General features: G+C 43.7%; 5 protein-coding genes and 1 non-coding gene across 14 annotated transcripts in view; 4 read left to right on the plus strand and 2 right to left on the minus strand.

Moving 5' to 3' along the window:
* Positions 1–22,610: 22,610 nt before the first annotated feature.
* On the plus strand, positions 22,611–711,630 carry agap1 (ArfGAP with GTPase domain, ankyrin repeat and PH domain 1). 7 transcript variants are annotated; one of them, XM_041200794.1, is made up of 19 exons: positions 22,611–23,310; positions 315,508–315,566; positions 352,501–352,588; positions 384,586–384,671; positions 390,660–390,801; positions 396,597–396,731; positions 436,217–436,344; positions 437,474–437,629; positions 440,328–440,420; positions 490,731–490,835; positions 506,534–506,702; positions 525,677–525,838; positions 537,916–537,930; positions 564,590–564,751; positions 619,810–619,964; positions 622,014–622,104; positions 623,600–623,822; positions 702,193–702,448; positions 707,401–711,630. In XM_041200794.1, exons 1-19 carry the CDS (start codon positions 23,145–23,147, stop codon positions 707,623–707,625), a joined length of 2,616 nt encoding a protein of 871 aa, XP_041056728.1. In that variant the 5' UTR covers positions 22,611–23,144; the 3' UTR covers positions 707,626–711,630. The 7 variants fall into 7 exon arrangements, with proteins under 7 accessions (XP_041056728.1, XP_041056729.1, XP_041056724.1 ...); XM_041200790.1 differs by lacking the exon at positions 22,611–23,310 and adding an exon at positions 259,285–261,233; XM_041200795.1 differs by lacking the exon at positions 537,916–537,930.
* Positions 94,137–94,295, plus strand: LOC121285376. The gene has a single exon (XR_005944660.1). It is a non-coding gene; the product is annotated as a U1 spliceosomal RNA (small nuclear RNA).
* Positions 711,631–746,481: 34,851 nt separating the features above from the next.
* Positions 746,482–748,720, minus strand: gbx2 (gastrulation brain homeobox 2). The gene is made up of 2 exons (XM_041201516.1): positions 748,198–748,720; positions 746,482–747,014 (listed from the first exon to the last, which is right to left on the minus strand). The coding sequence occupies exons 1-2, from the start codon at positions 748,718–748,720 to the stop codon at positions 746,482–746,484; spliced, it is 1,056 nt and encodes a 351-aa protein (XP_041057450.1).
* Positions 748,721–759,533: 10,813 nt separating this feature from the next.
* asb18 (ankyrin repeat and SOCS box containing 18) lies at positions 759,534–798,344 on the minus strand. The gene is made up of 5 exons (XM_041200283.1): positions 798,101–798,344; positions 770,190–770,457; positions 765,940–766,444; positions 762,399–762,512; positions 759,534–760,624 (listed from the first exon to the last, which is right to left on the minus strand). Exons 1-5 carry the CDS (start codon positions 798,342–798,344, stop codon positions 760,439–760,441), a joined length of 1,317 nt encoding a protein of 438 aa, XP_041056217.1. The 3' UTR covers positions 759,534–760,438.
* Positions 798,345–842,787: 44,443 nt separating this feature from the next.
* Positions 842,788–873,859, plus strand: LOC121285184 (carboxypeptidase O-like). Of its 3 annotated transcripts, XM_041201445.1 has the most exons (12): positions 842,788–842,942; positions 847,313–847,388; positions 848,779–848,903; positions 851,420–851,531; positions 851,616–851,717; positions 855,922–856,026; positions 856,664–856,774; positions 861,439–861,535; positions 862,743–862,945; positions 868,677–868,761; positions 869,175–869,454; positions 873,442–873,859. In XM_041201445.1, the coding sequence occupies exons 1-11, from the start codon at positions 842,863–842,865 to the stop codon at positions 869,438–869,440; spliced, it is 1,362 nt and encodes a 453-aa protein (XP_041057379.1). In that variant the 5' UTR covers positions 842,788–842,862; the 3' UTR covers positions 869,441–869,454; positions 873,442–873,859. The 3 variants fall into 3 exon arrangements, with proteins under 3 accessions (XP_041057379.1, XP_041057378.1, XP_041057380.1); XM_041201444.1 differs by lacking the exon at positions 873,442–873,859 and having other exon boundaries at positions 869,175–873,389; XM_041201446.1 differs by lacking the exon at positions 873,442–873,859 and having other exon boundaries at positions 842,847–842,870; positions 869,175–873,389.
* Positions 873,860–897,606: 23,747 nt separating this feature from the next.
* The window catches only part of LOC121284732 (carboxypeptidase O-like), a 187,955-nt gene continuing 170,561 nt past the window's right edge, over positions 897,607–915,000 (plus strand). Inside the window, exons 1-8 of the mRNA XM_041200284.1 lie at positions 897,607–897,736; positions 898,824–898,898; positions 900,155–900,279; positions 901,145–901,256; positions 901,341–901,442; positions 902,410–902,514; positions 905,119–905,229; positions 905,359–905,455. Coding sequence (XP_041056218.1) covers positions 898,881–898,898; positions 900,155–900,279; positions 901,145–901,256; positions 901,341–901,442; positions 902,410–902,514; positions 905,119–905,229; positions 905,359–905,455 — 670 coding nt within the window. The 5' untranslated portion in view covers positions 897,607–897,736; positions 898,824–898,880. The remainder of the gene's footprint in view (positions 897,737–898,823; positions 898,899–900,154; positions 900,280–901,144; positions 901,257–901,340; positions 901,443–902,409; positions 902,515–905,118; positions 905,230–905,358; positions 905,456–915,000) is intronic.

Below are 915,000 nucleotides of genomic sequence, written 5' to 3' on the forward strand. Positions count from 1 at the left end.
GAGCTGGGACCAGGAGAGGGAGAGAGAGAGAGAGCTGGACCAGGAGAGTGAGAGAGAGAGAGAGCTGGGACCAGGAGAGGGAGGGAGAGAGAGAGAGAGCTGGGACCAGGAGAGAGAGAGAGCTGGGACCAGGAAAGGGAGAGAGAGAGAGCTGGGACTAGGAGAGAGAGAGAGAGAGCTGGGACCAGGAGAGAGAGAGAGCTGGGACCAGGAGAGAGAGAGAGCTGGGACCAGGAGAGAGAGAGAGCTGGGACCAGGAGAGAGAGAGAGAGAGAGCTGGGACCAGGAGAGAGAGAGAGAGAGAGCTGGGACCAGGAGAGAGAGAGAGAGAGAGCTGGGACCAGGAGAGAGAGAGAGAGAGAGCTGGGACCAGGAGAGAGAGAGAGAGAGAGCTGGGACCAGGAGAGAGAGAGAGAGAGAGCTGGGACCAGGAGAGAGAGAGAGAGAGAGCTGGGACCAGGAGAGAGAGATAGAGAGAGAGAGAGAGCTGGGACCAGGAGAGAGAGAGAGAGAGAGAGAGAGCTGGGACCAGGAGAGAGAGAGAGAGAGAGAGAGCTGGGACCAGGAGAGAGAGAGAGAGAGAGAGAGAGAGCTGGGACCAGGAGAGAGAGAGAGAGAGAGCTGGGACAGGAGAGAGAGAGAGAGAGAGCTGGGACCAGGAGAGAGAGAGAGAGAGAGCTGGGACCAGGAGAGAGAGAGAGAGAGAGCTGGGACCAGGAGAGAGAGAGAGAGAGAGAGCTGGGACCAGGAGAGGGAGGGAGAGAGAGAGAGCTGGGACCAGGAGAGAGAGATAGAGAGAGCTGGGACCAGGAGAGGGAGGGAGAGAGAGAGAGCTGGGACCAGGAGGAGAGATAGAGAGAGAGAGAGCTGGGACGAGGAGAGGGAGAGAGAGAGCTGGGACTAGGAGAGAGAGAGAGAGCTGGGACCAGGAGAGAGAGAGAGAGCTGGGACTAGGAGAGAGAGAGAGACAGCTGTGACTAGGAGAGAGAGAGAGAGCTGGGACCAGGAGAGAGGGAGAGAGCTGGGACCAGGAGAGAGGGAGAGAGCTGGGACCAGGAGAGAGAGAGAGAGCTGGGACCAGGAGAGAGAGAGAGAGCTGGGACCAGGAGAGAGACAGAGAGAGCTGGGACCAGGAGAGAGACAGAGAGAGCTGGGACCAGGAGAGAGAGAGAGAGAGCTGGGACCAGGAGAGAGAGAGAGAGCTGGGACCAGGAGAGAGAGAGAGAGCTGGGACCAGGAGAGGGAGAGAGAGAGAGAGAGAGAGAGAGAGAGAGAGCTGGGACCAGGAGAGGGAGAGAGAGAGAGAGAGAGAGAGAGAGCTGGGACCTGGAGAGAGAGAGAGAGAGAGACAGAGAGCTGGGATGAGGAGAGAGAGAGAGAGAGAGCTGGGACCAGGAGAGAGAGAGAGAGAGAGCTGGGACCAGGAGAGAGAGAGAGAGAGAGAGAGCTGGGACCAGGAGAGAGAGAGAGAGAGAGCTGGGACCAGGAGAGAGAGAGAGCAGGGACCAGGAGAGAGAGAGAGCTGGGACCAGGAGAGAGAGAGAGCTGGGACCAGGAGAGAGAGAGAGCTGGGACCAGGAGAGAGAGAGAGAGAGGGTGAGAGCTGGGACCAGGAGAGAGAGAGAGAGAGGGAGGGAGCTGGGACCAGGAGAGAGAGAGGGTGAGAGCTGGGACCAGGAGAGAGAGAGAGAGAGGGAGGGAGCTGGGACCAGGAGAGAGAGAGAGAGAGAGCTGGGACCAGGAGAGGGAGAGAGAGAGAGAGCTGGGACCAGGAGAGAGAGAGAGAGAGAGAGAGAGCTGGGACCAGGAGAGAGAGAGAGAGAGAGTGCTGGGACCAGGAGAGAGAGAGAGAGAGCTGGGACCAGGAGAGAGAGAGAGCTGGGACCAGGAGAGGGAGAGAGAGAGAGAGCTGGGACCAGGAGAGGGAGAGAGAGAGAGAGCTGGGAGCAGGAGAGAGAGAGAGCTGGGAGCAGGAGAGAGAGAGAGCTGGGACCAGGAGAGGGAGAGAGAGAGAGCTGGGACTAGGAGAGAGAGAAACAGCTGGGACCAGGAAAGAGAGAGAGAGCTGGGACCAGAAGAGGGAGAGAGAGCTGGGACCAGGAGAGGGAGAGAGAGAGAAAGCTGGGACCAGGAGAGGGAGAGAGAGAGAGCTGGGACTAGGAGAGAGAGAAAGAGCTGGGACCAGGAGAGAGAGAGAGAGCTGGGACCAGGAGAGGGAGAGAGAGCTGGGACCAGGAGAGGGAGAGAGAGAGAAAGCTGGGACCAGGAGAGGGAGAGAGAGAGAGAGAGAGAGAAAGCTGGGACCAGGAGAGGAAGAGAGAGAGAGAGAGCTGGGACCAGGAGAGAGAGAGAGAGAGAGAGAGATCTGGGACGAGGAGAGAGAGAGAGAGAGAGTGCTGGGACCAGGAGAGAGAGAGAGAGAGCTGGGACCAGGAGAGAGAGAGAGCTGGGACCAGGAGAGGGAGAGAGAGAGAGAGCTGGGACCAGGAGAGGGAGAGAGAGAGAGAGCTGGGAGCAGGAGAGAGAGAGAGCTGGGAGCAGGAGAGAGAGAGAGCTGGGACCAGGAGAGGGAGAGAGAGAGAGCTGGGACTAGGAGAGAGAGAAACAGCTGGGACCAGGAAAGAGAGAGAGAGCTGGGACCAGAAGAGGGAGAGAGAGCTGGGACCAGGAGAGGGAGAGAGAGAGAAAGCTGGGACCAGGAGAGGGAGAGAGAGAGAGCTGGGACTAGGAGAGAGAGAAAGAGCTGGGACCAGGAGAGAGAGAGAGAGCTGGGACCAGGAGAGGGAGAGAGAGCTGGGACCAGGAGAGGGAGAGAGAGAGAAAGCTGGGACCAGGAGAGGGAGAGAGAGAGAGAGAGAGAGAGAAAGCTGGGACCAGGAGAGGAAGAGAGAGAGAGAGAGCTGGGACCTGGAGAGAGAGAGAGAGAGAGACAGAGATCTGGGACGAGGAGAGAGAGAGAGAGCTGGGACCAGGAGAGAGAGAGAGAGAGAGCTGGGACCAGGAGAGAGATAGAGAGAGAGCTGGGACCAGGAGAGAGAGATAGAGAGAGAGAGAACTGGGACCAGGAGAGAGAGATAGAGAGAGAGAGAACTGGGACCAGGAGAGAGAGAGAGAGAGAGAGCTGGGACCAGGAGAGAGAGAGAGAAAGAGAGCTGGGACCAGGAGAGAGAGAGAGAGAGAGAGCTGGGACCAGGAGAGAGAGAGAGAGAGAGCTGGGACCAGGAGAGAGAGAGAGAGAGAGAGAGCTGGGACCAGGAGAGAGAGAGAGAGAGAGCTGGGACCAGGAGAGAGAGAGAGAACTGGGACCAGGAGAGGGAGAGAGAGAGAGAGCTGGGACCAGGAGAGAGAGAGAGAGAGAGCTGGGACCAGGAGAGAGAGAGAGAGAGAGCTGGGACCAGGAGAGAGAGAGAGCTGGGACCAGGAGAGGGAGAGAGAGAGAGAGAGAGAGAGCTGGGACCTGGAGAGAGAGAGAGAGAGAGACAGAGAGCTGGGATGAGGAGAGAGAGAAAGAGAGCTGGGACCAGGAGAGAGAGAGAGAGAGCTGGGACCAGTAGAGAGAGAGAGAGAGCTGGGACCAGGAGAGAGAGAGAGAGTGAGCTGAGACCAGGAGAGAGAGAGAGAGAGAGCTGGGACCAGGAGAGAGAGAGAGAGAGAGCTGGGACCAGGAGAGAGAGAGAGAGAGAGCTGGGACCAGGAGAGAGAGAGAGAGAGAGAGCTGGGACCAGGAGAGAGAGAGAGAGAGAGCTGGGACCAGGAGAGAGAGAGAGAGAGAGAGCTGGGACCAGGAGAGAGAGAGAGAGAGAGAGCTGGGACCAGGAGAGAGAGAGAGAGAGAGCTGGGACCAGGAAAGAGAGAGAGAGAGAGCTGGGACCAGGAGAGAGAGAGAGAGAGCTGGGACCAGGAGAGAGAGAGAGAGAGAGCTGGGACCAGGAGAGAGAGAGAGAGAGAGAGCTGGGACCAGGAGAGAGAGAGAGAGAGAGCTGGGACCAGGAGAGAGAGAGAGAGAGAGCTGGGACCAGGAGAGAGAGAGCTGGGACCAGGAGAGAGAGAGAGAGAGAGAGAGCTGGGACCAGGAGAGAGAGAGAGAGAGAGCTGGGACCAGGAGAGGGAGAGAGAGAGAGAGCTGGGACCAGGAGAGAGAGAGAGAGAGAGAGCTGGGACCAGGAGACAGAGAGAGAGAGAGAGAGAGAGCTGGGACCAGGAGAGAGAGAGAGGGAGCTGGGACCAGGAGAGAGAGAGAGGGAGCTGGGACCAGGAGAGAGAGAGAGAGAGCTGGGACCAGGAGAGAGAGAGAGAGAGCTGGGACCAGGAGAGAGAGAGAGAGAGAGCTGGGACCAGGAGAGAGGGAGAGGGAGCTGGGACCAGGAGAGAGAGAGAGAGAGAGAGAGAGAGCTGGGACCAAGAGAGAGAGAGAGAGAGAGCTGGGACCAGGAGAGAGAGAGAGAGCTGGGACTAGGAGAGAGAGAGAGAGGGCTGGGACTAGGAGAGAGAGAGAGAGAGCTGTGACTAAGAGAGAGAGAGAGAGAGCTGTGACTAGGAGAGAGAGAGAGAGCTGGGACCAGGAGAGAGAGAGAGAGAGCTGTGACTAGGAGAGAGAGAGAGAGCTGGGACCAGGAGAGAGAGAGAGAGAGCTGGGACCAGGAGAGAGAGAGAGAGAGCTGGGACCAGGAGAGAGAGAGAGAGCTGGGACCAGGAGAGAGAGAGAGAGCTGGGACCAGGAGAGAGAGAGAGAGCTGGGACCAGGAGAGAGAGAGAGAGAGAGCTGGGACCAGGAGAGAGAGAGAGAGAGAGAGCTGGGACCAGGAGAGAGAGAGAGAGAGAGCTGGGACCAGGAGAGAGAGAGAGAGAGCTGGGACCAGGAGAGAGAGAGAGAGAGCTGGGACCAGGAGAGAGAGAGAGAGAGCTGGGACCAGGAGAGAGAGAGAGCTGGGACCAGGAGAGAGAGAGAGAGAGAGAGAGAGAGAGCTGGGACCAGGAGAGAGAGAGAGAGAGAGAGAGAGCTGGGACCAGGAGAGAGAGAGAGAGCTGGGACCAGGAGAGAGAGAGAGAGAGAGAGAGAGAGAGAGCTGGGACCAGGAGAGAGAGAGAGAGAGAGCTGGGACCAGGAGAGAGAGAGAGAGAGAGCTGGGACCAGGAGAGAGAGAGAGAGCTGGGACCAGGAGAGAGAGAGAGAGAGAGCTGGGACCAGGAGAGAGAGAGAGAGAGAGCTGGGACCAGGAGAGAGAGAGAGAGAGAGAGAGCTGGGACCAGGAGAGAGAGAGAGAGAGAGAGCTGGGACCAGGAGAGAGAGAGAGCTGGGACCAGGAGAGAGAGAGAGAGAGGGAGAGAGCTGGGACCAGGAGAGAGAGAGAGAGAGAGCTGGGACCAGGAGAGAGAGAGAGAGAGAGCTGGGACCAGGAGAGGGAGAGAGAGAGAGAGCTGGGACCAGGAGAGTGAGAGAGAGAGAGAGAGCTGGGACCAGGAGAGAGAGAGAGAGAGAGCTGGGACCAGGAGAGAGAGAGAGAGAGAGAGAGAGAGAGAGAGAGAGAGAGAGAGCTGGGACCAGGAGAGAGAGAGAGAGAGCTGGGACCAGGAGAGAGAGAGAGAGAGAGCTGGGACCAGGAGAGAGAGAGAGAGAGAGCTGGGACCAGGAGAGGGAGAGAGAGAGAGAGCTGGGACCAGGAGAGGGAGAGAGAGAGAGAGCTGGGACCAGGAGAGGGAGAGAGAGAGAGAGCTGGGACCAGGAGAGGGAGGGAGAGAGAGAGAGAGCTGGGACCAGGAGAGAGAGAGAGCTGGGACCAGGAAAGGGAGAGAGAGAGAGCTGGGACTAGGAGAGAGAGAGAGAGAGCTGGGACCAGGAGAGAGAGAGAGCTGGGACCAGGAGAGAGAGAGAGCTGGGACCAGGAGAGAGAGAGAGCTGGGACCAGGAGAGAGAGAGAGAGAGAGCTGGGACCAGGAGAGAGAGAGAGAGAGAGCTGGGACCAGGAGAGAGAGAGAGAGAGAGCTGGGACCAGGAGAGAGAGAGAGAGAGAGCTGGGACCAGGAGAGAGAGAGGAGAGAGAGCTGGGACCAGGAGAGAGAGAGAGAGAGAGCTGGGACCAGGAGAGAGAGAGAGAGAGAGCTGGGACCAGGAGAGAGAGAGAGAGAGAGCTGGGACCAGGAGAGAGAGAGAGAGAGAGCTGGGACCAGGAGAGAGAGAGAGAGAGAGCTGGGACCAGGAGAGAGAGAGAGAGAGAGCTGGGACCAGGAGAGAGAGATAGAGAGAGAGAGAGAGCTGGGACCAGGAGAGAGAGAGAGAGAGAGAGAGAGCTGGGACCAGGAGAGAGAGAGAGAGAGAGAGAGCTGGGACCAGGAGAGAGAGAGAGAGAGAGAGAGAGAGCTGGGACCAGGAGAGAGAGAGAGAGAGAGCTGGGACCAGGAGAGAGAGAGAGAGAGAGCTGGGACCAGGAGAGAGAGAGAGAGAGAGCTGGGACCAGGAGAGAGAGAGAGAGAGAGCTGGGACCAGGAGAGAGAGAGAGAGAGAGCTGGGACCAGGAGAGGGAGGGAGAGAGAGAGAGCTGGGACCAGGAGAGAGAGATAGAGAGAGCTGGGACCAGGAGAGGGAGGGAGAGAGAGAGAGCTGGGACCAGGAGAGAGATAGAGAGAGAGAGAGCTGGGACGAGGAGAGGGAGAGAGAGAGCTGGGACTAGGAGAGAGAGAGAGAGCTGGGACCAGGAGAGAGAGAGAGAGCTGGGACTAGGAGAGAGAGAGAGACAGCTGTGACTAGGAGAGAGAGAGAGAGCTGGGACCAGGAGAGAGGGAGAGAGCTGGGACCAGGAGAGAGGGAGAGAGCTGGGACCAGGAGAGAGAGAGAGAGCTGGGACCAGGAGAGAGAGAGAGAGCTGGGACAGGAGAGAGACAGAGAGAGCTGGGACCAGGAGAGAGACAGAGAGAGCTGGGACCAGGAGAGAGAGAGAGAGAGCTGGGACCAGGAGAGAGAGAGAGAGCTGGGACCAGGAGAGAGAGAGAGAGCTGGGACCAGGAGAGGGAGAGAGAGAGAGAGAGAGAGAGAGAGAGAGAGCTGGGACCAGGAGAGGGAGAGAGAGAGAGAGAGAGAGAGAGAGCTGGGACCTGGAGAGAGAGAGAGAGAGAGACAGAGAGCTGGGATGAGGAGAGAGAGAGAGAGAGAGCTGGGACCAGGAGAGAGAGAGAGAGAGAGCTGGGACCAGGAGAGAGAGAGAGAGAGAGAGAGCTGGGACCAGGAGAGAGAGAGAGAGAGAGCTGGGACCAGGAGAGAGAGAGAGCAGGGACCAGGAGAGAGAGAGAGCTGGGACCAGGAGAGAGAGAGAGCTGGGACCAGGAGAGAGAGAGAGAGAGGGTGAGAGCTGGGACCAGGAGAGAGAGAGAGAGAGGGAGGGAGCTGGGACCAGGAGAGAGAGAGGGTGAGAGCTGGGACCAGGAGAGAGAGAGAGAGAGGGAGGGAGCTGGGACCAGGAGAGAGAGAGAGAGAGAGCTGGGACCAGGAGAGGGAGAGAGAGAGAGAGCTGGGACCAGGAGAGAGAGAGAGAGAGAGAGAGAGCTGGGACCAGGAGAGAGAGAGAGAGAGAGAGCTGGGACCAGGAGAGAGAGAGAGAGAGTGTGCTGGGACCAGGAGAGAGAGAGAGAGAGCTGGGACCAGGAGAGAGAGAGAGAGAGAGAGCTGGGACCAGGAGAGGGAGAGAGAGAGAGAGCTGGGACCAGGAGAGGGAGAGAGAGAGAGAGCTGGGACCAGGAGAGGGAGAGAGAGAGAGAGCTGGGACCAGGAGAGAGAGAGAGCTGGGAGCAGGAGAGAGAGAGAGAGCTGGGACCAGGAGAGGGAGAGAGAGAGAGCTGGGACTAGGAGAGAGAGAGAGAGCTGGGACCAGGAGAGAGAGAGAGAGAGCTGGGACCAGGAGAGGGAGAGAGAGAGCTGGGACCAGGAGAGGGAGAGAGAGAGAGAGCTGGGACCAGGAGAGGGAGAGAGAGAGAGAGAGAGAAAGCTGGGACCAGGAGAGGGAGTGAGAGAGAGAGAGAGAAAGCTGGGACCAGGAGAGGGAGAGAGAGAGAGAGCTGGGACCAGGAGAGGGAGAGAGAGAGAGAGAGAGAAAGCTGGGACCAGGAGAGGGAGAGAGAGAGAGAGAGAGAAAGCTGGGACCAGGAGAGGGAGAGAGAGAGAGAGCTGGGACCAGGAGAGGGAGAGAGAGAGAGCTGGGACCAGGAGAGGGAGAGAGAGAGAGAGAGAGAAAGCTGGGACCAGGAGAGGGAGAGAGAGAGAGAGAGAGAAAGCTGGGACCTGGAGAGAGAGAGAGAGAGACAGAGAGCTGGGACGAGGAGAGAGAGAGAGAGCTGGGACCAGGAGAGAGAGAGAGAGAGAGCTGGGACCAGGAGAGAGAGATAGAGAGAGAGAGAACTGGGACCAGGAGAGAGAGAGAGAGAGAGAGCTGGGACCAGGAGAGAGAGAGAGAGAGAGAGCTGGGACCAGGAGAGAGAGAGAGAGAGAGCTGGGACCAGGAGAGAGAGAGAGAGAGAGCTGGGACCAGGAGAGAGAGAGAGAGAGAGAGCTGGGACCAGCAGAGGGAGGGAGAGAGAGAGAGCTGGGACCAGGAGAGAGAGATAGAGAGAGCTGGGACCAGGAGGGGGAGGGAGAGAGAGAGAGCTGGGACCAGGAGAGAGAGATAGAGAGAGAGAGAGCTGGGACGAGGAGAGGGAGAGAGAGAGCTGGGACTAGGAGAGAGAGAGAGAGCTGGGACCAGGAGAGAGAGAGAGAGCTGGGACTAGGAGAGAGAGAGAGAGAGCTGTGACTAGGAGAGAGAGAGAGAGCTGGGACCAGGAGAGAGAGAGAGAGCTGGGACCAGGAGAGAGAGAGAGAGCTGGGACCAGGAGAGAGAGAGAGAGCTGGGACCAGGAGAGAGAGAGAGAGCTGGGACCAGGAGAGAGAGAGAGAGAGCTGGGACCAGGAGAGAGAGAGAGAGAGCTGGGACCAGGAGAGAGAGAGAGAGCTGGGACCAGGAGAGAGACAGAGAGAGCTGGGACCAGGAGAGAGAGAGAGAGAGCTGGGACCAGGAGAGAGAGAGAGAGAGCTGGGACCAGGAGAGAGAGAGAGAGCTGGGACCAGGAGAGAGAGAGAGAGCTGGGACCAGGAGAGGGAGAGAGAGAGAGAGAGAGAGAGAGAGAGAGAGCTGGGACCAGGAGAGAGAGAGAGAGAGAGAGAGAGAGAGCTGGGACCTGGAGAGAGAGAGAGAGAGAGACAGAGAGCTGGGATGAGGAGAGAGAGAGAGAGAGAGCTGGGACCAGGAGAGAGAGAGAGAGAGAGCTGGGACCAGGAGAGAGAGAGAGAGAGAGAGAGCTGGGACCAGGAGAGAGAGAGAGAGAGAGAGCTGGGACCAGGAGAGAGAGAGAGCTGGGACCAGGAGAGAGAGAGAGAGAGGGAGAGAACTGGGACCAGGAGAGAGAGAGAGAGAGAGGGAGGGAGCTGGGACCAGGAGAGAGATAGAGAGAGAGCTGGGACCAGGAGAGGGAGAGAGAGAGAGAGCTGGGACCAGGAGAGAGAGAGAGAGAGAGAGAGCTGGGACCAGGAGAGAGAGAGAGAGAGAGAGCTGGGACCAGGAGAGAGAGAGAGAGAGAGTGCTGGGACCAGGAGAGAGAGAGAGAGTGCTGGGACCAGGAGAGAGAGAGAGAGAGCTGGGACCAGGAGAGAGAGAGAGAGAGAGAGAGCTGGGACCAGGAGAGGGAGAGAGAGAGAGAGCTGGGACCAGGAGAGGGAGAGAGAGAGAGAGCTGGGACCAGGAGAGAGAGAGAGCTGGGAGCAGGAGAGAGAGAGAGAGCTGGGACCAGGAGAGGGAGAGAGAGAGAGAGCTGGGACTAGGAGAGAGAGAGAGAGCTGGGACCAGGAGAGAGAGAGAGAGCTGGGACCAGGAGAGGGAGAGAGAGAGCTGGGACCAGGAGAGGGAGAGAGAGAGAGAGCTGGGACCAGGAGAGGGAGAGAGAGAGAGAGAGAGAAAGCTGGGACCAGGAGAGGGAGAGAGAGAGAGAGAGAGAAAGCTGGGACCAGGAGAGGGAGAGAGAGAGAGAGAGCTGGGACCAGGAGAGGGAGAGAGAGAGAGAGAGAGAAAGCTGGGACCAGGAGAGGGAGAGAGAGAGAGAGAGAGAAAGCTGGGACCAGGAGAGGGAGAGAGAGAGAGAGAGCTGGGACCAGGAGAGGGAGAGAGAGAGAGAGCTGGGACCAGGAGAGGGAGAGAGAGAGAGAGAGAGAAAGCTGGGACCAGGAGAGGGAGAGAGAGAGAGAGAGAGAAAGCTGGGACCTGGAGAGAGAGAGAGAGAGACAGAGAGCTGGGACGAGGAGAGAGAGAGAGAGCTGGGACCAGGAGAGAGAGAGAGAAAGAGAGCTGGGACCAGGAGAGAGAGAGAGAGAGAGCTGGGACCAGGAGAGAGAGAGAGAGAGAGCTGGGACCAGGAGAGAGAGAGAGAGAGAGCTGGGACCAGGAGAGAGAGAGAGAGAGAGAGAGCTGGGACCAGGAGAGAGAGAGAGAGAGAGTGCTGGGACCAGGAGAGAGACAGAGAGAGCTGGGACCAGGAGAGAGAGAGAGAGAGAACTGGGACCAGGAGAGGGAGAGAGAGAGAGCTGGGACCAGGAGAGAGAGAGAGAACTGGGACCAGGAGAGGGAGAGAGAGAGAGCTGGGAGTAGGAGAGAGAGAGAGAGCTGGGACCAGGAGAGAGAGAGAGAGAGAACTGGGACCAGGAGAGGGAGAGAGAGAGAACTGGGACCAGGAGAGAGAGAGAGAGAGCTGGGACCAGGAGAGAGAGAGAGAGAGCTGGGACCAGGAGAGAGAGAGAGAACTGGGACCAGGAGAGGGAGGGAGAGAGAGAGAGCTGGGACCAGGAGAGAGAGGGAGAGAGAGAGAGCTGGGACCAGGAGAGAGAGAGAGCTGGGACCAGGAGAGAGAGAGAGCTGGGACCAGGAGAGAGAGAGAGCTGGGACCAGGAGAGAGAGAGAGCTGGGACCAGGAGAGAGAGAGAGCTGGGACCAGGAGAGAGAGAGAGCTGGGACCAGGAGAGAGAGAGAGCTGGGACCAGGAGAGAGAGAGAGCTGGGACCAGGAGAGAGAGAGAGCTGGGACCAGGAGAGAGAGAGAGAGAGAGCTGGGACCAGGAGAGAGAGAGAGAGAGAGCTGGGACCAGGAGAGAGAGAGAGAGAGAGCTGGGACCAGGAGAGAGAGAGAGAGAGAGAGCTGGGACCAGGAGAGAGAGAGAGAGAGAGCTGGGACCAGGAGAGAGAGATAGAGAGAGAGAGAGAGCTGGGACCAGGAGAGAGAGATAGAGAGAGAGAGAGCTGGGACCACGAGAGAGAGAGAGAGAGAGAGAGCTGGGACCAGGAGAGAGAGAGAGAGAGAGAGAGACAGAGCTGGGACCAGGAGAGAGAGAGAGAGAGAGCTGGGACCAGGAGAGAGAGAGAGAGAGAGCTGGGACCAGGAGAGAGAGAGAGAGAGAGCTGGGACCAGGAGAGGGAGGGAGAGAGAGAGAGCTGGGACCAGGAGAGGGAGGGAGAGAGAGAGAGCTGGGACCAGGAGAGAGAGATAGAGAGAGCTGGGACCAGGAGAGAGAGATAGAGAGAGCTGGGACCAGGAGAGGGAGGGAGAGAGAGAGAGCTGGGACCAGGAGAGAGAGATAGAGAGAGAGAGAGCTGGGATGAGGAGAGGGAGAGAGAGAGCTGGGACTAGGAGAGAGAGAGAGAGCTGGGACCAGGAGAGAGAGAGAGAGCTGGGACCAGGAGAGAGAGAGAGAGAGCTGTGACTAGGAGAGAGAGAGAGTGCTGGGACCAGGAGAGAGAGAGAGAGCTGGGACCAGGAGAGAGAGAGAGAGAGCTGGGACCAGGAGAGAGAGAGAGAGCTGGGACCAGGAGAGAGACAGAGAGAGCTGGGACCAGGAGAGAGAGAGAGAGAGCTGGGACCAGGAGAGAGAGAGAGAGAGCTGGGACCAGGAGAGAGAGAGAGAGCTGGGACCAGGAGAGAGAGAGAGAGCTGGGACCAGGAGAGGGAGAGAGAGAGAGAGAGAGAGAGCTGGGACCAGGAGAGGGAGGGAGAGAGAGAGAGAGAGAGAGAGAGCTGGGACCTGGAGAGAGAGAGAGAGAGAGACAGAGAGCTGGGATGAGGAGAGAGAGAGAGAGAGAGCTGGGACCAGGAGAGAGAGAGAGAGAGAGCTGGGACCAGGAGAGAGAAAGAGAGAGAGAGAGCTGGGACCAGGAGAGAGAGGGAGAGAGAGAGAGCTGGGACCAGGAGAGAGAGAGAGCTGGGACCAGGAGAGAGAGAGAGCTGGGACCAGGAGAGAGAGAGAGCTGGGACCAGGAGAGAGAGAGGGCTGGGACCAGGAGAGAGAGAGAGCTGGGACCAGGAGAGAGAGAGAGCTGGGACCAGGAGAGAGAGAGAGAGAGAGAGAGCTGGGACCAGGAGAGAGAGAGAGAGAGAGCTGGGACCAGGAGAGAGAGAGAGAGAGAGCTGGGACCAGGAGAGAGAGAGAGAGAGAGCTGGGACCAGGAGAGAGAGAGAGAGAGAGAGCTGGGACCAGGAGAGGGAGGGAGAGAGAGAGAGCTGGGACCAGGAGAGAGAGATAGAGAGAGCTGGGACCAGGAGAGGGAGGGAGAGAGAGAGAGCTGGGACCAGGAGAGAGAGATAGAGAGAGAGAGAGCTGGGACGAGGAGAGGGAGAGAGAGAGCTGGGACTAGGAGAGAGAGAGAGAGCTGGGACCAGGAGAGAGAGAGAGAGCTGGGACTAGGAGAGAGAGAGAGGGAGCTGTGACTAGGAGAGAGAGAGAGAGCTGGGACCAGGAGAGAGAGAGAGAGCTGGGACCAGGAGAGAGAGAGAGAGCTGGGACCAGGAGAGAGAGAGAGAGAGCTGGGACCAGGAGAGAGAGAGAGAGAGCTGGGACCAGGAGAGAGACAGAGAGAGCTGGGACCAGGAGAGAGAGAGAGAGAGAGCTGGGACCAGGAGAGAGAGAGAGAGTGAGCTGGGACCAGGAGAGAGAGAGAGAGAGAGCTGGGACCAGGAGAGAGAGAGAGAGAGAGCTGGGACCAGGAGAGAGAGAGAGAGAGAGAGCTGGGACCAGGAGAGAGAGAGAGAGAGAGCTGTGACCAGGAGAGAGAGATAGAGAGAGAGAGAGAGCTGGGACCAGGAGAGAGAGATAGAGAGAGAGAGAGCTGGGACCAGGAGAGAGAGAGAGAGAGAGAGAGCTGGGACCAGGAGAGAGAGAGAGAGAGAGAGAGAGAGCTGGGACCAGGAGAGAGAGAGAGAGAGAGAGAGCTGGGACCAGGAGAGAGAGAGAGAGAGAGCTGGGACCAGGAGAGAGAGAGAGAGAGAGCTGGGACCAGGAGAGGGAGGGAGAGAGAGAGAGCTGGGACCAGGAGAGAGAGATAGAGAGAGCTGGGACCAGGAGAGGGAGGGAGAGAGAGAGAGCTGGGACCAGGAGAGAGAGATAGAGAGAGAGAGAGCTGGGACGAGGAGAGGGATAGAGAGAGCTGGGACTAGGAGAGAGAGAGAGAGCTGGGACCAGGAGAGAGAGAGAGAGCTGGGACTAGGAGAGAGAGAGAGAGAGCTGTGACTAGGAGAGAGAGAGAGAGAGCTGGGACCAGGAGAGACAGAGAGAGCTGGGACCAGGAGAGAGAGAGAGAGCTGGGACCAGGAGAGAGAGAGAGAGAGCTGGGACCAGGAGAGAGAGAGAGAGCTGGGACCAGGAGAGAGACAGAGAGAGCTGGGACCAGGAGAGAGACAGAGAGAGCTGGGACCAGGAGAGAGAGAGAGAGAGCTGGGACCAGGAGAGAGAGAGAGAGCTGGGACCAGGAGAGAGAGAGAGAGCTGGGACCAGGAGAGGGAGAGAGAGAGAGAGAGAGAGAGAGCTGGGACCAGGAGAGGGAGAGAGAGAGAGAGAGAGAGAGAGCTGGGACCAGGAGAGGGAGAGAGAGAGAGAGAGAGAGAGAGAGAGAGCTGGGACCTGGAGAGAGAGAGAGAGAGAGAGACAGAGAGCTGGGATGAGGAGAGAGAGAGAGAGAGAGCTGGGACCAGGAGAGAGAGAAAGAGAGAGCTGGGACCAGGAGAGAGAGAGAGAGAGAGAGAGCTGGGACCAGGAGAGAGAGAGAGAGAGAGCTGGGACCAGGAGAGAGAGAGAGCTGGGACCAGGAGAGAGAGAGAGCTGGGACCAGGAGAGAGAGAGAGAGAGAGGGAGAGAGCTGGGACCAGGAGAGAGAGAGAGAGAGGGAGGGAGCTGGGACCAGGAGAGGGAGAGAGAGAGAGAGAGCTGGGACCAGGAGAGGGAGAGAGAGAGAGAGCTGGGACCAGGAGAGAGAGAGAGAGAGAGAGAGAGCTGGGACCAGGAGAGAGAGAGAGAGAGCTGGGACCAGGAGAGAGAGAGAGAGAGAGTGCTGGGACCAGGAGAGAGAGAGAGAGAGCTGGGACCAGGAGAGAGAGAGAGAGAGAGAGCTGGGACCAGGAGAGGGAGAGAGAGAGAGAGAGCTGGGACCAGGAGAGAGAGAGAGCTGGGAGCAGGAGAGAGAGAGAGAGCTGGGACTAGGAGAGAGAGAGAGAGCTGGGACCAGGAGAGAGAGAGAGAGCTGGGACCAGGAGAGAGAGAGAGAGAGCTGGGACCAGGAGAGGGAGAGAGAGAGAGAGCTGGGACCAGGAGAGGGAGAGAGAGAGAGAGAGAGAAAGCTGGGACCAGGAGAGGGAGAGAGAGAGAGAGAGAGAAAGCTGGGACCAGGAGAGGGAGAGAGAGAGAGAGCTGGGACCAGGAGAGGGAGAGAGAGAGAGAGAGAGAGAAAGCTGGGACCAGGAGAGGGAGAGAGAGAGAGAGAGAGAAAGCTGGGACCAGGAGAGGGAGAGAGAGAGAGAGCTGGGACCAGGAGAGGGAGAGAGAGAGAGAGCTGGGACCAGGAGAGGGAGAGAGAGAGAGAGAGAGAAAGCTGGGACCAGGAGAGGGAGAGAGAGAGAGAGAGAGAAAGCTGGGACCTGGAGAGAGAGAGAGAGAGAGACAGAGAGCTGGGACGAGGAGAGAGAGAGAGAGCTGGGACCAGGAGAGAGAGAGAGAGAGAGAGAGAGCTGGGACCAGGAGAGAGATAGAGAGAGAGCTGGGACCAGGAGAGAGAGATAGAGAGAGAGAGAACTGGGACCAGGAGAGAGAGAGAGAGAGAGAGAGCTGGGACCAGGAGAGAGAGAGAGAAAGAGAGCTGGGACCAGGAGAGAGAGAGAGAGAGAGCTGGGACCAGGAGAGAGAGAGAGACAGAGCTGGGACCAGGAGAGAGAGAGAGAGAGAGCTGGGACCAGGAGAGGGAGGGAGAGAGAGAGAGCTGGGACCAGGAGAGAGAGATAGAGAGAGCTGGGACCAGGAGAGGGAGGGAGAGAGAGAGAGCTGGGACCAGGAGAGAGAGATAGAGAGAGAGAGAGCTGGGACGAGGAGAGGATTAGAGAGAGCTGGGACTAGGAGAGAGAGAGAGAGCTGGGACCAGGAGAGAGAGAGAGAGCTGGGACTAGGAGAGAGAGAGAGAGAGCTGTGACTAGGAGAGAGAGAGAGAGCTGGGACCAGGAGAGAGAGAGAGAGCTGGGACCAGGAGAGAGAGGGAGAGCTGGGACCAGGAGAGAGAGAGAGAGAGCTGGGACCAGGAGAGAGAGAGAGAGAGCTGGGACCAGGAGAGAGAGAGAGAGCTGGGACCAGGAGAGAGACAGAGAGAGCTGGGACCAGGAGAGAGAGAGAGAGAGCTGGGACCAGGAGAGAGAGAGAGAGAGCTGGGACCAGGAGAGAGAGAGAGAGCTGGGACCAGGAGAGAGAGAGAGAGCTGGGACCAGGAGAGGGAGAGAGAGAGAGAGAGAGAGAGAGAGAGAGCTGGGACCAGGAGAGAGAGAGAGAGAGAGAGAGAGAGAGAGCTGGGACCTGGAGAGAGAGAGAGAGAGAGAGAGAGAGCTGGGACCTGGAGAGAGAGAGAGAGAGAGACAGAGAGCTGGGATGAGGAGAGAGAGAGAGAGAGAGAGCTGGGACCAGGAGAGAGAGAGAGAGAGAGCTGGGACCAGGAGAGAGAGAGAGAGAGAGCTGGGACCAGGAGAGAGAGAGAGCTGGGACCAGGAGAGAGAGAGAGAGAGGGAGAGAGCTGGGACCAGGAGAGAGAGAGAGAGAGGGAGGGAGCTGGGACCAGGAGAGAGAGAGAGAGAGAGCTGGGACCAGGAGAGGGAGAGAGAGAGAGAGCTGGGACCAGGAGAGAGAGAGAGAGAGAGAGAGAGAGCTGGGACCAGGAGAGAGAGAGAGAGAGAGAGCTGGGACCAGGAGAGAGAGAGAGAGAGAGTGCTGGGACCAGGAGAGAGAGAGAGAGAGCTGGGACCAGGAGAGAGAGAGAGAGAGAGAGAGCTGGGACCAGGAGAGGGAGAGAGAGAGAGAGCTGGGACCTGGAGAGGGAGAGAGAGAGAGAGCTGGGACCAGGAGAGAGAGAGAGCTGGGAGCAGGAGAGAGAGAGAGAGCTGGGACCAGGAGAGGGAGAGAGAGAGAGAGCTGGGACTAGGAGAGAGAGAGAGAGCTGGGACCAGGAGAGAGAGAGAGAGCTGGGACCAGGAGAGAGAGAGAGAGCTGGGACCAGGAGAGGGAGAGAGAGAGCTGGGACCAGGAGAGGGAGAGAGAGAGAGAGCTGGGACCAGGAGAGGGAGAGAGAGAGAGAGAGAGAAAGCTGGGACCAGGAGAGGGAGAGAGAGAGAGAGAGAGAAAGCTGGGACCAGGAGAGGGAGAGAGAGAGAGAGCTGGGACCAGGAGAGGGAGAGAGAGAGAGAGAGAGAAAGCTGGGACCAGGAGAGGGAGAGAGAGAGAGAGAGAGAGAAAGCTGGGACCAGGAGAGGGAGAGAGAGAGAGAGCTGGGACCAGGAGAGGGAGAGAGAGAGAGAGCTGGGACCAGGAGAGGGAGAGAGAGAGAGAGAGAGAAAGCTGGGACCAGGAGAGGGAGAGAGAGAGAGAGAGAGAAAGCTGGGACCTGGAGAGAGAGAGAGAGAGACAGAGAGCTGGGACGAGGAGAGAGAGAGAGAGCTGGGACCAGGAGAGAGAGAGAGAGAGAGAGCTGGGACCAGGAGAGAGATAGAGAGAGAGCTGGGACCAGGAGAGAGAGATAGAGAGAGAGAGAGAACTGGGACCAGGAGAGAGAGAGAGAGAGAGAGCTGGGACCAGGAGAGAGAGAGAGAAAGAGAGCTGGGACCAGGAGAGAGAGAGAGAGAGAGCTGGGACCAGGAGAGAGAGAGAGAGAGAGCTGGGACCAGGAGAGAGAGAGAGAGAGAGCTGGGACCAGGAGAGAGAGAGAGAGAGAGAGAGCTGGGACCAGGAGAGAGAGAGAGAGAGAGTGCTGGGACCAGGAGAGAGAGAGAGAGAGCTGGGACCAGGAGAGAGAGAGAGAGAGAACTGGGACCAGGAGAGGGAGAGAGAGAGAGAGAGAGCTGGGACCAGGAGAGAGAGAGAGAACTGGGACCAGGAGAGGGAGAGAGAGAGAGCTGGGACTAGGAGAGAGAGAGAGAGCTGGGACCAGGAGAGAGAGAGAGAGAGAACTGGGACCAGGAGAGGGAGAGAGAGAGAACTGGGACCAGGAGAGAGAGAGAGAGAGCTGGGACCAGGAGAGAGAGAGAGAGAGCTGGGACCAGGAGAGAGAGGGAGAGAGAGAGAGCTGGGACCAGGAGAGAGAGAGAGCTGGGACCAGGAGAGAGAGAGAGCTGGGACCAGGAGAGAGAGAGAGCTGGGACCAGGAGAGAGAGAGAGCTGGGACCAGGAGAGAGAGAGAGCTGGGACCAGGAGAGAGAGAGAGCTGGGACCAGGAGAGAGAGAGAGCTGGGACCAGTAGAGAGAGAGAGCTGGGACCAGGAGAGAGAGAGAGCTGGGACCAGGAGAGAGAGAGAGCTGGGACCAGGAGAGAGAGAGAGCTGGGACCAGGAGAGAGAGAGAGAGAGAGAGCTGGGACCAGGAGAGAGAGAGAGAGAGAGAGCTGGGACCAGGAGAGAGAGAGAGAGAGAGCTGGGACCAGGAGAGAGAGAGAGAGAGAGCTGGGACCAGGAGAGAGAGAGAGAGAGAGCTGGGACCAGGAGAGAGAGATAGAGAGAGAGAGAGAGCTGGGACCAGGAGAGAGAGATAGAGAGAGAGAGAGCTGGGACCACGAGAGAGAGAGAGAGAGAGAGAGAGCTGGGACCAGGAGAGAGAGAGAGAGAGAGAGAGAGAGAGAGAGCTGGGACCAGGAGAGAGAGAGAGAGAGAGCTGGGACCAGGAGAGAGAGAGAGAGAGAGCTGGGACCAGGAGAGGGAGGGAGAGAGAGAGAGCTGGGACCAGGAGAGAGAGATAGAGAGAGCTGGGACCAGGAGAGGGAGGGAGAGAGAGAGAGCTGGGACCAGGAGAGAGAGATAGAGAGAGAGAGAGCTGGGATGAGGAGAGGGAGAGAGAGAGCTGGGACTAGGAGAGAGAGAGAGAGCTGGGACCAGGAGAGAGAGAGAGAGCTGGGACTAGGAGAGAGAGAGAGAGAGCTGTGACTAGGAGAGAGAGAGAGAGCTGGGACCAGGAGAGAGAGAGAGAGCTGGGACCAGGAGAGAGAGAGAGAGCTGGGACCAGGAGAGAGAGAGAGAGAGCTGGGACCAGGAGAGAGAGAGAGAGCTGGGACCAGGAGAGAGACAGAGAGAGCTGGGACCAGGGAGAAAGGAGAGAAAGAGCTGGACAGGAGAGAGGGAGAGAGCTGGACCAGGAGAGGGAGAGAGAGAGAGAGAGAGAGAGAGAGCTGGGACCAGGAGAGGGAGAGAGAGAGAGAGAGAGAGCTGGGACCTGGAGAGAGAGAGAGAGAGAGACAGAGAGCTGGGATGAGGAGAGAGAGAGAGAGAGAGACAGAGAGCTGGGACCAGGAGAGAGAGAGAGAGAGAGCTGGGACCAGGAGAGAGAGAGAGAGAGAGAGAGCTGGGACCAGGAGAGAGAGGGAGAGAGAGAGAGCTGGGACCAGGAGAGAGAGAGAGCTGGGACCAGGAGAGAGAGAGAGCTGGGACCAGGAGAGAGAGAGAGCTGGGACCAGGAAAGAGAGAGAGCTGGGACCAGGAGAGAGAGAGAGCTGGGACCAGGAGAGAGAGAGAGCTGGGACCAGGAGAGAGAGAGAGAGAGAGCTGGGACCAGGAGAGAGAGAGAGAGAGAGCTGGGACCAGGAGAGAGAGAGAGAGAGAGCTGGGACCAGGAGAGAGAGAGAGAGAGAGCTGGGACCAGGAGAGAGAGAGAGAGAGAGCTGGGACCAGGAGAGAGAGAGAGAGAGAGAGCTGGGACCAGGAGAGAGAGAGAGAGAGAGCTGGGACCAGGAGAGAGAGATAGAGAGAGAGAGAGAGCTGGGACCAGGAGAGAGAGATAGAGAGAGAGAGAGCTGGGACCAGGAGAGAGAGAGAGAGAGAGAGAGCTGGGACCAGGAGAGAGAGAGAGAGAGAGAGAGAGAGAGAGAGCTGGGACCAGGAGAGAGAGAGAGAGAGAGCTGGGACCAGGAGAGAGAGAGAGAGAGAGCTGGGACCAGGAGAGAGAGAGAGAGAGAGCTGGGACCAGGAGAGGGAGGGAGAGAGAGAGAGCTGGGACCAGGAGAGAGAGATAGAGAGAGCTGGGACCAGGAGAGGGAGGGAGAGAGAGAGAGCTGGGACCAGGAGAGAGAGATAGAGAGAGAGAGAGCTGGGACGAGGAGAGGGAGAGAGAGAGCTGGGACTAGGAGAGAGAGAGAGAGCTGGGACCAGGAGAGAGAGAGAGAGCTGGGACTAGGAGAGAGAGAGAGAGCAGCTGTGACTAGGAGAGAGAGAGAGAGCTGGGACCAGGAGAGAGAGAGAGAGCTGGGACCAGGAGAGAGAGAGAGAGAGCTGGGACCAGGAGAGAGAGAGAGAGCTGGGACCAGGAGAGAGACGAGAGAGCTGGGACCAGGAGAGAGACAGAGAGAGCTGGGACCAGGAGAGAGAGAGAGAGAGCTGGGACCAGGAGAGAGAGAGAGAGAGCTGGGACCAGGAGAGAGAGAGAGAGCTGGGACCAGGAGAGAGAGAGAGAGCTGGGACCAGGAGAGAGAGAGAGAGAGAGAGAGAGCTGGGACCAGGAGAGGGAGAGAGAGAGAGAGAGAGAGAGAGAGCTGGGACCTGGAGAGAGAGAGAGAGAGAGACAGAGAGCTGGGATGAGGAGAGAGAGAGAGAGAGAGCTGGGACCAGGAGAGAGAGAGAGAGAGAGCTGGGACCAGGAGAGAGAGAGAGAGAGAGAGAGCTGGGACCAGGAGAGAGAGAGAGAGAGAGAGAGAGCTGGGACCAGGAGAGAGAGAGAGAGAGAGAGAGCTGGGACCAGGAGAGAGAGAGAGAGAGAGAGCTGGGACCAGGGACCAGGAGAGGGAGAGAGAGAGAGAGCTGGGACCAGGAGAGGGAGAGAGAGAGAGAGAGAGAGAGAGAGAGAGCTGGGACCTGGAGAGAGAGAGAGAGAGAGAGAGACAGAGAGCTGGGAAGAGGAGAGAGAGAGAGAGAGAGCTGGGACCAGGAGAGAGAGAGAGAGAGAGCTGGGACCAGGAGAGAGAGAGAGAGAGAGAGAGCTGGGACCAGGAGAGAGAGAGAGAGAGAGCTGGGACCAGGAGAGAGAGAGAGCTGGGACCAGGAGAGAGAGAGAGCTGGGACCAGGGAGAGAGAGAGAGAGGGAGAGAGCTGGGACCAGGAGAGAGAGAGAGAGAGGGAGAGAGCTGGGACCAGGAGAGAGAGAGAGAGAGGGAGGGAGCTGGGACCAGGAGAGGGAGAGAGAGAGAGAGAGCTGGGACCAGGAGAGGGAGAGAGAGAGAGAGCTGGGACCAGGAGAGAGAGAGAGAGAGAGAGAGAGCTGGGACCAGGAGAGAGAGAGAGAGAGAGAGCTGGGACCAGGAGAGAGAGAGAGAGAGAGTGCTGGGACCAGGAGAGAGAGAGAGAGAGCTGGGACCAGGAGAGAGAGAGAGAGAGAGAGAGCTGGGACCAGGAGAGGGAGAGAGAGAGAGAGCTGGGACCAGGAGAGGGAGAGAGAGAGAGAGCTGGGAGCAGGAGAGAGAGAGAGCTGGGAGCAGGAGAGAGAGAGAGAGCTGGTACCAGGAGAGGGAGAGAGAGAGAGCTGGGACTAGGAGAGAGAGAGAGAGCTGGGACCAGGAGAGAGAGAGAGAGCTGGGACCAGGAGAGGGAGAGAGAGAGCTGGGACCAGGAGAGGGAGAGAGAGAGCTGGGACCAGGAGAGGGAGAGAGAGAGAGAGCTGGGACCAGGAGAGGGAGAGAGAGAGAGAGAGAGAAAGCTGGGACCAGGAGAGGGAGAGAGAGAGAGAGAGAGAAAGCTGGGACCAGGAGAGGGAGAGAGAGAGAGAGCTGGGACCAGGAGAGGGAGAGAGAGAGAGAGAGAGAAAGCTGGGACCAGGAGAGGGAGAGAGAGAGAGAGAGAGAAAGCTGGGACCAGGAGAGGGAGAGAGAGAGAGAGCTGGGACCAGGGACCAGGAGAGGGAGAGAGAGAGAGAGCTGGGACCAGGGACCAGGAGAGGGAGAGAGAGAGAGAGCTGGGACCAGGAGAGGGAGAGAGAGAGAGAGAGAGAAAGCTGGGACCTGGAGAGAGAGAGAGAGAGACAGAGAGCTGGGACGAGGAGAGAGAGAGAGAGCTGGGACCAGGAGAGAGAGAGAGCTGGGACCAGGAGAGAGATAGAGAGAGAGCTGGGACCAGGAGAGAGAGATAGAGAGAGAGAGAACTGGGACCAGGAGAGAGAGAGAGAGAGAGAGCTGGGACCAGGAGAGAGAGAGAGAAAGAGAGCTGGGACCAGGAGAGAGAGAGAGAGAGAGCTGGGACCAGGAGAGAGAGAGAGAGAGAGAGAGAGCTGGGACCAGGAGAGAGAGAGAGAGAGAGAGAGCTGGGACCAGGAGAGAGAGAGAGAGAGAGTGCTGGGACCAGGAGAGAGAGAGTGAGAGCTGGGACCAGGAGAGAGAGAGAGAGAGAACTGGGACCAGGAGAGAGAGAGAGAGAGAGCTGGGACCAGGAGAGAGAGAGAGAGAGAGCTGGGACCAGGAGAGAGAGATAGATAGAGAGAGAGAGAGAGCTGGGACCAGGAGAGAGAGAGAGAGAGTGTGCTGGGACCAGGAGAGAGAGAGAGAGAGCTGGGACCAGGAGAGAGAGAGAGAGAGAACTGGGACCAGGAGAGAGAGAGAGAGAGAACTGGGACCAGGAGAGAGAGAGAGAGAGAGCTGGGACCAGGAGAGAGAGAGAGAGAGAACTGGGACCAGGAGAGAGAGAGAGAGAGAGCTGGGACCAGGAGAGAGAGAGAGAACTGGGACCAGGAGAGGGAGAGAGAGAGAGCTGGGACTAGGAGAGAGAGAGAGCGAGAGCTGGGACCAGGAGAGAGAGAGAGAGAGAGAGCTGGGACCAGGAGAGAGAGAGAGAGAGCTGGGACCAGGAGAGAGAGAGAGAACTGGGACCAGGAGAGGGAGAGAGAGAGCTGGGACCAGGAGAGAGAGAGAGAGAGAGCTGGGACCAGGAGAGGGAGAGAGAGAGCTGGGACCAGGAGAGAGAGAGAGAGAGCTGGGACTAGGAGAGAGAGAGAGAGCTGGGACCAGGAGAGAGAGAGAGAGAGCTGGGACCAGGAGAGAGAGAGAGAACTGGGACCAGGAGAGGGAGAGAGAGAGAACTGGGACCAGGAGAGAGAGAGAGAGAGCTGGGACCAGGAGAGAGAGAGAGAGAGAGAACTGGGACCAGGAGAGGGAGAGAGAGAGCCGCTTTCTCAGTGCCGGCTTCCGCGGCAGTTGAACCGACATTCGCGCGGCGGCTGCGGCCGCTCTTCCCGCCCTCGCCCCTCCCCCTCAGCGCGATGTGAGTGAGAGCGAGAGAGAGACAGAGTCCGTCCGCCTCCCCTCACAGACACCGGCCCGGCCTGCCCCGGCCCGGCACCGAGAACAACCACCACCACCACCCTCCCTCTCATACACCCAGCGGCTTATGGAGCGGCTCCTCGCCGAGCCTGTGGCACTTTGGTCGGGGGAGAGAGTGTTGTCGAGGCGGAGGATGCTGCAGGGCTACCGGGGGGAGGTTGTCCTGCTCTAGTCCGGCCTTCCCCTCCCCCCTTGTCAGTCCAAACCCCCCCTCAAAAAAACCTCCTCCACTGGAGGGGAGGAGGGAGGAGAGAGGGGGGGGTTGGTTTTTCTTTAGGGCTTGGAAATGATGAATTACCAGCAGCAGTTGGCCAACTCGGCGGCCATCCGAGCCGAGATCCAGCGCTTCGAGAGCGTCCACCCCAACATCTACTCCATCTACGACCTGCTGGAGAGGATTGAAGAGCCCATCCTGCAGAACCAGATCAGGGAACATGTCATCAGCATTGAGGGTAAGCAGCCAAACATTGAGGGGGAAGGAGCAAAAGCATTTGAGGGTAAGCAGCCAAATATTGAGGGGGAAGGAGCAAAAACATTTGAGGGTAAGCAGCCAAACATTGAGGGGGAAGGAGCAAAAACATTTGAGGGTAAGCAGCCAAACATTGAGGGGGAAGGAGCAAAAACATTTGAGGGTAAGCAGCCAAACATTGAGGGGGAAGGAGCAAAAACATTTGAGGGTAAGCAGCCAAACATTGAGGGGGAAGGAGCAAAAACATTTGAGGGTAAGCAGCCAAACATTGAGGGGAAAGACCAAAAACATTGAGGGTAAGTAGCCAAACATTGAGGGGAAAGACCAAAAACATTTGAGGGTAAGCAGCCAAACATTGAGGGGGAAGGAGCAAAAACATTTGAGGGTAAGCAGCCAAACATTGAGGGGGAAGGAGCAAAAACATTGAGGGTAAGTAGCCAAACATTGAGGGGGAAGAGGAAAAACATTGAGGGGAAAGAGCAAAAACATTGAGGGTAAGCATAAAAAAAAAAACAAGATTATGGGCACATAACACAACAGACATGGTGGGTTTTGTATATACACATGCGCACAAAATAAAAATACAAATGTTTTTAAATTTTAATGTGCCCAAACAAGTTTTTGAGTACATTTATAACAATACAGAGAAGAAATGACACCAATGAGTTGTTGGTAAAGCAGGTCAGGGGAGAGAAAAAAAAACTACTGCCAAGGTGAGAATTGAAGAGAAGATGGGTGGTTGTCAAGTTTTTAAGTGTGTGTATTTTTTTTATATAAACTTGTCTGATGGATGACTGAGGACTGTGACAAATCGGTTCTGAGACTGAATGTAAATTTCCACCCGCCTGTGAAGCAAATGAGTTTTAGTCAAGGTGGCATTATGGGTCGGATTTGAATCAGTCGTTCAGGTGGCCTTGCATTAATGAAGCAAGATTGTTGGCCCTCGTACCTTGGGGCCTGTTACAGCAGGGATTCCCAAGTCGTTGCATGTTGTGGTTATGCTTTTGCAAATTTAAGAATTTTCTTCCAAGGATATTTTAAAATCCTGCCAGTGTACCAGGATCTTTGTTAATGATAGCACATGTCGAATCTATTTGATAGTGAGTGGCTTGTTGCTGAATGAGCCATGTTTTTTTTAAAAGGCATGGTCAGAATTGTACCAATTTAAGGTCAAACATACTATGCTGTTTACAGAAGGAAGCTGTGTCACTTAAGCCCATGTGTTGCTGATTTATTATGTGTCAAATCTTTTATTTTTCCGACAGCCTTTTATTGCATAATGTCATTCTTTTAGTTTAAATGCCAGTAGCGTAAGAATAAACATTTGTTGATTACAAATAAACACGTGGGAATTAAACCAATAAAAGAAATAGCACAGTATCTTCTGTTATAGCGAGGACCTGAATTTGAAGCAGTTTTGTTTAATCATTTTCTTTATTGCACATAAAATATTAATTACAAAAAGGATTGATTTGAGGAACTGAAATTTAATGGTTAAAAATGTAACATTGTGTACGGTCAAGAGCGGGTGAATGTTACATATTGAAAATTTATTTCCATAATTCTTAAACTAAAGCCATTGCAGGATGGCTCATATCACTGATTTCGTAAAGAATGATAATGTGTTAATAATTCATCAGAATTTTAAATGGCAACAGGGCCAAATTCAGTAGGAGGGAAAACAAACTGACAGAGACCCTGTCTGAGATGTTTTAATTCATTCTGAGGACCTGTAACTTTTAGACAGTGACATTCATTTTCAGAGCCTTTTTTTAATGGCGTTCTCTTATGGCGCATTTATGTTCCAACTTTAATGTTGTGCTGAAGCAGTTTCATTGCAGTGGTAAAGATTGAAGTCTATACAGGGAGCCAGAGCTGTAGTTGGCTCATTGGGGCGTGAAAGTGTAACCCCAGCAGCTTGGGGTCTTTCACAGCAGAAGCGCCATTTCCTTTGCCCAGTCAAAATGTGGTCTGTGGGAATTCAACTCCCTCCCCAGCTGAAAGTTTCTTGAAGTCGCAGTTATTATGTCAGCCAATATCAGGAAATGAGTGGAGCTGGAAAGCAGCTTCAGAATTATGGACTGAGAGCAACCTTGGTGTACTGGCATAAATTATCTCTCTATGGCTGCATATAATTTTAGAGTGTTATATCCCTTTGTGCTTTTTAACTGTATCCCAAGTCAGTTATTTGAATTGTGGCTTCCATTTCATTCTTGCATCAGTCAGTATATGATTCAGACATAATTTAAATGTGTAAGCTGCTTTGATATATTATGATTAGTTTATATTATTGTTTTATTATTACTGTGGCTTTAGTTTTAATGTCTGCTTTGAGTTGTATGTATGGAATGAATGCTTTTGTTAGTCTTTTTAATCTTAATGTCTCTTGGATCGCAAATGTGAATACTATCCATGCATAAAGCACCTGGGACAGGCTGGTACAGACTTTTCAAGCAATATTCTACACAACTAGAAAGTGACCGTTGTGCCCATGCCGAGTGCTTGTGGCATTCCAAAGCTTGCAGTTTTGATAAATCAGTCATTTTCTGTTTAAATTTGGATTGCTTAATAATTTAACCTAGTTAAATAACACAGTAAAGTAAGAATCTAATGCTTAAAAATCAGATTGAGATAATTTGAAATAAGTAGTCTGAGTTAAGAGTAGAGTGTACAGCAGTGTGTGTGGGCGTGCTTGGTGTATTGGGGATGGGTGGTGCTGGGGTGGCAGTGGTAGTTACAATCCACAGGCGTGTCTATACTGATTATGAAAAAATTGCCAAGCTCATCAATAGCTTTTGTACAGTTTCAGCCGAATTGCTCTTTGTGACTTACTGACGTATTTTCATCGATATATGAAGCATTGAAATGAATGAATTGTAAGTTCCATTCTGGAAGGTGATTCACCACCTGATGGTTTCTGATCTCAATAGACTTAAGGGCTGTATATCATCTATAGATCTGGAGTATTGCTTAGGAACTGTTTATTTTCAACCATGGTCACTATGATTTGTGTGTTTGTAAATAATAGGTACAAGGCTGACAAACTTCAAAATAGTTGACTGGATAGAGAATTCTTGAACTTGAGACAGACTATCTCGGTAAACATGAAGCTGTCTCGATGGAGGGAAAACTGTATTCCCCCTTTTCCCCCATCTTCCCTTCAGGCCCCTTGGTGTTTTACGTCATTCTTTGACTCTGTAATTGGCCTCTTGTAAAACCTTGAAACTTGCCACTTAGTGCTATGCCCTTGACAGCCCAGGGGATTCATAATCCAGTTTGTGGGGAAACACAGACACATACACTTTTCCCTATTAAATAGATTCAAAAATATTTCATGTCTACAGTTTCCCCTCTGACAGTACCTTTGAATACTGTGGTCACATTTGATGATACTGTAATCAGGATAAACTGTACCTACATTATCAAGGATACAAACTAAATAAAGCAGCAGCACTGATTCTAATGTAAAGAGGGTGAAGCAAGATTAAGCCAGTTCAAGATTCTGTCTGGAAAGAAGGTGGCTAGGGGTGACCTTGAAGTTGTAAATAAGGTAAACTCAGATTCAAAATGCACCAAAAAACTTGGGCCAGTGGATATAAATAGAAATGATTGTAAAATATCTTTTGGACATAGAATATTTTACTTAAGGACTTGAGATATGTGAAACAAGGCAAAAAAAAAACATTGAGGTGATTAGAAATATAATTGGACAACAAGTTGGGAGAGTTGGTGTGCAGAAGGGATGAGCTTTGATGGGGCAAATAGCTGGTTTTCATTTTCCACTGCTCTCATTTTTAGTAGTAATGAACACTGATGAAAGACAAATCTGAATATTTTCTTAATGGTGAGTGATTAGGAGCTGTGAGGGAGCAAAAAAGTTTGGATATCCACGCGTATCTTTCTGAAAGCTAGTACGTAGGTGTGAAAAGTAATCAAAAAAGCTAATGGAATATTGGATTTTATCTCAAGGATGTTGGAATGCAGAAGTGAGGGAGGCATGCTTCAGTTTTGCAGAGCTTTGGCTAACCCCATCGGAAGCATTGTGCTCAATTTTGGATACTAAACCTCAGGAAAAATACATTGGTTGTGGAAGGGGGTGCAGCGCAGATTCATCAGAATGACATCAGGGCTTAAAGGTTAAATTATAAGGACAGGTTGCATAAACTTGGCTTGCACTCTCCTGAACTTTGAAGGGTGATCAAATTGAGGCGTTTGAAATGATGAAGAGATTCATTAGGGTGGTTACAGAGAAGCAACTTCCTCTGGTGGGGGAATCCAGAACAAGTAGGCATAAGCCTCAGAATTGGAGCTAGGCCAGTTAATAGGGAACTCAGGAAGCACTTAGTGGAATAGTGAAAACCTGGAACTTGGATCCCCAAAAGGTTGTAGTTTCTGGGTTAATTAAAAATTTCAGTACTAAGATTGATAGATTGATGAGTGATGTTGTCTCGGGATATGGGCAATGGTGTTAAGATGCAGATCAATCATGATATAATAGACTATGGGGACAGGCTAATCCTACTCCTTGCATTCCAAAACCAAATTACTTGCTCATGAGAACTGAATCTGTTCTTTCAGGATTCTGAAAACACAGGTAGTCATAATTTATCTGTTCCTTGGAGACTCTTGGCGAAAGAGTCAGTAACCACAGGGCATAGATTTAAAGTGACTCATAGAAGGATTAAGGGGGAGTTGAGTAATTATTTCACCCAGAGGGTGGTGAGGGTCTGGAACTCACTGCCTGAAAGGGTGGTAGAGGCAGAAACCCTCTTCACATGTGAAAAACCACTTGGATATGATTGAGTTGCCATAACCTCCAGGGCTATGCATCAAGAGTTGGAAGTTTGGTTTAGGTTGGATTGCTCTTTTTTGGCCAGCACAGATATGCTGGGCTGAATGGCCTCTTCTTTTATGGTAAAGCTTTCTATGCTTCCGTGGCACAAGACCATTGTAAGTAAGTGAAAAATAAAAAAGCTCTATATACACAGGAGGACAAATGATAAAAGACTAGGTGTCAAAATTTTGGATCTTTGCTATATTTATTCTAGACTTTGAAAGTTTCAGTAATATGAACAATTCTAGCCTTTTGATTAGTGTATTTATATAATTACCATTCATTCATACAGTTTTACTTTGCAAAACTGTAAATGTTAGGAAACATTGGAAACTGCACCTGAAATGCTCTTGATTGAAGGGTGAAGAAACACATTGTATTGACATCTTGTTGTGAGGATTTTCAAAGTTTTTGTGTGTGTGACTGGACAGAATATATTGACAAGCTGCACGAGTTCGTAGTTTTAACTTTTGAAAGACAGTGCCAGCTACCTAAAGCAGTGCTTTCAGTGTCGAAAGCTGTTTAAAATTAGTAAATTAGTAATAAGTCAACAAATATAGAAAATCGTTGACCTCACCGATGCTGGTGAGCTCCAGTGGAAAATGTATGCTGTAATGTAGCCTAAAGGTAGCCCAGTGGATCAAACTAAGATGTAATTATGCACCCTTGCTGTTACAGTAAGAACCTAAACTTTGTTTTGTCTGAGCCTCAAAGACCTTGATTTACCAAAGTAAACTTTGTAACTGCTGTCAATGTTTTGCTTTGGCTAATAAAAATTACTGACTAACTGGTACATTTTAGGGTCATCTCTGACCATGGGTTAATTCCCATCCAAGTCGATAGTCAGTGTTTGTCATGATTTAAGTACAAAGACTTATAAATCCGAAACATACACAAACATCATCTGGACAAAATGGAACCTGATAAAATAAATATTCTTCCATGTCTGCAGCTTTGACCCTGAATGAATTTCATTTGTTATGCTTTTCATACTTTTGCCTTGATTCTAAATTTAACCATGAATCTTGTCGGCCTAATGTATATCAAATTAAGCAAATCACGTGCTGAAACTGAATCAGTAGTGCTTTAAGAATAAATATGGTTATCTGTTAGTATTGTGAAGACTGCTTTCACATAATGTGGATGAAAATGCAGCATGTTATGTTTACTCAAAGTGATATATAAGTAGTTTTAAGATCTATTTTTGATCTTCTGCACTCTGTTCATTTAAAAATACATAGTGCTTTTACCTGTGTATAATTATCTCCGAATGAAATTATAATGTGCATAATGATTTCTTATTTCTTCCCATTCTGTATAATTTCCGATTTGCACACATTGAATCATTCTTCTTAGTCACGTGTAACATTGTCTCCCATTCTTCATGCCTCTTTTGTGCAATGTTTTTGTTGGTTTGCTCCCTAATCATATTATCTGACACCAGCAGCTTGTGCTCCATCTAATCCTCCATGTAAGAAACTCTTTGGCCTTTTTTTAAATTACCATCTTTAGAAATTTTGATCCAACCATAACATTTTTGAGCAAAAACAAGCTGTCAGAATCCACCTGCATAGACAAGAATGTGAGTGATCAATTTTACAGCTGCAGCAGTGAGAATGCCTCTAATGTTTGACAGACTTGTAACCCTGCCTTGTACTGTAGCTACCACGATTATGTTTGGACATGCCCTGAACACCCAAGTGGGAGTAGCTGACTGCAATTTATGTCAGAATGCATCTAGTCGTAGTAGAAGAGTATGGTTCAGACCCAATTGATTGCATGAATTAAATTCTTAGAAACCAGCTTTTGCTATGTCTGTGGTGTCTAGCCTTTATAAATTAAGGCAGAGGATGCAGTGGCAGAGAAGATGGAGTGTCACCTCCATTACTAATCGGTGGAATATTTATGTACTTTGACATGCTGTGTATCATACCCTCATGTTATTAGCGAACTTTTGAAATTCATTTTTTTTCTCTGCAGTTCAAGTGTGTAAATGCTGATTCCTGACCTAAAGAGCTATCCAAATTTTCCAGTGCTTCATATGAGACTTTTTAAATATTCATTCAGAGGATGTGAATGTTGCTTGCAAGGCCAGCATTTTTTTAACAAACATATTTTTAATTCATTAAATTTGTAAAGATTTGTAACATTCCAAAACATTTCAAATTGGGCATTACAGAATGTGCAATTAGATTTAACTTTTCTCCATCCAGTAAGTTGCACTCTTGAGATGCCTCAAAACAGTTGCCCTGCATGTGATATTTTAGTACAAACGTACAGCCTGAGGGCTTCTATACAGTTTCAACCCCTAGGTGTATTATGGCTGAAAGGCCTTAGATGCTAACCTTTTCTGATTGTGCCTTTGTGGTGGCTGCCCCAAACTTTACTGTGTCCCTCAGCATGTAGTCCTGAACCTTGGAATGTGCCAGTCTGCAATATTCGGTGGAGGACAGCTCTTTGCACTGGGAGACCAACAAGTTTCGGGCAGACCAAAGAGCATCTTTCGCCGTGTTGATGGTCCTCCAGCAACATTTGATGTTTGTCTCGGTGTGTGTCCCTGGAAACAGCCCATAGAGCAGAGCCCTGTGTCACAGATATGCTCAGAAAGAACCTTGACGAAAACTACTGCATCTCTCTCTATTCGAGTGGAGGTGGACGATGGTCTCTTCCTCACCTCTTTGAGGCAGCATTTATTGCCGATCCCTAATTGCTCTTTAGGTAACTGGATGGATTACTCCTCTACCTGCCCCTCCCCCTTTTTCAACAACATGAAACCCATCACATTTCTACTTTTCTTCAGTCCCAAATAAGTCATATTGGACTCCAAAATGTTAACCTTGTTTCTCTCTCCAGAGATGCTGCCAGGCCTGCTGAGTTTTTCCAGCACTTTGTTTTTATTTTGGATGGATTTCTAGGCCAGTATGAAGAGCAGCTAAGGGTCGACCACATTACTGAAGGTATGGAGTCATATATATATAGGTCAGACTGGATAAAGACGTCCAGTATCCTTCCCCAAAGGACATTAGTGAACCAGATGGGTTTTTATAACAATCCGGTAGTTTCATGTTCACCCTTACTCCAGGACACCACTGCAGGATTCCCTCAGGGTAGTGCCCTAGGCCCAACCATCTTCAGCTGCTTCATCAATGATCTTCCTTCCATCATAAGGTCAGAAGTGGGGATGTGCGCTGATGATTGCAGAATGTTCAGTACCATTCGCAACTCCTCAGACACTGAAGCAGCCCATTTCCAAATGCAGCAAGACCTGGACAATATCCAGGTCTGACAAGTGGCAAGTAACATTCGCGCCACACAAGTGTCAGGCAATGACCATCTCCAACAAGAGAGAATCCAACCATCGCCCCTTGATGTTCAATGGCAGTACCATCACTGAATTCCCCCACTATCAACACCCTGGAGATTACCATTGACCAGAAACTGAACTGGACTGGCCATATAAATACTGAGAGTTCAAGAGCATGTCAGAGGCTAGGAACTGTGCGACAAGCAACCCACCTCCTGACTCCCCCAAGCCTGTCCACCATCTACAAGGCACAAATCTGGAATGTGATGAAATACTCCCCACATACCTGGATGAGTGCAGCTCCTACAACACTGGAGAAGCTGGACACCATCCAGGACAAAGCAGTCTGCTTGACTGGCACCACATCCACAAACATTCACTCCCTCCACCACCGACGCACAGTAGCAGCAGTGTGTACCATCTACAAGATGCACTGCAGGAATTCACCAAGGCTCCTTAAACAGCACCTTCTAAAACCACGACCACTGCCACTTAGAAGGACAAAGGCAGCAGATAGATGGGAACACCACCACCTAGAAGTTCCCCTCCAAATCAATCACCATCCTGACTTGGAAATATATCGCCGTTCCTTCACTGTCACTGGTTCAAAATCCTAGAACTCCCCAGCAGCACTGTGGGTTACCTACATCACATGGACTGCAGCAGTTCAAGAAGGGAACTCGTCACCACCTTCTCAAGGCTAACAAGGGATGGGCAATAAATGCTAGCCCAGCCAGTGAAGCCCACATCCCATGAATGAATAAATTATGGCTGCTAGCTTTGTATTCTAGATTAAGTTAATTAGCTGAATTTAAATTTCCCAGCTGCTGTGGTGGGATATGAACTCGTGTCTGGATTATTAGTCAAGGCCTCTGGATCAATAGTTCAGTAACGTAACTACTGTGCATCTGTAGTGAAGACTGGATTGCATTGCTGCAGAAGCTTCAGGGCACCAGCACGGTGGTAGAGGTATTGGTCTCTGAAGCTGATCCAAATTGGTACACTTGGCATTTATTGTCCTTATGAGAATGTTGACTGCTTTTCTCGTCGGTACAACAGCTGAATTCTGGTTGGCTTAAAGGTCAGAGGGTTGAACGACTTGCAAAAAAATCTCGCTGTTTGTTTTATTGTTGTATTATTCCAATATTGCTTGGGAATTTAATGTTCATGTGTATATATGCATAAGTCCAGAGTGACAGATTACTCACTACTGCACTACAGACTATGCATCGACTGAACAGTGTATCAGTCTGTGGTATATGGTGTGGCCTGAGGAATTAATTTGATGAAGCTTCAGCATTTGAGTCTAAAAGTGTGATTATTTTGAACTCCTGGGAGCCAAAAGACATAATACTGTTTATTACTTGATCATCTGAATCACTTATGATGTATTCAACTAGCTCCTGAATTATAATGAAACTTGCCACATTGTGTTAAAGCCTCCATCCCCATTGGGAGTGTGGAAATCCGATTGAAATCTGTATATTTGCCATATTGTTCTATGTTGTGTCCATGAAATTAGAGTGTGGGTGGGGACAATTTAAAAAGAAATATTTATCTGTACATGCCATTGAGACCTGAATGTGGTAATTAATATGAGGCTAAATATATCCTTAATAATGCGGTTGAATAAATAAATAAAATGTAAAGAAATAACAAACAGATTGGCATTTGTATAAAAACAAAAAAACTGCGGATGCTGGAAATCCAAAACAAAAACAGAATTACCTGGAAAAACTCAGCAGGTCTGGCAGCATCGGCGGAGAAGAAAAGAGTTGATGTTTCGAGTCTTCATGACCCTTCGACAGAACTTGAGTTCGAGTCCAAGAGAGAGTTGAAATATAAGCTGGTTTAAGGTGTGTGGGGGGGGCGGAGAGAGAGAGAGAGAAGAGTGGAGGGGGGGTGTGGTTGTAGGGACAAGCAAGCAGTGATAGAAGCAGATCATCAAAATATGTCAACAACAATAGAACAAAAGAACACATAGGTGTTAAAGTTGGTGATATTATCTAAACGAATGTGCTAATTAAGAATGGATGGTAGGGCACTCAAGGTATAGCTCTAGTGGGGGTGGGGAGAGCATAAAAGATTTTAAAATATTTAAAAATAATGGAAATAGGTGGGAAAAGAAAAATCTATATAATTTATTGGAAAAAAAAGGAAGGGGGAAACAGAAAGGGGGTGGGGATGGGGGAGGGAGCTCAAGACCTAAAGTTGTTGAATTCAATATTCAGTCCAGATGGCTGTAAAGTGCCTAGTCGGAAGATGAGGTGTTGTAAAGGGATCGCTCCCTCGGGGACACCCTGGTCTACTCCTCCATCACCCCCTACTCCTCAACCCCCTCCTATGGCACCACCCCATGCCCACGCAAAAGATGCAACACCTGCCCCTTCACTTCCTCTCTCCTCACCGTCCAAGGGCCCAAACACTCCTTTCAAGTGAAGCAGCATTTCACTTGCATTTTCCCCAACTTAGTCTACTGCATTCGTTGCTCCCAATGTGGTCTCCTCTACATTGGAGAGACCAAACGTAAACTGGGCGACCGCTTTGCAGAACACCTGCGGTCTGTCCGCAAGAATGACCCAAACCTCCCTGTCGCTTGCCATTTTAACACTCCACCCTGCTCTCTTGCCCACATGTCTGTCCTTGGCTTGCTGCATTGTTCCAGTGAAGCCCAACGCAAACTGGAGGAACAACACCTCATCTTCCAACTAGGCACTTTACAGCCTTCCGGACTGAATATTGAATTCAACAACTTTAGGTCTTGAGCTCCCTCCCCCATCCCCACCCCCTTTCTGTTTCCCCCTTCCTTTTTTTTCCAATAAATTATATAGATTTTTCTTTTCCCACCTATTTCCATTATTTTCAAATATTTTAAAATCTTTTATGCTCTCCCCACCCCCACTAGAGCTATACCTTGAGTGCCCTACCATCCATTCTTAATTAGCACATTCGTTTAGATAATATCACCAACTTTAACACCTATGTGTTCTTTTGTTCTATTGTTGTTGACATATTTTGATGATCTGCTTCTATCACTGCTTGTTTGTCCCTACAACCACCCCCCCCACTCTTCTCTCTCTCTCTCTCTCTCTCTCTCTCTGTCTCCGTTTCTCCCCCCCCCCCCCCCCCCCCCCCCCCCCCCCCCCCCCCCCCACCCCACCCCACACACACACACACACACCTTAAGCCAGCTTATATTTCAACTCTTTCTTGGACTCGAACTCAAGTTCTGTCGAAGGGTCATGAGGACTCGAAACGTCAACTCTTTTCTTCTCCGCCGATGCTGCCAGACCTGCTGAGTTTTTCCAGGTAATTCTGTTTTTGTTTTGGCATTTGTATAGCAGTTTTCACTTGGAGTCAAAGCACTTCCTTAAAAAACATTAGGTAAGCTGTGTGGCATAACTGAAAAGGATAATCTTATGAATCTTGCATTGTGTTATTTTTTTCATAAATTTTCTGCACACTTAGCATGTGTAATTTAGCATTTCCCCACTGTTGTTTATGTGGGCATTGACTGTTCCCAGGTCAGACAGGAGTGTCAGATGTAGCAGGGGCAGCAAACACACATTAATAGAGCAGGGAGGCTGGACTCGGAACTGAGTGCTGAATTTCTATTGCGATCTAGTGACTTATAAAAAAAAATTCTACAACTTCCTCAAAGTAGATTTTTAAACAATTTGATGATATTGGTCTGCAGCAATTACACTATTAAGCTCACTTTTTACTAGTTATTGGTATTTTAACTAGTTGCGTTTTGGGGAGTATGTATTGAACCTTTTCACTGGGCCTGGAAAATAGTTGATGATCCTGACAGCCTGTGCACAGAAATTCTGTGTTGATCTATTAAGTGGATACCACAACTTTGAGTGTGATGTAACATTTTATAACTTATGAATATTGCAGTTATATCAATTAGTATCTCATTTTAGTTACTGTTACTAACTTTTAAGTGATTTTTTTAAAGTTTAGCTATGATTGAGACAGTGGCCCCTGAGATTTCACCCTGGTGCTGAGAGCATGGGAGAGGCTTGGAGAAATTGTAACAGAGGGAGCTCATCAGAGATTTCCAAAAACTTCAGCAACCCTGGATCAGCAAATTATAGATAGTTCAACTTGTAGAAATCAGTGTTTTGGGAGAGATTTCCCTAGAAGGGATTCTGCAGCTGGGAGATGTGGCTTGTGAACTGCTGCTGCTGATATTCGATGTGGACTGTTTGGATTGATGCAGAATATGGAATGTTAAAATCTCTCTCATCTCAGTCTTTGGTGATGTAGGCCTGGTTTAAAAGCTAGCGCCTATTAAGTTCCTTGAGTCGCAATCTAGTAGATTTAGGGTTGTTGAAGCTTTCTCAAAATGATTGCATAGCTGCGTACTGAGAGTCACATAAAATTTAACTCAATGTTTCCATTAATCTTAGTTCATCTGGGTAGTTGCAGGTAATGGATCTTTGTGCCCTGGTTTCAGTTTTGTCTACTAATGAAGGAGCAGCCCTTTCCAAGGCTCACAAATAGGAGTGATTTGCCTGGACTAACAGAGCTGGATTGCCAGGCCTGGGATTGCAGCTTGAGCAGTCTATTGTAGAACACTGATAGCTTGCTGCTGCTTTGGACCTAAAAGTCCACTTTTAGCATGGATTAAGCCATCCTTATCATGATCATTAGTGTGTACAGTTTCTACTCTACTTCAGTAAGGATCAAGATGGCGATTTCTCTGCAACTTGCTAAATTGGGCTACCAACATTTTGTTGTATAGTCCTTTGTAGAACATCAACGCTCTCTGTCCCAGATCAGATTGGATCTGGCAAAACTAAGAGGCTGAATATTTGCAGGTAGAGAAAGTTCACCGGCCTTAAAGAACAGGCAGTATGAAAAATCTTGGGCTTATTTTGACGTTTGCTGTTCCCTGTTACCTCCCAGTATAATGACATTAAAAAGCAGCTGGTTAAGAATCTGAATGTCCATTGCAATAAATTTTACACCCAGCTGCTGGGATACATTTCAAGTAGCGCTGTTGAATGGAAGGCCAAGAGTTATATTTATAAATATTTCTGTTATCGTGTGTGTGTGTGTGTGTGTGTGTGTGTGTGTGTGTGTGTGTGTGTGTGTGTGTGTCGGTGACAAATTTTAGGCTGAGCAGAATTACAGTGGAGGATAGTGGAACCAATGTGAGGAGCTGAGAGAGCAAAATAAGAGGTGGGGGAAGTGGAAAGAATGGGAAATTTAGGTTAGTGGGAATAGAGGGGGTTGGAGACCTTAAACAGATGGCCATCAACGAGGTGAAATGCAGCCCTGATGGGGTATAGGAAATACAGTTTGGGGGGAGGGGGGAAGTGGAATATTGATGTAAAAGACAAATTAAGCAAGATAGTAGTCCATGACAGGGTAACTACAGTCAGTTTAGATTTCAGGAGGGGTATATAATTGGCTGCAATTTGTACCTTCTGAGCCTGGCTGTGAAAAGTTCTCTCTTTGCTTGAGGTGACACAGCTAACTGGGGCAACAGTTTTGTGCATATTCTTTGTACAATGCAATATTCATGCACATTTTGTGTTCTGCTATTTTCTGAATTTAGTGCTAAATTACTTCCAGTAGTCATGGAATCTTGTGGGGAGGAGGGGTGTGATCCTCTTCTGTTTTGAACCTTCATATTCTTAATGTATAATATGTGACTTTTTTTGTGCGTTTTAAAAAAAAAATTACCTGTGTAAGTGCTGTTAGGACCGCAGGCTCCAGTCTGACAGGAGGATAATAACGTTTGTAATGCCATTTCTCAGACATTTCAGTATCTGCCCCCAACTCCATACCATAGGAAGCAAAGTGTGGTCATAACTGAGCAAGCTGCAAGAGTGATGACCAAAACGTTTTGAAGACCAAATTTCAGAGGATATTTGACTCCTGTTGCTGGACTATGATCTTATTCGATTGTGCAATTTCTCATATAACCAGGAAGTGATGCATGCTATGAACTATAGGGTTAAACAGGTGAATGGTGTAAAAATTATAAAAGCCTGGAGGAAGTCTATGTCCTATGCATAGCAATATTAAACATCATTGGAACATGTATGTTAAGCAGATGAGTTATTTTGAATTTGACTGCTAGCAATGTTGTTGCACTATAATGATTTTATACACCTATTACATTTGAATGTAAGTAACATTCACGCAAGACTCTTCAGAGTCTGAAAAAGAGGCATATGGACTCAAAACATAAAACTCTTGTTTCTCTCTCCACAGATGCTGCCACACCTGCTGAGTTTTTCCAGTATTTTCTGTTTTTGTTTCAGATTTCCAGCAGTATTTTTTTTTATTATGCTGGCCTTACCAGTGACACTTGCATGCCATGAATGAATTTTAAAAATTGGTCTTTTATAAAGACTTACAATTCAGCTCAATTAAAGAGAGTATGATTCTCAGTTTTATAAAATTTGAAAGACTGGAGACTTTTATCATACAGATTGAAGCTATTTCAATTACCCAAGGTGTAGCTGAAGATATTCTTTGTTTCTGTCACCGTGGGCTACAGTGGCTGTATAGTTTTAGAGCCTTAGCTATTGTGGTATTAAGGGTCTTGGAGAAAAGGCTTAAGATGTGCATTGTCTGAGGTTGACTGATGATTTATGAATTGTTTTGATGCAAAATAAGCTTGACATTCAGAAGTTTTCTTTTGGGGATGACATTTTATTTCAAAAGAAGAAAGAATTTATAATAGCATGGCATGTTAACAGGATATCCCAAAACATTTCATAGCCAATGAGTTACTCTTTGAAGTGTAGTCACTGTTGCTATGTAAGCACTGCTTAAAACCAGCCTCTCTAACCAAGCTTTTACCCATATGTCCTAATCGCCCCTGTGAAGCGCTTTGGGACATGTTGTTACATCAAAGGTGCTATATAAATGTACGTTGTTCTAGACAAATGAGGTGTTCAGTTTTGCTCACAGCAGCCTCCCAAAAACAGCAATGAGATTGGTGAATAGTTAATCTGTTTTAGTGATATCACTTGAATGAAAGACTTGAGTTTTTGTAGCCACTTTCGCAAACTCATGATGTCCCACAGCATTTTATAGCCATTAAAGTATTATTATGGTGTAGCCACTGTTTTAATGTAGGAGCTGTGGCAGCCAACCTATGCACAGCAAGCTCCTGCAAACAGCAATATGATAATGACCAGATAATTTGTTTGTTAGTGGCATTGATTGAGGGATAAATATTAGCCAGAATATCCGGGAGAGCTCTTCCGTTCTTCATAGAAATTGTGCCATGGGATTTTTACATTGACTTGAGTGGGAAGGCAGATGGGACCGAAGTGTGAGATCTTATCCAATAGACAGCATCTCCTATAATGCAACACTTGGAACTGCACTGGAGTGTTGGCCTAGATAACGTGTTCAAGCCGGGGAGTGGAACTTGAACACGAGTGTTAGAATGCTGCTGAGGCTGGCATTTATGATGTGATAAACTATTATCTCTGGAATTACCTACTACTGATTTAACCTGCTGCTTTTGGTGACTGTTGTACTTAATTCATTCTTCCCCCAGCGTGTGAGATTCATTTGACATGCTAATTCAGCTGATATGGCAAGCTTTATGGTGCTTGCGTCATTCTTTAAAAGCTTACTTTCTGACTCCTGTATCTAAGGGGATCACAAATAAAGGTGCAGTTTATAAACAAAATGCAACAGACCTTGTAATTAGGAAGATATTGTCAGACCTAGTGTCTCAGGAATTGCAGGAATCTTTAAGCAACTTACCTACGGTGTGGAGTCCTACTCATCGAACCGGTATTCATTTCTGTGAGGTGGTTTGTAGAACAGATAAGTAAATTGGCTAAAAGGAACAAAATTTGCATGCCTGCATGACCATACTGTGAAATACCTGTGTGAAAAATTAGCATCTATATGTTCACCTTTTTTTTAAAAAAACAAAACACTTCGTTCTGATCAGGTCCAGTACCTTTACACTGAAAAATATGGCATTTCTTGGCTTTTAGCGACATCTATTCAGCATGAAGAGGAACTGGGCGGCAAGGTTGAGCAATGAAATATCTATATTTTATGCTCTTGTCTCTGTAACAATGGTGGCTACATTTCTTGCCTAGGAAGTGGCGTGAAGACAGACAAACCTTCAATCATGACAAATGCCTTGACATTTTCACACTTGTGTAGGAGGTGCCTCATGCATAGCTCATAGATGTTTCCCACTGACTGGCTCAAAGAGCACTTGTAGTGGCATCTTGTCTACCATGGTTTTGGAGAATGGTGCGAGGAACATCCCAGCAGGAGAAAAATTGAGGGAAAAAATATCACTTAGTGTTTATTGCAAATAAGAAACAACATATACAAGTGGGTTACAGATAAGTAAGCCACAATTTGATGTAAGTACATAATTCGTAAGTCTAAAAAATGGGTTTCAACATTTTACACCAGTGTATTCCTTGACAAACTGTACTTTGTAGCGACTATTTTATCTCCCTCTGCTTATTGATTTCTCAACTGGAGTGTTGAATTAACAGAAGCTGCTTCAGAAACACTCCAAGCTTTTACTTTGAATCTTTTTGTTGCAAACGTGCCTTAAGTGCTGCTTATGATCTGTATGAAGTGATCTTGCATCAATGAATTAACTTCAAGTGTTTAAGATGTTGTATCTTTGCACTAACTCCTGTGTGGCAGGGATTTGTAGTCTTCCCTCTGCTTAGAGGTTCCTTGACAAGCTTACAATTTTGTCTACCCTTAAAATTAACACTCAAGTACCTTAATCAGCTACTAGTATTAGAGAAAGCCAGGGCTGGAATTTCTGTAGTTTGTCTTTTTAGAACTTCTGTTATTTTTACATTGATTCTAGCTGCTTAAAGAGAAAGGACTGAGTCACAGAACAAATTGAACTACTGGGAGAGTCTTGTCCCTTTTTTGTTCTAAAAGTTATTTTTAAAAGATCTTTCCTTTACTTCCCCCTCTTCTGAAAGACACTGATTCATGCTGGAAAATGTAGCAGCCTCGGTGCTATGTCCATTCTTCACCTCCAAAATTCTATTCCAGCTTGAATCAGTGCAGCTTGATCAAGTGCCGATCTCGCCTGATGTCTTCGAGTGTACTTTCTAATAAGGGCTGTTGCATGGTAATCAGAAGTAGGAATCTTGGCTTATTGGTTTCCTCAGTTGCCCAGGTGCACTGAATTCAGTTGTGTTGGCTGAGGGCAAAATCACACTTGTTCTGTGATCCTTTCCACAGTTGAATAGCTTTCTGCTGCTAACAGTTTTAGTCTAAATAACGGTCACTTTAACAAGATAATTGAGGGCTGCTGGCAGCCAGGATGGCATACTCCACTAAGAATTAGCACCCTCAAGAGAAGGGGGGTGGGGGGAGAGTGAAGGCATGGTAGGAAGTTTCAAGTTAAAAGATTAAATTAAAGAATGAATTAATAACGGTAGGAATATGGTAGGGCAGATGACCTAATGAGTGTACTACATGGCAGTGCAAACCCCTACATTTGGCAACATACGTAGAATGTGCTGATCTTTCACAAACTATCAGCTGCACAATCCGTTTCAGGAAAAGCACATTTTAATGTCCCAGTTATAATGAGTGAGTTGTTCCCCAGTATAATGCAGTTGCCTGTGTTTAGAACCTGCCGGTTTGATATTAAATGGTTTTGATGACAACAGAACAGCAGTATGTAACATTGCTGTAAACTTGCTTTATGCGTCAGACCAGTGGCTTTCCTAATCTTGTGGGAAGTCCTGTACATGCCAGAAATGTAAGCAATATAATGCTGGCCTGTATAGGCTCTTTGGCCAGGCCGGTGGGAGGGGGTGGCGGCGGCAGCTATGGATAAGGGTGGGGGTGGGGTGGGGGTGGGTGTGGTGGTGTGGATAAAGGAAGGGGTTGGGATGTGGATGGAGGAAGCGGAGGGGTGGTGTGCTTGGAGGAAATAGGGTGTGCATGGAAGAAAGGTGGCGGCAGGATTAGCAGCTGCAGCAGAGTGTGGGAGAGAATGGGGTTTTGAGAGTTCAGTTTGCCTGCAGCCAGAGCAAAATGGTGGCGTCAACAGCACCTGCTTGTACTCTATTCTTTGCCAGTGACACTTGGCTTCTGGAAACAGAGGGTATGATCCTCTCTTGGGATGGCTGCAATGAAAATGGAACTTTAGTTTTCTATTGGGCCAGATTTTGCATTTGCAGGCCACCTAATGGTATCTACCATCCGTTAGCTTTGCCCTTGGACGTTTAGATTTTTACATTTTCTATACAGCAAGCCGCTGAAAGTGCAATCTGTTGGTACAGCAAGGGAAACAGGGCATCTGACACCTATGTCAGCAGGGCGAGAAACTGTATATATCCTTAATCAGATTGAAGAATTGAGAAATTAATAGCGTAAGAGCTAAGAAGGAAGTGTAAATTAAAGTGGGTGAATTCAATGTCAGATCAGGTCAGAAAGAGAGGAAAATAAAGATTGGATTGAGGAAGAAAGAGACAGAATGGAAAGGTTTTTATTAAAGTTAACATTTTTAAAATCTCCAACAGCAATTAACACCTGAAGGACTGAGACTCCACGCTTGTAATAATTTTCAGGCCAGAGGGATTCAGTCGTAGTAACCAATACTCACTGCACAATTGAAAGTGTCTTTAATCTGAAATGGACAAACCTTGACAATTCTGTGCTGAATTTAGTTTGTATTCCCACGCAAGTAACTTCACCACATTCAGTGCATGTCAATGGTGTAGCAGACAGCAAAGCAACTGGACAACAATTTTTTGATAAAAGCAAAATACTGCGGATGCTGGAAATCTGAAATAAACAATGCCTAACTAGCATTTTATACAGCTTCAACATAACCTCCCTGCTCTTATATTCCAGGCCTCGGCTAATAAAGACAAGTATCCCATATTCCTTCTTAACCACCTTATCTACCTGTGCTGCTGCCGTTCAGGGATCTATGGACATGTACACTAAGGTCCCTCTGATCCTCTGTACTTCCTAGGGTCCTACCATTCATACTCCCTTGCTGTGTTAGTCCTCCCAAAATGCATCACCTCACACTTCTCAGGATTAAATTCCATTTGCCACTGCTCTGCCCATCTTACCAGCCCATCTATATCGTCCTGTAATCTAAGGCTTTCCTCCTCATGGCACCACCAATTTTCATGTTATCTGTGAACTTACTGATCATACTCCTATACTTAGGTCTAAATCATTAACGTACACTGCAAACAGCAAGGGACCCAGCACCGATCCCTGTGGTACACCACAGGGCAGGCTTCCAATTGCAGAAACAATCTTCGACCATCACTCTCTGCCTCCTGCCACTAAGCCAATTTTGGATCCAATTTGTCAAATTGCACTGGATCCCAGGGGCTCTTACCTTCTTGACCATTCTCTTGTGTGGGATCTTGTGAAAAGCCTTACTGAAGTCCACGTAGACTACATCAACTGCACTGTCCTCATCTAGACAACTAGTCACCTCCTCGGAAAAATTCAATCAAATTTGTTAGACATGATCTCCCCTTGACAAAGCCATGCTGACTATCCCTGACTAATCCCTGCCTCTCCAAGTGGAGATTAACCCTGTCCCTCAGAATTTTTTCCAGTAGTTTCCCTACCACTGATGTTAGACTCGCTGGCCTGTAACTACCTGGTTTATCCCTACTACTCTTCTTGAATAATGGTACCACATTCGTTCTCCTCCAGTCCTCTGGCACCTCTCCTGTGGCCAGAGAGGATTTGAAAATTAGTGTCAGAGCCCCTGCAATCTCCTCCCTTGTCTCACACAGCAGCCTGGGATACATCTCATCTGTGCCTGGCTTCACACTCCCTGGACACATCACTGATGCCTGCACCTCGATGATGCTTGTCATTGCTGCCAGAATGTCGTGGGCAGACATCACAGAGTTCTGTCATTCTCTCTGTGTGCTGTGTGCAGTTCTAATAGCCACACTATAGGAAGGGTGTGATTGCACTGGAGAGGGTGCAGGGGAGATTCACCAGGTTGTTGCCTGGGCTGGAGCTTTTCAGCTATGAAGAGAGACTGGATAGGCTAGGGTTGTTTTCCATGGCTGAGGGGGGACCTGATAGAGGTATATGAAATTATGAGGGGCATAGATAGGGTAGATAGGAAGAAACTTCTCCCCTTAGCAGAGGTATCAATAAGATTTAAGGTAATGGGCAGGAGGTTTAGAGGGGATTTGAGGAAAAAGTTTTTTTACCCAGAGGGTGGTTGGAACCTGGAACCCATTGCCTGAGGGGGTGGTAGAGGCAGGAACCCTCAAAACATTTAAGAAATGTCTAGAAGAGCACTTGAAACGCCATAGCATACAGAGCTACGGGCTAAGTGCTGGAAAATGGGATTAGAATAGACAGGTGCTTGATGGCTGGCGCAGACCCGATGGGCCAAAGGGCCTGTTTCTGTGCTGTATAACTGTATGATTCTATAATGTTTGGATATTGCCACTTAGACACGCAACTGCTGCTTGCCTGAAGTTGTGTGCCATTTTAGCATGGCTTGTTTCTCTGCTGTACATTTTATACGACTCTAACTAATGGCAAGCACCATTTACTTTGACAGCAAAATTTGGTGCAATATTATGTTGAGGGACCAATGAATTTGATTGTCAAGCAATGAATTCTGACAACATCTGTTCCTGCTGCCTTCGTTTTGCATCTTGCTGAATAGCAGTAATTATACTAATTGGGAGTAGGCAGATAAAGTTGCTGCAGGTTTGTGAAATAGATATCCAGTCTGATTTTTAAAAAAAGTTCTAGCATCAATATTTAACTAGCTGCACATTTTTTTCATTATCTTTGTTAATCTCGTGTGGCTCTGCTCATTGACAAGAGTTTGAACGATACGCTTTTGCAGCATTTTCAAAGGTGAAGGTCTTTGAGAATTATGATTTCCTCCATTAGGTGATAGTTAACACAGAGATAGTTAACACAGTGAAATAGATTGTCTATTTTTTTTCTTTATTCTTTCATGGGATCTGGGTGTTGCTGGCAAAGCCAGCATTTGTTGCCCATCCCTAATTGTCTTTGAACAAAACATTTCATAGGACAGTTAAGAGTCAACCACATTGCTGTGGCTATGGAGTCATATGTAGGTCAGACCAGGTAAAGATGGCTGATTTCCTTCCCTGTTGGATGCTCGTGAACCAGATGGGCCTTTACGACAATCGATGATAGTTTCGTGGTCGTCATTACTGAGATTAGCTTTTTTTATATTCCAGATTTATTAATTGAATTTAAATTCCACCAGCTGCCATGGTGGAATTTGAACTCGTGTACCCACAGCATTAACCTGGGCCTCTGGATTACTAGCCCAGTAACATTATCACTGTGCCACCATCTCCCCCAGAACAAATGTAATTAATGGCCTCTTATCTAATCTTGGTTGCAAAAGTTGTAAAATTAGTTTGTAGTTGCTGCTACATTTTTAGTTCTAATGAGATAAATTAGATAACAGCAAAATATTGCAAATGCTGGAAATCTGAAATAAAAACAGAAAATGCTTTAAAGACTCAGCAGGTTGGGCAGCATCTGTGGAGAGAGAAACAGAGTTAACGTTTCGAGTCTGTATGATTCGAATTCAAGACATTCTGCTCCCTTTAGGGTTTGTAGTACTTTTCTTGCCTCAACTGAAGAGGAGTCATACGGACTCGAAGCGTTAACTCTGTTCTGGATGATCTTGTAGTTGCAGAATGATGAAGGCACAAGTGATTTGTGTGGAATCATCCTTAAAAGTTAAATATGATTCTGTGGATTGGCATGGGTGAAGATTTATAATCACAAGCCTTAATTTAAATGTTGTGGGGAAGGGAAGTTCTTACAAACAAGTCCCCATTGGTTTAGAAAGGTGAAAATTCAAGACATTCTGCTCCCTTTAAGGTTTGTGATACTTTGCTTGTCACAACTGAAACAGTGAAATTCTGTTTCCATTTCATGTTTTTTCAAAGTTGCTTTGTTCGCCTTTCTCAAATATTTAATCTGAGTAGATTCGGCAAATCCAGTGAGAAGTTTTGCTTGAATGGAGCATTGATGGAGAATCTCAGCAACCATATTGTAGCTTTTTCTTTGGCCCTACAAGCACAGGCTTCCTATGGGAAGCATAAACGTTATTGAGTTTACTTTCTGAATTTTACTCTAATTATTCTTGTTCTCCAGACAACAATACTTTTTTTACATTAAAGTTTTGCCCAGGTAACCTTCAGTTCAGTGGTATGCTATGTATTGGATATGGGAAGAATTGATGCTCTGAATATTCATGGATCAGGAATGGCTCACATCATGGGTGTCATGTCAACAGACTGTTGCTGATACCAGATCTGGAATATAAATTATCTTCTCTGGGGTAATGACATGAGCTTGGTTCACTTAGTGAAATAAATCCACTTCCTGTTTTTGTATAACCAACACAGCTCTGTCAATGTTACATTGTTTCATTTAGGTAAGATCAAGAGAGTACCTGCCATAACTGTATTTGTCATGGAAAGTAAATTTTGTTTTGAAGTTTTGCTGTGGGGCACAGTAGAGGACGGAAATTGTTGTGGTGCTGGGTATGACTATGCTTCAGTTTGAGGTGAAAATTCTGTACTTCCAGTGAAAACATGGTGAAAAATAGTTGTGCATGTGGTTATCAGCTGTGTATTCTTGAGTTATAAAAGCCATACTTTGGTTTTAATTACTATATACTTCATTTTTTATAGATTATAATGAAATAACTCAGGGTAAGTGATCATTGTGAAGTATTGATTCAGAACGATAAAGGCACATGTGGTTGTGTAAGTCCTACCAAATAATGAAATATAACTCTAGGAATTATCATGGCTGATTGTCTTAGTTTATTGAAATAATTCAGCCCCGTTACCATGTCTTTTTGTTTCTGTCTCTGCTTTACCCTTCCTTTCCTAATAATTAATCACAATTGACCTTCTTTATGAATACCTTATTGTCGTTTTCAAATCCTTTCATAGCATCACCCCTCTATATTCCTATGTTCCCTATCTCTATAATATCCTCCAGCCCAATAGCCTCCTGAGATATCTGTACTCTAATTCTGGCATCTTGAGCTTTCCCAATTTTAGTCGCTCCACCTTGGGGAGATAGTGGTGTTATGGTAATGTCACTGAACTAGTAATCCAGAAATCCAGGCTAATGCTCTGGGGACACAGGCTCAAATCCATCACAGCAGCTGGTGGAATTTATACTCAAGTTAAGTAATAAATCTAATCTCAGTAATTGTGACCATTAAACCATCATCAATTGTTGTAAAAGCCCATCTGGTTCACTAATGTCCTTTAGGGAAGGAAATCTGCCATCCTTACCCTGTCTGGCCTACATGCAACTCCAGACCCACACTCTTAACTGCCCTTTGAAATGGCCAAGCAAGCCACTCAGTTCAAGGGCAGTTAGGAATGGATAGCAAATGCTAGCCTTGCTCACACCCCATGGAAAAAAGCATTAAAAATATGTTGTCTGTGCCTTCATCTGCCTGGGCCTCGAGCTCTGGAGTTCCCTTCCTAAACTTATTTGCCTCTTTACCTCACTTTCTTTCTTTAAGACGTTCCTAAAAACCTGTCTCTTTGACCGAGCTTTTGTTCACCTGCCCTCATATCCACTTTTATGGGCTTGGTTTCAAATTTTGTTTTATAGTGCTTCTGTAAAGCCTCTAGGGACATTTTATTATGTTAATGGAGCTATATAAATAAAAGCTGTTGCTTGTCCCCACCCCTAAACGGTGTGCGTAGGATTCATACTTGAGGTGCTCATAGTCTAGATATGATTCCACAAGTTGAATGCAGCCCCAACACTGAGTTTAAAAACTTAACTCTTGAAGATCAGCGAATAAAGCCCAATGAGTGTGTACAATGGCAATTATTTTTATTTGAATAGACAATCGGCCAATTTCCTTTAGCAACTCTCTGTAGGTGGTTTAATTCGCCTGCATTATAGGCATTAATGGATACGGTAAACAAGGAGTAAAAAGTTGAAATCATTGCATTCTCTACAGCAGGACACCTGCTGTGGTAGCCTGTCAGAATCATTTATAGCTGGAAAGCCAGGAGAACTACTGGTGAAATGGTTTGTTTGATTCAGAACAGATTGAAGTAGCTTCTGACATATTCTCTTCCATCCACTTTTGTTCTCTTCCCCTAGCTGGGGGCTGTGTACTTCTTTCAGGAAAGTAGGGAAAAATCACTGTGTGAGCTGGCTGGTAGATACTTGGCTACAGAGCAATCTTGGCAGATGTCCAAAAGTAATTGCCTGACCATCCTGCTTGAAAATGCTATATGGGCAGCAAATCATTGAAGGAGGGATTAGCGTTTCTTTCTTTGAAGAATCACTGAAACCTCTACTTGAATCCATTGGAGCCTTTGAAAGTTTTGGGAATACAATGGGTGAATTATATTCGGAGAAAAACATTAGATACGCTTAAGTAGAAAGCAGTTTGGCATTTTTTAACTTAATGTTCCTTTGCTAACATTTTTTAAGTGTGAAATGATCTGCTGTTATCGATTTAATTTGAAAATGTACCGTAATGAGAGCCTCTACCTCTTCATGGCCTGTGATGTTGGCTCTTCAGTGCATGCGGTAGCAGGCAGTGTGAGTTGCCAGACCATGCAAAGTCTCAAGTGTTTGTGGGTGGAACAAACCCAAGCTTAGTTTCTTCAGCTGCTTTTAGCAACAGTCATCGCCTGAAAGTAACAGAGACCTGCCAGGACCATTGTTCTTAATGTAAGTCAGCTTTGAGGATTTGGGAGAGAAAGAGAAATGGGCCAAATATATTATGCTGAAGGTGGTTTCTTTTCTAATTATTTAATGTTTCATCATGAGCCATGACGAGGTCATGGCTCTTACTGTTGTAGCTTTTCAAATCAATATTCTTTCACCATTAAAAGTGTTTGTGAAGAAAATGCCAAACTGCTTTCTATTAACCATGTCACATTTTTTTTTATGTATAACTTATTCACTGTGTTCCCAAATTTTCAAAGACTCTAATGGACTAAACATTTGGAAGTAACTCTGTAGAAGTCTGAGTGATCCTTCAAAGAAAAGCTCATTTGTATATCGATGATTTTCTGCCCACACAGCAAAAGTTTCAACATTTACATACTGTGGCTTAGTAAGTCTGGAGTATTGGCTTTGAATGACAAGTGGAGCTGCTTACTGTATCACTATTGTATTGAGATAATGAAGCAATCTGTGCTTCCATATAGCCCATTCAGGCTTAAGCTGATAAGTGGCAAGTAACATTCGTGCCAGGCAATGACCATCTCCAATAAGAGAAAATCTAACCATCTCTCCTTAACATTCAATGGCAATACTATATCAACATTCTGGGGGTTACCATTGACCAGAACCTGAACTGGAACACTGTGAATACTGTGGCTAGAAGAGAAGGTCAGAGGCTGGGAATTCTGCGGTGCATAACTTACCTCCTAATTCCCCAAAGCCTTTCCACCATCTGCACAAGGCACAAGTCAGGAGTGTGTTGGATTACTCTCCACTTGCCTGGATGAATGCAACTCCAATAACACTTCAGAAGTTTGGCACCATCCAGGACAAAGCAGCCTGCTTGACTGGTCCCTCATCCACTACCACAAGCATTCACTCCCTCCATCACAGATGCATATTGGCAGTGGTGTGTACCGTCTGCATAATGCGCTGCAGTAACTTGCCAAGGCTGCTTTGACAGCCATGAGCTCTACCACCTGGAAGAACGAGGGCAGCAGGCACATGATAACACCACCAACTGCATGTTCCCCTCGAAGTCACTCAGCATCATAACTTGGAGCCATATCGCTGTTCCTTTAAAGTCGCTGGGTCAAAACCATAGAACTCCCTTCCTAACAGCACTGTGGGTCTACCTAACCACCTGGACTGCAGCAGTTCAAGAAGGCTGCTCACCTTCTCAGGGAAATTAGGAATGTGCAATAAATGCCGGCCTAGCCAGTGATGTCCACATCCCATGAATGAATAAAACTGTATTGATGTCACCTGCATTATATCAAAGACTATTCTCAGAATAAAATCCAACTTTTTAACCAAGCTTCTCATGTATCTATCTGAATTTAGTTGACAGTTGGGCAGGTGACACATTTTTGATTTGGCTGCCCTCGTGAAGCAGCTTGCCTCTGCTTGGTGTCTGTTGAGTTGGCTGGCACTGTGTTCAGGAACTTTCTGTGTAGTTGAGCTGCATTCTGTTGCTCAGTGTCCAATCATGTCCTGCCACTGTACAATCAGATTGTGTTGTGACACTGGAGCTGTAACCTTCCTGATGCTATAACCCAATTTTTCTCCAGTATTGTCAATCAGGTACAGAAATCAGATTCCTGAAAGTATTTAATTGGCAATGATTATTGCCTGAATGCACCTTTCAGAATAGAAAAACACTTTGGTTTGAACTGAGTACATTTCATAGTTTATAATTGCTTGTGTAGTTCTTTAGCTTTACCTTGTAAAGTCAGGCTTTGTTTATAAATAGCAAGTTTTGAGCAAAAATGATTCAAACCAGGCGTTGGATAAGTGTTGGCTTAGGTGGGAAAGCCCCTTTGACCTGAGCTGACATTTGTTGTACATCCGATTTGCTGAAAGGCTCCAAGTTCTTGGCAGGAGTGCAAGTATTTGTTGTCGTGTAGGTTTCAGATGTCTTCAGACTCAGCAGCAAGATTTGGAATGTGTGGCCACTGCAGCTGGTTGCAAACTTTTCTCCTTTCTTGATGGCACATGTCCTCACCAGAATATGAATTGATGGCCAGCCTTTGCTTCCTCTCAAAGATACAGGTGAAGGGTGCTGTTCAATCATCCAGCATTCGAGCGTTGCCAGGTTAATTGGCTGTACCGCAACTGAACCTTAATCTTATCTGGCATCTCCATGCATGGTGCACTTACAGCAGTGTTGCTGCATCAGGAGTGACATCGCTGACTGAGTGTTGCCTTATTGGGTAGGCTGACCAGGATATTACATTTATGTAATTCATTGAAGCATTCACAAGCTATCCTGTCCTGTGAAGAATGATAGTAGTATTGTTTAACAGGTTTAAAAAAAAAATTTGCATTTCTGTTGCCATTCACAGTATAATTGTAGTGTTGTCACTGTTATAATGTAGGAAATGCAGCAGCCAATTTGCTCACTGCAAGGTCTCTCAAACAGCAACCGATGATCACAAGTAATGATAATTGAGGAATAGTTATTGACCAGGAAACCAAGGAGAACTCCCCTGCTCGTCTTTGAAATAGTGCTATGGGATCTTTTATGTCCACCTGAGAGGGCCTCAGTTTAACGTCTCATCTGAAAGACACTCTGACTACCCCACTTGAGTGTTGGCCTTGATTTTTATGCTCAATTCCTGGAGTGGGACTTGAACCTACAGCCTTCTGACATGGAGGTGAGACTGCTGTCAACTGAACCATGGCATTTGGGTTAGGGTAATACAAAGATACAGTACGGAATAGAAAGTTCCGGAAATGGTGCAGTTAATACAGAAAAATATTTACTATTTTATATTTTCAAATGATAAACAGAATTATATTACAAGTGGCACAAAACAAACGCTCCCGAGAAACTTACAGGACAGAATGGTCAAGCAGATGATGTAATGAACCAAAGTAGAAAGTATATTTCACATTGCTGACTGCAGGTTACCGATGCCAGGTAACCCAAGTTTGTTTCCAGATTAACATTATTTTTCATTCCTTCCAATTATGAAGGTGACCAGAAGATTTTTGGGCTCCTGTAGTATTGACAGTAAGAACGTTTTCCGCTGCTTGCCAAGATGGTCAAAGTATGTACTTCCACTTTGCCAGAGCTGCTACCAAATGTTATGGTTGTTTTTAATAAAGTGGACCAAATGTGTTATATATGTGGATGGCTGATCTACTTATTGGTTGGCAGTGTGATGCGATGCAGAAATTGTAACCGTGCTGCGTGGTTGCACAGTATACTGAGAAATAACAGTTTATAAAATGTGGAAGAATGTAGTGGGAGCAGCATTGCCACCGGCTGATGGTGAATTTGATTGTAAGATGTATGTTCTGTTGCATCATTTTCTGGTATCAGCTATAAAAGCTATTTTTTAAACGTTGAATCCAGGAAAGGATAAATGGGAAGAGGGAACAGACAGTAATTTCATCTCCTGACCTATTACCACCCTGAGGTTGTGACTCTTCTAATTATTCAACAGCTGGATGTAAAAGCTTGTGTAAATTTTATGCATTTTTTTCACTTTTTCACCTTGTTTTGCGATGCTGTCTCTGCAGTTTCCATTCCAGCTGTGGTTCTCACTCAAATTTTTGTAGTTGTAAACATGGGTTTCCTTCCCGATCAAATACAGTGTTGGCATTGGCAGCTGTGGGAAAATGTGACTTATTCAATTGAATTCTATGGCTGATCTCCATCCAGATGAGTTCAAGTTAAAAGGACAAATGTTTGCCATTTAGGACTAGCTGTTACAACTTGTGTTCCTGATGGTAGAAATGGAACAGCAACTCTTAGTTTTCCAGTAATACTTTTTAGCATTTGGGCAAATCTACATTGCAGTGGAGTGGAATGGATAGATAAGACTCAGATTTGTTTTCCAGTTATTATTGAGATGGATCTTGTGCTGTTAAAATATTTGTGGGTTTGTGAAAATACAAGCCTTTTCAGGAAGGGAGGTGAGAGTCATTGCCCCAGCTGTGGCATTAAGGAGCCTGGCAAAATTGAAGTCTGTGGGAATCAGGGGGGAAAGCTCTCTATTGGTTGGAGTCATACCTAGCACAATGGAAGATGATTGGCACAGATGTCAGTCTGGAGGCCAGACACCTCAGTCCCAAGACGTTGCAGCAGGAGTTCCTCGTGTTCTAGGCCCAACCACTTAAGCTACTGCATGAATGACTTTCCCCCCATCATAAGGTCAGAAGTGGGTAGGTTTGCTGAGTGCTCAGCATCATTCGCAACACCTCAGTACTGAAGTAGTCTGTGTCCATATGCATTAAGACCTGGACAGCATTTAGGCTTGGGCTGGTAAGTAGCAAGTAATGTTTGTGGTGCACAAATGTTAGGCAATGACCATCTCCAACAAGAGAGAATCTAAGCATCTCCCCTGACATTCAATGGCATTACCATGTCTGAACCCCCATGATCAACAATGGGGGTTACCATTGACCAGAAACTGAACTGGACTAGGCATATAAATATTATTGTGACGAGCAGGTTAGAGATTGGGAATTCTGTGGCGAGTAACTCCCCAGGCTTGTTTGCCATCTACAATGCACAAGTCAGGGATGTGATGGAATACAGTCCACCTGCCTGAATTGGGAAACATACCTTCAAGAACTGTATTTTTCTTTTAAAATTTGGAAGGACATTGCATTATTTGGACACTTGGGTTTTTTTTTAAAAAAAGTTTGTAAGTTCACTTTGGACTGTGAGCAGGCATGCCTATTCTAAGAAATCACCTGACCTGCATGGCACTTGAGGAGAGCAATTTTATTTGAACTGCAATCACTTTAATTGATGGGGGGAAAAAAACTGTTTTAAAGACAAAGCCCTGGTGATGTACTGGAAGTCACCTGATAGAGGAGCTTTATGCTTTGAACATGTTGTTTTGAACTCAGTTGGGAGTGAACAAAGAAGGGCAAAAGCTGCCTAGCTTGCGCACTCTTCATCTTGCTTGAAATGGAGTGGTTATCAGTGTCCAGCTAGGAATCCTCATCTCAGTGTAACTTGCCTGTGTTGGAAACCTGAGAGGCTCAGACAAGAAGGATTGAACCGGCTATATTCTCCAGATCGACAGCATCTTTATAAAAAAAAAGTCTTTTTTTTAACAGCCCATATTTGTAGAGACTATTTGTTTGTCTTTTGTGTGTATCTATCTGTTTGTGTGTTTGTCTGTGTGCTGGGGTATTTTAAAAGGGATAGATAGTTACACTTCCAGATTACAAATTGTGTGTTAACCAGTTCGTGCAACTTGTTTTAAAAATAAAATTTTGTTTTGTAATAAATAAATCATTGAGCTTATTTGAAAGAAGCCTTGTTAAAGTCTACTTTATTCTGGGTCTAACAGTTGTGAAGGTAAATAACAGGTAATTTTGGTGAGTGAATTAAACATTTACACTAATGTTGCGACCTGTGGAGTAGTGGGACTAGACCAACTAGTGCATTCCTCCGATCCCAGTCGTAACACCTGGATGAAGGTGGCTCCAACAACACTCAATAAGCTTGACCCCATCCTGGACAAAGCAGTCCGCTTGATCAGCACTCCTTTTTCCAACTTAAACATTCGTTCCCTCTACCACCGGTGCACAGTGATAGCAGTGTGTACTATCTACAAGATGCGCTGCGGCAACTTGCCAAGGCTCCTTCGACAGCACCTTCCAAACCTGTGACCACTTCCACCTAGAAGAATATGGATAGCAGACACATGGGAACACCACCACCTGTTAGATCCTCTCCAAGCCAGACACCATCCTAACTTGGAACTGTATTGCCATTCCTTGACTGTCATTCCCTTTCTAACAGCACTGTGGGTGTACCTGCACCAGATGGATTTCAGTGGTTCAAGAAGATTGCTCGCCACCACCTTCTCAAGGGCGATGAGGAATGGGCAACAAATGCTGGTCTAGCCAGCGGCGTGCACACCTGAGAGAATTTTAAAAATCTGATTGTTACTTCAGGAATGCTGTAGGAGTATTCAGATTAGAAAATTTAAAGTGCGCAGCATGTTACTTTCTCTACTTGCTTTTGAGAGTGTGTATTTTAATTAAATTGATTCCTCAAATGGTTAAAGTCATGTACCTTAAAATCAGCAGCAAGAGATGTACATTTTTGTTCCCGTACCATATTCCAAAAGTGAATGTGGTATTGTTCCTGTGTCCTATTCATTTTGTCAATGGCAATCTTGGTGGAATAGCAGGAGCACTGTTTGTGCCTTTCATCTTTCTCCCACGCTGCTAGCTTTGGCCGCCGAGCTTGCAGCTGTTTTACTTCCGCCCCTCCATCCCAACCCTCACTGCTGTCTCTAATCAATTAAAATTTTTGTTGGATGTACATTGATTTAATTTTCGCTCTTTCCTCCCTTGTAGTTTTTGAATATTGGGTATCGTTTAATGTTTTTATTCTGTTGCATGTATTTTTTTTTGTATGTGAGGCTGCTAGGTTTGCAGGCTTTTAAGAAACACAACCTGCTTTCACTTCATGTTACGATATTCAGGTAGCATTCACTGCACTGGAGGTTTCTTGTTATACCAATAAACTGGATGCATTTTACATGATAGTGACTACTCTCTCTCTCTCTCTCTCTCTCTCTCTCTCTCTCTGCAGGTTCTTTCCTCTTGTCGAGAGTTGCATGCAATGTTGCACCAGTGGCTTCTAATGTAACCTATGCTAACCGCTTCCTGATAGCTTGTGTTTGTCCATTCCTTGATGTTGCTTGTCCAAGAAACTTGTCTTCCTCAGCTCCTTTTACCACTGATGTAGCCATCAAGAATGTTCTGTGGACATTGTTGCACCTTAGCAGATGGCCAGAAAAACTCCATTTTTGGCTCTTGATGTCTACCATTCTTTTTCTGGACTTCATTCTCCTTTGGATAGTTTCATTGTTTGCTCTCTCTTTCCAAGATATTCTAAGCATTCTTCTGTCTGCCTGTATTTCAGAGCCTTTGGGCCTTTTGATCATTTGGTTGCCTAAAGTCCAGGTTTCAAGCCATAGAGAAATGTTGACCAGACATAACATTTGAGCAAACAGGCTCATTCCCTTTCAAATTCATTTTGTGTTGTTGTTCATCTTGCTTTTTCAATTCTTATAATTTCAGTGTCACATTTAGCAACTTCTGTAATGACCTGATTTGAGGTACACAAATTTGTCTCCTTGTTTTACATTGGTTATGTCAGTTGAGATTTTCACCTTTGGTTTTGTGGGCTTCTTACTAAGAACTATTATTTTGGTTTTCTTAATATTCATTTTCATACTACAGAGCAGTTTTCTCACGCCTACTTGGTCAATTGTTTTCACAAGCATGAAAAAGACACATTAACTTGATATCCCACAAACAGGCAGAAGCTACAGTCGCGTTTTCTATTGTTGAATAATTTGCTGACAAAAGGAGAAAAAGTTATTAATAGTTTGTATTTTGTGTTAAGAACAACAGTTATGGCGTTAGCATGTGCACAATTAAATGCGGATATCAAGAAATTATTGTCCGACTTGGTCTGCCCCACCACAATCTTGGCTCTGAACAATATTTCGGTGAGAGATTCAATATTAAAACCCATGAAGGGTGTGCATTTAGTGTACTTACCTCCTAGTTACCCACTGAACACCAAAAAAGTTAGGGTTTGTTCATTCAAATGTAAATGATTTTTTTAACAACATGGTAAGCCTTAATTACTCTCAAAAAGCCTCCCTGCCCTTGAAAATTTAACTTTACAAGTTTCAGGTTTTAATTATTGTTGGAAATTTTTTAAAAAATGTTTTTTTTACTTTGTTGTAATCTGATGTGTAATATACCTTTCAGACAAATGTTGTAATGTAAGATCACATGATCTTGGTACCCAATAGCAGGGTAGCGTGGGCTACCCCTAGTCAGTTGAGTTAGAGTCTGAGTTTTGAGTTGTAAGCACGCAAGTGTAGCTGCTAAGTTCCTTTTGTAAATAAACAATGTGTTTTTTCTAAGAACAGTCTACAGATCTTCTTTGCCTTGGTACCAGCTCGGTCACCTCGAAACGAGCAACCCGGATCCTTTAGCCCCAACAAAGCAGGGCATTGGATCCAACACTGCCCCTTTTATCTCTCCCTTCATCCCATCTTTCTTTATCTCTCTTTATTTTGCTTTCTGTACAAGATTTTACATTGAATTTCATTTTCTAACTTCCGGCTTCACACTCTGAAAAATCCTTACACAGGTTCACAACCTGGTTGGTTAGGAGACAAGCCATTGCTTGCCCTGTTCAGACAGGTCCCGGACCCCCTGTAAAAGCTGCTGCATTCTATCGGACACCTGAAGACTCTTTGACACACAAAAGCTCACTTAAAAGCTTTAAGTGTAAGAAATCTCCATTCGTCCACCATTGACCACAAAATCGAGGACATAAATTTGTACATTAAAAACCAAACATCTAAGCAAAGTCTAAGTGAACTGCATTCTTGATGCAGACATGTAGAAGACTAGTAATAAACTGTGACATAACAAACACAACTTGTTCTACACAGTTTCCAACCCCTCAGTGTACAATGGCAGAAAGGTCTTAGACACCAACCTTTGCCAATTGCACCTCTGTGGCTGCTGCCCCAAGCTTTGGTGTGTCCCTCAGCACATACCCTTGGACCTTGGAATATGCCAGTCTGCAACACTCGGTTGAGGACAACTTTTTGTACTAGAAGACCAGCAATTTTTGGGCCGCCCAAAAAGCATCTTTCACTAAGTTGACAGTCGTCCAGCCGCAGTTGATATTTGTTCTAGATTTGAACATGAGAATGCAAGTTTTAAGATCCTGTTGCCAACCTTTATTTTGATGCACTTTTGTTTGTGTCTGATTTAAGAGGACTTGTCCATTGACATTGTGAGGGATTTCCTGAAATGTGTGCTTAAAATAGCTTGTACTTCAGCAATAGTGCTATGTTAATTTCAGAGGCACTCTTATTATAACTGAACAAGATTGAAGCTCCCCTAAATTCCATGTGTGACAATGATCAATTCTATCTACTCGCTATAATCAGTGGAGACCAGTATGGTTGATGAATGTTTTAGGTCTTAACTAGCATTTTAATTGGCTGCTCCCTCTTCTGTCATAGGATTGATGGTTTGTTGTTGAATCCGTGCGTGCTTGCAGTTAGTTCAGACAAACTATATTTAGGAGTGAAAGCAGGAAGCACTTTTGCACACAAAGGCTAGTGGAATTCTCTAACTCTGTCCAAAAGTCTGTGGATGCTGGGACAATTAAAATTTTCAAGATTTGGTTTGACAGATATTTTTGAGGTTATCAAGATGTGGATCAAAGGTGGGGTTGGTTATTTTTCAACACACTGAAATAATGACAACTTGTGATACCTTAAATATTATGTCTAAGCTTATAAACTTCCTCTTAATCATATGTAATTAAAGCTCCTCCCATGGCTGTGCTAGCATGGGCTGTGAGCACCTGAGCCATAGGGATCAGGAAAGTCCAACCTGTGCTGAATGAAGTTATCTTAGCAGGTGACACACTAGGGCATTACAATTTACCTCAGTGTCCCAGAGTTAGGAATGTCACTTATTATCTACCCTCAACCTGCACCTCAAGTGCCTTAATGCGGATGTTAGCTGAGGAAACTTGGCAGTGATGACCCCTGTAGTCAAACTGTTTGCTGACATTCTTTATATGTAGGGCTGGAGAGGTGAATGACTGACTGAGTGAGTCATTGGAGTTACTGTGCCAGACTAATCTGTGCCAGATTCACTAAGGAATCAAAACCTTCAAGAGAGGGGAAGGAAATAAAATTGACAGAAAATGGGAGAAATTTGTGGAGTTGCTGGTATCTCTGTTGCCCCTCTTTCATAATGTTCTATCCCCAGGCCATTACTAGCCAGCAATTCTAAAGCATCCACCTTGTGTCAGACTCTACATTCTAGTCTAGTTGTCCAGACATATGCACACAGATAAAGTCTCTGTCACTGGATTGGAATCAGGAGCAAAGCCTGTAGTCTGATTTATTTCTCTCTCTAGCCCTACCTCTGGCCTAGCTGAGGTTGAACTTGACTCAGTGCTGTACTATGGCATGTACTGCCCTTCAAGACAGATAACAGAATATGGTGTTCAGTGGGGCATGACGTCTTGGATTTTCAAAGCTGTACTTTACTACTGTAGTCAAGAAATATTTTTGGTTAAATAGTGCAGACTCTCTGGGATAGGGTGGAAGGAACAAACTCTGAGGGAAAGAGAGGAGAGGTTGATGGAACTAACCTTTGAGGATGGATAAAACAGAGCCTGAGGGAGGGGGTAGAAGCAGATAATATTGATTTATTCAAATGGGGAATTATGTAGATTCCTTTCAGCAAAAGATTCCCAATCACAAAATACTCCCTTCCCCTTGACTGATTAACAACTTCTCTCTAGGCTCCACTCACTTCCTCCAAATGAAAGGTGCTGATATGGGAACTTGCATAGGTCCTAGATATGCCTGCCTTTTCATGGAATGTGGTGAACATTCTTCGTTCCAGTCCTACTCGGTTCTCTCCCTCACCTCCTCCTCTTCTGGTACAGTGATGACTGTAGCATTGCCGCTTTCTGCTCTTGCTCTGAACCGGAAAATTTCATCCAATTACCACCCTTCTCTCGCCTTCACATGGTCCATTTCTGAGTCTTCCCTTCTCTTCCACAATTACTCTACATGCATTTCTGGGGATAGGCTGGCAACCGATCTTTACAATAAGCTCACTGACTCTCACAGCTACCTTGACTACACTTCCTCCCACCCTGTTTTCTGTAAGGACTAGATTGAAGATCCCTGTTTCTCCATCACTGTCACATCTCTTCTATTGATGTTACCTTTCATATCAGTGCTTCCGGTATGCCTTCCTCAATAGAGGATTCCCCTCCATCTTGGTTGACAGAGCCCTCGGCTGTTTTGTCCTATTTCCTGCACTGCTGCTCTCGGCCCATCCCTCCCTCCCTGCCAGAACCATGATAGGTTCAGCTGGTCTTCCTCTTCCAACTCAGCAGCCTCCATATTCAACAGGTCATTCTGCTTCATTTCTCCCACCTCCAACATGATGCCACCACCAAGCACATCTTTCCCCTCCACTCCCCTTCAGCATTCTGAAGGGACTGCACCCTCTCTGATTTGCTGGTCCATTCCTTAATACCCCCCTAAACACTGCCACCCTATCCCATTGGACCTTCCCACGCAGGAATTGTGACATCTGGCCTTCTCCGTCTGCCCTTCCTACTGTCCAGGGCCCCAGTCACTTCTTGTTGGTGAAATAGCGATTTACTTAGTGTAGTAAATTAAAAGAAGTGTATTTGCAGCTCATGATGTGGCTCCCCAATATTTGGGAGAGCAAAGACATATTGAATGAACGCTTCGCATAACACCCCTGCTCAGTCCGCAAGTGTGCCCCAAGCTTGCAGTCACCTGTGAATTTAATTCTTCATCTCATTCCCACTCTGATCTAGTGAAGCTCAATGTCAGCTCCTGAAACAGGAGCTCCCTTTTCAATTGCATAGTTTATAGCTTCCAGACTCAACACTAACTTGAGCAATTTCAAGTCACAACCGTTTCTCGTACAGCTACTGTTGGTAATGATTTTACTATTTCCCGATAACGCCCGCTCTGGACCTATTTTTCTTTATTTACTTATCCCATTACCACCACCTCACCCACCTAATGCTTTGAACCATCAGCCCTCTTGTCATCTAATCTCTCTTATGTTCTACCCTATCAGAGACCTTCTCTTTTGTTCTTTCACCACCCCCCTTTTCCTTGCTTCTAGAACATCAAGGTTTTGTCTCTGTTCACAGATGCTGCCAGACCTGCTGAGTATTTATAGCATTTTCAGGTTTTATGTCAGATTTTCAGCATCCGTAGTATTTTGATTTTGTATTGAGCAGTTTGTAACTGTCAATGCAAACTCATTTCATTTACAGACTTCCATAGCTCCTTGGGGTGTGTGTATAAAATTTATTTTATAATCTGCAGTTTTATGTGTTTTTTAACCTGTGCCAGCAGTGGCTCTCTGTGCCGACTGTGACAATATGCTGCTTGCCCATGGTGTTTTCTGCCACTCACACAGTGAATCCAACAATGCCTTTCATTAGTGCAAGTTTATTGAGCAATACTTTGTATTTGATTTCTGGGAACTGGTTAACATGCATGGCTAGAAACTAATTTATTTTGAAATTGCAAGTACGTTACTTTTTAGTAGAGATTGTTAAAAACAACTGTAAATCTCACTATTGGGTTTAATAAAAATAGTAGATTTTATTCAATTGGTTATAGAACCATGGAATGATACAGCATAGAAGGAGACCATTCAGATCATTGTGCTTATGCTGGCTCTTTGGTAGAGCTATTCAATTAATCCCGTACATCTGCTTTTTTTCCACAGCCTGTAATTTTTTTTTCCCTTTGCATATTTATCCAATTCCCTATTGAATCTATTCCCATCACCCTTTCAGGCATTGAATTCCAGATGACAACAATTTGCTTTGTTAAAAAAAAATGTTTCTCCATGTCGCCTGTGGTTCCTTTGCCAGTCACCTTAAACAATCCCAACATAAATTGTACGTTTTGTATTTCTGTGTGAGAGGTCCGTTTTTCTCTGAATTATGGAATTACTTAGGTGAGAGAGTGGCGTTTTGGTATTGTCACTGGACTAGTAATCCAGAGGATCAGGCGAATGCTCTGGGGACACGCTTTCAAATCACGCAGTTATGAATGGACAACAAATGCTGGCCTTGCTAGCGACACCTGGATCCATTAAAGAAGGGTATGAAAATAGTAAATGTTAAGAATAGTAAAAGCCAATCTGAACCCCTACTACCAGAATGATGCTAGCTGAACACAGCTTTTTATTGGTATCAATAAATTCCCAGTTATCATTGCTAGAGGCTGGCAACAAGAGGAGAGGGAGAGAGTACGTTGTAGTGAGTGGCAGGAAAAGTTACATCCCTGGTGCATGTCAGTGATGACCAAGGCACGATGAGATTTGGCTTGTGCCTCTTAGTTCAAGCATAAAACAATGGTTTGAGGGTAATAAAGAGCAAAAAATGTTATGACCAACCAATGATGCTGTTTTACGTGAACATACTACTGCTGGAAGAGTAAAATCGTATTCCTAGGCCCTGCTCTATTGAGCTAGACACATCAGGTTGGTGCTGGGTTTGATCCTTGTTCTCCGCCAGACTTAACTAGTAGGGGTGGGTTACATTTGATCTTTGCATCTCTGGTTGAAGCAGAAAATTGGCCAGTATTCCTGCCACTGATTGTTCCCTGTGATGAAAGCAAGTTGGAGTGAGGACAACATTGAGCTTGGTTTTGATGACCGCCACAGTTAAGTTGCAACCAGCACATGCTGTCAAGAATGTTGTCTCTTGAAAGGGATCAGAGGAGCACTGGAACTTATAGCTTACTTGCTTCAGGTGCAAATGGTAAATTGGAGATTGTGGATTGTTGCACAGTAGCATTGCAGAGAAATTATGGTGCACACTTGCCAACAATTCTCCATGGTGGCCAGTTTATGAGGATGGGGAAAATCTGCTCATTAGCAATGGTATCCTACCCTGCAGGATGAATTAAGTCACACTGCTCTTACATGCCTCTGAATTGATTGCCTGCTTGTTTGGGTTTGGGTGATGATTGAGGATAAGGTGGAAAATGAGGAGAAAATGTTTACAAATTTTTTTAAGGATAACACATCAGTATAACATTATCGTTGTTACCATTCAAAACCTTTGTTCACACAAGGGATTTATCATATAGCCTCAAACAACACAGTACTCCACTCCATTCCATGTGTGCTGTGCCCAAAGGCAGGTCCTTTGGTTCATTGTCTGCTGCTGGTTCATCCTGAGCCATTTTTCTTGGCAGTTTTTGTCAGTGGTGGTTTGCCATTGCCTTCCACTCTCAGGGACAGGGTGACGAGGCAGGTCCCACGACTACCTCTGCTGGAATGGGAACCTGTGCTGTTAGTATTATTCTGAGTCACGCTTTAGCTATCTAACCAACTGAGCTAACCAGACCCTCACCACAGCTTAAAGTATGCTGCTTTTTTCCAATTTTTAACTTCAATAATTTCAAAAATACATGTGAAAAATTGAATATCTAGTTGACAACAGACTCTTATCTATACTGGATATTGTATTCTGTCTGCCTCTTCACAGGAATAGAGAAGTTGTTATTTTCAGTTTCCTGATTTTTGCAAAACTTGCTCTTTGAATAGAAATAATCATTAATGTTTCATATGGATTTAATTGAATGGAAAACAATTTCATTTGGACTTGCAATAGCTAAGAGGGTTCACTTCACATTAATCTCTAAACATGAACATATTTGTTCGCCATGGACTATTGTAGCATGGAAATCTGCTGTGCATTGGATAGTTCTCAATGCCCTTTCTAAAAGGCTAGCACACTTTCTCTGGTTACAGCTGGCAGGGCATAAGAAATGCATGATGTTGTAGGATCATGGAATTGTACACAACAAGTTAATGGCAACTAAACACACACTTCCTAATTTAGCCATGTCTCAATTTTGACAAAGACCCCCACAAGGAAGGCAGGAAAGGCACTGACGGGCCATCCTGGCTGTTTTTGCGAATTCCCCACAGGTCAGTATGAGTGCCTTGACAGAAGTGTAGGTGCAGGTTGCCTGTCTCCCTACCTAAAGAGAAGAGCAAACGGTTTTGAAGTGGAGGAAGTACTGAACCATAAACGTGACTCCTAAAGATTATGGTAGTGGGTGCCTTCTTGCCAAATGTGTATTTGTCACAGTTACAACGTTTGGATGGTATAAGTATGATTATGGCATTCTGAAACTGCATTACAGTAATCCTGGAATTTGGCCAAGTAACTTAACCCTTCAGCTAAATTAAAGTTCATCCCTAAACTCTGTTCAGTTGGTCTGCATTCATTATAATTAGGGTTGCCTAATGATTTAAAAAAAAAATTGCAATGAATCTCTCAATTTTTAAATTTTTAATCACTTAATCTTGGTTTTAATTACATATTTAATTGATTCAATTACTGCATTTATCTCACTCAAATTTATTTCATTACTGATGCGTTTATTACTGTCAACAGAAAAGCAACCCAATGTCTGAAATATGATTAGTTTTCTTGGATTCATATTGCTGATTTCTTACCTGAATTTTTTTTTTGCATTTTTATGTATTCTGTGCTGTGTTCAGTTTCAAGAGGAAGAAAGATTAGCTGTCCATAAATTTGTAAATAAGATGTTTAGCATGTGTTATTGAAACTTCGAATGCCTTTAACTTTGTTAAAAGGTGCAATTCACCTTTTCTTTTTAACTAGCTTTACTGAAATGCCTGCCCTTTCATTCTTGGTAGATAATAGGTGAATATCTTTTTGTTTGAAAGTCTGAACTGATTAACCCTCAAATTCTGAGCCATTACAGCACTGAAGGGGTGTAGGCTGGCTGGCTGTAGAGCGTTCCAGTCAGTCCCATTCCCCTGCTCTATCCCTATAGCCCTGCAATTTTCTCACAGATATCCATCCAATTTCCTTTGAATAATCATTGGCTCCCTCTGCTTCCACCACCATGATTATTCTCTGCATAAAGCTTGGACACAGTCGGCTATTTCAGGTGACGATGCCCCTACTCTCTGTGGAGATCGCCCCCACCCCTCCCCCCTACATTGTCTCGGAAGACCATCACTCCTCTACCCACACACCCTTTGCAGGCTTCAGCATCTCTTGGACCCAGTGAAGAAGTTTTTTTTTTCAAGCTGAACAATACCATTGTGTTTCCCCCAAAAGCAGCCGCTGGAGTTCCCAGGGATGGTAGGGGATTTGGTGGAGTGGCTTGCACCTGGTTTGAGTGATGATCTCCCCTTGAGACCTTGACTTCAGCTGTTAAATGGCTGCCTGTTATAGTATAAATGATTCATTCAATTGGTGGAATGTGACATTTGATGGCAGTTTAAATGCTCTTTTTTTAAAATTGGAACTTGATCTCCAAAAATAATTAAGGCATTAATTGCAAAAGTTAACTGCAATTAGTTGACAGGCCTAGTCATAATGCATGAATAAATCGAAAGTATGTTTGTCAATGCATTGATAGATGACTAAATGTAATTGGAGATATTGAAAGGCCTGATTAAATGTCCTTAATTTGCCCCTGCAAAAAAAAAATGTAATATCACCTTTTACATTGCATTTTGCATCAGGCATTTTCTTTTGTTATAAATCTTAACCATTTTTATTCATGCTAGCAGAACAAGTACCAGCCATGCCCTGATTTGTGAACTTAAGGATATTATTTTTGGTTTAAGTAGTAATAGTGAAGCTACCCCATCCCCAGTAGATTTGAGTTGCTGCATGTCCATTGTCTTACGCAGGTGGAAGGATGCCCAAGTTAGAGAAGGCTAGAAGAGAATAACAGTTTGAAATGTAGAGGATCTTTCCTTCAGCACTTTGAGATGAAACTTGCTCCAGTCTTTTTATTTTTGTTGGTGTTTTGTAACTCTTGTCGGTTTTACTACCTTTATTGATCTGGAGGGTGGATTTGTTTTTAAAAATTGCACACTTTGACATTTTCATCAGCTTTATGTGTTGCAAATTGTTATTTTTATAGTCAATGAATAATCTTTGCCAATTTTTCCTGACAAACTGAAAACAAATTTCATGTGGCCTCTTTGAATCAAGCCCTTTTTAGCAAGGAGGGCGATTTCCTTTACCGTCCTGGATGTGAAGTAGTGTTTTAATGCTTTGGCCTGCATTGTTTCCCTCAGGAATAGACCAGGCTAAATCTGGAGAATAGCTGCACAACCACCTGTACTCAGTAATGGTATAAACTTATTCTTCTTGTACAGTATTGTATTAAAGGATACAGCTGTACTGTAAGGTCAGTGAGAAGTGACAGCTTGCAGGCACTTCTCCAGAATTACAAGAAGGTAGAAGATTATTGCACTGTGAACTATACAAATAAAAGTGACCCTAGGCAGTAAAGAATGTTTTTGGCAAAAAAATTTATATTGAAACGTTTTGTGTCCCTGACTGCTTAGCGTACAGCTCAGCATAGTTCATTTTCATGTTAGCTCTGCTTAAAGGAGTAATGCTGCTTGTTTAAAAAATACCAAATTTCTGAAATACAAACCAGTAATGTAAGTTTCAATGTTTTATTTTTGTCAGGTTCTAATCTTTGACAGCTTGTGTTAATGTTGCTGCTTTATTATAGAAAACATTCCCAGAGTGCTTTGTGGTATAATCATAAATGACCACTGAGATAAGGAAGGAGATATAAGGAGGGCTGATCAAATGCCTGTTAAAGGAGCTAATGGAAAGGGGCTATTAAAGGAAGAGAGGGAGATAATGGGTAGAAGAGTGAATTCCAGTGTGGCATCTAAGCAGCTGAAGACACACCTGCCAGTGTGGACGGACAAAGAGCATACAATACATTGAATGGGGGGAGCAAAGATAAACCCTTGCGGGGCTTTCCAAGTTAATGGTGCAGGGATGGAAAGAAAAACTATTGTTGGAAATAGCACTCTATTATTGGGTAGGCAATAGGAACCAAGCGAGGGCAGTTCCAGTGAGCTGAGCAGTAGTGGAGAGGCATTGGTTGGAGGATGGATGAGTGACTGTGCCAAAGGCCGCAGAGAAGCTCAAGAGAGATCATGTACCATGGTTATCACAGTCTCAGAGAATATCCTTTGTGACTTGGGTTTTACTTGAACTGTGCTCGCCATTTGGTGTGACTGAATAATTGTGAGGGATTGTGCTGGTGGCAATTTTTGCTTTGCGTTGCATTTGTATAACAGCGTATATAAACCCAACTCCACTTGTAGTTGTCCTGTGCCTGCAGTTATCATGGAGACCTACCTCCTGAGGTATTTTGTTCTTGAGCAATTAGTGGCAAACTGAAATGGCCACTGTGATTCATTGTTTGTTGTGGAAGTGAGTGATGTCCGATAAGGTCCAGGATTAGGAAGCAACTGTGCTATTGCAAGGTTGAGTATGCACTTTGTAGCTGGTTTTCTTACATCAACCTTGCCAAATAAACTCCAAGACACTGCCATCTTTAGCACGCCCCACATTCCAGTGGAAGCTTTTTTCCAATATAAACAAGATGCTTCAGTGCTACAGTCAACAAACAGATGAGCATTTAGTCAGCATCTCCACTACTTAAAGCTTTATAGGGGGATGGTAAAGCATATGGTTGGATTTTGGCCATGCAGTACTCCTAATGAGGAAGTTAACATCTCTAAATATATGTAATTAATAGAATGACCCATGAAGGCAAAGGATTACAAGGATGAGAAAATATTCAATTTAAATACCAAAGTTTAACTGGAGTGGATCAAATGCTGATTTTTCAATTGATTTGAACATCTAGGTCTAATACCCATCGCTGGTCTGTTGCAACCATAAATCTCGGTCTTCAACTGGATGTGAGTGAAGTGTCATTCACGGTTGGAGTACTTGTGCATGCCTAGAACAGTCTGCTATGGGGCTACTGGAAGACCAGTTGCACCATTTACTGCTAAATGTAGAAGAGAGATACAGTTATGTAGTTCTCCCAAGATTCAGGCTGCAGTATGATTCTATAGCTCTTCCCAGCACTAATCCTGAATATTGGTATCAGTGTCCAATTTAAAAAAAAAGAAATCTAACACTAAAATAGCATTTGAGTGGCAATATTTTCTCATATGGTGCATGCTAACTCTCTGCATTCTGTTCATTGTTAAGAAGGGGCTTTTGGAGATGTTTAACACTGTTTGCATAGCTAATGGTGCGAGATTCAGTCTCCTTTTAATCGGTATGCTCCTTTACTTTGTGTCAGCTTTGGCTCAGTGATAGCACTCTTGCCTCTGAGTCAGAAGATTGCGGGTTAACTTCCACTCCAAAGAATTGAGAACAAAATATACACTGACACTCCCAGCGCAACACTGAGGGATTGCTGCACTGTTGGAGCTGCCATCTTTTGAATGTGATGTTAAACTGAACAATTGCCCATTGGATGGATTTAAAAGATCCCATGGCGCTAATTCCAGGACAAACAGGGGACCTCACTTGTGTCATGACCAATATTTATTCCTTAACCAACATTGCAACACCAGATTATCTGATTATTATCACATTGATGCTCGTGAGAGGTTGTTGTGCACAAATTGGTTGCCACATTCGTTACGTCACAACGGTGACTAGACTTTGGGAGTACTAAAGTGCTTTGAGAGTTTGTAAGTGGTGCTGTCTAACTGCAAGCCTTTGTAACTTTTACTATAAATAGCCTAGTTCCTTTATTCCAAAGTTATCTGAAAGCTATTTTTTTATCAGTTTAAAGTGTTGTCTTTGCTGCAGCGCTTAGCAATTTGGCAGGTTTACTTTGGGGTGACTGCTGGTCGTGTGCGACTTGCTTGTTAGAGCTCACAACAGTGACACAGAACCTATCTCCATATAAAAGCAACTGTTGACCTTTGAATGGGCAAGCCTGCAATTGGGAGGAGGCAGTGGAGTATAGTAACATCAGCAATGGAAGCTGCTCCCACACATTGATTCCCCGGGGCAGATGCGGGTTTCTGTATAAAGGTAGAAACTGGCTTTCTCGTCTATATGTAAAAGTAAGATTGCAGCACATGTTCTCTGAAAACTTGATGAGGTGCCATGTGCAGATATAAAATTGAATCTTGTGTAAGCATTTTTTGAAGGGGTCAGTGAGTTAAAGATTGCTTCAATGCAATTTAATAAAATTGCAAAGATAAATGGAACGAAATAATCAAACTGAGTGTTTGCTCTAAGCGTTTTGGTTGTGGGTGATTTTTAAAAATTGACTGAAAAGGCTTGAGTACGCACTGGGGAAACAATCATATTTCTGTGGTTAATGCATTATGTTTGCTCAAAAAATGCAACATTGTTGTCTTTGCAAGTAATTTTCTCTTCGGGGGTAAACATATCCAGCCTCTTGTAGAGCATCTGTCACAAAGATTAGGGCATCTGACTAACGTAGGTTAAGACTCCAAGACGACCTGTACAAGTGATTAAATAATTGGAGTAATAAGAAAAATACATCTTTCTTGGTCCAAACAGTGAATAATGGGGATTTAGATGTGGCGACATACGTGACATTATTGACCCATGTTCTTGCAATAGGTGGAGTTTTATCCATTATTACAACTGAATAATTGTTGTAGAAAATTGAGGCGGATTGGAGATTTTGGTCCAAGCCCCACTGCAGACACATTCAAGATTCAGACAGGAATTAAATCATATTCTATCCATCATGGTTGACACCAGTAAACCAGTTTTTGGAAGCCACAGGTTGAATATCAAAGATTTAAGCCCCGTGTCTCAAATTATGTACTCTTGCCATTGACTCCATTTCCCTCAGACCGTTCTCTTAGACTCAACCAAACTGTTCACAATCTCCTAATGCACTTGTTCTCAAACTGAGGCCCATAGAGCTCTTCCCAGGTGGTCTGTAAAATAATCTGAAAGTGCTTTATGCAGATGAACTTGGTGTGAAATGTGAGAGGTCTGTGGCTGCCAGATGTGCAGCACAGAGCAGGCTGACTGTCTCTGTCTGTGGAGGAGAGTGTGCATGGAAGAGCCCTGAGAGTGTCAGGAAGATTGCCAGGTTGTCCTGCAGTTACTGAGACACCAAGGTGGGAGCCAGTTGAGTTCAGCCTTGTTCAGACATTTTAGTCTGACACACTTAAACTGAAAGAAATATCTGTTTTTTTAAAAGCATTACTAGAATGCACTTTACATGCAACACTTTCATATTATGAGTGTGATATTGTAATTAAGATGGCAGGTCCATCATTTATCTGAAAAGGGATCCTTCGACCAATTAAGTTTGAGAATCACTGTCCTACTCAACCCCATTTACTCTCCATCATTAGGTATTTTCAGGATTGTTCTTGGGACAGTTTCTTAGAGCAGCATTCGCAAGAACCAACCAGAGGGCAAACTATTCTAGATCTGGTAATGTGCAACAAGCAGGGTTAATTAGTAATCTAATAGTAAAGGCACCTGTAGGCAGCAGTGATTATAGCATGATTGAATTTTGTATTCAGTTTGAGGGAGAGAAGAGTGGGTCTAAGACTAGTGGTTTAAACTTAAATAAAGACAATTATGCGGGTAAGAAAACAGCTGGCTAAAGTGAACTGGGAAATTAGGTTGAGAGGTCCATAGAGATACATGAACAGACATTCAAGGTAATGTTTCATAAAACTCAGCGAAGATATATTTCATTGCGAAAGAAAGACTGTAGGGGAAGGATGTACCATCCGTGGCTAACTAAGAAAGTTAAAAGATATTATCAAGATGAAAGAAAATGCGTACAATTCCACAAAGATGAGTGGCAGGTCAGAAGATTGAACAAAATATAAAAAACTGCAAAGTGTGACTAAAAGAATAATGAGGGAGAAGTTAGAGTATGAAAGTTAGCTAGAAATATGAAACATAGTAAGAGCTCCTACAGGTATTTAAAAAGGAAAAGAATAACTAAAGTTGGTCCTCTAGAGAATGAGTCTGGCCTGTTAATCATGGGAAAATGAGGGAATAGTGGAAGCCTTGAGCAGATATTTTGCATCTGTGTTCACTGTAGAGAATACAAATAACGTTCCAGAAATAATGATGCATCATGAGGTAACAGGGAGAGAGCAACTTAAAACAATCACAATCACCAGGGAAAAGGTACTAAGAAAACTATTAGAACTAAAAGCTCCCAAGTCTTGATGGACTTCATCCCAGAGTCTTAAAAGAAGTGGCTACTGTGATAGTAGATGCATTGATTTTAATTTTCCAAAATTCTCTAGATTGTGGAAAGGTCTGATCATACTGGAAAATAGTGAATGTAACTTCTCTGTTTGAAAAAGGGGGGAGATCAAAAGCAGGAAACTACAGCCCAGTTAACCTAATATCTGTCATAGGGAGTTTGCTAGAATCTGTTATTAAGGAAGTTATAGCAGGGCACTTAGAAAATCTCAATGCAATTAGGCAGAGTCAGCATGGTTTTGTGAAAGGTAAATCGTGTTTGACTAATTCATTAGAGTTCTTTGAGGAACTTGCAAGCAACATGGATAAAGGGGAGCTTGTGGATGTGGTGTAAGTGTGGTGTAAATGCCCAGAAGGCATTTGACAAGGTGCCACATCAAAGGTTACTACACAAAATAAGAGCTTGTAGTGTAGGGGCAACATATTAGCATAGAGGATTGGTTGGCTAACAGGAGACAGAGTAGGCATAAATGGATTATTTTTGGGTTGGCAAGATGTAACCAGCGGAATGCCACAGGGATCAGTGCTGGGGCCTCAACCATTTATAGTCTATATTAATGACTTGGGTGACTGGACAGATTGTATGATTGTTACATTTGCTGCTGACACAAAGATAGGTAGGAAAGTAAGTTGTGAAGAGGAAATAAACAATCTGCAAAGGGATATAGATAGGTTGTGTGTGGGCCAAAATTTTGCAGAGGGAATATAATGTGGGAAAATTTGAACTTGCCCACTTTGTCAGGAAGGAAAGAAAAGCAGCATATTATTTAAATGGAGAGAGATTGCAGAACTCTGAAGTACAGAGGGATTTGGGTGTCCTGGCACATGAATCACTAAAAGTTAGTATGCTGTTACAGCAAGTGATTAAGAAGGCAAATGGAAAGCTGTTGTTTATTGCAAGGGGAATTAAAAGTAGAGATGTTTGCTACAGTAGTGCAGGGCATTGGTGAGACCACATCTACTGTTTACCCTTTTGGCCTCTTTATTTAAGCAAGGACATAATTGCATTTGAAGCAATTGTGGCTCAGAGTCAGAAAATGTTCACTTGACTGATCCCTGGGACAAGGGGGGTTACCTCAAGAGGAAACATTGGCCCTGTATCCATTGAAGTTTAAAAGAATGAGAGGCGGTCTTATTGAAACATGAAAGATCCTGAGGGGACTTGACAGGGTAGATGCTGAAAAGATGTTTCCCCTTGTGGGAGAGACTAGAACGAGGGGGACACAGTTTAAAAATAAGGGATCTCCCATTTAAAATGAAGATGAGAAATTTTTCACTCAGAGGGTCATGAGTCAGCGGAACTCTCTTCCCTAGAGAGCTGGAGGCAGGGTCAATGAATATATTTAAAGGCAGAGGTAGGTAGATTTTTGACTAACGAGGGAGTCAAAAGCTATCGGGGTAGGCAGGAAAGTGTAGTTGAGGCAACAATCAGATCAGCCATGGTTTTGGAGCAGGCTTGAGGGCAAGGTGGCCTACTCCTCCTAATTCATATGGGTTAGTGTGTAGGCCTGCTCCTTCTACATCCACAACATAGCTTGTCCCCATCCATGTCTCAACTTGTCACCTCTCTCACTGCTGTTCTTGCTAACTTAGTTTGGCTCCTGGTCCACCAATGCTTCCCGTTTGAAGTTCTCATTCTCATGTTTAAATCCCTTAGTGCCCTTGCCCAAACTATCTCTAACATTTTTTAACCTTCCAATGTATCCACCCTCAAATCTCTCTGAATCTAGCCACTTGTATATCTCACTTTTTTTTGTCTCACCATTGGAGGTCATGCCATGACCACCTAGGCTGCACACCCTGGAGTTCCCTTTCTAAAACTCTCCACCTCCCTCTCCTTTTAAACCCCTCCTTAAAATCTATCTTTCTCACCTAGCATTTGCTACTACTATGTCCTCCATTTGCTCAGCATCCTTTTATTTTTGCCTGAATATGCCTTTGTGAAGATTCTAGGGAGCTTTTGTTGTTGAGAAAATGTTTTCACTTGAGAAATCCAAAATTAGGGGTCATAAAATAATCACTAATAAATCCAACAGGGAATTCAGGAGAAACTTATTTTCCAAGAGAGTGGCTAGAATGTAAAATTCGCTATCACAGGGCGTAGTTGAGGTGAATTTAACAATGTGCAGGGGTACGAGGAAAAGGCAGGATGATGGCGCCTGGGTCATAATGCTCATTTGGAGAGCCGATGCAGACACGCTGCCCTCCTTCTGTGTCATTAAAATTCTGTGATTCTATGAACGGCATAGGTGCATTTAAGGGGAATCTACCTGAGAGAGAAAGGAATAGTAGACTAATTGATGATGTTAGAGGAATAAAAGGAGGCTTGTGTGGAGCTGAAACACACTGGCATAGACCTGTTGGATTGAATGGCTTGTTTCTGTGCTGCAAATTCTGTGTAAGCCATCTTTTTGTGTTAATTTTTAGGATTTGAATTTGCCGTGGAGGTGTAAAACACCATGAGTTATTTTGACTATTTTGGAACATGAGTTCACTATAAGTGCAATACCAGTCTCAGAAATTTCAGCAGTATTTGGAGTTGAACGCAAGTTAACTTTGACAGAAACATACAGTTAGATGTTGTCAACAGTTCCCCTCTGTTCTATTAAGCAGCTGTTATACAGTGCAAATTTTAAAATCTCTCATTGTTCTTCACGGTTATTAATAGAGGGATACTATTAAATAATAGAGATGTGAATGAAGTAAAGTTAATTATTCATGCGTGGCAGTGTGCTTGAATTTCACCCACCATGTTTAATTCATTTTTCAGGCTGTATCATTTTTATAAATGAATCCATAATAAAATTAATGATTGTAATAGCATGAAATATTACATTCCTTTGGAATGAAAGCAGGTAGCATTTTGGTGATACACTATGAAAATGATTTTACGTTGGCACTTGACTTTGACTGTGGCTAATTGTAGTGGAATGGAATATTGAGGTCTGAGAAAATAAAGTTATTTTATTTATTTAACACCCTATTTCATCAGAACAGAGTACATCATACAATGAGTTACTTTTGAAATGCAGTGAATCCTGCGATATGAACAAATAAGAAAACCACTTTGTGCCAGCAACATGCTACTGAGAGCGCTGAGATGAATGACTCATTAATCTCATTTTGGTTGTTATTGGTTGAGAGGAATTTTGGCCAGGATTCCCGGTTTTCCTTTGAATTGTACCAAAGTATCTTTTTAATGTTTACTGAAATGGCAGGAGGCAGGCAGGCAAGGTCTTGGTTTAAAGCCTTGTCTAAAGAGCTGGTGGTGTATGCTTTCCTGTGATGCACATATTTTCTTTTTATCCTGTCAAATAAGCTTGATATTCTAAACAAAAACAGAATTACCTGGAAAAACTCAGCAGGTCTGGCAGCATCGGCGGAGAAGAAAAGAGTTGACGTTTCGAGTCCTCATGACCCTTCGACAGAACTGTCGAAGGGTCATGAGGACTCGAAACGTCAACTCTTTTCTTCTCCGCCGATGCTGCCAGACCTGCTGAGTTTTTCCAGGTAATTCTGTTTTTGTTTTGGATTTCCAGCATCCGCAGTTTTTTTGTTTTTAAGCTTGATATTCTGTTGTTTCACTTGCTGTATGTAATACAAATGGGGAAAATTGTACAGTACCCATGACCCAAGTTGGTCTAGTGGAAAATAAAGCAGTTCTGCAGTACAACTGCACCATTAAATTGCAGTGTACAGGAAGTTGCAATAGTAGTGAGCCTGAGAATAGAAGAGAATAAGTTGCAAACTGCCTGAGGCCCAAACTGCAACCCTTGGCTGCACCAATGGCTGCCAGGACCTTTTCAAGCCCTAACTGCCTGGAGTCTGCTAACCGCAGCACCCTTTCAGTATTGCCTTTTCTGCTGCTGCAGAGCATTCAGATCAATTGATTCCAGAGAACCACCTTAATCTCTACCTAACTCCATGATGACATAGCCTCCAGGGTTCACGGAGTGCTTTTAAACTAATTTAGCTCTAGCTCCCAAAACAAAACATACTCTGGATTGGACTTCTTTGCAAGCAGGCTAGACATCATGTCTCCAGCTAAGTAAGCCTACCTGTTGATTTATGGCTTCATCTCTTCTATTCTGATCCTATAAAACAAATGTGGGTAACCTTCTGAACTGTTATTTTCTTTTAGGTATTTTGGCAATCTCTAAAGCCCAGCATTTCAGTTACTTTATCTTCACAACAACAATCTTCCCTGAACTAAACATTACCTCTAAAATATTAACATGAACCATGAACTAGATACTTGTCACAGTGTTTTTATTCATTCAGGGATTGTGGGCGTTACTGGCTAAATCAGCATTTATTGCCTGCCCCTATAAATTAAATAACTTGCTTGGCCATTTCAGAGAGCGTTTAAGGGTCAGCCACATTGCTGTGGGTCTGGAGTCTATAAGCCAGACCGGTAAGGGCAGCAGATTTCCTTTCCCACATCAGTGCCAGATGGGTTTTAACAACAATCCAGAAGTTTCATGATTGCCATTACTGATATGAGCTTTTTATTCCAGGGTTATTTAATTAACTGAATTTAAATTTCCCAGCTGCCATAGTGGGATTTGAATTCGTGTCTCTGGATCATTAGTCCAGGCCTCTGGATTAATATTCCAGGAACATAACCACTATACTACAGTATCCCAAAAGTGTGTTATATTAATGCTAGTGTCTTTTTTTCAAGATAAAGGAATTGTTTTGACCTGCATGAAGAAATTTGAATTTTCTTTTGCATTTTGATAAACCTTAGCGAAAATTAGAACAATTTGATTTCAAAGTTCTTTTTAAAACAAAACAAAAATGATTTGGTGGCTTATGAAACAGGGACAGCTTTATGAGCATTATTGTTTTCTTGCCGAACTCCAGAAGCAATTTATTGAATTTCTTTACTGTGGTGGTTATATGATATCACTAGATTGGGCTGTTTCTCACCGAATTAATAGATTATTGAATAGTAGAAGGTAATTTTACAGTTTTATGGAGAAGTTCATTGTCTGAGAAGGCAACATGAGAATTTCTATTATTCACAAATGGCAAAAATGATCAATGTTAGAGTTGATACAGCCTTGGTTACCTAAAGTGATGAAGTGTTGTACCTCTGGTAACAATAATATGCTTGATATAAAGCACTATACACCTTTGTTGTTACCCTTTGGAGGCCAATGGACTCATTTGGTGAAATTGTTAGTTCTCTCATAAATTAGAGAAGGCTATCAGAATTTTGGCCTGTATAGAGGTATCATACTGATAAACATACTCTGTGTTCTGTAGTGTTTTAGAGATTTCTTGTTCTCTGAGACTGAACCTTAATCCCAGATTTGAGCATTCCTAGCAAATGTAATTAACTGCACAGCCATTTTAGCACAACTGCTAATTGAGAGCTGGGTTTCAAAACGCAGAAGAGTACGTTGTCATTCAGATCACATATTCGGCTTGTGGTAGAAGTGACACTGTCAGCTATCGTTCATGTGTCATCAGGGGTTTCATTTGCGATGTGCCATGTAATCAAATACTCTGCAGCCCAGAATTCTGTGACTAGAATATCCAAGTTACTGACTCATTGACTCATGAATCAGCTTAGATGGCACTTCTATTCCCCTGCAACTCTGGGGCGCAGTCTTTTTTAAAAGCTGGCTGACCAGTAAAGGGTGACCTTGTGACATCTGGTTTGCTGTTTGCAGAAATGTTGTTTAGCAAGATTTGTTTGTTTGTGTGTCTTGTATTTTCTCTCACATTTTTTCCCCTTTGGAGAATAGTGGTGAAGTATTGGAAGGATTAGCAGGCTGATTATCAACATGTTGAACCATGTCATTAATTCTCCTACCATGGCCAATAAGTCCTGGAGCTTAGGACTCAGAGGCAGGGGCACTACCTACTGAACTACAAGATCTCCAGCAAGGTCAGAAAACTTCAGTGAAATAGTTTCTTCGTGCATGCACGCTTGCGAGGAGTTTATACAAAAGCAAAATCCTGCAGATGCTGGAAATCTGAGATAGAAACAGAAAATGCTGGAAACTCTGAGGTCAAGCAGCATCTACAGCGAGAGAGGAAAGCAAAGTTAACATTTTAGGTTGACGACCTTCCATCAGAATTGCCAGAAGTTGGAGATGAAACAGGTTTTAAGCAAGTACAGAGACAGGGAAAGCGAGGAGTGGGGGTGGGGAGGAAGAACAAAATACAGGGTCTATGATGGGATGGAAAGCTTGAGAGATTAAATGCCAAAAGGGGTGGGTGATGGGACAAGTCAGAAAGAGATGGTTTTGGACCAAGTAAAGAAACAAAAGATGGGTCTGGAGAAAGTGTAAGTGGAAATAGCGGAATCATCAATAATGGCTGCTGTCCAAAAGAAAAATAGAAGCAGAGGTTATGTTCTGAAATTCTTGAACTTTGAGAGTCCGGAAAGTTATAATGTACCTAACTGAAAGATGAATGCCATTCCTTGAGGATACTTTGAACTTCAATGGAACAGTTTAGGAGGCCAAGGATAGTGGTGGAGTGGGGTGTGGGATTAAAATGGCTCATCACCTGAAATTCGGGGTCGCTCTTGCAGATTGGATGGAGGTGTTTGCAAAGCAGCTACCCAACCTGCATTTGGTCTCCTGAATATAGAGGAGACTACATAGCAAGCAGCAAATGTAGAATGTGAATTTGAATGAAGTGTCAATAAATTGCTGTTTTACCTGGAAGGATTGTTTGCGGTCCTGGATAGTGAGAAGGAAAGGGGTAAAAGGGCTGGTGGTGTATCTCCTGTGCTTGTACAGGAAGATGCTGTGGGGAGGGGAAGGTGCTGTGGAGTGTTGAGGAGTGAACCAGAGAGTCATTAGAGGGAACAGTCCCTTTGGAATGCTAAAAGGGGACTGGAGGGGAAGATATGTTTGGTGGTGCCCTCACACTGGAGATGGCAGAAATGACTGAGGATGATCCATTCATTGTGCAAACTGAGAAAAAGGAAGACCAGAGATCTTCCCCTTGCACAGCAGTGCCTTTCTCTTTTCTTAAGAATTCTTGTTCCAGGGCAGTCCTGTTTGTGAATCTTGGGAACGCGGTAGAAGTGGGCTGTGTAGGGTAGCAGGTATTATGAACCACTCCCTCTCTCCACGGGTGCTGCCAGATCTGCTAACTTTATGCACAGCACTGACTGTTCTTATTTTGGGCTAGGAGCTTGTTCATTGGTTCTTCATGTGCACAATCGCAGAGGATCTGCTAGTGTTGTATAAACATGCAACAGTCATTAAAGATTCCACAGTACTATAACATTATACTTATATAGTGAAACGATCTTACTGTTATTTATTTGGACTGAAACTGAGGGAAGGGCTTAGTTTTAAAAATACAATGTAGATAATGGATAGTAAATCAAACTACTATGCTCCTTTGACAGATGTAGACGATATTGCATCACATCTTTGAGTTTCTGATAGTGTGCCGTATAGGGAACAGATTCTAGTTAAAATGAATAATAAGCTGCAAGATAAAAATGGGACCAAGTGTCCCAATTCTACACTTCCAAAAAAGAAAGTTACAGTAAAAAGCCCTTTAACATATCCCAAACAAGTATCCCAAACAGTTCCAATGAATTCCTTTGAACTATAGTCACTGTTGGCATGTAGGAAAATGTGGAAGCCATTTAATGCATAAAGGTATTGCACAAACAGCACTAAGGTGAATAACCAGTTAATTCATTCTTTTGTTGGTGTTGGTGGACAGTGTTGTGTTGACCACATGTAAGAATTCCCTGTACTTCAAAAGGTGCAGAGGGATCTTCTGACATCCACTAGAACAACTGGACTTTGACAGCTACCAAAGATTTTGGTAACTTTGTATGCAGGTTTTGGGAAAGAATAAGGTTTTGTCCCTCCCACAACAACATTGGCTCTAACCTACTCTTGATGGTGGCTTCTTGCAACCCACCAAACCCAAATGTGCCCAATGTTACGATTGGGGCTCTAAACTCAGGGTTTAATGGAGCTGCTATTGTTCGTTTTCCAGCGGCTCTGCTACACCAGAAGTAAATCTTTAAGCCATAGTGCCATTATCATCTGGAACACTTCCAAAATCACTTTGCCTACCCTACCTCCCTCTTTAACTTCAAAACCCTTCTGAAAAATTGTCTTTTTGACTCTGCCTTTGGCCTACTCCTTCCCAGTTACTTTGCTTTCCATTTGATCTCCCTCTTTCCTCCTTTATAAAGTGCTTGACAAGGTTATTTTACACGTCCTATATCAACATGAGCATTGCCTATAATATATGATCGTCTGTTTGGAATTGCCGATAGAACAATGTAATGTTAACAAATTGGCAGGGATAGTCTTGAGATCATATTAGATGAGTTGGAACTAATGTTACTGGGGATGAGGCAGATCACACATTTATTTCTAAACCTTGCCTGACATCTAATAAAAATACAGTATACCAGACGATAACTGCAGAGATTGAAGTTCAGCGCATAAAATACTTTATTACTCAAGCTCTTTGATGAATTCTAGTCCCCTCAATTTTAACTTTTTGTTAAACCCAATGAAATTAAATGACAAAATAGAAGGCAAACTCGTAATGACAGTTCCGAAGAAAAGTTTTTAAAAAATGCTGGAATTACACAGCGGATGCTTAGTTTCCATATTTTTTTTCCTTTTTTTGGGTTTGAATTACTTTTAATAACAATTCCCTGTTCAGTTGTTGTATCAAACAAAGAGCTGAGAATATGGTTCCTTTCTGTGATAGCTAGAAATTAATTGCCCCTTGAATCAGGCTTCAGATTGATGTTAGCTGAATGGACACTTGATTATGATTGGAAGGGGAGGAGAGCGTGGAATTATAAATACTTCTTCGTGTGGTGGTTTGCCCTCAAGGATATGATAGTTGGCATGAGTTGGTTATTGCGTAAGGATTTTTGACTTTGGCGATGGGAGGGGTATTAGTGGGTAAATGATACTGTCAGCGCATGTGTTAAAGTTGGCTGTGTTTTCTCCAAAAATAAATCAGCTAGTTGCAAATTAGAATTTGTGGTGTTGCAATGCGACACCATAATGCTTTAAGAAACGGAGATTGTAGTTGGGCTCATAACAATTTGGTGCTGGGATTTCAAGGTGTTAATTTGATGCACTGAATGCAGCCATTAACAAGGCCAGCTGTCGGGCTGAGCAGGCTGTAAATTGCTGTCTGGCTCATGCAGCAACTTCAGGAGATGGGCATGACTTCAAGTCAGTGATTTTATGCCCTGCAGCAAATAGCCGCTGAAGATGTACTGATCCGTTCCCTGGTGAACCTTTGTGTGGTGTTCTGTGGCAGGTGGGACATGGTGCCCTTGGGATTTGTAGCATGTGACCTGTGAATTTTCACCAGAGAGTGCTGTATTCCATGGGGAATTGATTTTGCATAATTGGGTCACAGGGCAGCAGTGTTAAAGATTTGTGTTCTTTTGATGCCTTGACTAAAATAATTATCTGTTGTGTTTATGCAAAATATGCGCTGCTAACTTGAGTGTCAGTTCTCTGCAAATTAGTGACTGGCTGCAAGACATCATAGACTCAAATAGAAACCAAAAATGCTCAGCAAATCAGGCAGCCTCTGTAGGGCTAGAAACAGAGTTAACCATTTTGGGTTGATGATCTTTTCTCAGAACTGGAGAACGCTGTATACTAAAGGAACACTATTTTTGCAATGATAGCACTGTTTCCCTTTGGTCTGCTGACATGGTCCTTTAGATGCTTAGTGCATCAATATTTGGAAGGCATGTTCTACACAGACCAATTTGAAAACTACTTGTTTGGAGAAATTCTAATCTAAGCAAATAGCAAATATGGAGCTGGGAAAGAGAAAGGGTCTGTGAACAGATTGATGGCAGGAGTGATTAAATGACAGAAAGGATGATGGTGCAAAGTGGGTGGCAATGAGATAATTATAGAAACAGAACATGGGTCCATTGACGGTGTAAATGGCTACAGAAAATCCAAGAGAAAATTTGAATGATTGTTCAAAATTCAAGTTTTTAAAAAAATTTTAATCTTATCGTTGGATGTGGACGTTGTTGGCAAGGCCCACATTTGTTGCCCATCCCAAATGACTCTTGAACTAAGTGGCTTGCAAGGCCATTTCAGAGGACTATTAGGAGTCAACCACAATACTGTGGATCTGGAATCACAAGTAAATCAGACCAGGCAAGGATGGTAGATTTCCTCCTCTAAAGAACATTAGTGGACCAGATTTTTTTTTTACAACAATTGATGATAGCTTCATGGTCATTATTACTGAATCTAGCTTTATCTTTCAGATTTATTAATTGAATTTGAAATTCCGCCAGCTGCCATGGTGGGATTTGAACCTATGTTCCCAGAACATTAGCCTGGTTCTCTGGATTTATAGTCCAATGACATTATCACTAAGCCATCCCATAAACTCAATGTTAAGGCTAGAAGGATGAAAAGTGCCTAGTAGAAATATCAAATTAAATATGGTCCCTTTTTTACCTGTGTAAAATCATGTACATTTTTTGTTCAAAACTTTTTTTTAACCATACACTTCGTACTACTTGCTGCTATTGACTAATACTGGGTTACGGTTCCAAAGGAGCCAGTACCTTGTCCAAGAGTCATTTTTTTAAGTGAAGCCATGATAGAGGTTTACCACCCATTTTGACCGTGGGATCATTGCCTGTAAATTTCTCCATGCTGTTGCTTGACTATAAATGGAGAAATTAAAAAAAAATCTGAGTGTGCCTTTGCTGCTATCTTCAAGCCCCTTTCTCTTTTGTCCCCACCTCCCCAATTTCTCTTCCTGCCCACTGTTTGACCTCTTCTCTCTTCTAAAGCTCTCCTACATGAGGGGTGTTGTATAACTGCAAGTTGTTCTGATTTTAGAGCGTAAGTTTATTGGCATTCATAGAATATTTTGTATATTTCAGCAGAGCAGAGCCCTGTTAACAATTTCTCCAAACAAGTATTTTTCAAATTGGTCCGTGTAGAACATGCCTTCCAAATATTGATGCACTAAGCATCTAAAGGACCATGCCAGCAGACCAAAGGGAAACAGTGCTATCATTGCAAAAATAGTGTTCCTTTAGTATACAGCAACAGAACTAAGGCCCTAAGATGATGACAAAGAAAACAATAATTCAGAGACTGGTAGACAGAAATCTAATAAACCCCTAAGATCCAATATGCTCTAAACTCGAGGATGGGCTGCATCATTGATTTCAAGATATTTAATTTTGAAACATGTTTGTTTTTAATGCAGTATTCGAAAATTGGATTCTGGAAGGATTACTTGGAACTGGGATTCTATTTTGAGAATCGGGCCTCACATGCAAACAGGTTTCACTCAGTGACATTCAGCAAATTCTGTAACAAAGCTATTATTCCTTCAACGTTTGGCCACTTGCCAAAAATGTTACTTCCCTTGCTGTTACAAAGTTGTCAATCTGGTGTTTAGGAATTACATATGTCTACCCATCTGCATGCTGCCTCTTGGCAACATCCACAGACTTGAAATGAGCCTCCGCATACTTGCCGATGCCACTCGGTTCTACATCTCTGTCGTCTTTCCTGATCCCTCACTGCCTCTGCGCTGTGAAGGCTTTTGGTCCAACATCCAGATGTTGGATAAATTTTGCCATGTGAGTTAAATATGGGAGAGTCTATAAATATCATATTCAGCCTCTACTATAAACTTCACTGCATTCCAAGCAATTTTGTCCCCTTTCTTGGTTATTGCCCCCAGTTGAGCAAGATGGATTTGCAAGGAGGTCAATGGAAAATAGGTCTCAAAGTTGGTATTAGCCACAAGAGGCTATTCTGTTCTTGACCGATATCGCAATCGTGACTTTAGAATTTGAAAGTCTCTCTTTGCTATTGAAAATTTTTGCACACACAATAATTAGTGCCTTTTTTTGCTAAAAAATTACCTCCTCTTCCCTTCCCATTTCTCTCAAAGGTACTTATTCCTTTTTGGGATATGGGTCATGAATGGTGGATGCCCCAATATCCTTCTAATTGGCCACTGCTGAGTCTGATTCTGTCATCAGCATGCATGCACTTCTGTTAAAGATTGCTGGATAGCCAGGAGAACTGACTGATCATCTAATCCCCAAACCTAAAGTATCTGAGGCCAATTTGAAGCACCTTCATCATTGCCTAAGGTGATGTCAAGTAGCTCAACACAGAAGAACAATAAAAACCTGTGACTTTCTGAATCTGCTACTCACTGCGCCACCAGAAAGCTCAGAAATGTAATATTTGATATTTTTGACATGGCACCACCTTCATTAACTTGTATGATTATAATTATCCTTCTTTCTTCAGTTGCATATCGGGACATTTAAATCGCTTTTCCTGTTTAACACCTGAGAATCCTATTTGCATGGCAAGTAACATGAAAGAATATGGTAAATTTGGATTAATTTAGCTATTTTGTCCTCATTGTTGTTTCTTCCTTCTGTTGTGTCCTATCTGCTTTAATTATGTCATCCCTCCTTTTAATCCTCTAAGCTTCACTTGTTCAAATGGCCAATGTTCCAGCCCTCCAAAATGTGCAATGGAAACTGTACAGCCCACAGCGATTCATTCATCAATGTGTAACTCCAGTTGTGAACCATAGCTTAAATTAGGGATGAAAGAGGATGAGATGCTTGGGTGTTGTAGCTCTTGCCTGGAGATCCTTGCCATTAAACAACTTGATTTTTAGTTGTAAATATGTAGGATTTCAATCCCAAAGGATACCTATAGATAACAAGTTGGGCATGGTAGTCAAATATATGTATTTGCTATGAAATTGCTACTGCTTTGATTATGTAAGCTTTGTCCCATTTCTGACCTAGAAACATCGTGAAGCTAGTCAACAAGAGGCCCATTTAATACTTGCAGATCCCAAGATTCTTCCAACCCAGTACCTTGAGATTACATTTCACGATTGTTAACTGTCATTTGCTCAGTGGGAAGAGTTAAATAACAGTAGTTGAGAATTTGAAACCCAGTTAGTCCCATGGAAGCTCTCTTAATCGACTAATGGGTGGTTTGAATAAACTCTGTGGATGGAGAGCTGCAACCACAAGATTGTTAGAGTTTTGACATTTAGTTGTTTTCTTTTGAAGAAAATACAGCAGCAGTAGTCTGTTAATTATAATGGCAAAGATAACTTATTTCCTTAACACTCCCAACCCTACATCTATTTGTGTCTGCTCTTCCTTTTGAGATACATCTAGCTGGTGAGCTATGCGCTGGCCTCTGATACTTCCACAAAAGACACCCATTGCCCTTGAAATTCTAGACACTTCATTAAAAGAAAAGCCGAAACCCTCCACACATCTACCACCAATTCAATATTTACGTGGGAGGCTGAGACTGTGTTATTTCAACATTTGTGGGATTGGACCTTCCCACTTTACATTCTTGGCCTATTTTAACTACAGAAAGAGGAAGTAGTTCTTTCCCACCAACCATACACTGTACGTACTCAGTTTAGTTTAGGGTTCCCTTGCCAGTGAATCTAGCTATGGAGTTGAAGTATTTAGCCTTGCATTCAAAATTTGGCATTCTTGGTGATTGTACTTTGAGACATAAATGCGACCATGCCCATAACAACTTGATTTTAAAATATAGCACAAATTCACTCACGCATAATTCACCTGCCAAAACCAATTGCAACCACAAACACACTTACCTAAAAAAAAAACTAACATCAACTACCCCCTAATATAAAGGCAAAATACTGCGGATGCTGGAAATCTGAAACAAAAACAAAAGATGCTGGAAAAACGCAGCAGGTCTGACAGCATCTGTGGAGAGAAAGACAGAGTTAACGTTTCGAGTCCTTATGCTCTGAAGATGAGTCATATGGACTTGAAACACTAACGCTGTCTTTCTCTCCACAGATGCTGTCAGACCTGCTGAATTTTTCCAACAGTTTTTGTTTTTGTAACAGTAACCTCCTGGTGTTTTAAAAGTAATGAGTTTGTGATATCACTGGTGCCATTTGGTTTATTCACGAAAGGAAAATCTGTCTCTTGAGCTCATGTCAATATTAATGTCAGTGTTTCTAACCATTGTGCAACTGTTTTCATAACCAGCTTCTTATATCTTGCTCCAGGGAGGATGGTTTTAAAACTTCTGTAGTATTAAGGATAGATTTTGAGTGCACACTGGATGTATTCACACTTCAAAAATAGAGTCCACATTGTACCAAAGGTAAATCCTGGAGTGAGGTTGTGACCTGATTCCAGAGAGAAGTGATGAGAACCCTGGAGGAGACTGACTTGCATTACTTGAATTTGACAGTGCATGGAATGCAGTTCATGTGTAGTGTCAAACCCCGTTTAAAATGCTTCCAAAGGCATCTGCAACCTCCTGGACACTTGACAAGCTTACTCAGCTTAATTTAAATGTTTACATAAGCTGCTACCTACACTGTTTTTTAAACACTTCCATGTTTGCTGCTGGAATCAGCAGATGTGTGCAACAATCAGAACTGCAGCCTAGCGCACTGTAACCCTCCGAAGCAACAATTTCTCCTATCCTGATCGCACTTTTAAATTTTTCGTTAATATACAAGTTTATCTTGCTTTTGTATCAACTCTTTGCAGATGGCTAATTTATCCTTTAAGAAAATTGTTTATGTATTAAACCTACACAAACAGATTTAGGAACTAAACTATTTTGGGTCCTGATTTGAAAATGAGCGGATTCGCCTTTCATGTAACACAAGAGTACAATGTTGGGCAGGAATTTGCTGATGAATAACTGTACAATGCATGCTGTTATTAACGTGCAAATCAGCTATTGGCTTGTAGCATGAAAAAGATTCCAGCCATTAGCTTTGTGAAAATGACATTTCGCCCTTAACCTCCCAGTGATTTTCATGAAGTTTCTGTATTTTCATATTAATTGCCCATTAATCTAGGCACAAAGTTAAACCCAGCAATTAATAGTGTAATTATCCTTTTAATGACACCATATGGTTAATGACTGTCGTTCAAGCTCACTGGCCCAGAAAGTGAACAGTTAAAAGGTTGGAGCCTCTTTCCTTCAGGTTGTGAATTGTTGTTGGAGCTTTTAAAAATGTAAAGTTTTAAAAAGAAATCTTGCTTTTCCTTTGTTTCTTTTCTCTCACTCTCAATCCAGTTTTCCTTCCCTTTATTCCTCTTTCTGTATCTAATTTGACTCTAGTTCATACTCTTTCTGTGTCCTTCCTTTGTTTATTTCTCAATCCATGGACCTCGTATATTAAGAGACTATATTTTAGGTTCTGTTGTTCACCAAGGTCTCAGATGCCTGTTGCCCTCACAATGTTTGGTTCCAATGTCAGATTGGGCCCTGAGTCTGAATTCAGGCTGCATTTATAGCGAGACTTGAATTTAATAAGACAACCATACCATTCATTAGACAGGACTGTTAATGTGAACGTTATCCAGCCTTTCTGTTACATTTGGTGCTCAAATTTTGCTATACCTTTTGATGGTATGTTTGGTTGTCAGAGCTAAATAGGATATAATTGATAGTGGTTAATCTCTGAGAACGTTGGACATACACTGAAGATCTGTTAACGTCTGAAAAGAATAAAAGGCTGATTTAAAAAAAAAATTGACTTGCAGCATGATTCCATGTTTAAAAAGAGGAAAATATCTGAAACATTGCCTCTTTCTCTCTCCACAAATGTTGCCTGACTGGCTGAAGTATTCCTAACAAATCTGCTGGTGACTTTATGTATCCCCAAATTAATAATTTTGCACCTTCATATTTCATTATTGTAGCCTTGAAAGCTTCATGAATCTCATGTCTAACGTGAATAAATATGAATTTGTCCATTTTGGAAGGACCAATAGGAAAGCAATATACTATTTAAATGGAGAGAGATTGCAGAATTGGGTGGTACAAGAGGTATCTAGGTATTCTGGCACATGAATCTCACAAAGTTAGCATGCAGATACAGCAAGTGATTAGGAAGGCAAATGGAATACTGGCATTTATGCAAGAGGAATGGAATATAAAAGTGGGGAAGTTTTGCTGCAGATGTACAGGGCTTTGATGAGACCATATCTGGAGTACAGTTTTGGTCTCCTTATTTGAAAAATATACAACTGCTTTTGAAGCAGTTCAGAGAAAGGTTCATTCGACTCACTCGAAAGGGGTGAAAGGCTTATCTTATGAAGAAAGGTTGAACAAGTTAGGCCTATGCTCATTGGAGTTTAGAAGAATGAGAAGTGATTTTGTTGAAGCGTGCAAGATCTTGAGGGGAATGAATAGAGTGGATACCAGGCGGATGTTTAATTTTGGCAGGTGGGGAGGACCTACAGCTCTGGGACATTGTCTTAAAAGGGATACCTCTTATTCTTAAACTGAGATGAGAATATTTTTCTCTGAGAGAGATATTAGAGTGTGGCATTCTCTTCCCCAGAAGTTAGTGGAGGCTGGGTCCTTTCAAGGCTGAGCTAGATAAGTTTTTGTTAGACAAGGTAATTGAGGGTTATGGGGAGCTGAGACCACAACCAGATCAGCCATGATCTTATTAAATGGTGGCTCAGGCTCAAAGGGCTGAATGGCCTACTCCTGTTCATAAGTCCTATGTTCCTATAATTAAATCCTACTTGACAGCCAGTGGAAGATTGCATCATTAAGATTCAAACTATTTTTGCAGTAGTGTGGCAGTATTTGTGGAGCTGCATTATACCTTTTCAGTCCCTAGTGCGAGGACCCTGCCATGGTTTTCCAGTGCCTCTGTGACATGCAGGCACGTTTCAATAGCCCAAATAGTTGATGTCCTGTAAGTTATAAGAAATGGCTGGAGTATTTTCTGTCATTCCTTTCATGATTCGAGAGACCTTTCGAATCCTTAGGTCAAAGTCTTGGCTGCATTGGAGGAGGCTGAATAATGTGGGGCTTCAGCAATTTTGGCTGCTGCTGATCAAGCAGAAAGAACATGTTTCTGGGCAGCTATCCAAGTCCTGTGGGTGAGTTGGCTGGTACAAGAAAAGTCAAAATATTTCTTCCAAGATTTTGTATGTGGCTAATGTCGCCATTTAGTAGTTAAAAGGATTATTTAAATTATGATTAATTAGTATTTTCTCCAAATGGGGATTGATGAGTGGGAAGGAATCTGCTTTTAGAAAAACTGCATGTTGGCTCAATATCTCTAGTGGTTAGCTTCTTCTTTGTGTTTATTTGGCTTCATTCTGTGCCAATACTGAGGGACTGCTGCACTTTCGGAGGTGCCATCTTTCAGTTGAGAGTTAAACTGATACCCCATCTGCCCCCTCAGGTGGATGTAAAAGATCCCATGCCACCATTTGAAGAAGAGCATGGAAGTTCTCCCCAGTGCCCCTGAAACAGCATTACTAAAACAAATTATCTGGCCGTTTATCATATTGCTGTTTGTGAGAGCTTGCTATGTCCAAATTGGCTGCCACATTTCCTACATTATAACATTGACTACACTTCTAAAGTGTTTAATTAACTGAAAAGTGCCTTGGGATACCTTGAGGATGTGAAAAGTACTATATAATGCCAAGTCTTTCTTCCTTCTTAGTTACTGGTTTGTCTGTTTTGACTGCTATGGGTTCAGAGATTTGGAGAAGGCTTGTTTTAACATTGGGGTGATCCGCAAGGGAATAAATCTTGATCTCGAAGACCAAGATCTGCTTGTATAAAGGAATGTGGATTGCGACTTTATATGTGACTCATGAGCTGGGTTTGACAGCTCCTGGCCAGCACCTTTGAAAGTGGGGGGCTGGGGGATGCAGGTGGGGGAAGGGTTCAAGTGCACTGCCTGTCCTTCCCACTGCTTTCCCGCCCACCCTTGACATTTCTCCCATTTGAGAGTGGGCAAGGGAGACGTCAGGCAGCCCAGCAGCCCTCTGGCCAATTGAGGCCCTTGAGTAGCCAATTAGTGGCCACTGAAGTACCTCATTCTGCCCTTGCTGCAATTTTACCCATGCAGGGGGAGGCACATGCCAGGTGGGTAGATCAGCAACTTTTACTGAGTGTGTTGGTGTTGGACAAGAGTCGGGAGTCTCCTTTTTGGGTGCCCCCTGTACCCATCAGAAGGCCACCCCCACCCTCCCCAACCCCACCCCACAAGGTTATATCCCCCTTTAACCCTCACCCCTGTCCCCTCCTCTTCCCCCTCCCCCTTCCCCAGGCACCTCAAACCTGTCCTCCCACCCCCTGTTACTGGGGTCTGCCAATAAGCCCCTGCTAATACCCTGGACTTACATTGAAGCTCTGGCTCCATAACCACCTAGTATTCTGAGACTGCCTGTAGTCCCAGCAGTGGATTTTCTGAAGGCATTTGATAAGGTACCACATCAAAGGTTACCACACAAGATATAAGCACATGGTGTAGGTGGTAACATATTAGCATGAATAAAGGATTGGTTAGCTAACAGGAAGCAAAGGGTAGGTATAACTGGGTCTTTTTCAGGTTGACAAACTGTAACCAGTGGTGTGCCATGGACCAGTGCTGGAGAGACTGCTTTTTACAATCTGTATCAATTACTTGGATGAAGGAACCAAATGTATGGTAGTTAAATTTGCCAATGACACCAAGATAGATGGGAAAGTAATTGGTCAAGAGGAGGTAAAGAGTCTACGAAGGGATATAAATGGGTTAAGTGAGTGGGAAAAATTTTGGCAAATGGAGCATAATGTAGGACAATGTGAACTTGTCCACTTTGACAGGAAGAATAGGAAATCAGTGTACTATTTAAATGGAGAGAGATTACAGAACTCAGTACAGAGGGATCTTGGTGTCCTAGTAGATAGATCACAAGAAGTTAGTATGCAGGTACAGCAAGTGATTAGGAAGGCAAATTGAATGTTGGTGTTTATTGCAAGGTGAGTGGAATGTAACAGTATGGAAGTTTTACTGCAGCTGTACTGCACCTTGGTGAGACCACATCTGGATTAATGTTATATAATTTTGGTCTCCTTATTTGAAAAGGATGTAATGACCTTAGAAGCAGTTCAGAGAAGGTTCACTTGACTCAATACTGGAATGAGGGGCTTATCTTATGAAGAAAGGTTGAACAGCCTCAGCCTATTCTGATTAGAGTTTAGAAGGATGAGAGATGATCTTATTGAAACATAGAAGATCCTGAGAGGACTTGATTGAGCAGATACTGGGAGGATGTTTCCCCTTATTGGGGGGAAATTAGAACAGTTTAAGAATAAGAAGGACTCCTTTTAGAATTGAGATGAGAACTTTTTTCTCTGATTGTTAGCCTGTGGAATTCTCTTTCCAAGAGAGCAGTGGAGGCTAGATCATTGAATTTATGCAAGGCTGAGTTAGATAATTTTTTAATAGTCAAGGGTTATGGGGGACAGACAGAAAAGTGGAATTGAGGCTACAGCCATCAACTTATTGAATGGCAATCAGGCTTGAAGGGCCGAATAGCTTATTCCTTCTCTCAGTCCAATGTTCCAGTGGCCACTGCTCAAACCTGGTGCTGCTGGGATAATAGAACTGCTGGCCAATCAGAGGCCAGCAGCTCTCTAAGGCGGGACTTCCTCCCCAGATGGGGATGAAATCCTTCCAACATAAAATGGCTACAGGACAGTGGTAAGGGGGCAGAGAATACAGTGTCCCTTAAAATCCAGCCCCACGTCACACACTTATGTAACCCATAAAGACAAAAGCTTGAAAATCCTTAGTCTCCTGATATTTTGTCTCCTGATATTTTGTCTCCTGATATTTTGTCTTCTGCAATGTTCCTTATGATTCACCTTAATCCAGTTCTATGCTAGCATATGTTGCCATGGTATGCTGCTTGAAAGTTTTTAATCTTCGTTTAGCAGAGTATATTAAAAAAAATTGAAATAGACTGCAATCTTTGGGTCTGTGCCATAATAACATACTTATTCTCTTAAACCCATAAAAATGTGGCTTTTTTACTGTTGTATAATATCTATAAAATTAATTTCTGTTTAATACATCTAAGAACTGCATCACGTGATGTAAAACTGGTGTTGTCCTCAAAAGGGCAGGTTCAACAGCCCAAGGAAGTTGTAAATGGAGAAATTATGCTCTGTATATGTGTTCAAGGAAATAAGTTGACCTGAGTTATGGGTGTCCTTTATTTCAGATTTTGATTAACTGTATTAACCAGCTGAGCTGTGTTCTGGTGCTGTATGACCTCACCAGAACCTTTCAATTGTGTTACTGCCTTATAACTTATTTCCAATCCCATCTATGAATGGTAAACAGTAAAGCAGTGAAAGGTAACTGGCATCTGTTTGTTGATGAGGTCACTGATCTTTTATTAGCTGATGTGAGTTTGTACATTAAACCCAGGATGTGGTTGTGCTTTGTTCTGAAAGATTGAAAGTTGTTGCTGCCAAGACAAGGCTCTATGTGTTTAGTCACCTGGCTTTTGAGTTGAGCACATTGTTTTAAGGCCATCAGCTGAAAGGTGCAAACCAAAAAGGGCTGGAAGAACATTCAACCCATTCTAAATTTGCTCAGTTAAATAAAATGTATGACTCGTCCCATTTTCTTGGCTTTCTAACAGGTGATTTATCTTCAAACAGTGCTAAGGAAGGGTTTTTGTATGGCATTAACAAAGGATACAAAATATTGGCTTATCTGTTAAGTTTTTTTTGAGTATTACTCAGCCACATGGACCAGATATGATGCTGCATCTGTGCTGGTGGTTAATCTTTGGTGGCAGCAATTAGTTTCCGAGTCTCAGAGTTTGGGCAAAGTCTGATAGGCTTCTCGTTCTTGCCCGTTATCCAGTTACTGCTACAGAAATCTTTGTGGGTGTTTTTGTAGGGTGAAAATAAGATTGGAGCTTGGCTAGGGCACTTTCAAAGAAGGCACATGGCAGCAACTGGGATAACTGATCTGCCTCCTTGTTATTTTAACTTTTTCTCTTGCTGTGGGGAAGTCTCTGTTCATGAGATCACCTCTGTGAAGTGGCTCAAATTGATAGCTGAGTGTTGGTCACACAAGGAGTTGACGTTTACAGCAAAGAAGGTGGTTCATTCAACGTACCATGCTGATGTACCACCTCAAAATTGAGATATAAATAAATGTAAGATAGTTACTAATAAATCCAAAAGGGAATCTAGGTGAAACTTTGTTACCCAGAAAATGGTAAGAATGTGGGACACAGTAACAGACAGAATAGTTGGGGCCAGTAGCATAGATAGATTTGAGAGAAATCTGGATGAACGCATGAGGGAGAAAGGAATAGAAGGATATTTTGATGGGATTAGATGATGAGGGGTAGGAGGAGGCTCATGTGGAGCACAAACACCGGCATGGACTATTTGGACCAAATGACTTGTTTCTGTGCTGTAAATCCTATGTAAACAAAAGCTAGACTTGCTGCCTGGCTCTCCTCCCGTAAGCCCTGTTTACTCCATGCTTTAAATGTTTACTTACTCTGAAGAGACAATGATCTCTGCCTGAATAACTTTCTGTGGCAAAGTATTCTGTGCTCTAACAACTCGTGTGAAGCAATTTAAACATCTGGAAAACTAAGAACCCCTAACAATCAGCTCCCACTTCACAACACATCACCCTATCAATTAAGATCAGGGATGACATCCTGGAAGATGTGGACCATTTTCCGTATCTTGAGAGTCGCCTCTCAATGAAGGCAGACATAGATGACTACAATTCATCATTGTCTCCATTGTCTCCAGTGTGCCAGCTCAGCCTTCGGCCAACTGAGGAAAAGAACATTTAGGGACCAAGATCTCAAACTTGAACCTAAAGTCATAATTTACTGAGCTATAATGACCCCTGTGCTCCAATATGCTTCAACAGCAGGCACAAACACTAGAAAAGTACTACCTGTGGTGCCTTTGCAAGAACCTCCAAATCCAGTGGCAAAAAAGGCACCTGAACAGCAGTGTCCAACAGCATCATCCTTTCCCAAGCCAACATGCCCAGCATCAAGATGCTAATCACTCAAACAGCCTTGCTGGGCAGGACATGTAATTCGTATGTTTGACACCAGACTCCCAAGCAACTGTTGTACTCTGAACTCAGTTGCGACGACAGGAGAATCCTAGGAACATAGGAGCAGCAGTAGGCCATTTGGCCCTGCTCCACCATTCAATAAGATAATGGCTGATCTGACAGTGGTCTTAGCTCCACTTTTCTGTGTGCCCCCCATTGCCCTTGACTCCTTTGTCTAACAAAAATCTGTCTAACAAAAATCTGTCTAACTCCACCTTGAATAAATTCAAAGACCCAGCCTCCACTAGTTTCTGGGGAGGGGAATCTTTCAGATCATCTGGATAAATATGATTGTTTTTATATAGTTTTTAACTGCACTACAGATAAATAGGGCAAAGATTTGAGATTTTGAGACCCATCATCATTAACCCAACTTTGAGTCAGGAGTTGTAGGACAGAAGGCAGGAAAATAGAGGTCACTAATAACTAATTTCCTTTCTCTGCATCTCCCCGCTCCCCTCCCCTCCCCCATCCGCCAACACTGCTGTGGTTATAGCTTCAAAATCTTGACTATAAATTTAGCGTGCAACCCCTTAAATCTTCAAACTATTTTCCACTGTAGTTAAAAGTCTGTTAAAGGACCACTTACTAGTTGACCAGTATTCTCTTATCCTTAACTTTGACGAGCATGCAGATGTTGAAATGGATTTAGCTTCTGAATTTTTGTCCTTTTTAATTTCAGCAAATGATTGCTTCCCCGATTGTTGCTGTGCTGTAATAAGAAGGGAACATAAGGTAATTCATGAGCGGCACCAGGGAGGCAACATGCCATTCAGGAACCCTCAAACTTAATGCACACTGCAAAAAAAAAAGGGCTAGTTATAAATATAATCCTGCTTATAGAATTCCTTACATCTGCCATTCCCCTATCCTTGTAGTCAATTATCGTCATCCTCTTCACCTCCTTTCTAACCCAGATAGTATTGTTTTCTCTTTGCCTATCTGTGCAGTGTCCTGGGATATTCTTTCACATGACAGATACTATATAGATGCAACTTGTCATTGTTTAACCCTTAGACTGTGTTGTAAATTTTTATATCTTTACTCTGAGATATTATCATTTGTGCTGAAGTCATTTAGTCAACTTTTGTTGCTTTAATAGTGCATTGTCTTTGTCCAGTGAAAGCCAACTATTATTTAACAAGCTTGGGTTTACTGTCCTGTTTAAAATGTTCTAACCGTTGCAGCTCATTAGTGGTTTGCTGTCTGTGCCCTTGTCTTGGGAGACGAGTTTCTTCTTTATTCAGCATCCTCTATGTACTTTTGTAAGAAGCCAGCTTGCTAAAGTAGAAAATCACATTGGCATGAAATGCCATCTTTGCATTGTACAAAGTACCTTCACTGGACTGGTGAATATATTCATTTTCAAATTGGAAATTCTTCATGGAACTGAGATTGGGATTGTTTAATTCTTATGAAATATTTTGTTTTTTTTTTACCAGTTTCTGCATTGAGAGAATACCTGTCAAACTGTTTTGCTTTTAGTGGGGAAGAGTGCATTTAAATTAAGGTCTGGGGATAGTCAGCAGTTGCTCTGAATGTGAGGATCCTCACTGCCCATTTCATGGTTCACTCTGTATCTCAATTTCCTGTTACCAGCTAGTCAAGCCAACTGAGGCCACCTATTATCAGAGCCAGCCCTGAATTGGCATATAGCAGACGGCATATGAATGAAAGAAAGACTTGGATTTATGTAGCACTTTTCACGACCTCAGAATGTCTCAAAGCGCCTTACAGCTGGCAAAGTAATTTTGTCATGGATTGAGAATTGGATAGCAGACAGGAAACAGAGTAGGGATAAGCGGGTATTTTTTGGAGTGGCAGGCAACGACTAATGAGGTACAGCAGGGATCAGTGCCTGGGCCCCAGCTATTTACAATATATATCAATAATTTGGATGAGGGGACCAAATTTGATATTTCCAAGTTTGCTGACGACATAAAACTTGGTGGGAATGTGACTGGTGAGGAGGGTGTTAAGAAGCTTCAAGTAACTCTTTCGAGTACAAACCCATTTCCATCTGTTTCAGATGAAGTTACCTTGTTTCATAGTTTGCCATTGTGAGATTTGAACTCTTGAGCTTGGGCTTACAAACCCAGTACCATAACCACTTGGCTATTTAGGCCAAGCGAGGCTTCAAGTAAATTTAGCCAAGTTGAGAGAGTGGCTAATTAATGGCAGATGCAGTGTATGTGTGAAGTTATCCACTTTGATAGGAAAAACAGAATGGCAGAGTATTATTTAATTGGTGATAGATTGGGAAATGTTGATGTACAAAGGGGCCTGGGTGTCCTTGTATACCTGGCAGGGGAGAAAGAATGATCAAGAAGGTGGCAGGGGAGAAAGAATGATCAAGAAGGTTGTGCTCCCAGGATAAGGCTATCCCTTTGCACTCCGTGTGTGCTGACACCTGCGACGTCCCCAAATACAGGAAACTGCAAAACCTATGGCGGTGGGGGACTACATTCATGCTCTCCCCTGGAAAAAAAATAACTGAAAGCAAGCATGTAGGTGCAGCAAACATCTAAGAAGGCAAATGATCTGTTGACCTTCATTGTGAGAGGATTTGAGTACAGGAGCAAGGATGTCTTGCTGCAGCTGTACAGGGCCTTGGTGAAACCACACCTGGAGTATTGTATGCAGTTTTGGTATACTTGCCATTGAGGGGTGCAGTGAAGATTCACCAGACTGATTCCTGAGATGGCAGGATTGTCGTATGAGAGAGATTGGGCCAACTAGGTCTGTATTCACTGGAGTTTAGAAGAATGAGAGGGGATCTCATTGAAACATATAAAATTATGGCAGGAATGGATAGACCGGATGCAGGGATGATGTTCCCTCTGGTTGGGGTGGGGGTTGGGGGTGGGGTGGGGTGTTCTAGAACAAGGGGGTCACAGTTTCAGTGTACGGGCTAGGCCATTTAGGACTGAGATGAGGAGAAACCTCTTCCCTCAGAGGGTTGTGAACCTGTGGAAGGCTGTGGAGGCCAAGTCACTGAATATATTTAAGAACGAAACAGAATTCTGGACTCTAAAGGCCTCAAAGGGTATGGAGAGAGCGTGGGAGTATGGCGTACAGATAAAGGATCAGCCATGATCATATTGAATGGGGGAGCAAGCTGGAAGGGCCAAATGACCTACTCCTGCTCCTATTTTCTATGATTCTATGTTTCACCGTTGAAGTTTAGGAAACGTGGGATCCAATTTGTGCACAACAAGGTCCCACAAGCAGCAATGAGCTGAATAATTTATTTCAGTAATATAGGTTAAGGGATAAATATTGGCCAGCACAGTAGGCAGAACTCCCCTGCTGTTTTTCAAAGTAGTGTTAGAAAATCTTTTATATCAACCCAAGAGTGTCTTGGTTTAACCTCAACTTGTAGCACTCCCTCAGTAATGTGCTGGGATGTCAGATTAAGTCACTGGAGTGGGACTTGAACCCTCAACTTTCTGACTTGGAGGCGAGAGTGTTGCCACCAAGCCTAAGCTGGCATAGTGTGCTGCCATGTTTTGGCTGTCATAAGTTGAAACACATTGATTTGTTCAGTGACATCTTAAATTTCATGCTAGCATTTGTCACCTAGTGCAAAGAAATAGCTGACAAAGACTCTCAGTACAGTACTAAGTCAAGAAAAGCTCTCTGTGTCACCTTTTTAAGTATACTGAATCAAGTTCTGGTAACGTGACTTCAGAATCAATTGCTATTTGAGACCATCAAAGAATTCCATGACTGGCTGGCCAGGAAAAACCCTGCCATACCTTTTCGGGCAAGCCAAGTCAGTTTTGCTTTACAACCAGCTGTTATGAGGTTTATGAGAGTGGCCCAAGGCGATTTGTTCTCAGATGGTTTATTCTGATTCCCCTTCTTGGCAAGTTTCATTTCGTTTGTTTCACCACTGGAACCTCAAGGTGAAGTGCTGTCTCACGCACACAGCCAAATTTATAACTTGGCAGTGATGATTTCTTGTTCTGGTTCTTGTGTAACCCGTTGTGCTGCTGCACCTGTGTGTATAACCTGCCTGTGCAATGGAATTACAAGTTCCGGGTGAGGCAAAAAGGGCCTAGTATTTGGAGCCCAATTCAAATGGCGAGGTATGCAATGCCACTTACACATTTCTGAGACTCATTCATCTGGTTTGAGGTGAGGAAATTGAAGTCAGGCAGAAACTCCACTCTTTAATCAATAAATGCGTTCTTAGTGACTCATCCCCTCTCGTACTTTTCTTTATATTCAAGACACTCTTTGTCTTGTTCTTCTGGAGGTGATGACTCATCTTCAGATACAGTTTGAAAGGGACATTGCTGGCCTAGCAGTACCTCACCCTATGATGAAGTCTTAACCGTAGCTGTTGACAGACTGTATTTAACCTAATAGATTTGTTTTACACTATGTGAACCACCACACTTGAATTGCACTGCAATAGAATGTTACAATTTTTATGAGCAAAGTATATTTTTGGGAAAAAAAAAGGTTGTTGACAGGCTGGTGGACAGACTGCAGAGACATCACAGTTGAGACCAATCTGACATGTTGCCTCTAGTGGGTGTTTTTGGGCATTAGAATCAGAACGCAATCAAGTTAGTCAAGCACAATTTGCCTTTAACAAATGCATACTGGTTGTCATTTACTAAATCATATTTTTTCAAGTGGCAATTCATTTTGTCTCAGATCATTGCCTCTAAAAATCTCTCGCCTCATCACCGACATTAGGCCTTGTCTCTTTTTTTGAACAAGGTTGTAAAATCTGTGATCCCCCAGCCCTTTGGTAATGCTCCCATACCTAAAGAAGATTGGAAGTTTGTGGCCAGACCCTGCTATCTCTATCCTTACTTTCCTCAGATGCCTAGGATGCATCCCATGCAACTTTTAAGTATCTCCTTTTTTATCCTTTTCAAAATCTCTACCACCTTTACTGTGACATAGGCAGCATCCTCTTCAGTGAAGAATGATGCAAATTGAGCCATTTAGTACCAATCTGAGATCATAGTGCATTGGACCTCTACTGAAGTACACCTTCTAACTGACAAAGTTAGTGTACCTAATTCTGTCCTGTGAATTAATCTTGATTCAGAGGCTGTATAAACACTCAGAAAAATTGTTTCATATAATCTCAGCTGTTTGTTGCATAACCTAGGTATACACTTAGATCAGTAGTTGTATGGCGTGTCTGCGCCAAATTTATTGGCGGTCCTTTGCTGAGTTAGCACATAAACTGAGAGTTTCCAATCAGCCCAACATTGCTGATCTAGCTCTTTCAGATGGATTTCAACCCACAGTGAGGTCAACAACAGGAGTGCAAGATGAAAAACTTCAACCAAAAATGTCTCTTTTCAGCAATTATCAAGTTCTGTACTACCAAACGACTATTAACATTATATTGCTAAAGGAAAAGCAATATCTTTTATCTCTCAACCAGAGGGCCTTCGACCTTGGCCATTGTCTTTCCTGCATTTATTCTTTCATCCCTTCCCCTTCCTCCCGGAACCATGATAGGGTCCCCCTTGTCCTCAGCTTCCATTCCTCCAGCTGCCACATTTAATAGATCATTCCCTGCCATTTCTGCCACATCCAATGCAGTGGCACTGCCAAAACTACCTTTCCCTCCCCTCCTTTCAGTATTTTGAAGCGGTCTTTCTTGCTGTGACACTCTAGTCCACTCTTCAGTGCTCTTGTTATGATATGGCAGGTGGTAATTGCCAGGCTGACCAAATTCCAAAGGGAAATTTGGCCAAGTCATCACAACGATTTGCAATTTGTATTTTTATTACGAGAAGGTGTGTGCACTGAAGCCAGAAGTAAGGAGTCCACTACCACTTTTGGAGATTTTAAGGATTAAGTTAAAAAGAAAACTTAAACACCCAAGATTACAGTTACACAGTTAAATTTAATCTTACAACATTTCCCAAAAGATTTCTACTTAACTAGACTCCCAAATAAACACCCTTTTCTGAGCAACACTTCAAATAGATTCTTAATCTGTAAAACATCCAGTAATGTTACTGCAAGGCACCCACTGTTGTTTTACGGGAAGTTTAACAATTTCGCAGTTTCTCTTCCCCTCTCACTCAGCACTGGAAATCTAAGGCTTTTAACAAAACCTTGCTTTCTGGGACAAGCAAACACTTGTCTGTGGTGTCTAGAGGCTGCTCCTTCACCAGTCAGTCTCCACACAGTCCACTTTTCAAGATCTCACATGGCCACCTCTCATAGAGCTTTCAATCTTTTAAAAATATATTTTCTCCTTCTTGATTCTTTAAATTCACTGTTTCAAACTTTCTTTGAAACTCAAACTCTTCCAAAAAATAAGATCTTTTATGTTTCCATCTTGTCTTTGCTTTGGGTCAATAAAACATGATATTCCCGCTGCTTGTTACCTATGAACTCCTGCAAGATGCAACTGTTTTCCTTGTCACTCGTCCATTTCCATTTCAAAATGCTTGCTTTTGCAGCTAACCCCTTTGATGATTTAAACCTTGCAGTTTAATTAAATTAGTTTCACACACAACCCCCACAAGCCTGCTTCAGTACCCCACAGTATTATTAGGAAAAAAATATTTCCTTTACACTCATAACAGCCGTTCCCCTTCCCACAGCATCTTCATATGCAAGCACAGGAGGTGAAAACTCACCCTTCACTCTTTCCTTCTGATCGCTCAGAGCTGCAAGCATTCCTTCCAGGTGAAACAGCAAGTTAGTTGTATTTCTTTCAATGTAGAATACTGTATTCGCTGCTCATGATGCAACCCCGCCTACATTGGGGAGACCAATTGCAGATCAGGTCACCAGTTTGTCGAACACCTTCGTTCAGTCTGTAAACCTGACCCTGAGCTTCTGGTCACTTGCCATTTTAATTCACTGTCCCACTATTTTGACTTCTGTGTCCTTGGCCTACTATGCTGTTCCAATGAAGCTCAACGTAAGCTCCAGGAACAGCATTTCACCTTTCAGTTAGGAACTATACAAACTTCCGGAGTCAGCATTGATTGAAATGATTTCAATTCATAACCATTGCACCTGTTTTTTGGACAGTGGGTGCTGTTGCCATTCATACCTCCCCTAGAACCATCTGTTACATTGCCAACATTTTCCCCAGCCTGATGAAAGTTCATTGAAATAAAATGTTAACTATTTCTCCACAGATGCTGCTTGATCTGCTGAGCATTTTCTTCATTTTCAATTGTTATTTTGGATCCTATTAAGACAATTTCACTAAATGGCTGTAAGTTAACAATAGCATTCAAAAATATATCAAGGTGGGTTGATATAAGATCCTGCATATTGCCTGATGACTCATTTGCACCCATGTTGTAATTAGTGTTGGGCTGGCCGATATTATGTAAGACAGCAATAAGACAATATTGGAGGCAGCTCAGCCCAGGAATGACTTCTTCCGAGAACTGTGTTTCCTGAATCACCAGATTTGTGATGTAAGCCTTAGGACATACGATCATAGAAGTGAATTTTTCTACAGCTGACATTGCAATAACCCTAAAATTGTGGTTCCCTGTACTTATGCTGAGTGTGTACTTCCATGTAGATTTCCGTGATTCGCCACAGACGTTGGTGCTCTTTTGCGCCTGATGTACTGGAAAATCTGAACCATGATAGCAGTTGTACATTACACATATTTCTATTGCTGAAAATGATAAAGCAAAATGCTGTAAATAAATGTGCACATGTTGGCTTTGATAATTCTTTTTGTGAGACCGTACAAAACTTATCTGTGTCGAATATGAATAATGTGTTGCTTGCAGGATAAGTGGGTGGGACGCTGCTGGAGCAGGGAAAATATGTGGAAAGCTTCTATTGCTGCACCGTATGTTTTTGTTATTTCTAAATTTGTACTCTGCACTTGCATTTTGTTATGTCACTTAACCATTCTTAGAGCATGTATGGGAGATTTTTTATTTGATAAAGCTCAAAAACCACCACATGCCGCAGGGGAAATTTTGTTGCCAGGTGTTCTTGTGAGCTCTCCAACAAAGTTGCCAAGGCAAATCTTGGTCAGTGAGCTCAAATGGGAAAGCTTTGTAGTTGCCCTGTGAAAGCAGGGGGAGAAAATCTGTGATAGTTGCTATTTGTTTCTTTGGCTGGACAGTGAAACCTGCTGAATGGATCCATACGTGAATGATAGGTTGAGCTTGGATGCAATACTTCCTATTGTTAAATAACCTATGATAGGGGTTTTGGTGTTTTTCTTTGTGGACTTTGTAGGTGAGGACTTTGCAAGAAGTTTAAATCCATGTCTCTGTTAATCCACATTCCTATTACTGTTGATTTAGGGTTAATCCACCAATAGGACACAGTGCTAAGAGTAGCTCTTTCTAAATCGTCATGACAGCAAACTTCAAACAGGACAAATTAGCAGGTAAATGTTAGAACAGAAAGGATTGAGTTGCCTGGACTTCTATGGTTGGACTGCCAGAGGACAGGCTGCAGGGACACAATTTGGATATTCCAGTCTGTAACACTTGTTATTTAGGCTTACGTGTGAAAAGTGAGCATGAGAATAGCCTGAGCCTGTACATCCGTCAAAAGCACACAAGTAATTGGGGAAGCTACTTTGAATGTCATCTAGCCAAAGCTCTTGTCAGTTGTCGACCCTATGCTCTGCTGTGGTCTAGTGCAACAGCCCCTTCCATCCCCACTGCTGAGATCTCTCTGCTCTATCAATTCTGGCCTCTTGTACATAACCAATTTCCTTTACCTCACCAGTTGCCTCTGGAAATGCCTTCTGAAACATCTCCACATCTCTCTCTCTCTCTCTCTCCCCTCCTTTTAAGATACACCATTAAAACCTACTTCTTTGACCAACCTTTGGTCATCTGTCTTGATTTCTCCTCATGTCAACTTTTTTTCTGATAATGCTCCTGTTAAGCAGTTTGGGACATTTCATTTTATTAAAGGTGCCATGTAAAAGCAAGTTGTTGCTGAGTAATATTTACATAGTTGTGATGTATGTAGCAAGCCTGATTTATTTGGGAAGAATGGATCATTTATTGAGAGGCAGAGGAAATGTTTTATCTGTCCTCCTATGTTCATGTACACAAAACCTTAGTTTTTAAGTAACTCCTGTAATTTGTATTGGGGAAGAGGATGCTATATCAGTGGCCTGCCAGCTGAGACAATCAGGAATCCTCTGTCAATGGCTACAGTGCTTTAAAGATTTCATGAATCTGCTGCAGTTTGTTTATTTAGACAGAATGTTTAAACAATAATTAAATAATTAAAATAAAAATTATTTCTCATTGTGCAGATTTTATGCAAGTTTGGCATTGTAACCATAAATTTAAATTACCTTTTTGTCTGGTAAACAAATGGTAAAGCATTGCTGCAATATCTCCTTGCTGAAGGTTTTTAAAGCTTTACAAGATTAGAATTCATTATTTCCTTTCTGTCTTTAGAAATATTCTATTAAAGAAATGTGTTGGGTATTAATTGCTCATTACTGTTGCAAGATCCAGTGACTTTAGGTTTTATGGTTGTATTGATTATCCAGATACAGAGGTAAATTTCTCACAACAACAGCTTGTATTTCTGAAGCGTTTTTAACATAAAGTGTCCTAAGGTGCTTCACAGGAGCATTCTAATGCAAAATATGGCACCTACCCACACAAGATATTAGGTCAGATGACCAAAAGAGGTAGGTTTTAAGGAACATCCTAGAGGAGGAAAGCGAGGGTTAGAAAAGGAAATTCCAAAGGTTAGGGTCTCAGCAGCTGAAGGCATGGCCACAAATGGTGGAGTGATAAAATTGGGATGTTCAAGAGGCCAGAATTGGATGACTGCAGACAACTCAAAAGGCTGTTTGAACCAGAAGAGGTTACACAGATAGAGAGGGGCAAAGTCATGAAAGAATTGGAAAACAAGGATGAGAATTTTAAAATTGAGGTGTTGTTTAACAGGTAGCTAGTGTGCACAGGGTCAATGGGTGATTGGCATCACCAGGACTGCTTGCTTCTACCCGCCTTTGCCCCTGCCTGCTGCTGATACCCTCATCCATGCTTTTGTCACCTCCAGACTCCAGAAGTCCTGTTCACTCAACACTCATGTTCGCTGGCACCATTGGCTCCCTGTCCTCTAACCTCTCAATTTAGAACCCTTTTGTTCAAATCCCTGCATGGCCACATCCTTCCCTATCTATGTAGCCTTACAAAGCCTCAATATCGCTGCATTGCTCTGACACTGGTCTGTTGCACGTTCCCCTACTTCCTTCAGGGCACCATTGGTGGCCATACCTTCAGCTGCCTAGCCTCTAAGCTCTGGAATTGCCTCCCTAAAACTTTCTACCTAGCTCTCTTTTTAAAACCCACTTCTTTGACCAAGTATTTGGCTACCTGTCTTAGTGCCTCCTTTGGCTTGTTGTCAATTTTTGCATGCTTATGTTCCTGCAAGATGCCTTGGGACATGTTACATTATTTAAAGATGCTTTATGCAAGTTGTTATTGGCTGAGATCAGAAATTTTGTACAAATAATCAGATTCGAGGATGACACTGGAGCACTGGTTGTTATGAAATCCACTAATTCTGTGCATCTGAGTGCTAAATTAGCAGACTATGGAGATTGTAACATTTAAGACACGGGATGTTCCGCTGCTTGTTACACTTGTTCCTGCCTAGCAAAAAGGGCGGGGCCCTCTTGGAGTGTTTTGATAGGTCACCAACCAGATCAAGGGTTGGTGAACAGTCAATATGAGCCAGTCATTCAGTTTTAATCAGAAAAGCAGTGTCCCAGGGAGACAAACAGGGAGAGGTCCCAAAAGGAAGTCCTAGGTAAGGGATTAAGACAGGGAACAGAAACAGATCCCAGTTAAATTAAGAAAGAAGAAAGGAGCAGAGAAACAGGCTCCAAAGTTAGAGAAAGGGCTGCAGTGAGCAGAATTTAAGTAAAAAGGGTCCGTTGGAGCAAAGGGTACCCCTTTGGAACAATGGTGTTCTGCTTGGCACAGCTAAAATTGTGCTTGTAAGTTGATGCCCAAGAGTACTTGGGAACCCAGGGGAATGGAATCTTGGAAAGTGAGATTGAAACCCTGCGAGGTGGGCCATTGTTGAAGTGACTTTTGAGAGAATTCCAATGCAAGATCTTCAAAGGTAAAGCTTGGAAACCCTTGTGAGAAAGATGAAGTTTCAGTGTGATTGGTTGACTCACAGTGTGACTAATGTGTGGGTGCCTTATTGAGAAATCCATGGAATTGAGTTTGGTTGCATTCATTTATTCTGTGGTGTGGTGTGTTTGACCACAGTTTGCCTGTTAATTCACATTTATCTCATACTTGCCCTGAATTTTAGAGTATAAGATAGATATTGTAAATTGTTTTATCTTTCTAAACTTGTATAGTAAAGTTTATTTTTAGTTGTTCCAAACCCGTGGAATCTTGTGGCTTTACTCACTTAGTAAGTGTCTTGAAATTCAAACTTTGTCTACTTTAAACAAAACGTTATTGGTCCCTAACCGGATGCTACCAACAACTTTAGGGGTTTGGCCAAGGATCAGAACATAAATACATAACAACATCTTATTGCTACTCTATAATTTGTTCATGGAGTGGAACATTTAGTTAAAAAATTTATTAATTCAGTTTTGTATAATCCAGGTGATATTATTTATTTCACAGGGTGGTAAAATTAGGCAGTGATTAATACATGATTCATTTTTCTTAATGGAGCAGATTTGTGGAGTTACCTTTTGAACTCTCTTTTTCTGCAAAAGTTCTCTTTTTGGGGCTTTCTGTTTTGTCTTTCTTTTCACTTGTATCAATTGTAGGCAGTGATTGCCTCTTTCTTCCATCTCTTCTCATTTTGCATCTGCTGAGCTATTGAGAATTTTCAGAGCTGAGGTCCATCTAACCTGATCCGTATGCTTTGAATCTGTTTACCAAAGCAACCATTAAACTGGGATGTTTTGGAGTTTCAAACTGAACACTCAGATGAGGGTACTTTTGCTGTAGGCATTTTAAAGTTGTTCTACATCATGACTAGTTCATACTTCTGACGAGGCGAGAAAGAGATCTCAATATTGATTGATAACTGGGTTGCAGTTGCAAACTTGGTGTTCTACTTATAAAGGCATTATAAATTGCCTAGATGTCACTGCGACTGTTCGCAACTAATTTTCTATCCAATCCGAATTTCCTTAATTATCGCCACCTTCATAGCACAATTTTGTCCCTGATTGAAGTTGATCATGATTGAAAGTCTAGAACAGATTCATTGAAAAATATATTCATCGTTAATAAAGGTGAGTTTAAATCGATAAATAATCTGTGTGCAAGACCTAGTTTGAATCCGTGCATTTGAATACTATGTGGGTAGTGTCAAAAAGAACAATGGCTGAGATACTCTGTTCTTGAATGGAAGTTTTCTAATTTCAATGCAACATTCCGGAAATGCAGAGGTGAAGAGAGAATAAATCCTTTTGCAGTGAAAATGTCCTGCCTCAAGTGCAGCTGAAGCAGTGAGTGATATTGGCATTCAGTTCCCTTTTAGAAAAAAGTGCATTTTTTTTCTCCTCCTCCTGGATATGGCTATGGGGGTGACTGTCTTCTGGTAGTAAGTGGCAATTCTTCAGTTGAGAATGAGAATAAATCATTAGTTTTTACTGGTGCATCTTAAGTCTAGCCTGTGGGGTCATTTGAGCTGTTGATGTCTTGCACTTGTGTGTATGTTTCCACTATGAGTCACTGACTATTTAACTTGTCATACTTGTTTCCACCATTTTGATGCTGTCCCTGTGGCATTGGGGAAGAGTAGAAGTTGAATTGAGCCCAAGAAAGCAAATGTCACTCCCCCAACCACACTGTTTATACCTAATTTAATTGGAAACAGCAATAAATACAACAATACAACAATATACAAAAATTAAATATTCAGGACTCGCAGATGGTGGTTCTACCTGCTCAATTTAGTAAAAGCCCCATGAAATAAGTAGTTCATGTGCAGCTTGGTGAGTGATGCTATCATCTGAACTCAGTTTAACGGTTCCAGCCTTAATTACAGTGTTTCACCCCAAAGAGAAAATCTGCATTAAAAGTTAATTACTTAAAAATAATTTTCTTAGTTGAAACTGCCTGGGAGCATCTCATTTTGCCAATTCATGTGGTAAAGCAGCTCTTAATCTCACAGCAGGAGTTGGAATTAGCAATTTTAACAAGCTATTCACTACCGGTTTTAAGGACAATATAGAATTATTTCAGTAGAAGTAGCAACTAATTGTGATGACATGAAGAACAATCCCACATAGAAGAGGTTTACCAAAGTCTTATTAGTGGAGGCAGCAACTCCTCCTCTAAACATGTTGCTGTTTAGTGGGCTGCAATCATGTACAGCACCTGATAATTATGGTAACTTTTGTCGTCAGTGTGTGTTTGCTTTCATTGTTACTGTGCTGGAGAACAAAATTACTTTGAAATATGCTGAAAAGTCATTCAGTATGATATTATGACAGATCACAGAATCATTACAGCACAGAAAGAGGCCATTTGGCCCATCATGTCTGCACCAGCTGTCTGATTGAGCAGCTCACTCTTAGTGCCATTCCCCCACCTTCTCCCTGTAACCCTGCAATTCTTTCTCTTCAAACAATAGTCTAATTCCCTTTTGAATGCTTCAATTGAACCTGCCTCCACCTCAGTCTCAGGCAGTGCAATCCAGACCCTAAACACCTGCTGCGTGAAAAAGTTTTGTCCTCCCATCACTTTTGCTTCTTTTACTAATTACTTTAAATCTGTGCCCTCTTGTTCTCTATCCTTTCACAAGTGGGAACAGTTTCTCCTGATTTACTCTGTCCAGCTGGTGAACTTTTATTGGAGAGCAGCTTGAAGAAGTGGTTATGAAAGATTGTATGGTCCCAATGCTCTGTATTGTGCAGCATATTCCCCAGCACTAGAGTAATAGATAGATAATTCAAATGTCAGGGTGGCTTAGTGGTTGTACTCTTAACTTTTGAGTCAGAAGGTCACTGGCTCAATCCCCATTCCAAGACTTGGAATAAAACTTGCATTTATGTAATGCTTTTCACATCCTTGAGATTGCTTCATAGGCAGAACAATATTGTTATTTATCGTGCAAATTGGCAAAGTGAAATGCTCCAATGTGGTTTCAACTAAGAGAAATAAAAACAGAAAGTGGTGGAAATACTCAGCATATGCAGAAAGAGAGAAATGTTTTAGATCTATGACCTCTTGGAACATCTCAACTAAGAGAATTATTCTTATTTAGGGAAATGTGGCAGTCGCAAACTGCAATGAGACAGATTTGTTGATTTGAGGGATAAATGTTAGCTACCTGAATAGGTGAACTGGGCATTGTTTTAACATCTCAACTGAAAGATAACACAGTACTTCCTCAGTGCTGCACTGAAGGGTCAGAGTCCTCTATGTCCTTGGAATATATCTTGAACTCATGAATTGCTGGCTCAGCAGGGAGAGTGCTGCCACGAGCACACAATCTGGGCTGTCACTTCAGTGCAGCACTGAAGGAGAGCTGCATTATTGAAAATGCCATCTCCGAAAACAAATTCTGACCTTCCTAATCAAGAGGATGTAAAAGAGCAGTTATTTCACAAACTACATCACCAAAAATGGATTAACTGGTCATTTATTGTTGTTTGTAGAATTTGGCAGATTGAAAATTGACGCACAGAATACTGACTACGGTTGAAATGTTATCCATTAGCTGTGATATCATGAGGATATGAAAAGCAATGCAAGCTTTTTGTTTCCTTTTTCCCCTGTTTCATTAAAATATGAACAGCATCTATACAGATTGAAGCTCCTTACTTCAGCTCTTTCACAGCCACATCTGTGGGAAAGAGCATGTTTGAGCTTTTCATCCTTCCCTTTGTCAGCCTGTGATGGCTAGTGTGCACAGGTATCTTGAATTTTACACCTTCTTTGTTATTAGCAGCTATGTGAAACATATTTTAAAAACATTATTTCCTGAATCCTCACCAATAGCTGGGGATGGCCTGTAAAAACAGACTATTGTCAGCAAGAACAACTTAAATTTATATAGTGCCCTTGATGTAACAAAACTTTCTAAGGTGCCTCATAGGAGTGTTTTTTAAATGTGAAATTTGGCATTGAACTTCATAAGGAGATATTGTGGAGCCAGCGTATCTCAGCAAACAGGGTTGGTGGGCGAACAGGACTTGGTGCGAGGAAGGATGGGGACAGCAGAGCTTTAGGTGAGCTCAAGTTTATTGAGGGTAGAATGAGGGTGTAAAGGTGGTGGGAAGGTCATCTCAGGGTGAGATGTGATGCTAAGGTTGCTACTGGCCTGGTTCAACCTCAGACAGTTGACGGGGTTGAAAGAAGTAGGGGTGTGGTATAGCTGGGTGTCTTGAGCATGCATGTGAAAACTGACTCTGCTTTTGGTTGATGTCGCTGAGGGCAGCATATAGATGAGAAAATCGTGTTGATGGCCTGAATAGTCAGGTGGAGTACTTAGGCTTCCTTCGCCATGGAAAGTTTGTACCCATTGCCTGCGGCAGCAGTGATTTTATTGCTGCAGTGATGCTGATGCTCCACAAAAGTACTGCGCGAGTAGTCATTGTCTCTGGTGCCAGGGGCATTTTTGTTGTTGTTAATGGTTGATTTCTATAATGTATTTCCTTAAACGCACATTCAGAACAAAAGACTTGAAAAGAAACTGGCTGCTTACTTAAATCAGTTTAGCCTTTTGTTATATTGTTCTGATCCACGATTCCAAAATCACACCGTCAGCTCCTTTGAGTATTGTGTAGTTGATTGTTCTGGCGTATAATGTGAATGTGATGTATTTTTTAGCTGATATGACAACAGATAAAATCTCTCCGGGTCTAAAAGTAGTTGGGTGGCTGCCGCTGGGTTGCTGCAGTGTTTCATGTGTGGATTCCAAATGAGAAAAACAACATGGATTCTGAACAATTCATCCTGTATTAAACTTCACATGTGCACAGAATTATGTACCGTTTCCCATGCTTCAAGCTGGAAATTGCTGGCACTGTTCTTTGATATTCACAAGCTGCTTTTCATCTCTTCCTTGCTAAGTCCTTGGGGATTGTACATCATGTGTGCCAAGCCTTTCATTGAGCAAAATAGAGTACTGTAAGAACATTTGTGCTTTTTCAGACCTTTTTTGATACAGTAATTTGGTGTGCTGACATCTGTGTACACACTGAAACCATCATTGCAGATTGATTCAGTGCGCATAGTTTATCCTCCCTCAGCGTGAATGTTGCATCTAGTTTTGCACTTGGTGTCAGAAGCTAACCATATGGGGAATTGCATGGGAAGAACCCATAGCTGCCAGTGGCAGCTGAGCTTGGCTATCTGCTATTATTTCTGAAAGTTGTGCAGAGACACATTTTCACTCCATGCTTATGTTTAAACTTGTGTTAACATTTTCTACTGGAAACATTTATTCTTGGACATCGACTGACTGGAGTTGAGATGTCCTGCATGCTATTTAAGAATTGCATTTCTCCCTAGTCAGCCAGTATGACTGTAGTTTGCTTTCTGAATTAGCAGGGTGGGATTTGGTCACGGACATGCTGCTCTGACAGGTCAATCTTTGGTGCCAAGTGGCATGTCATGCTCAGTTTAATAGTTGGCAGCTCAGAATATGATCACTGAAAATCTCAATAGAGTCTTTGATCTGAGGAATGCATTTTCCATTTGAATTGTATTTGGCTTTCTCTTCCAGTAGCCAGTGTAAAATTTCTGGGAAGCTATGATCTCTCAGTTTGGGGCTATATGTGAAATCCAATGCCAAGAAGTCGAGGGTGAGACTTGATTAGCTGCTTAATAAAGTTATTTTTAAAAAATGGTGGCGGGGAAACCTCATGATTTGACTGTATATTTTTAGAAGTGTTTAGGGATTTAGCAATGTTGAATGAGAAGAATGGGGATTTTTCACTGGTTTTGGCATTCGTGAATGCAAGATTTTCTTCCATTCCTTGGTTTTACAAAATTCCTAGGTGCGCTAAGAGAAGCGTGGAGCTGATGCCGTTCTATTCCATCATTCTAATTGCTTCACATTGCTTGACAGATCTCCTCCATTCAGAGAACCAGAAAAGGCATCCAACACTAGGTAAATTACTTTAGACCCGTGACAAGATAATCTGATGGTGGCTTAATGACTGCAATAAAACCTGATAGTATCATGGTTTATATTGGGAAACATTTCAAGGATCATCATCCTCGCTGAGTGCCAGCAGTAACTTTTTTAACCTCAGGTTTAAAGTGGATTCCATATAGCTAGTTCAGTGTTTTTCACCTTTCATACCCAGCAGATCTATTGGAAAATATTTCCAGATTCTTGGGAGAAATCCATTGACGATTTGGCTGACCACATTATAAGACAAGAAAAACAATGGAAACTTGAAGCCTCTGAGTGTAGCTAATGCAGACTTTTGCACATTTATGCTCAGAGCTATATTTGAAATTTCTTCTGCTGTATTGGAGAATAGTAGGAGGGAGATGGCCAGATCTTCACTCATCAGTCAACTGTTAATGGGTTTCTTTTTGCATGGCTTGGAATAAGAGTTCCTATTAGGTAAAGGACAATGTTGCTGTCTAGACAGAATCACAGAAGACAAATGGTGGGCATTCGGCCCATCCTAGGTGCACTGGCTCTTTGAAAGAGTCATCCAGCCATCTCACTTCCTTGCCGTTTTCCCATAGCCTTGAAGATTTTCTCTTCTTTTAATGCTTCTTCTCCCTCTTTGTTCTAAGTTTTCTTTTCAGAATAAGGTCAGATTGAAGGTAGTTCCTGTGAAAATCTCATAGGTATGCTGGAGGTAGACAGTAACCGCTGCTGTGGCCTCGCAGAGGTTCCGTTGCATCTATTAGTATATGCTTATCTATACGGTGGTCGCTTTGTGGTTTTGATGTGATGGTTTGTATTTGATATCGCTGTAACTATGTCACATAGATGTAGCTAGTGTAATGGCCCAGTTAAATGAAGCATCAATATAGGTAGGAAACCACTGAAATTAACAGAGTGGAGTTTCTCCAACACAGTGATAAGGCCTGGCTTGATTTAAAGAAAATCTCACTGAAGCTTTAAGGAGATTTTGACAGGCCAGGACTGGTGCTCGTGCAGTTTGTTCAATGAGAACAGGGAAGTCTTTACACAGGCATGCTTATTTTTTAATGGGAAAATAGTCAATGCCAGAAATCACGGCTCATGATCAACAAAGCTAGAATCAGGAAAATATACTATTCTGACCATAGGCTGATACCATGCGCTTTATTTCAACTAGTCTGAAATGTCGCCAGTCCAGTTATTTTTATACTTGCATTTTTTCCACCTAAACACGTTTGAAACAATGGTCATTACTTCAATTCAGACACAAAAAGTTTGTGTTGTGGGAAATGCTGGTTAGTCCTTCCTGTTACTGAGTTATTTCATTGTGTGTGCGCTCTTGAATGTCTTTCTGCCCCAGTGTGTCGAGTTACTCTGCATTTAATTGTACTAATGTACCTTGTGGTATGGTGCTGCCAAGTTTATTCAAAGCTGGAACTGTCCTTATATTGCAGATGTACAATTATATTGCATGTGCACACATGTGGAAATAATGGTAGCTGAATGTAAGTTTACACGCTTAATGATTGAACAGTAAGGCACCCATGCACCCTATTGAAAATCAAATGGCTGGTTTAATGTTGCTGTATTTTTAGAAAAGGCTACTGAAATGCTTTTTCAGAGCCAGCAAAAATGGGACTTCTCAGCAAGTGAACTGATCAGTCTTGTGATTTTTTTTTCATCTTGATTCCTGAACCAGTAGATTTTGTTGATGTGGAGAGAAGGGAGAAAAATCTATTTTGGTTTGTTCCATAATTAAATTATGTGATTAGTTTACACGAAGATGGAGAGAATCCTGTTTATTTCTTACATTGGCCTTGAATTAATGTACATGTTCAAGGTTCACTGTTAGGTGCTGTACAGTAACTGATGTGACTGTATTGCTTTGCATGAAAATAATTGACTCTGTGGGTAAATTTACAATATGATATGCTATTGAGCTACCCATGGGAGGAGGCCCCTGACATATTCTGAATCTCTTCACGTTCTGTGATTACACAATTGCGAAAGTGGCTGTGGAATTTGCCCCCTACGGAAGACTTTGTACTTCTCATTTCCGATACCCCTGTCCTTTCTGCTCTTGTCAGTTTTGCTGCTGCTTCTCCCATTCCTACTGCCTCTCTCACTCTGCTGTTGTTCCTGATGATGATCCCACTGTTTCTGATCCTGAAACCTGAGGAACCTGAGCCCCCCCACTTTCTGGTGTTCGTGCTGGGAGTTGTGGTTGACTGCCTTCTCTAGGCTCCTGTTTCCCACTCTGCTGTCAACCTCTATCCCCTCTTCCCCCTTCCCAATAAATTTGAAGTTCAAGTACCATTCTTTGAAATTGTACTGCTTTTTGTAATTCAAAAGAATGCTCCCATTTGGCTTTTCTTTCAATATAAATATGTTGAGACCAGGGAATAAAATACCACAGATAGTGCTTGGCAATTAACTTCATCCCTGAGTTAGAGAGAGGAAATTTCAGCAAATTTCCACCTTGTAATTACTGCGACTCCACTGAAAGTAAGAGAGTTGACTGACCCATGTAAACTCATCAGCTGAAGACTGATAGCTTAGCCAAGCTATTGGAGAGTTGCTGGCACCCATGGACCCATGCCCTAAATGGGGGAGGATGTGGAAGAGTGATAATGTCACTGGACTAGTAATCCAGAGGCTCAGGCTAATACTCTGGGGATACAGGTTCAAATCCCGCCGAGGCAGTTGGGGGAACTTAAATTCAATTCATTAATAGGTATGTAATTTGAAAAGCTAGTCCCAGTAATAGTAACCATCAAACTTGCGACAATTGTCGTAAAAACCCATTTGGTTCACTAATGTCCTTTAGGGAAGGAAATCTACAGTCCTGGAGTTCAGAAGAATGAGGGGGGATCTCATAGAAACCTATAAAATTCTAACAGGACTAGACAGGGTAGATGCAGGAAGGATGTTCCCAATGGTGGGGGAGTCCAAAACCAGGGGTCACAGTCTGAGGATATGGGGTAGACCATTTAAGACTGAGATGAGGAGAAATTTCTTCACCCGGAGAGTGGTGAGCCTGTGGAATTCGTTACCACAGAAAGTAGTTGAGACCAAAACATTGTATGTTTTCAAGAAGGAATTAGATATAGATCTTGGAGCGAAAGGGATCAAAGGGTATGGGGAGAAAGCGGGAGCAGGCTATTGAGTTGGATGATCAGCCATGATCATGACGAATGGCGGAGCAGGCTCGAAGGGCCAAATGGCCTACTCCTGCTCCTAGTTTCTATGCTTCTTATCTGGTCTGGCCTTGATGTGACTCTGAACTGACAGTAATGTGACAGTAATTGCCTTCTGAAATGGCTGAGCAAGCTACTCAGTTGTACCAAACTGCCACAGAAAAGTCACAAAGGAATGAAACCGGACCGGACCACTCAGCATTGATCTAGACACCAGAAACAACCACCAGCACTATCGACCCTCCAAAGTCCTTCTTACAAATATCTGGGGGCTTATGTCAAAATTGGGAGAGCTGTCACACAGACTAGTTGAGTAACAGTCTGACATAGTCATACTCACTGAGACCCAGGTAATGTTCCCAGGCGCCACCATCACTATCCATGGGACACATGCATCAGAAGCACTGAGGGTGGCAAGGGCACCAAATGTACTCTGGGTGGGGGACTTCAATGTCCATTACCAAGAGTGGCCTGGTAGTGCCACCACTGACTGAACTGACCGAATCCTGAAGGACATAGCCACTAGGTTGGGCCTGCGGAAGGTGGTGAAGGAATCATCAAGATGGGAAAAAACCTACTTGATCTCATTCTCACCAATCTACCTATCGCAGATGCATCTGTCCATGACAGTACTTGTGGAGATGAAGTCCTCTCTTCACATTGAGGATGCTCTCCATTGTGTGGGTGGCACTACTACTGTGCTAATTGGGACAGATTTAGAATAGATCTGGCAACTTAAAACTGGTGACCCATGAGGCGCTGTAGGCTGTCAGCAGCAGGATTTATTCAACCACTATCTGCACCTCATGGTCTGGTATACCCTTCCCTCTACCATTACTATCAAGCAGGGGAATCAACCCTGGCTCAGTGAAGAGTGCAGAAGGCATGCCAGGAGCAGCACCAGGCATGCCTAAAAATGAACTGTCAACCTAGTGAAGCGACAACACTGGACTTCTTGTATGCCAAACAGCAAAAACAGCATGCTACGGACAGAGCTAAGCAATCCCACAGCCAAAAGATCACATCAAAGCTTTGCAGACCTGCCACATCCAGTCATGAATGGTGGTGGACAATTGAACAGCTAGCTGGAGGAGGAGGAAGCTCCATATATACCCCCACCCTCAATGATGGGGGAGCCCTGCACATCAGTGCAAAAATCAAGGCTGAAGCATTTACAATCATCAGTCAGAAATCCCGAGTTGATGATTCGTTTCGACCTCCTGGACTCCTCAGCATTACAGATGCCAGTTTTAAGCCAATTCGATTCATTCCACGTGATTTCAAGAAATGGCTGAAGTCATTGGATACTGTAAAGGCAATGGGCCCTGACAACATTCGGCAGTAATACTGCAGACTTGTGCTCCTGAACGAGCTGTGCCCCTAGCCAAGCTGTTTCAGTACAGCTACAACTTTGGCATCTATCTGACAATGTGGAAAATTGTCCAGGTATGTCCTGTCCACAAAAAGCAGGACAAATCCAACCCGGCCAATTACTGCCCCATCAGTCTACTCGCGATCATCAGCAAAGTGATGGAAGGTGTTGATAACAGTGCTATCAATCGGCAGTTACACAGATTAACCTGTTCACTGACACTCGGTTTGGGTTCTGCCAGGGTCACAGGGCTTCAGATCTCATTATAGCCTTGATCCAAATTTGGACAAAAGAGCTGAACTCAGTTGGTGAGGTGAGAATGACTTTCCTTGACATCAAGGCAGCGTTTAACTTGAATGTGGCATCAAAGACCCCTACTAAAACTGAAGTCATTTGGAATTGGGGGAAATCTCTCCACTGGTTGGAGTCACACCTAGCACAAAGAAAGATGGTTGTGGTTGTTGGAGGTCAATAATCTCAGTCCTTGGACGTCACTGCAGGAGGTCCTCAGGGTAATGTCCTTGGCCCAACCATCTTCAGCTGCTTCATCAATGACCTTTCCTCCACCGTAAGACCAGTAGGGTTTTAAAATGTTCGCTGATGACTGCACAATGCTCTGTAGTGGGTGAAGAGGGTGTGTGTCTCAATACCTGCAGGATGTGTCTGAAGTGTGTGGTATTGTTTGCAGGGGTCTCCCACAGAGTGGAGTTTGTTTTGGCTCAATTGCTTAATTTACATAGTTGAAGACTTATAGTGTTCAGTATAATATGTTTAAGTTTGTTTCCTGTAATTTTTTAACTCACCTGTACTGTTTTCAACCCTTGGTTGTTGTGACACTGACAAGTTCTTAATTTTCATTGTGGAAAGGTAATTGTCCATATGAAGTGAGTTACTGTAATAATTATTTTGCAGAAACCTTACTGTGTAGGCATTAGACACTGTTCACGTACACCACTTTTTTTTTAGTTACCAAAATAATAAGTTTGGCATTTACGTATTTCCCCTTTCCATATCCAGTTGTGTTTAAGCAATTTTATGAGGCTGCACAAACATCACCATTGTAAATATTATTGGTTTCGATGGCTTTGCAGAGTGGTTCGACAGTCGCTTTTTGGTTTGAATGGCCCCTTTCCCATATTTTGTGCAATACAGCACAATATCCAGTTAGTTCTCTTGAATTGAACCATGCTGCTGTTGATGTGAGTTGCTGCAGGAATTGCTGTTAGTGTTGGCCATTGTGCCTGGGTGGTGTAACATTTCCAGCATTTAGCTGATAGCTCAGTCTATAAATGATGTAGCTTGTACTGAACTGCGTTAATGAGCAAGGATCATTAAAGTTAGTTTTTATGTCCCATTTTAAAACCTGTCTTTTTTCCAGATTTTTTGTTTTTTGTTTTTGTATATTCTTGTTAAAAAGGGAGAAGATCAGTTGGAAAATATGGGACTTGGAAAATAAGTTTCATAGCTTGCAATATAGTGGGTTTCATGTTGCATTGCTAAGGTTCAGCAAAGCAAGCAAAGTTGGTTTTAAAAAGAAAAGAGGGACAGTCAAGCTACATGACAATCTAGAATTATTTGCACAATTCTTGGCCGCAGTGATGGTGATCACTGTCAGATTCTCACTTTGCCCCAAGGTAGCTTGAAAAGATAATCAGAAGTAAAATTCAAGAACCTGTGTTTTTTGATGGTTGCTGATCAGCCGTTATGCTAGTGGGATAATAAACACTAATTCTTGCCACCGCAGCCAAGTGTGTTCTGCGCATGAGAAGTTCGTTGTTGGTGGTCACACACAGGAGAACAGTTGGAGTATCCTGGGTTGTCCTCAGGGAGCTATGGTAACTGTAGCTGACCTTGCTCCATACCTAACTGGGGATGAGAGACTGACATCTGCTGCAGTTGCAATGTGACAGTGTCATAGATTTAAATCTCTCTTTGGAGCTTTGAGCCCATAATTCAGGTTGACGCTCTCAGTGCTATACCGAGGGAATGCTGTGCCACCTGAAGCGGGCCATCTTTCAGATGCAACCGGAAATCCAAGTTTTTTTGTTTTTAATAATTCTCCTCTGGAGAAAATTCCATGAATTTCTCAAGTTTAAAAAAAATTGAGTAAACTGGTTCCTACAGATGTGTAAGATCTCATGGTTTGCTGAGTGAGCTGACCCCCAGCTAGGGAGACAATGTGAGCATGACAGTTGGCAAGTGGGAGGAGCATTGCTCAAGTTTCATGCTCCATCTTTAAAACTGTTTTTTAAAACGATCCTTACTGAGGTATGGATCTGCTACTGTTAGCAGCCCTCCTGTACCAAGCTTAAATGGCGCTTCATCAAAAACATCACAAAGCTCCACATGCATTCTTTCTAGAAAGAGATCACCAGACAGTGAGCAGGGTTTGGAATTGTGCAGGAGGTTTTATAACCCCCAATAGCCCAGGTCACTAAGGTCAGTTGTGCTGTGCTATGCTACTTTGTTCAGCTCGTCTAAATTAGCATGGACTAGGAATTGAACTTGAGGGCGATATGGCCTGGATTGCTTGTATTTCAACTTACAGACAGATCTGGGAGGAGTCCAGTTCCTGCTCCCCATTGCAATCAAGTGAATGAACCCTGTTGGGAAAAATGTGTCTGCAAAAAATTGGACTTGGTATATTGCCTCAACTCTCTTTTCCCCTCATTCCTGGTTGAATAGCCTGCCATCACTCATTGTTGTTCATGCAAATAGCATGCCTGTCTAGGTTTAGATGCAGCCCTTGCCTGCTGGTTTACTGCAACTTTTCTTTGCTCCAGTTGCTAGCTCTGTTAGCTTTTTAGTATATTTTTGTTTCTTCAGGGTGAAAAAAATGCATATTTCCACTATAGACAATTTAAGAATTTGTAAAATACTGTATTTAGGTTTTGTTACTGATGTGTTGATGCTGATACTGGAGCCAAGTTGGAATCCTGTTTGTCACACCCTTAATCAGGAAAATACAACTGCTTCTCAACCTTGCAAAGGACAGAGAGTGCTGGGAGGGCAGAGGGAGGCACAGGTTATGTATTGCGACAGTGATGATTCACATTCTGTTCCTAAAACTGAACCAAGCGTTTGCTGGCAGCTGGTTGAGTGGGGACAAAACGTGCATTCAGCCTCCGCTGGAGATCTTCGATGCAGTGTGGAGGTTTACTATTCCCAAAGTCTAATCAGCTATTCAGAGTCATACAAAAGGCACATGACTGCAGGAATCCAGCTTGATAGATGCTTTTGTACTCCATTAAAGCGGCCATGTGAATAGCGTTGTTTGGGAAGGCTCATATTGCAAGAAATGGCTGAGAAGCACAGAAGCTCTGACCTTTCTTTTAATTAGCTCAGACACTGAGGAGAAGTCTGAAGAAATGCCTTGTTGAGGATGCCAGGAATCGCCTCCAGTGTGATAAATTTCGCCATGTATAAAGGATTAATTCAACTGATTTTTTTTTTGTACAGTAAATGAACTTGTGGATAGATAACTTGCAGAGATTTTTAATTTTCCCGTTATTAAAAACAAGCTTCAGCCCTGTTTGTTTTCCGCCATTGACTGTGGCTTATTTATGGGCGGTTGAGAGGTTACTTGAAATGTGACGAGGCTATTGCTGAGGACACTGCCACTAAATATTGACTTGGATCTATGGTGTTGCTTGATTTGTTAACCTAATCACAGCAATAAATGGTCAGTATTGCGCTTGGTCAAAATACAACAAAGCTGGCACTGTACTTCTTCGTTTGTTTGAATAGGTGGTGAAGAGAGCAATTTCATAGACTATTAAAGGCCAATAGAGTCTTAAAAGTATAATCCGTTCATCTTTGTGGATACAAATTTTGGGGTGAAAGGGCAAGGCCACAGGAGTCTTTTGAACTCCCAGGCATTTGGATGAATGATAGCATAAGAACCTGATTGTTGCTATCTGTCTTTTTTAAATGCTCTGCTGCCCATTCTTAATCCAGGCCTCTAATAACTATTCTGCATCAGTGTCCACAGAACTTACATAGATATCAACAGCACTGCACCTTAAATTTGAGCAAAGAACACTCTTTTATTTCAGCTGATAAGCTGGAGTTTATGGTGGTGATGACAGCGAAACTGTTAGCATTCGCCTCGTTACTCCACTGAAACCAACAACAACTTCTGCATCCTGCATGTGAGCAGAATGACGCTGAAATTCTGAAGCTGCTGTCAATGATTGTGTGTTTTTCCAGAGTGCGCTGTTGAGACGCCTCCTGCAGAATGCAATGGAAAAGCTTATGAATTGATGGGACCTTCAACTCTTGCACTGTTAGACTGGCTTTAAAAACCCCTGAAAAAGTTACGCCTTGTGGAATGAGGAGTAACTGAATTTTTAATGGTGTAGTAGCTTCATAATTACTGCTGAACCCCCTCGCTGGCCCTGGAAAGCTAATTTTATATTTGCAGGGTATCAAATTTCTCCACAATGAAAAAAATCCACATTTTAATTTTAAATTTTTTCGAAAGAGGTTGTTTATTTTAGCTTCTATCTTAATCCAGTCATAATCATTTATTTTGTTATCTGAATATTTAAATTAGAAGTGAAGAATTTTAAGTGCTCTTCCTGGTTTGTTGTGTGTGAATACTGTAATGTAATTGGCTGCTTACCCTGCTGGATGACATCACTGTTGCTGTATGCCTGGAGATCCCCTTGACTTGGTGTTAGGTTTAATTTGCCTTTAGGTGAAGGGAAATCCATGCTATAGAGATCGGTAGCATATTTTGCCCAACACTCTTCGAGGTCAGTGGTGAGTGCTGTTGCTTTGCCATGTAGGCCATTAAGTGCTTCTGCTTTCTTCCTTTCCTGCCCATTGAATCACTATCTTAGTTGTGACATTTGGCTATGATCTCAATCAGTAACTTATTTAGTGTTATAAGGAGAGTTCAAATGTTTTAGGAACGTAAGTAGACTATTTAGTCCTTGAGCTTGTTTCATCATTCTTTTAGATGTGATCTATATCTCAACTCCATTTACCGACCTTGCTTCTGTATCTCTTGATAGCCTTATCTAAGAAATATTTATCTGTGTCGGTCTTGAAAATTGCAATTGCCCAGGGTCCACAGATTTGTTGGAGAGAGTTTCAGCTCTTCACTATCATTTGGATGAAAAAGTTTCTTGATTTAACTCTGAGCTAGCCTGATTCTCATTCTAAGACTGTGGTTCCTTGTTCCCCCACCAGAGAATCATAGAATGGTGACAACTCAGAAGGAGGCTATTTGGCCCATTGTGTTCATGCCAGCTGTCTGCAAGCACACCTCAGCATGTCCCATTCTGCCTGCCCTGCAATATCTTTTACTTCAGGTACTTATCCAGTTCCCTTTGAAAGCTATGACTGAATCCAGCACACTTTCAGTTAGTGCTTTCTAGACCCTAATCACTCACTGCATTAAAAAAAAATCTACCTTGTGTCACCATTAGTTATTTTGCCATTGTCCTCTGACTCGCGACCCTCCCAACAATGGGAATAGTGTCTCCCTATCTGCTCTGCTGAGACACTTCATGATTTTGAACACGGAACCTATATCAAATCTCCTCTCAACCTTCCCTAAGGAGGAAAACTTCAACTTCTATCTGCCCATGTCACTGAATCCCTCATCTCTGGAGCCATTTTTGTAAATCATTTTTTTGCACCCTCTTTAAAGCCTTCACATCCTTCCTAAAGTGCGTTGCCCACTATTTGACTCAATACTCTGGGCAGAACTGATGTTTTATGAAGGCTCATCATAAGTTCAACAAAAGCAAAATACTACAGATGCTGAAATAAAAACAGATAACGCTGGAAATATTCAGGGCAGGCAGCATCTGTGGAGAGAGTGGTTATTGATCTGAAAAGTTTTACTCTAATGCATCTGCAATTTCAAATCTCCATATCCTTATTGTCCATACAGTCTGGCCTACATCTGTCTCTAATGGACTCACTTCTCTTTTCCTGCTCTCTTTCCCTAAATATATTTACGAAAACCTTGGATGCCTTTGATATAGCTTGTGTTTTTTTTGTGCCTCTTATAAATGCAGTCTTTCATTTGAGAACTGAGGATGTTGAAGTCAGTGCACTGGGGGATGGGAAACTGGTTGAAGTTTGCAAGCACAAAGATAATTTAAAAGCTTATGCTGCAACAGTTACTTTCTGTATTTAAAATGTTGAGCAAAATACAATCAGTCATTCACATCACTCTCCTCTTTGTGTTCCAGTGATATCAGTGTCAGCTGTGCTAGCGTTGTATAAGTAAAAATTATACCTGCTATCAAAGAAAGAACTTGCATTTATATAGTGCCTTTGGTGACCTCAGGACATCTGAAGCGTTTCAAAGCCAGTGAAGTGTAATTTAGGCAAACACAGCCTAGACTATGTGTTCAAGTCTCTGGAGTGGAGCTTGAACACATGACCTGAAGATTGAGATAAGTCACATAAAATCATACAGTCATTACGATACAATAGGAGGCTGTCCAATCGCTCAAGTCCATGCCCCACTGAACCAAAGCTGGCCCCTGTCATTAAGTAGCTCTTAACTTCCTGTTTTTGGAAATTGTCTACTAGTTTGCTCAAATGTCTCATTCGTTGCCTTCCCCAGATCCATTTTGTTATTTTAGTTTTCGCCTCAGGTCTTGATGTCTGCCTCTGACTGAGAGAGCAGCAGGATAATAGTTGTCATCATTCTGGAACTGGTTGCTAGGAGATGGGCAAGAGGTTGTGTTGTCTCTTTGCTTCTGTCTCCCTGAGGGATTAACTAAAATAGTGAACTCATCATCTTAATTGGAGTGAAACTGTTGTTGTGTAGTTATTCAAGGCCAGGTTACAGGTGAAGTTCCCTTGACTTGGCTGGTCTGAAATCACTTGGCACATTATTTTCATGCTTCCTGTAAAGCTTCCTGAGTGTGCATTAAGGATTAGCCAGAGTTTTCACTATAGCATTGAGGAGAAAGATAACTTGCTGAGTGGTCATTTTATTGCAATTAAATTCATATTCTTGCATCAGCGTAAATCATTAGTCTTAATTTTTCTTTTCCATCTCTCTCCCAACCACCCACCCCAATATCATAGAACAGGATCATTGAATATATGGGCGTGGCAGAATAGTGGTTATGTTACTAGACTAATAATTGAGATGCTTGGACTAATAATCCAGACACAAGGGTTCAAATCCCATTATGGCAGCTGGGAAATTTAATTCAGTTAATTAAATAAATCTGGAATAATAAGCTACCACCAGTATTGATGAACACAAAATGACTGGATTGTTGTACAAACCCATCTAGTTCACGTATGTCCTTTAGGGAAGGAAATCTGTCATCCTTACCTAGTGTGGCCTACATGTGACCCCAGACCCACAGCAATGTAGTTTATTCTTAACTGCCCTCTGACGTGGTCTAACAGGCCATCCAGTTGTCTCGAGGTCATTTAGAGGTGGGCAATAAATATTGGCTATGCAAGTGATGCCAAAATCCTATGAATGAACAAAAAAGAAAGATTATAGCACAGAAGGAGGTCATTTGGCCCATTGGGACTCTAGCGACTCTCTGCAAGGGCAATCCAACTTGTCCTGTGCACAACTACACAACAACCCCTGCCCCCACAAACCTTTTCCCCATGGTCTTGCAATTTATTCCCTTCAAATACTTACCTAAATCTTTTTGAAAACTATGATAAATTTTGCCTCCATCATCCTTTTGGGTAGGGCATTCCAGACCCTAACCACTTACTGTGCATATATATAAAACAAAGTTTCCCTCTTGTCACTGTTGGTTCTTTTTTGACATTCACTTTAAATCGGTGTCCGCTGGTTCTAGACCTTTCGGCTAATGGGAACAGTTTCTCTCTATCTAATCTGTATAGACCCCTCACAATTCTGAATACCCCTATCAAATCTCCTCTCAACCTTTCCAAGGAGAACAGCCCAGCTTCTCCAATACATATTCTCCTAACCCTATTTGAAGAAAAGGTTAATTGTCGTGTAAACAACAGACGAGATTACTCTCTTGGCTTTTCACCACCTGGTCATGTTACAGTCACATCCAAGAAGAAATACTTTGTCAAAATGGAAGCTGACTGATGCAGTTCTAAGTAATTTAGGAAGTTGGAGAAAAAAAGGGTCCTGTTTTGAGATTTTGTACTCTAATAGTTTGCTTCGTTATGCCTCCCTTCTCATGTCATGTTTCCTTTCAAAAACCATGAACATCATGCCATCTATTACACCATTCTACTCTTGAGTGCCTTGCCAAGGCATCACCTTTATCTATTTTCCCTACAGTATGCTCAGTAATTTTAATATCCAGAATTGAAATAGAAGAACTTTGTATTCTGAGGTCAAGGGTTTGAAAGAATTTCATGTTAAAACTGTGATGGACAAAATCCAGATGAGGACTCCAAGCAGACTAGTGCAGGGGAAAGCACAAGATGAGCAAAGCATATTCTTGCACTAAAAGTGTAAGTAACTGTTGAGATGCGCTCTTTGTAAAATTCGATCTGTTTACTTCTAGCTAAGTTATTTCCTTTTTCAAAAATAAATTTAGACTGGCTGGATTGCATTTGAAAAATTCCATATAAACGACTTCTTCAGCTTGAAGGAGGGTTATGGTTAAGTAGACTTCAAAGTCCTGCCCACCACAGGCTTTCCTGAGATATTTATCAGTATATCACATTGTGGTTATTGTGGGGACAGGCCCTGTAACATATTAGCTTTTATAACAGAGCAGTTTTCTTTCAGATTCCAGGAGACTGGCAGTTGCGAGCTGGCTAAATTTGATGGGTTCCTTCTGGCAGGAGGCTCATCAGCGCAGTATTTTGTGTGTTGATGAGTTTGCTGCTGGGTAACGTGGACCATATTTAGCAGTGTGCTTTCTGTGATTCTGATGTTAGTAAAAATACCAATCTCTCAGAATCTGAAAGATACACTACCACTTTCAAAGCAGCCAATGGCCTGGATTTTGTGGTAGTAATGACAGTGAAACTGTCTGCATTCGCTGTCATTACTACTTTGAAACTAACAGCAACTTTTGGAGTCTGCATGTGTGCTGTTAAGTATGGAAATTCAGAAGTTGCTATTGTGATTCTGGGCTCCTCCATAGGGTGCGCTGTTGAGCTCCCAGCTGACTGTATCAATTAAAAATCACTGAACTGTTGAGAATTACCCCTTTTATGCTGTAATATTACTGTTTAAAAAGATTGAAAAAGTTATGCCTTGTCAACAAGATGTAACTGGATTTTAACTTTGCACTAAGTCATAACTACTGCTGAAGAATGTCTTTGACCATGGAAAACTAATTTTGTATTTGTGTAAATTCACATTTTTTTTCCATAAATCCAACTTTTAAAAATCTTTTTAAAGTTTATGATACTTCAGCTTCTAATAACTATGTCTGAATCTCTTTTTTGCTCTGTAAAACTGGTTAAAAAAAGTGAATATTAATTAGTGCATTTACTTCCAGGTTTGTTATCTGTGATAAATCTTCAATGTGATTGACTGCTTATCCTGTTCGACAACATCATTGTTGCTGGATGCCTGGATATCCCCTTGACTTCTCACCATATTCACATTAATATTGGGAAATGTGAAGCCCATATCACAGAGGTGGCTAGATCTTTGTGGGCTGCTTTTTTTGAGGTCAGTGGTGAGTGCTGCAGTTTTGCAGCTGACTGCAAAACCCTCGCATTTTTGTGTGTCTTTCATGACCACAGGATGTCTCTGAGCACTCTGCAGCAGGCCTCTCAGCGTGACTTAGCACTGGAGTGCAACCTTAAATAGAGTACTTGGGGTTGGGTGAGCGAGGGAATCTTAATCTCTTTCCAAAAATCTATTTGTATTTAACATCTAATTGAAATTTACTGTTGAAATTCTCAAATTTCATCCAAGCTTAAGCAGGGATATTCAAACTCTTATTATGACACAGCCAATGGTTAAGGCAGAATTACTAAAATCCAAGAGGGAAAATTGAAACAACTGTCATAACCCATTTTTACAATTTGTATGTTTTGAGATGCAGGCTTTGAATTCGGTAGTAATAAGACCACTGAGTCTCGAGAGGTTTTTTATAAAACTAAATTAAACATTTATTATTACAAGAAAGATTGTAAACACATACATATGTCAACCAAATTACTACTATAATAACAACAAAAATCCACTAATTAATCTGACACTCAATTACACCCCTGGTAAGGCAACAGTAAAACCCATTGATTTAACAGACCTCTGGCAAAGCACACCCTGGGCAGTCGCATTCAAAATGAATTTCTTTTAGCTCTGGGTACTTGCAGACAGTTTTGGGGCTTACAAGCTGGAGGCTTCTCACACTTGTTGGATCTTAAAATGGCACTACCTTGCACACAATCTCCTTTCTCCTTTTATACATATCTTTCTCTTTGAATGTAAATTTTCCATTGTATCTCTAGGCTTTTAACTTTACCTCTTTCATCCTACCAATTTTAGTAGTAAACTGAGAAAAATAAACACATTGCTTGCCATTTTCTAGCTAGGTGCACGATTTCACCAACAGTCTTGAATGGTTTCTTTTTAAAAATGCAAATTGCCCCCTTTACACCTCACATTCTATTTCCCTATGTTTATCTAATTACCATTTCAAATCTACTTCTCTTCTATACATCAATGCCTCTAAACCAGCTGACTTTAATCCAATTAAGACTTAAGACACACACACACACGCACACACCACTAAATGCTATTTTAACATAATTTCCAATAACATTATTATATCATCTTGACACTCTCCACTGGAGAGCAACTGAAGTTATTTGATTAAGGAAACTAGTGTAAACTGTTTTTTCTGAACCTGGAGCTGAGCTAAGTCCTTAGTTTCACAACATTTCAATACAGGCCTCTCAATGCGACTTAGCACTGGAGTGCTATTTTGAATGGAGTGCTATTTTGAATAGAGTGCTAGGAGTTGGGTGAGTGAGAGAGTTAGGGTATGGCGGTGCTTTGCTTTTTCTAACTTTTTCACCATCTAGGAATTGGTTCTTACTCTACTACGGGGAAGAAGCTAATTGTTTGCCGAGTATTTGGTACGGTGTTAAGATCTATTCCTAAGGTTTGAAATAGAATGTAATCTGGTGGTAAGGTTAATAAAATATATAAAAGGAAAATAATTAATTGAATAAAATAATTAAGTAGTTAATTAAAACATTCAAAATGGCCGTTTGGTTGTCACAGCTGCAGCATATGGGAGCTCCTGGATGCCAGCGCGAACCAGCGCAAATACATCTGCAAGTGTTTGTGGCCTCAGGAGCTTCAGCTCAGAATCATTGAGCTAGAGGCCGAGCTGCAACAGGGAGTGGGAAAGCTACCTGGACACGTTATACCAGGAGGCGGTCACACCCCTTAGGGAAGGGTCTTCTGACTTGGTCAGGAGAGTGGACTGTGAATAAAGCAGGTAAGGGGACCCAGAGGGCAGGAGTGCAGGAGCATCTGCCTTTACAATTGTCAGATAGATTTGAGGTTCTTTCAGCTTATTTGGATGTGAGTGGAGGCTGCAGGGTGGATGAGCTGACTGGCCATGGCACTGTGATACAGGAAACCATTCAAGTGGGGGGAGCAAAAAGGTATGTAGTGGTAGTAGGGCCAGTATAGTGAGGGGGATTGACACCGTTGTCTGCATCAAAGAGCCAAAATCCAGAAGACTGTGCTGCCTGCATGGTGCCAGGGTTCGGGACACCTGCTCAGGGCTGGAGAGGAACGTGCAGTGGAGGGGGGAGGATCCAGTTGTCAAGGTCCATGTAGGTACCAACGACATAGGTAGGACAAAGAAAGAGGTTCTGCATAGTCAATATGAGGAGCTCGGCACCAAATTAAGAAGCAGAACCTCAAAGTTAATTTTTTATTATTCATTCATGGGATGTTGGTGTCACTGACTAGGCCAACATTTATTGGCTATCCCTAATTGCCCTTGAGAATGTGTTTGATGAGCTGCCTTCTTGAACCGCTGCAGTCCATGTGGACTCTGAATCTCTGGGTTATCATCTGAGCCACGTGCAAATTAGCATAGGGCAAATAAGCTTAGAGGAATGAATGCATGGCTCAGAGACTGGTGTGGTAGAAATGGGTTCCAGTTTGTGGGGCACTGGCACCAGTACTGAGGAAAGTGGGGGCTGTACCATTGGGATGGTCTGCACCTGAGCCGTGCTGGGACCAGTGTTCTAGTGAGCTGCGTAACTAGAGAAATAGAGAGGATTTTAAACTAAATAATGGGGGCAAGAGATCAAATTTGGGAAGATGTGGTAAGTCAAAGAGCAGAGCGAAAGGTATTAATATGGGAAATGATAAACAGACCATGACAGGAGGGGATAGATACTATAAATCTAAGAGTAAATCAGCAAATAAGGCTAGAGGTTACAAAAATAATATAAGGACAAAACTAAAGGCTCTGTATCTGAATGCACCTAGCATTCAAAACACAACAAATGAACTGAAAGCCCAAATAGGGATAAGTATGATCTGATAGTCATTACAGAGACATGGCTGTAGGGTGACATAGATTAGGATCTGAATATTGAAGGGTACATGACATTTAAGAAGGGCAAGCAATTGGAAAATGTGGAGGAGTGTCTCATTCAATTTGAGGGAGAGAAGAGTGGGTCCAAGATTATTATTTTAAACTTAAATTCGTTAAACTCGTTAGACCTCAGCTGGAGTATTGTGTACAGTTCTGTGCACCACATTATAGGAAGGATATGAACACATTGGAGAGAGTGCGGCAGAGGTTTACAAGAAGGATTCCAGGGATGAGAAACTTCAGCTATGAGGATAGGTTGGAGAGGTTGGGACTATTCTCCTTGTAGAGAAGAAGGCTAAGAGGAGATTTGACAGAGATGTTCAAAATTATGAGGGGGCTGGACAGAGTAGATAGGGAGAAGCTGTTCCCACTCATAAAAGGATCAAGAATGAGAAAGCATAGATTTAAAGTGATTTACAAACGAAGCAAATGTGATGTGAGAAAAAAACTTTTCCACACAACAAGTGGCTTGGGTCTGGAATGCACTGCCTGGATGTGTGGTGGAGGCAGGTTCAATCGAGGTATTCAAGAGGGGTTTTAGATGATTATTTGAATAAAAATAACGAGCAATGGTACGGGGAAAAGGCAGGGCAATGGCATTAGTTCATAATACTCATTTGGAGAGCTGGTGCAGGCACGATGGGCTGTTAACATTGTGATTCTGAATTCTGTGAAATGAGGGCATGAAAGCAGAGCTAGCTAAAGTGAACTGGCAAATTAGATCAAGGGATACATCAACAGAGGTGCAGTGGCAGACATTTAAAGATATATTTCAGAATACACAGAATAGATACATTCCAACAAGAAAGAAAAATTCCAAGGGGTGGACCCACCATCCGTGGTTAGCTAAAAAAAAGATAAAGACAGTATCAAATTTAAAGAAAAAGCATATAATTACGAAAGGATGGGTGGCAGGTCAGGATATAAAAACCACCAAAGGATGACTAAAAGATTAATAATGAAGGAAAAATTAGAGTATGAGAGAAAGCAAACTAGAAGTATAAAGACAGATGATAAAAGTTTCTGTGGATATTTAAAAAGGAAAAGAGTTAACAAAGTGAGCTTTGGTCTGATAGAAAGTGAGACTGGGAGTTGATAAGGGAAAATAAGAAGATGGCAGATGAATTAAACGGGTATTTTGTATCGGTCTTCATTACAGAGGATACGAGTAACATTCCAGAAATAGCTGTAAATCAGGAAATGGAAGGGAGGGAGGAACTCATGAAAATTACAATCACCAGGGAATTGGTACTGAGAAAATTGCTGGAACTGTAGGCTGACAAGTCCCCGGACTTTGGTGGACTTCATCCTAGGGTTTTAAAAGAAGTGACTGGTGCGATAGTTTATGTGTTGGCTTTAATTTTCCAACATTTCCTGGATTCGGGAAAGGTTCCATTAGATTGGAAAATAGCAAATGTAGCTCCTTTATTCAAAAAGGGAGGGAGACAGAAAGCAAGAAACTACAGACCAGCTAGCTTAACATCTGCCATAGGGAAAATGTTAGAAGCCATTATTGAAGACATTAAAGCAGGGCACTTAGATAAATTAAAGGTAATCAGGAGAGTCAGCATGGTTTTGTGCGAGGGAAATCATGTTTAACCAATTTATTGGAGTTCTTTGAAGAATTAAATGTGCGGTAAAGAGGAATGGGTATACTTGGAGTTCCAGAAGACGTTTGATAAGGGGCAGAAGAGAATTTGATTATTATCTGAAAAGGAAAAATTTGCAGGGCTATGGGGGAAAGGCAGAGGAGTGACATGCGGTGAATTGCTTGTTCAGGGAGCCAGTAGATAAATGATGGGCCGAATGGCCGCCTTCTATGCTGTAACCATTCTATGGTTGTAATGACATACTTTTGAAGTGTAACCACTGTTGTAATGCAGGAAACGTGGCAATCATTTTGCACACAGCAAACTCCCACAAACAGCAATGGGCAGATAATCTATTTTTGTGGTATTGATTGAGGGATAAATTTTGGGCCAGGGCACATGGCATAACTCCCCTACTTTTCTTAGAAATAGTACCATAGAATCTCTTGTATAAATACTACCCTTGAGTGTCAGCTTTGATTTTTTTTTCTGTATTCTAGTCTCTGGAGTAGGTCCTGAACCCACAACCCTTTGATTCACAAGTGACAGTATGACCAGCTGAGCCACTGCTGAAACTGAATCCAAGCCATTGTCTTTTGCTACTTAACTCCAAGCAAAAGACAACTGAAATTCTGTTTCCATTCCACTAAATAATGTAGCTAAAAAGCTTCAATGAATCTTCATATGTTATGTACTTGGAATGTTTAATAACCAGTTTCCCTGCAGGCTGGGCAGATCAGTCTTCTTGTGGTGAATTACCTAGGTTAAGTTTTGAAAAATTATTGTTTCGTGAGCAGTTCATTCTTTTATCTTTCCTTGATGTTCATTCCTGTGTTCAATCTAGTTGTACAAAGCAAGTAATGCATTTTCTCTGATGAAATTGAGATCTTCACCGAGCATTTGCTTCCAGTTTAGGGTGACCACCCATCCGGTTGGAAACCAGAGATTCTTGTTGGCAACCTGATATGGTTGTTGATCGATAATTTGACATGAAAAGTTAGTTCTTAAATACTCTGTGCCCATATATGAGCAGGGCTTTGTGTATTGCTTGCACATATGACTGAGCCAATTTGTATTGTACGCAGGCAGATTTGTGTCTCGTTTTACAGCATTGGTTTGTTTTAAATGTCTCCTCCCCTAAACAGTCAGATCATGTGGGGAAAAGAAGTCATCATCCTGATTCTCATTGGTAGAACCTTTGTTCATCAATCTGTTTTCCTTCCGGAGCTAATAATCTATCAAAACAATGAATTATATAAAAACTAGCTTCTTATTTTGAATTTTTTTTTCAGAAGTGAGAGGCCTTTTGCTTCTCATTTTCTGATCCTTATTTCCTCTGCTGTAAGTTTTGAATCCTGCTGAGGTTCGATTCGGTTGGTCACTCTCCGGTACTTAGCTCTGGCAGGCTACACGAGAGGTGCGGTGAGGAGCTATCACAGCTGAGCCTGCTCCTGCCTGCATCCCAAATTCATGAGTGCAAACCTTTGAGGCTTAGGGTGGAAGGGTTGGGGGGGCATTGCAGCTGGGTAGTACGAATTGCAACATGCATGCTTCTTATACTGTAAACCATTGGGAAAGTTGAGTGACTTTAACCAACATCTGGACCGTAGAAGATAAATTATCTTTAACGCAAAACTAGTTTCACATTTTCCGTTTAACAAGTGAAGAAAAGTCTTGCGCTGCAATCGGATAATAAACACCGTGCAAGGATTAACATTTCCAAGCAGAGAAGTAAAGGGAAGAAAAAATAAGTGAATTAAAAGAACCACCGACATGTGCAGGACAAATTCTGAATAACAAATTATCTTCCTTTTATTGGCAGACTGCCTGCACGTCTTATGACAGAAATCTGAATGAAACCTCTATTTATAAATCAACGATAAATAGAAGGACTGAAATAAGCTAGGTGTAATATGTGCAGGTTTTTTATTAAGAACAGCAGGTAACATGGGTAATCATTATGCAGTACATGTCCAAACACAACTAAAGCACTTTCTCAATTAACCAGCAGGGTTGTCGTTAAGATGTCAGAAAAGCAGCTGCAAAGGAGGAAAAATTCCAAAATTAGTAACTGCTTTTCTCATCAGTACAAGAAAAGCAGCAGCCCATAAAATGCTTCCTGATGAGCTTGGTATGTATTTAGCAGATTTTGTAGTAATCTGTGAGAAAAAGTAGCCGAGCTATTTAAGTGAGGAATGATGGGCAGCATTGAAATATTGCACTGTTCTAACTACAGATGTTCAGTTTTCATTCATCCCCTTCATTGGAAGTTCCATTAATAGCATTCTTTTTTGATAAAGAAATTCTGAAAACCTCAAATGAAGAAAAGACAAAGGCAATGGGTCCTAAAGAGCAGGACCTATAACTAATGAGGAGATTAGCTAGCTTCATGTATGGTAAGATTGTTTGAACCTAGTACTTAGGATGTTCTTTAACCTCCTGTGCATTAAAGAGCAGTGAGACCTGGTGTATAATTGTCCACAGTCTCTTCTGGGACAGATTATCTAGCCCCTTGACAAAGGTAGATGAAAATCTACAAAGGCAACCACATTAGAGATTTGACTAATAAGGCCCTGTATGTATGCTAATTCATGCAAATTTTACTTAGTTCCAATTGCAGCACAAAATGACATACCAAAATATCGGCATTAAATGACCAGCTGGGCTGCTCAATTCAGTAGCTCGACTCCACAGTGCCACAGAACTGTGTTTACTGAAAAACAACAACCCATACTACACAGTGAAAATAGGCTATGGACCAATACTGTTTAATGCTGCAAGCTGGTCATTTTATTTAAAAATATTAGCAACCATAAAGGGGGGAAAATATTGCCAAATTGAATTTAAATATCTCTCACACATGGTATAAAAACTAGCAAGTTTGCTCTTTCAGGTTATCAGCTTGCTCTATATATTATAAATAAATTTATCCCCACAAACAGTTTGCTGCTTTACCTGTAGGGAATAATGGGAGCTTTAACGCTGCGGACTGATTGGTAGTGAATCAGATGAGTTGGTTTGATGAATTGGATGAGTTTCAGTTTAAGCTAGAGCCAGAGTATTTAATTGCTAAAGTCTGTTGGAGATTGGAGGGAAAGAGAAAGAGAAATTCTTCACTTCAAGTTTGTTCCAGCATAAATCCTACAGATACCACATGTCCTACAGATGCCCCATGTCCAACAGTCCTGTTCAGCTTTGGACTTAAGGTGGTTACTAGCAATAACCTCAATACCCACATAAACGCTCTTCCTCCAGAGCAAAGGAGTGCAATTACATACTTACATTTTGTGCTCAGACTGATTAATAACTCAGTCACAATTTAAAAATTTTGAAACCGGATGTTTATTACTTAATGCTGAAAAGCTTTACTAAAATGTGATTTTTCATTGTTATTCATATGGAATGGCACTTAATGACAAAAGCAAAATATGCAGAGACTGGAAATCTGAATTTAATAACAGAAAATGCCAGGAACACTCAGTAGACCAGGCCTGGTCTGCATTTGTTGCCTGCATTAGTTTTTAAAAATTCATTTATGGGATGTGGGTGTCACTGGCTAGGCCAGCATTTATTACCCAGTATTACAGCTTTGGACAAAAGTGAGGACGTTCTCTGCCCATTATCTTACATTTTGGTGATTTACAAATTTGTCATGACTACACAGAGAATCTCTCAATTGCTACGGTGCAGGAGGAGGCCATTCAGCCCATTGTGTCTGCACCGGCTCTCCAAAAGAACATTATGACTCATTACCATTCTCCTGCCTTTTTCTTGTAACCCTGCACATTGTCTCTGTTTAAATAATCATCCAATGCCCTCTTAAATGCCTCGATTGAACCTGCCTCCAACCACACTTCTAGGCAGTGCATTCCAGATCTGAACTATTCAAAAGAACATAAGAACAGGAGTAGGCAATTCAGTTCCTTGAGCCTGCCCCACCATTCAATGCGATCATAGCTGATCTTATTTCGGCCTCAACTCCAATTTCCCGGTCAATTTCCATAACTTTTCAACCTGTTACTAATTAAAAATCTGTCTATCTCCTCCTTAAATTTATTCAGCATCCTGGCGTCCACTGCACTCTGAAGTAGTGAATTCCACAGATTCACCACCTTTTGAGAAAAGTAATTCCTCCTCATCTCTGATTTAAATCCGCCACCCCTTAGCCTAAAACTATGGCCCACTTTGTCTATCCCCTTTAGCATCTTATATACCTCAAGTAGATCGCCTCTCATCCTTCTAAACTCTAGCAAGTATAGGCCAAAACTGTTCAATCTTTCCTCATAAGACAAGCCCCGCATCTCTGGAATCAATCTAGTGAACCTCCTCTGAACCGCCTCCAATGCAACTACATCCATCATCAAGTAAGGGGACCAAAACAGTGCACCGTACTCCAGGTGCGGTCTCACCAATGCCTTGTACAGTTGCAACAACACTTACCTATTTTTATACTCTATTCATTTAAGCAATAAATGCCAAAATTCCATTTGCCTTCCTTATTACCTGCCGAACCTGCATACCAGCTTTCAGCGATTCGTGCATGAGGACACCCAGATCCCTCTGCACTGAAGTTTCTCTCCATTTAAGTAATACGTCGCCTTTTTATTCTTCCAACTAAAATGGATAACCTCACACTTATCCATGTTAAACTCCATCTGCCAAATTTTGGCCCATTCACCTAACCTGTCCATATCCATATGTAAATTCTTATTTCTTCATTGCAACTTACTTTCCCATCTATTTTGGTGTCATCTGCAAATTTAGCTATAGTACCTTCTATCCCTGAATCCAAGTCATTAATATAGATTGTAAGTAGTTGGGGCCCAAGGACCAAACCCTGTGACAGACACCCCATGAGTTTCAGCCTGCCATCCAGAAAAAGACCCGTTTATCCCGACTCTCTGCTTTCTGTTGGTTAGCCTCTATCCAAGCTAACATATTACCCCTAACTCCGTGTGATCTTATCTTGTGTATTAATCTTTTGTGCATCACCTTATCAAAGGCCTTCTGGAAGTCCAGACATACGACATCTACAGGATCCCCATTATCCACTTTCCTTGTCACACTTTCAAAGAACTCTATTAAATTAGTCAAACACGATTTACTCTTCATAAAACCATGAAGACTCTGATGGATTGCATTTTGACTTTCCAAATGCCCCACTATTACTTCCTTAATAATGGATTCCAACAATTTCCCAATGACAGATGTTACACTAACTGGTCTATAGTTTCCTACTTTCTGCCTCCCCCTTTTTTTGAATAAGGGTGTTATCTTAGCACTTTTCCAATACACTGGAATCTTTCCAAAATCCAGGGAATTTTGGAATATTATAGCCAGTGCATCCACTATCTCCGCTGCCCTGGGATGTAGGCCATCAGGTCCTGGGGACTTGTCACCCTTTAATCCCAGTAGCTTGCTCAGTACTTTTTCTCTCGTGATGGTGATTTTTCTAAGTTTCTCCTTCTCTGTGCCCTCTGCACTACCTGATACTATTGGCGTGGTACTAGTGTCCTCCACCGTGAAAACTGAGGCAAGATATTGATTAAGCGTCTCTGCCATTTCTGCGTTCCCCACTATTAACTCCCCAGTCTCATCCTCCAAGGGACCAACATTCACTTCAGCTACCCTCTTTCCTTTTATATACTTGTAGAAACTTTTGCTATCAGTTTTTACATTTGCGCTAGTTTTCTTTCATAATTTACCTTTGCTCTTTTTATTTTTTTTTAGTAACCCTTTGTTGATCTTTAAAAGTTTCCCAATCTTCCAGCCTGCCACTGATCTTTGCAATTTGGTATGCCGTAGCTTTTGCCTTTATGTTATCTTTAACTTTCTTGCTTAGCCATGGATGCTTTTTCTCCCTCTTACCATCTTTCTTCCTCTTTGGAATATATTTTACTTGGGAAGAATTGAATATCTCCTTAAATATTTGCCGCTGTTCATCAACTGTCCTACCTTGTAGTCTTCCTGCCTAGTCCACTAGGGCCAAATCTGCCCTCATGCCTATGTAGTTACCTTTGTTTAACTCCAGAACACTAGTGTGGGACTCAAGTTTCTCGCTCTCAAACTGAACTTGAAATTCTATCATGCTATGATCACTCTTCCCTTGAGGATCCTTTACTATGAGATCATTAATTAATCCCATCTCATTACACAAAACCAAATCCAGAATAGCCTGCTCCCTGGTTGGTTCCACAACATATTGCTCCAAGAAACAATCTCTAATACACTCTATGAACTCTCCCTTGAGGCTACCCTTGCCAATTTGATTAGTCCAGTCTATATGCATATTAAAATCACCCATGATTATTGCCATGCCTTTCTTACATGCTCCCAGTATTTCCTGGTTTATACTGTGCCATGTTGCTGAACTACTGTTTGGGGACCTATAGATTACTCCCATTAGGGACTACTTTCCCTTGCTATTTCTTATTTCTACCCAGACTGACTCTATATCTTGCTCCCCAGTGCCTATATCATTCCTCACTATAGCACTGATCTTTTCTTTTGCTAACAAAGCTACACCACCTCCTTTTCCTTCCTGCCTCTCCTTCTGAAACACTGAGTACCCTTGGATATTCAACTCCCGAACCTGTTCTTTCTGTCTCAGTAATCGCCACCAGATCATACTTATTTATCTCTATTTGCGCTGTTAACTCAGTTTTATTCTGACTGCTACGTGCATTCAGATACAAAGCCTTTAAGTTTGCCCTATTGTCAATTTTCCCTACTCTTATATGATTCTTTGGTGCAATATGGCGTTCACACACTCTGTCCCCTCCTTTCATGTTTTGGTAACAATCAGCCTTGTCACTAACCTGCACTCTTACCCTCTCCTTAAACTTTGACTTTTTTAATATTTCCATGCAACTGAACCTTCCCCCCACCCCCACTATTTTGTTTAAAGCCCTATCTACAACCCTAGTTACGTGATTCGCTAGGACGCTGGTCCCAGCATGATTCAAGTGCAGCCCGTCCAAACGGAATAGCTCCCTCTTTCCCCAGTACTGGTGCCAATGTCCCATGAATTTGAACCCATTTCTCCGACACCAATCTTTGAGCCATGTATTTACCTCTTTAATCTTGTTGATAGTAATCCAGAGATTATTACCTTTTTGTTTCTGCTTTTTAATTCAGCCCCTAGCTGCTCGTATTCCCTCAGCAGAGCCTCTTTCCTCATTCTACCTATATCGTTGGTACCTACGTGGACCATGACAACTGGATCTTTCCCCTCCCACTCCAAGTTCCTCTGCAGCCCAGATGAGATATCCTTAACCCTGGCGCCAGGTAGGCAACACAGCCTTCGGGACTCTCGATCCTGGCTACAGTATCTATTCCCCTAACTGTACTAACCCCAATTTCAACTACATTTCTCTCTTCTCCCCCCACTTGAATGGCTTCTGTACCACGATGCTATGGTCAGTTTGCTCATCTTCCCTACAGTCCCGCTCTCGTCCAGACAGGGAGCAAGAATCTCAAACCTGTGGGATAAGGGCAAGGGCCAAGGCTCCTGCAGTGCTATTTCCTGGATCCCTCTTCCTGCTTCACTCATAGTCATACCCTCCTGTCCCTGACCACTGGCCAAATTTAAGGTAGTTAATCTAAGGGGTGTGATTGTCTCCTGAAACACAGCGTCCAGGTAACTCTTCCACTCCCTGATGTGTCGCAGTGTCCGAAGCTCAGACTCCAGCTCATTAACTCTGAGCTGGAGTTCCTTGAGCAACCAACATTTGCTACAGATGTGGTCACTAGGAACCACAATGGGGTTCACCAGCGCGCACATCATGCAGCTACAACATATGGCCTGGCCCTGCATCTCTATTTTATTTAATTAGTTTTTCAATTTGTTTTTAAATTTCCTACTGCTCTTTAGTTTATCAATCTGTAAAATATTTCTCCTATTTACCTTTAATCTGAAAGCAAGTTAAAATAGAGATTCAAAATACACTTTTTAAAATCAACTGGAACTTCCTCTCTCTGGTGAGTTGAAGCTGAAGCATTAGGCTACCGATCCTGGGCCCCAGTAGTCACCTTTAATTTGAAATCAACTTAGAATAGATTGTTCAAACTAGCAGTTACTTACCAACCAATGAACTTATGGTTTTCCTGTGATGTCAGTCTTTGTTTTTTTTTCACTCTGCGATGGTGGCTGCAGGGGACACTCCTTCCCAGACTGTTTCACAGCGACGGTGACTACAGAGGACACTCTTCCAAACTGCTTCACGGTGACGGTGACTGCAGACGACACTCTTCCCAGACTCGCTGTGTGAAAAAGTTTTTTCTCACATCGCATTTGCTTCTTTTGCAAATCAGTTTAAATATGTGCTCTCTCATTCGTGATCTTTTCACAAGAGGGAGCAATTTTTCCCTATCCAGCCCCCTCATGATTTTGAACACCTCTATCAAATCTCTTCTTAGCCTTCTCCTCTCCAAAGAGAAAAGTCCCAACTTCTCCAGTCTATCTTCATAAATTACTTTATACAACGGGGGTTAAATTGGCTAACTTGAAAACATGATACGCACTCCAGTTCTGCTGCAGAAAAGCCAGATGAGGATTTTGATGGGCCAGGCTACAGAGGAAGGCTGATGAGTGTGCATACCCAAATATTTGATACACTGGAAAGCCTGTCAGAAAGCCTGTGCTCAATGTCAGTGGATTCTAGCAGCACATTGCTTTGCGCAGAACTTGGAGTCCATCCTTTTCAACATGGAACAATTGGTCACCACCATCAGCACAGCTGTGGAACCCACCACCATGGAGTCCCCAAAGGTGATGCCACAGCTTCCATTGTAGCACAAACAGCTTCAGTACAGGTCTGAGTCCTGCAGTGGAAGCTCCAGACTTATGCCACCATGGCTCAGGGTGCCACTATTTAAAGATACTTCTAGGATGTTACAACAGTCCACCAATCTGTTTTCCAACAGATCTCAAGGATTTTGGGGCGGTGCCCAGGAGCAGTGGTCCCATGGAGCATGAACATGTCCTCTCTCCAGATGACTTGTCACGACTTACTGGTGATAGTGCGCTGTATTATCAAGCCCCACTGTTCCCCAAGCTGCAACAAATGTGAAAAGTTTGACCAAACCGCAAGATTTCCCCAATTCTACCTCACCCTTTAATTTACGTTAGCAGAATACGAGCTCCAGGTTTGTAAACATAATAAGTAAATAACTGTTTATTGAACAAACTGTCATTAACCAATGGCAAAAGAAAGAAATATGAACTGCTAATTTCAAACTTTGTAACTTAAACTCTACCCTTTCTTAAATCCCTAGACACACAAAGACTTGATTTTAAGGGTGGGATAACACAGTTCCATAGCACCAATTCTGGAGTACAAGATTCGATGGGTTGATTTTGACCGACGTCTTCCAAATTCCTTTCAGTTCCTTGTTGATGACACGAGGTGGTCTTCTAGAACTTTCAGTATTTAGTTCACTGATTGAGCATTTGCCTTTCAATGTCTCTAACAGTGATTTTCCCCTTTGCCTCTTGACAGGGGTTTTCAGAGAGAGAACATGTTATAGAGATATGAGGATAAAAGCCAGCTAGCTATTACTTTGGAATTATTGGAATCTTCCACACACAAGAGAAAGAAGTTTTAGGTCTTGTTCCTTTCAGGCTATGAGCTATTCTGCTGCACTGCCCTCGCATAAAACCCTGGTCACCTGGTCAAGAGCCAATTAAAACTTTGTTGCCAGGCAGCTTCCTTTGCCCAGGACTCCTTTCTGGCACTATGCAGTCTTTCTTGGCACACTCTGTTCCAGGACTACAACATTGTATATATCTCTCATCCTGTTCCAGTGGACATGTCTTTCAAACTGCAGCCATATTAATTTTAATCCACAATCCAACAGAAAATAAAAAGATAAAAACAAAAAACTGCGGATGCTGGAAATAAAAAGATATGTTCATTACAACAGTCCAACAGGAATAAAAAAAATGTTCTTTACTGACTGCATTCCTGCCCCACGCCTGGTGCCATCCCACAGTGCCTTTGCTGTTGTCCGTCAGTCAGGCATTTCAGACTGCAGCTGCTCAGGCCAAGATGGTACACCCTGAAGCTGGGCCTACTAAGCCCAGAGCTACTTGATGTTGCCTTCCAAGGCCATCTGCAGGTTCTTCAATTGGACAACAGCAGCTTTCCACCAGCTTTGCTGCAGCTACTGGGGGAACACTTTGTGGGAGCACTAGGAGAGATAAAGGCATATGGAAGAAGGCACTAAGGGTGTTTAGGTTATTTTTGTATCTACTATGTATTGTTACCTATTTATACATAAAAGCCATATGTCTATCTGTCTCTTGGCAAGCTCCTCCGAGGTCCTTGGGCCAACCTCAGACAAGTTTGATAGGATGATACCTTGTACTAAGGGGCACGTAATGGGGGAGTTTACATCTAACCACCCCCATTGATGGTCTGGGAGTGGGTGGGGGGGTGGGGGGGTGTTCTCCTAGCAGAGGATCCGGTGGCCCTGCCTACAGTGTATCCCCACTGATACTGTAACTCAACATGCTTTAACCAACTTTAACCATATATTCTAAGAAAGAATGGGACAAATTTCCATCATGACTTTCTTTCATATTTCATTTGTTTTTTTTCTCATTTTATTTGTTTCACGTAAGTTACGTTCTGATTATTACTTTGTAAGGGAAAGTGGCGGTGGCATGCACAGCCAGGTAAGATGAAGAAGCTGAACAAAATGGCAAAAGTTGACGGAAAGCAACAGGCAGCATTTAGAGGAGGGAAAGATGTAGAGTCTGGAGCAAGAATAAATGAAGTTGACAAAAAGTGACAGAATGCAAGAGGAACCTGTGCTGCAAGCAAAAGACCAAGACTGTAAGGAAGCTTTTATCCATGATCCTCATTGTGAACATGAGTCAGACCCAGAATATGATACTGGCAGTAGATCAGAGGGATGTGAATATTGTGGTGGAAAAAGAGCCACTTTCAATATGTTGTGCAAATGGTAAACTATGGTTGCTGCCCTAAAATGAACCGCCTGACCCACTGAATGTTGTTTTTCAGAGAACAACAACAAAATCAAAACAGTCCTTGAGTAATATTCGAAACTATAACATCTGTGTAGGATCAGGAAGAAATCTCTATATTTTTGCTCAGGAAGGAAGAGCTTTCAATGCAGTCTATCATGAAATATTTATACAGTGCTTTCCGAACTTTTTCTCACTGTAACCCCATTTTAAAGCTTGAAAATTGTTGCGACTCCAAAGTGAAAGCAGGGATGGTGTGTGGCGCAGGTGTAGAGTTGTGAGTGGGGCTTAATGGTTTTGCCCACAACAGCTTTGAAGACTCTGGGATCTCAGAGCTAAGAATTGTGCATGCGTATATAATGGAGCCTTGGTGCTGATCCCAAAAATGTCCCACCAGAGCCTTCACTTGACTCCCAGATCATGGTTATGTGACCCCAGCAGGGGTTGTGACCCACAGTTTGGGGGCCCCTGATTTAATGTTTTGATAAGCATTGAAAATGTACAGTGACACTGAAAATGTAGAGTAATACTACAGATGTTGCCTTTGAAGCTGAAGATGAGCAGAGTATTAGCAAACATTGAGGAAATAGGTGTAGATGTAGGTTCTGATCCTGAGGATTTTGAGTGACACTGAGGATGTAGAGAATCATTATTAGAAATCATATAGTAAAAATTGTAACTCTAATTAAACTAGAGTCAGCCAATTGCAATTTTTTTGTGAAAAATGTTTTTGATATGATAATTTTATGTGAATTTAGATATTTGTGTTCATATTTGTGGGACTAAAATAATTTGGCGAAAGAAAGTAATTAAGTGAATTCATGAATGAAATCTGTCAGATATTCAGCCCTTTTGCCCCTAGGGAGAATATCTCAACTTATTATTTCATAAAAACATTTTCATTATCTTATTTTTTAAATTCTATTTTTAACTTTCAGCCCTTTGTTTCCCAGATGTAGGATGGGTAGCTCAGCTTGTAGATTTATAAAATTGGATTGGGATCTGCATTTTCTAGTGATTTTTATTTTTGTGTCGTTGGAAACATACTAATGTGATGGTCAGTGATACAGGAAAGATAATGGGTATGAGACTATTGATAAATGAAGAGGTGTGGGTGCGATTGCTGGTATCGCACTTGAATTATTTGATCATGTGGAACCTGGGCAGAAAAAAGCTATCTACTCTATAGACTCCTTTCCTCTTTGTGTTCTCCACTTCCTGTTGCATTCACTCCATTTACTCCTCCTCCCCTTCCTCATCCTCCTGCTTCTCAGCTTCTTGCCTGATGGGTGGTGGCGGGGGCTGTTCCCTCATAGCATGTAGCATACTAGCACAAATCTCAATACTTTGCTGAGTACTGCAAGGCTCCTTCAGAGCAGTCCAGTGGAAGCACTGTTTGAGGACACTCGTAGTATGCTCTGTAATGTTTGTTGTGGTCGCATGGCTCTCAATGTAGGCCAACTGTGCATGTGTGAATGGGTTTCAGATCGGAGTCATGAACCCTATGAGTGGATATCCTTTGTCGTCCATTAACCAACCTTTAGCTTGCAGTAGTGGTTCAAATACAAGAGGCATAGAGAAATGTGATTGCAACACCTGTTGCACATCAGGGGGAGTGGAATCCCTTGCAGCTCATAAAAATGGCTAAGTTCATACAATGTACATGCAAAGCATGTCATTGGCATGCAGTCAATGGCACCCTACACCATGAGGAAGCCTGCAATCTATGCAAACCATTGTGCCTGTGGGAGTAAACTGTTGCTTTGTATAAAGAACCTCAGTGATGTCCCATGTGCAGCAAACTGTGAGATGTTGTCAGCAACCTGAAATTAGCCAGATGCATAAGAGCTAAGAGCCATGATCACCTTGACAGTCACATGGGCAATGCTGACAATGCCCTGCTTTATGGTAGCAGTTTTGCCTGCAACAGTTGCCAGATTTCGGTCATGATTTATTTTGTGAAGTGAAGGCTTCTCAAATGTTGATTGTTGTTGAAGTTTTGGTAAGGGAATTGCTTTAGTGCACATGGCCTCCCAGTGAGAGTCCTTCGCCCATCTCCTCTCTCTACACCCTCTTGTAGCTGCTTGTCCTGTTCTTTGTGACCTCCCTTCATTCTCCCAGTCATGCTGAGTTCCCAGAGGAAGCCCCTACCAAGCCATGAGTGGATATTCTTTGTCGTTGGGAAGCCAGCCATTGACTTGGTGTAATGGCTCAAATACAGGAGGTGTAGAGGGATGAAGGAACCGCAACTACTCCCAGAATAATGGACATTCGCCATTGCTCTGCCTATGATCGCACTACCAGCCGTTTAGGACTGAGATGAAAAATTTCTTCACTTAGATGATTCTGAATCTTTGGAGTTTTCTATCTCAGAGAGCTGTGGATACTCAGTTGATGGGCATATTAAAGTCAGAGACTCTTAAGGGATATGGGGATCTGATAGGAAAATGGAGTTGAGGTTGAAGATTATTGAACGGTGGAGCAGGCTCCAGCTATTTCTTATGTCCTTATATACTTTGTTTCACCCACGAGTCGGGACTTGGATTTATTTTTTAAAAGTAGTAAACTTAGTTGATGCAAAGTGGCAGAAGATGAATTATTCTTGATATGTCTCTACTTAATGATTTCAGATCTTGACTGGCTCTCTTCATTTGAGAGTGATGTTGACGTGGCGGGAGGGTCGGGGGGATAGCTGCAGGAAAATACAGAACTGTTAGACATTTCACCTGGGCTGATACTATGTCCAGACAATAAAAATTCAGAGATAAAAACAAAAAAACTGCGGATGCTGGAAATCCAAAACAAAAACAGAATTACCTGGAAAAACTCAGCAGGTCTGGCAGCATCGGTGGAGAAGAAAAGAGTTGACGTTTCGAGTCCTCATGACCCTTCGACAGAACTGGTATCTGGTAATAAAAATTCAACTTAGAGAAGTGGCCACTTTCTGATCAAGCTATCTGGAATAGTGTCATAAAAGCAAAATACTGCGGATGCTGGAAATCTGAAACAAAGCAAAGATACCTGGAAAAACTCAGCAGGTCTGACAGCATCTGCGGAAAGGAATACAGTTAATGTTTCTAGTCCGTATGACTCTTCATCAGAACTAAGAAATATAGAAATGAGGTGGAATATAAGCTGGTCAAAGGGGGGTGGGACAGGTAGAGCTGGATAGAGGGCCAGTGATAGGTGGAGGCAAAGAAGAAATTGCCAAAGATGTCATAGACAAAAGGACAAAGGGGTGTTGATGGTGGTGATATTAGCTGAGGAACGTGCTAATGATGACACTAAGGGTAGAAAGCAGGACAAGCAAGTGACAGATACCCCTCGTGGGGGTGGGATGGGGGGGAAGTGATCAAAATAGGCGAAAAGGTAGAGATAAAAACAATGGATGGAAAAACATTTAAAAATAATGGAAATAGGTGGGAAAAGAAAAAAATATATATATTAAAAATATATATTTATATTTATTGGAATAGTGTCATTATTTGTGTGCTACTCTAGACTGTTTAAACACCTTTTAGAACTGCATATGAACTTGGTGCCAAAAGTGCATTGCTGTTGTATCATTAAATCCAAAATATTTAATAATTTAAGAGTATTGTGTCCAATTCTGGACATCACACTTCAGGAAGAGTGAGAAAGCGTTAAAGAGAGTACTGAAGAGAATTACTCAAATGGTTGCAGAGATGAAGAATTAGTTACATGGATAGATTGGAGAAATGGGAGTTGTTTTCCCATGAGTAATAAAGGCTTAAAAGAGTGCAGGTGCTTAACATCGTAACAGGTTCACGGAGAGCAAATCTAGAGAAACTGTTTCGAATGTTTGAAGGGGCAATAACCGGGGGGCACAGATTTAAATTGCTTGGTAAAAGAAGCTGAGGTGGCATGAGAAAAAGCATCTTAACGCAATGAGTTGTTAAAATTTGGAATGCAATTGTCAAAGATTCAATGGTAGCCTTCAAAAGCAAATTGGATAACTACTTGAAGAGCATGTTTGCAGGGAAGGACTGCTACTAACTGGATTGCTCTTTGAAAGAGCTTGTGCAGACTTGATGGGCCAAATGGCCTGTGTTGTACTTTTCTGTGATTTCCTGTCAGTCCACCTGCTTTGTGGATCGTCTTTGCCTGTAAATTCAAGGATAGCTTGTACAACTTCCTTTTTCCTGCTAATCCTCCCTAAACGAAGAAATACTGAATTTTCTTTGTCTTTCATGTTATTGACCATCTTCTCTCATTGTCCATTTATCAGGATTGTATTACTCCATGTACAAAGGGACTTTTAGGCATTCCCAGGACAAACAGTTCTCTTAGGCTTGGTGCCAAGGCAGGAGATCATAATAAGTAGCTGAAGAACTGACTGAAAGAAATGGATATTTCTCAGGCTTATCTTCTTATAGAGTATGCATATATTTAGCAGTAAAAACTGCATGAGAAAGTTAAAATTAGAACCTATTGTGTGTTGTCTTTGCAAAAATGAATTTCTAGTTTAGTTAGTTCCCATTCAGTTTTTACCATGGCTCTTGCACAAGAGAGGTGATGTGCTCTTTCGCAAAACCTGTGGGGGTAATATGTACGTAAAAAAATTAACTGTAGAATACCAAACCCCTATACGTTTAACGATTCTTCCACAAAGTTAGGAACAACTCATGCAAAACTGTGAGACTTAATGAAGATAAACTTTTCCTTGGAATAAACATGTAAACAGGAAAACTGTCTGGCCTGATCTTGCTGGTGGAAGAATAAATTTAAAGAGCAGCTGGTACACCTTAATTAGCAGGAAGAAAATAAATACAGAAATGAGCATTTGTACATACAATTTTGGAGCAGTAGGCCATTCGTCCCCTCAAGCCTCCACTCCCATTTAACAGGATCGTGGTTGATCTGATTGTGGCCTCAATTTCAACCTCCTGTCTGCGCCCATACCCTTTGATACCCTTGTTAGTCAAGAATCTATCTAACTCAGCCTTAAAAATATTCAATGACCCTGCATCCATCTAATCTCCATCTTAAATGGGAGACCCCTTATTTTTAAACTGTGTCCCATAGTTCCAGTCTCTCTCACAGTGGGATACACCCTTTCAGCATCCACCTTGTCAAGTCCCATCAGGAAGATCACCTCTCATCCTTCTAAACACCAATAGATACAGGCCTCAATCCATCCAACCATTCATTGTAAGATACCCCCATCATCCCAGGAATCTTTCGAGTGCACCTTCTCTGATTCTGGCCATAATTGCTTCTAATGCAATTATGTCCTTACTTAAGGAGATCAAAACTATACACAGTACTCTAGATGTGGTCTCACCAAAGCCCTGTACAACTGTAACAAAACTTCACTACTTTTATATTCCATTCCGCTTGCAATAAATGATTATATCCCATTTGCCTTCCTAATCACTTGCAAACTCAGCTTCTGTGATTCATCTACCAGGACACCCAGGTCCCTCTGTACTGCAGAGTTCTGCAATCTCTCTCCATTTAAATAATATGCTGCTTTTCTTTTCCTGCCAAAGTGGACAAATTCACATTTTCCCATATTATACTCCAACTGCCAAATTTTTGCCCACTCATCTAATCTATCTATATCCCTTTCCAAGCTACCTACGTTGTCTTCATAACTTATTGTCCTACTTATCTTTCTGTCATCAGCAGTCTGCATCTGTCACAGATGCATTTGTACATGACAATATTGGTAGGAGTTACCACTGCATAGTCCTTGTGGAGTCAAAGTCCTGCCTTCACATTGAGGATATCTTCCATTGTGTTTTGTGGCACTATCACTGCGCAAAATGGGATAGATTTTGAACAGATCTAGCAACTCAAAACTGGACATCCATGAGGCACTATGGGTCATCAGCAACAGCAGAATTATGTTCAACCACAATCTGTAACCTCATGGTTCAGTGCATCCCTCACTTGACCATTATCATCAAGCTGGGGGATCAACCTTGGTTTAATGAAGAATGTAGCAGAGCATGCCAGAAGCAGTACCAGGCACACCTAAAAGTGGTGTCAACCTGTTGAAGCTACAACAGAGGGCTACTTGCATGCCAAACAGCAGAAGTAGCATGTGATAGACAGAGCTAAGTGGTCCCACAACCAACAGATCAGACCAAAGCTCTGCAGTCCTGCCAATTCCAATTGGTGGTGGACAATTAAACAATTAACAGGAGGAGGAGGCTTGACAAATATCCCATCCTCAATGATGGGCGAGCCCAGCATGAGTGTAAAAGACAAGGCTGAAGCATTTGCAACCTTCAGCCAGAACTGCCAGATGGGTGATCCATTTTAGCCTCCTCCCGTATCACGGATGCTAACCTTCAACCAATTCAATTCACTCCACATGATATCAAGAATCGGCTGAAGGCACTGGATACTGCAGAGGCTAAGGGCCCTGACAACATTCTGGCAATAATACTGAAAACTTGTGCTCGAGGACTTGCCATTCCCCTAGCCAAGCTGTTCCAGTAGAGCTACAACACTGGCATCTATCTGGCAATGTGGAAAATTGCCCAGGTATGTCCTATCCACAAAAAACAGGAAAACCCCAACCTAGCCAATTACTGCCCCATTAGTCTACCCTCAATCATCAGTAAAATGATGGAAGGTGTTGGTAATAGTGCTATCAAGTGACACTTACTAAACAATAACCTGCTTGCACGCTCAGCTTGGGTTCCACCAAGGCCACTCAGCTCCTGACTTCATTCCAGCCTTGATCCAAACATGGACAAAAGAGCTGAACTCCAGAGGCGAGGTGAGAGTGACTGCCCTTGACATCAAGGCAGCATTTGGCTGAGTGTGGTATCAAGGTGGTAGCAAAACTGGAGTCAGTGGGAATCAGGGAGAAAACTCTCCAATGGTTTGAGTCATATCCAGCACAAAGAAAGATGGTTGTAGTTGTTGGAGGTCAGTCATCTCAATCCCGGGATAGCGCTGCAGGAGTTTCTCAGGATAGTGTTCTAGACCCAACCATCTTCAGCTGCCTTATCAGTGACCTTCCTTTCATCATAAGGTCAGAAGTGTGGATGTTTGCTGATGATTGCACAATATTCAATGCCATTGGTGACACCTCAGTTAATGAAGCAGTCCAAGTCCATACACAGTAAGACCTGGACAATAGTCAAGCTTGGGCTGATAAGTAGCAAGTGGCATTTGTACCACACCAGTGCCAGGCAATGACCATCTCCAACAAGAGAGAATCTAACCATCTCCTCTTGGCATTTAGTGGCATTACCATCACTGAAACCCCCCACTGTCAACACCCTAGGGCTTACCATTGACTAAAACTGAATAGGACCTGCCGTATATGTACAAGAGCAGTTAACAGACTGGGAATTCTGTGGCAAGTAACTCATCTCCTGACTTCCCAAAGCCTGTCCATCATCTACAAGCTACAAGTCAGGGGTGTGATGGAATATTCTGCACTTGCCTGGATTAGTGCAGCTTGAATAACACTTAAGAAGCTCAATGCCATCCAGGATAAAGCAGCCTGCTTGATTGCACCCCATCTACCACCATTAAACTTTTACCTCCTCCACCACCAACGCACAGTGGCGGCAGTGTGTAACATTTACAAGATGACTGCAGCAACTCTCAAACCCAAGCTTCCAAGCCCACAATCTCTACCACCTAGAAGGACAAGGAAGCAGATATATTGGAACACCGCCACCTGCAAGTTCCCCTCCAAACCACAAACCATCCTGACTTGGAAATTTGTTTTCATTCGTTCATGGGACATGGGTGTCACTGACTAGGCCAGCATTTATTGGCCATCCATAATTGCCCTTGTTCAGAGGGCATTTTAGAGTAAACCACATTACTGTGGGTCTGGAGTCACATATAGGCCAGACCGGGTAAGGACAGCAGATTTTCTTCCCCTAAGGGCATTAGTGAACCGGATGGGTTTTATGCCAATCGATAATGATTTCATGGTCGTCATCAGTCTTTAATTCCAGATTTTTATTGAATTTAAAATCCACTCTCTGCTGTGGTGGGATTTGAACCCGCGTCCCCAGAGCATTATCCTGGGTCTCTTGATAATTAGTCCACAATGCCATCACCTCCCCCATTGTTGCCATTCCTTCACTGTTACTGGGTCAAAATCCTGCAAGTCCCTCCCTAACAGCACTATGGGTGTATCTTCACCACCACCACCACCTTGTGGGCAGTTAGGGATGGGCAGTATTGTTGACTTAGCCAGCGATGCCCATATCCCGTGAATGAATTTTTTTTAAATCAGCAAATTTAGCAACCATATATTGGGTCCCTTCATCCCAGTCATTGATGTAGATTGTAAATAATTGTGACCTCAGCATGGATCCTTTTGGCACTCCCCTCATTATATCTTGCCAACTTGAAAATGACCCATTCATGCCTACTCTTTCTCCTGTTAGCTAATCACTCCTCTATCCATGCTCATCGGTTACCCCCTACACCATGAGCTCTTATTTCATGCAGTAACCTTGGATGAGGCTTTCTGGAAGTACAGCACATCTACTGGTTCCCCTTTATCCATGTTGCTTGTTAAGTTTCTCGGAAAACTAACAAATTAGTCAAACACTATTTCCCTTTCACACAACCTTATTGTCTCTGCCTGATTGCATTGAGATTTTCCAAGTGCCTTGCTGTAACCTACTCAATAATAGATTCCAGCATTTTCCCTGTGACAGATATTAGGCTATGGCCTGTAGATTCCTGCTCTCGGTCTCCCTCCTTTCTTGAATAGGATAGTTACATTCGTTATTTTCCAACCTGATTGGACCATTTCAGAAGCTAGGGAATTTTGGAAAATTAAAATCAATGCATCTACTATCTCCACAGCCACTTCTTTTAAGACCCTAGAATGAAGCCTAACAGGACCAGGGGACATGTTGGCTTTTAGTACTAATAGTTTCCTTAGTGCTCTTTCTATAGCGATTGTAATTGTCTTAAGTTCCTCCCTCCCTTTCACCTCCTGATTTACAATTATTTCTTCCTGTGTACCCTGTCCTACAGTGTAGCTACTGTTAGGTGGCCTATAAACTACTCCCACAAGTGGCTTCTTATCTTTGCTATTTCTTATCTCTACCCAAACTGATTCTATATCTTTAGAACTAAGGTCATCCCTCTTTATAGTACTAATGTTATCCTTAATTAATAGAGCTACTCCTCCACCTTTTCTTCACTTCCTGTCCTTCTGAAATGTCATGTAACCTTGAAAATTCAGGGCCTGGCCATTGTCATTTTGCAGCCATGGCTCTAATGACTATCAGATCATGCTTATTTATTTCTATTTGAGCTGACAATTCATCTATTTTGTTATGAATGCTATGTGCATTCAGATTTGGAGCCTATGGTTCTGTCTTTCAACTATATTTGCAACCTCTATCCCTATCTGCTGGCACACTCTTAAGTTCATACGCCGTCCCTTCCCAAGCTGGAATTATCATTACCCTTATTTTAAACTCGTTCTCTTGCCCGGGGTCCTCCCTTTAACTTATCATAGCTTCCCTCACTTGATCCCTCACGCCTACTATTTAATTTAAAGCCCTCTCTACCACCTTAGTTATATGATTCGCCAGAATACTGGTCCCAGCACAGTTTAGGTGAAGACCATCCCAATCGAATAGCTCCCACTTGCCCCAGTACTGGTGCCAGTGCCCCATGAATCAAAACCCATTTCTCCCATACCAGCCTTTTAGAGACATTTAGAGTCTTTTAGAGGCACTTAGCTCTCTAATCTGATTTACTCTACCAATTTGCTCATGGCTCAGGTGGTAATTCAGAGATTATTACCTTTAAGATTCTGCTTTTCAATTTAGCCCCTAGATGCTCATACTCCCTAAGCAGAGCCTCTTTCCTAGTCCTACCTATGTGGACCACGACGTAGGTAAAAAATGCAGAATCATAAAATGGTTACAGCATAGCAGGAGGCCATTCGGCCCATTGTCTCTGTGCTGGTTCCCCAAAGGAGCAGTTTATCTAGTGCCACTCCCCTGCTTTCTCCCTATAGCCCTGCATGTTTTTCCTTTCTAATTCCCATTTGAAAACCTCAATTGAACCTGTCTACACCATATTATCAGGCAGTCCATTTCAGATCCTAACTGCTTTCTGTGTGAAAATATATACAGGAGCAAGTGAAGATGGCATTTAGTAGAGCGCATACCTCCACCACACTGTGTTAGTTCCATGTTATTACAATGACTCAGCTCTTCCTTGAGGTGTTTTCCTGCCTGTTTGATACTCTGTAACTACAAAGCTGAAAAAAGGAATATTTTTATTAAGAGCTTCCATCTCACTTGAGGAGGGTTCAGGTCAATCCATATCCAACAGCCTGTTGTGAAATCTCTGCTCACATTTTGACAGCTGTGACAAATTCCACCACAACAGCTGAGACAATCCATAGCATTTTAAAACAAGCAACATTCTAAATAAAACAGCCTACAACATTGTTTAAAGTCTATTTTCCCTATTTCCCAGTGTTAACGGATCCCTTAAAAAAAAATTCCAGGATCCTGACCCAGAACTGCATCTTCACCAAAAACTAATCAGATCTTCTTGGGCGATACCCAATCCATGCACCAAATTTTGTTGAAATCTATCCATTAGTTTTTGAGACATATTGTTTACACACAGAATAACATGGGTGAAAGCAATACCTCCACCCACCTTCAGCAGCAGAGTTAATTAATGAATGGAAGCTTAATGGCACTGTCTTTGTGCCAGTAAGAGACTTGATGCCTGACAAATCAAAAGGAGTAATTGTTAAAATGATGACTGTTATAGAATGACACAGTACTTCATCCAGGGACTCTCCCCAGAAAACGGGGAGTAGTTATCATCGTATTTTAGTCCAACCTGTAACATCACTATTGATTCTTTCTTTCTGTCTTTATTTCGTTTTGTAGAAGTTTCGGAGGTACAACTTCATCAAATGTCTTCTAGAAATTGGAGTTAATTTATATTGAATGGATGGGCCTTGCCTGCTAATTGATTCACCTCTTCAATGAATTCTAGTTAATAAATGAGGCACGACCTTCTGCTTTCTAAAACCATGCTGAGCATCCCTTAGGCTTTCTGTGCAACTCAGATGGATACCGATGGCCTCCAATAAAACTTCAGTTTCCCTGCTATTAATGTCAACATAGCGCATCAACCTCCCTTGTTAGCCTTTCTCTGAATATATAGGTTACATTTGCAGTTTTGTAGGTTTCAGTTTTGGCCCCTGTATTAACCGCATTGCTAAAATATTAACTTTGCTTAATGCTATTTCCTCTAGGATTCTATGCAGTAGCCCATCTGCTCCATGTGCTCTGTAGACATTTGATGCATTATGCTTTTACGCACCTCATGGATTACTGATTTCTCCTTATGTTAAATTACTGCGCCAGGTTGAGTAGATTTGGAATTTGTCCATTTCCACTCAGGAAGACTGACATAACTGAATGTATTAAAGTTATTCTGCGTTTCCTGACCCTACATAATAAATATTTCTTCCAATATTTAGGATCTAAGCGATAAGTGATAATACCCCATCTGCTTAATATATGTAACATAGGCGAGCAAACATCTTTAGATCCTTCTTGCTGATTCTCACATTCTGCCCTGTCTCAAATTTTTCTTACCTTTTCCAAAATTCATTATGACTTGGAATTTCCTGGGCATTTGCACCCAGAGACAAATAGATGGCATAAAAGATCAGGAAATTTTGAAGGTTTCATAAAATTTCTATCTTTTTCAGTGAATTTTCATAGCATCAGCATAGGTCACATTAATAATTGAATAGCTCCCCCAATTGCAGGTTCTTAAACATGACTGGATTTTCCCAGTCCCATGGAGGCGAGAAGTCTAGGAAAATAGTGTGTGGAGTTGTGTCAGGGGGGCTTCCTGACACATTTCTACTTCTGGAGGATTTCTCCCAGCTGGGAATGGGGTTGCCTGCCCTCCCCATGGAGGTGAGCTGCCAATTAGCCCAATTAAGACACAACACAAGAAATAGGAGCAAGAGTCAACCTACATGGCCTGTTGAGCCTGCGCCATCATTCAATAAAGATCATGGTTGACGATGGGTTTCAACTCCACTTTTCCTGCTGATTCCCCATATCCCTTGATTCCCTGAGAAGCCAAAAATCTTTCTATTCCCAGCCCTAAATGTGTTCAATGATGGAACACCCAAAAGCATCTGGGGTAGAGAATTCCAAAGATTCAGAACCCTTTGAGTGAAGTAATTTCTCTCCATCTCAACCCTAAATGATTGGCCCCTTATCCCATGAATGTGCCCCCAACCAGCACAAACAATCTATCGGCATCCACTCTATCAGGTTCCTTCAGAATCTTGTATATTTCAATGAGATTACCTTTTATTCTTCTAAACTCCAGAGAGTATAGGCCCAATTTACTCAGCCTCTCATCATTGGACAACCCTCTCATCCCAGGGACCAATTTAGTGAACCTTGCTGTACCGCCTCCAATGCAAGTATACCGTTTCTTAAAGGTGGAGACCAAAATTGTACAGTGCTCCAGATGTGGTCTCACCAAAACCCTATACAATTGTAGCAGAATTTCTCTCCAAACCCCTCGCCATAAAGGCCAACATGCCATTTGTCTTCCCAATTGCTTGCTGTACTTGCATGCTAACTTTCTGCATTCCTTTTATGAGCACACCCAAGTCTCTTTGAACATATGTTCAAACTTATAAGTTTCTCACCTTTTAAAAATATTCTGCTTTTCTATTGTTACAACCAAAGTGAATAACTTCACACTTTGCTAGGTTATCCATCTTCCGTCTTGTTGCCCACTCATTTAACCTGTCTATATCTCTTTGCAACCTCTCTGTTCTCCCCACAGCATACCTTCCCATCTATCTTTGTATCATCAGCAAACTTAGATACATTACATCTCTTCATCCAAGTCATTAATATAGATTGTATAGATGAATATGGATTAATATAAGATAGCTGAGGCCCCAGCACTGATCCTTGCAGCAGTACAGTATTCACTTCCTGCCAACTTGAAAAAGCCCTGTTTATACTCACTTTCTGCATCCTGTCCATTAACCAATTGTCTATTGGTGCTAACAAATTACCCCCAACCCCATGAGCCCTTATCTTGCCTATTAATCTTTTGTGCGGCACCTTGTTGAATATCTTGTGGAAATCCAAATTTGGAAAGACCCATTTATGACCCATTTTGTGCATGTGCCAGTATTTTAGCAACGTTGCAGTAGGACCCCACTCCATGCCATATCCTGAGCCACCAGCTCAATTGAGGCAGCTTCCAGGTGGCAGGCTGGAGGCTCCATGCCCAAATGGTGAAGCTTTCAACCTTATCAGTGAATAGACCTGTGGAGTGGTTTTCCCTCCATTTCAATGTCCCTTTTAGCTTTGGGAGTTTTCAATACAGCCCTCCTGTGTTGACCTCCATGTTGAGGAGCCCTCGCAGTCTCTGACCTGCTTCAGCAGGGCCCCACCTCTTCTGGTGGGGCTGCCCAGGCTGCAGAGCTGCTGGCCCCCTGATTAGAGCTACAGCATCGTCAGCCCGCCTCTCAGACCATTGCACTGCCTATGTTGCAAACTCGGGAGCCCCATTTGGTCCTGATGTTGGTGTCCCTGAAGCACACGGAAAATCCAGCCCACACAGTTGAATGTGTATGAATGACGGTTAAATGAGTTCACATTTAATTTTCACACATATGGAATGTACGGTGTGAGTTTGGTGTTTTTGGCTTTATGTTGATTTATGTCCATTTTTATGATTGAGCGTATCCTAATGAGATTGTGAGGAAATTTGAGCATAGCTTGATATCAGCAGAATGAGAGAGGTTGCATTTCTGGGTGTAACTTCCAGGTTGTGGCAGCAAAGGAAATTACAAATCTAAATATCTTGTATGATTTGGGTTTCTTTCGTATAGCAATCTGCTTTCTTCCAGGCCCCTTAATGTCATAAGATATTTCCATTTTTCTTGTGTCATTTTCTAGTTCTACTTTCCATTTACTACTTCCACTGACCAAACTACAGGCTGTTGAACTTTGGAAGGCATCGCTTCCTGTGTTCCTACCTCTACTGTGAACCAATGGATAACAACCTGGAGCAGAATGTTGGCGGTGTGAGAAAAAAAAATTCGCACCCTCTCTCTGTCCCAGGAGTGTTGAGGCCAGTTCAAAGTCATTGCACCTTATTTCTGTTACTGTCGCTTGACCCAAAACACACAAGGGATTGAACCTGGGAGTTTCCTGGTCTGAGTGGCTCACTATCATACCACAGTGAACTATTGGCTCCACCTGTACTAAACCATTGGTACATATATTATGTACCTGGGGTGTCTGTTTTACACTAAGATTCTGAAAGTCTGCTATAGGAAGAATAATTGACACAAGTCACTGGTTGACAGAAATTTTTGAGTCTGCTGTATGATGGAGATGAGTTATCATCATTAGACTTACAGGCATTAACTCAGAGACATCTCACTGAATTACTGTCATCTCAACTGTGCCCATTCAACTTTTTCATTCTGTCAGGTTTAGTTATTCCACTCCGAACTCACCAAGGCTCCTTCGACAACACCTTCCGAACCGTGACCTCTACCAGCCTAGAAAGACAAGCGCAGCGGATGCATGGGAATACCGCCACCTTCAAGTTCCCCTCCAAGCCACACATCATTCTGACTTGAAATTATATTGTTGCTGGGTCAAAATCCTGGAACGCCCTCCCAAGCAGCTCTGCGAGTGTACCTACACCACATGGGACTGCAGTGATTCAAGAAGGGAAATTAGGGATGGGAAATAAATGCTGGCCTTGCCAGGGACGCCCACACCCATGAAAGAATTAAAAAAAACACTTGCTGCTGGTAGAGGTATTGAAGGGAAGAATCTACAGACATTGACTGAAGAAAAGGATCTAACAGTGGTCACTGTACCTATTTTTTTTTTTAATGGTACTGATGACGAGACTCAAATAGCAATGCCCTAAGAAATGGGATTTTACTGCACTGGGATGTCACTGAATAGAACTGGAGGATGTTAAATGAGAACTGCTTGGAAATGGTGTAGAGCATTCCCAGAATGTCTGCCTTCATTAACTCAGTGGGTAAAAGCACTGCATCGTGTAACACGAAGTAATATAGACCGATTTGTGCTGGGTTGGTTAGCCTAAACCAGATTCTCAGTGGGTTAGTTGGCTTCAGTAACGTGGACTCGAAAAAACTTCCATTTATGTTGTGCCTTTCATAATTCAATGGTTTTTTTTACAAACCTGTCCTTCTGAAGGATTGAAGATGAGCAACTGAGCAGCATTGCAATGCGAGGAGCTTAGCAGAACTTCTCTCGCTCTGAGTACAAATGCATTATTTTTGTTGTGTGTAGATTGCCTTCACTGCTTCCAGTCGGACATGTAATGACCCAGAGCAGGCTAATGATATAACAATTACTAGTGAATAAAATAAATGTTATTTCTGCTGCTGGCGACTGCTGCACTGATTTTTTTTTACAAATTTCTCAAACCATACAAGTGTTTTAATCTGTTTTGCCATTAAAGAGGTGGATGTTGGTTGCAGAAGAGATGGGCCAAGCTGGTGATAGCTCAATACAGATTCTTTTTAAATAAAGGAGCTTAAAGTAGGTCAGCTTTCTGTCTGTTTTTAACTGCAAACCATTTTCAAATACAGGTTGTTTACATAGTCCTTGTGCAATGTTAAACTATAACTTTGTGTCTTCATGATTGGCTTATGAAACATAATTCACAAAGGTTTTTAATGTTAATAATGTTAATTCTGCATCAATGTTTATCAAATCACTCTCACCAAAAGTGGAGAAGGTTTTTAATGAATTGAAAATGGATTGAATGATGTATCACAAAAGATGTTGAAGCCTGGAAATTTGAGCTGTACTGTTCTAAAACATTATATGAATTATGCTTTCATATTTAACTTAGCTTGTTTCTATCATGTATGAATCCAGAGGTTATTAATATTTAGCGTTGCACCAGGACTTTATGAACACCCTGTTTTTGTTTAGCTAATTCTGCTCCTTTATGACGATTGAGATATGTAATTTTCTTTTTGCCTCAATAGATCTTGTTTTATTTTGGGCAAAGCTAAATAAGAGTGCTCAGAGTAAATAATACCAGTAATTGTCAGAGATATTAATATTTTGTGAATGAAGCGTTGAGTGTTCCTCCCTGCTGACTTTCGCTATCACCTGAGTTCTATTTTGATTCTTTGTTTCACCATCTCACCAATTTTTTTCTTTTTTTTTTGATATTTTAAGAAGTCAACATTGGCATGAAATGGAATTGGAAAAAGGATTATTCGTCGACCTGTCATGAAGATGAAATAGCAAACAGCTGCATTGAAGGAGGTCTGTGCAAGCTCATTGTAATATTGTGGGGCTCTTCACAATGCTGTGAAGAGCCACAAATAGATGCTACACCTGCTGTGGTTGCATTGAGAGATGCATCAGGTCACAGAAGTGACTGAGGTGAACAGGAGCTTTCTGAAGAGGAATGAGCAAGCAATAGAAGATGTTCTCAGTGCGACATCATTTTGATGGCAGGTGATTTGGGAGAAGATACTAATGAAAACAGGCGATAAGAAGAACCCTTGTATTTTGTTTTTGTTTCAGCTTTTCCAGCTTTGCTGATATTCAACCAGTTCATTTCTGCTAAATAACAGACTGACCTTTGTCCAGTTCAAAAAGCATCTGAATGGTAAACTTCTGGCATTCATGGTTGCTGCTTGGCCTGCAACATGCCCAAAAGAACCAAGGTGGTTATTTTGTGTTGTGCCATTTGTCCACTAATAAACTAGCAAGTAGCTGTCTCAAACTTGAGGAACACTGCTCCAGCTCACTGTTAAATACAATTCTGAGATCAGCTCCAGCTGTGTACATATCCTCACATTATAGCCTTTGCATGATTTTCACCACAGCAGTTCAATTAGTTAGCTTCCTATTGTTCTAAAATGTACCCATTGGTTTCTACAGTAAACAGAATGTTACAGGAGTTGGCATATTTTTGGTCAGACATAATGGTACATGTGGCCCATTACATTTGCCTGTGAATGTAATGAACGCAGGAATTATTGGATTAATGGGTCTCCACATGTGCCAGCGTTTCATCAAGCATTGCAGAAAGCTGGGCAACTCCTGTTCAATCTCTGAAATGCTGGGCATCAGCATGAAATATTTTGGCTACATATTTTTCATACATTTGGATGAATTTATGGCAGTATCCTAGCAGCAGGAGCCCTTCCCTAGAAAACTGCAGCAGTGGAAGAATCTGTCTTGCCTGACTACCCAAAGCATGTAAGCAACATCTTTGGGAATTTAGTCAACAGCAGCAACTTGCATTTATATAGCACCTTTAATGTAGTAAAATGTCCCAAGATGCATCACAAACACACCTGCCAGCTATCTGCAGTTGCAAGTATTCAGCTGCATAGTTGCACTCCATTGACAAGTGTCATTGTTACACAGCAATGCTTGCAGATCAAAAACCGTCTCACTCCGGTATCTCCAATGAGAAAATAAGGATTATCCTGCAAACAATCTTCAGGAGCTCAGAGGTACAAGATTTTGAGAATTCAATGGATTGAGTGAGGCGTTGTAGTGTCAGTGACCAGATGTAATGAATGTGGAATTTATTTGATCCTAAAATAATGATTTTCAATTGTATGGCACCCTTCAGGACCTCAGGACATCCCATAGCACTTCATAGCCAACAAAGCACTTTAAATTTGCAGTCACTGTTGTGATGTAGGAAACATTGCAATTAGTTTTTGCACAGCAAACTCCCACAAAAAAACAATGTGATAATGATCAGATTGTCTGGGTTTTTTTGTAGCGTTGGTTGAAGGATGACTATTGGCCAAGGCACAAAGAAATATGGCCACCTTTGCCAAGAGTACAGTTATGCAGGTGGAATTTAAAATCAGATGAATCTGAGTGCTTTCCTTAATTTTTCTTTAGTCTTTTTCCCCCTTTAAATTTTAATGTTTTATTGGTGTCTGTTTTGAAAACACTAGGTAACATAAGTGATCTGTTCTACTTGTGAACCAGATGCACCATGTTACAGATCTGAATGCAAAGTCTTGTTGGTCGCTGCTGAGAATAGTCAACACCCTATTTGCCATTAGGAGCTATTGACATTGATCTCAACATGTCATGTATAAAAGAATCATTAACATCACATTTGTGGCAGTGAATTGACAATTAAATATGAAGGTTGTTCATTGGAAATTAACACCCCATCACACAAGAATGCTAATGCACAGTGGGAGGCTGATTGATCTCCATTAAGAAGCTGAGAACTAGTCCTGGATGAATTTATTTAGTGCAGCTCACTTTAGATAAGAAGGAAGTGAAAACTCAGTTTACCCTGTCTAATAATGCTGGCTCATCAAAACACAAATCTTATGTATAAATATTTTGGTAAATATGTGTAAGTGTATAAGTGCAATAACTGAGCAGCATTTTCACAGATGTACTAATGGATTAATTCTAGTGTTTTGATTATTTTGTTTTTGTTAATCCTATGTTTCCATTGAATTGTAATGATTTGAAGGTGGAAGTAGCAGGATATGTTTTGTCTTCAGACTCTGGGCCTGTCTGAAGCAGACAAAACAAGTCAAAAGTTTTGCATTTTTCATTGTCTCCAGCGTGAACTCAGGGAAGGACATTAATGTGCCATGCATTTTGTGGCTTGCACCAGGCTGTGTCCCTGCACACCGCATATCTCAAAGGGTAAGTAAGGCCAAAGGATGAGATAGGGGCTATCGTCCAATCAAAGCTAATTTCCAGCTAATAAGGTAACTTTCCCATTATAAAAACAGAATTACCTGGAAAAACTCAGCAGGTCTGGCAGCATCGGCGGAGAAGAAAAGAGTTGACGTTTCGAGTCCTCATGACCCTTCGACAGAACTTGAGTTCAAGTCCAAGAAAGAGTTGAAATATGAGCTGGTTTAAGGTGTGTGTGGGGGGGGGCGGAGAGATAGAGAGAGAGGGAGGTGGAGGGGGGGTGGTGTGGTTGTAGGGACAAACAAGCAGTGATAGAAGCAGATCATCAAAAGATGTCAACGACAATAGTACAATAGAACACATAGGTGTTAAAGTTGATGATATTATCTAAACGAATGTGCTAATTAAGAATGGATGGTAGGGCACTCAAGGTATAGCTCTAGTGGGGTTTTTTTTTTATATAATGGAAATAGGTGGGAAAAGGAAAATCTTTATAATTTATTGGAAAAAAAAGGAAGGGGGAAACAGAAAGGGGGTGGGGATGGGGGAGGGAGCTCACGACCTAAAGTTGTTGAATTCAATATTCAGTCCGGAAGGCTGTAAAGTCCCTAGTCGGAAGATGAGGTGTTGTTCCTCCAGTTTGCGTTGGGCTTCACTGGAACAATGCAGCAAGCCAAGGACAGACATGTGGGCAAGAGAGCAGGGTGGAGTGTTAAAATGGCAAGCGACAGGGAGGTTTGGGTCATTCTTGCGGACAGACCGCAGGTGTTCTGCAAAGCGGTCGCCCAGTTTACGTTTGGTCTCTCCAATGTAGAGGAGACCACATTGGGAGCAACGAATGCAGTAGACTAAGTTGGGGGAAATGCAAGTGAAATGCTGCTTCACTTGAAAGGAGTGTTTGGGTCCTTGGACGGTGAGGAGAGAGGAAGTGAAGGGGCAGGTGTTGCATCTTTTGCGTGGGCATGGGGTGGTGCCATAGGAGGGGGTTGAGGAGTAGGGGGTGATGGAGGAGTGGACCAGGGTGTCCCGGAGGGAGCGATCCCTCCGGAATGCCGATTGGGGGGTGAAGGGAAGATGTGTTTGGTGGTGGCATCATGCTGGAGTTGGCGGAAATGGCGGAGGATGATCCTTTGAATGCGGAGGCTGGTGGGGTGATAAGTGAGGACAAGGGGGACCCTATCATGTTTCTGGGAGGGAGGAGAAGGCGTGAGGGCGGATGCGCGGGAGATGGGCCGGACACGGTTGAGGGCCCTGTCAACGACCGTGGGTGGAAAACCTCGGTTAAGGAAGAAGGAGGACATGTCAGAGGAACTGTTTTTGAATGTAGCATCATCGGAACAGATGCGACGGAGGCGAAGGAACTGAGAGAATGGGATGGAGTCCTTACAGGAAGCGGGGTGTGAGGAGCTGTAGTCGAGATAGCTGTGGGAGTCGGTGGGTTTGTAATGGATATTGGTGGACAGTCTATCACCAGAGATTGAGACAGAGAGGTCAAGGAAGGGAAGGGAAGTGTCAGAGATGGACCACGTGAAAATGATGGAGGGGTGGAGATTGGAAGCAAAATTAATAAATTTTTTCAAGTCCCGACGAGAGCATGAAGCGGCACCGAGGAATCATCGATGTACCGGAGAAAGAGTTGTGGAAGGGGGCCGGAGTAGGACTGCAACAAGGAATGTTCCACATACCCCATAAAGAGACAGGCATAGCTGGGGCCCATGCGGGTACCCATAGCCACACCTTTTATTTGGAGGAAGTGAGAGGAGTTGAAGGAGAAATTGTTCAGCGTGAGAACAAGTTCAGCCAGACGGAGGAGAGTAGTGGTGGATGGGGATTGTTCGGGCCTCTGTTCGAGGAAGAAGCTAAGGGCCCTCAGACCATCCTGGTGGGGGATGGAGGTGTAGAGGGATTGGACGTCCGTGGTGAAGAGGAAGCGGTTGGGGCCAGGGAACTGGAAATTGTTGATGTGACGTAAGGTGTCAGAGGAATCACGGATGTAGGTGGGAAGGGACTGGACAAGGGGAGAGAGAAGGGAGTCAAGATAACGAGAAATGAGTTCTGTGGGGCAGGAGCAAGCTGAGACGATCAGTCTACCGGGGCAGTTTTGTTTGTGGATTTTGGGTAGGAGATAGAAGCGGGCCGTCCGAGGTTGGGCGACTATCAGGTTGGAAGCTGTGGGAGGGAGATCCCCAGAGGAGATGAGGTCAGTGACAGTCCTGGAAACAATGGCTTGATGTTCAGTGGTGGGGTCATGGTCCAGGGAGAGGTAGGAGGAAGTGTCTGCGAGTTGACGCTCAGCCTCCGCGAGGTAGAGGTCAGTGCGCCAGACAACAACAGCACCACCCTTGTCAGCAGGTACTGAATATTGAATTCAACAACTTTAGGTCGTGAGCTCCCTCCCCCATCCCCACCCCCTTTCTGTTTCCCCCTTCCTTTTTTTTTCAATAAATTATAAAGATTTTCCTTTTTCCACCTATTTCCATTATAAAAAAAAAACCCTACTAGAGCTATACCTTGAGTGCCCTACCATCCATTCTTAATTAGCACATTCGTTTAGATAATATCACCAACTTTAACTTTAACACCTATGTGTTCTATTGTACTATTGTCGTTGACATCTTTTGATGATCTGCTTCTATCACTGCTTGTTTGTCCCTACAACCACACCCCCCCTCCACCTCTCTCTCTCTATCTCTCCGCCCCCCACACACACACCTTAAACCAGCTTATATTTCAATTCTTTCTTGTACTCGAACTCAAGTTCTGTCGAAGGGTCATGAGGACTCGAAACGTCAACTCTTTTCTTCTCCGCCGATGCTGCCAGACCTGCTGAGTTTTTCCAGGTAATTCTGTTTTTGTTTTGGATTTCCAGCATCCGCAGTTTTTTTGTTTTTATCTCTGTGTTTAATTGACTGCCACTGCTCTTCAAGAAATGCCTACCTCCTTGAAGAAGTTCTGTTCCTCTCTGCGACAAGATATCCTTATCTCTCTGTTGTCTTGCTCACCTTCCTTGCTTTCCATTTCCCTCCTAGTGTTTGACAAGGTGTTTACTAAAACCCGCTTTCACAGCCATATCTCCTTTCTCAGTGACTGTCTCCGTCTCCGACTTACCCCACGTGGATTTCAACTGAAATTCCACCCCTCATGTTTCGAACCCACCCAGGATTACAGTTATCTCCGGGACATAAAACGTTTCTCGGACTGCTGTTCCCGTCACATTCTGAAATCCACACTCAGTGCCATGCGCCGCCATATGAACACACTCGACCTCTCCCTCCAGCAGCACCGCCGTACCCTTTTTCAAAGCTGCGCGTGCCCCCAGTTTCATTTTATCCTTCGGCTCATCCGACGCCTCGACAAGAAACTTTTTCTCTTTCTCTCAAGTGCTAAGGAACGCAAGCTCCAACAACTCATCGACACCAACACCCATCTAGGACCCTCCACCCCTGCCTGTCCCTCCGTCCCCACCCTTTCTTCCAATCCCAACCCCAGCCATGTATTCACTATACCCCCTGACCTTCCCCTCTCCGATGCTGAACGTTCAGTGCTCAGCAAAGGACTTAGTTTCATACCCTTACGCCCTCACCTCAATGAATTTCGGGCTCGGCATGATACTGAACTCTTCTTCCGCCGTCTTCGTCTCCGGGCTCACTTCTTTGGGCAGGAGTCCTCTCCCAGTTGAACGGATCCTTTTACCCATCTCCAATATTCTCCCTCCACCTGGACCCCTCCCTCTGGATTCTTACCTTCTCTCGATCTTTTCGTTGAGAACTGTCGGCGCGACATTAGTCGTCTCAATTTCTCTGCTCCTCTCACCCATTCTAACCTGTCTCTCTCTGAACTTACTGCACTCCATTCTCTCAGGTCCAACCCTGACATTGTCATCAAACCCGCTGACAAGGGTGTTGCTGTTGTTGTCTGGCGCACTGACCTCTACCTCGCGGAGGCTGAGCGTCAACTCGCAGACACCTCCTCCTACCTCTCCCTGGACCATGACCCCACCACTGAACATCAAGCCATTGTTTCCAGGACTGTCACTGACCTCATCTCCTCTGGGGATCTCCCTCCCACAGCTTCCAACCTGATAGTCGCCCAACCTCGGACGGCCCGCTTCTATCTCCTACCCAAAATCCACAAACAGAACTGCCCCGGTAGACCGATCGTCTCAGCTTGCTCCTGCCCCACAGAACTCATTTCTCGTTATCTTGACTCCCTTCTCTCTCCCCTTGTCCAGTCCCTTCCCACCTACATCCGTGATTCCTCTGACACCTTACGTCACATCAACAATTTCCAGTTCCCTGGCCCCAACCGTTTCCTCTTCACCATGGACGTCCAATCCCTCTACACCTCCATCCCCCACCAGGATGGTCTGAGGGCCCTTAGCTTCTTCCTCGAACAGAGGCCCGAACAATCCCCATCCACCACTACTCTCCTCCGTCTGGCTGAACTTGTTCTCACGCTGAACAATTTCTCCTTCAACTCCTCTCACTTCCTCCAAATAAAAGGTGTGGCTATGGGTACCCGCATGGGCCCCAGCTATGCCTGTCTCTTTATGGGGTATGTGGAACATTCCTTGTTGCAGTCCTACTCCGGCCCCCTTCCACAACTCTTTCTCCGGTACATCGATGATTCTTCGGTGCCGCTTCATGCTCTCGTCGGGACTTGGAAAAATTTATTAATTTTGCTTCCAATCTCCACCCCTCCATCATTTTCATGTGGTCCATCTCTAACACTTCCTTTCCCTTCCTTGACCTCTCTGTCTCAATCTCTGGTGATAGACTGTCCACCAATATCCATTACAAACCCACCGACTCCCACAGCTATCTCGACTACAGCTCCTCACACCCCGCTTCCTGTAAGGACTCCATCCCATTCTCTCAGTTCCTTCGCCTCCGTTGCATCTGTTCCGATGATGCTACATTCAAAAACAGTTCCTCTGACATGTCCTCCTTCTTCCTTAACCGAGGTTTTCCACCCACGGTCGTTAACAGGGCCCTCAACCGTGTCCGGCCCATCTCCCGCGCATCCGCCCTCACGCCTTCTCCTCCCTCCCAGAAACATGATAGGGTCCCCCTTGTCCTCACTTATCACCCCACCAGCCTCCGCATTCAAAGGATCATCCTCCTCCATTTCCGCCAACTCCAGCATGATGCCACCACCAAACACATCTTCCCTTCAGCCCCCTTATCGGCATTCCGTAGGGATCGCTCCCTCCGGGACACCCTGGTCCACTTCTCCATCACCCCCTACTCCTCAACCCCCTCCTATGGCACCACCCCATGCCCACGCAAAAGATGCAACACCTGCCCCTTCACTTCCTCTCTCCTCACCGTCCAAGGACCCAAACACTCCTTTCAAGTGAAGCAGCATTTCACTTGCATTTCCCCCAACTTAGTCTACTGCATTCGTTGCTCCCAATGTGGTCTCCTCTACATTGGAGAGACCAAATGTAAACTGGGCGACTGCTTTGCAGAACACCTGCGGTCTGTCCGCAAGAATGACCCAAACCTCCCTGTCGCTTGCCATTTTAACACTCCACCCTGCTCTCTTGCCCACATGTCTGTCCTTGGCTTGCTGCATTGTTCCAGTGAAGCCCAACGCAAACTGGAGGAACAACACCTCATCTTCCGACTAGGGACTTTACAGCCTTCCGGACTGTTTATTGAATTCAACAACTTTAGGTCGTGAGCTCCCTCCCCCATCCCCACCCCCTTTCTGTTTCCCCCTTCCTTTTTTTTCCAATAAATTATAAAGATTTTCCTTTTCCCACCTATTTCCATTATATAAAAAAAACCCCCACTAGAGCTATACCTTGAGTGCCCTACCATCCATTCTTAATTAGCACATTTGTTTAGATAATATCATCAACATTAACACCTATGTGTTCTATTGTACTATTGTCGTTGACATCTTTTGATGATCTGCTTCTATCACTGCTTGTTTGTCCCTACAACCACACCCCCCCCCCTCCACCTCTCTCTCTCTCTCTATCTCTCCGCCCCCCCACACACACACCTTAAACCAGCTCATATTTCAACTCTTTCTTGGACTCGAACTCAAGTTCTGTCGAAGGGTCGTGAGGACTCGAAACGTCAACTCTTTTCTTCTCTGCCGATGCTGCCAGACCTGCTGAGTTTTTCCAGGTAATTCTGTTTTTGTTTTGGATTTCCAGCATCCGCAGTTTTTTTGTTTTTAACTTTCCCATTATGCTATCTAATTGTGAGTATCGTCTTCAAAGGGATTGTGCCAGTATTTTTATGGCTTCCTTAGCCTGAGAGTTGGAATGTGCTGCAACCTTAAACCTATAATTTATTCACAACACAATATATTAATACAAATGAAATCTGACAATGAAAGTTGAGGTAAAATTCCACTACTTTATAGATTTTGACTTGAGAAGACTTTGGTCTCTTGTTAAAATGAGGCTGTTTAAGAATGTAAAAAATTGGAGCAGAAGTGGGCCATACAGCCCATCCAGCCTGTTCTGCCATTCATTAAGATCATGGCTGATCTTTGGTATCACCTCCACTTTTCTGCTCGATCGCTTGATTCCCTTAGTGTCCAAAAATCTAGCAATCACAGTTTTGAAGATGCTTATTGGCTGAAAGCCATAGCTCTTGAGGGACAACCCTCTGAGTAAAGAAATTTCTCCTCATCTCATTCTTAAAGGTACAACTCCTTATTCTGAGACTAGAACCCTGGATTCTGGACTGTTCAGGTAGAGGAAATAGCCTCTTAGCATCTACCCTGTCAAACCCTCCCATAACCTAATGTTTCAATAAACCTCTCATTGTTTCAGACTCCAAAGAATATTGACCTATTTTACCCCCTCTCCTGCTTATGTAGTTTGTTTCTGCTGGTCACATGTTTTCCAGGTATAACTTATATGAGTGTTTGCTGTATTGAAAGCAGTTATGTGCTGGAAAGTCTCTTAATTTTTTTAATGTGCACTCGTGTTTTTAGGAATCATGACATTATTTGGTTTTAAATTCTGTTCTCTGAAATGAAACAAAATTTGAAAATAATCAATAGTACTTTTATGTTAATGAGAGGATAATTTGTAGAAATGGCATGGTAAAATTAAAATTAATGCACTGGTCACAGTTAGCTCTCTATATTAGAGATTGGCTACTTTGATGCACTGCATAAACTTTAATTCACAAGACACTTGATGGATGCATAAATGTACTTTGATTATTTTCAAACTTTGTTTGTAAAAATTGTCTTTTGTTTAGATCATGTGTGTCTGTGTGTTTCCACTTCTGTCACTCAGCACTAACAACAGGCATTCTATCAGAGGTAGCCACTCAGATAAAGAGTAATGCGTATTTAGCTCTTTGCTTAAGAAAATGCCCCAGCTCCAGTGCCAGAAGCCTCATCCATCAATTTGAATTATTTTCTTCTTGTACCACAGGCTCCTGTGAGCTCTTCTGAATCTGTTATACTCTAGGTGCTAGTTTTGAGACCAGTTATGTCCACATTGCAATGGCGAGTTACTCTGTAGAGTTGGTTCATTAGGGTCCAGATAGCAGTTATATTTATAAAGTTGGTTTTTTTGTTAACATACAAAGGTTTAAAAAGCTTGGGAGTGTCATGCAGTGGGCCCACTAGTAATTGAATTAAAACTAACCGGAAGTTCATTTTAGACTCCTACAGCTAACAGGACTCGCCCATCATAATATAAAAGCAAAAAACTGCGGATGCTGGAAATCCAAAGCAAAAACAAAGATAAAAATACTTGGAAAAACTCAGCAAGTCTGACAGCATCTGTGGCGATGTACACAGTTAACGTTTTGAGTCCGTATGACTCTTCAACAGAACTAGTTGAAGTTGAACTAGTTCTGTTGAAGAGTCATACGGACTCAAAACGTTAACTGTATTCCTCTCCGCAGATGCTGTCAGACCTGCTGAGTTTTTCCAGGTATTTTTATTTAAGACTCGCCCTCGTCTGGCAATATTCTAATTTCAATTATAAATGCACTAACAGAAAGGACTTTTAATGTTCTATTCATTGCAAGAAAACTGCTGAAGATCGTACAGGTTGGATTAAATGGATGGCTTTTTGATCATCACACTTGTTCTTCATTTAGTGTCCCTAGGAGGATTTGGATAGAATGTAAACAACATTAACAAAATTATATGCTACTGTTTGCTCAACGACTTTGCTAAATTATGCCCGGGGATATCAAATGCTCTTTAGTTTGAAGATGAGTAGAGTTTGTGTTTTATGTTGTCTGCAAAAACCAAATCGATGTTATGCACTGGGTGGAACTATTTTTATGGAATGAATGCATTTCAGTTAGCCAGGTTCTATGACACTGCCTTGCAGCATTTATTGGTTGTTGTACCTATTGTGTAGTAACAGGAGTTATATTACATTCTCAGGAAATGAAAGATACTTGTCTTATGTTGCAGATGGTCAGGATCAGGCTATCGATCACCTGAAAAATAAAACTGAGTGAGGATAAGTTTGCAGTATGTTTCCCAATGAATGCTGTCAAACAGCAGCTCCTTCTCCTTGCAGTTCACTTATACAACAGTGTTTAAATGCTGCCCTCACATGGAATGTTTGAAGTAATACAGACTTACGATGTGAATTAATAAGCAAGGCGTTGGACAGCTATTGTGAATAACCTGTGTCTTTTTGCTCCAGAAGGATTATTTTAAATTATTTCTGATTAACTTTCTCCTTTCTCCCATCCTCTCCCAAGGATGGTGACAACTGCTAGGCCTTGCTTCCAGCATCACCAGCTCTTTTGTACCTCTCCAGTGTGATGATTGTTAATGACCAGGCTTATGCATTGAGTGTTGGCAGGTTTTTTTTGTGCAACAAGAGATTAGGATCTTGAACACTGCCTGAGAATGTGGTAGAGACAGATTCAATCGTGGAATTAAAAAAATAATTGAATAAGCACCAGAAGGGAAAAAAATTGCAGGGCTGTGAGGAAAGGGCGAGGAATGGGACAGGCAGTGTTGCTGTTGCAGAGAACAGGCACAAACACAATGGGCTGAATGGCCTCCTTCTGCACCGCAGCCATCTTTAAATTCTGTGGGCAAAGTTTTCCCCCAGTCGGGAGTGAAGTTGATGGGCAGGCGTGTACAGGCGCTCTTCCGATCAGCGCCCCCAATCGGAGGCGAGGCACCATTTTATGTGGGCGGGCCAATTAACCTTAAGGTTGGACAGGCAGGTCCACTAATACTTTAATTGATCCGTCAATGGTCTCAATTGGCTGATTTTGCTGCACCTCCGCCTTCCTGAAAATTTAAATGGGGTGGGGTGATGTCGGGAGTTCTGTCCAACATCATCCCGCATCATTTTATGCGTTGGCGAGCGGGCCCCACCCCCGCTCGCTGATGGTAAAATCCTGCTCTATGACTCTATTTGTATTTGCCTCACTGCTGCTTAGCTGAAATCGGTTAACTTGCAGCTGCCCAGCTCTTGTTTTTGGAGGCAGATATTTGTACAGCTCAGGACTACATCATCCAGAACACGTACTCTCAGGATGATTGTGGGGAGCTGGTCTTGGAGTTTTGAACAATGTTATCTTGACTTTTTGGGCAGTGTTCACCTGGAAAGGGTATTATCCGAGGGGTTGAGCGCCACCATACCCATATTTAATATTCATTTCAAGGTGGAATTGCTTACCTGGGTCTAGAACTGGCGCTGTTAGGTTGTTATTTCAGTTATAAAGATACTGTGGTGGATTGAGAGAGAAGACTACCCAGATCACTCTTTCCAACAATGTGGTTTTACAATCCCCTGAAGTTCTATAGTTTCTGAGGGAAGTAAACAACCACAAGTAAACTTGCAAGAGGAGAAAATATTCCAGATATTGTACATACTCTGAATTGGAAGCCGCTCCACTCCACCCCAGCAGGACTTGACCCAGGATTACGCAGAGGACCTGCACATATTTCTGACTTTCCATGTCCCTGTGATTGTCTTAATCAGATATTTGTCCAGATTTTTCTTAAAAAAGCTGATATATGCAGCATTAGTTTTTTACCGCCAGCTTATTCCACATCTACAAGTCTGGGGAAAATATTTCTAATCTCTGTAGCCTAAACTGAGGTTTTCAATCTTTCTTGTGTTTGATAGTTCTGCAAAACAGTTTAAATTGAATTGCTGCTGTATGTTGACCACCTTTTGCCCAATCCAATTTGGGCATTGCAGAAAAAGACTGCGTGAGCAAAAGGACTGACTTCACATGTTGCATTCTTTTATTTTGTTAAAATGCAACAGCAGAAACACACATCTGCTTGGTTTTCAATCCTCTCTTATGGCTGAACCTAGGCTATCTGATTCAGAATTTGACAGGTTATCTAGCATTCATCTTTAAGCATTTTAAAGACCTGGATTGTGAACGTCCCTTTGGTTTGAAAACAAAGCCCCTTCTCTGCTGGAAAGCAGTTTAACTGTGTTTATGATTTGAGTTTTAAACCCTGGAATCTTGATCATTCATCATTTCTGAGGGGAATTGAAGGTTTAAGGTGCTTAAAATTGCACAAGCAATTAACAGCTGGCCTTTCAGCAAACTATATCTCAACTTTATTTATCATGTTAGAAGTTTAAATTGTGATCACTCTCTTTGGAGATTAATCTGATTCATAATAGTACAAATTGTTCAGAGTTTATGGCGGGGTAAGGGGGTGAGAAAACTGGCTTGGTGGTTTTAAACAGTGGTCTAATTTGGCAACTCTGGTCAAGCCATTAAACTTGACCTCCAGTACTGCAAACATGTCCTGGGAGCAGTGCACCTGACATTGACCTTATTGGGAAATCGCCTTTCACTGTCTCTTCATCAGCTGCCCGGTGGGCTTTCTGCCCCCTGGAAGATAGAGGATGTCCCTGTTCCACCTGCACAGAGGCATCCGGTGTGACATCAGAGAACCCAAGTGTCCACGCTTTCCTGGCTTCAGCCATTTCACAGACAGGTTTCACAACAGTTCTTTCAGCCAGGATCTGCATCCCAAAGGTGCTGTGAAAAATTAATACCCATGTTACTCCCTGAGCCCTCAATGTAACCAAAGTAGATGTAAGGGTAATTGACAAAAGAACCAGAGGTGACATGAGAAAAAAATGTTTTTACGTGAGTAGTTAGGATTTGGGAAACACTGCCTGATGGGCAGGTAGATACAGATTCAGTAGTAGACTTCAAAGGGAATTGGATAAATAAAGTAAAATTGTAGGGAAAAGGGTAAAGCATGGGGGAGTGGGACTAACTAGATCGCTCTTTGAAAGAATCCGCGCAGTCTCAGTGGGCAGAATGGCCTCCTCTGTGCTGCACAGTTCTATGATGCAAACGTTTGAAGGCCCATTCTATTTTTTTTTAACCCACCTGAATGGCCGACTCCTGTCCCTATGTAGATCTCTCTTGCTACTGTTCACAGTCTGCCACTTATTGATTTCTGTTTGATTCTCAATTCTTATTACTTTTTAAAATGTCACAGACCCAAAGGTAATTTTAATTAGTTTGTCTGACATTTTATTTCATTTTTCTCCTGTCTCCCTTCTGTCTTCATCAATTTTTTATTAGGTACTTGGTGAAATTCCAAATATTATTGATACCTGATGTTGAGTTGGGTGTAATTCCATTACGTTGTGCTACATTTTGTGGGATTGAATGTGTTGCAGTGTAGCCGAGAAATATGAATTTATTAATATTTTTAGGCTGCATGTGGGGATTGATCTTGTTGGGTTTGGTGTTGCTTTTTTATTGTATTTTATCTGGTCTGTATACAGCTTTTTCCTAGATTTATATTTGTTCCTTCAAAACTATAGGGTGGTATTTCATGTTCTCTCCCGTGGAGAGTTTGGAGGTTGCAGGGTGTAGTCGGGTGTAAACATGTAGTCGGGCAGGTTGGTAGCAGGTGGGTATCCTGCCACCTTCCTGCCTCCACCTTGATTAATTCTGTGGTGGGAAGACGTTGAAGAGGCAATTATGTCCAATTCGGGGCCTCTTTCTGTTGCCGCTGGTATTAACCCAGCGGTGGATGGGCCTGTCACCATGCAGGAAGCAACATGCAAACCTGTGCTGGATGCTTGTGGTCTCCCTTGTTGGGTGGGTGGGTGGGTGGGGGTGGGGGGATGGGGGGTCCCTTGTTCAAAGGCACTCTGTGTCTGAATGGGGAGATGGGGATGGCCTGCTGAAAGCTATGCTCCCTGCCTTTGCTGCCAATCCCTTCCCATGACCCCGACCCCGCGAAACCCTTCCCGCCATCACCTATGTCAGGCCGCGATTGTAAGCGCCGGTGGCACTGCTGAGCAAAAGAGCTGCTGGCCTATGATCGACAGCTATCAGTGAGCGAGACGACTTGTTCCCAAGGTCTTTTATCCTGTAGAAAGCCTGCTGATGGCCTGTTAATTGCATGATTGGGTCGTAACTTGGCAGGTCTTCCTCAAAGGAGACAACGTGGGGTTCTCGCCGGCTTTCCAGCCAGTGCCTGACAGTGTGTTTCAAATTTCTAGGTTGATAAGATCTTGAATGTGTGTCATTTTTATTTTTAATTATCTCTCACTTTTATCATTCCTGTTATCGTTGGAAGATTCATGTTCAAAAGCCTCTTTTGTAAGGTAAACTACAAAGTGTAATGGCATGCTCTGCTGTTGTGGGAGTGAGTATTGTGGTTTGTGGGTACAGAAATGCTTAATTCACTTAAATATTACAAAAATATTTGTCTTTGTTTCCTTGTGAAATCGATTTCTTCTTTATCCTTGTTTGGATGTTGCATTGGGAATATAGAGCTAAGGGGATTGACATTTGTTATGCTCCAATTGGAGTCCAGGACTATTGATTTCTGAGAACTGCAGGAAAGGAGGCCATTTAGCCTATTGTGACCAGGCTAGCTCTTTGAAAGAGCTTCCCCTGCTCTCTCCCCGAGCATTTGTCCAATTCACTTTTGAAAGTTACTATTGAATCTACTTCCAGCACCTTTTCAGGTCGCACATTCCAAATCATCATAACTCACTGTTCTGTGTTTAAACAAAAATTCTCCTCCTGTCTCCTTTGGTCCTTGAAACTATTTCTTCTTAGTTGAAACCCCTCATAAATGTTTGACATCTTTCTGAAGGTGTGGTCGCCAGAAGTGGATACAATACTCAGCTGAGGCCTTATCAGTGGTTTATCAGGATTTCCTTACTTTTATACTCTATATAAAAAAATGCAAGAACCCTGGATGCTGTTTTCAGCGTTAGATTTTGTTAAGTTTTGAATCTTTTTTTAAAAGAATGCTGGGGGGGCTGTTTTCAACTCCTAAGTTAAGTTGGGTTGAATGAATTAACATGGGCCCCTGGTCTCTGCTTGATTCTTGCAAACCAATCTCGTGCCTAAGGTTCTCTTTTTGCAACAAGCAGTTTCCTTGGTCTCATGGTGTTTTTTTTTTCACCTCTGTCCTTGGTTTTGCCCCAGAAACCTGAATGGATATCTAATTGAGGTTATATCCTGTGTGCAATGATTTGTGCTGCTCCTTTTCCTTTTGAACGTTATTAGTTCTGCGCCTGGACGATTGAAAGAAAGAACTAGCATTTATATAGCAATACACTTTATAGCCAATAAAGTACTTTTGAAGTGCTACTCCTGTTCCTATGTAAATGACTGATTTTAAAAAAAACTCACTGTACGCATAAGATTCTCTAACAGAAAAATCGAGAGCAAGTTAGGATATATTGGTAATTCTTTGATTTGAAGTACTCCAGCCAGTGGTTTGACTGTTGCATTTTGAGAATCTCGTGCGTTTATGACTTCAATTCCAGAAGGTGGCAGCAATGAGTTGTAAATTGGTGCCATTGCTCTGAAATTAAACATTATTGAGGTGTACAGATAGTACACGCCTGTGATCTGTTAATCAGTGAATGTTTTGTTATGCAAGGTCTGGCGAATCAGCATCACTGGTTCTATAAAAGTGCCTGTGATCTGTTAATCAGTGAATGTTTCGCTATGCAAGGTCTGGCGAATCAGCATCTCTGGTTCTATAAAAGTGTTGGAATATTTTCTGCATTTTAAACCTATACCTATCAACCTCAGAAACAAGAAGGTAGAACCATCTTAAGTTCCTTACAATGCATTAGTATGGTATTATTCTAGATTTAACATGAAATTGGTTGATGATCAGTGCTGTTGGGGGGGTTCTTCCTGCTGCTGAATACACATCCAGTTGTGTGAAAAGAGAGCGCTAGCTAGAGTGTTGAGATCAAATGGCATCCCTGAAGTCAAATCACATACTGACTTGGGTCACAATCTGCCTACTCCTGGCGCACATTCTCAGCGTCCACGCCGCCAACCTAACCAAAATGGCATCCTGTGCTGCCCGCACCAAAAGTGTGCCATTTTGTACCTGATAGGAGCATTTCTACGCAGTGGGCAGTTAGGAACTGGAAAATTTGGTGAAGGCAGGTTTTATCTTGGCTTTCATTGGGGAATTAGACAAGCACCTAACGAGAAACAATTTGCAGGGCTACGGAAAAAGGGCAGGGGAGTGGGACTAGCTGAATTGCTCTTGCAGAGAGCAAGCATGGACACGATAGACCGAATGTTCTTCCTCTCTGCTGTAATCATTTTATAATCCAAGCATTTAGATGTATTACTGAATTTATTCATTAAAGCCTGCTCGTTGATATGGAACCTTGTTTCCCTTTGTGCCAATTCCTTTGGAGTAACCTAAGTTCATGCTGTTTTATATGCAGGTTCAGTTCTGCTTCTGGCAGTGTTGGGTTTCAGTTCAATCCAACTTTTTTTTTTAGCTGCAAGGAATCAAACCTGTGGTTCACTGAATGCTGGCAGAAGAATACGACTTTGTGGCAAAGTTTGGCATTTTGAAGATTCTTACCATATGCTCTGAAAAAGGTTCACAAAGTAAACCATTCACGGTAAATTAATGCTGGTTGGATACTTGGGAATAAACAGTTTGCTTTAAAACCAGTGTTGCTTATTTAGCCTTATATAAACTGTTCGGTTTAAACTGTTCCTGAGAAACGATCTAAAATGTGCCATTTAATGGCATGGTAATTGTTAAAGCTAGTGTCTTGCCCAGTTACTTTCAGCAAGTGCATTGCTGCGATTTTGCTGTTCCTACCAAACTTGTGCCAAGGCGGAGGACAAATATTTGGACCAATCTAGTTGTGGCAAATCAGCTCTGTTTCCTTATATTTTATGCAGCTACTGATGAGATTGAATATGATCAAAGCACTGTTTCATGTACTGTTATTTTTGTGGAAAGTTGTCTGCAGCAACACCCATTGGAAAGTTGGCAGAACTCTGTTTTTTGATGAATATGGGTTTTTAAAACAATACTGTAATCTAAAAGCATTGGTCATTTTTGAAATAGAAAGGGCCTCATGGTCCAAATAAGCCAGTCTCTCTTTGGTGGTTCATCTATCTGTCCCTTTCTCAGCACATCCCTCAGTCCCTTCTCTCTGTAAAATCTAATTGTGTTTTTGAACCCATTTATGCTCCTTCTTGGTAACTTGTATTATAAGAAGTGTCGGAGGTCAGAAGAAATCAAAATAATAAAGGCAACCTTTGAGACTTAATTCTTATATTCCTATCGCTACTAGCAGAGACCTGCAACACATTTCCTGTGCAATTAAATTATTTATTGCAACAGTACCTCTTTTAAACCCTTATCCCGTGTTATTCCATCACTCTCATGCCAGACCCATCCCAGCCCGCTCATCCCTCTCATGTCAACCCCATCTCATCCCATCCCTTCTCATGCTATCCCGCCCCCCATTTCACACCTCCCATGCATTCCCCCGCCTCCAATGTCATTCCTCTTCCCTGACCATCCCCCTCCCCCACCTCTTGCAAGACTGCTTTCTGTTTGGTGAGGTTGTTCTGCAAAACTCTGGGCTGATGGTTGCTTAATTAGATGTTTTAAAACGTCGTCGTAGCATTCAGATATTAAATGTATCCAGGCACTGGCCACAAAATAAACTCACCAACAGACACCCCTTAAACTGACCAACCAGAACAGTCCGGACAGATAAAAACACCATAGTATAATTTTAGAATTACCTGGAAAAACTCAGCAGGTCTGGCAGCATCGGCGGAGAAGAAAAGAGTTGACGTTTCGAGTCAGGACTCGAAACGTCAACTCTTTTCTTCTCCGCCGATGCTGCCAGACCTGCTGAGTTTTTCCAGGTAATTCTGTTTTTGTTTTGGATTTCCAGCATCCGCAGTTTTTTTGTTTTTATAGTATAATTTTAGTTTCTCTTGGTTCTCCTCTTGTGTCATTAATAGACCATCATTTTAAATGTGTTATGTTTTCATTCAGCGTCATATAATGGGGATTCCTCTTCGATGGCTTTTAATGGACATCCAGCAGCATATTTTGAGGCAGTGCCACTATTTTTGAATCTATTTTTCAGAATCTGAAGAACTATCAAGTTGCTGTTGGTATTAAAATCGGGCAGAATTTCTTGTTATTCCATTCTGCTTTTAAAGGCAAATTCCAAATGAAGCTGATCTTGAATAGGGTGTGTGAAAGTGATGTGCCCTGCCATATGTACTTGCTTGCATTGTGTTAACAGGACTACAATGGATCAACCTTCCCACATTTTTTTCTTTCTAGAATTTAACTAGATCAGCATAGAAGAGCAGAGCTTGAGGCAGCAAACCTGACCCCTGGAATGAAAAAGAATGAAAGCTCTCAGGTCTTCCTGGATGGATAGACTAAACTGAGCCAAATGGCCTTCCCTTGTCCATATTTATCTTGTGATCCATGCATGTGCTCTGTATCCATAGACCATACATAGTACATTGAATCATCCCTTTGTGACAGACATCATAAACTTTTAGCTCTATGTTGATGTAAATCTTATTAATATACAACTATTTAGAATTGTAATGCTCCTTACTGCATAAGCAGATTATGAATTCATAGTTATTTGCTCTGACCATAGGAACAGTTCTGGTAGTAGTTCAGTCGCTGTTGCAGTACACTGATCCATGTCTCTACATTTGTGATCCTTCAGTACTTTGCCAAAAAAGAACCAATTTATGTTCCTATTTCTCATTTCTGCGTTATTTCAAGGATGTTTAAATCCAGAATTAGAGTCTTTGGACTTATCACTTAATATTTGTGGCAAAATTTTTGATCAGAATGATGTTTCGATTTAAGTAGCTAATTGTTTTGGCGTGTAGTTGCATAAAGTTGAGGATCAAAACTTTAGCAAGTGATGAATTATAAAGTGCTTCATAAAACACCGCATCATGTAGTTTTGTTTAAAGCTTAAGAAATTAGTTTTAACACCTCCTCTGATGTATCTGTTTTTATCCTCCCAGCATCTAGTTTGCATAAAAACAATTAATTTCAGTTGAAAGACTGTGTGAACTCTTTTATCTCATTTTCCTGGATGGGGGAAACCTCAGGCTAGCAAATTAATGCTGGAAGATTAACTGAATTGGGACAGCTGCAGTGTGGGGACCCTGGAAGATCGATCAGTTCAGATTATCCTGATCCGGACTCGACACTAGGGAACTGGCGGGTCTAGTAGGTGCTGCATTTAGTATTTCCAAAAGATATTGGATTTGCATACTAATTTGCTGAGTCTATCCCCTGTGTTTGGTGATTGACCCAACATCACTCAGTGCACCTGGACTCCAAGTTGAAATATTGATACTGTGCGTGCACACACACATCACCACTGAAGCAGGAGGGAGGGGATGAAGAGCAAATCTTTTGTTTGGGTACGAATAGCGGGGGAGAGAAGGGCTGCTGGTGGGCAGTGGCCATAAATCATAGAACTCACAAACCACATATTAAATGGGTGAGATTCTTGGAAGGTGCAGACATATTGGGGGTGAAATTACTCTTGGGAGGTGGGGCAAAATGGGCGATATTGCATTGGCAGCTGATTTCTCATCATGTCCCATTTACTGTCCTGTTGAAGTCAACGGGAAGTAAAAATAAAAGGGGCTGACGGCTCATTAATGTCCAACACCAGTTTCATCCCTGTTGGGTTCAAAAGCAAATTCTGCCAAAAAAGATGCCCGAATTAAGTACAGCATTAATGAACAGTTCATATCCAAATTAACCAGTAATTCTGCAGTCATTAGCTTCATCTTTTTTGTTAGCCTTTCCAAAGAATATTCTGCTGAACTGCTGCCTCTCTAAACTGTTGTAAACCCAAGAGATGCATAAAAGGCTCCAATTGCTGTGTTGGTGTAAAACTTTACAAGTTGAAATTTACTGAATTGGTCAGCTCTGCATCTTCAACTACCAGCTGGCATTTTGACAGGGAGAACTGGAAAACAAGGATGCATATTTATGCAGTGCATAATAATTGAGGTTCTGGTGTGTTTTAGGCAATTATGTGTGGACCCAGATTCCTTCCGAGATGACAATATAATAGTGGTTTCTTGCATAGTGAAATATATAGTACCATACATGGACATTTTGATGGGGTTGAACCGGAGTAATTTACTATGAAAATTGTTGGAATTTTTGGAAATTAGCCCATTTTTCAGTAGACTCAAATATTTTGCACCTTTCAGGCTGTCCTTCTTATCGAGGTATATCGGTGATACAAGGGTTAACAGCACTGATTTGATTTTTTATAAATGTCAAAGGTTTAGTCAGCTCATAGGGAATTCTGTTGTGATTCTCCAGCATTACATTAAAATAACTGCTTGTCTTTGGTTTATGATCTGTGTCGCCATTTAAACTGATCTCCGATGTTTACAAACCCTGCGGCTCTGCGTTGCTGTAGGCTGAAGGGATTCAAAATCAGCTCACAATGCTCATTATGAAAAATCCTGAGATGCAGGAGGAGCTCTTAGACATAAGCTAAAGGCTGCCCTGGGCAGTCATGGGGCAGATGTACACGCATGTGGCTGATGTGTTAAATATTTTACCTTGTACTGTTTTTATGCTGAGATCGTTTGCAGTTGGTTTGCTTATTTTGCTGCAAACCTTAGGATGGATGCTGTTGGTAAAATCATTTTGTGGGGGCTGGGGAAGGACCTGAAAAGTGTCCTTAATGCAGTGTTTATCTTCATTTGACGAGATTTCTTTGTTGTGTGTTAAGAGCAGCATCAGAGTGGAACCCAGATGCACTTTGCGTATGTAATAAATGCGCATAATCAAATCCAGTAGATTGGGTTAAATAATTCATGTCAGCTGTGAGTCCTAGCTCTTGTAATTAGATCTCAGGGGCAATGGCCTTGAATTATCTGGAAAAATGCTGTTGTGAAATGGGGTTTGCTTTTCCATAATTCGAGAGGGTTAGTCAATGGCCAAAGTGGTTGCCCATCAGATGCATTATAAAAGCATGGTATCGCCCATAAGCAAAAATGATGGTTTGACTTGCCAGTGGTCAGTTTTTCTGTAATGTGTAGCTCAGTGGGATTGCTGTAACTTGGTTCCACTCATATCTATATGGTTGTAGCCTGACCATCTTCATCAATGGCTTCTCTTGCAGCTCTCCCCACCCCCAACTGTTATCCCTGGACCCCCAAAGATCTATCCTTGGCCTCCTCTTTCTTTTACATCTATGCCACCCCTCAGCAGGCGAGGGAGTCAGTTTCCACATGTCAGGCCCTACCTCTCCAGCAGCTGTGCTCTGAGACTGCTTGTCCGATAATGTGGACCAGGCACAATTTTCTCTCGTTAAACATGGGGAAAACTGAAGTCAACACCTTTGGATCCCACCACAAACTCTGTACCCTCGTTACTGATTCCAGTACCATCCCCTCCCGTTGTCTTGGGCTGAACCATACCACTCCCTCACAAAAATCGCTTACTTACATTTCACTTCAATTCTAATCCTATTGCCCTTTTGGAAACTTACTGTGGGCACATTGCTTGTTCATTAAAAATCAAATATAAATGAATAATTTACAATGAAAAAAAGTACATCATCGCAAAATTCTGACTCTGACTAAACATATTGTTAAAAACTATTCCATACATTTAAAATAGTCAATGAAGCAATAAAGCCATAAAAATCACGTAAATCGAACCGAGGTCCATAAAATTTATGAAAATCCCTAAAATTGAAGACCCTTTTCCATAAATCATTACGCCACCTACCCCATGCCCCCTACCAGAATTCATAAAAAACGTCACTCCCAAGAAAACCCATGTTCATGTTCCATAAGAATGACTGCTATGGGAGAAATAAGATAGAGGAAAAAAAAGAGTGCAAGGGAGAGAGAGAGGGGGAGAAACATGGATAGGAAAGGAAAACCATGGCAAGAAGCCGACATATTTCCAATACCATCTTATATAATCTTTATTTAACTACCTTGTTATTCCATGAAAGGATTTCCCAATTCAATTATTGAATGAATGCAGTCCATTCAAAACCAACAACTCTGACAATGTAATGTGATAAACCTGTCCTTCTACTTCTATTCCCATCCCATGAGTGGCAAAGAATAAGGGAGGGTAAGATCAGCATGGGGATGAGGGGAAAGGAGAATAGTTGGGAGGGAAAAGTGAAGAGATGAACAGGGAGAAAGGTGATGTGAGAGACGGAGAGAGAATGAGTGAGATAAAAAGAAAATGGAAGATGCAGAAAGGGGGAAATTAATCCCATCATGAATGCATATAAAAAAAATGAAATATCAGAACACTAGTGTGCTACTACCTTTCTAAAACAAGTAGCATGTACCTTATTCCAGTATTGCATTTGTCATTTCCATCCCTGCTTCAGCCCATGTGTTGTTGCAATCCCCTTTCATGATTCTGTCACCGATGGACTTGATTATTCCAATGCTGTACGTATGCTGGCCTCTTATCCCTCATGCTCTATAACTTCAGTACTTTAAAACTCTGCTGCATGTGTCCTACTGTTTGCTGCTAAATGCTGCTTTATGCTAAAATCCAATTCTTCACAGTGACTTCAAACGATTTAACATTGTTTTTAGAAAACCTTTCCCTACTTGATTATGAATCATCAATGTAGGAAGCCCTTTGAGGTATAATGCATGTTAATTTGCAAATTTTGTAGTGGATGAGTGGTGACTGCTCTTTTTTTTTTGACAAGCTCAAAGGATTTAATTTTATACGTTTACCTTACTTTTCCATAAGGGAATATATCTGAACTCTTACTGCAACTATTCTTCATTTAACACCCGTAATGTTTTCCCAAAAAACAGCTTGTTAAATGAAAATCATTTTCCCATAGGAAAGCATGTAATAAGGGTGGGTTATGTTCCTGACCTGTCATTTTTAGATTAAATATCTATTTTTATGTATTAATTTAATGTATTTTGTACAGAGCACTTAGGTGCTAGGTGCACTAAGCAACTCAGTGCAAAATTTTCAATGAATGTTAAATAAAATGTTAAATATGTGAAAATAACACCAGTAATGCACAATCTTCCACAGTCATTATTTCTAATTAGTAGTGACTTTGCTGAATACAGCATTGTTGTGCTTTGGCACAATCTTTAACAGAATAATTTTTTGGTAGCTTGTCGTTGAATACAATTCAGTGGTATTAGCGCGCTTCTTGACACATGTACTTGCTAATGCGGTTCCCAGCGCATGTGCAGTGCTTCCTTGCCAATGTGGTTCCCGGCGCATGCACAGTGCTTCCTTGCCAACGTGGTTCCCAGCGCATGTGCAGTGCTTCCTTGCCATGGTTCCCAGCGCATGTGCAGTGCTTCCTTGCCAACAAGGTTCCCGGTGCATGTGCAATGTATCCTTGCCAATGTGGTTCCTGGCGCATGTGCAGTGCTTCCTTGCCAACATGGTTCCCGGCGCATGCGCAATGCTTCCTTGCCAACGTGGTTCCCAGCACATGTGCAGTGCTTCCTTGCCAACAAGGTTCCCGATGCATGTGCAATGTATCCTTGTCAATGCGGTTCCTGGCGCATGTGCAGTGCTTCCTTGCCAACACGGTTCCTGACGCATGTACAGTGCTTCCGTGCCAACTTCGTTCCCAGCGCATGTGCAATGTTTCCTTGCCAACACGGTTCCTGGTGCATGTGCAGTGTTTCCTTTCCAACGTGGCTCTTGGCGCTTGCACAGTGAAGCTTCAGCAACGATGTTCGCATGAGCAGTAACTGTCCTAAAGCGAAATGGCCGGCAGCACTATATGGGTAAGTTTGTTCCAATTTCGCTAAAATGAAAACACATTACCAGAAAGCGCTTTAAGCGGGGATATCTGGATATTCTGTGTCTACTGTGTAGTATATAAAACAGTGAAAGGTACCATGGTTTGCACTTTACTGCATAGTGGGAATGATTGGTCAACAGCTGTTAAGCTAAACAGAAAAATACACAAATAACACAATGCTAACAGCGCAATACAGCTTTTTAAGCATCTATCAGCAGTAATAAAGTATTTTGGATACTAAAATGAATTATGCCCTTTTTGGCAAGAACAAAACTCTTCTCAGCATCTGAGAAATTATAATTTTCGGAGTAGTTTCTATTGATTGACAGGTTTGATTTTGCAATAATATTCAGAGCAGGGCAGAGACCTGGAACACTGTCTGAAAGGATGGTTGAGGCAGAAACCCTCATTCTATTTTAAAAAATCCTTGGATATACACTTAAAGTACTGTAATCTATAGGACTATGTAACTGGAGCTAGAAAGTGTAATTGAGCAGGAAAAAACTGTTTTCCAGCCAGCCCACGCAGTTGGCCGAATGGCGGCCTCCTGTGCTGTAGATTTTCTATGTTTCTATATTTGTTGACATTCTTGTGTTCACTTTCCTGACTGAGTGTCAGCTGTGGCTTAGTTGACAGCAGTTTGCCTGAGTCAGGAGATTGTGGTTTCAAGCCCCATACCAGACCAAAGACCTAGGATGATAGTCCAGTGCAGTACTGAGGGTGTGCTGCACTGTCGGAGGTGCTGTCTTTCAGATGTATTAAACCAAAGCCCTGTCTGCTTTCTCTGGTAGATGTAAAACAGCCAATGACATGACTTCGAAGAACAGTGCAGGAAGTCACCAAGGTTCCTTCGCCAGCACCTTCCAAACCTATGACCATTACCATCTAGAAGGATAAGGGCAGCAGATAGATGGGAACACCACCGCCTGCAAGTTCCCCTCCAAGTCTCTCACCATCCTGACTTGGAAATATATCACTGTTCCTTCACTGTCACTGGGTCAAAATCCTGGAACTCCCTCCCTAACAGCACTTGTGGGTGTACCTACACCACATGGACTGCAGTGGTTGAAGAAGGCAGCTCACCACCACCTTCTCAAAGGCAACTGGGATGGGCAACAAATGCTGGCCCAGCCAGCGAAGCCCACACCCCGTGAATGAATAATTTAAAAAAAAGCTGTTTGTGGGATTTTGCTGTGCACAGATTGGCGGCCTTCTGGTGGAGAATAAGCAGGTTCCCTAAACAGTGCAGTGGTAGCTACCTGTCTGGTGTGGTCCTGAGCCGTGCAGTTAAGAATGGATTTCTGTTCACTTCCAAGTTTGTGCTGTTTGCTCTCAGCTCATGCAGTGGCTGAGGCACTTCCGTTAACCTCATTGCGCCTTGGTTTTGTTCAGGGTGGAATTGTTAGGTTTCCATTGTTGATCTATTGTCAGTATTCTCTAGTAGAAAGTGTTTGTCAGCTGAGGATGAAATTGGTTTCGGCTGCAATGCCCTGCAAAGAACCTGGTGCCATTTTGAATGAGGCTCAGAGAGCTGTTTGCACCCTTGAAGTCTGAACATGAGTCAGCACCTTCAGGAGAGGAAGATGAAGAAAGATGAGGAAATTGGCACAAATGTAAGAGAAGAAAATAAGTTAGGTAACTGTTAGGCCTGAAGGGAAGAATACATTGGATTTATATAGCACCTTCCAAACCCCCAGGACTTCCCAAAGTACTCTACAGCTAATGAAGTACCTTTTGAAATGCTTTCACTGTTCTCATGTGGGAAGCCCAGCAGCCAATTTACACACAACAGACTCCCACAAATAGCAATGTGTTAATGGCCAGATAGCCTGTTTTAGTCATTTGGATTAAAGGATATAAATGAACTGGACACTGGAGAGAACTCCCTTGCTCTTCTTTGAAATAGTGCCATGGGACCTTTTACAGTCTATTTCAAGAAGGCATTTGATAAAGTGCCACATCATAGATTATTGCAGAAAATCAAAGTTCATGTTATAGGGGGTAACGTATTGGCATGGATAGAAGATTGACTAGCTAGCAGGAAGCAGACATTTGGCATAAATGGGTCTTTTTCTGGTTGGCAGGATGTGACTAGTGGTGTGCCATAGGGATTAATGCTGGGGCCTCAGCTTTTTGCAATTTATATAAAAGACTTGGATGAAGGGACCGAAGGAATGGGTCCTAAATTTGCTGATGAGACAAAGATAAGTAGGAAAGTAAATTATGAAGGGGACATAAGGAGGCTACAAAGTGACATAGATAGGTTAAGTGAGCAGCAAAGATCTGGCAAATGGAATATAATGTGGGCAAATGTGAAATTATCTATTTTGGCAGGAAGAATGAAAAAGAAATTATTATCTAAATGGTGAGAGATTGCAGAGCTCTGAGCTTCAGAGGGATCTGGGTGTCCTAGTGCATGAATCACAAAAGGCTAGGATGCAGTTACAGCAAGTAATTAGAAAAGCTAGTAGAATGTTATCATTTATTGTGAGAGGAATTGATTACAAGAGTGGGGAGGTTATGCTTCAGTTGTACAGGACACTGGTGAGACCACATCTGGAGTATTGTGTACATTACTGGTCTCCTTATTTAAGGAAAGATGTAAATGCATTAGAAGCAGTACAGAGAAGGTTTACTAGACGAATACCAGGAATGGGAAGGATATCTTATGAGGAAAGGTTGGACAGTTTAGGCTTGTATCCCGTGGAATTTAGAAGAGTAAAGGGTGACTTGATTGAAACCTTTAGGACCCTGGGGTGTCTTGACAGGGTGGATGTGGAGAGGCTGTTTCCTCTTGTGGAAAAATAAAAATAAGGAGTCACTTGTTTAAGATAGAGATGAGAAAGTTTTTTCTCTGAGGGTTGTGAGCCTTTGAAATTCTCTTCCTCAAAGGCAGTGGAAGCAGAGTCTTTGAATATTTTTAAGGCAGAGCTAGATATGCTCTTGATTAACAAGAGGGTGAAAGATTATCAGGGATAGGCAGGAATGTGGGGTTGGGGTTACAATAAGACATTATTGAATGGCGGAGCAGGCTCGAGGGGCCGAGTAGCCTTTTCCTCCTAATTCATATGTTTGTATGGTCGTATTCTCTCCAGAGGGCAGAAGGAGGCCTTGGTTTAACGTTTCATGAGAAAGACCCCCATCTCCGAAAGTAGTGCATTAAAATATCACCTTAGATTTTGTGCTCAAGTCTTTGGAACCCACAGCCTTCTGCCTCAGAGGCGAGAATGCAGCCTAATGCGGAAAACTGTCAGCCAACACAGAGGGAGACTGTTTAGAATTCTTCCTATCCCACTGAAGAAGGAAGCCTGAAGAAGCATGTTTAGTGGTCCACTAAAGATCTTAATTGACACGGTAGCATTTTTTCTGTATGAGCTTCTTGTGCAATTAATATCTCTTCATTTGTCAGCTTTTTGTAGATTGTTGGGACTTGTCTTTTTTTCAAGAGAAAAGAGAAGCATTTGAGTGAGAAAGGAATAGATGGTTATGATGGTAGATATAGCTGAGGAAAGATGGGAGGAAGCATGAAGAGGTTGGGCTGAATTGGTTCCTGTGCTGTATATCCTATGAAAAGATTCTATTACATAATCTTGCACTTGTCCTTTGCCCAAAGTGATTTATCTTAAGCTGAACAAAACTACATGTGATGGATTTTCTTTGTCTGGGGGAAAAAAAATAAGGTATTTGACCAGCCTGAACTGTTCTGTACATTCTTCCCCTCTTGACATTCCATTGAACATTAATTTAAATTGTTCTAATTTATTGCAAATTGACATACGGCTGGTGTAAGCTCATTGGATTATTTTGGTACATCTGCTGTTTGCAAAGCCTTTTGACACCTGGTGTGCTCTCAACCATGCAGATCGTCTGTCAGCTTCATTGGTCCAATGAACTCATTATATGTTCCTGCATTCTGTGTTTTTAAAAACCCACTGTGCAGGTCAGCAATGTTCTGCTGAAGGTGTGTTGGAAAATACAACTGAGTGGGCAAGAATCTGAATGAACCTTGAAGCCTCTTTGCAATAAGAGTTTCAGTTTTGGTGGTCCTTGACTTAGCCACAAGATAAAAAAGGCTTTGGGTGAGAAAAAGATTGCCAGCCCATCAACCTACTCCTTCTGTAGACCATATATAACCTACAGTATCAGGATTTCCTCCCTACTTATTTATTGAGCTTAGGTTGCAAAGCTCACTCCTGACCTAAAAACTGAACAAAACTGCATTATATTTATTCATTTCCTCCAGCACAGCAACATGGAAACCATTTGTTTGTGCTGATTGCTGTTACTTCAATGCCATTCCTAACTAAATACAAAAAGCACAAATGCTTCTGCTTTCTTACATCTTAATTCTTGGTTGCTGCTGCTTTATTCTGTATTTATGTTCTCTACATTTCTGCGCACAGTGCAATTAACACTCAGCGTACGTCTATATAAATATTTGTTGATGTTCTATATTTAATACATGCCAATCAAGGAAACAAGCAAATGCTGACCAATAACTTCAGAACAAGCTGGCACAGCCTTAAAATGCTGGAAGCACCTGAATGCCTATGCCATGCACAGAGTGAGCTCAGCATAATTTAGGATACAGGCATGCCTAGCACTTCGCCACTTTGCATATTAGATACTTGTGGGAAAAATGTTCCAAATTTCCTCTTTTTTTAATAGGGAAAGAGCAGGCTATTGCGGCAATGTTTTGGTGCCATATAAACACCATATAAGCAATTTAACAAAGACAGCGCTCTCCTTCCCCTGCCCTCAGTTAAACAATATGTTCTTAACTTCCCCCAATCTAGAGACAATTTTCTCTTCCAGTTTATTCTGGCATTCTTTTTCTCTCCATAGTTTACACTGACACTCACTTGCCCTCCCCTCCACCACCGCCTTTCCTGTCCCCGACCTCATCCCTTCCTAAAACCTTGGCATTGTTCTCCAATTCTCTGTCTCCAGTTGACACCGGCTGTTCTCTTTTCCATTTCTTCCCCTTGCCTCTAAATTAACTCTGTTGCTTTAGGGTCCAGAGGTCAGCAGTGGGCAGTGATTTTGTGAGATTAAGAATTCCATCAGCTTTGATTCACTCCACGCCATAGCGCCAGGTACAGGGTGAGACACGAATCTGGGTGAGACGAATCTGGGCAAGATGCTGATTTCTATGTACAAACATCAATATGGGGACACAACATCTGGAATTCTGGCTTATGGCCAAGGGACATTTGGCCTCTATAATAGCGCATGGAAAAATAGGAAAAAAAACTCTTTAGTTGATAATTTAGTTTAATGACTCAATTAGTTTAATTGCTGAACAAGGGAGGCAGAAAGGAAGCGATATAAGTACAATCGATGTTGAAATACTGATTTGAAAAATTAATTCAGCTTTGTATGGCATTTTGGAGTAGCTTCATTAAACTTGTTCAAATAAAAATTTAGAAGAACGTGGGATTATGGAACCTTGCAGCACAGAAGATGTCCATTTGGCCCATCATATTTGTGCTCATTGAAAGAGCTATCAAATTAGCCCCACTTCCCTGCTCTTTCCCCATTGTCCTGCACAAGTTTTCCTTTTCAAGTGTATACATAAAGTTTGAAATCAGAAAAGACTATTTGGCTTGTCCTGACCAGACATTCAAATAGCACAGTACTATTGACGCTTGCAATTGGTGTCAAAAGAGATGAATAATCTCGGGTATGATTTCCAAGAGAACAAGCACCTTGTGAAACCTTATGACAATGAAGTAGAATTTGCAGTAGCTTTGCTTACAAGCACAGATTTATTTTTGCATTTTGAATTTTAATATAGTTTTATCTTCCTACGCAGCGAAACAGGGAGAGTGAAGGCAGGATACCTAGAAACCATGCAGTGACAGGTTTTGTAGTTAATGAAATGCTGTCAATTCAATTTCAATGCTGCCTGTCATAGGCAAAAGAATACCTTATAGTCAATATGATATCACACGTAGTGTGTGGTTTTCATATTGCCCGAGTCTGTTGATGGCCATTAATGGTGCTAAAGTATGAATAATATTTAGATGAATTTACTGTCCAGGATAGTTGTTAATTGTGAGCTTTGTCACGCGTACAACAATGTGACTTTACTTATCTGGCTTTCTCTTTGTATTCAGTAGATCTCTGCCGTGTTTCATTACATCAGTGTTCATGCATTATGCAGACAAATGCTAAAAAAAATGCATATCCATGCCTCATTTGAAATAATTAGAAAAATAATGGATGATGGAGGTGTCTGGAGCCTGCTGCCATGGCAACAGCAGCAGAAGAGATGCAGCTTTATGTGCTAATGAAGGAGTGCAAATCGGCTTGAATTATATTGTCATCAGCTAAAAAAAAGGCTGATAATGTGAATTATAATGTACTGATGGTTAAAAAATGAATATACATAAACCATACGTTGGTGTTCTCACAAAGCTGTTAGAAAATAAGCCACTCAAGACATATGGAGACACTTGGAGAGAAAGCTGATCGCATCGGTGGTATGAAATACTAGTAGCGTGATTTCTTTGTCACGTTTCCAGTTGTTTTATGGTTGTAGAGTTGAATAATGCTAGAGCAGAGAAGGAAGAAAATAAGATCATCCTACCTGTGCTAACTGTTTTGACAGAGCTATCCCTTTAATCCCACTTCCTCATACCTTTGCTGCATTTTGTGCAGCTAGATATTGATATTTTCCCGATGTGTAAATTGTGAATAGCCATGAAGAACTATAAAGGTCTCTGCTTCCAATTATTTTCCTGATTTGCACTCAGTAATTCTGCGATTCATTCATTCATGGGATCTGGGTGTCACTGGAGAAGCCATTGCCTATCCCTAACGACTCTTGAGAAGATGGTCTAGCAAACCATGACGTTCAGAGGGCAGTTGAGAGTCAGCCACATTGCCGTGGTTCTGGGAGTCATAGGCCAGACCAGGTAAGGACAGCAGGCTTCATTCTCTAAAGGGCATTAGTGAACCAGATTGGTTTTTATATCAATCTGGTAGCTCACCATTATCATGGCAAGGCTAGTTTTTTATTTCAGGCTAACAGAATACAGTTCACAATCTGCCATAATGGAATTTGAACCACTGTTAGCCCAAACCTTTGGATTACTAGTCTATTAGCATAACCACTACGCCATCATACCTATTATTGAACCCTTCAATGTGCTTTAATGAGCAAAGAAGAAAATATCTGGCAATTGGAGTAGGTTTTAAAATATAACAAGCCAGTACATTGGAGTAGTGTTTGTATGGAGTCCTCTGTTTAGGAATTTGTAAATATTTATGTTGGCTGATATGGATAATCTGGGAGATCTAAATAACTAAAAGGATACGAAAGCTCTTTTAAATGGTCTCTTCAGGTAGTAAAACAAAGTTATTTTGAGATGACAAATAAATAGAGGGGGCAGGTATGGAAAGGTTCTTTACCACTGTGAATGTAATGTGTTCTCAGTTCCAGAGCATTACTTTGTACATTGCCATTTCAGATAGCTGCCTACTGACCTATCTAGCATTCTGACTCTCTCAAGATGTATGTACTGTACCTAAATTCCAACATCCCTTTCCCCAATTTAAATATGTAATCAACTCGAGATGTTGCAAAATTTCTTGTGTGTAGTGGATCAGCATGAGCAGAAACAATCTTCAGCCTTCCATGAAAGAACAGACAAAAATACTGTTATATAAGGAGCAGATGGGGTCTTAGCAACAGTTTCATTAATTTGCTTTTTCTCAGGATTGCACATGTGAGGTTTTGACTGTGATGTCTTAACACTGAGGTATCCAATTTCTATGACTAGTATTTTTTCTAGCTTGCTAATAGTACCCAAGATACAAATCTAGTAAAGTACAGACCAGATTTTCATGTTTCATTTTTCCTTCCCTTAACGCTAGTGCACTGCACGTCTCCCTCCATTCCCAGTTATTAATAGTGACAGATGCATCCTGCCTCTATACTCTGCGATCACCCCTCTCCAAATCCCTTTGCCTTGTTACAATTCTCCCCAAATTCAAAAGTCACCTTAAAATCTATTCCTCCAACCGTACGTTCACGCACGGCCCATAATCTCCCTCCTGCTTGAGTCTGACCCACCACTCCCCTGCCCAAAACTGCCAGAGATTTTGCTTCGTTACACCGTATTATAAATGGAAGTTGTTGCTGTTGAGATTAAGGAGTGTCATTGAACAAGGGTGGCAGGCATGCAAGTTGAGTCTGGCTTGGAAAAATTGATGCTAATGGGATGTGCTGAAACAGAAGTCCGTTCCCCACTACAAGCAATCCTAACCTTTATCTGTGAACAAACGCAGCCCCCATAAATGCTTTCTGATATAACTTGTGGCTTCCAATTGCTGATTCCTCAAGTGTGTGGCAGGAAATGGCTTTGTGAGAAATTGAGTGAGCAATGTGTTAGAAGACCAGGATTGTTGCTATAGCAAGTCACCTTTCTGTGCATGTGCTTAAACACAAGAAAATATGAATGTTTTCAGTCAGTTTGCAAGGAGCTTCATTCACGTACAAAAACCAGCTTCTAACAGTTAGATCCAATCATTGCTGGTTTCCTTCAGCCTTATTGAGTAAACATATACTAGACATGTGTTTCAGAGTCCTGATGAACAACAAAACAGTGAAAGGAATTTTTTTTTCAATAGTAAATCTCACCACTGCAGAAATCTGTTTTGATTCAGTTGTGTTTTCAAAACTGTGGGTGATTAGGTTGCTCAAAAACTATGGAATGATGATTTATGTTTATTTAGGTGTAAAGGAGCAGGATAGGCCCTGTCGCCCCTTGAACCTTTTCACTATTCAGTGAGATCATGGCAGATCTTCGACCTAACTCCACATACCTGCCTTTGACCCATACCCCTTTACTAATTCTAGTTAACAAAAATATTATTCATCTCAATTTTAAAATTGACAATTGATCTAGCATCCATTGCCATTTGCGGAAGAGACTTCCAAACTTCTACAACCCTTTTGTGAGTAGAAGTGTTTCCTAATTTCACTGAAAGATCTGACCCTAATCTCCTAGTCTTAGATTCCTCATTCAATGGAAATGGTTTCTCTCTGTGTACCCTTTAATATCTTGAAAGCTTTGATCAAATCACCTCTTAATCATTTTCAAATGCCTTCTGGAAGTCTCCGTAAATAACATCCTACATATTTCCTTGTTCACTGATTTTTTTGAAGAGGTGACTAAAGTAACCAGGTTTATCACGTATGACCTACCATTTATAAATCCATTCTGGCTCTCTCTGATCAGCTGAAAGTTTTCAAGGTGTTCAGTTTCTACCCATTAGTAATTTTTTAATATTTGTTTATGCCGATCACCTGAACTACAGCTCAATTCCTGGATGCCTGTGAAAATGTCCCTTTTGCGGCTCAAATATTGAAAAGCCTGCCTATTTGTCCACATGCTCAGCCACATTACCATTGCATTCTTATTTTCTTCACACCAACTTTTCTACCCTACCCTCCTTTCTGAAGGTGTTGAATCTTTTCTTAGGGTATGGCTTTGCAGGCTCTGTTGGGTGCTCTGGGTGACCTTGCCCAAGTGAATATCAGCAGAGAATGCTATTGAGCTACTAGAGGGCATGATAGCCCAGTCCAATGCTGGCCTTGCCCACATCAACACATACTCACTTGCAGTTGATGGTGACTAGGAAGCAGGTTGATCCTCCACGTTCCCCTACACCCTGTGCACCAGCCCCCCTCTAACCCCTCCCCCAAGCTAGGTATTGTAGGACCTACACTGTAGCTCTGGTTACTGTCAGCTAAGCCACCACAGACTGACAATTAAATTTGGTAGTCACTTGCTCTCTGTAGCTCACATTCTCCGTGGATTATTTTGCGGAACCATTGTGTTTTTAATGATATTGAATGATTTGAGGACTGAGTGCTGCAGTAACTGTCTGTTAGGTACTGCTGTTGAATTTCTGTCCCTACCTCTCAATGCTTCTTTTTGATCTGTATTGTTAAAGCTGTTGATTTGTACTGGGAATTGGTCTCAAGGTGGATGTTCTTCATTTGTGAGCCATGACGTGAAAAGGAAAATCATCCAAAGCTAAACTCCTGGATGATTAAAGCTGTAAAGATTAAATCAGAGACAGATAAATGTCAGTTTATAAAGTAAAGAACCAAGCTGAATACAAAAACTGTAGAGGAAAACTGAAAAAGAAAAGGAGGGACAAACAGAGTTGATAAGAACAAATTCAGAGGTAACATAAAAAGGGAACCCAAGAGTATTTTATAAACATATGAATAGTATAAGGGAAGCCAAAGAAAGGGTACGGCCAATTAATCATAAAATAGTAGAGCACAGAAGAATGCCACTTGGCCCATTGAGTCTGTTCAGAAAGGGGCCAGAAGGGAAAGGCATTGGGCATGCCTGAGGTACGACTTGAGTATTTTGCATCTGTATCCATTTAGGAACCAGATGAAGTTAGTGTCAAGTAAATGAGGAAGTAGTAGAGCAGTTGGATGAGATTAAAGTAGGCCAAGAGGAGGTACATAAGAGGTTGGCAGCACTTGGGGTAGAATAGTCACACGGACTGGATTGGATGCATCCTAGGTAGCTGAGTGAAGTAAGGGGTGGAGATAGCAGAGGCTCTGACCATAATCTTCCAGTCCCCCTTAGATACCCGGGAGCAAGGTGCGAGAGCGCTACTGGATTGAAAATGTTACACTGGTATTTTTTTAAAAAAAAAAGGAAGAGGGATAAATTCGGGAAGCACAGGCTAATCAGCCTAATGTTGGTGGGGAACCTTTCAAAACCAAGAATTGGAGATAAAATTAATTGTCACTGGAAAAATATGGAAAGCCAGCCTGGATTTATTAAAGTGAAATCATGTTTGACGAACTTGATCAAGTTTTTTACAGTAACAGAGGGTAGTGCAATTGCTGTTGTGTATCTGGACTCTTAAAAGGCGTTTGGTAAAATGCCACATGATTGCTTTTTTAGCAAAATTGAAGCCAATGAATTTAAGGGGCAGTGGCACAATGGGGATGAAATTAGCTAAAAGATAGAAAGCAGGGGGTGGTGGTGAATGGTTGTTTTTCATCTGCAGGAAGGTTTACAGTGGAGTCTTCCACGGGGTTGATAATAGGATCACAGCTCTTTTTGATATATATTAATGACCTGGACTCAGGTATACAGGGCAAAATTTCAAAGTTTACAGATGGCATGAAATTCTAACACGTAGTAAACAGTGCGAAAGATGATAACGAGTTCATGAGGCCATTTGGCCAATCATGCTGTGTCAGTTCTTTGTAGGAGCTATTCAATTAGCCCTTTTCCCATTTCCCTGCAAACACTTCCCACATCAAGAATTTATCCAATTTGCTTTGGAAAGTTTCTATTGAATCTGTCTGCACCATCCTTTCCAGCAGTGCATTCCAGATCAGCATAACTCAGTGCATAAAAAAATACTCTCATCTCTGGTTCCTTTGACAAATACCTTCAACTCTGTCTTCTGGTTACTGACTCTTTTGTCACTGGAAATAGTGTCATCGTATTTACTCTCATCAGATTGGTGAAATGGGCAGATTCGTGGCTGATGCAGCTTAATGCAGAGAAATGTGAAGTGATGCATTTTGGTAAGGAGAATGAAGAGAGGCAATAGAATTAATAGATGCATTTTTAAAGAGGGTGCGGGAACAGAGAGACCTGGAGGTTTACATGTATACACCTTTGAAGGTGACAGGACCCGTTGAGAAGGCCCCAGCTCGAGTATTGTGTCCAATTCTGATACAGCACTTTAGGAAGGATATCAAGAACTTGGAGGGGGTGCAGAGGAAATTTATTTATTTTTAATTTCATTTATGGGATGCAGGCACCGCTGGCTGGGCTAGCATTTATTGCCCATCCCTAATTGCCTTTGAGAAGGTGGTGGTGAGCTGCCTTCTTGAACCACTACAGTCCATGTGGTGTAGGTACACCGACAGTGCTGTTAGGGAGAGAGTTCCAGGATTTTGACCCAGCGATGGTGAGGGAACAGCGATATATTTCCAAGTCAGGATGGTGACTGGCTTGGAGGGGAACTAGAATGGTATCAGGGATGCAGAACTTTAGTTAGGTGGAGAGACTAGAGAATCTGGGCTTGTTCTCCTTGGAGCAAAGAAAGTTTAGGGGAGACTTTGCTCTTCTTGGAGCAGAGAAGGTTCAGGGGAGATTTGATAAGTTGTTCAAAATCATGAATGGTTTTGATGAGAGTAAATACGATGACACTATTTCCAGTGACAAAAGAGTCAGTAATCAGAAGACAGAGTTGAAAGTATTTGTCAAAAGAACCAGAGATGAGAGTATTTTTTTATGCACTGAGTTATGCTGATCTGGAATGCACTGCTAGAAAGGATGGTGCAGACAGATTCAAAAGAAACTTTCCAAAGCAAATTGGATAAATTCTTGATGTGGGAAGTGTTTGCAGGGAATTGGGAAAAGGACTAATTGAATAGCTCCTACAAAGAGCTGACGCAGCATGATTGGCCATTTGGCCTCATGTGATGTATCACTCTGATTTTATTTGTGGCCCATTTGATTAAAGGAGTACAAGATATCACTGATGAGACTCTTTTTACTCTTTATTCAAATGTGTTCTTTACAGCAGGGACACCCAAACAATGATTGATAACAAAGGACTTACTGGTTCACCCTTTTGATTCCTGCAATGCCTTGTCCATGGTAAGAAATATACTGTTCTGTTGAAGAGTCATACGGACTCAAAACGTTAACTGTGTTCCTCTCCGCAGATGCTGTCAGACCTGCTGAGTTTTTGCAGGTATTTTTATTTTTGTTTTTGTAAGATATATACTTCCCAACTCACCCAAAAGTATGTTATCTCCTGAGAGAAGCCAATTTGAAAAAGAAAGGGACATTCCTCTCCAATCCCCTTAAGTGATGAACTTTTGGATACCAGGGAAGAGTGGATTCTGTGATTTTTAAAAAAATTTTTCTTTGGTCTGGAAGGACCGAGGCTTGTGAGGATATCATGCATTACTGCCTTACCTGAGAAAAGACACATCTTATTACAAAACTGTCTGGGGGCCCAATTACTTAATTTAATATAAACAGAAAGTGCTGGAAAAACTCAGCTAGTCTAGCAGCATCCGTGGAGAGAGAAACAGAGTTAACATTTCTTTGGAACTGAAGAAAGATAGAAATGTGATGGGTTTTATGTTGTTGCAAAGGAGAGGGAGGGCCAGATGGAGCAAAAGGGAAGGGCTGGGATGGGTTAGAGGGTGGGTGAGATTAAATACCAAAGATGTCATGGAACGAAAGGCAAAGGGAGTGGAAATGGTAGTAATAAAAAAAACAAAGCATTGGTCCAGAGTCAGAAGGTTGTAAAGTGCCTAATCGGAATGTGAGGTGCTGTTCTTCCAGCTTGGGACATTGGAGCAGGCCAAACACAGAAATGTGAGCATGAGGGCAAGATGGTGAATTGAAACGGCAAGTGACTGGAAAATTGGGGTCGTGCGGACTGAGTGGCGGTGTCCCACAAAGAGGTCACCCAGTCTGCGTTTGGTCTCTCCAATGAAGAGGAAAATGCATTATGGGCAGCGAATACAGTAGACTAAGTTGAAAGAAGCATGAGTAAATTGCTTTACCTGGAAGAAGTATTTGAGGCCTTGGATGGTGAGGAGAGAGGAGGTGAGGGGACAGGTATTACACCTCCTGTGATTGCATGGGATGGGGAAATGGCGTTGGGGTGATAGAGGAGTGGACAAGGGCGTCACGGAGGGAAAGGTCATCCTGACAGGAGAGGGGAAGATGTGTTCGTGATGGCATCATACTGGAATTGGTGGAAACGTTGAAAGATGATCCTTTAAATACAGAAGCTGGTGGGGTGGAAAGTGAGGACAAGCAGAGCCCCATTACGATTCTGGGAGGGAGGGTGGGGAAGAGGTGAGGGCAGAATTGCGGGAAATGGGTCAGACACAGCTGAGGACCCTGTCAACCACAGTGATTGGGGGGGTGCTGTGGGTGGGGATTGGGTGTGGGAGGGGAATCCTCGGTTCAGGAAAAAGGAAGACATGCCAGAAGTGTTGTGTAAGGTAACATTAATGAATGCATTAATGATTCATGTAAGGCAATATGACTTTTACAGCTGCCTTTCCACTTCAAGGCTGCTCTGAAGTCTGAAGTAGCTTACTGTCTGCCTGATTGGTACCTCATCTAACACAAAATTCAAATCCTCCACCACCTACACACAGTGCATCAATGCATATCATCTACAAGATGCACTGTAGCAACTCACCAAGGCTTCTCCAACAACACCTTCCAAACCTGCAACCTTTACTGCCTAGTAGGAGAAGGACAGAAAAGTGTGAGAACACCATCCCCTCCATGTCTCACACCATCATGGTTTGGAAATATATCACCATTCCTTCACTGTTGCTGGGTCAAAATCCTGAGCTCCCTCCTTAACAGCACTGTCGGTGTACCTTCACCACATGTGTTACAGCGATTCACCACCATGTTAAGGACAATTAGGGATGGGCAATAAATACTTGCCTTGCCTGTGACATCCACATTCTGAATGAAAAAAAAACTGTACAGTATGGATGTTACATTGAGTAGGATATATTCTTATAGCATTAATGGTGCTTTTGTGGCTGTATAGTCAGTGTGAACAAGGATTTGACAGAAGATATTGTGAAATGGGGAAAGGTTATTTATTCTGTTGATTTTCATTTTTTCAACAGAACTATTCTAAATAACAACCAAAATTAACTGTTCCAAGGAAACTAAAAGCTTTTGGGGGTTTATCTAACTTGAAGATCTCTTTATTAACTATTTAACCCAAACTGAGTAGTTGCATTCTGTTGACAGTGTCCTTATGGCTCAGCAGGACTGAAATTGTAGGGCTTTTGAGATCAAAAACTCTTTGAAAGAAAAATAATATAGAAAAACTGTAATTTTCAGTTGTAACTAGGCGTTCTTTCTGAAGGAATTGATTAGCATAGGTTACGTGCTTTTGACAGGAGTTCCAGCACTTTTTGTCCTCTGTTGGGAGATAATGTTCTTAATTTGTTTTCGCATGAAACGTATTGAAACCGTGACTAAAGATGCTGGAGTATAAAACTGCATTAAGTAACCCCTTAGCCATATATTATGCATGATGCCCAGTTCCTTATGTTACTTATCATGTTTCTCATGGAAATGAGTTTGATTCTGTGATTCTCTCTTTTTAACTTGGAATAAGAGCTCCCAAGATTGTACATAGTCCATAGGCCATACCGATCGGTTTAACAGGGTTTAAATAACTTGCTTTGAACAATGATCAAATGCCTTTTTTAAGATACACCCAAGCCCTCTTCATAAGAGCTTCAAATTGACTGGATTATTTAAAAGAAAGTTGCTAAATGCGCTAGCATTATTTTTGCACTTTCAGTGTGGTGGTCCAGATCCCTGGGATCCCGTCAATCTATCATCTTTTAGGAGGACAATGTGTAGTTATCTCTATATTTGTAGGATTACTCTGTAAACAGGGGGTGGAGAATGGGCGGCTGTTGACCTCCACTTAAGGAAGACTTATTGTCATGCAAGAAACTTGGGAAGTTGGGTGTAGTGTTGGGGAAGGGAATGATGACCACATTCTGTGTATGCATCCGTGTGGTTTGAAGATGAAGGGTATTGATTCTTGGATTGTTCTCCACAGGAGACTTCCTGCAATTATTGACATATTTACTGTATACTAATAAAAAACAGCAGAAGTAGAGGAGCATATAGCAATCTGATGGGCATGCAGATGACAAGGATCATCTGGTGAATTCCCTAGAGTTGAGGGCCTACAGTTTGAAACCTGGGCCAACATTCCTCCCTCATCCAATACCCACAGGAAACAGATTAACAAGTCATTAATTTCATTGCTGTTCATGAAATATCCATGTGCATCCATACAATCACTGTACTCCAAGGGATATCACTGTGTGAACTTTTTGGTATGTTAGGGGAATTTGATGAGCTGCTGTATGAATTCAAGTTTGATCCACACATATGTGTTAATATAATTATTTTGTTATTGTCTTTCTGCCTTGATGGAAACTGCAGATGAAAGTATAATGCCTGGGCACATGTCCAAACCCTTCTTGTCCAACTGCTGGTAATCTGCTTTCCATAATACTGAATGGTGTACTCTCTGCCTCTGAGAAAATGAGTAAAACAGCTTTCAGAACTGTTCTTCCAACTGGAAACGAGTGTTAACCATTGAAGGATATTAAAAGACCACTGGCATTGGATGAGGGAAGGCAGGAGTAAAATAAAGCACAATAAAGAAGTATTATGAACAGACTGGTCAGAAAATTAAAAGCTGATGGTATCCGTGGGAAAGTGGTGAGTTGGATCCAAAATTGGTTCAGTGGCAGGAAGCAAAGGATAGTGGTGGATTGGTATTTTCGACATTGGAAGGCTGTTTCCAGTTGGGGTTCCGCAGGGCTCAGCGTTGGGTCTCTTGCTATTTATGACATTTATCAATATTATAAACTTAAATGTGGGAGTATAATTAAGAAGCTTGCAGATGAAATTAAATTTGGCCACGTGGTTGATAGTGAGGAAGAAAGCAGGTCGAAATGAATGGACTGGTCAGGTGGGCAGAAAATGGCAAATGGAATTCAATCTAGAGAAGTGTGGGGCATTTCGGGAGTTAAAAAAGGCAAGGGAATTCACAATAAGGGAGGATTCTAATAAGTGTAAAGGAACAGAGGGACTTTGAAGTGCACATGTCCTCAGATCCCTAGCAGGACAGCTAGATCAAGTCAAGAAGGCACAGAGGATAATTTCTTTTATTAGCCAACGTTTAGAGTATAAGAGCAGGGAGGTTATCCTAACTGTATAAAAGAGAACTGTATAAAACACTAGTTAGACCACAGCTAGACTACTGCATGCAGTTCTGGTCATCACATTACAGGAAAGATGTGATCTCACTAGAGAGGGTACAGAGGAGATTTATGAGGATATTGCCAGGAATGGAGTATTTTTGTTAGTTTGGAATAGAGAAGCCTGCGGGGAGATTTTATTGGTGTTTAAAATTGAAGGACTGGGATGGAGAATTGGAAGGATCTGTTTCCATTAACAGATAGATCTAAAGTGTAGTAGAAGGATTAGAGAGGAGCTGAGGAGTAATATTATGACTCTGGATGATGGCAGTTTGGAACTCTGCCTGAAAGGATGCAGAAACCCTCATCACATTAAAAAAAAACTTGGATATGCACATAAGGTGCTATAATCTACAGGGCAATGGAGGAAGAACTAGAAGGTAGGATTGGGTTGGATATAACCTATTAACCAGTAAGATGGGCTGAATGGTCTCCTTTCATGCCATAGATTTTTTATGTTTTTGTATCTAAGACCTTGTCCATCGAGAGCTTTATCTTTAAATCTTTCCATTATTGCTATCCTGCTAAAGACCCATTGCATTGGGTTGAAAAAGCAAGCAAACTGACCCAGGCAATGTAACTTGTTGGCTCTCATTGTGTTCACATGGGCTAACACTCTTCTACTCCTAGATGTTAACCCACAGATGTAACCAATAGAAAGATCTATTTTCTGGTTGCAAAACGACTTTTGAGAAACTTTTATGCATGTATCTTCTGTTTTTCTTCAACCCCATCCCTCATGCCTGCCCCCAAAAATAAAATCAGAATGCACTACCTTGGCAAAGTGTTCAGTGTAATGTTCCTTCCTGTGGAAGCTTTAATTGGGCCACATGATACAGCAGATTCCACTCGGTGAGTGGAAGGAAAAAGCTTGACTGGCTCATCCCCATTCTGTGACTCCCTACATTCTCCTTTATCCATGTTATGCTAAGGTTCATAAGGAATGCAAGGGCTGTGGATTTAATCTCTGGAAACCCATTAAAAGATGCAATATATTTACTCCAAAATTGAATTCTATTTTTAAGTTTCTGCCAATATATAGGACAGCATAGGTTTTACAGAAAAATCTGAGGTTTTGAGAATGTGTTGAGCAAATGTGTTGTGAAGTGAAGGAGGATCCACACCTGGGATAACACACAACCCCCCCTAATAAAAAAAAGCTTCGATAGAACTAGTCTGCATGTGACATGAAATTTCTGCATTTGCAAAAAACTTGCGTTTTGTTATATGTTGGCCTAAGTTTATTAGATTTTCCTGTTACATTGTGACTGGAGTTCCATCATTGCCTTCACTGATTGTGCTTTCTGGGGAGTGGGGGCAGAGAGCAGGCAGGGGTGGGTGGTGGAGGAGATGGAGAGAGCTGGAGGAAGGAGCGAGTGAGATGATCTCTTTGGAGGAAGAGCGAGTGAGTGAGTGGAGATAGGTAGAGAGGGAGGGGAGAGCAGGATTCCCCGGTAAGCAAGAGAAGGAAGATGGGAAGAAGGGATGCTCTGGGGAAGGAGAGAAAGTGGGAGGGCTCCAGGCAGAGGGAGAAAGCAGGAGTTTGGGCTAACTCCACGAAGAAAGGCACTCCCTTTTTCACTTTGTCCTTTCCTACCCAGAAAACGTGGCTCCAGACATGGAATTCAAACTGATATTGGAAGAGAACATTTGAGTTGTGGCTTTTTGCAGAGATCAGATTTCTTAGAAATTCTTTGCAGCGTTATTCTGAAAATAGCAAAATAAACCCCCCATCAGCTGGGTGAAATTCACCTTGATTTGGATGCTGTAATATTGCAGTTATTTTAATAATATACCTACCACTAAAATGCATTACTGATTGTCCTGTTTCCATATGTTACACTGTTGTACTGTGTGCTATCTGTCTAATGAAATGTTCAGATGGGTATTTCTGGTATCAAGTGATATAAGTTCAAGTTGTGTTTCTGGTATTACCTGACGTTGATTGTATGAACAATATCCATCAACCATGAGGGGTATGACAGTGTGAGTAAGTAGAGCAGGCTTTGAGAATTCAAGGAAATGCAAAAGATGTTTCGATAGACTTGCATTTATACAGCACCTTTCAGGACCCCATCTCAAAGCATTTCACAGCCAATGAGGCACTTTGTGAAGGGTCCTCACTGTTAAAATACTGGAAACAGGGTAGCTAGTCTGCACACAGCAAGCCACCACAAACAGCACTGTGATAATGAACAGGTAATTTATTTTTTGTGGTGATGATTGAAGGATAAATATTGGCCAGGACATCGGGGAGAACCCCCGCCCCCCTACAGCTGTTCTCCAAAACAGTGCCATGGGATTTTTTTTACATTCACCTGAGCAGCCTGACGGCCTCAGTTGAACGTCTCATCTGAAAGACAGTGACTGTGACAATGTAGCGCTCCCTCAGTGCTGCACTGGAGAGTCAGCCTTGATTATTGTATTTTGTGTCTTGGAATAGAACTTGAATCACAACCTTCTAACTCAGAGCCGAGAGTGCTCCCTCACTGAGCCACAGCTGACACAAAAAAGTACATCATGCTCGAAATGAGGAGATGGATGTCCACCTAAACCTCCTAACATTGCAAGTTCCTTAAAAAGACCACGCCATTAAGCTAGCTTCCCTTTCACAGGTATGGAGGAATGCTGGAGGTGGAGTTCTTGGTAATTAATGATAGAGATTTCGTTGTGGCCTGGGAGTCCAGTATGCGCTTGTATCCTTGTCTACTTGTCATCTGTGGCTTAGTTTGTAACACTTCCGCCTCTGAGTCATAAGGTTCACTCTGGGACTTCAAAATGTTCTTCAATAGCTCTGAAGCACTTTGTGACATTTGGTAGTAGTGAAAGGCACCATATAATTGCAAGTCTTTTGTTTTATTCCTTTTCTCTTTCTGGTGATTGCAATGTGGAGCCTTCAGCAGGAAGCATAGAATATCATAGAATTGAATGAAACAAGCTATTTTCTACAAGCATGCTTCATGGTATTGGGTTTTCAGGGTTGTGTGTGTTCTATAAAGGATGGGGGCCTTATAGAATGAAGAATGGCAAAAGTTGTTTACTGAGATAGCTCATTAATGGTAAACTTTTCTTTCTTAAACATGATTCTCTCTGCTCAAAGTGGTTCATTGTAGCCAGCTTTCAAAGTGAAAAGGGTTAATTTATGAGGACAAGTTACATAGGCTAGGCTTATTTTCCCTTGAATATAGAAGGTTAGGAGTGTATTTAAAGGAAGTGCTTAAGGTAGAGGTGATCTAATAGAAGTCTATAAGATAATGAAAGGATTAGGTGGGACTTATGTAGAGAAAATGGGCTCAATTTTAGCAGATGGGTTACGATCTCGATGGCTGTCTCAATTGCAGCTCGGGAACCCGGAGGTGACCTTGTCAGGAGATTAGATGCGATCTTCCCAGAGGCAGCCATCCCTGGGACCCCTGCCCACCTAGGGATGGCAGATGGGTTCCAGGGTGGGGAGATCCGTTCAGCATGGCCTGTGGGTAGGAATGCTGGCTGCCCTGGTGGTGTGGATGCTTCTGAGGGGCCAGCAGCAGGAGCATTAGTGGCACTATTGAGGCACCTTCAGTAGGAGGACAGCAGCTGCTATTGCGGCAAGGGTTAGATTATCAGAGACTTCAGTCTCCATGAAGCGGCTGCAATGGCATGCCTTCAATTTGGAAGACCTGAGCACACTAATTTAATAAAAGGCCTGACATGGTTCGCGTCTGGGATCTCCCATTGTGAAGCTGCCTCTGTTCCATTTCCTACTACCGCATGGGGCCCAGGCACCAGCAGAAATATTGCAGTCCATTTCCCTGTTAAGTGTCTGAACGACCTTAAAGTTAAAGCTAGGTCATTCAGAGGTGATGTCAGGAAGCACTTCCTCACACAAAGGGTGATGGGAATCTGGAACTTTCTCCCCTCACAAAGTTTTTGAGGCTAGGTGTCAATTGAAAACTTCCAAACAGAGATTGGGAGATTTTTGTTAGGTTTGGTGCCCAGGTAAGGTAAAAGGAATTAATGACGGAATAGTTTCGAGGGTCTAGTCCTGTTCCTAGTTCACAGACCCCATGTTTTTAGTGAGGTTCGTTTCAGCTTGCTCCAACATCTGTTCTGAAGACATTGACTTTATACAGTTCCGTATTATAGCAACTATTTTGTATAGCGGGTACTGGACCCCAAATCTGGGAAGCTTCGGACCAAATGTGTTCCGGATTTCGGGATTATACAGATTTGGGTCCTAGGCCAAGCATGTACTTATAATTCATAAAATAAAGCTTAAAAAATAAATAATAAAAGGGTTTTATTCAAATTGTTACCCAACTTCAAATGTAAGTTGGTTTTTTGGATCCTTCCGGAATTTGGGATGCTGGATAAAGGGTCTGGTATCTTGTTCAGGTGATTGCCCTCTCTGTGTGAATCTAGGCAGCTGATGTTGGCCAATTATTTGACAGTGATTAATAGCATCGCATTAATCAATAGCACAGTCTGAATCTATTATCGCCTGAGGTGCACTTTCCAAAAAGAGTGGCAGGATAGTATTCAGAATTGGGAGTCTTGCCTGGCTACGCTTTTTCTTCCACCCTCCCAAACCTAGTGGCTCTGGGAATGGTTTGCCACCTAGCGCTTGCCTGGCTCTGATCACAATGTGGATATGAATGAACAAAATTGTTTCCCCTTACCTTAGGTCCTCTGCCCAGAAGGACTTTAGTATCCTTATCATGACTTCTAAATAAGGAAAGATACTCTCAGGGCTACCAGGGTATACAGCATAACACAGGCTATTTGGTCCAACCAGTCCATGCTGGAGTGTTTAGTCCATGTTTATGCTCCACATGAACACCCTGTATCTTTCCTCATCAAAATCTATCATCATAGTCATCTATTCCCTTGTCCCTCATTTTCTCATCAGTTTCCCCTTAAATGAATCTATACTATTTACTTCAACCACTCCCTGTGACGAATTCCACATTCTCACATTCTTTGTTGGAGAAGTTTCTTCTAAATTCCCTATTGGATTTCTTGGTGACTATCTTATATTGATGGCCTCACCTTCCCTACATAAGGAAACGCTCTCTCTATCTAAAACAAAAACAGAATTACCTGGAAAAACTCAGCAGGTCCGGCAGCATCGGCGGAGAAGAAAAGAGTCGACGCCTCGAGTCCTCACGACCCTTCGACTCGAGGCGTTGACTCTTTTCTTCTCCGCCGATGCTGCCAGACCTGCTGAGTTTTTCCAAGTAATTCTGTTTTTGTTTTGGATTTCCAGCATCCGCAGTTTTTTTGTTTTTAGCTCTCTCTATCTACTCTGTCGAAACCTTTCATAATGTTAAAGACTTCTATTAGGTTGCACCTTAGCCTTTTTTCAAGTAAAAGAGACCCAGCTGGTCAATCTTTTCCTGATATGTATACCTACTCATATCTGGTATAACGTTTGTAAATCTTCTGTGTACCCTCACCAGTGCCTCTATATCCATTTAATAAAATTGCCACCAGAACGGCGCACACATATGGTCTAAAAAAGGTTCGATGTAGGTTTAGCATAACTTCCCTGCTTTTTAATTCTATCCCTCTAGAAATAAAGCCGAGTGCTTGGTTTGCCTTTTTATGCTCTTGCCAACCTGTGGCACAACTTTTAGCAATTGATGTATTTGTACTCTGATACCTCTTTGTTACTACTCCACCTAGACTTTCAAATAATAAGTGACCTCCCTGTTATTCCTACCAAAATGTACAATCTCACATTTATCTGTGTCAAACCTTATTTGCCATTTATTTGTCCATTCTGCAAGTTTATGCATATCTGTCTGTAATTTATTGCAGTCCTCCTCATCTCTCCAACTGGGTCTCATCCACAAATTTAGAAATTGTTTTTGATTCCGGGTCATTAATCTAACTTGTGAACAGCAGTGGTCCCAGCACTGATCCGTGTGGACACCACACCACTTCCCACTCTCCACCACTCTGAACATCTACCCTTTAGTCCCACGCTCTATTTTCTGCCTTGAAGCAGCTAGTAATCCCTTCTGCCACTTGTCCCTGACTCCACAATCTCTAACCTTATTCATTGGTCTGTTATGAGGCACCTTATTGAATGTCTTTTGAAAATCCAGATAAATTACAAATACTGCATTACTGTTGTCTACCCTCTCTGTCAGCACCTCAAAAAATTCAATAAGGTTGGTCAAGGAAGATTTTCCCTTTTGAAATCCATTCTGACTATTCATTATGTTTCTCATTTCTAGATGTTCTTCTAATCTTCCCATTAGTAAGGATTTTGTTATTTTTCCTATCACAGATGTTAAGCTGATTGGTCTAAAGTTCCACAGACATGTTCTATCCCCCTTAGTTAATACATTAGTTATTCGCCAGTCCTCTGGCACTGCGCCGTTTTCTAATGAACTGTTAAACATGAGTAATAATGCCTCTGCTGTCTCAATGCTGGATTCATGTGCATTTATATAACACCTTTCACAACCTTGGAGCATCCCAAAGAGCTTCACAGGCAATTAAGCACTTTTTGAAGTGTAATTACGGCTGTAATGTAGGAAGCACGGCAACCGAATTGCGCACAGCAAACTCCCACAAATGGCAATGTGATGAGGGCAGATAATATTGTTATTGTGATATTGGTTGAGGGATAAATATTGGCCAGGACATGGGGAGAACTCACTTGCTGTTCTTCAGAACAGTGCTGTGGGATCTTTGATGTCCATATTGGGCCTCAGTTTATCTCCTCATTCGATAAGCTGTTTCTTAGAAACCACCAAAACTTTTGCCGCCTCTATTGTACCTAGGTCTATTCCATGTGTTAATCCGCCATCTTGGAATGAATGTGGCATATGGTGTTGGGCTGTGCGGCTCGGTTAAACCTTAACCACTGAGGAGTCATAGGAGGTCAACTGTAGTCCTTTGAAGTGTTTGTTACAGCTTATTATAGCATGTGGTTATAGAAAGAAGCTTCTGTATCATCAATAGTTTTCATATAAACAAAACCACCCTGTGTCAGTTTTCCCCTGTTACTGCTGAGTCTGGTGGCTGCAGCCTGATTGGCTGCAACTTCCCCAATGTCTGGCAGACGCTTTCACTGACCTGAAGGGTAGTTTGAGATGCTGACAGGCAGAAAACTTGCTCATGTCCAGCAAACCAATTTCTGTATCACTGTGGAGGATCAGTGCTTCTGGAAGGCTATGGTGTATGAGCTCCTTTGGTTAGGACATCATTTTGCTAATTGCACTGGGCTTGTATTGGCTGCATCACATAGTAAACACACCAAAAAACAGCATTGTGTTAGCTGATTGCTGTGGGTTTCCATCTTATCTTTGGCTCCCAACCACACAGTATCTGATATTGATGGCACTTTGTGATTAAAGACTGCATAGTGTGGAATTACTTTGGATAACAGACAATAATACGAAGAGCCATCTGTTAGTGATGGCTGTGAAACAGAAAGGGCTTTGGCCCATGTCTCTCTGAGGAATAAATACAAATGCTGCATCCCTGTGACTCACTCTGGAAGAGAACAGTGAAGTGAGAGCAGAAGGAAAATAAAATCACAAGTAGGACAGCAATTAAAAAATCATATAAGGAGAAATGGGGATGGAAACCCAGTATAATCACTCGTTATTGATGAATTTCTGTCTCAGTTTATGTGGAAACCTCTCCATTAATGATTGGAAGGTAAATATCTTTATAGTATGAGGAATCAAATGTAATATCTGTCTATGTAGTCTCCCCTTGGGAGTCACTCAAACCTGTATTGTAGGAAAGGAGTTTTATGAACCAACATCGCTCCTCAGGGAGCTATAGACAATGAGTGTTTATTTGAACTTTGCAATATATGTTCTGATGATGGTTTGATAATTCAAACATTTCATCCTTTTCACCAATGTGTGGTTGCACCTTCATGTGTTTGGCAAATAACATTGGCCCTGTGATCAAAATACAGGACAGACATGAGTAAAAGCTGCTGGAAATAATTAAACAAGATAAAGGCAGCAAGCTGATAGTGTATGTGCAAGTGCTTCAATCTGATTAATCAATGGTAATGGCTACAATTACATAGAGGATAGCAAACACCTCTCAGTGAATTAAAAGACAGTAATTCAATCAAACAGTCCAGATGCCAGTGTAAGATCAAAGGTTGAGTGGTTTATGTCCATAGAACCCTGCCATTTGGCCCGTCATGTCCATTCTGGCTTGCTGAAGGAGCATTTCTTCTCGTGTCACGCTTCTGCTTTCCCCCCTTCGCCTTGCAAATTTTTCCTTTTCAGATAATAATCCAATTCTCTTTTAAAGGCCTCTGTTGAACCTGCCTCCACCACACACTCTGGCCATGCAATATGCAGGGGAAACGTTCTCCGGGTTGGAGTCATGCCTAGCACGAAGGAAGATTGCTGTGGTTGTTGCAGGCCAACCATCTCAGTCCCAGGACATTGCTGCAGGGCCCATACATACGTATGTACATATGTATGAATTAGGAGTAGGCTGCTCAGCCCCTCGAGACTGCTCCATCATTCAACAAGATCATGGCCGATCTGATTGCAACCTCAACTCCACAGTCCCACCTGATAACCTTTCATCCCTTTGCTTATCAAGAATCTATGTACCTCTGCCTTAAAAATATTCAAAGACTCTGCCCCCACTGCCTTTTGAGGAAGAGTGTTCCAAAGGCTCCTGAACCTCAGAGAAAAAATTTCTCCTCATCTCCGTCTTAAATGGGCGACCCCTTATTTTTAAACAGTGACCCCTAGTTCTAGATTTTCCCACAAGAGGAAATATCCTCTCCACATCCACCCTGTCAAGACCTCTCAGGATCTTATATGTTTCAGTCAAGTCCCCTCTTACTTTTCTAAACTCCAGTGGATATAACCCTAGCCTGTCCAACCTATCATCATAAGGTAACCCATCCATTCCAGGTATTAGTGTAATAAACCTTCTCTGAACTACTTCCAATGCATTTACAACCTTCCTTAAATAAGGTGACCAATTCTGTACACACTGCTCCAGATATGGTCCCACCAATACTTTGTATAATTAAAGCATAACCTTTACTTTTGTATTCACTTCCACTCACAATAAACAATAATTACTTGTTGTACCTGCAAACTAACCTTTTGTGATTCATGCACTAGGACAGCCAGATCCCCTTGCATTGAGTTCTGCAATCTCTTACCATTTAGACTATATGCTTCTTTTCTAATCATACTCCACATGATTTGAAGTTGGATCATTGTCTTGAATTCAGTGAGGGTTGTCATCCATTGTGGATGTGTGTGCACACATCCACAATCACCCATCATATTTAACCAAGGAAATCTACCTTTAACATTCTTTTCAGACCATAGGATTGTGGCTCTGTTTTGAAGATGGAATTGACTTGGATCAAAACACTATACCATATTGTTGAGATTATGATTTGGGACCTAAAGGTTATTGAATTTATGCTGTAAAGAACACAAGTGGAGAGCATGGAATAGTACATTTCAGAAGGAGCCATTTGGCCCATCGAGTCTGTACCGGCTCTTCCAAAGAGCAATCCAGTTAGTCCTACTCTCCTGCTCTTTCCCCATATCTCTGCAATATTTTCTTCTTTAAACATTTAACCAATTGCTTGCTTAAGGTTACTGTTGAATCTGTATCCACCAGTTTATCAGACAGTGCATTTGAAAGATCTCCTTCATGTATATCAGGTTTAATGATACAGGACTTGCAGTGTTATCCACAACATTGCAAAACTAAGGACATGATGAACTATATAGTGCTTTTACGTCCAAGCTTCTGCTACAAGATTTACCCGTGCACAATTTTTACATTCTCAGAGGGCAAAGGCTTTCCATTCTGTAGCCTTGGGTGACTACCGTTCATGTTTCATTGCAGCCTTTGCTTGGACCTCATGTTGGTGGATTTAATGGCTAGAGCCAGGCGGCAGATGGACTGTGTGGTGTTGGTTATTTGCACACTCATCTTCTAACCTGGATCCCCTTTTAGAGCCAAGGAAAGCTTTCAGTTCAACACTGTTAAGAAGCTCACTTCAGAGTACTGTTTTGCTGTAAAATAAGCTTTAAAGAAAGATTTGCATTTACATAGCACCTTTCACAACCTCAGAACATCCAAAAGAGCTTTATAACCAATGACATTTTTTTGAAGAATGGCCACTGTTGTAATGTAATTAAATATACCTTTGATGTTTCAACGTGCCTGGTTACAAGACACAATGTTTAGAGAGTAAAGGGTACTTTTTTGAGGTAGGAGGCATTATCTAATTGAATGGCTTGATGATGTCTGAAAAGATGAAAGCAGAAAACTTACATGCATCATCTGAGTTGCAGATTAAATTCACTCAGAGGTCTTGATTATGCGGAGCACTTCCATGGCAGTGAACTTCCTTTCCACTTTGTCTAATGGTTGCACTTGCATTATGTTTGTACTGGATACGTGCAAATGTGGTGAAATTAGTATCTTTATTGCAACAGTTATTCATTAAACCCCATCCTATCCCAAGCCATACCATCCTTTCCATGCCATTCTTCTCACGCCATGCCCATCTCATTCCCCTAATATTGTTCCCATTCTGCCCCTTCCTATGTCACCCTCATTCCATGTCTCCCATTCAATCCATCCATTCCTCCCATCCCATCCCTATTCCCCATTTCATACCTCTCACGCTTCCTTCCAACACCCCCCCCCCCCATCTCCCCACGCTATCCTAGTGCCATCCAATTCCTATCCACCAAGCTGTATCTCTCCTCCCAATCCCTCCAGCCAGGGCAACTATGTTCTTTTCCTCCACCAAACTCCCCACCTACCAATCATTGACAGCCACATGTGCCTCACGCACTCCAGTTGACATCGCCTGAAATCAGCAACCACAAACTAAGCCTTACAGAAAAGTAAGGCTGTTTTATTGTGGGGGGGGGGGGGGGGGATGTGTTAAAGAGCATGTGAACAGACACAGCCTTAAGGCCAGCTCCCCTCACTTTCTACTCTCTTGGTCTACATTTATCAGAAGAAGTTGGAATGTCTCCCGTCTGTGGGGAGGAAAGGTGACAGGGAGAGGGGAATCAGATGGGTGAGTTTGTTACGCTCAGTACACAGGATCCCTTAGTGTTGCAGTAAAATGTTACAATATCCATTTAGCCAACAGTCATCCCACAGTTACAAAATTTCATTGGGTCAACATCCGACCAATCAAAATAGTCCGGGCAGACAAAAACCTTATTATTACTGTAGATTGCTGTTTGAGATGCCACATGGTGAGCTTTTGAAAGAATGTCAGAATTATGACTTCGATTTAGAATGTTAAATTTATCGAGGATCAAATTAAAGTTTTGTGGTGAATTACAGGATATTTCACTTTTTTTTTCCCACCACCCTGGCCTAGGCCAGTTAACTCCACACCTGCTGGGATTTTCTGTTCTGTGTGGCCGTTACCTCTTGCCTTTTATCATTTGAGCTACCGGAAGACATAAAAGAATATTAGGACAACACCCAGCCAGGAAATGGTTTACCAGGCAGTGCAGGAAAAATATTATTTGAAATTTTGTGCACCGCTGCATGCCCCTCTCCAGAGGTTGTTGTACACATCATTAACTTTACATATAAACAAAAGCATGAATGTCTACCATTTTATACAGTCACTTATATAATTTTGTAAATGTTATGGCTGGACTGAGTCAATGTGCAGAATATTTTTCTGTTTGTATCCAAGGCAACTAGATAGAATAAATAATTTGTAGCCTTTTGTAAGCATTTGTGTCTCTTTACACTTGCATTGCTCGAGAGTGTCTGTTCCTTTCAAATGGCGTCACTAGGACTTTGTACATTAGGTTGTTTTTGTGATGTGTGAGTACAGGTCAGATGAACAAGAAAGAATGTTATATTTGCCACCTTCATTATAATTTTTGCTAGTATTTGAATGCTACCCTCCATTTCTCTTGGTTGATTTTACTGAAGGAAACCATGTGCTCTTTTGTTTTGTGTATAGTCCATGTTTGTAGATACCTGCATGTTGCTGCCTCCTTCAAAGGGTCTGAGGCATGATATCAGAACAAGACCTTGGGTTCAGCAGGGTTTTTGGAATAGGCCACCACCAAGAATCTCCTAGGGCTCTCCTGTTCAGTTAGAACCATAAAGTCATTGCGGCATGAAAGCACGTCATTAAGCCCATCGAATCCGTCCTCTGTAAAGCAACCCCGTAAGTCCTATACCCCTGCTCTTTCCCCATAGCCCTGAAAATTTATTTCCCACAAGTTGCTGTAACTTCAGTGGAAGAATGCTCCAGTTAAATCTGTAAATGGTGTTTCCACTGATGTTTTGCTGAGGGAATCTATATCTACTGAAAAAGACAATGTCTTGTGGTTATCCCTTTTATTCCTTATCACTGCATTTTGGATGATAGTCTGTTCGATTAAAGATGGTTAGATTAGAATCATTGGTTTCCTACTTGTGCTGTATGATTCAATCAGCCTATCTTGTTTGTGCCGGCTCTTGAAAAGAGCTATCCAATTAGTCTCACTCCCTTGCTCTTTCCCCACAGTCCGATGCATTTCTCCTTTGCAAGTATATAGCCTCTTCCCTTTTGAAAGTTACAATTGAATCTACTACGACCATCCTTTCAGGCAGTGCATTCCAGATCATAACAAAAGAGTATTTATGTATAACAACAGCTTTTATTTGTATAGTGACTTTAATGTAGTAAAAAGTCTCAGGGGTTTCGCAAGAGCGTTAGTGAACAAAATTTGTTATATGAAAGCAGCTGAGGGTCAAAAAGGTAGGGAGGCAATTCTAGAGCTAGGGCTCTAGAAGTACATTGGCTCTGACAGGTGAAGGCACGGCTGTCAATGGCAGAATAATTGACATCAGGGATCCCAAAAGGCCAGAACTGGAGGAGTGCAAACATCTCTGAGTATTGTAGGGCTGGAGAAGATTATAGAGAGATGGAGGTGCAAGACCATGGAGGAATTTGAAAATAAGGATTGGAATTTTAAAATTGGCTTCTGGTTAAATCAGCGAACACAGTGGTGATGGGTGAATGGGACTTGGGTCACAGAGACCAGAGTTTTGGAGGGCCTCAAGCTTACACAGGGTGGAAATAGAAATATGGCCGGGAGCGCATTGGAATAGCCAAATCCAGAGGTAACAAAGGCATGGATGAGTGTTTCAGGAGCAGGTAGACATCATGTAAACCATATGGATCCTGAATAGTTATTGACTGCCATTCACAAATATATAGAGGTCAGCGGATTTTTGATTTTCTTTTGCTGCAAGAAGTACATTGCATTCACTAGAAATAACCTTGATGCTGCCGTTTGAATTGAACTGTGGACAGTAAATTGTACATAAATTCTCTGTCCTCTGAATAATGTGCACAGATGTGAAGGGATACTTAGCTTACTGTCTCCTATCTAATGGAATCACAGTTCCACTTTGGAGGATGGGTAAAAGGTTAATGGAGTACGATAGTTCTTAATCACTACATTTTACCTTGCTTTAGTCAGTGTATCCAAGAAGTGCAGTAGTTTGGCACAATCTACCTGACTTTCTTCTTGGAAACCTGCTGATGCATTCATTTTAAATTCCATCAGTTAGGTAGATTTGATTGAATCTACACTCTCGCTATGATTACAGACTTGAAATTCCAATATTGGTTTAGATTAGAAACTGGTTACTCAAACTTGAGGGTAAAGCGAAGAAAAATACTTCTCTCTCAATTTTCTTCCACTTCCTTTCATATAATCTTGTCGTTCTTTCTGCAAGGAATTTTGATTAATTCCGTATGGAATAGAGCAAATTTAATATCAAGGACCGTTATCAGATTTTAATATCAGTCGTTGCCTTCAATAACTAAAATAATTGAAATTATCTGTAAATTTGACAGATTTAGTGTTCAACATTTTTTTATATTCGCTCACGGGATATGGGCGTTGCTGACTAGGCCAGCATTTATTGCCTATCCCTAATTGCCTTCGAGAAGATGGTAGTGAGCTGCCACCTTGAACCACTGCAGTCCATGTGGTGTAGGTACACCCACAGTGCTGTTAGGAAGGGGAGGTCAAAAAATATGACAGGTCGAGACAGAGTAGATGGAAAGAAACTGTTCCTGTTGGCAGAAGGTCGAGAACCAGAGGATACCAGTTTAAGGCGATTAGCAAAAGAAGCAAAGGCGACATGAGGAAGGCTTTTGTAATGCAGTAAGTGATTAGGATCTGGAATGCATTGCCTGAGATTGTGGTGGCGGCAGATTCAATCATGGCTTTCAAGAGGAAATTGGTTAGGAACTTGAAGGGAAAATATTTGCAGGTCTACAGGGAAAGGGTGGAGGAGTGAGACCAGCTAAATTGCTGTTGCAGAGAGTTGACAAGGGCTCAACAGGCTGAATGGCCTCTTTCTGTGCTGTAACTTTCTTAAAATTGTCTTGAATCCATCTTTTTGAAGGAATGAATTAGTTACAGTAACTGATGTAAGAATGCTGAAATTTTTAAGTTTCAATTCAGACATAAATAGATTGTTACCATCCTTCAAAATTAATATCACTGGGATCACAGCAGCCGTCATAGTAGGTTGGCTCCTGTGCTCACCTGCTTAAAAGTTACGTTATGAAATTCCCCATCAATTTTGGTTGCAATAACTCCCTTTATATTCTGGCCTTTGCGATGCTGTTTAGTAATTGCTGAAACTGATTATGCCACAGGCAAGACGATACCTTCCTGATTCCACTGCAGAATGGTAGATTTTGTGATGCAACATGTTAGGGGCTCCCTGACTATCCATAGAAAAGTTACAGCACAGAAGGAGGCCATTCGGCCCATCTTGTCCATGCCAGCCCGAGGACACCCAGGTGCCCTTTCTAATCCCATTTTTAAACCTCGTTTTGAAATTCTTGGCTACAGGGAAAACATCTAGCTGCACTAGAGTCACAGAGGTCTATAGCACAGAAAAAGGCCCTTCAGCCCATCAAGTCTGTGCCAGCCAAACAAGTACCCAACTATTCGAATCCCATTTTCCAGCACTAGACCCATAGCCTTGTATGCCATGGTATCGCAAATACAAATCCAAATACTTCTTAAATGTTATGAAGGTTTCTGCCTCTACCACCCTTTCAAGCAGTGATTCCCACCACCCTCTGTGTGAAAAAATTCTTCCTCACGTCCCCTCTTAAACTCCTGCCCCTTACCTTAAATCTATGCCCCCTGGTTATTGATCCCTTCACCAAGGGAAAAAGTTCCTTCTTGTCTACCCTATCTATGCCCCTCATAATTTTAGGGGGAAATGGGCTCTGTAGTTTTTCTTCTTCTACAACAATAACTTGTATTTGTACAGTGACATGTGTTTACTTTTATAGTTAATTAGCGGAGCATTCAATTACCATGAGGACACAGATTTAAGGTGATTGCTAGAAGGCTTAGAGGGGACATTAAGAAAAACTTTTTCACTTAGAGGGTGGCAGGTGTCTGGAATTCACTGCCTGATGTGGTGGTGGAGGCAGAAACCCTCAACTCATTTTAAAAGGTAGCTGGATCTGTGTCTGAAGTGCTGTAACCTGCAAGGCTATGGACCGGGTGCTGGAAGGTGCGATTAGAATGGGCAGCTAGTTTTTTTTTCCAGTCAGCACAGACATGCTGGGCTGAATGGCCTTTTTCTGTGCTGTAACTTTTCTGTTGTTCCATATTTTGATATGGTGATAAACCTTACTATAATTAAATGCTCCATTAACTATATCATCATCATCATTTTATGGCATCCCTATCTTTGAAATACAAGTTTTCAGATGAAATTATATTGATTAGCTTGACAGAAAAACAGCTGAAAATATTCACTGGAAAGTCATTTTACCGACTTTTTAATGAAGATGCCGGAGACCTGTACACATTCAGGCTCTCTCAAAGTTAACCTAAAACAGAGGGATGACTTTTGAACCAATGTATTAATTTTACTAGCTGTTTTCATTCTCTCCCTTGATCCTACAGAGAATCAGAAGTAAAAGTGTGTAAATGAACCCGGTGAGTTCATTGCTTTTAATAGACTGTGCACACTGTGCCGTCTTTGAATAACCACAGCTAACACTTTTTTAAGATGACAAATTTGTGAAGCTATTTGTTCCTGAAGACTGTTAAGCCAAAGGCTCCAGGATATCAGGTTCCCATCTTTGTTATTCACTCTGGGCTGGTTTCATACCGCGGACAACATTTAGACCCAGCAGATTTGTAAGTGGCATGCCCCTTTGATATGCTGTATTTGATAATCACTGTATTTATGTGCCCCTGTTACTTTTAAATCCTTTTGTTATAAAACAGGTCAGATGTGATACCTGTTAAGAAGGGTTTGAAAATGGATCAATTATTGTTGGCACTACCATTCAATGCTGTAAATGGTATTGCTAATAGAGCGCCAGTTTGTAAATACACATTGCTAAATACCATTTCTGGAATTTTTCCAGTGAGCTGTTCAATAAAGAGGTAAAGTGCCTGTTCTTTTGCCAAAAAGCCACCTTCCCCAATCTCTTAAAGCCAGCCAATTGCTACCTCCTCCTGTTTTGTGTGTAGTGCTATCAGAAGAGAATCCCCTGTACACATGTCACAGAACGTTAATATGCAGGCACAGTAAGCAATTAAGAAAGCAAATGGCATGCGAGCCTTTATTCCTAAGGGATTAGAGTGGAAGAGTAAAAGAAGTCTTGCTACATTTATATAGGACCTTGGTGAGACCACACCTGGAGTACTGTGTACAGTATTGGTCTCCTTACCTAAGGAAGGATATCCTTGCCTTAGTGGGAATGCCAAGAAGGTTCCTGGGATTAGAGGTTGTCCTATGTTAAGTTTATATTAATTGTATGCAGGTGGTGGGCATTAACTGGGGATTCAGCTGTGCACCTTTAAGTGAGAACTGGGGCTTGGCCTAAATAGCCAAGTGGTTATAGTACTGGGTTTGTAACCCCAAAATCAAGAGTTCAAATCTCTCAATGGCAAACAATGTAACTTCATCTGAATAGGAACAGATGGAAACATATTTTAAGCTTGGCCTAAATAGCCAAGTGGTTATGGTACTGGGTTTGTAACCCCACGATCAAGAGTTCAAATCTCACAATGGCAAACTATGAAACAATGTAACTTCATCTGAAACAGATGGAAACGGGTTTGTACTCAAAAGCGTTACAGCTTCTGGAACTTGAAAGAGTTACATCACTTGCTCACAGTCCCCCCACCTGGGAGATATAATATTAGGGGCTTGGCCTAAATAGCCAAGTGGTTATGGTACTGGGTTTGTAACCCCAAGACCAAGAGTTCAAATCTCACAATGGCAAACCATGAAACAATGTAACTTCATCTGAAATGACAGATGGAAGTGGGTTTGTACTCAAAAGAGTTACCTCTGGGGCTTGGCCTAAATAGCCAAGTGGTTATGGTACTGGATTTGTAACCCCAAGATCAAGAGTTCAAATCTCACAATGGCAAACTATGAAACAGTGTAACTTCATCTGAAACAGATGGAAATGGGTTTGTACTCGAAAGAGTTAAGCTTGGCCTAAATAGCCAAGTGGTTATGGTACTGGGCTTGTAACCCCAAGATCAAGAGTTCAAATCTCACAATGGCAAACTATGAAACAATGTAACTTCATCTGAATAGGAACAGATGGAAACGTGTTTGTACTCGAAAGAGTTACACTCAATTGCCTTTCAGCATCTCCTCAGCTTTAGGCTTGGCCTAAATGGCCAAGTGGTTATGGTACTGGGTTTGTAACCCCAAGATCAAGAGTTCAAATCTCACAATGGAAAACTATGAAACAATGTAACTTCATCTGAAACAGATGGAAACAGGTTTGTACTCGAAAGAGTTACAATAGTTCACAACAGATGCACTCTCGACCCCACCTGAAACCATGAGAGAGGAGGAGTTCCAGATCAAGAGTTCAAATCTCACAATGGCAAACTATGAAACAATGTAACTTCATCTGAAACAGATGGAAACAGGTTTACTCAAAAGAGTATCAAGAGTTCAAATCTCACAATGGCAAACTATGAAACATTGTCCCTAACATCAGAGAGTATTACGCTCATCAGATGTTTCATCTTGATGATAAAACTGGTATTGGGGAATGAAACATATTCCATTTAAGTGAGAACTGATTGAAACTATGGTTGTTGGCTTAGGAGGTGCATGTTTATAATGCAGAACTTTGTAAAAAAAAAAAGTGTGAAAATTGGTGACAGTTCTACCAGTCACCCTCCCAGCTTTCTGGAATGAAGCTGCCTATGAGGAGGCATTGAGTAAATCAGGCCTAGATTCCCTATAGGGATGAGGGGTGATCCCTTTGAAATATATAACATTTTTAAAGAGTAGATGCTGAGATGTTTTCTCTGACTGCAGAAACTAAAACTCGGGGTCACAGTCTCAGAATAAGAGGAGGCTGTTTAGGACTGAGTTAAAGTGAAATTTCTTCATTCAAAAAGTAATGGATCTTAGGAATATTGTATGACAGAGAGCTGTGGATGCTCAGTTGTTGAGTAAATTCAAGGCTGAGATTGATAGATTTTTGGAAACTAAGGGAATTAGAAATATGGCAATAGTGCAGGAAGGTGGAGTTGAGGTAAAAGATCAGTCATGATTTAATTGAATGATGGAATAGGCTTGAAAGGCCGAATGACCATTTTCAAATCCTGTTTCTTCTGTTCTTATTCCTCAGTCTTTGGGGAGTTTGCACCCTGGTTACCCCGGGTGTTGCAACTCTGAATCGGGCTGCAATTCTGTTCCAGGTGAATAGCATCACTATTCAGTTTCAAAACTGAGCAAATTAGAAAGCGGAACAGTAATGCATTTTTCCAGTTTGTTGTCCTTTAAGTTTGAGGTTGCCGACTTCAGTGAGTTCATTGTGTTCACATAATCCTTTCTGAGGTGATCGTTTTCAGCAGACCAAATTGAACTATAAGCACTTTAAGTTTCTGCACACGATAATTGATCTCCAACAGTCAGTTCCAACTGAGTAGTACATTGCTAAAGTCTAACGATGAGTACTGAATATATCCTTCACTGGTGGCCTCCTAACACACTCACTCTCCAGCACCCATAGAAAAATAAATTAAAATCTCACGTTTCTAGTTTCCCACAGCGACTTAATACCCTCTGTGGCATTATTGCAAAGATGAAATCATCTTTACAGGAGTTAATATTAATATGTTTCTGGTTTAAGTCCACTGAGTGTATGCTTTAAATCTTGATTCAAATAGCGCCTGAATTGTTTTGAACATAGAATGTAGATTTGAAGGAGCATTCTGAAAAAGCTATTAGTAAATTGGTTACTGATTTAATCTGCACTGTGTTGCAAAATGTTGAGGAATCATTTTTGCTCAAGTTAACCATAGAAAGTTGATTAAGTTTAATCAAGTGACAATTGTACATTTGCATTGTACAGACTTTGGATGAAGAGTAATGGGCATTTATGAACTTTTATTAAGTTAAGGCAGCTGGCCAACTTTGTTTACTCGTCTTAAATAAGATATTTCTGAAGCTGTTATGCAATAAATAACTCTACTGATAACATACATTCATTCAAGATATCTTCAGTGAGCTAATTTTGCACCCAACAAAATTTGTTGAGAACTTAGTCACTTTTGGGGAGGTGACCATTCCTGATATTGGGAAGATGTTCACTTCTTTTGTAGAGTTAACAGGATGATGTCTGGCTAAAACTGCCAATCAGCTGACTGTCTGCTGCCCAATACCTTTTTGAAAACCATTTTCCACTGAGTTTCTGAGGTCGAAAAATAAAACAAAATTGCTGCTTGATCAGTTTGTATTGATTTAGCTGACTTTCTGTCAGAGTGCCAGTACAAACATGTGAAAATGGCAGTCAGGAAAGGACCAGCCCTGACATACACCATGATGGCTGAACTGTTACAGTTGACCCTGATGCCTTGGACTAGAAAGGTGAAAAACCAACCAGTTCTATGAGTGGTTGCTGTCCAGTGATTTCTGCTGAAGAGTCAGTGGGTATGGAAAGAATTGGGTTGAGCTACATTGTTCCCACTGCAGCATTACCTGTCAGCATTCCTGTCCTAGCTCTCACCTGAATGGCCATTTGGGTATATAGTGAACTATATAAGATAAAGAATAATACAAATCTAAAGCGAGGCAGTGCAAATGTTGGAAATCTGAAACAAAAGCAGATACAAATGGAAATAGGCAGCAGGTCCCACCAACATCAGCTGAAAAAAGACAGGTTATTGTCTTTGAGCAAGACCAAAGAAGAGTTTTACTCATGACACCATAACTCTTTCTACAGATATTTCAGTGCATCCAGTTTCTGGCATTGAGTTTAAAAGAGAAGGAAAAGCTAGGACAAGAATAGTTTTTCCAACTCCAACAAACCCCATCTGATTTTAAAACAATGAGTGATATTTCCTATCAAGTGATGGTGGTCCTCAGTTTGTACTGCTCTCTGTCTTGCAGCCATGTGCTACTTTTATTCTTTGTTGTCCTCCCAAGCTGTTCTAGGTGGCCCACCTGTTCCAGAGTAGCTTTGTTGATTTGAGTGAAGTCAGCAATTCCGCTTGTGCTGGCGGCTGATTTGGAGTAAGCTAGCAAATCACTGCTGGCAGGCCTTTCTCTATAGCCATTGATGACTTCGGGGCATCCCAAAGTGCTTTACAGTGAAGCACTTTAGAAGTGTATTCGCTGTTGTAATGTAGGAAACACAGCAGCCAATTTACACACAGCAAGACCTTCCAAAGAACCATGTGAAAATGACCAGGTAAACTATCTTTGTGCTATTGATCGAAGGATAAATATTGGTCAGAGCACCAAAATATATTGTAGTAATGTCTTTCCATTAGCAATATTTGATTTGTTTTCATAAGTGAGACAGAGAGGTGGATGGAAAAATGAGTGCTTTAAAGGACCATTCCCTGATTTTGCTTCTTTTAAGCTGATAATTTGATCTTTGAGCAAACACTGAAAAAAACTTTATCTTGAAACTTGCTGACAGGATATTATTAGCCTGGATATATTTGTGACAATATGTGATTTATGGATTGTTGTACGCTGACGTCAGGCCTCTCATTCCCCACATGCATTAATCATGCTGATTCAGAGATGCAGGATATGCACATATGTTTTGGTTTTCAGATATAATATAAGAATCGGTGAAGCACGTTACATATCATCATTGCTGCGTTTGTTCTCTGAGGGCTGTATTGGCAGATGAATACCACGCTGAACATTAATGTAAAAACATGCTGGAAATACTCAGCAGGTCAGGCAGCATCAGTTGCGGGAAACAGAGTTAACGTTTCAGGTCTGTGACCTTTCAACATGTCTTATTAACCCAAGCACAAAATGTCATGTTATTTCCAAATACAGAACAACTTAACCCTCCCCCCACTCCCTACGATAAGGACCTCAGGCAATTACCTATCTCAATTGGCAGGTCTTAAGGGCAACTAGGGATGGGCAATAAATTGCCAGTCAGCAAAGCCCTCATCCCGTGAATGAATTTTAAAAATGTTTTGTAGCATGGATCTGTATGTCATTTCTGATAAATATTTTAAAGCTGTTTGGATACTAGTGATTTCCAAATAACCCAAGGGCATTTCATGTACAAGTTGTGGCTAGTTTACATCTCTTCAAGTGCTTTCTTACAAATTATAAATCATTGGGAGATTTTCAGTATTCCCCTGAAAGTAAAATCTTGTAGGTTGGAATATCAAAGGTGAAAAATGACAGTGTGTATAGATCTAGAGATGAAAGTAAAATACTGCGGATGCTGGAAATCTGATGGTTGTGAGGGAAACGTTAGCATTAATTGTTAATGCCAGCCACTGCTTTTCTTTGTACAGTCTCCTGGTTTTAAAACCTGAGCTTGTTTTGGCAGTGGCTCGGTTAGTTAGCTTGATCACATCCCTGGTTTGATTCTTGCCCTGTTCATCTAGGATGGGGTTCGCGGTGCAAGGATGGGTTTGAAGTGACTGTAAATTCAGAAAAGGAAAATTGGCAAGAGTTTGTTTTCTCCCCACCATGTTGGAAATTTACACCTGTACGCATTGTGTGAAGATGGGATTTGGGGTTGTTTGTGATGCTCAGTGTACTTAAGTAGTTCCTGAGATCCTGTGCCTGCAACGCTAACAACTTGTACCCTTGTAGCACCTTTATGTAATTAAATGTTCCAGAGGAGCATTAATTAAGGAAAGGCAATGGCATAGCGATATTGTTCCTGGACTAGTAATCCAGAGACCGAGGGCGATGCTCTGGGGACCCAGGTCCATGAATCCCACCATGGCAGATCGTGAAATTTGAATTCAATAAAAATCTGGGATTAAATTAGGTTAATTTAAATTAATTAAATTAAACTAAAATTAAAGTTTAAAAATCTGGACCATGAAACCATTCAGATTGATGTAAAAACCCATCTGAAACAAAAACAGAATTACCTGGAAAAACTCAGCAGGTCTGGCAGCATCGGCGGAGAAGAAAAGGGTTGACGTTTCGAGTCCTCATGACCCTTCGACAGAACTTGAGTTCAAGAAAGAGTTGAAATATAAGCTGGTTTAAGGTGTGTGTGTGGGGGGCGGAGAGATAGAGAGGTGGAGGGGTGGGGTGTGGTTGTAGGGACAAACAAGCAGTGATAGAAGCAGATCATCAAAAGATGTCAACGACAATAGTACAATAGAACACATAGGTGTTAAAGTTAAAGTTGGTGATATTATCTAAACGAATGTGCTAATTAAGAATGGATGGTAGGGCACTCAAGGTATAGCTCTAGTGGGGTTTTTTTTTATAATGGAAATAGGTGGGAAAAGGAAAATCTTTATAATTTATTGGAAAAAAAAGGAAGGGGGAAACAGAAAGGGGGTGGGGATGGGGGAGGGAGCTCACGACCTAAAGATGTTGAATTCAATATTCAGTCCGGAAGGCTGTAAAGTCCCTAGTCGGAAGATGAGGTGTTGTTCCTCCAGTTTGCGTTGGGCTTCACTGGAACAATGCAGCAAGCCAAGGACAGACATGTGGGCAAGAGAGCAGGGTGGAGTGTTAAAATGGCAAGCGACAGGGAGGTTTGGGTCATTCTTGCGGACAGACCGCAGGTGTTCTGCAAAGCGGTCGCCCAGTTTACATTTGGTCTCTCCAATGTAGAGGAGACCACATTGGGAGCAACGAATGCAGTAGACTAAGTTGGGGGAAATGCAAGTGAAATGCTGCTTCATTTGAAAGGAGTGTTTGGGTCCTTGGACGGTGAGGAGAGAGGAAGTGAAGGGGCAGGTGTTGCATCTTTTGCGTGGGCATGGGGTGGTGCCATAGGAGGGGGTTGAGGAGTAGGGGGTGATGGAGAAATGGACCAGGGTGTCCCAGAGGGAGTGATCCCTACGGAATGCCAATAAGGGGGGTGAAGGGAAGATGTGTTTGGTGGTGGCATCATGCTGGAGTTGGCGGAAATGGCGGAGGATGATCATTTGAATGCGGAGGCTAGTGGGGTGATAAGTAGGACAAGGGGGACCCTATCATGTTTCTGGGAGGGAGGAGAAGGCGTGAGGGCGGATGCGCGGGAGATGGGCCGGACACGGTTGAGGGCCCTGTCAACGACCGTGGGTGGAAAACCTCGGTTAAGGAAGAAGGAGGACATGTCAGAGGAACTGTTTTTGAATGTAGCATCATCGGAACAGATGCGACGGAGGCGAAGGAACTGAGAGAATGGGATGGAGTCCTTACAGGAAGCGGGGTGTGAGGAGCTGTAGTCGAGATAGCTGTGGGAGTCGGTGGGTTTGTAATGGATATTGGTGGACAGTCTATCACCAGAGATTGAGACAGAGAGGTCAAGGAAGGGAAGGGAAGTGTCAGAGATGGACCACGTGAAAATGATGGAGAGGTGGAGATTGGAAGCAAAATTAATACATTTTTCCAAGTCCCGACGAGAGCATGAAGCGGCACCGAAGTAATCATCGATGTACCGGAGAAAGAGTTGTGGAAGGGGGCCGGAGTAGGACTGCAACAAAGAATGTTCCACATACCCCATAAAGAGACAGGCATAGCTGGGGCCCATGCGGGTACCCATAGCCACACCTTTTATTTGGAGGAAGTGAGAGGAGTTGAAGGAGAAATTGTTCAGCGTGAGAACAAGTTCAGCCAGACGGAGGAGAGTAGTGGTGGATGGGGATTGTTCGGGCCTCTGTTCGAGGAAGAAGCTAAGGGCCCTCAGACCATCCTGGTGGGGGATGGAGGTGTAGAGGGATTGGATGTCCATGGTGAAGAGGAAGCAGTTGGGGCCAGGGAACTGGAAATTGTTGATGTGACGTAAGGTGTCAGAGGAATCACGGATGTAGGTGGGAAGGGACTGGACAAGGGGAGAGAGAAGGGAGTCAAGATAACGAGAAATGAGTTCTGTGGGGCAGGAGCAAGCTGAGACGATCAGTCTACCGGGGCAGTTCTGTTTGTGGATTTTGGGTAGGAGATAGAAGCGGGCCGTCCGAGGTTGGGCGACTATCAGGTTGGAAGCTGTGGGAGGGAGATCCCCAGAGGAGATGAGGTCAGTGACAGTCCTGGAAACAATGGCTTGATGTTCAGTGGTGGGGTCATGGTCCAGGGAGAGGTAGGAGGAAGTATCTGCGAGTTGACGCTCAGCCTCCGCGAGGTAGAGGTCAGTGCGCCAGACAACAACAGCACCACGCTTGTCAGCGGGTTTGATGACAATGTCAGGGTTGGACCTGAGAGAATGGAGTGCAGTAAGTTCAGAGAGAGACAGGTTAGAATGGGTGAGAGGAGCAGAGAAATTGAGACGACTAATGTCGCGCCGACAGTTCTCAATGAAAAGATCGAGAGAAGGTAAGAATCCAGAGGGAGGGGTCCAGGTGGAGGGAGAATATTGGAGATGGGTAAAAGGATCCGTTCAACTGGGAGAGGACTCCTGCCCAAAGAAGTGAGCCCGGAGACGAAGACGGCGGAAGAAGAGTTCAGTATCATGCCGAGCCCGAAATTCATTGAGGTGAGGGCGTAAGGGTATGAAACTAAGTCCTTTGCTGAGCACTGAACGTTCAGCATCGGAGAGGGGAAGGTCAGGGGGTATAGTGAATACATGGCTGGGGTTGGGATTGGAAGAAAGGGTGGGGACGGAGGGACAGGCAGGGGTGGAGGGTCCTAGATGGGTGTTGGTGTCGATGAGTTGTTGGAGCTTGCGTTCCTTAGCACTTGAGAGAAAGAGAAAAAGTTTCTTGTCGAGGCGTCGGATGAGCCGAAGGATAAAATGAAACTGGGGGCACGTGCAGCTTTGAAAAAGGGTACGGCGGTGCTGCTGGAGGGAGAGGTCGAGTGTGTTCATATGGCGGCGCATGGCACTGAGTGTGGATTTCAGAATGTGACGGGAACAGCAGTCCGAGAAACGTTTTATGTCCCGGAGATACCTGTAATCCTGGGTGGGTTCGAAACATGAGGGGTGGAATTTCAGTTGACGGAGACGGAGACAGTAACTGAGAAAGGAGATATGGCTGTGAAAGCGGGTTTTAGTAAACACCTTGTCAAACGCTAGGAGGGAAATGGAAAGCACCAGCCTCCGCATTCAAAGGATCATCCTCCGCCATTTCTGCCAACTCCAGCATGATGCCACCACCAAACACATCTTCCCTTCACCCCCCTTATCGGCATTCCGTAGGGATCGCTCCCTCTGGGACACCCTGGTCCACTCCTCCATCACCCCCTACTCCTCAACCCCCTCCTATGGCACCACCCCATGCCCACGCAAAAGATGCAACACCTGCCCCTTCACTTCCTCTCTCCTCACCGTCCAAGGACCCAAACACTCCTTTCAAGTGAAGCAGCATTTCACTTGCATTTCCCCCAACTTAGTCTACTGCATTCGTTGCTCCCAATGTGGTCTCCTCTACATTGGAGAGACCAAACGTAAACTGGGCGACCGCTTTGCAGAACACCTGCGGTCTGTCCGCAAGAATGACCCAAACCTCCCTGTCGCTTGCCATTTTAACACTCCACCCTGCTCTCTTGCCCACATGTCTGTCCTTGGCTTGCTGCATTGTTCCAGTGAAGCCCAACGCAAACTGGAGGAACAACACCTCATCTTCCGACTAGGCACTTTACAGCCTTCCGGACTGAATATTGAATTCAACATCTTTAGGTCGTGAGCTCCCTCCCCCATCCCCACCCCCTTTCTGTTTCCCCCTTCCTTTTTTTTTCAATAAATTATAAAGATTTTCCTTTTCCCACCTATTTCCATTATAAAAAAAAAACCCCCACTAGAGCTATACCTTGAGTGCCCTACCATCCATTCTTAATTAGCACATTCGTTTAGATAATATCACCAACTTTAACTTTAACACCTATGTGTTCTATTGTACTATTGTCGTTGACATCTTTTGATGATCTGCTTCTATCACTGCTTGTTTGTCCCTACAACCACACCACCCCCCCTCCACCTCTCTGTCTCAGTATCTCTCCGCCCCCCACACACACACCTTAAACCAGCTTATATTTCAACTCTTTCTTGGACTCGAACTCAAGTTCTGTCGAAGGGTCATGAGGACTCGAAACGTCAACTCTTTTCTTCTCCGCCGATGCTGCCAGACCTGCTGAGTTTTTCCAGGTAATTCTGTTTTTGTTTTGGATTTCCAGCATCCACAGTTTTTTTGTTTTTAAAAACCCATCTGGTTCACTAATATCCTTTAGGGAAAGAAATCTGCCGTTCTTACCTAGTCTGGCCTACATGTGACTCCAGGCCCATAGCGGTGTGGTTGACTCTTTTCAAATGAAACCAGATGGCCAACCGGCATCGACCTAGGCAACTTCACGGTCGCTGGGTCAAAATCCTGGAACTCCCTTCCTAAGAACATTGTTGGTGTATCCACCACATGGACTGCAGCGGCTCAAGAAGGCAGCTCACCACCACCTTCTCAAGGGCAACTCGGGATGGGTATTAAATGCTGGCCCAGCCAGCAAAGCCCACATCCCGTGAATGAATAATATTAAAAAAAGCAACATTTGGCATCGAACCACAGAAGCTTGGTCAATGAGCACCTAAAAGGAGGAAAGAGAGGTACAGAGGGAATTCCAGAGCTTAGGGCCTCGGCAGCTGAAAGCACAGGCCTCCAGTGGTGGAGCAGGTAAAAACGGAGATACTGAAGGGCCAGAATTAGAGGAGCGCAGATATCTCGGAGGGCTGTGGAGCTGGAAGTGATTACAGAGATAGGGAGGGGTGAGGCCATGGATTTGTAAATGAGGATGAGATTTTTAAAATTGAGGTATTGCCAGACCAGTGTCAATGTAGGTCAGTGAGCACAGGGTTGATTGGTGAATGGGACTCGGTGCAAATAAGAACACATGCAGCAGAGTTTAGGATGACCTCATGTTTATGGTGCCAATGTTTGATTGAAGATATTGGAGGGCACATGTAGAACTACACCCCAGTAAGCCCTCTCGCAGAGAGCAGGAAATGTAAACAGTACAGAACATAATTAGTGTTCTGCAGTCCATTTTTCCTGCGCCATTTTCTCTTAAACCCCTTCTACCTTTGATGTTATGCAGTATGGATCTTGGCCTTTCCTACTTGGGTTTCTTTTATGTGAAAAAAATAGTTGAATTCACCAAATCTGGTTACAGTTTGAATCCTGGAGGTGTTGCAGACTGTTAAATTTCATTAATGTGTTTTAGAAAACAGCATAGAAATAAAGCTAAATGCTACATTGGGCATATCTTCTTGAAAATACTATTAAAATATTCCCCCTCCAGTATGCAAAAGTGTTTTTTTCTTTCTTATTTTTAAAACAGGTGGAAAATTCTAGAAACCATAGGCTAGTAAACATTTGAAACAGAAAGCCAAGTTAACTTTTTGTAAGAAGCTGCGATTTTTTCGGATGGAATCTCACCTCAAACATTAATCGTTCTTTCTCTCTCAGCTGCTAACTCCTCACGCTCCTGTGGTGTCTGTTTTCTGTTTGTTCTTAATTACAAGAATTCAGCAAAAACCTGATTTGACTTTTGATTTTAATTCCGAAGAAAAGCACATGGGCACTTGAAGGGTTGAAGCCCATGTGACTAATCTGTTTCACAGACTGATTTTCCTGTTGCCCTGATGCAGTAGGACTGATGTGGGGTGGGAACTGAGTGAAGATGCAGGGGTAGCTTGAAGTCTTGACTGTGATGGGTGGTAACATGTGAGATGGGAAAATTATGGTTGTTTGTGACGCTGTGACAGTCAGTGATGAATTGGACAGTTGCTAACAGACATCAGAGTGGTCTTTGCTTCTCAGTGACGCTCTGTGTTGATCCTCCTTGGCTTGCATTTACTATAATCCTTGTTAAACTAGCTTAGATTAATTTTTTAATGTTGATTGTAGTTACAAACCTTGCAAATTGCTTTTTTTACACTCGAGGGATTTGATCACTTGAGTGACCACTACATTTGAGAAACAGACGTAAGGATGAGTAAGGACATAAGGATCTCATGGATCTGCTCCTGCCCATGGAGAAGCCAGCCATTCTCTGCTTCCAGGGCAGCCACAATCCGCAGAGGGACTCTGTGGCTGCCTATTCTTCTTTCCTGCCTGAGTGACCTTGGAGAGGAACATATGGTGTCCGCCAGAAAGGTTGAAACCTTCTGTGACTGCTGGGCATCAAGTGTCTTAGCGACACCAATAAGTGGTTTCAATGAGGAGCCTATATTAGTTTCCTTCGATTTTGTTTCATTATATTAGCAGGGCTGCCTCAGTTTGAGGGGCTTTTCTGTTAGTGACACTGGAGTAATCTACCTCTATTGGTTTATTTTACACCATTTTGTCTCTTAAGCAGACGGTCGGGTCACTGGACTTCTCATTTTGGATAGTCACCAACCTTTGGAGAAACTCCTGCAGTATTTCATGCTCCCACATTTTCAACCCTTTGATATCAAGACTAACGTTCCAGTTAATTGCTTCATATATTAATTGCAGGGTGCAGGTATCCCAAGCACAATAGTGAATATTCTGGAAGGTATGAACATTTAAAGACATAAATATTCACAATGTGGAAATCTTCAAACCCTTGCTGCTGATGAAATTGGGGAAGCAACCCAAGTTGCTTTTTTGAACCAAGGTGTAAATTAGACCGGCACTTCAAACTTTTCCACACCTTTCCTTTTAAAGGCACTTCTGCACTGGAGAAGCATGATCAGTGACACACTTCAACATAAAGCACCTGACTCCAAGATTTTTGGAGATCTAAATCGTTTTCCACTTCACTTACAAGTAAACGCTTGATTTCCCTTGCTGTTTAGTGGTGGGAATCAAGGGTCTCTGGCCCCCATTGGACTTTAATTGGAACAATGGTAGAAAGCAAGATAAGTATGGGAGACCAGCCCACCGTCTGCTGGTTTTCCGTTTGACCAGTGATCCCCTGAAATCCCTGAAGATGATGTTGATGGTACACTGCAGAAAATGGTCAGGGGCCAAGTACTGCATTTTGTTGCAAGCCACTGTCGGACATGAATGAACAGACGGTTACGAAGCAGAGGAAGAAATTTAAGTTGCAGATAGAAACATGGAAAAGTACTTATTTATAACTTTGTGTCAAATAGTCAAGGATTTATTCTTGAGGAGTGAGTGCTGGAAAGTCTGTTTAGATGTAGAAGTAGGAAAGTTTCGATCAACCTATCCCTCCCACATGCATTTTTAGTTTTTATTTCCTCCCTTGAATGTTAATACATCTGCAGGATTTAACTTGATCACTGGCCTAACAAGTGCTGCTCCAGCTGTCAATGAAGCAGGTACTTTGAAAGGCAAAGCTGAAAGGTAATATTCCTGAGCATATACTTTTGCATCTCCCAAACAGTTACAGTTACAAATTTGGCAAATGTTGCTCAGTGGAAATAGATACCTACAGTTTAAATTTTCCATGTCAGACAGAATCGGATGCTCAGGAAAACTTGTGTCTTTGCTATTAAAGTTTGCTATTTAAGTTCCACCTTTGATAGGATGGATGTCAGGCAGTGTAGAGAGACTTTGACAGTAATTCTTAAGATGATGGAAACAAATAGCCTAGTTGTTCCTACAGGTCTTCTGGCTTCTGCATTGAAACGCCAGATGTGAAACTAGGGTTGCCAACCCTCCAGGATTGGCCTGGAGTCTCCAGGGATTGAAGATCAATCTCTAGGACACTGCTGTGTGCAACCCTGGAGAAAAATATTTAAGACATTAAAAAATATTGTTCCTTTTGTCATTTTCTCTGAACATTTTTCTTTACCACATATAAAAATATTGAAAATGGAGAGTGGGGTGTTGGGGGAAAGCTGTTTGGCTGACAGTCAAGCATCATCCAATTGGGTAATGAACCTTTTTGCTTTTCAATTGACGTAGAATGGCAGTAAGTACATCACACGGCTGGATGTGTTGGCTGACTAGTGGCCTGAGTGTGGGGGCAAGTCATGTGATGAAACCTCCAGGAATACATTTAATCACAGTTGGAAACCCTGTGTGAAACTCTTATCCTTGTTTTCAGATTCCTCTCTGGCCTCATCCCTCCTGATCTTTGTTACCTCCTCCAGCACTACAGTTTTCCAAGATCTCGGCATTCATCTAATTGTGCATCCCCCGTGTTTTTCGCCCCACTATTAGTGGCTGTGCCTTCAGCTGTTTAGGGCATAAACTCTGGAAATTCCTCCCTAAACTTCTCTCACTGTCCACCTCTCTCTCTCCCTTTTTATGGTAGTCCTTAAAACCTACCTCTTTAATCAAGCATTTGGTCACCCTGTCTCAATATCTCCTCCTATGGCTCAGTATGAAATTACGCTTCTGTGAAACACCTTGGGATACTTTACTACATCAGAGGAGCTATATAAATACAAGTTCTGATTAAACTAGCATTGGAAAATTTATAACATACACGAGGCTCAAAATATAAATCTGTAGTTTCCTGAGATTCTGAAATTCATTGTCAGGTTGGTAATAATCTTCCAGTGTCTTCTGGCCAAGAAGTTATGAGTGGTTGGATCAATATACTTGGCTTTCACTGTGCAGCTAAAAAGGCAGAAACTTTTGTAGGCTTTTCCCCAGTTATAAATACAAAGATCTTTCTTAGCAAATGTAGGGCGTTGTTTGGTGTAGGCATTCTGGTTAAGAAACTCTTTGCCTGCAGCCATGTGTGGGTGGTAATGGAGGGTGTGTGGAAGTTGGGCACCACATGTTAGCACCAATTCTTTGTTTCAGTCTAAAATTGAATAAGCACATTTTACAGACAAAAGCTCACCACTCTGTATATGTTTTCTGTCATTGTCTCAGACCTTTTCTCATTTTAATGCTTTGAGTGAAGTGGATGGGGAAAATTACCGATATTCTTCCACTTAAAAGCCTTGCAGGCAAATTAATTTAAATTTTGGATGAATTTGAGTCTGCAAAGGATGCTTTGGAAACATTTATATTGGTTCTTTTGTTTTTACTTTGCAATATTTTATCCATGGTGACTGTATGTTGAGATTAATTCTTCTTAATTATCACTGGCTTTGTACTGGTGTGCTTAAGACTGGGAAAGGAGTGGGTGTGAATTGTAAGTCAAATTTATATGTTATCATATGCAAAAAAAATTGATTAGAAGGCAAATGAAAGTAGCCCAAGGCACAGAAAGCTTAGTTAGTTACATCAGCATATAAAAGCTAAAATTCTTACTGTAACCCAGGGAGAGAGAATACAGTGCAATTCAGACTGAGCAAAGGCTTTGGGGTACTGAATTGATATCCTAAGCATTGTCAGTAATATATTAACTTATTATGCTGAATAAATAAAATGCTTGATTTAGAATCTTGGTAGTTTTTTAAAAAAAAATTAAATTACAATGTATAAAGTCATTAAACAAAAGACTGGAATGTGATTGGATTAAAACTGAATCCACTTTTGAGGAATCTGATTCTAATTGGGAAGAAAGGTTAAACCTTATGAAGAGTTTTGAATTGGTATGCAACTGGTTTCCAGTATTACACAAGCTTCGATGTAGATAGGAACCCTTAAGATTCTCATGACCTGGGCAAGTGTGTGCTAAATGAAGGATGCTTTTAGTAAAAAAATCAAAACAATCTTCCAAGAAGAGAAATCTTTCTTCCTCCTCCTTTCTGTATTGATGACATAGTGCATAGATTTTCTTTCTGAATCTGCAGCATGTATCTAAATTGCTTAATGTAAAAATGTTAAATATATGTTCTGGGTAACTTTTAAACTTTGCGATGCATCACATATGTAAGTTCAGATGCAGAGACTCCAGTTTGAAAGAATTCACTAGTAGTTTGGTCACTTTTTGCTTGCATGTTCAGTGTCATGAGTGGGAGTAAAATTCCTATCAGGCAATTTGCTATGAAATATTCTAATGTTCATTTAATATTATTAGGGTGCAGGGTGCCATTGTGTTGCTCAGATTGGCATGTGATGGCCTCCATAGTTTCCTAATGTAGGGGACCCTCACTCTCTAGACCAACCGGAGGTGGCACCAGGTAGGAGGCTTGCAAGTGTTTTGAGAGATAAAGGCCTGGAGGAGATGAGGTGGTGACGTGGAGCACAGTGCTAGAAGTCCATCCCCATTCAACTATGATGTGAGATTGTGCAGATAAGTTATCCCACATTCTGTTCCCAATCCCAAATGTGATTCCTTGGGGAAAGCATTTGGTTACTGTGACCACAGTGATGTAGGAGAGGAGAAATGTAGTTTACATTGGCTATTGCCTTTTCTCTGTTTTCCTTCCTCCTCATTTCAGCCTTGTATTTTTTTCACCAGTATTTTCTCTCTCCATGTCCCTTTTCATTAAAGTCTATTCCGAACCACACATTTGATGTTGTACCGTTCCGTTTCTGCTCAGTTCTGCACAGCAAACTGAACATACACATGACACTGTCCAAGGCCATTCCCATAAGCTACATCATTGAGTGTCTCCTCATATCTAATAGAATGGCTCAGTAACAACCAACATTTTAACTCACTCTTGATCTGTCGCCATTTTGATTTACATTTCCCCTGATGAAATGCGAGTGCGGGCAGAGAGATGGTGGTGATGAGTCTGGCACTTAAGAATTTCACAAGCAATAAATGAGAGCACGAGAGTTCAAGAGCTATTCTCAAAGGAAAGCAAGGGAGGGTTGTTGATACTGCTACCGTCCTAGGGCCAAATGACAGTGCGTTTGTGTATTTTCTGATGGTTCTGAATTAACTGTGTTAGGGGACTGAGAAGGGACTCTGTTTGACTGCCCTGACTTTTAACCAAAGATAGGTTTTGCAGGTTGAGATAATAGAATCAAGGGAAGCAAATGCATACAATTAAGGATCAACCCTTTTGAAAGGTAGGTTGAATTGTCTTAGTTTTCTGAGTGTCAAAATTAGGGTGCAGATTAAAAGGCTCAACATTTACTGGAGTTGAATGCAACTTCTAACTGGTAAGAAGCATTATACTCAAGTCGGGATTAGATTGGATTAAACTTTCGATAAACAGATGAAGTGTAAGCAATTTGCAGATTTTCATGCTGAAATTTAATTATTCATTCAGTAATTCAATTCAATAAAGTATAAATAAAGCCCAAATGTTAGATTTATGTTACAAGCTGAGTAATATTTAGTTAGGTATTGGGTTGTGAATTTTTGTTTCTGAGGTCTTTCATTTTTAAGTTCATTTTTAACCATTCTCTCTCTCTCCCCTACATGTTTCCATGTACTTCTGATGGCCAATCTTCTAGTCACTTAAACTGTATAAGTTGTACATAAAGCAGTGCAAGGAATCTAAGAAATGTGTTCTTCACAAAGGAAACATTTTGCACTGTCTGGTTTCATTTGTTCCACTCTTCTTAAGCATTCACTGTTGCTGGGCTAATGACGCACAGCGGGTCAGAACCATCCTATATCTTGGCAGGCGGCAATGCTTAATGTGTGACCCAGATCCTTGCCTTATCTGACATGTGCACAGGTGTGCGTACACACGCACACGAGTGGCAGTCCTGCCCAATGTCCCTTTTTACAAATTCTAGTGTCCTCACTGCTGCCATGGTTGAAATCAACGCCCTTATCATAGACCAGGGATTCGTTCTTCTTTACTTTATATTTTAATTATATTTCAGATATGAGCTTATGTTTCAACGTTAGTAGAGGCCAGTAACTTTTTTTTAAAACAAGAAATCAGAAATCCTGGTTATTTATTTAAAGAATGAAGCCACAGGGTTCCTCAGTTTAAAACAAGAATTTATGCTATACAAGAGTCAACAAAGCAAACACTAAATATTATCTTAGATAACCTCTTATACTCTCAAACCCAGAATCAACATAATTTAAACATGAATGAACAGACAAATTGTGATCAATTACAAATTATATGTTAGACACTAAATGACAGATGCGACTAATACAGATGTTACTAATTGGCTGAGCAGTTCATAGCATATATGCTGTCAACTCAGTCACAAAACCCTTCAAAGCTCTTCCTCATGAAGAATTTCAGCTCCCCTTCTAGGAGCTGGCCTGGTCCCCAGCTTAGCAGCAGAGTATAACCAACCCAAGTTCCATGAACATGGTCTTCACCAAAAAATGGCACAAGTCTGTAGAACCTCCTCAACTGTGTCTGAATGGCATAGATCCACCAACAGCTGCAACAGCCGTGTTTTCGCTTATTCCCAGCATCTGGATCTAGCCTCGGTGGTCCTCAATCTGTCTCTACGTCACCACTGGACTCAACTATGACAATAGATCTCCGATGGCTCTCTGTCCTTTTTTACAGTTTCAGCCACTTCCACCCATTCTAGAAGTTTCCGTTTCCTTAGAAATTGGAAAGGGTCAGTTTCCTTTCTCAATTTCTGTTTTCAGCTTCCACTTCCAGTTTGGGTACATACAAAAAACATACAAACTTTGAAACCACTGATTCCATCGCACTTAGATTTTCCCATCTGTATGATTTTAGTGCTGGTGTTAACTTGTTTGTTTAAAATGAGTTATTATCAGGGTTAAGCTAGTACTGACTGAAAAATGTAAGCTAATATGTTGAGGATTTCTACTTTGTTGTAGTACTTTGAAAAGGTGTCGATTGTTGCGTTGACCTTTATATTTGGAAGGTGGCAATTGCATAAGGAAACATTTAATGTGAGCAGAACCTTTGTCGAGGCAGCCTGTCTGATCGTGTATGATTGGCCCTCCTTGTGGTAAAGTGTTCGGACTGTACAGTTAATAATATTACTGTCTGCTGCCCGCTACAGATGCGTGTTTGTATATTATACATCCTGTTCAAAATCAGATTTTAGATTTTACAGAGTGGATTGTGAGACACAGTTTGATGACTCTGATACTTCCTTCAAGCGACTGCTGGTGAACCTCGGTAGTAAGTACAGGCAGGCCATTAAACCGAGCATGATATCACAACAAAGCTTGACCCTGTCTTCACCTCATGGCCACACATGCAGTTTCCCACAGTGACCGTGGGTAACAATCAGACATGGAATTCTGGAGCAGTGAGACTAGTGGTAGTGTCTGCCACTATGTAGACCGAAACTTACTAACTTAGCGTAGACCAGCGATGGAGACCGAGACTTTCTGCTCTGTCTGCTGTAGGGGATATGTTTTCCTTTTAATTAAACTTGTCTTGCCCATTTTGTAATGCTGTACACTGAATGAATGAGTACAGGTGATATCTTTTTAATTGAGTACACACCAGATAGCATTGAAGGCAAACTTCAGATTTTAGCACGTTGTCATGGAATTGTAGAATAGTGCAGTGTCCATGCGGTGTAGGTACACCCACAGTGCTGTTAAGGAAGGGTGTTCAAAAAGGTGACAGGTCGACACAGAGTGGATGCAAAGAAGCTCTTCCCATTGGCAGAAGGCTCAAGAACCATAAGACACTGGTTTAAGGTGATTAGCAAAAGAAGCAAAGACGACATGAGGAAAACCTTTGTAACGCAGTGAGCGGCTAGGACCTGGAATTCACTGCCTGAGAGTGTGGTGGCGACAGATTCACTCATGGCTTTCAAGAGGAAATTGTTTAGGAACTTGATGGGAAAATATTTGCAGGGCTACGGGTAAAGGATGGGGAGGAGTGAGACTACTAGCTAAATTGCTCTTGCAAAGAGTTGACAAGGGCTCGACTGGCTGAATGGCCTTCCTCTTTGCTGCAACTCTCAACTCACAGAAGGAGACCATTTGTCCCATCAAGTCTGTGCCAGCTTTTTCAAAGACCAATCCAGTTAACCTCACTTCCCTACCCTTTCTACATCTCCTTGTAATTTTCCTCCCTTCAAGTATTTATCCATTTCAATTTTGAAGGCTACCATTGAATCCGTATCCGTCAGCCTATCGGTCAGTGCGTTCCAAATGCTAACGGCACACTGTGCATTTTCCTCATCTCGCCTCAGGTTCTTTTGCTAATCATCCTGAAGCTGCGCCCCCTGGTTATTGATCCTTTGGCCACTGGAAACAACTTCTATTTACCCTATCAAAACTCTTCAGGGGCTATCTTTGATCCAACTCACACCTCAGTTTACTTAATGTAAAAATCATTTTTGAATGTTAACATTTTCTGTTCTGTTTTGCCCTTCTCTGACAGTGTGTCTGCACAATGGGACAAGAATTGCCAAGTGTATGAGACACTCGCCCATCTCTAAGTGGGAAAGTGCATGTTAAGGACACGGGAACCATGAATGGTTAAGGATCAGTGTTGCCTACAATGACTAAACTATTGGACCAAAATCATTTTTCCCACCATATAGCCTTGTGTTAAGTATTATGGTATTTCCTGGACAGCTGGTACTGCTTATCCACTAGCTTTAAGCAGCAAAAGCCAAGAACGGAACTATATTTCCAATTATAGAAAACTGACTTCCTTTAGGTCAACTTAGGAGATTTTGATCTTTCTGACTAGCTCTCTGCCTTAAAACAATTTATCTTTCACAATCCTAATTTACCTGAAAAAATGGACTCCCATGCTAAGTATTTCTCTTTTCCTGCAAATAAGATCAGATATGATTAGCAAATGTCAGTTGTGCTGGAAATCTTTGAATTCAATTGGAGCAGAAACCCTGGATTAAAGAAAATCTATCACTATCAGACATCTTCTATCACGTTCTTCTCTTTCTACCCACACCCCCAACCAACAGCGAACAAAATCCTATCAGAATTATCACAAATAATTAAAGTCAGGTGGTTTCCGGTGAGGGGGGGGGAATGCTTCAGTAAGGCAATTTGTTAGTCTTTAAGTTTATTTTTATCTTATATCTGTTCAGGTTCCTGAATGTGGGACATGTTCAAAAGCACCAGTTGGTAACTCATGAAGCTGCTCTGTAATGAAGGAATATTTGAGAGGCAGAAGAGGGGAAGTTTCCTGACTCATCTGATCTTGCAATAATATGCTTGTACAGATTTTCATGTTTCTTGCTGTCAAAGCTCATCCAGGAAACCATTCCTGTGCCCTGTTTTAACTTGAAATGAAGTTTGTATCTGCCTCTATTAGCAGATATGGGGAGGGCAAACTGTTCAGAGAAATTCTGTAAATGTTGGAAACCTGAAATAAGAACAGGAAATGGCAGAGAAACACAGTAGGCTAATCAGCATATGAAAGGAAAGGCAAGTTAATGGTGAAAATGTTTCATTAAAACATTTCATTAAAAGATTACGTTATACAGGGAACAGAGGCAATGGCCTCGGTAGGCGGTGGGAAATCAATACCTGGAGGGCAAGTCAGTCCTGGAAAAGTAGGAAAAACATGCTGTTCCAGTGAAGGAAATTATGTTCTTTGGTGTTGAGAATTTTCTTGTTTAGAATGGCCTGCTTCTGTGTTTTTTGAATGGTTCTGATTCTGAGACCACACGTCGAGGTCAGTTTCTTCATTTTCAGAGATGTTGTGGAAGTTGCAATTTTGACTCCTGCCAATGTTAAAACTTCAAGGGTTTGACACGTTTTACTACAGTAAACTAATACATTGGGTGTTTACTGCAGTCACTGCTTAAAACCCATCAATTTCAACCTTTCTGTTAATTGTAAGTGCAGAAATCAAGAAAGGATTTGTGCACAGTTTTAATCATATCTTCGGTTAGTGCTGAAGTTAACTGCAATTTCTTTTGCACGTGGAAAGAAATCAGGGTAAGTCTATGACTCACCAAATACCATATGGATTCAAGTGTATTCTTTCCTATACTCTACATAAAAGTTAGTGATTCATCAATCCAAGTTATTTTGTTTTATTTTCTTCCTGGAAATTTGAGTTGAATTTTGGCCTTCAATTGAAATTTAGTAGAAAATTTGAGAGTTTGCGAAGCTGAACTGCTGAAGCTACTACATAAGGCAATATGCTTTCTAAACACAAAACAGCAGATGGTTGCAGGCAAAGCGAAGCATTCCCACAATCAATAGATCAGATCAAAGTTCTGTAGCCCCATTGCATCAAGTTGAGAATCCTCGTGGACAATCAAACTTTTAACTGGAGAAGACATGAATATTCCTGTTCAGCATTTGAAGACAAGAAATGAAGCTGAACAATTTTGAAGCTTCTTCAGCCGAAGGTAGAGTGTGTGATCTAACACTGCCTCCTTGTTCTATGTGCAGTTGATGGGCATTCATTGGGGATTCACTGAGCCCCTATAAATCAACACAGACTAAAAGGTTGCGGCTGTTGAGTTAGGAGTTGTATGCTTGTAATGTCTAACTCTGTAAATAAATATAAAAATGTATAAGGATTGGCTCCAGTTCTCATCTTCACCATCTGTTTTTTTTTTGGAATAGAACACTTCTGAGGTCCCCACCGCATTATGTGTCAATGTCTAGCTAATTTTGTTCACGCCATGGAACATTAGGAAGTGGCTGAATTTACTCGGTGTGGCAAAGATTGGGCCCTGATAACATCCTGGATGTAATCTTCAAGACCTGCACAACACAATTTTCTGTCTCCTAGCCAGGCTATTCTTGTGCAGCTGTGGAAAATCTCCTAGATATGGAATATGTACTGAAAGCAGGGCAAATTTAACCTTGGCAATTATGTCCTAATAGCCTCACGTCCCTAGTCAAAAGTAAAATGATGGAAGAAGTAATCAGTATCATCAAGTGCACCTGCTCTTCCATAACCTTGATGATACTCAGTTTAATTTCTGTCAGCACCAGTTTATTTCTGACCCATGAAAGCCTCTACGGACACAAGACTTGAAAGCCAAAAAAGGTAAGGTTAATGGGAAATCCTTGAGTGGCTGAAACCATATTTGACTAGGCGGATGATCATGGTTTTTGTAGGCCAATTATGAACTCTAGGGCATTACTATTGGATATCCTCACAGTACCATCCTTGGCCCAAGCAGTAGCTTCATCAATGAACTTTCAGTCAGAAGTAGGACTGTTCACTGACAGTTTTACAGTTTTCAGCTCCATAGAAAACTCCTGCGAGGAAGGGACAGCCCACACCATCCTATAGTGGGACCTGGACAACGTCCAACCAAGTAGTAGGTGACATTCTTGCTATACAAGTGCTAGGAACTGACCATTTCCAAAGAGAAAATTATATTTCCTGATCTTCAATGGCACCACCATTGCCATGTCCCCACTACTGACCACAAGTTTAACTGTACCAGCAATGTCAACACTGGCTACAGGAACAGAGAAGAGGCTGGATACTATTATGAGTGGCTTACCTCCTGAACACTTTATTTCTCTCCTCCAAGTCACTTAAGCAGGTGCTGATCCCTACAAATCTCAGTGGCATCTGAATGCACCGTCCAACAACTTATGCTTTTATATTATCTTTCACACAAAATCTACCAAGCAGCTTGATGGGGTTGCACAGGAAGAAGGAAGAAGTTAGAGGGGGTGACTGAGAGTGAGGTCAAGGGGTTAGGTTTTTTGGAAGTTGAGTGAGGTCGATAAGTGGGAGAGTTTAGGATGAGAACTTGAATAGTAGGGCACTGTGGTTGAAATTTCTACTTTAACTTGAGTGGAGAGGAGAAGGGGGAGCACAGAGAACCTGGGACAAAAGAATGGCTGGTGTCAACTGAGATCTAGGGTGGAGGGAGAGCATGTGAAATTTGAAAGTAAAGATAAGGATTTTAAGCAAAAACAGAAAATGCTGGAAAAACTCAGCCGATCTAACAGCATCTGTGGAGAGAAAAACAGAGTTAACATTTCGAGTCCGTATGACTCTAGTCATAGTTGAGTTTTTTGAGCATTTTTTGTTTCAGATGTCCAGCATTCACAGTACTTTGCTTTTATCATAAGGATTTTAAGGCTGGTGCACTGGGAGTCATCGACAGTCAGTGAGGAGAAGGCATTAAAAGTATACGAGTTAGTACAGGATTGATTATAGGCAGTAAGGCCCTGTGTAAGTTGGAGTTTATGTCAGGTAAAGAAAACAGACCATTGAATATGTGATGACGAGTCGAGAGTTTGAATAGTGGTGTCTCTTCTGACTTGGAGATTTAATGTGATTGGTCTTCATGAGGCCACTTTTAAAGAGGACGAACAGCAACCTCTGTTCGGAAGAGATATGTCAATCATTTTTAAGAAGCATTCCTGGGCCACATTGGAAGTAATGTTCCCCTTCCCCCTCCTCCTCCTCCTCCTGAATCTCCCCCTTAATATTCAAATTTTAAAGTACTGAAAATTTATTGCACCCCAGTTCAGTCATTAAACTGTTCAAGGGGAAATGCGGTGAATTTTATAGAATGCTGTTGTATGGTTTGGTTGTTTTAAAAGAACTCTTATAAAATCTTTTATTTTCTGTCTGATGTAGATTTACCCATAATATGCAACTGATTTCTTCTGTTTCAGTTTTGCAACTAGTTAATCATTAGAATTGATTTAGCACTGTGTCTAGTTATTGCTTTCAAATGTTTGATGAAATGACAACTTTTAATTTCCTTCCTAAACCCTTCCACTTCATTACTTCTCTTCCAACTTTCAAATGCCTCTTCAAAACAACTGGGCCAGTATCCATTGGAGTTTAAAAGAATGCGACGTGACTTCATTGAAACATATAAGATCGTGAGGTGATTTGACAAGGAGGATGGTGAAAGGACGTCTCCACTTGTGAGAGAGCATAGAACTAGGGGACACAGTTTAAAAGTAAGTGGCCTTACTTAAGATGGAGATGAGGAAAAATTTTTCTTTGAGGGTCATAAGCCCTTGGAATTCTCTTCCTCAGAAAGCAGTGGAGACAGGGTCATTGAATATTTTTAATCCTGATCTAGATTCTTGATTGACAAAGGAGTCGGAGGTAGGCAGGTGGGTGAAGTTGAGGCCACAATCAGATCAGTTATGATCTTATTAAAAGGCGGAGCAGGCTCGAGGGGCCAAATGGCCTAATTCTGCTTCTGACTCATATGTTTGTAACGAAAACCTGTCCATTCAACCTTGCCCTTGATCACCTTCCAAGATTTTTCCTCCTCTTTTTGCCTGACCCCTTGTAGAAATGACAAGCCATAGTGAACAACACCACGGAAGTTGAAAGGATTGAAAGAGAAGACCAGATAATTCACGAGCAGTGAAGGTTATGGAATAGAGGATGTTGAGGAGTTCCACAGATTTCAAACTGTTGGAAAGAATAGTTTGGTGTGTGAGACTGCTCAGTGAATCTTGATTTCAGTATATGGGGATGCAGAGGGGAGGAAGAGTACAAGGTGGTATATGTGCAGAAATGGATCATCAACTATAATAGTGCTTATAAAACAGAGAAAGGCCAAGAAGATTGGAGACTAAAGGTAAGACCGGGATCACCCACCAATTGACAAGTTAGGAGTACAAGGAAGTACTAGAACAATATTGAGAATTTGTAAAGCTATTGAGCAGAAAATGTGTGAGTCTGAAAGAGGAAATGCAGCTCTTTAGAAGCAGTTTTCACACTGGAGGGCATGTGGGAGCTTCACTCAAGGTCTTAGGAGATAATGAGACCCAGGATATTGATAAATGGAGGACGACTGAAGATATCAAAGGTGTTAATTAGACTTGGGAGATGCATGAAAAAGCAAAGGGGTTGAATTTCAATGGCGGTTTCACCCGAGCATCTGTTGTAACTGTGGCGAGAGATCTGCGGAAACACCAGAGAAACAGCTTAATGGCAGAGCATAATTTCGAAGTTTGCAGATGATGTTCAAAGTTTGCAGATGACACAGAACTCAAGAAATGCATTAAACAGTGGGGAGGAATGTAGCAGACGTCAGGAGGATGTAGACAGACTGGTGAAATGGGAAAACACATGGCAAATGCAATTTCGTGCAGAAAAGTGCGAAGTGAAGCATTTTAATAGGAAGAATGAGGAGAAGCAATATAAACTAAATACTAAGAATTTTAAAGGGGTGCAGGAACAGAGACACCTGGGGTGCATGTGCAGAAATCTTTGGCAGGGCAAATTGAGACAACAATTAAAAAGGAAAAAAATGCCCAACTATATGGAAAGATCAGAGGCTAATTTGATGGCTCTTCCTGAGAGCTGGCACAGGCGTGAAGGGCTGAATGACCCCCTCATGTGCAACTTCATTCTATGATTTATGGACACATTTTTTCCAGCATTTCCATGTAAGTTCTGTCCAAGTTAGAGCGGACAACCAGGAGATCCTGTTGGAGAAATTCAATGCCCATCTTTTTGAGAACTGAAAAAAATAAATATTTATTGAAGAGAAAGGCTGGAGGAAATTCTGCCCTCTCAAAAGGATCTCATTGCACTATTTTGAACAACAGCAGAAGAGTTCTTCCCAGTGACCTGGTCAATATTTACTCCTCAATCAACATCACAAAAACAGATTATCTGGTCATCAGCACATTTGCTGTTTGTGGAAGCTTCCTGTGTGCAAATTGACTGCTGCATTTCTTACTTTACAACACTGACTACACTTCAAAAGTGCAAAATACTGGCTAAAAGTACTTTAGGATGCCCTGAGGTTGTGAAAGGTGCTATGTAAATGTAAGTCTTTCAAGTCTTTTATTATAAAGTGTTTCTGGGACAAATAACTCTACTCTCAATTCTTTTAAATGTAGGCCATTCCTATAAATCAGTAGCAAATAAATGATTGGATGTTAATATGCATTGAATTTGAACAAATGGCCTATATAAATGAGATTCATAGTGACCACTTTTCCTTTGCCAAGCTGATTAAGGCACTATTCTCTCTCCCCAGGCACGTTCTGTATCGCTTCATGACAAGAGCTCGTGCCTTTGGTCAATTTTATTGAAGCAATGTAAAATGAATTATGGCCAAACTAAATAGCGATCCAAAGCCATTTGTTCATTTATTTTACACAAGTGTAAATAAAACTCTTGAGTGATCATTTGGATTTTGTATTTCTCCTGCAGCACTTTGTTGCTGTTGGGCAACCCTTTTCATAATGCATGTCATAGATTATGTATGGCAATCAACAGATGCAGAAATCAATCAGCATTCCTCTTTGCAAAGTACATGATCTCCCTTATAGGTTCAAAAGCATTTTCAAAGGTTTCAATCACTCCCTATACCCCCAGTGATCAAGCCAGCTGACCCTTTCATTGCTTTTGTGAAGTTTTTTGTGAAATCTGTTAATCAGTCAATTTCAGTGTAAATTAATTGTTACTGTTTTTAAAAAAGTGTGTGCTGTTGGTGAGAAATATGACTCTGAGTTGCCTTGAGATTAAAGTTTGCCCTTGTGAGAAGTATTAAATCCAATATAAAATATGAGACCCCTCTCCATCTCTCCAGGCCACACATCTCCTGTGCCCAAGAGACTGCAGGGTTTGGCAGGCAGGTGGTGGGTGACCTGCTTGCAGCCCTCTGTCATTGCTGCTTTGGATTGAGCTTCAAGGGGGTAAATTGGAGCAGCTTTGGGAAATGACACTTTCTACCTCACCACCCCCTCCCCCGGCAACCTCCCATAAACAATAAATTGTAGATGGAAATTCAGTGGATGGCAAGGATCTAACCTACATTATTCATGTCCTTTCATTTCACGATGTTCGTTACCCCCACGTAAGGAGCTGCTTTGTTTTTCTGCTTAGTGCTGACAGTTGTGATAATATTCAGATTTCTCAGTGTAAAGGCTCAGTAATGAGACCCTTAGCCCTGAGCAAGCTGTGTGGGACACATAGCAAAGTGGTGGCATTAAGCACTGCAAGCTCTTAAAATTGTTCTTTACTGTGGAACTTGCAGCACCTAATGGATGTCTTTTCTAAATGTTAAATTTTGCTTCCTTGATGGCACAGTGAATAAATACATGTTCTGTTAGACTATGCCATTCACACCACAGAGAAATGACAGGCTTTGTGTTGCAATATTAGGTGCCCTCTTGGTTAATTCTTCTGGTGCAAGTGTTCCCAAATTACATTTGATCTTGTCAAATCTGTTGGAAATGTTCTAATAAATTATCTTTACAGAGAAATAAAAGGTTTTACCCATGCTTAATCTGTGTACCTATGGCAGACTTGGAGTAATCTCTGAATATTGGACAATTGCAGTTGTGCCTCTATTTCTTATTAATTCTTTATTATAGTTTGGGTAGATGTGGATTTACCTTTTACAGTATTTGTATATCATATATCTACAGAGAATTGTAAATCTGCATATTCATCTGGTAGTAATTTTGGAATAAAGCATTGCCGAAATCCAGTTCTGGCATAAAGTTAATGTAAAGATTCAGGAACTCCCTGCTCTATTTGAAAGATGGTATCATCCAGTAACTGGCCTGAGACTCTGCACACAGCCCACATGAGGTTTGCTGGAAAATAAGAAGTGGATTTCAGTTTTCATTGTACAAGGAACTGCAAGATGTATTTCGGCATGTAATCTTTGCTCACAGACCGAGTATTTCATCGAAGACATTTTTGCACTGGAAGCTTTTATGGAGACAGTGATTGAACAAAGTGGAAGATCTGAAAATTTGGTGTTCATTTCAAGATTGCCTGATAGAAGAATGCAGCTCTCTTCAGCAACATTTTTAATACGGCAGAGAACTGGTTGATGTAGAAGATTAGATGGTGACCTTTCACCTCTTTCCCAGATGAATGAATAAAGTCTGTTCTGTCTGCTGGCTGCATGAGCCCCATAGGAAATATATTTGGGCAGTTTCAACTTGGTGCTAATGGTGATGGGCCTTCAGTGCAATAACTGCCCCACATTCTGCACCATTGGCAATGGTAGTCAATGGCACTGGGGACGGTTGGTGGGAAATTGAAAACCCTGCACTCGTTCAGCAGGGGACATCTTGTGGCGCAATGGTCACATTCCTACCTCTGGGCCAGAAAGTCTGGGTTCAAGTCCCACTCTAGGCCTGGATGGCATGGGAGGTGTGTGCATAACATGGCCAAAGAGGTTGATTGACAACCTGCAAATCCTCCCAGTATGCCCATGGCAGGTGGTAAGAGGAGGAGGGTATCCTGGTCAATCATAACCTGCAGTAGGCAACAGCAAACCACTACAGTACCTTGCCGAGCATAACCATGGATCAACACATGGAAGCCCATAGTCACCAACGCTTTCTTAGGGCATGGTACCTGAAGAGAGAGAGAGAGAGAGTACAGCAGGGTAATCTGAGGCTATGCTAAGATACATTGTTGGGACATAATGAAGGGAGTTTTGCGCTACATCAATCTGCATACGACTTGGGGTTGCTTAATGCTGGTGGTGGAGTGCACAAATGGAAATATTCCATTTATCAGCACCGACATTCCTCAACCTCAGCATAATTTTTTTTTTAAAAAGAAAAAAAATCCGAGATTGGTTCCAGGGATGAGGGACTTCAGTTACGTGGATAAATTGGAGATGTTAGGGTCATTCTCCTTAGTGAAGAGAAGATTGAGAGGAGATTTGATAGAGGTGTTCAAAATCATGAGGGGTCTAGACAGAGTAGAGAGAGAGAGAGATACTGTTCCCATTGGTGGAAGGGCTGAGAACCAGAGGGGACAGATTTAAAGTGATTGGCGAAACGACCAAGGGCGACATGAGAATGGTTAGGATCTGAAATGCACTGCCTGATAATGTGGTGGAGGCCAATTCAATAATGGTTTTCAAAAGGGAATTTGATAAGCCTGGGCTCCATGGGCCAAATGCCTTCTCTGTCCTATAACCATTCTATGATTCTATCCTAGAAAAGTAAAAATCTGATGAATAGCTCACCAGGTTTGTGCACATTTTACCATTTAGGGTTTGAGTGACATGCATCAGTATTTCTTATTTTACTGATTAGTGTAAAAATGTGTGCCAACTTGTACACCTATTTAACCAGCACGTCAGACTGTATTTTATTTTAATATTATTTTGTGCATTCTGAAGGTATTGCCCTAGGTGGATACAACTCCACTGGTGAAATCAGTCCTCTATTCTACTTTATGTGCCACTTCCACTTGAGTGATGCAAACAGGTTGGCTGTGTAGTTGCATTCTCTAATTTAGTTGTCCATGCAGTTCTATTATTTAATTTTTTTTCTTCATTCTTTCATGGGATGTGAACATTGCTGGCAAGGCCAGGATTTGTTGCCCATCCCTAATTGCCCATGAGCTGAGTGACTTGTTTGGCCATTTGAGGGCAGTTAAGAGTCAGCCACATTGCTGTGGGTCTGGAGTCACATGTAGGCCAGTCCAGGTAAGAACAGCCGATTTCCTTCCCTAAAGGACGTTCGTGAACCAGATGGGTTTTTGCAACAATCAATGATGGCTTCATGGTCACCATTACTGAGACCTGCTTTATATTCCAGATTTATTAATTGAATTTGAATTCCACCAGCCGCTAAGGTGGGATTTGAACCCATGTCCCCCAAAGAATTAGCCTGGGCCTCTGGATTACTCATCCAGTGACATTACCACTATGCCACTGTCTCCCCCTAAAAAATATTAAATATGTAATATTATAAATTTCCATGTCTTATTTATATTGAGGACTATAAAAATGTCACACTAAGTACAGCTTCTCCCCAGTGCAGATGCTGCCAATCCACTGATGGCTGGTGGGTGTAAACACAGCATAACACGTTTACATGCATAATTCCACTCCAGATTTTTAAAATATTTGTTCATAGGATGTGGGCGTCGCTGGCTAGGGCAGCATTTATTGCCCACCCTTAATTGCCCTTGTTCAGAGGGTACTTGGTCAATCACATTGCTGCCAGTCTGGAGTCACATGTCGGCCAGACCAGGTAAGGGTGGCAGATGCCCTTCCCTAAAGGACATTAGTGAACCAGATGGGTTTTTACAACAATTGGCAATGGTGTCATCGTCAGACTTTTAATTCCAGATTTTTTAATTGAATTCACATTTCACCACCTTCCATGGTGGGATTCGAATTCGGGTCCCAGAGCATTACCCTGGGTTTCAGGAATACCAGTCCAGTGACAATACCACTATGCCACTGCCTCCCCCCAAAGATTTGGAAATATAAGATTCAAGGCAGAGTAAATGACTTAAATTTGGAACTCAGTTACATCTCTCCAGTCTAGTCCATTTATCTTCCACCCCCTAATCCCACTTCACCTGAAGGTTACACTTGATCTTCAATTCTGTGACGATTAACACATCTCCTCACTCCCCAAAGCCAGTCCACCATCTGCAAGGCACAAGTCAGGAGTGTGATGGGATACCCACCACTTGCCTGGATTAGTGCAGCTCTATCAACAACGAAGAAGCTCGATAGCCATCCAGGACAAAGCATGTAACGTCAGCCACTGCAAAGTGACAGATAGCATTAGCATTCTTCCGCACTTAACACTCTCCACAGTCTTCCGCATTTAACACTCTCCACAGTTGTACATACATTAAGCAATAGTCCTCTTCTCCATCAGGCAAGAAAGAAAGCAGCAGAATGTTTCCTCCTCAGAAAAACAGTCAAGTATATTGTTTTTTGATGAGTGCAGCGATCCATTAATATTGTTTCTAAATGTCAATTGTTTCCATTATCAATTCCTATATCAACATTAAAAGTTGAAAATGCCTCAGTAAACCTGTCATCCCATGATGTGCCCATGGAAATATAAAAAAGAGCAAAATGTCTTGTTTTAAAATGATGACTGAATTATCGTTTCACGTTCTGGCTCAAGTAGGCCTCATGATTTGCCACCACCTTCAACATTCACTCCCTCCATCACCGACGCACAGTAACAGCAGTGTGTGCCATCTACAAGATGCACTGCAGCAACTTACCAAAGTACCTTCTAAACCCGTGACCTCTACAACTAAGAAGGGCAAGAGCAGCAGATGCATGGGATCACCATCACCTGCAAGTTCCCCTCCAAGCCACTCACTATGCTGACTTGGAACTATATTGCTGTTCCTTCACTGTCACTGGGTCAAAATCCTGGAACTCCCTTTCTAACAGATGTGACTTTACCTACCCCACATGGACTGCAGCAGTTCAAGAAGGTGGCTCACCACCACCTTAGGGATTAGGGATGGACTATAAAAATGCTGGCCCGGTTTGCGACGCCCACATCCCATAAAAGAATATATAAAATAATATGTGTGTGCAGTGCCGCAGGAGAATAACTAAGATTTTCTATTGTGTTACACGTGGGATGGTCAAGTTCAAGTGTTGTCTTTGGATGATATGGATTAGAAGCCGGGAGGTACTTGAGCCAGAACGTGAAACGATAATTCAGTCATCATTTTAAAACAAGACATTTTGCTCTTTTTTATATTTCCATGGGCACATCATGGGATGACAGGTTTACTGAGGCATCTTCAACTTTTAATGTTGATATAGGAATTGATAATGGAATCAATTGACATTTAGAAACAATATTAATGGATCGCTGCACTCATCAAAAAACAATATACTTGACTGTTTTTCTGAGGAGGAAACATTCTGCTGCTTTCTTTCCTGCCTGTTGGAGAAGAGGACTATTGCTTAATGTATGTACAACTGTGGAGAGTGTTAAATGCGGAAGAATGCTAATGCTATCTGTCACTTTGCAGTGGCTGACGTTACAGGATTTGCACCTCAGTTGGCTGCTGACAAGTGTTAATCTGCAAATGGCACTTCTATAGGATTCTGAGTCAGAAGAATTCATCATTGGACCTGAGAATTCTATTATACCCGCTCTGGGAACTGGTCCAGGGTATAGAAGCATAGAATGGTTACGGCACAAAAGGAGGCTGTTTTGCTCATCGTGTCTGTGTCAGCTCTCTGCAAGAGCAACTCAGCTATTACGACCCTCTCTCCCTTTCACCATAGCCCTGTGAATTTTTTCTCTTCAATTCCCGTTTGAAAGCCACGATTGAATCTGCCTCCACCATACTCTCAGGCAGTGCATCCCAGATCCTAACCACTCATTGTGTAGAAAAAGTCTCTTGCCAATGCAATGTGGCCACCAGTACCCATTTTCGCATGCACACTGGTCTGCGCATGTGCAGAAAGCCTATGACACCCCCTCATAGCCTCCACAACATAAACTGAATCTCTTTTAAAATATAACTTATAAACTCAACGTCAACAGTTTTATCACATGCCTAATTGCTCACAGCAGTAAACTTCAGCGACATTCCTCTTGCTCCTATATCCATACGATTAAGAAATAAGAAAGCTAAAGATTTCACACTGATCCCTGGGGGTTAACCACTACCTTCAGTCCACCAATCCACATAACATGCACTTTACTGCTCCTTTTTGCTTTGTGCCCCTAACCGTCCTTCTATTCACACCGCTACATTTCATTTAATACCATGAATCTTCATTTGTTATGATTATTTTGCACTGATGAGTGGAGACTTTGACTGGAGGGCCAATCAATAAAACTAGGAGCTCTGTCGCTTGCAATGACGTCATGGAGTTTGAAGCAAATGCAGCCAAAAAAGTTTTCCCTCATGTCAACGTTGGTTGTTTTGATGATCATCTTAAATCGGTGTCCTCTGGTTCTCGATCTTTCCGCCAACGGGAGCAATTTCTCTCTAGCTACTCTGTCCGGATCCCCCATGATTCTGAATACTGTCAAATATTGAGCCTACAAATCTCCATGGGTGTGTATTGTAGCTGCTTTGGTTTCATTGCAAGCTAAAACCTGAGACTTTGGAAAGGAAAGCTGCAGTATTTTTTTGTGCAGTTTGTCCAGCATCCGGTTATAGTATAATTATTAGATTGCATGTCTCACACTGCTTCACACAGTGATGGGGACTAACATTGGTTAATACTAAGCTGTATTTGTGCAGTACAATCTTTTATATTTTCCACACACCAGTATAATTGGCATCTGTTGAAGAGAGTTGCTTCTGGTGGAAGCCGACGTAAACTGCAGTTATCTTAGATTCTGGTGTCATAAACCAGTATAAACAAGTCAAACCCTTCAGGTCAAATCTAGGAAAGTGAGTGGCCTTGGTATCTCATAATACCTAAAAAGAGAAATTCCCCATCAGATTTCTGTCCTCTCCTGATATCAGTAACTTCTTGAAAGGGTGTGCCTACATTGGTGTTTGGCATCCTGTCACCTAAGTTGGCATTATTCAGTTATGACTGGTAATAAGTTATTGAACCACAGTGGGCATGATAACTGATTCTGGTCTTGCCATCATCATTGGATAGAAGTTATCAGCAGCACATCTATGAACTTTGTCCTTCCCTGGCTCGGGGATATTGAGACCAATTTTAATGCTTCAACTACCTGACTGAAATCAGCTAACACAGCACAGATCTGGTTTCTACGTGGGACCTTCCTGGTTTGTATGATTCAATAGGTCATGCATTTACCCAAGTAGGTCATTTGCACGAATGAAATAATATCTATATTCAGTCTACAAAAGCATGTCTAGGTGAGCCACAGGAGAATTGCTGGTGCTTGTGCGTTGAGTTCCTAGCTTGAGGATGGAATGAAAGAGGTGGTAGAAGAAAGGCTGGAATGCATTCTTCAGGGTTTTGCATCCAGCATTCGGGTTCTGACCATTTGTCTGCTATGACTCAGTTGATGGCACCCTCGTTGAATGAGAAGATTGTAAATTCAAGTCCCACTCCAGAGAGTTGAGCACTAAATCCAGGCAGACACTCCAGTACAGTACTACTGAGGGAGTGTTGCATTATCGGATGAGATGTTAAACAGAGGCCTTGTCTGCCTTGCTGAGAGGATGTTTCAGATCCCACGGTACTATTTCAGAGAGGAGCAGGAGATTGCATTCTCCCCAGTGCCTTGGCCAATATTTATCCCTACATCAGCCTCAAAAAAACATTATCTGGTCATGATTACATTGCTGTTTGTGGGAGCTTGCTGTGCACAAATTGGCTGCAGAGGTTTCCTACATTACAATAGTGGCTGCACTTCAAAACTACTTAATTGACTGTGAAGTGCTTTGTGATGTCCTGAGGTCATGAATAGCACCATCTGGTCTTATACATTCGCCTGAGAGGGTCTCATCCCAAAGACGGCACATCCAACAGTGCAGCACTCTCTCAGTACTGCATTAGCCTTGATTTTTGTGATCAGGTCCTGGAGTGTGACCTGAACCCAAAGCCCTTCTGACTTGGAGGCTGGAGTGCTAACCACTGTGCTATGGCTGATATACATGCTGGAAAGAATGCAGTGAGAATACAGTGGTGCTTTCAGATTATTAGAACAATTGTGTTTTGCAGACCTGTTCCTGAGTAGCACAGCATCATGCTCCATTTGTAGATTGTGCACAGGAATTGCTGAAGCCCATATTCCTTGCTTGCAGCAGTTCTTGTCAACGTACTTTCCTGCAGCCTGTCAGCTTCTGGTAATGTCAGCAGGGTGTCTCTCTGAAGAACATATGGTGAGGAAAGAAACAAAATAATAAGACCAGAAGACGTAGGAGCAGAAGTAGGCCACTTGGCCCATCGAGTCTGCTCTGCCATTTAATGAGATCATGGCTGATCTGATAACCCTCAACTCCACTTTCCTGCCTTTTCCCCATAACCCTTGATTCCCTACTAACAAAAGTAATAGTGAAAAACCAGGAAAGAACTTAAATATCGGCAGATAATTTCAAATACTCTATGAAACATGCTGCTGAGGAACTGTGGAAATGTCAAGCTTCCAAAGTAACTGGCTAGTTTAAGGGTGGATAAATATTTTTTGCAGTTTTAATCAACTAGCTTTGTGACCAAGAAGAAATCTAGCTTAATTTTTCTTAAGATTCCACAGGATAGGACAAGTTGCATGTGTGGCAGGTGGAAAGGATGGGTTTCATAAAGTACTTTGTTTTATTCTGTCATGGGTTGTGGGAGTCACTGGCAAGGCCAGCAGTTGTTGCCCATCCTTAATTGCCCTTGAACTGAGTAATTTTCTTGGCCACTTCAGAGGACAGTTGAGAGTCAACCTCTGTGGATCTGGAGTCACATATAGGCTAGACCAGGCAAGGATGGCAGATTTCCTTCCCTAAAGGACATTGATGAACCAGATGGCTAATTACATCAATTGATGATAGTTTCACGGTCACCATTACTGAGGCTAGCTTTCAATTCCAGATTTTATTCATTGAATTTAAATTACACCAGCTGCCGTGGTGGGATTTGAATCCAGAGCATTAACCTGGGCGTCTAATCCTGTGACATCACCACTATAACATTTCCCCTTGATTCTTTTTTCCATACTTGTTTAATAAAACAACTGAGGTTAAACACAAGTAGGGTTAGAAATGCTGAATTATTTTAATACTAGGAAGAGTTATTGTGTTTTTTGTTTTTTGTGATTTATTTGGGTTCTTGGTAAGGTTTGCCCGCAGGACATGCATTAGAAATAGGTTCATAGAAATTAGAAGAGGCCATTTAGCCCCTCAAGCCTGTTCTGCCATTCGGTGAGATCATTGCTGGTCTGTGTCCTAACTCCATATTAAACTAACTCAATATATAAAAGTGTAGAAATTAATCAATGTAGTGGGAATCTTTTTTTAAACTCCTTTTGCAAGCCTGCTGCCCTTTCTCACCACCCAGCGACCTTCAATTATTTTGTCAACATCATTGCATTAGTCTGGTTTTCTGGTACCAATGAAACCAATTTCTCCAAGCAAGCTATCAATCAGTATTCAACCTGAAACCAAGCATTTGGTTTGTTTGATTGTTTACTAATAGTGAATTCCTTTCCTCGCCCTGAAAAAAACTTGGCTTACTAATGAACCTTGTTTTTGGTAAGCAACTCCTGCAGCCCCTTTGTGAGAATTTCATTAATATTCATTAAAAGTAGCTTCAGTCCAAAGGTGTCTTTTGATCATATTTTATGCTTCTTGCCAAGCAATACAGTACAAGAACATAAGTCCGCTCATCCACAAAATAATCACACTGTTAAGGATGGTTTTATAACTATATCTTTCATATCACTGTGAGAAGAAGTTTGCAACTTGTAATGTAACCCTGGAGTTGTGGCCCATTCTGACTTGAGTGGGAATATTTGCTTTTAACGTGTTTACTCCAGTTTGGATAATGTAACAGCAACATACTGCTGATGCTGGAGATCTGAAATGAAAAACAAAGTCTTTGAAAAACTCAGCAGGTCTGGCAGCATCTGTGGAGAGAGAAACAGAGTTATTGTTTCAAGTGCAATATGATGTTCAGAACTGAGGAGAGATAGAAATGTGATGGGCTTTATGCTGTTGAAGAAGGGGAGGGGGTCAGGTGGAGCAAAAGGGAAGATCAGGGATGGGTTGGAAGGCAGGAGAGATTAAATACCAAAGATGTCATAGAACAAAGGGCAAAGAGAATGGTAATGGCTAGAGCAAAGAAACAAAGCATAGGTCCAGAGTTGGTGTTAATAGCAGAATAAAGGTCAGCTCTGTCTGAAAGGAAGAACAAGACATAAGATACACTAACAAAAAATATTAGAGGACAGAGTTCATGGTCTGAAGCTGTTGAACTCAATGATGAGTCCAGAAGGCTGTAAAGTGCATAATCGGAAGATGAGGTGCTGTTCCTCCAGAACAAAAACAAAAATACTTGGAAAAACTCAGCAGGTCTGACAGCATCTGCGGAGAGGAACACAGTTAATGTTTCGAGTCCGTATGACCCTTCATATGGACTCGAAATGTTAACTGTGATCCTCTCCGCAGATGCTGTCAGACCTGCTGAGTTTTTCCAGGTATTTTTATTTTTGTTTTTGATTTGGATTTCCAGCATCCGCATTTGCTTTTATCTTGTTGTTCCTCCAGCTTGCGTCAAACTTCACTGGAATACTGTAGCAGGCCGAGGACAGAAATGTTAACTCTGTTTCTCTCCCCGCAGATGCTGTCAGACCTGCTGAGTTTTTCCAGCACTTTCTATTTTTATTTTGACTTTAAGCAGTGCCTGGAAGTTGGTTTAAAAGTTTAGAAAGTGTAGTTACAAAGCTCCCTCTTGGCCATTAGAATTATTGTTGCAACCTGGCAGTATAAATGAGATACTACCTGGCCAGAAATTATATTAAAATCACTGGTCACCGTATAAATGTATAATGTTATACATATATAAGGTTGGTTAATGTTTGGAGTTCCTCTAACACATGGCAAATACTTGGCAAAATGTATTCTATAAACCTCATTAGGTGGACCCTGTTAAATAGAGTTGTCGTAGTTCTATAATAAAGCAGTTAAAACCTGGATGGAGGATTTCTGTTACAGGTAAGCCACAGCTATTCAGTTGGAACTCTGAAAATTTGTTTTATCTTTCAGCTGAGGATACCTAAGATTTGCAATTTTTGATCATTAAAATATTTGAAATATCTGTCTCAGCCTTGATGCATGCTTTTGAGTTCCACCTGGCCCCTTCTGGATTTTCAGAATTCATTCATTGTGTTTTTGTCTCATTGGCTGCTCATGCTTGAGTTCAGTATGTTTGTCTTGCTTGTTATCTTGACCTGCCAATGTTGCTTTTCTTTTTCTCTTAGTGGTGCCATCGTCAAATCATCATGATCCATGTCAACTGAGGGTGGCTCTGTGGTAGCACTCCTGCCTCTGAACCAGAAGGTCTTGGGGAGGTGGGTTTGTGGGGTGGGGGGAGTCCAGAGACTTAAACATATATAATTAGGCTGGCACTCTCACTGCAGTATTGAGGAAGTACTGCACTGTCAAAGATGCCACCTTTTGGATGAGGTGTTAAAATGAAGCTCCGTCTGCCCTCTGTAATGGACCCACAAGTTTCCATGGCACTATTAAGAGCTAGGGAGTTCTCCTGGTGTCCTTGCCAGTATCCCTCAACCAGCATCCCGAACCCAGATTGTCTGGTTATCATCACATTGCTGTTTGTGGGACCTTCCAGTGTGCAATCTGGCTGCTGTGTTTCCTACATTAAAACATTTGACTTTACTTGAAAAGTACTTTTTTGGCTCCATAGCACTTTGGGAAAACCTGAGATCATGAAAGATGTTGTATTGTTGAAAGCCCTTTTTTTCCTAACCTGGCTGCCATTTATTTTTCTAATAGCCAGCTTATAACCATACAGAGCCTAGTTGAAGCTGACCTTGTGTTAGCTGCAGTGCTCTGGAATCTGCCTCATTTAAATTGCAGTGAGGGTTTCAGAGTGTTGTTGAAGATATCAAAATTTGGCATTGCAGTTTTAATATCCTGACTATGGTTTATCTTCAGTGATCGAGCCAAGACCAGTCTACATGTGGCTTTGGGACATTACCTGAAACAGTCCATGTCCAAATGTAGCAAGACCTGGACAATATCCAGGCTTGGGCTGACAGGGGGTAAATAACACAAGTATCAGGCAATGACCATTTCCAACTAAAGAGAGTGTAACCATTGCCCCTTGACATTCAATCACAGAATCTTAATGGCACCGAAGGTGGCCACTCAGCCCATCAAGTCTGCACTGGCTCTCCAAATGAGCATTATGACCTTGTGCCATTGCCCTTCCTTTTCCCCATACCCCTGCACATTGTTTGTATTCAAATTATCAGCTAATGCCCTCTTGAATGCCTCGATTGGACCTGCCTCCACTACACTTCCAGGCAATGCATTCCAGACACGAACCATTTGTTGTGTGAAAATGTTTTTTTCTCATGTCACACTTACTTCTTTTGCAAATCACTTTAAATCTGTGCCCTCTCGTTCTTGATCCTTTTATGAGTGACAACAGCTGCTCCCTATCTACTCTATCCAGCCCCTCATGATTTTGAACATTTCTATCAAACCTCCTCTCACCCTTCGTCTCTCCAAGAAGAGCAGTCCCAACCTCTCCAACCTATCCTCATAGCTGAAGCTTCTCACACCTGGAGCCATTCTTGTAAACCTCTTCTGCACTCTCTCCAGTGTGTTCACATCCTCCCTATAATTTGGTGCCCAGAACTGTACACAATATTCCAGCTGAGATCTAACGAGTGTCTTATACAAATTCAGCATAACCACCTTGCTCTTGTATTCTATGTCCCTATTAATAAAGCCCAGGATACTATATGCTTTATTAACTGCTCTCTCCACCTGACCTGCCACCTTCAATGATCTATGCACATATACACCCAAGTCTTTCTGCTCCTTCACCTCCTTCAAAATTTCACCCCTTATTTTATATTGTCTCTCCATGTTCTTCCTACCACTTTGAACTTCATCTACCCACTCCACCATCTTGTCTATGTCCTCTTGAAGTTCCACACCATCCTCCTCACATTTCACAACACTCCTAAGCTTCATATCATCCGCAAACTTTGAAATTGCCCCCTGCACACCAAGATCTAGATCATTAATATATATCAGGAAAAGCAAGGGGCCTAATACCGACCCCTGGGGAACTCCACCACAAATCTTCCTCCAGCGCGGAAAATATCCATTGACCATTACTCTCTACTTCCTATTTTTCAGCCAATTTTGTATCCACATTGCTACTGCCCCTTTTATTCCATGAGCAATAACTTTTCTCTCAAGCCAGTTGTGGGGCACTGTGTCAAATGCCTTTTCAAAGTCCATGTACACCACATCAACAGCATTACCCTTATCAACCTTTTCTGTTACCTCTTCAAAAAACTCCAAGTTAGTTAAATACAATGTCCCCTTTAGAACTCCATGCTGGCTCTTCTTTATCAACCCATATTGTGTTAACATCGCTGAATCTCCCACTGTTAACATCCTGGGGGTTACCATTGATCAGAACCTGAACTGGACTAGCCATAGAAATACTGTGGCTACAAGAGCAGGTCAGAGGCTAGGAAACCTGCAGTGAGTAACTCACCCCTGACTCCCCAAAGCCTGTCCATTGTCTACAAGGCACACATTAGGGGTGTGAGATGGAATATTTTCCACTTGCCTGGATAAGTGCAGTTCCAACAACACTCAAGAAGATTGACACAGTCCAGGACAAAATAGCCCGCTTGATTGGCAGCACATCCAGAAACATTCACTCCCTCTACCATTGATGCACAGTGGCATCTACAAGATGCACTGCAAGAACTCACCAAGGTTCCTCAGATAGCACCTTCCAAGCTCACGACCACTACCATCTAGAAGGACAAGGGTAACTGATGCTTGGGAACTCCAAGCCACTCACCATCCTGGCTTCGAAATATATCCCTGTTCCTTCACTGTTGTTGGGTCAAAATCCTGAAACTCCTTCCCTAAAAGCACTGTGGGTGTACCTTCACCACTGGGAATGCAGCAGTTCAAGAAGGCAGCTCACCAGCACCATCTCGAGGGCAATTAGGGATGGGCAATAAATGCTGGCCTAGCTTGCCACGCCCACGAATGAATAAAAAATAACCTTTAGCGGTGTGAAGGAAAACCGTTCTTTAGGCTGTAATTCTGCCTGCTAGAGACACGAGCGCTACCTTATTTGTAACACAGCCATGTGCTTTCAGAGTTGTGCTCCCTCAGCATTGTGCAATGTAAATCTAAAATAACATCCTTCAGTATTTGCAAATTAGTAATTCTTTAAGTCTCTTTTCAAAGCAGAAAAAACCCGACTGCAATGAAAACTGAAAACCTTGTAATGCCAACAGAGATATAACAAAATATTCTGCAATTATATTGCCCCTTCAATATAGAGAAATGTCCTAAAGTACTTCACGGAGACATAATCAGTCAGAAATGGATGCTGAGACAAAGGGTATGTTAGGAGGGTGATAAAAGTTTTGGTTTTAAAGAAGGAATTAAAGGATGAGAAGGAGGGATTGTGAAGGAATTCCAGAGCATGGGTTTACAGAGATTAAAGAGATGGCTACCAATGGTGGGGCAAAAGGAAGGTGGGTTCACAAGGGGTCAGTGGAGCAGAGAGTTTGAGTGGGATGTGGTTATAGGACTTGAGGAGTTTGCGGAGACAATGACGGGGGCAGGGAGGGGGTTGTGGTCGGCAAGATCAAGAAGGGATTTAAACCGGAGAGTTAGAAGTTTAATTTTGAGGTGTTGGAGACTGGGAACTGATGTTGGTCAGCAAGGACAGGGGTAAGTGATACATGGACTAGGAAATAATTACATCTCCTGGCAGGGTGTGATGCTTTTGCAGTCCTATTCACACAATATTAACGTAGTAAGCCCATGGTTTTAAGGATGTGTGAAGTTTACAGTCTAGCTTAATGTAATTGCTTTATGTTTTGTCCTGTACGCCAATAACCTTTTGTTTTATGAGAAAAGACTTTGTGTTAGGAATTTCCCATGAGGATGAGATTGCAACAAATCGACTTGATTTGATTGCCTGCTGGTGAGGTTAGCTAACAGGCTTGCAAACATTCAGAGACCACCAAATCTGCTGCACATATGGTTTCTTTAAAAAGACGTATTTAACTACATATTCTGGGGACAATAGTTTGTTACATTTCGGCTCTGGGTGATGTAAGCTTTCTCAGCATAGTCCAGGAGTATTTGTTCTTTAAATATTTTTTCCTTTTGTTTTCTGTTTATAAAATTGTTTGGGTTCTCATTTAATATCTTCATTCTTACTTTCTGTCCTTTTTTAAAATTGCTTTACTTTGCTAAGTGAAATATTTCCTTTATCATCTTGTGACAAGGAGATCTGGTTTCTGCATAACCTGTTGGAATTTAGAATTACCTACACTAAATAAAAGGTTTTGTCATGTTACAAAAGCAATTGCAACAAATAAAGAGTAATGAAAATATGGAAAGGGGCAGGCATTCATTTTGTTTACTCAGACTCTAAATGATTTCCTGTTCCCATTCCAGTAATTGCTGGAAGTTCTTGGGAAAATAGATCGCATTAATGCTGGATAGTTACCAGTATATTTTTTTCAATGGCTTTTTGTCATGGTTAGTGGTGAAAAATGAATATTTTAAGGTACATTTTTAAATTGAATACATTCCTCACTTGAGTCACAGTGCAGGACGTTTGCAAAAGGGACATCAGATGACTTGGTAGCTGATTTACATTGCTTCCTATGTACCTGTAGCTTGGTATTTCCCTTGATGGCATCTCCAAGATTAGTAATTCATCATATGTGTGATTTAGAAGTAAACTAAACACCTCTTCCCTACAGAATCTTTTTGTCACTCAGTGACGTGCCACTGGACCGTTGACCCCTCCAATTGCTAGGGACTGCCTACCTGGCCCTGGCAATGTGAAAAAAATCTTACCTGACCTTCAAGGACGCCTTAACTTGAGTTCTTATTGAAACATTTAAGATCCTGAGGGAACTTGACAGGGTGGATGCTGAAAGGATGTTTCCCATTCGAGGTACTAGAACTAGGGGGACATGGTTTGAAAATAAGATCTCTCATTTAGGACAGAGATTAGAAGAAATTTTTTCTCTCTGAGGGTTGTGAGCATGTGGAATTCTCTTCCCTAGAGAGCAGTAGAGGCAGGGTCATTGAATATTTTTGTGGCTGAGTTAGATTCTTGATTAACAAGGCAGTCAAAGGTTATGGGAGTAACAGGAAAGTAGAGTTGAGGCCACAATCAAATCAGCCATGATCTTATCAAATGACGGAGCAGGCTCGAGGGGCTGAATGGCCTACTCCTCCTAATTCATATGTTAGTATGTAACATTTACAGTGTCTGTACACAACTTGGGCATCATCTTTAGTAGGCATTAAGCGGCTTTTAATTATAAATATATCTGACTTTTCTTTCACTGAATCTCTTTGTAATGAACGTAGCTCTAAAAATGCAGTGAATCTATTAGTAAGGAACTTTTTAAACTCTGGAGATCTTTTGTTTTGAGAAAAAAGTATTTCTTTAAATTTCTTCCAGAATATCAGTAATATTTTGTATCCTAGCATTCAGTTCTTATTGGGTGCATATTACATTAAGGGAATTTCAGTAATTTTCCCACAAGCCTTGCTGTTATTTCACATGTTTTAATGCCTTGCATTATTTTTATGTTTAAAATCTTTTCTTTGGCAGTAGGATTATATTAACACAAAGTTTTCAATCTCATCGAGGGTTGGTTGATTGAAAGCCACTTTCTCACTTGGTTAAAATTGTTTGTATATAAACTTCTAAATGATATTAAAACAAAAGTGCAATGCAGGAGAAATATGGATTTTATTGCACTGGTTCTGAATGCAGCATGTCTAGCAATCTAGCATGTATAATTCCTGAAGCAAGTGAGTTTCTAGTCTTTGACACTTGAAAATAATCTGGTTTGTAATACTGCAGCATGCCCTGAGATTTTCTTGGTCTCCTCAGTGTAAATGCAGAGAGAAAAACATGTAGGGGAAAGTTTAATTTAACAGAGAGGGGAGGAGGAACATTATAGAAAATGTATTTTGCCATGTAAAACTTATTTGACCTCCACCCTTCTCAGTTTCCAACTTGTAATCTAAAAGGTTTAACAAGCGATTCTACAGTGCGGGAGATCAGACACTACAGTACTCCAATTCTGGCCTCATCTAACATACATGTGCATTTTCTACAGCACCAAGTTTGAGGTTTTCTCTCTGTAGCTCGGTTAGTGTAGGCATGCCTTTGTTACATCCTGGACTCATCTATTCCATTGCTTTCCTAGGCAGCTTTCCTTTTAACATCCTCCCTAAATTTGTGCTCATCCAGAATTCTGTTGCCCATATCCATCCGTACCTCACTGATCCACATTGACTCTTGGTCCAGCAATGCCTTCATTTTTAAATACCCATCTTTTTTAGCCAAATCCCTCCATGGTCTCATCCCTCTGTACCTCAGTAACTTCCTCCAGTCCTCCATGATCTCTGCGCTCTTTGAATTCTGACCTCCTATTTGTCCCCAGTTTTATTCCCTCCACCATCAGTGGCTGTACCTTCAGCTGCCTTGCTCCTGAACCCTGGAATTGCCTCTTGAAATCTCTCCATCTTTTTTAAATGCTTTTGATCACCTGTCCCAGTATCTCCTTATGTGGCTTATGTTAGATTTTGTATAATGATCTCCGAAGTATGAGAAAATGGGTCTTTCACTAAACATTCTGAAAACTAAAGTCATCTCCCAAGCAGCTTCCTCAACACAACATCTTCCCCCATCAGCTAAGATCAACGGTGAGATCCTGGAAAATGCAGATACTTTTCCAGATCTTGGGAGCTTTCCCTTGACAAAAGCAGACATGGATAACAAAATTCATCATCGCCTCCATTGTGCCTGTTCAATCTTCGGCCATCTGAGAAGAGTATTTGAGGACCTGGATCTGAAACCCGAGACTTAGGTCATGGCTTACTAAGTAGCAGTGATCCTGGCATTTGTATATGCTTCGGAGACTTGAACAGCCTCCAGCAGAGAAGTACCATCAGTGGATAAGTACCACCAGTTGTACCTTTGCAAGATCCTCCAAATCCGGTGACAAGAAAGATGGTCCAACAGCAGCGTCCTCTCCCAAGCCAACTTGACCAGCACCGAGGTGCTAATCACTCAGAACCAGCTCTGTTGGGTAGGACATGTCGTTTGTATGCCTGACACCGGACTCCCGAAGCAACTGCTCTACTTTGAACTCAGTCACTGCAGAAGACGTCCAGTAGGGCAGTGGAAATGCTTTAGGGATGTCCTCAAAGCATCCTTGAAGAGATCAAGCATCCCCACTGACTCGAGAGATCCTGACTTGTGACTGACCAAAATGAAGAAGGCCTATTCTGGAAGGCACTGAGCACGTTGAGAGACTTTGTCGGGAACATGCAGAGGCAAAGTTGAGGTGTTGGAGAGAGTCTCCAAATAACTCACCTACCTGACCTTCCAAGCATGTGGCAGAATCTGTAGATCGTGCATTGAACCTACTGGCCATCTCAGAACCCATTGAACTAGAATGGCAGCAAGTCATCTTCGATCCCGAGGGACTGCCTAAGAACAAGAAGCCTGATAATCACCCCTGTGAAGGGCTTGGGTGATTTACTACATTAAAGGCACAATATAAGTGCAAGCTGTTGTTAATTGTAGTGCCACCAGGACTCTGCCCGAGATCAGTTAACATGGACCCCAATCTTCCTCATTGGTTTCACCTCACACCAAACAACAGTGAGCAATGGGAGCAGCAGGCCATTTGGCCCCTTAAACCTGCTCTTTCATTCAGTAAGATCTAATGGCTGCTCTGATTGTGGTCTCAACTCCACTTTCCTGTCTGCTGCCCATGATCCTTCATTCCCTTGTGGATCAAAAATCTGTCTCGTTCAACCTTAAACGTATTCTATGACCAGCCTCCACTGCTCACTGGGGTTGAGAATTTCAAGGGTCAACGACCCTCTGATAGAAGAAATTCCACCTCATCTCCATCTTAAATGGGAGACCCCTTACTTAAAACCTTGCCCCTAATTTTAAATTCCGCCATGTGGGGAAGCATCCTCTTGGAATCTCTCAAAACACTAGACCGAGCCAACACCTCACCCTGGTATAACTTTTGGCTGGAGTAATTGGATGAGGAGCTTGAGTGCCAGTTTGTTGACCCTTGGGATTATTTTCTCAATTTTAATGAAAATAGTTTCCTGCTTCATTTACTGAAGCCTTTGAAAAGCTTTTAATGTTGGAATCATGCAGGTAGTTGACATTTGTTGATACTCCCTAACGAATGGAGGTATTTTAAAATGAAACGGTTAATGCCTCTGCTAGAATATCTGAGCCAGGAGTTTGACTACAAATTTTGCAGTAAATTGCAGGCTAGAGGTGATCACCGACAGAAAAAAACAGCAAGATTTGGGAGTTGGTGCAGCAAACGAGGGAAACCTCCATTTAATAGATTTTTTAAAAAACGCAGCAGTTTAGCCCGAGTCCTGTGAAAATGTTGATCTTTGTCGCATTTGATTTGAAAAGCCCTTTCAGAGTTCATTCCGATTGGCGTGGAGGAGATCCAGGCCGGTGTTTGCAGCTTTCTCTCTCCCTCTCTCACTCTCTCTCTCTCACTCTCTCATCCTCCGCCCCCGGGAGTCGGTGCTTTAACACGCCGGGGCTGGCGCTCGCTTCCCTATTCATTGCCGAGATGCTGCACTCGCTGCGAGCTCAGGGATCCGCTCTCAGTGCCCGGTGCCCTCGCCCCGCTCGCAGGCGGGCGATGCAACACTGAACCAAATCTCGTTTGCATCTATCTGCCAAGGGAAGGAGGGAATCAATGGCATTCAGTCACCAAGCTCTGGCTTTTCACACACCTGCCTCTGTCTCTGCGCTGCCTCCTGCATAGACTGGATTCACACACACGCGCTAAGGAGCATTCTGCTATTGCATGTTCCTCCACTCAGTGGTTCAGTGTTGGATGTTCCTCCACTGAGTGGTTCAGTGTTGGATGTTTCCCATTGAGCAGTCTAATGTTGGATGTTCCTCTAGTGAGTGGTCCACTGTTGAATGTTCCTCCATTGATCAGCCTAGTGTTGGATGTTCCTCCGTTGAGTGGCCTACTGTTGGATGTTTCAGGTACAGACGAAGGTGGAAGGAGCCATGTACTTGCTGGACAATGAGCCCTACCCTGAGATGATGAAGAGGGGGACTCCTCAGAGGAAGACCGTCTACCGGATCTCCCTCACTCTGGTCAAACGGGAGGCAGCCACGGCCGAGGCTGGCAGCAAACCTTCACCTTCCCCCCGATCTGAGGGGGCTCCAGACAGGCCAGGCTGCCCCAGTGGCACCCACCAGCCCGGGAGCCAGTGCCCAGCTGAGTGTAGCGAAGCTGATGATGAATTTGAGCCACAAGCAAATCTTCGGAGCTTTCGGACCTTCAGCACTGGCCACCTGGAACTGGGCAGGCTAAAGGTGGCCAGGAGGTCCCGAGATCTGGGCTTCAAACTCAAGGACAATCCAACCAAAGACCTGGTCACGTTGAGGCGCAGAGATGGGACTTTGGCCAGACCGAGCAGCATGCTGGCGACGGTGGATGTGGAACTAAAGAACAAGAAAAATTGGACCCATTGCACTGAGAAGCTGGGGACAGGAGCTGAATCCAAGGAACAGGTTACTGGGACTACCAGTATCTCAAACCAGGGAAAGGACCAACAAGAAGGCAGATCTTGTACTGAAGGAAGTAGAAGAGGAGATCCAGCCAAAGCCCTTTGTGTGAAAGAGTTCTCAACACCTTTACAGTCCATTAATACAGAGGCACTTTATCCAAGGAAATCGCCAAGAGCAGGGGGCAAGTCAGCTTTGAGGAAAATTGAGACAACCATCAAGAGAGACTCGAATGATTCACTGAAGAGTCCTTTGGGGGACAAGGAGCTAATAACAGTGTCACCTCCTAGTTCAGAGGCTGATTCCTCTAAGCACATTGCTCCAAAAGGGGAACATGGTTTACTGTCTGTTGCCCCAGTAGTGGGCTCATCTCTGCCATCTGACTGTTCAACTATTTGCGTAGATGCCATCAAACAAACTCCCCCGACGTCTATGGCAACAGACAAGCGGCATCCAAGTTTACTCAGAAGAAGCTTCAGCTTCAGACACTGGAATGGAGAGCTAGTGAGGTTTAAAGCATTATCGAAGGAGAGACATCACGGCAGCTCCAGCTGTCTCTCTGGCGTGGAGACTGGAAGCGAATTCAAAGTCCAAAAGCCTGAGTCTTACTATGGGGAACCTTTAACAAATGAGAAGCGGAACACCTTAGATGTTGGGGAAGTGCTGAATAAAACGGATCCACTCTCCGAGCCTGGACGGTGGGAGCGGGGAAAACGAAAGAACAGGACTTTAGACAACAGTGACATTCACAAGCTTTCTGAAAACTTAGAGATGGGGAGGGATGGCTTTTTAACAGGTGCTGTGAGGTCCAGCTCCCAGGAGCACAAACTCTTCAGGTTTTTTAGTGGCATTTTCTCAAAGCGTGATGGTACTTCAACACCTGTTACAAGTCCTTATGGAAAATCACACCGGGATCATGTTGCCAAATCCAAAGGATATGCTCGCAGCCAGAAGAAGGGAGTACCGGCCTTAGAGCAGTCTAGCAGTGAGAGCATTGATGAAAATATTTCTCAAAACGGTATGGCATTGATAGTGTTCTGCTCTTTGATGAAACTGTGTAAAGCCTGTTTTCTGAAAATTTGATCAGTGGCTTTGCTATAACCCAGCGAGTCCTCAAAAATAAATAGGTAGAGGACTTGCCACTGGGTCACAAAGCAGAAAATTAATGACTGGTTCACTGGGGTCATGTATTAGTGTAGGTGGAAAACAATGAATTCATAACATACGTTACTGTGCTGTGTTTAAGTTAGTTTGGAGGGAATGTTAATAACTGGTGATGTTTGATTGACACTGAAGTGGCAAGTTGAGGTGTTTTCTACCATAGTATGAGGGCTTTTAGCTCTGAACATGCAAGCCCCTAATAGATTGGATGCAGTTCCCTTTTAGAAGAAGGGAAAAACCAAGACAATTAGCTTTTGAGTTGGCAGTTACATTATGTGTATTCAGCAATCCACATGATGGGTGCTGGAAAGCTTGTAACTGCAGGATGGAAAAATATGTTAAGTGTGGTATTACGCAAGCAGCAGAAGACATCAATTTTATGAAAATATATGGAGGTGTATTTCATTTTACTGCATTTGTCTGGGTTTCAACTACACAAAGCATTAACTTGGTGCATGAAATACTTGAGATAGAAATAATTGCCTTGTGAGTTGAGTTTTTATTGTTATTTTGCCTAGAAATTAGAATGGTGTACATTACTGTTTGGCCCTTGTTTGTTGGATAGCTTTTATAGCTGTGAGACATTGTCATCATTGGCATTGTCAATATAGTTGTAATCCTGTCATCATTACAAAAAATTGCTCAATTTGAATATTTTAAACTATGTTTGAAATGTATAGGATGTTGAAACTTCAAAATATGCTCTCCTTCCACCCAACAGTGTTTTTGTTTTAAATCTGCCCTTTATGTGTTGCACACTCTTTTCTGCAGTCTTTACCTTGTAGGTATAATCATAATTGACTTTAAGAAATACAAATGGGTTTATGGTTGCCAGGTATTAATTAAATATGCGTTTTTGAAATAACGAGTCTTAGCCGAGCTTTTAGACAATCATAAAGGCTGCTGTAAATAAATGGGAATCTATTACATTTTAGGACCCGTCAAGAATTGGAAAAGTTATTACTTTTCTAAAAGGTGACTGTCAGAAGTGGCGTTTGATTTGTAGAAAGCCTTGTAATTTGGAAATCAGATGGAGAACGGTATTACTAATCTGTCTGCCATGTTGAGATCTTTATCCACAGAAGATTAAGGTCAGATAGGATTAAGGTCAGGATCTGTTTAGGGTTTGAAGCCTACGTGAATATTCAAAGGCATTCCAGATGCTGAGCGTTAGCACTGGGTACTGGCTTGGCAAAAATCAAATCCTAATTTGATGTTGCATTGTCATCTGTGGTGGCTAAAGGGAAATCCCCTGTTAGACCTGAAAAGTGGAAAAGTCATTTGGTAGCAACTCTAAGCCAAAAAATAACAGAATAGGTACTTGAAATGATCTATCATAAAAACTGAAAAGTGACATTATTTAATCCTCACACCTGTACAGTGTTGAAGAAAGCTGGCACCGACACAAGCCAAATGGTTGCCTCCTGTGGTGTAGCCATTCTATGATTCAAGAGCATTATTAAACTAAGTGTGACACCAAGCCACATAAGGAGATTGGTCAAAAGCTTGATCAAAGAAATAGGTTTTAAGGAATGTCTTAAAGGAGGAAAGTGGAGTAGAGGGGCTTAGGAAGGGAATTCCAGAGTTTAGGACTCAGGCAGCTTAAGACACAGCCACCAGAACTGCAGCAATTAAAATTGGGAATGCACAAGAGGCCAGAATTAGGATGAGCGCAGATATCTTAGAGGATTGTGGGGCTGGAGGAACTTACAGAGATAGGGAGGGGCAAGGCCATGGAAAGGTTTGAAGACAAGGATGAGAATTTTAAAATCAAGATGTTGCTTGACGAGGAGCCAGTGTGGTTCAGTAAGCACAGGGCTGATGGTGAGGAGGATGTGGTGCATGTTTGTTCATAGGTGACAGAGTGTTGGATAACCTCAAGTTTGGGGAGAATAGGATGTGGGAGACCAGACAGGAGTACATTGAAATGGTTGAGTCTAAAGATAACAAAGGCGTGAATGAATGTCACAGGAATGAAGTGAGTAATGCACTGGTATAAAAATGTCACAGAAACTTTTATATTCAAACCCTGAGATACAGTGCTATAATTTATAGTAGTGTATCCTTCCATAAGAATACTTTATATGGTCAATTATGTCAAAAGCTGCAAACAGCTTTTACTTGACCACACCATCCTCTTCCAACACCTCTCCAATACTTTGTATATCTGTTTTAAAATTAAAATGCCAATTATCTCTGTCACACTATTCACAGCAGACATCCTCCTTCAATGGGGAAGGCAGGGTAGTACAACAGAGACTGCATTTGGTCAATCCATTGAAGGTTTAAACCACCCCATACCTAAATAAGTTGTTGGAAACTAGAGCCACTTTCCCACCAAGAAACTCAGAGTAAGTGTTTGTTGATGCTATGATTCAAATCTAAACCTCTTCAGATCATTGGTATTTCTGTCGAGATTAAACTCTAGTAACAGTGCACAGTTCTCTTGTCACCCAGTAAATAATGGGTTAATTTTTGACAAAAACAACCACCAGTTTCTCTCCACCTTTCATCCTCTGGGTTAAGTCACCAAGTGCCTTTTGTCCTTCTGCAGATTTACACTAGAAAAATGCTAATTCTCTTTACAGAGCCCGGAATTCTCCTGATGCAAGAACATTACTCAAGAAAGTAAAACTAGTGTGTGGATTTAAAGTTTTTAAAAAATTCCTACATTATTTTTGAATGAAATATCAATAGTAAATTCAAACCAATGCTAGTTAACTAATTTTACTCTTTAAGTATCACCTTGAAGCACCTTGGGATATTTTATTTTGTATGTAAATATAAGTTGTTGCTGAGACGAGAGTGCTACCAAATGACCCACAATAGCAGTGGTTAAAGGGAAATTGACCTGCATTGAATTGTGTTCTGAAAACGTCCCATTTCCTTGCACTGTTACATCTAGCCTTCGTGAGAACAAAATGCACATGAAAATGGTGTTTCAGAAGTATCGCACATCATTTTAGTCATACTAGGCTGTGAATATCATAATCACATGAAAAGTGAAGAGTTTCAGATCTGCTCATTTTGGGCTCTGATATGAAATATTCTTTACCTGTCTGTTTTAAAATAGTTTTAGTTTCAAAGATCAAATGGCCCTCTGACACTTTGCTTAAAGGCTTACACCATCAACTACTAGAATTTCAATTAAGCCACTGAAAATAATGGATAATCTGTTATAATTTTGATCAAGAATGGGAAGACCTTTAGTCAGTTTGAGAATTTGGTATACCCTGATAGAATTTACAGAATCAGAGAATTATTACAGTATGGAAGGAGGCCATTTGGCCCATTGTGTCTGCACCAGCTCTCTGAATGAACAATTCACCTAGTGCTATTCCCCCGCCTTCTCCCCATAACCCTGCATGTTTTCTTCCTTTCTAGATAACACTCTAATTCCCTTTTGAATGCCTTGATTGAACCTGCTTCCACTGAACTCTCAGGCAATGCTCCAGACCTTAACTACTTGTTGTGTGAAAAAGATTTTCCTATTGCCGTTTTTGCTTCTTTTACCAATTACTTTTAAATCCATGCTCCCTCGTTCTTGATCCTTACACAAGTGGGAACAGTTTCTCCCAATCTATGTCCAGACCCCTCATGATTTTGAATACCCCTATCAGACCTCCTCTCAGCTGTTTTTCCAAGGAAAACAGTCTTAACTTCTCCAATCTGTCTTCATAACTGAAATTCATTATCCCTTGAGTCTTTCTTTGAATCTTTTCTTCACCTTTTCCAGTGTCTTTGCATCCTTCCTAAGAGAGCAGCATGCAGAACTGGAAGCAATACTCCAGCTGAGGCTGAACTGGTGTCTTACAGAAATTCAGCATAACCTTCTTGCTCTTGTACTCTATGCCCCTATTAGTAAAGCCTAGGATACTGTTTGTTTTATTAACCGCTCTTTCAATCTGTCCTGCCACCTCCAATGAATTATGCCCATATACGCCCAGGTCCCCCTACTCCTTAACCCCCTTGAGAATTGTACCCTTTATTTTATATTGTCCCCTGTACACCAGCATCTAGGTTATTAACATATATGAGGAAAAGCAGAGGTCCCAACACTAACCCTGGGGAATTCCACTAGAAACTTTTCTCCAGTCCTGAAGACAATCCATTAAACACAACTCTTTGTTTCCTGTCACTCAGCCAATTCCGTATCCATTTTGCCATTGTCCCTTTTATTTCATGAGCTACAACTTTGCTCACAAGTCTGTTGTGTGGCACTGTATCAAATGCCTTTTGGAAGTCCATGTACACCACATCAACTGCAATTCCCTCATCAACCCTCTCTGTTACCTCTTCAAAATATTCCATCAAGTTAGTTTTCCATGAAGAAATCCATGCTGGCTTTCTTAAGTAACCTGCATTTGTCCAAGTGACTATTAATTTTGTCCCAAATTATTGTCTCTAGTGGACAAATTAATTACTTTATAGCATTATATTTATAGAATGTTTTTGCCATTTCTGTTTCTGTTCTGGCTGGTTTAGTGTTATATTTGTGTAGTACCATACAGTACATGCTGGAACTTTGTGAACTCTTTATAGTATTTAAATTATACCAATTAAATTTATCTTAAAATAAATCTATTACATTTTCCATGATGAATGTTTGTTTGCATTGATAATTTAAACAAACCCTGTGCTAAGTCTCTCAACACTACCTCACACCCAGATCAGTATATTGTTAAATGCACTATCCTGTGTGGGATTGATCTACTACAGTTCCAGATTAATGAGCTGTGTGCAATGCGTTAGCTGTTGTCAGCTGGAGTTGCATTTCGTGGTGAATTTTTTTGAGGCTAGATAGAGCCAGTGTGACCAATCCTGACTGACCTCCAGTGATCCTTGCTGGAGAAAATGCTTGTGTATCCATGATGGGTCAGAGCAGGATGGGGTTCAATCCCATTGCTCTCCCATCAAGGGATAGCCTGCTGGCATTTATTGTCTAGCCTTGCAGGTGAGGAATGGATGCTTGGATGAGGTATCAGAAGGCATTCATTGACTGTGGAACTGCATTCCAAAATGTGTCTGGGCTGTCAGGCGAGGAGAAAACGGGGGAAAAATACTGCTGACCTGTTTGATATTTTGGGAATTATTTTAGTGATGTCAGTCCTGTGTCTCTGTTCAATGTACAACAAGTAACAGCTTCTCTAAAGGACTGCAGGGTGTTGAGTGATGGATATGGTGAGCTGTGGCGGGTAAATATGTGGCAAGATTCAGCCAGGATCTTCATAAATGCCAAACCTAGAAAACTATCAAAGGCTATCAACTGCTTCTAAACAAGCTGCCAATAGAAGCACAGCCCTGAAAACAAGTCGTTTCACTGGAATTGGAGCTTAAATTGTATCATCAGAATAAGATAATAAGTATGTGAAAACCTCGAGAGGAATTCTAACTGTCAAAATAGCTAAATAAAACAAATGTGGTTTAAGTCTAAAAATGAAGACCTACAATTCAAAGGGCCCCCAAATGCGCTCCACTGGAGAATTGTGAATTTTTCAATTAGAATGATGAGCTATGATTCATTTGTTTTGTTACTATTTTTATGTTTGTATTTTTAACAGAATAATCAGATTGTAACTTAGTCCAAGTATTTCACAACAGTCACTTTCCCACATGTAGTTGGAATCGTGCAATAGTGGAAAGACATTACTGACTACTTTACTGAAGTGCCTCTTTCACCTACCATAAACTTAAGCTTTCCTACTTCTCAATGCCCCTCCGTTCAAAAGCACTTTCCCGCCCCAGACTCAGTTCAGAAACACAGCCCTCCATCCAGCTCCTTATCCTTTCATAGAGGCGCTCCTCTAGCTGAACCCCTCCACCACCACTACCACCCCCCCCCAACCTCGCCTTTCTTCATACTGGCAACCTTCTCCTTGTTAGTTCAAGCTGGCACTTTTCTCCCCACTAAGTCAAGGTTTGCTGCCACTTTTAAGGCCCTCTTGACCTTTTATGCCCCAAGCCCATTACCATCTTGAGTGCTCTATCTTCTTTCCTTGCACTGGAGTCTGCTCTTGCTCTCCAGTTCTGTGCCCCAGCAGGAGACTACCAAGTTCTAATTCCCTAATGAGATGACTATCGGTGCGTATATATTTGTATTTTCCCAATACTGTTATCACTTCAGAAGCAGAAATACCGGATTTTTGGCTAGATGACCAAATTTATGATTTTGATAACCTGGCAGATCATGTGAACCTGATATGCGAGCATGCACCAGTGCCTTGGCATTACAGAATCCTCAAAAGTTCATTGTGGAAAGAGAGAGAAGTTTATTTTGGATTCTAATATTTATTTCACTATGAGCTGGACTTTTACAGTCACATCAACAAAGATGTTGCCACTAGATTCCAGTTGATCACAGAATTGGCTTTTCAATGTTTTTATTAGGAATGCATCAATTATGTTCTGCAGCGGTTATAATTAATTGGAATGAAGAGCGCGCTGCAACAAGATATTTTTTTGCAGGTTACGTTTTCTTCCATTGTGCTCTGCATATTGCCATAATTATATTCCATGTTACCAATACTTTCAAGCTTCCATGGTACCTCATGACTCTATATGTTTTATTGACTTGTTGAACAGGTTAACAACTGAGACAACAATTTGCATTTATATGACACCTTTAACATAGTAAAATGTCCCAAAAGCTTAATGGGAGCTTTATCAAACAAAGCATGACACCCATAAAGGGATATTAAGGCAGATGACCAAAAACCTGGTCAAAGAGATAGGTTTTTAGTGTCCTAAAGAAGGACTGAGAGGTCTAGGGAGGGACCCCAGAGCTTGGGGCTTCGGCAATTGAAGGCACAGCCACCACCTGCGGAGCAATTAAAATCAGGGATGTACAAGAGACCAGATTTGGGGGAGCGCACATATTTCTGAGCGTTGTGGAGCTAGAGGCGGGAAGAGGAGAGACCATGGAGCGATTTGAAAACAAGGGTGAGAATTTTAAAATCGAGGCATTGCTCAACTGGGAGCCAGTGGTGGTCAGTAAACACAGAGTTGATGGGTGAACAGGACTTGGTGCAAGTAAGGACATGCAGTTAACGGATGAACTTAAGTTTATTGTAGGTCAAAAAGGCACTTCTGTACAGTCAGTAATGCCTTTGCACTATTCCAACCACATGTGGGACAAAACAAACTGATGGTCTTTCTCATCCATTGGTGAGGGGTTTACTGAGTAGAACTTCAGCAAATACGTACTTTGTTATTTGGACCATTTGCAAACTTAATTTTAAGGAAGGAAAGAAAGATTTCGGTTATTGCTGGGGGCTGGCGCTTATCACATTTCACACGTGGGTCTGAAAGCCACTCCCTTGCAATGAGTTATTTTTGAAGCTCAGTTTAGGTTATTGTATAATTAAAGCTTCAGATTTATTAAAAAGAATCAAAGCTGCAGTGTTTGACAGCTGTAACGTATATTTTTTTAAAAAAGCAGTTGTAACTTGAAAGTGGAAGGAAAATGGAATTGTTTCGGTGCAGGAGGCCATTTAGCCCATCGTGCCTGCACCATCTCTCCGATTGAGCAACTCACCTAGTTCTAATTCCCTGCCTTCTCCCCGTAACCCTGCACATTCTTCCTTTTCAGATAACAGTCTAATTCTGTTAGAACTGTTAAAACTGTTAGTGTGGCAAATTACTTGCTGCACGTGTTCATATTTTTTTTCATTGTGATACTTAATTATTTTTCACAATGTGCCTTTAAAGCTCAGGCTTTTAAAAGATTGCACTTTTTTTGTCAGTAGTCAAGAGAGGAAAAGCCTTACTGATTGTTCGTCACTCCTTGCTCAATCAGTGAACAATTTCTGGAATGCAGCATTGTATCTACCTTTTCAGGCATCGCACTGCTCATTGACCCATTCACCTTCTCTTTCGTAGCTGTACTGTGCTTTATCAAACTTTATTGTTTTGCCAGATCTATTTGTTTGCTTACTTGCTTGATAAGTTTAAGAGATTAAAATCTACATCGTTCAGCAAAAATAAGGTCCCCTCCCAAAAAAATGGCTTGTCTCAGGTCACTGATTGAGTTGGAATGTTTGCAGTGCTCCCTCACCTCTTTCTCGATTCCTGTACCAGTTGTTCTGGAATAATAGCTCATGAACAGATTAAACAGTACCACAATTTTCATCTTGCTTTGTCTGGTTAGATTAGGAAAAAAGAGCATTTATGGCTAAAAATAGATTGAGCTGTATGAGAAATGGAAGACCTGTTATGAAGCTGGGAGGCCTGACTGGAGCACTGGCCTGGTCAACGTGAGTGTGGGTGTAAGTGCCATGAGTGACTTGTAAGTCATACCTCACTGGACATTTTTTGCATATATTTATATTAAAAGTGAAAATATCATTTAAAATTTATTAATTATAATATTACAGGAATGGAATGATGAAGGACACCCAGCAGTACTTTGGCAGAGTTGGTCTTTTCAAACTTGTATCTGGAAAGTGATAGAACATCTGGACACCAGAATTAAATATTGATGGCTATAGGGGCCACCACAGGTGGAAGTCATGATGAGAGATATTTGAGGTGACCAATTAAGCCCATCACGTTCCTTAATCACTTCCCCTCCTGCACTGAAGCTGTTGCTGCTTCCCGTATTGGTCATTCTTGTGGTCTTTCTTGAGCAAGATAATTAATATTGTGCCAGTTTGTGCTTAGTTCTGGGTAGCTTTGTGCTTTGGATTTGCATCCACTTGGAAGTGGGTTAACATTTGCCCGCCACCATCATTGGAAGAGCCTTTGACCATCTTGGCCATACTGTCTAGCACTTGAGCTCTAAACCAATCCACATTCTCTCTCCATCTTTAAAAACTGTAGTTTCAACCTTGCTTTTGGTGACCTCTCCTCTGTCAAGCACTGTGGGCCATTTTCCCCATCCATGCCTGCAAGTTCTTCACAGCTACCTCAAAGAACTGGAGAATTTCTCCAGTTGGGATTAAATTTAAGTTGGATGAGCCTAAACAGTGGAGCTCAGTTGAATTTGGTTCCACTCAGCGTAGCATACAGTGCTGAAGAACACTGTTCACAAATAATGTGGAATAATTGGTCTGTCCTCATATTTTTCACCAGAGATTAATAACAGGAGGAGGAGCAGAACAACCTTCTGCCACGTAAGAAGAGAGGACAATAGGTGTTGTGCACCTATTTGGGGTTGTACTTTTTTTTGTAATGTCAAACTTGCATGATACTTTTCTCCCTTGAATCATCCGACAAAGTAATTCTGATAATTGTTGTTGCTTTCCTGCCTGGAGAAGGTGCTGTTTTAATTGCAGCAGCAAAATGCAACAGTGGCGGGATTTCTGCAATTGCCATTCTCCTAGAGTTTAATCAACCTTCTATTATCGATTGGATGAAAAGGCACTGGTACCAATGATGAGGCTTGGTAACTGGCTCAAACCCAGAGATCCTTAGACTGTATATGACAATACACTCAGTCTTTTCCATTTAGATTGAGTTGCACAATGCTTGACTAAGGTTCTGTTGATTTGAAAACACTATGTATATATCCTCCAAGTTGACTATGACTGTATTCTAACATGTATTATGTGGAAATGATAAACTTGAAAAGTAAGTGCAGAAATGTAATTCTGCTGTCTCACAAGATTGTGTAATAATGTTTACAATAATCGTGTTTGATAACTTAAATGTATAATGTTGCAGTAAAATAATACTGAGCATTTTGATAGGACATTTCCCTTTAATCTGTATTTAAAAAAAAAAACCTGTTGTGGTTTAGTGGCTATAAATGCTGTATTGTATGGCACTAAGTTGTATGAACTGTTTGATCCCTCTCTACACTGTTCATGTCTCTAAGGCACAACACTGGGGATTGGAGAGTTGGCAATGATTTACCTCAGAGGGATGGGGAATCGACTCTGGTTCCTGCTGCCTGATTGCTATCTGTTGTGGTGTAATTACCAATATCGTTCTGAGCAGCAATCAGTAAAGCTGCAGTGGGAACCCCGGTTGATGTAGTCTGAGGTCGTAAATCATAGCGGCACAGAGGGAGGCCATTTGGCCCATCGAGCCTATGCTGGCTCTCTGTGGAACAATTCAGTCTGAGACATATATATGGATACCAGGTGAAGTTAAGCTTGGTCTGTTGGTGTGACGCCCTGCCCTTGGTTATGTAGCCTGAGACCCTCAGTAGTTACATTCATGTGAATTATGGTTTCCTGAAATGAGGCATTGCTGTGTTGTCAGTCTAACCCAACCTGCAACGTAAATCCCTTGTCTTGATAAGAAGCAAGGCAATTTTTGGAAGTCCTGCCATATGATCCAAAACATGTAGTCTTAAACTGAGATTAGTTAACCACTTTCTATCTTATCTTTTGTGACACTGTCCTTGAAAGGCAGCTACAGGAAGTTACTATTTTCTGTAGTAAAACAGTAAGTCATACGGCAAGCAAATTAAAAAAAATCTTTGTCATAATCCATAACACCGCAAAATTAAGTTGTCCTTAATCTAGTGTTGGGGTACTAATTTTTATAAAAAACATCAGTTTTGCATTATCTTATAGCAGCATCTGCATCTTTCATTAGGATGACTGTCGTCTTGTTCACAAGAGTACTCCATTATCATTTCTGTAGCAATGTTGGTCAAAATCAGAATGTAATTAACTTCAAGACTGTGTTCGGTAATTATTGGTGATTTTGTGACCTCTTTTACTTCCTGTGCATTGTGATCCAAATGAAGAAATGGAGGCTATTGTTTCCCTAATAATTTTTGGTTCTGAGTTAGTAAGAAGGGCAGCTGGAACAATAGATGGCAGTTTTGAATTGTGAAAATGAAAGAAAAGATTTTTCTCCTGGGAGGTTTGTATTGATATATCTCTTATTACACTGCATTGATGTGGCTCGCAGTGGTTTTCGTTATGTTAAATATAATTCACAAGGGGACTGGGATCAGATGATTATTGTATTTACCCTGCATTTTCAGGTCTTACACAGACTGCCTTCTGAAGTGTACCTATTTCACTGTTTGATGTAGCATTGTGCCTTTCACATTGAGAATTTCTGAATTTGGAAGCCCACAGTAGTTGGGGTAATTTTATAGCAAGTGTGTTTACATTTTTCAGCAAGAAGGCTGGTGAGAATGTTCTTGTGATATTGTTGCATTTTGGTTGGCTGACTATTCGAGGGCAATTGGCTTTCAATCCTTTGTTTAAATTCCCCATCAGTGGCTCATGTCAGTCATTGCTGTATTTGTTTTTGTTTGCTGTTGCTTTAAATAATTAGAGTTTGGGGAACAGAGAGGATGTTTGTGATTTTTGAGGTTAAAGCTAAGATCTTATACTAGAGAAAATAGGTAAATGTTTTGCATGTGCATTCCCTGTAACATTCAAACTTGGTAAGGCTCTGCCCTTTTTATTGAATATGCACATCTAGACTGTTCAATCTTTTGTTCAGCTTTTCTTATAATTGCTTGGGTTTGGCTGCAAAACAATTTATCTTTTCCTCCCAAAAATAACTGTTTTTCGGTCTTCCATTAAAAAAACGCACATTACTTGCCTGTTAATTTCTGATGAGATTCATTTCAGAACTTTAATTTTTTTGTTTGAGTGCCTTACATCAACATGACAGAAGTCAGTGCTTGCTGCAATGTAACAACAAATTCAAAATAAAGCCCCTGAGCTACTGTTTTCTATAATTGAACACTTTTAAAAATTATATTGGGGACATTTGGCTCATATCAACTAAGTCCTGCATTGAACTGTCTTCATACTCGTTTCAGGTGGTGCATGACTCCTACAGCCAGTGGGAGGTCAGAGCTTGGACTCTAAATTGAAATGGCAAAAACAAATGTTTTGACAGTGCTCAGTACCTCAACTTTCCGAAATTTGGGGCAGAAACAAATGTACCTTCTCTCCAAGGCGATATAAGTAGTTGAGCCCTCCATGGATTGTACTGGGGTCAGAATATGTTTTCTGATTGAGTAAAGGGAAAGCAAATTTCAAAACTGTTTTGCGCTAAGTCGTAACCACAACGCGCTTTTACTTTGTGTACCATAATTATTCCAGCCAAAAGTTAAGAGTCTATTAAGTGTTGTTCTTGGGGCCACACTAGCACTGTTTTAGTCTGCACTCCTGTCTCTTCTGCGATGTAGCTCTATGTTTTGTGGTTAGGGAGCTCTGTAGTCACAGTGCTTTGTGCTGCCTTTACATGCTTGAGTAATCAAACCAGTTCTAACCTAGCCTACTAAGCAAGATAATTGGATGGCTGAGAGTAAAGGTTATGACAAAGGCACATTGCAGAGGCCATCTTCAGTGTGTGTGTTCGTAATGCACAACCCAAGTATTTGAGGTGCGTTTGGTAAATCTGAAGGCTGAGAGCATCTAGTCAAACAGTGAATGATCACACAGACTTCAGATGTCACATTGCAGTGTTGCGGGCTACATGGTGACTAATAAAGCTTAAATATCTTTCCCTTTGTCATCCCCAGCCTGTGTGTCGGAGGCTTATTTATGGGTCAAAGCACTAATGTTAGGTTGTGTGAGGCTTTTAATGAATTGCAACTCAAATAATGCAATTCTGACATTTGCAACTGTTCCGTAAATTTTCTGCCACTTTTTTATATTACGTCATTTGCTGTGAAATGACTTTGTATATAACCTGTGTTATCCAAGGCATGGAAGCTTGTGATATTTTGGCTTATAATGCTTAAGCACATTTCAAGGTTCAGAAAGTGCGTAAATCAGTGACAGTGGCGTAGCTTCTGTAAACACAGTTGTTTCTTCCTTGAGGGTGGGTTGAACAGAACGTGCTGTTTAGGCAATTTCTGTTTGAATGTGCTACCAATGCCACATGCTTCGCTCTTGCAGCATAAGGTGCACTAACTGTGTGACAGTACCAATTGACTGTGTGCTGTGGGAGCTCACTTTTACATGAGTCTAGGGAACTGTGATTAGATTTAGTCACTCTACTTTCATATGGAGTCTGATGCAGGTTGGGATTGGGTGGGAGCTGTGTATATATAGGAGGCAAATCTCTTTTTCTTTCACTGCCCTTTTTTTCTCTTTCTTGCATGTGTGTTGTGTCTCACTCACTCACCCACACATTATTTCTGGCCCTGGCAACTAGAACCCAATTACTGTAATAAGTGGAATTGCAGTTCTGCAAATTAAGTAAAGGAAGTGAGAAGAAGTTACACCTTCATAACTAATGCTATCTCATAAATTTAATGATTTACTTCAGGCATGTGTTTTCATAAATTACAGCTTAAAATTAAATATGCTCACATCCAGCTAATGTTTTGGCTATGGTTTTTTAGCAAGGAGTGATTTATTTTTGAGTTGTGTTCTGTGTAGATTTTATATTGAGATTGAAATAGTGATTCTCCCTTTTAAAAAAAACTGAAAGCAAGAAACCTTGAAGGATTGAACCTCAAAAATAATTAGATGCAAGAGAGTTAAAAGGGTTGAAAACCTCAAGGTGAGAAATGTGAATATAATAAAATGACTAATAGAGTTGGTCACACTGAGTCCATACATTCCTGCTGGTCTGTTGGAGATCTAAACATGGCACATTTTGATCTTTAACATAATATATGCAGGACATCAAATGGCTGCATAAATCTTATCATTTCTTGGTTTATTAGTTTGGGCAAAGCGAGGCTTGTGCAGGCTATGTTTTATTGGTAGGTAGATTTATGCTTGAATTCTCGAGTGTGTACTAAACTAAGCTCACGCTGTACGTGAGAGAACCTTGAACATATTCGCTGTATACCTGATCTCTCGCTTGGAGTCACATCTAACTAAATAAGTTATTGTGTTGTGTTAAAAGGAGTAAAGATATTAAGGCATTGACTTTTATTAGATTAAGGAGATTAAAAGTAGCATGGGATCTGTACTTAAATTATTGTGCAATGGAAAGTATATGCGCACTTTTAATGGTGAGCAGAATTGTGTGTGCTTTCTTAATTTCTTAATTCTTAACACTGTATTTATTATTTTAAGTAGTCTTTGTACTATAGCCCCAATAACCTGAAATTTTGCTCAGCTACCTCTGACATCTGTGACAGTGAGACCTTGTAATCTGTAATGGCAGGAGTAACCTTGAAGGTATATATGTATGTGACTTTTCAATCATGCTTGTATCCAGAGTATAGATCATGGCATTTACTGTGGCCGTGTAACCGTATTTCATGTACGTATCTGAACGGGGAGCATATATGGACTCTCAGCCCGTCTCCGGCTCCACTTGACCTAGTGCTTGTAAATGCCCAGACTTCCAGCAGGAGGTCACTAGATGGTCAGGTCAGTATATTGCACAGAAGATGTGACTTTCTGTTAGTATCCCAAATGCTAGGCTAAGTGTAAAAAGCTCTGAGCCTCTGTTTATAAAACTTGACAAATACTGGAATGGGACTGTAATACTGCACATTCCATACTTTTTTTGGGCACGATACAGGGCTCACAGCAGAAATATTTGGAGAAAGCAAATTGTGATCCCTGGAAAGATCCCAGGGTATTTCTTGTAACCTGAGGAGGACTGTATTAATATGGCCCTCGACGGATTAAGTAGTGACAAGAAGCATTTTTTTTAAAGTAGCTGTGATGCATCCTTATCCCTGGAAGAACCTGTAAACACTCACATCTTTTGTGACCTATTGTTAAAAAGTAGTAGCTTGCATTAATATAGTGCCTTTAACATAGTGAAACATGCTAGGCATTCCACAAGTGTTATTAGACAAAACTTAACACTGAGATGCAACAAAGAGGTTGGTTTTAAGGAGGAGAGAGGTGGATTGGTTTAGGGAGGGAATTCGAGTGCTTGGGACTTTGGCAGCTGACAGCACGGTTGTCAATGATGAAAATTGGGGATGTGCAAAAGGCCATGACTGGTGGAGCACAGAGATCTAGGACTGTTGTTAGGCTGGAGGTTGTTATCAAGTAGGGAGGGGCGAGGCCATGGAACTCCCAGGAACTCCCTCCCTAACAGCACTATGGGTGTACCTACCTACACCACATGGACTGTAGCAGTTCAAGAAGGTGGATCACCACCACCTTCTCAGGGGCAATTAGGGATGGGCAATAAAACAGCCGGCCTATCCAGTGACGCCCACGACCTCTGACAGAATTTTAAAAATGGAGGGATTTGACTGCAAGGATGAAAGTTTTAAAAGGTGTTGCCAGATTGGGAGCCAAAGTAGGTGAGCCAGCACAGGGATGATAAGACATAGAATCTGGAATTATGAGAGGACTGAATGATGCAGTGGACGTGTACATTTTTCATTTGTTTATAATATCCGAGTTCAGAATTCACTCCAGGTTGATTTGCTAGATCTCAATTTGACTTAAAGGAATTGATGTGAAATGAGTCCAAAGCATAATTCATGAGTGTAATGAAATACTGGGTGAGTGCAGCTCCGACAACACTCAAGAAACTCAGCACAATGCAGGAAAAAGTGGACCGCTTGATTGGCATTCCATTCACCACCTTAAATGTTCACTCCCTCCACCACCAGTGCACGGTGGCCTCAGCGTGTACCATCTAGCAGCAACTCGACAAGACTCCTGCAACAGTACTTTCCAAACCCATAAGAATTAGGTTAGTGGACCCTCCAAGCCACGTACCATTCTGATTTGGAACTGTATTCCCATTTCTTCACGGTCGTTGGGTCAGAATCCTGGAACTCCCTCCCTGATAGCACTGTTGATGACTGCAGAGATTCAAGACAGCAGCTCACCACCACCTTCTCAAGGGCAATTAGGGATGGAGAATAAATTCTGGCCTTACCAACAATACCATATTCCGAGAATGAAAAAAAAAATGGTTTCAGCTTCTTGCAGATGTATGTTCAACAGCATAGAAGTACTCATAATTCAGTACATTTTTTCTCTATGTTGCCTCACTCTTAAGTGACAGGGAACTGGGTAGGAAAAGGGAATGCCACTGAGGTCAACTAGAGAAGCACATCTGAGGTTAAATTGCATGTTGTGACAAAGGGAAAATGTTGCTGTTTTTCCCAGTCAATGGGAGAGGATGATCTATCACTTTGTGATCTGGACAGTATGAGAAATGTAAAGTGTTCATACTCTAGCACAGACATCTCTTCCCTTGACAAGCAGAGATACTGTCCCCTACTCTCGATAAAATGTTTTAATTTCAGACTTCCCAGCATCCGCAGTATTCTGCCTTCCGATTAAATGTAAAGTGTACAGAATACTCTCTCACTAGAACACTTCGCTGCTAAAACTATTTGGGTTTTCACTAGGGCTAGTTTAAAAAATTCCCCCTCGGTTTTTTCAATCGGAATAGAATTACAGTATCCTGATCTCATTATTTGCAAATGAGATCCCCAAAGCAGCACAAGGCACAAGTGTTTATGTCTTTTTGCTTCATTCTTGATGTTTGTAAGCCCTCAACTTTCTTTGCACAGTATATTGAAATCCCAATGGGAGCAATAAGTCTGAATGTGACAGTTTGATCCAAGAATACTGCCGTGAAATGTGGACAAATATAAAGAAGAGTTCTCAGGACCAACATAAGAGAAACTCCGTGGAAAGGCAACTGAACTCTCCTACAAAAAAAAAGTGATGGGAAATCTAATGCTTTGGTTTAGTGTGATGAGTTTGATAGCTGAAATAGAGGAAAATAAATAGTGCTAATTCAGTATAGAGCATTGATTCTAAAGTGTGAGCAACAGTGTTCTGTGATTGCTAAGTATCCAGTTAGGTTTGGCTTTGGTTCCCACACAAAAGAAGAGCAGTTGAATTTTCCTTCAAACATATGAATTAGCAGCATGAGTAGGCCACTCAGTCCCACGAGCCTGCTGTGCCATTCAATAAGTTCATCACTGATCTGAATGTAACCTCAACCCCACATTCCTGCCTATCCCCGATAACCTTTCACCTCCTTGTTAACCAAGAATCTATCTAGCTCTGCCTTAAAAATATTCAAAGACTCTGCTTCCACCATCTTTTGAGGAAGAGAGTTGCAAAGACTCTCAACCCTCTGAGAGAAAAAAAAATCTTCTCATCTCTCTCTGTCTTAAATGAGCGACTCCTGATTTTTAAACAGTGACCCCCTAGTTCTAGATCCTCCCACAAGAGGAAACATCCTCTCCCCATCCATCTTGTCAAGACTCATGATCTTATATGTTTCAGTCAAGTCACCTCTTACTCTTCTAAATTCTACTGGGTACAAGCCTAACCTGTCCAGCCTTTCCTCATAAGAAAAGCCCACCCATTACAGGTATTAGTCTAGTAAACCCACTCTGAACTGCTAATGCATTTATATCTTTCTTTAAATAAGGAGACCAGTACTGTACACAATACTCCAGATATGGTCTCTCCAATGCCCTGTAGAACTGAAGCATAACCTCCTTGCTTTTGTAATCAATTCCCCTCACAATAAATGATAACATTCTATTAGCTTTCCTAATTACCGGCTGTACCTGCATACTAACCTTTTGTGATTCATGCGCTAGGGTACCCAGAACTCTCTGAATCTCAGAGCAAGCTCATATCATGTGGATGCATGCGCAATATTGTGTGTTGCTAAGGCCAGGAAGATCCCAGATTAGATCCTTTGACTGTGATGAGCAATCTGCCTTCAGCCAAGTAGGCAATGTAGAACTGGTTTCAGTGAGCCTGGGCTAGAGAGGGGAAAAATATCAGTTCAGATTCCCACTTCTCGTTCAGCAGACCTAGCTGGAACGTGCATATTTCTGGATTATCCTCAACTGTACAATTACACGATTCATCAGCGTACAGTATTTTAGCTGTTTCTAAGTAACAACTTCCTTTGTATGCTTTCATGCAGTGAACATGCAATGAGCAGTGATTTAGCTAAACACAATCCATCATTCCTACATCTTAGTTACATTTTGGAACCCATAGCTAATCCTTGTATTTGGAAAATGGTAGTGTGGGCATCTGAGTTATCAGCATTCGAAGGTGATCATTTCATAAGTATTGTTGCGGACATTGCAAACTCATGTTTGCCTTTGTTAATTATTTAGTCTATTGACACAACAAGTATAAATAAGGCAATGCTGCTTGCTCCCGTTTTCCCCCTCTCTGTGTAAAGGCATTGCCACAGAGAGATGCTTGTGATGTCTCTGAATTCCTTCAGAACACAAACACATAACTTGTTAGCACCGAACCTTGGCCAGAAATAATTCAGCTATTCTACCAGATCAGGAGGCTTCCAGTCGGGCATTTTGAAGGATCTTCCTTGCATATTTTCTCTCTTGTTTTTTGGAATCTACTTAAGTTAATCCCCCAATTTGTTAATGGGGACAGTATTGCGGGAGGGTATACATTTCTGATTCAAAACAGCACTTTGAGCCTAGGCATACATTTGCTTGCTCCGTTACCATATACACTAAAAGGATGCTTGAAGAAGCATTGCATTGGTATTTAAATGTGCCATTCAAATAAAGGGATATTTGCATAACTGATCAAACCAGTAATTAATGTCAGCAGTTACTGTGATGAGGGTACTATGTAATTGCGAAGAGAGGTTTCTTTCCCTCATTTGCAATTATTGTAATAACGATTAAAGTACAAAGAGGCAAAAGTTGCCCTGATAGCTCTTAAATGTATTAGAATTATAGAAAATTATGGCTTACCATTCTGTAATTTTGAAGATTATTTTTGGGTGGCTGATTTTAATCCAATCCCTCACACTGGAGATCAGTAACCCCACTGAGCTGGTTTCCTCTGTATCAACATTTTTGGAGCAGGAAATGGTTGTACGGCAAAACAAGCCCATCCCTCTTCAATTGATCAAACCCCACTTACCCACCTGCTCTCCAGCTCTCGATCTTGCATTTGCTCTCCAAATGTATTTGATTGTCCTTGTTAACCTATCCCAACAACTCTGATACCCTTTGTGTAAAGTAATAATTATTTGACTTCTTTTGTTACTCCTTTTTGCCACTTTATAAATTTGTGTACCCTTGGTCTTTTAAGATTTTCCACAGTAGTGATTAGCAATCAATTTACTCCAATTAGCTTCATCCATTTTCTATACAGCCACGAACAAGTAAATTAAATCACCTTGAATTCTCCTATTTCCAAAGAACTCGGCTCCCTTCACCTTTCTTTTTAATTAACCCAACCACCTGGCTTCTTTCTGTAGCTTCTCAAGAATAATCTCCTTCGAATGATTGTTTGATTAAAATTCAATACAGTATTTCAGTACCTTATACAGCAATAATGCAATCTATTTAAAATTGTATCCTTCTGCTAATGCAGCCAAGATCCTCTTTACGTTTTTACCATGGCTAAAGCCTTCAATCTCTTTCCTGATCATATTGTAGAATTTTTCTGTTTAATATTTGCTTCCCTTTCTGTTCCTTGCTCTGTTTCTAATTCTTTTATTCTTATCCATATTGAACTGTATTCACCAACCAGTGGCTCTGAATTCTTCTGATTGTGTGTGCATTGTTCCTCATTATTTGTTTTGTCAACTGTATTGGTATCTGCTGTATTGCTTCATCCAAATCATTAATGTATATTAACAATAATAGTGGTCCCCATGCAATCTCATAACTCGAAGGTATCTTATTTATCACTATACTTTATTTCCTGTTAACCTAATTAACTATCTAGTGCCATATATTAGTTCTATAGATATGACTTAGCTGTGAATTATTGACATGGAGCCCTGTTAGAAACTTTCTATAATTCTGTATTTACACCAACAACTGCACTTGCTTTGACCACGTGTTAAATAATAGCTTGAGATCCCTGGAGGGTTAGATGAAGGCGACATGCTCTGCTGAATCCACTCTGACTAGGGACTGTCCTTTAAGTAGTTACTGTTTTACAAACACAAGCAACCAAGAGAAGCAGACTGAGTAAAGATTATTAAAGTTACGACTTAACTTTTTCTAGTTGAGACATTAAACCCTCTCAAGTGGACATAAAATATCACATGGCAGTAATCCAGAGAAGAGAGGGAAAACTCTACCAGGTGTCCTGGCCAATATTTATCTCTCAGCAATGAAATAAATGACCAGATTGTTTTTGATGCTTTGGTTGTTTTGGGGGACTTGCTGTGTACAAATTATTTTTTGCAACACACTTCAGAAGTGCTTAATTGGCTGTAAAGTGCTTTGGGGTGTCCTGAGATTGTGAAAGATGTTAATATAAATGCAAATTCTTTCTGAAATCTTTCTTCAACTAACTGTTAAATATGAAAGTTTCAATAGCAATGCTGCTTTTTAATAATCTTGCAAAGATGAGGATTCACACAGGGGCCTCTTTACTTCCCTTGTATCTGCCTTTAGGATGAATTGATGCTGCCTGAAGCATTACGTACCATTCACAGTATTGTGTAGTTGCTTTTTAAGACCACTCTTCAGGAAGCAATTAGCTTAAAAGTGTATTCATCTTTCTTAAAGACTTTGTTCCTGCAGGAACTTTATTCTTTTAGTGGTTCCGTTAGAAAGCCTGCCCAGGCTTTGTTGGGAAATTTAGAGAGCTTCGCTTACAATAAACCTTTCTGCCTTGGGAATTCTTCAATGTCGTAGAAGAGTTAAGGAATTGGGTCAAGAGGGCAATGTTCCTGCTCTTTTGTCAAATACCCACAGGGAGAGCTTAATGAGTTTGGTAGCACTTTATAGCCATAAACTCTTTCAGTTGTCATTTGGAATTGCCAAGAATATTGATAGTACTTTAATCTCATTGGAAACGCAAACAAATATGTTCAGGGATTCTATGCAAAATGGCATTCCTCCTATGTTTTTTAAAGGACTGTGTCACTGTTCATGAATGCAGGTTGAGATGTGTGGAAAAAGACTTTGACTAGCCAGTCTTGATTTTAATAATGTTCTCTCACCCCCACAGTCCACTGAGAGGTTGAAATTGGTTTATTAATTATGTTGTTTACAGATACTCCTTTCTAATGTTATTAAATGTGCTGCATTGATTGGACTTTAAAATTAAGCATGTTCTACAACTTAAATGTACTGCAAAGCTTTTGTTTCAAATGCAATTGATATGGGAGCTACAAAATTCCCAAGACCTATTTATCTCTTGCATAAAAAACAAAATGCTGGAAAAACTAGTACATCTGGCAGCACTGTGGAGAGAAATCCAGGAACTCCCTCCCTAACAGCACTGTGGGCGTACCAAAACCACAGGGATTGCAGCGATTCTAGAAAGCAGCTCACCACCACCTTCTCAAAGGCAATTGGGGATGGGCAATAAATGCTGGCCTAGCCAGCGAAACCCACATCCCATAAATGAATATAAAAATAGTTAATATTTCGAGTCCATATGGCTTCTTCAGAGCTGAAGAGAGATAGAAATGTGATGGGTTTTATACAGTTGAGAAAGGGGGGGGGTGGTGGAGCAGATGGAGCAAAATAGATCTCTTGGAGTTTCTCTTTTGTTCTTTCTTCAATTAGCCCTTTTCCTGTAGGCTAGGAATCAAGATTGGATATCATGAGATGGATACATGGCAACCTCAGCTACCTTGCCCAGTTTTTTTTTGCTTTAGCAGTAGACAGTGATTGTTCGCAGGTTGTCTTCACAAAGGAAACCTGAACTTGATGTCAACCGATCAATGGTCAAAATATGAACTTTTTCAACAGGCATCATTGGATAGTATTGACGGGACTCTTGGTTGATTGTCCTACTCCTCCAGACCAAGGGGACAGAGGCTAATAATTAACAGTCCAGCTATTGGTATGATTGAGATAAGCTAGCTTCATTGTTGCTTTATTTTCTTCAAGTCTGTCAAAGCAGGTGATTTATTCTTTACAGTAAAGCCTGTAGTTTTCAGTCTAAAGATCTTGTGCATTGTGTATCCAAATGCAGGTAAGCTGCCTCTCCCATTTGGCAACATTTCTACCTGACCAGGTATTGCAGTTCCACGATCTTGGTTTTGATTTTGACAACATTCCGTGGAGTGTCAACAGAAAGCGATGACTTTTAACATTAAAAAAAATTTTGATCACTTTGAAATGAGCCATAAAGTAGCTTATCTCACTTGTGACTAACTTTTACCTTCCATTACTTGGAGACCTGTTGAACAGAAAGGTTTTATGACTTGCTCTTTACTGCATTGAAAAGGCCACAATTTATCGCCTATAATAATGCAATAAAAAGCCCAGCTGAACTGTTGATATTTGGTCTGCAGAGGTAAGATGGAGAGTGAGTGCTAACTAACTGCATCATAATTGTGATCTGTCTCCAATAACCTCATTTTGCAATAAACCATCCCAGTCGTGGCTAACTCTTTTGTTACGAGAAGACCCTCCTAGATAAACAATGTACGTTTGCTGTGACTATTTAAATTATATTCAGAAGTGTTCGGAGTATCTTTTTGGTTTGGGACCATCCCCACCACCTCCCTCTCATTCCAAGTCTCCTTTCCCATGACATTTTTTGGACTTTGAGCAGTTCCACAGTGCACGTTTCAGAAGCACAATGATGCATGTACTCAGAGTCAGTGTGAGAGCCTGGTCTCTCATTGTTAGATGATTTAAAATAATTTTGGAAAGCCTTCAGGACGTTTGTGTGGTGCAAGTAAAAAATAATACCCAGAGCATTGAAGGACAGTATAATGACAGGCCTTAAAATAATTATTTTACTGGCATGCAATGCAATTTGTGTATTTGTGATCCCTACACAGGGAGCTGCTAGTCTCTGCTACTCTACTGGGGAAAGGGCTCATCAGTGAAGGATGATGGGATAGTAGATGACAAGTCATCTATGCTTTTCCCAATGGTTTTATCATAACCTTGTTTTAGGTTGGATTCTGGGAGACTGGTGCTTACTAAGTCTGGCCCAGTCATTCTGGCAGCGGACGTAGCTATTTGTGGTTTTATGATTACACCACCAAAGTAAGGGAACTGTACTAGGTTCTGTAAATGCTGGATTTAGTGGGGTTTTAACAGAAATCACGATCAATGTAAAATTGGCTCATAATTGGCAGTGATAACAGGAACCATGATCCAGAAATCTGAACTAAATACAAAACAAGATGCACAACAGTTCCACTGGCATCTGAGTGGGATGAAATGTCAATTGTTTGGAGGTGATCCTTAATTAGAGCCCTTGTGGCCAATTCCTGTGGCCTGGCCTCTGTCACCTGCTGCACATTTTTTTTTCATTAATGGGATGTGGGCCCATCCCTAATTGCTCTGGAGAAGGTGGTGATGAACTGCCTTCTTGAACCGCTGCAGTCCTGTTACACTGGTACACCCACAGTGCTGTTAGGGAGGGAGTTCCACGATTTTGACCCAGAGACAGTGAAGGAATGGTGATATATTTCCAAATCAGGATGGTGTGTGGCTTGAAGGGGAACTTCCAGGTGGTGGTGTTCCCATCTATCTGCCGCCCTTGTCCTTCGAGATGGTAGCAGTCGTGGGTTTGGAAGGTGCTGTCTGAGGAGCATATGAAAACCTATAGAAATGAGAGGAAATCAAATATGTGTCAGTTCTTTTTTAATTGTGTACCTTGGGCAGATGGTTAGAAGTAGATAGAAAAAATAGTTTGAGATCTAAGTTATTGTTGGTATTTTGTTTATTTTACAGAACTCTGCATGCTCAAACAACTGCTAAAAGGAGATGGAAGTAATGAGAATGGAAACCGTTTATTCTGCCTAGCTGACAGTAGACTCTGTTTCTGAAGCCCTGTACTTCATATCCCTATTTAAAGAGAGTTGAGTTATCTGGAACCTGGAATATTAAAAAATAGACTTGCATTCATCTAGCATCTTTGACTTCAGGATGTCCCGAAACGCTTTACAATAAGAGAAATACTTGAGGTGTAGTCAGAATTGTAGGATACGCAGTAGCTGATTACACACAGCAAGCTCCCAAAAGCAGCAATGTGAGAATGATTAGATAATCTGTTTTTGGTAATGTTGATTGAGGGATAAAGATTGGCCACGTCACTGCGGATAACTCCCCTTCTCTTTTTCAAAATAGTGCCATGGAATCTTTTATGTTCACCAGGGAGAGCAGGCTCTTCAACTTGGTTGTGCATCTCCTTTACACTTCCTTTCTTATCTCATTAGAAATAACATTTGTGCCACACAAGTGCTAGGCAATGACCATCTCCAACAAAAGAGATAAAAACAAAAAAACTGCGGATGCTGGAAATCCAAAACAAAAACAGAATTATCTGGAAAAACTCAGCAGGTCTGGCAGCATCGGCGGAGAAGAAAAGAGTTGACATTTCGAGTCCTCATGACCCTTCGATCGAACTTCAGTTCGGTCGAGGGGTCATGAGGACTCGAAACGTCAACTCTTTTCTTCTCCGCCGATGCTGCCAGACCTGCTGAGTTTTTCCAGGTAATTCTGTTTTTGTCCAACAAGAGAGAGTCTAACCATTGCTCCTTGACGTTCAGTGGCATTACTAACGCTGAATCCTCCATTATCAACATCCTGGGGGGAAGGTTACCATTGTCCAGAAGCTGAACTGGACTAGCTGTATAAATACTGTGGCTACAAGAACAGGTCAGAGGCAAGTAATTTACCCCCTGACTCCCCAAAGCCTGTCCACCATGTACAAAGCACAAGTCAGGAGTGCGATGGATTGCTCTCCACTTGCCTGGATGAGTGCAGCTCCAAAAACATTCAAGAAGTTCGACACCAGGACAAAGCAACTCACTTGATTGGTACACCATCCACAAAAATTCACCTCACCATCATCTCACACTCTGTCACATTCCCTCCACCCACTATTAACCATCCAACTGTGACTTTTAGACAAGAATATGCTGATACTGAGGTCAAAAATAAGCATGATGCCTTTTGTCTAAAGGTGCTTTGCCTTTGTTAGATATGTAGATATTTGATGTGACTGAAAATCTATTAAAAATGTCTGAGAATAAAGAATTCCTGCTAATTAGTCAGCAAAAATAGTAAAAATGTATGAAAATATATTTTTAAAATCTGAACCAAGAGTTAGGCTAAATCTGAAAACAAAGATTTAGCTGCAGTGTTATGATTATAAACGAGATGGGATGCTTCATTGTCAATTATCATTAATAGATAATTGATTGGCACAAACAATACATTGGATTCAGTGAGAAATGTAGCACTACAGAACAGTGTAAGTTTTAATCATATCATCAACAACCTTATATTTAAGGAGTGCCTTTCAACACACAATATCAAAATATCCTAAGTTGCTTCCTAGGGGCATTATAAGGAAAAATTTGACACCGAGACATGTAAGGTGATATTAGGGCAGGCGGTCAAAAGATTCTTCAAAGAGAGAGATATCAAGGAGCAAGGTAGAGAGGGGGAGAGGTTTAGGGAGGCAATTCTAGAGCTTAAGGTTTTGGCAACTGAAGACACAACCACCAGTGATGACGAGATTAAAATAGTTACTTCTGGTGTCCAGCAAGGATCTATCCTTGGTCCCCTCCTACTTCTGGTCACACAACTCTACGTCACCATCACTTCTTGTGATTCCTACACTTTTGCTAAATTATCAGACTGCTTATCTAACATCCAGTACCAGATGAGCAGAAATTTCCTTCAATTAAACATTGGGAAGACTCAAGCCACTGTTTATTGCCCCTGCTTTAAACTCCATTCCTAGATATCAACTCTATCCCTTTACCTGGCAATTGTATGCATTTAAACCAGACTGCTCACCGCCTTGGTGTCCTACTTGACCCGAGCTGAGCTTCCGGCCTCATATCCACGCCATCACTAAGAACCACTTCTGTTTCCATAACATGTGTAACATCCCCCAGCTTGGACCCCTCTCAGCTCATCCGAGGGATTTGGAAACAAAGATGAGAATTTTAAAATGGGTATGTTGATTAACTGGAGCCAGTGTAGGTCAGCGAGCGCAGGAGTAATAGGTGAATGGGACTTGCTGCGAGTAAGGACACCGGCAGCAGAGCTTTGGATGACCTCAGATTTATGGAGGGTGGAAAGTGGCAGGCCAGCGAGGAATGCTTTGGAGTCAAGTCTAGAAGTAACAAAGACATGAATGTGGTTTCAATGGCAAATGAGCTGAGATGCTGCAGGTGAGTTTGGCAATGTTACAAAGGCAGAAATAGGCAGTCTTAGTCATGGTGCGGATATGTGGTCAGAAGCTCATCTCGGGCTAAAATATGACTCCAAGGTTGTGAACAGTCTGGCTCAACCTCAGAAAGTTGTCAGAGAAGGGATGGAGTTGGTGGCCAGGGAACAAACTTTGGAGTGGGGATCAAATGACTTTCCAGTATTTAATTGGAGGAAATCCAGTACAGGACATTGGACAAGCATGTGGCAACTGTGGAGGAGTTGAGGGAGGTGGTAGTGAGGTAGAGCTGGGTTTGTCAGTATACATGTGGAAACTAACACTTTGCTTTCAAATGTCGCCGAGGAGCAGGATGTAGATGAAAAGTAGGAGGGGGCCAAAGATAGATCCTTGGAGAACACCAAAGGTAACGGTTACGTAGGATTTCTACACAAGAATAGCTGATCTTAAATTTCTTCCTTGTAGATTACTTCCAGTAGCTGTGTCTCCTTGGGACCTCACTGATTGAGGAATTTGCTCAGTGCCATTTCTATTCGTTCGATGGTAAAATTTGAGAACCCTGAAGGAGGCCATTTGATTCAATTGGCTCTTTCAATCTGCTATCCACTTAGTTCCATTTCCTCAACCCTATCGTTAAAGAAAAAATTCAAATATTTATTCCCTTCCTTTTCTAAAGGTGTTATGCATTTTGCTCTTGCTGCTGTTCTTGTATGGCATTCCATATCCAATCCTCCTAACCCCTTGTTCTTTTTTAAAATTTGTTCACAGGATTTGGGTGATGCTGGCGAGACCCAACATTTATTACACATCCCCAATTGCCCTTTTGTTGGTAATCTTAAATTTATGCCCTCTAGTTACAGACACATGGAGATAACTTTTCACTTTTTTTTGATCTTTTAAAACGTACCTGGATCTGCACCTTAAGTGCTGTAAGCTGCAGGGCTATGGGCCGGGTGCAGGAAGGTGGGATTAGAAAGGACACCTGGGTGCCCTCGGGCTGGCATGGATAAGATGGGCTGAATGGCCTCCTTCTGTGCTGTAACTTCTCTATGGTTCTGTGATCGAAACTGCACTGAATTTTGACCACCTCAGATCTCCGTTTGACCTACTCGTATAACAAATGCCACTTTAAAGAGATGGTTATTATAAGTACAGCCTCTTATCCCTGTAATTCAGGGATTTTAATTGCTCTACCATTGGTGGCTGTGCCTTCAGTTGAGTAGAGGCAAAGAAAGGTAGTAAATGTGACCCATTATTCAAGAAAGGAGGCAGAGGGAAGACAGGGAACTACAGACCTGTTAGCCTGACATCAGTAATATGGAAAATGCTAGAATTTAAAGGATGTGATAACTGGGCACTTAGAAAATAATGGAGTTCACATGGATTTATGAAAGGGAAATCATGTTTGACAAACCTGTTGGAGTTTTTTAAAGATGTAACTAGTACAATAGACAAGGGGGAGCCATTAGCTGTGGTGTATCTGGATTTTCAGAAGGTCCCACACAAGAGGTTTGTAAACAAAATTAGAGCATGTGGGATAGGAGGAATTTGCTCAGTGCCATTTCTATTCATTCGATGGTAAAATTTGAGAGCACTGAAGGAGGCCATTTGATTCAGTTGGCTCTTTCAATCTGCTATCCACTTAGTTCCATTTCCTCAACCCTATCGTTAAAGAAAAAATTCAAATATTTATTCCCTTCCTTTTCTAAAGGTGTTATGCATTTTGCTCTTGCTGCTGTTCTTGTATGGCATTCCATATCCGATCCTCCTAACCCTTTGGATTGAGAATTGGTTAACGGACAGAAAACAGAGTAAAAATAAATAAACGGGTCGTTCTTAAGTTGGCAGGCTGTGACTAGAGGGACACCGCAAGGATCAATGCTGGGCCCCAGCTGTTCACAATCTATATCAATATTTTGGATGTGGGGACCAAATGTAATATTTCCAAATTTGCTAATGACACAAAACTAGGCAGGAATGTGAGTTGTGAGGAGGATGCAAAGAGGCTTCAATGGGATTTAGATAGGCTAAGTGAGCGGGCAAGAACAAGGCAGGTGGAATATAATGTGGAAAAATGTGAAGTTATCCATTTTGGTAGGAAAATCAGAAATGCAGAGCATTTCTTAAATAGGGAGAGGTTGGGCAGTGTTGGTGTCCAAAGGGACCTGGGTGTCCTTGTTCATAAGCCACTGACAGCTAATATGAAGGTGCAGCAAGCAATTAGGAAGGCAAATGAAATGATCTGTTGGCCTTCATTGCAAAGGGATTTTGAGTACAGGAGTAAAGGGGTTTTGCTGCAATTGTAAAGAGCCTTGGTGAAACCACGCTTAGAGCATTGTGTATGGTTTGGCCTCCTTACCTAAGTAAGGATGTACTTCCCATCGAGGGAGTGCAACAAAGGTTCACCAGACTAATTCCTGGGATGGCGTGATTGCCCTATGAGGAGAGATTGAGGAGACTGGGCCTATATGCTCCACAGTTTAGAAGAATGAGAGTTGATCTCATTGAAACATACAAAATTCTTGCCGGGTAGATGCAGGAAGGATGTTTCCCCTGGCTGGGTTGTGAGGGTGGGGTAACGGTGCCGAGAACCAGGCGCGCAGTCTCAAAATAAGAGGTAGGCCATTTAGGCCATTAAGATGAAGAGGGCTGTGGAGGCTCAGTCATTGAGTACATTCAATATAGAGATCGATGGATTTCTAGATATTAAAGATATCAAGGGTTATGGGATAGTGGCAGAAAATGGCGTTGAGGTAGAAGATCAGCCATGATCTAGGACAGAAAATAAATCAGGAGATAATGAGGGCATGTAAAAAAGGAAGTATGTGAATCATGGGTGACTTTAATCATCTTGTTGATTGGGAAAACCAAATTCGCAGAGGTAGCCACAAGCAGGAATTCGTAGAGTGCATTCGGGACAATTTCCTAGAACAATATGTTGTGGATCCAACCAGGGGTCAGACTATTTTAGACCTAGTAATGTGTAATGAGGCAGGTTTGATAAACAGTCTCAGTAAAAGATCCCCAAGATGACTAGAACATGCTAGAATTTAGTATTCAGTTTGAGAGTGAGAAACTTGGGTCGGAAGCAGCTGTGCTAAACTTAAAAAAGGGTAATTGCAAAGGAATGAGGGCAGAGTTGGCTGGAGTAGACTGGGAAAGCAGTTTAGCAGAAAAGATGGTTGATGAACAATGGCAGACACTTAAGAATGTAGTTCATGACTCACAACAAAGATATATCCCAATGGGAAGAAGGATTCTAGGAAGAGGATAAACTAACCATGGTTAGCCAAGGAAGTTAAGGAGTATATCAGATTGAAAGAAAAAACATACAATGCAGCAAAGATGAGTGGTAACCCAGAGGATTGAGAAAGTTTTACAAACCAACAGAAGATAACAAAAAAAGAGGGAGAAAATAAACTTTGATGGTAAACTAGCAAGTAAAATAAAAATAGGCAGTAAGAGCTTCTTTAAATATATAAAAAGGAAGAGAGAGGCCAAAGTGAACATAGACCCCTTAGAGAATGAGGCTGGGGAAATAATAGTGGGGAACCAGAAAATGGCAGAGGAGTTGAATAAATACTATGCATCAGTCTTCATGGTAGAAGATACTAATAGCATTCCAAAAATACCAAATAATCAAGGGGCAAAAGGGGTGGAGGAAATAAATACAATAACTATCACTAGAGAAAAAGTACTAGATAAAATAACGAAGCTAAAGGTTGATAAGTCCCCTGGACCTGATGGGTTGCATCCTAGGATATTAAAGGAAGTTGGTACAGAGATAGTGGATGCACTGGTAGTAATCTTCCAAGAATCCTTAGATTCTGGAAAAGTCCCGGAGGATTGGAAAACTGCCAATGTGAAACCCTAATTCAAAAAGGGAGGGAGACAACTACAGGTAACTATAGGCCAGTTAGCTTAACATCCGTCATTGGGAAAATATTAGAGCCTTTTATAAAAGATGTAATAGCATAGTATTTAGAAATGCATAATATAATCAAGCAGAGTCAACATGGCTTCTTAAAGGGGAAATCATGCTTCACAAATTTATTCGAATTCTTTGAGGAGGTAACAAGCAGGATAGATAAAGGGGAACCAGTAGATGTAATATATTTGGATTTCCAAAAGGAGTTTGATAAGGTGCTGCACATAAGGCTATTTAATAAGAGCTCATGGTGTTGGGGGTAATATATTAGCATGGATAGAGGATTGGATGACTAATAGAAGACAGAGAGTTGGGATCGGGGGGCATTTTCAGGATGGCAACCTGTAACTAGTGGATCAGTGCTGGGGCCACGGTTATTTATAATATAAATGACTTGGATGAGGGAAATGAATGTACTATCACCAAGTTTGTAAATGACTCAAAAATCGGTGGGAAGGCAAGTGGTGAGGATGACACAAGGAGTCTACAGAGGGGTATAGACGGGTTAAGTGAGTGGGCCAAAACTTGGCAGATGGAACATAATGTGGGAAAATGTAAGGTTATGCACTTTGGCAGGATGAATAGCTGAATATTATTTAAATGGAGAAAGACTGCAGAAAGCTGCAGCATGGAGGGATTTGGGCGTCCTCATGCATGAATCCCAACAGGCTAACATACAAAAAAACAAAAAAAACTGCGGATGCTGGAAATCCAAAACAAAAACAGAATTACCTGGAAAAACTCAGCAGGTCTGGCAGCATCGGCGGAGAAGAAAAGATTTGACGTTTCGAGTCCTCATGACCCTTTTAACATACAAGTTCAACAGGTAATAGGGAAAGCAAATGGAATGTTGGCCTTTATTTCAAAGGGAATGGAATTTACAAATAGGGAAGTCTTGCTAAAACTATACAAGGCACTGGTTAGACCACACCAAGAATACTGTGAACAGTTTTCGTCCCTTTATCTAAGGAAAGATGTTCATTAGAGGCTGTCCAGAGAAGGTTCACTAGATTGATCCTGGGGATAGAGGGATTTTCTTATGAGAGGTTGAATAGGTTGGGCCTGTACTCATTGGAATTTAAAAGAATTAAAGGCGACCCCATTGAAACAGATAAGATTCTTAGGGGGCTTAAGAGGGTAGATGCTGAGAGATTGTTTCCCCTTGTGGGAGATTCTAGGACCAGAGAGCATAATCTCAATAAGGGGTCGCCCATTTAAGACAGAGATGAGGAGGAATTTCTTCCCGGAGTGTAGTTAATCTGTGGAATTCTTTACCACAGAGGGCTGTAGAGGCTGGGTTGTTAAATATATTCAAGGCTGAGATAGACAGATTTTTAATCAGTAGGGGAGTCAAATGTTATGGGGAAAAGGCAGGAAAGTGGATTTAAGGATGATCAGATCAGCCATCATCTCATTGAATGGCAGAGCAAACTTGATGGGCCGAATGGCCTACCTCTGCTCCTATGCCTTATCGTCTAGTTGAATTGTGGAGCAGGCTCGAGGGACCGAATGCCCTACTGCCACTACTTCCTGTGTTCCTATGCCTAGGCCTTAAGCTCTGGAATGCCTTCCCTACACCTCTCTGACTCGCAACCTTGTTTTCCTCCTTTAAGACACTCCTTAAAATCTACCTTCTTCACCAAGCTTTCGGTCATCTGACCATACAGCCCCTCATGCGACTCCGTTTCACGTTTTGTTTTATAATGTTCCTGTGAAACATCTTGAGACATTTTATTATCTTAGAGGTGCTATATAAAATTGTTTTTGTTGTTGTATTATTTTAGTAAATCTGATCTGTATCCCCAACATGGCTTTTGTGCTCTGTGCCCCCTGTTGCCACAATCTACAAACTGTTCCCCTGAAATTCCTTACCGTCCCCATTACCACTATTTTGCATAAATGCTCACATCAATGGCTCCTACCAAAAACATTGATGAAAATCCTCCGCAGCATCGTAGTGCTGAATGGAGTCCTTTCCTATTGATTCTCTCGCTTTTACAAATTATCCAGTAACTTGAATTCAGTGATGTAATTATAAGCAGTTTTGCAGTTTTTACCATCCCTGTGGAGACAGATAACTTTTAAAAAGATATTTGAATTCTAATGACCGACTGAAAGGATCACATGGCAAGATTGTGTACAGTACTGGTCTCCTTATTCAAAGAAAGATGTAAATGCGTTAGAAGCAGTTCAGAGAACGTTTATTAGACTAATACCAGGAATGGGCAAGCTGTCTTATGAGGAAAGGCTGAACAAGTTAGGCTTGTATCCACTGGAATTTAAAAGAGTAAGAGGTGACTTAATTGAAACCTTTAAGATCCTGAGGGGTTTTGACAAGGTGGATGTGGAAAGGATGTTTCCTCTTGAGGGAGAGTATAGAACTCGGGATCACTGTTTAAAAATAAGGGGTTGCTCATTTAAGACAGAGAAGAGGAGAATTTTTTCCTGAAGGTTGTGAGTCTTTGGAACTCTCTTCCTCAAAAGGCAATGGAAGCAGAGTCTTTGAATATTTTTAAGGCAGAGCTAGATAGATTCTTGATTAACATGAGGTGAAAGGTTATTGGGTGTAGGCAGGAGTGTGGGGTTGAGGTTACATTCAGATCAGCCATGATCTTATTGAATGGTGAAGTAGGCTCGAGGGGCCGAGTTGCCTATTCCTGCTTCTAATACGTATGTTCGTAAGATTTCAAGTTTTAAGACTTTCACAGTAACAACCAAACTAAAAGCAACGTTGTCTAAACATTATTCAGTAGGCAACTTATATTTAACATTTAAAATGATTGAAAATTCCCTGCGATGGTTATATTTTACACTGCCCCTTAAGTGGACACTTTATTCTCTTGCGGAACCAGTCCAAAGCTATTCTCTGCTTCCAATGGCCTGCTTGCTTTTCCTGTCCCAGCTGGGTAACTTCTAACCCTAAAACTGACTTTCACTGAGAGGATGATGCTGGGGGTTCCTTCTCTCTAGCCCAAGCTAGGCAAATCTTCCAGCCTCCTTTAAATCCTCACAAAGTTGGTCCCTTCAATCTGCGCGCGATCTCCCGCCCGCGTTCTGGGTGGTGAGCAATAGGGTCAGCATTTTTTCTGCTTCAGATGCAAGACTAGTTGCCCCTATCTCCTGTTCTGTCCCTCTGAGATGGCTTTGTCTGAGTTTTATGGATATATTAGAAGCCCTGTAACTCAAACTTCAATGGCTTTATATAGACTTTTCCCTTGCAAAGCTCATCTCAGTGGCAACATGAATCACTGGGCCTTGTATCCAGGTAGAAATGCTAATTAGTTATCTTCCACACTGCCCCACCAACTCAGTTCTATCTTGGAATTAAACAGACAGCCTAAAATATAACCGTGCATGAAACTTGACATTCTTAATGCTTCGCTGAGATTTGGAGATCAACAGTCTACCCACGGTCAGCACAAGTGGCCTTCCTATTGACTTCTGGTGTGAACATTGAACACCTTCCCAGTAAGACAACCTGGGACTCCTCTTTAACAACCTAGGCTTCTTGTTGAGGAGAATTTAGAGCAGATCACATGACCCCCTTCCTTCCCCCATTTTGCTTTAAATTATGCCCCAAAACATTGCAATCTTATAAATTTTGTATTTGTAACACTGTGCCTGGAAAAAAATTGAAGAACAATAACAATAAATTTTAAGTAGTTCTGTAAAATTTTTTGGGAAATTATGATCATTTATTTGCCAGCTGTAATTCTGTTCGGTAGCTTAGCTTCCTGCTTGTAAACTTGGATGTTTTTTAAGAATTTGTCCTTTTTTCAAACAAACTTGTGTTTCTCACTCTGAGTTCCGCTCCACTTCTCGAAGACCATGGCTTAATAATGCCACATTGGATCAGGGTTGGATCCCCAGGCTCTTGTATGTTGAAGGATAGTAAGAAGCATGATGTATCTTGTCTGCTTGACAGCACAAGAGACAAAAAGCTGCCCCACATTGAACACTTCGTAAGATGGAGTGGACGGTGTTAGTGAGGGCCAAGATCAATGGTGGCAATACATCCAGGGTCAAAGTGAGAGGAATGTTAAAGGCACACACAGCACAACTGAAACAGAAGTTGGAGAGCAGTGCCTGCCTTAAGGTGATTCCATTGGACAGTTTACATCTTCTCCATGTGGCATATTGCTTCACAGAAAGATTCGACCTTTTTGTAAAGCTCCTCAGCAGTCAATCTGCAGTTGGCACTTTCATATCAGGATGATTTCATGTCAATTTGCCACAGTTTCCATTATATCCTGATGGAGCAAGGTGAAGAAGGGGAGAGAATACAAATTAAACTGAGATACTTGGTTTCCAAAGTGTATTTTACAGTCCCTACAAGCTAGATTGGAAATATAGATTTAGATCAGAATTGTCACCCACTGAAGTATTTGCTGATTCCCTTTTAATAATACAGTCTGGCAAATCTGATGGAGCATTCTAAATTACACTGGGCTGTATGTCTCTTAACCAAAAGCAGTTTCAGTCGATTGCCTTTGTTTGGACTGACCTCGTTTGAACGTGTCTATTTCTTTTTCCTCGTCCATGCATGATTCCTCAGGTTGCCCCAATATTGAGCTGTGTGTTCATAAGAAACTGTACGAGCAGCCTCGGTTGCCACCTTTGCTTCCCTGGCCTTCCTGCCCCATGTTATACTGCATATAAACCTAGTGCAGTACTTAACGCCACCAGTACTTAACGACTGGAGTCTCACAATTGTGAGGATTGAACTCATGCCTTGTCGTCAGAATGTGAACTGCTGAAAAAAAATGCACAAAATCAGAGTGGTAGCACATATAATTTATAAAAAGATGCACTAACAAGTTCAAAAGGCTCAGTTCATTTTGATAATCTCAAAGGAACTTTGGGCTGGACGTATCTGTAACCCTTGGCCCTTACCAGGGAGCCTTTCCCACCAAGGTGACAATGACTTTAAGCAGAAGTGCTTATTTTTAAAAATAACTATTGCTTGCAAAGGTGAAAGGTTATCCTTCCCAGCTAGTGCTGTTCTTCAGCTGGGGTATTTTGATGTAGATGTGAGGAAAGTTGGCTTTGCACTGCATTGATGCCAGCGATCTCTAGCAGTCAAGGAGCTGATAAACTGGAGCAGTATAATGCATGTGGAGCAGGCACACATCTACCTGGTCGTGAACTGTTTGTGCTAAATATTGTATAGGGAATTTGAGTAAATTGCTTTTTTATTTGTCAAGGTACGATTTTAAGGGAATTGACAAAAGAACCAGACAGGCAGTGAGGAGATTTTACACCACAATTTGTGACCTGGAATACACTGCCTGAAGTAGATTCAGTGGTAATTTTCAAAAATGAATTGGATAAATACTGAAAAAAATTTGCAGGGCTATGGGGAGTGAAATTAATTGGAGAGCTTTTTCCAAGAGTCAGTGCAGGCATGATGCTGAATGGCCTCCTTTGCTGTAAGATTCTAGTTGCTGAGGAACTACATTTTGGACAGAGCAAGTTAAATAGTGGGTTAAAGCTCCCCCTCTGCTCTCCAGCTCTGTGCTTTCAGTCCCAACTCAGAAGAACATCTTCCTCAGATACTAGTGTGGCACTATTCCATTTCCTACGCCAGCCACCTTTTGCTTTTACTAAATGAGATTGACAGTATATGGAAAACTGGGGGGGTGTTTTGTGTGCCCCTGATTACTAGAAACTAGATTTATACAGTCCAAACTCATTTTCCACAAGACCCTCATAACTTGCAAACAGAGGGAATACTGACCCATCAGTCCGAGCTGAATTTAAATTCGAGTTCCAGAGGATGCAGTGCTAGTGTCTAAACTGATCTGTTACCCAGTCCCTGCAATTTCCCAATAAAGCACTGTATATGTTACTGATTCAACCTGCAGTGACTACATTCAAAATATGTAGGACATCTTTCCACAAATGTCACCAGCTTAACACAGAAGCTATCTCGTTTCAGTTGTTCTTTGGGCTCTTTGCTTTGCATAGGATTGAAATATCTGTTGTTTAAAAGGGATAGTTTCCCAGGATTGCTCTGAGATGGATTGGGAATCCAAAGTCAGAGGAAAGTTGTTTAATATGCCATTGATGTTTTTGCTCAGACTCAACAGTAAGTAATTCAGTCATTTCTCTTTTGAAGAAATACACACATTCCACTTGTTGTGTTGGGAGAGCTTTGATCTCCCAGCTGCTGCAGAACACACCAGGGAGGACATTCTGGATTTTGGAAGCAGGGCTACTGTGCTAGTCAAACAATAAAAGGCCATGAAGGGTGATTCAGCCTCACGCTGTAGACAAAAAGCAAGAGATATTCTATATAAGTCCCCACTGGAGTGGGGAAGTGTTGTGTATTCTTCATTTTGTATAGCACAAATATAAGATGCACTGGTTGAGCTGAGTGGCTGCAGTCATTGCCATTGTCTCCTACTTTGTATCCCACTGTGCCAGAAAGCACCTTACAGTTCGAATCAGACCTTGCCTTGTTTAGCGACGACTGGATCTGCTTTTTGGGGAGATTTAAGAAACACACAAAAGGGACATCCAGATCCAGCCTGGTTTAGGTGGGAATTCCTGGGGCCTACTGCTGCACAAGCAGGCACTTCCTGTAAAGGTAGAAACATTAGTGGTAACACTGATTAAAGCAAGATAGGCTGTTTCCTGTGACAAGAGCAGAGCTACGACTTTTAGCCATGTTGGCTTATGATGTGAGCCAGTGTTTGAGCATCTTGATGATTTGTAACTGGAAATTTCCTATCTTGGATTTGTCCATTTGTGATAAGCCTGCCAATAACTTGACCTTGTGTACAAGCGAATAAGCTACTCTACACTCTGTTTTGGGTATTTAAATGTAGTGCCACAATGCTGATCTCATCCTAAGTTGTTTTTTCCAAAACAAAGTTGGTTTCTTAATAAAACAGCAGAATTAATGAAGTATTTAACATTCTCTGAGAAAGAAACCACCACTGGTCAGCCTGAATTACTGCCATTGCTAGTTACCACATTTCTCTGGCATGACCAGCAACTGATCCAGTCACTGTTATTCCTTGGAAATGGAGTGTGTGAAAGATTTTTGCGTTCCTGCTATTTACAACCTGATTAGGTAGAGTGAAGTTAAGATGTGCTCAGACAAGGGCATCAGCCGCATGTAAGCACCACCACCTCCAGCTTCGCCTCCAATCCACACACCATCCTGACTTGGAAATATATTGCCGTTCCTTCACTGTCACTCAGTCAAAATCCTGGAACTCCTTCCTTTACAGCACTGTGGATGTACCTACACCACACAGACTGTAACAGTTCAAGAAAGCAGCTCAGCACCTTCTTAAGGGCAGTTAGGTTAGGCAATAAACATTGACCTTACCAGTGAAGCTCACATCCTGTGAATGAATTAATAAAAGCTTCTGAAGTCAACATTTAAAAAAAATGTAAAAGCGGATGGGACAATCATTCTGCTGACTAGTCACAAAAAGCCAGCTATAAGTGCAGGTTCACTTGAGAGAAGACCCTTCTGTATAACTTACTGTCATGTAAGGATATGAAGTTTCTGCTTCAGTAACATGATGGAGATTTTGAGAAGTGTTCCCATTCATAACTGCCTGGGCTTTTCAATTCAATACTTTGGTTCATGCTGCTGTGTTTAATACAGTTAATCTAAGTATATGTGTCTGAATTGGCCCAAACAGAGATCTATTATGTACTCCTCTGTACAGCTTTATTCATAATTGTGTGCAAGATCATCTCATTGGTTGGTTTCGCTTAACATTTTGAAATGTGCGAGGAAAGAAACAAGCTTCCTGAAAGTTTATTTTCGGGTCAGCGCTGGCCTTGATGAGCACGAAGAACATTTTCCAATGCCTGTCACATCTGTTGACTTCATGTTTGCCAAGAGCAAATTGGTTAAACAGACAAAAGGAATCTCTCTTTTTTCCCCCATGTGCCTAACAGAACATGAATTTTATAACAATTTCAGTTGCGAGTCTGCATTTCACTACTTTTTGTTGAAAGCAACATGCATGCAGGACGTGATGTGTTAATACGGTGTCTGTTAGGATGTCAAAATGAATAAAGATGGTCCACAGCTTGTATAAGTTTGTTGAAGCAGAGATGCATGGTAGCAAGTCTAGCCACATCTTGGCTGGGGCTAGCTGCCAGAGTGAAAAAGTGGAATTTAAATGCAAGCCCTATGCCATGCTCACGCTCTTTACCTCCTCCCTCTCTTTCTCTCTTTTCCCCACGCCCATTTGCCCTTCCATTGCCAATACCCAAAGGATTTTCAGGGAGTTCACCCTGACTAATTATTTCAAAACTATTTGTCGATTAGTGCAGGTTAGATTTATTCCAAGAAGTTTAAAAGCACCACTTGCAACACGGAGGAGAAACCTAACCGCCTGTGAAAGTATGATCAAATCATGATTCATTAAAAACGGAATAGAATTTGGATGCTAAATTGAGAGTTGAGGATGACAGCACGGATGCAAATTGGATCTGGCTCTTTGAAGCAAAAATAACTGACAGAAGATTCAACTGATAGCACCATGAACAAGCAGGGCTTTACACCCCTTCTCCCAATCCCAGACACAACTGATCCCAGCGACCAAGAGAAATGAGTTAAGTTGACTTGCATTGTTTCCAGTTATTGGGCAGTCATGTCAGAAACCTTGTGTCAATGCACTCCTCTCGCAAGAACTGTGGAATTGAAATGGGACAACGGTTTTATAAAACAGATATGTCAGTGCACATACTCCAGAACTCCTCCTAAAAAAAATTGCTGGAGTCCTAATCTATGGCATGGCGTGACAATTGAATGTGCACATCATATACCACTGTAGCTAACCAAACCAGCGACAGACGCAAGTGATGCATCCCTCAATGTACCTAATGGCAGTGACTGCACTTCGTTGGCTGTAAGGTGCTTTGGGGTGTCCCAAGGTCATGAAACTTCATATCCTTACATGACAGGAAGTTATATAAATTCAAGCCCTCTTCCTTTTACTGAAAGATTTTGCCGAAAGGCTGTATGCAGGAGTACATAATAGATCTCTGTTTGGGCCAATTCAAACACATATACTTAGATTAACTATATTAAACGTAGCAGCATGAACCAAAGTATTGACTTGAAAAGCCCAGGCAGTTATGTATGGGAACGCTTCTCAAAATCCCCATCATGTTACTGAAGCAGAAACTTCATATCCTCACATGACAGGAGGTTATATAAATTCAAGTCCTTTTCCTTTTACCGAAAGATTCTTAACCCATATTTTGTATAGATTAATTATATAATTATTAATACATTTTCTCCATGATAAACCTCTTCTAGATCATGAGCTACAACTGTCACTTTGAACTGACCCTGCCACAATATGGGGAGATGGTGGCAGAGTAGCAATGTCACTGGACTACAATCTCAAAGGCCATGCTAATGCTCAGGAGACTTGGGTTCAAATCCCACCACGGCAGCTGGTGGACTGCCAATTCACTTAATAAAATCTGGAACTGAAAGCTAGCGTTAGTAATGGTGACCATGACAATATCATTTTAAAAAACCCATCTGGTTCACTAATGCCCTTCAGAGAAGGAAATCTGCTGTCTTTGCCTGGTCTGGCCTATATGTGACTCCAGATCCACAGTAGTATATGGTAGTCTCTTAACTGCCCTCTGACATGGCCTAGCAACCACTCAGTTCAATGGCAATTAGAGATGGGCAACAAATGCTGGCCTCATCAGCAATACCCACACCCCGTGAAAGAATAAAAAAAAAAATTGCATGGCGCTGTGTCAGCTTATATGTTCAGAGCGAGGGGGCAAAGTGAGAAAATACCGCATCCTAACCAAAGAAACTATTTGGAGAGTGTAGAAATTTTTTATGCACTATACTGAGGCGGAGGGATAGTGAAGAGGTAATGTTGAGCTTGCACAAAATCTGAGATCTTAGGTAGCAGTTGGAGTATTGTATATAGTTTTTACACACTCCTTTATAATAAGGATGCAATAGCAATGTTAAAGGTGTAATGTAGACTAGGATGTTAGCTGTGGTAATGGATTACAGTTGTGAAGTCAGGGTGCTCCTGTGTAATGAATATGATTAAGTGCCACGCAAGTTCTGTCGAAGGGTCATGAGGACTCGAAACGTCAACTCTGTTCTTCTCCGCCGATGCTGCCAGACCTGCTGAGTTTTTCCAGGTAATTCTGTTTTTGTTTTGGACTTCCAGCATCCGCAGTTTTTTTGATTTTATTTATGATTAAGTGCTGGCCTGAGCAAGTTGTTCTAGATTCTGAAAGATTCTGAGATGATAAACGTTGATGGACAATTTCCATTGGTCAGTGAGATGATGAGGCCACTAATATTAATAATGATCACAAAAAAAGAATTGAAGGAGAACTTTGGAATGAAATCATCATGCTGAGGCTATGTTCAGTAATTCTGTATAGATTATGCCAAAAGTTTTAACAATCACGAAATGGATTTTATAGATCTGCATTTGGAACAGGTGGGAATGAATTCCAGTGGTGTCGCTGTCTGTCAGCAAGGGATTTATTCATCACTGTGCAACAACAACTTAAATTTATATATCGCCTTTAATGCAGTAAAATGTTCCAAGGCGTATCACAGGAATGTTATCGGACAAAACCTCACACTGAGCCACTTCAGATGTGAAGACAGGTGATCAAAAGCTTGGTCAAAGAGGTAGGTTTTAAGGAATATATTAAAGGTGTAGAGGAATAGTGGGTAGTAAACTTCAGAGTTTAGAATTTAGGAGCAAGAGTAGACCATTCGGCCCTCCTTAGGAAAGCTGCATGCTTTTTCAGTGCTAGATGGGGAAATTCAGGTAATTGTCAACTGTAGAGTTAAAACAGAAAAAGTTATATGAACAATTAAAACTGGGCTAATCTGGTGATTTTGGGCAGGAAGACCTTGGAGTCTCTTCTTGGATTAATTCAGACCAGATGGGATTACAATAGTACCAGTGACTTTTTAATACACTCCTCGGGCTGTGGGTGGTGTTAGCCAGACCTGCATTTATTGCCTCTGCCGAGTTGCCCTGAGAAAGTGAGGGTGAGCTGCCTCCTTGAACCTTTGCAGCCAGCACGGTAAAAGTGCTCCTGCAGTACCGTTAATTCTGGAATGCCTTCCTTATGGCCTCACTGTGTCTGAAATATGTAGTTCTGTGCTGGAACTTGAGCACAGTTGCCCTGAGCAAGATTTCCAACCCCATTTAGAGAAATTCTCAGAATTTGGTTTGCTGCCCCCTGCAGTAAGATTTCAGGGACATTCTTGTGTGTAAATGGAATAAGTTCAGGTTGTTTAAATGCAGCACAAGATGGCGAGTATTTGTGAAGTTCTAAAGCTATTGTTGGAACATAATCGTATAATGGTGCAGTAATCTGGACTCCGTTGCTTACAGAGGCTGTGATTCTTGGTAAACCACAGTCTCGTTCAAAATGTTTTTATTTTATTGTGAATTAGTCTCTCTTGAGCTTCTTGTTTTAATGATTTTATGATGTTTGAAGCTGCGGAGGACTGGATCAGAAATTCAAATTCCGTTACCATGGCATCCACAGCATTAAAGGTTGCTTTAAACAGTAACAGGTCAGTTAACGGGGTGAAATGAGGAGGCACTTCAATTAGCACCACTTCACACAATTGGCTTGGCTCAAAGCAAGCCTATGGCTGATCCCGTGCTGGGAAGGCATCCTGGATCTTTTGCGTGTCTGATGAGCATAGTTGGTTCTTAGTAGGAAGCAAGTGCTACACAGTGCCAGTGTTCGAGATGAGAGGGACCTTCAGGCAAAAAACCCCCCCAAAATCTTATCTAGAGCCTTTGTATCGACATTCAGTCACGTGATCTCATCCGATGGGCAGTCTTTTCAGAACGCCAACTGGAGGCAGCCTGAATATTTCTGCAGATTGGAGAGAAGTGAGGTTTGTGGTGATGAAAGCATGTGTGTTGAGTCTGCCAAACTGTACAGTTGTCATGGTAACATGCTTGCTAATGACTTGCCTTTGAAAACAGCTCAGCTTTAAAGTGTCTGTAAGGCGAGCTGTGCGCAGTTTGCCCCAACAATGCAAAGCAATGTTTCATGGGCTTTACACATGGTCATGCTTTGTTTATTTTTTAGCCAGGTACCATGTCACCAACTAGTTGAGTCAACTACTCCCTCCTTTAGCTAATCTTGCACTTGAGTTTATGGATTTAGTTGGAGTTTTTAAAATAGTCTACTTAATGAATACAATGTGTCTCCTTATGGGTGGATAGAATTGTTGATCAGCTGCACCTAATATTTCTCTTGGTTGGGCTGGCCCTGATTCATTTTGTCTATGTACCCTGTTGTTTGGAACTGTGGTTTTCAAGTCTTTGTGCATGAGGACTCCCTTGGATTGCTGATGCCCTACTTCAAATGGCAAGGTCAGGTACCCAGGTTATAATATCAGTTGGCAGCAACAGAAAAACATGCTGGTAGCTAAAAATATGCAGATATCTGAAGACCCCTCAGGCCTAGGAATCTCAGTTTGAAAACCTGTGGTTTTGTAAAACCAAGCTAGGGATGGTATTTAATGTAATTAGTAAAATTCATACATTTTGGCTGTCTGAACCTGCAGGTCCCCTCATACTGAGCAGGATTATTATTGCAACAAAACATCATTGGTAGAGCTGGGATTTGCATGCAGCACTCTGAGCTAGCATACTGCCATGTGCTGTTCCGATCCTTGTTGGGCGACCTGCAGTTTTTGACCTTGGAAAACCTTATATTAATGTTATTTTGGGGTCTTTGTTCATAGGCTACAGCAAGACAAACTGCACGTTTGTGTGAGAAAATGCATCCTATTAATTCAGGATATGCTGGGTTTGTTTGAATTGTAGAAAAATGTTCAAGTTAAATTTGATTTATAACAACGAATAATGATATATGGTAAAAATTGGCCTTTATGGTGCAGAATTTCAGCATTCAGCTGCAGTATAGGATTAATGGTTGAGGCAGTAAAAGGAATGGTGGTTATTTTCCTCTGCCCTCAACTACTCATTCACAATCCTTCAGACAAACCTCCTTTCACAAATGTATGGGACAATGGACTCCTCTCTGTAGTTAATCTATGGTTTATTAAATGGGTAGCTCTTTTCTGTAGCACAAGAGTTCTTTTCAGGTTCGGAGATCAGAGTTTTACTTTACTGCTCAAGCATTAAAGATCGGACATGTTAAGGTAATGTTTGAACCTGTTTTGAAATATCCTACGCCTTTCAAAGTTATTCTTCAAAGTAAGTATACTTAGTGAAATTTGATCTAAATACATTGGATTTGATTTTTGCATATCTATAAATGTGTTTTTGATGCATAAATCTTTATTTACAGGCACAAGAATATATCTGTACTGTCTTGTGTCGGCTTCATAATTGGCAGGTGATGCAGCACTGATATTGCCATGCAGTCTTAGCCTGTCATTGTATGGCTCAGTGACTAGTTGTCATTGCCATGTAGATGTAATATTGTGCCAGTTACTACCCAGTACTGCACTGCACAAGGGCCTACACTTTTTCAATATTATCTTTAGGCCACAAGAATGTAGATGTTCTGATGTTCTTCAAATCTCTTGCGTCTGAATGAGCTCCATGTAACAGCCCTGGGGTTTTTACTCATCTACTTAGAAGGAAGATTGTTGAGAAACATTGAGACTGGATGCCTGCCCAGTGGCCACAAAGCCTGCATTTAACAAAGTTGCGAGTTCTGAATTACGGAAGTCTCACAACAGCAACGGCAGATATCAAGATGGCTTATTTGTCTGTTGATAGAAACCTTATGCAAATGCCAAGTCTTTCAGTCTATTCGTGTGTTACATAGAATTTTGCAGCATAGAAACTGACCGTTCAACCCAATAGGTCAATGCAGTGTTTATACTCCACTTGAACCTTCTCCTGCTTTACTTCATCTCACCCTATCGTAACCTTCTATTCCTTCACCCTAATGTACTTATCTAGGTTCCCTTTAAATACATCTATGCTACCTGAACAACTCCACATGGTAGAAAGTCCACATTCTCACCACTCTAAGGGTAAACAGGTTTCTCCTGAATTCCAAAACAAAAACAGAATTACCTGGGAAAACTCAACAGGTTTGGCAGCATCGGCGGAGAAGAACAAAGTTGATGTTTCGAGTCCTCATGACCCTTCAACAGAACTAAGTAAAAATAGGAGAGGGGTGAAATATAAGCTGGGTTAAGGTGGGGGTGGGTGGAGAGAAGTGTGGGGGGGGGTTGGTTGTATGGACAAGCAAGCAGTGATAGGAGCAGATAATCAAAAGATGTCACGGACAAAAGAACAAAGAGGGGTTGAAGGTGGTGATATTATCTAAAAGAATGTGCTAATTAAGAATGGATGGCAGGACACGCAAGGTGCAGCTCTAGTGGGGGTGGGGTGAAATAAGACTAGAAGGGCATAAAAGGTATAGATTTAAAAATAATGGAAAAAGGCGGGAAAAGAAAAATCTATATAAATTATTGGAAAAAACAAAAGGGAGGGGGAAGAAACGGAAAGGGGGTGAGGATGGAGGAAGGAGTTCAAGATCTAAAATTGTTGAACTCAATATTCAGCCCGGAAGGCTGTAAAGTGCCTAGTCGGAAGATGAGGTGCTGTTCCTCCAGTTTGCATTGAGCTTCACTGGAACAATGCAGCAAGCCAAGGACAGACATGTAGGCAAGAGAGCAGGATGGAGTGTTAAAATGGGAAGCGACAGGGTGGTCTGGGTCATTCTTGCGGACAGACCGAAGGTGTTCTGCAAAGTGGTTGCCCAGTCTGTGTTTGGTCTCTCCAATGTAGAGGAGACCGCATTGGGAGCAATGAATGCAGTAGACTAAGTTGGGGGAAATGCAAGTGAAATACTGCTTCACTTGAAAGGAGTGTTTGGGCCCTTGGACGTTGAGGAGAGAGGAAGTGAAGGGGCAGGTGTTGCATCTTTTGCGTATGCTTGGGGAAGTGCCGTAGGTGGGGGTTGAGGAGTAGGGGGTGATGGAGGATTGGACCAGGGTGTCCCGGAGGGAACGATCCCTATGGAATGCTGCCTGGGGTGTGAAGGGAAGATGTGTTTTGTAGTGACATCATGCTGGAGTTGGCGGAGGATGATCCTTTGAATGCGGAGGCTAGTGGGTTGATCAGTGAGGACAAGGGGGATCCTATCATGTTTCTGGGAAGGAGGAGAAGGCATGAGGGTGGATGCGAGGGAGATGGGCCGGACACAGTTGAGGGCCCTGTCAACGACCGTGGGTGGAAAACCTCGGTTAAGGAAGAAAGAGGACATGTCAGAGGAACTGTTTTTGAAGGTAGCATCATCAGAACAGATGCGACAGAGGCGAAGGAACTGAGAGAATGGGATGGAGTCCTTACAGGAAGCAGCATGTGAGGAGCTGTAGTCGAGGTAGCTGTGGGAGTCAGTAGGCTTGTAATGGATATTGGTGGACAGTCTATCACCAGAGATTGAGACAGAGAGGTCAAGGAAGGGAAGTGTCAGAGATGGACCATGTGAAAATGATGGAGGGGTGGAGATTGGAAGCAAAATTAATAAATTTTTCCAGGCCCAGACGAGAGCATGAAGCAGCACCAAAGTAATCATCGATGTACTGGAGGAAGAGATGTGGGAGGGGGCCGGAGTAGGACTGGAACAAGGAATGTTCCACATACCCCATAAAGAGACAGGCGTAGCTGGGGCCCATGCAGGTACCCATAGTCACACCTTTTATTTGGAGGAAGTGAGAGGAGTTAAAGGAGAAATTGTTCAGTGTGAGAACAAGTTCAGCCAGACGGAGGAGAGTAGTGGTAAATGGGGATTGTTCAGGCCTCTGTTCGAGGAAGAAGCTAAGGGCCCTCAGACCATCCTGGTGGGGGACGGAGGTGTAGAGGGATTGGACGTCTGTGGTGAAGAGGAGGCGGTTGGGGCCAGAACTGGAAATTGTTGATGTGATGTAAGGTGTCAGAAGAATCACGGATGTAGGTGGGAAGGGACTGGACAAGGGGAGAGAGAAGGGAGTCAAGATAACGGGAAATGAGTTCCATGGGGCAGGAACAGGCTGACACAATCGGTCTGCCGGGACAGTCCTGTTTGTGGATTTTGGGTAGGAGGCAGAAGCGGGCCGTCCGAGGTTGGGCGACTATCAGGTTGGAAGCTGTGGGAGGAAGATCTCCAGAGGAGATGAGGTTAGTGACAGTCCTGGAAACAATGGCTTGATGTTCAGCGGTGGGGTCATGGTCCAGGGAGAGGTAGGAGGAAGTATTTGCGAATTAACGCTCAGCCTCCGCGAAGGAGAGGTCAGTGCGTCAGACAACAACAGCACCTGAATTATCTCCTGAACTCCATATTGGATAGATTAGTGATCATATATTTATGATCTATTGTTTTGTATTCCCCACAAACAAAAACGTCTTCTCTACTCTACCCTGCCGTACAAATCTTCTGGCACAATGATTAGTAAACATGATGTATCTCTGACTGACAGATGGACCTGGATTGCTAATAAAGGTATTATAACCAGAAATGCATGGGTGTACATATCAGAAAAAGATTGACAGGTTGGGTGTCTCTCCTCTTGTAAAATGAAGGCTGAGGGATGATCTAATAAAAGCTTTAAAAATCATGAAAGGTTTTGATTGAGCGAATACAGAGCGAATATTTCCTTCTGTTGAGAAGAGCAAAATTAGAGGTCATCAATACGAGATGGTCACTGAAAAATCCAATAGAGAATTTAGAAGGAATAACTTTACTTAGCGTTCTAAGAATGTGGGGCTCACTACCACAGGGAGTATTTGAAGTGAATAGTATAGATGCATTTAAGGTGAAGTTAGACAAGCATATGAGGGAGATGGGAATAGAGGATTATGATAGATTTAGATAGCCAGCTGTGAGGAGGCTTGAATGGAGCATAAACACCGGCATGGACTGGTTGGGCCGTATAGGAACATGCATACGAACTAGGAGCAGGAGTAGGCCACTCAGCTCCTCGAGCCTGCCCCGCCATTCAATAAGATCATGGCTGATCTGATTGTAACCTCAGCTCTTCATTCCTGCCTACCCCTGATAACCTTTGCTTATCAAGAATCTAACTAGCTCTGCCTTAAAATTATTCAAGGACTCTGCTTCCACTGCCTTTTCTGGAGGTATCGCCTGTATCTGTGTCGCATGTCCTGTGTAGAATGTTCTTTACTGAGCACTGTCTTTAAAGTAAAATTTGTTAATGTGGCCACTGAGACTAATTTAGTGGTTGTGATCATGTTAAAAATATCACCCAGTTTTGAAAATTTTAAATAATGGTTTCCTGCTATCCATGCAGCAGGCTTACTGAGCAATACCATGATTATATGGTGTAGATTTTGCGAAAGTGTTGTGGGTGGGTGGGTATCTGTGGTATGGTAAAATTTGGTTAGCTGATGTATTGAATTTACCATCTTTATTTTTCTGCATTCATTTTAATCCATAATCAAGTGCATGCATACATCTTAAAGGCACTCATCGCTAGTTGAAGTAAGTTAAATAGATCACAGGTCAGCTCACATTTACAACAGGGCAATTGTGGGCACATTTCCTTCAGAAAAATGTTGTGTTTCAGGGATGATTCCTGGACTTAGACTTTTAAATTATGAGGCGTGACACAGAACAGAATGGTTTCTTGTTAGGAAAATAGAATTGAGTGGGTGGTATCAGGTCTTGTAAAAGCTCAGAAATTGGAAACTTAAATGAAAGAAACTGATTTAGCTTAGATTGTCCACATAGAACCAGAGGACTCGAGTAGAATGTAAGGCACATCCAAAACTACTTACGTTGGCATTTTCCACTATCTTTTCCACTGGTCGGAGATTCAATTTGTCAGATCAGCCTTACATGCAAAACGGGCCATTCCTCCATTGCAACATTGTGAGATTCCACTAGGAAGGCTTTTCAAATTCAGCTTATTCTGTTTGATGCATAAGCAAGTGAAGACGTGTTTTATAAGTTTTCTTTCATATCAAAATATATTGAATTTGCTAGGGAACTGACTAATGTACACCAATTAAAGTAGTACATGGTTTGGTATAGCTTTTTTTTAAAAAGATGTTTTCAGTGATTTTAAATCAGGTTACTTATAAGTGGACGAATGGACACTTGTGCTAAAAATGTTTAATTTTTGTGATAAACCTATTGTCAACTGATAAAAACAAAAAACTGCGGATGCTGGAAATCCAAAACAAAAACAGAATTGCCTGGAAAAACTCAGCAGGTCTGGCAGCATCGGCGGAGAAGAAAAGAGTTGACGTTTCGAGTCCTCGTGACTCTTCAACAGAGCAGTTCTGTTGAAGGGTCACGAAGACTCGAATCGTCAACTCTTTTCTTCTCCGCCGATGCTGCCAGACCTGCTGAGTTTTTCCAGGTAATTCTGTTTTTCTATTGTCAACTGTATTAATACAACAGCACCTAGTTACCACTTACATCTGTGCTTCCTAAACTTTTTCCTGCTGTGACCCCATTTTCATGCTTCACACTTGGTGTGACTCCAGAGTGAAAATTTGGGGGTGGTGAGAGGAGAGTTGTCGAGTGAGATGGGCATTCAAACAGCAGAGATAAGGTACAGAAAACAGTTTTGACACCTACCATTTTGCAGGCTTTGTTGGTGACAGTGATCAGGCTTCAGAGTTCATTGGATTAGGCCATGCCTACAGACAAAAAAAAACTGAGCACATTTAAAGGGACCTGGCAGCCAATCTCAGGACTGTCAAATCTAAGCCTCTGCTCCACAGCCACCATTGCTGTCTCGGAGCTGGCGACCCCAGTTACCTGTCTCATGACCCGATTGGGGGTCACGGCCCACTGTTTGGGAACCCCTGACTTCTATGCATCCAAGAATACTTTTTATTGGGCTGTTTAAAAAAAAAGGCATAATTACGTTATACTACACTGCTTAATTGCATTGTTCATAGAAAATTTTACACTTGTTTATGAAAATTATTTTTAATCAGAAATTTAAAATCTAATCTAACCAGTGCAATTTTGGATGCGATTTCATGATTTAAATGGAAGCTCTACCCCTATAAATCTAGGTACAATCAGATATGATTGAATATCATATGGAGCATGGTTCCTGAGCGTGGAAACATCCAAAAGTTTTTCTATTCTCTTTATAAAGCTAAATTAATTTGCTTTTTATGTGCGCGGCCCACAACTAATTTTGTCTATGTGTGAATGGCCCTTGATAAGAAGAAGGTTCCCCACCCCTCTTCTAGGGTTTTGATTAATTTATTGAAGTAGAATGATACAGAGAGACATAGTCGCAGAAGATCAAGTTATTTGGGTCCAGTGTGTGATGGACTGCACGTGAAAGGCGTAGACTTAGAATCGTAGGGCCTTACAGTGAAGAATGAAGTTATTTGAACTACTTGACCTATACCAGCTGTTCTGGTTTCCTGCCCTTTTCTCAATACTCTTATTTTCAGAGCTTTTGTGGGTTCTTATGTTCTTATCCACTGAACCAGTGGCTAGATTTAGCAGTCCAGCAGTGTTTGTACGTAAGTGGGCTGATGCTTCTTCAAGTCATATTTGCCCATGACATTTGCTTATTGCTTAAGCGCTCATTTGTTCGATTATTTAAAACCTGACAGTATAATTGACACCTGTGTATTAAAGAAGAGTTAATTTCTCATTCCTAAAATCCTCAGCCTGTCCGTATTCTTTAGTCACTTAGCATTGTAATGGACAGTAAACAAGCCAGAGTAAAATGGTTGCCATAAATCCTTGACCTGCATGACACTTGCTGGATCAGTACAAATTAAAAATATATTCCATTGCTGAAGTGTCAGCTTTGGTTCACTGACAGTTGACTTGTTTCTCAGTCAGAAGGTCGTAGGTTAAATCCCCACTCCGCTGACTTGAATGTATAATCTAGCCAGACACTTCAGGGCAGGACTGAGGGAGTGCAACAATATAGAAGTGCTTTTTTTAAAAGAGATATCAAGCTGAGAGGGTGGTACAGTGGTTAGTGCTTCTGCCTCACAGCTTCGATTTCAACCTCTGGTGTCTGTCTGTGTGGAGTTTGCACATTCACCCTGTGCCCGCGTGGGTTTCCTCCAGGTGCTTCAGTTTCCTCCTATCGTCCAAAGACATGTTGGTTAGGTGGATTAGCATTGGTTAAATTGCCCCTTAGTGAGTTTGTGTCTGTGTGCATGTGGGTATGTGCCCTGTGATGGACTGTACGCTGCATAGCACCCATTGCCTGTTGGAATAGGCTCTGACTCCCCATGAAAAGTGAGTGAGTGATATCAAACGGAGCCCCATTTAATCCCTAAGGTAGATGGAAAATTTCCATCTGCACTATTCAAAGAATAGAGCCATGGGACACAAACTACATCCAAAATTTTTCTGATTTCCCTCAGTGCTTTACTCAAATTTCTATTCAGACTCATTTGCATATCACCTAAATCTCCCATGTTGTGAAGCACTTAATCTCTGTTCTCTAGCCACTGACTCCATCCCCATCCCTGAAGAAGAGTCACGTGGACTTGAAACGTTCCTCTCACCACAGATGCTGCAGACCTGCTGAGTTTTTCCAACATTTTAAAAAAATTTTATATTAAATCTCCCATGAACTCGCACAATCAGAACGTAGTTTTTTTTAAAAAGAGTCATTTTGCATTAAAACTATTCCTTGACGTATTTAAGAGTGGTAACTTGGTGCAGTTTTATTAATATAGTTGAAAATGAGTTTATAATTTTAATCAGATTTTAATCCAGTGCTGTGAGTGACCTGATCTTAAAGATCCAAAAAATTAGTTCAACGAACTATACAGAACCATTTACACGTTACATTCGTGAACTATGATCAGTTTATTAGTAAATTAAACCGAATATTTGAAAGCTTTTAAAACTTGGCTCTTACTATGCTTTTGTCTAAAAAGATCACCCTAAATTTAAAAACCTCATCAACAAGTGCAATTGGTGGAACCTCATATGGTGATTGATTTGACCTGGGGTGTGGCCAATTTTGAAGGCAGCGATGTCTTCCAGCACGATGTTCTTTACACCAGTGCACAAGATTTCAGAAACTACTGGACATTATTTGTGTTCGCAATTCCTCGACCTTTTGTGTTGGTATATTGATCTAGCATTTAATTTGAAGCGCGCATTTATGTCGGGTAATTTACATCCATATTGTGAAGCACTTGCAGGTCCTTATTAATCTCTGTTCCCAAGCCACCGACTCCATCCCCATCCCTGTTTTTTGTCTCAGGCTGAACTGGAGGAGTTACAACTTTAGCATCCTGCTTGAGCCTCAGCTGGATTTTCAACACCACATCCTCTTCGTCACAAAAAATCGTCCTGTTTAATGTCACTGGTCTCTGTGGCTACTTCACCTCATCAGCTGCTGAAACCTTCATCCACACCATCGTCACCACCAGACTCCACTATTGCAATATTCTCCTAGCCAGCTTGATATCCTTCAAATTCTGTAGACTTGAACTCATTTAAAATTCTGCTGACTGAAGCCCCGCTCATTCTTTGCTCCTGCCCTGGTGACCAACAATATCTCAAATTTGAAACTCTATCTTCCTCTTTAAATCCCGTATTGGCCTATCTCAACAACCTGTACAGTCTGTCCCGAGTTTTCCATTCCTCTGACTCTGTTTTCCATGCATCTCTTCCCTCTCTCCATCTCCCAGTACTGTGATTGTGCTTTTTGTTGCTTGTACCCCATGCTCTGTAATCCTGGCTTCTCCTCTTTGGGCCAACTTTTCATGCTTCTGAGGTGTCTTGGATGTGTTTATCCTTGTGTTAAACGCTTTGTATAAATGTCGCTGCCAGCACATGCCCCTTCAGCCACGGGTCTATTGATGAAAGCATTCATTGTTGCCTGATTTATTATTGGCATTTTAAGAATGTCCCGCACCATTAAAACTGTGATTGTGCAATTTGATCCCAGCTCTACACATGCCATTAATAGTTGGAAAATATTCTGTTGTGGCATGAAGTGAATTGCAATGCAAAACCACGTCTAGTACGAAGTACAATATGTAGAAACAGCAATTTGATTATTGTTGAATGAGGAGACGCGGCAGTTTGTTACTGTAATGTGACACTAATTAGATATGTTTGGTGCTTTTATTCCTGGCCAAGTGACCAGCTGTTGGGGAGCTCTGCGCTTAGATAAACTGGATCAATCTCAGGAGGGAATTCAAACCTGACTCGGGTATCAGGCTAGTCGCGACATAAACAACGCAGACACTACCTTGCTCTTGGTTCACTTGAGTACGCTGCTCTATTTCCTCAGCAGCCTGTAATGGCTTTGTAATGAAGTGTGTTCACTGGCAGTACTTTCCTCCCCATTGTAAATTGTTTCCTGCACTATTTGATATCTCAAACATGAGCAAGGACCATTACTTGTAGCCCAAGGGTTCAATTTGTGCATGGACATTCATTAGCAAGCTCTTTGAGTCAGGTTGTGTCCATAATATGTTTTTTTACTTTCCAGTCTCTATAATTTGACCCATTTCCTTTATTCAAGAGGCCATATCTCCGTAATAGATTGTGATCTAGTCTCATTTCCTTCACTAAAACATGGGTCAGCATTGTTGAAAAAGGCATCAATTCTCTGCTGGCTTCTCATCAATGGAAACAACAAGACTACCTTATGATTTTCTCAAATAATGTCAAGGGATCTCCCCTTAGAGTCAACATTTTAAAAGCGTATTACTCTTCTTATAAAACCTTCCCCACGATGGTGTCTCGGCTCAGAGTGAGTAAGAGGCCCATGCCATAGCCTCTGCCAGCCCTGGTTATGACTGATTAGAACTCTGCCTTATTTCAATTCATGCAAGCTATACTTCTAATATTTCTCTTAGATTTTGGTTGCTGGCGGATGGGTAACCATTTTAAAGTGGCTGATGGACTCTGATTGATATGTTATATATATATATATATATATATATATATATAGATTTTTCCCAGACAGTTGTTTGATTTTGGAGGGATGTATGAGGTGTCTTGTATTATTTCTAATAACCCTGTGAAGGGTTTCCTCTGTAGCCCTGTTGGCAGCACACTCCACCTTGTGGATTCAAGCCCCACTCCAGATACGAGCACAGAAATCTGGTTTAATACTCCCAGAGGTGTGTCTTTTGGATAAGGTGTTACAACTGAGGTGTAATGAGCCCCCTCCAATAGCTGTAAAAGATTCCATGGCCCTGTCTGAAGAATAGCAGAAGAGTTCAATATTATCCCTCGGGAGCAGGGATTCCAAGTCTTTCTTTTGTTTTTATATCAGTAACACTTGGGAGACACTAATGCCCAGTTTAGTTTGAGCATAAAGTTTTTTGGATCATGGGGACCTCTGTTGAAGCAATCTTTTGTGCTGAGTGCCAGAAAAAACTGTGTGGAAAGCACCTGAGCCATGATCTTGAGCCCAATGTAGCTGGACTGACTGTCTCATTGTGAGAAAGTGCTGACCTCTACTGACTTCTTCCCCTGACATCCACAACTGAGATCAGAAACTTGGGACATAGGGAGTTATGGAAAGAAACATGTTAATTTAATTTTAATGTATTCCTTCATGGAATGGGCTTCACTGGCAAGGCCAACATTTGTTGCCCATCCCTAATTGCCCTTGAACTGACTGGCTTGTTAGGCCACTTTAGAGGGCGATTAAGAGTCTCATTGCTGTGAGTCTGGAGACACATGTGGGCCAGACCAGGTAAGGATGGCAGATTTCCTTCCCTGAAGCACGTTAGATGGACAATTGATGATTGTTTCATGGTTACCATTATTATTCTAGATTTTTTTATTAATTGAATTTAAATTTCACCAGCTGCCATGGTGGCATTTGAACCCCTGTTCCCAGAACATTAGCCTGGACCTCTGGATTACTAGTCCAGTGACATTACTACTGCGCCACCATCTGCCCTTATACTCTAGCCTATGCACCTGAGCACAGATCTTGCATTTTGTTAACAGCTGTGAGCAAACTTGAAGAGCAACTGTTTTTGTTCATTCAAGTTTTCTGGAGTGCAGAAGTTTCATTTTAAAAATGAATGGAGAATCTCATTGTTTTAGGAGGAAATACCAGTGGGTATTTGTGAAGATTAGAGTTAACAAATAGGATAGGGGGACTCCACTTTAGTACATCACTTGGCATTCCTGTATAGCAGTTGTCTGTCTCTTCAATTTTTGTTCCCCAAATTGCAGTATTTTCAAAGGGCAGCCATAGTAATTGCCTGGCATTTTTAAAATATCAGAGTTTCAGAGTTTATTAACTTTGGCTGTGTCCTTGTGTTTTGCAGATGCATTTGTAAACAGCCAAGAGTGGACGCTTAGCCGATCTGTGCCAGAACTCAAAGTGGTGAGTACCATTACCAGCACGTTCAAATAAGGACATGGGCACGATTTCAGCAAAAATAATCTTGGAAGGCTCAGAAAATTTCGTGAACACTATATATGATCCTTGACTGTTTGTATTTTGTGTCTGAATTCTTTCATGAGACCATTTAGTAATAAATAATTTAAGATAATCACTTGAGCTTGGCATGCTTGCTTTTGTTTTGATGAGTGTAAGACAAAAAGCTTCGACAACATGTCTCTGAAGCTGGCTACTTTATGATGCACTACAGCTTGAGAAACATGAACCCTGCATATTAGTCGAAGTGACTATTTCTAATTCCTTTGGTCAGTGAGTGTTGGTAGGCCATTATAAGACCGTCACTGCCAAACTGATCCTGCCTTTGCTCACTGTTCAGGCAAATCCATGTTCTAACAGGGTTGTTTGAAATGTGTTCAAAGAAACACACATTAGCTTTTTCCACTTTTTAATTTCTCCTCTCTCAATTAGAGGAAACTGGCCTGCCACTGCTCTCATTGCGATCCCACTGTGAACTGAGTTTTTAATCTTTTGATCCACCGAGTTATTGAAGAAGTCCAGTGACCTCACTTTGTTCTAGTTTCTGCTGCAGATACTGACTGGCCTGCTAAGTGTTTCCAGCACTTAACTGTTCATTAATTCAAGGAGGTTCTATCATGTACTTGTCCATTAATCTTGAAATCTCGATCTGTATGTGTGATGTGTTGACATGATCACCCTAACTTATAACGTGTGTTATTAGTTTAAAAGTCGCTGCCTTAACATAGAACTGCTAGCATTTTCCACATTGAATATGGAATTGCTCATTTATTGATTAGAAGAACAACACTTTTGGGAAAAACATTACTTTCCAAATTGCAGACTTTTGTTAGGAGTTTGCAATTGTTGTTAAGCAAATAAAGAGGCTAGGTTATTGGAGTGGTTTCTCCATAACCCAAGTTTAGCGGAAAACAAAATCATCAAATGCTTTTATTTTCTTGTATGTGACAGAAAAAGATTGAATTTTGAAAAGGAACGACTTGAGTGGAGTCTCTGTCCAAACACAAGCATCTCCTGTATCACCTTCCCCCACAGTACGACTATCATTCAGATGCCTCCTGTGCCATAGAGCACTTTGATACGTTTTTGTTTTGGGAGCCCAAGAGTGCAGCATTCAAAGGGAAACCTGCAATGCCTGAATGCTGTCCGCCCTCCCTTTTATAATGTGCATGGTGTGGTGGAAGGGATGGATAAAGAGTCAGTTATGTGTTTTATATGACCATCATTCTTGAGACGCATGAAAAATCATGAAAAGCCCCAGCATCCACTGAATGTGCAGAATCGGTGATCTTTGTATGCAATGAGCCGGCAGTTACTTACGTCTCCGTGAACATCCTGTATCCCGATCTGCTCCTCCTGGGCTGGTGGTGAGAGGTTAGTGCTCCCCATATCCTCCTTGCATGCCCCACCTCCCACTTTGTCTCATGATCTCTCTCTCTCTGTCTCTGTCTCTCTTTGTCACATGCTCTCTGTCTTGCTCTCTCTCTGTCTCGTGCGCTCTCGCTTTGTCACGTATTCTCTGACTCGCTTGCTCTCTGTGTCTCGCGCTCGCTCTCTCCCTCTGTGTCTCGCGCTCGCTCTCTCCCTCTGTGTCTCACGCTCGCTCTCTCCCTCTGTGTCTTGTGATCGCTCTCTCCCTCTGTGTCTCGCGCTCGCTCTCTCCCTTTGTGTCATGCGCTCGCTCTCTCCCTCTGTGTCGTGCGCTCGCTCTCTCTGGCTCTGTGTCTCGCGCTCGCTCTCTCTGGCTCTGTGCCTCGCGCGCCCTCTCTCTGGCTCTGTGCCTCGCGCGCCCTCTCTCTGGCTCTGTGCCTCGCGCGCCCTCTCTCTCTCTCGTGTTCATTCTATTGTGTGCTCTCTCTCTGTTGCATGCTCAGTTTTTATCCTAGTTGAGGCAAATAACAAATACATTTAAAGGGAGACTTGCTAAGTACATTAGGGAGAAAGGAATCGATTGGTATGCTGTTAGGGAGAGAGACGGAATCGGATGATGTGGTGCAAGAGTGAGATGTAGTAAGTTTTAGGAGGCTTATGTGTATTGTAAACACCTTTTGGGCCGAATACTGTATTCAGCACTATTCGGAAACCTCAGTAGAATATTTTTTCTATCAAACTTTAACTATTGAAGGAATTCTTTCACAGATTTGATTTCATTGATGTCCTACACTTCTGAAATCAACGTATGTGGCTTTCGAAACATTTTCTCTTTGCTCATTTAGTGTTTTTGATATATGGTTTTGACCCCCCTGGCTGTCCACTTCCAAAGTCGGTAGACAGTATGAGTTGAGTTATCGTTTACTTGCTGCAGCAAAGAATCTGGTTGCCAACAGTGTTACACAGGATATTATTTAAGATAAGTGCTTGTGAGTTCATCTCTTCTAATGCAAGGTAAGTACAGTGCTACATATGGCTGTTGACTCAACAACCTTGTAATGTACTCTACCTAGTCATACAATAGTATAACTCTCTGTTGCTTATCTCCTTTATAATGACGCTTCTTCACCATTTCACAGCCTATTGCAAACAATAAGAAATGCTTAACTTCCAGAGTATTGTGTTACTTTATTATAGCTTTGAAACATTTTCCTGCCCCCTTCCTCTCTCAAAATAAACACATTGTGTTTTTATCAGCATTGATAGGGGATGCATAATGAGGAGCTGGGAGACAGATGGTTCTTCTTGCTTAAAGGGGCACTCTCTTAGTTCATCACGAGTGAATTATAAATGTCTTCCTCTTGGGGTGAGCATGCAGTGCTTCACCGTACATTTCTTGCATTAGTTTTTCTGCATTGAAAATCTCATCACTTTTATTTTTTGGAGTAACACATGAAGCTGTTGCCTGATTATTCTCCTGAAATTTTATACTTTTAGCCTCAGGAGGGGTCTGATGGTTCGGCAAGGAGAATAATGTGCTTGGTAAAAAAAACTAATTCCATGCACTGGGAGTCAGTACCCAATATTGTTTAGTGCTCTGCATACCTTACAACGTTGCCACCAATGTCAGGCATACCATTGGAAGTAACTCTGTCAAGTAATTATCCAATAATAATTTTACGAAAAGCTAATGTAACATTGACTTTTACCTCAAGGGAACAAGAATACAAATGGGTGTAAGTTATGTTACTGTCAAACATGGTTCTGGTTAGATCCCATTTAGAGTGCTGTGTTTTGTCCTGGCAGGATATATTGGTCTCTGAGTGGATGCAGATACACCAGAATGATACCAGGACTAAAAATGGTTAAATTATGAGGACCATTGACTTGACTTTGTAATCCCTTGAGTATAGGAGATTAAGGGGTGATCCAATTGAGAACTCACCTCCTGACTCTGCAAAGCCTGTCCTCCATCTACAAGGCACAAGTCAGGAATATGATGGAATACCGTCCACTTGCCTGGATGAATGCAGCTCCAACACTCGAAAAGCTCAACACCATCCAGGACAAAGCAGCCCGCTTGATTGGCACCACATGCACCACCAGCAACATTCACTCCACCGCCGACATGCAGTAGAAGCAGTGTGTACCATCTACAAGATGCGTTGCACCAAGGCTCCTTTGACAGCACCTTCCAAACTTATGACCTCTGTCACCTAGAAGGACGGGAGCAACAGATGCATGGGAACACTATCACCTGCAAGATCCCCTCCAAGCCACACACCATCCTGACTTGGAAATATATTCCTGTCCCTTCACTGTCACTAGGTCAAAATCATGGAACTCCCTTCTTAACAGCACTGTGGGTGTCCCTACACCAAATTGACTGCAGCTCACCACCACCTTTTCAACAGCAATTAGGGATGGGCAATAAATGCTGGTCTAGCCAGAGACACCCACATCCCATGAATGAATTTAGCAAAAGTTAAAATGATGAATGGATTTGATAGAAACGATATTTTCTCTGGTAAGGGAGTCCAGAACAAGGGGGCATAATCTTAAAATTAGAGCTAGGCTGACCAGAGATGATATCAGGAAGCATTTCTTCACAAGAAGTGCAATGGAAATCTGGAACTCTCTCACACAGCAAACTGTTGAGGTTGGGGGTCAATTAAATATTACAAAACTGAGGATGAGAGATTTTTGTCAGGCAAGGGTATTAAGGGATATGGAATTGTGAGCAAACAGAATTGAGGTACAGAGTCTCATGATCTGATTGAATGATGGGACAGGCTCAAGGGGATTACTGGCCTACTCCTGATTCTAATGCCACTGCTATTGTAGGCAGTTGAACCCTTCTGGTGCCATGCTCTATAACTCCAGAGATAAGAGCATGTGGCAGCCGACACCCGCACTTGCAGCAGAATATGCCCTTTTGACTTTGGATGTGAGCGTGTGCAAACCAGCATAATGATATTGCTGGCCTGGGGAAGGTTGGCTCGATACCGAAAATTTGTGAATGTGATCCTTCTGACTATAGAACAATAATACATGCCTAAATCTTCTCTCTGTGTGTCCCATTATTGCAGAATTTGATACTGGTGTCAACTGTGCCTCATTGGGGTAGCACTCTTGTACTCTTGAGTTCTGAGGTTGTGGGTTCAAGTCCCACTCCAGAGACTTGAGCACATAATCCATGCTGACTGTCCCAGTGCAGAACTGACCGGGTGCTGCATTTTCAGATGAGATGTTAAACCAAGGTTTCATCTGCCCCCTCAGGTGGATGTAAAAGGTCCCATGGCACTGTTTTGAAGAAGACCAGGGGCGTTCTCCCTGGTTCCCTGGCCAATATTTATTTTTCAACCAACATCACAAAAAACAGATTGCAGGTATATGATTATGATAAATGGGATCTTGCTATGCGCAAGTTAGCAACTGCCTTTCCTGCATTATGCAATTATTATACTTTAGAAAATCTTCATTGACTGGAAGACACTTTGAGTTGTCCTGAGGCCATGCAACTGTTATGTACTGAAGGAATCGTTCCTTTAGAAACAGATTTATAAGGAAATGGGTGGGTAAAGGAAGGATTTGTACACATTGTAGAAAATAACAGCTATTTGTGGTATAGATAGCAGACAAGGGAACGGTGCTTCTCATTACTTAGTATTATAATTGCTTGCAGATTTGGGCATGTATTACTATGAATTCACTCCTGCCTCCTTATTGTTCAATGTGTTATCAAGCTGTTGATGGATCAAGTGAAGACCCAGTCACTTGTTTGAATTACAAACTCAGACTGTTCTCAAGCTCTTCACCATTATAGTTATCGTTGATTGAGAAAACGGGATGCATTTGCAGGGGATGATATTACCCCCAATCAACTAATTGCAAGTGGTCCTTGAGTGATAAAAAAAATAGCTTTCAACCCCACATCCTATTCATCATCAAGGCAGTTTAATTCCATCTCAACAACATTGTCTCCCCTGGCCCCACTCCCACCCAACCTCTGCTGTTAAAATATAGATGGTCTTGTCACTTCTAAACTTATCGACTCCAGTGCTTACCTTGCTGGTCTCCCAACTTGCTCTCTGCACAGACTCCAAGTTGTCCAGTACTCAATGTATTTAATATAAACCCTTGTAATCTATAAACCCTCCCCCTCACTCGCACACCTAAATTTAGTGACCTCTTTCAGCTCCATTAACTCTTTTGACTACATAGCTAATACAAACTGACCTTTCTGCTCAGCCCTCCCAAATCTCCACTGTTGGTGATAATGCCATCAGTTGGTTCGCTGGAACTCCCTCCCTGGAATTCTTTATCTCTTCATCCTCAAATATTTCTATTACAACCCATCTCTTGAGCTAAAGTTTTGCTTCTTATTTCCAGATATCTCTCCTTTGCTTGCGCTCATTCCCAGTTGTCATCTCTAATATGTTGTGGGACTTTTTATGCTAAAGAAGCTAAGTAATTTAATTTTTCTTGTTAGCATCTCATCCCCAGAGTAGATCCCAAAGTGCTAACTAGCAGTATTTTCATCTGAAACCAGAATTCATTCTTTTTCTGCATTTTTTGTCAGAGATTTTCCTTCTCCTTTTGACCTTATACGTGACATTGTTTAATAATGATTTATTGAAGATGAGATTATTAAAGATTTCTGCAATTAAATATTCTGAACCAGATTTGTGTAGGACAGCAGTAATACTCAAGGTGTGTGGGCTGGTGGGGTAAGAGCAGGATTTGTGTATGTTCAGGCATTTTCTAGGTTTTGGCCACTTTCCAGAATCCAGTCAAAACCTGCAGACCTGCAAAGTTTAGCAAGAAAAAACTGGCAGTTTAATAAAACTCTATTTCAACCAGTACATCTGTGCATACAGAGTGTTGCAAAGCACTGAAGTGAACAGCAACAACTTGCATTTATACAGCTCTTTTAACATAGTAAAGGAGGGGATTTGCAGGAATGGTTCCAGGAATGAGGGACTTCGGTTATGGGGATGGATTGAGAAGGCTGGCGCTGTTCTCCTTAAAGTGAGGGTTGAGGGGAGATTTGTTGGAGGTCTTCAGGGTCATGAGGGGTCTGAGCAGAGTGGATGGGGAGAAACTATTCCCTCTGGTGGAAGGGTTGAAGGCCAGGGGCTGTGGATTTGAGTCTGATGGTGGGGAACCAAAGGCGACATGAGGAAAAGCCTTTTTGTGGTTGGGATCTGGAATATGCTGTCTGGGAGTATGGTGGAGGCAGGTTCAATCAAGGCTTTCAAAAGTAAATTGGATAATTATCTGAAGAGAGAAAATTTGCAGGGCTGTGGGGAAAGCTGTGGGAGTGGAACTAGCTGAGTTGCTCTTACAGAGAGCCAGCATGGATGTGGGGGGCTGAATGGCCTCCTTCTATGCTGTAACCAATAAACAATTCCAAGAAAGCATCCCTAGGCACTTCACAGGTGTGTTACCAAACATTAGGACAGGTGACCAAATGCTTGGTCAAGGAGGCAGGTTTTCAGGTGCATCTAAAAGGATGAGGGAGTGAGAGCTAGAGGGGCAGAGAGGTTTAGGGAGGAAATTCCAGAGCATTGGGCCATGGCATCTGAAAGCACAGCCACCAGTGGTACAGTGATTAAATTCAGGGAAGCACAAGGGGTCAGAATTTAGGTAACGTAGAAATCTCAAAAGATCATCGGGCTAGAGGAGATTACAGAGATAGGGAGGGGCGTGGCCATGGAGGGATTTGAAAACAAGGATGGGAATTTTACAGTTGAGGCATTGCCAGGCCAGGAGGTCAGCGAGCACAGAGGTGATGGGTGAACAGGACTTATGTTTGTCCCCTCCACTTCACAAAGGAGGAAATTATAGATCTATGCCATCTCCTCGAGACCAACCAGCAGGTATCATCTAACTGCATTAAACATTATTATGTTGGATTCTCCATCTTGTTCAATGTGCTCTAACCTGTCAGCAGGTTAAATATAAGAACAACTCAGTGCCAACAGATGATGCCACTCAGGAGCACCATGGAAATCAGAAAGAGGGGTGATTTGATGTACAAAGCTCTTGGGAGATGAACGTGGTGGTAAGATTGTCAGTTGTTTTTGCTACTTGAATGTTCATTACTATGATGCGGTGTCAGAGCTGTACGGATCTGTGAGGATTTGGCACATGTGAGCAGTAAATGTGGAACAGGTTGAAGAGCAAGTCTTTGGGATCTTGGTCCATTTACCTGGTATTAGGAAGAATTAGGAAACTTTACCTTCCTGTATTCCTTAAAATGCACTATATAATGCATCTGTCTGTATGCCTTGCAGATTGTTGTATTTCTGCCAGGCATGGTGCGCTGCTATCCTCTTGAGTCTCAATCATGCAACTCTTTTTGCACCCACCTCGTACAGGTCACTCAGCCACCTGTCAGATAGGGAGTCAGGATTGGACTCACCATCTCATGCTGACTGACTCTGTTTGGTGCCTCCCTGTTGAGTTTTTTTGACCTTTTCATTTCTGACTGTTGCTTCTTCAACCCTTTCCTGCTGTTGTACGTGTACTCAGCACCAGGAATGCTAGGAGCCTGTGTGAATATTGTGCACGAGCTGGGGAGTGCACTGCTCAAGAAGCCCAGCTGATCTCAGTGCAATTGTGCGTGGTAGCCAGAGTGACGCAGTCACGGTAGTTTTTGACCTGCGATCACAAAATTGATCTTTAGTTTTGCATTGTGAAGCTTGCATTGTGCAGGGATTTGTTCAGTGAAATCAGAAGGCCGTTGAAATGCAGGAGATTATGTTGAGAGTCAATTTGGATTTACTTCAAGGTCCAAAAGAATAATACGCTAGGACTGTATAATCTCATGATGGTTTTGCTATCTTGATTTCTCTGCTTGTTCCCCATTACTTCTGTGCATGTTTAAAGCTGTTTGGCGATAGTAATTCCCTTCTAATTTTAAAACTGTTGAAAAGACAGAAGGACAAACTTATATTTATATAGTGCCTTTTGCGATCTCAGGATTTTCCAAAGCACCATGTAGAACCAATGGAGTACCTCTGGAGTACAGTCACTGTTGTAATGTAGGAAACATGGCAGTCAGTTTGTATACAGCAAACTCCCACAAGCTGCAATGTCACAAGGGCCAGGTAATCTGCTTTTTGTGATCTTGGTTGTGGGATTAAATATTGGGCCCAGACACCAGGGACATCTTCCTTTTATGTCCACCTGAGAGAGAAATTGGGGACATTAGATGAATATCTCATCCAAAAGGTAGCACCACTGACAGTGCAGCTTTCTTTCGGTTACAGCTGGAGATTCCCAGGAAGACAGCAGGGATGCATTCCAAAGTATCCCTGAAAAGATCAAATGTCTCCATTTGGCTCTTGGGAGGGTCCCTGGCTTGTGACTGACCAATATGGAGAAGGTTCATTTGGGAGGGCACCGAGCACATGGCGAGACTTTGTCGGGATCACATAGAGGGGAAGGTGAGGTGTTGGAGAGAGCGCACAAACCTCCAAACACCAAGAAAACACTCTCAGTAATGCACTGGAGAATCAGCCTAGATGGTGTGCTCTATTTCTGGAGTGGAACTCAAACCCAGTGCTCTGATTCAGAGAGCTAACGCTGAAAGGCAGCGAAATGAATGTTGTTTTCCCTTTGGTGTTATGATTTCCTAACAATGCACTTTTTTATAGCATATTTTGCAGGATGCAGGGTGTGATACGTAGCAGATTTTTGAAATGCATTTCAAAATCCATTTATAGAGTTGTGTGGGGGATTTTATGGAGGCGCTGGGGGGCTTTCCAGGCGGTGAGACGCGTGTTGCATCCCATGGAAGGCCTGTTGAATCACAAGCCAATCAGGCAATATAGTGGGAATTGGTGGGCTTTCCACGGGATCAGGACCCTGGGGGTTAGAAGTTCAGCCGCCGAGAGCTGCTGGCCAATGAGAGGCCAGCAGCCCTTTTGTTCAGCAGTGCCTCTCGGGAGGCAGTGACTGCTGTGGGAAGTGCACCCACCAGAGGCCCAGGATCATGGCGCGACCCAGGCCAGAGCTAAGTGATAGTGGAAGGGATTTTGCTGGATGGGTGTCACATGGAAGGGGTTGTAGGGGGTGACTCTTAGTAGCCCTCTGCCCCTCCCGATGCCAAGTCCCTTGATCAGGCACTGAGCACCTTTGAGCAAGAGACCACGCACCACCCTCAACTCGGAGACCGCATTCAATCTGCACAGGTTTGTTTGTCCTGCTTCCCACATGGTGACATGCCCACCTGACATTGGTTTAACACTAGTGGTGGCAGGATGAATTCCTTAAGAGAGCATTAATTGCCCACTTAAGGTCCTCAATTGGCAGTGGGGTTTGGAAGATCGTCCATGGGCTTTGCCACGGACAAAATCAGGGGTGGAAGCGGGAAGGTGGCATGGTCCCTGCCTGCCTGATTAAATGCCCTCCCCGCCTCCAGACTCGCCATGGGAGAGGGCATAAAATACCCCTCATAGAGTCATTTGTGGCAAGGAAGGAGGCCATTTGGCCCATCAAGTCTGTGCGGGCTCCCTTCGGAGCGATCCAGTCAGCCCCACTCACCTGCTTGATCCCCGTAGTCCTGCAGATTAATTTCTTTCAAGTGCTCATTCAATTTCTTTTTGAAATCATTGATTGTGACCACTTCTACCATCCTTGTGGGCAGCAAGTTCAGGTCAGTACTATTTATTATTACAGCCTTTCATTATCATTTACTTAATCTTACATAAAATGACTTAAACGTGGAAAAAAAAGTGATGGCTAATCATAATGCAGGTGGAATATTTCATACCCTTGGATTTATCAATTGTTTGGCTGGTACAAAACCTTGCATTTAACTTTGTGATTATTCCATGTTAGTTGGAGTTGACCCTGTTGAATGAATGGCCTTGTTTCTTGATTCACGCCTGCACCTTTAGTTCCTGAAGGTGTTGGCTATACTGGGTCAGGAGTCCATGGGTCCTGGCAGCTCACTTCTCATTCTTAGTGCGTGGACATCAGTATGCTAAATGACTTGTGCCATGCAAGGAAATGTATTCTTCTGATACATGGCCTCTCCATTACCAAGACCACCTACTTCCACCTCTGAGACATTATCCGTCTCCACCCGTGCCTCAGCCTATCTGCTGCTGAAACTCTTATCGATACTTTTGTTACCTCCAGACTCGACTATTCCAGTGCCCTCCTGACGGGCCTCCCATCTTGCATAGCCTCAGCTCACCCAAAACGCTTCTCCCGTATTCCGTTTCCAATCGAATCCTGTTCACCCTTCGTTGGCTTCCAGTCCGCCAACATCTCAGATTTAAATATCTCATCCTTGCGCGCAAGTTACTCAGTGGCCTTGGCCGTCCCTCCACGCAACCTCTTCCAGCTCTACAACCCTCCCTCCCCTTGCCCCAGTGCCAAGATCTCCACTGTTCCTACTGTCCTGCAATCTGGCCTCTTTTGTAGCCTTGACTGCAGTTCCTCCACCATTGACAGCTGTGCCTTCTGCTGTCCGGGCCCGAGGTCCAGGAACTCCCTTGCCGAACCTCTCTGCCTCTCTCTCCCTCTCATGTCCTTTAAGACACTTCTTAAAACCTACTTCTTTGACCAATTTTTGGTCACCTTTCCTAATAACCCTCTTTGTGGCACAGTGTAAATTTTTGTCTGATAATGGTGCTGTGAATTGCTTTCAGATCTTCTACTACATTGATGCAAGTTGTTGCTGGACAGCAGAAGTTTGAAGTTTTTGGGAATAAAAATGCAGACTATGTTCTGAATTTGAAAGCCCACTCCCATTCCTTTTCTCTACATTAATCCTTTGAGGACTCAAGCTAGCGTCAGTAACATTTCAGCCCAATTCCTCACTGGGTCACAAAGAACGAATAGGACTTGGGACCTATGCTGGAATTTGTTAAGTGCGGGATGTGCATTTTTATGCCCTGACTGGCAAGATGTATGTTTGCATCTATCGACTTTCATGCGATGAATTCCTGGGGAGTTCAGGTGGGCTACTTCTATCCTCACTGGCTGTCACTCCACAGCAGGCAGTGGAGGAAAAGCATGCTCATTTCCTTGTCATTCTTACAGTCCTCCTATTGACTGGCTGTAAAGCAGATCACCTTAGCATTCAGGCTGAAAAATGATTCATTTGTTATGAAAGTTGAGATATGAAAATAGTTGCAGGCATTCGTACATCTTGGGAGACAATGGACTGCGCCCAGGAAGTATGTCACTTCCAGATTGAACATCGTCTGTTGTGGTGGTAGAGGCTGATTTGACAGTGGCAGTCCCTTCTGCAGCTGACATAGATGAATAACATTGGCCCAAGGTCGACTGATGTTTTGCTGACCTCTGGTTGTTTCTTTTGTCCTCTGCTTTTTCCACACCCATCCTGACTGCTTGCCTCCAGGCATCCGGTCAGCAGCGATGATTTCCCACGCATCGATCTGATCCCAGTCAACTTGAGGCCTTGCTTGCAGACGTCCTTGTATCTCAGGCATCCTTGTATCACAGACGTGGTATTGGTATATCGTGCCAATAACAAGCTTGTCATAGAGCGTCTCTTTGGGGATGCTGCCATCATCCATTCGGCTCACATGGATCCAGCCAATGGAGTTGCTGCTGACACAAGAGTGCTGAGGATTCCTTGCACGCTGGTGCACTTTCATATTCAGCACTCTGTGTTGCAGGAGATGTCCAATATTCATTTGAGGCAGGGAGATTGAAGCTGTTCAGCTGCTTTTCTTGGCTTGCATAAGTTGTCCTTGCTACTATAAAGAAGAGTGCTGAGAACACAAGCCAGGCATACATAGCTTTACATTTTCAGTTAGTTTGCTGTGAAGGTCATTCTGTAATAATCATGACTGTCTGTAAATTTGAGGGCATTTTGCTAAAAGTCAACACTTGTTATCTCTGCCAATTTATAAAGTGGCACTCAGGATCACAACAGTTAAATAATGGTTGAATCTTGTACTCCACAAAGCTATGCCTGGATGCCGAATGTTATTCTACGTTGTTTTTTAAATGGCAGGTTTGCTGAGTGTGGCATGGTAATGGTCGTAACTAAACCGAAGCTGATTCTCTTATACTCTGCATGTCTCCTCCGATACCTACAGGTTTTGCACTTAGTGCAACCGTTGAAGCTTTTGTTAGGGTCAAGGCCTCTATTTCAACAGTGTCATTTTAAACAGAGAGTGATTTGAGGGCAGCCAATCACCATGCAATGTTTAAATAAAGGCTGTTATTGAAACTGTCAGGATAAGTGTAACAGATTTGTGCTCCAGACAATGAAACAATTCCTATCATTGCCATCTTTTGATCTAGGGACCCGCCATAGTTCTGTTACTGCATGTGTTTTAATTAGGACACAAACATGTGTTCCCCACTTTCCACCACCCCAAAATATTATACTTGCAATAAAGGCAACCTGTTAAAGTTATTTTCCCCAACCTCCTCAGAATCGTTAGCAGCTGGAATTCAGAGTTTCATCACTTTGTAAATGGGGGGGTGGGGGGTCTGTTTCTTTGCACAGGTCATATTATAGTAACTAGGGTAAAAGCAAAATACTGCAGATGCTGGAAATCTGATACAAAAACAAAAAATGCTGGAAAAACTCAGCAGGCCTGACAGCATCTGTGGTGAGAGAAAAACGAAGTGATCGTTTTGAGTCCGTATGACCCTTCTTCAGATCCTTCTGAAGAAGGGTCAGACAGACTCGAAACGTTAGCTTTGTTTTTCTCTCTCCATAGATGCTGTCAGGCCTGCTGAGTTTTTCCAGCATTATCTGTTTTTTGTTATAGTAACTAGAGTTTATATTTTTCATCGCACTGCATAGAATCTACAACAGCAACACCTTGCATTTATATCGCACCTTTGACGTGCTCCACAGGATCTGATACCGAGCCACATAAAGCGATATTAGGATAGGTGAGCAAATGTTTGGTCAAAGAGGTAGGCTTTAAGAAGCAAAAATAAAAACAAAAAACTGCGGATGCCAGAAATCCAAAACAAAAACAGAATTACCTGGAAAAACTCAGCAGGTCTGGCAGCAACTGCTGCCAGACCTGCTGAGTTTTTCCAGGTAATTCAGGCTTTAAGAATCGTTTATCAGGAGAAATGGGAGAGCTATTAGGGAGGGAATTTCAGAATTTACGGCTTCAGCTGCTGGAAGAAAAAAACTAGGGATGCGCAAGAGGCCAGAATTGGAAGCACTCAGAAATCTCAGAGTTGTGGGGCTGGAGGAGGTTACAGAGATGGGGAGGGGAGAGACCATGGAGAAATTTGAACACAAAAATGAGAATATTAAAATGGAGATTACGGAGAGGCCAAATGAGCCCAAGTAGTCTACGCCTTTGTTTAAAATTGCCATCTTTGATTGGATGCATTCCTCCAGGTTTCAGCACATGTATGGAAACCACCCCACCCCACTCCCCTGCTATTGGTTGCATATCATGCCCATTAGGTTGGGATACCACCTTTCCACTTCAATTGGAAAGCGAATAGACTCTCTCTTAATCGATTGGATAATTCTTGACCATCAGTTAAGCACCACTTTTCCCATTTCCAAAATGTTTGGAAGAAACAAAAGTGTTCAAAGCAAATGGAAAATAAAACACACATATTACATTCCATAGAGTGTATAGTACAGAAATAGGCCATTTGGTGCAACTGGCCTGTGCCGGTGTTTATTGCCCACAAGAGCCTACTCCTACCCACATTACCTCTTTCCACCCTGTCCCATATCTGTATATTCCTTTCTCACTCACACGCATCAAAGGTATCTGCTTCAACCACTCCATGTAGTCGTGAGTTCTACATTCTCTGAAAAATTCTTTTATTCTAATAAATATCTAATAAAAATTTTTTATTAGATCTGCTGATCTTAAATTTATGCTCCCTTATTCTGGGCTCACCCCACTTTAGTGCAATTTGTGAGCAAAATGAATATTTAACATGAGTGATATCCTTTTTGTAATACGGGGGCCAGATCTGCACGTAGTGTTCCCAGTGTATTCCAACTAAGGCTCTGTATAAATTTAATATTACCACTGTACTTTTACTACTCTAGAAAGGCACCTTAGTACATTGTTTGAACTCCTAATGTTGTTATCAACTGTGTGGCTATTTTTGGCAATTTATGTCTATGTATTCCTAAATCTTTCTGTTCCTCTACCCCATTTAATTTCTTACCCTCCAAGCAATAAGTGGCCTCGTTATTCTTGCTACCAAAATGAAGCACTCACACTTTGCCACATTGTAATTGATTTGCTATTAACTAGCCTATTGCAAGTATGTCCTAGCTGCACGTTCTAATTTTGTACCATCTAAAAATTGTGACACTGCACCTGTAATTCCTGTGTCCAAGTTATTTCTGTATATGCTGAACAACAGTAATCCCAGCATGGATCCCTGCATGACACCACTTTGCACCTCCTGTCAGCTCAAGAAGCTACACTTAATCCTTCCTTGTTTCTTGTCTACTGCCACCTTTCAGTCCATTCTGCTTCCTGGCTCCACATGACCTTTGTCAAGTGTGTGCTCAGAGAAGGTTCTGGATGTCCTAGTACATGATTCGCAAAAAGGATAGTATGCAGGTACAGCAAGTAATTAGGAAAACATAGAAACATAGAAACTAGGAGCAGGAGTAGGCCATTCGGCCCTTCGAGCCTGCTCCGCCATTCGTTATGATCATGGCTGATCATCCAACTCAATAGCCTGCTCCCGCTTTCTCCCCATACCCTTTGATCCCTTTCGCCCCAAGAGCTATATCTAACTCCTTCTTGAAAACATACAATGTTTTGATCTCATCTACTTTCTGTGATAATGAATTCCACAGGCTCTCCACTCTCTGGGTGAAGAAATTTCTCCTCATCTCAGTCCTAAATGGTCTACCCCGTATCCTCAGACTGTGACCCCTGGTTTTGGACTCCCCCACCATAGGGAACATCTTTCCTGCATCTACCCTGTCCAGTCCTGTTAGACTTTTATAGGTTTCTATGAGATCCCCCCTCATTCTTCTGAAGTCCAGCAAATATAATCCTAAGCGACTCAATCTCTCCTTATATGTCAGTCCCGCCATCCCAGGAATCAGTCTGGTAAACCTTCGCTGCACTCCCTCAATAGCAGGAACATCCTTCCTCAGATAAGGAGACCAAAACTGCACACACTGTACAATTGCAGCAAGACATCCTTGTTTCTGTACTTGAATCCTCTGGCTATGAAGGCCAACATGTCATTTGCTGCCTTTACCGCCTACTGCACCTGCATGCTTACCTTCAGCGACTGGTGTACAAGGACACCCAGGTCTCGTTGCACATTCCCCTCTCTCAATTTATAGCCATTCAGATAATCTGCCTTCCTGTTTTTACTACCAAAATGGATAACCTCACATTTATCCACATTATACTGCATCTGCCATGCATTTGCCCACTCACTCAGCTTGTCCAAATCACACCGAAGCATTTCTGCATGCTCCTCACAGCTCATCCTCCCACCTAGCTTTGTGTCATCTGCAAATTTGGCGATATTACATTTAATTCCCTCTTCTAAATCATTAATATATATTGTGAATAACTAGAGTCCCAGCACCGATCCCTGCGGTACTCCACTAGTCACTGCCTGCCATTCGGAAAAAGATCCGTTTATTCTTACTTTTTGTTTCTTGTCTGCCAACCAGTTTTCTATCCATCTCAATACACTACCTCCACTGCCATGCGCTTTAATTTTACATGCCAATCTCTTAAGTGGGACTTTGTTGAAAGCCCTCTGAAAGTCCAAATAAACCACATCCACTGGCTCCCCCTCATCAACTCTACTCGTTACATCCTCGAAAAACTCCAGTAGATTTGTCAAGCATGATTTCCCTTTCGTAAATCCATGCTGACTAATAGAATATTATCATTTGTTGTGAGGGGAATTGAATGTAACAGTGGGGAGTTCTGCATCAGTTACACAGGGCCTTGGTGAGATCACATCTGGAGTATTGTGTACAGTACTGGTCTCCTTATTTAAGGAAGGATGTAAATGCATTGGAAGCAGTTCAGAGAAGGTTTACTGGACTAATGCCTGGAATGGGCAGGTTGTCTTTTGAGGAAAGGTCAGACAGGTTAGGTTTGTATCTGCTAGAGTTTAGAAGAGTAAGAGGTGATTTCATTGAAACATATAAGATCCTGAGGGATCTTGACAGGATGGATGTAGAAAGGACGTTTCTTGTGGGAGAATCTAGAACTAGGGGTCACTGTTTAAAAGTAAGGGGTTGCCCATTTAAGACAGAGATGAGGAGAAATCTCTTTCTCTCAGAGGATTGTGAGTCTTTGGAACTCTCTTAAAAGGCTACGGAAGCAGAGCTGGATAGAGGGGTGAAATATTATTGGGGTTAGGCAGGAATGTGGGGTTGATGTTAAAATCAGATCAACCATAATCTTATTGATTCGTAGAGCAGGCTCGAAGGGCCAAGTGGCCTACTCCTGCTCCTAATTCGAATGTATGTATGTTATCAAAGGCCTGCCTAAAGTCCATATAGACCACATCCACTGCATTGTCATTGTCAAAAACATAGAAACTAGGAGCAGGAGTAGGCCATTCGGCCCTTGAGCCTGCTCCACCTTTCAATATGATCATGGCTGATCCTGTATCTCAATGCCACATTCTCGCTTTCTCTCCATACCCCTTGATGCCCCTAATATCCAAAAAAGTTATATATTTCTTTCTTGAATATGCTCAGTGACCTGGCCTCCGCTGCCTTCTATGGTAGAGAATTCCACATGTTGACGACTCTCCAAGTGAAGAAATATTTCCTCATCTCAGTTCTAAATGGCCTGCCCCTTATCCTGTTACTGTGGCCCTGGTTCTAGACTCCCCAACCAGGGGAAACATCTGCCCTGTATTAAGTCTGTCAAGCCCTGTTAGAATTTTATACATTACAATTAGATCCCCTCTCATTCTTCTAAACTCCAATGAATACAGGCCCAGTCGAACCAATCTCTCCTCATACGACAGTCCTGCCATCCCTGGTATCAGCCTAGTGAACCTTCGCTGCACTCCCTCGATGGCAAGTATATCCTTTCTTAGGTTGGGAAACCAAAACTGCATGCAATACTCCAGGTGTTGTCTCACCAAGGCCTTGTATAACTGCAGTAAGACATCCCTACTTCTGAACTCAAATCCTCTTGCAATGAAGGCCAACATACCATTTGCCTTCCTAATTGCTTGCTGCACTTCCTGTTTACTTTCATTGACTGGTGTACAAGGACACCCAGGTCCCTTTGTACATCCACATTTCCCAATATATCACCATTTAAATAATACTCTGCCGTCCTGTTTTTCACACCAAAGCGTATAACTTCACATTTATCCACGTTATACTGCATCTGTCATGTGTTTGCCCACACACACACACACACACACACACACACACACAACTTGTCTAAATCACCCTGAGGCCTCCTTGCATCCTCCTCACAACTCAGCTCCACCCAATTCTGTGTTGTCAGCAAACTTGGAAATATTGTATTTGGTTTCCTCACCCAAGTCATTTATATATATCATGAATAGCTGTGGCCCAAGCACTGATCCCTGCGGTACACCACTAGTCACCGCCTGCCTTCCGGAAAAAGACCCATTTATTCCTACTCTCTATTTCTGATCTGTCAACCAATTCTCAATCCATGCCCCCGATATTACCCCTGATCCCATGTGCTTTAATTTTGCCCAGTAGCCTCTAATGTGGGGTCTTATCAAAATCCTTTGTGAAATCCAAATATACCACATCCACTGGTTCTCCCTTAGTTACATCCTCAAAAAACCCCAGAAGATTAGTTAAGCATGATTTCCCTTTCATAAACCCATGCTGACTTTGCCTAATCCCATTAATGCTTTCCCAGTATTCTGTTATCACGTCATTTATAATAGACTCTAGCATTTTCCCCATTACTGACATTAGACTAACTGGTCTGTAATTCTGTGTGTTTTCTCTCCCTTTTTTTTTAAATAGTGGGGTTACATTTGCCACTCTCCAATCTGTAGGAACTGCTCCAGAGTCTATAGAATTTTAAAGGATGACCACCAATTCATCCAATATTTCCAGGGCCACTTCCTTTAGTACCCTGGGGTGTAGATTATCAGACCCTGTGGATTTTTCAGTATTTAACCCCATTAATTTCGCTAGCACCGTTTTTTAAATTAATAAAGATTTTCTTCAATTCCTCCCTCTCGCAAGACCCTTGGTTCCCTAACATTTCTGGGAAATTATTTGTGTCCTCTTTTGTGAAGACAGAACCAAAATATGTGTTCAATTCTTCTGCCCTTTCTTTGCTCCACATTATAATTTCCCCCATTTCTGACTGTAAGGGACCTACATTTGTCTTTGCTAATCTTGTTCTCTTCGCATATATATAGAAGCTTTTACAGTCAATTTTTATGTTCCCTGCAAGTTTACGCTCATACTCCATTTCCCCCTTCTTGATCAATCTTTCTGTCCACTTTTGCTGAATTCTAAACTACTCCCAGTCCTCAGGCTTGCTGCTTTTTCTGGCAATTTTATATGCCTCCTCTTTGAATCTAATACTATCCCTAATTTCATTTGTAATCCATGGTTGAGCCACCTTTCCTTTTTTTTTTATTTTTGCGCCAGACAGGAATAAATAATTGTTGTAATTCATGCATACGTTCCATAAATATTAGCCATTGCCTATCCAACATCAACACTTTTAGTAAGGTTCCCCAATCCATCATTGCCAATTTGCACCTCAGACCCTCGTAGTTCCCTTTTTTAAAGATCAGGACCCTAGCTTTGGATTCAGCTTCTTCACTCTCCATCTTAATGGACAATTCTATCATTTTATGGTCGCTTTTCTCCAAGGGACCCCGAACAACAAGACTGTTAATTAATTCTTTCTCATTACAAATACCCAGTCTAGGATAGCCTGCTCTCTAGTTGGTTCCTCAATGTATTGGTCTAAAAAACCACTGTGTATACACTCCAGGAAATCCTCCTCCACAGTATTATTGCTTGTTTGGTTTGTCCAATCTGTATGTAGATTAAAGTCACCCATGATTACAGTTGTACCCTTACTACACGTGTCCTAGTTTCCTGTTTAATGCCTTCCCGTGCATTGGGGGCCAATAGACAACCCCCACCAATGTTTTCTGCCCCTTGGTGTTTCTTATCTCCACCAAAACAGATTCCACGTCGTGATTTTCCGAGCCAATATCCTTCCTCACCATTGCGTTGATTTCCTCCTTTACTAACAGTGCTACCCCACCTCCTTTCCCTATTCATTTGTCCTTCCTAAATATTGAATACCCCTGGATGCTCAGTTTGCATCCTTGGTCACCCTGCAGCCATGTCTCTGTAACTGCAACTATATCATAACCATTTATATCTATTTGCGCTGTTAATTCATCTACCTTATTGCAAATGGTCTGTGCATTAAGATACAATGCTAAATTTTTGATGTGGTTGGTTAAATGTGATCTTCCTTTTGGAAACGCACATTGACTATTTCTTATTATGCTCTCTGTCTCTCGACCTTTTGTTATCTGATATTTTAGCAGGTATTCTAGTAGCCTTCCTACCACTATATTAACTGACCTGTAGTTTCCTGAGTTAGTTCTTTGTCCTTTTATTGTTTGCCAGTTCCATGGCAGTATTCTTCTGTCTGCTATGTTTTTATCTATCGTTTTTAGGGCCTCTCCTATCTCTTTGCAAGCTTCTTTGAGTGTCTAAGTGCAATCCTCTTTGTTTGGCTGATATGTTGCTCTGTGACTTATGTTCTATGTTAATGGGATATAATATCCATCTTGACAATTCAAGTTGATTATTTTGGCTTTACTTTCTCCATCCTATTAATGCTTTTAGATATACCAGGTAGGAGGACAGGATGGTACAGGTTCCAGAGTTTGAAGGACAAATGCAGGAAAGAATATATTTCTCTACACAAATATGATCAGCAGCTGGAATAGTTTGCCATTAAGCATCATGGAGGTCAAGATATTTAATTTAAGAAGCAGCTAGATGCTATAATGATAAGGTGGCCTGGGCTGGTATTCGGGAAGGGTTAGATCAAATGACCTTCTCCATTTTGCAGTCTGTTTTGTTGACCCGTGCACTGCTGTTCATGCTCAGTGGACACATCGGGTGACGTAAACACATCAATCATCTCTTCTTGTTTCATGTTTTTCTCTACATCATGGAGTGGCAGTGAGCAAGACACAGCCCTGTGAATGAGCAGGCGGTAAAATATGATTTCAGCTGAGTCACACCACAAACAAGTTGTAGTAATACACAGAATACTTATTAGCTGCTATGGTTTGCTGTTTCATTTCACCAAATTTCAGGATCCAAGTACAAAAACCTTTTTTAAAAAAAACCCAGAAATCCAGACAGGCACAAAATTAATTTTAAAAACTGATGAAATGTTGGCTTTTATCTCAAGATGGTTGGGCTACAAAGGGGTAGAAGTTATACAAAGCTCTGGTTAGACACCACTTAGAATACTTTGTTCAGTTCTGGGCAACAGCCTCAAGAAGGCTATATTGGCCCCATGGAGGGAGATTCACCAGAATGATACTAAGGTTAAAAGATTCAAATTTCAAAGGCAGGTCCTACCAAGTATCGAAGATTAAGGGCTGATCTGATTGAGGTGCCTAGGTCGATTTAAAGGACTTGATTGGGTAGATAGAGAGAAACTATTTCCCCTCAGGAGGGGTTGGGGTCCAGAACAAGGAGGCAGAACCTTAAAATTAGAGCCAGACTGTTCAGGGGTTATGTCAGAAAGCACCTTTTCGCACAAAGGATAGTGGAAATCTGGAACTCTGTCCCCAAAAACCTGTTAGTCTGGGAGTCAATTAATAATTTCACAATTGAGATTATAGATTTTTGTTAAGACAAAGGTATTGAGGATTATGGAACCAGGGCCGATAGATGGAGTTTAGATACAGATCAGCTGTTAACAGGATCCACGCTGGTTGGTGGAGTCAAAACTATGACCCAGAGCCTTTCCTTGTTGAGAGAGTTATTGACTTTGTTCAGAGTCAACACTCCTCGCCTCTATCCAGTGTCCCATCTGTCCCCTATTTATGTGTTTTCAAATACCCATCACCTGTTTCCCTTAACAGTGTAATTGACATTAACAAATCTTAACAATGTAATTGAAAAGACATTGACATCAGCTTGAATTATTTGAATGATGGAACAGGCTTGAGGGGCTGAATGACCTCTCCTGTTCCTGTGTTTCAGTCAGCAGTTCCTTATAATTTAAGATGTCATCTGAAGCTCTTAATGAGTTTGCAGTCACTGTCAATTCCTGTTACTGTCACTTCTTTTTTCTTCAAAGATGCGTGAAACTGATAAGTTTCACAGTAGAAATCACAAAAAGAAGCATGGTAAAGATGAATTTCTTAAAACCTATTACATTATCCAGTTCTGACAACATCGACCTGAAACTTCAAATCTGATTCTTTCAACAACAACAGCTACTTATTTTAATTAACAGCTTCACATCTTGAGGTGCTTCACATGAGTGTTAACAAACAAAATTTGACACAAGTCACAAGAAGATATTAGGACAGATGACCAAAAGCTTGGTCAAAGAGGGAGTTTTTAGGAACATCTTAGAGGAGGAGGCTGCCCAATCTGCTGAGTATCTCCAGCTTTTCAGTCATAGGAAAGATGACTCAGCGTTTTATTTCCGAGTTTGTGAGAAGTGTTGAGCTGCCGTCCGTATTTTCCATTACCGGTCGAGCACCATTGTTCCCATAACAGACCATATCTTGGTATTTGATTCACGGCTAAGAAATTGTCACCCTCTTTACCTTTGAAGACCTTTGTCTTCAATGCTGTGGAACAAGTTCTGCATAGTCATTTAAATCTATTTTTAGTTGCTTTACTTCTGTAAGTTTCGCAAGCAGTTATGTATTTGCACTTAAGGAAATACCTTGCATATTTGCAGTGTTTCAAACTTTAGGGCATGGATATTATCAATTGCTGTTTCCAACAGCTTCAGTCTATGATGCTATAAATGGACTGTAAACTTAACTGAGCAATTCCAGTGTCAATTCAGAAGGCTTGAGAAAAAAAATGGTACATTGTAGGTGTTGCGAGCACTTTGGTGAAAGGTTTATTACTGTCTGTATGTTTTGGCTGATATGGAAGTTATTTTTTTGCCAAGTGCAGGGCACAAATATGATCATCGGCCATGTTGAGTATAAAACAAAACGCATTTGTTCATGATCCTGCTGACAGTATAAACCTGAGAATATTTCCGGTTTTTATCGGGGGAACCGTCGCTTCTTTACACTTTCTGCAACACATTTGTCGTTCAGTATCTGGCCTGTCACTTTAAGACAAGAGCATATTAAAGCTTTCACCTTGCCTTGTGGGGGAGAACTAATTCAGTCCATTAGGGGCCTGGCCACAATGAGGGACAGTTGAGACAGCAGTGACACAGACCCTGAGGGGGTGTGAAGCAAAGGTACCAGAATTTTAGAAGTAGGAAAATGATGCATGGCCCAAACAAGCTTATTGTTTTCTGACTGATACCAGCCCATCTGCTCACAATATTCCTCAGTCCCTTTTCACCAGAAACATGGTAGTTATTGATTTCCTTCAGTGACCATTCCCTGTAACTTCATCCGCAAATTTCTATTCCTTTTTAAAAGAAAAAGGTCATTTGGCTTTGTTGTTTACCTCCTCAACTCCAACATTCAGCTTGTGCTTCCCAGATTTTAAACCTTTTGCCATTGTAAATGCCATTGTCATTGTTTGGCCCAAATTTGTCAAATTCCTCTATTAAACATTAATCTGGGTCACTTTAAAGTGACCCAGATTAATGTTTAATCGAGGAATTTGACAAATTTGGGCCAAACAATGACAATTACTTTTCCCAATCAATTTGGACCAAGCAATGACATGTCTTTTTCCCAATCATCCTTGACTTTTCCTCATATGTCAAATTCTTATTGCCCAGATTCATCAGTTAATCATATCTTTCTAGCTCAAGGGCAATAATATTGTTTGAGTTATGAGAGAAGGAACAGGGCACTTTGAAAATCAGTCAGCATGATTTTATGAAAGAGGAACCACGTTTGTCAAATCTTTTTTAAAATTAAAACAGAATTACCTGGAAAAACTCAGCAGGTCTGGCAGCATCGGCGGAGAAGAAAAGGGTTGACGTTTCGAGTCCTCATGACCCTTCGACAGAACTTGAGTTCGAGTCCAAGAAAGAGTTGAAATATAAGCTGGTTTAAGGTGTGTTTGGGGGGGGCGGAGAGAGAGAGAGGTGGAGTGGGGGTGTGGTTGTAGGGACAAACAAGCAGTGATAGAAGCAGATCATCAAAAGATGTCAACAACAATAGTACAAAAGAACACATAGGTGTTAAAGTTGGTGATATCTAAACAAATGTGCTAATTAAGAATGGATGGTAGGGCACTCAAGATATAGCTCTAGTGGGGGTGGGGAGAGCATAAAAGATGTAAAAAAAATAATTTTTTTTTCTTTTTCTCTTTTTATAATGGAAATAGTTGGGAAAAGGAAAATCTATATAATTTATTGGAAAAAAAAGAAAAGGAAGGGGGAAACAGAAAGGGGGTGGGGATGGGGGAGGGAGCTCACGACCTAAAGTTTTTGAATTCAATATTCAGTCCGGATGGCTGTAAAGTGCCTAGTTGGAAGATGAGGTGTTGTTCCTCCAGTTTGCGTTGGGCTTCACTGGAACAATGCAGCAAGCCAAGGACAGACATGTGGGCAAGAGAGCAGGGTGGAGTGTTAAAATGGCAAGCGACAGGGAGGTTTGGGTCATTCTTGCGGATAGACCGCAGGTGTTCTGCAAAGCGGTCGCCCAGTTTACGTTTGGTCTCTCCAATGTAGAGGAGACCACATTGGGAGCAACGAATGCAGTAGACTAAGTTGGGGGAAATGCAAGTGAAATGCTGCTTCACTTTTTTAAAATTACTTGGGAATAACTAGTAGGGTAGATAAAAAGGAAACCAGTAGATGTAGTATATTTGAATTTTCAAAAACCATTTGGTAAGGTGCCACATGCAAGGTTGCTGCTCAAGATAAGGACGCTTGGGATTAGGGGTGATATATTAGCATAGATAGAGGATTGGTTAAAGGGCAGAAAATCGAGAGTAAGCACAAACCTATCATTTTCGGGTTGGCATGCTGTTAGTAGTGGAGTGCTGCAAGGATCAGTGCAGGGGCCTCAGCTATACCTCCCGGTCTCTCTATCTCTCTCTCTTTCTCTCTCTTTAAGATGCTCCTTAAAAGCTGCCTTTCTGGTCGAATTTTTGGTCACCTTCCATAATGTTTCCTTATGTGGTTTGTTGTCAAATTATGCTCCTGTGAGTCACCTTGAGACATTTTACTTCTTTAAAGGTATAGATACAAGTTATTGCTGGCCTGATTGAAATTTCTGAAGAGTTGGTGACTTATTTCAGTAACTTGTTTGGCATTAACATTTTTTTGATCTAGGTGTTTTGTACGAGCATGGACCTCTGCAATCTAAGGAATCCCAATCATTCTTCTTTATGTATGTGTAGCAGTAAAATGTTGTAAAGAAGCAATGAAGCTTAATGTTCCCTGCTGCTCCTGTTATTCATCTGATCAATCAGAGGTGATCTTTTTTGTGAAAATGAGTTACATTATTAATGTAGCAGTAACTAATATGTTGAGAATTATGAGCCAAGGAGGGCATTCTGCTCTTTGTATCGGAATGTTGCTTTAATGAATTGTGTCGTGTTCCCATTGATAATTACTGGACCAAACATAATGGGGTCTGCAATTTAACACTGACTCAGATTGGCACTCTTTTATAGAACTCACCAGTAAAATCTGATGATGGATGAAACACTCCATTCAGTCAGTAAAATTTATTTCTTTCAGTTGGTTTGGAGAGTTGATTTTGTATACACTGTGTCTCCTGTCAGCGCAAGGTGGTTGCACAAGATGGCTGCCGGTACCCCTTTTCACATACACACTGGTTTTCTGCACATGCATGGACTAATAATGTCACTTTGCTGATCCCAGCCTTGACAGTGCCTGCAAAAACCTGTCAGAGAGTGGCTACCATGCACCTGGACATGATTGATGTTCACATCGACCAATTATAAGATTGTATGTCAGTTTAAGGGGTTGGGGGGGGTGGGGGGGTGGTGGTGGTGGTTTGCAGGGTGATGTGTGTAAGCCAGTCAGAGCTACGGGTGTGGGACAGAATAAATCATGTTTGGTTGTAGTAGTTTAGCACCTGCTGAGTGAGGACAATGTTGTTACCAACCAAGGCCCAGCATGAGATTGTGAGTGGGTTAAACCACTGACTCGCTGCCCAGGACAACGGCCCAATGCGTCCTTCGCTGGCCTCCTCTGATTTTGGGGAGCTGTGGGGCCAACGTTGTTGGGCGCAATGTGAGTTTTTTTTTAACCTGGTTTGGAGACGGGGCCTTGCCTGGTGTTTTCTTCCAGCATCTGCATTTGCTTAAAATATCTTTCAAAATTCATGGGAAAATGTCTTTAATAACTTTTAATAAGCATCTCTGGCCACTGCCTACGCCATTGCTTGCCAAGGACGTAACAGTGTAAAACACTAGAATTGCACAAGCATAACATTGGCAACAAACGCAGCCTTTTATGTACAGTCAAAACCAATGACACTTGTTGATAAAAAGAAAAGACTGGCATTTCTATAGCGCTTTTCATGAACACTCGATACCTTAAAGTGCTTTACAGCTAATGAAGTGCTTTTAAGTACAGTCATTGTTGTAATGTAGGAAATGAGGCAGCCAATTTGCACACAGCAAGCTCCCACAAACAGCAATGTGATAAGACCAGATAAACTGTGTGCTTTTTGTGATGTTGATTAAGGGATAAATGTTGATCTGGACACCAAGGAGGATTCCCCTGCTTTTCTTTCAAACAGTCATGGGATCTTTCAGACGGGACCTCAGTTTAACATCTCAACCAAAACACAGCACTGCTGACAGTGCAACATTCTCTTGATGCTGCACTGGAGTGTCAGTCTGGAATTTTGCGCTCAAGCTCTGGAACGGGACTTGAACAAGCGAGAGTGCTACCAACTAAGTATGGCAGACACACACATGATGGAATTTCTTGCCACATTTATCCAGTTGTTACTGCTGAAGATGCAGGATTGCTTTCCATAGTGCAGTGGAAGTGTTAATCAAATATTGGAGTCATGATGAAAGTTTTTTTTTTGTTTTACATGCCAAATGCGTTCTACTTGCTTCTGAATAGCTTTCTGCTCCAGTTTCCTCAAGGTTTCTTCGCAGACGCGAGGTGTATTTTATTGTCTTTGCCAATCCGTCGAGGTTAGCTCTGCATAGTACAAGAATCAAATCAGAATCATCCCTGGTCTGTACCACACCATGGGGCATTGAGCTAAGCGGTCCGAGTTTGGGACAATGTTCTTTGCCAGTTTCTTTGTTCTCAGCACATTATTCCTCAACCAGGAAACTAGCAAAGTGATTTGTCTGTAGTGTTCTTTAGTTGATTACTAAGACGTCATGAAAACATCTTGGGGACGTTTGCATTTGATTTTCCCCTCCCTGATGGGGCTGGAGTATGTCTATTCCTTGTGAGTCTATCTTTGAGCTTATGGGAGCCTGTGTTCAACAAACCTTATTGTACTTTCTCTATGATCCTCTGAACCATGATGCCAGTTTGGCTATTTGGATTGACTGAATGGAAGGAGGAGGCAGGAGCGTCCACACCATTCTTATATGCCATCTAATGGCTATTACAAAGCAGCATTTGGGATGGCCTTAGCTTGGAAATTATGTCTGGCTTTTGGTGACGCTGAAGACTTTGAGCAGAATCAGCCGCAGTTGTAGTTTCTCGCCCCCTCCCCCCCCAAGTCATGCACACTTTATAGCTGCATGCATTTCCCATGGTAACAGCAGTAAAGGTGCTTATTTTGAGTGTGGACAGAATCGATTTGAGGTCTCCCAGTCTGGGATCTAATCTCTTTCATTAATTCTGAAATAAATATGTGACATCCTACTTTCTCTGTCCTATCTCTCTTTTCCACTCTTCTTTATATTTCCCCCTCCATTGCATCATCATCTGAAAATTCTAATTGCATTCATCAATCATGTCTGTCTGCTTCCCGCTCCCCTTGCCCAGTGTCAGGTCCGTGTATTTTATAATTTTGCCTCCCAGGCCCTGTTAATTTTAATGGCATTTATTCCCTGAACTCATCTGTTACACTCAGGTACAGCTATTTTCCTTTTCTTTCCTTTCCCCACTTGCTGAGGAGCAGAGCACCATAAATCACAGCAGTCGTGGGTTATAGGTCAGAGTCCAACCTTATTTTACATGTAGGCTACTTTGCACCACTGTGCATTTACCAATAGAAAGTTATTTGGCCAAGTGCTATTTTTAGAAAATTAGTGAATAAAAAACACTTATTTATGGAATAATCAATGCTGTTTTTACTTTGAGATACTTCTGTATTGTTGCATCCATCCGTTTTCACACCGCTTCTCCTGGTGAGTGTCACAGTCACACTAAGCTGAGCTGGGCCGACCAGACTTGCCTTTCCTCAGCTATAGATTCCAGTTCCTCCTGGGGGATTCCTGGGTGTCCCCAGGCCAGCCGAGGGATGTAATTACTCCAGCATGTCCTGGGTCAGCCTCGAGGTCTCCGCCCAGTGGGCCATGCCTGGTACAGCTCCATTGGGAGCCTACTGGGGGCATCCTTATCCCGTGTTATTACAGTTCATTTTAAAGAGGGCATAAATCATCACTGAAGTTGCTGATTACTATTTGCAATGTTAGATAAACCTTTTGTCAGGATTGCTTCATGTTTTATTTTGAAGCAGGATGCACTAAGCAGGTGATTTGGAAAAGGTGAACCTTTCAGCCTTCCAGTGGTGCTATAGAATAACTCTTAAGCACTTGTTTATTACAGCCTGGTAGCAGAGCACACAGTGGAGAGAGATAGGACTCCTAAGTCCTATGTCTTATGCCCTAAGAAAGGATAACAACAGATAGATGGATTCCAGTAAAGCTCCTGTGGGCAATATTCAGGATTAGTTGTCAATATTCCAATTACATCCAAAGATATCAAGCAAGCAGAAGGCAGCAGGGAAATTAAATGGAAAAGTTGGCAGAAGAATGTGACTGCTTTTGAGATTTCTACTTCGCAATATCCTCATTGCACTACATTGTACTGACTGCCTGCTTGTTAATCTTTAACGTCCCTTCAAAACATCCCCACTTGTTGGTTTATTCTGAGCTCCACCACAAACTGCAGTGTTTGTAATTACAACAACTTTCATTTATATAAGGCCTTACATAAAAAAATAGGAGCAGGAGTAGACCATACTGCTCCTTGAAGCTGCTTCACCATTCAATACGATCATGGCTGACCTTCTGCCTCGACTCCGCTTTCCTGCCTGCTCTCCACATACCTTGATTCCCCGAGACACTAAAAATCTATCATATCACAACCTTGAATATATCCAACAATGTAGATTCTTCTGGGATAGAAAATTCGAAAGATTCACAACACTCGGAGTGAAGATGTTTCTCCTCAGCTTCGTCCTAAATTCTTTATTGTAGTAAAATGGCCCAGGGTGCTTCACGGGAGTGTAGTTTGACAATTCTCACTATGTCACATAAGGAGCTATTAGGATAGGTGACAAAACACTTGGTCAAAGAGGTAGGTTTTAAGGAGTGTCTTAAAGGAAGGGAGAGAAGTAGTGAAGCAAAAGAGGTTCAGGGAGGAAATTCTAGTGCTTCAGTTTGAAACAGCTGACAGTATAGCTGTCACTGGTGGTCCCTAGGAAGTTGGGGATGTCCAAGGGACCAGAATTGGGAGAGCACAAAGATCTTGCAGGGTTGCAGGGCTGGAGGAGGTTACAGAGATAAGGAGGGGGGGTGGGAGGAATGCCATGGAAGGATTGATCGCAAGGTTGAGAATATAAAATTTGATGTTTTGCTGGACCAAAACCTGATTTAAGTCAACAAACACAGTGATGATGCACTGTATAGCATGGTATTGAAGTGCACCACTATGGCTTGGTGTTTCCAACTTTTCTCTTGTTCTCCTGTCTTGAAGACACTGACTCCTTAATGGCATATTGTTTCATGTGCAGCGCTGCTGCACTGGTACCACAGCAGTGTGTCCTTCAGTCGCATGTGATGCTTGATAATAAACTTTGCAATTGTGGGAGATTCTCACTCAGTTCACCAACCAACATCCACACTTCTGGTAGGGGTCACGTGGCAGTCAGCAAGAACAACCTTGGCCAGCTTTTCCTCCTCAAACCCAGGGGCACTGAGGCACACTTGCTATTGCTGGCTGCGGTCAACAAGTTCAGAGGGAGCAAACTAAAGACCCACTTCACAGAGAGCTTCTTATATATGTTTCCATGCCTTTCACTTCCCTGTACAACCCAAAGGATTTGAACCAAAATTTTAACCATACAATAAGGCATGCATAAAATTTATTATAAAATTTACATTGGTAATTGATATAAATAACAAAATGTTTTAGTACCAAGCTCCCCAGGGGGCACTTCATCAAAGAGCATTGGAAATAAATCATGAGTGCTCTCCCATAATCTGTACAAAGGAAGATTTAACCATGGAAAACAACCTTCTGCTTCCAACACACCATAAGCAGTTGCATTACACAGGTCACGTTCCTATCATCATGACGTTAAATGGAAAGTTTACTTGCATGTATCATTCGATTGCTATTTGATTTTAGAAGAGGAATGTTACTTGAGGAGTGCAGCATTTATTTCTAGTTTCAAGAAAAGTTCAGATACAGATAGAAGTCATGAAGCCTCAGTTAAATAAGCATTAAGTGCAAAGGAATCTGCAACATCAAAAAAACTTATTGTTTGAAATGTTTGGAGAAGTTTGACAATGTGAAGGGGAACAATTGCAACCAGCTGTAATGCATAAGCAGTGCTACTGGAGTCATTTGCAAAACACCCCTATCTATTGTTCGTTTTCAGAGAGCTCAACGTAATTCATAGTGGCAGACCTGGTTCAGTTGGCAAACTCTTGCCTATGAGACAGAAGGCAACTGCTTCAAGTCCCACTCCAGAGACGTGAGCACAAAAATCTAGACTAGAATGCTGCGCTGTCAGAGGTACCACCTTTCAGAAAAGACATTAAACCGAGGCACCATCTGCCCTTTCAGGTGGATGTAAAAGATTTCATGGCATTATTTTGAAGAGCAGGGGAGTTATGATTAGTCTCCTGGCCAATATTAACCCTCCAACCAACATCACAAAAACAGGATATTCGGTAATTATCACATTGCTTGTGTGGGAGCTTACAAGTTGGCTGCTGCATTTCCTACATTATAACAGTGACCACACTTTCAAAGTACTTAATGGGGCGCAAGTTTTTTTTGATGTCCTGAGGCAGAGAAAGACATTATATAAATTTGAGCCTTCCTTTCAATGAGCATGTGGTGTTGGTATGTGGCCATTAGCCCATCTGATAAGTCTATTCTGCAACTATTTGACTTATTACGAAATAATTTCTCTAAACAAGCACAGTTAATTTTGAAGCTTGGGGGAATATGGACCTTCTTCCACCAGCTGCAATGCTTTTGTTTTTGGCGTGCATTAAATTGGAATTATATCATAAAGTTGCAGGACATTGAGCAGCTAGGTACCAGAAACATTGCTGAGGTTGGTGCAAAAGTAACAACCTTGGCTTGCTTGGTAGGTGTACAATCCGCAGTGTGAAAATGTGACCCAGATTTCATGCTAAATTTTTGCTTCATTTTGTTTACACTGGATTGGGAAAATAGACTACTGCCTGAGAAGTGGGTATATCCTCTTGAGAAATGTGCCTGCGTTTTAATCTTTCTTAAGGGTGGCGGAAGATGTTGGAACTCTAATGAGCATGTACTATGGAGTAATAGAGTATGGTTTTGTATCAGTTGGCTAGCTCCTATTCTCAGCCATGCTAGTATGAGAGGGACCAAATAGAGGTGGCAGGAAAGGAAGGAAAATTAGGAAAAAAAAGACTGGTGTTTATAAAGTGTCGTTCATGACCTAAGGACATCCCAAAGTGCTTTACAGCCTATGAAGTATTTTTCAAATGTAGTCGCTGTTGTAATGTAGGAAGCGTGACAACCAATTTGCACGCAGCAACCTCCCACAAGCAACAATGTGATAATGATCAGACCAGATTCTGGCATCAGTCATGTTGTTTGAGGGGTAAATGTTGGCCCAGAACACAGGGAATAACACCCCTCATCTCTGAAATATTGCTGTGGCTTCTTTTACTTGAGAGGGCAAATGGAGTTTAATGCCCCTCAGTACTAGACTGGGAGTGCCAATCTGGATTTTGTGCTCAAGTCTCTGGATTGGGGCTTGAACCCACAACCTTCTGACGCAAGTGCTACCTCCGAGCCAGAAGTGGAGGTTTCCTTCTCCCCAGCTTTGCATACCTAACCGGAAGCTTAAAATCTATGGAAAGGGACCCGTCGTGCACGCCAGAGTCAGGCACAAAGATTGATCTTAGGAGAAAGTTGTACTTTAATGAATGGAATGGGATGGCTTTCACTTGCAGGAATGCACTGCTGGACCTGCAGATTTTGGAAAGTTGAAGGGAAATTTCATTCATCTTGGTTACAGAAGCTCCTAATAGTAATTGACACTACAGACCCAGTATTTGGCTTATGTGTGGATGCTCACAGAAATTGAATATCAGCTGGCAGTATAAATAATCTGCTTTCAACCTAAAATTGCCATAACACATCTTAAATGGAATTAAATGGAATTGCCTGTTTATACTGCCACCTTCAGACATAACTGGTACTGAAGGCACATGATCACACTTGTAAAATGGGCTTTCCCGTTGACATAACCTGATGCAGTTTTCAATGGCACAGCCCACAGCTTTGTAAATGTCACCGCCATACCTCCGTCCTCCACAATTAGATTCCCCTTTTATCCCTAAGCATTCCTCTACTCTCTCTTCAACCAGCTGTTTACTTTAAATGTGCTTTCACAACTTTAACTGCCCCCTTTATGTTAGCTGCTTTCCTTGCTTCATATTCCTTTTTGGCCCTTCAAACTATTGCTTCCTAATGCTCATAATTTTCTTTATTATTGTTAATCCTAGTTTTATGTTCAGCCTCACTATTAAATTTATGTAGTTTTAATCTTGATTGATCTTTATTATGAGATGTCTCGTCTCATAATAATGTTTATTTAATACTCTAACGAGCTCGCACGTTTTCCCTGATGTTTGCGCTAACTGAAGTTGGAAATGGTTTCCTCTCCTCTTCTTTCCAACGCTGTCCTCCATCACCCCCCCATCAAACCTACTTTCTGTCCTTGCAAACTCCATCACCAACTCCTTTTTCCTCTCAAGCCCCAGATTCACACCTGTCTGTTATGTATTTCCCTGTTTGAAACACTCTAATCAGTTAATTTTGATCATGAGCTGTTCTCATCTTATTGAGATTTGGCCTTTTTCCAGTTCAGTACCATTATCCTTTGCACCTAGCGATGTTGTGATCATTATTTAGCATGGGCTCAATCTATTTTAAAAAGGAAGTTGAATTGCTAAATGTGCCCTGGCTCACTCTTTTCAGCACTGTATTGTAATTGGAGGTTCTGCTCCAACATTGCCAATTCCGAAATCCCACTCCTTCAAAATTCAGCATTTTAGCTTGCTGCATTATTGACTTGCTAAATTTCAGCCCCCTTATGTCAAACCTGCCTCAGTTTAACCAGAGGCTAAATCAACAGGTGAGCCCATAATGCTGATGTACTTGGCACAACTCCTTGACTCAGTAATCTGTAGCACTTCATACAGCTGGCACCTTCTGTGCATTCTTTTTATTTAATCCGGACTCCCATGGGACTAAAAGGATTGAAGGGATGTCATTTCTTTTAAAACGTTGTACATAAGAAATCTGGCACTGACAATACAAGTGATGGTAAGACTGCGGAGTGTTTACAAAGTGTTGGAACAGATATCTACTGATTTAATGATTCATTATGGGGTTGTAATTGACTCCATTTTTGGCGCCAGCTGTCACTCGTTGGTAACGCACTTGATTCTGAGACATAAGGATCCGGGTTTAAGTCCCACTCTTTTCAGGAAGAGCTGTATAAATATTTCAATAAAGTTTTAAGTCCCACTCTGGGATTTGAGCACAAAAAGCACTGAAATGTTGCACTGTCAGAGATGCTGTCTTTCAGGTGAGGCATTAAACTGAGGTCCCAGGTAGAAGTAAAAGATCCTATGGCACTATTTCGAAGAAGAGCATGGAAGTTATCCCAGCATCTTGGCCAATATCTATCCCTCAATCAACATCACGAAAAATCAATTTATTTGGTCATTGCCACATTGCTGTTTGTGGGAGCTTGCTGTGTGCAAATTGGCTGCTGCGTTTCCTACATTGCAACAGGGACGACTCTTCAAAAATACTTCATTGGCCGTAAAGAACTTTGGAACATTCAGTGGTCGTGAAAAGCACCAAATAAATGCAAGTCTTTCTTTTTCTTTTATTCCTCCTCATGAAATCTGCCCTCAGGAAAGCAGATGATTGGGTTGACCAATTTAGCAATGATTGTAATGGGCACTTTGCAGCCTTGATAAGTTGCATGAGAGTGCTAATAGCTGAAATAACCACACTCATCTTCAATAAGCGCACTTTCTTACTTGCTACCCTCGTTTTAAATAAAAAATTTAGTGATGCAGCTCAAATGTTTAGCTAGCAGTTAAAATTAAGGGAAAGAACTATTTAACTGAAGAAGAGAAAGGAATCTTAATTTCTTGCCAGACACCTATGAGAGCTTTAAAACACATGCTTTTGGTGTTAAAATTGTTGTACAAAAGAAATTGCAGCAAAAATGAAGGAAAAACGATTGATTTTCTGAAGTTTACTCAAGTACATTGCATCACACACCAATTTGGACAGATGCATGTTGCGTAATGCTGCAAAGGAGGAATGACATGTAAATTAAATTTGAAAGGAAAGGACAATTAAAAGAGACTGCCAGAATAGAGGGACAAAAATTCAGAAAGAGCGAGAAGGGCATCACACCCCTTCGACAGCCTTTGCAAAGGAGGGGACTAAGATGGTGAGCAAAAATGAAAGGAAGCCCAAGTTTTAAGGTATGAGTCCATGACTCCTACTTCATGGCTGATGGAGCAGCCCATGATTCAACCTTCTTACCCCGTCATCTCACTTGCCTCAGTAATGCAGCCTGTCATACACAACAGGCAGATTCTGTGCCAGTTTCCTGCCTTGGAAAGGCTCAGGCACTGAACAGAGTCCCTCTTGCATCAGCTGATATGTAAATACTTCTATTGTGCAGTTCAGTGCTATTCAACTAGAATGGGAAAACGGTGTGGAAAGTCTTGCTGATTAAATGTGTGTTGGCCGAAAGTTGCTTAAACGAGTGATGATGTTTTGTACCTAGCCTACAGTTGAAATTCTTGTTCTGTGTGCATTTTTTTTTAGAAAACATTGATTCCATTCGGATTTACAGTGGAATTCTGTATTTTCTAAATAGCACAATGGGAGAGTGATCGGCGGGCAGAGGGGTAGGGTAGCTGTATCTTTCACATCGATAGGTCTCTTGAACAAACCTCTCAGTAGCCAGTTACATGACAGGATGAGGATACGAGGCAGCTTGACTCCCTGCCCTTTTAGTCGTAGAATGGCGTAGAGCCCCAAGACATATAAAGAGTAAGAGACAAAAGAATTAGGTAGGGGTATGGGACATTTAATCTCTTGCAGTTGCGTGGGAGTTGTACCGTTAAAATTCAGTAGAATTACTTTAAAGGCACTTTTATATTCTTACTAGGTTGCTAAGAGGCCAGTGTTCAAAGAGCCACCTGCAATTCTGTTAAGTTTGCTGATTGTGGACCTCGCCTTTGACAGCCACCCTTGGGACCCGAGTCCTGAATTGCATTGAAGCTATAGGATTCTGTACACCCTTTACACTTTCAGCTGCTATTTATAGCGTTAGAGTAGTGTGCTAGGCCTGAGGTACATTAACTCTTAAAAAATACTTTAAATGAAAGAGCTTGGTTTACAGTGAACCTTTCACAGCCTCAGCAAAGTGCTTTTGGAGTGCAATTACTGTTGTAATGTAAGAAATGTGTCAGTCAATTTGGGGGAGGTGGTGGTGCTGTGGTATTTTCACTGGACTAGTAATCCAGATACCCATGGTAATGCTCTGGGGACCTGGGCTCATGTCCCACCATGGCAGATGGTGAAATTTGAATTCAGTAAAAAAAAAACCTGGAGTTAAAGGTCTAATGACCATGAAACAATTGTCGTAAAAACCCATCTGGCTCACCCTTCAGGGAGGGAAATCTGCTGTCCTTAACTGGTCTGGCCTACATGTGACTCCAGACCAAATCTTATTGACTCTTATATGGCCTAGCAAGCCACTCAGCTCTCAAAGGCAATTAGGGATGGGCAATAAATGCTGGCCTAGCCAGCGATGCCCACGTCCCATGAACGAATATAAAACAAACACAGGTCCCACAAATAACAATGAGACAATGGCCAGCTAATCTGTCCTGTTTTGCTGTGATCCCTATTGGCAAGGAGGCTGGGGATAACTCCCGGCTGTTCTTCGAAATAGTACCATGGGACATTTAATGTCAACATGGGGCTGCAGGGCCTCGGTTTAACATCTCATCCAAAAGACAGCACCGCCAACAGTGCAGCACTCCCTCAGTGCTACACTGGGGTGTCAGCCTGAATTTTGTTAATATTTTATTGGAGTGGGATTTGAACCCACAACTTTCTGACTCAGAGGTGAGAGTACTATCCACTGAGCTGTGTTGTAAGATCCCTAGCCCTTTCCAGACTTGCATTTTGCACTGAGTAGTAATTGCATTCAGCAGGCATGCTCAGTCCACTTGCCTTGGCCAGTTAGTGGACCCTACAGCTCACAGGCTGCACTGTCTTGAAACGCTGGAAAATCTAGAGATCTTTGCTTCTGTTTGGCATTTATGATCAAGTGAGGGCTTGACTGAATTGGGCTGCAGTTTTTTTTTAAAGTAGGGTGCTTAAGCAAGAACCAGCGAGGACACTAAAGTAACCACTAAACCCTTGGCAGCCTCACGGCATACTGACCTAAGTACTTACTGCGCACAGAATTTCAAGGGTTTGATTTAAAGCTTTGTGGCAATTGCTCTATTCTTTGGATTACTCCCGTCTTGATCATTTAGATAAGGGATTGTATGTAGAATTACATTGAGGCATTCAACTGTTGTTTCACTGGGAGCCAAGAAAACCATTTTTAAACAGGGTTCTGAGATTTCCCATGCTGGATTCTGGAGGTGTATTATTTCACAATTGCTAGAGGTTACAGCCTCTGCCCTGATAGTGAAATCATTAACCAGAGTACTTAAGTGTGTATGTTCATATGGGAACTTGTGAATGAAAATGACTGTGCCTTATGTTGTGCATGATGTTCAGAGTGGTGAGATGCACCTTGAGCCTAATGCTTCCCCAGCTGTCCCTGAGCTAGAAAGGCATCTCATTTAAGCTGCGTCTTTGTCTTTCAGGGAATTGTCGGTAATTTAGCCAGTGGCAAGTCAGCCTTGGTCCATCGGTATCTGACAGGCACCTACGTCCAGGAGGAGTCACCTGAAGGTAAGCAAGGAGCAGTTACGCTTCATTAACCTGTTTCTGTTACAGCACTGAGAGATGGAGAGGGTGACCGTGTTGGAAATGTAGGTCCCTTTAAGCGTAAACCAGGACAAGCTTCAGAGTGAAATGAGAGCGGGTGATGCTCATTGAAGCCTGTACTGAAGAGCTGCGTTTTTCCTCAGTGAGGGGGTTTTTGCTTCTGGACAGGGAGAGGATCCAGAAGGAAAGTGTAGAAACTGGTATTTGTACTGAACTATAGTTTTACAGTAAAACAGTTGTGATTCACAGAATGTTTCCTGCTGCCTGATTCAGTAAATGGACATTCACCTATTAAACAAGGGGCTTATACTGTCCCAACTGCTGATGTCACCTGGCACTATGGTAGGAAGCATAGTAAGCAAGCCAACACTTCAGTTGAAGATAGTTTTCAGATCTTTCTACTCTTCAGTCTAGATGCTGACTTTAGTGCATTATAACAACCATACAGATAAACTATTGATAATCTAATATACAGATGCAATGATAAATAGGGTCCACTCCGTTTAGTACATGAGTAAGGTGACTAGATATTCCCCTGATGAGCAAAGGCAGCATCCATTGCGGAGTTAGCTGTTTTGGGCCCCTGTTTGTGCAGATCGCGTTTGGTTGGCTGAAATCCCCTGAGTTAGGAAGCTGAAAGTCAAGCAAGGATTTCCTCTCCGTCCCTGTTAGAAAGTGAAGGACCATCAGGAAGAGCCATCATGTGATGATCTTCGAAGTCCAGCAGTTTGTGGGATGTCATCAGCTAAGCTTGCCCATGAAGTGTAGCCATTTAAACACAGTACCAGAAGATATTTAGCAAGCATCAATCTCTGTCCCATCCAAGAATTGACACATTTCTCCATTAATGGCTGGCTGCCATCTTAGCAACTTCCTGAGCTGGAGTTAGAAGTATTAAATTCACAGGCTGCTTTGTGTTTGAGCCATAGAGCTAGTGTGAATAGGTAATTTTTTGACCACATATACCTGCCAGGTTTACTGGACTGTTCTATATGAAAACAAGCTAGCTTTTTCTGCACCAATTACACTGTGAAAAGTACAACTCCTACAGGCAACCTATGACTCTACGTTAGGTGAACTCTGTCACATTGCAGTGTGGTCATCCCCCTCATCTAGGACGTCAATTAAAACATTCAGTGCATAAACAGGCATCTTCTCCAAAAGTAGCAAATGCCTGGGCAACATCTATAATTTACATCTTGGGGGAAATTATATGCTTTTTTTGAAGCTGTGGTCATTCATAATATTCTAAACTTGAAATTTGAAGGCAGTGAAATTTGTGGTCGTGCCCTCAACTCCTTGAAGTTGCTTTGAAACAATTATCTTTAATTCTTTTCAAATCTGCAAATGATGGGGTTCCCTCTGCCCAAAGTATGCTTTGTGACATTTGTTAAATTGATGATAGTGTAGTTGCTCTGTTTTTAATTGTTTCCTAAATTTAAAAAAAACTCTATGGAAGTGCATTCCCTGATTATTCAGTCAATAGATGCACCACAGTGTGTGACTGAGCAAAGACCGTTCCAAGTCCCAACCTTCTAACCCACACTGTGTTAGCTAATCTCCTATGGAATGGTTGTCACTTGGATGCTGCAGTGGATCTCCATGCCCTGGGAAACTGAGCCAAAGTTCCCACTCCAGATCACTATCCACTGGAGAATAGCCTTGAAGTGAAAGTCTTAGCTGTGGTGCTCCTTATAGTGGAATAGCTACCAATACTCATTGCTTAGCCTGACATGAGAAGACTGACCCATTGAGTGAGGGCAGTCTGACTGAGCTAGCACCTGTGAAACTACATAACGTTGGCCATTGAGTTACAGACAATGTGGGGGAGAGAAACACTTCACTCAATTGGTGCCCACTAGAGGAAACAATTAACAGGCACTGAACTTCATTTTAAATAAACATGCTTATTAATAGTCTAGAAACAGCCACAGCACTGCCCAGTGTTCAGTGATGGATGTGGGACTCGCCTTGACTGATGTAGCCACCCCTGCTGGACGTGTGTCTCTGTCACATTCATGTCCATTTTGAAATCTCCAGCAGTGAGTTTCAAATTTCTTTCTCAAGTGGTCCTGCCTATCGTCCATTATGTCCTTGGTGCATCATCCCTGAGCATGCAGTCCCTTAAAATGGACGTACCCATACAGATCTATAATTTAAGATAAAAAAGAAAAATATTAATGGAGTAGAATTAAGGATGCACTTTACTTCTTTTGCCCTTATCTTTGCCTTAACTCCACCCCCCCCCCCGGCCCCCTCGCCGCTGCCCACCTCACTATTAAAAGCTTCTTAATTGCAGAGGGGTTTACGTCTGGTCTTTATACCCAGAATAATGCACTGGGCTATCTTTGAGATTGATACTCCTTGTACAAAAATAATTTGTTATTATGTTTTAATGTAAAATCCTTTTTTGTTCCCCCTTATTCACAGTGCAATTTGAATATGTCTGCTATTCTTCTGTTCTCTATCAATTTCAAAACTGTCATATTGTGTAATTGCCGCTCTTTATTGGCTAGTGTGTGCTGCCAAAAAGGACTAAATCTCTGCCACAGCTGTTCTCAAATGGCTTTTTCTCACCAAAGTGCATCTTTCTAAATGCATAATATAAAAGCAAAATACTGCGGATGCTGGAAATCTGAAACAAAAACAAAAATTGCTGGAAAAACTCAGCACATCTGGCAGCATCTGTGGAGAGAAAGACAGAATTAACGTTTCGAGTCCGTATGACTCTTCTTCAGAACGAATGTGTTGCTTTGTTCTGTTGAAATGACCTTGGAGCAGCTTATTGGTTTTTGAAGGCTCGACCCAAAATAACAAAAGCCATTAGACTATCTGCAGGGTCATTGTGCTTCCCAGACAGTCATTCTGTTAACACTGACCATTGAAATCTACTTAACATGACAGTTAGGCATTGTCCTGCTCAAACAAGAAAAATCTGATATTTACAGACCTGCATTCTCACTTTATCTCTAATCATTAATAATTTAAGTAATATGTGATAATGAACAGGTAACGTCAAACTGTGACATGTAGAATTAAATTGGGCCGACTGGTTCAACCAATAAGTGGAGTACCTCCATCTTAATGCAGGAATTATAATAGCTCACCCATTTCCAACATTACCTTTGTGAGGAGAAGTGTATTCCAATTCAGCTGCTAAACTGCATATCCCTACCTGTTGGTGTCACTTTAAACTGTGGCATTCACAAAAGCCTGGCTGCAGTCTGCTTGTCAACCTGCCTGGTGATACTACAGGGGGAAGGAAATTGATTCCGCCTTGCTCCCCTCATTTTCTACTAGTTTTCTCCACGTACCCTTTTGTTCCTCCTAAAGATGTTGATGGCTCGCTGTGGTACAATTCTATGTATCTCACCCCAATGGTCAGTGCTCAAATGTGAGTCCAGATAATGCCACTGGGCGAATGTACTTCCCTGCTCTCCTCCCGTAGAGTTTGATTGCCTTTGGGGCACTAATCTCCCCTCAGAACCTACTTCTGGATAAATGATCCCGCTGGGGCATCTTGACTAATTGTTCCCTGCTTCAGTGCACTGCGGGCAGTTGGAGCATCCTGACCTCAGCTCAGATCAGCTAACTCAACATAGGCCAGGGGTGGAGCTCGGCACCTCTGTATAGTTTAGCCACTCATTTTTTAAACCAGCTGTAACCACTTGTAGAGCCCAAACTATTCTTATGCACACAGTTGAAAAATATCTGCTGCAGCTTTAATTCCCAAATAACCTGTTGTAAATGCATCTCTGTTTGCATGATTGAAATCCACTTTACTGTTTTTATTTCCTGTGTTTGGAGCTCTAAAACCACCCCTGAATCTGAGCTCTCTTTTCAAACCATGCTTAATGCATTCAGTATCACACTCCAAAGGATTGATGCTAGGAGCCCTGTTTTAAGAAAAAACACTTGATACTGATGAAATAAAAGAACTGCAGTTTGCCAACTAAATGACTGAACGGGAAGCAACCTTGAGCTTTTAACTGATGTATTCAGGTTAAGACATTTAGAGGTGTGTGTGCTTGTGCAAAATAGGTCGTGGACAAATGATCTGGGGGATTAAGTTAAAAAGAAGTTCAGTTGTGTTTGGTTTACTGGCATGCACTAGGCAATTTCAGAGCAGTAAATGTGTGCCTTCAGTCATACTGTTACTGATGACTGGCTGTTCCATTCTTTGCAGACATGGATGCAGGTAATTGTGCTCTGTATAATCGTGGCAGCAGATCCTCTCTTCAGGAAGGAAGAGGTTCCAGCATTGTACAGTAGAGTTCTGATTGTTCAGTGTGCCCATCTTTGTAGTGTTGACACATCTCAGTCTGTTTGTCCATCAGACATCTCACATAGTAAATCCCATGTTTTCTGTTAGAATAACCATTTCAGTGGCAAAATAGCATCTGTATTTGTTTCTTTTTTTTTGGAATGTGCAAAATGCCTGACTCTTTTACCCATTGCCGGAAAAAATAATGCTTGCTCTATGACCATCTGTATTTTTTGGCTAATGGACTCGCACTGCAACCACAATAAAGTTGCCATGGTAACATCATGGCAAGTGGCACCTGGAGGGTACTTAGTGGAGAACCAATACTCTAATTAGCTGTTTGATGTGATTAGCTTTCACTTTCTATTGAAGGAGCCTGACTCCAGGGAAACCTATTAATTCAAGGATTTCTCCCTCTACCTCTCTTCCCCATCCCCATCTTCCATTTCCTCCTACCACCCCACCCCCGAATTTCAGAAAGCAGATCCGCTAAGTATCAGAATGTTAACTCTATGCATCCAACATGAAAGTCAGGTTGTGGGCAATCAGATTTCTGACCCTGCCATGACACCGGAACGGCTCTTATCAAAGGCACAAATGATAGCCTGTGTGACTGTTACAAAGGCAAACTAGCCCTCCTCTCCCTTCTCCACCTTTAGCATAGTTGATCACAGCATCCTCCTGTAAAGTTTCTCCACTGTCGTCCAGCTGAATAGAACTGCACTCAGCTGGTCCCATTCTTATCTATCTAATCATACCAGAGATTGGCCATCAGTAGCTTCTCTTCCCATTCTCTCTGGAATTCCTCCAAAGATTTATCCTTCCACCACCACCACCAACCATTATTCATCTACACGCTGTCCCTTAGCAAGAGAATCTGCCAAAAATATGGCATCAGTTTCCACAAGTATCCTGACGATACCCAGGTCTACCTCACCACCCCCTTTCTCAACCCCTACACTATCTCTAAATTGTCGGACTGCTTATCCGACATCCGGTACTGGATGAGCAGAAATTTTCTCCTATTAAATATTGGGAAGACTGAAGCCATTGTCTTCTGACAGAAACTTCATTCCCTCACCACTGACTCTGTCCCTCTCCCTAGCAATTGTCTTGAGGCTGAAGTAACTGTTTGCACTCTCAATGTCAGATTGGACCGCGAGATGAACTTTCAACCCCATTACTGCACCATCACTAAGACCGCCTGTTTTTACTTGCGTAACATTGTGCACCTCCGCCCCTGCCTCAGTTCTTTTGAAACCTCATCGGTGACTTTGTTACTACTAGACCTGACTATTCCAACGCACTCCTGACCGGCTCCCACGTTCTACCGCCTATAAACTCGAGATCGTCCAAATCTCTGCTGCCCATGTCCTTACTCGTACCAAATCCCATTCACCCATCAGCCTCGTGCCTAGTGACCTACATTGGCTCCTGGTTAAGCAACAGCTCAAATTTAAAATTCTCATCCTTGTTTTCAAATCTCTCCACCACCTTGTCCCTCCCTATCTCTGTAATTTCCTCCAGCTCCACAACCCTCCTGAGGTATCTGCGCTTCTCTAAGTCCGGCCTCTTGAGCATCTCCGATTTTAATCATTTCACCATTGATGCCCATGCCTTCAGCTGCTTGGGCCCTAACCTCTGGAATTCCCTCCCGAAATCTCTCCATCTCACTGTCTTCCTTTAAAACTTATCTCTTAGACCAAACCCTTGGTCATCTGCCCTAATATCTCCTTATGTGGCTTGTTGTCAAAATTGATTTTATAATGCCTCTGTGAAGCACCATGGGATGATTTGTTACGTTAAATGTGCTATATAAATACAAGTTGTAGTTGGGTAGAAACCAGGTGCTTCCCCTAATGGAAAAATGGGAATGGCAGTTAGACAGTCAGTCAGCTCACACCAACTCCCAGTGGCTTCCTTATGACCAGTCCAGGCTCGTGAGTGGGTCTGCATTTTGATGAATGCCATCTGGGGACCTAGGTATTTGAAAAAAAACAGAAGCTATGTGCAATAAACAAGAAAGGAAGTGTGTTATGGAATCAAAAAGCTCTCTTCCACCATTTTATACCCAGTTTGCTGACATTTCTATAACCAAAACTACACCCTGCAATTATTTTTCCTCTACATGCCTTACAATAGGCCTGTCCTATAATGGAAGGCAATCAATTATTGGAACATTGTTCGTTCAGCATATTTATATTTCTGGAAGATGTAGCTGCTTGTGAATTTTTTTGTGTCTACGCTTCTATATCTATCTTGTGTAAAAGTTCTTTTTGTGAAGGAAAAGTTTCAAAATCTTTATATAAGTGAAGCTTTGTTGCTGTGCTGATAACAAGTTGGTTGAGAAAGGTTCCAAAGGCCTCACTTGAAGCATGTATTGCTTTACTTCATATCTGTTTTGAAGGTTCTGGCTCCTTCTGAGATGTTGTTCTCTTTGGAAGAGTTATTTGCCAATATCCCACCAAAATGACAATTATTCAGGAGTGATCTCTCTCCACACATTTGGTTCCCATCTCATTCTATGTCCACTCTTACACTTTACAATAGAGTCATAGAAAGATTTATAGCACAGAAGGCGACCGTTCAGCTCATCATGTCTGTACCCGGAATCTTTCTGTGCCATTGGATAATGACCTAAAGCAAAAATACTTGGCTGATCCTACTCCCCTCCTCCTGAGCCCAGATATTGAGCTCAATTATAGAACCCCTAAGAATGCCTCAGTTAAGATCATCCAACTCTGTGTAGATGATCCAATTCTGTGGGCCATCCCTGTTCTACATTGCACATTTACTAACTGAGTCATTGGAGATGTACAAATTTGGAACGTTCACCAGACTAGTATGACTGGCTGACTGTCTTAAAAGAAAACCGAGTGTTCTAATATAAGCAATGCCTGAAACCACATCTTTTACAAGGATGATACCAGGAAACACATGGGTATGCATATCAGGAAAGGACTGAGAGGCTGGATCTCTTTTCTCTTGAAAATAGAAGCCTGAGGGATAACCAAGTAGGGGTCTTTAAAATTACAAAAAGTTTTGATAGGATACAGAGAGAATGTTTCCTCTTGTGGGGAAGAGCATAACTAGAGGCCATCAATATAAGATAGTCACCAAGAAATCCAATAGGGAATTTGAAAGAAACATGTTCACCCAGAGAGTGGTGAGAATGTGGAACCTACTACCACAGAGAATGGTTGAAGTGAATAGTATAGTTGTATTTAAGGGGAAACTAAACAAGTACATGAAGAGAAGATACAGTGATAAATTTAATTGAGAAAAGATGGAAGGAGGCTTGAGACGAGCATAAATATCAGCATGGACTGATTGGGCTGAGTGGCCTGTTTCCATGCCATAAATCAGATGTAATCCACTCTCAGGCAGCATTCCAACCTGAAAGATGGGCATAGTTTGACACGAGCCTCCAGTGTAATTTTAAAACTATGACCTCAAGTATAAAGAGAGAGTCAAGTTAGGTGTCTGTAAACCACCATTCTATATCTTTTGTGGCCTGTTAGATGCATATGAAGAATTAATTGCCCCTGGGCAATCAGCATAGTCATTTCTGATCATCAGAGAGGCTGCGGTTGCTCTCCATTCAAGAAGCTTTTATGCATGTTACCATTTTGACAGCACGTATGGCATCAACCAAAATGAATTGACCCAGAAATGCTTCCTGATGTTCACTGCAGTTAATTATTGCAGCTCGTTGAGCAGCAATTTTTCTTGCAGGTTGGTTTATAAGTGCTTCTGTACAAAGCAGGACAGTGCCATCTCGTCTGTACATTAATGGTAGTCAATAGCATCTAGTTAACCCATTATACAGCACCATAGATTATTACAGCACAGAAGGGAGACTGTTTGGCCCATTGAGCCTGTGCTGGCCATTTTGAAGAGCAATCAGGTTAATCCTGCTCCCTCACTCTTTCCCCATATCCCTGCAATTTTTTTCTCTTTCAAGTATTTATTTAATTATCTTTGAAGGTTCCTATTGAACCTGTATCCAACAGCCCATTAGTCAGAACTTTCCAGATCCTAACCGCTCGTTGTTTAATAGTTTCTCCTCATGTCGCCTCTGACATTCTTTTGCCAAACACCTTGAACCTGTGCCGTCTGCTTAATGACCACATTGGGAGCAGTTTCTCTTTATTTACTCGCCTTCATGATTTTAAACACCTCTATCAAATCTCCTCTTAGCCTTCTGCCCTATAAGGACAACAACCCCAGCTGCCCCAGTCTATCCATTATACTTTTTAAATTAATGTTGTATTTTTTTGTTCAGTTTGTGGCAAAATGTTTTCATCGTGGGAAATAGAGGGACTGAAACTATTGAGAATCTCTTCCTCTTTCCACTCTGCCAACCCACAAAATTAAGTTGCACAGACAGAGAATCACTGCATTAAAATCTGGCTCTTGCATAGTCAGTGCTACATCCAGTTACGTTGAGCGTGTAATGCTCTGAAAAGTTCCTAGCAAAATGCTGCTTAACGGTGAGCAGAAAAAGCTCAAAATTTCCTTGCAAGAACAGACACAATGTGAAATCCTTTCATCACTGTCTGTTAAAACCAGGTTAGACATTGCTGAAGGTGATGCAACATACGGAAATCACAGAAAATAGGTGGTGTGCTTTACCAAACTCTTGCAGAAGATTCTTGTGCCTTCCTGGGACCTGAGCCTAGTTTCAAAAACTTTTGTTTAAACCCTTTCATTGTCTCAAACCCAATGATAAAAATAATCGTGTCACTGCCATACGTTCAGCCAGTCTTTGGAAGTGTGTGTGTTCTGAACACTTCTGGTATCCAACCAATTATGTATTGGGACCCTGTGGCAGATCGTCCTCTGCCCAAGATTCTACCACATTTAATATTGAAGGTTTTGCTTTTGAATGCCAAGCCACGTGTACCTTTCTGCTGCATGTATGCCAGAGATGGAATCCAGATTGCGTTGTGGAGGCCTGAATAGGGATTTCCTCTTCTGAGGGCATTTAACTCGTGGGGCCCAATTTCAACCCTGTGTAAGTGAATGGATTTTGAGTGAGCTGAAACTTAGCCAATGATTTTAAAAGCCAAACTCACTACTGCTGTTCTGTTGGTAAGTTATTGACTTATAAAATAGCAATGATCAACTATGAAATCTGTAAGTCATCAAGGAGGATTTTTCCATTTAGTTACACCAAAGGGATGGGAGGAGGCTTGTGCAGACTACAGAATGATGGCACAGACCCATTGGGGCCGAATGGCCTGATCCTGCACTGTAAACTCCATGCAATATAATATCCTTCTAGTCCCTCGTGTTTATCTAGCTTCCCCTTAAATGCATCTATATGGTTTGCCGCACCACTCCAAGTGGTTGCGTGTTCCACATTCTAACCACTCAATGGGTAAAGAAGTTTCTCCTGAATTTCCTTTTAGATTTATTAATTAATATATTGTATTTTTGTCCTCTTGTTGTAGACTCTCTTGTAAGTGGAAACATTTTCTCCATGTCTACCCTTTCATAATCTTGAAGCCCTATGACAGGTCACCCCTCAGCCTTATCGTTCATTGTGAAAAGATCCCTCGTCTGTTCAATTTTTAAAAATATTTTACGGGATGTGGGCATTGCTGGCAAGGCCAGCATTTGTTGCCCATCCCTAATTATCTTGCTAGGCCATTTCAGAGGGCAGTTAAGAGTTAACCAAGTTGTTGTGGGTCTGGAATTACATGTAGGACAGACCAGGTAAGGATGGCAGATTTCCTTCCCTAAAGAAGGACATTAGTGAATCAGATGGACTTTTACAACAATCGATGGTCATCATTACTGAGACTAGCTTTCAATTGCAGGTTATTAATTGAATTTAAATTCCAGTTGCCATGTTGGGATTTGAACCCATGTCCTCAGAGCATCAGCCTGGGCCTCTGTGCAGTGACATTACCACTATACCCCTGTCTCTCCTTCAATCTTTCCTGACAAACATCCCTCCCTCTGCCAATCCCACCCCACTGATAATGTGGCTGGGAAGTATGAATGATCATTTTGATTTCTTTGCAGTCGACACAAGGATTTTGAATAACGTGCCTTTACCTGGCACCTGTAATGATAGATTACAGCAAAATACAAACACATGAATCGTCCAGCATTGTCCCTTCAAATTGTTTCCTTCTTGAGATTTGAGCTCAGCTGTAGGCTAGATGGTGTTAATTATTAGCCCCTTACCAATGATTTATCAGTCTTACAGTGGATTGAATCTCAAGTTTAAAATTGATGAAGATTTTATTGACTAGTTTAACACTGTTACTCTCAATTATCTCCGGTGAGTACAACTTTGGTTACCAGTTGCTCACAGAAGATGAGTGTTCATACACCCTTACAAAATGCTTCTTATTCCTTTGCCAATGATTGTAACTGAGGCTTGTGAAAGGCAAACTTTGTGCTATTCAGTGCACATTTGATGGGAGCATGTTTATTAAATTATTCATTTATTTTACTGTGGATTTATGTCGTTTTCCCCCCCCCGCCCATACAAGAGTGAAATTTTTAGAATCTCTTTTTAAATTTTGTCTCTTAACCTGAACTTTTCACTTTGTTCCCACTTCTATTCCTGAGGTGCTCTGGGTGCTGGCAGCATTGTGATCTCTCATGCAAGCTGACATTGAACAGTGAGAATCAGATAGCCCGTGCACTGACCATTTGCCTGGAAGAACCTGATCATTCTCTTACCTGTAGCACTTGACTGCCCTGCTACTTGTACCTGACCTGTGTTGTATTCAATCAGTGAGCCATCAAAGTAGCTTCCACTTTAAGACTGGGTTAGGCAAGAGGAACTGTAGGGTCCATTTTCCTGGTATGCCTCAGTCTTAATATAGCATGTCCGAAAGAGGTTGTTCAGCCCAACTAGTCTACACAAGTGTCTATGCTCCGCATTAACCTCCTCCCACTCTCCTTCATCTCTACCCTGTCCAAGTGTCCTTCTATTCCTTGCGCCCTTGTACTTAAGCTTTCCCTTAAATGTATCTATGCCATTCACCTTAACTATTCCCTGTTTTGGTGGGCTGCACATTCTCCCCACTTTTCTGAGTAAAGAAGTTTCCCCTGAATTTTAAACTGGATTTGTTATTGATTACCTTATGTTCATGGCCCTTAGTTCTGGATTCCCCCTACAAGTAGAAACATCCCTGTGATTAAGTCCAGAATGCTGGATTATCCTTTCCTGGACCATTAAGAAGGCTTGGAGACTCCTCTGGTTGGGAGTGTCTAGTGCTGATGAAAAGGGAAGGAGGTTTTAGCACTGTGGCAGAGGTCGCAGGTTACAGGTCTATATGTACTGATAGTATCCACACATTTTTAAAGTTAACAAAAAATCCTGATGAGTGACTCAAACTCATTTCAAGCTTGCTCAGCAGACTGTAATGAACAATCGATGGGCTGTTAAACACTGGCAGCAATGGCTACCACATTGTGTTTTAACCTTGACATCTCAATAGAAATAGCATATATTGAACTCTTAGGTTAAATTGGGTGGTTAATTATATCAAATAGACCTGTAGGCTATTAAGATTGTCTGACACCTTTAGGAGTGCAGGTAGAGTGAGATAATAAGAACAGGTAGCAATTAGCCTGTTAAATATAGGCAGTATATCTCAATTAAGAGTATTCCACTAGATTAACACAGATAAAATGCTGTCTTGCTTCATAAAAAAGCGTATATGGAATTAATTTTGATTATTATGCAGATATCAGGTCGTTATTTGTGGTTGCTGGGCATTATCAAACTCAATACTTATGACATGGTCATTCATAGCAGCCTGATTCGTTTGTGGCATTGAACTATTGAGCCAGAACATGGCATCTCTTGGCATGTCCTGTTAAACTTTTTCCCGAACCCTTCAGCTTGAAAATTTCCTGTTATTTAACTTGCTAGCGGTGTGAGCTGATAACCTAAAGCTGCCAGCTAGGGTAGCGCGCACCTGGGAAATTGGTGAACGATGGGAGCAACAGTCTGTGCTCCTTAACCAATAAGATATAAGGTTTGAGAAAGAAAAAGGAATGATGGGTAAGGAAATAGGGTGAATTAGAGACAAATCAGGTACAGAAGGAGAAATAAAGTAGGAGAAAGAAGTTTGGATAAAAAGAGAGAAAAAGAAATAACAAAAAGCTTTTTAAAAACTGACATTTCTAACAATTAGTACCTGAAGGAATGACATTGAACAGTTTAAATTGTTCCCTGTCTTTAACAATTCCATTAACAATTAAACATTAAAATTGCTTCCAATGTTAAATTTCAGCCCTAACTTTCTGTGGTGAGCTTAATGGGTAATTAATGTGCAAATTCAACAGGTTCTTATAAATAATGGGGAAGCCAAGGGCACAATGTTCTTTGTATGAAGCGAAGAGCAGAGCGACATGAATCAACCAACAAGTTCTGGAGATTTGCGATTCACAGCATATCTCCTAAACCATTCTTTTTATTTGTTCCTGGGTTGCGAGTGTCACTGGCAATGCCAGCATTTATTGCTCATTCCTAATTGCCCTTGAACTGCTGCAGTCCATGTTGTCCAGGGTGCTTTTTCTTTTCTGTAGCAGTTCGATGCAACTGAGTGCCTTGCTCAGACTTTTCAGAGGGCAGTTAAAAGTCACTCACATTACTGTAGGTCTGGAATCACCTGTAGGCCAGACCAGGTAAGGACAGCAAATTCCCTTCCCTGGAGGTCACATGTGAATCAGATGGGTTTTTATGACGACCTGGTAGTTTCATGATCGTTAATGATGAGACTAGCATTTGATTCCAGATTTATTAATTAATTGAATTTAAATTCCCACATCTGTCATGGTGAGATTTGAACTAATGTCTCTGAAGCATTAATTCAGGCCTCTAGATTACTAACACAAAAACAAAAATAGCTGGAAAAACTCAGCAGGTCTGACAGCATCCATGGAGAGGAAGACAGAGTTAATGTTTCGAGTCCGTATGGTTCTTCATCAGAGCCAAAGAGAAATAGAAATGAGGTGAAATATAAGCCGTTTAAAGTGGGTGGGACAGGGGAGCTGTATAGAGGGCCAGCGACAGGCAAAGGAAAGATTGACAAAGATGTCATAGACAAAAGGTCAAAGGGGTGTTGACGGTGGTGATATTAGCTGAAGGATGTGCTAATGGTGACATTAAGGATAGAAAGCAGGATGAACAAGTGACAGATGGCCTGAGTGGGGGTAGGGTGGGGGGAAGAGATCAAAATAGACTAAAAGGTGGAGATAAAACAATGGATGGAAATAAATTTTTAAATGATAATAAAATAGGTGGGGGGGAAATATTAAAAAATATATAATTATTAGAAAAAAGGGAATCGAAAAGGGGGGGGCGGTGAGGATGGAGGAGAGAGTTCATAATCTGAAGTAGTTGAACTCAATGTTAAGTTCGGAAGGCCGTAAAGTGCCTAATCAGAAGATGAGGTGCTGTTCCTCCAGTTTGTGTTGAGCTTCTTTGGAACAATGCAGCAAGTCAAGGACGGACATATGGGCATGAGAGCAGGGTGGTGTGTTGAAATGGCAAGCGACAGGGAGGTCTGGGTCATGCTTGCGGACAGACCGAAGTTGTGCCGCAAAGCGGTCACCCAGCCTGCGTTTGGTCTCTGGATTACTAGTCCGGTAACATTACCACAATGCTACCTTCCCCCGTTTGAACCTTGATGACTGTGAGCATTGTTAACACAATGTTACTATTCCAACAAGATCTGGCCAGTGTGTAGTGAGTGAATTAAGAGATGTTAACAACATAATTACATTGCATAAATGTTATCAGCACCACTGAGCTGTTGCTGTCCTTCTACCATTTCAGTGCTGAAGTGCTCTCACATTTATTCAATTAACACTAGTTAAAACCATAATTTACGGCATTTGGTGACATCTGGACACGTTTGTTTTTGCTGTTGTGAAATAATGCTGAGGCACTTGGACAGGAAGAGCCTGACAGTGCTTTCGAAGAGCACAAAAGCATTTAAAGTTCCTTCAAACTGCAAGAATAAACCATCCTATGTACTAAGTATGGGACCTGCCCCATTCAGCACCCTGGTATTTACTGACTCACTCCTCCATATCTCTGTAACCTCCTCCAGTCCTACAACCCCCCCCCCCCGCCAAGATCTTTGCGTTCATCCAATTCTGGCCTATCATGAATGCCCCATTTCTTTCTCCCCTCCATTGGTGGCTATGCCTTCAGTTGAAAGGCATTAAGCTCTGCAATTCCCTCCTTAAACTTCTCTGTCTCTTCAGCTTTCTATCCCTTTTTAAGACGTTTCTTAAAAGCTATGCTTTTGACTGAGCTTTTGCTCGCTTGTCCTAACGTCCCATTCTATGGCTCGGCATCACTTTCTGTCTGCTGACGCTTCTATAAAGTGCCTTGGAACATTTACAATGTTAAAGATACTATATAAATACAATTTGTTGCTGAAGTACTGAACAGAAGTGAGCATTAGTAAATTCTTTGAACTCTTTCTCATTGAATTCCCCGAATAAGTGCATTGTTGGATACTGGTTGGAATTGCTGTGCTAAGTGCGGCATAATTCTACAAGTGAGATATGGTTTAAATGGTACAATTGCTCAGCAACTTTGGTTAGTGACCGTGTTAGCTGATAATTCAGTTCCCTGGTGCTGTTGGCCTGAATTAACCAACTACCTTAATGATATCAGCAATTGTTGTTCAACCGAAAAAGCGCAGAAGTAAACAGAGTATTTCCAGCATTTTCTATTTGTATTGAAGAATATTAACTGGGGTGTGGGAACCAGAAGATAACATTGGAGAAGAATATCAAGGGGCACAGAATACTTGGAGAGATAGAGATAGCTAGCACTCGAGTAGGAAATAATAATAGATGGGGTCAGGGTAAGGGAGACAGTAATGGAGTCTAAATCAGGGTTACTGTGCATGTATGTGAATGCACCAAGTGTGGTAAATAAGACTAGTGAGATCTGGCACAGGTTGCCATGTGGAAATATGATAATGTGGCTATAACAGAGACCAGGCTCAAAGAAGAACTGGGTGTTAAATATCCCTGGATGCAAGCTGTTCAGGAAAGATAGGAAATGAAGAAAAGGGGGAGGGGCGGCGGTATTGATTAAGGAGAGCATTGCAGTACTGGAGAAAGAGGATGTCCCAGAGGGATCAAGGACAGAATCTATTTGGCTCGAGCTCAGGAGCAAAAAAGGTGCAATTGCATTGTTCGGTGTCGTCTATAGGCTACCAGCTAGTGAGAAGGATATAGAAGAACAAATTTGCAAAGACATTACAGAGAGGTGCAAAAATGATAGCGTGCTTATAATGAGGGACTTTTATCCACCAAATATAGACTGGGGAAGTAGGAACGTAAAGAGCAGAGAGGGGAAAGAGTTCCTAGAGTGTGTTCAGGAGAACTTCCTCCAATATGTTTCCAGTCCAATGAGACGGAGGGACTACAAGACCTGGTTCTTGGGAATGAGGTGGGCCAAGTGGATCAAGCGTTAGTCGGAGAACATTTAGGGAATAGTGATCATTGCATCATAAGATTTAGGCTGACTATGGAAAATGACAAAGAACAACCCTGAGTACAGATAATTAACTGGGGGAAGCCAACTTCAGTGGTTTAAGAATGGATCTGGACCAAGTAAATTAGAGTCAAGGGTTAACAGGAAAACCTGTAGCTGATCAGTGGGTTAGCTTCAAAGAAGAGATGATTTGGGCACAGTCCTTGAAAGGGAAAGGCAGGGCAAACAAATCAAGAGCTTCCTGGAGATAGAGATTAAGATAAAGAAGAAAAAATGTTCTTATGACAGGTGTCAGGTAGAAAATAAAATTGAAAACCCAGCTGAATACAGAAGGTTCAGAGGAGAGGTGAAGAAGCAAATAAGAAAAGCAAAGAGGAAGTATGAAAAGAGACTGGCAGCCAGCACAAAAAGGAATCTGGAAGTCTTTTATCAGCATATAAATCGTAAAACGGCGATGAAAGGAGTAGTGCCAATTAGGGACCAAAAAGAAGAGTTACACATGGAGGCAAAGGATGTAGCTGAGGTACTAAATTACTACTTTGTACCTGTCTTCACGAGGAAGAAGATGCCACTGAGGCCATAATAAAAGTTGAGATAATCAAGGACTAGACGGATTTAAGTTTGTAAAGGTGATGATATTTTTTCTTTTTTCATTTATGGGATGTGGGCGTCACTGGCTAGCATTTATTGCCCATCTTTAATTGCCCTTGTTCAGAGGGCATTTAAGAGTCAACCATTGTTGTAGGTCTGGACGGTCCAGGTAAGGATGACAGATTTCCTTCCCTAAAGGGCATTAGTGAAGTGATTAGTGAACCAGATGGGTCTTTGCGACATGGTTTCGTGGTGATCACCAGATTTCTAATTCCAGATTTTTATTGGATTCAAATTTCACCATCTGCCTTCTGGATTTGAACCTGGCTTTCTGGAATACTAGTCCAGTGACAATGCCAGTATGCCACTGCCTCCCCCAGGATATTGGATAGGTTATCTGTACTTAAAGTTGATAAGGCACTGGAACTGGATGCAATGCATCCAAGAAAATTGAGAGTAGTGAGAGTGGAGATTGCAGACGCACTGGCCATTATTTTTCAGTCTTCCTCATACTCAGGGGTAGTCTCAGAGGACTGGAGCATTGCACCATTATTCAAAAAAAGGTGTAAAGATAAGCCCAGCAACTATAGACCAGTCAGTTTAACCTACAGTGGAGGAGAAACTTCTAGAAACAATAATTCGGGACAAATTAACAGTCACATGGACAAATGTGGGTTAATTACGGAAAGCCACCATGACTTTCTGAAGAGAAAATCATGTTTAACTAATTTGCTGAAGTTTTTTGAAGAGATAACAGAAAGGGTTAAGTTAAAATGAGGGAGGTTATGCTGGAACTATACAAAACACTGGTTAGGCCACAATTGGAGTACTGCGTGGAAGGATGTGATTGCACTAGAGAGGATGCAGACCAGATTTACCAGGATGCTGCCAGGGCTGGAGGATCTGAGCTGTGAGGAAAGATTGGAAGGCTGGGGTTGTTTTCCATGGAGCAGCAAAGATTGAGAAGGGACCTGACAGGTGTATAAGATTGAGGGGTATAGATAGGATGGATAGGAAGGCATTAGTGGAGGAGTCAATAACCAGGGAGCATAGATTTAATGTAAGAGGTAGAAGGCTAAGAGGGGAGTTGAGGAGAAATTTTTTCACCCAGAGTGTGGTGAGAGTTTGGAACTCACTGCCTGCAAGGGTGGTTGAGTCAGAAACTCGCGTAACATTTAACAAGTATTTAGATATTCACTAGCGTTGCTATAGCTTCCAAGGCTATGGGCCAAGTGCTGGAAAATGGGTTTAGTGCAGTTAGATCTTTGTTGACCGGCATGGACACAATGGGCCGAATGGCCTCCTTCTGTGCTGCAAACATCTATGAGTCTATGAAATGCTGTTGATGTGATGTATATGGACATTTAAAAGGTGTTTGATACAGTGCCGCCCAACAGACTTCTGAGCAAATCTTTTTTTGTTCTTTTATGGGACGAAGGAGTTGCTGGCAAAGCCAGCATTTGTTGCCCAACCCTAATTGCCCTTGAACTGAGTGGCTAGCTAGGCTATTTCAGAGGGCAGTTAAAAGTCAACATTGCTGGGGGTCTGGAATCACATGTAGACCAGAGCAGGAAGGGATAGAAGATTTCTTTCCCTAAAGGACATTAGTGAACTAGATGGGTTTTTACGACAATCAATGTTAGTTTCATTTATTCCAGATTTATTAACTGAATTTAAATTCCACCAGCTGCCATAATGGGTTTTGAACCCATGTCCCCAGAGCCTGGGTCTCTGGATCACAAGATTAGCAACATTTCCACAATGCCATCATCTCCCCTAATTTTATAGCTCATGAAATAAAAGGGACTGTCGCAACATGGATATGGAATTGGCTGAGTGTCAGGAAACAGAGAGCTATGGTTAGTGAATGTTTTTGAGTTTGAAAAAGTTTGTAGTGGATTTCCTTGGGGCTAGTGTTAGGATCCTTGCTTTTCCTGATGTATATTAATGACCTAGAACTTGATGTGCTAGGCACAATGTCAAAGTTTGCAGACAATGAAAACCTGGAAACATTGTGAACTGTGAGGGGGCGAGTGTAGAACTTCAAAGGGGCATCGACAAGTTGATGGAATGGGAGGACAGGTGGCAGGCGACGTTGAATGCACAGACCTGTGAAGTGATTCATTTTGGCAGGAAGAACACGGGGAGACAATATAAAATTAAGGGCACTATTCTAAAGAGGGTACAGGAGCAGGGGGCCCTGGGTGTTATTTTATATAAATCATTGAAGAAGGTGGTAGGACAGATTGAGAGAGCAGTTAATAAAGCAGACAGTATCTTGGGCTTCATTATTAGGGGCATGGAATACAAGAGCAAAGATGTTATGTTGAATTTGTATGTCACTAGTTCAGCCTTGGCTGCAGTATTACGTTCAGTTCTGCACTTTAATCCCTATGAAGGGATTAGAGAGGTTGCAGAAAAGAGTGACGAGAATGGTTCCACGGATGAGGAACTTAATTTATGAAGATAGATTGGAGAAGTTAGGACTATTTTCCTTGACGAAAAGAAGGCTGAGAGAAGAGGTGATAGAGGTATTCAAAATCATGGGGGGGGTCTGGACAGAACAGATAGGGAGAAAAGCAAAAAACTGCAGATGCTGTGAATCCAAAACAAAAACCTGGAAAAACTCAGCAGATCTGACAGCATCCGCGGAGAGGAACACAGTTAACGTTTCGAGTCTGCATGGCTCTTCAACAGCATTAAGGATAAATAGAAAAGAGGTGAAATGTCAGCTGGTTTAAGGGGAGGTGGGACAGGTAGAGCTGGATAGAAGGCCAGTGATAGATGGAGATTGCCAAAAGATGTCATAGACAAAAGGACAAAGAAATGTGCTAATGGTGATGTTAAGGATAGAAAGCAGGACGAGCAAGGTACAGATAGCCCTAGTGGAGGTGGGGTGGGGAGAAGGGATCGAAATAGGCTAAAAGGTAGAGATAAAACAATGGGTGGAAATACAGTTAAAAATAATGGAAATAGGTGGGAAAAGAAAATTATATATAAATTATAGAAAAAAGGGGGGATCGGAAAGGGGATGGGGATGGAGGAGAGAGTTCATGATCTAAAGTTGTTGAACTCAATATTCAGTCTGGAAGGCTGTAAAGTGCCCAGTCGGAAGATGAGGTGCTGTTCCTCCAGTTTGCGTTAAGCTTCACTGGAACATTGCAGCAGGCCAAGGACAGACATGTGGGCCTGAGAGCAGGGTGGTGTGTTGAAATGGCAAGCGACAGGGAAGTCTGGGTCATGCTTGCGGACAGACCGAAGGTGTTCCGCCAAGCGGTCACCCAGCCTGCATTTGGTCTCTCCAGTGTAGAGGAGACCACATTGGGAGCAGCAAATGCAGTAGACTAAATTGAGGGAAGCGCAAGTGAAATGCTGCTCCACTTGAAAGGAGTGTTTGGGCCCTTGGATGGTGAGGAGGGGGGAAAGTAAAGGGACAGTGTTGCACTTTCTGCGGTTGCATGCCACTTCAGCCTTGTCTAGTCTCTTCCTACCTACATCCGCGATTCCTCTGACACCCTACATCATATCAACAATTTCCTGTTCCCTGAACCCAACCGCTGCCTCTTCACCATGGACGTCCAATCCCTCTACACCGGGATGGTTTGAGGGCTCTCTGCTTCTCCCTCTCCTCCGTCTGGCTGAACTTGTTCTCTCACTGAACAATTTCTCCTTAAATTCGCCTCACTTCCTCCAAATAAAAGGTGTGGCTATGGTTACTCGCTAGGGCCCCAGTTATGCCTGTCTCTTTAAGGGGTATGTGGAACATTCCTTATTCCAGTCCTACTCCGGCCCCCTCCCGCAACTCTTTCTCCAGTACATCGATGACCGCTTCAGTGCTGCTTCATGCTCTCGTCTGGACCTGGAAAAATTTATTAATTTTGCTTCCAATTTCTACCCCTCCAGCATTTTCACATGGTTCACCTCTGACACTTCCCTTCCCTTCCTTGACCTCTGTCTCAATTTCTGGTGATAGACTGTCCACCAATATTCATTACAAGCCTACCGACTCCCACAGCTACCTTGACTACAGCTCCTCACACCCCGCTTCCTGTAAAGATTCCATCCCATTCTCTCAGTTCCTTCGCCTCCATTGCATCTGTTCTGATGATGCCGCTTTCAAAAACAGTTCCTCTTACATGTCTTCCTTCTTCCTTAACCGAGGTTTTCCACCCATGGTGGTTGACAGGGCCCTCAACCGTGTCCGGCCCATCTCCCTCGCATCCGCCCTCACACCTTCCTCTCCCTCCCAGAACCATGATAGGGTCCCCCTTGTCCTCACTTATCACCCCACCAGCCTCCACATTCAAAGCATCATCCTCCAGCCTTTCCGCCAACTACAGCATGATGCCACCACCAAACACATCATCCCTTCACCCCCCCGGAGGCATTCCGCAAGGATCGTTCCCTCCAGGACACCCTGGTCCACCCCTCCATCGCTCCCTACACCTCAACCCCCTCCCACGGCACCTTCCCATGCAACTGCAGAAGGTGCAACACCTGCCCCTTTACTTCCCCCCTCCTCACCATCCAAGGGCCCAAACACTCCTTTCAAGGGAAGCAGCATTTCACTTGCACTTCCCTCAATTTAGTCCACTCATTTGCTGCTCCCAATGCGGTCTCCTCTACATTGGAGAGACCAAATGCAGACTGGGTGACCGCTTTGCGGTACACCTTCGGTCTGTCCGCAGGCATGACCCAGACCTCCCTGTCGCTTGCCATTTCAACACACCACCCTGCTCTCATGCCCACATGTCTGTCCTTGGCTTGCTGAAATGTTCCAGTGAAGCTCAACGCAAACTGGAGGGACAGCACCTCATCTTCCGACTAGGCACTTTTCAGCCTTCCAGACTGAATATTGAGTTCAACAACTTTAGATCATTAACTCTCTCCTCCATCCCCACCCCCTTTCCAATCCCCCCCTTTTCCTATAATTTATATATAATTTTCTTTTCCCACCTATTTCCATTATTTTTAAATGTATTTCCATCCATTGTTTTATCTCTACCTTTTAGCCTATTTCGATCCCTTCTCCCCACCCCACCCCCACCACGGCTATCTGTACCTTGCTCGTCCTGCTTTCTACCCTTAATGTCACCATTAGCACATTTCTTAGCTAATATCACCACCATCAATACCTCTTTGTCCTTTCGTCTATGACATCTTTTGGCAATCTCCACCCATCACTGGCCCTCTATCCAGCTCTACCTGTCCCACGCCCCTTTAAACTAGCTTATATTTCACCTCTTTTCTATTTTTCCTTAGTTCTGTTGAAGTCATACAGACTCAAAACGTTAACTGCGTTCCTTTCCGTAGATGCTGTCAGACCTGCTGAGTTTTTCCAGGTATTTTTGCTTTTGTTATAGATAGGGAGAAGCTGTTCCCACTCATGGAAGGATTGAGAACGAGAGGGCACAGATTTAAAGTAATTAGTAAAAGAAGCAAAAGTGATACGGGAAGAAACTTTTTTATGCAGCAAGTGGTTAGGATTTGGAATGCACTGCCTGACAGTGTCGTGGAGGCAGGTTCAATTGAAATATCCAAAAGGGAATTAGACTGTTATCTGATAGGGAAGAATGTGCAGGGTTATGGGGATAAGTTGGGGGAATGGCACTAGGTGAATTGCTTATTCAGAGAGCCATTGCAGACACAATGGGCTGAATGGCCTCCTTCTGCGCCGTAACAATTCTGTTATCTTGTGATTAATGTTCATTTACCGTATTTATTTTCAAAATCGCAGGCTGAGGAGACGAAATTTTAATGCTTTTATGTAACAAAAGCTTGTTTGCTGAATTCGCTTAGTTGCATGAATGCACCTACAAGTTATTTTGGCATCTTGAATAACCAGTGGAATGGTGGTCATACACTTCCCTGTGGAGACTGTTTCTGGTATTCAGTTACAGCATGTGCGGAATGTGCAGTGACGCATGTCCTGCAGGAGTGTGCACAGATGTTTGATCATTGTGCATGTGTTTATAATTGTTCAACTGAGAGCTTGATTGCTGGGCCTTTACTTTCCTGGCCATGTTATGTTTTCTAAAGCACTATTGTTTAGAATGCTGGCTTTACACTAAGTCATAAATTCATACGATCATACATTCAGCTGTTGTGCCTTGTGTTTGCTCATTGAAAGAGATTTTCAATTTGCTCTATCCTTGCAAATTCCACTTTTTCAAATATTTATCCAGTTCCCTTTTGAAAGTTACTATTGAATCTGCTTCCACCAACCTTTCAGGCAGTGCATTCTAAATCATACCAACTTGTGTAAAAAAAAATAATAATTCCCATGGGCTTTTGCTTAATTATCTTAAATCTGTACCCCCTGGTTACCAACCCTCTTGACTGTGGAAACAATTTTTTTATATTTACTTTATCAAAACCTCTCATATGCCCATAAATCAAAAATCTCCATGTTCAAACTGTTTAGTGAAAAATCATGGAACTGTGTGAAGCTTCTGGAATAGACTGCCTCCTATGACAGCTGAAAGTAGACACATCAAAAAGGAAATGGAGAGTTACAGAATTAGGCTTGAGGCCAGGATGATATTAAATTGGATTGCACATGGTGTAACATGGTCTAAGCCTTCGAGAAAACTGAATGAATCATCTCTCCATGTTTCAATCCACTGTTAAGCCCTTTCATTTAGTTTTTCACGTAGGGTTTTGTACGCTCGGAATTTGTAGAGGTAGGAAAGATTGGTGGTGAGAAGATGTGAAGACAGAAGGCCATGCACCATCATTGAAAATTGTTAAACTGCTAGCTGAAAACACAGATCACTTTCTGCTTCTGAAAATGGTATTTAATCATCGTCCATCTTTAAAAATAGAGTTTTGTACAGATTTACAATTAATTCCAAGATCCATATCTATCTAATAGCCTAAGTTTAATTAGCATGCACTGTGCAAGAAACGGAGCGAACTGATTTGGGACTCTGCCACCTTGTGGAAGCTATATTTCTACCCCATGGCCAGCATCCTCCCCCCTACTGCTGAAGGGATTGATTAAAGCCACAACAGGGGGACTGTTGCACCTCAGCATGTGGCTAGTCATCATCCATTGTGACATTATTGGGCGATTAGTCAGTTCTGGGATACCTGAGGCCAGTTGTATGACCTTAGCAACATCTGGGCTGAGTTTGAACTGCTCAGCATAGAGTGCAGAACAAACCATAGCCCACCAATGTCTTATGTGACTTTGTACCATGGTGGTCGGTGGAAATACCAACTGAGTCACTGGGGCAATAAAGACTTAATGAAAATAGACCAATCCTTTTTTTGTTTATACTGCTCTTTTCTTGACCATTTAGGACTGAGATAAGGAGAAATTCCTTCACTCAGAAGATTGTGAATCTTCAGAACTCTTTACCCCAGAGATCTGCGGATCCTCAGTCGTTGAGCATATTCAAGACAGAGGCAGATAGATTTCCGGTACAAGGGGAATGGGCAAAGTGGAGGAAGGTGGATTTAAGGTAAATAGCCAGCCATGATCTTGCTGAATGACGGAGCAGGCTTAAAGGGTTAAAAAGCCTTCCCCAGCTGCTGTTTTTCCATATTTTTATGTTTCTAGAGTAGAAACATTCTTTCTGGGTCACTGCTTCCCAGAGGAATGTGGCACAGAACCAGAAACAAAATTCTCCCATCTATTGAAAGCAAGTTGGTGATAAGGACCAGCAGCATCAGGGCCTAGCAACAACAACAACTTGCATTTATATAGTGCCTCCAGCATCCCAAGGCACTTCACAGGTGGGTAATTAAACAAAATTTGAGTCCAAGCCATGCAATGAGATAATACAGCAGATGACAAAAAGCTTGGTCAAAGAAGACGGTTTTAAGGAGTGTTTTGGAGGAGGGAGAGTCAAAGTGATTTAGGGAAGGTATTCTAGAAATTGGGGTTTAGGCAGCTGAAGGCAAGGCCAGCAGCAGTAGAGCAATTAAAATTGGGGGTATACAAGAGGCCAAGTTGGTGGAATGCAGAGATCTCAGAGGACTGTAGGGCTGAAGGGGATTGTAGATAAAGAGGGGAGAGTGATGGAGTGATCTACGTGACTTGTGACTTTAAAGACCTTGATTATGAATCGTGTTGTAACCCAGCACCACATAACGGGATTGTTGGAGCTGAGCTATGTGTAATCTACTCAAAGCATCATGTTCAAATGTTGCTATGCCAACAGATTCATGGCATTCATTCCCTGGTTACCTCTGAGAATAAAGCTCCTGAACTGAAATGTAAACACACTTTAAAAAAAAATTAACAATACTAATTGTCTTACACACATAAAATGAAGGGATATAGATACTTTAAAATAAAAGGTACATATAGCAGAAAAATTTTGTCACCAATCTCAAAGCTATTAAACATTATCTGACCCTGGTCCCCTCGCCTAGACCTTCGTGTCTTCTCCTGTGTGACCCAGCTGAACTCTGGCCCCTATTCCATCTGATAATGTGCTTTCTCCAGGTAACACCTTATGTAACAGCACATGACAAACAGTTCCTCGCCAGTGCAAAAAATAGTTTGAGATGATTCCTTTATTCCTTGATTGTATCTATGTTTTGGCATTAAATGGGAAGCCAGCACAGAATTCTTTGAAAATTTTCCTAGTTTAAAGTACTGAACACCATCTAAAATTTGCTGTTCATTGCTGCAGCAGTGTCTATCTCTAATGAATCATTCTTTTTAGGGGAGGGAGTTTAAACTACTTTTCCTGTGGTATTTGCTGGCTAGTCCTGCTGTTCTTCACCTTGAAGGTTTCACATTCATTCCTTGAACTACGTAGAATCAGCGTGAGATATAGTTTGGACTGCAGTCAAGTCCTTAGGTTAAGGGTGAGGCAAATTTGGCCAAGGCTTCTGCTCTTGATTTCAACTGACTGTTACTAGCAAACATAGATCAATGGAGCTTGTATGCACAAGGCCAGAGTTAATGGTGATGCCTACACAGTTGAAAAGCCTGCTGACATTTGATCCATGAAGAATGGGTGAGGCACTGAAGAGCTGTTGAGGACTAGAAAACCTTCAGGATGTGGGGGGAGGAAACTGGAAATGAATGAAAGACTTGCGTTTATGTAGTGCCTTTCATGACCTCAGGAACGCAATGATTCTACAGTCACTTTCAGGTGCAGTCACTGTTGTAGAAAACATTAGTTTGTGCGTGGCAAAATCCCTAAAACAGTAGTGAGATAATGACTAGAAAATCTGATCTTAGTGACAGTGGTTAAGGGATAAATATTAGCCAGGACACCAGGGAGAATGGCCCTGTTTTCTTTGAAATAGTACAGTGGGATCCTTTACACCCACCTAATAGGGCAGATGGGTCCTCAGTCTTTTTTAAAACTGCATTCACGGGGATGTGGGCTTCACTGGCTGGGCCAGCATTTATTGCCCATCTCTAGTTGCCCTTGAGAAGGTGGTGGTGAGCTGCCCTCTTGAACCGCTGTAGTCCAAGTGGTGTAGGTACACCCACAGTGCTGTTAGGAAGGGAGCTCCAGGATTTTGAACCAGCGACAGTGAAGGAGCGGTGATATATTTCCAAGTCAGGATGGTGAGTGGCTTGGAGAGGAACCTCCAGGTGGTGGTGTTCCCATTTACCTGCTGCCCCTGTCCTTCTAGATGGTAGTGGTTGTGGGTTTGGAAAGTGCTGTCACAGGAACCTTGGTGAATTCCTGCAGTGCATTTTGTAGATGGTACACACTGCTGCTACTATGCGTCGGTGGTGGAGGGAGTGAATGTTTGTGGATGTTGCGCCAATCAAGTGGACTGCTTTGTCCTGGATGGTGTCAAGCTTCTTCAGTGTTGTGGGTGCTGCACTCATCCAGGCAAGTTGGGAGTATTCCATCACACTCCTGACTTGTGCCTTGTGGACAGGCTTTGGGGAGTCAGGAGGTGAGTTACTCATCGCACTATTCCTAGCCTCTGACCTGCTCTTGTAGCACAGTATTTCTATGGCTAGTCCATTTCAGTTTCTGGTAACCCTCAGGATGTTGATTGTGAGGGATTCAGTGATGGTAATGCCATTGAACATTAAGGGGCAGTGGTTGGATTCTCTCTTGTTGGAGATGGTCATTGCCTGATACTTGTGTGGTGCGAATGTTACTTGCCACTTGTCAGCCCATGCCTGGATATTGTCGAGGCCTTGCTGGTATTTGGACATGGACTGCTTCAGTATCTGAGGAGTCGTGAATGGCGCTGAACATGTGCAATCATCAGAGAACATCTCTATTCTGATATTATGAAGGAAGGAATGTCATTGATGAAGCAGCTGAAGATGGTTGGGCCTAGAACACTACCCTGAGGAATTCCTGCAGTGATGTCCTGGAAGTGAGATGACTGACCTCCAACAGCCACAACCATCTTCCTTTGTGCTAAGTATGACTCCAACCAGTGGAGAGTTTTCCCCCTGATTCCCATTAACTCCAGTTTTGCTAGGGCTCCTTGATGCCACACTCGGTCAAATATGGCTTTGATGTCAAGGGCAGTCACTTTCACCTCAACTTGAGTGTTCAGCTCTTTTGTCCATGTTTGAACCAAGGCTGTAATGAGGTCAGGAGCTGAGTGGCCCTGGTGGAACCCAAACCAGGCATCAGTGAGCAGGTTATTGCGAAGCAAGTGTCGCTTGATAGCATTGTTGATGACCCCCTTCCATTACTTTAATAATGAGTGAGAGTAGACTGGTGAGGCAGTAATTGGCCAGGTTGAATTTGTCCTGCTTTTTGTGGACAGGACCCACCTAGGCAATTTTCCACATAGGCAGGTAGATGCCAGTGTTGTAACTGTACTGGAACAGCTTGGCTAGGGGGCACATGGCAAGTTCTGGAGCACAAGTCTTCAGTACTGTTGCAGGAATATTGTCAGGGCCCATAGCCTTTGCAATATCCAGTGCTTTCAGCCGTTTCTTGATAGCATGTGGAATGAATCGAATGGCTGAAAACTGGCATCTGTGATGCTGGCGACCTCCAGAAGAGGTCGAGTTGGACCATCCACTCAGCACTTCTGGCTGAAAATTGTAGCAAATGGTGAACTCCCCCATCATTGAGGATGGGGACATTTGTGGATCCTTCTCCTCCTGTGAGTTGTTTAATTGTCCACCACATTCATGACTGGATATGGCAAGACCGCAGAGCTTAGATGTGATCTGCTGGTTGTGGGATAGCTTAGCCCTGTCTATTACTTGCTGCTTATGCTGTTTGGCATGCAAGCAGTCCTGTGTCATAGATTCACCAGGTTGACACCTCGTTTTTAGGTATGCCTGGCATGCCCCCCTGCAGTCTTCATCGAACCATGGTTAATCCCCCAGCTTAATGGTAGAGTGGGAGATATGCCAGGCCATGAGGTTACAGCTTGTCACAAAATGTTATTTGAAAGACAGCACCTCTGATAGTGCCACACTTTCTCATATTGTACTAGGAAAGCCAGCCTAGGGTATGTGTTCAAGCTTCTGGAGAGGGAAAAACATTAGCTCATAATTATTTTTGAAAATAGGAAGTTGTTTGCTCTGGCTGTCATGTGGTACCAGTATGGCCTCTACCAGAGCAGTATATACTTTTAAGACTACTGCATTGTTTGAGACTCTTCTGCTAGCACCAATGTTTTCGTAGGATCTGTAGAGATTGCTAACAATAACTTCAATTTACATAACACCTTCAGCATCATAATTACGTCTCAAAGTGCTTCATGGGAGTGTTATCAGTTAAAATTTGACATCAAGCCTCCTAAAGAAACATTAGGACAGGTGACCAAAAGCTTGATCAAATAGTTAGGTTTTAAGGCAGAGAGAGAGAGAGAGATAGATATACAGAGACAGAGATTTGGAGAGGGAATTCTAGAGCTTGGAAGCTTGGCAGCAGAAAGCAGAAGAAAAGCAAGCAAGCACATGGGGGATACAGGAGGTTACAGAGGAAGTAAGGGACGAGGCCATGGAGGTATTTGGGGAAAAAAAGGATGAGAATTGTAAAATTGGCATGTTGCTGGACTGGGAACCAGCATTCATGGGGGAGATCAGCAGCAAAGGTTATTGTGTTAGCACAGAAAAGGTCATTATATTTCACCTGCTTATTCAGAAGATTATCACTGTACTTTGACTTTTGGAATGCTCACTGCTTGCAGATAATGATGGTGCTTTTGATGTAAGGGGTGCTGAAGCATCTTCCTTTTCTGATATACATTACCGCCAATGATAGTGGCATTATGACGGGCTCCCTGTTTGGATCAGGATAAAAGCTGTGTGTATAAAATATCATGGCAGCACAGATGGAGGCAGTGCGTTCAGATCATCATTACATGCTGCTTTAAAAAAAAACTCATCTCCTGCTTGATTGTTTTGCCAATTACCTTAAACCTGTGTCCTCTGGTTACTAACCCTCCTGCCAATGAAAGTAGGGTTCTCTCTGTCTAGTCTATCAAAGTCTTTTCTCATTTTGAATGACTTTATTAAATCCCCATTTCTCTACTCCAAGGAGAACATTCCCAGTTTCTCTTACATCATTCCATATTATGTAGAGAGACTAACAACAACATCTGTAGGATTAAGGGGGGTGCTGCCAGAGCCACTGAGAGCTAAGACTGTCAATACATCACCTAAATTTGTTTTAATAAATGTATCTGCCCCTCTTTTCCTCCACTCTGCTGTAGCTCTTGCTCTGGTGCACTGTTATGAAAGTACTGGCAGCCCTCAGGCACTTAACCCAAGCCATCATTCTTCATATGTGACCAAACTTGCTGTGGAGTGCATCGTATCCGGGATAGACCCTGGATTCACCAGATGTCCTTATGTACGCTTTTCACGGGGTTGGTTCTAGATAGTGATCAGGAGCCAACCCACTGAGTCTTGATGAACAGTTAATCTATGTAAGGAAGGCTGTGACTTTCAGGGATCAAAATTTTAATTTAAATTAGCCCCTATGCACTGTATGTAAGGCAGAATAAGCTTTCTGCACTTTAAAAACCTAATATTTAAGGAGGAGAATGGGTAATAGCCCATTTTCTCTTCCTTTACCCTCAGTTTGCATGTCTGACATTGTGATCTGCATTCAGCAATAATTTCACCCTGGTCTTACTGACTGTCAGTTCCTGCATGCGGGCTGCAAACATATGGCACAGAGCACATTCTTCATCAGCACCCCCTCTGGGGGCATTGGCCCTATTTCTGGCATGTGTGCAACAGATTCATTTGTGCTGTTCTGTAATTCTCCCTCTTCCCGTTGCAAGGGTGTAATATTGTGTTTAATTTAAATGAGTTACCAGAGTTGCTGTCCAGCGCTATTGACCTCTGTTAGAGAATCCAGGGTCCTTCATTACAGCAAATGTGGCTTTCCCTCCTCTCATTGCCACTTGCAAGAAGAAATAAAGATACAAGGTCACACAGCATAGCAGAATTTGCTGCATTCTTATCTTGCTGAGGCTAGGATTTAACTTCAGTGACTAAAGCAAAATGCTTGAAATTTGAAAGATAAACACAGTGCTGGAAATACTCAGCAGGTATTGGTATGAATGGTCATCAACCTGAAGCGCTAACTCTGTTTCTCTCTCCACAGGCTCTTCAGCCTGACCTGCTGAATACTTCCAGCATTTTCTGTTTATATTCGGGATTTAACTTTAACTTGACAATGAGAGCTTTGTGTTACTTTTCTGACCAGAAAGTAACCTGTTTACAACGACTTGTATTTATATAGCACCTTTGACGCAGTAAAACATCCAAGGTGTTCCACAGGAGTGTTATCAGACAAAACTAGACACAGCGACATAGGCAAATATTAGGACAGGTGATCAGAAGCTTGGTAAAAGAGGCAGGTTTTAAGGAGTGTCTCAAAGGAGGAAAGAGAGCCGAGAGTTTTAGGGAAGGAATTCAGTAGCTTTGCATCAAGTTCAGCTGAAGAAACCTGCCCTAGGTGAAACTTGACCAAAAGAATGAAAAATGTAAAATTGAGACATTGCTTAACCAGAAGCCAGTGCATCTTTCAAGCACAGGGGTGATGGATGAACAGAACTTGGTGCAAGTTAGGGTAGAGGCAATCCTACAAAGTAAGAGGCAAGGCATATAACTTCTGATCATATATTGTGTTGCCGTTTGCCCCAAAGTTGTTTGTTTTGGCCAGTCGGTCCTGGATTGTGGGCCGAGTGGAAAATCCTTACTGGATGTAGGTGGCTTTGGAAAGATGCCTTCACTTCCATGAAGCTGGTCTTAGTGGTTCTGGCACTTGGAGAAGCAGAAGGAAAAAAACTGAATAAAAATGTTCTCAATCGGGAGTGAAGAGGTTCATTTTTCCACGTAAAATAGCAATGGATCCTATCTAAATGGTGCAGAAACGCCCTTCTCGTCCAACCAAGAAGACTGTTCATTGAGGCTTGCACACATGCATTACCTTGTGTCTTGCTATTGGGAGCAGCAGTTTTCCCCCCTAATTGTCACTCTCAGAATTGTCGCACTGTCGGTTTTAATTTTTGCTCACTCGGTGTAAATAGCACACCACTTCCTTTTTAAAAAAAAATTCTGGGAAGTTCATGAAACCTGTACGCCAGTCGAGCCAGGTAACTATGCTGCTTTGCTGTTACTCCTGCTTGCACTGAACCAAACATTATGGCACAACTCTCTCTGCCATCTGATTCCAATGGCACTGTCCTAAATGACAATTGGGCAGCTTTAGTCAGTTTGACATTTTATTTTTCTTGCCCGTCTGCTCACTGGCATCAAATGTAACCATCACTAGTCACTAAGAGAGTTGAGGACAAGATGAATGCTATATTAGACATGAGCAACTTTATATTGGTGCATGTAAGAATTGAGGAGCCTAAAGAAGAACTGGATGCACTTACAAGGATGTCCTTTTTTATTTTCTTAACTGTCTGGGAAAGTATCACTGTGAGGGCAAAGCTCAGATAAAAGGTACTGACCTACGTTAAATATTTTATACAAGGTCACAGACCCAGACTTCCTGGGATGCCCTACATTTTTCTTGTGCCCTCGAGATGTTCTCATATCGATGCATTGACAAGCAGAATGAGAGTCATGTTTCATTGACACAAAAAGCCTGTGTGGGTGGCTGCACCGAGAAGTTTGGAGGTATTGTTTTATGCAGTGTTAGGATGACTGATGCTTACTTTCTGACTGACATAAATCCAACAAATGTCAAGCTTTTCTCTTGAGAAAGTGGTTGTGGAGCAGTGCTTCTGATATAAGGCCTAGGAGTAGTCAGATAATGGTGCAAGGGACAGTGAAAATCAGGTAAATCAAACACAGTTTGAGTTATAAGTCCTGGATGAAAGCCATTAGTTCAACCAACTTCTTATCAAATGTAGAAACGCTTTGTGGGCCCCACAACAGGAAACCGTGATACACATTGTGCCCAGTAGGGTCTTCGATACACGTATGTGATAGCTCTTTTTATAGTTTGCCAATAGAATAGACAACATAAACCGTCCGTCATATCACAACTTGTCTGTCCCTTCCCAGCCATTATCAACCGTCTTGTCGCTATGTGTTACCAGTAATCCATCCTTTGCTAGTGTAGTGTGAACATGCCCTGTAGTTGGTATCACCTTTACCTTGCTGTGTGTGGTCGTGACATATCTGCTGTCAGCCATGGCCTTGCCTTTCACTATAACCTGTTTTTGTGACAGGTGGGCGCTTTAAGAAAGAGATTGTGGTGGACGGCCAGAGTTACCTACTGCTGATCAGAGATGAAGGGGGGCCTCCAGAGGCACAGGTAGGTACTGCAGCGGACAAAGCGGCTCTGTCATTCAAAACAGGCAAAAAAAAATCTGACAATCTGTATGTGCGGATTACTTGTACAGGAAACTGTATTACAACATCATATTTGAAAATGCTGCTGAGATCATTTGTTTTTTTAAAGGAAAGGATAAAGGTCTTTATTATACAATGTGAAAATGGGCTGTGTGGAGCTTTTCCATTACGGGGGATCAAGTTGGTTTATACAAGAATTAAATTGCGATCAGAATTGAATCCATTTTTGAGTTTGTTATAAGTACAGTTTGTGAAATGTAATCTTTCATTGCCTATGGGGGTCTGGGTGCTTCTGGTGTTCGATAGAGCAAAAGAAAGTGAGGAAGTAAGTCAAAATAAGTAAATAATAAATAGTGTCACTAAAACATCATCCATTTGATATTCTCTGGCCAGTTGTTTTTATTATTGGGTTTTATGCTTGCACGTCTCTTCCTAACATTCCAAATTGCCACTTTGGAATCTGATCCAAATCCTAGCCCAGCTCTGCTCAGAGAGACAGCATTAGGCTATATTTAACTGCCCTTTGCTCTAACTTAATTTTTTTAAATCAGTTGTTTGCTCTGTGATGATTCGGTGGGAGATGTATAGATCTGGGGGGGATTTGAGACCCTTTATCCCCCTATCTTTGGCAGACCTAACAATTTGCTTTGGTGACTCATTAACCCGTTGAGCAGTCAAACAAGCTCCTGATTGACTTCCAAGAAATTCCTGCTGAAAGGCGTGGACTGGTGCAGTGAGGATGGCCGGTGGTTAGATGCCCTCTTGTCAAGGTTCACAGGTCAAGACAGAGCATCTTCAGAAAACATGGAGATGGAGTGATAGGAAGGGAGCTTAATGCAGTGTTGAATTTCTAAAGCTTCTAAAACAATAGATCCTGCTTTTACAATATGGCACTAATGGACCACCCTCTGATTTTTCCGTGTAGTTTTTAAGTGTACATTTTGCTATTTCCCACTACTTTTCTCCATATTCTTTCAGTGTCTCTATTTTAAGTATCCCTCTCTGTCTCCCCCACTGTCTGTCTCTCTCTCTCTCTCTCTCACTGTCTTACACTAGTGTAACACTCTCTCTAATTCTGATAAATTGTTTATTCATTCCCTCTTTCTCAATTCAAGCTCTCATCCTTCTACTCTCCGCCACCACGTCTCCAGTTCACAATGGTGCTCTTTCTTCCCCAGCCTCCATTCTAGTTAGTGGAGGCATTCTGCCCCAATTCACCCTAGCTCCTCCTTGCCCAGCCTGGTCCCACCTGATGCTGTCTCTCTGAGAAATCGAATGGTGTGAGTGGAAATTCCTAATTTTGCAACTCTGGCATGGTTCAGAATGATTTCTGTGCATCCTGCAATAATGATGCAGTGACAACTTTCCAGTTGTTTGAAATTTGTTTTAGTGAATTCCGAGTGCATCTGGCACTTGGTCCAGGCAGCCATTTTAGTCGTACAAGCCTAGGTAGAAGGCTTGGCTGAGGGGCAGTGCCACCGAGGCTGATCATCTTCAAACCCCACCAGGGATTGTAATAGGATATCACTTGCGTGCTCAGTACATTCCTGAGATGTCAAAACCTAGGGATTGCCATCGTGGAAACTGCACAGAAATGGGGACCAGTTATTCCCAATCCTGTGGCACTCTGTACCAAACTTTCAGTGGAGTGCTGTATTGCCCCCTGGCTGAGGAAGAATCAGCAGGGTTTTCCATGCTGACTGTTGCTCCGTGACAACCTCCCCTCCCAAAACCAACCCCACACCACCAGGGACACTCATGGAGCATTTGGCAGTGATCACTCCAAAAAGTTGACCTTTTAGGGGAGGGCACACAAAGCTGGGGAATACACAATAAATGGGAGGATATTGAGAAGGGTAGAGGATGTGAAAGACCTTGGAGTGCATGAAGGTGGCAGAACAGGTGGATAAGGTGGTAAAGAAAGCACATGGAATACTTTCCTTTATTGGGAGAGGTATTGAAAATGAAAGCAGGGATGTAATGATGGAACTATATAAAATACTGGTTAGATCACAGCTGGAATTTTGTGTGTAGTTCTGGTCACCACATTACAGGAAGGACATAATTGCTCTGGAGAGAGTACAGAGGACATTTACAAGAATGTTGCCAGGGCTTGAAAATTGCAGCTATTAACACGTTCACGTTGCTGGATTTATTCTGGAGTCAATTTACAAAATAAAATTCCTCATGTAATGAACATTTACAAATGGCACCCAGATCTTTGATCTTTCTTGATTCTGTATTTTCAAAGCAAGTCTTGCTGATACGGCCTTGCCTTTTGAAAATCAATCTAAATGAAACAGTGACAGATTATCCCTCCAATCCTTTCCACCTTCTGTTTTTGGCTTTAGACTGTTTAATCAGTGAGTGCCAGCACGGATGAGTTAATCCGTCTGGTGCACACGAGTCAAGCTATATCACACTGTGCTATATCCTACTGTTAGGAATTCACATCTTTACACAAAAAAACATAGTTTAAGATGAATAATTGTATATTTTGTGACAATTTTTAATTTTAATTTTAATTTCCTAGCCAAGAAGACTACATTAAATTTACAGCACAGGAGCTGGCTATTTGGGAGAAATCTCCTAGCCTCTTTCATTTTACCCGACCAACATATCCTTCTATTCTTTTTGCCCTTGTATACTTATCCAGCTTCCCTTTAAATGTGCCTATGTTATTCACCTCATCCTTTCCCCATGCTGCTGAGTTCCACATTCTCAGCACTCTCTGGGTAAAGACGCTTTTCCAGAATTTCTTATTGAATTTATTAACAATTAATAGGATGAACTTGGAGTCTTCCCTCAGCTCTGCACCATTGCCAGTTTGCTGGAAGTCATACTGCAGTAGCTGGGTAATTGATCTTGCATTCTCTCTCTCTTTCTCTCTCACACCTTGCCGCACTCTCTCTCTCACACACCCTGCCGCGCTCTCTCTCTTTCACACTGTCTCCCTCTCTCTCTTTCTTTCACACACACTCTGTCACTCTCTCTCTCTCTCACACTTTCTCAAGCTCTCTCTCACACTCTCTCTTGTGTTCTCTCTCTCCCACGTGGTCTCTCACACACTCTGTCTTTCTTTCTCACCATTTTTCTCTCTCCTGTCATGTCATGCCCTCTCACCTGTCTCTTGCCCTCTCCCTCTCACACCTCTTTCTCTTGCTCTCTCTTATGTTTTCCCATACAGGCCAAAGGGAAAGTGCTAAATTTGTGTCCAGTAACTCCTCATCAATGGCCTGGCTGAGAGAGGGGAATACTGGACAGGTACAAATCATTGGTGCTTCATGCTCAATCTCCATTAATACTAAGGCTGACACTTGTGGTTTAATGTTGCTGTCATGCTCTGGCACTCTTATCATCTTGTTCAATAACCGCATGGCTTTCCACGGAAGCTCAGAAAGGACTGGTGTGCAAGGCTTTCTTAACCCATCAATGTACATGTTGACCTCATTCCCAGCACTAGTTTCCAGATCACAGGGGAGGCTTTGCTTTTGTGTTAGCTGTGGCACAGTTGGTAGCACTCTCGCCTCTGAGTCACAAGGTTTTGGGCTCAAGTCTGATTTCAGGGCTTGAGTGCAAATGTCAAGGCTGATATTCCAGTGCAGTACTGAGAGAGTGCTGCACTGTCGGAGGTGCTACCTTTTGGATGAGAATTTAAACTGCGGCCCCGTCTGCTGCTCGGATGGATGTAAAAGATCCACAGCATTATTTCAAAGAAGAGGAGGGAAACAAAACTGCTGAAAAAAGAGACATGCTGTCAAAGCTTTTCATCTTGCACTCATCAGGAAAATTCGCAAGAATTCCAAATTGTAAAGGGAACAACAATTTATACTGAATGAGAAGATGGTGCTGATTGGTTAGCAAGTGGACTCTGATTGGTAGAGGCATTAACTGCCAAACTTTTGTTTAATTCAAACCAGGCAGGTCGGCTCTTGTGTGTGCCAGGGAATGGCTGTCTCCCAAACTTTTGTTCAGTTGAAAAAGGTGCAATGCGCGGACATGCTCTTTCTGTGTGCAAAGCTCAGGGCCCTGTTGTTGTCTCCTTTACAATTGGTATTCTTGCAAATTGTCCTGTTGAGTGCAAGATGAAAAGCTTCGACAACATGTCTCTTTTTTCAGCGATACTCAAGTTCTGTGCTACCAGTGACTCTTCAAAATGTGCTTCATTGGCTGTAAAGTGCTTTGAAATGTCTGGTGGTCACAAAAAGAGCCATATAAATGCTAGCCTTTTTTAATTGGTGATTTTTTTTCTAGACTTCATTCATCTGGCACTTGCACAGTTGTTACTCTGGGGCTGACCAAGAGTGCAAATGTGCTCAAGGCCTGACTTTTTGTTTAGTGAATTCAAGAGGAAGTGAAGAGAATTGAGATTTCAGAGGAACTGCAGGAATTTATAACTGGATTTGATGCCCACACTGAGGATAAATTTGGTTTTTAGAAAGCACAAAAGGGGCGTGTTTGCTCAGCCCTGTGCCACACCTCGATGTCATACAATGTTTTAATCACTAGAAGTAGGTTGAGGAATGAAGGGGCATTGATGCACAGATGTCTGTCTTTTTCACCAATGACCAGAAGGGGTTTGGTTGATAAATACTGCAGTTTAAAGATAAAAATTTACTTCTTATCTTCCACAAGTGTGTGAATATTGTGGGCTGTCCAAGCCCAGGTGCTCAGAACCCTTGACTGGTTGACACAGATGTAATTTAAAATATCTACTCGTCTACATCAAAAGGAATGAGTATTTATTTTCCTCAAAGGCCTGAGAGTGTTACCCTCAGACTTCAGTTGTTCTCCCTGTGTGCAGGCTGCTTTAGAGGTGGGGTCATGGTGGAGTGATCTGAATGACACTCTTTACAATCCCAGAATGGATGAAATCTGAAGGCACCTTTTGATTGAAAAGAAATTAAGATATTCGTATTTCAATCTGTAAAAGGCTCAAATAAAAAGAGCAGTAATGGCTTTATCTTGAGGCAGCTTGATGGATTGACACTGAGACTGTGAAGATGTTAGATGCTTGAGTGAAACCACTAACAGTCCACTGCAGCTGGTAAAGATAAAGTATAAGTGCGAGCTGAGTCCCTGTGACAGGAGCACTTCTCTGGCTGAGAGTGAATTTGTGAGTGAACCCTCAAGACGAGGTCAGGCGTAGTTTAGGTCACCTACATCTCATCAGGCTGTAGCATACATAGATATTGAGCTTTGCACCAGGTTAATGACTCAAACCCTTGAACAACTGTTTGGTGGTCACTTAAATATTCATCTTGAAGCAGGTTGAATGAAAGCAGAGAGATTTAGGTGAAAGCATTGTTAATCATGTATGTCCTGAAGGCTTATGCCTGATTGGTGCCATAATTAAAGCGTGGCTTATAGTTACTTAAACATAATCTGAGCCTGGCAATTTCATTGCAATTGGGATTTTTTTGGAATACAGAATTCTGGAACTCCGTGTCAAATCACTGAATACCCAGTTTATGGATCTAATAAGGAGGTTACTTGTCTTAGCCAAGTAGTGAGACATAGGCAGAGCCAAACTTTTATTTGCTTGGACAAAAATGGGATGCGAGTAATTAAACATTGAGGTCAGCGATTCAGAGCACCCAATGTGTCACTTAGGATTTATATCCTACTTTACAAGTTTCACTATTATAATTGGTTGAACAACTGCATGTTTACAGTTGTCAGCAGGATGTGAATGGGCTAAAAACCATTCTCTTAAAGAGTGAGATAAGAAAGCACACCTGTTAGTTCTTAGTGTTTGCTGTTTGTGGGGAAACCCTGTTGTTTTATATTGCCTTCAACCTATTGACTATGAGACTGAGGCGGGTGGATTTCTTTCAAGCTTTTGATGGGGGCTGTAGCAGGTAAATGGTGAAGGGATTGGAATAAGAGATGTTGTTTGCATTGAGCAGCCTGAGCCAATTCCTCACTGATTGACCTGATCTCCTTCCAGTTCGCAATGTGGGTGGATGCTGTTATCTTTGTCTTCAGTTTGGAGGATGAGAACAGCTTCAATGCGGTCTACTATTACTACACCAGGATGGCTAACTATCGGAGCACCACAGAGATGCCGATGGTACTGGTTGGGACGCAAGGTAAGGAGGGGCCATGTTGCTACGGTTATTTATTATTGAGCCTCTGTGGCAGTGAGCACAGCCTCATGGACAGGAATGGAAATATTGAGTCATTGGTACTAAATAACATTTATGGCCAACCCAGGATCTAGTCATTTTGTTCCCCTAGAGTTTTCTTGTCTTTGTTTCTTGTATTATCTGCTCTAAAGTCATTTGTGACATATGGATGGTGATGGTTGGTGATGCTTCACAGCTTTGTGGATTTACAGAGATAAATCAGAACCTTAGAGCTTGCTAGTCGCCTTGTAACAGGAGCAGCCACAAGACATTGGCAACTTGTTGTATTTGTCCTTGTGTTCAAATCATCGCCTGGGAGTGACTCTCCTTCAGGCTTACACACCTCTTTGAGCATTCCATTCCTTGTCCCTCCCCAAACCCCAACCCTTCACCTTGCTTCACCATAAGCAGCAGTGCCTTCAGGCTCCTTGGTCTCACTGCCTGGAATTGCCTCTCTTTAACCCCTTTGTACATCCAGTGCCCTCTCGTCCTCTTAACAGTTTTTTTTTAGGAGAGAAGAGCTTGTGTAGCAGAGTTGGTGAATGACAAAAGTTATGAAAAGACGGTCAATTCGAGAGGAGGAAAACGCACAGAATTAACCATTGAGGAATAAAACACTTGAAAGTTGGCATAAACAAACTTTAGCATCTCCTCCAATCAATAGAACTTTTGATTACAGATTGGGTGATTATTGTGTGTTTATTACGATAACAATAAACAGATTGCCTGATTCAGGCACTGCTTTCCTCTTGTTTTCATAGCATCTTAAAGTGGAGTCAATTTATTTTGAAGTAGTTCTCTTCTCTGTTCTTGGATTATTCAACTCAATGGAAAATGAGCCAATCACTGTACACCAAGGGCAATGAGCCAATCACTGTACACCAATGTCAATGAGCCAATCACTGTACACCAATGTCAATGAGCCAATCACTGTACAACATGTGAAATGAGCCAATCACTGTACAACATGTGAAATGAGCCAATCACTGTACAGCATGTGAAATGAACTAATCACTGCACAGCTTGGACAATGACCAATCACTCTACACCATGGAAAATGACCCAATTATGGTAATTGGTGGGCGATGAGCCAATCACAGTACACAATGAGGGTAAACCTGTCATTGTGCCCTGTGGGCGATGAACCAGTCTTTCAAGATTAGGGTTCATGAGGTTGGGAAAAATATATTAGCATGGATTGAAGATTGGATAGTGATCTGAGAACAGGGAGTAGGAATAAATGAGCTATTCCTGGGATGGCAGGGTGTAACTAGTGGGTTGCCACAAGGATCAGTGCTGGAGCCTCAGTTATTTGCAATTTATATTGATGACTTAGATGAGGGGATTAAGAGCAATGTATTTAAATTTGTTGATGACACAAAACCAGGTGGGGATGTAGTCTGTGAGGAGGACACAAAGGGTGGTATTTAATGGAAGTGTTGGGGGTCTTACCAGCCGGCTGGAGAGCTGGCCACAGTCCCTCAATACCTCTTTTTAATAAGGGCCACTGAATTAATTGACAATCAGACACTTAACTGGGCAGCGGTAGGCCTTCCCCAGGATTAACGACTTCACTCTCCAAGAACTGCCAACCAGAGGGCAGCAGCTGTGCATTGCTGGGCAGCGCCAGTAGGAGTGGTGGCTGCTGCGGACAATGCACCCACCCAAGGCCCAGGATTGCTTGAGGCACCCAAGCCACAGGTGAGTGATGAAGAGATAGGAATCAGGTGGGAGGGAGGTAAAAGGATAGGTAGCTAGGCAGGGGTGTGGCTCTCAGCAAGCATCTCCCTTCCTGATGCTGGGTCACTCCATCAGGCACTGAGTGCCTTTGAACAAGGGACCCATACTCTGGAAGCCCACAAGCAACTCTGTCAGGGTTTGCTTTTTAGGCTTTACGCATGGCAAGCCCCCCTCCCACTGCTGGGTGAATGCCAGTGGTAGTGGGATGCCTTTAAGTGGGCATTAAATCCAGCGGGTGGCCTGCCTGCCTCCTATCCACCTGCCTCTGACCCCACCACAGCTATACCAGTGGTGGGGGTGGTTTGGGATGACCTGGGAAAATTGACACCCTGTTTTACAGTCACCTGCCCCCTCTCCAGGTTGCCCTTCCACCGTGGCCCCTCAAACCCCAGCCCCCCTCACCGGGTATACCAGATTGGCACCCAGTGAGACCCCCAAACACTGACTAGTCCCGATCCATTGCCACACGCCTCTTCCTGGCCTGAAGAACTGGAGGGTTGCTGCCCTCTTATGGGATGGCAGCCCTTTGAGATGGGACGTCCTGTCCCTGAGGGTTGGAAATCCTGTCTCCAGCTTATTAATGACCAGTTGCTTGTTAAGTGGCTGTGAGGCAGCTGGTGTTCTCCTCGGCCAGCTCCCCCACCCCCGGACTTTTTAACCGGGAGTAGGAACGGAGAATCCCGTGCACCATATGATTCAGCCCATAGGAACTTATAATGCAGATGGAGGCCACACAGTCCATCATGGTGCGCTGGCTGTTTGAAAGAGCAGTTGTACTTAGCCCCGCACCTTCACTTTTTGCCTGTAATGCTTAAGTTTTTCAAGTACCTGTGCAACTCCCATTTAATATTATTTATGGGATCATTACCACCATCTTTTCAGGTAGAGTGTTTCCAATCCTGGCAGCTCTCAGTGAAAACATTTCTTCACCGTCCCCTCTCTACATATTTTGCTGATGATTTTAAATCAATTACCTCTAGTTATTGACAGACTGGCTATGGGTATCCTCGTATGGAAATTACAGAAAGTTAAGTTGTAGGTACAGTAAACAATTAGGAAGGAAAGTGGTATGTTAGCCTCCATTGCATGGGGGTTGGGCTATAAGAGTCAGGAACCTTTGCTGCAATAGGACTGTGCGATCAAACCTGAAGCACTATGCAGTTTTGGTTTCTGTACCTGAGAGGCAGAGAACAGCAAAGGCTCATTAGATTGATTTCCTGGGATGAGAGGATTGTCCTTTGAGGAGAAAGTGGACTAGCCTATATTCTTTGGAGTTCAGGAAAATGAGGGGTGATCTCATTGAAAAGTATCAAATTCTTAGAGAGCTTGACAAGATGGAGACTGTGAGGCTGTCCTTGCCCCACCTGGAGAGTCTGGAATTCGGAGCCACAGTCTCAGGACAAGGGGCCGGCCATTTTGGGACTGAGGAGGCCAGGAGAAATGTCTTCACTCCAGAAGGCTTGAGTCTTTAGAATTCTCTACTCCAATGAGCTCAGTCATTGAGAGTGGGCAGCGATTCAGTCACCAAGTTGTAGCAATGCTGCTGTGAAAATGACCATTCAGAGCAGCTCTCCTGCAGACCGTGGAAGGTTGAGGGGAGGTTTGTTTAATAGAGGTGTTCAAAATCATGGAAGGTTTCAGTAAAGGTGAAACTGTTTCCACTGGTAAGAAGGTTGTTAAGCAGCAGCTCACTTCAGCTTGCCTGCGAGGACCCAGTGCTTTGAACCTCCCTGTGAATATTGGGAATCACTGCGGGAGATGCCTGTACTTTGATGGGTGGTCCACCAACGTGACATTTATTTGCTGTGCATTTCACAAATTTCCTCCTTGTGCTATTTGTAGCGACGGGTCTTTTACAAGTAGTGCTCAAAATCTTTACTCGGAACTTTTTGCCGTGTTTATCAAGCCTGCAAGTCTAGCTATAGATCTGTTTCCCTTTCCATTTATTGAAGTTAAATAAGGTATGTGCCTTCACTGCTTTGTTACTGTCAAATTTGCACCTTCCTCTGTGTTCCTGAATCTTTTATGGGTTGCTGCTGCCCTCTGCTGCCTGACAATGGTTATTTATTAAATGACAGCCTGTTCGGTTAAGAACTAAGTTTTGTAGAATCTTATAGCAGAGGAGGGGCATTCAGCCCATCATGTCTATGCTAATTTTTTGAACGAGTTATCCAATTAGCCCCATTCCCCTACTCTTTCCTCATAGCCCTGCAGATTTTAATTTTACAGGTGGGATTAGAAAGGTGTCCTCGGGCTGGCATGGACAAGCTGGGCTCAATGGCCTCCTTCTGAGCTGTAACTTTTCTATGGTTCTATGGCCTTTGAGAGAGTGCAGCATGGAATTACTAGAATGATACTCCAGAGTCAAATCATAAAGAGAGATTCCACAAACTGGCGATGCATTCCCTGGAATTTGGAAGATGAAGGGGAGATTTGATCAATGTTTTCATGATATAAATGGGAACAGAAGGGTAAATAGACAGAAACTAGTTTTAATAATTCATAATCAGTCTGAAAATTAGAGCCAGACCTTTCAGGAGTGTAGTTAGGAAACACTGATAAGCTCAAGGGATGGGAGAAGTTTGGAACACTCTTCCACAGATGCCAAATAAGGCAAGATGAGTTATTAATTTTAAATCTGAGATTGCTAGGGTTTTGTTACCCAAAGCTATTAATGAATAAGGGCCAATGACAGGTTCATCAAGGAAGGTCACAAATCAGCCATGGTCTCATTGAAAGATGGAACAAGCTCAAGGGGCTAAATCCCTGGCTCTTTTTGCCAATTATCTTAAATCTGTGTCCTCTGGTTACCAGTAGAAACAATTTCTACCCATCTGTTGAAAACCTCACGTGATTTTGAGCACTTTGATTGCATCTTCACTTAACCTCCTCTGCTTGAAGGAGAACAACCCCAGCATCTTCAGTCTCTCCACGTAACTGAAGTAGAAGGGAGACAGTGGCATGGTGGTAATGTTACTGGACTAGTTATCCACGCCCAAGCTAATTCCCTGGGAGCCATGGGTTCAAATCCCACCAGAACAGCTGGTGGAATTTGAATTCAGTTAATAAGGAATTGAAGGCTAGTCTCAGTGTTGATGACCATGAAACCATCATCGATTGTCGTAAAAAACCATCTGGTTTACTAATGTTCTTTAGGGAAGGAAATCTGTTGTTCTTACCTACCTGGTCTGGCCTACATGTGACTCCAGACCCACAGCAATGTGGTTGACCCTTAACTGCCCTCTGAAACAGCTGATCAAGTCACTCAGTTCAAGGGCAGTGAGGGATGGTCAACAAACGTTGGTCTTGCCATTGACGCTCATATTCTTTGAAAGAATAAAGGAAAAAAAGTCCCACATCCTTGGTGTACCACAATAATAAATCTTTTTAAAGCCTTGGCATCTTTCCCTAAAGTGTGTTGTCCAAAATTGATAACAATGCTCCAGCTGGGGCCTAACCAGTGATTCATAACGCTTTAGTGCAACTTCATTGCGCTTTTGGTTTCTCCCTGTAGTCATAACGCCCTGCTGCATGCTTTATCAACTTGTCCTGCCACCTTCAAAACCTCCTCTCCAGTAATCTCTGGGTCTCTCTGTTCTTGTGTCTTCAGTAAAATGGTACCATTTAGTTTATATTGCCTTACCTTATTCTTCCTTCAAAGGTCCACCACTTGGGACTTCCCTGCATTAAATTTCATCTGCTTTGCATCTGCCCACTGCACCAGCGTGTGTCCTCCTGAAGCCTGATTCTGCCTTCGGTCGATCAAGGCCAGTTGTAGCTGTGCTGCTGCCACTGTAGCCCGAGACCAGTTAACTCAGCGTAGGTTTTCCTTTGTGCCCCCCCAACCGATGCCAGCAGGAGCTGTGCCAGTGAAATTTTTGTCGTGCGGGAGATGAGTGTGTCTTGCAGTCCTTTAACTGTGAAAGGGATGTTGAGGGCCCTGGTTGGTGTTCCACAGTGATTGCTACAGTAAATGTTCAGCACATGGTAAGCTGCTGTTCATATTCTCCCTCCTGCAGATGCCATCAGTGCAGCGAATCCACGTGTGATTGATGACTCCAGGGCCCGGAAACTCTCCAACGATCTGAAGCGATGCACTTATTACGAGACGTGTGCCACCTACGGCCTGAATGTGGAGCGGGTGTTTCAGGACGGTGAGGCATTTGTTCTGCTGATTCTAATTTCTCACTGGAGCGGACAGGGAACGTTTATCTGTCTATCTCTCGCTCACACAGAGCAGTTAAAAGCCATCACACCTCAAGGGCTAGGGCAGGGCTTCCCAAACTGCAGCTCGTGGGTTGCGAGCTCTGAAGCATCCGTGGAACTCTGACTGATTTCTGACAGCCCACCTGCTCTCTGAGGCCTGATTTGCTACTGCAAAAAGCATTTGTGAATATGTAGCTGTTTGATATACCTGCCATTTCATCAACTCCTACCATGCACAACTCCCATTCCCCCATTCCACATCCCTTGGAAGAATTATAAAAAGTGTGCCGGCTGAAATGGAAGTGTTTGGGTTGGGAGGGTGGGGATGAGGGCTGCTGCAGATATTTTTGGCGGAATACTATTGCTTCAGTCACAAAAACAACCAATAGGCTCTAAAAATATTGCATGGATAGAGATGTTATTCCTAATGTCTCAGGTTAGCCGCATCATTTGATCTGGTACTGAGCCGCATTGACTGGTTATGTCCAGATTGATCCCAGGCCTGTGCTGAGCTAACTGCCGGCAACTAGGCATCAGGGTTTGGGAAGGAGGGGGGATCAGACAGAGTTCCTCCTCTCTGTGCTCACCAGCCTGTGTTGAAAATTACACGCAGATATCAGGTTAGAACTGGCTGAAGCCTCACATTAAGCTGCCCACACCTCTCCACACTGGCGGACCAGGTTCACGCCTAACAAAGGACTACAAAGCTAAGGTACTACAGGACTGTGAGAGGAGAAAATCTCAGCAGGAAAAATAATTTATTAATAAGCATTAATTTAATTCTAAATCTGAGGCTAGTTTGAGGTCCCTGCATTATTTGAGACAGCCATCGGTGACAATTAAAGCTGTTGTACAAGCCAGTCCTGAATATCTCACAAGTTCCAAATTGAATTGTTAGCTACAAATCATTTGAAACTATTTATTGTTTCTTTAAAGAAAAGGATAAATTCCTTTAGTTTGTTTTCATGCCATTTTCTATTTGTCGGATGTGAATGTTTCCGGTGCTATTTGGAAATGGAGCTATAATAGAAAGAGAGATTTATATTCATACAGCGTCATTCACAGGCTCAGCGTGTCTCATAATGTTTTATAACCAATGAAGTCTAGTCACTGTTGTCATGCACTATAGCAACGTGATGGAGACCAGATGATCTGTCTTTTGTGTATTAAAGCAGAAAATGCTGGAAGCTCTGAGGCAGCATCTGTGAAGAGAGAAACAGAGTTAATGTTTCAGGTTGATGACCTTCTGTCAGAAGGTTCTCTCTCCACAGGTGCCACCTGACCCTCCGAGTATTTCCAGCATTTTCTGTTTTACTTTCAGGTTTCCAGCATCCGCAGTATTCAGCTTTCTTTTGTTTGCAATGTTGGTTGAGGGGTAAATATCAACCTAGGCTACCAAGAAGAACTCCCCTGTCCTCCTTCAATTGATACAGTGGCACCTTTTATATATCTACCTGAGAAGGTAGATGGAGCCCCAGTTTATTGTCTCATCCAAAAGGTGGCACCTCCAGCAGTACAGCACTCCCTCAGTTCTGGCACTAGAGTGCCATAAATCATAGAAAGGTTACAGCACAGAAGGCGGCCATTTGGCCCCTTGTGTCTGTGCCGGCTCTCACGAGAGCAACTCAGCTAGTCCCACTCCCTCTACCTTTTCGCCATAGCCCTGCAAATATTTTCTCTTTTGATAATTATTCAATTCCCTTTTGACAGCCCCAATTGTCTCTGCCTGCACCAGGCTCTCAGGCAGTGCATTCCAGACCCTAACCACTCGCTGTGTGAAAAAATTTTTCTTCATGTCTCTTTTGGTTTTTTTGCCATTCATGTTAAATCAGTGCCCTCTATCCTTCCACCAATGAGAACAGTTTCTATCCCTCTCTACTCTATCCAGGCCCCTCAGGATTTTGAACACCTCTATCAAATTACCTTGAACCACCTTCTCTAAGGAGATCAGCCTCTGGTTCTCCAAACTATCCACATTAACTGGAGCCATCCTCCGAATTTTTCCAGCACCCCCCACCTACCCATCACCTGTGAAGCCTTCCTAAAGTGCAGTGCCTGGAATTAGATCCAATCTCCAGTTAAGGCTGAACCAGTGTTTTACGAAGGTTCGTTATAAGTTCTTTGCTTCTCTACTCTATTCCTCTATTTACGGAGGCCAGGACCCCTTTTTCACTGCTTTCTCAAACTGCCCTTGCCATTTCCAATGATTTTTGCATATATACCTCCTCACTCCCTCCACCAGGTATCTCTGCTCCTGCACCACCTTTAGAATTGTATCCTTTATTTTCTTGCGAGTGCCCTCTTTCTTCCTTCGAACACGTACCACTTCACACTTCTCTGTATTGTATCTGCCTGGATTATGTGCGTGAATTTCTGGACTGGGACTTGAACATGTGACCTCCTGACACGGGAGCTGGAAACTCGCTATTATGTCAGTGCTGATTTGTTTGTGTGCCCCACAACAGTAGGTTTCACATTCATGCCTGGGTTTTAATACACCTCTCCGGCTTCCTGCAGGGAGGTGCACTTCTGTGAGCCGTTAGATTGTTTTATCTTTGAATTTTCCAGTATGTGAATAGAGACAGCTTACTAATGTCCTTTTGATAAAACAGACAGTAAGCCTATTGAATATGCAGAGGGTGTGTAAAATCAGGTCAGAAATACTCAGTGCCAGCAACAGGTGCCTACAATAATTACTGTGACAGCATTAAAACCGTGTTCCAGTTAAAGCGAGATTAAGACAGTACCGGATCCAATGACAACTGCTTTGGAATTCATTCGCGTGTCATGTATTTGCCACTTACTGTACCACGCCAGCCAAGAGATGGACTTCTTGGGCCTGCGTAACATCGGATAATAAAACCCTGTGTTGACCTGGAATACTTCTGTACATTGTTGGTGGAGCAGCGATGGACCGAGATCTCAGGAGAGAATTGTTTGGTCAGTGCTTATCTAGGGATAGATGCACAACCTGGGGTAGCAAAACAAGAACCGAGCAAACGAACTGGAACCTGAGAATGAAGGTGAAATATTTCGAGCGACTTTCAGAATCCCAGCAGCTACTGAAGCCTGAAATGAGCTCCGGACCCAGCCACTCGGAGCTCCTTACTCCACACCTCTCCCAGCTCCTCGCTCTACCACTGGGTTCCTGTCCCACCGGGAACTCTTTCGCACACCCCACCCCCAACTGTTAATCCTCTGCACACTCATTCTCTCCCTCATGCTCTCTCTTTCTCTTTCTCCCATGCTTGCTCTCTTTCCCCTGTGCTCACTCTGTCTCTCTCTCTCTCTCACCTCAGCTCTCTCACTCTGTCCCCCTCGCTCGCTCTATCTACTCCACGTTCACTCTCTCTCCTGCTTCCCTCCCTCCCACGCGCACTCCTTCCCTCCCCCATGCACTCCCATGCAGCAGCCTTCTTGAACCACTGTAGTCCATGTGTTGTAGGTACACCCACAGTGTTGTTAGGGAGGCAGTTCCAGGATTTTGACCTAGCGATAGTGAAGGAATGGTGATATATTTCCAAGTCAGGATGGTGAGTGACTTGGAGGGAAACTAGGAGTGGATCAAGAAGTCAGCTCACCACCACCACCTTCCCAAGGGTGCATGTGGGGTGTGTGTCTGCATGTTTTGAGTATGTGTTTTGTGTGTGTGCCAGTGTGTGGGTGCATGTGTGCGCGCTTGCGTTTGTCTGTGTGTGCGCACATTTGTGTGTCTGTGTGCGTGTGTTCATGTATTTTTTTATGCATGTGTTTTGTGTGTCTGAGATATTTGTGTGTGTTTTCGTACTTGTAATCAATTTAATTGAACAGCGGAGGGCATAACACAACAGCACTTCATTTCCGACCTGCTGTTGCTGGATTTGGTCAAAAGCTATCACGTCGTACACGGCCTATCCCAGCTACAAAATACAGCTGTGCAGGCGGGCATGGCTACCTGTTGAAGTGTAGCTGGAACACATGCAGAAATCAGCTGTCCCGCCACATATATAGACATTAATAAACTTGCAGAATAGATGTATCAATGACAATTAATTTCCAACAAGTAAGTGTGAGCTAGCACATTTTGATAGATAGAATAAGGAGCCCACATACTCCCTGGTTTAAAAAAAAGCCTGATTAGGGTGAGGAGCAGAGCTACCTGATAGTGCAGATAAACATCATCAAAACATCGTTTCTGACATTACAACAGTAACTTCTTTTCAAAAGTACTTCATTGGCTGTAAAGTGCCTTTTGAAGTCCAGTGACTGTGGAAAGTGCTATATAAATGCTAGTTTTTTTTTAATATAAGCAGTGACACAGGTTAAACCAGGCTGTAAAAAACTAAAGACAAAGCTGCAGGATTCATGTCTGGAGGCTTGAAAGCAGAGAAATTAGGTATATAACCTCGATTAGACCACACTTGGAAGGCTGTGAAGCGTTCTGATCTCCATGTTATAAAGGGATATAGAGGGTGACACCAGAATCATGAGGGTACAGCTATTGCGAAAGACTGACTAGACTGGGGCTCTTTCGTCTAGAAAAGAGAAGGCTGAGGGTGACCTGATAGAGGTCTTTGAAAATACGAAGAGCGTTTGACAGGTTAAAGTAAAGAAAATGTGCGAGCCTAAAGATAAGGGCCATAAACATTAGGGTTACTAACAAATCAAATCATGGATTCAGGAGAAATGTCTTTACCCAGGGAGTAGTGAAGAATGTGGAACTTGCTACTACGTGGAATTGTTGAGGCAAATGATAGTTAAGGGGAAGTTGGATAAACACCAGGGAGAAAGGAGTAGAAGGATATGCTGATGGTGGGAGGAGGCTTGTGTGGAGCATAAACACTGGATGGCCTGATTCTGTGCTGGAAATATATGTTCTATAGTTTTTGCAACGCAAATAGCAAAAACAAAGGGAAACTAGTAGCTGAAAAATTTAGTTCAATATAATCAGCTTTCGCCCCCAACAACTGTCCTAGCCATCCTCACATTTGGTAAAAGTGGTTGATTTTACATATAGGAGGAAAAACCCTGTAAAGTCTTGATGCACAGCAGACTGACTCCAGCACCTGACAGAATAAAGACCAGTTAACAAAGTCTGTCTAACCAGAGAATTAACCCGCCTTCTCAATGTCAAATCTGCAGTGTGGTTTGAGCTGTCCAGCTTTCACAGCTTCGATGGGCCTGATTTTAACCCAGCAAGTGGATGGATTTTGAATGAGTTAAAATCTCACCCAGATATCTTCCAACTTGTATCTGGAATAACAGTGCCCTCTAGTGGATAAGCATATTATAGGACTCTAGACAATTAAAGTTACCAGATTACTGTCTATTTTTTCATGCGGTGTTGTCTCTTTGATAATTCTTCAGTGTTTTTTGACACCAAGACATCAAGCACATTAATTAAACTTTCTGTCGTAGCAGCGTGGGTTCATTGAGTGAAATTGAACTACATGACTAAATGCAAATAAATAATGCCACTTTGGTAAATTCGGAAGGAAGCTGAGCAGAAATACCCGAGGAAGCTATGCCAGACAACCTGACAAAACAAAGTAAAACAGTCCAAACATCTTCACTGGAGTGTTACCACCCAAAAGTTTAGCCCAAGCTGCGTAATAATCAGATTTCCTTCGCTGCACCATTGGTGGCAGTGGCTTCAGCTGCCTGGACCCTAATCTCTGGAATTCCTTCCTTAAACCTCTCCAATTCTCCGCCCCCGCCCCCCTCTCTCTCGCTCGCTCGCTCCCTTTCACACTCTCGCTTGCTCGCTCGCCTGATATCTAGTGTGACTCGGTATCATACTTTGTTTGACAACGCTCCTGTGAAGTGCCGTGGGATGTTTTACTTCGTTAAATGTGCTATATAAATGCATTTGTTAAGTTTATTGGGAACTCTGTCAGTGTAACATCCAGCAGCCAATTTATCAGATGATGTAATCAGCACTCACTGCAACCAGTCAACATTGAGAAGCAAAGCAGACACATTAAAAATATGCATTTTTTTTTCCGCTAGAAAAAGTGAGAAAGCAGCCTGACAGGAATGCTCCCCTTTTAACAGGAGTCTCCTCAATAATGATGGTCTGAATTAACAGGAACCTTCTCAATTACAACGCTGCTCCCCATTGAACAGGAGTCCCCTCAATAACGCTGCTCCCCATTGAACAGGAGTCCCCTCAATAACGCTGCTCCCCATTGAACAGGAGTCCCCTCAATAACGCTGCTCCCCATTGAACAGGAGTCCCCTCAATAACGCTGCTCCCCATTTAAAAGTGGTCGTGGGACAATGGGACAACCTGGCCTCCTTGCAAATGTGGGTGTGTGGAGGAACAGTGTCAATTAGAGCTTGCTGCTTGTGCCTGGTGATGGAAACATAAAGCTACCCATTAGACAGTATCCATCCTTTCTCTAAATGTGGACAGAGAGTGCATGAAGCAGAATTCATATCCTGTGTTTTCAGTAATTATTCTAATGTGGTTGGGAATCTGTTGTGACGGCAGCACAAACAGCGATGGCAGTGGATTCATGTGTTGATGGCAAATCAAGCTAATACGAAAGCAGCCCAATTCTCAGGGAGTCCTTAGGGCTTGATTCTGTTTTGAAAAAATACATACACGACAGGAAATATTACACTAATAATTTTTGCTCCATCAATAAATTACAGTATGATGGGTAATTAAAACAGATGATTAATTGCTAATGTATAAATGCAAAATAGAAAGTGACAATGTCAGCTAGGATAAACTGTGCCTCTCTTCAGCCGGACAATTGGCGTTCAGGATGTTTCATTGATGGCACAAAGATTACGACAGATAATCCACAATTACAAACTGCCTCTATTTCACTGCGCTACATGAGACTGCACCAAAGTACAGGAAGACATTGGCAAACTGTTCCAGCTGTTCGTCACAGTTGTGTAAAGAAATATATTCTGACATCTCTGCTCAGTCCTTCAAACGCCGGTACCACCCTGTCCTCCTGCCTGGTGTATCTGAAAGTATTATCCTGTTGTTACTTTCTTTGCTCTGTTAACCTACTAGAGATGTCAAGAGAGATATTACAAGAGTTAATACAGAGTGATATAGGGTACGAGACAAACCATGTCAGACTTCAGGATCGCAAAGCCTTGGGTTCTGGATTGCACCTACTGATACTCAAAGAAGCTAGCAGGGATAGCAGAAGCACTAATGAACTTATATAAAAATTCAGTAGACAAAGGAACATTCCCGGTGAACTGGCAAACAACAGAAGGATAAAGAATTAGTGCAGGGAACTTTAGATCAGTTAATGTAGTGGTAGGAAAGACACTAGAATCTTTGTTAAAAGGTCAGATAACAAAACGTCTAGAGACAGAGAATAAAAGAAGAAATAGCGTGTATTTTTAAAAGGAAGATCACAGTTTACCAACTACATTGAATTCTTTGGCAAGGACAAGGCAGTGGATATGTCTACATAGCAACCCTTTGATAACAATAGAAGCATGTGACCAAGGCCAGTGTGTGTGGAGTCAGGAAGTAGAATGGATTAAAAGATGGAGACAGCACAGAAATGCATCTTATCAAAGTCACAAACGATATGTGTGTCAAAGGTAAACTATCCCTCCTTGACTTGTCTGCAGCCTTTGACACGGATGACCACACCGTCCTCCTCCAACAACTCAACACCGTTGTCCAGCTTGGTGGAACTGTAAACTTGAGGCCATCCAAAGCTCTGATATGTCCTAGCTTGCCTGATTCCATTCTTACCTAACGTGTTGTAGCCAGAGAATCACCTGCAATGGCTTCTCTCCTTGCTCCGGCACTGCTGCCTGTGGAGTCCTCCCAAGATTTGATCCTCAGCCCCCTCCTCTTTCCCATCCGCATGCTGTCCCTCGGCAACAATATCTGAAAACTGCATTAGTTTTCATGTAGACGGTAGCTACCTCATCACTGCCTCTCTGGGAGCTCCTCCACTGTCGGTAAATTATCAGACTGCCTGTCTGATAGCCAGTACTGGATGAGCAGAAATTTCCTCCAACTAAATATTGGGAAGACTGAAACCATTGTCTTCGGTCCCCACTCCAAAATCCATTCCCTAACTACCGACTCCATCCCTCTCCCGGACATCTGTCTGAGACTGAACCAGACTGTTTGCAATCTTGGTGTCATATTTGACTCCGAGCTGAGGTTCTGACCACATATCTGCACCATCACTAAGATTGCCTGTTTCCACCTCAGTAACATTGCCCGACTCTCTCCCTGTCTCTGCTCATCTGCTGCTGAAAACCTCATTCATGCCTTTGTTACCTCTAGACTTGACCATTCCAATGCCCTCCCGGCTGACCTCCCACATTCTACCCTCCGTAAACTTGAAAATCAAAACTCTGCTGCCCCCGTCATTACTCGCAGCAAGTTCCGTTCATCCATCACTGCTGTAAGAAAATGGAAGTGTAGAACATGGGACCTTGGAGTGCAATTCCACAGATTCCTGGAGAGAGCAGGATGGGTAGATAAGGTGGTCAAGAAGGCAAACTGGACACTTTCTTTGATTAGCCAAGGTGTAGAATGTAAGAGCAGGGAGGTTATGCTAGGTCCATATTAATTAGGCTGCAGCTAGAGAACTGTACAGTTCTGATCGACACATTGCAGAAAAGATGTGATCACAGTAGAGAGGATACAGAGATTTATAAGGATGTTGCCAGGAATGGAGAACTTCGGGCATGGAGAGAGATTGGACAGGCTTTGAAACAGAGGTGGCTGAGGAGAGATTTGGTTGAGAGTTATAAAATGATGAGGGGCCAAGATAGAGCGGATAGAAAGGACCTATTTCCTTTAGCAGCGAGGTCAATAACCAGGGGATGTTGATTGAGTGTAATTGCTGGAAGAATTAGAGGAGAGCCAAGGAGAGATTTTTTTTTTCACCCAGAGGATGTTGGGGGTTTGGAACTCATTGCCTGAAAGGGTGATAGAGACAGAGACCCTCATCATGGTCAAAAAAAGTACTTGGATATATACTTGAAGTGCTGTAACCTACAAGAGCTGGAAGGTGGGATTAGGCTGGACAGCTGTTTGTGGGTGAGCACAGACACAATGGGCTGAATGACCTCCTGTGTTGCAAATTCTTTGTTTCTACTCCTGTGCGTCCTGGCCTACACTGGCTCCCGTTTAAGCAACACCTCAATTTAAAAATTCTCGTATTTGTTTTCAAGTCCTTCCATTGCCTCGGCCCTCCCTACCTTTGTAATCTTCTTCAGCCTCACAATCCTCCAACACAAATGCACTCCTGTAATTCTGGCTTCTTGAACACCCTTGATTTTAATTGCTCCACCATTAGTGGCCGAGGCTACGAGGCTTTAAGCTCTAGAATCCCTTTGCTACACCTCTCCTTCTCTCCGCCTCTCTATCCTCCTTTAAGATGCTCCCTAAAACTTACCCCTTTCCTGCCCTTAAATCTCCTTACTTGGCTCAGTGACAAATTGTGTTTGATTAGGCTCCTGTCCAGTGCCTTGGGGCATTTTAGTACATTAAAGATGCGATTATACATACAAGTTGTCGTTGAGTTAAGGGAAGCTTCTCGGACGGGGGAAAAACGGAAAGTGGTGTCCCAGAAAGATCCATCCTGTGATCACTGTTCTTCAGCTCGGGGCATCACACTTTAGGAAGGATGTGAAGGTTATTAGAGAGGGTGCAGAAAAGGTTCGCGACGATTGTTCCAGGGATGAGGAATTTCAGTTACATTAGAGAGATTGGAGAAGTTGGGACTGTTTTCCTTGGAGAAAGGAGGATTGAGAGGAGATTTGACAGAGGTATTCAAAATCATGAGGAGTCTGTACGGAGTGGATAGGGAAAAACTGTTCCCACTGCTAGAAGGCTTGAGAACAAGGAGGCACAGATTTAAGGTAATTGGCAAAAGAAGTGATGGCGATGTGAGGAAAAACTTTTTCACGCAGTGGATGGATAGGATGTGGAATGCACTGCCCGGGAGTGTGGTGGAAGCAAGTTCAGCCCAGGCGTTCAGAAGGGAATTGGATTACAAGAGAGATCGAGTGAGGAGACTCTAAATGCACTAAGAGCCACTCAAAGTAACGTACAGGACAACAGGGAGAAGATTGGGGAGTGGCACTTGGTGAATTGCTCCTACAGGGAGCCAGCACAGACAAGATGGGCTGAATGGCCTCTTTCGCTGCCGTAACCATTCTATGCTTCTATGATTCTTTACCATACACAAAAATAATTTGAACTTGCAATTGGCAGCGGAGTACTTTTACTGTCAATGTGGAGGATGGCACCACAATGCAGCAAAACATGGACATACCTGCAGAATGGCTGGTTAATAAGTGCAGCAAAGTGTGAGGTGCTTTATTTTGGAGGTCAATTATTGCTTGCAAGGTAAGAAACTAAATTGGGTAAAGGAATGAGAAGATCTGGAACTACATACAGTAAGGCCTCAGTTAAAATTGTCATTGTGTTCCTGAAAATCGTGACTTAAAGTGAATCATGGGCACCCATAGGAATCAATGTTAAAGTCAGAGTTCGGCTCTTTTGGACATTCCTCACTTGGAAAAACCCATGTGCAAGTTGAAAACTGTGCCATACATGTGCAGCATTTTTCGTTCCTAGCTAAAATAGCTTGTAAAATAAAATAAATCACTAAATATAAAAGATCTATAATATTGTATAATGTAAAACGTTTAAAAGAATTAAATTACACTCACCTACATAACAGTACTTTTAGATCAGGCTTGTCCAACCTTTGGACAAAGGAAACAACTTGCTGAGCAAAAATAAAGCAACGTCAAAGCAATAAATTGACAATTTTTTTAAAAAATGAGTAATTAATAAAGATGACTATTAGAGTGTGAGAAGCGATGTGTGTGTGTCTGGCTTACTTCCAGTCTCAGGTGCTCACTCACTCACCCTCACCCAATGTGTGACTGGTTGTGAGCATGTGTTGGTGTGTGGAGTTGAGAGCGAGTGAGAAGTCTGAAACTGGGTGTGAGCCAGACACACACACTCTCACACAATCACACACTCTATCTCTCTCTCACAATCTCACTTTCTCTCTTTCACATACACTCTTACTCTCACACAGCTTCTCTTTCTCTCACACACAAACACACACAGTCTCTCTCACGCACACCCAGACCTCTGCACTCTCTCATGCACAAACTCTCTCATACATACACACTCACTCTCTGTCTCGCACACGTGCGCACGCACACACTCTCTCTTACTCCTATGCTCACACACACCCTCTCTCTCTGTCTCTCTCTCACACGCACACAAATACACACATTCGCGCGCGCGCACACACACTCATTCTCTCTCTCCCTCTACCCCTCTCTCACACACATACACGCGCACACTCTCTCTCTCTCTCTCTCTCTCACACTCACACGCTCTGTCTCTCACACCCTCTAGCAGCCAGTTTTCCCTCTCTTCGCGAAACCCCCCCCCCCCCCCCAATCCTGGCCCGGCAGCATCTCTCCGCCCCTTGCCTCTGTTTCTTTAATCCCCCCTGCCCCGGGCATCCTTTTCCTCCCCGCCCCCTGCACCAGCCTGGCCCGGCAGCCAATGCCTCCACCCAACAGCCTGGCAGCCAGTGTATCTCTCCAACACTGTGCCTCCCGCCCTCCCCACCTTAAATCCTCTCTTTCTCCCCAGCATACTCACCGTCACCGTTCACTGCTCCTCCAATCAGAGACTGTCTCTTCCCCCACATTTGTTGCTGATAGAGTCACTGTGAGCCCATCAGCAGCAAACGCGGGAGAGGAACTGCCTGTGATTGGAGGAGCAGTTCGTTGCAGAATCTTCCACTCCACTTACCAGCACTTTGAAAACTGGCAGGCCAGACTGAAAAGCATGCAGGCTGGATCTGGCCTGTGGCTCGGATTTGGACAAGCTTGTTTTAGATCTACCACTGGATGAGGGCTGGTCAAAGTTGATCGGTGCAGGTAGTAGCAGAAATTCTGACTAGCTGCACCGACCAGCATCTGCCACCAGATGGAGCCCAGGATTTCAGTACGAGTTCATGAGCGGAGCCAGGAGTGGAGCATCAAGAACAGACCCTGGGGACTCAGGTAAGAATTGAGGGCAGGATGCAATTCTGGGCAGAGGCATGGCTGGCAGTGGAAGGAAGAGGGACTGACGGCAAGAGGGGAAGCACTGCGGGAGAGGCCATGTGAATAGACAGGCCACAGAAGAGGAAGTCTGACAGCGATGTTGAAAATGGCAACATTAAATGGATATACTGACACTACTTTATTAACAGCATTAAAGTGAAAGAACATTCTGAGAGTCGATGTTACGCAAGGACTTACTGCAGACATAAATTGCTAAAAACAGCAACACAAGTGTGCAAACTAGGAGGTTCGTTTCTAAAGTAAAGCACAGTGTCGGGGGGGTATTTAATGCTCTCCCCCATGGCGATAGTGGATGTATGATAGTGATGGGTGGGGAACCTGCCACCCTCCCACCCCCACCCTGATTAAGTCTGATAGGAAGGCCCATGGACAGTCTTCCCACCCCGCCACCAATTGAGATAATAAGGGGCAATTAATGCCCAATTAAGGGCCTCTTCCCACTGCCGCTGGTATTAACCCAGGCCATTAGCCCATTGCCATGTCATGCAAATCTGTGCCGGTTGATTGTGGTCCCATGAGAGAGGGTGGGTCGCATATGTGGGGCACTTCATTCAAAGGTACTCAGTGCCTGATTGAGGGGACCGCTATTTCGGTGGGGGGGGGCATGGGCAGTGGTGCTGGCTGCCCTTGTTGCTGACCCTCCTCTGCTCCCCAACCCCCCACACAGACACACACAGTGTCCCCCATGCCTCAAAACCTCTCCCGCCAGCACTTACCTCTGACCTGGGTGAGTGGACGACCCTAGGTCTCCGTGGGTGTCATTCCGACAGCAGCCACCCCCTGTTAATTGTGGAGAAATTAATGAGACTGAGAGTTGATAAGTCTCCGTGAGCTGATCTACATCCCAGAGTGTTGAAAGAGGCAGCAGTGGAGATAGTGGATGCATTGGTGATCATCTTCCAAAGTTCTATAGATCCTGGAATGGCTCCTGCAGTTTGGAAGGTAGCAAATGTCACCCCACTATTTAAGAAGGGATGGAGAGAGAAAACAGGGAACTACAGACCTGTTAGCCTTACATGCAGTAGGGAAAATGCTAGAATCTATTATAAAGGATGTGATAAATGGACACTTGGATAATAACCTGATTTGGCATGGTCAGCATGGATTTATGAATGGGAAATCTTGTTCAACAGCCTGTTGGAGTTTTTTGAGGATGTTACTAACAGAATTGGTAAAGGGGAGTTGGTGGAAGTGGTATACTTGGGGTTTCAGAAGACTTTTGATGAAGTCCCCCTTAGGATGTCGGTTAGCAAAATTAAAGCACATGGGATAGGAGGTAACATACTGGATTAAGGATTGGTTAACAGGCAGAAAACAGAGAGTAGGAATAAATGGGTCATTCTCGCATTGACAGGCTGTGACTGGTGGGGTACCGCAGGGATCAGTACTCGGGCCCCAGCTGTTCACAGTATATGCAATGATTTAGATATAGGGACCAAATATGATATTTCCAAGTTTGTGGTTGACGCAAAGCTAGATGGGAATGTGTGGTGTGAGGAAGATGCAAGGTGGCTTCAAGAGGATTTGGACAAACTTAGTGGGCAAGAACATGGCAGCTAGAATATAATGTGGAAAAATGTGAGGTTACCCACTTTGGTAGGAGGAACAAATGTGCAGAATATTTATAGTAAGAGATTAGAAAGTGTAAATGTACAAAGCGACCTCACCAATAAGTCACTGAAAGCTAACATGCAGGGGCAGCAGGCAATTAGGAAGGCTTATGGTATGTTGGCCTTTATTGCAAGAGGATTTGAGTACAGGAGTAGCAAAGTCTTGCTTCAGTTGTGTAGAACCTTGGTTAGACTGCACCTGAAGAACTGTGTGTAGTTTTGGTGCCCTTGGATATTCTTGCCATAGAGGGAGTGCAACAAAGGTTCTCCAGACTTGTTCCCGGGCTGGTGGGATTGTCCTATGAAGAGAGATTGGGGAAACTGGGCCTCTACTCTCTAGAGTTTAGAAGAATGAGAGGTGATCCATTGCAACCTATAAAATACTGAAAGAGATAGGGGTAAATGCAGGTAAGATGTTTCCCCTGCTTGGGGACACAATTTCAAAATAAGGGGGAAGCTGCTGAGAATTGAGATGAGGAGAATTTTTTTTTACTCAGAGGGTTGTGAACCTTTGGAATTCTCTATCCCAGAGGGCCGTGGAAATTCATTCAAGTAGAGATTGGCATTTAGAAATCTGTCAATAACGTAAAGGGATATGGGAATAGTGTGGGGGGAAAATGCATTGAAGTGGATGATCAGCCATGATCATATTGAATGGCGGGGCAGGCTCGATGGGCTGAATGGCCTACTGTTCCTATGTTCCTTGGTGGCACTGCTGAGCAAAAGAGTTGCTGGCCTCTGATGGGCCAGCAGCTCTCGGTTGAAGGGACTTCTCATCCCAGGGATCCGGATCCCACGGAAGACCCACAGGTGATCTCTCAACTGCCTGATCGGTGCAGAATACCAGAGGGCCTATCCAGAGGAGACAATGCAGGTCACTAACCTGCTCTCCAGCCAATGGCCAAGATTCCCATCGCCTCCATAAAATTTATTCAGAGACTTAGTTAGACCACACTTGGAGTGCTGTGTGTAGACCTGGCCTTCACATCACAAAAAGGGTATCACTGTTAAATATTCATTCTGCTCTCCAAAGTCCAAATTAAGGTTTACACCAGATATTATTCAGGGTCTGGATTTATTTGAAGTTGGGTGCCAGCAATGTTTGATTCTTAGCCCATCACTGTGGGTTTGTTCAGGGGAATGTATTGATGTCTGTGGAGGACAATATGTGGGACCGCCTTGCAAGTATCAATTTCTTATGTTGGATCAAGAAGACAGATGCGATGTTTTACATTAAATTAACATAAACATGCCAGCAATTGTTGTGACTTTTGTTTAAAAATGTGTGATGAGAAAATTAAAACTGCCTGAATTGCCTTGTGGGTTTGGATCACTGAGTCTAGTACCTCATTGCTAGAAATCCCTTAGCCATGATATTTTGATTTAAAGAAGCAAGCAAAATTATAAATATTGATATTGGATTGAAAATAACCAGATCCCAGTGTCTGATGTTCTACAGCTTATGCACAGAACCCTAACTGAGTCACTGATAGGTATATAGTTCACATGATGTTGCCAAAGGCCTCAGGAATGTTGCCATGCAAAAGGAAAAAGCCATGCAAGCCCTTGATGAAGAAAGTGGATTTGGACAGTCTACTCGTATGGTCATATTCTATAATGATCTGGGCTAACGAATGTCATGGAATTTTTTTTTTCTCCTTCCTTAATTTTCTTTGCGTGACCTGAAGACTGTTTCATTCTTAAGAAAGAGTTCCAGGGGCAGGCCCTCCCTTACTTCATGGACTATCCGTGCTTTGTGTGTGAGCCTGGGCAGCCCATCTAGTACATCGCAGACGGTCCTGATCTTATTGCCGTGCCAAGCCTCACTCCGTTCCCCACACCAATAGAAGTCATTGAATGGCGAATGAGAAATATGAAGGTTTTTCTTTCCTCGCTTCAGGGTGTTGAGCCTAGTTGTTGTGCCTCACAATTTTCACAGCCGTGGTATCTGAAGGTAAATTGTAAACTCAATTACCAAGGTGGACTCACAATCACACTCAACACAGAGACACAGATCTTCCTACACTTCCCACAGTACTACAACACCAGTGAGAGCGATGCACATTGACTGATTTAATTTGAAGGCAGGGAGTTGTGTATTTGCATCTCATTCATTTTGGTTTCCATGAACTTGAACACTCCAAGTCACTCACCATCCTGACTTGGAAATATATCACCGTTCCTTCACTGTCACTGGGTCAAAATCCTGGAACTCCCTCCCTCCCTCCCAGCACTGTGGGTGTACCTACAACACATGGACTGCAGCAGTTCAAGAAGGCAGCTCACCACCACCTTCTCAAGGGCAATTAGGGAAGGGCAATAAATGCTGGCCTAACCAGTGACACCCACATCCCATGAATGAATTTTTTTAAAAATTGTTGGCAATGGACATGAAGCTGATTAATGCACTCTGGACTTTTTCTTTGGGCTATTCTAATTTGAAAATTAGTGTTACTATCAGTATGATACATATCTCAGGAGGCTATCGATATGATGATAGACATCTAAAAATGAGCGAGCAAAAATCCTGAAGTATATACACTAAAGGTCAGGAACATAAAACAATATTCTATGACTCTTGAAGTGTGCTGTCATTTTAAATCTTCTTTACCAGGCTTTATAATGAGACATACATTCATGTACAGAATATCCTTACGAACTCAATGTTACATTTTGGATGTAGAAGCAGCCTTGTAAGATGTTGGTTTTCATTGTGGTAGTCACCTCTGTGTTAAACATCGTCTGATGTGACTCAGGAGCCCCACTCTGGCATGGCAAAGGAGACACTGGGCTGAGGAGGTGCATGATTCACTGACCTGTTTTCTCTGGACCCTCCTTGGCCAGCTGAGCTTTTCATTCCTGCTCGTCTCTTCCAGTGCCCTCCAGAGGTCACGGCTGCCAGCAACTGCCTTCCAGTTGTTAGCGTCAGTGTTCACCACCTTCATATCTTGCTTGCAGATGTCCTTGTGACGGAGGTTTGGACTGCCAGGAGCTCCTGACCCAGTGGCCAGTTCACCAGACAGGACTTTGTGCGTGTGGCTGTCATCCTGCCAATGAACTAGACCAAGCCAGTGCAGACATCAAGGGTTTAGCAATATGGTGATGGAATTGTCACGCTCCAGGACCTCTGGGTTGGTGACCTCGTCCTGCCAAGAGTTGCCACGGATAAATCTAAGACAGTGAAGGTGGAAACTGTTCAGCCTTTTGTCCTGCATGGCATATGTTGTCCAGGTCTTACCGCTGTTGGAGTGTGCTGAGGTCACAGGCTTGGTAAACTCAGTTCGGTGTTCTCAGTCAGGTTGCCCTTGTTCCACACTCTCTTACTCAACTTGGACGTAGCAGCTGCAGCTTTTGCAATGTGTGTCTTGATTGCAGCGTCAAGTGATAGATTGCTAGTGATTGTGGAGCAGAGATATGTGAAGCTATCAACAGTCTCCATTGTCACATTGTCAACACTGATAGATGATGGTATGGCAACGTCCTGGACCATCACATTTGTCTTTCTGATTCTGATGGTCAAAGCAAGCTCTTTACAGGCGTGAGACAGTCTGTCCATTTGCCTTGGTATGGAATATTAGTGCACCATCGTCAGCATAGAGCAACTCTCTGATGAGGACTTGGAGTACTTTTGTCTTGGACCTTGGGTGAGCAAGGCTGAGTGGCTTTCCATCTGTTCTAGTATTTAAGTAGACACCGTCTGTAGATGACCTGTAGACATAGGACAGCAGCAAAGTGAAAAATATGGCAGAGAGTGTTGGTTCCAGAACACAACCCTGTTTGACCCACTGCAGATCTCAAAGGGTTCCAGTATTGCCTCTGACAAGGGCAACATGGGCAAATACTTTTCTCACAATGCCTTGATAGTTGCTGCAGTTGCCCTTGGTCTTGAGCAGGGTCACAATCCTGGCATCACCCATATCCTGGGACATTGCCCCCTCCTTCCAGCAGAGACAGAGAAATTCATGCAGGTTCTGCAGGAGTGCTGGTTTCCCGTGCTTGATGAATTCAGGCTGCATAGCGTTAATACCTGGAGCGTTGCCCATGATGAGTCAATAGCTTGGTTGAGTTCTTCCATGGTGGATTCAATTTCCAGCTCTGTCATGACAGGAAGGCTTTCTCAGTGACAGTGTCCTCCCTAGAGTACAATTCAAAATAGTGCTCCATCCATCTCTCTAACTTTTTATTGCAGTTGGTGATGACCTCCCCTGCCTTTGTTTTCAATGGAGCCGTTATCTTTGCTGATCGACCTATTGCCTTTTTGATCTCTCATACATGCTCGTGATATTCCCTGTGTCAAAGGGTGTTCTGGCAAAGTTGTAATAGTTGTCATTGGCATGTTGTCTTGCAGTCTGTTGGACTTTACTTTGAGCGGTTCTTAGTGCATTCAGAGTCTTCTCACTTGGAGATCTCTTGTGATTAATGAGAGCAGACCACATGGCTTTAATGACAGGTTCCATCACAGCAATAAAAACAAAAAAACTGCGGATGCTGGAAATCCAAAAAAAACGCTGCCAGACCTGCTGAGTTTTCTTGGACTCGAACTCAAGTTCTGTCGAAGGGTCATGAGGACTCGAAACATCAACTCTTTTCTTCGCCGATGCTGCCAGACCTGCTGAGTTTTTCCAGGTAATTCTGTTTTTGTTTTCCATCACAGCAATGTTGGCTTCCGACCGATCAACATTTTTCCACTCTTGCTTCCCATATATTGAGAGTGCGGTATTGTAGATGGTGTCTCAAAGTATGTTCCATTTTGCTTCTACATTCTGTGTGGGAATGCCTGTTAAATAGAGTCACAGAACTGTTAGTTTTTATCTGGCTAGGCAGTATGGCTGATGTTGATATGAGGATGGCATTTCTGCTTTAAATGAAAAAAATTCAAAGCTTTGCAACCTTACCTGGGTGCACATCAGGGAGTGATCTGTATCAAGTTAACACTGTGGTTACTGTGTGTGTTGAGAATGCTGTTCAGAGAGTCATGCCTGGTGATGATCAGATCCAGCTGGTGCCAATGCCCTGATCTAGGATGTCTCCAGGACACCTTGTGGCATAAAAACAAAAAAACTGCGGATGCTGGAAATCCAAAACAAAAAACAGAATTACCTGAAAAAACTCAGCAGGTCTGGCAGCATCGGCGGAGAAGAAAAGAGTTGACGTTTCGAGTCCTCATGACCCTTCGACAGAACTTGAGTTCGAGTCCAAGAAAGAGTTGAAATATAAGCTGGTTTAAGGTGTGTGGCAGGGGGGAGAGAGAGAGAAGTGGGATTGTTTGTTCTGAAACAAGGTACTAGTTACACAAAGCACGAGCTATCAGCAAAGCTTAAATAGTCTTTGTCCATTCTCATTTATCTTTCCACAATGCCTGAAGCGGGAGGATCATGACTTGCGGTCCGTGCCCGCTCTTGCATTGAAATCCCCCAGTAGATAAAGACATTCTGACTTTGGAATTCTGCTGATAGCAGTGTCGAGCTCCTCATAGAACTGCTCCTTCACCTCTGTTGTAGACCATAGATACTGATGTGGTTAACTGGCCCTGTTTGAGTTGAGAGAACACGTTCTGAACCAATTGTTGGGGGGGGGGGGGGGGGGGTATGGTTCTATCATTGAAAGTAGCCAGTTCCTTACAGTGAAACCGACACCCTGTTCACATGTTTCCTCTGAGCTCTTCCCCTGCCAGGTTAATGTGTAATGTTTTTCTTTCAGTGATGCACTCGCAGCGAGCCTGGTCTCTTGTAGGGAAGCTCTTGTCAATGTTCAGTCTAACAAGTTCCATACCATCATTGCTGCCTTGTATGTATTATTGACCAATTGCAAATCATCTGTCAATCCTGTAAATCTGTGCTGATCGAAGAGTTGACATCTCCTTTCTTTTCATTTGTTTTGTTTGTATGCCTTTGGTACAATGGATTCTATCCACTTGTTGAGCAGAGACTGTAAGCTCCAAGCATCCACTGCAGCAGCTGGACTCTGGCGGATCAGCACCTTGCTAGTTGGGGGCTGCCCAGCTGAGGTGAGCACTGACTGACCAGTGGGACCAGTCCCTCCCACCATCAGAGACAGCACCCTGGCAGTGGAGCTTTTTGCCCATAGGTGGAAGTTTGGTTCTCAAGTGCCAGGGCACATCCACATGCCAGTGGGCCTGCACTGCATGTCTGGGAGTCAAACCTCTGAATTCCTCCGAAGCTTTAGCCTGGGGCAGCAAGGGACCCTGTTTGCATGTATTGCCATGAGGAGACACTGCTGAGGACTTGCCGATGGAGAGACAGTGTACTGACAGCCAGAGACTTACACATTTGGCCCTCTTTAAAGTGTTGCTGCTAGCCAGCAGTGTAGCCTGAAAACCAGAAGCAAACTAACGCACAAAAGCGGAAAGCATGCCAACACTCTTCACCCACACACTACTAGACGCATCACATCGACCTGTTGGATGCAGAAGAGGTAACAGAGTGAAATATATCAGGTGTGTTATGTGGTGCTGTGCTGCTTTTAATAAACTGACAGGAAAGAAAGGCCTAGAAATTAGATGATGACACTCCTGTTTCTCAACAGCTAAATGGCCACTTAAGACTCCAATATGGCGCAGCAAGCACACACTCATTGCCAGCCAGAAATCTACCTTGCCATGTTGGTGAAAGACAAATTGGCCCCCAGAGCCCTCACCTGAAGCAGGTATTAGATCCTTTACCTATTCAAGTAAGGGGCCGAATGCCTCACTGAGTTCCCCCTCACTGCAGTATTGGGTTGCCCTGGGACAGCTTGTACTGGCTGCTCCTGGGTGAAGCAGGTGCACATGTGGCTTAAAGTATCCCTTAAAGGGGCCAATGCAAGCTTCAGCCTACAAGGTAAACTATCGCACATTGAATGTATTAAAGTGTCTCGGTTATTTTTCAGTCCAGTGTAAAAATAATGACATAAAAGCGGAAATATGTGGAAAAGGACTTTGCTGCAGTTAAGTGGCTTGAAGTGTGCAGTGATCACTGTGATGCATCTTGAGGGACGTCTGGAGTTCAGCCTTAGTGAAGACCTGTGCTTTATTGTGGTGATGTTTTAGAGCAGTAATTACTGAGACATTTCAACTGTTCAAATAACTTCCTATATCTGCGTATTGAGGAAAAACCTTGCCTCGATGTGCAACTCCTGCTGACAAAATTTATTTGCTGTTGCTAACGATTTTTGGTCACTTTTTTTTGTCAATATTTCATTCAATTTTGCTGTTGTCTGTCACAGTGTAGTTGCAAATATTAGCCACTAGTTAGCATTGCAGAGCAAGGTTCTGAAAAACACCAATGCACATTCACACACACATACACACACAATCTATATATTCACCAAATGACCATAGACAAGACCTAAGGAACATTTAGACCGATTATATTAAAACCCTACAGTCAGACCTCTGAAATGCCCCAGTTCTGTGGCTACGTTTTCACCCTGTCCTAACTGTGGAGTACAATTCACAAATTTAAATATGTTTGACAAGCATACATTTTCCACTCCTAAAACATATTTTGAAATTGCAGGAAAGACCGTGAATGAACTGCTTATCTTGTAGCTGTGCAGTTTTCAACCAAAGTAATTAATGCAAATTAGTTGAAGGTTTGGAGAGGTATCATCACGGTATATGAATGGGTGAAGTAAGTTAAGACACATTAAGATGTTGGCCATGGCTCAGTGCTAATCTGTTGCCTCTTGGTCAGAAGGCTGAGTGCACTTTATTTCACGGACCCCCAGCAAAATCTCTGCAAACCCCAGTTTGAGGAGCACTGATCTAGGCCAGAATTCCTGTGCAATACTGAGGGAGTGCTACCGTATCACAAGTGCCGTCTCTCGGACAGAATGTTAAACCAAGGAGGGACCATTTGGCCCTTTCAGATGGACGCAAAAGATCCCACTTAATGATTTTGCAGAAGACCAAGGTTTCCTGGCCAATATTTATTTATCAAATAACATGATTGAAAACAGATAATCTGCTCATTATCATACTGCTGTTTATGGGAGCTTGCTTGTGTGTAAATTGAATGTTGCATTTCCCATGCTACAACAGTGACTATATTTCATTTAAATTCTGGCTGTGAACATGAGGTTGTGAAAGGTGCTATATAAATGCAAGTCTTTTTTCTTGAATCCCTCTGTTAAGGAAATGTGAAAACTAAAATAGGCACGTTAGCCTAAGTATCCTAACCAGCAAAATCATCAGAAACGTATATTAATACAGAAATCGAGGTTGATTTATTATACTTAGTGATTGACTACGTGCCTTTTGTTGTACATGGTATAATATTGTCTTTTCTTCCCCTATGATTGTTAGGGTCTATGCTCCTAATTTCCAAGTTTGCATGTTGATGTGTGTGTGTATGTACAGAATACTTGGCCAATTCTATATTGAAAGCGACAAGCTGGATAAATGAAAGATGTTGAACAGTCATTGGGGAGGCATGTGTGACTGTTCATAATTACTGAGTTAATAAAATGCAGATGCCATCCATCCTGTTGTCATTCCTGGGGTGACGTAAAAAAAGTCGAGCTTTTCGTGCAATGGGAACAGCTGACCTGTATGGCGGCAGGGGAAAGCGATGGGGACTTGTGATGCATTTCTCTGAGCCAGCCTTGCAGTACATTTCTTACAAATGAGTTCCAGCAGTGGTGAGCTGAACTTCCTTTAAACAAAAGAAGCCTGAAGTGGGTGTAAACCTTGGAGGATGAATGTACACTGATTGTACCAGTTCTTTGATTGGAACAATGTCACTATCAGTTTGCTAATCAGGATATGACAGGAAGCAGAACAGAGTGGTTACGTGGCTGCAATTCCTTCTGATTTGCACACCCCTAAAGTATATTTAGTAACCTTGTCCAACAGCTGTTGCTGAACTGTTCTGAAGAAGCTGATCATGTTAGTATTGTTGTGAATGCATGTGTTTGTTTCTGTGTGTGTTATCAGAACTTGCAGCCAGCTTTAATATCTAATGATATTTGCAATGTTATTGAGCCCGACTGTACCCTCAGTTGGCTTTTCAGACAACAGCTTGGGGGAAAGGATGTTGATGCTTTAAACGGCAACAGGAATTTGAAGTGCTCTTTGGGTTGCTTTATGACTCCCATCCAAGAAATCATGCTGCTATGAATTCTGTTCTGTTAATAACACAAAGGATAGACATCAGAAAGAAGGAGAGATATATTTGTATTTCTGTTGCAGCTTTCATAACCTCAGGATGTCCAAAGAGCTTTACGGTTGCTGAAGTACTTTTTGAAGTGTAGTCACTTTTTTTTGGGTGGTGTTGACCAGGACACTGGAAAGAAAGCCCCTGCTTTTCTTCGAATAGTGCAGTGAGATCTCCTATGTTTACCCGAGAGGACAAGCTGGTCCTCAGTTTAACTTTTCATCCAAAAGAAGGCACCCCTGACCGTGCAGCACTCCCTCGGTACTGCACTGAAATATTGGCCTGGAATGGAGATCAGTGGTATTTCTTCGAGCTTTTAATGAAGTTCAATCAACCACACAAAAGAAAAAAACACATTTAAAAATAACAGTTGCATAAATGAGTTCGACCGCATTTTGATAACAAATTAACTCGCTTGTCTTTGTGGTTCAGTGTCACGACTCGACTCTATCTTGACATGTTTTTATCAGAAAGATGGAAATTGGTCTAATGGGCGGAAAATGAACTCTTCATGCATTCAGAATGACAGCTTGGAGGGGAGCTGAATCTGATGAGATTTCACCCCTAGGCTTTCCATAGGCAGTCACGGCTCAGGTCAGAGTGGAGATGGCTGGAAGGGTCACCATGAGTCTGTTGGTGTGTCTTCAATTACTGCGATATTAATATTATTGATTTCTGTTTGGCTGATGTTCTTAACAGAGTGACCTTTTGAACAGTGATTCTCTCATCTGACCAGATATGATGCATGTTTACGCTTTGTAATGCGCTATTATTTACACCTTTTGGGCAGAGTGTCCTGTAGTGAAGCCCAGGGGCAAAAGCAGTTTTGCTCAGCACTAAATTTCTGCCAAGTAGGAGCTGTCCTGCTAAGGGCTGAGATGATAATTGAGGCACCTGTTGTAAAATGGAGCCATGTAAAAGGGCCAGACTAACATCTTTTGGATGCAACCCATTGAATCCAACCCCAGCATCATTGGGAATGGAGTTGCGGGGAAGGGGAAGTGTGGGGGGAATTGAACTTAGAAATGACCTCCTTTAGCTGTAATGATGTTGGTTAGCATAGTTATTTTCTACTCCAAGTGCATACTTATCTCCCATAAAGCTCCTTTTATAAGACACCAAGAGTGTGCTGTTCAAATTTGTATTGATTTTTCAGTAGAGGCTTTGAGATATTTCCATTAAAACAATCGGCAGAACTGATTGAACAGGAATCTGTGATTGAAGTTACCTTGTGTAGCAGCTGCAGTCAAGGTTTTTATATTTCTAGAAGCTTCTTTTAAATGCCAAATACTGTAGTGGTGAATTTCAATTGCAGATGTTTCCAGCATTACTTTCCTTTTTTTCATCTTAGATGATTGGCATGTTGCCTTTTAAATGTCCCAGAAATGGAGTTCATTCATAAGACTCCATTATTTAAGCTGTCTTTCTCTCCCTAAGCTCCCTAACATAGATTTACCTTTTTACTGTATGTCTTCTGATTCTGTGATGATCTGATAGGGTCAATGTGTTTCTGAGTTTGGAAGTGAGAAGTGGTGGGGGGGGTTGGGGGGGCGGTTTTGGGAGTGTGGGGGCGTGCGGATTTTGGAGTGAGGCAGTTTGTGGGGGTGGGGTCCCGGTTGGGGGGGGGGGTGTGTGATTTGGTGGTGTGGGGGTGGGGGCCTGTTTTGGGAGTGAGGGGGTTGTGGGAGGCCAGTTTTGGGAGTGAGGGTGGGGTGGGGGGGCTCAGTTTTGGGAGCGCGCGGCAGGCCCCGGGTTCGGGAGCGCGCGGCAGGCCCCGGGTTCGGGAGCGCCCGGCAGGCCCCGGGTTCGGGAGCGCGCGGCAGGCCCCGGGTTCGGGAGCGCGCGGCAGGCCCCGGGTTCGGGAGCGCGCGGCAGGCCCCGGGTTCGGGAGCGCCCGGCAGGCCCCGGGTTCGGGAGCGCGCGGCAGGCCCCGGGTTCGGGAGCGCGCGGCAAGCCCCGGTTTAGGAATGAGGCCTTTGGTCAGCAGGCAGGAATGGTTGAAAAGTGATGCTTTCAAAAGTCAGCAAGTCGTGTTAGGCTTGGTGCAGGTTATGCTGTTTCTGGTGGCTCTGCGATTATGATTTGGTGCGCTGGAGGTGAAGTGCCTCTGACAATTCTTGATATCGGCGGTAAGGTACTGTGCTACTTGTGGTACTGGACTAACAATTCATGACTTCAAGTCCCACTGTGGCCGTTAATGGTATTGAAATCAATACATCTGGTACTGGTGAAAGCTGCTGGACTATTGTACAGCCCCAGCTGCTTCAGGCAAGGGAACCTGCAACCACTATCCCACCTGGCCAACATGGGACTCCTTCGTGCTGGGTCATTTTATGATTTACATTGTGGGTTACTGCAGCAGTAACAACAACTTGCATTTATAAAGTGTCCTTTGACGTAGCAGGACGCACCAAGACACTTCACAGAAGCATAATCAAATATGAAACCAAAGAAGGAGCAATTAAAAGGGGTCAACACAACCTCATCAAAGAGGTGGGTTTTAGGGAAGGACTTAAATGGAGAGGGAGAGGCAGAGGAGTTAAGGAAGTGAGCTCCAGAGCTTAGGCCTTAGACAGTTGAAGGCCTGGCCACCAATGGTGGAGTGAAAGAAGTTGGGGTGCACAAGGGTCCACAGTCAGACGAAGGTAAAGATCTCAAGAGGGTTGTTGAGTGTTAAGAGGTTATAAAGAGGGAAGAATAAGGCCTTGGAGGAATTCGAACATGAGCATGAGAATTGCAGAATGAAGGCATTGATGGTTTGGGAGCCCATCCAGGTTAGCGAGTGCAGGATCAACCATTCCAAATTGTTGGGAGCCTCTTTGCAATTGAGAATTGATTTCCGAGCGCCTCCAGGAGCTGGAATGGTGAAAAACCCCAACAGTATATTAACCCAATCTGAGCGGCCCAAATCCATGCAACCCAGCTATGTTCATATTTACATGTATTCACTGTTACATGCTTCACTGTTATAACTGAGGGAAAGGACTGCTCTTAGCACTGTTGCCTCACTGGTGGAAGATCCCTAAATCAGAATACCCAAATGTTGTTAAAAAATTTGGGGTCTTTGCAAATTAATGGGAACATTTATTTAAGATGAACATATGGAGTCTGTGATATACAACTATGGGCCCCACAAAAGCAACAAACTATGGTTTGAAGGGATTCTGAAGGGTACAGGTAGAAGCTATGGTGCGGATAATCCACACAGAGAAATATTTTCCAAAAAATTTATCCTTTCACAGGAGATGGGCGTTGTTGACAAGGCCAGCATTTGTTGCCCATCCCTGACTGCCCTTGAACTGAGTGGCTTGCTAGGCCATTTCAGAGGGCAGTTAAGAGTCAACCACATTGCTGTGAGTCTGGAGTCACACATATGCCAGACTGGGTAGGGATGTCAGATTTCCTTCTCTAAAGGGCATTGGTGAACCAGATGGGTTTTTACAACAATCGATGACTTTTATGATCACCGTTACAGAGACTAGCTTTCAATTCAAGGCTGAGAAAGACAGATTTTTAATTAGCAAAGGATTAGAGGGTTATGGGGAAAAGGCAGGAAACTGGAGTTGAGGATTATCAGATCAGCCATGATCTCATTGAATAGTGGAGCAGACTCGATGGGCTGAATGGCCTTCTTCTGCTCCTACGTCTTATGGTTTTATGGTAATTCTAGATTTTATTAATTATATATTATTAAATGCTGTACAAAATAAGGATTAGCTCAAAATTCAAGGATGAATGAGGCAAAGTAACATTCTCTGGCATACTTCCAGCATTTGGGAACAAGGAAGCAGTCCCAGGTCCAAATGCAGCAAGACCTGGACAATGTCCAGGCATGGGCTGACAAGTGGCAAGTAACATTTGTGCCACACAAGTGCCCAGGCAATGATCATCTCCAACAAGAGAGTATCTAACCATCGCCACTTGACATTCAATGGCATTACCATTGCTGAATCCCCAACTATCAACATCCTGGGGGTTACCATCGACCAGAAACTGAACTGGACTAGCCATATAAATACCGTGGCTGCGCGAGCATGTCAGTGGCTGGGCATCCTGTGGCGAGTAACTCACCTCCTGACTCCCCAAAGCCTGTCCACCATCTACAAGGCACAAATCAGGAGTGTGATGGAATACTCTCCACTTGCCTGGATGAGTGCAGTTCCAACAACACTCTAGAAGCTTGACACCATCCAGGACAAAGCAGTCTGCTTGATTGGCACCTCATCCAAAAGCATTCATTCCCTCCACTACCGACTCTCAGTGGCATCCAAGATGCACTGCAAGAATTCACCAAGACTCTTCAGACAGCACCTTCCAAACCCATGACTACTACATCTAGAAGGACAAGGGCAGTATATAGATGGGAATATCACCATCTGGAAGTTCCCCTCCAAGTCACTCACCATCCTGACTTGGAAATAAATCGCCGTTCCTTCACTGTCACTGGGTCAAAATCCTGGAACTTCCTCCCTGACAGCACTGCGGGTGTACCTACACCACAGGGACTGCGGTGGTTCAAGAAGGCAGCTCACCACCACCTTCTCAAGGGCAACTAGGGATGGGCAATAACTGCTGGCCCAGCCAGTGACACCCACATCCCGTGAATGGAAAAAAGAAATTTGCTCAGGGAGGGAAATTCACCAAAGAAAATTGAGGTGACTGATAGGCATAAGTACAACAGTGACGTGTTCACAAATCCTGCCAAATAGAAAGGACTGGTACAGTAGAGACAGGCTACACCTAAGTCAGATAGACAAAGAGACATGAAGAACCCTCAGGTAACATTTGCACTGGAGAGGTGGGGAGAAGGGCAGAGGGGGAACAGAATCCCAGATGAGACAGCTTGATTAGGAGGAAGCAGTCAGCAGGCAAGAATGGTTGCAGATCCCCCGAAAGACACAAACCACAAACTAGTAGTAGGCAGAAGACTTGAGAGGACCACCATCTGCTGTGAGATGTATTTGCAAACTGTAGGTAAGTGCCATGTAATCAGATGAAAAATCTCCAGGAACACCAATGGGAGCAATACTAGGAGTGATGAGCAAATGGAATATTTTGATGCACATAATGAATTGCTTTTGGGATAAGGTAATTGGTATTAACCTGGCAGAGTTTGGACTGTCAGTTGAATTGGGTTTTAAAGATTTCCGAGTTTCTGGGTTGAATTTGCCTGCAGCATTAATTGTTAAAAGCGGAAGCTGAACTTTACTTCCTTGTCCCAACTGACATGGGTTTTTGAAGTAAGCTGGGAAGGGGAACTCGACTCAGTTCTGATTCAAGCCTGAAAACGTCAAATGTAATGTTTTCTAAATTGAGCCTTTTTAATTAAAAAAAAGTTTATTTTTGAGAAACTCGTTACTCTAAATGAGCGCTGTGCCTTGGGCAAGGTTTGTTGGCAGCAGAATTTATAATAATGGGATTCCACTGCTAATCTATTAGATTAGCGTAAATGATAAATACTAGAGAATCTACCTGTGGCACTGCACAACTGGGAGTCAAAGCAGTGTAGTCTGTATGGGCAGTGAGGTGCTAATTAGATTGGGGTATGAAAATGTAACTCAGTCTCCATTCACAAGGAGAGGAAACCCCGAGCCAGCTACTGATCCAAAATGCAATCATCTCTAGTATCCTGTCCTATTTGCAGCAGAGCCTTCTGGACGCAAATCTGCCTTAGCAGTCACCTACATACCTACCGGAGCTCTACCAAACATCCCAGAGGATGAACATGATCACCTGCACCTTGAAGGATGAAGAAGTTGATTGATTATATTCAAAGGCATTGAGCAATTAATGTAGCTCAGTTCACATGGGTTTTAATGTGGATAAATGTGAGATAACGTATATAAGAACAGGCAATGACAAGTGTGTGTAAAATATATCTATTGACAGTGGTCAAAAGGGCAAGAATTTGGAAGTGATCATTGACCAAATTCTTGATAATATTTGGTCAAATGAGACCGTTATCAGTCATTGATGCTGTTCAGCTGAAGAGGGCAGAAACAAACCTCTTGCCTGTTCCTTCTTAGAAACCTTAAACTTAACCTGTTTCTCCAGACTGTTATCTACAGGGTGTTTAAGTCCTTCTGCAACCTCAAACTTCCATAACTTTGGTTGTCAACATGATGGAAACAAACTATAATGAGCACTTAGAAGTATAATTCATTAAGTTTTTGTGGAATACAGATCAAATTTTTAGGATTCAACTTATCTGCCATCTTTTGTGATAGATCTTTCTGCCTTATTTTCCAATAATTCAATGGTTCTTCTAATGTTACCCTTTTCAATCCAAGTCAGCATCATTATCATTAAAAAAAACTTTATAAATTGTGCTCACCTGTGCCTAAAGTGCCTGCTTCTATCATGTGCACATCCCAAGTTATTGAAGTTTAAAGTTTCACAAGGCTTTATAAACTCCTTGTACTTAGCTACCAATGTACATCTCGTTACCATGACAGACACTTCAGACAGCACTAACTGTCCACCAGTGTGAGTCTAGCCCTTAGGTTAGCAGGTATACTGATAGTTGATCCAATGTGCATATGGGCGGATTATGCCAACTACAGAAAATCTGCTGCTATGGCTTCCCTAAAAGCTCCCTCGCTATACACAAGTACAATGAGGAACACATAAAATGTGTTTCCCTACACGGTGGTGTAGAGGAAACCAGAAAACAAAACAGCTCGCCCTGGTCACAGTGCTCTTACTGTCAGCACTAAATCATGTACGGATAGCGTGACTGATGATTTGTTTTATTTGGCCTTCTAGATTTGCGTTTGGTACAGTTTGTTGGAAGCTGGGGGCCCTCCCATTCCTTGCCCAAAGGAGGTGTTATGATCTTACTCTTTGAAAGACACTCTTGAGTTAACTTAGAAAGTTACCTGAGAGTTATCACTATCCAGTCAATCAACCAGTCAGGATTCGAGTGCAGCCAATATGGAGGAACGTTGGTTTTTTAATAGGAGTTTAAGGTGGGATATCGCATTGCTAGTTATACAGGAAAAACGTACCACTGTGACATGTACCAAGTGGCGGTCCAGATTGGACAGGATGGCTGACATACACAAACAATTCTTTCTTTTTTTCACTTCTCTGTGGTCAGGTTTTCTTAACCTCTGAAACCCCTCAGGAGTGTTTGGCTGGACTCTTCCCTCAGAGTCCTTTTCCACTGCCCATTGCAATGTACCTTCCCAAAATCTCTTACTGTATACCCTTTTCCAGGGGCGGAGAGCAGGATGGATTATTGACAAGGTCTTTTGGTCCTATAAAGATTTAGTTAATTTTAAAAAGCCTATTGGGCGTTAAGTTCTTTGTCTAAACTGTGGGTTAAACATCTGGCCTTTGATGTCAGTCTGCCCTCCATTAGCCCCTTAGGCTTTTGCATGCACTCTGGCCATATTCTTATCTTTTCCTTGTCACCTCTCAAGTTGTCTTTCCCAGACTAGTTTCATCCTTACAAGCCTTCACAATGTCCGTCGGTGAACTGGGTTATTGTTCACTGCAGGCATGTCTAATGTTCCCACATACTATTGGGTTTATGTACTTCAGCAAGCATCTTAGTTAATCAAAGTTAAATGAACAGACTAACACAGCTTCATACCACTTATTATCTCTTCCAACAATGGCTTTTTGTTCAAAGAAGCCAACCTTATCTAAGAAAAATGATTTCTCTAGCCATGACAGTGAAACCTGAAGCAATCTCCAGTAAAAATGAATTTAAAACTCTTTTACCTATTTAAACTAATTTTATATACATGTATATTCTAATGCTATCATTAATTTCTAACCACAGTATATCTTAACAGTGGAGAGGGACGGGGACATCATTTGAATGTTGGCGTGCTACTCACTCTTTGGGGTCATCACATCTAAACTTGATCCTGTCCCATTCCAAGGATCCCACACACTGATATCAGCTATTGCTGGACAGCAGTCAGGAGGTGGAGAATTCTACCGGTTTTCTGCAGCTCCATTACAGTCCTGACAGTGTCAGGATCATTTACCAAAGACCTGGAACTACTGCAAGGGTCCTTGTGTTCCGTAAGATTCGGAATAAGGGGGTCAGCCATTTAGGACAAAGATGAGAAATTTCTTCACTCAGAGGGTTGTGAGCCTTTGGAATTATTTGTCCCCAGAGAGCTGTGGATGCTCAGTCATTGAGTATACTCGAGGCTGAGATTGAGAGGTGTTTGAACTCAGAAGGGAATGAAGGTGGACGTGAAAGGATGTTTCCCCTTGTGGGTGAGTCCAGGACTAGGGGGCACTGTTTTAAAATTAGAGGTCGTCCCTTTTGGACCCAGATGAGAAATGTTTTCTCTGAGGGTTGCGTGACTTCGGAACTCTCTGCCTCAGAAGGCCATGGAGGCAGGGTCACCGAATATTTTTAAGGCAGAGGTAGATAGATTCTTGTTAAGCAGGGGAATCAAAGGTTATTGCGGGTTGATGGGAATGTGGAACTCGAAACACAAGCAGATCAGCCATGACCTTATTGAATGGTGGAGCAAGCTCGAGGGGCTGAATGGCCTACTTCTGCTCCTATTTCATATGTTCGTAAGTGATATTGGGAGTGGGTGGGAAAGTGGAGTTGAGGTTGAAGATCAACCATGATATTCAATGGCAGAGCAAGCTTGAGGGGCCATATGGCCTACTCCTGATCCCATTTCTTTGGGTATTTGTCTAGTTCTAAGTGATGGTGCCCGCTCTCCTCTCTGCACCGCCACCTCCCTGGCACAACAATGGGTGGCAATTTAATATGGATGGGGTTTCATAGGTATGCATGCATCCAACATGCAGTGTGTTGGAGCTCCATCACATGTCACCTAACCTGTCGGGAGAGGCTCATTTAGTGAATAAGTCTTATTTCCCTGCCAATTAAAGTGGTAAGGCTGTGCGAGTTTCAGCGGGCCCTAACTTGCTGGAGCATTTCTGCCATATGCCTGCTTTAATCACCCAATGCTGTCTCTCTCTGATATTGAGCCAAAAATTACTTTTTTTTAAAAAGTCAAGATGCAGCAACAATCTCTGACTAATAGTGAGCAAGCACATAGAATTTCCAGTCAGCCTGGCTGTGATTATGTGGGTGTAGTACAGACCCAGCTCATTGAGAGGCATTCTAGCAATGAGCCAAAGTCCATGGAGTGAATTGCAGTGAATGGGTCTGGCCCTCACTTGGAATCTTTCCTGAAGGCGTAACATTCCTCTGGGTAAATCTGTGACTAGTAGTTACAGGATCTGGACTAAGCAGAGGCAGTTCTGAGAGCGTTACAGCAAGTACCATGCCTTTGGGAAGTTCCTCCAATTGAATAAAAGTAGAGGAAATGTAAAATGCTCAGTCAGCAACAAGTGTCGGGCTTTCTGTCAGAATTTGCCCAGTTCTGATGGTGATAGCTGTGAAAATTACGATAATATAGTGTGAGTGGGAAGGGTTTTGTTACGTAAATACAATGGAAACTCAAGGGCGGGATTTTCCTTCAAGGGGTGGGAACAGGAACCGTTTCTGGGCCCCACATCCGTCCCTGGATGGGAAAACTGGCTCCGATTTTCATGCGCGCGTCCCCTTAGTAGGCATGGAGACGGTTTTGGCAGCCAGTTAGTGGCTTCGGAGTTGTGAAGGGAGACAGGACTGTGCAAGTGCAGGCCTAATTTAAGCAGAAAAGAGGCTTTTCTACTTTTCTATTTTTCCTTAGTTCTGTTGAAGAGTCATACACACTCAAAACGTTAACTCTGTTCCTCTCTGCAGATGCTGTCAGACCTGCTGAGTTTTTCCAGGTATTTTTGTTTTTGTTTTGGATTTCCAGATTCCGCAGTTTTTTGCCTTTCTCTGATTTAAGCAGATCTCAGCAGCCATTACTGTGGCTGCCATTTCATTGTGGTACTCACTATTGGAAAGATGTCTCAGGAAAGTCAGAGGTCTGTCTGCTTTTCTTTTGTTCAGGTGCCACCTCCCCCCACCAAAATTGTACTTGGCAGCCCTGCGCCACCCCAACCCACCCTACCCTACCCCACCCTACCCTTTATGCTCCCACGAAGCCAGCAGGGTGATGACTCCCTGCACCACCTGAGTGCTTGCTGACAGCTCTCCCTGCAACCTGCGCTGACCTGATGGCACCTGTGTGCCAGTGGCCGCGTCCCCCACTCTGCAGTTCAACCTTTCACTGGGCCCATGGAATTCCCTGGACCGGCCATGACTGGCTCTCAGCTGCCTGTCTGCCTCATTCAGCTCGTCTGCCCCAGACAGTGTGTGCAGCCTGTGCACTCCCTTCAATGAGCTATCAGCCTTAAACCATCTTAATTTCTATGGTTAATGGACGAAGCTGGATCCTGGCACTGTCCTTGGCTTCCCCCACCCCACTGGTCCTGGTGAAAGTAGCCAACAACGGGCTTGTGTTGGAAACCGGCACGCCTACTGGTGTTGGTATTTTCATTCCCCACCTGCCTCTATTTGATCAGAAAATTCAGCTTCAAATGTCAACTGTGGGAAAAAAAATAAGCAGCAAACCTTTTCCCGCCTGACAGTGTTTGTCCTCAGTTCCCTTTTGTAACGGGTTTTCTTTTCGCATTCTCATGAGAACCTTGTTTCATCAATAAATAAATGATTCTACGGTGACAACAGTATTGAGATTGTCTGTTGAAATATTTAAGTTGCCTGTGAGTTGAGCTCCAATCAATGGTCTGAATGATGGTGCGACGAATTGATTTGCACAGCTCTGCCTTGGTAAACTTGGAAGAGCGCTAGCAGGTTTAAGTTTAAACTTTTTTAACTTGCAGTTCTGTGTGAAGGTTTTCAATGAAAACAGAAATGTAAATCTGCCCTTAAAAATAGGCTACTTCAGTGCCAGTTCATAGCTCAGCTTGGTGCTTGATTTAAGGTTATCCTACAAACTCCCAGTTTGAGTTTGGCAAGGTTCTTCTCAAGTGTCAGGGATCTGGCAGCTCAGTATAGAAACTTCAGACGTCTGTTTCTCCTGACTTTCTCCCAGTTTCTCCCGATTCACTCCTAGATTTTCCCATTCTTCTCCAGGTTTCCCCTGACTCTCTCCCAGTTTTATCTTTTCTTCTCCAGGTTTTCCCAACTCTTTCACAGTCCATCCCAACTCTCTCACAGTTTCTCCCAACTCTCTCCATTCCTCCTGACTCATTTGCAGTTCCTCCCAACTCTCTCTCGGTCCCTCCTGGCTCTCCTTGACCCTCTCCGTCCTTCCCGACTCTCCCCGTCCTTCCCGACTCTCCCCGTCCTTCCCGACTCTCCCCGTCCTTCCCGACTCTCCCCGTCCTTCCCGACTCTCCCCGTCCTTCCCGACTCTCCCCGTCCTTCCCGACTCTCCCCGTCCTTCCCGACTCTCCCCGTCCTTCCCGACTCTCCCCGTCCTTCCCGACTCTCCCCGTCCTTCCCGACTCTCCCCGTCCTTCCCGACTCTCCCCGTCCTTCCCGACTCTCCCCGTCCTTCCCGACTCTCCCCGTCCTTCCCGACTCTCCCCGTCCTTCCCGACTCTCCCCGTCCTTCCCGACTCTCCCCGTCCTTCCCGACTCTCCCCGTCCTTCCCGACTCTCTCCGTCCTTCCCGACTCTCCCTGTCCCTCCCGACTCTCCCCGTCCCTTCCGACTCCCTCCTGGGTTTTCCTATTCTTCTCTAAGTTTCTCCCAACTTTCTCCCCGTTTCTCTCTACTCTCCTATTTGCCACCCTACCCCCCACATAAAAAAACCTTTCATCAAACTGCCTAAAGGTTGAACTCAAGAAAAATCAAATTTGGGCTTTTTAATTTTATTAACGCAGTGCTTAACCAGATGCTGGCAGGAATGATGCCACAGCTGTTACTGTCTGTTACTGTGCTCCATAATGAACATGGTGAACCAGAGTTTTTTCCAAGCTCCACAGTTTGGAACAAATGCTTCCTTTAATTGTGGATAGCATGACGGAGCTGTAGCCAGGTGGTTCTGGAGGCTGGGAGATAAGGCACAAGCGGGTGCTGCAGTTTCCCTGGGCATCTGATTTGTGACCCCAGCTTTCACTGTCAGGACTGCAAACGGGGATTAATGTCTTCCATTAAAACAGTGAGAAATCAGAAAGCAAGTCACCTCCTACATGTACCTGGATCGTCTTAGTGCACCGATCAAGATTAGGATTGGGACAATCTGAGAAACATTGCTTACCACGGGAAAGGATTCAAGGAAAACAATTGATCAGTGGGACATGAGTGACAAACCAGTGCAACAGGAGCACTGATTCCATCATCCCTACGGGAGGCAAATATGATCTTCAGCCTTACTTAACAACAACTTGCGTTTATTTACCACTTTTAACGTAGTAAAGTCTCACAGACAAAAATTTGACATGGATAATTGGGACAGGTGACCAAAATCTTTATTAAGGAGGTTGTTTTGATGGACTAGAGAGCTAAGGAGGTGCGTGGAGGGAATTCTGGGTTTGAGGACCGAGAAGTCAAAAAGCACAGCTACCAATGGTGGGACAAGGAAAATTTGGGTTTGCAGGAGGCCAGAGTTGGAAATGCAGAGATCACGGAGGTTGTAGGAAACATACCCTCTGCTCTTTTTTCTGTAGTGCATGGGCAACTTGTTTAAGTGTGCAGGCCCTTTATGTTTTTTGTGCAGTCACGCACGCGTGATAACTTAAAGGGGCCAGCCGACCTGCATGCAAATTTTCGGGCAGTGCAGTTTAGATTACTTTGGTTGTAGGGCTAAAGGAGATTACAGAGATGGTCTGTCATTTAAAGGAACTATGACTTTTTTGCGCTGGGATTTAACATTGAAATTATTTTGGATGCCCACAAAAGTAGGTATGCCAACTGTAATTAAATCTATTCCTAGAGGTTTCATCACATGACCTTCCCCCATGCTCCAGCCATTATTTGGCCAACACACCCATCCTTGTGAGACACTACCTTCTTACGCCAATTGGAAAGCAAAAAGACTCATTTCCCAATTGGTTGATGCCTGACTGTCAGCCAAACAGCTATGCTTTCCCATTTTCAATATTTTTATATCTGGTAAAGAGAAATCTTCAAAAGAAAATTACAAAAAAACCCCAATCTTTTTTAACGTCCTGATGATATTTCTCCAAGGTTGCACACAGCAGTGTCCTGGAGATTGACCTTCAATTCCTGGAGACTGCAGGCCAATCCTGGAGGGTCGGCAACCCTACACAACAGATCCATGTAGCTGTATTGTAGGGAGATGGCAGCACACAACTCCCTCTAACCTACAGCTCAGCTGGAAAGTAACTTCACAGTTTTCTGTCTGTGTAAATCATATTGATACCACTGGCGAGTTAGGAGTGTGCGGCAGTTAGCTTCTCCCGCTATAGAGTTTTTTAATTCATTTAGGGAATGTGGGCATCGCTGGCAAGGCCAACAGTTATTGCCCATCCCTAATTGCCCTTGAGAAAGTTTGCCCACAGTGAGTGCAAGCTGGGCTTAACATGGTACAGGCTGAGATAAACTGCATCAGGACCAAGAAGAAGAAATTATGAAATGGTAGGTGCAAGGAAATGACAAATTTAATGAAGAAAGTAGTTGAGGAACTGATCACCCTGCTTTCCCATTGCTCATTGCCATATAAGACCTCACTTTTAGTCGTTTTCGACTCTGGAATCCTGTACATTTTCTATTTTCAAAATTGGTTTTGTCTTTCACTCCCCCAATTTTCTTCTTCCTTTCCCATTGAAAGGCCTGGCTCCCGCTGGTCATGGCTTTAAGGCTCCAGATAACCCACTGATAATATTGCCTGACCCATCACCCACCTGTGCATCCAAAGCAGTCGCTGTCAGTCAGCTGTTGAGCCATTTCTGGCGAGTTTAGTCCTGACTTTGCCTCAGATCTACTTTCACATTAAACAGCATTTCCCAAACTTGTGACTTTCACCACCGCGAGCAACAAAGCCAGCATGCGCAAGTCAAATACGAATCAGACTTTCTTTTTTTCTTACTTATTCTTTCACAGGACGTAGGCATGACTGGCAAAGTCAGCATTTGTTGTCCATTCCTAATTACCCTTGAGTAGGTAGATGATAGTGAGCCGCCACCTTGAACCGCTGCAGTCCATGTAGTGCAGGTACACCCTCAGTGCTATTAGAAAGGGAGTTCCAGGCTTTTGACCCAGTGAAGGAACGTGATATAGTTCAAAGTCAGAATGGTGTGTGGCTTGGAGGGGAACTTGTAGGTGATGGTGTTCCCATGCTTCTGCCGCTCTTATCCTTCTAGGTGGTAGAGGCCATGGGTTTAGAAGGTGCTGTCGAAGGAACTTTGACGAGTTGCTGCAGTGTCTCTTGTGTATGGTCATTTGGGGATAGACCACTGTTCATTCATCATCACTAGGCCAAACTCTTGGAACTTCCTATCTAACAGCACCTTCATCATGTGGACTGCAATAATTCAAAGAAGGCAGCCCACAACACCACCTCAAGGGCAACTAGGAGTGGGAAATAAATGCTGGCTTGGCCACTGACTCTTGCACCCCCAGATTGAATTAACCATTCACATTTTCCAGTAGGGTCACTAGGTAGTGAGTACGAGGGGGAACCTTGGCTGATTGTTTCTGTTTTGCTCCAGTCAAAACACTTAAACCTCTTTGGATTCTACAAATGGCTGCTGAGCCCTAGTTTCTCTCTGTTAATTTATCACATGTGTATTGTCATTTTAGTTCCTTTCACTTGACCCTTTCTTGGTTATGTGACAATGAGGCACTGTACAGTAATGAACAATTCAAATAATTAAAGTGACTGTCAATTACCAGAGCCAAGTGTATCTGTATAAACTTGTATTTTCCTATTCTAAGTAGAGCTTTTGAAAGGCCCAGGGAACACTACATATTTAAAACAAAAACAGAATTACCTGGAAAAACTCAGCAGGTCTGGCAGCATCGGCGGAGAAGAAAAGAGTTGACGTTTCGAGTCCTCATGACCCTTCGACAGAACAGTTCTTTCGAAGGGTCATGAGGACTCGAAACGTCAACTCTTTTCTTCTCCGCCGATGCTGCCAGACCTGCTGAGTTTTTCCAGGTAATTCTGTTTTTGTTTTGGATTTCCAGCATCCGCAGTTTTTTTATTTTTAACTACATATTTAAATGCAGGCTGACACAATACTTAGGAAATACGGTTCATATGAAGGATATGTATAGAAAGGATATGGTAGCATAGTGGTTATGTTACTAGACTAGATCTGGATTAATGATCTGAAGACTTGAGTTCAAATCCCCCCATGGCAGAATTTAATTGAATTATATAAACAAACCTGGAATAAAAGTTAAAAAGCAATGATGACCATGAAAATATTAGATTGTTACGAAAATCCATCTGATTAATTAATGCCCTTTAAGGAAAGAAATCTGTCACCTTTACCCAGTCTGACCTGTATGTGACTCCAGACCCATAGCAATGTGGTTCACTTTTCACTGAAATAGCCTAACAAACCACTGAGAAGTGTTGACGACTACCGCCACCTCAAGGGTAGTTAACGATAGCTAATGAATGAGGGCCTTGGCTGTGATGCTTACATCCCATTAATGAATTAGACATGAATTTTAGTATCCTTGAATGAGATGTAAACATATTTCAAATCTGACCCGAGTGGGGCAGGACATCAGCTTAAGTTGAAGTTCCACCTGCAGCACTTTTTTGCATTGTAATTTACATTAATTACACCTCCCTCAAGAAAGTGGTGTCCTGTATTTGGTGGGTAGGAGGATTGGTGGTTAAGGCGGTGTACAGAAGAAACATGGGACTGAACTTTATTCTGCCATTAGCACATTCTGCTGTTTTGCTTTCAGCCAGCACTGATCTTTATTCCACTATTAACACCTACTTTGGACCTACGCTTTGTTCCTTTACTATTCCCACTCCTTTTGCTTTTTATTCCGCGACATATTTGTAATTTAATCACCCCCGACCTCTAACCTATCCCTGACCTTCCCTTTTTGTTCGGTCTGACACTCCCCCCTTTTCAACAACATGAAACCCATCACATTTCTATCTCTCTTCAGTTCCGAAGAAGTCATACTGGACTCAAATCGTTAATTCTGTTTCTCTCTCCATAGATGCTGCCAGACCTGCTGAGTTTTTCCAGCACTTTCTGTTTTTCTAATAGAAATAGTGTATTTGCCCTGGTGATCTGTCGCTTGTAGATCTTCCTAAAGAACCTGTTGAAACTTTCCAAACATAAAGATAGACTTAAATTTCTATAGTGTCTTTTATGACCTCAGGATACCCTAGAACACTTCACAGCCAATGAACTGATTTTAAAGTGTAGCCACTGTTGTAATGTAGGAAACATGGTGGGCAATTTGTGCACAGCAAGATCCCAAAAACAGCTTTGTGATAATGACAGGATAATCTCTTTTTAGTGATGTTGGTTGAAGGATAGAAATTGGCCAGGTTACTGGGGATTTGTAACATCCACTTGAGAGAGCAGACAGTTTGACATCTCATCTGAAAGATGGCACCTCTGACAGTGCAGCACTACCTCAGAACTGCTTTGGAGCTGTTACCTCAAGTCTCTGGATAGAAAGACTCACAAGTTGAAGCGCTGCAGCTTAAACCTGATTTCTTTTCTTCCTTGTTTTAACAGTTGCCCAAAAGATAGTGGCCACGCGAAAGAAGCAACAGCTCTCTATTGGACCATGCAAGTCGCTGCCTAATTCCCCGAGCCACTCGTCGGTGTGCTCTGCACAGGTCTCCGCTGTTCACGTCAGCCAGGTATGTGGCCAAGGGAGGATTCAGGGGAGGAGTGGAATGAATGTGGGGAACATATCTGAAGAAACAAATGAACAGCATATTTTTCCTATTCTGTCTGGATCGGCATCCTTTCCAAGGTTTGAACCTATGGGAAGATGCACAGTGCGATTCTGTTGGAAAAATGATTAAACTTTGAAATCTCCAGGATGGCTCAAAGGGAAGCTAACATCTTACACAGTGTTTAAAATCATGAAGGGTTTAGATAGAATAAATATAGCAAAACTGTTTCCACTGGCTAAAGATCAATAACTAGAGGGCACAGATTTAAGGTGATTGACAGAAGAACCTGAGGAAAAACATTTTTACACAACGTGTGGCTAGGATTTCAAATGCATATGTCTGATAGGGAGATGCGTACAGATTAAATAGTTGCCTTCAAAAGGGAATTGGATAAATACTTGAAGGAGAAAAAGTTTGCTGGGATGTGGAGAGAGTAGGACTAACTGGATTGCTCTTCAAAAGAGCTGGCACTGACTTGATGGGCCGATTGGCCCCTCTGCAGAGTAAACAGGTTCAAGATTTGATTCCAGTTCTGTTTTGAGTTAGCTGATTTGGCGAGGCAGCAAGGATGCGGCAGTTCAGTCATTATGCCTCGAGGAGAGAGTGCTAATTGGTCAGGGCTTCTAATTGCTGTCCTCGTGAACATTCCTGATGAAAAGTCATCCCAATGTGAAACATAAACTCTGTTTCTCTCCACAGATGCTGCCTGACCTGCACTTTGCACTTTTTCAGCACTTTGTGTTTTCATTCCTTTTTACTTAACTGCACTTACTGAAGTGTAGTCATTCTTGTAATGTCAGAAACGCAGCATAATCCCACCTAAGCAGGCAGACAGGCTCTTTGTTTAGTGTCTCGTCCGAAAGGCGGCACTTCCTTCAGTGAAGCACTCCTTTGGAACTGCATCAGGAACCTCAGCCTGGATTTTGTGCTCAAGTCTCTGGAGTGGGATTTGAACCCACAACCTTCTGCTTGGGGCGGGAATGCAACCCACTGAGCCACAGCTGACCAAAGGTCTAACCTGCATACGTCTTAATATGGGGGCGACTCAGTTTCCCGCCTGTCTTTAATTGCTTTCTTCTCTGCCTTGTAGACAAGTAATGGTGGAGGGAGTTTGAGCGATTACTCCTCTTCTGTCCCTTCCACACCCAGCACAAGTCAAAAGGAGCTACGAATAGACATTCCTCAAACCGCCAACACTCCAACTCCTGTTCGAAAACAGTCCAAGCGACGGTCTAATATATTTGCTGTGAGTATTGCCTCACCTTGTGAGGATCTGGAGCGTTGCTATACCTTATATAAATAACGGGCACTGCTTAGCTGAAATAGCACCCAGGAAGAACAGGATAGGAGTGGGTAATAGGAGGGAGAAATAGTACATTTCCTAGTTTGTTTCTTGGCAGTTAATTGTTTTTATTTCCAGAAGAGTCAAAACTTGTAAGTCCTCGATGCGGAGCTGAGGATGTCCTATCTGATGAGGTAGCAACAGCAATGCGACAGGTGCTATCAAATCCATCTCCCTCACTGTTTCCTCAATGAAATAACTACTTGCAAACTACCTGTATACGTGCTTCTGGAGCTGTCGTCGAGGTGTCTCACTTGTCATTCCTGACCAGTTGGCCCATGCTGGAAATTGTACGTTTCTGGTCGTTATTTAAGATAGGCATACAGCTTGTTCACAATGCCTCCATGACGGAATTACTTGACTCTTACTGACTCATGAACACACAAAATAGGATCATTTGAGCAGTGGATCTGCCAGTGCTTGTGGAGCTATATCCATGAATCATAAAGATGGGGGTAAAGCAATCGGCTTTGGCGCCAAGCCATCTCATTCACACTATGCTTTTGAGAATGCATGACCAACTTCGGCAGAAGTTGCATTCTGATTTTTTTGACTGCCTGCATGCATCAAAATAATTGTCGCGCCACCCGCCTGAAACATTAAGCTAATCTTTATCCACAGATGCTGCCTGTCCTGCTGAGCGTTTACAGCATTTGCTGTTTTTATTTCAGATTTGCAGTACGTGCAATGCTTATTTCGATATGAAATTGTGACTTTTTAAAACTGCTGCTGTACTGGATTTCTGCCACTGGGTGCCCTCACTCAGCTGTATAATGGTTCACACTGCCTCCAGCACCATTCCATATTATATTAACATTTGCTGCACATCCTAACTACAGACCTAGGTTGCTGAATCCTGAAAATATTAAAGCCTCTTTAAAAGAACGGATTGTAGAAAAATATATATGCGAATTTATGTAGTTTTGACAAGTGAAATTCAGGCAGTCGAGCATGCAAAGTTGACTTTTTTTTTTACTTCTAATAAATACATCATAACACACTTAAGCTCCTGCTATATCAAACACTTGACAAGTGGTGATTCATTGTGCGAACTATTATACCCTAAACTACGCTGGGATGTAACTATATTCAAGGGTGAATTAGGTCTTAATCCCACTACCCCCCACCCACCTCCCTATTGAAGAAAAAGTTTAAATAAAAAATAAATTCCTAGCTTGAAGTAGACATTGGAATGATTAATTTTCCATCTCTGTGGTTCCAACTACTCGTTGAGAACTTGCGTGCTGATGCCCGCTGACCATTTAACTTACACATAGCGCTGTGTGAACTAGGGTAGAACAGAGTTGAAAGGCAAAACAAAGCATTCAGATGCAGTAAAGAGGTAGAGGAAGAGGTCACAAAAGAGCAGGGAGTAAAATATAATGATGTTAGCTGCTGAGGATTTTAGTGCGGCATTATAGTGAAGTGTGAATTTTCATCGTGTCAATTTAAGCTGTCAGAAACAGCGAGCGATAGTTACAGACTGTGACCTTCAGAACCCCAGATGGGTCTGAAGAGAGCATTTTGAGCGGTGATGTGTTGCTGGCTGCAGGTCTGTTGCAAGTGATGACAGTGATGAGAGATTGAAGTGACGAATTGAGGATACCACACAAAGTGCGTTGAATGAAGAGAATGTAATATGTTGTAGAGCAATTATTTCCAGTGTATTAGTGTAGTCCCCACCTGCTTATCATGGACAGATGCCTATATTGGACTAATGACGCTAACCGTGTATCAGTATTAAAGGGGTCAGTTATAAGATGTTAAAAGCACTGACTATTTAAGACAATTTCAATCATCTGTTCACACCTAGTTAACCTGCGATTACCTCAGTGATGTGCCTGTCTGGAAATGCCTGATGAGTTTTCTTCATCCTCTTGCAATTTCTGTGATTTGGATCAGGGGGGCCTGCTTCCTTCAGCTCCTGTGCAGCTCCACCTCCTTCAGGAACCCCCCTCCCCCCCCACACCACCACCACCACCACCAAAGCTCTCCCATGTAGCCCCACCTCCTTCATGCCTCCTCTGGCTGTGCCCTTTCTTCTAGCCATGTCCTGGGCCCTGGTCACACTCCTGGTCATTGCAGATGGCGAGCTGCTGGCTGCAGAGGCTGACGCGTGACTTGTTGTTCCACTCTACAATGCCCCCCCTCAACCAGGCCCATAGAAACGTAGAAAATTTGCAGCACAGAAAGAGGCCATTTGGCCCACCATGGCTGTGCCAGCAAAATCAGGATGTCCAGGAACCCAGCTCTGACCCTGATGTAGTTACCATAGCTACTTTTGCAGAGCAAGCAGTGGACACAGCAGACTGGCATGAAGTCCAGTCGAAAGCACGTGTGTCCTGGATTTCGCATAGGCGTCATCCTTGGAAGAAATGGAGTAGCCTTTGAAACAACATGGTCCCTTTTTGGCCCTCCATCACTGAATTTTTTTCTATTCCATCATTCTCTGAAAGAGCTAGCGATGTGAATGCGATAGCGGCAAATAATTTACTAATAATGTAAATCCTCTGTCTCTAACTGAATATTGTAATGATGCGTGAAGAATATCTTAGAAGTTTAAATCCCTACTATATCAAATTGGTCATTTTCTGTCTTCTAGTCTCGAAAAGGAAGTGATCTAGACAAGGAGAAGAAAAATCTTGAGACCAGAGCAGACAGTATTGGGAGCGGCCGAGCAATCCCAATTAAGCAGGTAAGCTGCTGTTTTCCTTTTCTCCCCACTGCTCTTTTTAATTGGAAGAATGGAGCACCATAGGTTTGACTCTGTAACCCACCTCTTGTTTTTCCTCTCTCTCTGTTTGTCTGATGGTTTCCATTTCATTAATAGAAGTCGCATACTTGACATCAATTAGCTGGGCCCTAAACGCACTAAAGTAAGATCATTAGAGTAAGATGCTTGCGACACCGTGGGAAGTTTTAGGAACTGGGTCTAATTAACTGCAATCTGCAGTCCCTATCTGCATATGGAGTGCTTCCAGCTTAGGCTGCTTCAAAGGGCAGCTTTGTAGGAGTGCCATGATTGGGACTGAACAGGCGAGTGTCTGAAGCCGATCACGGTACAGAACTCTTGTGATCTCGTATATTGTTTGACTTGGCCCCAATTTGCCGATGCGGGAGGACATCAGAACATGACTTCCTCCGCTCCCCAAGCTGAGGCAATTAGTTCTGATAACGATGGCCTGTGCACTGACTATTTGCCCTTGTTTGCAGATCTCTAATGAAGAGGCTTTAGTAGCACCTCAACTAATGTGCAAATTAACTTGCTTTCTTCAATATGGGGGATGGGGAAATTCTTTTGACAGCTGTGAGTGTGGCCTTTGTGTCAATCTTCTCCATACGATTAGGCAGAAAAGGTATTTTGATAGTCATGTGGTGCTTATACAGAACGAGGTTTTTTTTCTCTTTGTTTTTTTAATCCTACTTTTTAAAATGAAATTGGATGTTGCCTTAAACAATGTAACATTGACATTGAGTTTATATTGGCTTTGCATGTGGAGTCTCACTGAGTTTCTTCTATGAATAAAGCACAGAGCAGACTGAGGGTTTTGTTTTTCACAATGAAATTCATAGAACAAGAACCTTCCTTTCCTCTTTGAATCTAAATTTTAGATTTTTTTTCCAAAAATGGTAAATCACTAACTGCTAATGCTGATACATTTCTCTGTGTCGATGACTTTTGTAGTTAACTCAATACTGCGCACATGAGACAGCTGGGGAGCTTACGTCAAAAATAACTATTCTTCTGCATCCTGGCATACTCCAGATGTGTCAATAGAGAATAATGGGTCCCCAGAATGAGTTAATGGCTGAAATTTGACTGAGAGGTTCAAAGAGTTGAGGATAATTGGGAGTGACTTGCAGGTTGGAGTCTAATCGAGGTGTTTGGGTGGTATACTGAATAATAGATGCCCAGGAGTGAGTTACAAACTGGAATCTTAATTGTGGGTCTTGGGTGGTTTTATGGATTCTCCCGTTACTTCAATGGATGATCAAGAAAAGACCAGTTTACAGCCTAGGTTAATGTTGTCTCATGCGTGACATTAGGCCAAGTATCGATTTCCATAATTGATCGCAAATACTTCATATGAAATCAGTGTTGGAGGGATGGATAGAGACATTGGCTTTGTGCCTCACTCACTCGTCCTGAAGGCACTTGACTCTGTTCTCCTCAAATGTCGAAATTGCTTGATGACAGAGACTTCTCCATTTGGCTCTGTCCAAGGTTGTTTTTTGCTCATGTGTTGGGATCCAGCTCTGAGATTAGCTTTCAGATAATCTTTGTATCTAAGTTTGAGGTACTTTGTGGTGCAAGTTCTTGTGCTCAGCTGGCTGTAGAATACTTTGGTATGTGGGAATTCTCCATGTGAACCACATGACTGACCCAGCGAAGCTGAGGTCTGATTGCATGCTCTCAATGCCAGGAATATAACACTTTGCAAGAACCTTAGTGTTGGGGATTTTGTCCTGCCCCCTGATGTTCCAAATGGATCTCAGAAAGCAAAGTTGGAATGCTTCTAGTCGCTTTATGTGGCACCAGTAGGTTGTCCAAGCCTTGCGCCCATAAGGAAGTGATGTAAGAGCCACTGTCTGATAGACTTTAATCTTTGTTCTGAGACAAACTCCATGATCTATCCAAAGTCTGCGAATGAGCTTGCCAAACACTGAGCTTGCTTTTGCCAGGTGATGGTTGATTTTGCCGTCCAGTGTAGTGTTATTGGAGAGGATACTTCCACAATATCAAAACTCCTGTACTGATCGGAGGAGGGTTGTTGCTGCTGTTAGTGATTGTGGAGCTTTGGAGCATGTGGCCAGGGGTGAGTTGATATGTGATCCCTGTCTTCTTCAGACTTATTGTCAGGTCAAAGTGTTCTGACACCAGGGCAAAGTGATCAGCAAGCAGCTGAGTATCGTTCAGAGTGCGCACTATGAGAACGCAGTCATCCACGAACAAAAGTTCACTCAGCAGTTATTCAGTAACCTTTAGACAAGCTTTGAGCCTTTGCAAGTTGAAGAGTTTGCCACCTGTCCTGAATTGAATGTGTACCTCTGTGTCAAGATCTTTGAGTGCGTACTACAGCTATAACAAATATACGGGAGTGAGTGACAGGCTGGAATCTAATCAAAGGGTTCAGGGTGGTTTATGTATAGAATAATAGATACCTGGGAGTGAGTTATAGGCTAAAAACTAATCCAAGATTTAGGGTGGTTTACGCATGAAATAACAGATACCCAGGAATGAGTTACAGGGTGGAATCTAATTGAGGGGTTCAGCTGACATCTCATAACCACGGCAGTGAATTCTGAATGGTTTAGAATCGCCATCATAACTATAAATTAGATTACAGCCTTGCGTATGCTTCCTAGCTAATGGTGCACCTGTCGTATGTGGTCTGAATTTCCTACAGTTCTATATTTGTGTTGCAATATTGATCGAGGTCCTTGCCTCCATGTTGACTTTGACACACAAAGCAGTGACGAAGGGACTATCGCTATCCCAGCTTTTCAAAGGTGTCATTTGCAGTTGATTATCAGGAAATTCTGTGGCGATCAATATTAGATTAGTGGGCCAGCACCTTACATTGGCCAGCTTTGATTTTTTGTGGTAACTAATTAGAATAGTGCATTGTTTCTTCTGTGTGAATTCAAGGAGACGAGATGTGAAACATGTCATGCTGTCTTATTGGAGTTATTTATCGAATTATTCAGTTGTAAATTTCTGCAGTTTAATAAGGTTGCTTCATTTATTACAAGTATTTATTTACTCTCAATGACTGAAAGAGCTGCATTCAGATAAATTAACAAAAGACTTTGATTAATTCCAACGTAAAACAAACTTAATGTTTTCTAAAGAAGCATGCAAATGCTTTAAAAAACTAAGAAGAGGGAGGGAAAAAAATCAGAGTCTCTGCTTTGTCTTGACTGGGCTTGTCGTTTATTAATTTTTCATAGCAGGAGAATTGTACATACATAATCACTTGATTGCAGTGGGAGTTGGCAAGGTCCTGTGGTCTCATTTGCATAAATCTTGTTAAGTCAATGGCAGTTAATGAAGTACAAATGAGCTCAAAGAAGGTGACATGGAAATGGCTGATGGCAGATGGAAGTCTGTTTATGTGATCGCAGCTGTGTATGTGTGTGTACACAGGAGTGTGCGCATACAAGTGTGCGTAAGAGTATGTGCGAATGTTTCCGAGTATGCTTAGGAGTGTCTGTGCATGTTGTGAGTGTGTGCGAGAGTGTGTGTGTGTGTGTGTGTTGCAAGTGTGTGAAGAAGTGTGTGTGTGTTGTGAGTGTGCAAAGTGCGTGTGTTGTAAGTGCGCGAAGTGTGTATGTTGAGTGTGTGAAGGAGTGTGCCTGTGTATTTGCGTGTGTGCCTGTGTATTTGCGAGTGTGCCTGTGTATTTGCGAGTGTGCCTGTGTATTTGCGAGTGTGCCTGTGTATTTGCGAGTGTGCCTGTGTATTTGCGAGTGTGCCTGTGTATTTGCGAGTGTGCCTGTGTATTTGCGAGTGTGCCTGTGTATTTGCGAGCGTGCCAGTGTGTTGCATAACGTGCCCAGGAGTGCATATTTGCAAGTACATAGGAGTGTGCCTAGGAATGTGTGTTAGCAAGTGTGTGTGAGTGTGTTTGCGAGTGTGCGTTTGCCAGTGAGTGCACACTTGCCAGCATGCCTGGGAGTGTGCACAGGAGTGTGTATTTGCAAGAATGTAGGAGTGTGTATTTGCGCGTGTGTGTTTGCCAGCATGCCTAGGACTGTGTGATTCCAAGTGTGCTTTGGAGTGTGTTTACGAGTGTGCATAGCAGTGTATGTGTGTTTGCGGTTGTTCCAAGGAGTGCATCTGTGTGTTTGCGAGTGCTTGGAGTGTGTATTTGCGAGTGTGCATTGGAGTTGTATTTGCAAGTGTGTATCAGTGTGTGTTTGCAGTAGGTAGGAGTGTGCATGGTTGCGAGCATCCTAGGAGTGTACGTGTTTGTGAGCATGCCTAGGAGTGTGCGTGGTTGCGAGTGTGCGTGGTTGCGAGCGTGCCTAGGAGTGTGCGTGGTTGCGAGCGTGCCTAGGAGTGTGCGTGGTTGCGAGCGTGCCTAGGAGTGTGCGTGGTTGCGAGCGTGCCTAGGAGTGTGCGTGGTTGCGAGCGTGCCTAGGAGTGTGCGTGGTTGCGAGCGTGCCTAGGAGTGTGCGTGGTTGCGAGCGTGCCTAGGAGTGTGCGTGGTTGCGAGCGTGCCTAGGAGTGTGCGTGGTTGCGAGCGTGCCTAGGAGTGTGCGTGGTTGCGAGCGTGCCTAGGAATGTGCGTGGTTGCGAGCATGCCTAGGAGTGTGTGTGGTTGCGAGTGTGCCTAGGAGGGTGTGTATTTGCCACTGTGTGTAGGAGAATGTATCTGCGAGTGCATGTAGGAGTGCGTTTTTGTCAATGTGCCTAGTAGTGTGTGCGTTTGGAAGTGTGTCTGTGTGTTTGAGTGTCTGTACATGTACGAGTGTGCATTTGCAAGTGTGCGTACGAGTGTGCGTTTGCAAGTGTGCGTACGAGTGTGCGTTTGCAAGTGTGCATACGAGTGTGCGTTTGCAAGTGTGTGTACGAGTGTGCGTTTGCAAGTGTGCATACGAGTGTGCGTTTGCAAGTGTGCATACGAGTGTGCGTTTGCAAGTGTGCGTATGCAAGTGTGCGTAGGAGTGTGCGTATGCAAGTGTGCATAGGAGTGTGCGTATGCAAGTGTGCATAGGAGTGTGCGTTTGCAAGTGTGCGTAGGAGTGTGCGTTTGCAAGTGTGCATAGGAGTGTGCGTTTGCGAGTGTGCGTTTGCGAGTGTGCGTAGGAGTGTGCGTTTGCGAGTGTGCGTTTGCGAGTGTGCGTTTGCGAGTGTGCGTTTGCGAGTGTGCGTTTGCAAGTGTACGTAGGAGTGTGCGTTTGCAAGTGTGCGTTTGCAAGTGTGCGTAGCATTGTGTGTTTGTGTGTGAGCCTATGAGTGTGTGTTTGTGAGTGAGCCTATGAGTGTGTGTGTGCGAGTGTGTAGGAGTTTGTGTTTGAGAGTGTGTGTAGGAGTGTGTCTGTGTGCTTGTGAGTGTGCATAGGAATATGTGTTTGCGAGCGTGTAGGAGTATATGTTTGTGCGTGTGCGTAGCAGTGTATCTGTGTGTTTGCAAGTCTGCCTAGGAGTGCATCTGAGTGTTTGTGAGTGTGTGTATGAGTGCAGCTGTGAGTTTGCGAGTGCATAAGAGTGTGTATTTGTGAATGTGCATAGGACTGTGTATTTGAGAGTGTGCATCAGAGTGCGTGTTTGCAAGCGTGCGTAGGAGTGTGTGGTTGCGAGTAAGCCTTGGAGCCTGTGTTTGCGAGTGTGCCTAGGTATGTATCTGGTTGTTTGCGTGTGTGCCTAGTAGTGTTTTTGTGTGTTGGCAAGCATGTAGGAGTGTATCTATGTTGTTTGCGAGTGTGCCTATGTGTTGGTGAGTGCATAGGAGTGTGTATTTGCTAGAGTGCTTGGGAGTATATGTTTGCAAGTGTGTGTAGCAATGTATCTGTGTGTTTGCGATCGTGCCTAGGAGTGCATCTGTGTATTTGTGAGCATGTGTACGAGTGCAGCTATGTATTTGCATGTGTGCATAAGGGTTTTTATTTACAAGTGTGTCGGAGTGCGTGTTTGCGTGTGCGTGTTTGCGAGTGCGTGTCGGAGTGTGTGTTTGCGAGTGTGTGTTTGCGAGTGCGTGTCGGAGTGCGTGTCGGAACGTGCGTTTGCGAGTGCGTGTCGGAGCGCGCGTTTGCGAGCGCGCGTTTGCGAGCGCGTGTCGGAGCGCGCGTTTGCGAGCGCGCGTTTGCGAGCGCGTGTCGGAGCGCGCGTTTGCGAGCGCGTGTCGGAGCACGCGTTTGCGAGCGCGTGTCGGAGCGCGCGTTTGCGAGCGCATTTGCGAGCGCGCGTTTGCGAGCGCGTGTCGGAGAGCAGGTTTGCGAGTGCGTGTCAGAGCGCGCGTTTGCTAGTGTGCCTAGGAGCGTATGTTTGCGAATGTGTGAAGGAGTGTGTGTGTGTGTGTGTGTTTGCAAGTGTGCCTAGGAGTGTTTCTGTATGTTTGCGAGTGTGCCTAGAAAGGGTGTGTTTGCGAGTGTGCCTAGAAAGGGTGTGTTTGCGAGTGCGCCTAGGAACGGGTGTGTTTGCGAGTATACCTAGCAGCGGGTGTTTGCAAGTGTGCCTAGGAGCGGGTGTGTTTGCATGTGTGCTCGGAATGTGTGTTTCAAGTATGCTAGGATTGTGTGTTTGCAAGTGTGCGTAGGAGTGTGTGTTTGCAAATGTGCCTATGAGTGAATCTGTGTGTTTGCGAGTGTGTGTACAAGTGCATCTGTGTGTTTGCGAGAATGTGTTTGCGAGTGTGCCTAGGAGCGAGTGTGTTTCCCAGTGTGCCTAGAAGCAGGTGTTTGCCAGTATGCCTAGGAGTGGGTGTGTTTGCGAGTGCGCTATGAGTGTGTTTGCGAGTGCGCTATGAGTGTGTGTTTGCGAATGTGCTAGTCATGTGTGTTTGCGAGTGTGCGCCGGAGTGTGTGTTTGCAAGCGTGCTAAGAGTGTGTCTGTATGTTTGCAAGTGCATAGGAGTGTGTACTTACGAGTGTGCCGAGGAGTGTGTATTTACGAGCATGCTGAGGAGTGTGTGTTTGCCAGTGTGCCTAGAAGTGTGTGTTTGTGCGTGTGCCTACGAGTGTGCGTCGGAGTGTATTTGTGTGTTTATGAGTGTGCATAGCCGTGTATGTGTGTTTGCGATTGTGCCTAAGAGTGCATCTGAGTGTGTGTACGAGTGCACCTGTGTGTTTGCGTGTGCATGCAGCAGTGCGTGTGTGTTTGCGAGTGTGCGTAGGAGTGTACATTAGCTCATACGAGTGTGCATTTGCAAGAATGTTGGAGTGTGTATTTGCGAGTGTATGTTTGCAAGTGTGTAGGAGTATGTGTTTGCGAGAGTGCATAGGAGTGTAGCTGTGTGTTTGCAAGTGTGCGTAGGAGCGTGTGCTTGCGAATGTGTGTAGGAGAGTGTGTGTATTTGCGAGGCTGCCTAGGAGTGTTTCTGTATGTTTGCAAGTGTGCCTAGAAGTCTATATTTGTTTGTGTGTATAGGAGTGTGTATTTGCAAGTACACGAGTGTGTACCTGAGAGTGCGTATTTGCGAGTGTGCCTAGAAGTGTGTTTGTGAGTGTGCGATGGAGTGTATCCATGTGTTTGCGATTGTGCCTAGGAGTACATCTGTGTCTTCGTGAGTGTACCTAGGAGTGTGTGTGTTTGCGAGTGCGCCTTCATGAGCGTGCGTAGGAGCGTGTGTTTGCCAGTGTGCCTAGGAGTGTGTGTTTGCCACTGCGCCTCGTGTTATGTATATGTGAGCATGCGTAGGAGTGTGTATATGTTAGCGTGCGTAGGAATGTGCCTGTTCCAGTGTCCGTAGGAGTGTACCTTTGGGAGCGTGCGTGGGGGTGTGCCTTTGCAAGCCTGCAAAGGGGTGTGCGTTTGCAAGTCTGCATAGGGATGTGCGTTTGCGAGTCTGCATAGGAGTGTGTGTTTGCAAGTAAGCCTTGGAGTGTTTGTTTGCGAGTGTGTAGGAGTATGTGCTTGGAGGTGTGCGTAGCATTGTGTGTTTGTCTGCTTACAAGTGTGCGTAGGATCGTGTGTTTGTGAGTGAGTCTAGGAGTGTGTGTTTGTGGGTGTGCCTAGGAGTGTGTGTATGTGAGCGTATAGGAGTACATGTTTGAAAGTGTGTGTAGGAGTGTGTCTGTGTGCTTGCGAGTGTGCGTAGGAGTATGTGTTTGCGAGCATGTAGGAGTATATGCGTGTGTGCATAGCAGTGTATCTGTGTGTTTGCAAGTCTGCCAAGGAGTGCATCTATGTGTTTGTGAGTGTGTGTATGAGTGCAGCTGTGTGTTTGCGAGTGCATAAGAGTGTGTATTTGTGAGTGCGCATAGGACTGTGTGTTTGATAGTGTGAATAAGAGTGTGTGTTTGCAAGTGTGCATAGGAGTATGTGGTTGCAAGTGAGCCTTGGAGCCTGTGTTTGAGCGTGTGCCTAGGCATGTATCTGGGTGTTTGCATGTGTGCCTAGTAGTGTTTCTGTGTGTTTGCAAGTGTGCAGGAGTGTATCTATGTTGTTTGCAAGTGTACATATGTGTTTGTGTGTGCATAGGAGTGTGTATTTGCTAGAGTGCTTAGGAGTATATGTTTGCGAGTGTGTGTAGCAATGTATCTGTGTGTTTGTGATTGGGCCTAGGAGTGCATCTGTGTGTTTGTGAGCATGTGTACGAGTGCAGCTATGTATTTGCACGTGTGTAGAAGTGTGTGTGTTTGCGAATGTGTAGCAGTGTGTGTGTTTGCGAGTGTGTAGCAGTGTGTGTGTTTGCAAATGTGTAGCAGTGTGTGTGTTTGCGAATGTGTAGCAGTGTGTGTGTTTGCGAGTGTGTAGCAGTGTGTTTGCGAGTGTGTAGTAGTGTGTGTTTGCGAGTGCATAGTGTGTGTGTTTGTGAGTGTGTGTAGGAGTGTGTTTGTGAGTGCGTAGGAGTGTGAATTCACAAGTGTCTGTTTGCGACTGTGTTTGCAAGTGTGCATAGGAGTGTATGTGTATTTGTGAGTGTGCATTTGCGAGTGCATAGGAGTATGTATTTGCGACTGTTTTTACAAGTGTTCGTAGGAGTTGAGTTAGCAAGTGTTTATGTTTGTGTTTGCGAATATGCAGAGGAGTGTGTGTGTGTTTGCGATTGTGCCTAGGATTGCATCTGTGTGTTTGCGAGCATGTCTACAAGTGCATAAGTGTGTATTTGCGCGTGTGCATAGGAGTGTGTATTTACGTGTTTGTATTTGCGAGTGTGGCGGCATGTGTGTTTGACAGTGTGTAAGAGTGTGTGTGTTTGCAAGTGTGTGTAGGAATGTGTGTTTGTGAGTTTGCATAGGAGCCTGTGTTTGTGAGTACGCCTAGGAGCCTATGTTTGTGAGTGTGTAGGAGTGTCTTTTTGTGAGTGTGCCTGAACGTTTAGCTGTGTGTTTGCGAGTGTGCCTAGGAGCCTGTCTTTGTGTTTGCAAGTGTACGATGGAATGTGTATCTGTGAGTGTGCCTAGGTGAGTATCTGTGTGTTTGCGGGTATGCCTAGGAGTGTGTCTGTGTTTGCATGTGTGCCTAGGAGTGTGTCTGTGTATTTGCGAGTGTGTGTCGGAATGTGTGTTTGACTTTGTGTGTGTTTGTGAGCATGTGTTTGCAAGTGTGTCTGTATATTTGTGAGTGTGCATAGGATTGTGTGTTTGCAAGTGTGCATAGGAGTGTGTGTTTGAGTGTGCGTAGGGGTGTGTATTTGCAAATATGTGTAGGAGTGTGAATTCGCGAGTGTGCGTAGGAGTGTCTATTTGCAAGTATTTAAGAGTATGTGTTTGCAAGCGTGTAGGGGTTTGTGTTTGCGAGTGTGTGTAGGAATGTATCTGTGTATTTGCAAGTGTGCCTAGGAGTGTGTCTGTGTGTTGCGAGTGTGCGTCGGAATGTGCGTTTGAGAGTGTGTGCATGTATGTTTGAAGTGTGCCTAGGAGTGTGTCTATGTGTTTGCGAGTGCATAGGAGTATATGCTGCGAGTGTGCCTAGGAGTGTGTTTTTGAGAGTGTGCTTGTGAGTGTGCCTAGGAGTGTGTATTTGCGTATGTGCATCAGAGTTTGTATTTGTGACTGTGCTAGGAGTGTGTTTGCGTGTGTCTAGGTGTGTGTGTTTGCGAGCGTTCCTAGGAGTATTTGTTTGCAAGTGTGCCTAAGAGTGTATCTGTGTGTTTGCGAGTGGGCCTAGGAGTGTGTCTGTGTTGTGAGTGTGCATCGGAATGTGCGTTTGAGAGTGTGTGTGTTTGCAAGTGTGCCTAGGATTGTGTCTGTGTTTGCGAGTGCATAGGTCTGTATGTTGCGAATGTGCCTAGGAGTGTGTCTTTGAGAGTGTGTGTGTGTTTGTGAGTGTGCCTAGGAGTGTGTGTTTGCGAGTGTGCCTAGGAGCGTGTGTTTGCGAGTGTGCCTAGGAGCGTGTGTTTGCGAGTGTGCCTAGGAGCGTGTGTTTGCGAGTGTGCCTAGGAGCGTGTGTTTGCGAGTGTGCCTAGGAGCGTGTGTTTGCGAGTGTGCCTAGGAGCGTGTGTTTGCGAGTGTGCCTAGGAGCGTGTGTTTGCGAGTGTGCCTAGGAGCGTGTGTTTGCGAGTGTGCCTAGGAGCGTGTGTTTGCGAGTGTGCCTAGGAGCGTGTGTTTGCGAGTGTGCCTAGGAGCGTGTGTTTGCGAGTGTGCCTAGGAGCGTGTGTTTGCGAGTGTGCCTAGGAGCGTGTGTTTGCGAGTGTGCCTAGGAGCGTGTGTTTGCGAGTGTGCCTAGGAGCGTGTGTTTGCGAGTGTGCCTAGGAGCGTGTGTTTGCGAGTGTGCCTAGGAGCGTGTGTTTGCGAGTGTGCCTAGGAGCGTGTGTTTGCGAGTGTGCCTAGGAGCGTGTGTTTGCGAGTGTGCCTAGGAGCGTGTGTTTGCGAGTGTGCCTAGGAGCGTGTGTTTGCGAGTGTGCCTAGGAGCGTGTGTTTGCGAGTGTGCCTAGGAGCGTGTGTTTGCGAGTGTGCCTAGGAGCGTGTGTTTGCGAGTGTGCCTAGGAGCGTGTGTTTGCGAGTGTGCCTAGGAGCGTGTGTTTGCGAGTGTGCCTAGGAGCGTGTGTTTGCGAGTGTGCCTAGGAGCGTGTGTTTGCGAGTGTGCCTAGGAGCGTGTGTTTGCGAGTGTGCCTAGGAGCGTGTGTTTGCGAGTGTGCCTCGGGGTGTGTGTTTGCGAGTGTGCCTCGGGGTGTGTGTTTGCGAGTGTGCCTCGGGGTGTGTGTTTGCGAGTGTGCATCAGAGTTTGTGTTTATGACTGTGCTAGGAGTGTGTTTTTTGCGAGTGTGCCTAGGAGTGTGTATTTACGAATTGTGTATTTACGAGTGTGCGTTGGAGTGTGTTTTTGCTAGTGTTCCTAGGCGAGTGTCTGTGATTGCGAGTGTGCCTCAGAGTGTGTCTGTGTGTTTGTGAGTGTGCATCGGAATGTGTCTTTGACTGTGTATGTGTTTGCGAGCATGTGTTTGCATGTGGGTCTGTGCATTTGGGAGTGTGCATAGGATTGTGTCTTTGCAAGTGTGCGTAGGAGTGTGTTTGTGAGTGTGCGTAAGTGTGTATTTTCAAGTATGTAAGAGTGTGTTTGCGAGTGTGTGTTTGCAAGTGTGTAGGAGTATGTGTTTGCGAGTGTGCATCGGAATGTGCGTTTGAGAGTTTTTGCGTGTGTGTATGCAAGTGTGCCTAGGAGTGTGTCTGTGTTTGCGAGTGCATAGGAGTGTGTGTTTGTGAGTGTGCATCAGAATGTGTTTGAGTGTGTTTGTGTGTTTTCAAGTGTGCCTAGGAGTGTATCTATGTGTTTGCAAGTGTATTCCTATGTTTGCGAGTGTGCCTAAGAGTGTGTCCTTGAGAGTGTGTGTGTGTTTGCAAGTGTGCCTAGGAATGTGTGTTTGTGAGTGTGCATCAGAATGTGTTTGAGTGTGTTTGTGTGTTTTCAAGTGTGCCTAGGAGTGTATCTATGTGTTTGCAAGTGTGTTCCTATGCATAGGAGTATGCACAAGTATGTGTGCACATGAGACTCTGGCTGGCAGAATGCTGGGGTTTTACAGCATCCTAATACGCTCTCAAAGGCCAAGGCTACCTCAAAGGCAAAAATGTCCTCACTTTTCACATCAAACCACTGAGCTTGCGAATAAAATTCTATTGATCTCCTCCGTACATAGCTATTTATAACCTGCTTCCCTATGTGCCTCTGTCACACTGGGTCACGGTATAAGATGGATCCCTTTGATTAGGCTTGGTGAAATTTTCTCTTGTGTTGCTGAAGGAAATGGGAAACGTGTGTACCTTTGAGATGGTATCAAAACCCACTGGTGAGGTAGCTAGTGGAGAATGTGGGGGTAGACAACGATTTGCCTCGAGCAGAATTGGAGTAAATAATGAATTAAAGGAGAGCAGGGAGTAAGTTTCATAGAGGAGCGATGAGTTACAAGAAAGGATAGTAGGAGCCAGCAATGAGTTATATTGGAGAGGGTACAGAGGTGGGGAAAGTTATGTAGAAGATAATAGGAGGCCAGCAGTGGAGGAGAGTGGCAGAGTAGATCTGAGTTGTTTGGAGAAGAGTGGGGAATCATCAGTGATTTGCAGAGAGGAGAATAGTGAGCTGGCAATGAGTTGTACAGGATAATGGAGACAGCAGTAGGTTATGCAACTAGAGAAATGGATCCTGGAGGAGAGTTGGACTGACGGAATCAGATGCTTGAAATTGAATCAGTTAGTGGAAATAGAGAACTAGTGGTAAGTTGAACAAGAAAAAAAAGGGGACAAACTGTAAAGCTATTTAGAGGAGAACAGGAGACCAGCAGTGTATTGTGCAAGTGAAGAGTAGAAGATCCAGAGTGGATAGTGCAAGTGAAGAATGGGAGACAAAATTGGTTCATGCAAATGAAGAATAGAAGACCATCATTGGTTAGTGCAAAATGAAGAATAGAAGACCAACGTTAGTTAGTGTAAAATGAAGAATAGAAGACCAACATTAGTGCAAAATGAAGAATAGAAGACCAACATTAGTTAGTGTAAAATGAAGAATAGAAGACCAACATTAGTTAGTGTAAAATGAAGAATAGGAGACCAAAAGTGAGTTACATTGACGAACGGAAATGGTTGAAGAAGTGAATTACACAGGCAAAGAAGAACACTTGCTATGCTTGTATTTTGCCGTGCACAAAGATTTTTCAATTATCTCTCATACACAAAATTGTTACCATCTAATATACTATCTCCCACTTGTTGCATAGGAATGAGTAAATCATCCATGAGAAAATACCCTGCAGGACTAAGATTCTGGTTGGAAAAGAATTTCTTCCCACAGCTTGCTGACTATTTCACTATTATGTGATGCAGGGTTCTGTGTGCTTTTTGTCTCCCTTCAGCCTTGCACTAACAACAAACTGAAGGAGTGTTTTTCAGGGGGTGGTAGTGTTCCACTGAGCACTTTCAAGTGCCCACCCCATGTCTAAACTTAATGTGCGAGCAGTGTAAGTACTAATGCCAGTGTAAGTACTAAGGTCTGTTCTGAAGAAGAGTGATACGGACTCGAAATATTAACTCTGTCTGTCTCTCCACAGATGCTGTCAGACCTGCTGAGTTTTCCCAGCACTTCTTGTTTTTGTTTCAGATTTCCAGCATCTGTAGTATTTTGCCTTTATTTAAGTACTAATGCCCATTGTATTCACGAATTCAGTATTCTTCATGGCTCCTTAGTGGCTCATACATATAAAAGGAAATGCATGTATGTCTTTCCCAGGATATCTCTATTATAAAAAGCTCATCATTGAATGAAGATTTTTCATATTTGTCTGTGCTCTGTGCTACAGTGTTTTTACCCTTCCCCTCTCAAACAAAACCTGAGCCTGATTATGCCCCGTCTTGCACCATCTGACACCAAGAGAGGGTGAATGATGATATGACCAATTGACCTATTGAGGTGACTGTTCGTGAAAGTGAAGTAGGCTGCCATTAATGCTGCTTTGTATTACACTGTTGCCTTGGCAAGCAGTGCGATCTATGCCAGGCAACATGCACTGTCTCGACAGATATCAAGGAAGTGATTCTGCTGCCTGCATTAAGGGGTCAATAGCATGTTTGAGGTCAAGCCCGACGTTTTACCCTGAGCTCTCACTCCACTCATAGATGTGACCAGTATCCTTGTGAAGCTTCCTCCAACATCAGGGAAATTGTGTGTGACCAGAACTTCTAATCACAAACACAACTTGGCAGTAATGGTGCATGTGCAAATCTTCTTCACGGACAATTGTTCCTGAATTCTGTTCTCAGTCCAAACATAGTTTAACTTGACACAAAGGGAACCAGGACTGTACTGGAAGTGGATATGATGAATTCTTCTCATCATTAATATAACCTTGTTGAAATTATCATTAATTTTGTCATGCTAATGTACATTTGGTACTTTGCTCAAACATTGAGTAACGATGGCATGTGGAAAGGTGTTGACCTACAAGGATAACAAGCTCAAACTCTGGTGAAAAATCTGAATAAATCAGAGCAAAGCAAAACGCTTAGGTTTCTGGAGCGCAGGGACTGTCTTGATTTAAATGTCCTTGCTGCCTCTGTACCAATATGAATCCAGCTCCCCTCACACGGTAGCACTTAATGGCCAGCAGTCTCTGTTACTGAAATAAAAACAAAAAGTGCTGGAAAAGCTCAGCAGGTCTGGCAGCATCTGTGGAGAGAAACAGAGTTAACGTTTCAAGTCTAATATGACTCTGTTACTGACTATATTTCTACTGAAGTGAAATCCAGCTCCTTCAGAAGGTAGGACTCAGTGGCCAGTGCTCTGTTTTACTGGCTTTGAACTGTTGTTAATCCAGCTCTCTCTCAGTCTCAAAGATAAAAACAAAAAAACTGCGGATGCATGAGGACTCGAAACGTCAACTCTTTTCTTCTTCGCCGATGCTGCCAGACCTGCTGAGTTTTTCCAGGTAATTCTGTTTTTGTTTTCTCTCAGTCTCTCACTGTCCAATGTAATCACTTAATGTAGCCAGAACACTTAGGTTAATCAGTATAGTCATTAGAGTAAGTTGTTAACAGCACTGGACTCAGCCAGTTCTCCAAGTTTGTTCTCCTTTCAGTGTTCACGAAAGCACTTATTTAAATGATAAAAGATAGCATTTTTTTTAAAGGATGGTTACAAAGATTGCCAATTCACCATCAGGAGAATAGACTTGAAGTTAAGAGTGCCAACAGTAGATGGGAGATTCATCAGCACCACTCGTTAAATTTGAGACATATGTGGGAAGTACGGACTTAGTACCCGAAATGGAAATTACCATATTCTGTGGAGTCATTTTTTTTTTCAAATATTCCATACCCTACGCTCCCCAGCTGAGTTGTTCCAGTAAGTAGGGTCAAGAATTTCTTAAACAGTGGCATCCTCAAGTTCCTAGGAATTATGTGAACAGTACTGTTCCGGTTCCACACACAACGATAAGTGAATTTTCACGGTGTTGACCTGGGTAAAAGATTTTCACAGAAGTTCAGAGTCTGATGTTTTGGCAAATGGTACCCAGTCTGGTACATGTGGACTGTTGCACAGAGTAGTTTTATCATGAAAGGAGTAAGCAGTACGTGATTAATGAAATGCCTGCTGGCCGTGTTTGCAATCATGTTGGCTGCAGAAACTTTGTGTGATAATAAAGCAAATGGGATGCGGGCTAGGAACAGGCCCTTTGACGTTTTCTGGCCTCCCTTCTTGCCCAATCCCCGCCCCTTGTTTGCCCCTGGTTTTCTTCTGAAGGTGCTCTGACTCTCTCTGGACTAGAGTTGCATAGGTACTTGTTTGCCTTGCAGTTCAGTTACCCAGCTGTTTATAATGTTTGTGCACTATCCAGTCATAGTTTTAGAGCTAAGCCTGACATCCTCATATGAACATGAGTGAACCATGGGCAGAATTTTTTTTTCTTCCCCATCTCCCCCCACTCGCCTCACCTCACCTCAACCTTCATCCGCGGTACTAAGACAACTCCAGCTTGAGATCACATGCGAAATTGGACCTCGTTCACTCCTGGCCTGCACGCCACTGGTCCGTGTTGAGCAGTATGTTCACATTTTTCATATTATCAAGGCGCACTTTTCGTTATAGTTTAAAAATGTGCCAGAAATTAGACAAGTGAAGACACTAATCATACGTCACTAAGAATAAAATGCGTGGAAAGAATGTTACTCACTTATCAGAAGTTGGTCTCCAAAAAACAAATGGTTTAGTGCTGCCTTTGAATCCATCCCATTTTACAAGCTGCGTCGGTTCCCCTGTTAAAAGTCGCAGTGAATCAAATTAAATTATACGGTTGATAATGAAAAAGTAAATGTATGAAGAAATGGACCCCGATTAAAATTCCCATTAGTCTCTCTACATTGTTAATGTATCGTCACAGGGAATATTAGGACACTGATGTGAAGACAAAAGCAGCAGGAGCAAGAATCTATATTTGAACATGAATCTATTTCAATGGCAGTGCTTTGAGGATCTGCGAGTTGCTGAGGGCAGTAAGGAGTCAGTGTTAAAAATTCAAGCCTTTTAAAGTGCTTATTGTGTGTGTTTTACTGGAGTTGCGATAATAGAGTCATTAATAGGATTTTCTTTGGTTTGAATAAAGCTTTCCTTTAAGAGAAACCTTGTAACTATGTTATTAGCAATTGTTGAGGTATTTGTCAGACACAGCGATGGAGTGTGACCCCTGTAAACTCCTCCTTAAGCTTTTACGACCACGGGACTCGATAATAAACCCTTTTTTTGAAAAAAAAAAGCTGCTCGTGGAACAGTTAAAAGGCTGCACATTACTTGGATGTAAAAGATACAGTCTCCTGCAAGCAGCCAGTGATAAAATTGGACCTTGACTGGACCGTTAATTGATTTGAAAGTTCCCTCAGGCTTACTTGCTTGTTTTTTTCCCCCCTGCTATTGTATACGCGATGTAGTCACTATTCCCACAGCAGTCAAAATATTTCTTTCCAAGTAATTAGATAAACTGTGTCCTTACATCAGAAATGTGCGGTATGTGTCTGTTTAGAATTTCAAAGCACATAGGTGGGACTTCAGGGATACTATGTCTGAATGTACTTGCTTAAACCTATCCACTTAAAATTGGCAAGTGAATTTTACCTTCCTTCCTGCCTTTTTTCCTGCCTCCTGCTTGCCTTCCTACCTGCCTTCTTCCCTTCCTATCTGCCTTTCTTCCTTCTTTCCTGCCTGCCTTCCTTCCTCTTCCCTTCCTTCTCTCCCTCCCTCTGTTCTTTCTCCTCCCTCCCTCCCCCTCCCCATTCCTTCCCTTCCAAAGATAGCATTGACTGAGTTCTCCCTTTCAGATCGGTTGTGGGGGAGCAGGAGGAGATTAACAAATAGAGGGAAAATAAATGACAAACTGAATGTGTTTACCATTTGCAAAAATGAACCGATCAGCAAGGACTGGGGTTTGCCACATACCTTTAACTCTGGGAGAAGGATAGCAAATGCTGGAAATACTCAGCAGGTCAGGCAGCATCTGTGCAGAGAGAAAGATAGTTAACATTTCATGTCAATGGCCTTTCTTCAGAATTCCTGGGACCAGGCTTTCAGTCTGACCTAGACTGGTGAGGTTAGAACACTGCTCTCTCCAACCATGTTAAGTATGATGGGTTCATGGGTTTAAGCCAGAATTTGTGTCATTCACTCAGAATGTCTTGTGAGGAGAATAGAAGCAGCAGGCTGCTTTGAAGGAGAAGAATGTGCTGAGGTTAGGGTTAAGGTAGTTTCCGCCTTGGTGTTGCTGTCCTATATGACTTTACAGTCACTAATTCAGGATTGTGCAAACAGTGGGACTGTTTCTACCCTGACAACACTTGATGGGATAGAGTACAGGCAGATATAAAAACAAAAAACTGCGGATGCTGGAAATCCAAAACAAAAACAGAATTACCTGGAAAAACTCAGCAGGTCTGGCAGCATCGGCGGAGAAGAAAAGAGTTGACGTTTCGAGTCCTCATGACCCTTCGACAGAACTCAGTTCTGTCGAAGGGTCATGAGGACTCGAAACGTCAACTCTTTTCTTCTCCGCCGATGCTGCCAGACCTGCTGAGTTTTAGTTCTGTCGAAGGGTCATGAGGACTCGAAACGTCAACTCTTTTCTTCTCCGCCGATGCTGCCAGACCTGCTGAGTTTTTCCAGGTAATTCTGTTTTTGTTTTAGAGTACAGGCAGCTTTATTACACATCTACACCTGACCAGAGTATTAGGGCAAAGCATTACATTATCCTTTATCATTACCCTTTCTTCATGAGCACAACAATAAAGCTTGATAATGATTATAAAATAATGATTCTCTGTAAGGCCTTTAACATTATCTGAATGCAGAAAAGAATCTCTCTCAGGGGCTACAAGTGGAAGACAGCAGTTTACTTTGTATGTGCTCTTCCACTTTTCGGCACTTAAAACAATGTAAAACCTGTCATCCCACTTAGCTCCACAGGACACCATCTAACAGCTTTTGTCTCAGTCCTCAGCTCTGCAACAGGGATCTCAAAAAATTTTAACTTTACTGAAGAACAGATTGGGGGCCACAAAAGTAGCCTGAATGTTTTTTTCTGTTTTCTCTCCTCGATGTTTTACTTAAATTTATTCCCCTTCCTTGCTCTCACTGTAGACAGGGCCATCAAGTTATTTTCATCTGATGAAGCAGATGCAGTCCTGACCTTAGCATGTATCTACATGTGTGTGCGTGACGCACACGCACGTGTGTTGTCAGAAGAAACTATGGTATTGCAGCTGGGAGCGTGGACCCTGGTCAATCTTTTGTGCACCAACTCCACTGCCAGTTACAGTAACCAGAGAGAGTAAAACTTACATTTCATGACCTTAGAACATCCTAAAATACCTTTTTTATTCCTTATTCTTTCATGGGATGTGGATGTCACTGACAAGGCCAGCATTTGTTGCCCATTCCTATTTACCCTTGAAGTGAGTGGTTTGCGAGGAACTTTCAGAGGGCAGTTAAGAGTCAGCCACATTGCTGTGAGTCTGGAGTCACATGTAAGCCAGATCCGGTAAAAACGGCAGATTCCCTTCCCTAAGAGACATTTGTGAACCAGATGAGTTTTTACAACAATTAAAGATGGTTCCATGGTCACCGTTACTGAGTCTAGCTTTCAATTCCAGATTTATTAATTGAATTTAAATTCTACAAACTGCTGTGGTGGGATTTGAACCTGTGTGGCCAGAGCATTTGCCGGTGCCCCTGGATTACTAGCCCAGTGACGCTACCACTTTACCATCTTCCCAACTTTGCAGCCAATGAAGCATTTTTTCAAAGTGTGATCACAGCTGGCATGTCAGAAACACAGCAGCCAATTTGCACACAGCAAGTTCCCATGCACAGCCATGTGATAATGACTAGATCATCTGTTGTTGTAACAAAGATTGAGGGGTAAATATTATTCAGAACAAGGAGGAGAGCTCTCCTACTCCTTTTCGAATAGTGCCCTGGGATTTTTTTAAGTCCATCCGAGAGGGCAGGTTCAGGTTAACATTTTATCAGAAAGATGGCACCTCCAACAGTGCAGCTCTCCCTCAGTACTGCACTGGGAGTGTCAGCCTAGGTTTTGTGCTCAAGTCTCTGGAGTCAGACTTGATCCCACAAACTTCTGACTTCAAAGAGAAAGTGCTACCCACCGAGCCATGGCTGACACCACTACCTGCTCTTGGCCATCTATGGCTCGGAGATGGAGACTTCACCTCTCAAATGTGTATTTTGTCTGCCCTGTGTGTTACAGGCTCCGACTGGATATGGCAGGAATTTAAATAAGATGGCTGCAAGGATCGCAAGTCTGCATCAAGATGAGAATGTCAAGGTGTGGCTGAAAGCAAATTTAAATAGGTTTCTTTAGTGATACAGGCTTCTGCTAGTTGGCATCTAGTTCTGACTGCTTGTAAGCTGACATCTTAGCCTGTCCTCAAAGACTAACCCAATGTATTAATTGCTTCATTGGGAGGGTTGAAACCATTGTAACCTCTCCCCAAAATTAGAGGAGCCTTTGAATCTGTATGCCTGCAGACATAACTGTTTGTGTTTCTGCCAGCGCTAGCAGAGTATACATGCTAGAATTTGGAAAGGCCAGCAACTTGGTTGTATTGCAGGGTGATGAGCATTTCTAGCATATAAATATGCCATGAATTTCACAGGACCGTTCATAGTGTAGGAAAGCCAGGCTTTTCCAGTTTGCATGATTGTAAAAATAGTTGTGGGGGAAAACACAGCTGTTTAAACAATGTATGTGTACCTATAGCATGTACAAAGGAGTATCACTGTCCCTCTGAGCCAGAAATGCTGACAGTTGTACTGTCATTAATAAATTTGTGGAGATTTATGAGCATTATTTACAGACTGTGTTTGCCTGCTGAAATTGTACCAGCAGCTGTTTTGTGTTACTAATTAACAGCTAATTACCAAAAAACAGTTTTGTGTGTTTGCCAATAAACTGACTCATGCATTTTGCAAAGAACGTTTGTAAATTAATTTGCATTGTGCAAGGCCAGTTCAATGAATATATGTGGAATTAGGGAATGAACTGATTATTGTCACTGACAGGGAAGGTGCTGCACACTATCTGGTTTCCCAGAGAATGGGTGTTGTCCAACATTTATTGCCTATTCCTAGTTGCCATTGAGAAGGTAACTGTGATGACCTCGGTGTGTTCCTGTCCCTGACATAGATGGATTTTACAGTACAATACATCCCTCCGAGCTTCCTTCCAGATATAAGGATAATAATGACTTTGTGAAACAGTCCTGAGCCTCTTCCCTGACAGTGGCAAAGTTACAGTGATCTGGTTCTGAAGGAGAGTCATATTGACTTGAAAAGTTAACTCTGTTTCGTTAACTCTGTTTCTCTCTCCACAGATGCTGCCAGACCTGCTGAGTATTTCCAGCACTTCATTTTGAGGGATGTATTTCCAGCACTTCATTTTGATTTCAGATTTACAGCATTTGCAGTATTTTGCTTTTATTACAATAGTTCGTTGGGTTCTGCCCTTTTGCTCTGGGGACCCAACTCAAATTGGCTTTTCATAAAGATTCAATCTGAATTCATAACTTAATATCAGGCAAATTCCGTCTGTACCCAGAGCAGACTGAGGTCTAAAACTTATAATTCAGTTTAATTTTTTTCCCAATGTCTCTTGAACGTCCAAACACAGATCAGGGATCAAGACATCTGAACCATAGAGCTTGGTGCTAAACTATGCAGTGCTTTTACCTACTTTGGACTGTTGAAGAAGTTTGATTCAGTTTGTTTCTATTGTATTTGGATTCCTGTAGGACATTTCAGCAATCGTGTTCCGTTTTTGTGGAATAAATATCTATGCGTTGCTGTCGATCACTAATTTTTTGCCAGCTTATTGGGTGGAATAAAAATATAGCACCTTTCATGACTTCAGAGCTCCCTTGCTCTTCTTCAAAAAGAGTGCCTCTACATCTGCCTGAAAGGGCAGATGGCACCTCCAACAGTGCGGCACTCTTTCAGTATTACATTGTAGTGCCAACCTAGATTCTGTGGTCTAGTGGAGCTTAAACCCACGACCTTCTGATTCAGAGATGAACATGATAAATCTGAGTCATGACTGAGCTGTAAGCTAAGCAGCATCTTGCTTGACGGCCATTCAGAAATGTTCCAGGAATCTGGAATGGTGTTGCCCTGAACAGCTGTCAAATGCATTACAGGAACTTCTCTACAGGAAGGGTCTGGAATAATACAGGACTGAGTTCCATCCAGTGAGCTATAGGACTATACAATAACAGCTTGCATTTATAGCGCATATTTAATGTAGGAAAATATCCTTAGCCATTTAGGGGGAGCATTATCAGACAAAATCAAAATTTGACACTCAGACACATAAGATGTTCAGGTGAGCAAAAGCTTGGTCAAAGTGGTAGGTTTTAAGCAACGTTTTGAAAGTATGCAGAGGTAGACAGACAGATTGGGAGTGGGAATTCCAGAGCTGAGGGGCGAGGCAGCTTAAGGTGTGGCTACAAATGGTGGAATAAATGAAATTGGAGGTGAATGTTAGCAAGGTTAAAAGAGCATGTTGCAGGATTTGTCCAGTTAAGTGGTTGTCTGACACGGAAGCTCATCAGATGAAACAAGCTACTGAAAACCCCGTGGTAGGCAAGTTTTGACTTGTTTGTACAGAGGGTGCACATTCACCATGAGGATACACTCCTGGATCACAGGGGTGAGTTGTGTCCCTACAGGAAGTGTGTGCACCGGTCATCAGGCATATAATGTTTTTATATAAATAATATTTTGCAAATAGAAAATTGCTACCACATGGAATCGTTGAGGCAAATCTATAGAAACATTTAAGAGGAAGTTTGATAAGTATATGAGGGAGAAAGGTATAGAACAATATGCTGCTAGGAGGAAATGAAGTAACATGGGAGGACATTTGTGCGGAGCTTAAACACTGGCATATATCAGAAACTGAACCAGACCAGCTGTGTAAATCCTGTGGCTACAGGAGCGGGTCAGAGGCTAGGAATTCTGCGATGAGTAAGTCTCTTCCTGACTCCCCACAGCCTGTCCACCATCTACAAGGTGTAAATCAGGAGCGCAATGGAATACTTTCCACTTGCCTGGTTGAGCACAGGTCCAACACTCAAGAAACTCAACAATATCCAGACAAAGCAGCTCACTTGCTTGGCACCGCATCCACCACCTTAAACATTCACTCCCTCCAATATTGACGCACAGTAGCAGCAGTGTGTACCATCTACAAGATGCGCTGCAGCAACTAACCAAGGCCCCTTCGACAGCACCGTCCAAACCCACAACCTCTACCCTCCAGAAGGACAAGAGCTGCAGGAACATGGGAACACCACCACCTGCAAGTTCTCCTCCAAACCACACACCATTCCTGACTTGGAACTATATCACCATTCCTTCACTGCCACCACCACCTTCTCAAGGGTGAGTAGGGATGAGCAATAAATGCTGGCCTTGGTGGTGATGCTTTCATCTCATGAATGAATTAAAAAAAGACCAGCTGGGCCAAACTATGTTTCTCTAGCATAAACTCTCTGAAATTCTTGATTTCTCAGCTGCACAAATTGAAGACCCTTAAACATTGTGATGGGGTTTCTGCACATATCACGCTTCAAAGCAGCAGAGAGAAATCTGGGTTAAATTGGTTGGTTAATACAGACACATTAATGTTATTTACTCTGCAGTTCATTCCCTTATCCTGCCACTGGCAGCTGACAAGCTGTAATTTCATGTCTTGCAATGAAAGATGTCTCGAAGTCTGCTTCATTCACCAGGGCAGAATTTAATTAAATTAACTACTGTCTTAATGGCGCTAATGTGTACTTAATACCTCCTGTCTAGTTTGAAATTTAAAGATGACAAAATTTGTCTCATTGGGGATTTTTCAACTTTATTCGGTTTTCTTTTATTTAACATTACACAGAGGATTACGCAGTTTTTGAGTATATTAGAAAGTATCTTCAAATATGTTGAGGATAACTGTCATTGCTGCTTGCCTTCCAGAGTTACCTCATACCTGCAGTGGCTATAATGAATGCTGCCACCTGTCTGGGTTTTTTATTTTGGCTTAACTGTTTCGTTATTTGAGTTTTTATTCATCCACTGGGAATGGGCATTGCTGGCAAAGCAGCCATTTACTGTCTATCCCTAAGTTGCCCTTGAGAAGGTGGTGGTGAGCTGCCCTCTTGAACCGCTGCAATCCGTGCGCTGAAGGTGCTCCCTCGGAGCTTTTCGAGAGGGAGTTCCAAGATTTTAACCCAGCGATTCACTGTATTAGGGAACAGTAATATGTTTTCAAATCAAGATGCTGTGTGATTTGGAGGGAAATTTGTAGGTCGTGTTCCCATACACCTGCTGCCTTTTGCTCTTCCAGGCGATGGAGGTTGTAGTGTGTGAGGCGCTGTCAAAAAACATTGGCGCATTGTTGGAGTGCCTTTTGCAGATGGCACATACTATGTGTCCTTGTTGGAGGAAGAGGATATTTAAGGTGGTGGGTGAGGTGCCAATCAAGCAGATTGCTTTGTCCTAGATGTTGAGCTTCTTGAGTGTTGTTGGAGCTGAACTCATCCAGGCAAGTGGAGAGTAGGGGGGAGGTGGTGGCATAGTGGTATTGTCACTGCTCTGGTAATCTAGAGATCCAGGGTAATGCGCTAGGGACCCGGGCAGATGGTGGAATTTGAATTGATATAAATCTGATGACCATGAAACCATTGTAAAAACTCATCTGGTTCACTAATGTCTCCAGATCCACAACAATGTGGTTGACTCTGAAATGCTCTCTGAAATGGTTCTGCTCGCTGATGGTTGCACAATGTTCAGCACTATCAAACTAGATAGTCAATAAGGAATGAAATGGGACATGCATCGACATAGGCACTGGAAATAACAACAGCAAACTCAACCTTGGATGTCATAATTGGGAGAGCTGTCTCACAGACTAGTCAAGCAACAGCCTGACATAGTCATATTCACACAATCATACCTTACAGACAATGCCCCAGACATGGCAGGACAGACTCAGGGGTGGTGATGGTTGTGTCTGGGGACAGGAGATGGATGAGTAGAGATGGCGGCACAGTGGTATAGAGCGGAGAGGGAGTTGCCCTGGGAGTCCTCAACATTAGCTCCAGACCCATGACCTTTCATGGTATCAGGTCAAACATGGGCAAGGAAACCTCCTGCTGATCACCACATACTGTCCCCACCCTCAGCTGATGAATTGGTACTCCTCCATGTTGAACAGCACTTGGAAAAAGCACCAAGGGTGGCAAGGGCTCAGAATGTACCCTGAGTCACTTCAATGTTCATTATCAAGAGTGGCTCGGTAGCACCACTGCAGACTGAGCTAGCAGCGTCCTAAAGAACATAGCTGCTAGACTGGGTCTGCGACAGATAGTGAGGGAACCAACAAGAGGGAAAAACATACTTGACCTCATCTTCACCAACCTGCCTGCTGCAGATGCAGCTATTCATGGCAGTATCGATAGGAATGACGACCGTACAGTCTTTGTGGAGGTGAAGTCCTGACATCACATTGAGGATGCCCTCCATTGTGTTGTGTGGCACTACCACCATACTGAATGGGATAGATTTTGAACAGATCTTGCAACGCAAAACAGGGAAACCATGAGGCACTGTGGACCATCAGCAGAATTGTACTCAACCACAATCTGTAAACTCATGGCCCGGCATATCCCCCGCTTTACCATTACCACAAAGCCAGGGGGATCAACCCTGGTTCAATAAAAAGTGCAAGAGGGCACTCCAGGAGCAGCACCAGGCAAACCTAAAAATAAGGTATCAACTTGGTGAAGCTACAACACAAGACTACTTGCATACCAAACAGCACAAGCAGCAAGCGTTGGACAAAGCTAAGCAATTCCACATCCAAAGGATCAGATCTAAGCTAGGCAGTCCTGCCACATCCAGTCGTGAATGGTGGTGGACAATTAAACAACTCATTGGAGGAGGAGGCTCCACAAATATCCCCATCCTTATTGATGAGGGAGCCCAGCACATCTTTTCTGGTAATAGTACTGAAGACTTGTGCTCCAGAACTTGCTGCGCCCCCTAGCAAGCTGTTCCAGTACAGCTACAACACTGGCATCTACCCAGCAACGTGGAAAACTGCCCAGCTATGCCCTGTACACAAGCAGGACAAATCCAACCTGGCCGATTACCAACCCATCAGTCTACTCTCAAACATCAGTAAAGTGATGGAAGGGGTCATTAATAGTGCTACCAAGTGACAGTTGCTTAGCGATAACCTGCTCACTGATGCTTAATTTGGGTTCCCCAGTGTCATTCAGCTCCTGACCTCATTGCAGCCTTGCTTCAAACATGGACAAAAGAGCTGAACAGCAGAGATGAGGTGAGAGTGACTGCCCTTGACATCAAGGCAGCATTTGACTGAGTATGGCATCAAGGAGCCCTAGCAAAACTGGAGTCTATGGGAATCAAGGGAAAAACTCTCCGCTGGTTGGAGTCATACATAGCACAAAGGAAGATAGTTGTGGTTGTTGGAGGTCAGTCATCTCATTTTCTGGACAACACTGCAGTTCATCAGGGTAGTGTCTCGGCCCAACCATCTTCCTTCCATCATAAGGTCATAAGTGGGAATGTTCGCTGATGATTGCACGCTGTTCAGCACCATTCACGACTCAGATACCGAAGCAGTCCATGTCCAAATGCAACAAGACCTGGACAATATCCAGGCTTGAGCTGACAAGTGACAAGGACCACACAAGTGCCAGTTAGTGCCCATCTCCAACAAAGGAGAATATAACCATCGCCTCTTGACATTCAATGGCATTACCATAGCTGAATCCCCTACTATCCTGAGGGTTACCATTGACCAGAAACTGAACTGGACTGGCCATATCAAAACTGTGGCTACCAGAGGAGGTCAGGGCTAGGAATCCTGCAGCAAGTAACTCACCGCCTGTTTCCCCAAAGCCTATCCACAATTACAAGGCACATGTCAGGAGTGTGATGGAATACTCTCCACTTGCCTGGATGAGTGCAGCTCCAACAACACTCAAGAAGCTTGACACCATCCAGGACAAGGCATCCCACTAGATTGGTAACCCATCCACAAACTTTTGCTCCCTCCACCACTGATGCACAGTGGCAGCAGTGCGTACCATCTACAAGGTGCACTGCAGGAACTCACCAAGGCTCCTTAGACAGCACCATCCAAATCCACGACTGCTACCATCTGGAAGGACAAGGGCAGAAGGCACCTGGAAGTTCCACTCTAAGCCACACACCATTCTGACTTGTAAATATGTCATCATTCCTTCACTGTCGCTAGGTCAAAATCCTGGAACTCCCTTCCTAACAGCACTGTGGGTGTACCTACGCCAGAAGAACTGCAACAGTTCAAGAAGGCCGCTCACCGCCACCTCAAGGGCAATTATGGATGGGAAATAAATGCTGGCCTAGCCAGAGATGTCCACATCCCATGAATGAATAAAAAAAAAAGAATCACACTTCTGACTTGTAGGTGGTAGAGGGGTTTTGGGGAGACAGGAGGAGAGCCAGTTGTTATGTGGCTGGTGCAGTTGAATTTATGGTCAGTGGTGCCCCCAGGATCTGGATGGTTTTGAATGTGACAATGGTAATGTTGCTAAATGTCAAATTTCCTTTTTTTATATTTAACCAGGTAGCAAAGTCAATTTTGTGTGTGTGGCCTGGTTTTCAGATCAGATATAAACTCTTGAGTTGCCAAGCTAGGAACTAGTAAAGAGATGGAACGTTTCTCAGAGTTTTTCATGAGTTTTGCCAAATAGAAATCCCCACAGAGAGAGAGTTGATTTGAAATATGACTTCCTGTCGACTCTGCAGCTAAGCTCCTTCTCCCTCAACATCAAAGTCATTGCCTCGACCCTGACACTGTAGGGATTGGGGGCCCAAGGGTATAGATTCTGAGATGAGAAAGCTGTGAGCATTTACACTGTTGATCAAGGTCTGCCTTGTTTTAGTCTTAATTGGTTTGTTCATTTGAATATCTCAGAATTGGATGGCTGGTGCTTTGCAGTTAGTATAAATGACTATGCTGCAACATGGCCCAAAGCAGAGGCCATTCCAAACACATTCCCAAATAATCTTAAAGATAGGATTACCAGCACTCCGTGATTGACCCGTCATTTCCGGGAATTAAAGATTAACCTCCTGGAGAAAGCTGTGAGCAACCCAGGAAGGAAAATCATGGGATTAAAATTAAATTATGTGTTCCAGTTAACTTGCACACTTTGGATATGAATAACATTGGAGATGGCGGGTAAATAATGGGGCAGAGGAGTTGGTGGCAGAAGATCACGGATAAAACCTCTAGGAATACATCCAACCAGGATTGTGAACTTTACTTAGGGACTAGGTAACTTCCTGATATTATTAGCATTAGTAAAGCCAATCTGGGGGTAAGACAGTAGTTTTAATGCTGCATTTGGGATAAGGACTCATCTGGTTCTGGGAGTGGCTGCCTAGAAATTTTGATAATGCAAAACAGGATAGTACAAGTTCTGGCATTGGTTTCTGCCTTTTCAAGCATGCTAGTCATGCTTGACCAGGCGATGTTTGGGTTTGTCTACGCTTGACTGAATCTCTTTCCTTTTACTTAATTGTGCAATCAAACCAGTTTTTCATATGTATACAAGAGTTTTTTTCCCCTAATGCCTAGGCCCCCTATTCTGTTCCCATCCTGATTTAGATTGAAGCAAAATGCAGTGACCCGAATTTTGATACTTCTTTGGAAGTGGACAAGAGAGGGGTGAGGAAGATTCAAAACTCTGCTGCCTGTATCCTGACTTGCACCAAGTCCTATTCATTTTCCTGTGCCCTCTGGTCCAAAAATGCCACAAATTTGAAATTCACATCTTTGTTTTCAAATCTTTCCATGGACTCACCCCTCCCTATCTCTTTAATCTCTTTGAGCCCCACAACCTTCAGAGATCTCTGCACCCCTAAAATTCTGGCCTCTTAAGCATCTTTAATTTTGATTGCTCCATCAGTGACCATGCCTGCAATTTCTTGGGCCCTTAGTTCTAGAATTCCCTCCCTAATCCTCTTGGCCTGTCTACCCATCTCTCCTCTTTTATATTGCTGCTTATATTGCTCTTTGACGAAACCTGTCCCAGTGTCCCACTATGGGTTCTGGAGAAAGGTAATCGGTCTGAAATATTAACTCCATTTCTCTCTCCACAGATACTGCCTTATCTGTTGTGTTTTTCCAGCATATTCTGTTTTTATTTCCATAAGATCCTTTTGTAGCTCAATGTCAAGTTTTGTTTTGTAATGCTCCTGTGAAGCACCTTGGGTTTTTAAGTGTTAAATGTGTTTTATAAATGCAATTTGTGGTTGTTGTTGTCGAATAATGGTGGTCAGTCCACCCTGTGGCCCTGGGAGCCAATGGAAATGAGCCAATCGAGGCCTGGGCTGCTGTGTAATGGAAACTGCTAGTGAGGTGGAACAAACCAACATCTATAAGTAAAGGTACTTGATTGTGCGCAGGAAGCGATAACAGGCAATCAATGTTTTTACTGTGTATTTCTTATTTGTGACATGAGGTTTACATAGGATCACAGGTACCCATTGTCAGTCTGTACATGGCATGCTATCAAGGCAGTTGATCAAAATATACCCCTTTTCCTTGAGTCACATGATGCAATGTTGTTTCAGCTGATATTGTACCATGTACTAGTGAACCTCATTACCCAACCTTTTCTCAACCACAGCTTTCTGTTGTTTTCTCTGAGGAGCCCCATTGGGTCTAGGTCTAGTTGCAATGTAGTAATAGTTTGTATGTTAATTGAAATCCTCTGATATATTGTTCCCCTTTCAGCGTACTCTTGGGTATCTTTTCTCTCATTTACAATGGAAATATATTTCGAATAGTGGGGAATAGATTTTGCTCTGTGTGTAAAATTTTTGAAAAATAATTGCTGAACCTGGAAGGTTTATATATTGGCATGTCCTTCTCTATTTAGGTGATACTCCAAAGTTTAATAATTTCTGATCTTTCTTCTCTTGCCTTTCCACACATTCCCCTGACATTTAAGTCAAGACTCATTGCACAGTTTCCAAGCCTCTAAGTCTCTCATTTTATGGAACACCATATTCCTCGCCTCCCTAACCGAAATGTTGGTTGTCAGCCTGCCAACCTGAAACCTGGCTTCGCCACAGCGATATTATGCTGGGAGCAGCCTGAACTTGGAATTGTTTCAGAGTGGGACTTTCACCCCTTCCAATACAGACCAGATAATGCACAATTTAAAAAATAATTTGAAAACGAAGCCGGAATTAACCAGTTTGGTCCTCCTGATCCCTCATTTCTTTGCAAAGGAGAGTCTCATTGCATTCAACTGTGTGATTTTAAATTCTTGGAGTGCATCATATCATATGCTGCCCCAGCTCACACCTCATTGTCAAATTCCACAAAGGCGATATCATGGTGACCAGGTGCCAAATGGACTTCCTTAAATCCAGGGACCTGATTGAAAAGCATGGACATCGTGAGCTCATTGGTCTCCTCAGGCAGGTTGGTTACGAAGAGGATGTGATTGGGTAGCTCTTCATGCACTGTCTGAGCAGGGAATGGCATCTGTCCAGCCATCATCTGACCAGGAGGAATGGGAGGAAGTTCTGCCTAGACAGCTGCCAGCCAGTCAGATTGGCCGGTAGCTCTGTAGTCCCAGCAGCGTCAGGACTGAGCAGTGGCCACTGCGTGGGACTACAGGCAGTCCCTAAGGAAGAGAACTGATGGAGCCCAGACTTAAAGGTAAGTGGTCTGGGACTTTCGACCGGCCTGGCTGGCAGACTGTAGCGAGGGGGTGGAGGGGAGTGGGGACTGGCTTTGAGAAGAGTGTGGAGGGTTAAAGCGTTGGCGTTTGCCCCCTGTGTGCACCCCACTCCCCCTCAAAGGAGGTATCCCACTTGGTGCCTGACAGTAGCCCGTGCAGTGAAAGCTGCCAGGCTTACCTCCACCTTCCCCTGCTGCATGTCAAATAGGGGTGGAGGTGGAATGAGGCCCTAAAGTGGCCATTAACTGGCCACTTAAGGGCCTCAATAGGCCTAGGGCTGCCCACCCCTTGCCTGGGGGTCAGATGGTGAACTTGCCATAGGAGGTAACATTAAGGTTTATTGTTACAGATCAGCCGGCTGATAGGGCGGCACTGTCACCGTTTGTCCATCATACTACTGTGGCACTGACTGGCCACCATCTGAGCCTTCCCTGCACATTGGCATGTGGAAGACAGGTTGGGGGTGGGCAGGAAGGCAGTGGGAAAGCCACCTGCTTTATCTTACAAGACACCCCACCCCCGCCTTGAAATACACTGCAAGGAACATAAAATTCAGCCCTTGATATCTCACAGTTTGGCACCATTACCTCTTGCTTTTCTCCTCCTGACAATTTCCAAGCTTTTAAAGCACAACTTAATGTTACCTAATCGTGACTTCATAATTTACCTGTTCCTCTTTGCTACATTTCTCAATCTTGGTAATGAAAGACTTGCATTTATATAGTGCCTTTTGCAACCTTTGAATGTCCCAAAGTGCTTTATAGCCAAAGAATTCCTGAAGTGTACTCAGTGTTATAATGTAGAAAACAGGGTAGCCAATTTCCACGCAGCAAACTCCCACAAACAGCAATGTGATAATGATTAGATCATCTGTTTTTTGTGATAGTGTTTGAGAGATAAATATTGGCCAGGGTACCGGGAAGAACGTCTCTGTTGCTCTTTAAAGTAATGTAGTGGAATCCTTTATGTCCATCTGTGAGGGCAGGTAGGGCCTTAGGTAAGGTCTCATCTGAAAGGTGGCACCTCCACAATGTAACACTCCCTCAGTACTGCACTGGAGCATCAGCCTCTTGTGCTCAAGTCTCTGGAGTGGGGCTCCAACCCACAACCTTCTGACTCAGGGGCAAGACTGCTATCCACTGAGCCACAATTGAGAAAGTCATGGTCTCACGTTGTGCCAGATACATGGATAGGCTTCCAGAAATCATTCCCAGCACATGAATGCCAGGTTTCTGAATGCTTACCTGCCATTACAGATGTTTGGAGAGGGTTAAATGGCCTGAACTGAATGGAAAGTGATTGTATTCTTGATTGTTTGTGAGAAAGTACTTGCTGCTCAAATTTTATCTCTTAATGAATAGAGACTGCTGAAGTAAGGTTTGGGTAATTGAGTTTATAATTAATTACCCATAACCCTCATCAGATAAACTGGTTGCAGCGATTTTTTTCCCTCTTCTTTTCCTACACTCCCTGGGGCCTGCCCTTCTTTGTCCTTGTGTTGACAGGTTGCACTTATCGCTGTTCTTCTTAAGGCCTCTACCCTCTCTCTCTATTCTGTGGTCAGTTCTCCCTTGTTGAGAGCGAGCTTTACAATCACAGCGACTGTCTGAGGGTCAGATGATGAATTAGCCATAGGAGGTAACATTAAGGTTTATTACAGATCAGCCGGCTGATAGGGCGGAACTGTCACCGTTTGTCCATCATTCTACTGTGGCACTGACTGGCTACAGACAGCCCAAGACAAAAGGGGCTACCATCTGAGACTTGCAAAAACGAGAGACCAAGTATTCATGACACAAAAAGAACTGCTCTCTTTTTAGTTTGTCGGAATTTAAAGTGACATGCCTGCTTTCTTTGCTACTTGTATTCACATTCTTTCCAAGTGCCTAATAGTTCACTAATTTAACCAGTTGGGCAGTGAAGGCCGTTATCGCTTTCAAAATGCAAATGGAATCGCTTTGAATTCTTGGGCTGAATGAAGGCAAATATAAATCTATAAAATACTAGACAAATTAATATTAAGCTCAATAGAATATGTGTTTGGACGTGCAGTTTCTCTTTGCATCCATGACATTGACCCATTAACTAACCCATTTTAGTTGTAAATTCCTGCCCAGTTTGTATTCCATGCCTGACTTTTGTTATTCCTGCAGTTTTCCACAAGGTGGAAACCGAAAAGAAATATATGAAACTGCTTAAAATTTGGAAGATAGGACCACAGGAATTATATAAATATGCCATATACTGTGGAACAAAAATATATTGTTAATGCTAACAATGCCTGGGTAGCGAATGTACCATGAGATGTTACACTTGAAGAGTTTCAGTGCTCCACTTGCTGCTATGGTAGGAACCTAGGAAAAGGAGGAGGCTATTCAGCCCCTCAAGCCTGTTGTGTCATTCGCTTACATCATGACTGATCTGCATCTTAACTCCATTTGCCCACATTGGTGCCACATTCCTTAATATCCTTACCTGACAGGAACCTATCAATCTCAGTTTTGAAATTTTCAATTGACCTCCAGTCTCAACAGCTTTTGTGGGGATGGGGAAAAGTTCTAAATTTATACTACCCTTTGTGTGAAGAAGTGTTTCCTGACATCGACCCTGAATGGCCTGGTTCTAAACTTAAGGTTATGCCCCTTGTTCTGGACACTGCCCAGCAGAGGAAATAGCTTCTCTTTCTCTCTACCCTATAAATCCTTCAATTATTTTAAACACCTCAATTAGGTCACCCCTTAAATCTTCTGCAGTCGAGGGAATACAAACCACGTCTATACAACCTGTCCTCACAGCAACCCTCTAAACTGGAGAAGTTAGTCTTGGTGGGCATGATATGAAATTGTGTGCAGTCTGGAGTAGCCTTTGTTTGATTTTATATGTAAACTAGCCAGTTGGAAAGCGGGTTAGCATGGGGTCTAGATTCAGGTTTGTTCAGTCTTGTGAACATTCAGCAGTACATGTAAGGGGTTAAAACAGATTGTAAAAAGAGACACTTTCATGGATGAACCTGTAAAATGGAACAGTAAAGTGCTTGAAGATTCTCTTGTTTCAAAGAGTTCTACAATACTTTGAAGAAAATCTCCTGTGCATCTCCAGTGGGTTATTTGCAGGAAATGTTAATCCCTAAAAATATTTTGTAATTTTTTTTCCATAACACTGCTGCTTCCTGTCTTGTGACAGATTATTGTACAACCATCTTCAACCCACATCTCCCATTCCAAATGATTGTTACCATTTTCACTTGGTGTTTTATGAATTTGTACATTCATCAGAGCTGAGACGTTCTTCCTTGCCACTCTTCTAAGGTTGATGTGTTTTTGCGCATTGAGACATCCCATATCAAATACTTCAACTAGCCACAGTTGTTGTAATTTTCAGTCCTGAAAAAAAGACTTGCATTTATATAGCTCCTTTCATATCACTGGATGACCCAAAGTGTTTTGCAGCCAATGAAGTACTTATGAAGAAGACGGTGACAGAGTGGTAATGTCAATGGACTAACAATCCAAAGGCCCAGGCTAATCCTCTGAGTTCAAATCCTGTTGGGGCAGCTGGTGGAATTAAATCTGGAATTGAAAACTAGTCTCGGTAATGGTGACTATGAAACTACCATCGATTGTCTTAAAAATCCATCTCGTTCACTAATGTCCTTTAGGGAAAGAAATCTGCCATCCTTGTCTGGCCTACTTGTGACTCCAGGCTCACAGCACTATGGTTGACTCTTAACTGCTCTCTACAATGATCTAGCAAACAACTCCATTCAAGGGCATTTAGGGATGGGCAACAAATTCTGGCCTTGCCAGTGATGCCCACATCCCAGGAAAGAATAAAAAATAAATTAAATGTAATCACTGTTGTAATGTAGGAAACAGCCAATTTGCATACAGCAAGTTATCGCAAGCAATGAGATAAATGATGAAATAATATTGGCAAGGACACTGGGGAAAATTCCACTGCTCTTCTTCAGAATAGTGCCATGAGATCTTTTACGCCCACTTGAGAGAGTTGGCAGGGCCTCGGTTTAATGTCTCATCCAGAAGATGGCACCTCTGACAGTGCAGCATGTCTCCGCACGGGATCAGAACCCACAACCTTCCGGTTCAGACAACAGCATGATTCACTGTTGCATGGCTAACCTTAAAGTGTCAGAGTTTCTCGGTTGATCTGAGCAATGACAGCATTCGTGAAGTTCTATCCATGCTGGATACGCAGCTGACTAAAAGAAAATGAGAAACGAATTTGTGGAGAAACCTTCTTTTGAAAGCATGGGAAGAATGCTGAGTTTGAAAGATAATTAACTGGCTTACTCACAGCGTGATAGGCCCTTGCTATATCCTAGCTATCTGCATTCTATTGAACTATTCTGTATAAATAAATAGATTCATGTGGATACAACTTTAAAAACTTAAAATACCCACTCAAGTTGGCAGGTCAGCCAAGGTAGCCACTTGTGAGGCTTTTCAATGCAAGGACATGAACTTATGGTTAAAAACTGGTTGCATTTTAAAATTTGAGAGGCTGTTCTATTTGCTTGTGACTGCGTTAAAAGTTCTGGTGCCAGTTACACAGTACTATGCATTGAAGACTGATTTGTTGCTAAATTGAATGGTATTGACGCTGAAAATGGGGCAGCCCTTCCATTAAATGTGTACGGTACAGATCAGGTTGAGTGTAAAGTAAAGCTGCCTGTACCCCTCTCTACCAAAATGTACCTTTACCCCAATTTCAGAAGAATAGTGATGTGACACGTTCATTGTACCTTCTAGCTGCCGATGAACTCGTGCTTCCCTTTTGATAATTTCCAGGTTTTTAAAGCACAACTTCATGTTACTTAATCATGACTTCCTCATTTACCTGATGTTGACTGTTACATCTCTCAGCCTTGGTAATGAAAGGCTTGCAATTCTTTAGCATCTGAGTGAGTGAGATGAGTGTTGAGGATCATATGGCTAGGACAGCATCAATCCATCAAAACCTCAACTGGTCCATTCAGCTATTGCAGACCCTCGCAACTTGACTATTAGAACCGCAGTGCATCCACTCAGTGGGAAACTGCTGTTTAAAATCCAAGAATACAAACTGAGGCAGAATGTGGCAAATTGCTTAGTGTGGCAGTGACTCATACCTCAGCACTGTATTTGCAGTGGGATCATTTAGCAAAACAAGCCACTACTTGGAATTGATTACTTTGAGTCTTGTGCTGGAATAGAATGTGACTCAGTCGCAGTGAAGAGAGCCCCAACAGTGCTCAGCAGAGTACATGCTGTCTTGTTCCAAGTTCAAAATTATTTTGTATCTCTTCTGTCCTCCTCCAGCCCAACAACCCCCGCCCCTCAATCATTTTAATATTAAGCTCAAAAAGCAAAACAAACTGTGCAATGCTGGAAATTGGAAAACAAAGCTGAAAAGGTTGGCAATACTCAATGGATCAGGAGGTCAGTCATACTAGAGCAAAATACTGCAGATGCTGGAAATCTGAAATAAGAGAAGAAAAGGTTGGAACCAGTCCAACAGGTCAGGAAGACAGCCAGTTGATACTTCTGATTTAAAGACTCTTTCTTCAGGACTGCAAGATATTACAGATAGACCATTTCTTTCCTAAGGAAGATTCTTCAGGCCTGAAATGTCAACTGACTGACTTCTGTTTCTCCACAGTTGCTGAGTATTTTTCAGCTTATTCTGTGCTTTGGTTTTGTTTGAAGTTCCCTGAGCAACGCATGATTTCCTGATTAATAGGCTAGGGATAGGGGGCTCGCTCACAATCCCCAATCTGCTGCCCTTGACTCTCCTCTGTCAACCATGAGGATGTGCAGGCTAGTTTGTCCACAAGGAATTTTGTTTGTTCCTCCCGTTTTTCTGTGAGGAAATCCCTTTTGTTCATTTGATAAATTTGTTGAACTCCCCAACCGAGGTTGACATCTCATTATATTGGGAATGAGGGACACAGACCCAGAGAACAGCGCTCTATGTACCACTGTACCACAGCAGTGGATAATTAGCATCTGTTTTGAGCAGACAAGAATGGAGGCTGCATATGCCATGTGTATTTTTAATAAAGGTATTTTTGATATCAAATTTTTTGTGCTGCTAAGTTGAAAAGTATTAACGCTGGAGCAATTTATATTTTTGTTAACCCTCGACCAGTACTTCCATAAAATGTGTGTGGTGCAGATCAGGTTAAACGTAGAGTAAAGCTGCCTGTACACCTCCCTACCAATGTGCCTTTATCTCAATTGAGAAGGGTATTGGTGTGGTGTAAAATCTATTTTATATCTGTATTATTATTATCGGTGTGGTGTGTCAATGAAAGCATCATATCACCAGATGATACCAGGGCTGAAAGGGTTAAATTTTGAGGACAGGTTGCATAGATGGCCTGTATCCCCTCAAGTTTAGAAGATTAATGGGTGATCTAATTGAGGTGCTTAAGATGATTAAAGAAGTTGATGGGGTAAGAAACTATTTCCTCAAGTAGGTATGGGAACCCAGATTAAGACAGCATAATATTAAAATTAGAGCAAAGCCATCAAGGGATGAAGCCAGAAAGCAATCTTTCACACAAAGGGTTGAAATTTGGAGTTCTTCCCCCCAAAAAGCTGTTGAGGTTAGGGAGTCGATTGAAAATGTCATCATGGAGATTTTTGTTGGGCTTTGGTATTAAGGGCTATGGAACCAAGGGTAATTAAGATGGCAGATCAGCCAAGATCTAATGGAATGGCGGATTAGGTTTGAGGGGCTGAATGTCCTCCTGTTCTTATATTCCATACGATGAGCTGTTTTATATTACATACTCTGTGTGTCAGCTGTGGCTCAGTTGATGACACTGGGGGATGTTTGTTGATGCTGTATAAATATAAGTCCTCCTTTGTATTGGACAAAACCATTTCACTTAAGCTGTTTGCTATTGGCACAGGAGACTTTCACACCACCAGTGCAGGTTAAATTCAAATTGAAGTGTGAAAGGGGACAGTATTTTCAACTTCTACACTGCTCACCAGTATAATCAGTCAGTGGACATTGTCTCAAAGGCGTAGCCTCATCTCGGGGAATGACGTGAACGATTTAGGCTTTGCTGTTGCAACTTGATGTGATCCGAACTCCTTGGTGGGATTCTTACCATCCCTGTAATTACTCCAGCACATTCGTGGCATATATAAACCATCTGAATCTCTGGACTAAATTACAGCCACACTGTCTTCCAGGAAACCATTATTCATTATTTTAACCAGTGTGTGCTCAAATAAGACAAAATACTAAGGGGGCATAAGGAAATGTTAAAAATACTTCAAAATTGGAAAGGAGTGGGAATGTGTGGAACTGGAACTGCTTTTATATCAGTACTAATTTAGTTCTGGTTCCACTAGCACAATGCTAGATTTCCTTTGCCCCACCATTGGCCTTGCCTTCAACCATATAAGTTCTGGAATTCCCTCCCTAATTCTCTCCCCCTCCCTACATTTCGGTCCTCCTTAAAACCTACCTCTCTGGTCAAGCTTTTGGTCATTTATCCTAATATCTCATAAAAACATGGAGGGAGCCATTTGGCCCATTCTCTGTGCTGGCCAAAGACGATCTATCTCGTCTAATCCCATCTTCCAATTCTTGGCCTTGTGCCCTGTACATTGCGATACTTCAAGTACACACCAAAGTGTTTTTTAAATGTTAAAAGGGTTTCTGCCTCTACCACCCTTTCAAGCAGTGAGTTCCAGACCCTCTGGGTGAAAAGAAATTACTCCTCAACTTCCCTCTAATCCTTCCACCAATTACTTTAACTTTGTGGCCCCAGTTATTGACCATTTTGCTAATGGAAATGGGTCCTTCCTAACCACTCTATCTAGGCCCCCCATAATTTAATGCACCTCGGTTTAAATTAAATCTCGGTTAGCCTCCACTGTTCAAAGGAAACAGCCCCAGCCTATCCAACCTTTCCTTAAAACTAAAATTCTCTATTCCTGGTAACATCCTTGTAAATGTCCTATGTACTCTTTCTCGTGCGATCATATCCTTCTTGTGATGTGGTGACCAGAACTGTACGCAGTACTCTAGCTGCAGCATAACTGATGTTTTGTACAGTTCTAACATAACCTCCCTGCATTGATACTCTGGACATTGGTTAATAAAGTATCCCTTCTGCCATCTTGACCAACTTCCCTTCCTATCCTGCAACCTTTAAGGATCTAACTTCACCTTTCACAGTATCCTATTATTTAATGTGTATTCCCTTTACCTTGTTTGTCCTCTGCAAATACATTACCTCACACTTCTCTGGATGGAATTCCATTTGCCACTTTATCTGTCCACTTGAGCAGTCCATTGATATCTCCCTGCAGTCTTCCTCAGGATCAACCACACTCCAGTTTTCATATGATCTGCAAATTTCTTCATCATTAAAGTTTAAATCATTGACCTGTATCACAAATAGCAAGGGACCCAGTACTGAGCCCAGCAAAAACCCACTGGAAGCAGCTTCCCCATCACAAAAGCACCCATCTACTATTACCATTTGCCTGCTGCTACTGAGCCAATATTAAATCCAACTCGCATTTTCCTTGGATCTCTTGAGCTTTTAGTTTTCCGAGCAGTCTGCCATGTGGAACCTTGTCAAAGGCCTTCCTAAATTCCATGTAAACTGCATCAAATGTACTACCCTAATATACCCTCCTTGTTACCTCCTCAAAAAATTCAATCAAGTTAGTCAGACATGACCCCTTAACAAATCCATGCTGATTGTCCTCCATCAACCTGTATCCCTTTAAATGACGATTCATGCTGTCTCTCAGAAATTTTTCCAATAATTTTCCCACCACTGAAGTTAGGCTGACTGGCCTCTAATTATCAGGCTATCGTTTCCTCCCTTTTTAAACAATAGTGCAACATTAACTGTCCTCTAGTCCTCTGGCACCATGACTGTAGCCAGGGAGACTTGGAAAATGATGGTCAGAGCTTATTTTAAGTAGAATTTTCCATTAAGCTTTTTTAACTTTGGAGCATGCAGTATATTTGCAAAACTAATTGCAAAAGTAGTGTCAGCTGTAGCTCAGTTGATAGCACTCTTGCCTCTGAATCACACGGTTCTGGGTTCAAGTAACACTCCAGGGCTTGAGTACAAAAATCAAGGTTGACAGTGCACTGCAGTGTCGGAGGTGCAGATGAGACGTTGAGCTGAAGCCCCATCTGCCTGCTCAAGTGGATGTAAAAGATCCCATGGCACGATTTCAAAGATATTCCAGGTGACCTAGTCAGTATTTATCCCTCAACCTACATCACAAAAGCAGATTATCTGGTCATTATCACATTGCTGTTTGTGGGAGTTTGCTGTGTGCAAATTGGCTGCCACGTTTCCTAAATTACAACAGAGACTTTTTTTTTAAAGGTACTTCATTGGCTGTAAAGTGCTTTGAGATGTCCGTTGGATGTGAAAAGCACCATATGAATTCGAGTCTTTCTTTCTTTAACTCTACTGTAATATCCTCACTTTATTCACAACCATAACTTTTATTTATATAGCGTTTTTAAAATAATAAAATATTTTCAAGCAAAATTTGGCACTGAGCCACACCCGGCCATATTAGGGCAAAAACTTGGTCAAAGAGGTAGGTTTTAAGGGGAGAGTTAAGGGTTGAGAGAGAGGTAAAGGGCCGAGAGGTTGAGAGAGGAAATTCCAGCACTAAGGGCCTTAGCAGCTGAAGACGCGGCCACCACATTGAATTTTGTCTGGGCTGCCCTCGGGCTTCAAGTTAACAGTGCGGAGACTGTAATGCCACGCACCTGGGTTGGCTTGAACCCAGATCCCAGATGTGGGAAGGAGTAGTGGTAGGGGTACATTTGATTAACCCATTATACTATTCGACCCTCCCCCTGACCCTACTAACCAATGGCGCGATTAGAATACCCTGTATGCCTTGATTAATTGTGCAATGTAATCCTCTTGGGTCAGGCAGGGGCCGTGGTGAGGTTGTGTTTTAACCACTTGAACCTCCTGTATTTTTTCCCAGAATGGTTATAAATTGGACACCCAGTGACAACTTGTTCATTACCTGACATAAATACCATGATCCATTTCAAATGAGTTGCATCTTGAATGGACATCAGGTGCAAAATTACATTCCTTCGAGTGCCAGTGGCAGACAAAAAATTAATAAATTGCTCTGTAAATGGTGCAGGTACTTAAGAAAAATTGGCCAGCTAATTTACCACAGCTTGAACTAAGGGTACCTTTTGCTGGCTGCAGTCTGGAGTAATGTTGTCGGAGCCTTTATTAATTGCACTTCGCAAGCAGTGACAGTTTTGTTGCTACTGGCAACTTTCTTCATTAAACTTAAAGCCTGTGTCAAATCCCATTAGCTGAACTGTGGGTACATTACATTTGTATTCTTTACAATCTCCCAGTATGACAGTTCCAGTTGTGTGGAGACAAGGCGTGGGAGATGTGCTCTAATGTAATAAACCGTCCAACCCGTTGTCGTGAGGGCCGAAGTATGTCAATCATGACGAGCAGTGGGTTGACTGTCATGCACTCGCTGACAGTTCCCTTTTTAACAATGGAGAGTAGAGTGGTTTAACACATTGGTTTTTATTTAAACAAGATTACTTCCCCCCATTAGGACTTGGCTCTAACCACTTTGATGAGCAGGTTGTGTGATGGGCATCGCGCTGTGGGAGGAAATGAACAGGATAATGATGAGAAGGTCACCTCGGTTCTCCAGTCTTTGAGAGGGGGCGCAGCTTTATGGATGCTAATGCACCTGACACAGCAGGTGCTCACAGTATAAAGAATGAAGCTGCTGCACCTCTGTACCATCATTCAGTGCTTCAAACGCATTTTGCAAGAACGTGATGAGGTTGCCCTGCTGCTACCTCTCTCCATAATAACCTTTAAGGATGAAGATCTCTGGTGTCCGGATGTAGAGAGATCTTAAAAGTGTTCATACAAATGCATTTACAATTTGGCTTTTCCAGATGCACAAAAAAATCTTTCCCTGCATTGGTCATTGTATAGGGGACAAATTGCATTGCCTGCGTGTCTCATTATGGCACTGGCGATGAAACTTGGGAGCCACCTTATATCAGGAGGCTGTAAAATGTCAAGAGGCTGAATTATAGCAGAACAATAATAGGGGCCTGCCAGATAAAGAAGGATCTTTTTTAAATAGAAAGGAACAATAACAGGATATATAAAAAGATATAGCAGAATGGGAAACACAGTCATTATTTCAGTTGTTTACGGGGAAATTGGATAGCCCTAATTCCTACCCAAATCTTTACATGTTTTTAAACTTTAAAAAATCATATAGATAGTCCTTTAATGCTGCCATTTTGAGCATTTTTTAAACTTAAAAATGTTCTCGTTAAAAAATATGTTGGATCTGAAATGCAGTCTGTGTAGTAGGTGGGTCTTAACCTGTTGCAGATTGCTGGAACAGTCTCTAAATATCAAACTGAGCAGTGCGCAGCCTCTTGTAGTCCAAACAAGTGATCAAGCAGATTCTGTGCTGGCAATGGGCACCTTGAGGTAATTAAAGCACTCAACTATTACCCTGTACTTTTAATTAGTTTCTCATCTCTTATTCTAGTAGTGTGTGTGCTAGAGCATTCTTATAGCCCTAGCACCGCACAAATAGAGTGGTATTTAATGGAGGCAACGGGGGTCTCGTCAGCAGGCAGAAGAGTTAGCGAGAGCCTGTGTGGGCTGTTCAAAGGAAGGCCACTTGAATTATGTACCCGTCAGGCACTTAACTAGGCAGTGGAAGGCCTCCCCCGGGGTAGTAGATTCCTGGGGAGCAGGGGGTGAGAAAGCAAAAGACCCGCCTGCCAGTCAGAGGCTAGCCAGAGAGGTGGTAGCCTTTGCGATACTATGTCCACTCGCGGCCCAGGATCATCTGGATCCCAGGCCATGGGTGAGTAATGATGGGTGAGGGGCGATGGCAGCAAAGGTATGGGGTGGCTCTCGGCAGGCTCCCCCTAGCCAATGCCAGCTCCCTCAATCATGCAGTGTGTGTCTTTTAATGAGAGAGCGCAAGCAATCTTGCAAGGTATATCTCCTGCTTGCAGTAGGATGAGACCCTTAAGTGAGCATTAATTCCCCACATTAGGGTCTCAATTGGCAGCAGGGTGGAAAGGCCATCCCTGGGCCCTCCTGTCATACAGTTAATTGGGGAAGAGAAGGGAAGGCATTGGGGCCCCCACCCACCACCCTCCCGCTCAATTAAATGCCCCCTGCCACCAAACTTGCCCAGGGGAGGGCAGAACCTAACCTAATCTAAAATAACCTTGTAGCATGGTGTTTCCTGTCTGCCGATGAGCACGCTATTAGTCGTCTTCACAAGCTTAAGTGTGACCCACAGCAGTGAAAGCCCTAGGTTACTCACTAAATACATAAAAGTATTCATGATTTTGAGAGAAAAAGGCACTGTTGCAGAAAGGCTTGCATTTCTATAGCCCAACCTCAGGACTCCCGAGAGTTTTACAGTCACTGAAGCCCTTTTGAAGTTTATTCACTTTCATAATGTAGTGAACGCAGCTCTCAATATGCGTACAGCAAGCTTCCACAAATAGCATGATTAGCTTTCCACCCACAGTGGTTGACAGGGCCCTCAACTATGTCTGGCCCATCTCCCGTGCATCCGCCCTCACACCTTTCTCTCCATCCCAGAACCATGATAGGGTCCCCCTTGCCCTCACTTATCACCCCACCAGCCTCCGCATTCAAAGGATCAACCTCTGCCGTTTCCGCAACTCCAGCATGATGCCACCACCAAACACATTTTCCTTTCACCCCCTGTCGGCATTCCGTAGGGACTGTTCCCTCTGGGACACCCTGGTCCACTCCTCCATCGCCCCTTACACCTCAACCCCCTCCCTTGGCACCTTCCCATGCAACCGCAGAAGGTGCAACACCTGCCCCTTTACTTCCCCTCTCCTCACCGTCCAAGGACCCAAACATTCCTTTCAAGCGAAGCAGCATTTCACTTGCACTTCCCTCAATTTAGTCCACTGCATTTGCTGCTCCCAATGCGGTCTCCTCTACATTGGAGAGACCAAACGCAGACTGGGTGACTGCTTTGTGAAACATATTCAGTCTGTCCACAAGCATGACCCAGACCTCCCTGTCGCTTGCCATTTCAACACACTACCCTGCTCTCATGTCCACATGTCTGCCCTTGGCCTGCTGCATTGTTCCAGTGAAGCTCAACGCAAACTGGAGGAACAGCACTTCATCTCCCCATTAGGCACTTTGCAGCCTTCCGGACTTAACCTTGAGTTCAACAACTTCAGATCATGAACTCTCTCCTCCATCCCCCACCCCCATTCCGATCCCCCTTTTTCCAATAATTTATTATTTTTTAATATATTTTTCTTTTCCCACCTATTTCTATTATTTTTAAGTTTATTTCCATCCATTGTTTTATCTCCACCTTTTAACTTATTTTGATCCCTTCCCCCCACCCCACCTCAACTAGGACCATCTGTCACTTGCTTGTCCTGCTTTCTACCCTTAATGTCACCATTAGCACATCCTTTAGATAATATCACCACCTTCAACACCCCTTTGTCCTTTTGTCTATGACATCTTTGGCAATCTCTTCTTTGCCTCCACCTATCACTGGCCCTCTATCCAACTCTACCTATCCCACCGCCCCCCTCAACCAGCTTATATTTCACCACATTTCTATTTTTCCTTAGTTCTGATGAAGAGCCATATGGACTCGAAATGTTAACTCTGTTCCTCTCCACAGATGCTGTTAGACCTGCTGAGTTTTTCCGGCTATTTTTGTTTTTGTTTCAGATTTCCAGCATCTGCAGTATTTTGCTTTTATCTTAATGATTAGTGATGTTAGCTTGAGGGGTAAATATTGGCCAGGACAGCAGGGAAACTTCCCTACTCTTCTGTGTAATAGTCCGAGATGATCATTTCCACCCACTTGAGAGGAGGGATGATGCCTCGTGAACAGCACGCACAGTGTTGCACCCCAAAGCCTCGACTGCATTGCGCTAGTGCCACTGGCTCCCCCTGCAGCTTAATGAACAGATCTTGCAACCCAGCAGCTCTGGTGCAGTATGAAAGCAGCAGGCTCTCGGGGTGAGGTGATCCTTTCATAGGGACGGTGGTGGAACAATGTGCAGACATGTCCCATTTGCAAGGTGCTTGGTGGCTTGCAAGGAGAAGCACGTGTGGAAACCTAGCACCTCGCACTCCCCAAAAAATGATGTGAAAGACCAAAAGGAATGGAGAAAAGCAACCCAGAAGGTAGGATGATAAAAATGGAAAATTATAATCTATATATAACAGCATTACATAAAGCGAGACCCATCTCAAAGACAGAACCTATAACAGCTCTGAGATTACAAATGACAAACCACTTTAGCAAGACTTTTCTCTGAATCCCTTAATGGAGTCGCTGCCTTTGTTATTTCCTCCTAGGTAAATGTGTAATATTATTGTGACATCTTACATGGAAACCCACTGTTGACTAGCTCAGGGGTGCTGAAAGGGAAGTGATGGGGATTTAATTGACAGGCACAGCTTCTTCCCTCCCAATCTTTGATACCGCTCCCCAGGAGCAGTGAACACCACCTCATGTGCAAATGACAGTCCCAGGGGAGAGTTTCACTTGACTCATCATTAGTTGTTTGCACTGTTGCAGTAATGTTCAGGAGGATTTAACCTGATAGTGTGAGTTACTGCCCTTTGGCACCCTAATGCTTCAGCCTCACTGAATGATTGGCTCAGTTAGCACAAATCTCTGGTGGCAAGCACAATCAATAAATCTTTGTTGGTAAATAATTGCTATTGAGCAGAGTTTTAATATAAATTTATGAGCAGTGTTTTATCATTGCTGGTAGGTAAAGTGCAATGCTGAATGATAGATTTTCAGTTATTGGTTACATTTGTTATATATACAAGGTTTTCATACAAAGTGTTTTCTGCATTATTTAAGTATTGTAGACTTAACAGTTTAGTCCCTTCACCTTTCCCTCATGGGTACAATAACAGGAATTGAAAGTTCACATACAATCTAGAAACTGACTGAGGAATATACTTGCCACCTTGTCTGGTGTCTCTTTTTTAAATTCTTTCACGGGATGTGGCCACCACTGGCTAGGCCAGCATTTATTGTCCATCCCTAATTGCCCTTGGGAAGGTGGGCTGCCTTTTTGAACTGTTGTAGTCCATATGGTATAGGGGCACCCACAGTGCTGTTAGGAAGGGAGGTCCAGCATTTTGACCCAGTGACAGTGAAGTTCCAAGTCAGCATGGAGGGGAACTTCCAGGTGTTGGTGTTCCCATATATCTGCTGCCCTTGTCCTAGATGGTAGAGGTCACGGGTTTGGAAAGTGTGTCCACATGGAGCAGAGTTGGAAATTAAGCTAGCCCAGAGCAGGAAGACTCTTGTTTAAAGCTGAATTATACAGGAGAAAGCAAAAGTCAAACTTGCAAATGTATTCCTGCTTCCTATTTTGTCACTTGCTGTTACAGGTCTTCCAAGTGTTCATAAATTAAAGCAAAGTACTTCAGATGCTGGAAGTCTGAAATAAAAACAGAAAATGCTGGAAAAACTCAGCAGGTCTGGCAGGCTCTGTGGAGAGAGAAGCAGCATTAAAGTTTTGAGTCCAATATGACTATTCCTTCGAACCCCGAAGAAGAGTCATATGGACTCGAAACGTTAACTCTGTTTCTCTTTCCACAGATGTTGCCAGACCTGCTGAATTTTTCCAGCATTTTCTGTTTTTATTCCAAGTATTCATGCCTTCCAAGCAATATTATACATGGCTTACCAATTTTCCCTTTATGTCAGGAGAAGATGACAAATTAAAAAAGCTTCCAACAATCTATCCTTGGCACTGTTTCCTTGCCATTTTCTTTATTGCTTTTGTACTCTTGTTATTTTGCCTTGCACCAATTCTAACCTCAACCCTGTGGATTTCGGGCTTGAAGCTCAGCTCTGGGTTAAACAGATCACTCGAGCTTGGATTTTCCATGTGTGATCGCAAATCGCAGCATGTTGTCTGAGCCATTGGAGAGCTCAGGCTTTGTTTAAACGCAGAGTTCTTCCTGTATCCCAAGTGCTCTGTCCTTTATGCTAATTTGCTTTTGGCTAGGCTAGAACTGTATTAATCCCATTGTGGCACACGATTGACCCCTGCAACCCTCAGGCAGAAAGCCATGTATTTGGGAACTGTTCAGAAGCATGCTCCCTCAGGACAGGTGGACAAGATAGCCATCAGATTACACAAAGCAAGGCATAGCTATATACATCCTCTGATAAAACCTATGGGATGGCCTTAATAGAGAAGATCTGTAGGCTGATTCTTTGAAGTGCGCCTGCACCTCAGTGATAAGAATCAGCTTATCTTATTCCACCATTATCGCTGATGCTGCTGGAGAACCCATTTCCATCGGCCTTGTAGAGGGGGGAGCATTAGGTTCATTCAGAGGTACTTATTCTCACGTAACAAACTTGTTTATGCTTACACTGGTGAAGAGGTTACTGCAGGCAACATCCATCATCTTGAAGCAGTGGCATGTCGATTTTGTCATTACTTACTAGATATGCTGCTATTTTAAAGACTCTTTTAGATGTAGTTAGATTTAATTTGCTGCTGCAGGGCTGTGAAATAATGTGTTACAAGAACCACATGTAGTAAATTTTTAAAAATCTTCATTTAAATTTTTTGTCACTTGTCTTTGGCAACCACCAGGACACATGGGCTATTTTCAATGGGGGAGGAAGTACACACTCTCTCTCTCTCTCTCTCTCTCTCTCTATAAAAATAAATTACTGCAGATGCTGGAAATCTGAAATCAAAACAAAAATTGCTGGCAATTCTCAGTGGGCCAGGCAGCATCTGTGGAGAAATAAAGAAAGTTCATGTTTCAGATCTATGCCTTTTCATCAGAACTGATAGAAGTTAGAAATGTAATAGATCACGAGCACGTGAAAAGGGAGAGGTGCTAAGAAAAATAAATGGGAAGGTCTGTGATTGAGTGGAAGGCAGGAGAGATTAAATCGAAGGCTTTGTTTGTTGCCAATGCCGTGCATGCGCCGTTCTAGTGTTTTACTCCGTGACGTCATTGCAAGCGACAGAGTAGACAGCAGCCAGGAGCAGAGATGCTTATCAAACAGTTATTAAAGGCGTTTTCCCATGAATTTTGAAAGATATTTTAAGCAAATGCAGACGTTGTAAGAAAACACCAGAAAAAACCCCGTCTCCACACCAGTTACATAAAACTCACGTTGCACCCAACGACGTTGGCTCCACAGCTTTGCAAGATCGGAGGAGGCCACTGACGAGTACAGCAGGCTGTTGTCCCACACACCAATTCAATGGTTTAACCTGCTCGCGATATCACTTTGAGCCTCGGTTGTTAACAATGCTGTCCTCATTCAGCAGGTGCTGAATTGCAACAGCCACACATGATTCTTTCAGCCTCACACCAGTAGCTCTGATTGGCTTACACACATCACCCTGCCCCTCAAACTGACAGAACGAGAAAGCTTTGGCGAGCTGGGCACAGCAGAAAGATGTCATTGATTTCCTGCAAATGCGCAGACCTGTGCATGTGCGCAGGCGGGTATCAGTGACCATCTTGCATAGCCCTATTGCATTGGTAGGAGACACAGTATAAATCAAAAGGTTTCATGGTTCAAGGCCAAAGGATTGGTGAAGAAGCAAAAAAATGTGCCCGGAGGAGGTGCGAATGGCAAGATAGCTGCTGTGGGTGAGGAAACATTGAGCTCCACTGCAACACCCCATGGTTGACATGGCTGCTTGCACTCACTGTCTAGGATCAAGTGTAGAAAATGGCCACTTGAATGAAATACAAGGGTGCAGTCTTTGGAGATGTACCCCTAAGATCAGTGACTGCTTTAAAGAGAAGAGAATTAATTATTTTATAAGATGGTTTGTTGCTGATCAGGGTGAAGGATGTTGTAGCTTGGGAACAGAACACTTTTCCTTTGGGACCCCAGAGTCTGCATTGACCAGCATACTGGGATCAAAACAGAAAATGCTGGAAATGCTCAGCAGGTCAGGCAGCCTCTCTGGAGAGAGAAACAGTTAACATTTCAGATTGATCATCTTTCGGCTGAGGCCAGGATTAAAGTGCTCCTACTTATTTTCTGTAGAACCCTTACACAGGAGGCTGGTCTGGATTTGAACCCAGGTTCTAAGGGTGTCAGACCATCAAAATTGAGGCACACACAAATTGACCATTTTTTTTTTGTAAATGACTCACTTCATGTGAATTTGCTGAAAATATGGCAGAACCATGTTTGGAGTAATTGGAGGGGAATATACAGAAGAAAGCACTCCAGAAATAAAATGTTGAGGAACCATTGCATGCAACAAAATACTGTGTCAGCTCCACTAATCAAGGGACCTAAATCCTTTGTACTGCCACATTACAAGGAGCAGCAGGAAATTCCTTAGCCTAAGAATAACTCTACAAATTATTCAGGAAGAAATGTTATGGAAATATGGTTAGAGTTTCCAAGCCTGCTACATCTGCCGTGACCTGACACTGTAATGAGTGTGTGTACTCGGATCTCTGTTGCACCGCCCATTCAGAAGTGGGTTGCATTCCTTTTTTCTCCCACTTATTTTTGTGTAAAACTTGATCAAACTTTCATGGTAACAAGTATGGTAAATGTTCAAAAACATTAATATCAATGTTTTAAGCCAAAAAAGGAAAGAGAACCAGGGAACTAGTAAATAGATTAACAGAGTTATTTTATAGCCTTGTATATCACATTACAAGGCACATTTAATAGATGCTGTAAGGAATTTGCTATAGATATAATGTCATAGAGTGAGCGTTTAAAATGTTTGAGGGAGCAATCGACTTGCATATTCATTTTGTATAGGTGAGGACCAGGTGGTGTATTGTAGATGCAGTATGAATCCTGGCATTCAAGTAGTTTTGTTTTTTTACAATCACAATATGGTCTCCTCTACATGAAGGAGATCAAATGCAGGCTGGGTTGACTGCCTTGGAGAACATCTCCCTCAGTCTGCAAGCATGACCCTGTCACATGTACCTCCTCCTTTCAATTCTCCACCTTGCACCCTTTCTGATCTTTCTGTCCTTGACCTGCTGCTTGGTGTTCGGCACAAGCTTGAGGAACAGCACCTCATCATTCGACTAGGCATTCTGCAGCCTTTTGGATTCAACATTGAGTTCAACAATTTCAAACCATAAACTGTGCCTCCATTTTGTTTCCTTTTTCTTTGCTGGTTTGTTTTTTTACCTTGTTTGTTTTTCTTTCTCTATTCTCTTATTTAAATTTGGACAACAGCTATTTACGATCCTGCCATTCACACCTCCTCTGGATACATCTTTTGTTTTTATGGCCGGGATTTTCCAGTCCCGACCACAGCAGTTGACAAACCAGCCAAAGATCTTTTGACTTTGAGCAAGAGTCACAGCCTATACTTATCCCATTACCAATCCCTTTGGCTGTGCCATGAAACCTTTTGTCATTTAATCTCTCCTGCCCTCCATCCTATCACAGACCTTCTCTTTTGTTCTTCTTCCCATCACCCTCCCCTTTTAATTGCTCATAACCTATTGCATCTCTAACATTTTCCAGTTCTAATCCTAACCCTAACCCTGATTCGGTTTCTCTCTCCACAGATGCTGCCTGACCTTCTGAATATTTCGAGTATTTTCTCTTTTTATATCAGATTTCCAGCATCTGCAGTATTTTGCTTTTGTATTGTAGTTTCCTTTTTTTTCAACTTTATATTCATCTTATCCTCACTAAGTGTTGGAGAAGCACGTACTGATGGTAAATGTGAATCCAGCCAGTGGATGAGGAGATGGGCAAGGGTTCAACCACTGAGACTTGTACCAGCCATTCTTTTGGATGCTGGCACTGATTATAAGAGTGGGTAAGTAATGTCCAGGGGTCACATTCAGGCCTCGACTTAGAGGCCCTAAAAATGTGGATTCGCAAACAGTTGGATTGCGGGGAGTTCTGCAATGTGTAGCCACAAAATGGAGCCAATAAGACCATTCGGTGTTGCAGTAGGTTCTTAACATGCAAACTCAGTTACACTCCCTTAAATCTATTTTGTTTTTCCCCCACAGGGTATGCTACTTAAGAGGAGTGGGAAGTCACTGAACAAAGAGTGGAAGAAGAAGTATGTAACGCTGTGTGATAACGGACTCTTGACGTATCATCCGAGTTTGCATGTAAGTGTGCATTTTCATCCAACTCTTCTCAAACTCTGGGTTATTCACACTCGCAGTCAAATGCAAGGCACTGTTGTTCCTAGAGTTGAATTGGTGGAAATATCCTCACATACACTCAGGTTGGTTATAACTTTGGATTTCAACATCATGCTATTTTAAGACTTTACTTAAAATCATTCTGTAACTTTGGAAATTACGTAGACTATATAGCTTAGAAAAAGACTTTTCTGGTCTATAACTGCACATGAACCTCCTTGCATTCTGTTTACTTAAACTCACTCAGTATTCCATTCTCCCTTATCAATCTCACCCTATCAGCATATCCTTCTACTCCATTCTCCCTTATGTTTTTATCTACTATCCCTTTAAATGCATCGACGCCTCTTTACAGTCCAGGTTCATGTCACTGCATGTATGACATTTGGCCAAGTATCAATTTCCATAACCAATTGCAAATACTGCAAATGAACTCAGTGTTGAAGGGATGGATGGAGGCATTGGCTTTGTGCTGCGCACACTTGTTCTGAAGACGCTTGACTCTGTTCTCCTCAGATGTCAAAATTGCTTGATGTAGACTTCTCCATTTGGTTCTGTCCAAGATTGTTTTTCCTTATGTATTGGGATCCAGCTCTGAGATTGGCCTTCAGATTGTCTTTGTATCTAAGTTTGGTGCATCCTGTGGTAACAGGTTCCTATGCTCAGCTGGCTGTAGGATACTGCCTTTGGCATGTGGGAATCCTCCATGTGAACCACAGGACTGACCCAGCAAAGCTGAGCTTTGATTGCATGCTCTCAATGCTAGGTACGCAACACTTTGCAAGAGCCTTGATGCTGGGGATTTTGTTCTGCCATCTAATGTTGCAAATAGATCTCAGACAGCAAAGCTGGAATGCTTCTAGTCTATGTGACACCAGTAGGTTGTCCAAGTCTTGCGTCTATAAAGAAGTGATATAAGAACCACTGCCTGACAGACTTTGATTCGCCTCAACTACTCTCTGTGATACTGAGTTGTCACCACCATCTGGATGAAGACGTTTGTACTGAATTCCTTATTGGATTTATTTGTGATTACTTTCTATTTATGGTCCCTTGTTATGGACTGTGTACACCAGTTGTTAGTGGGCTATTGGCATATGGAGTGTCTCTCAAAATCCAATTCAATCCTCAGCAAGTGCTCACACCACATGCATGCATTTCCTAACAAGGGCTCTTCTATGTGCCAGTTAGAAATCCTGAAAAACCATGAGTTGAGGGCTTCATGGATAGCATGTTTATGGATGTGATCACCCCACAGCTTAAAGGTATGCAGGGAGACAGGGAATGGCTGACTACCAGGCAGTTAAAAGTGACCAGGCAGATGGTGCAGGAGTCCCCTGAGTGCTTCCCACTCTCCAGCCAGTATTTAGTTCTAAATACAGATGAAATTGATGGGGAGTACAGCCAGACCTATGTCCATGGTATCATGGCTATACAAGGAAACACGAAGAAGACTGGAAGAGCAATCACGATAGGAGATTTGATAGTTAGGGAAACAGGTATTTCTGTGGCCTCAGGCTTGAATCCAGGGTGGTATGTTGCCTCATTGGTGCCAGACTCGAGGCTGTCACTGAACACCCTGCAGGGGAAGGGTGAACAGACAACAACAATGGTCAATATCAGTACCAACAACACAGGTCAAAGGAGGGAGCTAGGTGGGAAATTAACAAGCAGGACCTGAAAAGTAGTAATCTCTGGATCATCTGTCAAGGACAGAATCTATTTGGCTAGAGCTAAAGAACAAAAAAGGTGCAACTACAATGCTCGGCGGAGTCTATTGGTCACCAATTGGTGGGAAAGATGTAGAGGAGCAAATTTGCAAGGAAGTTAAGAGAGGTACAAAAATGATAGAGTAGTCATAATGGGGGATTTTAATTATCTGAATATAGAATGGAATAGTAGCAGTGTAAAGGGCAGAAAGGGGCAAGAGTTCCTTGAGTGTGTTCATGAAAATTTTCTACAGCAGTATGTTTCCAGTCCAACGAGGAAGGAAGCACTGCTAGACCTAGTTCTTGGGAATGAGGTGGGCCAAGTCCATCAAGTCTTAGTAGGAGAACATTTTGGGGGTAGTGATCATTGTATCATTGGCTATGGAAAAAGACAAAGAACAACACAGAGTAAGAATAATTAACTGGGGGGGAAGCCAACTTCAGTGGGGTAAGAATGGATCTGATCAGATCAATTGGAATTAAAGGTTGGCAGGCAAGACTGTACCTGAACAATGGGCTGCCTTTAAAAAAGTGATAGTTGGGACACAGTCACAGTATATTCCCACAGAGGGGAAAGGTAGGGCAAACAAATCCCTGGATGCCAAAAGAGAGAGAAATTAAGATGAAGAAGAAAATGTGTGCTTATGACAGATGTCAGGTGGATGAATAATGCAACTGAGAGCCAGGCTGAATATACAAGGTTCAGAGGGGACTTGATAAAGCATATAAGAGGAACAAAGAGAGAGAGATTGTAAGTAGAGACTGGTAGCTAGCATAAAAGGGAATCCCAAAGTCATCATTGGTACATAAATAATAAAAGGGTGGTAAAAGGAGGAATGGGACTGATTAGGGATTTATGCATGGAGGCAACGGGCATGGCTGAGGTAAATAAATACTTTGCATCTGTCTCTACCAAGGAAGAAAAGGCTTGCAGGTCATGGTGAAAGAGGCAGTAGTTCAGACACTTAAGCAGTTTAAAATTGATAAAGAGGAAATATTGGAAAGTGTGTCTTTACTTAAAGATGATAAGACACCAAAACTGCATCAAATGCATCCAAGGATAATAAGGGAAGTGAGAGTGAAAATTGCAGAGGCACCGGCCATAATTTTCCAATACACTTTATCCTCCAGGGAAGAGTTTAGGAGAATTGCACATGTTCAAAAAACGGTGTAAAGATAAGCCCAACAGCTACAGGCCAGTCAGTTTAACTTTGTTGTTAGGGAAGCTTCCACAAATTATACTTGGGGGCAAAATGAATAGTCACTTGGATGAATGAGGATTAATTAAGGAAAGCCAGCACGAATTTGTTAAGGCCAAATTGTGTTAAACTAGCTTGCTTGAGTTTTTTGATGAGAGTAATGCTATTGATGTGGTGAACATGGACTTCTCAAAGGAGCTTGATACAGTGTCCCACAGCAGACTTGTGAGCTCATGAAATATAAGGCACAGCAGCAAGCTTGGCTGAGTGACAGGAAACAGAGAGTAGTGGTTAATGGTTGTTTTTCAGACTGGAGGAAGGTTCCACAGCGAACCTGTTAAGATCCTTGCTCTTCCTCATATATATTAATGACCTGGACCTTGGTACACGGGGAGTAATTTCAAAATATGCGGATGATACAAAACTTGGAAACATTGTGAACTGTTAGGACAATAGTGTAGAACTTGTAAGAAGGACATAGCCAAGTTGGTGAAATGGGCAGACAATTGGCAGATGAAATTTAATGCAGAGAAGTGTGAAGTGATTCATTTTGGTAGACAAAACACAGAGACAATGGGCGGAATCATCCCAGAATTGCACAAAGTGCAGTAGTAGGTGGGAAAAAAGTCACTATACCCGATGGCCACAATGGTGGGCTTTCATGTCGTAACATCCTATTCCCACCTCATTAATTATGCAGCCACAGGGAACATGCCATATTGCTGGCAGATGGCCTCGTCACTTCCTCACACAAGGCACCATATTTAAACTCCAGCCATGTGCACACTTCTTAGTGCTTGCAGCCTGGGACTGCTCTGATAAAGGCAGCAGAGGAATGCAGTCCCCGATTCGGTGAAGCATCCCTGGTTGCCTTCTGGACACCGCGGAGGCCCGCCATCATGTTCTCTACCCCCATCAGTCTCACCACTCCGGCTTGGAAGGCAGTGGCAGAGGTGGGCAGTGCCAATGCTGCACAAAAGAGGTTGGCCATCCAGTGCTGAAAATGGATGAGCAATCTAATCTGTGCTGCCAGGATAAGGCAGCCATCTCATCATTCTAAACTCACACATTTACAAGCCCATCACACATTCAATGGCATCTCACTCACTGCCAGCTCAAGGGACATCACCACACACTCTTACAAACCCTCACATCTCCATCTGGCCTCACCTCCTCTGGAGACTGCCTCCTCAGTCCTCCCCATCTTGAGATCACTTGCGAAAATCAACATGTGACCCCACACACACCCTGGGATACCCTCCTTCCCCAGTACAGCTCTTGGCCTGCAGCCTCTTCCCTTGCCTGAGGCCATTTCTTCCCCTTTCCCTAAGCAAGCCCTAGCCCTGCAGCCGTTGAAAAGCCACCCCCCCCCCCCGCCTTACAGCTGGTCTGGTAGGTAGAGACCTGCCAGTGAGCCCCCCTAAAAATGTTTTGGTGCTGCCCGCAAAGCCTGGTGCTGATGGCCATGAGCACTGCCCAAAGCAAGGTAGGCAAATAAATCTTGAAGTCTCGAGTGATGTGCAGCTCACCAGGTGCACGTTGCATATGTACAGTTGTAAAACACATCAGCGTGCAATCACACTGACATGCCTGGATGATTCTGGTGAACTGGGCTTATAATGAGATACTAAAGTATTGAAATTAGGTTCCCGACATGCGGTAATGGTAAACACGGCCTGCCATTGACTGATGAAGCAGGTGATTGCAAACTGGTTTCTCAACAGCGGGAAACCGATTTTTGGATGTCTCGCCATATATTAACCCCCCCCTCGCCATGACGCCCAATGCCTAACACCAATGGGACTGGAAAATTCCGGCCAATGTAAAATAAAGGGTACAACTCTAAAGGGGTATAGGAGCAGTGGGACTGAAGGTATATGTGCGTAAATCATTGAAGGTGGCAGGACAGGTTGAGAGTATAATTAATAAAGCATATGGCATCCTAGGCTTTATTAATAAGGGCATAGAGTACAAAAGCAAGGAGGTTATGTTGAACTTGTATAAAACACCAGTTCAGCCTCAACTGGAGTATTGTGTCCAGCTCTGAACACCACACTTTAGGAAGGATGTGAAGGCATTAGAGAGGGTGCTGAAAAGATTCACGAAAATGGTTCCGGGGATGAGGAACTTTAGTTGAAGAAGTTGGGACTATTTTCCTTGGAGAAGGAATGGTTGAGAGGAGGTTTGATAGAGTATTCAAAATCATGAGGGTCTGGACAGAGTGGATAGGGAGAAACTGTTCCCATTGGTGAAAGGAACAAGAGTCAAAGGGTACAGATTGAAGGTAATTGGCGAAATAAGCAATGGTGATATGAGGAAAAAATTTTCACGCAGCAAGTTGTTAGGATCTCAAAGGTACTGAGTGTGGTGGAGGCAGATTCAGCTGAGGCTTTCAAAAGGAAATTGGATTATTATCTAAAAAGAAAGAATATGCAAGGCTCCAGGGAGAAGGCAGGGCATTAGGTGAATTACTTCTTCAGAGAGCCAATGCAGTCATGACGGGCCGAATGGCCGCCTCGTCTGCTGTAACTATTCTATGATTCTGTGATTTGCCTTTTTTAACCAGATTGCACCACCACCATCCCTAGTCCTCTGTTGACTAATTTAGCACATACCAGGAAAAGCTGATTCATAGCAACGAAGATTTGAGCTACAAAGGCAGACCAGAGAAACTGGGGCAAGATTTTACCAGTCGTTGGAGTGTTGGCCTAGGAGGTAATGCGGGAGCCGTTAAAATGTTGGGCTTCCTGATGCAGTCCAGCCGCCGAGCCATTTTATCAGTGGTGGGAACAGCAGCAGCTCACCTGTTTGTTGACTGGAGGCGGGCTGCAATTTGAATAATAAAAGGCCCATTTTGTCACCCGAGGAGCAGCAAACCTCACTTCCCCCCTTCCCCCACCACGTGGAGAGACTGCCAGCTGCATGTAGGCAGCCTCCCAATGGCTCCCCGGGAGGCAGGGGTGGGGGGGACAGGGACTTCATATACGTATGCTTCATGGCCCAAGGAGGTGACCAGAAGAGGCACTGGCCCCCATGGTCCCAGCGCCACCGATGGAGGAGCTACCCCTCTGATCGCCGGGGCCTATCTGCCCGATCCCAGCAGAGAAAAGATTTGCCTCCTTCCCATGTGAGAGTGGCTCAAAATGGAGATGCCCTCTTATTCTCCTCGCAGCTTCAGCAGCAGGCCACCTCCCTTGGTGGTGTTGCAAAGCTGCCAGTCCTCTGATAGGGCTAGTAGCGTAGGGTGGCGTGGCTGGCTGCAGCCAATTAAGAGGCTGCCGCTGCAAAGATTGTCATGCAGTCCCACTGCCTGTCCGCACGGACAGGGGACCAAAATTTGTCCCAAGATCAGGACTTAGCCCCTGCCAAGAAAATCCCAGCCTGGAGATGTTCACCTTTGAAGGAAGGCACTGGAGGAGGGACCTTATGGAAGTTTACAAGACGCTAAACAGGGCAGAGGCCGTAATGATTTGAACAGTCCTTCAAAGTGTAATAGGAGGCTAGCATAAAGAGACAATGGCTAAAGAGAAAATTTAACAAAATAACAGGAAAAACGTATTTAAGGAAAATGTGATGTTTGGGATTACAATGTTAGAGTTCAAAACCTTCACCTCATTGAGCAGATAGATGATATAGATTCTAAGTATTTTTATACTCCGGCTATTTGAGCTAAGCCCAGTGACCTCCCTTATTTGTTTTTTCCTGTGATTAAACCTGTATCCGATTTGTTTAGGTGCTGCATATGCTCCTCAAGCCATCATGATTAGCGAAGGAGCTAGTCCATGTCTTCATGTAACAGTAATAAATTAAATTGAAGTGTTGTTTGAATTAGCATCTCATATACACAATCCACTTTGATATTGCTGAAAAAAGAGACATGCTGTCAAAGCTTTTCATCTTGCACTCATCAGGACAGATGCAAGAATACCAAATTTCAAAGGGAGCAACAGTTTATACTGCATGAGAGAAGGGTGCCGATTGGTTGGCATGTCAACTCGTTGAGTGCGGTCAGTACTTTGCCTATTGCGAACAGCCAAAGGGATGTGCTGTTTGATATGATCTGCCATGCGCTTTTACTTGAAGCTATGACTGTGAATGGATTTAAACACTGTGTTTGTGTGTGTGCGTGCTTGTGTGTGTGTTCGTATGCGTGCGTGCATATGCACTCGTGCCTATGTGTGTATATGTATATGTGTGCATGTGACTCTTCACTACGTGTGTACCATGGACTCTGTGTGAGCCTGCGTGTGACTTTTTGCGTGCGCATGACTGTGCGCCTTTATGTAACTGTACGCATTTGACTTTTTAAGGATGGCTAGATAATGTGAGCTCTGCAGTGTTGACTATTTTTGGTGGAATTTAATATTGCCCCTGTTGTGCTATCAGTGCATTTTTAATCATTACAATTAAAAATTGCAATAACTAGCAACACCATTGAGCTTCCTTCTTCCTTTGCAGCTATTGGCAGCTTGCACTAATGTTTAAATTTCTTGTTTTACGGAAATGAAGCATGATTAAAGTAAAGCTGGGGGCGCGATTGTCAATGTGATGACTCCATCTGGAGCAATTTTGAAATTAAAAAAATGTACAATAAATTTCTCGTGTGAACGATTTAAAGCATTTTGTGTCCCTGTGCACTGGTGCTGTGCCAGGAGCAGAACCGGGCAGCTCACTGTAGCTTGAAGTTTATGCCTGGCACATGCAGAATTTGATTTTGTACTTTAGTAAGAAATGGAAGTGATCATTCTGGAAATTTGCATTTATTGTATCAACAAGAGCTTTTAACTGCATAGTTCTTGTCCTTTTTCATCCTTTTATTGCTGAGATTTAAGCATTTGAAAAAAAATAACAAACACAACTGGTTTTGAGAAGAGTAAAATTCCTAACAGGGACAGGACATGAATCCTTAATAACCTACTTAATCATACTGTGATCACTAGAATTGAGATGGCCTTGCATACCCTGGGAGAAGTTGGTATTCCAGTACAGAATAGGATAGAATGGTGCAGTGAGTTTTGGTGAAAGACCTACAAAAGGATTAGGCTAGTTTGTCGAAATAAAGGCGATGGTGATTAAAGGTTAGAGCAATGTAACTTCGGAGAGAAAGCTGTTCCTTTTCAGTGGATGTGATCTTCAGCACAGATTTTTGTTTTAAACCATGCAGCCTAACCCCAAAGGTAGACCTGTGGATTTTGCAGACCATGCAATGACAGGTCCGTTCAGCTGATGGCTCAGTTCAAATATGAGGTTTGTTCAGGTGACGGATCAGTTCGGGTGACGGGTCAGTTCAAAGATCAGGTTCGTTCAGGAGATGGGTTAACTCAAAGGTCAGGTTAGTTCAGGTAAGGGGCCTGTTCAAATGACAGGTTCCATTCAGGTGCGCGGTGACAAGAAGAGTGTAAATAAAACCAAAACAAAAACAGAATTACCTGGAAAAACTCAGCAGATCTGGCAGCATCGGCGGAGAAGAAAAGAGTTGACGTTTCGAGTCCTCATGACCCTTCAACAGAACTAAGGATCTGCATCTGCAGTTTTTTGTTTTTATTATTAAATAAAACCAATGCAAGCTGTGTGGTTTTGTATTTTGATTTTGATTGCATTTACTTTGGATGTTGTTGTTCGTATTGAGTGTCTGGCATACATGAAATATTGTCTATCAAAAAGCAATCTGGCAGTTGTTCTCGTGCACTTGTCTAGCTGCTACATAGTATTGGCTATTTCTCTGCTGCAACTTTAGGCAAGACATAGCTGATTGTTACATTAGGCTAAGCTGCGAATTGAATGAACCATGTCTTATTTAGGTGCAACTAGCTTCGAAGCTGTCTGCCCCCAAGGCCAGTTTATAGCATTTTATGCCTTTAAAATTAGCGCTGCCTCACATTAGCTGCAGGCTCTGTGTATTATGCCTTTGAACTCCAGAAGCAACGGGAACCTGGACAGTTTTACACAGGTCGGCAGCTTGTTTTGCATGTTTTCCAGACACTGTCTTGATTATAATCAAAAAAACTTTAAAGTTTTTTGGGAAATTGGTCCCGGTCACTCTTTGAACCAGCTGTTGTTTTGCTTGCAGTAGTTGTTATATCTTTGAAGTTTCTTTTCAATGAATATTCCTACTTTCTGGCCACAGCAATTCATGGCTGTTTTTTGTAGTGTTTTTAATGTGTCTTATTATGTCAAACGGTGTGTTGATATACAGGATTTTGGTCCTACTTGTATAAGTTGCTTTGCTATTTACTCAGTCTGCAGAAAATTTGTGGACTAAGCCTCCTTCCTTCATGATAACCAAGCCCCACTTTTGATGCCTCTACATTCTGCTGTTCTGAAATAGTCAATTGTCCTAGTATCTCCTCTCCTGGATTGAGCAACTGTGCACCTTCTGTAGAACAAACCCTCTCTCTGTTAGCATCATACTTAAACCATAGTTTTGAAAAGTCTCCATTTAGAGAGGGCCTTGCTTAATCAAAAAAAAAATGTAACAACAGCAATTCTCTGCCCCTGTAAAAGAAAGACATATATTTCTATAGTGACTTTTGTGACTGCAGGATGTCCCCAAACATTTACAGCCCATGAAGTAAAATGTTGTCATTGTTGGAATGTAGGAACTGTGGCATTCAATTTGTACACAGCAAGTTCCTACCAACAGCAACGTCATAATGATCAAACAATCTGTGTTTTACTAATGTTGTTTGAGCAATAAATGTTAGGCCATCAGGGAAAACTCCCCTGCTCTTCTTCAAAATAATGCCATGGGATCTTTATGTCCACCTGAGAGGGCAGATGTGGACTTAGTTTAATGTCTTGTCTGAAAAACGGTGCCTCTGTTAGCGCAGCACTCCCTAGATTATGCTCTCAAGTCTCTGAAGTGAAAACCTACAATTTTCTGATACATGGAGAAGACAGCTTGTACAGTACCACCTTCTCTTTTTCTGCCTCTCTCTCTATTCTCTCCCTCACCACACTGTGATGCAAAAGTACACCCCCAATCACATCTGCATTCTGACCACTGTTACTGATACAAGCTGTGCCACAGCTATAATCATACCAGTCCTGAACTGAACTGACAGCCATGCGCACACTGGGAATGAAGTTCCAATTGAGTATGGGGACAGGACAGGCAGTAGCGGGTTCATCAGTCTTCATGACAAGCCAGTGTAAAAGTCAAGAAAAAGGAAAATCGGACCACATGTATAACGGGCACCCCCGTCCCATTCTGCGCCCATGCTAAAGTTGGATTCCTCCCTATTCATATAAAGCTGTGGCCACAGCCACATCTACACCCCTACGCAGCTGGAATCCCTGACATCTCCACACCTATACACAGCTGGGATCCCTGACATGTGCACGTCTCTACACAGCTGGGATCCCTGACATGTCCACGTCTGTACACAGCTGGGATCCCTGACACATCCACGTCTGTACACAGCTGGGATCCCTGACACATCCACGTCTGTACACAGCTGGGATCCCTGACACGTCCACATCTGTACACAGCTGAGATCCCTGACATGTCCACACCTGTACATAGCTGGGATCGCTGACATGTCCACACCTGTACACAGCTGGAATCACTGTCAGACCAACACCTGTACAGAGCGGTAATCACTGCCACATGCACACCTGTACACAGCAGGAATCATCATCAACTGTACATAGCTGGAATCACTGCCACATCCACACCCGTACACAGCTGGAGTCACCAATACCTGTGCATAGGTTTATTTCTGACACTTCCTACCAATGTCCATGAGCACAGGGTAGCTGATAAAGCTCTGTACCATTTCTGATTTTCAGTCAGAGCCACGTGCTCACTGGCATAGACTCGCATACTCAGACGCACGTGCACTGATGCAGAACTTTGACTGCAGCCGCACACGCTATGACATCCAGATGCAGGTGTACACTGCAGATTTTAACCCAAGAGCCTTCAGTCCAGTAAGCTCGCTGATAATTGCATTTTACATCCTAATGGATGTAAAGCAGATTCTGATTTCTCAACGAGCACAGCAGTAAGAACCACTTTGGGGATTATGTTAAATTATAACCATCTTCCCGTAATTCCAGACACTTCAACTTCCCACAGGCTTTCCAGTGTTATTAGTTGGAAGTAGTGGAGAGGTAAAATAAACAAGGCAGCAACCGCTAAGGGTTTTATATGTGGTTTTTAATTTAAATATGGAATTAATAGGAGAAGGCCATTGAGCCCATTGTATCTGTGCTGGCTCTTTGAAAGAGCTAAGCATTTAGTCCTACTCCCCTGTTCTTTGTCAACAGCCCTGTACATATTTCCCCTTCAAGTATTTAGCTTCATATGAATAAATTATATGAATTTTGTGAAGGATATAATGCTGTGTACAGCCCATACTAATCTGCTGTTAAGATAAAATGCACAGATATTGCAAAAATGTTAAGCCAGCTTTAGTGTATGCTGCTTATATGAGAGCAAGAGACCCAACTGTCCTGGCTTGCCAATTAGTGCTTTCCCTAATTTGAGTTGTTTAATTGTTAATGACACCCGAAGGTCCACACAATTAGATTGTTAAGTATAATTTCAGTTACCAGACAATTAAGGAAGCTGGTGCAGGAGATAAAAATATTATTGATGAAGATTTTCTGTTACATTAGGGAAATCACAAACCAAGATCACAGGGAGAAAATACATTGTTTGAGAACACATTCAGGAATCGGACTCCCATCTGTTTGGTTTTGCACCAGTTAGGCAGGCTTTTGAATGAGCTGTCAGGAATTTTTAACAATGTAAATAGGACAACAAAGGCTGTTCTTTAAAATAAAAGATACCTTCGCATCCACCAGCCACCCCCCAACAGCACCCCCCCCCCCAAACGCCCCGATTAACACCCTTCCAACACCCCTTTACTTTTATAATATGGAGCCATTGGTTAATTATGAATTTAAGAATAAAGAAGGTACTGGCTCTTGCCTCAGAGTCAGAAGGTTGTGGGTTCAATTCCCACTTTGAATGCTTAAGTAGGTGCTGCACTGTTGGACTTATTTTGGAGATGTTAAACCAAGGTGGATGTTAAATATCCCACAGCATTATTTCAAAGGTGAACGTTTATCCCTCGACTGACATTGTTATAACTGATCATCTGATCGTTATGTCATTGTGGGAGCTTTCTGTGCACAAACTGGTTGTCGCATTTCCTACATTACAGCAGCTTTATAATTAATTCACTGGTTGCAAAATGCTCTGGGACATCCTGAGGCTGTAAAATATGCTGTATCAAATGCAAGCCCTTGCTTTTCACCAGCAGCAAAGCAGATGTTGCAAGTCAAACCATCCATGCACTTTGCTTTCCACATCAGAAAAGTTGCCAGCCCTGTTCAGGAGAGCTTTGTTTTAAAGATGAACCTGGTTAGTACATTCCTTTTTATAAACAGGCTATGCTGAAGGGCATACATCCTCAATACTACAGGCCTCAGTACCAAACAAGCTGTTAGACTTGGTTATAGCATCAAGCGGAGGGTGTCAAGCAGATGTCCGTGGATCCACTCCTGCTGAACAAAAAGGAGGGAAGGAGGCAATCGCAGGATGAATTACTTGACGTCACTTACATTCATTGATGTCGGTCAAAAAAATAGACCTTGCATTTCTATAGTGTCTTTCACCACTTCAGGATTTCCCAAAGTGCTGGACAGCCAAATAACTACTTTTTGAAGTGTAGTCATTGTTATAGTGCAGGAAATCTGGCAGCCAATAGACGCACAGCAAGATCCCACAATGACAATGACCAGTTCATCTGGTCAGTAATTTTAAAGACGTTGGCTCATGGATAAATGTTTGCCAGGGCACCTGAAAGCAGATGCCCCTTGAATTACAAAGTAATGGGTGATAGAGGGAAAAAAAACTTGATATAAAGATTTTTTAATGCATTCGAGGGCAGGGGATGAAGCAAAGTTATTAGTGCAGTGAGATTAAGATTGTAAAAGTGCAAACATTATATCCCAACTCATTACCCTGGGATTTCACCACTACCATCTGACATCACATCCCCACCGCCGTGTTTACCCAAGACCTCATCTGCCCCCTTTGGTGGATGGAAAGGATCCATTGGCATTATTCACCTAAGAACAGAGGAGTTTGTCTGGAGTCCTGGCCAGTATTTATCTCAATCAATATTGTTAAATAAAAACAGATGGTCTGGTCATTATCACTTGGCTGTTTGTGGGGCCTTTCTGTGTACGTATTGGCCGCCCACATTTCCATCAAATTCAACAGTAAATGCACTCCAAAAGTTCCTTATTAGCTGTGAGACACTTCAGGATGCCCCAAGATTGTGAAAAGCACTGTATAAATACAGATTTCTTTTTTCCTGAAGAAACATTTGCATTTCTGCTATCATTTTGTTACATTCCACCTGGTATATTCCTCCTAATATTGCATTGAACTAGACTGGATGCTGCAGTTTTTGGAGTTTAGTGGTCTGTTTTGTCGGCCACAATCACAGCTCCAGTGTTTGGCGAATCGTTCCACTTTAACCAACTCAACAAGTCCACACTTCCATGGACAAGGAAGGGGTAGAAAACCCCTGCACTCCTCCTAAATTCTAGGTATTCTGACCAACATATTCTTGAACACCTCTTGGATGTTGTTCTGTACTGTAGGCCAATGAGTTGGATAGCCGAATCTTTGTCTTGTTGGCAATTGTTGTAGCTTCAATATTTGATCGCCACTCTTTGCTTCAAGGATTGAGAGACACCACAGGCTACAGTGGAATAGATCAGGATCCTGACTCACTAAACCCTATGGAGAGAGAGAGTGTTGGCACTCTATGAAGGAGCAGATGAAGTTATAAATCATTGATTGATCTATCAAGGAATCTTGTCAAGAAGTTTGAAAAAATCGCTATAATTTCTCTAAATTGTTTATAATGCCAATTCTGTATTATTTTCTTGTTAGCATATCGATAAATGTTAAGTGTGTGTGCGTGTACATAATTACACAGAAAAACCCCATAAAGGAATATATTTATTCTACCAAATTCTGAGTGCCTTTGTAAGACATTCATCTGTTTCTTAAATATAGCAAGATCAGGTTTCCATTTTATTCCAAGAACAAAGCTCAAATAGCAGCCCCTTTTATTCAGTGTTCTTTGTCTTCATAGTATGTCCTGATTACTGTTAATATGCCCTCACATTATATCATGATTGCTGTTGGGATGTTGGTGTATGTCAGCAGTTGATGAACAATGCCATGGTAATGGTCTGCTGCTTTCTTTCATTGCTTACAGAGGACAGCATTAGCATGGTAAAGTCTCTGATGGAGAAACCTTGCCGTGTTTATATAAAATCAGGGCATGCCACTGCTCCCAGTTGCTTCTGACTCTTCACATCATTTGTACTTACAGTTTGACTGCAATCATATCGTAAAACTTAACAAACTCTCCCTGTTACTGTTGTCTTTGGAGTTTTTGGACCAGTTCCACAAGCTGCTTTTGTCCGAGACTTGCCCTCGCCCTGGAAAAGACTGCTACAACTCTCCTTTAAAGAGGCAGATTTATTCAATAAGAGTCTTGAGGCACCATTTTTTTTAAAGGAGTGTGCGTGGGAATTCTTGACTCTTTCAATCTAATAATGCACAGTGTCTGTTTTTCTCTAACCTCCTCTTAATCGGCAGTGTCGATTAGCAAGACACCAGTTCATTGTGCAGTAGAAGTAGCAGGGGGCTGAGCAGGAGGTATCGGAGCTGCTGCTGCTGTCGCCCTGTCAGTGCTTAGAGAGCCGTGGTTTTGTGACAGAATCGCGGATCGCTAGCAGGTTTCCCTCATCGCACCTCATTTGCATCTGGGGCATCAATTAGCATGTTTGTTGAGGCTAATTGAATGAAACTCAATCATAGCTCTTAATTGCTTGACTATGTGAAAAGAAATCACATTAATGCAGCTAATTAAGTGGATGGCAATAGATGCAACATAATTAGGAGCCCAGTGTAAAAACAAGCAGCAGCATGGGAGCAAAGAGGGTGGATTTGTGCACCCAGTCACCTAGTTTATTGATGCTCTCTGAGAAGAACAATGGCCCAGAGGCCCTCCCGGTTACGTTTTTGGGGATGATGAACAGCAATAAATGCAAATGGGTTTGCAATTACTCTTTTCAAGCTGTTATGGGGCAGAGGTTTGCAAGGACCACACTTGTGGAGACTTGCATCAAGTAGTCTCCAGTGACTTGTTAAGAGTTGTTTGAGTACTTTGGTTTGAATTGCCCTTGTGTCTTGTTAAGATCTTTCTGTTCTGATCAGTACTTGGGACACAAGTGACACAATTGATTATAGAGACAGCATTTGCACATGAAAACCAGGATGAGCTGACTTGAATTTGAGATTCTGTCGCACATGCAATAACTGGGGCTTGATGTTGGTAAATATCTCTGCCAGTAACTGGGCTGCTTAGGGGAGAATAAAATTAGTCAGAATAGAAAAAAAAAGATGTTTTCAAAATCAGGTGTTTGTTTAAAATGGTTTTATCCAAGTCAGTATGGCATTTTAAGTTATTTGCTATTTTAAAAAGAATTTTGGGTGAAATTTGGACAAAAGGATGTTGAGCTTGTGATTTTTTTTACAAGTGGGGTCATATTTGGTGAATACAGTCCTTTTACTTTTGCTGCAAAAGACTTATTAGCTTAATGGACTTAAATTCCTGTTGTATTTGTTTTGCAGTTTTTATTTGCGAGACTAATTCTAAAAAATGGACCATTTTAAATGACATTTTCACAAGCATTTTTCTATATCTCCAACCAGGATTACATGCAGAATGTCCATGGAAAGGAGATCGACCTCCTTCGGACTACAGTCAAGGTCCCAGGAAAGCGGCCCCCTCGTGCCACCTCAGCCTGTGCCCCTCTCTCCAGTCCCAAAACAAACGGTCTGCCCAAAGACCTGAGCAGTTTGCACATTTCGCAGAATCCAGGTGAGTAATGCAGTTGACTCTCGGAGAAAGTAACCACTGGAAACCGAACTTGTGAGCATGGCTGTAACAATCCTGACACGCGTGCAGCACATGATGTTGGCACTGAGGAACTAGGAAAGAGGTTTTTGTATTTGTGTCCAGTCTAACGTGGAGACAGTTCTTCAGTGCAACTGCAGGTGCCCTTGGTAATTTGACACACTTAGTAAGGTACAATTCAAAACCAATGTCAAGTTCCTTTCTCTCTTGCAATTCCCTGCCAGTTGTGCAGCTAATAAAGCAGCAAAGTGATCTCTCCTGCTATCAGTATAGCGGCTGGCACTTTTCTGCGTCAGTGAGATGAACAGCTGCCTGTGAATCGTGGGAACAGCTTAAGGAGATGGAGTAGGACTAAGTCTGAGATAATTAACAAATTAAATGGGGGGAGGAAAGCACTTCCTGTATCAGATTTTTTATTTTGTCCACAGAACTTGAGACTAAAATATGAACAAACCCTCCCACCATCCAATGATGCTGTATTTTTCTTCTCTTTAAAAGGAGCTTTAGCAAAGCTGTCAATGCAGATTAGTGAACTTAATCACTGACTTGAGGCTTTAGTTTCCTCCGGAGGCCCACCAGTTGCTATATTTATGTAAGCTTCCATTATGTACAATGTTAATGCATTTGTTATTCCACTGAAAATAAAAAAAGGTTAATCAAGACATTAAACCAGTGCACAAAAGATTTTATGCAAATACATTAAAAAATGACAGCAAGATAATTAACTCCAAAGTGCCAAAGTTACATGAATGTCTCATAAAATGTTCCCCACCCTCTCCACAAATTGACCCTTAAGAAAGTAGATATGGTTGTTGCTATCCATTAAACTATTAGATGACGCGGTGATAGTGTGGCACATGCAAGTTCCTCTCCAAGCTGCACAGCATCCTGACTTGGAACTATATCTCCGTTCCTTCACTGTCGCTGGGTCAAAACATCTGGAACTTCCTTCCAAACAGCACTTTGGGTGCACTTACACCACAGGGACTGAAGTGTTTCAAGAAGGCGACTCACCACCACCTTCACAAGGGCAGTTAGGGATGGGCAGTGATGCCAACATCCTCTGAAAGAATAAATTTTTAAAACCCTGCATTGCCATTGGAGTTTAGAGGCAGAAGAGGGTGGAGGGTGGGGGCTGGTGGTTGGGGGAAGGGCACAGGAAGGCATGGTAGAATAACCAAAAATGCCACAGCTGCATATAGTGACCCCACAAGTCCCAACCAGGATGGTAGGTGATTCCCCCTCTTAATCACGCCTGGAGACTGCACTGGTGGCATTAACTAGGACTGATGTTATGCACGTAATTTGCACTATGTAACTATCCTCCACTGACTACATATTTTACTGCATATAAGAAAGCCTGTAATTTTGGAAAATAAAGCCACAAGTCCCGCCCACCTCCAACTCATCGGCTGGCATTGTGATGTCATTATGGGTGTTATATAGAGCCGTAACAGCACAGAAGGAGGCCATGCTGATTCTGTGTAGAGCAGTCCAGTCAGTCCCATTGCCCTGCTGTATCCCATAGCCCTGCAAGTTTACCTGTCAATACTTAATATGCAATTATTTTTCAGCATTTATATAAGCAGCCTTCAGACTGGCTGCTATTTCAGGCCAGGGTTCACCATGGCTATACTGCTAAATCAGCCTCTCTTACCCCAGCCACAGAATCATACACTTTTTTGTTTGATGAGTCAGGAATAGAGAGCTGGATTCGGCAGTGAAATCTTTTGCAAACCAGCGCAACATGACCTGAACCAAGCAAGCATCAGCGCAGATAGGATCCGTGTATTTTATTAGGAATGAGGAGGGGATGCTCAAAGTACAATACTGGGTGGAGAGAAGCAAAGAAACATGTTGATACCAGGTAATGGCTTGATGGCCAATCATGTTTAACTCACACTTGCTGTAGATTTATTGGTGGAACTCCCCATTTCAAGGTTGACTTTCCTTTACCACATGATTTTAGTGTATTACAGTGTATGGGGGAATGCTCATTGTCTTGGAGCAAGTAATAATTGTAAAAGAGTGGTACACCCTTCATGTCTTTTTATTCTTTCATTGGACATGAGCATCACTGGCAAGGCCAGCATTTGTTGCCCAATGCTTGTTTCACTTGAGTGATCTATTACTTGTATAAATTGTGCAAAATAAACTTTGCTGCCTTATTATTAATCATTGGATGATTCAAGCTTTTCTTGAGCAAGTAGAAAGGACTTTGGATTAAGAGTGTACCCCCATGTCACAAAGGTGTTGGACCAGCTCCATAAAATCATTTCATTCTAGATCTGACAGAAGAATGAGTTTTTAATGAGAATTGTGTCTTTTCTCCAAACGCTGCCAGGCAGTTGCTTTCTTATCAGGAGTCAGCCATGGTTCAGTTAGCACTACTCTTGCCTCTGAATTGCACTGTACTGGGTTCAAGTCGCACTCAAGGACTTCAGCACTGAAATTGAAGTTGACACTCCAGTGTAAGACCAAGGGAGTGTTGCATAGTTGGAGGCACTGTCATTCAAATGTGACATTAAACTGAGGCCCTGCCTGCTCTCTCAAGTGGATGTAAAAGGTCCCATTGTGTTATTTTGAAGAGCAGGGAAGTTATCCCTGTCCTGGTCAATATTTATCCCTCAGTCAACGTCACTAAAAAAAAAACTGATTGTTATCTGTTTACTCTTTATGGAATCTTGCTGTGCACAAATTACTTTCCCTGTTCCATCCATTGCAACAGTGACTGCACTTCAAAAGTACTTACTTGGTTGCAAACCGCTTCTGGACGTCCACTGGTCATGAAAAGCACTATATATAAATGCAGTTCTTTCTTCTTTCTTAGGTCTCCACCCTATACGTGACCCATTCTTTTTAAACTGTAATATACTGAAGAAATGGGTTCTGTTTTAAAATGCATTAATCATAAGAATTTTAAAAAAGTACAGAACTTGGATATTGTGAAAAAAGAGGCATTTTTTGTAAAGCTTTTCATCTTGGACTCAGGACAATTCATAAGAATACCAAATGAACAATAATTTATACTGTATGAGAAGAGAGTGCTGATTCATTGGCAAATGGACTCATTGGCAGAGGCTTTGCCATGGAGAAAGTCACCATCAACTGGTGCAGACAGTTAACTGCCAAGCATTGTTTGAAATTTAAACCAGGCAGCTTGACTCTGGTCAAGACATTGCCCTGGGGAATGAACCAGCAAATGGCTGTCACTTATTTTGTTTAGCTGAAAACAGGCGCAATGTGTATACAGTATACATGTTCTTTCTGTCTGCAAAGAACAGAGTCCTGTTAATAAATGTAGCTTCCAGTATATGTAAATGCGCCACACTGTGAGTCCAAATAACAATCTTAAATTGATGTCAGCGTAATTCTTAGCACATTGAGGATTATTTAGCAGATGTTGTCCAATTGCCGAATCGCATCTGATGTTGGACACTGTATTTTGAGTTTTTCAAGCACTGTTTCAGCTAAACTAAGTAAGTGTCTGTCACCATCAAACTGGTGCATTCTCTATGGCAATGCCTTTACCAATTAGAGCCCACTTGCCAACCAATCAGCACTCTCTTCTCATGCAGTATAAATTGTTGTTTCCCCTGGCATTGGCAATTTCTTGCAAGTGGCCTGATGAGTGCAAGACGAAAAGCTTCAACTAAAACATTTTTTTTTCAGCAGTACCAAAATTCTAAAAAAAAACCACTGTGAACTGCACTTTTCAAACAAAAACATGAATCCTCAGCATATGGGTTTCACCTACAAGCCCAGCATTTATTGCACACCTCCTAGTTGCCTTTGAGAAGGTGGTGATGAGCTTTCTTGGACTGCTGCAGCACATGTGGTAAGGGTACACAACAGTGCTGTTAGGGAGAGAGTCCTAGGCTTTTGACCCAGCTCAAATAAGGATGCTGTGTGACTTGAAGAGGAACTTTCACGTGGTAGTGTTCCCATGCACCCGTTGCCCTTATCCTTCTAGGTGTTGGAGGTCACGGGAGTGCTCCCAGGGAAGCCTTGGCATGAGCTGCAGTTATCCTGTAGACACAGTTTATAGAATAATAATATTAACAATCCTGGTCAATTTTTTTAGAAGATGTCAGAAGTCGAGTTGGGCTATTAACAGTAAAGATGTGTCTATAACATAATAGGAAAGCCAAGAATCTTATACAAAAATAAGTGACTTTGTGCTTGAATCTAAAGAGTGCATCAGCAGGACTGCAGGGTCACAGAAAAATGACGTATAGCTTGATGAACTTTGATACCTTTTCAAGAAGAAGCATTTTTGTTTAAATAGGTAAACCAACTCGGTTTAAAGCAGCATTGGGTCAGGTAGTATGCCTGCGCTTGCTGGGTTCACACACGCGAAAGATTGGCAATTGAAGCTAGGTAGAGACTGGTAGCCAGTGCCTATGGAATCAGATACATAACTCAGTGTGAGTCAGCACCTTCAGGAGAGGAAGGGAGAAGACTGGGATTGATATAGCATAAAATAGCTCTACAGAATAATGCTCTGTGATATGTGATGTATAGCCGGTTGCTGTAATTAGAAAAGAAATGAACACTTCTGTGGATCCAAGCCTGCATTTCTAGTCTAATAGTTTCCAGTTTCTAATATATTGCTTTGACAATGTGACATATCTGAATTCTTTGCTCTTTGGTACCTAAGATAGACTGATTTAATTCTTTAAAAACAGTTGGTGTGATTGTGTTTAGCAACTCTTGGGTCCAGGCATAAAAAAAGGCGTTTGCAGACGTGTTTTGACTATTAATCGTCTTGCTGACATTAATCTGAAATCTCTCATAAATTTCTATCAAAACCCTCCAGGACATCATTAACTTATTTATATTTATTTGTGTGAGATCACTAAACCTGCAAGTCTTTATATAGATAGCATTTCTGCAAGTAAAGAGTGCAGAGCACACACCCTAGCTCCGCGCAGCTTAACAAGAATTATAATTGTCTTGTTAATTTTTTGTTTCATCTGGTAAATTCATTTATCGCAGCTGTAAACTTCAAAGGTGTAAACTTTTGGTCAGCTAGCTGCCAGTGTCATGTAACAAGGTTTCCACACAGCACAGAACGTGAATGTGACAGAATTTTGATCTATAAAAGCCCGAGAATGCAAGTCCCCTCTATGCTGACAGTAAGGACTTTGTCCAACCCATAAAACCAAAATAATAGCATGAATATTCAGTGACCTAGAATACTAATTATTGTCATGAATATTAATGCGATCAGACTTTCTTTCCAGTCAGACGTCTCTGAAGATGGGCCCGTAATGAGAGCAGTTAGGAGTGAATGCTGTTCACATGACAGTGAGTCGGGTAATAAGGATAGCTTGATTAGCACTGTTTTCGGAGATGAGAGGACTCACGTGGGGTGTGGGGGAGGCTCTCATTGCCTTGTTGAGCACCGCTGGCTGTGTGCCGCTGACTCAGATTAATGAGGCCTAAGAGGTGCATTATGAGCAGTGGCAAAGGTTTGATCTAATGGGTTCAGTCATTTTTCCTTTGACTGACAGACATGGGGAAGTAATTGGCTGTATAGGAGAGCAGTTCATTGGCAGTCCTTAAAGAGACCCCATCCCTTTATTGTTGTGTTACTTCTGTTGCAGTCCATGATGTCGGGAATCAAAGCTCCAATGTTTAGGGGAAAAAGGAAAATCGCTTTGTCTAGAATTAAAATGTATTTTCGTAAATTCATCTGACTCTTACAGTTTTAACAGCAACATGTTCATGTTTGGATGAAGTAAAAAAAAAATCTTTTATTTTGTTCAGATAGCAGGCTCCTAATCCCTTCTCAACTCTGTGTATGGATTAATTTTAGTTTGGCCACTCCACACTCTGAAACCTTCAGTAGCTCTGGCCATTGTGGCTAGTCTTGCCAACTTTGATGTTCACTGTTACCATGGGGTTTATGAAGTTTACCCCACAGTGAAGTTATCCTACCTAACCTGCATTGTGGAAAGTGGCACTGGTAGTGATGCAGAAACAATGTTGGTGGCACTTGTGGTTTCCCCGACATCATGTGACCATCAAGATCTTGGAAGCTGGATCTGGAATCCTTTCGTGTTTGACATCCAATGTTGGCATAAAGCATTCCAAAGAATGTAGGAAAATAAGGCCATTCTGTCCATTGAAACAAGTCTCTCTAGTTCATTAACTCTCCCAGTGTCTCGTCTAACAGCATTTTGAATCCCCTAATATTTATGCCTCTTTCACCTGCTATTCAGAGCATCTCAAGCAGTAATTAAACCAAGGCCTCTTCTACCTGCTAAAGTTGATGGAGTAGGTGCCACAGCACAATTTGAAGAAGACTAGCTGGTCAAAGGTCTTCCTTCAACAGCATCACCAAAGACTGATGGTTACTCGTTCATCTTGTATGCTGTTTGTCGGACCTCACTGTTTGGAGATTGGCTACCCAATCAGGACAGTAACTGCAAAAAAATTATTAATTGGGCGAGAACTGCTTTTAGGTAGCTAACAATACTTTTCTTCCCTGTTGAGCAGCCTCGAGTCACTTTTTGCTCTTCCTTTTTCTTGGGTTTCAACTTGGCAAATTGTCCAGAATTGATCATGTCGGTATGGTTACTGGCTCTGTTAGTGCAGTTGGTTAATGGCTGCTGGGAGAGGCGAGAAGGATGGGTATTGCCTTTTCTTGGAATTTTCTCTCCCTTCCTGTGAGGGACGGTGGTCTTGGCTTTGCACGTACCCATTACCACACTGTGGTGCCTAGAACTCTGCATGTGGAGGATGATAGACGTGTACAGTTCTGCTACGCTTTTATACCATGCACCTTTCACAACTCAGGACATTCCACAGCGCTTTACAGCCAATGAAGTACTGTTGTAAGGCAGGAAACATGGCAACCAATTTGCGCGTAGCAAGCTCCCACAAACAACAGTGACATAATGAGTAGATAATCTATTTTAGTGATATTAGCTGAGAGATAAATGTTGGTCAGGAAAAGGGGGAAAACCCCCCACTCTACTTCAGAATAGCTCCATGAGAGGACAGGTGGAGACTCCGTTTAAGATCTTGTCTGAAAAACAGCACCTCCAACAGTGCAGCACTTCCTTGGATCTGCACTAGAGTGTCAGCCTAGATTGTGTGCCCAAGTTTCTGAAGTGAGACTTGAACCCACAACCTCCTGACTCAAGGGGCAAGAGCACACCCCTCTAAGCTACGTCAAATGCCTCTGATTATTGGCTGATGTGTGACATTTTAAACAGCTCTATTATACAGATCTGCCTTATACTTCATGCCAACTGCTGACCCTTGACATAATTTGATGCCTCTGGTCTAATGGCATGAAGTGCTGGATCTTGCTGAAATGTCTTTCAATGCTACCTGCGTCATGTATTTAGTGGGTGACTTATTGGAGATTTTCTAACAGCACTTCATAACCTCTCTCACCAGCACTTGGCAAGAATTATTTGGTTAGAAACAGGGAGACATTTTTAACAAGTTCACTGGAAGGCCACCTATCCAGCAGAGGTTTAACTGGATTGGCCTGCTAGCCCATGATAGAGGGAGTTGAAAGAGACAGCATTATGGTTGGTCATTGAGGATGAATTTACAAATGTTTAACTCTGATCAGAAGTTTGTGAAAGGTTTGTGTATCTGTGGAACTTGCTAAGTTACTCCTGATTTTCCAGTATAATAATAGATGTTATGATTTATATCTAATATCTGGTAATAGGCAGATAAAAAATGTATTGTTTCTGTTGTGACAGCATTGTGACATAGTATATCTTGAGATCATGAGCTCTTATTATAATGCTTTCACTGCCAGATATTGCTGATGAGACCCCGCCCTCCTCCCGCTAACATAATTGAATATATGTGAATTTCGTTTTTAAGGATATCAACTGTACTGAATTTTGTTGATCATGAGGCAGTCAGTCTTCTCAGCATCACATCTGCCTTGTTGCTTGGTACTAAACCCCCTCATCCTCAATGTCGCTGGTCGTGCCAGAATCATGTTTTCCCCTATGTTTTCACCCCCTTGCTGTTAGTGCAGCTCATTCGCGCACAGAAACAGCACCTGATTGCTAACCAGCACTCTGAATAGAAATGATAAATCTATACCTTCTGAGCAGCCTGTGCCTAATTGTGTGGCACCTTTTTGTTCATGCAGATCACATTTCTCTGTCTATAGAATCTTGTATTTTGTGCCTGTTATTTGTTAATCTCAGACTTCTGAAGAATCCTGTCCGACCCCTTGAGTTTGAGATGTGAATCCACTCTCAACCCAAGGATGCTTATGTTACTCATGTTACATTACTTATGTTACAAGACTGTAACAGGTATACATGCTCAAGGATTATTAGGCAATTTATGTTCTTTGTACTTAGTATATTAGCATTTAATATGTTTATTTATTTTTGTAAATTGGGGTGAGAGGGGATAGTGGTCAATAGAGCGATTTAATCCCACCATCGAGAGCGAACCCTATTGATTTTTATATTACAGAACGTTCCAAGGACTTCCTTTCATGTGCTCTGCCCAGACTTTACTGGAGCAGAGCACCTTTCAGTACACTCATTGGTTAGACTTTTTCTTCTTCACTCTTCAGCGAGAACATATTGTACCATAAAGCGTTGAGAGCGTGAGCTGATAGTGGCATGAGGACAGTGACGTGACTTCTGGGACCTTAGTGAATGGCAGGATCAACATTCTATCTACTTAACCATTGAGAAAGGAGCAGGAGCAACAAAGAGGGGAATTGGTTGAATTAGAGTCAAATCAAGTACAGAGAGAGAAATAAAGAGGGGATTTTATGGCCCCACCCGCCGACGGGGTTTTCCATTCCCATCAACGTCAATGGACATTCGAACGGCTCGCCGCATTTTACGGCCCTGCCCCCGCTACAATGGAGCCGTAAAATTCCGCCCAAAGAGTGGGAAAGATTAGATTCGGGAGAAAAAAGAGACAGAAAGGAAAGTTTAAAAATTGAATTAATAATGTAAGCAGCATCAATTTAACTATAACTTAACAATTTACTACAATTTGGAGTGAAACTCCACAGTTTCTGAGCCAGAGAGGTTGAGTTTTTATTCTTTCATGGGATGTGGGCATCACTAGCAAGCCCAGCATTTGTTGCCCATCCCTAATTACCCTTGAACTGAGTGGCTTGCTAGGCCATTTCAGAGGGCAGTTGAGAGTCCACCACATATTACTGTGGATCTGGAGCCACATGTAGGCCAGACCAGGGTAAAGCTGGCAAATTTCCTTTCCTAAAGGACATTAGTGAACCAGATGGCAATTGATAGTTTCATGGTTAGCATTACATAGTAGCTTTTCAATTCCAGCTTTTTTAAAAGTTAACTAATTGAATTTAAATTCCACCAGCCACCATGGTAGGAGTTGAACCTGTGTCCCCAGGGCATTTGAGTGGGTCTCTGGATTACTAATCCAGCGACATTACCACCAAGCCACCATATCCACTCCAGTGGTATTGCAGGAGCATAAAACCCATCATTGGAGGAATATTTAGAAGGATCAATAAGTACTCGCCCTAACTTTCTGCAGCGTGTTTAATTGTTTTTGCAGCAACTTCTTGGAAACTCAGGTGAGTCTGGGGACCAAATGCCATTTTCGCAAGGCTACAGGTAGAGAGGCATAAATCAGCCGGCAACTTGTGACGATTTGCAGCTCATGCTGTGCCTCCAGCACAGAATACTAGGCTGTTTGTACATACTAATAACACTGCGCGCACTAATGCAGCAAATTCTGGGCTACTCCAGTACCATGGAAGCAAATCAGTGCTGTTTCCTTTATGCCATGAGGAGGGGATGACTGTGGATGTGAGCATTGCATCAGGAAGGAAAAGCTGGTGGGAGCTGCCTTAACACGCTGGTGGCACATCCTATGTAAACAGAAATAGATAGATATATATCACGTTTATTTCTGGCTAAGCATGTACCCTTTGAGGTTAAGTACCCTAGCTCCTGATTTTCAGTCTCACTGACATGTGGACATTAGATCTTGTGTTATGCTGCCCTGATCTCACACTGTGCTTTCATACTGCTCGACCAGAAAAAAAAGGGTTTTACAAGAAATAAAATGAGTGGAACAGCCCTGTAAGTGGAACAGGCAATTCTCTGATGAGAAATAATGGGTGTTGATTTTACTAGAATAGTCACTGTGCTCCAGATAAAGATATATAAAAATATTATAAATGTATAATAGAGGTTTTCACTGTCCTGAAGTAATTTTATTTGAATGCAAATACAGCTTTATATACTTGTGAAAAGCGGTTATATTCCACCTCGAGATAATTTACTGCAGAAACTGGCTACAAGTATTTTGGCATTCGTTGATCAAGAGGTCAGGGTAGCTTTTCATTATTGTGAATAAAGCAGGCACAAATGTCATAACAAATTGTCTCGGGGGAGTGAAGGGTCTCGCGTTTCTTTAGTGGTGTTTGAGTGTGGTGTCAGTCATGTACGCGTTGCACTCTGACCTTTAGAGTGAGTTAATGGCCATTTCATTATAACGGACTGATAAGCACCATAAACCAGCTGCTGGCAGATGAAACCCGGTTTCTACAGCTGACTGAAACGCTGGGCTAGAAAGAGTGCGGAGGTGATCATGGCGGTTTGAGGTCATGCCAGATAACAAGACGAATATGATGTGACTCCCAGGCAGGCCATTGTTCAGTCCTCGCTCAGGAGCCAGTTTTATGGAGATTCTGGCTGACGGCTGGAAGCATTATTCACAAAAAGTGTCTCTTTCATTTAACTAGCTGTAGAAGTGGCATTGAGTAAGTAACTGTCCTTTGAATCCTGACAGTGCCTTCATATCACGGCCAGGCTTTTCCTCTTATTACAACTGTTTTTCCACTACCTCTTGCGTCCCATTTTGTCCTATATACTCAGAAACAGGAGCAGATCAAGAAAGAGCATGGGAACAGTTTTTACTGGTTAGTTTCACTCGTGTGAACACAGGAAATACAGCAATCCAAGGCTTAAGTACTTCTATTACTTACTGTTCCTCATTGCTCCCCTGCTGTTTCTCTGCCTCTGTGTTGTTTCTTCCCTCTGTCCCATTTCCCCCATTGTCCTGCTGTTGGAAGGGACCATTGTTGATGGATTCTTAAGCCACCCTTCAACCACTAGGGAGTCAGCCAGTAATGCTATTGTTAATATTTTAAAATTCTACCCTGCGTGTTACGCTAGATCTTACCCAGGCAAATTGCTGGCGTCTTTTTGCAGCAACAGTACTGCTGTTCTGTGGTATGTGGCTGACTTTATGGGAATTTAATACCCATATTTGCAGTATGGGAGCTCCAGTATAGAAGGCTGCCCTTCGCTGACAAGGCTATGATATATTGTAGCATGTGAAGAAACATCAACATTGCTTTGACAGTGCACAGATACGTAGTTTGGAGCTGAAGGCTCCTTTTGGCATCATAGTGACGTGACACAGTGGCCACACATCGCAACTGAGAAGACTCCTCTAGCTGTTCAGTTCAGTGGAAAATGTGGCCTTTCCTCTCATAGAACTAGCTACTGCAAGAGATAGGGCGAAGTATCACCTCAGAGCGGTATCCCACGATGAACTTTTCTCTTGTACAGTTTGATATTAGCTTTGGCCACTGAAGTCTTAATCAAGTCCTGGCAGATCAGAGTCTGTGACCCAAATCCAATAATAGTCCAATAAACTCTGTTTCCAAAAAGTCATGAGAATAGAGTAAGAAGGACATAATACGTTAGTATAGCAGAGTGGGGAGCAGGGTAGCTCCCTCTGCAGATGAGGCAGTAACATCCCCAAAATGCCTTGAGGTCCTTGATTTTCCTACATCCTCACAGATCACTGTCCGTTCACCTGATTTACTTCTGTTATCAGTCTTCCAATCAAGTTCCAGTGCTCCACAAATTCCTTATCACCGGCAAGGCCAGCATTGGTTGCCCAACCCTAACTGTCCTCGTTTAGAAGGCATTTAAGAGCCAATCACATTGCTGTGGGTCTGGAGTTACATAGGTCAGACCAGGTAAGGACCGCAGATTTCTTTCCCTAAAGAGCATTAGTGATGGATTTTTAATGACAATCGATGATGGCTTCATGGTCACCATTATTAAGACTAGCTTTCAATTTCAGACTTGATTAATTGGATTAAATTCCACCAGCTGCCGTGGTCAGGTTTGAACCTGTGTCCCCAGAGCATTACCCTGGGCCTCTGGAAAATAGTCCAATGACATTACCACCATACCACTGTCTCCCCCAGCCATGTTAATGCAGTACTGTAGAAATAGTTACGTCAACCTCTTCATATGACTGTCGGCCAAATCATCAGTAGATCGCCCAGAGAGCCCCCACCTTAAGTTATAGTTCTGTTGATATTTTCATCCACTTAAATGTTAATTAAACTAGGTTTCTCCTTATTCTTAAGCTGTTCACTGTGGCTGAGTTGGTACCGTTCTTGCCACCGTGTCAGAAGGTTGTGGGTTCAAGTTCCATTCCAGAGACTGGCACACATAATCCAAGCTGACACTCCCACAGCAGAACTAAAGGAATACTACATTGCCAGAGGTGTTGTCTTTCAGGTGAAACATTAAACCGAGGCTCAGTCTGCCTTCTCAGGTGGACATAAAAGATCCAAGGCACTATTTGGAAGAAGAGCAAGGGAATTTTCCCTGCCGCCCTGGCTGATATTTATCCCTAAACCAATATCACTCAAAAGAATTATCCAGCCATTATCTCCTTGGTGTTTGTGGGATCCTACTGTGCGCAAATTGGATGCCATGTTTTCTACATTACAACAATAACTACACTCCAAAAAGTACTCCATTGGCTGTAAAGAGATTTGGAACATCCCAAGGCCATGTCAAGCAGCTACCTAATTGAAAGTTTTTTTTTAAATGTTACTATTAAAAGTCACGGAGTATGGAGGAAATGTTTGTACTCTGAGAATTGAACTCAATTAAAGTTTTTACACAATGCTCCAAACAAAATGATTGTTTGTTGCACTGCTGCAGATGGTCTGAATTCCTGACTGCTCTGTTAACTGGAGAAGGCTCCAGAGCATCAGGAACTAACGCATACAGAACCGAATTCGCTCAAAGGGCGCTTTGTGCCACTTGGCACTAAGCATGTCCACTTGCCAGGGAGAATGGGCTAGGAGCCTTCAAGTGTGTTAGCAAAACTCTCGCTTCCTTCAGATGCAAAGCTCCAAAGCATACCCCAAAGAGATGGGGCAAGTAATGGCAAAAATCAAGCATTGCTGATGCCTGCCAAACTCACCTTCAATCCACCCAAAAACCAAGCACAGAGGTCACTCGAATCAGGGTCATAGAATTTATAAGAATGCTATAGTACAGAAACAGGCCACTCAGCCCATCAAATCTCTGCCAGTACTTTTCCCCTTGATCCACCTATCCAAAACCCACTTCCCTGCTCACCTTCAACACTTCAAAATTTCTCTTCTCCAAACAACTATCAATTTCCCTTTTAGAAGAATTGAGGGATTTATTTGCCTCAGCATGTTCCACACATTAACTACCCTCGTTCCAAAGACATTTTGTTCCCCTGTGTACTTCTTGTGATTATTTAAAATTTCTGTGTCTCATTGTCATCTCACTGATCTGCTGAAGAAAATCTGCCACCATTTACCTTCTCATAGCCTCTCATAACTTCCCATCCTCTCTCAACTTTCATTTATGAGGAGACGGTGATGTATTGGCAATGCCCCTGGACTAATAATCCAGTGGCCCAGGCTAACACTCTGGGAACACGTGTTCAGATCCCATCACGGCAGCTGGTGGAATTTAAATTCAATTAATAAATCTGGAATATAAAGCTAGTCTCAATAATGGTGACCATAACAACTATCATCGATCGTTGTAAAAACCCATCTGGTTCACAAATGTCCTTTAGGGAAGGAAGTCTTACCCAATCTGACCTATATGTGACTCCAGAACCACAGCAATGCTGTTGACTCTTAACTGCCCACTAAATGGCTGAGCAAGCCACTCAGTTTAAGGTGCAGTGAGGGATGGACAACAAATGCTGGTCTTGCCCACATCCCATGAAAAACTTTAAAAAACTGACATTCTTCAGGATCTGCTATAGGGCACCCCTTAACCTTCCCCGTTATAGTGAATAAAACCTTACTGTTCCAAATATTCAGACCAGTTATCCCATGTCCTAAGTAACAATTATGTGACTGCATGCTATTTTTTCCCAGTGCTTTTATAGTCCTCCCTTAATGAAGTCCCCCAGATACTATATGCTAATCCAACTAGGTCTAATCTAAATCTCCTTGGTTTTATAACCTATACCTCTAGCTAAAAACCAAGGATTCTACATAGTATACAATATATGCAGCACACAAATAGGCCATATTATGCTAGTCAATGCTAGTGTTTAAGCGCCACTTGAGCATCCTCTCACTTTACTTCATTTCACCCTGACAGCATATCCTTCTATTCCTTTCCCCCTCATTTGCTTATCCAGCTTCCTTTTAAATGTATCTATACTATTTGCCTCCACTCAATGTATCAAATAGTTCCCCATTCTAACCCCTCTCTGTGTAAATAAATTTCTCCTGAATTCTCTATTGGATTTATTGGTCTTATATTTGTCCCTATGCTCTATTTATTTAAGCCCCCTAGTTTTGGTCTCCCCAACAAGTTCAAACATCCTCTCTATGTCTACCTTATTATTTTAAGGACCTCTATCAGGTTCCCCTCAGTCTTCTCTTGCAGTATCTGCTTGCATCATAAAGCCATCAATTTGTCAAAAATACATTTTTTCCATTAACACTTAAGTTTGTGCTATCCTTTTACACATTTATCTTCTCTTTGTTCCTCTGCTCCCGAATGTCTTGATTCATGCTGACATGAGATTTTATGGACACCAACTGCCTTCTTGGTAGCTTGCTATGCTTCTTGTTTGAGCCTAGCCAGGCTAATGTGAGAGTGGAGGGGCATTGAGCACAGCCAAGAGTGCTGATATCCTCCAATAAAAGTGATGTGCGCATTTTCCATCAGGGATTACTGGAATCCTATCCCAGGGACATTGAGTATAACTGTAGTGTTCTCCCCTACAATGCACAGATCACGAGTTGAACCAGGTACCGCTCAGTATTACACCAAGCCATTCATTAACCCAGTGAGCTGTGTAATTTTGGCTAATGAGATTGTGGTGTTTGATGCCAGGTGCCTCATTGTTCTGCCCACAAATTGAATGCTGGCGTTGACAATCAAGTCTAAAATTAAGTCAGGAACAGCTCCCTCAAATAACTGGAACCTGGCTGTAACACTCCTGATCAAAACCAGGGGAGTAAGAAACTGATCCAACGTGTATTTGATAAATGATGTCTTTGGCAGTTGTGAGCATAGCCCTCTCCTGTTATAAAGCCCCCCCACCGCACCCGCCCCCACCCCTGGAAGGAGCTTTTGGGGTGGGGGGGTGGGGTAGTATTTAGTCGCTGTGCAGGCATGCTCCTGGTCTACTGCAAATTAAAATCCATTTGCAAACAGCAGTGTGCTCCCCTGTGTAGGTACCATTCGTAGATGATGCAAATGGATCAGCACATCATTAGCCGCCTGCTGTCATTTAACCCATTCCAGCCCTCAGCTCAGCTGTTGGAGAAGCAAACAGAGTGGGAGAAAATTAAAGGTGCCATCCACCAGTCTAGACTGGGAGGAGGAGATTAATGCACTGGTTACATTTTCTATATATGTACACAGAATGTGTGAAATTCATTTGTTTTACCCAGTTTTCTTTTACAACAAAAAATGCATTTATATAGTGCCCTTATCATAATAAAAAAAATGCCAAAGGTGTTTTACAAGAACATAAATTAGATATAATTTTACACTGAGCCACATAAGGAAATATTAGATAGGTGAACAAAAACTTGGTCCATGAGCTAGGTTTTAAGGAGCATCTTAAAGGGGGAGAGAGAAATCTTGGAGGGTGGTAGGGCTGGAGGAGCCAGTGTGCACATTCCACATAGCTTGAGCAGAAAATGGAGTGAACTTGTGAGTTAGCTGGTCTTAGTGAGAGTTATGATGAAGGCAATGAAATCACTCTCAGCATGCTGGATTATGAAGGAGGGGAATCTGTGCTGGGTTTTCCAATTCTCACATCTGGCCAGAGACCTTATTGGATTTTATGTATGTGGGCCTCTGGTGAAAATGAGATTTAGATTATCTGTGATGCCTGTGGTTTGGCAAAATAATCTGTCCAAAAGCAGATTGGGCACAAGGACAGGGCCAAGAGGGTAACTGGTGCCAGTGGAATCAGTCAGCAAAAAATGGAAGAGAATGGGGAAAAGATATGAGTCAACCAATGATTTGATCAGTGGCCTGCTTTATGAAGAGCTGAAAAATCACCATATACCTGACAAAACTGTAGGCATGTTTTCATGAATTTTAGAAAGGTAATTAACATCTGGAGATTTATTATAAAGTTGGCTTATTCTTCCTTTAGAAAGAGTGCATTGAAGCACATTCTCCTACAGGTTGAGAAGTCTTGTTTGAATGCACTCCAGTGCTTTCTTCATCTCTTCTAAATGTACAAGGATGTACCTGAACCTTGAATTTCAGTGTGCTGGGCAGTTTAGAGCAATTAGGATAAAATGTTAACATTTAAAGCTGAGATCACAATTCAGTGCATTTGGAATCGGGCGATATGTGAGTGGATTTGTTACTATGTTCTTAATCCATGCTCTGAACAATCCACAATTCTGATTTGTGTTGCTGTTTACACCCCAATTTGCTGCGAAGTGTGTCAGCAAGAAAATACAAGTTCAGGTAACAGCACCACGCATCCCTCTCTGGGATGTGAAGAGCCTGGAAAAGATTGGGATTTAATAGAGGTGCTCAAAACTGTGAGGAATTTTGTTAGAGTGCACGTGGACAAACTGTTTCCACTGGAGGGAGATGGTTAGTAACCAGAAGGCATAACTTTATGATAATTGGAAAAAGAACGGGGAGGAAGGCGGGGGGGGGTGGTGGGGGGGTACAGATTTTTGTATGCATCCTTTGAGATATGTGTGTCGCTGGCAAGGCCAGCAATTATTGTCCATCCCTAATTGTCCTTAAGAAGGTGGTGGTGAGCCACCTTCTAGAACTGCTGCAATCCATGTGGTGTAGGTACACCCACAGTGCTGTTAGGGAGGGAGTTCCAGGATTTTGATCCAATGACAGTGAAGGAACAGCGATATATTTCCAAGTCAGAGTGGCCTTTGAGGAATAGTTTTTGTGCTGTGAGGAAGGAGAAATATTTTTACACAGTGAGTTGTGTGATCTGGAACGCACTGTCTGAAAGGTGGGTAGAAAGCAAATTCATAAAGTTTCTATGAAACTTACAGCACTGAAGGCTAATCAGCCCACTGCATCAGTGCTGACTCTTTGACAGAACTATCTAATTAGTCCTTTGCTCTTTCCCCATAGCCATGCAAATGTTTCCTTTTCAAGTATATAAGTAATTCTCTTTATGAATTTTAATCGCTCCACCATTGGTGGTCTGGTCTTCAGCTGTCAAGGCTTTAAACGCTGGAATTCCCTCCTTAAAGCTCTCTTTCCTCCTTTAAGACACTCCTTCAAACCTATCTCTTTGACAAAACATTTGGACAACTTTTTTAATGTCTCCTTATGTGGCTTGAGGTTGTTCCTGTGAAGTGCCTTGGGGCATTTTACTTTATTAAAGGCACTATATAAATTCACGCTGCTGCATGTTCATTTGTTACAATAAAGTTATTTTCATCATTACACAGGGAAGCCGAATGATGCAGAAATCACCAAAGCCAGTACTCTTATATTAATTTTACAGGGGAGAGGGCGGGGGGGGGAGGGGGAGGGTGGAGAAGAGGGGGGGGGGTGAGGGTGGGGAAGAGGGGGTGAGGGTGGGGAAGAGGGGGTGAGGGTGCAAAGGGGAGGGGAAGGCAGAGGGAAGAATGGGAGGGGGAGAAGGGAAGGGAGAAAAGGGGGAGAGGAAAGGGAGGGGGAAAGTGTTGGGGGAGGGGGGATGAGGGGGAGTGGGGGATGAGGGGGAGGGGGGATGAGGGGGAGGGGGGAGGGGACGAGGAGAGACTGGAAGATAGCAGATTGGAAATTTTACTCCATTTGAACAAAGGAATGTTCCTCCTTTCCTACCTTTGTTAAACACCTTCCCTTAGTCCTGCACAAACAGGGATAATATTCCTTGATTCAGCCTGTCTAGCAACATCATAGTTGTATTCAGAAACAATGTTCACTCACAATGTTGCTACATATAACCACCTGAGTGATTCTCTCTCCAGCCCACAATGTGATACCTGGGCTCCAAAGCTATCTTGTTCTGGCTTCAACCAATCTTTTAGAGAATTTTGTTTTGGTATTAGCGCTGTGTAAATATTTCTCTGTTGTACCAGCTCCATTCCCCTGTATTAGTATCATGTATTATATTGCTTTAAAAAAAGGGGTATATACAAAATGAGCTCTATGAATTCCAGCGTTTAAAGCCTTGACAGCTGAAGACCAGGCCACCAATGGTGGAGCGATTAAAACTGAGGATGTGCAAGAGGCCAGAATTGGTGGAGTGCAGAGATCTCAAGGCTGTGGGGCTGGAGGATGTTACAGAGATGGCGGGGTTGTGCGAGGGGAGGGAGGTCTTGGAAAGACTTGCGACCAAGGTTGAGGATATTAGGATTGGTGAGTTGCTGGGGTCTAGGAGCTAGTGTTAGTCCGTGATCACAGGTGATGAGTGAATGCGATTTGGTGTGAGTTAGGAACCGGGCAGCAGAGTTTTGGATAAGCTGAAGTTTAGAGAGGGTAAATGCTGAGCCTTTCTGCTGTTCTGTCCTCTCCCACACTGAGCATAATGCTGCTGTTGAATAGTGGTGTGCCAGTAACAGAACGGTATAACAGTAGACAGTATATAGTCTTGCACTATATCAGAGAATGTTCCCACTGATTCAGTGACTGAGCACCTCTTTTTCCCAACCTCAGGTAACGTGACCCCTACAGGCTCAACAACACAGATGGCGAGTGGAATCAGCCTGGTCTCCTTCAACAGCCGCCCCGAGGGCATGCACCAACGCTCATACTCCGTCTCCAGTGCTGACCAGTGGAGTGAAGCCACAGTGATCGCCAACTCTGGCATCAGCAGTGGTAAGCGACATAATCTGGCTTGAAAAAAGTTTGCTCCTGGTTGTCTGGAAGGGAGTGAGAGACTTGACCATAAAGGCCAGACCTTTATGATGGTGGAGTCAGCTCTAAAATGTAGTATTGAAACCGTGTGTATGTGATACCGGATGCAATTTGCCAAGCCTACTGGATTTTTAACTTGCTGTATTTGTGAAGTGTAATGTTGAGCATGCGTGAAACACAATTGTTGTTCACAATTCAAATGAACATTCAGCGACATAACTATAAATTCCGTCCTTCCAGAATTGACTGATGTTTGAAGAGACCATTTTGTACTATATGCAACCCCAAAATGAAGCAGCAGGGCTTATAGCTGTAATGCTAGTGGTGAGAGTGGCAGGGGGCAATCTAAATTAGAAGTACAGCACAGCATTCGGATTTATTGTTGGCAGGACGGTTTTTTCCAATCGTGAAATCATACAGCACATTCAACCTATCACGCCTGTGCCATCTGTTTGAAAGTGCTGTGCAATTAGTCCCACTACCCTGCTTCTTCCCCATAGTCCTCCAGATTTCCCCCAATCAAGTATTCATCCAATTTCCTTCTGAATGTTACGATTGAATCTGCTTTCACCGCCCTTTAAGGTAGCCCCTGTCCAGATCTAATCTTGCTACGTTTAAAATATAATCCTCCTCTCTCTCTCTCCTGATGCTTTTGCCAGTTACCACAGATATACCCAGTGACAGTGTGAGATAGGATTACCATGTGAAGATTAGGTTTATGGTTTGCAAAAGAGACTTTGGTGACGCGGTTGAGAGCAAGTTTTCTTTAGATATATCAATTTTCCAGACGTCCAGAACATAAGGAAATCCTGATTTTCCTCACCTTTACGCATGGGTCTTGATTGAGAAGTAGTGTACTGTTTAATAATGCACATTTGCCTGGTTATTGTATTAGTGTGCTGCTGCAAAGTACAGAGGAGGAAACATATCCACCACCTTGTTTATCTCTGTGCGTATGATCTATTTGATGAAACTCATGCCTTGGACATTCAGGAACTTAGATAAGATAACAAAATTTGCAGCATTTTGATCAGCTTTGCCAATTAAAAAATAGTCTCTTAGAAAATATTGGAAACAAATTATTGTTGCAAATCTGTTCTCTCTGTTGATAGGAAATTTATTTTAAAAATTGTTCTTCAATTTTTTAGGTTAATCAGCCCCTCTGCGTATCAGCTGGGGAGCACTTTCACCCCTGAGTAACAAGGCAGTGGGTTCAAGTCCCATTCCACTGACTTGACCACAAAATCAAGGCCGGTGCTCCAGTGCAGTACTGAAGGAGTGCTGCACTGTCGGAGGTGCCGCCTTTCAGATGAGCCATTAAGCAGAGGCCCTGTTTGCTGTCTCAGGTGGACATAAAAGATCCCATGACACTATTTTGAAGAAGAGCAGAGGAGGTCTCCATGTTGTCATGGCAAATATTTATACCTCAGTCAGCATCACAGAAACAGATTATTCGGTTATTACCAAATGCTGATCATGAGAGCTTGCTGTGCACAAATTGGCTGCCACATTTTGTAAATACAACAGTGACTGCATTTCAAAACACACTTCATTGGCTGCGAAGTGCTTTGGCACATCCTGAGGTGGTGACAGGTGCTATAGAAATGTAAACATTTTTCCTTTTCTCTGGAGTGACAATATTGTGCGATAGAACTCCGTCTCTCCCCACCACACACACCCCCAGTCCTTCCCCTTCCCTCTCTTTCCTTTACCAAACACTTGGTATGTCCTGCTTACAACCAATGCCACATTGCCATTTCTCACACCAAGCATCCAAGGCTTCTCGAATTAAAACACTAATTTGGACCTGCTCGGTTAAAACTATCCCAACTTCCTTCCCTTGAGACTTTTTTAACCGTCAAGAGGGAGAAATGGAGTAGCTCTCCTTTCAGTGAATCTCAGCTTAATGCAAACAAGAGAGAGCAATGGACAGTATTTGGCCCCAGTGCTTCCACTCCTTCCTGTATCCTTTCCATGCATGCTTATAACCCCCCCCACCCCATTCATCTGATGCTTTCAATGTCTTGCTAAGTTGGTTGTATGTGAGTCCATATAAGGACCATCAGCAGGAGTGGAGGGGATCATGCTGGCCTAATACTCTCAACAACTGACAAACCTACACATTTTCCAACAAAAGGTCCCCTCCAAACTGGCCCGTTGCTGGCGATTGTGGTCCCACGGTTTCACAGGATGAATCTGTGGTTTACTGTTTCAGATTTATTTGGGGAATTGAGGTGTATTGATGTGGCTGAACCATCCATCATTCATCCAACCAGCTGCCAATGTCAGTTGGATCATTGGTGTTTTCACAACAATGAATTAATAATGGTAATATAATTACTGCATCTTTCAAAGAAAGTAACTGCTTACTCAGGTATTTTTACAATCAGTGCGTTTGTATTTCTGTTTCACTGGGTGTGTTTTTTTTCTGCTCTCCATGCAAACTGAATTGCTGGGCTGGATCTTCCGATGCCCGTAGCACTGAATGTCGCCACTGTTGTGCATCAGGACCCTTCGAAAATCCTGACCCGCACATGACAGTAATTGCCCAGGAAGTTTAAACTTCCAATGGACAGATTTATGCTGCCTGGGCCCCTCCCAAAATGATTCCAAGGCTGACCTCTGTATTGTCCCACTGTTAATTTCTGTCATAGGTCATTGATTAACAGTGGAGCCTGGCCCACCAGCAACCGCCATACACCCCTTCCTCACCACCAACCGCCATGCACCTATCCCCCCCAACACCCCCCAACCCTGTCCCCCAATGAACTACCCACTCATCCTCCACCAACTCAGCTCCTTGCCCAGGCCCTCACCTTCCCTCCCTCAGACCTCCCTAGATCTTGCTCATGGTCTAATTAAATGGCAGAAGAGGATTGAGTGGCTTAATGACCTACTCCTGCTCCTATGATCCTTTAATCGAAACACTATAGGATCAAAATTGATCAGAATTGTCTACTTAACACCCTTGCTGTGCTCCGAGAGTCATAGCTATTGTTGTAACTTTTGCTGATAGATAAATTTGTGTGCCGAGCAGGGGCGTTCATTGCGGTGATCCAATTATTCTTAGCATTTCCTGTGAAATAGGAGCATAGAAAGAGCATTACTTGTCACTGGCAACTGAAATCATGGGGTGAAAATCCATGTGTAAAATGGGTTGAGGGGAGAATAAGAAGTGGTCTGTGCCTTCATCCCATATTGATTCCAATAAGTAAGGACTGGTGAGCCTGTAATACTGATACTGGGCAAGGCTTTTCTGGCTTTATATCAAACTGAAAGAGAAATTACGTATTGATGTTGCATATACTTTCATTTTGGTTTAATTGGAAAGAATGTGAAGGAAAGCCACTAATATGTTTCTAAAGGAAATGCATTTATCAGTCATTGGAAGTGTCAGCAGCTTAAAAAATATACATTTGTGTTACTGAATTATTGAACACAGATCAAGCTCATTGACTGCAGATGAATTTACATTCTGGTAGTTACAAAGCTACTGTAACCTCCAGCCGTAACCAGTTTAATTTGTTCATCGTGCAAGGAACCATGGATATAGCAGGCAGTCTGTAAAAGAAAGGGGCGTTTATACTGCTTGCAGAATGCCTATAGAGTGCAGTACAGGACCAGAGATATACTGTCAGCTTCTGCGTTGCAGGTACACCCTCTCAAAACCAGCTGTCTAAAAAATAGAGTTGTCCAAAAACCAGACATACTTAGAATGTGCCATGCATATTTTTTTGTTTTATTTCACTCAATTAAAATTAACTTACCTGGACAACTCAGCTCAGTGCTCTTGTTACCCTTCGCTGCACGCACACTGGTCTATTCCAACCGATCCTTGACCCCACCTGACTTGGATTGTCCCAAAGCGCCTGACCTGAAATCCGGCAAAATCTGAAATTTGCCATCCCGAGACTGCCTGTTTTGAGAGACTGTATCTGTGCTATCACCCTAGCAACAAATGGAAATCTATACGCATGCAGAACTTGGTTCCTAACACGTTAATAATAATATCATTATTTGGAGAACTTAATGGAGTTGCTTTGACTCTCTCCTAACACTGTATAAAATTAACTTCACAAATTTCCCATATGGTCCAGGATTGGAGGGGGTGGGGGTCTAGATAAACTGAGGCTTGCATTAAAAATTTTGGCAAAGAAAAAATGGAGTCTCTTGTATTCAAAAAGTCCACTAAGCTAGGTTAGCACCCGAGTTCAAATAAATTCATGAAGCCATTGAGAAGTGGGATTGTCAGTCGAAAGCAACCTCCATAATATGTAAATACTGTACTTAAAATATATAAAGATTGACGCTGAATGGAATCAGTTTGAACACAGGCTGAGATAAACACAGGGACAGGGGAGGTATAGCTCAAAGCCATAAAGCGATGAAGATTTTCCTTTTTACAAGGTCACTTTTTAAGGGATGTATTATTTGCCTCTGCTCTTTTGATACTGTTGGCATCTTGGTTTTGTGTTGGCAATTGGTATCCCCGGTAATCAGTGGGATGATTTCAAGGCGGGAACTTAAGCATTTAGCCGCACTAACAGCTACTAGCAGGGGAAATGTTTCTCAGATCTCATGGCAGCCTGACACAGTTTAAAAAAATACTGTGTCTTCATTAGTGTCTGGGAGCCTTTGAGTAGCTCCCAGATTTAGTCGACATTTTGTACACTGGGGCTTTTTAACTGTCCTTATTAACCAGCTATTGGGGATCCCCTGGGTCTTGGACATTTAAAGAGGTGCCTTGTATCATTAGATAGATTGCACTGTAGGAGACAGAGCAGGGGAGTAAGAGGTGCTAGTTAAACTGTGAGAAAATGGGGCCAAGAGCTAAGCTCCTGCCTCCAGTAACTGCTGGAGTAGATTTATCACAAGTCGCTTCGATCCAAGGCTCAGGCTCCGATACACGTTCAACTGTTTATCATGCTAATGGTGTCACACAGACTGAGCGCATCAACTTATAACAATTTCCGAAAGAGATTTTGCTTCGTCCCTAAGTGAACAAGCAGTTTGATTTCATCGTGCAGTGTTTAACAGCTACAGCCAGCGATACTTGTCTGTTGATTTTCCTGCAACCATTATGGTTATAGTCACATTTAGTCTTTAATGATCTGGATGAAGCAGTAATGATGGATTGTTCTTATGTGACAAGGCTGAGAGAGATTGAGTTTAATCTTCAGTTATTATTTCCAGTCTCTGATAGCTCCATATGCAGTAAATTGTGCTTATAGGACTGTAGTCACTGGTGAACTTCAGTACCCCTTATCTCATTCATAGATGCATATAAAGGGGAAGCCAGATAAATATAGAAGGGAGAAAGGAATAGAAGGCATGCTGATAGAGCTCGATGAAGTAGCATGAGAGGAGGCTTTTGTGGAGCATAAACACTGGTATAGACCTGTTGGGCCAAATGGGCTATTTTGGCATTGTAAGTAATCCATTCCGAGGGAGGCTGTGGGTTGAGATCACAGTTATACTCTCACCAACAACCTCCCATCGCTGCCCACCATGTTGTGCTCTAGAAATGAGATGTTGTAATGTGTTTCCATTAAGGTTCGAATAGATGTTGCAGCAGATGGAACTGGAACTGCTTCCAGCCGAATGCTTTGATTATTCACCAACCATTATTCCAGCACAAGGCACAAGTAAGGCTCACCTCTTCACCTTGGTGGGAGGGGTGTGTGTGGGGTAGAGGAAGTCACTGCAGCGAAGGGTTTCCAATCCTCCCGGATTGCCCTGGAGTCTCCAGGAATTACAGACTAATCTTCAGGACACCACTGCAAGCAATCCCAGGAGAAACATCAGAGAGCTGTTAAAAATTGTGGGGGTTTCCCCCATTTTCTTAGAACACTTCTGTTTGTGTAATTTGTTTTTAAGCTAACAAAGAGAAAAAGAAATGGCTGTTTGGCTGATAGTCAAGAAACATCCAATCTGTATAATGAAGAGTTTATTCACATTCCAATTGGCTGTAGGAAGACAAGGCATTGCGAGGATTAGCCAACCAATGGCAGAAGTGTTGGGGAGGGGCACCATAAGGATGGGCATGTTGGTTGACCAATGGCAAGAGTGTTGAAATGGGGTGATTGGAGGCTGGAAGTCAGGTGAAGACACCTCCAGGACCGTGTCCAACCAGAGTTGACAACCTTATTGCACCTGTTTTAATTGCCCACTTAGTTTCCAGCCCTTAGATATGTCTTAATAGCTTACACATGGTCAGAGTTATGCTATAGAGCAGAGCTTTCCAAACCTTTTCTTGGTGTGACCCCATTTTAATGCCCCACATGACACCCAGAGTGAAAGTTTGGAGGGTATGGGAATTGTTGAGTGCAGGGGGAGGAGGGAAGTGGCCTTCATCTGCTAAGTGCGGGCGTGGTCATGGTAGGGAAAGGGGTGGGGGTCAATGGAGCTTGGTAGGAAGTGTTTAAATTGCAGGGATTTCTTTTTTTAAAAAACACCTCGCTTGACAGGCATTTTTTGCAGCACCAATCAGGCCTCAAAGATCTGTCCGTTAGGCCAAACCCACCATTACAAAAAGTACACAAGAATTTAAAGGAACTTCACAGCTGTTAGCATTCAGTCAGAGCTCCACAGTAGCCATTTCTGCCTTGAAATTTGTAACCCCAAAACCTTATCTTGTGACCCCACTGGGGGTCACAACCCCCAGTTTTGAAGGCCCTACTGTAGAGGACATCAACAGTGCAGGGCAATTTCCTTCAACACAAAAATGTAATTAAACTTTTTTGCAATAATAGTCAGGACAGTGGGCTACCTGCTTGCTTTGCACTTGTGTTTAAATTTCCATTTTTTTTGACCACTTAATTTAGTAGAGGTCCATGAATGAAGGTATAAAATAGAACATGCAATCTGCAACTTCAGTAGTCTGTTCATACAATGTGCCCAGCAAAGATTATCATTTGAGAACCTGATTACATCTCATCACAACCTTGCGATCTTCTGGCCACAGTAGTTGAGAGGCTGCAACTTCCTCCGTGGAGGAGAGGTATGTTAATGCCTGGTCTTCAATTGGAGCAAATGATACTGGCACATAGTTACTGTGCGCTCACATGCAGCAAATGCTGAAAAGGGCAAGATTGGACAGTTCACCTCTTCTAGCCTGTGAATCACTAGCAAGGCCCATCCATAATTGCCCTCAGGAAGGTGGGGGTAAGCCACCTTCTTGAACCACTGCAGTCCATGTGGTGTAGGTACTCCCACAGTGCTGTTAGGGAGGCATTTTGACTTAATGACACTGAAGAAACAGCAATATAGTTCCAAGTCAGGATGGTGTGTGATTTGGAGAGGAACTTGCAGGTCGTGCTCTCATGCATCTGCTGCCCTTGTTCGTCTTGGTGGTAGAGTTCACAGGTTTGGATGGTACTGTTGAAGGAGGCTTGATGAGTTTCTGCAATGTATCTTGTAGATGATGCACACTTTTGTTACATTACGGCAGTGGCGGAGGGATTGAATGTTTAATAGCATGCTGATTAAGCAAGCTGCTTTATCCTGGTTGATGTCGAGTTTCTTGAGTGTTGTTGGAGCTGTACTTATCCAGGCAAGTGTATTCCATCATGCCCCTGACCTGGAGATGGCGGACATGCTTTGGGGAATCAGGAGGTACTCGCTGCAGAATTCCCAGTCTCTGACCTGCTCTTGTAGCCACAGTATTTACATAGATGGCCCAGTTAAGTTTCTGGTCAATGGTAACCCCCAGGATTGGATGTTGATGGTAGGGGATGGTAGGCAATGGCATTGAACGTAAAGGAGAAGTAGTTGGGTTCTCCCTTGTTGTTTGGTTATTGCCTGGCACTTGTGTGGCACGAATGTTACTTGATTTGCATCGCTTCACTGTTCCCTTTATATATAGAAAGAATTTGCATTTCTGTTGTGCCATTCGCAACTTCAGATGTCCAAAAATATTTTAGAACCAATGAAGTATTTTTTGAAGTGTAATCACTGTTGTAATGTAGGAAATGCAGCAACCGAATTGTGCACAGCAAACTCCCACAAATAGCAATGTGATAATGACCAGACAATCAGTTTTAGTGATATTAGTTGAGAAAGATAGAAAGACTTGCATTTATATAGCCTCTTTCATGATCACCGGATATCTCAGAGCACTTTACAGCTGTTTTAAGTACTTTTTTGAATTGCAGTCACTGTTGTAATGTTGGAAACACAGCAGCCAATTTACACACAACAAGCTCCCACAAACAGCAATGTGAAGATGACCAAATAATCTGTTCTAGTGATGTTGGCTGAGGGACAAATTTTGGTCTGGATCCTGAGGATAGTTCCCTGGCTCTTATTCAAAATAGTGCCATGGAATGTTTAACATCTATCTGAGAGGGCAGACTGGTCATCGGTCTAATATCTCATCTGAAAGATGGCACCTCTAACAATGCAGCACTCCCTCAGTACTGCACTGGATTGTCAGCCTTCATTCTTATGCTGAAGACCCAGAGGAGGACTTGAACCCACAACCTGCTGACTCAGAGTGCTACCAACTGAGCCATGACTGACCTCGAATATGTGCTCCGGGCTCTGGAGTAGTTTATGAACCAAGGACCTACTGACTCAGAGGCAAGAGCGCTAACACTCAGCTACGGCTGCTACTTAATATGCAGACACTGGCATTATTTTATTTGGCTGTAAAACGTTTTGGGATGTCCTGAAGTCCTGAAAGGCACTGTAGAAATAGAAGTCTTTGTTTTGGTCAAGCTCTGTGGGCGTATCTTTGGCTGGGTGGGGGATGCTGATGACCTGGAGATGCAAACAATTTGAAGCAAGAATTATTTTTATAATTTAAATAAACATATGGTGTACTCTTGTCCAGAGCAGATAATTTTTCCAATTTCTTTTATATTTTTAAAATATCCCATTGCATATGTATCCTCCATCCCTCCCTCTCTCTCCCGACACTCCAAAACATTAGTAATGCCACAAGATAATCATGGCAGCACCATGCTACCCTAGAAGCGGTAGGAGAGCTGTCTAATAGTCACCCCCAACAGATGCTACATCTTCACAAGCATAACATCAAACAAATTAACAGCAGGAAGGTCAATGTTCCTTTACACCTTGTGCCCCAGGTACACTGATTATGACACGCGATTTGCGCCACTGACTCCCTCCTCTGGTCTCCATGAAAATTGTGCCGCCATTATGGATGTGTGTGTTAGTGCAACAATAATTCTCTCTTTAACAAGTACAGAAACAAAACTGCTAGTATTAATTTCAGAGTCCTGCGTACAGTCTTGGCAGGAACAGTGCTGGTGTTTCAGCTAGCTGTCTGGATTGGAGGGTTTATCTCAGCTCCGGTTTTCAAGATATTTTTTCCTCCTCTAGTTATCTTCCATGTCTACTTTTTCTCTGCTTCCCTCATTTCTGGCAATCGATCAATTGGTTGATTCAGATATTCAAGCAGCAATCTAGGCTGTTTATGCCCTCACCAAACCTGCTCAGGCACCAGGCAGAGATGGACAATTTTCTTCAGCTCTTAAAAGGATCCTGTTACAGGGAAAATCTTGGCCAGGTGAAGTATCACATACAACTTTTTTTTAACTAGGCCCATGAACGAGATGCCATGGCAGCATGATCAAAATTTTGACGATGTTGTCAAATTGCCATTCAAATCAAATTAGTTTCTTTTTCCTTCTTCTAATTCCACATGTCCCCTCCCCCTCACCCCCACCCCCAGACTGACTTTGGGCCTACTCCTGCCATTTCTAGAACTGCCATTGAATACGACCTCCTGGGGCATGAATGGTAGCCCCTGGCCAGCAAGTCACATCCTGGTGAAACAGGAGTGCCAATTCCACCTGGTCCTCTCCCATCAGGTTTCTGCTGGCACTGGTCTGCACACAAACCGATTTCTAGGCCATTTGCCTTTAGTGTCTTGCCCAAGATGTCCATCCTTCATGAGTTCCATCGGTTCTGGTGGTCCTTCTGATAGAGGTTTTTTTTTGTGTGGGAGTTTAAACCAGAGCTGGCCAAATATTCTGACCACAGGACTCACACTAAAACTCCAAATGTATTTTCCTAAATGATGCTCACCCAATGGGATATTTTGAAAATATAGAACAAAAATTGGAAATATTGTTGATTCTGGGCACCAATACCTTTTGATATTTAAATTTAAAAATTATTCCTACTTCAAGGTATTAATTTTCTCTGTTCCTCTAGCTCCTGCCCGAACCCAACTACGCAACATATTTTGACTTAAAGAATGACTTGCATTTCTACAGTGCCTTTCACAACCTCCAGACATCCAAAAGTGGTTTTTTTTAAAGCCAAATAAAATAATACCAGCATTTACAAATTAAGTCATACCCATGGTTCAATGGTAGCACTATCACCTCTGAGTCCCACTCAAGTCCCACTCCAGAAACATGAACTCACAGTCTAGACTGATGCTTTTGCACTGTTCTGAGGGAGTGCTGCACTGTTGGAGGTGCCATCTTTTGGATCAGATGTTAAACCAAGACCCCTGTCTGCCTCAGGTGGATGTAAAAGATCCCATGGCACTAGTTGGAAATTGAGGAGGGTGTCCTGATCCATGTTTTTTCCCCAACCAATACCACTAAAGCAGATTATTTGGTCAGTATCACATTGCTGTTTGTGAGGACCTTGTGTGTGCAAATTGGTTACTGTATTTCCAAATTACAACAGCGGCTACACTTCAAAAACACTCCATTGACTGCAAAGCCTTTTGGGACATTCTGAGGTTGGGAAAGTAGTTATATAAATGTAAATCATTGTTTCTTTCTATGATGTTTGCACATGGCCAGTTTTGATCAATGGCTAGCAATTAGTAATAGATACACTGGCTGATTAATTCATTCCCCTCCGCCCCCATCTCCTTTACACTGTCCCAACTGCGATCTGCTAATCCTGCCCGTACTAAGGAGCAAACCTAGAACCCCTCTCCTGTGTATGGCTCTGTAGCAATTTATTCAATAAACCGGCGTCAGCAGAGCTGCTTACCATGGGGTTGCAGCAGTACTGTAAAACCTTCCTTGGGCTAACTTTAAACAGGAATATTCATACACCAGGCTGATGATTGCAGCAACTGTGCTTCAGACACATTGTGTGCGGTAACAAATATCCGATAACTGCTGTCTGGCAGGGTGGTGCAAGGCAGTAATTCAATCAAGCGCTCTAATGATGACATAAACTGTGAAAATGAATTACTGCCTGAAATTCACTGTCAGCCATATGTCGTTTGTTATATTCTGTAGTCTAGGCTTTAGCATTCAAAGTTGAGAGTCCTTACCATTTTGCACTGGTCATTGTGAGTGCCATCATGGCAGCATGAAGTAAGAGCCTGACCTTGGGCCTGAAGTTGTGTGGCATCACATGACTGCCACCAAGTTTCAAGCATTTCCAAAGAATGTATGTTGCGTAATATATGTGGCTCAAAAATTCTTGTGCCTTTGCAGTGAAAGCCTGCCTGCTATTGATTTGCTTCCACACTGGTAGTAATTAGAAGTGTTATAAATAATTTACATTAGTCTTAAACTGGCTTTATAGGCAACTGGTCTGCTGCCTATTATTTTCTTCAGCTTTCATCCTCATTTGTTTTTCCTTTCAAATTTCTTCTTAGGATGTGGGCACTGCAAGCAAGGCTGGCATTTATTGCCCATTCCTAATGAAAGCAAAAAAAAACCTAACATTTCCATAGCGCCTTTTGCAACCTCGCCCCCTTCCGAAGTTGGTCTGAGAATTTGGTGTAGTGGGCCAACCGAGTGCTTTTGTGTTGGGCTGGAGTCAGGTATAGGCACGACTGGGTAAGGGCACCGAGGTCCCTGATAACCATATACGAAACAAGTTGAGTTTTTAGAATAATCAAAAATCCTCACGATCACTTTAACTGAGAGTGACTTTTACTTTCCAGACTTTTTTAAAACTAAACTCAAATTTGGAATGGGATTTAAACCTGGGTTCTCTAATTCCCTACTCCAGCAATATAACCACTATGCTATTCTTGTCAGTGACTTTGACAGTGACATCAGAACTGTTCTCCATTTTTCTCTTTACAGATGCTGCCAGACCTGGTAAGTATTTGCAACATTTTCTGTTACTATTTTAGATTTCCAGCATCTGCAGTATTTTGCTTTTGCACTGTGCTATTTAACCTTGCTATAAACAATCAATAACATTTTAACATTTGAATGCCAAGTGTATAGGATTTTCATCATGGAACTGAATTGCTAAAAAAAAAGAGATTGGGCTGGATTTTACGGGGCGCCGTGTTCCCTGCATCCCCGTCCCCGACTGAAAAGTAGGCCTGGAGCCTGCCCACAAAAAAGTCAGCTGCGCAGCAGCCATTTTATGCTTGGCTAGGTGTTAATTGGCTCAGGGTGAGGCTTCCGCCCTCATCTGGAAGCTGCCAAGCAATCCGATTGGCCAGTAGCACAGTAGTCGCAGCAGCGCCACGTCTGAGCAGTGGCCACTGCTGGGACTACAGTCAGACCAAAGAAGAGGAGATTATGGAAACTGGATTGAAAGTAAATCCAAGATATCGGCAGGGGTTGGCTGGCAGTCCCAACAAGGGGGATGAGGGAGGTGGGGACTGGGCTTGAGAGGGCAAGAGAGGGAGCATTAAAGGGGGGCATGACCTTGGGGGGATTGCCTCCGATGGGCATAAGGGGACCCCACAAAGGAGTTAACCCCCCACACCCCCACATTGCCTGACACCGGTGGCATAGTAGTAATGTAACTGGACTAGTATTCCAGAGGCCGAAACTAATTATCTGGGGGCACGGGTTCAAACCTCACCATGGCAGCTGGGGGAATTTAAATTCAATTAATAAAATCTGGAATCGAAAGCTAGTCTCAGTAATGGTGACCATGAAACTATCATCAATTGTTGTAAAAACCCATCTGGTTCATTAGTGTCCTTTAGGGAAGGAAATCTGCCGTCCTGACCTGGCCTGGCCTGGCCTACATGTGAGTCCACACCCACAGCAATGTGGTTGACTCTTAACTGCCCTCTGAAATGGCTGAGCAAGTCATTCAGTTCAAGGACAATTGGGGATAGGCAACAAATGCTGGCCTTGCCAGTGATGCCCACATCCCAGAAAGAATAAAGAAAAAAATACTATTGAAGGTGCAAAATGAATTTACAAGAATGATATAATAAGTGGTATTATGACTATCAGACTGAACAGCTTGGGTCTCTCCATCAGAAATGTAGAAGGCTAAGGCGTGATTTAATAGAGGTCTTGAAAATTATGAAGAGGGTAGATAGGGAGAAAATGTTTCCACTTGTGCATGAGGTCCAAATCTCGAGTCCATTAATATAAAGCGGTTAGTAAAAAATTCAGTGGGCAACTCAGGAAAATCTTCTTTATCCAGAGTGCATGTTTAAACCAGTTATTGTAGATTTTATCTTATTCTGTTGCTAATTGCATGGCTGCTTCTGAATCAGCAACTTCTCTTGGTTTATGAAATGAAAACAGAAAGCACTGGAAAAACTCAGCAAGTCTGGCAGCATCTGTGGGGAGAGAAACTGGGTTAACGTTTTGAGTCCAATATGGCTCTCCTTTGAAGAAGGTTTATTATTGTTGGGTTTCTGAATCTGAGGCATTAGGCAAAAGGACAAAGAGGTGTTGACGGTGGTGATATTAGCTAAGAAATGTGCTAATGGTGACATTAAGGGTAGAAAGCAGGACGAGCAAGGTACAGATAGCCCTAGTGGGGGTGGGGTGGGGGGAAGGGATCGAAATAGGCTAAAAGGTAGAGATAAAACAATGAATGGAAATAAATTTTAAAATAATGAAAATAGGTGGGAAAAGAAAAATATATATAAATTATTGGAAAAGGGGGGATCGGAAAGGGGGTGGGATGGAGGAGAGAGTTCATGATCTAAAGTTGTTGAACTCAATATTCAGTCCAGACGGCTGTAAAGTGCCTAGTTGGAAGAAGAGGTGCTGTTCCTCCAGTTTGCGTTGAGCTTCACTGGACCATTGCAGCAGGCCAAGGACAGACATATGGGCATGAGAGCAGGGTGGAGTGTTGAAATGGCAAGCGACAGGGAGATCTGAGTCATGCTTGCGGACAGACCGAAGGTGTTCTGTTACTATCTCTGTTGAAGTTGATTGGGTTCCCTCAAACTGTCCCGCTCAGTAACTCCACTCGTCCAGCAAGCAGTACTAATGACCATGCCTTTTTAATGAGCCTGATTGATCTCTTTTACATCATGTGGACTCGATAACTCCACCAAGTTTGTTTTTTACTACCTCGTCAAGACTTGTTTTAATGAGTGGTTGAAAGCAGACATGAACAAAAGGACACTGAATTCTAGATGTTTCTTTGCAACTAGTTGTTTAAGAAAGTTTGCTGACTGGGACTGTCACTCATTAATGGTTGTCGACTGGCTGTAGTGTTCCAGAATGCGTAATGATCATATCTATGTATAATTCAGACAGAAAGAGTAATTGAGCAAGTGGTTGGTGCAGCTGCAACCTGTGGATAAAGGACCCCATTGTGTTCGAGCCTGAAACAAGACTTGATGGCAACATGTCATTGCGGTTGTCTTTGATTTGAAGCATGCAAGAAATTCAAGGCCCAAAAATTACAGGTTGCAGCTTTTGGAGGTCAAGCTACTTAAAATGCAACAATGTTATTGAACTGATCAAAAGTTTCCCAAGTTTCAGCTTGAGGTATTTGAAACTTTCATTAATGGGGGTGGTAGAGGTGGACATATTGACTTGAATTGTCTCCCAATCTGGAAGCCTGTAGAGGAAAGTGCGTATTACCTTGCCTCCCATTACCCCATTTCCCATATTACTTCAAAATTGCTGGTCAATAGCAACTTAACTGCGCCCAAAATGGTGACTATTACATGGGCTTTTTCCCTATTGGCCACAATATAAACAATGCCAGGCTCTGGGAACCAACAGCATTGTGGCCCTGTACAGATGCAAGACCAAGAATGGAATCTTCCATTCCCGCCAGCAGGGAGAGCAAGATTTGGCAGGAGGCCAAAAATCAGTTCCCATCGGAGGGAAATTAGTTTGGAATCTTGTTCTCCTGACTTTCATGGTGGCTTAAAGGTGGGTCAAGTGCCCTGCGGATCTATGTTGGGAACCCCATTTGCATTTCATGAATGCTCGCTAAAAGGGCAACACATTGGAATTTTGTCCCCCCTTTAAATTCCCATCAGTGGGAATTTAGAATGTTCAGGTTCATGCCTGTACGTAAGTGGCATGCTCTTGGCGAGGTAGAGTTCTCCTGGGACTTTGAGGTCAGTAGAACCTGCTTTTGCCTTCCTTTCACACAGTCACTGAGAGATATCAGCTGCCAGTAGCACAGGCTGCGCCAAGGCTGGGCACAGGAAGGGTGAGACTGAGACAGGACTGGGGGAGGAAGGGAGTCATGGAGCAGAGTGGAAGAGTGAATGGTTGTCTGGGTGCTGTTCAGGTATGGTGCCCAGATGTTGGAACCTATGAGGTAGTAGTGGGGCAGGCTACTTCCTGCCTATCCCACCACAAGATTCAACATGCTACTTACTCATAGATGCATAATTAATACAGCGCAAGATCTTGCAAGTTCAGACACTCCAGCTTTCACTCCCGCCACCGGACTTAGTCTCCAGAACGGAAGATTCCGCCTTTTGGTGTATGCCACTAGCCTCAGTAACTTAAACACAAGAAGTTGGTCCTGTGGGTTTGTCCTCTTAATCACTATTGCATGCCCATTTCATTTGCCAAGCAACATAGCAAAGCACACAGCTCATTATTGCAAAGCAGAATATTGTGTTGTAGACAACAGCAGGTTTTGTATACAAGTCCTTTCTCATCAGGAATAGTTTTGATGTGCAATGGATGATCCTCCCAAATTGGAACATATGACTTAGGATCTGGAGTAGGTCATTCGGCCCTTTGAGCCTGCTCCGTCATTCAATAAGATCAAGGCTGATCTGGTTGTGGTCTCAACCCCACTTTCCCGTCTGCCCCCTATAACCCTTGACTCCTTTGTCTATTAAAAATCTATCCAACTCAGCCTTGAATGAATCAATGACCTAGCCTCCACTGCTTCCTGGAGAAGAGAACTTCACAGACTAACAATCCTTTGTGAGGAAAAAAAATTTCTTCTTCTCCTTCCTAAAAGGGAGACATCTTATTCTTAAACTGTGCCCCCTAGTTTTAGCTTCCCTCACAAGAGGAAACATCCTCCCAGTATCCACCCTATCAAGTCCCCTGATGATCTTTTATGTTTAAATAAGATCACCTCTCATTCTTTAAACTCCAATGGATATAGGCCCAGCCTGTTCAACCTTTATAAGTTAAGTTCTTCACCCAGCAATGAGTCGAATGAACCTTCTCTGAACTACTTTTAATGCAATTATATCTTTTTTCAAATAAGGAGACCAAAACTGTACATAGTACTCCAGATGTGAGACCACTGTACAGTGAGGCCCTGTATAGTTGCAGTAAAACTTCCCTACTTTTATGTTCTATTCCCCTTGCAATAAACATCAACACTTCACTTGCCTTCCTAATCACTTGCTGTATCTGCATACTAACTTATTGTGATTCATGTGCCAAGACACCCAGACCGCTCTGTGCGACCAAGCGCCGCAGTCTTTCTCCATTTAAATAATACACTGCTTTTCTATTCTTCTTGCCAAAATGGACTAGTTCACATTTTCCCACATCATACTCCCATGTGCCAAATTTGTTGCCCACTCTCTTAACTTATCCACATCCCTTTGTAGACTGTACCTCCTCTTGACAACTTACTTGCCTATCTATCTTGGTGTCACTGATATAGATTGTAAATAGTTGAACCCCAGCACTGATCCCTGTTGATTACTAGTTACAGCTTGGCAACCCAAAAAAGACCCATTTATCCATAATCTGTGCTTCCTGTTAGCTAATCAATCCATTCTCCATGCTAATATATTACTCCCTACACCATGTCAGCAAGGGGCGCACGAGGAGACAGGCAACTACATCGGAGTGAGACGAAGACTGAGTGAGTAGCGACCTAGCTTCACATGGTAAGTTCTGATAAGTCCTTTTCAGGTTTTAACTATAGACTAATAATCAAGACCTGACACAGTACTAACCTTCAATTAAGTTAGATTAGCTTGTTAAACAGAGACTGAGAAGCGAATTAGGCTCACGTGGGAATTCGGTGCATGGAGGAAAGAGGTGTGGCATACATAAGAATTACTTTAAATTAATTAAGTGAGTAATTAATTTAAGTTAACTAAATAACATAAGTAACAATGGCAGGACAAATGTTATGTTGCAGCTGTGGAATGTGGGAGCTTTTGGACACCAAGGTGATCCAGGACAAACACATCTGCAGAAAGTGTAAGCAGCTAGAGGAATTCCGGATCAGGATTATTGATCTGGATGCCAAACTGCAAACAGTGTGCAACATAAGGGAGGGGGAGAAATACCTGGATACTTTGTTCCAGAAGACGTTCACACCTCTTAGAATAGGGTCGTCTGTTTTGGTCAACAGTGAAGGACAGGAGGATGTGACCGTCAGTGAGGCAGGTAATGGGACCAAAAAGGCAGTCGTGCAGGAGCCTCAGACTTTGCAGTTGTCAAACAAATTTGAGGTGCTCACAACCTGTGTGGATAAAAGTGAGATCTGCAAGGTGGATGAGCAGGCTGACCGTTGTACAGGAAGCCATTCAAGCAGGGGTAGAAAACAGGAATGTAATGGTAGTAGATGACAGTATAGTGAGGGGGATTGACATTGTTCTCTGCAGCAAAGAGCAAGAGTCCAGAAGGTCGTGTTGCTTGCCCTGTGCCAGGGTTCAAGACATCAGCTCAGGGCTGGAGAGGAACTTGCAGTGGGAGAGGAAGATTCAGTTGTTGTGGTCCATGTAGGTTCTAATGACATAAACAGGACAAGGAAAGAGGTTCTGCATAGTCAATATGAGAAGCTAGGTACCAAATTAAGAGGTAGAACCTCAAAGGTGTTCATTTCATCCACCATTTCCTTGTTATCTACTATTAACTCCCCATTGTCACTCTCTAGAGGACCAACACTCACTCTTTTCCTTTTTAAATACCTGTAGGAACTTTTGATATCCATTTTTACATTTCTAAATCTCTGGATTATTACCTGAGCCACATGCAGATTGGCATAGGACAAATAAGATTAGAGAGATGAATGTGTGGCTCAAAGACTGGTGTGGGAAAAGTGGGTTTCAGTTCGTTGGGCACTGGCACCAGTACTGGGGAAAGTGGGGGCTGTACCGTTGGGATGGTCTACACCTGAATCGTGCTGGGACGTGTGTTCTTGCAAATCGCATAAACAGGGAAGTAGACAGGGCTTTAAACTAAACTAGGGGAGGGTAAGGGATCAAGCCTGAGTAGATGTGGCAAATTAAGCGGTAGATTCAAAGCAGGAGACCATAATAGTAATATGGGAAATGAGGGTCGTAGAATAGCAGGAAGGGACAGAGAGAGAAGACCTAAGAATATACCAGTAGTCAAGACTAGATGTTACAAAGATAACAGAAAGACAAAACTAAAGGCGCTGTATCTGAATGCACATAGCATTCATAACAAAGTAAATGAATTGTTAGCACACAATGAAGTAAATAAATATGATCTGATAGCCATTGCAGAGACCTGGCCTCTGGATGACAAGGATTATGCCTTGAATATTGAGGCGTATATGATATTCAAGAAGAATAGGAAGCTAAGTAAAGGTGGAGGGATAGCACTGTTGATCAAGGATGGCATTGGTCCAATAGTTAGAAATGACCTTGGTTCAGGAGATCAGGATGTAGAATTAGTTTGGGTGGAGATGACTAGTAGGGGAAAGAATTCACTAGTGGGAGTGGTCTGCAGGCCCCCTGATAGTAACCACAATGTAGGACAAAGCTAACAAGTAATATTGGGTGCTTGAGATAAAGGGAAAGCAATAATCATGGGTGATTTTAATCTACATATAAACTGGAAAAATCAGACTGGCAGTAGTAGCCTGGATGAAAAGTTCATAGAATGCTTTCAAAGATAGTTTTTTAGAGCAGCACATTCTAGAAACAACCTGAGAGCAGGTTATATTAGACTTGGTACTGTGTAATGTGACAGAGTAAAGGCACCCCTAAGTAGCAGCGACCACAATATGATTGAATTTTGCATCCAGTTTGAAAGGGAGAAGAATGGATCTAAGACTAAATGTGAAAAAGTTTGATCAACCTACCTATTTGTTTAATTTAGGTTAACAGAATATGAGCACCAGGTTTGTATACTTAATAAGTAAATAATTGTTTGTTGAACAAATTATCATTAACCAGTAGCAAAAGAAAGAAATATGAACTGCTAATTTCTAACTCTATAACCTAAACTCTACCCCTTCTTAAATCCCTATACACACACATACAAGACACACACAAAACATGAATTTTAAGGGTGGGATAAAACAGTTCAATAGCACCAATTCCAGAGTACAGGATTCAATGGGTTGATTTTGATCAATGTCTTCTGAATTCCTTTCAATTTCAGTTCTTTGTTGATGACACGTGGTGGTCTTCCAGCACTTTCAGTCTTTAGTTCACTGGTGGAGCACTTGCCTTTCAATGTCTCTAATGGTGATTTTCCTCTTTGCCTCTTGACAGGGGTTTTCAGAGAGAGCAGGTTTTAGAGATGTGAGGAGAAAAAGCCAGCTAGCTATTATTGTAGAATTACAGGAATCTTCCACACACAAGAGAGAGGTTTTAGGTCTTTTTCCTTTTAGGCTAGGAGTTATTCTGCTGCACTGCTCTCATGCAAACCCTGGTCACCTGGTCAGGAGCCAATTAAAACGTTGTTATCAGGCAGTTCCCCGTTGGAACAAATTCCTCCTTGGCACCACCCTGCCTTTCATGGCACACTTTGTTCCAGGACAGCAGCATTGTATATATCCTTCACACTGTTCCAATAGACATGTCCTTCAAACGGCAGCCATTGTAGTTTTAACCCACAGTCCAACAGAAATAAAAAGATATGTTCATTGCACTTCTATCTTCACTATAGAAGATACAAAAAGCATTCCAGCAATAGCTATAAATCAGGAGGTGGAAAGGAGTAGGGAACTCGGTGAAATTACAATCACTAGGGAAGCAAACTGATGGTTCTGCGGACTTCTTCCTAGGGCCTTAAAAGAGGTGATTAATGTAGTTATAGGTACGTTGGTGTTAATTTTCCAAAATTTGCTAGATTCTGGAAATGAATGACTCAGATGAGGGGAGTGAAGGCATGCTAGCTAAATTTGCAGATGACACAAAGATAGATAGGAAAGTATATTGTGAAGAGGACATGAAGTTGCAGACGGATATAGATAGATTAAGCGAGTGGGAAAAAATCTGGCAGATGGTGTATAATTTAGGAAAATGTGAAGTTGTTCACTTTGGCAGGAAGAATAAAAAAAGCAGAGTATTACTTAAATTGAGAACGGCTGCAGAATTCCGAGGTGCAGAGGGATCTAGGTGTTCTAGTGCATGAGTCACAAAAAGTTGGTATGCAGGTACAGCAAGTAATTAAGAAGGCTAATGGATGCTTTCCTTTATTACGAGAGGAATTAAACATAAAAATAAGGATAAAAGCAAAATACTGCGGATGCTGGAAATCTGAAATAAAAACAGAAAATGCTGGAAAAACTCAGCAGACCTGACTGTATCAGTGGAGAGAGAAACAGAGCTATACGGACTCATTAACTCTGTTTCTCTCTCCACAGATGCTGTCAGACCTGCTGAGTTTTCCCAGCATTTTCTGCTTTTATTATATAAAAGGAAGGATGTTATGCTTCAGTTATACAGAGCATTTATGAGACCACATCTCAAATATTGTTTGCAATTTTCGTCCCCATATTTAAGGAAGGATGTAAGTGCATTGGAGCAGGTTCAGATGAGATTCACTAGATTGATACCTGGAATGAGCGGTTTGTCTTATGAGGAAAAGTTAGACAGACTGGGCATGTTAACTGGAGTTTAAAAGAGTGAGGGGTGACTTGATTGAAATATATAAGATCCTGAATGGTATTGACAAGGTGGACTTGGAAAAGATGTTTCCTCTGGTGGGTGAGTCCAGAACTAGGGGGCACTGTTTTAAAACTAGGGATTGCCCTTTTAGGATAGAGATGAGGAGAAATTTTTTTCTCAGAGGGTTGTGTGACTTTTGGAGCTTCTGCTCCGAATGCAGGGTCATTGAATATTTTTAAGGCAGCAGTAGTTAGATTCTTGTTAGGCAAGGGAATCAAAGGTTATTGGGGGTAGATAGGAATGTGGAATTCAAAACACATCCAGATCAGCCATGATCTTATTGAATGGTGGAGCAGGCTCGAGGGCCGAATGGCTTACTTCTGCTTCTACTTCATATGTTCATACATTTGTATGTATGTCTCTTGCGAAGTAACCTTTGATGTAGCAACTTACCAAATGTCTTTTGGAAATTCATGTACACCACATCTATAGATTCCCCTTTATCCATCTTGCTTGTTATTCCTTCAAAGAACTCTAAATAAATTAGTCAAACAAGATTTCCCTTTCAAAAAGCCGTGCTGACTCTGCCTGATCCTGTTATGATTTTCTAAGTGTTCTGCTATAACCTCCTGAATAATGGATTCTAGCAATTTCCCTATGACAGATGTTAGGCTAACTGATCTGTAGTTTCCTGCTTTCTGTCTCCCTCCTTTATTGAATAAAGGTATTACATTTGCTATTTTCCAATCTACTGGGACCTTGCAGAATCAAAGGAATTTTGGACAATTGTACCAAAGCCTCTATTACTTCTGCAGCCATTTCCTTTAAGACCCTAGGATGCAGGCCTTCAAGTCCAGGAGACTTGTCAGCCTTTAGGTGTAAAGGTTTATCCAGCATCTTTTCCCTGGTGATGGTAATTGTTTGAATCCCTCCCTCACTTTCACCATTTCATTTTCAAGTATCTTAGGGAAGTTTTCTAAGTCTTTTACAATGAAGCCAGAAATTACCTGTGTAATGCCTTTGCCATTCCTTGTTTTACATATCAATTCCCCAGACTCTGTCTCTCTCTTTCTGGAAGATCAAGACTAGCTTTAGTTGAATTTGGGGCTTCTTAATGGTTTCACTGAGATGTCAAGCCCAAGTAGAATATCCACTCCCAGACCACCTCTGACCACTGGTTTTGCACTATTGCATAAAGCAAATGAACAAGGGATAGGACTTGGACAGCATAAACGTTGTAGCTTTTACTCTACAGCTTTTGTATTTTGCACAGTAGAATGAACATGCTCATGAAGGGTATATTAGCAAACTGCAAGGATTTTTCTGAATGGCTACCTATTGAAGATATGCAAATCAAATGGAAAGAGCCAGAGTTACATTTCTCTCAGGTTTATCATTAAGCATTCATAGCGTGTGCAATGTGAGTTTAAGTATAACCTTGACCTCTAAAGCTTTTTTTTAAGGATGTCTCACACAACACATTTATATGTTTTGACAGAGAATTAAATAAACTAACAGCTACAAACAAGACATCTGCCACCAAGTTGTGTTGACAGGGTCAGTCACAGAGCTCCCTCAAAGGACAAATGTGTGAAAAAATAACAGAGAAACTTGACTGTTCTATCTCCCAACTCCTCAGCTTCTGAAATAAATTAAGTTACAGTTTAGGACATTAAATGCTCATTGGGACTTTGCAAAATACATTCTCTAACTTTACAGACTTACACTGTGGTCAGGCTTGTGAACAGAAAGAAATCTGTCCACCTGCACAGTACCTTAACACATTTCTCAGGGACACCCCAAAGCACATCACATACTTAGAAAATGCAGTGGATGTCTTTGTTTCAGGATCTAATTATCTCGACATTAATTGGCATTACCATCACTAAATCCCCACCATCAACATCCTGGGGGTTACCAATGACCAGAAACTGAACTGCACCAGCCATATTAATACTGTGGCTACAAGAGGAAGTGAGAGACCTTGGAGTGCATGTCCACAGGAGCCTGCTCCACTATTCAATATGATCATAGCTGATTATCCACTTCAATGCTTTTTTCCCACACTATTGCCATACCCCATTACATTATTAGCATTTAGAAATCTGTCAATTTCTACTTTAAACATACTCAATGACTGAACTTCCACAACCCTCTGGGTAGAGAATTCCAAAAACACTCAACCCTCTGAGTAAAAGAAAAAAATATCCTCATCTCAGTTCCAAGTGGCTTCCCCCTTATTTTGAAACTTTGTCCCCTGATTCTGGACTCCCCAACCAAGAGAAACATCTTAGCTGCATCTACCCTGTCTGTCCCTTTAAGAGTTTTGTAGGCTTCAATGAGATCACCTCTCGTTCTTTGAAACTCTAGAGAATAGAGGTCCAGTTTCCCCAATCTCTCTTCATAGGACAGTCCTATCATCCCAGGAACAAGTCTGGAGAACCTTTGTTGTACTCCCTCTATGGCAATAATATCGTTCCGAAGGTAAGGGGACCAAAATTGCACATAGTACTCCAGGTGCAGCCTAACCAAGTTTCTATACAATTGAAGCAAGACTTCACTACCCCTGTACTCAATTCCTCTTGCAATAAAGGCCAGCTCACCATTAGCCTTCCTAATTGCCTGCTGCCCCTGGATGTTAGCCTTCAGTGACTTATTGACCAGAACACCCAGGTCCTTTTGTACATCAATGCTTTTTAATCTCTTACCATTTAAGAAATACTTTGTGTATCTGTTCCTCCTACCAAAGTGGATAACCTCACATTATATTCCAACTGCCGTGTTCTTGCCCACTCAGTAAGTCTGTCAACACATTCCCACCTAGTTTTTTGTCATTCGCGAACTTAGAAATATTACATTTGGCCCCCACAGCCAAATCATTGATATGTGCTGTTAACAGCTGGGATGGGAGCAATGATGCCTGCAGCACCCCACTAATCACACCTTGCCAATGCAAGAATGATCTGTTTTGCCTGTTAACCAATCCTTAATCCATGCCAGTATGTTACCTCCTATCACATGTGCTTTAAATTTGCTAACCAACCTCCTGTTGGGGACTTTATCAAAAGCCTTCTGAAAATCCATGTATACTATGTTCATCAACTCCCTTTTACCAATTCTGTTAGTAACATCCTCAAAAAAAACTCCAACAGGTTCATCAAATATGACTTCCTGTTTAAAAAATCCATGTTGACTATGCCAAATCAGATCAGTATTATCCAAATGTTCATTTATCACATCCTTTATAATAGATTCTAGCCTTTCCCTATTACTGGTGTAAGGCTAACAAATCTGTAGTTTCCTGTTTTCTCTCTACCTCCCTTCTTAAATAGTGGAGTGACATTTGCTACCTTCCAATCTGTAGGAATCATTCCAGAATCTATGGAATTTTGGAAGATGATCACCAATGCATCTACTATGTCCATAGTCTTTCAACATTCTGGGATGTAGATCATCAGGTCCTGGGATCTTATCAACCTTCAGTCCCATTAATTTCTCCAATACAACCTTCTTATTAATGCAAATTTCCTTCAATTCCTCATTCTCCCTAGTCCCTTGGATCTCTGATTCTGGGAGATTCCTTGTGTCTCCCTCAGTGAAGACAGACACAAAATAATCATTTAGCTTCCCTGCCATTTCTCTATTGCCCATTATAAGTTCTCCTGACTCTGCCTGTAATGGACCCACATTTGTCTTAGCCAGACGTTTCCTTTTTATGTTCATATAGAAGCTTTTACAGTTCATTTTATGTTTTATGCTAGCTTACATTCATATTCTATGCTCCCTTTATCAGCTTCTTGGTCCTCCTTTGCTATATTCTAAAATCCTCCCAATCCTCAGGTTTACTGCTATTTCTGGCAACTTTATAGGCCTTTTCTTTTAATCTTATCCAATTCTTAACTTACTTTGTTAGCCACGATTGACTGACTTTTCTTCTTGGATTTTTGTACCTTAAAGGGATGTTATAATTGCTGTAAACTATGTAATAATTCTTTAAAGACTGTCCATTGCCTATGTACTGTCATACCTTTTAATGTATCTTCCCATCAGCTCTGAATTTGCTTCTCATACCTTCATAATTTTCATTATTCAAATTTAATAACTGGCCTCAGATTGAACTACCTCACTTTCAAACATAATGTAAAATTCTACCATGTTATGGTCACGCAACACTCAAGAAGACCAACACCATCCAGGACAAAGCAGCCCGCTTGATCAGCACCCCATCTATCACCTTAAACATTCACTCCCTTCACCATTGCCACACAGTGGCAGCAGTGTGTACCATGTACAAGATCCACTGCAGCAACTCACCATTGCTCCTTCAGCAGCACCTTACAAATTCATGACCTCCACCACCTAGAAGGTCAAAGACAGCAGATGTGTGGGAACACCACAACCTGCAAGATCCCCCCCACAAGACAAAACTATCCTGACTTCGAACTATATTGCCATTCCTCCACTGTTGCTGGGTCAGAATCCTGAATTCCCTCCCTGATTAGCACTATGGGTGCAACTAGATCACATGGACTGCAGTGGTTCAAGAAGGTGACTTACCACCACCATCTCTATGGCATTTTGGGATGGGCAACAAATACTGGCCTAGCCAGCGATGCCCACATCTCATGAAAGAATTTTTTAAAAATAGCAACCACGCATGCTCTATGATAGCATAAAATAATCTGGTGCATTTCCAAAATACTTCAGTGTACTCTTAATGAGAGGACATACAGGTTGGTTAGCTAAGTTGCCGCTAAGTAATGTACTATGATGGTTATACCATGTCCCAATCAAACTTCAGGATGAAAACACAGAAAACCTAAATGGCCTGTTGATAAGACTGGCAACCGTGCAGGGAAATGTTCTGAATGATTTTCATACAGTTCATACTGAGGATCGGCTTCTGAAGATTACTGTTTGTATTGTTATCTTCACAGGTTTACCTAAACTAAATTTACATCTTGATCAAACGTCATTGAATCACCTGAAAAGTTAACAGTGGCTTAGATAGATTTTTGTAACACGGCAGTTGTGCTCAGAGCAGTGAAAGATTTTCCGATGAAACTTGTGGTCATAATGATGATTTGACCTTTGCAGACTGAAGTGTGGATAAAACTAGCACCTATAGGTATCACCTGCTTTGGTCGCCAGCAACAGTGTGGAACTACCTAAAGGTCGCATTACCTGTGGAACAGTTGTGTTTGTGAAGTCGGAGCTATTTGTTCTGGACATTTGATTGCTCCGCACTTTTTTTACTGATTTTAATGCCTTCCGGTTTGTATCGAGCATTCCCAGATTGGATTGTCCAGATCTCGAGATTCTTGCCCGCTTCAAAACTGTTGCACTTTCTTTCACTGTCACTAGGTCAAAACCCTGGAACTCCCTTCCTAACAGCACTGTGGGTGTTCCTACACCACAGGAACTGTAGCGGTTCAAGAAGGCAGCACATCACCACCTTCTCAAGGGCAATTAGAGATGGGCAATAAATGCTGGCCTAACCAGCGCCGCCCACATCCCGTAAATGAATAAAAGGAAATGTTAAATCTCCCTCTTTTCTGCCCTAATTTCAGATAGGTAGCCAGTTGGACCAGGGTGACATTATTTCCTTTCCCTCTCATGGTGATTGCCAATGGAAATGCCAGGTCGTCATGTCACTGGTGCTGAGTTGGGAATAGATTTGCACTGTGGCCCAAACCCAGTAGGAATTCGGTTAAAACTGCTCCAGCTCAGTTCACAGAGGGTCCCTAGGACTTGATAACAAGAGACTTTGATCCCAATTGCATCCTCAAGGTGAAAGGTCAGTTTGCTAAACCACTGCGCCATCCAGTTCCCACTCGATAGTTTTATTATTATGGTCTATTTTGTGTTTAGATGCTCAGGAGTGGCACTTGCTGCTTTGACCAGATTTCCAACTACATATTTGGATACTTGCATAGTCCTAATGGCCTCCTGGCATGGAGGGCTGCACACACAGTTGATCATGATAGAAGATAATGACGGAGCGGGCCGTTAATCGTGTACAGTTAATTGTAAGGCTTGAGATGGCATCTTGTCAGCAGAGATAAGTTGTCACTTTTCCAGTTCAGCTGAAACTAAATGATTGTAAAATAAGTTATGGGTGTCCTTGGGCCTGTCTGGGGAATGATGGCTGAGAACGCATTCTGGTCCCATCAGTCTCGGGCAGGCTGCTTGATATTTATGTGAACTGAATGTTATTTTATTCCCCCTCTAGTCATGCTTGTCAGCTTCCAGAGTGAAAAGTGAAACCACTTTCCCAACTCGTACTTCAAGTGTCGAAACGCAGCTATTGCAGATTATTATTTTTTTTGAACATTGATGCCCGATTGGGAAGAACTAATATGAGAGACTGAATATATGAAAGAGTCGCAAATGTCCCTCCCTGTGAAATGGAACCTATGAGTTTTAATGCTCCTGTCAGAGCTGGTTTAGAAGCAAAAATGATGGTGTAGTCATCTAATTTCTGCCCCCTTTTTTAGATAACTTGTAGCAATCAACCTTTTCACGCTTTGATTGATACAAGGCAGATGCCTATTTTATATTCAATCCAAGTCAGATGCGTTGCTTTAAAGGGATACGGAGCAGACACTAATTTACAGTCTCTGAATTAGACTGTCTTAACTGCTGTTTTCAATGTTACAAAGTTAAATTGATGGCGCTACACCTGTTAAGAAGGTAAAGGACAGTCAATTGACAAGTGACTCAAGTACTGCAGTTTGCTCTGTAAATCTTACCGGTGTTGATCTTGCCCCATGGGTCTCGATCCGAGACAGACTTGACCTTCTGAGAAGCAGGGAACTACTTTCAGTTTTGCAAGCATCAAAGCTTTTGATTTTGAGACCGTGTTCTGAGATCTCAGGTTTCAGTTGACCCACTGGACGAGCGTTGTTACCCCTTTTCACCTCGCCCATCCCACCACTGTGTGGGCAGAGCAGTGCCAGGAATGTGGTTTCTGTCATTGTTTACAGTACTGCTTCGAGTCCAAAGCCCAATCCACGGCACTGAAGAATGTATACAATGGCAGAAAGCATAGTGAGAAGAGATCTTTATTTGTGAAATTAAAAAATTGATTGGCAGTTCAGATTCTTATTTACTTCACAATTTCCTTCCTCTTTTCTCTATTCTCCTCCTGGCAGCTTTGATCCATGGTGAGGTTTAGTTGACTTCTGATATCTTACTAAGTCAGGCCATCCCAAACTGTGGTTGCGACCCCCTATGGGGACACAACATGAAATTTTGGAGTCACAAGCTCCGAGGCAGCAATGGCTACTGTGGAGCTCAGATTGACTTCTGACAGCTGTGAGGTCCCTTTAAATTCTTGCGTTTTTTTTATTGCTGGGCATGGCCTAATGGACTGCTCCCTGAGGCCCAATTGTTGCTGTGAAAAAAAGCCTGTGAATAGGTAGGTGTGTTTTTTTTGGGAGAAACTCTGCCTTTTCATCAACTTGCTCTCCGCACCCCCCGCACCCCCCCCCCCCCCCCCCCACCAAGTCCTCACTCAGCAGGTGGAATTTTACGGCCCCTCCTGCAGGTGAGATTTTCTGGTTCCACCGAAGTCAGTGGACTTTTGAACGTCTCGTTATGACGCAACCATAAAATCCCTCCCAACAACTCTCATACCCCACCCCCAAAACCCCCCCCCACCACCACCACCACCAATTTTCTCTCTGGGGTCACACAAAGTCTGGGGCATCAAAAATGGCCACACCGGGAAAAAATTAGGGAAACACTGCCCTAAGTAATCATTTCCCATGTATGCGAGGACAGTCCTTAGACAGGCTTTTCAAAATTGATAGAAACATCACAACTGAGCTCCATCCCATCCTCAGCCAGCATTGACACTGTTTCATGGACAAGCCTCTGGATTGCCATTAAGTGCAAGCTCTGGTTGACTTTTTGCAGCCCGGCGAGCGACAGTCAATGGCAGCTCCATTATCAAAGCCGACTAGCTCACTTCAGTCTGAGAGTCAAACCTGAGACTTTCCTGATCTGTATGGCTCAAACCACACCATGGCTTTCAACCTGTAAACAATGGGCAGTTCATCTTTGACTTGTTCATATAAAAACATTAAATATAAAAACAAAAAAACTGTGGATGCTGGAAATCCAAAACAAAAACAGAATTACCTGGCCCAACGCGAACTGGAGGAACAACACCTCATCTTCCGACTAGGCACTTTACAGCCTTCAGGACTGAATATTGAATTCAACAACTTTAGGTCGTGAGCTCCCTCCCCCATCCCCACCCCCTTTCTGTTTCCCCCTTCCTTTTTTTTCCAACAAATATAGATTTTTCTTTTCCCACCTATTTCCATTATTTTTAAATATGTTAAAATATTTTATGCTCTCCCCACCCCCACTAGAGCTATACCTTGAGTCCCCTACCATCCATTCTTAATTAGCACATTCGTTTAGATAATATCACCAACTTTAACACCTATGTGTTCTTTTGTTCTATTGTTGTTGACATCTTTTGATGATCTGCTTCTATCACTGCTTGTTTGTCCCTACAACCACACCCCCCCTCCACTTCTCTCTCTCTCTCTCTCTCCGCCCCCCACACACACACCTTAAACCAGCTTATATTTCAACTCTTTCTTGTACTCGAACTCAAGTTCTGTCGAAGGGTCATGAGGACTCGAAACGTCAACTCTTTCCTTCTCCGCCGACACTGCCAGACCTGCTGAGTTTTTCCAGGTAATTCTGTTTTTGTATTAAATATAAAGTCTGGCTGCTGTGGCATTGACCTAAAAATAGCTGGAATGTCGCAGGTTCAATCCCTGATATGTGCTGTTATCACTGATTTAAGGAGAGGCACTACAATTGGTTTCAGGTGCTTGGACTAGGGAGGGGTGGTGAAGGAGCCATTTGGGGGTTTTGCTCCTGATCACTGGGTGGGAAAGTGTCCTATCGAGCATCAGGTGAGGATAGGGCTGGCTATGAGGATTCCTATGTTTGAACAACTTGTTGATGTTTATAGTTTAGATTCAAGGATTTAGAATGATCCCTTGCATAAGTTACTAGAGGGCAGCTGAAGTCCCAGAAGTTATATCCCAGCAAAAGGCAATATCTTGAAGAGAGGAATTGGGAGTGGGGGAGAAGTTAGCGGACAAAAGAACTGGAATGGGAAGGTTTAAAATTTCTTCAGCAGTGCCAAATTCTGGACTCCCTGGCTCGCTCAGACCCTTTGATGCTGCCCCATTTCTGCTCCAGTGTTTGCTTTGCTATCTGCATTTCGCTTCAGACTCCAGAGTTGGGGGGATTTTAGTGACACTGGGAGCAGCTGAAGATCTAAAGGGGAACCCAGGACAAGGGAGCATAACCGTAAAATTAGAGCTAGGCCGTTCAGGGGTGATGTCAGGAAGCATTTCATCACACAAAGGATAGTGGAAATCTGGAGCTCTTCCCCCCCACCTCCCCAAAAAGCTGTTGAGATAAGAGTACTAAGGGATACAGAACCAATTCAGGTTGATGGAATTAAGATGTGGATCAACCAAGATCCAGTTGACTGAAGGAACAAGCTCGAGGGCCTGCTTCTGTTCTTGTGTTTCTAACTACTGTATGCATATTAGTTAATTTATGATTTGTAACCATGTTTTTGCCCACTGTGCATCGCCCTTGGGTGATACATGCATCACTAGCCTCCTGGGGATCCATTGAATGTTTAAAAAGTGAGATGGGGCTGGTTGCTAGTCAGCACCTCCAGTGGTAATGTTAATATTATAGGAAGGCAGAAGAGGGGAAGGAGGACAGTGCTGTCACAGAATTATTGACATAAACTGTATCATTAATGTCTGAAAATACTCATCCACTGGCACTAGCAAAACATAAATGGAATATCAATCTTAGATCATCAGCCCACGCCTGAAGGAACATCGAAAGAACTACAAATAGGGACCGATAGTATGGTTGCTAAATTTTTTGATGACACAACGATAGATAGGAAAGTAAGTTGTGAAGAGGACTTAAGGATGCTACAAAAGGATATTGATAGGTTAGGTGAGTGGACAAAAATCTGGCAAATGGAGTATAATGTAGCATAATGTGAGGTTGTCCATTTTGGCAGGACGAATGAAAAAGAGGCATATTATCTAAACAGTGAGAGATTCCCGAGCTCTGAGATGCAGAGGGATCTGGGTGCCCTAGTGCATGCATCGCAAAAGGTTAGTAATCACGCACAGCAAGTGATTAGCAAAGTTAATAGAATGTTATCGTTTACTGTGAGGGGAATTGAGTACAAAAATAGGGAGGCTATGCTTCAGTTATAGAAGGCATTGTTGAGACCATGCCTGGAGTATTGTGTACAGTATTGGTCTCCTTATTTGAGGAAAGCTGTAAATGCATTGTAAGTAGTTCAGAGAAGGTTTACGAGATAAATACTTGAAATGAGCGGGTTGTCTTATGAGGAAAGGCTGGACATCCTAGGCTTGTATCTGCTGGAGTTTAGAAGAGTAAGAGGTGACTTGATTGAAACCTTTAAGATTCTGAGGGGTCTTGACAGGGTGGATATGAAGAGGATGTTTCCTCTTGTGGGAGAATCGAGAACTAGGGGTCACTGTTTCAAAATAAGGAGTCGCCCATTTGGAACAGAGATGAGGAAAAAACTTTTATCTCAGAGGTTGTGAGACTTTAGAATTCTCTTCCTCAAAAGGTGATTGAGGTGGAGTCCTTGAAGACCTTTAAGGCAAGGTAGATAAATTCTTGAGAAGCAAGGGGGTGAAAGGTTATTGGGGGTAGGCAGGAATGTGAAGTTAAAATCAGATCAACCATGATCTTATTGAATGGCAGAGCAGACTCCAGGGGCTGAGTGGCCTACTACTCCTGCTCCTAATTCGTATGTTCGTATTTAAATAAAGGTTACACCCTTAGAACTCATATCCTTACCTGAGGATCAAACATTGGAAAAGCAGTTCTCATAACATCAGTGATTTCAATTAAAAGCCTCCATATAAAATAGAAAGAACTTTCATTTATATAGCACCTTTTGTGACCTTAGGACGTACCAAAGCTCCTTGCGGCCAATGAAGTACTTTGAAATGTCATCACGACTGTTGTAACCTAGGAAACGTAACAGTCAATATGCGCACAGCAACATCCCACAAACAGCAAATTGGCTGCCTTTGTTTCCTATCTTGTAACAGTAATTGGAACAGATAATCTGCTCATTACATCATTGAGGGATAAACACTCGCCACGACACTGGGGAGAGCTTCCCTGCTGTTCTATGAAATCGTGTCCAGGTATATTGAACATCCAGTTAAGAGGGCAGGTGGGGCCTGGGTTTAACACCTCATCTGAAAGACAGCACCTCCATCAGTGCAGCACACCCTCAGCACTGCACTGGGAATGTAAGATGGGTTATGTGTTCCAGTCTCTAAAGTGGGACATGAACCCTCAGAGGCAGAGGTGAGGGGAGGATGCCAGTGACCATAGCAAGGGTAGCGCATTCCTAAAAGGAAATTGTGGCAGGATTTTTTTAAAAAAGCAAAGCAAGTGAATCTCTCCTGTGTATCCCTATCAATGCGGTCCATTAGAAGAATGAAGCTTTCCTGCTGTACATCACTGTAATGTGTAATAAAAGTAATCTTGCATGGAAAGATAACATCTTGGTGCTCATCTGTGGCAACTCCAGGGATGTGCTTCAGGCCTCTATGCCAACACATAGCTTGCTTCCAGCTGTACATACAACCAAGTCCTTAGTGTAGTAGTGTTGGGAAGGAGTAGAAAGCAGCCCCTAAGGGCTTTAAAGAATGGAATTTCACACCCAAATGCTACACTGTGAGATAATCGTTTAGGGCTATGCTGAATGCTTGTTTCCAATTGGAGGGGAGGCAGCAAGTGCATAGTTTGTGGGGGATCTTGCGGGGGGACTAGAGGGAAATATTTGACTGCAGTATCATTAAGTGCTTAAATACTGTGTGATGGAAATCAGTATAACACTCAGAGATACAATTTTTCAACTGTTTCCGGACAGGTTTAAAGATTGTCTAAGTGGTTTGTATTAATAGAAAATAATAATACATTGATTGTGCTGGGGTCTGACCCAATTACTTAGATATTCATATATTAGGAAACTAATAGAACTTAATTCTAATAATCACTTTTAATTAGGAGTAAACATTTTGAATTCCGATCTCGGATTTGCGGTCAGTGGCGAAACGAGGTGTTTACCACTGACCTTGAAGAAGGCTGTCCACAAACATCCAGTGATCCCTGTGGTGTGGTTTTCCCTGTCAATGGAGACAGTTTCAATCTGATGACATGTCAATTGGATCTCCAGGCATGCAGCAGCAGTGACATCAGTTGGATAAGCAACCAATCACATTGAAGTATTCACACACAAGACAGAAATTTAAAAGCAATTAATATCATTCACTTATTTTTAATTTAAATTTTCCAGATCATAGAATAATAGAATGGTTACAGCAGAAAAGGAGGCCATTTGGCCCATCATGTCTGTGCTGGCCCTCTGAAGGAGTAATAAATCTAGTGCCACACCCCCACCTTCTCGCTGTAGTCCTGCGCATTCTTACTTTTCAGATAATAATCCAATTCCCTTTTGAAAGCTTCAATTCAACCTGTCTCCACCACACACTCGGGCAGTGCATTTCAGGTCCTAGCTACTCGCTGAATGAAAAATTTTTTCCTTATGTCGCCATTGCTTCTTTTGCCAATTACCTTAAATCTGTGCCCTCTGACTTTCAATCCTTCCACCAGAGGGAAAAAGTTTCCTTCAATCCACTCTGTCCAGACCCCTCATGATTTTGAACCTCTATCAAATCTCCCCTCAACTTTCTCTACTCCAAGGAAAACAGTATAGCAAAATAAATTATTAGGGCTAGATTAAGATTGAAGCTAAAATAAATATAACTTTTTCAATATTTAAAAAATGTAAGTAGAACTTAGTATCATTATGGAAAAATTTGACATTCCACGCATAGAAATTTAGCTTTTCAAGGCCAGTGAGGTGTTCAGCAGTGATTATGAACTTAGTATGCCACTGAAAGCCCAGTTACACCTCATTCAACAAGGTTTAACCTTTTCAATGGATTTTACACTGTGATCTATGAGTAAAAATGATCTCCATTGATTTCCATGATTGGAGTCTGGGGGTAGGGAGGCTTGTGGGGGAATCCTCAACAGTGTACCCTTAGGAGAAGCATAAAATCACTGACAGCAATTTCCGGATTTCCATGTTATTAATGCAATGGAGTAATGACGACAGACACTGACTTTCACTGTCATTACTACCGCAAAATCCAGGCCAATGTTTATCAGTAAGTGGATTTCAAAAATAATTCCTGAGTATCATTATTCTTTTTTAAACTGTTCAAATTGTCATATCATTCAGTATGAAATACAGCAAGATACTTTAAAGAGCGTTTAATATAACTGATGTAACAATTCATTGCAACTCAATATCTTGTCACAATTAAAAAAATAATTCTCCATATCAGTTCCAGTCAAATGTACATATTTCAAATCTTGCACAGTGAACAGTGATATATTCCCTGTGTCAATTGTCAGCGCTATTTTTAGGGGAATACAGACAATACACTGAGCATTGAGTGATGTATGTAATATAATTGAGGGGTTCAGGTAGTTCACAGACGGTGTAATGAACAGCCAGGAGTGAGTAACAGGGTAGCAAAAGTGAAATATTGTAAATGCTGGAAATCTGAAACCAGAACAGAAAATGCTAGAAAACACTCAGCAGGTCAGGCAGCATCTGTGGAGCAAGAGCCAGAGTTAATGTTTCAGATATATGATCTTTCGGCAGAACATGAGTAACAGGATGCTGTTCACTCCCTCTTCATGAAATGTGATGTAAGACTAGGGCAAAGGAGGCATAGCTTAGCTGTCATTCATACCATTGTGTGCAATATAACAATGTTACAATTAAAATGAGAGATTTCATCAGTCACAGTGTATACACAGCACAGAAAGCTGGCATTGTCTCTGAAGAGCTGTTCCTTTTGGACAGACCTGTGAAGTTAAGTTTACCAATTGTCTCCCATAGGGGGAAAAGTGCTCAAGAAGGACTAGATGGAGATGTAACTACAACATTGCAGCTCCAACTCTTCCCTCAGTTCTTTCAATATGGCTCCCATCGAGAACACTGGACAGGTGAATCTATTCTACTGTGGCCTCTAGAGGTATTCAAAAGTCATGAGGGGTCTGGACAGAGTAGATAGGGGGAAACTGTTCCCACTTATGAAAGGATTGACAACACAAGTGCAGAGATTTAAAATAATTAGCAAACAAATCAAAAGCAATATGCGAAAAAAATTTTCATGCAGCATGTGAACATATGAATTAGGAGCAGGAGTAGGCCATTCAACCCCTCGAGCCTTCTTTGCCACTCAATAAGATCATAGCTGATCTGATTGTGGCCTCAACTGCACATTCCTCCAACCCCCGAGTGGTTAAGTTCTGGAATACACTGCTTGAGACTGTGGTGGAGGCAGGTTCAATCGAGATAGTCAGAAGAGAATTAGACTGTTATTTGAAGAGGAAGACTGCACAGGGTTATAGGGAAACGGTGAGGGAATTGCACTCAGTGAGTTGCTTTTTTGGAGAGCTAGCTGGTGTAGGCACAATGAGCTGCATGGCTTCCTTCTACACTAACAATTCTGTGTGGTTCTGTGATTAACACCTGGGTGCCCAAGAGCCACTTCTTTAGCGCTGGAATTTATAATTTACCCATCAGCTTTCTGCCCCAAAACATAGGCCAAGCACCATTTACAACCAGAGGGCCCCAAGCCTCTTCTGGTGCCAGTCTTAAGCCTGATGCCATTTGGGGGATTTCCCCTATAGGAACTTGCACACTCAAGTATGTGATATATATCAACATTCTGTTCCATCAAGCCAACCTTGTGTGATGTTGCTCTATTTTATCTGCAGAGATATTATTGTAACCCATTTCCTTTAAATATTTGTACTGGGTGTTTTTTCTTTTGCTTGCCACGGGGATGAATTCTAAAGTTTCTTCATGCCTTGTGATCTTGAGTTCAACCAGGGTCGAAGGAATTAATGTTATATTAACGCTCTGGAAAAGAAATGGCCAACGCCCATGGGAGCCATAAATGACATGACTAATGTACGCCTGACTATCTGTACCAGCTCAAGTATTGCCCAGATTAATGATGTCCCACTCCACCCACCTTGCCACCCTACCCTAACTATAGCCAATGCCAATGTGGAAGGAAGGCGAAGCTGTGATATAAAGACCACCTAAAGAGAGATCCCAGAGGAAAGCTTGGAACAGGCCGATATCTGGAGGACTCAGCAGAAGCTCATGGACAGATCTTTCTAACTTAACTAACTTTCAATTGCACATCTTCCCAGTGAACAAATTGACTGCTAAAGATGGAGTCTGGAGTTATCATTGCGGTTTAGTAAAAGAATAAACTTTTAACTGAACTCACACTGGTGGATCAAATAATCTTTCCACCTTTTGTGCTTGTTTCATCAGGCTGATTTTTGGGGTTTCAGGCTCATTTTAATGCGGTAATATAGAACAGATCCTGGCCCCCTGACTTGTGTTCCTTTTCTTTGTAAGTTATTTACACATTTTGTATGTAAGATATATTTCTAATTATAGCTAACATTTCCTTTGGCTTCAAACTAGGCTGATTTATCAGTACTGAGTCTGGAAATTGATAATTACATGGGATATTATATAATGCACAATGATTTGAAAATGATTTGTCATGCTTATTTCAAGAAATAATGGTTTCAACACAGCTTTGCAAAAGAGTCATACGGATCCGAAGCATTGGTTCTGTTTCTCTCTCCACAGATACTGCCAGATCTGCTGAGTATTTCCAGTATTTTTTGTTTTTGTTTCAATACAGTGTTGTGTTTGTAAGGTTATGATTTTACAACAAACCTGGCATAAATTGTTCTCCTACTTCAATACTTCCGCTTCCTCCCCCCCCCCCCCCCCCACCACCACCACCACCATTGTTCTGGAGAAACGGAAGCCAACTTTGGTGCCTACACTGTCACCTTCACTGAGGCCAGCAGAGACTGGAGACTGAATATGGGTCTTTCTGGGCCTGCCTGGATTGGTACCAATGGGTGTCTTTGGTGTTGGTTATCATGCAGTGTGCTACATTGATCATGGCTGGCTTGAAAGCCTTATATTTCAGCAGACAGCAAATAATTCTTGGCATCTCTCCACCTCAGGTTTGCTGGTTGTAAAAGCCCATGTGAAGTTTGCCCTTTCACACTATGTTCTGCAATTGCTGCTGTTGCTACCCTGCCAGAACTGTAGCTGTGCATCTGAATGAAGCAACTGCATGTTGTTCCCCAGCCTATGCATTTATAGTTTGTTCTTCAGCCAACTAACAAACAAAGAAAAGATGCTTACAATGTCAATCATGTACTGGAGTTAGCAAAGAGATGGCAGGAAATCTACTCCTTTCACATCTTGCAGGAATTGTCAGTGTTCCAAGATTGTCCTGGAGCCCCCACGAGTTCGAGATTAATCTCTATGATGCTACTACGAGTAACCCAGGAGTAAAGCCATAGAGGCATTAAAAAATTGTGATTTCTATTTTTCTTCATTTTTTATTTACAGTAATATTGGAGGCTGGGTAAAATGGCTGTTTGCCAGCCAAACATCATCCTTTCGCATAATTAACAGAAGGTTTACCTTCCAATTGTCCTTGGATGGCAAGACACCCCAAGGATGGCAATGGTGGGGAGATTGGGGCAGAGGGGTTGGAGGCAGGTGGTCAATAAGAGGGAGGGGCAAAGATACTAAATGACATAGTTCTAAAGAGTGTACAGGGACAGAGCGAACTGGGACTGCATGTGCATAGACTTTTGAAGCAGCAGGACATATTGAGAGTACGGTTAGCAAAGCATAAAGGGGTCTTGAGCTTCATAGATTGAGGTTCTGAGTACAAAATCAGAGAGGTTATGCTGAACCTTTATAAAGCTCAGGTTAGGCCACAACTGCATTTAGTTCTGATCACCACGCTTTAGGAAGGATGGTACTTAAAAGGATGCAGAGGAGATTTACCAGAATGGTTCCAGGAATGAAGGATTTCAGAGACGAGGTTAGGTGGGAGAAACTGGGGTTGTTCTTCTTGGAACAAAGGTGATTGAAGGGAGAGTTGATAGAAGTGTGCAAGGTTATGATGGATTTAGAAATGGCAGACAAAGAAAAGTTGTTCACATTGATCATGCAAAGACGAGGGGACACAGATTTCAGGTTTTGGGCAGGGATGCAGAGAGGATGTAAGGAAGAACTTTTTTACTCAGTGAGTAGTAATAACCTCGCTGCCTATGAGAGTTGTGAAAGCGGGGATAATGAATAATTTCAAAAGGAAATTGGATGAGCACTTGAGGAAAATAAACTTGCAGGGCTATGGAAATAGAATGAGGGCATGGGCTGACTGGATTTCTCTACAGAGAGTCAACATGGACTCAATGGGCCTTCTGCGTCATAATGATCCTATGGCTTTATTTGACAAAACCTCCAGGAATATGCCCAAGTAACATTAGCCACCCTAAATCTTCCATATCTTTACTGACTCCAGGAAGGGTGAGATAAGGTAATTCTTTGTCTTCTGTGTACGTATATAAAATACTTGGGAGATCTGAGGCCGCGTGTGATTCCAGTATTCCAAATGTCGATTCCAGTTAGCTACAGTTAGGATTTTCCTTTAGACCATGTGTCAGAAGTGTTGAAAAGTCATTGCGCTGAATCATTTCTCATTATGTTTTCTTTTGGATTTCTGTTGAAGATACTGGCCTGGGAGATTCTGTCTGTTCAAGCCCCAGCATATCAAGCACCACCAGTCCCAAGCTCGAGCCTCCACCTTCACCCCACGCCAACAGGAAGAAGCATCGCAGGAAGAAGAGCACTAGTAATTTCAAAGCAGATGGCATCTCGGGCACAGCAGAAGGTAACCCACTGTGTTTATACTTTGTCGTTCCTTAATAGTGTTTACCATTGACTACATTCAAGTTGTTTAGGGGATTGTTCATTTAAGGAAAAGGAGCAAGAGCCTAGGGCACTCAAGCATTCAGATTCCTACTTGTGTGAGTCTGTGCTCCAGTTTGAAAGGTTTCCCAAATCTGTTGCATTATAAGTATGGCCTATTCTTAAGATTGGTTATGTGGTGTTTATAACAGTATCAATTCAGTTTGGTGGTCATTGACATTGGGAATGTTGCTTACACAGGAAGGCTGGACATGAGTTGATGCTTCACATATTCATCACATGGTAGGTTCCTGAAAGTGTAGGTGTCTTTTTTTTCCCTTGAGAAAACAGGAGGTGAATTGTTCTGCCTTGCTCTTGCACTCTTCTGCTTGGCGGGGAGTAGGTCAGCTATCCACCATCTTGATTGGATATTGCTGGGGGTCTATGCTTTTCCCCATTCTTCTGGTCAGACAGAAGAGATGACATTGCTCAAGTGGGCGTTCTTGTGAGACACTGAGAGTCAGTAGACCCATTTGGAGTTAAAAGACATCGCTTGATTCTGTCCTTGCTCCACTCAACACAAGAAATTCCACCAGTTGGCACCAGGGAGTGATCAAGAGCTAGAATCCCATTTGTTTTCATTTTCTCTTGGTAACTGTGCTCACATTCTGGCCAGTTGCAGAACCTCCACTGTTATTTTGTCAAACATCACAAACTCAGCACAATCTGCAATAAACACTTCCATTTATGTAGTGCCTTTAGTGTAGACAAACATCCCAAGTTGCTTCAAAGTCGGCTCTTCTATAGAGCTCAATGCCTGCTGATGCATTTACTGCCTGGCTGAATCCCAAGTTCTAACCGCAGATCCAGAGACACTATCACAGGATGTTTTCCCAGAAGCCTTGTTAGTGTTTTCCTTTTACAGTGCCCCTTTGAACAAGTCATGCCTGCCTGAAGGTTGAAATTTGTCAAGACTTGATGCCTCTCTGCCTCTTCCCTTAATCCTGACATGCCCTGAATTTGCAGCTATAGTGCAAGTGGATTTGAAATGTGGTTCCGAGCAGCAATCACCCTTCGCAACAACAATTCATCTATAATCCGACTCTTTAATTGCCAGCTTTAAGGTATCAGGGGATGATTATCTGAGGCACTTATGTGCCATTTCAAAATGGTCCTAGATAACCCTCAAGTCTATCTCCCAAAACTAGGTCCTTGATGCTGACATGAATTCAAATGGAAGTTGGGTTTGGCCAGATGGTATGGTGCATTGGTGTGGTACATTCCATAAGTTATTTCTTCCCTTTGATTGACATGTGAACAACATGCTCATACGCTGTTTGATTGCATGTGTTTGTTCGTTAACGCTCCTTATATCGCTTTAGGATGTTTTACAATGGTAAAGGCAGTATCTAAATGCAAGTTGTTGTTTTATTTGATGAAATGGTTCTGTGATATGTGTCATGGTATTGCTGACTAGATAAGTGAAAAGATCAGTTGGCTAATTTAGAATCACACCCAGTTACTGGTGGCCGCGCCTTGACTTGCCTTGGAATACGCACCTTACATCTCCCCAAGTCTCTACCTCACTTTCCTCCTTCAAGACAATCCTTACAACCGATGTCATTTGACTTAATATCTCCTCATGTAGCTCTGTGTCATCTTGGTACGTTAAGTTGTTGTTTATCAAAATATCACCCCTAACGTGTTTGCAGTGTGATACCTCGCCAGCACAACACTATAATGCCAGTGTTTTAGAGAATGGCAACTCTTGCTTGTAATATCAGATTTGCAATGTCTACATTCCACATCATGTCTGTTGGGGATGGGGGTTTGGTAGTGGCAATCATAGATGTTGTAAATCTTGAAGTTCTGTTTATTTAACTGCCAGCAATCTGGTCCTTTCACCACTACGAGGGATAAGATGGTTCCTCCTATGCCATTTTCCCTTTGGTGGGGTGTGATGCCATTGTATGAAGACATTTCAGTATTGCCTAACCACTTCATACTTGCTCTGTGGAGCAGATCAAATGGATGTGACCTGTAAGTAATCTAACTGTCAGAGTCCAGGCTTTAGAAGAGTCGCAAATGAGAAAATATTAAGTCTCTTTCTTTAAACCATAAAAATTGCAATTACTAATATAGGTGATTAAATCAGCAGGCATAACCCAAAATATTAAATTGATAAGAAATTGTGTTTTTTTTTTGCGTTTTCATTTCACACATCACTCAGATCAGCTAATCAATCGTTAACTTGCAGAGCTTTAAAGTTCACTATTGGTTCCAGATATTTGAAACCTCCATTAGCATTCCTTTCAGAAGAAAGGTTTCATTGAGTGCAGTACCAAGACTCAGTCATTATTTAAAAGTTCTGGATACTGCGCAAAGGTGTCCAACCTCTTAATGAACTGCAAGTCCTTGCCAAGTACTTCAACTAAATGCTGATATGAAACTTGTAGTTATTTTAGTTCAGTGCAGTATGATGTGACTGTTGCTTAATGGGAGCACTGGGTCAGATGGTTGTAGATTCAAGACCCCCATTGCAGAGACTTGAGCACAAAATCTAGGCTGACACTCCAGTGCAATACTGCATTTAAAAGATCCTATGACACTATTTGGATAAGAGAGCAGGGGAGTTCTCCCAGTGTAGTGGCCAAAATTTACCCCTCACCCAAACCCACCAAAAACACTTATTGCATTGCACAAGTTAGCTGTGGCTAACCTATATTACAACAGTGACTACACTGTGGAAATAAAGCATTGTCTGTGAAGTGCTTTTGAACATTCTGAGGATGTGAGGGATGAGGATACAAATGCAAATTCCTAGTCTTTGACCATTCAGAAAATATTGCCTTTCTCAGATCCGAAGGGAATGATCTCACATTTCCCCATATTGATTTTTATTTGCCACAGTTATGCCAATTCACATCATCTGTCCATGTCCCTTTACCTCTCCCATCAACATAATTTATTGTTCCATGTGCAAATTTGGATATGCAGTGCTCTATTCTTTCATTCAAGATGTTAATTAATGTCTCTGTGAAAGCTGAGGATCCAGTGCAGATTCCTGGGGAACACCACTTGTCAAATTTTGCCAATCAGAATATTCCCTTAATTCTTAGCACCACACTCCCACTATCTCCAAGTTCTCACCCATTACCAACCCTTGACACAAGGGTATCTCCAATTCCAGGCATTGTCAGTTTTACCAATGATCTCTTGCACAGAACCTTATCAAATTCCCTCTGTAAGTCAATATAGGCAATATCTGTAGACACTCTCTTATCCACCATGCTAGTGGCCTATTCAAAAAATGTAACCAGATTAACCAGAAGCGTAGACATGATCTACTTTTCACAAACAAGGAGCCCTTAATCAGATCGTTCCTTTCAAAGTATTCAGTCATTCTGCCCCTGTTGATTGATTCCGGTAACTTGCCCATTAATTATGTTATCCCAACAGTCTGCCTCCTTTCTTAGATACTAAATTTCGAAAACTTCAGAAAATTAGGACTAACACATCTGTAATTTCTTTATTTCTTTTAATACTGTAGGGTCAAAACCATCAGGTCCTGGAGCTTTGTCTATCATGAGTCCCATTATTTCCTCCATTACTTTTGTTTTTGTTTTCATTAAACCTGTTAAGTTCCTCACTGTCTTATTTTTAGGTTCCCTAATATAGCTAATGTATTATCCTTTCTCATTCATAATTTCAAATCTCCTTGGTAGGCCCCTTGTTTTTCGAGTGCGTCCAAGCTCCAAGTGATTTCATCGCCTCCTGTGGGTCCTTTCTTGACTGAAGAGCCCAGTGGGGGATCGGGATGGATGTCCACAGAACTGGCAGTTCATGTTGCCATTGTTGGTACCTGGGGGAACTAATACAGCTGTGTCGCCTCTGGCCTTCCTCTGGGCATGTCGGATATTGCGAGTTCGCTATAGAACATGCTGAACCAAATTTCGGCTTTTGCCTCCATGTGGGCTGGTCGGCTGCAGTGCTTTCCCAATACTGAAACCTGTAAGGCTCCATTTTTTTAGGGCGTCCTCATATCGTTACTGACCACCTTGAGATCATTTGCCCTGAGACCCGTTCCCTGTAGAAAATCTGCTTGGGGATTCATAGTCATCCATTCTGGAGTCAAGGCTTGTCCATCAAATTGAACTTTCTTGGGGGGTAGTCTCTGTGCTGTTGAGCCTAGCATGATGAAGCACTTAGTATAAAAGCAAAATACTGCAGATGCTGGAGTTCTGTAATAAAAACAGAAAGTACTGGAAAAACTCAGCAGGTCTGGCAGCATCTGGGGAGAGAGAATAGAAATTAACGTTTCGAATCCAATATGTCATCTTTGGAACTGAACGGAACTTTACGTTAATTCTGTTTCTCTTTCCCCCCCCCCACCACCCAGATGCTGCCAGACCTGCTGAGTTTTTTCAGCACTTTTTGTTTTTATCATGATGAAGCACCTCGTTATTTGTGAATACAAATGCACAGCACTCATTCAACAAATCTAGCACTTCCTTACTGTTCATTATCACCTGCATGCATCTGTCTCTAATGGACATGAATTCCCCTTTACCACTCTCTTCCTTTTAATATATTTATAAAACTTCTGCAATTAAACATGGCATTCTTTGGAGTTTTTTTTCCACTGCTTTCGCTTATAGCAGTTTTTACATTCTTTATGTCTCTTTGTTGGTTTTCATTGCCCTCCCAGTCTCCTGAATTTTCACTTCTCCTTGCATTTGTTTGAGCCTTTTCTTTTAGAATTCTTATTTTGTACTTGTTCTCCTTCTTTCGCTAAATTTATCAACAGGAGGATTGAGATGATCTGATTTCCCCAGAATTCAAATTGCATCGATCATCTGTAGCAACTCTTGATGCCCGCCTACTTTTTAGACCTCACCCATTTATTTGTAAGTCACTTGAGCAGTGTGAAAATGAAATGCAGTAGTGGGAACTTCAGTTGGGTCAGAAGTAGGCCAATAGAGAAGAGGTAAATTAAATTCCTCTTAGAAGTGTGGATTTTTTTGAAAATCTTCCGATCAAAGGATATTCTTCCTTTCTCTTCTGAAGGCGCTAAGGTGTCAGTATATTGTTCAAATAGCCATTCTTCGCATGTGAGCCTTGACTATGTGTGTAGGTAAGCTATTCAATTGTGATAGGCAACACAATTGCTTTCCTAGAAGTTGTGATCAAGTGAGGGAAAATTGATATTCTTTTTATCCACTTACTAACGCAGCAATAGTGAGGTCAATTGCCACCTGGCTGAAATCAGGTAACTTGGTACATATCATTGATCCCAGTCAGGTCTGCTTGGTGTTTTACTGTACCTCACTATGTCACTGGGAAAGCCGATATTTTAATAAGACCCCTGAATGTCTGTAATATTGTTTTGTCACACTTATACTAATAGTGAACATATACTAACATGGTTTCCTCCTGATGTGAAGAAGACTCGCAACTGTTCCCCACCCTCCCAATCTCCAATTTGCAAATTTTGTACCCATTCCCTGTTGGATTTGTACAGGCTTCCATTGCCTAGAGTTACCTCTCCCGTGGGATCTCACTGACCTTCTGATTTCCGGTCTTGATTTTAACCCCAGTTTTCAGTGACTGATAAACCGTTTTCAGAGACTGCCTAGGACAATGCTGTAGGGTTCATTATAAATTACAGATTAAAACTCCTGGTTAGACATGTAATCTTGATTTGCCAGGCTCTGAGATGAATAGCCACTGATTTATGCAAATAGTTGGTGACAGGGTAACTGATTCCCAAGGGCCCATCAGGTGCCTTCCCGAAGCCTGTAGTGACAACTGGTAAACAACTGCATTAAGCTTGGCAGCAAATAATGTTTCAGTGACACGCATGTTAACATTTGTCAGTGCCGATTTTTGATCAGAGGCATAACTTGCACAAAATGAATTGACTGTTACCTCATTATTTACCAACTGCGAGAGGTTAAATACACAACCGACTTGCCTCCTTAAGAGCATGCGAGTATACAAATTCAATAAAGTGTCTAGCTGGTGTATTTAAAATCTATAAATCACTGAAGGTCAGGAGACTTACTGAACCTTCACTGGTGAGGGGGCAAATCATTCTGAGCTGAACACAAACTATAGAAGCTTGCTGACAGGATGAGATCCTGTTCACTTGTTTCATTGTAAGGCTGCAAACATAGCTTCGTAAGGAAAATACGTGTTGGTAAAAATGCACTTGCCTAATTTTTCATGGCAGTGATTGGTTGTTGCAGAAACCCATTTTGAACAACCTCACATTAAGAAACCATTCATATAAGTTCCACCCTAATTACAGTCATTCATAACCAGCACTTAAAGAGTGAGCGCCACAATCAGGGCTCCTTTGAGAACAGTTTTTAAAGAATTATCATCAGCTTTCCCTTCCTTCTCCCCAGCCCCAATGTATAAACACGCACACACATTCTTTCAATTGACCTAAGATTTTGAATGATTTTCTGTTTAAACTGGCATCATCAGGTGTTGCTGAGGAGAGTAACTCGCGGCAGGGTTGGGGGGGAGGAATGTATTAAGTTTGACAGTGCAGGAGAGCGAGCTGGGTTAATGTGTATGGTTCAAATTACACGATCAATGAAGTACCCCAAAAAATAACTTTGAGCAGTCCAGCAACTTTCTATATTGGCTTAGAAGGGAATAATATCGTGCCAAGTTACTCCTCCTCGTCACCATCCTGCGTTACGGACTGTATCTGTACTGATGTTAATCTAGCTCCGTCACCCTGCCAGGTTGGTAATATTTCCCATTAGTGACTAAGTCCCCACAGCAGCTAATGCAGCACCCTCAGCCTGTCGGGTGTGGTAACTCCTCCTGTCTCAGCCCTGTGTTAATGATTTGCACTGCAGTAACTTTCCAGCTTGTTCCTTCAATAATATCATTGGTTCTCATTTCAAAACCAAAATATCCCAGAAGTTGACCAAGGAAAGAGTGAGATAGATAATAAGATCGCTTCATGATTGTGTCTGTAACTGATTTTTCTTTTAGCCACTTCAGTGTTTTATTTGCAAATGTTGGGGCCTTTTTCCAATGTGGAACTTCCAGTTACCTGTATAGATTATGTTATTAGAGCAACTATTCTTATATTGTTAAATGATTTGCCTTCAACCAGAAATCAATTAAGGTTTGTTGGCAAAGAAATGTGTAGATTTTATCATGGGTATATTAACATCAACTGGAACTGATGAGAATATCTCTTTTTTTTTTTTTGCCAGGGAAGGGCTGCCAGTGCTAAGGGCCTTTGGTGCTCAGGATCATTATCTATCTCTCTCAGGTCAAGTGCAGCACAAAAAAAATCTTCCTTTACCCTGGTCCAACAAAACGCGTTAACCTGCATCTCAGCAAACCCCTCCCACGACTGTGCTAGCTGCTCCTGAGCAATCACCCTCACTTAGATCCCCAATCTGAGAGCAAAAAGAAGTCAGTGTTTACGTCTTCATCAAAAAGATCAGTCCCTTTGAGATTTAATTTTCTTCCAATCCTTTCATGGGATGTGGGCATCGCAGGGTAGGCCAGCATTTATTGCCCATCCATAATTGCCCTTGAGAAGGTTGTGGTGAGACATCTTCTCAAACAGCTGCAGTCTCTCTGGTTCAACTTTTTTGTAGTGGTTTGCTACAGCTGAGTGGTTTGCCAGGCCACTTCAGAGGGCAATTAAGAGTCAACCACATTGCCGTGGGTCTGGAGCCACATGTAAGCCAGACCAGGTAAGGATGGCAGATTTCCTTCCCTAAAGGGCATTAGTGAACCGGATGGGTTTTTATGACCATTGACAATAGTTTCATGGTCACTATTACTGAGACTTTCAATTCCAGATTTATTAATTAATTGAATTGAAATTCCATCAGCTGCCATGGTGGGATTTGAACCCATGCCCCAGAGCATTAGCCTGCACCTCTGGATTGCTAGCCCAGTGACATTGCCACTATGTCACCCCAAAATGGCATTAGAGCAGCAGTAACAGTGTGTCTAGTGACAGACAGTGACCACTATTTTAGTCCATCTTCTCACCTTCAGTTCTGCCCACCCAAATTGCCTGGACATGCATTTTCTTGTTACTATTATTGTTTGATTTCCACAACACCTACCTGTATCCCTATCTTTATACATCGGTATCAAGTGCACATACTGAAAACTGCCTGGGCTTTCCTGGGTGGTCTTAGATTTATAATAATCAAAGTCAGTTGCAACTTTTTTTTTTGATCCCCCAAATGGAGTACTGTGCACAGTTTTGGTCCCCTTACTTGAGGAAGGATGTAATTGCATTGGAGGCAGTTCAGAGGAGGTTCACTAGATTGATTCCAGAGATGCAGGGTTTGTCTTATGAGGAGAGATTGAGCAGTTTAGGCCTATACTGGCTAGAGTTTAGAAGGATGAGAGGAGATCTAATTGAGGTATATAAGATGCTAAAGGGGATAGACAAAGCAGACGTGGAGAAGATGTTTCCCCTTGTGGCGCATTCTAGAACGAGAGGCCATAGTTTTAGGCTAAGGGGTGGTAGATTTAAATCAGAGATGAGAAGGAATTACTTTTCTCAAAGGGTGGTGAATCTGTGGAATTCACTACCTCAGAGTGCAGTGGATGCCGGGACGCTGAATAAATTTAAGGAGGAGATAGACAGATTTTTAATTAATAAAGGATTGAAAAGTTATGGGGAGAGGGCGCGAAATTGGAGTTGAGGCCGAAATTAGATCAGCCATGATTGTAATGAATGGCGGGGCAAGCTCGAGGGACTGAATTGCCTACTCCTGCTCCTAGTTATGTTCTTATGTTATATTCCCATGTGTCTCCTGAAGATGTTAACTGACGGGGCTGAATTTAATGCCAGCGGAGGTATGGGCTGGAAAGCCGAGGGCAACCAATCTTTGGCTATTCCCAATGGCCCGAAACCGATTCTTTGTGCATTGAGCAATTAACTGCCTGCCATCAAGATGCCTGATTTTAAGACTGAAGATTCGTGCCCCCCCACAAGAGCTGCTGGCCAATTGGAGGGCCTGCAGCTCTTCAGTCCCAGCAGCGCCTCCAGGAATGGTGGCCGCAGTTCTTCAGCCCCAGCAGCGCCACCAGGAATGGTGGCCACAACTGGAACTGCAACAATGCAGGAGCAGTAGCAATGGGGAAGGCCCCTGTAATCCAGGTGAACAAGGTCAGAATTGCAGGGGTCAGCCAGACAGGTCAGGGGTGGTGGGGAGAGTGGTTGTTAATTATGATAATGGTGGTGGGGTGATATTTCTGCAAGTCAGCTCTTGCCGCTGGTGCGAGGACCCTCCATGGACCACGGGGGTGCTCAATCAAGAGGGTCCCCCACTTCCCCCTCCCTGAGCTCACAGAGAGGCCACCAGCTTTTACTGGGCAGTCTGCCCATGTGGAGGAGGGCCCCTTCCTTAATTAGCCGCTTAAGGGCTTCGATTGGCCTCTGAGAAGGAAGGCCATCCTCAACTTTCCCAGTCACCGATTGAATTAGGCAGAGTCAGGAAGATGACAAGGATTCCCTGCTTTCCCTCCAATTCTAGGGTCTGCGTTCTACCCACGCCCCCCCCCCCCCCCCCCACCCCTCCCAGCCTACCTCTCTCCCGTGGATCAGATTAAATTCTGCTCATGCTTGGGGTACAACTCCCTGAGAGGAATTTCCCAGTTTTCCATATTTCTTATTCATGGGATGCGGACACCTCGTCAAGGCCAGCATTTATTGCACACCCCTAATTGCCCCTGAGAATGTTGTGGTGAGCCACTTTCTTGATTACAACTGAGTTGTTTGCTTGGCCATTTCAGAGGGCAACTAAAAATAAACCACTTGTGGATCAGGTGTCACATATAGGCCAGACTGGATAAGAACATGAGTGAACCAGATAGGTTCCACTGCAGTAAGTCGTCATTTAACATTGCCTCGTTATGTTGTTATGCTTTAATGTCGGTAAGTTAATGGGACCTGTAATCTGAGCAGCACAAGATTCATTTTAACATTGTTTCCAACATGATCCGATTGGCGCCATTTTGAAGCAGCCTCTCCTCACTCTCCGACCTCCGAGTTGCGGCCTCATCCCAGACACCTTGAGTTGTGGCCTCTTCCCCACTTCCGAGTTGCGGCCTCATCCCCGATCTGCGCATAGCAGCCTCGTCCCTGACCTTCGAGTTGCCGCCTCTCCCCCACTCCCCGATGTCTGAGTTGTGGCCTCTCCCTCTCTCTAACCCACCCTACCCTGTCGCTGAACTCTCCCACTCCCTGACTCAACCTCTCACTGCTTCCTTCTCCTGGACTTGCGCTCCCGTTCAACATCTACATCCGATCCGAAGCTGGGGCTCTGATGTCATGGAAGCGCGAGTCCCAATGGTGCCGTAGTGCTGAACTGGGACTGCTACAATCCATGTGTTTTTTTAAATGACTGTTGAAGCTGCTCCTGCCTAATTGCTCTTCTCCCGTGCCTGCTCTCACAGTAAGGATTCAAAACAGGGAAGTGGCGAGTGGGAGCATTTAAAGAAAAACATGGAATATTTCAACTTAAAGGGTATAATGTTTTAATATTTGTTTCCCCCGGTAAGGAAGATCCTTCAGAACCTAACTACAGTTTTAACATTGTTTCCAATGGGAACCAATGTTTCACTTAAAGTTGTGATTTTCAGAAACGCAACTACAACTTTAAGTGAGGACCTGCTGTAGTTTCAAGGTTGCCAATTTTATTTAATTATAGTTTTAAATAATTAAATTTAACTTCCCCCATCTGTAGTGGTAAGATTTGAACACTCACCTCTGGAGCATTCATCCTCTGGATTGCTAGTCCAGCAACATAACCACGATGCTACCTAGATCAGTCAGTTTAGGTGACAAATGGTGAGATATATGACCATGAATGGACATTACAGTAATCTACACCTCTTGTCCTGAAGTCAATGCAACATGGCCTGAAAGTGTGGTGGAAGCTGGTTTAACCGAAGCATTCAAGAGGGAATTGGATTATTATCTGAGAAGGAAGAATGTGCAGGGTTGCAGAGAGAAGGCGGGGAGTGGCACTACATAAATTGCTTTTTTGGAGAGCCAGCACACACAACAGACCAAATGGCTTCCTGTGCTGTAACATTTCTGTAATTCTGTGATAATGATCAGGATTAGCAAACCTTGTTAACTATATTTTCCCCTCTCGAGCTGTGAAACCGCTCGGCCCAAACCCAATGTTTAGCTCACTTTTCTCTGAGTCAGAAGGATAGGGTTTAATTTGCAAATTGACTGCTGCATTTCATACCTTACAGCAGTAACTACTCTTCAAAAGTACTTCATTGACTGTAAACCACTTTGGGTTGTCATGAGGTCCTGAAAGGTCCTATATTAATGCAACATCATTATTTTATTTCGTATCTTCCATATTTTTCTCTTTTATTTGTTTTTCCCCCTTCCACCTCTCTCTCCCTCCTATCAGTTAAGATGAGCTAATATAGCACATATTAGGATTCAACCTAAGACCTTGTCAGTGACACCCAGTTATTACCAATTGAGCCATTAGAAACACAGTTGTAATTTTCTTAAATGCTTTTTATTAGGATTTCATAATAAAAACAATATCTAATATATCTATTCATTTTACTGGGATATATCTAATATGTTGGCAATATTTAATTGTACACAACCAAAAAAAGGGAGTGACAGCACTAAGAGACTATTTTGTATCATTTACAGATGTTTATCAGTGTGATGACATGCACACATGATATAAGGCAATGTGAGACACCTGGATATTTGCTTTGTAGGGTGGAGATAGGGAAAGCATCTGATAGATCAAAAGCTGCTGTCAAAAAGAAAGAACTTGTGTATATGTAGCATCTTTTGCAATCTCAAAATGTCCCAGAGCCAGGAGACTTCATGGAATTAGCACCATGGGATCTTTTACATCCAGATGGGGCCTCAGTTTAATATCTCATCCCAAAGGCGACACCTCCAACCATGTAGCACCCCCCCAGTCCTGCACTGAGTGTCAGCTTTGATTTTTGTACTTAAGTTGCTGGAGTGAGCCTTGAACTGACCACCTCTGACTGAGGTGAAGGCGCAAACCACTGAACTACTCAGAAAGCTGGCAGCAAGCAAATCCCTTTTATCTCTCAGTTGTATCACAACAGTGGCTTAGAATGCACTAGTAAGAAAGGGGAAGGTGGAATGGGAAGAGTGGGTGGCTTTCTAAATTTGCAAACCAAGACAAATCAAAGTGAGGGCTGAAGAGATGGTTCCTTTCAATGATTCGCCTCACTTCCCTTTGTGACCAGTTGTATCAGAGAAGTTCAACAGAGCTGGCACAGTTTAAGAGGCAATTGGGGATGGTTGCTTATCTTTGACATCTGCCGGCAGTATTCTGTCAGGAAGATACAATTAATTCTAATAGCATTATGAGAATCATTATAAAGTAGAGCAATAGTGGGATGTGTCTATGTGTGTGTGTGTGAGACTTAATTGGACTAAAGGCAGCTGGTCTGAAGGCTTTGATGTAAAAATGGTAAACGTGAGGAAAGTTTAGAATGTAAGGTAAAAGGACATTTGCATTTTTAAATAAACCAGACTAGATTGTTTTCAAAGAAGGGGTAAAATGTATCATCTAGCCAGGTGAAGTTTAGAAACAGTGTGTTTACTTTTCCCAAAGATTACTGGTAAAACTTAGTGCTATGAGAGATTTATATTATCAGGAAGGTAAAGTCCAAAAACATAATGAAACAATGGGTATTTGCATTCAAAAGGGAAAATATGTACAAAGGAGTGAAGGCTGTGTGCAAGGGAAGGCAGACTAAGATTCAACAAGTATGAAAAGTCTTCAGCCTGTATATGCCAAACTTCTGCCTTCAGGGACTGAAGTGAAGAGAACTGACTTTGAATTTGACTGTTCAGGTATCATTTACTTTGCCTGGGTCTTTTAAAAAATATGTGTCTTACTGTTGCCTTAACGAAAGTGTAACTGGGAGACAGATTAAGTAGGGGATTTAGAAGTTATCACAGTAGTAATTTGTAGACCTATGTATGTATTTAAAGTCATTTCTTCTATTAATAAATGTTTAACCTAGCTTTGTAAAAACCCATAATACTTGGTGGTCTTATTACTACTGAATTCAAGGCACACATCTCGAAATGTATACAAATTATAAAACAAGTTGTTTCAAGTTTCCCTTTGGGATTTGAACAGCTCAGCATTTGCCATCGGCTGTGCCATAACAATTCTAAGAAGAGGAAGCTATGTTGATGAGAATAGATCTTGCCTCATCCTGCTGTGAATATGATCTTGTTGGATTGACCCACTTTTCATAGACTCTGAAATCCATGGGGAGAACCATTAGGCACCACATCAGTTGAAGGCCCCATATATAGCAGACAGCAGGAGATACTGCAAGCAAATCCACCTGGGCTTTAGTAGGCCTGTTTTTGGAGGCGTAATTGTGCAGTGGAATGGATCTGCTGGCCATGATTCCCATCAGTGACTTGAAGCTTCTGCCTCAGAAGATCTGAAAGAAGGGGGCTGACTTTCCTGTAGGCTTGTGGGCTCGGCCGACTGTTGCCTTCTAGTTTCTGGGTGCAGATGATTCACCATTTACTCCTGAAAGGTTTTAGTGCAGCCACAAGGGTAAGAGAAAAAAATAGCTTTATTTTTTGTCGAACTATGCCTACTGTTCCAGAACACACATTCTGCTTTGTGTGCTCTGCAATGATCATTAAGCAGCCCTTTTGCCTCCGTGCTTTAATGGACTGCAATCTCAAACGCAGTAAAATAAAAGGAAATTGCTCTTGTGAAGTATGAGACTCTAACCTGAAACCCGTAGTCTGCACTTCATACTGCTTGACAGTAATGATCATATTATGGCACTCTGGACCTTGAAGAGATTTCATGATGTGTTCAGGGGAGGAGAGCAAAGGATATGTATTCTGTAATCAAGTAGCACTGAATATTCCACGGGTTTTGATCACACACTGATTGGCCACAGTTTTAGCCCATCTTTTAGTCAATTATGCATGGCCTCTGTGCACTCGTGATAGTCAGGAACACTGATAGCATTTGTCTGCGGGCTGGCATGCAGCCAGGTTGGCAGTAGGCAGCGCGCAGTCATTCTGGAAATGGATGGTTATAATTTTTAATTGATTGAAATTTTTAGGGTAGCCTGAAAATTAATGGAAGTGGAGAAATTGAATTGAAAAAAATTTGTGGTGCAGGCAGACTGAGGTGTGCTCAAGTCCTGAATGAGGTACGGTGATATACACACACTAACACGCACTCACACTAACACAAATAAACTAACGCACATACACTAAAACACACACACACGCTAACACGCACACAAATGTAGATATTAACACATTCAAACTCACACACAGACACTCCTATGCACACATGCTACCGCACATGCATATTATCATGCACACACACTAACACACACACTAATGCGCATACGTTAACGCACATACAGATTAACACATGCACATTAACACAGATACACAGACTAACAAATGCACACAAACACACACACACTAACGCACAAACACTGATGAGTAAACACAAACACACATACTAACAGAATAGCACTCACCATAACACAATCAAACATACATAGACTAGAACACACTAATAAACACAGACTAACACACACAGTCTAAAGCGCACACTAACACGAATACGTTAATACTGGCACTCCCACACCAATGCGTGGACAGACACACACACAGACCTTATTTACACATTTGTCATATGTTGACATAAAACATTTGCATTTAATAAAGGAGCAAAAAATTTTTAGTTTTATCCGGTAAAGCATGCAATTTAGAATTTTTTTTCCAAGTTGTGGCGTCCATATGCACATCTTGACACCATTTCAACACTGGTTGAAGTGCTGTTGATTTTTCACTTGGACATTGTTCCTACTGACCTGCTTTCAGATGTTTGTCGCCACAATGTGACCCGCCAGTGATACAAAGTACTATGCCACATGGTGATAGGCCTTGGCTTGTCCCTCTGAACGGCTTAAGCAGTAATGTCCTGACCCTAATAACATCTTCAGCAGAAGCAGTGGTTCTCCCTCAGGAAGGGAAGGTCAATCGGAGGGAAGTGGGCCAGGCTTTTTTCAGAGATGTATCAATATTACTTGGAGAGGTTGGCAGGGAGGTTGAACCACAGCAGGTTGATTGCCTAACTTGTGCCTGGGCTGCAATATAGTATGTGATCTTGGATAATGATTAGAAAATAAAGACCTTTTTCAAGTAGGCTAGAGTTATCCTAATCTAATGTGCTAGAGGGAGGTTTCCATCCTCCCGCTTTGACTGCAATTTACCTTGAATGATAATGGGGCTCATGAATCCCCATAGTATTTTGTGCTTGCACTGATAGGTTGATTTATTTAGCATGTGCATAGTTACAGAACCAAGCAATAGCCTTGTCAGGGGCTAAATGGAGTTCTTTACACCTACCTTCAAGTTTAGTCAGCGGATACTCCTCGACAATGTGAGTCAATGTTTGGACTGCACCACAGCTGCAGCCTGGATGGTCTTGGCATTCCCACTGATGTCGGGTGGCTGCACAGAGTCCTTGGTCAGTCCGGAACTGGTTTAGAAGGGGCCACTGTCGCTGTGGGAGATTGAAGCAGGGTGGATAAGCTGTGAAGTCTCTGATGAGAGAGTGATTTCTGGTGGATGTTTTCTCCTGCCGATCCTCTTGTCATAGGTGTCTCAGCTGGTACTCCTCAGTGAGGTGGGTTTTACCATATGGGGTGACATGAGGGAAGGCCTACTGCTGATAGCTTGAGGAGGTCCTCGAATAAGGGCAGGCTTGGGATGGAGCTTGCTTGTTGCAATTACCCTCATGATGTGGTAGGGTGCGGGGGGGTTGTGGGGTGGGGTGGTTGGGTGCAATGTTGCTCAGGACCGGGAGCCAGGGAGTTGAGTTGGTCAAAGAGTGATGATGGGCATTGTTGAGTTGAGTTGCACATGGATAAGTTTGGTGTGGGCAGATTGGTATCATACCGGGGTGCAGTATTCTGCAGTTAAGCATGTAATGGCAAGAGCACAGGCCCTTAGGGACTTGGCCTGTGATCCCCTTGAGGCACCAGCCAGTTTACTGAGGGGGATGTTTCAGATTTTAATTTTTTTCTGCAGTCATGATGAGGTGCTGTCTGTACGTGAGGGTTTTGTCAAGGGTGATGCCCGGATAAACAGGGTAGGGATCGTGCTCCGGTCTCTCGCCATCCAGGGTGATGTTCAGTTCTCTCTTAGTGCTGACATTGTGATGGTGGAATGTGCTAGGGCTGGTTTTACTGGTGTTCTGTTTTAGGCACCATGTCTTGCAGCAGTCAGTCAGCTTTGCAATATTGTCATTTAATACTTCTTCCTGCTCAGGGATAGTCTGAATCTGTATGCTATAGCAGATGTTGTCTGCATCGATAAACTTCTGGGACATGGGTTGGGAGTAGATCATTGGTATATACATTGAACAGGGTTGGGGCTAAGACAGATCCCTGGGGTAGCCCATTTGGCTGTTCCCTCCAGGCCCTAGTCTTGTCACCCTTATGCACCCTGAAAAATCTCTCCTAGAGTGGCATTTCAGTGGAGTCAGTAACCCAGGGAGGGGGAGCTCTTGATATTTTGACAAATAGGTCATTGTGCCAAACTGTATCAAATGCTGCATTGAGGTCAAGGAAAATTACCTCGTTTTGATATTTCTTTGCAAGCCGTTCACAACGAAAGTGGTTAATGCGAGGACCTGCTGTGCTTGCACAGATGAGGGACCAACAATTTAAAATTGTCATTGGGAGTGTGGGGGTACAAACTAAGAGAAATTCCTGCCCAGGTATGGGTGAAAAGACAATTGTATCTATATATCTAAAGCTGAGGAAGATGCGGAGCTATCGCACTGTGATCTCTCTTTTCCCATTCGCTCAGATGAAGTCATTCTGATCATTACCTACATCAGTCACTGCTCACATTCCACTGTCCCCAGTCCAATCCTGCTTCCTTCTGCTTCCACCCCTGGAAAATATTCTTTACCCCCACACACCCCACCCAAGTCACTGATAACGACACTTTCAAACTATTGTCTCTCTCATCTTTGGCTCTATTGTTCCCTCTGTTACATCCTCACCTTGACCTTGTCCCACTCTCTAGTTGTTCTATCTGGTACAGCTGCCAGCTCAATATCTTCTGTGGCTGTCAGCTTGGTGCATTATTCACCCTCTATCTCTCTACACCATCCTCCTCCAGGACTGACCCTCCAATGTCCAGCTGAATGGAACTGCCTCTACCTACTTCCATCCTTCACTATCCAGGAGTAGGCAGACAATTTCTCACTTTTCTTTCCCCTTCCATATTTCCCTCTTCCTCTTTTCCATTTCCCACTCTCTTTTTCCTTCCCTAACTTGCCCATCTCGCTTCCCCTTTCCCTGTCCTGCCTGCCTTCCTTCTTGCCCCCTTTTACCCCACACTCTTGAACCCCTCTCTTCCCCTTGCCTCTTCCCCTCCCCCTCTTCTCCTGCTCTCCTTTCCCCGCTCTCCTTCTCTTCACCACCCCCCCCCCTCCCCCGCCTCTCCTTCTCCCCCGCCTCTCCTTTTCCCCCGCCTCTCCTTCTCCCCCGCCACCCACCTTCTCCTCTTCCTTCTTCCTCCCCTCCCTCCTCAGCTCTGGGCAAAATGATCAAGTCAAGTTCCTGGCTTTTAGGGGAGCCTGAGGCCTTCAGTTCATTAACTTGACTGGAGATATTAAAAGACACAAAATACAATGTAGTGGTGGATATACTGAAACGAGTACACCCCCTGACTTTCAGGACTGTGAGCTCTGATCCAATAGCCATGAGAGACTTGCTGAATGCTTTCACCCCTGCCCCAATCCCCTCACACCATTTCCCAGTGGAGACATCATCTGCTTTTTGCTCTCCATTTCTGTCCCATGCATATCTTTGTAAAATGGTCCCATGTCATTAGCCAGGCAAAGCAGAAATGGGTAAAGGGCCCGAGTTATTTACTGAGAAGGCAGGGTGTGATGCAATTATTCCTGTTGTTTTACTATGTTGACTTGGTTGCCTTACGGTTTCCTATCGTTCTGATCCCTCACTGACTCATCTGGCTCCACTCCTACATGATCCAACAAACTCAGAAAGCAAAGTACAGGTGATCAGGGCCATCCTTTCCCATCAGCCCACTTTTCTATTTGTATACGCCAGTACTGGTGGACCTTCTCCTCGATGTGCTTGATATTTTTGGCGTGCTGGCAATTTTTAGAGTTAAGCTTTTAATTGGGATTTATTGTGCCATTTGTGGGCATTAATAAACTGGTAGTAAGTAATAAAAAGGGGATAAATGCTCTTGATTTAATCCTGACATTTATGGCTGTGTAACGTACAAGTAAAGCTTGATTTTATTTTGTCCTGGACAGTCAATAGGTTGCCGTGGGCTTCCAAAGACGAGATTATTTTTCTCTCTCTCTCTCTCTCTCTCTCTCTCTCTCTCTCTCTCTCTCTCTCTCTCTCTCTCTCTCTCTCTCTCAGTTGATTTTAAAACCCCGAAGTTCAAAATCCACTGTTGCCAAGGAGTCAGTGACATGGAATATAAAGTACAGGGAGTTTGCAGGAACTGCTAACGCCCCTGGTGTATTGACAGAATCTATTTCTTGCACTGAGGAGCATGCCTTGGCTGCCTGATGTAAAGGCCTTGCTAATGGTTTTCATTTCACCCTCAGTGCTTTGTGAATTGATTGGGGGGCGAGACCAATGAAATACCGCATGATCTTCAGGCTTTAGCATGAGATAGTGGCGTCGCTTTCAGCAACACTCGATTATTGGCCCCGTTAGCAGCCATAAAACATAACGAAGGAGGTTACTGTGATTATTTGGTGTCTGTGTGTCCATCTGTCACACAAATAACTCTGTCCTATTTATTAATTGGTCATAAATCAGATTTTATAATGGAAATCTATTTTAAAAGACCGTATCCTCTTCGTGTTCAGTCAGAGATGTCAGTAACTTAAACACTGTCAATAATGGCCACCTTCAAGACTGTCTGCAGCTGCCACTTGAAGCCTCCAAGTATAAATTGGCCTATTCCCTACCCTCTCCACCGCCAACCCCTACTTCCACAGTACTCGGGTTATTGTGGCAAACTTGCAGCCAGCTGTGCAGTTGAAAGTCTGATCTGGCTACAATGGCGCAGATGTGCATGCTAACGCTGAATTGGAGTTTGTATTTTAGGATGTTGTTGGGGTCTGGTGTTCCAGGGAAAGGATACTTTAGAGTAAAGATGTCTCATAATTTTTCCAGTTTTCTCCCCATCATCCCCTTCACCAGAAAGCAGATCGATTCCAGTGGCACTGTGCTAATGGGCACCGCACATGCAATGGACCTTGCCCATGCCATCAGTTCTCCAATGTAAGTCTAGACAGCGAGGGCAGGATTTTCGTTCCCTGGTCCCAATCCCGCCATCATGATGAAATGCACGTCAGGAGCCCCCAAATGCTGGCAGCGGGACCTAGAGGGCGATTTTGGGGAAGGCAGCCATGGGAGCTCCATTCAACAAAGGATGGCAAGCGGGCTTCTGAGGCTGGAGGGCCAATTGTAGGTCACTCGGCAGCAAATGATAGGCAGCCCACTGTCTGAGGTGGGCACTGTTTTATATCTCCAAAATTCTGAAGCGCAGTTTTAGTTTATTTGAATAAGGATATTATGCCTCAGAAGTAATTCAAGGAATGTTCACTCAACTCATCCCTGGGATGAAGGGCTTATCTTACGAAGAAAGGTTGAGCCTGTACCCATTGAAGTTTAGAAGAATGAAAGGACTTATTGAAACTTGTAAGGTCCTGACAGAACCTGATAGGGTGGATATCAGGAAGATGTTTCCTCTTTTGGGGGAGACACAAAGTCAGGGACGCAGTTTAAGAATAAGAGATCTCCCTTTTAAGACAGAGATGAGGAGAATTTTTTTCTCTGAGTGTCGTTAGAAAATGGAATTCTCTTCCCCAGAAGGCAGCGCAGGCTGGGTCACTGAATTTATTCCAGGCAGATTTTTGATAGACATGGGCGTCAAGGATTATGGGGGACAGGAAAGCGGGGCTGAGGCTACAACCAAATCAGCATTGATCCTGTTGAATGGCAGAGCAGACTCGATGGAGCAGGAGTAGGCCATTCACCCTTAAATCCTATGTTTCTATGTTCCTAATTCTCACTGTGTGATATACTAATGAGACACATCATCACAAGAAGCAAACCAAGATGTAAAGTTTTTGCCCAAATTAGCTGTGGTCAATGAGCCACCAAGCCAGATGAGAAGACAATACATGGTGCTGGGAGGAAGCACAACAGAAGTCTTTTGAGAAAATTAAAGAGATGTTGATATCAAATGATATTTTAGCTCACTATGACCCAGAGCTACCCACTATCATTGCTGCAGATGCATCTCCTACAGAATTAGGAGCTGTACTCTTTCAGATACAAAGGAATGGAAAGCATAGACCAGTTTACTACACATCCCGTTCACTGACAGAGACTGAACAGAGATATGTAGTGATAGAGAAAGAAGTATTAGCTGCTACATTGGCTTGTGAAGTTTGTGAATTATGTTCTTGGTCTCAACTTCAAGATAGAGACAGACCTCAAGCCCTTGGTGACCATCTTAACTTCTAAGGAATTAAAAAAAATGTCTCCACAAGTACAACATCTCAGACTGAGGATGATGAGCTTTGATGCAAAGACAGAGTATATTCTGAGAAAACAGCAGATGCTTTGCCCGTGTCCCATGGCAAGGCCTGAACAAGGTGATGTAGCTCTTGTTGAAGCAGCAGAAACCCTTGCATCAACAACAACCAAAACTCCACCAGTAACAATTCAGTAACTGAATAAAATCAGAGATGCACAGAAATCTGATGAAGAATGTGCTCAAGTCAGAGAGCACTATGATAAAGGATGGCCAGCATACTTGCAACACAACCCTATTCTCAGACAGTACTGTGAACAGAGAGGACCTCTCAATGTAGTTGATGACAAAAGATTGGTCATTCTGAGAGTTCTAAGACTTGATATACTGCAACTATTGTACCAAGGACATTTTGGCATGACAAAATGACAAGCCAGAGCAAGATATTCTGCTTTGTGGCCAGGTTTCTCAAAATCATCGGAAGAGATGATTTCAATCTGTATTACTTGTGTGATTCATCATCCGAAAACAAGAGAATTGCTGATGTCATCATCTTTTGCATCAAGACCATGGGAACATTTGGGACAGACCTCTTTGAACACAGAGGGTAAGATGTTCCTGATCTTTGTAGACTACTGAAAATGGATAGAAGTCAAGCAACCACAGGGTCACACTTCTGAAGCGGTGATTACATCGCTGAAGGAGACATTTGCAACACATGAAATCCTAGACCATATAATCTGAGACAATGGACTGCAGTTTGCCAATGAATAGTTTAGAGTTCACAACATCATGTGGACTTGTCCATATGTACGGTTTATCAAGATACCCTCAAGCCATGGGGAAGCTGAAAGCAGAGCATGTACAGTGAAAGCATTGCTAAAGAAGAATGATGACATCCAACTTGCACTTCTGATCTATCATTCAACTCCATTCCAAAATGGTTTAGCACCATGTGAACTCCTCATGGGAAGCCGACTGAATACTCAAAATGCTACTCCCCCAAACTCATGCCAGGTGTGAAAGCTGATGACTTGAACAAGGTGAAGGAGAAAGAAGATGAGTATCATTTCAGCCAGATATGGAACAATGACAAACGTCACAAAGCATGCAACCTGTCAGATTTGCAACCAGGAGAGCCAGTTTGGATCCATGACCAAGCTCGTTATGGACAAGTGGTTGAACAGACACCACATTCAAGGTCCTACCTCATTCAAATGGAAAATGGTTTGGTAACACGGAACAGCCGTGCCCTAGCTGCCACACAGGAGCATCTTTCGACACAATCAAAGCAGTCATCTACCAAATGGAACAGACCAGAGATGCTGCATTCATCTACCAATCCAGATGCTAATTTTCCTTCTGCCCAGCAGAGTCCGAGAGATCACCCACAGGACTCAAATCCCCAATCTCCTCCAAAGGAGCTGAGGACCTAGTCAGGTAGATTAATGACACCACCACAGCAGTTTTCAGTATAAAGAAAATAAATGGGATTCAGAGAATTGGGGGAAGATGTAGTATAATGGGTACAATCAGAGACTTGGGGAGAAATAGCATAAAGGGTTAATTCTAACTGTAATGTGCTCCTGACACACAATGTACATCTTCACAGAAAGTGATGCAATGTCTTGTGATCCTGCTCTCTCTTGTTGAGTCTCATGGCAAGATTAAGTCACAGCAAGATGTTTCCTAATAAAGTCAATGTTTTCCTTACCTCAGCAGACCCTGTAAATATTCTGTGAGAGCACAATGAGACCAAGAATATTATAAGCACTACTAATGAATGTAGGGAGGCACGAGGATGCTACAAAAGGGTTAAATAAGAGGGCCAAAAGGTTGAGGGCCATCGGATATGAAGGACAAAGCCCCCGACAGTAACGGACATAAGCTACAGTCATGGTTGATATTTGGAGTGGCACCTTCCACATCTGGCTCCAATGTACACCTGGCCTGCGGGGGGTCCACCACCATTTAACAGACACAAAAAGTATCCTATGCAGCTACTGGAAAATCCAGTCGTCATTGGGGAGATGGGCCATCTAACCCCTCAGGCCCATATTGCCATTCAAATGGATCATAGCTGATATGTCTCCATTTACTTGCCCTGGTTCCATATCAATATATAAGAGTACAGTTGCATTATGGTTATGTTACTGGTTTAGTAATCCAGAGGCCTGGAGCCCTAATCTGGAGACATGCGTTCAAACCCCACCTCAGTGGCTGGGGATTTAAATTCAGTTAACTGAATAAGTATGAAATAAGAAGTGGGTGCCATAAAAGTGCCAGATTGCTGTAAACCATCTGGTTCACTAATGGCAATCTGTGACTCCAAACCCACAACAATGTGGTTGACTCTTAACTGCTGCCTAAAGTGGCCTAGTAACCCATGCCGTTGTCAAGAGCACCACTCACCACCACCTTCTCAAGAACAATTAAGGATGGGCAATAAATTCTTTGCCTTGCCGGGGCACCAACATCCTGTGAATGAATTTTTAAAAACTTGGGTGACATCCATTCCCTGGTTCATTCCCTATGACAATGCCTTGACCAATCAGAGTCGTCCTGCCTGGTTTGAATTTGAACAAAAGCTGGCAGTTAACTGTTTCTGGCTGCATTCTCCATGGCACCGCCTCTACCAATCAGAGTCTATTTGCCAACCAATCAGCACTCCTTTCTCATGCAGTATAAATTGTTGTCCCCTTCACTGTTGGTATTTCTTGCAAGCTGTCTTGATGAATTGCAAGACAACAAGCTTTGATAACTGTCTCTTGTTTCCAACAATACTCAAAAAAATTCCTTTCTTAATACCCCTATCTAATGGCAATCCAACAGTCTCAGTATTGATTTTGCTGATTGACCCCCAGCCTCAACAGCTTCATGGAGGAGGGAGTTCCAGAATTTCACTACCTTTTGCCCTGAAGGAAGTGACATCAGCCCTGAACGGCCTAGCTCTAATTTTAAGGTTATGCTCGCACCCCTACATTCACACTCCCCTTCCCCTCCTCGCTGTTCTGGGCTCGCCCACCAGTTTCTCCCTATCTACACCATGAACTCCTTTAATCAGCTTAAGCAGCTCAATCAGGCCACTCCTTAGTCTTCAACACTTGAAGGTATACAAGCCTAGTCCATGCAACCTGCCCTCAGAGTTTAACCCTTTTAGCCTTGTTGGAAAGGTAACTCCAGGAGCAAATTTAGCACTTCCTGGTCCGGACGAGTGAGTTGCCCACTGGATTCACTCTGACCTATATAGGAGTCGACGCAGAGTACCGTTTATTAAATGGATATCACTTAAACTTCATTTGCATCATTTTGTTTTATTCATTCATGAGATGTGGGCGCTGCTGGCTAGGCCAGCATTTGTTACCCATCACTAATTGCCCTTGAGAAGGTGGTGGTGAGCTGCCTTCTTGAACTGCTGCAGTCCCTGTGTTGTAGGTACACCCACAGTGCTGTTAGGGATGGAGTTCCAGGATTTTGACTCAGTGACAGTAAAGGAACAGCGATATAGTTCCAAGTTAGGATGGTGTGCGTGACTTGGAGAGGAGCTTGCAGGTGGTTGTGTTCCCATGTACCTGCTGCCCTTGTCCTTCTAGATGGTAAAGTTCACGGGTTTGGAAATTGCTGTTGAGGGAAGCCTTGGTGAGTTGCTGCAGTGCATCTCGTAGATGGTATATACATGCTGCCACTGTGCCTCGGTGGTCAAGGGAGTGAATTTTTAAGGTGGTGGATGGGGCACCAGTCATTTTGAAGAGGTTTGCATGGATGGAGGTCGTAGCCCACAAGAGGGCAGTCAGCCTATTCACCAGGACAGGGGGAAGTAACTAGCTGGCCAGGCATTTGTGTGTATAGTGCGAATGAAGATTGATATGTTGAGTCTTCCCAGGCTCATTAAAATGTGGCATTGGCACAACTCATGGAAGCGAACAGGCTGGCAGTCCTCCCAGCTGGAAGATGGTGGTTGAAAAGGACCAGGGGAGGAAAGGAACCTGGAGAGATGGAGTGCATTAGCAAATAATCAAAGCAGTTTCAAGTTCATTTTGCTTCTTTGTTTCATGCAACTTTCACAAAATTGGCTTCATTCACTCCTGTATCCATTTCTGGGCACCGTATCTCAGGAAGGATGTATCCGAAGGTGGATGCAGCACAGATTCACCAGAATGATATTAGGTTTAGAGTGTTAAATTATAAGGACAGGTTGCATAAACTTGACTTGTATTCCCTTGCATTTGGATGGGTGAGTACTGATTGAATTAAGCTGTTTAAAATTTTCCTCTGGTGGGGGAATCAAGAATGGTTGGAGCTAAACCATTTCAGAGGGTAATCTGGATGCACTTTTTCCCACATAAAGCAGTAAAAATCTGGATCTCTGACTCTCCAAAAGGTTATGGATACTGGGACAAATGGAGCTTTCAAGACTGTGATGGATAGTTTTATGTTAGTTAAGGGCATTGAGGGAATTGGAACTAAAATGGGTAAATGGAGTTAAGATATTGATCGGCCATGGTCCAATTGAATGGCAGCACAGACTTGAGGGGCTGAATGGTCTCCTGCTGTTCCTGTGTTCGTCTCACTTAGTAGTGAAAGATTATTTGGTACAAAACCTTAGAGAACAGATCCCGAAGGCAGATGTGTTTCAGAGTATATATTCTTATTGGCATCTTGAACTAGGGAGTGAGAAAGGAAAACCAGCCAGCTACCTATTTCTGATCACTATCCACTCAGCACTGCTCAAAAATGAGAGCGTGGAGGTGTCAAGGACAAAGAGCTTAGAACTTCGCTGTGATGCCTTTCACAGTTCACCATCCTGCTTACACTCAGAACAGGCAAGGTACCAAAGGATTACTGTGGCCTGTGGAACTGTACTCTTAGCAAACGTTAGTGCACTTTTGGAGGAAAATTGGAAAAGAATAACTTAAACAAAAAAAACATACATTTTCTGTACATTCAAACAGACCATAAAATGTAATATCAATCTTCCAGATCTGGTGTAGTTGTACCCTGGGAGGGAGCAAGAGCTGTACAGAGAAGGAATATCTTTTGCTGAGCATGGTACGGTGATCAAGAGCATCAAGCCACCAGAAAGTCTTTTGTCTTTAATTAGGGCCCAACGTAGATCTTGCTCTCAATCGCTTGACAAGTGTGGGAAAAGCAGTAGGAAAGAGGATGGCATCCAAGGGAGCAGCTTTTCTTCAAATTTAGCACTGACCCCATTTTCTCTTCTCCCTTCCTCACCCGACTGCCAAAATAAAATTGCATTTTCTGACGATTTGGCAATCTTTAGGCTTTGTTCTTGATGAAGGCTGTGCAATAACTATCCAATAACAGCACTGTTCAGGATGGTTTATGTTATGTACAGCTGGTGGCCTTGGCAGCTGCGTTTAAACAATTAGATTGCTGTTGGATATCCTAAGTGCTGGTGGGTTAAACAATTATACCTTTGATGAGTGTAGCTTGTAATTTCAGTCCGCTGCTGCTTTGAAACCTAATAGTGTAATTGCCCCCTATCATTTGTTGCAGTTTATGTGGCGCGCTCTTTAAAGCTGTTATATCAATTCCTTACAGTTTCCTGTCATTTGAGAAATGAGAGCAGAAGAAAAGTCTAGGACACATTGGAAATCTGCAATTCAGCATAGAATTAGTTAGAATGTATAGCACAGAAATAGGCCATTCTATCCATGCTAGTGTTTATGCTCCACACAACTTCCTCCCATCCTCCTTCATCTCAACCTATCAGCATATCCCTCTCTCCCTCACATACTTACCTTGTGTCCCTTAAAGACTTCTTTGCTTTTTACCTCCACCATCTCAGTGGTAGCAAGTTTCACATTCTCAGCACCCTCTAACTATAAAAAAAAATGCTTCTCCTGAATTCCCTATTGGATTTATTAGCGACCATCTTATATTTATGTTCTTTTTAAGGCTCCCCCACAGCTGGCAATATGTACCCTGTTGAATCCTTCATAATTCAACCACACTTAAAAAGTGTTCAGGACAAAGCGGCCCACTTGGCTAGCACCCCATCCGCCACCTTAATCATTCACTCCCACCACACTGACTCACTGTGGCAGCAGTGTATACCATATACAAGATGCACTGCAGCAACTTGCCAAGGCTCCTTCGACAGCACCTTCCAAACTCATGACCTTCAACATCTGGAAGGACAAGGGCAGCTGACGCATGGGAACACCGCCACCTGCAAGTTCCCCTCCAAGCCCCACACCATCATGACTTGGAAATATATCACCATTCCTTCACTGTTGCTGGGTCAAAATCCTGGAACTCCCTTCCTAACAGCACTGTGGGTGTACCTACATTTCAATAAATAGCGGCAATTCAAGAAGGCGGCTTACCGCCACCTTCTCAAGGGCAGTTAGGGATGGGCAACAAATTCTTGCCAGCGGGGCCTGCGCCTACAAAAGAATAAAAAAAAACCTCTGTTAGGTCAACTCCTCAGCCCTCTCTTTTCCAGGGAAAAGAGCCCCAAACTGTTCATTCTTTCCTGATAGTTATAACCTCTCTGTTCAGGTATAATTCTTGTAATCATGTTATTAAGCATGAATTAAAATATTTATTTCGGATTGAAATATTCACTCCTGTTGTTTTCCAAAATGACTCCGAAACACTGCCTATATAGGCGAACACAGAGCTTTGGTTGATGCTAAAATGACATTTTTTTTATTCCAAATGAACCACACATATTCATTAGTCAGAATCCATCAGCACAAACTGGGCAGCTTAAAGTTTATAATTGGCTGTGTATCCTTCTTTATACTTTCTCCCTAATGTAAGATTGAATTTAATATTGTTAAGGGTTAAAAATAGCATAATTAAGTCACAGCACATTAAATTTATCTTTAAAACTGTTGCCTCCTAAGACTGCCCCTTGTCTCTATTTCAGTAAATTCATATAAGCTATGTGGTTACATAAATTGTAGATGAAAGTTTTCCTTTTGTTTGTCCCAAATTAGACGATTGCCTACTTTCTAATGATCACAAACTCCATTATTTGTCTCTGAAGGGCTCAGTGCGCATCTTTATCTCAAAGTTTATCTCGCTTTATCTTCGAGATTATCTTGCGTTTCTTTCAGTGAGACTTTTGGATGACTGATTCCCACCACTCAATAGTTTAGTTATTAAAGACACCGCTCAATGTGGCATGGGGTTGCACAAACCCACACTGTCCAAGATAGGACAGTGATGAGGGACAGTAGATGGAGAGCATAGATTACATAGAATTACAAACACAGAAACAGGCCATTTGGCCCAGTTGATCTCTGATGGAATTTATGTTCCAGCCTCCTCCCACCCCACTATGTCTTTTAATCCTATCAGCATCTCCTTCTACTCCTTTCTCCTTTGTGTATCTATTAAATCTGTCCTCAGATGATCCTTCTATCTGTGGACTCTAGGCATGGTACTTGATTACTAGACACACTGTGGTCATACTCTAGTACTTGCTTGATGCCTGTTTATTAGTACTACAGCTAAACAGGTTACAGAGTAGACATGTTGCTCCTGGGCAGGTTGTTCCAATCTCTATCTCTCTCTCTCTCTCTCTCTCTCAAGTCTAACACATGACTGACTGATGTCAGTGTGACATCATTATCAGTGTTATACATTAGCATATCCCATCTATTAGCCCTTTATACTACAAAATCCATCTCTTCTGTTCGCCAGAGCTAACCATTATGATAGAGTTCCATATTCCCACCCTCTTTCAAGTAGCGAAATTTCCCTGAAGTTTCTCCTGTTTAAAAAAAATGCATATGGGACCTTTGGTTTATGAAGTTGTGCTAAATCTTTATAAGTCAATAATTAGGCCTCAGCTGGAGTCCAATTCTGGACATTGCACTTTAGGAAGGATGTCAAGACCTTAGGGAAGGTGTAAATGAGACTTACTGGCATGGTACCAGTTTCATAGAGAGGTGATAGAAACTGACATCTCCTCCTTAGAGCAGAGAATATTACGCCACTTGGCGGGGTGGGGGGGAATCGACTGAAGTGTTCAAAATCATAAAGGATTTTTGATTAGGTGAAAAGAAGGAGAAACTGTTTCTAGTGGGGGAAATGTTGGTAACCAGAAGACATAACTTTAAAGTAATTGACAAAAGAACCAGAGGGGAAAGAAGGAGAACGTCTCTTATGCAGCCAGTTGTTATGATCTTGAATGTACATGCCTGAAAGGGTGGTGGAAGCAGATAAATACTTGAGGGGGAAACATTTGCAGGATCATGGGAAAAAAGCAGGGAAGTGAAGCTAATTAGTTGATTATTTCAAAGAGCCAGATGGCTTCCTTCTATCCTATGTTAACAGGATCCAAGCCGGTTGGTGAAGCCAAAACCAAGACACAGAGCTTTTCTTTGAGAGAGTTTATTGATTTGTTCAGCCTCACAGCTCTGCCCCTATCCACCCAGTGTCCCAGCTATCCCCTATGTATACATATGTTCTCAAAGGCAATTAATACCTATCGCCTGTTTCTCTTAACCTTAACAACGTAGTTGACATTAACAAACCTTAGCAATGTAATTGATAAGACATTGACATGCTGTATCATTCTGTGATGTCCTGTTGAATTTATTGGTGATGACACTATATCCATGGCCTCTGATTTTGGTCTCCCCAACTCCCCTCCCCCACCCCCAACAGGTGAAAACATGTATTCTACGTCTACCTTATCATACTCGTCATAACTTTAAAAATCTCTATCAGGTCGGCCTTCAGCCTATTCAGCCATTGCTGATGGGTTTAGCCTCTCAGTTCTGGTATCATCCTTGTAAACCTATTTTGCAGCTTTTCTGCTACCTCAATTTTTTTATATAATACGGAGACTGGAACTGTTTACAGCATGCCTGTGTGATCTAACAAAGATTTGACACAAGTTTATTGTAACTTTTTCACATTTCAATTCTACCCTTCTAGAAATGAACCCCAGAGCTTTATTTATTTTTTTTTGTGGCTTTCATAACGAGTCGCTACTTTTAGTAATTTCTGTATTGGTACCCCTACATCCATTTGCTTTTTACCCCATATAGATTCTTATTTTTCATGGAATATGTAACCGCCTTTTTCTTCTTAGCAAAATATAACACCTCACATTTATCTATATTGAGATTAATTTGCCAATTACGCATTCAATTCTGAAAATTTATTCATGTCGTCTTGTATTTTGTCACAGGTTGGATACATTTAATGGGAAACCAGATGCATTCATGAGGGTGAAAAGAGTAAGAGGATGTGTTGATAGGGTTAGATGAAGAAGGATGGGAGGAGGTTCTTGTGGAGCATAAACACCAGCATGGACCAGTTGGGCCAAATGACCTGACTGGGTGCTGTAAATTGCCTAGTGAGAGGACGAAAATCGGCTAGGGTAATTTCTCCTGATCACTTTCTGAAGGGTTCAACTATGCTGCTTTACTTTATTTTCTTTATTCTGGCAAGGCCAGCATTTGTTGCCCATCCCTAAATGCCCTTGAACTGAGTGGCTTGCTGGGCCATTTCAGACGGCAGTTAAGAGTCAACCACATTGCAGTGGATCTGGAGCCACATGTAAGCCAGACCAGGTGAGGGTGGAAGATTTCCTTCCATTAGTGAACCAGATAAATTTTTACAACAATCAGCTAGCTTTACATTCCAGTTTTAGTAATTGAATTTATTAATTGAATTAAAATTCCATCTGCTGCCGTGGTGGAATTTGAACCCGTGCCCCCAGAGCATTAGCCTGGGTCTCTGGATTTATAGCGCAGTGACGTTATTACTACATCACTGTCTTATACTACTACCTCAACTACTCTGTTCTACTAGATCATCTACTAGCCTGCCTATGCAGAAGATGCTAGAAAAACTCATCAGGTCTGCCAGCATCTGTGGAGAGAGAAAAACCAAGTCCTGAAGAAGGGTCATATGGACTCTAATCATTAACTTTGTTTTTCTCTCTCCACAGATGCTGTCAGACCTGCTGAGTTTTTCCAGCATTTTGTTTCAGATTTCCAGCATCCGCAGTATTTTGTTTTTAAGTTATATTAGCCTGCCTATGTTGTCTAGGCTAGCACAAAAACAATGGGTCAATTGGATTATGTAAATTGTGCTTCAACGCTAATTAATTTGTGTAAAACATGCTAAAATATTTCAATATGAAGACATTATGTAACTACAGTTAATACTATCCATTCTATCAAATATCAGAGGGACAGGCCTCAGCATGTTTCAGCACCTTCAGGTGAGAAAATTGATGGGAGAAATTTGTATTGTAGGTATTCCCTCTTTGCCAGTCATATTTTAGAGGAAAAAAATGTTCTTGTAATTATATTTTTTGCTACTCTCAGTGACAGAGCAATCCCTCGTTGGATTGCTCATGAATTTGCTGCCTGAACGAGTGGTGGAAGCAGACTCAATAATAACTTACTAAAGGGAATTGGGTAATTATTTGAAGGGGAAAAAATTGCAGGACTCTAGGGAAAGAGCAGGGCAGTGGGATTAATTGGATAACTCTTTCAAAGAGCTGGCACAAGCATGATGGCCAAATTGCCTCTTTCTGTGCCATATCTTTCCATGATACATTGGAGGAATAAAGTCTCAATGGTACTCCATGTTGGAGTAATTTCACACTGGGTACCCCATGTTGGAGGAGTTCCCCTGGGTCCCCCATATTGGCACAGTGATCCCTTGCTGGCTCAGATAGTGTTGACACAGTGAGGTCTCAGCAGGTAGCCCGATATTGGCTTAATGATCATTTGCTGGGTAGTCTGATATTGGCACGAGATCGTTCACTAGGTAGCCGGTTATTGGCACAGTGATCCCTCGCTGGGTAGTCCGATATTGGCACAGTGATCCCTCGCTGGGTAGTCCGATATTGGCACAGTGATCCCTCGCTGGGTAGCCCGATATTGGTACAGTGACTTTCGCTGAGTGGCCCAATATTGGCACAGAGATCGCTTACAGGGTAGCCTGATATTGGCAAAGTGATCCCTCACTGGGTAGCCAGATATTGGCACATAGATCACTTGCTGGGTAGCCCGATATTGGCACAGTGATTGTTCATTGAATAGCTCGATATTGGCACAGTGATCTCTCTCTGGGTAGGCAGATACTGGCACAGTGATCCTTCGCTGGGTGGCCCAATATTAGCACAGCGATCCCTCACTGAGTAGCCCGATATTGGCATAAAAATCGCTTGCTGGGTAGCCAGATATTGGCAAAGTGATCCCTCGCTGGGTAGCCCGATATTAACACAGTGATCACTCACTGAGTAGCCCAATATTGGCACAATGATTGTTCGTTGAATAGCCCGATATTGGCACAATGATTGTTCGTTGAATAGCCCGATATTGGCAGAGTGATCCTCTGCTGGGTAGCCCAATAGTGGCACAGAGAACACATGCTGGTTAGCCTGATATTGGCACAGTGATCGCTCATTGAGTAGCCCGATAGTGGCACAGTGATCCTTCGCTGGATAGCCCGATATTGACACAGTGATCACTCCCTAGGTAGCCCGATATTGACACGGCGATCACTCGCTGGGTAGCCCGATATTGACATAGCGATCACTCCCTGGGTAGCTCGATATTGACATGGCGATCTCTTACTGGGTAGCCTATGCTTGGGATTGCTGCTGCATCAGACTTCACATTTAGGGTAAGCAGCAGGTTCTCCCACCTAACCAGTGATCCAATCTGCCTTTGATTTCTGCCCAACATGATTTTATGACCAAAGGATTGGGCAGTAAATTTATTACCAGGCCTCTGCCAGTGCCTTTGTGTAACTGGCAGCTGGATGATACACAACGTCAGCTCAGATTGACATCTTTTTAATTGAATTATTTTTCACTCCAAAGGGTACTTACCTCGCCCATTCAATGCTTTTTCCCTTGAAATAAGAAGTCGCAAGCAAGCGACAGCCTACGATAATTGATTATAAGAAAACATATTTTGCTGAATATTTTAATTTCAGAAAGAACTTTTAACTAAAGCAATAAAGTGAGCATTCAATTTAAGGCTGTATCAAGCCTGTCTTTGGAACCTTCTCCTGCCATACAAATCTCCGAGATCTCTGCGCTCCTCCATTTCAGGCCTATTGTGCACCCCACACCCTTCACAGCACCATTGGTGGCCATTCCTTGAGCCTTCAGTGTACTTAGTGTTGGAATTCCCTCCCATGCCTCTCTGCCTGTCTCCATTTCTTTTCTCCCTTCAGGTGCTGCTTAAAACTGACCCCATTGACCATGCTATAGGCCATCTGCCCTATATCTCTTTCTGTGGCTCAGTGTCAAATTTTTATCTGATAATGTTCCTCTGAGTCTTGGGACATGTTGCCATGTTAAAGGCTCTATGTAAATTCAAAATTGTTGTTTTGCCGTACATTTTGGTGCCTGCAGTGGCAATTTCAATTATATTTTGCTTTAAATTGGACCTCATCGAGAACTGGCAGAAAAATAATCTACTATGTACTGTGTCCTACTGCAATGAGCTTGGCGCTTCAGTTTCCACATGGGCTCTCCTTCATGTCAATAATTGTTCATTAGGCCGACCCAGGTCCCTGCCACCTTGTGTATTACTGCAGCATTAGAGCTGAGCGCTCTGAGAAGTGACGGAGTTGGATCAATGTGAGGTCCAAAGGGAATATTGGGAAGTCTGACATGCAGACTGCTGGGAGTTTTAAACCCTGTCCTTTTGCTGATAAGGGAGCCATTGATTGTTGCGTGTCTCTACAGCAAATAATCAGTGAAGATTAAATACTTTGGTGTAGGATATGCCATTTGCTTTTTACAGGAGACAGTACTGGATGTTTCATTCATGTGCACATCAACCATAACAACTTGCATTAAGGGGGTAGATCTTGGCTTTGTGCGATAGTGTAAAACAGCAAGCTAGCAGCCACGCTGTCCATCTCAGCCAGGTTTTATTTCCATTGAAGTCAACGAGGGGGGAGATGTAAGCAGATCTGGCAACTCGCTATTGCTTATTTCACACTATCATGCTCGGTCAAAATCTAGCCCAACTAAAGTTAGTCCATTGCTGCAAAGCTTCAAATCTTTAATTCTCAGACCCTTGCATAGCACTGCCTGGCATGTCTTCCTGATGTTCTGGCAGTGGCATAAAACTATAAAACCAGCAGTTCATGCATGTCACATGCTGTCCACACCCCCGTCCCCCCACCTTTTCCATTCCCCTGGGGGTGGAGAGGAACTGAGCCTAGTAGATAAGAGCATAATACTGCAGATGCTGGAAATCGGAAACAGAAATAGAAAATGCTGGAAAAACTCCACAGGCCTGACAGCATCTGTGGAGAGAGAAACAGAGTTATTGTTTTGAGTCCATATGATCCTTCTGAGACTAATGGAGTTGCTCTGGAAGACCAAGGAGTTAAATCCATCGCAAATTAGCACTAAAGAGGCAGTGAGACGCACAAAGGTGCCTGCTACCGTCTCGCCCCAGGCAAGCTGGCTTTGTTTGACTGACAGTTTTATGAGCTTCTGAGAGAACAATGTTTATTTATGTTGATAGTTTTATGAGCATCCCAAAGATTTGCCAGTGTTACAGGACTCATTGGTTCTTGGATATCAGATTCTTACACAGTAAAATTTGACCATAATGGAATCAGTTCCAGCATCATTATAATGCCTATCAGATGCTTGGAAAGAATCATACTCTGGCCAACCCTTGACCTTGCCCATCGGGGTCATTGGACAAGAATCAAAAGGAGTGATCTTTCTTTCTTTCTTTCTTGCCCTCAGGTCAGTGAAAACTCTGGTTCAGTTCCCACTGCTGTCCCCTCACTGAGATAAGTTAATGTGGCACCTGACAGGGATTAACTGCGGGGCTTTCCTAGTCTGTATGGCACCATACCACACAGAGTGGTTCATCTACCCACTGAGCCATCAGTTTAGGAACCGTTGAGCAATACCGTTTTTAATTGATTCGATGAAACAAGTTAAAATGTTGTGCAGGCAAATGAGAAAGAAAGATCAATTTGCATTTCTACAGCCCCTGTCACGACCTCAGGACATCCCAAAGTGATTCACAGCCAAGTTAAACAATTGACATATAATCACTATTGCAGTGTAGGAAATGTGGCCTCCAATTTGTGCATAGCAAGCTCCCCAAGTAGCAATGTGATAATGACCTTTTTTATTTATTCTTTTATTTATTGTGGGCAATGCTGGGAAGGCCAGCATTTGTTGACCATCCCTAATTGCACTTGAACTGAGTGAGTTGCTAGGCCATTTCAGAGGGCAGTTACGAGTCAACCACATTGCTGTGGGTCTGGAGTCACATGTACGCAGACCAGGTAAGATTTCCTTCCCTATAGGGCATTAGTGAACCAGATGGGCTTTTACGACAATCGATGATAGTTTCATGGTCATCATTACCGAGACTAGCTTTCAATTCCAGATTTATTAATCGAATTTGGTAGGATTTGAACCCATGTTCCCTGGATTACTAGACCAGTGACATTACCACTACGCCACTGCCACCATCTCTCCCCCAGTTATAGAAACTAGGAGCAGGAGTAGGCAGTTCGGCACTTCGAGCCTGCTCCGCCACTCATTATGATCATGGCTGATCATCCAATTCAATAGCCTGCTCCCACTTTCTCCCCATACCCTTTGATCCCTTTCATCCCAAGAGCTATATCTAACTCCTTCTTGAAAGCATACCATGTTTTGGTCTCAACTACTTTCTGTGGTAGCGAATTCCACAGGCTCACCACTCTCTGGGTGAAGAAATTTCTTCTCATCTCAGTCCTAAATGGTTTACCCCATATCCTCAGACTGTGACCTCTGATTCTGGACTTCCCCAACATCGAGAACATCCTCCCTGCATCTACCCTGTCTAGTCCTGTTAGAATTTTATAAGTTTCTATGAGATCCCCTCTCATTCTTCTGAACTCCAGCGAATATAATCCTAATCGACTCAATCTCTCCTCATGTGTCAGTCCCGCCATCCCTGGAATCAGTTGGGTAAACCTTTGCTACACTCCCTCTATAGCAAGTACATCCTTCCTCAGATAAGGAGACCAAAACTGCACACAATATTCCAAGTGTGGTCTCTCCAAGGCTCTGTACAATTGCAGCAAGTCATCCCTGTTCCTGTACTCGAATCCTCTGGCTATGAAGGCCAACATACCATTTGCCTTCATTACCGCCTGCTGCACCAGCATGCTTACCTTCAGCGACTGGTGTACGAGGACACCCAGGTCTCGTTGCACATTCCCCTCTCTCAATTTATAGCCATTCAGATAATAATCTGCCTTCCTATTTTTGCTACCAAAGTGGATAACCTCACATTTATCCACATTATACTGCATCTGCCATGCATTTGCCCACTCACTCAGCTTGTCCAAATCACACTGAAGCATCTCTGCATCCTCCTCACAGCTCACCCTCCCACCCAGCTTTGTGTCATCTGCAAATTTGGAGATATTACATTTAATTACCTCACCTAAATCATTAATATGTATTGTGAATAATTGGGGTCCCAGCACCAATCCCTGCAGTACCCCACTAGTCACTGCCTGCCATTCGGAAAAAGACCCATTTATTCCTACTCTTTGTTTCCTGTCTGCCAACCAGTTTTCTATCTATCTCAATACAGTACCCCCAATCCCATGCGCTTTAATTTTACACGCCAATCTCTTATGTGGGAGTTTGTCAAAAGCCTTCTGAAAGTCCAAATAAACCACATCCACCGGCTCCTCCCTCATCAACTCTACTAGCTACATCCTTAAAAAATTCCAGTAGATTTGTCAAGCATGATTTCCCTTTCATAAATCCATGCTGACTCTGTCCGATTCTGCCACTGTTTTCCACATGCTCAGCTATTAAATTTTTTATAATGGACTCTAGAATTTTCCCCAATACCAACGTCAGGCTGACTGGTCTATTATTCCCTGTTTCCTCTCTGCTTCCCTATTATTAGTAGTGGCAGTTGAGAGCTAAATATTTCCAGGACACCGGGGCAAACTCCCCTGCTCTTAACAGCTACAAATGAACAAGGATCAAAAATCAGTCACGGTTAGCTAATGTCAGGATTACTATCAGTGGCACTTGTTAGCAAGGACAGCAGTAATCAGATTCAGGAGGTAAATGCATGGTTAGCGACATATTTTGGTCGAGGGAAGGGCTCAAATCCTTGGGGCATTGGGACCTGTTCTGGGGCAGATATGAGCTAGCCTACACTTGGACTGACGGGCACCAGTATACTTGCCAGGTGATTAGAGGAGTTTAAATGGTTGGGAGTGCATGATTAAAGTAGGCAGCTTGGAAGGCATGTTAAGGTTCAGGTGTACAGGGAATAAGGAGGTGGATAGGTTGAAAAAGGTTAAACAAAGCAAGTTAGTAATGAAGAAATCAGGTTTAGGAAGCCAAAAACAAAGGAAATTACCGAGCTGGAAGAAGTCAAACTAAATGTTGGTGTTTAAAATCACAGTGTAAGGAACAATGTTGGGGATTTGGTGTCATTGATTACAATAGAAAATCAACAGCAACTTGGAGGGACACCAGAGGTAAGAATCTTGGGAAGAGAAACCTTTGTGACTGGTTAGATAAGAATGGAACCAGGCGAGTACAGTCCCACCCAGCTGGACAAACGTAGAGAGATATTGGAGCAGAATTTTGTGGTCAACCATGTCAAAGGCTGCAGACAGGTCAAGAAGAATGAAGGAATTAGTTTACCATTGCCACAGTCTTATGAGATGCTATTTGTACCTTTTCATGAGAACCACTCCAGCACTGTGGCAGTGCCGGAAAACGCAGGGATTCAAACGCAATTCCGAGAAAGGTGGGCACAGATTTGGGAGGCAACAACACATTCAAGGGTTAAAAACAAAAAACAAAAAGCAAAAAACTGCAGATGCTGGAAATACAAAACAAAAACAGAATTACCTGGAAAAACTCAGCAGGTCTGGCTGCATTGGTGGAGAAGAAAAGAGTTGACGGTTCAAGTCCTCATGACCCTTCGACAGAACTAGGCGAATCCCAGGAAGGGGTGAAATATAAGCTGGTTTAAGGTGGTGGGGGGGTGGGGTTGGGTGGGGGGAGAGAAGTGGAGGGGGGTGGTGTGGTTGTAGGCAAAAGCAGTGATAGAAGCAGATCATCAAAAGATGTCACAGACAGCAGAACAAAAGGACACATAGGTGTCGAAGTTGGTGATATTATCTAAACGAATGTGCTAATTAAGAATGGATGGTAGGGCACTCAAGGTATAGCTCTAGTGGGGGTGGGGGGAGCATAAAAGATTTTAAAATATTTTAAAATAATGGAAATAGGTGGGAAAAAGAAAAATCTATATAATTTATTGGAAAAAAACAAAAGGAAGGGGGAAGAAACAGAAAGGGGGTGGGGATGGAGGGGGGAGGTCAAGACCTAAAGTTGTTGAATTCAATATTCAGTCTGGAAGGCTGTAAAGTGCCTAGTCGGAAGATGAGGTGTTGTTCCTCCAGTTTGCGTTGGGCTTCACTGGAACAATGCAGCAAGCCAAGGACAGACATGTGGGCAAGAGAGCAGGGTGGAGTGTTGAAATGGCAAGCGACAGGGAGGTTTGGGTCATTCTTGCGGACAGACCGCAGGTGTTCTGCAAAGCGGTCGCCCAGTTTACGTTTGGTCTCTCCAATGTAGAGGAGACCGCATTGGGAGCAACGAATGCAGTAGACTAAGTTGGGGGAAATGCAAGTGGACCAGGGTGGTCCACTCCTCCATCACCCCCTACTCCCCAACCCCCACCTATGGCACCACCCCATGCCCACGCAAAAGATGTAACACCTGCCCCTTCACTTCCACTGCTTTTGCCTACAACCACACCACCGCCCTCCACTTCTCTCCCCCCACCCAACCCCACCACCTTAAACCAGCTTATATTTCACCCCTTCCTGGGATTCGCCTAGTTCTGTCGAAGGGTCATGAGGACTCGAAACGTCAACTCTTTTCTTCTCCGCCGATGCAGTTTTTCCAGGTAACACATTCAAGGGGTTTGGAGAGGAAAGTGAGGTCGCAGACGGGGTGGCAGTTTGCAAGGATGGAGGGGTCACAGGTTGTGTCTTTTTGAGGAGAGTGGTGATGAGGGCAAAGGGACAAGTCATGAGGTGAGAGAACTTTTAATATCAGCGAACATAGGAACCAAGAAGGGAAGTTAGGTGATCAGCAATTTAATAGGAAAAAGTTCGAGAAATAATAATAGATAAAAATTCGTGCCAAATTATATTTTTATTCATTCATGGGATATGGGCTTCTCTGGCTGGGCCAGCATTTAATGCCCATCCCTGGTTGCCCTTGAGAAGGTAGTGGTGAGCTGCCTTCTTGAACTGCTGAAGTCCGTGTGGTGTGGGTACACCCACAGCACTGTTAGGAAGGAAGTTCCAGGATTTTGACCCAGCAGCAGTGACAGAACGGCAATATATTTCCAAGTCAGGGTGTTGAGTGGCTTGGAGGGGAACTTCTAGGTGGTGATATTCCCATCTATCTGCTGCCCTTGCCCTTCCAGATGGTAGTGACCATGGGTTTGGAAGGTGCTGTCTAAGGAACCTTGGTGAATTCCTGCAGAAGAGTCATATGGTGAAGAAGAGTCATATGGTCTCAAAATGTTAACTCTGTTTCTCTCTCCACAGATGCTGCCAGACCTGCTGAGTTTTTCCAGCATTTTCTGTTTTTACTCCTGTTAACCATCTCTCTTCCAGCGAAAAGAGCCCCTGCTCTGCTCAGTCTTTCCTGATAGTTGCATCCTCAGAATTCCAATAACATCCATGTTTCCTTGCACTTTCTCCAGCACTTCAATATCATTTTTGTAGCCAGGAGGCCAGAACTGTGCACAGTGCTGGAAGTGTGGTCCAACCAGGGTTGTATACAAATTTAACATTGTCTCCCTGATTTTGTAATCAGGAACAATAGGAAGTGATATTACCATCAGTAATGGTGACCATGAAACCATCATCGATCGTCATAAAAACCCATCTGGTTCACTAATGTCCTTTAGGGAAGGAAATCTGCCATCCTTACTCAGTCTGCCCTACAAGTGACTGTAGACCCACAGCAATGTGGTTGACTCTTAATTGCCTTCTGAAGAGACTGAGCAAGCCACTCAGTTCAAAAGGCAATTAGAGATGGACAACAAATGGTGGCCTTGCCAGTGACACCCAAGTCCCATGAAAAAGTAAATGAAAAAAATAGATTATTTATTCTCATATGGAGAAAGTGTTAATGATCAAAACACAGCTTTTTTAATGGTAAACCGTAAGATTACACAAAGTTTGAAACCAAAAAAGGAAGTATTTAGTGCTTACAGGATGGATATTAAAAATGAAAGACAGCATGAATATGAAGCACGTACAGGACAGATACAAAGAGGGGGATTCAAATAGCTAAGGGGAGTAGGAGAAGAACTGAGTTTTAAAACAACACCGAGAAATAGCAGGATTTTCCGGTTGCTACTAGTGTTTCTATAGATAGTTAAGCTAGGGGTATGGTCCCTGAGAGATAAAGGTGACAGGTTTGACGCTGAAGGATTAACGAAGATAATAAATGAGCACTTTGCCTCACTTTTCACAGAGATGAATATTGGCCTTGCAGAACCATCAGTTATTGGCAATTTCTATTCAGATAAAGAGATTCTAAGTCTAGTTTGCAAAAATTATTTGGAAAGGAGAAGGCTTGGCAAATGTGACAACCCTTTTCAAAAATGGAGACAAGCCAGGAAATTATAGGCCAGTTAGTCTCGTTAAGGTTGTTAGCAAACTAGCAGAGTCTGTCATATGGGATGAAATTACCAAGCACTTGGAGAAACATGAGCTAATCATGGCCTGTCAGCATGGATTTTGAAAGGGTAAGATCATAGAATCTTACAGCACAGCAGGAGGCCATTAGGCCCATCATAGCTGTGCCAACTCTTTGAAAGAGCTATTCAATTAGCCCCACTTCCCTGCTTTTTTTCCACATAGCTGTACAAATTTTCTCCCCTTCAAGTATTTATACAATTTCCTTTTCAAAATTACTTTGAAACTGCTTCAGGCACCCTATTTTTATTCATACACGGGATGTGGACTTCACCGATAAGGCCAGCATTTATTGCTCATCTCAATTGTATTGAGCAGCTTGCGAAGCCATTTCATAGGACAGTTAAGAGTCAGTCTCATTGCTATGGGTCTGTTGTCACATATAGGTCAGACTGGGTAAGGATTCCTGCCCTAAAGGACATAAAGTTGGGTTTCACGTTAATTCGGCTGCCCTGAGAAACTCATCACAGTGGTTTGACAGCTCCGTGACAGCATGCTCACGTGTATCCTGGATGATGGGAGTCTTCTGACCCATTCCCAGTCACTAATGGAGTTAAATTGGGCTGTGTGCTAGCACCAAGTCTCTTCCGCATGTTTTTCTCTGCCATGCTCTCAGATACCTCCCACGACATGACCCTGGCATCAAAATCAGATATCGCTTGGGCAGGAAGCTGCTCGATCTGAGATGACTCCAGGCAAAGACCAAGGTCTCCAAGGACATAACTTCATGATTTCCTATTTGTTGATGACTAGCTGCCAGTCCAGAGCTGGACATGCAATGTAGCCTGAACTTGTTCATCAATACATGTGACAAATTCGGCCTTACGATTAGCATGAAGAAATCTGAAGGAATGTACCAGTCTGCCCCAAGAAGACCCTATCTCAGGCCTAAGGTTTCAGTCCATGACCAGAACCTGTCAGCAGTGGATAAGTTTACTTGTCTCAGCAGCACACTCTCTCGAGCTATCTGTATTGAGGATGAGACACATGCAAGAATTGTCAAAGCAAATGTAGCCTAGGGCAGACTTTGAACATCAGTCTGGGAATGAAGGGGAGTAAGTCTGCCTATCAAACTGAAAGTCTATAGAGCAATAGTCCTGTCTACCCTGTTTTACGCATGCGAGACTTGGACTATCTACAACGTCATCTCAAGAAGCTTAACTACTTTCACTTGAGCTGCCTTCAGAAGCTTCTGAAGATCAGATGTCAGGACAAAATACCAGACACTGAGGTACTCACCCAAGCTGGCATGCCAAGCATCCACACCATAGTAAAACAGCCATGACTGGGTTGGGCTGGTCATGGAGCTAGAATGCCAGCACTCACTCACCAAAGGTGAATCTTCTATGGAGAGCTTAGGTCTATAGTGCACTTTCATGGCGGTCAAAGGAAGTGCTACAAGGACATTGTTAGGAGTTTTGATATTGACTTTGAGTCCTGTGAGAAGCTCGCCCACGATCATTGCACTTGGTGCAACCAAATAAAAAAACATTGCGGCCTCCTTCAAAAGCAAGTGCATATCAGAGGTGGAGAGGCAATCCCAAGCCTGCAACTCGCCCAAAACTCAGTCAGCTGTGGTATCCTGTCCTATTTGCAGCAGAACCTTCTGGGCGCAGATTAGCCTTAGCAGTCACCTATGTACCCACCAGATCCTTACCAGACATCCCAGATGATGGACATGATCATCATTGCCTCGAAGGACGAATAAGGAAGAAAGATGTTGACATGGTAGTTTCGAAGTCTGCATTACTGATACTAACTTTTTTATTCTAGAATCACTTAATTAACCTAATTTAAATTCCTGAGCTTCCATGGTGGGATCTGAAATTGTGTCGCTGGAACATTAACCCAGACCTTTTGATTACTATTCCAATAGCTTAACCACTATGCTATTGCATATTTTCATTTTCAGAGGCAGTGCACTCCCAATCATCATTCTATAATTGTGTTTAAAAAAAAATCCTCAGCTCATCAACCTTATAGAATACTTTAACTGAATAACAAGACAAATAAAATAAATGCATAGAAACAGAGGAAAAGGAGGTGGCCATTCAGCCCCTCTAGCCTGCTCCACCATTCAATGAGATCATGGCTGATCTGCAACCTAACTCTATAAACCCACCTTTGATACTCATCCTTTAATTTATTTTGGTAACATAAATCTATCAATCTCAGATTTAGAACTAACAATTGATTGAGCATCTGCTGCTGTTTGTGGAGGAGAGTTCCAAACTTCTACCATCCTTTGTGTAGAAGGCTGGGCATTTAAAGGTCAACCACATTACTGCAGACCTGGGGTCTCACAGGTGAGGACAGCAGATTTCCTTCCCTAAAGGACAGTAGTGATCCAGGTGGGCTTTTACAACAATCGACAATGCACTCCCAACCATCATACTATAATTGTGTTTAAAAAAAAAAAATCGTCAGCTCATCAACCTTATAGAATACTTTAACTGAATAACAAGACAAATAAAATAAATGCATAGAAACAGAGGTGGCCTTTCAGCCTCTCTAGCCTGCTCTACCATTCAATGACCAGGGTGGGACGAATATCATTAGACTGTTAAATCCAGATTTTTATTGAATTCAAATTTCAAATCTGCCATGGTGGGATTTGAACCCAGGTCCCTGGAGCATTACTCTGGGTCTGGATTACCACTCCTGTGAAAATACTGCTATGCCACCACCTCCCCAACTAGCAGAAATAGTTTCCCTCTTTCTACCCTAGCTGTTCCCTTTAATATTTTGAAAAATTCAATCAAATTATCACCTTCTAAATTCCAGGAAATGAATCATTCAGGTGTTTGTTTAATCTCTCCTCAAAATCTAACCCTTGGAGTCCAGTAGTTTCTAGTTCTAGTAAGTTTACAGTGCTTTCCATCCAATGGAGCAGATGAATACAGGAATTTTTAAAAAGTCATTTGCTAAGAGATTTATGGAAAAGATAATGGACTGAAAGGGAATATGGTCACACAAGTAGAAAAAATATTCAGTGGGTTAAAAAGCAAAGGCCAAGAATTTTTCGGATTGCAGAGTTTACCTTCCCACCATCTGAGGAATCAGCGGCGAATACATCCCCGCCAATTCTCACTGCCCACAGCCATTTAACACTCCAAGGGCATTAATTGGCTCGAGGCAGGACTTCCACCTGTCATTCAGGAGGAGGTCCAACCTCGGAGAGCTACCGACCAATCTGATTGGCCGGCATCTCTCTAGTCCCAGCAGCATCAGAAGCTGCAGTGGACATGACTGCAAGCAGTCCCCAGAGTTTAAGTCCCAGGTGCCCAGGACCTAGGTAGGTTTTGGGTCTCAGAGTGGGGAAGGGAGGTGAGCAGAGTGGGGCAGGGGCGTTGGTGGAGAGGCCAGGGTGGGACGAAGCACCTGCAGTGGCCAGACCTGTTTTGGGGCCGGTTGGGGGGGAGGGGGGTGCTGTGAGGCGGGTGCAGAGGGGCCTGATGTTAAAAGGAGGCTGTTGATGGAGGTGCCCCCTCCCCCCATCATTCCCCCCCACCCCTTAACTCCTTCCGCCAACCTGAAAATTGAGGCTGGGTGGGAAATGGCCCTTAAGTGGTCATTAATTGGCACTTAAAAGGCCTCAATTGGGGTAAAGGTGGAGGTGGGGGGGGCAGCCTGGGCCTCACTCGTCCTACCAGAAAATTGCAGAGAGGTTGGGACGGGTGGGAAGGCCATCCGAAGAATTTTACAGCCAGCTCCCACCTACAAACCTGCCAGTGGGAGAATGTGAAATTCTGCCCAAAGAGTTGATAGATGTAAATGGAAATTTCATGCATTAGAAAATATCTTGGCCAGTGTCTCTCAGAAGCATCACTTGAGACGAATGATTTGACTTTCTTATATGTGATAAAAGGCATTCACAATCTGCACATGTGCAAAGGCGGTTTTGCCCTGTTCATGTGGACAGATTGTAGAGTGGTGAAAGATGGAGAATCAATGCACTGAGTGGAATTCCTATCAGTTCATTCTGTTGGCTCACCCTTTTTCCACCAAATGGATGTTTTATTAAAAGGCTTGGCTGTGATATTCCAACAATCAAATAGCCTGCCAAGGCATGCTGATTAGACTCACATGAAGGATTGGCCAGTTCAGCAAGATACTGGAGGGCAGCCAGTGGCGGTGGAACTGTGCCTAAACATGAGTGACCATCCTCAGGAGAGGCAGACAGAAAATGAAAGTGACAGTAAGAAATGTAAACTGCTGATTTTTCTGTAGTTTAACAGGAAGCAGACATTCATTTTTTCCACGGCTGCCTGCCAGCACCTAGGCGTACTCTCCTTAGGGATGAGTGCAGGTGCTCAGTAAGGCCTTGTCACTTTTCCTGCCTTGCCCCATTGCAGGCAATGCAGGAGACTGACAGCTATTATGTATGAGAAGTGAGAGTCCCGTTACAGTAAGTTCTGCCCAAATTTATTCATCTGTTCAGGGAAAAGATCCAAATCCAAAGGAAACGGTTTGTTTTTACTCTATCCCAATCCCTGAAGGTACTGGCATATGCTGGTGGGGGGGGCCTAAATTCTACTGACATTTTGACACTTGCCAAAATTCTTCATGTGCAAGGTGGGTGCTGGCAAAAATTCCACTGTCAGTGGCAGGGGAACATTGTGGCTCAGCATGGTTTTGGTGATACCCAATTTTCATTTACATGTCCATTTTTCAGTAGGAATCCTGGCTAGATTCCTTTTCTCCAACCTTGCCCAGGTACATTAATGCCAATGGAAGCCACCTCACCATTGCCCAAGGCTGACCTCGCTGTTGATCCTGTTCAGGTCTCTTCATCCCCTCACTGAGTGCTGATTGTGACCTACCCATTCACTCACTCTGTTGCGGTGTATTGATTTCACGATCCTCGTCTTCCCTTCCATGCCCTCACCCCACTCTACCTCATGGCTCTCCAGCTGTAGGTAGCTCCCATGTCATCTTCTTTCTTCACTGGTGTCTAGAACTCGTAGGCACCTCTGCATTATCATTTTACCTACCTGTTTTCCAAGGCTCCCTCTTTGACATTTCATTTGCCTCTGCAACTTCTCTATGCCCAGTTCCCTCCTGCTCAATATCTGTTTTTGTCGTCTCTAATGGAGAAAGGTGCCTGTAGTCCTTTGTGGCCTATCGTTAATTACTTACTTACGCTCATAGCCCAAGTCTCCCATAGTTCCTGGCCTCATCAGCGTATACCAGATTTTCACTGGGCTTTCCTGCCTATCACCAGTTTTATAGTATGAACTCAACATTAACAACTTGCATTTATGTAGTGCCTTTAACCTACTGAAGCGTCCCAAGGCACCCTGCAGGAGCAGAATCAAGCAACTTTTGACAACGTGCCACGTAAGGATATGCTACAACATGCTTGGTCAAAGAGGTAGGATTTGAACAATAATTCAAAGGATTTTGCAAGAGCAAAAAGAAGTCTGAAAAGTGACATCCAGAAAAGAAATTGTCGGTATTTCGGCCACTTAATCAGCTGAAAAGCTACAGAGGGCAAAGTGGAGGGCAGCATTAAGAGGGTCGTCCAAGGCGTAGTTGGATGACAGACATCACAGAGCAGTTGCAGATAAGCCACAGTGGATGTGTGAGGATGTCGCAAGACAGATGAGCGTAACATACCATGAGAGCAGATCTCATGGTAGGAGTAGCTACTAGCAGCAGCTTTTGTAAAGAAGGAGAGAGGTAGAGGGGTCTGAGATGTCTAGGGAGGGAGGAGCAGAATCAAGCAACATTTGACATCGTGGCACATAAGGATATGCTACAACAAGCTTGGTTGAAGAGATAAGATTTAAGCAATAATTTAAAAGAGGAGAGAGGCAAAGACATTTAAGGAGGGAATTTTTCATTGCCATGCTTCTTTGACAACACCGTAATAGAATTAGAGAATAAGACAGCATCAGAGGAGGTTATTCAGCCCATCGTGCCTCTGTAGGCTCTTTGAAACAGCCATCCAATTAATCCTAACACCTAACTCTTTCTCGATAATCCTGTATATCTATTCCGTTCAAGTATTTATCCAGTACCCTTTTGGAAGTTACTGTTGAAAGTACTTCCACTGCCCTTTTAGCACTTCCAGATCATAATAACTCACTGAATAAAAATATTTCTCTTCGTGTTGCTTATGGTTCTTTGGCAGTTGTCTTAAACCTGTGTGCTGTAGTTACCAATCCTCCTGCCTTTGGAAACAGTTTCTCCTTATTTACTCAAATTAAAACCCTTCTTGATTTTGAAGTCTTCCATCAAATCTCTTCTTAACCTGCTCCACTCTAGGGAGAACAATCCCAGCTTCTCTTGTCTCTCCATTTATAACTGATATCCCTCATTCGTGGTACCATTCTAGTAAATCTCTTCTGCAACCGCTTTAAGGTCTTAATATCCTTCCTGAAGTGGTGCTCAGAATGGAACACAATACGCCAGCTAAGACCTAACCATGCTTGCTTGGCAATACGATTATAGAAACACTGAATGATACAGCATAGAAGGAGGCCATTTGGCCCATTGTGCCAATGCAAGCTCTTTGAAAGTGTTTTATAAAGGTTTAGCATAACTTCCTTGCCTTTGTACTCTATATTAATAAAACTAAGGATTCCATCTGCTTTTTAACAGCCTTCTCCACTTGTCCTGTCACTTCAAAGATTTGTGTACATACACTCCCAGGTCTGTCTGTTCCAGCATCCCATTTTAAAATTGTACTCCCCTGTCCTTCAAAATAGTGCTGTGGGATCGAGAGGACAAATGGGTTCTCAGTTTAAAATCTCATTGAAAGATAGCTCCTCTGACAGTGCAGCATTCCCTCAGTAGTACTCTGAGTGTGTCAGCATGGATTAAGTGCTCAAGTCTCTGGAGTGGGACTTGAACTCACAGCCTTCTGACTCGGAGGCAAGAGTGCCATCGACTGAGCCACTGGTTGGAAAGGTTATCCTGTGTAACACTGTTTCAGGCACTGGGATGGGAAATTTCTCACACGGACATGTGTAAACTCCAGCTCCTGAGCTCCCACGTTTGTTGCAATTACACAACCTTTGGAAGGAAGTGTAGCAATGATAAAGTAAAGCAGAAACAGTCAGAAAGGTAAAATTAAAAGGTGAATGAACTAAATTCACAGATGGTGAAGGAAAGATGCATGCCAAATGCAAAGATTGAAATTTAAGGCAAACTTTTGAGTATAAAAATGTACAATCTGTCACAGGACTGACATTATACTGTGACAGTCTGTCAGATTGAGAACTCTTTATATTTTTTCATTTTAAATAAAAACATGTTTGCATTGATAACAAAAGGCCACCTCATTTCCCACTGGCATACTGGAACTGTCACCAGCTGCCCATCACAACACAAGTTTGGATGTAGCACTAGCTTTGTGCTTCTTGGAACACAGTCATGAGTGCTCAGCGAGTGTAGGCTCCTGAGGCTTTGACAAAAGGGCTTTGCAGTTCAGCCCCACTGCAACTGCCCACCTCATTGGTTAGCTAGAGTCATAGAGGCCCATCGAGTCTGCGCCGGTCAAACAAGTATCTAACTATTCTAATCCCATTTTCCAGCACTAGGCCCATAGCCTTGTATGCCATGGCATTGCAAGTGCACATCCAAATACTTCTTAAATGTTATGAGGGTTTCTGCCTCTACCACCCTTTCAGGCAGTGAGTTCCAGATTCCCACCACCCTCTGGGTGACAAAATTCTTCCTCACATCCCCTCTAAACCTCCTGCCCCTTACCTTAAATCTATATCCCCTGGTTATTGATCCTTCCACCAAGAGGAAAAATTCCTTCCTGTCTAGCCTATCTATGCCCTTCATAATTTTATACACCTCAGTCATGTGTGGTCCCCCCCCCCCCCCCCCACCCTCTGCTCCAAGGAAAATAACCCCTGTCTATCCAATCTCTCCAGCCCAGGCAACATTCTCCAGTCATTCAGTCCCATCTAAGTGACCTGCCGCTCACTAAAAAGACCAGAGTGGCTTTCTCTACCAAGCAAGTTCGAACTAATCCACCTAAATGTGAAGCTAATTTAGGTTTAAAACATAATTGCAGCTGTATTACTGTGTCTAAGAATCTTATCCAGCAGCAGGAGATAATGAACGTTCTGGAATTGTGGCAAGGCGCAACTGATTTCGTACTTTGCAATAGAATATAGTCTTGAACTTGTTAAATCTTTTAGTCTCCATGCCCTTTGCAGCCTTTCTAGTACATGTATTCTGTTCTTTAACATCTGATATCATTTTCTAAGAATGACCGTTAAATTTAAAGAAATTGAAATAATACTGCACCACAGGTTTGTTATTTTGTAACTCCACCCTCAGTGACCCCTCTCTGCTATGCACTTTTCCTCATTCGGAATACAGATTGGCCTGTCATATAGCTAGCCACTTGGAGGCACTGATGAGTGGCCAACTATAATACCCAAGGCCTCTAATTTTTCCCCCTCCTGCTTGTGAGGGAGGTCTCTATGAATCCCTCACAACCGCCTCTGTGAACTCTCCGTGTAAAGGATGAGGGACACATTCTAATGGTACATACTCAGTGAGGTGGAGCACTAGGTTCAGACCCAAGATACGCCCCCATCTATGGGAACTTAATAGTAGTCCCTACTCAGGCTCAGCAATGGAGAACACCCACTTGGACCAAGGTGCTGGAGAGCTGCCATTGTTCATTGCCAGCATAGCCGCAGTATGAGTCAGTATGAGTCAGTACTTCAAGGAGAGTCGTGAAGAAGGCTGGAGAAGCAAGTGAAGGAATTAATTAAAGAAACGCGTAGGGAATTGTCTTCAATTAAGACTGGGCGAGCATTGCACTTTGATATTTTGTCTTTTGGTTGAGATGTTTAGCCGAGAATGCATCTATCCTCTTGGGTGGGTGTGTTAGATCCCACAGCACTATTTTGAAGAACAGGGGAATTTAACCAGGGTGTCTAGGCCAATATTTATCCCTCAAATGATATGCCAAAAAAACTGATGACCTGGCCATTGTCACATTGCTGTTTGTGGGAGCTTGCTGTGTACAAATTGACTGCCGTGTTTCCTACATTACAACAGTGACTACACTTCAAAAGTGCTTTGGAATAGCCTGAGGTTGTCTTTCTTCCATCTAATCATCAGTCCGTCCTTCCTTCCTTCCTTCCTTCCATCTATCCCTTCCATTCTTCTTTCTTGGCATGTCTTCCATATCTAAGCATGCTGAAAGGTTACAGTCAACTGCTCCTGTCTAACCTCTAGGGTGCTGTCATATGACTTTCTACTGAGAGTCTGCCAATGTGTTCTAGCACCCTTGTCTACAAGTGCCCTATCTAATTACTTCACCATCTTAGCTTGTACCCGTCACTCTCACAACCACCCTCTGAAGTCAGAACAGAAAGTAATGTACTCATTTGCTAACTCTGCCATTCCTCTATAAAAATATTTCCTCTCTCATCACTTGTCTTTTAAGCTTTAAACTTTTAACTTTAAACAGCTTTAACTATTCTCTAACTATTCTTTTACTGTTTATAGAATCCTTCCAACTGTCATTTCTAGTCTTTCCTCGTACTTGCTTTTGGTCTCACTGACTTTTTCTGCTTCCCTTGGTCATTTTTTTGTATTTGGTTTGATTTAGTTTTTGTATTAGTAGCCCTATGTTATCAGATACCTCTTTTTGGGTCTCACTTTAATTTTGGTTTCTGTACTCATTCGATGAACTCCTACTTTTACTGCCTCTTATTTATTCCATGTGGGAGATGTATCTACACTGTACCCAAATCATCTCCTCCCTGAACATTTTCCATTGTTCACTTCCTGATTTTCTGGGCTAGCTGCTGCTTTTTAAATCTCTTTGAAAAGTTCTTTTTCCAGTCAAGCATCTTTATCTTTCAGTTTTCCCTTTTCTTTTCATTTTTATATTGAACCTAGTTTTGCTTTGGTCATTGTTCCTTATGTTCTTCCCCAACCTTCATGTTGACTGCATACTTCACTTCATTTCCAGAACCAAATTCAACTTAACCACCTTCTTTGTTGGGCTAACAACCATACTGATTCGGAAAACTGTCTAGGACATATTGTAGAATCGCCTCTCATCATTGTCACTCAGAACACTCTTGCCCCAATCTACTTTGGATAATTAGTCACCCATTATTATTCCCTGTTGCTCCTGCTTTTATGCCTAATCTCTGTACATATCTTTTCTTTTTCCTTTCCAATGCTTGGCCTGTGATATGCTCCCAATGGATTTACTAGAATGGTACCAGGGATAAGGAGCTTCAGTTATGTAGAGGGACCAGAGAAGCTAGGATTGTTCTCCTTAGAGCAGAGAAAGTTAAGGGCAGATTTAACAGCTGTGTTTACGGTTATGAGAGTTTTGACAGAGTGGGCAGGATTTTACGTCCTGCAGGCAGGCCGCGTCTGACCTAATCGGGCATAAAATCACACGCGATGATGTCGGGTCTAATCGGGCATAAAATCACACGCGATGATGTCGGGTAAGCGTCCCTACATCATCGTGCACTTGCACGGTATTTCAATCGGTGGCGCGGCAGGAGTCAGCAGTGTACTCGCTGACAATTATAAGGCCTGTTAAGGCCCTTAATCAAATAATTGAAAGCTATTTTTCACTGCCCATCCAACCTTACGGTTGGCAGGCAGGTGAATCGGCCAGGCGGCCTTTGGATATTTTACAGGTGGGATGCGGTTTCCAACAGTAATTTTAAAAAAAACAAATTTTAGCATCATTTTTAATATGCCCCTGTTCATGTGACAGAGTCGCATGCGGGGACATGTTTCCCTCATTCTTAAAATCTTTATTTTTGTATCCACAATTCTTCAGTTCCCTGAGGCAGCTCTGTGCCTTCAGGGAGCTTTGTGTGCACTCCCCTGCGCATACGCACACTTCAGCACTCACCCTCTTCCTGCCCTCACCCCAACATCTCTGAGCTTCTCAGCGTGCCTTTCACATTGGCTGACCATTAATTGGCATTAAATCATGGTCAGAGGCCGATCACTAACAGCGGACCATTTCCCGGGACCGCCCACCCCACAACCAGAAAATCCTGCCCTGTAGATAGGGAGAAACTGTTTCAGTGGCAAGTGGGTGGGTAACCCGAGGGCACAGATATAAGATAATTGGCAAAAGAACCAGAGGGGAGATATCTTTTTGCACAGTGAGTTATGATCTGGAATGCACTGCCTGAAAGGGTGATGGAAGCAGATCCAGTCATAACTTTCAAAAAGGAAATAGATAAATACTTGAAGGGAAAAAAATTCCAGGGCTATGGGGGAAGAACCAGGCCTTACCTATGAATGCTGGACCATGGGCCCTCATTAGACTTGGCCTTGCCTGTGACGCTGCCCACCAAGTGTCAACAGCTTCAGACTAGGAAACAGGAGGTAGGAGGAAAATTATTTTCTGAAATGTCTTGTTGAGTTTCTTTGGTAATCACTTAATAGAAATCACTGAATAGAAATTGACCTTTCTTCTGTGACATGATCTTCAACTGTTGGACATCATTACTTTATGATAATTACAATATTTTGAATTCTGTTGAGAAAAGTACTGTTATTTTTGGCCGAACTATTTCAGGCATCTAGACCACGATGTAGATGTGAATACTATATGACTGCTCCAACCTGCAGGAAGTGCATTGAGAGACTGAAAACTCGCAGCAAGCTGCAGTTTATTGCCTTGACCTGTACGGGCACTGCCTCTGTTCAAATCTTGTCGTCGTCTTTCCACCAAAGGTCCTGGTTTGGAGAGGCTCAAACAGGGCAATTGAGTGTGCTCACTCCTGTTTGCTGTGTGAGATTTAACAAGCCCCCACCACCACCCTACCCCTCCTCCCCTGCTAGTTGTCTACTTTCTCACTGTGAGTTTGACATCTCTCTCTCTCTCTCTCTTTCTCTCTCTCACTCCCCCTTTTGTCTTCTTCTCCCTCTGCTCTCTGGACGCAGCCAAACGTAAAGCATGGAAACTAAACCGTGTAGGTAGCTTGCGAAACATATACAGCAGCAGCAGCACCAGCACCAACACAGAAGGTAATGAATTCAAGAGGAACGCCAACTTAAAACCTGATCACCCAGCAGAAATTGGTATTAGTTTGCCTGGAGCCTACTTCCCTACTTGTGTGGGATTTTATTTTGTTTGTGTTTTGTTTTTGTTTTATTAAACTGCTTCATTTATGTCATACATGTTCCTTTTTTCTTTACTTAAATTCTGACCTTTCCTCTAGCTGTGGAATAGTGATGTTTAAATTACTTGAAGAAACCCATTTCCCATTCTCCCCACCCCCTTCCCTTTTTGTACATGTTGGCATTCGATGTAATATTTTTCAAGTTATTGCAGTTTAAGGTGCAAGTAGCAGGTGTAATGATCTGTGGCAAAATACAATCGTGTGCTGTGACATTTAAGTACAGTATTTAATTTGTTTTGCGAAACATTGCCTGTAATGCTCTTTGTAGCTGGTCTCCAATCCAGAGCTGGTGCATGCTAGGTCATTTGCATGTTCAGGTGCTTTATAGTCTATGCCTGTTATTCTGTACTGCTGAAGGTCAGCGAAGTCAAAGTTCATAAATTGACTTGAAATGCTTTCAGCGAAGGCAGCAATCACATGTTTGTTTAATAGAAGATTGAATTTTTTCATTTGTACACGGAAATTATAAATTAGTTTCTTTCTTTATACAAAATGTCAAGAGGTCAATTTATTCAACTGCCCAAAATCCATTTCAAGGCCTTTTAATACATGTAGCCCTGAAATAGTATATGATATACAGAATGCAAAGCTGGTCACATTCCAGTAAGTCAGCTGTAATGGGCAATGTTGTCACTTTAAATGGAAAGCGAGTGGGTCAGGTAATCATGGTGCTCTTGCCATATTACTTACAGACTTCTTCTGTGGTGGTTTTAATTTAATAATTTCCTGATTGTTTGCGTTTTTCCCGAGTATTTTTTTAATATGTGAAATTCCATCACATTGGGCAGTGCCTAAGGCCCTCAGTATGTGGTTATTTTATATATAAGCCACACTGCCTTGTGTATATGCTTGTATTTTGAATTGAGATTTTCATGGCTGTTTAAATAATTGATTCTGGTTTGCTTTAGAAATATTTTATTATGTAATACAGCTCTTCTTTTATCACCAATTGGCATGTGAATCTGTATTGTAAAGTGTGGAATTGGATACAAGTGATTGAGGCCCCGTTGTTACTGTGTGCTCCCAACAAGATTTCAAAGGCCAGTGTTCGCTCAGTTTTTTGCTCAAAAAAAAGCATTACTGCATTACAAATGGTTAGAGAATTTCTGCATTCGTAATTGCTGTAACATTTGAACAGAAACCTTTCCCTTTTCTGACAATTCACTGCTATCATACAGACTCTTACATTTTGACAGTAGACCTGTTGCCTTCTTTGGTAATACAAGCAGCACAGTCCTAAATAGATGTGTGTATGCGGGATTATATGGAATTTCACAATACAGAAATTGGCCATTCAGTCCAAACACTCCTTCCTCTCTATTTACTTCATTTCCCCCCTAACAGTGTATCCTTCTATTCCTTTCTCACTCGTGTATTTTTCTGGCTTCCCCTTAAATGCAGCCATGCTTTTTGCCTCATCCACTCCATGTGTTAGGGAGTTCCACGTTCTCACCAAGATATTTCTCATGAATTCCCTGTTGGATTTATTACTGACTATGGTATATTTATGGCCCCTGGTTTTATACTGCCTTCCAGCAGAAACGTCTTCTGTAGGTCCATCCATTCAAACCCTTTCATACTTTTTATGACCTCTAGCAGGTCACTCCTCGGCTTTCTCTTTTTTTAAGAGAAACAAGCTGTAGCCTGTTCAACTTTTCTCAGATCTAGTATCATCCTTTAAGTTGTTTTATTCACTTTCTCCAGCATCTCTATAGATCCTTAAGTATGTTGTACAAAGTGCTCCCACAGAGTCTGAAATAGAATTCGGGAAGCTCGCTGCCCCTCAGTCATTTTTTTTTTTGCAAAGCAGAGAACTTTTCTCCAAATTCCGTTCCTTCACTTTGCAGTGGATGATTGTCCAGATGCTGCTTGTGACTTTTTTTTTAAATTATAAGCAGGAGTGAGTAATCTTCTGATGTCCTTTAATGTTAGCTATCAGGTTGCAATGCACTCCTTTGAAACTAGGCAACTTTTCAAAGCTGTTTTCTGAATGATACCAGTAATTCCTAATTATGCCTCTGTTGTCTCTGTAATAGATGATGAAAAAGCAGTGGTCAATTTTCTTCCATACGTAATCACTTCCAAATGTTAACCCTCCTCTTTAACTGTTTAACTTCTGATCCCAATGCAATCTAATAGACATGTTAGATCCATTAGCCAGTGAAAGTTCAGTGGTTAATTTTCACTTGGGAGCCCAGTCTCCTTGCAAGACTTTCTTAACCCTTTGGTTGCTTGCTTCTGAATACTCTTGTTAACAGCCCGTTGACCTCTTAACCATATGCCCCTACACTTGCCCTTTGACTTTTGCCTGCTCTGAACCCACTCAAGAAGTATGCAGATTGAAATGATTTAGAGAAAGGGACCTTGGGTTCAAACAGGTATTAACAGTACTTGCACCCAGCCAATCCCACCCCACCACCACAACCCTCCTAGCTATGTTCTTTGCTTATTCAGACTGTTTGCCTTTTGTTTCCTTTGCAGAGCAAGAAGAGAATTTTGAATTTATAATTGTCTCTCTCACGGGCCAGACATGGCACTTTGAAGCTGCCTCTTACGAGGAGAGGGATGCGTGGGTGCAGGCGATTGAAAGCCAGATTCTGGCCAGTTTGCAGTCCTGCGAGAGCAGCAAGAACAAGGTGATTTCCCGTGCTCCTCTGTTCTGCTTGGCTTGGTGATAGTGTTCAGATGACACGTGCACCCTCACTGCTTCCTCTTTTAATGTTTTTATCTGCGGTATGGAGAACTGAAGCTCTCATTACTTTTCAGTAAAGTTGCATGCTATTAAAAGGACAGTCCGCTCATGGCACTTTCAATTTAAACATCTGTACCTTATTTCTACCAATTCTAAATTTGGTATCGGCGCCTTCAGTGCATAGTTGAGACTACTTTTTTTTAAAGAAGCCCAACTTAAAACCTCATGGGAAAGCTGTAATAGGTTAAAGAATAAAATAAAAGTTGATGTAAAATTTGGCACCGAAACTGCACAGAATAACAAATACTCCACTCCCTTTCATTAGTGTGCTGTTGGAGCTTTAATTTTGTTCTGTGTATAACAGCCCAATTAGAGGGGTCTCCAGGGAGAGCCAAACAATGATCTTCAATTGCTTTACAAGATCCATTAAGGACAGTGGGCGCCACTAAGCAGCCCTAGGTTTCCACAGCACTAATCCTTTTTGTGCAGTTGGTTAGTATTTATAGTAAAACGCAAGTTTCTCGAGTACGTTTTGTGGTGAATGTGAAAGGAATTGTCCCTGGCTTTTGGCACTTTGTACTTGGATGTTTAAAGCAGAGAATGCAGTGATCCCTTATGTTGTTGCCAGGATATAGACCATTAGCCTCAAAATTAATTGCACTGTTATTACTTGCAGAAACATAGGGCAGGAGGAGGCCATTTAGCCCCCTGAGCCTGTTCCGCCATTCAGTTAGATCATTCCTGATCTTACCTTAGCTCCATCTCCCCACCTTGGTTCTTCAACAATTAAACACCCTTACCCAACAAAAATCTATCAATCCCAGTTTGCAATTTTCAGCCCCAGGCTCGACAGCTTTTTGGGCAGAGAGTTCCTGATTTTCATTATCCTTTGTGTACAGAAGTGCTTCCTCACATCATCCCTGAATGGCCTAGGTCTAACTTTGGGGTTATGCTGAATCTCTTTGTCCATCAATATTATCAGCTGTGCTTTCTAGGTTTTCTATCTCTTGGAGTTTAACCTCTTGACAATATTAAACATGAATTCTACAGTAAATAATCAATGGCTTAGTAAAATGTTATTTCTCAGTCCACATGGCTGGAAAAGGGGATCTTCAATAGTTTTATGGTCGGGGTTATAATGAAGTCAACTGACAACGATGTTTATTGAGGCTTATGTATACAATTTGTTTTATACACTGCCCTGAATATTTTATACACTTTTATATTGAATGGACTGTATCTTGGACAATGGTGCAGTTTAAAGGTGCTGTCCTCCAGAGTTATAACATCGAGAATTATGTCAATAAATAGTCAAGATTCTGAACTTGTCCCTTTCCTCAAGGGAGCCAGCAAGAGGAAATGAAATGAAAATCGCCATAGTCCTAGAGGACCATAGGCTGCTTTCTCATTAGAAAGACGACTGGTGGTGAGTTTAACCTGAGGGTCACCACATCTCAGGTGAGGGGACGATCTCAGCCGGTATGAACCCGCGTTGTTGGCGGCACTCTGCATCACAAAGCAGCCATCCGGCCAACTGAGCTAACCGATCCCCAAGCCAGGAAGGGTAAACAGGTGGGATGGGAAGAGTCAGAGAGTAAGTTGCCCCTACAGTATTCCAACTCAGTACCACCAGTTGGTCACTGCAAAACCCCTGTGGTTTCAGCAATGCATGTCACTTGGCATGCGGAGTCCTAAAAGAGAGGGACAAAAATTACTGAAGTGCATTGAATGAGTTCTATACTGCAGGGACTTTGCAATCTTTGCCATGCCCCACAGCCGCCCCACAGCTCCACCACCCCCCGCAACTCCCCCACACCCCTGGCAACTCCCCATCCACCCCTGTATATATTAACACATACCTAGCCCAGGAAAACAGTTCCATCATTGTAGAAACATTTTTATTAGTACACAGCTGCGTAAATAATGTGCATGTGCTGTGGCTGATTTTATGGGCCCTAACTGTTCCCTATCTATCCTTCTGCTTTTGCTCTAGTCACGACTGGCAAGCCAGAATGAAGCCATCGCCCTTCAGTCAATCAGGAACATTCGTGGCAATTCTCATTGTGTGGACTGCGAGGCACTAAGTAAGTGATGAAAAGACATTTTCTGTCAAATGCTGTCTCCTTTCTAATCCCTGCGCCATTCCTCACCAGAGAGACTTTCTATGAGATGCTACAGAATCTCAAATTCGTACAGCACAGACGGAGGCCATTGGCCCATCGTGTCTGTATCGGTTCTTTGAAAGAGCTATCCAATTAGTCCCACTCCCCTACTCTTTCCCCATAGCCCAGCAAATGTTTCCTTTTTATGTTCATACCCAGTTCCCCTTTGAAACTTATTATTAAATCTGCTTTCAGACAATACATTTCAGATCATAACAAACCACTGAGTAAAAAAATCTTATCTCCCTACCACCAAACCACCCCCCCCCACCCCCGGCTTTTTTTCCAATTACCTTCAACCTGTGTTCTCTGTTTACTAATCCTCCTACCAGTGGAAACAATTTCTCCCTGTTTGCCCTACCAAACCTTCATAATTTTGAGCACCTTATTTCCCCTTATTTGCTGTAAGGAAAACAATCCTGCCTTCTCCAACCCCTCTATATAACAGAAATCTCTGTGATTCCATTCTGGTAAATCTTTTCACCCGCTCCAAAGCTTTGACAGCCTTTAGGTGTCCAGAATTTGATGAGATACCCCAGCAGTAGTCTAGTCAGTCATTTATTAAGATTTATCGTAACTTACATCCACAGCAATGGTTAATGGTATTATGTATCTCATTGACAGAAGGGGGCACTTTGAGTGGCCAATACAGTCATGGTTGGCAGCAGTCCATGAAGGTAACTGCTATCAAGTTTTCCAGCACTATTGGGTCAAAGGCCCTGCTTTAGACGGCGGCCTACTCACAAGTGCTCAATGGAGGCTTATTACTTATTGTAAACCTGCTATCAGAGGTAGAGTAACTACTGAGTCCTTGACACTTACCAGAGGCATTGCTGCCAAAATCAGGGATGATCATTTATGCTTCCCTTTGAATGTCTAGTTAGCATAGTTAATTGAATAAAAGATATGCTTTGATCATCACGAGAAGGGTTCCCTTTTTGTGTCTCCTGTTATATTTCAGCTGTCAGTGTTAAACTGTATGATAGCATGCGAGCCCACTGCGTGAAATAAATACTAAAGTGTTAAATGGAAAGGTGCCTCTTGCGTGCACGTTTTATATTTCCCACAAAGCTCCAATGGTCTATCCAGAGTCATTGAGCCACCTTAACCAAGATTGTCCCAGTTTTGAACCCTGACCATAGCAATTCAACAGCCTGAAAGAGTAACAAATGTAAAAGACTGTTAATAAGAACAGAAAATGCTGGAAAAACTCAGCAGGCCTGGCAGCATCTGTGGAGACAGAACTTTTTTCATCAGAACTTTAATTCTATTTCTCCTCAGATGCTGCCTTACCTGCTGAGTATTTCCATCATTTTCTGTTTTTATTTCAGATTTCCAGCATCCACAGTATTTTGCTTTGGTATTGACATTTATTAAGCACTGTTTAATTAACTTTTTGCCATTTTGATTATTTCAGATCCAGACTGGGCCAGTTTAAACCTAGGAGCCCTCATGTGCATTGAATGTTCTGGTATCCACCGCAACCTTGGCACCCACCTATCACGGGTTCGCTCCCTCGATCTTGACGATTGGCCCCTGGAGCTCATCCGGGTAATGTCATCCATTGGGAACGAAGTGGCTAATGGCATTTGGGAAGGAAGTGCTCAGGGACGCAGCAAACCCTCACCGGATTCCACAAGGTACATGCATGCATCTTTATCCATCACTCCTGAATTAGCGGTTAAAACCCTGAGTCAAGCCTTTGTTGTCTCCAGGCTGCACTATTCTAATACTGTCTTGGCCAGCTTATCTTCTGTAAACTTGAGCTATATGAAACTCTCAATACCCAATATCCTAATTCATACCAAGACCCTTTCACACATCACCCCTGTGCTCACTGACCTACATTGGCTGCAGGTAAGGCAACACCTCAATTTTTAAAATTCCCATCCTTGTGATTCAGTCCCCTATGGCCTTGTCCCTCGCTAATTTGCAAATTGAAACTGTGAGCCAAGGATTAAAAAACACTCTGCTATCAAGATATTTTATATATATGCTTGCATGGCTACACATCCAGCATTAATTTTTAAATTGGTGGAAAGCACCACACTGTTAGATCATCCCATTCAGGCTAAAACTAATAACATAGTTTATATTTAAAAGGTTTATAATAATACGGAAGGAGAGAAAAAGAGCTGAGCTTTCAGCAATCCAATGCTTTGACATATCATTTTCACCTGTCCCAAAAATAACAGTACCCTAAAATCGTGAATCCTTTTCGGAATCCATTAAATGTCAATCATGACATTAGCTCACTTTATGCCCCACAGAGGTTTGGCTAAACATGCAACATAGAAATGGATGATTAAAAGAGGGGAACACCAGAACACAGGAAATCTGCTTCTCTTGAATAATTCCACATGACTCTTTGCCATCTTAGATCAGAACAGTCCTTTCATACTCAACATGTAAATATGCTCATCGTCAGTTTTCAGTTTCAGGCAGATAGATTGTGAACAGCCAATTTCTATTGTGTGGGTTTATTTTTACCACCTTCAGCATTGCTGAAAAAAGAAACATGTCTAAGCATTTCATCATACACTCGTCAGGACACTTCACAAGGATACCAATATAAGGGGAAAACAGCAATTTATATTATATGTAAAGAGATTGGTTGGCAAGTGGACTCTGATTGGTAGAGGCATTAGCATGGAGAATGCACCAGTGATGGTGACTGACAGTTAACTGTCAAGTATTGTTTGAAATTTAAACCAGGCAACTTGACCCTGATTGGTCAAGGCATTGCCCTGAGGAATGAGTCAGCGAATGGCTCTCACTTATTTTGTTTATCTGAAACAGACGCAATGTGTGTACATGTTCTTTCTGTCTGCAAAGAACAGGACCCTGTATATTAATATATGTAGCTTCCAGTACTTGTAAATGAACCAAATTGCGAGCCCAACTGACAATCTTAAATTGATTGTCAGCATAATTCTTAGCAGACTGAGGATTATTTAGCAAATGGTCCCCAATCGCTTAATGACATCTAATGTTGGATTCTGTGTTTTGAATTTTGCAAGCACAGGCTGGTTGGGTACAGTCTGTACATAGCCCATTGCGAACAGTGGCTGGAACATGCTGTTTGATATGATCCAGTCTTTGAGACGTATGGCCTATATACCTCGCATCACACTGGCATTGAAATTCATACACCAGTTACTCATTTGTATGATAGGCAAAACGTCTTTTTGGCTTGATGGCAGCATCCTGTTAGTGGCAAATACCACTTGTGTTGCTACTGCACAGTAGCAGTGTGAAACAGATAGCTTCACCTGTTGCTCACACTTTTGAGATACCTTGCCCTTCCAGGGTAATCTGAGGTAGACTGGGCACTTTTCAGGGCTGAAAGTGATGACCTCAGACCCGTTCATGAGTTTGTGTGATATATAGCATGAATTGATCTGCTCAGGGTAACCATTATCCTGCCTTTGATGTGTCCTATTTCAGCATCAAGCTTACATGGTGAGCAAATGGCCCGGGGGCCTATTTACAAGGTGGCCGCTAAGACCAATCTTATAGCACATGGAACTGTAAGAATCCCAATGCACGTATTGACCACTCAACGTAGACTTGTGGTAGGCTGTGGTAGAGAGCCCCCGGCAGAGTTCTCAACTAGTACAACAAGGAAGGGAAGTTCATTTGACTACTCCATTTCTAAGGTGAATTTGAGTGCAGGATGGGGCCCATTAAGACATGTAAAGAAATTGTTGCACGCAGCTGCAGATTTAAATATAGTAAATATATCATCCACATATCAAAAATATACAAGGGGTAGGAGGTTAGGTGTCATTCCATTGCGTGTTTCTCATGGAACCCAACAAAGATGTTTGCAAGAGCTGGGCTTAGAGGGGATCCTAGGGCAACACCACCTATTTGGGCATACATGGTATCATTGAAACTGAACTCAACTGCTTAACTCACTAAACACATAGCAAATCTCTCTGACCATGTACTCTCAGAAAGCAAGGAGTTTGTTCTTTCGCATGATGTCAATTTTGGTATGCCTCCATCCCAAATCAAACGGGAAGAGGTATTTGCTGAGTTCAACTTCCTCTACTCCCAACTATCCAGCCACAAACCAGTGTCCACTGAAGGCGTTGAATCCTTGAAAGCAGCCTAGCTGATCTAGTGCACACGTATTGCAGGATTCCAAACGACCTATCTGACTTTCACATGCAATGTGAATATCTTACAGCATTGCAAGGCCTTGAGACCAACCCGGACATGCATATCAGTAAACCTGACAAAGGGATAGAAATAGTCATCCTTAACAAGCATGACTATATCAACAAAATGCATGCCATTCTTAATGACAGGTCCAAATTCGTATCCATTGGACAAAATGATCGTATCAACATAACTGGACAATCTTGCTCAAAAGTAAGCTTACACAAGTCCAGTAAGTGTTTTTTTTTTTTAAGAGCAATGAGCTACCAGATGATATATATGACGGGGTTTGTCCTCACAGTTCTCTACGCCTGTGTATGTATGGGCTGCCCAAGACGCCCAAAAATGATGTCCCTTTACATCCCATCTTAACTACGACCAATTCTGCACATGACTTGGCCAAATGGTTACAACCAGTTTTGATCAAGTTTTCCACATACATGTTGAAGGACTTCTTCACATTTGCGAAGGCCATTCAGGACTTGCATATCAATAGCAAAGCTGTGTTCATGTGCTCATTTGATATTGCTAGCCTATTCACCAATGTTCCACTTGAGGAAACCATAGACATTTGGGCTGCAGCACTGTATCATGGCGATCTAGATACACCACCTTTTGCATGAATCAGCATTCATTGAACTTATGAACTTGGCAACTCATACAGTTGAGTTCAGCTTTAACGACACCATGTATACCCAAATAGATGGTATTGCCTATGGGATCTCCTCTAGGCCCAGCTCTCACAAACATCTTTGTTGGGTTCCATGAGAAACTTGTCTTCAATGGAATAACACCTAACCTCCTACCCCTCACATATTTCCGATATGTGGATGATACTTTTGCTATATTTAAATCTGCAGCTGTGTATAATAATTTCCTTACATATCTTAATGGACTCCACCCTGTGCTCAAATTCACTTTCGAAATGGAGCAGTCAAATGAACTCCCCTTCCTTGATGTTAGTTGAGAAATCTGCCAGAGGGTTCTCCATCACGGTCTACTGCAAGCCTACCTTCGCTGCTCAATTTACTCTTATACTCTATGCGCCATAAGATTGGTCTTAGCAGCAACCTTGTAAATAGGGCCCAAGCCATTTGATGATCATGCAAGTTTGATGCTGAAGTAGAGCGTATCAAAGGCATGCTGCAGGATATGGCTACCCTGATCAGATCATTTTGTGCCATGTATTACACAATCTCATGAAAGGGCCTAAGGCCATCACTTTCGGCCCTGAAAATTGCCCAGTCTACCTCAGATTACCCTGGAAGGGCAAGGTGTCTCAAAAGTGTGAGCAACAGGTAAAGCTAGCTGTTTCAAGCTGTTACTGTGCAGTAGCAACACAAATGATATTCACCACTAATAGGATGCTGCCGTCAAGCCAAAAAGATGTTTTGCCTATCACACAAATGTGGTATATGAATTTCAATGCCAGTGTGATACTAGTAGACCGTACATCCCAAAGACTGGCGGATCGTATCAAACAACATGGCCCAGCTGCTGTTCACAATGGGCAACATACAGACCATAACCAACTAGCCTGTGCTTGCCAAACTCAAAACACAGTGTCCAACATTAGATGTGATGTTTGCTAAAACATTTGCTTCGACATGTGTCTTTTTCAGCAAAACTAAAGCTCTGTACTATCGAATGGATATTTTAACGCCTCGCCTTTGTGTCAAATTGAGGACAACTTTTTGTGGTTATTTGCCTTCTGCAAGATTCGCTTAAAAGCAGCATTTTAAAGAGTCAGGATAATTCCTGATACAATTAACATGTAATGACTTCTCTCCAGGAAATCAGTTGGACTACACAGCTCCCACAGAATTGTATATATCTCTAGAGTATGAGCGGATTGCTTTAATTCACTTCTCTACCCAAATGCAGAGGAGTTCCTCTTAGGAGGAAGCTAACAATTTTAATTTATATTTGGCCTATCTAAAATTTCATGTCAAACAGATATGAGGCTTGACAGTTTGAAGTAAAATTGGAGTCAAATTCTGTTATGCTTAAATTTTCTTTTCCTCACACTTCCAAAGATGCCCATCTTCTCTTCACCCTATATTTCCATCCCTTTCTCTTCGCCCTGCATTTTGATCTCTTCCTCGTCACTTTCTACAGTTATGTAAACTTTAGCTCTCCTTGAAATGTTGGAACAGGAGGAGGCCATTCAGCTCCTCAAGCCTTTTCTGCCATTCAGTTAAACCATGGCTGATCGGTACCTTAACTCCCTTTAACCCACCTTGGTTCCATTTCTCTTAATCCCTTACCTAACAAAAATTTAACAATCTCAGTCTTGAAATTGACACCTGATACCCAGCCTCAACAATTTTTGGGGGGAGAGAGTTCCAGATTTCCATTGTCCTTTGTGTGAAGAAGTGCTTCCTGATATCATCCCTGATCAGCCTGGCTTTAATTTTAAGCTTATGCCCCCTTATTCTGGGCAGTCCCCAGCAGAGGAATTACTTTTTCTCTCTCTATCCTATCAACTCCTTAAATATCTCAATTAGATCACCCCTCAATCTTATGTATTCAACACTCTCTGTCATACTGTGGTCCATGGTGAGTAGCATCACCTCTCCAAAGGTGTGAACTCACAACAATAGATGGAGACCTGCAGGTTGTTCTTGTTCTTGAGGACTTAGAATGAAAAGAAAGTGTGTTTCTTTATCACTTTCGGCCATATAACCAGGGAGAAATGCGGAGTAGATGGCAGACCCTTGGTGCAAGAAGTGGAGATGGGGAGAATGGACAAGTCTGCCTGGTCTCACCTGTATTCTCTCCCAGTGGCAGAGGGGTGGCCATTTTGGGATTTCTGGAGCCATGTTAAAAATCCTTGTCTCTGTGATTTACAAACAGGCCTTCATAGAGTTAATTAATAGTGTATACTGCAACATCCAGGAGCAGGTATGAAACTCATAATGACATTAAGTGACCCCTAATCTTGAAATTTGAATGCTTCTTAAGGGGTAGGGATTGGGATTGGAACAGGAGTCAGAGTTCACTTATACACGACCCAGTAGTGGTAGAAAACTGTAGTGGATGATAAGAGACTGATAAGAGATTCGTAGATGCCAGGCTACTTTTCAGCACAGTGTTTGTGAGTAGAGGTGTAAGTCTTGCCCAACCTACTTATCCTAGAAAATTTCACTCAAAGGCAATCTGCATCCCTCCACTTGGAAGTCCATAGAGAAGCAGCCATTCCATTATTTGGCTTTTTGGTCACACCAATGAGTTTTATGGCTGGTATCAGTACCTTGTCCACACTGATTGGCAAGTCTGAATCCAGTTGGTTGGCTTTTTTTTAGAAAATTATAGCCATTTGACCCATCATATCTGTGCTGTTCGAAAAAGACTATCCAGTCTAATCTCTCTTTCAAGCTCTTAGAGCATAGCCCTGGAGGCTATGGCATTTAAAGTGCATCACACAATATTTTTAAATTAGATCAGGGTTTCTTACTCTATGATGCTTTAAAACAGTCAGCTCCAGACCTCTAACACCCTCTAGGTGAAAATATTTCTCAACTCCCCTCTGATCCTTCTGCCAGTTACTTTAAACCTGTGCCCCCGGTTATTCATCTGAAGCTTAGGGACTTCGATCTTCTTATTTCCTCTGCTTATAATTATGTACAACCTATATTTATAGCATGAGGACTACACAGGAATGGCCAGTTCTAATGAGGAAAGCCAGAGGTTTGTTTTTCATTAGTATCAGTCGTGGCTGAAAGGTGTCACTCTTATCTCTGCATCAGCAGTTCGTGGGTTCAAGTCCCACTCCAGAGATTTGAGCACACAAACCAGGCTGACACTCCTAGTGCAGTACTGGGGAGATGTTAAGCCGTGACCCAGTCTGCTTCTCAGGCAGATGTAAAAAAAAAACGCATGGCACAATTTTGAAGAAGAATGGGTGTGCTCTGGCCAATCTTGATCCCTCAACCAACACCTAAAAGTAGATGATCCAGCCATTCTCACATTGACATTTGTGGAATCTTGCTGTGCGAAAATTTGCTTCCGCATTTCTGAAAGTATTTAATTGCCTGCAAAGTGCTTTGGGATGTTCTGAGATTGTGAAAGGTGCTACAAGTCTTGTAATTATTTTCCCAATTTTTTTCCTTCCTTTTTGGCTTGCCCTGTTCGTAAATGTCTAATTCCCAATGGCCTACAGTTCAATGAACCGCAAGTATTCCCAGGTACCTTGCCATGGTGGCCTATGTGACTGAAGTGGGTGGGAGGAGGAGGAGGACGATGAAGAAGGCCAGCACATATAAACCAAAGTGTATTCTCACCCAGTGTGATTGGGAGTGGGGCTGCCCATTTTCTTTGTTTCTTCTTCACTAGGCCAATTCTGTCACCACATCTTCTGTTTCAGGTAACTAAGAGGGTCATGTCTCGAACCTTTAGAGACTGGTGGGAATAGTTAGACATTGGGCAGTGTGCTGACTTACTGAACAAACCAAGTCTAGAACAAAGGAACATAACCATAAAATTAGAGCCAGGTCGTAAAGGGGTGATGTCAGGAACCAGATCTTCACACAAGCAATAGTGGAAATCTTGCCTCATATATTTTACTATCCACAGGATGTGGGCATCACCAGCAAGGCTAGCATTTGTTGCCCATCCCTAGTTACCCTTGAGAATGTGGTGCTGAGCCACCTTCTTGAAACGCTGCAATTTGTGTGGTTATGGGTACACCCGCTGTGCTGTTAGGTTGTTAGGAAGGAACATCGATATATTTCCAAGTTGAGATTCTGTGTCATTTGGAGGGGAACTTGCAAGTGTCTATGCTCCTGTGCATTTGCCACCCTAGGCAGTGGAGGCTGTGATTTTGGGAGGTGCTGATTTGCGCTGTAGCTTTGGTCCTGAGCCATACATGATCTGGATTATGATACATACCTATGGCCTCCCCTTCAGGTAATCTGTTAATGTCACCTGTAAATGGCTTTAATAGTTTCCTGCAATTGTCAGCAGCCTCCGAACCATGGCTGAAACTTCCTTAGAGATGGTAACAAATTGAAGCTGGCGTCTGCTAAAAGACTATTGACTTCCCATTTTTTACACAGGGGCTGTTACTCCGCTACAGCAGATTTTTAATTACTTGTGAGCAAAAATCTTTCGGTACAAATTGTCTGAAATTTTCATTTTTTTTTCTTCTTGATCTGCTTTTATTCAATACAGCGTGTCGAGAGTGGGGGATCAAATGAGATCAATGTGGCTGGAATTAACTTGAACTTGTTCCAGAATGTATTTATTTAATGCAGTGGTAATTTTCCCTGACAGCTCAGCTTCTGTTTTTGGAGTGTTGAATTTGTATTACACAGTTAATCCAGCAATTACTTAGAGGAAGGAGCGCCAATAACACATTAATTAAGGTTTGGATAAAGGAGACACTAACTCCAAGGGCCAGAGATGTGAATTCTAAAAGGAGTGAGTTAGTACTGTGAACGTTCAAGCAAGAAGCCAACTAGCGCTCGGTCTTGTGAAATGTAAAGAAGTCCGTTGCTCTAGGGATTGGTGCCTTGGTCTTCAAGGAGCTAAAGCCAGGGTGGTGATTTTCAGCCTTTTCTGCATAAGGGACCCCCTTCCTTGCCCAGCAAGCACTGATATATTCCTGGATTGCACAGCCAGAAATTCTGAAAGACATTGTCAACTGTCCAATAAAAACAAGCATAGAAAATAATGTTCCATTAGCAAATAAACTTACGTGAGACTAGAATAAAAGCAAAATACTGCAGATGCTGGAGATCAGCAGTTAAAACAGAAAGTGCTGGAAAAGCTCTGCAGGTCTTGCAGCATCTGTGGAGAGAGAAACAGAGTTAATGATTTGAGTACTCTTCTTTGGAACTCTAAATGTAAACTAATCATCCTTGTGCATCCCATCAGTACTTTTGCCAGTTCTCATGCTTTTACACAGTGTCTGCAGCATAACTGGTGGAAATTGCTGACTTTCAATGAGAGAGACTGCAGGTGGCCTTGGAATATGATCTCAGGTAGCTCTGGGCCTTTAAAGCCCGGCTGCAGACTGCACCATCTCGGCATGGGTGGCAGCAGTCTGTGTGGGCTGGCTGACAGGCAACAGCAGAGGTACTGACAGAGTGCAAATGGAACACAGATATGGGAGGACGAACGCTTTTTTTTATGGGAGAGAGCAGCAAGCTCATGCTTCATGGAGCCAGTGCCTCTCCCCCAAGGGCAGCACAACTCTAGTAATCTGCTGGAGCACAGCTTGCTAGGAGAGCCTGCAAGCTCTTTTACACCCTGTAATGATGGCAGTGGTCTGAGCTTGCACACAGATGTTGAGTGGCTACTACTTGTGCTGCAATGGAAGTTGCAGCATTGACCATCAGACGCAGCATCAACAATTGGGCCCACAAGCATGTGAACGGAATTGGCCACCAATTCCACACTGCAAAGGATGAGCTTCATACTCTGCGCAAAGCCCTGTGTCAAGTTGGTGTTGGACTCCTCCAGGCATCTTGACATTGAATGCAGGTTTTCTGGCAGGCTTCCCAATGCACCATGCATTTCGTTGTGCGTACCCAGCAGCGTTATTCTGTAAAATAAAAGCAAATTACTGCGGATGCTGGAAATCTGAAATAAAAACAGAAAAGGCTGGAAATGCTCAGCAGGCCTGGCAGCATCTGTGGAGAGAGGAACAGAGTTAACATTTCGAGCCCAATATGATTCTTCTTCGAAACTCAGCGTACTTCAGTAGCCCATCTCATCCATATCCTCACTAAGTCCACTGCAACAGAATCCTTCTGTGATCTCACCCTCCAGTGAGCTGGAACAGTGTTATCCTTGCGCGCCAACCAACCCCCCCCCCCCCCCCCCCCCCCCCCCCCACCCCCACCCTCGCCCTAGCTACAAGGCCCAATGTTTCAACACATGCAGGTCAAGCCTCTAATCTGTTCTCTAAATTGTACACAGTGTCAGTATCTGAGCTGGCCCATGTGAAATTAAGTGATTGTGCTGAGTCGTCTTCATCATTATCTCTTGGTCTTCCTCCACTGCCTAGCCAGGTTGCACCTCTTGGATATCTAAAAGGTGAAAGAAATAAGGGTAAGGTTGTGGTGCGATGATGATTTGGGTGGTTGTTGGGAAACATAAAGGGTGCATGCTTACACCACATACAGTTTATAAATTAGGAAAGAATGTGGGATGAAGGGGAAGTGGTATGTGCAAAAGATTGCACATGGAGATACTCTTATCTTCGATGGTTTCAGCCCTGCTCCTGACCATGGCCTCTGTAATTGGCATTCCAATAATGGCCGGCATTGTCTCCTCCATTACAACATAGAGGTATGTCTGTTTCCCTCTGTTAGCTCGTGCTGCATCCTTGTGCGCAACAGAGGGAAATGTGTCAGTGAGTGTGCAACAAATCAGTTTGGATGATGTGTCTATCATGTTCGAATGTCTGTTACTGAGTGCAAGCAGTGAGATGTAGATGTAAGGCTTGCAGATGTGCTGAATGTGTGAGGATGAGGTGAAGTACATGAGTCTCAGATTTAAGTTAATGGGGGAGTGATGGAGGTGTGGTGCACTGATCAATGTGGGCAGCTAGAGGATATAGCATTTGAATGTGCATTCACTGACCTTGACTCTCATATGAGGTCATTGAACTTCTCGCAGCATCACGTCCAGGCCCTTGGGGATTGATTCCAGGCATAGACCTCCAAGGCTATCTATTTCCGCTGCCTTTGGGAGTATACTTGGAGGGCATCCCAGACCCTTGGAGGTGCATGACATCTGTCCTGCTTTCCACTGTCTTTGCCACACTCTTCTTTGCGATAGCGTCCAGAAACCTTAGAGCCCACGCCATACCATATTATAAGATTGTGCATTGTTTCCAGGTCAGATTCTCTTGCTGCACAAATCCACTGTAACTCTAGGGGTCAGTGTGTTAATGGAGACAGTAAATTGAGGAATTAATGGGGACAGTAACTCCAGGGGTCGCTGTGTGAATGGGGACAGTAAGTCTAGGGGCCAGTGTGTTAATTGAGACAGTAAATCTAGGGGTCGCTGTGTGAATGGGGACAGTAACTCTAGGGCCAGGATTTTGCCCTCGTCAGGCGGGTGTGGTGGGGGCAGGTGGGAGTGGTCAGGAAGCTGACCGCCGCCCACGATCGGGGCCAGACCGTGATTTCACAATGGCAGGCCAATTAAGGCCCACCCAGCATGAAAGGTGTGCTGCAGCGCTCAGCGCTGCTTGTGTGGGCATGGAGGAGGGTGAGCACACAAGTGCAGGTGCACACAGGAAAAGCCCCCTGAGGCACAGAGCTGCCTAAGGGATGAAGATTTTATTAAATAAAAATAAAAAAAAATTTTAAATGTTACAAAACATATCCCCACATGAGCAGGGACATGTTATTAATGAAAAGTTAAAATTTTATATTTATTTTTAATTGCTGTTTGAAAGATTTCCTAAAAGATGCAAAGGCAGCTTGGCCTTTCCACCTGCCTGTCAACCGTTAGGTTGGATGGGCAGCAAAAAATTACATTTAATTGAGACTTTAATAGGCCTGTTAATTGTCGGTGGGCACGCTGCCGACTCCCATGCATGCCCACTGACCAAAATAGTGCACAATGACATCGGGCCACTCACTTGATGTCTTAGCATTTCATTTTATGCTCGTTCAGGTCGGGTCTGTGCCCATCCGACAAGGTAAAAATTCTGGCCAAGGGGTCATTGTGTTAAAGGAGACAGCAACTTTAGGGGTCAGGGTGTTAATGGAGACAGTAACTTGGGGCGTCAATGTGTTAACGCGGACAGTAACTCCAGGGGTCAGAGTGTTATGGAGACAGTAACTCTGGGGTTCAGTGTGTTAATGGAGGCAGTAACTCTAGGGGTCAGGGTGTTACTGGAAACAGTAACTCTAAGTGTCAGTGTGTAAATAGAGACATTAACTTTAGGTGTCAGTGTGTTAATGTTGACATTAACTCTAGGCATCAGTATGTAAAAGGGGACAGTAACACCAAGGGTCACAGTATTACTTAGAGTAACTGCATGGGTCAGTGTGTTAACATGACGGTAACTCTATTGGTCAGTTTGTTACTGGAGACATTAACTCTCTGGGTCCATGAGTTAATGGAGACAGTAACACATTGGATCAGTGTGTTAATGGCAGCACAACTCTCGGGGTCAGCGTTTTAAAGGAGACAGTCACTCTTTGGGCCAGACTGTTAATGGAGTCAGTAACTCTAGGGTGAGTATGTAAATGGAGACAGTAACTCAATGGTTCCATGTGTTAATGGAGACAGTCACTGCAGGTGTCAAGGTGTTAAATGAGATAGGAACTCTCTGGGTTGGTGTGTTAATACGTAAAGTAACTAGTAGTCTGTATGTGAAGGGAGACTGTAACTCTTGGGGTCAGTGTGTTAAACGAGACAGTAATGAAAGGGTGAGTGTCCTAATGGAAGGAGTAACTCTTGGGGTTAGTGTGCTAAAGGAGACGGTAACTCTAGGTGTCAGTGTGTTAATGAAGACAGTAACTCTATTCGTCAGTGTGTTACTGGAGACAGTAACTCTCGGGGTCCATGAGTGAATGGAGACAGTAACACAAGGGACCAGTGTGCTAATGGCAGCACAACTCTGGGTGCATAGTGTTTTAAAGGAGACCATCACGCTACGGGTCAGTGTGTTTAAGGAGTTGGTAACACCAGGGGTCAATTTGTTAATGGGGGCTGTAATTCTGGGGGCAGGATTTTATGCCCCGTAGGCGGTCACGCACCTGACCTGATTGGGCATAAAATACTGCGTGATGAGGTCGGGCGAGCGTCCTGACATCATCGCCCACTCGTACAATATTTCGATGGGTGGGCACGCTGCCGACTCCTGCGCGCGCCCGCCAACCAGCCTATTAAGGCCATTAATCAGCGAATTTAAACATATTTTTCGCTGCCCTTCCAAACTTTCAGTTAGCGGGCAGGCGAATGGGTCAGGCAGCCTTTTGATTGTTTAGCAAACCTCATCCACAGATGGGATGAGGCTTCCACAATTAAATAAAAAATATATATAAATTTTTGAGCAGAATTTTTATTCTGTTCATGGTTAATTGTGAGTTAGTCCCATATCGCGACATTTTAAATTTTAAAAATCTTTATTTTTGATTTTAAATTTGTTCAGCTCCCTGCCTTCAGGGAGCTTTCAGTGTGTGCACCCCCACGCATGCACAGACTTTTGCACTTGCACTCCTTGCGACCCCACCCCAGAAGCGCTGAGCCTTTCAGTATGCCTTTCACGCTGGCAGGCCCTTAATTGGCCAGCCAGTGTGAAATCATGGTCGGGGGCCAATCGCAAGCAACGGACTGTTTCCAGGCTGCAGCTGGTCCTGACCACCGCAGCCACCACCACCACCCCACCCCACCCCGCAAGAGCCCAGAATCCTGCCCTAAGGGTCAGACTGTTTATGGGGAAATTACTCGCGTCATTGTCTTAAAGGAGGCAGTAACTCTATGGGTCAGTGTGTTAGTTGTAACACCAGCTCTAGGGGTCAGAATGTTAAAGGATACGTTATCTCTAGGGGTCAGTGTGTTAATGGGGACGGAAATTCTAGGGGTCAGTGTGTTAAAGGAGACAGTAACTCTAGGGGTCAGTGTGTTAATGGAACAGTAACTCTATGGGTTGGTGTGTTCAAGAAGAAAGTAACACTGGGAGTGTGTGTGTGAATTGTGACAGTCACTTGTGAACAGAGTGTTAAAGGATAGAGTCGCACTAGGTGTCAGTGCGGTAATGGAGACAGTAACTCTAGGGATCAGTGCAGTAATGGAGACAGTAACTCTATGTGTTAATGGGGACAGTAACTCTTGTAGTCAGTGTGTTAATAGGGGCAGTAACTCTAGGGGTCAGAGTGTTAAAGGATACAGTAACTCTAGCAGTCAGAGTGTTCAAGCAGACAGTACCTCTAGGGGTCAGTATGTAAAAGGGGACAGTAACTCAAGGGGTCATTGCGTTTAGGGAGACAGTGACTCTAGGGGTAAGGGAATTTTGGGGGGCAGAATGTTTAGGAGACAGTAACACTCAAGGGTTATTGTATTACTAGACAGTGACTCTAGGTATCCATGAGTTAATGGAGGCAGTAACACGAGATCAGTGTGCTAAAGGCAGCACAAATGTTTTAAAAGAGACAGTCACTCTATGGATCAGAGTGTTTAAGGAGTCGGTAATTCTAGGGGGTCAGTGTGTTATTGGAGACAGTAACTCTCGGGCTCCTTGAGTTAATGGGGACAGTAATCTAGGGGTCAGTGTTTTAATGGAGACATTAGCTATCGGGGGTCCAAGACTTAATGGGGACTGTAACTCAAGGGATTAGTGTGTTAAAGGAGACATTAACTCTAGGGATCAGTGTGTTAATGGGACAAAAATTGGAGTCGTTGTGTTAAAGGAGTCAGTAACTCTAGAGGTCTGTGTGTTATTGGGGACAGTAACTCTAGGCGTCAGTGTGTTAATGGGGACAGTAACTCTAGGGGTCAGTGTGTTAATGGACACTGTAGCACGAGGGGCCAGTGTGTTAATGGAGACAGTAACTCTAGGGTTCCGAGTGTTCAAGGAGACAGTACCTCTAGAGGTCACTGTGTTTAAAGAGTTGGTAACTTCAGGGGTCAGTGTGCTAATGGGGACAGTAGCACTCAGGGTCATTGTATTACTTGACAAAGTAACTCCAGGGGGCAGTGTTTTAATGTGACAGTAACTCTAGGGGTCAGTGTGTTAATGGAAACACAAGGTATCAGGGTGCCAAAGGCAGCACAACTCTGGGGGTCAGTGTTTTAAAGGAGACAGTACTCTGTGAGTCCGTGTGTTTAATAAGTCAGTAACTCTGGCAGTCCATGTGTTAAAGGGGGAAGTACCACTGGGAGTCAGTGTGTTAATGTTGACAGTCAGTCTCGTGGTCACTGTGTTAATGGAGACAGTAGCTCTAGGGGGTCAGTGTGTTAATAGAGACAGTAACTCTGTTCGTCAGTGTGTTACTGGAGACATTAACTCTCAGGATCCATGAGTTAATGAAGACAGTAACACGAGGGATCAGTGTGCTAAAGGCAGCACAACTCTGGGCGCACAGTGTTTTAAAGGAGACAGTCACTCTATGGGTCAGAGTGTTAAAGGAGACTATAACTCTAGGGGTCAGTTTGTTAATGGGGACAATAACTCTAGGGGTCAGTGTGTTAATGGGGACAAAAACTCTAGGGGACAAATTTTTAAAGGAGGCAGTAACACTGAGTCTCAGGGTCGGTGTGTTGATGGGGACAATAACTCGGGGTTAGTTAAAGGAGACAGTAACTCTCAGGGTCAGAGTGTTTATGAGGACAAAAATTTGGCTCATTGTGTTAAAGGAGACAGTAACTCTAGGGGTCAGTGTATGAAGGGAGACAGTACCTCTAGGGGTCAGTGTGTTAATGGGGCTAGTAACTCAAGACGTCAGTGTATTAATGGAGACATTAACTCTAGGGATGAGCATGTTAATGGGGTCAGTAACTCTGGGTATCCGTGTGTTAATGGAGACGGTCACTGGAGGGGTCCGTGTCTTAATGAAGACAGGTCCTTGAGGGGTCTGTGTGTCAATGGGGACTGTAACTCTAGGGGTCAGTGTGTTAATGGGGACAGCAAGGACAAGGGTAATAGGTGAATGGAACTTCAAGAAACGACTGAAGGCACTGGATACTGCAAAGGCTATGGGCCCTGACAATATTCCAGCAATAGTACTGAAGACTGGTGCTCCAAAGCTTGCCACGCCCCTAGCCAAGCTGTTCCAGTACAGCTACAACACTGGCATCTACCTGGCTATGTGGAAAATTGCCCAGGTATGTGCTGTACACAAAAAGCAGGACAAATCCAACCCGACCAATAACTCTCAGTCTACTCTTGATCATCAGTAAAGTAATGGAAGGGGTCATCAACAGTGCTATCAAACGGCACATGCTTAGCAATAACCTGCTCGCTGACACTTAGTTTGGGTTCCACCAGGCCACTCAGCTCCTGACCTCATTACAGCCTGGGTTCATGGACAAAAGAGCTGAATTCCAGAAGTGAGGTGAGACTGACTGCCCTTGACATCAAAGCCACATTTGACAAAATGTGGCATCCAGGAGCCCAAGCAAAACTGGAGTCAATGAAAATCGGGGGAAACTCTCCCCTGGTTGAAGTCATACCTAGGATAAAGGAAGATGGTTGTGATTGTTGGAGGTCAGTCATCTCAGCTCCAGGACATCACCAAAGGAGGTCCTCAGGGGAGTGTCCTCAGCCCAACCATCTTCAGCTGCTTCCTTAATGACCTTCCATCATAAGGTCAGAAGTGGGGCTGTTCTCTGCTGATTGCACGATGTTCAGCACCATTTGCGACTCCTCAGACACTGAAGCAATCCATGTCCAAATGCAGCAAGACCTGGACAATATCCAAGCTTGGGCTGACAAGTGGCAAGTAACACTCACGCCATACAAGTGCCAGGCAATGACGATCTCCAACAAGAGAGAATCCAACCATCACCCATTGCTGTTCAATGGCGTTATAATCACTGAATCCCCCACAATCAACATCCCGGGGGTTACCATTGACCAGAAACTGAACTGAATTAGCCAGATAAATACTGTGGCTACAAGAGCAGGTCAGAGGCTAGGAATCGTATGATGAGTAACCCACTTCCTGACTCCCCAAAGCCTGTCCACTATCTACAAGGCACGAGTCAGGGGTGTGATGGAATACTCCCCACTTGCCTGGGTGAGTGCAGCTCCCATAACACTCAAGAAGCTTGATACCATCTAGGACAAAGCAGCCCGTTTGATTGGCACCACATCCACTCCCTCCACAAGTGACGCACAGTACCATCTTCAAGATGCACTGCAGGAATTCACGAAAGTTCCTTTGACAGCGCCTTCCACACCCACCACCACGACCATCTAGAAGGACAAGGGCAGCAAATAGATGGGAACACCACCGCCTGGAAGTTCCCCCCCAAGTCACTCACCACCCTGACTTGGAAATGTATCGCCGTTCCTGCACTGTCGCCCGGTCAAAATCCTGGAACTCTCTTCCCAACAGCACCATGGATGTACCTACGTCACATGGACTGCAGTGGTTCAAGAAGGCAGCTCACCACCATCTTCTCAACTAGGGATGGTCAATTTATGCTCACCCTGCCAGCGAAGACAACATACCATGAATGAATTTTTTAAAAACTCTAGGCTTCAGTTTGTTAATGGAGACATTAACTCTCAGCATCACATGTGCTAACAGGGACAGTAACATGAGGGGTCATTGTGTTAAAGGGAACTCTCACTCCAGGGGTCAGAGAATTTATGTGCACTGCAACTCTAGAGGCCACTGTGTTAATGGAGACAGTAACCGGAGGGGGTCAGTGCGTTAATGGAGACAATCACTGGAGGGGTCTGTGTGTTAATGAAGACAGTAACTCTAGGGGTCAGTGTGTTAATGGGGACAGTAACTCTAGGTATTTGTGTGTTAATGGGGACAGTAACTCGAGGCGTCCCTGTGTAAATGGAGACATTAACTCTAGGTACCTGTGTGTTATTGGAGACATTAATTTCAGGTATCCGTGTGTTAAGGAGACAGTCACCGGAGGGGTCCCTGTTAATGAAGACAGGTCCTCGAGGGGTCCATGTGTTAATGGGGATGGTGACTCTAGGAGTCAGTGTGTCAATGGGGACAGTACCTCTGGGGGTCAGTGTGTCAATGGGGACAGTACCTCTGGGGGTCAATGTGTCAATGGGGACAGTACCTCTGGGGATCAGTGTGTCAATGAGGACAGTACCTCTGGGGGTCAGTGTGTCAATGGGGACATTACCTCTGGGGATCAGTGTGTCAATGGGGACAGTATCTCTGGGGGTAAGTGTGTCAATGGGGATAGTATCTCTGGGGGTCAGTGTGTCAATGGGGACAGTACCTCTGGGAGTAAGTGTGTCAATGGGGACAGTACCTCTGGGGGTCAGTGTGTCAATGGGAACAGTTTCTCTGGGGGTCAGTGTGTTAATGGGGACAGTACCTCTGGGGGTCAGTTTGTCAATGGAGACAGTACCTCTGGGGGTCAGTGTGGTAATGGGGACAGTAACATGGGGGGTTCAGTGTGTTAATTCTGAAAGAAACGCTGGGAGTCAAGCTGTGAATGGACCCAGTAACACAAGAGGCCAATGTTTTCCTGGAGTCCCGTAACTCTTTGCGTCGAGTGTTAAAGGAGACTGTACCTCGAGTGGTCAGTGTGTTAGTGGCGACAGTAACTATAAGGGTCAGTGTGTTATTGGGGACCATAACTCTAAGGGTCAGTGTGTTAATGGGGACAGTAACTCTAGGTATCCATGTGTTAACGGAGACAGTCACTGGAGGGATCCATGTGTTAATGAAGACAGGTCCTCGAGGGGACCGTGTGTTAATGGGGACAGTGACTAGGGGTCAGTTTGTGAATGGGGAGAGTACTTCTGGGGGTCAGTGTGTCAATGGGGACAGTACCTCTGGGGGTCAGTCTGTCAATGGGGACAGGACCTCTGGGGGTCAGTGTGTCAATGGGGACAGTACCTCTGGAGGTCAGTCTGTCAATGGGGACAGGACCTCTGGGGGTCATTGTGTCAATTGGGACAGTACCTCTGGGGGTCAGTGTGTCAATGGGGACAGTACCTCTGGGGGTCAGTGTGTCAATGTGGACAGGACCTCTGGGGGTCAGTGTGTCATTGGGGACAGTACCTCTGGAGGTAAGTGTGTCAATGGGGACAGTACCTCTGGAGATCAGTGTGTCAATGGGGACAGTACCTCTGGGGGTCAGTGTGTTAATTATGAAAATAACGTTGGGAATCAAGCTGTGAATGGAAACAGTAACATGAGAGGCCAGTGTTTTTATGGGGTCCAGTAACTCTTTGCGTCAGAGTGTTACAGGAGACTGTATCTCTAGTGGTCAGTGTGTTAGTGGAGACAGTAACTCTATGGGTCATATGTTAATGGAGACAGTAACTCTAGGGGTCAGTATGTTAAAGGAGACAGTCACTCTTGGTATCCTTGTGTTAATGGGACAGTAACTGTCAGGGTCAGTGTGTTAGTGGAGACAGTAACTCTAGATATCCGTTTGTTAATGGAGACAGTAACTCTTGGTATCCTTGTGTTAATGGGACAGTAACTGTCAGGGTCATTGTGTTAATGGAGACAGTCATTGGAGGGGTCAGTGTGTTAATGGGGACAGCAACGGTAGGGATCAGTTTGTTAGAGACAGTTACTCTGGCATCCTTGTGTTAACAGGAACTGTAATGTGAGAGGTCAGTGTGTTAAAGGGGATGTGACTGTAGGGGTCAGAGAATTTATGTGCACAGAAACTCTGGGGGTAAATGTGTTAATGGAGACAGTAACTTTAGGGGTCAGTGAGTTAATGGGGACAGCAACTTTAGGGGTCAATGTGTTAATGGAGACAGTCATTGGAGGGGTCAGGATGTTAATGTAGAGAGTAGCTAGAGGGGTCAGGGTGTTAATGGAGACAGTAACTCCAGCGGTGAGTGTGTTAATGGTGATGGTAACACTAAGAGTCAGCGTATTAATGGAGACAGTAACTCTAGGGATCAGCGTGTTAATTATGAACATAACGCTGTGAGTCAGGCTGTGAATGGAGATACTAACACGAGAGGCCAGTGTTTTCAAGGGAGCCAGTAACACTCTGTATTAGAATGTTAAAGGAGACCGTAACTCTAAGGGTGAGTGTGTTAATGGAGACCGTAACTTTAGGGATCAGTGTGTTAATGGGGACGGTAACTCTAGGAGTGTGTATGATAATGGAGACGGTAACTCTAGGGGTGAGTGTGTCAGTGGAGACAGTAGCACTAGGGGTGAGTGTGTTAATGGAGATGGTAACTCTAGGGGTCACTATGTTAATGGGAACGGTAACTCTAGGAGTGTGTATGTTAATGGAGACAGTAACTCTAGGGGTCAGTGTGTTAATGGGGACAGTAACTCGAGGGGTCAGTGTGTTAATGGGGACAGTAACTGTAGGGCGCAGTGTGTAAAAAGAGACAGTAACTCTGGTGAAGAGTTAAAGGAGATAAAAGCTTTAGGGTTCAGTTTGTTAATGGAGACAGTCACTCTAGTAGCCAGTGTGTCAATGGAAAGTAAATCTAGGGGTCAGGGTGCTAATTGAGACAGTAACTATAGGAGTTACTGTGTTAAGAAATGAGCAACTCTACCGATCAGTGTGTTATAGGGCACAGGAACTCGTAAGGTCAGTGTGTTAATGGAGACGGTATCTCTAGGGGTCAGTATGTTAAAGGAGACTGCAGCTCTCGGGATCATTGTGCTAAAGCAAGCAGTAACTCGAACTCTATGTTAATGGGAAGTGTAACTCTAGGGGCCAGTGTTTCAATGGAGACAGTAAGTCTTGGGTTCAGCGTGTTAATGGGGTCAGTAACTCTTGATGCCATTGTGTTAATGGGGACAGTAACTTCAGGGGTCAGTGCATTTATTGGGACAGTAATTCTAGGGGTCAGTGTGTTAATGGGGACAATGTATTACTGGGGACAGTAACATTGGGGGACAATGTATTACTGGGGACAATGTATAACTGGTGTCAGTAACATTAGGGGTCAGTGTATTACAGGACAGAGTAACCCTAGGTGTCAGTGTGTTCAAGTCACAGTAACACTAAGGACCAGAGTGTTAAAGGAGACAATAACTCTAGGGGCCAATGTGTTAAAGGAGACTGTAATTCTCGGGGTCAGTGTGTTAAAGAAGACTAATTCTCAGGGCAGTGTGTTAAAGGAGACTATAACTTTTGGGGTCAGTGTGTTAATGGAGACACGAACTCTCGGGGTCAGTGTGTTAATGGAGACAGTAACTCTCAGGGTCAGTGTGTTAATGGAGACAGTAACTCTAGGGGTCAGTGTGTTAAAGGAGGCTGTAACTCTAGGGGTCAGTGTGTTAATGGAGACAGTAACTCTCGGGGTCAGTGTGTTAAAGGAGACTAACCCTCGGGGTCAGCGTATTAATGGAGACAGTAAAATCTAGGGGTCAGTGTGTTAACGGCGACAGTAACTCTAGGGGTCAGTGTGTTAATGGAGACAGTAACCCTCAAGGTCAGTGTGTTAATGGAGACAGTAACTCTAGGGGTCAGTGTGTTAATGGAGACTAATTATAGGGATCATTGTGTTAATGAAGACTGTAACCCTCAGGGTCAGTGTGTTAAAGGAGACTGTAACTCTAGGAGTCAGTGTCTTAATGGAGACAGTAACTCATGAAGTCAGTGTGTTAATGGAGACTGTAACCCTCGAGGTCAGTGTGTTAAAGGAGACTGTAACTCTCGAGATCAGTGTGTTAATGGAGACAGTAACTCTAGGGGTCAGTGTGTTAATAGAGACAGTAACTCTCAGGTCATTGTGTTAATGGAGACAGTAACCCTCGGGGTCAGTGTGTTAAAGAAGACTGTAACCATCGGGGTCAGTGTATTAAAGGAGACTAACTCTCAGGGTCAGTGTGTTAATGGGGACAGCAATTCTAGGGGTCAGATTGTTAATAGAGGCAGTAACTCGCGATGACTGTACGTTCACGGGGACAGTAACACAAGGGATCTGTGTGTTAAAGGGTACCGTCACTCAAGGGGTCAGCATGTTAATGGGGACTGTCACTCTAGGGGCCAGAGAATTTATCTGCACAGAAACCCTAGGGGCTAGTGTGGAAATGGAGACAATAACTCTAGGTATTTGTGTGATCATGGATACAGTAACTGTAGGGGTCAGTGTGTGAATGAAGGCAGTAACTCTCGGGTCAGTGTTTTAAAGGATACAGTAACTGTAGGGGTCAGTGTGTTAATGGGGACAGTAACTCTAGGGGTCAGTATGTTAATTATGAAAGCAGCCCTGGGAGACATGCTCTGAATGGAGAAAGTAACAAAAGAGGCTTGTGTTTCCATGGGGTCCAGTAACTCAATGGCCAGGATTTTACGGCTCCACCATGGCTTGTCTCCCCCGGCGGATGTAGGGAGCCATTTAAACCACCATTCAGTTCAGCGAGATGGTAGTATCCCGTCGGGCAGAAGAGACTGTAAAATCCTGGTCTATGGGTCAGTGTGTCAATGGGAACAGCAACTGTAGGGGTCAGTCTGTTAATGGGGACAGTAATTCTTGGTATCCGGTTGTTAATGGGGACAGTTACTGTAGGGGTGAGTGTGTTAATGGGGACATTTACTCTAGGGGTCAGTGTGTTAATGGGGACAGTAACTCTAGGTAACTGTGTTAATAGTTACTGTAGGGGTCAGTGTGTTAATGGAGACAGTAACACTAGTAGTCAGTGTATCAATGGGGGTAGAACTCTAGAGATCAATTAATAGGGGCAGTGTGTAAAATGGGACAGTAGCACTAAGGGTCAGCGTGTTAATGAGCACAGTAACTCTGGTGGAGTGTTAAAGGAGATAAAAGTTTTAGGGGTCAGTTTGTTAATAGAGACAGTCACTGGAGAGGTCAGGGTGTTAATGTAGGGATAGCTAGAGGGGTCAGGGTGTTAATGGAGACAGTAACTCCAGCGGTGAGTGTGTGAATTGTGACGGTAACATTAAGGGTCAGCATATTAATGGAGACCATAATTCTAGGGAACGGTGTGTTAATTATGAACATAACGCTGTGAGTCAGGCTGTGAATAGAGACATTAACACGAGAGGCCAGTGTTTTCAAGGGAGCCAGTAACACTCTGTATCAGAATGTTAAAGGAGACCATAACTCTAGGGGTGAGTGTGTTAATGGAGACCGTAACTCTAGGGGTGAGTGTGTTAATGGAGACAGTAACTTTCAGGGTCAGTGTGTTAATGGAGATGGTAACTCGAGGGGCAGTGTGTAAAAAGGGACAGTAACACTAAGGGTCAGTGTGTCAATGGGGACCGTAACTCTGGTGAAGTGTTAAAGGAGATAAAAGCTTTAGGGGTCAGTTTGTTAATGGAGACAGTCACTCTAGTAGGCAGTGTGTCAATCAGGGTCATTGTGTTAATGGGAAAGTAAATCTAGGGGTCAGGGTGCTAATGGAGACAGTAACTATAGGAGTTACTGTGTTAAAGGAGTGAGCAACTCTACCAATCAGTGTGTTAAAGGGGACAGGAACTCCTAAGGTCAGTGTGTTAATGGAGACGGTATCTTAGGGGTCAGCGTGTTAAAGGAGATAGTAACTCTAGAGTTCAGTGTTTTAATGGGGACAGTAACTCTAGGGGTTAGTGTGTTAATGGAGACAGTAACTCTAGGGGTTAGTGTGTTAAGGGAGATAGTAATTCTTGGGGTCAGTGTGTTAATGGAGACAGTAACTCTAGTAGTCAGTGTATCAATGGGGACAGAACTCTAGGGATCAATGTGTTAACAGGGGCAGTGTGTAAAACGGGACAGTAACACTAAGGGTCAGTGTGTTAATAGGCACAGTAACTCTGGTGGAGTGTTAAAAAAGATAAAAGTTTTAGGCGTCAGTGTGTTAATAGAGACAGTCACTGGAGAGGTCAGGGTGTTGATGTAGAGATAGCTGGAGGGGTCAGAGTGTTAATGGAGCCAGTAACTCCAGCAGTGAGTGTGTTAATTGTGACAGTAACATTAATGGTCAGCATATTAATGGAGACAGTAATTCTAGGGATCGGTGTGTTAATTATTAACGTAACGCTGTGAGTCAGGCTGTGAATAGAGACATTAACACGAGAGGCCAGTATTTTCAAGGGATCCAGGAACACAATGCATCAGAATGTTAAAGGAGACCATAACTCTAGGAGTGAGTGTGTTAATGGAAACCTTAACTCACGGGGTCAGTGTGTTAACGGGAGACAGTAACTCTAAGGGTCAGTGTGTTAATGGAGATGGTAACTCTGGTGGAGTGTTAAAGCAGATAAAAGCTTTAGGGGTCAGTTTGTTAATGGAGACAGTCACTTTAGTAGTCAGTGTGTCAATCAGGGTCAGTGTGTTTAAAACCAACAAACACCAACAGCCTATATATCCTGGCGGGTATCGCTCCCCTGATATAAGAAGAACGGTAGCCAGCAAGAAAGAGCAAATCCGTCAAACATCAGATGAGAGACACCCTCTACATGGTCATACACCTACACCCAGCCACCTAAAGTCAAAGAAGAGCTTCATGAACAGTGTTGTTCCATTACAATCAACCCAATCTGAAGCCCGTATCGCCTTGTGGAATGACCGGCTCGCCAGTCTCGAACAACCCCCAGCGATGGAAATTCTACCGAATGAAAGCCTTCCCCCAGGAGCTAATAGCAACCTAGAAGTGCCTTAACAGACTTAGGACTGGTGTAGATCGTTCAAAGGTGTCACTAAGCAAATGGGGATATACAACCTGCCCAACAGCTTGTGAATGTGGAACTGAGCCACCGACTATGCAACATCTCCTGCAATGTCTATCGCTAGAGGAACCATGCACTGTCGCAGATCTTGCCGAGTTCAACAACAAGGTGCAAAAATGTGTCCAGTTCTGGCTGGGCCATGTATAGACTGTCCGTGGACACGATGAGAAGAAGTGTATTAATGGGAAAGTAAATCTAGGGATCAGGGTACTAATGGAGACAGTAACCAAAGGAGTTACTGTGTTAAAGGAGTGAGCAACTCTACCGATCAATGTGTTAAAGGGGACAGGAACTCCTAAGGTCAGTGTGTTAATGGAGACGGCATCTTAGGGGTCAGTGTGTTAAAGGAGATAGTAACTCTAGGGGTTAGTGTGTTAATGGAGACAGTAAATCTAGGGGTCAGTGTTTTAATGGGGACAGTAAATCTAGGGGTCAGTGTTTTAATGGGACAGAACTCTAAGGGTTTGTGTGTTAATGGAGACGGTCACGCTCTTGGTCATTGTGTTAATGGGGACAGTCACGCTAGGGGTCAGAGAATGTTTGGGAACAGTAACTCTTGGGGTCAGTGTGTTAATGGAGACAGTAACTCTCTTGGGGCAAAATTTTATGTCCCATGGATAGGCGCACTCTCGACCCGACCGGGAGTAAAATAGTCAGGAGAGCATCTGGTGATGCACCTGCACAATATTCCGGTCGGCGCACCCGAGATTCGGCAGCGTGCCGGCTGACAATTAAGAGGCCTATTAAAGCCCTTAATCAATTAATTTAATCCTATTTTTTGCTGCCCGTCTAACCATGCAGCCTTTGCATTTTTGAGGAAACCTCATCCACGGATGGGATGAGGTTTCCAACAATAATTTTTTTAAAAATTAAAATTTTGAAACTTTATTTTTAATATGCCCCTGTTCATGTGACTGAGTTGCATGTGGGGACATGTTTCCTTTAATTTTAAAACCTTTATTTTTCATTTTTAAATTCTTCAGTTCCCTGAGGCAGCTGTGTGCCTTCAGGAAGCTTTCAGTGAGTGCCCCCCCCCCCATGAATGAGCAGACTTCAGCGCTCGCACCCCTTCATACCCCACCCCAGCAGCGCTGAGGTTCTCAGCGTACATTTCATGCTGGCTGGCTGTTAATTGGTCAGCCAGCCGAAATCGTGGTCGGAGCCTGATCGCAGGCGGCGGTCCATTTCGCGGCTGTTCCCAGGCCCACCTGACGAAGGGAAAATCCTGCTCTAGGGGTCAGTGTGTTAATGGGGACAGTAAGTGTAGGTGTCCGTGTGTAAGTGGGGACAGTAACTCTCGGGGTCAGTGTGTTAATGGGGATAGTAAGTGTAGGTGTCCGTGTGTTAGTGGGGACAGTAACTCTCCGGGTCAGTGTGTTAATGGGGATAGTAACTCTAGGGGCCTGTGCATGTTAAGGGAGACAATGCCACTTATACTGTGCTGGTAAAGAAGTTTGTACCTTTTGCATTGACTATGTGTGTTATTTAACTTGCTTTAATAAGATTTCGAATTGTCAATGTATTTCCGTGAAACAATGTCTGAGAAAGAGTTAGCAGCCTGATGAGAGGAGGGGTAAGAATGAAAGTATTTTGTTTTCCAGACTGCTCTGGCTATCAGGGATTTCCTGATGCTTGGTCAAATAAATGTCTTTAAACAACATGGGTAGCTGCCCCCTTAGGTGTCCTGGTACTTGACTGAGGATGTCCTGAGGTGGTGCACCCAGAGCATGCGCGCGCGAACCCACACTACACTCACCCATACCACACTCACCCACACACACACACACGCGGGCAGACACACACACAGACAGACACACAGATGGGGGTCACATGCACAGACGGGTACACACACGCACATATAAAGGGGAACAAAACAACCCTTCGGTAAATCCTTCAAAAATCTCCAAGTTACAGGAATTACCATCATTTGGCGATTTCATTCTCTCCTTAAATTGAAATGCATTTAATTATCGAGAGCTGATGACATTGAGAGAGAGTTGGCACGCAGGAATTAATTGTCCCAACAGTGTGAGCAAGTTCAATTATCACATTGAGTAATAAAATAAACCTGGAAATCTGATATTAAAACAGAAGTACACGGCAGATCAGCATCTGCAAAGAGAAGACAGCGTTTTCACGGGATCCTTCTGGCAGACTACTCCTTCACCAGTTCCGATAAAAGAATCACCCTATGACAAATGAAAAATCGTCTTCTCTCTGACAGATGCTGCCAGATGGGCTGTGTATCTCTGATTTTTTTTTCTTGCTTTCATTTCAATTACCATGTTTGCAATCGAGGCATCCAAGTTAACATTGTGACTTCGGCTGATCTAAACTATCGCATATTCCATGAGCTCTCCCTGTCTGCCAGTGAGGGTACTGCAATGATACTCAGCAGCCCTGTTCAGACAGTGTACAAACTGCAGCTCTTATTTATTAATTCTTAGGATGTGGGCATTGCTGGCAAAACTGGTATTGATTGTCCATCCCTAATTGCCCTTGAGAAGATGCTGATGAGCTGCTTTCTTGAACTGCTGCTATCCATTATATCTTGCTGTGTTGATAGTAACCCTGTGTTAGTGCTGCTTTTCCATTTTTGATTATGCAAACTCCCCCACCCTGGAAATATCAAGGTGGATCCAACTGCACTCTATGTCACTAAGCATCTTTCATCGAAGCCAAACTTTGTTGGTGAAAGTGGTCTTGCACGGTGCTGTGAGGTAGGGAGTTCCAAGATTTTGACCCATCAAAATCTCCAAGTTGAGATAGTGCGTGAATTGGAGGGAAATTTGGGGGTGGTGGTGATGTTCCCATGCACTTGCTGCCTTTGTCCTTCTCAGTGATCACAAAGTTTGTGAGATAAGTTTCATGCTGTTTGGTGTTTCAAAGTGCTGTCTGTCCACACACACTTCACTAATGAGGCCAGTTATTTGCTTAAGTTTTTAAAAGCTCTTGGTTCATGTGACATTGTTTCAGTTTCCCTGTGAATCATCAGAATATTTTTTTTAAAGTTGCTCAGTGTCTCCAAAAGTGCTCGCCATGGCTCAGTTGGTGGCACGCTGAAGTCAGATGGTTGTGGGTTCTAATCACACTCCGGAGACCTGAGCATGAAATCTAGGCTGACGCTCCACTGCAGCACTGAGGGAATGCAGCAGTGTCAGAGGTGCCATCTTTCAGATGAGATATTGAACCGAGGCCCATTTTGCACTCTTAGGTGTACACAAAAGATCTCTTGGCACTACTTTGCAGAACAGTGTGGTTCTCCTGGTGATTTGACTAATATTTATCCCTCAATCAGGAGCCCCAAAGAGAAAAAAAAAAGATTATCTGGTCTTTTTAGCATTGCAGCTTATGGGATCTTGCTGTGCACAAAATGGCTGCCATGTTTCATACATTACAACGATGACTGCACTTCAAAGGTACCTCGTTGGCTGTAAAATGATTTGGGGTGTCCTGAGGACGTGAAAGGCGCTCTAGAAACGCCAGCTTTACTTTTTAGATGCTGGAACTCGAGTGAACTGCAAGTTAAAAGCAAAAGCACTCCCTCAGTGGACTACAAATGTTGGTGTGACTGATTGGCCGAGCATTTCCTCGTGCTGGTAATCTGTTCTCCTTCATTTTGAAAACACAATAACAATCAGGTGGTGTGGTGGCCAGGCCAACACATTCTGTCACAGAGGGGTGGCATGTGGATTTACCCCTTGCAGGGATAATCTGGAGGTGTGGATAAGAGGATAGCAGGAAGAGACGGCAAGATTAACTGAAAGGGAAAGAATCGGGTTGAATACCCTACCCCTCTGGGGATTATATTCACACCTTCTGAGCTTGATCATCAATGTGGCATAACAATAGTAACAATTTGTATTTATGTAGTAAAGCAGTAACGTCCCCCCTCCCTCAAGGTATGTGATCAGACAAAATGGGACACCGAGCCACCCAAGGCGTTACTAGGATAGATGATGCCAAGCTTAGTCAGAGGTAGGAAGGAGTGTCTTAAAAAGGAGACAGAGGTATAGGGAGGGAATTCCAGAGCATCATGCTGCTGAAGGCACAGTTGTCAATTGTAGAGCAATGGAAAGCACAAATGCACAGGAGGCCAGAGTTGGAGGGGCAAGATCTCAGAGGGTTGAAAGGTTGGATGGGGTTACAGATACACGGAGGGGGCGAGGGGATGAAAATTTGAATGTTCAGACCTTTTACACAAACACTCGGAAGGGTCGGGATAAAAATAATGGGGGGGGTGCAGTGTACAGATTTTAAAAATGAGCACCACCTCCTTCAGTAGCACTTGTAACATTTTTCTTTCATGGATGAGTCACAATACACTTTCTCTCTTTAAATGGGTGCTTCTTTAGTGAGGAAAGAAGGCTGCTGACCCTCTGCAGTTGGCTGACCAGAACCTGATCTGTATTTGGATGGCATCTGCTCCCCACATGTCACTTCCCTCATTAACAGGCAATTGAATTAATTAAATGTCACTCAGAAACCCGCATAACAAGCTACTGGCAGTGTCCAAATTAGCACTGATAATCGGGGATGATTTCCTTATTACGATGTTAAGTAGAGAGCAACCTCAGATCTTTATTCTTCTGTTCTTCCTGTTACTCTCCCCCACCACCCTCCTCCCCCACTCTTTGTTTTTCTCCTTCTCTATATTTCCGTAGCCCTGGGTTTGTATGGAAAACAGAGGTTATTTTACCTATTTAATTTTCCTTGAGCAGAGAGCATGGCGAATTGGTACGCCGCACAAGCATAGCACTCGCTACTGCTGAGGCCCTTTTGTATCCCGAGCCTGCTGATAAATTAAAGGCCCCCTCGTGGTCTCTCAAGTGAGTAATAGAGGCAGAAATTTCATTTTGCAACTGGCTGATTTAATGATCCAAAGGGTAATTAATGGCCTGATTATCTTAATGTTAAATATGTCCGGCAGCAATTACAGTGACCTCCTGCTTGTCAAGGTCCAGCTTCGGCTCTTCTTTCAATTAAGTTCTCCCAGGCTTAATGGTATGAATAAACTCCTCCAATTTTATCATTCCCGCACTTGGATATTTAAGCTAGTAAGGCTTGACTTTATTTTTTAATCAACCCTCTTCTACTTGAGTGATCAGAGTAACGACAATTATTATGGGGCAATTTCACCTTTTTTTCCCCTGCTAATGCTTGGAGGGGGAATTATCCTGACCATTGCAGCTTGCTATCCTGTTCTGCGATCACTTGTCTCTCTCTGTATTAATTATCACATGAACATTACTGTTTTTTCATTTGACAGATTTAATTAGTTGGCATGAGCACACAAAAATGACAGGGCCTTTAATTGTGACTCACCATAAATTACCATCATCACTTGTCAGTGGGCACGGCCCAGTCTGCGGAATTTGTTGGTGTTTTCCATTTTGGATTTTAGCCTGCTCTCTTTGGTATCATGTGATCTGCTGTGCGTGGAGCCTTTGCAGGAGTGAAATCTTCTTTGGGGAAGGAGGTGGGGGGAAGGACACGCATTTTTATAGCGCCTTTCACAACCTCAGGATGTCCCAAAACGCTTTACAGTCAATGAAGTATTTTTCCTTTTGCAGTGCAGTCACTGTTGTGATGTGGGAAACGTGGCAGCCAATTTGTGCACAGCAAGCTCCCAGAAACAGGACAATTACCAGACAATCTTTTTTTTTAATCGATGCTGGTTGAGGGATAAATATTGGCCAGGACGCTGGGGAGAACTCACCTGCTCTTCTTCATATGGGATTTTTTGCATCCAAAAAAAGGAAGATTTGTATTGAAATAGCATCTTTCTCGACCTCAGGACAATCCAAACTAGTTACAGCCAATGAAGTACTTTTGAAACATAGCCACTGTTGTAATATAGGAAACAAGGCAGCCAATTTGCACACAGCTATGAGATAATGATCAGATAATTGATTTTTAGGATATTGACAGAGGGATAAATATTGGCCAGTAGGGATATCTTGCCCTATTACACTTGAGCAGACACACAGGGCCTTGGTTTAACGTCTCATTGGAAAGCCAGCACCTTCAACAGTGCAGCAGTCCCTCAGTACTGGACTTGAGCATCAACTTAGATTTAATGTCTTGAATGTGAGACTTGAACCCAGGACCTTTTAACTCTGAGGTACTACCACTGAGCCACAGCTGACACCGGATTCAAAAACTTTGAGGTTGCTTGCACAAGAATACCCTTGTAGTGAAAATTTAAAAACTTATAAATGCATATAGATGAGCATAGGAGCTATTGGAGTTGGCCTCTTTTATATGAAAGGTGCTGTCACAGTGGAGTGTTTAACCTGTTCCACTCACTGCAGGCTCCACAACTCTCAATCTCACAGATTTTATAAAGGAACAATAATAACAATCAACATCCTGGAGGTAACTATTGACCAGAAACTAAACTGGACTAGCCGTATAAATACTGTGGCTACAAGAGCAGGTCAGAGGCTAGGAATCCTGTGGCAACTAACTCACATCCTGACTCCCTGAAGCCTGTCCACCATCTACAAGACACAAGTCAGGAGTGTGATGGAATACTCCTTCCACAAACATTCACTCCCTCCAACACCCAACGCACCGTGGCAGTAGTGTGTACCATCTACAAGATGTGCTGCAGAAACCCACCAAGGCTCCTTAGGCAACACCTTCCAAACCCATGACCATTACCATCTAGAAGGACAAGGGCAGGAGATGCATGGGGACACCACCACCTGGAAGTTCCCCTTCAAGCCACTCACTATCCTGACCTGGAAATATATCAATGTTCCTTCACTGTGGCTGGGTCAAAATCCTGGAACTCCCTCCCTATCAGCACTATGGATGTACACCGCAGAGTGTACACCCACGCTGGACTGCAGCAGTTCAAGAGGCAGCTCACCACCACCTTCTCAAGGGCAACTAGGGATGGGCAGTAAATGCCGCCTAGCCAGCGACATCCACATCCCGTAAACGAATATTAAACAAGACACCTGTACTGATAAATCACAGGCATAGAGGATAAATCCAGCTGCTGCAATGTTGCTGTTCTGCCCCTGCACAGCAACGTTGAGAATTTTTACCGGCCAAGAAGCACAAGTCTTGGGGTGTTTCCTTTATTGCTCATTTTTAAAGTAGTTGTAGCTTTGATCAAAGATTGAATAATGGAGAACAGAAGGAGGCCATTCAGCCTATCATGCCTGTGCCGGCTCTTTGAAACAGATATCCAATTAGTCCCACTCCCCTGCTCTTTCCCCACAGGCTTTCAAATTTTTCCTTTTCAAGCATATACCGAATTCTTTTTATTGAATCTGCTTCCACCACCCTTTCAGGCAGTGCATTGCAGATCACAACAACTCAGAGTTTATAAAAAATTCTCCTCATCTTTTCATTCTTTTGCCAATCATCTTCAATCTGTGTCTTCAGTTTGCTGACCTTCCTGCCACTGGAAACAGTTTCTTCTTATGTATCCTGTCAAATCTCCTTCATAATTTCGAACACTGTTGTTTTGAACTCCTGTTAATCCTTGCTGCCACAGGAAAAGCACTCCCAGCTTTTCTCATTGTTCCACATAACAATCCATTTTGAGAAGCAAAGTTAATGTTTCGGGTCAATGATCTTTCATCAGAACACCAACCTGAAACATTAACTTTGTTTCTCTCTCCACAGATACTGCCTGAACCGCTGAGTATTTCCAGCATTTTCTGATTTTATTTCAGATCTCCATCCATAGTATTTTGCTTTTGTAACAACATTTGTTCAAGTTTATTGTGGAGTTGCTTCTCCCTCCTCAAAAACAGAATGTTAGGATGCCACCCTGTGCTGGTCAGTTTGTATTAGAGTCGACCTAGGACTTGGGGATTGGGATGATATTAAGGAGTCTTTGCAGGGGATAATTTGTGAATTTCTGTCAACTACTCCAGAATGTTCTGTCCCAAAGGTGATAGCGTTGTTTCACAAATAATTGTCATGCAGCACTTTCAACGGGTTTTTATAACCCTTCCAAAGAAATATTGACAAGGGGAGGGCTGGGCAGTATAAGAGAAATGGGACCCGGTTCTTCCAAATGTTACCCCATTCCCCATGACCCAGTAGAAGTCAAGCAGATCACCTTAGGGCACCAAAACACCTAGTGCAGTCCAAGCTCACATAGCAACAGGTGATTTGCCACAAGAGTGGGAAAAGTTGAGTGCACTTGACTTGGTCTCCTCGAGTTGTGGATGTTGCTGCAAGTGTTACATAGCCCTTTCTCAGATTGGCTGGGTGATGGAAATCTTTCAAAGGAGTTATTGAAGGCCCTTCTCGTGGGGAATGGGAGAGTGCTGTTAGGCAGGCAAAGTAACCACTAAAAGTAATGGCTGGACTGGTGGCATTCCAGAAGGTTATTAATCCTGTCAGGCTTTGCAGGAAGTAGGAAGCAGGGGTACCCATGGTTGAGGAGGAGGGATAACATTGCCTGGTCAACACTCCATGCTTTTGATTGATTACAAAAACTTCCACCAGATTCTATCTAAGTTTCTATTCATGAATGTTAAGTTTCTTTTTAATATGATGACATCAAACTAATCAACTGTTAGGTAAAGGTTGCAGAGATAAGACAAGGAGTTGGAGTTAAAATACAGATCTGCCATGAGTCAACTGAATGGCTGCGGAATAGGTTTGAGGGGGTGTATGGCCTCCTCCTGTTCCAATGTAAGTAACAACAGGCCAGCTTAACTTAAAACTCCTGGGTCTGACAAGTAGTCTAATGGTGCCAAGGGTGGCCAGTTGCCACAAGGAAGTGTTCACACTGGCAGTAGGCATTTTCGAACTAGTAAACTCGCTACTTTGCAGGAAACGGAGTGAGGAGTTGAATTTTCCTGAGCAGCTACTGGCAGCAGTATGGAAGTTTACAGTAGGCAAGAGGCTTGGAAATGCTTGCTTGTCTTGTGCCAGCGGTCCAGATCCAATTTATGGAAGTTGCGCTTATCCTAAAGTGGAGAGGGAGAGGGACAGGGGGTGAGGGGAACTAACTTGCTAAAATTGGTGAATTGGGCTTTTAAAACCTGGTAAATGATGGTGCAGACCCTAAACTGATGCTGAAATGGGAGTTCATGTTGATAAGTCCAAGTACCGTGCTTGGTCTGTCTTGAGATGAGCGTTTAGGCAGCTTTTAATATTGATAGACTTGGGATTCAATTGAATGGAATAGTTTTATTTGGACTGAATTAGATTGTGTTACTGGTATAAAGTTAAAGTGACTGATCTGATAGCAGCTGCAGTAGATTCTGACACCTGGCCACTGGAATAGCCAGAGCATAGCATCAAGAATCCTGAATCCACACCTTGAATGATACTGCAAAAATCATGTTGCTTCTTTCTTCTTTGTGAGTCAGCTGTTCCAGTGGATGGTTTGATGGGGTTGAACAGATAATGAGAAGAGGCATGCCAGAGGTTGAATCCGAGATATCATTGTTAGATTAGTCCATGGGGAACATGGCAGAGCAACTTGTATTTGGCATTAAAATTAAGGGTCCATGCTCAGAGATTTTAAACCTTTTAATTAGCAAACCTTTCTGACCGTTTCGGTAATTCACGTTGGAGGTTTATTTTAAAGGAAGGAGGACTTACATTTATATACAGCCTTTCACCACCTTAGGACATCCCATAATGCTTTGTAGCCAATTATGTACCTCTGAAGTGTGGTTACTATTGTAGTCATAGAATAGTATACAGCACATCGAGCCTGCACCAGTTCTTTTGTAGATCGATCCATTTAGCCCCGCTCCCCCATTTTTTCCCCTCATATGCCCTCAGTTGTTTTTCTATTTCAAATATTTATCCAGCTCCCTTTTGAAAGCTGCTATTGAATTGCTTCCCAGCACCCTATCAGACAATGCATTCCAAATCCTAAACCCTTGTTGCAACATAAAAGTTTTTTTTTCCAAGTTGCCTCTGGCTCTTTTGTCAAAAGATTGCCATGACCACCTCTGAATTTCCCACCATCAACATCCTGGGGGTTACCATTGACCAGAAACTGAACTGGACCAACCATATAAATACTGTGATTACAAGAGCTGGTAGGTCAGAGACTGGGAATTCTGTAGCAAGTAACTCAACTCCAGCCTCCCCATTTGTACACCATCTACAAGGCACAAGATAGGACTGAAATGGAATACTCTCCACCTGCCTGGATGAGCTCAGCTCCAACAACACTCAAGAATCTCAACATCATCCAGAACAAAGCAGTTCCCTTGAGTGACACCACATTATAATTAACTCCTTCCACCAACGCTACACACTATCTGCAGGGTCTGCCATCTACAAGATGCGCTGCATCAACTCACCAAGGCTGCTTTGACAGCAATTCCCAAGCTAACATCCTTCACCACCTAGCAGAGCAAGTAGGTGCACGGAAACACCATCACCTCCAAGTCACATGCCCTCATGACTTAGATATATATTGTCTTTCCTTAATTAAAAACCTGCAACTGCCTACTGAACAGAATTATGGATTATCTTCACCACATGGACTTGTTCTTGAAGAAGGGTCAACATCACCTGCTGAAGGACAGTCAGAGTTGGATAAATATGGCAGCCTTGCTGATGGCGGCCATATCCCAAGAATTATATTTTTTAAATCGCGTTTTTAGATGTTAAATAACTCAAGCCATGTTGGCTTTTATAATCTTATTGCACTGTACGGCACACACGGTCTGAATTTACCCTAGCTGGGCATCTAACAGCGTCTGCCCTTAATTAAACTTAACCCTACTACCATCAGCCAGAAAAACTTTTTCCACCAAAGCTACTAGAAGTGTGAGCTGACATTGGCATTGAGAAGAAACCAGGGCATCTGAGAACCAAATGAAAAGGGCAACCAACAGGCTTAACCAGAGACTGAAGGATTTGGAAAGAATTGAGAAGCACGGTGGATTAATAGGGATGAATTCAATGTCAAATCAGGTACACAGAGAAATAGAGGGGAAAGAAAGATTTGATTAAGGGAGAGGAAAAAAAGAGACAAGGAAAAGTAAGAAATAAAACGAAAATTTGACATAGTTAAAACCTACGTGAAAAATTCAAAACATGACCGAATGAGATTCCACCCTTGTAATAGTTAATTTTCAGTGCCAGAGAGGTTAATTGGCAATAATTAACAATTATCAGATCGTTAAAGCCTACTTAGACTTGAAATTACAAGACTTAAATTTCTGTGACGAGTTTAGGTTAGATTTACCACGCAAATACAGCAACTTCATGAGATTCAGTACAGATAGTGAGATGCCGTTTTCGTGAAGCTGAGCACAAGTCGGAGCGCAACTTTTGCATATTGACATTTCACCTTGCGTCTGCCCTCACCCTAAGTTGCTGAGCCATTTACACATAAACAATAGCAAGAACCCATTAGCCTCACCATTATCTTATCAGCAAACTCTGGCCCTAGCTTTTTTCCTCTAAGATATACTTTTGACTTCCAGAAAAAAATGCAATATATAAAAAGAAAATCGGGAGCATTTTTGAAAATGCAGAGAAAACCACTGTAAACCTAGCCTCTGCAAAAGATTTGGACTGAATCTCAACAGATGAGATGCACAATGACTATTTGCATGAAGTTGCAAATGTTTTCAAAAGCACAGTGTTACAGTGGAGACCTGTAATCTTGCCGGGCTTTGCTTTGCAGGTGGTAAACAGCAGTTAATAAATTCCGACCCTCCGCTTAGCCGCTACAACTATGTATGGAGGAGATAGGTGCCCGGTTGATAAGCATGTTGAGTACTCCGCTTCATGTATTGGTTCTTCCCCCTAGCTTTTGATGTCGGTGTGTAGTTTCTGGGTTCTGTTGTGTTAATTCTAATTGGGTGGAGTGTCTTGCATTTTTGTGGTCTGTGTTCAGTGAAAATCAGTTGAATAAATGCTTTTGCTAACTGCTAATTAGGCTTGTTACATTGGTTTAATTATTAGACTTTCTTTTGTCTTCAGGATAAGAGAGAGGAATAGTTAATGCCACTTGATACAGCTTCCAGATCCCAGTACCTGGTAGATATTTGCTTGCCCTTGCAGCTGCGCTCAGTTTCTGTGAACAGATCAAATCGCTTCACTTTGATTTGAAAAGTGGCGTTCGTTAGCTCCAACGTTTCCAAATATTTTTAACACAGCTATGAAAAAAATATACCCAGTAGCTCAGTTACATGAGCATGCCAATTTTCATATTCAACTGAGCAAAAGCTGCCTATTTTAAAATAAAACAGCTCCAGACAGTGCTGCAATTAATTCTGTTCTGATTATTTATAGATGCGGGTATTATTTGCTCTCTGGTTAATTATGGAGCAATCAAACTTTGGCTCTTTACTCCGTAATTTCCTCCTTTTGATAATTTAATTAATCACCCTTGACTCTGCTCCTCTGGCAGGGAGCAAGAGGTCATTAATTAGTCACATGTTGCTATTTTTCAGCCCAGCTCCTGCTAAGGGACCGTTGCGGCCTGATTTCCCCTGCCCCACAAGCTGCTCATAACCGTCCAGTGACGAAGGGAGGTTTAATAGGAGTCACAAAATCCCCAATAGTTGTCAGTCACATGCATGGATAGCAAATCATCCTGTCTAACCCAATATATTCCAGCGATAAGTCATTCAGCCTAGTTGGGAGAATATGAAGCGTGGGTGAGATCAGTTTGATCAATGTAACTAGCTGATTGTACTTGTCATTCCACTGCTATTATCAGCCCTGCCATTGATAAGAACAAACCTATCTACCGCATCTTAAGTAGCTTAAACACGGCTTGACAGACAGCGCAGTTCGAACATTAAAAATAATTAGATTCTGTGGCCTAATTCATCTGTAAAATATTCACTGATAGAATTAGCCAGATAATTTTTTTTACATGGCTGAATAATATCCTTATGATTGGCTCATTCGCCACTAATGAGAGTCCAAATTTAGTCTCCATGTTTCATCTCAGAAGGAGAAAATCTAAATAATTCTTCCCGCGAGTAGAGAGTTCTGTTGACATTGTTATTTTTAATAGCCACGATAATGAAATAAAAATGTCAAAATAACGCGCAGCAAAGAAAAACGTTTGCAGGAAGTTCAAAGCTATGAGGTGGATGTTGGGGGATGGGATGGGATGGAAGGCGGAACCTGGCTGAAAACCTTCTCAGGGATATTTTTTTTAAATCTTGCTTGCATCTTCTATTCTCTGTAATTGCTGCTTACCCCACTTTGCCAGAGTTTAATGGATCAGAGAACACATGTAAAGTCGGGAGTCTTTTTATTGCATTCGTTGTGTCAGTAAAACCTTTCAGAGCGGCAGATTTACTATTTTGGACATAAAAACCCTAGCTGGAAACTTGTCACCTGGATTTGCCCAGCACCAGCTCCCTCCGGTTGCAGTATCGTTTATTATCTAGCATGGACAGCAAATCAAATATTAGAGTTTTCTGGAAGCCTAATAAAAAGAGTTTACCCTGTGCTGTGTTAATGAATGGTTTCTGCTTTCTCTGCCTCACCCTATACTGTCTTTGTATTGTGCGTGGAACTGATGGGCTGTATTTTCCCAGTCACTTTGATTATTATAACACTCTGCCTGTAAGGTGCCCATGGTTAGCCTTGAGGGAGGTCTTCACATTGGCAACTTGTTTAGTGGTAAACACAGCCCTTACTACGAAAACTGCCTCTACCTTGTAATTCTAGATCCAGAAGGGCCGGAGAAAGGTCAGTGCTTTAACCACTTGGAGATTTAACTCTTTAAGGGGTCTCCATTTCTGTGTTAAATCTCTGCCCTGGGTGCGTTTTTAAAAATCGGCAACTTAATATTGAGTATTAGCTCACACTTGTGTTACCAAGGTCTGAAGGTAAAATCTATAAAAATGTTTCCTCATTCAAATATGCTTGGGAATAAATTTGTGTTTTGCTTTACATGCTGTAATGTGGCTATTTTAACTTATACTTTTTATATACAAAAAAGAAATGATGTGGAAACTTAATTTTCTTTCTTCACATTTTCTCCTTTTCTTGCTCCTTTCACCTATCCCTCCCTTTCTTCAAGAATAATTTGGGAGCATTTTTGATTTAGTGTGCTGTTTAGGTAATATATTTCCCAGTCAATACATGGAGCAGCTATTATACCTTCCATTCTTAGACATCTGCTTTCAATGGGAAGATTTTGTTTTGGTTCTAGCTCTGGCTAGCTCAAGTCTCTGGGTCATGATTAAAACCTACATTAAAAGTCTCCATTATATTACTTTGTGACCATTACCAAAAATATACTTGGCATGTCCCAGGTTCAAATTATGCTGTGCAATATTAGTAACCCATACATTTATCTAAAACACCTGTTCACCATTTGAGCCAAGTCATTAGCAAAGTTAATATTTAATACATTAATATCGCACTGTGATATCAACCTAGGTGTGAGCATCATTTGCAACAAAGGCTTCTTTAGTAAAGAATCTAAATTAACCATTCTTTTTTCTTGCTCAAACATTTTTCTCATTCCTCTGACTCTGGATCATTCTACAGGCAATAACCCCTCTGATCATTGTTCATTATTTATGTGTAAGTTTCAGTAGTATTAGCAGGATATTCTGTCTCTACAAGCCGTCATAATCCAACCCTATCCCTGCCTGATGTCCTTCTGTCCTTCTATGCAACCTGCAGCAAGTGGTCCTGGATGCCCGCTGTAGCTCAGTTGGTAGCTCTCTGACTTCTGATTCAGAAGGCCATCGGTTCAAGTCCCAGTCCAGAAACCTGAGCACAAAATCTAGGCTGACTATTCAGCGCAGTACTGAGGGGGTGCATTACTGTTGGAGGTCCTCCTTTTAGATACAATGTTAAACAGACATGCAAAGTAGAATAAACTGCTGTTGAATTTGGATTTGTAGCTTAACCCCTTCTGTAGAGCAATTTGCCCAACTGTAAACTTACCCACTTTTGCTAATTTTTATGGTGGTGGTTGTGGTTGGGGTGTGGGGTGGGGGTGCTGGATGAGGATGACAGGTCACCTTTCATTGGCTGTATATATTGTCAGATTTGTTTTATTGTTTCTTGATGTAATTGAAGTCTATTTGGGGAGTTTAGGTCAGGTTTTGTTGGAGAGTGATTGACAAGTGACTTGTAATGATATACAAGCACTCTGGCCCCCTTGATCAGTTTCTTTAAAAGCCCACTTGTTTGGGTTGCCTTCAAAGAAGAGTCAGGGGGGTGGGGGGACACTTCCTTTTCCCGGTGCGTGGGAACAGCTGGTGATTACCATACCGCCTACAAACCAAACAGCAAAAGGTTGGTAAACACTTGGCAGGTTTTGGGAAAAGGGGAGGTGGGCAAACTCAGGAAGCTGAAATTGTGAGCAAACAGCCCGTACAAAGAGAGCACAGCAGCAACAGAATGCCACACACTCCCTCTGAATAGCCCCAAGAAAAAGCTGAAAAGACCAGGTCTTGCTTGCAGCTGGGAATCCAATAAATTGTTTCAGGAAGTGAGTCCATCCAGGCTAATAGGGCAGTGATTGACAGTTGTTTCTCATTACAGTTTCATCGGAAAAAGGTGCATTCTGAAGTTATTAGGGAGTTCCGATAGGAATAAGACGCAGATGATGCCTCTGGGACAGGAAATGCTCTTTGGGCAAGGATTGTTACAATTTTTGGCTCCTGCACTTAACCAGGAAATAGATACACGGGTAAAAGCAAAATACAGTGGATGCTGGAAATCTGAAACAAAAACAGAAAATGCTGGAAAAACTCAGCAGGTCTGACAGCATCTGCGGAGAGAGAAACAGAGTTAACGTTTCGAGTCAGTATGACCCTTCTCTATAATATATGGGAACGTTTCAAGTCTGTATGACCCTTCTTCAGATGTATAGATATATAAGGATGCAAATCATTGAAAAAGGGGTTGTTACCATTCTACAGTTGGTGTGCTCCTGATCCCTGATTGATCCCCAGTTTAACCCCAGGCCCATAGTAGGGGTTGGGAAGGTGGAGAAACATATTTAGAAGAAAGAAGGCCTTGTGTTTAAATAGCGCCTTTTATGGCTTCCCAAAGAGCTTTGACAACCAATGGAGTGTAGTCACTGTTGTAATGTAGGGTACGCAGTAGCAATGACCAGATAATCAGTTCTTTAGTGATACTGGTTGAGGGATAAGTATTAGCCAGGACACTGGAAATAAGTTCCATGCTCTTCTTCAGATCGTATTGTGGGATCATTTACATTAACCTGAGAGGGGAGACAGAGTTCCAGTTTGAGTCGTGATGACAGCGCCTCCAACTGTGCAGTACTCCCTCAGAATTGACACCGGAGGTGGAATCATCCCAGATTTGCATAAGTGCGGTAGCAGGCGGTACCCGTTGGCCGCAAAGGCGGCTTTTCATATCATCCCAAACCAGCCGCATTAATTATGCATTCCTGGGAAACACGCTGTTTCCAGGTCAGGCAGGCTCTCATTCACCCGCCACGCCATCACTTCGCCACTTCATCATATTGGGCGCCATATTTAAAGTGCAGCCACACGCACACTCTCAGTGCTCCCAGCCCAGGACTGCTGCACGCAAGACGTGGCTCCGAAAGGCAAGAAGACTGCAGCCCCTAGGTTTGGTGATGCGTCCTTCAAGTGCCCTTTGGATGCTGTGGAGGCCTGCCATGATGTCCTCTACCCCCACTCTGGCTGCAGGAGAGGCAGCAACATTAACACTCCGGCTTGGTTGGGGATGGCAGTGGTGATCACTGCCAATGCTGCACAGAAGAGGTTGACCATCCATTGCAGATAGAGAATAAATGACCTCATCTGTGCCACCAGGGTACGGCAACCATCTCATCACTCTCAACTCTCATACTCACAAGACCATCACACATTCACTGGCATCTCACTCACTGCCAGCTCAAGGGACATCTCCACTCATTCTTTCACACACACCCTCACATCTCCACGTGGCCTCATCTGCTCTGGAGACTGCCTCTTCAGTCCTCATCATCTTGAGGCCACTTGCACAGATCAACTGGTGTCCCCACACAAACCCTGGGATTCCCTGTTCCTCAGTACAGCCCTCACCCTGCAGCCTCTTCCCTTGCCTGAGGCCACTTCTCCCCCTTCCCCAAGCAAGCCCTAACCCTGCAACCATACAAAACCACCGCTGCCTTATGGCTGTTCCGATAGGTAGAGACCTGCCCATGAGCCCTCCTAAAAGTGCTGTCTGTGAAGCCTGGCGCTGATGACTGCAAGTACTGCCCAAAGCAAGATAGGCAAATAATCCTTGAAGTCCTGAGCGTAACACAATCACGCTGACATGCGCATATGATCCAGCATAGTGGGGGATGAGTCCAGCAGGCTAGCCTTATAATGATATGCTGATGTATTACAATGAGGTTCCTGACATCCGACGGTGGGAAATGCGGTCCACCATTGACAGGCTGAGTGGACAATCGCAAAGTGGTTTCACGACATAGTAAAACCAATTTTAGGCCTCATCATATTGTCCGCTCACGCCACCAAGCGTGCCCAACGTCAGTGGGCATGGCCGATTCTGCCATGGGAGTGTTAGCCTGGATTTGGTGCTCAAACCACTTGAATCCATGACTTGGTGACTGAGAGGCGAGAGTGCTGTTGAATGTTTGGTTTAGGGAAGTGAGTGGCATTAGGGATAGTAATTCTCAAATTCTCCTGGTGATTTGTACCAGGAATAGATACTTCATTTGTTGAATGCAATAGAAATGGGTGTAGTCAACATGTATGACAATGTGCAAAGCTCAGAAAAACTGACAGCTTCAAAAAAAACAGCTAACAATGTTCCCAAAAAGCTGTCAACTCAAAAAGCATCATACAACTGAAAAAGCAGCCCTGAAAAAAGAGAAACAACTATAGAAGGTTACAGCTCAGAAGGGGGCTGTGAGGACTATTGTTTCAATGCTGACACAAACTAGAACTAATCCCACTGCTCCCCATTCTCTCCATAGCTCTGTAACGACTTCAGCTTCAAATATTTATCCAGTTTTCCCTTAAAAAGCACAATGGTCTCTGCCTCAACCACCCCCTGTGGTAAAGCATTCCATGCTCCAACAACCCTCTGTGTGAAGAAATTTCCCCTGACTTTTATTGACAATTTCAGTTGCTGACCCCCTCATTAACCAGAGAAAATAATCATTACCTATTCATTCATCATTTTAACTTCCAAAAACTTTAAAAACTGGCCTGACAGCTTCAGTGAAAACAGTATTTCAAATCTTTCCTCATAACTGTCTTCCCATTCCTAGCCAACTTACACTGTACAGCCTCAATATAGTTTTAATGCTCTTGCTACACCGGGGCACCCAAAAAACTGGCCACAGGACTCAGTGACTTTACCAATGTTTTGCATGAATTTTGTGCTGCTACTCTGCTATTGTACTCTGTGTCCCTATTTTAAATTCACAAAATGCTGTGATAGCCTGTTTCATGGTTTCATCTGCTTGCACTCTCTCTTTCAGTAAATGATATACTTGTACCCATTGTGCCTCTGAGCTTCCTTTTAAGTGTTCACTCCCATCCCTGCCTTTCCTCCCAACCGGTATTGCCTCACACTTATCCACATTAAATTGCACCTGCCCCCTGCCTGCCCATCCCAGCAGCAAACACAGCATCAGCGTGCTCCATCTTTACAATCGCCCTGGTTGCCTGCCACCCCTGTACGCCTGGGGCAATGTATCTGTGGAACTAGGAATAGCTTAGCAGGTAGGAATCGTCACTTTTCTTATCACTATAGGAGACTGCACACAGAACACTAACAGCTCAAATTAATTCTTAATGATGGAATTAGTCTACTTGAACAGTGTAGCAGCTCAGAGCTGATTAGACAGCAGTACAGACATTGTTTTAGTAATAGACGACAAATGTTCATCTTGAGAGCAAAACCAACATTCTGCTCATTTCACCTTGAGCTGTGGAGTCTAGAAAGACTGAGCTTGTTCTCTTTGCAGCAGAGAAGGCTAAGAGGAGATTTAATAGTAAGGTTAAAAATTATGAGGGGGTCTTGATAGAGTAAGGAGAAACTGTTTCCACTGGCAGGAGGGTCAGTTTACAATAACTGGCAAAAGAACCAGTAGGAAGATGAGGTGATTTTTTTTTTTCTCTACTCAGCCAATTGTTCTAATCTAGAATGCACTGCCTGAAAGAATTACACAGAATCACAGAATTGTTACAGTACAGAAGGTGGACATTCAGCCCATTGTGTCTGCATTGGCTTTCTGAGCAATTCACTTAGAGCCATTCTCCTGCCTTTTCCCCGTAATGCTGCACATTCTTCCTTTTCAGATAACATTCTTTAGCATGTCTCGATTGAAACAGCCTCCAAGACACTCTCAGGCAGTGCATTCCAGACTGTAAAAGAAAAGTCAATAATAACTTTCAAAAGGAAATTGGGTATATGCTTGAAAAAGAAAAATTGCAGGGCTATGGAGAAAGAGAAAGGCAGCAGGAATAATTGGATAACTCTTTCAAAGGGCTGATTGGCTGAATGACTGCCTTCTGTGTATTCAGATTCTGTGGGCAGAATTTTGCCTTAGGCGGGGGCGCTCAGCAAGAGCGGGCGGGGCAGTCAGGAAGCCGACCGCCACTCGCGATCGGCACCGCATGTGAATTTACGTGGGCGGACCAATTAAGGCCCACCCAGCGTGGAACACAAGCGACAGTGCTCTGTGCTGCCTGTGCGGGCGGGGGGTTGGGAGGAGGGCGACCGGGCCTAGCATAAACTTCGCGCATGCACGCGAAACAGCGCTTCAATCTCCCTGAGGCACGGAGCTGCCTCAGGGAGATGAAGCGCTGTTTCCTGCCCGCCCAAAGTAAGGTTGGACGGGTAGTGTAAATTTGAAATTAATTACCTTTTTAATGGCCTTAACAGGCCTTTTAATTGTCGCGGGTGCACTGCCGACTCCAGCATGCACCCGCCAAATGAAATATCGTGGGATTACGTGATGACATTGGGGGGGGCGCTCACCCAACGTCATCGTGCATCGTTTTACACATGCCCGCCCGCCAAGCTCAGTATTCTGCCCCAGACTCTGAGGTGGAGAGGTCTGCAACCTACTTGCTCTCCCACAAGGCCCTCGATTGAAAGGCCGAAGGGAAGCAGATGAAACAAAGTCATCAATATAGAAATAAATTTATTTTAGAACTTAATCCTCCGTTGTCCTAAATGAACCCATGCTCTCCTCATTCGATGTCCTCTCATAGCATGACCAGAATCTTGCTTCAAACTGAGCAAAATTACATTCTTTCTCCTTTCCCAATTTCCCCCAATCCAAAAATTAGATTTTGAAGAGATTATGGTTTTATTCATGCTTTGTTTTGCAGTGGATCTGTTTGTACTACTGCAATCTATTTGAAATGTAGGCCATATTTAATGTATTAAAGGAGAGGATATTAAGAAAAGTACTTTTGGTTAAAAAAGTGAATTATTCTGCTGTGTTGTAGAAGTATACAGCACAGAGGAAGGCCATTCAGCCCATCGTGCCTGTGCCAGCTCTTTGAAAGAAATATCCAATTAATGCCTTTCCCTGATCTTTCCCCATAGCCCTGAAAATGTTTAATTTTTCAAGTTTTTAATCTCATTCCCTATTGAAAGTTACCATTGAATCTGCTTCCCCCTCCCATCCAGGCTGTGAATTCCAGATTATCATTACTCAATGTGTCAACAAAAAAAAGGTCTTGTCATCTTGCCTCTGTGTCTTTTGCTAAATGTCTTGAATCGCCCCTTGGAACTAGTTTCTTTCTATGCACTCTCTCAAAGCCCCCCATAATTTTAGTGTGACCGATGAATACAAATCACTCAACAAATATGAAAACATTTTTTAACGTGGTTAAATAAGCAAATCCCAAGACTATAAATAACTGAAATCAAAACAGAAAATGCTGGAAATACCCAGCAGGTCAAGCAGCATCTGTGGAGAAAAACAGTTAATGTTTTCAAGTCAATGATAATGGTCGTTACTGGTTACTTATAGTAACATAAATATCCCTAGTGACTGCCTGGAATATAGTTTATTCACGCCAACACAACAGCGCTTCCCTAACTATCAGCACCTTCATGACGCATACAAACTGCTCCACGATTCTAGCAAGAAAAGATTTGCATGTGTATGCAATCCTCTTCCCGGCTGCTATGTTTTGGCAGCTGCCACTCACCCGACTCTTGTTTTGCTCTACCCATACGAATTCACGGTGGGGGGGTGGGGGGGGGGGCCTTCATTTCACAGGTTCTGTAACAGGCAAGCCATTCCACTTTGCCAGATTATGACTAAGACGGTGAGAATGAGTGGGTAGCACTCTTGCCTCTTGAGTCAGAAGGTCGTGGGTTCAAGGCCCACTCTAGAGACTTGTGCACATAATCCAGGCCAACTCTCCAGTGCAGTACTGAGAGAGTACTGCACTCTTGGAGGTGCCATTTTTTTGGTGAGACATTAAACGGAGTCTGCTCACTCAGGTGGAGCTAAGAAAATGGCACTATTTCAAAGAAGAGCAGGGAGTTCAGTTCTGCCTGGTATTCTGGCCAATATTTATCCCTCAGTCAACATCAGTACAACAGATTACCTGGTCAATATTTCATTGCTGTTCCTGGGACTTGCTTTGAATAAATTGGCTACTATGATTCCTACATTACAACAGTGAATACACTGCATGGAAAGTACTTAATTTGGTGTTACATGCTTTGGGACGTCCTGAGGTGGTGAATGCCACCATGCAAAAACAAATTCTTTCTTTTCTTATGTATATTGAAAATCAGCAGTGAATCTGATTCCTAGCTTTCAGCTTCATTTTCAAGTTGGCGATCCCATTGACTGAGGCTTCGCACCAGAAAGTAATCTTGGGAAAAAAAATTACCCGGTGGTATTTATTGAAATGTGTTACTGATACCTTGGCAGACCATCAGTACTGCATCAAACTTTATTTTTGTTATAGTGATAGGTTGTCTAATATGGATATCTTTGCTCCATTCTGATTTCCAATTAGAATGTCAACCGTCCATAACACACTTGGACATATTGATTTAATGCTTCATCTGACTTCCTTCCATTTCTCGCTACCTGTAGGTCTCTTAAATTGCTGATCACTTACCTCCCAAGTCTGCCCACACAGCATAGCACTCTCGAGCTAAGGGAGCAAGCTCGGAAACTGCCTTCCATCCTAATCTATAATCCAGGATCTGATTTCTGTTTACACACCCACACATTCCGTTTTCTCCCCTTCTATTTTGGAGCTGGTGGCTGATGTTGGATAGCTTCATAGGCATTGGAAACTTTTGACTCTCTCTCCAATGACCATTCTTCAGATTTGAGCTCAGTAAGTAAAACTGAGCTTTACTCAGTAGGCTATTTAAAAATGGAGGGGTTTGGTGGGGGGGGGCGTGAGTGGAGGGGGAGAAAGATCACATTCAAGGCTGTGACCAAGACTGAATTGAATTGGTTTTCCTTTGCATGACCGAGGAATCCCAACTTATAGTCATTTGATAGTACAGAACTTGAGTATTACTGAAAAAAGAGACGTGTCGAAGCTTTTCGTCTTGCACTTCTCAGGACACTTCGCATATTGGTATTCTTGTGAAGTGTCCTGAAGAGTGCAAGACAAAAAGCTTCGACATGTCTCTTTTTTCATAAATCTCAACTTACTTGTATCGGCGATGGCTCAATCAGTAATACTCTCACGTCTGAGTTGGAAAGTTGTGGATTCGCTCACGTGTCCCACTCGAGAGACTTCAGCTTCACAAGAGGCACAAATCGACACCGAGCCACGTAAGGAGATATTGGGACAGGTGACCAAAAACTTATTCAAAGAGGTAGGTTTTAAGGAGCCTCTTAAAGAAGAAGAGGGAGCTTTAGGATGAGGAGGATTATGTGTAATGCAATAACAGCCATATGTAAATACCTAAACCCAAACAAAATATTTGGAGAGAAAAAAAATTGCAGAGCTATGGATAAAGAACAGGGGAGAGGGATTAGCTGTTTCAAAGAGCTGGTTCAGGCATGATGGGCCGAATGGACTCAGGCTGTGCTGTATGACTCTGTGATTCTCTGATTGTGATGCATTTGTGAGAAACGGGAAAGAATGGTGAGATGCAATTAGAAATGAAGAAATTCTGAGACTAAGCATAACTGAAGGAGTGGCTGCTTCGGAGGGACAAAGCTGAAGGGACAGATTTCTGATTCCATAGGGAATAGCATGTCGCAGGCTAAGAAAGAGTTGAAAACGGTCTGAGCATGTTAGCCCATGAGTCTAAGCCATTGAGCAGGTTAGAAGGGTAACCTGACAGCTGGAAAAGAGCCTAGCCTTAGGTTGTCATACCCACGAGCAGCTGAAGCCAGAATATATGAGTGAGCCACACAACGAAGACCCTAATGGGGCAGCATCTGGCCTATTACCATGTGTACATGTGCAAATGTTAATTTCCTATAAATGAATGCATGTCCACTTATTTTGATTGAATGCCTGTATCGAGCTTTCATGTAAGGGAGGAGGTCAGGAATGCCTTACAACGTCTGGCTTTAGACATTTACATTCCGTTTCTCGCTTGATCATGCACGATGCTATATTCAATTGGAGGGGAAGGAGACTGGTGTGTGCAGTCCATGCTGTACACCTTTGCGTTAAACATCACCATCCTGCGTTGCAAAATCTCTGATGGGAAGGGCTGCGAATGTTGTGTGTGGAGAGCAGCTGACCAGGATTGTACAGTTGGAGTGGGGGTGATGAGGGGATGAGATTTCTCAGAATCAGGAGACTTTTTTTTTATATCAGAAATGTACCCTTGCAAGATTAAGGCATAAATATAGTACATATGCTATAGTAACTATAGTACAAATTTAGTATTACAAGAGTAGGTTGTAGCTGGCGTGTGGGATGGACCATTGTATCCTTTCTAAGTTTTTTTTTGCTTTTTCCATATTCCTAAATTTATAAATCCAGTACAGTACATGGAATGTTATCAAGAATCCAATGCTTATAATCATAGAACCTTACAGCACAGAAGGAGCCATTCGGGCCATCGTGCTTGTGCCAGCTCTTTGAAAGAGCTAGCTAGCTAATTAGTCGCACTTCCCTGCTCTTTTCCAATAGCCCTAGCTGGAAGGCAACTGTAATTTGAAACCTGTCTGTCTGCTTTCTACCAGAATAGTTCGATTGCAGATTTGAGAACGGATAGTGATATCTACTAACCGTGCTGTATTTATATAATGGGTTCTATCTCTGTGCAGCCCTGAAGCATCAGTGCAGAATGTATGTGTGGCCAGAGGCTATGGTCTGAGGTTTGGCCTCTCCTGCATGCTGTCCTTCAGGCCTCAGGTCTTTGAAATAATTGGGCTGGAGGGAGTTTTACGTGCTAAAGCACAAGGGGAGGATGAGGGGTTATGATAAGGGAAGACAAAAAAATAATGAAAAAGAGTAACTGCTTCACACTATGTACCTGTTAACCAGATTGGACTGTCACCCAGAATGGCAAATATTGGTTAGATCATTCAGAGGCAAAACAGAGATTGCTGAGGTGATGTTATATACCTAATTCAAATGTGTGATGAGGTATTTATGATGAGGAATATAGTTCCAAATTAATTTGAACAAGTCTCAATTTCATATTGTATTCTTCTTATTTCCTACACAGTTTTGCGGGTGGCAACTGTTTTAGGTAAAACGCTTCGAAACCCAGATGCTGTTTTTTTGGAGTGAAGGTTAATTGGTCAATTAGCTCCATTGGTTTGGTTTGTGTGGCTATTAAGACTCTTATTCTTTGTACCTCGTAAAACACCTGACTAGTTTGAAGAAAATATTCCCGATATCGATTGAGAGCAGCTGGGATATTTATTTCTGCCGTAACCAATTGTTCATAAATCTTGCCTTTTTTTCCCTGAGGCTGCCGTGAAGATGAGATTTACAGCAGCAAGCTATCAGGAAGATTTCAGTAATTAAGGAATAAATATCCATGTAGTGTTGTGCACTATCTCTTGCTGATTGTTCACAAGCCTATGTCTCCAGCTGCCTGTGCTTCCCCCTAGCAACCTTGCTTGGGAGGGAAGGCATGCATGTGAGAAGTCAGTCAACTGCTAAGAACTTCCTGCGCCTTATTCAGAGCCCTGCTCCTGCAGAGAGGAAGGACCCTGTGTTTTCTTCATATATTGTTTCTAGCTCCTCTTCCATGCTTCCAGAACGGTTCTCACTTTGCCCAAGGCAGGAAGGCTCTTGGGAAATTCCTTGCTGCTAGCCTTTTCTTCCATCCAGTAGGAATTCTATGGCTGTGTGCCATCCTGTTCTCTGGGTCACCAGGTAATTCATTCTGTGCTCTGGTGCTCTGCAAAGAGTGCTTAACACCTTACGTGCGATGTGTTAACACAATGTCTCATTTACATTCTGTGGAATATACTTGATGAGGGCGGTGCAGCGATTACAGGAGCATCAGAAAGGGCACTGAAACCATTCTTGCCAATTCAACGATTAAATATTGAATTGTTACTCTTAGGAACCGATGGACGCTTTTAATGTCATTTATTCAGCCTCGGAAGTGAAGAAACGTAATTGGAACTAAGTTCGGCTATGCTGAATTAAGACAGTGCAAACATTTTAGATTTGTACATGCAAGTGGATTAATTCATGCAGGTAATATTGAACAACAGCTGCCAGCTGTTGAATTTTGGATTGGACAGAGATTTCTAGAAATTGACTTTGGCTTTTTAAAGTAACATTTATTGTGTATCACTATATAGGATGATTAGTTATGGAGGTTTTGTTAAAGTTCTCTGAGTTTCCATTGATAAGGCAGCTTTCAGGCCTGCTCCCACCCATCAGTTGTCAGCTTTTCACATCCATTTCCGGTTATTGATTCACAGGGCAGCAGAGGGACAGGTGAGAGACTCAAGGACTGAAGACAGACCAAAAAAGAGCCACAAGGCTGATCCCTAATGCCAGCATAGTAAGGAATGTAGGAACAGTAGTCGGCCATTCAGCCCCTCAAATGTGTTCTGCCAATCATGGCTGACCTGTACCTCAACTCCATTTACCCACCTTGGTTTCCTATCCCTAATGACCCTTATCTAACAAAACTCTATCAATCTCAGTTTTGGAACTTTTAATTGACCCTCAGCCTGAACAGCTTTTGGCAGGCAAGAGAGTTCCAGATTTCCACTACCCTTGGTGTGAAGAAGTGCTTCCTGATATCACACCCCTTGGCTCTCATATTAAGGATTTTCCCCTTTGTTCTGAACTCTCTCACCAGAGGAAGTTGTTTCTCTCTATCTACCCTAACAAGTCCCTTAATCATCATAAATATCTCAATCAGACTACCTCTTAATCTTCTACATTTGAGGGAATAGAAGCCTAGTCCATGCAACCCATCCTCATAATTTAATCCTTTCGCCTCCAAGGTGCATATATCCTTCCTAAGATGCAGTGCGTACCACTGAGTACAGCACTCCAGGTGGGGTCAAACAAGAGCTTTGTGTAATTGTAACATAATTCCTGTCCTCTGGGCTTCTTTTTAGTAGCTTACAGTGATTTCTGTCTTTAGACCCCTAATTCTCTGCTCTCCAGTGTTCCCAGCTTCTCTGAATTATGAGGAATGACTGGAGAAACATGGGGCTGGATTTGATGGGGTGCTGTGGTCCCTGTCCGCTACTGGCTCAGAAGATGGGAGGGAGGAAACCGCCCTGACCCTGATGGCTGCCCAGAAGCAGTTTAATGCAAAGAGCAGCGTCAGTAGCAGACACATGGGAACACCACCACCTGGAAGTTCGCCTCCAAGCCACTCACCATCCTGACTTGGAAATATATCGCTGTTCCTTCACTGTCGCTGAGTAAAAACCCTGGAACTCCCTCCCTAACAGCACTGTGAGCGTATCTACATCACATGGACTGCAGCGGCTCAAGAAGGCAGATCACCACCATCTTCTCAAGGGCAACTAAGAATGTGCAATAAATGCTGACCTAGCCAGCAACACCCACATCTCATCAATGAATAAAAAAGGAGTTGCTTTAAGGTAGGACTTCCATCCCTTACTTGGGTGGAAGTCCCACTTTATAGAGCTGCTGACCAGTTGGATTGACTGGAAGCTCTGTAGTCCCAGCAGCACCAGCCAGGAGCCACTGCTCGGACTACAGACAGAGCCCAATGCTGAAGAGCCCAGACTGGTAAGTTCAGGTTGGGGGGGTCACTGCAAGGGGGGGTGAGTGGGGAAAAGGGTGAGTGAGGGTTGGAGAGCCAGGTTCAAGAGGCAAAAGGAGAGGGTTAAAGGAGGGATAGTCTTGGGGCAGGATGCCTTCGATAGGCCAAGCATATTCCCCCAAAGGAGGTTCTCTTCCCCCATCCTAGCCCGACATCTAAAGCTGCCAGGCTTCTCACATGGCATGGGTCTTCCCTAGCCGTGGGTAGAATGCTGGGGGTGGGGATAAGACCCTTACGTGGCTATTAATTGGCCATTCAAGGGCCTCAGTAGGCCCGAGGGCCCAAGGCAATTCCCTTGCCCCCATCCCCATAAAAGTTCAGACAGGGCAGGAGCAGGTAGGTGGTGGGAAGGCTACCCACTGGATTTTCTGTGCATCCCTGCCTTCAAACCCACTGGCAAGGGCAGTGTAAAATTCAGCCCATGGGCTTTTCAACCTGGAATGGAGACATTCAAGAGCTGATCTTCTCAAGGTGTTCAAGATGGTTAAAGGAATGGAAAACGTAAATCTGGGAAGTTTATGTTAAATGGTGGGGTTAGGACAAAGGGACACGAGTTTCAAATTATTAAAAGAAAGGCTGATGTTAGAAAATTCTTCTTTATGCAAAAGTACAATCTCTTGTAAAACTCTTATCAACCACCCAGTTATACTTTCTGCTTAAATATTGGTCCCATTTGAGTTCATGTGCAACCCATCCCAGTAGTACAGCTCCTCCTGTCCCAGTACTTGTGCATGTGTCTCAGGCAGAGCAGTGGAACCCAAAACCCAGGAATCATTATTTAATAAAAAAAGAATAATTGGATATTAAGATAGCAAGTGTATGGGATCTTTCTGGGTGAATGTACTAACCCAGGCCACATGGCCTTCCCCATCCATAACTATTTTGTGTTCGTTTTTTGGAAGCTTTTGCTAGTTATCCAAGTTGCTGTGTATTTACCTTGGCTCATTGCTAAGCCAATCAAGTCTGTGCTGGCTCAGCCATGTTCATCAGATGGATGATGGCCATATACCCAAAGACCTCCTATACGGTGAACTGGTCACCACCTCTCAGACATCCATACCTGCGCTACAAGAATACCTGCAAGCAAGATATGAAGATGGTGGACATTGACACTGACAACTGGGAGTCAGTCGCTGACAGCCGTGACCTCTGGAGGCTGACTGTTTGGAAGGACGTTGGAAGAGGTGAGCAGAAACAAAGTGCTCAGCCGGTGAAGAAGAGAGCCCATAGAAAACGGAGGCCAATGAATCATGCACCTTCTCAGCCCACTGTCTCCCTCTGCAGCAAATGTGATAGAGACTGCCATGCCAGGGTGGGGCTCCTGAGCCACAGTCAGTGATGCTTAACACAAAGTTGTCCACCACGGCAGAAACCATCATATTACGAGACGGAAGGCTACCACAGATGTGCATGTACCAAAATGAATCACAAAGAGGAGAAAAAGTGGCACAAAAGAGAAATTGTTTTTTCTCACGCACTCTTTCTCACACATATGCACCACAAAGGGGCAACTCCACTTACACTATAAAAATAAAAATACCTGGAAAAACTCAGCAGGTCTGGCAGCATCTGAGGAGGGGAACACAGTTAACGTTTCGAGTCCGTATGACTCTTCAACAGAACTAAGTAAAAATAGAAAAGAGGTGAAATATAAGCTGGTTTAAGGGGTGGGGTGGGGTTAGAGCTGGGGGTTAAGCTTTTAAGCACTTACACTATAATCAGGCTGAAACTTTGCAGGAAATTCTAGGCCAGTTCCTGGCTGAGCCACTAATTCTGGAAGTGAATTCCACAACCTCACTACTCAGCATGTAAGAGAAAATGTTCTCTTGAACACGAACCTCAATCTCTTACATTTAATCTTGTATCTATGGCACCTCATTGCCTCAACCACTGGAAACAATCTGCTTCTATTAACCCTCCTTTCACGATTTTAAATGTTTCTATCATATTGCTCCATATGTTGTTCCAATGGGAAAGAAACCTTAATTTTCCAAGTCTTTTTTTCTATTTGTATTTCCAGACATCATCCAAGTGTTTTTGTGTTGTATCTTCTTTAAAAGTGTAGAGTGCAAGACCATCCACGGTATAGCAACTGAGTTCTTATTAAGATTTACTGTAGTCTGATCATTATTTTTTATCTTATTTTCTGTACCTCAGTTATCTGCTGTGATGAACAGAGAATTGAGAATTATAAGCTGCATCACTATATGATTTAGAGCTTGACTCTACAGAATGTGCAGCTATGTGGGATGCAGGAAGAACTAATTCACCACAATTAGTTAGAATGTTCACCGCTTACTCTAATGCTTTTTTTGGCGCACCTGGCTTTTTCTCTTTCTAGTGTTTTGCATGTGAGTTTTAAGCCTATTGGTATTCATCTTAAGCAAACTCCATGAATTAGCTATTGGTGCTGTCACTGACAGTGCACTTTGTTTCTTGTGTCTTGACTTTTAGGGTTGTGGCATCGTGATTTTTTCTCCCAGCTTCAATGTTTTCCGATCCACTGTCCAAATCCTGTTTGGAAGCATTTTTGACCCAACGCCCCTTGTGATAATCCCTTGATATGCCCCCAATTATTTTCAGGCGTTTGCATGAATGATTGGCGTATATGGCAGTGTTTGAGGTGCTTATTACATTATTCTATTATGTTCCAAAGCTGTATCAGTGCAATTAAGGAAAACAGGTTGAGAATTAAACAGATCGCATAATTAGTTCTGGCAGGAAGCAACTGAACATTTTGAATATATACTAATATCGGAAAGGATGGCTGCAAAAAAGCTAATACAGAACTGAACTAATTTGTCATAACTTAATTCCTATCATTAAGATACTTCTAATTAGTCACTTCCTATAAACCCTGTGCTTTGGCCAAAAGTTTAGTCTGTTAGTCTAGACTACAGGGGCCAAAACATTGTACATACACTTTGAGGTAAGTTTCCATGTGGAGATGGAGGGAAGGTGTTAAGAAATGCTCTTTAAAGAGTCGTCGTATTCATTATAACCTTAAATAATGTAGGAATATAGGAAGATTAATGGATTATCATCTCCTGTGTTCTTCTGGGACTTGTGTGAGGCCCCTCCATTATGTACTGTGCTGTCACTTCAGTCGATTTCTGTTCAAGCATATCTTGCTTTATTCATTTTATAGTTTAACAAAGCGGTATTTATTCAGGAAATGTGTACAGGAGATCCCAGCTAAGCTGGAAAACTTGCTATGGAATAGTTAATACCTAAACGCTGACTAATCTAGGCACCCCATCCAGCAGAGAGCCAAGCATGGTAGTGACTTTCCTGGTTAGTTATTTCCCTGCTGTTCTTCTGTCAAAATACGTGTGAGGGTGGTATCAGCCTAAAACCCTCTACCCTTTGAGCCACTGCACCTATACCACATCCATCACGCACTCTCAGCATTGGACTTGCACTGAAGAAAGATTTGCACTATAGAGTGCCTTTTATAATTTCAGGATGCCTCAAAGTGCATTACAGCCAGTTAAGTACTTTGTGAAATGTAGACATTATTGTAGGGAATGCAGCAACCAATCTGCACATAGCAAGCTCGCACAAACAGCAACATGATAATGACCATTTAATCTTTTTTTAAATTATTTTTGGTTAAAGGATAAACGTCGGGCAGGACAGTGAGGCAAACTCCCCTCTTCTTGTTTGGAATAGTGTCAAATGTATCCATGCAAGATGACGAGAACGTTTAACATCTCTCCGAAAGACAGGAGCTCCTACTGTGCAGCACTTGCTCAGTACGGCACTGAGTGTGAGCCTAGATTTCTATGTTCAAGTCTCTGGAGGTGGGTCTTGAACCCACAACCTTCTGACTCAGAGGCAAGAGTGCCATTACTGAGGCTGGCGCTTTTCTCGATTGCTTCCTCCTTTAGAAAGCTGTTGTTTTCTGTTCAGGAATTTGCTAAGTAGGAATGGATGACCAACAACAGAGCAGAAATTTCAGCTCCTGTCCATTACAAGTCTGCTACCATGCTTACCTCTTCTCTCAAATCCGTACCCAGCAAGGTGCCACAGCAAATGTGAAGTGTGTTATTTGCAACCTTACATTTCTGAACACACATGGAGAGAAATGTATGATTCAAAATGCAGATTTTTATAAAAATCAAGGTTCCTATTAGGAACTGTTGACACTTAAAGAAGAAATCCAAACACCCAGCAATTAACCAACTAAATGATGCCACAAACTTTTACATTTTAAAAACAAAATCAAACTTTATTGTATATAAAGTAAAATTAAACAAAACACAACACTATAGCTTATAAAGATTCATGCTATAAACTCAGTTCTGGTTTTTTTACTTCTGTCCCCCCAAGAGTTTACTTACCTTATGAAATCTTGAATGTTTCTCCACTTTTCTTGGGACCAACCCAAAAGTTATGCCACAGCCGTCCGAAATTTACTTTACTTCTCTTTATTTTTCCAGCTATTTCTCCAAGGTATGATTCTAAGGGAGTCCTTCCATTAGTTTTTTGGCTATGCAACCCTCTATCTTTTCCTTTACCAACCTCATGATTATGGATGCCTCAGCTTCTTGTTCAGGTTGCTGGCAGATATCCAACTACCTTCACACAACTTCCCAAGCTAACTCTGCTGACTGTTTTCTGCCACAAAGCTCTGTGAGGACCACTGCAGATTTCTTGCACCAGCTGCAAGCTAGAGTAAATCTCCCTGTTGCTTTTCCCTTACAAAATCCAAAATGAAATGGAGCCCCACCCACATTCCACACAGTGAATGATGAATTTACTATTTTCTTTGAAATGCAAGCCTAACTGATGATAACTACCTCCTGTTGGCTCTCTACACCCAGTGAGATGGGGTCTTCACCAAAACAAATCTACAACTGCTTCTGTCTGTTTCCAAATTGAGCTGCTTGCTTCTGTCAGCAAACACACAGAGATAAATTAAACAAAAGAACCTTCTAACCAAGGCTGCACCGTGCATTATCTCTTTGGCACCATGAGACACACAGCTTGTTCTCGTTTAGAAATGCAAATTGACTACCTCTTAATTCAAAAGTTTTCCTTGATTCTAGGAAACCATACAAATAATTTCCATCTCTAATGGAGTTTTACAACCTTCTTTCCGAGAACTGCTAGCTCTGATCTCTTGAATCAACATGGCCTCCCACCTTTTAAGTGTAATAAACTCCAAGCTTGTTTGACTTGCATATACTTCAGGGTTGCTTATCAGTTTCTCAGACAGGTGCCCCATTTTCTACAATTAAAATTTCAATTCCTAAAGCTAAAAGTTGTGTTTTATAAGATATGAATTACAAACTAGATGTTTGCAACAAAGGTTAGAGAAATGTGTCTTTCAGGAATCACCCTAACTGCCCACAGTAGCTATTCTGTTTGGATCTTGAGCTATAACATCTAAATTTCCATATATTCTGGCCTCAGCACAGTTCTGAACTGTTGTGGTGAGTGAATGCCCCAACCCTGTATAATTGGTACACTGAAAGCATCTTAACTAACTTCTATAATTGGTAAATGAAAAAAAGTATGGATAACCTGCCCTTGTTTGCTCTGCTTGGGGCAAAGCATTATCTTCACTTGCTGTATTCTGACCAGTAGTCCACCTGATACTGGGAATGTGAGGGCAATTGCAGCTGAGAATCCCAATACCAGCGACAGGGGAGCGTGTTAAGATAGCTATGATCTTTTCCTATATATTAGCCTAAACTGTTATTTGGCCTAGCAGGTGAGGGGCCAAGCTATAACTGTACTGCTTGGAAGAAATCTTTTGCACTCTGGTAACACCTGGGAATTGTCTGTCTCCGATGCCGGTTTAAAATGCTTGTCCAGTTTGGGCTTCGAATGGTACAACACTTTTATCCGAGTGGTTTACGGGATAAATGGGACTAGGTTCAACAGCCAAGGATGTGATTCCATATCTGTCACCCATGTCTGCAAAGCAAATTGGAAGCAGACTCTGGAGCCACAGATTGCCTTAATGTTACCACTGCACAGATAGCATAGTTCTGAAAATAAGATCATCACCCACTAATGTGGAGCCAATTCAGCCCCATTTTTTTATTCTCTCAATTTCATTCAACACCGATTGTTTGTGTCAATTTATTTTTATCTCTTTGTCCCATTGTCTCACCCAGCCTCAGTTACTAACAGATTGCAGGAGGAGATGATGGTGTATGACAGAAGAAAAAGAGCTTAATCTTTGGGCCTTGTATTTTTCACCCTCCACTCCCCATCCCTCCCCCCTCCCAATTCTCGTCGCTTCAGTAATTTGATCTCTAGCTCATTAGCTGACAGGGATATAAACCTCCATACTCTAGAGATTTGGGAAACAGTTAAGCAATCTGCAGCTGATGACTGGGCCCTGGGACAAAGCTTCCTCTGGGAAAATTAAAACCTCTATTTTGAAGAATTAGATGCAGGTCTCCGAGCTGGGCCCCGGCAGCGCCAAGATGACAACTATTTACACGATGGATACATTGCGTTCAAGGTGACTGCAACACAAAAAATGTGGCCCCTTTACAGGCTGTGGTTTGAACTAACGAAACAAGCCTAGTGTTACTGTGAAGGATGTTACAGCATCATTGATCAGAAAGCTATTGATTTGCTATCGCCATGCGCCCAGCTCTATAATGAACTAAGAGCCTGTGTAAAGGTTAGAATGAAATTCGGTATAGAGCTAATTTAGGATTATTATGGCAATAATATCATTGTTGAAAAGCAGTGTAGCATTTATATGGCCTGAGGCACTAATTCATTCGGGCATTTAAAAAATGGAAGACCCTATTAAATACTACAACACCTGAATGAAATTACTGCGTGTTTTCCATGTTTAATTTATGTCCGGGAAATGTTCTGTATAATCCTTAAACAGAAGGACTTTAAATATAAAATGTTTTGGAGCTAACTGTTCAAAAAGTATGCCTGCAATTAACTGGACACCATTGATTTTCAATAAGTGGTGGTATTGGTATGTAGAAGGGATCTTGATATCAATGCCCCACTTCTGTTACTTGCCATGCTGTGTATGTTGTGTTTCCTCGATTAAATAATTTTGTTTAAGCAGCGCAATGTCTTGGGGTTTTGGAGGGAACAAGAGAACAAGCTGCTCGGGATGTGTTGCTGAGGACACGGGGGCACGGAATTAACATTAGGAGCGATGCATTCGCCAACCCAGAGTCCATCTGTTAATTTAGCCTCTTCCCCTTGTCAACATCAGTAAACTCCTGTAAGCTGTTCATTCAGCGATGTCATTGGCACTTTGGGTTAAAACAAAATAGCGTGCAGCTTTTGAGTTTTAAAAATTGAACCAAAGCCTTGTCTGGACAGTGCTCAAACCTGCAGAATACCCTGTCCCATCATTTTCAAGTCAAATTCATCTGTTGCCAAAGAAATAGCCTGTGGTGCTGCTTAATTGTTAGCAGGCAGATTTAGAAATTTGGGAATTGTTGATGAATGGATTACCACAGCAGAATCTAGATAACTTGATATCCCAGTGATAATCTGAAAATACAAGGTAGCAATTCTAGCCTGGATATGTGCTTAAAAACCTCATCGTATCCTGGGTAATGTTACCTGTGGAAGCTGTGTGTTACAGCGCTAGGGAGTGCAGGAGGAATGTTTTTTTAGTGGGGTTGTCTGTTTCTAAGGGAACCATAAACAATGTACATTTCATCACACAAGGGCTAGGGTTGGGGGATCTGCTGTACTTTCTATGCCTTTGTAAGGCTCGGGCAGGGATAGTACTGTTCCTTTAAAAAGAGGAGCCTGTTGGTTGGTTTGAATGCGAGTGAAGAGGCGGGAGGGCATTGCTCCAATTCACCAGGCCCACTTGGTTCATTATGTTGAAAGAATTGGCACAATGTCGGGTCAAGGTTCAGGCATTTTATAGACACAGCCGCGACCTGTTCACACATTGTGTGGGTTGCTCTGTAGCCTGTTTGATATAATAGAATCCTTTATGCCAGTGCAATAATATCCATTTCATATTTTAAAAAAATATTTAGCTTTTGCTGATGGCACAGCCACCAATGGTGAAACGATTGATAGCAGGGATGCACACGAGACCAGAATTGGAGGACAGCTAACATCTCAGAAAGTAGTAGGGCTGGAGGATATTACAGAGATAGGGAGGGGGGTGCTTGGGTTGGGGCGGTGGGGGGGGAAACAAAGAATGAGAATTTTAAAATCAAGGTGTTGCTTAACCAAGAGCCAGTGTAGGGCAACAAGCGCAGGGGTGAGGGGAAATGGGACTTGGTGTGAGTTGGGACACATACGAACAAATGAATTAAGAGCAGGAGTAGTCCACTCAGCTCCTCGAGCTTGCTCTCCCATTCAATGAGATCATGGCTGATTTGATTGTAACCTCAACCCCACATTCCTGCCTATCCCCCATAACCTTTCACCTCCTTGTTAATCAAGAATCTATCTTTCTTTGCCTTAAAAACATTCAGACTGTTGATCCACCGCCTTTTAAGGAGGAGTTCCAAAGACTCTCGACCGTCTGAGAGCAAAGATTTCTCCTCAACTCTGTCTTAAATGAGTGATTCCTTATTTTTAAACAGTAACTCCTAGTTCTAGATTTGCCCACAAGAGGAAACATCCTCTCCACGTCCACCCTGTCAAGACCCCTCAGGATCTTAAAGGTTTTAATCAAGTTGCCTCTTACTCTTCTAAACTCCAGTAGATACAAGCTAACCTGTCCAACCCTTCCTCATAAGACAACCCACCCATTCCTGGTATTAGTCTAGCAAACCTTCTCTGAACTGCTTCTAATGCATTTGCATCTTTCCTTAAATAAGGAAACCAGTAATGTACACAATACACGAGGAGCAGAATTATTTGGTTGCCTCTTGCCATGACTCCAGTGTTGATAGTTCCTATCGAGTCAATAAATGTTGGCTGTATTGTATCAGTGCATGATCTGGTATCTGACAAAGGCCAAAGATACCAAATGAGTGAACGAGACTATCTCAGAGAGACACTACGCAGATTGGAGACAGAGGAGGGGGGACATTACATAAGGAGGGAGTGAATGAGTAGGAAAGATCAGTGAGTTGGATTTAGCTGCGTGAAAAGAACAGGGAGAAAAAGAGAAAGATGAAGTGTGAAAATCAAGCAGAAAGACAGGGAAACAAAAGACAATTTGAGCATAGAACTCCACAGAACAAGTTACTCCCAAAAAATTAATGATGTCCTTTCTAAAAGCAATTAGGAAGATAAATGGTATGTTGGCCTTTATTGCAAGGGGAATGGAGTACAAAAGTAAATTGGCTACAATTGGCTTTGGTGAGACCACTCCAGGAGTACTGAGCATAGGTTTAGTCTCAATAATGGTTACAAATGTAACAGCAAAGGTTCACTGGATTGGCCCCTGGGATGAGAGGGTTGCCTTATGAGGGGAAGTTGAGTAGAATGAGCATCTGCTCTCAGGTGTTTATTGAAGCATACAGAATTGTGAAGAGGTTTGACACAGAGTGGTTGTTTCCACTGGCTGGGGAAACTATAACATGGAGGCAAATTCTCAGGATAAGCAGTCGGATCATTTAGGAATGAGATGAGAAGAAATTTCTTCCAATCAAAGGTTTGGGAATTTGGGGCTAGATTTTAACATCGGCGATCGGGGGCGGGACCCGCTCACCGACATGTAAAATTACGCGCAGTGATGTCGGGCGCCCCATTTAAATTTTCAGGAAGGTGGGGGCACAGCAAAATCAGCTGCACGCCCGCCGACCTGTCAATGGCCAATTGAGGCTATTGACAGAGCAATTAAAGTAATTAGTGGACCTGCCAGTCCAACCTTAAGGTTGGCGAGCAGGCTAGGAGCCCCGGCGCAAACTAGAAAAAGCATCCACAGGTGGGATGAGGTTTCATGTAGGGTTTAAAAATTTTAATAATTTTTTTGAAATTATGAACATATCCCAACTCGTGACATTGTCACATGAGGGGACATGTTAAGGAAATTTTATTTTTCTGTTTTGAGCTTTTTAACATTTACAGCTGATCTCCCTGAGGCTACACTTAGCCTCAGGGAGATGAGTGCACTCTTTCGTGCGCGTGTGTGAAAGAGCACACTCCCGATTTTAGGCATCCACCCCGCCCGCACAGGAAGCACATACCGCTTCCAAGCAGACGTCATGTTGGGTGGGCCTTAATTGGCCCGCCCACATTAAATGGCGCTGCGCCCGCCCATCAACTCCGCCCCCCCCTCCCAACAGGGGGAAAATTCAGCCCTTGGAATTCTTTACCCCAGATACCCAAATATTTGTCCTTTCAGGAGATCAAGGGAGATGGGGAGTGGGTGGGGAAGTGGAGTTGAAGCCCAAGATCAGACATGATTGTATTAAATGGCGGAGCAGAATTGTGGGGCCTTATGGTCTACGGCTATCTTTTGTGTTGTTGTGACGAATTGCTGGGTCAAGAAGATAGATTTTAAGGAGCGTCTTAAATGAGGCTGGAGAGGTCTAAGGAAGGAATACCAGAATTTAGGGCCTAACCAGCTGAAGGCACAGCCTCCAGTGGTGGAGTGATGAAAATTGGAAACATGCAAGAGGTCAAGATTGTAGAAGTGTGGATACTTTGGAAGGTTGTAGGGCTGGAGGAGGTCACAGAGTTAGGGAGGGCTGACCCCATGGAGGGATTTGAACACAGGACGTTTGTTGTAAAAATTCAGATATATGCTGCAAGAGAAAGTGAAGTAGCATGAATAGAAAATTTGCTGCTGGACAAGAGACGAGAGTTAGGTTAAATGAGAGTTGTTCAGATAGGACATGAATTGGAAGTGGCGTACCGCAGGGGTGCTGTGAACTTTGATACAGCGAATATGACCTTGATACTTGCTGAAGGCACAAAAGTACAGACTCCAACACAGAGCAAATTGAAGAGAAGGCCGTAAGATGTAGGAGCAGAAGTAGGCCATTCAGCCCATCAAGTCTGCTCTGCCATTCAGTGAGATAATGGCTGATCTGACAACCCTCAACTCCACTTTCCTCCCTTGATTCCCTTACTGATTAAAAATCTGTCTATCTCAGCCTTGAATATACTAAACGACCGAGCCTCTACAGCCTTTGGTGGTAAAAAATTTCACAGATTCACTACCCTCTGAGAGAAGGAATTCCTCCTCGTCTCTGTCTTAAATGGGCGACCCCTTACTCTGAGATTATGCCTTCTGATCCTAGACTCTCCCACAAGGGGAAACAACCTCTTAGCATCTACTCTGTCAAGCCCCCTAAGAATCTTATATATTTCAATGAGGTCACCTCATTCTTCTAAACTCCAATGAGTGCAAAACCAACCTAATCAACCTCTCCTCATAAGAATCTCCCTACATACCTGGGATCAACCCAGTGATCCTTCTCTGGACTGCCTCCAATGCCAGTATATCTTTCCTTAGATAAAGGGACCAAACTGTTCACGGTATTCTAGGTGTGCTCTAACTAGTGCCTTGTATAGTTTTAGCAAGACTTCCCTATTTTTATACCCCATTCCCTTTTAAGTAAAGGCCAGCATTCCATTTGCCTTCCCTATTACCTGCTGAACTTGTATGTTAGCTTGTATGTTAGCTTTTTGTGATTCCTGCATGAGGACCCCCTCTGTGCTACAGCTTTCTTCAGTCTTTTTCCATTTAAATAATATTCAGCTCCTCTATTCTTCCAAACAAAGGGCATAATCTCACATTTTCCCACATTATATTCCATCTGTCAAGTTTTTGCCCACTCACTTAACCTGTCTATATCCCTCTGTAGACTCTTTGTGTCTTCCTCACCACTTGCCTTCCAACCTATTTTTGTGTCTTCCGCAAACTTGGCAATCATACATTAACTTCCCTCATCCAAGCCATTAATATATATTGTAAATAACTGTGGCCCCAGCACTGATTCCTGTGGCACTCTACTCAGGTTACCATCCCCTTTTCCCAACTCTTTGTCTTCTATTAGATAGCCAATCCTCTATCCATGCTAATATACTACCCCCAACACCATGGGCTCTTATCTTATTAAGTAGCTTTATGCGTGGTACCTTATTGAATGCCTTTTGGAAATCCAAATATATTACATCTACTGGTTCCCCTTTATCTATCCTGCTAGTTACCTCCTCAAAGAATTCGAATAAATTTGTCAGGCATGATTTCCCTTTCATGAAGTGCTGACTCTGCTTGATTGTATTATGCATTTCTAAATACTCTGCTTTTACATCCTTTATAATAAACTCTAATATTTTCCCTTTGACGGATGTTAAGCTAACTGGCCTATAGTTACCTGTTTATTGTCTCCCTGTTTGCATAAGGGTGTTACATTGACAGTTTTCCAATCCTCTGGGACGTTTCCAGAATCTAAGGATTCTTGGAAGATTACTACCAGTGCATCCACTATCTCTGTACCAACTTCCTTTAATATCCTAGGATGCAACCCATCAGGTCCAGGGGACTTATCGACCTTAACCCTATTTGTTTCTCTAGTACTTTTACTCTAGTGGTAGCCATTGTATTTATTTCCCACCACCCCCCCACCCTCCCACCCCAGCTTTTGGCCCTTGATTATTTAGTATTTTTGAAATGCTATTAGTGTCTTCTACTGTGAAGACTGATGCAAATTATTTATTCAACTCCTCTGCCATTTCCTGGTTCCCCATTATTTTCTCCCCAGCCTCATTCTCTAAGGGGCCTATGTTCACTTTGGCCTCTCTTCCTTTTTACATATTTGAAGTTCTTACTGTCTGTTTTTATATTACTTGCTAGTTTACCCTCCAAGTTTATTTTCTCCCTCTTGATTATTTTTTTGGTAATCTTTTGTTGGTTTTTAAAACTTCCAATCCTCTGGCTTACCACTAATCTTTGCCACATTGTATGTTTTTTCTTTCAATTTGGTGCTATCCTTAACTTCCTTGGTTAACCATGGTTGGTTTATCCCCTTCCTAGAATCCTTCTTCCTCACTGGGACATATCTTTGTTGTGAGTCTTGAACTATTTACTTAAACGTCTGCCATTGTTCATCAACCGTCTTTTCTGCTAAGCTCCTTTCCCAGTCCACTCAAGCTAACTCTGTCCTCATTCCTTTGTAATTACCCTTATTTAAGTTTAGCAGTTGCTTACGATCCAGTTTTCTCAAACTGAATGCTAAATTCTACCATGTTATGGTCACTGTTTCCTGGGGGATCTTTTACTCTGAGATCATTTATTAAACCTGCCTCATTACACACTACCAGATCCAAAATAACCTAATCCCTGGTTGGACCCACAACATATTGTTCTAGGAAACTGTCCCAAATACACTCTACGAATTCGTGCTTGTGGCTACCTCTGCCAATTTGATTTTCCCAATCTACATGAAGATTTAAGTCACCCATGATTAATGTACTGCCTTTTTTACATGCCCTTATTACCTCCTGATTTATTCTCTTCTACAGTGTAGCTACTGTTAGGGGGCCTGTAGACTACTCCCACTAGTGCCATCTTCCCCTTGTTATTTCTTACCTACACCCATAAGGATTCTACATCTTCCAATCCAAGATCATTTCTTACAATCGTATTTATTCCATCTCATATGAACAAAGCTACTCCACCACTCTTTCCTTCCTGCCTGTCCTTTCGAAAAGTCATATACCCTTGAATATTTAGTTCCCAGCTTTGATCTCCTTGTGACCATGACTCCGTGATGGCTATAAAATCATACCCATTAACCTCTATTTGTGCCGTTAATTTATTTATCTTGTTCCGCATCCTACATGCATTTAAGTAAAGAGCTATTAATTTTTGCCTTTTTACCCTTTTGACCCTATTTGCTGCTGTCTTTTTATGTCTGTACACTCTGTCCCTTCCTGTCACACTCTGGGAATCATTACCTAAAGAACTGCCCTGTAATGCTGCCATATCATTTTGCTTTGTAAGCCTACAGAACCCTACCGCGCCCCCCACCCCACCCCCCTGCCCCAGCAAAGTTCAAGTGAAGCCCATCCCACCGGAACAGCTCTGACTTCAGGATGATGTAGGCAGATTATCACAATGGGCAGTCGAATATAAAAACAAGGGGTGGATTTTAACTGCCTTCCCCGGCTGTGTGTTGGTCATCCATTGCACACCCTGTTGGTGTGAATTCAACGCTAAGGAAAATTGGGCAGCATGTAAAATGTCAGGTGTCCTTTCCCTCCCGCTGGGTTTTGCCCCCCCCCCCCCCCACCCCACCACTTCCCTGGGTAATATAAGGGCTGCTGTTTTGTGCTGTGCTGTGCTTTGGCCAAGGTATCCTAAGATTATCAGCGTTCCTGAGAAGCGGAAAGATCGAGAGGACAATCTCCTGATTGCACCGGACAGGCGGTCCCTGGCAGGGGGGGTGGGGGTGCAGGATGTGGGCTGTTCCGCGGTGATTTCATTGTGTCGTAATGTCCTGTCAATCACACTGGGCACGGTGACACTCTGGGAATTGAGAGTGAACTTTTGTTGGTGTGCTTTTTGTTTCCTCTTTTCCTGGATGCTGTGTTAATGTCAGAGGTTACCACTAAAAGAAAAAATGGTCTGTTTTTGGGGTTTGAGATGGGGTGTGGGGGAGGGAGAAGGGTTTTATTCTTTTTGATTATTATGGAGATAAGAAAGTGCTCAAGTGATGGGTCGCTCTCTCGGGTCGCACACAGCAGTTTTATGTGACAGTCCAACCCAGCAGTGCTGACGTCCAGCAGACACTCACTTTTAATTAACCACTGGCAGGGCCCTTTATGCAAGGTTAGAGGTTGGAACAAGTCAAATGAATGCATATTAACCCCTGGTGAAGATGGCCAGCTCAAGGCAGCGCCATCCACAACACCAGCAGTCAGACTAACTCACATAGTTAAAATGAGGAGCAAAAACAGAAAATACTGGAAAAGCTCAGTAGGTCTAACAGCACCTCTGTAGAGAAAAAAAGAGTTAACATTTCGAGTCCGAATGACTCTTTTTCAGAGCCAGAGTCATACGGAACTTATACATTGACTTTTTTTTTCTCTCCACAGATGGTGTTAGACTTGCTGAGTTTTTCCAGCATTTTCTGTTTTTGTTTCAGATTTCCAGCCTCCACAGTATTTTGCTTTTAGCTTAACAGTTAACATGAGGTTTGGGTCATGGAAACAAAGAGAGACCAGGATATAACACTGGAATTAACCCCTGCCTTGTATCTTTCTCATGAGAAAAGGTTGGAATTGTCCCTTAGAAGTATAAGCATCTCTTCCTTTACCCCTAATTCAAAATATCAGGGTGGCCAGTAATTAGGTGACGTTCTACTGCAAATCCCGTTAATAATATAGAACTTTGTAGCACCAGGGGAGGTTATTCCCACCATCTTGCCTGTGCCAGTTCATTGAAAGAGCTATCCAATTAGTCCTACATCCCTGTTCTTTCCCCAAAACCCTGAAAATTTTAACCTTTTAGGCATTTATCCAATCCCCTTTTAAAGATTGCTGCTGAGTCTGCTTCCACCACCCTTTCATTCATTGCATTCCAATTTGTAACAATTCACTGTAAAAAATCTCCTCATGTCACCTGTTTCTTTTTCCAATTACATTAAATCTGTGTCCCCAGGTTACCGAACCAGCTGCCTGTGGAAACAGTTTCTCCTGATTTACTCTATCAAAATTCCTTATGATTTTGAACACCTCTATCAAATCTCACCTTAATCTCCTCTGCTCAAAAGAACATAACCCCAGCCCTATCAAACATTATTTCTCTCCTGTTTCTGCTCGGTGTAGTTCCATGGCATTGACAGACATCCAGCACCTTACCCAAATGGCCATTGCTTGTTTGCACACTCAGGCACTGGGCCAGATTTAGTTACCGCACTGGTGGGCCTGTCCAGCTGCTGGAGAGCCAGTGGTAACCCCAACATGGCCATTTCCAGGAGTCCCAGCGTGATTTAAATCCAATCAGGGACTTTACTTACCTGCCATAAGGGTTCCTGGGACCTTCAGGACAGGGATTCTGCCTCCAACTGAGTTTGCCCTCTTAGGTGGATGTAAAAAATCCCACAGTATTATTTCGAAGAAGAAAAGGAGTGTTTTCCCCAGTGTCCTGGTCAATAATTATTCCTCAATCAGCATTAGAAAAACAAATCATCAGGTCATTGGCACATTGCTGTTTGCAGGAACTTGCCGTGTGCAAATTGGCTGTCACGTTACTACAGTGAATACATTTCAAAAATACTCCACTGTCTATAAAGCACTATGGGACATCCTGTGTTCACTATATAAATGCAGGGCATGCATTCTTTCTAAATTCCCTAGCTACTTTGGTAGAATTTGAACTCAATTAGTCCTGGTTCCTGGATTACTAGTTTAGCAACATGACCACAATGTAACTGTGGCCTCATTGCTGCACTTACTGGGTTTATTTATGACCATCTTACATTTGCGGCCCCCAGTGTTAGATTCCTCCAATCGTGGCACCATCTTCTCTCTGTCTAACCTACCAAACTTGTTCATAATTTTGACAACTTTATCAAGTCAGTTCTCAGCCTTTTCTTTTTGGGAAAACATCCCCAGGCTTACATATGTCATATGAGACCTCAATTTTGTTTCAATTTTCAGAAGAAAACACTGGCCAAGAATTTCCATCTTGGTGCGTTTGGCAAATCAGCTGCAAATTGTGCTCAAAATTGCACTAATTAGTTTTGAAAAGTGATTTTTTTCCCCTCAAATATCCTTTCAAATTCATTTGTATAAGATCGAACGTAAAATCTTCAATGAAGTAGTGCAATTGGGCAGGATTTTGCAATGTGAATTGCATTCAAAAATTCTTCTTGGCATATTTAAAAGTGAGAAATTGGCACAGTTTGATTAATACAGCTGAGAATGTGTTTATCACAAAAAATGAGCACATTTAATTAGTCCCTTGTCCACTGCCTGCAGAAAGAAGTGAAAATGCCTTTTAAAAAACCTATACAGAAGCATTTATGAGTTACGTTGGTGTAAGTAGTCAGTCTCCAGGTACATTTTTAAATATTATAAACGTTTAAAAATGCCTATTTGCTCTTGTGTCAAAAAAGAAAAATTAAGAGCCTGTTTGAAGGGCTGCAAATGGTTGTAATAAATGGAAACTTGCTATGATGGTCTGGGGAAAAGGCCAGTTTTGTGGTCAGGACCGATTTCCAGAATGATATTTTTTAAACTGCCACAAAAAATCACGGGGACTCAATTTGCACCGGACTTAATTTGTACCTGAGATTCCTCAATCTTTGCGCAGGTTTGGCTGCTTTTGAGCTAATGGTGGTGGAAATGCCACTGCAACCTGGCTGAAATTTAGGCCACTGAACTGCAGAGCATGATGTCAAAAATAAAAATCTTGAAATCCAATTTGATAGATTATTCAGTTGTTGTATGTAGAACAGCACCTTTCACAACATTTGGACAACCTTAACTCCTTCACTGCAGTGGAGTTGGCTTTTGCGCTCAGGCCTCTGGAGTGAGACATGAACACACAAATTCAGAGAACATATGAATTAGGAGCCGGAGTAGACCATTCTGTCCCCCTGAGCCTGCTCCGCCATTCAGTAAGATCATGGCTGATCTGATTGTGGCCTCAACTCTACATTCCCACCCCCAAAAAACCTTGACTGCCTTGTTAGTCAAGAATCTCCCTACCTCTGCCTTAAAAATATTCAATGACCCTGTCTCCATCGCTCTCCGTTTCAAATTAAGGGGTCTCCCATTTGAGACAGTGTCCCTTCGTGCTAGTCTCTCCCACAAGGGGATGCACCCACCCTGTAAAGTCCCCTCATGAGATTGCTGCCAACTGAGCCATGGCTGACACATAATTTCATAGCATCATAGAATTGGGCACAGAAGGAGGCCATTCAGTCTGTCATGTCTATGCCAGCCCTCTGCAAGAGCAACTCACCTAGTCCTGTACTCCCAGCCTGTTCCTGTTGCCCTGCAATTTTTTTTCTCTTCAGGTAATTATCCACTTTTCTTTTGAAGGCCTCGATTGAATCTGTCCCAACCAACCTCTCAGGCAGTGCAGTCCAAATCCTGACCACTTGCTGCGTTTAACTTTAAGTTTCTCCTCATGTCAGGGGAGACATGACAACATAGTGGTAATGTCCATGGATTAGTAATCCAGAGGCCCAGGCTGATGCTCTGGAGACACAGGTTCAAATCTCACCATGGCAGCTGGTGAAATTTAAATTCAATTAGTAAAATCTGGACCATGAAACTATCATCATTTATTGTAAAAACCCAACTGGTTCACTAATATCCTTTAGGGAAGGAAATCTGTCATCCTTACCCAGTCTGGCCTACACATAACTCCGGACACAGAGTAATGTGGTTGACTCTTAACTGCCCTCTGAAATGGCCTAGCAAGCTACTCAATTCAAGGGCAATTATAAGGGTGGGCAACAGACGCTGGCCTTGGCAGCGATGCCCACATCCCATGAAAGAATGAAGAAAAAAGAACGTCGCCATTGCTTCTTTTGCCCATCGCCCACAGATTCTCCCTATCTACTCTGTTCAGACCTCTCATAACTTTGAACACCTCTAACAAATCTCCTCTTAATCTTCTCCATTTAAATCCAACTATTTAAATAAATCTGAAATAAAAACAATCAGTAATGTGACCATAAAACTACAAGGTAGTCATATAAAAAGCCATATAGCTGACTAATGTCCTTTGATGAAAGAAAGCTGCCTTCCTTACCTGGTATGGCCGATATGTGACTCCAGACCCATTGTTAACTAGCCTCAGAAATGGCCAAGCAAGCCACTCAGTTATATTGAAGAAGGCAGCTCACCACCACCTTCTCATGGGCAATTAGGAAGGGGCGTTAAATGCTGGCCCTACCAGCAATGCCCCCATCCTGTGAATTAATTTTTTAAAAAGTTAATTAAGGAGAATTTATTTTACTCGTGGAGCAGTGAAAATATGGAACTGGCTATCACAGGATGTAGTTGAGTTGAATAGGATGGATGCATTTAAGGGGAAGCTAGGTAAGTACATGAGGGAGAAGGGAATAGAAGGAGATGCTGATAGGAGGAGATGAAGTAAGGTTGGAGGAGGCTTGTGTAGAGCATTAATGCAGTTGGGCCGAAGGGCTTGTTTCTGTGCTGTAAATTCTGCATAACTCACTATGAGAAATGGTTACTATAGGACAAGAACTTGTCATGGCATCAGCTACAACTATAGCCAATATTTTATCAGTTGCATTCCAGGGGAAAAAGCTTTAAGTAGCAAACCATCCATGCCTTCTGAAGTTGGACCGCTAGTTTGCACTCAGTTTGTGTTGATTACGTTACATATACCAGAATAACCTTTCCAGCTTCTAGCAGCTAGGGATTGTTGGATCGTGTGGGCTGCAATTATTCTCCATTTTAAAGTGATAAACATAAGCCAGCAGCTGGACTCCTCCAATCCCATTGGGCAAGTCTTGAATGCATTGCCCAAAAAGGTAGTGGAAGTGAATTCAGCAGTAACTTCCAAAACAGAGTTGGATATATACTTGAAAAGGAACATTTTGCAGGACTGTGGGGAAGGAGCAGTGGGATGAGGTGGTGGGATTAATGGGATAGCTCTTTCAAAGAGCTAGCACAGGCACAATGGGCCAAATGGACACCTTCTGTGCTGTATCCTGCTCTGATTCGAGATGAGGGCCTCTTGGGGAACTTCTGGGAAAGGATCAAATCAGCTGGACTCTTCTCACTGTCTCACCAGCCCCCTGAATCATTCACCTCACTCTCCATTGATCAACAGCAATTCACTCTGGGAACAAACAGCTGCTTCATGGGTTCAGAGGCTTCTTACTGTCGGTTACTGGTTGTCTTTTTAAAGTGGAGGACAGGGGCAATTCAGGCTGCCCGCTCTACTGACGGCCCAAAGCCATTCCATCTTCCAATCAGCCGGGTACAGAAATTTTTAATGTAATAAATGCCGTTTGAGTGATGCAAACAAAGGACAGTAGAACTTCTCGACTTTATATTAACCTCATAAAGAAACTTCTTTACCCAAACAGTGGTAAAAATTTGGAACCAACCAGAAGTAGGAGTTGAGGTCATTAATCCTTGGAATTCTCTCCCTCAGCGAGCATTGGATGCTGGGTGGTTCAATATATTCAAGGCTGAGTTAGACAGATTTTTGATGGGCAAGGGAGTCGAGACTTATGAGGGAAAGGCAGGAAAGTGGAGTTAAAGCCACAATCAGATCAGCCATGACCTTACTAAATGGAGGGGGGGGTGCGAATGACCCACTCCTGCTCCTAATTCTTATGTTTAAATTCTAAGTAATAGCACAGATAGATTTGAGGGGTAACTACATAAGTACATGAGGGAGAAAGGAATAGGAGGATATACTGGTAGGATGATCGGAGGAATTTGCGGAGCATAAACTCCAGCATGGGTGTATTAGGCCGAATGGCCTGTTTACATGCTGTAACACTCTGTAATTCTATGTAATATATAATCTGCTCAGGCTGTTGGTAACTATGGCTGGGTGGACTCACTACCGAGAGGGATTAAACCTGGATCGTTCCTTGCTTTTGTTGCTCTGTACCACATTAGCTATTTACAGGCAGAACTCCTTGAGACAGGCTTCATTATATCATTGGTGCTTTTTTTAAATTTCGAAGGAAAACTTCTTCCCAGTTAAGGAGCGGAATTGGGGCTCTGTGTAATATTTGGATAACAGCAGCTTAATCTGCCAGGTGCATTGAACACCAGACCATGAATCAACAGTCTTTGGTGACAGGTCACAAAGGCAGTTTGATAAGTCATCAACAATAGATGCTTATTTAGCCCAGCTTCCCACTCTCCTTTTTGGTGCCAGATTGACTATATCTCCACAAGCGAACACTTTGTACTCAATTCTTGACAATCAAGGGCATCAACTTGGTGTTGACCCATTGCCCTTTTGGAAAAAAATACTTGACATTTTCTTCCCAGCTGAATTTAATACACAGTCTGGATTTTCCAAAGTTAACTTTTCCATAAACACCTGCACAATTTTTTTTTCAGCCAATTATGTTTTATCCCACGCTGCATGACAGGCTGAGTATTTCCAGCATTTACTGTTTCTACTTTGCTCTTCATTTCTGTAAATTGTGTTCAAGCGAAGGCTGTTTTTTCAGCTACAGATTATTATCATAATTGCTCATTAAGACTTGGCCAGGTTGAGATGTTAGGGCAGTTTTGGAGGATATTGTGGTGTGCTGAATCAGTCTGCAGGAAAAGTATGTACAGCCAGCCTCAAATTTCTCTCAGCTAATTCTATTTCAAAACTCTACATCGATAGCCAAAAGTCTTCAACACTTTCTATCAGTGTATTATGCCATGTTTGTGACCAGCCACAGATTGTCTATTTGAAGACTGGAAATTTGCAGGGAGAAAACCAAAAGATATGCATCATTTGCTCTCCTTCCCTTCCAATCTTCAGATGGACAATCTTCGCTAGCCGTCTTCCAATCCCTTACTTCAATGTAAACTCACTCTGTACTGAGTGACCAACACTCACTATCTCAGTACTAACTGACCAACACTCACTCTGTCTCTATACTGACTGATCAACACTCACTCTGTCTCTGTCTCTCTCCCCTTCCCTCTGTGCTAACTGGCTGGCCAAGACTCCCTATGTCTCTAGACTGACTGACAGATTCTCCCTGTACTGACTTCCTCTCTACAAACCTAAACTAGCAGGAACAAGATAATCCCTGCGTCCTGCCACACTGGAGTAAAAGGACATTACTGTTACAGTAGGATTTTTTTTATTCATTCATGGGATGTGGGCATCACTGGCTAGCCCAGTATTTATTGCCCTTGAGTAGGTGGAGGTGAGCCGCCTTCTTGAACCACTGTAGTCCATGCGGTATAGGTACAGCCACAGTGCCAGTAGGGAAGGAGTTCCAGAATTTTGACCCAGTGACAGTGAAGGAACGGTGATAGATTTCCAAGTCAGGATGGTGTGTGGCTTGGAGGGGAACTTCCAGGTGGTGGTGTTCCCATGCATCTGCTGCCCTTGTCTTTCTAGGTGGTAGTGGTTGTGGGCTTGGAAGGTGCTGTTGAAGGAGCCTTGGTGAGTTGCTGCAGTGCATCTTGTAGATGGTACACACTGCTGCCACTGTGTCAGTGGTGGAGGGAGTGAATGTTGAAGGTGGTGGATGGGCTATCAATCAAGTGGATTGCTTTGTCTTGGATGGTGTCAAGTTTCTTGAGTGTTGTGGGATCTGCACTCATCTAGGCAAGTGGAGATTATTCCATCACACTCCTGACTTGTGCCTTGTACATTGTGGACAGGCTCTTTTGATGTTTCTGAAATTTGCTTCACTAGCTCTTCACAGTAACATTAAGAAATACCTCCCCCATCTCTCAACAGAAGAATGACAGATGTAAAAGATTTTCTAAAAGGGAAATCATGTTTAACTAACTTGCTGGAGTTTTTTGAATAGGTAAGAGAAAGGTCAGTGAGGGTAATGCTGTACACGTGGTGTACATGGACTTTGAAAAGATATTTGACACAGTGCCCCACAACCAACTTGTGAGAAAAGTTATTGCTCGTGGAATAAAAGGGACAGTAGAAACGTGGTTACAAAATTGGCTGAAAAATAGGAAGCAGAGAATAATGGTCAATGGATATTTTTCAGGCTGGAGGATGGTTTTGTAGTGGAGTTCCCCAGGGGTTGGTATTGGGACCCTTGCTTTCCTGATATAAATGATCTAGACCTTGGTGTGCAGAAGACAATTTCAAAGTTTGCGGATGATCCGAAGCTTGGGAGTGTTGTGAACTGCAAGAGGACAGCATGGAACTTCAAGAGGACATAGACAAATTGGTGGAGTGGACAGATAGGTGGCAGATGAAGTTCAATGGGGAGCAGTGAGGTGATGAATTTTGGTAGGAAGAACATGGACAGACAATATAAAATAAGGGGTGAAATTTTGAAGGAGGTGCAGGAGCAGAAAGACTTGGGTGTATAAGTGCATAGATCATTGAGGGTGGCAGGACAGGAGGAGAGAGCAGTTAATAAAACATATAGTATCCTGGGCTTTATTAATAGGGGCATAGAACACAAGAACAAGGAGGTTATGCTGAATTTATATAAGACACTCATTAGACCTCAGCTGGAATATTGTGTACAGTTCTGGGTGCCACATTATAGGAAGGATGTGAATACATTGGAGAGAGTGCAGAAGAGGCTTACAAGAATGGTTCCAGGGATGAGAAACTTCAGCTATGAGGATCGGTTGGAGAAGTTGGGATTGTTCTCCTTGGAGAGAAAAGGGCTGAGCGGAGATTTGATAGAGTTGTGCAAAATCATGAGGGGGCTGGGCAAAGTATATAGGGAGAAGCTGTTCCCAGTCGTAAAAGGATCAAGAATGAGAGGGCACAGAGTTAAAGTGATTTGCAAAAAAAAAGTGTGACGTGAGAAAAACCTTTTTCACACACGAGCAGTTTGAGTCTGGAATGTACTGACTAGGAATGTGGTGGAGGCAGGTTCAATGGAGGCATTCAAGAGGGCATTAGATGATTATTTGGATAGAAACAATATGCAAGATACAGGGGAAAGACAGGGAAATGGCAGTAGGTCATAATGCACATTTAAAGAGCCGGTGCAGACATGATGGTCCCAGTGGCCTTCTTCTGTGCCATTAAGATTTTGTGATTTGTGATTGTGTCATTGAGATAAGGAAATCTATTTTAGCAAAATGACAAAAAAGGACTTGCATTTATATAGTGCCTTTCATGAGAACAGGACATTCTAAAGCACTTTTGTAGCCAATCATGTGCTCTTGAAGTGTATTTGCTGTAGGAAATTAGCTGTCAGCCATGCTCAGTTGGTAGCACTCTCACCACTGACTCAGATGGTTATGAGTTTGAGTGCCACTTCAGAGACTTCAGCACAAAATCTAGGCACACACTCCCAAAGCAGTATTGAGGGAGTGCTGCACTGCCGGAGGTGCTGTCTTTCAAACGAGATTTGGACTGAGGCCACATCTGCCCTCACAGGTCAATATAAAAGATCCTACGGCAACGTTTCAAAGAAGCTCAGCAAAGTTCTCCTCAATGTCCTGGCAATATTTATACCCTAACCAACATCAGTAAAACTGGGAAAAGACTGAACAAACCTGGGGCTCTCTTCTTCAGATAAGAGACAACTGCATGCTTACCTAACAGAGGTCTATAATGTTACAAAGAGGTTCAAATTATGAAGGCTTAGACATAGAGAACTTGTGGGAGAATCCAAAATTAGAGGTTTTAGTAAAAGATACAAACCAATAAGCCTAATGGGGAATTCTTTACTCAAAGTAGCTTCTGTACTCAGAGCGGTGAGAATGTGGAACTTGCTGCCACATGGAGTAGTTGAGGCAATTGGCGTAGATGCATTTAGGGGGAAGCTAAATAAGTTCATGAGAGAGAATGAAATAGGAGGACAGGCTAATAAACTGAGATGAAGTATGGTGGGAGGAGACTCGTGAAGAGCATCAACACTGGCATGGACCAGCTGGGCCGAATAGCTTGTGTCTGTGCTTTAAGTTCTATGTAGTTATCTAATTGCACTTTAAACATGAGGGGTTAAACACCAGGGTGACACTTTCACACCGTGCCAAAAACAGAAGCAGTATATATGTAAAAAAGTTTTATGTTCCTGCTTCCTATTGCAAAGGGACACTGATTTGACCCGTAGTTTCAGGAGTCACTGCATTACATTGTCCTTGTTACGTGGAGCCAGGGGTAGAGCAAGACTAAAGGAGTTGTTAAACTGAGGCTCCAGGTGAACCTGAGGTCACTGAAGTGTCATTCCAACCCACCAGGAAATGATGCGCAACTAATCCAGTTAATCTATTTACCTTTGCATTTTAATTCAGATTAGAGTGAACACAACACTGGATTACAGATAAGAGTGTAAACAGGCCCTTAGATGCTCACAGTACAAATCCTGTTTTACCTTTCCACTCGAGAACAAATGGAATGTAGCAGTTAGGGTCACCGCAAAGTCAGTTTCCATCCCTTCCAAACCCAAAGCAAACCTCCCTGGATTCTATAGGAAAACTTAGAACATCACCCTCTTTAATTTTCAGTCCCCTATTAACATCCCCCAAGGCGCATAGAGATCATTTAATTTCTGTGCTTCTGCCAAGAAGTCCCTGGAATGAAAAACAAAAACAGAATTACCTGGTAAAACTCAGCAGGTCTGGCAGCATCGGCGGAGAAGAAAAGAGTTGACGTTTCGAGTCCTCATGAACCTAGTTCTGTTGAGGGAGGTGTGCAATCTTTATCATCAGTGGCAATGGAACTGCATCCACAACTCACTTGGAATCTGCTAAAGCATTGATGACATTTCCCAGACTCAATACCACACCTGGGACCCTACCTAGCGTTTTAAAAAGGTTCAGCATAACTTGCATGCTACGTACTTTATGTCTTTATTTAGAAAGCCAAGGATGGTGTATACCTTTTTAACAGCATTCTCAACTAGTCCTGCCACCTGCAAAGACTTGTACACCCAGGTCTTTCTGCTCCTGCATCCTCCTTTCACATTGTCCCGTTCAGCTTCTATTGCCTCTCATCATTCTTCCTGTTAAAGTACTTCATAGACTTCTGCATTAAGTTTAATTTGCCATGTGTCTGCCCATTTCACCAGTCTTTGTCCTCCTGAAATCCACATTATTATCTTCAAAGTTTACTGTGGGCGGAATGGTCCCAGATTTGCACTAAGTGCGGTAGCAGGCGGGTAGAACGATGTTTTACCCACCGGCCGCAATGGCTAGTTTTCACGCCGTATCATCCCAAACACACCTCATTATTTATGTATTCCTGGGATACACGCCGTTTCCATGGTTGACAGACTCCGATTCACCTGCCACCCCATCATCTCGCCACTTCATCATGCCAGGCATCACTGAGCCGCACTCAGAGGTTCCAGCCCAGGACGGCAGTAAAGAAGATATGGCCCCGAAAGGCAAGAAGACTGCAGCCTTCGAGCACCCTTTGGACGCCATGGAGGCCCGCTGTGATGTCCTCTATCCCCACTCTGGCCACGTGAGAGTCAGCTACCTTACCACTCCGGCTTGGAAGGCGATGGCAGTGGTGGTCAGTGCCAATGCTGCACAGAAGAGGTTGGCCTTCCAATGCACTTAGAGGATAAATGATCTCATCCATGCATCCAGTGTGTGGCAATCATTCATCACTCTAAACTCTCACACTCAAGCCCTTCACACATTCACTGGCACCTCACGCATTGCCAGTTCAAGGGGACATCACCGCCCATTCTCTCACACAAATACCCTCACATATCCATCTGGCCTCATCTCCTCTGGAGACTGCCTCCTCAGCCCTCACCATCTTGAGGCCACTAGCACAGATCAACAAGTGCCCCCAAGCACACCCTGGGATACCCTCCTTCCCCAGTACACTTCCTTTGCCTGAGGCCACTTCTCCCCCTTTGCCGAGCAAGCCCTAGCCCTGCAGCCATTGAAAAGCCACCCACGTATGGCTGGCCTGATAGGTAGAGGCCTGCTGTGAGTCCCCCTGAAAGTGATGTCATGCTGCCTGTGAAGCCCTGACACTGATTGGCATGTTTTCCTGCCGACGTGGGCGGACAATCCAGTGGTTGGGGGGGTGGGACAGTTCCGGCAGTCAGCCCTAATAATTATACAAAGATGTAATACAATGAGGTTCCCCACATCCAATGGCGGGATATACAGCCCGCCATTGGTGGGCTGAACGGACGATCGCAAATTGGTTTCACGCTGTGGTGAAACCAATTGCGCCATATTGTCTGCTCACGCCACTGAACACGCCTGACACTGGCTGGCATGGAAAATCCTGGCCTACATGTCTGAGTCTTGTATTTTCTGTAATAATGGGCATGAACCCCTTTCTGCCAAGGAGCTGTGCCATCTTGAGTTTGGTTAGCCCAAGCCAGTTGGAACCATGCATTCATACAGACACAAAATAAATAGATGAATGGATGATATTTACTAAAGAATTGCTCGTCCAATTCATAATTGTATTAACAATATGTTAATTATAAAGTGAAAATCAACAATGTTGAACTGGCATTGGGTGTTAACCTTGTCTAAATCCTTTACATCTTTCCAATGTTTAAATTAATCCATTTTTGTGATATGATTATTGCTTTTATTGCCCATCACTAGTTGCCAGTGAGAAGGTGGTGGTGGGTCATCTGGTGGGTAGTGAAGGTGCCCCCAAAGCAAGTTCCTGGATTTTGACCCAGAGACAGTGAAGGAACGGTGACATATTTCAAAGTTGGGTTGGTGTGTGACCTGGAGGGGACCTTGCAGGTAGTGGTGTTCCCATGCGCCTGCTGCCCTTGTCCTTCTAGGTGGTAGAGGTCACAGGTTTGGGAGATGCAGTTGAAGGAACTTAGGTGAATTTCACCTTGTAGGTAGTGCATGCAGCAGCCACATTGATGGATATGCAGTTAAAATATAGATAGTGTAAATATACTGGATAAAACTTCTAAAGCTTGATTTTTTTTCTGTATCTTACAGGGAAGAGAAGGAGCGTTGGATCCGTGCTAAGTATGAACAGAAACTGTTCCTGATCCCACCGCCGTGCTCAGACATTCCCTTGGGACAACAGCTGCTACGTTCTACAGCTGAGGAGAACTTGCGGGCTGTCATCCTGCTCCTAGCCCACGGCTCCAAGGATGAAGTAAATGAGACTTACGGAGAGGGAGACGGACGCACATCCCTGCACTTGGCCTGTAGGAAAGGGAACGTCGTCCTCACCCAGCTTCTGATCTGGGTAGGTGAATGTGACAATTTCAAAAGAAAAGGCAGGCTTGCATTTCTGCAGCACCTTTCACAACCTCGGGACGTCCCAAAGCAATTTACAGCCAATGAAATACTTTTCAAATGTAGCCACTGTTGTAGTGGAGGGTGCACAGCAAGGCCTTACAGACAGCAATAAATAACCAGATAATCTGTCTTTGTGGTGTTGGTTAAGGGATTACTATTGGCCAGGACACTGGGGAGAACTCCCCTGTTCTTCTTTGAATAAAACCCACCTGAGAGGGCAGACGGGTTTTAAAATCCTGTCTGAAAGACATCCAACATTGCAGCATTCCATTGCTACTGGATTGGAGTGTGACTTGAGCCCATGACCTTCTGACTCTTAGACGAGAGTGCTTACCCACTGAGCCATGGCTGACACCTGTGGGAATATTGCATGCTTTTCCTTCCATTGTGCTCCCTGTTTTATTACTGTTGATCCACATAGGGGTCCAGTTCCATCTACTTGGAATGCTGGAGACAGAACGACTCCTGCCTTCACCTGACACCCAGTTTCCATTCGGCAGTGGAGCCAGTGAATAGTAATCAGCTGAACGCCAGCAGGCGTTTCCCCACCTAACTAACAACAACTGCAACTTGCAATTATATAGCACTTGGTAAAATATCCCAAAGGGCTTCACTGGACCCCTTACGAAACAAAGTTCAACACTGAGCCACATAAGGAGATATTACAGCAGGGTACCAAATGCGTGGCAGGATTTAAGGAGCTTTTGAAAGGAGGAGAGGCAGAGAGTTTTAGAAGAAAGATGGCTGAAGAAAGTCAGGCGTGCACAAGGAAGCCAAATGTTGAAGGAGTGCAGGGATCTCAGGGCGTTGCAGGGCTGGAAGAGGTTACAGAGATAGGGAGAGGCAAGTCTATGGAGGGATTTGAACACAAGGATGGGAACTTTACTGACACTAGTTGTCATGCCCTCATCAACTGAAGCCGTGGAGTGAGAATTTAAGAAATCGGAGCAGGAGTAGATCATGTGTCTCCTTGAGGCTGCTGCACCATTCAGTGCGATCACGGTTGAACTGCTGCCTCAACACTTTCCCTTGATTCCCTGAGAGACCAAAATTCTGCCTATCTCAGCCTTGAATGTAACCCTTTGGGGTAGGGAATTCCAAAGATTCACAACCATCTGAGTGAAGAAGATTCTACTTATCTCAGCCTTAAATGATCATTAACGTGAGACTGTGATCCCATGTTCCAGATGTCCCAGACAGAGGAAATGTCCTCTCAGTATCTACCCTAGCAATCCGCATCATAATCTTGTGTTTCAATGATACCAGCTCTCATTCTTCTAAATTCCAGAGGATATAGGCCCTATTTACTCAGCCTCATAATCACAGGGCAACCCTCTCATGCCAGGAAACAATATATGCTGTACTGCCTCCAATGCAACTATATCCTTCATTAGATATAGAGACTACAACTGTGCACATTATTCCAAGTGTGGTTTCACCAAAGCCATATACAATTATAGCAAGTCTGCTTGAGCCTTGTACTCCCTTCCCCTTGCAATAATCCATTTGCATTTTAAACTGCTTGCTGTAATCAGCATGCTAACTCTCTGTGAGCACAAGCCTGAACCAGAGCCTGAGATCTATTTATACAGCACAGAACCATGCTGAGGAAGGGGGAGGTACTGGGAACATTTATTTACCCACAGCCTCCTCAGATCCCCTGTTCATCGTTGTCTATGAGGAATGGCGCATTTAGTTGAGGAGTGGCGCATTTAGTTGAAGAGTGGCGCTTCGAGAAGAAAAGTCATTGTTTAAGAGCAGCAGTTTGACATGGTACACCATGTTGTGGGACTGCAGCAGCTGGAGTCACCCTGCGATTCTCTCTTGCCCAGCCTTTGCTGTATAATTGGGATGTGCGACTTAACCAGGTTATGTCTTGGGGTTCTCCCTATCCACAGCACTGCCTGAGAAATGAAACGGGAGCATTTTGTACTTAGTGACTGATGGTTTGTTCCACCCTTATTGGCCAGTTATACACTTTATAATAAGTAGTGATTTTGACATCACGTCAACACGGTCCAGGTATCAGGTTTTCAATTTTCCAGGAATTAAAAACTTAACCCCCAGGAATGCGCTAAGAGCAATTTGGGAGGAAAAGTATAGGGGCATTAAAACACAGCTGTGCTTTAAATTTATATTGAACACCTTTGTGTATTGGTTATAAGGATTAGGTGCACAAGTAGGCCATTCAGCTCTTGGCGCCTGCTGTGCCATTCAATATGCCCGTGGCTTATGAAGCCATCAGGCATTGCATATGAGGCTGTTGGACTGATGGGAAAGGAGTGTCTTTTTATTTCTTCATTGGCAAAGAGTATGAATGAGTCTGGGGGCAATTGGAGGTAAAGGTCATGTGATGACATTTCTAGAAATGCATTGAATCAGAGTTGGCGCTCAGGTGAGAAGTAAAATCAAGCCAATAGTATGAATCAACTTCCCTCTCCTAGCTAGCACCTCAGTGATGATGGGGACCAATAGCTTGTGTAATTTTTAAAAAATTATTTCATGGGAAGTGAGCATCACTGGCAAGGCCAGCATTTGTTGCCCCTCCCTGGTTGCCCTTGAACTGAGTGGCTTGCTAGGCCATTTCAGAGGGCAGTTAAGAGTCACATTTAGGCCATCAAATGGAGCAATTGAAATACGTTTGGAGAGGAGTAGTGTTTTCTTCAGTAGATTCATTCCTGTCTTCTGTCAGTACATTGCTACTCCAATGAGGAATGAAGCACTATTTGACCTGGCTTTTTGGTGATGAGGTGGAGCAAGTTTGTGATGTAAGTGTTTGAGAAGCAGTGGTTCAATGGCAGAACAGAAAAGAAAAAAGTCAAGAGCAAGGGTGCTTCACTGCAAACAACAAATTGTAGTGAGATAGAAAGGACGGTGCCTAGATTAAATAGAAGAAAAAATTAAACAAATAGACAACTGCAGAATAATAATCCTATATTACATCAATAACTATACTTATACAGTACTTCTTTGGCTGTTAAGTGCTTTGGACTATTCTGAGTTGCAAAGTGCACTGTAGAATTGCAAGATTCTCAATAGTAAGAATTATTTAAATTGGAGATGGATAGAGTACTAATTAAGTAAAATCCACCAAGAGTAAAAGTGAGTGTAATGAAAGGTAGTGGTTCAATGGAGAGATTGGATCAAACTTGCTGCTTACAGATAGGCCAGGATTTTTCCTATGGCGGGCAGGCTGGGCGAGAGCAGGTGTGGAGCCGATCATCGTCGGTGATCGGCTGCGCGCTGCCATTTTACACAGGCGGGCCAATGAAGGACCGCCCAGCATAATATGCAGCCAGTAGTACTCAGCGCTACCTGCGCGGGCGGGAGGAGGAGGGAGAGTCAGGACCAGCACTCCTTCGCACGTGCGAAGGCACGGAGCTCCCTCAGGGAGATTGAATGGATGTTAAAAGGATTGAATAAATTATTTTTAAAATTATTTAAACATGCCCTTTCATGTGACTGTGCACATGAGTTGGGACGTGTTTTTAAATTTATGAAAATGTATTTATTTATTTATTTAATAAAGGCTTCAGGAAACCTCATCCCACCCGTGGATGAGGTTTCCTGAAAAACGCAAAGGCCGCTTGGGCTCTCCGCCTGCCCGCCAACCTTAAGGCTGGACGGCCAGCATTCTCAATTGGCTCAATTGATTCCTTAATGGCCTTAATAGGCCACTTACATTTCGGCAGGCGTGCAGCCAACTCTGGCGTGCGCCCGCCGAACGAAATATCGCGATGGCGCACGATGATGTCAGGACGCATGCCCGACATCATCATGTGTCATTTTACACATCGGCATGTCGAGCCCGCCACCGCACACCGACTGGAAAATTCTGCCCTTAATGTCTTTAGTGTTTACAGGGCAGAATGAAAAGAAAGGAAAGCCAGGACGAGAGTCCTTACAATCCAAAATGCAGAGTCTGAAAGGATGGCGGAAGCACATTCAATAGTAAATTTCCAAATGGAATTGGTTAAATACTTGAAGGTGAAACAGGTTGGAGGGTTATAGCGAAAGAGGGGATTGGGACTAATTGAATAGCTCTTTCATAGAGGCTTGATGGGCTGAATGGCCTCCTATGGTGCTTGATTGGATGATTCTAGAAGAGCGGATTAGAAAAAAATATTAAAGGGCAATAATTAAGCTTCCTTTAGCATATTTGCAGCAAGAGAATAGTAAAGATGGAATAAGGATAATTAAAAGTCAAAGGATTGAAGGTTGTAGTAGAGAGCAAGGAAATGGCTAAAATGCTAAGTACTTTGTTTCAATTACCACAGAGAAGGTGGAGTTTGAAGTTCAACATCAGAGCTGGGTGTGGAGCATCTAATGGAAGAGAGATAACACGAAAGACTTTACTCAAACTTAAGGTAGACCAATCACTGGGAGCTTACAGCTTCATTGGAAAAGTTAAAGAGGTAGCAGAGGCTATGACTAACTTTCCAAACTCCTTTGGAAAAGAAAGAAATTTGGAAAAGAAAAATGTCAGGACTAACGTTCCCTGAAGGCCCAGCCCAACAACGTAGACATGTGGGATTTTCAGCTTCCAGTTAAGAACCAAATTACAACGGACCCAATCTAAATCTAATTCAGAGCATAGCCTTAAAATTAGAACTAGACCATTCTGGGGTGATGTTCAGAGGAACTTCTTTGTACAAAGGGTAGTGAGATCTGGAAATCCCCCATGGAAACTTGTTGAGGCTGGGGGTGAAACGGAAAATTTCAAAACTGAGCTTGATAGATTTTAGTTGGGTAAGGGTATTAAGGATTATGAAACCAAGGTGGGTAAACAGACTTGAGATGCAGATCAGCCCCAAATCTAACTGAATGGCAAAACAGGCTCGAAAGGCCGAATGGCCCCCTGCTGTCACTATGTTCTAACTTTTGTCATTGATCTTGCAGTATGGAGTTGACATCCTGGCGCGCGATGCCCACGGGAACACTGCACTGGCCTACGCCAGGCAAGCCATGAGTCAGGAGTGCAGCGACATCCTGCTGCAGTACGGGTGCCCCGAGGAGCACTTCATCCTGGTGGCAACTCCCAACCTGTCCCGCAAGAGTGGCAATCGCAACAACAACAATAACAACGGCGGAAGGATGGACACCAAACTGCCCACTGTCATTTGAGGAGGAGCACATCAGACTTTTGTGTTTAAAGAGCAGCACTGAACATCTCCCTTTTACAGCCTCGTATCTGTGAAACCTCATTCCACTCCTGATTAAGTTCTCGAAGCAACGTAACGTCATGAAGAGCCGGAGGAACGGGGAAAAGAAGATGACCAGTCGCGGATCAGCTCATTGCTCAAATGAGCCGAGGCTCTGTGCCGTCAAAAAAAATTTAAAAGGATCAGGAATTGCCCTCCTGAAGAAGAACCCAGTAGTAGAGGGTGAAAGCTCTGAGCTTTACAATACTGGGCCAGCAGGGCAAACTTGTGAAAACGGACAAGGGAAATTGGAATTTTCAGGCATTGGCAATTAGCTGTCAGTACGTTTCACCTCTACCAAACAGGTTGATTCAGCTCTTCTGTGGAGGGCCCTTGCTGACATAAATCAGCCGAGAGCACAGAGTTTGTCAGGTTTGAAGCTCCAATGATGGTATGTGTCAAATCAGTTGTGGCTAATCTGTCCGGGGAGAATACTGGCTTCATTACACTTGTATAGTTCAGTTCTTCCAGCATTACCACTGTTTAATAGAACATGATTAGTCATAATAGAGAAAAGCATATTAGCTGAGGAGGTAGTTACATGGCACGGTTCAATGACTGCTTGGATGTGATTGCAATATTCTCACAAGAAGCACATTATCTCAGTCACGTTCTTTCCAGTCCTCGGAGCCCTCCTTCCTAAATTCACTGTCATAATTTAGTGTCTATTTAATATTTAGTCCTCTCCCTATTCAAAAGAAAGGAATGGGGTCCTTTCCCCCACCTCGCCCTCCCCTCCACACCATACCCCTCTCCCCAGATGCAATCTGTTTAGTGAACGCAGAGACTGCTAGTTGTTGTGGGCCGGGTGCTGTGTTGCAAACAGAAGTGTGCTCTGTGTATGATTAAAAAGCTGTAAGCAGTATGTAATGTGCTGGTTGAAGGAAAGAAAGGGAATTGATCAGTCTTAGCCTCATTTTTCAGTCACTAGCACACTGCCCCTCTGACCTGCGCTGTCAATGGCAGCATCATCCAAAATGGATGGGATGGTGCTTTTGTCCAAGGGAGCCTTTCCTGGAAGAATTCTCTTCCTGTTTGTAAGTATGATGTAAACTCTGACGCTATACTATTTAAATGTTGTACATAATTTGTTCATTCCATCCGGGATTTTGCCTTTGATTTTGCAGGGAGGGGAAAGGGGATTATTTGAAAACCCCGATGGGAGTTCTTTACTCCGGCCACAGTGAAATGGCTGATCTGATCTGTGAGTTGTTGGCAGTGTGTCATTCTGCTCCTTGTTTTGATGGTGTGATGGGGGTGGGGGGTGGCAGTGGGACCTGGAAATTGAGTTATTAGTCAGCGATGCACAATTTAAACTCCAGTCACTTTTACAATCCAGCATTGAGTCCAAATAAGATGTATTTTTCTAGTCCTTCCTTGTGCATCCCATGTGTTAGATCCCTGGCACTGACTTGTTTAACCAGAAGAATTTGATTACCGTTGACAGACCTAGACTTCCTTCTAAATGGTCATCAATATCACTACACTGTTTGAGAACAAGAAGTAGATTTTACACTTGTCCCTCCTGTATGATTTAAACGATGAATACTTCAGCTTGTCAGTTTTCAGTGTTTTGTGTAACTTTTTCAATTCCATGTTTCCTGGCCACTGTTGCAATACACCCACCTCCTTATCTTTTATCCACTCTCCAGCTCTCAAGTCACCGCCCCTCCATCCAGTTGATTTCTCTCTCTGCCCAAAAATGGACTGAAGGTGAATGGTTCCGTTGGCTAATCTTGACTGTCAAGTTGTCCTGGCCCTCAAACCTTTTAACATACGGAATCGAGTCTGACGATCTCAGAACACAATATTGGCACGTGGACACTCTGCTCTTGCCCACCCTCCACAGCCAGCTGCAGGCCTATTGCTTTGCGAAAAGTGGTGAGGGAAGATTGAGGAGAGAAATGCCCTTTAGCACTGCACCATTTTGCGTTTCCTTCTAACTGATGAAAATTATCGGAGAGGTGCAGGCACCGTAGATTCAATCAGAAATATTCTTGTCTTGTGTGTGTCTTTCCAATCTCCTCCATGCTAGGTTGGTATTTGTGAAGACCATGACATGTTAGTTGCAATAAGCAGCTTTATAAAATTGTGGTGTAGACTATTGATCATGGATTCTAGACAGAAAGGAAGAGGATCTATAGATCTCTGATACCACCTAACCACTGGTTTGAATCCTATGATCACAGTTTATTCAAACGTAGTTTGGCCAAGTTGAATTGAAGTTGCAGCGTGTTATCGGAGGATTGGTGTCAGCCGAGACGTCCTAACTAAAATCCCTGCCAGATTTCCGCAGGCGCGGGTACCTTTGTGCCTCATTGAATTACCCTCAAATCCTATAAACTAAACACAAACACGCACAATTCTGTATGGAAGAGTCACAGGATTCACCTGTAATCTGTTAACAGGGATGGGTGGCTTTCAACAGTCCAGCGTATCTGTGTATTTAGCAACCAGTTCGTCTCGGTGCCGAGTTGACAGTCTTGTATTAAAGATGACAGCTTTATTTGACTTGACAACTATAATACAACATACAAGGGAATTTGCTTTCCTGTAATTCACTCTTAAAAACATGTTGTAGGTGATGCATCAAAGATCAGATAGCATCTCACTCATCCTAAACCATTACCCTAACAATCCTCCAAATCCCAAATCATTACTCTGATACTACTCCAAATCCCAAATCATTACTCTGACACTACTCCAAATCCCAAATCATTACTCTGACACTACTCCAAATCCAGAATCATTACTCTGACACTACTCCAAATCCAGAATCATTACTCTAACACTACTCTAAATCCAGAATCATTACTCTGACACTACTCCAAATCCAGAATAATCACTCTGACACTACTCCAAATCCAGAATCATTACTCTTGACACTTCTCCTTGTCCCAAATCATTGCTCTACCACTCCTCCAATCCCAAATCATTGCTCTGACACTCCTCCAATCCCAAATCATTGCTCTGACACTCCTCCAATCTCAAATCATTGCTCCGACACTCCTCCAATCCCAAATCATTGCTCTGACACTCCTCCAATCTCGAATCATTGCTCTGACACTCCTCCAATCCCGAATCATTGTTCTGACACTCCTCCAATCACGAATCATTACTCTAGCACTCCTCCAATCCCGAATCATTGCTCTAATACTCCTCTACTCTGGGTCATTGCTTCAACAATCTCTTCAGGTTTTGCATCATGAATGTGACACAATTCGATGAACACTCCTTTGGGTCCTCCATCTCAAAATGACATTGGTGAAAAAAACTTTTGGCAAAAATTCACTGCCATGTATATACACAGTAAATATTTCTCAGTTACAGTTGGCAATCTGATCAGTTTAATAGTTTGTCGTCATCCAAACCTATTTGGATTGCTATTTTGGAATACTGATGTGTATATTCTCCACATTCCTGCTTTGTAATTCCTGTGTTTCTGGTTTGTTTAGGGAATACATCCCTAAAGAGTGCCAAGCCTAACTATAAACGTATTCCTAATCGTGCTTTATAAGCTGTGCCAGTCATTACTGTGCCTGGAATCAGTTTATCTGCTGTTACACTAACCTGGAATGTATCTGTAAAGAGCTGTTAGCTGGCAGTCATATCTCAGTGTAAATAGGTATAATATGGACACTATCAGAATGAATGGTTTCGGTTTTAATATTACCTCATTTGGCAGTTCATGTTTTGCAATGACTAGATGCTTTATTTATATGTTTGTAATAATAATGAAAGCTGTGTGACGTTGCCTGCATTTTGCCAGTGAAGTTTGTTAGATTGAGTTATGATTGACCATACCAGTATGTATTATGATTTTGTGGGTCAACTGTACAGTACTCTGTTAAAGACTGTAAAGTAATGTAAGGAGACTAAACTCTGTAATTGTAAAATGTCTCTTTTCAATAAAAAAAAGCTTCTTAATACATTGGTTACAGAGCATTTAGTTCCACACAGCATGGCAGTAGACATAGTTTACCTTTTCTCTCATAGAACACAAGTACTGTCCTGGCCAAAATTCATCCTTCAACCAACATCACTGAAGAGAGCCAGATTATCTAGTCGGTATCACATTGCTGTTCGTGGGAGCTTGCTGTGCGCAAGTTGGCTCCCACATTTCCTACATTACAACGATGACTACACTTCACAAAGTATTCCATTGGACGTAAAGCACTTTGGAGTGTCACAGCATTGTGAAAGGCGCTATATAAATGCAAGTCTTTCTGTATGCACATATATCACCCTGGGAAAAATAGAAGCAGAAACTCTCGGACATCAGGTAATAAGGTAGGTGAAGTACACACCCTGCCCAAGATTTTTAAGTGATGTATGAGTAACAAAAATTAAGATTTTGTGCTGTCAAAATGCAAGGTGATAATCTGCTTATTAAAAGTATATATAAAAGCCAACCTAATTAAAACTGCCTTTAATTAACATTATGACAATATAGTACAGTAAAATGACAGGAAGTATCTAAATAATAGCACAGCATTAGCATATTTGAATATGTCATTGTCCCCTCGCCTTTATCCAGATCTTGCAGCTCCAAGAACTAATCGGCCTACTCCCAGCCTGTCTGAGCATTGTCAGGAGTCAGTCAACATGACCTGTAAGTGGGCATAAACCCCAAACTCAGGCAGCAAACTCAATGAGTCCAGGAATGTGATGGCCAAGCACCATTCCCATAAATACTCTCGCAGGCCCACTACTTAGCCTGGGGAGGTGGGAGCAGGAAGCCGTAGGCGAAAGGCCACTTGCCAGGGGCTCAGTTAAGTGGTAAAGGGAGCCCTGCAGGCGATCAGGGGTGGGGAGATTGGGTCAAGGAAGGTCCAAAGTTCTTTGCAGAACGCTGCTGCTCCTCTTGGCCCATGAAGTGACCTTAAGTTATATACAAGTAGCTGCCCTAGACCCCTTCTGTTCCATGACCTGACTCCCCGACAGGGCAGAGGGGACCCCAGGTGGATGAAACTCACTTCGCCACCCACCTCCCCCCTCATCCCGCTCAGATTCCTGATTCCAATTCCAGAGCAACTAGTTCTGCGCAGGCCAGGAATCGCACCAGCCACCACTCTTCATCCTATGTGACTTATCAGTATATCCGACCTGTGAGATTTATGTCAACTCCTTCCAGGTAAGGATCATCTGAAAGACTGAACAGGTTGGGGCTCTTTCCTCCAGAAAAAGGGAAGGCTGAGGCGCGACCTAGCAGAGGTCACTAAAATTATGAAGGGGTTTGATAATGTAGACGTAGTCAAAATGTTTCTACTTGTCGGGAGGAGTCCAAAACTAGTAGTAATAAATATATGAAAAGCACCACTAAATTCAATAGAGTTCAGGAGGAACATCTTTATCCAGTGTAGTTAGAATGTGGAACTTGCTACCTTGTAGAGTAGCTGAGGCAAATGGGTGGGTTCAAAAGGAAGTTAGATAAGCACAAGAGGGAGAAAGGAATAGAAAGATATGTTGACAGGGTATATGAAGAGGGGTGAGAGGAGGCTTGTGTGGAGCATAAAATGCCTGCTCGCTTAAGCCAAGCAGCTTGTTTCTGTCCCGTATGTTCTTTGTAACTCTTATCTAAATATCACATGGCCATCATAAAACCAAGTTGAAAAGTCACACCATCCAAAAGATCTGGTGAAAAGTCATTGTACCAAAACGTGAACTCTTTCTCTCCATGGATGCTGCCTGACCTGCTGAGTTTTTCCAGCGTTTTTTTTTTCTTGTTCTTATTTCAGATTTCCAGCATCTGGTAGCATTTTGCTTTTCTACAAAATAGAGGACTGTTTGAGAAATGAGCAAGCTGGAAACACAATGCCACCTTTTAATTATCATTTGGTGGGGGGAGATATTGTGTATTTAACATGTATGATGAGTATAATGATATATGTTTAGAATAATTACTGTTCTCATTAGATATCAGCGTGCTATTGTTTACTTGATATATCCGGCCTAGGACACAATAGGAAGTATATGAAGAATGATGTGTCTAAAAGTTAGCAAAAATTTCCATGAAATCCATGGGGCTCTAATTATAACTCATTGGGTGATTCTTTTGCTAATCAGATTACTCTAAGGCCAAGAGCAGACATCAGAAAACACCCCCTCCCCCCAGATTCCTTATTATGGCACATCCCATTGGGAAATGTAACGGGGAAAAGAAATGATCATTCCCGAGGCGGCAGCGTGGGCTAGCCTCTAATCTGATTACCTGGCACATAAAAGAGATTGTCTTTTAATCTATCCCTACCCCAACCCCACTTGCAGCCACATACAACAGGACAACTATACCACGTCGTTTTTATCACTGCAGACTGTTTCTAGCCTTTGCACCAGCAAAATGCAACTAATTCACCTCGAGAAAGGAGCAGTGTCAGAATGCGTGAATATGCCACTCAAGAAAGACTTGCATATTTATATTAGCACCTTTCATGACCCCAGGATGTCCCAATCCACTTTACGGCCAATGAAGTATTTTGTCGATATGTTGTTATGCGGCCGCTAATTAATGCACAGCAAGATCCCACAAACAGCAATTATGATGATGACCAGATAATTCATTTTGTGGTGATGTTGCTCGAGGGTTAAATGATGTCCAGGACACCGGGGATAACTCTCCTACTCTCCAGCAAAATAGTGGCTTGGGATCTTTGGCCAGATGGGGGCCTAGGTTTTAGGCTGTGTTTGCTGCCAACACCTCACCGCGTGCGCAGTTTGAATGTGCGGCTGCCTTTTTATTGGGGGAAGTGTGCAGCAGGGCACATGCGCGGTGATCACTGGCCCAGGAATTGCTAATATTAAGAGTGCCGGCAGCAGAATCTCTCAGGGGGGTCCCACAGTTTTCTTTATCCCAGTTGATTTCCTTAACATTTCTCTTGCCTTTTTCCCCCTCACTCTTTGGGGAAGGCACTTTTCTTCCAATAAACCATCTTGTCATAACAGCGTATCTCAGTGGTGTGGAAGGGATGGTGTGTAATATAAACCTCTATTCCATCACCTGCCTGTCCTGTTGGTTCTTAAATGTGCTGTGCTGGGAGAAACAAGCCCCGGAGCTGCAACAGAGCCTGTGCTCCTACTGCCTGCTTGCCGTGGGGCTCAGAAACTGAGTGAATGGCTTCAGGGACCAGAAGCCTTCCCACCCTGAATCCCTGGAATCAGAAGCCTCCCCTGCAGGGAGCCACGCCCTGACTGCCCGCCTGCTGTGGGGCTCAGAAACTGAGTCAATGGCTTCGAGCCAGCACTGTCTCTCCAGCAAATGACGATATAGGATTCTGCACAGGCGCAGGCAGGTATCTGTCCGTGGATTTTCTGGTTGTTATCCCATTGCTGTGTGTGGGAGCTTGCTGTGCATAAATTAGCTGCTGCCTTTCCTGCATTACAACAGTGGCCACATATCGACAAAATACCTCATTGGCCGTAAAGTGCATTGGGACTTCCTGAGGTCATAAAAGATGCTAATATAAATCCATCTTGCACGGCCATCTTGCGTTGACAGAAGATATGGGTTTAATGTCTTATCCAAAAGACGGCACCTCTCACAATGCAGCACTCCCCAGTACTCACTTGGGATGTGTTTTGTGCCAGGATATCTATCAAAGTTCCCCCTCCTAATTGTGTTCCATTAACTCCTGTTAGATTGAGTTGACTATCACGCCTGTCTGAACTGCCCGCCCTCCCATGCAGTCAGACGGCTACTGATATTATCTATCTAGACTCACCCTTGAATGATAACCACTTGGGTGAAATACTTTCAAGCTCTAACCAGTTTTAAGTCAGTGTCTTCAAGAGAGGAGAAGAAAATGCAAGAACCCAGTCAAGATCAAGTCAGTCCGGTCAAAATACCTTGAGGGCCACCTTTTCCTCGACGGTATCCCCCCTCGATGTGCCTTACTAACAGCCTTACCATGGCAAGCATTCAATAATTCACCCTCTTTGTCACCAGCTATATTCTGGGTATTGCACAACAACAACTTGCATTTATATGGAACCTTTAACATAGTAAAGCACCCCAAGGTGGTGCACAGGAGCATAATCAGATAAACATTAACACCAAACCATACAAGGAGACAATTAGGACAGTTGGCCTAAAGTTGGGTCAATGAGGCTGTTTTTAAGGGCATCTTAAAGGAGGAGAAAGAAGTGGAGAGTCAGAGAGGTTCAGGGAGGGAATTCCAGAGTTTAAGTCCCAGACAGCTGAAGGCATGGCCACCAATGGTGGGGCAAAGGAAATTAGGGGTGCAGAAGAGGTTAGAATGGGAGGAATGCAATGGCCTTGGAAGGTTGTAGGGCTGGAGAAGGTTACAGAGATAAGGACAGACAAGGCCATGGAAAGATGATTGTGCAACACAACATGGCGAGCTTTCACTCATCATTGCTCAGGTTTCAACGCACTAGTCAATTTAAGCGTAACCAGGTATGAATACTGAGATAACAACGATCTACCCTACATGCAATGGCCAACTCAGATTGTCATCTCAAGATGCCTTTTTACAGAGGTACCAAGAACTCTACGCAAGAATACTGAAGAACATCATTCACAATATATTGCAGGTTGCGCCCAGACTGAATAACAGTACTGGACTTCATACTTACCTCAACTCCTTCCAGGTAAGGATCAGCTGAAAGACTGAACAGGTTGGGGCTCTTTCCTCCAGAGAAAGAGAAGGATGAGGTGTGACCTAGTAATGGTAGACTCAACATTGATATTAAAGTTCAGGGAAAAAAATTAATACAGTAATTTGAAGTTGAATTTAAGCCTATTCCTTACTCCCAGATTGTTTCATGTTGGCATTAATTCTATCCCTTTTGAATTTATCTTTTTCTCTGTTTCCATCCCTTGCCCCAACTCCCAAGATGTAAAATTCAGTATGTAAGTAATGTTGGCAAACTATTCAACTAAGGGCTGCATCGTAGCTGACCCCAATATCGTTTTCCTTCAAAGCCACAATTTCCAACAGGAGTCTCCGGATAGCATCCCAGGAGCAGGCTGGTCCTTTATCTATCTCTCTAGGCTGCTTATGTCAAGGCATTTATAGTCCCGAGAGCTGCCCCCTATTGATTCAGCTGAGGTCGACCAACTCCATACAGAAAGGTACTGGAACCTGAGACCACCCTGGTCTGTATGGGTGGAATTTTCCACCTCTGTTGACATTGGGCATCATGGTGGGCATGAGTGGACAATATGGCTAAAAATCAGTTTCACGCCGTCGTGGAACCAGTTTGTGATCGTCCACTCCACCTGTCAATGGTGGGTCACATTCCCTGCCACTGAATGTTGGGAACGTCATTTTAATGCATCTGCATATAATTATAAGCCCTGATCACCAGAATCAACCCTGCATCAGCTGGGCATGTCAGCGTTCATGTTTCACATCTGTACATAAGCGAGCTGCACTCTGCTCGGGACTTTGAGCTTTGCCTACCTTGCTTCGGACAGCACTCGCAGGCAGCAGCGCCAGGCTTCGCAGGCAGCACCACATCACTTTTAGGGGGCTTCACAGGCAGGTCTCTACCTCCCAGACCAGCTGTAAGGCAGGGGTGCCTTTTCAATGGCTGCAGGGCTAGGCCTTGCTTGGGGAAGGGGGAGAAGTGGTCTCTGGCAAGGGAAGAGACTGCAGGTCCACAGAAGGCCTAGATACATATCATTGAGCAACTCCAATGTGCCTGGTATTGAGCTGGCACCAGGAAATATTAAGCTGCTTTATTGTAAACATCCAGCTCACTAATATCTTTCAGGAAGATGAACTTACCAAATCTGTGGCTCCAATCCCACAATACGTGGTATAAGCATACTGGCAATGACTGGCTTTTTACTGGGCAAGATGAGAAACTAACCAGATATGTCCCACCCACAGGATAACAGGTCAAATTTAACCTGTCCATTTATTGTCCTATTGGCTAACTGGTGGAAGAGGTAATCAATCTCGTGATCGAGCAAAACTTACTCACCAATAACCTGCTCAATGGCACTCAGTTTGGGTTCCATAGAACCACTCAGCAGTGGCCGTGTTGGAACATTAATCCAAATATGGGCTCAAGAGCTGAATGTCAAAGGAAATTAGAGTATCTGCCCTTTAATGTAGAGATAGCATTCGACCGAGTATAGGGCCTTAGAACCCAGCAAAAGTAGAGTCAATGGGAAAGTTCTGACACCTAGAACAAAGGAAAGTGGTTGTTTTTGGAGGCCAATCATCTCAGCCTTAGGACATCACTATGGGAGTCCCTCAGCACAATGTCTAAGCTCAGCCGTCTTTAGCTGCTTCATCCAGGGCATCATTAGGTCAGAACTTGGGATATTCACTGACACTTCTAAGTGCATTCGCAACTCCTATGATAATGGCGCCACTCATGCTAGTCTACAGCAAGACCTGGATACCACCCAGGCTTGGGCTGACCTGCGGTATGTAACATTTCTGCCTCATATGTGCCAAGGAATGACCATCACCACACTCGCCTCTAACTGACCTTCAGCCACCATCATCTTCGAGTTTCCCAACATCAAAATGGTCACCATGTATTAGAACTTCAAGTTGGATCAGCTACGTCAACAGTGGGCATTCTGTGATCAGTGGCTCACCTCCTGACCCTTCAAAGCCTCTATGCCATTGATTAGGCTCAAAGAAGGGGTGTGTTGGAACACTTAGCGAGTGCCTGGATGGTTGCAAACTCAACAACACTCATCCAGGACAGAACATCTATTTAACTGGTTTCACTGTCCACCCCGTCCATCACAGGTTAGGTACACTTTATATTCTCAATGGGATGCACTATACATTAACAGCATCTCCCAGCCCCATGACTTCTACCATTGAGGACAAGAGCAGGTTCCCCTATAAGTTACACGCCATGCTGACTTGGATGTTTACTGCTCTTTCTTCATCATTGCTAGGTATTGCTTATCCAACATCATCATGGGTGCACCTTAGCTACAAGAATTCAATGAGAAGGACCACCAGCAAATTATCAGGGCAACCGGGCAAGGGCAATAAATGAGCACCTTGTCAGCACTGCCCATGTACCAAGAACAGTTAATAAAATGGATTGATAATTGCTGGGTCATAGTGGCATAGTGGTAATGTCACTAAACTAGTAACCCAGGGGACATGGGTTCAAACCCCACCATGGCAGCTGGTGGCATTTAAGTTCAGTTAATAAGATCTGAAACATAAAGCTGTAAAACCCCATCTGGCTCAATAATGCCCTTTAGGGAAGGAAATCTGCTATCCCTTACCTGGTCAAGCCTACATGTGACTCCAGACCCACAGCAATGGGATTGATTGTTAACTTGAAATGGCCTAGCAAGCCACACAGTTCAAGGGCAATTAGGGATGGGCAACAAATGCTGACCTTGCCACTGACGCCCACATCCCATGAAAGAAAAAACTTCAAAGTAGTTAAATTGGTAAAACATGTTGAGATGTTTTTACATTAGCATCAATATTATTTGAATTTTGTATGAGTTGACCTGTTTTTAAGAAGCTATTACATCAAGAAATTGTGTTGGTTAAAGCATTGCTCTGGATCATGTATGTGATTGGAGGTGGGGCTGCTGTTTCCTGTCAGTTTATTTCATGAGGTGATAGTGGTGTAGTGACGAGATTACATCAATTACAAGCAGACACACTCCAGGAGCTGTAAACGTCCCCACACATGACTGAAAGAGACAATATCACTCTGCCAGTTCTAAAACACGTACCATTGGGTTTTACGTATCTCAGGCTCATGATAATGTCTCAGGCATCTCTGGTAGTAAGAGCCATCCTTTATAATTAAAATTGAAAACGATGGCTTATGAAGGGTTTCAATAGAGTAGATAGCGAGAAATTGTTTCCATTGGTGGGAGGGCCAGTAACGGAAGGACACAGATTTAAGGTAATTGGCTAAAGGATCAGAGGACCGCTGAGGAGAAATTTATTGCACAGCGAGTCATTATGATCTGAAACGCACTGGCTGAGAGAGCGGTGGAAGCAGATTCAAAAGCAACTTTCAAAAGGGAATTGGAAATGTATTTGAAAAAGAAAGATTTGCAGGGAAAGAGCATGGGAAGGGGAATAATTGGATAGCCCTTTCAAGGGGCCAGCATGATGGGCTGAATGGGCGTCCATGTTTGCTTGATGATTCTATAATTCTCTGATTATCTTTCTAACGGGGTCTGTAGTTAGCATTTTAAAAAATTCTCACCAGTTATCCATCCACGCTCACTCAACTACTAACCCACCATGCCCCCGCCGGACCCTTCTAAATGTGTTGACTTCTTGCTGGAATAAGGATCAATGTTTGCCTGGGACTCTCCAGTACCTCATCCAGTGGTGACAGGTGAGAGGTTGCTTGACTGTAACAGAATTCAGACCCTGCTTTTCCTTGACCCCTGCATGAGCTGGTTCCTCCCTACCCAACCCCATTGGGGAGATTCACTAACTCCGCACAGGTTGTGACTGATTCTGAGATCCATCTGCCATACTCCCAACAGCTTTAGGGCTGCATTGTTTTGTCTCTTCCCAATTGTCTCTTTGCTTCATCAGATGCAGGGTGACTCCTGTTATCATCTTTTTGGTGGGGGTGGGGGCAGAGTAGGTGACTTAGTACGGATGTCACTGGACTAGTAATCCAGAGGCCCAGGCTAATGCTCTGGGGATGTGGGTTCAAATCCCATCACGGCAGCTGGTGGAGTTTAAATTCAATAATGAGAAAAACATCTGGAATTGAAAGGCAGTCTCAATAATGGAGACCATGATTGTCATTGAACAAAAACACCATCTGGTTCACTTTAGGGAAATCTGGCATCTTTACCTGGTCTGGCCTGCCTGTGACTCCAGACCCACGTCAATGTGGTTGATTCTTAAATGCTCTCTAAAACCATCTAGCAAGCCACTCAGTTCAAGGGCAATTAGGGATAGGCCACAAACGCTGGCCTTGTTAGAGATGCCCACAGCCCATGAAAGAATAAAGTCCCACTAGGGTCTTGACTGATTGGCCACTCTTGCTATGTGACCCAGTCAGTGGGACAGATTTCCCTCCAGAGTGACCCTTGAGGGAGGTCAAAGAGTCACATGGGTGCAGCCTGACAAGGCTGTCAGATCACATGCCCATTTTTCCAATTAATGGACAGAAGATGGTCTGCACCCATTTGATGCTTTGCCCCAAGTACTAAATTGGACAATCCACCCTGTGATTGGCAGCAAGCTATTGAGCTGTTAGTGTGCCACAGTCACCGTTCACCTTAGAGTCAAGCCATATGCTTCCCTCACCATAGCTTGTGGTCATTCAAACCTCCACTGCCCTAAGTGGCATCAATTCCTGTTTCCCCCTCCCCCTCCCAACACATTGATGCTAACATTCTCACCTTTGTTTCCAAATCCCTCCTTGGCCTCACCCCTTCCTGTCTCTGTAATCTCCTCCAGACTCACAACATTCTGAGATATCCGCTCTCCCCTAATCCTGACCTCGTGAACATCCTTGATTTTAATCATTCCACATTGATGGTCCATGTCTTCAGCCTTCTAGGACATAAGTTCTGAAATTCCCTCCCTCAATCTCTCTGCCGCTCTACCACCTTTAAGACACTCAGTAAAACCTACCTCTTCAACCAAGCTGTTGCTCAACTATCTAAATGTCTCCTTATGTGTCTGTGAAGCATGTTAGAATGTTTAGCTGCATTGAAGACGCTATATAAATGCAAGCTCTTGTTGTTTTTTTACATCCAGACACTTGGACGTCCAGCAGGAGTTATTGGATAGCGTTCAGGAATGGGAGGCCTGCTTGTGTCTACATGCCATCTAACTCCAGGGTGCTGAAATTAATTAAATCACTCACCTACTGACCTAGCCCAGATCTGTTACGTCAATCAAACCTCAATCACAAAACATCACCACAAAGTGCGTGTATCAGCTAAGCCATCAAAGGAGCTGCCCAACACTTTTTTTGGAGCATGGGCCCAATAATTGAAACCATCTACAATCTCCTTTGGTCAACTATAGTCCCTGGTTGACAGGATTAGGTAGAGATCTAGCCAAAAGCTATCGGCAAATGCCACTGTGTCACCAGTCACTGGGAAGTATATGAGAAGTAGCGCCAGGGACTGATTGTGCCTTTGTGCCACTCCTCACATCTTTACTGTACAACTATTGTGTCGTGGCTAGTTGAGATCTGGAATTTTTGTATTTTTACTGAAATGTGTCCTCCAGCCACAATACTGGGTGCTGTGTTGCTTCAATAATACCATTGACATTCCCAGGCCATTGATGAGTCAGGGGTATACATTTAATGGTCACAAGATACATAGATGATCAAATACTCTAGAACAGTAGCATCCAAACTGTTTCTCACCATGAGGTACATCGTTGCTACCATGGAGTCTCGGGGACTACGCATAAAGTTTAGATACATGTTCCCATTAACTGATACAATCCTAGTGTTCTGATTTGGTATTTTCATAGTATTGCTGAAAAAGGAAACATGCTGTCGAAGGTTTCTCTCTTCTACTCACCAGGACAGTTCGTAAGAATACCAATAGTAAAGGGAACAACAATTTGTACTGCATGAGAAGAGAGTGGTTGGCAAGTGGACTCTATTTGGTCGAAGCGTTGCCATGGAGAATGTACCAGGAACAGTTATCAGCCAAGCTTTAGTTCAAATTCAAACCAGGCAGGTCAATCTGATTCATCAAGGCATTGTCCTGGGGAATAAACCGGCGAATGGCTGTCTCCCAAGCTTTTGTTTAGTTGAAAAGGACAGAATGCATGTATATGCTCCTTCTGTCTGCAAAGGACAGGGCCCTATATGTAGCTTCTAGCATGAGTAAGTCAGCCACACTGCCAGGCCAACTGAGAACTCCCCTGCTCTTTGAAATAATGGGTGGAATCATCCCAGATTTGCACTAAGTGTGGTAGCGGGGCAGGGAAAAAGATGTTTTACCCACCAGCCGCAAAGGTGGGTTTTTACACCGTATCGTCTCTAACCGGCTGCATTCATAATGCATTCCAGGGAAACATGCTGTTTACATGGTGGGCAGACTCTCATTCACCCGCCATGCCATCACCTCACAGCTTCATCATGCTGGGTGCCATATTTAAAGTGCAGCCATGCGCACACATCTCAGTGCTTCCAGCCCAGGACTGCCGCATGGAAGACAGGATGGCCCCGAAAGGCAAAAAGACTGCAGCCACCACCCCCCCACACAACACTCACTATTTACTGGCACGTCCCTCGAGTGCCTTTTGGATGCAGTGGAGGCTCGCGTGATGCCCTCTCCACCCACTCTGGCTGCAGGATGGGCAGCAGCATCACCAATCCAGCTTGGAAGGCAGGGGCAGCAGTGGTCAGTGCCAATGCCCTTCAAAAGAGGACAGCCACCCAGTGCTACAAGAGGATGAATGATCTCCTCTGTTCCGCCAGGGTAACTCACTCTTCTCATCACTCTCAACTCACACACTCACAAACCCATCACACACCCACAGGGCCCTCACTCACCGCCAGTTAATGGGGTATCACCATTCACTCTCTCACACACACCGTCATTGTCCTCATCCTGTCCATGGCACCACTCACCACCCACACGTCGGGCATACTTATCACCTGGCCTGGCAGGCGTCCTGCTTACACTCTCTCCATCTCTATTCATGCAGGACAAGCTGGCACACAACAACAGGGAGAGGTCGCAGACTGGTGGAGGAATGCCTGAAATCAAGGTCCCCGCAAGCTTTGAAAACAGAGCCATCCAGCTGGCCAGCGATGACCTGGACTGGTCCTGTGCTGACAGTGAGGTCGGCACTGCTCTACCAAGTGAGGGTCCAGCTGTGCAACCATGCTGTGAGTGATGTGTCCTGTTTCACAGGCCACTGCCATGCACTAATTATCTCCCCTTGCTTTCGCAGGCACATCTGGGAAACAGCTGACAGAGTTCACGACCCAGGGCCTCTAATCAAGCCCCAAAGAAACCTCTGGAGAGGAATCTGGAGGCACCCTCCTTGAAGTCCGGTCACCCACACCCTCCACCAGCGCAGAGACACACACCTCGGTGGGACCTAGCTTTAGAGTAACCTCGGGATCACAATCTGGTGAGCACATCGCACAGTCTGATCCAAAGCACGTGGAGGCAGGGACTTCCCAGGTCCCCAGCACTCGGAGGGCTGCTGGAGACCAGAAATTTGCTGAGTCCGAGTCAGGTGACGAGTCTCTGGACTCGATCATGTCACAGTTGCTGGAGCTACAAAGACAAGTTCAGGAACATCAGGAAGGGATGTCCGCTACACTCCTCAGATTGCGAGGCATGATGGAGGAGTCTATCCGTCTTCAGGCTGAGGTGATAGCGCCTGCATGCCAATGCACTGAGGTCAACACTGATAGGATGACTGCTGCCATGGAGACCTTGGTCCAGGACGTCACTCCTGGACTGCTGCACGGGCTCAACTCCATCGCTGTCGCCATAGTTGGCCTCCAACAGCGTGTACGCGAGAGGGGTGCAGGGCAGCTCGAACTCACTCCAGCTTCCCCTTCTCCAAGTGACCCCGAGAGTGTCCGGCCCATCCGTATCCCCTCTTCCTGTGACCTCAGCAGCTCCAGCTCCACAGGCCTAGGAGAGCCTCACAGCAGGACCCCGAGAGCAGGCCAGGGACCTCCAGGTCTCGGCCCTCTAGAGAATGCCCGCCTAGGTCATCACAGACAGGCTGTAGCAGTCAGCAGGCTGCCTCCACCTCCACTGTGGATGTCCGGGGAGCACCGAGATGTAGCGGCAGGGTTAGGACTGTTAAGAAGATGTAGTTGCAAAGCCTTGGGCTGGGTGTTGATCACTTGTACATACTGTTCACTATTGTCAATAAACTCCCAACAATGTCTCCCTGCCTCTGGCTCCTTGTTCTGATGAGCAGTGTTTGTGTCACTCAGATGTGAAACCTTTCTGCACAAGATAAAGGCAGGTGTCTCAGTCCAGGGCCTCTTCCCTGTTCTCTGTGCAGCCTTCAGACCAAAGTGATGGTCCAGCCTCAGACTCACTGGACACATTAGTGATGCTGGCACCTCGATGGTGCTGGTCATTGCTGCCAGAATGTTGTGGGCAGGTGTCACAGAGTTCCATCTTTCTCTCTCTGTGCTCTCAGCACCTTTAAGGTGGGTCTGGCCCCCATCTCTTCAGCATCTGAGACCAGTGATGCTGTGCTTCAGAAGGGGACAGGTGCTGAAGGCAAACAAAGGATCAGATGCTAATAAAGTTTCATGGCTGCTTCTCTATGATATGACCCTGATCACAGAGCACAAACAAGCTGCCCTTGGCCAGACAGGAGTCAGAATCTATGTGAAGATTTATGGAGTGTCCTCACTGAATGTCGTCATCATCCTCCTGCAACCGAGCGACTATTAGGGCCTCCACTGTGTCTCCACGACAGCAGCATTCTCACAGAGGGTATTGGCGCTGCTGGGATCAAATGTTCACAGTTGCAATGTGAGGATCTCTGGTGTCTCCTCACTACATGTCATCATCATCCTCCACAAATCTAGCAGCTATGACGGCCAGTGCAATTGCCTCATCGCCATCATCGTCGCCTTCGAGGACCTCCTCACCCTCATCCCTGTTAACGTTCTCCTCATTGGAGGGGATGTCCAGCTCCTCCATCTCCTCCTCAGCCAGCTCGTCTCCCCATTGCAGTGCCAGGTTGTAAAGGGTACAGCAGACGATGATGATGTGTGACACCCTCTGTGGAATGTATTGCAGGGCTCCACCAGACCGGTCCAGGCACTGGAACCATCCCGATGGTTTGCTCCACCAAGTTGTGAGTTGCAGCATGAGCCTCTTTATACTGTCGCTCTGCTGCAGTCTGAGGCCGCTGCACGGGTGTCATCAGCCCCGGCCTCTGTGGGTAGCACTTGTCCCTGAGGATCCAGCCCTGCAGCCTCTGTGGACCCTGGAAGAACTCAGGGGCCTGTGACTGACTGAGGATGTAGGAGTTGTGCACACTCCCTGGAAACCGTGCGCAGACCTGCAGGATGCATTTGTGGTGGTCACACACCAGCTGCACATTCACCGAGTGGAATCCCTTGTGGTTGATGTAGTTCACCGTGTGTTGTGACGGAGATCTGAGTGCCAGGTGAGTGCAGTCGATCTCACCCTGACCCTGTGGGAAACCTGAGATCTGGGCAAATCCAATCACTCTGGCATCCTGGCTGTCCTGATCCCGGGCAAAATGCACAAAGTTTTGTGCCCTCATGAAGATGGCATCAGTGACCTCATGGATACATTTGGGGGTGGAGGCTTGTGATATCCCACAGAGGTCACCCGTGGAGCCCTGAAAGGAGCCACTGATGTAGAAATTGAGCACTGCGGTCACTTTCACAGCTGCTGGCAGTAGATACCCACTGTGTCCCCGTGGCACCAAATGCTGCAGTAGCTGGCAGATGTGACCGACCAGTTCCCTAGACATGCGCTGTCTTCAGCGACACTGGTTCTCAGTCTTCTACAGGAATGAAAGGCGGTGTCTATAGACCCTGGGTGTTGCTAGGTGCTGACCAGCAAGGACTCACTGTGGCTCTTCGGTGACGTGTGCAGGAGCCCCAGCCGACCCTTCTGCCTGAGGGTGCTGCTCCTGCCTCTGCTCAGCCAGGAGCCTCATGGACTCTCTTCTTCATCGTCTTCGCTCTCTGTAGGCCGTCAGGCATACAGCTAGTTCACCAGGCTCCATGATCCTGAGGTACTCCTCCTGCAGGATGAAAGAGAGAGACACGTGGTTAGCATGGGTGTCGTAAGAATCTGTCCTGGTTAAATGTGAAGGCCCCTTAATGCATCCCAGAGAGTGCTTGGATGGCCAGAGAGTACTGCGCTGCATGGCTGCCTGAAACCCCACCCACCTCCACCCCACCACACCTGACCGATTGGCAGCAGCTTTGCCCACTGGACTGCATGCTGTGCTCTCAGCTCAGGCACAGGCATTCTCCTAACCCACACTGCAAGGCTGCACTGTTAGCTTGAGCCATGGGGGAGACTGGTCCAAACCGGGATGCTGATATTTCAAGGGGCTGTGAGCGGCTCCACCAGTGACTGCTCCGTGGCCAGATTTAGTGAGGAGATTGTACATCGTGCCCAGTCATCCAACTGTTGAGCAGTCCGCTGAAATGCTCATCACTTTGCAGTCTGTGCCCGAGGGGTGAAAAGCTCTGGAGACTTGGTGGCATTTTCATGCCTCTGTGTTGCTTGAGTGGACAGAGAAGCTAGAGGCCCAACTCCAATCATATCAATGTGGCTGTGCCTGAACTGTCTCAGCTCCAGAAGAATGGTCACTTTATACAAGATGTCCCTAATGCGTGGCCGGTTCCCTTGCCCATCCTACCCCCTCCCCCCCCCACCCTTGGTGCTTGTGCGCTACATTCAATCGCAGGGCTGCCCTTGTCCCCACCCCCACCCCCACCCCCACTCAACCTTGAAGTCCAACAGGTGACCCTGGCGAGCTCTGCACAATGTTACTGTGCCCTCACCTCCGACTTCCCCTCAAAGTGCAGCCCGCCAAGCGCCCGCCTTTTATATGCCGTTGTGAAACACATCGGCGTGTGGGCAGACAACCCCATGGGGGGGGAGATTCCAGCGGACTGCGCTTATAATGAAATGCAGATATATTACATTGAACTTCCCGATGTCTGATGGTGGGAAACGCATCCTGCTATCGACGGGCTGAGCGGACAATTGCTAACTGGTTTCGCCACATAGCGAAACTAATTTTTGGCCTTCTTGCTATGTTGTCCGCTCACGCCACCAAAAACACCTGACACCAGCGGGCACGGGAAATTCTGCCCCATGTCACAGGATCTTCTACCTGAGAGGGCACACAGGGACTCGGTTTAACGTCTGATCTGAAAGATGGCACGTCCGACAGTGCAGCATCCCCTCAGTACTGCAGTGGAGTGTCAGCCTTGATAATGTGTTCAAGTCTCTGGAGTGGGGCTTCAACCCACAATCTTCTGACTCAGAATGGAGATTGAGCCATGGCTGTCAATAAAGGAACATAAACTTATGGTTGGCCAGGGTTTTTTTGGATGGCTGCGTTTCCCTACCCACCGTCAGCACTGTGCCACAACCATTTCACACTCCAAGAAGTGTTAGCTGACTGGAGGCAGGACTCCCGCCCCTCACTTGGCAGGATATCCCACCTCAGAGAGCTACCGGCCAATCAAATTGGTCCAGGACCAGGTAGGTTTTGGGGGCCTCAGGGCGAGGAGGGGAGGCGAGGCCTGGTGGGTGGGGGGGGGATTTTGGGGGGGGGGGGGGGGGGGGGGGAAGCGGGGGGTGGAGAGGTTGTGGCAGGCAGAGTGGGGTGGGGATGTTGGTGGAGAGGCTATGGTGGGAGGAAGCAGCCACAGTGGGCAGACCTTTTGCGGGGGTGGGGTGGTGTCCAATGTTAAAACAAAGGCTGTTGATAGAGGTGCTCCCACCTTCCTACCTGAGGCCTGAGTAGGGTCATTTTTGAGGCTTCCCCACCCCCCAACACCCCACCCCCCCAACCCTTGAACTCCTCCCGTCAGCCTGAAAATTAAGGCTGAAGGAAACGGCCTTTAAGTGGTCATTAATTGGCCAGATAAAGAGCTCAACTGGGGCAAGGGCAGGAGGGGGGGTGGGGGTGCTCAGCCTAGGCCTCACCCATTCCACTGTAAAATTGCAGAGAAGTCGGGAAAGGTGAGAGCCCAGTGGGAAGGCTATCCATAGGATTTAACGGCCACCACCTCCCCCCCACCACTCCAAGGTCCCCACACCACCTCCACCTCCCCCCACCACCTCCCCCTCCGCCCACCACCCCCACCTCCCCCCCCCCACCACCACCCCAAGGTCCCCACACCACCTCCACCCACCATCTCCCCCCCACCACCTCCACCTCCCCCCACCACCACCCCAAGCTCCCCCCACCACCTACCCCCCTCCACCCCCACCTTCCCCCACCACCACTACCTCCCCCCACCCCAAGGTCCCCACACCACCTCCACCTCCCCCCACCACCCCCACCACCACCCCAGCTCCCCCACCACCTCCACCTCCCCCCACCACCTCCCCTCCACCACCTCCCCCCACCACTCCCACCCCCACACCTCCCGCCTACAAACCTGGCAGCAGGAGAACGTAACATTCTTCCCAAAGTCTTTTCTGCCTCTCTTTCCTCCTTTAGGGTGTTCCCCACCGCTTTCGGACCCCTACCACCACCACCATCCCCACCCCCGTCCCCTACAGTGGCTCAGCGACAAATTTTGGTCAACAACTCTCCAGCTCTCCAGTGGAGCATCTTGGGATGTTTCACGACGTTAAAGGCGCTTTATAAATGCAAGTTGTTATGTTCGTGATAAAAACTGTGGCCATCCATTAGATGGCCATTAAGAACCAGAAGTGATTGGAAATTCATAATGGTCCTGCGAGCACTAAAAGAAATGAGGCTGGCAAGTGGGGGAATTGTTGCAGTAATTTTTCAACGCTCATTGGGCACAAGAGGCTGATAATAAAGTAACATATGATGCTTGGAATTAGGGACCTGTTAGCTTGACATCTACAATGCAAAAAATATTGGAGGCCATTAAAGCGAAACAATTCAGGACTGGGTAGAGCCAATGGATCTGAACCATCGTGGATTTAGGAAAGACGCATTGTACCATGATTTTATTGGTATATTTATTTCAGAATATAACAGTTAGTGGATGAAGGTAACATTGACAATGAAATATATCTCAGCTTCCAGAAACCATTCGACAGGGCTTTAACGTGAAGGCTCACAGAGTCAGGGAGGATAAATGGAAAACTGGATAAATGGGCTGAACTATGACAGGACGAGTGTGGTTCTCCCTGGTTTTAAGCTCTATTTGTGCAGCTGGGACTTGGTAAGGTGTGTACTGGGAATAAGAGAGCTGGCCTGTTTCCTGGCTAAGGTGTCCTACAAGAGGTAAGTACGAAGTAATATAGGTTATGCAGTGATCTCCAGAAAGGAAAGGTGAGGAATTTTCCAAATCGTTCCTCTATAATTTTCCTCAGATTTTATGCCTCACTCACAACATTGTATCTTAGTCAAGACAGGGCAGCCTAGGTAGCCTTTTCCTGTCAGACTTTTATTCCTCAACGACCCAATCTTCAAATTACCAAATTTAACCCTCCTGTCATTTCCAACTCTCACTGGTTCTGTTTTCCCCTTTTTCCTTCTTTTCCTTTAATTCGTGATGCTGTTTTATTTAATTCTTTTGATCTTCCATGCTCCTTTCTAAGGCCCTTGGCCACCGAGAACAATCACTGACCCACAACTTGGATTCTACTCTCCTTCAGCATCAGCAGAAAGTCAGTTTTAAGGATGAGGGACTAATTCACCCAAAGGATATGTCTTTTTCCACAGATCACTAACCTTTAATGATGCTCCGCTATGCCAAGTCTGCATCTTTATATTCACCCAAATCCTCCATATTTCCTGAACCTGCTATGCGACGGGTTCATCCAGTTTAAAAATGGTCATTACCCAGTCAAACTCCTAACTTAAAACACTCAAACTTTCAATTGTCTCCACTCCTGATTCACCAATAATGTTGGATTTATACAGCACATTGTCATTTGTCCCTTATGTGGCATTATTATAGGATATTTTCATATACCGTCTACCTCAAATACAAGCTTGTGGATTGGTTAATGCTCTTAATTAGGTCAACAGCAATAACAACAACTTGCATTTATGTAGCACCTTTAATGCAGTAAAACATCCCAAGGCATTTCCCACGAATGTTATCAAAGGAAATTTGAGATCGCTGGCACCTCAAAGGCTCTGCCTTACCTACTGCTGGTTCTGAGTGTCAGAGATGGCAGTGCCAGTATCGATCAGGGCCAGGGAAAGAAATCCTGGGCCCCAGTGCTCCTCCTGTTTTTGGGCCCCTTACCCCACCCCCACCCCTGGGCTTAACTCTCCCCTTCAATCATGCATGTTATTTTTCCTCTTTCAAGATCCACCATTCTGTTCACCAATCACAGAAAGGTCCTAGTAAACTGATAACGCCCATTGTTGGCATCTGGTTATAAGTATTGTCCGATATGTATGCAGCATGGGTCATTAATATTAAGAGCAGTAATGATTAAATGCAGTGCTAGTTTGTGTATGCCCTATGTGTAATCCCACCACGACTATTAAACAAACCAGAGAGTACAAATTTTATTTTAATAGCATCATGCAATATTGTTAATTTGACGGGAAAATATCCCATTAGTTACTTATAACTCTGTACAGACAATAACACTGGTTTTGGTGACTGTTCATTAACATGTTCTGTACATTGCACCATATGTACACTGTGACAGTAAACTCATATTTGGAGGAAAGATTAATACTTGCAACCCAGATTGCAAGAAAACCTTTCAGGTTTTGATTTATATACCTTGACTACCTGTTCTGTATAGAAATACAGACCGTCTCCATACTGCAGCTCAAATTGTTTCATTGGGTAGCTGATGGCATAGTGGTATTGTCACTGGACTAGTAATCTGGAGGCCCAGGGTAATACTCTGGGGACCAGGGTTCAAATGGCAGATGGTGAAATTTTAATTTTAAAAAAATCTGCAATCAAAAGTCTGATGGTGGCCATGAAACCATTGACAATTGTTATAAAAACCCATCTGGTTCACTAATGCCCTTTAGGGAAGGAAATCTGCTGTGCTTATCTGGCCTGGCCTACATGTGACTCCAGACCCACAGCAATGTTCTCTGAACAAGGTCAATTAGGGATGGGCAATATATGCTGGCCTAGCCAGTGTTGCCCACATCCCATGAATGAATATTAAAAAAAAATTGTTGGAGAGGAAGAAGAGGGGATGGTCCCATTCATTTGCTGTTACCTAAGCTCCATCCTCCCTCCTCAGACACACTGACCACACTCACTCACCCCACTCAAGATAACTCAGTATCACTAGAAGCGAAGTTCCAGTTCCCTGGCAGTGGCTCGTGTTACGGACTGGACAACAGCCAGATCGGATCTGGTGTGAGGCTGAGTGACAGCTCCGCCTCTGCTCTGGCCTCGTTACCGACGGACACTTCCTCCTGTTCTCTCATTTTCTCTTTCTTCTGCTTGGCCTCCCGGAAGATGTGCAGCTGAAACATTCCTGCACGGTCAACGGGAACGGCCGGAATAACTGCTCCAGCTCCTCCAATCACAGATTCCCTCTCTCCCGCCCCCTGCTGCTCCTCCAATCACGGATCCTGCATCTAGAGGAGCAGCAAAAAGCAGGAGGGAGGAGACTTGTGATTGGAGGAGCTGGAACAATGACTAACCCGAGCACAGAATGCACAGTCTTATCTTGTTTTATTGGTCCCCTAGAGATTGTGTTCAACAGATCTTCGCAACTTCAAGGGAAGGTAACGTGAGAGCTTCAAAAGGAGGCTCTCAGCAATACACTCACACCTTCAGATCTGTTTCAGCACTATTACTCGTCCATTTCTTTCTCATAAATAAAATGAAGTGCATTTCTGGATGACTTTTACAGACCAATGCGCACGAGGGAGAGAAGAACAGATAGCACCACACCACACAGAGCCACTGCTAAACCAGCTTGACAAGCAAATCAGCAGAAATCAAAGAGCGAAAGGAAGAACTTGCATATATCCAGTGGATCATGTCAGCAAACAGCAGCCTCAACCCCCATTGGATGGACCCAGTAGGGACTGCATCAATGGATCAATGGTGGATATATTTTTGTACAGTGCACAACTATTCCCATTGAACTACATCAGGTTACGAGGGCACTGCTGTTTGCAGAGTAGATCTACAGAATGGCACTTCTGTTGGGGTACTCCTCACCTGTCCATCACTGAAGGTTAGCAGATGAATTTTGGGGCAAGTGCACAAGTGGGAGACATAGAATCTGGGATTGGAGGAGCAGCTCTGTCTTTCTTGCGCCTCCTGTTGCTCCAATCACTGCTCTGCTGTCAGTTCCCCATCTCGGCAACTGGCAGTTTTTTAAAAACCTGACAGCTGCTGAGAGTGCAAAAGACCTTCGGGTGGCTTTGTGGTGACCGGCTTTCAAAAAGAAAACCAGAACTGCCCTGACAGTTCCTAATCCAATCTTTTGGGTCTGAAGCTCTGGCTGCTCAATCTGGAAAATAAGGATAACTCCAGTTACAACACTGAGCTCCCCAGCTCCCTGGTCCCCAGTTTTGCACCTTGTGCACCTCCCTCTCCTGGGCCCTGGTAACGACTATTTTTACCAGTGCAGTTGTTGGTGCCTCTACATCATGTGTGGCCTTTCGTTGGAACTATCAGCTTATTATGGGAGAGCTTTGGACTGAAACAAGAAGCAATTTATTCACTTAGACGGTTGTAAACCTTTGGAATTCCCTACCTCAGAGGGTTGTGGTTACTCAGTCATTGAGTATATCCAGGCTCAGATTGCTAAATTTTTGGACTCTAGAGGAATCAAGGGGAATGTGAATCGGGCAGAAATGTGGAGTTAATTTGGCAATTCAGCCATGATCTTATTGAAGATCTCTGGGGGAGGCAGTGGTGTGATGGTAATGTCACTGGACATGGCAGATGGCGGAATTTAGATTCAATTAATGAAATCTGGATTTGAAGTTAATGCTGACCATGACACTATCATTACAAAAAGTGCTGGAAAAGGTCAGCGGGTCTGGCAGCATCTGTGGCGAGGGAAACAGCATTAATACTTTGCGTCCATTATGAGGCATTTTTCAGAAGAGTCATACTGAACTCAAAACGTTAACTTTGTTTCTTTCTCCACAGACGCTGCCAGACTTGAGAATTGGTGCCAATGTCAAGTTGGGAAATCCATTCTCAATACAGTTTGGAAAACTTCCTGAGTGAGATTGATTCCAGGACTTTGTGTCATAGAATCACAGAATAGTTACAGTGCAGAAAGAGGCCATTTCTGCACCCTCTCTAAAGCATGTACATTCTTTCAAAAGTGCAGTGTACAGAATTGAGGCCGAACCAGAGTTTTCTAAAGGTTCATCATGACCTCCTTGCTTTTGTACTCTATGTCTCTATTTATAAAGCCCAGGATCCCGTTGCTTTATTAACCACTTTCTCAACCTGTCCTGTTTCAACGATTGATCCCTAACAGCACGGTGGATGTACCTACGCCACATGGACTGCAGCAGTTCAAGAAGGCGGCTTAGCACCACCTTCTGAAGGGCAACTAGGGATGGGCAATAAATGCTGGCCCAGCCAGCGAAACCCACATCCCGGGAATTTATAAAAAATAATAGCCCCATGTCCCCCTGCTCTTGTACCACTTTCAAACAGTGCCCTTTGTTTTATATTGCCTCTTCTCATTCTTCCTACCTAAATGTAACACTTTGCACTTTTCTGCTTTAAATTTTATCTGTCATGTGTCCACCCATTCCCCCAACCTGTCTATATCCTCTTGAAGTCTGTCAAAGCTTGAAGGGTTAATTTACGAGGCCAGGTTGAATAAACCGATTGTTCCCTTGAGTTAAGGGATAATCCAATGGAGGGGTTTTAAATGATCCAATTGGGATCACGCAGGGAAATTAGTTCCTCTGGCGGGGGAAATTGAAAAGAAGAGAGAATCTTTAAATTAGAACACAGTCACTTAGGAGGCCCACCAAGAAAAGTTTTCCACGAAAAGGAGAATGGGAATCTGTAACTCTGTCCCCCAAAATGCTCCAGGTGGTGTGTCCATTTGGCCTTTCAGGACCACAATTGACTGATCATTGTTGGATAAGGGTGTCAAAGAAGATGAAGCAAAAGCAAGTAAATGGGTTCAAGGCACAGATGAGCCATGATGCAACTAAATAGCTGAATGGGTTGCCCGGGATGAATGGCCTCTTCCTGTTCCTATATTCACTGGTTTTACAACACTGCCTCTGACTGTAGGACCATTATCCCTGAAAGTAAACCATTAAGATTCTCCGAGGAGGTGAATCAAACCTCGTTGGCCTCCTCAAACCGCACACACGCCATTAAATGTTAAGGGTTACAACTACAGTCACAACATTTGTCAGGTAAATGCTGCAGCAGAATTCCTGAACTTCGTGTACAGGGAGCAGAGGCTCCCCCATCAAACTCAGTTTGAAAGGTGCGCCTGTGTTCTGACAAAGCAACTCCGTTTTTTTTTCTCCCCCCTCCCTTAAGTGAGTCTGCAAATCAGGCGTAGAACATCATGCAGATTGATTCCAGCTATTAATGGGGATCAGTTTAGTGTAATCCCGCTTGATCCATTGTAATTCAAGCAATGCCTCACATACTCACAGACACAAACTAGAGGGGAAAGGGCTCTTTAAACAAGTGGCGGTCACATCACAAAGGCAGCGCTGTCTCTGGGACAAAGGCAGCAGGGCAGAATTAAGTCCCAAAGCCGATTAGAGTGAGTCACAGTCAATGCACTCCCAGGGTTGGGGGGGTGGGGGCTTTAGCGGGGGTGGAAATGAGAGCACAAAAGGTGAAAGAGTTCAGCTCTTGGCACCACCCCATGTCCCTGGCCATGTTGTGTGTTCTATAGAAGCTGGTCACATTTTCAAAATCTGTTTCAAAGGACCATTTCCTCCAACCCCATCCTATAACCATGGATTAGACTCTTTGCCAAGTCTCTTGTGGATAGAATCATCTTGTATGTAGATTCAGCTCTCTTGTTTACAAACTGCCTTTGGGATGTAGATTCACTAATAAGACCGGTTTATAGATCCCACCTCAGCAATGTGACCATTGCATGCACCTTGTGCTGATGGGGTTAGGCGCCAATTCCGAATTTTGACCCATTCCTGTCTATTTTTGACCCTTTCCATTCTAGTTTGCCCTGGGAGGCAATACTAAAGTTAGTTCACCAGTCACTGTATCACCATCTTTATTCTACTGGAAGATTATTATAATTTCAAGCTCTCTTGTTGTGCTAGATTGGAAAAGATGGGATTGTTCTTCTTAGCAAAGATAAGGTTGAGAGGAGATTTGATGGAGATGTTCAAAAGCATGTGGGCTCTGGACACAGTAATAAGAAAGCAACTGTTCCCATTGATGAAAGGATCAAGAACCAGAGCGGGCAGATTTAAAGCCAATGTTATAAGAACCAGAGGCATCAGGAAAAGCTTTTTTATATAGCAACTGGTTATGATCTGGAATACACTGCCTGGGAGTATGGTGGAGGCAGGTTCAATCATGGCTTTCCAAAGAGATTTGGGTAATTATCGGAAGAGAAAAAAGTTGCAGGGCCATGGGGAAAAGGTGGGGGGAGTGGGACTAGCTAAATTGCTCTTGTGGAGAGCTGGCACAGATGCAAAGGGCTGAATGGCCTCCTCCTGTGCTATAACCATTCTACGATTATCAACTTTTAGATTGTTTCCTGTCCAGTTCAAAGCCATATCTTTCATGAGCCAATGTATTAAGTGTGTTTATATCAGTTAGTACTGGTTAGTGGATAACAATGGCACAATACTATGAACAATACTGGAATAGTCAGTGTACATCAGTAACAGCGTATACCTGTAACAGTCGATGTACATTTGTAACATTCAGTGTATCTCATCAACAGTCAATGTACAAGGAAGAAGCAAGATTTGCATTTATAAAAAACATTTTTCACGAACACTGGAAGTCTCAAAGTGCTTTACATCTTATGAAGTATTTTTTGAAATTTTGTCAGTTCTAGGAAATGCCCCAGCCAACTTGCACACAGCAAATTCCCACAACAGTGATGTGATAATGATCAGATCATCTGTTTTGTGATATTTATTAAGGGAGAAATATTGGCCAAGACACCAGGCATGCCTCCGCTGTTCACCTTCAAAATAGTGCCATGGGATCTTCCCCATCCATCTAAGTGGGCTTAACATCTCATCCGAAAGACAGCACCTTCAAAATCATTAACAGTCAGTGTATACCTGTAAAAGTCAGAGCACATCAGTAACCATCACTGTACATTTGCAACAGTCAATATACACCTGGGACAGTCAGTGTACACCTATAATACTCAAGTGTACATAGGTAACAATTAGTGTACATCAGTAACAGCCAGTGTACATTGGTAGCAGTCAGTGTACACCTGAAATACACAGTGTACAACTGAAACAGTCATTGATCATCTATAATAGTCCATGTACACTTATAACAGCCCATGTATGCCCGAAATAGTGTTCATCTGAAACAGTCAGTTTACACCTGTAACATTCTGTGTGCATCATTAAAATTAAGTGCATATGATAACATGCAGTGTATACATGCAAATTCTAGTGTACATCAGTAACAATCAATGTACACTGATAACAGGCAGTGTACCTAATTTCTGGTCAGTATCCACCAGTAAGAGTTGGCATATATCTGTAACAATCAGTGAAGACCAGTAATGGTTAGTGTACAATGTTAATGGTCAGCATAAACCTGAAACCCTATAAATCATATTCAGTCAATATACAGGGCACAGCACCAACAATCAATGTATACCATTAACATGTCAACATATACCTGAAACAGTCAGTGTTCATCAGGACCAGTGAGTGTACATCTGTAACAGTTAATGTTTATCTTTAATCATTAAGTGTACATCAGGAACAAAATTCACCTCTAGCTGTCAGTAACAGTCAGTGAACATCTGTGACATTCAGTGTACACCTGTAACAGTCAATGCACGTCTGTAATAGTTGGTGTACACATATGACAGTGAGTGTACACCTTTAACAGCCACCAGTAACAGTCAGCATACATCACTAAAAGTCAGTGTAAACCTGTAACATTCAGTGTACAATGGTGACAGTGTAAACTTGAAGCACACTATCAGTCTTTGTACATCAAAAACAGCCAATATCTATCTGTAACAGTCAGTGTACAATTGAAAAAGTCAGTGGTCATCAGGACCAGTGTACAGCTGAACCCAGGAATCAGCCTAGTGAATCTCTTTTGAACTGCATCCAATGCCGTATATCCTTTCTTAAATATAGGTACCAACACTGTACACAGTACTCCAGGTGCAGCCTCACCAACACCCTGTACAGTTGTAATAAGACTTCCCTATTTTTAAACTCCAACCCCCTAGCCATACAGACCAAATTTCCATTTGCCTTCTTAACTACTTGCTGCACCTGCATGCTAACTTTTTGTGTTTCATGCACAAGATTCACTTATCTTGGAGCAGCCCAAAATCACCTACATTAAATCGCCCATCAGTCACCCCAAAGCAAGTTGCTCATCATCTGCCTAGCAAGGCAAGGGCACCATTGGATAAAAAAACAAAACGCACAATCTGTAATGAACTGAAAAAACAACTGCAGCAACACGCAGGACACAGCAGCCCTGATCTCTTCAAGATTACAGACTAGAGACAGCATTAAGGTGCCTGAAATGTGGCAAAGCAGTGGGATATGACAACATCCCACCAGAATCCCTGAAACAACTCTCACCCCACCTCATGCTTGTGCCTGGCTGACTCTGTTCTACATGAGTCATCAGCTCAAACTCACTCCCGAAGGTGTGGCAAAAATCATTGTCACCCCAAAACTTGGAAAGGATCTCACATTGGCAGGCAGCTATTGACTGATTTCACTACTTTCTGTGTGCTTTAAGGTCTTTGAGTGAGTGTCTTATCCTGCAAAGCATATCTCCTGAAGTAGAGACCATCTTTAATGTCAACCAAGCTGGTTTCCGTAAGGTGTGAAGTACCTGATCAAGTCCTGGCACTTGTCCCCTACATCAAAAATGGCTTTCAAAGGAACCTGAAGACAGGCACAGTGTTGCTGGCCCTCACAGCCACCTATGACACAGTGTGACACACTGGCCTACTCCTTAAAGCTGTCCAAGATGCTTCCACCCTGGGTCGGGACAGTTGTTGAAACACTCCTTTGCAACAGATGATTCAGAGTCCACCTTGGGCAAGGGAGAAGTGCATGGAGATGACAGGCCAATGGACTACCACAGGGCACAGTGCCAGCCCCAACCCTCTTCAGTGTCTATACAAATCACCTGCCAACAACCACATCCTGCAAGTAAGTTTATCTATGCTGATGACATCTGTTGTGCCACCCAAGCCCCATCCTTCTATACTCTGGACCAGATCCTTAACAGAGACGTTACAAAGTTGTTGGACTGCAGCAGCACATAATGTCTCAGGTTAAATCTCTCTCATACCAAATCCAGTGTGTTCCACCTCCACGATGTCAGTGCCAAACAAGAACTGCATTTCCACATGTATGACCAGAGACTAAAGTATGATCCCAACCCAATATACTTGGGAGTCACTCCAGATAGGACTCTGTCCTCCTGGGAACATCTGAAGAAAACAGCAGCAAAGGTCAAAAGCAGAAACAACCTGTTAACCAAACTTGCTGGGTCTATGTGGGCTGCTGCTGTCACAACACTCCGGACCTCAGCACTTGCCCTATCATACTCTGCAGCAGAGTACTGTATACCTGTCTAACAAAGATCATCACACACACACCTTATTGACCCGCAATTGTTGCAACAGTGTGCATCATAACTGGAACTCTCCGCTTAACACCCCTCCCCCGGCTTCCTGTCTTCACAAACATCGCTCCCCCACACATCTGCCAACTGACGAAACTCCACAAGCTGGTTGAAAACATCCATGATGCACCTCACTTACCACCCCACAATGATATATTCAATCCACCTACTGCTCACCTTCCATCTCAGTGTCCCATATGGAGTAATCTCCCTGAGCAAGATCTACCAGCAGACATCCTTTGGACCAAGGAATAGAAAATGCAGGAAGTCACTAATAGGCGGCTAGTGACAAACCCCACTTGTCAAATAGCAGGCTTTGATCTATCATGGCAGGAGGTGTCCTTGCTAAACAGGTTCAGGATAAGTCAGGGTGCCTGTGCAGCCACCCTCCACTGCTGGGGCCTCAGTATAAACTCCTTATGCACTTGTGGAGGGACGCAAACAATCCTGTATCTTACTGAGGTGTGCACCCTCTACAGACTTAAGTGGTGGACTAATCACCTTAAATTCAGAAAATGAGGAGGCGATTGCTCTGGGGATTTGCATTTGCTAAATAAATAATTGTACATCAGCAACAATCAGCATGTACCTGTAACAACCAGTATACACCTTTAACAGTGTGCACTGATACCAGTGTACACCTGTTCCAGTCAAGGTGCACCAGTAACAGTCAATGTACACTGATACTGATCAACAAAATTCAGTGTACACCTATATGAATCAAAGCGCTCATACTACAATCTATATCTGCACACCACTAACTGTCAGTGTACATTAGTAACAGTCAGTATATATCTGAAATGCTTAGTGTAAATCATTAACACACAATGTACATCTGTATCAGTCTATTCAGATCTGTAAGGGTTAGTGTTACACATGTAAGAGTCAATGTACACATGCAACAGTCAATGTAAATCTTTAACAATCAGGCACTTGTCAAAGTACACCTGAAACAGTCAGTGTTCATCTGTCACAGAGTACAGAAGTAAAATCAATGTTCATCAGTAACATTCAGTATTCGTCTGTAACTATATCAGTAACAGTCAGTATACACCTGTAATAGTCCGTGTGCATCATTAATAGTCAATATATATGAGTTACAGTTAGTGTACATAAGTAACAGTATGACTAAGTAACAGTCAGTGTACATCAGTAACAGTGTACACCAGTAACAGTCAATGTACACCAGTAACAGTCAATGTATGCCTTTGGCATTCAGTTTACATCAGTAACATAACACCAAATACACCAGTTTACACTTGTAACAGTCAGACCTGGAATAGCCAATGTATACCTGTAACAACCTGTGTACACATGAAACAGTCAGGAGAAATTAGTCAGTCAGTTTACATCAATAACAGCGTATACTTGTAACAGTAAATGCGCATCATTAACAGTCAGTGTGTGTGTCAAACATCACTGTTCAGCAGTAACATTTGGTGTACCTTGGTAACAGTGAGTGTACATCAACAATAATCAGTGTACCCATGTAACAGCCAATGTACATAAGTAGCAGTCAGGATATATCCACAGCAGACAGTGTTCATCAGTGATAGGCAGTGAACATCAACAACAATCAGTGTACACCTTCAATAGTCAATGTACATCCGTAACAGTCAGTAACTGACAGTTGATGTACACCTGTGACAGAGTATACCTCTAACAGTGTACATCAGCTCAAATTAGTGTGCATCAGTAAGACTCAGTATACATTAGTAACACTCATTAATTCCCATCTGGTTCATATTTGGGAAGGAAATCTGTCATCCTTACTTGGTCTGGCTTAGATGTGATTCCAGACCCACAACAATATTGTTAGCTCTTAAATGTCCTCTGAACAAGGGCAATTAGGGACGGGCAATAAACGCTGGCCTAGCCAGCGACACCCACATCCTATGAACAAATAAAAAAAGTGTTCCTCAGCAACAGAGTACACCTTCAACAGTCAGTGTTCGTTAGTACCAGGCATCAATAACATTCAGTGTACATAATCAGCTGCCGGTGAACACGTGAAACGTTCAGTGTACATCTGTCACAAAAAGCATACACTTGTAATGGTAGTGTACATTAGTAACAGTCAGTGCACTTGTCAAGCTGTGAGTATACATGTGTAAGAGTCAATATACACTTGTAACAGCCAGTGTACACCTGTAACCATCGGTTTACACGTGAAGCAGCGTCCAAGATGTAGCGTATATCTCTAAAAGCGTGTTTCAATAATATCATGTAACTGTAACAGTTACTGCGCATCTTAGTAATAAACAGTGTGCATCAGAACATTGTCCATCCGTAACTGTACATCAATAATAATCGGTGAGTAATAATAAATCAAAGTGCACCTGTAACAGAGTGTGAATCAGTATCAGTGTAATCTTTAACAGTGTAGCAGTCAGTGTGGCACTTACTGTAAATTAGCAATAACTTGTTTATGTCGGTCCCAGTCAGTGTACATCTGTGACTGTCAATTTCGATAACCTCGTGCATCTGTACCGCTCAATATGTGTTACGGTTAAGACACATCCTCAGCGATTCGGATCAGTAAGGCAGTGAACATCTGCAACAGGCAATCTCTATCTTTAACTATCAGTGTGGACTGAAGGCATTGTGAGCATTACTGATGAACATCTGCAGCAGTCACTGAATGTCTGTAACAGAACGCATCTGCTAGGGGAAATATGTTGTATGTTGTATAATATCAGGAACAGAATTTATAACAGTGTCCATATTACAGTCATTCCCCATCTATAGTCAGCGTACTTACAGTAACTTGCATTTGAACATCTGGTCCTGCTCTCTTCAGCGTTTACATCCATTCTTTGAACAACAGCAGAGATCCAGTGTTCATCTGAGCTATCATTCTTGTAGATATTAAATGTTCAGGCGCGGTACACTCCGCACTCCATGCCAAAGCATGAACCAGAAGTTAACGAGGGCGTTCGCACTTCGGGTAAATGAGGGATTGCAGATCTATAGCTCCACACAAAGTGCCCCCCTCAATCCCAACTAATAAACCTTACACCGCCTGCCACTGCACCGAGGATGTTTCGGAAAGAGGTTATTCTATTTCTCACACTTCTGGGCGGCCAGCTGTGAGATTGCAGATACCTGACTGTGGTTGAAATAAACACTTGCAATATCGGGAGTTTGTTCCCTCCGAATTGCTCATTGCTAACCTTGCACTTTACGCACTAACAAAGGCCAGTTGTCATTCAACTACATGCAGTGGTTTCCAGCCGTCCCTGCAGCCCAGAACTCTTAAATGGCGATTTGATACAAATTAGCACTAGATCATTTTGATACAAATTAGTACTTGATCATTTTGATACCGTTTTTTTTGTACTTAAGAGGACTTTAAGGAGTTATGAAGTTTAGCCTGTCGAAGGATTACAGTGTTCCCCGCACCGGTTCTAGGTCCCTCTCGGATGAAGCCTCCCGATATAGAAAGCCAGGCTCCAGTTTTATGATCATTCGAGAGTAGTGCAGTTATTTCAGACACGATTCAGCACGAGGTGGAGAGCAGAACTCCGTTATTACTTATCTAATAGGTTTTTATTAGGTTCTATCTAGCTTCATTTTAAGAGTGAATATCACCCGCACATATATTAAAACCCCTTTGCATTGCACCCGACTGATGCCAAGTCTCAGTTAGACATCTTCTATTAACCCCTGACCATAGGACGTGGGAACTTCCGAGGCAAAGTAGAGTTATTCTACTAAAGCATATCAGACTGCGCGCTATATCTTCATGTTAAGATCGTTTTGCACTTGAGAAGAGGTGTAGTTCGAGAAATTAAATGACTCTCCCTTGTTCCCACCTACTCTGTGCAATATTAACATCAGGTACGCTTACATTTTCCTTCTCAAATGTTAATTCCTGACACCAATTTCTGGTAATTTGCGAATTTTACCGCAATTTAGTTGGTATTTTTGGGACTGTATCTGTGAATTAACTGAGAGCAGCATGAGAGGGGAAGAGAGGGGTCTGCATTATGGATAATTGAAGGAGATATATCCTTCCTGAAGTTAGATTCCGCTACTTGCTGCCCTTTGACAATTTGGGAAATACCGACTGAACTTCCCTGTCGGGGGTGTTGGGAAGGGAAGGGGGGTAGAGGCGGGAGGGGGAGGGGGAGGCCTCGAAAGGGAAGAGGTGCTGCAGTCATAGGCTAGGCGCTAATCAACCTCAAGAACATTACAAATAACTTGGCAAAGTGAAGCACCTATCCAATACTGGTTAATATGTCTCTCAATGAATTCTTATGTAAATAAGCGTATGGTTGCTTTCTTTCGAATAGTTGTTTATTCAAGCAATTCTTGGGCATTGCCATGCGGGGTTTAACTATACACCATTTCGTCTCTTTATATCCTTCGGGCATTTTTCTCTCTTGGTTAACGATTGTGCACATTGTTGACGTTTGATCGCTATTAAATCCGGCTACCCTTACCCGCATAAAAGGGATATTAATAAATACTGGGGAGTGAGAGAGTTGGAAAACTCGCTGTTTTGACCATTGCAAAGAGAAGACGCGACAGGATTTGGAGCTTTCTAGAATTTGGACTGATTTTTTACACTCCCAACAGATGAATCTTGTTTAGTCATATTCAATCTTTAAATCGTTGCCAACTCTTGCACCTCCCCCCCCCCCCCACCCCCACCCCCCAGTCCTAGTTCCACGTAAGGAGCTAATTGTGATATAAAGAACGATTTTAAACTGACCAATGACCCTCTGTTCGGATGTGAACTCTAGTCCTGAGGAAAAAAAAATAAACGATTAAAACATTTTAGGGGAGGGGGAGTGGACTCTGTTCAAAGCGCAAGCAGAATAATTTACTTGTATATTAATCCACCTCCCCCCCACACCCCAACTCACACACACACACACACACACGCACAAAAATAGTTCAGTCACCGTGTGCATTCTCAAGTGTTCTCATTTTTAATAGTTTTTGACCAACAAATGCGGACCCCCTCCCTGATTTATGGGCAAGTTATACAAGGGGGAGGGGGATAATATTCAGCTCGGAGCTCTATTCATTTCAGGAAGTATTGCGGGCCAGTAACTATTAGGACGAGCTATTCTTTAACCTCCCCATCAAAATTAATCATTTGGACTTAATTTTAAGCGTAGACAAGTTGCTGTTAATTTAGTGCAGCGTGTATGAGATGTAATGAAAAGCGAGGTGCTAGCCATTTCTCCTGGGGCCCATTAATCACTGGGCTGCGACGTCCGGGCTTGATTACAATTTGCGAAAAAATTCATTAAAAGCCACGGCGATTGACAATTTTTATCTCTCCCCACGATCTGACTCATTAGGCAGCCAAATTAAAACGCTGATGATGGCCACAGTGACAGCGATCAAATGCCCTGTTGTTTATCTTGCACTCGCTACATCCCAACGTGTATCGTTTATTTTGGGTCAGGGTCAGCAACAATACAACACTGTCACCATCGCTGTGAATATTTTGGAGTGTAAAGGCGGGGGGGAGGGGGGGGGTGTGGTGGGGTTTGCATGTAGAGGCTTTATTTTTTTTTGGTGGTGGTGGGCGGGAAGTGGATGCTCTGTGGCCGGGTGGGAGATTATTTGCCATCAATCGTTTTGACCTTCCGTATTGTTTGATTAAGCCACAGGGGCGTCAAGAACTCTTGGCGAATTCTTTAGGCAAGTGTGATCGCTGGGTTTTTTTTCTCTCTCTCGTGTGTGTGTGTGTGTGTGTGTGTATTCATTTTCTTTTGCCCTGTTTTATCTCGAGAGAAATAATCAAGGTTGGAAAAAAATAGTTCCAAACTCACCCCCCCCCCCCCGCCAACTCGCTACACTATAAATTGGAATCCTTCAACATGTCTTGCAAAAAAAAAAATCACCCCTTGTTTCTGTTGGCGTAACTTGGCCTGGGAGGGGGAACTCGATCCTCATTTTTGAACTTGTTCCCCCCCCCCACCCACCTCATCCCCTCCACCCCACTCCTCCCCTGACAACAGACAAGGTTGACAACTATCTGGGGTTATTTTGTGTTGCTTTGGGAGGAAGGCCGATGGAAAATTCCACCAGTTGTTGGAACAGTTGCATTTTATTTTTTCGATTGAAAGAAGGATTCAATCGACGGTGATTTCGAAAAGAAAAGCAAAATGTCTCACAAAGTGTCCGTCTGATTAACTGCTCCCGTTTTATTTATTTTTTTTGCGTGGTGTTAAATCGATTCCCATAACACAAGAAATTGCCCCAATAATCTTTTAGCTCTCATATTACTCTATTCAATTTGACCCAGAAACCTACGGTGTTATATTCACGATCTGAGTTTGCACTTGGGGGAAATAAGTGCGATTTGCCAAGCCCAAGGATGGTGGGGGGAGGCGGGGGGGAGGGGTGGCGATTTTGGCTTGGTCGAATAGCCCGGCTCGATTCCCTATTTTCCGTGAAACGTCCCGACGCTAAAACATCACCGAAGAGTCATTTCTCGCGAGTCTGTGGCCTTCCCTCTCCACCCACCCACTACCCCTCTTAACCCACAGAAATGTTTTTAAAAATCAAAATCGGCGGCCCATCCCGGAGAAAATGACCCAACTCTTTTTTGCCCAATCCTCCCTACCCACCCCCCCCCCCCCCAAAAAAAAATGTACTTTAAACCTTTAACTGTAGTAAGGACGAAAAAACTTGGCAGGAGCTGGAGTGAATTATTTATGGAACTGTGGCCCGGGTTTATTCACCAACTCATTCCTTTCCGTACTTCTTTGGAGGAGAATTTTCATCCGTTATAAGAAATGTGCCCTACTTTCTTCCCCAAACAGACAATGTAAAATAAATTAACACCATTGGGGTTTTATATATATATATATATAGCCACATTCCCCTCCCGGTTTAAAACAGGAACCGCAATTTGAAAAGTAAATTACGCCAGGAAAAAGTAATATATATATTAAAAAAAATCTATCAGAATGGCAGTGTCTGCGGGTACATTTTTCTCTTTTTTTAAAAAAAAGATATTAAATAGCAATACTTTACGGAATTTACCTTCTGACATATGATGGTACAATGCAAAGTGGTCAAATACCAATGTAAGAGATGAGTTAAATGTGAGCGTTAGTATCGAGGTCCCTTTTCGCTCCGGGAATGTAAAAGTTCGTGCAATTCTCACTGTACAGGTTTAGTTCCACAAAACAGTCAAAATACTGTATATAGCTGATGCATTTTTTTCTCAGTACTTATATACAAACAAGTATAATTATTTATTTATAATAAATAGGAGTCTGTTCATTGGCAAGTCTTCGTTTTTCGCTCAAAAAAGATTTTTTTGTCCTTTATGTGTATGCGTGTGTTATTTTTAAAGTGTTCAGAAGCAGTGTTTTTTTTTGTTAATTGTCTTTTTCTCTTTCTTTTAAGGTCTCGGCTGCTCCAGTTGCTGATGCTGACTTCTGATGGCAAATCTGCTGACGTGCACAGGGATGGGCACGACAATCTTGGGATTTCTGGACGGTTCCCCAGATTTGGAGTTGGCGTTACCCGCTTTCACCCGCTTCCACTTGGCCCTCCTGTTCTGGAACCAGATCTTCACCTGGACTTCGCTCAGCTTGAGGGAGTGAGCGATCTGGGACCGCTCGGTCAGCGACAGGTACTTCTTACAGTGAAACTCCTTCTCCAGTTCCAGCAGCTGTTCGCTTGTGAAAGCCGTCCTCCTCCTCCGGTTCTTGCCCCCCGTCGCCGTGTTGGTTGGGTTGGTGGTGTTTGTGTGTCCACCCTCTTCTAACCCCGGGCACGGCTCCTCTCCCTTGTGAACCGCCGGCGCTGTAATGTTCTCATCCGAACTGTAATCGAGGTCACTGTCCATGGAAAAACTCTCCTCTTTACTCTTAGAATCATCGTCCCCCTTCAAATCTTCCTTTCCTTGGCTCCTACTGGAGGTGACAGCACCTGGAGAGAGGGGGAGATGAAAAGAAAGAGAGAGAGAGAGAGAGAAAGGATAACAGAATTTTAAATCCAAAACGAATCGATGATACATTCCCCTAATTAGATTACAACTAATTATTTAAAAAATAATTCTTTCTGGAGTTCAGAACATTCTGTTTTGTTATTCATCACTTTCACTTATTCGTTCGCCGAATTTAAATGAGCTATTTGTGATGAATTTTTAAATTTATTGGAATTAGTTAATAAAGACAGGTTGTTAAAATGGTTCAAAATGAATTTTCAGTATGGGGGCAATTCGCGCACACACACCCAAACACACACACATACACACATTCCCTATTCGTAATTCATGTTTAAAATGGTTCAAAATGAATTTTCAGTATGAGGGCAACTGACAGACACACACATACATGCACACACATAGACACAGGTATACTGCACACACACAAACACACATTCCTTATTAGCAATTCAAGTGTAAAATGGTTCAAAATGAATTTTCAGTATTGGGGCAACCGATACACACACACATACATACACATTCCCTGTTTGCAATTCAAGTGTAAAATGGTTCAAAATGAATTTTTGGTATGGGGGCAACTGACACACATACACATACATACACACATTCATACACAGGCACATAAATACACACACACATTCCCTATTTGCAACTCATGTTTAAAATAGTTCGAAATGAATTTTCAGTATGGAGGGAACTGACACCCGCACAAACACATCCCCGATGAGCAATTCATGTGTTAAATAAAGATCCGATCAGTAAGATCCTCAAAGGGTCTTATTTCCATTTGTGTTGGCAGGTAGCTAGCTGGGAGACAGTTTTGTGTTGCCGTTCGCTCTCGAGAGGTTCTACTGCAGCGGCTTCTGACTGTAGTTGCCCTCAAACTCAGCGTTCGTCAGCCGCGCATAACAATGTGGAACTTTTTCCCAAAGATGTTATGGTGATTTCGGCAACTTGAGAGGGTTGCCTGCTGGTTTTGTCATGCAAGCGCTTGGTACTTTTTTTAAAAATTTAAAAATAAAGAAAACGAGAAACTCTGCAGCCGGGCTGCGCTGAATTGCGCCTTTGATCTTCTTATTAATAGATATCGACTGTTGACAACTCTGCGCCCTCAAACATTGCCCGTCGCGCTATGAATGTTGATGTTGGCCACGGCTCACTTACCGATGACTGCGTGCACCGCCTCAGACACTGGGAATGAAACGGCCGAGCTGTCCTTGCACAGAAACGCCTTGGCTTCCTCGCCCTCCTGCTGCACGCCGCCTTCAGCCTTGTCCAGGGTGACCAGGGCCTGCATGAACTTCCTGGCCGGCTCCTGGTGCTGGGAGGACGGGAAGCTCCGGCTGCCTTCCCCCGTGCCCGGCAGCGTGGCCATAAGAGTGGTGACCGCCATCCCCTGGCCCAGGCTGGTGCAGAAGCCGTTGGAGAGGGAGCCGGCGAGGTTGCTCACTTGGTGGTGGTGCTGTGGGGGTGGCACGGCGTGCAGGCTGTGCTGGAGAGATGCCTGGGGGAGGGCAGGTGGGGGCAGCACCACCGGCCTGTAGGGCATGAACATAGGGTAGCCGGTGTAGACGAAGTGCCCAGTGCTGGGCTGGGGGCTGGTCCCTATCAGGGAGTCTATGCTGAAGGCAGTGCTGGTTCCCAGTGGTCGCTGCATCACAGTCAATGGGCTGAAGTCGGCAAACATACAAAGCGAAAGGGCTTGAGACAGTGACAGTGCGGGCACCGACAGGACAGGGGAGAGACAGTTGCAGTGCTCAAGATGCAGGACTCAACTCAGTTCCCCGATGGTGTGAGGCTCCGATTTACCCTGGATAACAACAACATCGCTCTCCGGATCCGGGCGGGGGTGGGGGTGGGGGGTGGGGTGGGGTGGGGGGGGTGGGTGGGGAGGAGAGGGGGGGAATGAGGGAGGGGAGGAGGAGGGAGGATGAGGAGGGGGTGTGGGGCGGGGAGGGGGGGGGTCTCCTGCAAGTGCCGAGTGTGGAATAGGCTCTGGTGCTGAGGTGTTTCCCAGCCAAAGGCTCCTACATGCAGCAGCTTCAAATTACGCTCGTCTTTCTCTCATTCACATTTTCTTCAAACTTGCAACCTTCCCTCGGTCACGTGGCCCTGCCTTCTCCCCGTTGATTGGCCCTGTTGGAGGGAAGGGGCTCCTCTGATCTCTGCTTGGCCCCTCCCACCTAAGCACCCTACCCGCACCTTGTACTCTAGGATTCTCCCCCAATTTCACTCCCACACACTCTTCACTCCCTGGGACATTAATCATTGCTTCCGTCACAGAAAGTGCAAACATTTCTCTCAATTAGCGACAGTGAAGGAACGGCGATATATTTTCAAGTCGGGATGGTGTGTGGCTTGGAGGGGAACTTGCAGGCGGTGGTGTTCCCATCTATCTGCTGCCCTTGTCATTCTAGATGGTAGTGGTCAGGGGTTTAGAATTTGCTCCATCAGAAAGATACAGTACATAGCAGGAGGCCACAAATACATCTGCAAAACGCTGCTGGGAATCTGAAACAAGAACAAAAAGAGCTGGAAAAACTCAACAGGCCAGGCAGCACCTGTGGAGAGAGAAACAGTTAATGTTTCAGGTCGATGTCTGTGCCAGTTCTCTGAATAAGCTGCCCAATTAGCCTCATTCATTCCCCTATGGCTCTGCCAGTATTTCCCTTTCAAACACGTCTATATATATATATGTACACATAAATGGGTAGATGATTGCATAGCAATAATATCACTGGACTACTAATCTAGCGATGTGGACTAGTGGGAAACGGGTTCAAATCCCACCATGGCAACTGGTGTAATGTAAGTTCAATTTATGTTTAAAAATGTAACTGAAAGCTACTGTCGGTAATGGTGACCATCAAACTATCATCAAATGTCATAAAAACCCATCTGGTTCATGAATGCCCTTTCGGGAATGAAATCTGCTTTCCTTACCTGGTCTGACCTACATGTGACTCCAGACCTACAGTAATACGGTTGATGTTTAACAGCTCTCAAGGGCAATTAGGGATGGGTAACAAATGGTGTCCTCACCAGCGACGCCCACATCCCATGAGTGAAAGGAAGTATTATATACGTTGTGTGTCCTGTATATTGCTCATATACTATGAGTAATTTTTTATAGGATGACACATTGTTCCTTAGTAAACAATGATATCTGGCCTATCCTTAATGCTGCAATACAGAACAAACTTCTAACAATCTTTAACAAATGCCTTAGTGGGATTATGTCATGTTAAAGGGAGAAGGGAGGCGAAGAGCATGGCGGGAGTTGTAGTTCAAACACACATGCGCACCAGTCTTTGGAGGCCCCCAAACAACAACAACTCCCACCATGCCCCGGGAGGGAGGCGCCTGCGGCTCAAGTTACTGGGAGGGTCACTCACGGATCCGGGTCTGGCACAAGAGGCAACTCTTTCGACACAGATGCAATTGTTTCAGCAACAAATAATGACAAAATAATGCCATCTAAATAGTCCTTATTGATCAAGGGTTTATTAATGCATGAAATATGCACCACAGAAACAAACTGGGAGCTCAGAAATGGTGCATGACTGGCAGCTGAGCTTTTGAGTTCAATGGACAATGATCATAAATCGCTGCTTAATTAATGGGCACCATTGATCAAGCAGTCCTCGGGAGCTGAACCTGTGTGACGGACAGCTTCCAAATCTCTGGATCACTCCATTAACTTCCCGACCCAGGAAGGAATGGGGTGGGGGCTCGGGGGCGCTGTGGCGGTGCCAATCCCTCGTGTTTAACTTGTCCCAAGTACATGTCAATAACTAGAAGGTCTCACAATCTGTCAGATCGGCGGCAACCCAGAGGGATGTCCTTCATTTCGGCACTAACCACGCCCCCACCCCCACACCCCTCCCCCCGCTCCCCCCACCCCCCCTCGCCCCCACCAAACCCCCGAAACTGCAGCAAAAGAGCAGCTGGACTCGGGGTTGCGCGCGTTTGCCATGGTTTCGCTGCCAGGTCTGATGCTGTAAGGCAGAGTTCCTGGCTTGTTCCTGCGTCTATTCACAGACTGGATGCCGTGAGTTTTATCACATGGGGGGAAAATAATGTGCTGGAATGGCCTTATTTAAGGGGGGAAGGCGAACTATTACCATTGAGGCTGATTCAGTCAGGGCTGGGAGAGAAGAATCGCCCCAGTGTCCGGGATATTGGGATGACAAAGAGCTTGTTGTGCATAGTTTGGGTTTCAGACGCACTAATTTGCGAGACGCGGGCCACTGAAGGACTGAGTTAAACTTTTATTCATTGCATTTTTTAACTGAAGGACAGAATAGGCTCCATGTGGTTCCAAGTCAGCCCCTGGCTAGCTTTGAAATCACTGCCCAGCAATTATGTAAACGAGTTATTCACTAACATGATGGCATTAAATCGATGTGGGCTGCTCTTTTCTCTGCGAATCTCTCGTGAGGCTCCCAAAGCAAATGCAACACCATGTACTTTCCTGAGCTGAAAAGCCAAAACAGAACAAAAAAAATCCCCACAGAAATTGTAGAATGAACGTTTTGGGAATCATTCAAGAAGGTTTACACGATTTAATCCAGAATGAAGGATGTTAAAACGAGCGAAAGCCATGTCTCGAAGCAAATGAGGGAAGAATGCGTGTGTGTGAGAGAGAGAAAGCTTCTATGAGAGGGAAAAAAATTGTGGGAGGAAGGAAAGTCTGTGAGAGATAGAGAGAACAAGTATGTCGGAGAGAGAGTAAAGACTTTTTAAAGTGAATTAGGGCGGAGAAGGAAGGAAGGAGAGAATAGAGAATTAAAAAGGACAGAGAGGAGGGTGAATGAAAATAGAGAATAAAGAGATAGAGGGAAGGAGAGTGAGAATAGAGAATAAAAGAGGATAGAGAGAGGGAAGGAGAGTGGGAATAAAAGAGGATAGAGAAGGAAGGACAGTGAGAACAGAAAAAAGGATTCAGAGGGAAGGAGAGTGAATAGAAAATAAAAGAGATTTGAGAGAGGGAATGAGTGAGAATAGAGAATAAAAGAAGATAGAGAGAAGGAAGGAGAGTGAGAATAGAGGATATAAGGATTGAAAGAGGGTAGGGGAGTGAGAATCGAGAATAAAAGAGAATAGAGAGAAGGAAGGAGAGTGAGAATAGAGAATAAAAGAGGATAGAGAGGGGGAAGGAGAGTGAGAATAAAAGAGGATAGAGAGAAGGAAGGAGAGTGAGAATAGAGGATATAAGAATTGAAAGAGGGTAGGGGAGTGAGAATCGAGAAAACGAGAGGGTTTGCAATGGGAGGAGAGTATATGGGAATGCAGGGAGAAATGTGAGAAAGTAGAGATTTGAAAAAAAATTAGAGAGAAGGTAGGAGTGTAACAGAGAAAGGAGGGAGCGGAGAATTGAAAAGAGAGGGAATGTGGAATCACATGAAAGAGAGAAAGTCAACTCCTTTCCTCCGAGAATCTCCCAGGTCCGCTGATTTGGAGGGAAAATGTCATTCTAATGAGAACGGGCCCTCAGCCCTTTGGGGAATGAAATTCGATACGATTTCCTATATTCCCAGAAATGCTGGACGTAATTAAGAAATTTCAAAAATTCCGTCCGGATTGCTGCTTCCAACCTTGCTATTTAAGGAATTTCCCAGAACCGGGGCTGTGAGTAAACACCGACTGCGGTTTAACGACCGAATTGCCAGACCCAACCTCAAATGTAAACGGGTCACCACTCCTGGAGGGGACTTGGCAGCAGCCGAGAGCAAAGGGGCCTTGGAAATTAGTAGATATTCTTCAAAAACGAAAATATCCGGACTGTTTATTCCTTGGAAGCGGCGATCGTTAAATAACGAAAGAGACTTTAAGAAATAAAAGATCAAGAGTGACTCCAGCCTGTTGGGATCGCCCCAGACCGCCTAGTTTCTGTTGATGCAGCGGGTGTGAATCTGGTACAAGCCCCTAATGACAGGGGTGGAGTCACTCGGTAATTCAGATCACGGAGTAATCAGTCAGAATGGGTAAAACGGAGCTGTCAATGTGTGGGATTCAGGGAGTTGACAGAGTTCTTATGGCGTCTCATTATTTTGTCACTAACCATTCTTACAAGTGCTATTTTGAGACAGCTCAGTCTCTCTCTCTCTCTCTCTCCCCTCTCCCCGTTTTTGGGGGGATTCTTTCATCCACAATCTTTTCTTTTTATCACTCCGCACCCCGGGCCCTGGATGAATTTGTGTTCGGAGTAGTCACAAGTTTTGCTCCTTTGTGTGTGTATGTGTGTGTTTGTGTGTGTGTGTGTGTGTGTGTGTTGTGTGTGAATGACCCCTTTGTTCTGAACATACTATTCTGAATGAATGTGCTTTAACGGTACATCTTCATTAACTCCACGGAGCCGCTGTCTCGCACTGTAAACCTGTCCCAGACTCCTTCCTGAACCGATAAAAAGAAATCCGCACTCGGGAGGACCGTACGGCGCAAGGAGGAGGCCACTCGGCCCATCCTGTCTGTGGTGGCACTTTGAAAAAAAACTATCCAATTCGCCCCACGCTCCTGCCCGCTCCCCAGAGCCTTGCTCAGAGCCCTTTTCCAAGTAGGTATCCAATTCCCCTTTGAGATTTACCATTGAATCTGCTTCCAAATGCCGTTTCAGGCGGTGCATACCTCGCTGTGTGAGAATTCTCACCTCTAGTGTCTTTACTAATGAGTGAATGAATAATTCCCCGCACCTCCCCCCCTCCCCTTCTCCCCCTCCCCTCCTCTCTCTCCTTCCCGCTCTCCCCTCACCTCCCCAATTGTGTTTCTAACTAGAAAGGGTCGCGATCGCATGTTGGACGTGGCCTAAGCGACGGCCAGAGAGACTGGCCGCTGAAGGTGGGCGCTGGGTTTGAATGAGGGAAAATTTGCGGGTGACTTTGATGTGACCTGTTCGATACTCACCGGTGCGATATTACACCTGCAGTTGGACACGGGAGAACCGGCGGATTCCTGGGTGGAGCTCTGAAAGGAGGGAGGCAGGTTAATAAAAAGTAAATTAAGAATTTGCCGCGCTAAAGTGGCTTTCAGTGTGATCAAAGACAGCGAGAATCTCGCACGGCCCTCCCTGTGTGTTTACCAATGCCCCCTGTGCAGGTCTGTGCAGGTTTGCCTCAAACTGGACGCTGTCGGTTTTGTCGACCTGATAGTTTGAAGTTTGGATGAATTTGTTAAGGGGCAGCCCGAGGAGCAGCCCATATCCAAATGGAGCCAAACTCCGAGCCAGTGAGAGAACTCACCAATGGATCGGGTTCATGGGGTGGGGGGGGGGGGGGGGGGGGTATCTGCGGACTGGGAGGATTGAACTGATCAAACGGATTTGGCGGAGAGATTGGCACAATGAAATAAGCGGTAAACTACTAAATGTGGTGGGCAGAGGGGAGGTGAGAGAGTGTCCTTACAGCTTTTACTAGGCTTATGGGGAAGGGTCGGCCCTGCTGTGGGTGGATGGACAGGGTATGTCTGAGGTAGAAAGAAAGCAGCCGCCGCAAAAGCTATGGATGTACCACCCCGCTGGCCGCACGCCCTTTCATGTTTCCTTTGAAGCCTTTAAACCTGGGGGTTTGCAATTGTGGGTTTACCTTTATCTAATTCTATTCTTCTGAAAGATCAGAGATATGCAAATCAGGCAAACAGCTGTAAAAGGGACAATTACCAGGTTACAGGGCCAAGGATCCGGAGATGGTGGGGGGGGGGAGACTCAGAGACACCCCCCCCAAAAAAAAACACATTTAAGATACAATTAAGTCAATAATTTGTTGCACACCAATCGAATCCCACTCCATTTATCTCCCTGCCCTTAAACCAAACGTGAGGTTTTACTGAAACCGCCCACAAGCCTGATATTTTATTGGACAGAATACAGAAACCAGGGCCATCGACCCCGGCAGCAGACCCTCTCTTTTTTTTTTAAAAAAAGAACCTTTAAACGGCGGTTGTGAGGTGGAATTTAATATAAAATGCCCCTCGTTTAAGAATATCGAGTTTTCATAACACCAGAAACACGGCGGCTCTGTAACAAAAACGAAGCTGTTGGAATCACGACTCCGGATGAAGCCAATGTGAGTCCCACACCTGGGGACAGGTGTTATGAACAGATGTGATGTCCGCACCTAGCGCGTTTGTGGATGCTCCCAGCATTTCAGCCAGCGAGAATTCCTCATTTTAATTTAAGGCTACGGTTCCCACTCACCGCCTTTCAAATCCGTTGGGAACGCACGGCGGTAACTTTAGCGTTACTCACAACCAACATTTGCAATCAACGAGAGGGATTTGTTCATTTTGAAAAACAATCCCATGTAACATTGGTTGTTAAAAGAAAAAAAATTCCCAGAGCTATCAAAGTGTGAGCATGAAAGTACCGCAGAGTTGTCAGACGCGATGGTGAATTCAACACGTTTTAAGCACCGCTCCTGTTTCGCGGTGAATATTTGATGTTAAATTTGTGCACTATCCCACATCCACACACATTGTGTGGGTGGATGTTCGATGGATCAGCCTCCAGTGGAGCTGGGTTTTGAGATATATGGACAGTGGTTATGTGTAGAAACACAACGGCCGAATTAACAATTCCCAGCAGCTCCCACCTCAAACCTCTCAGAGTGAGGAGCGATAGATTTACTAGGGTCATTTAGGGCTGAGATAAGGAGGAATTTCTTCCCTCAGGGTTTGGTGAATCTTTGGAATTCTCTACCCCAGAGGGCTGTGGAAATTAAGTCATGTTCAAGACTGGGATCGGTGGATTTCTACATATTAAATATCAAGGGATAGGGGGGAGGGAAGTGCAGTGGTTGAAGTAGAAGATCAGTCATGATCCCATTGGATGGCGAAGCGGGCTCGAAGGGCTGAATGGCCTTCTCCTGCTCCTATTTCTTCCCAGCTGTTCCATCTTCCGCCCTAATTCTGGCAAGTTGAACACTCCCTCTTCACCCCGCCCCCCACCCCTGCACATGTTGAACCTTTTTGACGCCGGTCGTGTTTCGTAAGGCGGGTCAACCGTCCCTCACCCACCCCCCCCTCCCTCCCAACCCCAGTCACCCCCTCCCAGCCCCAGTCACCCCCTCCCAGCCCCAGTCACCCCCTCCCAACCCCAGTCACCCCCTCCCAGCCCCAGTCACCCCCTCCCAGCCCCAGTCACCCCCAACCCCAGTCACCCCCAACCCCAGTCACCCCCTCCCAGCCCCAGTCACCCCCTCCCAGCCCCAGTCACCCCCAACCCCAGTCACCCCCTCCCAACCCCAGTCACCCCCTCCCAGCCCCAGTCACCCCCAACCCCAGTCACCCCCTCCCAACCCCAGTCACCCCCTCCCAGCCCCAGTCACCCCCTCCCAACCCCAGTCACCCCCTCCCATCCCCAGTCACCCCCTCCCAACCCCAGTCACCCCCTCCCAGCCCCAGTCACCCCCTCCCAGCCCCAGTCACCCCCTCCCATCCCCAGTCACCCCCTCCCAACCCCAGTCACCCCCTCCCATCCCCAGTCACCCCCTCCCAACCCCAGTCACCCCCTCCCATCCCCAGTCACCCCCTCCCATCCCCAGTCACCCCCTCCCATCCCCAGTCACACACCCTCCACCCCGCCCCCCATCCCAGCCCCGGTCACTCAGAGTCACCTGTTACTTGTAGGGATGCCGAATTAATCTGTAAGGAACACACCGAGCGGCGCAGTGTTCCGCCCTGCTGTCTGAGTGAGCACTTCGGCACATTAAGAAGCCCATTTTCAAACCTTCCACGTTGCTAATCTGCACCTCAAAGTGAACGCTTTGCTCCCAGGCCCTTCCCAAGATTTATAATCGGGCAGCTTTTCTCAATAGGTGGTGGTGGTGGGGGGTGGCTGCCTCCGTGTTAACCGAGTGGTGGTGGCTCTCTGCCGGACAAAAATCACACTTCCTAATCGGCGATATATTGTTAAAGGACCAACAAACGTGACTTCAAAGGGCAGCAACCCGTGTTTTATTTCTCTCCGTGTCTTTGCTGAGTTTGGCCAGAGCGTCGCCGCCCGGGTCACAATCCCTGTACCCCCACCACCCCCACTGTGAGCAGGGGAAACAGGACAATTAGCGGCGAGTGAAGCCTCATGATATTTAAAGCTGGAGGGAAAATGAAACCTTTTGGCGGGACAGGCTAGCGAGTATCGAAAATACAACGACCATTTGCTCAGGACCGAGGAGCAATTGAAGGTTTAAACGGGATGATGTTTTTATTTGTTAAGGGAGGTGGGGGGGTTGCCTGGGTGACAGGGGGACACACAACCTGGCTTTGAGCCTGTGCAGACTGACCCGGTTCCCGCTGAGTGAACCCTCTCATTTAAGGGAGAGTTTGAGGCTGGGGGGTGGGGGGCTAGAATATGTATTTCCTGGTTCCCCCCCACTCCTTCCCCCCTTTTTTTGAAAAGAAAAGGAAATGATTTAGTATTTAATATACAGTCTTTCCTTTCACATTCCCTGCGAGGTGAGTTCACGTTTCTCCCCGTTGGCCCTGGCTTTCGTTCACTTCCAGAACAAGGTGTCCCATCGGCTCTAGAGTTGGCAAGACACGTGGAGTGGGTCCTAGTGTCTCTCACCCTGCGACCTCCACCCTCTCCTCTCGCTGTTCCGGTTGTGTCAGACGCGGAATTAATTCAAATTCTAAAGCTGTGCAAAGTGCAAACTCCCAAGTTGGGCATTACCTTTTTAAAAGCTGTGGTAGCATCAGCCTAAGACATTTTAAACGTAGTGTTATTCAATTAGATATGACGGATTGAAACACATAGACTCGATATATTACTATGAAATGAGTCATGGGTCATTTAAAAAGTGAATTTAATCGCACAGTCATTAGACAAATAGTATACCAGACACTTCTGAAATTGTAAATCATTATCCCAAACGCATCAATATAGGAACTGGAGTCTTAATGATTTATGATAACATTAGAAAATGTTCAAGGAGAATATGCTTTTTTTCCCCATCAAAAATTCTCTCAAAATATTTGCTATTTTCTGCATTCGGTGGAATGCCACGCATTTATATTAATGCTAATGCATTTTAAATTGACAAAGTGTTTTGCTTCTTACTTGGCGCGTTAAACATTATTAGAAAGACGAGATGGCGCGGGTAAAACAGAATTACTTTTTTTGATACGAAACTGTCCGTCGATTCGTATCATTATCCTTACCAACCCCCTTGCCAATTAAAGACGTGCTCTTGTTAATGTTTCATGTTTCCCGAAGATTAATTTGCCCGGCTCGTTTTGGAAAGTTGTGGTCCAGCAGGAATCCTTTTTTTCCCCCCAAAAGTGGTCTGTTCGAAATCATATAAGGGGGGGGGGGGGGCGGGGGGAGGAAATAAACATTAAAGGGGCAAAGTTTTGTCAGTTGGGGTAAACGAGTGTGCGGAGGGAACGCGATTTCCCTGAACCGTCCGAACGCTCATTTAATACCGAGAGGAGCTGGAGGAGGGACTTTTCACCCAGTTTAGAATCGCTCGCCCCCCACCCCTTACACTGAGGGGCGCGGTTCTCCCTCATGGACTCTGCCTCGTGTATATATTGTACGCGAAGAGTCACAACACCTGCGCTTCAACGCACGTTCAGAGTTTATGCAGACTGGGGATTGGAATTCGACCCGTTAGCTTTTCTCTCACTGACAGATTTTTTTTTTACAAAAATTGTGATCCCCCCCCCCCCTCCCTCACTGGTTCAGGTTTGAATTACACAGCGAGCACCTCATGTTAGTGACAAAAACAACAAAAAAAAATATGCTGGAAAAACTCAGCAGGTCTGACAGCTGAGCAGATGCTGAGTTTTTCCAGCATTTTTTGTTTTTGTTTTTTGTTTCAGATTCCCAGCATCCGCAGTATTTTACCTTTACCTTTATCTCATATTAGTCAGCCGTGTCTGTGAGGGAGGGGGAGCAAAGAGGCACACACACACACACACACACTCACCACCCGGCCAAAACCTGTAGCTAATCCAAACCACTATCCTTTATGTCCATTACTTAACAGTGCTATAACCACATTGTATACATGGTACAAATATCTATATTTTTCATATCTGTATAACGAATATGCTGCCTAGTCAATCGGTTCTTCAAAGATCTAGTGAAATTTGTTTCAATTAAGTGTTTACATGATTTTAAGTGTCCTAGGTTTAAATGCACAGCCTGAAAACTGTCACAGGCCATTGCAATATGACAGGAATGGAGGAAATCTGTCTTTTTTTTTAACGTTGTGAAAAATCTTTGATCGCACCCAAATGCCAGTCTGCATTCACTGTCCTGCACTTTTCAAGGGTCATCTGGCAGCAACCCTAACTCCTGTAACTTCATTGCCCTCTGCAGGGCTGACAGTGCAAGGCACGGATACCGCGGAGGGGACATTCGAACGGCATAGCTTGGTCACTGGAGGATCCCGAGCAGCTCATTGCAATACGACAAAATTATAATCGGGCAGGTTTTCCCTTTGGTTAGGAAGAACAATGAAATATTCAGCAGAAATGAGACAAATATACATGGAGACAAAATGTACTTTCCCCCTTATATTTACCAAGGCAACACATGGGTTGAAAATCTCAGTGTTTGTGATCACACATTCTACACTTATATTGCAAATTGGAAATTAATTTCAATACAGATGTTTTGACAGTTCCTAACCACATGCTACACACATGCATAAGACTTTGCATAAAATACATATATTATACATGCTCCCAAACATGTCACTACATCACTGTGAGATTTGGCATGGCACATTCATGTTTGCTAAAGTAACATGTGCTGAGGTTAGAACATATTCGGCTTTCCACTTGAATGGGAAGTTGTGTCACTTGAGTGACCACATCAAACCCTCCCCCGCCAGCCACAGCAGACGAGTTGAACACCCAGAGAACAGCTTCTTCCAAATCAACTTGAATAGTACTTTAACCTCAGTTTCAGGGAAAACATTCACTGTGATTTCTCCTTACAGCCATACTAATTGATTTCTATTGCTGAGCCACTATATTAGTGCTCCTGGTGCTGTATTGGAGGATGGGGTTACATGACACACATCTACTTGAACTGGATGCCGCAGTATTTCCAGCAGGAATGAAACTGATCCCAGGCAAGAGATTCCAACTTCAGGATGGTTATGGGTCAGGCTGGGGAGGGGGGGGGGGGATGACAATTGGGGGGCAAAAATCAGATTTGTCAAAACCACAGAAACCTTGGGATGGGCCCACTGATAATGATTGCACCATTAGAAATATTCTGACCACCATACCCTTCCCGCTGACCTGTCTTCCATTAAGTCAAAGATATATTCAACCTGTCCTCCTATATTCACCCTTTTAGTCCAAGTTCCAATGTTGGAGACTCCAGATGGTCCTTTATGTTGTTTGCATTTGGTGTGTTTTGCAGTGAAAGGGATGAGGGGACAATGAGAACGAAGGATTAATATACCAGGCCTTCTGGCTCCAGGAGTAGGTATCCACACAAGCATTTTGGAATTGGCAGCCTGGGGATGAGGGTGTGGCATTGGTTGCCAAACAGCTTCCTGGCAGCAAACCGGCACAGGTGTTGCAAGGAGCGAGGACTGCTGGCCAGAGCAAAGAGTGACTCATAGAATGGCTGGTGAAGCTAAGGACAGAGAAAAGAAACACCAGCAGAGTTAGTATTCGCTCTCACATCCTTAGAGAATGGAAATCATCATTCGGCCTATCACACGTCCCAGCAAACCTGACTTACGTTCACTTCAAATGGGATACATTAGACACACAGAATGTTGGATAGTTATTGAAGGGCTTCAGGGATGTTTTTGGGTGTTTCACTTTCAGGAGCAGGCAGGAACAGCCTGCCTTAAGACCCTTCTCCATTTCACCATATTTGATATGGCACCAATAATAGATTTCACGATGGTAAAGTCAGATTGTACGTGAAACAGGAAGGCAGTGTAACTGACTAGCACACGGTGTTTCGACTTGCAGGGCTTAAGTTGGCTTCTAGTCCAGGCCAGTGAATAAAAACTGCCCTACTCTGTTGACACTTAAGATCGTGTGTGAGATGAATGCAGGCAGCTTTAATACAGTGTCTCAGTGCGAGTCCCAAGACAATGCAGCCCTCATACAGAGCTTGTCTGGCCCGACTGTCTTCTCCTTTTCCATGGCTATGTTAATGCCCGGGTGTACCTGGAGAGGGAGCACTTGGTGCCCACTGGCACGTTTGAGGCCTTACATGACCAGTGGGCACCGCAGGGGCTGGAGTGCATCATCAGCCCCCGAAACAACAGTTTAATTTAATTATATAAGTTCCCTTTAAAGTTTTGCCTGTCATTAGAGTCCCCCTTTAAGGGGCTGCCAATTTAATTAACTAGTAAATTTGTTAATTAGCCTCCTTCATTTCAATGGTATGCTCAAAAGAGTAAAGGGCAACCTGCAATTCTGTTCCTTTGCATCCATCCAGTTCAAGGTGGGCACTTGGAGGTAAAAAGCCTGAAAGGGTTTTGAACCGTGAGAAGGGGAAAAAATGCATTCTGGTGCAACAGCAAAATAAAAATGGCTAGGATTGCTCATAAAGGGAATTTAGGAAACTGCCTTGGGGTGGGAGGGGGCTGGGTAGGGGGGAAGTAGAGGAAGAAGAAGTTTACAGCAATATGTGAGCAGACTGTCCTTGTCCTTGGGGTAAAGTGCACAGAAGGGGGGAGAGCCTCGATTAATTAATTGGTTCATTAAACATCTATAGGAGCTGGGGCAATAAGAGGTCATCCTCAAGAACTGGAGTGCAAAAGAGGAAAAAGACCGGGCCAGTTTAGGTGACTCTGCTGGTGGGTAAGTTTCTGAAGTCCATTATTTGGAACGAGATTAAATCTGTGCCGGAGATACATGGATAAGTTATGGATGGCTTTCGTGAGGAGGCTGAGAGGTGAACTTGAGGGGTTTCAAATGAATATGGTCAATGTAGCGAAGCCGCTTCCACTGGTAGGAGAGTCTGCAACTAGAGGCAAGTAAATATCAAGATAATCACTAATAAATGCAATGGGAAATTCAGGGGAAACCTCTTTATTCAGAGCATGGTGAGAATATGAAATTCAATGCCTCCAGGAGTAGTGGAGGTGAATAGCATTTGAGCAGAAGATCAATAACCAACACATGGGGGAGAAAGGGATAGAAGGATATGCTGATGGGCTGAAAGGAAGCTTGTAAGCACAACCACAGAGAAAGGTGAGACCAAATGGTCAGTTTCTGTACTGTAACTTCTATGCACGTAACTAGCATACATTTGTAAAAGGTAAGTTGGGCAGTCCCTTGAGAGAGCTGTTGCAGGAACAATGGGCAGAATGGCCTCCCTCTGTGCTGTAAAATTCCATGATTTTTTTTCACTAGGACCAGTTGGGGAGCTCTGCATGAGTTGGTACCTGAAATAACTCCTCTGGGACTTCCTCCATCCATTTCTCGGTGACTTGGATTTGTTGATATGAATTGAACAAGACTTCGATGGTCTTGGGAGAGGCAGCACAACTCTTTATCACCTAGGAAGGAAGCAAGCTCTTGAAAGTGGTTTGTGGAACCTTAAAGCCACAGATTCATCAATTTCTTGTTTAAACTTGGATAATTGCAGACATTATTCATAACTCTCTAACCCAGGGGATATGGGACAGGGCATTGTGCTATACTAAGCCGCTCTGATTTCCACCCCTCCCTCTTCTAACTATGCTTCCTGGGTTCCACTGGCATCAGTCACAGTTCAATGCCTTGCCCTGGCAGTTATTCCTTGTATGTGAACTGAGCCAGAGAATATTGATGATTTAACTGTGGCAGATAATATCACAGGGCCTGATCTCATCCTTGCCCAAAGGAGCCCTTGAGTCAGAAAGTTGGAGGTTCAAATCCCTATCTAAAGAACTTGGGTACATAATCCAGGTTGACATTCCCAGTGCAGCACCAAGGGAGTGCTGCACTGTTGGAGCTGCTGCCTATTGGGTGCAATGTTAAACAGAGGCAATATTTCGGAGAAGATCAATGAAATTCTCCCCCGTGTCCTGGCTGATGTTCATCCCACAACCAGTGTAAGTAAAAAACAGATTATCTGATCACAATCACATTGCTGTTTGTGGGAGCTTGCTCTGTGCAAATTGGCTGCTGCATTTCCAGCGTTACAACAGTGATTACACTTCAGGAGTACTTTCGGATGCCCTGAGGTTGCGCATTAGAAATGCAGCTCTTTCTTACTTTTATTATCCAGACATGGGACTGGGTTTTGACAGGATTGCCGGGCTCCCGACATTGGGACCACTTCTGGTCCCGGTCCCACTGGAGGCTGGAGTGTGGGGCGCGTCAGCATTTCTCGGGAGGTAACCAATTACTGGGCCGCCTCCACGATGTCTGTCCAATTACAGATGGCGGGCACAATCAGGAGGTGGGAACTGGTGGCGGTGGGCCCTGTTTAAAGGGCACTCGAGCCTGGGAGTGTCAGCGCTGAGGGAGCAGTCTTTCAGTACATTAACACGGGAGCCGATCGAGGTAGGGCACTGCCGTGGTTCAGCGACACCTCCCTGGGGGTCATAGCGAGGGCCAGGAGGGAAGTTCTTTTTTTCCCGTGGAGTCACAGGAGACAGCCGGCCAGGCAAACTGAGGAGGCACGGCCGGAGGTCGCTGGAGAGGGCGGTACCTCTGCCTCCCTCTGCACCAGGCTACTGTCTGTGTTGCCGGGTACATTGCTCCTCATCACTGCTCCGGCCTAGTGCTGAGTAGGTGGCTCCACCCCTCAATACAGCCACAATCACCAGCTCCTTAATTGCAGAAATACCCTGGCACCTTATTATGACCAATAAGCTTAAGCACAGGCCCAATTACCCCCTCTCTTTTGGCGTCCCCAGTAAAGCAGCTCGGTTTCTTCAGTCGCACGTCTTTCACCATTCATGGTTCCTCTTTGCCTCTTCTCCGTCTTTTAACCAAAATGTTCAACGTCTGATGCTTCACTCATGTCCTCCCACAGTCACAGCGACCTCATCAGCTTGGACGCAGCTCTCTCTCCCTCTAGTGATCCCTCGAAGCGAGGGGGGCACTTGCCATGGTGTACAGCCTGTGGCAAGAACATGCCTGTGGAGCCTTTTAACTTAGGGAAGTTGCGGTGCTGCAGCCACCACACGGTTTTGGCTCTCCTGCTCTTACCGCCGGACATGGGCATATCAGAAGGATTTAAAGGCTGATAATCAACCTGTTTGGCCACGTTATGAATGCACCTTCCATGGACCATCAAGTCCCCGAGTGGGACTTGAACCTGGAGTTTCTGGCACAGAGGTAGGGCCACTACCCACTGTGCCTCACCACCTCCTGGACGAGGCTTTGACACAGTGTGGGGCACATGCAGCATTGGGGAAATTCCCGATGTGTGAAAGTTTGGCCACTCCATTGCATTAATAATGAGCTTAATTGATGCCCCACCCTTCCTGGTGGGCAGCCCTCTTCCCTGAGATGCCGCCTCTGGAAAAATCGTACACAGGGGGTAACGCATTGGGAAACTGACATGCTGCGCTCCAGCGCAAGTTTTCAGGCTTGCCCACCTCCTCGCCTGTCACTGCCTCCCCGGCAAATCCAGCCCAGGATCTCAGTGGGCTCGGAACCATGACTGTATTTCTTTGATGTGTATTCCCAGAATTAGCAGTGGCCTATCACTTGAGGAGAGGGGCGAGGGAGGAGGGGGTTGAATGATGCTGAGTAGCTCAGTCTTAGTTGAAGCACTAGTTGAGGCCCTAGCGTCCCTTGTTAGGTAGAAGGAAAGGAGGCCAGGATTATTTCTCCTGGTTGCTCTTCATATTCTGGTCTAGAGCTGGCAGCAGGCCCTGAGCTACCTTGATGAGCCCGAGCTCTCTCACCAATCCTCAACTGGTTACTTTAGTTTGGATGAGGTCTCTTAAGAGAAACTTAAGATGAGTCCCGGCCTTTTTATCCAGGAAGATTGCAGGTGAGCAATGGTATGAGGCTGCTGGTTACCACAGCATGAACCAGTGTGCTTGGGAGTAACAAGGAATAAGAAGAGTTAAACTCAAGCACCGCAGCCTCTTAAAATGGAGGCTTTTCCTTGTAGACTGCCAATAACTGGGCCAAGATATCTAGCTCATTCGTGAAAAGACACAGATAATATCAAAGAGTGAAAAATGTTCTGATTAATCTACAATGCAAGATAATAGAGAGAAGTGTATTGGAAATAAATGTACTGCTGCCTGTATCTAACTCTCACCAAGTCCTGATGATCCATCGCCCCTATGCTTGCTGACCTACATTGACTTCTTGGCCTGGCAATGCCTCAATCTTAAAATTCCCTCCCTTGTTTGCAAATCTCTCATGGCCTTGCCCTTCCCTATCTCTGTAATCTTTTCCAGCCCCTGCAAGCGTCCGAGATCTCCATGCTCCTCTAACTCTGGCCTCTTGAGCATCTTCTATTTGAATTTGCTCCACCATTGGTGGCTATGCTTTTAGTTGCTTGGGTCCTTAGCTCTGGAATTCTCTCCTTAAACTTCCCTGCCTCTCTACCCTGCTTCCCTCCTTTAAGACACTCCTTAAAACCTATCTCTTTGGCCAAGCATTCAGTCATCTGACCTAATATCCCCTAATGCAGACAGATCAGCCATGATCTGATTGAATGGCAGAGGAGGCTCAAGGGGCTGAATGGCCTACTCCTGCTCCTATTTTGTAAACTCATATGCAGTTTGGTGACAAATTTTGTTTGGTATTTTGCCTGAAAAGCGCTTTGGGACATTTTACTATGTTAAAGGCACTTATATAAATTTAAGTTGTTGTTGTGAAGATGCCATGATGAGACAATTATGGGAGAGGCCTTTGATAGGCTAAATTAGCCATTATGCTCATTCTAATTTAAATTTCTATATCATGGCTACCTATTTCTGAGTCGGCTCCTTTGCATGGCTCTCTGGTAAATACCGCGCTGACTGTTACCTTGGGAAAGGCAGCTGGCCACACCCTGCGGGACCCATAGTTGAGCAAGGTTTGGACGGTCCATTGAGGGTTAAGCTCTTCTTTAAAAGGCGCAGTCTGGATCACGTTGGCGAGAGGAGAGCACCCGTTGTAGTCAATGGCATTGACATCCGCATTGTGCCTCAGCAGGAGCTGGACCAGCTGGAGGCTGGCATTCTTGGAAGCCTTGTGGAGTGGACTCCGCTTCTCGTCGTCTACAGAGTTCACATTGGCACCGTACATAATAAGGACCTTGCACACCTGGAGATAGTCCCCCTGGCTCTCCAGTCGCCACGCACTTGCACAGGCGCTGCCCAGCGGTGATTCCAGGTGGACATTCATGACGTTCACAGAGGCCCCGTATCTTAGGTAGAGGTGGACATGATTGTGCAGACCCCGTCTGGCCACTACATGCAAGGGACTCTCCTGATCCTCCTCAGTCAACTGGTTGACATCTGCACGAAACTTCAGCAGCAGTTTCGCACACCTAAATGGAAGGTAGGAAACTGAGAATGGATTACCCTCATATTTCAATATTACCAAGCTCTGGAATTTTCTGCCTAAAATCTCCCACCCCCACCCCCCAACCAAACCTTCCTTACTTTAAGATGCTTCTTAAGACTTACCTTGTTGACCAATTGTTTGGTCACCTATCCTAATGCTTTCTTTCTTGGGATGTGGGGTTCACTGGCAAGGCCAGCATTTGTTGCCCATTCCTAAATTACCCTTGAATTGCCAGATGGCAATTAACCACATTGCTGAGGGTCTGGAGTCACATGGAGGTCAGATCAGCTAAGGAGGGCAGATTTCCTTCCTTAAAGGACATGAGTGAACCAGAAGGGTTTTTACAATAATTGATGACAGTTGCCATGGTCACCATTACTGAGACTAGCTTTCAATTCCAGTTTTTAAAAAAAATTAATTGAACTTAAATTTCACTGGATGCTCTGGTGGGATTTGAACCCAAATCACTACAACATTAGCCTGAGTTTACAGATTATTAGTCCAGTGACATTCCCACTACACCACAATCTCCCTTATGCAGCTCAGTAGCACATTTGTTTGATAACACTCTGTGGGACAGTGATGCTATAGAGATACAAGTTGTTATTATTTATGTTGTATCTAAACTGCACGAATTAACTACAAGCGTCGCATATACTTCCATTGCTTCCATGACTGAGGCAGGTCCAATTTCGAAATTCGGAGTAACGTTGTGGCCTCAGCGATTCACCATATTTATTTATGACCTACGTAATGGGATAGAAAGAGACACAGTGGCATTGTGAATAGTGCAGATGGAAGCATGAAATTACAAAGAGATATGAACAGGTTAAGAGAACGGGAAAAACTGTGGCAAATGAATTTCAATGTTGGCAAGTGTGAGTTCATCCACTTTGGACCTAAAAAGAATAGAACAGGTTACTTTTTAAATGGTGAAAAGTTAGAAAGAGTGGAAGTCCAATCAGACTTGGGGGGTCCAGGGACATAAATCATTAAAATGCCATGAGCAAGTACAGAAAGTAATCAAAAATGAAAATAGAATGCTGGCCTTTATATCAAGAGGACAAGAATACAACAGTGTTGAAGTCATGCTTCAGCTACACAAAGCCCTGGTTAGGCCATACCTGGAGTTATTGTGAGCAAGTCTGGGGATCATGCCTTAGGAAGATTATATAAGTCCTGTAGGGAGTGCAGTGCAGATTTAACTAGAATGATACTTGAACTCCTTGGGTTAAATTGCAAGGAGAGATTGTTTTCATTGGTATTTAAAAGGTTAATGGGTGATTTGGTCAAAGTTTTTAAGTATTAAGGGGTAAAGGTACAGGAGATAGCGAGAAACTATCTCCGCTGGTTGAGGAGTCCAGCGCTGGAGGGCAGAATATAAAAATTACAGCCAGACTTTGCAGGGGTGAAATAAGGAAACACTTTGACAAACTAAGGGTAGTATAAGTTTGGAACTGTCTTCTGCAAACGGCAGTAAATGCCAGATCAATTGATAATTTTAAACCTGAGATCGATAGATTTTTGTTAACCAAAGGATATAGTGCAAAGGTGTGGACCTGGAGTTAGGTCGCAAATTAACCATGACCCCAGTGAGCGGTGGAACAGGTGTGAGGGAATGAATGGCCTCCTCCTGTGTCTATGTTTCTTACAGGGTTTCATCAACTGACATCCTCCTGAGAGCAGATTGGTTGCCTGCCCCTCACCCCATTTCTGATAAAACAGGAAATGGGTGAGTTCAAGGTGGCTGTGTTCCTGTTTCAGATTTTTAACACTTTAAAGTCCCACCCTAGCCAAACTCATTTGTTTTTCTGAGTTAAAATTAACCCCATGATTATACAACTGCACCAGGGATTTTTTGCTATTCACAAACCAGGCAGAGTGGGATTTCTGAAACAAAAACAGAAAATGCTGGAAAAACTCAGCAGGTCTAACAGCATCTGTGGAGAGAAAGACAGAATTAACGTTTTGAGTCCGTACGACTCTTCTTCAGAGTTAAAGAGAAGTAAAAATGTGATGAAATATAAACTGTTTAAGGGGGGTGGAGCAGGTGAAGCTGGATTGAAGGCCAGTGACAGGCGGGGCAAAGGAGAGATTGACAAAGATGTCATGAACAAAAGGACAAAGTGGGTGTTGATGTTAGTGGTGAGGGCTAAAGGAGGTGCTGATGGTGGCATTAAGGTAAGAAAGCAGAATGTGATAATAGCAGAACAAGGGTAATCACTCTGGAAAGAACAACATGAACAAGTGACAGATGGCCCTACCGGGGGTGGGGTGGGGGGAAAAGATCTAAAATTGGGTAAAAGGGGATAAAACAATGAATAAAAATGAAAATAAAAATAAGTGGATAAAAAATAAAAATAAAAAATGAATATTGAAAAAAAGGGGATAAAAAAGGGGTTAAGGATGGAGGTGAGAGTTCATGGTCTGAAGTTGCTGAACTCTGATAAAAGCATAATACCATCAGCACCTCCTTTAACCCTCACCACTACCATTAACATCCCTTTGTCCTTTTGTTCTTGACATCTTTGTCAATCTCTCCTTAGCCCCCATCTATCGCTGGCCTTCTATCCAGCTTCACCTGCTCCAACCCCCTTAAACAGTATCACATTTTCACTTCTCTTTAGCTCTGAAGAAGAGTCATATGGATTCTGTCTTTCTCTCCACAGATGCCGTTAGACCTGCTGAGTTTTTCCAGCATTTTCTGTTTTTGTTTCAGATTACCAGCATCCGTAGTATTTTGCTTTTATCAGAGTTGAATTTCTATTATATATTGTTATATTATCTGTAAATATCTGTAAAAGGGCTAGGAGATAATTAGATAGGAATTATTAGGCGTAAGTGTTCCAAGGGGTCACATTTCATGGCTGCACTAGAGACTGATGTGACATGTAGCAGAACCAGTTTAAGCCAGTCCTTCTTTTGTACCAGGCAGCATTGCAAGTTAGAGCTAAAGAGTTCTGATCTTTCCCAGCTTAAAGTGTGATTATTACTAACACCTGGAAACCAAAAGACATCAAGAACACATAGCAATTTCCATTTCATGCTGAACTATATAGATTTTTTGTGCTGTGGACATATTTTTACTAGGTTTTGGTTTGGGACTGACCCAACCCATATCCCAGAAGTGAAAGAACATTGCCCTAGTCCACTGTGCCACCCAATCCCACGTGACTTTGTGTCTTAATGCTGCGTTTCCCAATAACTATCTTTCCATCTAACCACAAGTTTTACTGGACCACATCTTGCTCACCCATACCATGCATACAATTATAATTATGGAGGTGGTTAGGGTTAACTCCAGAGACTAGGGCACAAAATCTTGGGCAACTCTTCCAATACAGTACTGAGGAAGTGCTGCACTGCTGGAAGTTGAACTGAGGTCCCAGCTGGTCTCTCATGCAAAAGATTCTGTGGCACAATTTCGAAAAAGAGTTGGTAAATTCCCCTTAGTGTCCTGGCCACCATTCATCTCTCAACCAACAGATTATTTGGTCAGGATCACACTGTGGGTGCAGGAGCTTGCTGTGCTCAAATTGCTTGCTGTGTTTCCTATCTTCCAACAATCACTATAATTCAAAAGCATTTCATTGGCTGTAAAGGACTTTGGGACATCCTGAGGCAGTGAAAGGCAACATTTAAATGTAATGTTTTTTTTTCTTTTAACCCTTTATCTGCCGCCATATTGCATAATGGCGATGCGACCAGCTCTGACCAATGTCACTCACCAGAAGGACTGCGCGGTGTCACAGAGGTGCAAGGGGGACAGTCCCTCCTCTGTCAGCAGCCTGGGGTTGGCCCCGTATTCGAGCAGCACTTCCGTGCAGTCTGTGTGCGCGTTCTCGCAGGCTGCGTGTAGCGCGCTCTTTGTCCCCACAATCATATTGGGCTTGGCTCCTCGTTGGAGCAGGTACTGCAGGCAGTCAGTGTAACCATGTCTTGCAGCGATGCACAGAGGACTGGTCAGCTCTTGCTTATACTCCAGGGACCAGAGACCTGCAGCGTAACAAGAGAGTGAGACAGTAAATGCTCATGAGAATGAGTGGCCACCAACCCTATACCACCTCTGCCTTCACTACCTATTGCTCACAGCAGGATGCGGACTCACTATTTCAAGCTACCAGGTGCCCTCTTTTTAAAAATGTTTATTCTTTCATGGGCTTCACCAGCAAGGCCAACTTTTGTTGCCCATCCTTAATTGCCCTTGAATTGAGTGGCTTGCAAGTCCATTTAAGACTCAACCACATTGTGTGACTTTGGAGTCAGATTTATCAATTGAAGGCAATTGCTGCCAGGTACCATGGTGGGATTTGAACTCATGGCTCCTAGGCATTAGCCTGGGCCTCAGGATTACTAGTCCACTACACCACCATCTCCACATGATTGACTCACCCAAGTGCCTCCATGTGTGAGTTTGGACAATGACCGTCAGCAGGTTGATTGATTTGTGACAGACATTGTGGCTGGTTCAATAATGCCTTGATTCAAAACTCTCACCCTTGCATTCAAATCCCTTCATGGCCTCGCCGCCCCCCCCCCCCCCCCTATCTCGATAGCCTCTTCCAGGCCTATAATCCTCCAAGATCTCTGCGCTCCGCCCAATTAGAATGAAACTCATTCGAGTGCCAGTAGTCCAGTCCTAGCTGAGTCAGCACACGCTGAAGATTGATCCTGGAAGAGTTGCCATTGTAGTGGCCAGGACTGGACCATTCAACCCCTCATGCCTATTCTGCCATTCCGTTAGGTTGTGGCACATCTATGTATTAACTTCGTTTACCTGCCTTAGTCCCGTAACCCTTAGCTCAACAAAAATCTCAGTTTTGAAGTTTCCAATTAACCCAATGTGCCCCCCGCAAATGCACCATCCCCCCAATCACCTGAGCCTCAGCAGCTTGCAGGGGGAGAGAATCCCAGGTTTCCACTAGCTTTTGCATGGGCAACTAATAGTTGCTGATCTCACAACTGCAAGAGTTTTAAGCTACCTCATAAAGTCTGTGCATTTACAGTCGGCAGTTCCTCTCTAATGCTGTACTTGGCTCAGCTAGTTTTGTGAATGGGAGGATCTGCTGTTTTACTCATAAAAATGGGATAGTGAGCTCTAATGGTAATTAAACACACCAGGATTAGTGTAAGTGTCTGCCTCAAATAATCCTCCAGCTCATTAGCATGAACACTTTTTAATTATTATGATGTAGAGCCCTGGGGCACTCGCCAATTTTAAGTAAATTAATTACGTTGCAATTTAACAGTACAACAGGCTCCTTGCTAAACAATAAAGGGTGTTGTGGTGTGAGATGTGGTACAGATGTATTTTTACAATGGCTGATGTAAACAATCTATATTACCAGCATTTACCTGGCCTGTCAGAGAGTGACAATGATATGCCCACAATGCAATGGTTTTCCTATTTTGATAATTCCTCCTCTTTTAAACCCCTTTCCCCCCTCCAGTCCTTTGAGATGTCTGTGGTCCTCTAATTCTAGCCTCTTGTGTATCCCCAACCTCCTTCACCTCAAGATAGATGGCCCTAAGAGCCTTAAGCTCTGGAAATTCTTCCCTAAACTTCTCTGCTTCTCTCTCCTCCTGTAAACCTACCTCTTTGAACAAACTTTTGGCCACATGCCCTAACATTGCCTGGGGCTCATTGGCAGATGTGATATTCACTCCTGTGAAGCGAATTGGGATGAACTGTCATGCGTACACTATTTCAATGCTAGTTGTTGCTCTTGTTGTAAACACGAGATACCCGGAAAATGTGCAGAGCTTTGGAGAAATGTTAATTGAGAGTCTGGTGGAATAGAGATTTTGCTTTGGAATTTTGTGTGACTAATGATTTCTGTTTGGCAGGGTCGATACTGGAATTTTAGCACTTGCCTGTGCACTGTTTTTACATAGGGATATAGCAGGGGTTGAATGGAGGCTTTAGCCCATTATGTTTTTGACCGTGATTCCATCTGGACTTGGATTCTCCACAGAATGGGTTCCTGTTTGGACTAGGAGTAGGCCACAGGCTTTGGCCTGCTCTCAGTTGTTGATCTGGACCAGGGCTAAGTAGAAGTTGTTAGGCCAGGTCCCTTCTCCTGGTAACTTGGGTTTCAAAAGCCAGTAGGGTTGCCAACTGTGATTAAATGTATTCCTGGAGGTTTCATCACATGACTTGCTACCAAGCTATATTCATTAGTCAGCCAACACAACCATCCTTCTGATGCACTGCCTTCCTACACCAATTGGAAAGCAAACTCATTACCCAATGGATGATGCTTGACCGTCAACCAAACAGCCTTTTTTTTTACCCCATTTTCAATATTTTTATATCTGGTAAAGAGAAATGTCCAAAGAAAATTATTTTAAAAATCTATTTTAATATCCTGATGATATTTCTCCAGGGTTGCACACAGCAGTGTCCTGGAGATTGGTTTCTTTTCCCTGGAGACTCCAGGCCAATCCTGAAGGATTGGCAACCCTAAAAGTCAGTGAAGTGTAGGGGGGAAGGAAGGAGTGAACTTGCATTTCTATACGCCTTTCAGGAGCTCAGGCACTTTTTAAATGGGGAAGTGTTTCAACACAGAGAGAGAGAGAGGGAGCAAGTTGGAGAGAGACTAAGACAGTGAAGAGCCCTTCACCGTTACACAATCTCTTAGCAACATCCAAATACAATTTATCTCAGTTATAAACCAAAGGCTAAAACAGATTGAGAGACTAAGGTAATTCGGCACAGCATGATCCCACGAGCGCTCCCACAATGGAGGGAACACCCCCAGATCCTCTTTCAGGAGCTCAGGATGCCCCCAAAGCACTCCACAGCTAATGAAGGACTTGTGACTTGCGGCCATTGTTGCAATGTAGGAAATGTGGTAGCCAATTTGTGTAAATTAACAGTGCTGATAAAATGGGTCAATTAAAAAGTGGAAATGAATGAGATACAAGGCTCAGTGGTGTATATAGTAGTATTGTTAAACATTTGTGGACTTAATTGAGAATAAAGGTAGATTTGTTAAATGAAGGATTTGATTTCGAGTGCCACCCCTTTGCACCCTAATCCCCCCCCCCGACCCCCGCGATCTACATTTTAATTCTTCCTGATGCCTGTGCCTTTAACTTCACCCCATTCCTGTTCCGTGCTTCCCCCTACAGTATTTGGGTGGAACTTCGACGGCTTCGAAAGCCACTTGTGTTTGGAATCAGCACTGACACTTTGCCGGTCCCCCTTCACAGTGCCTTCCTGAGCCCCTGGAATGGAGTTTGACGGTCCCGCCGAAGTCGACGGACTTTTGAACGGCTCGCCGTATTTTACTGCCCCGCCCGCTCGCCCTACCGCGACGGGGCCGTAAAATCCCGCCTCCGGGGATAAATCAGCAAGAAAATCGACGCCCTGTTGAGCATTTACACCCTTAACAAAAGGTACAGAGGGAAGACCCGCTAACACCGGAAACTGGAAATAAAAGGGGGGAATGTGTAACAGGTTTTGATAAGCGAGCAAATATATTTGCATTTGGGCGAAAGGGTCAGTGCTTAACTTTAACCAGCCTTTAGCCGAGGTAGAGTTTTGATCTCTGTAAGTTAAATCCACAGCAGGTTCGGAGTTTAAAATGTTCCTTCTTTTCCCCTGTTACAGGGACGCTTTGTATTCAGTTGAAATTGTTGTTAAAAAGAGGTGGACACAGGCGGGGGGGAAAAGCTCTATAGGTGAAAAGGTTAAGACAATTGGCCTTTTAACTTGCCCGAGAGAGTTTCACCTTTGCTTCACAACACATTAAAACCCCAATGACACGTGCACGTCTCTTTAGCTACCCAGATCCCGTCTCAGCGATGAAAATGCTATTTTTTTTTAATATTGAATGGGAATTGGCTTTTTCGGAATGAAGAGCAAAAGCAAAATCTACGAGAGTGAAGATGCCTGCCTGCCTGTTTGTTGGCAAGCTCCTCAACTCAATCTCAGCCAAACCTGGTGGGGCGATGCCTTGCACCAAGGGGCAAGTCGTGGGGGAAGCTGACATCTAACCACCCTCACCGGGAGTGGGGGGGGGGGGGGGCGGGGGGTGGTGCGGGTGGGATTTGACCTCCAAGGAGGGGATCCTGTGGCTCTGCCTGCATTGTGTCCTCCGCTGACCTCATGGATTGAATCTTGTGCCCTCCTCCCCCGTGGCGAGTTCGGTGGGGGTGGAGTGGATTGGGGGAGGGGGTCATTTAATAGGGTGGGAGAATGGGTAGATGAGTGGGGACCTCACCACCTTCCTGCCTCCATCCTGATTAAGTCCGTGGCGGGAAAGCCCATGGACGAATGATAGTAAAATAAATCACTTCATCAAAAGGTTTTGCTTGTCGGATTTCCAGCTTTAATATTTATCTCATTCGGCTCATATGCCCAGAGGGTGAATATCTCAGCTTATTGCTTAAGGACATTTTTCTTTAACTGTTTTTTTTTAAAAAATCTTATCTTTAACTTTCATCCCTTTATCTCAGCTTGTTCCACTATATTTGGTCAGTTGTCGAGCAGTTTTATTCCTGTTGAAAAGTGAAGGCTAGCTCTGCTTTTATCTATCTAGTCAATAACTGGAATATAAGGAAACCTGTTGTGCGGAGTTTTTAAAAAATATGATAATATAATAGAGATAAATGTCCTGGCTAATATTTGCTCTCAACCAATATCATTGAAGAAAGATGATCCAGGGTTTCATTGCTGTTTGTGGGAGCTTGCTGTGCACAAAATTGTCTGCTTTGTTTCCCACATTGCGACAGCACTTCAAAAGTACATCCTGAGGTTGTGAAAGGCAACATATAAATAACAGTTCTTTCAAGTCTTTCCATTTCCACTGGTCTGTGGAGAAGAGTGAGTACAGAAAGAGGACTTTATGCTGTATGTGCCTGCATGCGATTGTAATATAAATGTGCTCAGCAGTGAAAGGGTTAACGTGGGGCTGGAGAATAGCACCACCCATGTATGATGTATAGAGTCACATGGTAATAGACTCAGATCAGTCTAAAAGGAACCTGCATGGGATCAGCACCATGCGTGGCAGTAACTGGGTTATGTACTTAGTTAAGGATTACCAATAAATGGTTCATGTTCAAACATACAAGGCTCAAGATCTCACCAATGAGACACCAAATAAACCCATTGCACAACACTTTACCTTCACATAAAAACAGAAAATGCTGGAAAAACTCAGCAGGTTTGGCAGCATCTGTGGAGAGAGAAAGAAGAGCCAGACAGACTCCAAAGATTAACTCTGTTTCTCACTCCAAAGGTTAACTCTGTTTCTCTCCCCACAGATGCTGTCAGACCTGCTGAGTTTATCATGCATTTTCTGTTTTTATTTCAGGTTTCCAGCATCCACAATATTTTGCTTTTAACTTTATCTTCACGGTTTGCTAAATGGCTTGACAGTATTTCCTTGTTGGGCAGAGACAACAGGATAGTCAGTGATTCCATGCTCCCAGCAGGGTTGGAGGTGGAATGGAGATTAGGGCCTGTGTCAGGTTATCAAGCTGATATGTTGGTTCTCCAACACATGCTTCCTATAAATGCACTGGCTTCTGACAATCTTGGTCACAGAACAGCAACCTGTGGCTGCACAGCTGCATGTCACACTCTTACATCTTATCTGCATTATCATGAAAAAAACCTAAACAAAATATTGTCAGGAAAAATGAGATCAGTGTTTTTATTTTGGGGATAAAAGGCTAACCCATAGGGGAGGATGGTGGTATAGTGGTCATGTCACTAGCTGAGTAATTCAGAGATCCCAGGCTAATGCTCTGGGGACATGGGTTCAAATCCCACCCCAGCAGTTGGTAGAATTTAAATTAAATTCAATTAATAAAATCTGGAATTGAAAGTGAGTCTCAGTAATGATGACTGTGAAACTGTAATCAATTATCATAAAAAAACATCTGCTTCACTAATATCCTTTGGAGGAGAGGAAATTTGCAGTCTTTATCTGGTCTGGCCTATATGTGACTCCAGATCTTAACTACCCCCTGAAATGTCTGAGCAAGCCACTCAGTTCAAGGGCAATTAGGGATGGGCAACAAATGCTGGCCTTGCCAGTGATGCCCACGCCCCATGAAAGAGTAAATAAAATAAATACTAAGCACCCTGAATATGCACATACTGGAGATTCAAGGAAAACATAAAATAAAACACTAGCAAAAAATGCAATAATTCAGAATTAGGTCAATTTTACTTTCAATTCTTTCCGATTGGTAGAAAAATTCAACACTCGTATTTTATTTATTATACAAGCACATTCTAGCAGAGACATCTGCCATGTGTTTTGGTTTGAATATTTGATTTGCAGCTCACAATAGTTTTTGTTTTTAAAAAAAAGGCTTTTCAGGTATACATATTTTCCAGCCCCTGATGTAGGTGCTCCATGGGCTTTGGGAAGAGTGAGTTTGTTGATGGTAAGTTAGCCCTTGTTCTCTTGATAATCCTTATCCTTGTGCTGCTTCTTTTGCAGCCATCTTCAACACTTCAAGACAAGGAACAAACATTGAAGAGAGGCATCATAGGCATCGAGCCTGCTCAAAGGTTATTAACTTGGGGGGGAAATATTCTCATAATTTTCCCTGGTTGATCCTAACTTTGCCTTTCATGACTCCCAATCAAAATGGAAGTGCTACTGATTTAATAGCAACTGGTTTTGCGTGTGATGCGAATGCAGTAATGGAAGGTTTAGAAAAATTGCCAGTCACAGTGCATCGCCAAGCCCATTTCATACTTTGCAAGCACCTAATGAGGCACTAAACTAGAAGACAAGATGGAAATGTGGTTGACATGTAATGAACACACAGTACCACAATTACTTGATGGAATCTGAGCCCTTCCTGTTGAGCTGCACCATTGGGTTTTTGGTAGGTGTGTGTATGGCAATTAATAACGCCCAGACCTTAAGAAGGTTACCAATGTTTACAACTCTTGCAGCCTCTGCTTCTGATCACTGCAGTGCACATGGTAAAATAGATGAAGGTGCTGGGGGTATGGTTCAGAGGGACTAGGGCATGCATTAGAAACTGGAAGGAGCGAGTGTCTGTGGTGGAAAGAAAACTGTGCATGTGGGAGTGACGCTCCCTCTCCATTGCAGGTAAGAACCTGGTCATCAGGTGTGAGGCTGAGAATTGCTGGGTGCAGGTCTGGCCCATTCCTCACTCCTGCATGATGGCGATCACCCGAGCCATCTTTCGCTTTAAATGGAGCTCGAAAATGGATCGTGTCCGCAGGGACGCGATGTACAAGCCTCTAGATAAAGGGGGAAAAAACGTGCCCAACATCACCCTCATACTGATGGCCACCTTTGTGTGCGGCTGCATCAAGCTGTGCATAGACCCTCAGTATGCAAACACCAAGTGTCACTACGTGTTGAGGTTCTACCCGTCCCCGGTATTGCGAAGGATGGGTCTGGCCACGCTGCCGTGGAACGCTCCAAGTAGTTGGACCGTGCCGTATCACCTGTCCCTCATGGAAAAATTTATGCAGAGAAACACCTTTGACCACAAGTCCATCAGGCAGTGGTCGGCACGTAATGTCTAGAGGCCCTGAGGGAAAAGGAGATGGTGGATCCTGTGGGATGGTTCCCTGAGCAGACTGTCAAAGTCATTTGGCAGAATGCCTCATCGCCAGAACTTTCCAACAAGCACCAAGATGTAGCTTGGCTGGTGGTGAGAAAGGCCCTCCCTGTCAGATCCTTCCTACACGCCAGGATCTCACCCCCTCTGCATGTTGCCCTCGAGGTGGCTGTGGTGGGGAAGAGACTGTTGTTCACCTCCTTGTGGAATCTGCCTTTGTAAAAAAGGTCTGGAGAGAGATGCAGTGGTTTCTGTTGAGGTTCATCCCGAGCAGTTCTGTGACACAGGACTCTGTGCTCTATGGGCTGTTCCCAGGGACACACACCGAGACAAACATCAACTGCAGCTGGAGGATCATCAACTCGGTGAAAGACGCTCTTTGGTCTGCCCGAAAATTGTTAGTCTTCCAGTGCAAAGAGTTGTCCCTGGCCGAGTGTTGCAGACTGGCACATCTCAAGGTCCAGGACCATGTGCTGAGGGATGCACTAAATCTTGGGGCAGCCGCCGCAAAGGTGCAATGGGAAAGGGTCTCTGTCTAAGGCCTTTCTGCCACAGAGCACCGAGGGGCTGGGAATTGTATAGACCCCTCGGGCTGTACAGCTCACAATGAATGTATGCAGTGAATACTAATTGAATTATAATTGTTTTGAAGCACCTCAGAGTTCAACTTGAAGTTTGTCGATAACTCCAATCCCATCGCACTGTCTGACTGTCTGTAATGCCCATGTTGAAATGACTGTAATAATCATTGATTGTATTGAAGCACCTCGTGATCTATGTGTAAAAGTTGAAAATGTTTGTACTTTTTGTGATGGCCGTTTAGAAATGTTTTGTCATGTTCTTTCAGATATTTTATGAATAAAGTATATTTTTGGGAAAAAAAATAGACCTTTCCCACTTATCTCTAATGCAGTAGTGAATGACATGGAGTGGAATTTTCCGGTCCTGTCAGCGGTGGCTTTGGTGGCAGGTGGGAGCGGAAAATTTGGAGAGACACCAGAAGCTGAAATCCCGCTGGCAGGAAATCAATTCAGAATTTTCCCCTCACCACTTTCATGTGGGTTGATGGCGGGTTGGGTCACCTGATGATCCATAGTGGGAACTTCATTTACATAAATTACCATGTCACGAATGCTCATTAAAAATGGTGCTCACCGGAATCATGTTCCCCCCTCCCAATTACATGTTGCACCAGCAGGAAATTAGACCTGATAAAATAATGACTGGATATAAGTGGCCTCACTTCACTTGTGACTTTGAGGTTAATGTGACATTCAAGCCTACCTGAAATGGTGCTGCTGCAGTCTCTCCGGTAGGGATGTAGGGAATGTCTCTTTATGGTGGGTGTCTCTGTACTCTGGGAGGCTAGTACTTAGTGTCTCAGGCAGGACTGCACTCTGAGACAGAGACCAGTGTTGTGACGGCGGGGGGAGGGGGGGGGTGGAGGATGATAGAGACATGGGGTCAATGGGAGAGTGGAAATGATGGTAGGTAGAGAGGAGGCCAAGGGTAGGGAAGCTGGACCTGATATGGAAGACTAGAATACAGACGTAGAAAGTGAATGGGAATCAAAGGGTGAGGGGGTTGTGTTAGTGCACACAAGAGGGATAGGTTACACAGAGACTCATGGAGTTGGGGGTTTGGGGGAAGGTAGATTGTGTTATGATCCATCATGAAGGGGAATGGGAGAGTTTATTGAAAGACCATAGTCCCTGTTCTGGGCCCAGGAGGTCGGGTGAGAGATTAAAGGTAGCCCTGGGGCTTTGTGAGCCATACTGCAAGGCTACAGCACGTACATCATTATCCCACTCCAGAGAGGGACAAGGCATGTGTGCTCAATTGGGTTAAGGTACAGCTGGTGTGCAGGGCGTGGTCATTGTCTTACAGTCAGTGGCAATAGGGTTGTATGGCTTGTTATTGGGCTGTAGTTGGGATGGTCATGGTTCGGGGAGACATCTGCAGCCTGTAAAGGGGGAAAAGGGAATAAAAGGTGAGGGTGGATTGAAAGCTGTCTTGGGGGGGGCTTTCCTCTGTATGTCACCTTACACACAACCTTGAAATGGGAAGGGGTGAGGTCCACATGGGACATGGAGACATCAATGGTGATGGGTACGGTGGGAGGGCTGGAGTACCATTACAATGACAATGGGTTATGAGGGAGGCTGGAGAATAACCGGACGGAGGTCCTCCTGCATACTGTGGAGTTCCAGGAAGATTGGAGGGATCCAAATACTGACAGGGGGAGGTTCGAAACTGTTCTCAAAGTAGAAATGCAGCACCACCTGAAGTTATTGCGCCGTTTAAAATTTAAACTAGAAAAGAATCTGCATGGGAGGGATCTGAGGCAGTGTGGGAGGAGCCCATGGCTGGACTGAGGGGCTTTTTTGGGGGCACCCTCAAACTGCTTAGAGTCACAACGTCGAAACAGAGTCAGGGCAGAGAGAAAAGAGGAAGACTTCCCTGAGAAGTGCAATTGGAGCCACTGTTGTTTGGCGCGCTTTAATGAGAGACTGCAGGAGTCATTGGCATCTCAATACAGTTGCTCCATTTGAGCATTAACAGAGAGGAATGTGAGAACGGAAAATGTAGGCAATTGTTAGGGAAGCACAGCTGCTGCATATCTGCCAGATCATCAAAGAAAGCCTCTAAAGTGCTCTCTCCAATTAGCATGGATAATGGGCCAAAGGGCATCCAGTCATTGCTGAAGTGCAAATTGAGTTTAATCGGTATACCGGATCAGAGTTTGCAGGAGAGCCTGTGGTGAGGTGGCACATCTCATGAATGTGTCCAAACTTCTCCCAAGCTCTGTGTGATTGAGATGTCGAGCAGGGTTGCATCTCGGTCACCTTGATCTGTGAGTTTGTGCCCCAGCCTGCTTTGGGTCTCCTGCTGTGGGACATGTGCACCCTCCTTGGCCTGTACAGATGAAGGTGATGGGGGTCACAGGCAGAGTGGATTGGGATCGACTGGACCCTCTCGGAGGTACCTGGGTGAATAGCCCTGTGGTTTCCAGCTGCTGGTCCTCTTCCCTGTGGGTGCCCGAGGACCCCTGCCTGACTCTCTGAGAAGGAGCAATTGGAGGGGGGGTCAAGGTGCCCCACACCCCCTCCTGCCTAGCCACTGATGGATTCCACCAATGCCTATAGCGATACAGTGCAGCTCTGAGCACAAATCCGGCAGGATCTGCTTGACCAAGGTCTCCAAGGTGGTCTCTACCCTTCCCATGGAGACCTCGAGGCACTCACGTGTATGTTCCAGTGGCCCGGACTTTGACCCCATTAGGTCACAGCAGAGTGGACGAATCAGTGGAGGAGCTGTGACATCAGATAGAGCGCGGATGGACTCCTCCACCTTCGCTCTAGTCTGTTGACTGCCTCTCACAACTCTCCCTGATTTTCCAACACCTGTCGTTGCATCTCCAGCATGTTAGACGTGGCTGCTTGCAGAAGCTGATCATCTGACTCGGACTCAGCGGGTGCCTGTTCCCCAGCCGTTTTCCGAGTGTCAGAGACCTGGGCTGTCACTGCCTCCGACTGGAGACGTGTCAGTGAAGTGTTCCCCACAATGTGACCTCAAGCCTAGTCTATAACTAGGACCCACCTGTGTCTGTGCTGGCGGAGGGTGAAGGTGAATGCAGTGACGGTTCTTCATCTGATACATCCTTCCCTGAGGTGTCCTGGGGGTTGGGGCATATGATTGGTCTGGAGCTCTGGCTGGGCGTACTGGTGCCTCTAAAAGAGAGAAGACAGATTTAAGTCATAAGCAGGCAGGATACAACATTGCAAGTCACTCACTGTGATTATCAGGATGTGATCAATTCATGGAGGGCTCATGCGTACTGGCTTTCTGGGAGAGGCCGATCTCACCTTCACCACAGGAGCAAGCTTTGTCTTCGCCTGCCAGCTCGGTGGCATCCTCCTCAAACTGGGGCAGCTCCCAGACGTCTGCCGTCCCTTCTTCCAATCTGGGATATCAGCCTCCGGTTGTGGGTGAGCTTGACCTGGATGAAGACAAGCAGATGGAATATGATAAGAAGAGATTGAGGAGAGGGTGGGGGGCATGCATGCTTGCTGTGTGTGTGCTCAGCCCTCCCCAGTAAGGGCTGATGATGGAGTTTGTGCAGCTTGTGAGATGAGATGTCAGTGATGTTAAAGTGCCCGTGAGACAATCAGTGCTGATGTGTCCCCCACTAATATTGTGTGAGACCCCTGAGCAGTGTGACCCTTTAAGTGCATGATGCCATTACCGGCGTGTGAGATTGGAGTGACCTGAAGGTTAGCTTGCCCTGGAGGAGCGGGTGAGATCGATCATTCATCTTCCTGTGCTGGATGGCGTTTTAAGGGCAGTTGCCCGATGCACTAACCTCCCTTGGAACTGCCTCCCAAGCTGGCGAGGGGAGGCTTGTGGGCCTCTTGGAGCCACCCCTCGGGTGGAGGACATCCGGGTGGGCTCCACGGGATGAGGGCCTCGAGGGAGTGATTGCTGAACCAGGGAGCAGCTTTTTTCTGAGGTGGAGCCATATCAAGGAGTTTCCCCGCCCACAGCTGGCCTGCTGAGAGTAATGTGTGTGTTTGACCCCATTAGGTAACAGCAGAGCGGACGAATCAGTACCCGCCCTGCCGTGTGACTCGGGGAGCTACTCGCTGATGCGTTATTAATGAGCTTCCGAGCGTGAAATTGGCCGTGATTTCCTGGCATGGCGCCGAGTGGGGAACGTGCCGCGGAACCCACCCACCACCACACTTAGTCCCCAGAAGGGAAAATTCCACCCATGGCGACTGATTATAGTTATTATAGACTATTGGTTATCCCTACCTTGCACCCTCCATAGACTTGAGCTTATCCAAAACGCTGCTGCCTGTATTCGAACTCGCACTACGCCCCATTCACCCATTACCTCTGACATTTACTGGATTCCAGACCAGCGATGCCTCAACTTGAGCTTGTTCTCAAATGGCCCCCCCCTCCATGTCTCTGTAATCTCCTCCAGGCCTAAATCCCTCTGGGACCTCTGTTCTCCTCCAATTCCTAATTTTCTTTGCAGCTCCCTGATTTTCATTGCTCTACAAATTGGTGGAAGTGCCCTTAGCTGCCTAGGCCTTAAGCTCTGGAATTCCATCCGTAAACATCTCTGCCTCTCCACCTCTCTCTTCTTCTTTAAGGTGCTCTATAAGACCTACCTTATCTGTCCTACTATCTCTGTAAATGCAGTTTGGTGTCAAATTTACCTTGGCAATCGCTCCTGTGAAGTGCCTTGAGATGTTTTACTGGGATAAAGGCACAAAATAATCACAAATTGTTGTTTGGAATCATTACTGATTTAGTAATAACTGATCAGTGCAAGATAAACTAACATAATATTGCTGTATAACTTTGCACTGTTACTGCTTATGAAGTGTTGCTGGAGCTACCCTCATGTGTTAGAAATGCCCCAATGGATTTTCACTTCTTTATGTATTCAACATCCCATAACATTTATCCATGATCTTGAGTTTCCTAGGTACAAGAGTCATTCAAAGGGCCAAATGGCCTACTCCTGCTCCTAAATTTTATATTCCTATATTTTTAAGTCTTTATCCACTGGAGATGGTTGGGTCTGTTGCTTACAAATTGAACCCGCAGGCTTTCCATTCATGTCCACAAAGAAGTATAAAATTCTAAAACACTGCTGAAAAGCATAACACTATCAATGATGCTATTGATCCACTATTGATCCATGATTGATGAAATACAATCGCTCGAAAACTATCAACCCAGCTTTCTCTTCACCTCTGCCCTTACTGCTGCCCATCCTCCAGCCAGCCCAGGCTGCAGCGATTCTCCAAAGCTGCGCTTTCTAGGGTCAGAGCTGCTTGAAGTCATCCTGTAAGGCCATTGGCAGTCTCCTCCATTGAGCCTTCTGTCAGCTATTGGGAGGGCATTGTCTATGAGTACCAGTCCTGGCAAAGGCACACAGAACGCAGGCACTAAGGGGATGCGCATGGGCAATTGTTTTATTATTTCATGGGATGTGGGTGTCGATAGCAAGGTCAAAATTTGTTGCCCATCCCTAATTACCCTTGAACTAAGTGGCTTGCTAGGCCATTTCACAGGGCAGTTAATAGTCAATCACACTGACGAGGGTCTGGAGTCACATGTAGGCCAGACCAGGTAAGAACGGCAGATTTCCTTCCCTAAAGGATGTTAGTGAACCAGATGGGGTTTTTACAACAATCGAGAATGGTTTCATCTTTAATGGGGCTAGCTTTTAATTCCAGATTTTATGAATTGAATTTAAATTCCACCAGCTGCCATGGTAGGATTTGAACCCTGGATTACCAGTGACATTACCACTACCTTACCACTCTCTGGCACTTTGTGTGGAATATCGGATGGTTTGCTTGATAAAGTAGGTTCGAAGTGTTCGATTTGTGGTGACTTTTACTTCAGCCAATTTGCTGAGAGAATGTTGTGATGGTCAGTAACAGAGGGAAGTTAAGGCGGCGGGGGCTGTTGTTGAAAGGGGAATTGGGATCGTGTTCACTGGTGCCGCTGTCAGATGAGCTGATCACGGACAGCCCGTTCGGAGAGGGCATGATCTCCACTACTTTCTCCTCAGCTACTCACCTTATACCTGGTGATAAGGGCTGAGCCCTCACAATGGCAAGAGTGTGCAGGATGCAGCAGACCACAGTGAGCTGTGCCACACACTCTGGTGAGTACTGCAGGGCTCCTCTGGAGCAGCTCAGGCAGTGGGGTGTGTTACTTAAGCATTTCAATGGTCAAAAGTACAGGCCCTTTGTAATCAAATTTTGCGGCCCTTGTTTTCAAATCCCTCTACAGCTCATCCTTCCCTATCTCTGTAATCTCCTCCAGCCCCACAAACCTCTGGGATATCTGTGCTCCCTCAATTCTGGCCTCTTGAGCATCTCCAATTTTAACTGCTGCACCACTGGCGGCCTTAGCTTCAACTGCTTGGGCCCTAAGCTCTGGAGTACCCTCTCTACAAGTCTCTCCTCCTTTATGATGCTCCTTAAAACCTACCTTTTTGACCAAACTTTCAGTTATCTGTCCTTCATCTCCTTCTGTGGCTCAACGTAAAAGATGTTTTTATTGATAGTCCTCTTGTGAAGCACCTTGGGACAGTTAAATGTGCCATGCAAATGTAAGTTGTTGTTGTTTTGGGCACGGTGGTACTGAACGTCTGTTCAATTTTCAGTGGACAGCTGTGCTGATTGGGCTAGACTCAGAACAGATCTAGCAGCTCAAAACTGGGCACCCATGAGGCGCTGTGGGCCATCAACAGCTACAGAACTGTATTCAACCACAATCTGTAGGCTCATGACCTGGCATAGCCCTCAATCTACCATTACCGTCAATCTGGGGGATCAACATTGGCTCAATGAAGAGTGGAGGAGAGCATGCCGGGGCAGCACCAGGTATACCTAAAAATGAATTGCCTATCTGGTGAAGCTACTACACAGGACTGCTTCCTAAACAAAGAAAGCAGCACGCTATAGACAAAGCAAAATGATCTCACAACCAACAGATCAGTTCAAAACTCTGCAGACCTACCATATCCAGTTGTATATGGTGGTGGGCAATTAAATAACTGACAGGAGAAGGAAGTTCCACACACATCTCCATCCTCAACAAGTGAAGCAGGAGAATGCATACCTCTGCTATGTTGTGTAAACTCAATGTTGCTACAATGACTCAGCTCTTCCTTGAGGCATAGCCCTGCCTGGTTGATAAACTATGACTACAAAGATGAAAAAATAAATCTTTTTATTAAGAGCTCCCATCTCAATGAGGAGGCTTCAGGCCAATCCACATCCAATAACCTGCAGTGAAAACTCTGCTCGCATTTTGACAGCTGTGACAAATTGCACCGCAGCAGCTGAGACAATTCGTAATGTTCTAAAACAAACAACATTCTAAATAAAACAGCCCACGACGTTCTAAAAGAAAAAGTCAATTTACCCTATCTCTCTAATGTTAATGGATTCTTTAAAAAAAATCCAGGATCTGGATCCACATCTCTGCCAAAAATTAATCACTTTTACCTGGGCTGTACCCTATTTGTGTACCAAGTTTCATTGAAATCAAACCATTCATTTTTGAGACATATTGTATATGAGGAACCCACCTCCTGACTCCCCAAAGCCTGTCCGCCACCTACAAGGCGGAAGTCAAACAGAATAACAGAGGTGAAAACATTTAGTCCATCCACCTTCAGGGGGAGCCCAGCACGTCAGTACGAAAGACAAGGCTGAAACATTTGCAACCACCTTCAGCCAGAAGTGCCGTATGCAGACCCTGAGGTCTCCAGCATTCCAGATGCCAGGCTTCAGTCAATTTAATTCATGCTATGTAATACCAAGAAACAGCTGAAGGCACTGGATACAGCAAAGGCTATGGGTCCTGACAACATCTCGGAGGTAATACTGAAGACTTGAGTTCAAGGACCTGCCATGTCCATAACTCAGCTGATTTAAGTATAGCCACGACACTGGTATCTACCCAACAATGTTGAAAATTGCCCAGGTATGTCCTGTCCAGACCAAGCAGGACAAATCCATTCTGGCCAATTATTGCCCCATCAGTCCTCTCTTGATCATCAGTAAAGTAATGGAAGGGGTTATCAACAGTCCTATCAAGTGGCACTTACTTGGCAATAACCTGCTCACTTACGCTCAGTTTGGGTTCAACCAGGGCCACTCAGCTCCTGACCTCACTTCCAGCCTTGGTCCAAACATGGACAAAAAGCTGAATTCCAGAGGTGAGATGAGAGTGACTGCCCTTGACATCAAGGCAGCATTTCATTGAGTGTGGCTTCAATAGATTGGAGGGGAGAGCAGTTAGCTCAGTTGGCTAGATGGCTAGCGTGTGGTTCAGAATAATGGCAACATCACAGATTCGATTTCTCATTCTGGCTGAGGTAGGCATGGGAGCTGCCTCCTCACTCTATCCCTGAGAGCAGAAGGCAAATGGTAAACCTCCACAGACAAAAATGTCAAGAAAACCAGCTGGGATGAAGCATCAGTAGACAATGAGCCAAAGACCGGATCAGGCAGAGCACGTATATATGAATGAATGAATGGCTTTACTGGGTCCCTAGCAAAACTGAAGTTAATGGGAATCAGTGGGGAAACTCTCCACTGGTCGGAGTCATACCCAGCACAAATGAAGATGGTTGTGGTTGTTGGTGGTCAATCATCTCAGTTCCAAGGAATTGCTGCAGGAGTTCCTCAGGGTAGTGTCCTTGGCCCAGTCATCTTCAGTTTGTTCATCAATGACCTTCCTTCCATCATAAGGTCAGAAGTGGGGAGGTTCACTGATGGTTACACAATTTTCAGCACCATTCACAACTCCTGACATAATGAAGCAGTCTGTGACTGCATGCAGCAAGACCTGGACAACATTCAGCCTTGGATTGACAAGTGGCAAGTAACATAAACACCACAGAGCAATAAGCATCTCCAACACTCCAACAAGAGAGGTTCTAACGATCTTCCCTTGACATTCAATGGCATTACCTTGTCTGAATACCCCACATTAACAAGAGCAAATCAGAAGTTGGGAATTCTGCAGCGAGTAATTCACCTCTTGCCTCCCCAAAGCCTGTCCACTATCTACAAGGCTCAAGTCGGGAGTGTGATGGAACACTCCCCACTTGCCTGGTTAAGTGCAGCTCGACACCACCCAGGACAAAATAACCTGCTTGCTTGACACCCCATCCACCACCTTCAACATTCATTCTCTCCATTACCAGCACACCGTGGCCAGAAGGTTTTACCATCTACAAGATGCACTGCAGCAACATGGCAAGCCTGCTTTGACAGCACCTCCCAAACCCGCAACCACTACATCTAGATAACAAGGGCAGCAGATGCATGGGAACACCACCATTTACAAGTTCCTCTCCAAGTCATACATCATCTTGACTTGGAACTATCTCTCTGTTCCTTCACTGTGGCTGGGTCGAAATTCTGGAACTCCCTTTCTAACAGCACCGTGCCTGTTCCTAATCCACATGGACTGCAGCGGTTCAAGAAGATGGCTCACAACACCTCCAAAAGGACAATTAGGGATGGTCACATTCCATGAATGGATTTAAAAAATTTTGCAATGGGTGGTCAAATCACACCTCCAATATTACGCCCAGGCAGCAAGTCAGAAGCCTACCTCTTGTGTTGTGCATTCACCATTGAGTGCTACCAAATCAAGAGGTGCACACACATAGCAGGTACCTGAAATCCCCAGGGCCCCCGGTTCCGCCTGCCACTCCATTTCCTTGCTGCAGATTTCGAAGATCAGGTTGACATCTTCACGATACTCACTGACCATGACCTTGAGGAGGCTCAGGTCTCCGTGTGCCAGTGCCTGGTGGAAGGCCTCTGGACCTCGGCGCTTCCTGGCATGAGAATGTTCGTTCTGTTCAAAGTCCAGGAATATCTGTGATCGCTGCACAATGTCCCTGTCCATTGCCTGGAGAGCTTTGTGCCTGGAGTTTATTTTAACCCTGGCTGCTTTAATATATACACAAGAACACGGGCTATTGTTGTTCTATAAATATGCCCATGTTGAGCAGTTACTGAGCTCACCATCCATTGTGCCTCTATAAATACTTTAAGGTTAAGCAATGATGTTATTATTGGCAGAGTTGGAGATGGTGCATGACTTATTTCATTGACTGATTTATAACTGTCAAGTGGATTTTACTGAAGGCTACTAGAAGGTTCTATCTGCTAAGTGTTCATATGTTGACAGCTCCTCTGGTCAAATACTTTGACAGGGTAACGGTGTTTTGTCAGCTGTGCAGGGATTGGTCTTAAATCTACCTAGAGAGATTGACCTTTAGACCCTTGACCACTGTTCAGCCATTTTCTGCTGGATGTGGATGTTGGCTGAGGAAATGGTCTGGCTCTGACACAATGCCCTCCCCTTCCCACTTAATAGTCACTCATGATCCAGGCTTTCATGTAAAATGCAGCACATTGGGACGCGGAACCAGGATATTCCGCAGGCAGTGAAGCTGTCTGCATTTTTAAAAAATTTGTTCATGGGATTTGAGTGTTGCTGGCTAGGCCAGTATTTGTTACCAATTCCTAATTGTCCTTGCTCAGAGGGCATTTAAGAGTCAACCACATTGCTGGTGGGTCTGGAGTCACATGTAGGCCAGATTTCCTTCTCTAAAGGACATTAGTGAACCAGATGGATTATTCCTGATAATCGGCAATGGTTTTGTGGTCATCATCAGACTTTTAATTTCATTCAAATTTCACCATCTGCCATGGTGGGTTTCGAACCCAGATCCCTGGGATCCTGGGTCTGTATCCTGTATCTCTATCCCGGGTTTCTGGAGTTCTAGTCCAGTGACAATACCACAATGCCACTGTCTCCTGCCACTGCAGCAAGACCTGGACAATATTCAGGCTTGAGCTGATAAACAGCAAATAACATTCATGTCATACAAGTGCCAGGCAATGACCATTTCTAACAAGAGAGAATTTAACCATCTCCCTTGACATTTAATGGCATTACCATTGCTGAATCCCCAACTATCAACATCCTGGAGGTTACCATTGAACAGAAACTGAACTGCATGGGCCATATAAATGCAATGGTTACAAGAGCAGGTCAGAGGTCGGAAATTTTGCAGCAATAACTCACCTCCTAACTCCCCAAAGCCTTTCCACCATCTACAAGATACAAGTCTTTTGATGGAATACTCCCCAGTTGCCTTGAGTGCAGCTCCAACAACACTTAACAACATCCAGAACAAAGCAGCCTGCTTGATCCGCACCCTATCCACCATCTTAAACATTCACTCCCTCCTCCACTGGTGCACAATGGCAGCAGTGTGTACCATATACAAGATACACTGCAGCAGCTAGCCAAGGCTACTTCAATAGCACCTTCCAAACCTGAGACCTCAACCACCTAAAAGGACAAGGGCAGCAGATGCATGGAGACAAGGACAGGAGATGCAAGTTCCCCTCCAAGCCACTCACCATCCTGACTTGGAATTATATCACCGTTCCTTCACTGTTACTGGATCATAACCCTGGAACTCTCTCCCTAACAGCAATGTGGTTGTACTTACACTACATGGATTGCAGTAGTTCAAGAAGGCAGCTCCCCACCACCTTCTCAAGGGCAATTAGGGATGAGCAATAAATGCTGGCCCAGCCAGGAATGCCAACATCCCATGATTAAATGAATAAAATGCACGACTCTAATACTGTAGTAGATACAGGATTAGAGTACTGTACTGGGTAGATTGCCAAGCTATAGGACCAGGATGCAGTACAAGGATACAGTATTGGAATACTGTATTGGGATACAGTACTATGTTACAGTACTGAGTTATGGTACTGGGATACAATACTAGGATAAGTACTGGGGGAGGTGGTGGCATAGTGGTATTGTCACTGGACTAATGTTCTAAAAGATCCAGGGTAATTCTCTGGGCACCTGGGTTCAAATCCCACCATGGCAGATGGTGAAATTTGAATTCAATAAAAATCTGGAATTAAAAGTGATAAATCTGATGATGACTACAAAAACATTGCTGATTCATTAATGCCCTTTAGGGAAGGAAATCTGCTGCCCTGTGACTTCAGTAATGTGGTTGACTCTTAACTGCCCTCTGAACAGGGCAGTTAGGGATGGGCAATAAATGCTGGCCTAGTCAGTGATGCCCACATCCCATGAATGAATTAAAAAAAAGTATTGGGATACAGTACCATGATACTATACTGTGTTATGATACTGTACTGGAATATGGTATTGAGCTGGAATACTGTATTGGGATACAGTTCCAAAATACTGGCAGCAGCTGAGTTCCAGAAGTCCAGTTGCTGACTGCACTCCTTCAACTCCTCTCACTTCCTCCAAATAAAAGGTGTGGCTATGGGTACCCGCATGGGCCCCAGCTATGCCTGTCTCTTTATGGGGTATGTGGAACATTCCTTGTTCCAGTCCTACTCCGGGCCCCTTCCACAACTCTTTCTCCGGTACATCGATGATTACTTTGGTGCTGCTTCAGGCTCTCGTCGGGACTTGGAAAAATTTATTAATTTTACTTCCAATCTCCACCCCTCCATCATTTTCACGTGGTCCATCTCTGACACTTCCCTTCCCTTCCTTGACCTCCCTGTCTCAATCTCTGGTGATAGACTGTCCACCAATATCCATTACAAGCCTACCGACTCCCACAGCTACCTCGACTACAGCTCCTCACACCCCGCTTCCTGTACGGACTCCATCCCATTCTCTCAGTTCCTTTGCCTCCGTCACATCTGTTCTGATGATGCTACCTTCAAAAACAGTTCCTCTGACATGTCCTCCTTCTTCCTTAACCGAGGTTTTCCACCCACGGTCATTGACAGGGCCCTCAACCGTGTCCGGCCCATCTCCCGTGCCTCCACCCTCACGCCTTCTCCTCCCTCCCAGAAACATGATAGGGTCTCCCTTGTCATCACTTATCACCCCACCAGCCTCCGCATTCAATGGATCATCCTCCGCCATTTCTGCCAACTCCAGCATGATGCCACCACCAAACACATCTTCCCTTCACCCCCACTAGTGGCATTCTGTAGGGATCATTCCCTCCGGGACACCCTGGTCCACTCCTCCATCACCCCCTACTCCTCAACCCCCACCTATGGCACCTCCCCATGCCCACGCAAAAGATGCAACACCTGCCCCTTCACTTCCTCTCTCCTCACCATCCAAGGGCCCAAACACTCCTTTCAAGTGAGGCAGCATTTCACTTGCAATTCCCCCAACTTAGTCTACTGCATTCGTTGCTCCCAATGCGGTCTCCTCTACATTGGAGAGACTAATCGTAAACTGGGTGACCGCTTTGCAGAACACCTGCGGTCTGTCCGCAAGAATGACCCAAACCTCCCTGTTGCTTGCCATTTTAACACACCACCCTGCTCTCTTGCCCACATGTCTGTCCTTGGCTTGCTGCATTGTTCCAGTGAAGCTCAACGCAAATTGGAGGAACAGCACCTCATCTTCCGACTAGGCGCTTTACAGCCTTCCGGACTGAATATTGAATTCAACAACTTTAGATCTTGAACTCCCTCCTCCATCCCCACCCCCTTTCTGTTTCTTCCCCCTTCCTTCTGTTTTTTCCAATAATTTATATAGATTTTTCTTTTCCCGCCTATTTCCATTATTTTTAAATCTTTTGTGCCCCCCCCCCACCCCCACTGGAGCTATAACTTGAGTGCCCTACCATCCATTCTTAATTAGCACATTCATTTAGATAATATCACCAACTTCAACACCTCTGTGTTCTTTTGTTCTTTTGTCTGTGACATCTTTTGATTATCTGCTCCTATCACTGCTTGCTTGTCCCTACAACCACACCACCCCCCTCCACTTCTCTCCCCCCACCCAACCACCCCCCCCACCTTAAACCAGCTTATATTTCACCCCTCTCCTTGGATTCACCCAGTTCTGTTGAAGGGTCATGAGGACTTGAAACGTCAACTCTTTTCTTCTCCGCCGATGCTGCCAGACCTGCTGAGTTTTTCAAGGTAATTCTGTTTTGGCTTGAAATCTGCTCCAGGATGGTGTCTGTCCTAACCCACTTTCAGTGGTGCCTCTCTCAACATCTATGTCTAATTAACTTCTCTGTGTGGACCTCTGCTTACCTGTGATTCATTAATGATTTGATGTGATCTTTCGTGAGCAGTGAGATGAGCTGTAGCTTAATCACCAAAACCAGAGAAACTTTGAAATGGACTTTTGGTGCCCTTTTGTAGATATAGAATTACAATTGGGATTGTATTACTATTAAAATCTAGTTGAAATACCTCTTGTTTAACAGCCCATTGTTAAACTCAGGTTGAGGAGCATTCCTACTGAGATCCTTGTGCATCACAAGCAGTGGGCTTATTTCTAATACTGAATTGATTCAAGATGAAAATGCTTTGCTGTAGAAATCCAATGCCAGCACTGTTAAAGGGGGTCTGTTAAGGGTGCCCGAAGCCTTTTCAATGAGATGGAAGCTCTGTGTCTGTTTACTTTTCTGTGTCAACATCTAGGTTTAACTAATCCAGTGAGCATCAGCTACCAGACTCTCATAATCAAACACAGAACAATTGAACCACTGCGCACTACATACTCCAGCATGGCAGCCACATACTCCAAGCATCTCACAAGACTCTAACATGCTTCAGTGTTTCTTGCAGGCGAAGGTGGCATGAAACTCAAGAGTGCAGGCTGGTATCAGAGAATGAAGAGGCCACGTGCCATTGTGGGCAGGGAGAGAGTCATAGCCCTGGCTACTGGCAATACTGGAGGTGATGTCACATAGGGTTTCTTTGCATCTCATGTCTATTCTGACTTCTCTCTCAACCTACACACTCTGTATGACCAGATGCTTATACCAGACACTACTGTCTGCCTTCACACCCCAAGCCAGTGGGAGGCAGAAGAGGCCTAAAGGCACAGCTGTCACCCCCACAAGCACCAGTTCCTCTACTGACGCCACCCCAGACTTGAGCGGCCAGGTTAGAGGATGCATGAACCATGTGGTGACTCACTGGGCACAAGCGGGTGGGAACCATGCCAAGACGACAGAACATCGGAAACACAACAACATGCATAGCGACGGAGCAGGTTCACCCTGACACTTCCTGTAAGTCCACGAGCATCGGAAGCTCCTTCATGAGCGATATTTCAGAGCACATCCCGAGTGGATCTTCTAGCCTGACCCACTACGCCAAGTCCCGCACCCTCAGCTATCAGGATGTCCAGATTCACGTGTGGATACTGCTGCCCAGGGTTGGTGGGTTGGAGCATGGGGGGAAGCTGGTCAAGCATGGCTGGAAGGGACAAAGGCAGTGAACAAATACTTCAGCTGCAAGTAAAACCCCAGAGCATACTGCAAAAGCATGGAACTGTGCAGCCCCGGTACCTCCAGAGTTGGGCTTGTGTACAGGTACTTCTATTTCTTTCTGATCTTACCAGGTACAATCAAACTTGGAAGCAGGAGGTGGGTCACAAGGCCTGACTTTGATCAGCACTGTCGCTCAAATGTTTGTGTGGCTTTTTCCATGTAAGCCATTCCCAGATCCCCTCAATCCCTCTGACAGCAGAGATTGAATAATATTTACAGTCTCATGATACCAGTGTGGTAAGGGGCTGGAAATAGAACACTACGTGTGTGTGTCTTCAACATGTTTATGACTGTGTTCCAGGCAACTTCTAACCTAGGACTGAGAAACAGTGGGAGAAGTGGAGCACCTTGAGCTGGGAGTTAAGCCGGTAACGTTCCAGCAGGGGTGCTTAACGAGGATCCTTAACGAGCTGGTGACTAATAATCTGCACTATTTTTAAAACATGGCCTATAGCCTCTGATCTGCAGGGGGATGTACCTGAGTAGTACCCCAGAAGATATGTTGGGGCACACCCTGGGAGGCTCCAGGGAAGGAGGAGAATTGCACGGGAGGTTTAAACTTCCGATGGACAATTACCCTGCACTGAGAACCCTCCCAAACTCTAATTTAAATCACGGACTTCGGATGCGTCCAACTCTCTTACCAGAATAGTTAGTCAGGAAAAGTTAGAAGAATTAAAACTGCTTCTAACTCCAACCCCCCTGCTCCGTGACTACCACCTTCCCACCCTGGACTACCCACCAGCCCAACACCCCTCCACCCCCCACCCCTCTGACTACATTCCCAACCCCAAACCCCTGACTACCCCCACAACCCCAACTCCCCTCCTGACTGACGACCTGAACCCCCACTGACCACCCGACCTCCCTGACCCATCCTTCCTCTGCTGACCACCCAACAGTGCCCCCTCCCCCACAATGACCACCCAAGCCTCTCCTACTGGCCACCTGACTCCCCCCCTCAACACTGACCACCCAATGCTCCCCCCCACTGGCCACCCAAGCCTCCCCACTGACCACCCGACTCTTCATCCTATCCCCTCCTACCCATCCTACCTTACCATTGATCACCCAACTGCTCCCCCCCCCTCCACTGACCACCTAATCCCCCCACGGTGGCCACCTGACCCCTCAATCCTACCCCCTCCAGCCCACCCTACCTCCCCACTGACCATCCAAACCCCCTATCCTAACCCCTCCAACCCACCCAACTCCCCACTAACCACTCAAACCCCCTATCCTACCCCCTCCAACCCACCCTACCTCCCCACTCACCACCCGCCATCCCCATTCACCACCTGACCCCCCAACCCATCCTACCACCTCCCCTCACTGACCATTTCACTTCCCCCATCCTACCTCCCAACCCCATCCTACCTGCATCCCTCACACACTTGCCTTCACCTGGCTTCTCAAAGAGGCTGGACTTTGAAACCTAGGTGTTTTACAGCAGCTAGTGACGTAAAAAGGGCTTTTGGCTTTCTTCCCAACGACTCTGCTTCGCTTGAGTGACGGCCTCAGGAACCCACTGCACTGCCCCTTTCTCACCCAGTCTGAGTTGAAAGGTTGGGCAAGAAAGGTCAAGCTGCATTCTAGTGTAAGTAAAATGGAGTGGGTTGACAATCCAACTCTGTTTGCTGCTCCTCGGAATTTCCAGCCCAATGCGGGCATTGAGGCAAGTTTGGCATTTATTGACCATCCCTAGTTGCCCTTGAGAAGGTGATTGGACCCTCTTCTTGAACCATTGCAGCTCCTGTCATATAGGTGCCACCACAGTGGAAGTATTATAATTATGTAGGCTGTGGAATTTAACTCATTATGCCTGCGTTATTAGTGTTACGGGTGCCACTTTACCTCCAAGATGGTGTCTGCAGTGTGTTCACACACTGCTGATACAAGCCATACTGGACATTATTCCTTCACTGGGTCAAAATCCTGGAACTCCCTCCCTAACAGCACTGTGGGTGTACCTACACCACATGGAACTGCAGCGGTTCAAGAGGGCAGCTCACCACCACCTTCTCAAGGGCACTTAGGGATGGGCAATAAATGCTGGCCCAGCCAGCGAAGCCCACATCCCATGAACGAATAAGAACAGAGTTCCCCTTGAGAAGGTGGTGATGAGCTGCTTTCTTGAACTGCTGCCGTTCATGTGCTGTAGGTACACCCACTGTGCTGTTAGGGAGGGAGTTCCAGGATTTTGACCCAGAGACAGTGAAGGAATGGCAATATATTTCCAAGTCAGGATGGTGAGTGACTTGGAGGGGAACTTGCATCTGGTGGTGTTCCTATCTATCTGCTGCCCTTGTCCTTCTAGTTGGTAAAGGTTGCGGTTTTGGAAGGTGCTGTCTAATGAGCCTTGGTGAGTTCCTGCAGTGCATCTTGTAGACACTACACACTATTGCCATTGTGCGTTAGTGGTGGAGGGAGTGGATGTTTGTGCAATGGGAGCCAATCAAGCAGACTGCTTTGTCCTGGATGGTATCAAGCTTCTTGAGTGTTGTGGGAGCTGCACTCATCCAGGCAAGTGGGGAGTATTCCATCACACTCCTGACTTGTCCCTGACTTGTAGATGGTGGACAGGCTTTGGTCCCCAAAGCCATGGCTGACTGGTGGACATTTTTGCCTCAGAGTCAGACAGTTGCGGGTTCAAGTCCAACAAGAAATTTGAGCCCAGAATCTAGTCTGACATTCCAGTGCAGTACTGAGGGGGTGCTGCACTGTCAGAGGTGCCATCATTTTGGGTGGATGTTAAAGACCCCAGCACTATTTCAAAGTTAACCAGGGGAGAATTTCCTGGTGTCCTTTATACTTCAACCAACAGTACCAAATAGATACATTGTCATATTGCTGCTTGTGGGAGCTTGCTGTGCACAAATTGGCTGCTGCATTTCCTCCATGATAACAGTGGCTGGAGGAGGTGAGTTGCTTGTCACAGAATTCCCAGTCTGATTATATCGTGTCAAGGGGTAACAAAGGCATAGGTGAGGGTTTCAGCAGAAGATGAGACCTCAACATCTCCCCTTTGAATAAAGGGGTTATTCTTTGTTTACTGTGTCCCAGCGGATTGACTGACCAGCAATTCTCAGCACACGCCTGTTAATCATTTTATATTCTTCTTGATCTACAACAATAATTTGCATTTATGTATCACCTTTAACATAGTAAAACATGCCAAGGCACATCACGGGGATGTTATTGAGCAAAATACAGCACCGAGTTACATGGGGAGAATATAAGGCCAGGTGGCCAAGAGATTGGTAGGTTTTAAGGAGCTTCTTAAAGGAGGAGAGAGAGCGGTAGAGAGATTTCAAAGCAAATTTCAAATCTGTGCTTCCTTCGCTCAACCACTCTGATATCTTACCCACATTTATCAAAGACACAAACATACAAGTTATGAATCTCAACAATATCACAACAGTGGATAAAGTTAGGGACAGGTTAGAAAAATGGAGCGATTAAAGGTTTGGGAGCTAAAAGGTGTCAGCCATGGCTGCCTGGTGGACATTTTTGCCTCAGAGTCAGACGGTTGTGGGTTCAAGCCCCACTCCAGAAACTTGAGCCCAAAATCTAGTCTGACACTCCAGTGCAGTACTGATAGGGGTGCTGCACTGCTGGAGGTGCCGTCCTTTTGGGTGGATGTTAAAGACCCCACGGCTTTATTTCAAAGTCGACTGGGGAGTATTTCCTGGTCAAAAACAAAAACAGAATTACCTGGAAAAACTCAGCAGGTCTGGCAGCATCGGCGGAGAAGAAAAGAGTTGACGTTTCAAGTCCTCATGACCCTTATCTTTGCCAGACCTGCTGAGTTTTTCCAGGTAATTCTGTTTTTGTTTCTGTTTTGGATTTCCAGCATCCACAGTTTTTTTGTTTTTAGTATTTCCTGGTGTCCTTTATGCTTCAACCAACAGCACCAAATACCATATTGCTGCTTGTGGGAGCTTGCTGTGCACAAATTGGCTGCTGCATTTCCTCCATGATAACAGTGGCTACACTTCTTCAGCTTTGGACGTCCTAAACACGCTACTATAGAAACGTGAGGTCTTTCGATCAAACAGACAGGAAAAATGCATGAAGGAAAAGTGAGGAAATTATTTAAATGTCCCCATTAGAAACAGTAAAACCCTAACTTTCTTTAGGCATCGAATGGACCGTGGCAGGTCTCACCGAGCAGGATGAGTGGGTCCAATTGCGCAGATGGGTCCTTCATCCAGTCATCGTTGGAGAGTTCGATGATGGCGTCCACACATTGAGCCCGATGCTGGAGGAGGTGGCTCACCCACTCCTGGTCCTGCTGCGCAAGGGCACGCTTTAGGTCCTGCACAAACTTCGAGCCGACGGGGTGATCGGGAATGGAGTCAGGACCCGGCCTGATTCGGCGCGTTTCTCCCCGCTTGCTCTCGGTGGCCATGGGGGAGGATCGAGTTATAGGGACCCGCATGCAGCGAGCTGCTCAGGTTCGCTCCTGACTTCTGGGGCTGCTTCAAGAATAGGAGAGTGCAGCTCAGCTTACAGGAACACACCACACATGGAAACAGGAATGGAAAGCTGTGCAAAGCTGCCAGTTTCGCACTGGCAAAGGTCTCTCTATTTGAAACTAAATTGCTGAGCTTGCAGTTATTCCCACCCTGAGGCTAGGGTTGCTTTGAGTTTGTTCTGTATAAGAATAGTTCAAACTGATATCACGTAGGAACCAGTTGACTACTGTATTATATTTTTATCCCTGGAAATTACAGTCAGCCAAATCTTCACTGCCCTAACTCTCATCAGCTCCCATTCACCCATCACCCCTGTGCTCGCTGAACTATATTACCTGCAGGAGCAGTGATGCCTCGATTTTAAAATTCTCATTCGTGTTTTCAAACCCCTCACCCCACCCGGTCTATGTAATCTCCTTCAGTCCCACAACCCTCCAAAATATCTGTGTTCTTATAATTCTGGCTTCTTCCACATTCCCGATTTCCTTCTGCCCACCATTGGTGACTGTGCCTTCAGCTCACCAGGCCCTAAACTCTGGAATTCCCTCTCTAAACTTCCCAACTCTCTCCCTTGCTTCTCCTTTAAGGCACTCTGTAAAACCTATCTGTTTGACCAAGCTTTTGGTCATCTGACCTAATATTTCCTAATATGGCTCAGTGTCATATATTGTTTTATAATTGCCCTTGAAGCACCTTGGGATGCCGCATAACACTAAAGGTGCCATATAAATATTGTTGTTATTGTTGTACATAAATGCAAGTTGTTCCCCTTGTAGTTTCCATGAATTTAAGATGGGACAGAGTTTCAGAACACCCAGGGAGTAAAATCATAGGAGTAAAAGAAAAGTTTGAGACAACAGTTAATGAAGCATATGGCATCCTAGGCCATATTAATGGGGGCATAGACATTAAAAGCAAGGAGGTTATGTTGATCTTGTATAAAACACTGGTTCCGCCTCAACTAGAGTATTGTGTCCAGCTTTGAGCACCGCACTTTAGGAAGGATGTGAAGGCATTAGAGAGGGTGCAGAAAAGATTCACGAAAATGGTTCCGGGGATGAGGAACTTCATTTATGTAGATAAATTGGAGAAGTTGGGACTTTTTTTCTTGGGGAACAGAAAGGAGATTTGACAGAGGCATTCAAAATCATGAGGTGTCTGAACAGAGTGGATAGGGAAAAACTTCCTGTTGGGGGTAGGATTGAGAAGCAGAGGACACAGATTTAAGTCTATAGAGGCAATGGCGACATGAAGAAAAACGTTTTCATGCAGCGAGTGGTTAGGATCTGGAATGCACTGTTTGAGGGTGTGTGGAGGCAGGGTCAATTGAGACATTCAAGAAGGAATTGGATTATCATCTTTCTTTTACTTTATGTGTCCTTGTGATGTGGGCGTCACTGACAAGGCCAGCATTTGTTGCCCATCCCTAATTGCCCTTGAACTGAGTGGCTTGCTAGGTCATTTCAGAGGGCAGTTAAGAGCCACCCATATTGCGTGGGTCTGGAGTCACATGTAGGCCAGACCTGTAGGCCTGGTTAAGGATGGCAGATTTCCTTCCCTCAAGGGGGCACTAGTGAATCAAATGGGTTTTTACAACAATCAATGATAGTTTCATGGTCACCATCAATTTATTAATTGAATTTAAATTCCATGGTGGAATTTGAACCCATGTCCCCAGAGCATAGTCTGGCCCTCTGGATTACTAATCTTCCCCCTAATTTGGGTTTCTTTACCTGAAAAGGAAGAATGTGCAGGGTTACAGGGAGAATGTGGAGTGTGGCACTAGGTGAATTACTCCTTCGAAGAGCCAGCACAGACAGAATGGGCTGAGTGGCCTCCGTCTGTGCTGTAACCATTCTGAGATTGCCTTGCCTTCATTTTCATTGAACACCTACATTTATTAGCAATAAAAATATTGCGATTGAGAAGACAAGGCCGTTTGAAGGGGCGGGTGAGTGAGAGCTCATGTGATAGGAACTCCAGGAATATGCATTCAACCAGAGTTGGCAACCGCGGGGCAAGTAGAAATATATCTTTTCCTGCTGCTGCAGCACAATAATTGAAGCAAAAAGCTGGAACTGTAAACCCAGCACGCAGAAGGTTAATACCTTGCGTGTACAAAAAATGTTTCTGGTTCATGCTAAAAAACAACTGGCCCTAACTCCAGCCGTGTGCACTTATACCAAGACTCTTCCCGGCTTGTGAAATAAGGGCGGGTATGAGACACCCTGCTGGTTCATTTTGATTTTTCCCCTGTGACATTCCTGCTCAAAACATTCCCTGAAATCTTTGTCTCTCTGTCAACAAGTACAGGGTGTACACTTGAGAAAGTACATCAATCTCCCAAGGGTTGCCAACTGCGGTTCAATGTATTCTTGGAGGTTCCATCACATGACTTGCGCCACCCTCCAGCCATTAGTTGGCCAACCCATCCATCCTTGTGGCTCACTGCCTTCCCATGTCAATCGGAAAGCAAAAAGACTCATTACCCAATTGGGTGACACTTGACTGTTAGCCAAACAACATTTTCCCCCCATTCTCAATATTTTTTATATCTAGTATATCTAGTAAAGAGAAATGTTCAAAGAAAATGACCAAAAGAAACTAATCTTTTTTAATGTCCTGATGATTTTTCTCCAGGGTTGCATGGAGCAGTGTCCTGGAGATTGACCTTCAATTCCTGGAGACTCCAGGCCAATCCTGGAGGGTTGGCAACCTTACACCAACACACCCTACCACATCCCCACCCCCCCACCCCTAACCCCAACCCAACCACACCACTTCCCCTCACCCTCAGGCGATACTGTCAGATTAGCAACAGTAGCATAGTAGTTATGTCATTGGACTAGTAATCTTAACGCCTGGACTAATACTCTGAAAATTAGGATTTCAAATTCCATTATGGCAGCTGGAGGATTTAAGTCCAGTTAATTAAATAAATATGGGGTTAAAAAAGATGATGTCTGTAATGAAACTACTGGATTGACACAAAAACCCAGTCCGGTTCACTGATGTCCTTTAGGAGAGGAAATCTGCTGTCAGTACTTGGTCTGGCCTACATGTGACTCCAGATGTGGAGTTGTGGTTGACTCCTAACTGAAATGGCCTAGCAAGGCACTGCAATAAAATCCTGGCATGGCCAGTATATCCACATCTTCTGCATGGATTTTTGAAAAGTGGCTTCTTCAGTTAGACATCTTCTCTGTAACTAGATAAAGCCAGTGGGCTCTGTGAATCTATGTCTCACTGTACCTGCACAATTTACTGGGACTTCTTAATGATGTTGCCTCATCCATTCTTAGGTGATCTATCTCATTAATGTTGACCTCCCACCCTGCAAACATGAACTCACCCAAATCGTTGCGGTCTACACCCCGAACCTGCACCGAGTCCCATTCACCTATCACCCCTGTGCTTGCTGACCTACACTGGCTCCCCATTAAGCAACGCATCCGTTTTAAAATTCTCATCCTTGTTTCCAAATCCCTCCGCTGCCTCGTCCGTCTCCGTCTCTGTGATCTCCTCCTACCACTCAATCCTCCGAGCTCTCCGCGCTTCTCCAATTCCAGCTGCTTGTGCATCCCCTAATTTTAATCGCTCCACCACTGAAGACACTCTTTTGAAAACTCTTTGACCAAGCTTTTCGTCGCCTGACCTAATATTTCCTGAAACAAAAAAAGCAGGGGAAAAAAAAACTGCAAATATCCGGGCAGCTTCCTTGAAGGAAAAATCGGAGTTAATGGTTCAGGTCAAATTGAAAACGCGGAGCGTGTTCTGACAGAAGGTCATCAATTTGAAATGTTTGGCGGAGCTTTATGGCCTCATCACGGTGGGGGCAGGGCTGTAAAATGCGCCGAGCGATTCTAAACTCCATTGGCTTCGGCGGGACAGTAAAATCCCTGCTGGCGTAAAATTCCGCCCGTCAGCTCTGTTTCTCTCTCCACAGATTCTGCCAGACCTGCTAAGTATTTCCAGTGTTTTCTGTTTTAATTTCTGTGGCCCTCACCATCACAGATGCCAGCCTACCGCCAATATGATTCACTCCACAATATTGGCATTGGACTCAGTAAAAATTATGGGCTCCCACAACATCTGAATGTAGGCCAGGCTGTTCCAGTACAGCCACAGCACTGGCATCTACCCGACAATGTGGAGAATTGCCCAGGCACGTCCTCTCCACAAAAAACAGGACAAATCCAATCCGGCCAGTTACTGCCCCATCAGCCTACTCTCGATCAGCAGCAAAATGATGGAAGGTGACATTGGCAGCGCTATCAAATGGCATTTAATCAGCAAAATCCTGCTCGCTGATGCTCAGTTTGAGTCCTACCAGGGTCTCTTGGCTCCAGACTTCAATACAACCTTGCTCCAAATGTGGACAAAAGAGCTGGATTCCAGAGATGAGATGTAAGCAACTGCCCTTGACATCAGGGCTGAATCTCGAGGTTCGTTGATGGAGTGTGGCATCAAGGGACCCTAGTAAAATTGAAGTCAATGTGAATCAGAAGGGAAACCCTTCACTGGCTGGAATCATACCTAGCACAAAGGAAGTTTGTTGTGGTTGTTGGAGGTCAATCATCTCATTCTCAGGAAATCATGGCAGGAGTCCCTCAGGGTAGTGTCCTTGGCCCAACTATCTTCAGCTGCTTCATCAATGACCTTCCTTCCATCATAAGGTCAGAAGTGGGGATGTTCACTGATGATTGCACAATGTTCAACAGCATGATCAACTCCTCAAATACTGAAGCAGTCCATGTCTGCATGCAGCAAGACCTGGACAATATCCAGGCTTGGCTCAATAAATGGCAAGTAACATTTGTGCTACACAAGTGCCAGGCAATGACAACCTTCAACAAAAAAAAAGAATGTCACCATCTCCACTTAACATTCAGTGGCATTACCACCACTGAATCCCCACCATTAACGTTTTGGTGGTCACCAATGATCAGAAACTTAACTGGATTAGATGCACAAATATTGTAGCTCCATGAGTAGGTCAGAACCTGGGAGTCCTGTGGAAACTGACTAATTTCCTGACTCCTCAAAGCCTGTCCACCATCTACAAGGCACAAGGTCAGGAGTATGATGGAATACTCTTCACTTGCCAGGATGAGTGCAACTCCCACAAAACTCAAGAAGCTCAGCATCATCCAGGGCATCCTGCTCGATTGGCACCTCATCCACCACCTTAAACATTCACTCCTTTCACTATAAGTGGATGGTACAGGGAGATCCATCTATAAAGATGCACTTCAACAACTCGCCAAGGCTCTTTCAACAGCATCTTCCAAACCCATGACCTCTGCCTCTTGGAAGGCCAAGGGAACACCTCCACCTGCAAGTTCCCCTCCAAGCCACACACCAGCCTAACTTGGAAGTATATTGCTGTTCCTTCACTGTTGCTGGATCAAAATCCTGGAACTCCCTCCTTAACAGCACTGTGGGTGTACATACTGGACTGCAGCAGATCAAGCAGATCACCACCAACTTCTCAAGGGCAATTAGGAATGGGCAATAAATGCTGGCTAAGAATGAACAAAATAAATTCTTAATGAGACTCAGTGTCAAATATTGATTGATAACATTCCTGCGAAGCACCTTGGGATGTTTGGCTATGTTAAAGGCACTATATAAATGCAAGTTGTGGGTGTTGCTTTGATAACTTCAGCCCTTGTGTTCAATCCTGAAACTCAGGGTTATGTATCAGTCAAGTGGATGCTTCTCTTCGCATACAGAGAAGAAGGTGTGAGATGGATTTCATTCCTGAATCAGCACTGTCTTTTCACTAAAGTCTAACTAGCTTTGGGAAAAAGGTGCAGAGCTCTGCTGCGCCGAACCTATTGAAGATCTTATTCCAGGAGCCTGATTTCAGCCTGTGCAGAGCCTTGCTTCGATCATTAGGAACAATCTCACATAACACAGACTCACTCAGTACACAAAGGAAACTCAGCATTGTTTAGATGGTTTTGAATATTGGTTATGTTACACTAAGTATGCATAACGAGGAAATGAGGGGGACAGTTTTGTAAAGGGCCAATAAACAACAGAGTAGGAAACTTGATAAATAGTTAAAAATGATTGAGTTATAAACATTTAGATTTTGAGTGGCATAATTATGCACGATGCAAAACATTTGTGCTTTGCCCTCATGGTAAGTTCCGTGCTTGAAGTATTGCTTCATCTCTGTGAAATTAAAAAAAAATTATCATTGAGATGATATTCATTGAAAGCAGTATTGTTTTCACTGTGACTATATTTACACTGGCTCTTTGGGAGGAATCTGAAACTTCATTCTCCGATTGCAGTAAGTACTTCTGACTTTCATTGGCTTCAATGTCAAAGATCGCATGACCTGCACTGCTTTTAATCATAAGATCATGAGAAATAGGAGCAGGAGTAGGCCATTCAGCCCATCAAGTCAACTCTGCCATTTGAGTGTGATCTGACCTGAACTCCACTTTCCTGCCTGTACCCCCACCTCCCCCACTGCCCCCAACCCCCGCCAAAAACTCTCGAATCCTTTGTTGATCAAAAACCTGTCTAACTCAGCCTTGAATATATTCAGTGACCTGTCTCTGGGGAAGAGAATTCCACACACTAGCAACCCTTTGAAAGGAGGAATTCCTCCTCACCTCCACCTTAACTAGGGGTACCCCTTATTTTTAAACAGTGCCCCCTAGTTTTGGGAGGAAGCAAACTCTCATTATTTACCTTCTCAAGCTCCCTCAGAATGCTAATCTTTTCTGTTCCGTTGAAATCACTCGGGGAAATAGGTGACAATGGAACCCGTGTGGCTCCAGGGAGGTGAAGTGAAATCACTGTGAGTACTCGGTATGGACACAAGTGCCTTCCTCTTTATGGTGATTTCACATGTTTGTATCAGATTGCTGGGGCTTCTGGTTTGTTCCAGATTTTCAATATTATTTCCATTCATTTCAGCAAAACGAGAGTTTGAGAAAGTTACTCAGGATTTGTCAAAGTGTCTTCTAAATTGTTCAAAACTTTGCAGGACAAATACTAAAGGGTGAGTTCTGGAATTTTTAAGAAAATATATCTCTTTGATATGAATCATATCTCTAAAAATGTAAAATTACTTTCCCATCAGAGCTGGAGACCAGAAATTTGCTGAGTCAGAGTCAGATGACGAGTCTCTGGACTCGGTCACGTCTCCGTTGCTGGAGCTGCAAAGGCAAGCTCGGAAAAATCAGGAAGGGATGTCCGCTGCACTCCTCATACTGCAAGGCACCATGGAGGAGTCTGTCCACTTTCAGGCTGAGCTGATAGCACCGACATGCCAATGCACTGAGATCAACACTGGTAGGATGGCGGCCACCATGGAGACCTTGGTCCAGGATGTCACTCCTGCACTGCTGCATGAGGTCAACTCAATTGCTGTTACCATAGTTGGCCTCCAACAGTGTGTACGCGAGAGGGTTGTGGGGCAGCTCGATCTCACTCCAGCTACTCCATCTCCTCAAGGAGTCAGCTAGGGGCCCTTAGGCATCCATGTGGAGGAGGATCAGCAGGTGCACATCCCGGGGCCATCCATCCAAGGCACTCTGGGAGTGTCCACTTCACAGGCTGAGGAGGGTGCTACTGCCACACTGCAGGACCCAGAAAGCAGGCTGGGGTCCTCCAGGTCTCGACCCTTCAGAGGAGGCCCGCCAGGGTCATCACAGACAGGGTGTAGCAGTCAGCAGGCTGCCCCCACCTCCAGTGGGAATGTCCGGGGAGCACCAAGATATAGCGGCAGTGTTACGAAAGTTAAGAAAGCCTGGGCATGGGTGTTAATCACTAGTACATAATGTTCACTATTGTAAATAAACTCCCAAGAATGTCTCCCTGCCTATGGCTCCCTGTTCTGATGAACAGTGTTCGTGTCACTCAGATATAAAACCTTTCTGCACAAGATAAAGGCAGGTGTCTCAGTCCAGGGCCTCTTCCCTGTGCTCTGTGCAGCCTTTAGACCAAAGTGATAGTCTGGCCTCACACTCACTGGACACATTAGTGATGCCTTCACCTCGGTGGTGCTGGTCATTGCTGCCAGAATATCGTAGGCAGGCATCACAGAGTTCCATCATTCTCTCTGTGCTCTCAGCACCTTTAAGGTGGGGCTGGCCCCCATCTCTTCAGCATCTGTGACCAGTGATGCTGTACTCCTGAAGGGCTCAGGTGCTGAAGGCTGACAAAGGATCAGATGCTTCTAAAGTTTCATGGCTGCGTCTCCATGATATGACCCTGATCACAGAGCACAAACAAGCTGCCCTTGGCCAGACAGGAGTCAGACATTCTCAGAGGCTGTGTGAAGATTTATGGAGTGTCCTCACTGCATGTTGTCATCATCCTCTTGCAATCAAGTGACTATTGGGGCCTCCGTGACTGCATTCTCACAGAGGTTATGTGTGCTGCCATAAGCCAGACTGGAGTCAAACGTTCACAGATACAATGTGAGGATCCTCATGTCATCATCAACCTCCACAAATCTAGCAGCTGTGAGGGCCTCCCAAGTGTGCCTGCCTCATCCCCATCCAGCTGGGGCTCCCACACACACCGCCAAAGAGCCGCAGTGAGCCTTCACTTTCACAGCCACTGCCAGTGGATGCCCTCCATGTCCCTGTGGCGCCAAATTGGACAGCAGGTGGCAGATGTGACTGACCAGTTCCCTAGACATGTGCAGTCTTCAGTGACACTGGTTCTCGGTCTCATAAAGGAATGAAAGGCAGCGTCTGTAGACCCTGGTGTGTGGGAGCCCCAGCCGACCCTTCTTCCTGAGGTTGCTGATCCTGCCTCTGCTCAGCCAGGAGCCTCAGTGACTCCTCCATCGTCTTCGCTCTCTGTAGGCCATCAGGCATACAGTTAGTTCACCAGGCTCCATGCTCCTGATGTACTCCTTCTGCAGGATGAAAGAGAGAGAGACATGCGTTAACGTGTGTCTACTAAGAACCAGTCCTGGTTAAGTGTGGAGACCCCTCAATGCTTCCCGGAGAGTGCTGGCCACCACTTGGATGGCCAGAGAGTACTGCGCTGCATGGCTGCCCGAAACCCCACCCACCTCCGTCCCACTCCACTTGACCGATTGGCAGCAGCTTTGCCCATTGGACTGCATGCAGTGCTCTCAGCTCAGGCACAGGCATTCTCCTAACTTGCGCTGCAAGGCTGCACTGTTAGCTTGAACCACTGGGGAGACTGGTCCAAACCAGGATGAAGACATTGCGAGGGGCTGTGAGCGCCTTCATCAGGGACTGCTCCACGGCCAGCTTTAGCAAGGGGACTGTACAATGTGCCCAGCTATCCAACTGTTCTGTAGTCCATTACTTTGCAGTCTGTGCTCGAGGAGTGAAAAGCTGTGGAGCACTTGGTGGTACATTGATGCCTCTGCATTGCTTGAGTGGGCACTTAAGCTAGAAGCCCAACTCCAATCATGTCAATGGCTGTGCAGAGTTTACTGAAAGAAGACTGGTTAAAGTCTATTTTATTCTGGGTCCAACAGTAACGAAGGTAAGTACTGTGTATTAAAATGTTGCGACCTGAGGAGTAGTGGGGCTAGATAAACTTTGCACTCCCCCCATCCTGGTGGTCACCACATGCATCAATCAGCGTGGGTGGTATATGGTGGCTTTGTTACTGGATGGATAATCTAAATGGCTGCCATCTTTATTCAATCTGGCCTACAAGCATCTCTTAACTGCTCCTCTTAAATGGCCTAACAAATTGCTACAAGTAACACCACATGGCCTGTGGCAATTTATGAAGGTGGCCTTCAGAAGATGACCAAGTGTGGGATATGCAACTCCAATTCTGGCCTCTTGAGCACCCCTGATTTTTATCATTCTACCACTGGTCGCCATCCAGGTCCTGAGATCTAGAATTCCCTCCCTAAATCTCTCGGCCTCTCTATTTTTTCCCCCTCCTTTAAGACCTACCCCTTTGACCAAGCTTTTGTTCCTAATATGTGCCTTGTATTGACATTTTATCTGATAACACTCCTGAAAAGTGTTTGGGAAGCTTTATTAAAGCCACTATATAAATGCAAGTTGTTGTTGGTGCAGCGTGTGAATGAGTGCTTTGGAATAATCAGAAAGAAACAGGCTGCCTTCTGTTATCAGTAGGATGTGGCTTTATACGAGCTTGGGGAGTGGCCTGAGGGTCAGGGGTAACCAATGCTGTCATAAGCAGATGTATTGGTGACACGTGGATTCGCGAGGATGGAGTCAAGTATTTCCATTTTTTTAAAATGTATTTCCATCCATTGTTTTATCTCTACCTTTTAGCTTATTTCGATCCCTTCCCTTCCCCCCACCCCACCCCCACTAGGGCTATCTGTACCTTACTTGTCCTGCTTTCTACCCTTAATTAGCACATTCCTTAGATAAAATCACCACCTTCAACACCTCTTTGTCCTTTTGTCTGTGACATCTTTTGGTTATCTCCACCTATCACTGACCCTCTATCCAGCTCTACCTGTCCCATCCCCCCTCCCTTAAACCAGCTTTTATTTCACCTCTTTTCTATTTTTACTTAGTTCTGTTGAAGAGTCATACGGACTCGAAATGTTAACTGTGTTCCTCTCCGCAGATGCTGCCAGACCTGCTGAGTTTTTCCAGGTATTTTTATTTTTGTTTTGGCTTTCCCCTTGTGTTGGTTATCTCAGCATCTGCCATAGGCCCAGACTTAGGGTACATTGACCAAGTGGTTATGTTACTTAGTTGAGAAGCCAGCAGAAGTGTTTTGCTCTGGATGTGGATGATGAGGATGCTGAAAATATGACTAAGAGTGCATCAAGCATGACTGACCAGGAGTCTCTTCCACTCTTACCACCTGCCATGGGTGAATGGGAAAGATTTGCAGGTTGATAATCAACCTGTTTGGCTGTGTATTGAACGCACCTTAAGTGGCCATCAAGCCTGGAGCGGGAACTCGAACACAGAGCATCTGGCTCAGAGACAGGGGCTACTCACTGCACCACAAGCCCTGTTTAGCTACTAAAGACCCATCAAATAATTTCTGAAAATATAAGATGAAATTTACAAGATTACAGAGACCAGAATCCTTAAGTTACGTTGTCTATCGCCTAGTGCCTAAATTTTCCACCTACTATATGAGTAACCTATACAGGTCAGGGTTTGATCTCCAGTGTGAGTGAAGCCAGTCGATCTTGGCAGTTGGGATGCTATGATTGATCTCATTGCCTTTGTGTAGGAATTTGAGGGAGTGGTGGGAGGAGGGGGTTCACCAGCTAGGTTGCCTTACCATTACTGTTATAATAGTACCCCCTCAGAAGTGCCTTTGCACTTAAACCCGGACACAAAAAGGCTTGGGCTTGACTGGGAAGTCCCCTTGTGCTGAATAGCCTCATACCACTCAGGCTGGCTTAGCCACTGGGGTGAGGTACTGGAGAACCTCCACCACTGACGCACAGTAGCAGCAGTGTGTACCATCTACAAGATGCACTCCAGGACCTCACCAAGGCTCCTTCAACAGCACTTCCAAACCCACGACCTGTACCATCTAGAAGGACAAGGGCAGCAGATAGATGGGAACACTGTCACCTGCAAGTTTCCCTCCAAGTCATTCACCATCCTGGCTTGGAAACATATTGCCGTTCCTTCAGTGTCGCTGGGTCAAAATCCCGGAACTCCCTTCCTAACAGCACTGTGGGTGTACCTACACCACGTGGACTACAGCAGTTCAAGAAGGCAGCTCACTACCACCTTCTCAAGGGCAACTAGGGATGGGTAATAAATGTTGGCCCAGCCAGTGACACCCACATCCCATGAATGAATAAAAAAAAATTCTGGAATCAAATCTCAGGTGGGAGGGGAGGTGGGTCATGGTGGATCATTATGATAGGGTCTGGTTTAGGAAAAGTTAAGGACCTGGTTGACAAAGAGCTTGCCAGTGGGTTGACAGTGCCTGTGATTTATGATGTGGTAGGTATTGAACTTGGCTTTTATAGCATTACTAATTACTACCCGCCTCTACGGGTCCAATTCTCGCACATCTGTACTGAAACAACTCAGTCACCTGGTTCTTTTGACATTGATCTGCTATGATTCCAAACACCCTTTATTTTCGCTGGAGGGATTGACTTTGGAGTTATCTCTGTGTCTTTCAGGGAAATGAAGTGAGGTGGAACCCCAGGCCTGTGACTGACTAGCACCAGATGCTGCGTTTTGTTAAATTACAGGCTGCTTTCTAGCTCGCCAGCATCCTCAACTGGCTCTGGGGGTGGGGCTACGCTACGTCACCAGTGAAAATGCCTGCGATGAATGGTATGTGAGTGAATTCAGTCTTGACTATTACATTGTAGCCATGATTCAGCTGTGACACGCTTACCAGTGAGGGTGTCGGTTCACACCCCAAAGCACCAATGAAATGCAGCCACTGTTGTAATGTAGGAAAGCACAGTGCTGCACAAACAGTTACATGACAGCGGCCAGATAAACTGATTTTATTTAGTCATGCTGACACCTATTGGCCAGGACACCCAGGAGATCTCTCTCCGATTCTTCTTCGAAATAGCGTGGTGGGGTCTTCTATGTCTGAATGAGTGGGCAGACAATGTCCCGGTTTGATGCCTCATCCAAAAGACGGCCCCTCTAGTGCAGCCGAAGAGCGTTAGCCTGGGTTATGTGTTCAGGCCTCTGGAGTCCACCCCATGATCTCTGACTCAGAGCCTAGAGTGGTAGCCACTGAGCCACGCCAGAGACTTTGGATAGAGTAGAGGAAATAATTTAGTAATCGCGCCATTGCTGGCTCGTAGGGCTGAATCTTACCATCTGTGTGGTGGTAGCCTTGGTGGTGGGCGATGGGGGAGTTTGTGAGGATGACATGTTGGGGTTGATCACCCTATGTTCCTGCTCCTGGCCAATCTTGCTGGAGTTGGGCGAGCAACAAGAGTGGCCACTCACCCAGCTGCAGCGAGGAGTGAATTTGTGCAAATTACCTGGCCAACTGGGGCAGGCTGGGGACGACACTGGGATCTTACTGGTGGTGGGTGGGCCCTGTGGTGCAGGGAAAGCCTGGCAGGTCAAGGAGAAATGGCTGGCTGGCGAATCTTCCTCTATTTAATCACCCCCTCGGGCAGTTTCAGGCAATGTTGGCCAGGCAGCCGTGGCCATGGATCATTTGGAATAGTAGGCCTCACCAGGTGCCTGTCCTGACCGCTGTCCTTAATTGGATGATGCTCCAGGAGGCAGCCTGGACTGAATTGGCTGCTTCCGGGACTTTCGAATGGATGGATGACCAAGTGGGTTCGAGACCTCACGAAGGTGGAAAGGTTTCATCCTTAATAACTCTGCCAGACCAAAATTGTGGATTTCTGAAGATATTGAGAAAGGAAAGCAGGGAATAACTGGGCTTGTATCCACGTGAGTGTAGAAGATTAAGGGGTGATCTAATTGAGGTGTTTAAGACGATGAAAGGATTTGATCGTGTAGAGTGAGGGAGAAACCATTCTCTCTGATGGAAGAGTCCAGAACAAAGGGTCGTAACCCTTAAAATTAGAGCAGGGCGTCACTCAGGGTGGTGATGTCAAGAAGCATTTCTTCACAAAAAAGGGGTGCGGAAATCTGGAACTCCCTCCCCCCGCAAAAGGCCGATGAAATTGACAATTTCAAAACCGCAATGGATAGATTCTCATCACTAAAGGTGTTAAAACGGATATGGAACTAAGGCAGGTAGTTGGAGTTAAGGTACAGATTACCCATGATCTGACTGAATTTGCAGAACAGGCTCGAGAGGCTGAATGGCCTCCTCCTCTTCCTATGTTTGTATAATTGCTGTGCTCCCCTCACCTACTGTCTGCTTTCTCTAAAGAATTGCTAATGTCATGGGTGTAACATTGAAACTCTTAGAAGGGAGGGGAGGGGGGGTGGGGATACTGGGAGCTGCGAGGAATACTCTCAAATTAGTGGCAATCGGTCCCTCTTGTCATCCATTTACAGGAAGTACTTTCAGCACATGTCTGCAGTGAGCCAAATTACAGTATTACAGGGCTCAAAGTTTTTGTTTAAAATTATAAGACACCAGGAGATCTTGACATCTCTTTAGTAATTATGTGGGCGACTGCTTGGTATGAGAACAATTGTAAAGCAGAGTCTGCTGTTAAACATGAGCTGTTTTAGAGGCATAATACCTGTAATTGTGGCAATGAAGGCTGCGGTTCCTTTTTCTTGGAAGGATCAGTGAGATGGAAGTGCTGTGCTCCCTGTAATTATCCATCGTAATTTTCCGTGTCATGTTTCAAGTATGGTTCCGACGCAGAGTTCTTTGAGGAGCTCTGAGCCAAAGCGTTTGCCTCACCGACGAGGGCCATAGGTGAGTTGGGGCAGTGGCTCAAGAAGGCAGCTCACCACCGCCTTCTCAAGGGCAAGTAGGGATGGGCAACAAGTGCTGGCCCAGCCAGTGATGCCCGAATTCCGTGAAGGAATAATTAAAAAGAAATGAGTTCCCCTCAGGTTCCATGATAAGGCGTCCTTCCAAGGTCAGAATTTTAACTAAAAACAGAAAAATTCTGGAAACAGACTGTAATAGATGTGTGAGAGTCAAGCAGACCATCCTAGGCATGAATGGTCTGCCATGTGCTGCGCGTTTTTAGACACTGAAAGCAGCTGCTCTTAAGTTCAACCGAGCCTCAGTGGATGAAGCTGGAGGTTTGCATTTGCACAGTTTAACACCACCCAACAACTTGCATTTATATAACGCCTCAATGCAATGAAAATGTTCCGTGGTGCTTCACAGGAGTGTTATCAGACAGAATTTGATAGTGAGCTGCACAAGGAGATGATATTTGGACAGATGACCAAAAGCTTGGTCAAACAGGTAGGTTTAAAGCAGTGCCTTAAAGGAAGAAAGTGGGGTTGAGAGGCGGAGGGGTGTAGGGAGGGTATTCCACAGCTTGGGGCCAAGGCACAGCTGCCAATGGTGGGTTGAAGCAAGTGGGTGATGTACTAAAGACCGGCAGAGATTTCCAGGGGTTGTAGGGCTTGAGGAGGTTACAGAGATCGGGAGGGGCGAGGCCATGGAGGGATTGAAGATTGGAGATGTACTGCAGAAATGAGAAAATAAATATTTCCACTCAAAGTTAGAATAACAAAAGCTCATGAAAATTTTTTAAACTTTAGATAATTATACTCCATTTTGGTGGGGTCCATAGCTATAACATTAGCAAGGTGGATGCAGTATAACAGAGCAAGTTGAGAATGATAGGGTACAGAGATAGTGGCACATTCCTAAGCATTAAGAGGCTACAGGGTGAAAGGCTATTGAAGTTTCAGATAAATGAGAGTCTGCAGGATATGGAGCTAGTGAAGACACCCCTGGGCAAAAATAAGGGGAAAATTGGATAAAGCTTGATAGTGGGCATGTGAATGGTGATGCATGACTATCCCACACCCACTTGTTGCAATTCATGTAAATGTCATGCTTAATTAAATATCTAAATGATAGTTGCCTGCAGCCCAATGCTAAATAAGTTGTTGAGTGGCTGCACACACCAACAGAGAGCCCAGGCTTGAGTGAGGAATGCACCATTTAAAGCTATAGCCTCCATTACTTAAAGGCAGTCTGCACCTCTTAAGAGGGAGGCACATTTTGACTGCAGCAGGTGCTGGAAGTGGTTAGGGAAGAGCGTCTGACCAGCAAGGTAAGGGGCAAGAGCAGAGGCAACACCACTGCCAACAGGCCCAGCAGCAGCAGGAACAAAGCCTAGGAGCAGCACCAGCCGCCTTCTCCTCAACAACATACCCCCTCCTCCACGGGGGTTGACACTGAGATCCAGAGGTGAGATCCCAACACGGGCTGGAATCATCCCAGATTTGCATGAAGTGCAGTAGTGGGTGGGAGAAAGGACGTTTTACCAGTCGGCCACAGTGGCAGCTTTTCATGCTGTATCGTCCCAATCCCATCTCATTCATTTATGCATTCCCGGGAAACATGCCGGGTCGCTGGCGGGACGGCCTCTGATTCGCTCGCCCCCCCCGTGAGCTCAGGCGTTCAGTAAACCGGGTGCCATATCTCTGCACAGAGCTGGAACTTTTTCAAGGGATAGGAAGCTGCTGGGAACCGGTGACTGCCAAAGGGAGGAAATATGCTGCCCCCAGATTTAGGGACGCTTCCCTGGAGCACCTACTGGAAACAGTGGAGGCCCACCGCAAAGTCCTCTACCCCTACTCTGTGCGAAGACCAGCGAGCAAGGTCACCAATCCAGCAAGGGAGGCGGTGGCAGTGTCAGTCAGTGCCGACATCCTGTAAAAGAGGACACCCACTCAGTGCAGAAAGAGGATGAATGGTCTCATTCGTTCTGGCAGGCTAAGTCACTTGCGTCCTCATCCTGTCCATGGCTCCATTCACCACACGGACATTCCACACAGTGCCATGTGTCCTGCTCACACTCTCTCCATCTGTTTCCATGCAGCAGAAGCTGGCTCACAACAGCAGGGAGAGGTCCCAGACCGGGGTAGAATGGCCCACATTGGCCCGTTACTCAGTTTGAAGAGTTTGCCATCGCGCTGTCTGGTGAGGATGTGGACCCTGCCTGTGGCAATGGTGAAGCCGGTGGCAAACACCCACCTGAAGATCCTGTACCACATCATCTCTCTCTCAATGTAACTGTGAGCTCTCTCTCTCCTGCTTTTGACTCTGCTGCCATGCACCAAATATCTCTACTTTGGTTCACAGGGAGCTCTGCAAAGCGACCAACACCCTCAGCCAGCCAGTCCCTCAGCTCCAGCCAAGAGGACCCCTCCTTCAATGAAGAGCTGAAAATAAGTAGCCTGGGAGACCCGTCACAGCGCTTACCCACACCCTCCACCAGCGCAGAGACACATACCTTGGTGGGACCTAGATCTAGAGCAGGCTCTGGTTCACAATCTGGTGGTCACCGCATGGATACATGTCCACAGCAGGAGGAGGCAGGTTCAGCCAAGTTCCCCTGCACCCAGAGGACTGCTGGGGAAGAGGCATCTGTGAGGTCCAAGTCAAATGATGACCCTCTAGATTTGGTCTTCCAACTCATCGTGAAGAGTCAGCAGAAGGCGGGGGAACACCTCACAGAGCTGTTGGAAGCCCTCAACACAGTGGCACATTGAGTTGGAGGAGGTTGTCCGCCTGCTCTCTGATGAAGTGGTGCCCACATGTGTGCGTATGGAGGTCTCCCTGGGAAGGATGATGGACACCATGGAGAACCTGGTCCAGCAGAACATGGAGATGTGTGCAGATCTGCACTCCCTCACGGTAGCCATGGGTGAGTTCCTGCAGTGGCAACATGAGAGGGAAATGGGGCACCTCGATGTCCCTCAGGTGCTCCTTCCCCTCGAGGAGTCAGGTCGGGGCCCTTGGGCACCCGAAGGGAGGAGGAGCGGCAGTGACACCCCCGGGTCATCCACTTAGGGATCTCAGAGGCTGTTCTCTCTCTCTGAGCCCCCTTGGCCTGTGACCCTCCTCAAGCTCATCCTCTGTCACCACAAAGGGAGCAGCTGCAGCCAGAGCAAGTTGGGACCCTCAAGGCCTTGGCTCTCGAGAAGACCCAAGCCAAGTTGTCAGAGGCAACAGGGCCAATCATTGCACAGGCTGTCTCCACCCATCTTGCGGATGTCAGGGCAGCACCTAGAAGAGGTGGTAGGCTAGAAAAGTTAAGAAACTCTGATCACAAGTGGTTGCACAGGTGAACACATTTTGTCACTTTATAATCTGAAAATATATTCACTTTCACTGAATAATGTGTAATGTTGTATTTCAGCTTCACTTACAGGCTTTGCGAGTCCTCCCCCTGCATCACCCACCGCCACTAACAGTTCAGCTTCACCGGAGTGTGCGTGATTCTGGAGGGAGAAGTATGTGTGTGGCAGGGCCTTTTGGAGCCTCATGGAAGCATTCTCCCACACACACAGCACTATCCCTACTACACTCATCTCACTGGCCTGAGCATTTTCAGTGCTGCCTGCTGGGGTTCCCTTTCAGTTGTCCAACTGAGCTGACCTGTATCACCCACTGCTCACACTCCCATGCAGCACCTGAACCTGTCCGACACGAGGCTCCGCTCACTTTCCATTTCAGAAGTATGGTTGTAGTGAGATTTGTTTTCAGTTCCCCCGTCCTTTCCCCTCCCCCAGTCCCCCATGTCCTTTCCCCTCCCCCAGTCCCCTATGTCCTTTCCCCTCCCCCAGTCCCCCATGTCCTTTCCCCTCCCCCAGTCCCCCATGTCCTTTCCCCTCCCCCAGTCCCCCATGTCCTTTCCCCTCCCCCAGTCCCCTATGTCCTTTCCCCTCCCCCAGTCCCCTATGTCCTTTCCCCTCCCCCAGTCCCCCATGTCCTTTCCCCTCCCCCAGTCCCCTATGTCCTTTCCCCTCCCCTAGTCCCCCATGTCCTTTCCCCTCCCCCAGTCCCCCATGTCCTTTCCCCTCCCCCAGTCCCCTATGTCCTTTCCCCTCCCCCAGTCCCCCATGTCCTTTCCCCTCCCCCAGTCCCCCATGTCCTTTCCCCTCCCCCAGTCCCCCATGTCCTTTCCCCTCCCCCAGTCCCCTATGTCCTTTCCCCTCCCCCAGTCCCCCATGTCCTTTCCCCTCCCCCAGTCCCCTATGTCCTTTCCCCTCCCCCAGTCCCCCATGTCCTTTCCCCTCCCCCAGTCCCCCATGTCCTTTCCCCTCCCCCAGTCCCCTATGTCCTTTCCCCTCCCCCAGTCCCCTATGTCCTTTCCCCTCCCCCAGTCCCCCATGTCCTTTCCCCTCCCCCAGTCCCCTATGTCCTTTCCCCTCCCCCAGTCCCCCATGTCCTTTCCCCTCCCCCAGTCCCCTATGTCCTTTCCCCTCCCCCAGTCCCCTATGTCCTTTCCCCTCCCCCAGTCCCCCATGTCCTTTCCCCTCCCCCAGTCCCCTCTGTCCTTTCCCCTCCCCCAGTCCCCCATGTCCTTTCCCCTCCCCCAGTCCCCTATGTCCTTTCCCCTCCCCCAGTCCCCCATGTCCTTTCCCCTCCCCCAGTCCCCTATGTCCTTTCCCCTCCCCCAGTCCCCCATGTCCTTTCCCCTCCCCCAGTCCCCCATGTCCTTTCCCCTCCCCTAGTCCCCCATGTCCTTTCCCCTCCCCCAGTCCCCCATGTCCTTTCCCCTCCCCCAGTCCCCCATGTCCTTTCCCCTCCCCCAGTCCCCCATGTCCTTTCCCCTCCCCCAGTCCCCTCTGTCCTTTCCCCTCCCCCAGTCCCCATGTCCTTTTCCCTCCCCCAGTCCCCCATGTCCTTTCCCCTCCCCCAGTCCCCCATGTCCTTTCCCCTCCCCCAGTCCCCCATGTCCTTTCCCCTCCCCCAGTCCCCCATGTCCTTTCCCCTCCCCCAGTCCCCCATGTCCTTTCCCCTCCCCCAGTCCCCCATGTCCCTTCCCCCATCACTGTTGACCCCCCCGGCATCACCTTCCACCTCCCCACCATCACCTACCAGCCCAAACCCATTTCTTTCCGGGATGTCCAGGTGATTGTGCACGTTCCCTATCTTCCTGAGAATCCCACCCCCGTCCACATTGATCTCCCTGACCTCCTTCCTACCCCCAGGGTCCGTGTCTGCCTTTGGGTCCCCAACAACCACCCTCACCGTCCCTTCTACCGCTAACGTTGCACCCTCACCCTCCCACCCTACCACCTCACTTTGCCCTCTGTCATCCTCACCATTCTCTCCTACCGCGCCCACCCTCAGTCCTCGACTCCAAAGAAAATTCCAGCCATGATCTACAGCTCTCTTGTAATGGCTGAGCACCAGTACATCAGGAGCCTCAGGCTCTCACAACTGGTCACTGGTGACACCTGCAGCCTCCTGGAACAAGTGAAGCGGGTGGGCAGGCATTGCCAATGACCGACAAGGTGTCTGTCACTGGAGGCCCCTTGCCCCCCACCCAACCACCTCACCCCCTGGGTCTCTGCCTCTCACCAAATTGTGTGCCCTCTTCTCCAGCAAGGGGAGAAAGCAGAGAGGCGCGAGTGTTCATAACAGCTCCTTTGGAGAGGAGGGAAGGGCAGGATTTGTGGAGGGTGACTGGGCATTGGGTGGGTGGGGGGAGTGGGCTGAGTGTGAGTGTGGGCTGTTCAGATGGGGATGTGAGGTACCTGGAGAGAGAGGAACGAGTGGAGCTGTAAGGTGTGTTGACCGAAGGAGTGCTGTGCAGGAGAATGCTGGGCAAGTCAGAGGGTGGGGCTTGGCACCTGGAAGTGTTACGCCACTTACCTGCCATGCCCACCTGGAGTCCTGGAGCCTCTCGGCGCAGTGTCTCCAGGGTGGAGGGACCACGATCTTGCTACTGGCTTCCTTGGCTATTTAAAGCTCTTTGGTTGGAGAGGCTGTCCTCTTCCTTGCCTTCTTGGGAGACCTCGCCTCACTGTAGCCCCTCTGATTCTGCAGCAAGACTCCCAGCTAAGCATGTGTGACCTGGGGGAGGCCATAGCGGGATGGCTGGTGGGCAGCCTCCCGAGGTCTCCTCTCCATTCCTTTGGCAGGATGAACCTGTCACCCCGCCTGCCCCCTCCCTGATTGGTCGGGAACCTGGTAGGCAGGATACTGACGCCCTTGCTCTGGGTAAGACCCTCAGCAAAGCCCACCCCATTAGCGAACGGGGTCCCCAAGCCCAAATGATCCTGTCACTCTGGCCGGCACAAAGTGCAGAAGATTCCACTCCTGTTGAGGGCACTGGATGTCTTGTTGGATGGATCTGAATGCTTTTATTTCAACATCGTGGCCCAGAGAACCCTGTGATTGTCAATGACGACGGCAAGGGAAGGTGTGGGGATATTGGGCAGTGCTCAGTGGAACTGTAGGCAAATAAAGCAACGGTGGACAGCCTGGAAAGGGGATGTGCCTCCTCCTCCTGTTGCTCAGCCTCTCGCCACAACCTGGCGGCAGGAGCTTTTTTTAATTCATTCATGGCATGGGGGTGGGGGTGTCACTGGCTAGATTAGTATTTATTGCCCATCCCTAATTGCCCTTGAGAACTGAGTGGCTTGCTAGGCCATTTCAGAGGGCATTTAAGAGTCAACCACATTACTCCTTACCTGGCCTGGAGTCACATGTAGGCCAGACCAGGTAAGGACATTAGTGAACCAGATTGGCTTTTACAATGGTCATCATTAGACTTTTATTTCCAGAATTTTTTTATTGAATTCAAAGTTCGCCACCTGCTGTGGTGAATCCCAGAGCATTACCCTGGGCCTCTAGTCTCAGGCCAGTGACAGTAACACTACCCCACCACCACCAGGACACAGCAAGGCCACCAAGAATCTGGAGACATGCTCCGTAAGGATTTCTCCTGTACCATCCAGTTAGTGAAAGCATTGGCCTGAACACCTGAATGATCGGCTCCATGTTGCTTCATTATCCACATGCTGGCCACGCGTGGTGGGATCGCGTCAACGGATAGCGAGCCAGGTATTGAGCAAATGGCTTGTTGGACGGCTGCCACCCTCTGGTTCAATGTGGTTGCTCAAATACTGTGGGAACAATGGAACTGACGCAGAATAAAAGCATCATGGCTGCTGTCAGAGTAGCGGGCACACATCTGTATGATGCGTTGAGCGTAGTCGCACACCAACTATACACCGAGCGAGCGGTAACCTTTGCGGTTGTGGCTCATCTCGGTTTCGAGGTGCACCTCAGCATTTGCGCAAAGCCACTTGTGTCCAGTAGGTGGCACCCTGCACCATGGCGGAGGTGGGGGTGGGGGTGGGGGTGGGGGGGGGAGGACTCACTCTCCTGGCCAAGCCACCGGGCACATGCTCTCTTGCCAGAGTGAAGTCAATGAACTCCTCTCCTGGTTTAAAGAGCATCAGTCACCGCTCTGGTGCCACGGTAGGATGGCAGACCAGGAGACATTATAGATGCCACCTGCTTCGGCCTGAAAGGATACAGATGTAAAGGAATTCAGGGCCGTGGTCACTTTCACAGCCACTGCTCTGTGGTTACAGGTTTTCCGTGAGCGCTTCCTTTGTAAAATGGAGTTAAGGCGCGTTCTCCTCCTGGTTTAGGTGCAGGTGAGGGGAGAGCTCCTGGAAGACCCTGAGTGGACATACCCTCCTGCTGAAAACCCCCCTACCCTCCTCCTCCTTCCTTTACCAGCAGCTTGTCCTCCTTGGTGTTGCCTCTGCTGCACCACCCTCTCATGCTGCAAGCGGGAAGGCAGCTGTAGCACCCGTGACTGGGATTGAGTTGGCTGACCAGAAGCCTTGAAATCCAAAGCCAACACCACGCAGCACCATTCCCTGTCCACTTCGCCAACTTTAACCGACTGTGTAAAACCGCCCAGGCTCCTGTAAGCTCGGGCAGAACCAGGAGGATTGAATCGGAAGCTCTCACCTGAGAGTGGTTGATGATCATTTTTGAGTTGCTGTGATGGGGGGAAGGGTCCTTCCTGCTGTGGGACACATATCCAGCTGTGTGTGTGTTTAAGGGAGTGCGTTCGTCATTGGCATCAAAACAGAGTTACGTGCTGACTGGCCTCACCACCTGCCGACTCTGAATACTCCCAGCGTGTGCTGCTAACGCCCGCATGGCTGATCCCCATCCCACAATGGCTTCTGGCGGAGGCCCCATTGGCAATGGGCCTGCAAGGTGCAAACCCAAGTTTGGGGCTAAAATGGCACCTGTAACGCTGAAACTCTGGGAGCTACGGAGCTGAGTTTTGCGTCCCATAGACCTTTTACAATGTTTTCACACCCACATCTATTGAAATGAAAACAATTCTCGCCTTTCTTTAATCATCAGCCGTGGCTCTCTGGTAGCATTCTCACCTCTGAGACAGAAGGTTGTAGGTTCCCTCAACCAATGTTTGCTATTTCTCCCCCCTGCCCCCGGCAGCATCGCTAAAAACAACAGAGTTTCTGGTAATTTATTTCATTACTATTTGTGGGAGCTTGCTGTGTGCAAATTGGCTGCTGCGTTTCTTACATTATGACGGTGACTGCACTTTACCGGCTGTGATATGCCTTGGGACATCTCAGGGCCAGTGAAAGGCAGTATAGAAATGTGAGCCCTTTCCTCCTTTGTGCTGAAAACCAGCTGCAACATGGCCCTTTTAAGTGTTAAATCTCGGCGTCTTGAATATGAAGAGGGCCTTGTAATTAAAGACAAGTTTATCTAACCTGCACTCTGCCCTGGTACTCGTTCCAAAGTGCTTGAGCAGTTGCTGAAGGAGGGCTCCAATGGAACCAGCTCACTGATACCATGAAGTGGTATCTGTTCTGGTGGTATCTCCTCTCATCACTTGGCACTCCTCTCATGGCTTTCAGGCACAACATGACGGGCAGTAATCAGTAGTATTATTAGTACAGATTAACATGATTTACTGTCTGAATGTAAGCCAAAAAAACAGGCAGTCGCTATGGAACTTCCCGTCCAGTAGATGAGTTACTTTTAACTTCCTCAAGCAGCTTTGCAGCCTAACAAAACAACGAGACAGGCTTGTGTTGAAATAATCCACTAATTAGTGGTAATCTCGTTTTCAGCTCTTCCCGGTAGCAGGTCTGTCTGTCCATGTTCCCATTATTCAATATCAGTCTGGACACGGTGCCTTCATCACCAGAACTGTCCGCTATTGGCTCAGTTTAGGAAGATAAGAACATAGGAGCAGGAGTAGGTCATTTAGCCCCTTATCATTCACTGAGACCGTAACTCCAGAAACCCGCCTTCGCCCCAAATCCCTTAATACTGTTGAATAACAAAAAACTATCAATGTCAGATTTAAAATCATAATGTGTGGAGCATTTGCAATAAGGTAGATGAATTAACAGCGCAAATAGATATAGATGGTTATGATATAGTTGCAGTTACAGAGACATGGCTGCAGGGTGACCAAGGATGGGAACTGAACATCCAGGGGTATTCAATATTTAGGAAGGACAGACAAATAGAGAAAGGAGGTGGGGTAGCATTGTTAGTAAAGGAGGAAATCAATGCAATAGTGAGGAAGGATATTGGCTCAGAAAATCATGATGTGGAATCTTTTTGGGTGGAGATAAGCAACACCAAGGGGCAGAAAATGTTGGTGGGGGTTGTCTATAGACCCCCAAACAGCAGCGGAGGTGTAAGGGAAAGCATTAAAAGGAAATTAGAGGCGCATGAAATAAGGGCACAACTGTAATCATGGGTGATTTTAATCTACATATAGGTTGGACAAACCAAACTAGCAATAATGCTGTGGAGGAGGATTTCCTGGAGTGTGTACGTGATGGTTTTTTAAACCAATACATTGAGGAACCAACTAGAGAGCAGGCTATCCTAGACTGGGTATTGTGCAACAAGAAAGGATTAATTAACAATCTTGTTGCGCGGGGTCCCTTGGGGAAGAGTGACCATAAAATGATAGAATTGTCCATTAAGACAGAGATTGAAGAAGTTGAATCCGAAACTAAGGTCCTGAATCTAAAAAAAAAGGGAACTACGAGGGTCTGAGGTGCAAATTGGCAATGATGGATTGGGGAACCTTATTAAAAGGGTTGACGAGAGATAGGCAATGGCTAATATTTAAGGAATGTATGCATGAATTACAACAATTATTCATGCCTGCCTGGTGCAGAAATAAAACAGGAAATGTGGCTCAACAATGGATTACAAAATAAATTAGGGATAGTATTAGATCCAAAGAGGAGACATATAAAATTGCCAGAAAAAGCAGCAAGCCTGACGATTGGGAGCAGTTAAGAATTCAGCAAAAGTGGACAAAAAGATTGATTAAGAAGTGGAAAATGGAGTATGAGAGTAAACTTGCAGGGAACATAAAAACTGACTGTAAAATCTTCTATAAATATGTGAAGAGAAAATGATTAGCAAAGACAAATGTAGGTTCCTTACAGTCAGAAATGGTGGAAATTGTAATGGGGAACAAAGAAATGGCAGAAGAATTGAACACGTATTTTGGTTCTGTCTTCACAAAAGAGGACACAAATAATTTCCCAGAAATGTTAGGGATCCTAAGGTCTAGTGAGGGGGAGGAATTGAAGAAAGTCAGTATTAGTTAAAAAATGGTGCTAGAGAAATTAATGGGGTTAAAGGCTGAAAAATCCCCAGGGTCTGATAATCTACATCTCAAAGTACCAAAGGAAGTGGCCCTGGAAATATTGGATGCATTGGTGGTTATCTTTCAACATTCTATAGACTCTGGAGCAGTTCCTACAGATTGGAGAGTGGCAAATGTAACCCTGCTATTTAAAAAAGGAGGGAGAGATAAAACAATTACAGACCAGTTAGCCTAACATCAGTAGTGGGGAAAATGCTAGAGTCTATTATAAACGACGTGGTAACAGAACACATGGAATGCATTAAGGGGATTAGACAAAGTCAGCATGGGTTTATGAAAGGGAAATCATGCTTAACTTATCTACTGGAGTTTTTTGAGGTTGTAACTAGTAGAATAGATAAGGAAGAACCAGTGGATGAGGTGTATTTGGATTTCAAGAAGGCTTTTGATAAGGTACCACGTAAGAGGCTAGTGGGCAACTTTAAAGCACATGGGATCGGGGGTAATATTGGGGGCATGGATTGAGAATTGGTTGACACACCGGAAACAGAGAGCAGGAACAAATGAGTCTTTTTCCGGATGGCAGGCGGTGACTAGTGGTGTACCGCAGGGATCAATGCTTGGGCCCCAGCCATTCACGATATATATAAATGACTTGGGTAAGGAAACCAAATACAATATTTCCAAGTTTGCTGATGACACAAAACTGGGTGAATTTGTGAGTTGTGAGGAGGATACAAAGAGGCTTCAGGGTGATTTAGACAAGTTGTGTGTGTGGGCAAACACATGGCAGATGCAGTATAACGTGGATAAATGTGAAGTTATACGCTTTGGTGTGAAAAACGGAAAGGCAGAGTATTATTTAAATGGTGATATATTGGGAAATGTGGATGTACAAAGGGATCGGGGTGTCCTTGTACACCAGTCAATGAAAGTAAACAGGAAGTGCAGCAAGCAATTAGGAAGGCAAATGGTATGTTGGCCTTCATTGCAAGAGGATTTGAGTTCAGAAGTAGGGATGTCTTACTGCAGTTATACAAGGCCTTGGTGAAACAACACTTGGAGTATTGGGTGCAGTTTTGGTCTCCCTCCCTAAGAAAGGATATACTTACCATAGAGGGAGTGCAACAAAGGTTCACTAGGCTGATACTGGGGATGGCAGGATTGTCGTATGAGAAGAGATTGGTTCGACTGGGCCTGTATCCTTTGGAGTTTAGAAGAATGAGAGGGGATCTGATTGAAACGTATAAAATTCTAACAGGGCTAGACAGACTGGATACAGGGAGGATGTTTCCCCTGGCTCTGGAGTCTAGAACCAGGGGCCACAGGCTCAGGATACGGGGCAGGCCATTTAGGACTGAGATGAGGAAAAGTTTTTTCACTCAGAGGGTGGTGAACCTGTGGAATTCTCTACCAGAGAAGCCTGTGGAGGCCAAGTCATTGAGTATATTCAAGAAAGAAATTGATAATTTTTTGGATATTAGGGGCATCAAGGGGTATGGAGAGAAAGCGGGAATGTGGCATTGAGATAGAGAATCAGCCATGATCATATTGAATGGAAGGGCAGGCTTGAAGGCCTGAATGGCCTACTCCTGCTCTTAGTTTCTATGTTTACTGATTGAGCATCAAACAACCTTTGCAGAAGAGAGTTCCAAACCTCCACCTTCCTAATTTCACATTGCAAAGGTCTAGTTCTAATTTTAAGACTCTGCCCTCTAGTCCCAGGCACCCTAACCAGTGGAAATAGTTTCTATCTATCTACACTCTTTGTTCCCCCCAATATCTTGAAAACAAATCACCTAAATCTTTCTAAATTCCAGGGAATACAACCCTAGCTTGTGTATACTCTCCTCATAATTTAACCCTGGGAGTCCAGGTTTCATTCTGGTAAATCTGCTCTGCACTCCCTCCAGAGCCAATATATCCTTCCTAAGGTGTGGTGCCCAGAGCTGCTCACAATGACTCCAGGCGTGGTCTAACCAGGGCTTTGTGTAGCTGAAGCATGACTTTTACCCCCTTGTATTCTAGTCCTCTCGCTTTAAAGGCCAGCATGCTTGTTGATTATTTTCTGTACACATTCATGACATTTTAATGACCTGTGTGCTTGGATCCACTCCCCATCCCCAAGTCTTTATGGACCATGAGTGTTTCTAGCTCCTCACCATTTCAAAAATGCCTCATTCTATCCTTTTCAGGTCCAAAGTTGGTGACCTCACATTTGCGTATATTGAAATTCATTTGCCACAGTTTGGCCCATCCATATAATCTATTAGTAAGTCTTTGTAGATTGTAATTTAAGTGTCTTTGTTTAAATGGCCAGCCGTGGGTATTGGACAGGCCCCCCTTTATGTAGGTGTCAGATGTGGCTCGGGTGGTCGGGGTGGGGGGGGGCTACTCTTGAGGAAGAGTAGGGCAGTTCTTCCCAGTGTCCTGGCCAATATTCTGTTGTGCTAAATACTGGGGGAGTTTTGTAGTCAGGGAGAATAGAAATTCATTCCCTGAGTCTGGCCTTGGTTAAAACCCAGAGCCCAAAGATAAACTTTGCCACCAGTTCCCTTCACAGGAAGCAGACAAATTTCCGAATTAATTGAACATGGTGTCAACTTTGTGGGTTATCACAGGTGCGTTAGGGATTAAAAACTAACCCTGCTCATGGAAAAATATGGCCAGGTTCATTTAGATAACAAATATCACAGATTTTGGTCGTTTTGCCTCAGCCACTCAACTGAAGCACAAACACCTCATGGGATTGGCTCAAATATGTTTTGCATCGGCATTTCTCTTTGTAATTTAGTAAGTGTGTAAAGTTATTTTAGTACTGGGTCATTAGCTGGGAAGTATTGAGCAACCAAGAGCGGTGAGAATGTGGAAAGTGCCAGCGCAAATAGTGTTGAGGTGAGTGGCATAGGCACATTTAAGGGGAAGCTGGACAAACACAGGGGCCTGAAGTTTTTGGATGGTGGGATTTCCTTTCCCGCCATTCAAAGAGTCAGAAGGGATGACTCTGCCTGCCCCACGGCCGAATGAGCGTCAGTTGGCTGCAGGCGAGACTCCTGCCCCCTCACTCAGTCTCGCCTTAGAGAGCTAGCTCCCTGGTCCATGCAGTGACAAGAGCTGCAGTGGATAGAAGAGGAGCTTCAGGGAAAAGCCTGAGCCTAAGTCCCAGGACCGGATAACAAGGTAGGTTTAAGGGGTCCCAGGGCTGGGAGGATAGGGGGAAGGCGAGGCTGGGTGCAAAGAGGGCGACCGGGTTGTCGGGAGAGCAGCTGGGGGTGGGGGAGGAAGGTCCAGCGGCCGGTGGGCCTTAAGGGGGGAGCACCAGAAGGGGACTTCTGATGGTAGCGCTCCCCCCTATATCCTGCCCAAGATCTAAGCCCATTCATTTTCGGGTTACCTCATGCCAGGTAAATCCCCTGACTGGACTAAAAATTGAGGCAGGCTGGGAAAAGGCCCTTACGTGGCCAATAAGCGGGGACACGAATGGCATGATGGAATTTGAATTCAAATCATTAAAAAACAAATCTGGAATTGAAAGCTAGTCTCAGTCATGGTGATCGTGAAACTATCATCAATTGTTGTAAAAACCCCTCTCGTTCACTAATGCCCTTTAGGGAAAGAAATCTGCCATCCTTACTTGGTCTGGCCTACATGTGACTCCCACCCACAGCAATGTGGCTGCCCTCTGGGAACGGCCTCGCAAGCCACTCAGTTCAAGGGCAATTAGGGATGGGCAACAAATGCTGGCCCTGCCAGTGACGCCCACGTCCTATGAAAGAATAAAGAAGAAAAAACTACTGCTAATTCTACACTGTATCATTGCTACCAAAATAAAGCGGAGAAGATTCTCATTGTCATCCTCGGCCACACCATGAGGTTAAGTGATAGATGTGGCTCAATGGATAGCACTCATACCTCTCGGTCAGACGATTGTGGGTTCAAGCCCCACGATAAGCACAAAATCTAGGCTATTACAGCTAATATAGTAGGTAGAGGCGTACTGCACTGGCAAAGGTGTTACCTTTTGGATGAGATGTTAAACCCAGGCCACATTTGCTCTCTCAATGCGGACACAAAAGATCCCATGTCAATATTCCAAGAAGAGTGGGAGAATTTTTCCTGATGCCCTAGCCAGCCAAATCATTTATATCTGAAAAAAAACAAACCTCAGGGATTATGGAACCAAGCCAGTTAAATTTAAGCTACAGATCAGCCATGATCAAATTGAATGTTGGAACAACCTCAAGGGGCTGAAGGGCCTACAACTGTTGCTATGGCTTCTTAAATCGAGGAATGCACCAACAGTGCCTGATTCGGATGGGGAAATTGAATGCCAAGAATAGCTTCTGATGATGCAAATCTCTCTTTGAACTGATCTTATCTTTAGCTTGTGGTCCCAGAGGAACATCAGACAACAGCTGGGAATGTTGCCCTTGGGCATTGCCGGCATCTATCGCGAAGTTCCACCCACCCCCGCCCCCATCTCCAAGCCCATCGTTTTCTGGCCAATCCAGTCACTGATTGTAAAATCATATGCGGGTGCTGTGTGTAAAATCTCCTGACACGTCGGTGTTCAAGGAACACGGAAGGGGGAAAATCCTGGCCAATAGATGTACTTTACACCATAAATTTGCCATCTGAATATGGTGACACTGGTGCCCTCTTATGGTGAATCAAAACCGAATGCCTCTTGCTGTGTTTGGTGTACCTAGCTCCCATTGTTAATTTTGGAATGCCTCACTTTTGCTGTGCGCGCCAGTTCCCACCTCCTGGGGTCTTGTACTTATTGGCATCCTTGATATGTTCTGAATTCAACACTGCACAACTGCTCGAGGCACAACTCTCATTGCACGGTCTACTTCCATGTGTCTGGGCTGTCCAGACACCATTAGCAGCGCACGCCTCACTAAATGTTCCCTGCCCCACCCACTGCACCACCCCCTCACCAACACCCCCATCCCCCCAACTTTCATTTCCCATCTCTCCTGTCCGCAGATCGGTAGAAAATCCGATAAACCTGAGAAGATTATCTGGATGGATTGCAGAATTCATGCCAGGGAGTGGATTGCTCCTGCTTTCCACCAGTGCTTTGCGAGGAAGGTAAGTGTCTCTTTAATGTACATGCGAACATACGAATCAGGAGCAGGAGTAGGCCACTCGGTCCTTCAAGCCTGCTCTGCCGTTCCATAAGATCATGGCGGACCTGACTAACCCCCCGCCGATCACCGATAACCTTTCACCCTCCCCCCCCACCTCGTTAATCAAGAATCCATCTACCTCTGCCTTAAACATATTCAAAGACTCTACTACCTTTTGAGGATGGGAGTTCCAAAGACTCATGACCCCCTGAGAGAAAAATTTCTCCTCATCTCTGTCTTAAATGGGCGACCCCTTATTTTTAAACAGCGATCCATTGTAGATCCACAGTGGGGCCATTTGAGCCACAATCCTCTCAACAGTTTCAATACTGGAGAGCCCCCAAGTCTCCTTGAACACAGGGGATGATGTAGTTTGAAAAGTGGACGATGAGCCAGCTTCACAGTGACAGAAGCAGGTGCAGTGAGCAATCGTGGTAATTCTTCTTAGAGCTGTGACAAGTAGAAAGCCAGCTTCATCCTCTAATACCCACCATACTCCAGGACATTGCGAGAATACCAACCAACTGATCTGGCCCACCAATGGAACTTGGGAGGGAGGGGGAAAGGCCCCTGCAGTCACAGAGAGCTGCCAAATTAGCTTCACAGTGCCTTCTGAAAACAGCAGGGAGCCTATGACGTGGTAACAGCTTTGAATTTAGGAGGAAGGAAAGGTTTGTATTTCTTGAGTGCCTTGTGCATCCTCAGGGCATCCCAATGGGCTCCACAGCCAATGATGTACTTTTGAAGTGTAGTCACTGTTGCAATGTGGGAAATGCAGTAGCCAATTTGCGCACAGCAAGCTCCCACAAACAGCAAAGTGATAGTGACCAGATAATCTGCGATATTGGTTGAGGGTAAACATTGGCCAGGACAGTGCAGTATAATGGAGTCCGTTAGACTAAGTCCCGCAAAGGGTTACCGGTCTGTGCTGTCATAGAAGGAAGTGACATATACTCATATGATCTGACAGACCAGGAGAAAGCAGCATGGAAAGAAGCTAGTGTAAGGGAGCGGTTCCCTCATAATCGTAAATACATTACAATAACGTTAGAGTGTTTGCATCTAGCAGCCTTTTGGAGTTACTGAAACTACTCCAACCCAACAGCACAATAATTGAGAATTGTGCCATTGAATCTTTTACACCACTGCCCACCCACCCCGAGAGGGCAGAGAGAATCTCGGGTTAACATCTCAACTGAAAGACTGCACTTCCAGCAGTGCTGCACTCCCTCACTACTGCAGTAGGAGTCTCGGTTGGAATTTTGTGCTCCTGGTGCGACCTCATTCTAATGCCCCAGACTTGGCCTGGCCTCAGAGTGAAAATTTGGTGGGCACAAGAGTTGTGGGTTGGTGGGGGGTGGCAGGTGGCGGTGGGACAGGGGTGACCTTCAACTGCCAGGGTGGGTTTCACGTTACACCCAACACCAGTCTATTATTGTTTCTTCCTGTTGTGCAAGAATATACTTTATATGCACAACGCAATCAAAAATATTTACTTTTGGAATTAAAGAGTATAGCTTTTTGCAGCCTGCAGTATACTTTTTTTTGTAATGTTTAAGGCTGTGATTAGGAAGCCTGAACCAGGATGCCTGATACAATCATGAGAACACTGCAACTGCTACCCACACCCAGCAGTGCTGAGATAGTTTTATCAACTGCGCACATTGTAACCCTGGTTCAACTGAAACACTTGCCTTTTCACAGGAATCTTTTCTTGCAGCAGGAATCAGGCCTCCAAGATTTGCCTGTTAGGCCACGCCCACCAGCTGAAACAAATGTGAAGATTTAAAGGGCCCTCGCGGCTATTAGCATTCACTCCGAACTCCATTGGTCCCTCGGAGCTCACAACCTCAAAATTTTGCCTTGTGACCCCACTGGGGGTCCCAACTTACAGCTTGGGAAGCCCTGGTCAAGAGGCACACAAAAATGACTTTGCCAGCAGATATTCTGTCACATTTATGTTCAACAATTTAGGATTATGTTTGTTACAAAAGTATAATAATTTCCATAATATTTTTTCTGGTTTATGGTGAAGTAGGTTTAAGGGTGTGAGTATAATTGGTCTGTCTGTATGATTTAATTACATTTGGAGTCAGGTAGACTGCAAGTTTGGAATTATCAAAAGAAGCTAGGTGTATAAATGTGCTTGAAATGCTAATGAATAAACATGGATGCTGGCTTAGCATGTAAGGTATGAAGGGAATTTGCATTTTTAGATAGGTGAAGGGATTGTTTGGATTTCAAAGGGATGTTAGTCTGTTTACAACTAGTCAGATAAGCAAGGCTAAGGAGTGTGTTTATTTTTCCCCAAAGGTTACTGACAATATTGGCAACATGAAAGTTTTTATATTATCGGAAAGGTAGCATTCCAAAGACTTTTGGAGCAATAGAACTTACATATTAAAGAGAGATAAACATATATAAAGGTGAATGAAAGGCTACGAGAGGAGGGGGCCATGTAAGATCTAACAGCAGTGTGTGAAACAGCCTTCAAGAAGCCGCCAGCCATTTGTGTAAGAGTCTGTTATGTCCATTAACTGAAGTTGGAGAAAGCCATTTGGAATTCCATTGTCAAGTGGGTACTGTGTTAACTTGCTGGTTTTGTTTTTAAATCTAAAACCTATTTTGGACTGTTGCCTTAAAGCGGGTGTGTAACTGGGAGTCAGATTAATTAGGAATTTTAGAGTTGTTATAGTATTAAGTAATTGCAGTCTTATGTATGTGCTTGAAATCTTTTATTTTGCTAATAAATATTTTAGTTTAATTTTTAAAATCTCTAAAGGTCTTGATGGACTCTACTTTTGAGTCAGTGCACACATCATAAATACACACATCATAAATACACACAGTGCATAAATACAAATTGCAAAACCATCGTGATAGCGTGACCAAATTTGCCTTGTGGATTTGGTCCACCTGGCAGATGTCATCTGCCACGTCATAACAGGCTGCTTTCTGAAAATAAAGACTTTTCTGGCTCGAAACTGGGTGGCTACTTCAAATTCACAACATTTCTCAGCACAGAGCTGGTCTCAGGACATCTCCACCACACAGCCAACACAGCTCAACTAAACACCTTTCCTTAAATACCTGTTTCCCCTTTGATCTTAGACTCCATTGTTCTAAGCACCTCTTTGAACTCAATTTTTCCAAAATATAAAAATCTTTCATGTCTTCCTATTGCCTCCATATTTGGGTTAAATAAAATTTAATAACCTTCCCTTGTTTACCTATGAAACCTTTGTAAATTTTAAAAGTCCCTTGTCACTTCTAAATTACCCTTTGAAATTTAACAGCTGAAAAGTCCAGTTCCTACTTATCTTATAATACAAATTTCAAACCCAACCTATTTACTTGTACATTCAACTTCACCGTAGCCCCTCATTACAAATGCATGCATTTAACATTTTACCTTTCATCTCTCTTCTCCCACAGACAAACTGTCTTCACTAACCTTCCCCCAATTTAATTATGCACGCACACACACCCTTCTTTATAGAATACCATCATAGTCCCAAATTATTAAAAAATATATACATCTTCACATAATGTTTCTTCAGTTTCTCTAGCGCAGGCGAAGCCTCTTCCACTTACCCAAATATTGTGGGACCATCATTCCCATCCGAGGATGAGGAAGGGCCCTCGGAGGAAGCACCATCACACTCTCACTCTGGCCCAAGCATCAGCGCAGATACTGGCACACCTGCAGGGATTAATGCGCAGGACAAGGGCAGGTGCAATTTTGTAAGGCCACATCGCACCCGCATGTGCAACTGCCGGAGATTGTGGTGAAGCAGGCCTCAGGCAGTCAGAGGAGTGTCCGAGGTGATCCAGAGACTGATGCTGAGTTGGATGATGAGACTCTGGAGATGTCCGTGAGGCAGCAGATGCTGGATGTCCAGCGCAAGGTCTGTGGAGATTTGGCGGATATGCCAGGAGGGTTGTGTGTTCTGGCACAGACTGTGGAGGTGTCCATCCAGGCCAAGTGCACTGCGATCACCCACTCTTCAGAGTGCCAAGCTTCAGCCATGGACAGAATGGTGCATGTAGTGGAGGGGCAAACCCACCGTATTGCAGATGCAAATGTGAGTAAACGCTCTGACTTGCACACCATTACTGTGGCTCTGAGATCAGGAGACCATAGTCAGGGGGACTGGGAGCCTGTGCACTAAGTCAGTTCCTGGGACCTCACAGAAAGGAAGGGAGGACAAAACGGACCTAGTGTCGGAAGATGAGCAGCAGCTGCCACCATCTGGAAGCCCCCCCTTAGGGCACTTCTGATGGGGGCAGCCCCTCTCCTCCATCTGGCTGTTTCCGGACTGCTTAGTCCATCCCCACCATCTCCCACAAAACCTTTTCACCCGCCCCCTCAATCATGCATGTTATGTTTTTCCCCTTTCCAGATTCAATTCACCTAACGATCAAAGAGCTGTCCTAGTAAAATGGTAACGCACATTGTTGGCATCTGGTTACATATATCACCTGATATATATGCAGCATGGGTCATTAATATTAAGAGCAGCAATGATATAATGCAGTGTTAGTTTGTGTACCCCTTATAAGTGATCCAACTGTGACTATTAAACAAATCAGAGAGTACAAATTTTATTTTAATAGCACCACGCAATATTGTTAATTTGATGGGAAAATATCCTATTCGTTATTTATAACTCTGTACAGATGATAACACTGGTTTTGGTGATGTTCATTAACATGTTCTGTACATTGCACCATATGTACACTGTGACAGTAAACTCATATTTGGGGGAAAGATTCAATACTTGCAACCCAGATTGCAAGAAAACCTTTCAGGTTTTGATTTATATACCTTGACTACCTGTTCTGTGTAGAAATACAGACCGTCTCCATACTGCAGCTCACATTGTTTCACTGTTGGAGAGTTGTAGGAGGGAGGGAATGACGGGAGGAAGAGAGGGGTTGGTCCCATTCACTTGCTGTTACCTAAGCTCCATCCTCCCTCCCCAGACACACTGACCTCACTCACTCACCCCACTCAAGATAACTCAGTATCACTAGAAGCGAAGTTCCAGTTCCCTGGCAGTGGCTCGTGTTACGGACTGGACAACAGCCAGATCGGATCTGGTGTGAGGCTGAGTGACAGCTCCGCCTCTGCTCTGGCCTCGTTACCGACGGACACTTCCTCCTGTTCTCTCATTTTCTCTTTCTTCTGCTTGGCCTCCCGGAAGATGTGCAGCTGAAACATTCCTGCACGGTCAACGGGAACGGCCGGAATAACTGCTCCAGCTCCTCCAATCACAGATTCCCTCTCTCCCGCCCCCTGCTGCTCCTCCAATCACGGATCCTGCATCCAGAGGAGCAGCAAAAAGCAGAAGGGAGGAGACTTGTGATTGGAGGAGCTGGAACAATGACTAACCCGAGCTCAGAATGCACAGTCTTATCGTGCAAGAGATTGTGTTCAACAGATCTTCGCAACTTCAAGGGAAGATAACGTGAGAGCTTCAAAAGGAGGCTCTCAGCAATACACTCACACCTTCAGATCTGTTTCAGCACTATAACTCGTCCATTTCTTTTTCATAAATAAAATGAAGTGCATCGCTGGATGACTTTTACAGACCAATGCGCAAACCAAAAGCATGATAAACAGCTAAGAGATAACAAATCCTGCTGAAAAAAGAGACATGTCAAAGCTTTTAATTTTGGACTCATCAGGACATTTTGCAAGAATACCAATATAAGGGGAAAACAACAATATGTGAAGAGAGTTGGTTGACAAGTGGACCCTGATTGGTAGAGGCATTTCCATGGAGAATGCATCAGTCATGGTGACTGACAGTTAACTGCCAAGCATTGTTTGAAATTTAAACCAGAGAGCTTGGCCCTGATAAATCTTTATATTAGTATTCTTGCAAAGTGTCCTGATGAGTGGAAGATGAAAAGCTTTGATATGTTTCTTTTTTCAGCAGCCTAATGAGAATCTACTAAATACTTAGGAAAAACAGCCAATCCTGGACTGTCAGCCAAGAGAACCTGCCAATAGTTAAAGGAAAATAGAGATGAACCAATCACTCAGATGTTATTTGTTAGTAATTGAAATTTCTAAGATCTAAAATAAGGTTTTGAACAAAATAAAAATATTTAAAATTGCATATTTCATGAAAGCAAGGTTAAATCCAGCTGCCTTCAAATACCTATAGGGTCAAATTGCCACTGGTAGCACAGGCCCCTCTGAGTCAGAAGGTTATGGATTTGATCCCCAGTTCAGTGTAACACCAAGGGAGTGCTGCATTATCACAATTGCCATATATTGGATGGAAGGTTAAATGGAGACACTGTCTGTCTGTTCGTGTGGACATAAGCACTTCAACTATACAGGGCTGAATATTATGAAGTAGGAGAGTGGATGTTTGCCTGCCCCCAACCCCGCCAGAAGCAAAGTCAGCGTGGAGCTGACCCGCTCCACACTGCCCCATCCTCAGCCATAATGCGCTGCAGACAGGCTAAACAAGGACTCAGAGGGCACTTTGCCCCTGACTGGGGAGGAAGTCCCGCCCTTGAGAACCGCCGGCCAATCTGATTGGCAGGCAGCTCTGTCAGTCTCAGCAGCGCCAAGAGCGCATTAGTGGGCACTGCCAGGACTGCAAGATGGGGATGAAGAAGGCCCATGGATCCTGGAGCCAGTGAAGTCCATGTCAGGGAGGGAGGGGCGCGTGGGGTGGCAGTGTGATGAGTTTGAGACTGCGGGCGGGTCGGAAGAAAGGGGGGGTTCAATTTTAGAGAGGCTGCCTCCCCATGTTCAGCAAACTCTCCCTCCATCCCACCCTTTGAAGAGATGATTTAAAAACCCAGTCCCGCCTGTCTGCCCCATGTAACGGATTTTGGTGTGGACAACGTATTATCAGGGTCAATTGGCTTGGTAACAAGCCAAATGGACCCTCGGTTATCTATTTAAATATGGCAGGTGGGCTGCCAATTTTGGTTCCCTTCCACCCTCCTCTGTTATGGGGGTGAACTCGGGGGTGAGTGAGAGGGTGATGGGGTGGGCACCCGTCCTATTTTACATGCCCTCCCCCCCCTCTCCAAACACATGCCTGATGTGGGCACATAAAATGCCGCCCACGGTTCCTGGTGTTCTGCATAATATTTCCACCTCGCCCTGCACCAGCAAAATCAAGTCTTCTGGTCAATGGTTCATTTCCTATTTATGCAATTAAGAATCGTCTGCCACTGGTTCCTCCGCTGAACCACAGGGACCACTTCAAAAGCAATTTGCTGTTTATAAAGCATTTTGGGAAATTGTGAGGACCTGTTTAATTTCTATATAAATGTAAATTATGTTTCTTTTCTGTTACTCTTCACCTGAATGAATGAGTGATGGATGAATGGGTGAATGGGTAGGGTGGCAGGCCGGTTGGGTGACAGGTGGGCAGGGTGGCAGGTGTGTGAGGTGGTAGGGTGATGGGTGGGTGGTGTGTTAGGGTGACAGGTGGGTAGGGTGGCAGGTGGGTGAGTAGCTAGGTGGGTCAGGGGGGTTGCCAGGGTGTTGGGGGAGTGTCAGGTGTTGGGGGCATCAAATTGGGTCGGGGGAGTTGGGGTGGCTGGGGGAGGCATCACTGGGCCAGACACAGGTGTGTGAGGTGGTAGGGTGATGGGAACTGTGTCAGTGGGGGTGGTTGGGAATGAGTGGGGAGTCGGCGGATTGGGGGAGGGTGAGTTGTTATAGATACCCAGGTGTTAGACTAGGAGTTTTCTGTCTATTATTTCCTGGGTGAGTCAGAGCTGTCCATAGTCTCTGACTTTCAGGGTCCCAGGGAGCAGGGGGATTGCCCATCGGAAGTTCAAACTTCCTAGGCAATTCCAATGGAGCCAGTGCACCAGGAATTCCATAGGGTCCGACGTGGATCTTGGGTCATACATCTGTCTCTGATGATCCGGAGACTGAAAGATCTGGGCCATGTAAAAGAAACAACCTGTTTGTGTGTGAATCCATTTCGAACATACCAGTTGGAGTTTTTGTTTTAGTGCAAATTATAAACAATCTATAAACTTCAAGCCAATAGGAATGGAGAACCTGATTCCATTCTAACTTATTCAGTAGGGATAAGCTTGGGTTGGATGTTGGTTTTACACACGTGCCAAATTTACTCTCCAATGAAGTTATTTATCTTTGTGATCAACCCCTTTGACAGTTCGGCCGGCATGCAGCAGAGTCAGCTGTGGGCCCTCCGAACTGAAAATCTAAATTACGCAGGGTGACCTGGGGACACCCGCCCAATGTCATCGCGCGTCATTTTACGTTTTGGTGAGCAGGCCCTGCCCCTCGTTCACCAACCCTAAAAATTCTGCCCACAGAGATGGCGTGGGTTGGGAGGAGTGGGGGCTTGTTGTGAGCATACTCCTCAGTTTTACGTTCTGCCTCCAGCCCTATGATTTTATGGCTGACAGAGCAGAAACACCTTGATTTTAAAGTTCTCATCCTCGTTTTCAAATCCATTCATGGCCCTCGCCCACCCCTATCTTTGTAATCTCCTCCCATCCCACAACCCTCAGAGACCTTTGTGCTCCTCTAATTCTGGCTTCATGGCCATCCCTGATTTTAATTGCTCCTCACCTGTCTAGGCTCTCGAATTGCTTCCATAAATAGTGTTGCCTCTGTATCTCTCTCTCTTATTTCAAGAGCCCCTTAAAACTTCTTTGACCAAGTTGTGTTAAATTTAATTTGCCCATTTTACCGGTCTATCTCTTATCAATTGCCATTACTATCCTCATCATGGCTTACTACATTTGACTTTTATATCATCTGCAAACTTTGAAATGATGCCATGTATCCTCAAGTCCAGGTGGTTAATACATATCAGAAATATATACCAACCTCTGAAGATCAACACTGCGCATTTCCCTCCAATCTGAAAAATGGCCCTTCACCACTACTCTATGATCAATTTCATATCTGTGCTGCCAGCCTCCTATTAATCCCATTGGTTTCAATTTTGCTATCAAGTCTGTTATGTGGTACTTTATCAAATGCCTTTTGAAAGTCCTTATATTATTGCTGAAAAAAAATACATTTTTTTGTCAAAGCTTTTTGTCTTGCATTCATCAGGACAATTTACGAAAAAATGCCAATGTCAGGGGAACAACATATTTATACATATGAGAAGAGAGTGAGGATTAATTGGAAAGTGGACTCTAATTGGTAGAGGTGTTGCCATGACACTACACCAGTTGGTGGTGAGTGACAGTTAACTGCCAAGCATTGTTTGAAATTTAAAGCAGACATCTTGACTCTGGTTGGTCAAGACATTGCCCCGGGGAATGAACCAGTGAATAGATGTCACTTATTTTGTTTAGCTGAAACAGGCACAATGCATGTACATGTTTTTCCAGTCTGCAAAGAACAGGGCCTTGTGTATTAATACATGTAGCTTCCAGTACACTCAAATGTGCTACACTGAGGACTTCACATCATTATATTACCTTCATCCTTTGCCGTTACTTCATCAAAGAACTCGATCAAGATAGCAAAGCAAGAAATAAAAATAAATGCTGGAAATATTCATCAGGTCAGGCAGATTCTGTGGAGAGTGATGATCTTATATTAGAATGGTCCTTTGCTTTAGTCAAACATGATTTGCCTTTAATAAATCTGTGCTGGCTTTCTTTATTTTGCCAAGCATAAATTAATTTTGACCTGGATTCTTGTCTCTATGTTTTCCTACAACCGATGTTAGTTTGATTGATCTGTAGTTGCCAAATTTACCCCTCTCCCATTTTTTCAATAAGGAAGCAACATTTGTGATTCTTCAAATCTCTGGCACCTCTAATTGGAAGATTGTGGCCAGCACCTCTGTGATTTCCACCCTTACTTACTTCCCTCAACAACTGAGGGTGCATCACAACCAGGTAGGATGATTGTGCTGAACCCTCTGTAGCTGTCGGGTGACCACCTCCTGAAACCTGTGCCCCACGAAATTCTCAACCTCCAGTATGCCCTAAAGTGATGCCAGCTGCTCCTTAAACTCAGACTTGGATTAAATTTTTCTACAGTCCTATATTTCATACATTCCCATAACATCACCTCTCCATCATCTCCTTTCCAGGCTGAAAAGCACAATGTTTTTCCTATATTTTCTCTATCTTAATCCCAATGGGGATCAGCCTCGTGGCTCTTCTCTGTGTTGCTTCCAGTGCTTGAGTGTCCCTCATTTATTGAAGACCAGAACTGGGTATACTAGTCAGGATGTGTTTTGATTGGAGCACTGTAATGTTTAATCACATGTTTTACTGTTTTGGCTCTGTTGTTCAACCATCTATTGCCTTTATTGATTGATTGGCCGAACACATTTTGTGTTGAATCCAGTTGCTTCACCTTTAACTATTTCAACACCATTCATGGAGTACACATTGTCCATTTTCTTTGCATGAGTAGTTACGGAAAATTACATTAGTTCTTCAAATTACAACCTTTTATTATCTTATTTACACAAAGGGAGAAATTGGAATATTTTACAGTACTTATTTAGTTATAACATTATCGATAGATGACTCACTTAGTATTTTAAACAAGGTTCCCTGATACTCTACCACCTTTGAAGACTAAAGGGGAATCTAACAGTGGCCTAAAATAGTCCAGCTTCTAATAGCAGTGATCAAGGTTTGCAGTTCCCGGACACTTCACCAAAATGTTTCTTGGAGCCCAAATCAAGGATAGGTCCTCAAATATTTTGGGAGTGGGAGATTGCCCAGAAGTGATCTGAAGTACAGGAGTTGAAAACACACCCCAACCCATAACAAAGATACAAAACATGTCTTTCGCATTAAGATTCAGCTGCTGATCACAAACAAGATTCAAAGACACACAGTTTCCTGATTTACTGTTTGGACTTGCAAAACAAAGCAAGTCTTATTAAGGAGTGACTGTATAACTGTCCATCACATGTGTCTTGCATACCTCATTCATCTTACAATAGTATAAAGTAGTCAGGATAATCTTTTCTATTCCTTTATGGGATCTGAGCATCACTGGCTGGGCCAGCATTTATTTGCCATCCCTACGTGCCCTTGAGAAGGTGGTGGTGAGCTACCTTCTTGAACTGCAGTCCATATGGTGTAGGTACTCCCACAGTGCTGTTAGGGAGGGAGTTCCAGGATTTTGACACAGTGACTCTGAGGGAACAGCAATATATTTCCTAGTGAGGATGGTGAGTGGCTTGGAAGGTAGCTTGCAGGTGATGGTGTTCCCATGCATCTGCTGCCCTTGTCCTTCAAGGTGATAGTGGTCACAGATTTGGAAGTTGCTGTCAAAGGAGGCTTGATGAGTATTGGCCAAGACACTGGAATAGCTCCCCTTCTTCAAAATAATATTGTCAGATGTTTTATGTTCACCTTAGATGGTAGACAGGGGATCTTGGTTTACATTTACAAATACATTTTCCCGAAAAATAAAAACATGTCCCATTTCGTGTAACACTGTCACATGAGGGGACATGTTTAAATAACTTTTAAAATCCTTTATTTAATTATTTTAATATCGATTCAATCTCCCTGAGGCAGCTCTGTGCCCCGGGGAGGTTGAAACGCTCTTTCGCGCACATGCACGAACCAGCGCTGGCCCCGACTCTCCCTCCTCCCCCCCGCCCGCAAGGGTGAGCTCTACGGTATATGTATTACGCTGGGCGGGCCTTAATTGGCCCGCCAGCGTAAAATGGCGGCGCAGAGCTGATCACGGGCGGCGATTGGCTCCCTGACCACCAGCTCCCACCGAGCCCGCCCGCCGCCTAAAAAATTCAGGCCCATGTCTCTAGAGTGGGCACACAAGCTTTTGACTCAGAAGTAGGAATGCTACTAATTTGACTACCGCTGGAAGCATATAGAAATAGCTAAGGCACAGAGCCAGAGGTTACAAGACTTGGGGGCTGCCAAATTAAAACTCACCTTGTATCCTTCATTTACAGAGACATAAAGGGGATAAGTTTCAGAGTAGGCACTTGCGATGGGGAACCTCACTGGACAATGTCGAAGACCAGAAATTCGACCGTCCGATCTGGATTACCAGTCAGTGAGGTTCCCCACTGAGAGGGTGAACTCAAGGCAGCTTCCCCATGTTCCCCTCACCACCCTACCCTGTGCCTCTGTGAATTAAACTAAAGCAATTTGTAGAATTAGAATTATAGAGCCATACAGCACTGTAGGAGGCCATTTGGCCTTAGGCATTCCTACTGGCTCTTTGGAAGAGCTATTCAAATAATCCCCCTTTTCTGATCTTCTCCAAGGCACAACAATTTCTTTTTCTTTTTAAGTATTTATCCAATTTGCTTTTGAACGTTACTACGGAATCTGTTTCCAACTCCCTTTCAGGCAGTGTATTTGTAAGATTCTTAAACGGGGGGGTCTCACTCCCCTCAAAGGCCATGTACAAGGTATCAATCATACAGCACAAACTCTGGATACAATTTTCACTTTATGTGGAAAACCTTTATTAACCCACTAGGCACTAATATATACTTACAAAAACAGTGACTTAGTAAGACCCGCGTACAGGAGCTTGTTCCTGGATGGTCGGCCCGCTGAACAAGTTCTTCCAGTCAACTGTTTTTTTTGCCAAAATATACATTACTCATAAAATATCTAGAAGAACATTACAAAATATTTCAAAATGGCCACCACAGAAAGTGCAATGATATTCAAATTTACTACCTAGATCATGTTGCAACCTGAGGTGCTTCAATATAATTGTGACTCATGCAATATTTACTGCATTCACTCAATGTGAGTCACACAGCCCGAGGGGTCTATACCATACCCAGCCCCTCGGTGCATTTTGGCAGGAAGGTCTTAGACAGCGACCTTTCCCCACTGAGCCTTTGAGGTGGCTGCCCCAAGCTTTAGTGTGTCCCTCAGTCATGGACGACTTCCGATGACTGACCAAGTCATACTTCCTGGCTGCAGTAACAATGTCCTTGTGGGCAGTGGCTTCATACTCCTTGCCCTTGTGACCTTGGTCCCTTGACATATAAGGTAATACCTTGAATCGGATCATCAGATTGGGTTTCAGTGCCTTATCAATCTCAGTTAGTAGTTAGGGTTTGGAATGCGCTGCCTGGAAGTGTGGTGAAGGCAGGTTCAATTGAGGCATTCAAGAGGGCATTGGATGATTATTTAGATGGGAACAATGTGCAGGAGAGGGCGGGAGATTGGCACTAGGTTAAAATGCTCAGAGAGCCGGTACAGACGCGATGGACCTAATGGCCTCCTTCTACACTGAAACAAATCTGTGATTCTGTCATTCATCGTGACAATGCAAGACAATCTGAGATGGTCGTTTCCTGATCTCAGCAATCTGCACCTTGATAAGGCAGAAAGAACACCATTTACACATATGCAGAAGGCCATTGTCTATGAAAGATGCTGTAGACAGAATGCCTGGGTGCAATTAGTCTGGGCCACCACCTTAATGACATGTCCTGACATATGTGCGTGTGTGTGCGTGTGTGTGTGTGTGCGTGTGTGTGTGTGTGTGTCCCTGTTCAGTTAAGCTGGCTTTATTTTTCAAAAGTCCCATTTGAGTCCCAGCGATGATACCTTCGGTTAGAATACTTCCTTTGTCCCACTGTCCTCCGCACTCCATGTTCCTACCACGCGGTGAGTTCCACACACTGGTCCACACCACATCTGGGTTACATTTAGCTTACAAACAGAAATACAAGGGACATTAAAAATACTGCACAGCATAACAGAAATACAAGAAATATCAAAATGCCTCATACACTCCAGTTAACAACTCACTGCCTCAAAAAGAAATGTTTCCTCATGTCCCTTTCTGGTTCTTTTGCTGGTTATCTCATATCTGTGTCCTCAGGTTACCAACTCTTCTGCAACTGGGAACAGTTTTTCCCTATCTAATCTAGCAAAACCTTCATAATTTCCGACACATCTGTTAAATCTCCCCTTAACTTTCTCTGCTTTAAGGAAAACTAATATAACTTCTCCAGTTTCTCCACATAGCTGAAGGAACTCCTTCTCTAACAGCACTGTGGGTGTACCTACACCATAGGGACTGCAGCGGTTCAAGAAGGCAGCTCACTGCCACCTCCTCAAGGGCAATTAGGGATGGGCAATAAATGCTGGCCTAGCCAGTGACACCCACATCCTGTGAATGAATTTTAAAAAACCTAGACTATCATTAACTTTATTTACAATATGAAGGAGCTGCAATATGGTTATTTAATGGTAAGGAATGTGGGTGTGGGGTAGTGCAATGGAAGATAGTGTTATCTGGCCCTGTACTCTGCTGAGCTCTCAGTTCCCAAGTCCTTTTGTGACAGTTTGAGAAGGTCCCGTTGGAGTTTGTTGACCATGAAATGGTGGGTAATATATATCTCTATTTTTGGGATTTTTCCTGTGATCACACACAGTTTCCAGGCACAATACAATGGGTAAGTCAATCAAATATTACTGCTCTATTACTCGGTAAAGAGGGAGTTCAGCACTGTTGTCGGTGTAGGTTTTCCACTGAGGTGCAGTTAAACAAAAATATTGGCTGGGATTTTACATTCCCGTCGCGGGCAGGAACTGCCTCGAGTGAGGCAGTGCCTCAGCCAGAAGTCCATGACCTGCGGTGGGACCGGAAGATCCCGGTGTCAGGTGGATGTGGAAAATCCCGCCCATTGTCTCTCCATTTGGATGGATGCAAAAGTTCCTATGGGACTATCTTGGTGTCCTGGCTACCATCCCCCCCTCAACTAAAACCAACAACAACAACTATTATTTAGATAGCACTGTCCAAATAATAACATGTCCCAAGGTGCTGCCCTTATAACAGGAGTGTTATAAAGCAAAATGTGGCAGTGGCCCACATAAGAAGATAATAGGGCTGGTGGTGAAAAGCTTTCAAGGAGCAATTAACTGCTCGTTCAGCTTTTCTAACAGTGGGATCTTGCCATGTACACAATTGACCAAAGTGACTGAGACTGGAAGCTTGGCAGGATCAAAGGTTGAACTGACTACCTTCATCTTCACCAACGGCTGAATGCACAAGTGCACTTTGTTGCAATATGCCTTTCAGGGATTGCAGCATGCCATCAATAGAAGTCTCAGTTCACTTTGGCCTGTGAGCAGAACACAAGATACACAGCTCTGCTGCTCATGTCAAGTTTTCTACCTTTGTATAAAGGTCCCTATGTGCCTAGTCTTAATAAATGAACCCACATCGAGTTTACACAATCCTTTATGAGCAATTGGTGCCTTTGTATCATCATAAAAACACAACATGCTTTTCCCTCTCTGTAATTCGATTCATGTCCACAATTGGTTCCTCTTGTAACACCAATAGCTACGCTTCAAGCAGTAATTCATTGGTTGTGAAGTTTTTTAAGATGTCCTGTTAATGTTAAAGTTACTTTTAAAATGCCATTTTAAAAATTTGCTTTGCAGACCATCTTGCATATTTAGGTGAATCAGCTGTCCAATAGGATGTTAATGTGTTTGTGTGAATAATTCACTCGCAAATATAATCCCAATTAACAAGTTTCAGATCTGCCACGATGCTTGTGTTATTGAAGAAATATCAGCACACAGGTATTGCATGCGAATTCTTCAATTGTGTTATAATTCCAGCCGCACAAAACCGATTGTCTGTGTGCGGTGAAGAGGAGAGCGGGATATTTAGTTAAAACCACCAAGGTAGTGCCACACTGTGTTGAAAAATATTTCAACCTCTAGCACTCAGCTCCCGATCTCTCAGCTCTGTCACTTCAGGGAGGTGTGATGTCGAGTCAAAAGGTCTCTTCGAGGAATGGAGGTTAAAGTCAGAGGGGCAGTTGTGGTCAGTTACCTCTTCACACCTCTCAATGCACAGGAGGGCCTATGATAGCTGCTCTCTGCGCATGAACTGGTAAAGGAGGGAGAGGAACTCAAGGGGAGGCAGCACGGAGCTAACTGTGGGTAAATAAAAATCAAATTACCGAGTGCCAAAGTGCCGCTGCACATTGAACAGTCAACTCATGTAATAACTTGATGGAGCAGCAGGTTTGGCTAAAATTTATATATGAGACATGTAGAGGTGCTTGCCATGCTAGACGCTGTCAGATGCCCCACCCACAGGAGTACCCACGCAATGAGCTTATTGGTTGAAGCCCCGATAATTGCATCACGTGATGAGTGATTGACAGGAGGGAAGGACAATACATCTAGTTACTACAACTCACAACAGGAAACAGTGACAGTCATGGGTTCTATTCTTAGTATACATATATTAGTAACTGAAACATCAATGGCTTAAATCTATAATTCTCATTCTTGTTTTCAAATCCCTTCTTAGTTGGCCTCGGCCCCTTATCCCTAGCTCCATGACCACCTGCAGCCTCACAACCCTCCAAAACCTCTGTGGCTTCTTGCACATTTGATTATTATTTATCTACAGTTAGCAGTCCCTGATGATCATTAACAGGAAAGGATTCAACTCCATCAACGTTCAACTGCTGTGCGATCATCAGAAGCACATCAAGCACATTTGCGCCAGGTACCCTGGGAGTTCCCATGGCTCATACACCCTGAGTCACTCCCAGGTGCCTCACATATTCGAAGAGTCTCAGCGATTACTGGGCTGGCTGCTTGGGGATAAGGGGTCCCCACTCAAACGACGGCTCACGACACCAGTGCATCGTCCTCAGAGTCATTCATAGCAGAGATACAACAAGGGGCATAAGGCAACCCAATCCATCATCGAGCAGACCATTGGCATCCTGAAGATGTGCTTCTGATGTCTGGACCTCTCTGGGGGTCTCTGCAGTACTTTTCACAGAGGGTGTCCCACATCATCGTGACGTGTTACACCCTTCACAATCTGGCACTTACAAGGGGAATCCCTTGCCAGCGGGAGACATGGAGGAGGCTGTGAGCTCCTCAGATGATGAAGAGCAGGATGGGCAGGAGCCTAAATTGGGAGATGAGGGGCTGCTTCCACGTGAGGATGCCATCAAAGAAGCACATGTGGAAGATGTGCCAGTGCCACATTGAGAGCCACACAATTCCAGGATGCTTCAGGTAAAGGAACAGGACATATCCACATTGCCCCCATCTCTTACTGCCGTGCCACTGGACTGAGAGGCCTTTACAACCAGTGACAGCGAGAACAATCTCAGCTTTCGGCCCAGCAATTCCATACCTCATGATTCACTCAATGACCACTTCATCAAGTCTTTTGATGCAGCATCTGTGCTGTCGTGGTGACTTTCACCTAGAGTGTACCAATGGAGGGTTTGCATGATGCCATAATGAGAGAGTGAGATTTGAGTGAGCCGAAAGTTGACTTATCCTGGCGGAGGTTATGAAATCACTCATCCTCTCCCTGCACTGGATGGCACCTCTCGGTCGAGTGCCCAACGATTTGACCTCCCTCGCAATCACCTCCCAGGCCGGCAAGGTGAGGCTGGTGGGCCTCCTGGAATCATCCCTTGGGTGGAAGACATCCTGGTGTTGGCAGACTCCATTGATAAGGGCCTCCAGGGAGTCATTACCAAACCTCGGGGCAGCTTTCTTCTTGGGCACAGACATTTGGAGACATCTCCTCCACACAGCTGGGCTGGAGAGAGTGAATATGTTCGGGGGGCATTGAAACATGGCGCCCAGACATCCAACCCCATTAGGTAATGATGAGTTCCCAGACTGCCACGTGATTCGGAGGGATACTCGCTGATGCACAATTAATGAGCTTCCCAGCTGGAAACCAGGCACGATTTCCCACCATGCCACCCAGTGGAGAACGCACCATAGAGACCACACGCCACAGCCCTTGGGGCAGGATTTTTCGCTCGACCTGCAAGCACGTGCCTGATATGCCCGAGTGTGAAATAAAGCCCGTTGACGTTGGCTGAGTTTGCCAACGTCGACAAGCACTCTTGCGATACTTCGGTTGGTGGGCGCGCACCTGATCCGGCAGCGCGCCCGCTGACAATTAAAGGCCTATTAAGGCCGTTAAGTTATCAACTGAGCTGAATTTTTCACTTCCGGTTCAAACTAACCTTTGGCGGGCAGGCGAAAAGGCCAAGCGGCCTTTGCACTTTTTAGGAAACATCCACGGGCAGGATGAGGTTTCCTACAGTAAATAAAAATTTCACACTTGAATGAAAAACACGTCCCTGCCCGTGTGACAGAGTCACGTGAGGGGACACGTTTTATGACATGTTTATTTTTTTTCATTAGTTTCTTTTAAACAGTGCTTCATCTCCCCGAGATACGGAGCTGCCTCAGGGAGGTTGAAGCGCTGTTTCACGCGGATGCTCGAAGTTTGCGCTAGGCCCACTCGCCCTCTCCCCCCCACACCCCCCCACCTCCCCCCCACCCGCACAGGCGGCGCTGAGCACTGCAGCTCGTGATCCACGCTGGGGGTGGGACTTAATTGGCCCGCCAGCGTGAAATCGCGGTACAGTGGTCGGCTTCCAGATCACCCCTGCCCGCCCCTGCCCGCTCCTGCCTGCCCCTGCCCGCCAAGGGCAAAATTCTGCCCTTAGTTTCAAAAATGGAAAATTCTGTATGGAGTGAACAGCCTCTGGTTAACACCTTACACCCACCTGGTAACTTGCCAAAGGCTGCATTCTGGGAACTTTCTGGTAACGTCATTATACCGAAGAGTGTTGGGCTAGTGAAGCCCCTTTCATTACTCCCCAAATATTCAACAATACCGCCCGAGTTCGTGGGCCATGTCAACATTAGTTCCTGCTGCATTGCAAAGAGACATTTAGTGATTGTTACTAAGTCACATGTTACAAATAGGAATTGCAAAAATAAATTTTTCCTCTCATTTTAGGGATCAAGTGCTCCATCTCATCCCTGCGGATTCCGAGCATGTGGAGTTTCTGAAACAGCTTGTGGAGGACGAGCAGGTAAGTCCAGGAATGAGTCTGTTCAGCCTACTCAGCAATTATCAAGCATTGCTGACTGGTGTTGGCTCTATTTCTTTAGCCAGGGTAATTAAGGATGGACACTGGGGCTTCTGAAAGATCTGCCCTGCTATCGTCAGGTTAATTGCCTACTCCCAATCAGGTTTGGGTGTACTACTCTAATATCAGGGTGTTTCACAGGAACATCAGACTTTGAGGCTTTCCTGGGTCTGAATTGGACAAAGTATGTGCTTCTCTTTGTTTCCATGGCTAGTTTTTTCTGGAACAGGTCTCCAGCCTGTCGACAGAGGCTATAGCTTGTGGGGTATCACTCATGGCGTGTTGGAAGGATTTACAGCTTGATAATCAGCATGCTGGGCCACATTATCAACACACTTTCTGTGGCCAATAAGTCCTGGAGTGGGACTTGATTGGCTTCCTGCTCAGACACTGCCCACTGCTCCACAAGACCTCCTCCCCAGAGGAGCACTATCATAGAAACCAAGCGACATTGGGATGGGTGAACAAAAGACTTGGTCCAAGAAATAGGTTTGAGAAAGCATCTTAAAGAAGACAGAGAGGTGAAAGGGTGAATAAGAGGGAATTCTAGAGCTTAGGTTGTGGAGAGCTGAAAGCACAGCCAATGGAAGGGTGAAGGAAATCAGGTATGGGCAAGATCTGTTGTCAAGGTGTAATGTAGTGTCCCTGAACAGCCCCTTAGGATGCACGACTGTCCCCTATCACAGTTTGTGCTCAGGCACAATTCTATTTAGAGATTTTGGGAATCTATTATTTCATTTCGAATGCTGTGCAAGCTTTAACATAGCAAGATGGGGATAGAATACCCACTCTGGCTGCTGTACAACTCAGATCCTCCAGCCATTAACGGCAGCCAGTGACACGTCTGCAGTTGCCATGGAAGTTGAAGCACACGTGGTACAGGCCGGTTGTTATAATCAGTAACGTTGGCGAGAAAAATGGAACTGTGGAAAGCAAGGAAAATTACTGAGAAGTAAAAATGAATCAGATCATTGAATCATGGAAAACAGAAGATGGCCATTCATCCCCCCATGCCTGTGTTGGCTCTTTGAATGGGCTATCCAATTAGTCCCACTCCTCTTGCTCTTTCCCCTTTAGCCATTGTCACTGTCAAAAAGGGACAAGTTTTATTTTTCTTTGTATCGATGGAGCTTCCTTGCACTTTGACATGTGTTTTATAAATCAAAGTTCCTGGGCAAGATTTTAAACAAGACAGTCTTGGCTTCAAGGTGCTTATGTTGATGTTGATATAGATCGTTAAATATTTACAATTGCAGATAAGGGTGATGCGAAGTGATAGTATTATCAGTGTATTTGAGATTCCTGAGGGTCTATGTTTTGATATTTTGTGCAGATTGACTTGTGGAGGCCTGAGTTCCCAGAGAGAATTCAGCCTCAGGATGAGGTCCATGCTCGGATCCCAGCCTCAGCACTCGACACAGTTAAAGGTGAACTGAAGGCACGGGCCCTTCAATACAGGTAGGTGTGGTTCCGAATGATCAAATGATTGTAAGTTTTTCCTCACCACTGCTGTGCTTGGGCAGCCACTTTGCACATTATCAGACCATGAGCAGGGTGCTGCTGCTTCTCCTTCAGCCTGGTCATTCCCCATTTTCCAAATTGGCGGGATGGTCAATACTGAGGAGGACCACAAGGAATTACAGAAGGACATGAATAAACTTGCATAATGGGCAAATAAAGTTCAACACAGATAGTTGTGCGGTAGTAGGAAGAATAGGAAGGCCACTAATTACTTGCAAGTTGCAAGTCTAAGAGGGACAGAGGAACAATGAGGTCTTGGAGTACAAATATACCAATCACTAAAGGTTGCACCACAGGCTAGCAAGGCCTTTAAAAAACAAGAATTTATTTCTATTGGATAGAATGGGAAAGTAGGAATGTTTTGCCAAGAAATCCAATTGGGAATTCAGAAGGAACTCCTTCGCCCAATGAGTGGTGAGAATGTGGAACTCGCTGACACATGGAGTGATTGAAGTGAATAGTATAGATACATTATGGGGGAGCTGGAAAAACATATGAGGGAGAAAGGAATAGAGGTTATGATGATAAAGATGGCGAAAGAAAGAAGGAGCCTCGAGTGGAGCATAAACACTGGCAAGACTGGTTGTGTCAAATGGCCTGTTCCTGTGTCATATTTTTTGTTCATTCACGGGGATGTGGTCTTCATTTATTGCCCATCCCTAGTTGCCCTTGAGAAGGTGGTGATGAGCTGCCTTCTTGAGCTGCTGCAGTCCATGTGGTGTGGGTATACTCATAGTGCTGTTAGGGAGGGAGTTCCAGGATTTTGACCCAGCCACAGTGAAGGAACAGCGATATAGTTCCAAGTCAGGACGGTGAGTGACTTGGAGGGGAACTTCCAGGTGGCGGTGTTCCCATCCATCTGCTGCCTTTGTCCTTCTAGATGGTAGTGGTCGTGGGTTTGGTAGTTGCTGTCGAAGAAACCTTGGTGAATTCCTGCAGTGTATCTTGTAGATGGTACACACTGCTGCCTCTGTGTGTTGGTGGTGGAGGGAGTGAATATTTGTGGATGTGGTGCCAATCAAGTGGGCTGCTTTGTCCTGGATGGTGTCAAACTTCTTGAGTGTTGTGGGAGCTGCACTCATCCAGGCAAGTGGAGAGTATTCCATCACACTCCTGACTTGTGCCTTGTAGATGGTGGACAGTCTTTGGGGAGTCAGGAGGAGAGCTACTCATCGCATGATCCCTAGTCTCTGACCTGGTCTTGTAGCCACAATATTTATATGGCTAGTCCAGTTCAGTTTCTGGTCAGTGGTAACCCCCAGGATGTTGATGGTGGGAATTCAGTGATGGTAATGCCATTGAATGTCAAGGGGTGATGGTTGGATTCTCTCTTGTTGGAGATGGTCATTGCCTGATAATTGTGTGGCATGAATGCTACTTGCCACTTGTCAGCCCAAGCCTGGATATTATCCAGGTCTTGCTGCATTTGGACATGGCCTGCTTAGTATCTGAGGAGTTATGAATGGGGCTGAACATTGTGCAATCATCAGCAAACATTCCCATTTCTGACATTATGATGGAAGGAAGGTCATTGATGAAGCAGCTGAAGATGGTTGGGCTGAGGACAAGTGCTCTGAGGAACTTCTGTAGTGATGTCTTGGAGCTGTGATGACTGACCTCCAACAACCACAACCATCTTCATTGTGCTAAGTATGACTCCAACCAGCAGAGAGTTTTCCCCCTGATTCCCATTGACTCTAGTTTTGCTAGGGCCTTTGATGCCATACTCAGTCAAATGTGGCCTTGATGTCAAGGGCAGTCACTCTCACCTCACCTTGGGAGTTCAGCTTTTTTGTCCATGTTTGAAACAAGGCTGTAATGAGGTCAGGAGCTGAGTGGCCCCGGCTGAACCCAAACTGGGTGTCAGTGAGCAGGTTATGGTTAAACAAGTGCCGTTTGATAGCACTGGTAATGACCCCTTACATTACTTTATTGATGACGGAGAGTAGACTGATGGGGGCAGTAATTGGCCGGGTTGGATTTGTCCTGATTTTTGTGTACAGAATGTACCTGGGCAATTTCCACATAGGTGGGTAGATGCCAGTGTTGTAGGTATACTGGAACAACTTGGCTAGGGGCGTGGCAAGTTCTGGAGCACAAGTCTTCAGTCATATTGCCGGAATATTGCCAGGGCCCATACCCTTTGCACTATCCAGTGCCTTCAGCCTTTTCTTGATATCACGTGGAGTGAATCAAATTGGCTGAAAGCCGGCATCTGTGATGTTGGGGACCTCCGGAGGATGCTGAGATGGATCATCCACTCAGCACTTCTGGCTGAAGATTGTAGCAAATGCTTCAGCCTTATCTTTTACGCTGGTATGCAGGGCTCCTCCATCATTGAGGATGGGGATATTTGTAAAGACTCCTCCTCCAGTGAGTTGTTGAATTGTCCACCACCATTCATGTATCCTATGTAATCCTGTGTAAAAACATGTCTTTCTCTGATTCAAAAGCATTTTAACGGAAAATATTCAAGAACTCCTGGACAACCAGATACAGAATGAGGATAAGCAGCCTTTCAATACCAGAGCACACAGCTACATCAAGTATCACCCAATGGAAGAGGTAAGACTTAAACAAGAGGAGGGAAGAATTGCCCCTTTTTCCATTTTAAAAACATCCTTCATTGTTTCTCTCTTAAACACTCAGATCTATCACTGGATGGAACACATGAAGGAAAACTATAAGGAGTTGGTGACACAGCATCTGCTGGGGATGACATACCAGAAGCGGCCGATGTATTATCTGAAGGTATCCGGAGACTGTTGTGCCCAAGTGTACTGCCTCCCTCTTATCTCATTACTGGTTCTGTCATAACCTCCCTCTACCAACATTGACCTGCAAGGGATTTCAGTCACTCAGCAGCCCCCTGAACCTGCTGCATCCATGTGACAATTCCACTTCCCAATCTTTCTATCCTTGGACTGTCTCAGTCAGCTTCCCAATTTCCAGGTTACTTTTGCCTTGAGAGCAATGTCGAGTAGTTGTGATTACTATCTGGAATTGTGTGAGAGAAAACCTCCAACGTTGTCTATCTGGACTCGGTTAATGACTGGAACTGAAAGGCTAGGATTTCTGCACATTTTGTGTTGCAGGATCCTCGATGGAAATTGAACATTTGTTCCTCTCAATCATAACTGGATTTGAACTCAAATCACAAGAGGTTAAAAATATAAAGTGAAACCTTCTCCCCTACTCACACCACGAGGAAAGGAAACCTTTATATCTTGATCCTGGGATTCACTTTAACCCAAGTCACTGGGAGGTTAGAATCAGGCCTCCATTATATACCAGTAGAATGGGGAATGATTGGATTGTGGAATGGAATGAAGGCTATTCTTCGGGACACTATTTATTCACTAGTGGAGCTCTTTGACCTTCCTAAATCATTGGATACAAATGCCTTTGACCCTACAGGTTTTGTCACAACCACCCTCTACCAACATTGACCAAGCAAGGAACCCCTGATAACGTTTCACCCGCTTGTGATCAAGAATCTATCTACCTCTGCCTTAAAAATATTCAAATATGCGAAGATTCTGCTTCCACCTCCTCACAACCAAAGGCTCCAAAGACTCACATCCTTCTGAGAGAAAAAAATTCCCCTCATCTCTGTCTTAAATGAGTGAGCTCTTATTTTTAAACTGTGACTTAGATTTAGATTCTCCCACAAGAGGATCTTATATGTTTCAATCAAGTTACCTCTTACTCTTCTAAACAATACAGTAGATACAAGCCTAGTCTGTCCAACCTTTCCATATAAGACAACCCACTAATTCCTGGTATTAGTCTGGTAAACCTTCTCTGAACTGTTTCTAATGCATTTACCTCTTTCCTTAAATAAGAAGATCCATTCTGTACCCAGTACTCCAGATGTGGTCTCACCAGTGCCCTGTACAACTGAAGCATAACCTCCCACTTGGGTAATCAATTCCCCTCGCAATAAATGATAACATTCTATTAGCTTTCCTAACTACTTGCTGTACCTGCATACCAATCTTTTGTGATTCATGCACTAGGACACCCAGATCTCTCTGAATCTCAGAGCTTTGCAATCTCTCACCAATTAGATAATAAGCTTCTTTTTTATTCTTCTTGCCAAAATGGACAATTTCACGTTTGCCCACATTATACTCCATTTGCCAGATCTTTGCTCACTCACTTAACCTATCTATGTTACTTTGTAGTCTCATTGCATCTTCTTCACAATTTACTTTTCTACCTACCTTTATGCCGTCAGCAAATTTAGCAACAATTCCTTCAGTCCCTTTATCTAAGTCATTTATATAATTTGTAAAAAGTTGAGGTCCCAGCACTGATTCCCGTGGCACACCACTCGTCACATCCTGCCAAGCAAAAAAAGACCCATTAATGCCAACTCTCTGCTTCCTGTTAGCTAGCCAATCTTCTATCCATGCCAATATGCTACCCCCTACACAATGAGCTTTTATTATCAACAATAACCTTTGATGTGGAAAAGGTTCAAGAGTAATTTTGCCTGAGAGCAATGTCAGGTAGTTGAGATTACTATTTGGAATTGTGTGAGAGCAGGCATTCATCATTGTCTATCTGGGCTCAGTTAATGATTGGAAGTGAAAGGTTAGAATTTCTGGACAATTTGTGTTTCAAGATCCTCCATGGATCATAACTGGATTTGAACTCAGATCACAAGAGGTTAAATAATGAGGTTTTAAAAGTGACAAAATCTTCCCACCCCCATCACACCATTTTATATCTTAATCTCTGGGTTCACTTTATCGCAAGTCACTGGCATCAGAGCTCTACTATACACCAATAGAAGAAGAACATAAGAAATAGGAGCAAGAGCAGACTGTATGGCCCGTCAAGTATGCTCCACAATTCAATACAATCATGGCTGACCTTCAGCTTCAATTCTACTTTCCACCACCCACTTCTCATGTCCCCTTGATTCCCAGAGAGATCAAAGATTTATCTAACTCAGCCTTAAGTATACTCAACAATGGCGCATCCAGGACTCTCTGGGATAAAGAATTCCAGAGATTCACAACTCTCTGCACAGAGACTTCTGCTCATCTCAGTCCTGAATGGTCGACCCCTTTTCCTGAGGCTGTGCTCCACATGTTCTAGATTCCTAGCCAGAGGAAACAAACTCTCAGTATCTATCCTATTGAGACCCTTCAGAAGCTTGTATGTCTCAATGCGACCACCTCTCTTTCTTCTCATCTCTAGACAGCATAGGCCTAATTTATTCAGCCCCTTATGATAGTGTTATGACCACAGCCAGTGTTAATTGCTGCGCAAACAAAATCCCAGAGGGAAACCTGGTTTATGGGCTATACCCTTTTTTTGTATTCTGAAAACGAAAAGAGGGCATACCGATCTCAGCAGTAAGAGGTCTTGTAGCACTTCTTGGATTTTTAAAAATGAAAAGTAAAAGTTTTATTAACAAGAATAAAAGAAAACTTAAGCACACAATATTACAGTTACACAGTTATGATTAGCCTTACAAAACATTCTCCCAAACTCGCTACTTGGTAAACCCACAGGGAAACACCTTCCAGGCAGCACTCCCTTATATATTTCTAACTATGAAATCCAGTAATATTACACAAGGCAAACTGCTGTAGCTTCGACAAAGGCATACCACATGGCCTCTATCCTCTTCCACTCTGCAGTGGAATCCGCTTCAGAATAAAACTGTTTGTTGTAGCCCAAGACTTTTCTGGCTTGATTGGATGACTGGTTCACACAGCATCCTCTCCCAGCCCAGATCTCCAGCTATTGCTCAACAGCTCAAACAACTCCAGCTATCTCTCTCTCCTAAGCTCTCCATAACAACTTTAAAATGCCTTTTTTTTTGCTTTCATTTCCAGTTGCACTGTTCTCATACCTCTTTGAAACTCAAATCCTTCCAAATATAAAATCTTTCATGTCTCTATCATGTCTTTGCTTTTGGGTCAATAAAATATAATATCCCCACTACTATTTACCTATGGATCTCCTGCAAGATGCAAACATGTTTCTTGTTACCTCTGACTTCCTGTTGATGTTCAAACAAACTCTGAACTTATCTAAAAATGCAAATGTTATATCTAACCTATTTACTTGTGCCTCAAACTTAACTCATCTGTCCTTTTCATATTTCAAACCCCCAGACAACCTGATTCCTGTCAATTTCTTGCTCAGCTTAATTTTCACACACACACACACACAGACACACACACACACACACACACACACACACAGCCTTCTTTACTGAATAACACGAAGTTCCCCAAAAGTATTAAAAAATAACATCCATTCTCATAATAGGACAACCCTCTCTTCCAAGAACAACGTAATGAACCTTCACTGTACTGCAAGGCAGGTATACAGTTTCTTAGATATGGAGAATAAAACTGCACACAGTATTCCAGATATAATCTGACCAAAGCTCTATACAATTGTAGCAAGACTTCCTTATTCTTAAACTCCAGTCCTCTTGCAATACCTTGCTGTACCTGTTTCTGTACCTGCATGCCAACTTTCTGTGTTTCTTGAACAAGGAATGATTGGTTTTTGGAAAGAACGTGCTTGGAAGTCAGTGCTAAGGACAGAAGATTCCTCACAGGAGGTTATTGAGAGTTTTGTGTCAGAAGTGGATCTCCTTGATCCTCTTAAATCATTAGATAGAAATGCAGATGGACTCATTTTAAGATACCATCAAGAGAATAGAAATTTAGTGGACAGCAACAAACCTGAAGCCTGTAACCTTGTCATTCATGTCCTGTACAATGGTCCCCCACCTCAAGCAGCTGTCTCTGTAGAAATGTCAAGCTGCCAAATTTCAGTCATTCTATGGAACTGGCACCAGAGCCATTGCTGCACATCATACTTTCTTCTGTGTGAGTTGTCATGATCCCAGTCGCACCCACACAAACCAAAGGAAGAACCAGTGCCTTCTTCTTTAATTTCCTATCTGTTCTGTTTGCAGATCAGTAGAAAATCCGATAAACCCAAGAAGATCATTTGGATGGATTGTGGAATTCATGCCAGGGAGTGGATCGCTCCTGCTTTCTGCCAGTGGTTTGTGAGGGAGGTAAGTGTTGCCTTACTGTAGATCCACAATGGGACCATTTGAGTCACAACGCTCTCAATAGTTTCAATACTGGAGAGCTGAAGTCTCCATGCACAGTGAGGATGACCCGGAGTGAATGACAAATAATGAACCTATCTTCAAAATGTTGGAAATGTGTGTAGGGACCAATGGTACAAATTCTTCTTGTGTAGCTGAGAACATTGCTGAGGATTTTGCAAGTAGAATTTTTGGGGTCACAGGTATTGTCAAAATATGTAGAGAAAGCAGGTTGTTCCCTGTGGAAAGGCATTGCTCTGAGACCTGGAGATGAATAGTATGTCAGGTTAACAGAGTCGAATGCAAGACAATCCATGCTGGTCTTGCCAAAAATAAGTAGAATTATATACAATAAATTACTTGCTTAAAATGATGAGAAATGTAAATATTGAGGAATGGAATATGTGCTGAGTGTTGAAACCCAGTGTGGGGATCAGGTAGCTCCTGATTATCTACAGCACTGGTTACACTCAGGATGTGGTTCCTTGAATATTATTCCATCAAATACTTCTAATTTTCTCTCACTTTGTGTGTGTGTGTGTGTGTCTGTGTGTGTGTGTCTGTGTCTGTGTCTGTGTGTGCGTGTGTGTATATATGCCAGGTATTAGAGGCATACACTGCAGACCCTCAAAGAGAACGCTTCCTCCAACACATTGACTTCTACATTCTGCCGGTTCTGAACGTCGATGGCTATATTAATTCCTGGACTACGGTAAGCACAATCCCAGTTAATGTGTTATTACATAATGTTGCTGACACAAAATGTTCCCGATGGGAATCTTGTCTCGGTGTATCTCACCATTTCTGTGTCCACTTTGGGGTTCAACATACAAACATAGAAAATAGGGGCAGGAGTAGGTCATTGAGCCCTTCGAGCCTGCTTAGCCATTCAATATGATCATGGCTGATCCTCTATCTTAATGCCATACTCCCCTCTCTCCCCATACCCCTTGGTGCCTTTAGAGTCCAGAAATCTATGGATTTCCTTCTTAAGTATATTCAGTGACTTGGTCTCCACAGCCTCCTGTGGTAGAGAATTCCACAGGTTCACCACCCTCTGAGTGAAGAAGTTTCTCCTCATCTCAGTCCTAAATGGCCGACCCTGTATCCTAGGACTGTGACCCCTTGTTCTAGACACCCCCTAGTCAGAGGAAACATCATCCCTGCGTCCATTCTGTCCATCCCTGTCATAATTTTATATGTTTCAATGAGATCCCCTCTCATTCTTCTAAACTCCAGTGAATACAGGCCTAGTCAGCCCAATCTCTTCTTATACAACAATCCTGCCACCTCAGGAATCAGTCTGGTGAACCTTTGCTGCACTCCCGCTATAGCAAGTATAACCTTTCTTAGGTAAGGAGACCAAATCTGTGCACAATACTCCAGATATGGTCTCACCAAGGCCCTGTACAGTTGCAGTAAGACATCCTTGCTCCTGTACTCAAGTGCTCTCACAATGAAGGCCAACATACCATTTGCCTTTTAAAATGCTTGCTGCACCTGCATGCTTGCTTTCAGTGATTGGTGCACAAGAACACCCAGGTCCCTTTGTACATCAATGTTTCCCAAACTATCACCATTTAAATAATCCTCTGTCATTCTGTTTTCCCTACCAAAGTGGATAACTTCACATTTATCCACATTATACTGCATCTGTCATGTCTTTACCCACTCACTCAACCAGTCTGAATTGCCTTGAAGCTTCATAACACCCTCCTCATCGCTCACATTCCCACCAAGTTTCATGTCGTCAGCAAACTTGGAAATATTACATTTGGTTCCCTCATACAAATCAGTGATATATATATTGTGAATAGCTGGGGCCCAAGCACTGATCCCTGTGGTACCCCACTAGTCACTGCCTGCCACTCCAAAAAAGATCCATTTATCCCTACTTCCTGTTTCCTGTCTGCTAATCAATTCTTGATCCTTGCCAATTTATATTACCCCCAATCCCATGTGCTTTAATTTTGCACACTAACCTCTTATGTGGGGCTTTATCAAGAGCTTTCTGAAAATCCAAATACACCATATCCACTGGTTCTCTCTCATCTAATCTGCTAGTTATATCCTCAAAGAACTCCAGTAGGTTTGTCAAACATGATTTCCCTTTCATAAACCAATGTTTACTTTGTCTAATCCCATTGTTATTTTCTAAGTGTCCTGTTATCACATCCTTTACAATAGACGCTAGCATTTTCCCTGCTACTGATGTTAGACTAAATGATCTGTAATTCGCTGTTTTCTCTCTCTCCTTTTTTTAAATAGTGGGGTTACGTTTGCCACCCTCCAATCTGCTGGGACTGTTCCAGAATCTACAGAATTTTGGAAAATGACAACCAATGCATCCACTATTCCCATGTTCACCTCCTTTAGTACCCTGGGATGTAGATTATCAGGACCCTGGGGATTTATCGGCTTTCAGTTCCATTAATTCCTCCAGTACTATTGTTTTAGTAATACTAATTTCCTTCAATTCCTCCTTCTCACTAGACCCTTGACTCCCTAGTATTTCTGGGAAGTTATTTGTGTCTTCCTCCAGGAAGACAGAACTAAAGTAGTTGTTTATTTGCTCTCCCATTTCCTTGTTTTCTATTATAAATTCTCCAATTTCAGACTGTAAGGGACCTACATTTGTCTTCACTAATATTTTTCTTTTACATACTTATAGAAGCTTTTACTGTCTGCTTTTATGTTCCTTGCAAATTTACTCTAATACTCTATTTTTCCCATCTTAATCAATCTCTTGGTCCTACTTTGCTGAATTCTAAACTGCCCCCAATCCTCAGGCTTGCTACTTTTCTAGCAACTTTATATGACTCCTCTTTGGATCTAATACTATCCTTAATTTCTTTGTTAGCCATGGTTGGGCAGCTTTTCCTGTTGTGTTTTTGTGCCAAAAAGTAATGTATAACTGTTGCAATGCATACATTTGTTCTTTAAATATTAGCCATTGTCTATCCATTGTCTTTTAATGAGAGTTCCCCAATCTATCTTAGCCAACTCACAGCTCATACCTTCATACTTTCCTTTGTAAGATTTAGGAACCTAGTTTCAGATTGCACTACTTCACTTTCCATTCTAATGAAGCATTCTATCATGTTATTGTCATGTTCCCTAAAGGACCCCGCACAATAAGATTATTAATCAAACCCTCTCTTTGCAGAATACCAACTCTAGGATAGCCTGCTCCTTAGTCGGTTCCAAGACATTCTGGTCTGAAAAACCATCTCGTACTCGCTTCAAGAATTCATTCACCACAGTATTATTGCTAATTTGGTTTGCCCAGTCTATATCTAGAGTAAAGTCACCCGTGAATACTGAGCACCCTTGTTACATGCATCTCTAATTTCCTGTTTAATTCCGTCCCCTACCTTTTCCCTACTGTTTGGAGGCCTGTAGACAACTCCCAGTAATGTTTCCCACCCCTTGTTACTTCTTAGCTCCACCCAGACTGATTCTACATCTAGATTTTCTGAGCTAATATCCTCTCTCACAATTGCACTGATTTCATCCTTAACTAACAACGCCATGTCACTTCCATTTCCTTATTGCCTGTTGAATATCGAGTACCCTTGGATATTCAGTTCTCAGCCCTGGTCTCCCTGCAGTCATGTCTCTGTAATCACAATCATATCATCCCCTTTTACATCTACTTGTGCTTTAATTCGTCCACCTTATTGTGAATGCTCCATGAATTCAGATACAGTGCCTTTGGACTTGTCTTTTTAACATTTTTACACATTTTTTTTGTACTATGGCCCTATTTGCTGCTAGCCCTTGTTTCCTTGCCTTCCAATTTTGCTTTCTACTTTTCTGTCTTTCATTCCTATCTTTGTTGCCCTCTCTTGTGTCTCCCCGTTCAGGTTCCCATCCCCTTGCCAATCTACTTTAAACACACCCCCAAAGTTCTAGCGAAAACCCCTGTGAGGATATTGGTCCCGGTCCTGCTGGGGTGCAACCGGTCCAGCTTGTACAGGTCCCGTTTTCCCCAGAATCGGTCCCAATGCCTCAGGAATCTAAATCCCTCCCTCCTACACCATCTCTCCAACCATGCATTCACCTGGTCTATTCTCCTACCCCTGATCTCACTAGCATGTGGCACTGGGAGTAATCCTGAGGTTACTCCCTTTGAGGTCCTGCTTTTGAGCTCCCTATATTCTGCTTTCAGGATTTCATCCCTCTTTTCACCTATGTTGTTGGTACCGATCTGCGCTACAACCTCTGGTTGTTCACCCTTCCCCTTCAGAATGTCCTGCACCTGCTCAGTGACATCTTTGACCCTGGCACTAGGGAGGCAACATACCATCCTGGTGGCATGTCTGCGGCTGCAGAAACGTCTATCTGTTCCCCTTATGATAGAATCCCCTATCACTATTGCTCACCCACTCTTTTCTCCCCCACTGTGCAGATGAGCCACTCATAGTGCCACAGACTTGGCTGTTGCTCCATTCCCCTGAGAAACCATCTCCCCCAGCAGTAACCAAATCAGAAAATCTGTTGGAGAGGGAGATGGACCCAGGGGGCTCCTGCACTACCTGCCTAGTGCTTTTACTCTGCCTGGCTGTCACCTATTCCCTTTCTGCCTGTGCACTCTTTACCTGTGGTGTGACAGCCTCACTGTGCATGCTATCCACAAAAACCACATCCTTGCTGATGTTTCACAGTGATTCCAGGCGCAGCTCCAGCTCCAAAATGGATTTTGAGTAGCTGCAGCTGGAGACACTTCCTGCACACTTTGTCGCTCTGGACATTGGCAGTGTCACTGACTTCCCACATCGCACAGGAGGACCATTCCATTTGGCCGAGCTGCCCTGCCATGACTTACCCTTAAATTACTCCCTTTACTTTTACTTCCTCTAGTTTAGAGAATGTTAGGGACAGAAGAAATACTCACCAGGTCTTACTTATCAAAGCCGCTACTGTTCTTACTGAGGAAAGGTAGAAAGTGAAAGGATCACCTCCTTCCCTCTTCACCAAACTCCCTCTCTCACCAAAGTTCAATTGAAGCACTCGAATGCAGCCCAAAGCAGCACTGTAGATGGCTTGCTTTTATGCTGTCTGAATCTAGCTTCTGAAAACCTTTTTAAGCCAGTTAACTAATTAACTAGCTGCAGCTGCAAGCAGAGCTTGTATAACCCATTTTAAAGCTGGACCAAAACTCACCTTTTCCCAACCCAAAGAGCAACTTTTAGTTAGATGCTAAATTAAAGAAAGATTAGACTTTAGATAGTAATTAACCCTTAAAGTCCCTCTCTCACCAAACTCCAACTCTCTAATGCAGCCAAAAACAGCACTCCAGTGCAAATTTCCAGTCTCACTCCTTTCCCTGCTCTTTTAACTCTCCAAATCTGACCTCTTGTTCTTTATCTCCAGGACCGCCTATGGAGAAAATCCATGTCCCTGTGTGATTTGGACAACAGTACCTGTTTTGGAACTGATCTCAACAGGAATTTTGAGGCAAAATGGTGCAGTAAGTTGGATCTACATGCCTTCCCCATCTGTATCCACATGTCTGTACATCAGGGGGAAAGTGAAATACTGCAGATGCTGAAAATCTGAAATAAAAACCAAAAATGCTGGAAATGCTCAGCAGGTCAGGCAGCATCTGCGGAGAGAGAGAGTTAACGTTTCAGGTCAATGTTAGCTCTGCTTCTCTCTCCGCAGATATCTGTAGGGAGGAGCTGTGAGAGTCCCTTTCAGAGGCTCACAGGTTCGGAGCTGTATTCTGGACGTGACAGGAACGAGTGACTATGACAAGTAACGTGTTAAAACAACAACTTTATTGAATAATGATAATAACAATAATAATAATATGGCAATTGTAATTGATAATATATTAATATATAGAAAAAAGAGAAAAATAAAAGAAAGAAAGGTAACTTTATTAAAAGGAGAAAGCACTTTATATATATCAGAAGAAAAGAAGAAAGATTTTTCTAAAGGACAAAGAATAACCCCAATTTGGCCTGTTCCACCACAGCACCCTGAATTGGCACATATGTTACCATCTACTTGGCACATACATTACCAAGTCGCTGAGTAGCCCCATAGGTAGTCACTACAGTCAGTCACTCCGCCACTAGCCCTTCCTCCCATCTTCAGTGGCGACTATTCATCTATAGCTGCAGCAGCGCGTCCTCGAAGCACCGGCCCTTTAAGCCAAATTTCTGGCTCCATTACAGCCTTCTGAGGCCTTGGTACAGTCCTTTCCCAAAGCAAGTCTCAGTTCTTATCAATTGCTCTCACAGGCATGGCAAGGGTTATACAGACTTCACAATATCCAATTTGATGGCGTCTTCCCATCTGTCATCATCGCCCTGGCGTCCAAGGGTCACTGAATGCAATAAGACTAAGGACTTCTGATAAACAAGAGATAACTTGTGTCAGTGTTCTAGCTTGAAAAATGGAAAACAAAGGTGTAGTCTAAAAACCAGTTGTGCATGGGCTGTATGAAATAAAACAAGGTCTGAGAACCAGACCACGACTGATAATTAGTGATTAATTAATCAAAGCGCAATTATTTCTGGGTTAAGACCAATATCTACCAAATTAGATTTAATACAAAATAACGTTAAATATTCATCATAAGCTTAAAATCAAGAGTAAATGTTGGCGGAGCCAGCGACACCCACAATCCCATGAATGAATAAAAAAATAAATCTCATGTGTTGTTCCAGGTATTGGGGGTTCGAGAAACTGCTGTTCAATCACCTATTGTGGTTCAGCACCAGAGTCTGAACCAGAGACCATCGCCGTTGCTAGCTTTCTCCGTAAGCATCTGGGTGACGTTTTATGCTACCTGGCCATTCACTCCTACGGTCAGATGATTCTTATGCCTTATGGGTACACAAATACAACAGCCAGCAACCACGAGGAAATGGTGAGACGTCATTACCAGCGATGGTGGTGGTGGTGGTGGGGGGGTGGGGGGTGGGGGGAGGTGGGGGCGGCGGCGGCGGAATCTAAACTCTTTTACACCGAATCCAGTAGCTCTGTAGATAAGGCACAAGCACAATTGAGACAGAGGGTCCTTATTTATGGTAAGGATATTCCAGAAACTGTCAACCCTGGTAACAATAGGCATTCCAATGTCTAAACAGGTTACAGATTGAGAGCTGATTTAATCACAATGTGTAGATTGTGAACTCCTCTATAACATGTAATAAGTTGGAGCATTCATTCCAACTGCTAAAAACTATACAGCGAGCAATTAGACCAATCAGCCCTGTTTGATTCAATAAGTACATCCAAAAATAGGCTGATCTATTCAACCTTCAGCTCAGTTCAATTTAGCAACTCACTGTAGATCACCTACATATAACTGACACTATTCACATTCCCTAACAGAGCAATGGGCCTTCTAGGTTTCAATCATTAGAGTAGGATGTAGTTAGTGTCAGGGACTGAGACCTCACCCTGGATATTTTTTATAAAATATATTTAAATATCCTCATGAATATTTCTAAAATTTTAAAAACTGAACAAAGATCCTTAAAATGGCTGAAATTGTGTCTGTCTATGACCCCAGAACAAAGGAAGCCACTTTGCAGTTTCAGAAATCTCACACCTCGTTATCCCTGGGGAGCTACTAACAATCATCTGGGGACCGCACAGCCCAACTGCAAAGGGAGCTACTTCGAAGGCCTTTTGTATTTGATAACCCAGGCTTGCTAGCGGAGATTGAATGTCTACTGAGATAATGGCCTCTCAAACATTCCTTTCAACACATAATGCCTGTCATGATGATCAAGCTGAATTCTAGACCCGGGATATATCCTTTGTCAAAGATGGTGGAGAGGTTGGAGTCATGTGACATGAGCCTCTGGCTTGTGGAACAAGTAATATTGCCTTGCTGAACTGAAAAGCTCAGTCTGCTATTTAGCATCTGATTAGTAGGTCATACTGAAGGAGCTCTGGCCCAGGTTGGACACCTGGCCCCATCTACACTACTTCTGCTGGAAATTCTGTACCATTACCTACAAGGCTGATTCATCTCTGTATGTCTACTTCATCGTGTGAAGTCACCACCAGAAAAGTGAATTATCCAGCATCAGTTTTCAACTTACCGACCTCTGTGAGGGAATACCTCACCGGACTCTGATTTTGGATTCTGGAATCCAGTTGAAACAATATTTCTTTTCTCTGTTGTCTCTGTTCTGTAAATCTTTCTTTTCTCCATCTCTCCTTTTACTATTTGAATGCGAGGGGGGGCGATGCAAGCCCTCTATTTTGTGTTTTGAGTGTGTGCAAGTAACCTAACCCTTTGAATTCATCCTATCTCGAGATTGCTGTGGGGTTATTAGTCGAAAATTGGGCCACTCCAAAACCGAGGTGGGCTGGGAATACACCACCGCTTATAAAGAGGGAAACAAATCAAAACACCTTTCTGTTTATGGACGGGCGGTGAGAGGAGAAATTAGTGCTGATTAGATGAACTCCCCTCCTGTTCATAACAGAAATTGGGAGCTCAAATCTGGGATCACCCATTTGAATTTGATTAGAGTCCATGTGAGACACAAGCCAAATCTGATATTAAAGAGCCAAGCAGAAGCCAAAAAGCAAAACCCAATGACTGGAACAAATTTTAAAACACAAGTAACTTAACATAGCAAATTCTTTTTCCCCCAAAACTAAGAAAATGACAACTTTCGATGCCCAAACGTGGATCAAGCAAGGAGATCTGAGCAGTGAAACATTAGCATCCCTCAGCACAGAGCAACTGAAAGTTATAGTTAGGGAGGTGCGGTTAAATTTATCCACTAAAGCGAAGGGAAGTGAGCTGATCCAGTTGTTGGTGGAACATTTGGATCTCACATATCCGATATAACAGGTAGATGAAAATTTTAACCATGACTCCGAATCCCCTCCACTAGCCAAATTCAAGCTGGAAAAGCTCAGAATACGGCTAAAATTTCCGGGCAGGGTAAGAGAGACCATAAGACCCATAAGACGTAGGAGCAGAGGTAGACCATTTGGCCCATCGAGTCTGCTCCACCATTCAATGAGATCATGGCTGATCTGATAATCCTCAACTCCACTTTCCTGCCTTTTCCCCATAACCCTTGATTCCCTGACTGATTAAAAATCTGTCTACAAGTTAGAGAGGCATATGGAGGCACATCGTCAGCAACTCTGGAACGATCACAAGAAACCCACACAAACCCATGAGTTTCAACGCCTACGTTTCACTGGCGGATAAGATCCTTAAGAGTCCCAAGCACCTCTGAGGGATTGCTTGAGCTGATATTGTGGGAGGAATTCAAAAACTGCTTACCCTCCAGTACGCAGATGCACTTAGAGGAGCAGAGAATCCTCATAGCCCAGGATGCAGCAGGCAGCTGCAATCTCACCCATAGGCCTGGAAACTCAGGCAGACCCTTTCCAGACCATCCCATCAGCATTGGAAAGATAAGCAAGGTAAATAAGATAGGAACGTTCAGAGGCCCAAAAGGGTGATCTAAAACCCATAACCATTGAGTGAGAACAGCTTGAATGTAAACGTGTCCAAAGCCAGGCCGGCACAGTTAAAAGGGGTTCAGGAAGGGCTCCAGGAAGAGCTAATATAATTTAAAGTAGACTTACAGCAGATCCCTGAATTAAACAGGGGCCAGTGAAGCCCCACTGCAGGGAAAGAGATAGTGATGGAGATGCCCCACATAGTCGAAGAGCCTGAAGGAAGGCAAGTTATTAAACCAGGAAAGAACCAAGTTTAAGGATTTGCCTGAGGTGTGCAGAAACTTTCTTTCTGAATTTAAACAGGGACAAACCGACGAGCAGATAGGGAGTGAGATGCCTCCCCCAGTTGAAAAGCTACAAGGGAGTGCAGCTGGAGCTGCACCTCCATTTGAAGGATGTGGTGTTCCAGGGGACATGGAACAAGTTAGGAGAGTGTCCACTCCCAATCCAAAGGCAATGGCGATGAAGCCATTGACTGGTCTAGCTGGTAGCTTTATGCTGCATTTAAATGGGGATAAGGAATGTTCTTGAATCGGCCCAGAAAGAGTGCCTCACTTAGCTGAAAAGCCAGAGGGAGGTACAGTGAGAGCCGACCATCTACCGGAGGGCAGTAGTGTTCCAAATAGCATGGAGCCTATCACCCAAGTGGCCAGCAGAGAGATTCCAACCAGAATGGATCCCCTACCCACCCACCTGATTGCAGAACCGCAAGGCAACCTGTCAGGGCCGCCCACTGCGTTTAAAATGATCCTTAACAACCCACCAGGCTGCAGCACTGTAGCCCTACCTGGTATGAATGTGGGAGAAGCCCCTTCCAGGAGGCGGCCTTCCTGTCACCTGGGTCCAGAAAGGCTGGCCCGAGGTCAGGAGCAGATTGTCTGCCTGTTGCCATGCCAACTCATAGCACCTGACAACAGTAACTGGAACACCCCAGTGGCACTAGCTCACGAGCCGGACACTGAACCAGGGGAATCCCTGAAAGAGGCCAAAGCTCCTTTAAAACACCCCAATCCCCTGACAATCAGCCGAACTGCAGCCCCTGGGCTTGAACAGCTGGACCCACAGGTTACCAAGGTGCACAGGGAGGTGCTAAGCTGGACAGGAACTGCTCAGCCCGATGGTCAAAGGACCTGGCACTCACAGGGTGAGATACCTGGCACTCCTCTGCAGATAGCCACAAGCAGTTGGACCATCACTCACCCTCTGTGTGCTAACCACCCTGTAAAACCCCCAGACCCCTTTAGAGGACATCTAATCAGGAGTTGGGCAGGCAGAGTCCTGAAACCGATGGCTTTGCTTAAATATGATCGCCAGCAGCTTCAGAACTCCAACCCCGACGAGACTTCCTATAAAGGCAGGTTTGAATCTTCCCAGGTCACCTAATCATTCCACATCCCAGGGCGGGACAATGTCCTTGCTGATTCACTGACCCAGATTTAAACCTCAAAAATATGCAGCAGGGCACTGCCATTGCCTCTGTAGCTGTGTGTTGGACCTGCCGGTGTGAATGTGAGAATGGATACATACTTCTTTATCCCCTTTCTTCTCTCATACAATTCTTTTTTTTCCTCCAAGCTGTGAGGACTGTGAGGGACTAAGACCTCACATTGTATATTTGTATAAAATATATAGAGATATCCTCACCGATATTTCAAAAATTTAAAAAACTGAACCAATATCCTGAAAACTGCTGAAACTGTGTCTGCCCGTGATCCCAGAACAAAAGGAGACACTTTGCAGTTTTGGAAATCTCACACCTTGTTATCTCTGAGGAGCTACCAACAATCACCTGGTGACTGCACAACCCAACTTCAAAGGGAGTGACATCAAAGGCCTTTTGTATTTGATAATCCAGGCTTGTCAGAAGATACTGTCTGCTTACTAAGACAATGACCTCTCAAACATTCCTTTTAACACATAATGGCAGTCCTGAAGGCAAAGCCAAATTCCAGACCTGGGATACTCATCCTTTGTCAAAGGTGGTGGAGAGGTGGGAGTCATGTGGCTTGGGCCTCTGGCTTGTGGAGCAAGTAATATTGCTTTGCTGAACTGAAAAACTCAGTCTGCTGTTTAACATCTGATTAGTAGGTCACACTGGAGAAGCCCTGGCCCAGGTTGGACACCTGGCCCCATCTACACTGCTTCTGCTGGAAATTCTGTACCATCACCTGTAATACTGATTCACCTCCGTATGTCTATCTCGTTGTGTGAAATCAACACCACCAGAAAAGTGCATTATCCAGCATCGGTTTTCAACCCACCATCCTTCGTGAGGGAATACTTTATTGGACCATGATTCTGGACTATGGAACCCATGTGAAACAATATTTCTTTTCTCTGTGGTCTCTGTACTGTAAATCTTTCACTTCCATACCCCTTTTTTTACCAGCTGAAGGCGAGGGAGAAGTTACAAACTCACTTTTTGAGTTTTCAGTGTGTGCAAATAAACTAACCCTTTGAATTCATCCTATCTTGAGTTCGCTCTGGGGTTATTAATAGAAAATTGGATCGCACCAAAACCGAGGGAGTTGGGGAATACACCACCACTTATATAGGGGGGAAAAAAAATCAAAACACCTTTCTGTTTATAGACGGGTGGTGAGTGGAGAAATTATTGCTGTTTAAGTTAACACCCATCCTGTCTGAAACATTGGATATTTTTTCCTCTTTATTCTTTCGTGGGATGTGGTGTCAGTCACTGGCAAAGCCAGCATTCATTGCCCATCCCTAATTGCTCTTGAACTGGACATTTCAGAGGGAAGTTAAGAGTCAACTACATTGCTGTTGATCTGAAGTCACATGGAAGCCAGGCCATGTAAGGATGGGAGATTTCCTTTCTTAAAGGGTATTAGTGAAGGGTTTGTACAACAATCGATGATAGTTGTCATGGTCACTGTTACAAAGGCAAGCTTTATATTCCAGATTTATTAATAAAATTTAAATTCCACCACCAGATGGGATTTGAACCCATGTCCCTCAGATCATTAGCCAAGGGGCTCTGAATTATTCAACCATCTTCTCCTCTAATATCTGCTTTCTCCATTGAATGAGGAGCTGCACCTCATCTGAGGGGAAAAGGGGGTGATAGAGAAAAGGGTTTTTAAAGAACAATTCAAATATTATCCTGTGTGATCATCCTGTTTATCACTTTCCAGGTGAATGTCGGACAAAAAGCAGCTGATGCTTTGTACCAGAAGCATGGGACAAGATTTAAAGTGGGATCAACGGTAGAGCTTCTCTGTAAGTTTAATCCTCATCACACTTCAGTTATACCCCTGTTACTAATGCTACTTTACTCTAGGTGCCCTGGAGTAGGTCGATCTTCAACCCACATTAAAAGTGGGTCTGCTGATGTGACTTCAAAAAGCCTAATTACTGCAATCACGCAAAAATAGGACTGACTGAGATGCTACCACAGTCGAATAGCAATGAGAAATGATGCTTGTTGTCAAGGTACATATGTGACTGGGGTGGCTGGGGCTCCTAAAGGGTCCTGGTGCCTGTGGGAATGTATCCCAACATGGAATCACTCTTTATCACAAGGCAAAAGATCGTCTAGTTTGTCTGTGTAAACCCCATTCTGGGCAGTGAAGGGTAGATTGACCTTGGTGGAGATTCATTTCATTGCATTGGAATGTGGTTTTGTTTTGCAGATTATGCAGCTGGCACATCCATTGACTGGGCAGCTGACCTTGGAATTGACTTCTCCTTCCTGTTCGAGCTCCGAGACAATGGGACCCATCATTTCATCCTCCCAGAAGATCAGATCCAGCCAACCTGTGAGGAGACGATGGCTGCTGTGACAACCATTATTGAGCACGTATATGATAAACATTTCCCGAACACTGCTCCAACCATTGTAGCCCTGTGGTTCAGTGTGCTGGCCTCCAGCTTCTTAAGCGTATACTTTGTAAAATGACTCCAAGACCAGAGGTAAAGAACTTGGAGGGGCTAGGGTTTAGGTGTGGAGGAATGGGGACCCAAGCATCGTCATTATGGCCATTTGGCCCATCGAGTCTTTGCCAGCTGTCTGCAGCTCAGTCCAATCAGTCCCATATCCCTGCTTTGTCCCCTTGGCTCTGCAAGTTTATTTCCCTTCGATCCGATTTTCTTTTGAAATCATTGATTGTCTCCTCTTCCACCATCCTTGTGAGCAGAGAGTTCCAGGTCATCACCACTCACTGTGTTAAAAAGTTCTTCCTCACAACACCATCTGCAACTCTTGCTGAAAAACTTAATTCTGTGACCCCCTAGACCTTGTGACACCAGACAATGGGGCCAGATTTTCTTTGTCTATCTAATCGAAACTTATCATTATCTTATGCGCCTCTATTGAATACCCCCTTAACTTCCTTTGCTCCAAGGAGAACCATGCCAGCTTCTCCAACCGAACCTTGTGGCTAAAACACCCCCCATCCCTGGAACCGTTCTGGTAAATCTCCCTCTGCACCATCACAGGGACCCTCACATCCTTCCTAAAGTGTGGTGACCAGAACTGGAAGCAATACTCTAGTTGGGATCTAACCAGAGCTTTATAAATGTTCAGCGTAACTTCCCTGCTTTTGTACTCAATACTTCCAAGATCCTATATGCTTTGCTAATTACTCTCTCATTATGCCCTGCCACCTTCAAAGATCCATGCAGATGAGCCCCCAGCTCCCTCTGTCCCTGCACGCTCACACCTGGATCAATTCCAGGGAGGTGCGGGAAGCGAGTGAAATTACCTGGCAGTTGGACTTGCTGCATTCTTGTGGCTGAGCCACTCTTGATGGGGAGATAGACTGCAGAAGGGCCAGAAGTGTAATCAAGGTGTGTATTCCAGTTATTATGGGTCAAAGGTAAGACAGGAACATGGAATGAGAGGGAGGGAGGGAAACCACAATACATTATTCATAGACAAAATCAAAGAAACACTGGCTGTTAGAAGTACTGACTAATGTCTCTGGAACATTTCACTTTAGTATTTTATTCAGCAAAATGGAAGATTAGCAGAACAACATTGCAAACAACTGGATTTCCCTCTTCCTCCATTTCCCCTCCTGCCCTTCACCCCATCTCTCCCAAAGCTGTTGATGTACATTGCGGAACAATGACCTCACGATACCTCACCCAGGTTCTCCGATTACCAAGTGAAGTGAGATGAGAACCCGAGAGAATGATAACGTGGGCAAAGTAACAATGAACACAACTCAGTGAATCCAAAGTAGAACAAAGTCACTAAGTAATGCAAGGGATTTACACACAGGAACAGTGCGCTGTTGCTGGGTCAAATTCCTGGCACTCCCTCCCTAATAGCGCTGTGGGCGTATCTACACCACAGGGACTGCAGCGGCTCAAAAAGACAGCTCACCATCACCCTCTCAAAGGCAATTAGGGATGGGTAATAAATGCTAGCCTAGCCAAAGATGACCACATCCCATGAATGAAAAAAAACTGGTCTATGCTAGTGCTTATTCTCCACATGAACCTCCTCCCACCTCTCTTCATCACACCCTATCCAACATATCTTTTGATTCCTTTTGCCCTCAGGTACTTACCTAGTTCACCTTTAAATGTGTCTGTGCTACTCACCTCAACTACTCCTTAGCTAGTTCCAGATTCTAATTGCCCCCTGGGTACAGAGTTTCTCCTGAATTCCTTGTTGGATTTATTGGTAACTATTTAGCAACCAATCAACACTCTCTTCTCATACAGTTTAATTATTGTTTCCTGTGACATTGGTATTCTTGCGAGTGTCCTGATGAGTGCAAGATGAAAAGCTTTGACAAAATGTCTATTTTTAGCAATACGTAACTATTTTATATTTGAGGTCCCTATTTCTGGTTTGTCTTGCAAGTGGAAACATTTACACCTGCCCTATTCAAACCCCAAATCCTCTCTCAGGTCGTCCTTCAGTCCTCTTTCCTAGAGAAAGGAGCTCCAGCCTGTCCAACCTTTCCCGCTAGGTGTAATCTCTCAGTTCTGGTATCTTTTTACCCCTTCTTCAATGCCTCTATACCCTTTTAATAATATGAACATGCACAGTGCTCCCAGTGTGGTCTAGGCAAAATTCTATACAAGTTTAACTACTTTTCATATCTAACCTCCTCAGAAGGCAATTTCATGATCTCATTCACCTTTTAGTGACCTGTGTACCTATAACCCAGATCCCTCAACTCTTCTACCCATTTAGACACTTATTTTCCAGGGATTGTGTGCCCTTCCTATTCTTCCTGACAACATGTATGATCTCTCATTTATTTATACTGAAGTTCGTTTGCCAAATATGTGCCAACTCAGCATGTTTATTAAAGCCTTCCTATATCATCTCATTAACCATACAGCTCAATCTGGTGACATCTGCACATTTTGAAATTGTACTTCCAATTATACCTGGGATGAAGGGCTTATCCTATGAGGAAACGTTGGACAGGTTGGGCCTGTGCCCATTGGAGTTTAGAAGAAAGAGAGGTGAGACATGAAAGACCCTGAGGGGACTTGACAGGGTGGATGCTGAAAAAAGACGCTTCTTCCTCTGGGGGTAAACCAGGACTCGGGGATACAATTTCCTTGTTAAGACTGATATGAGGAGAATGTTTTTTTCTCCCTGAGGGACCTTAGTCTGTGCAATCCTCTTCTCCAGAGAGCAGTGGAGGCTGGGTCATTGAATTTATTCAAGGCTGAGTTGGATAGATTTTCGATAGACAAGGGAGTCAGGGCTATAGGGGCAGACAGGAAAGTGGAGCAAAAACCACAACCAGATCAGCCATGATTGTGCCGAATGGCGGAGCAGGCTCGAGGGGCTGAATGGCCTTCTCCTGATCTTAAGTCCTACGTTCCTATGTAAATGGTGAACGGTGGTCCCGGCTCCAATCCCTGAGGAAGACTATTTCCATTCTTTTTCCAGTCTGAGTGAGCACCTTTAACCTTTATTTTCTCTGTTCTGTTTTGTAGCTAAGCTTACTTGTCACCTGACTCCACATGTTATGTCCTTAGCTATGAGTCTACTGTGTGGTACCTTATCAAAAGGCTTTTTGGAAATCCATCTTTAAAGATCTTTGTATCTGTACTCCTGGATCTCCCTCTTCCTGTACCCCATTCAAACACTTACTTTCCAAAGATCGTATGACCTCCCCATTCTTCCTATTGCCTAAGTCTTTAAAGAGTTGGTCCTTTCACTTTATTATTAGCAGTCTTTTTATACTTCTGTTTTATAGTTGTATTTGTCCTGTGATCATTTATTTTATCCTTAATCTGACCGTTACTCTAATGCCCAGTTTCCTTCATCTTCAGACTTGTGTTATTTTCACCAGATCTACCTTCTCCCTGCAACCTCATCCTACTAGTTTGAAGCCCTATTGACAGCTCTGTCCCTTCCACTAGAACACTGGCCTCAACCCAGTACAGACGCAGCCCATCCCAGTGGTACAATTCTTTCCTGCCCCTGCACTAGCTCCAGTGTCCCATGAAATGGAACCCACTCCTTCCCACATCAGCCTTACAGGAACACATTCATTTTCCTGATCTAACCATCCCAATGCCAATTGGCACTTGATGTGGATAATGATCCCAAGATTGCTAACTTCTGATATTCCCTTATCAAGTCCACCCACCTCCCATTTGTTCCATATGTTACTGGACCCAACATGGACCAATAGTTTTGCCAACTGTGATTAACTGTATTCCTGGAGGTTTTATCACATGACTTGCCTCTACACAGCAGCCGGTAGTTGGCCAACTCATCCATCCTTGTGATCCACTGCTTTCCCATGCCAACTGGAAAACAAAAAGACACATTACCCATTTGGATGATGCTTGACTGACAGCCAACCGGCCTTTTTTTCCCCCATTTTCAATATTTTTATATCTGGTAAAGAGCAATGTTCAAAGAAAATTAAAAAAAAAACAATCTTTTTTAATGTCCCTGTGATTTTTCTCCAGGGTTGCATTCAGCAGTGCCCTGGAGATTGATCTGCAATTCCTGGAGACTCCAGGCCAATCCTGGAGGGTTGGCGGCCCAATGGACCAGGACAATTGGATGTTCCTCCTCCCTTCCTGAGTTTCTCTCCAAGTTACTTTGAGATATCCATTAGCTTTGCACCAAATAGGCAACCCACCCTCGATCTCAGCTATGAGCGCAGAAACATGCAGGACACCTCTGTGAGAAAATCATGTCTTAGAATTATGCTTTGTAAAAGAATTAAACCATGTATTCAAATTCTGTAGCTTTAACACATGCCTGTATAAGTTTAAACACCATCATTCAGAATCTAAGTGAACCCTTGTAAACTTGGCTTGCATACTTCGCTCTAACTTCATAAAGCTGGTTTGATCTGGTATAAATTGATAAGGTGCCTGAATGAGTGAGAATCTTCTTACTTAACAATGTAATAGATCAGAGGTTAACATCAGATGCTCGGAGTCAATTAAACATCAAGTGGGTGCCCTGGTAACTGGCCAATTGGACCAAATGGTTTGTAAAGGAAGGAACTGTTTCGGCAGCAGAAAGAAAACAGATCCAACAAGAGGGGCTACCTCTAGGCAAGGTCTGAGAAGTACAAGAAGCCCCAAAAGGGTGCAGAAGTCCAAAGGGACAACAAAAATTTAAGGAGAAGTTAGAAGGAGAAATCTGCAAATCCAGTCCAGGTTTTTGGGTGCACCGTTGTCCGTAGCTGAAACAAGGAAGTACAATAATGGTCGTTTGGCCATATGGAGCTTGAACACAGCAAAGAGCCGGGCCATTCAGCACTTTGTTGCTCGCACGTGCTTTGCACTTTGTACACCGCATCGCCCATCGCGTGAGCAATGTTCGCTCATCCGCATTTTCTTCTCCTTACAATGGTTGCATTCCAGTGCTGGGATCACATGACACGGGCAGATGCTCACGTGACTTTCTTTTACAAATGGCTTTTGGCCAGTGCTGAGTGTTAGTGTGTTGATCCAGGTGGGAAGGAGGTGAGACAGCGGCTCATCTTCTTGCCCTCGCTCTTTTTTTTAAAGGAAGTGGTAATCGAGACATTTTGTTTGGTCAAGTGATTATTATTCTGGGAGCTGAAGTGCAGCCCGAATGATTTTGAAATCTTCACTGATGTATAGTATTGCCCAGAGGCTTCCCCTTCTGTCGTATACAGATACTGCACCTCAATTTGCTGTAGAGTAACTGCCCAAAGCAATGCTGCCCTCACATGGCTGGAATTTATCTATTTAATTGAGTCCCATTGAAAAACATGATCATTGTTCATGATTTTGCCATTTGCAAGGTTTCACAGGAATGTAACCCCCATGGAAGGCGTTACTTTGCTGTATTGCTGAAGAAAGAGACATGCTATCAAAGTTTTTCATCTTGCACTCATCAGGACAACTCGCAAGAAATTACCAACAGTAACAGGGGAACAACAATTTACACTGCATGTGAAAAGAGTGCTGATTGGTTGATTCTGGATTGGTGGAGACGTTGCCATGGAGAATGCAGCATGGAACAGTTGACTGCCCAGCTTTGTTCAAATTCAAACTGGGGAGGTCAACTCTGATTGGTCAAGGCATTGACTTGGGGAATGAATCCTTTGAAGGCAGAAGGAACATGTCCGCACTTTACACTTATTAAAATTAAACAAAAGCTTGGGGGTCAGCCATCCCTGCTTCATTCCCCAGGGCAATGCCTTGACTAATCAGAATCGACCTGCCCTGTTTGAATCATAATGTCAGAGTTGGGGATGTTTGCTGATGAGTGCACAATGTTCAGAACCATTCACAACTCCTCAGATACAGGAGCAGTTCAAGTCCATACGCAGCACGATGTAGACAGCATTCAGACTTGTGCTGATAAGTGGCAAGTAACACTCACACCACACAAATGCCAGGCAATGACCATCTCCAACAAAAGAGAGTCTAATCAGCTCTCCTTAACGTTCAACTAACTCTACAATTGCTGAATCCGCCATCAGCAACATCCCGGGTGTTAACTTCTGTTGTATATTTTATACCTCGGATCTATGCAGAGATGGCATGAGTTTCTTTGTGTTGTCGGACAAGAAACCACTCAGCGTCTGGAGTAAGCGGAAAGAAGGGCATTTTATTACAAGCATGCAGTGGAATGCTTCAACAAACCAAAGCATCTCAAAAAGCAGTTATTGTGACATACATTCATACACAACATTTATTTCCCACATCTCTTTATATGCAACAGGTTTTATTCACAGTGTTTCTGAATGTCTACTCCATGCTTCAGCTCAGGCTTCCAGCTCTATACAATTTGTTTACATTCTCTGAGTCCAACCCAGGCTTAACCAATCAAGCACAGTGAGCATCAATAGTAAACAGACTCACAAAATCAAACACAGAACAATTGAACATCTTTCCCCTTGCAAAACTAAAGACCTTATTTTAAATTAAACCATCCTAAACAACAAACATATGTACACCATATTCTTAGAGTTCAGCAATTGTGTTTCTCAAAGTACAGAAAGCCTTTGAGATCTGAAGGTCTCTGATGACTACACTGAGAACCACAAATTTGATTTAGAGTTCTGAGTGATCAACTCGATTGTGTTGCAATACTTAGGCTCGAAGTTGTACTGATGAGGATGATCTCACTATTGGTAGATGCGTAGATGACCAGTTCCTGACATAGCTAACAAAGCACCATATACAAAATGCACTGCAGTAATTCAGAAAGCCTCCTTCAACAGCACCTTCCAAACCCACAACGTCTACCACAAAGGCAAGGGCAGCAGACAGGTGGGAACACCATCCCCTGCAAGTTCCCCTGACTTGGAAATATATTGCTGTTTCTTCACTGTTGCTGGGTCAAAACCCTGGAACTCCCCCCCTGACAGGACTGTGGGTTCAAGAAGGTGACTCACCACCACCTTCTCAAGGGCAATTAGGGATGGGCAATAAATGCTAGCCAGCGAAGCCCACCTTCCATAAATGAATAATTTAAAGAAAAAGGCATCCTGGCACCTCGTCAGCATGTGATGTCAAGACAGTGCCATTTGTTCAGGTGCACGCAGGGGATGTGGTGATATGTGCCAGTATCAAAGATGGACTCCCCACCAGCCATTTCCTGGAGAATGAAGGTGAGTTTGAGAAGTGGTGGCTGCATCGCTGCACCTGCCAGTTATGAGTGAGGTCAAGATAAGTCATCCATCCAGAGAAATCATACCATCTCCACATTGTAACATCAGTTGTTTCTCCAGGTGGTTCCAGGGTATCTCTCCCCTATAGAACATGGGGGCCACCACATCAAAACCCTCCTTCATAGATCGGGGGAGGGGGGGTAGTTTCTAAATAAAAACTTGTGAGTGGGTCAGGGGGGGCTTGATCAGAATGCATCCAACATCAGAGACTGAGTTGTCAAGGGATGGGACTCCACACAGAGAGCATGAACTGAAGTAGGTTCTGCTCACTTTAAGCAGAGCTCATAGAATGAGGGTGATGGATTCTTACAGCACTCTAGGAGGTCATTCGGCCTATCTTCCCTGCCCTGGGCCTTTGAAAGAAAAGAAAGACTTGCGTTTATATATCACCTTTGACAACAAGAAGACATCCCAAAGTGCATTTACCGAAAATGAGGTGCTCCGGAACCAATAATGACCAGATCATCTGTTTTTTTAAATTCATTCAAGGGGGATGTGTGTGTCACTGGCTAGGCCAGCATTTATTGCCCATCCCTAATTGCCCCTGAGATGGTGGTGTGGGAGCTGCACTCATTCAGGTAAGTGGAGACTATTCCATCACACCCCTGACTTGTGCTTTGTAGATGGTGGACAGGCTCTGGAGAGTCAGGAGGTGAGTTACTCATTGCAGGACCTGACCTCCTCTTGTAGCCACAGTATTTATATGGCTAGTCCAGTTCAGTTTCTTCTCAATAGTAACCCCCAGGATGTTGATAGTAGGAGATTCAATAATCATAATGCCATTGAACGTCAAGGGACGATAGTCAGACTCTCTCTTGTTGGAGATGGTCATTGCCTGGCACCTGTGTGGTGTGAATGTTAAATGCCACTTGTCAGCACAAGCCTGAATATTGTCCAGGTCTTGGTGCATTTGAACGTGGACTGCTTCCGTACCTGAGGAGTCGTGAATGGTGCTGAACATTGTGCAATCATCAGCGAACATCCCCATCTAACCTTATGATGGAAGGAAGGTCACTGATGAAGCAACTGAAGATAGTTGAGCCTAGGACACTACCCTGAGGAACTCCTGCAGTAATGCCCTGGAACTGAGATGATTGACCTCCAACAACCACAACCATCTTCCTTTGTGCTAAATATGACTCCAACCAGTGGAGAGAGTTCCCCCTGATTCCCATTGACTCCAGTTTTGCTAGGGCTCCTTGATGCCACACTCGGTCAAATGCTGCCTTGATGTCAAGGGCAGTCACTCTCACCTCACCTCGGGAGTTCAGCTCTTTTGTCCATGTTTGAAACAAGGCTGTGATGAAGTCAGGAGCTGAGTGGCCCTGGTGAACCCAAACTGGCATCAGTGAGCAGGTTATTGCTAAGCAATTGCCGCTTGATAGCACTGTTGATGACCCCATCCATTACTTTACTGATGGTCGAGAATAGTCTGATGGGGCGGTAATTGGCAGGGTTGAATTTGTCCTGCTTTTTGTGTACAATAGATACCTTGGCAATTTTCCACATAGCCGGGTAGATGCCAGTCTTGTAGCTGTACTGGAACAGCTTGGCTAGGGGAGCGACAAGTCCTGGAGCACAAATCTTCAGCAATATTGCTGGAATATTGTCAGGGCCCTTCGCCTTTGTGCTAGATATAGTGGAGCAGGAAAGAAGTGAGGAGGGGGCAGCTTCCCCAGGACATGCCAGAAGTGAGGGATAAGGTAATGGTGAAGGTAAGCCTGAGAAACCAGGTTTTTCACCCATGTGGATTGGACTTTATGAGACTAGTGATTAACGATACTTGCACCTGTGTGGATATGAAAGGGAAGAGGCGCTGGAAGCAATGGTCACAATTGAAGCATGTTACTAACTGCAACTAATCATGACCAACCCAGTGACGACTGGGAGGTCCTGTACTTGAATCGGCAGGAATGATGCTACAACAACAGCGCTAACTGACTTAACAAGTGGAGGCAAAATGCCCACGGCCGCAATTAACTGATCCCCTTTGTCCTGGGCATCAAACCCTGGACCAGAGAGTGGACAAACTCTGTATGATAATGTACACCATGAGCTGGTACCCGTCGTTCCAATCATCTCCAATATTGACTCGCCCGAGTGGTGCTCAGGTCCAGCCTGAGCACTGTATGCAGCTCTGGCAAAACAAGTGACAACACAGGTGGCTTGGTCTAATGGTGGAGGGTGGCCCATCGCTGCACCCCCATTCCAAAACATAACCTGGTCAATGGTGTCGCCACAGCATTTAACACAGGGACCTCAATAGTAAATTCAATTGATTTGGCAACCTTGGAGCAAAAGGTCCGGATCTTTAGCTCTCAACTTAAGAAAATCCTGGAAAAGGGACAGGGAGTCCAGGACAGGCAACTCAGTACGGACCAAGAGCTGACACGGAGAATCCAGATCTTGGCCACTGTACCAGAGAACCATGCCTGGACCATTAACAAATAGATTAATGTAGAGAGACACCTCTCAGACGATACGCTCAGAAATGACGTCTGCAGCCACTAAGGATCATGGGTGCTCGAGCAGGCACAGGAAAACCTGAGACAAATTCATGAGGGTGAGGTGCCCCTGTGAATAAGAAATACGCACTTGTTTAACCTGTCACGACATAAGAATCATGTTTTGACCAGTTGCCAGCTCAGGGGCCTAATTCGTGTATTTAGAACTGATATTAAGTGTGTTGTGGATAATAATATGTTAATTGGCATTGTCTTGGCAATCCCAGTTATAACAGAATCAACACCCAGCAAGTCATTATACAGGGTCGAAAAATATTGTGGTAATTATGGGGAATTATTATGTAAAGTATCATATTATATACAGCCATATGCAGTAGAGAAAGAGGGTAATATAGCAAGCACCACTTCAGAGAGATGCAGTGTAGAGGCCTCTTTGGTAGTGTGTGCACGTCTGATGTAGGAGACAGGAAGCGAGGTGCAGATTTAATACAACAGCCAGTTGGACCGTGCTGTACCTCCTGTCCCTCATGGAAAAAATTTATGCAGAGAAACACCTTTGACCACAAATCCATCAGGCAGTGGTCAGCACGTAACGTCTTAGAGGCCCTGAGGGAAAAGGAGAGGGTGGATCCTGTGGGATGGTTCCCCGAGCAGACTGTCAAAGTCATTTGGCAGAATGCCTCATCGCCAGAGCTTTCCAACAAGCACCAAGACTTAGCTTGGCTGGTGGTGAGAAAGGTCCTCCCCGTCAGATCCTTCTTACGCGCCAGGAGTCTCACCCCCTCCACATGCTGCCCTCGAGGTGGCTGTGGTGGGGAAGAGACCGTTGTTCATCTCCTTGTGGAATGTACCTTTGTAAAGAAGGTCTGGAGAGAGATACAGTGGTGTCTGTCGAGGTTCATCCCGAGCAGTTCTGTGACACAGAACTCTGTGCTCTACGGGCTGTTCCCAGGGACACACACCAAGATAAACATCAACTGCAACTGGAGGATCATCAGCTCGGTGAAAGACGCTCTTTGGTCTGCCCGAAACTTGTTGGTCTTCCAGCGCAAAGAGTTGTCCCTGACCGAGTGTTGCAGACTGGCACATTCCAAGGTCCAGGACTATGTATTGAGGGACACACTAAATCTTGGGGCAGCCGCCACAAAGGCACAATGGGGAAAGGTCTCTGTCTAAGACCTTTCAGCCATAGTGCACCGAGGGGCTGGGAATTGTATAGACCCTCGGGCTGTACGACTCACATTGAATGTATGCAGTGAATACTAAATGTATCACAATTGTATTGAAGCACCTCAGAGTGCAACATGATCTTTGTCGATAACTCCAATTCCATTGCACTGTCTGACTGTCTGTAATGACCATGTTGAAATGACTGTAATATTCATTGATTGTGTTGAAGCACCTCGTGATCTATGTGGAAAAGTTGAATCTGATTGTACTTTTTGTGATGGCCATTTAGAAATGTTTCATAATGTTCTTTCAGATATTGCATGAATAAAGTATATTTAAAAAAAACCCCAGCCAATTGTACAAAGGAAGCTATATGGGCTATGTTGGAACTAACTCACGTTGCATACCTAGGCACAGGAAGTTACTGCCTTACCACGTCACAACCAGAATACCAATATGGGAACAATCGATCTTGTCCTATAACCAGCCCTGTGGTGTGTCTGCACCCAGAGGTATTGGCCAGGTTGAGAAAGGGGGAACTGGTAGAAATCTACAAGAGGGAAATAGTTAATGTGCAAGCGAATGAAAGCACGAGAGAAAATCTGACACAGTATGTGAGCCAGTTCTCCTATATAATCCCACTGTTACCTGAACATCTTGCAGGTATCCGTGATGGAACACTGTGAGTGCACAGAACATGTTACATGTTGCAACAACATGTTAAAACACTGATAGAGGAGATTGCACAGATAGACAATACCACATGGTGGGATGAATCGGGGGCTGAATGTCCAGTTGCACCCGTGGATTAGGATCATCTCCCATGTTTTGGTTATCACCCAGTTGGTATTAGTTCTACATTTAACATACTTGGTTCACCACACCAGAATAACACACAAGAGGGCAAAGAGTATGAGATTTCAGGAATGTGGGGCTAAACAAGACAGGCAAGTGTCCGTATTATAGGGCCAACCTGTACAGATGGTATAACCTGATACTCTTATAACCTTAAGCTTGATACCTGGCCAGTATCAATGGGCAGTGGAGCACAAGGAAAGAGGCAATACCAATGAGTTGGCTACCTTGGGCTAAAGGAGGACTGAAATGATTAAATGGTTTTAGCTATAAGTGTCTCTTAGTAAAAAATAAAATGTAAGCAGAAAAGCAGAACGGGAAAATAGCAGATATGTTTTAGACTGGATGAGAAGTGAGACAGGTAAACTGGTAAAACAAAGAACAAGGCCAGGGAGTGGGTGTTGAGATCAGGGAGGCCCAGACTCCTGCACAATCAGCAAGATGTGGTGGTCTTGCATGGATGAGAACAATGTTTGATGTATGTACACACGGGAAACAAGTATCTGAGACGGAGAAGCACGTGATTGTAAGATTGGAATATGTGTATGTGATTCAAGGTGTATATAAGGAGGGAACACCCATAATTTTTTAGAGTACGGTCTTGGATCGCCCAAGGTTGATTCTCCCTGCGTACACTTCAATTGTTAATAAAGGATCGAAACCCGTATCTGAGTCTCCTGGCGGTTTGTCGGGGTGAACTACAACAATGGCGGGCTGCTTCTCCCACCGCCGGATGTCCGGAATGTCATTTTAATACATCTGCATATCACATTATAAGGCCTGCTCGCCAGAAACATCCCCCGTGTCAACTTTACCGTCCACGGCGGCGGGAAAACAAGCCGGTGCATAACACGGCTGGACAACTGAGACGTGCAGAAGTCGGGACTTACCGCCAGGGCCTTGCTCACATCGTGGATCCGAGGAGCAGAAGATGCTGGAGCCCGACAGCTACCGGGCCCTGGAGGAACACATGCATCACACGCTGGGTAGATTCTGATGGACTGGCTCCGCTGTGAAACAGCTCACGGAAGGTGGAAGGTCACTGTTGAGGGTCTACTTCGGGACATCTTGGCTCCGGTATGGCCATCGAGGGGGTGGAGAGGGAGGTATCGGTTTGACTGGGAGAGGAAGGCATACCAAGGAGGGTGGGAGAGGAAGGTGTACCGGCGGCGAGGTAGGGGGAGGGGGAGGTGAGGTTGGAAGGAGGGGAACGATGGTGTTGAGGGGGTGAATTTGGGAGGGGGAGGGAGTACAGGGGTGGAGGAGGGTGTAACGGGGGAGAATGCGGCAACTGGGGAGGTAGGTGTAAGGTGGGGAGGAGGGTGTAAGGGGAGGAATTCGGAGAGGGGAAGGAGTTACGAGAGGGGAAGGACTTGGGGTGGAGGAAGGATTAAGGGTGGAGGAAGGAGCAAAGCTGGTGGAGGGGGATGTCCAGACAAACGTGTAAGGGAGGGGTCTGTGGAGTCAATGACTGCCTCCTGGGAAGCGAATGAGGGTGGGCATGGTAGGAGGGAATGGTGAATATGAAAGGGGACAGAGGGAGCCGGTAGAGTGGGAGGGTGAGGGCGTGACGGTAGCGATACAAGGGCTGGCGGGGATGGTAGAAGGGAACTTGGAGACAGACACAGGCCCTGGGGGTGGGAAGGTCGGGGAGGTCAATGTGGATGAGAGTAGGATTCTCAGGAAGGTAGGGAATGTGCACGTTCACCTGGACATCCTGGAAAGAAAAGAGTTCTGGTTGGTAGGTGATGGAAGGTGATGTCGGATGGGTCAACAGTGATGGGGAAAAGGAAATGGGTGATTGGGGGAGGGGAAAGGAAAGGACGGGGGAGCTAAAGACATACTTCACAACAACCAGCTTGTAAAATCGAAAGTGAGGAGCCTCGTGTTGGACAGGTTCAGGTGCTGCATGGGGGTGTGAGCAGTGGGTGGGCAGAGATGCAGGGCAGCTCAGATGGACAACTGAAAGAGAACACCAGCAGGCAGCATTGAAAATGCTCAGGACATTGAGATGAGTGAGATACAGGCTGGATTCACATGCTTGGGACAGTGCTTGTATGAGACTGCTAAAGGCCCTGCCACACACAAACCTCCCTCCAGAATCACACATGGTCTGGCTGCAGCAGCTGAACTGCTTGGTGGGGGTGGGGGGGCTTGGGGGGTGTGCTGATGCAGGGGGATGACCTATGAAACCTGCAAATGAAGCTGAAAGACAATATTATACATTATTCAGTGGAAGTAAATATATTTTCAGATTATAAAGTGACAAAATGTGCTCACCCATGTAACCAACTGTGATCAGAATTTCTTGACATTTCTAGGCCTAACACTTCTTCCAGGTGCTGCCCTGACATCTGCAGGAGGGGTGGAGCCAACCTGTGCAATGGTTGCCCCTGTTGCCTCTGATGATTGTGGTGTGCCCTGGAGAGTCGAGGCCTTGAGGGGCCCAGCTTGATCTGGCTGTCCTCCCTATGGCCAGCTGCTCCCTCTGAGGTGACAGAGGATGAAGTTGAGGTGATCACAGACAAAGAGGGCCTGGAGGGACAGGACAGCCTCTGCTATCCCTGAGTGGATGATTCAGGGCTATCCAGCTGCTGCTCCTCTTCTGTTTTGGGTGCCCGACGGCCCTGGCCTGATTCCTTGAGGGGAAGGAGCACCTGGAGGGCATCGAGGTGCCCTGTTTCCCTCTCATGTTGCCACTTCAGTAACTCACCAATGGCTACTGCGATGAGCGCAGCTCTGCATGTGCCTCCGCGCTCTGCTTGACTAGGGTCTCCATGGTGTGCGCCATCCTTCCCAGGGGGACAGCCATGTGCACAGAAGTGGGCACCACTTCATCAGAGAGCAGGCGAACGCACTCCTCTGACTCGCGTGCCACTGTGTTGAGGGCTGCCAGCAGCTCTATGTAATGTTCCACCGCCTTCTGCTGACTCTCCGGGATGAGTTGGGAGGCCGAATCCAGAGGCTCATCATCTGACTTGGACCTCACACTTGCCCCTTCCCCAGCAGTCCTCCAAGTGCTGGGGAACTCGGCTGAACCTGCCCCCTCCTGCTTTGGACATGTGTCTGTGCGGTGACCACCAGATTGTGAACCAGAGCCTCCTCTAGATCTAGGTCCCAACAAGGTGTGTGTCTCTGCGCTGGTGGAGGGTGTGGGTAAGTGGTGTGACACGTCTTCCAGGCTGCTTATTTCCAGCTCTTCAATGGAGGAGGGGTCCTCTTGGCTGGAGGTGAGAACCTGGATGGAGCTGAGGGACTGGCTGGTTGAGGGCGTTGGTCGCTTTGCAGAGATCCCGGTGAACCAAAGTAGAGATAATGAGTGCATGGCAGCAGTGTCAAAAGCAGGAGAGAGAGAGCTCACAGTTGTGCTGAGGGAGGGACACTGGGGTGCAGGATCTTCAGGTGGGTGTTTGCCGCTGATCTCACTGTCATCACAGGCAGGGTCCACATCCTCACCAGTCAGCACGGTGGCACACTCCTCGTAGTGAGTGGGCTACTGCACCCCCTGGTCTGGGACCTCTCCCTGCTGATGTGAGCAGGCTTCTCCTGCATGGAAACAGATGGAGAGAGTGTGAGCAGGACACATGGCACTGTGTGGAATGTCTGTGTGGTGAGCGGAGCCATGGACAGGATGAGGACGCAAGTGACTTACCCTGCCAGAACGAATGAGGTCATTCATCCTCTTTCTGCACTGAGTGGGTGTCCTCTTTTACAGGATGTCGGCACTGACTGACACTGCCACCGTGTGTGGTGAGTGGAGCCATGGACAGGATGAGGACGTGAGCTGCAGAGGACATGAGCCTGATGGAGATGTGAGGGTGTGTGTTAGAGTTAATGGTGCTGACGCTTGAGGTGTGAGATCCCTGAGGATGTGCGATGGGTTTGTGAGTGTGTGAGTTGAGAGTGATGAGAAGAGTGACTTACCCTGGCGGAACAGATGAGACCATTCGTCCTGTAACAGCACTGGGTGGCTGTCCACTTTTACAGGGTGTTGGCGCTGACCACCACTGCTACTGCCCCCCATGCTGGAACGGTGACCTTGCTTGCGGGCCTTTGCCCAGAGCGGGGGTAGAGGACACATGGTGGGCTGGTGGGCCTCCACAGCATCCAAAATACATTCCAGGGACACATCACTAAATTGGCGGGGGGGGTGCGGAGGGTGCTGCAGTCTGATTGCCTTTCGGGACCATGTCTTCTGTGCAGCAGGCTTGGGCTGGAAGCACAGAGAGGTGTGCACTTGGCCGCAATTTAAATATGGCGCCCGGCGTGAGGAAGCGGCGAGGAGCCTGCCTGCCAGCGAAACGGCGCGTTTCCCGGGAATGCGTGATTAACGAGGCGGGGATCGGGGCGATACGGCGTGAAAACCCGCCACTGCGGCCTGTGTGTGAAATGTCCTTTATCTCGCCCGCTACTGCACTTGGTGCAAATCTGGAGCAATTCCCCCCTAAGTGTGGCGGCAGACAGGAAAGCTGGTGTTATTCCCGCTGGGCGACAGGGCAGATCTTTGTGATCGGGTTTTCCACTTCTCAGCTTATTAGTGAAGCGTCAAAGAGCAGCGCCTCGAATCCCGTTACCTCATGGGTTCAAAGGTCCTGGCACCACGTTTAAACAGCGCCCGCACGGGCGTTCAATCACTGCAGCCCAGGCGTGTTGTGAACCTCTGCATTACCGTGGCACCTAAACGTCACAAAGCCTCAGCTCCACGGTTCAGCGGGGCCTCCCTGGGGATTCTCCTCCAGGCTGCCCCAGGCAGGGCAAGAAGCCCTCTTCCCTAGGGATGGGAGCAGGAGCTCCTCCCAACTGACCATGCCAGCCTTGGGAGGGGGAGTCGAGAGGGAGATCAGTGCCCGTAGCCAGCATAAAAAGACTGGCCAGCAGTGCAGGGAGCGAATGGATGATCTGATGCCCTCTGCCGGGGTACGTGAAACATCTACTCACCCCCAAACTCACACTCTCTTTGGAGCATCAGGCAGTCCAAGGGTTAGAGTACACAGGGTTGTCACACATGACCAGCAGCTGGGACATCAGCATTGCATGTCTGACAGCCACTTTAAGCATCACCAACTCATGTTGCAAACAGCATCTTAATCCCTTACTGAGGAGGGCCCAGCACGCACAGCTGGCCTTTATGCTGCTGAAACGTTCCTTCATCCATAGTGCCCACGGTCAATCCATCTGACTTTATGCAGGACAAGATTTCCCACAACCGATGGGAGACAGTGACGACCGAAGGGGATACCCTGGGTTGAGGACACTCTCCTCCCTTGAGGAGCAAGTGGCTGAGCTTGCTGGAGAGGACAGAGAGTGTTCGGCCTCCCTCAACAAGCCAGTAAGGCTCCATCCAGTTTACATCAACAACATGGGGGTGGGGGGGGGGGGGGGGGGTGGGGGGGTGGGGGGGGGGGGGTGGTGGGTGGGTGGTGGGGGTTGGTGGTGGTGGTGGTGGTCAATGTCTGTGAGGGGCCTGTAATGCAGGAGCCTGCCCAGCCAATCACTAATTATTTCTTCTCTCTATTCCAGTTATCCCCAAGAAAAGGTGCAGGAAAGGCAACAAACATGTGCCCTAGCCCCAACCACGCACGCACCCTCCCCCCACTCCCCCCACCCCCCCACCCCCCAACCCCACAACCCCCGCGCCAGAGCAGCTCAGATGAGGAGGCAGAGGAAGCATCTGAGGCAGACCCATCACGGTGTTCTCTTCACCCTCCAGCAGCGCAGCTACACGCACCCCGGTGGGCCCTGGTTCGGGAGTAGGCTAGGGGTCACCATCTAGTGATCACCTCACCTCTAAATGTTCACAGCAGGTGGAGGAATTGACAGCCAAGGCCTGCGATACTGGACGGTGGCTGGAGCCCAGGCCCCACCTGAGTCCGAGTCCAATGTTGAGCCTCTGCAATCGGCCCTGAGAGAAATGTCGGAGATGTAAAGACAGGTAGGGGAACGTCAGGCAGAGTTGTCAGAGGCTGTAACCAGACTGGAATGAAGGATGGAGGAGTCCGTCCATGTTCTGGCTCCAGCATGCGAGCACATCAAACCCTCCATGGGATGGGTGGTGGCCGCCTTGGGGACTCAGGTCCAACAGTTTCTGCCGGATTTGCGCTTGGACCTGCACTCCATCACTCTAGGCATTGGTGTGTTGCAGCGGTGGCTAGGCAAGAGGAGGATGGGGCACCTCCACCTCCCTCCAGGTGCCTCTACTCCTCAAGGGTTCAGAGAGGGGTCCTTGGGCACCCAAGGGAGGAGGAGAACCAGCCAGCGGGGGGGATCCACTCAGGGCGCTCCAAGGGTGTCCTGCTCCACTTCAGGAGACCCTTAGCAGGCTGGGGCCATCCAGGCCTCAGGCCTCCTGAGGGCATCCACCAAAGTTATCTCGGACAACAGGGCTTGGCTGTCAGCAGGCTGCCTCTACCTCTGCAGCAGATGTTGGGGCTGTACCTAGATGTTGCGGTAAGGTTAGGGAAATTGAGAAGTTTTGAATGCATTATGTTAGCACGGATCTTCATTCCCTGTATATAATCTGTACCATTGTAAATATATTTCACATTTATCCCTCGCCAAGGTCTCAGGTATCGAGTAGCTAATCAATGTGATGCAAGATCTCAGGTTCATTCAAGTGTACAAAATGAACTCCCCAGCCACTCCAATGATCTCCCATCTTGTCACTCAGTCCTATTAAATCTCACTCAATCTCATCACAGTGCATCAATCATCTTTAGTCCCACACCTACGACATGAACAAAAGTGCTTCCTATATGAGAATGATAACTGGACAATACAAATGTAGCTCTTGCATCTCAGGCATACATCGTGGGACATAATGAGAACTGTTCGTCAAGGCTAGTGATTATCCTGATGCTGTCACACTGAGGTCTGTAGTTTGTGGATGCTATAAGTATTTGTCGCGACCAACATTGGACTCTTTTCACCCAAGTACACTTTGCAATGGGGTTTATTTTATGGCTGTGAGGTGTTGGGAAAAGTAGTATTCATTGTCAAGCACCATAGTCTTTCATGCCTCCCTGCAACATTATTTTGTCTCTGCGTTTATGGCTGAACGTTATTCCTTTATTAGTTCACATGATGCTGAGTGATGGAAGTTGGTTCCAGTCGGTGACATTTGAAATGTCTGCTAGAGTGAGTGTGCGCTGTCAGAGGAGTCTGCTCATCCTGGTAAACCCGTCCACTTACCTGTGAGGGTTTGACTTTTCTCCTGAACAGCTGCCTCGCGCTCTTCACAGTCACAGAGCGCCAATCGATATGGAATTCATTGCACAACAGCGCACTCATTGACTTAGAGTTCATAGAAAGGATTGGCCTTTGTGAGGTGGACTGCAATGGTCTGAAAAGTGATGCTCCGGCACATCTCCTGAGTGCTCAACCATATCAATGAAGGGAATAAATGATCATTGGCCAGGATTTTACAGTCGGCGTGCGGGGGGTGGGCCTGACATGCCGGCATGTAAAATGAAACGTGATGGCGTAGGGTGTGGGTCCCACCATCAACGCGCTGTCTCGCGATATTTCGTTCGGCAGGCATGCAGCTAATAATTAAAAGGCCTATTAGGGCCATTGAGGAACTAATGGTTGGTGGTCAGGCGCAAAGTCCTTCAATCTCCCTGAGGCATGCTCGAAAGAGTGCCGGACCTGACTCTCCCTCCTCCCCCTGCCCGCACAGGTAGCGCTCGGTGCGACCGCTCACGTATTGCGCAGGGCGGGCCTTGTAAAATGGCGGTGCAGAGCCGCTCGCGGGCGGCCGTCAGCTCCACAACCACCCCCCACCCGCTCCCGCCGAGCCCGCCCGACACGGGAAAAATTCAGGCCATTGACTGCTGTGTCAAAACTGACTGGGCCACATCTCTCCCAGGTGCCAAGGCAATCCAGGATGTAAACTTGGAAGGCTTCCAATGGATGCAGGGTAATGAATGCTTGTCAATAATCACACAATGGTCCTGGTGAACCACTCTCTGTGAGGGCAATGCTAACAGAACTCGCAGCTTTAGGTGCATGCAGTCGGGTGACAGATCATTGCATCCTCATGTCCGATGACACCTCGGGGCTCAGTACCAAGATGCTGCCTCCGCATTATTCATGTTTGAGAGCTGGTGATTGGAGAGATGCTGCTGTCTGGGAGTAGCTCCCTCTTGAGACGGTCAAGTGCTAACCATTGACAAATATATTTCTTCTTAGAGCTGCCTTGCTAAGCTACTGTCATACTGGCATGAACTGACAATCATCTGGGAGACCATCTTCTAATCTCCCCCCCTATCACCCACCTAGTCCATCCCATCCTCCTCCATCCTCCGCGCCTCCTAATTCCCCTTCCTCCTTTCACTATCCAGCTTCCCCCTCTTACCCTCGGGTCCATCATTATCCCTGTGGATATTCCTGGTCCTCCCCCTGTCCCCATGCCCTTTATCAACCTGACCCGTCCCCTTCTTGAGGCCACATGCACCCTTACTTTTCAGGACCCCCTCCATGAGACCATCCAATATTCACCCTTGAATTTTCAGCCGCTGACTTACAGGAAGCAGCAGTCGCTCCTGACCTAGTGCCATCTACCTCACAACGCCATGTTTCAAGCTCTCAGGACCAAACTCCATAGGTGGCTGACTGTGCCCTGAATACCATACTATGCATGACTGTCACTGCCCAGAGAGGCCTTCCCCCACCCAAAACCAGGACCAAAACATGCAAGCCATGCAGAGCCCCCTAACGTGGCCCACATAGCCCCAGTACAATCTGTTCAATATGCCCCCAGCAGAGCGGCCTCAGCCCCAGGACTCCCATGTTCCACTCCCCCCACCCCCCGCCAGTCCTGCCTCCTTACACCCCCCTCCACATAGGCCTTGCCTCCTGTGCCCAGCTTTGGCACAGCTTGTGATATAGATACCTGAAATCTTGCAGCAATGTTCTTAAAGGTAGATGAAAGCAATGCCTGCTGACCTCGAGGTCACTGATGAACTAAAGTTCGATGGGAGCATATTACTCATGGACAGACGGGAAGTAGCCTGTTCCAATTATTCGCTGTCAGGGCACTTAATTTGGAGGGGGAACGTAATTCTGGCAAATTGGCTTTTAAATGAGCATTCATGAGATGCAAATGAATGCAAATATGGTTCCCGACATAGATCAGCGGGAAACCTGACCCACCTTTAACCTGCCGTCAAAGTCAGGAGGACAAAATTCCAAACTAATTTCCCCCAGCGGGAAACTGACTTTTCCATCACGCCAAATTTAGTACCTACGCTCGAAATGATTCCCACCGTTAGTGGGAGCAGAAAATTCCACATAACAATCCTGAATACCTCTATTAAATTCCCCCTTAACCTTCTCTGCTTTAAGGAGAACTAGGGCACAAACATATATACCGACGAACATGCGAATTAGAAGCAGGAGTAGGCCACTCAGCCCCTGCTCTGCCATTCCATAAGATCATGGCTGGTCTGATCTCCACATTCCTGCCTACTCCCAATAACCTTTTACCCCCTTGTTATTCAAGAATCTACCTAGGTCTGCCTTAAAAATATTCAGACTCTGCTTCTATCACTTTATGAGGAGGAGAGTTCCAATGACCCACTACCCTCTAAGAGAAAAAAATTTCTCCTCATCTCTATCCTAAATGGGCTGCCTATTATACTTAAACAGTGGCCCCTGGTTCTAGATTCTCCCAAAAGAAGAAACATTGTCTCCACATTGACTCCGCTAAGATCCCTCAGGATCTCATATGTTTCAGTCAAGCCACCTCTTAATCTTCTAAACTCCAGTAAATACAAGCCTAGCCTGTCCAGCCTTTCCTCATAAGACAACCCACCCAATCCAGGCATTAGTTTAGTAAACCTTCTCTGAACTGCTTCCAATGCATTTACATCATTCCTTAAATAAGGAGACCAATACTGTACATGGATCTCCAGGTGTGGTCTCACCAACGTCCTATACAACTGAAGTATAACCTCCCTACTTTTGTATTCAATTCCCCTTGCAATAAATGATAACATTCTATTAGCTTTTTCAATTACTTGCTGTACCTGCATACTAGCCTTTTGTGATTCATGCATTAGGACACCCAGGTCCCTCTGCATCTCAGAGCTTTACAATCTCTCACCACTTAGATAATATGCTTCTTTTTTACTTTTCCTGACAAAATGGACAATTTCACACTTTCACTCCATTTGCCAGATCTTTGCCCACTCACTTAACCTAATTATACCCCTCGGCAGCCTCCTTGTGTCCTCTTCATATCTTACCACCCTACCTATCTTTGTGTTATCAGCAAATTTAGCAACTGTTGTACTTCGCCTCGACAAACCACCAGGAGACTCAGGTACAGGCCACGATTGTTCATTAATAATTCAAGCTTATGCAGGGAGAAACAGCCTTGGGTAGTCTAAGACTCTAAAAGTTACAAGTGTTCCCTCCTTATATACACATATTCTAACCATGTCAATTTACAATCACATGCTTCTCCAGTCTTAGATACTTGTTTCTCGTGTGTACATACATCAAGCATTGTTCTCATCCATGCAAGACCACCATATCTTGCAGATTGTGCAGGAGTCTGGGCCTCCCTGATCTCAACACCCACTCCCTGGCCTTGTTCTTTGTTTTACCAGCTTACCTGTGTCACTTCTCGTCTGGTCTAAAACACATCTGCTATTCCCAGCTCTGTCTTTCTGCTTGCTGTTCTGTTTTTGCTGAAACACACTTCTAGCAAAATAAAATTGCCAAATTGTTAACCCTTTTTGTCCCCATATTTGGCTCTTGGCCTAGCCCAAGGTAGTCAACTCAGTGGCCCCTTTCCTTATGCTCTGCCACCCATTGATACTGGCCAGGTATTGAGTTTAGGGTTATAAGGGTTATACCATCTGTACAGGTTGGCCCAGTAATACGGGCACTTGCCTGTCTTGTTTAGCCCCACATTCCTGAAATCTCATACTCTTTGCCCTCTTGTGTGTTATTCTGGTGTGGTGAACCAAGTATGTTAAATGTAGAACTAATACCAACTGGGTGATAACCAAAACATGGGAGATGATCCTAATCCACGGGTGCAACTGGACATTCAGCCCCCGATTCATTCCACCATGTGGTATTGTCTATCTGTGCAATCTCCTCTATCAGTGTTTTAACATGTTGTTGCAACATGTAATATGTTCTGTGCACTCACAGTGTTCCATCACGGATACTTGCAAGATGTTCAGGTAACAGTGGGATTATATAGGAGAACTGGCTCACATACTGTGTCAGATTTTCTCTCAAGCTTTCCTTTGCTTGCTCGTTAACTGTTTCCCTCATGTAGATTTCCACCAGTTTCCCCTTTCTCACCCTGGTCGGTACCTGTGGGTGCAGACACACCACAGGACTGGTTATAGGACAAGATTGATTGTTTCCATATTGGTATTCTGGCTGTGACATGGTAAGGCAATACCTTCCCATGCCTGGTCATGCAACGTGAGTTGGTTCCAACTTAGCCCATATAGCTTCCTTTGTACAATTGGCTGTTGCATTCAATCTGCACCTCGCTTCTTCTGTCATCTATATCAGATGTGGACTCACTACTGAAGAGTCTACGCTGCATGTCTCTGAAGTGGTGCTTACTATATTATCCTCTATCTCTACTACATATGGCTGTATAACATGTTCCTTTACAAAATAATCCCCATAACTACCCCAATATTTTTCTACTCTATATAATGTCTTAGCGGGTGTTGATTCTGTTATAACTGGGATTGCCAAGACAATGCCAATTAACATATTATTATTTATAACACACTTAGTATCAGTTCTAAATACACGTGTTAAGCCCCTGAGCTAGCAACCGGTCAAATCATGATTCTTATGCCGTGACAGGTTAAACAAGTGCGTATTTCTTATCCACAGGGGCACCTCACCCTCATGAATTTGTCTCAGGTATTCCTGTGCCTGCTCGAGCACCCATGATCCTTAGTGGCGTATCGTCTGAGAGGTGTCTCTCTACATTAATCTATTTGTTAATGGTCCAGGCATGGTTCTCTGGTACAGTGGCCAAGATCTGGATTCTCCGTGTCAGCTCTTGGTCCGTACTGAGTTGCCTGTCCTGGACTCCCTGTCCCTTTTCCAGGATTTTCTTAAGTTGAGAGCTAAAGATCCGGACCTTTTGCTCCAAGGTTGCCAAATCAATTGAATTTACTATTGAGGTCCCTGTGTTAAATGCTGTGGCGACACCATTGACCAGGTTATGTTTTGGAATGGTGGTGCAGCCATGGGCCGCCCTCCACCATTAGACCAAGCCACCTGTGTTGTCACTTGTTTTACCAGAGCTGCATACAGTGCTCAGGCTGGACCTGAGCACCACTCGGGCGAGTCAATATTGGAGATGCTTGGAACGACGGGTACCAGCTCATGGTGTACATTATCATACAGAGTTTGTCCACTCTCTGGTCCAGGGCTCGATGCCCAGGACAAAGGGGATCAGTTAATTGCGGCCGTGGGCATTTTGCCTCCAGTTGTTAAGTCAGTTAGCGCTGTTGTTGTAGCATCATTCCTGCCGATTCAAGTACAGGACCTCCCAGTCGTCACTGGGTTGGTCATGATTAGATGCAGTTAGTAACATGCTTCAATTGTGACCATTGCTTCCAGCGCCTCTTCCCTTTCATATCCACACAGGTGCAAGTATCGTTAATCATTAGTCTCATAAAGTCCAATCCACATGGGTGAAAAACCTGGTTTCTCAGGCTTACCTTCACCATTACCTTATCCATCACTTCTGGCATGTCCTGGGGAAGCTGCCCCCTCCTCACTTCTTTCCTGCTCTGCTATCTCCTGATGCTCGGACCTCAGTTCCTTAAGCTGTCTACACAACTCCACAATACATCTTCTTATCCTATCTTTCATTGGCTCAGTATTTTCACTTCCAGTAGTGATTTTCTCTGAGAGCCGCTTAACCCTGCCTGTCATCATGGTGTTAATCCTGTGGTCTTACATTCGTAGCTCACAAGCACATTAATATAGTCAGTGGTACATCTAATTAGCCTTTTCCCAGCTTTCCCTTTACCTGTATCCATCTTGTGGTAAACTGTTGTGAAGTATTATTTCTCCTCTGTTGTCTCAACCACAGGTTCCTTATAATTTTACCTTTAAGTTTTTTTTACTCCCTCTGACCACGATCATCCTAGGATTCTCTGAAAGTCAGTTTCTCTATTGCCTTGATCGTTTAAAATGCTTCCTTACTCTTTAGGCCATATCAACCATGCCATGTCAATGGGGATCTCTGTCTCTAGATCTTTGCTTATATCCCCTGTGTGGTTCCAATGTCTAAGGTGGTGGCCAGATTATCAAATTCAGTTCTCTTAAAACAGTTTGCATATTGTGTTCTGTTTTCCTAACTTTACGTCCTACCCTTAATCATTTCCTCAGACCATTTTACACATGCAAGGCTACCATCTTATCTCGTTCAGGTTGTCTGGAGTGGCTTTACAGTCCAATAAAACATTCACCTAACATTTTTACAACAGAAATCAAAAACTTCTATTTGATTCCAGGCAATAACATGTTTTGCTACCTTATCGTCTTCTCTTCAAACAACATTTTATTTTCTCAAAAGTAACCCACTAGATTGTGTCTGACCTTTTTTTTTAATGTTAAAATTATCCCAGATTCATTAACTCGGCCAAAAATTGGATTTCTGCCAAACTTTGCCAAACTTTTATATTTTGGGTACAGACTTACAAATACGAAATGCTTGCAGCATTTGAATTAGTGTCAATTGTTGTCAAACCTTTTAAAATAAAAATTCCCTTTTGAGAACTTCATCAGGAACCAAACCTCAAATCTTTAAACTTTGTAACAATTGTAATTTACACTATCAAAATTAAAACTATCTCTTTCTCATGTGTATAAACTTATATCCAGATTAAAAGTCCCACATGTTTATCAACACATATTCTTTACCTTGGACAGCATCCTAGTTATTCAAAAATAACCTGCTGAATTACACTGCACTTATCACATTGCAAGATTGTCTCAAATTCAAATAACAGTGCTGTTGGGCTGCAGATTTCCTTTCATATTTAATTCATCTCTTCCTCAAAAGAAACCATTTTTATCCATAGAAACCACTTGCACTGTATATTTATGTCTTTTGGTTTTCCTAGAATCCTTTTGAATTTCAGGTAACCTTTTCCTCAGGATTTTTATAATACCAACTTGTATGAACTAAAATTAATTAATCAATCCCAATCAGCTTGGAAGCTGGTGGAAAGAGTTACTCCCTGCTAGACTGCAAGAGGGTGGAACAAAGGCTGGGTCGTATCAAACAAAGGAAAGCCCTGTTTTATCTTTACAATGCTTTCAAATTGCGATTTTTGCCATAAATCTCAATTTGAACCTTATACTCAAAACATTGGAATATCTGAGCATACTTTTCCATTAATCTAATATGAGGCTTTTGGCTCTAAAGTGCTGAACTCCACACACAAATGATGATTTAGGGAAGAAAACATGTTAATGCCCACAAACACGCACATATATAAAGGAATGTATTTCCATTCTTATAATGTTTATCTGAACAACTTAAAACTTTTATGCTCTAAGCAAAACTTCAAATAGCAATGGGGGTAATAAAGGGATCTTTGAGGTTCCACCTACAGGGACAATCAAAGTGACTGAAGCTCACATTTCTGCTGCTCCTGCCTATCGCTGCTTATTAACTACCCTAGGGGTACCCCTTTCTCTCTCTGTCTCCAGAACAAACAGCTCTTGTGACTTAGATCAATTTATTTTTAAGTTATTGACCAAAAATTCAGTGGGGGACATTTCAGGACCCACCCGTCCTTCCGCATTTTCTTAATACATTTTTAATGATATTCTACTATGAACATTGTGGAGCCTTCTGGTCCCCAACTGATGTCCATTGCACCCTCCGTCTTCTCCTGCCCCCCTAAAATCTTTTTTTTCTCCTGTCCTGCGTGGTCTTTTTCACCCTGCATGGCCTTTATCTCCCTGCGCAGCTTCAGTTTATTCCTGTCGCCCCCCGCCACCCCCCCCCCCCCCCCCCCCCCCCCCCCCCCCCCCCCCCCCCCCCCACCTTCCCCCCACCCCCGTCCTGAGTTCTCCTTCAGATTCTTTGGATACTCAGCCTGACCTTAATTCAGGTAGGCTTATTGCTCTAACTATGGGTGGTAAATAAAAATACTCACCTGTTTGCAGTGCTGCTCCGATGATCCTGAATGAGTACACTGCTGACAGTGTCAATTGTTGTAGTTCGCCTTGACAAAGTATTGGGAGACTCAGGTACAGGCTACGATTGTTTATTAATTATTCAAGCGTACCCAGGGAAAACAGCATTGGGCATTCTAAGACTGTACTCTAAAAGGTTACAAGTGTTCCCTCCTTATATACACCTTGAGTCACGTAGGCATATTCTAATCTTGTTAATTTACAATCATGTGCTTCCTTGGTCTCTGTTATTTGTTTCCCCTGTGTACATACATCAAGCATTGTTTTCATCCATGCAAGACCTTGCTGATGTGCAGGAGTCTGGGCCTCCCTGATCTCAACACCTACTCCCTGGCCTTGTTCTTTGTTTTACAAGTTTACCTGTCTCACCTCTCATCCAGTCTAAAACACATCTGCTATTCCCTGTTCTGCCTTTCTCCTTACAGTTCTGTTTTTACTGAAACAGACATCCAGAAAATAAAATTATAAAATTGTTATCCCTTTCACAACCATACTTTTGATCCCTTCAGCCAAGTCATTTATATAAATTGTAAACAGTTGAGGTCCCAGCACTGATCCCTGTGGTACACCACTCAATACATCCTGCCAACCAGAAAAAGGCCCATTTATGCCTACTCTCTGTTAGCCAGCCAATCTTCTATCCATGCCAATATCTTACCCCTACACCATGAGCTGTTATTTTCTGCAAGGACCTTTGATGTGGCACTTCATCAAATGCCTTCTGGAAATCTAAATACAGGTCATCCACCCCTTTATCCACAACATATGTTGCTTCTTCAAATAACTCCAGTAAATTGGTTAAACTCGATTCCCCTTTCACAAAACCATATTGACTCTGCCTGATTACCTGGACTTTTTTCCAAGTGCCCTACTATAACATCTTTAATAATAGCTTCTTATATTTTTCCTATGACAGATGTTAAGCTAATTGGTCTGTTGTTTCCTGCTTTCTGTCTCTCTCGTTTTCGAATAAAGGAGTTACATTTGCTATTTTCCAATCTAATGGAATGTTTCTTGAATCTAGGGAGTTTTGGAAAATTCTTTTGAGACCCCAGTATGAAGCACATCAGGACCCGGGGATTTGTCAGCCTAATCCTTGGCTTCTCTAGTTTCTCCACATTGCTGAAGTTAATCTAGACTTTCATTAACTTTACTTACAATGTGAAGAAGCTGCAGTATGGTTATTCATGAGTTAAGAGTGTAGGCGTGGACTGGGTGTAACTGAAGACAGTTTTATCTGACCCTGTACTCTGCTGAGCTCTCAGTTCCCAAGTCCTTTCGTGAAAATTTGAGAAGGTCCCAGTAGAATCTGTTTACCATGAAATTGTGGGTAAGGTATATCTCTATTTTTGGGATATTTCCTGTGATCACACACAGTTTCCAGGCACAATACAATGGGTAAGTCAATCAAATATTACTGCTGTATTACTCAGTGAAGATGACTATTATTAATTACCTAATACTAGCAAAATAAGACAATAAATTTGTAGCCATTATGGGGTTTCAACCCAGTGACAATGATCCACCTTGTCTCAGCTTGTTTGAGTCCAGAATCTGAACTGACACTGCAGTGCAGTGCTGAGGGAGTACAGCACTATTGGCAGTATTGTTCTTCAGCTGAAGCATTAAACTAAAGTATTCTCCTTTTGTGTGGATACAAAAGATCCTATGGACTATCTTGGTGCCCTGGTCAACATTCCTCCCATGTCTTGTTCATCCCCGATTTTAATCATTTCCCATTAGCAGCTGTGCCATCAGAGGTCTAGCCCCAGGCTCTGGAATTCTCTCCTTAAGCACCTCTCTACCTCTCCCTCCAGTTTAGATAAATTTAGCTATTCTCAAAATCTCTTTTACCAAGCTTTTAGTCACTTGTCTTAATAGCTCCTGATGTGGCTTGATATCAAATTTCATTTAACGCTCCCGTTAAGCACTTGGGGGCCATTTTAGAATTATCGAATGGTTACAGTAGAGAAGCAGTCCTTTCGGCCTATCAAGGCCATGCTGGCTCTTTGCGAGACCAACTCAGCCAGTCCCACTCTCCCACCTTTTCCCCGTGACCCTGCAAATCATTTTGCTCCAGACCCTTATCCATTCCCTTTTTAAAAGACTTCTCCACAGTCTCGGGCAGTGCTTTCCAAGCCCTAACTACATGCTGTGCAAAAATATATTTTCGCATGTCGCCTTTAGTTCTTTTGCCATTCACCTTGAACCGGTGTCCTCTGGTTCTCAACCCTCCCACCAAGGAGAACAGTTTCTCTCTATCTATGCCACCCGGACTCCTTGTGATCTTTGAACACCTCTATCAAAAATCCTCTCAACTTTCTCTTCTCTAAGGAGAACAACCCCAGCTTCCCAAATCTATCTGAAGTCTCGCTAAAGGCGCCATATATATATATATATTTATATATGTAAGTTTTTGTTAAGTAAGGGGTTACATACAAGGAGAAGCTGAAGTTTTGAAAAGGGATTTCTTCACTTCTTTCAGGGACCAAATACTCCGACTCATCCCAAGGGATTCCAAGCAGGTGGAGTTCTGAGACAAATGGTGGAGAATGATTGGGTAGGTTCTGGAATGAGTGTGTGCAGTTTGATTAGCGGTAATCAAGTGGTCCTGGCATTCTGGAGTTGGCTACATTCCTTGAACAAGGATAAGAAAGGTAGGCACTGGGCCTTTCTGAAGGATCTGCCCAGGGATCATCAGGCTCACTGTCCACACCCAGTAGACTTGGGGCAATGTCCTAATACTGCGCCATTTATGTTGCCTCAGCCTTTATTATTGTTAAGATGTGGTGTGGTGAATCTCACCATCCCCTCACCCTGAGCTCTGTCTTTGCTCGTGACTCACGTAACATTTACCATGATCTGATCATGTGTTTGGGTGATGTTGGCTGAGGGGCATATGTTGCCCTGGACACCCAGAGAACTCCTATGCTCTTCTTCAAATAGTGCCATGGGGGCTTTTAAGGTCCACCTGATAGGGCAGAAAGGGCCTCAGTTTAAGGTCTCATGCACTCCGACATTGAAGCACTCCCTTGATGCTGCATTAAAGTGTTGGTCTAGATTTTGCACTCAAGCCTCATGATTGGGACTTGAATCTATAATCTTCCAAATCAGGCATGAGTACTAAAATGGAACCACAGCTGCCAGTGTTAAAGTTAGATACCTTGGAGTTTACCCTTTTGCATTTGAATGCTGTGCAAGATTTGAAGATAAAGTAACTATGTGCTCAGCAGAGCAGCACAGCAAGGAAGCAGGAGGTATAATAAAAAGAGACAGAATCCTGACACTTGCATGTGCAACACAGATCCTCTAGCCGTTAACGGCGGCCAGTGACACGTATGCAGTTGCCATGTAAGTTGAAGCACACATGGTACAGGGCGGTTGTTATAATCAGTATCATTGGTGAGACAAATGGAACTGTGGAAAGCAAGGAAAATTATTGAGAAGTAAAAATGAATCATAGAAAACAGAAGGTGGCCATTCATTCCCTCATGCCTGTGCTGGCTCTTTGAATGGCTATCCAATTAGTCCCACTCCTCTTGCTCTTTCCCCTTTAGCCATGTGTCATTGACAAAAAGGGACAAGTTTTATTTTTCTTTATATCGATGGAGCTTCCTTGCACTTTGACATGTGTTTTATAAATCTAAGTTCCTGGGCAAGATTTTAAACAAGCCAAAGTCTTGGCTTCAACGTGTTTATGTTGATGTTGAAATAGATCGTTAAATATTTACTATTGCAGATAAAGGTGATGTGAAGTGATAGTATTATCAGTGTATTTGAGATTCCTGAGGGTCTATGTTTTGATATTTTGTGCAGATTGACTTGTGGAGGCCTGAGTTCCCAGAGAGAATTCAACCTCAGGATGAGGTCCATGCTCGGATCTCAGCCTCAGCACTCGACACAGTTAAAAGTGAACTGAAGGAATGGGCCCTTCAATACAGGTAGGTGTGGCTCCAATTGCTCAAATGATTGTAAGTTTTTCCTACAAGCTCGAGCAGCCACTTTGTACATCGTCAGACTGTGAGCAGAGTGCTGTTGCTTCCCCCTCACTCTCCCCAATACCTGGCCATTCCCCATTTTCACTCTGGCCTTTCAACAAGAAGGGTCTTTCTAGTGTATGATGTCATTCTCTAGCTGGCTGATCGGTCAACCAGTGCACAATTAAAAAATCCCATCCTATGCCCCTAGTCAGGGCACAGCAAGGTTCAATATGTCTTGAGTTAATACCAGAAGCTTCTGCTTGTGCTGATGATGATTGATAACCATCCTGTGTGCATTCAGTGCAGGCACAAGGCAATCACATTACACACATGGATGGCACCAGCTCTTTCAATAGGGTCAGTTCTCCACTATTGCCCCATCAATATGTCAAATGCCAACTCCGTCTGTCATTAGCCATAGTCCACAAGAGTCCAAAGGCTTCTCTTTCTGTTAGAGAGAGACAATCTAATGTAGCTTGAGAGGCACCACTCTGCGGCTGAACCAAAATCTCTCCCACTGTTACCTCCGCGGGAGTGTGGGACAGATTAGGACGTTGATTATAAACCAGCTTGGGCAGGTCATAGACACTCCTCTATGGCCAGCAGACCCTTGTGAGGGACTTGAACCAGGTGCTTCTGGCTCAGAGACAGGGATGCTACCCACTGACCAAAAGACCTTCCATCATCTGCCAGATCAGTTCCATTTGAACCACAAGCACATTTCAGAGACGACTGTCACTCTCTTCATGCACGGTGCTAACCTGGGTTATAAAAACATCCTTTCCCATGTTATATTGCACCTACGTGTCTTTCCTTGATTCAACAGCATTTTAACACAAAATATTCAAGAACTCCTGGACAACCAGATACAGAATGAGGATAAGCAGCCTTTCAATACCAGAGCGCACAGCTACATCAAGTATCACCCAATGGAAGAGGTAAGACTTATACAAGAGGAGGGAAGAATTGCCCCTTTTTCCATTTCAAAAACATCCTTCACTGTTTGTCTCTTAAACACTCAGATCTATCACTGGATGGAACAAATGAAGGAAAACTATAAGGAGTTGGTGACACAGCATCTGCTGGGGATGACATACCAGAAGCGGCCGATGTATTATCTGAAGGTATCTGGAGAGTGTTGTACCCAAGTGTACTGTCTCCCTCTTATCTCATTACTGGTTCTGTCATAACCTCCCTCTACCAACATTGACCTGCAAGGGATTTCAGTCACTCAGCAGCCCCCTGAACCTGCTGCATCCATGTGACAATTCCACTTCCTAATCTTTCTATCCTTGGACTGTCTCAGTCAGCTTCCCAATTTCCAGGTTACTTTTGCCTTGAGAGCAATGTCGAGTAGTTGTGATTACTATCTGGAATTGTGTGAGAGAAAACCTCCATCGTTGTCTATCTGGACTCGGTTAATGACTGGAACTGAGAGGTTAGGATTTCTGCACATTTTGTGTTGCAGGATCCTCGACGGAAATTGGACATTTGTTCCTCTCAATCATAACTGGATTTGAACTCAAATCACAAGAGGTTAAAAATATAAAGCGATGCCTTCTCCCTCACTCACACCATGAGGGAAAGGAAACCTTTATATCTTGATCCTGGGATTCACTTTAACCCAAGTCACTGGGAGGTTAGAATCAGGCCTCCATTATATACCAGTAGAATGGGGAATGATTGGATTGTGGAATGGAATGAAGGCTATTCTTCGGGACACTATTTATTCACTAGTGGAGCTCTTTGATCTTCCTAAATCATTGGATACAAATGCCTTTGACCCTACAGATGTCCCTCACACCCATTTTAAGATACCATCAAGAGAATAGAAATCTAGTGGACATCAACAAACCTGAAGCCTGTAACCTTGTCATTCATGTCCTGTACAATGTCCCTCCACCTCAGACAGCTGTCTCTGTAGAAATGTCAAGCTGCCAAATTTCAGTCATTCGATGTAACTGGCACCAGAGCCATTGCTGCACATCATACTTTCTTCTGTGTGAGTTGTCGTGATCCCAGTCGCACCCACACAAACCAGAGACAGAACCAGTGCCTCCTTCTTTCATTTCTCATCCGTTCTGTCCGCAGATCAGTAAAAAATCCGATAAACCCAAGAAAATGATCTGGATGGATTGTGGAATTCATGCCAGGGAGTGGATCGCTCCTGCTTTCTGCCAGTGGTTTGTGAGGGAGGTGAGTGTTGCCTTACTGTAGATCCACAATGGGGCCATTTGAGTCACAACGCTCTCAACAGTTTCAATACTGGAGAGCCCAAGTTTCCATGCATGACCAAACAGTGAATAATGAGCTGGCTTCACAGATCGCGCAGATGAATGGTGGTAATTCTTTCTATGGCAGCCGTTAGCATGGTGTTTTGCAAGCAGAATCCTTGATATCACAGGTAGCATCAGATCATGCAGAGAAAGCTGCTTGCTCCCTATAGGAAGGCATTGATCAAGGGCCTCAAGGTAGATAGATATGAGATTAACACTGAGATCTGCAAGATTACTCATGATGACCTTGCCAATGACAAATGCAATTATATCCTGTCAACTACTTACTTATCACAATAAGGAAAGTTAGTGCTGAGGGCAATTGATGGAAGGTCAGCAAACAGAAAATTGACCGGCCTGGAACTGGTGGGATTTTTGATGACAGCACTGTTGGTGTTCCAATCAGAATCTGACCACAGTTTCAGGGTTTAGTGCAATCACAGATTAAAGTGGGAAACCTGAAGTTGCGAAGTGTCATTCACTCCCCCACAAATGTTGTGCTGTGGACCCCTGGCCTCCACAAGCCAGCGATCAGAGAAAATAATTGATCTGGCAACAACTTCCTCTTTCCCGCTATATTATTGATATTTAAAGCCCCATAAAAAGTTAAGCCTTGTTCGATGCAGTGTAACTGAATTTTTAATGGTGACCTGAGTGTCTGCTGAACAACAGATTCAGCCTTGAAAAATGGCGGAATACAATTAAATTTCTCCATTATAATTAATGACTAGATTTTTTTAAGCTAGATTTTTCAAATAATTAATCTTTACAAAAAAAGTTTGCTCTTGATATTTTCAGCTTCTACCTTAACCCTGTGTATGTCGCTAATCTTTACTACACTCCCCGTATTTTTTTTAAAGTGGTTGATTATCAGCGTTTTCCATTTGCTAGTTTGCTGTCTGTGGAAATGCTTTAATGTGATTGGTTGCTTTGACAGCTTCATGACATCAGCGCAGCTCAACGCTGGGAATCCCCATTAAGCAATTCTACAGTCAATTGCACACTGAGGTAAAATTCTAACCCAAGAGGTTGTTACATATCTCAGTGCAGCTTTCTTCGAAGAGATTGGAAAGCATCATCACTTTACCACTGACTACTTATTAAAGGCCAATGTAATTTCAGAGGTGAATTCTTCACCATGAGAAACCATCGCCCATCACGGTGAGCGGGGACAGGATAGAAGGGTAAACAAACTGAAAGAAACTAACTTCTTCTTGAGTGTATTATTTGCTTATAATGGCGAGAGATGTCAATATTCAGGAATGGAACTGCTCCTGACAGTAAAAACTCAGTGTGGACAGAAGGTAGTCTCCGTTAATGTGTCAATCCTGTCACAATGAAGCGTGTGCTCTAGTTGTAAGTGAGACCAGCTGTTGCTAACTGGGGAAAGGTTAGGGAATTATTCTTAAGTATATATAAGAACCGATTTCCACCTGTGTCGGGGGGTGGGTTTCAGGAAAAGGGAGTCTGTACCTATGTTCTCCGAGTCTTGTGAATAAGACTAACTTAAGAAAAGGCTGGCTCCAGATTCCTGCTTTAATCTGAATGAGCAGCAAATTATTACAGTCCCAGGCCATCTACAGCACTAGTTACTACCAGTGAGGTATTACAATCCCAGGCCATCTACAGCACTAGTTACTGCCAGTGAGGTATTACAATCCCAGGCAATCTACAGCACTAGTTACTGCCAGTGAGGTATTACAGTCCCAGGCAATCTACAGCACTAGTTACTGCCAGTGAGGTATTACAATCCCAGGCCATCTACAGCACTAGTTACTGCCAGTGAGGTATTACAATCCCAGGCCATCTACAGCACTAGTTACTGCCAGTGAGGTATTACAATCCCAGGCCATCTACAGCACTGGTTACTGCCAGTGAGTTATTACAATCCCAGGCCCATCTAAAGCACTAGTTACTGCCAGTGAGGTATTACAATCCCAGGCCATCTACAGCACTAGTTACTGCCAGTGAGGTATTACAATCCCAGGCCATCTACAGCACTAGTTACTGCCAGTGAGGTATTACAATCCCAGGCCATCTACAGCACTGGTTACTGCCAGTGAGTTATTACAATCCCAGGCCCATCTACAGCACTAGTTACTGCCAGTGAGGTATTACAATCCCAGGTCATCTACAGCACTAGTTACTGCCAGTGAGGTATTACAGTCCCAGGCCATCTACAGCACTAGTTACTGCCAGTGAGGTATTACAATCAAAGGGCATCTGCAGCACTGGTTACCGCCAGTGAGTTATTACAATCCCAGGCCATCTACAGCACTAGTTACTGCCAGTGAGGTATTACAATCCCAGGCCATCTACAGCACTAGTTACTGCCAGTGAGTTATTACAATCAAAGGCCATCTACAGCACTAGTTACTGCCAGTGAGTCATTACAATCCCAGGTCATCTACAGCACTGGTTACTGCCAGAATGAGGCTCACTGAATAAAACTCCATCAAATACTTCTAATCTTCTCTTTTTAATCTCTTTCTGTGTTTGTGTGTGCGTGTGTTCATGTACATAGGTATTAGAGGCCTACACTGCAGACCCTGACAGAGATCGCTTCCTCCAACACATTGACTTTTACATTCTGCCAGTTCTGAACATCGATGGTTATATTCATTCCTGGACAGAAGTAAGTACAATTCCAGACAACGTATCTGATATTGTGTCACTGACCCAAAATGTTCCAACAGCTGTGAATCTTGTCTCGTTGTAAATTGCTATTTCTATATCCAATTTGGGGTTCAACATCTTTCTCCAGCTCCAGGAATGCCTGTGGAGGAAATCCATGTCTCCCTGTGAAAACAGCACTTGTTTTGGAACTGATCTCAACAGGAATTTTGAGGCGAAATGGTGCAGTAAGTGGGAATCCTTCCCCGTCTCTTCCACAACAATATTCACATGCCTGTAAATCAGTCTCGATTTATCAATCAGTCTATCCTCTCTATACCTGCTTTTGTCTTCCCATCAATTACTCCAACTCTGTCTCTCTATCTTATGTACCTACCGTAGATTGCCGCAAATAAGTTGACCTTGGAAGCCTCGAAAAGTCCTTCCTGAAATGGGGGTCGACGAACATGCTGAATATAAAATGTGAATGACCATATCTGGTGTGGGTGGCTACAATTCAGAGATGTGAAATTATGGTAATTCAATTTAAATCAATATGACAAGTTTTATTGAATAAATTAATTCTGCAAGTGCACCTTTATTGGGAGGGAGATGGTGGTGTAGTGATCATGTCACTGGGCTAGTAACCCAGTGGCTCAGGTTAATGCTCTGGGGACATGGGTTCAAGTCCCACCATGGTAGCTGGTGGAATTTAAATTCAAATTCAATTAAAAATCTGGAATATAAAGCTAGTCTCAGTAATGCTGATCATGAAACGATTGTTGTAAAAACCCAGCTGGCTCACTAATATCCTTTAAGGAAGGAAATCAGCTGTCCTTACTGGCCTGGTCAGCATGTGACTCCAGACCCACAGTTCAAGGGTCATTAGGGACGGGCAACAAATGCTGGCTTTGCCAGTGAACCCCACATCCCATGAAAGAATAAAGAAAAAAAAACACAAAGCATTTTAAAAACCGTGAAATTCGTTGCCTTTGGCATCCGACACAGAGAGATTATCGAATTCATCCTCAGTCACACTGGCTGTAGGATCCCACTCTGGATCAGATGTGGCCCTTTCGCTTTCAGAATCAACCCTCCACCAACAAATAGTCTTCCTCGCCGTCCATTGGATTGGGTATTCTGCGTTTTATGAATGATCTGTTGACAGCTTGTGCATTAATATCATCCCATGAAACCGCACAAAACATCAAACAGGGCAGCTTGCATAGTTCCACTCTTTGTGAAGGTTCCCCCCAAGCCCCTCCCACCTTGGTCAACCATCCACCTATTCTATTTGGTGTGAACATGATCCTTGAATGGCTTGTTAAGGCACACGTCCAACGATTCAACTACAGACATTAGACCCTCCCTGGTATAACTGCAATGGTGGTGTAATTCCTTCACAAGCACCTCTTAATCTCTTCAGTTATATAGGATCCAAACACGTCCCACGCCTAATAAGCTGCATTCTTTACGTGGGCCACTCAGACACCTGTTCCACATGTTATCGATCCATTCTGATACATGCTTCTCAAGGTCAGGCCCGTGGCTGGTCCCTGTTCTCGTGGTGCATTTGGTCTTGGGCAATTTCTTCAGGGTTGATTCCTTCTCCTTCCATTCTCGCACCAGCTTCTCACTAACACCAAATTCCCTCACCGCAGCACAGTTATTTGACGAGCTAGAAAATGTTATGGCTTTTAGTTTGAGGAGCCATTTCTGTTCATCGTTCGCCACGCTTGCTGTCCTCAGTGTGGGCATGGTCTTAACCTCATACACATCCTCTTGACAACATGGCCAATGTTGCCTGCTTGATCCCAAGCACTGGCCAATAAAGTGAGTAAAACATGCGTTTCTGAGGTGAAAATTTGAGGCCCAAGTAATAATGCGAATATAGCAATTCTTAGCATAAAATGGGGGAGGGGTCCACTTATTCGCTGTGTAAAGGCCTAAACATGATTTTTCCCACTGAAAATTTGGGGTTGACTTGTATGCTGCAATCTGACAGTATTCATCTATTCCTGAATCGAGCAATCTAGTGCTGTCTACTGTATACTCACTACAGCAGTCTGCCATAAAAGTATCTGCCTGTACACATATTTGCTGATCCAGTGCCACTTGTCTATAATTATCCACTTTCTATCTGTTTATCCAATTCTGCACAGGCTGATTGTGACTGTTTATTATGTAGCTGTAATGACAGGTTTCAATAAGAAACAGATAAACTTTGTTACAGAGAGCTTTTCAAATGCTACCTGCTCAATCAGGACTCTCGTTAGGAAGATCCACCCCCCAGATTTACCGCACTTGGGTCTCATTGGTTAGAGCCTCCATGAACATCACATGACCCCTGATAGACAGTGGGAGAGGCTATACCTTCAGTTATTACATTTCCTCCCCTTTAGTTCTTTACAGTTTCTATTTACAGAGAACAATTGAATATCCAACAACATGTACATATATACAACTTCAGGTGATTAAAGATTAAGTCTCTGAGGTGCTCTCTGTATTCTGTTAGAGCGGCATAGCTTGAGGTTTCCCCATGGGATCGACATGATCAGGAACTGCGGCACCAGATACATCATTAGAAAGTGGCAGTTTTGGGTTTGGCAACTGTGCAGAGACATCAGGCATGCCTATACTAGGTCAATCTGTCACCTCAGGGATTGATGATTTGATATTAATCACAGGAAGAATAGTTGGTGGTTGGAATATCTCCATCATGCATATAGTCCACATGTTTGTGAACGATTCTGTCTTCCACTTCCACCTGGAAGGATAAGGGACCAATGATTAGACCCTCCAGGAACCCAGCAAGTGCTTTTCCAAAATTCCGCATGAATACCGTATCCCCGACAGTGAACGTGTGAGCTTTGCCATGAATATCATGATTCAATTTTTGAGCTCTCTGATTTCTCTCCACTTTCCCCTCTAAATTTGGTAACAGCAGACTTAACCTTGTACGAAGGCAGCATTTCATCAGTAATTCAGACGGTGTTGAACCCGTAGTTGAATGAGGCATTGTGCAATAACTGGGAACAAAGTAGAAAAGTCGAGTTTCTAGAGCACCTTCTGATAACCTATTCATTCCAGATTTGAAAGTGTGCACAGCTCTCTTAAGAACATAAGATCCAGGAGCAGGAGTAGGCAATTCAGCCCCCCGAGCCTGCCCCACCATTCAATATGATCACAGCTGATCTCACTTCGGCCTCAACTCCAATTTCCCAGCTTCTTCCCATAACCTTTCAACCTGTTACTAATTAAACATCTATCTATCTCCTCCTTAAATTTACTCAGCGTCCCAGCATCCACTGCACTCTGAGGTAGTGAATTCCACAGATTCACGACCCTTTGAGAAAAGTAATTCCTCCTCATCTCTGATTTAAATCTACCACCCTTTAACATAAAACTATGGCCTCTCATTCTAGAATGCCCCAGAAGGAGAAACATCCACTCCACGTCTACTTTGTCTATCCTCTTTGGCATCGTATATACCTCAATTAGATCTCCTCTCATATTTCTAAACTCTAGCGAGTATAGGCCTAAACTGCTCAATCTCTCCTCATAAGACAAGCCCTGCATCTCTGGAATCAATCTAGTGAACCTCCTCTGAATCGCCTCCACTGCAATTACATCCTTTCTCAAGTAAGGGGACCAAATCTGTGCACAGTACTCCAGGTGCGGTCTCAACAATGCCTTGTACAGTTGCAACAACACTTCCCTATTTTTATACTCTATTGCTTTAGCAATAAATGCCAAAATTCCATTTGCCTTCCTTATTACCTGCTGTGCCTACATACTAGCTTTCAGCGATTCATGCACGAGGATACCCAGATCCCTCTGCACTGAAGCATTCTGAAGTTTCTCTCCACTTAAATAATAAGTCACCTTTTTATTCTTCTGACCAAAATGGATAACCTCACACTTATCTTAGCTAAACCATTTGATGAGGGATGGTAAGGGGCTGTTTTAATATACCTGATTCCATTTAAATTCACGAATCTCTGAAACTCTGTACTGGTAAAGACTGTACTGGTATCAGAAATGATGATTTCCAGCCACAATGCTAAAACAATGATGCAGCTTCTTGATAGTTGAGCTCAATGTCGGTGATCTGACCTCGTATACATCCATCCATTTAGAATGTGTCTACAATCAACAAAAACATGGTACCTAAGAATGGTCCTACATAAGCAACATGTAGTCTAACCCAGTGTTATGATGTGGCAGATGATGTGTGCCAGGCAGACTAAATTCATGAAGGAAACTTGGTCACGCTATCATAAAGGTTTTGCAATTTGTATTTATTATGAGATGTGTGCACTGAATTCAGAAATAATAAGTCCACCAAGACTTTTAGAGATTTAAAAAAATTAAATTAAAATATTTATTGACAAAATAAGAGATGTCAAGCACATGCATAAGACTACAATTATTACTACAATAATTCCTAAAACTCCTAATTAACCTGACTCCCAGTTACATCCCCTTTAAGGCAACGGTCCAAAAGTAGAGTTAGATTTTAAACAGATCCAGCAAGTTAATACAATACCCTGGACAGTGGAATTCCAAATGTTTTTTCTCCAGCTTCAGTTTCGATGGACAGCAGACTTATTCAAATCTCCCTTCATCTATCTAAAAATGCAAATTCCCCTCACACCTTACATGCTAATCCAGCATCCATGTTTAGTCACTAGCATGTCAAGCACCTAGTTTCTTTTGATGAGTTAAATCTTGCAGTCTACTTGACTCCAAATGTAAGTAAATCAAACACAGACAGACCCAACTATATTTGCCCTATAAACTTATGTCACAAAAACCAGAAAAATATTATGAAAATTATTATACTTTCATGACACCCAGGTTCGACCAGGCCACTCCCAAGTGGAGCTGAAACAGGCAACTTCTGTTGTTGCTGACACTGGAGACGGTGCTTGACTATGCTTTCAATGTCACTGTCTATGCCTGGCTACCAGACATAGCTTCACACAAGTATTTTCATCTTTGAGATGCCTGGATGCACACTGTGAAGCTCTGTCAAGAGTGGTTCTCTACCTTGCGAAGGGATGATGACTCTTGATCCCCACAATAAGGTTCCATCTTGACAGTTTAACTCTGTTTTTTGGGCATGGAATTGTCTGATCTCTTCAGATACAGGTGAACTCGATCATCCTTATAATACAAGGCCTCTGACTTTCAACAAAATTGGATCTCTGTTTATCCAATTTCTAATTTGCTTCGCGAAGCAAACACAGGCGAAGAATCCAAGAAATTCAGTATAAGCACAACTTCCTGTGGCACTGGAGCATGTGCAATGCTACCTGGTAATGGGAGATGACTGAGTGCATCAGCATTTGCAATATGTAAGCCAGGACGGTGCATAAAGACATACTCATACGCAGTTAATATCAAAGCCCAAAGTTGTATTCTTGCTGAAGCTATTGGCAGAATGGCCTTATCCTCACTAGATAAACCTCTTGATGGGTTTTTTGTATGTTTGAAGCATCCAATGTTCTTCATTCTAGCTCCTTGTGCTTTATTGTTAGCCTTTTCTGATCTGATTTCTGTCTGTCCTTTTTCTGTCTGCTGCAGAGTTTTGCCTTGTCCTTCATTTCGATTTCACATTCGGCCAAGTTTCCCTCTGGTGAAGTCTTAACTTGGTTCAGTTCAGTAGTTGAGCTATCCAGGGCTTCATTATCCACTTGCATCTTGGCAAGTTCTACAACTTTTCCTCCTAATGCCTCTTCTGTTTCATTCAGCTGATTCTTCAGCTCTTCAGTCTTTTTCTTTTATCTCTTGACTTCTTCCCAGAATAGTGAACATTGTTGAGTCTTCTCTGCCAACTGTTTCTTCGGTTTGTTCAAAGTCGCACTAAATTCAATTTTTTTCTCTTCATGATTTTCCAGAGGAACTAACTCTGACCTGAGGGATCCTTGCAGCACGTGAAGGTCCTTCAATTCTCCTAACTCATCCCGAAATACACTGTGGTATTTCCTTAGCAGTTCAGGAACTCCTCCTGTTCTCAGGTGGAATATCTCAGACCTGTCAATCTTGATTTTCTGTAACCAGTCAGAAGACTAGATCCTTCTCCTGTCACTGTTATCACTGGAAGTTGAGCTGTCCATTGCCTATAAGGTACTGATACTGTGATAGTGCCCTTAACCTGTATAGATTCTCCAGTGTATGTCTTCAATTTAGCAGTTGTCTGCTCCAGATTCAGTGGCTGGGTAACCTTCATTTAGGTATTTAAATGTGTGCTCTCCCACCACTGTAGTTGAGAAGCCCATATCCACCTCCATTATTAGTGGCTTCTCATTAACTTGGATTGTGACAGTGATAGGTTTGGTTTTTACAGCGGTGACATTAGACAGGGAATAAATGTTGGTGTCAGCAGTTTCAGGTTGTGCTGTATTTTTCAATTCAATCACATTGGTTCACTGCTTTATGGGCTGTTTTGACTTTGCCCTGCATTGCCTTACTATGTGATCTTTTTTCTGGCACTAATGGCATTCTGCCTCTTTGAATCTGCAGGTGTCCAGTCCATGGTCACCTCCACATCTGTAGCAACTTAATCTCGAAGTCGCTGCTGAAGTGTTTCTACTCGGCCTTTTCATGTTTCTAATAGTGGACAGTGCATCTCGCTTCACTGCTGTGTCTCTGGTTTTCGTGTCACGCTCGGTGGTAGGTTCCCACCCCACATGAAGAACAACGGCCATGTTGAGTGTGTTGCAAGGCCTGTGAATCTCTCGCGGCACTTTCTATGGCGAGGGATCTAGGGTGCGCTTAAAGTCAATGTCAACCTTGGCAAGTAAAGAGTGCTGAATGGTGTCGCCTTTAACTCCACAAACTAATCGGTCCTGCAGCAAATCATTTAATGTGTCCCCGAAGTCGCAGTGTTCTGTCAACTTGTTCAACTTCGCTACACAGGTTGCGATGGACTCTCCCAGAGCCCTAACTCTGGAGTTAAACATAAACCCCTGCATTATTGTGGACGGCTGTGGCTGGAATTTTGTTTTCACAAAGTCCACTAATTCATCAAGGATTTCGAAGTGGGGGCAGGTGAGTCTGTCAGGTTGTGAATGAGATTGTATGTCTTACCGCCACATACATTCAAAACGATGGCTTTCTGCTTCTCCGCGGTAATTTCATTCGCTACGAAATAAAATCCAAGGCACTCTACATACTGGCTGCAGTCTTCCATAGTCACATCATAAGGATTGATGCTGCTGAAGAGTGGCATGACCGGTGAGTAGTCTTTTCTTTTTCTTAAGATTCGATGGACTCACGTTAATAAGGTGAGGTGCAGCTTTGGAGATATTTTACCCTGATCACCAAGTATAATGATTTGACAGGTTTCAACAAGAAACAGATAAACTTTATTACAGAGAGCTTTCCAGGGTCTATGTGCTCGATCAGGATTCTTGCCAGGAAGTCCCACCCCCCCCGGATTGCTCACGCCTGGAGCTCATTGGTCGGAGCCTCCATGAACATCTTATGACCCCTGATAGACAGCAGGAGAGGCTGATAGACAGCAGGAGAGGCTATACCTTCAGTTACTACAGTGGCGTGTCCAGCCTTTTAAGCACAGGGGCCAAAGTGAGAGAGTGGAGCGGTTACGGTGGTCTGGAATGGGTCAGAGTGCTAGATAGGCAGTGAGAGAACAGGAGGAAGCTTGTCTCCCACTTCACTCGGTGCTCTTTACTGTGAATTGGTGTGTTGCATTTCTAAGTATTTCCCCCCCCATCTGCTCAGGAAATTATAACCATTGTCGAGCTCACCTTATTGGCCATACGATAGATTAGACAGTCTTTCAGAGATTGTTTAACGTGTTCCACGAATAGAGGAGTCACACTGGACAGGAAGACTGAGACACATCAAGACAGCTTTAACGCTAACAGGATAGGCTCATTCACTTCGAGGGACCTCCATCACTACAGCAAATTCCCACTGCTCGTGGGGGTTCTGCAGCCGCAAGATCTTGCAGAAGGTGAAACCACGAACGGCGAACACAGTTTATAATGGAACTGATTTAGATACGTTCCAGCCACCCCCAAATTTCACATTTTTACTTTAATGGAGTCAACAAAAACTATATTTTTGTTTAAATTGAAGACAATTTTACTGGCGAAATTGTTTGTCAACACAAGAAAGCAGGAAGAATTTAAAGCTTTTCAATTACAGGATACAGTACGTACCTGTAGTATAATTTACAAATCACAGTACAGGTACTGTACAGCACAATATAGGAACCATACTTTGCTTGAGAGTGGAGGGAGATGGAATGGGTGATGCAGGCATTGATGTGGATGAGATGATGTGATGTGGATGTGGATAAGATGGGATTGCTTTGCCTTTTGGTTTTCAATTTTGTAAGGTTCTCTGTAAGGAGCAAAAGCTGTGTCAATCGCTCTGCAAAAGGAAATGCTTCTTTTCCATGCCTGTATCATGCTCTGTTGCCTGTTTTTTCAAATCTTCGGCTGACATTATGAGATCTGCCATCACCTTAGTTGTGAATTGAACACTTTTAGGCTCTTCATCCCGCTCCTGTTCCTGCTTAGTCTCATTTAACCTCCTCAGTTCAACCAATTCTTCCGCAGAGCGTTCCTCTCGTTGAGATTGAAGCAACTCATCCACTTCAGTTGTGGCCAGGTCTTCAAATCCCTCCCCTCCAACTGGTTTTGCCAGGTCAACAATCCTGGCCACCTCAGTATGAGCATTGGGGAAACCTGTGAAATCATTCACAGCCTCAGGCGTTTGTGCTTGAAGCTCTAACTACACCCCGTGAGTCGTTAATTATACTTACTGCTGTGAGGATGTTGAAGGGCTCCCGGTAATCACGGACTGTGGTTGAAGGGTCTACTTCCAGGAGATGAAGGGTGTGGCCGAAACTTCACTGGGTGTAGTAAGCCTCGAATGAGGCAGTGACCCCTGCACCGGTCCATTGGCTGGATAAGTGAGGTCGTGTTTGGGGCACAAACAAAATTTCAACATCTGGGTGGCTCTCGGTGAGAGAGTGTGGATGCCCAGGTGTGTTGGCGAGGGTTTTGAAAGACAGGTTCTTCCCCCTCAGATAAATGCGGAGCTCTGGCAGAAAGCTACTGGCAAACCAGTTTTCAAATACAGCTGCTGTAACCCAGGCATCACTGTTTAACCTTCCAAGAGACTGGCAGATGACATTTTATTTTTCCCTTTGGAAAGCTGGAGGGTTTTCTGTCCTACAAACCAGCATTGGTTCCCATTTAAAACCAGCCACATCTAGCACATAGCAGAAGCGTCAGCCAGTCTTTTGTTGCTTTAAACCCAGGAGCTGTCTTTTCTTCTTTTGAGATGTATTTGGCATCGTCATCCAGAACAGGCCAGTTTCATTGGGGTCGAAGACCTGCTCTGTCTCCCTCCTCAATGTATTCCTGCAGCACCTCGGGAAACTCTCCTGCAGCTGCTTGGTCAGCAGAAACCGCCTCCCCCACCAAATTCACCTTGCGCAGCCCGAAACGCTTTTTAAAACGATCGAACCATCCTGTGCTGGCTGAGAACTCTTTGGAAATGGAAGGAGAGGCACCTTCTGCATCACCTTCAGCAGCAGCACTACCCTCTTTACTGCTCCCTATGCCCTGGTACAAAGGCCTTTGTTTCGAATGAATGGACTGTTAACTGGGGTCCCCCTTCGATGCTGGTGTTCCATCCACACGCTGAGTGACTTCTCCATTTCCTGTAAGCGTGGATCTCTCCTGCTCGCAGAAGTTATCTTGGGCAGTACGACTACCAGGAACACTAACCGCTGGCCCTTATTTTTTAG

Source organism: Carcharodon carcharias, chromosome 12, assembly GCF_017639515.1.
Source record: "Carcharodon carcharias isolate sCarCar2 chromosome 12, sCarCar2.pri, whole genome shotgun sequence".
Lineage (NCBI taxonomy): Eukaryota > Metazoa > Chordata > Chondrichthyes > Lamniformes > Lamnidae > Carcharodon > Carcharodon carcharias.

Bases quoted from the DNA above. Each gene is read 5' to 3' on its own strand.
- LOC121285184 (XM_041201445.1), top strand. From the start codon at position 842,863: ATGAAATGGTGGGTAATATATATCTCTATTTTTGGGATTTTTCCTGTG. The intron at 847,389-848,778 runs GTAAGTCCAGGA...TATTTTGTGCAG, and splicing joins AGCTTGTGGAGGACGAGCAG to ATTGACTTGTGGAGGCCTGA. The intron at 851,718-855,921 runs GTATCCGGAGAC...TTCTGTTTGCAG, and splicing joins GGCCGATGTATTATCTGAAG to ATCAGTAGAAAATCCGATAA.
- agap1 (XM_041200790.1), top strand. From the start codon at position 259,679: ATGTTTCAGGTACAGACGAAGGTGGAAGGAGCCATGTACTTGCTGGAC. The intron at 352,589-384,585 runs GTAAGCAAGGAG...TTTTTGTGACAG, and splicing joins CCAGGAGGAGTCACCTGAAG to GTGGGCGCTTTAAGAAAGAG. The intron at 436,345-437,473 runs GTATGTGGCCAA...TCTGCCTTGTAG, and splicing joins CCGCTGTTCACGTCAGCCAG to ACAAGTAATGGTGGAGGGAG.
- gbx2 (XM_041201516.1), bottom strand. From the start codon at position 748,720: ATGTTTGCCGACTTCAGCCCATTGACTGTGATGCAGCGACCACTGGGA. The intron at 747,015-748,197 runs GTAAGTGAGCCG...CCCTCTCTCCAG, and splicing joins GGCGGTGCACGCAGTCATCG to GTGCTGTCACCTCCAGTAGG.
- asb18 (XM_041200283.1), bottom strand. From the start codon at position 798,344: ATGGCCACCGAGAGCAAGCGGGGAGAAACGCGCCGAATCAGGCCGGGT. The intron at 766,445-770,189 runs GTGAGTGACATT...CCTTCCATTTAG, and splicing joins GACACCGCGCAGTCCTTCTG to GTGTGCGAAACTGCTGCTGA. The intron at 762,513-765,939 runs GTAACAGTCAGC...CTTCCTTCCTAG, and splicing joins GGCCAGCTGCCTTTCCCAAG to GTGATAAAGAGTTGTGCTGC.